General features: G+C 41.9%; 9 protein-coding genes, 3 long non-coding RNA genes, 2 other non-coding genes and 1 pseudogene across 28 annotated transcripts; 4 read left to right on the top strand and 11 right to left on the bottom strand.

The window, feature by feature from the left end:
- The first annotated feature begins 80,935 nt into the window (after positions 1 to 80,935).
- On the top strand, positions 80,936 to 94,768 carry ZBED3 (zinc finger BED-type containing 3). 9 transcript variants are annotated; one of them, XM_086698429.1, is made up of 5 exons: positions 80,943 to 81,076; positions 86,134 to 87,672; positions 89,172 to 89,308; positions 89,920 to 90,050; positions 90,171 to 94,768. In XM_086698429.1, exon 5 carries the CDS (start codon positions 90,188 to 90,190, stop codon positions 90,890 to 90,892), a length of 705 nt encoding a protein of 234 aa, XP_086554555.1. In that variant the 5' UTR covers positions 80,943 to 81,076; positions 86,134 to 87,672; positions 89,172 to 89,308; positions 89,920 to 90,050; positions 90,171 to 90,187; the 3' UTR covers positions 90,893 to 94,768. The 9 variants fall into 9 exon arrangements, with proteins under 9 accessions (XP_086554522.1, XP_086554555.1, XP_086554501.1 ...); XM_086698387.1 differs by lacking the exon at positions 89,920 to 90,050 and having other exon boundaries at positions 80,953 to 81,076; positions 86,134 to 86,281; positions 86,810 to 87,672; XM_086698410.1 differs by lacking the exon at positions 89,920 to 90,050 and adding an exon at positions 83,996 to 84,133 and having other exon boundaries at positions 80,955 to 81,076; positions 87,600 to 87,672.
- On the top strand, positions 87,335 to 87,472 carry LOC112861905 (small nucleolar RNA SNORA47). The gene has a single exon (XR_003223777.1). It is a non-coding gene; the product is annotated as a small nucleolar RNA SNORA47 (small nucleolar RNA).
- Positions 94,769 to 105,403: 10,635 nt separating the features above from the next.
- Positions 105,404 to 134,907, bottom strand: AGGF1 (angiogenic factor with G-patch and FHA domains 1). The gene is made up of 14 exons (XM_025924198.2): positions 134,328 to 134,907; positions 131,125 to 131,227; positions 129,833 to 130,032; positions 128,717 to 128,881; positions 125,537 to 125,725; positions 123,220 to 123,550; positions 121,881 to 121,992; positions 120,579 to 120,630; positions 117,772 to 117,873; positions 116,742 to 116,907; positions 114,875 to 114,957; positions 111,140 to 111,267; positions 109,419 to 109,518; positions 105,404 to 107,635 (listed from the first exon to the last, which is right to left on the bottom strand). The coding sequence occupies exons 1-14, from the start codon at positions 134,535 to 134,537 to the stop codon at positions 107,435 to 107,437; spliced, it is 2,142 nt and encodes a 713-aa protein (XP_025779983.1). The 5' UTR covers positions 134,538 to 134,907; the 3' UTR covers positions 105,404 to 107,434.
- Positions 134,908 to 156,192: 21,285 nt separating this feature from the next.
- Positions 156,193 to 176,994, bottom strand: LOC147584326 (uncharacterized). Its single transcript, XR_015248420.1, has 5 exons — positions 174,315 to 176,994; positions 173,149 to 173,228; positions 159,163 to 159,258; positions 157,936 to 158,028; positions 156,193 to 157,662 (listed from the first exon to the last, which is right to left on the bottom strand). It is a non-coding gene; the product is annotated as an uncharacterized LOC147584326 (long non-coding RNA).
- A 978-nt stretch (positions 176,995 to 177,972) lies between these two features.
- Positions 177,973 to 191,495, bottom strand: CRHBP (corticotropin releasing hormone binding protein). 2 transcript variants are annotated; one of them, XM_086698453.1, is made up of 7 exons: positions 190,553 to 191,476; positions 190,107 to 190,200; positions 189,660 to 189,817; positions 188,078 to 188,288; positions 185,719 to 185,867; positions 181,382 to 181,499; positions 177,973 to 178,741 (listed from the first exon to the last, which is right to left on the bottom strand). In XM_086698453.1, exons 1-7 carry the CDS (start codon positions 190,628 to 190,630, stop codon positions 178,584 to 178,586), a joined length of 966 nt encoding a protein of 321 aa, XP_086554579.1. In that variant the 5' UTR covers positions 190,631 to 191,476; the 3' UTR covers positions 177,973 to 178,583. The 2 variants fall into 2 exon arrangements, with proteins under 2 accessions (XP_086554579.1, XP_086554586.1); XM_086698460.1 differs by lacking the exon at positions 177,973 to 178,741 and adding an exon at positions 179,068 to 179,650 and having other exon boundaries at positions 190,553 to 191,495.
- Positions 191,496 to 224,730: 33,235 nt separating this feature from the next.
- S100Z (S100 calcium binding protein Z) lies at positions 224,731 to 244,285 on the bottom strand. Of its 2 annotated transcripts, XM_086698479.1 has the most exons (5): positions 243,135 to 244,285; positions 229,331 to 229,413; positions 228,959 to 229,039; positions 228,432 to 228,607; positions 224,731 to 225,069 (listed from the first exon to the last, which is right to left on the bottom strand). In XM_086698479.1, exons 4-5 carry the CDS (start codon positions 228,570 to 228,572, stop codon positions 224,911 to 224,913), a joined length of 300 nt encoding a protein of 99 aa, XP_086554605.1. In that variant the 5' UTR covers positions 228,573 to 228,607; positions 228,959 to 229,039; positions 229,331 to 229,413; positions 243,135 to 244,285; the 3' UTR covers positions 224,731 to 224,910. The 2 variants fall into 2 exon arrangements, with proteins under 2 accessions (XP_086554605.1, XP_025780688.1); XM_025924903.2 differs by having other exon boundaries at positions 228,959 to 229,413.
- An 11,464-nt stretch (positions 244,286 to 255,749) lies between these two features.
- On the bottom strand, positions 255,750 to 271,723 carry F2RL1 (F2R like trypsin receptor 1). Its single transcript, XM_025924734.2, has 2 exons — positions 271,320 to 271,723; positions 255,750 to 258,069 (listed from the first exon to the last, which is right to left on the bottom strand). Exons 1-2 carry the CDS (start codon positions 271,435 to 271,437, stop codon positions 256,958 to 256,960), a joined length of 1,230 nt encoding a protein of 409 aa, XP_025780519.1. The 5' UTR covers positions 271,438 to 271,723; the 3' UTR covers positions 255,750 to 256,957.
- A 67,365-nt stretch (positions 271,724 to 339,088) lies between these two features.
- Positions 339,089 to 356,768, bottom strand: F2R (coagulation factor II thrombin receptor). The gene is made up of 2 exons (XM_025925052.2): positions 356,462 to 356,768; positions 339,089 to 342,254 (listed from the first exon to the last, which is right to left on the bottom strand). Exons 1-2 carry the CDS (start codon positions 356,547 to 356,549, stop codon positions 341,059 to 341,061), a joined length of 1,284 nt encoding a protein of 427 aa, XP_025780837.2. The 5' UTR covers positions 356,550 to 356,768; the 3' UTR covers positions 339,089 to 341,058.
- A 9,183-nt stretch (positions 356,769 to 365,951) lies between these two features.
- LOC112860578 (elongation factor 1-alpha 1 pseudogene) lies at positions 365,952 to 369,184 on the bottom strand (annotated as a pseudogene).
- IQGAP2 (IQ motif containing GTPase activating protein 2) lies at positions 369,017 to 664,336 on the bottom strand. 3 transcript variants are annotated; one of them, XM_025923857.2, is made up of 36 exons: positions 663,947 to 664,336; positions 614,344 to 614,443; positions 518,564 to 518,720; positions 508,057 to 508,134; positions 504,638 to 504,714; positions 488,455 to 488,522; positions 487,927 to 488,040; positions 487,198 to 487,376; positions 484,988 to 485,075; positions 480,503 to 480,666; positions 476,729 to 476,889; positions 471,185 to 471,309; positions 457,948 to 458,111; positions 442,615 to 442,705; positions 438,491 to 438,658; positions 435,783 to 435,925; positions 433,750 to 433,920; positions 422,391 to 422,474; positions 420,738 to 420,809; positions 419,639 to 419,708; positions 417,221 to 417,429; positions 409,271 to 409,420; positions 406,364 to 406,527; positions 404,026 to 404,250; positions 402,172 to 402,312; positions 401,747 to 401,831; positions 400,836 to 401,068; positions 398,436 to 398,568; positions 395,129 to 395,231; positions 394,468 to 394,609; positions 383,639 to 383,726; positions 380,834 to 381,046; positions 377,829 to 377,989; positions 375,715 to 375,852; positions 374,545 to 374,653; positions 369,017 to 369,965 (listed from the first exon to the last, which is right to left on the bottom strand). In XM_025923857.2, the coding sequence occupies exons 1-36, from the start codon at positions 663,990 to 663,992 to the stop codon at positions 369,852 to 369,854; spliced, it is 4,728 nt and encodes a 1,575-aa protein (XP_025779642.2). In that variant the 5' UTR covers positions 663,993 to 664,336; the 3' UTR covers positions 369,017 to 369,851. The 3 variants fall into 3 exon arrangements, with proteins under 3 accessions (XP_025779642.2, XP_086554633.1, XP_086554642.1); XM_086698507.1 differs by lacking the exons at positions 433,750 to 433,920; positions 663,947 to 664,336; XM_086698516.1 differs by lacking the exons at positions 433,750 to 433,920; positions 471,185 to 471,309; positions 476,729 to 476,889; ... (8 more) ...; positions 614,344 to 614,443; positions 663,947 to 664,336 and adding an exon at positions 467,810 to 467,882.
- Positions 446,848 to 452,352, top strand: F2RL2 (coagulation factor II thrombin receptor like 2). 3 transcript variants are annotated; one of them, XM_086698533.1, is made up of 2 exons: positions 446,848 to 447,077; positions 451,148 to 452,352. In XM_086698533.1, the coding sequence occupies exons 1-2, from the start codon at positions 447,014 to 447,016 to the stop codon at positions 452,218 to 452,220; spliced, it is 1,137 nt and encodes a 378-aa protein (XP_086554659.1). In that variant the 5' UTR covers positions 446,848 to 447,013; the 3' UTR covers positions 452,221 to 452,352. The 3 variants fall into 3 exon arrangements, with proteins under 3 accessions (XP_086554659.1, XP_025780788.2, XP_086554669.1); XM_025925003.2 differs by having other exon boundaries at positions 446,850 to 447,077; positions 451,142 to 452,352; XM_086698543.1 differs by lacking the exon at positions 446,848 to 447,077 and adding an exon at positions 447,147 to 447,498 and having other exon boundaries at positions 451,142 to 452,352.
- A 2,653-nt stretch (positions 664,337 to 666,989) lies between the features above and the next one.
- LOC147584327 (uncharacterized) lies at positions 666,990 to 686,653 on the bottom strand. The gene is made up of 3 exons (XR_015255355.1): positions 686,305 to 686,653; positions 676,511 to 676,657; positions 666,990 to 667,525 (listed from the first exon to the last, which is right to left on the bottom strand). It is a non-coding gene; the product is annotated as an uncharacterized LOC147584327 (long non-coding RNA).
- A 14,332-nt stretch (positions 686,654 to 700,985) lies between these two features.
- Positions 700,986 to 927,972, bottom strand: SV2C (synaptic vesicle glycoprotein 2C). Its single transcript, XM_086698553.1, has 13 exons — positions 927,627 to 927,972; positions 868,427 to 869,105; positions 820,450 to 820,630; positions 805,767 to 805,918; positions 742,641 to 742,774; positions 742,082 to 742,171; positions 739,472 to 739,582; positions 738,933 to 739,021; positions 735,398 to 735,556; positions 731,690 to 731,823; positions 730,003 to 730,206; positions 729,390 to 729,549; positions 700,986 to 708,512 (listed from the first exon to the last, which is right to left on the bottom strand). Exons 2-13 carry the CDS (start codon positions 869,004 to 869,006, stop codon positions 708,329 to 708,331), a joined length of 2,178 nt encoding a protein of 725 aa, XP_086554679.1. The 5' UTR covers positions 869,007 to 869,105; positions 927,627 to 927,972; the 3' UTR covers positions 700,986 to 708,328.
- LOC147584328 (uncharacterized) lies at positions 719,213 to 730,419 on the top strand. The gene is made up of 3 exons (XR_015248449.1): positions 719,213 to 719,475; positions 720,304 to 720,427; positions 729,339 to 730,419. It is a non-coding gene; the product is annotated as an uncharacterized LOC147584328 (long non-coding RNA).
- On the bottom strand, positions 804,478 to 804,608 carry LOC112861894 (small nucleolar RNA SNORA38). The gene has a single exon (XR_003223768.1). It is a non-coding gene; the product is annotated as a small nucleolar RNA SNORA38 (small nucleolar RNA).
- Positions 927,973 to 941,296: the final 13,324 nt, after the last annotated feature.

Genomic DNA, 941,296 nt, shown 5'->3' on the forward strand with positions numbered 1-941,296 from the left:
CTTAGTGCAGACAATTTACCAACAGTGATGTGAGTCAAGCCAAAGGTGCTGCCACCCTTTCTGCTCCACCCCGCCTCCCAACTCCAAAACTGAAGAGCTGGAATCAAAGATCTGGGCAGATACTACTATGAAGCTTGCAGACAATTTTTTAAAGTAATAAATTGTACCTAATTAAATGCCTCAGCTGTAAATAAGTCTGGCTTATTGCTTGTAGTAATTATCGCGCCTGCCCCACACCTGGCTCCTTCAGGTTGGAGGGATTTCTAACAAAGACCTAGAGAGTATTTGCAAAGGCCTTTCCTTTTTCCCTGCCCACAGGGCTGAGTCGGTCCAGTTAAAACCAAGATCAACAACAGCAGTCTTTTCCTGCTGACTTTCTCATCCAGAGAGGCTGATGAGATTTCTAAAGGCAGACAAGGAAAACAAATCCTATGAAACTAGTCCATAGGACATGGAGAGAGACAAAGAGAAACATTATTACTTTGTTGTTAGCCATAATCTATACACGCCAACAATCAGGCATGGCAGATGTATGAATATAGACTTTATAGTCTCTTCCTAAGGAGCTCAAAGTATTTTCCCTCAAAAGCACTCCTCTCTGTGCAGGCAGACTCTAATATGGCCACTGTTTATCGCCGTCTCCTCATGTCCATGCATTTATATAATACCCTCCCCCTGAGTGTGGAGGAACCCTGTGACTTGCTTCCTACCCATAGCATATGGTGACAGGATATCACTTCAGTGATTATGTTACATAGCCTTGCTAGGAGAGGAGACTCTCCTTGCTGGCTCTGATAAAGCAGAGAGTCATGTTGAAGAGGCCCATGTGGCAAGGAACTGAGGGGGCCTGTGGCCAAGAGCCAGTAAGAAACTCAGGCCGCTAGTCCAGAAGACTAAAAGTAACTAAGTCCTGCCAGTAACCAGGACAGCTTGAAAGAGCACCCTTTCCTACTCAAACCTTGAGATGAGATTATAGCCCCAGCTAACACAGAGGACCCAATAAAGCCATGCTCAGACTTCTGACCCACAGAAGCTGTGAGGTAATGTGGGTTGTTTCAAGCCACTAAATGTATGTGTTATGCACAATTGCAACTAATACACTTCCTCCTTCCAAAGTTGAAAAAGGGAGGCAAAAGAGGAGGCAAAAGGTAGAAGGGCTAAGGTCATTTAAATTGGCAGCAAAATCCATCATTATGTCATACTCATAGCCTTTTCGGGCCCTGTAAAGACAAGGAAAAGCAAAGCAGCAAAGACATCAGGAGGTAAAAGGGCAAGTTCAGACTGAGATTTGGTGGGGGTAGAGCAACAGAAGAACGTAAGAAGTCTGAGACAAAAATAACCCAGCCAGCGAAAAGACAGTTTGGAAAACGCAGGGTAAACTGACCCGAGCAAAAAATACAGATGTTTTGAGAAAGTAAAGCAAGTAGATTAAAAGAAAAACAAGAAAGAGAAAAATAGCAACAAAGAGACAATGAGGAAAGGCAAAGACACTGAATGCTCTGAATCCCTTTTCTGATTATCTATAAAGGAAAAACTGAAAGCCATATTTTCTCCTGTAAATGTGGGGATTTCCCAAAAGAGCTGCTCAAGAAGTCCTAGCAGGCTATCTGCACACAGCACATGCCTGTGGCAGCCAGCAGGTTGTCTATGGTTCCCAAGATATCGCATAAAATCAGTGTCTCAAAACTATTAGCCAGGGTTCTGAGGGCTTGCACATATTTATTAGATTTTAAGTGTCTTTGAATGCCTCATGTTTAAAACTTTTCTCTTCAATCCCTGTGATAATACAGCAACATTGAGCCCAAACATAACCCACTGGACATTTCCCGTCATGCACCCTGAAGGGTATTGTGGAGTAGTGTATAATTTTCAAAGAGAGGAAGAGAAGGAGGGAGAAGAGAGGGAAGAAGGGAGGAAGAAAAAGAAAAGAAAGAAGGAAGGAGGGGGGAAAGACAGGAGGCAGAAAGAGCAGAAAAGGGAACTGAAACAAAGGAAAGAAAGAAAAAAGAGAAGGGGAAAAAATAAAAGAAACCAAAGGCACAGAGTTCCCAGTCTACAGAGGTGCACCATTTAGGGTCCTTTGAACATGTCATTGGTCATTCGTTGAAGACTGAAGATGTTGATGTTGCTGACAAGCTAGTGCTTCTGTGATTGCCACAATACAAAAGACCAGAACAATCAAGTGCTACCAGCGTTGACTCATTTCTGGAAGAATGAAGTCTATGGTTTACCTTCCATGATCATCAATGTCACTGGCAATACACGTATTAAACTCCTTTTGTAACTCTTCTATCTAGCGGGCATAGCATTATCCCATTGCCACTATCCCTATCCTGAACCAAGGGAATACACAAACAGTACCTAACTGTCCTCCTGACAACACAGGAACAGATTTTGAGAGGACACTTGAGGTCACCTGTGGCCTCCCTCATTCTAATCTATGAGTAGTTTCAGCATCCTAGCCCGTTTTTCCTCATCAGATTGAAATCTCACACAAATTCAACCAAAGCTACTCTGAGGAAACCAAACACATCTCCTACATAATTCTAGCCCAGACATTCTCCAGCCTGGATCCCTGCCCTCAGGATGGCTCAAGACAGAAAGAGAGAGGAAAAGCGAATTCTCACATGGATGGGCATTAGCCCTGTGGTCTGGAATTACAAATTTGCAAAGATTAAATGTAGACTCGGAAGTTCAGTGTTATCAGTAAAATATCGCCTATTATTATTTATTAGCAGGGGGTCATAAACATTAACAATAAGAGCCTTGCACTTGTATCTGAGGAGAGGCCACATTGTCAAGTAGCTGCCACACATTTAAGTGTGTTTGAGAGCCGAGCCTCTCCCACTCTTCATTGATACTCATACCACACCCAACATATCTATCATCTATCTATCTATCTATCTATCTATCATCTATCTACCGAGGTGTTTCTTTTTTTTAATTTTTTTTTTTTTTTTTTTTTTTTTTTTTTGAGAGAGAGACAGACAGAGCATGAGCAGAGGAGGGGCAGAGAGACTGGGAGACACAGAATCTGAAGCAGGCTGCAGGCTCTGAGCTGTCAGTGCAGAGCCCAACACGGGGCGTGAACCCACAAACTGTGAGATCATGACCTGAGCCAAAGTCAGATGTTTAACTGACTGTGCCACCCAGGCGCCCCCTGCTACCGAGATATTTTTTTTAATTTATTTTTTCTTTTTTAAAATTTACATGCAAATTAGTTAGCATATAGTGCAACAATGATTTCAGGAGTAGATTCCTTAGTGTCCCTTACCCACTTAGCCCATCCCCCCTCCCACAACCCCTCCAGTAACCCTCAGAAATTTGTTCTCCATATTTATGAGTCTCTTCTGTTTTGTCCCCCTCCCTGTTTTTATATTATTTTTGTGTCCCTTCCCTTATGTTCATCTGTTTTTTCTCTTAAAGTCCTCATATTATTGAAGTCATATATTTGTCTTTCTCTAATTTCGCTTAGCATAATACCCTCCAGTTCCATCCATGTAGTTGCAAATGGCAAGATTTCATTCTTTTTGATTGCTGAGTAATACTCCATTATATATATATATATATATATATATATATATATATATATATACATACATATATATATGTATGTATGTATATATATATATACATACATACATATATATATATATGTATGTATATATATATACATACATATATATATACCACCTCTTCTTTATCCATTCACTATCGATGGACATTCGGGCTCTTTCCATACTTTGGCTATTGTTGATAGTGCTGCTATAAACATGGGAGTTCGTGTGTCCCTTCAAAACAGCACACCTGTATCCCTTGCATAATTGCCCAGTAGTACAATTGCTGGGTCATAGGGTAGTTCTACTTTTAGTTTTTTGAGGAACCCCCATACTGTTTTCCAGAATGGCTGCACCAGCTTGCATTCCCAGAGGTATTTCTAACAGAGGCAAAGTTGTTCAATTTTATAGTTGATCCTTAAATATGGGTTTGAACTGTAAGGGGTCTACTTACACATAGATTTTTTTTCAGTAAATACAGTATAGTATACTATAAATATATTTTCTCTTCCTTACTGTTTTCATAACACTGTCTTTTCTCTAGGTTACTCCATTATAAGAACACAGTATATAATACATATAACATACAAAATACATGTTAATCAACAGTGTATGTTATCATTAAGGCTTCCAGTCAACAGTAGGCTATTAGTAGCTAAGTTTTGGGGGAGCAAAAGTTTCAAGTGGATTTTTGACTGTGTGGAGGGAGAGAGGGGTGTCAGTGCTCCTAATCCCTGTGTTGTTCAAGCATCAACTATACATTCATTCATCCACCCAACAGATACTTCTGACCAAATATTACATGCCAGGAATGATTTTAGGTGCTAAGAATAGATTGTCAATAACATGAATCCATATTGTCATGATGCTTATGTTCTAGTGAAGGGAAGAAAGATAATTAACAATAAAAAGAAGGAAAATAAAAGATCATTTTATTATGATATGAAGATAAAAAAATAAATTACTACAATAGAAAGAGACTGAAGGGTAAGCCACTTTAGTTTGGGAGGTCAGAAAAGGCTTCTCTGGGAAGGGATATTTGAACTGAGACGTGAATTACCCCCATGGAGCTGGGAATGCAAAGATGTAGGGGAGGAGGATGCCAGACAGGGGAATAGCACATGCAAAATCCTCATGGCAGGAAAGAGCTTGGCAAATTCGAGAGACAAGAAGCTAGTGTAGCCAAATGCAACGGGAAGCCTTGAGATGGTTTTAAGCAGAGAAGAAACATAATATGACTTTTGGGAAAATCACTCTGACCACCTTGTAAAGAATCAATCCTAGGCAATCAAGGGTGGAAGCTGGTAGGTCAGTAGGAGGCTGCTGGAGTGAGCCAACAAGAGCTGGGGACAACCAGGGAGAAAGCGGTGCGGACTGCTAGAAGTGTTGGCTTCAGGATGCATTCATTTTCAACGTAAGGCTGACAGGACTTGTGATGAAGTACATGTGGGGAGTGGAGTGAAGGGAGGAGAAGCAACAATAGTTCCAAAGTTTTTTGTCTGGGCGGTTGGGGGGATGGAGGTATCATTTACTGAGATAGGGAAAGGTGGAAGAAGAGCAGGAAAAGAATGGGTGGGAAAGCAAGAGCCCTGCTTTGGCCTTGTTCAGTTCAAGTCTCTATTAGATATACAAATGAGCTTGTCAAGGGGGCAGATGGATCTATATGTCTTGAGCTCAGCAGAAAGGGCAGACTGGAGTCATCACTTTGGGAGTCATCAGTGTGTAGCTCCCACCAGAAGCCATGGGACTAGATAAGGTCACCAAAGGAGGCCATATAATCAGAACGGGGAAGAGGGCAAGGGCAGAGAACCCACACTCTGCACCTGCCAACTGTTATAGGTCAAGCAGAAGAGCAGTTGCCAGCAAAGAACCTCAGGAGCCAAGGTCATACAGAAGGAAGAAAACCACCAAAGAGAATGAAACTATTTTCACAAGTTGTCCACTGATATGAAGAGCTAGAAAATGGAAAACTCCCAAATGATTTTACAGGAAAAGACATAGAAATTTGCACATTACCAAGATATATCTGTTGGTGGAGGAAAGCATGGGTTGGAGAAGACTAATGAGGATAATAAAATAATTAATAACAATTCAGAAGGAGCTGAAAAGAGCCTGAAGATCAAGGGTGTTAGGAATGGAAGGGCAGGAGGAGAACAGGAAAGACACTAGGAGATAGAACAGAATAGGACTTGGTAATGAATGGGCTGTGAGTGAGCGACTGCTAGATGCAGTATCTCCCACTAAGGCCGGTGCTACTCAAAGCAAGCACTCCAGTGACAGTTTGAGTCTGTTGGATCTGAGGTGTCTATGGAACACAGAGGAAAGATATCTAGTAGGTAAGAGGAAAGAGGTCTGCAGGTGATGGGAAATGTTTGGGTTGAAGCTAAAGATTCAGCCATCGTCAATACATAGATACAAAAGGAAGCACTGAGCAGGAGAGCTAAGGATCCAGCCTCAAAGACTTTCAAGAGTAAACACAGAGAGGAGTGCACAAAGGAAACTCCAGCAGATGGAAAGTAAGACAACCTGCCCTCCAGCCAGAGGTTGATTCCAGCCTAATTTCTTCCAGGCAAGGACATCAAAACTCTCAACCCCTTAAAGATGACAAATAGAGAGTTACTCCCTAACAAAAGTAATGTTTTTAATGGAAGATGAAAGACAGCTCTACACACACACACACACACACACACACACACACACACACACACACTCTTTACCCAGGAAAACTTTCTGGGGCTGGAAGATTATTCCTCCTTTAAAAAAATGAGATAGAGACAGGGAGTAGTAGTTAAAAAATACTTTTGTTTCTCAAATTTAAGAATTAAAATGCATTTCAATCAAATTCTTAGCAGGCTTTTAAAAATTTGGATATAGGGGCGCCTGGGTGGCGCAGTCGGTTAAGCGTCCAACTTCAGCCAGGTCACGATCTCGCGGTCCGAGAGTTCGAGCCCCACGTCAGGCTCTGGGCTGATGGCTCAGAGCCTGGAGCCTGTTTCCGATTCTGTGTCTCCCTCTCTCTCTGCCCCTCCCCCGTTCATGCTCTGTCTCTCTCTGTCCCAAAAAAAAAGTTGAAAAAAAATATTTAAAATAAATAAATAAATAAATAAAAAATAAAAATTTGGATATAAAACCATAGATACAGATAAATTAAAAAGCCATTGCCCGGGGCGCCTGGGTGGCGCAGTCGGTTGAGCGTCCGACTTTAGCCAGGTCACCATCTTGCGGTCCGTGAGTTTGAGCCCCGCGTCAGGCTCTGGGCTGATGGCTCAGAGCCTGGAGCCTGTTTCTGATTCTGTGTCTCCCTCTCTCTCTGCCCCTCCCCCGTTCATGCTCTGTCTCTCTCTGTCCCCCCAAAAAATTAATAAACGTTGAAAAAAAAATTAAAAAAAAAAAGCCATTGCCCTTAGATTCTTACCAACACTCTATTTCTCCCCCTACCCTCCACTCCTCCTCCCCAACTTATGTTTTTTCCTTTGATTGCTAGCATAATACTCAAAGACAAGAAATGTCCCAATTAACAAAACCTCTGGGAATGAAGCAATTTTGTAAGAGAACTGTCCATGTTTTGAAGTCAGCCATGAGCCTTTGTAAATCAGGTGGACCAGTGTTAATACTGTGTACCCTACATTCAGTTACTAGAAGCTAAAAAACAAACTTGCAATCATAAGTAAGCAAACAAGCCTCCTCATGTATTGTCCACCTGTTTGTTAACAGTTCAAGTTAAATAGCCTCCTCCAAATTCTGAAGTCAGTGAGGCCCCCTGCCTCCCTTTTTCACCTGTCCTCTCCTCTTTTCAATCCAGATGCCCATTCTGTGCTCTCCTGACCTCTTGCTTCTCTTCTCTAAGTTGAGGAAGGACTGAACTCCCCACCTGTGCTCACGGATTGGCTTATAGCACTTTGATGTGAATGCATCCAAATCAAAGTGTTACCTCAGCTAGGAATTTTTATTAAGTGTCATTTATTTTCTTACTACTTCCTTACTTACTGGGGGTTGGGGGATGGGGAGCGATGCCAGGGATAAAGTAAACAGATGGAAAAGTGCTTCAGGACTCAGCTTTCCTAGGCGGAGACCTCCAGCCTGTGTAGGATGTTCGCCTATTTCTCCCACAGTGGCCCGTGCTCCCCACAGCTAACACAAGTACTATACTTTCCTAATGCCACATCTGTAGCTCCTACCGGACTAAGCTCCTTGAGGGCTGAGTTTGTATCTGTCTTAATTTTGGATTCCCAGGCACAAAATAAGCACTTAGTAAATGTTCACTGAATGAATAGATGAATTAATTGAAGTTGGGTTGCAGGAGTTACAATGTTGTCCTTTCAAATGACTGAAAAAGATGGAAAGATTGTTTAAACAAAGCAAAAAGGCCATTCTGTATCTCCCAATACCTTTGTTCCCTGAGTGGTGCTAGAAGCTTTGACCTAAAGAGGCAGAAAACCAGACACAGTCATCACCTTCTTCTCCTAGTTCCAAAGTGTTAGTTCCTGACCCTAATTTTGGATTCTCCTGTCCTGAGACTCCCAGATGCACATTTTACATTGCTTGGTATTCTTGATGTTTCATCTATCACATCAGTCATACAGACATTTATTGGGATATACTGAGATCCAGGCACATTGTAGGGCATCGAGGATTTGACAATGTACAAGACCAGCCTTGTCCCTGTGTTCACCAACCTTGCAATCTGGTTGAGTTACTACTCAGTCAACTATCTCAGCCAAAGACTCCTTCACCATCTACCCATTCATCTCTCTACCTAATCAATTCCCTGTACTTCTTATTCTTTATAAATTTCTGAGAACAACATTGGTTTTTGGAACAGATTTGTTAAATGAAGGTTTACTGAAGTTTGGATGGTTTTGGAATCATAGAAATATTAAAGCTAAAAAGGATTGTGCCGGATACTCTCTGTCTGCTCCTCCAGATGGGCTGTACATCCTTCCTTCCCTACCCTGTGCCCTGGGAGGTGGGCTGTACAGAATGAAGCAATGTGCCCCTTGCCCTCTAGCCATTAGGAACAACATGGGCAGTAGCTATGTGACTCCATGGCAGCACAGAGCTCTTTCCAAGTTCCAATGTTTGCTATGTCCCCTGTCCTAAGGATGTTACCATCAGCCTACAGATGGTAACAGCTTCGCAACTCTCACTAGCTCATGGATACTGCACCATCCCTTGTTGTTGTAACTACACCTGTCAACACTTGTGGAGGAAAAGACTTCATCTGTTTCCTGAAGGGACTCTAATACGAAACCCTTCTCTTTCAAACTCCAGACATGGAATCATAAGTTCCTGAAGAATAAGACCTACTTTCAATTCCTGGCCTTTATGGCAATTTGGAGCCACGTTGTGATTATATTACTATCGGCAGACACAGACTGATTTTTTAATTAATTTATTTAACTTCAACTTATTTAAAATACAGTGTGGTATTGGTTTCAGGAGTAGAACCCAGTGATTCATCACTTACATATAGCACCCAGGGCTCATGCCAACAGGGGCCCTCCTTAATGCCCATCACCCAATTAGCCCATTCCCCAACCACCTGCCCTCTAGCAACCCTCAGTTTGTTCTCTGTATTTTAAGACTCTCTTATGGTTTGCCTCTCTCTCTCTCTCTGTTTTTATCTTATTTTTCCTTACCTTCCCCTATGTTCATCTGTGGTTTTTCTTAAATTCCACATATGAGTGAAATCATGATATTTATCTTTCTCTGCCTGCCTTATTTCATTTAGCATAATGTACTCTAGTTCCATCCACGTTGTTGCAAATGGCAAGATTTGATTCTTTATGATTGCTGAGTAGTATTCCATATATATATATATATATATATATATATATATCCCACATCTTCTGTATCCATTCATCAGTTAATGGACATTTGGGCTCTTTCCCTAAATTTGGCTATTTTGGCTATTGTTGATAGCGCTATTGCCTATTGTTGATAGTGCTGCTATAAACATTGGGGTGCATGTGTCCCTTTGGATCAGCATTTTTGTATCCTTTGGATAAATACCTAGTAGTGCAATTGCTAGGTTAGAGGGTAGTTCTATTTTTAATTTTTTGAGGAACCTCCATACTGTTTTCCAGAGTGACTGCACCAGTTTGCATTCCCAACAGTGCAAAAATGTCCCCCTTTCTCCGCATCCTCTCCAACATCTGCTGTTTCCAATGTTGTTAATTTCCCATCTGACAGGTGTGAGATGGTATCTCATCGTAGTTTTGGTTTGTATTTCCCTGATGATGAATGATGTTGAGCATCTTTTCATGTGTCTGTTAGCCATCTGGATGTCTTCTCTGGAAAAGTGTCTATTCATGCCTTCTGCCCATTTCTTCAGTGGATTATTTGTTTTTGGGGTGTTAAGTTTGATAAGCTCTTTATAGATTTTGGATACTAACCCTTTATGTGATATGTCATTTGCAAATATTTTCTCCCATTTGTTGGTTGCCTTTTAGTTTTGTTGATCGTTTCCTTTGCTGTGCAGAAGCTTTTTACCATGATGAAGTCCCAATATTTGATTTTTACTTTTATTTCCCTTATGTCTAGTAAGAAACTGCTGAAGCCAAGGTCAAAGAGGTTGCTGCCTGTTTTCTCCTGTAGGATTTTGATGGTTTCCTATCTTGCATTTAGGTCTTTCACCCATGTTGAGTTTATTTTTGTGTATGGTGTGAGAAAGTGGTTCAGTTGCATCCTTCTGCATATCGCTGTCCAATTCCCCCAGAACCATTTGCTGAAGTTACTGCCTTTTTTCCATTGGCTACTCTTTTCTGCTTTGTCGAAGATTAGTTGGCCATACATTTGCAGGTCCATATGTGACAGACTGACTTTTTAAAACATATCCTATCGGCTGGATGAAATTATGCCAAGTTGAAGGTCAGGCCTGAGATACCAACTAAAACAAGTGTACAAGAAACCTAGTGACAGGCTTGGCATTTCAAATTCTAAGAAGTCACAGCCAGTGGAATCAAGTTCATACTTGACTGTGAGGCTGACATCTACCTATTCCAGTTCTTTCCCCAAATCATACTTGTAAACATGGAAAAGTGCCATTTCTCAGTGATCTCCCAGCCTTTTTGTTCACAAATCTACCTCTGTCTGAAATATCTTCCCTGCCCTGGTTTCTATATGTCCAATGCCTTCTCATTATAAAAGCCCTAGCGCAAATTGCTTGTCCATAAATTCTCAAGCTTTCTATGACTATTCCAATCAAGAGATAGCTTGTTCTCCTCAAGATACTTGGATTATTTTATTTGTACTCACTCGTATTACTTGTCACCTACTTGTGTTAGAATTATTTGCATTCAGGTGTTTTTCTCACTTCTAAACCCCTGAGGAATCCTGAGGGCAGGACAGTATCTTATATATCTTTGTTGCCCCTCAATGGCCTCAATGGCAGTGCTTCAAAAACTGAAATTTCTAACTAAATGTTTGTTGACTGACTACATAAATGAATGAATTAACCACCAAAATGATTTTTACTTGGGAGGGCGATACAGTTTCTTCTGATTCTCAGAAGATCAAATCATATTTCACTTTTTCATCCAGAAATAGCAAATTCATAAAAGCAAATGGCACTATATTTGAGGAGAAATATTTTCAGATTGTTTCCATATGTGTTTCTATATATAATAGTTTATGCAATATTTTAAATCAAATTCAACACCATGTGGCCATGTATCTTCTAGAAGCTCATAATGATGATTTAGGTCAGAGCTTAAAACAATAACAAAAAAGTTCTTAAAGGAGGTTTGTTCATCTATCCTTCAGTTCTGCTCATTCTCTAGATGTTTCCTTTCTAGACTTGGCTCTGATGTCACTTTCTGTCTCTGACTTTCTCTGACTACCCCCCAGCAAAACTGCTGTCTCCTGAGTTTTTATTGCCCTTGTACAGATCTTTGTTGTGGCTTTTATCCCATTGTTCTACGTTACTTATACGCCCATATCCCAGTGAGCGTAGAAGCTCTTCAAGAGCAGGGACCTAGCTTTGATCACCTACTTCTGTCTTCCCAACACCTAGAATAGCACCTGGCACAGAGTGAGCACTGAGTAAATGTGGTCTAAATTGAATTGGCATAATGTCAACTGTGCACTTTGGCTCCAAAACCCAATCCATGCTTTCTTTGATTTAAAATCCGTGACATTTATGAATTGCATGAGATGTAAGAAAACACACATGCACACCTGCTCTTTGGAAGTGGTGTCCAGATTTCTTATCTATACCCAACTATTTAACCTTATCCCAGTTTAGATACCATGGGTCACTTCGACATTAACTCTTTTTGCTTGAAACTATAGGTTAGCACCTTAGCACAAATTCAGGAACATGTCCTCTTATAGCTAAACTATAGACAGGGCCAAGTTTTGAGTCAGGGAAGGTGGGAGGACAGACATCTAGAATAGACTGAGCATTTGCTCTGTGCTCAGCCCTTTGCATACCTCACCATTTTGAATCTTCACACTGTCTCAGGGTCAGCACTATTCCATTAGCCCCAAGTTGCAGTAGGACATCTCCAAGGGTCAATGGAACCATTAATCTTAGACAAAGTACCCCTGGAGTGTTTCTGTTGGAGTGAGTATCAGGATAGGAAATTTCTAACTAATTTCCTCTCTAACATTATCTCATCAGGTACACCTCTAACCTTACCTCATCACTACAGGTTCACTAATTCACTGCCTTGTAGACACACTTTCCATTACCTGAAGCCCCGAAGATCTCTTCCACACTGGGGCATTTGTACATGCTGCCCCCTCTGTTGTACTGGTGTTCCCTCCACTCTCTTTACCTGGCTAGTTCCTACCAATCCTCCAGCCTCATGGTTCTCAAAGTGTGACCTCCAAACCAGCAATCTCAGTATCATCCAGTAATTTATTAGAAACACAGAGTTTTGGGACCCACATCAGACCTACTGAATCAGAAACTCTGGTGGGGAGGGTACCCAGAGAACCTTTTTTATTTTTTTAACAAACTCTCCAGGTGATTCTGATGCACATTGGAATTTGAGAAGCAGTGTTCTAGGCTTTATCTGTCACCTCGTCAGAGAGAACTTTCTTGACCCCAACTCCCCTATCTGTATCATATCCCCACTGTTAACTGTCTCATAGTAGTTACTCATTCATCACAATCTGCAAATTATGCAAGTTGGTGTGTTTATTTGTTTAAAAATCTACCTTCCTCGCCAGACTGAGTTCTGTGAAGGCAGGGACCATGTATACCCAAAGCCTTACACTGTGCCTGCCACAGAGTAGGTACTCAGTCAATGTTTACTTATTGGTCAGTTTTTCCCAGCCAATCTGGCTGGGAGACCCTGGAGTATTCCTTGAGATCACTGAGTACTTCTTTTGCCTCCGTCCATAAAAGGCATATCATGAAAGACAGCCAAGTCTCAATTAGTCGCCATCCAGAGTATAGACCACCCATGACTCCCTGTGTCTCAGACTCCCTTCCCTGTCCATTGCTGAGAAACCACATGTATAAATGAGAGGGTGGGGAAACTAGGGAATTCGGGAAATTAATTATCAGTAGCCCAGATAAATAATTTAGTAAAGGAGGAGAGCAGAGTTCTCAGCTATACTATATTTTCAGATTCTTAATGGATTCTGACCACTCTTGTTTTTTACTCAGAACTACTCTCAAACCTGCAGAGAAGCCTCACTGCTCCTATTAACGTAAGGACTTATCCTTCTCTTTCAGGACTGATGTGTTTAATATGGAGTCAAGATTCACTTTCCATCTAGGCTTGGTTAGACAGATGTTTGGATTTCAATTTCCTCAGAAAAAAATTTTAATACACGTTTTTCTCCCAGTGGCCAATGGAACACCCCTGTGAAATCCCCCTTGACAACAGTATCGCTCAATTCTTTTCCTAGCTGAGTCTTCACCTTCCACAGGAAGACACCCAAAGGATTGTGGGTAGCTGGCAGCTGGGGGTTAGGAGTCAGGAGAAGGGGCTAGGGTCTTGTCCCGGGGATTCTGGCTCAGGGTAAAGCGTGCTATGTATCCTCTACCATATCTTGATGTTCCCTCCCTGAACCCTAAGACAAAATCAGGTTCACCTGAGCCTTCAAGGCAGGATTAAGGCAGAAACAGTCCTGGCAGAGGCACCCCACCTAAGCCAGCTCTATCTTGGACAGCATGGCGAGGATCAGGCCGGCCATGTTTCTGGGTTCCTCAGGTCTTCTCTTCCAACACTTGTTCATGAAGACAATTCCTCTGTCCACACTGTGTCGCTGAGCCATGGGGTTCACTTCTCTCTTCACTGCACATCTTAATCAGCACAATCATATCTCCTCAGTCAGCATACAGATTTCCAACTTCTGCATCTGTCACAGAGAAAATTCAGAGAAGTGAAGCACCCACCTGGGCTAAGACTTAAAAGCAGGACTTCTGTGGGGTTCTCTGATCCCCAGTCCAAGAAGGGAATCCCTACTATGTGCTCAGTGCTACAGACATGGTTTGTTTTCCTAATCTCATTCACCTCCCACATTAACCCTATGTGACAGGCTCAGTACCTCCCTTCTACAGACGTGGGAACTGAAGCCTAGAAGGTTTAAGTACCTTCCCAAGATCACAGAGCTAATAAGGAAGCATTTGCACCCTGGACTATCTGGCAACACCTTTCATGCACCTGTCCCAAACCACCTTCCAATGAACCTTGGGAAAGGGATTACTAAGTGACACCAGCATCCCAGTATGAAACCTAGAGCTTGTCCAGTTATACCCTGAGCCTGTGGAGTCCACTTAGTGTTTCCTTACTACCAAACTTTTCTTTCCCATAGCCTCGTGTTACTTGTGTACTTTCTGGGTGATGGAAATGGCTCTAATTCACACCTCCTTTGCCCTTAGCCCTCACCTCCACCCCTAGCATCCAGTAGGAAGCACTTGACACAATCACCCATGGGAAGCATGTGAGACTAGCTGAAAACACATACACAGGCTGTCAACATTGGTCTAAGCTGGGCTGTTGCAAAAGGAATTGTAAAGGCCTGGCCCCCCAGCTGCTGCACATGAAGACAGCCCCTTCCTCCCCAAGCAGCTCTCACACCTGTAGGCCAGTTAGGGGTGAGATATCAGGGCAGCTTAGAAGATGTTCTCGTTTTCCCACACTGTATTTCTACACAACAGCTTATTCTGTGCCAGTTTTACCTAAATTGACTGAGAAAATTGACACAGAGCTAGAAAGCAAAACCAAGTCAAGCATAGGAACTCCAGTAGATTCAATAAAACACAGATCCGATTTTGTTGGTGCTATGGGAAACCCTTGTTTCAAAAACAAATCGAACAAGACATCCGAAGTAAATGTAGTAAAATCAGGCAAACACCCATTTCTAAATATCCTGGAAGATTTCAGGTGACAGGAGCTGGCACTGTGCCACCTCTCAGGGCGTGGCTGTCCTTAGGCTTCTCAGTTTTCAAATCCTTGGACTCTGTTGGTTTACTAACTCAGAAGGCCTGAGGCCTCTCTTATCAAGCCTCTGCATCAGAATCCCGAATAGCAAACATCTTCTGAACTGAGTACAAGGAAGTTGAGATTACTCTGGGGTCAGAGGCTGAAAAACATGGTTGAAAACCTGGCGACAGGAGGCCCCACCAGAGGCCCAGATTTGCTGGGACCCAGGTGGAGCTTTCATTTCATTTCAGGGTAGGAAGAGGACCCCACATTAGAGATACTGTGTCTGGATGTGAGGCCCTGGGAGGTCATGGAGGGAGACCTTTGATAGGGCCAAGGCCCCTAGTCCACTCCACAGCAGACCAAGCAACTGGGGTAAAGTTCACTCTGTCCACTTGGTGGACACACATCCATTCTTTCCTCCGTCTTAGGCACACCCTCAAAGGCTGTTTCTGTGCATGGAGACATTACTGAATTTTACCACAGCACCCTCTAATTGCTCCTGCCATTCCTTCCAGATCAATCTCTGCTCCTAAACCTGTCCTGCCAGAGGGGCAGAAGGCAGAGGCCCCACCAGGGCTTGAGAGGCGGGGTAGTTGCTGCACAGGCAGTTCTGGGTCAGAAAGCTAGAACCATGCTCCTGGTGCCAGAGCCCAGTTTCATGCTCAGACAGCAGCCAGGGCTCTGAGCCAAGGCTGCCGTGCAGCCCCACTGCTCCCTGGCCTCCTGCCAGCGCCCATGCCATGAAGGAACAGCCTGTCACCAGAGAGGAGTGGGCACCTGGATGCCTTGAGCTCTGACTTCTCAGGCAGTCCTGCCCTGTAGGAGTACGGTGCCTTTTGCACATTTCGATGGTCAGTACAGAGGGTCGAGGGAGGGGCAGGCGGGTGGTAAGCTAGAAATAGACACCGAATCCTGCAGGGTCCCTAGCTTTGAATTTAAAATGTTGTTTTCCAGGCTCATGCACAAAATCATTTGTCATCACTCGGGCCCTAACGGAGGAAAAAATACAATGGAAAATTAGATCCTGTGTCACAATGTCATGGGTATAAATAAAATGAAAGGCAAGCTTGACGTCAGTAATGAGGATTCTCACATTCCACTTCGCTTCCTCATCATCAAATATGCAGCTCAATTTACCCCCTTGGGTGGTAGAAACCGGCTAGTGTAAACAGGTGGGGGCTCTGATGTTGTGAGGACTCTGTTTCTGTCTCCCTCAAAATCCCACAGGAGCCCCAGGCAAACAGTCCCAAGGGTCGGTCTCCTTCCTGGTGCTGGGCGTCCTCTGGGTATGCAGCCCCATTCTTAGCAGATGCCACAAATCCCTCCACAAGTCCCCTCTGTTTCCCCTATATTCTTGCACTCAAGTCTATATTCTTGCACTCAAACTGCCCCTCTTGGGGGCAGCCAGCTTGTCCCTTCACCAGGCTTCCTGAGATTAGTCGAAGGGACATTTCTCTACCTAAAGAGAAAGGAGGACAAAGGGAGAGAGAGCTGAGCGCTCCTTTGCACAGGGACTGGGCTGGCCTAGATGGTGGCTCCAGCCTGGGGAATATTGAGTCATATTGATTCATATTTTTTTAAGTTTATTTATTTATTTTGAGAGAGATGGGGGTGGGGGAGGGGTAGAAGAGAGGGAGAGAGAGAATCCCAAGCAGGCTCCACAGTGTCAGCGCAGAGCCCAGTGCGGAGCTTGATCCCGCGAACCATGAGATCATGACCTGAGCCAAAATCAAGAGTTGATCACTCTATCCAATTGAGCCACCAAGGCACCCCATATTAATTCATATTTTAAACACCCTCTGGAATATGATGGTCTAAAGGAACCCCCTGGTAAATAATTTTGTAGCACAAAATTACTCCCTCCACCCCCCACCACCAAGTTCTATCTTTGTAAATGCAGCTATTTACATATTCTTCTAGGTCTTTCTCAGAGTAAGAAGCATCCCTGTACCCCAAAGGCAAAATTAGATATGGTCTGGTACATAGTCTAACACACCCTCATCATCAAAAGTCACCTGACTTCACAGCGTGCCAAAGAGTGCTGACAAGCAGTGCCACTTATGAGTAAACCAGTAGCTGTTAATACAATACAAGGATTGGTGTCTCCCATTATCTGCTTCTGAGTCGACTCAAGGAGTATCACTGGACCTGGGGTAGTTGTGGAGTTTCTTCCCAACTGACACGCTGCAAGACAAACACTCAGATGTTAACTCATTGTTCTGAAATTACTGTATTCAACAAGCATTTGTGGACTCTCTTCTGTGCTGGGAACCGTTCTTGTGTTGGGTGTTGTGAGGTGAGGATGACCCAATTCCAGACTTCTGTGTTCTAATCTGTGAAGGACAGGCATGGCATCAGCACAGCATAGGGTCTTTGGTTTCCAGCAGATCAATTTAAAACACAGTTCTAGCACTTCTTGGCTGTCAGACTGCCTACTTCAGAGGTTCTCAAGCACTGTGTGAGGGAAACAGCGGAAGGCGCTGCACACAGTGCTTGGGTCCTGAGGAGCACTCAGTAGTGTTCCCTCCCTTCTCCCAACTGCCCCACTCTCCCGTGTTTTATCTGCTGCCTAGAAAGAACACCTGGAAAGAGAAAGAAAATTGTTGTCGCATATATGCACTTGTATTCATTCCCTCGCTCTAGCCTGCATATACGAGCATGTGCGTGCAGACACACACACACACACACACACACACACACACACACACACACCACATTTTAACCTGGCCTTTGATAGGTGTGATTATTCCAAGCCACAGATTACAATGATATTTTTAGAACTAGATTTGTACTCTGCTGCCTTTCAAGAAGTAGATTGGATTGATAATGTACTGAAATGGCATTTGGTCATTTTCCTCTCCATGTGTACTCAGCAGGGCACAATTTGGTAGCACCTAGGCCTCAGGCACTCCTCATTTTGTGTCTCATTATGGCTGCTGGGGACAGCACTGTGGCCTGAATTCTGGGAGACCTATTTTATAAGATGTGTTTCTGAGACCACAGGTTTTTTTTCTTTACCATAAGAATCTCGTGAGGAAATGTTGTTCAAAATTTATGCCAGTTCTGGCAATTTAAGCATCCAGCATCCAAATACCATACCTGGCTTCTAGAACCTTCTATGACAGTCTCTGTTTTGACATAACCCAAGCTCTCCTCTTCCTTCCATCTCAAAACTCACCCTTCCTATAAACCTTCCCTCCCAGACCTACTATCTAGATGGATATGGGTTAACCATGAGGTGAGATGAAAATTCTATGCCAGCAGGGTAAAGATTTTGGAGGGTTTTTTTGTCTTACTTTTTGTTATTGTGATGGTTAAAGAAGTCCACTTGTTTTTCTCAGACCCATTTAGGGCACTTCTTCTGCCAGAGTAGGGGATAGAGTAGGAACCAGGAGTCTTGTGTTCTCCTCAGAGTTCGGATATTCCTCTAATACACTGAGCATTTTGTTCTTCTCCTTTGGACCCAAATTCCAAAACCAGCTTGTACTGGGCTCATGAGAGGTGAGTGTCAAAATTTCAGGAATCTTGCCAGATGGTTGTTAAAACACTGCCATTATTGAAAATTAAATTATATAGGCATACAGTTAGATGAATTATATTAAAAACAAAGGTAATAAATACTTAAACCTCATCACTTCCTAAATATTTCATTATGCCTACTCTTATCTATGCACTTGAAGCTATTTATGTCTACTGGATCTCTATGTGGGAATACTGCATATGGGGTGTTACTGCACATTTCCTCCCAACCCCATTTCAATGACGTCACACTGGTAGCTGGAACTCAGCCATGGTGGGCAGTATTTACACCAGAGAATCCAGCAAACACTACAAATCAGGGCTTTATTTATTACTCCTTTCCCCGCCAAACCAATTGTTAAGCACTTATCAGCAGACCCCTATTTTGTCCCCCACTGGGGTCAGGAGCCAGGCCTGTAGTCAGCTAGGAGTGCTAACATCCAACTTCATGGATGTGGGGAGACATCTGCAGAACCTTCCAAAAGCTCTGCCTGTGCCTTCCCAAAGCCATTTTTCCTAGACATCTTCAGACACTTTCAAGTAACTCCTACCATGTTCCCACCACCACCTCAGAGACACACATGCCCCCCCCCCACAGGCACTCTTGCTTCTCTGTCTGTCTGTCTGTTTCTCATGGTCCACACAATCTGCTTGGGGTGAATTCTGTCAACTCCAACACAATTCTAGGGAATTTGAGAATCTGTAGCCTGGGGCTTGGGGGTATCTGAAGTTATCGGAAGGGAGAAGCAGCAACAAAAGGAATATTTTGTATATAAGGTAACTGTGAATACAATCTCCTAGCATTTGGTCACACATATGACCTTAAAAACTGGGAGATGAGTGGTTCTCCTTGGTTTTCCACTGTAGACATTTTTTTTTTTTGGCAGACACACTGGAACTGGAATTTTTAAAAGTTGATGGGGGGTAGGGGAGAGGGGAAAGTGGGTGATGGGCATTGAGGAGGGCACCTGTTGGGATGAGCACTGGGTGTCGTATGGAAACCAATCTGACAATAAATTATCTATTTAAAAAAAAGTAAACCTATAGCTTTGACCTCTGATTTTCAAGACACTCATCTTTCTTTGCCCATCGCCTCCCACCCCACCCCCACAGTGCATAGGGTCAAAATGTATCACCGGTAAAAGAATACAGAGGGTTTTGCACTTCATATGGCCCTATCACATTGATTAGTATATTGGCTTTTAGAATGACACAGACATGGGAGCAACACACACTGCTATTCCCATTATGAACAAAGGAGGCCGAAGATACCTATTTTAGCATTGCCCACCTGGCTAGTTTGTGAAATGGCGGAGATTAGGCCTCACGGTACCAAGTGGTTTTGAAAATGCCATACCTTACAAAGACCAGAAAGAGGACACGCCAATTATTTTAACCTGAAGTCAACCAAGTCAACCCATGTGCTATCCTCTTCCTCCTCCAAGGACTCTCATGTCAGCATTCCACCTGATTCCACGGCATTGAGCTATTTAGAGATTCGTCTTGGCCTCACAGACCATTTTTTACTAGAAAGTGAGATTAGAGGTTGACCTTCAGTGTCCTTAACAGATGACACCAGAGTACAAAGAAGAAGACCACAAGGCCATGGCACTGCAAGGCCACAAGATCAGAGGGGGAAGCAGGAAGTGCCGAAAATGTCCTACTTGTAAAACAGAGTATGGGGTTCTTGAAGTGTGAATCCACATACCATAAACATCTAAACAATTTTTTTTATGAGACTGTAGTTTATTAATTCCTGGCAAAAAGACTGGATGGCATTAAGACTTATTAACTTTCTGGCCAATTGGGCAGAGACTGGGAAGGGGGGAAAGAAGAGAGGCCAGCTTTTGCAAAACAGCTGCTTACCCAGTCCTTGAGCCAGACCCAAAGAACTGGGGGAAAGAAACTCCTCATTATATCCTTGTAAGTGAGAGGTTTTGTTTTACAAACTGTGACTGGAAAAAATTTGTCCCAAACTGTTGATAGTAGTTACTTGAAGAGAAATGAACACTCTTTAAAAAACTCCCACTATTGGGGCACCTGGGTGGCTCAGTCGGTTAAGCGTCCGACTTCAGCTCAGGTCATCATCTCACAGTCCGTGAGTTCAAGCCCCGCGCTGGGCTCTGTGTTGACAGCTCAGAGCCTGGAGCCTGCTTCGGATTCTGTGTCTTGCTCTCTCTCTGCCCCTCCCCTGCTCATGCTCTGTCTCTCTCTGTCTCAAAAATAAATAAAAACATTAAAAAAATATCCCACATTTGCAAATGACATATCAGACAAAGGACTAGTATTCAAAATCTATAAAGAGCTCACCAAACTCCACACCTGAAAAACAAATAACCCAGTGAAGAAATGGGCAGAAAACATGAATAGACACTTCTCTAAAGAAGACATCCAGATGGGCAACAAGCACATGAAAAGATGCTCACCGTCGCTCCTCATCAGGGAAATACAAATCAAAACCACACTCAGATATCACCTCACGCCAGTCAGAGTGGCTAAAATGAACAAATCAGGAGACTATAGATGCTGGTGAGGATGTGGAGAAACTGGAACCCTTTTGCACTGTTGGTGGGAATGCAAACTGGGGCAGCCGCTCTGGAAAACAGTGTGGAGGTTTCCCCCAAAATTAAAAATAGACCTACCCTGGGGCGCCTGGGTGGCGCAGTGGGTTAAGCGTCCGACTTCAGCCAGGACACGATCTCGCGGTCCGGGAGTTCGAGCCCCGCGTCAGGCTCTGGGCTGATGGCTCAGAGCCTGGAGCCTGTTTCCGATTCTGTGTCTCCCTCTCTCTCTGCCCCTCCCCCATTCATGCTCTGTCTCTCTCTGTCCCAAAAATAAATAAAAACGTTGAAAAAAAAATTAAAAAAAAATAAAAATAAAAATAGACCTACCCTATGACCCAGCAATAGCACTGCTAGGAATTTACCCAAGGGATACAGAAGTGCTGTTGCACAGGGGCACTTGTACCCCAATGTTTATAGCAGCACTTTCAACAATAGCCAAATTATGGAAAGAGCCTAAATGTCCATCAACTGATGAATGGATAAAGAAAATGTGGTTTATATACACAATGGAATACTACGTGGCAATGAGAAAGAATGAAATATGGCCCTTTGTAGCAATGTGGATGAAACTGGAGAGTGTTATGCTAAGTGAAATAAGTCATACAGAGAAAGACAGATACTATATGTTTTCACTCTTATGTGGATCCTGAGAAACTTAACAGAAGTCCATGGGGGAGGGGAAGAAAAAAAAAGAGGTTAGAGAGGGAGGGAGCCAAAACATAAGAGACTCTTAAAAACTGAGAACAAACTTAGGGTTGATGGGGGGTGGGAGGGAGGGGAGGGTGGGTGATGGGTATTGAGGAGGGCACCTTTTGGGATGGGCACTGGGTGTTGTATGGAAACCAATTTGACAATAAATTTCATATTTAAAAAAAAATCCCACCATCAACATACAATTTTAGCAGATAATCACCTTTTTTCATTCTTCCTTATACTTTCAGAAGCACAATAATAACACCTTAAGTGTGTAAAGCAATTGAGCCTTTGCAAAGTGTTCTTGTCCATTACTTCAACTGATCCATATACATCCTATATAAGAATTCTCCTTGCACAAACCAGACTGAAACCTCCCCAAAGACGAAAGAAACGTAGGGAGACTTCACACTGAGGGCAGAGATTGCTATGGAGACCATTGTTCTAACTCGCTCTTGTAAGCTGCTATTGCTGTGTTCACTTAGGGTCCACATAATTTTACTTCCAACCCTCAATCCTACCACAAAATTGAGTTCAGAAGGTATTCTGTTTGGGTTTTCTCTTGGTGTTTATTTACATGCCTGCCTCCTGGCTAAAATCAATGACACATGGCTACTTTGAGAAGGAAGACAGAAATTTTAACATAACTTTCCCAGGAGTAAGATTAATGCCCCCTTTTCACCTGTCTTCTTCATTTGAAGTCAAGTAGATTTAGTCTTTCAGTCTGGTTAAAGCAATTTTGGGAACCAATTCTTTGTGTAAATAAGTCAATTACTACTAAGAACTACCATGAATGGTTAATAATTCTTTGGGGGCCACCTGTAGACTTATAGGCTGGGAAAGGCAATTTACAAATTAGACCTCTGTGATTTGAAAAAGTGCCTCATTTTCTTTCATTGGTAAAATCAAGACCACTGAATTATTGGATAGTAATGGGCTAGCTTCCCAAAAGCTTTAATATTCCTGTTTTGCATTACTCTCACCAAGTAAAATGACTTCAATATTAAAATAAAAAATATTCTCCTAGGCGATGTATGTATTAATTATCTTGATCTTGGTGATCGTTCCACAATATATATGTTTCTATCAAACCATCACATTGTACATTTAAAATATATACATGGGGCGCCTGGGTGGCGCAGTCGGTTAAGCGCCCGACTTCAGCCAGGTCACGATCTCGCGGTCCGTGAGTTCGAGCCCCGCGTCGGGCTCTGGGCTGATGGCTCAGAGCCTGGAGCTTGTTTCCGATTCTGTGTCTCCCTCTCTCTCTGCCCCTCCCCCGTTCATGCTCTGTCTCTCTCTGTCCCAAAAATAAATAAATGTTGAAAAAAAAATTAAAAAAAAATAAAATAAAATATATACAATTATATTTATCAATCACTCCTCAATAAAATTGGGAGGAAAGAGGGGAAAAAAGAATATTCTCACCAAATCCAAATATCAAGATGATATGATGGAGAAAGGTGGCCACCTTGGAAAACATAATCAGATTTCAACACATCATTGAGGAAAAGAGAAAGAAAGAGAAAAAGAAAGAGGGTCAGAGAGAGAGAGAGGGAAGAAGGGAAGTCAGAATTCATAGGCTACAAAACAGAAAAAATGTTACAGCTAACGAAAGTGTTCAGTTGTTCCCATGGCTGGAAAATAGGATAAAAGGACCAGAACTGACCCTTGTCTATAATATTTTAATATTTAATAAACATGGCATTTTAAATCAGGGGAGGAGGACAGAATATCACTAAATGGTATTGATATAATTTGCTACCATTTTTGAAAAGTAATTCAGATAGAATAAAAATCCTAATTTTATTTTAAGTTTAGATTAAAATTTTAACATTATAAAATTGTCAGAAAATTATAAATCAACAGTTGTCTAATTTGGGGGATAAAAGTGTCTTTAGGAATAACACCAAAGGCATCACCATAAAGTAAAGACAGACACATCCAACTTCTTAAAAATTTAAAGTTTTTGTATATCAAAAGCATCCACAAGGGGCGAATGGGTGGCTCAGTCGGTTGAGCATCCTATTCTTGATTTGAGCTCAGGTCAAGATCCCAGGGCTGTGGGATTGCACCCCACATCCACCTCAGTGCTGAGCGTGAAGCCTGCTTGAGATTCTCTCTCCCTCCCTCTCTGCCCCTCTCCCTTGCTTGTGCACTCTCTCTTAATTTAAAAAAAAAAAAAAAAGCATCCACAAGGGGCACTTGCGTGGCTTGGTTAAGCATCTGACTCTTGTTTTTGGTTCAGGTCATGATCTTGTGGCTTTGTGGGCTTGAGCCCCATGTCAGGCTCTGCACCGATAGTGAGATATCTGAGCTGATAAATAAACTTCAAAATAAAATAGAATAAATAAAAAAGTATACAAGATACAAGTCGTTTGTCAGGAAACATATTTTAACATGTATTAAAAATATTTTCTTGGGGCGCCTGGGTGGCTCAGTTGATTGAGCATCTGACTTCGGTTCAGGTTACGATCTCATGGTTCGTGGATTCAAGCCCCATGTCAGGCTTTGCGCTGGTAGCGAGAAGCCTGCTTTGGATTATCTATCTCCCTCTCTCTCTGCCCTTCCCTGACTTGTGCACACACTCTTTCTCTCAAAAAAAAAAAAAAAAAAAAAAAAAGGAATAAACATTTAAAAAATATTTTCTCATCTTCTGTAAGTTGTCTTTTCATTTTCTTAATCATTTATTTTGAGAACAAAAGAGCATGGGTGAATTTCAGAAACATGCTTTGTGAAAAAAGTATACTTTGGATTATTCCATGTATATGAAGTTCTAGAATAGGAAAAATTAATCTAAAGTGATGGAAATTAGATCCATGTAAAATGGACAAGGGAACTTTTTGGGGTGAAGAAATATTCTATATCTTGATTGTGGTAATGGCTACGTGGGTATATACATTTAACAAAACTCATTAAATTGCACATTTAAAGTGGATACATTTTATTGTATGTAAGTTATATTGCAATGACGGGGGAAAAAAATCCATGGTAAACATCAAAGAAAATGACAAACTGAGAATATTTGCAACATCTAAGACAGATAAATTTGTGAGGTCCTCATACACAAATGACTCTTAAAAATCAATAAGAAAAAAATGAACATCCTAGTATAAAATTGCAAAAACACCTAAAGGAGTCACTCATAAAAGGGGAAATAGAAACTGACAGTAAATATGAAAAGAATCTAACTCTTTGGAAATCAAACACAAATTAGAAAAACAACAATACAATTTATTATCTATCAAGCTGATTATTTTTAAAAATAAATATTAAATATGTAGGTTTGCTGAGGGCAGGGAGAAAAAGACATTTGCAGATCCCTAGTGGAGTGTAAATTGGTACAATATTCCTGGAAGAAAAACTGTCCATATATATATCCAACATCCTTTGGCTTGAATAGGATGTCTAGATGTAGGGACTATGGGAGGGCATGCCTATTTTCTCTTCAAATACCCCTGGTTCAAAGATCCTTAAGTTTATGCCTCTGTTATGTGCTTCTGTCCCAGAAGTTAAAATATAACCTTAATTGATATAGCCCAGAATAGCACTTGTAGACACCAGATCTCCAAAACAGTTATCAACTGACAGTCTCTGAATGTGTACCCACTAAAGGGACCAGAGGGGACTGACTCATCAAATCATAGGTAGGCCCCTGGTTTCACATCAGTGTTGGCTCACATGGGGCCCCACCATTGTGAATGGCAGTCTCCTGTAGCTCATGGCTAGCAGGCTAGATGGCAAGGAGCCCACCTGTCACCAGGCTTGGCCCAGTCACCATGGCCAGGGGGATGGAGTCCTCTGGTTGGCCAGATGGGTTGTATCCTCTCCCTGGCGGTAAAGGTCAACACATTTGATTTAGTCTCATTTAGATCAAACAGGGTAGGGGAGGAGTTCCCAAGAGAAGGAATGATGGCCAGGCTAAAAAGATAAGAGATTTTACTTTGGAGACAAGCAGGCATTCTTTTACCTCCATGCTCAGTGCTCAGACTCCAACTTCCTCTTACTCTGGGGCCATTTCTCTGTGTTACCTAATGAATGAGCCATCGAGTGAATAAACTCAAATCTCGTGTGTGTGCTTGCCACCCCATCATCCCTCGCGCACCAGGAGAGATGGTGCCTCTTTCTTGGCTGTAGTGGGATTTGTCCTCCCTGCTGTGGTCACAGGTAATGTGTGAAAAAAAGAGTGGGCGAGGCGGCATCTAAAGAGAAAACCGAAAGGGCACCTGAGTGGCTCAGTCGGTTAAGCGTCTGACTTTGGCTCAGGTCGTGATCTCATGGTTTGTAAGTTCCAGCCCCACGTCAGGCTCTGTGCTGACAGCTGGGAACCTGGAGCCTGCTTCAGGTCCTGTGTCTCCCTCCCTCTCTGCCCCTCCTCCACTGGTGCGCGCGCGCGCGCACTCTCTCTCTCTCTAAAAAATAAATAAATAAACTGTAAAAAAAAAAAAAAAAAAAAAAAAGAAATAAAAGGTAAACTGGAGCCCTAGAAAAAGGCTGTCTCAACCTGAGAATGTGTATATATGAAATAGGCTCTGGGCTATGAGGCAGAGGAGTTTCACTATATTCTGCGCATCGGCCATCCATACTAGGTTCCATCCACAGGTGCCCAGAGCTGGAAGATTAACCAAGTGCCTTTTCCAGTCGATACTAACCTCTCCCTTCTTTAATTTCCCGCTGCAGTTTGCATCAGCCCACGACTGACCTTCAAGTTGTTCTTGCATTGTTTCAAAGGAATTCGGTATGCCTCTTAAATGCTAGGAAAACCACAAGGCAAATTCTACCTCCTGAAGCCTTTCTTGATTATCCCAGTCTGGGGTGATCTCTCTCTCATTATCCCTACCATCACATTCGTGATAATCACATTCTGGTTTGTGGCAGCTTTTCTTGTGTTGCCTTGAATTACGATATATTTTTTAGCATCAAGGTTTACTCTTTCCTCCCCACAGATTTGTTTGACATGTCTTGAGATGCCCAACTGCATACAGCACACAGTGCCAGGCAATATAACCTCAGTGGCTCAGAACCTGGGCTCCAGAGTCAGATATGTAGATATGAATTCCAGCTCTGCCACTGACTAACTGTGTGACTTGTTCCTCGGCCTCTACGTATCTTCCTTATCTATAAAATGAGGACAAGAGTGGCACCTACTTTACTGGGCTGTTATCAGGAATGAGACAAATGCATGGCAAGGGCTTAGCCCAGTTCCTGATGGTGTTATAAGTGCTCAGTAAATGTCAGCTATTAGGATGTAAGTGCTTAGTAAATACCCACTGATTGAATGGCTCTAGCGGAGAGAAACTTTAATAGAGGGCTACTCTAGAGTGGCGTGAACCCCTGAAAAGGGGAAGGACAGATTCACAGACCTTGTCCAACAGGCTGCACAGGACAGGTCAAATATTATCGTGGCACTGAGGGTTTACGTTGAGGTGGGAGAAATGTAAGGAAGAAAGGGCACACCTGAGGTTTTATAATGCAAATAAATTGTTGGAATATTATTAATCCATTCAACAAGTATTTACCGTGGTATTGCAGGAAAACAAGAAATTTCCTTTCTTGGACCTAATGAAGAATGTGATACCCAGGGCATTTCACTTCTTTTCCATATTAATGCATCAAGCTGTTCTAGTTCAAGCCTCTATGGCTTTTGACCTGAATCAGTGTGATTGTCTCTTAACTAGGCTTCACACCCACCCTGCTCTTTTCCTTACCAATACACTGAGCAGAGTTAGTCAGGTGAGTTTTCTAAAATACTTGAAAACTTTATTCCCTTTCTGAAAATCCTTACTTGCTCCCTGCTGCCAGGGTGTTCTGTCCCTCCTGGACATCCGAAGCTTCTCACACATCCAAGTGTATTGAGGACGGTCTTCCCTGGCTACCTATCTAGCAAATGCTTTCTCTCCCTTTACGAACCAGCTCCAGGATAAGTGCCCCTGAGAAGCCCTCCATGTCCATCAGAGCCCAGCTAGAAATACAGAAACCACCTTCTCTATTCAAATAGAGTGAATTTAGTATAGGGCATTGGTTTCCAGGTGATGGAAAAACCAGGGGACAGTGAGGCAAAGCAGAGATTAGCACCAGCAAGAAGCTGCTACCACTCCCAGGCTAGAGGTGCAAACAGGTTACCAGATCCCAGGGGCTGGGATCGCCCTGCTGAAGCTGGATCCCAATGGGCCTGTTCAGTAGGAGGTGGGGTTATGGCAGAGACACAGATGCTTTGCAGATTTTGAAAACAGCACTCCAGGCAGGGAAGGAAAGAGAGATACCCTGACTCTCCCTCTCTCCCATCCTCCAGTCTGTCACCATTGCCTCTCATTGGTTGAACCAGCCAGAAGCCAGCTGACACTGGTCTGCAGGAGTTCCCTACTCCCACCCACAAAACAGAGCAAAGCCAAGGAAGAGTGAGGAATGGGGCTGCTCCCTGTCCTGAGTCCCTTAGGCAGATTGTCATAGTCTCTTCTCTGCTCCCTCAACTCTGCCCCATCTTTTTTATAGCCCTGATATACTAGGCTGTGATTTCTGTGTTTTTAAGTCTGTTTTCCTTAAAGGATTGTGTAATTCCAAGGGGTTAGACAATGGCCTATTCATCTTGGTACCCTCAGTTCCTGGCATAGTTCACAGTACATAACAGATATTTACTTTCTGTTGGATATCTACTAAAAGGAAACTCCTAGAGTCACCTCTAGCTAGCCCTCCTCTTCCATCTTCTTGCTTGATTCATGTACCTTGACTGAACTCTCAGCACTAAAGAATGAATAAGAAGGAGCTTGGGGTCCACTCAACTCTCTGGGTCTGCAATTCATAGCCTTACATTTAAATGCACCCAACAACAAATCACAATAATAATTTATACTCAGAGCGCCATCAACATATTAACCTTCTACCTTCCCATAGCTACATGAAAATTATCCATGTAAATTCCCTCCAAATCTCAAGATACCATCCCTCCACCACCCAAGATGTTTCTAGGCCACCTCTCCCTGCTGTTAATCAGTGTGTGCTCAGGGTAAACAAACTAATTTTAAAATCAGCTTAAGCAAAACATAATTAGGAAGATAAATTAGCTGCCCCCCCCTAAATTGCATAATGAATGCCCAAGGAGAAATTTTTATTATCTACCATTTCTATTATCTGTGTAACATTTTCTCTTCCATCATTGTAGATGATACTCAGCTGACAGTGTAGAGAAATACCACAGAACTTCACTTCTGACCTTGACTGTCTGTACAATGATTACCAAAGGAGAAAACTGGCTATTTGTGTTTTTGTTTTTCTTATCTTGAATTTATAACACCAGCCTAGTTGGAGAGGGAAAGAGGTCTATAATTATAGTCAGACAATCAGGGTTCAATTCTTGGCTCTGATTTATTGCTGTACAATCATGGACAAGTTAGGTCAACTCTGAAAAATCAGTTTCTTCATATGTTAAATAAGGAGGATGATAATGCCTATCTCATGGACAATCACAGCCACACATTCTTCCTCTCTGGCTCTAAGCACTTCATAAGAATTGATTCCTCTAATCTTTGCCATGAATGACTTACCGTTATTTTTTATTTTACACATAAGGAAACAGGCAAAAAGATCAAGCAACCTCCTCAAAGGCTGTTGTATAAAGTGAGTGTGATTTGGTACATTGAAATCATTAAGTAATTGTTTCAAACATAGTAGGTGCTCGATCAATTTTTTCCTTTACAAGCCCCCTGCCCAACCCATCCCCCACCAAAATAATTAGTGTGTATAGAAATTGGTTTGTTATTGAAGTTCCTTTGATAAGAGGCCTGGATCCTTCATTCCTAGTTTTGCATTCCCTGTACTGTGTAAAATGAAATATCAGACCGTATCAGCAGCTACCAATCAGTGGCCTGTGAGAGGAATCCGGCCTGCAGTTACTTTTGCTATCTTGCATAATATTTATATTTAAAGTTTTTTTAATGTTTATTTATTTTTGAGAGAGAGACAGAGAGAGGAGAGTGCAAGCAAGGGAAAGGCAGAGAGAGAGGGAGACGCAGAATCTGAAACAGGCTCCAGGCCCTGAGCTGTCAGCACAGAGCCTGACACCGGGCCTGAACTCACGAGGCGCGAGATCATGACCTGAGTTGAAGTCAGGTGCTCAACTGACTGAGTGAGTCACCTAGGCGCCCCAATATTTATATTTTTTAAAAGTAGCTGCTAACATTAAAAAATCAGTAGGTTTCTGTCTGTCTGTTTGTCTGTCTCTCTCTCCCACACACACACTCACTCACTCACTCACGAGGCTTCTCTTGAAAAACCAACTCATATGGCCACATGGACTCTTACTCCCACAGGTCAACATTCATTTCAAGTTGAGTGTGGCCACCTCCTTTCACACGGGACACAGATTTCCCACTTTGCCATAGTCCCCACTTCTCACAGCTTCTTGCAGACATACGGGTCTTTCTCCTTTCCATCACTAAAAGTCCATGATTCCCTGACACCTGACAGCACTTGCCAGAGGAAGCATCCACTGTAGGGCACCATAGTTTTTCACTGAATGTTATTGTCACCCAATTCATTCCAATTTAATTAGGACTTACCCCTTACTACCATTTTTTTAGGCTTAATTATTTGAGACATAGAGAGAGCACGAGCGGGGGGGAGGGGCAGAGAGAGAGAGGGAGACAGAATCCCAAGCAGGTTCCACAACCCCTTTTTAAACTGAAAGTCCTGCATCCAGGAACTCCTTGGTCCCAGGCAAACCAGGCTGGCCATTCTGTGTCACACCACAAGATTAGGCCCACAGTGGGCCCTCCCATCTGGGACATGATGATGCCCTCCTCTGGGACATTGCTTCTGAGTCTCCTTGGGCAACTGTGCAGTGCTGAAAGAGCATGTATCTGTGGGGGGAGCTGGGGTGGGCTGAATCAGAGAGCCTAGACCTTGTTATATGACTAGTTCTCCTGATGGGGCTTTGTATGACCTTAGGTGGGTCATTTTGTCTCTGGGTCTCTCTGCTCTGCTTTTCATTCATTCACCAAATACTTACCAAATGCCTTCCATATGCCAGGCACCATTCAAGGCACTGAGGTCACAAGAATGAAGAAGCGAGAACAGGTCTTTGCCCTTAGAGAACTCATATCTGTAAGAAGAAACAGATATTAAAACAAATAAACAATATCTGATAAAATTTCAGGTGGGGATAACGCCATAAAGAAACCACTGACCATGGAGTGCCTGGGTGGCTCAGCTGGTTAAGCATCTGACTTGGGTTCAGGTCATGATCTCGTGGTCTGTGAGTTTGAGCCCCGCATCGGCTCTGTGCTGACAGCTCAGAGCCTGGAGACTGTCTTCGGATTCCATGTCTCCCTCTCTCTCTGTCCTTCCCCTGCTCACACTGTCTCTCTCTCTCTCTCTCTCTCTCTTTCTCTCTCTCTCAAAAATAAATAAAACAAAAAAAAAATTAAAAAAAAAAAAAAAAAGAGACAATTGACTATATGAGAGAAGCAAAGGACCCGGAGGCCATCACCAATTTTGGTGGATGCTAAGGAATATCAGAAATCAGTCAAAGTTCTGCTTGGACTCCTGTTTTGAACAATATGTGGTTTTCCTTTTTTTTTTTTTTTTAACCTTTATTTATTTTTTCAGAGAGCGAAAGAGAGAGCAGGAGAGGGTCAGAGAGAGAGGGGGCCTAGGGCCTCCAAAGTGGGCTGCACACTGACAGCAGAGAGCCCAAGGTGGGGCCTGATCCCATGAACTGTGATATCACGACCTGAGCCAAAGTCAGATGCTTAACTGACTGAGCCACCTACATGCCCCTGAATAACTGTAATTCTTAACTTTAGGATCTTTTGGTGCAAGGAATATATGTAACAATTTAATTGTTCAATTACAAAATATATCTTTCTCAGTGAAATACTGCTTTATGGCTACAATCCATTTCAATATCAAATATGGTTTTCATACAGATGGATTGGAAATGTATCAAGTCAAATCCACCCAAATAACAGCACAAGGGCTGAGAAAAGAGAGAAGGCCAAGCTTATCAGCAAATCTGACATTTTATTAAACAAAGTGTAGCCGGAGTCAGAGGCCCATGTGCTAAAGCCAGAAGCAGAAAAATAAATGAATGAATGAATAAATAAACTATCTAATACCTGTTTCTCTCCCCCTGAAAAGAGCTGTATACTGCCTTAAAGAAGGAAGCAACCACTTTATAACAAATTCAGTAAGGGACAGCACTACAGTATGCCATTCATTCATTCATTCGTTCATTGTACAAATATTGAGTACCTACTGTATGCCAACATTGTTACTATAAATAATGAAAGAAGGTGATATTTGGTAAGTCCAAAATAGTTCTCTATGTTTAAAATAGCCCTTATTTTACTTTTCAGGTTATAAAATAATAAAACGCTAAGAAATTGCTTTTTATAATTTTAAAGCTTAAAAATGTAATACAAGCCATCCTTTACTAAGCCAGGGCTTTTCAACCTTGGCACTATTGACATTTGGGGATGGGAAATTCTTTGTTGTGGAGGCTGTCTTATATGCATCGTAGGATGTTCAGCAGCATCCCTGGTCTCTGCCCACTAGACGCATCAGTGTTAACACACACCAGTTGTTAACATTAAAAATGCCTCCAAGCTTTGCAAATGCCCCAAGGAGGCAAAATCTCGTGCGTGAGAAGTGCTACTGTAAGCAATCCACTTTGCTCCCACAATAGGGAGCTCAGAAATGAAGTCTTAAGGAGAGGCCCCTTTTTTCCTCCGGGCAAATAAACAGGAGATTTCCACCTGGAAGAGCCCTGGCACTGCCCTTCCCTTCTTAATGCCAACACACCAACCCTCTGGAGAAAGGCAGCACTGTCCCAAGTCTGGGAGGGGAGGACGGGCAGGCTTGGGCTCTGCTAAAGGGATCAACCAGCTTCTGAAGCTTACACTGCGTGCGTCATGGCTGCTGATCCAGGCCGTGCCCCAGCCCTGGGCTCCTCCAAATGAGCTTTGCTAACAAGCCTGGGAGAAAAGCTTCCCCTGTTTGAGGCTTACACACCCACATGTGAGTCCAGCGGTCTAAGCCAGGCAGATTAAAACTGTGCCTGTCTATCTTGAGCACTGTTATGAGCGAGTCTCCAAAGCTGGAAGCAGGGCACGCCTGCCTGTCCTTGCCCTTCTATAAGGACTTTACAAAGAGCCCATTGTGCACAACCTAATCTGAGATAGAACTAATGCACCTGCCTACCCATTTACTCCCAGCTTTGGCTGGTTCTTCAGAGCAAACTCTAGTTGTATAGAAGCAAACATTTTGAGTTGATAGAAAATGTCAACATGAGCCCAAATCAGGCACAACGTTTGTAGGTGCCTGTAATCTGGGTCCTGGCTGCTTAGAACAAAAGGGAAATTAGTCTCGTGTGTTATAACTTAGTAAACTCAGATTCAACGGTTCTCAGTCACAAAAAAGAGAGCTGAAGAAACAGGGAGAGGTAAGAGAATCCAGGTTCTACTTTTATTCACTAATTTCCTAAATATTTGTTGAGTCCCCGTCATATGCCCAACACTGTGCTCTATACGTGGGGAGAACTCAGCTTTAGATGGAAAGTTTACGGGCCACTCTTCAGCTCCAGCTGCTTGCTGTCATAATTATCTATAAGTCAGTTTTGCAAGATCTTCTGAATTTCCAAGAGAAACCAGGAAACATGATTTTTATGTAAAACCTTTTAAGTTTTAAGCATAGATTAAAATTTTAAAGCAAAAACAGAACAAAAAAATCCCTTGAGGACAAATCCAGTTTCCAAGGCTTCTAGTGTAGAGGCAGTGAGAAGTAGTAGTTAAGAGTGAGGTACTCTGGGGGCATGTGGATTTCAACTCAGGTCATGACCTCACAGGTTCACGGGATTGAGCCCCGGCATAGGTCTCTGTGCTGACAGCGTGGACTCTACTTGGGATTCTCTATTCTCCTTCTCTTTCTGCCCCTCCCCTGCACACACACACACTTTCTCTCTCCTGCTCTCTCTCAAAATAAAAAAATAAACTTTAAAAAAAAAGAGTGAAGTACTCTGTGATGAACACTGAGTAATGTATAGAATGGCTGAACACCTGAAACTAATATAATACTGCATGTTGATTATCTTGAAATTAAAATTACAAGCTTAATTTTAAAAAAGTGACATACTCTGGCTCTACCTCTTGCTTCCTGTGTGACCTTGGGCAAGTTATCTAAGCTCTTTGTGCCTGTGCCTTACTCTCCTCATGTGTAAAATGAGTATGATAAAGCATATTGTAGATTTAAATGTGAGAATACATGTACATGCCTGATCTATAATATCTCAGTAAATGTGAACTATCATTTTTTTAAGTTTATTTATTTATTTTGAGAGAGAGTGTGAGCTGAGGAGAGGCAGAGAGAGAGAGAGAGAAAGAGAGAGAGTCTCAAGCAGGCTCTGAGCTGTCAGCACAGAGCCTGATGTAGGGCTCAGTCCCACAAATCGTGAGGTCATGACCTGAGCTGAAATCAAGAGTTGGACGCTTGACTGACTGAGCTACCCAGGAACCTTGTGAACTACTAGTTTTATAGGTCATTTGCTACAACAGGAATCTTTTACAGCAGCCTTGAGAGTTGAACATTTAATCACCGTTCATGTATATCCTGGGACAGGAAGCTCATGACTTCTTAGGGAATGCCAGTTGTGTAACAACCCCCATTGATGGCTTAATCCAATGTATGTTCATTTATTGCTCATGTCCCAGTCCAATGTAGTCAACACAGAGTGCTCTATTCTACTCCATGCCCTTTGAATCCACTTACCTCCTATCTGGTGGCTTTACCATCCCCAAGGACCTTCCCAGAATCCTCTCCTGGGTTCTCTGCTTTCAGCCAGCTAAGAGAGTGAAAGAGAAAAAGAGAGAAATTGAGAGAATATCAGGTGTATTTCATCTGCACATTATAATTTGCTAGAACCCTGTTACATGGCCCCAATCTAATTGTAAAGGAAGTTAGAACATGAAGTGTTCCTCTGTATCAAGGAAGAAAAACTAGCATCGGTGAACTTCTAAATAATCTCTGCCATGCTATGCATTCATAGAAACACAATTATGCAAACTTAAAATGTTATCTGTTTGTCCCTGGCTTGCCCTTCTTTGCAACATGTCCAGGAGAGCAGGAAGACACAAGTGTGGGAACAGATAGGTTTGGATTTGAAACTCAGTTTCTATACTTGCTCAGTCCAATACTATGGACCTTGGGCAAATTCCTTTAAGTCTCTGTGTGTCAGTTTCCTCATATGACAAATGAAGATTGTCATTACCTCCCTGGGTTGTTGTAAGGATGGATAAGTTAATGTATGTATTAGCATACTACATAATATCTGGTATATAACCTAGAAGGTGCTCATTTAACGCTGGTCTCCTCTTTCACATGAATGGTATCCAGGTATTTAAAGATGACTATGATTATTTCTGTTAAGTTTTCTTTTCTCACAGTTTCATCAGCTAGTTTCATTATTTTTATGTGAGAACCTTTCTTGAATCATAATATTTATTCATGGCCATCACATGTTCCTTGGGGGGGAAAAAAAAAACAAAAGATAAAATAACTATCACTGTAATCCCTACACTCAGACACAACTTTTGTGAATGTGTGGGCAGGATTCTCCCAGACATTTTTGTTAGAGGCTCTGTAGCACACTCACTGTCCTGATGACCAACTCATGGAAATATACCAGTTTGTCCAGGGACCACACATGATACCTGCCTTAGTTTAGGTTTCTCTGAATGCAGACCCTGAAACAAGATTTGGGTGCAGAAAATTTAGGGGGGGGATGTTATCTTAGGAAACATACGTGAAGGAAAGGGGCAAGAGAGAAAAGTCAATAAATGAGTGGGTTACAGTTTGGGAAACGGGTTCAATCCCACAGGGGGCTCTGAGGAACCATGCAGAAGTCATCTTAGAATTGTCCCATTCTATGCCCTGCAAGATGGAAAGGCTGGGCCATTTATCCATGAGATCCTGCTCTTATTGGTTTAGGGCTGCCTCCAACCAGGGGGTATTAACTGCCTTGAAATTATAGGTTGTGTCTACATGTAGCTGAGCAGGCTTTCCAGGCTTCTAGAATGCAAAGGTGAGAGACACTGTGATATGATCTTGTATGGACACTGGCAAAGTCCATGGCAATGTTCATGCCACAGCTGTGTTGAAATCTGGGGGCTGAAGGATGTGGCTCAATACATCATAACCTGTGCTACAGAGCCTCTAACAAAAATGTCTGGGAGAGGGGTGCCTGGGTGGCGCAGTCGGTTAAGCGTCCGACTTCAGCCAGGTCACGATCTCACGGTCCGTGAGTTCGAGCCCCGCGTCGGGCTCTGGGCTGATGGCTCAGAGCCTGGAGCCTGTTTCCGATTCTGTGTCTCCCTCTCTCTCTGCCCCTCCCCCGTTCATGCTCTGTCTCTCTCTGTCCCAAAAATAAATAAACGTTGAAAAAAAAAAATTAAAAAAAAAAAAATGTCTGGGAGAATCCACCCCACACATTCACAAAAGTTGTGTCTGAGTGTAGGGATTACAGTGATATTTTATCTTTTGATTTTTTTTCCCCCAAGGAACATGTGATGGCCATGAATAAATATTATGATTCAAGAAAGGTTCTGACTGGTGCAGAACAGAAGATGTAATAGTTCACTAAAAGCAGACTAAGGATAAAAAAAAGAAGTAAAACTGCTTCTATTCATAGATGACATCATCCTGTCCATAGACAATCCCAAGGAACACAGGTGCCTGGATGGCTCAGTCAGTTGAGCATCTGACTCTTGATTTCAGCTCAGGTCATGATCCCACAGTCATGCGGTTGGGGCCCACAATGAGTACAGAGCCTGCTTAAGATTCTCTCTCTTTCCACCCTCTTCCCCTTGCCTTCATTCGCTCTCTCTCTCTCTCTAAAATAAAAAATAAAAAAAAGTAAAATATTAAAAAAAAAAAAAAAAGAAAACCCCTGGGGCGCCTGGGTGGCTCAATCGGTTAAATGTTCAACTCTGGCTCAGGTCATGATCTCGTGGTCTGTGAATTCAAGCCCCGCATTGGGCTCTGAGCTGACAGCTCAGACCTGGAGACTGCTTTGGATTCTGTGTCTCCCTCTCTCTCTGCCCCTCTCCCACTTGTGCTCTGTCTCTCTTGCTCTCAAAAATAAATAAAACATAAAAAAAATTTTTTTAAAGGAAATCCCAAGGAATCCACACACAAAATGACCAGAATTAATAAATGAGTTTAGCAAAGTTGCAGGATATAAGATCAATATTTGAAAATCAATTTTATTTCTACATTAGCAAAGACAAATCAAAAAATGAAATTAAAAAATTCTATTCACAAAGCATAAGCAGAATAGAATATGTAGAAATAAATTTAATAAAAGAAGTACAAGACTTGTATGCTAAAAATTATAAGATGTGACTAAGAGAAATTAATGAAGATTCAAATAAATGGAGAGATATTCCCCATTTATGGAATTGGAAGACTCAATATTGTCAAAATAGAAACTCTTCCCAAATTAATCTATATATTCAACACAATCTCTCTCAAAATCCTAATAGTTTTTTATTTTATTTTTTGTCTTTTTTTTTAAGTTCATTTTTTTTAGTAATCTCTATACCCAGTGTGGGGCTTGGATCCACAATCCCAAAATCAAGCATTACATGCTCTTCTGACTGGGCCAGCCAGGCACCCTCCCCCACGATAGCTTTTTAAACAGAAATTGACACAATGATCCTAAAATTTATATGGAAATGCATAGTATAGTCAAAACAATTTTGAAAAAAAGATGGAAAACTTATATTACCTGATTTCAAATTTACTATAATACTATGAATTGACACAGTGTGGAATTGGTGCAAAGACAGACATATAGTCCAGTGGATGAGAACTGAGACTATAAAACTTCTAGCAAAAAACATACCAGAAAATCTTGGTAACTTTGGGTTGGGCAAAGAGTTCTTAGATATAACTCCAAAACATGACACTTAAAAAACGATAAACTGGACTTCACCAAAATTAAACATTTGTACTTTAAAATATCATTAAGAAAAAAAAAATTTTTTAATATGTTTATTTATTTCTGAGACAGAGAGGGGCACAGCATGAGCGGGGGAGGGGCAGAGAGAGAGGGAGACACAGAATCAGAAGCAGGCTCCAGGCTCTGAGCTGTCAGCACAGAGCACGACGCGGGGCTCAAACTCACAAACCGTGAGATCATGACCTGAGCCGAAGTCAGTAGCTCAACTGACTGAGCCACCCAGGTGCCTCAAGAAAAAAAATTTTTAAACACACTATAGACTAGGAGAAAATATACAGAATCATGGACCTTATTATGAAGGACCATACACAGAAGAAATAAAAAACTCTTAAACTCAGTAGTAAGACAATCCAAGTTTTTTCTTTTCTTTTTTTTAAATTTACTTATTTATTTTCTAATTTACATTCAAGTTAGCTAGCATACAGTGCTATAATGATTTCAGGAATAGATTCCAGTGATTCATTGCCTGTGTATAACACCCAGCGCTCATCCCAACAAGTGTTCTCCCTAATGCTCCTTACCCATTTAGTCCATCCCCCCACCCACAACCCCTCCAGCAACTCTCAATTTGTTCCCTGTATTAATGAGTCTATTATGTTTTGTCCCCTTCCTTGCTTTAATATTATTTTTGCTTCCCTTTCCTTATGTTCAACTGTTTTGTATCATAAATTCCTCATATGCATGAACTCATATGATATTTGTCTTTCACTGATTGCCTAATTTCACTTAGCATAATACCCTCTGGTTCCATCCATACAGTTGCAAATTGCAAGATTTCATTCTTTTTGATTGCCGAGTAATATTCCATTGTGTGTGTGCATGTGTATAGATATATATACACACGCGCACACACACATGCCACAACTTCTTTATCCATTCATCTGTTTATGGACATTTGGGCTCTTTCCATACAATTGTTGATAGCACTGCTATAAACATTGGGGTGCATGTGTCCCTTTGAAATAGCACACCTGTATCCCTTGGATAAATACCTAGTAGTGCAATTGCTGGGTCGTAGGGTAGTTCTATTTTTAGTTTTTTGAGGAATCTCCATACCATTTTCCAGAGTGGCTGCACCAGTTTGCCTTCCAGCGGTGCAAAAGAGATCCTCTTTCTCTGCATCCTTGCCAACATCTGTTGTTGCCTGAGTTGTTTGTTTTAGCCATTCTGACTGGTGTGAGGTGGTATCTCATTGTGGTTTTAATTTGTATTTCCCTGAGATGAGTGATGTTGAGCACTTTTTCATGAAGACAACCAAATTTTTAAATGGGCAAAAGATTTGAATAGATACTTCACTAAAGAAGGTATACGGATTTCTAATAAGCATGTGGAAAGTTAATCAAATCAATAGTCAGTAGGGAAATGCAAATTAATACTACAATGAGATTCTACTTTACTGAGAGAGCTATGATGTCAGAGAGGAAATACCAAGTATTGGTGAGGATGTGAAAAAAACTGGAAACTTCTACACTGTTGATAGGTGTAAAATGTTACAGACACATTGGAAAATAGTTTGACAGTTTCTTTAAAAGTTAAACATACACTGATCATACAACCTAGTGGTTCCACTCTTAGGAATCTACCCAAGAGAAATAAAAACATATGTCCACATCAAGACTTGCACGTGAATAGTTATAAACAGCGTTATTCATAACAGTCAAAAAACTGGAAACAACCCAAATATCTGTTAACTGACAAATGGATAAACACAATGTAGTACAACCACACAAGAGAATACAGCACTCAGCAGCCACGGTGAACTTGTGAAAGTGCAAACTGAACTTGTGATTTTAAGGTTAAAAATATAAGAGAAGTGTACTAACTTTATTAATAGTTTTAAAATATGTAAGACTAGGGGTGCCTGGGTGGCACAGCCCATTGAATGTCCGACTTCAGCATAGGTCATGATCTCATGGTTTGTGAGTTTGAGCCCCACATCAAGCTCTCTGCTGTCTGCATGGAGTCCACTTTGGATCCTCTGTCTCCCCCCTTCTCTGTCCTTCTTCCCTAATCTCTCTCTCTCTCTCTCAAAAATAAATAAAACATTTAAAAAATTTGTAAGACTACATAAGTTTATATGATGTTATACTTTGGTACCTGTATAAGTCATTTTGGAGCTGACACATATTGTTGCTGATCTGCTGACTTATCTCATTGGTGTGAAGCAGCATCTGGGCTTGCAATTACTCTACTTCTTTGGATTCTTTTTCTGTTTTCCCCACTCCTATGCATGTGCTTAGACAAAGGAACCCAGTTTCTACAGGATAGCCATGTGAACAAGGTCAAAGGCAACAAGAACAAATACAGATTTCAATCTGTCCTGATGAGACAGTATTCCTTATGTTCATGAGATACAAGCCTGCTTGTGATCTTACCTTCCTACCTACCTGCCTACAGACTTCAAATGTTTGACTTGAGTTGGATCTGCTTCCAAGTTCACGTAGCTATTAGAGCACTTAGTTTCTTGCAGGTTGTCAGATTGAGACCTTCCTTTTCTTTTTTTTTTTTTTAATGTTTATTTATTTTTGACAGAGAGAGACAGAGCATGAGCTGGAGAGGGGTGAAGAGGGAGACACAGAATGTGAAGCAGACTCCAGCCTCTGAGCTGTCAGCACAGAGCCTGATGCAGCGCTTGAACTCACAAACCATGAGATCATGACCTGAGCTGAAGTCTGCTGCTTAACCGACTAAGCCACCCAGGTGCCCCAGAGAACCTAATTTTCTTGATGACTGTCATTTGGAGGCTGCCTTCAGGTCTTTGCAGCCTGGCCCTCTCCATATGGCAACTTGCAACATGGCAGCATGCTCCTTCAAAGTCAGCAAAGGACAGAGGGTCTTCTAGCAAGGTGGATTACAATCTTAAGTACTGTAATCATGTACAAATAATCACACACATCCCATCTTCTTTGCTAAATTCTACTAGTTAGAAGCAAGTCACAGGTTCCATTAACACCCCAGGAGAGATCACACAAGGGTTAAACCAGGAGGGGCTCCTGGGTGGCTCAGTCAGTTAACTGTCTGATTTCGGCTCAGGTTATGATCTCTGGGTTCGTGGGTTTGAGCCCTGCACTGGGCTCTGTGCTGACAGCTCAGAGCCTGGAGCCTGCTTCAGATTCTGTGTCTCCCTCTCTCTCTCTCCCTGCCCTGCTCATGCTCTATCTCTCTCTGTCTCTCAAAAATAAATAAACGTTAAAAAAAAAAAAACCCAGAGGTGGGAAATGTAAGGCTATCCATCACAGTCCACCCTCTGATCCCCAATGATTTGTGTCCGTCCCACATAAAAAAAATACATTTACTCCCTCCCAAATTCCTCAAGAATCCCATACCATTACAGCATGTGCTTAAAGTCTAGAATTTTATTACCTAAATCAGGTTCAGGTATGGATGAGGCTCTTAGGTATAGCTACAAAACTAAAGGCAAGCTATCTGGCTTCCAACACATTCAACATACAATGGAGGAACAGAGACAGTAGAATAGTTACAGACATTCCATTTAAAAGGGAAGGGTAGGGGCACCTGGGTGGCTCAGTCAGTTGGGCGTCTGACTTCGGCTCAGGTTATGACCTCGCGGTCCATGAGTTCGAGCCCCGCGTTGGGCTCTGTGCTGACAGCTCAGAGCCTGGAGCCTGCTTCTGATTCTGTGTCTCCCTCTCTCTCTGACCTTCCCCCATTCATGCTCTGTCTCTCTCTGTCTCAAAAAAGATGAATAAACGTTAAAAAAAAATAAAAAAATAAAAGGGAAGGGGAGGAATAGAAGGTAAAAAGGAATTAAGGAGTTACCAGTTCAAAGCAGTGTTGAAATTCAGCCTAGCGAATTCCTGCCAGAGCTCCTTGATTAGATTTCAAGGCCTGGGAATAATCCACTCTTTGGTTAATAGCTCTTGGTTCTGCCGTCAGAGTCATCTTTCCTTTTTCATGAAAGGTAGCACGTGCTTGCAGGTGCGTCCTGCCGGTATAATTATGGAGATCTAATAGCCTCCTTTGATTGTGTATTCTTTCTGTCCCATTCAGTTTAAGTTGGCGGTGCTTTTGCTGACATAAATTTCTCAAATACATTGTGAGTCTCCTGTCAATTTCCCCTTGCACAAAAGCAACATTTACTGTTCTTTTTGAGACATGCTCTCCTTCACCCAGGATAAGGATGCAGAGATGGTTAAAGGACAACTCACACTTGGAAAGGTCCTTATGTTGGACAAGTTATATGGGGCATACCCCTGATCTCTGGAGGGGACCCTTTGTGACTGACTACTCTTGTGATCCTCTGGTCTTCCTGAGGTTTTAATAAAAGCTTGTACAACCAATCACTACCTGGCTTTTGCTCTAGGCCGAGGCTTTTCTCTAGGCCACAAGCTTGAAAGTCATTTCCTAATTCTAACACCTTTTGCCATTCAGAGAGACTAAGAATTTTTAAAGTCATCAAGTCCTGGTTCCTTTTTGTTTACAGTTCTTCTCTCAATTTTTCTCTCTCCCCTTGCATTTTATGACGGGCAGCAAGAAGTACCTTCAACACTTTGCTTGAGAATCTTAGCTAGATAGCCCAGTTCATTACATACTTGTTCTGTTTTTCCCATAATTGCAGGAGACAATTTTGCTACATTTTCTGTTACCACCGAACAAGAAAGCCTCTTCCTGAAGTTTCCAATGACATGTTTCTTATTCCCTTTTGAGCCCTCACTGGCAGCATAGTCCAAGTTTGAATTTCTGTTGACAGTCTATTCAAGGCAACTTAGGCTTTCTCTATCATGCTCCTCAAAAATTCTTCCAGCCTGTAACCAGTGCCAGAATCACTCTTAATGGTTTACGTATTTGTTACAGCAGCACTGGACTTTCAAAATAGAACCTTGTGTTTCTAAGTTTAATTGATTATATCTATTAGAATTTTAAATACATGGGAAGGTTCTGTATGTTTGTAAGAAATTTCAAAACCCATCAACTCCTTCCTGAGCTACCCAGTGATGATAAAAGAGATATTATTTACTTTAGAATCTGACAAAGGTACTATATCATCAGGAAAGTAAAGAAATACATATTTTAAAGAGATACTCTATCCTCTGTAAGAGTCCAAGAATACTTATGAGAGTAAGTATAGTGATAAAGAAGAAATAAGTTTAAATATATAAGTACTTCATAACAGTTTAAGTTTAAATATAATAGTAAATTTTGTAATCCTTGTGATGTTTCACTTGCGTGTGTTTCTGCCTTTTTTTTTGTAAGTTTATTTATTTATTTATTTATTTATTTATTTATTTATTTATTTATTTAGAGAGAACAAGTGGGGTAGGGGCAAAGAGAGAGGGAGAGAGAATCCCAAGAGCCTAACGTGGGGCTAGAAGCCACCAACCATGACATCATGACCTGAGCTGAAATCAAGAGTCAGATGCTTAACCAACTGAGCCACCCAGGTGCCCCATGTGTTTCTGCTTTTTAAGGCATTTGTTGTCTTTAAAATATTCAGATATAGGATATGCATGATTTTAGGAGAATTTAATTAGTTTGGAAATTAAAGGTAAAATGGGAAATGCATTGTCAAATTTACAAGCTTTAGTTTTATAAGAATTTGAATTTTTAGAGAAATACTGCTTAATCTACTTATATAATTAAAATATTAAGGATGAAACAAGGTACAGATAGCAGCCCAACCGTGCCTCTTGATGTACAGAGGTCCCCTGAAACACTAAAGAATTTAATCAGATGGTGGAGCTCCAGAAAGATTCGTGGAGGAGACCTGGAAAGCAGCGGAACGGAGACACGAGTCAGAACCCGGTACCAGTCGCTGTTCAACCCCAGAGCGGGGAGGGCGGCTCTGCAATGCCGCTGTCCTGACTCCCTCTAGCGGCTCAAACAGCAAAGCCCGCCTTCCCTGAGCACCAGAAAAAGATGCTTGCTGCTAGGGGCATCTCGCTCTCCAACAAGTTTCATTTGATTAGCGAGACCCAACAACAACAATAACAACAACAGGCCCAGAAATGTCTTCCGCCAAGGTTCTGGTGAGCTATTCATTCACCCTTTCCACAAACACTCCCTGCGTCACTAGGCGCCGCAATCCGCTTGAGTATCTCTAATGATGACACAATGCTTCCTTCTTTTCAGCCCGCCGCTCTATCCCTGCAACCTGTACTCACTGGCTCTGCGTTTGCCCTCTGGAGCTGCACAGCAGCCTCTCTTCCACCTGACAGCCTTCCAAATATTGGAAAACAGCCTCCTGTCACCGCACCCTCCCCCACTGCCTTTAAAACGCTTATCTTCTCCAAGCCAACACCCTAGTTCCTTCAACTGCTCTTCCTTTGACCCACTTTCCAGTTTCTGTTCCAGTTACTTTCCTCTGGAGGCATTTCTGGTTTGTCAACATCCCCCGAAAATGCACTGACTGTAAGAACTGCATCCACTCCCTGGGAAGTGACCCACCTGTCCCACATGTTGGGGTTCGGGGCAGGGGAGGGGCTGCCACCACCTTCCTGATACATAACACAACCACGGTTCAGTGCTCTTTGGAGCAGCTTTGTCAAATGATGAACAGAAAGCTGAGATTTCTCCTGTCTGCATTTTCCCCACATGAGGCAAGTTCACACTTGCCTTACTTTACCTGCTTTGTAGCCCTGAAGCATTTGCTGTAGTTGGGCAGAACTCCTCAGTTTCCCAAATAATAATATATGCCAACAACAGAAGGCAGATGGCCAGGTCTGGGTGAGCTTTGCCTGCCAGTGACCAGAGAGCTCAAAAAACCCCTCAAGAATGACAGCCTCCCTTGTGAGATTGAAGCTTGGCAACCCAAGAATGGGTTCTGATCTTCAGGTTGGGGACATCTGACTAGCCTAAATCCCTTCTGCTGTAGTTTAAATTCATTTTCTCTCATACTGCTCTGTGGGGACACAGAGGGAAAAAAAAAAGACTTGGTGTCAATAATGTAATATCTCTTTATAGTTTCAAGACTGATATTCAGTCTACTCACACCTCTCTTCTCTGAACTAATGTAGACTCTTCCCTGAAGGGCTATTTTTCAAAACCTTTCAACATTTACTTTGTCTCCCCTGGCTCCTTTCCAATGTCTCTGTAACATCCTCCACTTATGGGCCCCAGGACTGAACAGTATGTTTTAATGACTGATATTGGCTATAGATTAAGAATTATATCTGTGAAAATATTTCCATTATAGCATAGCTCATTGTTACTAAGATTTATATCCCTAAGGACTCCCTGCTTGGCATATATAAGTTATGTTTCTAAACTTTCTTTGTAGATCAGATATCTGGACACAGTTTTCCACAGAAACAATGTTATATCTGGTACTTACTTGAGCTCCCAGCCCAGGCAACAAAAGCCAATTTATTTTTTATTTATTTATTTTTTAATTTTTTTTAATATATGAAATTTATTGTCAAATTGGTTTCCATACAACACCCAGTGCTCATCCCAAAAGGTGCCCTCCTCAATACCCATCACCCACCCTCCCCTCCCTCCCACCCCCCATCAACCCTCAGTTTGTTCTCAGTTTTTAACAGTCTCTTATGCTAACAAAAGCCAATTTAATTCACAGAGCAATACTGACATCAGGCTGAATTTACATAACAAGAATTCCCTAATCTTAAGAATAAGAGACACAGGGGCGCCTGGGTGGCGCAGTCGGTTAAGCGTCCGACTTCAGCCAGGTCACGATCTCGCGGTCCGCGAGTTCGAGCCCCGCGTCGGGCTCTGGGCTGATGGCTCGGAGCCTGGAGCCTGTTTCCGATTCTGTGTCTCCCTCTCTCTCTGCCCCTCCCCCGTTCATGCTCTGTCTCTCTCTGTCCCAAAAATAAATAAACGTTCAAAAAATTTAAAAAAAAAAAAAAAAAAAAAAGAATAAGAGACACAGGTAGATAGAATGGGAATTTCTTCCTCGGTTTCTCATCAGAGGCTGCTGTTTGGGAAAATTTGAAATGGGAGACTCTTAACTTTGGGTATTTCCTTCCTTCTTTTCTGGCCTTCTCCCACCTCTTTGGGTCCTTATCCCAGTATCCTGTTCCCAATATCCTAGTGTTACCCAAAGTCTCCTATGGTGCTGCCTATATCTCCCCACATCCCCCAATTCTCCCTGCTTCAACACAATCCTAGTTCCCCTCTCCCACAACACAAGCATCCGTTCTTCTAGTGAAGCTAAACTCAGGTAGGTGTTAGGATGACAGGCATCTCATTGAACCAATTGCCATGAATGAGTTCTCAGTAATGTCTCTGGTTTTAAATGGATAGCTTATGGGCACCTGGGTGGCTCAGTTGGTTAAGTGTCCGACTCTTGGTTTAAGATCGGGTCATGATCTCACGGTTCATGGGTTCGAGCCCCGCCCTGTGTCAGGTTCTACACTGACAGTGTGGCACCTGCTTGGGATTCTCTCTCCCTCTCTCTCTATTTCTCCCCCCTCTTCCTGCCTCTCTCCCACTTGTGCCTGCTCTTTCTCTAAATTAAATAAAAATAAACAAAAAAAATATAAATGGGTATCTTAGTTATCCACAAGATTCTCATTTGTTCAGTGTCAGGAAATGAAAAATACAGGTAATGTAAGGGAAGATTTTAGTGAATATAGAAGCCATTATGGTAGATATGCTTGCTCTGCCTTACTTGGGACTCTATTCTAAATGTTACCTGCTTTCCACAGATTCTCTCCTTCCTCCATTTCTGAATCACAGATCAAATGCTCCAGATTGTTTTTCAGCAGTTACAAGATTTAAAAAAAATGTTTTTGAGAAATTGCCATCCTTTTGAGAAAGTTAGTGAAAGCAACCAGACCCCCTCTTAAAAAATTTACGTACTGTAGGATTCCATTTGTATAAAATTCTAGAAAAAGCAAACTAATCTATAGTGATAGAAAGCAAATCAATGGTTACTCAAGTTCAAGGGAAGAGGGAGAAATGGGTAACAAAGGGGCTTAAGGAAACTTATGCATTGTCTTGACTGTGGTAAAGTTTTCATGGGTAAATACCTGTCAAAATTTATCACACTGTACACTTTAAATATATGTAGTTTATTGTACAGCAATTATATCTCAGTAAAATTGTAAGAAAGGGAAAAATGCAAAGAGCCTAATCTATATGCACGTATATATTTTTCACTTCAGAATTGAAATTTTTTATCATATTTGCCTCAAGTGTTGTTTATATAAAAGAAATTAAATAAAACAGATTATAGTGATGTCCCTAACCACAGTTCCATTTCTTCACCCCAATCCTTTGAAGCAACTATCAGGAATTCAATGTGTATCCCAAACAGTTCATTTTTAATAACTTCATATGCATACATATGTATTCTCAAGCAATATATATTATTTCTGTGTGCTTTAAAATTTACATAAATGGAGGTGCCTGGGTGGCTCAGTCAGTTAAGCGTCCTGCTCTTGATTTCGGCTCAGGTCATGATCTCACAGTTCGTGGGTCTGAGCCCCGAATTGGGCTCTATGCTGACAGTTAAGAGCCTGCTTGAGATTCTTTCTCTCCCCTCTCTACCCCTCCCCCACTCACGCTGTCTCTCAAAATAAACATTTAAAAATTTACGTAAATGACAACATGTATATTTTATTCCACAAATTTCTTTTTTCTTACAAGTCGACATCATGTAGAGATAGAGATATTTTACATATGGATATATTATGTTATAGTTAGGTACAATCCATTCCTTCAAATAACGTTACAATAATTCATATCATAATACAATATTGTAATTAATATCACAATACACTATGGGTATTGTGATAATTCCTATCACAATATAATGTGAATAAATCACATTTTATTTACCCATTTCCTCTCTGACAGTCATTTCAGTTGTTTTCAATTTTTCATACTTATAAGCAATATTGCAAGAAGCTGCAAGGTTTTTAAAACAAGTCGCACGGGATTGGCAGTAGGAGTTACTGGGTAGTGGCCACCAAGTAGACATACACATAGGTTTTCTAGGAGTCAAATGTTGTTAAGGCAAATGTCCGGCTTCAAGGGTCTATGGACTGCACAAAAATAGCCAAAGTTGGATATGACCCTGTCCCCAGACAGCAGCTTAACAAAGCAGCTCTGTGATGCATCCTGCAGAGTTGGAGATGATTCAGAGGACACTCTGGTGGCTGACAAGTTTAAATCTGACTTGGATACAATAGGAATCTGAAGCAGATGACCTTCCATGAAGCAGGTGGGGCAAATGCCTTTAGCAACAAGCATGGGCCATTCACTGTATCCATTGCTATTTAAATTCTTGAGGATTTAATATTGAGCATCATAAAGAGTATGTTCACTGCTTCTAGGTTATTAAGTTTGATATGTATGTATTAAACCTACCTTGTTTACAGCATTATTTGCATCCTTCTGTGTGTAATTTTTACTTTCTTGACTTAGTCTCAGTGGAGCAGGTTAAAACCTCCATTACTATTGTGTTTCCAAAATTTTTTGCTTTGTATATTTTGATACATTGTGATTCAGCATATACATATTCCCAAATGTTATGTCTTTGTTGTGAATTTTACCTTTCATTATTATAAAATTGTACCTCAAGAGAGTGGAGGGAGAACATCGGGCAATCCAGCGGACTGAGACGACACAAAAAAGTTCTGCTTCAGCTACTATTATTATCACAGAGAAACATTGGACAAAATAGTTCTATATATAACTGAGAGAACAGGAACTCTGATTACAGAACCAAAGAGGGAACTCAGACTGGCAGTAAATAAGGGCTAAGACCACAGTAGCCTGTGCAGGGTTGGGATCAACTCTAGGCCCTAAGAGCTCCCGGGATTTTAATACTCTCGCAAGTTAATATGATGTCTGGTGTGAGCAGACGACAACTGGAATTGAGCACTCTTCAAAATCTGAGTTGCTAAGTGCTATGCTGTTGGCAAAAACAAAGTCACACAAATTCCTATGTCCTCAGGCTATAAGTGAAAACAAAAGTTCATCCAGAAAAACTTGAAACCAAGCCAGTGCCATATATTGACATGAGTTCTGAATTTTCACTGTGAGATAGAAATATCAAGCTGAGAAAAAAACATAAAAGCTGGTTGAGAACTGGTGATATATCTAGGACTTGAGCAGAAACAAACTTACAAACACAGTCAAGGGACAATCCAACAACCCCCAAGGCACACAGTTCTTCTCCAGGGAGAAAATGTCCGTGCTGAATATAAGCTCTTAAGAAAAATTACAAACCACAAGAGAAAAGCATCTTGAAGGTAGGATTACAAAATTAGGTTAGATCAGGAGATTTAATGCCCCCAAAGCTAGAGAAAATAGATCTACAGATGACTGTAAAATAAATGTGTTAAATGACTTACAAGACTTTTTTTATTTTTTTATTTTTTATTTTTTATTTGTTTTTTTTTCAACGTTTATTTATTTTTGGGACAGAGAGAGACAGAGCATGAACGGGGGAGGGTCAGAGAGAGAGGGAGACACAGAATCGGAAACAGGCTCCAGGCTCTGAGCCATCAGCCCAGAGCCTGACGCGGGGCTCGAACTCACCGACCGCGAGATCGTGACCTGGCTGAAGTCGGGCGCTTAACCGACTGCGCCACCCAGGCGCCCCACAAGACTTTTTTTAAAGGAAATAGAAAATATAATGAAAAATGGGAAAATATGTAAAAAGGCAGATTTAGAAAAGGTGCAAATAGTTCTTTTATAAGTGAAACTGATAGCCATTGAAAGTCCAAACTAAATAGAGATATTTAATACCTGAATAGAAAAAAGCAAATTGGAACTGAAGAAATGACTTGGAGTGCAGCAGAAATAAAAATGGAAGAAAAATTAATGAGAATTTAAGAATCACAAAGGACAGGATCATAAATGACAGAAAGGACATCCAGTAAGAGTTGTCGAAGGGGTGAACAGAAAATGGGAAAGAGGTAATATTTGAAGAGTGATTAGTTTTTTCAGAATTGAAAAAAGACAAAGATTTTTAGATTGATGAGTATACTAGGTCAGTATCGATTGCATAAAAAAAACCCCAAAATTCAGTGGATTAAAACAACAATCCTTTAAATCGTAATTCTGTGGAATTGAAACAACCCTTTATTTAAACCATAGTTTTGAGGGAGAAAAACTTGGACTTGGCTCAGCTGAGAGGTTAGTGGGCAGATGTGGTCAGCAGGCAGTGGCCTCACTCACATAAGCTGGCTGAGAAATAAAAGGGAAGAGAATGAGGCTCAGCCCATGACGGCTCCCTGCAGGGTGTTCTCTGTTTTACTTGGCAACAGTTAAGCCAAAGCCAAGTTAGCAGCAATCGAAGGCCTCTGTGTTCCGATTTAATGTTTTGCAGCTGGGTTTTCAAATGTGCTGTTGTATGCTTGTTCTGTCCTTTTACACGGATTGTGACAGATGTTGACTTATTGGGAACAACTTGGTTTTAAGAGGGGAGTTGGAATCATTTTCCTTAATAACCTGGTATTTCTTTACCTCTGTTACAAACCTGAAGTAGCAAATTGTTAGTTTTACCTATGACCTTCCAAATTCAGTTCAAAGTATCTAAATAAAAAACAAATCTCCTTGGTCAGTGTTAAAATTTTCTCTGCTAGGACTACAGTACTAAGACTTTTTTTTTTTTTTTTATTGCGGTTAATGTTTAAAAGAATCAACAGGAATTATACTTACACAATCGTGTAGACTAATGGATGTGACAAATAGGAAAGCTGGGTCTGGATTGTGGGAAATAAAAACAGGTAGAAAAATTGGAAGTACAGATCAATTAAAAAGAGAAAACAAGATTTTCCTATTAGGGATTTGCTAAACCATAAGTCGCTATTCCTCTCAGCCAAGAAGTGGAAGCTAGAAAGTAATGTGTCCTTTCTAAATAAACTCCACACTAGAATCTTTGATAAACAAACTCATAGGAAAGAAGGAAATCTTGTTAATAATCACAATAGATTTTAGAATGAGAGTAGCCTGTTTACATCTGTTCTGGAAACAATTTGTTCTGGAAAGGGCTCTCAGGCAGGTAATCCTCATACAATTGTTCTACTCAAAATATATAAACTATTGGGCAAAAAACTGAGTGGCAAAAGAGTAAAGTGTCACCTGTCATAGGAAACCACTAACTTAATCCATTCAGGATTAAGGCAGGGCCAGAGGATGAGGGGTTAGGGAAAGATGGAGACCAGAAATCACTGGGGTGCTTCGGGATGAGAGGGGCTGAGGAGATGGCACCCCTAGGCTCCAAATTTCCAAGGATGGTACCTGTTTCAAATTTTCAGACTGGAGTGCCCTTGGACTTGTGATATTAGATGTTCAGATTCGTGGTTTTAAAAATCTGGTCCCTATCAATACACAAAGTCTAAGGGGCTAGGGAAGTGAAAGGAGTCTTTCCTGCTGCCTGGGAAACTATTGTTACTTTTAATAATTCTGGGGTTTCTGTGCCTTTGTTCTTATTAATCTATAGATTTGGTGTCTCCCTTGGCCTTTTCAGACTTTGAAGTCTTCTCTTAGCTCTAATGATGACCAATCTCTAGCCATATGACCCCACATCCAGCATATCCTATTTTACTCCTACAGGGGAAAAACGCCCAAATTAGACAAGACCTGAAAAATGTGGGGACAAAGTAGAGCTCAAAACTAGAAAAAGAGCGTGACTCTTTGAAGTTTCAGTAAGAAGGCCTTTTCTGTAGGGTACACGGAGGGTACTTTGTGACCCTGTATTTTGACCGCTTATGTTTCTTCCTTTGTGTTAAGACATTGAGAGCCAATAAACAGTCTTTCCTACGGCAGTGGCATCAAGGTAGGCCTCCAGGGCCACTAGGAGAACTGGACAGAAATTCAAATAAGCTGTTTCAACCCTGCCTCTGCCTTGGCCAGCCCATCAATACTAGCACATCTCTTCCTGTTCTTTTTTCCACATAGGACTGTGTCCACCCTCAACCCAATTACCAGTTCCCATTCCATTTAAAAAAAAAATTTTTTTTTAAGTTTATTTATTTATCTGGGGGGGGGGGGAAGAGAGAGAGAGAGAGAGAGGGAGGACCCCAAGCAGGCTCTGCGCTGTCAGCGCAGAACCAGACTCAGGACTCAATCTCACAAACCATGAGACCATGACTTGTGCCGAAATCAAGAGTTGGATGCTTAACCAACTGAGCTACCCAGGCACCACTGCCTCCCATTCCACTTTGAACAGACCATTTGGAAAAGTGCTTTTTCCCAGCTTAGTCATTTTCCTGCTCTTGGCGTCCTATCCACCTGCATCTATGGACACCTCTATTGTTGGTTCTCCCAATCCTCATAGGCCAAACTCTCCTGCAATAATCTACACAAATTAGTTATGAACTAGGCATTTGCTCTTTTCACATGAAAAGAGCCTGGGAAGACTTGCAGTTTTAAGATGGTAGAGAAAAGACATTTTATTCTCCTCTCCCCTCTCAGCAACAAGTAAGATGAAATAGAAACACATGTGCAGCACTGATGAAACTCGTAGACACTTCTGTTCGTAAATCATACTATATGAAGATAGAAAGTAACTGGAAGATTCCAGCCTTAGAAGAGAAGAGAAAGGTTGAAGACCTGCACCTGCAGAAAATGAAATCACCAAGAAGCAAATGGATTTTGTGCTGTAAAACCCCTGAAAAGCTTAGGTTTAAAGGCACTAGTTGGGGTGAGGCAACTGATGAAAATAAGGAGATTTGTTCCAAACCTACTTAATGAGCATTTCATCCTCACCATCAACCCAAACAAAGGGATAAAACACTTCCCTACATATATTTTTTGGGGCAAAAAATTCTAGTATGGTGGGGTTAGATCCTGGAGTAAAAATATGAATGATGGAAACGTCTCTTTCTTATAGTTCTATTATATACAGCTAAATACTTCCATCATTTTCTCTGGAGAGCTCTTGGCAGAAATCCAAATATTTTTAGATGCATATTATAACTTTCAAGTTACCAAATATTTATAAAACAGTTCATCCCTACATAACACAGATCATATTTTTCTTTCCAGCTTCCTATTACCCAGTCTCCAAAGAAGTGTCCCTATGTTTTGTTCTTCTTGTGTCTATAACTCACCACTTATACCAATTTCTGATACTAATTTGAAGCAATTTCTTGATACCAACAGCTATTGCCACAAAATACTACATTACAAACATCCAAAAACTCAGTGCCTTAAAAATAATTGTAATTTATTATCATTGATCTGTGAGTCACCTGAGAGTTGGTAGAGCTCAGCTGGACTCTGGCCTGCTCTGCTGGTTTAGGTTGAACGTGGCTAGGACCAATTGACTGGCTTTGTTCTATTTATTACTCATCCTCCGTGAACCAGTAGGCTAGTTATCAGCATGTTCTGCCGCTTCTGATGGCATAGTATGAGAGAGCAAGCACAACCACATAAATGCTTTTCAAGCCTCTGCTTGTAACATAGCTAGCTGCTAATATCCCATTAGCCAAAGTAAGTCACATGGCCAAACCTAGCATCAGAGCACCGGGAAGTATACCCCAACCACATAAGTGGGACAGGGAAAGAGAACAGTGAATATTTTTGAGCAATAATTAAATCTACCACATATGGTACTGTGGAATTATAGAATCACCTCCAAAGAGAAAAAGTCATTTGGTCCAAAGGATTGAGAATTAGAATGGCAGAACTTCTCAGAATGATTCCATAAGTTAGAAGTCAGTGGAATGTGTTCCAAATTCTGAATGAAACGATCTAAATCTAGAAGCCTATATCCAACCAAATTAGTCAGTTATAAGGCTAGGATATAGACATTTTGAGAGATGCAGAGTCTCAATTAATTACCTCCCATATATCTTTCTACTAGAGAATAAGATTCACAAAAAAAAGGGACTAAATCTAAGAAAGAACAAGATGACGAATACAGGAAATAGGAAATCTAACAGAGGAGAGAGATGAAAGAAATTTCCAGCGTGACAGCACATTGAAGTTCTGTCCTGTTGTATGAAGAGAAAGAGGCATGCTGAAGCAGAGGGATGCCCCAGGGCTCTCTGCAGTGTGGGAAAATCTAACTGTGTGAAAAATATATAAAATGCAATTGTACAGAATGGGAAAACTCAAGTACATAAACAATGAAAAACTAAACAAAGAAACAAAAAATGGTGCTATTATTAACTCCAGGAAAATACAAAAGATGTATATGAAAAGAAATATAATCATAGTTCACTCTGGTTCAGCTGTAAACAATATTTCACATTAAGGTAGTTATGAAAATTGTACTATTGGAAGGATGGGAAGAAGTGAAATCCTATCTACTATATTAGATAGTTACTAGATAATATACAACATGGATAAATCCGAAGTAAGCAATATAATACATATTATTTAGCAGTATGGAAGAAATGTATTGACTCTGGAGACTGGAATTAGAAAATATAAAGGGTGGGACATGGGATAGCTATTTTTCGTTGCAAATCTTTTATCAACACTTCACTCTTTTGTAAAAATGTGTGCATATATTATTCTGATAAATATTTTAAAGGCTTAGGGAAAGGTAATAAAATAATCCCGTATAATACTTGGTGAGACCAAATTTCCTCCATTTTGTCATTTATTGAATAATCATTTATGCTTGGCTCTGAGCATCAAAATAATGATTAACAATGCACAGTGTTGGGGCACCTGGGTGACTCAGTCATTTAAGTGACTGACTTTGGCTCATGTCATGAACTCACGATTTGTGGGTTCGAGCCCTGTATCAGGCTCCACGCCGACAGTGTGGGGTGTGCTTGGAATTCTCTCTCTCTCCTTCTCTGTCCCTCCCCAGCTTGCACTTTCTCTGTCTCTCAAAAATAAATAAACTTTAAAAAAACCCACAAACAATGCACAATGTTTAGTGATTACAAAACAATATTTCCATATAGTTTTGTGATTTGATTCTCACAAGTCTGTAAGATTGATACAAAAGCAAATTTACCATGATACTAATGAATCTTCTAATGAGCTGATCAAAAAGGATTTAAATAATATAACAGAAAGTGAATTTAGAATAATAGTCATAAAATTAATCGCTGGGCTTGAAAACAGTATAGCTGACAGCAGAGAATCTCTTGCTACAGAGATCAAGGGACTAAGGAACAGTCACAAGGAGCTGATACTAATGAATCTTAAGCTTCAGGACCTCTCAGTGAATGAACTGTTTCCTAACCCTGGGAAGGATCACTAGCAATATGCTTATATGTCTTAAGTTTTTGTAAATGGCCTTTTGTTAAGACGACTGTTTCTTTCCAACCTCCAATGCATCATACTTCCCCTTATGTACCCTTGGGCATTATTTCTAAATAAATACACATCTTGTATACACCTAATGTGTATTCACAATTTTGTATTCTTTTCTTTAAAAAGGGCTTTCCCCAATAGTATCAACTTCAGGCTCCATAAAACCTAAATTAATCCCTGGTTAAGTATTATGTATCCCATTTTACAAATTAATGAATGAGGTTAAGTGGTTTTGCCCAGATTTCCACATCTGGATTTAAATTCAGGCATTTCCATGTTCAAGTCCATTTTTCTTTCCACTACTCCACAAAACATCTCTAGATGGTGAAAGAAAGGTTAAGAGGAATCAACTACTCTACTGGGAAAATCAGTTCTGGAACGTGGGTGGACAGGAGGCAAACCTGAGCCATCAAGATTCATGTGGTGGTGTTCTGGGTAACAGGTGGAGGCAAAAGATACAAAAGGAAAGGTCACTGAAGACAAATCACGATGACACAAAATCTATCTTCAGCTGGCTCTGCTGAGTGGTTGGAAAGCAAATACACTAAAATGCCTCCTGTGAGACACCACATACTTGGAACAGGAAGAGGTCTCTTTTTTCCAGATGTCTCTTCTTTTAACCTGCTTCTGGGAACAGATCTTGGTATCTCTTTGAGAGAGCCCGTGGCAGGTTGAAGTGAGACGTCAGGAAATCAAAGACATGGATTGAAAGAGACAGTTGTGGGGATTTACCCCAACTCCTCAATGAAGGGAGCCAGACCATGATGAGAGGCAACACACATAGTGGTTAACAGCATGAATGAACTTGGTTTCTGTTTGTGGAAGCTGTGCGACTCTAAGCAAGTTATCTACTCTCTATGCCTCAGTTTCTTCATCTACAAACCAGCGTTAGCAAAATGAGTGCAGATTCCCTTGTGTACAATTCAGAATCCATAAATCTAAAACTACTTCAAACCTTATTTGGTGGATAGGGCTGATCGGAACTGATCTGGCAGTGAAATCTAACCTAATTCATGTAAAGGTATTTATTCCATTTAATGTAAAAATCCATATGCCTCCAACAGACACATAAAAAGATGCTCAACATCACTCATCATCAGGGAAATGCAAATCAAAACTACAATGAGAGATCACCTCACACCTGTGAGAATGGCTAAAACCAAAAACACAAGAAACAACAAATGTTGCCAAGGATGGAGAGAAAGGGGAACACATCTGGTCTTACGGCTTTCAGATAAGATACTATGGGTCTGAAGTGTCTCTCTCCTAAGGCCATTGTGAGGATTAAATTAGTAACATTGGAAATGTACTGAGAATAGTACTTGTCATAAAATAAGTACTCTACACAGGCGTGCTATTGTTCTTGGGAAACCCTTCTATAAGCATATTCCTGAGAGATTTTATCTGACTCCTATGGAGGAGAATTCACTTGTTTATGAGACAATCTAGTTTAAATGCTGGACATTTCTAATCTAATCTTATAATAACTGAACTGTCCCTTCCTCTAACGTCCCTCCACTGGTCATAGTTAAATTTCTGTACAGCTTTTGCAGATAGCTGTTATGTCTGCCCTGTGTCTTCTTTTCTCCGTGATTAATTGTTCATAATACACTGCTCCCAGACCAACCTGTTAGCTCTGCCCTGACACACTCTAATTTGGTAATATAGCCTTCCAAATACAGTGCCCAAAATAAAACCCAGAAATCCATATGGGTTCTGAGCAGCATAGAGTACAGTCCCTGTTTTTTCTGCGCTCCAGACTATGAAAAACAACTGTGTCAGTATGAAAACAGAAGTGAGATAGGAGGAGATTTGGAAAGACACAATCAAGGCCATCGCAGAGTTTCATTAGAAAAACATACTAAAAAAATTCAATTTCAAGCAATTTTTGTTTCTGGTTTCCCTGAACTACAATGGAAAACAGTCAGCAGCCTAGACCAATTCAAATACAAGAGTCAAACAGTGTAGAAGTAAGGTCAGTGACGTTATACGAATTCATTTACTGTGAAATACTACAGACAGTACTGCTGGCGCCTGTGTGAAGGTCACGGACCATATCCCATAGTCCAAGAAAAACTAATGATATTCCAACAGAAGGAGAAGAAGAACAGAGCTAAATAAAACTCTGACAAGTATCAGCATCAATTTACAGTAAATTACTGAAAAACAGAAGGACACCGCTCCCTCTGGTAGGCAGCTAGACTCTTCCTCATCTCTGGCCTTGACCCCTCTGGTTAAAAAGAACCTGAACAAATAAATCCACTGGAGGGGAAGAAATCCATTTCCCAGGTGGGCAATGTGATCACTCACTCAAGTTCTGACGGGGAAAATATTCTTCTCTTGCAGTGGCCATCTTGGATACTTGCAAAGTGTGCCTAGAATTCTAGATTCCTTGAAATTCTAGATTCCTGAATTCCATCTAACTCTTTGATTTCTGTCACCATCATCAAATCATCTGTACTGCAAATAAAGCAGACTTTGTCCTTGAACACTGGTGAGTAACTTAAAACAAATTTATTTGGTAAACTATACATACATAAATTTACCATTTTAACTATTTTTAAGTGGATTGTTCAGGGGCATTAAGTACATTCACAACATTGTGCAACCATCAACACTCCAAAAAATTTTCATCATCCCAAAGTGAACCTCTAAACACATCAAGCAATAACTCTGCATTCTCCCTCCCCCCAGGCCCTGATAACCTTTTCTGTCCCTATGAATATACCTATTTTGAGTATGTCATTAATATGATTTGTGGAACCATACAATATTTTCTTCTTAAATCTGGTTTATTTCACTTAGCATAATGTTTTCAAGGCTAATCCATATTTTAGCATATTTCAAAATTTCATCACTTTGAAAAGATGAATAATATCCCATCATATGCATATACTACATGTCAGTTATCCATTCATTTACTGATTGACATTTGGGTTGTTTCTATCTTTTGGCTTTTTGAATAATGCTTCTAGGAACAGCAGTATACAGTATCTGCTTAAATCCCAGCTTTCAATTCCTTGGGGGATATACTGAGAAGTGGAATTGCTATATCATGTGACAATTCTGTTTAACTTTTTGAGGAATCACCAAACTGTTTTTCCACAGCTGCAGCAGCATTTTACATTCCCTCCAGCAAAATACAAGTGTCCCAATTTTTCCACATCCTCACCAACACTTAGTTTCCTTTCGGAAAAAAAAAAAAAGATAATTCATCCTAACAGGCATGAAAAATTGGACATTTTTTACTTTTACCTCTTCAAATATTTTTTGATCCCTTTCTTTCTGATACTTCAAATGCACACATAGCAGACCACTAGATATTATTCCATAGCTAGCAATGCTTTGCATTTCCAATCTTTTCTCACTGTGCTTCAATGTGGATTTTTTGACAGTTTTTTTTTTATTTAAAAAATTTTAAATGTTTATTTATTTTTGAAAGAGAGAGAGAAACAGAGCGTGAGTGGGGGAGGGGCAGAGAGAGAGAGAGAGAGAGAGAGAGAGAGAGAGTGGAGGAGAGCAGAATCTGAAGCAGGGTCCAGGCTCTGAGCTGTCAGCACAGACGTGGGGCTGGAACTCAGAGACTATGAGATCAAGACCTGAGCTGAAGTTGGATGCTTAACTGACTGAGCCAGCCAGATGCCCCCTTTTTTAAAATTTATATTCAAGTTAGTTAATTATAGTTTTTTTTCTATGTCATGTTCACTGCCCTTTTCTTCTCTAGTATCTAATTTGTTATTATATCCAACCAGTGTGTTAATTTTGGATACTTTATTTTTAACTCTAGAAGCTGGAGTTGAGTCCTTCTTAAATCTTCCATTTCTCATCTCATCATTTTCAGGCTTTTCTTCATCTTTGAGTATATGCAGCATATTTCTAATGGATGTATTAATATTCTTGTCTGCTAATCCCATAGATGGTCATTTCTGAGTCTGGGTCTTGTGACTAATTTTTCTCTTGGTTATCATTCACATTTTCCTGATTCTGCATATGTCTGTTACTTTTGTGCTGAATTCTGGATATTGTAAATTGTAAGTTGTTGGATGCTAGACTTCATTGCATGTATTTAATGAGTATTGGACTTTTCCTTTTGGAATTTTTCTTGAAGATAGTTGATCCTTTTGAGGTATGTTTTTAGGCTCTTCTAAGGTGGTTTAGAATAGCATTTAATTGAGATATAACTCAGCCCCACTTCAAAGTGTTGCCTTTCTAGGATTTCTACTAACTTTCATGTGTATTTGCCAAGGTCTTTTTACTCTGGCTTGAGGGAATTCAAATGGCTCCCAGTCCTGTGTAAACTTAGATTATGATTTGTCTTATAGCTGACTCACAACTGGTCTTTTACTGGAAGTTGTTCTTGCCCAGACTTCTGGAATTGCACCATATTCCTGTGTAGACTGATGTTCAGACAAAGATTAAAGAGTATTCCTACAAAGGCTGCTTGAGCTCTTTTTGTATAGTCACTTTTCTCAGGTATTCTGCCTTGGTCTTCTTATAGTTACTATGAATTACCTCGGTCTTCTTGAACTACGATCTGCATCTACTTCACTTCATGGGATTGCCACACTGTATGGTTTCCCCTTTCAGAATCACAGTCTTGGGGCTACCTACAAGCAGAAAGTCTATGCAGTTGTAGGTCTTGGCCCATTTGTTTTTGTTTTCTCAGGGACTGCAATCTTTGGCTCTCGTCCAATATTTGAAAACAATTATTTCCTACATTTTGTTCAGTTTTCTAGTTGCTTATGTTCAAAAGGCAATTACTCCATCATGGCTAGAAGCAGAGCTTCTTGGAAAGTCATTTTAATAACTCAGCTAAAGTGTCAGCTCAGGGACAACATTCTGCTATTATAATACCATCCTTCAGAATACTGTATACACATGCTAAAGCAACAACTGGTATATGGTACCACGTCCCCAGTTTCTAGCAACACTGGTCCAGGAAATGTGAGGTGGAAGTAGATTGGCCCCTCTCTCACCATCACTCTTCATGATCCAATTAAAACGTTGTGTTTCCTACCCCCACAGTTGAAGTCTGTTGAATTAACAGTCCTACTTTCAGGTAGGAAAATATTTCCTTAGGGGAAGTGGTTGGGCTTCCTCTGAACATGAAGACATTACTACCACCTGTTAACTTCAGACCTTTCAAGGCAGTAGACCAGCAAGCCAAGAAAGATGTTACCATATTGGCAAGAGTCACTGACTCTGATTACCATGAAGAGCTAAACTGCTGTTACAGAGTGTGTGCAGGGAGGAGAGTTCCTGGAATGCACCAGATTCACTGGGACAGTGATTGATGATTCTATGACTGGTGATGATGAAATGGGAAACTGCAATCTGGCCTTACACAGACAACTAAAAATTCTGACCCCTTGGAGATGGAAGTCTGAGTCATCCATCAGGAGAGCAACCTAGATCAGCCAAAGGACTGGCTGAGGGTAAGGGAAATCTGAGCAGATAGTGGGAAAGGGAAATGACAAATTACAGACTTGGGGCCTGTTGCAGCAGAAGTGATTGTAACTTCTTCTACTAGCCTTCCTGTATTAAATCTTTGTAGCATATGGATCTGGCCACTACCTTGAAGAAGACTCTGGACAGACTGGACTAAATGGAGAGCATAAAGTTTCTAAAAAGTAAAAGGTTGAACTCTAATACAAACAGGTTGTGGGGGCACCTGGGTGACTCAGACAGTTTAGTGCCTGACTCGTGATTTTGAGCCCTGCGTCAAGCCCTGTGCTAACAGCGCAGAGACTGCTTGAGGTTCTCTCTCTCCCTTTCTCTCTGCCCTCCCTCGCTCGCAGTCTCAGTCTATCTTTCTCTCTCTCTCCCTCTCTCAAAATAAATAAATAAACATTTTAAAAAACCTGTTGTGGTTTAAAAATATGTTCTCAAATGCTTTGAGGGTCCTTCCTTCAAAAGGTGAAACCTACTTTTTTCCCCCTTGAGTGTGGACTGTATTTAGTGACTCACTTCTAAGGAAGAGAACACGGTGGAAGTGATAGTGTGTTTCTAGACTTCTGAGACTAAATAAAAGTAATGTGACACACATCTTTCCCCTCCTATCCCCTGCCTGCACACACCCCTTCCCCCTCTATCCCTCCGCCCACAGTTTCATCACTCACTCTGGGGGAAGCCATTTGACATGTCATAGGGACATGCAAATAGCCCTCAACTATGAGGTTCACATATTGGGGGTATGAAGACTCTTGCCAAAGGCCATGTTGTGAGGCATGGTTCTTTCAGCTCTAAATCAAGTTTTCAGATGAATGCAGCCCTGGCTTTAAATACTGGATATAATACCATGGGAGACCCTGAGCCAGAACCACCCAGCTAAGCTGATCCTGAATTCCTTACCCATAGAAACTGCGGATAATAACTGTTTGTTGTAAACAGATGAACATATGGGAAGTGGGGGGTTAGGAGAAGAGAGGGAAACCACAAGAGACTCTTAGTGATGGAGAACAAACTATGGGTTGACAGAGGGAGGCAAGTGAGAGATGTGCTAGATGGGTGATGAGTACTAAGGAAGGCGCTTGTGATGAGCACTGGGTGTTGTATGTAAGTGATGAATCACTGAATTCTACTCCTGAAATCCACATTGCACTGTATGTTAACTAAAATTTAAGTTAAAAAAAATAATTGTTTGTTGTAAGATACTAAGTTTTGGGGTAATCCATCATGCAGCAATAGGTAACTAACACAATACTTCTTCTGCAGCACTTTATAACCTCTTGTCTGACTCTTAACTCCAGCCATTGCTGCAAGTGACCAGTTCTGTACAAGTTTTGACCAGATGCACCCAAATGTAACCTGAAGCATCCAGCCTTCGCCCATGCTATGTACCTCTAGCTTCCTACAATGGGAATTCCATAAGGTGTGGGGCACCTGCCGGAGGCCTTCCATTACTCATATGATAAGAAAGAAACCAATGAATAAATGCTTTACCTTTCACCACCAACAAGTTAGGTTCTGAGGTAGACTTCATAAGACTCCTCAGAACATTCCAACAGACTTCAACACCACTTGCTCAGCTGTGTCTACACTGATACTGTATTTTTCTTTTTACCCTACTCTTTACTATGAAAATTTTTCAAACACAAGGAGAAATTGAAAGAATTTTACAGTCAAACCCATGTATCCATTATCTAGATCGTACAATTAACATTTTACTCCTTCTTTCTTACATGTATATTCATTTATCTATCCTTCTATCCATCTACTAAGTAATCTTATTTTTAATGCATTTCATAGTAATTTACAGATAACAGTATAATTCACCTCTAAATACTTCAGTATGGATATCACTGACTGTAATTCAATATGTTTACGATTTTTTTTCTTTTAAGGCAAAATTCAGATTCAGTGAAAGGTAAAAATCTTAAGAGTATCACTAAGTAATTTTGAAAAATAAATTTACCTGTGTAACCCAAACCCTCTGAAGATACATAGCACTCCCTTATACCCATTTTCTGTCAATCTGCATTTAAAAACACACACATACCACTATTTTTTCTTCCCTGTAGATTAGTTTTGCCTATTCTAGAACTTCATATAAATGGAAACACTTAGTACCCTTTTGTGTAAATGACTATAGTACTTCTTTCACTCAGCATATTTTAAGATTTATCCATATGTTGTATCAATAGTCTTCCCTTTTACTGCTGAGCAGTACTCCACAGCATGAACATACCACAGTTTGCTTATCCATTCTGTAAGTATGTTGTTTCAAGTTTTTGACTATTATAAATAATGCTGCTGTGAACACTCTTATACATGGTTGTTTGTATGCAGATATTTGCACTAAGTATCTAGGAAAGGAACTGCTGGGCCATAGAGATGTGTGTTTCATTTTATTCTATGTTTTAATTTAATGTTTACTTATTGTTGAGAGAGAGAGAGAGAGTGAGAGAGAGAAAGCACATGCAGGAGGAGGAGGGCCAGAGGGAGGGGGAGACAAAATCTGAAGCAGGCTCTGCCTGTCAGTGCAGAGCCCAAGGTGGGGCTCGAAATTGTGAACTACGAGATCATGACCTGAACTGAAGTCAGACACTTAACTGACTGAGCCACCCAGGCGCCCTATGTGTGTTTCATTTTACAACAAACTGCCAGACCTCTCCAAAGCGGATACACCATTTTATACTCCTACCAATAATTTATTTATGAGAGCTCCAACTACTCCACAGTCTTGCCAACATTTGTTGCGACCAGCCATTGTAATTTAGCCATTCTAGCAGACCTCCAGCAGGTATCTCATTTGATTTTAATTTTAATCCCCCCAATGACTAATGATATTGGGCACGTTTTCATGTGCTCATCAGTCACCTGTGTATCGAGAGTGCATTCTTGTAATGGTTTTTCCACCGTTCCTGTTTTACTCCCTTATCCCTCACACTTGGAGTCTAGTATCCTTTCTCAAATAAACTACCTGTTTGTGATTCCTCTTGGGTTTACTTTAGGGATATCCAACCTAAGATATCAGAAACAGCTGAAGAGCTAAGAGGTTACAAATCCATCCTATCCCCATTCCTGTGAAAACAGCAAAGGGGATGCTTCTCTATTCTGGTAAAACCTCACCCCTCACAGGTCATTAGGCTGGCTTCTGTGTGATGGAGGCGAGGGGTATCCAGAAAAATGCACCTACGACTGAGAGGATCCTGTACTGACTAAATGCAGGTGGGTTTCTATAGCTTTTACAATCAACGAAATCTTATGTTTTTTAAATTTTCTATTGTCATTGTTAGAATCACTAAGATGGTCATTCACACTAAGTTCAAACACAAAGAACATTGGTTTAAGAAACAGGCAGAGAAAAGGCTTAGAAAAATAAAATTCTTCTGGGGCACCTGGGGTGGCTGAGTTTGTTGAACATCACACTCTTGATTTCAGCTTCAGGTCATGATCCCAGGGTTGTGGGATTGAGCCCTGTGTCAAGCTCTGTGTTGAGCATGGAGCCTGTTTAAGATTCTCTCTCTCTCTCTCTCTCTCTCTCTCTCTCCTGCTCCTTTCCCCTGCTTGCACTCTTTCTCCCTCTCTCTCTCTCCCTCTCTCTCTCTCCCGCGCACGTGCTAATTAATTAATTAATTAAATTAAAAAACCAAAATTCTTCTTCTGTTCATCACTTGGGCTTCACAGGAGACCCAGGTTGGCCTTCACATAGTGGACGCCATCTTTCCTCTGCACCCAGAGTACCCTGAAGTACCTCACGACTCTCCAGTATCTAGAACCAAAAGAACAAGCCTGAGAAAGAAGCCCCCCCCCACCTCCTTCAGCCTGTCCTATGCTTATGTTCTGCCCCAACAACAGAAATAAACCTTAAAATTTAGCTGAGGTTTGTAGACTTAAATACAGAACTACTACCCAGAACAGTGCCTTGTGCATATGCATTCAGTAACTGTTGGTTGAAAAATAATGAATACATAAGTGAACAGACGTAGATTTAAGTAAAAGGACAAAATAGTATGTGGTAAACACACACATATCACACAGAATGATACAAAGGGCAAGTTCCATGGGGAGGTGCAATTATGGAAGAGGAAAACACACGCTCCTCCCACCTGTCAACTGGTCTGGGGCTGATCAAACCTGTGGCCTCACTACTCCCAACCATGCCCGGGAGACCCACATCAGTACCAAAGGCCCTGAGGAAGCCAAAGAGATACCGGTGATGGCAGACACAGGTGGTGGCAGCTTGGGGACCATCTCACACTCGCTACCCCCACCTCCAGAGGAGGGAGTCCATCTTTGAACTCTGCAGGCTTTGACTACACTGCCCAGGTCTGAGTCCCTGGGGGTCATGGTCACAATGCCAACAAAACAGGGCAGGAAGAGGCTTCACTCCTCACAGAGTGTGTGATAGCAGCCTCTGCTTGGGTGGCTAGCAACAGCAGCTTGAAAACTGACTCTGAGGGTGGACAGCTGTGATGCCCTGCCAGGCGGAAGGCTCTAGAAATATGTGGCACAGATGGGTTGGGGTGTCAGGTGATGGCTGGGGTGAAAGCCGTGGAAGTGACAATTAGAAAGTGCACCATCTTCTCTCAGTCACAGCAGAAGAGAAGGTAATGAAGGAGGAGATGGCGGACAAACCAGTAGGTAAAAAAATAGATGTGTCCAAACTGAGATGTGCTGTAAGTGTAAAGTGTATACTAGATTTCAAAGACTTAGTACAGAAAAAAAGAGAATGTAAAATATCTCCATTCTATATTGACTACATGTTGAAATTTTATTTTTGAAATATTGCATTAAATAAAATATGATTTAAATGTTTTGAATGGAAGAAATCAGTAGGCAAGAATGGATATAAAAAATTTATGAAAGCTGAACAATCTGAACTGAGCCTTGAAGGGTAAGTAGGATCGAGCTGGGTAGGAGAAAAAGAAACAGCCTATAAGAGAAGACACAGCCTATAGAGACCTGAATTCTTTCTGATGACCCTCTTCCTGGCTGAAGTTAACTTTCACTGCAGCACTGGAAAGGTCAGGGACACTACCATCAGAAGATTTAAATTTAAAACCCCCTTTCACTATTGATTTGTGTTGAACAAAATAAATGTGAGCCTCTGGTTTTTCATCTGAAAGCAGGTATCAGAAAAATTCTATCTCATATGGCTATAGTGATACCTAAATTAGGTAATATGTTAAAGAGCTTTAGGGGTGCCTGGGTGGCTCAGTCGGTTGAGCATCCGACTTCACCTCAGGTCATGATCTCACGGTCTGTGAGTTCGAGCCCCGCGTCGGGCTCTGTGCTGACAACTCAGAGCCTGGAGCCTGTTTCAGATTCTGTGTCTCCCTCTCTCTCTGACCCTCCCCTGTTCATGGTCTCTCTCTGTCTCAAAAATGAATAAAATGTTAAAATAAAAATTAAAAAAAGGGGCTTTATTATCAAGCATCTTGAAATCTATCCTTCTCACTTCTCCACTATTTCAGAATTGGCACATCTTCCCAACAATGTATTTCATAAGCCCTATGTTTCTCCTTCAGTATGCATGTATAGTCACGGAGGCCTGTGTATTTGAATATATTTTCAGACACTTGAAAATACCTTACCCCCCTTCTGAATACATATCTCTTCCACAGACAGCAGACTCTTCTTATTGACTTTGGGGGGCCATGGTATATAGAGACTAGAGTCTCTGCAGAGGAAAATGTCCATTTCTCATCTTCCTGATTTTCCTGTTCACTGAGTGGCAGCACCATGCATCCAGCTGAGTGAGCTAACACCCAGGAGTCACCCTCACAACACTCCCTCAATCCCCATATCCAATCTGTGAATAAGCGCCGTCTGTTCTGCCTGTCGGCCATCTCTCACTTCTCTGGCTGCCACTCAAGTCTAAGCTCTCAACTTTGCCCGAACTATTGCAATAATCTCCTAGATGGCATTATATCCTGACTTTTGCCCACCTCTCTACAATCCATTCTGCATTCTGCAGCCAAAGTGACTTTCTCACTATTAAGGAAAAAACATTCACTCAGGCACCATTCAGTATGATGTTAGCTATAGGGTTTTTATAGATGCCCTTTGTTAGGTCAAGGGAGTTCCCTTCTATTCCAAGATGGCTAAGTCATGAATGGGTGTTGAATTCTGCCAAATGCTCTTGATATAGTAAATTATACGAACTTTGCCTGTTACCTAAGTATTGAAGGGAATTAGCTAAATGGGAGATAGAATTGGAAGGACAGAGCAAGATGATATTATCTGAAATAATTGGATGCATTATGGCCTGGTAGAAGGGAAACAACTAGACGCCATCTGGAAGTCTCTGCTGCCTCCATGATTCAAAGGCAACCGGGCACATAGCATATACTCTAGAACTACTGATTCCATCTCAATCTGTGGTTGACAACTGAGATCCATTCTTCAACTCTCAGAGCACTGTTTTTGGGAGGCCCCTATAAAGTTTCAGTTAGTATTCATTCCATCTGCCTTGTTGTCCTTCAACAAACAGCAACTGTGACATCTCCAACATGAAACTGGGGATACAGGTTACTTATTATTTACAGACAGTCCTTGTAATTAGCTGTTAAACTTCACTTGCCAAACCCCATTGCAAATCTACTCATCAGAGGATAATTAATTAAACTTGACTTTCTCATTAAAAACCTATAGTTTCCCTAACCTTTCATTCAGGTCATGGATTCCATGTGATAAATATCACCTTAAAATTTGTCATATAAGTCACAGCACTCTATTTTATCCCATAGAATGGGAGAGAATATTTGCAATACATACATCTGACAAAGAATTTGTATGCAGAATACATAAAAAATTAATACAATTCAACTATGAGGACAGAGGGGCATCTGGGTGACTCAGTCGGTTAAGTGTCTGATTTTAGCTCAGGTCACGATCTCACAGTTTGTGAGTTTAAGCCCCGCATCAGGCTCTTTGCTGTCAGCACAGAGCCTCAGATCCTCTGTCTCCCTCTCTTCTCTGCCCCTCTCCCATTCATGTTCTCTCTCTCTCTCTCTCTCAAAAATAAACATTAAAATTAAAAAAAAAAACTATGAAGACAGAAACCAATTAAATATAGGCAAAATATTTGAACTCACACTCCACAAAATAAGATATACGAATGACCAATAAATACACGGGAAGACCTCAACATCATTAGCCATTAAGAGAATGCCAATTAAAACCAAAATGAGGGGGTGCCTGGGTGGCCCAGTCAGTTGAGCATCTGACCCTTGATTTCAGCTCAGGTCATGATCCCAGGGTCATGGAATTGAGCCCTGCATTAGGGCTTAGCATGGAGCTTAGCCTGGAGCCTGATTGGGATTATCTCTCTCCCTCTCTCTCTCTTTCTCTCTCTCTCTCCCTCTCCCTCTGCCCCTCCCCCCAAACGTAGGCATTTTCTCTCTCTCTCAAAAAACAAAACCAAAAAAACAAACAAAATGAGGTACTACTTCGCACCCACTAGAATGACCAAAATGAGAGACAGACCATATTAAGTGTCATTGAGGATGTGAACCCCTGGAACTCTCATACGTTGCTGTTAGGAGTGTAAAACATTACCACTACGTCAGAAAACATTTAGTAGTTTCTCACAAATTTAAACATACAGTCACCATATTATGCAGTAATTCTACTTCAGGTATCTATCCAAAGGAAGTTAAAATATATATCCACACAGGGGTGCCTGGCTGGCTTAGTCGGAAGAGCATTGGACTCTTGATCTTGGGGTCATGAATTTGATCCCCACGTTGGGTGTAGAGTTTACTTAAAGTAAATAAATAAAAAACTTAAAAGTATATATATCATATATGTCCACACAAAGACTTATATGTTCATAGCAGCATTTTCAAAATACTGTATAAACAATACTCTCAAACCAGAAAAAACCCAAATGTCCATCAACAGAGGAATGGATAAATGAACTGTGGTATATAAAACTCAGCCAAAAAAAAAAAAAAAAAAAAAAAGAATCCACTGATACATGCAACATAGGTGAATCTCAAAAGCACTATCTATGATAAATGAAAGAAGCCTTTAATATTCCATTTGTATGAAATTCTAGAAAATGCAAACTTTTCTATAGTGACAGAAAACAGATCAGTGGTCGCTTGCAGGTGGGAAAAAGGAAGATTTAGTGAACAGGGTATAAGAGAATTTGGGAGAGTTATGGAAATATTCTGTATCTGGATTTAGGTGGTGCTTACATGGCTGTACACATTTTTCAAAACCCATCAAACTATACATTTAAAATGGTAGCATTTTACTGTACATAAATTGCACTGTGAAGTTCATTTTAATTTTCTTAGTTTTTATTTTATTTTAGAGAGAGAGAGAGAGCACATTGCACAAGCAGGGGGGAGGGGCAGAGATGGAGAGAGAGAGAAAAAGAGAGAGAGAATCTTTTTAAAATATTTTTTTTAATGTTTATTGTTTTTGAAGGAGAGAGAGAGAGAGAGAGAGAGAGAGCAGAGGAGGGGCAGAGAGAGAGGCAGACACAGAATCCGAAGCAGCCTATAGGCTCCAAGCTCTCAGCACAGAGCCCAACAGCGGGGCTCGAACTCATGAACAATGAGATCATGACCTGAGCTGAAGTCGGATGCTTAACTGAATGAGCCATCAAACTCACCCAAAAAACAAATAATCCAGTGAAGAAATGGGCAGAAGACATGAATAGACACTCTTCCAAAGCAGACATCCAGATGGCTGACCAAGAGGGGAGAATCTTAAGCAGGCTCCATGCTTAGTGCAGACCTGACATAGGACTTGATCCCACAACCCTGGGATCATGACCTGAGCTGAAATCAAGAGTCGGACACTCAACCAACTGAGCCACACAGATGCCCCTGTAAAATTTATTTTATTTTATTTTTAATTTTCTAATGTTTATTTATTTTTGAGAGAGAGAGAGAGAGAGAGAGTGCGAGCATGGGACGGGCAGAGAGAGAGGGAGACACAGAATCTGAAGCAGGCTCCAGGCTCTGAGCTGTCAGCACAGAGCCCGATGCGGGGCTTGAACTCACAAACTCTGAGATCATGACCTGAGCTGAAGTTGGACACTTAACTGACTGAGCCACCCAGGTGCCCCTGTAAAATTCATTTTAAAAAGCAACAATAAAAAAACAAGTTCTTCAATGCTCCACTAGCTGCCCATTGTCACCTAAATCATAGGCTTGTAAAGGGGACATCTACTGTACTTAGGCTCCTCCAGGCAAATGTGTACTTGGCTCCCAGGTCATGGTGTAGTCCCTTACCATGGTGAAGAGGACTAGCCCCACAAGAACCCCAACATGGGACCTGGACCAGAGGCAGGTTTGAGGGCCTTCTGTGCCACCCTCACCCTAAGATCCCACTTAGCTTTCTCAAGGGAATAAAGGGCACCTCATCCCAAGTAGGGAGCTGAGCCGGTCTCAGGAGGAAGGGGAAGAAGGGTACAATGAACAGAAAATATCCCTTGTGCTGCTTTATAACTCATTCAGGGACAACTACCATGGATGACTAATGACTCACTCTGGGCAAACACTGTGGTGAGAGTTTTTCATGTGCTATCATATTCCATTCTTGTCATAATGCTAAGTGTGACTCCTTCTGTTATGCAGTTTAGACAGGAAAAAGCGAAGGAAGCAGAGAAGCTAAGGAACCGTTCCAAGCTTTCAGAGCTAGTATATGGCAAAGCTGAACCCAAGCACCATGTTCAAAGCCTGTGCTCTTAACCACCACACTGACTTTGCTTGTGAACGAGCTCTGCTTCCAACTGCCTACACCGGTCCCTCCCCTCATCACCCTACACCAAGTGCACACTGTTGGAGGCAGGCTCAGAGGACAGTTTTCTGAACAAACAGGACCCAGGCCTGGAACACGGAGTCCTGTTCTCCCCCGCTCCAGCTATATCAAGAGTGCCCAAAGTTCAGAATCGTATCAAGTCATTTTCTCCATAATTCAAATACAGAAGTACTTTTGAGAGACATGGCATTCCGGCTATTCCTGTGTGCTATAAATATGCAATTTATGGGGGAAAATGGGAACTCTGTGTCACATTGAAATTGAGAACTATCTGAAGAAAGGAGAAAAATATCCCATCTTATTGAGTCATGGGGAAAAATGTTTATAGTATATCATACCAGTAAATAGGAATGTAAAAATAGCTTCTGTTTGGAGGTGGAGATCAAATGTTAATGTGGCCTTGAGTTCATTTCAAGCATTTTTCATGAAGCATTTTCACTTCCACAACCTGATAAGTCCCCCTTATTAAACCAAAGTCAAATGATTTTAGGTGCCAACTTAAAAACCCTTAAGATCAAAGTGTTCAACTCCCTTTGAAAAGAAGAAACAGGGGCACCTGGGTGGCTCTGTCGGTTAAGCATCTGACTCTCAGTTTCATCTCAGGTCATCATCTCACGGTTTCATGGGATTGGGCCCCATGTTGAGCTCTGCACTTGCTGGAAGCCTGCTTGGGATTCATTCTCATTCTCTCTCTCTCTCTCTCTCTCCCCCCTCCCCCACTCACGCTTCTCTGTCTCTCTCAAAATAAATAAATAAAGGGGCGCCTGGGTGGCTCAGTCGGTTGAGTTGCCGACTTCGGCTCAGGTCATGATCTCGCGGTCCGTGAGTTCGAGCCCCGCGTCGGGCTCTGTACTGACAGCTCGGAGCCTGGAGCCTGTTTCAGATTCTGTGTCTCCCTCTCTCTGACCCTCCCCCGTTCATGCTCTGTCTCTCTCTGTCTCAAAAATAAATAAATGTTAAAATAAATAAATAAATAAATAAATAAATAAATAAATAAATAAATAAATAAAATTTAAAAAATCAAAAAAAAAAAAAGAAAAGAAGAAACATACAACAACTGTTCTTTGAAAACAGACATACAGGTCATTAATGATCAAAGAACAAGATACTTGAGGGCAGGGCCCCTGGCTGATTTTTCTTTGCCCAGAGCACAAAGCTCAGTGTGGGGTGGCCATTTTTCTTGGCCCAACACCCCTTTATTTCAGGACACAGAACTCTTCACTGGGAAAACTCCCTCCCCCACTCTGAGTCAAGTAAGAGCAGCCAAACCCATCCCCCTGACCACACAGGGGAGAAAGCCAGCCATGCTGGGTCCCAAGATTCTTCACACTTGAAGAGCCTGAGAGCAAAGGAACTTCTGGCAGCTGTGTCTCTGGCTGAGGTCCTAAGTAACTTGCCCATATTCACATCATCACTAGCTTTTTGCCCTTACTTTGAGGGCAACTGTAACACTGCTTGGTCTAGATTTGGACTCCTCCTAACCATTCTTGTGTAGGCACAAATTACAAAAACAAATCTAAACTAAAAGCCTGGTACAAATGTTCTCTCTTTTTTTTTTTTTTATCCATGGAGCTGGCAAGTGAGAAGCTGAACCCAGTCCCTTGAGCCTACCCAGCAAGCCCATCAAACTGGTAATTTCGTTCACCCATAGTATTGACCCTGCACAGGGTTACCAGGGAAGGCAGCTGAGACTAGAACTAGGGAAGAGCCTCAGATTTCTATAGAATGGGACTTTCAGAAATATTTTTTCTATTGTGGTAAAATTTACCATATTAACCCTTTTAAGCCCTTTTCGTGGCATTAAGTACATCCACGTTGCTCACCCACCAACCATCTGCAGAACTTTTTCATCTTCCTAAACTGAAACTCTGTGCCCATCGAACATTAACTCCCATTTCCCTGCCCTCCCAGCTCCTGGCAGCCACCCTTCTACTTTGTCTTTTTTTAATTTTACTTTGTGTTTTATTTCTTTTTGAGAGAGAAAGAGAGACAGAGTATGATGGGGGGAGGGGCAGACAGACAGGGAGACACAGAATCCAAAGCAGGCTCCAGGCTCTGAGCTGTCAGCACAGAGCCTGATGCAGGGCTCGAACTCATGAACTGTGAGGTCATGACCTGAGCCAAATTCAGATGTTTAACCAAATGAACCACCCAGACACCCCGACTTTCTGTCTCTTTGAGTTCGACTTCTCTGAGTACCTCATATAAGTAGGATAGTCTATGCTTTAAATTTTCAACTCCTCCAACTGTTTACTGAAACCTACTATTTGTATAGCACAGTGCTAGGCTTTATGGACAGAATGTATAAAATATGAGATCAGATTCCTGCCACTAAGATCATTATATGATTGACCCTTGAACAACACAGTGTGAACTGCTCAGGTCCACTTATATGTGGATTTTTTTTTTTTTTATCAACACAGAACTATAAGTGTACATCTCTTCCTTGTGATTTCTTAATAACATTTTTTCTCTAGTTTCCTTTATTGAAAGAATATAGTATATAATACATATACAAAATATGTGTCAACTGACTGCTTATGTTATTGGTGAGGCTTTTGATTTACAGTAAGCTATCAGTAGTTAAGTTTTTGGGAAGTCGAAACTTATGTGAAGACTTTTGACTTCACAGGAGGGGGTCAATGCCCCAATCCCTGTGTCGTGCAAGGTTCAGCTGTACTTGAGCTGTGAAGGCAAGGCTAGCTTCTAAGATACAATGCGAATGTGTACATGCATGATACCAACCTGGAGGACAGGAGAAATTTAAATGAGCGAGATCCACCATAAACTGGTATAGTCTAAGAAGTCTTCATAGGAGTGGTGACTCGAGGAATGAGAATGAGGTTTGGCTGGGCATGGAGGAAGGTTCTGGATTAACTAAATCATTCATACAGTGAGGCAGGCTGGATCTTCCCAAGCAGCCAGAGCCAGAAGGCCACAGCATTCTGATCCTGTCTTTCTGAGGATAGTATGATAAACCCCAGACCTGTGAATCAGACTTCTGGTTGCAGACCCAAGCCATACATGCAATGGTTTCCTTTTCTCCTATTGCAAAACAGACACAAAAGAAAATCAAAGGATCCTTATTGTTGTTATTCTTTATAATTATGTCAAGAAATAGCCCAACCAGGTCTTTTGTGCAAGTTTGTCTTTCTCCTTTGGCAAAAGGAGTTGGTAAGAACTTCTGAAACTTGTGAGGAATGTCTGACACCAGGTCAGGTCACATCAACTCTGACCACAGCTGGGGACAGAGACCCCTGGGGTTGTGGTGAGATAAGCCTCCACATGCTCACACTAACCAGCCACACAGGTGCTTTAAACAAGCAGTCCACAACACCCCCACTTTCCCCCGCTGCCACCAATATTTGGAGCAAGTGGCCAATGGAGCAGCACCCAACACGTCACTTTGTAAGCATAACCCTCGCTAAGGACTCTGTGTAAGAACAGTAAGGCCTGCACTGCTGCATCATATCTCCTTGTCTTTTTTTTTAACACTTTTTTTAAGTTTATGTATTTACTTTTGAGACAGAGAGATCAAGTGAGGTAGGGGCAGAGAGAGAGGGGAGAGAGAATCCCAAGCAGGCTCTGCGCTGCCAGCACAGAACTCGATATGGGGCTCGGACTCACAACTGTGAGATCATGACCTGAGCCGAAATTAAGAGTCAGATGCCTAACTGAGTGAGCCACCCAGGTGTCCTCTCTCCATGTGTTTTCTTGTGTGTTCTTTCTTCCTGGCCTCCCTTTCTTCCCTTCAAGATGTGGTAGTAAACAAAAAGGTAGTCCTGACTTTAGACGTAAACATTCCTCAGTGCGTCTCACAGCAACAAGGTTTGATTCTGTCCATTCAACTGTATGTATGTTCACAGAAATTGCAACTTTGGGGCCAAGTGAAGTGGCCAGAAAGTGAACCATGGGCCTTTACGAGGAATTTGACAGCCCTAAGAGAAGAAAAATGTAAAATGTTATCAAGTGCGCCCTGCAAGCCTCCCACAGTCAGAGGCATGGAGTGGTCCATGGCGAATGGATGCACAGAGACCACAAAAGAACACAGGATAGGGAACCAATGGATTCTGCAAAGGTATTGAAATTGGGAGATAAATCCTTGTACTATTTCTTCCTAACAGTCCTGAGAAATAGAAATCCTTGTCTAATGCTTCGCTGAGAATTCCCATAGGAAGGGCCGCCACCAGTGCTTTCTTCTCGTTCCAGTGACCTGGAAAAGGCCCCCTGGGAAGCACTACTTTCTAGAGGTGAGTACACAGGCGTGTTACTGTCTGAGCAGGAGCTCAGTCTCTTCAAGGACACTGAGGCAGGTAAAAGATAGCAGGGAGATGGGGGAGTTACTTATTACTAAGCCATCATCCACCTGTTCTCTTGGTTATTACTTTCCGCTACATACTGAACAGTGTGAATCTTAAAAAGGTCTCAGCTCTGGTCCACAACATTGCAATCCTCCAACAGGCCTACAGGTCTCTAGTTTGTGTTCTTCAAACACAGTCCCACTACTTCCCCAAGGCGGTATACTTAAAATATAAATGTCATTATTAATGCTCTTGCTTAAAACTTCCTTCAGGACAAACTTCAAGCTTAGTTCACTATATTTCGAACAAAAAAGAAAAGTGCATTTATATGTAATTAGAGTGAAAATGTAAAGGTTCAAAGATACGTCTAAAAGTTTCATAAATCTTCAAGCAAAAAGCCAACCAATGAAAAAAGCATAAAATCTATGTGAACATTTTTTCTAAACATTAGATGGCAGAAAATGATAGACATAAAAAATGAAGAAGTTGGGTCTGAAGAAACCTAGAGGTGAGGATTGAATATAGTCTACTATGTGGGAATAAGTTTTGTTACAAGTGTAATAGCAAGTATAAAATGAAAACATTATTTGAAAGACACATTTATAGTTAACAAACTAAGCCTCTTCATCTTGGTGTGCATTTCTTTCTTACTCTCCCTGTTGCCGGGGCCTCACTTCCCATGATCACGTCTCAGACCACCTGCATTCAGTTCTTGTCTCAGTCACTGCATTTGGGGGGACCAAAGCTAAGAGAGTAGGTACCAGAGTTGTCCCAGAAAGGAGAAGCTTAGAACCTCCAAACCTCAGGATGGGATTCTGGACCTGGGTTGTTTACCCACCTGATGGTAACAAGAACCTCATTTCTGGTTGTAAGGGAGTGATGATAACTCTTGGTGGGCTGTAACAGCAGGAGAAAGATTCTCACCTGTAATGGATTAAGATGAGGAACAGATGAAAGAGGAAATGTTGGTTTATTTGGTATCTTTGGCTGATTCTATAAAATATACACATCCAGAAGCAGCTAGCCTGATATACCATTAGAACAACCTATTAAACGGTCAGCTAAGATGTCATTTAGGGAATATCCTGTAGGGATAGGGTGCTGTCCTCTAAGGTAAATTGTATGCATTAAATCAATGATTTATGGGTCTGTGTCCCCAATAACTAGAATACACGGGTTCTCAACATTGTGTACGCTTTCAAGCACCACAAAACCTGATGTCTATTAATATGGGTATTAAAAAGTACCTAGATCAGAATGAAATCTTGACACTTGCAACAACCGGATGGAGCTAGAGAGTATAATGCTAAGTGAAATAAGTCAGAGAAAGACAAATACCATGTGATTTCACTCATATGTGGAATTCAAGAAGCAAAACAAATGAACAAAGAAAAAAAGAGACAAACCCAAAACAGACTCTTAACTATAGAGAACAAACTGATGGTCACCAGAGGGGAGGTGGGTGGAGTGATGGGTGAAATAGGTGATGGAGATTAAGAGTACACTTATCAAGATGAGCAATGAATAATGTGTAGAATTGTCCAATTGCTGTACTGTACACATGAAACTAATATAACCCTGTATGTTAACTATACTGGAATTAAATAAGTAATGAAGTAAGTAAATACATACTTTTTTAAAGGCAGCTAGATCATACCTGTCTCCCAATTCTCAGCTCTTCAAATTACCTTCCACTTTTCTCTAGGTCAGCTAAGCTGTAGTCCTCCTAAAAGAGTAATTCTGAGAACACTTTTCCAGTCAGTCTTCCCCATTCCATTCCCCATTCCAGCAACTCTGTTCTCCAAGTTCCGTGTCTGATTTCTCTTGGCAAACTTTTCTTCCTCCCTTCCTTTTTCTCTTGTCTTCCCTCCTTTTTTCCTTCCTTTCTGCCTTCTTTCCTTCAAATTCTGCCAAGATGCATATAATTAAGGAAAAACTAAGTATTCCAGGGCATCAGGACAAAAGGAAAATAAAAGATTAGCACAGGAACTGGTAGGTGTTACAAGTTGAATTGTGTATCCTTCCCCCTAGAAAAAGATATGTTGACGTCTTAAGTCCAGGTACCAAACCTGGGGTTATTATTTGTAAATAGAATGTTTGCAGATGTAATCAAGTTAAGGTGAGGTCATTAGATAGGGCTTAATCCAATATGACTGGGGTTTTTATAAGAAGGAAACCTGCATACAGACACACAAAGGAGATCATGTGCAAGAAAGGTGGAGACTAGAGTGATACAGCTGCAAAGAAAGCAAGGATGGCTGGCCACCACCACCAGAAGCTAGGAAGAAGCACGGAAGGATTTTCTCTATAGGTTTTAGAGGGACCATGGCCTTGCTGACACCTTGATTTTGGACTTATAACCTTCAGATCTATGAGAGAATAAATTCCCATTATTTAAGCCAATGAGTTTGTGGTACTTTGTTACAGCAGCGCTAGAAAACTAATAGAGTAGGCATCCCATATTTGACTCAGTCTCTTCCTAGCAGCTGAAGCAAGGAAACAGTTTGTGGAATGATCCACAGTGCCCACAGGATTAAACAGTCCTATTTGCTCAGGGGATGCACAGCTTTTTATGACACTGAGAGATCAGAGAATGGTCTCCTCTACATCCTACAGAAAAAAAAAAAAAACACTGTAGGAATCAATGGACAACATGTGGATGACATCATGACACTAGCCCCAATAAGAAATTTTATGCAGCTATTTCCTACAAGGTGCACATCTAGGAATCAGAAATGAAAAAGGAGACGTTACCATCAACCTTGCAGAAATAAAAAAAGTTAATTAAGGAATAATAGGCACAACTGTACATCAACACATTAGGCACCTTGGATGAAATGGACAAATTCCTAGAAAGATACAAACTACCAAAACTGACTCAAGAAGGAAGAGATGGGGGCGCCTGGGTGGCTCAACCAGTTGAGTGTCCAACTCTTTATTGTATAGGCTCAGGTCGTGATCCCAGGGTCAAGGACTGGGCCCTACGTTGGGCTCCATGATGAGCGTAAAGCCTGCTTACAATTCTGTCTCTCCCTCTGCCTCTCTCCCCCACTTGAGCATACTCTCTCACTAAAATAAAATTTTTTAAAAAATTTAAAAAAGAAAAAAAGAAGGAAGAGATGATCTGAATAGACCTAAAACAAATGAAATCATTAAATTAGCAATCAAAAAACTACTCATAAAGCCCAGGCCCAAATGGCTTCACTGTTGAATTCTACCAAACATTAAAAACAAACAAACAAACAAACAAACAAACAAACAAACACCAGTTATTTGCAAACTCTTCCAGAAAGGAGGAAAGAATACTTTTCAACTCATTTTATGAGGCCAGTATTACTCTGACACCAAAACCAGACAAAAATGCCACAAGGAAACTACAGACCAAAAGCACATATAGAATGTACCAAAAGAGTATGGTCCAAGTACACAGCTCTGTAATTTTATGTCTTTGAGGTAATTTCCATAAATAGTTTTCTCACAATGGGTTTTTGGTAAGGTCAGACAGCAGATTTCAAGGCTATAATCTTTGGCAAGTATCTGGTGAGTAAATATTCCATGTTACCAATGAAATGCAGGTCTTAATGCTTTGCCAACTTCCAGAGGAGGGGAGAGAAATGAGGTCTTCTGATGAAAACTAAATGTTATTTATTTATTGTTAAATGTATGATGGGGGCTCCTGGGTGGCTCAATCAGTTAAGGATCTGACTCTTGATTTCAGCTCAGGTCATGATCTCACAGTTCAAAAGTTCAATCCCCACATCAGTCTCTGTCTGTGTCAGTGTGGAGCCTGCTTAGAATTCTCTCTCCCTCTTTCTCTGTCCCTACCCCACTCATATTCTTTCTTTCTCTCTCTCTCTCTCTCTCAAAATAAATAAATAAACTAAAAAAAAAATAAATAAATGCATGATGAAGGTTAGGGGAACTGCCACTACCAAAACAAGAATTGAAGAGCATTTTTCTTGCTGAAACTTGAAGAGTGTGGGGCAAAGAAGAAGAGTTATTAGGTATTTGAGAAATATTTTATAATTTATTTAAAAGTTAATTTAAAACTATAAGAAAGAGGTTTTAGATTATTTTTTATTTTTAAAAAAAAAAATTTTTTTTTCAACGTTTATTTTTGGGACAGAGAGAGACAGAGCATGAACGGGGGAGGGGCAGAGAGAGAGGGAGACACAGAATCGGAAGCAGGCTCCAGGCTCTGAGCCATCAGCCCAGAGCCTGACGTGGGGCTCGAACTCACGGACCGCGAGATCGTGACCTGGCTGAAGTCGGACGCTTAACCGACTGCGCCACCCAAGCGCCCCAAAAGAGGTTTTAGATTATAAGAAAGTTTAGGCATTGAATCAAACACAGAAGACAAACAGACTCTGTTTCTCTGGACTTTGAAAATAAATCCAAAACACATCTTGCTAGGATAACAAACATGTAATTTGAAGAGTCCAAATCCTACCCTTTTTCAAATTTTGGTTAAATGCTGCCAGTAAAAAAAAAAAAAAAAAAAAAAAGGGAGCTGTTCTCAAATTGGTGTGGCACTTGAATGTTTCCTCTTATATAACTTTCCACTTTCTTCTTGGAGTTGAATTTGTCTTACTGTCTTACTGAAGTATAATCTTCCTGAGGGCAGGAATGGTCTCTCAAATTTCCAGACTCCTACTCGGGTTTAGGACAGTGCTTTGTTCACAACCAGCACTTAGTAAAAACTATTCTATGAACTACTGAAAATATCATGTACCTCATTACCTGATCAGTCTAAAAAATGGACTTTTAAAGTACTCAAAGTAATAAAGCCTGTTGTTAGGGGCGCCAGGGTGGCTCAGTTGGTTAAGCATCTGACTTCAGCTCAGGTCATGATCTCATGGTCAGTGGGTTTGAGCCCTGTCAGCTCTGCTGACAGCTCAGAGCCTGGAGCCTGCTTTGGATTCTGTCTCCCTCTCTCTCTGACCCAGCTCACGCTCTGTTCTGCCTCTCAAAAATAAATAAACGTTAAAAATAAATAAATAAATAGGGGTGCCTAGGTGGCTCAGTTGGTTGAGCGCCCAACTTCAGCTCAGGTCATGATCTCACAGTCCATGAGTTCGGGCACCGTGTCGGGCTCTGAGCTGACAGCTCAGAGCCTGGAGCCTGCTTCGTATTCTGGGTCTCCCTCGCTCTCTGCCCCTCCCCAACTCATGCTCTTTCTCTCTCTGTCAAGAATAAATAAACGTTAAATTTTTTTTTTTAATAAATAAAGCCTCTTGTTAAAAGGATTGCCAGATAACAATAAACTTTAAAATTTTGTTTATGAATTAAGCCATGAATAAAAGATGACTTAACCAGATTCATTTATACTAGTTACTATTCTTTTAAGCAGACATCCACAGCATTAAGTATCCTTCTGAGAAGAAAAACATTAACCTGATAGTTAATCTTCACATTGCAAAACTGTCCCTTTTAAGACATCCAACCAGTCTCTTCTGAAACCATTCTTGGAATGGTAAGGAGAAATTCCATTAATAGGCTTTGAAACTTAGAAAAATGTCTAATTTATAGAAAAAATAAGGTTGAAAAAAAAATACTTGAACCAAAGCATATAAGTGGACTATATTATTGTAACCAAAAATTTCCTGTCCTCCTTTTAAGAGAATTATACAATCTCTGCCCATTGTCATATAACTTGCAAGGTTTCCTTTTGAGAGTGTACTTTCTGGCCCCACTGACAACAGGCTTTGTCATATGACTTGCTTTGGCCAATAAAATGTGAGCAGAACTGAGGTGCACAGAATGTGTTTTAAGTTTTAAGAGCAGCACCTACCAGTGGTGTATAAGAGCTGATTGTAACATTTCCAGAAATTTGGCAAGCCACTTATTAAACTTGTTAACAGTAGCTTGTTAAAAGTAGCTTGAAATCAGCCATGGTGGGTTTTTACATCATAGGTGAATATTTACATCATGGAAACAGCAAACACTACAAACCAGGACTCCTCTTCCCTCAAAGTTGATTCCAGCACGTGGTGAGGTGAGTGTGTCCCAAAAAAGTTGATCTTTGAACCTGGAGCCTGGAGTGAATGAAACTAGTGGAATAGAGCCAAAGATACCTGCAGCAGATATAATTTGCTTGAGAAATGAATCTTTGTTATTGGAAATCACTGAGTTGTAGGGGTTGTTACCTCAACATAATCCATGAAAAGGTGACTGATACCACTAGCTAGCGTTGTTAAGTTTCAGAGCACCAAGGAGCCCAACCTTTATCTGTCCAGACCGTGGTTCAGTTGGCAACAACTTGAACCATCAGACTCCTTGAACCTGAAAAGATGCAAACTGCACTCAGACTCAAGATAGGAATCCAGGTCTTGGAAGGTTAATGTAAAAGTATAAAATAAAAATTACATTTTCTAAAAGCACTAAACAATTGTATCATTTTTAAACCCTGGCAACCACAAGTCTGTCACTCGTGGACCTGGATAGTTAAGGAGTGACTCCCCAGTCCTTTCCCCTATAGGCCACACGTTACCACCCCACCCCCACTTTTACCCCCAGAAGCGTGAACTGAACGCTGTGTCTTTAAGGGAGACGCGCGCAGTGGTTTCCGCACAGGACAAAATGTCTGCGAGGATCCTGGAGGCGACCGGGCGATCCCAGACTTCCAGCCCGCCTTCCGCTCCCGCCACGCTTCGGGGGTGATGGGGTGAGTGTGCGCCACCACGCATGCTGTGGCGCTCCCGGAGGCTGGGTCAGGGCGCGGCAGGCCAGGGGTGGGGGGAGGGGACCAGCCACAAGCCTCGGGGCCGCAGGTGAGCCTTCGACCCGCAAACGCCAGTGTCCGCTATTATCACAGGCTGGCTGGTGCAGAGGCCGCCGGACGTGCCCTTCCTTCGCTGTGGTCAGGTTGTCCCCGGTGTAAAAGATGCGTGTGGCCCCAAACTCTGAATAAAGGCACCGATCAGCTTCTTTTAGCACCTCATTTTTGCTCCTCCACAGTATCCCTTCAAAAAAGTTATTTGGGAATATCGAAAATCATCTGCTCTCCTTTCTAGTAAAATTGCCTTTTTTGCAGTCACACTTTTAACAGTGCAAGTGGTTGGGTGCCCTGTGGTGTGCTCTTTCTCTGAGATTATCTTAAGGTCTCAAATTTTGGAGAAGAGAAAACGGAATGCGAGCCAAATGCTCAAACAATCCCTGCCCCCACTTCCATGATGCTCAAACAAAAGAATTTTGTGATCCTCTCTGAGTACACAGGAACAGTTTGCTGTAACTACTGACAGTAGCCAAATGCCCCAAGCTTACCAAGCAAAATTATTTTTCCTTCCATGAAAGAAAAAAATAACCACCATCCGAACTTCTAATTAGCCCAGACTACATGGATACGGTGTTTAAGAGAAACTGTTGTAGAGCGAGCTTAATAAATTAACATAATTAGGGTAATTATTTTATGCACTTCGCATTAATCTATTATTTGTACAGCCTTTTTGGCCAAAAATAGCTTGAGGCAAAGGACAATAAAAAGGATACAACAATGTGTAAAATGGCCAAGAGCCAAAACAAGCAAATTCTCAATTAAAAATTCTTTGTTACAAAGGCCTTCAAAGTAGGACAGCTTTAAATTCTTCTAATTCATATCAAAGTATGCATTTTACAAGACAAAATGGATCAACACCCTTCTTTTCAGGAACATATGTATTAAAGTAATGTAGGCCTGAACTAAAGGTCCACTTCAGGGTAGAAAATTTTCATTTAAAAAAATGCATTAATAGAGAATACATCAGAGCCTTTTAGCTAATGGTAGAGGTATCTAAGAGTTTGGCTTAAGACATGTAGAGAACATCTCTGACTCTCCATATAATTAGTTGTGGGTCCAGTAAATTTTTTTAAAGTCCATGTGTAACCTTTATCTAATATTTTCACACTTATCCCTTTCTTGCCTGAGCCAAGTATCTACACTTTACTTGGTTTTTAACTTCATCAAAGTCTTCAGCCTGGTGATTCCAGACTAGTTTTTCTAATTGTCTCGATTTGTTTATAAACAGATTAATTCATTAATTAATATTAGTAAACTAATATTTCTACAGAGATGGACAAGTAACAGATGAATGAATTGTGTTTTCCTTGATATTTGGGTCAATTGTCAAGGCTAATTATTTGTTTTAATTATTATGTTCTGCTTTGATTAAAGTTACTGGTGGATGAAGTAAATGAAAATGTTTTTATTGTTTCCACACAAATCTATGTGGATTTTGCATTAGTGTGAATTTCTTACTAAAATCCAGGCTCAACCTACACATACTTGTTTGTAATCCTGCCAGATTAATCCATCTGAAGTGATTGGGCTTGGGTGTGGAAGGACAAATACAGCTATAATTCATTTGTTATTCCCTTTTGAGAACACTGCCTGGTTCTTTGGCCTTTAGCCTGCCTAATATGTTGTCTATGTTCAGGGTGGAGTGTAAAATAAAAAAATTAGTTTGTTTTATAGGATGATTTTTAATGTTCCAGTCATGTTTTTTATGTACATACACACATATTTACACAAATTACTCATCCGGGTTTTGATCTCCCTTATTCTCTATACTGGTATTCAGGGGGGTCATACTGAAGAATCTACATTTTAATCTGATAGGTTTTTAGAAGACTGGAACTTTAGAGAACTGCAGATAAAACTTTAAATGCAGTTTGAAGTAATTCGTGTGAATTTATTATCTTCCACAGACTTTAACCTTCCAGATAGTGGATACTCAAATGAAACTCCCTTTGGGAGAGAGCAGAGGGTGGTACACTACTACTCTCTCCTCTTCCATGAAATAACAAAAATCTGCTTTTCTTTCAGCTTTTTTCCCTCTGAAACTGGACTAAAAAACTTGTACTGTTCATCTCCTGCTAGCCACTTTTTTTTTTTTGTTTACTTATTTATTTAGAGAGAGAATGTGCACATGAGCTGGGAAGGAGCAAATAGAGAGGGAGAGAGAATCCCAAGCAGGCACCATGCTGTCAGCACAGAGCCCAGCGTGGGGGTCTAACCCACAAACCAAGAGATCATGACCTGAGCCAAAACCAAGAGTCAGAGGCTGAACCAACTGAGCCACCCAGGTGCCCCTAGCTACTTTCATTTAGCATCAAGAAATTTTATTTTAGGAGCACCTGTCTGGCTCAATTGGTAGAGCACCCGACTCTTGATCTCAGGGTCTTGAGTTCAAGCACCATGTTGGGCATGGAGCCTAGTTAAAAAAAAAAAAAAAAAGAAGAAGAAATTTTATTTTAAAATATCAGCTGGAGGGCACCTGGGTGGCTCAGTCGGTTAAGTGTCTGACTCTTGATTTTGGCCCAGATTATGATCTCAGGGTTTGTGAGATCGAGCCCCATGTCAGGCTCTGTGCTGACAGCATGGAGCCTGCTTGGGATTCTGTCTCCCTCTCTCTGCCCCTCTCCCACTCATGCTCTTGCTTTCTCTCAAAATAAATAAATAAACTTAAAAAAATAAAATATGAGCTTGGAGGTCTAGTTATAAGACTAAAGAACTTGGTGAGAGTTAGCACTAGTGGCAATGTGTTTTTGGGCCCTGAAGGAGGTGGAAAGGGAAGAGATGCTGAAGCAGGAATCTCTGCATGAACAGTTGTATAGGGTCCCCAAGGCCTACCCTTTCCCCAGCATGGACACCGTGTGATGGAATTCACCCTCATGAGTGAACACTGCTCTGACCTTTACCACCTGTATCAGAATTATTGCTGGAAGCATCTCTCCTCACCAGACGGTAAGCTTCTGGAGGGGATGGACTATGTGGGTCTTCTCTTGGCATCCTGGGTAGTAAGCCCTTGCCTGACCCTGAGCAGGTGCACAATGAGCAATTTGAATGAGAATGGATGGAGTGAATGGATGTAAGCAAAATAATCACATTCATTGGCACCTTTCTTATAATTTAAAAACTGTTTAAGCAGAAGAGCACCTAAGTGGTTCAGTCTGTTGAGCATCCTACTTTCGCTCAGGTCATGATCTCCTGATTCATGGGTTCGGGGCCCATGTTGGGCTTTGTGCCAACAGCGAGGAGCCTGCTTTGGATTCTGTCACCCTCTCTCTCTGTGCCTCCCTCACTCATAGGTGTATATTCTCTGTCTCTCAAAAATAAACATAAAAACAAAACAAAAAAACCACCTCTGTCTTTTTTTTAAAATTTTTTTTTTTCAACGTTTATTATTTTTGGGACAGAGAGAGACAGAGCATGAACGGGGGAAGGGCAGAGAGAGGGAGACACAGAATCGGAAACAGGCTCCAGGCTCTGAGCCATCAGCCCAGAGCCTGACGCGGGGCTCGAACTCACGGACGGCGAGATCGTGACCTGGCTGAAGTCGGACGCTTAACCGACTGCGCCACCCAGGCGCCCCAAAAACCACCTCTGTCTTAAAAAAAAAAACTAAGGAAAAATTTAGGGAGTTCTTATTTTTCATTTTCTTCATATTAGCTAACCATAAGTTAATAGGTGTGTGTTTTTGTTGGGTACTTGGTAAGGAAGAAATGCATATCAAAGGGCTCCAGGAAACCAGACCTCCCCATCAATTTTTTTTTCCTCCATCATTTTCTACCTGAGAGGTGAGCAACCTAATTTGCATGCAGGTCAATTTAGGAAATGAAAATAAATTTGGTTGGGGAGGGAAGGTGGATCTGTGATTGTTTTTTATATTCAAAAACCCTCAAGGGAATTCTTCCAACTTAAACTACCTATTGTAGTGAATAATAGAATGTCAAAGAGAGAAATAACACTGCCTTTAGCTACTAAGATCTTAATGTAGGCATGTATGAACAGTAAATGCTGGTAGCTTCTTTTTGCTCATGTCTTGAATTTATATGAGATAGCACTGGAGAGTCCAATAGTGAGATCATCTGCATTATTTGATTTCAGCCACCAGTTTAGAGGCAGATAATCTTATCATTTCCCTTGACAGATGGGGAGATTGGGACTTGGTGAGCTGGGCCTAAGAAAAGTAGAGTCAAGTCATTACATTGAATACAGTGTCCCATGAATGTCTGCCTATGCTAGGGAGATGAGTGAGGTGTGGATCGAGACTCTCCTTCTGCTCAGGCAGGGCACAGCAAACCACCTGATATCGAGCAACCCTCCACACTGGGTTCCTTCCACGGCCAGATGGCAGCACCCTATGCCCCATCGGACTGATCCTCCAGTCTCCATAGTTAAGGTTGCTTAGCCCAGCCTGAGCTCACATACCCAAGGATTGTTTCATTAAATTATTTTGTATTTATGCTGTCACGAGCACTCTGTGAAGGCATGTACACAAGTTCTGTCTTTCCACAATGTCAGCTTTATTCAAGCATAAAGCAAGGTTAACATAACTGTAAAGCAGATTCAGAATTCCAAACTCAAAGACCTTTCACTACGCATTTAACTTGGCGTCGTACATGACACGCAAAACAAGAAAGATACAGTAAGGATAAGTTAATGAATGAAATGCGAAGTCAGTCCGTGAACACACAGCTGGGATGAGGCCTTGACCAGTATGGGTCCACTCAGCGCTTCCTGCTTACTGTGTTCAAGCAGTGGAGGATCTCCATCACTTTCAGAGATCAAACGAGCAGAGCCTTCAGTGGCAGTTGCCTGATACCAGTGGGACATAGAAGGGTCAGCATCTGGAGAATCTGGCAGTTTGCCTCAACAATCTTCCCTTTTTAAACGAGTTTCATCAGTCTAGCCCTTTCAGACTTCTTCTGGGTCTAATGATTATTGGTTCTCGTTTCTTCCAGGCTCCCTTGGTTTTGCTGGTTATCAGTTCTGGGTGCCCCCAGGCTGTTAACAGTTTTAGCAGTATCTGTTCTCAGCTCATCACCCTTGTCTGCTTTCTTGATTCATTACATCCTTGCCTGACATGAGTGACTCCATCTTGCTCTCTACGTATGTACAGACCCTGCCATATATGTAGTCTACCTAAATGTGTCCACAGATGTGCATGCTTTCTCAGTACCTTTTTCCTCTTTTGTGTTGGATGCTTCCCTTTCTTCTTTCACACTAGCTGCCACACCCTCAACCGTCCCTCAGCCAACCGTGTATCTCCTTATTTTTCTTCAGATACATATAAAATCTTAATATATCCTACACAGATCTATATATTATTTAATAATAATGACATATTATACATACTTCATCTGACTTTTCTCCCTGTAGAATTCCTCCAGAAATCCCTCTAGATCATCTAGCAGAGTTCCAATCCATGCTTTGAATGGCTGTACAAAATTCCCTGGTGTGAACACATTATTTACCCAGCTATTCTCTGACAGGTGTTCCCATGTTTCCAGTTTTTTGACATCCCAGATAATACTGTAGTAAATATCCTAATACATTACTTTACGTATTAGTACTTTTAGTTCTACAGAATAGATTCCCAGGAGTGGATCCCTGATTATATTTATTTTTAATTAACAGAAATTGCCAGATTGCTTTCCTAAAAGCCTTCACATCTCCACTAGTAACGTATGAACGTATCCTTTTCTTTGCCTCCCTTCTAGCTTTGGCTGACAGACCTCTTCATTTTTGTTAGTGCGACGGATCTGAGACCTTATTGTTACTTTAATAGCACTTCCCTGAATAGAAGTGATGTGTATCTTTTCACATATTTCTTGGCCATCTAATTTTGTTCTTAGGTCATTTGCCTATTCATATTTCTTGCCCATTTTTTATTGGGTTATTTGTCTTTTTCTTGACAGTTTGTTAGAGCTCTTTGTGTATTAGGGTTGTGACTGAAGATGCTAACTAAGGCTTGTCTTCCAAGCCAAGATGGTTGGCTAGGAGGCTTCCCTCCCTCTGCACTGTAGGAAAAGTCGAAACAAGCTGAGGGGTTGTTTAGCAGAACTAGGAAGGCTGTTATGACTTGTGGCCACAGACTGCTGGTCACCGTTTAGATACTTAGTCTGAACAGAAGACTGTATTGAACCAGAATGTAGCCGTATGCGGAGGACTGAGAAGGTGAGGCAGTTCAGTACTGTGCTGCCTTCCACCGGTTAAGACCTCCGAGAGCGAAGGCCTGCCAAGGCTGAGGATGTCCCTCTGCTGCCCTTGGAGGGGCAGCGCTGTGCTGGCCGACATTTGTAGTGCTGCTTGTCCATGGCTCAGATGAGGCAGTCCACTAAGTCTAAGTCCACTAAGTCTTAATTCTGATTAAGACATCAGAATCAGTGCTTCTTACTCTTTTTTTCCACCTTCACTCTTGTAACAGATGGCATTCATGTATGTGGCACTCCTCTGGGCATCCCAGATTTTGAAGAAACCCAGAGACATCTTGCAGGGAGGTAAAGCATGACTAATTGTTCACCTCTGGTACTTTTAGGGGCATATCAGTAATGATCACTCTCAGAGTGTGGCACAGGTAAGACAGTCTACAGCTTATGCATAGTTTTCAACCCCCAGCTCAAGAAAGCATATCAGAATTCAAAGTAATAGTCTTGATATTCTAGAATACCTTTAAATCTCTTTTAATTTATAAAAAAACAAGGATTCATAATACTATTCTCTCCACTTTTGTTTATGTTTAGCAATAAAACAAGGAACTCTGAAAAGAGAAGATTCCAATGTAGACGAAATGGAATTCTAAAAAAAATTTTTTTAGGTAAATTTGGGTAACAAAAAGTCTAATACTAAAATCTGGTCTGTTGACTACCCATAATGTTATATAACCATAATGTTTACTAAGCGTAAAGAAAATTATCCGTGAAAGTGGTAACTCCCCTCCTCATCCTATTACTCCCTTTTTGTGGACTTGAGGGATTTAGTAAATCTCTTGGAGGAAGTCTAGCCTTTAATTTTTAAAGATGTTTTATAATAATTGGCCTTCATGAGTAACCATATTCAAATCAATGCCTAATGTATCAGAAGATATGTAAATAGCTATTTCTTTTGTTAGAAGAAGCCTGGTACTTACTTGTCTTTTTTGATGATTCTGGTAAATTCCTTCTTTTTTTAAAAATACGAGCGATATGTTAAAGGTCATGCCTGAGCCTGATTAGACTTGCTTGGTGGGGGAAAAGTGAGCTTTGGAAAACTGTAATGTATCTGTAACAAGAATCTTAGCAATTGAAATAAAAGCTTACGCTAAACACTACTGCTATTATAGCAACTTATTTTTCCAACTTTGCCTTCCATCATTCCCAGTTAACGTTTAACCAAAAAGATTCTGGAACTTTATCATCTGCACTGCTGCTGGTTCAAAGCCTGACAGTATGAATGGGCACTGGCTATCTCACGGCGCATCTTGGCCTTGATATTCCCCCTGAAATAAATTCTCAAAAGAGCTCCAAGTCTTCCACGTGTTCTCTTACTATTTTTAAAGTTCCAGAACAAAGTTGTTTAGAGTCACACATTTGGTCCTTTGTGAAGCTACTTTCTGAAGAATCAACTTCACCTTTTCTATTCCCCCTGGTTGGTAGGTTATTGCTATGATAAATTGTCTTTAACGGAAAAGACTTTGCAGCGACAGTCATTGGGTTGTGTTTGGATCCTTTTAACAACATACACATTGGACAGAGCAAGTAGCTCTTACTTTTCTTTATTTTCTTCCTTCATTAAAAGTAGTGATCAAGCCTTTTATCTTTTAAATATATAGAAGGGAACACTGCATTGTGATGAGCAATAAAGAAAACAAATTTTGTTTTGTAACTGGAGCACCTGTGACAGGGTCAGAAAAACATGAACACTCGAACATGGTGCTAGCCAGCATTTCTAGTATCTGTGTTTAGGGGGCGGTTTGCTGAATTTCTTTTACTCACTGCCTGTCCTCTGAATTTACTCCTAGCACTGCTGATGGTTCTTCAGAACTCAGGATTCCTGCTCAGTGTGTCCACCTGAGAACTTACATTGGCTGGAAACCATGAGGCGATGACAGGGACCCCCCCAAGGCCGACAGGACATGGCCTAATACCTAATTTAAAGGTAACAATTTAGAAAACTGCTTTGTATTTTTGTTTTCCTAAAGACATACATTTTTAAAACTAAAGTTTTAGTGGTTTTTTGTGCTGCCATTTTCCTCATAAGCACGTTGTTTTTAAATTCACAAAACAAAGACTTATTTTGAAAAAAGTTCTCTCACTGAGAGGTTTTTAAAAGGCTGTTCAACTGGCACTTTCCCCCCTAAACTGTAAGAAACACATTTTTCATTCCCAAAGCTTTCTTTTCAGCTCGTTTCTACAGTTTGTTCCCTAACACTAAGAAAACAAAACGGAGTCTTGCTCTTATTCTGAAAAGGCAGTACATTTTTAAGAAGAAAAGGAAAGGGGCGCCTGGGTGGCTCAGTCGGTTAAGGCTGTGAGCTCAGCTCAGGTCATGATCTCACAGTTCATGAGTTCGAGCCCATGTGGGGCTCTGTGCTGACAGCTCCGAGCCTGGAGCCTGCTTCGGATTGTGTCTCTCCCTCTCTCAGCCCGTGTCCCGCTCACGCTCTCTCTCAAAAATAAATAAAAGCATTAAAAATAAAAAGTTAAAACTCATACATACAAGAGCACTTATTTAGCTGGTTTTTCCACTGAAGAAGCTTGGCTTCCCAGTTTTTAGTGTAACTACCCGCTAGCTGCGGACCCACGTGATTTTGAAGAGCGTTCCTAGTTCAGGGAAGAAGCCCTGGACACGTTGAACATTTTCTGAGGAATAAACCGTTAACACTGAAAAAGAACCCCAGGTACTACCCGAACGGAAGGGGTTTCCTCAGTTGTGAGCGTGTGTGTGTGTGTGTGTGTGTGTGTGTGTGTGTGTGTGTGTGGCTGGCGGCTGCCCTTACCTGTTTCTCCCTCGAACGCAGACGCCGCCGCGGAGAGAATGAGGAGTGACGAGCCGACGACGCCCATGGAAGACAGCGGCGCGCCAGACGACGCTACGGCGCAGGGCGGCCCGTGTCCCGGCCTGGCCCCGGCCCCTCCCGGCCGCCTGGGGGCGCCCTACTGCGAGGCCTGGGGCTACTTTCACCTGGCCCCCGCGCGCCCGGGCCACGCGGCGGGCCAGTGGGCCACCTGCCGGCTGTGCGGGGAGCAGGTGAGCCGTGGCCCGGGCTTCCACTCGGGCACCCCGGCGCTGTGGAGTCACCTCAAGAGCGCGCATCGACGGGAGCTGGAGAAGAGCTCCGCCCGCAGCTCTCCGGCCGCCGCCCCGGGCCCGCTGCCGCCGCCGCCGCCGCCTCCTCGCGGGCCCTCGGCCGAGGGCGACTGGGCGCGCCTGCTGGAGCAGATGGGCGCGCTGGCCGTGCGCTGCAGCCTGCGCGAGCGCGAGCTGGCGCGGCGCGAGGCGGCGGTGGAGCAGGGCGAGCGCGCCCTGGAGCTGAGGCGCAGGGCCCTGCAGGAGGAGGAGCGCGCGGCGGCCCAGGCGCGGCGGGAGCTGCAGGCCGAGAGGGAGGCGCTGCAGGGGCGGCTGCGGGAAGTGAGCCGCCGCGAAGGCGCCCTGGCCTTGGCCTCTGCTCCGCTGCAGACTCCGCTCAAAGAAGAGCCCTTGGGGGAGAGGGACGGCTACATAATTACCAAGGTCCTGTAGGTCTGGGCCGCTTTCCACTCCCAACCCCTCCCGTGCCAGCGCTACTCCAAGAGTGGTCCACGGATCAGCCTCACCTGGGAGCTGAATCTCAGGCCCACCAAGATCTCCAAACGTGGACCCTTGAGAAGCACTTAGGAAACCAGAGTAGAACCAAAAATCACTTAACGCTCTGTGCCCCGCCACGCCCCGGGATGCCTGGGAGCACCAGCTCCAGGGGCCTCCTTTGCTGTTGGGCTTCGGTGCAAGGAGGTGGTTTTCCTGCAACTCCTTTCGGAAGGACAGCTTCGTCCTATATTACCCGGAGTCCTGTAACTTCCATACGTACTAAAGACTGCCACACCACGTGGCTGGACACCCGCCAGGGCAACCCAGGGTGGAGGGAGCACGGAAATGAGGATCGAGCGTTTTATCCAAGGAGAGTTTTATTCGTTTCCTCATGAATAAATCTTTGGCAAGTTGGTTTTGCCAGGCACGAGGTTCTGAAAAGGGGGCCATTTAGCCTCCACAACTGTTCTTTACCCTGTCATCCTAGTGCCTCATCAGAGCAATCTGGGAGAACCCCTGTTTGCTCCCCAGCTTGAAGAGAGCGCACCCCAGCTGTTCCCTTTCCGTTGAAGACCCAGTGGCAGCTGTGGTGCGTTTGTGCCTTACGCTTCCTTACTAGCAAAACATGAGCTCCTCCCTCCTTAGGAAGGGAGCTTGGTTCCCCACAAAACAGTCCTCACTTCTGGGCCACAAGAGAAGACATCTCTCCCATCTGAGGTCACCTTTACTTCTTCCCGTTTGCCTCCATTCCTCTTCCACCTTTACTGGACCTTTGCTCCATTACCGTTTCTCCTTTCCTCTGACTCATTCCCTCTCTTCCCCAGACTACTCTGGTTCCTCAGCAACAAGTCTCCCCTTGTACTAAAAAGAAAGATTTGCCCAGCTTGACTGTCCCCAGCTTAACACTACCCAAGAGGGGTCCAGTTACCCTTGCTGCCTGTATTTCCTCCCCATACTTAAGTCCTTTCCTGGAGGTCAGCTTCCCATTCTACACTGGACCCGTAAGCTGAATATAATTTGTTTTCAGCCTTCATCTTGCTAGTAAAATGAACACCCACATATACCCTCCACCTAGACTGAACACTTAACATATTGCCTTATTTTCTCTGCCCTCTATCCCAAACATACATGGCATTTCATCCTGAAGTATTTCAGTCTATATATCCTAATAGCCTCTAATACAGAGTCCTTAATCAAAATTCCCCATTGTCTCAAAAATGTCTTTTTATCTTTCTTACAAAACAGGGTCCAATCAAGGTTCATACATTACTTTTTGATAACTTTAGTCTCTTTTGGTCTAGAATAGCTCCCTTACTACTTTTTTTTCCATGACACTTTTTTTTTTTTTAACATTTATTTTTGAGACAGAGCATGAACGGGGGAGGGTCAGAGAGAGGGAGACACAGAATCGGAAACAGGCTCCAGGCTCTGAGCTGTCAGCACAGAGCCCAACGCGGGGCTCGAACTCACGGACCGCGAGATCATGACCTGAGCCGAAGTCGGCTGCTTAACCGACTGAGCCACCCAGGCGCCCCTCCGTGACACTTTTTGAGAGTCCCAGCCCTCTGGCTTCTAGAATGCCCTTTATTCTGGGTTTGTCTGATTGTTTCCTTAAGCCAATTTATGCGCTCATTCTTGGCTCATCTGCCTCTGTGCCAGTGACTCCTGACTGCCTCCAGCCTCACGTTTTCTTCCCAAGTTCTGGCTTCATGTCCAATCCCTGCTGTGTGTCTCTACCTCTGTATAGCGTGCCACTGCAGATGGAAAGGGCAAATCTCTTCAGTTCCACATCCCCACCCCTCACCCGATTATAACATTTATGGGGCTCTGAGAAAGTATTAGGTATATACTGCACACTGTACATGTACCATCCGACTCTATTCTCACAGCAGCTCCTTGAGGAGGTAATACTGTGCCCACTTACAGCTAATGAAACGGAGATAGGGGCTAAGTAGGTTGTAAATAGTAGCTTTGAGATCCAAATCCAGTCTATACCTCCAGATGCCCTGTTCCTAGCTGCTGCACTATCTCCCTTGCTAGTCACTGTGTGAACACCAGTTTCCTCCCTAATTCCAGGTATACTGGCACCATGTGCCAGAGCTGTGCCAAATGCTTTAGAATAAGTGCATGGGCAGCAACCCCATGACCTAATTATTCTTATGCCCATTTTGTAGAGGAAGAGACAAGCTCAGGGAACTAAGTAATGATGAGGGAGAGTGGGATTTGAATTCATCTCACTGAGGGACACCTGGGTGGCTCAGTTGGTTGAGCATCCTACTCTTGATTTTGGCTCAGGTCACAATCCCAGGGCCGTGGAATCTGTGTTGGGCTCTGCTGAGCATGGAGCCTGCTTAAAATTCTCTTTCCCCCTCTGTCCCTCTCCCCCACTCACACTCTCACTCTCTCTAAAAGAAGAAAGGTTTGAATTCATCTCACTCAATCCTAGGCTCCTAATGTACTGAGGCTATTTCTATAAAGTGTCACACCTGTCTTCCTTCTGATGCCACCTGCTAAGCTCAAGCCTCACTTAGCATTCATCTGGGGTTCATCTTCCCATCCTCGTCTTCCCCAGTTGCCCCCTTCCGAACACTCAGCTTGGCCAAAGGAACTGTTCTAAGCCAACATTGATTATATCACAATTCCTGCTCAAAGCCCCCACCCCCATCACCCATCGTTAAGCTTCAACTTTGTGGCCTGACATTCAAGTGCCCCCACCCTGGTGCCAGTCTTATCTGTCCCTTCCCCTACATGTACTGTATGCTCCAGCCAAACTAGACTCTTTGTTCTTCCTGACGTGTCCTGTCCTTATGGCCTTCCCTCCACTTAAAATGCCCCCTCAAACTCTGAGTATGAAAAATCCCACCCATTTCAAAGACCATGCTCAAATTTGCCTGCATGTAGCTTTCCTTGATTTCTAATTTAGAGACGATTCTTTACTTCTCTGGGTTCATGGCATTTTGTATGTAAGTGTCCATTATTGGGCTGTTTGGTTTGAATCCAATCAATTGTACTAGTACGTCATTATCAGGAATGTTTTTCTTAAAACATTTTTTTTTTTCATTACACAACCAATGCAAATGCAATGCCCCAATCTAGGAAGAAATCAGAAAACAATCCCCCAGGGATCCTGGGTGGCTCAGTCAGTTAAGCCTCTGACTCCAGCTCAGGTCATGATCTCACAGTCCGTGGGTTTGAGCCCCTCATCAGGCTCTGTGCTGACAGCTCAGAGCCTGGAGCCCGCTTCAGATTCTGTGTCTCCCTCTCTCTCTGCCCCTTCCCAGCTCACGCCGTCTCTCTCTCCTTCAAAAATAAACATTAAAAAAAATTAAAAAAAAACAAAACAATCCCCCAAAGTCTTGTCATCTCAGTAAAACTTCTGTTAACTTTTTAATGTATTTTATTCTTTTGTATTCCATAATTTTTACATTATTCTAATAATAGTATGTTATTTCTATTAAGTATTGAAATGTAACTTCTTCACGTGGATTTGAAAGTTGGGCTATACTATAGGAATTTGAATTTTTAGAAGGGAAAAAAAGCTCCTACCAATGTTACTCTTCTAGTCCACCAACTGTTAGAACCGTTAATACCAGCAAAGACTGAGTTTCAGAATTTTAACTGCCTCCTCAAGAAAGATGACTAATGGGAGCACCAGTAGCCTCTGTTTAGGGGACGGGGGAACAATATCAGGGGCCTGATAACTTAGTGCTGGTTGTGGGAGAGATTTTACTTTCTCTTTTATATACTTCTGCCTTGTTGTACTTTTTTTATACCAAGCACGAATTACTTTTATAATCAAAAATAAAATAATTCACATTTCTCAAATGAGAACTCCTGACCATCAGCTTTCCACTTCCTTAGTTAAAATAAACAAAACCTCCAATACAAGGACTGATGTAATCCCCACTTCTAGAAAAGCCTAGAAAGAAACGTAGCCCTTGTCCGGTCTATCATTTGACAGAGGGGGGAAAAAGAAGCCCCAGGGTGGCTTGCTCTCAATCAGAAGACTGCCGCTATGGTGGTTCACCTGACTCCAACCTCAATAGATACTGTGCCTCTTTGGCCTTGAGGACTTACGCTGGCTTGTCCAGCAAAGCATGAGGGCTGTCAGGACTCATAAGCCTGCATTGGCCTCTCTGCCTGTGTGTGACACAGTCGGCTCACAGAGTTATCACTGGCAATGGGTGATAGGGACACACCTCGCCTATATTGGCCGGGCTTCCCTGACTTATGTGCCTGGGCTTACTAAGAGCGTTATCCAGGTGCTGCCTTTGAAAGCAATGCACACAGTGGCGAGGTGGGTGGCTGGAATGGGGGTGCACAATGCCCTGAACCCAACTCCTGAAGGCCTGCCATGACGTAAAGTGATCAGTCACTTCTTTCAGTTAAAATCTGTCAGGGAGGAGGGGGAGGCAAAACAGAGTACTAACAGCCAAGGCTGAAACAGCTAGGGCCCTTTACACACCTAAGCTATCATTCTGGGAGCTGCAGAAGGGGAGAAAGCTTGGCTTGGTTTGAGCTGAGTTTCTCTTTTAAATGACTCCATGTCTTTAATGTCTTGGAAGGAATTCATAAAGACTGGGCTTTGGTTTTGCTGCCACTCATCAGGGAACTATATATCTAAATGTTTGAACTTCTTACTTTTCCACAACCTGAATCTGTTTCTTTGTCTGAAAAATGGATGAGGTCATCATTCAAGTCCTCTTTGGCTGCTAACATGGTATCATCCCATGAAATAGTCAAACATCAATTGTCCTTTGAGTCAATGAGTTGTTCTATTTAACTGGATTTTCTTGTTAATTGCAAATTTAGAAATAAATGTTGAAAGTGACATGCCTATTAGTAAAAAAATAATACTAGTGGGTCCAACTTCTTCCATTGTACTGAGGTACGAACTCTATCACTCACTCCCTAGAACTGACAATGTGTACAGCAGTAATGAGTGCACTCTCTTGTACCCACTCTTTTTGTCCTCATGACACCCTGCAGGTAGGGCAGGTTTAGCTGCCCATATTTTACAAACGAGATCACATACTCCAACAAGGTGACGTGGTCTTTCACCTGGTCACTTCACCTTGTTGAAGGGTGTGGGCTCACACCATAGTTTGGAGGTTGGAGCTCAATCCACGGATCCCGGCCATACCTGGGGCTAGAGCTGCACCTCCTTCCAGGCCTCCCTTCTGCTCCACCCCTTCACCAGTGCTATCCTGGCCAGAGCACCTACGGACACTTGGGTTGATGCTGGCTCCTCTCCACCCACAAGCTCTTGGGCTGATGGTAAGCCAGGCCTTAAGGAAGTGAGGTTGGCCTTTGCGTTAATTTCTTACTGCAGCTGTAACAAATTACCACAAACGTAGTGGCTAAAAACAACTCAAGTTTATTACAATTGCAGTCAGAAGTCTGAGATGGAACTCAATGTCAGCAGGGCTGTGTTCCTTTCTAGAGGCCTTGGGTGGGAATGCCACCTTTTCCAGCTTCTGGCCCCTTCTACCTTCAAGGTCAGCAAGGGCCAATCTTTCTCAGATTGCATCACTCTATTACCCTCTTCCATATTTACTGGACTCTCTCCTTATCTTACTGTTGGTTAACAACCTAATTCTTTCTACAACTTTAATTCTTCCCTGCCAGGTAACATATTGATAGTTTCCAGGGATTAGGACATAAACATTTGCTGGGGGGCAAGGGTGGGGGTCTATTATCTGCCTACCACAGCATTATCCTGCCTGGCTCAGGTTTGAGGGTACATGAGAAAGGCAGAGCTTGAAGGGGGGCCCCTATTCTCCAGAAATCAATACTTTAGTGGGGGTCCTAACTTTCCCCGCCTTGTAAATCTGCCTCATGCAGGTGCAGGGAGTACTCACAAACTTTTCTGAGACAGATACCTGAAAGGTGGGTGTGAAGGATGCCTTGCCTTGGGGGTTAATCAGGGGCCTCCATAATGTCGAGAACTAAATATTTAAATATCTGAGCACTAATTAGGATCTGGCTGACTAGGAAGGCCAGGTGGTGATATGTGAAGAGCAGATCAAGCCTTTGGAGTCAGATATGAATTAAAATTTAAGCTTCAAAAAAAAAAAAAAAAAAAAAAAAAGAGAAAGAGAACTCAAATATTACAATGGAGAAAAATATTGAAATACTTTTTAAAAATCTCAGTTCCCAACCAGGGTATGTTAGGTGTCACTTTGGCAACCACCTTAACCTCTCTGAAACCCAGCTTCCTCATCAGTAGAATGGAGATAATACATACCTTACAGAGTTATTATAATGACTATGTAAGATGTTATTCAGGCAAATTCTGACACAGAGTTTAAACTCAGTAACTATGCCTTCTTTCTCTCTTACTTACATGAATGGGAGTGCAAAACCAATCCAAAGGATCTCAGAAAGAGCAGGTTCCCTCAGATGATTCCTGAGAGCAGCTGCTCACAGGCCACAAAAGTTGGCCAAGTCATTTTCCTTCACGACAGAACTCCTTTTCTATCAAGACATAAGTTCCATACCTGTTATCGCAAATGAGCTAATCCAGTCAAAATTCTGTATGACTTGTGACTATAAAGTAGTCTGACAGTCTTATAAGTGAATATATCAAAATCTATCCACCTAAGTGCTTTTCCCTTCAAAGTAGTCACTTTGAAAGACTAAATAGTTTTGGAGCACCTGGGTGTGGCTTCAGTCGGTTAAGCATCTGACTCAGTTTTGGCTCAGGTCATGATCTCACAGTTTGCAGGTTCGATCCCTGCAATAGGTTCTGTGCTGATGGTGTGGAGCCTGCTTGGGATTCTCTCCCTCTGTCTCTCTTTCAAAATTTCATTTAAAATATGAAAAAAAAAATCAGATTAAAAAAAAAAGGAAAGACTAAACAGTTATTCCAAAAATGTTTCCATGCTTAAAACGTCTCTGGAACTCCTCTTTTAGAGTTGCTCTCAGAGTCTCTGACACATTCTTTAAAACATCATTAAGTTGGCAAATACTCACCTTTCCAGGAAAATTTTGATTTTTGAAAAAAGCTGCCAGTCATTCAGAACCCAGCCTGATAAATACGGTAGATGGCTAACCAGATTAACATTTCAGGCTAATAAAGTGTGATTATAATAAAGCAATCATTATTTTTGTGTGGTTCATAAATTGGTCTTGATAGTGTTATATATTAAGGTTAAATAAAGGTAGCTTGGCCATAGTAGACATTAAAGCTCACTTTAGTGGGTTTATGATGTGAATTAATTCAGATAGCACTGGGAGTCATTACATATTTAAAAAGTATTAAATGCTTCCTTTCATGAAAATCTTAATTATGACATTCTCTGAAATCTGATTTCATAGTATTAAAATAAAGGCTTTAAGGAAAAGCATTAAGTGCTAATGAAAGCTTTATTATTTCGGTATATATTCTCCTGGGCCTTTGGTCAAGATAAGTAATGATCAGATGAATGAGTTGGAAACCTTCCTGGCCTCTGAAGTCTACTAGTAATTGGAAGCTAAGTAACACACTGTCACTAGCTTGAATACATTTAATAATACTCTACCAACTTCTCCCTGTCTTTTGCTTTCTGGACAATGAAATACCATGGCATCTTAACGCAGATGAAAAAAGGTAGCAGGCAGAAGACAATGTATGCCTCCATTCACATTAACCTCCTCCCCAGGGTGTCTGCTTCTCATCTTCCAGGGACTTTCTGATTTACATGTTCTTCATCAACTCCAATTTCCAATGACCTGATTCATGGTTTTGTTTAATTTTGTTTTGTTTTTTTGGTACTTCAATGATCTATCGTTCAGACTAAGAGCCACAATACCCAATGTCTGAGTAGGCAGAGTCACTATCACTCTCAGGTAACCAGAGGAGATACATAATTGAATGAAGGGCTGCAGCCTCAGTAAGGTTTTACTGTTGTCTATATATCCAAAACCCTCAAAAACATGAATACAAATTTTTTGAAGGCAGAGATGATAAGATTCCCCTAAAAAGGTCCTGTTTAGAGACAGATCTGAAAACATTTGAAAAATACAAATTGCTCCCCTCCCACCCCAAGAACTTTTGCAAAAACTCTGAAATGAACAGAAACTGTTTTGTTTAACACTCAGGAACTATCAAGGGCTTCATGTGACCAGTTGGCCTTTACATTCTACAAATACCATCTAAAAATAAGCTCCAAGATGACAGTCTTGTCCCATTTACTACTGTATCCCGAGTGCCTAGAATAGTGCCTGGCCTGTATTAAGTGCCCCAAGGTTATCTGCTGAATGAATGCGTGCTGTTGAAAGATTTTACTGTCTGGGGGCACCTGGGTGGCTCAGTCGGTTAAGCGTCTGACTTCAGCTCAGGTCACGATCTCGCTGTCCGTGAGTTCGAGCCCCGCGTCAGGCTCTGGGCTGATGGCTCAGAGCCTGGAGCCTGCTTCCGATTCTGTGTCTCCCTCTCTCTCTGCCCCTCCCCCGTTCATGCTCTGTCTCTCTCTGTCTCAAAAAATAAATAAACGTTAAAAAATTAAAAAAAAAAAAAAGATTTTACTGTCTGAAATCTAGTTCCTCTTTCAGTTCTCCCTATAGTTCTCCTGCTTCTAGAGTGTAATGAACACCAGGGTGGGCCTGCTAAATGTCCCTGTCACCTTCTCCAGAAGCTTCATTCCCAAAGTCATGCAGAATCCACCCCTTCTTGGAGGATGACCTCAAACGGTCACATACAATACCTTCTACCCTTTCTCACTCTCTATCATCTACTAGTTTCCTGATCATTCTGCAGTACTCGTTAAGAAATCCAGCTCCTGGGGGCGCCTGGGTGGCTCAGTCGGGAAAGCGTCCAACTTTTGCTCAGCTCATAATTTCACAGTTTGTGAGCCTGAGCCCCGCGTCGGGCTCTGTGCTGACAGATTGGAGCCTGGAGCCTGCTTCGGATTCTGTGTCTCCCCCTCTCTCTGCCCCTCCCATGCTCATGCTCTGTCTCTGTCTCTCAATAATAAATGTTTAAAAAAATTTAAAAAAGAGAAAAGAAATCCAGCTCCTGTAATCAAGACAGTATGGTACTGGCACAAAAACAGACACTTAGATCAATAGAACAGAATAGAGAACCCAGAAATGGACTCATAAATGTATGGCCAACTAATCTTTCACAAAGCAGGAAAGAATATCCAATGGGATAAAGACAGTCTCTTCAGCAAGTGGTGCTGGGAAAACTGGACAGCGACATGCAGAAAAATGAGCCTGGACCACTTTCTTACACCATACACAAAAATAAACTCAAAATAGATGAAAGACCTAAATATAAGACAGGAAGCCATCAAAATCCTAGAGGAGAGAGCAGGCAAAAACCTCTTTGATCTTGGCTGCAGCAACATCTTACTCAACACGTCTCTAGAGGCAAGGGAAAACAAAAGCAAAAATGAACTACCGGGACCTCATCAAAATAAAAAGCCCTGCACAGCAAAGGAAACAATCAGCAAAACTAAAAGGCAACCGACGGAATGGGAGAAGATATTTGCGAACGATGTATCAGATAAAGGGTTAGTATTCAAAATCTACGAAGAACTTACCAAACTCAACACCCAGAAAACAAATCATCCAGTGAAGAAATGGGCAAAAGACATGAATAGACACTTCTCCAAAGAAGACATCCAGATGGCCAACCAACACATGAAAAAATGCTCCACACCACTCATCATCAGGAAAATACAAATCAAAACCACAATGAGATACCACCTTACACCTGTCAGAACAGCTAACATTAACAACTCAGGCAACAACAGATGTTGGCGAGGATGCGGAGAAAGAGGATCTCTTTTGCATTGTTGGTGGGAATGCAAACTGGTGCAGCCACTCTGGAAAACAGTATGGAGGGTCCTCAAAAAAATGAAAAATAGAACTACTCTACGACCTAGCAGTTGAACTAAAGGTATTTATCCAAGGGATACAGGTGTCCTATTTCGAAGGGAGATATGCACACCAATGTTTATAGCAGCACTATCAACAATAGCCAAAGTATGGAAAGAGCCCAAATGTCTATCGATGGATGAATGGATAAAGATGTGGTATATATATATACACTGGAGTATTACTTGGCAATCAAAAAGAATGAAATCTTGCCATATGCAACTACGTGGATGGAACTGGAGGGTATTACGCTAAGTGAAATTAGAGAGAGACAAGTATCATATGACTTCACTCATAGGAGGACTTTAAGAGACAAAACAGATGAACATAAGGAAGAGAAGCAAAAATAATATAACAACAGGGAGGGGGACAAAACATAGGAGACTCTTAAATATGGAGAACAAACAGAGGGTTACTGGAGGGGTTGTGGGAGGGGGGATGGTTTAAATGGGTTAAGGGGCATTAAGGAATCTACTCCTGAAATCACTGTTGCACTATATGCTAACTTGGATGTAAATTAAGAAATACATTAAATAATTAAAAAAAGAAAGAAAGAATTCCAGCTCGTGAGTCAGCCTTCTTATCCACACCTATCCATCATCACCTCAAGGAGTGAAGATGACCCATCCACTTATTTGCCCCACTGCTCTCACTTCAATAACCACCATACCCACTCCAGAATGCTACTCCTAAAACTGTACCCTTGCTAGGGGTAGCAGGGCATAACAACACAAAAAATTGCTAATATTTGAGGACTTATTATGTACCGGGCACTATTCAATACGACATAGGCCTTATCTCAACCTCTCAGTAACTCCATGAAGACTAATTAAAGTATACAGGCTTAAATAAACTTTTAAACATCACTCAGCTCAGGAGTGGTTGAGCTGTAATGTGAATCCAGGTCAGTCAGACTCATAAGCCGGTGCTCTTAATAGTCCACTGGGATGAAAAGAATAAAGATTTAAACCCAAGTTCTACCACTCTGCCACACAGACTTTTTGGAAGGTACCTGGGTGGCTCAGTCAGTTAGGTGTCCGACTTTGGCTGAGGTCATAATTTCGCAGTCTGTGGGTTCAAGCCCTCCATCAGGTTCTGTGCTGACAGCTCGGAGCCTGGAGCCTGCTTTCGATTCTATGTCTTCCTCTCTCTCTGCCCCTCCCCTGCTCATGCTAAGAACAGATAAATATCAAAAAAATTTTTTTTAAATAAATAAAACATAGAAAATAAAAAAAAGTCTCCAAATCTGTTTTCTAACTCATAAAATAGTGGCAGGAATTAAGAAGATAATATACATTAAGTGCTTAGCACAGTATTTGACATAGCACAAATGTGTGTTCCATTCATCCTACCACAAATGCTCACTGAACACCTCCTAAACATCCAATGCTGTGATAAGTACTGAAGACAGAGCAGAGAATAAGACCAAAAAGGTCCCTGCCTTCACGGGTCTGCACAGCTCAATAAATGGATGCTCAATAAATACCAAATAGAGGGGGAAAAGCCCTCACAGAGGTCTGTCAGCCTCCACTCCACCCCCCTTCAGTCAGTCATAGCTATTTTGCTATAAAGTGATATAACGGGAATTAGATTCTCTGCTTAAAATCCTCCAGGAATTCCTCACTGATGAAGAGACAAAAAAATCCAAATTTCTTAACACAATATTTGAGAATAGCTGTAGGTATGTGTTTCAGTTCCCCTCCCCACTGGCTCCTCTTGTTTTGTTTTTTTTTTAATTTGTTTTTTCTTAATGTTTATTTATTTTTGAAAGAGAGAATGTAAGCGGGGAAAGGGCAGAGAGAGACAAAATCTGAAGCAGGCTCCAGGCTCTGAGCTCTCAGTACAAAGCCCAAAGTGGGGCTCGAAGTCAAGAACTGTGAGAAAATGACTTGAGCTGGTATCAGAGGCTTAATTGACTGAGCCATCCAGGTGCCCCTCCCACTGGCTCCTCTTAAAGAGGTAAAACCTTTCTCCATATGAAATCTATCTGGAAGTTTGAATTGTAAACCAGTCAATGTAGACCTGTTCTGGTAACAACACAAGAACAAGAGTCACCAGTTTGGTACCTCAACCTCTTCCCACCCCCATCACCCATTCTCTCTGCCTCTGTCTCTCTCTGTCTCTGTCTCTCTGTCTGTCTCTCTCTCTCTCTCTCTCTCTCTCTCACACACACACACACACCTGCAGTTCTGTAAGGCAGTGTCAATGTCATAGATTCTGTCAAACCATCTGAAAACCAAGCTTTAAATCCATATTTTTCCAATTGTGGGACACAGGCCATCAGTGGATTATACAATCAATTTAGTGGCTGGAATCAGTGACTTGGAAAACAAAATAAAGAGTCCATTATGTGAACTAACAGCTAAGTACTGGTGTATAAAACTTGCTATAAATGCATACACAAGACACATACTGAGCTGTCATATAAACTGTATTTCTTAACATGGACCATGGTCAAAATGGTTTGAATTCCATTACCTCATACCCTCTATGTAGCCTCAGTTCCTTCCATGTTTCCTCAGTCACACAAAACCCATCTGTATCAAGCTGCTTGCAGTTCCCCAAACCCACCTTGCTCTTTCACTGTTTGCCTTTAAGTATACAAGCCAGGCTGGGTACTAGGAATACAACTGTGAGAAAAACCCAGGCCTTGCCTACATGACATGTAAGAATCTAGACAGACAAATGCTATACTAATCACATTAATATATGTGAACTGAAATAAGTAGTCTAAATGAAACAAATACAGATTTTCAAGAACATTTATCAAAGGCAATCCAGTCTACTGGACAAGGGAGCCATCCCTGAAGAAAATCAATTAGCAGAGATCTAAATGTCAGCGTCAACTATAAGGGTATAGGAAGAACATTCCAGACATACCAGAATAAAAGTGGCCTTAGGGTAAGAGAAGGTGTGGCATGTTTGAGAACTGAAAAAAAGGTTCCTGCTCTGACAGGGACCAGAAAAGCTGGCAGTGGCTAGACCAGGTAGAATGTTACGGGCTAGGATTTTGTTTTCTGCCCTCAAGAGTAATGGAAAGCCACAGGAGGATTTAAATAGGAAATGATGAAAGAGGGGTTGTGAAGACACTGTCCGTGCCTGCAGCGTAAAAGATGGACTGGAGGGAGGACAGAGTGACTGCAAGCCGACCAGCTGGGAAGCTAGTAGAATAGTCCATGTGGAGGTTCCTCAAAAAAATTAAAAATAGACCTACCCTATGACCCAGCAGTAGCACTGCTAGGAATTTACCCAAGGGATACAGGAGTACTGATGCATAGGGGCACTTGTACCCCAACGTTCATAGCAGCACTCTCAACAATAGCCAACTTATGGAAAGAGCCTAAATGTCCATCAACTGATGAATGGATAAAGAAATTGTGGTTTCTACACACAATGGAATACTACGTGGCAATGAGAAAGAATGAAATATGGCCCTTCGTAGCAACATGGGTAGAACTGGAGAGTGTGATGCTAAGTGAAATAAGCCATACAGAGAAAGACAGATACCATATGTTTTCACTCTTATATGGATCATGAGAAACTTAACAGAAACCCATGGGGGAGGGGAAGGAAAAAAAAAAAAAAAGACGTTAGAGTGGGAGAGAGAGCCAAAGCATAAGAGACTCTTGAAAACTGAGAACACTGAGGGTTGATGGGGGGTGGGAGGGAGGGGAGGGTAGGTGATGGGCATTGAAGAGGGCATCTTTTGGGATGAGCACTGGGTATTGTATGGAAACTAATTTGGCAATAAATTTCATATATTAAAAAAAAAGAGATGAACAAGAAAATAAATTTTACAATACTATTAAAAAAAAAAAAGAAAATGTACCAAATTAAGAAATAATCTTTAAAAGAAATTTTTTTTTACATTTATTTATTTTTGAGAGACAGAGCACAAGTGGGGTGGGGGCAGAGCGGAAGACACAGAATCCAAAGCAGGATCCAGGCTCTGAGCTGGCAGCACAGAGCCCGATGCAGGCCCTAAACTCACTAACCATGAGATCATGACCTGAGCCAAAGTCAGACGCTTAGCCAACTGAGCCACCTAGGCACCCCTAAGAAATAATCTTTAACATGAAAAGTTGGAAGGTGTTTGATTTGGGCGAGCCATTAATTTTCATTAAGTTCAGAACAGAATAAAAATGAAACATCACAAGTAAAAACTTTTAAAAGCAGGGAGAAAAGTCATTATGAGGAAAAAGTGCTACCTAGCTATTTAATTCTACAAAATAATTTCTTTATTTTACTCTAATGTTGACGGTTTCTTCTCTTCTCAAATTTCACCAGCTTCTCATGTTCTGGCAAAAAGAATTCAGCAACTTGTAGCTCCACTTAAAATAAACATTTGGGTAGCCTAGGTGGCTCAGTTGGTTGAGCATCCAACTTCGGCTCAGGTCATGATCTCAGGGTTTAGGAGTTCTAGCCCCGCATCAGGCTCTGTGCTGACAGTGCACAGAGGCCAGAGGCTGCTTCGGATTCTGTGTTTCATTCTCTCTTCCCCTCCCCCACTCGTACTGTCCTCTCTGTCTCTCAAAAATAAATAAATGTAAAAAAAATTTTTTTCAATAAAATAAAAAAATAAACCCTTAAAGGCTACCATAATTAATTTACACTGTGTGAATATAATTTAAAATATGAGACACAAAACAATTTTATGTGTAATCCAAACTACATAATTCACATCTACGCTTCTAAACAAACAGAAGCTCACATCTCTGTACTTTTACAGTGTACAAACTGCTTTTATATACATTTTCTCATTTTCTATTCAAGACAGACACGTGAGATAAATATTATTCTTATTTCACAGATGGAAATAGACTTAGACATTATTCAGTCCTTTATCTACCATATAGTATAGCCCTGAGACTTTAGATTTGCAAAGGGTTTTAATAACATAAATGTCACATATATTTCCATTTTTATCACCATTTTCAAGTCTCCATTTTCTTAACAAAAGAAAGCAATGAAAAAAGTTTTCTACAATCTAATAATAAAAATGGGAAATATTATATACACAGTTGTACTTTACTCAGTGAGTAAAATCTACCACAATTCTACTTTGGGCCTCCTATACTATTACCTATATACAGGGCCCAAGTGCCAGAAACACATGTAAATTTTTGTTTTCTATTTTAGAGAAAATAATGCAGAACACTTCTGTTGCCTTCAAGTCTAATGTACATAAAGAAGTGCTGGGTTGTGCAGGTGGCTAGAAACAATACAGAAAATGACTTTTTGCAGATCTGGAGTTATAGGGCCTCTGATTATCCCAGTTTAGGCCTGTAGGGTCTTGACAACTTGTTTGGTCATATGTCCCATCTTTTGTAATAAATTTATTTTTCTTTCCCCACACTCCTCTTTTCTTCCTAAGTACCCTGTACCATCCAGAGTAGAAATTCCAACAGGGCGTCTTTCTTTCTGAATTATCTTCCCCATTACATACTTTTTTTCAGAACTTTCTTTTCCTATTTCTAAATCTTGAAGATATTTCTTTATAGTAGATGAGGGGGGAGCTATAGCTGATATTCACTGCCAGGAAAGAGAAAGTCCCAGCAATAATTTCCCAGCAAAAAGCTGAGACAGAAGTTAAATGGAGAGGAAAAGAACAGTGATAACTGGCAGGGCAGGGACATCTGCACTCAGAAAGCTGCACTGCAGTTCTCCAATATTTGAAGTTCTCCTGTTGTTACTACTCTGCCAATTTAAAGAGAAAATTCTGGCTGGTCGTGAGTTCAAAGCAGACCAATATATTTAAAACATTGGTTCAATGAATCACTCTTTTTGATATTATGATTATAATGTTTTTATTGCATTTGAAGACATTTTCAATAAATATCTTGAGTTTGAGGCCTGGGCTAGGCAATCCTTTTGCAATAGAAATCAGATTTCTCTGGCACAACTCCATTGCCAGCAATGGGATTTATCAAAACTATAAATGCCAGCACATGGAATATTTCAATACTGTACTCAATTGCTCATATCTAAATATTTCAGCTATAAAACAAACCAAGTGTAAATGCTTATTATATAGTACAAACCAACAAATTCTTCACAGAAGAAAACAATGAAAGACTAATTTTCTATAACATATCACCTGTTCATTAGTTCTTCAACAATATTACTTAGGATATTTTAGGAATAAAATTTATGCACCACTACCCCTGTTTTCTCAACATTTTCCACCTAGGTTCTAAAGGGCATAAACAAGGATGCTTGTAATCATACTTGTTTTTATAAACTTCCGATGTTTCTCTTGTTGTATATCTTATAATGATGAATATATGGAGACAAGGACAAATGTACATTTAAAATTACTGGTTATATGAATTTTGCTTATATGGGTCTTATAAATGACAAGATAAAATAACAAAGTCTGATAAACTCAGCCGTGCCCTGTGAACTTTAGTTTGCTCACAGCATAATCTAATTCAGTTACTATTTATTAGTTTTAAAAAAATGTTTTTTAAAAGCTGCAAACCACCCTTTATTACACATTTCTGAATCATGAGGGGGTAAATTGTGATACAGTTCCCTCATGTTACGGACTCTTTTGGAGGGAAAACTTTTGCAATAAAGTAAGAGTTTCCAAACTCTTTTAAAAAAGCTTGAATTGTGTTCTATGACTGACATTCATTCTACAGTCCCTTTGACCCAAGGGACGGTCGCTGGCACATCTTTTTGAGATTTAGTTTCTGGGAAGTTTTCGGCAAACCTCTCGCGTGCTTTCTCCCAGTTCTTTTTGCTCTTGTTTTGGAGAAGGTGAATGTCTTCAATTGAGGATGGTTTTCCTGTCCCCAAGCCTGCATGTGTTCGCCGAAGCTGAAGCTGGATCTGTTACCAAAAAGTGAGATGACTTACTGTGGAGTCTAAATACACTGAAATCTGCTGTACCTAACGTGGTACTTTAATTCTCTTAGAAAGACTGATGCAAAATAAAAACCTGTCAAATCCATCAAATACATAAAGAAATACATACATGATTATACATAGAACTTGAACTCATTTTTCTACTATGTCTTGTCTATCAATAATGTCTATGTACTGTCTATCAATAATTACAGCTGTCTCAATAAAGAAAATACAGTGCTCCTTAAATAGCCATCACCGAATTTCAATGAGATGCTGCACAATCTGTCATTAATCCCACTCTAGCCAGAAGAAAAGGTAATACTACTATCATCCTAGCCTTACCTAAGAAAGTGAATGGGTAGATTAAACATTAAGAGTCATAAAGAGGGACAAAGAGAGTCATAAAGAGAACCTGATTGTTTATTTTCATGAAAAGAGGGAAAGGACTTCTCATTATTTTGAGAACCATTAAAAGCCACCAGTTAGTTACTAAATGCCTACTGTATGTCAAGTACCCCACTTGGGACTTTACCTTCATGACACCTCTTAGAAAACAATCCTTATAATCCCCATTTTTACTGATGAAAACTGAAGTCCAAACTTGCCCTAGAGCACCTATTCTAACAAAATAATTCTATTTAGTAGGTTTGACTACAAAACCCATGTTCTTCTCATTGTACCTCAGTAAGAAAGAAAATTCACATTAAACCTCATACTGATGTATCCCATTACTTCTTTAGGTACCAGGTAATTATCAAGAAAGTTCTTTTTTTTTTTTTTTTTTAATGTTTATTTATTTTTGAGACAGAGAGAGACAGAGCATGAATGGGGGAGGGTCAGAGAGAGAGGGAGGCACAGAGTCTGAAACAGGCTCCAGGCTCTGGGCTGTCAGCACAGAGCCCGATGCGGGGCTCAAACTCACGGACCGCAAGATCATGACGTGAGCTGAAGTCAGACGCTTAACCGATTGAACCACCCAGGCGCCCCAAGAAAGTTCTTTACTCATGTTACTTTGTAAGGTTTTTGTAAAAGATAATTTAAATTTCAGGGCCCCTGGGTGGCTCAGTCGGTTAGGCATCCAACTTCAGCTCAGGTCATGAGCTCACAGCTTGTGAGTTCGAGCCCCACATCGGGCCCTGTGTGGACAGCTTGGAGCCTGGAGCCCGCTTGAGACTCTGTGTCTCCGCCTCTCTCTGCCCCTCCCCCACTCATGCTCTGTCTCTCTCCCTCTTCCTCAAAAATAAATAAACATTTAAAAAAAGTCTCGGAAAAAAAAAAAAGATAATTTAAACCTCTGATGAACCATGGGGACTGCAGAATTAAACCACTGTACTGTCTTCTAGACCTTATTCCCTCTACTGCTTGTTACATGACCTGATTATTTAAATCTAAAACAGATTATCTATCTAATACAGAATCTGCCTGTTTGTAAAGTAACACTGTGATTGTTCCTACACTATTTAGTACCAGACATAGCATGGAAGTCATTAATAACAACTAAAAGACACAGAAGAACCTATGGCTCAGGAAATGACATTTACTATCCCAGCTTGGAGGAAGGAAAAAACTCTAACGGGTTTCCAAAAAACGTTAAAAACAGAACACATACACATATATATATTTGGTAATTGTAAATACCACAAAAACAGTAATCCTGTGTTTGATATTATATTCCTGAAACGTAAGGCAATGCCTGGCACATAGCAGGAACACAGTAAATATATCTGCTATAAGAATAAAGAATGAAAGAAAACACAAGTCTTACCGGAATTTTCATTCCTCCACCATCCTTCCCTAGGCCCTCTCCCTTCTTCCAACCCATCTTCTCCAACATCTTCCGACCTTTGTTGCTATCAGTAATTTCACTTTAAAGAAAATTAAGATAGTTGTTGATTTCTAAAAGAACATGTAGGTCACATTTATAATAAACTAATAATAAAAGTAATTGGTGCAAATACTAAAGACAATTGTTTGGCACTACCTAATAAACATACACGAATTCCCCTCCCCATATTACTTAACAGAAAGTAGTGCACCAAAAAGATATGTACAAGAATGTTTCCGCAGCAAATCTAATAATAACTACAAGTTGAAAACAACTCAGATGTTATCAATGGTAATATGTATAAATTGTGGCATACTCACGTAAGAGAACATTATAGAGCACTGAAAATAAAATATACCTAACAAAATAATGTTGGACAAAAAGAATATAGACACAAAATAAACAGTGAATTACTCATTTAAAATTCAAAACCAAGTGAAATTAATCTGTTCCTGTTGGAAGTCAGGAGAGTGGCTGCCTTTGGAAAGGAAAAAAAACAAATAGCTATCAGGAGGAGGCACTAGGAGGGAAGGTTTCTGGGGGTTACTGATAATTTCCTATTTCTTGATAAATGTGTATTCTGCAATGTGTTAATCTTACAATATATTATTAAAATTGATACTTAATTGTATTCTTTGGTATGTAAGTTATATATCAATAAAAAGGTAAAAATAAAGTGAAATAAAAGCTCTCCTTCACTGTGTGCATTTTGTTCTATGACTTTATTTTATGCTAGTTTAAGGGTATTTTAATTTTATGTTCCGACATTGTATTTTCAGTACTACAAAATATGTTAAATTAGCTCTTCAATAACAATAAACCAAGCAATATCAGACCAATGTATTTCATTTTTATTTCTGCCTTTACTTTAATACAATCTTCATATTTTCCAGCCATTACATCAAAAAATATTAAACTTTAAAATGTGCCATGTTGTTGAGTCTACCTAATTAAGAATGCTATATTCTATCAAATCTGATGGATATAAGATGCAATGCTGTTTTATGTACCATAAAGAAAAAAACTGCTGTCCTATGTAACTAAAACTCTATCCTAGTAGTGTACCTTAGAATTAATAAAATATGTTTAATAAAAGTTTATAATTAGCTGCCAGTCCTACCTGAAAGATTTAAATTCTAACTAAACCTTGAATTTATATTCTCAGGAAAAAAATGTAGCTGATAAAATGTTAAAAGCAGAAATATGGTCATATTGTATAGGCCTCAAAATTATATTCTTCATATTATCACTGCTACTTTACCCAAAGAACAGTACTGAATCAAAAAATAAGACAAATAGTATTTCAGGGTCAACAAGAATAAAAGTGGATGAGTACTGAAATGATTATAAAAGATACCAGTCCATACTAATTTCTTACTAGCCCAACCTTCTAGGTATCTAGTATACAAAAATATGTTTACTCAAGTGGGTGGCTAAAATGTTAGCTATGTGTATATATGTATGTTTAAGTATGTGTACTTATGTATATGCTAAGCAATTTTCTAGGGAATGAAATTCTAATTAGAGGAATACTTCCACCTTGTTATGAGCCATTCCTTTAAAGGCTACTTATCAGAATATACAACCCTGTAAGTTATATTACCCTACAAATGTGATTATGGTACAAAGAATGTTTCAAGCATTTCAAATGTAGTACTTACGAGTGAACGGATGCAGGAGCATCATCTCTTTGGAAAGTTCCTTCACTTCCAACCTGCTCCCTACGTTTTCCAGCTCTATCTTTATATTTTGGATTCTTCAATGCCTTTTCATCTTCATAGTCTGTATTCTTTATAAACATGAAATATTCATTGAAGAAAATAAAACTGATACATACAAATGTACTATCTACATATTTGCTTTACCTGGAAATATGGTTCAAAATGGTCTGTATTAAAATAACAAAGCAGGCCATGATATAAATTGATACAATTATGTTAGAGTATGCTATTTTTATTCTATCTCCTTTAAAATGCTTATATTTTGTCCTGTGTCAGGCTCCACACTGGGCATGGAGCCTGCTTAAGATTCTCTCTCTTCCTTGCCCTCTGCCCCTCCCCCCTCCCTGCTCACGTGTGTGCTCTCTCCTCTCCAAAAAAGTTTGTATTATTTCAAGTTGTAGAACATAAACTGTATGTAGAAGATAATATAAATCATACATAAATCATAAAATGTAATCATAAGAAATAATACAGTGAAAATACTGTATGTCTTGACTTAATACTATGTATTCATAGTCTCATATGAACTGACAGTATTCAAAGAAATATGTAGAACCCCTGGGGTTGGCAAAAATCTTTCTCCTTTTCTCTAAGGAAATCAAAGTTCAAAAGGACCTAAAATAGTGGGGCATTATTCCTTGAAAGGGAAAAATATAAAAAGTGTGGTACTCTTTTACAGTAATAATAGCTTTTTGCTTCAACAGCGTTCCATTTATATGATTAGACAGCTGCTCAAGAAATGTTTACTGAATGGAGACAGCTGGGTGGCTGTCAGTTAAGCTTAAGCCTCAGGTCATGATCTCACAGTTGTGAGGTCGAGCCCCACATCGGGCTCTGTGCTGGGCACAGAGTCTGCTTAAGATTCTCTCTCTCCCAGTCTTTCTGCCCCTCCTCTGCTCGCACGCACACGCTTTCCCTCAGAAAAACAAAAAAAACCCCACATCTAATTCTGTCATTTAGCAGCTGGGTGACCCTTAGCCTAGTTTCCCAAATGTAAACTGGAAATACTAATTACCTTCCTGGTCCACTTATGGGATTAAATGGTAACCGCCCCACTACCTTTTTTAAATTGTTATTGCAATTTAATTAACTATAATAAATTGCACATAAAGTATACAATTAGGTGCTTTTGAGATTTGTATATACCTATGAAACCATCAGATCTATAATAAACAGATCTATCTCCCACAAAAGTATCTTCATCTTTCTTCGTAATCCATCACTGCAGACTCTCCCTGTGCATCCTTCCTCTCTTGTATCCAGGCAACCACTACACATTCTGTCATGATATGTTAATTCGCTCTCCTAGAATTTTATACAAATGGATGTATACAGTATGTACTCTTGTTGTCTGGATGCTGTCTCTCAGCATAATTATTTCGAGTTTCTTCCATAGTGCAGCCTGTATCAACAGTTCATGCTTTTCTATTGCTAAAGAGTATTTGACCATATAGATTTACTACAATTTGTTTATCCATTCATGATGGATACATGAGTCTTTTCCAGTTTCTGGTTACTAGAAAAAAAGCTGCTAATACCACAATGAAATACCACTTCACACTAATGAGAATGGGCAATATGCAAAAGACAAAAAATAACAAGTGCTGGTGAGGATGTGGAGAAAAGGGAACCCTCATGTACTCTTTGTGGGAATGTAAATTAGTACAACCACAGTGTGAAACAGGATGAAGGTTCCTCAAAAAATTAAAAACAGAAATACCACAGGATCCAGGAATTCTACTACTGGATATTTGCCCAAAGAAAATGAAAACAGTACTTCAAGAAGACATATGCACCCCTATGTTTACAGGAGCATTAGTTACAATAGCCAAGATATGGAAGCAGCCCAAGTGTCCATCAATAGATGAATGGATAAAGATGTGGTACACACACACACACACACACACACACACACACAAATATCACTCAGCCATAAAAAAGAATGAGATCTTGCCATTTGTGACAACATGGATGGACCTAGAAGTTACTATGCTAAGTGAAATAAGTCAGAGAAAAACAAATGCGATACAATTTCACTTATATATAGACTATTAAAACGCAAACTGACAAAAACCAGAAACTGACTCATAAATATAGAGAATAAGCTGGGGGTTGCCAGAGGGGAGGGGAGGTAAGGGATGCATGAAATAGGTGAAGGCGATTAAGAGGTACAAACTTCCAGTCACAAAATAAATAATCCATGGAGATGAAAAGTACAGAATAGGGAATATGAATATTTTAATAACATTATTTGGGGACCAATGGTAACTCCACTTATGTGGTAAGCGTCACATAATGTATATAATTGTCAAATCACTATGCTGTACACCTGAAACTAATATAACATTGTATGTCAACTATGGCAATAAAAAATTTTAAAAATTTAAAAAAAAAGTTTTTTAAAAGAAAGAAAAAAGCTGTCACAAACATTTGCTTACTAGTCTTTGAACATATACTTTCATTTCTCCTGGGTAAATACCTCGGAGTAAATGGTTAATCACATGGTAGGTGAACATTTAACATTTAAAGAAACTACTATTTTCCAAAGCAATCAAACCACTTTATATTCTCACCAGCAGTATATGAGAATTTCCAATTCTGCTACATGACTACCAACACTTGGTATGGATAGTCTTTTTAGTTGGTTTTAATTTACAATTCCCCAGTAATACTGAACATCTTTTCATGTGCTTAGTTGCCATTTGTACACTTGCATTGCTGAAGGGTCTACTCAAACCATGTGCTCATTTTTAAATAGTTTTTTTATTGAGTCTTGGAAGTACTTTATACATTCCAGATATAAGATCTAGGATTTTTTTTATCAGATATATGATCTATAAATATTTTTCTGAAGTCTGTGGCTTATCTTTGCTTTAATAGTGTCCTTATAATAAGAAAAGAAATTTTGGAGGAAGTGTAATTCATTAATTTGCACTTTTATGGATTGTGCTTTTGGTGTTAGATATATCTTCAAAACTACTTGTTTTTCTTAAAGGTATGCTTCTAGAAACTTTATTGTTTAAAGTTTTAAATTTATATTTATGATCCATTGTGAGTTCATTTTTATAAGTTACAAGGTTTAGATCAAAGTTCTTTTGTTTTTGCAAATGGCTGTACAAGTGTTCCAGCATATTTATTGAAAAAGGCCATCCTTTCTGCACCAAACTGCCTTCACACCTTTGCTAAAAATCATACACATTACGCCCCCATACGTTCATCTATCTATCTATCTATCTATCTATCTATCTATCTATCTATCTACCTACCTACCTACCTACCTACCTACCTATCAATTTATTTCTCAAGTCACTATTCTGTTCCCCTGATCCATTTATCTTTATTCCAATACTGTACTAATTACTGTAGTTTATAATAAGTCTTGAGATCAGGCAGTACCAGTCCTCCAAGAACATCCTTCAAAGGTACCATTTTAATGCATATTTTTTAAAAACCAGAAATGGCTATTCAAATGTTGGATATTATTATCATTTTTCTACTCTAGCCTCAACAGTTGTTGAGGTAAACAGTAACCAACTTACAGAAATCACATAAATCTCAAAATCATTATAAACAGCTCTATTTTTATATATAAAATGGACTAAACATACCTAAAGACATTTTTAACTTAGAACCAGATGAACAATTAATACATGTAACAATATTTAACATCCTTACCTGCAAACCATATTTTACTCGTATTTTCTTTAATTCTTTTCTCCTTTCCAACTCTTTTTCCTCCTTACTTAGTGCTGGACCAACTAAAAGGAAAAAGTGAGTTTCTTTAAAAAAAAAAAAACTAAACCGGACAGATTTTACATAAAATAGTGTTGTTTAATAATAAAATTAATACTAATCCACCTGCATATCAACTAAAAGTTCAAATAAGCATTAATATAAAAGAATCTTGGGTTGTGGTGATGTCCTTTCAGCATTTTGGTAACTAAATCTACTTGGAAAATAAACCAAAACCCAAAAGTTATAAGAATGTTACAGTATGGACACCAAAAGAAACACGGAATTTTTTAATATTATCATATTTAATATTATCTTAACTTTTTAATATTATTTTAATAGAATCCTAAATGGAGAAATATGGTTAATTTTCCAAAGGAATACAGGCATGTTCAAAAGAAAAATCACTGAACCCAAGATTCATATTATTGTGTAATGTACTGTAACTCATTTTCATAATCTAGTATCAGAAAACAGAAAATAGGGGGTCCTTGGGTGACCTTAGATTAGTGGATATTTTTTTAATGTTATTTTGAGAGAGAGAAAGCGCATGTGTGCGCATGCATACACACACAAGCGTGCACACATGAGCAGGGGAGGCAGGGAAGGGAAGAAAAAGAGAGAGAGAATCCCAAGCAGGCTCTGTGCTATCAGCAGGGCTTGATCTCACTCACCATGAGATCATGACTTGAGCCAAATCAAGAGTCGGACACTTAACTGAGCCACCCAGGTGCCCTTGGATGAGTGGATTTTAAAGCAAGATAGCAACCTCTTACGGTGTTACTATAGAAAATAATGGTATATTGGGGCACCTGGGTGGCTCAGTCGGTTAAGCGTCCGACTTCAGCCAGGTCACGATCTTGCGGTCCGTGAGTTTGAGCCCCGCGTCGGGCTCTAGGCTGATGGCTGATGGCTCAGAGCCTGGAGCCTGCTTCCGATTCTGTGTTTTCCTCTCTCTCTGTCCCTCCCCCATTCATGCTCTGTCTCTGTCTCAAAAATAAATAAACGTTAAAAAAAAAAAGAAAGAAAATAATGGTATATACACAAATGATATATCAACACAAACTGTAAGTAGGAAAGCAAATGTTATCAACCAATAACTCTTAATACCCTGGTCTATTATTTTCTATGTTATTATCTGACAGAGTTTGTGGATGACTTCTTCGTATCCCCAAAGAGAAGTCAAAAGCAAACTAATCTTTACTATAATTATGTCACAATTCTTTTTTAAATTTTTTTAAACGTTTATTCATTTTTTGATAGACACAGAGTGTGAGTGGGGGAGGGGCAGAGAGAGAGAATGGGGGAGACAGAATCTGAAGCAAGCTCCAGGCTCTGAACTGACAGCACAGAGCCTGATGCGGGGCTCGAACTCACAGACCATGAGATCATGACCTGAGTGGAAGTCAGATGCTTAACTGATTGAGCCACCCAGGCGCCCCCACAATTATTCTTTTGAAGGACATTTAGCTATCACTGCAGTGCTGCCTCCAAAGCCTACTAAACTGGATTAGCAAAAATAGCTCATCATTACCTTACATGTCAGAAAGCAACCTAATGCTGTAACAGCACAGCTAAATTGCTACACAGAAATATCAACTAAAATCATAATCTACTAGTCTAGGTTTCAAATTTCAACTATATGTCATTCCTTAGTCTCATGTGATAATATTCACTGAAATCCAAATGTATCTCAATATAGTGTTATATCAAGTAGATATGAAAGTTGGTAGTTGATACATTTTAGAACACTCCAGTGAATTAAGTAAAAAACTTATCATGCTTTCATGTAACAATACATTTTACATACCAAAAGATTCATCTTTCTTATCAAGACGAAGGTGAGCTCGAACCTGTCCTGGTTCACAGCCATCACAGGTATCACTGCCAGGGTGGATGTGAAAGGACAGTACAGTCTCTCCAATTTTCACTTCGTCACCATGCTCAAGTACATAAGGGTCACATTTAGTTTTAGGCTAAAAGAAAAAATTACAAAACAGAAACCCAAGTATTACATGAGATTATTTTATGTCTATGCTAAGTAATGTCTGATTAAAAAAAAAATATTTAGGATGGTTCTCACTGAGAAAGACACACATATGCACATACGGCATACATTTCCACAACTTGAGGATGATAGAACTTTCAACTAAAGGAGAAGAAAGCTGAACTGAGCAACTTGTAACTTTCATATTATCAAATCCCCTAATATCCCTGGCTCCATGCACAATCCTATAGAAATACCCAACCCAAACATCAAACAATCTATTACCAAAACAAATATCCATCACAGTCAAAAAGATAAAATGTTAAGGGGATAAGGGCACATTTCCCTTTTTTCCTCTTATTGTCTCTGATAATTCAGTTTTATTTCATTTTTTATTCTTACAGACTAAAAATTAAGGTATTCCCCACTCCCTTCCATATAGTTTATTATGTGCTAATAAGCACCTTAAAGAGTTCACTGGATAGACACAGCCTCTGTCTTCAAGGAGTTTCCAGTTTAGCGGTATTTCCATTAAAATAATTTTTTTAAAAACACCAAAAAAAAAGGAGTGCCCCTAAAGTTACTGTAAGAATGTTTACCCTGAATAGCTTTAAAATGCATTTATTTCTAAAATAAGATAAGATATACAATTATGATAAAAGTCAAGAGTTAGGTATCCACTTATTATATACATTTTTCAGCTCTTTCTGGGAACCCCCTTCCATGTAATACATTTGGGCTTGAACAGTAATCTGAACCAAATGATAAGTATAATAACTATGGCCTTCAGGAATAAAAATTTCAGTTCGGTTTTTAAAACTGATGTGCAAGTAATTAATAAATATACACTCACCTGAAGAATCTGTTTTCCGTTAACAATTGTACCATTTTGACTACCTTGATCCACAAGGACATAACTTTGTAAGTCATGGTCAAAATAAATTTCTGCATGAAACTTAAAAAAACAAAAAAAAAAACAAAAAAACCCTGAAGTAATTATAAAATTTAATACTTTTTAAACCACAGATAATTTCTCTATGATAGGATAAGATAGATTTAAGGCTCTGATAACTTTAGCTATTTAAAAAAAATTGTTTTTAAATAAGCTCTAGGCCCAATTTGGGGCTCGAACTCACAACCTCGAGATCAAGAGCTGCAAACTCTACCAACTGAGCCAGCTAGGTGCCCCAACTTTTGCTATTTTTAATACTTTTTTTTTCTGAATACAGAAATATCGTAATACCCCTGGCAGAAATGTGACGGCTACAGAAAAAAAGTTCCTTATAATTCTGTCTATCATTGCCATTAATAATTTAGTGTGTGTCTTACATTTTCTAGTTTTATAACATAGTTCAGATTATATTACAACAACAATTTGAAATTATTTTTCACCTAATGTAAGTATTGGTCTTTATCATTGAAAATTCTTAATATAAAAGTTGATTTAAAATATTCAAGGTGAACTTTTAAGATTTTATTATTTTTTTTAACTTTATTTTTACTTATTTTGAGGGCGATACAGAGCAAGCGAGGGAGGGGCAGAGAGAGAGGAAGACAGAATCCTAAGCAGGCTCTACGTGGTATCAGTACATAGCCTGATGTGAGATCGCGACCTGAGGTGAAATCAAGAGTTGGGTGCTTAACCAACAGAGACACCCACGCACCCCTAAAGATTTTATTTAAAAAAATTTTTTTTAAATGTTTTTATTTATTTTTAAGACAGAGAGAGAGCATGAGTGGGGATGGGGCAGAGAGAGAGGGAGACAGAATCGGAAGCAGGCTCCTCCAAGCTGTGAGCACAGAGCCCAATGCGGGGCTCAAACTCACGAACTGTGAGATCATGACCTGAACTGAAGTCGGATGCTTAACCAACTGAGCCACCCGGGCGCCCCAAAATTTTATTTTTATAAGTAATCTCTACACCCAAGATGGGGCCTTAAACTCACAACCCTGAGAGTCACATGCTCTAACTGAGCCAGCCAGAAGCCCCTGAAGATGAACTTCTCAGGGAAGTTTTTCCAGATTTTCAATACTCAGGACCAAGCATTCCCTCCTTGCTCCATAGTACTTTGTTTACATAGGGTGCCTGGGTGGCTCGGTTGGTTAAGTGTCTGACTTTGGCTTAGGTCATGATCTCACAGTTCATAGGTTTGAGCCTGCATTGGGACCTGTGCTGACAGCTCAGAGTCTGCAACCTACTTCAGATTCTCTGTCTCCCTCTTTCTCTGCCCCTCTCCTGCTCATGCTCTCTCTCTCTCAAAACAAAAAAAAATTTTTTTAAAGTAAACTCTAGCACCAACATGGGACTCAAACTCATGACCTTGAGATCACGAATCACATGCTCTATGGACTGAACCAGCCAGGTGCCCCACCTAGTCTGCCTTTTGAATTTGTTTAAAAAAGAACTTCAAACTTATTCAAAATTATCTTGTCTTCTGTGATTTTTTCCTTTTTCTAAACTTAGTTCTTCTCCTATCCAGTGGTTAAATATGTGTTTCTATTTTTTCCCCTAATATTAATTAAGTGTGTGGGTTTTTTTAAATTTTTTCATCAACTTGGAAATGTGTGATATATACTGTCAAACTGATTTCACACAGCAAGAAACTATTTACCCCATCACTGAACACCTTAGTTTAAAAGAAAGAAAGAAAAGGCAGAAACGCCACCACACAACTACCTATATTTTAGATAGAGTGGGAGAAGGACTTCTTTGCTATTTAAATCACAGTTTTCTTTGGAGGCAGAAGAATTAAGAGTCATAGTAAAGTAAAAAAGCAAGATAATTTGCTCAGGGTTAAAATTATGAAAATTTCCTCCCTTCTAAATGAGTCAAAACAAAGTAAAAAGAAGTACACTTTTGAACAAATAATGGAAAACAAGTTTCATCCCCACAAGACAAAAATCACATAAAATATATACTTTAAATCCGTATTACATTCTACTAAATAGAAACAAAATGGGGATTATGAAAGATCAGAAAAAGAAAAAAGATAACAACCATAAAAGAGAAGCAGAAAACAACAGAAAATACACAAGAAGATAATATCAAGTATACAGAGTCCCAGTAGCAAAACCTTTTGTTTTTCTTCTTGTAACTAAAATTGTAACTCTGTTCTTACTGTTTCATTTGAAAACCCAAGTGTTCTTTTTCCTGAAACCATTACAGGAGCAACTAGGAAGAGTTATAAATGGAGAGCCTTGGGTGGTGGAGGACACCCACCCAAGGGTGGTGGTGTTCTGGAGTTGTAAAATACTCTGGACTCAACCACAACCGCCTAGTAACAGCCTGAATCGCAACCGTCTAATAACGTAGCCTGAATCCAGGTCTGATTCATTTTTAAACTACAATCATATCTAGCACATTTATTTCATTTAATAAATGTTTGTTAAATGGGTGTTACTTTAATACTTAAATTAATCCACATTTCTACTCCTGCTCCAAACTGTTAAAAATTAAATATAATTTTGTTTACTCAAATTTTGATAAAACATTATTTTCTCAAGCAGTGGAATAAACAAATCTAAATTGTTTTCATTACCATCACTACCTAAACTATTAAATTTCTACTAAATGAAAAAGCCCCTAAGTTTTCTGCCATAATGAAGATTCATAAAATCAATACCTATGAAGCTACACATTTGAAAAGCCAAAGAGCTTACCTTACTAACACCAACTTCAGGGATTCGGAGAGTATGCTCCATATCTTTTTCTCTGCAAAGTAAGATGTCTTTAACAATTTTTGAACCATATATAGATTAAGCACTTATAGTTAACCAAGAAACAATTTAATATTTATTTAGAGAGAGAGAGAGAAAAAGAGAGAGAGAGAGAGAGAGAAAGAGAGAGAGCGAGCAGGTGCATGCATGTGAGAAGGGGAGAGGCAGAGAGAGAAGGAGACACAGAAGCCGAATCAGGCTCCAGGCTCTGAGCTGTCAGCACAGAGCCCGACACAGGGCTCGAACACACCAACTGTGAGATCATGACCTAGGCCAAAGTCACATGCTTAACCAAGTCACCCAGGCACCCCAACAATTTTTTTTCTTAAGATTTTGTCATTGTTGTTTTAAAATATAATGTTAAAATACAAGCCTTTCTATTATACTAAGTGCAGTTTCCTTAATCCTACTCTAAATTTCCTATTGGAAAGGAAGTTCCAGGATCACTTTTACTTTTTGCTTTTTACTTTTTACTTTTCACTTTACTTTTTACTTTTTAACATCTACCCCAAGTTAATATTAACATCCAGTAGGACACCTGGGTGGCTCAGTCCATTAAGCATCTGACTCTTGATATCGGGTCAGTTTACCATCTGATGATTCTGAGATGGAGTCCCACGTGGGGCTCTGCATTGAGTGTGGAGCCTGCTTGGGATTCTCTCTCCCCCTCTCTCCCTGCCCCTCCACCACGCTCATGCACGCACACTCTCAAAACAAAAATTTTTAAAAATAATAATAAAACATCCAGTGGGACAACAGATCCTATGTACTAGTATCAATCACCTATTCCAAATCTGTTGACTATTTGCCACTTCTATTACTGCATGTAAAAGGACCATACTATTCTCAAGAATTTAAAGTTAAGATACTATATAGAATCTGAATTAAGAATAGGTTTTTCTTTCCAGTTGGCAAAAAATGAAATTATCCTACTCATGATTGAAACCTACCTCTCTACCAAGCTGGTTACGAGTCACAAAGAAACAGAGGAGGAAGATTAAATACCAGATGAACACTGTATTTAAGTAAGTAATTTAAACCTAAAAAGTTAAGAAAATGACAAAATCTCTGTGAGAAAACATAAGTATCAACAATATTTTCTGAGTGGAAGAGGGAGGAACATGGATGTCATTAAGTGTCTGCCCGGCAAAAAGTGTTTGCACATTTCAAGGTAACAGCTTGAGTAATGTACAATCCACTGGAATAAGATAAATATACAAACATAGTAACATTAAACATTTTTACCTTCCAATTGTAGCAGGATTAACAGCTGTAATGATAAAAAGTGATCCTGTCTCCAACACTGGTGATCTAATAACAATTACTCTAATACATGGGGGCCAAATTTTTTCCTCATCTGTTAAAGAAAAAAATCGGTAAAGTATTAATCCAAATGCTATGGGAAAAAGTTAGAGATGTCTAATTTCTAGGCAGGAATAAGAAGCATCCATAAAATAAAACGTATTGATCAAAATCTTAATTCTGTTTGAAACAACCTTCTTAAATTCTGCCATATGACATACATAATAAGTAAGGCTTTAACACTTAAGATTTAAAGGGATCAACCTAGGGGCACCTGGGTGGCTCAGTCAGTTAAGAATCGGACTCTTGATTTAGGCTCAGGTCACTATCTTATGAAGGTTTGTGGGTTCAAGTATTGCATGAGGCTCTCTGCTGTCCTCACAGAGCCTGCTACAGATCCTCTGTCCCCCCTCTCTCTCTGCCCCTCCCCAGCTAGCACTCTCTCAAAACAACAACAAATTTCTCCTAAACAAGAATTCTTATATTAACTTACAAAAACTGAGTCCTCCTTTAAAAAAAAAAAAGGGGAGGGGCGCCTGGGTGGCGCAGTCGGTTAAGCGTCCGACTTCAGCCAGGTCACGATCTCGCGGTCCGGTCCATGAGTTCAAGCCCCGCGTCAGGCTCTGGGCTGATGGCTCAGAGCCTGGAGCCTGTTTCCGATTCTGTGTCTCCCCTCTCTCTCTGCCCCTCCCCCGTTCATGCTCTGTCTCTGTCCCAAAAATAAATAAACATTGAAAAAAAAAAATTAAAAAAAAAAAAAGGGAGGGGGTGACTATTTTCAAGAAGAAAGTAAGTTCATATGGCCTAATATGAAATCTTGGGTTTTAAAAGTATGCCTTTATGACCTCAAGTTAAGAAATGTAAGACTTACCCTAATACTTACGTAGCTTATTTATGGACTACATGTTTTTAAAGGCAATTTATTTTTTCCCTTCAATTTCATAAGTGGCCTCCAAAGATCTAGCCCACTCAGACAGACAACACATGTATCTTTAGGGTTAGAATATATGTAACTTGGTTTTGTTCTACTGATGATTAGGCCATTCGATGCAATAAAACTTTAAAGGTCCAAGTATTAGTCATGTATTCAAATCCTTCCCTCTAAAAATAACCAAGTGGTAGCCCACATAATTTTCAACACTATCATTAAAATAATCAGCTTCAAACAGTTTATTTTTTGGCAGATACATTACATGCGTTTCTAACATTTTTAACGTCTTGCTCTTTTACAATGACCAAACTGGGTTCTTTATAGAAAATTAAACAATGGTTATTTATTCACCTTCATCCTCAGTATCTTCTGCAGTTACGTTGTCCTCACTGGTAATGTCTTCATCATAACTGTCCTCTGTCTGAGAGTCTGTAATTTCACCTTCTTCTGGCTCACTATCAGTCTCCACGATTTTCTCATCTTTAAATGACACTGAATTATAAATGTTTTCATTAAGAGAAGATTCTACAGTCTTTCCACTAACTGGAACAGTGAATTTGGTGGGACTGTTTTTGTAATGAATGTCCATTTTGGCTTTCTTTTTCACATTTGCAAAATCTTCTCCCTCACTGCAGCCTATATGTTCAACACTGGATGCTTTTTGATCTTCTGAATTCAAATCCTGGAAAGAGGTAGGTAGGGAGGTAGGAACAGAGAAAAATGTCTTAAACATGACCATCTTCTAATGTTTAATGCCAAATGTTTCAATGAATTAGTGAAGATATACGTACATTATATATGAAATAACAACAGCTCTTACCTATAACCCCTCTTCCTCTCATGTTCCCTTTCTTGCTTAATGACATTACCATCCATTTATCATCCACATCAAAAATCGTATAGTTATCTTTGACATCCCCTTCACTATTACATGGAATCAATTACCAAGTGCTATGGACTATGTTTATACTTTATCCCAATTCTCCCTCCTTATCATTTGTCCTAGTACAGGCTCTTATCACATATTGCTTAGACCATGTGACAGCCTAGACCACTGCTGTCCAACAAAAATATAATGTAAGCCGTGTATATACTTTAAATTTTCCTAGAAACCACAGTAAAAAGATAAAATCACGTGAAATTCATTTTATTATTTTATCTACCTAGTATCTACAAAATCTTATCATTCATTATATATAAATAACATTTTATCACTATAAAATGATTAATGAACGTGAGCACACTCAAGTAGGAGAGTTGGGGAGTGGCATAAAGAGAGGGAGACACAGAATCTGAGGCAGGTTCCAGGCTCTGAGCTGTCAGCACAGAGCCCAAATTGGGGCTTGAACTCCCGAGCTGTGAGATCATGACCTGAGCCGAAGTTGGAGACTTAACTGACTGAGACACCCAAGCGCCCCTAGTATCACAAGCATTTTTATTTTTTATTTTTTTTTATTTTTTATTTTTTTTAATTTTTTTTTCAACGTTTATTTATTTTTGGGACAGAGAGAGACAGAGCATGAACGGGGGAGGGGCAGAGAGAGAGGGAGACACAGAATCGGAAACAGGCTCCAGGCTCTGAGCCATCAGCCCAGAGCCCGACGCGGGGCTCGAACTCACGGACCGCGAGATCGTGACCTGGCTGAAGTCGGACGCCCAACCGACTGCGCCACCCAGGCGCCCCTCACAAGCATTTTTAAAGTTCCCCTCTGTCTTTATATATTACCATTTTAAGACCTAAAGAATGTTTTTTCAATTAAACATTCTATCATTTTCTTAACCAGGATCTTGCAGGCCATATGAACTCTTCATTTTTTTCTGTTCTTAAAAATATTGCTATATAGGGGCACTTGGGTGGCTCAGTCAGTTAAGCATCCAACTCCTGATTTCGGCTCAGGTCACGACCTCACGGTTTTGTGAATTCGAGCGCTGCGTCTGGCTCTGCATGGACAGTATGGGGCCTGCTTGGGATTCTCTCTCTCTCTCTCTCTCTCTCTCTCTCTCTCTCTCTGCTCCTCTCCTGTTCATGCTGTCTCTGTCTCTCTCAAAATAAATAAACTTAAAAAATATATACTGCTATATAACAAAGTATTTTTCTTTCTTCGGATTTTGAAAATTACTAGAAATGAGATTTTCCAGTTAAAGAATATGAACATTTTTATGGTGATTGATATAAAAGGCCCATCTACTTTCCCCAAACACACCAATTTCCACTTCTAATAAATATGTAACTACCCTGTATTTGCTAGCAACTGATTTAATGTTTGCTAACATAATAGGTAAGAAATAGCTCAACATGATTAAGAAGTTGAACTTTTATCTACACCTACATACAATCTGTGCTTTTCTATTATTGCAAATTGTGCAATTACACAATTGACTGAGGGTCTGACTGCTCTTCTTCCAAATTATGTAACACATGAATATTTTATCTGCCCTAAATCTACCTCCTTCAAATTTTAAGAAATTCCTTCTATTTGTAGTGACTGAGAATTTGTGAAAAAGTACATGTTCGCCCCCATGTGAATGCTCCTTGGTTGATAGATTCTGATATCTTGTTATCTTGATATGCTTGAAATATAGTTACTGAATTATGATTTTCAGTTTCATCAAAAACTTTGACAGAATTACATCATTATATAAATTTTTAAAATTATGAAGACATTACCTTTTCCTCATTTGTTATAGAAGAATCTGGGTCCTTTCTTTTCTTCTTCAATTTTTTATCCTTACTTTGTTTTGTGCCACAAGTCTGATAAGGTTGCAAATCAACTCGAGAATGAAATTGGTATCGACCACTTTCCACATCACAGTAGTAATAAATTCCGGTGGAAGGATCATAATACAGTTGATTTTCCTTTCAAAGACAAGAAAACAGTAAGTTCTAATCAGGTAAGATGAAATAAAATTTAAAAATAAACAACATAAACCAAATACATTCAAAAATAGTAAAGGTTTCTTTTTTTTTTTAATAAATGTTTCTAGTATTTTCTGAAGATAATGAGTAAAGATGACAGAAAGGAAAATGCTTATAATTTTCCAAAATACTTTGCCATGCAATATTTGCAGTGATTTTCTTAGTACGAAAAACGAATACATTTAAATATTAAACTGAATCTCATGAAACTGGCAATATTTGACCATTTTCACATTTACAAAAACAGGAATTTCATATGGTTCAACTTAATATATTAATGAAAAATGACAGCAAAAAAACCTTTCAGAAGTCATGAAAACTAAGGCATGCATCAAAAACAGCTGACCATAAAAGCAATTCCAGACTTATTATCCTTATGATTACCCAATAATGGTTTGGTAGTATAAAACCCCCAACCATTCTCTCAATGTCATAAAACAAATATCTGCCTTTTAGTGTTCACGACTAAAAGCTCTGAAGAAAAACTGAAATTAAAATTAAGCTCTGGGGTGCCTGGCTGGCTCAGTCAGTTAAACATCCAACTCTTGATTTCAGCTCAGGTAATAATCCCAGGGTTGTGGGATCTATTCTCTCTCTCTGTCCTTCTCCCCAGCTTGTGCTTGCTTGCTCTCTCTCTCTCTCTCTCTCTCACAAAACAAAACAAACCCCCAAACTTACAAAAATTAAGCTCATAAATACGACATAATAGTTTATATAACGAAAGTGATAAATAACTGTCTTTACTAATTCTACCGTAAGTAATTAATTAAGTAAAAGAGCTATGCAAAAATGAATTTTGGCAAATTATGGATAAAAACCACAACAATTAATTTATATAATCATCTATATTTATTAGATACTGGCCCATATTTTATAATCAAGATTTAATGGAACAATCTATGTTTTACTTACATCATAAACCTATATAGATCAGAGTTGGAAACATCTTACAATATACTGAGGTTAACCAACTAAACCTGCCTGGAAAAGACTATTTTCTAAGAGTTGATATTACTGCAATTTATTGTGTTTAATTCACTTTGCGGGTCTCTTACAAAAATACTTAGAATTCTCACTATCTTTCCTGAAACTAAAAAACTGAATGGAAGTGATGATAATAAAACTTTTGTAACTCAAACCTATTTAATCTCGTGTCTTTCAGTCCAAAACACATTTTCAAAAATAGAAGAAAAATGAAAATTAAAATAAAAAAATAAAATGAAAACTGGCACAATAAAAAGGGCAAAACAATGATGTCCCTAATTTACTAAAACACAACCTACACAACCTAACCACTTATAGAAGAGATGTAGAGGAAAGAGACAGAAAGGAAGGTAGACAAATGATGAAGACTAACATCATATATGTACAAACTCTGTATTCTCCTCAAAACCAAATAAATATTTAACAGCTACTCTCTTTGGTAATAAAAAACATTAATTTTTTGGGTATTAATTAGCATTGTCAATTAGCATACCTCTGTGGAAGAAAACCCTTTCTTCATAAGGGATTTACAAAGAAAACCAAGAGCAAACTGACAAGCTAATGAAATCTTTCATCTAACTATTTAGTATTATCATTATGTTCCTTCAATGAGCTAACAATAATTCCAGTGATTGGAACGGTGAACATCTGCTCCACTTTGGGGTACCACATTCTAGAATTCCTGAGGAGATCACATGCCTAAGCCACTGAGGTTGAGGTATATACATACGTAAGTGCCATCATCATTTTCATCAAATCCTAAATGAAATCCCATTTCAAGTACCAGACGGCAACAGCCATAATACTGAATTATAAATCATGAACTTTGTTTTCTCATTCTGTCCTGGTCAGTGGTCCATTACACACATAACATGTCTGATTCCATACTGAATCCCTAGTTCTCACTGTTAACATTGATTTTTAAAACAAGTGAAATGCTGGGGCACCTGCGTGGCTCCATCAGTTAAGTGTCTGGCTACTGATTTCGGCTTAGGTCATGATCTCACGGTTCGTGGGATCAAGCTCCATGTCAGGCTCTGTGCTGACAATGTGGAGCCTGCTTAGGATTCTCTCTCTCTCCTTCTCTCTTTGCCCCTCCCCTGCTCATGCGCTCTCTCTCTCTCTCAGAAATAAACTTAAAAAAATAAAAATGAAAAAAATAAAAAAAGAAATGCTTAAAAGCCAAAGAAGTTTTAAACTAATAATAAACATGCTATTGAGAATTCCAGAAAAAGACTCCCTTTGGCTCAAACGGATTAAGTATTTGAAACAACTCTAAAGTATCTCACGCCAAGCCTAGCATTAACAATGTCACTTCCTTATCAATTCTATGAAAAATATTAGTTTAGGTTTTTAAACATTGTACAACAATATAGTTAACTGTTTTTATTAATACTCTAAAATCGCTTCTTGGCCTTTTGGCTAAGATCAAGTGTATTGATACCCTAACATCTCTGCAAGTTACTTGACATATAAAAGGTTATTAGAGGGGCGCCTGGGTGGCTCAGTCGGTTGGGCAGCCGACTTCGGCTCAGGTCATGATTGCACGGTCCGTGAGTTCGCGCCCCACGTTGGGCTCTGTGCTGACAGCTCAGAGCCTGGAGCCTGTTTCAGATTCTGTGTCTCCCTCTCTCTGACCCTCCCCCATTCATGCTCTGTCTCAAAAATAAACGTTAAAAAAAAAAAAAAATTAAAAAAAAAAAGGTTATTAGACCTTTTGGAAATATTAATCTATAATAACCACAATTAACTTATTTAGTTAAGAACATAGAAATGTAGCATCATAAGCTATTCTACAACTCTTTACTCATGTTAAATAGCTTTGAATCAAATAGTTTTGAATTTCAACGCAGCCTCTTGCTTTTCTTAATTCAGTTTAAGGTTGAATACTTGGTATCGAGCAGCAAGGACACAACCATACAACACTGAACGGTCAGAGATACTTACAGAATCATAATAGAAGCCGGTGCTGTGATCAAAATACAGTCCGGTGTTCTCATCATAGCTAAATCCAGTCTGAGACACTGCAGCTTCTGCTGCAGCTCTCAAACTTTCAGCTAAAGAAGAACCTTCTAAGGATGTATCTTCTGTTGCTAATACGGACGCTGGCTCCTAGGTAAGATACATTCATGTCAAGTAAGACCAATACTTCCTTGTGTCAATTTAGAAGTTGGCAGAATTAGAAAAAAATAGACTTAAAGCAATTTTAAATAATAAGACTTCAATTTCTGCAATAGAAAGAAATGGCTATCAATTACAGTGTGGTCCAGTGTAAAAAATAGTTACTAGTGTTTTAGTTAATTCAATTTTGACCCAGTTTTAAAGATATTAGAAGTGAGTGAGTGACCATTACTCAAAAATATTGCCTGATACTATAGGGTAATAATCTACAAAATATAGACTCTGATATATTCTTTAAGAATATCTTCGGATCCTGGTATCCTGATTGAAAGTGAAGAAACAAATTTCTATGACACTCAGGCAATAGTGGGAAGATATTTGACATTAAATAAGAATTAAAATAATTTTAGTATGGGGGTGCCTGGCTGGCTTAGTTGGTGGAACATGTGACTCTTGATCTCGGGGTTGTGAGTTTAAGCCCCACATTGGGTGGCAAGATCACTTAAAAAATAAAATCTTAAAAAAAATTTTTAGTGTGAACAAGATATTGTGGCCATTGCCCAAAATTTTTTGGTTGGGTCAAAATATAGTGATAAATTTTCTTTTAGCTTATGTATATCACAAATTTTTAGAACACAATAGAGTAGAAAAACAATTATATATATTAAGAAGTTCCAATTTTTGTTTCCCAAAAACTGTTAGTATTCACTGCATAACTATGCACAGAATGTTTACAACTCTGATATATGTCATAAGGGACCAAAGAAGTCTATTTTTCTATATAATAACAACAGAGAAAGATATGTTTGGGGCATCAACAGTTTTTTTTTTCTTTTCTAAGTTTTATTTACTTAAGTAGTCTCTACACCGAACATGAGACTCAAACTCACAGCCAACTGAGACAGCCAGATGCCCCATCAATAGTTTCACGCTAAACGTTACCTGTGAATTTGAGGCAAAATGGTCTTCCGTACATTTAACATGTTCTGTTATATCAGTACCAGCGTAAGCATCATTTTCTACTTGTGACTGGCCTTCAGAATTAAAAGTAGAAGCTTCGATATCCTGATCTTGGTGAACTGAGAGTTCAGTCACTTTATTTGGAAGACTAACATCCTTATAGTATGTCTGATAATAATAATCTGTAGCAAAAACAAATTAGGTGATATCATATTAGAAAAGCATATATAAAAGAAGTTAATTCCAAACCACTGGCACTGAACACAAAACAGCACACAAGGCAAACATAATGTATTTTTATAACTGTATACAATTTAACAGATTAAAATGGATAGTGCAAATAAATCTGCAGAAGTAGGTATCTTTGATTGTAACATCACCTTCAGTACCCCTGCTGTCAAACTAAAAAGGTAAAAAAGTAGTAGATTTGGATTTTTCCACTGCAAGAGTAAAAAAAGAAAAAAGGTATATAGGTCGTGTTCTGTCAAAAGAAATGAGCTTCTCATCACGCACGTACGACCTTAATATAGTTGCCTATCAAATGATCATGGGATAAAGATCAAGCTGATTTTTTTTGGTCAAGTTTCTCTCATGATGCTGACTTAAAAAAAAAAAATATATATATATATATATATGTGTGTGTGTGTGTGATCATGTTATATATGTTATATACCATATATATATAATATGTGATCATATTATATATGATATATGTATATCATGCATATATGTAATGTTAATTCTACTGCTGTGTTTAACAATTTAGTCAAATCACATACTGAATTTAAAAAAAGCAAAACTTAATGCAAAGATCATTTCTTGTGATCCGTATTTATTAAAACTCAGCTGCTCAGTTATTTTGCCTCACAATGTCATTGATGAGGTCATAGCTGTGAGCTCATCACTCTCACAAGAGCCTACGAGAATGGCACTGAACACAACACTAAGTGGAATGCATCAACAAGAAAACACATGTGCCTGGTCACAAGGAAGGCCAGATATGAGTAGATGGTTCACAGCATGGCAAACATTACTCAGTTAATGTGCCACTGAAAACATATTAGCAATACTACATATTTACAGGAATGACATTTCTATTTTCCCACCAGAGCAGCATATAGATTACCTGAAAACACCAAATCATATGGAGAGAAGTCAATGTAACAGTTCTCATGTTTATTTCGATATTTGTCTATTTTAAGTTTAAAGAAAACTCTGCCTTAGCAGGATGTGAATGTAACAGCATTAAGATAACTTCATTATAAGCTGAGTACCTGAGATTGACCAAGGAGGGTGATTCTCCGTTTGTACTTCTACATCAGACTTTTTATTATCCTCGTTTCTCTCACAATGGAGTATTTTACTGAGCTCTTCTACCTAAAAGAAAACAAGACTTAAGGAAAATAAATCGTATAGCAACCTAATAATATACACACCATGCTCCTGAAATTATAATAGTTGTATTTCTTGGTAAAAGTTTTAGAGAAGTACCAAAGCTGCTAGTCCCCTTTTCATGAAAATAAAAAAAGCTATAACTGACTTTCTTTCACCTTTCACATTTGCATAGGGAAATATTTTCTTTTTTTTAGGTTTTTAAAATTTTTTTTATTTAAGTAATCTCTACACCCAACTCACAACTCCGAGACCAAGAGTCACAAGTTCTTCCAACTGAGCCAGCCAGGCAGTCCAGAGATGTTTTTATTCTTATACTCTCTTGCCAAATCTCAAAATATTTCCTCCAAAAATCAGATGAATTAAATTAACAGGACTTTTCAAAAAGGATCCCAAATGTTTTTATACTAAAATTTTAATCAGTTCTCCCTAAAGAATTAATTTAAAAAAACATTAATTCGGGGCGCCTGGGTGGCGCATTCGGTTAAGCGTCTGACTTCAGCCAGGTCACGATCTCGTGGTCCGTGAGTTCGAGCCCCGCGTCAGGCTCTGGGCTGATGGCTTAGAGCCTGGAGCCTGTTTCCGATTCTGTGTCTCCCTCTCTCTCTGCCCCTCCCCCGTTCATGCTCTGTCTCTCTCTGTCCCAAAAAATAAATAAACGTTGAAAAGAAAAAAACAAAAACATTAATTCTTACTCATCAGATGAAGCTATCTAGTATCATTCAGTGTCCTCCACCTGGAATTAACTATTCACCTAAATATATTAATACTCATATGCTTTAATGCACTTTTTTTCTTTAAACAGCAGACATGTTCTTTAAACAGTCTGTTCTTTTTTTTTTTTTTAATTTTTTTTTAACGTTTATTTATTTTTTGAGACAGAGAGAGAGAGACAGAGCACGAACGGGGGAGGGGCAGAGAGAGAGGGACACACAGAATCGGAAGCAGGCTCCAGGCTCTGGGCCATCAGCCCAGAGCCCGACGCGGGGCTCGAACTCACGGACCGCAAGATCGTGACCTGAGCTGAAGTCGGACGCTTAACCGACGGAGCCACCCAGGCGCCCCCAGACAGTCTCATGACTAAGTAACTGCAGCAAAAGAGAATGGAGGTGTGCCTCAGAGGGCTATCTATCCTCCCTGTGCCTCACTGAACGCCAAGGTCAGAGCAGCAGTATGGAAACACCCATAAGCAGATGAGAAGCAATCCCATAAATACATCTCATCTGGGAAAGATCTCAGTGTGAGACAACGTCTATTTTAGGCATAAAACTAAAAAACAAAAAGAAAAAATGAAAAAGTTAAATATTTAATGACACATAAAGCTTAAAAGGCGAAAGGTGGTAATCTGATTACACACAGATTATCTAGCCACCTCATTAGTTATCAGATCCTATTAGTACCACCCAGTGGAACTAGAGTGAACCAAACAAGGCACCAAGACCACAAAATTTAAGGAGGCACTCATTCTCAGCTTCACAGAAGTAGAGGGTCTGTACCAGACAATGAGTACTCCTTAAATTTTTTGCCCTGGGTTACTGATTGCCTTGCCCCAGTCCTGGCTCTGGCTACTACCACTATTACTAGATAATTTATTTAGTATTTGCTACATCCTTGGCACTGAACTTAGTACTCTGGATAACCTCTCATTAATTCTTCCAAAAACCTTACAAAATCGTGATCCTAATCACCATTTTGCATGAGAAATCTGAACAAAGTAATTTGCACAAAGTTCTTTTGACTCCCAAACCTGTATTATGTTTATCAGTTCACCCTCAATTCTCAAGCCACTCCAAAGAAAATACTAGTGACTTGGGATGACCGTTAACATTGAAACCATACCCACCACGAGGGGAGGCTCACTAGGAGGAGGGTAAAGAGGAGTTACTATCAACAGTAGACGGAAGGTTTTTTATGCATTCCAATTTTCATGTTAAGACCACCATATCAAATTAATACTAGTAACAAAATGCTGGCTCTTCGAAGACTAAAAAATGTTCTTTTAGATCTCTGTAACAAGCAGTGATTTAACAATTTATAATTATAAAAGGTTTTTTTTTTAAGGCTGTCATATTTTGCTCCCCTTCCCTCATATTTTAACCATTTGAGTAATCTCCTAGCACAGTCCTTATGCATTCATGTTAAGTGTTCAAGAACTAGTTACTGAGCAAACAAATATATTTTCTATAACGTCCTATCAACAACCTATACAACGGACACACAAGTCACTGCATCTCGGCAGTTATTTTCACAGATCATTTGATAACAAAGCATAACAAAGTTTGCTGCCATTTCATGTAGAGCCTTTATGTGCAGTTTTGGGAAACGTACCAGTATATCACAAAGAACTAGACAATTCAACTGACATTAATAATTAAAGGGAAATAATTTGTTGGGAGAGTGTAACTGCCCAACAAACCAAGCTGAGGAAAAAAAATATGCTCGTTTTTAAAAATGAGAAAAAAAGAAGTGTGACTGCTTAAATATTTATGCTTACTCCATTTTATGGAAATGAAGTCAGCTGGTTAAAGTCTCTAACAAAGACAGTATGGGCCTCCCTACTTTCACCAGAAAACTCAAGATGGTAAATGCCCAGAATAACAACCTGGTAAATATATAGCGTTTAACAGTGTGTAAAACTCTAAAACCATTTGCTCACGCTTAATTTGCTTGTGTGGTACCAACATTCTCATTTTATGGCCAACCGAGGCTAAACATCAGTTCACACCAAGCGAGCGATAAATGGGATCCTACTTCAAGGCCAGAGCTTTAACAAACTCAAAAACGATCTAGAAAAAAATAGTATAAATGTTCCTAAAGCCAAGGGAACGTTACAAATGAGAACAAAAACTAAGGTAATGAAGTTCACTTCCCACCATCAGCTCACGCACTTGTCTAAACCGAGGAACCCAAACTCTTAGGCTAGTTCCAAAAGTATTTGGATTTGTAACAGCACTGAACTTTTATTTCAGGTAACTCTATAAAGCAGTTCTGGGCCCCTGCCAGGCAGCCCTTCCAAGGCTATCAAAGGCTCCGGAGGCATCGCCTTGGGTGCAATGGGGCACGAGGCTGGAAGCGGACCGCGCACCTGGGTGCGGAGCTCCTGGTTGTTGCTCTCTGCGCTCTGGTACAGCCGCTCCGTGTGATGCAGCAGCTTCTCGATCTCCCGCACCTGCCGCTTGCAGCTCCGCAACTCGCATTCCAACTTCTCCACCTTCCGCCTCAGCTGGGCCAGTTCAGGCTCGGGGGAGGGTGGTGACGACGGCGACAGCGAAGGCGACGGAGCCTCGGAGGCCATGGAGTCTTGCGCAAGGCGGCCCGCGGGCGTGGAGGGACTGCGCTCACGCTGAGGTGGTCGCCGGCGGGACCAAAAGCCATGAGAGCCCGCGGGCAACCGAAGTTGGCCTCAGACCGGCCGGGCCCGATCGGCCCCTGGCCATGACACCTTAAAGCTCCTTGCCAGTAGCCTAGAAAGACTGCGGGCAACAAGCAAGGGGACAGAGGATGAGCCCGGCCCAATCCGCCAGACTTTGAAACGGGGAAACTTTATTGGCAGCTACCTTCCCCACAACCGAAAAAGCTGAAAAAAACGTTGGCGAAATGGTCGGCCAGAAGAGCAGTGGCCAGAAACTCGGAAGCTTCCTGGGCCGAGCCGGAAACGCTGGTGGTGGGCGGGGCCAAAGCCTAAAAGGAAACTACGGGAACCGGGAAGGGCCTTACGACACATGCGCATTCTCTCTACCTTACCACCGAACCTCTCTGTGCGCCTGAAGAGAATCGATATGAAACTGTGTGCGAGGCCTTGGAAGCTAGGTTGAAGGTCGCTTCCTCTGGTTGCGTTTTTTGCACTTGCCTAAGTCAGGGAGCAAGAATTCGTGTCTCCTCAAAGGTCCTTATAGCTGCTCTAAGAATCAAATTCACATGAGACATACTAACAAGAGAAAAATCAAATTTAATAGCCGTAGGTATGGGGAAATGCACATAGAACAGGAAATTTCAAAGATAAGCAAAATGAGGTTTTTATGTCATTCTGAACTAAAAAGAAGGTAGAGGTCTGGGACTTAAGAGGAAAGGAATGCACTTCCATAGAATGATAAAATGGGTAGATGTTTGGTAATTAGATGTTTGCCCTACCATGCAGATGGGTCACTCGGATAAAATTTATCTCTGTTAATAACCCTTATTCTGGAAAAGACCCAATTTAGGTTCTTCTGTGGGTAAGGAAGGACAAAAATTTCTTCGAGCTCTCAGGGCCTCAAGTGACTTCAGCTCAGGATAATCCACATGGCAAAGTGGCATTTTGGGAGGGGGGCAGTAACTGTCCTAAACCCCTTCACCTACTAGCAAAAAGTTTTCACGCTTTTTGCACAGAGTCCACTTTCTAGCTCCTCATTTCACAGATGAGAACACTGAAACTCCAGAAATAATTTGTCATGGTTTATAGAGATAATGCCAGACAAGGACTAGAAAATAGTTTTCGGATGCTCTGCTTACTTACCATTTCTGCTGATTTTGTGAGTTGAGGCCCCCAGGAGATGAAAGCAGATTCATTAAGTCTGAGCCGAGTTGCAGAGAGGAACATCTCTGGTGAGAAAATAAGCAGCTATATCCTGTGAAAACGGGAGAGAAAAATGCTCTGTTTCAGCAGATTTATGTGCTGCTTCACCTGTGTAGAACAGGCATTTGTTCACCAGCCTTTAAACTGATGAGGGCCTCTTGAAGTATCTTTCTTTCACCACGGTCAATTAGAATTACAGCCTGAGCTCAGGAAGATGTGTGCCTGAGACCTTTGGAGGTCAGCAACTATGGCTCGCCAGTCCTTTCCCAGGGTCCAGCACAGTGCCTGTCACAGAGCAGCTTTCCTTAAGTGTTTGCTGAACACAGCCAAACAAAATAATTCCGTTTGATGTCCTAGTTCAGTGTGCTTTTTTGTCACTTGCACTGCCCACAACTTCAGTCACAGGCAGTGAGTTCTGCAGTGGGGATCTCCCCTTTCTCAGTCCTGCATACATTATACTTTAGTCCCTAAGAGCCCTTCTACAAGGCACCCTATGTCAAGGTAACAGTGATATCCTAGCCATCAAAGGATATTTAGTGAGAAGTCACAGTATGTGCTCCCTCGTGTAAAATAGAGATATCCTGCCAAAAAAAAAAAAAATCAGACTTACCTTAATGCATTATGACTCTGGTCAATAATTTATCAAAACCTTTTAAAATAAAAGCTGTATCTTCCACTCTGTCCACCTTTGGGGGGTAAGAAATCCCATGAATACCACCTATAAGGTAGCTTTGAGACAGAGCTCACTTCCTAGGTTCTCATTTTACAGATGGGAAATTTCAAGTGTTAACTATTAGCTATTGAATGAATAAATATTTATTAGCTACAACTTGAAAAAGTTTCTTTCGTTTGTCTTAAAGGTAATCCATTTAAGCCTAAATTCTGGCTTCATCATGCTGCTATTCTATAACTTCTGACCATTAGTCTGGAAGAAAAGAATGACAATTTCATTTTTAAAGAAAAAAAGAGGAAGCCTAGTGTGTCAGTGATTGCATTAAGGTTAGTAACAGCTGTTAGTCTACATTAAACAAACTAGGAGTTTATTCTATTACGTTAAAGATGTATGGATACAGGCTTCCAGAACTGGTATAGTGGCTTTACCAAGTCTTCAGGAACCAGGCTCTATCTGTCTCTGTGCTCTGCTAGTTTCAGAGCATTATTTCCACCCTTCCAGTCAATTCATTGTATAAGATAGCAAGGTACAAGAGAACGTTCCTGAAGCTCCACTCAATGACTTCTGTTTATATCTCAATACCCACCTTTGCTACAAGTGTGGCTAGGAATTGTGTTTATTCCCAAAAATAAAGGGTTCTATAAGAATGGGAGAGAATATATATGGTGAGTAGTTGATCATCAGTTTTTACCACAGGTAGTTTTCCGAACAACAGTTACTTACTATAGTGGGCAGGGCCAGTGCCCTAGAGAAGCATACTACGTGATGCTCTTCACAATTTCATTTTACTTTTGTAATGTTTTTTTTCTTAGTCATTATTTTGTACCTCAAATTTTAGTCATAGTTCTTAGTTCATGACACATTATCAACATTGGCCCGTGAATGGTTCCTAGTGTCACTCTATATCCCCAGTCCCCAGTCCCATTACCTCCTTTCTGCCAATGGGTAACCACTCTCATGTGTCTGCTATATGTCTTCAAGTTTATTTACTTTTTTTTTTAGTCATCTCTACACCCAACATGGGGTTCAAATTCATGACCCCAAGATCGAGTCCCATGCTCTTCTATCTGAGCCAGCCAGGCATTCCTATATGTCTTTACATATAAATCTATCCTTATATGTTTTGTGTGTGCATTCATTTTACATAAATCATATTTGGTTTTAAATCTTACATTGTTTCTTATTTTTCCACATTAAGAGATGTTTTTAAAATTCATATATATGGCTATGTATACATCTAAGTGCTCCATTGTATTCCAAAGTGTAAGTATACCACATTTAATTTGTCCATTAGTTGTCAACATCTAAGTTATCTCCTATTGAGATACCAATTATTCTCCATTGATACCACAATGGAAATCCTTGTTCATCCCACTTTGTTGGCCTGTGTACTCATTTCTTCGGAACATGTAGCAAGGCATGTGACCTCTGGTTCCTAGGGAGAACATTTCACTCTTTTCCACTACATTGTTTTCCAGAATGGCTGTATGCTCCCTTCGCTAAAGAGGCAGAATCTCCCCTCCACCTTTGAATCTGGATTTGGCCATGTGATTTGCTTTGGCTAGTTGAGTGAGGTGATTTCCAGAACAGTGGACTAGTTCTGAGCCTACATCTCAAGAGGCCTTAGTATTTCTGCTTGCTTTCTTGGATTTCTTCCATTGCCAAGAGAGGAACATGCTCAGGTATGTCTGCTGGTCTTAGATGGGGGATAAATGACACATAGAACAGATTCGTTCCAGCTAAGATAATCCAGCTAAGTCAGCCTATAGCAGAGATCCCAGGAAACCCTTAGACAGTTGGCAATCCCAGCAGACATCAGCCAGAGCCCCCCTCACCCCAGGCTTGTGAGAAATAATAAATTATGTTTACTGGAAGCCACTGAGTTTGGGGATATTTTTTATGTAGCAATAACTAACTGATACTCAACCTGATCTAGAGCCACTCCAGGAACCTGTAAGTTTCAGCAGGCTAGAGTCCAAGTACCAGAGATATTCCTATATCCTGCAACAGAAGAATATTGTCAAGTATGTAAAACTTGATTTATATCCAATTTCATTTAGAATGTCATCAATTCTATACTTAATGAACATTCACCTGTCATAATTTATCTTGGATCCAATGGGTAGCAAACTCTCTCTTATCTGATCCTACTGTTTGATGTCACACAAGAATATCTGGGGAGCCATAGCATTTCAATAGTTCTAATTTATTGCTCCATATTACTTTTGGTCAATTGACCATTACCTATTTCCACCCACTGGAGACCCAAGGAAAGAATGAGTGGGTGTAACACTAAAACACTGGAGTGATGGTAAAGGAAGGAGGCCAAAGGAAACGAGGCAGGCCCCTCTTCTCCATCCCCAACTGAAATACTTGCATTTTGCACCTTCATTTTATGATTGTACCCTGAACTTAAAAATTACCATATTGTAGGGACGCCTGGGTGGCTCAGTTGGTTAAGCATCTGACTCCTGATTTCACCTTGGGTCATGATCTTGCGGTTTGTGAGTTCAAGCCCCACATCAGGCTCTGCACTGACAGTGCAAAGCCTGCTTGGGATTCTCTCTCTCCCTCTCTGCCCTCCCCTGCTTGCACTCACTCTCTCTTGCTCTCTCAAAATAAATAAATAAATAAATAAATAAATAAATAAATAAATAAATAAATAAACATTTTAAAAAATTACCATATTGTAAATTTTCCCATGTGCCCCTTCTCCACCCAAATCACTACTCCCCACACAAATCACTGATATTCAGAATGCTGACTCTAAGGAGAATCTGTCTCCACTGGACCAATTCTAGGTTTTCAAGATGCAAAATCAATGCTTTAGACTGGAACAGTACTTTCTCAAACTCCACTTTGAAGGACCATTAAAAAAAAGTTCCAATCCATGTAGATTGATACTTTTGTAAAATACAACAAAATCTGGAAGCGAATTGGAGAGAATAAGGGATGCCTGAGCTGTTGCTCGGTAGTATGAAATGATTCCCCTTAAATAGTTTTCAAGGTGTGCAAGTTGAAGGTTAGGGATTTTAGGCTATTCTAGGCTATTTGAACAGTGCTTCTTTGAATGCACCTGGTCATCAGGTCAGGAATTGTTAATGTTAAAATTTGATAAAAAATGCAAAAACTAGCAACTATGCATCCTGCTAAATTCTTTTGAGGCCGTTCATTGCTTGGTGGTGACTTTCAGGCATCCTACAGCATAAGTGAGAAGGTGCCTGGCTAATTCTTTAAAATCACTCAAGCCAGCCTATTCTGAACTATGTCTAATTGTCTAATGCTGGGAACATAAACATCTTTGTCCTGAGACTGAGCCTGTAAAAAACTTCTATTCAGAATGTTGACTTCATTCACAGTGTTGCCTTCAAAGATCATGGGACTTAAACCCTTCCTGGATTTAACTTTAAAATGTTTTTGTGTGTGTGTGTGTCAGACACTGCTAGTGGTCAATCCAATAGACATTCTCCTTTCTTCTTACAAGAGAACCCAAATTTTGTTTAGTGTAGCAACAATACCTAATACCTGTATTTCTCACCCTTCCTTGCAGCTGGGTGACCATGTGACATACTTAGGACCAATGAGGTGTAATTAGAAGTCTAGAGGCAAGGTCCCTGTGAAACTATTGCTTTCCAATAAAAAATGATAGATTCAACTTTTTGTCTTTGCCCTTGTCTTTCTTTTTATTCTCCCTATCTGGAAAGTGGTGATTATGCTGGAGGTAGAGCAGCTTCATTGTGACCATGAAGCAATCATGAACATGAACACCACACCCTAAAGAAAGCAAACCAGAAGGATAGAAGGATCCTGTTGAGGCCAGGCTTGACTTCAAAATCCTCAACGCTTCTCTTTCTTCTTATTCTCCCTATCCTTCATAATCCTCAACACAACTATTCCGGGTGCCATAACCTATCAATGAAACAATCATGTGTGATAAAGCTTTAACTTGTCTGGGTAAGAACTGGAGACTTTGGGGACACAGAAGAAGACATGGGTCTTTAGTATGGTTCAGCCAATATTCTCCTTCATCTTTATTTCTAAAATATGAACAAAATCCTCAATATGGGGGCACCTGGGTGGCCCAGTCAGTTGAGCACCAAACTCTTGATTTTTGGCTCAAGTCATGATCTCATGGTTCATGAGTTCGAGCCGGGGCGGGGGGGGGGGGGGGGGGGGGGGGCTCTGCACTGACAGTGCAAGCAGAACCTGCTTGGGATTCTCTCCCTCTCTCTCTCTCTGCCCCTCCTCAACTCTCTCTCTCTAAAATAAATAAACATTTAAAAAAATCATCAAGGTGGGCTTTAAAGGCAAAATTGGGCAACATCTATTTGTCCAACAAATATTTATGGAACACCAGCTATGTTCCAGGCACACTACTGGGCTCTCCGGGGGTACAATGGTGAATGAAAATAGAGTGAGTTCACTGTCATTTACAGTCTAGTGGGAGAGATAGACAGTGCTTAAGAAATCACATAAAAGTTTAATTATAAAACAAGATTACTCTATCACTAGAGACATATCATCCATTGAATGCAATTTATCCCAAAGAACCACAAGTCTAAAAATATAACGGAAGTTATGCTTAAAGGACAAAAGTGCTAAAAATTATCAGAGAAAATAAAGGAAATATCCTTAGAGAAGTTAAGGAGCTAAACTAAAGGAGAGGTTTAGGGGCTGGGTTGGGAGCAAGGAAACATTGCTCTAGAAGAGAGAGTACACACTGGCCTGGAAGAGCTGGGCAGGTAGATCCGAGGAAGGACCACCATGAAGGCTTTGGACGCAGGGCCCAAGAACTGCTTGGAAACTGAGCCATCATCACTTGTCATTTGCCCTGCTTTGACTCAAGGGAATGTCTCCACCACCTGCACCAGAGGACTCTGGTAACTGTCTTCCCTTGGAATCCATGAGGACTCCATTGCTACTGCATTCTCCCCCCACTGATCACCTAGGAGGCCTTGCAGACCACCCCTTCTCCCCACTTTGCTGCCCAGTGCATACAATACTCCCAAGACATCTGGGAACCCCTTGGATATGGAGAGGACTGAGGGGGTCCTAGACTGGACACCCCAGCAGAGTGCATGTGTAGAAGCATTGCACACTTGTTCTTGAGGTGTGGGTTGTCGACTGAATGCATCGTGATGCCGGAAGAGTCTTCTTCCCTCCCTGCCCTTCTCTCCCCAAGATAGAGCAATAGCTATTGACTTCTCTTGTAATAATTAAAAGTATTTAAGAATATAAGACAGAAAATTAAAATTAAGCAAAGGACGTATCAGAGTGCCAAGAATGCATATCTACCTTCTTGATGTTTTGAGACAGGGCCTGGACATGATCCTATCATTGATTATAGTACATGTACTTTTTGCCTTGCTTTAGTCCATGAGAATTTAATGGGAGATCACAATGAAGGATTCTTTAATCACGAAAGTCATGGCATTAATTTGTTGAAACAGTCTCTGGAAGAATAAGGACAGAATGTGGGCCTAACCACTTCTTTGTTATCATCACATGTTGATTAAACAGTCATGGTATTTAGTTTCGCATTAAATGTATCTTGATATAACACAGTTATGAATAAACTAAGGCTCATCTGATATATGCCAAAACCCTAAAAGAGAAAGACAAAATTTGGTGTTTATGCAGCTCATTAGGGTTAGGGAGGACCTCTAACTTACACTATTTGAGTGTAAGATTAACTTGATAAATTAGTGAAGTGGTATAAATGCACAGGGACGTGTGTGGATGAGTAAAGTAACTTTTAGAAAGAGACAGGTTAGGGGCGCCTGGGTGACTCAGGTGGTTAAGCCTCTGACTTCGGCTTGGGTCATGATCTCACAGTATGTGAGTTTGAGCCCCACGTTGGGCTCTGTGCTGACAGTGTGGACCCAGCTTCGGATCCTCTGCCTCTCTCTCTCTGCTCCTCCCCCAAAATAAATAAACATTGGTCACTCTAATGAGGGGTCACACTTGGACCACACTTGAACTCCCAAAAATAAACAAACATTGAAAAAAATTAGAGACAGGTTAATTACATTTTAGCTGTGCTATATGCTAACTGCGTGACTTTGGGCAAGTTATTTCAGTGTACTGTGCTTCGGTTTCCTAATTCCCAAAATGGAGATTAAATAATACCCTTCACATAGGCTGGCGGGTAGATGAAACACAATAATGCATGTAAGGTGCTAAATTTAGCACTTGGCACATGGTAATGTTAATTATTATGATTATTGCTTTCTTTAATAAATGTTTATGTAGTGCTTGCTATGTACCAGACATTGTCTAATTACTTTACAAAAAGAATTTATTTATGTACTATTACGTGCTAGGTAGTACTTTGAGCACCGTGCACATATTAACCTGTTTCTCATCACAATCCTGTGGGATAGGTACTATTCTGACCATGACCACCTCCACTTTACAGATGAAGAAATTACAGTCCAGTTTAGTAACCTCGTTAAAATAACACAGCCAGTGAGAGCCAGAGCTGACATTCAAATTCAGACAATCTGCTTTCATAGGCAGTGCTCTTAGCCGTATGCCATCAGGTCTCCGCACATTATCACCATCATCATCATCACCACCACCACTAACACCACCATTATCTTGAACCATAAACTGAATATGATGCACAAGGCATTAATATATATGTATGCTGATCATTAAAGTTTTTTCTACATAATAGATCTTTTCATAAAATGTATATGTCACTTTTGTAAACAAAATTATATTTTAAGTGCAAAAATAAGCTTACTAATGAAGAAAGCATATATGGAATTGTTCTAGAAAAGTTAAAAAGATTAATAGGACAAAATATCTGTAAGGAAATTTAAGGGCTAGTCAATAATCCCCTGTCTTCTTTTAAGGGATTGTTGTAAAATCATTTTATTAATCATGCCCACTTGTCTCTCAAATTAATAGAGTGGCCAAATGTGAAAGTGTTTTATAAATTATTTTTTAAAAACCTCTAGAAATACAGTTACAATTTTCTGGGGTTTATTCCCTTACGGATTCAAAACAGAATTCATTTGTGCATGTGTGATATAAATATACATATACAGGCATTCACATCCTTGGAAAGTTTTTCAAGAATTATATACTATTCTATCCATGTTGGTTGCCACTGGCAACATAGGATTGCTGATCTGACAGGGATTTAACTTCTCTCAAATCCTTTTTATGGGGACCCCCAAAACACGAAGATATATTGCAAAACACATTTAGACCAGAAGGTGGCAGTAAAGCATCAGTATTTCCCAAAGATTCCCCTGCTTGAGAATTAACTTCTGGTAGGTGTAATATATCATAGGAGACAAAATATTGCCTGGAGGTTCTGATCATCCAGATCCTGTGGGCACCTCCCTATCCCCACCTGTCCCATCTCTGGCCTGGAGGAGCTTCAGACAGAGATTATGGGGGTATAGTACGGTATGTGCTGCCCTCAGAAACACACAGGGCTCTGGGAGCAAGGTCATTTATCTGAAAAGTATATCCCCATCTTAGAATCCTCATTTAAGTTAACTTTATTGCATAAATGGAATGATAACTGGGATATTGTGATCATCTTATTTTAACTCTTTGATGAAGTTTTTCCATGTACCAATTTTAATGTGATTTCTCTTTGTTCTTCATGTAAGGAATGACAAAGAAATACTGGGAGAAATGGCATACGCTTTAATATGCCCCCCTCCCATTCACTCCAGGCAATCACGAAGCCCCCTCAAACTGTCTTCATGCTGGAAAATGCACATTGGTGTTCTCTAGTATAGACTGGGCTTGGAATTCTTAAAAGAAAAAAGTTACTCTGACACTTGTAAGGAAGAATTTATTTAGGACCGTTGTCCTAGGTGTAGATGCCACAACGACTGCAATAGAAGAAACAGATTGGACTCAACTCCAGATGCAAGGAGAAGTGGAGATTTATAGTCAAGGAGCTGATGGGGAGGGTGGGGGGAATAATTTCAGGAGACTCATGAAAGGACACATATGGGCATGTGGTCTGCATAGCAAAGGCAATTCCACAATCAAGTTATTTGCTATCTCCAGGAATTAGCTTACCTTGGGAAGAGCCACTCCCTATGTCTTGCAAGTCTTGGGGATGTGAATGCACCATAAAATATAGAAACAATTTTGAAATATGGGTAATACAAGTGCTTTGCTTCTAGCTTCTAAAACACGATTTCTGTCAACCAACCAAGCACCTCATGAAATTAGGAAGGAATGAATAAGCAAGATCATCTGATTTCACCTAATAATCTTGATAGGTCACATTCACTTAGTTCCCTTCTATATGCTACCTCATGTGCTACGCACTTTAAATGATTAACCCTATTTAATCCACATATTTGTATCTTGATCATAGTGATGCTTATATGTGATAAAGGGCTACAGAATTCTACACAAAACTCTAAAAAAAAAGGATCTAAGCGGCGTCTGGCTGGCTTAGTCATTAGAGTATACTACTCACAACCACTCATAAGCTTGGAGTTGTGAGTTTGAGCCCCATGTTGGGCCTAGAGCTTACTTTAAAAAAGAAAACAAAAACAAAAACAAAATTAGTGTATGCAAAAACTGGTGAAATATGAGTCAGAACTACGGCCTAATTGTTCTAATTGTATTATACCAATTAATTTCTTGGTTTTGATCATGTATTATAGTTTAATAAGATGACCCTGGTGGGGTAAGCTAGATAATGGACACATGGGACCTTACTATCTATTCTTGTGAATCTACAATTATTTCAGAATAGAAAGTTAAGAGTCCTTCAAGGCCAATACTATTATTATCATCCCCATTTTACACTGGAGGCAACTAGGGTTGAAATGATGAAGTAACCTGCCTAAGGTCATTCACACAGAATGTGTGTGGTTCCAATCCAGAGCTGATGTACCATCAACCTCCCTCGAACATAGAGAATCTTCAGATAAAATAATGATTCCTGCTACTCATAGAATGTTTCTAGGTTCCAATACGTTTTTGAAAAATACATCAATAAATTCAATTACCCTACACTGCTTGAAAGTTAATCTGCAGCACACTTAGTATAGGAACTGGGACAGGTCTTTAGCAAGAAATAATGACATGAGAATGTTCCATTTTATGGGCTTCCTTCAGCAACAAATTGTAGAAAATCAACACCTTCTTTTTTCACTAATGTAGAACACCAGGTATCAGATTAATAGTTATATAAAGAATGAATTAATTTCCCAAGAAAAATCTTAGACATGAGTCATAAATAACAAACAATGTATTTTGTACAATTCAGTCCTCTCTAATGGCAAAGAAATTGGCAACATATTTCCAGATTCTAATTGCATTGTAAGTAGATGAATCACAACATTTTCTATGACACATCTGTTAGAAGCCTTTTCGCTTCACTTAGTCTTAATTACAGCGGCAGTGAACAGAGCTGGACTGACTGAGTATTCATAGCTGATCTCAAGGTCTAGAAAATCTCAGAAACACATTTGGAGACCCAATAACTTTTCTTTGATACATTATGCGCCTATGGGGTTTAATTAATAAGTTATGAGTCAATGATCTCTACCGGCTTATTAACCGCTTTGTGCCATTTCCCAAATATTCTCCATTACTTTTGCCTTTGGTTATTTCTTTTATTTGGTGTAGCGTGACGTGGTCTTTTGGATTCTTGGTAATTGGGCATCATAGGAGGCTTGGGGCAGGTCACGGTTTACTGTGAGACATGGGCTGTACTCTGACTAGGTTAATGAATAGGAAGAGACTGTGATGTGTCTTCCTCAGCTGGTTATCGCCATAGTCTCCATTTCCTCACCCTAAACTGTCTCTGCAGAGCAGGCTTCTCTGTAACAGGGAGGGGGTCACCAACTCCACCCTGGCCTGCCTGACTGCCTAGAGGGAGGAAAACTAGCAGAGTTGGGTGCGTTTTTTTTTTTTTTTTAAGTTTTATTTATTTACGTAACCTGTAGACCAAACATGGGGCTCAAACTCACGACCCCAAGATCAAGAGTCACATGCTTTTCTGACTAAGCCAGCCAGATACTCCCAGCAGAGTTTGATTTAATCAGCCAATGACTAAAGATAAAGTATTTAGAGTGGCGTTTAAGTTTATCTATGTAAAATACTACACAGATTGATGATCATTTTCAAAGAGGGAGAAAAAAAAGGAAAGAAACTAGTGTGAAATCATTAACATTTTTGAGTATTTGATGAATTCTCACCTTGATTTTTTGTTTGATTCATTGTGACTATTTCATCAGTGTTTCTTTACAAGTGACCCAGAGCTTGAAGTTCCCAAGAGACTTTTATAGACAATGAATCCCACTCAGATACGAAGTGTCATAGGACATCAATGCTCATTTTCAAGTCTAATATATTCTCAGATACATTTTCCTTATCAAAAGGATGAAGTAAGGGTGCCTGAGTGGCTCAGTCGGTTAAGCGTCCAACTTTGGCTCAGGTCACGATTTCATGGTTTGTGGGTTCAAGCCCGGCATCAGGGTCTGTGCTGACAGTGTAGAGCCTGCTTCAGATTCTCTCTCTCCCTCTCTTCTCTACCCCTCTACTGTTCGCACTCTCTTTCTCTCTCTCAAATAAATAAACATTAAAAAAATAAAAAACTAAAATTCTTAAAAAAAAAAGAATGAAGTAGATTTAATGAATGAGTGCAGTTTTCTTAATTGAATTCCACACAATTTGGTTAAGGATACAAAAAAGATCTCATGCAATCAACCACCAGGTAAATCCATCTAGGTCATGATGACTTAAAATTTTTTTTTAATGTTTTATTTTACTTTTGAGACAGAGAGAGACAGATCATGAACAGGGGAGGGTCAGAGAGAGAGGAAGACACAGAATCTGAAGCAGGCTCCAGGCTCTGAGCTGTCAGCACAGAGCCCAACATGGGGCTCAAACCACAAACCATGAGATCATGACCTGAGCCGAAGTCGTACGCTTAACTGTCAGAGCCATCCAGGCACCGCTAGGTCATGATGGATTTACAGGTAGCTGTAACTACACAGGACATCTTGAGTCTTTTTGACAAGAGGGCCTCAAGCTAACAAGATAGCTGTGGCCAAGAAACAAGATCTTCGCTGGCTTTGAAAAGAAAAAAATTGAAAAGTACTATAAGTGTAGAACTATAAAGTATCTCTGTACAGTGAAACACTCTGTAGCTGTCAAGATGGTAATATGTGGATATATTAATTATATTTAAATGCATATAGATTACACACTTTTACTGTGAAAAATCAAATTGCAAAACACTTTATTTCATCTTTATATGTGTGTACATATGCATAGAAAATAGCCTGGATAAACACTATAATATATATGGGTTGTATATATGGTTGAGAGATAACAGGTAATTTCCCACCCACCCACCCACTCCCCCCCCCCTTTTTTTTACTTGGGTGAAGTTCCCAGATTCTAAAGTTAGTTTATAATAAAACTTTTAAGAATGAAATGGAAAAAAAAATGGAAGAACCTATAGTAGCAGAATCTATAGGAATCTAAAAGTTAACAATTCAGTTAGCATTATTCACTCAAAAAATACTCAGCAAATGTTTATTATCTATCTACTGTGTGTACAGAACTTTGCTATGTCCTGAGGGAGATTTAAATGTGAATTAACAAATTCTCTACTGTCAAGGACTTAATCTTAGAGGTAAAGGCACCCATGTAAACAATGAAAATTAATCCAGAGGCAGAATGAAAGACACAGAAAGGAACAGACAAGGGGCTGTGGGAAGGCAGAGGAAGGAGTTAGTAACTGCTGAGGAGACACTGACAAAAAAACACAGGACCAGACTGAGAAGTGACCCATTGACTTGTTCAGACATGCTTTGTGTTGAGGTTTCAGCACTACAACCAAACCAAGTTGAGGGTCTCGGATGGCAAAGCTAAGTCCTGTCTTCTACTTAAATAAAATACCAACTTTATGCTCAGGCTCCTGAACTGTTTTAGCTATAAACTTACCAAAACAAACAAGAGCTCTTGCTAAAGCCCAGTATTAGGCTTTCATGGGGAACTATCTGGATGTGTTGTCCTTTAATGGATAAAATATATTTTTCATCACTTGAACCAATATGCCCAATGGATCATAAACAGTAAGATGAGGGCTCGCCGACAAGCTGCAAAAATGCATAGAGGACTAATTTAGATAGGCTTAAATAAGTAGCTTGACTACCAATTTGGGGGAAGCAGGAAGATGAATATTTTTTTCTGGGGACTCCATCTGGGTTGAACTGTTTAGATGCCCACTAAACTAAGAGAAAAAGGCAGTGGAAAGAGAGAGCCATGGCTGTTGATAAGGTATGGATGTCATCACCAAATCACAACCACTGACAATTCATCAGGGGACTTGTTACTTAGTAACTCACACTCTGCATTCTCTCCCAGCTTATCCAAGTGTTTCATATGGAGATAAACCTCTTCTGCTCAATTTCAGATCCTGTTGCAAATGTTGCTCTGTCCTTGGAGCTCAATCACATAATTAAAAAGAACATGCAAATGGAACCAGTAATTACCCAAGTCATCAGAATCCAAAGGATTGTGATAACAAATGTTCTCTTACGGATAAACTGGAACAGGGATAGGCAGATAAGTATATCAGAATATCAGCAATATAATAAGAACATCAGATAATCTCACCCTTGTCTCACCTCAGGCTTGTTTCATGGTTCATCTTGCTCTCCTCAATTAAACGGCCCAAGAACCCTCCTGATCATCTGGCCAATGCTAAATGCACACATATTTTGTGGCAAAACATCAGGTTTGGGATGGTTTTCTAATATGCCTAATACCGAATAGGAATATTCTCAGTATTTCCTCATACGCCTAATACAAGTGTAGCAATTTATTAAAGGTTGAATTTTCCTCTTCCAAGAAATGAAATTGAAGGAAGTTGTGAACAAAAGCATGGCTAAGAGTTGTGAATGCAGCACACCTGGAGTTTATGCTTTTTAATCACTAACCATAAACCTGTCCATTCTGCTCAAAAAGGCAGGCTGATCTCTTTCCCAAGCTGGTGAGAAAGTATTATTTGTTATTCATCTGTAAAGTATGTATAACTCATCTGCAACTGACGATAGCTCATTTATTTCAATTACAGCTTAACTTGACACTAAGCTGTAAAACATGCACAGATATGCCTTTCTTTCATGCAGTGAGTACATTCCTGGCAAAAGCTGCTTAACAATTGGATGGTTTCCTTGCTGAATTGCATTACAATTTAGAGTTCAATGATTATTTTTCAATTGACAACACTTTGCCTTTAAATTTTTTAGCTTAAAATTTTTTCTTTTTAAATTTATTTATTTATTTTGAGAGAGAGAGAGAGGGAGTGGGGGGGGGAGAGAGAGACAGAGAGAGAGAGAGAGAGAGAGAGAGAGAGAATGAATCCCAAGCAGGCTCCATGCTGTCAGCACAGAGCCAGACATGGGGCTCAATCCCACCAACCATGAGATCATGACCTGAGCAGAAATCAACAGTCACTCAACCAAGTGAGCCACCCATGCCCCCCAACTTAAACAATTTTCTAACAAACTATTCATTAAGGCCTGATCACATATGTTTATGCAGTTTTCTTGGGAAAGGACACAAAACAGGTAAAATATGGACCCCGTTCTCCAATGCTTAAAATCTAATTATGGAAGGAAGACATTAGAGACTTTAAACAATTGAGAAACAAGGCAAGAAAGTTATGATAAGTGCAAACAATACTTTGCAAAGAAGAGATTTAGAATAATCTGAAAGAAATAAGTCTCCAGCTGAGCCTGACTGACAGATAATGTTTAAAAGGGAATAGAGGGGTGCCTGGCTGGCTTAGTTGGTAAAGCATACGGTCCTTGATCTCAGGATTGTGAGTTAGAACCCCATATTGGGTGTAGAGATTACTTAAAAATAAAAAATCTTTTTAAAAACTAAATAAACATATGGGGTGCCCGGGTTGTTCAATTGGTTCAGTGTCTGACTTCAGCTCAGGTCATGATCTCATGGCCTGTGAGTTCGAGACCCGCATTGGGCTCTCTGTTGTCAGTGTAGACCCCGCTTCGGAAACTCTGTCTCCATCTCTCTCTCTGCCCCTCCCCTGTGTGCTCTCTTTCTCAAAAATAGATAAACATTTATAAATAAATAAATAATAAGTAAATAGATAAAAGGGAATGGAGAGGGCATTTTAGGCAGTGGGCTAACCTGGGAACATATCTGGAGTCACTACTGAACATGATTTATACAGAGGTGGGAGGACTTTTGGCAAAGAGAAATACCTTATAATGTACACAGTCATTTATCCCATATATTAGTTTTCTATTGGTGCTGTAACAAATTACCACAAACTTAATGGTCTAAAACAACACAAATGGTATGTTCTCACTTACATGTGGAATCCAAAAACAGCAACAACAACCCAAACTCATAGATACAGAGAACAGATGGGTGGTTGACAGAGGTGAGGCTTGGGGGTGGTGAGATGGGTAACGGGGTCAAAGGATACAAACTTGCAGTTATAAAATAAGTAAGTCACAGGGATGTCATATGCAGCATGGCATATTTCATATTTCAAAGTTGCTGAGAGAGTAAATCTTGAAAGTTCTCATCACAAAAAATTTTCTGTAACTGTATGGTGACAGATGTTAACTAGACTTATTGTGGTGATCATTTCACAATATATACACACATAGAATCATTATGTTGTACACTTGAAACTAATATGATGTTGTATGTCAGTTATACTTCATTTAAAAAAATGTAGGATGTTACAGTTCTGTAGGTTAGAAGTCCAGCATGCATCTCACCAGACTGAAAGTGTCAACGGGGCTGTATTCCTTTCTGGAGACTCAAGGGAACGATCTATTTCCTTGCTTTTTCCAACTTCTAAAAGCCTTCCTCACCCCTTGGCTTGGTGGCCCCCTTCTTCCCTCTTCAAAGCCAGCAGCACTGCAAGATTGTATTCTTCCATAATCACATCTCCCTCTCTCCACAACCAGGAAAGCAACTCTGTTTTTAAGGACTCACTGATTGCACTGGGCTTACCTGAACAACACAGGATATTCTCCCATTCAAGGTCCTTAACCTTAACCACATCCACAAAGTTTCTTTTGCCATGTAAGGTACCCAATTTTCTCTAACCCCTTGCTTTCCATTCTCATTCCCATGGTTTTTTTTTTTTTTAATTTTTTAATGTTTATTTATTATTGAGAGACAGAGAGACACAGAGAGTGAGCAGGGGAGGGGCAGAGAGAGAGGAAGACACAGAACCTGAAACAGACTCCAGGCTCTGAGCTGTCAGCACAGAGCCCGATGTGGGGCTTGAACCCATGAACCGTGAGATCATGACCTGAGCTGAAGTCGGCTGCCCAACCAACTGAGCCACCCAGGTACCCCTCATTGCCACAATTTTAATCAGGTTCTTACACCCTGGCTCGGGATTATAGCAAAACCTGCTAATCCGCTTCAATTCATCCTTTGCATCAGTTCATACAAATCATCTTAAAGCCCTACTAAAAAAAAGAAATTCATCTGAGTAAATTTTAAAGATCTTATTGGCTTTATTGAGTGATTCATGAATCAGGCAGCACCCGATCTAGCAGATAGAAAGGAGCTCCTAGGAGCTGTACAAAATGAAAGGATTTTATAGGCAGAAGGAAGGGGGAACAAACAACAAAGTAGGTTGGTTATTGCAAGGTTACTTTCCTTTAGGGGACAGCAGGGAGTCTATGAGGCAGATTAACTAACTAGTACTGATCAAGTAATTCCTGATAAACTCGTTTAAGAGTCCATTTCTGGGAGAGCCAAAAGTAATTTTTGCACCTATGAGTATATATTCTGGATACACATAAAACACTTCTGAAAGCATACCCAAGAAACTGTAAATGGGCTGAGAAGTGAAATGCAGCAGTGTGGGGGTGGTGAGGGAGGCATAAAAAGTTCTAAAAGGATATACTAGAAACTAATAAAAATGATTAGCCATAGGGATGGAGAGTAAGAATTCAGTCAAAAGGGGGATGAGAATCAGAAACATTCTGTAAAAAAAAAAAATCAGTATCATTTCTGATTTTGCATATTCAAGCTTTTTGAACAGTGTAAGTATTCCATATTCAAAAATAAACAAAATAAAGAAAAACAGGAAGCTAGATTAATGTTTATGCCAGTCAGTGCTATGGTAAAATGTTAAAGGTTTTGTTTTTGTCATTTTTTAGATGAATGTATTTTCTTTTTCTTTCTTTCTTTCTTTCTTTCTTTCTTTCTTTCTTTCTTTTATTTATGTATTTACTTTTTTTTTAAATTTTTTTTTCAACATTTATTTATTTTTGGGACAGAGAGAGAGAGCATGAACGGGGGAGGGGCAGAGAGAGAGGGAGACACAGAATCGGAAACAGGCTCCAGGCTCTGAGCCATCAGCCCAGAGCCTGACACGGGGCTCGAACTCCCGGACCGCGAGATCGTGACCTGGCTGAAGTCGGACGCTTAACCGACCGCGCCACCCAGGTGCCCCTATGTATTTACTTTTAAGTGGGTTCCACACCTCACATGAGGCTTGAACTCACCACCCTGAAATTAAGAGATGCATGCTTTACTGACTGAGTCAGCCAGACACCCCAAGTTGAGTTTATTTTCTTAAGAGTTCATTCAAACTCAAAACCCAAATGGTAAGGGGGTGCCTGGGTGGCCCAGTCAGCTAAGCGTCTGACTGAGGCTCAGGTCATGATCTCACAGTCTATGAGTTCAAGCCCCATGCTGGGCTCTATACTGACAGCCCAGAGCCTGGAGCCTGCTTCAGATTCTGTGTCTCCCTCTCTCTCTGCTCCTCCCCTGCTCATGCTCTGTCTCTCTCTGTCTCTCAAAAATGAATAAACATTAAAAAAATTATTTTAAATAAATAAATAAATAAAATGTATTTGCTGCTGTGCCTTCAGGGGGGATTATGCCACGGTGGTTTTGGCAAGTCGGGACTTTCTTATTAAAAGCTAACTCTTTTATTAAACCATCTTTTCCTTTTTTTTTCCTCTTAAAAAAATGTTTATTTATTTTGAGAGGGAGAGGGAGAATGTGAGTGGGGGAGGAGCGGAGCTAGAGGGGGTAGGAGAGAGAGAATCCCAAGCAGGCTCCATGCTGTCAGTGCAGAGCCTGACGTGGGACTTGATCTCACCAAACATGAGATCACGATCTGAGCCAAAATCAAGAGCCAGAGGCATAACCAACCGAGCCAGCCAGGTGCCCCAAAACCTTTTCTTATACCGCAAATGAGATGCTGTTGAGAACACCTGACAAGTGCTGGCAACACAAAAATGATGATGTTGGTAACAGTCAGGCAAAGAGTGACCCATCCAGAGGTCAGCGGAATAAAGAAAATACACAGGCGGAAAATGCTCAGACAACAGCTAGACTCCTGCTTCTACCCCAGCTCTGGGAAGCTACAGCCAGGTTTTGCTTGGTTCAGACTGCTTATGGGAGGCAGCAGTAGTGAGAGGGCCATGAACTCCAGAAGTTGCTGCTGAGTGCATTTCCAAATGTAGTACAACTCCTGAACTGTCTGATCCACAAACATCCAGCCCACCCCTCAGGCCTAGCAGAGTAGTAAAAGGGTTTCCGATGCAAAGGATTCGCACAGGGTAACTGTGTTGTTTTAATCAGTGCTTCTCAAAGGGTGTGGTCTCTGGCACAGCAACATCAGCGTCACCTGAGAACCTGTTACAAATGCAAATACTCAGGCCCCGGCCAGATCTACAAAATCAGGAACTCTAAGGGGGAAGGGGTGTCTTCACAAGCCCTTCTGGTCTTTCGGGGTGGGGAGGGACTACAGTTTAAGAATCACTGTTTTAAATAAATATTTTCTCCACTTCCATAATGATAACAATCACCAGGAGAGGGGAAAGAGGAGCTGGGCAGTTTGTGAGCAATGCATATTCCTGGGTCCTAACTCAGACTTGCTGAATCAAAATAGCCTGTAGAGGAACCTCAGAATCCACCTCTAGAGATGACTGAGAAACTGGCTTAAACGACTCCTAGTACCAGATAGACCATGCTGAAAAACAAACTTGCCTTATGACTCCCTGAATGTATCAGATGTTTCTTTTTCTCAAAGTAAACATCCAGGCTGGCCTTCCAGCTCAAACAAGATTCTTTCAGACTACCTAATGCGGAACAGCCTCTTCAGGGACGTGTTTGTCATTTCCGACCCACAGCTGTGTTGTGGTCTACATCTTGGAATCCTAATTCCTGACAGTCATCCAAATAAGGAAGTACAGATCCCTTTGGCTGTTTTGCTGACAACCATTCCCATAATAAATTCAAAGGTGGGCCACTTAAGACCCACTCCCCACTGTTGTCACATGGAAGGGGATCCTAAGGAATGACATGTGAGATGATGGATTTAAGCAGAGGTCAAGGAGGAATTTGGGGACCCGGTGCTGCTTACTGCCCTGGGTGATGGCAGACAGCTCTGAGGAGAGCAGCATGAGAGGGAAGCATTACACTTTCTTCCACTGAGTCATACCCTGTAGGCGGTGGACCGGCTGCATCACTCCTTAATTCTAAAAGCAAGAGAACTTTCCCATGCCCATCCCTCCATTCCAAACACCGTTGTCCCCTGCCCTGGGGTGTGGGGCAGGCAGGTGGAAGAGTTGCTGGGTGCATAATTTCTAGGTGTTAGGACTGGGTCAGCCCCACACTTTGCAAGCACTCTGGAGAAGCTCCTTCCCAGAACTTGGCTAGGAAGGCAGGGGAGACGGTGACGAAGCCCACAGGGGGTCTCACTCTTAAGGGACGGTGACATTACAGGACAGTGACATTGAAGACAGTACATTGAGGAAAAGGGAGGACAGCAATAACCTAAAGAGTAACTTTACCTCCTATTCATTGTACATACTGTGAAATAATCAGTGTCCCCAGCAGTTTTCTTCCAAGTTCAGCGATGCTTAACAAGTCAGGCTGCAGTTTTGCTGGTCCGAAGTGTGTGAGTACAGAGACCAAAGGTGCCAAGGACAAGACTGTAGTCTTTGACAAACAAGAGCATCACTGTAGCAGGAGAAGGATCCACACCTGTTAAACTCAGCCAGTGATTCCCAACAGCAATTGCCACTGAGTGTTTCCTGCCCACTGTGCCACGGACTTGTGTGGCTGGGGGGTCTGGAGGCCTATTTGTTGTCTGCAGGCTCTAGTACACTGAGCTTTCACAGCAGAAAGAGAAAGGACATGATGAGGAGGACAGGATGGGGCAAGAATGGGAGCGGGGAAGCAGCTAATGGGCAATTACTTCAGGAGGAGCATCAGGAGGAATCTCAGCCTCCACCTGCTGAGGTGAGTTGGCGTTTTGTTCTTCAACTTGGACTTACAACATCTTAGGCCATTTTTTTAAAAAAATTCACATTCATCAGCCATTTTGTCTCAAGAAGAAAAAAAGCTCCCAAGCTGAACCTGAAGCAGTACTTTTTTTTTTTTTTTTAACGTTTTATTTATTTTTGAGACAGAGACAGAGCATGACCCTCCCCTGGGTCAGAGAGAGAGGGAGACACAGAATCGGAAACAGGCTCCAGGCTCTGAGCTGTCAGCCCAGAGCCCGATACGGGGCTCGAACTCACGGACCGCGAGATCATGACCTGAGCCGAAGTCAGACGACCAAACCACTGAGCCACCCACGCGCCCCAAACCTGAAGCAGTACTAATGCAGAAGTTGGCCCATGCGATGCCTCGGGGCCTTACCTCACACTCATGCAATCTCAGATGTCTCCTGTGCTATTAACGGTCAGGGATTTGGGCCATTTGGGGTTTAATACCTTTGTTGCTCTATTTTATGCAATCTGCCACATTTTACCCACTAAGAGGACTAAAAATATAAAGAAACATCTGAACAAAAAGAACAGTGGCTCCTTTTAAAATGAATGTGAAAAAGAAAGATAAAAAGAATATGAACTCTTTGTTAGTTCTGTTTATACCACTACAGACTAAATGTTTGTGCCCCCCTACATTCATATGTTGAAATCTTAACCTTCAAGGTGATGGTAGTGGGAGGTGGGGGCCTTCAGGAGGTGATTAGGTCATGAGGGCAGAGCCCTCATGTTTGGCATTAGTGGCCTTATAAAAGAGACCCTGGGAGCTAGCTCACCCCTTCCACCATGTGAGGTTATAATGAAAAGAAGGTCATCCATAAACCAGGAAGTGGACCTCACCAGATATGGAATCAGCCAGTGCTTGATCTTCAACTTTCTAGCCTCTGGAACATGAGAAATAAATTTTTGTGGCTTATAAGCTATTTGGCTTCTGGCATTTTTCTTATAGCAGCCCAAATGAACTAAGACATAATTCCAATTTCTAGAAAGTGTCCAGCACATAGTAGGTACTCTACAAGTATTTGTTGTATAGAAAAGGGTGATCTCTGGTCAGGAGTAGAAGCCAGTACTCTACCGGATCATTGACAAAGAGCTACAATGGGCTTTGTCCTCCATGTTAATGCCTGTTTCATTTGTCACACCAAGGAGGACCAACAAATGCCTATATCGTTTGTCCATTTATTTGAGCTTCATGAAATTTCTTTGCATTATTTTCTATCAGTTGTGTCTTGCTTTGCCACTACATATATGTGTTTTACTTTATTGGCCTTTTAGTCCTTCACACTTTCTTCAAGAGCTGCCCAGAATTGTAGATGAATATCATGGAGGCCTGGGGAGTTACATGTCCTCCCCACGTCCCCCAGAAACAGTGATAAGCCAAGATAGGTGGTATAGGCAGGGAAGGAACATTAGTCATCATGTAGTCCAAAGAGAGAAACCATTTGCATGGGTACCCTTAGAGCATCCCATTTGTTCAGAAACATCTTGGCCCACTAATATCATGGTGATTTAGCACGACTTCCTTGGCTTTTCTGAGTCCTTGCTAAAAAAAATGTGCTATTTGGGGAAAGCTAATTGCTACTGGAATCCCTTAAACTGTTTGCCTATCATGCTCATTTTAGGGTGTGGGTTTTTAATGATAGGTTTTATGAATAAGCTTATCCAGTGAAAGAGGGATGGGATGCAGGACAAATCAGTTCTAAATGGGTGTGGAAAAGGTCTTAATTCATTATACAAGAAAAAGAAACTTTAACAATCATTTTGGAGAGGCAGCATACCATAGAGAGTGATGAGTCTGGAGTCATACAGCCTGAGTTCAAATCCCAGTCTTGCCACTCACTAGCTCAGAAGAGTTACTCAAAAGTTCTTTGTCTCAGCTTCCCCATCCATCCTTATCTGTAAATAGAAGGCAGTAATAGTGGAGTTTGTCTTTTATAAAGGATTCAGTATGGGGCACCTGGGTGCCTCACTCAGTTGAACATCCAACTCTTGATTTTGGCTCAGGTCATGATCCCAGGGTCATGGGATCAAGCCCCACATCAGGCTCCATGGAGTCTGCTTAAGATTCTCTCCCCCCCCCCCACCCCACATGCACAAATGAGCTCTCTCTCAAATTAAAATTTAAAAAAATTTTTCAAGAAGAATTCAGTATAGCACCCAATACTTACATGTTCTCAATATATGGAGGACATTGTTTCATTGTTTTTTCTTTCCAGGTCTCTTCAGGTAAAACTTTGCTTACGTTTGTCACTCATTTCTAGAATAAAACATATCCAGATCTGTGGTGCACGACCCACTCACCATGTCCAAAATTGTCTTTCTACTTTGACCAAGGGTAGAGGGATGAAGAAAGCTCTAGGGAGAAAATGATGCTGGAATGCCATATATGGTGTTCACTCTAAGGGCAGATTTGTAGAAGTTAAATTTACAGTTTAAAAACACCCCCATTTTAAGCTATTTGAGGATAGTTTTAAGAACCTGGATTAAGTTTAGTGTTTATCATGATTACTTTAGGTTTTGGGGGTTCTACATCTAAAGAACATAAACATGGGGTTTCACAGTACAGGTGAGTAAACCAATTAAACAAATATTTGTGGAACTCCTCTTAAATACAAGGCAGTGTCACATACAAAATTCTGAGGGACATGAAGACAACTAAAAAGCAGTTCTTATTCTTGGGTTTAAACAATAGAGTCTGTTGAAGATAATTGAATGCATCTAATGGCATTTCTATCTAAAAATAGGCGAGGAAGGAATCATTTATAAAAGATTATCACATTGTCATGAATTCCTTCCAAATGCCTCTTATCTACTTTGCCTCTAACGTCATAACATTATCCTAAACATCCATCTCTGAAGTTCACTTCGCTACAAATATCCTCTGGTGAACTGAGAAATAAATTATATGATCAGAGATTATTCTGGGTGTCATCAAAAAGGAATGAAGGGTTATTTTCTGAGGCAAAAAATAAAGTGACAGTTCCACAAAATAGAATGTGTTCTCTTCCCAGTTCATAAAGATATAGAGCTATAAAAGGCAAAGCAATTTCATGTTAGTTTTCTGATGAATACCCAATACAATTTTATTTCAAGTTTACTTCATGAAATCCTTACAGGTGTGTATTGTCAATCTTCATTTTGGGGTTTTACTGTAGACTTTAATTAGTTACTTAAATCCAAACATATTAGTATATAAAACTAGGGGGAATGCCTTTAAATGAAAAAGTTTTATTACCGATATTACAATTCTTTCATGTTCTTGGTATAGAAGTTTGAACATCATTAGCATTACACAATGCTGAGTTCTAGATACATTCCATGAGAGGTGGTTAGCCAGTAGTCTGAAAACTTGGGAGTTTCAAGTACAAATTCTACTTTGGCAGTAACTCACTAGCAATCTTGCACAAATCTTTCAATCTTGTGTTTGCCCTTGTATTAAGTGAAGATACCCATGTTCTCTTGGTTCACAGAGTTGAGTCCTTGCACACTGTAGAGAATAAATAAAGACACATGAAAGTCCTTTAGGAAGTGTTAAAAAAAAATACAAATAGTAGTAATAAGTCACTATACCTAGTACAACTCAAGTCATACTAATATAGCATATATAAATATTATGCTACATTGAACAAAATATATCCACAATATGATTCTGCCTATCACAGTGGCACCCAAAGAAAGCTTTGTTGACACATATTATATGACTCATATTATAGCACATGTTTAACTTCCTTTAATAAGCAAATCCATTCATTCAACATATGTAATTGTAGGTCTGAAAGCACAGCAGTGGACAAGATAGACAAGGTCCCTGCCCTACTGTAGTTTATATCCTTGTGGACAATTGCCTGTGGATTTGTCTTTCTCAAGCTTTAATGTGCATATGAATCATCTGGGAATTTGATTTAAATGCAGACTCTGATTCATTAGGTCTGGGGTTAGAGCTGGGGGCCTGCTGGTCCAGAACACCACTTTGGGTAACAAGGAACTAGGTAACCAGTGTGTTCAACTCTCAAGCAACAGGACATCTTAAGAGAAGAAACCTTAAGGACTGACCATGATATTGAGAATTTCAGGCAGCTAGTGACAAAAGAGGATGAGGAGGTGCATATGAGCAAATGGACTTTTTGTAACCTATCAATAAAGAGGCTGCTCAGAAGAACCCAGGAAGGATAAGACCCAAGAGCCATGCTCAGCCCCCAGTTCTCTGGAAGGAATCTTGACCCACAGGAAGCCAGCTCTGATCAAGAGTACTGATTACATATAGCAAAGATTTTCACTGCTGGCTGCACATTAGCATCTCCAGACCAATCTTTGGTATGGCTAGGACCCAGGCATCAGTACTTTTGAAAGTTCCCCAAGTGATTCTGATGTGCAAGCAGAAATGAAAACCATTATTTAACAGGTATGGATCTTCAGGAACAGTTCTAATTTCAGGAGTTTTTATTATTTTCTTTAAAGGTGAATTATTAAATTGTAACTGTAATTTATTTTTATAGATTGTTATAAATCTTTAAATATATATACATTTAAAAATCAGGAAAAATCCTTTTTCATAGCATTTATCCTACTTTTTAGCTTGGAAAATATGACAACTAATGGGAGAATAATATGTACAGTATAAATGGCAAACAGTGTCATTAGCATATAAAGACTTCTTTAAAACCTTAAAAAAAGACAATCACCACAATAGGGAAATGGGCAAAAGAAATGAAAAGGTTGGGGCACCTGGGTGGCTCTATTAGTTCAGTGTCCAACTCTTGGTTTTAGCTCAGGTCATGATATCACGTCTATAGGAGAGAGTTCTGAGTTGGGCTCTGTGCTTGGTGTGGACCCTGCTTGGGATTCTCTTTCTCTGCCCCTCTCCCTGCCCCTCCCATGCTTGTGTTCTCTCCCTCTCTCTCTCTGACAAAAGAAAGAAGGAAGGAAGGAAGGAAGGAAGGAAGGAAGGAAGGAAGGAAGGAAAGAGAAAAGAAAGAAATGAAATGAAAAGGCAATTCAAAAAAGATAAAAATGCATGTGATCAATAAACAGCTTTTAATTTTTTTCCCAATGTTTATTTATTTTTGAGAGACAGAGACAGAGTGTGAGCATGGGAGAGGCAGAGAGACAGGGAGATGCAGAATCCAAAGCAGGCTCCAGATGCTAAGCTATCAGAACAGAGCTCAACATGGGGCTCAAACTCACAAACCATGAGATCATGACCTGAGCCAAAGTTGGACACTTAATCAACTGAACGACCCAGGAGCCCCAACAGCTTTTAAAGGTTTAACCTCAGCATTAATAAAATGGATACCAATTAAAATGATGACATTTATGATTAAAAAAATAGGGGTACTCAGGCAGTTGAGCATTTGACTCTTGATTTCAGCTTAGGTCATGATACCAGGATTGTGGGATTGAGCCCTGTGTCAGGCTCCGTGCTGAGCATGGAGCCTGCTTGAGATTCTCTCTCTCCCTCTGCCCCTCTCTCCTGCTCACTCCCACTCTCTCGCTTTCTCTCTCAAGTAAAATTAAAAAAAATAATAATGACACTTATGAAAGAGAGCAAACAAAAAATTTTGGAGGAAACAAACTATGGAAGGAGATGAAAACTAACAAGGAAAAAAGGTATTATTAATATCTTTGGAGAAGGAAGAGAAGACATTATATTCTTAAGACAAAAATAAGCTAAGTCACAGACTTCAAGCTGTATTACAAAGGTGTAATCATCAAGACAGTATGGTACTGGCACAAAAACAGACACTTAGATCAGTAGAACAGAATACAGAACGCAGAAATGGACCCACAAACGTATGGCCAACTAATCTGTGACAAAGCAGGAAAGAATATCCAATGGAATAAAGATAGTCTCTTCAGCAAGTGGTGCTGGGAAAACTGAACAGCGACATGCAGAAAAATGAATCTGGACCACTTTCTTACACCATACACAAAAATAAACTCAAAATGGATAAAAGACCGAAATCTAAGACAAGAAGCCATCAAAATCTTCGAGGAGAAAGCAGGAAAAAACCTCTTTGATCTTGGCCACAGCAACATCTTACTCAACACGTCTCCAGAGGCAAGGGAAACAAAAGCAAAAACGAACTATTGGGATCTCATAAAAATAAAAAGCTTCTGCACAGGGAAGGAAACAATCAGCAAAACTAAAAGGCAACTGACAGAATAGGAGAAGATATTTGCAAATGACATATCAGATACAGGGTTAGTATTCAAAATCTATAAAGAACTTATCAAACTCAACACCCAAAACACAAAAAATCCAGGGAAGAAATGGGCAAAAGGCATGAATAGACACTTTTCCAAAGAAGATATCCAGATGGCCAATCAACATATGAAAAAATGCTCAACATCAGTCATCATCAGGGAAATACAAATCAAAACTACAATGAGATACTACCTCACACCTGTCAGAATGGCTAACATTAACAACTCAGGCAACAACAGATGTTGGCAAGGATACAGAGAAACAGAATCTCTTTTGCATTGCTGGTGGGAATGCAAGCTGGTACAGTCACTCTGGAATACAGTATGGAGGTTCCTCAAAAAACTAAAAATAGAACTACACTACGATCCAGCAATTGCACTGCTAGGTATTTATCCAAGGGATACATATGCTGTTTCGAAGGGGCACATGCACCCCCATGTTTATAGCAGCACTATTGACAATGGCCAAAGTATGGAAAGGGCCCAAATGTCCATCGATGGATGAATGGATAAAGAAGATGTGGTATGTATATACAATGGAGCATTACTTGGCAATCAAAAAGAATGAAATCTTGCCATTTGCAACTACGTGGATGGAACTAGAGGGTATTATGCTAAGTGAAATTACTCAGTTGTAGAAAGACAAATATCATATGACTCCACTCATATGAGGACTTTAGGAGACAAAACAGATGAACATAAGGGAAGGAAAGCGAAAATAATATAAAAACAGGGAGGGGGACAAAAACATAAGAGACTCTAAAATATGGAGAACAGAGGGTTACTGGAGGGGTTTGAAGGGAGGATGGGCTAAATGGGTAAGGGGCATTAAGGAATCTACTCCTGAAATCATTGTTGCACTATATGCTAACTAACTTGGATATAAATTTTAAAAAAATAATAAAAAAAAGAAAGCAAACACTCCCATGTACATGCTATAATTCTAAGTACCCATGAAAGCTTTTGTCTGAACACCTCAACATCTGTTTTTTGAAATAAATTCATTTCTCTCACGAGAGAAAGAAAGAAAGAAAGAAAGAAAGAAAGAAAGAAAGAAGGAAAGAAGCTAAGTCATTAAATGTGTTGCCTTATTCACTGGGCCCCTTGCTGTCAAAGACTTCACCCACAATATGAATGGCTCGCTGCCAAAAGGCCACAATGCTCTCAGGTGGTCCATGCAGAGACCGTATGGAGAGGCCCTGGGACTACAGGTAAAGAGAGAGATGCTTGGCCAGCCCCCAGCTGCTCCATTTCCCTGCTCTTCCAGTTCCAGCCATCATCTGATTGCAACCACATGAAAACCCTGAGCCAGAACCTGGTAGTTGGGTCCTTCCCAAATCCTTCATACACAGAAACTATGAGAGATAATGAAATAATTATTGATGTCTTGGGGTGATTTTTAAGTCAGTAATAGATACCAGAAGAAGATTTGGTACCTGGAAGTTGAATGCTGCCATAACAAAACCCTAAAACAAGTGGCATTTGCCATTGGCATTGGTGGCCAGAACCAGAAGGGTGTTGAGTAGACCATTAGCAGAAGTTGAAAAGTAAGGACCAAGACAGAACTACCACACTAAGTACTTGCCAAATACCCAACCCCCAGTAATAATGAGATTTAATAAAATGACTATTACTGTTTTAAGCCAATAAGTGTTGGGATGTTGGGGCACCTGGGTGGCTCAGTCGGTTAATCGTCTGACTCTTGATTTCTGCTCAAGTCATCATCTCACAGTTTGTGGAATTGAGCTCCATGTTGGGCTCTGTGCTGACAGCGCAGAGCCTGCTTGGAATTCTCTCTCTCCCTCTCTCTCTACCCCTCTCATGCTCATTCTCTCTCTCTCTCTCTCTCTCTCTCTCAAAATAAATAAATAAACATTTAAATTTTTTTAATGCTTATTTATTTTTGAGAGAGACAGAGACAGAATGTGAGTGGGTTAGGGGCAGAGAAAGAGGGAGACACAGAATCCAAAGCAGGCTCCAGGCTCTGAACTGTCAGCACAGAGCCTAATGCAGGGCTTGAACTCATGAGCTGTGAGATCATGACCTGAGCTGAGTTGGACACTCAACCAACTGAGCCACCCAGGTGCCCCAATAAGTAAACATTTAAAAAACAATAATTCTCCCTTAAGAAAAAGTGTTGGGATGTTTTGTTACACAGCACTAGGTAACCAGGACACCTCATATCTGGTACGAAAATTCTGGATTGATTACCATTCAATAGGAGAAACAGAACCACCATGAGTTGTACATAGGGATTAGACGTTATACAATTGTGGGAGCTGGTTATGGCTGCGGCATCTGCTTCTGCTTCTGGTATTGGGCTTAAAATTGGCAAACCAATCCCAAATGATTGTTTGTGAGATTTCCCAAGAGGTGGATGGGATTTGAACTGTAGAGGTTTGAAGAAGATGTTCCCGTGGAAAGCCCAGACTTGAACCATTAGCAAAGTGAGGAAATGCAACTCTATGGAGGGCTTAATTCCCAGAGCCTTTTTCTTTAGACTGTAAGTCAAATTTCCCCACAGTTTTAAATTCTTTCCAGCATACCTTTTAACTCCTTTGATTTCCCTCACTCATTATTTTCCTATGGGTGCTGTGATGAAGTACCATAAACTGGGGGGTTTTGAACAATAGAAATTTATTCTCTCATCATTCTGGAGGCTAGGACTCTGAAATCAAGTTATTGGCCATACCAACAGCTCTAAAGGTTCTGGTGGAGAATCCTTCCTTGTCCTTCCCTCACTTCTGGTAGTTGCTGGCAATCTTTGGAATTCCTTGGATGGCATCCAATTTCTGCCTCCATTGTCACATGGCCCTCTTCTGGGAGTACGTGTGTGCCCTTTCCTCTTATAAGGACACAGCGATTGGATTTGGGGCTCATGCTGACTGTGACCTCGTCTTAACTAATTATTTCTACAAAGACTCTATTTCCAAGCAAGATTCCACTGTGAGGTACTTGGTAGATATTAATTCAGGGGACACTATTCAACCCAGGACACTCATTAATAAAATTTTCAGTGCAGTGTGATGATGTTATGGGGGGAAGTAAAATAGAGAACCAAAAGGGGAAGTGAGAGATGCACTGCTCTCCTAACCCGTATCTCATCCGGTGTCAGGTGGGACAGCAGTCCATGAGTCCTCTGGGCCACAACCAAATGCGAAGCGAGTAGGGTGATGAGGACTGGCGAGGGGCAGCAGCCGAGGTAAGGCGATGCCTCCAGAGAGGGCTTGAGACAATCCACTTTCCTTCCCCCAAGCTGAGGCTTTAACCGTAAGCATAAAACAAGTTGCTAGAAGGGAAGTTGTGGGCCCTTCTTATCTCTCCATCTATAGTCAAAAGTCACTGAAGCATAACAAATAATGAGGAGTTTCAAACAATTGAGACTGGCTACCCGTAGAAGCTTTTGTGTGCTCTGTGGGTCGGGGCTGTTGGTGAGTAGCGGTAACTGAGAAGGTGTTCTCCTTCTCCGGGAAAGTGTATCAGATGTTTAGTTATAAATGGTCAGAAAGTGTATTTAACAAGACAGGGGTATTGATCAGGAAATAATTGTTTGCTAGAAAAGGGGCAGTCTTTTCCATGGGCAATTAAGATGGTGTCACTTGATCCCTAGTCCAGGGAGAATCACTCTTCCAGCGCAGTGTCATTAACCTGGCGTCATGGCAACAGGCTGGTCGTGGGTTCTCCCTCTGGAGCTTTCTTTTATTAATGTGTCTGCTGTTCACAAGTTCCAGCTTGCCCTTGCATTGTGTTGCTCCAAACACAAGTGACAAGGTGGAAAGAAAGCGAAGTAGACTTTATTATTCAGCACAAGCCTTCAAGAAAATAAAAAACAAATAGACCAACCGTGGGCTAGCCACACTGAAAGGTAATCTCCTTTCTCTATGCAGGTCTGTATATCCTTGAAGTTCGTGGACCAGTAACATCAGCATCATCTGGCAGTTGTTAGAAATGCAAAATCTCTGACCCCACCCCAGAATCAGAATCTGATCTTTGATAAGATCCCCAGGAGATTCACATTCACGTTAAAGTTTAAGAAGCATTGCCAAGTATAAATTTTCTTTAAATAATAACATCACCAGCAGCTGCCTACGAAGGGTTTCTCTTCTGAGGCACCACTCCTTTTCAGTAGCCTTGGTGGCCTGGTAAGATTTTTTTTTAAGTGGAAAATTGTCACTGTTTTCTGCAATAAGAGGAAGCCTTGGCAATTTAGGCTCAGTTTATCATAAAAATAAGTTTCCAAGCTGTGCCAGGTATTGGGTCCCCAGGATTTTCTTGTGCCCTGTCTAGTTTTCAGAGACATGTCCCTCGGACTCTGGCTCACCCAGTCAGCTCAGAGACTCCATCAGTGAATCAGGCACCATGGTCTGCAGCACCAAATGGAGGAGGCTTTTGTTCTAGAAATACTGCCTGCAAACTGCCAAAGAAAAGCTCAAAAGCAAGTTTTATGTCCTTCAGCCAGGACAGAGTGTGATACTGTTGCTTCTTATTCATCACAGCGCTGGATTTCTTATCTAACCTTAGCCCAAGGATCATTATGAAAATGTTTTGACAGGCAAAACACCCAGTTTGAAGGACTTGCCTTTATTCCTAGCAGACATATGGAATACCAAAGACCGGCTCTTAAAATTAAAATGAAATGAAAAATGAGGGAAAGGACCCTGAGCTTTCCATTAAAACCAAATAATGAAAGCAAACCCTTCAATTATCTAGATATTTGTTTCCCAGACTTTGTACTTTTTTAATTTGGGGGAAGAGAGGACGGAACAGGATCGATTGTAAAGAGGAGAAGAGATGGGGCATAAAACCTGTAGTATAAAAGAATGATTGATAATTAGGAATAGGATGAGTCACTGTGGCCACGGATTAACCTTGACAAAGCAATGTGAATTGTTTCCCATTATGGATGGGCAGCTGTATAACCTTGGGTAAATGACTGAACCTCTTTCTGCCTCAGTTTCTTAACTGGTAAAATGAGGATAATCGTACTACCTCCTCTTTGGACTGTTGCAAGATTAAATGAGATACTATGTGAACGTAAACCATTTCACAGGGGTTAGTATGTAATAAACACTGAGTACATGTGAGATTTATTGTTGCATAGAAATGAAGTAAATTCTGAGACTAAAAGAATGTATTAGAGCAAAGATCTGAGTATCATGTAGATTAAAATCTACCTATGTAAAGAAGTGAAATCAGGAAATGAGGTGCTTTACACAATGACTAAGGGAATGAGCAGATGAATCAGGCTTGGGAGAGTTAGTCTGTGCAGGTTGCTACAACAAAAAGGCCATAAATTGGGTGGCTTATAAACAATAAACATCTGTATCTCAGAGTGCTGGAGGCTAGGAAATCCAAGAGCATGGCTCCAGGAGATTCAGTATCTGATGAGAGCCATCTTCTCACTGTGACCTCATGCAGCAGAAGGGGCCAGAAGCTTTCGCAAGCATCTTTTATAAGGGCACTAATCCCAATCACTTCCCAAAAGCCCCACCTCAAAGTACCATCACACTGGGGACGAGGATTCAACATATGAATCTGCGGGTGTGGGACACAAATCCCTCATAACAGAAGGGTTCTCCTGAATTATTAGTTTTGTTCACCCACATTCATTTAATTAATAGAAGTAATCAGTTCCTCATAGCATCTTTATAGACATCACTTTTTGAGAGAGTCATTTTCACGAGAACTATTTTTAAAAATCTGCAGAGTATCTGAGAATATTAGTCTTTTATAACAAGGAGAAACAAAATGCCTAATACACAGTGCATCTCATTCTACATGCAGGTCTCCTGACTTCTTTCGGAACAGATTTTTCTCAGCTTGTCCCAGCTGCTATCAAACCCATCTAGTGAGTTTTATATTTTACTGTCTCTTTTCTTCATCTCCTACGTTAAAACAAATGAACCTTCTGAGTTTCCCCCCATAATGTTCCCCTCTTGTCTTATCACATACATTCCAGATGTTTCTGCAATCCTAAACAGAGCACATTTCATTAGGGACCTGAGGAAACACATTGTTCATTCATGCATGAGGGAGTCCTTTCCAGTTAAAGACATTGCTTTGAATGAGTCTTCCAAATGGGTTTCATCGATAAGAAATGAAGTAAGTTAAAAGCTTGTCACTTAAGATTTGACAACAGCCAGAAAACTTTCGTTAATCATGAATGTGAAGTGATAACATTTAATCAGCATGGGTTACAATTAGAATATTGCCTGGAATTTATGTAGGCACAATCTTAACTGTGTAACTGTTGGCTGCTCTTTCTACAGTTCCTCCTAAAGATGAAATAAAGCTTGGGGTGCCTGGGTGGCTCAGTCAGTTGAGTGTCTGACTCTGGCTCGGGTCATGATCTCATGGTTTGTGAGTTCAAGCCTCGAGTCAGGCTCTGTGCTGACAGGTGGGAGCCTGGAGCCTGCTTCAGATTCTGTGTCTCCTTCTCTCTCTTCCCCTCCCCCACTTGTGCTCTGTCTGTCTCTCTCTCTCTCTCAAAAACAAATAGACATTAAAAAAAGTTGTTTTTAAAAAAATGGGATAAGGCGTCTCACAACCATTATTATTTTGGATTTCCTTTTCAGAGATAGCTTATTTGGGTGAGAACTTTGGCCTTTGCCATTGTCAACATCTGCCTCTCAAGTAAGTAGACCGGGGTGATATGGGAAAGGTGCTAATGAGTCTGTTGGCATCTATTCCTTTGCCCTTTTGCGCTCCTGTATTTGAAAGTCAGTTTGATTGTGACTGGCCAGTCACATGGGACTATGTGGAGAAAGAAAAGACATAATTACTTCAGACCCTTCATTGACAAACAGTGATTTGGCAACAGCTTTGCTTACAGCACATCATGGCTTGAGTACAAGAGAAAATTTTTAAGAGAAAAAAGTTAGTAGTATTTAGTGTGTTGGCATTCTCCAGAAAAACAGAACCAACAGGTTCCCTCTTCCTCAGAGGACCTCCAGCTTATTTCTCTTAGGACCTTCAACTGATTTGACAACGCCCACCACAGTATGGAGAGTTGTCTGCTTTACTCAAAGTCTACTGATTTAAATGTTCATCTCATATAATAAATACTTTCACAGCTACATCCTGACAAGTATTTGATCAGATATCAGGGTACCATGACCTAGCCAAGTTGACACAAAATATTAGCTGTTCCATTTGGCTACTCTGAGAATTGGAATTGGGACTAATTGGTTATAATATCTTCAGACAAATGCCCTCAAATCACTTTGAACGCTGTGTTTCGATAAAGGAATAAGGACCAGAAAGTTTTCCAAGTCACTGCTATGTGGGCAGAAACTGTCTGTGAAAGCAGTGTCTCAGACTTTGTTCTTTTTCTTTTTTTTTTAATTTAATGTTTATTTATTTATTTTTTATTTTGGCGAGAGAGTATGTGAGCCTGTGGGGGAAGGACAGGAAGAGGGGGATAGGGGATCCTAAGTGGGCTCTGTGGGGACAGAGTTCCACATGGGGCACTAACTCACGAACCAGGAGATCATGACCTGAGCTGAAGTCAGACGCATAACCAACTGAGCCACCCAGGTGCCTCCATACTTTGTTCTAGTAACAGTTTCGAGCACAGTGGTGCAGTAATATGGTGGTCAAGCTTTGATGTCAGATCATCGGAATCTGAATTCTGACTTTATTGCTTTCTATGTGATTTGAGGCCACTTACTTTTATTTCTTTCTGCTTCAGTTTCTCCATCCAAAAATGGAGATAGGTTCAAATGTTCTAACTCGTTGGAAGTTTGTAGAAGGGTGCAAAGTACATATTAAGTATTATATAAATATTAGCTTTTGTTATTACTTAAAATTAATAACAAAGCCAAACATTTTCTTAATGCTTGTCCATCTTAGAGAGGTTTTTTTTTGTTTCTTTGTTTTGTTTCTAAGCCTATAGCCTTATAGAAAGGTATACTCTACCTCACCCCTTCCTACCTTTACCCTGGTGTTGACATCTCCATATCCCTTAAGGGGCACTCAATGTAACCAAGTTGTTTTTCACTAGGAAGGCCAAGAGAGGGAAGAATTGGAGAGATTCCTATTAATAAGTAAGGACAGGACAGGGGGCTGTCCTTCCTTGTCCCCCCCCCCCAGGGGGGGAGGAAGATTGGCTTTCACTGAGCAGATGGCAAACTTTATGAACCCTGCAAATGAACTATCCCATTTAAATAAATTGATGAGTAAATACTATAGCAGGAAGGCCATTTTTTTTTTTTTAATTTTTTTTTTTTTTTCAACGTTTATTTATTTTTGGGACAGAGAGAGACAGAGCATGAACGGGGGAGGGGCAGAGAGAGAGGGAGACACAGAATCGGAAACAGGCTCCAGGCTCTGAGCCATCAGCCCAGAGCCCGACGTGGGGCTCAAACTCACGGACCGCGAGATCGTGACCTGGCTGAAGTCGGACGCTTAACCGACTGCGCCACCCAGGCGCCCCGAGGCCATTTTTTTTTAATGTCATTTATTTTGACAGAGAGAGTGAGTGTGTGCACATGTGAGCAAACATGCACACAAGTGGGGGGGAGGCAGGCAGAGAGGGAGAGGGAAAATCCTAAGCAGGCTCTGTGCTGCCAGCACAGAACCCAGCGTGGGGTTCCATCTCACTAACTGAGATATCATGACCTAAGTGAAAGGGCGGGCCTACGCCAGCCGACTCCATCTTGTTCTGTGTCCTTCATCTTGACCACACCTCCTCCCCTTGAGTAACCCCCCCTCACCTGCCTAACAGGACTCGGACCCTTCCCCAGGACCCTTCCCCAGCCAATCGGCTGAGGCCATAGCCATTACCTCACCAACTGCCCCCAGGCCCCAATAAAACCTTTGTCCTTTTGAAACTCGCTCTCTTTCCCTGGTATCTCACCGCTGCGTCGGTGCAGGTAGGGGATTGAGCTCGAGCTAGCTCGAATAAAGGCTCTTTGCTTTTGCATCGGACTCGGCTCCCTAGTGGTCTTTGGGGATCATGAATTCTGGGCATAACACTAAGCTGATAAGAAGAGTTGGTCGCTTAATTGATGGAGCCACCCAGGTATCCCCCTTCTCTTGAGAGAGAGAGAGAGAGAGAGAGAGAGAGAGAGAGACGGAGAGACGGAGAGTGAGCCCATAAGCAGCGGAGGGACAGAGGGAGAGGGAAAGAGAATCTGAAGCAGGCTCCACAGTGGGTGTGGGGCAGGGTGATGCAGGGGTTTGATTTCACAACCGTGAGATCATGAGCCCAAAGCAAAGGTCAGATGCTGAACTGACTGAGCCACCCAGGCATGCTAGGAAGGCCATTCTAAGAAAAAAAATGTATATAACAATTTAATGTTACAAAAACAATCAGCTGTTTTCTTTTTACCATATAAATTCTCATCACTTAAAAGGCCCACCTCTTATTTCCTTTAAATAGCACACTTGCTTACAGCACGTGAGATGAAATTATATTACCCAAGCCTTAATTCATAAACAACTTTTCGGGGAAAGGTACACTCACAGTGTCAGCCATGGGCCTAGAACGCTGCTTGACACTTAGAGAAGCGATCTAATGAAAGAGGTAGGTGCTCCTGTTTGTACTTTGCGCGTGAGGAAGCTGACACTGGGAGAGGGAAATTGACTTGCTCGAGGGCCTGTGGGTGATTAGTGGTTGAATTAGAACTCAGCCTCAGGTCTGGTTCTTAAGTCTGGCTTCCTTTCCCCCACTCCCCGTTCCAATGCCTGCACTCGCAAGACTAGAACTTGTTTCTAAAGCTGTGTCTCTGGTCCGTCCGTTCTACAGAGGCGAGATTGCACTCCGAGCTGGTCCTAGGCAAATCTAAGGAAGTGTACTAAATTTGTCTTTGACAACACCCCCAACTCCCCAGCAAGCTCTCTTTTGCTTCCCTCTACAGATTCTCAGTCAGCTAGTGGTGTCATCAGTTCCTTGCTGGCTTCCCCCCCCCCCCCCCAGAGCCTTAGTGGGGCGTCTGAGTCCTTCCCCTTCTCTCAGCATCTCACACTCTTAATCCCACCCACACACTCTCCTTTATTCATAGTTACCTGCCAATTCTATGTCATGATATAATGCTTAGTAATACCTTACACGGTCACATTCATTACTAATTTTAAGTTATGTCATTAATTACCTCTACATGGTTTGAATCTTTTGAAGAAATAAAGAACTCAGGAATTACTTGCTTAATTAAAAACACATCCTAAAGAACAGAAGGAGAAGGATCTTAAGGGTACAAATTTTGGTGATATTCTCAGTAAAGTGTGTCTTTTGCTGTCCCTCCAATCATACCACATAGTTAGCCATCATATGGGCTTGTGCTTTAGTCCGCTTGATTACATCCGAACCATTTATAACATAGGACACACTTTCTTAAACTTTATAAACCTGGAGAGGGGAGGGAAGTCAGCAGAGAGGGGTCCATTTTCTTACTACAAAAGCCCTGTATCTAATAACGCATCTAATTACAAAGATGGAGGTTCTCGGGGCGCCTGGGTGGCTCAGTCGGTTAAGCGTCCGACTTCAGCTCAGGGCATGATCTCACCGTCCGTGATGAGTTCGAGCCCCGCGTCGGACTCTGGGCTGATGGCTCAGAGCCTGGAGCCTGCTTCCGATTCTGTGTCTCCCTCTCTCTGCCCCTCCCCCGTTCATGCTCTGTCTCTCTTTGTCTCAAAAATAAATAAACGTTAAAAAAATTAAAAAAAAAAAAAAAAAGATGGAGGTTCTCTCTAGCCTATCCAGCTGTATGTCCTAGTAGTGACTTTATGTCTTCCCCTTACAGCACAAAACGCTTCTCATTTTCAATTTTTTTCAGCTGCAGAGGCATTGAATACACTGTTGCTACTAAAAACAAAGCTCAGAGTCCAATTTGGAGACCTCGGTTTTCATGATGTTTTCAAACGCTCAAATCAAGCCTTCTTTCTCTTACTGGTATTTCCTCTTTTGCCTCTCTGCTTCTGCATTGTTTGTCTTAGCACACAAAGAAAAATCATTTAAATGCAAAGAGATAAATGGGTGGTAATCATTACAAATGACCCATTAGAACTGAAGCCATTCAATCTGCTTATTTGAACATACAAAGGCATATCTCTCTTCTGAAATACTACACTGAACAGATAAGAGTGTATTCAGATATAATTTCATGTGATTATCTTATAACAGGCGCTCCTAGCCACAATTCTCTATCAGGTGTTAAGCACACAAACTGCTTACCAATTAATCTTGTCCATCAAATCTTTATTTTTCTTTCAAAAGATTCCACTTTGCAGGCAAACTCTGGCAACACCGCCCACCTATTAAAATAGCAAGAAAAGAAAAATTGAAGTTGAGAGAAAAGACTCTGGAACAATCTTTGTTACAAAAAATTGTCCTGTGTCAAATGTATTTCCTCCCTGAGAAAAAACTACGTAGAGGGCATAAAAACTCATGTAGTAAAAGGCAAAATTAGAAAGTCAAATACAAGGGGCGCCTGGGTGGCTCAGTCGGTTAAGCATCCGAATTGGGCTCAGGTCATGATTACATGGTCGGTGGGTTTGAGCACCAAGTCGGGCTCTGTGGTGGCAGCTCAGAGCCTGGAGACTGCTTTGGATTCTGTGTCTTCCCCTCTCTCTGCCCTGCCCCTGCTCACACACACACACACACACTCTCTCTCTCTCTCTCAAAAATGAACAAACGTTTAAAAAAATTAGAAAGTTAAGTATAAAAGCAGAAACATTAAGGTGCCATTATGGACTTATTTTGCACCTGGATTAACCAATGAATGTTTTTAACTTATATTGAAGAGAGGGCAGTCCGGTTTGAGAAGACTGGTTTAGAAATTACTTTTAGGCATTATTTACTCTTGAAGCAGGGATTCTTTCTTATCCTGAAACTTTGGGTGGGCTTCAGGGTCCCGTAAATTCTCAGAAATTTAGGTGTGTTCGTATGTATATTGGGCTTTTTTCCCTAGGAAATGTTCTGTAGTTTCTGTCAAATTTTCCAATTTTCAAATCTGAGAATCAGTGTTCTTAGAAGATTCTTTAAGGAATATGGAAAAGTTCGATACAGTTAGATACGTTTCAGTTAAATGTTGGTGTTTATGAGATCAAGGATGCGCATTCAAGGTACTTTTCTCTGGAAGACAATGAGATCAGGTCTGTCTGGAGAGTTGCAACAAAATCTGACAGGAAAATTAGGGAAGAGCTGAGAGTTACATTGAGGCAAGCCCCTTGTGTGAACTATGGGAACGCTCAATGCTATACCCAAATCATCATCATCGTCATCATCATCATCATCTCAGTAACTTAACATAATAAAAATTAACTTCTCCAATTTGACAATAAATTTCATATATTAAAAAAAAAAAAAATAAAAAATAAAAATTAACTTCTCATTCACACCAAGTCCAATTCCTGGTCAATAGGCAGCCTTCCACGTGGTCACTCAGAAATCCGGGGTCCTTGCATCCTATGGCTCTGTCTTCTTGCATAGTCTTGGATCCCTCTGTTAGCATCTTGCTATCTTGCCAGGAGGTAGCGGAGGAGAGAGAGGGCATAGAGGATCTCATGAGGCTTGGACATCATTTCTACCCACGTTCCTTCAAGCAAAATTCAGCCCCATGACCAAACCTAACTATAAGGGAGACTGGGAAATATGGCCTCGCTGTATATTTAGGGGGTAGAAGAAACTTGTGGTGAGTTTTGGTGAACACACAGCATTTCTGCCCTCTCCTAAATGAAGCAACAGTACCAGGAAGAGGTTGGAGGTGAAGAAGATATGCTGCTTTAGATACTGGTTGAAAGTCCATTGTCATTGGCGACCAATGTATGCCAACAACAGTAGGCAAAAAAGGCAGGAGGTAGAAAAGTGTCCAGAGGATAGGACAGGCTCAGCGGAAGTAAAACTTAGGAGAACAAATGCTCAGAATGTCAAGCATGGAGGCAAGAGGAATTTGGGAATTCAGTGATCAGTATCAGAGCCTGAGTCACCTAATTAGTATTGGGGAAGAGGTAGGGCTAGGAGGGGAGGCTGAGAGGAGGTTCTGGCAAGACCTAGAGTGAGATAACCAAGAGCAGGAAAATTACACCACAGAGATGAGGGCTGCACACTAAGGTAGAGTCAAGACAGATTATTTGTGAGGTGACTCCTTCACAACCAGAACCTACAGACAGGGGTCAACTATAAGGAGAAACACATGGGAACCTGTTAAGGCCTGACATGATCCACCCTCAAATGTTACCAGTAACTTTATACTCTGCTTCCCAGTCACAGACAATAACCCAAATTAAACCTAGTTTCCTCACAAATGTTTTGGGATGAAAAAGGGCAATGAATCAGCACAAACCCTTCAGAGAACAGAGCCAATACCTCTCATAGAGTATAGAGGACCCAGGGTGGCATATTTGCTTATAAGAAATAAATAACAAAAGTAGCAGCTAACATGTGTAAGACCTAGTTCTTGGGCTTTAAATACATTTAGCCACTTAATCTTTACAAAAATGTTTATTGGAAGGAGGTACCTTTATTACCCCAATTTTACAGATTAAAAACTGAGCAGTGAGGGGTGCCTGGGTGGCTCAGTCGGTTAAGTGTCTGACTTTGACTAAGGTCATGATCTCACGGTTTGTGGGTTCGAGCCCCATGTCAGGCTCTGTGCTGACAGCTCAGAGCCTGGATCCTGCTTCGAATTCTGTGTCTCCCTCCCTGTCTGTCCCTCCCCCGCTCGTTCTCTCTCTCTCTCTCTTTCTCAAAAATAAATAAACATTAAAAAAATAAAAAGATAACTGAGCAGTGAGACTTATATGTAACTTGCTCAAGTAAATGGCAGAGCTGGGATTCTAAGAAGTCTGCCTCCAGAGTCAATGACCTTAACCACTGTGCATACTGCCTTTCCTAGATCATCAAATTTGGCCAGAATTTCAGATAACATTTACTCACTTAGTGAAGGTGCCAATGAGGACACACCATGTAACTCTCTCCCAGAGATTTCACCTACCATTTTGTTTCCAGAAAACTGCCCCATCCTTTTGGAATGCAGACTAAGTCATGGATATCCAAAGAACGTCTTGGGCAGTTCACTGGAGGGGCTGTCCTCTCAAAAAATGTGTGCTCTGTCGCAGTGATAAGCTTGGAAGTAAAATATGCCACAAATGAATGAATGCAGATTGTCAGGGTTAGAAGGGCCACACACAGTCCACCCGTTTTAGGGCAGCGAGGTTGAGTAGCTTGAAAACTGTCCCTGAGGAATAAAAGCAGGTTGTCCAAAGTTCCACGTAAAATACTTGCCTCCTTACCTCAGACCATTTTCTGTACTCAGCGTAAGGGGATCGTAAGAATTAAAAGCCAGAAACTGTAAGCAGTGATGTGACTACATTCATTCTTATGTTGCTAAAGGAACCGTGAAAAAGAAAAGGGTTCAACTTCATAGAATTTCTTGTCTACGAAATAAGGAATCCGATGTCTTGTTATATAACTAGCCAGGAACTGTAGCCATTCACGCATTTATTCACTCATGCCAGTCTTTCTCCTACCATTTATTCATCCATCCACTCATTTATCAATTCGGGCATTAATTCATTCATTTGCTCAAGTATTCACTCATTCCAAAATATCTACTGAGCCAAAATTTGTGCTAAATCCTAGGTGTTTTTAGCACCCTCATTCAGTAGTTTTCTTTCTGCTTGGTTTTCAAATTTTGTTAACAAGCCCAGTGTATGGGATGCCAGTACATTTCATTATAAAATGACCTTTATATTAAAGATATTTCAGGGGGCGCCTGGGTGGCTCAGTCGGTTAAGTGTCTGACTTCAGCTCAGGTCATGATCTCACAGTTCAAGAGTTTGAGCCCCATGTCGAGCTCTGTGCTGACAGCTTGGGGCCTGGAGCCTGCTTCAGATTCTGTATCTCCCTCTCTCTCTGCTCCTCCCCCACTCGCGCTCTGTCTCTCTCTCTCTCTCTCTCTCTCTCTCAAAAATAAATAAACATTAAAAAAATTTGGGGCGCCTGGGTGGCTCAGTCAGTTAAGCATCCGACTTCGGCCCAGGTCATGATCTCACGGTCCGTGAGTTCGAGCCCCACGTTGGGCTCTGTGCTACCAGCTCAGAGCCTGGAGCCTGTTTCAGATTCTGTGTCTCCCTCTCTCTGACCCTCCCCCATTCATGCTCTGTCTCTCTCTGTCTCAAAAATAAATAAACATTAAAAAAAAAATTTTTTTTAAATTTAAGAATGTATGTTTTGGGAATCATAATCAGGCCATTAATTATGGTATTGCTTGTAGCTTCTATCCATTAATTCAAAGTAAAGAGTTCACTTAGGAGTATTTCCTTTTTTGCTCAGGACCTCAGTTTTGGTCCCATCCTGTCTTTCACAGGCCACATGCTTAGTCCCTAGCCAAACATGGACAAGTCTTAAGTCAACAGTAAATTGCCCTCGGTACCAAAGAAGGCCTAAGATTTCTGCAAACATCTATGAGAGCTGTAAGGCCCTTGTTGTCCTTGTTAAGAAGTATACCTCATTGGCGGGCACCTGGATGGCTCAGCCGGTTGAGCATCCGACTTCGGCTCACATCATGATCTCACGGTTCGTTGAGTTCGGGCCCCACATTGGGCTCTGTGCTGACAGCTCAGAGCCTGGACCCTGCTTCTGATTCTGTGTCTCTCTCTCTCTCTCTGCCCCTCCCCCACATGCTCTATGTCTCTCTCTGCCTCTCAAAAATAAAGAAAACTAAAAAAAAAAAAAAAAAAAAAAAAAAAAAATAAAGAAAACTAATAAAAAAAAGAAGTACACCCCATTGTGACAAAAACATGTATTCTCAGTCTTCTTGGACAGTAGAAAGGGGTTTCTGCATCCTGCTTCCCTACGAGGACCAGTTAGCGTTGTTTGTGCAAACACTGCAGTTCTGCCTTCTGCTCTAAATCATTCTGCTGTAGAGGCCCACAGTTCTACCAGCATGAAGACGCGTAACATGATTTAGCTCAGCGTTTGGTTCTGCATCACACGAGAACACTATTTTCTGATGGTAATAAGGGAGGGGACTACTCAGGAAAACAAAGCACAATGTCAAGGCGCCAACATTCTGATGTATTTATTCATGTTTGTATTTGTGGATGGAAAATTTTTTTCCATGCTCCAGAGTTTTGTTAGCAACAAGACATTACAAATCAATAAACAACAGCTACGACTACTATCTATTGTAAACAGAATAATATACAGAAAATACACAGATACAACTACTTTGGTATACAGACATTTAATTGCTTTCTGTTCTAAGACGAATCTGAACACCGCCATTTTAATTTCTTTGTCGTATTTTCCCTTGAGATACAATTTTTTAGTGCCCATTGCTCTGCACTTGCCTTATCAGGGCAGGTTTGTAGCATACCAAAGAATTATAGAAAACTGTTTTCCTACCAAAGGCAAAGGAGGGTTTATCTGCTGCCATGTGGTCGTCTATACATTACAAATGAAAAAAAAGCAAGGTACAAAAATAAATGCACGCTTGCACGCCCACGTGTGTGTCTACATATGTGTGTGTGTATGTGTAATGTGTGTCCAAGCCTGGGAATACTGACTGATTCGAAAGGCTCTTACCTTGCTGGTCATCAAAATCATATATAACAGCCATTAAAAACTCACTTAGCTAGCAGCATGTACATCATGGGGTTGGTTATTCAAAGAGTAGACAAACAGATTTCTTGGATACTGTTTCCATTTGGGTTTTCCAGTTCATATGGTTCCAGCTGGCGGTACTCAAAAGTCACACGATTTACGTGCTTTCCGCTAGAGACCATGCGCACCACCGTGTTGTCACAGCCAATTTTCATCTGGGCTATAATTCATGGAAAAAGCAGAAGGTTCCCTGCAGGTTAGAAACCACATAAACTGTTCCTGTCGATAAGATCATTTAAACACAAAGAAAGCAGGGGGATGTATCTTCCTCTCACATACTTAAACCATGCACCTGCCATCAGGTGAAACGTTTTGTTTTCATTGTTATTATAATATATAATTAATTGTAGGATACTGAAATTGAACTCAGTTCTCCTCATGGGCAAAAAAAAAAAAAAAAAAAAAAAAAAAAAAAAAAAACCACACTGTTAGCCAAATAAAACTGGCTGGAAAGAGGAGTTGAAAAGAAAATCGCAGGCCCAAAATGGCGTCCCTGAGACCAAGGTCCCAAACTGGGGCTGAATACCTAATTTAATTGTAATTTCAACCTCCCCTAGAAAAATAGCCTTAACCAGTCAGTCAGGAATTTTTCCATCAACGTCAAGGAATCTGCCACAGGGGCCCTCTCCATCCCCCCAAAGGAAGATGAGGCAATCTGCAGGAAAGACACCTTGCTTTTCCCCCTCAGGGAAAGTGACCTGCCTGGAACAATCCTTTTCTCTTGCCAAATTTCTTGTCCTACGCTTCTATAAAAACCTTCCATTTTGTACAATGCCTTGGGGACCCCTCTACTTGCTAGATGGAATGCTCCCCGATTCATGAATTATTTCGTAAAGCCAATGAGATCTTTCAAATCTACTCAGTTGAATTTTTGTTATTTAACAGAGGCAATAAGACGTCTCTTTGCATTTTTCACATTCTCCTACCTTCGAGGCTTCTGCGGTAAATGCAGTGAAGGCAATCTGTCTACCATGCACCTCTGCTCTAGCTTAGTGTTCTCAGCAGGGGCAGTACCGCCCTCTAGGGACAGGTTGGGAATTTGCAGGTGTAGTTTTTGGTTGTCATAGTTCTGAGGATGCAAGTGGCAGTTAGTGGACATGGCTAGAGGACAGAGTGCACCGATGAACATTACATAGACCAAAAAAAAATCACCTGCTAATTATTTTCTGAGCCTAGATAATAACTCTATTTTACATATAAACAAAAATAATTTGCATAGTTTAGATACACATGAATATACTTGGGTTTGTTCTATTATTTACCTGCACCTTTTCAGTCTCATTTTTTTCTGTGCTTCTTACATGGAATGGCTTTTGATATCCTTACTTCTCTTAAATCCAATCTTATTATTATTTGTATAAGCATCTGGCAACGTTTATGTCTATCTTCTAGTGCAGATATGACCAAACAAGTGTATATTGAAACTCACATATTTTTATCTAAAATTTCTTTCATTTCTCCACTGTCAAGCTGGTCCCTGAGGCAAGATTTATGTGCCCTACGATGATTTTTTTCTGCTATTTTAATTTTGTCCATCTTTCCCTCCCCCACTTTGTCTCTATAAGGCCTATAGCATTCTGAGAAACATGAACATTATCATTGCATAAGAGGTACTTCACAAGCCTGTGCCTGGGTTCAAATGAAGTAAAACAGCTAGATACTTATTGAGGTAAAAGCCAATTTAGATACATAATAAATATAAAACCTATGTTTCTTTTATATAAGCACCAGGAAGTCTAGGTTAAGCTTCTGTGAGGAGTCCAAATTTAATTTGCTTTAAATTATTTGAAAGGTCATTCTTTTTCTGATATTACTCTAAACTTTAATATATATAACACGCTCTGTTTCCTTCGTTAATGTGCATCGTATTTATTTATTACTGGACATAACTGTACCAAAATTACTCTGGCTTCAATTACCTACATTTTAAGGCAAGAGTTGTCTTTAGACCTTAATCTACTCTTCTTACCTAGTGCAAATGCATCTCCTCACAGGTGCCCTCCTGCATGGAAGGATCCAGTGCCTCAGAGAATGTAGTAAGAGGCGAGAAAAGCCACATGTACTGATGGTCTAAACCAGCAATTTCCAGCCACCCTCACCATACCTGGGCAGAATCAAATGGAAAATCTTCACTGATCCCTAGCAAAGAATATCTGGTTCTGTTGGGCATCCTGTGCACTGACCTGGTCTTTTATTTCCAGTGACCACGTCTAGATTTTAGAATGTATTTCTGTTTTTGCAGTAGTCTTTCAGAAGCTGGTTTTGCTCCTAGAAGTTGGGGACATTCAGCAGTTCTGAGAATTTCTGATAAAGAATATCACTTTTTAATTTGTGTGCTACGAGTAATACACACATACACATATATTTAGGAAATTTATTTGGATATTATTATATTGTAACTAATTGATGGCATATCTATTTGAACTATAGTTTTCAGTTAGTAAACTCTTTGGTATCCAGAGGACAAAAGCACCGACTTTCAGAAAGGCGGAAAGAGCACGGAACAAAAAAAGCTTTGTCTTTTTCATGGTCTTACTCAGGGCCAACCTTAAACATGCACCTGTGTTCCTTCAGGGGTTTCTTTTCCAGTGTCCGATATTTTGAAAATGCATTCACTATAACCATACATATGCTCAAATGTAAAATCCTCACATTGGCTCAATGTACAAAATGGAAGCTTTCTAGGTGGAACCTGCCTTCCCATGTATAAAAAACGTGGGATGTTTTATTTAAGGAAGTATCAGGTTTTATTTAAGGAATCTTGATAGGCTCATAAGTAATAATCAAAGACACATCTCACCAGGGCCGTGAAAGGAATAGCAGAGGTCAGCCAAAGGCATCATCTTGGAAGGGTCCAGTCCAGTTCCTCCCAACAGCTCCACAAAGTCTCCTATTCCCCCACAACCTGCTGAGGGGTTCTAAAAGAAGCAAGCAGCAGAGAAAGATATATTTCAACCAGTTACGGAAGTCAAACCATTTGACCAACTGCAATTTGGTGAATTCACTCCATTTGCCGTGGACATCCTGGCAGTGCCATTTAATTTAACACCCAGGACTCCGGAAATTAAAAGATACTGAAAAGAAAAAATAATCATAAGAACTGCTTTTCTAAATCAGTTGAGTAATCATTTCTTTAAATGTGTGTGCATTAAAAAATTTTTTTTATCAGCTCAAGGACTGGAATGATGCAATAGGAATCTGTAAACTCCACATAAAATGAATGAAAATTGGATCTGAAAATGCTTTGCTTTGTAAATCATTTGGACATACATACTGAATTATTTGAATTTCTTAACTCATGCAGTCAGAATTTCTATTAATAGATAGGTCTTTACAGTTTTTCCTTCAACTCACCTCTTTCCCTCCTCTTTATAAAAGACTTCTCCTGCTATTGGGATGATCCTTATCATTTCTGCTGACAGGCATTTAGATTAGTTATAAGAATGCTAAAGAAAGAAAAGAACCCTAATTTGGGGCTTAAGCTAGCTAGAGTCACCATTGTCTTTCTCCTCCCGACCAAAACTAATTTATTTTGAGCTACTCAAAACCAGAATGTATTCTTAGACTTTGCACAATCACTGTAACAACCACTTTCTGCTTCCCTTCTTCCTTTCCACACTGCTTTGTCCATACTCCCTTGTCCACACTGCCTGTCCACGCTGCCTGTCTACACTGCTTATCCACATTGCCTGTCCATACTGCCGTGTCCACACTGCCTGTTAATGCTGCCTGTCTGTACTGCCTATCCACACTGCCTGTCCACATTGCCTTGTCCACACTGCTCTGTCCACTCTGCCTGTCTACACTGGCTATCCACACTGCCTTGTCCACAATGCCTGTCCACACTGCCTATCCACACTGCCTTGTCCACACTGCCTTGTCCACACTGCTTGTCCACACTGCCTATCCAAACTACCTATCCACACTGCCTTGTCCACACTGCTTGTCCACACTACCTATCCACACTGGTTTTTCCACACTGCCTTGTCCACACTGCCTGTCCACACTGCCTATCCAAACTACCTATCCACACTGCCTTGTCCACACTGCTTGTCCACACTACCTATCCACACTGGTTTTTCCACGCTGCCTTGTCCACACTGCCTGTCCACACCACCTATCCACACTGCTTTGTCCATATTGCCTTGTCCATACTGCCTATCTACACTGCCTATCCACACTGTCTATCCACACTGCCTTGTCCACAGAAATTCCTGCATTTCACTCTTCCCACACAAATAAAGCAGCCGCTTTCAGTCCCAAACATTGTACTTTGGGCCACCTATCTCCTGAGGTCAGGGCTACTAGTCTTTGTGGGCATGTGACCACAAGCCAGACAAGCCATACAAGGGCCTATTGCTTGGTTTAATGCTGTGCTGTCACCATCTTGAAATTCTTAATACTTTTAAAATAAGGGCCCCCCACATTTTCAGTTTGCACTGTCTCCCACAAGTACATGGCCAGCTTTGCCTGTGATCTTCTTTATTGAGGCATACTCATTGAGAGATCTAGTGCAGAGCGGCAAGATGCTCAGAAGTGAGCCACACGGACCCTGACACATACAGAAAAACATCTAAAATAGACAATGTTAAGCACACACACGCATGCACACACATAAAAACACACATTCAAACATGCAGAAGACATTGAGATGCAACTAGAACTAAACAACCGAGTAGAAAAAAAAATAGAATACCAACTGTTTGGCCAATACAAGGAAGTAGGTGGGGACACACATTTTTTAAGTGCTTACTGTATGCTGGGTCCTATGCCTTGATGCTCTACACATCATTTCATCCAAGAATGAAACAGAGGCTTAACTAGCTCCCCTGTGGACAGGGCTTCTTGTATGAAGAGCTGAATAAGAGGTGAAGGAAAAAAACCTTAACTGCCTCTCCCTTGAGTAGAGGATGTCCAGGGGGAACATCTGTTAAGACTAAACTTTCCACTCGGTTCTTCAGGTTCTAAATTTCAGCAAGAGTGGTGAAAGGGAAAAGGCAGGCCCCGTAGAGAGAAATGGGAAGTACGGGGGTTGGGAAGAAGTAGGTGCTAAAACGAGGGAAACCAAACAAAGAAACATAGAAGTTAGACACACCTGTTCCTTGACATTCAATGACTTCTCTCTCCTCTTCCCAAACATCTTAGCTATTCTTAGGAATGAGAAGTACTATACTACACTGCTCCTCAGTAGTGATCCCCTAGGTTTCTCTGTTGAGGTTCTGCCTCCCTGGACTAACCCACTATCATCTCTTGCCTAGACTATGACAATGGCCCCTAGGGGCACTCCCTGTACCACTCTGGCCCCCATAGCCCATGCAAAGCCAGAATGGCCTTTAGGTAATCAATCCTCTCCCTCCTGCCTTGGACCTTGTTAATTAATTTGGTCATGCAGTCAGCGATTCCCAGCCACCCTCATCCCACCAAGCATAATCCAATGGATCATGTTGCTTTCCTGCCTGCCCCCTTTCAGTGCTTTCCCACTGCACTTACAATAAACTCCAAATCCTCAATATGACCTGCTGGGTTCACCACACCCTGGCTCTGCCCGCCTCCCTGATGTTGCCTGATATCCCCCCTTCCCCATACCTTTCTTTTTATTTCTGGAAGCCCACTTCTTCCTCTGAGCCTCTGCACTGCCATCTCCTCTGTCCCTGGTCCTTCCAGTGGCTGCTGGCTCCTTCTTACCTATCACTCACGTTTTACTTTAAATTCCTCCTTCTCAGAAGTTTCCTTTCCTGACCACCTTATCTCAAGGAGCTCCCGCCTCTCCCTCTACTGCATTGTCTATCACACCACTCTGCCTCATTTTCTGTAGGGCACTCACCGCTATTGCAAATGCATTGCACTGTTGCTGAGCTCAACCCACTAGAATGCAGGTTCCCTGTGAGCAGGAGCTCTGTTGCTCGCCGCTCATTTCCAGCATCTAAGAAAGTGCCTTGCATGTGGAAAGTGCTCAAAAAAATATTTTGTAAAGGAATAGATAGATGCCTAGAACCCTGCAGACTTTAACATTTTTTCAAGGGGAAATACCAAAATTACTCCTCACAGCCTAGAATAACTAAAGGGTAGATCTCCCAACCTGCGATCATGCTTGCCATCTTCTACAGTATACATCAGGAATAACATATACGTGGTATCAGGACGAAGGGCTATGCCAAAGACATCTCCTTATTCTGGTCTTTATCAAAGGATCATTCTTCCACTAAGGTTCAACTAAACAAAACCCCCCCAAAAAAACAACAAAACAAAACAAAACAACACAACAACAAACAGTCACTAGCTCATGAATTCAGGGCTTAAAGGAAATTAGATATACACCTATTTTCAGTCCTGGTCCTATTTATTTGGTTTTTACTGGAATCTACCTAATTAGGAACAATAACTGTCTATGATGTCAGCAAATATATGAGCTATCTTAACCTAGAAATATAAGAAAGTATAAGGAAATGAGAATGACCCAGAGGGAAGAAGCTAGCAGTACAAAAAAAAAAAAAAAAAAAAAGGGAAAAAAGAAAAAAAAAAGATCAAGCTCAGCATTAGTTGTAAATTCCATACAGAAGTTCAAAGGAATATAGGTTGATGGAGCTTCTCAGCTAATATTTTCATGCAAAATGAATTGAGTTAAACATAATGCAACAAAATCTTCAACACTCTACTGTATTTTGCAACTTAAAAATCCAATTTTGTATTTTATGCTACACTTAGCATTCCTTCACAACACAGTTCTGTCAATGAGACACTTCCTTCGTGTCAAAAAAAAAATTCCGATAATCAGAAAAACAGCTGTGTAGATGACTCACACTAGGTTCTGCTAGGAGAGAATTTCTGTAAAAGAGGCAAGTACCAGAGAGTTCAATTGTAATTACATGTCACAACTTTCCCAATTGAAAACCTTTCCTGTATCTCGAGAAAAGTAGTCAAGTAATCGGAAGGGGCACATGAGTACGCACCGAGCAGCGTGAGGCAAATAGAAGGGGGCTTTCATCAAAGAGGCGAGGGAAAGCGGATGTGGGGCTAAATCAACAGAAGAGCATGCTCCCACAATTTACTAATGTCCATGTTTGCCCTGTATGATCGCTCCTCCTCTGATAAAGCTGTGGCCTTAGTAAATGATTGGGAAGGAAGAAAGCAACTCACCTTTGACTGCAAACCATGTAAGTGTCCCAGGGTGAGATCAGATATTTTGATCACCACAGGATAAATTATGGAGAAGCTGCAGTTTCGATGCAGGTGCGGGACTACCAGGGTAAACCTTCCATTTGGGGTCTGGGAAATGACATTGCAGGCTTTGCGGAAAAACAGAATCACATTGTCATTATGGGTATGCAGGGTTCTAATAGAAATTTATCCTATCTGGGGCGACTGGGAGGCTCAGTCGGCTAAATTTCCGACTCTTGATTTCAACTCAGGTCATGATCTCACAGGTTCATGCAATCAAGGCCCATGTCGGGCTTCATGCTGATAGTGAGGAGCCTGCTTGGGATTCTCTCTCTCTCCATCACTCTCTCTGCCCCTCCTCCACTCCCTCTCTCTCTCAAAATAAATAAATATTTTTTAAATGTAATAAAAAATCACTGGTGATGTGCAGACATGGTCAGAAGGTTCTAGGTGGCAAGAGTGCTTCTAATCTTGGGGCACCTGGGTGGCTCAGTCGGGTAAGCATCCGACTTCGGCTCAGGTCATGATCTCGCAGTTTGCCCTGTGTCGGACTCTGTGCAAACAACTCGGAGCCTGGAGCCGGCTTTGGAATGTGTGACTCCCTCTCTCTCTGCCCCTCCCCTGCTAATGCTCTGTCTCTGTCTCTCAATAAATAAATAAATGTTAAAAAAAAAAAAAAAAAAGAATGCTTCTAATCTCAATCTCAATCTCAGGGAGTTACCTTGTTTACAACAAGCACAAGACTTAAATTAGTAATTAATCAAACAACACTAGCTAGTGGAAGTTCTAGAAACACTTCATTAACTAGGGTCCAAGTTCCAGCTGAAAGTCTAAAAAAAATAAAGGCTCAAAGGTAAAGCCAGAACTAAAACCTTGCCTGTCTGAAACATTCACTCATTGAACTTGGAACCATAATGATATATTTTTTTAATGTTTATTTAGTTTTGAGAGAGACAGAGACAGAATGTGGGTGGGTTAGGGGCAGAGAGAGAGGGAGACAGAGAATCCAAAGCAGGCTTCAGGCTCTGAGCTGTCAGCACAGAGCCCAACACGGGGCTCGAAGTCACGAGCTGTGAGATCATGACCTGAGCCAAAGTCGGACGCTCAACTGACTGAGCCACCCAGGCGCCCCAGAATCATAATGATTTTTTTTTAAATAATGAAGTAAATAAATAATAAAATTGTTACAAAATAGACTGAGAAAAATAGAAGAACGGTAGAGGAACAGTAGGGGAACGGTAGAGAGAAAGGGAGAGAGAGAATCCGAAGCAGGCTCTGCATTGTCAGTGCAGAGTCCAATGCAGGGCGCGAACCCACAAACCATGAGATCGTGACCTGAGCTGAAATCAAGAGTTGGAGGCTTAATTGACTGAGCCACCCAGGCACCCCAAAGATTTCCGACTTCTAACCACACAAATATAGGAGAAACATTTCATGTTGCTTTCTGGGATTATTCTAGCTCTCAAAATAGCCTTGCGGGGGTGGGGGAGGGGTTCTTTCAAAAATTCTCTTTTTTAAAAAATAAAAATTAGAATATAATACATTATTCTTTGGCAGATAAGGCCCCATTCTTCCACCACACAAAGTGTCAACATTAATACTATTGTATGCAACCAAAAATGAGTGATGTTTTATTTTCCCGATTTTTAAAAAACTATTTTTCTCCATTTAACTCTGTAAATATATAGATGCATATATATATTTCGCTTCATGGGGAAAAATAATAAGCAGATGAATGAACTAATTTTGATTAGAATAATGTGTTTTAGGCCTGGGCTGTTCAGTTTTATACAGCATCTATGTTTGTATCCACCAGAAACGGAATAAGTTAGAGAGGTGGACTCAGAATTAGAGGGCAATGTTGAGGTCCTCTGGTCCAACCCTCTGCTCAGGACATGAACTCTGTCTACCACATCCCAGAGATGCAGTCTTTCAGCCTTTGCCTAAATATCTCTAAGACTACAACTTCAGATCTGATCCCTCAAGCGTATCCAAGATTAATGGAATGACATGGAGGGATTACAGTTTGTCACCGAATCCATTGTCATGCCTCAGATTAGAATAAGACTAAAGAGAAAAAAATAAAATTCTACCCACCAAAACTTAATATCCTACCTAGCCTAGGAAATAAGTTGAAAACTGTGAATTGATTTTCAGAGCAATGAATAGGAAATATCCTTTAGGTCATTTCTAATGACAAAAAAAAAAAATTTCCATTCAAATCATTCCTCACTTCAAGTTTCTTAAGTCTGGTGCAATCACACTACCTATGAAAAGTGGATCTGACACTCCCTCCCTCCAAGTCCTTACTGACTGAGAAGAGAAGGAGCCCACTTACGAAAGAGGTTGGGATCTGTCTTTATGGTTACTGTAAATCCGTTTCCTGGTTGACGAACCCGGAAGAAGATCATGGCCACATTCTGGGAGGATCTGATGCTCCTTCGGCTAAGACCACTGTCACAGAAATCTATGTACCGCTCAGTTGTGGGGAGAGGATGATCCTGAGAACTGGGGAACTTCTCCCCCTTGAGAATCCAACCATCAAATACCTTCCAACAAAAAACACAGAGAGAGATGATCATCTCCACCAACTCCTGAAGTCACAGGTGTGTTGAAATCTTACCTAGCAACGCACCTTCTGTCCTATGTCCGTCTGTGAGCAAGGGACAACCTGCACTTCCCTGCCCACTGCTTTCCATCTATATATTTTTTGACCGTGAAGGTTGTCTGCAAGTATTATTGTTAATTAATGATTGGGTTTTTTCCTCCATAAACCTTAAAGTATCCAAAGCAAGTAAACTTTATTATACTCTGTTTTATAATTCCAGCCTCCTTGGTACCTGAAACTACAGCCAATATACATTTTTATCTTGGTCATATTTTCCACACATCCCATCTTCAGAAGAATTCCATACAAGCATAATTTGGGTTTCACTTGGTCTCTTCCTTCTCCTAGTTGACATATAAACAAAACATCTCAAAACTAACACAGGAAAAAAACTAGAGCAGCAACTTCACCTACTTGCCCATGGTTATATGTGCCCATTTCCCTCACTTTGAAACTTTTGTTTCATATTAAAATACCAAGAACTGCTTCAACACTCAAACAGCAATGGCTGTTAGGCCACTTAGGGCTTTCTACCTTCACCTGTTAAAGTCAGCTTGTTGGACAAATGGTCAGAGTCTGTTGATGTTACTGTTAAAATCACCACAGGTCTCCAATGTAACGGGTTGAGCCTGGTTCACACTGGCAAAATCACCAGCTACAAAGTGCTTCCGCGGATTGGTCCTCTTCTAAAAGGAGTCTGACAGATTCCAAAATCATTCCACTTGGGAGGTTTTTAATCATGATCCTTTTAACGGGGCTGTGTAACTCCATCAACCGTCCCAGGCTGACCCGGTAGACTTAGGGAGACCGACTAGGAGGGGGCATGTACTGAGGCCGGGGGACTCGGCCTTCCACCTGCCTCCGACTAGACTGGCTCTCAGCATCCCGCCCAGAGGCCCGGGCCCCAGGGCTTCCAAACCGAGTCCCCCGGGGAATTCAAGACAGCTCCCGCGAGCCTGAGACAGCTCCCCAGAGCCAGGGGCCGGCCTCAGAAGCGGGGCTGGCCCTCCTCGTGGCCCCGAGCGCCGGTGCCAGTCTGGATCAGTTTTCGTGTAACACAGCGCTTCTCGCCGCAAGTTCAATCAAGTCTTTGGGGGCGCCCGGGTCCCAGGAGCGCACGGAGGGGAAGTCAAACAACCGCGGCCGGAGCTCCGGGCGGGGTTCGCGCCCCGCGGCGGTCCGGGGTGGGGGGGCGCCTCTCCCGCTCGGCCACCAGCCGGCTCCACGCGCCGAGCCCCACGCCGGGCACGGCGCCCCGGCTCACCCCACTCGGGGCCCCGCGGCGGGAGCGTGCGCCGCGAGGAAGCCTCACCTTCAGGAAGTCGCCGCCCTGGCAGTCGATGGAGACCAGGTCGTACTGGATGGTGACGAACTCTTCGGGCTCGCCGATGAGGAAGGCGGCGCAGTGCAGCTGCGGCCGGTCGGCGGTGAAGGTGAACTGGCCCGGGAGGCTCAGCATGTCCAGGCACCCTGGGGGAGGGGCAGTGGGGCCAGGGGGCCGGGGCTGCGGCCACCTACGCCCCGGCCCCGGCCGGCCCCTCCCCGCGGGCCCCCGTTCCCGGGTCCGCGGCGCCTGGTCCCCACGCGGAGCGCGTCACCCACCCCCGCCCATCCGGCGGGCCCCTGAGCACGGGGATCGCGCCCCCGGCCGGCCTGGCCAGCCCCTTCCCGGCGGTGCCCGGGGCCCCGTGAGCGGGTGCGGAGCCCGGCCTCGTCACCTCCCCGCTGCCCCCGGATGCGCGCCGGCACCCCGACTCACGCAGCGCGCGGCGGTACAGCGGCTCCCCCGCCAGCTCCCGCTTCAGGTTGGCGCCCAGGAACCGGAGAGGGTCGTGGTCCGCAGCTTCCCGCAGCTGGCGAGGAAAACGCGTCAGTCCGAATGAGTTCAAGACTGCGGGAAAGGGGACCCGCAGCGGGGCACTCTCCCTGCCCCGCAGCGAAGAGAATAAAGTGAAGGGATCCAGGTCTCCCGCGTCCGCGTCCGGAGCAGAAGAGGTCTCAGACCCTTTCCCTCAGACCAGGGTGTCCCCAGGGGCCAAGGGAAGGACGTAGTGGCGAGGAGGAAGACCAGGAGAAAGAGGGGGCAGAAGATAGGGAAGAAAGGGCTAAGCCCAACACGGGCTGAGAGCTGAGGCAGCAGACCCACCCCCAAGGCTGGACACACACACACGGAAGATGTGACGGCTCAGTCCGGAGATCGCTCACCTCTAGGTACCGGCTCTCCCCTCTTAGAGCCATCAAGATGAGAATGAAGTGACACTGAAGTTTGAAGGAAGGCGACATGACGGTCTTGCCTCTGCAGCTGGTCGGCTGGGCTCTGGAGGTCTCAGGATTTGCTTCCCAAAACTACGCCCAGGCTGTGAGCTAGAAGCTGGTAGGGTCCCTTTGCTGGGTCTCTTTTATAGAGCAGTGAGGAGGGGAGGCTCTCTGCCCCTTAACTGATCTGAGCTCAGTAACCATGGGTTACCCTGTCTCAGTGACAAAGTGCGTGCTGATGACGAGGGTCCAGCTCTCAGCCACAAATTCTCAGAGTGGTCCAGCATTATTCACCAAGAATGATTTTAGGCACTTAAAACTTATTGAACTGAACTGTGGGACAAAGAAGGAGGTAAGGATAGAAAATAAAGGAAGGCGTTTGGCTTGACCTGCCAAATGCTGAATTATCGTTTCCTGTGGATATTTAGGGAATTTTCAGTGTTGCAAAGCCAAGTGACAAGGTTACACACATACATAAAATACCCAAACAGATAATCTTATCGTGCAGGCTTGTCCCAGAACCTTGATGGAACCATGCTGGAAATCGTCAGAGATTATAGTGTTTGTGCAATTGCTCTTGTCTCTCAGGAAGGAACTTGAGGAGTTTTTAGCTCCAAAGAGAGCTGAACAGAAGCCGAAGTCTGATTCTGCAGAATATGGCAACAATGCAACTCAAACTTTCTTTCTGTCCCTTAGTCTTTGCTTTATCCTGGTCCAGTTTCTTGTAAGCATTTCCCTAACGGAAAGCTAACTCTGGCATCTGTGAACTTCTGGATTTTCACCTAGCTTTGCCATTTAGCCCAAATGTGTACACCATAGGACACACTCCTGGGCCAGCTAACGGTAACCATGACCTTGGCATCCATCTGAACGAGTGAGAGATGAAGTCATTCCATTTCACACCTTCAAATACTTGGATTATTTGAATATTCTGGTAGAAAGAACTGCCCAAAAACCTTACTATAACTGCTTATCAGCAACTGTACAGGGCTAAACAAATGACTTAGAGATCCAGAAATAAGTATCTCTGCTGATTAGACAGAAGACGGTTGCTTCCCCCTTCATGTCAAAAGTTATGGGAAATATGGGGATACTAAACTTTTGGCTTTCCAATTTATGTGCTAAGCAAGGCAGCTACAAAGTCTAAAAACCTTGTCTTGTTTTACCTCTGCCTGACAGAAAACATGGTACTACCCTTATCTTTCTTTGTTATTAAAATTAGTACAAATAATGAGACGTTAATACAAAATTTCAGTCAAGGAAATGGTTATATTATGTTTATAAATACTCAAAATTAAGTAGTAATTTGCCTAGTGGTATAGAACTTGATATTTCCTTATCTTACTTGTTTAATTGGGAGGCCTTCCTACCTCCTCCATTTTTGGAAACAATCCTCAGACCGCAGAGAGTGTGACGGGGAAGCGAACCCAAAGGTCATGAACGCTGGCCACCATGTTCTTCTCTCCATCCTGGGACTGTGTAGATGTCTACATTTCAGAAAGGGCGTAAAGAGAGGAATCAAACAATACAAAAATAAATGGTTTAACACCAGCTTGCTTGGTCTGAAACACACCAGGCCATCTTCATGCCTGTCTCCCTCCCTGTTTGTGCCTGAGGAAGCTTTCAGGCTTTACCATCAACCTAGCCATAGCCTTGGCCTATTCCCAGAATTCAGCCTGGCATTCAGCTTGGGAAACTCTTGTTTATCCCATTTTGAGGGTCTGGCTTTTGTAGCGTCACCACGGAGACATTCTTTTCCAATCTTCACATGCTCACACACACACACACACACACACACACACACACACACACACACACACAATACTGATGTTCCTTACATGCATTCATGATGTTCCCTCCTCAGGAAGTGCACACTGGAAGATAAATAAGGGCAAATATAACCACAGATAGATAACATTCCATTTTATGTAACACCCCACAAATGATCACATATGGGTGAATTTTATTTCCACCAAATGTGTTATTTTCTCCAAGTTGGAAAATATCTACTAAGCCAATAGAAATTGTATCTTGGTTTTTTTTAATTAAGAGTAACTATAGGAGAAAATATTTATAAATGATATATCTGATAAGGGGTTAATATCCAAAAAATATAAAGAACTCACACAGGTCAACACCAAAAAATACCCTCAAACAGTCCAAAACAAACAAACAATCTGATTTAAAAATGGGCAGAGGATGCCTGCCTGGTTCAGTTGGTGGAGTGTGCAACTCTTGATCTCAGGGTTGTAAGTTCGAGCACCACACTGGGTGTAGAGATTACTTAAAAATAAAATCTTAATAAAATAAAATAAAATAAAATGGGCAGAGGAGCTGAAGAGATATTTTTCCAAAGACATACAGATGATCAACAGACACATGAAGAGATGCTCAACATCACTCATCATCAGGGAAATGCAAATCAAAACCACAATGAGACATCACCTCACACCCGTTGGAATGACTAAAATCAAGAACACAAGAAACAAGTGTTGGTAAGGATGTGGGAAAAAAGGAACTCTCGTTCGCTGTTCATGGAAATGTAAATTGGTATAGACACTGTGGAAAACAGTATGGAAGTTCTTCAAAAAATGAAAAACAGAAATACCATATGATCTAATAATCCCACTATTGGGTATTTACCCAAAGAAAATGAAAATATTAACTCCAAAAAATATATGCACCCTTGTTTATTGAAGCATTATTTATAATAGCCAAGACATGGAAGCAACCTAAGTGTCCATCAACAGAAAAATAGACAAGGAAATGTGGTATATATACACAAGGGAATTTTGCTTAGCCATAAAAAAGGATGAAATGGTGCCATTTGAGACAACATCGATGGACCTAGAAGGTATTATGCTAGGTGAAATAAGTCAGACTGAGAAAGACAAATACCATATGGTTCCACCAATAAATGGACTCTAAAACAAAAAATAATAAATCAACAAACAAAAAGCAGAATCAGAACTATAAAATACAGAACATAAACTGAATAAAACTCATTGTTAACCAATAACAACAAAAAACTAATTTTCAGTTGCTTTCAAGATGATATGCTGTTTGAATAAATTTGGCCATTTTTAATGCAATCATTTTAATAGATAAGACTTATTTTTCAGACGTGTTTGAGATCAGGAAGAAAGAAACTAAGCAAATGTCCTTGGGAACTAATATAAACCAGCCTTTAGATGAAAGCTTCATATGTCAGTGATTTCAACCCAGATCCATTATCTTCTTTTGTTTTACTAAAGATGACCAGCAGTCAGTAAAGATTAGGACTTTGGGGGGTTGCAAGTGTCCTCTGTTGAAGTGATTAACAAAAGAAAAAGTTTACTACTACAAACAGGGAGTACTTAAGGGGGTGGGTTTGGGATTGACCCTAGAATAGAAAGAGATTTGGGATTATGTAGTTCCTTGCTTCTCCTGATACCTCAGTGCATATATAAGATGTCGAAGACTCCATAAATTTACACTTGGCTGTCACAGTTACATCATAGACCATGGGGGTGACTACAAAGGACCCTTGGCATACTTACAGATTGTCTGGGTGAGCCACTATAGTTTCAGCACAATTTAAAATCCTGCCCCCCTGAATCAATGTTCTCATAATTCCCAGTCCACATAATTTTGTGGGAAAAAGCTCAAAGCCCAGGGGATAGGATCTTGTGGTAACATGACTGTTTTCATGACAGCCATACGGACAGAGAAGGGAGAAGAAGTTTCTAGAAGGGATGCTGGGTTCACAGAATAACAGGTATCTTCAAGAGACTGAAAACACAAAACAAAACAAAACAAAACAAAACCAAAAAACCCTGGTTTAATGCCCTCTTTGACCATAAGTTTTCTTACCTGTAAAAAGATGATCTATGCTGAGGATTATTTTAGGAATTAATATTCTATGTCCCACACAAAGGAAAGCTTCCAAACAGTGATGATATGAGAAAGTAAGAGAGATTAAATGATCTTCCCAGATTATCACCATGAGTCAGAAACAAAGTCTAGACGAAAAAGATCTATGTCCAGCCAGGTTAGTGATCCTCTTTCAAAGACAACAGCCCTGGAAATTAACCCCAAAATTACATTTTGGGCTTTAAGAATTACTAGGCTACCAGCAGAAAGTGAGACGGCACAGCCCAAAGCAAGATACTGGCAGATCAATAAGTACAAAGGAGACTGAGGATTGTTCATGTCTGCGCGTTCGTTGGCTTCCTTGACTTTGGATTGACATTGTTATCTCAACTTCCCTCAGGCTTACTCCAAAATATGCCGTGACTAACATCTAGCCAATAGATCATGATGAAATGCAATTTAATAATCCCTCACTGCCTGCATCAAAGGGAAAAGTACAGCCGTGTCCAGATCAGTTGGTGTGTTTGTCATCAGGTAGTGGTGACGTGCATAGGCACATAACATCAGCCGCGTCTGTGACGGAAGAAAAATGAAGTGTAAAGAGTCTCATTTCTTAGTGCCTTAAAATAAATCTAAAGGAGAAAATTCTGCCAATTATGTGGAGTGACACGAGAGGTTCTAAATAAGGAAATCAGTAGGGATAACTGCAAGCTAGGCAGTGGTGAGCTATCTGGGGTGAGTTTTAGCACACTTTTCTGAGACCCCTGCCAGTGGCCAGCTTGCTTTTCCCCTCTGTCAACCGCTTCTTTTATTCATCCTTCCTTCCTTCCTACCTCCCTTCCTCCCTTCTTTCCTTCCTTACTTCCTCCCTCCCTCCCCTCATTCCCCCCTCCCTCCCTTCCTTCCCCCCACTTCTTTCCTTCCTCCCTTCCTTCCTTCTTTCCATTCTTCCTTCCCTCCACAAATTGTGAGCAACAGATTTAGCTGCTCTACACTCATAGTATTTTATATATACCCTGAGTAGCCTTTATCTTATTTTATTATACCTTTTAATATACCCGTCTTTGACTCCAAATGTCAATTCCTGGAAGTCTGGCCCTGTGGCTCATCCCTCTCTGTCCTCAGCACACACACACACACCTGGAACTCCTGGATGGTACCTAAAAACAAATTAAAGCATTGTCACCACTACAATATTGGCTGACCACATCCAAAGATGTGGCCGCAGCCAGGTAATGAGAGTCAAATGGTAAAGTAGGGGGAAAGGGAAGAGAGGTGTGCTGAACCAGTTCCCAGAGTTGGCTCTCCAGGACCACAGCCAGCTGTGTGATGTGGCAGCAAGAAAGGTAGGGGGGAGCTGGAGGGACAGGGCTTGGATTCAGGTGGGGCACAAAGATTCACTCATCATGATAAATAATTTTATAATACAATACATAATAAAATGAAAGTTAATGCAAACGCCCCCCCCCCACTCCATAATGAACAAAATAACAAAGGTTTAGATAAATATGCCCTTAATCTTAGTGATACTTCTTTTTGCCTCAGACTCCATTCTGCCCTAGCACAGCACCGTGGGGGCAACACCCCAGAGAAGTACTCAAGAACTGTAGGGGTTAAGGGGCACCTGAGTGGCTAGTCAGCTGAGCGTCCAACTCGTGATTTCAGCTCAGGCCATGATCCCAGGGGATTGAGCCCTGCATGGGGCTCTGCACTGAGCATGGAGCCTGCTTAAGGTTCTCTCTCTATCCCTCTGCCCCCTCTCCCACTTGCTCTCTCTTTCTCCCTCTCTCAAATTAAAAAAATTAAAAAAAAAAAAATAACTGTAGGGGTTTCATGCTTATTCCCATGTGTGTTAGCTGTAGAGTAGAAACAAAAGGGCTCTAGATTAAGTGTCCCAAGTCCCAGAGCACTGACCGGGAGTGCGAACAAGTTATTTACTTCATCTCCAAGATGAGGAGCGGGGGTAACTCTTAGGATTATATCAAGAGATAGATGGCACTCTCAAATGGGTAAGTTTTGGAGGGTTCAATAAAAGGACCAAACAAAGGTGTGGGCAGAGTACATGGCACAGACAAGGCTTTCCAGAATCATGGTACATTTGATATTTGCCAGGCAAGAAGACCACAGAAGTTTTCTCGCCAAAGTTTCTCAGGCCTTGTGTCTTTTAAAAAAATTAGCTGTTAATTCTACTCATACCTAGTTACGCCTCGTTTTTTGCTCAGCTTCCTTGCTCCGGCTTCCACCTCCGCAGTGCTGCAGAAACTTCCCTCACTTGGGTCATTCCTAGTTTTTACATATGTTGCTCACTTAAGTTATTCCCTGACTTCTCTCACTTGTTGTCTCTTTCCTTTTTCTTCTTTCGGAACTCCTATTCCTCTGATTTTAGGTCAACTTGGTATTCGAAAAGAGTCAGACATATTCTAACTTTGAAAATACCAAAAAATGATTTAAATGCCGATTTCATTTCATATTATTTCACTATATATTGCAGCACCAAACTCAACAGCTGATTTTGTCTGCATCTTAAACACTGAAAGGGCAGAGTCAAAGAGAAGCTGAAAGGTTTTTTCCTTACAAAATCTTTTTTCTCTCTAAATTTGAAATATATGATTCTAAAGAAGCAAATTATTTGTAACTGTCTGGAGGATATAATAATTTGCACTTAAAGGTATTGGCTATGCTATTACTTGGGAATCAAAAAGAATGAAATCTTGCCAGTTGCAACTACGTGGATGCAACTAGAAGGTATCATGCTAAGCAAAATTAAATTAGAGAAAGACAAATATCATATGACTTCACTCATATGAGGACTTTAAGACACAGAACAGATGAACACAAGGGAAGGGAAGCAAAAATAATATAAAAACAGGGAGGGGGACAAAACAGAAGAGACTCATAACTATGGAGAACAAACTGAGGGTTACAGGAGGGGTTGTGGGAGGGGGGATGGGCTAAATGGGTAAGGGGCGTTAAGGAATCTACTCCTGAAATCATTGTTGCACTATATGCTAACTAACTTGGATGTAAATTTAAAAAAATTTTAAAAAATGGTATTGGCTACATCTAAGGGAGGCAACAGAATGTGAGAGACAAAGATACAAATCCTGAGGTTTCAGGTTTAGGTTTAGAAGACTTTTCTGTGTGATGGGCAAAGGGATGGAGGTACATTCAGTCAGTTTAAAGGCATGAAGTGCCTGCCGGTACAACTGGATTTTCGTATGGAAAACCCACACACACATACACACACACAACGTGATCCCTACCTTACACCATATACAACAATTAATTTGAGATGGATCACGGACATAGACATGAAAGCTGAAGCTCTAAAGCATACAGAAGAAAACATGAGAGAATATTGTTGCAACCCCGGGATAGCCAAATGTTTCTTAGGTTACAGAAAGCACAAACCATAAAAGAAAAACTGATAAATTGAACTTCATTAAAATCAAGCAATTCTCCTCATCACAAGACACCATTAAGAAAATGAAAAGACATTTCTTACCTCCCAAGAAGTTTCCTTATGCTCGATCAACCCTCCAACCCCACAGGCAAACACTGTTCTGATTTCTGTCACCACAAACTAATTTTGCCCAGCCTAAACTCCCTAACATCGTAAGCATGCATCATGTACACTTTTTTGTTTGGCTTTTTTGCCCCTCTCAACATAACTTTTTAAACTTCGGAATGGGAGAGAATACTATAAATTCATATATCTTCCAAACCAGTAATATAAAGAAAACAATTCTATTTTAAAATGGGCAAAAAATACATAAAATAAAATAGGCCAATAAATGCCTTGAGAAGTCACCTCACGAAGAAAGATACAGAAATTTCCAGTAAGTGTATGTGAAGGTGCTCGACATCACCAGCCACCAGGGAAAGCAAAACAAAACCACAATCAAATACCACTTCACATGCACTAAAGAGCTGAATTAAAACTAAAAACAAAAATGAACAAAAAACCACCACCAACAACAACAACAAAGAAAGAAACCAAAAACCCCCTGATGACAGGTGGACTTTTGAGGAGAGTGGAGTCCCTAGAGCAGGCATGGAAACCCCATGCCCTTTCCTTTCCCCACAGCTTGCCCATGCATCTCTTCCGCTCAGCTCTTTCTGAGTTGTATCCTTCTATAATAAATCAGTAATCTCAAACTCGCCATTCACGAAACGCAGTGTGAAGATATGCTCATATGCAAAGAAACTAATGCAAACGTCTTAGAACCAGTGCCTCTGGCCAAACTATTAACTATTGCGGCCTAAAACAGAGCCAGAGCAGTGAGCACCTGCCCGCGTCACTGTGCTATCCACTCAACCATCTGGAAAACTATGGCTGCACCAATGTAAGAAAAATGAAACAAGAAGACCTAGATTATGTTACATTTTCCAGGTATTGTTCAAACCCCACAGTTGGGTAAATACAAGGATGACATAAAAATCCGGTAGTTTCTAAATTAAGAAGGAAACATTAACTTAAAAAAACTGACAATAACATTAAGAAAAAACGTAAAGGCAAACCAATTGTAATGTATTTATGTAATGGAAAAGTATCCAGCAATAAAAAGAGAAACTCTTGGTCCATGTATCCACATGAATGAATTTAAAAAAGTTATGTTGAGAGGGGCAAAAAGCCAAACGAAATGTGTACATGATGCATGCTTGCGATGTTAGGGAGTCTAGGCTGGGCAAAATTAGTTTGTGGTGATAGAAATCAAAACAGTGTTTGTCTGTGGGGTTGGGGGGTTGATGGGGCACAATGAAATTTCTTGGGAGGTAGGAAATGTTCTATATCTTGATTGGGATGGTGGTTACATGGTATATACATTTGTCAAAACTCATAAAATTGTACAGTTAAGATCTGTGTATTTTATCATACATAAATTATTTCTCAGTTTAAAACACTGGGGAATAAAAATCATGGTGAGAAAATGCGTGATACCTTCTAAAAGCTTCATGAGAGACACTAACACGTTTGTTCCCTGAGGAAGGCTAATGAGGTGTGACTAAAGAGATGTAAGGCAAAATAAGAGAAATTAGAAAAAAAAAGAGGGGATGAGAGAATAGAAGAAACAGGACAGGAATGAAAAGAAGAAAGGGAGAAAAACAGAGGGAGGAAAGAGATCTTGGGGTGCCCCCACAGTCGTTATCCTACTGTTAGGTTCTGAGTTAGCACCAACATTTTTTGAATTATAAAATATGAAATGCATAGAGAAGAGTGTATTAAATGTACATACATAGTTTAAATGAGAATAATAAGATGTATTACCATCCTTATTCCTACCACTCAGTTTAAGAAACTGAGGGGGTCTTCCAGGGGTCTACCCCAGTTTCCCTTACTCTCCATCAATGGTTGTGTCACCTAGATATGTATCCCTAAGGGCAATACTTTTTAATTTTTAAGCCTTCAAGAACAGGTATAAATTTAGTCTGTAAGGAAGCCTTTCCCAATCTCTTCTCTAGAAGGGTTAAGTCTGGGTGATGGTGTTCTGGAGCCAAGTGGAAAGATCTGGAAGGGCTCTGCATTCAGGGTTCAGCGTGCAAAAGATCAGTCATTTGTCTGTTTCTCATACGGTGCTAGAATTTCAACAGTCTGGTGTCCACAGTACAGAGACCCTCTGCAGAGAATGAACCTCCAAACTTCTGTGGGAAGGGGGATGGATAGTAGGCTCAAGGGCTGAGAAATGATGAGAACCTATATCTGGAGATCTAGCAGCTTCTCCAAGGCTTTCAGCAGTGCTTTTTATTGGGTGTCTCCACCGCCTCCCCACCCCCGCCAACATCCCTGCAGAGCTCAGTTCCAGCAGCAACCCCTTTGAGCATGTTGCTTTGTAGTTTCCCCCCTGCTTGCCTTGAGACTATGCTTTCTCTAGTCTCAAACAAGGTACTCTTCTCATATCTGCTTTCTGGCTTCCAAAATGTTGGTGCTGTTGTCTTTTTTACCGTTGGTTCTCCAACCCCTCCCTTCTCTTTTTCTCCTTTCTTCCCCCCCTCTCTTCTTCCCCATCTCCACGTTTAACCTTTCTCTCTCTTTCCTCCTCCCACTCTCACAATGTGTGTGCGTGAACCCATTTATAGGAAATTTAATAGCGTTTTGGGAGACAGTGAAATTGGGTGCTGCATTCAATCTGCCATCCTTCACAATTACAAAAAAATATGCATTTTTTTCCTTTAACATATTCATAATAAAAACATTAATATAGGCCAATACAAAGGAAGAGCCATAAATCATCCTTAATCCTTCCATGCAGATAGAACATAGTTAACAATTTAGTATTTATACTTCCAGGGAGATATATACATAATTTTCCTTACAAAAATGAGATTATAGTACATATACAACTTTGCAGTATGATTTCTTCATGTCATATATTATAAACAGGTTTTTATGTTATTAATATACTTTTCTCACATCATTTAAATGCTAAAGGATTCTACCGGCATGACATTTTATTTAATCAATCATCTATTGGTGAACATTTCTTTTTTTTATTCTTTTTAAGCTTTTATTTATTTATTTTGAGAGAGAGAGTGAGCAAAAGCACACACACGGGCGAGGGGCAGATAATCCCAAACAGGCTCCACACTGTTAATGCAGAGCCTGATGTGTCTCAGAACCCGAAGATCATGACCTGAGCCGAAATCAAGAGTCTGACGCTTAACTGACTGAGCCACCTAGGTGACCCTGATTTTTTGGGTATTTGTGAGAGAGAGAGAGTACAAGTCGGGGGGGGGGGGGTTGAGGGGGGAGAGAGAGAGAGAGAGAGAGAGGGAGAGAGAGAATCTTAAGCATGGAGCAGTATCTCACGACTGTGAGATTATGACTTGAGCTGAAATCAGGAGACGGGCGCTAAACCTACTGAGCCACCCAGACACCCCTATTGGTGAACATTTCTATTGCTTCTAATAACTTACTACTGGTAATTAAATGAATGCATAATTTAAAGTCCTTTACTTTGGTTCTCTAGATTTAAAGCTAAAGCCTGAAATGGATTGTCACCACGGATTCTTTTTTTTTTTTAATTTTTTTTTTAACATTTATTTATTTTTGAGACAGAGAGACAGAGCATGAACGGGGGAGGGTCAGAGAGAGGGAGACACAGAATGTGAAACAGGCTCCAGGCTCTGAGCTGTCAGCACAGAGCCCGACGCGGGGCTCGAACCCACGGACCGTGAGATCATGACCTCAGCCGAAGTTGGCCGCTTAACCAACTGAGCCACCCAGGTGCCCCGTCACCATGGATTCTTAAAGGTAATAGCTCTTTGAGTCTGGGATCAAGAATAAACGAACAGAGCAGGGACATGTCAATACCATTTATAGTTTTGGAGGAGAAATAAATCAATTACTCTTCATAAAGTCATGAACATTCAGAATTGGATACCTCCCCCAGCATTCACTCATTGCCTTCTTTTCAATTTAGAAGAGAGCCTGAAAGGAAAAGTGTAAAAGCATGAGGCAGACTGACAAAGGGGTTGCTTTATTTGTGAGGCTAAATGATGGATTTTAGATTGCTACACATGGCATCTCACAGCACAACATGCCTGTCTGTGAAGACCTCTGGGTATTTTGAGAGCAGGAAAGGTCAAATTAATCTCAATGATGTGTCAAATCAGCGATCATATGAATTCCATATTGTCACCTGCTCTTTGGCAGGTTTGATAAACCACATGTTAAATTGATTATGCAAATTATCATAGGTAAATTAAAACATCTGTTCCACATATCATCAAATTTCAAGGTGAAAGTCTTCCTGAAGGTGAATTTTCAGTCCCTGGTATGTTTCTTTTCTTCTGCCACACATCAGATGCTACATGTTCACAGCACTGAACAATAAGCTAGTTTGTTTTTCAGACGCAATGCCAGTTGACATGATCCATAAAAATGAGAATGAAAAATATAGCATAACTATGGAAGATTTATCTTTTCACTTCATAAAAGGATAAAAGGGTAAGTCATGAGGCCACGGAGGTGATATAGGATGGACACACTGGAAATCATCCCAGAAGAATCCACCTGAATATACCGGCTGATGGCTCAAAGCCTGAAGCCTGCTTCAGATTCTGTGTCTCCCTCTCTCTCTCTCGCTCCTCCCTCGTTCACGCTCTTCCTCTCTCTGTCTCAAAATAATAAATAAACATTGAAAAAAACTAAAAAATAAATAAAAATGCAAAGATGATTATTTGGGGGGGTGGGCAACATAAATAAATAATATAACAAAACAAAACAAAACAGGGATACTACAACACAGATGAACCTTGAAAACACTATGCTAAGGGAAATAAGCCAGACATAAAAAGACAAGCATTGTATGATTTTGCTTATATGAGGTACGTAGAATAGGAAAATTCATACGGACAGAAAGTAGAATAGTGGTTAACAGGGGCTGAGGGCAGGGAAGGAAGTTTGCTTAAATGGGCATAAAGTTCCTGTTTGGGAAGAGGAAAAAGTTCAGGAAATGGATGGTGGTGATGGCCGCACAACAACGTGAATGTTTGTAGTACTGCTGAATTGTATCCTTCAAATTGGTCAGAAGTGGTAGATTTCATTTAATGTATATTTTGCTACAGTAAAAAGAAAGATGTGGCCATGAAGAAAGGACAATTGACAAGTTGTATTATTTAAAAATGGGGACAACAGTTCCTCTTCCCTAAGGTTGTGCATATCGAGGGAGATATTTGAAAAGTGCTTAATACAGGGTCTGGCCTGCAGCAAAAGTTCAGGAGATGGTAGTGCCACCTGCGTGACAGGAAACTGCTCCTTCCTATCCACAGTGACATTGCGTGGGGTGTGCTGAGAGGGCGAGTCACTACATACCAAGGCTCATGTGGACCAGATATGATCAGATCGGCAGCTACTCAGCGCCCTGAGGTGCCTTCAAGCCGTCCAGGGGAGGCTCCCCGAGCCCCCAGGGTTGTTCCACTCCTTCTAGAAGAGGCTGACTGGCACTCTGTAGGCTTCTCCCTGCTTCACTGCTCCCGTCAGGGAAACACCCCACTAGGACAACATTCTCCTCTCCTGTGGTCCCTTGAGGGAGTCAAAACTCTGCCCAGTAACGCAGCTGAGAAGAGAGCGCAAGCCTAACCCTGAGGACCCAGCTGACCTCAGGCCTCTCGCCTGGCTTCTCTGAGTCACCCCACCAAGGACGCAGGTCTTGGGCAACTGCGTGGATCTCACCTCATCTCTCTGTTCTGATGCTCTCTGTTCTCCTTTCAATCATCTCAATTGTACACAAAATTTAGCGAGCTCTTGACTCTTTACAAAATACATCTTTAAACATTCTCTTGAAGAAAACTCCCACGGTTGCAAATGGCAGGAACTAAGATTATTACACTAAATGAAATTTAATTACGAAAGCTCCTCTTTGTTTTCTCTTGGATTTAATATTGATGAAGCGAATATAATTTTGATTTCTAATTAGTTTTAGCTCCCACTGGTACTGAGTTGCTTTGTTTAAGTCTTAAATATTACAAAGACTCATTAAAGGCTTTTCTTTTGCCGATTTTTAAGCTCTTTCTTCCCAAATCCTACCACCAACAAAAAAAAATCTAGCTTCATTTCCTTTTTATTTTAAAACTTTGATGAATAAATAAATGGCTTTTCTTTGAAAAGGGTAATGATGAAGCATTCATCTATGGAATGGCGAGAGTGGAAAGCTCAGTGGGGCTTTATGTTTCTAAAGAGAGTTTCAATAAATAACCTTCAGTTCTGTCTGGTCACTATAAAGGCATAAAACCTCATGTTGTTGAAAGCCGAGGGAAACATCTCAGAAAAACACTTATTTTCCAACTTAACTGAATTATATTACTTAGGATGTGCCTATAGGATATCAAAAGAACTAGTCAGTTCTGTACAAATAACAAATGAACTAGAGCAACTCATACCAATCTGAGGGGAGAAGAACAACAATAAGAGTTAACATTAAAAATTAACAAAGAAGGGGCGCCTGGGTGGCGCAGTCGGTTAAGCGTCCGACTTCAGCCAGGTCACGATCTCGCGGTCCGTGAGTTCGAGCCCCGTGTCGGGCTCTGGGCTGATGGCTCAGAGCCTGGAGCCTGTTTCCGATTCTGTGTCTCCCTCTCTCTCTGCCCCTCCCCCGTTCATGCTCTGTCTCTCTCTGTCCCAAAAATAAATAAACGTTGAAAAAAAAATTAACAAAGAAAATAAAAAGCTAAAAAAAAGATAAAATCAATACAAAAAAAAAAAAAAAGAGTTAACATTAAATGCTTGATTTTACAACTCACTGTTTTGAGATATGCGGACACAATACACGTGGCCTCTGAAAAACAGCCAATATACCGGGAGGACTTTTGGTATAAATTATATAAAACTACAAATGAATAAAAAAAGAGAACATAACTCATCATTTCCCCAGCTAGAGATGACTGTTGTCAATAGGCTCTAATCCTATTTCTCTGTATCTCTCTTCACGTGTGTATGTGTGAATATGAGGGTGTGTACATGCTGGAGTCAAATTTTACACTGTGACTTAGGTGTACAAAAAAAAAAAAAAGGAAAGAAAAGACACTTTCTTTGTTCTCACGACAGCACCTCGCCCCTGGGGATCAGGCTCCCACAGCTGGTGGCCTCCCCATCGCAAAACTCAGATTCCCTACCCATTTCGTCCTTTCTACAGCACTGCTTCATCCATGCCATGGTTGAACCACATGAGGGGGCTGCAAGTAAGGACGCCTGCTATGAATAAAAGGTTTTTATCCCCCCCCCAAATTAATATGTTGAAGCCCTACCCTCCAATGTGATGGTATTTACAGGTGGGGCCTTTGGGTGGTGATTATTTACATGAGGTCACAAGGGTGGGGTCTGTATGACGGATTAGTGTCCTTATAAGAGGAAGAGAGACCAGAGTGTGCTTTTTCTCCCCCTGGACCTGGGAGGAGACAGAAGACAGCTATTTATTTATTTATGTATTTATTTATTTATTTATTTATTTTTAATTTTTTTTTTCAACGTTTATTTATTTTTGGGACAGAGAGAGACAGAGCATGAACGGGGGAGGGGCAGAGAGAGGGAGACACAGAATCGGAAACAGGCTCCAGGCTCTGAGCCATCAGCCCAGAGCCTGACGCGGGGCTCGAACTCACGGACCGTGAGATCGTGACCTGGCTGAAGTCGGACGCTTAACCGACTGCGCCACCCAGGCGCCCCTGAAGACAGCTATTTATGAACAAGGAAGTAGGCCCACGTCAGGAACCAAATCTGCTACCACCGTGATCTTGGCCTTCCCAAACTCCAAAACAGTGAGAAATAAATGTGTTTTGTTTAAGCTCAGCTAACTAAAACAACGCCACCCTCTAGCTGTGCAACTCAGGGCAATTTATTCACCTTCCTGTGTCTGGGGATAATCTGTAAAGGGGTGATAATCCCACCTACTTCTCTGAGTTGTTGAGAGGACCTACTGAGGTAATATGCTGGAAACTTTATATCTCTTCCAGGTACAAAACAGAATTCAACCCAAGCTGGTCCCTGCCTCTACTCCTTCTCTGCCTGAGAAACAGACACAGTGTAGCTAAGGACTGTGTTCCTCTCTCAGGAGTTAATGGAATTGCCAAGGAGGAGCTCGGAGTACGTAACCGTAAAGGGAATAAATTACTTTGAGTTTAAGGCATCCGTGTGGGTTTGGAGGGCTTTCCAGCCTCGCACAAATCACTCCTCATGAAATGCCACTGTCTCCGCAAAAAGCACAAGTACCCTGTAGATTGGGGATTTGCTTGTCTCTCTTGTCTTACTCTTTATGTGCAACCAGTGGGTTCATAGGTTTCAAACCCACTCCTTCTGACTTCTGAACAGCCTCTTGACCTCACTTCAAGTCCACAAATGGAATATTATCTATGTGCAAAAATATAAGTTAACATCAATTTAAGTTCTGTAAATTTGGGGATTCTTTTGACTCTACTAAGGATAAATGCAGAAACTATAGGTTTGTACCAAAAGAAAGGAAGGAAGGAAGGAAGGAAGGAAGGAAGGAAGGAAGGAAGGAAGGAAGGAAGGAAGAGGAAGAAAGATTTTAAACTAACATCTTAGGCAGAAAACACATTAATATAACTGAGTCTACAACTGTTTCTCCATCACAGATCACAAATCATCACTGAAGGGACCCAAAGAGGCCCCTTTAAAGATAAATCAGACTTACTCTGCTTTTTTATGATTTCTGTAAGTGTGCAGATCTCAGTCAGTTGCCTGCTGACAGCTTCAGGCAAGGAAGCTCTGAACTTTACACATCCCTGTCCAGCTCTCAAAGCTGCCCCTGAAATAACTTGGGTATCAATTTCCACAAAAAGCCTGCCACACTGTATTTTTTTTTTTTTAATTTTTTTTTTTCAACGTTTATTTATTTTTGGGACAGAGAGAGACAGAGCATGAACGGGGGAGGGGCAGAGAGAGAGGGAGACACAGAATCGGAAACAGGCTCCAGGCTCTGAGCCATCAGCCCAGAGCCCGACGCGGGGCTCGAACTCACGGACCGCGAGATCGTGACCTGGTTGAAGTCGGACACTCAACCGACTGCGCCACCCAGGCGCCCCACTGTATTTTTTTTTAAAAATATCTCCTCTAGTGGACTCCTAAAGCATTCCCCAGACCAGTAGTATGCCAGGATATTGTAGGACCACAAACTCTGTTCTCTCTAGATCCCCCCCCTTCACTTCAAGCATACTTCAGACAATTGCTCAAAAATATCAGTGGTGAGGGGCACCCGGGTGGCTCAGTCGGTTAAGCGTCTGACTTTGACTCAGGTCATGACCTCACGGTTCATGAGTTCGAGCCCTGCATCGGTTCGAGCCCCGCATTGGGCTCTGTGCTGACAGCTCAGAGCCTGGAGCCTGCTTCGGATTCTGTGTCTCCCTCTCTCTCTGCCCCTCCCCCACTCATGCTCTGTCTCTGTCTCAAAAATAAATAATAAACATTGAAAAATGTATCAGCGGTGAGTCAGACACAGTGATCAATAGAACAGAGATTTGTTATGTTCAATAGAGTTATGAGCTAAAGATAAAGTTCAAGTCATCTCCGCTGATGTACTAATCAGGAATTTTCAGAGTTGTTTTCTGTTAGGAGCTTGGTAAAGAATTTCTTGCTGCAGACTGAACAGGGAGGGGCATTGATCCAAACTGCCTCCTGCTATAAACAACGGAAATCTGCAACTCCGTAGCCCTGAAGTCCACACTGTGAGATCTGTGCCTACTTACTATGGAAATTAAGTGAGATTAAGTTTTAATGTGCTTCAGAGCTGAGCTCAGTCCCCGCTCTGCTGTGCCTTGGGGTGTGTCACTTCTGTGGACCTCAGCTTCCTCCTTTGTAAAATTCAGACTTGCGCTAGGCGGGTCACGAGACCCGTGGAAGCTGAGGAATGAGAAGGGAGCTTGCTCAACAGACAGAACCCAGCCAGTGCTCCAGAAATGCTGGCAGAGTCCAGGGCAGACCTCACAAATGACTCTGCTCCACAGGAGAATTTAGGAAACGCTAGATGGGGAGATTGCTGGGTCTCTTCTAGCTCTCAGACTTCTCTGATTTACAAAGGAAAAATGACTCTGGGCGGAAATAGAAGATGTGTTTGCCACCAGTTGCCTTGCAATGCTCTAGGGAAAGCAGGCCAGCAACAGGTGGCGGCAGAATCTTAGGGTGCTGACACGCAAGCTGTTTTTATCCCCATTTGCCTCTTCACATTAAGGCATATACATATCTTCTTCTTTTCCTTTCCTCTGTTTCTGGTGCCTTCTATTAATTGCACCCCCTTCCTTTCGTAGAAGGGGATTGGCATATTTCCCTGTATTAGTGAAGAAGTTTCCAGGCAAAGTGGGCATACACACCCACAGGCCCCACTCAAGATCTTTCTTCAGCAAAAAAGTACAATATCCATCTGTTTTCTCCCTGACATGTAAAAAGCTGGGATGAATATATAATTCAAAGACCAAACTTCCTTGTGTTGGGAGCATTGTCTAGCTAGGAGCTTTCATTCCACATTCGTGGCCCTGTAATTTTCTCTCTAGGGTGTCCATCAACAAGGTGGCCTCCTACCGTGGCTCAGACTCTATTAGGGAAGGTGACATGGGAGCAGGAGCGAGCTAAATGGCTTCTGAGCTGGTGAGTGACATTGGGAGTTTGCAGACCAGAGAGCCCCACATGGACATGCAAAGAGCTCTTGATTTTAACAGAACCTGAGCTGCATCTGCCCTGCCATAGCTTATCCTCTAGCATTTTAGAAGGGGAACTGGAAGCTGCATGTGGCTTGGACAGTTCGCTATCTCAGAAAGAAAGCGGCAGCTAGAAGCGGCTCCTGTTCCCGCCCCAGCTACTCTGTAGAGCCTCTGTTGTTATGCCATAAAATACGACAGGAGGGACAAAGGACTCCCTCTCCCACCCCGAAGATGCATTATCTCATTTTCAAAATGGGCTCTGAAGCCACGGGCACGACAACACTTACATTTAACTCAGCCAAGTAAAGATTACTCAGGAAGCAATCAAGTTGTGAAATCTCAGGCACCTTCTGTTGCTTATACGTCCGCCTCCTCTGCACAGGGAGGATTATTGATGGACCAGTTACAGTCCCTGTTTCCTTTGTGGCTGAAAGACCAAAAAGCTATAATTTGTGGAGGTCTCTATTGTGTAAAAGTGACAGTGAATTAGACCCTTTGTTTCCAAACCGAGGAGGCGGTTCTGACTCAGGTAATTCTAAAGGGTATTTGAAATCAACATAGATGGTGAGAGCACGGGGGCGTTCAGTCTGGTTTCCCAGGGGTCTTGTAACACCTGTGTCATGTCGGCACCCCATCTTCCCTGCCCTGTCCTTAGACCAGAGAGGGCAAGGGTGTGGGAAGGGGGAAACAAACACACACAGGCTTGGAGTCAGCCGGACATCAGCCCAAAGCCAGGCTTCTGCACATTAGCTACATACGATCCTCACAAATTTGTATTGCTGTTTTGAGCCTCAGTTTGCTGCTCTGTAAAATAGTACAAATTCTCACTTCACAATGTGGGTACAGCATCACAGCAGGGGGCTAACATAGGGACAAGGCCCGACCATAACAAATGGTCAGTCCTCACCTCCCTATATCCCCCCTTTGTACACCTGTCATTTTGTATGTTAAAATTCAAATACTTATCTCACATCTTCCTTCTCCACATACTCTTCGGATTTTCTTTTATAATTTTCCAACGGTTTCCTTCAAGAGCCTAAGCCACCATCAGAAGGGTCATTAACTAGGCTGAACCTTTGTGGTGAACGACTTAGTAACAAAGACTGGTTGAAAGTGATCGGGGAGGCCTAACTTGTGACCAGGAGGGATTTAAATGTAAAGGGGATGAAGGGGCAGCCTGACTGAGACTTGGAACTCTTCACCATTCACAATGCTTTCAGTAAATCATTTTGAGCATGTACTAAGTGCTATGCATCGTTCTAGATGCTGACAAAAAGAGCAGGAAACAAGGCCAACGCAGGTCTGTTCTCCTGGACCCCTCACAGTCGGGTGAAGACAGAGCCTCTTAGTCAGGCTGCTCTAATAAACACCATAGACAGGGGGGCTTAAACAAGAGACATTTATTTCTCAGTTCTGCAAGCTGTAAGTCCAAGATTAGGGTTGCAGCATGGTTGAGTTCTAGTGAGAGCCCTCTTTCTGGTTTACGGACAGATGCCTTCTTGCTGTGTCCTCAGAAGAGAGAGAGAGAGAGATCATTTCTCTCTTGTGTCTTCTTATAAGGGCACAAATCCCATCATGAGGGCTCTACCTTCACAACCTAACTACCCCCAAAAGGCCCCGCCTCCCAATGCCATCACACTGGGAAGTAGGGCTTCAACATATGAATTTGGGGGGCACACAGACGTTCAGTCCATAGCAGAAATTCATGATCAATCACATAAACCAATTTCTGATACTAGAAGTGCAATGAAGATAAAACAAGGAATAGGGCCAAGAGGGTTTGGTAGAGGGTCCTTTGGAGAAGAGATCAGAACAGCCTCACTGAGGAGGTGACATCTGAACAGAGATGAGAAGGATGAGAAGGAGCCAACCACACAAGGGTCTGGGCAGAGGGAGAGCACAGCTTGGCATCCCTGACTGTCCCCTCAGCCCCAGAAAGGGGCCAGATGACCAGAGCCCAGGGGAACATGATGTGAGGGGAGGGTAGAGAGGAAACTAAGGAGCAAGATCATCACAGGGGCTTTGGATGCCAGGATGAGGAGCATAGGCTTTAGAATAATCTCACCCAGAACGTGAAAGGTCCTCAGAGACTCAAACACCACTTGCTTTGGGGCTCTCTGCCCCAAACAAAGACACTATCTGCACATTTCACTTCCTGTGGGTCGGCATCTTTGCTTTGGGTCCTAACATCTCATTCTTCCTGCTATTAGTATAAGAAGAAAGCAGGAAAGTCTTCAATCCACACATGTCTAGAGAATCACAAACACAATGAATCAGGGCAGTTGCCCAAGCCATTGAGTATTTAGACACTATCTTAACTTACACACATGGAAGGCAATAGCAGAACATTCAGAGGAACAACAACAAGGAAGCTGGTAGAGAGAATACCTACCATGGAAATTTCTTGTATTTACCTTGGAAATTTCTAAGAAAACAAAATCGTAAACCAGATTGCTTTGCAACTCTTTGGGGGGAAACTTTTCCTTTCCATTTTGGAAAGCTGACTCTACCACCTTGATCTGGAAACTGTTACTAATCTTAAGAAGAGAATTTCAACCTGGTTTCTTTAAAAAAAATTTTTTTTAATGTTTCTTTATTGTTGAGAGAAAGAGAGAGACACAACATGACCAGGGGAGGGGCAGAGAGCAAGGGAGACAGAATCCGAAGCAGGCTCCAGGCTCTAAGCTGTCAGCATAGAGCCTGATGCAGGGGTCGAACCCATGAACTGTGAGATCATGACCTGAGCCGAAATCGGACGTTTAACTGACTGAGCCACGCAGGCGCCCCATTCAATCTGGTTCAATCAGCTCGCTCTCTCTCCAGCACCCCTGTCATCCAGCGCTCCTCTGCTGTCTCATCTTTCTCTTGCTCTAGGACCACTCTGTCCTTTTTCCATCTCTGCCACTTAGCCTGTTCCACTCATATCCACACAGGTGGGTGTTAAGTTTCACACCTAGTTCTCCCCGGAGCCTCTCTTCAGCCCCAGGTCTCCTGACCTTTCTTGCAGGTCCTGTGGCAGCTCCCCAGCGGAGCAGACAGTGGAGCGAGGGCTAACTTTCAGTCCCGCTCACTCCCTCGGTCCTTCCCAGCTCCCCTGATGAACTACCACTGTCACCTTGCCCCCCAAACACATTACCTAAATGTTGGAGAAAATTGAACTGTTTTGTATTTCCTTTCTGGTGGAACAAACATAAATGCGTCTTCCTGGAGTATTATTGGTTTCTCCTTGGCAGCCAGGACTACCCACCCTCGTGGCAATGAATCGCCAGCTCTGAACTTGTCACCCACCAGATGGGATCATTCTATCACTCTAATATCTGCAACTAGGCTAGCATGGCAGGGTAGGACACCAGGTGAATTTTATTTATCGCTCTTTTAGAAAAGAACACACGTCTCCACTGTCTGGTGCCTAAATCATCTCCTGCTACCCCTAGTGACCTTTCACCTTGAGGCTTCCCTCTATAGCCTGGCTGTCACAATTCCATATTCTGAATGGAATTGTCTGCAGAACTTTCAAAGTATAGTACCTGTATGTTTTTATATAATTTTATATTACATGATTTATTACTGTTAGCCATTAAGTTGCTCCTGTGACAAGCAGTACATGTCTGAATAAGTTAATTAAAAGGAAACCTAGGGGCACCGGGGTGGCTCAGTTGGTTAAGCGTCTGACTCCGGATTTCAGCTCAGGTCATGATCTCACGGTGGGTGAGACTAAGCCCCACGTGGGGCTCTTCCGCTGACAGTGTGGAGCCTGCTTGGGATTCTCTCTCCCTTCCTCTCTCTGCCTCTTCCCTACTCACTCTCTCAAAATAAATAAATAAAATAAAAGGAAACCTATAACCTTAAAGAACAGCAGCACTTGTGGGAAATGGGAAGTTGAGAACAAATTACGCAAATGCAACGGAAGCACAAGGGGGATGGAGTCGGGATGCCAGGAGAGCGAGCTATGAGCCTGGACACAATAAGCCAAACCTGATGCTCCTGGAATAGGATGGGGGACGTCACGGTTCCGCTGTTCCCAGCGGCAAGTCCCCCTCCCTTCTCAACAAGACAGAAGCCTGGGTGATGGGTACTGCTGTGTTGGTGAGTCTACAAGATGGCCCCACCTCCTGGTGTTCACACCCATGTGTAATCCCTGCCCACACAGTCACAGGGTTAGTGCGCGAAGGTAGAACGTGGCAAATGTGATGGTATGTCACCTCTGAGATTAGGTTATAAAAAACACCATCACCTCTCTCCCTCTCTTCTTCTTTTCTTCAAACATGCAGTCTTAAAGGGCTATCATCTCTCTCATCCATTCCTAGCTTATCTGGGGCCCTCTAGGCCAGCACTTCTCAAATTTTGAAGTGCATACTTATCACCTGAGAACATCGTTAAAATGCACGTCTTGAGGGGCGCCTGGCTGGCTCAGTCAGAAGAGCACGTGACTCTTGATTTCCGGGTCGTGAGTTCGAACCCCATGGTGGGGGTAGAGATTACGTAAAATAAGACATAAAATAGAATGGTAAAAGTGGCAAAGATTATGTGCACTTTACCTCAACAGAAAAAATTTTTAATATATGTTCTGCTTCAGTCATTCGAGGGTAAGAATTTCTGCATTTCCAGTAAGCTTTCAGCTGCTGTTGCTGCCCCTGCTGGTCCGCACACACTGAATCGCCAGGCCGTAGAAAACAGCTTGCCTCTGATGGGGCTATGCTGGCTTTGTGAGCCGGATAAGGAAACCACACCCCCATCTCAAAGCAAAGTCTGGTTCTGCACTGCTGAGTGAGCCACTCAGAGCCTGGAAGAGGAACCACCACGAGTGGGAGAGCACTTCGCATGTGTCACGGCACTGCCCTCCAGCCACCATCTGGACGGTGTGGCCCAGGCCAGCTGGGCTCTGAAAGCGGGCAACCAGGCTTTACACGGCACCTGGCACCATGTGGACTCCACAGCCCCACCAGCGAAATGCTTTCAATGACGGTCCAACTGGACTCTCATCAAGGCTCCCAAGCTCACTTTCACCGAATGGAAATGTAGCCATAGAGGAACCAATTAAATAAAACTACGAGGAAGCAAAGAGACAAATCCAGAATGTGGGGCTTTCCCCAGGACCTCCTGGTTTCAGCAACATGGGCAGAGGGGGGAAAATGAGAGGGGGCTGCTGAGGAGTGAGCAGACTTGAGACTCAACCCAATGTAACTTGTGGTTCTTGTTTGGTTTCTAATTCAAACAAATAAAGTACAAGAAGAGGTATTTTGAAACAATTGTGAACATGTGATTTTGAGTGGAGTATTAGATGTTACTACAGAATAGTTTTCAGGGGTGACGCGGTGCCTGGCTGGCTTAGTCAGGAGAGCGTCTGACTCTTGATCTCGGGGTCATGAGATTAATTTAAAAAAAAATAAGCTTAAAAGAAGTTTTTACATGTGATAATGGCATTTTTTTTTAAAAGAAAATGTTCATATCCCCCCTCCCCCCCGAAAATAAACTTGTATTACTTCCGTAAGGAGAAATGGCAAAAGGTGTTATTGTGGCAGTTGTGAATTTCAAGGTAAAATCAGCGAATCCATTTCACACTTGCTCTTCATACCGCAGTGCTGACAAGCTGCCGATACTTCCTCGCTGCCCCCTCTGCAATTTATCAGGGGGAGCAGCTTGCTCCGAAGCCCCCAAGTGCTAGGCGTAGCCTGAGACAGCCAGTACTATTCCAGGCAGACCCCCTCCAGAGAGTCATGCTTTTCAAAGACATTTTCCACTTTCTTTAGCCCTTGATGAGCACTCAGGAACTTCCTGACATCACAGGCCCACACAGGCCCTTGAAATCCAGCCAATGGTTGTGTAGTATGTTTCTTGCTGATTACTGTAACATCTAAATTGGGCACACTGACTGTAGTTTATGTTGCTTCCGGTGACTATTTCCGCTCTGCATTGAAGAGACAAGTAGCATCCCATTACACTCAAGATGCACAGCCTTTCATGGAAGGTAGGCAGGCATGTTCCTTCCAAGTTAGGCAGATCTCAGGGAAGAAAAGCACTGTGGGAAGAAGTCTTAGCAGTGGAATCAACTTCTAATGCCAACTGAAGGGAGATGTGCATTTCAAGGGGGGAAAAAAACATAAAAAGAAACTCCAAAACAGTCACAAAATTTAAAGCACAAAATAAAAAGCCTATTGTTCTGACAAAAAATAAAGTTATGGATAGTATGCAATGTTGCTGAAGGTACAGAGAAAAGACTCACATGAAGATGTTGGGAGTATAAGTTGGCACAGAGGTTTTGGATGGAAATTCGAGACCATAAATAAGAAATTTAAATATAAATATCTTCGACACACAAAAAAATCTATTCCACTTTTAGGAATTAACCTTGCCAAATATTTGGGGCAGGAGGGTTGTCTTCCATTCGAAAACCACTGTGTTAGGCAAAGACTATTTGGATACGGTATCAAAAGCATGATCCATTTTTTAAAAATGATAAACTTGGCTTCCTTAAAAATTAAAATTTTCTGCCCAGGGGAAGATAATGTTAAGAGAAAGGAAAGGGAGAAAAATTCACACAAATATTCACACAAAAATATTCACACATTTTTGACAAAGGTCTTAGAATCTAGACCATGTAAAGAAGTCCCAGAATTCAAGAATAAAAACATAAGCAACCAACTTTTTTTAATGGGCCAAAGATTTGAAAAGACACTTCACCAAAGAAGACATATAGATTGGCAAACAAATATATAAAAAGTACTTAATATCATTAGTCAGTGGCAAAATGCAAATCAAAACCACCGTGAGGGGTGCCTGGGTGGCTCAGTTGGTTAAGGGTGCAACTCCTGGTTTTGGCTCAGGTCATGATCTCACAGTTTGTGGGTATGAGTGCCACGCTGCAGCAGTGAGCCTGTGTGGGATTCTCTCTCTCTCTCTCTGTCTCTCTCTCTCTGTCTCTCTCTCTGCCCCTCCCCTGCTCATGCTCACGTGCACAGTCTCTCTCAAAATAAATAAATAAATATTTTTTAAAATTATTATTTTTTTTTAATTTTTTTTTTCAACGTTTATTTATTTTTGGGACAGAGAGAGACAGAGCATGAATGGGCGAGGGGCAGAGAGAGAGGGAGACACAGAATCGGAAACAGGCTCCAGGCTCTGAGCCATCAGCCCAGAGCCCGACACGGGGCTCGAACTCACGGACCGCGAGATCGTGACCTGGCTGAAGTCGGACGCTTAACCGACTGCGCCACGCAGGCGCCCCTAAAATTATTTTTTTAAGAAAGTAAAGTGACAGTGAGATATCACTTCACACCTATTAGAAAGGCTAAAAATAAAAAATCTATAATCCCAGGGGCACCTGGCAGGCTCAGTCAGTGGAGCGTGTGACTCTTGACTGCAGGGTTGTGAGTTCAAGTCCCACACTGGGTGTAGACATTACTTAAAAATAAAATCTTTAAGAAAAGAAATCTATAATACCAAACTTCCCAGCAAGCCCCTTTTAGGTACAGGAGATAGGAAAATTTATGTCCATACAAAAATCTGTAAATAATCCACACGTCCTTCAACTGGTGAATAAAGAAATTGTGGTACATTCTGTAACGAAAAAGACTATTCAACAATAAAAAAGAACAAATTATAGGGGCGCCTGGGTGGCGCAGTCGGTTAAGCGTCCGACTTCAGCCAGGTCACGATCTCGCGGTCCGTGAGTTCGAGCCCCGCGTCAGGCTCTGGGCTGATGGCTCGGAGCCTGGAGCCTGTTTCCGATTCTGGGTCTCCCTCTCTCTCTGCCCCTCCCCCGTTCATGCTCTGTCTCTGTCTGTCCCATAAATAAATAAAAAAAAAACGTTGAAAAAAAAATTAAAAAAAAAAAGAACAAATTACTGATAGAGACAAAACCATGAACCTTAAATGTGTTCTGCTAAGTGCAAAAAGCCACTCAAACGCTATATAGTGTATGATTCCATTTATAGGACATGCTAGAAAAGGCAAAAGTGATGGGTCAGTGGCCATCAGGATTGGGGAGAGAGAGTGGGGAGGGAGGAGTAGGAAGTAATCAACACCCACCCCCCTTTTTAAATTCTGGGATGTTTTTTGTTTGTTTTTAAATGATCTCCCCCCACCACCCCCCCAAAAAAAAGTTTTCACTACACGCTAATAAATGGAATGTCAGATGCATCTGTGGTCAATACCAATGCCCTCACATGATTTGCAAAATGTATTCATTTCCCAAGGTTGTAAGCACATGTTAACGTATGAAGAGAGAGCCTCTAAAAGTGAAACTGCTTAAGTGGGTATCAGGGGTTTTAAAATGTTCTTGGACCTTAACTTTCTTTGATAGTACTTGATAATATGTGATGACCAAATTACTACCATTTGGGAACTGTTGCTAGGTTTTTGCCAAAAATCCCTTTAAAAAAATCAGTTCTTATTTATCCCTGTGGAACTCCAGGGACCAGCACATGGTAACTGGCTCTCGGTCAACAAAGGGGCAGATGGCTCTATTATTTGGTTGGCAATGTAACTGCCCAGCAGAAAGCTTTCTAATGGTGATGAAGTGAATAAAGGAAATCCTAGGCATTCTCAAGACAGATTCACTAAAAAAAGCATGTGCTTAACTTCTCTGATTGGTTGGTGCTGTGACAGGTCCTAGGGTTAGAAAGAAAAGTAAGGGTGGGGTCCTGGGTGGCTCAGTCGGTTGAGAGTCTGACTCTTGGTTTTGGCTCAGGTCATGATCTTGTGGGTTCGTGGATTTGAGCCCTGCCTGGGGCTCTGTGCTGACAGCGAGGAGCTTGCCTGGAATTCTCTGTCCCCTTCCCTCTGCCCTCCCCAGCTTGCTCTCTCTCTCTCTCAAAATAAAACACTTGGAAGGAAGGAAGGAAGGGAGGGAGGGAGGGAGGGAGGGAGGGAGGGAGGGAGGGAGGGAGGAAAGTAAGATAGTACAGAGCGGAATGTTACAAGAGCAAAGCGTAGCTGAGGAAGTGGTCTCAGAGAAAAAGACATTTTAGTAAGTCAGCAGTACGGGAGGAATACAGATATGTAAAGCTAGAATAGCAGGAATTCTCTAATACAAATAAATAATGAAGCACTGTTTTCTGATTATTGTTCATTGTTAAAACACCAGCAATTAGATGAAAGTACAAAGAAAATATTTCTAAGGACTTTTTTTTGAGACAGAGAGTGGGGGGTAAGGGCAGAGAGAGAGGGACAGAGGGTCTGAAGCAGGCTCTGTACTCAAAGCAGAGAGCCCAATGAGGGATTCGAACCCACAAACCATGAGATCATGACCTGAGCAGAAGTCTGACCCTTAACCGACTGAGCCGCCTAGGTTCCCCCGAAGTACAAAGAAAATATTAAAATTGCCTATAATGCCACCATCATGGTGAACACCTTAGTGGGCTTCCTTCCAGTCTTTTTTCAAGGTACATGTACCCAGTTAGAATTCTGGTTGAGGTCTCAAGACAACAGATGTTATATTCCAAAGGAAAGTTGGAGAACACATTAGAAGACTCAGAAGAGACGGTAGAAACCCAGAGTGCATACTTAGCTGATCACCCACCTCCAGGAGTGATAAATATCAAAGATGGGGACGCTGAGACAAGGTTAGATATTAGAAGAGACCCCTAGAGAGAGGTCACGTGAACACTGTGAGGCTTGCACTCCTTGGAAACTCTCCCTTTCCTCCAGAACTCAGGAAGTCTTTTAGTCTCAGAGGAAATCCTTTCCTTAGTGATAATTCCTTTCCCTTGACATGTATTTTCCTTGTAGGCACCTCACATAATTGCCTCAGTGGCTCGGGCTCTTGAAAACAAAAAGCTAGGAAGGGAAGTGGTTTCCAGGCAGCTGTTGCTTTCCATCCCATCTCAGACCTTCCCTTTGTAAGGGAGCCCTTCTCTTCCGGATTGGGATAAAGAAAATGAAAAATAGCAAGTAGAAATGAAAGAGGGCTTTAACGACTTTCATTTTGACCTCAAACTTTCTAATTAAGTTCTCTGATTATCTTATTAAGTTCTCTTATAATTATTCGCTTATTAAGGACTGCTCTCAGCCAGTAAAACCATGCCGGCTTGCCAACCCCCAAGACAATGATTGGTTTGACCTTCACTGCCCACCGGCATGTACCCACCAACCCCTGTCCCACATTCTCCTTATTTAAACCGGAAAGTATTTTCAGCACTTTGGAGACAGCCTTTCAGAAGCTACTCCCTTGACTTCCCGGTGTTGGCCTCATTGAAATTAATTCCTCTCTTGTTTCTCCACAGCTTGTGACTCTGACTTTGCATTTTGTCAGTGGCTAGTGGCCCAACCTGGTATGTGTGGGACCCCCAGAGCCAGGTGCTTTTCACCCCTGTGCCCTAGCTATAGAAACAGAAACTTTAAACCTTAAAAATTCATGCTGAAGCACTACTTTTAAAGATCCAATTGAAAACGATATCAACTATTAATGTTGGTATCCGAGAGTAGACAGCTCCATCAAAATAAATGTTCTTCGAAAACATAATGACTGCATAGCAGGCCACCTCTTGGAAGGAAACTCTCGGGGCACCTGGGTGGCTCAGTTGGTTGAGCGTCCGACTTCAGCTCAGGTCATGATCTCACAGCTCGTGAGTTCGAGCCCCGCATCAGGCTCTGTGCCGACAGCTCAGAGCCTGGAGCCGCTTCGGATTCTGTGCCTCCCTCTCTTTGTCCCGCCTCTGCTCATGTTCTATCTCCTTTTCTCTCTCTCTTAAAAATAAACATTTAAAAAAAAGTTTTAAAACAGAAAGGAAGCTCTCTGAGAGCTGGAGAAGTCAAGGGGGGAAATAGCCTTTTCCCACAGCAGGCATCTGGCAGACACCAACTTGAGAGGGTAGTAGGTTGGATAAAACCCATGAGCTGCGGACTCTAAGATGGACCAGAGATGTTTGTCCTGTCACCCTTACCACCATTTTCATCTTCACACAATCACTTACTGGGTACTTACTGTGTGTTGGGCACTCGCTATCTTATTTTACCATCAGAGATTGAGGTCTTCCACTCAAGGGTGCGTAATAATCATCTAGAGGGCTTGCTATCAATGCGGATGCCGCTCTCCCCACCCCATCCCCTTCTGATCCACCAGGACTGCTGTAGGGTCTGGGAATCCCAATGTTCAAAATGCCTTTAGTTGATTCTGAGGCAGATGAGTCACTCAAGTTGAGACTTGCCAGAAAAATGAGACTAAAAGAAGTTAAATAACTTGCCCAAGACCTTTGATCTGAGGTAGCACCCTTCCCCCCCCCCCCCCCATCCCCCAGGGCCCTAGAGAATATTCTGTCCTGGTTTCTCCCACCTCTCTTCTCTTCTCCCAGGCCCTCTCTGAGCCTAATGCCTGTGTGGTCTTATATTCTTCCAAAGGGAATACGCCCCAGAAAGAACTATGTGACAGGTGCTTGCTTTCAAAATGACACTTCACTCTTTTCTCTTCCCCCCTAGAGTCTAGACCATTTCTATCAGCACCATCAGCATCACCTGTGACTTTGTCAGAAATGCACAATTTCAGGCTCCAGCCCAGACATACTAAAGCTGAATCAGATCCCTAGGTGATTCACCTACACATTAAAGTTGGAACAGCTGCTGTCCTAGACACTTCCCAGCCAGATGTTGATCTGATTAAGCGAGGCATCATAAAAGCAGTGATTTTCAACCCTGTTTGCATTTAGAATCAACTGATGCTCTTTAAAAAATGCTGATGCCTGGGCCCCATCTCCAGACCAATTGAATCAGAATCTTTGTGGGAGGTGGAGCTTACTCATATATATTTTTAATAATATCTCAGGTGAATGTAATGTCAACTTAGGGTTCAAAATTCACTGCTTCAAAGATTTAAAAAATTTAGGGGAGTATTGAGAAACAAACAAATGGCTTTAAATTAAAAAAATATGCATAAAACTGTGGAATGGTTTCCCATGATAGTCAAGGTAATTTTCAGGGCAAACCATAAGAGACTCTTAAATACAGAGAACAACTGAGGGTTGCGGGAGGTGGGGGGATGGGTTAACCAGGTGATGGATATTAAGGAGGGCACTTGTTTGGATGAACCCTGGGTGTTATATGTAAGTGATGAATCAGTAAATTCTACTACTGAAACCATTACTACACTAAACTTGGACTTAAAAAAAAAGATCGATAGATAGATGAGATGAATTTCAAATTTCTCAAATTAGCACCAAAGGCCCTTTCCCATCCTGAGTCCTTGTCTACCTCTCCAGCCCCATCTCCTGCTTTCTTTCCCACCCCTACATGCTAGGGGGCACCAGACCACTTGCATTGCCTTCTTCAACCCTGCAGGACTACATCCAAATTCTCTTTTTTTTTTTAACGTTTATTCATTGTTGAGAGCAAGATCATGAGCAGAGGAGGGGCAGAGAGAGAGGGGGACATAGGATCTGAAGCGGGCTCTGCACTGACAGCCATGAGCCCAATGTGGGGCTCGAACTCACGAACCGTGAGATCATGACCTGAGCTAAAGTCGGGCACTCATTGGACTAAGCCACCCAGGCACCCCTCAAATTCTTTTCCTGTAATTAACTCTCCCATTTCTTTGTTTTATCAAAGACTCAACTTCAGGTTTCTGCCTCTGGAAAGCCTTTTCTTGGGGGAAAAAGAAACTGTTTTTAATTAAAACTTAAGGTTTTGGGGTATTTTGTATGTTTTTTTGTTTTGTTTTGTTTTTGTTTTACTTTTGGTTGTTTTTTGTTTGTTTGTTTGCTTTCTAGCTATTTGTATTGCTGGCCACATCTCAAACTCAGAGCCCCAAAGAGACCTAGGCTTCTGTCTCCCATAAACCTTGTCTTCTAATAACCACACTGGGTAAATGTTAAACATGAGAATGTACTAATGCAGAGACAACCCTGGAATATTGTTTAAAGTTGATTTAAACGGCCACAAATGCAAAAGCCAGTGCCTACAGGCAGCAGAAATGATCAGTTTTGCCTCCTACAAATGTACTGCACATACCTAACACACACACAAGAGAAAGCCCACCCTGGCCTTCACTAGGAAAGAGCTTTTGCTGCATCAAGTAATCTTATGCACTTGAAATCTAATTTGACACATAAATTGCTTTTCCTTATTTTTAATCAATTTTTAGAAAGAGCATGAAATGAACATTGTTTCTTCATTTATTTCTCTATGTTGAGAACGTCCTTTCTTGAATTGGATGTGAGGAAAAGTTTGGATTTACTTTTCATGTTTTGGTGACCCATCTTAGGATTGTAAACTTTGAACCAAATTAAAATGAAATGTTTAAAAGCCCCTGAGAAATATTCAGACCTTCTCTTGCGTAAGTAGTGTACCATCTTCTAAGAACAAAGTCTGAGCCCCTCTGAAATATGTGGTTCACTTTTTTTCTTCTCATTCTTCCCCAACCTTTTGAGAGACAGGAGTCAATACTAAGAGTATACATTTCTTCTCTTGAATGCTCTGACATCTAAAGCTCCCTGTCCTGTCTGCTCAGAACTGGTTTGTGAGAAACAAAAACATTATTCTTTTTTTTTTAAGTTTATTTATTTATTTTGAAAGAGAGAGGGACCAAGTAGGGGAGGTACAGAGAAAAAAAGGAGAAAGAGAAAATCCCAAGCAGGCTCCACATCGTCAGCGCAAAGCCCAATGAGGGGCTTGAACCCACAAACCGTGAGACCATGACCTGAGCCCAAAGTTGGAGGCTTAACCGACTGAGGACCTGGACACCCCTTCTATTTATTTATTTTTTAATGTTTATTTATTTTTGAGAGAGAGAGAGAGAGGGAGAGTGCGCGCACATGCATGCGTGCAAGTGGGGGAGGGGCAGAGAGAGGGAGAGTGAGAATCCCAAGCAAGGGGTCCTTGCTATTTGTGCAGAGTCTGACCTGGGGCTCGATCTCACAAACTGTGAGATCATGACATGAGCCAAAATCAAGAGTAGGATGTTTAACCGACTGGGCCACCCAGGCGCCCCAAATATTTTTCTATTTAAAGAAAAAATAATGACAGGTCCTAGCACTAGAAAATCACCAGTTGACAGTTTCTTTCATTTACTTAACAAATATTTATTGAGTGTCTACTGTCTGCCAGACTGGGACATAGATACTTTTGCAAGCAAAATCACTCTCACCAGGGTCATTGATGTCTTTGATCATCTCTACCATGGCAAACGTAATGGCTAGTTCTCCACTGTCATCTTAACTTCTCCTCTCAGTGGATTTGCCCTCTTTCCTTTCTTCAAATACTTTCTTCTCCAGTCTTCTGAGGCACCATACTCTCCTGGTTTTCCTTCTGTCTTCCTGGCCATGCCTCTGCTGTATGATTTGCTGGTTTCTTTTTTTCCTGACAGCTAACTGTTGGATATTTCTTCTTCCCTCCCTACATTCTCATCCTAAGTGATCTCTAGGCCCATGGCTTAATATCATCTAGATGCTAATGACTTCCAAATGTGGATCTCTAATTCCACTCCTTACCCTGAGCTCTGGACTGGATCATCTATCCAACTGCCCATGTAATATCTCCACTTAGATGTCCAGTAGGCATTTTAAATGGAGCTATTTGGGTGGGAGGGAGGGAGGGGAGGGTGGGTGACGGGTATTAAGGAGGGCACCTTTTGGGATGAGCACTGGGTGTTGTATGGAAACCAATTTGACAATAAATTTCATATATTGAAAAAAATAAAATAAATAAAATAAAATAAAAATAAATAAATAAATGGAGCTATTCTCCCCAATGTCCCCACACTAAAGCTGTTCCTCTCTCAGTCTTTCCCATTTAGTAAATCGCATCATTTGCTTGACCAAAAATCTAAACATTAGAGACTATGTTTGGCTCCATGTACAGAATTCGGCTTAACCAGAGAACACTCATTCTTTTTTCACACAATAGGAGGACCAGAGACGGGCAGACCAGGGCTGTGCCGTGCCTCCTCAATGACCACAATGTCCCAATTCCTTCTATCTTTTTCTTCACTATCCTCATGGTTGCAAGCTGGCAGCCTCACTTCCAGCCTCACATCTACATTCCAACGGAAAGACAAGGAACGAATTAACAAGGTGAAGGTATAGAACCTGTATGGAAATAGCAAAATTCCCAGGAGACTTCTGCTTGAGTCCTGTTGTCCAGAACTGTGTTACAAGCTCCACCTCAGCTGCAAGGGAGACTGGGAAATACAGCTTTTTTAGCTGGGCACATTGATTACTAGCCCACACAAATCAGGGCCCTAATACATGGAAGAAAGGGAGAACATTCATAGGATAGGCAAGAGCAGTGAGTGCTCTATTGCCCTGCGGTGCTCTCTTTTCTGACCCTTCCTCACCAGTCCATTGGCACGTCCTACCACTCCCACATCCAAAACACTTAACAAGTTGATCTCCATTGCTCGAATCCTGGCCTGGGACACCATCATCTCTCACTCAGAACAAAGAACGGCCTCCTAACTAGTCTCTCTCTTCCACACTGGCCCTCTCTATAGCCCTTTCTTCAAACAGCAGCCAGGGTAAGTGTTTTCACGCACAACCCACCATTTTCTTTCTAAAATTCTCCGAGGGATCTTGCCACAGTCTAGGTTCCCCCCCGGGGCAGATGGTGGGTCAAGGATTTGCATGCGAGTCAGCTATTTGAGAGGGGCAGAGACACAGGGTGGGCGTGTGTGGTGAGACAAAGAAAAGGAGGTAGGCCAGAGAAGGTGTGATATCAAGCCAGCCTCCCAGGGCAGGCAACTGAAGCTTAGCCCCAGGGGAAGCCCTGGGAAGTGGTGTAAAATACGTGCCCCAGAATTAGGGGACCCAAGGAGCAAAGGAAGGTACTTATACACCAGCCTTCAAGAGCTGCTGGCTTCAGCTCTTGTGGCTTGAATACCTAGCTCTGAATATGGCGCCCTCTCCTGACCTATCTCACTGACAAAGCCAGCCCTTCTGTTTATCAGCCTTTCTGCTTACAGACCTGCGCAGCTTCTTCCATGTGAAGCAGAATCACCAGAGGGTGGGAGAGCCACCTCTTTTCATTCATGGGATAAGAAGTTCCAGATACAATTTCAGGGTGAGAAGTGTCTCTTAGAAGTGTGCTAAGCTTTCGTCTCATTTGGAAGTGGTGAAATTTTGTGACGCTTGCTCTGTGACAGACACAAAAAGGCATACAACGTCCTTAATGGGACAGGAAGATTTCGAGCAGGGCCTATAAGATTTGGAATATTTAAATCAATATATTCAGGTACACACCATTTAATAATGCTAGCAATTAGTTATATGTATATTATTTCTATTAATGGCATTACTATAACTACAGGTCTGAAGACTGCAGATGAACAGGAAGCAAATTACTATGGATAGATTTCTGCCCTTAGGTCAGCTTACTACTTATCTTTACTTTCCTTTCTTCTTCAGTTGTTCCACAAAGTAATCGTTACAAGCAACTGTCAGAGCTGCCACCAGGACCACGAATTCATTAAAATCCACTTCGTTGTCCTTATTGGCATCCAGGTCCTGCATTATCTTATCAACCAACTGGGGATCCTTCTGGCACTAAAAGGAAAGAGAACGTTACTAACTCCCAGGCTTTGAGGTTCATAATGAAATCGCATTGTCCTTTTATTTACACTAAAGTTTTAATTTCCATTTCAGAATCTAAGGGCCATTTCCAAGAGCCCATTCGCAGGTAGATTTAAAGCAAGCACCAATTCTAAATGAGTCTAGCCTTCTGCCCCAAGGCCATATAATTCTGGCCACATAATTCTGGCTCAGGCCATATAATTCACACCGAGAAGAGCAAACAGCATCAGAGTGAGCTGTTGATCCTGAAAATGCATTTACGCAACTTCAAAGGTTGAGGGCCAGAACAGGAGACATGGAACAAAGCAGGCTTTAAAGCCAAAAGGGGATAGTAAGTGGCTCTACCATTTACCAACAATGCGACTGTGAGCAAATCACTTAACATTTTTTAATTTCCTTATTTATAAAATGAGGAAAATATCTCCCCACAGAGTTGGGGCGTACTTCAACACCAGGTTGCTAGATTAGTAAATAAAAGTATAGGACAGCCAGTTAAATGTGAATTTCAGATGAACAATAAGTAATTTTGGAAGTATGTCCCAAATACTGCGTGGGAAGTACAATATTTTATCTGACAGCCTTACTTAGCACAACACTTGACAGACACACACAAAAGAGGCACCTAATGAAGTATACATCTTGTAAGGAGCACTGCATGTTAGGGGCGCAAAGTACAACACGGAGCCCATAGAGGGGTCAGGGTCCAGAAAGGGTGGGACTAGGAAGCACTCACTTGTCCTATGATTGGTAGTTGATGAGAAAAAATTTTAAGTTTATTTATTTCTTTTGAGAGAGAGAGGAGAGAGAGCAGGGGAGGCGCAGAGACAGAAGGAGAGACAGAGAATCCCAAGCAGTCTGTCTCTGCATCATCAGTGTGGAACACAAGGTGGGACCAGAATTTGAAAAAAAAATTTTTTTAAGTTCCTGGGGACTCCTAAAATCACTAAAAAGGTACTGTGGAGAATTACAGTGTTAGGGGAGCCTGGGTGGCTCAGTCAGTTAAGCGTCTGATTCTTGGTTTTGACTCAGGTCATGATCTCATGGTTTGGAGAGTTCAAACCCAAGTCAGGCTCTAGGCTGGCAGCAAGGAGGCTGCTTGGGATTCTCTCTCTCTCTCTCTCTCTCTCTCTCTCTCTCTGCCCTTCCCCACCTTGGGCTGTCTCTGTCTCTCTCAAAATAAATAAATAAACTTAAAAAAATTGTTTTTAAAGAATTACTATGTTAAATTTTTTTTACTTTAGGGGTGCGTGGTTGGCTCAGTCGGTAGAGCATGTGACTCTTGATCTCAGGGTCATGAGTTCAAACCCCACACTGGGCATAGAGATTACTTGAAAAAGTATTTTTAAAATTTTTTTTAATGTTTATTTATTTTTGAGAGAGACAGAGACAGAGAGACAGAGAGCGAGTAGGGGAGGGGCAGAGAGAGAAAGAGACACAGAATCTGAAGCAGCTTCCGAGCTCTGAGCTGTTAGCACAGAGCCCGATGACAGGCTCAAACTCGTAAACCGTGAGATCGTGACCTGAGCTGACTGAACCGGCTGAGCCACCCAGGTGCCCCTGAAAAAATTTTTTGACTTTAAAGTTTTCCTAAAGAAGGCGGAGGAGAAAAGAGTGTTGTGATTACAAACACTAGAGTCTTTTTTTTTTAAATTTTTTTTTTTTAACGTTTATTTATTTTTGAGACAGAGAGAGACAGAGCATGAACAGGGGAGGGGCAGAGAGAGAGGGAGACACAGAATCTGAAACAGGCTCCAGGCTCTGAGCTGTCAGCACAGAGCCCGACGCGGGGCTCGAACTCACGGACCGCGAGATCATGACCTGAGCCGAAGTCGGCCACTTAACCGAGAGCCACCCAGGCGCCCCAAACACTAGAGTCTTAATACAGGGTTTGGACAAATAACATCACGCCATGGCAGCACATTGTGCTCCAGTCAATTCAAGGCAGCCCCATAAACATCAGAGTAAAGCGTTTTCCTCAGAAGGGAAGAGCCCCCAAACACTTCATTGTAAGCCTTTATTTACGTGTAGATTTATTAACTCCTGGCTATTTTGAGATGTGAATCTCTTTGCTACCCAACTGGTCACTGGCCAGACACACCCTTTCTGTCACGCAGAATCAGCCTCTGCTTCCTGACAAAGCTAAGTATTTGTCACCACAGCGTGAAGTCCCCTGGGCTTCATTTCTGGCATAATACATAATATTTTATAGACAACTAGACAAAGCCGCAGGGGTAACTAGGGCCACTAGTTATAACCAAAACTCCTGGTAAAACTAGCTGCTTCTTTGCTGCCCAGGAATGTTGAATAATTGAGGAAAGCCTAAATATCATTTACAACCCTGGGAAACCCTAGCCACAGGCGATATGGAGAAGGGTCCATGCCTACATCCAGCTGACTCTCCAGCAACACAGGGGTTAGGGAGGCCCACCCCTCCTAAAGACATGAAAATCTGTGCGCAACTTTTGACTCCCCAGAAAGTTGTGACCTCCCAGATACTTCACTGCTAATAGCCTGCTGAGCACAGGAGGCTTACTGATAACATCAACAGTAGATTAACACATATTTTGTATGTGATAGGTATTATATACTGTACTCTTACAATAAGAGAGCTAGAGGAGAGAAACGTTATTAAGAAAATCCTAAGAGGGGCACCTGGGTGGCTCAGTCGGTTAAGTGGCCGACTTCGGCTCAGGTCATGATCTCATGGTCTGTGAGTTCCAGTCCCGAGTTGGGCTCTGTGCTGACAGCTCAGAGCCTGGAGCCTGCTTCAAATTCTGTGTCTCCCTCTCTCTCTGACCCTCCCCCGTTCATGCTGTCTCTCCCTGTCTCAAAAATAAATAAACGTTAAAAAAAATTGTTTTTTAAAATAAAAATTAAAAAATTAAAAAAAATCGTAAGAGAAAATACACTTACAGGAGGATTGCACTGTAAAAGATCCACAGAGAAGAGGACCCACGCAGCCTAAACCTGTGTTGTTCAGGAATTGACAGTACACAGAAAACCAAGGCCTCTACTGTTTGCTTGCCTGGCTTTTGAATCTCAGTGCAAACTGCACTGTTTAGGGGTACCTCGGGGGCTCAGTTGGTTGAGCTGCCGACTTCGGATCCGGTCATGATCTCAAGGTTCCTGAGTTCGAGCCCGGCATCGGGCTCACTGCAGTCAGCACAGAGACCGCTTCAGGTCCTCGGTCTCCCTGTCTCTGTCCCTCCCCAGTGCTCTCTGTCTCTTTCTCTCAAAAATAAACATTAAAAACAACCCAAAATCAATCGCACTGTTTGTGGCAGAGTGGTAGGAGACCGTACAGGTTACCCTTGCATGTGTAAGCTGCCACTCACCGAGAGGAATTCCGTGAGCTCTTGCTGCAGGAGCATTTTCAGTTCCCCCTTGTTGAGCTTGAATCTGTCCCCTTCCTTGCAGGAGTACTGGTGGAAGATTCTAATCATGATGTTCATGGCAATCTCCAGCTGAGTGGGCATGTTAACCTGATCACTTCCAGGGACTGGCCACCACACTCGGGGGAAAAAAACCACTTGTTCAAAAGAAGCAGATGGGGAAGCCTCAACCCATGCATGAGAACAGAATACTGCCTCCCCCAATCCTCCCGCGCCACGGGGGACGCTCGCTAGGCCGTAATGCTCTTCAGTTAAAGCGGCTGTGCATCTGGGGCAGGCTGCAAGAAGACCTGTGCAGGTGAGTTTGCTCCTCCCCAATCTCCACTTCCCCCAAAGTTAGCAGTTCCAGTGGGTTCACAAGTTAGCAATCAGACACAAATTGGGGCGATATTAAAACATAGATTTAAAAAAAATAAATCAAACGTAGATTAAAAATAAATAGAAGATGAAGAAAATACCCAATTTCGTACCTGTTCCCCCAGGGCACAATTCAGCAACTGGTGTTTATCATTAAACTCTACTCTTTAAATCCGGGTTCCACCTCGGCACGCCTGTTCCCCAGAAGACAAAAATTACCAGCAAGGAGAGGTTCAAATGGAAGGGCCTCTGGGTCTGTTTTTAATCGTCAGAAGGAACAGGTGTGCTCTGTTGCCCCGAGGGCCCTCAGGGTAGGGCCGGAGCCCAGTGAGTGTTAGATGAGAAGGCCAATGAGAGGCAAAGAGGAAGCCTTCAGTACCCTCCCTGTGGGGAATATGGGTAGAACTCACATTCATGTGCTAGGAAGTTGGTGCCTGGGAAGAGCTTTAAAAATAGAGGAGAAAAGAAGAAACACTGGTTCAAACCTGTAGACTCCTTAGCAGGGCCAAGAGCAAGGTCAAGGGAATAAACAGAGCAGACTAAACGAATCCAATGGATGCTTGTATAGCTGTAAAAAAAAGGAGAGAGAATGAGGAAGCTCTCCATAAGCCAAGTTAGAAAGGAACAAAGCAATCCTAGCTGTGTAACAAAAGAAAAAACCCCACAAATTACATGAATATATATGCATATATACTGGCATTTGCCGAAGGAGTCACTGAAAAGATGCATAAGAAATAGAAGTGGTAGCTATAAGGAGTTACGGGAAAGAGGGTGGGACAGACTGGCTGGGAATAAGAGTTCTTATTTATACATTTGCAGCTGATCTAACTTTTTCAGTTATAGGAATGTATTACCGAGTCAAAAGACTGAAACCGAAAAAAATCCCAGGAGTGCCTGGGTGGTTGAATCAGTTAAGCAACTGATTCCTGATTTCAGCTCAGGTCATGATCTCAACGTGTGTGAGATTGAGCCCCAAGTGGGTTCTGCCCTGAGCACGGTGCCTGCGGTGCCTGCTTCATATCCTCTCTCTCTGCTCCTCCCCTGCTCTCCCTCACTTTCAAGGAAGCAAAGAAGGAAAGAGAAAGAACAAAAGCCCAGAGCAGCTGTGTATGTAAGAAACCACGTGAGGCAGGATTCCAAGTCAGAAAACTCAGAGAAAAAAGAAAAACTAAAGCCAGAAATTGGCTACTGTGCTTTTAAACACTGCCTGTCTTAAGACTGAAATTCAATTATATAAAATGCAATATTTATATTTCCTTTCAACAAGCCTGTTGGGACGGAGCCTCTGCCAGCCCATCCCCCTCCCTCTTACCACCCACACACTCCACTGAAACCTCCCTGGAGCTCCCCCGGGGAGGTTCTCACTAAATAGATACCTAAAGTCCAATTTTCAAAAATATTTTTAAATTAGTGTTTTATTATTAAAAGAATGTCACATATGCTAAAATCATAATATTTTCAATACTCAAGAGTTTGAAATAGAAGTAAATTTCTCTCTCCACCATTCCCCACCCTTGTCCCTCTCCATTAACAGTTTCCTAGGTGAGGGGTGCCTGGGTGGCTGAGTTGGTTAAGCGTCTGACTTCGGATCAGGTCATGATCTCATGGTTTGTGGGTTCGAGCCCCGTGTTGGGCTCTGTGCTGACAGCTCAGAGCCTGGAGCCTGCTTTGGATTCTGTGTGTGTGTCTCTTTCTCTCTGCCCCTCCCCTGCTCATGCTCTCTCTCTCTCTTTCTGTCTCTCAAAAATAAATAAACATTAAAAAAATTTAAAAAAAAGAAAAAAGCAAGTACTTAAGCACATAATATATCACTTATATTAGTTATACTATGGCAATATTATTATATATTATTATATATTATATTATGTTATATTATGTTATAATAACTGATACAAATTACTTGACAACACTCAGGTGAGAATCATTTCTTATAATGTTCTTGTGTAGGAAGACCCAAAATAAAAAAGCTGCCAATGTTTTCTGAATTCTATGTATGCAACACAACCCCAATAAAAATAACAAGATTTGCACCAAGGGCAAGGTTTATCTGTCACGTTTACACAGGGCCTGGTGTATCCAAAATGCCTGATAAATATTTGAATATATGTAGGTACATTCATCCAGTGGAATAATATGCAACTTTAGTGAAGATTGGGATAGATCCATGTAGTGATATAAAAAGATTTCCAGGGGCACCTGGGTGGCTCAATTGGTTAAGTGTCTGCTTCACCTCAGGTCATGCTCTCACGGCTTGTGGGTTCAAGCCCCACATCAGGCTCTGCGCTGACAGCTCAGAGCCTGGAGCCTGCTTTGGATTCTGTGTCTCCCTCTCTCTGCCCCTCCCCCATCATGCTCTGTCTCTCTCTGTCTCTCTCTCTTTGTTTTTTTTGTTTTTTTTTTTAATGTTTATTTATTTTTGAGACAGAGAGAGACAGAGCATGATCAGGGGAGGGTCAGAGAGAGAGGGAGACACAGAATCTGAAACAGGCTCCGGGCTCTGAGCTGTCAGCACAGAGCCCGATGCGGGGCTCGAACCCACGGACCGCGAGATCATGACCTAGGCTGAAGTCGGACGCTCAACCGACTGAGCCACCCAGGCGCCCCTGTCTCTCTCTCTTTGAAAAATAAACATTAAAAAAAAATTTAAAAAAGATTTCTAAGATACATTAAGTGAAAAAAACAAGGCATACCACATGTTGAGACTATCATGTACATTTATTTGTAAGGGTACATATATAATATGTATCTTATATAAATTGTGTGTGTGTGTGTGTGTGTGTGTGTGTGTGTGTGTGTGTGTATATTTTTTTTTTTTTTTCCTGTAAGGATAATAGCAGCTGACACATACATAGCACTGACTATGTGGCAGGCACATATTTGAACTCATGTAGTACTTTCTGTTAAGTAGGTACTACGTTATCCCGTTTATACAGATGGGGAAACAGACTGTGGTAACTAACTACCCGAGGATCACACAGCTTGTGGCAGAGGTGAGAGCTGAAGCAAGGGGGTCTGAGCTTCTCAGCATCATGATCCTGCCTCTCCCCCCAAGGAAAGCATTTTTGTTTGTTTGTTTGTTTTTAATGTTTATTTATTTATTTTTGAGAGAGAGAGAGAGAGAGAGCAAGAGAGAGCGAGAGCACAAGCTGGGGAGGGGCAGATAGAGAGGGAGACACAGAATCCCAAGCAGGCTCAAGGCTCCCGGATGTTACTGCAGCGCTGGATGCGGGGCTTGAACACACAAACTGAAAGATCATGACCTGAGCTGAAGTCGGACGCTTAACCGACTGAGCCACCCATGTGCCACTTCTGTCACTATTTTTAAATACCAGTTGATCTCGCCCATTTCTCTCCATTTTTCCCCACCTTGGGACTTCATAATTTTGATCTCTATTACCAAAACAGAGGTAGCTTCCTTTCTGTTCTCTCTACTTTCTGTTCTCCATTCCCATTTCCATTCTGCTGTCAGACCAGTTTAGCAAAAGCACAAATCACAGCCCTCACCCCTGTGCAGTCAAAAGTCCCACCTTGCCTAAAAACTGACCAAAATGCTGTGCTCTCATTCTTCCTTGCCTTGGCACATTCTGGAAAGCTCATTGTATGTATTCTTTGAAGCTCAGTTCAAATATCTCCTCTTGGAAGTTTTCCAGCACTCTCCCAACTTTGAACCTCCCACCTTGGGTAGATGCCCACCTGTCTTCTTATCCACTGGAGCATCTCTTTATCGTTTTTATCATTTCATTTAGCACACATTCCTGTAATCACTTTTTTTTTTAAGCCTGCTCATATAGTCTCCACTCTACGGACCATGAATGAGTCCTTTGATGGCAGATTTGATATCTGGTTCATCTCTGAAATGTTAGCACCAATTCCAACAATAGGAGGGAAATGCTCAGAAATCTTTGCTGGTGGATGGATTAATGAGCAAAGGACCCATAGTGGGAAACTAAGATCTTTAAAGATTTCAGCCTTGTCTAGTTTAATTGTCTAAAGATTTGATTGCCTTTACTTCATATAAAAAACTTTTGTTTCATCAAAGGGAGAGACAGAAAATAGTCATTTCAAATAATATAAGCAGTTTGAATTTGGAATTAAATACTTTCAGATTAAGTTGCTGAAGTTAATAAATGCACTAAGTCTTACAGAGCACGTATGTCTCAGCAGTATTATATTTAAATCATATTCAACCACAAATGAATTTACTTGGAGAATTCAGATGGCAGGCAAAACTCTTAATGGAATGTATATGTAAAATTGTCATGCTATAATCTGATTCGAGAGATGAGAATGTGACCTCTGTCTTCTTTGCTCTTGGGATTTAGAAACAAGGTGGTTTCTACTTGGTTTCTGCTTGGTTTTAGCAGACCTAGATATTTCTTTTGGTACATGGTGCCCCTTAGCGTCAGGCTGTAGGACTGCACCTGGAAACACTCTCATTCCCAGAATGCGCTTGAAATTGTGTAAGACTCTTGGCCCTTCAGCGGGCTTATCTGTGATGTAAGCCAGCCTCAACCTCCACCCTCCAGGAGCCTTTCAGAAACAAAGATAATGTCAAAAGGACTCGGTCAGGCTAGGAACGCAAATTTACAAGTGACATGAAATCCCAGGATGGGCAAGGAAGACACATCTGTTTAAGTCCCTTTACATATTCTATTCATTATTACAGTTTTACTTTTCAATCTCTGGCATGAGTCATAACCCTTAGGGCTAAAAGGTATAATTGTGCATCCAAGATGGTGTGCAAAGAATGAGAAAAATGGAAATTTCAGATCTGGGGGAGTTTACAAGTAAGGGCTATTTTGGAAGGAAAAAGTACAAATCCACAGGTAGGAGGCAAAAAGAGGAGAGTTGGTTTAAGTGGGGCCATGGGCCAGGAGTCTAAAAGAAAGGAAATATGTGAAAAAAATAGGCCATCATATTAACTGGGACACCACCGAGCCCCCCAGGCTGCTGAACCTGCCACAAAATCCTAGGAGGCTCTGCCTCTGGGGTCAAGTCCAGAGTTATGCAGGAGGCCAAATTGCCTCCTTGCAAAGTTTCCAGTTTTGTCCTTTAAAAAAAATTTTTTTTTAAATATTTATTTATTTTTAAGAAGAGCAAAAGACAGAGTGTGAGCTGGGGGGGGGGGGGCGGGGGGGGTGAGGAGTAGGGCACGGAGGGAGACACAGAATCCGAGGCAGGTTGCAGGCTCCAAGCTGTCAGCACAGAGCCTGATGCAGGGCTTGAGCGGACCAACCGTGAGATCATGACCTGAGCTGAAGTTGGACACTTAACCGACTGAGCCACCCAGGCGCCCCTTTTTATTCAACCTGATTCAAATGGTCTGACATTTTCATAGCTATGACATGGATGGAATCTATGATTACATGCGTGTGGGAAGGAGGGATTACAAGGCAGCATGAGGAAACTTTTGGGGGTGATGGATATGGTCATTGTCTTGATCGTGGTGATGATGTACACATGTCAGAATTTATCCAAATATACCTTTTAAATGTGTGCTTTAGGGGCGCCTGGGTGGCTCAGTCGGTTAAGGGGCCGACTTCGGCTCAGGTCACGATCTCGCGGTCCGTGGGTTCGAGCCCCGCGTCGGGCTCTGGGCTGACGGCTCAGAGCCTGGAGCCTGCTTCAGATTCTGTGTCTCCCTCTCTCTGACCCTTCCCCGTTCATGCTCTGTCTCTCTCTGTCTCAAAAATAAATAAATGTTAAAAAAAAATTTTTTTTAAATAAATGTGTGCTTTATTATGTGCTCCATTATAACTCAATAAAGCTAGTCAAAGAAACTTTCCCAGAATCACATAACTAGATTACAGCATGCTGACGTTCAAACCCATGTGTGTCTGACAAAAATAAAGAAATACATAAAATTATGCAGCCATTTAAAATTAGAATTAGACTGAAGAAAAAAAAACAGAAAAAAGAAAAAAAAAAGAAAAACTACAGAAATGCAAAAATATTTTTCCCAGCACAATAAATGACAGCAGCAAAATAACGATATGGGTGCAGTCATGGAAAAAAATCTGCATACATGTAGAAGAGAAGGAAAATACGAATAGTTTGAATAGTTATCTAATAGAATTATGGATGCTTTTTAAAAGTTTCAATGCTGCCATTAAATTGTATTTTCAATTAAATATCAATTATAATTGTATAATATCTAAAATTATAATCTATCTCCATATTAGGCAATGTCTTTTAAGGTGCAATGTTGAATTTTAATACTTAGTATATAAAATTCTAGGTTCAAAATGATTATGCCATTTGTTTATATATGCAAGAGAAAAGATAAAGGAACTATGCAAAAATGTTAACAGGAGTTTTTGAAGGAGGTTTTTTTCTTTTTTCTACATGTGTTATTCTTGGTTTTGGTAATTTTAAATCTTCAGTAATAGCTCTTTTTACTTTTATAACTAAAAAAATGCAGTGGAGTGTTTTAAAAATCATGGAGTTGACAAAGCATTTGAACCACCTAAATATAGATTTTTGGCTGTACTATCCACTGACTTTCCTCAGGCACTTTCGAGTTTGCAAAGCTCTTTTTACACACACTATTAAGCAGCAAATATTTTCCCAGTGCTAGATAGAGTCCGTGAGAAATTACATAATTCAGGACAAATGCTCAAATATTACTGAAAAATACATTATTAAATACCAAACCAACCAAAAGGTACATAAGTGGGCCTCCTTCTTCATGAGAGGAAAAGGACAACCTCAAGTTAATCCCCTTGAACTCCTTTTCCTTTGACAAAGTTTTTTATTCCAAAGTTGGTTTAAGGATCAGCACGTGGGCTCACTGTGGAGGGTGGGGGGGCTGTCCTGTTTCTCATTCTTCTGAAAACAATTAGGACAATGACGTGAAGGGCAGGGGTCCCTTGAGGAACCAGGAACCGTAAGGAGAGCTGTGACTGCACATTTCTCCTCACCCTTGTGGTCCAAAACAAACAAACAAACAAACAAACAACCCAGAAACAAAACAGGCTTAGGAGACTGGCCACACATTTCTGCCAGGAAAGTCTGTCTCTGCTCCAGGAACTGCAGAAAGATTCTTCCCTTTTCTTTCCCTTTAAGGATCTCTCCTACATCCCTGAGTTCAAGGTGTATCATATCTGCTGAATACCTGCTGAATTCAAGATATGTCATCTTGCCCTCTACCTGAAGACTAAAGCTAACAGTAAAAAAGAAGAGGAATTCTAAGAGCAGCTGGCTGGCTCAATCAGGGGAATATATGACCCTTGATTGCGACGTTGTGAGTTCAAGCCCCACACTGGGTATAGAGATGACTTAAAAAAAACATCTTCCTTTTTCTGTTACAAGTCAAACACCTATTTCCCCAGATGAAATGAGGAGATTTTTACAATTCGCTTCAAAATAATTCAGTGGCTGGGAGGTAGGTGGTTTGGTGGGAAGTGGGTAGAGAAGACATTGAACCAGACTGGCCATGAGTCCATTTTAACCGGTGAAGCTGGGAGCTGGGTACATGGCAGTTCTTTAGTCTACTTTTTTAGTCTCTATGTTTGAAACTTTCCTTAATAAAAAGTGTGCATATACGTATATACACATACGTAATCCCCACCTTTGTCAGCATGAGAAAAAAAGTTAATACTGCAATTATTTCACCAGAGAAGTGACTTAATGGCACTGAGCATATGGAGGATTACTGATAGAGAAGCTGTGACTTTTTGTCACTGCTACGCAGAGATAAAGAACAGCTTAAACATAGTAAGGGCAACAAGAACCTCCCCAACGATGAAGGCTGTTAAACACTGAAATAATTACTAGGAGAAGATAGCTAAGGAAATTCTTTCACTGCAAATAGAGATTACAACAGAGTTCTTTACATGATGGGTAAGCAGAATATTAACGCTTGTTGGTTGCCCAAATTTATTCTGGGGCCAAAGGAGGTGGGTGAATCTTGATGTGAACCTTAGCCAGTCACAATGACTAGACTGGAAAAAAAAAAAAAGCAGGTAGAATAGAACGCATTTGGACAAGTGGCATGCATCTATTCCACAGGTCTGAACCTCAGCTTGTTTATTGTCTAGCTGTTAGGAAGCCCAACAATTACACTTCCAATGTCAGCCAAAACCACAGTCCTTGTCTGCAAGGATGCTGAAACAAGGTCCCACTGGTAGCCAGTCTTCACAATGGCACCAAAATGACTTTTGTCTCCTGTATTCACCCCTTGGTGTTCGTCCCCTCCCACACTGAGCATCACTGATCCGTGTTACCAATAGGATATTGTGTGTGACTTGTAAGACTAGGGCGTAAAAGGGGTGCCTGGGTGGCTCAGTTTGACTCCTGATTTTTGCTCAGGTCATGATCCCAGGGTGGTGAGATTGAGCCCCATGTTAGGCTCCGTGCTGAACTTGGAGATCATGGAGACTGCTTGAGATTCTCTCTCTCTCTCTCTCTCTCTCTCTCTCTCTCTCCCCCTCTGCCCCTTCCCCCTACCTCAAGCACTGCGCTCATACTCACAGGCACTCTCTTTTTCTCTCTCTCTCAAAAAAAAAAAAAAAAAAAAAAAAAAAAAAAAAAAAAAAAAAGCTTAGGGCATAAAAGACATTGTGATTTCTGCTTTGCTTCCTCTTAGATCACATGCTCTGGGGAAGTCAGTTACCACGTTGTGAGGACACCCAACAAGCCCCATGCAGAGAGATCCATGTGGCAAAGAAGAGAGGCCTTCAGCCAACAAGCAGCACCAACCTGCCAGGCATGTGATGAGACTCCTTAAAAGGGGATCCTCCAGCCACAGTCAAGCCTTCACATGACCGCAGGACGACATTTTAGGAAACCCCAAGCCACAACTGCAGCTACATAGCTCCCAAATTCCTGTCCACAGGAACTACATGAGATAATACATATTTAAAGCAAAATTTTGGGTAAATCGTTATGAAACAATAGACATCTATATAGCTTGTTGTTTAAAAGTTTAGTCTTTTTTTTTTAACGTTTATTTATTTTTGAGAGAGAGTGAGAATGGGGCAGGGGCAGAGAGAGAGGGGACAGAGGGTCTGAAGCAGGCTCCGTGCTGAAAGCAGACAGTCCAATGTGGGGCTTGAACTCACTAACATTGAGATCATGACCTGAGCCCAAGTCAGCCGCCTAACTGACTGAGCCACCCAGGCGCCCCCAAAATTTTAGTCTTTTTTACATGACTCTTCAGAAAAATGGTGCAATGTAAATAAATATGTGCCTTCTATTATAAGTTCTCAGAAATACACACGTAAGAAAGGAAATTCTCATATGTGGTCTCAGAATGGACAAACTCTTACAGGAGGGGGCACTGTTTCCCATTTCCACAGCACCTTTCTCCACAAAGCAGAAGTAAAGGTTTAGGGGGAGTAACAATGCTGCAAGTGACCTCCTTGAATAGCTTAATAGAGTTACTACAGGGCTTTTAAAAAATTAACAGTTTAACCGAAAACCGCTGTTTCTGATACTGAAAACATCACCTCGGATCACAAAGCAGCACGGCTTTCTCACTTCTCAGCATCATCCAAGCAATGTCTGCTTAATAAAACTTCTCTTATTTCCAAAGTTCACTCAAGTGCATTAGTACTTATTTCTCAGTTGTGGGTTTTTGTGATTCACAACCCAGAACTCCAAAAGCTTCCTAGCAGCCCCTCCCCAGCTTCCCAGAGTGAGAAGCTGAGAGAGCAAGGCCCATCCCAGAGTCTCCAGGAAGAAAGGTTTCTCCCTCCATTCTAGCCTCCTCCAATAAATGGCAACCCTAAAAGTTTTCTGTTTCTGAAATTTGTTCAGTAGCGTAAGCTCATCTTTTTTATTCTCTGCCACAAATGAGGTTAGAGTTCCTGGTATAGACACAGCATGTATAGGGGCTGCAAGTAGCAAGGACTGTAAAGTCAAACAGGACAATGAATGGCCTCTGGTGCATATCAGCCACAGAGGGAGGAGTTTTCTCATTCAGCCAATTCTGCCATGTGGTTTTGGACATCATTCTTAGAAGAATCACCTCAAGCATTGTTTACTTACAGCTTTCACAAGAGTTAAAAAAATTTTTTTTAAGTTTATTTATTTATTGGGGTGGGGGGGAGGGGCAGAGAGAGAAGGGGAGAGAGAGAGAGAATCCCAAGCAGGCTCTGCACTGTCAGCATTGAGCCCAATGTGGGGCTCAAACTCACGAACCGTGAGATCATGACCTGAGCCAAAACCAAGAATCAGATGTTTAATCGACTGAGCCACCCAGATGCCCCTCGCAAGAGTTTTGAGAGCCAGTCATGTTTATTTCAATGTAATCCTTTTCTGTTTCAGTAGCTACTCTCAACTTCCATTGCTTGCCATTAAGAACCCTGAGTGGTTTGCCCCATTCAAGACAGACTCTGCTAAACTGATAAAATCTCCATAGAGCCCTGCCCTTGGTCCAGAAAGCAGCAGACTCTCCAAAAAGAATAGGCCTGATAGACTGGATTTGCCAGTTTCAGGTTAAGTTACAAACTTAGGCAAAGCTGCAGAGCCTAATTACGGTTGCACCTTTCTAGACCACTAGATTCCCTGGAGTTTGGTGTTTGCCTCCATGTGACTAAGACTCCTCACTTTCCAGCAGAGATGGATGGGGTCCAGGGCGTGAAGATCCTGCATCATTTTTTGGGGGGGAGGAGGGACTTTAATACATATGCCTCCAAAAGACCTGGACTCCAACAAAGTTATTTGCTCATTTTCAGCAAGCAAACTCCTCCTTTTCCCAGCAGCTCAGAAATAGATTGGTGGTGGTAAAAGTTGCTCAGATATCCTAATCTTAGTCAACTCTGAGCTCCCAAGTTCATATAATAATGATATATTTCTCCTACCTTAATTTGGCTCTCAATACATGGACACCATACGCTTTAATGTTTACTTTTTTTTTTTTTTTAATTTTTAACGTTTATTTATTTTTGAGACAGAGAGAGACAGAGCATGAACGGGGGAGGGTCAGAGAGAGGGAGACACAGAATCTGAAACAGGCTCCAGGCTCTGAGCTGTCAGCACAGAGCCCGACGCGGGGCTTGAACCCACGGACCGTGAGATCATGACCTGAGCCGAAGTCGGCCGCTTAACCGACTGAGACACCCAGGCGCCCCTAATGTTTACTTTTCTTTAGCCAAAGCAAAACATCTGGTTACAATTGAAAATTTTTTTAGATTTTTTATATTCTATATATCCACCAAGTTGAGACATTTCTCTTTACAGCCTATAGCCTTAGCAGGTTCATTTCCTATGTATCATCCCTGTAAAGGAATAGGAGTTGAAAAACTCCCATACTTACTCACTTATAAACATATAGTTTTTTGGTTTTTTTTTTTTATTTTATTTTTTTTACATTTATTTATTTTTGAGAGACAGAGTGAGACAAAGTGAGAGTGGGGGAGGGGCAGAGAGAGAGGGAGACACAGGATCGGAAGCAGGCTCCAGGCTCTGAGCTGTCAGCACAGAGCCCAACGCGGGGCTCGAACCCACAGACCGTGAGATCATGACCTGAGCCGAAGTCAGACACGCAACCGACTGAGCCACCCAGGCGCCCCTATAAACATATAGTTTTTTTTTTTTTTTTTTTTTTTCAACGTTTATTTTATTTTTGGGACAGAGAGAGACAGAGCATGAACGGGGGAGGGGCAGAGAGAGAGGGAGACACAGAATCGGAAACAGGCTCCAGGCTCTGAGCCATCAGCCCAGAGCCTGACGCGGGGCTCGAACTCACGGACCGTGAGATCGTGACCTGGCTGAAGTCGGACGCTTAACCGACTGCGCCACCCAGGCGCCCCAACATATAGTTTTGAAATAAAAGTTTAGAGGTTACTTGTGAAGAATTTATGTTTTTAGACTTGGGAATGATTAGCCTCCACCCTGGTTATCATTGCCCTACGATGATAACACAGTGGATCTCAGAGGAATCAGCCATTTCCCCTCACCTTATTCTTGGCCTGATGTTCCCTAAGCCAATCTGTGCCATGATTTGACTGGCAAGAGAAGATGGCTGAAGACTGAGAAGGAACGAAAGACCCTTGGAAATCCCTGGAGTTTCACATACTTTTGGAACTTCATTTCGATTGCTTCAAGAGAGAGGCTCCACCCTCTTTATACCTATCAAAAGAAGACTGACAGACTGAAACCGGTCCTGGCTGTTCTGTCTTTTAGCAAGCAAAATCTTTATTGCTTCAAATTCTGGATAGATAGGAACTTCCATTAAGCCCTTTTAAAAACTGGCTAAAGAAAATGGCAGGCAAAAACCAACAAAAGATGTTCCTAGGAGCTCATGAAGTTATATTTTATTATAAACAATTTTTATTTTTTCTAAAAATCTTAGGTAAGAAAGTTTCTGTGAGAGACTCTAGGTTTGATTATTAAAAACAAGAATGGGAGGGGCACCTGGGTGGCTCAGTCGGTTAAGCGGCCGACTTCAGCTCAGGTCACGATCTCGCGGTCCGTGAGTTCGAGCCCCGTGTCAGGCTCTGGGCTGATGGCTCGGAGCCTGGAGCCTGTTTCCGATTCTGTGTCTCCCTCTCTCTCTGCCCCTCCCCCGTTCATGCTCTGTCTCTCTCTGTCTCAAAAATAAATAAACATTAAAAAAAATAAAAAAAAATAAAAAAAAAAAACAAGAATGGGATGGATCAAGAAAATTTTTATCTAACAAATCCATTTCAGAGAGAGGATGTATGGAACCCCAGATTTCATTTGAGATATGCAAGTCCTATATTGGTTGGCTGTATTTGACACTGTTTCCCATTCCTGCCTTCTGAAGGCTTCTATTCTTTGTTTCTATGATCTCTTACTATGAGGCTTTCCCTCCAACCTCTAACTCTTCTTCCTCTGTGTCCTTGCCTCTGAAGGAATCTTGCCTTCTAATGTCTGCCCTTTAAATGTGGGTATTCTCCAGTGCTCTATGTGGTCAACACAGGCAATTTTATCTACTATGATGGTTTCACCTTCAGGCTATAAAATTCCAATTCCCAAGCCTACTTCCTCAACCCTGACCTGAGATCCCTGAGAATCGTATCAGTACTGTTTTACTTCCATTCACCTACAATACAGACCCACAACTTCCTGTGACATGCCAATGTTTTGCATAGCCTAGCTACTTGCCTATCACTTGTATACTTACACTTCCGGGAGGAGAAATTAGATCATGAATTTTATTGCTCTTTCTTTGGACTTGAATTTGTCATAGGCTATACTAGTTAGAATGCATTTTGGGGCGCCTGGATGGCTCAGTTAAGCATCCGACTTCAGCTCAGGTCATGATCTCATGGTTCGTGGGTTTGATCCCTGCATCGGGCTCTGCTGAATGCTTGCTCAGAGCCTGGAGCCTGCTTCGGATTCTGTGTCTCCTCTCTCTGCCCCTCCCCTGCTTGTGCTCTCACTCTGTCTCTCAAAAATAAGTAAATGTAATAAAAACAATTTTTTTTAAAGTCATCTCTATGCCTAACACGGGGCTTAAACTCATGACCCTGAGATCAAGAGTCTCACGCTCCACCTAATGAGCTAGCCAGGTGCCCCATCATCCTCAAAAATCTTACGAGGAATTATTAGCCCTGGTTTACAGCTCTTTAAGCTGAGGCACAGAGTGGTTTCATAGCTTTCCCAAAGTCGCTGCAGCAATGAAGTGAGGATTTGAACCCAGGGCATCTGGTTCCAGAAGTACTTAATGTTTACCACACTAGGAGGCATACAGAGGGGAGGGAATCTATCTCCAGCAGTTTCTTGCCAGACTCAGGGCCTTCCCACTCTGTTTACTCAGAGATTTATGGGCTGTGAATCATAAATTACAGTTCTTCCTGCTTTCCCTCATAAGGAACATGCCTGCCAAGCCCTGAGTCTGGATTCGCACAGCCACAGAGGCTTCCTCAGACCTGTGCGATTCCCAGCCAGGGCTCCTCACTGCCCCAGCTCCCTGAAGGAAGACTGCTCCCATCACCATCCCCTGAAATTTAGATAAGAGCATTCTCCTTACCTCATCTCTTCAGAATGCAGCTGGAAGATTAAAAAAAAAAACAAAAAAAAAAAACAAAAAAAAGAAAAACCAAGGTGGAAGATTCTTGTTTCTAAATCTAGTAGTTGGAGTGTGAGGGGGGAGGGCTTTGGGCCAGAGAGTAGGGGTTGAGGAGCACAAACAAGGGCAGGAAGCAGTTGCCATGGGGCTTCCTCTCTAAAAGGTGACCTTACCTTGGCTGCAAAAGAAACACACACACACACATACAGCCCATAAGCAGCCTGATGGTGGGTTTTGATAGGCCCCTTGTCCTGCAGGTAGTCTGTTCTGGCTCCTGTAACCATCCTGGCATCCTGCTTAACTCTCACCTTGAAAACTCCAAAGTTCCCGGGACACCTGGGTGGCTCAGTCGGTTAAGCATCCAACTTCAGCTCCAGTCATGACCTCACAGTTTGTGGGTTTGATCCTTGTGTCCGGCTCTCAGCTCTCAGCACAAATCCCGCTTTGGATCCTCTGTCCCCCCTCACTCTGCCCTGCTCACGGTCTTTCTCAAAACTAAATAAACATTAAGAAAAAAGTTTAAGCTCCAAAGCTTCCTGTTCCTGGCCAGGCTGAAGGATCCAGAAGCACTTTCAAGGTACAGCTTGGGCTCCCTAGATCTGCTCAAGAGATTTAACTTAATCTTCTGTGTTCTCAGACATGTCACGTCATGTCTTGCTCCTGTCTTGTCAGGTGCCAGTTTAATTCCTGTTCCAGGAAACCACAGCAGCCATGTGCACTCCTCCTCAGAGCAGCCAGCACTGGGAATGTTTAGACCATCAATGCTGGGTGTAAGATCTCTCTTGGCCTAGAGAACGACTATCAAAAGAAGAGAGAGGGGAAGGCACAGCTCAGGAAATGTCCAACACACAAAACACTATCTTGAAAAAAGCAACTCCAACGTAGGTTCTGAAGACTGGAACCTCTCTCTTTCTAAAATAACTATTCTACCCCACCCAAAAATGGAAATGAAGAGGATCTACCCTGTATCAGGGGACATCGAATGAATATCAAGTAGGTAATTTAAAAATGACACAAAAAGATATACACATGATTTATCACATGCTCTGACCCAGGTCTATAAGCATCCCTCTACACATGCTGAAACTCACACTCAGGATCTTGCCTTGAATAACCAACCAAACTCAACATCCCTGATATGATGAGCTACTACGGCAGCTAATATGGAGGCCTGAGCTATGGCTGTGGCTGGGGAGGCTACAGATAAGGCTGCTGCCACCCGTGGTGCTATGGAGGATATGGATTCTCTGGCTTCTACTGAAATTCTGCCACAAGTACCCAATATCTGAGGCCACAACAGGGTTATCCAAATCTGACTACAAAAATCAAACCAGGGGCGCCTAGATGGCTCAGTCAGTTGAACCTCTGACTTCAGCTCAGGTCATGATCTCACGGTTCCTGAGTTCGAGCCCTGCATCGGGCTCTGTGCTGACAGCTTGGAGCCTGGAGCCTGTTTTGGATTCTGTGTCTCCCTCCCTCTCTGCCCCCCCTCCCAAATAAATGAACATTAAATTTTTTTATATATAATAATCAAACCAAACAATATGATTCAGGATCAAGCCAAGATCAAAAGCATTTTGCATCTAAGATTTTAGGAATATTTATCACTTTATAATGTTCTCCTTCATGTCTCTTGGTTTCCTTTACTTGTGCTCTTATAACTGAGATTTCTCTATTCCTTTTGCAATAAGTTATCTTAAGTTAAAACAGCAGAAAAAGAAAGAAAGGAATGAAGGGAGGGAGAGGGAAGGAAGGGATGGAAAAGAAAGAGGGAAGGAAAGTTAAGAGGATCCAAACTGTAGAATCACAGAATGATAGGCATTCTAGGGAGATCAGAACGAATGTGTAGGAGCAAAAGGCACATGTGAAATGTCCACATTGCCAGTTAAGGATGAATCCTGTTAGAGTAGAATTCCCAGGCACAGCCAGACAGATCCAGATGGTGGTCGGGGGTGAAGGGGGTCCTGTTCTCCGTTCTTCCCTGTCCTTAGAAGCATACTGACATCACCATGAGAAAGCAAAGCCATACGAATTTTACTATTCTTAGCTGCTTCCCATTAAGTGCAAAATGAACAGATGTATAACCAGAGTTCTTGGTCAACAGAGCCTTTGAATCCTGTAGTATGCTTTTTAAATTGTCAGTGGGGTACAGTTAACAAAGTCCAGAATGGGAAAAACTACAAACAACCTGTTTTCTTCAACAAGTACATTGCAAAGGGGAAAAAAGATAAATGGAGAGACTAAAAAGACATTAATCAATTGCAATGTGTGAGCTTCATTTGGATTCTGATTCTTTTTTAACTAAAAAAAAAAAAAGAAAAAAGAAACCAATTAGAACATCTGAGACAAGTGGAAATTTGAACACTGACAGGATACTTGATATTAAGAAATTGCTTTTTGTAAGGCACGATTTTTAAATTCCCTATTTTTTAGAGTACTGAAACATTTACAAGTGAAATAATACGATTTCTGGGATTTGCTTCAGAATAAATGAGATAAGGAGGTGGATAGAGTAGAATTTAACAATAAATACTGGTCATTAGGACTGAGTGATGGATACATGGAACTTCCTTTTACAATATACCATCTGTGAGGGAACAAAGTCCCCCATAATTAAGTTTTTAAAAAGTAAAATGAAAGGAAACAGAATTCTAGTTTTAATTAACAAAAACTATTATTGAAATAAATACCCTCATTTCCCTCCTTGCCTTTCAATTTTTTTATTTTTATTTTTATAATTTTTTCCTTCAATTTTTTTTTTTTTAAATCACAAATTCTGACAAAGCAGTCATATTTTTAACAAAATCTCCCATCTGCAAGTATCTTTGGTTGGAGTGAAATTCTGCCACCAATGAGAAATAGACACAGCCCCCTCCAGGTGCCCAAGTGGCTTCTGAAAGAGCTCAACACAAGGCTTGGCTAAAACTTTCTCTGGATTGACTAATTAAGTCTACCCAGTGCTACACAGAAGCTATAATTAAACCCTTTTGTGTACTTAAGTCATTCACGCAGGCTACATGGTGAAACTGGGGTGAGGAACTTGGAACCCAGCCAAGACGCGGCAATTTTGAGAATTAATCCCTTCTCTGCAGGTGATGGTGAGCTGCCCAGGGCCCAGGGCTCAGACTTCAAGCTCTTAGGTACCAGCAGTAGTGACCACAGGCCTGTTCTCACATTCTCCATAAAAGAATAATAGAGAACGTTCTAGAATAAATGACTTTCCAAATAGAACAGAAGTTTTCTGCAACCCACCCAGAAAAGTAATTTAGATGTCCTCTCAGAGATAATACAAACAGAAATGGGACCAAATTGCCCCAAGGCCAGAACCTTTCAAATGTCACTGCCTTATTGGTGAGAAGGAGGTGGAGAAAAAAATACCAAGTAAGGGGCGCCTGGGTGGCGCAGTCGGTTAAGCGTCCGACTTCAGCCAGGTCACGATCTCGCAGTCCGGGAGTTCGAGCCCCGCGTCGGGCTCTGGGCTGATGGCTCAGAGCCTGGAGCCTGTTTCCGATTCTGTGTCTCCCTCTCTCTCTGCCCCTCCCCCGTTCATGCTCTGTCTCTCTCTGTCCCAAAAATAAATAAACGTTGAAAAAAAAAAAAAAATTAAAAAAAAAAAAAATACCAAGTAAATACAGGAGTAAAGAGAGTTCCTGCTCTCAGCACAGAGCCCGCTTCAGATCCTCTATCCCCCTCTCCCTCCGCCCCACTTGTGCACTCTCTTTCTCTCAAAAATAAATAAACATTAACAAAAAAATTAAAACTCCAAAGTTTCCTGTTCTTGTCTAGGCTGAAGGACCCAGAAGCAGCTTCAAGGTACAGCTTGTTCTTGCCTGTCCTTAGAAGCATATTGACATCACTTCCAAGTTGTTCAGACTGACAAATATTTAAGACTGTGGAAACTCAGTGTTTACAGCAGTGTGGGCAAACAGACACACACTGCTGACAGATATATACATAGGGGCAAAATCTCAAGAGGGCAATTTATCATGACCAAAATTATACATACCCCTGGGACACTTGGCTGCCTTAATTGGAGCAGTGTGAGACTCTTCATCTTGGGGTTATGGCTTTGAGCCCGATGTGGGGTGCAGAGATTTCTTAAATAAACAAACCTTTAAAAAATATTACGCATACTCTTTGACCAAGAACTTAAAAAAAAACACAAAACCAGAAATTATACTTCTAGTAATACGGTATATCCAAAGACACTCCTACCATCAACAGTTCCCGCTCAGGGCACCTGGCTGGCTCAGTTGGTAGAGCATGCATTTCTTGATCTCAGAGTCGTGAGTTCAAGCCCCACAATGGGTGTAGGGATTGCTTAAAAATAAAATCTTAAAAAAAAACCCACAGAAACCAAACAGTTCCCTGTCTACTGAATCACACTCATCAACATAGTCTAAAGATAACAGAGGGGCACCTGGGTGGCTGAGTCAATTAAGCATCTGACTCTAGATTTTGGCTCAGGTCATGGTCTCCTGGTTTGTGAAATCAAGTCCTGTGTCAAGCTATGCGCTGACAGTGCAGAGCCTGCTTGGGATTCTCTCTTTCTCTCCCTCTGCCCCTCTCCTGCTTGTGCTCTCTCAAAATAAATAAACTTAAAAAAAAATAATAATAAAGATAATAGAATCCCTCTCATTGCTTGCCCTGCCCCACAATCCTCCACTCCCTTTCCCAATTAAACTTGCTATACCGGATCATCGGTCATTACAGTATCCACCTCCTTCTCATTCTTTCTTAAATACACACAACTGTGGCTTCCTATCCCCACCATGTGACTGAGACTGGTGATCTTGTCAAGGTCACCAATGTTCTCCATGTGGTAAGACCCACTGGGTCATTTCTCTGTTTTTATATCTCGACCTCTCAGTAATATTCCACATGGTTGACCACGCTCCTTTACATCCTTGGCTTCCTTTCTTTGGACTTTCCTCCTGCCCCAGTGGCCCGTCCTCCTCAGTCTCTCTCTTTTTTTAAAGTGTTTTCATTTATTTGGAGAGAGAAAGAGAGTATGCGTGGGAGGGGCAGGGAAAGAAGTAGAGAGAGAATCCCAAGCAGGCTCTGTGCTGTCAGTGCAGAGCCTGATGCAGGGCTTGATCCCATGAACTGTGAGATTGTGACCTGAGCCAAAACAAAGAGTAGGATACTTAACCGACTGAGCCGCCCAGGTGCCCCCCCCCCCCAAAGTCTCTTTAACAGATTCTTTTTTTTGGTCAAAAGGTAAGTTCCAGGGGTGCCTGGCCAGCTCAGTCAGTAAAGCATATGACTTTTGATCTCGAGATTGTGAGTTTGAGCCCCATGTTGGATGCAGAGATTACTTAAAAATAAAATCTTAAGGGGTGCCTGGGTGGCTCGGTCAGTTAAGCGTCTGACTTCGGCCCAGGTCATGATCTCGCGGTCCGTGAGTTCAAGCCCCGCGTCGGACTCTGTGCTGACTGCTCAGAGCCTGGAGCCTGATTCAGATTCTGTGTCTCCCTCTCTCTCTGCCCCTCCCCTGCTCATGCTCTGTCTCTCTCTGTCTCAAAAATAAACGTTAAAAAAAAATTTTTTTTTTTTAAAATAAGGGGCGCCTGGGTGGCACAGTCGGTTAAGCGTCCGACTTCAGCCAGGTCACGATCTCGCGGTCCGGGAGTTCGAGCCCCGCGTCGGGCTCTGGGCTGATGGCTCGGAGCCTGGAGCCTGTTTCCGATTCTGTGTCTCCCTCTCTCTCTGCCCCTCTCCCGTTCATGCTCTGTCTCTCTCTGTCCCAAAAAAATAAACGTTGAAAAAAAAATTAAAAATAAAATAAAATAAAATAAAATAAAAATAAAAAAAATAAAAAATAAATAAAATCTTAAAAAAAAAAAAAAAGTAAGTGCCAAAGGCCTCTGACCTAGGCCTGCTTCTCTTCACCTATAGTCTCTCCCCTAGGGCATCTCACGAAGTCCTTTACTTTAAAAACACTAATGGGGGCACCTGGGTGGCTCAGTTGGCTAAGCATCTAACTTAGGCTCAGGTCAGGATCTCACAGTTAGTGAGTTTGAGTTCCCCATTGGGTGAGCTTGAGCCATGCTTCTCTCTCCCTCTCTCTCCCTCTCTCCCTCTGCCCCTCATTCACCTGTGCCCTCTCTCTCTCTCCCTCCCAATCAATCAATAAACAAACAAACAAATAGATAAATAATAAAAATGCTAGTGAGGAGAACCTAGATGGCTCATTGGGTTGAGCATCTGACTCTTGATTTCGGCTCAGGTCAGGATCTCACGGCTTGTGGGTTTGAGGCCAATGTTGGGCTCTGGGCTGACAGTGTGGAGGCTGCTTGGGCTTGTCTCTGTCTGTCCCTCCCCACCTCACATGCACTATAAATACATACATATATACATACATACATACATACATACATACATACATACATACATAAAATGAGCTTTGGGCATAGGCATAGAGCATGCTTAAACTAAATAAAAAATTTAAAAATGCTAATAATATGGCAAAGACTCACCATCCCTGATCAGTTAAAAAAAAAAAAAAAAAAGAATCCAGATTCAGATATCCAAATGTCCTACTCTAGTTTTTGGTTTTTTTTTTCCTTTTCAACAGTTCTAAATGAATGTCTAACAGGCACCTCAAACTCAAGATGTCAAGGCCAAAAGAGAACTCTTGACTTTCAAGCCTCAAACTTGTTTACTCCTAATTATTTCACCATCATCCATTAAGAAAAAAATCTAGGCATGATCTTCAATTCCTCAATTCCTCTCTTCCTCACATATGTTGACTTAACAACTAAAACACAGTCCAGGGGCACCTGGGTGGCTCAGTCAGTTGAGTGCCTAACTGTTGATTTCAGCTCAGGTCATGATCTCATGGTTTATGAGTTTGAGTCCCATGTCAGGATTTGGTCTGACATTGCAGAGGCAGCTTGGCATTCTCTCTCTCTCTCTCTCTCTGTCCCTCCCTGGCTCCCTCTCTCTCTCTCTCTCTCTCTCTCCCTCTCAAAATAAACTCAATCAATCAATGGCATTGCAGCTTCCCACTTGTCCTCTTGGGGCATACGAAGCCCTCCTTTGTGTTAGGAGGTCACTCAAGCAGACCTGTGGAAAGGCACACATGAAGAGGAACGGAGGCTTCCTGTCAACAGCAAGCACCAACTTGTGAGCTCTGTGAGGGAACCACACTGGAAGTGGATCCTCTAACCCCAGTCAAGCCTTCAGATGACTGCACCCTTATGAGATCTCAAGCCAGAACCTTCTGGCAAAACTGCTCCTGAATTCATGACCCACAGAAACTGTGAATGTTAATAAATCTTTATTATTGTGTTAAATCACTAAGTTTTCAGGTAAGTTATTATGTATACATAGAACTAATACTCCTCTTTTACTTAAAAAAGCATATTGGTAAACATGCTTATACATGCATAGAAAATATGGTAAAGGGTACACAAAGGGAGTAACCTGGTTCTGACACAGTGTGTAGGGAGGGAATATGTTCACTTTTCACTATATGCTTTTATATTCTCAGGTTTACTCACTAGAATAACATTACTTTTATAATTTTTAAAAATTTAGTTTTTGAAATGTTTAAGCAAATCACTGTTAAGAGGGATAAACCACAATGGTGGCCCTTTTCAAGCCTTCTCATCCTTCATGTTTTCCTTGACTTTGTCCTACTCTCAACACCTAATTTTGGAATAGGCTACAATTCTTTAAATGCTTTCCAGTGGCCCAAATACTGGAGGATTGGTTTATTTTGTCTTTGTTTGTTTGTATTTATTTACTTGTTTATTTACTTACTTATTTTGAGAGAGCGCATGAGCACATGAGCAGGGAAGGGGCAGAAGGAGAGAGAGAAAGGGTCTCTAGCACCCTCTGTGCTAAGCACAGAAGCTGATACAGGGCTCAATCCCATGACCCTGGGATCATGACCTAAGCTAAAACCAAGAATCGGATGCTCAACCAACTGAAGTACCCAGGTGCCCGTTTTGTCTTTAGTATTAGTACATTTCACTTAAACATCAACCATGAGAAGACTACTGCTAAGGTAGGAATCCTGATTTGATTATTTGCACTTAGTAAGCAATAATGTTGCAATAACCATGTGTGGCATGATCAAATGAACCATTCACACTGCTGCTGGGTGCTGATGTCTTGCCTGGAGGTCACCATGGAGCCTGCAGTTTGGGCCACTGGTTTCTGCAGGAGGTGGCCCATAACTCCAGCTGGGCCTAATTTCTCATCAATAAAGATGGAGACTGGGAAATATTCCACGAAATGAGCAACCGGTGGAGGCAAGGGCAGCTCATACCCAAGCCAGCTCAGACTCTCCTTCAGTAAAGACGAGGTGTGGACTCAGTGACTCCAATTACCTCCATTTAGATAAGAACAACCATCTCAGTCAAGTCTTTCTGGCTTGAAAGGAAAAAAAAAATGTGGGACTCAGGGCACCTGGGAGGTTCGAGGTGGGGCACGAGGTGTGGACTGAGTGACTCCAATTACTTCCATTTAGATAAGAACTATGTTAATCAAGTCTTTCTGGCTTGAAAGGAAAAAAAAATGTGGGACTTGGGGCACCTGGGTGGCTCAGTTGGTTGAGCATTGACTCTTGGTTTTGGCTCAGGTCATAATCTCATGGTTTGTGGGTTCGAGCCCTATGTCAGGCTCTGAGCTGGCAGTAACACAAGGCAAAGCCTGCTTGGGATTCTCTTTTGCCCTCTCTCTGCCCCTCCCCATTTGCGTGAGTGCTCGCTCTCTCTCAAAATATATAATTTTTTTTTTTAATGTGGGACTTGATCTTTGTTTAGTTTCTTTTTTCAGAACTGGGCATGGGTGGATGTCACAGGCCTCTGACTAGGTGGAATCACTAACTTCTCTCTAAAGACATCCAGGGGTGCCTGGGTGGCTCAGTCGGTTAAGCGACTGACTTTGGCTCAGGTCGTGATCTCACGGCTCATGAGTTTGAACTCTGCATCCAGCTCTGTGCTAACAGCTGGGAGCCTGGAGCCTGCTTCAGATTCTGTCTCCATCTCTCTGCCCCTCCCCTGCTCACCCTCGGTCTCTTTCTCAAATACAAAATAAAACATAAAAAAAAAAAAATTAAAAGAAGACATCCAAACTCTGTAGCACAGACCCGTAATTTTAATCGAGACTGAAGGCAGCAGTGACAAACTCTACCTTTGATTCTGTAACACAGCCCAATCCTCTCAAGGGCCTCCAATGAGTTCAAGTTCCAGGAAGAAAGCTGTAATCACTAAACTATGCATACTGATGAGATTATAGCCCCAGGATTTATGAAATCTTGATAACCAGGAAATTAGTTGGTCTGAAACTGCTGCTGCCAACTAAAGGGACACCAAGGACATAGCCACAGATCAACTCCCAGTAAGGCCATTCCTTCCGCATTACTGTCTGGCAGTGGGACACAAATCCACATTTGCTTACAAAGTAAGAAGGCCCTCTTAATTTGAATAGAGCCAGTGGAGTGCAAAATAGTCAAATTTGCAGCTAGTTTAAAAAATTCAGACCCCAATAAGAAAGTAAACACAGGAGCAGAGACAACCACAACCAGGGTGATTCCGGGCTGGGGCCCGAGTTCCTCATTCGTGTCCAGTAAGGGGCAGAGTCAGGTAGCCCAGGGGCTTTGTCAGCTCCTCTCTCAAAAGCAAAAGAAATGTAATCATTCGAAAAGCTTTTGCTTCAGCAAACACACATTCTTAGGATTCTAGCTCTCAAGTCATTTCTTTAATGCTTTTTTTAAAGTTTCTTGGGGCGCCTGGGTGGCTCAGTCGGTTAAGCATCCGACTTCGGCCCAGGTCACGATCTCGCGGTCCGTGAGTTTGAGCCCCGCGTCGGGCTCTGGGCTGATGGCTCAGAGCCTGGAGCCTGCTTCCGATTCTGTGTTTCCCTCTCTCTCTGCCCCTCCCCTGTTCATGCTCTGTCTCTGTCTCAAAAATAAATAAAAAACGTTAAAAAAAGAAAAAAAAACCTTTTTTTAAAATTTCTTTATTTACTTTGAGGGGGGCAGAGGGGCAGAGAGAAGTGGAGAAAGAATCCCAAGCAGGTTCCACCCTGTCAGTGCCAAGCACAACGCATCTCAATCTCCATGAGGTGACCCGAGCCAAAATCAAGAGTGAAACACTTAACCACCCTGGTGCCCTTTTCTACTTTTTAATGTACAAAGATGTGAAGAAAAATGAACCAAAACAACGATCCTCTTCTATAGGGCCCTGACCATATTACAATCATCCATACATGGAATACTACCTCGTCATTAAATATAATGAGGAAGATGGGGCCCTGGGTGGCTCAGTTGGCTAGGCGTCCGATGATTTCAGCTTAGGTCCTGATCTCCTGGTTTGTGGGTTCGAGCCCAGCGTTGGGTTCTGTGCTGACAATGCAGGGCCTGCTTGCGATTCTCTATCTCCATCTCTCTCTCTGCCCCTCCCCTGCTCATGATCTCTTGCTCTCTTGAAAATGAATAAATTAAAAAAAAATTTTTTTTAACGTTTATTCATTTTTAAGAGACAGAGAGAGTGCAAGCTTGAGTGGGGCAGAGAGAGAGGGAGACACAGAATCTGAAGCAGACTCCAGGCTTCGAGCTGGCAGCACAGAGCCTGATGTGGGGCTCGAACTCATGAACCATGAGATCATGACTTTAGCCGAAGTTGGACACCTAACCGATTGAGCCGTCCAGGTGCCCCAAAAATGAATAAATATTTTTAAAAATAATGAGGAAGATCCATATTAGCTGATTTATTAGTTAATATATATGCACATGTGTATATATATACATGTATTTCTTGTTTTAAGAGTGTAATAGGGGCGCCTGGGTGGCGCAGTGGGTTAAGCGTCCGACTTCAGCCAGGTCATGATCTCGCGGTCTGTGAGTTCGAGCCCCGCGTCGGGCTCTGGGCTGATGGCTCGGAGCCTGGAGCCTGCTTCCGATTTTGTGTCTCCCTCTCTCTCTGCCCCTCCCCCGTTCATGCTCTGTCTCTCTCTGTCCCAAAAATAAATAAACGTTGAAAAAAAAAAATTAAAAAAAAAAAAAAAGAGTGTAATAGACATATAGATATTGTAGGTAAGTTATTACAAAATTTGTTTCCTTTGGGAAACGAGAATGGGCATGGGTAGGAAAGAAAATTCTCATTTTATATGTTCGTGTTCAGTTTGATACACCAGCATGTATTATAAAAATGACTAACAAAGAAATGGCCAATACCAAAGTAAGTTCCTCACGGATCAGCCCATACACCTCCTGCAGGGCCCCTGTGAGCCATCTGTTTCCGCGGCTTTGTTACTCAGTGTCCGCCACCTTTTGGTTTCTTACCTGTGAAACGACGACAACCTAAGCCTGCTGGGAGACTCAGAACAGAGCAAGCAAGGAAGGCAGCGTGTAAACAGGCACTGGAGTGGAAAGGGGCAGACCAGAAATGAAATCTCATTAGCAGTCAGAGAACAACAGCAACAATGCTACGTAATATTTCTGAGTGCATAAATGTGCCAAACACTTCATCCCCACACTATAAGGAAAATATCACTATCCTCATTTTACAACATGAGGAAACTAAGGCACAGAGAAGCATCTTCCCTAAGCTCACAAAACAAGATATGATGGGGGTGCCTGGGTAGCTCTGTCAGTTAAGCATCTGACTTCGGTTTCAGGTCATGATCTCATGGTTTGTGAGTCTGAGCCCCATATGGGCTCGCTGCTGTCATCATGGAGCCTGCTTCGGATCCTCTGTCTGCTTTCTCTGCTCCTGCCCCACTCGTGTGCTCTCTCTCTCTCTCAAAAATACATAAACATTTAAAAAATATATTAACATTTTTTTTTCCAACGTTTATTTATTTTTGGGACAGAGAGAGACAGAGCATGAACGGGGGAGGGGCAGAGAGAGAGGGAGACACAGAATCGGAAACAGGCTCCAGGCTTTGAGCCATCAGCCCAGAGCCCGACGCGGGGCTCGAACTCCCGGACCGCGAGATCGTGACCTGGCTGAAGTCGGACGCCCAACCGACTGCGCCACCCAGGCGCCCCTTAAATTTTTTTAAAGTAAAAAAAACCCCAACAAGATATGATGGGATCAGAATTCAGCCCTGCCTGTCAGCTCAGAGCTACACTGTTAGGCACTAAGCTGTGCTACTTCTGTACAAAGTAAAACAACAGCTAAGATTTTGCTTCTAGTCAAATTAGCAAAATTTCAAAACACTGATAGGTCACATGTCGAAGAGCATTTCAGGAAACAGGTGCAAAGGTACTATTTTGGTAGAAACACAAATTACTGAAGGCAATTTGGTGAGAGTTACCGAAATTTAAAATGCTTATCTAACTTTTGACCTGGTCATTCTACTTTCAGGAACGTATCCTACAGAAATACTCACAAAGATGTCTACTCTGATGTCTAGTGCAGCACTGTTTTAATAACAACAATGAAAAAAGAGGAGACTTCAGGAAACATCAGTAGGGAGATGACTAAATACATCACAATATATCCCCAAATTGAAGTCTGTATCCTTTAAAACAATTTTTTTTAATACTTAATTTTTGAAAGAGAAGGAGAAAGAGTGATAGAGCACGAGCAGGGGAAGGGCAGAGAGAGAGACACAGAAACCAAAGCAGGCTCGACGCTGTCAGTGGAGAGCTTAACGTAGGGCTCGAACTCATGAACCGCGAGATCATGACCCCAGTCAGAGTCAGACGCTTAACCCACTGAGCCATCCATGCACCCCAAAGTCTGTATCCCTTAAAAAAACGGAGGTCAGCCTATAGACACAACGTGGAAAAAATGCTAAAACCTTAAGTGAAAACAATTGTCACCAAGCAATATACAGAGTGTGGCCCTGTTTATCTAAGAAATACAGTGTGAGCATAATTTCTTTTTATAAGAGCAACGCTGGGGTTTCCCTTCTCCCATGCCCTCCCTCAGAAATAACCCACAAAACACACAACTCAAAAATAAGTTGTAAAAAACAGGGTCATGCGTTATTTATAAATCTCTACAATAAAATTATTTCAAAAAAAAAACACACAAATACAACAGTTACAAATTCAGTTTGGGGTAAATAGCCCCCTAAATATACTGTAAATCACATCTCTTTAGCATTCTTTCCCAAACAGATGTGGTTCAAATCCAGTGAAGGCATTACAATGTCATATTTGGTAGCAAGTGAAGAAAACTGACAATAAATAGTCCAACTATAATTACGAAAAATACTAAGTGGCAAATGCCATCCTTACTTTGAAACCATCTGTCACTCACACTACCTGAAGATTCTGAGTCAGTATACAGTTACACACAATTTGTATTTCCACCTTTAAGATCTGCACTGTATTTTCCTTGTCGTGGTAAGGGCACACCCAAAACCTCAAAGGACTGATAAATGACTGAAAGCCCTGATGAGACAACAAAGAGACGTCATCACAAGCTGCTTGCAAAAGACACCCAGAGCACTATATGCTTCTCCTGTGGCACCTTGTCAGTAGAAGCAGCACCCAGACCCATGGTTCTCAAAGGCTGGTGTGTGTGGGCACATGCAGCAGAGGCTCATTAAAACGCAGGTTTCTGACCCAGACCCTGAGCTCTCATTCCTGAGTCTGACGAACCTGCATTTGTAAACAAGAGCCACGAGGAGGTGGGAGGAGGACTCCACTGAACATTCTCACTGTACTGTCCAACACTAACTGGCTGCCACTGGTTGGAACGGAAGCTCCCCTACTGCGAGTAGCTTCTTCGCCTCTTTAGACTCCTCATCTGTACAGTCAGTCAGTTGGTCTGATCATCTCTGAGGGCACTGAAGCCCTAACAGGGCTGGCACTGAGCCCAGATGTAAAAGAAACGTAGTCTCAGCTAAGAACTCTGTCTTCACGCAACACTAGTTTGTACAAGTCATTGGGTCTCTGTGTTTTCACTGTCGTCTGAAAAGTTTGCTTCTGTTGGTTGCATTTCCGGGAGCATCTGAGAAGAAGTCTAAAACTGACATCTGTATTAATTTGGGGGACTTTCCTCATGCAAACAGGGAAGCTTCCAGCAATCCTGAGAGATGTTGCATATACATGGTGGTATGTGGTGAGACCCACTTGGTCAGGAAACAACAGAAACATACCCATAACACGAAGCAGGTTCCAAATCCTCCTGTAAAACAACCAACGGAGGGGCTGCAAAAGTCAATAGGAGGTTTTAACACTGGTTGAACTTGAAGAGTAAGAGCTGGATTTCCTGGAGAATTTCTTGGATGTGAGGGATACTTGCATCCGCTTTACAGTACGAACACTTCGACAAAGGAGTGCATTCTTTGCATGATCCCTGAAGTCTTGTGAAACAAAGTAATAGACAAAGGGGTCAATGCAGCTGTTGAGGGTGGAGAGGCAGAGGGCTACAATGTACAGGGCGTAGACATGGCTCTGGCTCCAGGTTTTAATCAGGAAATAATGCACCACAAGCAGAAGGTTACTGGGAGTGAAGCAGACCAGGTACATGGCCAGGACGGTGACAATGAGCTTGATGGCTCTCTGCCTCTTCTTTCCCGAGTTTTCATCCATAGCAGAAGATCGGAGTGTTCTGATCATTAGCACATAAGCAGAGGCCGTGAGGAAGGCTGGGAATAAAAAGACTCCGATGGCCAGAGATAGGAAATAATTGAACATGTCTCCTACCAGCACCTCCTTAGGCAAAACATCATGGCAGGTTGTGATGTTAAGGGCTGGAATGTAGACAGTCTGCTTCACGACATACAAGGGGATGGTAACCAGCAGAATCAGCAGCCATATCCCCACGGAGACACCAAAGGCAATGTTTGCCTTCTTCCTGGGGTGCACCATGGGATTCACGATGACCCAATACCTCTGCACACTGAGGCAGGTCATGAAGAGAATGGAACAGTACATGTTGCCATAGAAAAATCCAATGAGTACCTTGCAGAGGGCTTCCCCGTAAATCCAGTTGTTGCCATGTATGTGATAGGCAATCTTCAAAGGGAACCAGATCACAGAGAGGAGGTCTGCCAAGGCTAGATTGGCCATGTAAACCACAGCAGGGTGCTTTTTCTTTGTTCGGAAAAGAAAGACCCATAGGGCCATGCCATTACTTGGCAAACCTATCACAAATACAATTGTGTAGACGATTGGAAGAAAGACAGTAGTCAATTTTCCAGTGAGGACGGAGGTAGAAAACTCATCCACAGAAAAGCCTGGTTCCACTGTAACTCCTTTCCCAGTGATTTGAGATGAGCTATCAATCTTACCAATGAGACTTCTTCCTTTAGACGTTCTATTGGTTCCTGTACAAGAAAGGCCAGGCAGACAAGGGTCATTACAGAGATCAATCTTTCAGCAGTAATGCTGGTTTATTTAAATAAAAGTACTTTAAAGTTGTCTTTTTTTTTTTTTTTTAAGTAACCTCTATGCCCAACATGGGGCTCGAACTCACCACCCCAGGATGAAGAATGGCATGCTCCACCAACAGACCCAGCCAGGTGCTCCTACATAAAAGTACTTTAAAGACAGGAGTGTACAAAATGCTTACAAGGGTTTTCTTTGGGGGATGGGATTATTGGGTTTTGTTGGTTTGTTTTTTACAATGGATTTTTTTTCAGAGGGTTGTGGGGTACATTGGAATAGAACATTGATTTCTATTGAATCTCAAAAAAACTGATAGTACTTCAATTTATTTTTACAAACTACCCACAGTCTAATGACTGTTCCTAACTGGTGTGTGTGTGTGTGTGTGTGTGTGTGTGTGTGTGTGTGTTAAGTTTATTTATTTTGAGAGAGAGAGAGAGAGAGAGAGAGAGAGAGAATATTTCAAGCAGGCTCTGCACTCTTCTGCGCAGAACCCAACTCAGGGCACGATCTCACAAACCATGAGATCATGACCTGAGCCAAGATCAAAAGTCGGATGCTTAATGGGCTGAGCCACCCAGGCACCCCTTCTCTGTTGTTATAATGGCCATCCATCTCACTCTGGCTGTGAGACTAGATCCAGCCTGGCCTATCAGTCATTCCCTATCTCAAAGTCCAACATAGGGAGATTCCCAGGAGCACAAGGTACATTCCCTCTCCACCCACAAGGACAGCCCAAGCCTTGGGCAGGGATTCCCCCGCTTCTGTGCGGGCCTCCTGGAAACCTTCCTACGGAGGCCAGCTGGCAGGCAAGTCTTCTGGCCTCAAGATCACCGAACAGGTCACTGTACTATTGTATTCAGACAAATTTGTGCTCTGACTTTCAAGCAAGTATCATGGCAAGCTTTAACAACTTATGCTATCATTCCCTTATTTGCATTAAACTTTAGAAACCACAAACAAATGGCATATCCAGTCTACATCCTACCTAACCAAGTGTTCATGGAGTTGAATAAGAAAACGAGGGACAGCTGGATGACACGAATTCTGAGGAATAGGTCTCTCTCTCTCTTCACCACGTAGAGAAAATATAGCAAATTGCGTCGCAGTATGCCAGGGAGGAGGTTAAAATACTCACAAGTTTATTTGATAACTTTTATGCTTAGCCATTACTTTTTCGTCCCCTAGCTTTGCACCCATGTTCAGCGAGATTGTTCACTTCTCTTGAGGTTTCTGTTAAGTTAGCTTGGGTGGAGAAATAAAGGGTATGGAGATCAATACTTCAGTTTTCATTTAGTGTAGTGCATTGAAAGGTAGCCCCCAAAATGAAATGTCCATGTCCTAATCCCTAGAATCTGTGATCATTATCCTATTGGAAAAATGATCTGGGGCGCCTGGGTGGCTCAGTCGGTTAAGTGTCCAACTTCGGCTCAGGTCACGATCTCACGGTTCATGCATTTGAGCCCTGCATTGGGCTCTGCTGACAGCTTGGAGCTGGAACCTGCTTTGGATTCTGTCTTCCTCTTTCTCTGCCCCTCCCCTGCTCACACTCTGTCTGTCTCTCTCTCTTAAAAATAAGCATTAAACAATTTTAAGGAAAAAAGAAAATAAAAACGATCTTGGGGCACCTGGGTAGCTCAGTAGGTTGAGCGTTGGACTCTTGGTTTCAGCTCCGATCGTGGTTTCACAGTTTGCGAGTTCAAGCCCTACATTGGGGTCTGTGCTGACAGTGAGCTTGCTTGGGATTCTCCCTCTCTCTCTGCCCCTCCCCTACTTACTCTCTTTTCTGTCAAAAAGTAACAAACTTAAAACAAAGAAAAAAGTAAAAGTATCTTTGTAGGTGTAATTAAGGATAATGAGATGAGAGGATCATTCTGGATTATCTAGGTGGGCCCTAAATCCAACAAGTATCTTTATAAAATTTTTTTTTTTCAACGTTTATTTATTTTTGGGACAGAGAGAGACAGAGCATGAACGGGGGAGGGGCAGAGAGAGAGGGAGACACAGAATCGGAAACAGGCTCCAGGCTCTGAGCCATCAGCCCAGAGCCCGACGCGGGGCTCGAACTCACGGACCACGAGATCGTGACCTGGCTGAAGTCGGACGCTTAACCGACTGCACCACCCAGGCGCCCCAAGTATCTTTATAAAAGAAAGGCCAAAGGGGTGGGGGGGGGGGTGAGGTGCCTGGGTGGCTCAGTCTTGTAAGCATCTGACTCTTGGTTTCACCTCAGGTCATGATCTCCTGGTTCGTGGGTTCGAGCCCCGCATTGGGCTCTGTGCTGACAGTGTGGAGCCTGCTGGGGATTCTCTCTCTCCCTCTCTCTCTGCCCCTTTCCTGCTCCCTCTGTCTCTCTCTCAACAAATAAATTAAAAAAAATTTTTTTAGTAAAAATAAAGGCAAAGGGAGATTTGAGAGAAATAGAAGAGAACACCGAAAGGAGAAAACAATATGAAAATGGAGGCAGAGGTTGGAGCCCTGCCAGAACCAGCCAAGGAATGCTTCTCCCTCTCCTCTCTCTCTGCCCCTCCCCTGCTCATGCTCTCTCTTTCTCAAAATAAATAAACTTAAGATAAATAAATAAAGCCACCAGCTTGTGCCGATTGTTACGGCAGCCACAGGAAACTAAACACTCAGGTAGACCAATCTCTTCTTATTTCTTTTATAATTTTTTCCAAAGAGTATGAATTATCTTTAAATTAAAATAACAGAATATTGCTATATATTACAGCGTTCTTCAAATACTTGACTAAAACAGTAAGAAACATTCTATATGGTAACCCAGTTCCAATATGTATTATCCATGATGGAAAAAAAAATGTTTCACAAAACAACTACCTTGATCACACAGGCTACACTCTAGTACTTTCTACGGTATTCTAGTTCAACCTTATGAAGAGCCAGTCACCACCCTCTACCTGACTTCATGACCCCACTTGTTTTTCAAAACCAGTTAGCAGAGTAACCAAGTTTGAAACACCTCAAGAGACCAGTTTTGGGTTTTTTTTGTTTGTTTTTGGTTTTTTTTTATTAACAGATGAGATGTCTGTGAATGCCCCCTGGACCTCACAATGGTAAGGGTCTCTGTGTGAGATTATAGGACCATGTCATAATTTTTTTCTAAGTCCCACAGTCCCTGGCATAGCCCTGGACATACAGCAGGTGCTCAACACACCTGGGAGGGACCAAGAGGCTCAGCTAGCCACACCACTGAAGGAAACGAGGGAGAATCAAGAGCTCTTTAGTGCCTTGGGCTGATCCAGTTAGTAGCCAATCCACACAAAACAGGAGCACTAGCTGGGGACTACAGGAGCACAGATCTACAAAATACAATAACTACCTTCACACCAGTAAGAGCTCTTACTAAGGGCTCATATCCTGTGTCCAACATGGCTTCCAACACTTTACATGTATTAACTTGCTTTCACAACCGCCTTGTGAGGGATGTACTATTAACAGATCATCCTCTTATAGATGTGTAAACTGATGCACCAAGAAACTGGGTAACTTTCCCAAGGTTAAACAGTTGCTAGGTAGGAGTTGGGACTCAACACCAGGCAGTCAATTTCTAGAATCCAGGCTTCTAAAGTCTATACCGCATTGCCCTCTGGGGCCCTGACCTGAGCTCACGTGTTGTAATCCTTTGAGACCAAACTATGCCGACTCCACACGATATTTTTTCTCAAACAGAAAATTTTTAATGTAAAATTTTACCATTTTATTATTTTTATTATTTTTTTAAGGTTTACCCATTTTCGAGAGAGAGTGTGTGAGAGAGAGCAGGGGAGGGGCAGAGAGGGAGACAGAGGATCCAAAGTGGGCGCCTCACAGCCAGGAGAGCCCAATGCGGGGCTTGAACTCATGAACCGTGTGAGATCATGACCTGAGCAGAAGTCAGATGCTCAAACGACTGAGCCACCCAGGTGCCCCAAATGTTACCACTTTAAAAATGACTATCTTTGAATTAGCTCCTTCTCTAATAATTAATATATTTATTTGTATTAATATCAACATGTTTGAAGCCTTCCAGAGCTGTAAAAGAATCCTGTAAATCCTGTGTCGGTAAAATGTTCACAAACTCTCCAGAGAGGGAATGGGGCACAGCTGGTAACTGACTGGTGGACTGTGTTCCGATGAACTCTGCCATTAAAGATCTAGGTCCTCCACCCTAGACACACCCCACCAGAGACTAATTCAATGAGTTAGCCTGGATTTCTGTAGGGCAGAGCCACCAAGATTTTAGAATTACCACAAAGAAAACTCAATTTTTTTTAGTACCAACAAAAATTATATAGTTTGCTTTATAAAAGGGAGAAAAACCTAGGCATTGATTTCCACGGTTAATAATATCACAAAAAGGATAACCAGACGTTGTGTGCCTAAGACAAGAAGCACCCGTGGGCTCAGTGGGCTGAGTATCTGACTTGGGCTCAGGTCAAGATCTCACACTCTGTGAGTTCGGGCCCCACATCAGGCTCGCTGCTGTCAACACAGAGCCCACTTCAGATGCTCTATTCCCCTCTCCCTGTTCCCCACCCTCCCCCCCCCCCCCCCCCCCCCCCCCCGCTTGCTCTCTCTCGCTCTCAAAAATAAATAAACATTAAAAAAAAAAAAGAAAAGAAGCACCATGAAACTAACTTTGCAAAAAAACAACAAACCTGAATCTGATCAAGCACGTGGATCCAACCGCCAAACTAACGGAAATAAAGAAAACAGTAAGATATATTAAAAAACACAACAAGAATGGACCCAGCAAAATCCCGAATGTGGAAACTGCTACAGGACAAAGGACTTAATTTCCTCAAAATATAAATCACAAAGCAAAAACAAAATAAGAGAGACAGAGGTGTGGAGCAGGGACTCACACATTAAAAAATTTAAAAGACCTATCAACCTGTGCAGTGTGTGGTGAGCCTTATTTGGATCCTGATTCAAACAACTTTTAAAATAGTGCTTATACAGGGGTCTGGCTGGCTTAGTCAGTAGGGCATGTAACTCTTGATCTCGGGGTTGTGAGTTCAAGCCCCACATTGGGTGTAGGGCTTACAAATTTTTTTTAAGCTTACTTATTTGTTTGGGAGAGAGAGAAAGAGAGAGAGGGAGGGGTAGAGAGAGAGGGAGACAGAATCCCAAGGCGGCCCTGCGCTATCAGCATGGAACCATTGCAGGGCTCAAACCCACGAACCTGAGCCGAAACCAAGAGTCAGTCCTTAACTGACACCCAGGCACCCCCAGGGGAAAAAAAATTTTTTTAATAAAAAAAAAAAAGTAGTACTTATGACACTTATGAGACAGAAATTTGAATACTGACTGAATATTTTATGTTAAGGATGTATTTTAAGTGGTTATGTGGTTATGTTTGACAACAAAATCTTCATCTTTTATGAATACATACTGAAACATCTTAAGATGAAATTATATTTGGACTCCTTTCAAAGTAACACAAGGACCGGAAGCTTCGGATACTTCTGGTGGGAATGTAAAATGGTGTAGTCGCTGTGGAAAACAAGATGGCAGGTCCTCAAATGGCTAAGTGTAGAGGTGCCATAAGAGCCAGCAATTCCCACTTCTAGTATATACTTAAGACAAATAAAAACACATGTCCACACAAAAATGTGTACATAGATGCTGACAGCACTATTCGTAAGCATCAAGAAGTGGAAAACAATCCCAAAAGTTCATCAACTGATAAATGGACAAAATGTGGAATATTAGTTCACAATAAAAGTACTGACACACGCTACAACATGGATGAACCTTGAAAAGACTAAGTACAAGAAGTCAGTCACCAGGGAACACGCAGAGTGTATGATTTCATCTACATCAAATGCCCTGAATAAGTAAATCCATGGACAGAAAAGTAGAATAATGGGTGTCAGCAGCTGGGGAAATGGGGCGATTAGGGAGTGATGGCTCAGGGGTGGACTAGGGTGGGGTGGGATATTCTTTTGGGGTAATGAAAATGTTCTAAAGTTGATTGTGGTGATGGATATACAACTGTGAATTTTCTTCAAGTTATAGAACTGTAGAGTTTAAGTAGGTGAACTGAATGGTATGCAAATTATATCTCAACAAAGCTGTTAAAAAATATGACAAAAAACAGACTAGAGCATCATGAAACTGAGTGTGGAATTCACTATAATCTTCTACTTTAGTATGTTTAAAATTCTCCATAGAAACAAGCACATACCAGGTCAGGAAGGTTCCTGCAGAGATCAAAATCTGTTTTCAATAAGAACAGTAAAATAAAGGGGGGGGGGGGGAACAGTAAGAAATACTAAAATAAAAATTAAAAAAAAAAAAAGGAGAGAGGAAGAGATTGAGAAAAATTTCCTGAGAATATTCCAACATATAACCTTGAATGGTCTCAATCAAAAATATCATTCATGGGGCGCCTAGGTGGTTCAGTTGGTTAAGTGTCCGATCTTGAGTTTGGCTCAGGTCATGATTTCCTGGTTCCAGAAAATGAGCAGGCCTTGGGCTCTGCGTTGATAGCACAGAGCCTGCTTGGGATTCTTTCTCTCTGTCCCCACCCCTGCATGCACAAGCCCCCTCTCTCAAAATACATTATAAAATAAACATTGAAAAAATAGCATTCATAGTAACTGTGCTCACTGTACCAGTCACAGAGCACACAGGAGCATGTTGTTTAACACTAGTAAATGTCAAGATGCTACTCAAAGATCCTTAAAGCCTTTTCAGCATAGTGCAGACTTTTACCCCTTACAACGTCCTATGTCAGGCACCAAAACTCCCAGAACTCGTCTAGAACTGATACTATCCCAGCTCCCAACTATCAACCTATCTATCCACCTTCCTATCTACCTACCTATAATCTCCCATCTATAGATCAGCTAAAATCTTTTCTATTTCATAGTGGGAAAAAAATTAAATGCACGTATGAACTTTGAGCACATGTAAAGTACTGGCGATAGAGCCCCTGGGTGGCTCAGTTGGTTAAGTGTCTCACTTCAGCCAGGTCATATTCTCACAGCTCATGACTTCAAGTCCCATGCCAGGCTCTGTGCTGACAGCTCAGAGCCTGGAGCCTGCTTCGGATTCTGTGTCTCCCTCTCTCTCTCCCCTTCCCCCGCTTGTGCTCTGTCTCTCAGAAATAAACAAACATTAAAAAAAATTCTTAACTAAAAATAAAATACAGTACTGGCTATAAAAACATCCCCATTTATGGGCAATAATCAACAATATTTGCCCAAGTATGCAAGAACACATACCCACAGATACTCAAAGCAGCACCCCCCACCCCAATTGCAAAAGGAAAATAAAAGGAAAACAAGCAATGTTCATTAGCCCCTATTCCTAACTTACCATATCCCCATATGGTTTCTAACATTAACAGTAGATGCTATACTTACTATCCAGTAATACTGAAATGCAATAGAGAGCTACAATATACTATCAACTGAAAAAAGCCCCTGACAGAGCAATATGCTTTGGTATAACAAAATTATAATTTGAAGTCTGAAATCTAGAATACTAACCAAACTATAAACAATGGCCATTATCTGTGGAGTAGAATGGGTGTGGAGGGGAGAACTTTCTTTTTTGACTTCACAGGCCTCCACATCGTTTGGGTTTCCTTTTCGAAGGAGCGTTAATTGGTACAATCTTTTTCAAGGCCAATGGGGCAAAACATCAAAATTTAAAGTGCCCTAGGACCTATGAACTTATTTAGAGGAATCTGCCCTGCATACATACTAGCAAACGTGCACAGAAATACTGTTATGTACAAGAATATTTACTGCAATATTGTGTGTCATGATAAAATAAAAACAGTCTCTGGGCACCTGGATGGCTCAGTCGGTTAAGCATCTGACTTCGGCTCAGGTCATGATCTCGAAGTTCGTAAGTTTAAGACCTGTATCAGGCTCTGTGCCAGCACAGAGCCCACTTCAGATCCTCTATCACCTTCCCTCTCTGCACCTCCCCGATGGTGCTCTCTCTCAAAAATAAAAAAAGTAATCATAAACTTTAAAACAAAAGTTAGTCTCAATAACTATTAAAAAGGAGACTAGGGGGCACCTGGGTGGTGGCTGACTGTTGATTTCGGCTCAGGTCATGGTCTTGCAGTTCTTGAGTTCAAGCCCCACAGTAGGCTTTGTGCTGACAGTGCAGAACCTGCTTGGGATTCTCTCTCTCCCTCTGTCTCTGCCCTTCTCCCACTTGTTCTCTCTCTCCCTCGCAAAATAAATAAATAAACTTAAAAAAATGAAAAAATTTACATTTAAAAAAAGAAAAGGGGTGCCTGGGTGGCTCAGTCAGTTAAGCATCCGACTTCAGCTCCGGTCATGATCTCATGGTTTGAGAGTTCAAGCCCCGTGTTGGGCTCTGTGCTGACAGCTCAGAGCCTGGAGCCTGCTTCAGATTCTCTCTCTCTCTCTGCTCCTCCCCCACTCACGCTCTGTCTCTCTCTCTCTCTCAAATAAATAAACATTTAAAAAAAAAGATTAAAAAAAAGAAAAAAAAAAGGAGACTAGTTTGGGGTGTCTGGCTGGCTCAGTGGGTAGAGCATGTGACTCTTGATCTCCAAGTCATAAGTCTGAGTCCCGTGTTAGGCATAGAGATTACTTAAAAAAAAAAAAAAAAAAAAAAGGAGACTAGTTCAGTAACTTCTGACATTTATATAATGAATAATATTCCCCCTATAAAAGTATGGATAAATTTCTCCATACTGACCATGAGCAGATTAAGTTAAAAAAATAAATTGTGGGGCACCTACGTGGCTCAGTCAGTTAAGTGTGTGACTCTTGACTTTGGCTCAGATCATGATGTCACAGTCGTGGGATCAAGCCCTGCATTGGGCTATGCACTGAGCTTTGAGCCTGCTTGGGATTCTCTCTCTCCCTCTCTCTTTCTCTCTGCCCCACCCCCCACCATAAGTATATAAACATTAAAAAAATTATGGCACAGTATATCTAATAAAATCCTTCTACTGTTACAAAATATATATACAGTAAAACCTTGGATTGCAAGTAACTTGTTATTTGAGTGTTCTGCCAGACAAGCAAACATTTCTGATAAATTTTAACTTCATAAATGAGTGATAATACACGTGAGCAGTATGTGATGTTGAACATCACATGATCACAACTAAGGGTTTTTCTTCCTCTCTCTCTCTCTCTCTCTCTCTCTCTCTCTCTCTCTCTCGGAATGTGGGATTGTGGGTGATTGTCTCCCATGCTCAGATGCTTGGTCTCAGGCTGCGGTGTTTGGCAAAAATCAGTTATTTTTCAGAACATTAGTAGGTGCCCACGACTGGCACTAGTGTATTTTTTGTCACTTCAAAGCACCTACTGACAGTCCTTTGCTTTTCCAAACAAGAGTAAGCTTAGGGATGCTTTGCTTCATTGTAGGTCAGGCTGCCCACAGATACAGACCCTTTCCTCTGCTGACCTACTGCCAGTTACATTAAATACAGTATACGACAAGAGCTTATTAATATTTTACTATAGTCAACACCCGTGTGAGCATATACAGTGGCCCCCATGCAGAAAAAGATTCCATTGAGCCAAGAGATAGCAGTGATTCCGTTAGTAACAAAGTTGTCCTACACAAAACCCTCCTTTCTCATCTTCCTGACACCAGCCACAAATGTTTTCAAAGATAAGTGCAGGTTAATTTGTTTATTTTTCTTTATATTTTGGATTTATTATTTTTTATTATATTACAGTATTGTCATAATTTTTATATGAATCTTTTGGGGTTGTGGAATGAATAACCTGAGTTTTCATGATTTCTTATGGGGAAATTTGCTTTGATAGACAAGTACTTGGGATTACAAACATGTTTCCGGAACGAATTATGCTCCCAAAGCAAGGTTTTACTGTATTGGGCATAGAAGTCCACTGACACTGGAGAGGAGAAAGAATGGGGGATTTTCGCTGTTTTAAAACACTTCTGATTTAGACAATTGTGGGGGGAAAGGCATGGAAAACTTTTTCTTTAAACTTTTAACGACTTTAACTTTAAAACTATTACTTGTTCTTTGTTATTTTAAGCATCCTCCAGTGGCCCACCCTCCCCACCAAACCAAGTACAGATCAAGTACTTTATTTGTGGGAAGTATCCTTTTGTAACCTTTTCCTTACTATCTCCTCACCACAAATCTATTTGCTTCCAATATCTGGGAACACAGACTGAAAAATAAAAGCTTCAATGACCAGAGACCTCTCCCTAGGTACACATCAGTAAATTTTCATGTGTTCTTTCAGGATGAACTGTTTTCTTCTCAACACTTGCCCAGCTAATAAAACCATAAGAAAGTCAAACACAGAGCACTAAAACATCATCTACTTGGGTTAATTAGTAACTATGCACAAAGCAGGCAAGAAACCAAACAGAAATTTAGAGTCCCATCTTCACATTCATTATAGTATTCTCTCTCATTACGAAACATTGGAAATACGCCATGTGTCCATTAACAGATTAATTTTTCAATTATGATAAATCCTCCTATAACATGTTGTAGAATTTAAAAGTGTTTTTATTTACTGACATGATACTGACGTTTATATAATCCCATGCTGTACAGAAAGACTTTCTGCTTGTGAATACATGTTTTATGCAAGGATGTATGAAAGAATGGGAAAGGATACAAACCAAAATGTCAGGAGTGGGGGTGCCTGGGTGGCTCAGTCCGTTAAGTGTCCGACGTCAGCTTAGGTCATGATCTCTCAGTTCACGAGTTTGAGTCCCGCGTCCAGCTCTGCACTGACAGCTCAGAGCCTGGAGCCTGCTTCGGATTCTGTGTCTCCCTTACTCTCTGCCCCTCCCCTGCTCTACTCTGTGTGTGTATCTCTCTCTCTCAAAAATAAATAAAACGTTAAAAAAATCATTTAAAAAAACATTTTAAAAAATGTCAGAAGTAGTATACTTTGGGTACTGAAAATGATTTAATTAAACTTGTCTTTTTCAAAGAAAATTTTGTTCATTATTGCTCTACAGTGATCACATACTACTTGTATAATTCGTAGTCAATTACAAAGAGAACAGAAGTTTCAGTCTCCAACAGAAGAACAGAATGAGTGAATCATAGGGGACCTCCTAGGCTTGTGATGTGGTAGAAAGAAGTGCTTAAAACAAGCTGACTGAAACGCCAAACTTCCATCACCTTGCCAGATCACTAGGGCCAAGTCCCCTCACTTCATTCCTCATTCAATATTTACTGAGGTCCTTTAGATAATGAGACCGTGCTGGACCATGGTGATGGAGAGGACTCTAGAGTCCATGGCCTCCCAGAGTTTATGATCCAGGAGGAAGAAAGATTAAACATATTTACACAAATAATTATCAATTAATGTTGTGACTGGAATGCGAATGTGGCCTGACAGAGTGTTTTCCTTGCCTCCACCCCCAATTCAGTGGCCCCCATCTGTAAAATGAGAAAGGTATATTCTAGGCAGAGTTGCCCTCCAGGAGTCAGTCTTTAGGGTGAGATCAAAAAAGCCTGGGAAGAAAATCAAAACAAATATCTGCCTGGTAGCAAACTGAGAAACATGCATAAGGGTAAAGGTAAAAGTGGATGAGCAAAGAGGTATGCTAAGGGGCAGAAAAACTTTGGGGATGCTCTATTTCTTAATCAAATTCAATTTACTTTCAAGTTGGGAGGAAAGCTCCATCTACCTAAGTCTGTTACCTAACTAACCCTTTAGGAAAGTTACCATGCAAAGGAACAAAAAAAGTATGTGGAGGGGAAAAAAACAAAACAAAAACCCTCAAGGTGCAATGTTAAATACTTCTGGTTAACAAGTAACTTGATTTTGTTGTTGTTGTTAAACAAGTTCACCACATTGTCCAAGAATGCCCACCTCCCAGCCAGCTCCCTCAATCTGTAAAGAACCAGCAAAATCCTCAGGGCTACCTCCCTACAGGAACTGTATAAATCAGAAAAGCTATGGGTCATCTATACCTACATTTTTTTTCTTAATGTTTGCACATACTTAGCTTTACTTGAGTTTCCAACTTTAAAAGACAAAGGCAAATCGAAACGTGTTCATTACAGTTTCAACACCTCCTGGTAATTAATAAATGCCTTTATTGTAATGCTGCCCAAAAAAGTTATACAGTGGTGCAAGTTTCAAGTATATACTAGAACACCCTTTTCTGTAATTCCAGAGGCAAAAGAATCACATTCTTCAATCTAATTCAAGTTGACAGTGATTTGCTCCTTTACAAAACTCATAGGGAAATTTAAACCTCCCTTTTGAGACTACCCTGACAGCTACAAACAGCCGGGCACCCGTTAGCATCACAGCAGCTTGATCTTTGGCCAACTATCCCCCACACCCTCAGAAGCCTGCTCAGCAGGGGAGATCCCGCCCCCAGGTGGACAAGTTGGAGCACACCCGGTGCAGGACACCTGCGGAACCCGGCAGCCCTGCACAAGCTGGCACCTGAGCACCGCCGGGACGGCTCCTGTGCTGTTCCATTCCCGGAGCGGGCAGCCTGGGTCACACAGACCTCAATGGCGGCCCAAATAGGTTCCGTGTGGCATATAAAGGCCCGGAAACCCAGGGCCGCAGTAAGGTCACCTAGTCGAATAAATGGCAGGGTCCAAGAAGTTCCATTTGTAAAATCCGCGTGACGCCCAACTGGCCTAAAACTCCAGGCTGAGCGCTCAATACCCCGAAAACCCAGCGGGGTCCGGCGCTTCCATACCCGAGCCATCCACCGTGCCAGAGGAGCTTCGGACTCCAGGACGGTTTCGAACTACGGGAGCCGACCCCAAAGAGGGGGCTCCGAAAGTTGAGGAGGTCACAAAAAGCGAGGAAGAAGTTTCCCAGGCCTCGGGCTCTCACCCATTCCACACCGCTATGAGCCAACTAAGTCTAAGAGGTCCTGCCACCAGCGTGCGAAAAGCGCCTTAATGACTGAATGTTTACAAAGAAGCCAACCCTGGGGAGGGGAGCCTGAGCCCTCTAGGTACCCTTTAGACGCAAGCACTCCGTTCCCTCCTCTTCCTCCGCGGACTTCAGCCTCTCCCAGTTGTTCCAGCCCAGTGCTCTCCGGCGCAGCGATCCCCACTAAAGCCTCCGAGAGGAGGTGCGAGAAGTGGTGGCCGCGGCAGCAAGAGAACACCTTTCGTGCACCTGCCCAGCTTCCACCACCAGTGCGTGTGCCTGGGACCCCTGGCTCTTTAGCTGCAGGAGCGCTCCTTGACCAAGTTTCTCACCTTGGACGGTGCGATTGCAGGAAGCAGAGGCCGCCAGCAGGATGGCGCCCCCCAGCAGCCACACCGCGCTCAGGCTTCGCATCCTTCCTGCAGCCCCGACGCCAGGCGGGCAGGGCATTCGCCGCCAATGATTCGAAATTCGGAGTCCCACTCGCCGCTCCAAGAGAAAGCCACCGTCTCACCTGCCCGAATCCAAGCCTCTGCGCTCGCCTCCCCGGAGACGGATGAGTTTCAGTGAAACCGGAGCGTCTCCGCGCACCTGCGCGTGGCCCCGCCCCGGGGCCGGAACGCGGGGCTCGGCCCCGCCCCTTCGGACGTCCGACGCGCGGGTCCGGCCCCACGCAGTCTTGCCAGGAGCCCGGGCGCCCACCTACGCGCTGCAGGTGCGAGAGCTGCTGTTGGGGAGGGTGCGGGAGCCGCCCGCGGGCGGGGCTGGGAGGGTGAAGTAGCTGTATTGGAATGCAAAGGCCGGAACGCTCGGACCTCGAGTTCTTTTAGACCTGGCCACGCCTAAGACTACCATTACCCTTTAATTACTCCTGGGGAGCCAGGGTCCGGTCTCCTTCCCTCCCCTTTGCTAAATGGAAAAAAGCCACGGTCTGAGCTCACTGACTTTGTCGTCGGTTATTGGTAGAAGCTTCTCAGCGTAGCGGGCACTAAGGGGTAAGGGGTGAGTTTTTAATCTGCAGAGACAACATGGATGGCTTCGGTCACCAACAAAGCGGTGGGGAGCAGGAAGGGGTCCCGCCAGGGGGTCAGGGATCTGGAATTGGGTTTCCGGCTCTGCTGTTAACTAGCTGTGACCTCGAAAAAACCTCTTCACGCCCTTCTAGGCCCATTTTCTCGTCTGTGAGGTGATAGTTGGAAGAGCTGCTTTAGTGCCTAGAGCTAACGATTTGGAACATTATCTAGTTTAACCCCGACAACAAGCTGCGCATTAAGTATGTTTATTATTCCCATTTTACAGCTGAGGAAATGGAGTTTAGAAAGGCTGGATAAATTGCCCACAAGTACGCAGTTTATAGGTACAGTTTGTAAACGCACGCCACATTTAATCTCCAGTCTACGACCGCCACTTTCTATTAGTCACTGCACTGTAAATGCCACATCAGAGTCTCCCCTGCATTGGGAGCTAGTAGTCCAAAGAAATAAATAAGCTGATAGAGGGGGTGGGGAGAAAAGGAGTGAGACTTTGGGGATGGGTGCACAAGGGCCAGCATCATACTGGTAATACTTTCTTATATTTTTTACTTGCTTTGAAAAGGTAAAATAAAGTTTAAAGCTACCAGCTAAACTATCGGGTAATGGAGGAGCAGAAAAGAGAAACATTAGTGTTGTCCTCAGATGTTTGAAGGATTAGCTCATAGAAGAGGCTTAGACAGGTTTTGAGTAGCTCCAGTGGGAGGCTGGTTTTGGCTCAATATAGAAAGATTTCTAACAAGTCCCGCTGGTACCGTCCTGAGAGCTTCCTGCTGAGGTTAAGGGCCACATCACTGCCGGACTGCACCAAAGGACCAGGCCATGAGTGGAGTATGCAGGAGTGGGGAGTTCCCTCCCAGGCTGAGGGGCCAGATTAGGTGAGTCCAGATAGCCTCTTGAGGGGTTTGAGCCCGGAGAATCCTCCTTTCTCCTTAGAAGACTAAAGTCTGATGAATCAGTTGTCGGTGATTATTATGAATTTTTGAAGAACCATGAACCAAATGGCCACAGACCTGTGAGTTTCTAGGATGGAGCTTATAAATGATCAGGGCCCTGTGCAGCCTCTAACTGAACCCACCATGGGGCCAATTAACAGAACTAATGTGGATTCCAGATCATTCAGGCAGACAAAATTGTGTAAAATGTCATCTTAGCCAGTTGTCTCAAGCATATCCCCAATACAACATTTCCCCAAAGTTACCTACATGGATGGTTAGCTTTCTGCCTCTTCCCTCTGTCCTGGCAGAGGATCTTGTAGGAGTAGGAAAATAAATGGTTGAAAACGAAGAGAAGCAAATGGTCCTGAACATGCCATGAGAATGGAATAATTGGTCCCTGAATAACAGGAACAGACTGGACTGCCCCTCAACACACACAGAGCCAAGAATGGCCAGGGAAAGCTGTCCAGCATTCTTTGTAATGACTGCCTTTCAGCAGCGCATCTCTAAGGAATCTCACATTGTTGTCTCCAGTTCTTTGGGGAATGTGCAAAAAGCTTAACCTTGAAATCATGTAACTCTGTGGGCACATTCTAGTTTCTCCCCTTGCTAACATTGGTGTGACGTTAGAGAAAAATAACTTCCCCTCTTTGAGCTTTAGGTTCCTTACCTATAAAATGGAGTTAATGCTTTTTTAGTTTCAAGGTTCCTGAGGATTGGGGTGCCGGGGTGGCTCAGTCAGTTAAGTGTCTCATGACTCCAGGATAACAACCCCAGCCGGATGCTCCACCGACTGAGCCACCCAGGCCAGGTGCCCTCCTGTGATTTGTTTTTTGATGTTGATGACTTCTTTGCCCTGAAGGGCTTAGGGTGTAGTATGGTGCTGTGGAAGAGTACAGAGATGATAGGCACAGCCAGTTCCAGATAGACTGGCTGCCAAAGATTGGAAACTGTGTGCAGTTTCCCACACACTACAATTCTAAGGAAAATAAAGTAGGAAACGGGATATTGAGGGACATTGAGGGAGAAACCATTTTCATTCAGTCAGTTCTACAATCATTTATCAAACTCATCAAACTCTTCCTGGAGAAGCAAAGATCTAGTCCTTGTACTCTTGGGTCCTGGCCAAATATAAATGGTGAGGGAAGCCTGAGTGGCTCAGTCGGTTAAGCGTCCGACTTCGGCTCAGGTCATGATCTCACATGTGAGTTCGAGTGAGCACTGCATCTGCCTCTCTGCTGTCAGCATGGAGCTGGCTTCAGATCCTCTGTCCCCCTCTCTTTGCCCCTCCCCTCCACACTGGCACTCTCTCAAAAATAAGTAAATATTTTTAAAAAATTTAAATATATGTGGCAAAAAAATTCCCATTCATTCACTCCTTCATTCAGCAAACACTCTAGACAAGGCTAGCAGTGACCTTCACGTGGTGAATCCTTTGCTCAAATGTGTATTCACATTACTTAATCTAACTGTGAGATTTGACCCAGTTGAGTTCTCTCTCCTTGAATGCTATATTCACTTGGCCTCCAGGACCACTCTTGTCTTGATTCTCCTCCTACTCACTGGCAACTCATAAGAGGTTTTTTCTTTGATTCTCACCTTCCTGAATTCTACACTCTGGAGTGCCCCTGATTTTGTCCTTAGGCTTCTTTTCAATATACACTCATTTCCTTTGGTGATCTAATCCAGTCCTGTGGTTTTAAATACCATCTCTATGCCGACCACTCCCAAGTCTGTAATTCTAGCCCAGTTTTCTCCATTCCACACACATAACATATGCCTCCAGCTACTCAACACCTCCACTTTAATGTGACTACAGATATATCAGGCAGGCATAAGTCCCGATCTAAATTCCACATCTACCTTGCCCCTGTTAGAGTTTTTTCATCTCCTTAAATTGCCACTCCATTCTTTCAGTTGCTCAGATCAAAAATGTTAGAGTCGTCCTTGACTTCTTTCTCATGTTCCACATCTGATCTGTCAACAAATCATACCTTGAAAATACATCCAAAATTGCATTCAAGTTATTTTGTTACTTAGATTATTACAATAGCCTTGTAACTCGTCGCCCTCTTTTTGTCTCCAACCCTCCACACAGTCCTCTCTCAATATAGTGGTCAGAGTGAACCTGTTCAAATGTGCATCAGATCAGATCACTTCCTTATTTAAAATACTGAAGTAGCTCCCCACTTCCCTCTGAGTACAAACCAAAGTCTGTCAAAAGTGTATACATCCTGCTTTCCTCCCCCCTACACACACACACACACACACACACACACACACACCCACCCCCTTTTACTTCATCTCTTTTATTTCCCTTGCTCATTCTGCTCCAGCCGTGCCTGGAATACTTTTCCCTCAAACACCTACATAGCTTCAGTCCTTACTTCTTTCAGGTATTTGCTACAACTCTATCTTCTCAGTGGGGCTTTCTAAGAACTCCTTATTTAAAATTATACTCCTTGGGGGCACCTGGGTGGCTGAGTTCGTTAAGCGTCAGACTCTTGATTTTGGCTCAGGTCATGGTCTCACAGTTGTGTGGTTTCCAGAGAGCCCTACATCGGGCTCTGCACTGACACTGTGCTTGGGATTCTCTCTCTCCCCCCCATCCCTGATCCTCCCTTGCTCACACTCTGTCTCTCAAAATAAGTAAATAAACTTGAAAAAATAAATAAAATAAAATTATACTCCAGGTGCCTGGGTGGCTTAGTCAATTAAGTGTCTGACTCTTGATTTCCACTCAGGTCATGATTTCACGGTTCATGAAATTGAGCCTCCCATGAGGATTCTCTCTCTCTCCCTCTCTCTCTGCTCCTACCCTGCTCACGTACTCTCTTTCAAAATAAATGGATAAACATGAAATGAAATGAAATGAAGTGAAATCAAACTCCCACCCTATACTCCCCATCCTCTCCTGCTTTACCTCTATAGCATATATCACCAGTATTGATAATCTACATGTATTTACTTACTATCTAGTTCCCCCACTGCAATGCAAGCTCCGTGACTACAGAGGTTTTTTGTTTTGTTTTGTTTTGTTTTTACATTTTAGCTTGTGGAATTAAGATTTAGGAAGTAACATCACCTGGACCTGGCAGGTGCCTCTTACACACACGTCTATAATGTCAAATAATTGTTTCAGTCCCAGTTTAAAGCACTCCTTAGAATACAGGGAGGCAAATGTCTAACCTTTAAAATGTAGAGGACAGGGATTTTTATCTGTTTTGTCTACTGCTGTGTTCCCAGTGCCAGAATAGGGTCTAGCATACAGAAGAGACTCGACATATACTTCTGAATGAGTGAATTTTCATATGCTGTACACCTACTATCTATCATTTTGCTAAAATTGAGAATTGCAAAGATCAGTATCTCTGCTTCTGTTGAGCTGATGGTCCAATGTGAAGAGAGATGCATAATTAAGTCAAGCATTGGGGGTGGGAGTAGCGGTAAGTGATGCATGGTTGAATCACAGAAAGAATGACTCCTCCCTGGGGAAATCCCAAGAGGCTTTTTAAAAGAGGGGGCAGGGGCGCCTGGGTGGCGCAGTCGGTTAAGCGTCCGACTTCAGCCAGGTCACGATCTCGCGGTCCGTGAGTTCGAGCCCCGCGTCGGGCTCTGGGCTGATGGCTCGGAGCCTGGAGCCTGTTTCCGATTCTGTGTCTCCCTCTCTCTCTGCCCCTCCCCCGTTCATGCTCTGTCTCTCTCTGTCCCAAAAAAAAAAAAAAAAAAAACGTTGAAAAAAAAAGAAAAAAAAAAATAAAAGAGGGGGCATCTGAAGAGGGCCTTGAAGCATGAAGAGTTCACCAAGTAGTATTTAAGATAAGCCTAGCTCCTATAGTAGATAATAAATCTCTGAATTTTAGTGATGCCCTGCAATAGATGTTTATTTCTTACTTAAAGCCAAATCCGAGGCTAAGTTTGGTGGGAACCTCTCTTCCAAGTGGGGATAAATGAGCTGGACTTGTCCCTCCTTGGGACTCTGTCATCTTCAGTTGAAGGTTTCCAACATCACTACAGAAGGAAATGTGAAGGGTGTGCGCATAAGGTTTCCACAGCCCTGCTCTGAAAGTGGTGCACAATCATTATTACTATATTCCGCCGACCAGAATTCAGTCATGTAGCCACAGCCCACTGCAAAAGAAGGCTGTGTGCCCCGAAGGAAGAGAAAAGGAGCTCAGCAGACCGCTAACAATCTCTGTTATTCCAGGTATAATGAAAATGTGGCAGGTTTGGGGAACACCGTGGTGAGAAACCAGTGTATGTGAAGGAAAGTGGTTAGCGATAAAGCTAAAAAGGTAGCCAGGACTCATCTGTGAAGGACTTGTGTTTCCTGTGAAAAAGACTCTGAACTTTAATCCCGAGGCCGCTGAAGACTGAACCATCCATTCTCAATCCTATTTTTGTAACACTGAGATGGGGGTGGGAGGGAGGGATGGTCTTTCTGGGACCAAAAGAAAACAATAAATCTGGTTGGAGTTGTAGACGGACGAAGTAAGCAAAGGAAAATGGGAAGAGAAGAGGGATGAACTCCCGCCTAAGTGAGCAACCCAGCCCCGCCAATCAACTGTTCCCATCTTTTTTTTTTATTTTTTTTATTATTTTTTTTTTATTTTCTTTTTTAATTTTTTTTTTTCAACGTTTATTCATTTTTGGGACAGAGAGAGACAGAGCATGAACGGGGGAGGGGCAGAGAGAGAGGGAAACACAGAATTGGAAACAGGCTCCAGGCTCTGAGCCATCAGCCCAGAGCCCGACGCGGGGCTCGAACTCACGGACCGCGAGATCGTGACCTGGCTGAAGTCGGACGCTTAACCGACTGCGCCACCCAGGCGCCCCTGTTCCCATCTTTTTAATCACCATGTAGCATAAGGACAGTTTCCACTCCTCACCCTCATCACGTGCCTATTTCATTAAGTAATCTCAGGTACAGGTGCCATCATTGACTCTTCATGCAGTATAGGGTACCAGTCCTGCTCCCCACAGCATCATCTTTTTAGAACAGTAAGACTGTGGCTGTATTTCCCATGACATCACACTCCTCTCAGGGATGCGTCGTCCAGTCACTTTCAGGCCTCTTTGACGTTCTCCACAACTTCTGTCCTTAAAAAATTTCCCCAACTGTTTGAATGGCAGAAACAGAGAAAGATCTAAAAAAACCCAAACAAACTTGAACCCAAAGATCATACGCCTAGACAGCAGTTGGTCACTAATGTCTGAAATTATTATCATTTGAAATGACTTCCGTGGGTCCAGGATACCGCTGGGGAGCTGAATGGTCTCCATTACCATTCCAGTCTTCAGTTACCATCCAGACCCCTCTGCTCCGTTGGTGACAAGCTGAGCTATGCTGGAGGAGTGAGGCATCCCGTGGCCTCCTCTCTCTCATACCAGGGGGCTTCTAAGGACCCCTCCACCTCTCATTTATAAGTTGAAGTAAACAACCTCACGTGAATCGAAAGCATACAGAGCCAGGCCTTTTGGGCCCGAACCCAGTGTGGGGCAGGGGTGGCCCGGCTTACCAGAGGACAACAGGCGGTACCAAAGGCAGAATTTGCCACCCTGTGCCTCTCCAGAGACTTCCAGTGTCGGAAGGGAGGCAGAGCTCACTTGGTTTAACCACCAGAGGTGAAAACCACCAGTCCCATTTCAAAGAAGGCAATTTGCTGACTTTTCTTGTAAAATCAGTCACAACATCCTCTTTAGATGAGTAGCAAAAAAAAAAAAAAAGACATTTCAATCCCAGAATACATTTTCCAATTTAGTTGCTCATAGACTAGTTGTTCCCCGTTCTCTGTTTATTTTCTTGACCACAAGCCCTACCCACCACTTGCCATGGTTCCTGGGCAGTTCATTCTTAGAGTCTCATCTAAAAAAGAAAGGTTTCTCTTTTGTGATTCCAAATGGAACACATGCTTATTAAGTTATTGTAAAAAAGACTAGGAAATACAAAACAGAAGGGAAGGGAGAGAGGAAGGAATGATTCAGAGAAAACTACTCTTTATTTTTTTATTTTTATTTTTTTAAATTTTTAAAAAATGTTTATTTATTTTTGAGACAGAGACAGAGCATGAACGGGGGAGGGCCAGAGAGAGAGGGAGACACAGAATCTGAAGCAGGCTCCAGGCTCTGAGCTGTCAGCACAGAGCCCGACGCGGGGCTCGAGCTCACGGACCGTGAGATCATGACCTGAGCCGAAGTTGGACGCTTAACCGACTGAGCCACCCAGGCGCCCCAAACTACTCTTTTTAAAAAAAAATTTTTTTAATGTTTATTTATTTTTGAGAGAGAGAGAAACACACACATAGCATGAGTGGGGAAGGGGCAAAGAGAGAGGGAGACACAGAATCTGAAGCATGCTCCAGGCTCTGAGCTGTCATCACAGAGCCCAATGCGGGGCTCAAACTCACGAACCGTGAGATCATGACCTGAGCCGAAGTTGGATACTCAACCGACTGAGCCACCTAGATGCTCCCAGAGAAAACTACTCTTAACAGTTTGATAGCTTTCTACTTCAAGCTATCTTTTTAAAAATCAGATTGAGATTATATTGCTTAACTGTTTTATTACTTAGTTTTCCTCACTGGAGAACAGTGAACATTTCCCCAGCCGGTTAAATATTCTTCCATAGTGTCATATAAAATTACTGCAGAGGGGCACCTGGGTGGTTCAGTCGGTTAAGCATCCGACTTCAGCTCAGGTCATGATCTCATGGTTTGTGAGTTCGAGCACTGCATCAGGCTCTGTGCTGACAGCTCAGAGCCTGGAGTCTGCTTTGGATTCTGTGCCTTCCTCTCTCTCTGCCCCTCCCCTGCTCATGCTCTGTCCGTCTGTCTGTCTCTCAAAAATAAATAAATATTAAAAAAATTTTTTTTAGTTACTACAGGATATTTCATCTTCTTGTAGATCTTTATTTGACCTGCTGAATAGCCAGATTATTTCAGGTTTTTACTGTGTTCTAGGTAACATAGAGATAAACATACCTTAATAAATACACCTCTTTCTGTAGTCTCCGACTGGTTTTTTTAGGAAAAAAATATTTTTAAAGAGGAGTGTGTTTGACACATCAAAAATTGCTTATTTTAAAAGCTTTTAGGGGCTCCTGGGTGGCTCAATAGGTTAAGCGTCCGACTTCGGCTCAAGTCATGATCTCCAAGTTCATGAATTCGAGCCCTATGTCAGGCTCTGTGCTGACAGCTCAGAGCCTGGATTCTGCCTCAGATTCTGTGTCTCCCTCTCTCTCTGCCCCTCCGCTGCTCATGCTCTGGCTCTGTCTCTCTCTCTCTCTCAAAAATAAACATCAAAAGGAATTAAAAGCTTTCAATGATTACTATCAAAGTGCCCATCAGAAACAAAGCACTAATTTATAGTCCCATCAGCAGTGTCTGAGTGTGTCTATCTCCTCACATCTTTACCAGCATGGGTGTTACTGTTTTGTTTTGTTTTTTTAAAGTAAACTCTCTGCCCAACATGGGGCTTAAACTCATGACCCTGAGATCAAGAGTCACCTGCTCTACCCACTGAGCCATCCACGTGCTCTGGGTGTTAACATTTAAAAAAATCTTTACTGGGACACCTGGGTGGCTCAGTTGGTTGAGTGTATGACTTCTGCTCAGGTGATGATCTCCAGTTCGTGAGTTCGAGCCCCACATTGAGCTCACCGCTGTCAGCACAGAGCCTGCTTCGGATACTCTGTCCCCCTCTTTCTCTGCCTCTCCCCCACTCACACTCTCTCTCAAAAATAAACATTTAAAAATAAAATTAAAAATTAAAAAATCTTTACTGATTTAGTAATTCTGCCTTACTATTAATATTTACTTACTTGGGCTACAGAGTAGGAAAAAAGATTTTTTCATGTTGGTGAGAAGAACCTAAGAGGTGGGGGAGCTGTGAATTCTAAAGCATAATCTAAGCATAAAATCAGTACATATCTGCATAAGTATTATGCAGATCTTTTCTTAGCAGAGGTGCTTTAGGTTGGTGGATATATTGCTGGAGTAGGGTACCTGCTTCAGAGTCCATTGTACTTACCAGTTATAGGACAGTTAGCCAACAGTGAGACCTCTCAATCTCCGGTTTACGTGAAATGGTGATAGGAACACTCAAGCTGTGCAAACCATAGGTTGGTTGTGACAACGAAATAATAAAATGTGCACAGAAGTCCTTTGGAGACCATGAAAACGCTCTCTATATATACAGGGGATTCTTACTGCTGTGACTGACCACAGTGAATGATCATATTACAGCTGATCTTAAATGTATCATACTGTTGGGGCACCTGGATGGCACAGCCAGTTAAACATCCGACTCTTGCTCTTGGCTCAGGTCGAGATCTCACGGTTTGTGAGCCCCACATCAGAGCCCCACATCAGAGCCTGCTTGGGATTCTGTCTCTTCTACCTTCTCCCCCCACCCCACACCTGCACGCCGCTGCTTGTGCATGCTCAAGATAAATAGATAAAATTTATCTATTTGTGCTGCTTGTGCTCTCTCAAAATAAATAAAGTTTTAAAAATTAAAAAAAAAAGGGTTATATTGTTTTTAGACAAATGATCCCATAATCCCTAGCCAGCTAAAAGTCTTCCGTCTGCAACCCAGCAGGATTAGACCTGCATCCTGGAGATCTGACAGACTATTCTGGGGGAGAGGGAGAGTGCTCAGAGCCACCTCCTAACAACCCAGGAGCTCACAGTTTCACAAAGTAATTTGCTTGTGTGAAACAGATGCACTTCAAAAAGCAGTCGGGCATGTCAGAGGAGGAACTGAAGACCAGCATGCACTCTCAATCCTGGGCCCTGAAAGCTATTTATCATTAGTGTCAGAGAAAAAGCCCCACCAAGGTCTTGGGAGGGAAGGTCTGGAAAGAAGCTGTGGCCCTCAAACAGGGCCAGATTTGACGTTTCCCTCAAGCGGCTCTGTCTCTAGGGGCCTCCATGGACCCTTCTCTTATCCAGACTCCATTGCCCCATTGCTCCTTCAATCAGAAATGTCTCCTGCCTTTGAAGAGATATGTGATAAGAAGGAAAGGTCTAGACCAGGGAATCCAAGAGGCCTGGCTTAAATCTTGGCTCTGTCAGTTGGTCACCCTAGGACTCTGTTCCTCATCTTTAAAATTAATACTACCTACCTTACAAGAACCTTGTATTCAAAGGACTAGAAGGCCTGGCCAATGGGACTCCTCAGAGGTGCTTTGGGCTTGGTAGGGGGTGGTAGGAGGCTGTCGTGCGCCTGGAATGCCTGGGGAAACTGCAGAGAATAACAAAGGCCTGTGACAGGCTGGTAAGGAGAGGAGGAGGTTTAGGACGTTAGGATTTGATATGAAAGATAAGCCGGGACCGCGCAGGCGCAGAGATTAGAGTTACGGCTGCGGCCGGTTCCGGGCAGTTGAAGCACACAGCTCTGGAAACCTGGAGGAGGGGGGTCGGGGAAATCTTGGGAGGAAGGGTGGGGCAATAACTCCCAGCTGCTCGGGCCGGCTACAGACACTAGCTCCATCCTGCTGTTTACCATTTGTGAGCTTTCATTAGCATTTGAAGGAAGCGCCTGCAGAATGCCCACAGAGCCTTTAGAGCCACACAAAGGCTGGCCAGCTGGGTGTGGGGGCAGGGAGGGTAATGGCTCTGACGTCAGCCTGATTTCTGTCTTGACTACTGGATTCCACCAGAAGCGACGGGCCAGAATCGGTTTCTGTCCCAGGGGAAGCTAAAATCTATTGTATTTCCACAACTCCCCAGGGTCTCAGCTACCTCTGTTATGGGTCCAGTATAGAAATAGAAAGTATAGTGATTTTGAAAAGAAAAAGATATTGTAATAGGAAAAGGTAACATGTTCAAATTATTAACTCACTTAATTTCACGGTTTCTTATGAAATAGAGACTAGTATTGCCTTTGTGTTAAAAATAACATGTTTCAGAAGCACATTCAGAAACAAATGCCAAACTCACAACCTTACAATGGCTGTATTCCTTGTACCACCACAATATGCTTGTGTTACCAGAAGCTTTCTGAAGTTTTGCACTCTTATAAGAAATTTGGTGTTGATTTCTTGCGGGGGGGGGGGGGGGCAGGGATCTGGCCATTTTTGGCAGTGGAGCCCAAGGATGGCAAGCAGCTGTGTCCAGGGATTCAGGTCTTGGTTCTCGAAGGTCCTGCATCTGAGACTATCTTGTCCTCCTCCTCGGAGAGGGAGAAACAGAGTGGAAGAGTGTGGAGTTTAAAGCACAGAGATCCAGCTTTGTCCTGTCAACTCAGAGCCCCTTTACTCTGAAATGAGACTCACTTTAGAAATGCAAATGACTCACCCAGCAGTGAGGGATCTTAGCTTCTGACAAACAAACTGTGGCTTTGAAGACCCTTTGGGACCCAGCTGTGTCCTGCCACGAATACCTCCTGGGGTTGTGGTTGGGTTGAAGGAGATCAGGACTGCAGATGGGCTTGGAAAAGCAGAAAGTACTGTAGGAACAACACTCAGTTTTATAGCGAAAGTGTTGAGTCCTGAATAAGTTGTAGGCCACTGAACCAGTCCACAGACGAGACAAGATTTTGCAAGGAGTCTCTTCCATTGGCCAGGGTAGACATAGTCTTGGTCTAGAACTGCCTCTCCTCTTAAAATCTGATTTCCAATCTCTCTCTACTCCTCTCCCCTTCCCCCTACCCCCTACCCCATACATTGACTGGGCCTTCTCTTGGGTGTGGTCCTGTGCCACATTTAGCCAAGGTCACTATAAGCTGCATGGTCGAAGAGAAAAATAAATCTGTGCCCCTAACAGTAAAGCCTGAGAGGGCAGAGTAAAAGCATGAAAGGCAAGGCGAGATCAGGATGCCATGTAAGAGCCCAAAGGAGACAGCTGTGAAGAGGAGGATGGGGGAGAGGCTCAAGGTATAATACACTGCAGAAGTGCCCGATGCAAATTGCTTATTGCTTGGTGAGCAGCAGTCTCTCCAGCCAGCCTTCAAAGCTGCCACTGGCTTGTCACATGCTACAATCTCTCCTTCCAGGATGAGTCATTTCCATTTCCAAAGCAACTTGTTTTTGTGAATAACTGTGCTAAACAAAATAATCTGAGAGGCAACATTGGTTCAGAGCTAGGACTCCCACACAAAACTGCTTGGGTTTGAATCTTGACTTTGCCACTTAGGAGTTCTGTGAGCTTGGGCAAGATAATGAACTTCTCTGTGCCTGAGTTTTAGTTTTCTGTAAAGCAGGGGTAATAGTAATAGCACCTGGTTCTTAGATTATGGTACAAATGTTTATTTTTTTATTTTTGAGAAACAGAGCATGAGCAGGGGAGAGGGACAGAGGGAAAGAGAATCTTAAGTAAGGCTCCATGCTCAACGCAAAGCCCGACATGGGGCTCCATCCCACAACCCAGGGATCATGACCTGAGCTGAAATCAAGAGTGGGACGCTCAACCAACTGAACCACCCAGGCACCCCAGGTGTTAATCTTTGTAAAGTGCTCAGAACATGTCCTGGCATATAGTTTCTTTAAAGTTTCTTTTTTTTCGGGGGGGGGGGGGGTGTCTGGGTGGCTCAGTCGGTTGGGCATCCGACTTTGGCTCAGGTCATGATCTCACAGTTTGTGGGTTCAAGCCCCATGTCGGGCTCTGTGCTGACAGCTCGGAGCCTGGAGCCTGCTTTGGATTCTGTGTCTCCCTGTCTCTCTGCTCCTCCCCGACTCATACCATCTCTCTCTGTCTCTCAAAAATAAAACATTAAAAAAAATTTTTTTAGGGGTGCCTGGGTGGCTCAGTCGGTTAAGCGGCCGACTTCAGCTCAGGTCATGATCTCATGGTCTGTGAGTTCGAGCCCCACATCGGGCTCTGTGCTGACCGCTCAGAGCCTGGAGCCTGCTTCAGATTCTGTGTCCCTCTCTCGCTCTGCTCCTCCCCCGCTCATGCTCTGTCTCTCTCTCTCTCTCTCAAGAATAAATAAAACATTAAAAAAAATTTTTTTTAAATAAAAATTTTTTAAAAAGTTTATTTTTTTTAGTGTTATTTTATTTTTGAGAGATAGAGAGCGTGAGTGGAAGAGGGCAGAGTCAGAGGCTGCACTGACAGCAGCGAGCCTGATTCAGGGCTCGAACCCACAAACCATGAGACTATGACCTGAGCTTGGATGCTCAATTGACTGAGCCACCCAGGCGCCCAGTTTCTTTAAAGTTTCTTTAAAATTAAATTTAAAATTATATATGTGTGTGTGTGTGTGTGTGTGTGTGTGTGTGTATACATTACTTTGTTAATAAATCTCCCTGACTAGATATAAGCTTTGAGAACAGGGGCCCTGTCTGAGTTTGCTTATACAGTATACCCAGTGATCAGCCAGCACAGTATATGGTAAGCACTCAACTCTTTGGACAAAGAGAACCTCCCAAACCATTCCTAGACTTGAGCTACAGAAAAGGGGGACTGGAGTCCTAGCTCCTCTTACCCAACAAGTAAAGCTGAAGTAACCCCAAGAGCTATGCTGTGACACAGTTAGTTCCCTGTTCTCAGACACTTGGACTTCTCCTTGTCTTTACCACACAGGAAGTGCGGCCAAGATCTTGTCTGACTGAAGGAAGCACTTGGTTTCTGAGTCAGGTGTGGCTGTCCAGGTTCAGGTGTGGGACAAGTAGTGTTAGTTGCCTTGTCCATGGTCTTTCATATTCCCCTGATGAAAGAACAATCAGAAGCCCAGACAGTCCTGTAGCTTGTGGGCAGAGGCCCAGCCTCCCTCCCCTACTTCATGGCACCTGGACCTTTCTTCAGAAGTTTGGGCTGGATGAATTTTTACCAGAGAGATAGTTATGGCCCCAAATTAGTTTCTTTCTTTCTTTCCTCCTTCTTTCCTTCCTTCCTTCCCTCCCTCCCTTCCTCCTTATCTTATCTTTCCTTGCCCTTCCTTGCCTCCCTCTTTCTTTGTCTTTCTTTTCAGTGGCCCAAAGTATCTTACTAAAAATGTTGACATCTCTCCTTTAACTCACAAGCCAAACAGCATTTGCAGGGCCCTGCTTGGCCTCCTCTCCAATGGACAGACAACTCTAGTTGGGTCCAAAGGAAAGTGACAACCCACAGTTCACCAAGCCTGAGTCACCTTTGACATAAACTCTTCTTTATTATATGTAGTTCTGAGAAAGAATGCAGTTGACTCTTGAACAACCCAAGTTTGAATACTGCGGGTCCACTTACACACGGATTTTTTTTTTTTTTAAGTTTAATGATTTATTTTGAGAAGGAAAGAGAAAGAGAGAGTGCGTGAGCACAAATGAATGTTGGAGGGATAGAGAGAGAGGGAGAGAGAACCCAAGTAGCCTCCATGCTAAGAGTGTAGATTTTTTTGGATAAAGTGTAGCGTTACAAATGTCTTTTCTTTCTTATGATTTTCTTGACATTTTCTTTTCTTTAGCCTAATTTCCTGCAAAAATATAGAATATAATACATATAAGATACAAAATATGTGTTAGTCGACTGTTTATGGTATTGGTAAGACTTCCAGTGAACAGTAGGTATTAATAGTTATGTTTTGGGGAGTCAAAAGTTATACATGGGGGGGAAACCTGCGTGACTCAGTCCGTCAAGTGTCCAACTCTTGATTTTGGCTCAGATCATGATCATAGGGGACATTTTGGAATCTTCTTAAGATTCTCTCTCTCTCTCTCTCTCTCTGTTTCTCTGCCCCACCCCACCCCCAAATAAATAAACTTAAAAAAAAAAGTTATACATGGATTTTTGACTATGTGGGGAGTGGAGGTCAGCACCCGAACCCTCATGTTGTTCAAGGGTTAACTAAATACTAACAATTAAATGTTCCACTGATTTTAAGATTTATTCTAATTTCATAGCTGCTAGAATATGAAAAGATTGCATCTTAGAATTGATGAAAACAACACCATTACCACATACAAACAGAGGGAGGAAAAGATTAGCAGTCAGAAGAAAACATTCACATGTTCCACCCACAAATCCACCCACCATATCCTCTGACCTCCCTTTCCTGAAAATGGGTGAACTGCCCATGCTGCCACCTATGCTGACCCTGCACATGTGCACTGGGCCCCTCCCCTCTCCACAGCATAAGGATATCACTCAGTGTCCTCACTCCTCCTCTCTACGTGAATAATTTTTCCCCTTGGCTGGCTGCTTTCTAGTGCGTTACATGAAATGATTAATGATATCTTCCTTCTTGATCTTCCTCCAATTTAATTCATTTTTAAAGTATGTATGTATGTATGTATGTAGTCTCTACACCCAACATGGGGTCGAACTCATGACCCTGAGATCAAGAGTCACAGCTCCTCCAACTGAGCCAGCCAGGTGCCTCCCTCCAATTCCATTCTTGACTGCACTTTACAGAAAATTCCTTAAAAGAGATGTCCCCTCTTATTATCTCCTCATCCTCTTTTCCCAAGTTTTCCCTTGAACCCTGATGAGAACACCAGGCTTCGATCCCCACCACTCCATCTAAACTGGTTTCTGTCCAAGTCCCCAGTGACCTTCCTTTGCCAAATCCAAGGGTTAGGCCGAGTCATTAGCTGATTCCCCTCTCAGCAGCAACTGACTTTCAAGATACCACTCTTTCCTGGTTCCCCTCCTCCTCTATACACTGTCATGCCCGGAGGACCAGACCTCTCCTTGGCCTGCCATCACTACCCAGGTGACCTCACCCGATCCCATGGCTTTAATTACCTGTCCTTACTTTAATAACTACTGTCCCCAGCTTTGGCCTCTCCCTTTAACACAGGGCTCATGTATCTTAACAGCTGCCTCAAATTAATATGTCCAAAATCAAAATTTTGAGTTCCAACCTCAAGAAGTCCTCCCGTCTTATTTATTTGTTTATTTGTTTATTTATTTATTAGTTTTTATTTATCTATTTTGAGAAAGAGAGAGTATGAGCTGGAGAGGAGGGGTGGGGTGGGGTGGACAGGGGGCAGGAGAGAATCCCAAACAGGCTCTGCACTGTCAGCATACAGCCAGATGTGGGGCTCGATCCCACAAACTGCCAGATTGTGAGCCGAGACCAAGAGTTGGATGCTTAACCAACTGAGTCACCCAGGCACCCCAAGAAGTCCTCCCAACTTGATAAATGGCAGTTTTTACTCTGGCCCAAATCCTCGGAATCTGAGTCATCATTGACTGCTCACTTTCCCTCACATCTAATCTGTCAGCAAATCCTTTCGGATTTCAAAATATCTCTAGATTAAGATCATCTCACAATTTCTTCTGGCTGCCCCCCTCGTCCAAACCACCATCCTCTTTTATCTGGGCTGTGGGAACAGTCTCCTACTGATTTCCCTGGTCCTCCCTGTTTCTCGAATTCTGTCCCAGAGTGATCCTTAAGAGGTACCCCAGACCCTGCGCCTACTTCCCAAGGCTCCCATCTCAGGTGGAAGGAAAGCCAAAGGCCTCCACAGGATCTAGCCCCTGGCTCCTCAGGGTTCCCCTTTCCCTTGCTTGGTCTGCTCCAGCAGCACTGGCCTCCTTGTTTCTGGAATACACTGAGCAGTCTCCCACTTCAGAGAGTTTCCTCTTCCCCTGGCCATCTACTCACCCTCCCCCCATTCAGAGTTGGCTGCATGTAACTCCACCAGAGCAGTCCCCCACAGAATAGCCCTCCGCAACATCATTCTCCCCTTTCCCTTTACACATCATCTTCTCCCATTTTGTAGATCTAATTTTTTTCTCTTGACTGTGTCTGTGGCCCCCATTTGAATGAGAGCTTCATGAAATCAGAGATTTTGTTTACTGCTGAGTCCTCAGCACCTCAGATATTGCCTCAGATAGTACCTGACATGCTAGGTACTCCATGAAGATTTATGGAATGACTTCTGATGCTGAAGAAAACTTTATGCAGAAATGTTGAGAGCGTGACCACTTTTCCTACTCTTTTCTATGACGAGGTCACTGGGAGTTAAAAGATGTGTGCCTAAATGTTTCCTGGAAATTGCCTGAGAACACAGAAAACAGCTGCCTTGTTAATCTTACAGAAGGATCAGTTCTTTCTTTTTTTTTCTTTCTTAAGTTTATTCACTTATTTTGAGGGAGAGGGAGGGAGAGAGAGAGAATCCCAAGCAGGCTCTGCACTGCCAGCGTGGAGACTGATGCAGGGCTCAAACTCACGAACCTAACCATGAGATCGTGACCTGAGCTGAAACCAAGAATCAGAGGCTTAACTGACTGAGCCACCCAGGTGCCCCATTGAAGGATCGTTTCTGAAGACATCTATCTGTTCATGGCCTGAGTGTACTTGTGCAACTGAGGAGTCTGGCCAGGCTTTACCTGGGTCACTGAAATGACCCTGATAGTGTCATCTGCCATGTCATAAGGAGATCATGCCATAAGGAGATCCTTATCTCCTCATTCTAACCCCACCCTCTGCCCTCTTCATCTCACTGCCTGTAGGGGCCTGACCATCCTTGCTCAACTTCTTTCTTGAATTCCCCATCAGTTCTCCCTCTATGCACCCTCAGCTCTTTCTCCAGGCCCTTCTTTTTTACTTATTTATTTGTTTGTTTATTTATTTATGAGAGAGCATGCTTGTGAGTGAGTGGGGGAAGGGCGGAGAAAGCGGGAGAGAAAGAATCCTAAGTAGGTTTCTGCACTGTCAGCATGGAGTCAGACATGGGGCTCGAGGGAGGCTTTGATCTCAAGAACCCTCAAGAACCGTAAGTCAGATGCTTAACTGACTGAGCCCCCCTGGTGCCCCACTCTCTAGACCCTTTTTAAGCCATTTATAAGCCTACATATGGCACATGTCTGTGTCCCCTCCCCACCAACCACCCCGCACTTCAAAACTGTGAACCGTTTGAAGGCTGGGGTTGTGTCTTACTCATGTTTGTATTCCAAACCTCTAACACAGTGCCTGGCATGTTGTAGGTGCTCAAGAACTGTTTGCTGAATGACTGAATGACTGAATGACTGAATGAAAAATGAATTCCATTTTCAACAGACTAGCATTTTCACAGTTTCACCAAAACAAGTTGAGCTTATTCTTGGCAAAGCTTTGCTCATCCATGCCCTCCAACCAGTATTCCCTACCCCTTCATTTGTATACACACCCCAACCCTTTCATAGCAAACTCTTAGTTAAGCAAAATATTTTAGCTCACAAAGCATTTATTGTTGGGGCACCTGGCTGGCTCAGTCAGGCATGCAACTCTTGATCTTGGGTCATGAGTTCAAGCCCCATGTTGGGTGTAGAGATTACTTAAATGAATAAAACTTTATTTTTTAATTTTTTAATTTTAATTTATTTTTTAAAGATTTTAAAAATGTTTATGTGAGGGAGGGGGAGGGGCAGAGAGAGAGGAAGACAGAGGATCCAAAGTGGGCTCCACGCTGACAGCAGAGACCCCCATGTGGGGCTCGAACCCATGAACTGTGAGATCATGATTTGAGCCAAGTTGGATGCTTGACAGACTGAGCCACCCAGGCATCCCTAAAACGTTTTTCTTAATGTTTATTTATTTATTTTGAGAGAGAGAGTCAGTGAATGGGGGAGGAGCAGGGAGAGAAGGAAAGAGAGAATCCCAAGCAGGCTCCACACTGTCACCACAGAGCCCAATGCAGGGCTCGAACTCACGAACCGTGAGATCATGACCTGAGCAGAAATCAAGAGTCAGAGACTTAACCGACTGAGCTTCCCAGGTGCCCCTAAATAAATAAAACTTAAAAAAATATATTTTTGAAAAGCATTTATTGTCTATTTATAATGTCCCAGTACTATACCCAGTGGTTAATAAAGATGAGTTGGTGGTTGTTTTATTGGCTCAACATCTATCAAATAATCATTTTCTTCATTAGGCTTTTCTTTATAATTCTAAGTAATGCAACTCTTTCCCCTGCTGGAGATGCACAGCACAGAGAAGTGGTTTCAGACAGAGGCACTAAAGCCCTGCATGTGGTTTTGACCAAGGTGTGTAAAAGTTGGGTGGCCCCAGTTTCCTGGTTCAAACCCAGGTTTTCTATTTACTGGCTGCCCAGCCTTGGCCAAGTTACTTTGTATATAAGCACCTCTCCACTCATCTATAATATAGACATAATAATAACTTGCTTCTAAGGACCATTGGGAAGATCCCATGAGATACTACATCTAAAGCACATAGATTGGGGCACCTGGGTGCCTCAGTCTGTTGAGCGGCTGACTCTGGGTTTAGGGTCAGGTCGTGGATTCCCAGTTTGTGGGTTTGAGTCCCGTGGTGGGCTCTATGCTGGCAGTGTGGAGCCTGCTTGGGATTCTCTCTCTCTCCATACCTTCCCCCGCTAGCTCTCTATTTCTCAAAAATAAATAAATAAACATTAAAAAAATAAAGCACATAGATCATGATCAATAAATGATAGCTATTATTATCTGTTTAAGCCTCTGATATGATTTATCACTTCATGAGGTATTGTTCTGTATTTCCTAGTTCTGTCATATCCGTAAATTATCTCTTAAATGACAGTCACCTTCCTTGAAGGCGTGGGTTATGAACAAATAGTAGGCCTACAGTAAACATGGAGGAATGAAGTTGTTCCAATTATATGAATTAATTTAGGGGCTTCTGAGGCTGTATTTTTTTTTTTTTTTTTTTTTTACTACATGGCCGGTCTTCTTCTCAAATCAGGGTAAGGGAGGAGGGGCGGGCCTTTCACATATGCTTATGTGTACATATGATTATATGTCCGCATAGGTCACCATGGCTGCTGGCAGGGTATTGTGGGGGGGAGTGTGTAGGAACACTCTGACCCAAAGCTGCCATTCTTTTTCCTCCTCAGCTAGAATGATTAATTGAAAACAGTGTCACACAGGGCGTCAACCTACATAGAGCAGTGGCACTCTTTTCTTTAAAATTTCTTAAGTTTATTTATTTATTTTGAGAGACAGAGACAGTGTGGGTGGGGGAGGGGCAGAGAGAGAGGGAGAGAGAATATCCCAAGCGGGCCCTGCGCTGTCAGCACAGAGCCCTATGTGGGGCTCAATCTCACGAACCTGTAAGATCATGACCTGAGCCAAAATGGAGAGTTGGACACTCAACTGACTGAGCCACCCAGGTGCCCTGTGGCCCCTCTTTTCTGCCTTTGTCCAGCTATGTTACTTTGGGTCAGTTATTTAACCTCTGTTTCGTTATTTGTGGAGTGAAGATGACGGTCATAGTCCTACTTTGTCGGGTTACCATAAAAATTGAATGTTAAGTGCCTGGCACACAGTTAAGGGCTCAATATGAGGCTGTTAACTTTATGACAACTTCTTTATTTGGCTGCTCCAGTTCTGGGGCAGGCCTTAGAGCAGGGCCACCAGAGGATCGGTGTTTTAACACTACCAGGCCTCAGAAGGGACCCTTGTGAGGGTCCCATGGGGATTTTATAACTACAGAAGCTTATTCCTGCCTCACCCCAGGAGCCTCCTCCCATCCTGAGAGAGTGCCCAGACATCCCCAAATACTCTTCCCTTAGGGAATAGCTGGGGCACTGGGAAATGCCAGACTTCTTATTGCTATTTTTTGATTAGTATTTTTCAAATTAGCCTGTCATGGGAATCAGAATTTTAGAGAAGTGGGAGCTCTGGGGGCAGGACCTCTGAGAGGTGATTAAAGGCATAGGCTTTAAAGAACTGAAGCGAGCTTCGGGGCGCCTGGGTAGCTCAGTCGGTTGAGCGTCCGACTTCAGCTCAGGTCACAATCTCGTGGTCCATGGGTTCGAACCCCACATCAGGCTCTGTGCTGACCGCTTGCTCAGAGCCTGGAGCCTGCTTCCGATTCTGTGTCTCCCTCTCTCTCTGCCCCTCCCCCGTTCATGCTCTGTCTCTCTCTGTCTCAAAAATAAATAAACGTTAAAAAAAATTTTTTTTTAAATAAATAAATAAAGACTGAAGCTAGGCTGGGAACCTGGCACTGACCCTTACCAGCGGGATAACCTAGGAACAGTGACCCAAGCTGTCTAGCTCTTGCTGCTAGAGTGGGAGTTTGTTAGACATGCAGAATCTCAGGCCTAAACCCCAGACCTACTGAATCAGGATGTGAATTTTAATAAGATTCACAGGCAGTGGGAGAAGCTATGATGTAACCCCTCAGTCTTCCCATCTGTAAAACTGGGTGAACAGTTAAATGAGAAAATAGCACTGAGGTGCCAGGTCAAGAGTGGTTAGCTACCTCCTTTTCCATAACACCCTGCACTTTCCCTTTTATTTATTTATTTTTTGTTTATTTATTTATTTTGAGAGAGAGAGAGAGAGAGAGACAAAGCAATCAGAGGACAGGTAGAGAGAGGGAGAGAAAAGAATCCCAAGCAGGCTCTGCTATTTGTGCAGAGCCTGATGCGGGGCTTGAACTCATGAACTGTGAGATCAGGACCTGAGCTGAAATCAAGAGTCGGATGCTTACCCAATTAAGCCACCCAGGTGCCCCTGCACTTTCCCTTGTATAACATACATTGTGGTGCTTTAGAGTTGCCTGGCTGTCTGTCTGCCTTCCTCATCAGAATGGAGCTGTGAGATCAGGGGCTGTATTTTTCACGCTCACTGTCATCTACTCAATGCCTGTCATGGAACAGGGACACAGGGACTGAGTGACTGAATGAATGAGTAAATCAGGTTCAGGACTGTTTCCTACTCATTCTCTGTGGCATACCCAGGACAGGCACACTGTTTTACACAATATGCTCAGTGACAATAAACCAATGACTTCATCCCACTTACTCATTTTACAGATGAAGAAACTGAGCTCAAAGTCCTTAAGTTATTTGCCGAAGGCACCCACATCTATATGTTACCCACCTCTGGGCACTACAAGTGCAGTTTCCTCTGTTGACATCTTTATTTCTGACACTCCACCCCCCACCCCCCACCCCCATATATAACAGCTGTCCAGAAGACTGTCCTTCTGAATTGGAGATGGAGTGGCTGCTTTTCTTTTTTAGAATTTACATATATAGAATGAATCCATTCACCACACAGGTTGCTTTCCATGGTTATGACGGGCATTTTGTTAGTGCTGCCTACTTATTTATTTTGTAGGTATTTATTCTGGATATGTAAGTATATATTCCTGTCTAATGGAACAGCATTTCTACCACTGTGCTTCTGAGACAGCCGGATATTTGATCTGTTGGCTCAGTTTTGCTAGGATATCATTGCCTTCTAATTTAAATTTAGGTTTCTGTTAATCCCTTAACCCTCAGGTCTATCTCTGTAGAGCAGTGTGAATCCATTTTTTAACTCATGCAAAATAAGGAAAACCCCAACCACCAACAGTGCTAATACTAGTAAACCCTCCGTCCACTTAGTCTTCAGATGTGGCACCAGAGAAAGTGGTTGTTCCACTTGCCTGTTATACACCAGATAGTTGGGAGATCGCTATTTCTGCAGCATATTACTGAACTCACTCATCAGATTTCTTACATTATCCTGCTAAATTAAAAATAGATCATTTCCTTGGGACACCTAGGTGGCTCAGTTGGTTAAGCATCAGACTCATGGTTTCAGCTCAGGTCGTGATCTCAACGTTTGTGAGTTCAAGCCCCACGTTGAGCCCCATGCTGACGTGGAGCCTGCTTGGGATTCTCTCTCCCTCTCTTTCTCTGCCGCCTCCCCTGCTCTTTCTCTCAAAATAAATAAATAAACTTAAATTTTTTTAAATCTTTTAAAAATATAAAGAAGTCAATAAAAATAAATCACTTCCTTGTTTTTTAAATATCATTATGGGACCCAGATGGAGAATGAAACATGGAGTTGGGGGGTGGGGTGGGGCAGGGAAGTGAAATGTCAGAGGAAGAAGGCAGATGGGAAAGAGGAAGAAGACAGGCATGCAGAAGCTGAATCTGAAAGAAGTGGATGAGCAGAATCCAAGGGAAAAGGCAATGAATGCAAAGGTACAAAAAGGTACAAGATTCTTTATCAACAATAGCCAAAGTATGAAGACAGCCCAAATGTCCATCAACTGATGAATGGAAAAAGATGTGGTACATATATACAATGGAATACTACTCATCAATCAAAAAGAATAAAATCTTGCCATTTGCAACAACATGGATGGAGCTAGAATATATTATGATAAGTGAAATAAGTCAATCAAAGAAAGACAAATACCGTATGATTTCACTCATATGTGGAATTTAAGAAACAAAACAGATGAACATATGGGAAGGTGGGGGAGAGGAGAGAGGGAAACAAACCACAAGAGACTCTTACCAATAGAGAACAAACTGAGGGGTGCTGGAGGGGTGTTGGGTGGGGGGATGGGCTAAATAGGTGATGGGTATTAAGGAAGACACTTGTGATGAGCACCGGTTGTTGTATGTAAGTGATGAATCACTAAATTCTGCTCCTGAAACCAATATTGCACCATATGTTAACTAACTAAAATTTGAATTAAAAAAGTAAATAATGGGAATGCAAGCTGGTGCAGCCACTCTGGAAAACAGTATGGAGGTTCCTCAAGAAACTAAAAATAGAACTACCCTACGACCCAGCAACTGCACTACTAGACATTTATCCAAGGGATACGGGTGTGCTGTTTCGAAGGGACACATGCACCGCCATGTTTATAGCAGCACTATCCACAATAGCCAAAGTATGGAAAGAGCCCAAATGTCCATTGATGGATGAATGGATAAAGAAGATGTGGTATGTATATACAATGGAGTATTACTCGGCAATCAAAAAGAATGAAATCTTGCCATTTGCAACTACATGGATGGAACTGGAGGGTATTATGCTAAGTGAAATTAGAGAAAGACAAACATCATATGACTTCACTCATATGAGGACTTTAAAAGACAAAAAGGATGAACATAAGGGAAGGGAAACAAAAATAATATAAAAACAGGGAGGGGGGCAAAACAGAAGAGACTCATAAATATGGAGAACAAACTGAGAGTTGCTGGAGGGGTTGTGGGAGGGGGAATGGGATAAATGGGTAAGGGGCACTAAGGAATCTACTCCTGAAATCATTGTTGCACTATATGCTAACTTGGATGTAAATTTAAAAAAATAAAACAAGTTAAAATAAAAATAAATGAATGAATGAATGAATGAATAAATAAATAAATAAATATAAAAGCTAGTAAACAGAGTGATCCAAATATTTGCCCAGACTTTCCAGTATTATCTGCATGTTACAGTATTCAAATAATTGATGAAACCAAGCTTCTTATTATGTATGCCAGCTAATAAAGAGTAAGAAGTGGTAGAATTGGAATACTACCAGTACTGGATTGTAATGATTACCAGTGGTTACTGACATTAAAAAAATAGAGATACTAGATATCATGCATCTCCTGATAGAAATATACAAAGTTACCCATGAAACAGTCATGGCATACACACCAAAAATTGAGTCCAAATCTTACCATTCTTCTATATCTCATTATGGAGATGCAATCAACAGAAGTCAGATTCTAGGGGAATTCTGTATGACAAAACAGCCAGGTTTCTTTAACAAAACAAAACTAAAAAGTACAAAGATATAAACCCAGAATATTGAAGGTGAATCTATAAAGAGACAAGACATATATCAATAAACTGCAATGTATGCACCTTATTTGAGTCACAAATCCAGTATGTAATTTTTTTTAGAGAGAGAAAAAGTATGTGTGAGCAGAGGGGGAGAAGGAGAGAGGGAGAGGAGAAGGAGAGAGAACCTTAAGCAGGCACCACACCCAGCACCAGAACCTGATGAGGGGCTTGGGCTCTATCTCATAACCCTCAGATTATGACCTAAGCCAAAATCAAGAGTCGACCGCTTAACTGACTGAGCCACTCAGGCATCCCATAAATTTTTTAAAAAGGGAAAAAAAACAACGGGGGACTTGTGAAGAATAGTGATTATTGAAGATTTGAGAAAATGTTTTACATTATGTTAAGGTGATGGTGCCTTTGTATTTAAAGAAATACAAGAACCCTAAGTAGGAATTTAAAAATTATTGAAGCTTGGTGGTGGGTATAAGCAGGTTTATCATATTATTCTCTCCACTTCTGTTTGTGTTTTTAAATTTCCATAATAAAAAGTTAAAATTGTTTCCATTAAAAAAAAGTAAATAAAAAGGTTCAAGATTATTTTTATAAAATTATTTAACCATGTACAGTGTGCATAAAAAGACTTGGAAGGAAATACACCAATATGATAATCCGATAACCAATATGATAACAGTTGTGGCAAGATTGGATTATTGCTCTCTATTCTTCCTGCTGCATAAACTTACAATGCTCTGGGAATGATGTAATTCTCTACCCCGTTGATGTTGGGTGTGGCCAGATGACTTGCTTTGGCCAATGGAATGTGGGTGGTGGTTACAATAAGCTAGTTTCAAGTGAAGACCTAAGGAGGTACCATATTTTTCTGCTCACCCTTGTGCATTCTAGTGATCTTTCATGGAAAAAAATATCTCCTGGGAGATTCTGTACTGAAGAAGATGAGCAAACATGCAGAGGCAGCAGAACTAACCTAACTCATCCAGAACGAAAGCCCAGCCAAGCGCAGCTGGATACTCAGAGCCTCAGTGGACCCAGGAAACAGAAAATAAATGTTTGTTGTAAACTCTTGATATTGTAAAGTTGGCAATGAAGCAAAAACTCTCTGAATGATAAATTAGTGGGTTTTAACTTTCTTCCTTATTATTTTCTGTATTTTTCAAGTATATTTGAACAAGTTTGCTTTACTTTTAGGGGAAAAGAATCAATAAAGCATGAGGAAACACGCATTTCCTGCTAGGTCCTTCACTATTATGATACAAGATGAGACTTGCTTGAACTGGACACACAAAGAACATACTTTATAAGACTGTTAAGACAACTTTAAGGGGCAGCTGGGTGATTCAGTCCGTTAAGCGTCTGACTCTTGCTTTCAGCTCAGGTCCTGATCACATGGTTCATGGGATTGAGCCCCGAGTCAGGCTCTGTGGTGACAGCACAAAGCCGACTTGGGACTCTCTCTCTCCTCTGTGCCCCTCCCCCTCCTCTTTCTCTCTTTCTCTCAAAATAAATAAATAAACTTGAAAAAACAAGAGAGACCTTTAAAAACAAGAGTATGCTAATTCCCATGCATTTTCTCTCCTATTCCTCTTTCTGCAGAGTTAACAATTAAGTTCACATTTCCAACGCCTTAGCAGATATTCTTAGTGTTTTGAAAGAGCAGCTATTTCTGAGGTTGTGTTTGAGGATCTGATTACATCACACACAAAGGCAAGCTCAGAGCCCTGGGAGATCTTAGCCAGTTTGAGAGAATTAACACAAAAGTAGTTCTCTGTCAAGCTGCAATTCTCTAAGAACGCTTGCTTTTCTAATCAGCCTTCGGTCAGAATAATTTTTTGTTTTATTGATTTTTCTCATTGATTATGGGGCAGGGGGTGGGGTGCGAATAAAACAAAAGGGGCAGGAAAGGAACCATCGAAGGATGAGATGAAGGAGGCAGATGGGAACGAAGAAGGTGAATCCTTAGAAAGTATAGATTGATGAGGAGGGCAGAAGTGGGAAAGAGGCAGTGGGCGATGGGGAGGAGCTGGGGCTGCAGGCAGAAGGATTCGCCAAAGCGGCTCCAGATGTTGGGTAGCTTGGCTGCTCACTGTCTACACCAGCACTCACTGTGTACACCTGCAGTAAGTAAGCCCACGTCACTAAGCCAAACTTGCCCTGACTTTCCAGCCTGACCTACCTCTGCCTCGCCCATCATGGCTCAGTCACTTTGTTTCCTGTCTTCCTGGCCCCTTCCAAAATTCTCTCCCATTCTTCTGAGTCCTTCCAAATTCTGACCCCCTTCAAGGCCCCACTCGATCCTCTTCCGCTCCCTGAAATCTCCTCAACCCACACTGATGTCACCCTTCTCTGAACTCTGGACCAGATCTCTTCCCTGAGCCTCCAGGCTGATGAATCTGATCTCTCCCTCAGTGTCTAGCAGTATTGCAAATATGTCTGACTTTACCAAAGCATACATTAGGCTGCAAGCTCTAGGAGGCAGGGATTTTGTTTTGGTTTGTTCACTGCTGTATTCCAGTGTCCAGAAAAGTGCTCAGCACCAAGCAGGCATTCAAGAGCTAGTGGCTGAATGAATGAATTTATGAACTACAGCAGGGACAGCTAGGAGCATCCCACTTGCTTCTACTGCACTGCTTATGATGCTTGTTGGCTGCCAAATTTCCCCAGCTGACCTGCAAAATGCCTTCAGGGTCAAGGGCCCTGTGCTTTTGTATTCCTCTGGGCTTTTAGCACAAAGCTGTGCACATAGATGATTATTTATTCAGTGATTAAACAGCCAAGTCCCGCAGCAGAACAAACCCATGACTAAGGCCATCTTCCTCAAATCCTAGGAACCACATGCTAACTCAAGAAAATAGCTGCATTCCTATCCACTAATTTTAAGCCGAGCTGGTATGTCAGTATAATACTTTCTAAATATCTTTTATTTTTTTTTAATGTTTGTTCATTTTTGAGAGACAGAAAGAGAGCACAAGCAGGGTAGGGGCAGAGAGAGAGAGAGAGAGAGATGGAGACACAGAATCTGAAGCAGGCTCCAGGTTCCAAGCTGTCAGCACAGAGCCCGACCCGGGGCTTGAGCTCACCAACTGCGAGATCATGACCTGAGCTAAAGTCAGCTGCTTAACCAACTGAGCCACCCAGGTGCCCCTCAGTATAATACTTTCTGTGTGTTTTGTTCTCATCATTCTTTATTTTTTATTTAATTTATTTTTTTATTTAGATATAATGCAAGCAGGGAAGGGCAGAGAGAGAGGGAGAGGGAATCTTAAGCAGGCTCTGCACTGTCATTGTGGAGCCCAGTGTAAGGCTTGATCCCACAAGCCTTGAGATCATGACCTAAGTCAAAATCAAGACTCAGACACTTCATCAAGTGAGCCACCCAGGTGCCCCTGGTGTCATCATTCTTTAATTTGTATCTTACCTACACATCTGGATTGTGTGAGGAGAGTCTGAGTCTTATTTTCCCATCCACTCTTCAGCGGCCCACCAGCCCAACCTGAGCACAGAGGAGAAGCTCAGCATAGGCCTGCCAGGGGGCTTGTGACCTTGATTCAAGATAAAGGTGTGCAGTGCTGGAGGTCACTGCCTTCTAGGGCACTGCCCTTTGAGGCCCTGGGAGGCTGAAAGCCGGGATTCTGATTTGCTGCCGGTGACCTCACTCTTCCAAGACACAACAGGAAACAAATGTCTAGAACTGTTCCATCCACCCTAGTTTCGGGGTTTCTCGCAGCATTGTTCTTTGATACAAGAGCAAGTCCAAGTTAATTACGTGGGCTTCACTAGGAACTTTTCCCACCAGAGTCATTGTGGTGGGTGGAGCAGACTTTGTGTTCTGGCTAATTTGCTCTCTACATGGAATTGCTATTGGAATGACTAAGACTCACATCATCGCTACATTAGGAAGCAATTATCTGAAAACAGATCGTTCCCTGAGTCATCCAGTTTATTTCGCTGGCCTCCCTCTCTCTCTCTTTTCAAAAATCACCCCAGCAGTAAAGAAATCCAAACTTCCTATAGTACCTCCTGCTGTATTTGTCAGGAAATAACATATCTGGTTGAGACGGATTAACAGAGTTATTGCTTTTGCTTATATTACTAAGGCTGTTGTGTTCTAATCCTAGATTTATTTTCAAAAGAGGAATGGTTTTCAGGATTAATTTCTTTGCTTTTCACTCCTTTGTGAAGGAGCTCATTAGCTCACCAACTACTTGGCTTAGTTTCTTTTCCTTTCTTCTTTCTTTCTTTCTTTCTTTCTTTCTTTCTTTCTTTCTTTCTTTCTTTCTCTCCCTCTTCTTTTTCTTCCCATTTTGTTGTATTATTTTTTAATTAAATTTAAATTTAACTTTATCTCTACACCTAGCATGAGGCTCAAACTCACAGCCCCAAGATCAAGAATCATACATTCCACCAACTGAGCTAGCCAGGCACCCCTTCCATTTTGTTTTAAAGATATGAATACTTCCATATTGTCTCCATATTCTGTATGAGTTTCCTATGGCAGCTATAACAAATCATCATAAATTTGGAGGCTTAAAACAACAGAAAACTATTCTCTCATGTCTGGAGGGCAGAAGTCTGAAATCAGTACCACCTGCTGGAAATCTAGGGGTCAACAGGACCGTACTCCCTTAGGACGTTCTGGAAGACAATCTGTTCCTTGCCTCTTCCAGCCTCTGATGATGGCTGGCATTCCTTGATCTGTGCCCTTATAACTCCAATCTCTGCCTCACATGACCTCCTTCTCTTCTGTGTGAACCTAATCTCCCTTTGCCTCCCTTGTAGAAGCACCCTTGTGATGGCATTTAGAGGCCACCTGGATAATCCAGGATATTTTCTCCATGGCAAGATCCTTAATTTACTCCTATCTGCAAAGACTCCTTTTCCTTACAAGGTAGCATTTACAGATTTCAGGGATTAGGATCTGATATCTTTGGGTGGCTATTATTCAGCCTACTACATTTTCAATTCCCTGCTCCCCACAATGCACAGAATATTTTGTATCTACACGAAAAGGTTGGTGGAGGAAGATAGGGGAAGAAAAAGCAAATCTAAAGGAAGCAGAAGAGAGTTAAGAAATCCTTCCTTGCTTGTTAACTCCTTCCAGTCGTATGGTGGCCCTCCTGGCTACCGGTTCCTGCTTCCTAAGGAAATATGGGTTCGGGAGGCACCTCAGAAGCCAAAGCTGGCCCAGAGAGTCCTCTCCCCTCTCCCTTGGCAACCAGCGCAGTGACATATGACACAGGCTCATCCAATAAGATGTTTTCACCCAGCACCCAGGAGTTTTGACTTTTGAGGGTATGATACACAGAGGCCTGGAAAATTGGAGATTATTCCCAGGACAGTGGTGTCAAGGTCAGGAGTGGCAGCAGACAGCCCCTCACCTGGCCTGGTGCTGTGGCAGGTTCTGACTGAGTGAATTCTTCCTCTGCTTCATCATCACCTCCCCACATTCTTGCCCTCTTCTCCATCTTGGTTCTCCAACATTTCTGTTCCTTCCGTGAGCTATTGAATAACCTGCCGGTACCTTCCTTCTCTGCCAAAGTTAGCCTGAGCAGGTCTCTGTGACTCGCAACCAAGAATCCTCCATGACTTAGAAACTGCCAGCTCCAAAGGTTTCTTTTATAAAGCCTGGCAGCAGCCTGGCCAAAGTGAGGTCTTCCCTGGAGGGGTGCAGGCAAGGCAGGAAAGTGTCTGTGATGTCCACAGCAGGACTGTGGGAAAACACCCAAACATCTGTGTGATGAAAGAGTGGCTTCATGTTAGGCAGGAATCACCACACTGAATCTGAAAAGAAGGAAACTTACATGGTTCTCAGCCTGGACTAGACACCTTTCATTTATTTTTAAAGTTTCTATTTTGAGAGAGAATGTGCATGTGCATGGGGGGAGAGTCAGACAGAGGGAGAGAAAGAGAATCCCAAGCAGGCTCTGCGCTGTCAGCAAGGAGCCTGATTCAGGCTCCATCTCACAAACCATGAGATCAAGACCTGAGCCGAAACCCAGAGTCCTACGCTTAATTGACTGAGCCACCCAGGTGCCCGACTTATACACCCTTTAAAAAATAGATTTTAAGGGTGCGCTTCGGTGGCTCAGTTGGTTAAACAGCTGACTGTAGCTCAGGTCATGATCTCAAAGTTTGTGAGTTCGAGCCCTGCATCGGGCTCTGTGCTGACATCTCAGAGCTTGGAGCCTGCTTTGGATTCTGTGTCTCCCCCTCTCTCTGCCCCTCTTCTGCTTGCCCTCTGTCTTTCTCTCTCTCAAAAATAAATAAACACTAAAAAAAAATTAAAAACAAAGATTTTAGGGGTACCTGGGTGGCTCAGTCGGTTAAGTGTTTGACTCTTGGTTTCAGCTCAAGTCATGATTTCGTGGTTTGTGGGATCGAGCCCCAAACCAGGCTCCTTGCTGACAGTACAGAGCCTGCTTGGTATTCTCTCTTGCCCTCTCTCTCCTTCTGCTCCTCCTGCTCTCAAAATAAATAAATAAACTTAAAAATATAGATTTTAATGCTCTCTTTACTATCCTGAAATTAATTTCATAAACAATATAACTTACCTATTTATATAATTTTAAAAGGTCAATAAAATATAAAGGAAAAAGGTTGTATATAATTATGTATAAAAATAATATCAATTATTAAAGAAAATAATTTTTTATTAAAATTTTTTTTAAAGAATGTTAATTTTGAGAGAGCCAGAGTGCAAGCAGGGGAGGGGCAGAGAGAGAGGGAGACACAGAATCTGAATCAGGCTCCAGGCTGATGCGGGATTTGAACTCACAAACAGAGATCATGACCTGAGCCGAAGTCGGATGCTTAATGGGCTGAGCCAACCAAGCACCCTAAGAAAATAATTTTTAAATAAAAATGTATCCTTCAACACATATATGGATAATACGACTACATTAGAGGACCCCACAAATTTATAACCCTGTAAATTTACAAAACTGAGAACTGCAGTCTTATTGACAACTATGCCCCATTGAATGAGAAAATACAGATCACAGAAACACGCATAGAGTATGATGAAATGCTTTCTGAAAAACAAAAGCTACAGGTACATATATATCTATGTGTTGATATATGTACAGAAAGGGAAACTAGAGGCACCTGGTTAAGCGTCCAACCCTTGGTTTCAGCTCAGGCCATGATCTTATGGTTTGTGGGTTCGAACCCTATGTCGGGCTCTGTGCTGTCAGTGAGGAGTCTGCTTGGAGTTCTCTCTCCCCCCCCTCTCTCTCTCTCAAGATAAATAAACTTAAAAAAAAAAAAGGGAAACTAGAAGGAGAGAGTATTGGCTGCAGTTACCTCTGAGGAAGAACATGCTGGGGGAGTGGTGAGGAAGAAAGAGGGGCTTTCACATTTTGTTCCTTTTTTTTTGGTATCCTTTGTGTCAGGAAAATTAATGTATTTGTACTTGTGTAATAAAACACGTAAAGGGAAGGAAAGAAGGTGCTCAGGGCGGCATTGTGTGCTACAAGCTGTGTAGGAAATAGCTGGATCAGAGAAAGTGACGAACAGAAGGGCTGGGCTAGTTTGGTGATGAGGACTCTATAGCTCCAGGGAGGAGGATGCACTGTGTTCGGCCAAGGTCATAAGCATGAGTTTGGCAATTAGTGGCCTACTGGCCACATGATCTTGAGCAAGGTCACCAGCCAGGTGCACTATTCTGAGGCCATGGCGCTTCCTATTTATAGCCTCACCCTGTTGTTTGTGTTACTATGACTGCATTCCTGGGGGGGGGAGCACTTCCGCTTCAGGGTGGAGCTTGCCAACAGATGCCCAACAGGTGGTCCTGCTCTGGTCCTGCCCGGCACCCAGCAGCAGATGGGAAATCATCTGCCCTGTGGCACTCTTCCAGCCAAACACCTGGAGGCCTTTCTTCTTTGGTTTATTCAACGGACATTAATTGAACACAAAGCTAAATAGAGCACTTCTTGGCTCTCCGAAGTCTAAAAGCTTTGGAAAAAGCATTGGATTTCAATTCCTGCGTGGCACCTTAATATTCTATGAGCTTTCCTTTCCTTGTGTGTCAAATGAGGATAATATGTTTACTTCATAGCGTTTGTTAGGAGTAATACATAAGATAATGTATGTCAAGCACAAATTCAAAAAACTGAATTGGGATTTCAGCTGCTGCCCCCTGTGAAGACAGAATCTGGAGTCTGAATTCAGCCACGTTAACTGCCTGCTAAACCAAACATCAGGTATCTTCAGAGGAACATAGCAGATCCATAATTTTTACAGTTCAGAGTTGTCGTATTAGTCTGAGTTCTCCGGGGAAACAGAACCAATGGGGTCTATAAATAAGGAATAGGCTCACAGTTATGGAGGCTAAGAAGCCCCGAGACCTGCAGTCAGCAAGCTGGGCACCCAGGAGAGTTGATGGTGTAGTTCTAGTCTGAGTCTGAAGACCTGAGAACCAGGGAGCTGGATAGAAATTCTAGTCTAAGTCTTAGTCCAAAGGAAGACTGATGTCCCAGCTTGAAGACAGTCAGAGAGTGAATTTTGCGTTACCCTGCCTTTTTGTTATATTCAGACCTTCAGCAGATTGGACGAGGGCACCTACACTGGGGTGTAAAGCCAATCTGCTTGATTCAGTCTACCAATTCAAATGCTATACTTCTACAAACACCCTCGTAGACACAACCAGAATAATAACCAAGTGTCTGGCACCCTGTGCCCCAGCCAAGTTGACACATAAAATTAACCATCACAACTATGGCCAGGATTAAAAATAGCAGATGGGGTGGGGGTGGGGGGACGTTTGTTAAAATGAAGACTCTTGGGCTCTACCTGTCACCTGCTGAATCAGACTCGTTGCTCAAAGAAGTCTGTATCTCTAAGAAGTTCCCCAAAGGTGGGGTGCCTGGGTGGCTCAGTTGGTTAAGTGTGTGACTTCGGCTAAGGTCATGATCTCACGGTTCGGTTCGTGGGTTCAAGCCCTGTGTTGGGCTCTGTGCTGACAGCTCAGAGCCTGGAGCCTGCTAAAGATTCTCTGTCTCCTTCTGTCTCTGCCCCTCCCCCGCTCGTGCTCTGTCTCACTCTGTCTCTCAGAAATAAATAAATAAAAGAAAATTTAAAGAAGTTCCCCAAAGCTTATTTATGTTATAGTCCAAATACTGCTGTTTAGATTCTGACAAGATCTGGCAATATGGAAGGATGTTAAACTCAACAGTGATCACAGAGAATGGTATGTCGTATATACTGATGTGGACAACAAAGATAAAAGGAAATGTAGATAAAGTTACATTTCCTTATAACCTGCAGCCAGCCCATTGACAAATACTCAAGCAGGCAGAGTATGACATTCCTCCAGGAACTCCCAACTGTCTTAAAGTTAATGCCCAGCTAGAGGAAAAAACAATCTTAGCTTGACAAAAGCCAGGCCTCCAGCATCCTGTAAGTCTTCTTTAACATATGAAAATCTTTTGGAAACTTCCTTTGTCTCGAGCCCTCCCAACTTACAACTACAAAAACAATCGACCCTCACAATCCTAGTGCAGCTCTTTCTGCCCACGGGTCCTGTCTCCACGTTTTAATAAAACTATCTATTTTGCTCCAAAAATATCTCAGCAATTCTTTCTTAACCGTTTGTTCCTGGATCCCATATCAAATCACATCATATACCTGATGATATATGAACTATTTTCAAATGGGAAGGGGGAGTTTACGTGGGATAGAAGTGTTTATTTACCACAGGGAGAAATCAAGCTGAGTAAATAGTGTTCTGGGGCACACCCCATCACTCACTCACACCTTAGAAAAATTTCACCAACTTTTGTTCAGAGTCCAAATGACAAAGGACAGTGCTGGATTGTTTGTATTCTTGAGTGAGTCATACTTTACTGCTGACTAATTCTGTTTCCTCCTCAAGGCTGCTTCCTTCCCATCTCCTGAGGGTCGAAGCCTTTGTTTTCCCCCCAAATCATACTCCTGATTCACAAATGGGAATCTTATTTCTGTATAGTATCAAGATTCCCCCACCCCCTGCCACTGTGTGTGTGTTTCTGAACTTTGGGAAGCTTTTATATTTTATGTGATGTAATAATCTTCCCCCCCCCCCCCCCCGCTGGGAGTCCCAGCTTTAAAATATACATGCATATTTATTTAATTGTTAAAATGTATGTAATATTGTTGAAGTGTTACTTCCTTACAAAAAATGGACATAAGCGTGCAACTTCATGAAGTTTTACAAAGTGAATATACTCGTATAAAATATACCTGTATAAAATATACCCGTATAACCAGAGCCCCGACCAAGAGGCCGAATGTTACTGGGACACTAGAAGGCTCCCCTTGGCCTCTCCTTTAGTTGTTAGTCCCCATCAGGATAATTTAGAAGGATAGATTCCTTTTGTCTCCTTTTTAACTGCTGAACTTGATGTAAGTGGAGTCATATTCTCTGGCTTCTTCTCTTCATTTCTCTGAAGAGTCATATTCTCTTCATTTAGTCAGGGACACTCACCCATGTGGTTGTCGCCGGTTGCAGTTCCTTCCTTGTCACTGTCGTCTACCACTTTGTTATGTGAATGTTCCACCAGACACTTACTCATCCCATTTTTAACGAGCATTTGAGTTTCCAGTTTTCGGCTACTGCAAATAGCATGAAGCACCGTTTTTTTTTTTTTTACTGAGTCCTGGTTTGAAGAGGGGATGTTAGATATTCAAGTTAAAAAAAAAAAACAAAAAACAAAGACGGCTTGTGGGAAATAATAGAAACAAATGAACATTCCACAGATTCCTCTGCTCACCCTGAAAATGGCTCCCAGGGTTGGAAAGCATGATGGGAGGGTGGGACAAAGAGAGAGAGTCCTGAGCAAAGAATGATTTACAGTTCCGCCTGCCATCCGTATTTCCATCTCCAAGGCAACTCCAAGCCGGCCCCGCTCGTTTGGCCTAAAGCAGTAGCTTTTCAAAGCACCTGCTGCGCATCCAAATTGACCCATTTAGGGGCTCTATGATGGACTCATTGTTATTTGGCCAACAGACCAACTGAAGGGCTCATAGCCAGCCAGTCCAGTTAGAAGTCTTACAAAGTGTTCTTGGGAGCTCTGATCTTCCCTTCAGAGGTCAGAAAGATCTGGTTCTGTAGAATGAGGGGGAGGTTTGAGCTGAAGGGACCTGAGGGTGCATCTAGTGCAACTCCTCATTTTATAGGGGAGGAAACTGAGTCCCAGACAGCTGAAGTGCCTGAGATCACATGTAGGGTCAAGGGGTGAGCCGGAGGATGACTTAGAACCGCATCTTTTCCAGGGTTTTCATTTGGTTCTGGTTTGTTTTCCTGGGGCCACATGGTGGTAGAATATCACTTTTCCATGGTATTTTGCTATATGATACTTGCTGCTTTATTTTTTTAATAAGTCTTTTTTTTATTTTATTTTTTAACGTTTATTTATTTTTGAGACAGAGAGAGACAGAGCATGAGTGGGGGAGGGTCAGAGAGAGGGAGACACAGAATCTGAAACAGGCTCCAGGCTCCGAGCTGTCAGCACATAGCCTGACGCGGGGCTCGAACTCACGGACCGCAAGATCATGACCTGAGCCGAAGTCGGCCGCCCAACCGACTGAGCCACCCAGGCGTCCCAATAAGTCTTTTTTTAAATCTTTACTTATTTTTTTTTTTAATTTTTTTTTTCAAAGTTTTTTATTTATTTTTGGGACAGAGACAGAGCATGAACGGGGGAGGGTCAGAGAGAGAGGGAGACACAGAATCGGAAACAGGCTCCAGGCTCCGAGCCATCAGCCCAGAGCCTGACGCGGGGCTCGAACTCCCGGACCGCGAGATCGTGACCTGGCTGAAGTCGGACGCTTAACCGACTGCGCCACCCAGGCGCCCCAATCTTTACTTGTTTTTGAGAGAGAGAGAGAGAGAGAGAGAGAGAGACAGAGCATGTACATGCTGGAGAGGAGCAGAGAGAGAGGGAGACAGGATCCCAAGCAGGCTCTGCATGGACTGCAGTGAGCCTGACACAGGACTAAAACCCGTGAGAACCCTGAGATCATGGCCTGAACCAAAGCCAGAAACTTAACCAACCCAGGTGCCCCTACTTTTTTTAATTTCTTGCCTTTGGGGTAGCATCTCTCAGGCTAAAATGTTACCAATCTCTTCTTTATCTCTGTCATTTTGGTTTTGCTTTGTTACCTGTTTTACCCACCAGTGTACAATCAGTGATATTAATATAGCCTGGATAGTGGATGTAGAATATGTGTGCTGCTATCCCTTCGGAACTAGGAGTTTTCAATTGGCAAACAATTAAAGAATTAATACTGTAAAAGTTTTTTCTGTCTTAGAGAGAGAGAGTGCAAGTGGGGGAAAGGGGCAGAGGAAGGGAGGGAAGGAGAGAAAATATCAAACGGGCTCTATGCTCAGCATGGAGCCTGACTGGGGGCTTGGTCCCATGACCCTGGGATTATGACCTCAGCCTAAATAAAGAGGCCGACGCTCAACTGACTGAACCCCCAGGTGCCCCAAAGAATTGATACTTTTAAAAGATGTGTAGTTATGAATAAGTGTATGTGCTCACAATGTATTAATTGCAAATTCAAGAATTGCATCATATGCTCAAAACAAATGAACAAAGAAAAAAAAGAGACAAAAATAGGACTCTTTTAAAAAAAAATTTTAATTTGGGGCACCTGGGTGGTTCAGTTGGTTAAGCATCTGACTTCAGCTCAGGTTATGATCTCGAGGTCCATGAGTTCAAGCCCCGTGTCAAGCTGTGCTGACAGCTCAGAGTCTGGAGCCTGCTTCGGATTCCATGTCTCCCTCTCTCTCTGCCCCTCCCCAGCTCACGCTCTGTCTCTCTCAAAAATAAATAAACATTAAAAAATTTTTTTTAATTAAAATTTTTTTCTTTCTTTCTTTTTTAAAGTCTACTTATTTATTTTGAGAGAGAGAGAACACAAGCAGGGGAGGGGCAGAGAGAGGAGAGAGAATTCCAAGCAGGCTCCTCAATAACAGTGAGGACTGAACCCATGAACCGCGAGATCATGACCTGAGCCGAAGTCAGACGCTTTGCTGACTGAGCCACCCAGGCACCCGTCAAGAGTCTGATACTTAACCAAGTAATCTCTACACCCAATGTGGGGCTCACACTCACAACCCCAAGATCAAGAGTCCCCAAGCTCCAACCATTGCGCCAGCTGGGTGCTCCCAAAATAGATTCTGAAATAGGGAGAACTGGTGGTTGCCAGAGGGGGGCGGGTGGGGGGATGGGAAATAGGTGAAGGAGATTAAGAGTGCACTTGTGATGAGCACTGAGTAATGTACAGAATTGTTGAATCATTATATTTTGCATCCGAAACTAATTTAACAACATGCATTAGTTACATGTGAATTTTGAAAAGGTCTACAATTTTAGAAACTATTTTCACAACTACTTTTTTCCATCTCTAAAGCAAAATTTTGTGTCGGAGAGAGGAAACAAAAAAAGAACTTACTACTTGCCAAATACTAGGCCAAATATAAAGGTTCTTGAGATGAAACATACTCACAGAGCTCACAGTCCTAAGAGGATGGACACAGGCAAGTAAGGAGTCCAAAACCCTGGGGTGCCTTGGTGGCTCAGTTGGTTGAACACCCGAGTCTTGATTTTGGCTCAAATCATGATCCCAGGGTCATGGTTTCGAGTCCTGCCTCAGCCTGCCTAAGATTCTGCCTCTCCCTCTCTCCCTCTCACTCTCTCTGTCTCCCACCCTCTGCCTCTCTGCCCCCCTCTCAAATGCTTTCTCTCTTTCTCTCTAGAAGAAGAAGAAGAAGAAGAAGAAGAAGAAGAAGAAGAAGAAAAAGAAAGAAAGAAAAGGGGCACCTAGGTGGCTCAATTCGTTAAGCATCTGACTTCAGCTCAGGTCATGATCTCACGGTCCTTAGGTTTAAGCCCTGTGTCAGACTCTGTGCTGGCAGTATTGAGCCTGCTTGGACTTCTCTCTGTCCCCCATTCTCTCTCTGCCCCTCCCTCACTTGAGCACGCGTGCTCTCTCAAAATAAATAAACTTAAAAAAAAAGTCAAGAATCTTGTGCTGGGCTGGATAGGTGTAAAGGATGCTGTGGGAACCCCCAAGGCTGGGGGGACCAGGGGAGGTTCCCAAAGGTGGTGCCTGATCTGTTTGCTACAGTAGAAGGAACCAGCTAGTTACACGTCCTCGGGTCAGGGTGGGCCATCACCTTCTGATTGTGTCAGGCGCCACTCTCCACTCCTGTTTTCTCCCTCTTATAGGTATCCACTATCACCAAGGTTTCAAGCTTTCTCCATATTTTCTAGGTACAAATAGTTTGGGGCTTCTAAAACCTGCATAGCATGTCACAGCGTGTGCCCCATATTTTCCCCTGGTTCCATAGTGACGATCACCTTGGCTACTTCTGACTCTCACCACCACCAGTAATGATGCATAAACTGTCCCTGTGTCCTTAGGTTCTGTAAGATCATTCTCTAAGATATATTCTCAGAAGTGGGTCTCTGTGTCATGGGGCACGCATGTACCTAACTGTAAGTGAGCACAATCAGACTGTTCTACTGTTTTATATTCCAGTTTAGGGGATCCAGTCTGCAGAGGGGGAAAGAGTGTGTTAAGAGTATATACCAGCTTTTGTTGTTGTTGTTAAAGTAAACTCTATACCCAACATAGGGCTTGAACTGATGAACCCAAGATCAAGAGTTGCATGCTCTATGGACTGAGCCAGCCAGGCACCCCGAGGGTACATCACCTTCTTAAAGGTTTTGTCACCGACGTGGCCATACACTTGATCTTAGCTAAAAGGCCGAGAAGCGATTGGACGTGGACATAGAGTTCAAAGTGGTCACTGTGTGCCCTTTAGCTGCAAAGAATCTAGAAATGTAGTCCTGGGCTTAACAGCTGCTTCCCAACTCCAAATCAATTATGGAAGATAAGAGAGGATTTCCATGGGAAAATGACCTCGTAGGGCTTTGGCTTTAACTGAATGAGTAAGGACACCATCTGAGATTCAGTTGTAGATGGTATATTTCACTCCTAAATACTTGAGCATGAATTTCCCAAAATAAGGGCACTATAAACAAGTTGAGAAAATTGAACTTATATATTTTTTAATGTTTGTGTATTTACTTTGAGAGAGAGCGTGAGCGAGCTTGAGTGGGGGAGGGGCAGAGAGAGAGAGGTAGAGAGAATCCCAAGCAACCAACAGCACGGAGCCCGATAAAGGGCTCTAGCCCACCAACCATGAGATTATGACCTGAGCCGAAATCAAGAGTCAGATGCTTAACTGACTGAGCCATCCAGGAACCCAAGGACACTCTATATAACCGTAGCATCATCATTAGAACATTAACAATAATACCCAAATATCATTCAATGTCCATGTTCAAATTTCTCAAATTGTTATGTAACTAATTTTGGAAATCATATTTATTAAAACACATAAATAAATGCACATGGAGTCCCAGTTCTCCCACCACTACTCACATCTTCTCCCTTCAGGCTCAGAGTATTACTATTACTACTATTAAAAAAAAAAAAAAATCACCCTGGAATGCTGCCCAGGAAGATGCAGTTTGCCAACATGACAGTAGGGGGCCCCACAAGCTCATTCTGCTATTTGTCAGCTCTGGTGATTTCCCTAGCTAAAAGTGGGTGCTCAGGTGTCTGGCTAATTCCCATTGTGTCACATGTGCACCTATAATTTCAGGGTACACCCAGGAAACCACAATGTCACCAGTTTCCTTATGGGAAGTCATAAAGACTTCAAACCAAATTTTAATTTTATCCCATTAAAAAGTCAGCTCAAGCCACACATCACTTTTTCTGGGTGATTTTCAAAACTGTGCTGTGGAATCAAATAAGCAAAAAAACTATAACTCACTGAGCTAACTACTTAAAAGGCAACGACCACAGTAATTTCAAAGATAGATATACAAGTCAAATTTCCAGTAGTTTCCATAATTCAACCATTACCTACCATTACCTCAAAGTATGCATGGACATGGTTAAAAGAGAAAAAAAAAAAAAAAAAAAAAAACCAAATAGTTAAGGTTTTTTGAAAAAAAGATGAGTTGTTTTCCCTCTTCTGTTTCTTTCATCCCACTTTTCAGAAACAAGCGCTTTTCCACAATATCTGGTCTTAATTCTTCTGGATGTTACCACCATAAGCTTCTATTTCTATTTCTTGATTCTTAACTTAAAAAGTATCTATTAACTTCTAACAATGAGAGATTAGATTTTTGTTCACTTACACTAAATCTTGCCTTTCCTCTCCCTCTGATCCCAATTTTGTCCATCGCCAAATTATTGCTTCAAATCATTTTAATTGGTTATATTCATAACTACAAGTAATATGCTTTAACTCCTATTTCTTCTTCCATCCATTTTATACACAAACACCCACTCCCCACGAATAGAATGAGAATATTAAAATTCCCACTCTTCCCTCCACCTCCTTTCCTTCCATTTTCCGGCCTCTGCCATGGGTGCCTTTGCTTTTACACAATCAAAGCTGACAACCTTTTTTTATTCTGTTCTACAATCATCAAGCTGTCCTTGTTGGGTAGGGTCTAAAAGTTGAGAATCAGCAAACTGATTATATTATTACATCTAGGTACATATCATTCACATAAAAGTCAATTTCCTTTGCCTTGAGCAATGATTATGTTTCCTTCTCCAAAGATGTAGTGTTGTATTCCCTTATGCTGCGGTGAGTGAATGTCCAGTATTAGGGTATCAAGATTCTTCTGTCTCATATTCCATCAACTGCTCAAAATTGCCCTATAATTTAGTTTGCTTCTTATAAGGATTATCAATTTTTTGTGCAGATTTATTCCTTGGAGCTCTAATTTCCTTAAAAAATTTTTTTTATTTTTTAAATTAGAAATTTTTAAAATTTTATTTGAGAGAGAGAGAGAGAGAGAGAGAGAGAACGCGGGGGAGAGGGGTAGTGGGAGAGAGAGAAAATCTTAAGCAGGCTCCACATTTAGTGTGCAGCCTGACAGGGGTCTCAATCCCACAGCCCTGCGATCATGACCTGAGCTGAAATCAAACATTGGATGCTGAACCAACTGAGCCACCCAGACGCCCCAAGTTTTATTTAAGATATCTCTGTGCCCAACATGGGTCTGGAACTCACGACCTTGAGATCAAGAGTCACCTGCTTTTTGAGACTAAGCCAGCCAGGCAATCCTAACTTCCTTTCTTAATGAAGAAGAAACATTCCTTTGCCATCAGTCTCTCCCCACCCCCTCCTCCACTGTTTCTTACTTATTTTATATATTGCCTGGAATGCAGTCCGTTCTTCATAGCGGTGTTTTGTTTTTTTTTTTTTTTAATTTTTAATGTTTATTTTTGAGAGAGAAAGGGAGAGACAGAGTGCGAGTCGGGGAGGGGCAGAGGGAGACAGAATCTGAAGCAGGGTCCAGGATCTGTGCTGTCAGCGCAGAGCTAGATGGGGCTCGAACCCACGAACCGTGAGATCATGACCTGAGCTGAAGTCAGACACTTCACCGACTGAGCCTCCCAGGCGCCCTTGTGGTGTTCTTCTTGGAACCCAAACACTTTTTTAAACATTTTTTTTTTTCAACGTTTTTTTATTTATTTTTGGGACAGAGAGAGACAGAGCATGAACAGGGGAGGGGCAGAGAGAGAGGGAGACACAGAATCGGAAACAGGCTCCAGGCTCCGAGCCATCAGCCCAGAGCCTGACGCGGGGCTCGAACTCACGGACCGCGAGATCGTGACCTGGCTGAAGTCGGACCCTTAACCGACTGCGCCACCCAGGCGCCCCGGAACCCAAACACTTTAATCATTTTCATTGCTCTCATCCTGGTTTGGTTCCTCAACTGCTTGTATTTTATACCTTTTTTCTCTTCCTTGGGTTTCTCCATTTCTTTTGGAGTACATCCTCCAGCATTCAAAAGGGTATATAGCAACTGAACCTCATCTGCTTTAATTTTTGACAGATGTTTTAGATGAATAGAATTCTAGGTCCTAAATAACTTTGCCGCAGCATTTTGAAAATCTTGCCTTTTAGCATTCCGTTTTCAGCCTCTTTCTCAGTCTCTTCTTACGTGCAGACTTTAGTCCAAACCCACTCTGGGCATCTGTCAGGCAGAGAAGACCCACTTCCCTGGAGCCCCTCCCGCACATTCCCTGTACTTTGCCCCCTCTGACTACACATTTGCACCCTCTTTCCATCTCCCAGAAGTTAACTGAAATCTCTTAACTGCTCGTCATCAACTCATCCTTCACTGTCTTTGTGACTGTGGATTTAGACTCTTTTACATTCTTCAGTAGGAAGTGGGAAAGAAGGATGACAAACTTAAATGCACAAATCACTTCTTGAATCAGAACCTGTTTCATACACCTTTGTTTTCCCTTGCCTTTTTGTTTGCTTTTTTTTTTTTTTTTTTTACAATTACCGGAGTGGTATTTGCTTAAAACAAAACAAAACAAAACGACCCAGAAACTACTGCCATCATGTTTATAAAACAGTTTGGCAAACTTGACTAGGTCTTTTGGATATTTAGGAATTCCTGATTTATTAACTGATGGTTAAGGGAAAAAAAAAAAAAGAAGTATACAAGGATATGAACAATAGCCAAATTATGGAAAGAGCCCAAATGTCCATCAATTGATGAATGAATTAAGAAGATGTGGTATATATATATACAATGGAATACTACTTGGTGATGAAAAAGAATGAAGTCTTACCATTTGAAACAACATGGATGGAACTGGAGGGTATTATGCTAAGTGAAATAAGTCAGAGAAAGACAGGTATTACATGATTTCACTTACATGTGGATTTTGAGAAACTTAACAGATGATCATAGGGGAAGGGAAAGAAAAATAAGATAAAAACAGAGAGGGAGGCAAGGCATAAAAGACTCTTAAGTACAGAGAACAAACTGAGGGTTGAAGGGGGTGGGGAAAATGGGTGATGGGCATTAAGGAGGGTACTTGTTGGGATGAGCACTGGCTGTTGTGTGTAAGTGATGAATCACTGGATTCTACTCCTGAAGCCAAGATTACACTGTATGTTAACTAACTTGAGAATTGAAGAAGAAGAAGAAGAAGAAGAAGAAGAAGAAGAAGAAGAAGAAAAAGAAGAAGAAGAAGAAGAGGAGGAGGAGGGGGAGGAAGGAGAAATATACAAGGAATGCATAACTCCTACAGGTTAGAGGGTACAACCCTGGTTATTTCTCAGAACAAGCAGTTATTAATCCACAGGCTTCCTGAAAATGCATTCTATAGAGAAATCATTGTTCCCATTTTTGATAAGTTTATAATTTCCAAGAGCAAAATAGATACTTGGGTTTACACCACCAACTAAAGAGCAAAGCCAATGAGAAATAAATAATTTCTCATTTGCTAATTTTCAAATTTGCTAATTTGCCAACTAGCAAAGTCATTATGATTCACAGGACTCTTTCACTGTCAATTCTAATAATTTGTCTTTTTGAACAAAAGCTTTTTTTGTTTTAAATGTTTATTTATTTTTCAGAAAGAGAGAGAACATGACCAGGAGAGGGCAGAGAGAGAGGGAAACACAGAATCTGAAGCAGGCTCCAGGCTCTGAGCTGTCAGAACAGAGCCCCAGTGCGGGGCTTGAACCCATAAACCATGAGATTATGACTTGAGCTGAAGTCGGATGCTTAACTGACTGAGTCACCCAGGTGCCCAGGAACAAAAGTCAGTCTTAACAAGGTAAGCTGGACTATTAAAAAAAATGGCAATGTTTAGTCTCCCACAGAGCATGTGTAAATGTCTTGGATCTTACCTTTCTTGGAAGGACTAAGGATCAGTCAGAATTTTTCATATTTAGGAAAGGAATCTTACTTGAGATCAAAGAGAGTTAGCCTTCTTTAAAATTTTTTTAAAGTTTATTTTATTAATTTTGAGAGAGAGAGAGAGAAGGAGAGATGGAGAGAAAGAGAGAGAACCTGGGAAGGGTAGAGAGAGAGGGAAAGAGAGAGAATCCCAAGCAGGCTCCACACTGTCGGCATGGAGTCCAATGCAGGGCTTGAACCCATGAACCATAAGATCATGACCTGAGCTGCAATCAAGAGTCGGATGCTTAAGTGACTGAGCTACCCAGGAGCCCCAGTTAGCCTTCTTATAAAAGCTACAAATAATATTATAAGGACTATAAATATAAGGGGTACAGAATAACAGTACTCGACTTCTTTAATTATACCAGTGGTCTACAGATAAATTAGCAGAGAATTGTTAGTTTTCTGTAAGTCTATCTGAATATTGTGTTTTTAACTTGATAATAACCTTCTTAAAATAATATATGCCTATTGTAAATTGCTGGCATGACCACATTTTAATTGGGTTCTATCCAGAGCATGCTGGGCCCACATTTCCCTCTGTGTTTTGATTCCCTGGGCTCCAAACTGTACTTGGAGTACATTAGAGAAGAGCCAGGGGGACTTAATAGGTAAATGATGGCATTATGTCAAATGATGTCAGGACAAGCTGCACGATTGACTGCAGATACTTGGACATGGTTCCAATAGAGGGAAAAGGATAAGAGGACGGAGACATCACATGGCCTGTGATGGTACAGACCTGCTGAGCTCAAATAAGAACCTTCTCAGAATACTACAGTTTGTGCAGAAGAGAAGCCTGGGTTTAGGCTTCCTGGGACTCAAAGCTTGTCCCTGCCCCCTTCAGATGTTTCTCCTTAGGAAATGTATTAAGCTCTCTGAACCCATTGTCTTTCTCAGCAATATGGGAATAATGACAGTATTTACCTCTGGAGCTGTTGTGGGGTTGAATCAAGTTATTTGAAGTACTCAAGCCAGTGCTCTGTGATTCTTTTAGCCAGATCCTTGGTGAGCAATCTCACCCACAAATTAACTGGGATTGGCATCGGTAAAGAAACTGGGATTGACACCCGTAGAAGGTTCAAGTGGGGTGGAAAAGCATGTCACTTTTTGAGGAATGTGCACGTTGCATTGCTCAGAGAGGAAAGAAAAATTGGGCTGAGTTGGGGTGCCTGGGTGGCTCAGTCGGTTAAGCGTCCAACTTCAGCTCAGGTCATAATCTCGCAGTTCATGAGTTTGAGCCCTCTGTTGGGCTCTGGGCTGACAGTTTGGAGCCTGGAGCCTGCTTCAGATTCTGTGTCTCCCTCTCTCTCTGCCCCTCCCCTGCTCATGCTCTCTCTCTCTCGCTCTCTCTCTGTCAAAAATGAATAAACATTAAAAAGATTTTTAAGAATTGGGCTGAGTGATGTAGAAATTCTTTGAATTGTCCGGGGGAACACTCCTCTTTATCAGTGGAAGAAGGTACAAGCCCCGTCAGATGCTGGTTAAGGAAGACTGCTGCTGTCAGCTACACTCAACTCCGCTGGCCTCCTTCTCAGACTGGAAAACTGAAAACGACTTGCTGGTTCCAGGTTCTAATACCTCTGGGACACTTGTGTCTCTCTCCCTTTGGAGAATTCTGCTCCGCTCTGTGGAACTGAAAATTGATCCTTGGATAGTCAGGCACTCTTCTATTTTAGTCATTTGTATAGTATCGTAGGTACTGATCAGGTCTCAATCCTGGAATGAGTGACCATTTTTAAAGACTGTGTTCACTACAGCAGTCCTCAGACAAGAGTCACCCCTCTGCATACCCAATGTGGCTCCGCACCAACTCTAGAAAGGTACTCCGTATGAGGAAAGAAAACCAAGTAAGTGAACGTAAATCGCCCTGCTGACCCTAGACCCAAACAGTGAACAAACCCACATTCTGGCTATTTACCAACAGTTGCAGATTCTACAGTCTGGACTCTTTTGCCCCAAATTTTGTCTGCTGCCATTTCAACTGGTGGTAGTGGTGAGGGTGCAATGTATGCTTATATGTTAGCAGCTTTCAACAGCCAGAGTATGTACAGAGACACAGAGCTCCAGGACTCTGCGCCTCCATCCTGAGAACCTAACAGAGGGCTTCAAAGGTTAGACTAACAGCCTGAACAACCCGCAGTCCACAACAGAACAGAGGCCAAGGTTAAACCACTGGCCCTCCTGGGAAGCCAACTCATTCAAATGCTAAGTAAATGTTCCCTGAAAGAAATGGACTCGGGGCATGAGATTCTTTCCTAAGTTAGGTCATCTGCAAAGTGGTTTAGAAAAAGCCAAGTGGCCTCTGGACCGTGAACGGATGACCTTTGGAACAACATCAGTTTGTGGGACAGAAACCTGTTGCTTTAAAAACGAATCTTGGCAGAGTTTTCTGCGCTTGCACTATCTTACCTTGGCCTGAGTCTGTCAGATGTGCAACTTGAAACCCTGTCCCTACCCTACCACAAAGCAGGTGGAGAGTAACTGAGGACTCAGGAGTTCAGTTTCAACAACAGCTAAGCGGTATCTGGATGTCGAGCTCTTCGTGGGTGTCACAACGTAGATCAGATCTTCGGTACTTTTGAGGCTTTGTCATTTGTTTTACAGAGGAATAGACAGCTTGAGGGTTCACCAAGTGCAAAATGTGTGAAATGTTTTATAAAACGAAACCTACATATCAGGGCATATCTGTCAGTTTACAGTCTCACCTAATAAAAGTTGCTATCCTCCCTCTCTTCCTTCCTCCCTTGTGGTTTTAGTAAGTCTTAGCGGAAGCAGGAAGGAGGATGGAAAAAAAAATCACATTCTTCAGTGTGTGTATGTTGTTGTTTTTTTTAAAGTAGGCTCCCCACCCAGCATGGAGTCCAACACAGGGCTTGAATTCACGACCCTGAGATCAAGAGTCAGACACTTAACTGACTGAGCCACCCAGGTGCTTCTACTGTGTGGTTCCTGATCTGACTCTAAACTATTTGCCTTTGAACTGCCGTGAGATGCTGCGGATTCTAGGTCATTCTGACACCAGTCATTGTGATGGCCTCAATCATGGGTCTGTACAGGGAGCCTCAGGCAGATAGCATTCTACTTTAGCATGCACAGACATACACCAGGCACACTTTGTGGTTCTATAGGCGGAGGGATAGTCTTCTCACTAATGAGAAAACCAAATCACACAGAATTGCTCTGAAAACATAAAAAGATGTAACCCCAGGATTGTTCTATTTGCTTAAAATTTTATGTTTTATTTTTAATGTTAAAAGTATAGTTTAAAAATACCAATATGTGTGTGTGTTTATTTAATTAAATTAATTAATTAATTAATTAATTAATTTATTTATTTGCGAGAGAGACAGAGAGAGAGAGCATGTACATGTGAGTGCAGGAGGAGCAGAGGGAGAGAGAGAGAGAGTCTTAAGTGGGCTCCATGCCCAGGGCAGAGCCCAGTGCGGGGCTCGATCCCACAACCCTGGGATCATGACCTGAGCTGAAATCAAGAGTTGGACGTTCAACCAAATGAGCCATCCAGGTGCCCCCAAAATACCATTTTAAAAAAGGCTTGACAAAGTGATTCTGGGGAAGCTCCTGCTGTCAATGGGAAGCTGGGTTGGCTACTTCAAAAATGAGCCCAGTTTTGTTTCTAAGACAAGCGAGTAACAGAGTGAACAATACTGGACCAAGAGCCAGAAGACCTGTCACCACTGGTATATCTTCCATTAATTGGTTTATGTGAACTTGAGTTTCCAAAATCCACCTATAAAGAGGTCTTTGCCCTAGACCATCTCTGAGGTCAGTGCTTGGTCCCTCCTGTAAGTATACATGGCAGAACTCTGGGAGAGACTGGCCACCTGCCATCTGGAGGAGATTCAGTAATAACAGCACTGCTCTCAGGTGCTGCTAGGGAGGGAGTCCATGAGCTGCAGTGGGGAGAAAGGGGAGAGCAGGGTGTCATGGTGTGCTTACCCCTAGTCACCCACAAAGCTGAATCCAGACCCAGCAAAGCCCTCACACTTTTTATTTGAAAGAAATGAAAACACTAATGTATTTATTCAGCATAGCTCCTGTATCTATCCTTAGGTTTGTGGGATACTGGGATAGGAAATCCTTGGCCTCTTTGTGCTTATTTGAAGCCACAAGTCTTGAGGACAAACATGATTGGAGCTGGATTCAGTCTTTATTTTTTTTTTTTTTTAAATTTTTTTTTTTCAACGTTTATTTATTTTTGGGACAGAGAGAGACAGAGCATGAACGGGGGAGGGGCAGAGAGAGAGGGAGACACAGAATCGGAAACAGGCTCCAGGCTCTGAGCCATCAGCCCAGAGCCTGACGCGGGGCTCGAACTCACGGACCGCGAGATCGTGACCTGGCTGAAGTCGGACGCTTAACCGACTGCGCCACCCAGGCGCCCCCTGGATTCAGTCTTTAAAAAGGTGAAACAGAAAGCAGTTTATGAAAGCACAGCCTTCACGTGCACATAATGCAACATGTGGTGGAAGAGAAGATAATTCCTTTTAAAACCCAGGAAACTTCTTTCCCAGAAATTTCTAGGATACTTCCTTTGTGTATCACTGGTCTTTGGCCTGAATCAGGGCACACACCTCTTGCTGAGTAACCCCTGGGTCCAGGGGCCTGGATTACTTTTAGATTACCAGACCCATTCCTGGGGCTGGGGTCAGAATCAGCCTTCCCTGAAACCCATAGGCTGCATGGGGTGGGGAGAGCTTTATAAAACTTGATAAGAATCAGAGAACTATTAGGAAGAAAAAAAAAAAAAAGAAGAATGGATGTGGGGCTGGTGACCAAAAATATCCATTGCAATTTTCTTAGCTATCCTTTCAGTTCATTTTATCTGCTATCTCTTATTCTATGGGGCAGGGGAAGGAAGTCTGTAGAGCAGCAGTATTGACCATATCTCACGATCTTCCCAGGGTTGGATTTTACACGTATGTTCTCATTTTAATCCTGAAAACAGTGTGGTGAGTGCAGGTATTATGCTTCCCATTTTATACATTAGGAAGCCAAGGCTCAATGAACTTCAGTGACTTCTCTCAAGACACAAGACTAGTCAAGATGAAAACAAAATTCAAAGTGTGGGCCCTGTGGGTGTGTAGAACATTTAACTGCTACCTGTACTGCTTCCCCTGTGCACCTGCCACTAACCCAACCTCACCGCTCCTTGGTCCTTCCCAGCGTCGTCTTCTTTAACAATTTTTTTCAATGTTTATTTATTTTTGAGACAAAGAGAGAGCATGAGCAGGAGAGGGGCAGTGAGAGAGAGGGAGACATGGAATCTGAAGCAGGCTCCAGGACTGAGCTGTCAGCACAGAGCCTAATCCAGGGCTCGAGCTCACGAACCGGGAAATCTTGACCTAAGCTGAAGTCTGACGCTTACCCTACTGAGCCACCCAGGCAGCCCGGGTCCTACCTTGCTTCTGGCCTTTAACCTCAGCTCCTGGTTCTACAATGCCGCCTCATTGTGTCTCCAACTGCTCCAACTCTGAAACGTGGGACTCTTCCTTTTGCCTTTGCTGTTCACACCATCCTTCCTCCCCATCAAAACCCCTCTTTGACCCTGCGGTTACCACTGTGTCCCTTGTTTCCTGCCCATCTTCCCAACCCATCTGCCCTCCTGCTTCCTTTACTTCTCTAACTTGTTCAGACTCCATGGCAACCATTTTACTTACCTTCTCATTCACCCTTCCATTTCCTTACCCCTGGTCCACCTAGGACCCTGGACTTTCTAGTCCCCACCCACAAATCCTTTCTACCCCAAATTCCTGCACTGGAGTTTCTTCCTTAATGCTGTGGGGGAAAAGCCATAACTACTATTTCTGGGCCCAGCTTGGTGCTTGGGGCGCTGGATTGTTGATCCCAGGTCGGGAGGCTCTCCACAAGCCCCTTCCCTGCTGCTGTTTGTCCCAGCACCAACATGCCTACTGGGCCTTCTGCTTTAGTGAGAAATGGGGTCCTCAGAGGTGAAGTCATACTAAGCAAATGCCCCCCCTCCCCAGCACACACACATTCACACCAGGTGACAGGCAGCTGGGTGACAGGCAGGCTTGACTGAGAAAAGGTCTGGGACCCTGATATTGGGGTGTTGCCCACTTGGGAACATGGCAAGCAGATTCTAAGGTGTAGTGAGGGTGCAGTTCTCAAGAGGAACAACAAAAATAAAAGCCCAGAGAGCAATTCCTAGAGCAACCTGGGGGCCCAGGAGAGGCTACAACACTGGAAGAGCCAAGAATGAGGAGATCTGGAAGCGGGAAAAGTTGGAAGTTGGAAAAGCCCAGGGTCTGGGCTTGTGTGGCAGGTTCATTTTTTTTTTTTTTTAATTTTTCTTTTTTAATTCTCAAGTCAGCTAATACACAGTGTAGTCTTGGTTTCAGGAGTAGAACCCAGTGATTCATCCTGAAAAGTGCCCTCCTTAATGCCTGTCACCCATTTTTCCCCACCCTACCTCCATCAACCCTCAGTTTGTTCTCTGCATTTAAGAGTCTCTTATGGTTTTGCCTCTCTCTCAGTTTTTATCTCATTTTTCCTTCCCTTCCCCTATGTTAATCTGTTAAGTTTCTCAAATTCCACATATGAGTGAAATCATATGATATCTGTCGTTCTCTGAAAGACTTATTTCACCTTAGCATAATACCCTCCAATTCCATCCACCTTGTTGCAAATGGCAAGATTTCATTCCTTTTCATTGCTGAGTAGTCCATTGTATATATACTTATATACCACATCTTCTCTATCCATTCATCAGTGGATGGACATTTGGGCTCTTTCCATACTTTGGCTATTGTCAATAGGGCTGCTGTAAACATTGGGGTGCCTGTGCCCCTTTGAATCAGCACTTTTGTATCCTTTGGATAAATACCTAGTAGTGCAATTGCTGGGTCATAGGGTAGATCTATTTTTAATTTTTTGAGGAACCTCCACACTGTTTTCCAGAGCGGCTACACCAGTTTACAGTCCCACCAACAGTGGAAGAGGGTTCCCATTTCTCCACATCCTCGCCAACATCTGTCATTTTCTGAGTTGTTCATTCTAGCCATTGTGACTGGTGAGAGTTGGTATCTCAGTGTGGTTTTGATTTGTATTTCCCTGATGAGGAGTGACATCGAGCATCGTTTCATGTATCTGTTGGCCATCTAGATGTCTTCTTTGGAAAAGTGTTTCTTCATGTCTTCTGCCCATTTCTTCACTGGATTATTTGTTTTTGGGGTGTTGAGTTTGGTAAACTCTTTATAGATTTTGGTTCCTAACTGTGGCAGGTTCATTTAAGGGAGGAGGAGCACATGCATTGTCTCTTCCTCAGGTCCATTCTGCGTTCTGCTGGTGGCTTGTCTTCCCTCCTCAGGGAGAGCCATAGTCTTCCTCCTGATTTTCTCACTCCTTCAAAGCTTCCTCCTTGCCTAAGTCTTCATTCTTTTTCTTTCTACAAACCTGTTCAGAGCTTTTTCATCCTAAAATACGTTATAACCTCAACTCAAGTCTGTCTCTTTTTCCAGCACCTTCTCTTCTTCCCATCAGAAGCTGCTGACCTCCTTCTCTCCCCCAAGGCCTCTCTGTTCCTACTTCACTGCCACTGCTCTTAGAGGTCCTGGGAACAGCCCACCCCAAGTCCCTTGGCCCAATCAAATACCTTTTCCTGGATGGCATCCTATCTGAATCCTCTAGAGCATGTGACATCCTCTCTTGGAAGCTTGTCCGCCTTGCTCTTTATCACAGCCCTGTCTTCTGGTTTTCCTACTTCCTCATTGACTACAGGTCTCTCTTATGGATTTTCTTTCTCCTTCTACTGACCCTTAAATCCAAATGTCTCCCCCAAACTCTGGCCTTAATATTCTCTCTTTTCTGCTCTATGTTCTCTCCCCCTGCAATCTCATTCATATCCATGGTTTCAATTTGCCCATATACTGAGGACTCCCTACATCCATTTCCTTCAGTCTCAAGATTTGGATCAGCATGCAAAATTTCAGGGAGTGTAGAAACAATAATCAATAAGTCACAGTAAATAATGTCAATATAATACTGTAAAATAATCAAAAGTAATGCAAAAAAATTCATAATGAGCAAAATATCATCATTTAAATAATGACAGGATCAGTTAATAGTGCTGTATGGAGCCACATCAGAGCCCAAGGCAGAAGGAAAAATCAGTATACTGATCCCCAATCATCCTAGTAATCCCCTAGATTACTGGCTCTCAACCACAGTGGTGCATTAGGATCCCTTGAACTTTTTCTTCTTTACAATTTTATTTTTATTGAGATAAAATTCACACAAAATAAAATTCACCTTTTAAAAAAATTTATTTATTTTTATAATTTTATTTTTTATTTTTTAAAATTTACATCCAAATTAGTTAGCATATAGTGCAACAATGATTTCAGGAGTAGATTCCTTAGTGCCCCTTACCCATTTAGCCCATCCCCCCTCCCACAACCCCTCCCGTAAACCTCAGTTTGTTCTCCATATTTATGAGTCTCTTCTGTTTTGTCCCCCTCCCTGTTTTTATATTATTTTTATTTCCCTTCCCTTATGTTCACCTGTTTTGTCTCTTAAAGTCCTCATATGAGTGAAGTCATATGATGTTTGTCTTTCTCTGACTAATTTCACTTAGCATAATACCCTCCAGTTCCATCTACGTAGTTGCAAATGGCAAGATTGCATTCTTTGTGATTGCCGAGTACTACTCCATTGTGTGTATGTACATATATATATATATATATATATATATATATATATATATATCACATCTTCTTTATCCATTCATCCTTCAATGGACATTTGGGCTCTTTCCATACTTTGGCTATTGTGGATAGTGCTGCTATAAACATGGGGGTGCATGTGTCCCTTCAAAACAGCACACCTGTATCCCTTGGATAAATGCCTAGTAGTGCAATTGCTGGGTCGTAGGGGAGCTCTATTTTTAGTTTTTTGAGGAACCTCCATACTGTTTTCCAGAGTGGCTGCACCAGCTTGCATTCCCAATAAAATTCACCATTTAAAAGTATGTAATTCAGTGGTTTTTAGTATATTCATAACGTTGTGTAACCATCACTACTAGTTCCACAATGATTCCTTCTCCCCAAAAAGACACGTGGTAGTCTTTTTTGTGCTTTTCCTAGGTTTCATTTTAGAACTGACTAGGTAGTAAACCAATACACCACCAACCTACTGACCTTGTCCTCACCACCACTGTCTTTCCTGTTGAGAGAAGTTGCCGCTGATGGCAAGCTGTGTGGGAGACTGTGGTTAACAAGACTCACGCTTGGCCATGACTCACCCTATCTTCTACCCCGTCCTCTGAGTAGGGTAACACTGGGTTAGTGTCTGTGCTACAATTTGCAGCTTTGACTCTTAACCTTCAATATGACTGATGACTTTGTTCCAAAACAAAATAGCCACATCAATTCTGTTAGGACACTGCAAACCCTTACTCCATTTTGCATACATCCTCTTTTGTTCTTTCTTAATTACTTCTAACAAAAGTTGAGTTCCTCAGACTTTACTCTTCCTAATAAATTAATCTAATGATATTCTGCAGTCTAAACTTTAAAATTTCAAGTCTTCTTAATTAACCAGTAGACCAAAAAAAAAAAAAAATTCAGAAGGAGAAGAATGAGATGGTATTGCCTGTTCCCTACAGCTGCAGAGGAAGAGATACCAATTCTATATCCTCAAACTAATTCTAAGAATGTTATCCAATAAACTGTTCAACTGACACCATTTACAGAAATCAATCTTGTTCTCCTGTTCAGTGTAGAGATGTAGTGGTTGTTTATGATTATTACCAACTTGTGTTTGGATGTTTTTTAAGATTTTATTTTTAAGTGATCTCTGCACCCAGTGTGGGGCTCAAACTCATAACTCTGAGATCAAGAGCCGCATGCTCCACTGATGGAGCCAGCCAGGAGCGCCTGGACATATTATTTGAACAAGGGAGTCTTATGAGATACTTTGTCTTCAGAAATTTCTGTCATGGCCTTTCATCTCTAAATAGAGGCTTGTAATAGGTTGTCTTACTTGATAATTTGCTGCCCTGGTAATGAGGTTAACTGACATCTGTTTTCCTAAATGGTCTAGAGATGCTTGTAAGATTTATCTGCTACATAAGAGTAGTTTCACTGGCATGTTCCTTTTCTTCAATATGAGTGGAGACAATGGAAACCTATGATTCTGCTAACATTCCTATGTAAAGAGTTTGAGTGTTTAGGCCTCATGTGAACGAATTCTTCTGTGGCTACCTACAAAGTCTGCTCCATGACTTCTCAGGAGTCCACATCACATCATGTGCTTTTAGAGCTGGCTCCAGTGATTCTCCAAGATATGTCTTCATAACTCAGTCGTGTCCTTCCCACTTTGCCTGTAATAAAGCCAGTCTCTCTTTATGGGGCCCTCTTCGGCTCTGTTACATGTTTCTGCTGTGATTACGTATGGTAGCTGCTCTTGTCTGGGCCTCAGTCAAGAAGGCAAATGCATTTGGTCACGTCAGAAGTGAGACCTTGTACTTGTCCCAAAGTCATTTCTTCAACAGGTCACAACTTCAAGCCAAGTTTTAAGGAAGAGGCAGAAATGGTTTCTGATGAGCCAAATGACACACAAGGCCTTTTCAGAACACTCACAGGGAATCTCTTGGCTGTATCGCCATCTTTTTCCTTTTTTTCCAATTATACTTCCAACAAGCTTGATTATGTCTCCGCTTTCTGCTCCCAGCAGACTCGATCCTGTTGCTGAGAAGGAGCGGTGCTGCTGCAGGCAGGCACCCGACCTCACCCCCAGGAGAAGGGGGAAGAGACAGGAGAACTAGGCGAAGCAGAAGCAAGAGCTCACACAAGTTTCAAGAGGCCTACAACCGTGTTGTTGAAGGCAAATCATTCCACCACCTCAACAGTAGTTATGCCACAGCAGGCTAAAATAACTAATGCTCTTTATGATGCTGCTTAACCACTAAGAAAAGGTTCAATTATGTTCCATGTACTGTGTTAAAGCATTTCACGAGGGCTCAAGTGAGTTTTGGAATTAATAGAATGCAGTAGATGCCGTCAGTGCCCTGCTTGCATTCCTCGGACCTTGTGGATTCATTATCCTCTGGCTGACTTCCAACTGTCCATCTCTACACTGAGGGTTTTGTTTGAAACCAGAAGGTCACTTTCCTAAATGTGGTCCCGCTCAGAGGTCCAGAAGGGCCGGGGAATGAGTATCGGCTGCCCTAGAAGCAGCACTCAGCCAATACACAGCAGATGTTGGTGTATAAACACATCTGCTCCCATGGAGCGCCTGGGTGGCGCAGTCGGTTAAGCGTCCGACTTCAGCCAGGTCACGATCTCGCGGTCCGGGAGTTCGAGCCCCGCGTCAGGCTCTGGGCTGATGGCTCAGAGCCTGGAGCCTGTTTCCGATTCTGTGTCTCCCTCTCTCTCTGCCCCTCCCCCGTTCATGCTCTGTCTCTCTCTGTCCCCAAAAATAAATAAACGTTGAAAAAAAAAATTTTAAAAAAAATAATAAAATAAACACATCTGCTCCCGTGCCCGAGTGGGATCATTTAACAGGCCCCCAGAGTTGCCCCCTGTGTTAGGCTCCAGTCACCCTCTGCGCTAACTCAGTCAATAGTATACATTCTGGTGGCTGCGGTACCATCCTGTAGTATTTGGCTACTTCCCTAGAGGTGTTCCCTGGATTTCCAAGATAAACTATCTGTACCCTCAGGATCTGCCTCTGGAAAACTTCACACTAATGCAGGAAGGTAAGCTTCAACTATGTGAACACTTATATATTTGAAGCAAGACTTTTTCTTCAGTGTTGCTCAAAAATGAGGTGCACATACAAAACCAAAATGCCTTTCCTACCACTGCTCTTTTTCCCTGGGTATGCTCTTATATATAATTCTTCCCTCCCCATCCTGCTTCTTCCCCTCTCTCCTTCTCTCTGTCTACCAGAAATTTAGCTCATAGATTACTGAGGGGCAATCAGACATTTTCCTTTGAATTCTCCCAGGTCCCAGATTTGAACCATCTTAAACAATAGCTAGGTCCACAGGGCAGAGTTTTCTTATCTTGGCTGTTTGGATCTTGGTTCCAGAAGTCCACTGGATGGAGATCAATACCCCATGGCTCCTGTGGCTGAGCCGCAGGCTGCACAGTCCCGGTGCCCTGGGAAGGTGTGTTCAGCCTTTCTTGTAAGGGAAGCTGGAGGGTTGGGGCCATTTAGCTAAACCTTAAGAGACACATGCATGCCGTGGACCTGGCTAGGGAAAGAACAAAGTGGAGAAGGAATATATCTATGTAAGATGATGCTTTATGCCGTTTGTATGTATCTTAGCATATGGGAAGTATGGGTAGCTCCAATCTGATGTCGGCAGGAGACAATTTACAAAGGAAGTACCTGTTCCATAAGGTGCTACCATATGCCAAAGTCCCATCTCCAAACCTACAGAATAGGCTCCGGCCTGTTAAGTATATGTCTAGACTTACTGAACTATGTGTGGCCTGATCAGTATGTGTCACCAAGTCCTACCTCGCACCTCTTATCAGAGAGAGATGTTCCATTCTTCTTGTTAGGCACATCAGTCAGTAGTACTGAATGCGTTTGGGTCATTCAATGTCTAAGTAATTCCGCAGGCATATTAAAGTATTTGAAAACTCTAGTTAAAAGGTTATTTTTTTAAACATCTGGATGAGGCTACTGATAGCATCAGAGGCAACGTTATATTAAGAAACAAAGTTTATTTATTAAAATAAGCAAAATAGCAATTGAAATGAAGCTAAATGGGAAGCAGAAACCAGTATGACCTCTGACATTTGTTTCATAAACATTTCTTAACGGTAACTTTGTGAGCATGACTATTCTGATTTTAAAAATGCAAAGATCTGGGGGCGCCTGGGTGGTGCAGTTGGTTAAGCGTCCGACTTCAGCCAGGTCACGATCTCGCGGTCCATGAGTTCCAGCCCCGCGTCAGGCTCTGGGCTGATGGCTCGGAGCCTGGAGCCTGTTTCCGATTCTGTGTCTCCCTCTCTCTCTGCCCCTCCCTCGTTCATGCTCTGTCTCTGTCTGTCCCATAAATAAATAAAAACATTGAAAAAAAAATTTAAAAAAAAAATGCAAAGATCTGAATCAATACTAAAATGCTAAAAATAATCTTCAAAAACACGTTGACAAAGAAGGGTGAAAACCATACGTGACCACATTACTTTTCCCCAAGTGGCTTGTTATTACATCAGCATCCTTGTTGAAGGAAGTCAGATACTTAGGAGCAAATCTTCAATTAAAATCTTCAAATTTCTTGGTGGGGCTTGAAGCATTCATTATATTTCATGTTTCCTTGACTACTTCCCTCGGATCAGTATTCACCTTTTCCTCTTTCACACATGACATGTGCTGGCTGGGCTGAGTCTGGAACCCAGGGCTTTGACTTGTTTTCATAATCTTTCTGTTAACATTGAAAAATATTTAAACAGCTAAAAAATCTCTGGCAATCATGGCCATGTTGTTATAAAAGTATAATATTTGAATGCTAAGCCATTTCTTGAAGGATCATTATGAAGTTTTCAGACATTGTGTGATTTCACTGATGACACCAATTCTTCACTCTCTACAGACATGAGTTTGTCACGAGACTTGGAAATTCCTTTTACTGAAGAGGCGGCATCTCTTTCTCCATCCCCTTGTATCTGGAATGGGCTTGTGTCTTGCTTTGGCCAAGAGAATGTGATCGTAGTGAGGATATGCCAATTCCAATCCCAGACCTCAAGATGTCCTGCATGTTTCCTCTTTTTTTTGCTCTCTGCCATTGCCATGAGAATATGTCAGGATTAGCACGCTTGAAGGCGAGAGACCTATGGATCCCAGTTAAGCCACGCCAGTCATCCCAGTCAAGGCCTTCCTAAATCAGCTAACAGATTCCCAGAATATGTCAGCAGAACTGTCTACTTGACTATTTGAGAGCACGAGCAATGAATCTAAATTATTGTATGCCTCTGAGGGATGTGTGTTGTTTGCTATGCCGCAATGCCTGACTGATACCTGTATGTCAACAGTTTTTTGTTTGTTTATTTTGTTTGTTTTTTTATTTTTTTATTTAAAAAAATTTTTTTTTCAACGTTTTTTATTTATTTTGGGGACAGAGAGAGACAGAGCATGAACGGGGGAGGGGCAGAGAGAGAGGGAGACACAGAATCGGAAACAGGCTCCAGGCTCCGAGCCATCAGCCCAGAGCCTGACGCGGAGCTCGAACTCACGGACCGCGAGATCGTGACCTGGCTGAAGTCGGACGCTTAACCGACTGCGCCACCCAGGCGCCCCTTGCTTGTTTTTTTAAAGTAGGCTCCATGCCCAATGTGGGGCTTGAACTCAGGACCCTGAGATTAAGAGTCACTTGCTCTACCAACTGAGTCAGCCAGGCAGCTCTCAACAGGAGTTTTTAAAACTCAAACATATAACTGAAAAATAAAATGGCCAATTATATATTTTCCTTTTGCCCCAGATTATGTTTTAAATACATCCAACACCATACTCAAGAACCTGTTCATTGTGGTTGCCTCTGAGGAGATAATAAGGGTGTCAGGGAAAATTTTCATTGTACATCCTTTTGTTCTTTTGAAATTTGAACTATATGAGTGCTACTTATTCAAAAAAAATTATGTTAAAAATCCTACATGAACACAGAGCATTGAGTTGTATGTCTAGAGGAGAAGGTACCCATTTCTACACATAAAAGGCAAAGTAAATGACAGAAACAGTTAAGGCTAAATCTTTCAAAGGATATAACCTGATATTTATGGCCAATATCTAGGGAGAAATAGCTCAGAATCATAATACTCTAATAACTTTGCAGATAGAGATGATAATCTACAGGATAATGAAAAACATTAGCATTTTAACAGATAAACGATGATTTGCTACTTCCTGACCACAGGAAGAGATTACACTAGGTCAGAGATTTTCGGAAAATATTAGTTCTATGGTTCTCACGTTTGGTGTGCATAAGAAACACCCCTGCCCCTGTTAAAAATGTGGATGGTCCAGGTCCCAGTGCAGAAATTCTGATTACAGGTATTGGATGGAGCCCAGAAATCTGCATTATCACAAGCAGCTCAAATGATTTTTATGGATTCCTTTTGAGAAATGCTCAGTGTTGTCATTTCTGTGTGGTTCTATCAAGTACCCATGCCCCATGCTGCCTTCACTGTGCAGAAATAATGAGTCTGTGGGTGCTTGATCCACTTTCACCAGATGGATTATTTGACAACTATAACAAAAGGAATAAGCGAAATTAAGTACCCAACAACATGGGTCAAGTAAGGTAGAAGCAAGTTAAAGAAACAAAGCTCTAGTATTTTTTTTAAAGGAGCTTATGGAAGAATTAATCAGATTTTTCAAATACTAGATAATAATATGTGGGTTACATATATAAATTAAAGAATAAGAAGACTGACATAATTATGTAATGGAATCAGCCAAAATAAAGCTTTTGTTCTGCTTTGAGAAAATAATGTTTCCTGCTTGATGAGGAATGATGAATTCCACAGGAAAATAAATGAGCAGTCCTTTTGGTGGGAGTACAAAATCTGTTAGAGGAAAAAGTCCAGCTCTGGTTATGTTGTCTGGTTATGTATGGTCACGTATGCTGTGTTGAACATTTTTTTTTTAATTTTTTAAAAAAGTTTATTTATTTTTGAGAAAGACAGAGCATGAGCAGGGGAGGGACAGAGAGAGAGAAGGAGAGGGAGACACAGAATCCGAAGCAGGCTCCAGGCTCTGAGCTGTCAGCACAGAGCCCAACGTGGGGCTCGAACTCATGAACCATAAGATGGTGACCTGAGTCGAAGTTGGACGCTCAACCGACTAAGCCACCCAGGCGCCCCTGTGTTGAACATTCTGGTAGCTATGGGGACAAATACAAATATTTCTGGTTTTAGAGTCTGGCTAGTTAAAGACATTTTTATGTTTTCAAGTTTTGCAGCGCTGCGGATTCTACACAGTAATTCTGGAATAATGGTGAAGATGTGGATGTAAAATCAGAATTTTCTAACATTTTTATCCCCTGATTGAATAACATATTGAGGCATGAAGTACTAATTGTGGTGAGGAGATGCTCAAGAGTGTCTGTCCAAAAATGATAGCAAAGGCAGGACCACACACCTTTGTACTTTGGAAAAGAGAAGAACGTGGTGACAGGTGACAGGGTTTTGTTGTGTTTTTTTTTCTGTTTATTCGATTTTTTTAAGCTTTATTTATTTTTGAGAGAAAGAGAGAGAGACACAGAGAGAGAGAGAGCACGAGCGAGCAGGGGAGGGGCAGAGAGAGAGGGAGAATCCTGAGCAGGCTTTGCGCTGTCAGTGCAGAGTCCCATGGGGGCTCGATCTCACAAACTGCAAGATCATGACCTGAGCTGAAATCAAGAGTTGGACACTTAACCAATTGAGCCACCCAGGCGCCTCCGATTTTTGTTTTGTTTTAATATGACTGCTTTTTTGTTAGAGAAGTAGCACATATTCAGGAAAGAGGTAGGAAATACATAAAAGGGAAAAAGTAGCCCTATTCTCCAAACACAATTTAATAGAAATAGTTTGGTATATTTCCCATTAGCCTTTGTTAACAGATCCCACACAGATCTGGTTTTTTTCCCCATATCGTTGGTTTCATACTACACACACATCATTGTACCTTGCTTTTTAAAAAATTAAGTATTATAAGCACTTCTCAGTGCCATTCTATGCACATCATACGTGTCATTTTATTTTATTTTGTTTTATTTTAAGTTTATTTATTTATTTTGAGAGAGAGAGAGAGAGAGAATGAGCAGGGGAGGGGCACAGAGGGGGACAGAGGATTTGAAGCTGGCTCTGTGCTGACAGCAGACAGCCTGATACAGGACTCACGAACCAAACCGTGAGATCAGGACCTGAGCCAAAGTTGGACACTTAACCGACTGAGTCACCCAGGCGCCCCAATACCTGCCATTTTAAAGGGGTGTGCTCGTTTTTGAAGCAGTACTCTAGGGTTGAACATCTAGAGGGTTTCTAGGCTTTAACAAATATGTACATAAGGATGCTATTAAAAACTAGAAGTCTGTTGCTTTTTTTGTTACTTAAAGTGATCTCTTGAGGACTGATTCCCAGAAGTCATACAATTGGATCCAAGGTTATGGTTATCTGAAGGGTGATGACATTTTGTCGGATTGCTTTCCTAAAGCAAGCCCACCAGCTTTCTCTTACTCTTGCTGTTTTTACATTTTCCTTCTTGCCTTTCTTCCTTAGGAAGCTGCTTATAGCCGTCATAGAAAAAAATCCACTGCTAACTAGACAGGAACCAGTACTCTCTTGTATTTAATTGCAGATACTCGGGGCGCCTGGGTGGCTCAGTTGGTTAAATGTCTGACTGTGGCTCAGGGCATGATCTCGCAGTTTGTGGGTTCGAGCCCCGCATCGGGCTCTGTGCTGACAACTCAGAGCCTGGAGCCTGCTTCAAATTTGGTGTCTCCCTCTCTCTGCCCCTCCCATGCTCATGTTCTGTCTCTGTCTTTCAATAATAAATAAACGTTAAAAATTTTTTTTTTTAATTTTTTTTTTTCAACGTTTTTATTTATTTTTGGGACAGAGAGAGACAGAGCATGAACGGGGGAGGGGCAGAGAGAGAGAGGGAGACACAGAATCGGAAACAGGCTCCAGGCTCCGAGCCACCAGCCCAGAGCCCGACGCGGGGCTCGAACTCACGGACCGCGAGATCGTGACCTGGCTGAAGTCGGACGCTTAACCGACTGCGCCAACCAGGCGCCCCAACGTTAAAAAATTTTTAATTGCAGATACTCGATTATTGCTGAGATACAACATTTTCCCCATACAAGTTATAGTTCTTCTTTTATCCTTCAGTAGTTTTTTCATCACCTTGTAAAAGGGCTTCCAGAATGAAGAAATTATCCCAGGTTTATGGTACAGGCTGCAAATGCATGTTACTAGAATTGACCTCCCAAACCTTTGTTTTCTCCCAGGCACAATGGAGTCATGGATTCCCTCAGGATGACGCCTGGACTGACTCATTTGCCTGAGGGTTTCCATAGCCACTCATTCCAGCACCATCAAGACTGAAGCTACGGATGCTTACTAGTACCCCAGCATGTCCCTGAGGTCACCATTTTTCAGCCAGACCCAGAGACAAGAAACACATCTTCTTCGTGGTAACCAGGCGCTGCGGCTATCTGCCCTGCACTATCTTTACAAACGAGGGTTGGAGTCGCCACTCTAAATCCCTAGCCTTTTGTGAAATGGTTTTATGTATGAGATTAAAGCCTTTTAAAGCTATCTTCCCCCTAGGAAAGCACCCAAGAGCAGAGAACAAAATATAGCAAGATAGCGCCCAAAACAAATTTTGATCAAGCACTTATGCTGCTACATTAAAAATTGCCCCAATTTTACCATGATTAAAAAAAAATGTCTCAGAAAATGATTTTAAGAATATGAGAATTGAAGTTTTTGAGTGCCTCAACCTCCAACATGGTCAAATTTTGCCTCAGGGTACTCAAAGTTCGGTCCAAAGAACCATCATGTCAACATCCATGTCAACATCACTGGGAACTTGTTAAGACACTCAGACCCCACCCCAGACCTACTGCAGTTAAGAAGATGCCCAGATAATTTGAATGCATGTTAAATTTGAGAAGCACTTTTAAAGAACACTTTTTTTTGAAAGAGAGAACTCACGAAAGAGAGCACACGTGCAAACTGGGGACAGGGGCAGAGAGAGAGGGAGAAAGAGAATCCCAAGCAGGCTCCATGCTCATCGACCGGAGGCTTGATTCCACGACCCCAGAATCATGACGTGAGTCAAAATCAAGAGTTGGATGCTCAACCGACTGAGCCACCCAGGTGCCCAAGAAGCACTTCTTTTTTTCTTTAGCATAAGCTCTATGTGCAGTGTGGGACTTGAACTCACAACTCCAAAAACTAGAGTCACACACTCTACTGATGAAGCTGGACAGGCTCCCCAAGAAGCACTCTCTTAAAGCAGTGGCATGAACTCTGGCTTACATGTTTGAATATCCTAGGAGCTTGAAAACAATATGGACGCCCAGGCCCCATCCCCAAAGATTCTGATTCATGTTGGTCAAGGGTAAGGACTGAACAATGGAATTAACAGCTCTCCAATGACTCTATGTGCAGCCAGAGATGAGAACTGACCTAAAGTTTCCAAAACTTCCTTCTAACAAGGCAGAGGTGCTAAAACGCTAAGATTTGAGGTCTTCAAAATCCATGCTTCTTAACAAAGCATTCTATGTTATGATTAAATCCAAAACCTGGTTAGCTCCTGGGAAACAGGGATACATTAAATAAATTCTTTTTTGGCATCATGTAGGCCAATTTCAAGAGCAATTATATATCTTGGGATAGGCAGCTAAACAACAAAAACATGCTGATCAATTGAGGTCTTTTTTCCCCCTAAGTAAGCTCTAAGCCCAACCTGGGGTTTGAACTCAGGCCCTGAGATCAAGAGTCTCATGCTTTACTGACTGAGCCAGGCTGGCATCCCAGGGTCTTGTTCTTAAATGCATCATAGTATTGCCTATCCCACCCTCTCTCATGTTCTCACTTCCCTGCATGGGTCACACAGCAGCATGCTAATATTGTGGCCCAATAAGGCCCAATATTGTGGTTATTAAAATAGGCAAAAGAGGCAGACTGGCCCTGCCACCACCTGATGTGTTCAGGCTATAAATGCAGCTTTCAAAGCTAATCTCCACAGTGCTTATGAGTCATTTCCTGAAGTTGTGAGCATATAGCCAGCTGGTTAAAAACATACTGTGTTATCTAAATTCCAAGATGCTTCTGAATCTGACCTCTGGTTTTCTGTGTTTCCAGAAGACCAACAGTCCCCATGACAAGAAGTATGGAGCCTGATGTTCACTTTAGTGATGCTGCCAGGGGTGGTTCATAGCAGCTGGCTGCAAAACAGACCTCACACAAAGCTTACTAACTTCTAAGCCGCACTGGACCTGCTGCCTTGAGTCAGTTGCCATTGCTGTAAGGTGCTGACCCCCTCAGCTGTGAGGCTGCCAGAAACTCAATGTGGTGGCTTGTAGCTGTGAACCAACTGTTCGCCCTTATAAGTGCTTTCTAATTATGGCTAATTTCTTTTTTTTTTTTTTAAGATAGATTTATCTGTCTTTATATATATATGTATATAGCACGTGCAGGGGAGGGGCAGAGAGAGGGAGAGACAGAGATCCCAAGCAGGCTCCTCACTGTCAGTGCAGAACACGATGAGGGGCTTGAACTCACGAATCGCGAGATCATGACCTGAACAGAAACCAACAGATGCTCAACGGACTGAGCCACCCAGGCGCCCCTGAATATGATTGATTTCTGTCTTCTTGAAGGCAATAAAGTTGGCAAATCTTGCATAAGAGCAGGGTTCTCAAGCTTCTTCGGTTGAGGATACCTTGATACACTTAAGAATTACTGAGGACCCTGAAGATTTTTCACTTAAGTAGGTTATATCCAGTGGTGTGTTGGAGTCAGCTTGTATCAGAATTCAATACTCAGGAATTTTTGAAGCCAACTGTTAAACCACTGGAAGCTTGAAATTGGCAGCTGAGAGGGGGCATTTACACTATGGAAACAGGCAAATGCTACAAATCTGGGCCTTTTTTCTTTCTCTGGAGATCAACAGCAAACCACTGATTCTACCCACCAACATTTACCATATTAGACATTAAAATGGAGAACGTTTGAAAAGATTTCTTTCACTTGGAAATAACAATAAATCTGTGACATATTTTTTTTTTAATTTTCTTCCCCAAACAATTATTGATTTTCTGAGGAGAGTTGCACTGTTTTCTGTTTTTGTAAACTTCTTTAATGGCTGGTTTGATAGACAGTCAGATTTTCTTAACTGTCTCTGCTTTCAGGCTGTTGCAATATCATGTGTCATGCAGCCTCCAGAAAACTCAACTGTATGGTAGTGAGAAAACCAGAGCAGGAAAAGGCAAGTAACATCGTTAGTGTTTTAAGATAGGTTTGACTTCATACATCCCCTAAAAAGGTCTCAATGACTCAGAATCACTGCCTTGAAGCATTTCTTCTCTCTGTGTGCACTGTGGCTTACTTAACCACACCTCGCTCATAAAACACAGGTTGATCCTGTGGTCAGTTACTCTCTACACACATTTGGTCTAGTAATGTTGCCAGAAACAGCCATCCAGCGATGTCACTTCTGCCAGGAAATTACTGTTAATGACTGTTTTCCCGCTTAATTTTTATGACACCTGGGGGAAGATAAGCTTCTAGTGGAGGGTCCAGGCCTCACACACTTAAAAAGCTTGGTCATAAACACTGCTTAAGTTTTTCCACTTGCTCGCAGAGCTCAAGACTTCCTAAAGGATATGCCAACATTTAAAACGATTTCTTACGTTCATAAGTATAACCTCAAATTTTCCACATTTATATTCAACAGCCAAATATTCGATTTCCTTAAAAATCCTATTTTTGACTAGGTGGAAAAAACAAACATTTTTCCATTAAGAAAATTCAGGGGCGCCTGGGTGGCTCAGTCAGCTAAGCATCCGACTCTTGGTTTTGGTTCAGGTCATGTTCTCACGGTTTTGTGAGTTCGAGCTCCACATGGGGCTCTGCACTGACAGTGCAGAGCCTGCTTGGGATTCTCTGTCTCCCTCTCTGCCTCTGCCCCACTCACACTCTGTCTCTCTCGAAATAAACTCAAAAAATTTTTTAAAAAAGAGAATTCAAATGTGTTGTTTTGACTTCAAACATATTTTGACAAATAACAACAATAGAGTTTAAAGGTCACTTTCTGTTTAGGGTAGGCATCCTATTTCTGGTGGCCATGAGCTGGGCCTACTTCAACATACCCAATCCTGAAACATTTGTGGAGCATGTGGGCCTCAGAAACTTAAGCCTGTATATTAACTTAAAAATTTTGTGTCTTAACAGAATTCTTATTCAGTTGAAAACAATTTTTGTTGACAATGAATGTAGAAATATGTTACTAGAATTTTTCTTGCTGATTTTCACCTCCTAGAGGTAGTATTTTGCTTTTAATTCTCTCTCCTGCCTCCTTGCCCCCTGCCCCAGGGAGCATTACATGGCAAAGGACTGTCACTCAAGGGTAATCCTTCTTGGGGTTTCGATATACCCTACTGGCTCTGACATTTCATTGCTTTCTGTCTTCATTAGGAAAGAACTGCAGATTCTGTTCGTGATGCCTACAACCCAGGAATCTGAACATATTCTCAATGGTACAACCTTCCATTCTCTTAAGAAGGAATTAAAAAAAAAAAAAAAAGATACAGAAAGTTCAGCATCCAATTCCTTTGTTCTTTCAGATCCATTCTCCATGCTCCAAGAAGCAAACCTTTATGGACTGGGCCACCCAGGTTCCCTTGACCTCTGAGTTTAGGTTAAGACCAGAAGCAAGACGAGGAGGTACCACGATTGAGTCGTCAGAGGGTTGAGGGAAAGGTCAGAGTATTCCCTCCTCCACCGCCTTTAGACCTGGGGGTGTAAAGGCATCCTCGAACTGCTAGCCCCTGGGGTGCTTCATCATCCCCTGTGGGTTCCCTTGACCCTGTCCACATCAATGCATATCCCCTCTTCATTAAATTTTTTTTTTTCAACGTTTATTTATTTTTGGGACAGAGAGAGACAGAGCATGAACGGGGGAGGGGCAGAGAGAGAGGGAGACACAGAATTGGAAACAGGCTCCAGGCTCTGAGCCATCAGCCCAGAGCCTGACGTGGGGCTCAAACTCACGGACCGCGAGATCGTGACCTGGCTGAAGTCGGACGCTCAACCGACTGCGCCACCCAGGCGCCCCCATCGCCTCTTCATTAAATACTGTTCAGCTAAGCCCTAAGACTGGCCTTCCTGCCAGGACCCTGGTAGATACAGTCAAAATTTATTCCAAACAAATACGAAGCAAACTTTGATGTTTATTAATATGTTATATACATTTTTTTAAAAACAGAAAACATAAAAACAATGACATAAGTACACAATGATAACATAGTAATGATAGTCATATAAAGTCAGAGGTATATTAATATGTCAGACTGAATAAACAATCTCCACTGAGTTGAATAAAATATAGTAACTAAGTTAATAAAACCCATGCTAAAAAAATAAAATCGATGTTAGCTTATCCTTACATTATGCTCTTTCATGTAAATTATTCTATGGCATTTGGAAAGCATTTGCTCTTTTGAAAAGGTAAACATTTGCCTTGAAACTGTTTTATTTTTTTGTTTAAAAGGCCAACATTGCTCCATAAGGAAAAAATATACATTTCAAAGTAATTTTCAAATTATTTTGTCAAATCCATGAGGATTTCCTGTACTTGATACGAATCATGGGGTTAAAAAATGCTTTTAAAATCATCTCATTAACTCTTAAAAAAAAAGTAAATGGAAAAAAAAAGAATAATTTTCCTAGATTTCAAAGTCAGTTTTAATTTCTCCTATTATTTCTCATCAAACTAGCATAAATGATTCTTTAAAAATTTTTTAATTCTGAATACATTTGTAAATAAATAGTGTTCAACCAGCATAGAACGGAAGACTTGTTTTTTAAAAATGTAATTCCTGTATTGTGTTATGTTTTCATCTGAAGTTATAACCATTGGAAACAGTAGCCCAAAATGTTCAAAGTTCTTCAACTGACGATCCTTGCTGGTATGAAACTTGCATGGTTACACTGGGCTAAAAAAGCTTCTTTAGATAAGGACATATTTACTTATCATACACATACCACACCCTGTACTGGTCTACTTTGTTCTTTTTGAGGGCAGGTCTCGGTCACAGTCAACTCTGTATGCCCAGCACCCATCATTGTGCCCAGAGCACACAACATGTGTTCATGTTTGCTCCATGAGTGTTTCCATCTGAGAATGGTCCTTGTGAGATAATTGCCGGAAGTGAATGGGACCTCCTTCTCTATTCTTAAAACGGGCAGAGAAAAGTCTTTTACGTTCATTATCTCCTGGGATAGTATAACCTACTTTGCCAAATTCTAATAGACAAGAGAGTTCACAGCCAGCCCTTGTGGGAACCGCAGGAGGAGAAAGTAACGGTGGTGGCCCTGGTTCTGATCTCTGGGAGGCTCAGCTGGAGGGTTTGTGACCAGTCCGTGTCTGAAATGGCCCTGCTTTGTATCTATTGCTTGGAGTCCTCCATCCGGGGCAGGCTGCTTTGAAAGCCAACCTAAGGCCACTCGTGGGACCTATGCTCATTCTTGCTTTACATACAGATGGCGTGAGACATCTATCTGTTTTCATAATCTAAAGAATTCAAACTTTGATACGTTTAAAATGAAAAACAGTAGAACCTTTTCTACACACAGATAGTGCTAAGTCTTATCCCTTAATAACTTAAACATTGCTGTTGAACAATTTCAAAACACATTTATTTGCAAAAGCCGTATGAGTCCAAACCACGGAATCCCTCCCTATTGATGAACATCTTCAGACGTTCATCCACCAACCTAAACTTTGCACATAAAATCAGAAAACTAGGGTTTATTTCCTGGGGGGGGAAAAGACAGGGTTTCAAAGTGCCTATTCTATACTGCACACCAAATGATACAAATACGTGTGCGTGTATGTATGCACATACACACATACATAGTAAGTCACATAAATATATAAAAAAATGACATTCAGTTATTACTGTAGCACTGGCAATACTCTTAGAATAACACTGTTTTCTATTCTTGTTATCTTTTCCTATAACTAATAGATATGATTAATGGCTCTCATAAGAAAGAGGCATGCAAATTATAGATGTGTTGCTTTTGATCACAAATACCTTTTTGGCAAGGAATAATAGAATCCTCAGGTTACTCACTTTTTTAATCTTTTCTTTTCAACTAACTGGCAGTCCCTTTTCCTAAGTTAAGAGCTTTTTGTATATGCTATTACTGAGGTTACTAGAGCAAGTATCCACTTTACTTGCCATCAACTGACCACTGCTGTTATAGCTGCTGGGATCAGAACTTTCTTTGCAGCATAGGATACTGTAGAGGTACCTCTGGCACTCAGAGGAAGCATAATAGTAAATCAAGGGATCAATGCAACAGCTTATGCTGCTAACACAGACACACAGGAGGTAGGCAAAGTAGGTGGCTTCTGCCATGGCATCTTGAGAAAGGAATGAGTAATGCACAATCAGGAGGACATTTGTGGGTCCAAAGCAAATGATGAAGATGCAGAAAACAGCAAGCGACAAGAACAAAGCCCGGGACTTCTTGCTCCGGTTGGCAACGGCGGAGGAGCTAAGACATCGAATGATAGACACGTAACAGATTGTGGAAATGATTAGCGGTACAAAGAAGAAGACAGCAGAAAAGGCTGAGAAGTAAAAGGCATAATAGTCTTCGAGCAGGGTTTTATTGAGCACGTCATGGCAGGTGGTTATGTTGAGCCCCGGCATCTGGGTGGTTTGCTCCTTGAGGAGGAGAGGCACCACCCCGGCGATGGCCATAGCCCAAATGGCCAAACAAGTGAAGGAGGCCCTTCCCAGAGTGCGCCAGGAGAGGGATTGGATGGGGTACACCACAGCCAAAAACCGGTCAATGCTAATGACTGTCATGAGCATGATGGAGGCGTACATGTTACAGTAAAATGCTGCAGTGACGAAGCGACACATCTCGGACCCAAATTTCCAATCAGTGCCGGAGAAGTAGTAGCTGATCTTGAACGGGAGTACTGACACAAACAGCACGTCTGCTGTGGCCAGATGTAACATGTACACCACAGCAGGCTTCTTGATCTTCATCTTCAGGATGAACACGAGGATGGCCATGACATTCAGAGGAAGGCTTACGACGAACACACCAGTGTAGACGGAGGGGATAAAAAGCGTCAGCCAGGCACTGGTCAGATATCCTGAGGCATCTTTCGAGATGGGCAGAGAGGACGGTGTTTGAAGAGGATGGCTTCTGTTGATGGAGCTTAATCTGTCTTCAGGGAACCCACTTCCGTTTTTCGCCTCATTGTCTTCCAGTGGGAATGGTTCAAATCTGTCGTTGGTGCTCTTGAAAAAAAATGACCGGATGTCCAAGGTAACATTGGCTGCTTTTGACTCTTAAAAAAAAAAAAAAAAAAAAAGAAAGAAAAGAAAACAAAGAGAACAAATTAAAAAGGCAAACTAGAGAGTACATTTTATTTTTATTTTTTGTGTTCTTACTAGGAGAGTGGTAAAGAGCAAGTAATGCACAATGGGTTACAGATCGTATCAGGGAATTAGCTGACTCAGAATACTGTATAGCATTTTTTGTTGGCACAAGCAAACACTTAAAACTCTGCTCTTCAGAATGACAGAGGGGGGAAAATAAGGACAGAGGGGAATGATATGTTTTCGGAGATATACCCTGAAGGCATCAGGAAAGGATGAGGGCCTGACGTGAAGGAAAACAGCGGCGTTCTTTTCCACACTACCTGCCGTCTCTATAAACAAATCACTCCCAGGCTCTATGACTTCGTTTTCCTCCACAGGCCTTCGTGTGTGTATTTTCTCCATTTAGTTTGCAGACACCCCTTGAAACCCATCCTTCCCAATGGAAACATCTGCAGGAAGGTGAGGGGACTTCCTCAGTTATGGAGCTAGAGCCAAACTCAGAGTAGGACTGAGGACTCCCATTTCCATGGCCATTGTCCATGTGACAGGAGTTTTCCTCTACTATCTTCAGTTTGTTTACATAGTAGGATGTCCCAAATGTCTCATCACATTTGGACCCAAACCACAGTCCTTTGGGTCATCTTCTAATATAACCACAAGGTGCACACCACCTAGGTCATCTTCCTTCTCCTTCCTGAGCAGGTCTGTAGAGGAGCAGATATTCTGGGCTGATGGCCTTCCTCAGTTGAGTTCCAGAATGCTACCTGCATCAACGCCGATGCCAGGCTAACCAGGCTCTTCTGAGTGTCAACCAGAAGTCAAAATAAAGGCTCAGTTGCAGACTCCCTCCTTTTACCATCATCTTCTACCAAAAGCACCCAATGAAAGTGTTCATCAAAGAATGGCCACACTGAGCTGCTGGAACTCCACCAGCTGTTCCTTCTGGAGAGCTTCGGCTAAAATTCTGCCAGTCAGGAGACATGGACAAAGAGCCTTTGTTGGGCCTTGGGAAGCTGACAACTGGGAAAGAAACCACAGAGGAAGAAGGGCAAAGCCTCCATCACTGAAAGTGGCCTCAACAATGGCTGGACATGCAGGTCCCTGAGAAGTGATGTTAGAGACTTAAAATCTGGCTACAAATTGATAAATACAGTGAACTGTCAAACTTTTGTTCTCATCTTTCAGTGGTGGACCCTTTGTGCAAACAAACGCTTACAGAGAGAGGCATAATGTAACAGAAGAGATAGTGTCCCACCGGACCCAACCATCCCTTAGATAAAAATTACAAACTCTTGACCTTCTGTCTCCCTCCAGTCAATGACCTGAAGGCATTTAGGTTCATCAGGTAGTACTGGGGAGAGGAGGAATGAATATTGAAAGAAAGGATGGTGTCCAGTGACTTTCTCGTTTTCTTGACGTTCTTGTTTAGCTTGAGGGAAGGCCAAAATCAGTGGCACAGAAGATAGCTAAAACTGAGATAAACAACCCAGTTTCCGGCCTGAAGAACCAGAGGACAGAGTTCAGGGCCATTCTAGTCACTGGCAAGTGAGGAGAGAATTCTAGAAAGGAAAAAAGTCAGAGAGGGGAGTCCTAAATTCCAATGTGCATTTGCCCTGGCCTGTGGCTGACTCTGGAATCACGTACATGTAAGTGTAAAAAGCAGCCCTGCTGAAGACAGAAGAGCTGAAGCGGCGTTTTTGCTCAAGATGGAGAGTTTGCAGTTTGAGTCCAACCAAATTTATTGCCTGCTACAGCAAAAACACCACAATTCTTCAGAGAAATAAAACAAAATCCTGAGTCTGTAGAATGGCAATGTCCAGGATATAATCCAAAATCATCTGACACAAGAAGAATCAGAGAAATGTGACCCAGTCTTAAGAAAAACGATCATCAGTGGAAACCAATCCCATGATGATCCAGATGTTGGACTTAGCAGATAAGGATTTTAAAGGATGTGTTGCAATGAACTAAAGGGAACTATTTCATTGAAATGAATGAAAAAATAGGAACTATCAGCAAAGAAATCGACCAATGGAAATTCTAGAACTAGAAAATAAAATACCATCAATTGGCATCTATTTCTAAAACAAGGAGCACAGCTAGAGGAGAACAGGGACTGGAGGTGAAAGATTGAGGTGAGGCTACCTCAGCAAGGTCCTAAGTGGGCCCCTGAGGGTGAAGGGGTGGCCTGGCGTGAAGGGGAGATCTGTCACCAGGAAGGACAAATGTCTCCAGGGATGAGCTTCTGAGAAAACATGTATGTCTCGATTATTCCTCAAGGGTAAGAAACCATTCCTATGAATATCTGAATCTCTAGCATCCTGCACATGGTAGGTGCTCCTTAAGTTGGCTTTTATTCCCAGATTTGCCTTCTAATATTGGCTCTGTGAGGAGTCACTTAACCTTTCCGAACTCAGTCTCAGAATCATAAAAATGGGATTCATATACCTGTCTGGCCTACAAATCTGGAGCCAGGTGCATCCCATGTGAATTAGGACATATGGTAACTTTGTAAACTATAAAAATTAATCAGTGTAAGAAATTAATATCATCCTCCTTTCACTTCAAGGGAAGCTTGCTTTTAGACTCAATTGTTTGCTTACTCTCATTATTTTTAGAGTTTACTTATTTATTTTGAGAGAGAGAGTACATGCACGCATGGGGTGGGGAGGGGCAGAGAGAGAGGGAGAGAGAATCCCAAGCAGGATCTGCACTGCCAGCACAGAACCCAATGGGGGGCTCAATCCCACAAACTGTGAGATCATGACCTATGCCAAAATCATGAGTTGGATGCTTAAGTGAATGAGCCACCCACATGCCCCTACTCTCAATTATTTTAAATTAAAATGGAATCTATGCACCTCTTCCCTACTGTTTAGCAATATTTAATTTTTCAGTGTGATGAGGAACATGAACAGGTTGTAAAGTATATAGCCCCAGCATTCAGAGATGCAAATCAAATTTCAAATTCACAGCCTTTTCCGGAAGTATAACTTTCTTCCCTTTGTGATGCATCTAACTTCATCTGTGTGCATACTGACCCAGTCACAGGGAGGCCTAACACCAGTAAGAATAGCCCCTGTGGGATGTGAGGCTACCTCAGGGTCATAATGAATAAGTCAGAACTGAAGGAAAAGAATGAATGGGTTCTGGTATTTTAATACCACAAAGATAAGTGTCCTTAAAAATGCTGACCCGGGGTGCCTGGGTGGCTCAGTTGGTTAAGCTTCCGATTCTTGGTTTTGGCTCAGGTCATAACCACATAGTTTGTGAATTCAAGCCCCATGTCAGGTTCTGTGCTGCCAGTGCGGAGCCTGTTTGGGATATTCTCTCTCTCTCTCTCTCTCAAAATAAATAAACTTAAAAAAAAAAAAAAAAAGCTGACCCAGAAGAACCTAAAGATAACACAATTTTACTCTGCAGTTTGGAAAGTTGGCCTGATTAAGGACTTCTGTCATGCATGGAGGGAAAAAGTACACACACACAGGCCCGCACAGACAGGTACGAATTCAGACATTACCTAGAGGAATGACATAATTTGAAAACTACTGAGCACTTATAACTAAGCCTCTTAGACACTATCTCTTCATCTGAAAATAAAACTGTTGTTGGGTTTTACTCTATGTTTAGTACTCTGGCATTAAGTATTTGCTTTAAAAAAATTTCTTCCCTGGCTAGGTCTTTTTAGGCAGTATGGTGTTTATAATGGAAACATTATACCCACTGAGACATGACATTTTTACAGGCTGGAGCCCAGGAGGAATGCATAATCCCTTGATTAAATATCATTACCTAAGGCGTCACCTTTTCTTGCTACTATAGGTTTGATATTTTGGTTTTTCTGGAATTAAAAAATGTCAGGAAAAAAAATTTTGATTTAAGTATATACCAGCACCAAAGAAAGAACAAAACCAATTCCAAATAAATAGACATATCCAACTAACTCAAGCCCCTTAGGCTGAAATTCAGTTTGAGTATCTCCCTTTTTCTCCCATCCTGGCACAGCTCACAGGTCAAGGAGAAAGCGCCTGTCAGTGTGCCAAACGCTCTCTCAATTCATCTGTGGTTTTGTTAAGCTATGGTTTCAAACACACAAAAAGCAGCTCAAGTCCTAAAATCAGTTCTCATACTCCTTGCTAAATTTCACTCAATTTAGGTTTCTCTTACATGACCCTAGAGTCATTTTGTGGTTCAATACAGCACACTGCTAAATGCTTAAATATGGACTCTCTAACTCTGGAGAAAGTCAGGCCATGCTTCATTTATCTTTGATGAGATCTAGCGTGGAAGCAGAGTGGTGACTAGATGCGGTACCGAGGTCCCTTGGGATCCTGGAATTTACACCATGCCAGCCTCCGCTGAAGCACCAGCCTTGGTTCTGACTCAGAGCTCCGGCCTACAGGGCTTTTGCTTTGTAGGAATTAGCAAAGCAGAAGTCTCAGGACCTTGCCCACATTCCCACACAGAGCAGGACAGCTGTACCCTGCACTTCTCCACAAGTGAATCAACACTACAGACTAAAGAGAAGTAGAGAAGAAGTTGATGGAAAATTAACAGAAACATATTAATTCCATCAAATGACAAACAGCAAAATTACTGGAATACTCTACTGCCTCAAATGCAAATACACACCATTTTCCAATATAAAGAACCAGAGCTCCTGAAAGAAATGGCTAGTTCCAGATGTGGGGTAAGAAATACACTAGCTGAATCTCTATTCTTTAAAGAATATTAGGGTCAAAAAAAAAAAAAAAAAGAATATTAGGGTCAGGTTCGACTCTGGAGTCTGGGCTCTCACTGGCCAAGGTGTGACAATTGACCACCAAAAGAATAATGAATGACAAGAGTGACTTAAAACATGTGAAATATGTCATATATGTTAAGATCCAGGAGTTCATAATGATCCTCAAAGGAAAATGAAACCTTTTTGGTCACCTCTGGAGGAAATGAGGGGACCCTGTACAAAAATTGGTAAATAAAAGCAAGATTCAAGCATTTACCCTGCCTTTTCTATATAAATTGTATTTTCAGGGAAACAAAACAGTCAATGAGAGAAGGTTCTTTTTTATAAAATAATTCCAGCTCACAAACACAGAAACAATAACAGATTTAGGAAAGCATCGTTTGGAAGCTCTTGGTGAAAAAAGGGACTCAGTCTAATCAGGAGTGGTCACTAAAGCCACTGGATGAGAGGTGGATAGAAAACTTCATAACAGCCGGAGCAAGCAAACAAATGCCTGAATTGGCTGAGTAATCTTTTTTTTTTTTAAGATTTCATTCTTTTTTTCTCCTACTGAGTAATCTCACGATCACAAAAAGAGAGGCAATCCTGAGATGCATCAGAAGTACACTACCACTGCCGACTTAGTCTTACAAAAATCCAAACCCGAATCTGATCAAGCCTGCTGATGTACCTACCATGTGACAGAAAATGCAGGCGACAGATTGGCACGATGAACAACCAACCCTATGTGACGCAGCTGGCCGGATCCAGCGGGCAGGGGAGGCTCCGTGACAAATGACCCAGTTTCTTTGAAAAATAAACAGCCATGAAAAAGGAGGAGAGGGGAAACAGTTACAGAGTAAAAGAGATTTAAGAGACATACCAACCAAATGCAACGGTTGGCTTTGTTTGATCCTGATTCAAACAAAACAACTGTAAAAAGGCATTTATGAGACAATCAGCAAAATCTGAATTCTGACTGAATAGTGCATGATATCAAAAAATTGATATTCATTTTTTTAGGTGATATAATGGTGTTATGGTTATACATAAAAAAAAGAGTTCTTATCTCTGAGGATATATGTCAATGCATTTGTGGATGAAATGATGTATGTGTCTGGGATTTGCTTTAATATTGTTCAGTTGGGGAGGAAGAAAAGTGAGGTGTAGGTAAAACAAAATATGGGGAATAATTATACTGTTCACTTTTGGGTATGTTTGAAAGTTTTCATAATAAAAGGTAAAAAAAAAAAAAGGAACAACAAATATTGTATGCATAATTACTTACTCCTAGAAACTAAGGACAAGGGTTTTTGCTTGTTTTCCTTTTATTTTAGTCTTGAAGGGAAAAAAGTTCATGAATGTGTAAATGAACATTGTTTTACATTTAATGAATTCATGCAATACCAACTCCTCAAAGGCTTTTCTGGAATATGGAGGAGTTGTTATGAAAAACACTTAACATGTGTTGAACACCTACTCTGTGCTAGGTACTTCATGACTTACCTCATGTAACTCTAACATTTCTACAAGATAAGTATTATAATTCCTGTTGTATGGACAATATACAGAGGCACAGATAGGCTAAGTAACTAATCCAAAGTCACACAGGAAGTGGAGGAGCCAGGATTTGAACCTAGATCTTCCTGGCTCTGAAGCTCATACCCTTTGAACCATACCGCATTACCCTGTCTCTTTAAAAGACCTGAGGGGTGCCAGGGTGGTTAAGTGGCTGGCTCTTGATTTCGGCTCGGGTCATGATCTCGCGGTTCATGAGTTCAAGTCCCATATCAGGCTCTTCGCTGACAGTGTGGAGCCTCCTTGGGATTCTCATTCTCTCTCTCTCTGTCTCTCCCTCCATCCCTCCTTCTCTCTCTGTTCCTCCCCCACTTGTACTCTCTCTCTCTCTCTCTCAAACTTAATAATAAAAAAATAAGACCTGAGATTTATGACCTACTCCTAAAACAGTATAATTACTTTCCTCTAACCTTTTCAGCAAACAAATGAATGTGCCCTTCCTTGTAACTAGAGCAGACGGTACATGACCAGGTGAATATGTAACTTAAGTTGATGATGTTCTTGATCACTGCTTGGGAATTCACGAGTCCTGCTGACCTTGGCTACACACCAATCACATGCTAACAACCTAGTTCTCACAGACACATCAGTTGTAGTACAGAGATGTTCAAGGACAAAACAGAAAAACCGATCTTTTTTTCTTGAAAAAAATTTTTTTAACATTTATTTACTTTTGAAATAGAGAAAGACAGAGTGTGAACAGAGAAGGGGCAGGGAGAGAGGGAGACACAGAATCGGAAGCAGGCTCCAGGTTCCAAGCTGTCAGCACAGAGCCTGATGCAGGGCTCGAACTCACAAACTGTGAGATCATGACCTGAACCAAAGTTGCATGCCCAACCGACCGAGTCACCCAAGCATTCCAGAAAAACTAATCTTTAAAAGAGTGTTCAAGGGGCGCCTGGGTGGCGCAGTTGGTTAAGCGTCCGACTTCAGCCAGGTCACGATCTCGCGGTCCGTGAGTTCGAGCCCCGCGTCGGGCTCTGGGCTGATGGCTCAGAGCCTGGAGCCTGTTTCCGATTCTGTGTCTCCCTCTCTCTCTGCCCCTCCCCCGTTCATGCTCTGTCTCTCTCTGTCCCAAAAATAAATAAACGTTGAAAAAAAAAAAATTTAAAAGAGTGTTCAAGATAGGGCAGAAGCAAAAGCAGCAATGAACAAAAGTCTCTGCTATGAGAAAAGCAGAATTAAAGGTAGAATAAGGTAGGCACTGACTGCAAGGTTTAGAAAAGGTTGCGAGTATCAGGGGCTGCTTTCCCTTCTATCCCACATCCCTGGGGCAGAGACTCAGCTGGAAGCACAGGAGAGCAAACTTAAGACGAAGCTGGGAGAGGAGTTACAGGGGAACGCGAGATAAAAGCAACCAGAAAATTTCAATGTGGGGGCACTCAAAGCTAGAACAGGCACAAAGATGACAGAAGAGAAGCAGGTGGGGTCCTAGGCTGGAGCCTCCTGGAGGCCAGGGCTTGACATGGGGGGTTAGGACACTAGCAGGCCTCTCTGGGAACAATTCTGATTCCCTGGTTTTTCCCATTCCTCCGGCCTGTTTAGTCACAAAAGTCAGAAGCCCTGAGTTCCAGGTCCTGGGAACACTGCTCTCTATAAAAACAAGCTAAAATGAAAACTAATTCACTCTAAAAGATGTTAATAATCAGTTCCTCCTGGTACTAAGCTGCCTCCGTCCCCAAACCCGCCCAAGTCCTACTGCAGTCTGTAAACCTGAACTCAGACAATGTGGATTCTAGACTGTGACAGAAACTATCATGAACAGCACTTCGTGGAAAGCAAACTCTTCTCACAAAACAAGTAAGGTTGTCAATTCTGCTAACCATGGGACAATACACTGAGCCTGCTACACTATGCTTTACATGATGGTGGAGACTTGATAATGGTTATGAAATCAATTTAGAAGGCTTAACAAGCATTTGAAAAAGTAGAATACTGTAGGAAATACTGGACTTCATAGCACATGGTAAAGGTGAGTACAGTTCAGTAGAACTTTTATTTCATGTCTATGTATATACACAACTGCCCATGCATATTTATTGCACACACACACAACTACTGTGTCACAATAAAAAGTATATTTCTTAGTCTTTACTGTTAGCAAAAAAAAGAAAATACTGGAAAACACTATTCTACAATACCCTAATACCTGACTTCTAATTCATCATGGACTTGAAATACAGATTACATAAGGTCCTTTCTTAAAATTAAGTAAATTTGTTTTCAAGTGCAAATTACAGGTTATTCCTGTTATGTCAAAAGGCTGGTTCTTTTGAAAGTAAATAAAGAATGCATAAAGGCCTGTAATGGCCTTGAAGTGACAAAACTTCATCGGATGCCTTGGGGTGGAGGAAATGGAGGTTGTAACTTCAGAGGGTTTCTGCAAATACCATCACAGGATCAGTGTGGAAAGGGTGTTTGGAGGAATTGGACGCTCATACCCAGAAAAAACAATCTCGGCCCATGGGGAGAGCTATTTGCTCTGACAGTTCTGGGTATAAACAAGAGAAGGCAAAAGGAAGAAAGACAGAAACCTCAAAATAGGGAAATAAACAAATTTCTGAATGCTGAAACCAATACCAGCCTCATAGTAAAAAATAAACCAAGGCTGTGGTTCCTCATGACTCTTCCTGATTTCCTAAGTATACACAGCACAGGGGAGCCTGAAAACTAGTGAGAGGAGAGTCCTCCAGAACCCAAAGGCCACATACTGTATGATGCTATTTATACAAAGTGCAGAGAAGAGGGCTGCGTGGCTGGCTCAGTTGGTGGAGCATGTGACTCTTGATCTCAGGGTGGTGAGATCGAGCCCCCAGTAGGGTGCAGAGATTATTTAAAAAATAAAATAAAATCTTTAAAAAAAAGAAAGAAAGAAATGCAGAGAAGAGGTAAACTCACAAAGACAAAAAGCAAATCTGTGGTTGCCAGGCGCTGGGGGGAGAAGGGGGTTTAAGGGGCTTGTTTTGGGGTGATGAAAATATTTTGGAACTAGACAGATGTAGTGGCTATACAACATCGTAAATGTACTAAATACCACTAAACTATGTACTTTATTATCTTTTAAAATGTTTATTTATTTTGAGAGAGAGAGAGAGAGAGAGAGAGAGCACGCGCACATGCAAGTGGGGGAGGGGCACAGAGAAAGGACAGAGAATTCCAAGGAGGCTCCCCACTGTGGTGCAGAGCCCAACTTGGGGGATCATGACCTGAGCCGAAATCAAGAACTGGAGGCTTACCCCACTGGGCCACCCAGGCACCCCTAAACTGTATATTTTAGAGGGGTTAATTTAACACTCTGTAAACTTTACCTCAATTTAAAAATATACAGGAAAGAAAGAAAATGGAGTTCTGAGGGAAAAGAGGAATGTGTGTCTAAACAGAGGAGAGCGGGGAAGATTAGAAACCAAGGGTCTTGGGGATTCCATTGTCTCTGTGGAACTGCACACACTTAAGGCTCAGCTGAGGTCCAGTGTGTGAGGGTGACAAGGACAAAGATGAACCGAGTGAGGGAGGGGGAAGGGGCAGAGGGGGCAGTGGGAGGACGGCTGGCCAGAAGCATTTTGGAAAAGGAGCAAATTCAGAGCTGGTGAGAAAGTGCAAGTTAGGGTTCACAGCACACCAATCCATTTAGACATAAAGGGCTGAGAAATACTGAATTAGAAAGATGGAGAGAGGGGTGCAAAGGCATCCAGCAGAGAGGACATGAGAATATTCCTGAGAAGGGGCCCCCACTCCTCAGAAACATTCCCTCACACAAAGGAAGGGTGGACTAATTTAGGGGGAACCTATTATCTCTATATGTCCTATAAAAATAAACGTCAAAGGCATAGGGGATGAAAAAAGTGAAGGAGGGAAGGAGGGAGGGAGAGAAGGAAGAAATTAATTTAGGTAGATTTTTAGAGTAGAAGGCGACTCTTGCTTTTCATAAGAAATTTGGCTTTCAATCTTACAGAGGTTTCTGGTCTGCTTAGGGTAGAATCAGTGTCCAATTTTGTGCCTTTTATTTAGGCTTAAGATCACAGTCTCTCAGTAACAGCCAATTAATTAGCATATTCATGAGTAGGGATGCATTTACGGCCTGTCTTATCACGTGTTTGCAAAAGTAAATGGTAGGATACCACAACCTAAGCATCAATGTTCCCTAAACACCTCCATGTGCTAGGCCTGGGCTACAGACCAATGGGGTGCAGACTTTTCTCTTTAGATTTTCTGGAGAACCTAAGAGTTACTCTTCTCTACAGGGGGTCTGGATGTCTTCTTCTCTATGGGGAGGGGGGGCGGGGGAGGGGCCGGATAGAGAAAGCCAGAACTTAGGAAAGACAGGCTTGTGGTCAAATACCAGATCCATTTTTTGCTAGACTTGTGACTTAACCATTTGGGGTCTGTTTACCTACCTGTAAAATGGAGATGACATCTACTGAAAGGACTGTCATGAGGAATAAACAAGAAAGTGTATGTAAAGAACCTAAGCAAGATGTTGCTATAGTAGGTGCTTGATACAGAGTGGCTGTTTTTAATTAAATGTGAATACGTGGGGTGTAAGGGAGGGCATTTTGGCCAGAGGGAGTGGCAGGGGGATAGAAGCCAGAGAAAGCAGAGCTCCTTGGAGGAGGAAGTGGAGGGTGGGGCTGGGGGAAATATAGGTAATATAACAGGTTATGTAAAGAGGAGGCTGGATAGAGGGTGGGGACCCATCCTGCAAGGGGAGGGGCACCTCACTCTATGCTAAGGAGTTGGGCTTGACCTTCTGGGCAGTTGGGCAGCATGTAGAATCTTCCACCCAATCCCCTCTACCATGGTCACCATCAGCTGTTCTCGAACCCTTTCACCCTCCAGAACCTCACAACATTTACAAACATCGCCCCTTGGATGTTGGCCCTCTTTAATGAAGGCAAGTCATGTCACTTACATCGCATGGACAAAGGAAAGTAAACCAGCTAATGAACTCATGAATTTCTCAATAAATGTCGGCTGAATGAACACTGGTTCTAGACTCCCTGGGGATAAATGGAAGTTTATAATCTTAACTGGAGAGATGAGATACCCACATAGTGACAGTGCAGGAAATGCCAACATGAGTGGGGACAAAAAGTCCCAAGAGCTTCAGGAAAGCTCAAACTGGTGGGCAGGGCCAGCCTGGAGGGCTTGCCAATGCCTGGGGTCTCACAGTTCCTCCGATTGCATACAAGCGGTTATGACAGATACTATTTAGAGCTGCCTGTGAACGGTGATAAGAAAAAGCAGACCTATTTTTAGTTGATTTTATTAGTGATTTAAACTCTCTAAAGACAAAGCCCCACTTATTTCCTGCATGCAGGGCCCCCTCCCCCATTTGGAATTTCGGTATACTGCCTCTGAGCCTTAGTTTCAGAATGGTAACGGGATAAACATCTGCCTTGACCGAGTGTTCTGACAGGGTAAAATTAAGATACTTTGAAGTGCATATGCCTCCCAACCCAGGGTCTGACAAGGAATAGGACGCTTAGCCTGAGCTCCTTTTCCTCCCTCGGCGTCCCTTTTTCTTTCCCTCCCCAAGTGGTTCCAGAATCCACTGTAGACAAATGAGCCAGTGTGTGTGTTCAGTTATCCGCCCACACCGGCTAGCCCATCTTAGCATGTACCTTCTCAGTTCATAAGGAAGAAAGCAGAGCACAAACAGCAGCCTTAACTTTACTCCTTAACAGAGACCAAGAATCTTCCCCCGAGGCCACTGCGAGGAAAGGTGACTACAGTGGGTCAGCGCTTGTATAAACTTGTCCCCAACACTACCATCCAAATCACAAACAACAATTTGTATTCTCAGCAACTTGTCCCAAAATAAAATTACAAAGTCACATAATACAGCACATGTAATACCACACACAAGGCTCAGTTCTCCATGTTTCCTCAAACACCCCAGGAGATAATGCCAGTTATCCACAGCAGCTTGGCTAGCTCCTGCAAAACTGGGCCTCTATCTGAAGCTTTTATTTTTCCCAAAAGCACCGTGTCCAAACTCACCCTGAGCAAAGACGCAGAGCAGAGAAAACACTATTTTTGTCACTTCTTATTCTTTAAAAAAAATTTTTTTAAAAATGTTTATTCATTTTTTGACAGAGTGAGTGAGCAGGGGCAGAGAGAGAAGGAGACACAGAATCCAAAGCAAGCTCCAGGTTCTGAACTGAAAGCACAGAGCCCAACATGGGGCTCGAACTCACAGACGGTGAGATCATGACCTGAGCCGAAGTCGGACGCTTAACCAATTGAGCCACCCAGGCTCCCCTTATTCTTTTTTTTTAAGGTTTATTTATTTTGGGAGAGAGAGAACTCGAGCAGGGGAGGAACAAAGAGAGAGAGAAGGAGAGAGAGAATCCCAGGCAGACTCCATCCTGTTAAGAAGCCCCATCAGAGGCACGATCACACAACTCTAAGATCATGACCTGAGTCTAAACCAAGAGTAGGATGCTTAACCAACTGAACCACCCAGGCACCCCACCACCTTTTTCTTGATGCACCTACACTAGGTTCCAGTGTGAAAACAATGTCAAGTACACAATCTGTTACCCATAAGAAATCCAGCTAGAATCTGTTTTTTTTTTTTTTTAATTTTTTTTTTTTTCAACGTTTATTTATTTTTGGGACAGAGAGAGACAGAGCATGAACGGGGGAGGGGCAGAGAGAGAGGGAGACACAGAATTGGAAACAGGCTCCAGGCTCTGAGCCATCAGCCCAGGGCCTGACGCAGGGCTCGAACTCACGGACCGCGAGATCGTGACCTGGCTGAAGTCGGACGCTTAACCGACTGCGCCACCCAGGCGCCTAGAATCTGTTTGTACATGAAAAAAAATGGGGGGGAGGGGGCTAAAAGCTTATGAAGTACTATCGCTATGAAGAACCTGAAACATTGTTTCCCCCCTCAGCTTCAAACTAGTGTCTTCACCAGTTAAAAACAACTTCTCTGTCCTGCTTTTTAGGGGTGAGGGGCGTTTGGAAAATACATTTATTTGGTCAAGTAGCCAGATACTTAAAAATACACACTAATGGCGAGAATTATATGCTGGTAAGCAACCTCCTCCTTGCAGCATGCCAGAAACAGAAATACTGAACTCCCATAGTGTCAGAGGGAGCCAGGTTCTGGGGAGAGGATCTCTCTTTCCTCAGCTCACTTGGAAGACTGGGTTCTGGGTAACAAAACCTCCCAGCCACCAGCACCATCACTGAGGCCGCTGCCACTGCCATCCTGTGGCTATCCTGTTATCACCATACATTCCGCACCATGAGCACCTCCCCATACACACGGCCCGTGTCAGAAGCTGCTGATATTGATTTTCTACTAAAAGTCCCCAGTACTTAGCTTTTCTCTACACCATTTTCCTCGCCCGTAATATGTGCAAGAGAAACAATTCCAGCAAAACAAAACTTCAGCGGGAGCGCGTCTCCACTTTATGTTGAAAAGGCCAGAACGTAGACTGGTGGAGCAACCCAAGACCCGTTCTTTTTGGAGCGGTCCTGGGAGAAACAGGTCACACAGTGGCAACAAAAGCAACGAGGGGCCAGGGGCCTCAGGCTTCCCCAGGAAAATGTGACCACCTCTTCCTCCTCCCTATCCAACACCACGTCTCCAGAAGGCTGCATCCTCCGAAACCAAGTGCAAAGGAGCATGGCTCATAATCCCCGCCGGGATCTGACTGGGGGAGACTCTGGATCTCAGCTCAAATAGCTGCTTGGCTTCTGAAACAACCTGAGACAAAGGGTGCGGCCAAGGGCACCGCCGTCGAGGGGAAAGCGCAGCCTGTACCCATTCGGTCCCCTCTCCCGCCCGCTCCATTCCCGCGGGGTCCCTGGCTGCCGGGCCCACAACGAGCAGGGAGGGAATACCGGGGCAGCTCTCACCGGAATTGCCGCCTCGGGTGCTGGCCGACAGCAGGGGGCCGCACAGACTGAGTCCCGCGGCCACCAGCAGCAGCCGCCGCGGCCCCATTGTCCCGAGGCTCCGCGCGGCTCGGGCAGACGGCCCCGCCTCCGAGCGGCTCGGGTTCCCTGCGCTCTCCCTCTCGCCGCGGGGTCCAGTCGCCCGCCGGGGCGCACGCGCGGGCGGGCAGAGCGCTCACTGCCCGGAGATAGAGGGAGGACGCTCCGCGTCGCCCCACTGGCCGGAGTGTCTGGTGGCGTGTGCGGTGGCTCTCCGAGGGCGCAGGCGGAGGCGAAGGCGGGGGGCGGAACCCGGGAGCGCAGGAGCCAAGGCGCACGAGCGGGGAAGGGCGCCCCCCGGCGCCGAGTGTGCGCGTCCAGGCGTTGGCCGCCCGCCACACGCTCCCCTCCCCCTCCCCCTCTCCGTGAGCCCCTCGGCTGCCGCTCCGCTGTCCCCGGCTTCGGCGACCCGGCCTCTCGCGGTGCGCTGCACCGCGCGCCCCGCCCTGCCCCGGTCCCGGCAGCCGGCCACTGCCCGGCGGGGGAATCTAACCGAGACAGTTTTTCCTCCGGGCGCCTTTGACCCGACAAACTCTCAGTGACTCAGACCGGCGGGGTCCTCGGAACAGGGCCGCGCGGCCTCAGGAGCTTTTGCCTTGGCTTCTCATGACCCTCCTGGGGAGCAAAGGCGTCGGCAGTGAACTTCCGAGCAGCGATGCGCCCGGGGGCGCCGGCCCCCACGGCCCCGGCCGACACCTTCCCGACCCGAGCCAAAGCGCCCCCTTTCAGGCCGAGCGCTGCTGCCCTTTCGGAAACTGGGTCTTTAGCTGAAAGGTTCAAAGTGACTCGTGTTTTTTAACTTAGGGAGAGTGGACTGCAAAGTTTATCCTGCAGTAACAAGGTAGCCCCTAATGAGAAGGAGCCTTTCTGTTTGGGCAGATTTTTTGACATTTTTACAAATCGTTTCCCTTTATTTGCTGAAGTTAGTCTTTTCCTGCGTGGGGCACTTACGGTTTCGCGGACTGACTTCGAGGGGAACTCGTCAGGCCGAGCCCGAGCGCAGCCTCTCGCCGCTCCCGCCCCGCACGGCTGCAACCTTTTGTCCTCTGACCGCGCTCTCCGCCCCGCCGGGCGCTGGAGCACCTGCGCAGCCTCCCCCGGGGTCGCGGCCGCTGCGCATTCCCTGCGCCCCCGGTACGGCTCCGGCGCCTGCCTCCCGAGGGCGGCCCGGGTGCTCCGAAGGCATCCCTGGCGCTTTCTGGGAAGATTGTACGGGAGTTTGGCGCAGTTCGGCCAAATTCGAGTCGCAGGGTGGCGGACACCGGGGGACGTCGCGGCTGGGGCTGGGCGGGGAGGAGCACGCGGTTGATTTGGCTGCCCAGGCAGATCTGGTGGGTGTTAAAGACCGCCGCGGGAAACGGCTACCCTCAGCCGGCCTTTTCCGGGCAAGTTCACCCGCAGCCCCTTCTCCTCTTCGTTGTGCGGGCGTGTTCTGCACTATGTGGTTGATAAAACTACTTGAGAGTCATTGGTCGGGTTTAAGCTTTCTAAAAAGGGAATTTCGCTTTGAGAGTGTCATTCCCCAGTGAGAGCCCTGACACTTAAACTAGGAGAAAAGAGAGGAGACTGCCTCGTTTCCTATATTCCTCCCATCGTTCTCAGAGGACAGGACCTTGTTGTGTATAGAAGTCGCTCAATAAATGACTGAATAACTCATACATAGTTACTTAAAAAAATCTTTTCCTATTCAATTCTCCAAGGAAAATATATCCAAGAGTAGATGTGAACCCCTAAAATCATGTATTTCCTCACTCCCTAACTTATACTATTTTTCATACATCCTAAGATGCCATCGATTTTAAGCCTCATTTTAGGGGTGCTTGGGTGGCTCAGTCTGTTAAGCTGACTCTTGATTTCCGCTCAGGTCGTGATCTCACTGTGAGTAGGAGCCTCACATGGGGCTCTACACTGACAGTGCCAAGCCTGCTTGGGATTCTCTCTCTCTCCCTCTCTCTCTGCCCCTCCCCTGCTTGGGCTTGCTCTCAAAATAAATAAATAAACATTAAAAAAAAGACTCATTTTAATTTATGTACTACAAAGCACCCACACAAAAATGCTGCCAGTGTTTAAACTGTGGCATACCTGTTGATTGTAAGAAACATCTCAACTTCAGGATTGTTTAAACATGAAGGAAGACCACTTTAGAATCAACGAAATAGTGTAAATATAAAAGTAATCAATACAGGTGGCAAGAAATTCTAACAGTTTGAGGAAATTAAATGAAAAGTAAAAGTGTCTTCACCCTCCCCTTCTAAGAACCATGTATCCATGATGACCCTGGTTAAAAGTTTCTGTCCATCATTCAAGGGTTTGTATCCACATACAAGTATATATATGTATATCCTTAAAATAACAATGGGATAAAACTACGAGTACGCTTTAAAAGTTCCACTATGTCATTGGTGGAAAATGGTTTTAACCATTTTACAAAACTGAAGTTTAAAAGGACGCTCTTTCGGTTAGTCATTAGAACAGAATGCACAGAGTGCTGAAACTCAGGCTTCATTCTTTGTGTATATTAGCCAGATTGAAGCATCCTTTACAGTGGGGCCGAGACATAGTGAACAAGGGTGGAGAGTGGAACAGAATGAGGCATTTTCTTCCTCCCTTTAGTGTTTTCTATAGGTTGTGGATTGCTCATTGAACAGTCACTAAAAACCTACCTTCGGAAACAGTGGTTTTAACTTTTATCACACACAGTGCAGATTCCTGAACCTCATTCCAGACCTATGAAATCAGATTCTACATTTTTGACAAGCAGCCCCAGGTGATGGTGATGTCTGGGGGTGCCTAGCCAAAGTTTAGACAAATGTAATTCTAAGACAGTGGTTCTCAAACTTTAAGCATGGATCAGAGTCATCTGGAAGATTTGTTAAACCACAGTGCTGGACCTCATCTCCAGAGTTTTTGATTCTGTAGGTCTGGGGTGTGGTCTGAAAATTTGCATTAAAAAAAATTTTTTTTTTGGTAACGTTTATTTATTTTTGAGACAGGGAGAGACAGCATGAACGGGGGAGGGTCAGAGAGAGAGGGAGACAGAGAATCTGAAACAGGCTCCATGCTCTGAGCTGTCAGCACAGAGCCCGACGTGGGGCTCGAACTCACGGACCGTGAGATCATGACCTGAGCCAAAGTCGGACGCTTAACCGACTGAGCCACCCAGGTGCCCCTGAAAATTTGCATTTTTAACGAGTTCTCAGGTGGTGCAGATGCTGAAGATGATGGGGGCAAGGGCAGGTGGGAGGGAGACACTTTGAAAACTGCTCTGAGAGATAAAAAGAACTAAACAGGATTTCATATAGTTTGTGTGAGTTTTTTTAGATTACACAATATCTCAGGGCGCCTGGGTGGCTCAGTTGGTTGAGCATCCGACTTCAGGCTCAGGTCATTATCTCGAAGTTCTTGGGTTCTGCCCTGCATCTGGCTCACTACAGTCAGCCCAGAGCTCCTTTCGGTTCCTCTGTGCGCCTCCCCCATTCGCGCGTGCGTGCTCCCTCTCAAAAGTAAATAAACATTAAAAAAATAAATTACACATTTCAAGCATCGAAAAGTATACCCATGGGCTTACAACCTGGCATTAACATGTATATGTATATGTATATGTATATGTATATGTATATGTATATGTATATATATCTTGTATTCATTAGGCTTTTTTTTTGGTACCCTTTTCTGATTTCATTTTTTCCTGCCCAAAAGAGTAACCTTTTTATTCATGTTTTTTTGTACCATTGGTACATTTGTGTTTCAAAAAAAAAAAAGCATTGCTTTGTATGTTCTATATACTTATACAAACAATAACATACTTTAGGAATACTTCTGTAGTTTTCATTTTTCTAGATTTACCTGGTTGTATATGTATATCTAATTCTTTTTAAACTCTTTATAGTATGCCTTTGTATATAGAACATTTTATTCTTCTAACACTATTTTATCTGAAGTTTGGTCCAATTTATTTCACACAACATATTTTTGCTTTATTTTCCATGATTAATCTGGCCAGAGGTTGGAAATGACTCTTTTCCAATGCCCGTCTTTTTGTTTTGTTGCTTTTATCGTTTATTTTCATTGTCATTAATTTTCACACAGGCTTTTTATCATTTCTTCCTACTTTCTTTGAATTTACTATTATTCTCCCAACGTTTTGAACTGATTGCTTTGTTTAATTTTCACTCCTCCCTCAAGTAAACATCTCATCTGCATTTTGTATGTTTTGACATGTGCATATATATGGCAATTCAGGTGAAAATATTTTGTCAATTTCACTAACTCTTCCTCAATCCATTCATTATTGGACGTTTCGACTGGCTTCCTGATTAATTCTTTTTTGTTTGTTTTTAGACAGAGGGGGAGAGAGTGGGCGAGCAGGGGAGAGGGGCAGAGGGAGAGAGAGAATCTTCAGCAGGCTCCACAGTCAGTCCGTGCCCAACACAGGGCTAGATCCCACAAACCTGGGATCATAACCTAAGCCGAAATTAAGATTAGGACGCTTAACTAAGGCACCCAGGTGCCCTGCTTTATGATTAATTTCTAATTTTATATTATGGTCTGCTGGTAATGTTCTGTTTTCTGGGTTTTTTTTTTTTTTTGCATACTCTACAAAATTCCTTTAATATTTGTGTGCTCCTTAGAGCTTTTGAAAAAGATCTCTATTTGTTTCATATCATCCATACCAAAATCCCTTCGTTGACAGTTTTAGAGCAAATGTGTGCAGGTTCCACAGGTAGAAAATCTACCTAACCAAACACTACAGCGGTTCCCTAACACGTTGATTTTGGTCAGAAGTGAAATGTCAACATTGCAGCATTATTCATACTGAAATCATCTGACACTGACTCCTGGTTTTTATTTTCTCTGTTTGAACTTACCTGGTACCTAATAGTGTGAGTCATTAGCTATCCTTTTACAGTGTTTGTGGTATTTAATACTGTTTTAAAACAAATGTGACATAAAATGGTGAAAGAAAACAAAATTTTAATGTTTACTTTTGGGAGAGAGAGAGAGAGAGAGAGAATGCACAGGCATGGGAGGGGCAGAGAGAGAGGGAAATAGAGGATCTGAACAGCAGAGAGCCCTATGGGGGGGGGGGCTCAACCCCACGAACCGTGAGATCATGACCTGAGCCGCAGTCAGATATTTAACCAACTGAGCCACCAGGTGCCCCCAAAAGGTGAAAATTTTAATCATAAGATGATATGAAAGCAGTTTGTTTTAAACCCTTTACATGATCTACCTGCTTCAGGTATTATGGTTACTGCTTCTCTATTTGAAGCCCTCCAAAGACAACAAGAGATTCAAGAACTTCCTTAGCAATTTCTTTTTGGAAGATAATGGTGGTGATACCAGGGCTCATATCTCATATGAAATAAAATCAAGTTGTATTCAAACTAGGTATGACATACTCCAGGTTCTGTGCAGATATCTCCATATTTGTTTTTGAAGCAGATGGGTCTGTAATCAAGGTACAAGCTAGTCAATAGGAGACCCATTCCTGCCTTTTGTTGTTACAAATCTGCATTCGTATTTTGAGTTTAGAAATAAAATTAAACTCTCATAATGGGTCAACATGTGTATTTCCACTAATTACACCATGGATAGAATGGTAGACTATCCCTTTGGTTGGGGTGCTAAGAAAAGGTCAAATTCCTATTAAAAAGAAAACAACTGGGTCACCTGGGTGGCTCAGTCGGGTAAGCGTCGACTTCGGCTCAGGTCATGATCTCACAGTTCGTGAGTTCGAGCCCCGCATTGGGCTCTGTGCTGGCAGCTTAGAGCCTGGAGCCTGCTTCAAATTCTATGTCTCCCTCTCTCTCTGCTCCTCCCCCACTCATGCTGTCTCAATCTCCTTCAAAAGTAAATAAAAACATTGATAAAAAATTTAAAAATAAAAAGAAAACAAAAACTTTTGTTCCAGTTTTTTTTTTAATTTTTTTTAACGTTTATTTATTTTTGAGACAGAGAGAGACAAAGCATGAACGGGGGAGGGTCAGAGAGAGAGGGAGACACAGAATCTGAAACAGGCTCCAAGCTCTGAGCAGTCAGCACAGAGCCCGATGCGGGGCTCGAACTCAGGGACGCGGGGCTCGAACTCAGGGACGGCGAGATCGTTACCTGAGCCGAAGTCGGACGCTTAACCGACTGAGCCACCCAGGCGCCCCTGTTCCAGTTTTATAAGGTGAACTCAGTATCTTTTACTTCTCCTATTCATATTCTGTATTAGTTTTGGTTTTCCAGAAAAACAAAACCAACAGTCTACATCTATCATCTATCTATATCATGTATATAGATATACACATATAGATATACATATATAAATCTTCTCTTATATACATATAGGCTCGCATGGTTAGAGAAGCTGAGAAGTCCCACAACCTGCTGCTGTCTGTAAGCTGGAAGAACCATAACAGCTGGTGGTATAGTTCAGTCCCAGCCCAAAGGCATGAGGACTAGGGGAACTAATGGCATAACTCCCATTCTGAGACTGAGGCTGCCGGTGTGAATTCCAGAGTTGGAAGCCTGAGAACCTGTGTAAAGGCAGGAGATAGAAGGCCCAGTTGGGGGGTGGGGGAGTGGGAGGTTTTGCCTTCCTGTGCCCTTTTGTATTTGAGCTCTCAACAGATTAGATGATGCCTGTCCACAAAGGTGAAGGGATCTTTCCTCAGTCCACGCCTTCAAAAGTTAATCTCTTCTGGAAACACTCTCACAGACACATCCAGAAATAGTGTTTTTTAACCAGTTATCTGGGCATCCCTTAACCCTATCAAATGGACACATAACATTAACCATCACACCGTCCAATGCATTTTAGGTCAGAGGTTTTATACTCTAAGGAAAACAAGGGTGAGGCAACCTAGAAAATCTGTATGAACCCCTTTATTTGGAGACTGACTTGAGAGCATATGCGTTGTCAGAATGAGATAGTCACTAGCTGCTCCATTCACAGCAGGGCCGACCTAAAGCAAGACTGTGACTCCTGAGGGACAGTGGGGTGGTGAGGTCTGCCTCCTTCCCAGCCCATCAGATCCAGTCTTTGGGTCCCCACCTCTGCACCAAGTACGAGGCATGGCCAGGCTCTGGACTTAGAGCAGTGGCTAAGACAGTCTCTGTCCTCTGGAACTCAGAGGATGATTTTGAGAGCTCTATCTGAACCTGCTACTAAATCCAGGTTTCAGTAACAGAGACAATAGGTTTTCAAAAGCTTATCAGCAGTGTATCATCCATTCTTAGCAGAATTTCTTAAAATATAGGCAGCTATCACCATTGAGAGTCCTGTGGTTCACCTCTGGGGACATTTGAGGAGTACCACAAATCCCTACTTAACCACAGCCAAAGTTTTAAAAATTGCATCATGAATAGCCCCTCTAATTAGAACTCAACCACACACACACACACTAACACACATCACCACGGTTCTGGTCTCTCAATGACTTAAGGGAGACATGTCAGGTCAGACAAGGGTCACAATGAGGTGGTCTCTTTCTTTACCACAAACTTCCAGAATATTAAGTATGCACAGGTTTTCCCTCTCTTGGAGATGACTAGGACACATTGTTTGAGAGGAGCTAGAATGCAGCTTAAGGTCTAGGTGCTAAAAAGTACAGTTCAAGGTACAAGTTCTAAACCTTGCAACAATACCATTTTTCTAATAGTGGAAACACGACTAGACATACATCAAAGTCAAGGAGTCAGATATACAAAAATGAAGTTATAGTTTCAATTGGTTAAGTGTTTCAAAAGCAAAAAACATTTTTTTTTTCTTCTTCCCACTGAGTAAGAAAAGCTATGAGTTCTGGGGAGGAAGCTGGTGGAGGGTAGCAGAGTGTAATGCTCCAAAATATGCCTTTTGGCATATGGCTTATTTTGAAGTGATGATTTTTTCGAAACTAACGACACAGGAGAAGCTCTGCAAGCAGAAGTAATCCTTTTGTAAGGGCAGTTTACACATATAAAGAGATTTTACACTGGATAGGGAGGCTGTACCAGGAAGAGCCCTATTATCAGACATTCCTTCTTCACCTGGCTTATGTTCCAGGTGGGGCAAATTTGAGCAAACATTTCCTCTTATCACTTTCCCATGAATTGCACTCTCCACCCCCCATCTATCCGCTACTATCCTTCTTTTTTTTTTTTTTTTAATGTATGTTTACCTTTTGTCTTTAGCCGAAGATAGTAAGGTGGGGGCTTGGGCTATTTCCAGGAGTGTTTCTTAGTTTTCCTGTGTATACATGAGGTATGCATTTTAAACTTGTATTTGTTTTTTTCCTCCGTAATTTACTTTGACAGAGCAAAAGTGAGAGTGTGGGGGAGGGGCAGAGAGGGAGGGAGAGAATCCCAGGCAGGCTCCATGCCCACCATGGAAGTTACCGCCGTGAGATCATGACGTGAGTCAAAATCAAGAGTCAGATACTTAACCGACAGAGCCACCCAGGCACCCTTCTCTTGATAATTTATTACAGAGCGTCTCAGCCAAGAAGCACTCAGAAGGAGAGAGGGAAAATTATTTTTCTTCCTCTACAATGGTTAGGAGTCTTTACTGGCTCAGGGTTATAAGGCACAACAGTCCGCTGGCTTGGGGTTCAGTGCTCCTGGGAGGGGTATAGGCCTTGGTTCCAACCATATCTACATCTATGCCTCTGCTGGTTTCTTCTTGTTCACGCTCCATCACATTTCTTCTCTGGGTCACCCATTCACTCATGTGCCTTAAAGATCTCAAGTAGCAGTTGGTAGTATCTTCAACAATAAATAGCCTTACCGGGGCACCTGGGTGGCTGAACTGGTAAAGCGTCTGACTTTAGCTCAGGTCATGATCTCATGGTGAGTTAGAGCCCCGCACTGGGCTCTGTGTTGACAGCTCAGAGCCTGGAGGCTGCTTCAGATTTGTGTCTCCCTCTCTCTCAGCCCCTCCCCTCCCCATGCTCTCTCTCAAAAACAAACATTGAAAAAAAATTAAAAACAAAAAACAATAGCCTTACCATGTGGGCCAAGGGAGAGAAAACATGCACTGCTTTCCTCGACGGTACTGGCATGATACAAAGGTAATATTAATAAAGACTCAAGCATAATGCTCAGTCTCGGAATAAGACAAACTCCCTTCAGAAATACTATGAAACGTTAGCTTTTGCCTCTAAACATTTTTCCTTAACTCTGGCTCCTTCTACACATTTCCACTAAAAATCTTTCCTGGAGCACAGAGGAGGAAGCTTAATCTACCTCCCACCGTCGCTGGATCCTGTTCCTCACGTACTGTAACTGCAGGGAAGATGAGGTTTCTTCACAAGATGGGCCCTACACAAGATGCATGTTTATTTGATTCCTTTTAGGTATGCAGGTCTGTGTTAAGGTTAACGCATTACAAAAATGTACACATCCACAAACTGTTAAGATAGCGAGCATTTTGACAGAGCATTTCCTCTTTTTTTTTTCTCATTAAACTTTTGTTTTAATGGGTCTCAAAATTCTGTGACAGATTTTTTGGTTAAGTTGTTTCCATTAAAAAGTACTGATTTTAAAAACTAATAACTCAAAACTGCCACACACACACACACACACACAGCAAATGGTCCACAAAACGTTCTCCTTTCCTTCTGAAGGTTTTATGGTGCATTGTTATCATTACCCAGTCTTTTACTATTAAACTTAAATGGCCAATTGGCACAACAGTTCTGAGACTGTTCTACCACTTATTAAGACTGGGGTGGCAGGGATTGGGGACAATAATCATTTAGCCTTCTGAGCTTTCTGGGCAGGCTTGGTGACCTTGCCAGCTCCAGCTGCCTTCTGTCCACTGCTTTGATGACACCCATAGCAACCATCTGTCTCACATCACGAACAGCATAACGGTCCAGAGGAGGAGAGTCAGAGACGTTCCCAACACACATGGGCTTGCCAGGAACCATATCAACGATGGTAGCATCACCAGATTTCAAGAACTTGGGACCACCTTCCAGCTTTTTTCCAGAATGATGATCAATCTTCTCATTCCGCTCAGTGAACTTACAGGCGATATGAGCTGTGTGACGGTCCAGCACAGGTATATAACCGGTACTGATTTGGCCCGGATGGTTCAGATTATCGCCTGAGCCGTGAAGCCAGCTGCTTCCATTGTGGGTCATTTTTTGCTATCACCAGCCACATGGACATCTTTGACAGATAGGTTCTTGACATTGAAGCCCATGTTGTCCCCAGGAAGAGCCTCACTCAGAGCTTCCTGGTACATTTCAACAGACTTTACTTTAGTTGTAACATTGACTGGAGCAAAAGTGACCACCATGCCTGGTTTAAGAACACCGGTCTCCACTCGACCCACAGGGACAGCACCAATGCCACCAATTTTGTAGACATCCTGGAAGGGCAGACTCGAGGGCTTGTCAGTTGGACGAGTTGGTGGCAGAATGCAACCCAGAGCTTCAAGCAGTGTGGTTCCACTGGCATTGCCATCTTTACGGGTGACTTTCCATCTCTTGAACCAGGGCGTGTTAGCACTTGTCTCCAGCATGTTGTCACCTTTCCAACCAGAAATTGGCACAAACGCCACTGTGTCGGGGTTGTAGCCAATTTGCTTACTGTAGGTGCTGACTTCCTTAACGATTTTCTCGTATCTCTTCTGGCTGTAGGGTGGCTCAGTGGAATCCAACAAGTTGTTTTACACGCAGTGTGTAAGCCACAAGGGCATGCTCACGGGTCTGCCCATTCTTGGAGATACCTGCTTCAAATTCGTCAACATCAGCAACGATCAGCTCAGCACAGTCGGCCTGGGATGGGCCTGTAATCGTATTTTTGATAAAGTCTCTGTGTCCTGGGGCATCAGTGGTAGTCACACAGGACTTGCTTTCCACAGGGAGATAGCAATTGATGATACCACGTTCACATTCGGCTTTCAGTTTATCTGAGACCCAGGCATACTTGAAGGAGCCCTTTCCCATCTCAGCAGACTCCTCAAATTTTTTTGGTAGTTCTTTTGTCGATCCCACTAGATTTGTAGATCAGATGACCAGTAGTGTAGACTTGCTCTCTTTGCTAAAAATATGTACAGCTGGACATAATCACTAAAGTGGCAGATTCTACTTTTGAAAATTTGAACTTTCTGGGGTGCCTGGATGGCTCAGTCAGTTAAATGTCTCTTAATTTTGGCTTGGGTCGTGATTGCATGGTCTGTGGGACTGAGCCCCACGTTGGGCTCTGCAGCGACAGCACACAGAGATTGCTTGGGATTCTCTCTCTCCTCTCTCTGCCCCCCTCTGATCTCTTTCAAAAGATTAAAAAAAAGTTTAAAAATTTGTAATTTCCAAATTCTATTGATCTCACACTAAACTTAAAGTTCATTTTTGTTAAATGAGCTTAAGTTACACTGAGAAATATTTTGTAATCCCTATGAAAAATAAAGCCTGTTGAATGATTAAACAGAATCCCAAGGGGCGCCTGGGTGGCGCAGTCGGTTAAGCGTCCGACTTCAGCCAGGTCACGATCTCACTGTCCGTGAGTTCGAGCCCCGCGTCGGGCTCTGGGCTGATGGCTCAGAGCCTGGAGCCTGTTTCCAATTCTGTGTCTCCCTCTCTCTCTGCCCCTCCCCCGTTCATGCTCTGTCTCTCTGTGTCCCAAAAATAAATAAACGTTGAAAAAAAAAAAATTTAAAAAAGAATCCCAAGTATCAGGGGGCTCCAGCCTGAGAGTCTGAATCACTACTGTCATGAAGATAGCTAGCTAACCTGTCCCCAGGAATCACTCTTTCTTTTATTAATAGTATCACCTTTCTCGTACCCCAGTTTAAAAAAAAAATTTTTTTTTTTTTAAGTTTTTTGAGAGAGAGAGAGAGAGAAGGGGAGGGGTAGAGAGAGAGAGAGAGGAAGAGAGAGAGAGAGAGAGAGAGAGAGAGAGAGAGAATCCCAAGCAGGCCCCACACTGTCAGTGCAGAGCCACATGCGGTGCTAGAACCCACGAACTGCGAGATTACGATCTGAGCCAAAACCAAGAGTCAGAAGCTTAAAGGACTGAGCCACCCAGGTGCCCCACCTCAGCTTTTAATAGAGAACAGGGCTGCCTGATTAAAAGATCTTATTTCCCAGGCTCTATTGAAGCTGGCTGTGGCTGCATGACTAAGTTTTGGTCAATCAGATGTGAGAAGTGACTCAAATTACTTAAAACAAAATGGCATGCTCTGGACTTCTTTCTCCCTTCAGTGATAAAGACAGAGCCAAGTGGCCAGCCTGGGTCTCTAAACAATCTTGTAAGCCCGCTCACTTACCTCTGAACTGATGAATCTGACAAAAACCAACTTCTCTCTTATTTCAGTACCGAATGAAAGGACGTGTAACCGACTGGGCGCCCCAGCCACAGGGTTTTGTAATCCCTCGGTTACAGCTGTTTAGTCTGCACCCTAACAAGTACAGCTGTCGACACGTTATTTCTTTTCCTGGTAAGCCCCACCAAGAACCTTCTACCCACAAAATGATTTCGTATTAGGACACCTAAAAAGTCCAATTCATGTAATTCAGTTAACATTTATTTTACATAAAACAATTTTCAAAGAATACATTTAAAAACCATCTAGATACTGATTTTATTGCATTACAAAAAATTGAGAGGCACAATTGAAGTATTCAAATAAACTGTGAGGGGCGGAGGTGGGGGCTTAAGCTCGCTATCCATGGTGCTCCTTAGTCACTGAAAGGCTCTGGGAACAAGAGCCTTTACCACAAGGCAGTAGTGCACTTCATTTAGTAGGAATAAATCACATAAAATATATAATTTTATACAGAAAGTGTTATTGTACTGTCACTTTCAATTACTTATAAAAACTTCATTTTGAATTGCACAAAAGTTCTTTAAAATTGGTAACTCCCAGAAGGCAGGGCTTAGAACAAAGTATCTGTGTAAATAATTCATTACAAATAATTACGTTTCCATTTCTCCAAAGGAAAAAAATCTATGAAGGATGACGTTATTCAAACGGGACATTTAAAATTATTTTTTCATAGGAAAATAGGTCTACAGATTTGTCTCTAAGTCAGCTAAACTTATTTTCTCCCTACTTTAAAACAAATCACAGATTGCCAAAGTTTTAAGTCAGAGTACCTATACCACAGCATAATGTGGAAGTGTTTCCATCAATTCATTTTTTGTATTATTCTACCATCGTATCAAATTATCAAAAAGGCACATGGGTACATTCTTCAGAACAGTTTTGGTCATTTAAGAAAAAAAAAAAACCCACACATTTGTAAGCAGTGATTTCAATCATGTTTAACAACAAAAATATTAAGCAGATTCATCTCAATTCAGGTGATACAGATTCCATGACACTTCTGTAGGCACTTCACTTTCCATAGAATTTCTTGTTCAGCAGGTAGATGAGAAGGTTTACATTCACTTTAACCTTATCAAACATTTTCATTACAGCTACGCCTTCATACTGCATCTGGAGTAAATCCTGAAAGTGAAAGGGACATCATTAAATCTCAAATTTAACCTTTTGCGTGCTTAAGAACATTCTTAAAAAAACATTCTAGAAGAATCTGTCGACAAAAATAGATTCAGTTGACCTAGTGACCTCTGTGGAGGTTCTTAAGTTTCAGTGTGCATCGGGATCATTTGGTTAAAAACACAAGCTAGTTAAAACACAGATTGTTGGGCCCCATGCACTGGAAGTTCTGACTTTGTAGCTCTGGGGTAAGGCCCAAGAATATGCATTTTAACAAGGTCCCATGTGATGATGGTATTGATGGTCTGAGTGCCATACTTTGAGAAGCACCTACCAAAATGAAAGAAAACAGATTTTTAGAATTGATGAGCACTGCATGCAAGAAAACCATCATCAAGTTAATATCAGATGTGTAATTGTAACTTTTAAAAATTATTTATTTTAGAGAGAGGGAGCATGCACGTGGAGGGGGAGAGAGAGAGAATCTGAAGCAGGCTCCATGCCCAGCGCAGAGCCCCATATGGGGCTTGATCTTAGGACCCTGAGATCATTACCTGAGCTGAAATCAAGAGTCAGATGCTTTACTGACTGAGTCACCCAGGCAGCCCCGTAATTATAATTTTAATTGAAACATTCAAAATACAGATAATCCAGCAGGATGGGGCATATCCTTTAGACAGTGGTGTTTCTTTTTACAGTGGTGTTGCTTTTTCTTTCTTTCTTTTTTTTTTTTTGAGACAGAGGGCACAAGTGAGTGAGGGGGAGAGAGAGGGGAGGGGAAGGGAGAGGGGTGGGGGCAAAGAGAAGGGGAGAGAGAGAATTGGGGCTCATCCGAAGAGGGAGTTGAGCTCACCTGATATGGGGCTCAACCTCATGAACCTTAAGATCATGACCTGAGCCAACTGAGCCACCCAGGTGCCGCAAGAACAGTGTGTTTTCTAAAGTGAAGTGAGCAAGGCTATCCCTTGGGGAGCAAAAAGAATATGAGAACTCCCATTTAGTATTTTCTCTCATTCTTTAAACACTTAAATTTTGTGTATATATTTTACAAAGTATATTTTGAGTCTAGTAGTAGGAACACGTATACTTTATTTAAAAACTTTTTTTTAATGTTTTTATTTATTTTCGGAGGAGAGAAAGACCGCATGAGGGCGGGAAGGGCAGAGAGAGGGGAGGACACAGAATCTAAAACAGGCTCCAGGCTCTGAGCTGTCAGCATGAACATGTATACTTTATAAATAAGTATGTAAAGTGGGGATAAATGCTCATGTTATTTACTGAAGTTGTGGACTACAATTTGGAGAGCAGTGTACAAAGCTAGTCTTTCCTGATCTAGACTACTTTGTGTTCCTGTACTGAGAACAAGCCCTTATTCTCACGTCGGTCTATCGTTCTATGTTTCACTGCCACCACATAATCAAAGGACATCAACTCTTGCTAGAATTAGTAACTGGGTCACACTAATCATATGCATGAGATTAAGGAGCAATGTCTCACAGTAACATAGAACAGGGGGGCTTCCCCAAATAGAAGATATCATTCTTGAACTGCCCTAGACTAATACCCGGACCTCGTTTTCTTGTTCCTAGCTCTGGAAACTTTTTTTTTTTTTAATGTTTTATTTATTTTGGTAGAGAAAGAGAGAGAGAGAGAGAGGCAGGCAGGGAGAGAGGGGGAGAGAATCCCAATCAGGCTCTGCACTATCAGCACAGAGCCTGATGTGGGGCTCAATCCCACATACCATGAGATCATGACCTGAGCTGATATCAAGAGTTGGATGCTCAACTGAATGAGCCACCTAGCGCCCCAGGAAACTTCTTGGTTCTTAATGATAATGCCTTGTATCTCTATTAAGCAAGGCCACCTGCACAAGTTGGAATCATCTTTGAGAGAACTTTAGCTGTTGCCAGCATCCCCCTCCACCTCCTCACATTCCTCCAACTGTACTCAAAGTGAGAGACACCTGTAGGTGTCTGCAGGGGAAGCAGCTGGACCCCTAAGGTGGGGAGCAATGATAATGATTGTACTTGTGGATGGAAGATCAGATTTGAGACTTAGCCCCGCCATTTGCTATCTTATGACCCTGCGACATCACACCACCTCTCTGAAGTTGTTTTGTTTGTGTAAATTGGGACAACACTGCTAATTTCACAAGGGTGCTATTGGACATAGGAGATCAAAGTCCACAAGCCATTTGTAGGGGCCCATGCTTTGTCAAGATCAACTGTAATCCTGTGCGAGGGGCAATGGAGCAGACTGATGAACAACTTGGACTCCAGCTGCCTCTTGTGTAATGAATTCCCTGAACCTCAGCTCTTCATCTGGGAAGGGAACGGCGTCAACCCCGTAGCCCTTGATAAACACTCCACATTATTTGTGGAAGCAGAGCATCTTAAGTCGCACCCACCTGTTAGGTATACTGCTGACAGCTGCAGGATACAATTATGACATAATATTTAGGAAGTGAGGAAGGAGGGGAGAAGAAGACCCAGAAACATAATGTTAGAAGGGATCTCCCTTAGTTCTCTTAGAAATTTCTGTCCTTTTGCCAGTTCTTGTCTCACACTAAAGACCTGGCCATCAGGTAATTCACCTGTTAATGTAATTGTCTGAAAGCCATAAATATAAACAGAAGTCTGACTTTATTAGCTGTTAGATGCTGGGCTGGCTACTGGGGCATTCAACCCGTACAGAGTGTAATGCTCTGCTCTCACCATCTTGAGACGCTCAATAATTCTGAATAAGGGGCTGTACCTTTTCATTCTGTACCAAGCCCCACAAATTATGTAGTTAGCCCTGGTGACATGTTCATGACTTTAAAAATCTGGGGTGTATGAGTTATCTGTATGCAGCGAAGGAGTAACATTTCACAATTCTGTGTACAGATGAATGGCATGAAGAGTTAATCCTACCGCATACTGAAACCTTAACAAAGGAGCAAATGAAGCTTGGTATTTGCACCAGTGTTCAAAGGAAGTGCCCTGGAATTCCTGAGGCCTCCCTGAACAGGTGTGTCCCTGTCACTTGGGATTCATCTGTCCAGTTGATGCTGATTGGTCTTGGGTCATTTCCTTCTTGACAAATACATGATACGTTTTTGCTACTTCTAAAGAAGAATGACTAACGAAGGCACATCCCTAGCAGCACTCTCTTTATTCTTCCCGTATTTATCTAAATGGTACATAAAGTAACTCAAGCTTTTCAGTTAAATTGTTAGATGGCTACATTTACTGGCGTTTAAAAATAAGGTAGAAAATAACGCTGTTTTACTTATGTATACTTTTCACAATTACTCATTATCTTTCGTTTTCTCTCTGGACTCTAACTCACTCCATTATCTCAATGGCCCTTATCATACTCCTTTAGTTTTTTGTTTTTTGTTTTTTTTTGTAAGTTACAAGCAATGCTAGAGGGGAAAGAAGGGCAATGGCATCTGCTCCTAGGAGGGGGAAATGATTTCAGGGTTCTCAGCCAGGGGCTCAGCAGGCAGGGAGGCTAGAACTTCTCCCTTGCAGTGGCTCATCAAGATGGTTTGTGTAGATACACACAGAATACCTGGGAAACATTTTACTAGTAGTTTGGGACCCACATAAATAGGTGTTATTTCCACTGAAAATCTCTCATGTGAAAAAGAAAAACTCAATGACATCTTTTAATTGATCCTATGCTGAGGATCAATTTGGCAGAAGATGATCTTAAGCCTTGGATTGTGTTCTCCTTTCACTTTTTTTTGGTCATTGTTGTTTTTGCTCCTTTTGTTTTTGGACATAGAAACTGGATGTCTCAGCTTCTGTTCAAGTCTATTTGGCTTAAATATGGTCCTCATGAGAAAACAGCAATAATTCCGACTGTAGACGCCATTTTTCTACTTGTAGATAACTATTTTGCATGTCTTATGTGCCTAAGCATTTAACAGATTTCATAAACTAATGTAGAAATGATTCTAAGCAGGAGAAAGAAGCAGAATGAGGTCAGTAAAATTCCAATCCTGGGGATATATAGTCTTACAAAGAAATCCAAGTTCCTAATGAAAGAAAACTTTTGGGGCATCTGGGTGGCTTAGTTCAGTTAAGCATCTGACTTTGGCTCAGGTCATGATCTTCTAGTTCATGAGTTCGAGCCCCACATTGGGCTCTCTGCTGTCAGTTCAGACAGAGCCCACTTCGGTTCCTCTGTCCCCCTCTCTCTGTCCCTCCCCTGCTCACAAACCGCCCCCTCTCAAAAAATAAAATGAAATAAATAAAAAATAAAGAAAAACATTAAAAAACTAAAAATAAAATAAGAAAACTTTCTCGCCTTAATAGCTTTGAATACTTTTATGCTATTTTTTTCCCTCTAAGCATCAAAATGGAAACATGACTTAGAAAAGCTGACTGCTATGGTTTGCCATCTAAAAGCGTTTTAAGTTCTAATACTTTGAAAGATCAGAGCTTTCCAAAAATCATCAAAGCTTAAAAGGCCAATATTGGCAAATAAGGCTTGCAGTGGTCATCTGTTACGCCCCCGTGTTGTCATGAAGAGGGCAAGTCAGGGGAAGCACACCGCACATTATAAAACTCACCCCCACTTTGCAGAAATCCCAGCTTACCTGAATATTGAGCTGTACCTTCTCCATCTCAACGCCAAGGAATTTTGATCTGACATCAAAGATGCCCACATCTTCAGTAGATATGATATCAAATGTAACATTTTTAAACCTAGTGAAGAAAGGGACATTCACATGAGGAATTGCAATTCTATGTGTAAAGCTGAAACTAGTTAACGGAATCCTACATTACCATGCTTAGTGAAAGGTCTGCCCGAAAGTCCTAAGGAAGCCTCCCCAACCTCCCATCATTCCCCTTCCCCACTCTGCTCATTAAAACTAGGTTTGATAACTCTTGTTGAGATTGTTGCCTAGAGCACCCAAGTAGATGCTTTATTACTGAAGAAATGCTATTAAATAGGGTCCTTGTTCTTAAAGAGCTTAAAATACAGTTGGAAAAATGGGGTTCGCAGATCCTGAGAATTAAATAGTGACTTAGACTGCTGAGACGCCAGTTGAATGTTTTAGATGGTTACTTTTATAGAAACTACAAAGACGAAGAAGCATTTTCTCTGAGTCAGTATGGTTGAGAGAAAAGGTTTGCTGCGATAAACGGAACAGAAGCCAGGCCTGGAGAGAGGGCAGGAGTTAGAGAGGAGCGCACATGGTGAATGTGGCTCCCTGCAACAGTGATGGGCCACAAGGCTCACAGTTCCTTTAAAAGAGAGAAGCCTCTGGCACCCAGTGCGGGCTGCGGAGGAGGGTTTCCATTTTCTCCTCTACATCAAACACGCACACCAGCAGCACACTGCGAGAGTGGCTCTGACCCGGGTGTTGGCACACATAGTCTGTGGCTCTGAAGTGAGAAAGATACTATTGTAAATAACTCTATCAAGACAAAAAGACAGCTTTTCATTCTCAACGCTATGACTCAGTTTTTCCCGAGAGAAGGGGGAGGCTGGCAAACCCAAATGTACTGGACCAGCCATGGGAAACACGACCTGCTCAGCACTTCATACAACCCCCGGCACTGATGCTCGGGGTCTGATGGGCAGACTAGAGATTACAATACACGTACGTCCCCGCCCTGTCATCTGTAATCAAGGGTAAGCCTTGATAGACCAAATGAAGCTCTCTTCAAAGGCCACAGGAAACCAAAAAGAAGTGAGTCAGATTTTACGGGAGTGATTAGAGGGCATGTGTAATTCTGTGCAGATTCCAGGCCACACTCACTGGTTTGTCTGAAGGTCGTCTATCCCCAGCAGGACCCCCTTCTCATGCAGCTTTGCAGCCGTGTACCTCACTGGCTTGGCTCTCTTCGCCCCTTTCGGTTCTCCTTTTCCATCTAGCTTAATTGACCTTCGAGAATTTCTGAAACAATAAGAATAAACCACCTGTTGTCATGACGGCAAACTCAGAGGTTGCGGTGGTGCCCACCACTGTTCACGCTTGGCCCCCACCACCCTGAGTATGGAACTTTATTTTGTGAAAGTAGGTGGTGATTCTCCCTCGCCATAAAACCTCGCTGCTGAAATGTAAGAGAAGGCTATTTACAAAGCGACCGACAGACTAGTACTTACTCTGTTTCCTCAGGCATATTGAACTAAGTGGCGATAGTAAGTCATGTCACAAGCAGCTTTGGTTCCGTAATATGAACTGCATACTCCTAAGTAAAGGTATTACTAGGACTGTTTTAGTTGATTGAATAAATACTGTGTGGCCAGCCATGCTCTAAGCGCTTTTTGAATACTGCCTCACCTTTGTAAAATCAACATTTCCACAGTGCTTGGAAATCAATTAATTCCTTTCTTATGATTTCATTTAGCTCTCATAGTAACACTTGTGAGGCTGGTACTCCTCTTGCCACCTTAAAGATGAGAAAACTTAAGTTCCAGAGTTCACTGGGCTCGGTCATAGATCACACAACGAAAGAAAGAATTAGAACGCAAATCTAGCTAGCCTAATTAGCGGCAAAGGTTGTAAAATGCTTTCAAGTGGTTGCAAGTAAAAAAAAACAAACAAAAAAACCCCAGCCCTCTAACAACCTTATTTCTACTGGGTATTATTAGCTGGATCAACTTCTTTCTCCAGGAATACAGTAATTTACAGGCTTCAAGGCAATGAATTAAAATTCAGAACTAGTGGGGCCCAAATAAGGGAGGTTTAAATTTGGTTATTTCCCTTCATCAACTCTTCTGTGATTAATGCAATTGATTATTCCATACAGCACCATTTCTTACTGCATGAAAACATTATGCTACACATTTAAATGGGTAATTAAAATTTGATTAGTATCAGCCTTAGTCTAGTAAGTAGGAAGGACACCAATGAGCAAAGAATACTCATTAAAAGTGGCCCTGCTGTGTATAAAAAAATCTGTAATATGTATGCTAATGGGTAATGGGGAACTGCCAAATTTTGTCTTTCATGTCAATAATAATTAAAAAAAAATTTTAAACGTTTGTTTTTGAGAAAGCGAGACAAACAGACTCTGAGCAGGGGAGAGGTGTGTCTAGAAGGAGACATGGAATCCGAAGCAGGCTCCAGGCTCTGAGCTGTCAGCACAGAGCCCGACGTGGGGCTCAAATCCACGAACCGTGACATTATGACCTGAGCCGAAGTTATATGCTTAACTGACAGAGCCATCCAGGTTCCCCATCAATGATAATGTTTTAAAAGCACTAAGTAATTTAAAATCATTAGGCCATATTCTGCTAGTAGCAAATACCTGGGGTTACCTAACATTGTTTATTGTAAATATTCAAAAAGTAAGAGTAGCTTCAATTTTTTTTTTTTTTTTTTAATCATAGTGTTTGGCCTCTTTGAGTAAAAGAGACCAAAGGGAAAATGAGAGTGCTTCCCCAAGCATTAAAGCTACTTCCTTAGGGGGCGTCTGGGTGGCTCAGTCAGTTAAGCATCCAACTTCGGCTCAGGTCATGATCTCATAGTTCGTGAGTTCAAGCCCCGTGTCGGGCTCTGTGCTGACAGCTCTGAGCCTAGAGCCTGCTTCACATTCTGTGTCTCTCTCTGCCCCTTCCCTGCTCATGCTGTGTCTCTCTCTGTCTCAAAAGTAAATAAACATTTAAAAAAAAATAAATAAAGCTACTTGCTTAGAATACAACAGGTCGAGCTACATGAATTTCAATACTGATGGGCAATTAAAAAGTATCTAAATGCACTCCTGACTTCTTAGATCCCAGTAGCAAATCACAAAATCCAGATTCTAGTTTTTTGGTTATAAAAGAAAGCAAAGGGTTTGCTTCCAAACCCCATCATCCAAGTGGGTAAAATAATTGACACCCATATAAATCATGACATTACAAATGGATATATGATTTTTAACTTACCGTCTTTTTAAGTTGTCCAAGCAAGTCTTTATGTAGGTGTCATAATAATTAATTTGCTCTTCATAAAATGCCGCCTTCTCATTAAGTGCATTCAGGGTCTGCTGAAGTTTTGCCAATTCAGCTTTTCGAAGCTTACGATGTATTCTTTGATTTCGAATGTCCTAAAAAACAAGTAAAGGCTATGATATGACATTTAAGAAGTTTAATTTATGACACTGCCAATTTGGGACAAGAAGAATGTGGACTATGAAGTCACTGTTTGTGACTGTTAACCTGTAACTTCCCTTAGTCACCTTAATCTTTATATATATATTTATATATATTTATATAAATATATATATATTTATATATATTTATATAATTTATAATTTTATAATATATATTTTATAATATATTCTTATAATTTATACGTATAAATATATATTTACATAAATATATATATATAGTTGTGTGTATGTGTGTATACATATATGTTTAAGTTTAACTTAAGCAATGTCTGCACCCAACCTGGGGCTTGAACTCACGACCCCAAGATCAAGAGCTCCATACTCTACCAACTGAACCAGCCAGGTACCCCATAATCTCTGCAAACTAAGGTGCTGCCCCCTTCCTTGCTTACTTCAGACTGGCAAAGGTCACTAATTCATGTTAACAGAGATGCTAAAATTTATTTTTGTTTTGATGGAAAAGAAGAGAAGCATTTTTAGAATGACCATAAAATGAAATAGTGTTCTAAAAGGGGCATAAGGAAGACTTCAGTAGGAGATAGCAATTTCTTCAAAATGTTTTCAACATTCCACTTTGAAGAATACTTTACCTGAAAAGGTTTACATGCAATTACTGCATTCATTTTAGAAATAAAAACAAAACAAAACAAAACAAAAAAACAATGCACTTTTTAATCTGGGAAATAGTTCTTTTTTTTTCTTTTCTTTTTTTTAATCTGGGAACTATTTCTGACGGCTTGCAAAAACAACTGAGCTCTCAAGGCTGACTGGAAAGATTTAACTTTGGTGACTACTGCTTGGATTTAAATACAGTTCCTAGAACATCACGTCGTTTAAGTTACTCACAAATTACAAGGGCTATGCTATGTTTAAACTTATAGACATAAGATTTATTTGTAATTCTAAATGGTAAATCATGAAAATCATAAAAATGATGTTTGTTTAATATTATTTTCCCTATGTGGACAAATTAAAAAACATTCCCCTAGGAATCCAGACAGACATACACATGTATGTGTAAAAACTGTCCATTAAACAGGATCTTTTGGAGGATACCTTCATGACAGCTTTTTTTAAAAGGCAAAAACATTAATTTTTCTACTACATATTCGCAAAGACAGATATTTTCCACCCCAGGGCTATAGAAAGAAATGTGACTTCCCTTGAGTCACAGTCACTTAGGCTAGGAGGAATAAGCCTATTGCCAAAAGTGACCATGACTTTCCACGGAAAAAAGAAATGGAGGTGATTTTCCACCAAGAAATGAAGACAATTTACTTTTTTTTTTCTGATCACTTAACTGCTGTGAACCTCCAGACCCATTTTTAATTTGCATGTTTGGATGCAAAGAATGAAATGTTCTTTGACCCAAATATGTATTTCCTTATCCTTGGCAAACAGATCTCAGCCATTTCCTGTGATGTTTCCTCACACTAATTTGAGATCCTTTTCTCAGGAAGTTTCCCAACTGTTAAAATACGGGATGAAAAAACAGAAAGCAACATCTAAGTCTCAACTGCATTTAGGGTCAATTGTTCAGAGGCAAATTCTCAGGGACAAAGAGTTATCATCTCAATGCCAGGTCCTAAGAGCAATTGGGCTATATGACAACTCAAGAGAGAACTCTCATAGAAGTGTCATTTAAAAAAAATTTTTTTAAATGTTTTGTTTATTTTCGAGACAGAGAGAGACAGAGCATAAACCAGGAAGGGGCAGAGAGAGAGGGAGACACAGAATCCAAAGCAGGCTCCAGGCTCTGAGCTGTCAGCACAGAGCCCGATGCGGGGCTCGAACTCACGAACCGTGCGATCATAACCTGAGCCAAAGTCGGACACTTAACCAACTGAGCCATCCAGGCGCCCCAGAAGTGTCATTTTTAAAACTAGTAGGTATTGGGAAAAACAAAACCAAAAAACTAGTAGGTATTGGAGTGCCTGACTGGCTCAGTCAGTGGGGCATGTGACCCTTGACCTTGGTGTTGTAGGTTTGAGTCCCATGTTAAGTATAGAGATTACTAAAAAAATCTTTAAAAAACCCCACAAAACTAGTAGGTATTGTTTTAAAAGTATAGATGAAACTTGTCTATTCCATTTCCTGAACATTTATTTCTAGTGTGTCAAATGTCCTAATGACTTGGAAAAGTTGTGACTTTTCTCTATTAAAAGTCATCAATGGGGGCACCTGGGTGGCTTAGTTGGTTAAGTATCCGACTTTGGCTCAGGTCACGATCTCATGGTTTGTGAGTTCGAACCCCACATCAGACTCTGCTTTCAGCACAGAGCCTGCTTCAGACCCTCTGTCAACCTCTCTCTCTGCCCCTTCCCCACTTGTTCTCTCAAAATAAATAAACTTTGAAAAAAAATGTCATCAATGGGTGTGGAACCCTTAAAAATCTGTAATATTGGGGCCTGTGGGTGGCTCAGTTGATTAAGTGTCTGGCTCCTGATTTCAGCTCAGGTCATGATCTCATGGTCGTGGGATTAAGCCCTACATGTGGCTCTGTGCTGAGTGTGGAGCCTACTTGGGATTCTCTCTCTCCCTGTCTCTGCCTCTCCCCCAGTTGCATGCTCTCTCTCTCTCTCAAAATAAATAAATAAATGTTAAAAAAAATAAAGCAAATGATCCTTTAAAAAAGCCAAATAAAAATCTGTAATATTGACCATGGCATTACAACTATGAATTACAACTATGTCACCTCATAGACTGCCCAGCATATGACCAACGATTAGCCAGTGTTGGTCTGCTAAGTGTAGAAGGAAAAATACTATTTTCAAAAACCTTGGCAATCTCATTGAGAATGTCTTGGTACTTATTTTTGGATGACACATGTCTGGTTTGTTCCAAAGTCCGAAGATTTCTCTGGATTTTCCTCTTCTTCTGCTGCAGGGGTAGCTGTGCATCTTCAATCATAGACTGGCTATGCTTCATTTCTTCTGGGGCCTGGGAATCTATAATCGCACGGCTCTCCATGTCTCTGGCATGATCTGCTTCCTGAAAAGGGAATATCAAGATGTTGACTTTTCTCTGATTCCCCCATCTCACAAACTCATAAGCTGTGTAAGGCAAGTTAATGTCAAAATAAAAGAAGTCCTCAGGTCAGAGTTCAATGGCCAGAATCAGCACGTGCTCATGGATTTTGAAGTAGGTCTTTGGAAGAGATTATTTCATCTTTTTGAGCAATATAGCAGTGGTGGCAGGCCTATTGTGAGCAAAATTCTCAATGGCTCCTTTAGTGCAACCATGACAGATCACCTTAGTAACAAACATACTCCAGTGGGGAACTGATGTCTTATAATTCCCTGAATGGAAGGATTTCCATCTGCTAGAGACTTCAGTTGAGGAAACTAAGACTGCATTATTCATGAAAACACAGCTAACACCCTGAACATCCAGAACCTGACTGAACTCTCACACCTCAGCCATATTTATGGAGATCTGTAAGCCAGGAAGGCAGAGACCTTTGTTCTAATGAGGGAATAATTCTCAAACTACCAACTCTGAAAAACCTGCAGGGTTTTCTGGAACCAAAATGGAATAAGAATATTCGAGCTCATACTAATTTCCCAAATAAATGAAGAGTAAATGAATGAATAGAATTTGGACAGGTTGTTAAAAAAAAAAAAAGTTTTCTAAGGAGACTGGTGATCTTCCCATTTCATTAGATGATTGACACAATAAATGAAGTCTAAGGATACAAGTATTATCAGATGACAGATCAGTATCACCTACACAGGAATAGTTAACCAGGCCAGCAGTAAATAACAATAGCAACTGTAGCACCTAATATGTTGCTGAACATCTAATATGAGCCAGGTATTCTACCCACTTAACATGTTTTAACTCATTTTTTACTGCTGTGAATTAAGTACTATTATTACTCTCATTTTATAGCTGAGAAAACTGAGGCTCAGAAAAACTTCTAAGTGCCCAGAATTACATAGCTAGGAGATGCAGCATTCTTAGTGACATTTGGGGAAAAATTAAATATTCAAAGGGACTAAAATTCTCTTACTAAATTAAAATATTCCACTCACAATATTCCACTCACATTGTTTAAAAATATTCATACATTAACCAACATCAGATCACTTGTAGTTTTATTTTATATATTTTTAAAATTAAAAATTGACAGTCATTTCTTAGAGGCAACCACTTTAATTAAAAATGATGCAGGGGGCACCTGGGTGCCTCCTTAAGCATCCGACTCTTGATCTTGGCTCAGGTCAAGATCTCATCGTTCGTGAGTTCAAACCCCGCACTGGGCTCACTGCTGTCAGTGCAGAGCCTGCTTTGGATCCTCTGTGCCCTGCTCTCTCTGCCCCTCCCCCATGTGAGTGGGCTTTCTCTCTCTCTCTCTGTCTCTCTCTCTCAAATAAACAAACATTAAAAAAAAGTAAACTCTTTAAAAAAAAAAGAATGACTCAGGAAAATTATGGGTAGCTCTGCCAGGAAGTACCTAATTAGATAATTTTGTTAACTTTTTCCAGGGAGTGACAATTATTGACAACTAAAGCAGTAACAGTGAATTAATTTCATTAAAAATGAGTGAAATAGGGCACCTGGATGGCTCAGTCGGTTAAGCGGCCGACTTCGGCTCAGGTCATGATCTCATGGTCCGTGAGTTTGAGCCCCTCGTCGGGCTCTGTGCTGACAGCTCAGAGCCTGGAGCCTGTTTCAGATTCTGTGTCTCCCTCTCTCTGACCCTCCCCGTTTATGCTCTGTCTCTGTCTCAAAAATAAATAAACGTTAAAAAAAAAATTAAAAAAAAATGAGTGAAATAAACAATGATGTATTTTCTTTTTTTTTTTTTTAATTTTTTTTTTCAACGTTTATTTTTATTTTTGGGACAGAGAGAGACAGAGCATGAACGGGGGAGGGGCAGAGAGAGAGGGAGACACAGAATCGGAAACAGGCTCCAGGCTCTGAGCCATCAGCCCAGAGCCCGACGCGGGGCTCAAACACACGGACCGCGAGATCGTGACCTGGCTGAAGTCGGACGCTTAACCGACTGCGCCAGCCAGGCGCCCCAACAATGATGTATTTTCACAGATGTTGATAAAGATTTTAACGCAAGATTGTTATGAATCTTTAGTTGCTTACACCAGGGTAATAGTGCTCTGACCTGACAGACTGAACACATTTGCTCCTGAAGCATTTAGAAAACAGTTTTCACGTGTGAGACACTGGTTTGTTTCAAGTTAGCCAACGTGTAAAACATGAGAGGTATTTTCCTATATCCTATTGACCAGAACTATCTCTTAACAACTTACCTGCCCACCCACTGAGTGATGAAGTTTACGATGAGCATTCAGAAGCTTTGAGCCAGAACTACCTTCACAGTCTAGGACAAAATTACATCCAGCATAAATTTGGTGCTGCATTTTCTATTTCATTCCCTTGGATAGGGATTTCATATATATGACTCAACTCAGCTGGCTAGAGTAAGAGATAAAATTCCTTACTTTCAAACCATGTCATGTATAGTGTTTTCATGACAACAGTAAACTCTGGACATGAAGATCAGTCAAGTCAACTTCCACACATGGTACTTATTATTTTACATTCAAAGACCAATTACTTAACCTCTTTTGTAGTTGCTGGTGTCTCCAAGATTTCTGTCAATGTGTTCCCTGGTTGGTTCCGGATGACATCAATGATCAGCTTTTTGGTCCTTACAAAATTGAGAAGAGACAGACTTTCAGACAGCAGTCCTGATGCACAACCATCTGTTTTTCCCGAGGGAGTGCACAAACACATACAAAGATAATCCCTGAAAATAAAAGTCTTTTGGAAATTCACATCTGCTCTGAGGCTCCTGTAAGTTCGCTAATGCTTGATAACTGAAGTCTGGGTTTTACACACTGGATGTCGTGGGATTTTGGTGTCAGTAACACGGGGACAGGTATGTCATAGGATTCCTTATGTAAACACGTTTCCTTCTTTGTAGGCTGCGACTATTATTGATGAGTGGGATGGACAAGTGGTGCCGATGTGTCCTGTTAACACAGAGGATGCAGGAATGATATCTAGTACCCTTGCCTCTTTCCTGACTTTAATAATGCTTAAGCTTCTGAGCCTGTTTAATACATTCTAAGCCTTTAGGAGCCAGTCCAAATGTTACCTTTCCTGTTCTGAGAAAGTTATGAAACGGTGTAAAGGCCCGTGGGAGTGAGCGGTCCCAGATGGGCTGTGGGGGCTTTGGCTGCCGGCTGACAGAGCCGCTGGGAGGACAGTGTTCAAGAGCCTCAGGTCCCTTGGAAAAGCTAACTACTAGGCTTGCGTCCTTGTCTTCCTGGGGCAGCTAAGAGAAGAGCTGCTCAATGAAACATCAATAGCAAGGAAACTCAGCTGGAGGCGCTAAAAGCACACTTTTTCCCATGTGTCCCTTGATGTGGTCAGCCACCCCTTCCTAAAAGATCAGGTTATGTAATGATGTGAAAAAATTTCAACATAAAAGGCAAGAGGGTCAAGTCTGTGTACTTTTACATGAGTGGCAAAAATAGTGGAGATAGCTTCCTTTCCAAAAAATGGAAACATAAACAGAAGCTGCCTAAAATTATCAACAGGTCTAACTGATGACGGAAGTCTCACTTTTTTTGCTGCTCTATGGTATTTAACCTCACTAGTTCCAAAGGCACTGTGTGACATCACTAGATGATATATTTCCCCTTCGTCTACAGCAGGAAATGTTCACAAGGCATGAAAATTAGAAAATGAAAACAAAACATCGTTCTTGTCGTGAAACATCAGGGCAAATGACAGGGAAAATCCTCAAGGTTAATTCCAAATATATTATTTTTGAAAATAGGATAAAATCCAATAAACCATCTGTAAACACTTTTGTCATTTACTTATTTCAAGTCTATATGAGAACAATTATAGCCATTTCCTCTGGCCCATGACCCTTCACTTCTGGGGATTTACAGGCTGTCTGGGAACGTACAAATACTCCTCTGAGAGTCAAAGGTGGACACACAGCTGATTACAGCCATGTGGGCGAAGGCACTGTTTCTAAGGCGGCTGTAGCTTAGAGAGCCAAGTCTGGTTTTCTCCTCACACTACTCCTTCTACCGATCATCATGAATGTATTAAACAGGAACATCAAGTTAAAAATGAAAACATTGGATGATTTTAAAAATATAGACACAGTGATGGTTTCATATTTGAAATAACATTCTGGGAACTACTTATGGTACATGTTTCCAGGAAACTCCCAGCTCATCTCTTTAGAGAGGGTATCTGATGACCAAAATGACTAGGGTCACTAAAGCATGCTGTGCAAGGGACAAAGAATGTTTGTTAAGGAGTTGCTCAAGGACAAACTGCCTATACTGCATTTTTGTCTTGGAATTCTACTTTACGTCAAGCCTGTGGAATCCCCTGCCAAAGTTCTATCCTAGGCATCTCGCATGTAAGGAACCGTCCTGTTTCAGGATAGGGAACTATCTCCCCCTACAGTATGCCTAATGGTTATGGGTACTAGGGTCAGACAGATGTAAGGTCCAAATGGGGCTCCTGCTGCTTACTAGCTGTGTGGACTTATACAAACTATATAACCTCAATGACTGTTTTTTTCATTTATATAATGGGATTCTCTCAGAGGACTTATGGGAGGACTGAAGGGAAAGTGGCATGTAAAGCCTCTCAGTAGGATCTGACATGTAGTAAGCACTCACATGGTCATTAAAGCTGAGCTGCCCAAGATGGCAGCCATTGGCCACAGGTGGCCATGGACCACTTGAAACATGCCTGGTCCAAATTGAGATGTATTAGAGGTGTAAAACACACACTGGATTTTGAATGCTTAGGATGAAAAAACTAACAGTTTTTTACACTAATTACATATTGAAATACTGACATTTTTGATACATTGGCTTAACTAAAATATATTGGAATTATTATTAATATTTATGTAAGCTCTATGCCCAGTGTGGGGCTTGAATTGATGGCCCTGAGGTCAAGAGTTGCATGCTCTACCAACTAAGCCAGTCAGGCACCCCTAAATGAAATAAATTGGAATTAATTTAACTTAAAAAAATGTTCATTTATTTTTGAGAGAGACAGCATGAGTGGGGGAGGTGCAGAGAGAGGGCAGGGCAGAGGAACTGAAGTGGGTTCTGTGCTGACAGCAGAGAGTCTGATGGGGGGCTCCAACTCAGGAACCATGAGATCATGGCCTGAGCTAGAGTTAGATGCTCAACCTACTGAGCCACCCAGGCACTTAATTTCACTTTTTTTTTCAAATGTTTATTTATTTGAGAGAGACAATGTGCACGTGTGGACACAGGAGAGGGCAGAGAGGGAGGGGGAGAGAGAATCTCAAGCAGGTTCCATGCTGTCGGCACGGTGCCTGACATGGGGCTCAATCTCACAAATTGTGAGATCATGACCTGAGCCAAAATCAAGAGTCAGAGGCTTAACTGACTGAGCCACCCAGGTGCCCCTTCACCTGTTTCTTTTTCTTTTTTATCTTAATTTTTATTTATTTTAATGTTTACTTTTGAGAGAGACAGAGCATGAGCTGGGGCGGTGGGGGGAGGGGGGTGGAGGCAGAGAGAGAGGGAGACACAGAATCCAAAGCAGGCTCCAGGCTCTGAGCTGTCAGCATAGAGCCTGATGCTGGGCTGGCACTCAGGAACCATGAGATCATGGCCTACGGCAAAGTTGGAAGCTTAACCGATTGAGCCACCCAGGTGCCCCTTTCACCTGTTTCTTTTTAAAATGTGGTTTCTGGGTTTCTCTGCTGATGGCCCAGAGCCTACTTGGGATTCTCTCTTTCCTTCTATCTCTCTGCCCCTCCCTGCTCATGTGCGCGTGCATGCTTTCTCTCTCAAAATAAATAAACAAACATTAAAAAAGTTAAAATGTGGTTTCTAGAAATCTTAAAATTACTTGTGTGGCTCACGTTGAATGTAGTTTGGCAAGTGCAAGATTGGAAAATTCCATTCTTATGCAGGAACCTCACTGTGAGAGACCTGCCTTCCACTGAAGTCCACTCACTGGACCTGGTTAGTCATAGGACTTCTGCACTGAGGGGAACCTTCGGGAAATAGTCCAATCCCTGATTATCCAAATGAAGCAACTAAGATATAAGAGGCTCAGTGGTTACACAAAGGTCACTCTGTTTTCTAGGGTTGCAAAACACAAGTTGAATGCTCTTTCCATATCATCAGCCCCCACAAACCTGTACAGAGGTGCCTCGAATGTGTCCCCAACCCCTCTTCCACTACCTTTCTTTTTGTAAGTGAAACCTCCAGTTCCTTAAACCTCTTCGTGAGAGGGTTTAAACAGAATTCATACTTTTGCTCACATTTGTTTGCCAATGGTCTTAAGATGTGTCCCCTCCTCACCCCAGTGCAAACGCAAAATTCTAGATAGGATTTAACTACCATAAACCAACTGGTTAGAGTATTGGCTCTGTGGCTGTTCAAACAATATGTAAGATATGCTGATCAAACCAAGGACTCTACCACCCTCCCTGTTTGAGGAAGTATCTAATTCTGAGGAAGAATAATAATAAAAAAAAAAAAAGCAAGAAAGAAATACACCAAGGATGGGGCACCTGGGTGGCTCAGTTGGTTAAGCACCTGTCTCTTGGTTTCAGTTCAGGTCACGATCACATGGTTTGTGAGATGGAGCCCTGCATCGTGGTCTGCACTGACAGCATGGAATCTGCTGGGGATTCTCTCTCTCTGCCTCTCCCCTGCTTGTGCTCTCCCTCCAAAATAAGTCAATAAACTTAAAAAGAGAGAGAAATACACCAGGAAGTTTGTTCATCATAGCTGTGTTCAAATCCTACTGTTGGTGAATGAGACCACGTGGTGCTTGTAAACTGGCGTGGCCCCTCAGATTTGACCATTCCAGTCACGTGGCATCTTTTCTATGCTCTGAACCAGTAGCATCCCTGAGCCTCCCCCTCTGCCTGACACTTTGTCCAAGTTTGAAAAGGAGTTCATGTTTGTGGAATCTAAGGAATACTTCCAGTTGTTTAAAATTCTTCTAATACGATTATACATTTTTATCACCAGACATCAAATACCATCTTAGCCATTTAGTGCCCCTGCTAGTTTTGGACCAAAAGCAAAGAAATCTTTCAGGTGGGATGATAGATGCTCCACTGAATCATGTGGTAAGAAAACGAATTCTTGAGAGATGACAACTGAAAGCTCTCAGGCAGCAAAGTATGATTGCAACCCACAAATGTTGCCTTCTACTTAAACACGCATACTTTTGTAGAAAAACAACCTTAATAAAGGCCATAAGGATCATGTTTTTTTTTAAGTAAGCTCTATGTTCAACGTGGGGCTTGAACTCACCACCCTGAGATCAAGAGTCACATGCTTTACCGACTGAGCCAGCCAGGTGTCCCAAAGATCACACATTTAAAAAAAAAAAATTAAAAAAAAATTTTTTTTTTTAATGTTTATTTATTTTTGAGACAGAGAGAGACAGAGCATGAACAGGGGAGGGGCAGAGAGAGAGGGAGACACAGAATCTGAAACAGGCTCCAGGCTCTGAGCTGTCAGCACAGAGCCCGACGTGGGGCTCGAACTCACGGACGTGAGATCATGACCTGAGCCGAAGTCGGACGCCCAACCGACCGAGCCACCCAGGCGCCCCCCCAAAAAAATTTTTTTTAATGTTGATTTTTGAGAGGCAGAGTGCGAGCAGGGGAGGGACAGAGAGAGAGGTACAGAATCCAAAGCAGGCTCCAGGCTCCGAGCTGTCAGCAGAGACACTGACACAGGGCTCAAATCCACAAAGCGCAAGATGACGACCTGAGCCGAAGTTGGTACTAATGCGACTGAGCCACCCAGGCGCCCCATGATCACACATTTTAAGTTGAATCATAAGTTATATGAGAGAGATTTGCAATTGTGTAGTTTTTTAAATAATTTATAAAGTGTTAATGCAGCCTTCATTTGCTCATTGCATCCCTTCCTTCCCCTCCCCCTTTTTATAGATGAGGAGACTGAAGCGTAGGTGAGTTGCTCAGAGTTCTATGGCTAATAAGTGACAGATTCAGGCTGTCATCCAAGGTCTCCCCAGGATTCCTCAACCAGGTTTTTCTGGTTTGTTTTTTCAATACCACCAGGCTTGGTACTATTGACAGAATGGCGGTAGCCCAAACTGAGGTGCCTTATTTAATAAACCCACAGATGGGAAACAGAATGTTTCTCCCTATCCCCCTATGTGCCTTCATGTGCCTCAGATCTATTAGTTAGTCTTTCTCTTTGGCCTGGAAAGAAGTCCCAGCATCAGTTATGCAATAACTGCTTTGCTATCATTCTCATTATTTATTCTAAGTTTCCTAAGAATACAAAGAGCAGTGGCCTTGCCCTCAGTGAGTTGTAAAATCTTGTGATCAAGAGTGTAGGCCCTGCAAGACTTAAGACCATGTGAGTCTGAATCCATTTTCCACTCACGAGCCATATTGCCTAGGAAAGAGTTTTTGTCTGTTCTGTGCCTCATATGTAAAATATAGTTAGTAACCTCTACCTCTTGTGGTTGCCAAGAATATAACATGACAAATTTCATATACATACGAAGGAATGAATATACATATTATTATCTACCTGTATCTATAGGATAGTGCCTGTCACATGGTAAGCACTCCATAGATGTTTGTTATCATCTTCATCTAACTATTAATTATAAAGTTAGCACGCTATAAAGTTTACAAGCATAAGGATATTAACAATGTCTCAAATTATTCTACTGCAGGTACTCCCATGAAGATGAGTTATTCATCATTGTAAAGCTAGTTATTTTGTAATTAATCATAAGGGGACGTTGGTGAAAGTTAAAAACACAATCTGTTTAACAAGGAAGCAAGAAAGTTTTTTTTTTTTGATAGAGAAAAGCCAGATACTTTCATATCCCAAATGCTCTTCATTCCATGATTGTCCATTTCAAACTAACTTCCTGAAGGCCTTGTCTGATGTTAGTTAAATTCGGTTCTGTAATGAAGATCCTCAAGAAGTATGTATTATGTTTGAGATAGGAATTTGGTTAGCTTGGAGAAAAGACATCCCCATACAACTTTTCAAATCAATATTTAAAGTGTGTATTAATGGAGAATCCATGATACAGGGCACACGAGTTTAAAGCGCATCAGGGACTAGCTACTTGCTTCCCATAATTTTAGACTTAAATTTCCTCACTACAAAGAGACAGACTTGGGCTGAATGGTCTTCAAGCTTGCTATCATTGACACATTTTATAATTGTCTATTATTAACAAGATTTTAAAATATATACCTAAAATATATGTCTTTGGAAGTAAGGTTTGCCTAACATCATGAAACTAATTCTGTCCAATCTTCTGGGCAATATCCAAATCCCACTTTCAAGGAAGGCTACTTGGACAATCTTCTCTTCAGGTTGTCGTCCACACTGATCACTGGGCTGCTTAGTGAGGGGCTCTGCCTATGGCAGGATCTTAAAATATGCCCAGAAGAAGACTATCTAGACCCCAGAGGTCCATGAAAGCAGCGAATTATCAAGAATTATTAAAACACTAGCCTAGTAGTCCTTTTGTATACATGAAAAAGTCGATCATACAATTCACTACGAATTGCAAGGAACCCCAGGAAACCAAAAGAATCTTGAAAAAGAACAAGTTGGAAGACTTATGCTTAGCAATTTCAAAACTTACTGCAAAGTTACAGTGATCCATATAATGTGGGACTAGGATAAGGACTGACACAGATCAATGGAATAGAATCAAGAGTCCAGAAAGTCATACGTGTATGGTCAATTGGCTTTCGACAAGGGTATCTAAGTCCATTCAAGGGAGAAAAATAGTGTCTTTAAGTAATAGCGGTAAGACAAATGAACAAGCACCTGCAAAAAAAAAAAAAATGAAATTGGGCTTCTGCCTTACACTAAACACAAAAATTAGCTCAAAAGGGGTAATACACCTAAACATAAAAGAAACTATAGAACTCTTAGAAGAAAACATAGGAGTAAATGTTCAGGACTCAGGGTTGGGCAAGGATTTTTTTTTTTTAAATTTCAGACAGAGTGCAAGTGGGTGAGAGAGGTGCAAGGGAGGGGGAGGAGGAGGAGGGGGGAGGAGGAGAGGAAGGAGGAGGAGGAGAGGAAGGAGGAGGAGAGGAAGGAGGAGGAGAGGAAGGAGGAGGAGGAGGAAGGAGGGGAAGGAAGAAGAGGAGGAGGAGGAGGAGGAGGAGGAGGGAGGGAGAGAGAGAGAGAGAGGGTGGGGGAGGTAGGGAGGGAGGGAGAGATATGACTCTGGGATCATGACATGAGCTGAAACCAAGACTCAAGACAGATGCTCAACCAACTGAGCCACCCAGGTGCCCCAATGATTTCTCATTTCATGACACCAAAAGCACAAGCAACAACAAAAAATAAACTGTCCTTCATCAAGTTAAAAAACTTCTGTGCATAAAAGGACATTACCAAGAGCATAAAAAGGCAACCCATAGGAGTAAAAAATATGTGCAAGTCATAAATCTGGCAGGTGTCTACTCTCTAGAATATAGAAGGAGCTCTTAGAACTCTGCAACAAAAAAGACAAACCAAAAAACAGGCCCAAGACTTGCACAGACATTTCTACAAAGAAGGTACACAAATGGCTGACAAGGACAACTCAACATTATTTATCATCAGGGGAATGCAAATCAAAATCACAACGAGATACTACTTCATATGCACTAGAATGGCTGTAACAACATAAACCAGAAAATAAGTGTCTGTGAAGATGTGGAAAAATTCGAACTCTTATACCTTGGTGGTGGAAATACAAGACGGTAAAGCCACTATGAAAAGAAGTTTGGCAGTTTCTCAAAAAGCTAAACTTAGAATTACCTTATGACCCAGCAATTTCACTCCTAGGTTTATATCCAAAAGAAGTGAAAACAGGTGTTCAAAAAAGTACTTGTACACAAATGGTCACAGCAATACTATTCACAATAGTCAAAAGGTACAACCCAAATGTCCATGATCAATGTGCTGTATCCATACAAGGGAATATTATTCGGCCAAAAACATTATGTGGAGTCAAAGAAGACAGATGCAAGAGATCACATAGTGTATGATTCCAATTATATGAAATGTCTAGAAAAGACAAGTTCATAGAGACAGAAAGCACTAGGGACGCTGGGGCAGGGCCTCCAGAGCCCTGAGGGTAGTGGGGGAATAACTGATTAATAGAAGTTCTGGAACTAGAAAGTTGTGATGGTTGTGTGACATTCTGAATGTACAAAATGCCACTCATTTGTAGACTTTAAAAGGTTAAAACGGTAAATTTTATGTTATGTGTATTTTACAACAATAAGAAAACAAAACAAAACAAAACACTGGTTCTACGTAGTATGTCAGTTAAAGGAGCAGACAGCATTTGCTTCCAGCACATGCTGGGGAGCTGGGACAGGGCCATCCAAGGGCTGATGCAAGTAGGACAATGGACCAGGTTTCCCTAGCTAAGATATATGATTGCCCAACATACTTGACTTTTATGGTTTTGCTTTTAAAATCAATTCCAAAAATTCTCAGACCCATCGACGCTCATTCAGAAACAAGTATAAATATATATAAATATATGATATTGAGAATATGTGGTATTTTAGACTACCCACTTTGTGATTTCCATTCATTAATGCCTACAAGTGAGTTGAATGCATTTAGAAAATGATGTTCAAGTAACAGACAAAACCAATTATGAAAACATTTCTTCCCATTACTTCTAAGGACAAAGCATATGAGATCATAGGATACTTGCCCTAATTTAATTTGCATGGCAGAACCACAGAGTCTCTGCATTTCCAGTTACCTTTATAATTGGCAATTTCTCAGAGGAACCCAGGGAACAGATTGCATAGCTTCCCCCGTCTCTGTTGCCCTGCCCTGTGTTGTCTCTTTGCAAATTCAATATGAGTTGGTAATCAGCAGTCTAAGGAAGTACCTTCAACTCTTAAGAGGCCAAGAGTGTGTAAGAGTTCTGCAGCTTGGCTTCTGTCCTGCAATTGAGCTGTACTCCCCACCATCAGACTTTAGACCCCTGGGAAGCAGGGACTGCTAATGGCTTCTTACTGCTGTCTCCCCAGCGTGAAGCCAGGGCCATGGATACAGAACAGGTCCTCAAAAGATCTGCTACATGAATGCATGAAGCCTTAGATGATCTGAGGACAAAATAATCAAGCCTAATTAGAAGAAGCACACATTGCAGCACAGGACAATGAACAAGTTCCCCCCCCCCCCCCACCATTTTTATGGATGAGTGTGAATATCTGGGAAAAAATTAACTGGAAATGAGTGCTGTTTGAATCATGTCAGCAGCAGAATAGAAAGCTCTTGTTACAAATGAAAACCATGTCAGAACTCTGGACGTGTAACTTGGAAGTAATGTGTCAAGTATTATTTAAATACATAAGTATTCCATTTTGGTCACCGTTTCTACGTCCATTCTCCACCTCACTCCAACACATCACTCATAGAATATGTATCCTTGTTTACATAAGTTCTTTTTTTTTTTTTAATTTTTTTTTAACGTTTATTTATTTGAGACAGAGAGAGACAGAGCATGAACGGGGGAGGGGCAGAGAGAGAGGGAGACACAGAATCGGAAGCAGGCTCCAGGCTCTGAGCTGTCAGCCCAGAGCCCGACGCGGGGCTCGAACTCATGGACCGTGAGATCGTGACCTGAGCTGAAGTCGGACGCTTAACCGACTGAGCCACCCAGGCGTCCCTGTGTACTTAAGTTCTTAAAAGCCATATTGGTTGCTGAGCAAGCATTTTGGTTTATGGTGTTTTGATTTACGGTGATGTACCTCATTCTTTCTCATTCTTTATGTAAAGGACTGGTGTGGGATATCTAAGAAGCCTTGATGGAACCAATGCGGTAAAATTAAAAGTGTGGATGCTTCATTTGAAATCTTTGGGCAGGAAGTAGGATGTATAAGTCAAAGCTGGTAAACATATCCAGGCTTAGTTTAATAGGAGACCAAGTTAATAAATCAAATGACAGTGGGATATCTTACCATGTGTGTGCCTTTTCTGTAGATATTTTATGCCAGACATTAAATTTGGTTTAAGGCACTTCCTTGCCAATCTTTTCACCACTCTGAAACACTTATTTCCCTTCAGTTATCTAAGGATTTTTACAGGCAGAATCAATCACTTTGTTTCTTAAAAGAAAGGAATAAAACTGCTCCATGGCAAACAAACAAACAAAAAATAGCCTTTATAAACTATTATAAACTAAATTACAAATTGTATTTTGTTCCCTTTTAAATGATACTCTATTATCCTTTGTTTGGTTAGATGTTTGATGAATAATGTATTTTAATATTTAGATATACTAAAATGATTTGGGGATTCAGTCTATTTCAACTTGCATAGTTGAAGACGCATAATCGGAGACATGTGCCCACTGAGCCCCAAACTTACTTTATCATGAGGCTCTGGCCATCAACAGCTTCACCATCCCCTATGTTGTACTTGCTTGTCAAATAAAGGGAGATCTCAATCTTTGAGAGTTGGCTTAGTGTATTTGCCTTGTTGGGGTCATTGGGGTCAACTGCTCCTTCCCCTGTAGAAAGAAAACATTGTTACTCTTACCATTTGCTCATTGTGATGGTGGCGTCAGCAACCCAAGATAAAGGTTTACAGGAAAGGCTCAGTTGTACAGGAGATAATGGTCTTCATAAAAAAAATTTCTAATATACAGCAAGAGGCTTTTATTTTTTTTGAAGTTTCTTTTTTTTAAAAATTAATTTTGATATATATAGAGAGAGAGCGAGCGAGCGAGCAAGCGAGCATGGTGAGGGCAGGGGTTGGAGAGAGGCAGACAGAGAGAAGAGAGAGAGAATCCCAAGAAGGCTCTGTGCTCTAACAGCACAGAGCCTGATGCAGGGCTCGATCTCACAAACTGTGAGATCACGACCTGAACCGAAATCAAGAGTTAGACACTTAACTGAATGAGCCACCCAGGTGCCCCTGTAGTTATCTTCTTAAATAAAGTTGAATATTAAGATTTTTTTGATCTAGACTAGGAAAACTAAACAACTAAATGTCAACCACAGGATAAGCAGAAGGAAGAAGCTCTTACCAAGAAAAGATTCCACACTAGGAACCTCTCCCAGCAATTCCAACAATTCATTCAGCAAGTCCTGTTTATCAGGAGCAATTGCATCCTGGTGTTCCAGCAGGAGCTAAAGCAATAAAGCAATAAACACACACACACACACACAAATAAAAGTAAATTCTTAAGTGCTACCATTTTTACATCAAGTTCCCTTTCCAGTTTTCCAAGATAATTTTCTTCTCATGTTGTTTTAATCTTATTTTTACTTTTTCAAAGTAAGCTTTATGCCCAACATGGGGCATAACCTCATGACCTTGAGATCAAGAGTCATGTGCTCTACTGAATGAGCCAAGCAGGGACCCCTATCGTTTGAATCTTAATTACAAGTCAGACATTTATTTATTTTTTTAATTTTTTAATGTTTATTTATCTTTGAGAGGCAGATAAGAGCACAAGTCGGGGGAAGGGTGAGAGGGAGACACAGAATCTGAAGCAGGCTTCAGACTCAGGGCTCGAACCCACGAACCACGAGATCTATGCCCTGAGCTGAAGTTGGATGCTTAACCGAATGAGCCACACAGGTGCCCCACAAGTCTGACATTTATTCAAATCAGAGACCTCAGGGAGGTGACACAGTTTTTAATTTTATCTCAAAGGGAGATAAAGAAGAAACTGTAGCTCAGTGAAAGGTGTTCACAAACCATCTTTTAGCAAGATCATGTGAGGTGTGCCAAGGAGCAGCCTTCTACTTCTACTTCGACCCCTGTGCTCCAGTCCGCCTTTAGAGGAAAGGTCAAAGTTGGGGAGGAAAAAGCCTAAAATGAGGCAGAAGTCCCTTGGCTAACACTGGTAACAAACTGGAAAGGCATTTCCATATCTCTTCACGGAAAAATTATGCAGTAATCAAACACTATGGATATTAAAAAAAAAATCACCACTATTAGCTATTTTAATCTGCCTGGCATTGAAGATCTTTCAAGGGTAGGGGTGGCAGAAATGACCATATAGTTCCTTGGCCTGAGGCCCAGATGTGTTTCCTCAGGTACATAATCCCCACAAGGATCAAAGGCAAGCGAAGACATTACACAAGTAATAGAGGTGATATAATGTCACAGTAAAATCTGGAAGGGTAGTATATCTATTTTTTGGGGGGGGGGAAGTAAGTTAGAGACAAAACAAAGTAAGATGGATACATTTATGCCCTTGTTCTCTGAGGGGATAGGAGAGCTGATGTGGCTGCTTTCTCTGGAGAGTGAAAATTTAGGCAGCTAGCTTCTACCCTTTAGGCTGGTAATTACAGAACATGCACGTTTCTCAAAAGTGTCTTTTAGAAGAGCGTTTGGAGGTTCTACATGTTCCTCAGAGGACAAGGGGCAAGCATGTGGCCACAGGCTGGGCCAAGTGAACTGCTGTTATGCCTGGTTGTGGACACCTCTTCATTTCAGACAGACAGTCAACAGTTTTTCTCTGCAATTACTTTCCTCCCACGTTATTACATCTGCTTCCAATCTAACTGTGAGGAAAATCCAGATTGGTCACAAACTGTATTTCCCAGGATTGGATTCTGTTTTAAATTTTGGCTAACAGAAAAGAACAGACCATTTCTCCTTAAAGAGTAACAATGTAAATTAATACAGTAACATTTTTTCCTCTGCTATGCCTGGGAAAGAATGTCTCATTCTAAGAGAGAACTCCCCACCACTGTATCGGCATGAGGATACTGCCCTCAGCAAACGCGTAGCCAGCATGCGGACATTTTTTGGAGATGGATTATCTCCCATAAAAAGAGACAACAGACTCGTTGCTCAAATAGGAATGAGACCACTTGATCATTAGAAAACTGCCATTACAAATGTTGTGCTGCTTGCACGCGTTTTGTGATTTCCAGTGTTTATGCAGAGAGCAAAGAAGTATAGCCTCTCATTTAATCAGCCGACTCACTCCTTCAGCTGGTCATTCAGACCTGCCTTAGTTTAGGATCACTCAAAACACTTACGGAGATTCTCTGTTCCAGCGGTAAAACAGGGAAATAGAAAGGAGATGCAGTCTTTTCTTCCAAGCCTGTACTCAGGATTTTGTTTCTGGGAAGAGCTTAGTAACAAAGTCTGAAATTTTAAGCAGCCCACCTTGCCACTTGTTAGTGTACCTAGGACCTTTCAGAGCTGTGTATCTGTTATGCTTTCCTCCTACGTGTGGGTATAATCCACACTGGGGATATCCTTAACCAGGCTTCTTCATCTCCAGTATGTATCTGCAGAACTTGGGTTCTTGTTAGAATGCCCGTTCTGAGGGCACTTGGCTGGCTCAGGTGGTTAAAGCACATGAATCTTGATCCTGGGGTTGTGGATTCAAGTCCCACACTGGGTGTAGGGATTACTTAAAAACAAAATTAAAAAAAAAAAAAAGAATGCAGGTCTGGGGTACATTGCTAACAAGTTCTCAAGACTTTGGAGTAGCAAGGCCCAAAGCTATTTTAAAAACATTCTCTTTTAGGATAAAAGGAAATATGTACCAAATGATCTAAAAACAAAACAAAACAAAACAAAACAAAACACAACACAACACAACAAAACAAAAGAAACCTCTCAATGCTTGGCCTTTTTATTTCAAATGACTGAGAAGCCATCGAAGGCTTCCCATGCTGAGCTAAAGGCCCTGACCCAACAGATGCCTAATGCTCCTTTTATGGCTGATTGCAGTAATGTTTGCACGCCATCTGGATGGAGACATTATGACATAGCAGAGACTATGAAACTGCCTGTGAGAAATGGGGTTTTCCAGAACAAAAGAAATGATTCTTCGCAGGTGGCTGATGTTGGGTGCGGTGTCTCCTCTTGCCTAATCTCAAGCAGCCTGCTTATTTGACCTCTCTATACGTCCACCATTAGAGAGAATATTGTCATTGTCCCAGAATTTTACTGGAAAAGCTGGGAAGATTCTTGAAAGGGAGAGAGAAATCATGTGGGGGGTCCAGGCAGTGTATCCCTGGTGGGTGGGGGAATATTAGGGCCTGTCCCTGCTCAGGGCTTAATCTTCACATTTACAATGGATTAAGTAAGAAGTAAACTTTCCTTGTTTGGGTGAAGGAGTTTTATTATGCACAAGAGGGAATAAACATACCATGTAAAAAGTAAACGTAACTTGTTTAGGAAAAGGAGTTGTATCCATGTACAAATGTCAGGGAATAAATAACCAAAGGTTTCTTAGTATTCAGAGTATAAGTATTACTAGCACATGCTTACAGTTAAGTCTGGTAAAAACTAAGCATTTTCAAGATAATGGCGTCCGAACCGTGGGTCTACTGCTAAGACCCTTCTCCAACCCCACTTACTGAATGTGTGCTGATGATTTCTTCAACTGAAATATAAATGACGGGTTTGCTGACTGTCACCACATCTGTGTATTTATCCACATTAAATGTTTCTTCTGGCTCAGGGACATTACAGGCTTCTTTGAAATATTTCCTAACAAAAAAAAAAAACAAAACAAAACCAAATTCTTAAGACAGGGTGCAAATTTCTGAGGTAAACCAACACGGAGGAACTCATGAATTAGGATTAGGGCTTTGTTCTCCCAAACTGTGGTTGCGTGAGGATTTCTTATAGTATCTTCCAGACTGGCGCCTAGCTATGGAAGCTGAGTCCATGTTTCTGGACGTTGGACCCAGCTCTTCAGACAGGAACGCAGAGAGAAAGAGGGTCCCGGTTCTATTAGTGACTCAGGGTAAGCCAATTATGGGGCAGGTTATTTAAAAAAATGTTATTTTGAAAGTGGGGCCCTGAAATTTAAACACAAAACTTGAGACTGATAATCTTTGATCTAAGAATCAAGTCTTTCTAGAGAAAATAATCTGAAAAGCAATTCATCAAATGTGCTACTTTACATAGCACAAACTCCTGGGACTAATAATCCTTCAAAGCTTCTGTTGCCAACCTGACAGAAATTCGAGTTAAGCCTACTCTACTCTCAGTTGATCCAAACAACGGTTGCTGGCCAAGGGAAAGACTGTTAAGGCTAGACACACAAATACATACAAGGTCCCATTCCTCCAGTAGTCAGAGTCTAACAAGTCTGCTCTTTCAACAATAGCAAATTTAGAGAGATCAAGAAAGCCAGGTAATCTGATCATGGTTTAGGAATGATCCTTTGTACAGGTAGAGAAGGTATTTTCGTCTATAATGTAGTAAATTTTCGTACGTCTGAAATTATCCTTGGTTTATCTCCTAAGGTACCCAAGGCTTATATACCAGAAAAGACCTCTACCTTCTCAGCCCAAGGCTGAAGAGGTTAAATGGCAAACAGCCATGTTGGTGGGGGGGAAGAACATGTTTCCAGGTGACAGTTGGTCTTTCTACGCTTTGACATTGACACTTTTAACAGGTTGCTGAGCAACACATAGGATAAATACAAGTGTTAGAGGAAAAAGTATGAATTTTAAGGAAGTGAGGGGGGACTTTGGTTTGCTTTCTTTTTGAAGAGCTGGAACCATAGATATTTGATAACAATAATCTGAGAAGAAAGGAAGTAAAGGGAAGCTGTAATAGCAGATAAGGATATGCAACAAATAGTACTTTATTCATCCGTGAGAAGAACTAAAATTAGCAGCTTGAGAAATCAAAACTTCCTGTAGTAAGAGGATTTGGAGGGAGTTTTCTCACAAGAGGTCACAATTCTTTTTCTCTGTTTTTTTTTTTAATGTTTATTTATTTTTGTGAGAGAAAGAACATGAGCGGGGAAGGGGCAGAGACAGAGGGAGACACAGACTCCAACTCAGGCTCCAGGTTCCGAGTTGTCAGTACAGAGCCTGACGCGGGGCTTGAACTCACAAACCGTGAAATCATGACCTGAGCCAAAGTCGGATGCTTAACCACCTGAGCCACCCAGGCTCCCAAGAGACCACAATTCTAAAGAGAGAACAGTGATCATGAACTACCTGTGAGTAGTTCCAGAGGAAACTGAGGAATGGGAAATGAATTTTCCAAGTGAGGAGTCAAAGAGTCCATATTTGTGTCTTATTTCTATGACCTACTACCAATCGAATGGCAACAAGAGAAAAAACAAATGCCAAGTTGAACATGCTTCCTTGGAGAGCTCAGGGTGAGTACATCTTCCCACCAGACTCACTCCTAAAATGTACCCACGGAAAGATTAGGGATGTAATTTGGAAATGCATATCAAGTCAATGACATTAAGTCTTACACGGCTAAGAGAGGTTTGAGAATAGGACATATTCATATACAATACACAAGAAATATAAAAGCTGGATTTTCCTAGCTTTTTGAAAACCAAATACTCCATTTCCTACTAAAGTGTTTGATGCAGATAAGCAGGTTCTTTCTCACTGGACACATTCTTTAAAACAAACAAACAAACAAAAAACTCAAAAACTATCTTCTTAAGTTCAGTGAAGAAGACATCAGCCATTCTGACTTTTATTCTAAGTACTATCAGCCTGCAGCATACCAGGAAAAATAAACATTTCGTTTTGTCCACAGCAGAAATCAAACATCTGGGGATGACTCAGTATGGCAGGGGTACCGGGTACAGGGGTGGGACAGGGAGCCCCAGACATAAGTACCCCTCCTCTTTCCCCACAGGGCCAACCAGAAAAAATGCACGCCACCACCTGAGGCTCCCGTCCCTCACCCCCAACTCCAGTTCTGTGTACAGAACACACATTATTCTTGTTCATCATCTTCCAAGTTTCCCCACAGGCCATGAGCCCTCTCACCTGAACTCATGATAGGTCTCTGATAAATAATTGTTCATAGATGAGAGATGCTCATTCTCTCCTTCAAACAGCTTATTGGAGGCTGCATGCTGAAGAACCTTGGCCACCGATCCCAAATTTCTCCTTTGGTCGGAAGTTATCTGACCTCCGGCTGTCATGTCGATGATATCAAAGCCGTCAGGAGCTACGATAGCTGGGTTCATGTACCGATAGTACAGGAGGTTTCCAACAATCTGGGGTAATGCAGAGGAAAAGACAATTTTTAAGAGAAAAAACTCAAGAGCTTTAGATTCCTTTAAAATTTTTTTTTTTTTCAACGTTTATTTATTTTTGGGACAGAGAGAGACAGAGCAGGAACGGGGGAGGGGCAGAGAGAGAGGGAGACACAGAATCGGAAACAGGCTCCAGGCTCTGAGCCATCAGCCCAGAGCCTGACGCGGGGCTCGAACTCACGGACCGCGAGATCGTGACCTGGCTGAAGTCGGACGCTTAACCGACTGCGCCACCCAGGCGCCCCTAGATTCCTTTAAATTGAAGTCAGTATTTACTGACGTTTCCCAAGAAAGATCATTTTCTGATCTGAATCCTATAAAGGAGTTAGGTAAAGGGAGTGAACAGAATCACCCATTACTGGTATAGTTAACAAAATTATTTTTGGTGAGAAATAGAATTGATTAGACCATACTGCCCCAAAGTGCTCTAAATGCAGAATGTCAATAATGTGTAAGATCTCCAAAGTAAACTCAGCATAATCAATAATCTTGACAGTCATTAAAAACAGAAGACCTGTAACTTTTTACACACAGGTATACAGGAGATAAAAAAAAAAAAAATCTCACAAAATGGTATGCTGGTAATTTTGGCTGACACCCCCAGGGGAGGCTAGGGTGAGATGACCCTTGAAAATCTACCTTTAATAGTTCATCTTCTGTGGCGTCAGGAAATTTCTCATGGATCGAATTCTTCAGTACTTTGGCTATATACCTCAATCCATAACTACATGTAAAACAGATGACAAAAGAAAATAATGGAAAAAAGGCTAAGTGAGGAAGAAATGCATAGCAGTTGTTCCTGTCAACTAAAGCTGAGCAGTGGTCTTAAAAAATTAAACATAAAATGAGATGGTAACAGAATCACAGGACCTTCACCGATGATAGTAACTGAGCGTCCCCTCTTTAGAGAACAGTTGTGCATTTAAAATGCAAACACAAGCAATCTTTTAAAGTAGTCAAACAGTATCAGGGAACACTCCTCTCTTTACTGCCATGATTTCTTTTACATAGCATTTCAAGAACTTTCAGTGAAGAATGTTCACGTTGCTACATGTACAACTTACGGTAGTAGATCTCGGGAAGAAATGATAGATTTCAGGACTTTGTCCGTGACCCTTCTCAGGTTCTCAATGGATGCCTCCAGTTTATTTTTCACTTCTGGGTATGTCAGAGCTTGTTCTGTGGTCACATCATAAGGCAGCTTGCTGAAAACACAACAAGGGGCTTCGATTAATTGGGGCCTTGGAATAAGCATTTGTGTCCTTGCCAAGCTGTTTCTACAATCAAGCTTTGTACAGTGAAGCGGACTCTACCCACACAGGGGAGGCCCTACGTGCCCAGACAGTCCCTCTGTCACTAGTGGATCAGGGGGACTTCAGGCTCCCTCTTGGGGCTCTTCTGGCAAAATAACGGGCGACTCAAATGATATAAACCTAACTTTCTATCTCTTCAATTACAAAAAAGCAGTATGTTCCTTACAGAAAAAAAAAAAAATGCATATAGGCAAACAATAATACCAACCTAGAGACAACCATTTTTCACATCTTGATGCATAGCTTTCTAGGTACTACTGTATAATTCTGGGTATGTGGGCCTTCCATAAGCCTGGATATAAGGGAGTTGGTGCCTAGGCATAACCCACACAGATCCTATTTGTGTGTGTGTGTGTGTGTGTGTGTGTGTGTGTGTGTGCATACACACGTATATATATTTTATAGAAAGTGGGTTATTTTACCCACCTGCAACTGAAAACTATACAAGCATTTTTCCATACCGATAAAAATATATCATTATTCCAAACAGTTATTAGTCTACTATGTGTTATACAAACATTTATTTAACAAATTCCTCAAAGCTAAATATTTTGACTTTCCCCAACTTTTTGCTGTTACAGACAGTGCGTGAGAACCATCCATGTAATTCTCTGTGCGTATCTGAACTATTGCACAAGGCATCCTTTTGCAGAAAATAAAAAGCCGGGATTGCTTAGATCTACAAACTACCACCCAGAATAAGCCCATTCCACCTGGCTTATTAATGCTTACGCAGGCAAGCCACTCGGGAGTTGTGAAACAGTGCATATCATCAGGTGAGGAGGTGTGCCATTTCTAGGTCTAGGTTTAGAAACACACGACGAAGAACCAAGGCAGAGAATTACAGGAATTGTGGCTTTGGGGGCTCAACTGGTACTGAAATGTGAAAATACCATGCAAAACCAAGATGAGTCCAAGAATGTGGCCTGCATGGATATGTTAAAGGGAGTAACATCTTTTAAAAATTTTTTTTTCAACATTTATTTATTTTTTTGGGGACAGAGAGAGACAGAGCATGAACAGGGGAGGGGCAGAGAGAGAGGGAGACACAGAATCGGAAACAGGTTCCAGGCTCTGAGCCATCAGCCCAGAGCCTGACGCGGGGCTCGAACTCCCGGACGGCGAGATCGTGACCTGGCTTAAGTTGGACGCTTAACCGACTGCGCCACCCAGGCACCCCAAACATCTTGAATTGAAAACTGACTCTGGATAGTAAATTTTGTTTTTTTTTTAAACTTTTTTAAAAAAGCTTTTATTTATTTTGAGAGAGAGAGCATGAGCAGTGGCTGAGGACTGGGGGGAGGAGGGGTGGAGGGCGTCAGAGAGAGAGAGAGAGAGAGAGAGAGAGAGAGAGAGAGAGAGAAAGAGAGAGAGAATCCAAAGCAGGCTCTGCACTGTGAGCATAGAGCCTGATGTGGGGCTCAAACCCATGAACTGTGGGATCATGACCTAAGCTGGAACCAAGAGCTGGACACTTAACCGACTGAGCCACCCGGGTGCCCCTAAATTTTATTCTTTTAACAGAGTTTAAGAGTATATATAATAACCATGTAAAAATGGTAATAAAACACGACTGCAAAACCAACATCTTCCGGCCTCAGTTACCTGGCTTCTCCAGTCTGTGTTTCTAGTTGGTTCACCCAAGCCTTGTACACCTCTACGGGGTTTGTGTTGATGGTCAGGGACTTGTCATCGAGGATCTCTTTCACTACGGGAGCCAGGAGCTGGCGCAGGGTGTTCTGTCCACGGGCCCCCCTGTTGAAGCTCACAACCATCTTGATGACGGTGGGGTTCCCAGTCACTATGTCCTGTACCTGATCCACCTTTGACCTAAAACAAACCCAGACCAAAACAAGTGGTTTGCCTCTATGTACAGAGTTTTCAACAGTGTATGGTCCCTCTGGCAAACAAGGACTTGCTCCATGAAAATCAAAGATGGTGTGGTTTAAAAGGAAGTGATTATTTCTGATACGTGTGTTCCTTATTTGAGGAACTCAAGCACTTAAAACCTAAGTGCTCAGCCTCAATTTCAGTCTAAAAGGCAGGAAGGAACTGAAAGTGGACCAACACTAAGAAGAATACAGGGTACCACTGTGCAAGTATTATGTCCCGTCTAGTTACCAAATTTCAAAAACTACTTTCTTGATTCAATGAACTAACTCCGCTTTTTCGAATCCCAAATTGACTGTGGGGCAGCTTCTGGCTGAGACTATGTCACATGGCTGAGAGAGCTTTTCTCGACTGCTGACTGCCAACTCCCGTGAGCGTCCCTTCCCCTCCTCCCTTTCACCTCTGTACAACCTCTGACGCTCCCGCATGACCACTGGCCCCCTCTGTACCCCCTTTTCCTTTACAGTCTCAAAGAGCTGCATTCTGTTTCTTACCTTACTCAGTCATTCCCTCTCTTTCCTTTGCTGCTCCGCTTCCCACATTTTAACTGTTCCCACTCATGTCTTTCTCCATGATCTATCATCAAGACCTCACTCATACGTACAACTTCAATCACCATCTCTTTGGAAATTGTCCTCTGAGCCCAGTGAGTAATCCACTTCTCCTTCCTGGGAGTTGGGTCTTCAATTTCCAGTTTTCTGCTGAGCATTTTCACCCATAAATTCTATACCTGTAGCTCATATTGCTCTAACACTCCCAACTACATCTTTTTCCTTCTGACTCCCCCATTTTTCTGACCTGGGCAGCTATAATCTATTCTATTCATACACAGCAGCAGAACAATTCTTCGAAAAACCCAAAGCGGCTTGGTCAATACCCCACTCAAAGGCCTTTCACACCTTCACAGGAAGTAAACAGTGCCTTGCACTCAGGCCTATACTCAGCGACTCCCATGATCTGGCCCAACCTAGCCTTTTAGCTCTACCTCCCAGTCATCTGGGTTAAATCGCATCTTGGCTAGATTGATCCTACTGGCTTTCTTGGACTGTGGCCCGTGCTGTTTCTGTCAGCGGTGTGCCTTATTTCCTTTTTCCACTTTTTCTGATAAAAAACTATAGATATTCTTCAAGGATTTGGATCAATGACTTCCTCTTCCACAAAATCTTTATTGAGTGACCTAATTTAACTGGAGCTTTCCTTATGTATGTATGTATATATTTATTACTTCTTAATTTGAGGACCGATGACACACAATGTTAGTTTCAGGTATACAACTTCGTGTTCTGACAAGTTTATATGTTATGCTAGGTTTACCACAAGCGTAGCAGCCATCTGTCCTGTTACATCACTATTACAATACCATTTGTAACTGGAACTTTTCTTTCCATCCCTCTGATCTGTTACATGATATGGATCATTCATTAGTACTTATTTATTTCAGTGCACACATTCCCATATATTTCTCATGTTGGTTCACAGATACCCTGAGGGCAGAGGTTCCTAGCTAATATGTTTCAGAGATCTGTAGGAAATAGTATAGCTTAAGGTATTAAGAAGCCAGGAAGGCAGTTAAGGTTCCAGCTAGTTGTAAGGGCATTTTCATTTTTTTTTTTTCCCCACTTAGTAGACATCCACATTTTTTTCCTTACCTTAACTGAATCTGAAATCAGCAAAAAGCAGTTTAATTCCAGTAAGAGAAGTATAAAAAGAGTATTTGGCAGAGATTGTTACCCCCATCTGTTTATAACTTTATTACTCACAGAATTTTAATTAAGTTAAATTTTTTCTCACTCACTTTCAAAAAACTTTTGATTTTCAAGTTGTTGCATACTTGCAAAATCAAAAGTTAATTTAGCAGTAAAAAAGGTATCACTGGTGGGAGAAAGCTGTACATGAATATATCTATAGTGATGTAGAAATTTCTTCAGGAATTTGATACACTTTAATATGTATGAGTCATTTCTGAGAATAATTTAAATATTATTTTAGCAAATAATGATAATCTAAAATGATCTATTCATTAATATCTTTACATATATATTTATATACCTACTTTATTTCTTCCTCCAGAGCTGTCTTAAAAAGCTTGAGGAGTAGATATTCTTCTCGCTGATTGGAAGCATAATTGTATAGTGTGAAAATAACAGTATCCATAAATTTAGTTGACTTGTTCTGTGGCATCTGGAAAATCAGCTTAGCCAGATATAAAGGATTGGTCTAAAAGAAAAGAGAGAAGACAGACAAAGTCCCCCCCAAAACTGTATGTTAATATATTATTAAAGCAGAAAGGAGTACCCAATTCCCTGCCCTTCAGTAATTTAATATGCATAAAGCCTCTAGTGGAGTATCTGGCACAAAATAATACTTTAAAAGGTATCCGCTAATATCGATACCACAGGAAGTTATATCAGAAAGCTACAACAGGATTTATTTATTTAATTAAATACAATTGTGTGCACTTTATACTGTTAACCATTTCAAGTCACATATTAATATTTATTATAGAGACACAGAAGAGAGAGGGGGTGGAAAACAGAATCTGGTATCCGAAGATACTGGCAATAATGAAACAAGGGCCCAGTGAAACAGACTATTCCAGAAGGACTGCTGAATGAATAGAAGGAAATACATCCCATATTCTGAGTCTAGAAAAAGGGTATGTTTACATGTAGAGACAGTGGGATGGTCATGATGTTTTCCAAGGAGAGAGAAGGTAGGAGTGAGGTAGGGAGGCTGAAGAGAAGGGTGAAGGTCAGGACAGTTGATAGACGAAAAGCAGAAGAAAGTGACAGGGGGTAAAAAAGACACCTTAGAACTCAAGAATTAAAAAAAGAAAATTGATGTGGAGTTCTGAGGGCTCCGCTCAGGGTGGAGCTCCTGAGATACAACACCAGACTTCGGGTTATATGGGTTTTCTCCCACAGCTACACCAGCCAGGTGGAAGTTAGAGGAGAAAAACTATTATTTAGGCAAGAGAGGAAAATATTCATGCAAAGAAAGTAAATATCCTACCCTTCACCTTCTTTCCGATGAGAAAAGAAACTTTTCCATACGTGGAAACTCGTGTTCACTTAATACACCCAAGCAGTTTTGCTTCAAAGTTTTTAAGAAAACACGAATTCTCGTTTACTTTATTACTAAATTTACTTTCAAGCTCAATAATTATTGGCTGAAATTTTCTGAAGCAGTAGCTGAGGACGTTTTTCCTTACAGTGCTACAGTGATTCTTTTCCCACACTAAGCATGGGATTATGAGAAAGGAAACTCACTCGAAAGCTAAAGAATCCTACTCCTCGTTCCTCCCAGATGACCTAAAAGTTTTGCATTTAGGCTCGTACTGAAGAGGCAAACTCAACAATCTCTATATCAGCTGTCCTGTGCTTTGGCTAATAATTCTTGCCAAGGCAGTAACCAAAGGCCAAATCCAGACCACTTGCTTTGATTTAGTTTCCTCAATGATCTTGGGCTAATGTCTCCAAAGGAGAGAGAGGAAAAGAAAAGAAAAATACATGGTTTCAAGAGACACTTCCCTTTGTACAACTGAACGGGCATGCTCTGGGACTATCAGTTTTGGGTTGTTTGGGGAATCAAACTTGGTGGGAATGTTCTCAATATGTTCCTGTGCTTTTTACCCTTTCTATTAGTGGGTCTCTACTTATGGGACAGGGTAAAAAATAGAAGTCTTAGGCCAATGACTACTTCCACTTTCCTTAGGACACAAAATCTATCAAAATCTAACATCACTAGCTGAATCCTAAAGAAGCCTCATACATTTGGGAGGTTCACGGATATCAAAAAGAATAAATGCCAAAGATTAAATTTCCAAGTGGTGCATGACTAGTCTTCTAATTTAGGTAGACAAAAACCCTTCCTTTCTGGGATGGTTGCTGGTGTTAATTAAGCAATGGATTCCTGGAACAATACCGTTTTAACATTTTCTGTATGCTGCCACATTGTGGCCGTCTGTGGCACTACACTTGCTTTACAATCTATTATTCCAGGTAGACTTCTCAACTCTTGCTAAAGTTAACGTAACTTCTTTCCTTGGGGCAAACCACACTTCATTCATGGTTTGAGTAATGTGTTCTCTGTATACCTCCTGCCAGAGCCATCCTCAGGCAAAGATTCAGGCACCTCCAGGCCTTGAGGGAATCACCATCACAAGCAGAAGCAGCCACACAAAGGGACACCCGACTTAGGCAAGTCGGGCTGATTGAACTTTTGGGGGAAAGGTTTCCTGCCCAAGGGGAGGCTTTGTTTATCACTAGCGCTTACTCAGTTTCCTTGGGACTAAGTGGATGAGCTAGTAGGGTAGATGAGGTGAATGAGGGATTAACCAAAACAATAGCTGGTCTACCACAGTCCAACCACAAGCAGCTCAGCTGATTAGCTTTCACCTGCACCCTGGAACCAGTAGAGAATTACGGTTCATTTACATCAGAGTAATGGCATGAAAATAATGAAATAAAAAAGATACCCTATTTCCCAATCCAAACTCTCTGGCTCTTTTCTTGCATGAAGGGCAAGCTGGTACAGGTCAAGATCCATTTTTCACATACTTTTTTTCATGGCTGACAGCATCTACTTATGTTATTATTAGGTGTATACTGTTTCTGAAGATAACTATAATATAATGTCACGAAAGCAGGGGCTCCAAAGTCAAACTGACTGGTTTCCAATACCCTTGCTTTGCCCTCTGCTGGCTGTGTCTCAGTTTTCTCACATATAATAGGGGAATAACAATAATTACTATTTTCTGATGGTTCCCAGGGTTGTAGTAAGAATTACATGGGATAATGTATGCCAAACATCCCAGAATGACATGTGGTACTTAGTAGGCACTCAAAACATGTCAGCTACCACAACTTTAGCACAGGGGAAATTGCACTGTAAACCATAAAACTTAGAGTGATCCAAAACATATCGATCCAAAACTTAGAGTAAAAGCAAATGTTCTCACCTGTAACAGATAAAACAGCTGCTGATACGTTTCTAGTGTTTTTCTCCTCTCCTTACTTAAACTTTTAATTCCCTGGCTGTCAGTGTTATTCAGTATTTGCATTTCTCCATGTTTTTTCTTATTCAGCTTTGTTCTGTGTGAAATTACATCCTGGAAAAAAAAATTATGAAAGGACTACTTTTTACTATGGTATTCTTTATCTCCTTCTTTCATACACATCCTGAAACACATAGTTGGAAAGATTGATTTTCCACATTTCATTCATGAAGAAACAAAGGACTGAGAATGTTAAGGAAATCCAGCTCACAGGTGAGTTTGGCTTTTACAATATTTGTTCTCCAAAGCTGCACTTATTTGCTTTTAGGATGTAATATAGGCATCAATACATTTCATTAAGGAGGGAACGGTGTTTCCAACAAATGATTCTGGGATAACTGGACATTCACATTTAAAAGAAAGAAGTCAGACCCCTACCTCACACCATAAACAAAATTAACTCACAAGACATCAAAGAACTAAATGCAGCAGCTAAAACTATTTGAAAGAAAACCTAGGCATAAATCTTTGTTCCCCCTGGATCAGGCAATGGTTTCTTAGTTAGGATACCAAAAGTACTAGTGACAAAAGAAAAAAAAGATAAATTGGAGTTCATGAAAAGTAAAACCTTTATGCTTCAAAGGACACTATTAATAAAAAGACAACCCACAGAAGGGGAGAAAATATTTGCAAATTATGCATCGAAAAAGGGATACAAAGAACTCTTGCATCTCAAAAAAAAAAAAAAAAAAAACCCAAAAAAACCCCAGCCCAATAAAAAATGGGCAAAAGATTTGAATAGACATTTTCTCAATTCATACCTTGTTGGTAGGAATGTAAACTATAGCCACTTAGAAAACATTTTGGCAGTTTTTTGAAAGTAAACACAGAATTACCATATGACCCAGCAATTCCACTCTTAGGGGTATATCCAAGAGAAAAGAAAACATACGTTCACACAAAAACATGTATATGAATGCTCAATTATTATAATACCCCTTAAGGGGAAATAACTCAAATGTTCCTTAACTGATGAATGGATAGACAAAATGTGGTAGAGCCATACAATGGAATTTTATTTGTCAATAAAATGGAACGAAGTACTGATTCATGCTAAAACATGGGTGAACCTTAAAAACACTATATCAAGTCAAAGAAGTAGGTCACAATAGACCAGATACTGTGTGATTCTGTTCATATGAAATATCAACAACAGGCCAATCTATTGAGATAGAAAATAGATTAACGGTTGCTCTGCTATAGGGGAGAATAGGTAATAACCATTAATGAATACAGGTGTAATTTTTTTTTTTTTTTGTAACTGAAATGATATTCACATATGATAAAATGCACACACTATCTGAGAACATTTTCTCTGGGGTTTCTTTTTGGGGTGAATGTTTTAGAATTATGGAAATTACGGTTGCACAGTTTTTTGAATATACTGAACACCATTAAAGTGTACACTTTGAAAGAATGAATTAGATCTAAAACTATAAAAGCACTTGCAAGAAAATACACGAGGCAGAGATTAGAGATAGAAGTGAGAGGAATCCCCTAAATCTTTAACAAAGTTTTTGTCAATCGTGCTCCTTTAACCATTTACAGAGAATCTTGGAAAAGGGATGGCTGCAAATATCGTCAAGAGGTCCCTTCAGGCTATTGTGTCCCTTTCAGATGTTTCAAGAGTCAGGAACAAGAGTAGAACTTTTAGAAAAGGGTCTGTCACACATTTTTACAGGGATCCACAGCAAAAAATACAACTTACATCTTTCGCTGGGAAACACACAGTCACGTGCACACACACACGCACTATGAAATACTTAGCCATACTACTGGGATACACTCTGGTACCTTCAATTTGCTTTTATTCTATTCTTTTTTAAGGACTGCTGATGTGACTCACTAAATTGATTTCATGACCCACCAAGGGCACATGACTCACATGAACGCCACTGCTCTAGAATGCCTCCTCTGTCACATAACAATGGGTCACTGTTCCACAGAACAGGTGGCAATAAAACTGTTTTTCCTAAATGTTCTTCCATCTGCTTCCCCGAGCTCTTAGCCCAGCCTCCATGTGAGGAGCTGATCTGCGGCCAGCATTAGGATGCTTGACTGAGGGGGGCACTCCAGGAATTTCAGGCAATAAAAAGCTTTGCTGTGCATGTTCTGCTGGTCATCTAGCATCCCTGGCCTCTGTCCACCAAATACCAGTAGGGACCCTAGTCATTTCACAGTCAAAAATGTGCGTGCCACCATTTCCAATTGGCCCTGGGGGTGAGAACCACTGTCAGCTTTTGCGTACAGGCTCTAAATCTGCTTACCTCCTAGCACCCCATTCTCCCACCCTGTTCTCCCTGGTTCAGTCACACGTAGGAAAAAGCCCTTGGAGCTCTGAGATAAATAAGATGGTTCTATATGGTGATATCCACTGCCCTCCAGGTCTGTGGTTTTATTCTTTGCCATTCTCAGCTTAAGGAAAACCTGGACTTCATCACTTAACGTCTGTCCTCTTAATTGCTCATATGCGGAAAGAGGGGGATTTGATTTGCATTTCCATGAAATTTTTTAGAAAGGCAACACTGTCACCTTCATTTCACAGACATATAAAATACTTCAGGATTCAAAAGGAAGTGTGCTTAGCACCAGATGGAGGTTAAGAGGAAGTCTAGGCAGGCAGCTGCCTGACATCCTTATTGACAGCAAGTCTTAAAACATCACCAGAAGAAGTCTGGTTTAGAGTTTCAGACAACCCAGCTCTCTTGTCTTCAAGTAACTGGTGAGGTATAGACCATTGAATTCCCTCAAATACATGGAATAAACACATGATCTTGGTTTTAAATACATGGCAGAAAAAAACCAACTTGCTATTTAACTTCCCCTCCAATTATTGTCCACGTTTGGGGTTTTGGAGACACGAAAATAGGGGTATCTGCGAAGCCTAGTAAGATTTGCGACCTTGTGCAGGTTAACCTTTCTAAGCCTGTTTCCTAAGTCTATAACATGGGCTTAATAATAGCAGTGTGAGCTGCTGTCAAGATTAAAAACAATATACAGGAAACATTTAGCACGTTTTGAGTGAAGAAAACAAGGTTCAGAGAGGTTAAGAAACATGCCCATGGAAACCTGCTAATATACACAGTGAAATGGTGTAATGAAGCGGTAAAATTAGTCTTCACCTGGGTTTCAGGCAGCCCTGGCCTTCAAGTCTTTTATGATACACCACATTCATCACTGGGAATTTCAGGGATTCAAGATGACTTTTACTTTCGGGGCACCTGGGTGGCTCGGTCATTTAAGTGTCGGACTCCGGCTCAGGTCATGATCTCATGGCTGGTGAGTTTGAGCCCCGTGTTGGGCTCTGTGCTGGCAGCTCAGAGCCTGGAGCCTGCTTCGGATTCTATGTCCCCCTCTCTCTCTGACCCTCCCCCACTGGCGTTCAGTCTCACTCTCAAAAATAAATAAACATTAAAAAAACTACTTTTAATTTCTATCCAGATTTTCTTTCAGAGTAGTTTGAGTTTATACCCTTCTTCCTCCCTATGTCTCTAAGAAACTTCTACCCCAGTTGTTCTGTTTCTATCTACAAGCCAATGTTTTTGCCTAAAACCAATGTTAGACACTTCACTCATGCACTGACTTTCTGTGATTTCTAGCAGGAATGCCAATTTTATTTATTATAAAATTTTATTTTATTTTTTTTTAAGTTTATTTATTCTGAGAGAGAGAGAGAGAGGGAGTGTGTGCTCGAGCATAGGAGGGGCAGAGAAGGAGAATCCAAAGCAGGCTCCACACTGTCAGTGCTGAACTCACTGAACTGCGAGACCATAACCTGAGCTGAAACCAAGAGTCAGACGCTTAACTGTCTGAGCCACCAGGCACCAATTATTTTTTATTTTAGAGAGAGAGAGACAGAGAGAGAGCAAGAGAGCGAGCGCGCGCTGGGGAGAGGGGTGGAAGGAGACAGAATTTTTTTTTGTTTTGAGAGAGAGAGGGAGGGCACAAATGAGCGAGGGGCAGAGAGAGAGAGAGAAAATCTCTGGAGGGGCAGAGAGAGAGACAGTGTGAAAGCATGAAGTGGGGCTCACCCAAAGCAGGCTCCAGGTCACATGGAGCAGGGCTCAAGCTCACCTGATGTGGGACTTGAACTCATGAACTGTGAGATCATGACCTGAGCCGAAGTCAGATATTTAATGACTGAGTCACCCAGTGGTGCCCGAGAGAGAGAGAATCTTAAGCGGGCCCCACTCTCAGCATGGCTCCATCCCCTGACCCTGGGATCATGACTTGAGCCAAAATCAAGAGTCCGAAACTCAAGCAACTGAGCCACCTCGGCACCCTTATTAATTTTTTTTAAGCTCTATGCCCAATTTAGGGCTTGAATTCATGACCTCAAGATGAAGAGTTGCACCCTCTCCTGACTAAGCCAGCCCAGTAAGGAACGCCAATTTAAATAAAAAAATTTTTTTTTTTTTAATTTTTAGAGAGAGAGCGAGAGAGAGAGAGAATGAACACATGCAAGCAGGGGAGAGCAGAGGGAGAGGGAGGGAGAGAATCTCACAGGAGGCTCTATACTCAGCGTGGAGTTGATGTGGGGCTCAATCACACAAACCCTGGGATTATGACCTGAGCCCAAATCAAGAGTTTGGCACTTAACCAACTGAGTCACCCAGGTGCCTCCAAGGAATGCCAATTTTAGAAGAATTTTAAGACACATGGTTACTTTGGAGAGCTGGAATTATTCTTTTTTTTTTTATTTTTTAAAATTTTTTTTTTCAACGTTTTTATTTATTTTTGGGACACAGAGAGACAGAGCATGAACGGGGGAGGGGCAGAGAGAGGGGGAGACACAGAATCGGAAACAGGCTCCAGGCTCCGAGCCACCAGCCCAGAGCCCGACACGGGGCTCGAACTCACGGACCGCGAGATCGTGACCTGGCTGAAGTCGGATGCTCAACCGACTGCGCCACCCAGGCGCCCCAAGCTGGAATTATTCTTTACAAACTAAGCTACTTCCTTTAAAAATATCTTTCCCTGGGGCATCTGAGTGGCTCAGTCAGTTAAGCATCTGACTTCGGCTCAGGTCATGATCTCACAGTTCGTGTGTTCGAGCCCCATGTCGGGCTTTGTGCTGACAGCTCACAGCCTGGGGCCTGCTTCAGATTCTATGTCTCCCTCTCTCTTTAAAATAAACATCACAGGAGTACTGATGCATAAGGGCACTTGTACCCCAATGATTATAGCAGCACTCTCAACAATAGCCAAATTATGGAAAGAGCCTGAATGTCCATCAACTGATGAATGGATAAAGAAATTGTGGTTTATATACACAATGGAGTACTACGTGGCAATGAGAAAGAATGAAATATGGCCCTTTGTAGCAACGTGGATGGAACTGGACAGTGTTCTGCTAAGTGAAATAAGCCATACAGAGAAAGACAGATACCATATGGTTTCACTCTTATGTGGATCCTGAGAAACTTAACAGAAACCCATGGGGGAGGGGAAGGAAAAAAAAAAAGAGGTTAGAGTGGGAGAGAGCCAAAGCATAGGAAACTCTTAAAAACTGAGAACAAACTGAGGGTTGATGGGGGGTGGGAGGGAGGGGAGGGTGGGTGATGGGTTTTGAGGAGGGCACCTTTTGGGATGAGCGCTGGGTGTTGTATGGAAACCAACTTGACAATAAATTTCATATATTGAAAAAAAAATTAAAAAAATAAAATAAATAAATGTAAAAAATATTAAGAAAAATAATATTGTGTTTATCATTAAAAAAAGAAAATAAACATCACAAAAAGTATTTTTTCCTCACCAAAAATATGCTTACTGTTTAAAAATAAAAAAGGATCAAGAAGTTAAATTTTACCACCCACCCAAAGAAAAATCATTTTTTCCCTAGCTTTAAGTATATATATATATTTTCCACAACAAATGAAATTGTACTGCTTTAAGTACCACGGTCTTCTCTATTACACTGCACACTCTTCCCCCTGCCCTTGAATTAGGCCCCTGCCTTGGAAAAATTATTTTTCGTGGCTATATAACCTACTGCTGTTCTCTATCGTTTTTGTGTTTGGGTTATTTCACACGTTTTCACTATTATAAATAAAGCTTCAACAGTACTATTCTTAGCATCAAACTAAAAATGCTACTGTAAGACTAAAGACCATATATTTAATAATCCTTAGTTTTAATTTCCAGTAAGTGATCAATATTTGGCATTTGAAAAGGTAAATTGAAAAAATAGCTGTTTCACAAAGCTATCAATTAGGATTGCCTAAAAGAACAATCTTAAACATTTAAAAAACCTGAAAATTTGCCATGGTTTCATTATCCACATGAATAACAAGCTACATGTTATTTCTACCATTTACTATTTTGCAACTAGCCTTTACTTTAAAAGGCAAGGCATTTCCTGTTTACAACTTTATGGGAATGGGGTAAAACAGTAGTTTAAGGCTATAAAAGGTGTTTTCTGAAGGACCTTCTGGAATATATTACACTTGAAAAATTCTCATGTTTGTCAAACACAAACACATTATTTTTAAAAAGGAGAGGACTACGGTTCTTCCGGATAAAATAATGAAAACAGACTTAATACAGAACATTTACACTATACTTGTTTTAATATTTAGAAAAGAGTATCATTTCCTGTTTTGTAAATGCTCTATCTTCCTTATTTTTTGTGCACTATTTCACTATTTCTCTGTGAGGGCTGGAGACAAGAGTGGGGTGTTCCTGTCCTTTTATCTGCTGGCCTTCTGAGCTGCTCATCTCCCAGTTTTCCAGAACCATAGATTCAAGTCAGTGGCAGTGAGCACTCTATGTTTGACGCATGGTAGCTTTCTCAGTGTTTCCAGAAGGTCAGCTCCCTATGCCCCTCTTGACCTGTACATTTTCTGAAAACTGATGTGGCACTGGGACAGTGACATGGTAAGAGATCTTACCCTACAAATTTCCATTTCTTGGGTAAAAATGAAACTTTTCACATAGTTTGAGGGAGCTCTGACATTAACAAGTTTCATAAAGATACAAAACTAGCATTACTTACTTAGAGGCTATTTTGGGGGCCACCCCACTCCGTAGGGACCATTTTGGAAATGTGCAAAGGTTTTTTTTTTTTTTTTTTTAACACCCTAACATCTCTAAGGGACTGCTGTCTTCTACTGGGTGGGGGCAGGGAGCACTACTGTCCTGCGATTTGTATGACAGTCCTGTGTAAATAACTGTCCCTATTTTGCATGGCTGGATTTTTCGGTGTCCTGCCGGTCATTCATGTAGGTCAAAATTCTGTAATTATTTGAGTCTCAAATCTAATTGCTTTAGGTGAAAGCAAAATACCTCCCCCCAGGTTTAATATATATTGGATTTTCTAGGACTGCAATTCTGTGGGGGAGAACTCCTTGCTTCTTGTGAACTTTGCAAAGAGACGTTTTCCATTTCGGGAGATGAAATCACTGCAGTTCCACCTCTCACTGGTATCCAGAGTCTCGTCTGCAGCTATTGGTAGACTGTTCAATCTGTGGTTATTCTGGGAAGAGATCCAAGCCTCAGGCAACTTGAGCACATCTTCTAATTGCATTTGGCCCATGTTTTTTCAGGCCGAAATCCATGTTTTTATTATACATTACTTTTCTATACTCGTGTAAAGTCTTATTGTGGAGGGACATACGTAACCAGGCTTCATTTCACGTCATTTCATTTCAGAATGGTAAAGAAGCCTTACAAAAGATCTTATCTAGGGGTGGGGCATAAAATGTTGCAGGTCTGAGAACCATGAGAAAAGTGGTCCAGGAAGTTGGACCACACATCCTGGATTCCGAATGAGTTTAGCTGGACAAAGGTGTTGTGGGCAAACGTACGTGCCCCTTCTCTCTTCTGAGAGCCAGCAGCCCCACAGATCGCACTGACCTCCAGCGTGATCCTGTTCTTCACCAAGAGCCCAATCTTGAGGTCCATCAGGTTTAGGTCTTTCTCCAGCTGTTGATTACCTCTGATCTTGGTCACGACTTCTTCCCTTAACCGTGCTACCTCCAGCTCCTCCTGGAAATCTAAGTTACTTTGGTCCAACAGGTGTACAAATTTTCGGATCACTGTTAGTGGTGGGTTTTCGGAGCCAACTGCGGGGAAAGGAACAAGCATGTTTTAATTAGGCATGTTTGGAATTACCATCGGTCGTAGAGAAATCAGGTATCTCAATACAGCAGTAGTAGAAAAACACAGCAGCGGAAGCACTTGGGTCTCTGGAAGGACTTATTCTTCCCAGGTTAAATCTGGACAAGGAAACTGATCATATAAATGAGTGCACACCACTGATGTCATCTGGCCTCACTATTTTCTAGTTATCTAATTCTCATTTATCGGCCTTCTTGCATCCTGCTTCCAGGATTCTCTACCGAGAAGAAAGTTCTATCTATCCGTGCCTTATTGATGAGAAACGTGAGAAAGAATGTTAACTAAGTTATCTCTGAGAGCTGGGGGCTGAGCCAGATAAGGGATTTGTGTTTTTGCAACAGGAAACGGAAAGTTTCCTCTCAGCCCAGAAGACCATGGGGGAAGAAGCAGGAACTAGGTGAAAGGTGAATTAGAAACAGTCAATGAGGGGAGACCTGTAAGGCCACTCAGGAGCCCATGGAGTGACAAGCGGAACACATGTTCTATGTTAGAAATTGAAATCTGGTCCTTGTCTCTTGAGCATGGACCAAGAGTAGGCACCCAGAACCTGGAAGACCAGCCTCAACTGTTCAGAGGTGTGTCTGAAGTTTAAAAGTGTTTCTCCTCAGTGCTTTGAACATGAATTATAATTAAATCCCTAGCACTCTAACTTTACAAAAAATGTATTTGTTAAGGCATTTAGTGAAATCTACTTGGGCAAACTGTATGAATAAACTATCTGGACTTTTAATGATAAGGGAGTACAAGCAACAACACGAAGATGACTTCAAATCAGCCCAGGTATGGCCACTCTGTCACCACCCTCTCCTTTACACTGAGGCCCTAATCAATTTTCCTTTAACTGCCAGCTTGGTTCTGGGGTGTTTTCACATTCAAGGGAAGGAAAAAAAAAAGAGGTAAACCAGCAACACAAATAACTAAGAGCATGAACCTCACATGAACTAAATCTAGACACCATCACTATCAGCATTTTGCCGCTTCTGATGGGCTTTACTGGAGAAATTACCTTGGATCCTGGGACCCCCTTCCCTTCCTGATGCCCATGGGAATTTATGTTCTACTATTTCTTTTTTTTTTTTTTTTAATTTTTTTTAACGTTTCTTTATTTTTGAGACAGAGAGAGACAGAGCATGAACGGGGGAGGGTCAGAGAGAGGGAGACACAGAATCCAAAACAGGCTCCAGGCCCTGAGCTGTCAGCACAGAGCCCGACGTGGGGCTCGAACTCATGGACTGCGAGATCGTGACCTGAGCCGAAGTTGGCCGCTTAACCAACTGAGCCACCCAGGCGCCCCTATGTTCTACTATTTCTAACAAAGGTGTTGCTAGTGACATAGCTGTATCAGAAAAAGCCTGAGAGATGCTCCAGAGCTCATGTATGTAGCTAAGTTGGGAGAACGTGAGCCATCTCATTTGGTCTTAAGTTCTCTCTTCTTGCTCCTAATGACCTTCTATCTCTGTATGTGCTAATAAACTTGTTAGAAATGAATATTACAGCTTTACTAATTATTATGGCTCAAATTTAAGATTTCATCGGTCAATAGTAGGCTTGTGACATCTTCATGCTGGCAATCACTTTGGGGTATTTTAATTGCAGGTAATCACCTACCTTCTTAGTCAGCACTTACAGGCCATATCACAGCTGCAGCAACCTCTAAGCCTGAGTGTATTCAATGCCTCTCCGGGGGGAATGGGTGAAAATGGATAATGAGAGACTAATAAAAATGACTTTTTTTTTTTCAGATTAAAGATGCCTTAGTCTTATAAAGATGCTGAATGAATTGAGAAAGAAATGAAAATTTGCATTTCAGTTACCACAAAACCACTCTATTTGCAAGCGGGGCTGGGCCGGGAGAGAGAGACACACAGAATCTGAAGCAGGCTCCAGGTTTTGAGCTGTTAGCACAGAGGCTGACCCCGGGCTCGAACTCACAAACCGTGAGATCATGACCTGAGCCTAAGTTGGATGTGCTTAACCAACTGAGCCACTGAGATGCTCCTAAGAGCAAATTTAAGGCAGGCCAGGCTAAGCTGTGATGTTCTGTAGGGTAGGTGTGTTCAATGTCCTTTTGGCTTAGGATATTGTCAACTCATGATGAGTTTATCCAGACGTAACTCTATCCTTAGTGGAGGAAGATTTATGCTCCCAACTTACCCAGTGTTTTGTAATCATCTCTGGCCTTGTTCGCTCTCACTAGTGACTGTATTTTCACAATTTCATTTTTCTGCAAAAGAATGAGATCAGTCATGATCTTCTGGAGGCCCATCTACTCCACGATTGTCGAATTCAGAACTAGTCAAGAACTGACAGTATTAAACAAACCAACCAATCAACCCAGAAGTGACAGTATTTAAGAAGAGACACTATTTAGAATAGACAGCATTTAAATGTGGTGTGTTCACTATTTATTTTTTGCATTTTCTTTGAAGAAAGGGTCAGATATGTTAGCTAAAAGTATCAACAAGGTTGTATAGGACTGTTTATAAAGAGATCTAAAGGGGAAAATAATTTTAGCCCCAAATTTAGATGATCTAATCTATGTTCACATATCCATTCTTTCAAGATCCTGAAAAAATTCCTCCTGTGGGCTTCTTCACTGGTTACCAGTTATAAAAACTTTATAAGCAGTGTTTGAAAATACTTGTCTGGAGTCTTCTCTCTTTAGCATTACTAGCCCACAGCCGTTTCTTCTCACACATTTCCTATTCAGTCTTCACTAGTGAAGTCTCACTCTGAACATGAATTCTTAATTCAAAGAAGAAAAAAAAGCTTCCAAATATTACCATATTGAGTTCTAAGACCTATTGTTTTCTCCTACTGTTCATTTCCACCCTTTAGCTCTGGACTTGCTGTTAAAAAGTATGTTAGGTTACTAATGTATGGCTTGCAACTATCCATCTAAGTCACAATTGAGGTTTTAAAACTTGAGCCACAGGCAGCTAGGGAGACATGAAAGTATCACTTAACCAAATTAAAAGGTTTGGTGTGTGTGTTAAAACAAAAGGGAGCAAGTGGATGAAAAATATTTAAGAAAACATTTCATTTTCTCTTTCTGGACAAAATATTCTATTTAATACAATGACTAGACAGGAACACTGTGCAAACAGCATATACAATATACCAACAGCCTTCCACTTGGCTTCTCTTCTAAAAAACATTTCCACCACTTAATAAAACTCATTCAATGCTAACATTCAACCAAACATTCATTTAATTCATTCTAAGGATGAAAATCCACTCTTGTGTGTCTTACATGATCTCTGAAATACTGTAGTCGTGAAAGGTAATTCCTTCGTGCTGTCACCATCCGGAACCAGGACTGGATCTAAAAATGAGTTAGAGACATTGAGGCAATTACTAAAAACACCTTTAATGTCTTTTCATGCAGCCTAAGGATAATACTGATATTCTGGTAAATTTAGAAGCCCACCAAATAATACTCAAAGCCTAATCTTTTTTTGTTAATGTTTATTTATTTTTGAAAGAGACAGAGAGACAGAGAGAAAGTGTGAGCAGGGGAGAGGCAGAGAGAGATGGAGACACAGAATATGAATCAGGCCCCAGGCTCTGAGATGTCAGCACAGAGCCCGATGCAGAGCTTGAACTCATGAACAGCAAGATTATGACCCCGAGCTAAAGTCGGATGCTCAAGGCTGAGCAAAGCCTGATCTTTTTAAAAAAAAATTTTTTTTAATGTTTATTTATTTTTGAGACAGAGACAGAGCATGAGCACGGGAGGGGCAGAGAGAGAGGGAGACACAGAATCCGAAACAGATTCTAGCCTCTGAGTTGTCAGCACAGAGCTCGACCCAGGGCAAGAACCCACGAACTGTGAGATCATGACATGAGCTGATGTTGGAGGCTTAACCAACTGAGCCACCCAGGCGCCCCAGCAAAGCCTAATCTTAACCTCCTACTTCTTTCATTGCTTTTTCTCCTAGGGGTTCAAAGTATTTTATACCTTATGATGAGGAAGATAATTTAGCTTTGTATCACTGTGCTTTAATCTCAGTAAATAAAAACCAAGAGCTCAAGGCATTTTGCTGAGAGTTGCAATGGGACAGGGAACCAAAAATAAAATCCAGGGTTTCATTCCCTTAAATGCATCCAGTATCCTTTAGCTGTTTATGGGTAACAGGTCTAGAGTTCTCATGAGGGACCGACTGGGACCTATAGCTCTCCCAGAGAACAGCCATGTATTCCATAGCAAGCACAGCACAGCACTGAGAAGCACAATGGATCTGGATGATGTCATTCTGTCTTCTCAGTTTAAAAGGTCTTTTAATTAACCTCATGTGACTCCTATCTCTCTCTAGCCTTGCTATTCCGAATCTCATCTGGATTTCCATGTTGTCTGCAGGTTCAGTTCTGCCAATCCTTTGGTTTTCAGCACTGGGGAGTGGGCACCCCAGTGACTTTTCTTTCTTGAAACGGAGAGCCATCAGCTTGGGTAGAAAGCTGGGTTATACTCACTCACCCTGCATATCCAGGTCGTAATTAGTTCTATTTCTTCTTTTCACTGGTTTTGCATTTGCCTAATAACTAAGGCTTCGACTGTTAAGTTTGAGCCTTGTTAATATTATTAGTGCATATGATAAGAGGGATGCAAAATATAGCTGGTTTCCCCCAGAGCTTAAATAATCAATTTGGACTTCTCAGAGAAAGAGCATTTACTGGTTATTCTTCTCATAACCACATAAAGAACCTGAGCCAGTTACAGTGTTTTAACAGAATTGTTTGAAGATGATCAGCTAAGTGAGTAATGGATGTGGGACTCAAACCCAGGACTCAATTCTGACTTTAAGCCTCCCATGTACTCTTTCCATACTCTGTCTTCCAGAAGCAGAACTGCAATGAAAAGCAAGGTTCAAGCCACGCACTTAATAAGGTAGGAAGGCATGTTTACCTTCACAATATTTTCAGTATTATCAATGAATGTTTGCCGTCTGCGCATATATGCTTCCCGCTGCTTATGTCCCTTCCAAAAAGCCTGTGGAAAACAGCACGTTAGAGAATTATTAGTGTGCAACAGTTTCTCACAGTTGATTCTAGAAAGCGCAAGAAGAGAGTACATCTCAGTAGACAGTGAGTTGGAACACTGTCAGGGACCCTCCCTTCGAAATCTCATGTGAACGCCATCACTAGGGGTGGACGTTACACTGAGCAGAATGCACCAGCTCACAGCAGAAGCTTGTCCCGAACTCCAGAAAGCACAGTTACCAGGTAGAAGCCCATCTTCCCATGTGAAAGCTTAATTTTACCAAAGCTCTGGGTGGCAAGAAGTAATAAAATGCAATTGCCCTGAAACATACAAACAGGTTAACTGAGTACTGGTATCATTTGGTTATAACATAAGATGTTTCAAAATAATGACTTACATAAGTACCTTTACTACAACAAATGACCTACCATGGCCCAGACCAAAAAGGAAGAAAAATACTTGACTCATTTGTAACTCTGGATCCCTAAAATAGAAGTGCTATGATTGATCATTTATTATCTTATCTATTTTTACATAAAGTTTAGTGATACTTCATCATCAAAGCTTTACTAGCTTATCACCATCAAAGGGAACTTTTATAGGAAACATTTACAAAAACTGGAAACAAACTGTTATCTTTAGAATTATTAAATACCAAATTGTTGAAGTTTATCCCAATCAATTTTTTTTAGAAACAGACTTAAAAAAAATGTTTTCATTTATTTTTGAGAAAAAGAGAGAGAGCACATGTGTGCGTGTACAAGTTAGGGAGGGGCAGAGAGAGGGGGACAGAGGATCTGAAGCAGGCTCCCTGTGGACAGGACAGAGCCCTAGGAAGTGCTTGAACTTGTAAACCATGATGACCCAAGCGAAGTCGGATGCTTGACTGGCTGAGCCATCCAGACACCCCTATTCTAATTCAGTTTTGAGAATCTTTTTATTGAAACTATGTAACTCACTTTAATTCTCTGGTTTTGTTTTCAAATTAGAAATGAAATAAAGTTCCCTTATAAAGGGGATAAACACAAAAAATCAAATTATTTTTATAAATTTCATGTCTATCTGTATCAATCTACCTCATTTTTTCTTTTAAAAAAAGGTACACGGAATTTTTATCATTAAAAAAAAAAATGTTCTGTGATGATTTAAAATAAGCCAGTCAGTATGGGGGGTGGGGGAGATCAACTGAGCCCTTGCTCCAGATATCTGGTCTCAATTCAAATCTCTAGAAATGACAAATTGCTTTTAAAAAATACTTTCAATTTTGCAATAGAGACTCTCAGGTAATTCCAAAAATGATACATTGAGTTTCATGTATCCGTCACCCACTTTCCCCCAAATCTCACCAATAGGCTTTTAAAGCAATTCATGATAGTACTAGAAACAAGAAAGCATATGGATCAACGACTCTGAGGGACCCTGCAAGAGAGCCGACAGCTGGAATTGGATTAAAGAGAGAACCACAGAACAAACTTCTACAAAAATGTAAGAACATCTACAAAAAATGTGGGATGGTTCTAAGCTTGAGGGAGCCCGGGGCAGCAGCCAGAATAATTTTGGGAAAGTTGCTACCTTATCCACCTGTCAAGCAGTGAATGAAAAAGCAAAGACAGGGGACTAAGGTTCAGGAAAAGAACAAATGGGTATAGTCTTTTTGAGGGAATTTAGCAGTATCAAATTACGGAAAGCACCTGTGTGGAAGAAGGATTTTTATGGCAGCATTGTTTATAATACCAAACATGTATAGAGCAGAATGTTTACACATGGGGATACAGATCAAGTGCAATTTCAGTCAAAGTGAGGGATGTTACATGGCAGTTAAGAAGAATGAGTCCCATACATTGGCTACAGGGATGTTCTGTATCTTGAGGAGTAGGAAGATCTCCAAGATACAATGAGAAGAAAAAAAGCAATTTGTAGTTTGCTGCCTATACTATGATGCGACCTGTTAACAAAAAAAAGGAAAACATAAAATAACGATATAAATTTTTATGCCAAGCATCTGTACTCAATGCCTAGAAGTTGATGTATTAGGATATACAGTAGGGGCTCCTGGGTGGCTCAGTCGGTCAAATGTCTGACTCTTGATCTCGGCTCAGACAAGATCTCGTAGTTTGTGGGAATGAGCCCTGTTTTGGGCTCTGTGCTGACGGCATGGAGCCTGCTTGGGACTCTCTCCCTCCTTTTCTCTCTGCCCCTCCCCCGCTTGTGAGTACATTTTCTGTCTCTCAAAATAAATAAACTTAAAAAAAATAAAAGGATATACAGCAAAAACAGAGAAAAGCTGTAAAGTAAAATGTGCCTATGTACCTACCCCTACTTTGACCTAGCTACTCTCCAAAAGATTTATTAACTTTTTGTTACGTATTTTCTGAAAAAAGGCAAAACGTCGTGGTGTCTATATACTATACCGTTGTAAACAACCCTCTACACACATTATTGTGTATTTTGTATGGATGCTTCCATCAAGGTAGGGTATTATTGGCTCAAAAGTTGGTATTTAAAATTGATAGGTACTGTCGGGTGCCCCTCCCAAGAACGTCTGATAGACAAAACTGGGTCTCCATGAACTGATAAAAATTTAAAAGATGGATAATGTCCAAACTGATAAGAACTGCTGCTTCATTTTTACAGATAATCTGATCTCCAGCAAAGCGCAGAAACCATAACTTCCTACATATACCTTTACCGCCAACCCCCTTTTATAATACAATTGTATTTTGTCCACACACATATTTGGAACCACATCAGTGTTTTAACTTTTACTTCAACTGTGAACCTAATTACGGAAATTCAAGAGCAAAAAGAAAATGTATTGAACCCGCATTTGTACTCATTCAGTTGTTCTCCCCTCCTTCCTGGTTTCCCCACAGTTCTTCTATCATTTCCTTTTTTGTTTAGAGAACTTTCTAGGCTATTCTTTTAGGGCAGGTATGCTCGTGACAAGTTCTCTTAACTTTCTTTCATCTAAGAATGCCTCGATTGCCCCTTCATTCCTAAAGAATATCTTGGGGGGATCATGAATTCTGCCTGCGCATTTCCTCGAGTCTATCCTCTTTGGGGTTGACTCAGCTTCATGCCGCTGTGGTTCCGCATCTCTGACCACAGACAGCAACTTCTCAGACGTTATTTCTACCAGGGCCTTTTCACTACTTCCCCTTTCTTTTCTCTGAAACTCTGATGGCACAAACGTGAACTCTTTTTGTTATGGGCCTACAGATGCCTTGAGGCTCTGTTCACTGTTTTTTCAATCTTTTCTCTCTGTTGTTTAGATCTGGTAGTGTCTATGATTCTATTCTCTAGTTCACTGATTCACTCCAGTGTTCCCTCCATTTTGCTGCTGAGTCTATCCACTGAGTTTTTTAAAATTTGTTCTAGTTTTTAGTTTTAAAATTTGTTTGGCTTTTAAAATCTTTGTCAGATGATTATACATCTTTGTCATCTGTATTGGCATCTATTGATTACCTTTTAAAATTTATAGCTTGCTTGTTTCTTAAGATGTTGACCGAAATTTGGAAAATCTGGATATTACATGATGAGATTCTGGACTCATTTAATCTGTTTCCCTGACATTGCTTTGGCAAGGGAAGGGTCATGGTGCTGCCTCATTACTGGCAAGTAAGGGTGGAAGTTCAAGTTCTCCACCTGGCCTCTACTGACACCTGAGGTGGGGGCTGCTTATTACGTTGAATGGGAGGTGGGAGCTCTAACTATCCACCTACGGTGGTGCTGGTACCACTCTGCCTGGGAGAGTAGTGGTGCCTGGTATTATTTCCCATGTGCTGCCCACTGATGGCAGAAGGCTTTGGGGCAGGTGGCCTCATTACCACCACGTTGTGATCCAAGTCCTGACTCTACCATGCCTCCTTTGACACCTCCCAGCAAGGAAAGGGAGGGTGGCCACATTATTGCTTCTGGCCACGGAAGTGGCCTCTGCAGTAATCTGGATACTTGGTTAGATTCTACCCAGGGTGGAGGGCCAGGCTCTCCACTTTGGGGCATGAGTGGTGTGGGGTCAAGATTTTTTTCCATGGTGTGTGGCCAGAGGAGAGTGGTTACTGTCTCAAAGTTTTGTCTTTGTGGGCTGTACCTTTTCTGATCCTTTGGCCACAGACAGCAGGTTTTTGCTGGAGCTTTTTTTTTTTTTTTTATTTTTTATTTTGGCCTGCACCCATAGCATTTCCATGCTGCCAGACTCTGCTGCAGCAAGACTGAGATATTTAAGCTCAAAGAAAACCATGAAACTCACCTCCATGTCCTTCTTTGGATCTCAAGGTTCCCTAGCCAGTCTGGCTTTTCTCTCTCCATCTTCCACAGTGTTGTGTCTGTTTACATATAATGTCTGGGGCTTTTAGTTGCACTTAGAGGAAGGAATAGGGAAAAGTAGCTGTGTTCCATATTCCCAGAGGTGGGATTTAAAGCCCACATGGTTTTTAAGTCCTCAGTGTTTTAGAGTTGCCTATACTATTAGGGTCATATGAATTTATTCCTTGACAGATTACAAGATTAAAAAAAATGAGAAATGTAAAAAGTAGTTATTAGTCAAGAGGGTCACCTGAACAACTATTAAAATTGAGTTCTGGGATTCCTGGGTGGCTCAGTCGGTAAGAGTCTGACTTCAGCTCAGGTCATGATCCCACAGTTCGGGAGTTCAAGCCCTGCATCAGGCTCTGTGCTGACAGCGTGGAGCCTGGAGTCTGCTTTGAGCTCTGTGTCTCCCTCTCTCTCTGTCCCTCCCCCGCCCTTGCTCACACTGTCTTTCTCTCTCTCTCAAAAACAAACAAACATTAAATAAATAAATAAATAAATAAATAAAACTGAGTTCTTCCAAGTAAGTAGCTATAAAATGTGTATCTAAACTTGATACATTTTCCATATGTCAAAAATAACAGTAGATAAAAAGACGACATTCATAATAGCCAAAACTAACCAATGCAGTAAACTAAAGAGGAAGGAGTAAATTTTGTGCTATACGGTGGGAAAAATTAATAAATGGGGAGATATACTGATAACTGAACTGGAAAAGTCATCATTGCAAAGATGCCAATCTCCTTAAATAAGCTAAAACTTCAACACAATTATTATAGCAATGTTAGGAATGGGTTTGGAACTTTATCAGCTGCCTTTGCACTAGCTACTGAAATGAGCACACGTTTTTCTCCTTTAAGCTATGAGATGATTAAGAATTATACAGGAAGATGCATTATTGAGGGTTTAAAAGTGGAGTGAGTTTCACAGTGTTTCTCATTTTTAATTTAAAAATATATTTTTTTAACATTTATTTATTTTTGAGAGAGACAGAATCTGAGTGAGGGAGGGGCAGAGAGAGAGGGAGACACAGAATCTGAAACAGGTTCCAGGCTCTAAGCTGTCAGCACAGAGCCCCATGCTGGGCTCAAGCTCATGACCTGAGTCAAAGTCGGAGGCTCAACTGACTGAGCCACCCAGGCGTCCCTCATTTTTTAAAGTTTATCTATTTTGAGAGACAGCGAGCACACGAGTCGGGGGAGGGGCAGAGAGAGAGGGAGAGAGAGAAGCTCAAGCTGACAGCATGGAGCTCGAATTCATGAAATGTGACATCATGACCTGAGCCAAAATCAAGAGTTGGGCACTTTACTGACTGAGCCTCACAGAGCTCCCTCACAGAGCTTCTCAAACTTTAATATGTATACAAAATCATCAGAGGATCATTTCAAAATGGAGATTTTTTAAAAAAATTTTTTTTTCAACGTTTTTATTTATTTTTGGGACAGAGAGAGACAGAGCACGAACGGGGGAGGGGCAGAGAGAGAGGGAGACACAGAATCGGAAACAGGCTCCAGGCTCTGAGCCATCAGCCCAGAGCCCGACGCGGGGCTCGAACTCACGGACCGCGAGATCGTGACCTGGCTGAAGTCGGACGCTTAACCGACTGCGCCACCCAGGCGCCCCTCAAAATGGAGATTTGAATTTAGTGGGTCTGGGTGGGACTTCCAGGCAATGACAATGCTGGTATACGCTCTACACTTTAAGTAACAAAGATCTAAACAAAGATAAACGATTTAAAAAAAAAATTTTTTTTTTTGAGATAGAGCATAAGCAGGGGAAAGGAGTAGAGGGAGAGAAGGGAGGGGGAGGGGGAGGGGGAGGGGGAGGGGGGAGGGAGGGAGGGGGGGGGAGGGGGAGGGGGAGGGAGGGAGAGAGAGAGAGAGAGAATATCTTAAGCAGGCTCCATGCTCAGTGTGGAGCCTAACAAGGGGCTGGATCCCAAGATCCTGGGATCATGACTTGAGCCAAAATCAAGAGTTGGATGCTCAACCAACTGAGCCACCCAGGTGTCTCAAAATAAAGGATTTCTAATTGAAGGTCCATTTAGAAAATGCCCATGGGATCTGTGAGTGTGGCATTTCTGAAATGATGAGAAAAACTGATTTTGATGTCATCAACACCTGCTTGCAAAAGTGGCCTGATTGTGCTATAGGGACTAGGAGAAGTGGACCCTAACCATGGGTTACTGGATTCCATGGCAAGTTAACTAGTAACACATTTGTTGTGATGAGTCTCAATGGTGGTTCCTATGTTTCTGTGGGTAACAGAAGTGTGAATCTACAAATATATGTTATAAATCCCATTCCTTGATCCAAACTGAAAAGCAAACAAAATACGGGATGAGCTCAAGTTCTTCCTTCTGCTTTTTTGGAGTTATCTAAACTCCAGAAACAGTATTAATCTTATTAACTCAGATTCACAAACATTGTGGATAACCTATCACAGTCACAGATGATGTAATATTGAAGAATTCTTGCATCTGTAAAATGAACCCACTTGTCTGTTCTGTACTATTTAAAAAATTTTTTTGAATGTTTATTTATTTTTGAGAGAGACAGAGAGAGAGACAGAGTGTGAGCAGGGGAGGGTCAGAGAGAGAGGGAATCACAGAATCCAAAGCAGGCTCCAGGCTCTGAGCTGTCAGCACACAGCCCAACATGGGGCCTGAACCCCACGAACTGTGAGATCATGACCTGAGCTGAAAGTCGGGCGCTCAACCGACTGAGCCACCCAGGCGCCCCACATTCTGTACCATTGTTTAATGTACTAAGGATTCAATGCTCAACCACAGAATTTTCCTTGAGATTTCATTTTGTATTTTTAAAAAACGATTATTTACTTTGAGAGAAGAGAATGTGCCTGCATGTGTGAGCAGCGGGAAGGGTCAGAGAGGGAGGAAGAGAGAGAATTCCAAACAGGCTCCGCACTGTCAGTGCAGAGCCTGAGGCAGGGCTTGATCCCATGAACCTTGACATCATGACATGAGCTGAAATCAAGACTCAGAAGCTTAATGGACTAAGGCACCCAGGCATCCCTCGTTGTGTATTCCACCTCTCTATCGATTATGTAGATTTTTCTGGAATCCTTCTATACTTATGAATATTGTACTGTTACCTTCCCAAACCAAGGAAAACTTTGTTGGGTATAGAATTTTTTATCTGTAGAAGCAGAATCCTATATGCCTCTTATTTGCCAAAATGACACATTCTTTTCCAGTTTGTAAGTTTTAGTTTCATCAGAACCGGCTTTTCCTATTCTGTGCTAATAAGAGAAATCCTATGCCAGGCTATGAGACTGCAGGCTCTTCTAAGTAGAAGCTGTTTATTAAGAGAAATTATGGGTATGAGGTTGGGAGAAAGGAGTTATTGCTGCAAATGCAAAAGAAGACAAAATTCTAAACTATAAAGCCTTTCAGAAGCTGCTTTTTGCAGACAATTAGAGATAGAAGGTGTTTACTGCAGTGTCAATCTCCTCTGACTGGCAGAAGAACTTGTGGGAAAATTTAAAAGAGCCATCTTTTTGTAAAACTTTGTTTTTTTGTTACCATAAATTTGTTTTCTATGTAATGCATCTATAACAAAGTAGTCTTCCAAAATATTTAGACCTCGGGGGTTACTGCTCCGTTTTACATTTTGTAACTGTCAATCTCTAGACAATCTGGCTTGCTAACCTGACTGCCTTCTTTGGTAACTGGGCACCCAGGGCTGTAATGTTCAAATTACCAACTCCAACTTCTGGAGCACAAATTCTTGTGTGATCTCTTGGAGAGCCAAGAAGGCTCTAAACGTTTCTCTTTTCCGTCTCAGCTTAAAGGTAGAAAATCCACTGATCTACTAGAGTAGTCACTTACATGGAAATAACGTGATGAAGGACTGTCACAACAGGTCACCCCCTTCCTCTCCACCTACAGACTCCACTATTGCTCCTGGCAATCTGAAAGGTGCTTCAGAGCAGCTTGTTCCTTTTTCTCTGCCAGGATGCTTGAGGCACTCTCCGAAGTTCAAAAACGAATACCATAGTTCCCAGGGCTAAGTTTTGGTGTTTGTCACTACTATGCTTTTTCTTAAAAACTGGCATTCCAGCTTTCTTCAGTTCAAGGAAAAAAGAATACCATAGCTATCTACTCTTTTTCCTGTTCAGTTTTTCTCACCTCGTCCTGTGCCATGCCAACAGTCTCAATGTTGACTCCACCATCTGCCCTCAGAGACATCATCTCTGTCATCTCAGCATTTCTAACACTATTGAGCGCCTATGGCCACATTCTGTGCGAAGCCTGTTACGTGAATTATCCCATTTAACTCTCACAACCCAGCAACAAATTGAGTACTACCAGCTTTCAGATGAGAACATGCATTTTAAATTATCTATTCTTGGGGCGCCTGGGTGGCGCAGTCGGTTAAGCGTCCGACTTCAGCCAGGTCACGATCTCGCGGTCCGTGAGTTCGAGCCCCGCGTCGGGCTCTGGGCTGATGGCTCAGAGCCTGGAGCCTGTTTCCGATTCTGTGTCTCCCTCTCTCTCTGCCCCGCCCCCGTTCATGCTCTGTCTCTCTCTGTCCCAAAAATAAATAAACGTTGAAAAAAAAAAATTAAATTATCTATTCTTTTCCTCAACTTTTTTGAGATTTTTTCTGAAGTTGTCCGTGTGGTACAGTTATTTTCAGTGTTTCTTCTGCGTTCTGCAGTTTTAAGTTTATTTACATTTGACAATGTCATTATTTTTCTTCCTCTCTTTCAGTATCACTTATCTTTTTCTTTTAATGATTTGTCTTGTTTCACTAAGATCATGCCTTATTAAGTTCCTTGAAAGCATACAACAGTTTCAGCACAAAAAAGTCTTTTGCCTCCTCGAGTATCCTTAAATGTTTATTTAATTTACATTTTCCAACTTACATTCATTTTCCTTTTTTTTTTTCAATGTAAGGTATTTCTTTTTGTTTGAGATTGTTTTCTGGCTCACTCATTTGTAAAGGTAGGCAATGTTACCAGGGCCTTCTTACCGTTCAAAAATAACATGGTTATGTCTCCCTCGCTGCTCTCAAGAGATTCTCTCTCTCTCTCTCTCTCTCTCTGCAGAGAGAGAGAGATGTTATCTTACTTACCTAGAGGGGAAAAATCTTACGAATGACATTGCATTTCTCAGGAGACACCTCGGGCACCTTCTGAATTGTTCCGTAAGTATTCAAGACAGAGGACTGGCTAACGAAACCATATTCTCTGTACCACTATCCAGTTCCTTGGGAAGAGACCGAGCGAGGGTGTTAGAGCTGGGGTTGGCTGGCCTCAGCCTGGGAACTTTCTCTCTGAATGTGTTAAGACTACTGTGGCTGGGGCTGATTCAGCCAGCTAGGAAGGTTGAGCCATTCTATGGAGGAGAAGTCCTCACTTTTCAGATCATTCCTCTAATTCAGGGTGAAGTGGCCACATTGCCAAAAAATGAGATTAGCGTAACACTCTTTGGTTCATGATCTTTTGGTTTTGTGGGTCAGCAAGTTTCCACTGAATACATGTTCATCTCCAGTCTATAGCTTGCCTCTAGACCTTCTGCTTTCCTTGTTAGAAAACTGTCAGAAGAGTGAAAAACAAAAACAAGGTGAGGTGACTTCATAGTTCTATGGCTTCTGCTTCAATCTCTCTGCCTCTGCTGAGGTGAAGCAAAAGGCCCCAGATGATTGTTTCTACCCTTCTTCTCCCAAGCCCTCTTGTGACTTCGGCCCTGGGTCCCAATATCAGATGGGTTTGCACCCACCCGTGCAATCCACAGAATGTCCTTCAAATACAATACTGATCCACTCCCTGAGGCTGGAGAGCTTAAGGTTGGTCCAAATTGTCAGGTCAGCTGACACTGTTTAATTCTGTATAAAATTAGAGCCTCAGCATCAGTGTAGAGGATTTCATCTTTAGGCTTTTTTGTCACTTCCTGTGTGTTTTGCCTACCACTTGCTTACAGAAGGAATAAAGTTGAAAACTTACTGGTTCAGCAAAGAAAAAAAATCTTTCACAGTCAGGTTTGTGGGAGACATTTCTTCTAAAAATTAATCATGTCTGCCTTCTAACGTCTTAAGCTCTGAACAAATTTGACTATTTGAGCACCAATCGTACATAAGACACAAGAATACACAAATTTTGGAAACTTATTTTCTGACCTGGATGATGTTATAGTTAGGTGAGGGAAGCAGGTAAGTACACCAATGATCACAAAAGAGAAATCTTCAACCTAAAAACTTCCAATTTGGGAAATCTCACAGTTACGGGCCAAAGCAAAAGCCCATTGAATACTGTTTGTCAGTAACAGTGTCATTCTGAATGCACACAAAAAAAGACATGCAGCCTTGTGGAAGGTAGCATGTTGGTTCTCAGAGGGTGCTAGGGGAATACAAATGAGAAACATGTACATTTGTGAAGCTCTCTGCCGACCAGAAAGTTGAGACAGTCATGCAAGCTGAAGAACAACTCAAAACCAAACAGTCGGAAAGGAGGATTTTTCCTACAGGACTCAATGAGGAGTCTGTGAGGGAGAAGACATGCCTGCAGATGCTAAAGGCATTTTGTCAGCTCTTGTGCTCTTTCTATCTAGAAGTGTGTACAAACAAGGACCACTCAGCATCTACCAGCCACTGAAAAAGCAATTCAGAGAACACCTGGCTTAGAAAGTAGATGACACAAAGGAGATCCAGCTTTTTAGAGAAAGAGGATTTCAATTCTGATTTGAGGGGTCCCTCTGGCTCCAACAAGGTTGGTGGCAGGTGGACCTTGGCAGGTCTGCAGCGCCCCTTAATAGTCTCCATGGTTGAAAAATCATTCAACATCCTTCCCAGCTCCAGGCATAATAAAGCAGATTTGGGGGCATCGATTAAGCGGAAAATCTGCACTCTGATTTGTTTATTAGAATGCCAGTAGTTGACGGTCACACTATCAAATAAAGCATCTTCAGGAGATATGACAGTTTGCTGGAACTAGCAGTAGGCGATTCACATACCTGTATTTTGACCACCTGCTCTTCTTGTCCATATAAATATGATTTCCTAGCTTCATGCTCTTTCCTAAGAAGGGGTCCTGCACTTGTGGCTTCCAAGCGAAGAAGCAAATCTTCAGAAGCAGACCACATCTTCTCACGAACATAATCTCTTGTGACTTCCTCAACAATGTCCTGGCAAGAGATATTTCTTACGGTTACACTTCACACATCGGGTGAAACGAGCAAAGAGAATAGCTTCTGGAGCTTCTATCTTTGAGAAATAGGATATGGACGGCTCTTTCTGGCCTGGTTTAAGCACAGACTTGACCAGAGCAAAAGGATGAACTGGCTGAGCTTCTTTCTAATGACGTGCTTTTGAAATCCTCTGACCTTGGTGCTGAGGTACTAGGAGAATCTGGCTGAGTGATCTCAGGATCTGGAGGCGGAGATGGACAAATGATGCTGGCAAGGACCAAGTGTGAGGCTTGAGCTCCAGAGTGTACAAGGGACAAGGACGGCTGTGGTATGAATATGCACTGCCACCTCCCTCTCCAGGGCTGCCAAGGAAAAGAATGCAGTGGCCATGAAGTCTTCTGGCTCCTAGGCCCCCTTTCTAGTCCAGGCCAGAGAGCAGACCTCTGCAACAAGCCAGGAGGAGCCCGAAATAAACTTGGGGGGAAAATAAAAGACTTTGGACAGAAGGAAAGGGGGTGGGCGAGGAGAGACAGGTGTTCCCCTGGCCAGACAGGCGAAACCCAGATGAATGAGAACAAAGGAGAGGGACTATGAAAAGTCTCAGGTAGATGATGAACTGGGTTTGCTTTTTACGTTCTTTGAGAGATGCAAGCCAAGACTGGACTCACTTCTATGGCTGATGCCTCTTACCAATGTGACTAGAATCAACGGATGATTAATTAAAAAAATTAAAACTGAAATCATAAAAAGAGACAGAGGGAGACACAGAATCCGAAGCAGGCTCTAGGCTCTGAGCTGTCAGCACAGATCCCGATGTGGGGCTCGAACTCATGAACTGTGAGATCATGACCTGAGCAGAAGTCGGATGCTTAACTGACTGAGCCACCCAGGCACCCCTAAGCCTTCCACTTTTTAATAATCCTAACAGAATGATGCTCCATTTTACAAAGTTACTCCTAGGGCATCTTTGGAGGCCACAGGAACAATTTGTGGCTCTGATTTTTAACCCTTTGATGCTGCTTCTTCATAGTGTGATACATCTTTTCCACTCTAGCATATTGTTTTTACATATTGCCCACAGTTTCATTATTTGCAAGGTAGCACTGATAATGTATTGTAACAATGATTGACAATGTTTGAAATTACTTAATAAACCATTTTCTTCACTGTCTTCTTGTCACTCATTTCTGGTGGCATCATCAGCCTCGAGGCCACAGATTTTTCTCTGAGTTTTAGCAAATATCTTTGATGCTGGTGACTTTGAACAATTTTATAAGACCTACATTTGTGTGTTCTGTCTTTTTTTTCAAAATGGAACTAAATTCTTATTTGTATCTTCTCTTTAAACATACTACAACGCATGGAACAAACAGCAATTTTCACATCTTTCGGGTCCAACTTTGGTCTCAAGTCCAAAGCAATCTTGGTGAACATCCTTTCAAGAGTATTTCCCCCTGGAAAGTATTACTGACTTTTTAAAGGACATATCTATCTCTGTGGTAGGCTGTGGGGGGAAAGAAAGAAATTACTGAACACTGACAACCAAGAAATTACTACTAACTGAGCTCTTGTGTCAAGGTAAATGTGAAGATTAATTTTTAGGATAATGTACAATTACAAATAAGCTACAGTATCTTTCTTCCCCTTGCTCTCTTCGGTGGTGTTATGTCAATATGGAAATAACTGTACAAGTCAGTAGGCATGCAGCCCCATCCAACTGCATTCATGACGACTTTACTCTATACCCAGCCTGCAAAAAATAAGTTATTTCCTCCCACCACTTCCATGATTCAAAAACAGAAAGGCAATCACACTTATTTTCTCAGAGCATAGTTATGCATTAAACACGAACCTCCTACCTCAATTTCTTTTGCCATGAGCCATGATTCTTTAGGCAAGCATGATTCAGGTGTGACCCAGGAACTCTCTTTTGAATCAATGTTGTAGTAGTAGTCATATTTATCCTGCAGGGTGAGTTTGAGCCATGAACCTTCAGTAGACACTAAAGAAAGAAGCTTGTTACATTCTAGAGAGAAATACTGAACGCTTCAACATTATACTTTCTCCAATATGTAAAATAATGTAATGAACAATTTTTCAGCAAGCATTCCGACAGCCTAAGTTAAAATCATTAGAAATGACTTGCTAAAATGGAATGAATTCTATGTGTTCAATGGCGGCTCTCTACTAAGCCAAATAGGGAGGACAGTCTGACGGGTAATGCCATGGTTCTGGATCTCAAATTTCTCACGAGGATGAGAAGAGTCACAAATGGCCATCAAGAAGGAAAAAGTAGACAAAGAATGTATGTCCCAGATGTGAATGGCACCAAAGTGGTCAGAGGAGACTGGTGAGCAAGAATCTTCTTTGCTTAGCAACTCTTCCAGCAACTTCTCTGAGAAGGAGTGACCTATACAGACTGTGACCCATTATTTAAGGAAAGCCCATGATCTGCATTAAATCAAAGCAGAAGTAACTCATCTTTGCAGACAACTTTATCCTAACTAAAAACTGGCATATGCAAGCACGATGGTCACTAAGTAGGGAGAAGGAAAATGTCCTGGTTCGACTCATTGTGCTCTACACAACCACACAAAATGAGAAAAAAAAATGTGGAAAGGACTTCATGTCTGGGGGTGGCGAAGGGTGCACTAGGAAAAAAAAAATCTATGGCAGCCATGGCTTAATTAGTCAAGAAGAATATTTCCTCCTCATGAATCCATGGGCTATCCTCCCCATTTTAGAAATATGTTTATTTTGTTGAATGGTCATGATTCTGGTCCCAGACCAGAGAGCCAACAACAACAAAAGCCAAAATAAAAATGTTCTGACCTAGACCAATCTAAGCCAGCTTCTGTCAAGTGAGCACTCGACTAATTGTCGAGTAGGAAATCAAAGTTCGAAGTGAAAATCTGTACAGAATATTTAAATGGATTAAAAAAACTAAGCAGGGGTAACTTTAAGGCCCTTTAACGTGGTTGGTTATTTGGTTTTATTTTTTAATTATTATTATTTTTTTTAATGTTTATTTATTTTTGAGACAGAGAGAGACAGAGCATGAACAGGGGAGGGTCAGAGAGAGGGAGACACAGAATCGGAAACAGGCTCCAGGCTCTGAGCTGTCAGCACAGGGCCCAACGCGGGGCTCGAACTCACGGACCGTGAGATCATGACCTGAGCCGAAGTCGGCCCCTTAACCGACTGAGCCACCCAGGCGCCCCGGTTATTTGGTTTTAAATGCTCCTCAACTGTTCTCTGTTTGTCACTGCCCAGGAAAAGAGGTGTATCTCTTTTCGAATGGGCAGACAGCTGTTAGCTGTGTCGAAATGCTGGCCTACCAGAAGTACCTTGTACAGCCAAATCAGGATGATCACAAGTAATAATTATGAATCTAAGATAACTCCTAGGTTTCTGAATTGGCAATTTGGGGATATAAGACAGTATGCACCAGAACATGGCACACGGGAAGTGGAGGCAAGTGGAGTAAGCAGAAGATAAATTAGGCTTAGGCCAGGATGGATTTGAAACTGAAACGAACCCTGGCATTAACACTGTTGTGCAACTCTTTCCCCATAAAGGAAGAGGCAGAGGACACTACAGTGACTCCGGATGAAAATATGTGAAGGGAACAGAGATCAGATGCCAGGTAAGAAAGAATGACCAATAGCCTTCTGCATGTTTCATTAACGGGCAACTTGCTGAATTCAAGGGTGCAATCTCCGAGTTGGAAATACATCAGACAAACCACCAAGTGCATAGGGTACCACGGGAAAGACCCCAGTTGAACTAAGAAAACCTTTTTTTCTCCAATTCCACTTCTGAGGCCAGTTTCCTGAAGATGCAAAGTACATGACCTGTGATGTGTAAATCAACACCAGCCTGTGAATCAGGACATACCTTGATCTCTGATAGGATGTGAAGTGCTTGGTATCAATTTACTAAAGGAATGGTGCACTGACTCTCAAAAATTAACCTCTTCTGGTTTGGCAGAGTCTCCTTCTGACCAAAATCCCATGAATGTAAGTTTCTAAATCTAAAAAATGACTATTAGACTCATGATCTCAATGATACTTTACAAAGTTAACACATCATGGTCTACCATTGGATTGAACAGGCATAAATATTTGCCAAGGTTATTGATCTGGGCCCTTGGAGACCAGTGTCGCTGCATTTTATTCCACGTTTTCAAACTTACTCCTATTAAATATTACACAATCATGTACCGTTTGTTTCAAAAATGAGAGAGACAAACATTAGTAAAAAAAATCAGTTTGCTATCCCTGGAGAAATGGATCAACAAGCAAGCACTAGATAAAGCAAATTCTCCTTAAATGCTGTCTTTTCTCAAGTTTATGATGTCACCCATGCATAGCCACCAAGCTAATCAGACTTTTCCAAAAAACATAAAAAGAAAAACACATGTAAAAATTTTTTCCAATACAAAAAAATATTACAGAAACGTTCATACGAAAGCAATTGTCTTAAAGTCAATACAATACATATTGATGCAAGACAGCATCATATTCAAAATGATATTTAGTCAGTGCTAAATGACTAGAAAGCTTACCACTTTTAGATTTGTGCTCTTTTGCCTTCGCGAGGGCATCATAATACCTGTCAGCACATTCAGGGATTATGTCATTTGTATTAGACACAGAAGACTTCAAATGAGACAAAATATCACATGGCTTTTCTTTCTCCAAACACTGATTGACATCGATGACCAGGGTAACCCCTGCATAATGAGAACAAAGTTTCTGTTACTGGTTATCTGCTACTTATTCTAGTGGTGTGCAAAGGTGAGATGTAATTCAGCCTTTTCCAGTAATGCACTGGAATTAAACCTTTATATCCTTTTCAGAGTTAGTACCACAAATACCCATGACTGTCACCAACTCACCTACCGGTTTAGGTTGTAGGAAGAACAAGATCCCACAGGAGCACAGTTTATTAAAAATTACAGCATTTCCAGGCTACTCTCGTGTAGTGGGAAGGCACTAGGTTCCACTCACTGTACTAATCCATAAGAGTGTGGTAAATGCAGTAGATATGCAGTCCTCAAATAGGTCATCCATCAGTATTTGAGAACTTGTCTTATGAAGACATTTATTTATTTTAGAATATATACAAAATCCTGATAGTCTCTTGTATGGTGCTAGTATACTTCAAATATTCTAGGAAAGCAACAGGTAGGGCTGATGGACATATGTACTCAAGTCCAGAAACTTAATTCTGGAACCCATTTAGACTTAGAAAGCATTTTATTCCATTTTAAATTTCTGCTTCTCCCTATAAATCAAACTACAGTGAACTCTTGGTTACCTAAAGAAAGTTAACATGGTGAGTTCTTTACTATCCATTTCATTCCCAGCCAAGAATATTCTGGCCCAACCAATGAAAGTACTGTTTTTACAAACTATAAATCCACTGAGTTAGAAACCTCTAAGCTATGCATTCTTAAAAGAGGTGAAATAACCTCCAGTGGGGCAAAAAATGGCTCTTGTGGGAGAGAGGGCGAGAAATCTTTTTATGTATCAGCAAAGATCTACATATGGTACATAAACAGATTCAATATATCTGTAGTATTAAAATTCCATGGTGAAAAATAATTAGGGAAAATCTATCTAAAAAGATTCCTTAGGGGCGCCTGGGTGGCTCAGTCGGTTAAGCGGCCGACTTCGGCTCAGGTCATGATTTCGCGGTCCATGAGTTCGAGCCCCGCGTCGGGCTCTGTGCTGACAGCTCAGAGCCTGGAGCCTGTTTCCGATTCTGTGTCTCCCTCTCTCTGACCCTCCCCCGTTCATGCTCTGTCTCTCTCTGTCTCAAAAATAAATAAACGTTAAAAAAAATTAAAAAAAAAAAAGATTCCGTAGGGTACAATAATGGAAGAAAGCTGGGGAATTTTGCTCTATGGAGTCAAAAGTAGAGACAAACCTACTTTAAGAAAGCAAGAAACCCAAATGAAGGAGACTTGAGTTATGGTGTCCTTTCAGTCTTGCCTGTGGTAAAACCTATAGGGCAGAACTTTCTTGTACCAAATTATCTGGGAGTGGGTTAGATGCTTACAACACGAAACCAGAATCTGTTTCGAGTCTTATCATACAAAGGATGGATGCTTTTAAAGGGAAGATTAAACTCTTTTTTTTGAAAAACTGGAAAATTCTCATCTCATTATTAGAATATAGATGGTTTTACTTCAGAACATCTTTTTGGTGTTATGTATCATAGAAGAAACTATATCAACTCTTCTGAGACACAGGACACAGGCAGAAGACAGGATTTTAAGTGTGTACATCTGGAGTACACAGTCACATATTTGAGAAAGCCTCTTACACAGTCAACACAACAATGAATCTCAATGTAAAACAAGGAACAGCTTCTCATCTGCCGGCCAAATGTAGGAAGAACATGAATAAAATGATTTCTAAATTGGTTTGACTTCTAAGAGCAAAACTGTAACCCTTTCAGGCTGAGTGCCAATGTTACAATCTAATTTCTTTAAAAGTGTTTCTTCAAACTACGGCTTCCTTCAGTTTTACGTTTAAATCTAAATCTCTTACGAACCCGTCTCAAATTTATTTTATTTTTTCTTCAGGATTAGAGTGCTAGAATGGAAAGACTTCAAAGATCCTGAGGGTATAAGTTCAGGTTGGAGAAATGCACAGAATTTTCCGGGCTAAGGAAATAAAAACCAGATGTTCCCCACAGATGCTTCCAAAGTTGAAAAGCCAATCTTTGGGGGCAAGAAGAGTAAGGTGTCTCGACAGCATTCTATGACCTGATACAATAGGATACGTCCTAGTTATGCCGCAAATAGGTTAAGGAACAGCACTTTCAGAAGTCTTACTTTCGGTAGATTATTTGTCCATGTAGAGTGTTAGTATATCAATCTTGAAGCTACTTTAGATTTCCATGTGAATTTTCCTACTATTCGTCTATGAGTCTTAGAATAAAACTAAAATTAAATCGTTTGAGCCAATGAGGGGATTCTGCTAGTTGCCGAGTACGTCTATCTCAATTATGCACCCTAGACCTGGGGGAATAATTGCACGTCGGTTTGAGGACTCGCTGGGAGAAAGACCTGAGCTAAGACTCCACTGATCACCTGAGCTCCATGAGCCCTTACTCTGGTTGGTGGACCACAGTGACATTTGGGGTTTCCTGCAATTAGTGTCAGTTTCAGAGCCAGTGTGCTGTAACCCCTGGAACGTCTGATTGCATCCTTTCCCCTCAGCACAGCCACCATGGTAAAAAATTGCAGCTCTCTTTAGGGGAAGCCGGGAATAAAGATGAACAGTATAAACTTTTGACTGTAGCACTCTGTTCTCAAGTGGACCCGGTCTCCTCTTCACTTAAGGGGTTCTTGGTTTGTAAATGGCTTAAGTATGGGAATTGACTTAGGGGCCATGATTTTTGCTCTCATTACTCAAATTATACTTCTGCATTTGACCTAGAATTCTTCTTCCACTTGTACAAATCAAGAATGAATTTAGTAAACTGTTTAAATCATATTTAGGGACACCACAGTCAATGAGCCAATCCCACAGGTCTGTCAGATCATTCTGATTACTGCTTTGACTCTGCTCTCCATGACAGTAACCACACCCACTCACCTTTGGTGGTTAAGTGCTGCCACCTGGCCTCTGTGGCCTGCCCACAGATTTTGGACTGCCAGCCTTTTTGCAAGTACATGAGACAGTTCCTTAGAGTAAATCTCCCCGTCTCTTTCTCTATGTATGTGTGTGTATACAGATACTACATACTTTCCAGAGAAACAACTATTTATCTGCATGCACATGCACTTGTACACATGCACGCACACACACAGATATATGACTACATATTTAGTTCTCCGGAGAAAAGTATATATTTGGTTCTGTTTCTCTGGCAAATCTGGACTAATACAATGGAAGGCATAGAACGGAGCATAGGTATTTATTAAGCAGATTGGGCAAGTTTCTAAAGGGTCAAGATAAAAAAAGGGCTTCAAATACCCATCGATAGATGAATGGATAAAGATGTGGTGTATATACACAATAGAGTATTTCTCGGCATTCAAAAAGAATGAAATCTTGCCATTTGCAACTACGTGGATGGAACTGGAGGGTATTGTGCTAAGCAAAATTAGTCACAGAAAGACAAATATCATATGACTTCACTCATAGGAGGACTTCAAGAGACAAAACAGATGAACATAAGGGAAGGGAAACAAAAATAATATAAAAACAGGGAGGGGGACAAAACAGAAGAGACTCACAAATATGGAGAACAAACTGAGGGTTACTGGAGAGGTTGTGGGAGGGGGGATGGGCTAAATGGGTTAGGGGCATTAAGGAATCTACTCCTGAAATCATTGTTGCACTATATGCTGACTTGGATGTAAATTAAAAAAATAAACATTTTTTAAAAAGGTAAAACAGGGCTTGATTAAACTAGAAATTTGAGAGTTCAGTAACCATTTTTTTTGCTTTCTGGATTTTGTACCAGAATCCTTAGATTTTGCTAGAGATGGCACCTAATCACTGAAAATAGTGCCACCACCAATAGATCTTTTTGTATACATACTCAACAACTAAAATTGCTAAGAGTCCAAATCTTTTCAGAAACTAAAGCTATATAGTTATAAAAATAAAAAATCAGTGGCATAACCAGCAAGGTTCATTGAGCCAGCAAAAGGAGGTGAGGACTTACATTGTTTTGCTTTGTCCTTGTCCATGTTGGCCTCATCGACCGCATGCTGTATCTCATCCAGCCAAAGGACTTTGGAAACAATCTCAGAGTCCTGGGAATAGGGTCATAGAATAAAAGAACAGGGAATGATGATGAAACAGAATTTATAACTGCTTTTCAGGAGCCCATTTATTACAGTTCCCACAGACTCTTACCAACTACCAAGCACTGTCATACACTGTATAGACTATTAACGCCCAATTCCAACCCCCATCTCCCACTTAGGTGCATTCGTCTATTGGTTTGTGTTGCTTCCAAGACTGCCCTCTCCCACGGTGGTCCTTTATAAAGAACCGGATGATCCCTGTGCTGGAACTCCTCCACAGATTTCCTCTGCAGTTAGGGGAAAATGTAACTCCCCTTCCCAGGGACTGTGGGGATCTAATGATGCAGGCCTGCTGACTCCTCTGGCTGCCCTTCACACTCCTCTACTCCCTGTCTCAGACCTGCACACCAGCCTCCTTCAGACCCTAATGTTCTCCTCCAGCTGTGTGGCTATGGATTCTTTCTTACCGTTCAGGGCTTAATTCAAATGTCACCTCCTCCAGAAAAGCTGCCTCTGAATATGCTCTCCCTTAATCACTGTGTTCCCAAGGTGGCCCAGAGTACCACAGGAAACTTTATTATTTTTTTTTTTTCAACGTTTATTTATTTTTGGGACAGAGAGAGACAGAGCATGAACGGGGGAGGGGCAGCGAGAGAGGGAGACACAGAATTGGAAACAGGCTCCAGGCTCTGAGCCATCAGCCCAGAGCCCGACGCGGGGCTCGAACTCCCGGACCGCGAGATCGTGACCTGGCTGAAGTCGGACGCTCAACCGACTGCGCCACCCAGGCGCCCCTCACAGGAAACTTTAAATTTGAAGGAAAGACAATGATACTTGGCATTTATCAGACACAGAGACAAAAACAAAAGACCCATACAAAAACATGGTGGCTGCCCTCAAGGAGCTAACAACTTAGTAGAAAAGATAGATTTACATAAAAAATAATTATAATACAATGTGATCAGAGCGACAATGGCTGTAGACACGTGATCTAGAAATAGTCAAGAAATGATTATAGTAGGGGTTAATTACAGGGGGAAGAAATACTTGGAGCTAAGGACAGCTTCAGAATGGAAGTGATAACAGCAATAAAAAGGCACTAAATTATCTACCATTTTTTTTTTTTTTACTTTTAAAGTGATTTTATTTTATTTTTGGTTGTATTTTAAAGAGAGACAGAGCATGCACATGAGTGAGGGAGAGGGGCAGAGCAGGAGAGAGAATCTTAAGCAGGCTCCACACTCAGTATGGAGAGTGACATGGGGCTAGATTCCATGTCCTCAGGATCATGACCTGAATTGAAATTAAAAGTTGGATGCTCCACCGACTGAGCCACCCAGGTGACCCCATTTTTTTTTTTACTTCTGGGTTGATTCTGACTACCATATTACAAATATGGTGCTACTATATAGTAATTAAATGGGACTTCCAGAAACCAACTGCCCAAGATTACATAAACTTGCCAAAGATTACAAGTAAGTGTTATCAGGAGAAATTAAATATTTTTCAGGGAAGATGAGACATTCAATTTATTTTAAGTTTATTTATTTTGAGAGAGAGAAAGCACATGCAGGGGCATGAACAGAGGCAGAGAGACGGAGGGAGAGGGGTGATCCCAAGCAGGTTCCGCACTGTCAGCACAGAGCCTGACGCAGGGCTCAATCCCACAAATCTTGAGATCATGACCTGAGCCCAGGCACCCTGAGGCATTCAATTTTCAACAATGGGGACACTTGCCCATGTGTAGTAATAAGTGTCACGTACTAAATCCTAAGGCAAGCCTGTGATGAACAGCAAGTAGCTCATCAGAACCATGGAGAACTTGCTCCATCATTCAGGACTCATGATGGATGGATAGTTTGCAGGAAGGAGAAATGACATCCACCTGCTCCTCTGCAAGGCTTCAAAGCTATTTCCCTCTTAGACTAACTTGAGATAATGTATGCAGAAAGCACTCTGAAAGTAAGACAAAGAATCTATCACTTCATCCTGTAATATCTGGGCTAATGGAGACCATCATGGAAGGCTTGGCTCCTGCTTCCACAATCATCTCTAGGCAGATCTGCCACATGGGTATGGTTACTTGTAGCAAGATCTCCATTTCTTGAAAGAATGGATGTGAAGGAATCAAACAAGAAGCATGATAGGAAGTTGAAGACTACAGGAAGAATGAAGAGACAGGGGAGTAGGAACTATTTGTTCCCAAGGCCAAAGAGAACCCAAACACTCCTCCCAGGACTAGCCTAAAGACTAAGTTCCATACAAGTTCATTTATGTCTCTTTCAGTTTTTTTGAAGAGTATTTACCAAATTCTTTCGTAACTTATCATTGTAGAAGATGCACCATACAAACTTTGACCCAGATGAAAAGGAAGTTAAATCCTACTTAAAAGCTTAAAGTATTTGTTTCATAAGGCAAAGAAAAAGTTTACAAACCAAATGGATTTAAGTCAACAGTTTAAATCATGACTCATTACACCGAAGGATGCTAGAGTTAAATGTAAAACCAAGAGTAAAAACCAAGCCCTAGCGGTTTAAGATCTCCTTTTAAATTGCTTGCTACAAGACTGGAAATTTATTTATAGGATGGTCAGGGCTCTACCTCAAGCTACATAGCCAGGTTCAACATCTGAGTGACAAATGGATCAAGTAAAGAGAAAGCAGGCCATCTGCAAATCAAGTGATAAGTTCCTGAATTCAGATGAGTCCTAGAATATTTCAATTCAACAAAAAGTACCCTTTTCAATATTTTATGGCATTTTGGCTATTTCTGCAATAAAATAGCTTTCAATTTCAGCTTCTGTTAACATATATTATGTAGCTGAAGTACTATTAATTTTTGATTGTAAAACTCTTGGTGTGATGAAATTTAATCATGATGTGAAAAGTTTACACAGATCAATTCCTTCCTGGCTTAGCCCTCAGCCTGTAAGTCTCACACCAAATCTGCATTTTCTGATTCTTGCTGCATTTTATATGCAACATGCTGTTGGGACTGTTTGGCTTAGGGTTTAACCTTAAGTTGTGTTAAGTACAGAAAAATCTGTCACAATGCAGTTTCATTTATACTACATATTAAACCATATCCTCCGGGATATAACTATCCATAAAAGCTTATACATTGCACAACGGTGTGGCTGTCCTAAACACTACTGAGTTGGACACTACTTAATGATTAAGATGGTAAATTTTATGTTATGGACATTTCACATTTTTAAAAAAAAATTTTTTTTTCAACGTTTATTTATTTTTGGGACAGAGAGAGACAGAGCATGAACGGGGGAGGGGCAGAGAGAGAGGGAGACACAGAATCGGAAACAGGCTCCAGGCTCTGGGCCATCAGCCCAGAGCCTGACGCGGGGCTCGAACTCCCGGACCGCGAGATCGTGACCTGGCTGAAGTTGGACGCTTCACCGACTGCGCCACCCAGGCGCCCCCATTTCACATTTTTAAAAAAATGTTTATTGTAGACCTGCTCACCAATAACCATGGAATAAACAGAGTCCTCTGCATTTTAATGTTGTATCACCATTTTAGTTTATTATTTAACACCCCTCCACACCCCACTGTTACCTGACTCTGTAGTTAATGAACAGCTCAGAATATGTTGAGTTATGGCAAAACAAAAAAAACACCCTAAAACCAAGTATGGCCAAACAGTGATGGCAAATTCAGAACAATGTGACACTGATGGAGAATTTTCAAAGTAACCAAGGTCTTAATTTAGTTTCCTAAAAAAAGTTTGTTTTCTGTGACTCATTTCATTTATAATTATGTAATGGGTTTAAGAATTAAGGTTTGAATAACAGAGAGGATTAAGGCTAATTTCTGACAGCTCAGTTATTCAGTAGACATCACACTCTGGCACTGTGTTTTTTAAATGGATAAAAACGAGATATAGGACAGTCAAAACTAACTGCTGCTTGGCCTCTATGTTCAGCTTACTTCTATAAGCACTCACTGTATACTACCTGCATTTTTTCAACATATCAAAGTATACGGGGTGGGAATTAGAGCATCTACGCAGAAGGAACTGTTAGGGGTGGGTAAGAGTTAAATGATTTGCTCCAGGAATAAAGTAATGTGTTCAGAGACTCAGCCTGAGTCACGCAGCCTGCAACATGAGCGCTGTCACACCCTTCCCCTCCAGAGAACCTGGGCAAGCTTCCCAGTCTGCGGAGCATGCGACAGACAGCACGCTCTACAGCGAGAACAAGGGTTCCATTTGCTGTTCACACACGAAACCGAGGGGAAGCTGTGCTCCCTAATTTTACACGTTTAACAACATTTGAGAAACAGGACTCAGGTCACCAAGATGAAAGCCCTCATCTTTGTAGCTGCTGGAGTCATGCTTCTGTCGCCCACTTTTTGTCAAAGCGGTAAGCTCTTTTCATACGGGGGTAGGTCGGGGGCTGGTGGTTTGTGTTACAAGGGCAAACGGAATCTAATTTTCTTCGCACATTACACAATCTGCAACCTGAAAGGCAGAGTTTGAGGTTATGAAAAGGCAGCATCTTGGAAGGGAATAGCTATCGTTTGTTTGCTCTGTTCAGACCGTGTCGAAGACCAGTGTTCTTTGCTTAGATTTAAAAACCTGTGGCATAGTCAAGATTTTAACTCCTACAATGAAGTCACGGATCAAACTTCATTGTGACAAGATTCTGATCTTCTAAGAATTTCCTCTGATTCAGCAAGACAGCACTTTTTCAAGAGATTTTCAAAATTCTTATGTTTATACCTTGTCTTGGGCCACAAGTAGGAAAAACAAGAACAGTACTAGAAAGAATGAGTGGTCCTCCAGTAAGTAATGCTAACAGGTTACTGTTTCTTAATGACTTTACCATGGAGTTCTCCTTACATTCACATGATTTTTTAGTTTTTAGAAATGAGATCTCCCAAATACTATTATTCAACTCTTAATGTGTTTATTTCACTCAACCCAATGTTAGCCTGTCACCTCCTGCTTACTCCAAAATAAACCAATTTGCGCTATCTGTATCCACAACTCTTCTGCTGTTAGGTCTCTCTCTAGCCAACATTGTTTGGAGCAGGAAAGCTGGGGTGAGGGACAACGATGAGGCAGAAAAAATAAAAATTTAACAAAACTAAACCTCTATAGAGGAATGTTGCTTCAACAGGCAGTTGAAATCGCCAAGGTGGTTGTGGGAGAGTGCTAAGCATTCAGAGCAGCAGTGGGTGTGGGATTCACGAGGAGTGAGCGTTCTGGGTAGGGGTGAACCCAAATGCAGCAGAAGGGGGCTCCTTCAAGATGCTGGTGGAGTTTGGTGCAAGTGAACAGGGGGCATTTAAAGGCGACAAAGTAAGAAGCAAGGCATTTGCTTTCTTCCATGGGGTGGGGGAGAAATGAGTAAAAAAACCCTATCGTCTAGAGGCTGAAGTCTGGTCCCCTTGGACCAGTCCCTTTCCAAGGCCTTTGCCCAGAGTAAAAACATTTTAGAAACATTATGCCAAACGGAAGCCTGTATTAAGAATCCAAACAAATTGAAAAATATGTCAAATTTAACAATGAGTACTATTTGAAAGCACACCAGACTCTAGGCACTAAAAGACTTACTCAAGTCAAGCCAGATCTGGAATTCTCATGGAAAAAGGAATCGAGGCTTTTTCACAGCCACTGTTTACCATGTTTTTAGGCACCAAGTCTTGCTCAATCACAGGAATTTTCTGAAAAGTGACAAACACTTCATTTCAACAACTCTCTTATCAGATCTTGAAAGGAAATAACTTGCACAGCATGTTCTTCAGCCACCATTTTCCAGCTTTGGGCCTAATTCTCAAGGCATTTCTCTTTGGGTGACATCAAATTTAAGCATTTTTCAAAATGCGAGAATGAAGAGAAGGATTTGTGTGGCTGAATCCAAGGGTCACCCAACCGATCCTCAAAGTTCACATCTAAACACAGGCAGAGAAGAACACTTCCCAGATATTTCTTTCCTTTTCGTTAATCTATCTTCCTTTAAACGACACCTTAACACCACCTCCCTGTCCCTACTTGTTCAGGCAATACTCTGTTTTATACACTGAATTCAGTTTGTGCAATCTCAAGGTTATGAGGAAGGCTTCAATTTCACCTGGGGGCGAACTGCCAGAGATTAAAGCAGGAAGAGAAACTGGCTTTGAATGAGAACCAGGTTACTAAACACTAACCCCAAGTGCTCAACACGTAGGAATTCAGAAGTCATGTGAAAAGATGTAACCGGCAGAACAATGGCATTTTAAATTGGTAAGTATGAGGTTTATATTAGGCATTAAAGTCCATCTTAGAAATGTGAGAGAATCCACTTTATGTACGTGTCAAAGATTTACGGAAAAATTATATAATGAGAAACAGGTTTGAGTAGTAAGGTCTACTGTGTTTTTGAAATTGCTCTTGCATGAATTAGGAGGATTAAAATTAGCATGCCGGGGCGCCTGGGTGGCGCAGTCGGTTGAGCGTCCGACTTCAGCCAGGTCACGATCTCGCGGTCCGGGAGTTCGAGCCCCGCGTCAGGCTCTGGGCTGATGGCTCGGAGCCTGGAGCCTGTTTCCGATTCTGTGTCTCCCTCTCTCTCTGCCCCTCCCCCGTTCATGCTCCATCTCTCTCTGTCCCAAAAAATAAATAAACGTTGAAAAAAAAAAAATTAAAAAAAAAAAAATTAGCATGCCAACGAATGCCCAACATATAGTATAATTTATAGTATGTAATTGTTGCATCTCTATTCCTTTTTGTTCCATTTCTGAATTTTTCCTTAGTTTTTTAAACGGAAATAGAGTTGCCATACAATGTTACATTGGCTTCAAGTGCACAACATAGCGATTGGACAATTCTATACATTATCTCGTAAGTGTAATTACCACTTGTTACCAATGTTATTACATTATGGACTATATTCTCTATTCCCCTCTTTTCATTTTTCTTCCTTTGTCTCCTCTATGCTTGTCATTTGTCCCATCTTCTTCCCCCAAATCATCTAGAGTAGATGCCTCCTAGTCATTTTTGCCTCCTGCCTCTCCCTCATTGCCACCAAAGCCAACTGGATGCCAAGTCCCTCTAAGCTGCCATCAGTTTCCACGGTTCACTTCGCCTTTCTGCTGCCATTGCTCTAGTTCGTTACTTTCCATCTTGAGTCTCAATGACTACAGCAGGCTCCAGATCAGTCCCCCTTGCCCCTAATTTCTTCCCTTTTCAGTCTCTACACTGTCACCCAAGTCATCTTAAATATAAACCAGATCACAGTTATATTAGTATGCTATTGGTGCTGCAACAAATTACCACAATTGTAGTGGCTTAAAACAATACAGATGATACTTCCGGAGGTCACGAGTCCTGAAGTCAAGATGTCAGCAGGGCTGTGTTCATTCTGGAGGCTCTGGGGCATAAGTTATTTTCTTGTCTTTTTTTTTTTTTTTTTTTAGCTTCTAGAAGCTGCTTGCATTCCTTGGTTTATGGCTCTTTTCATCCTCAATGCCAGCAAAGCCCAGCATTTTAAAATATCTGATATTGACTCCCTTGCCTCCCTCTTATAAGGAGTCTTATGATTACATCTGACGCACCCAGCCAATCCAGAATACTCATGCCATCTGAAGATCCTGAATCACATCTGCAAAGTCCCTTTTGCACATAAAATAACATACTCAAAGGGTCCAGGCATTAGCAGGTGGAATCTTGTGGGGCCATCATGCTGTCTACTATAATGGCCATGCCTCTGTTCACAATTTTGTATGTGCCTAAGCCCAGCATCTGAGAACAGAAACATGATTTCTTTCGAGTTTTCTTCTAGTTAAAGGTCTTTCAGAGATTTGGCTGTATCCTACCCTTTCATCTGTAACCTACCCTGTCATCTTCTTTCACACACCTTATTAGCGTAAGACAATGAGTTTTTGTGCACCTTTTCCACTGGTCTGACAGTTTGAAGACAGGGACAGAGTGTAACACTGTACCACTGGCATATAAGCATGCAATAAACATTTGTTGAATTAACTTATCTGACATTGCCAGATCCCATGCCAGCCCATATATCTTATTCATCTATGAAATTTCATCTATGAACCTTGCTCATCTTTACCTCTTCCTTGACATTCTGCTCAAACATTTAAATCTGTTAACCACTGTCTGAATGTCTATACAATTTACAGCCAATATGATATTGGTCTATAATGGTTTGATGTGCTATTATTGCTTTCTCCAACGGTATTATAAACTTCCTGCCTGCAAGGAGTTGCCATCTAGCTTTTGCTCCTGCATGGGCTAGCACAGTGCTGGGGCATACAATATATACTAAATGCATTCCTGCTAATTACCAGATTTATAGGGATTTGTAAAAATAAAAATGATTCTAAATTCTACAACTACAGAAACTATGTAGATAAAACTTTTAGTTTCATTGTGTCCTGAATCACAGGCATGGGCTCAGCAATAATTCATATTAATACTTCTTCTCAGTTGCAGGCATGGCAAATGACGTCCACAACTTGGCAAAACCAACCTTACCTATTAAGACCTTCCGTGGGGTTCCCCCAAATTCTTTTGAAGAATTCCCCCTTTCTGCCATAGAAGGCTGGACAGGAACTACCACAACTGTAAAAATTAACTGCCCAGAAGAAAGGGTTTCAAATCTCCACGTGAATAATGCTACCATGGGGTACCTGAGCAGCTCCTTAAGTACCAAACTGATCCCAGCCATCTATATCCTGGTGTTTGTAGTAGGTGTGCCAGCCAATGCGGTGACCCTGTGGATGCTCCTCTTCAGGACCAGATCCATCTGTATGAACATCTTCTACACCAACCTGGCCATGGCAGACTTTCTTTTTTGCATCACACTGCCCTTTAAGATAGCTTACCACCTCAATGGGAACAACTGGGTATTTGGAGAGGTGATGTGCCGGGCCACCACAGTCATCTTCTATGGCAACATGTACTGCTCCATTCTGCTCCTCGCCTGCATTAGTATCAGCCGCTACCTAGCCATTGTCCATCCTTTCACATACCGAGGTCTGCCCAAGCGTACCTACACCTTGCTGACATGTGGACTGGTGTGGGCAACGGTTTTCTTATACATGCTGCCATTCTTCATCCTGAAGCAGGAATATTACCTTGTCCAGCAGGACATCACCATTTGCCATGATGTCCACAACACATGCGAGTCCTCATCACCCTTCCAACTCTACTACTTCATATCCTTGGCATTCTTTGGATTCTTAATTCCCTTTGTGGTCATTATCTACTGCTACACAGCCATCATTCGGACGCTTAATGCATATGATCACAGGTGGCTGTGGTATGTTAAAGCGAGTCTCCTCATTCTTTTGATTTTCACCATTTGCTTTGCTCCAAGCAATATTATACTCATTATTCACCACGCTAACTACTACTACAACAATACTGATGGCTTATATTTTGTCTATCTCATAGCTTTGTGCCTTGGGAGCCTGAATAGTTGCCTAGATCCACTCCTTTATTTTCTTATGTCAAAAATCATAGATCACTCCACTGTTTACCTTACAATGGTGAAATCACCTTAGAGAACAAGGAACGCCATCTGTGAAAACACACCTTCTTGGGACGATATATGCCGAGTGCAAAGGGTTCTACCCTCTAACTCCATTCTTGAGCTCCTAAGAAATACTGCCTCAAAATAAAACACTACAAAAGCACTTTTTTATTTTAATACTTTTTCAGGATTTTAAGAGTGTCAGAGCAGAAGAAAAGATATCATCATCTTTAGGGCAACTGACACACTTGCCTGATGGTACTTCAAGACCTTCAATTCTCCATCTTCCCTACTTCCAGTAGGTTTCAACCCTACAGGTCCTGGAGGAGGAGGTGGGACAAGGGCGAAGCACAGGGAGAAGCTAAGATCTCAGTTTTCAGTGTTTGGCGTCATTTTTGATTCGTCTTCCTTCTCCAACTCCCACACAGGTGGTGCCTCATCAGCTCACTCGAAGTGATTTTTATCACTAGGGGCCATTACCTTAATCCCACATTTGCCTTCTAACCATTCTTTTCACTGCCAGCCTATTCTATTTCACTGGCCATTGCCAGATTAATCTTCCTGAGATCATATTGAACACATCACTCAAAAATCCCAGCTCACACACTGCCAATGATTGTTCACTGTTTTGGAATAAGCTATAAATCTTTAGCCTGACGTTCAGAGATAATTTTCCAACTTTACTTCCCAATATACCTTGCCTGCAAAGTAGGCACCAGCCAAGCTTCTTGATTTGCTACAATCTTGACTTCTCCTTTTTGCTCTTGCTTCTCTAACTGTAAAGCTGTTTTTAAACATGTTTGCCTTAATTCTTTCCATCTCTTAAAGTCTTCAATGGACCATTCTTCTGATTCTCAAGGTAGAAGTTCATTTTTCTCATCTCCCTTTCTTGTATTTTTGACATTTATATACAAATATTAATTTCATAAATACTTATTAAACACCCTGTATAGTAAAGAAGGGGCTACTCCTCCCCCTTCTTTAGTTTCATGTAGACCCAAGCCTTCTCAGGGTTTGTGGGGCCCAGATCCATGCTCTGTATAACATGTTGCTGAGTGAATGAATAAAATCTCAAAGCAGCAAAACAGTATGAAAGCCCATTCAATTGTTACTGAGAAGGCAAGTTACCTTGTATGACAAGGGACATTATTTTTTTGGTTGGGCATGTAAAAAAAAAAAAAAAAGGTAAGTTAGAACATACTCATAAAATCATTTAAAAGTTCAAAATAACAAAACATTAAAAAATTAAAAAAAAAAGGGTGGGGTGTCTGGGGGTCTTAGTCGGTTAAGCAGACTTTGGCTCAGGTAATGACCTCACGGTCCAGGAGTTCCAGCCCTGTGTTGGGCTCTGTGCTGACAGTTCAGAGCCTGGAGCCTGCTTCAGATTCTGGGTCTCCCTTTCTCTCAGCCCCACATTGGGTACAGAGATTACTTGAAGAAAAAAGAAAAAAAAAAACATAAAAAGAAACCTAAAATAAGTTTTAAGATGACAGAAACTTCAATGAAAGGAATTGGTTTCTGCAAATAAAGCCATCATGTGTAATACAGTTTCACGTAAAAGAAAAATGTAGTAATATTCACTTGTTAAAAGCACACAACTCTTGTGCAGTAAATATATACATAGCAAAACAGAACGTTTTTGGGCATCTAATTCACAAAGTCTCAAGGAAAGCCTTCAATTTTAAAACAGCTCACAATGCACTGCCTCTGGTGAACAAAGTGTGTTTTCTACTAAGTATGTGCCAACATGCGCATTACCCAGCCTTTCTCCTGAGACAAAAGGCATTTGGTTTCTACACAAGGTTACACTTGAAATACTATTAATGAGGAGCAAGAATTCTCACCAGCTTAAATCCCTGTCCTCAACCTTTGATAAAACTGGCCATCCGTTCCATGCAGATGTTATCCACTGTCATCGTTTTTAAAAATTCTTTTTATTTTAGAGAGAGAGGGAGAACACATGAAGGCGGGGGGGGGGGGGAGAGATAGAATCTTAAGCAGTTTCCATGCTCAGCATGGAGCCCAATGCAGGGCTCAATCCCATGATCCTGGGATCATGACCTGAGCCAAAATCAAGAGTCAGACTCTCAACTGACTGAGCCACCCAGAGCCCCTCCAATGTGATCTTTAACAGCTGTATGTTTTCGCACAAGCTTTACTTTATACTGACAATTTCTATTATTTTCAAGGCCAGATCTTGGGAAGGCAAGGCACAGAATTATCTCCATCAAAACACAACTGCAACTTCCAAGCATCCAAACCACAAATGTTAAAAAACACACACAGATGGGGCACCTCGGTAACTCAGTCAGTTAAGTGTATGACTTTTGATTTTGGCCAGGTCATGATCTCAGGGTTATGAGATCAACCCCCGCTGGGCGTGGAGCCTTCTTAATATTCTCTCTCCCCCACTCTCTCTCTCAAAAACAAAAAAACAAAACAAAAAAAACCCCACACAGACACACATACACACACACATAGACCTCATCAAATAAGCAAAGAATCAGTTTTTTTTTCCCCAGGGAAAAAACAGGCAGAGAAAAAAAAAGTTTCAAAATTAATGGGCAGAAAAGGAAAATGGTGTTTAAAAATAGCAATTAAACCAAATCATATTCATTGCTTGGAACTGTAATGTTTTAAATCTGTTAGCTCTTGCCAATACAATTCAGGCTCCTCATTTTATAGGCCGAAGCAGTTTAATTCCAGCCTGAGCTAGAACCCAGATCCTTAGGCTCATATTTAATGCTCTATTTCCATTACTAAAGCTGCTGCTCTTACACTTAGGAAGCAAGCCTGACAGACAGATGGCAAAGTGGAGACACCCAGCAAAGGCTTCTAAGTGCCCTGGTGAGGTCCCACGGCACTCCATCTTGACCTAAAGCTATCAGATTGGAATGCTCTGGAAGGGACTTGCATAGCCTGCCTATGAAAGATTTGTGGAGTCAAGGACAAACCGCATGTGGCTGTGGGCAGAGAGGAACCTAGGTCTATCTCTATCCTGTACCCAGAAGATCCCACGTGCGGTTTGTAGATGCAACAATTTGTGTGTGTCTAGCAAGGACTTTGTGACACAGACATCACTCAGCCCTTACCTGGGCAACCGCTGGCACCCACAATAATATTAGCTACATTATTTCAGTATTTTTGGGGGTGTCAAGCTCCATGCAGAGTGCTGAACAAACACATGTGTATGTTCACAATATAATTATATATGATTACATGTTAATATAATCTATAGAAATATAAGTACGTGAACATACAAATACACTTTATTACATCTGTATGTTACTCTTAACCCCTCATCGTGATCCTGTAAGATAGGCACTATTATCCATTTTACACGTGTGGAAATGGAAGTATAGAGAATTCAAGGGACTTGACTAAAATCTCTGGTTACTCTGACAAAGCCAATATTGGAATGGTGCCTGTCTGTCTCCAAAGCGAGTAACTGTATCTTCCAATGCTGACAAGCGTGCCTCGGGCCACAGTCTTGGCTCCATCAGTGGGGATGGCAGGCGGAGACCCATTCTCCCCTCCATGGGGGTGTGGGGGCACAAGGCTTGGGTTTCAGTTTCACTCTCCTATTCGCTGGCCCGCTATTTATTGACCAGTCCCGTTCCTTCCCATCAGGTGAAAGGGCAACCAGCCACACAGCTGCTGTGAGGGTCAAATGAAGATAAATAATGTGAGGGCACCCCTAAAGCACAGGGGGTAGGGCAAGGCTGCTGCCATCCCCATCAGAAGGTTAACAGTACAAAAGTCCCCGCCTTGGAGGGATGTTTTTATTCACCTTTAATGAGGCAGTTCAGTAGTACATATGATTATATGTGCATATGTATGCAACATATAAATGTAAATAAATATGCACATACATAAAAAGATATACACTTTAATTTTTATTAAAAATATTTTTGCAGAGGTAATACATGGTACAAAGTTTATATTAAAAATTTATTTTTTCCTTCCTCACCACTCACTTCTCTTTGCCAGAGTCAACACTTCCCTATGCTGCTGGAGACTACATTATGCCAAAATAATTTCTAATACCTTGCATCAAAATGAGCTGCCTTGAAGGGGAACACCTCAGCCGGGGCAGTAGGTCCTATTCCACAAACTAAGTTACCAGGGAAATCTTGGCCCTTTGTGAGTTGTTTACTTTTTTTTTTTTTAAGTTTAGAAACATTCATCATGTAATACATGTACTCTCTAAGAAAGTAAAATCCCAACAGCACAAAAACAGAAAACAAAGAAGTCTCCCATCTACACCAGACTTCTAGTTCACCTTCCAGGTGTTTCCTTCTGGAAATAATTTATGCACATGCAAGAGTATGTTTATTATGAGTGTGTATCCCATTTTCAGGCATGTGGAAACATTTTTTTTTTTTTTACTTAACAATATACATACTGAAGATTATCCAATATAGATTCACTCAATTTTTTTTGACGACCACAGAGTATTTCACTATATGGATATACTGCAACTTACTTAACTGGGCCTCTCTTGAAGGATATTTATATTGTTTGGGGTCTTTTGTTATTACAGTGCAACAATAAACATCCCCTTCCCTCTGCCTTTATAATACAGGTTTCTGAATCCAATGGACCAGGGCACAGTTGCAGAAGGAATTACTTTTTGGATAGTTTTGGATACATTACTTAGCCTAAGTTTCATTATCTGTAAGTGATGATAAGGACATTTAACCCACATGGCTGTTATGGATTATTATGAGGATTATATGAGATAATATGCATACAAATACGCAGTATCATGCCTGGCAAACAACAGGTGCTCAATAAATGTTTGTTCTAATCAAAGATGTTGTTCCTGTTTCAGATGAGGCAGTTTCTGGGTTGTAAACACCTATACAGAGAAGACCTCCACTCCTTAAGGTTTTGCCTTGCAGCTGGAGACATGGCATCTATGAGTGGGGTCGGTTCCAGGGAGCATCTCTCTCTCACTCTCAAGGAACAGATCATAAGCTTCACCACTCAGCACCCTTCCAACACTGGCCAGTATCTGTGGAACACCTCCTAACACCAGTCTAAGCTCTGCAGCATGGAAAAAACCCTGTGCTCTTCAAAGGGACTGTGGCCAGGTCAGTCTCTTCCTGTGCTGAGAACAAACCAGGCTCACACCTGCCCAGCACTGTACTCCCAGCCTGCACCGTCCTGCTTTCCACCCACCTAACCAGCTCCTCCTTCCCTTCCAGGGGCAGCTCCTGTTCTCTCTCCATGACCACTCCTCTTAGGATTCTAGCCCACAAAAATCCATGGTCTCTGAAGTACTCGGTGCATGCCTTGTTTTCACACTGTGTCACATACTCATCTCTACTGTTATTTAACTCTTCTATATAAGAATGCCCACTACCTCCGTTTCTAAGCATCTTAAGGAGGACAGAGATCTTCAAATGTCATGTGTTCCTTCTACCCTTTTTCCCTCTACCACACACTATACAGTACACTATGTATACGGTATGTGCTCAGTAAATATCCAATGAATTGGAATCTGAACAAGAACCCACCCATCAGTGAGGTTTTAGTTAAAGTAAAAGCAGTGATTCGCTCTGGAGCCAGCTTCCTGCTCATGTTTGACACCAGGATAAAACTAGCCCTATTATTTCCATTTTGGTCCATAGGCAATTGTGGGAAGAGTATCTCATAAGCCGTAGGCAAAATAAATCAAGAAAATCCTCCCTCTCAGCCCTTCTCCCCCCACCCTGTCTGTAAATTTAAAAGCAACAAACCTACTAAGACTCACCATGAGTTTCTGCATTTTAGCATGGTATAAAACATCCTGGTAGTGCTGGGCGCAGTCTGGATCCACATCTTTGATCTTAGCAGTAGGTAAGAGCAGAGTATCTAAAGTTTTCAAAGCATTCCCTTCATCAATAGCTTCATTGATGTACCCTACAGCTACGATTCCTAGGGCAAGAAAAAAAGTTTTCCTCTTAAGTCACAATACATCATAAGTTCTCTAGAATCACCTATAAGAAAGGTGGAGTTAGAAAGGGGGTAGGGAACCCCCTGCACATAAGAAAACCTCTAAGCGCTAATAAGCAGAGCTGAGGCTGCAGGATACAAGGTCAATGTACAAAAGTGTAGAGTATTTCTACACACACTCATTGTACGATGTGAAAATGAAATGGAGGAGAAAATTCCATTTGGAATAGATTCCAATCACAACTACATTGTACCTACTTAAATCATAAACAGGAATAAATTTAACAAAAGGAGCACAAGACATGTACGCTGAAAACCACAAAACACTAATGAAAAAATTAAAGATGACCTAAATAAATGGAAAAATCATCTCATGTTCATGGATCCAAACAATACTGTTAAGGCGGAAATACTCCTCAAACTGATCAATAGATTCAGGGTAATCCCTATCAAAATCCCAATTGCATTTTTCTTTCAAACAGAAATTGACAAGCTGTATCTAAAATTCACATGTAAATGCAAGGGACCACGAATAACCAACGCAGTGTTGAAAAAAGAACAAAACTGGAGTTCTCTTAACAATTTCAAAACTTACTACAAAGCTACAGTTAATCAATACTGCATGCTGCTGGCATAAGGATAGATGTACGGATCAATGGAGAAGAATTTAGAGTTCAGAAATAAACCCTTACATTTGTGGGCAACTGATTTTTGACAAGGCTGCCAAGACAACTCAACAAGTACAAGTCTTTATAACAAATGGCACTGGGACAACTGGACAGCCACATGCATAAGAATGAAGCTGGACTCTCTACATCAGAGCCTACACAAAAAAATTACTCAAAATGGATCACAGACCGAAGTGTAAAAGCTTAATCTATGTAACACTTAGATGAAAACATAGGAGGAAATCTTTGTGGCCATGGGTTAGGTGCTAATTTTAATAGTGACATCAGAAACACAACTAAAGAAAAAAAATAAATACACGGGATGTAAAAATGCAAACTTTTATGCTTCAAAGGACACCAGAGAAAGTGAAGGCAATCTATAGAATGGGGGAAAATACTTGCAAATCCTCTATGTGATAAAAGACTTGTACACCTTATACACATGTATACCAGGTATATAAGGAATTCTTACAACTCAACAATAAGAAAGGAAAACCCAACTTAAAATGGGTAAAGGCCTTGAACACACACTTCTTGAAAGAAGATATACAAATGGCTAATAATCACATGAAAAGATACTCAGTATTAGTTATGAGGAAAATGCAAATCCAAATCACAATGAGATACCACTTCATATCCACTAGGATGGCAATAAAAATAAGACAAACAGTAACAAGTGTGAAGATGTGCTGACACTGGCACTCTCATACATTGCTGGTGGGAACAGAAAATGGTAGTCATAATGGAAAACAAGCAGTTCCTTAAAATACTAAACACAGAATTACCATCTGATCTAGCAATTCTACTCTTAGGTATATACACTTAAGGGAACCACAGGTTCACATAAAAACTTAGACACTATTCTACTTGTATGAAATATCCACAATGGGAAAATCCACAGAAACAAAGTAGACCAGTGGTTGCGGGTGGGGGGAACGGGAGGACAGGCAAAGGGGAGTGACTCTACAAAGTATCTTCTTGGGGTGATGAAAATGTTATGAATTTAGATAGTGTGATGGTAGTACAACTTTTTAAATCCATAAAAGTCACCATAAAAACAATCAATGGGTCAATTTTATGGTATATAAATTATATCTCAATGAAGGGGTTATAAAATGGGAGGACAACTTTATATACAAGTAGCAGGAGGAATGCTAATTTCTAGTGTAAACCTCACTTAGATAGCAGTGTGAAGGCAATGAGTGACAGAACCACAGAATAACAGAGCTGGAAAAATTTAATGTCGAGATGTACAGAAAAAAAAAAAACTGAAATACAAAGAGGTTTGCATAGACATTCTATTCTTTAGATTACGTTACCACTTTGTGAAGGATGCCAAAACAGAGATAGTTCTAAATCAAACAATTCCCTATAGTATCAGTGGAGCGAATTTCCAGGTCCATACAGTCCAATGCTGTCCAATAGAACATTTTGTGATGATGAAAACGTTCTCTGACTGGGCTGTCCAATACACTCCATGTAACTATTAAGCATTTAAAATGTGGCCAGTATGACTGACGAACTTAATTTTAAATTTTATCTAATTTTAATGATTAAAGTAGCTGCACGTAGTTGGGGAGTGTAGATAGGCCTCCTAGAGATTAATAGTCAGACATGTTTTTTAAGATAGTTTTAAGGTTTAGTTATGACTAATTACTATCACAAATTGCTTCTATGAAACCACCTGGTAAAATAACATCTGGAGCCCTAACTCATGGATATGCCAAAAGAATAATAACCGTATCTACCAGCTCAACCTTCTACCATCTCACCGCAGGTTCTTAGGAAATAGACTAGAAGGTCCAGGAAAGAAAAATACAGAGCAAAGTCATGGAACTTGGCAAATTTTTGCAACACCAGCAAAGGGTATCTATTTGGAGGCCCATTCTCCGTACTACCTTATTATTAAAAATAAATTATCAACCAGTCATAAAATACTACAGTATATGCAAGAATATACTTATATATAGTAGACACATGAACAATGTGGGGGTTAGGAGCACCAACACCCAGTGCAGTCAAAAATTCAGGTATAGGGAAGATGGCGGCGTAGGAGGATGCTGGGCTCACCGCGTCCTGCGGATCACTTAGATTCCACCCACACCTGCCTAAATAACCCAGAAAATCGCCAGAAGACTAGCAGAACGGATTCTCCGGAGGCAAGCGTAGACAAGAGGCCCACGGAAGAGGGTAGGAAGGGCGGAGAGGCGGTGCGTGCTCCACGGACTGGTGGGAGGGAGCCGGGACGGAGGGGCAGCCCGCCGGCAAAGGAGAGCTCGAGTCTGGCTTGAAAAGCGGAGGGGCTGGACTGCGTGGGTTCTGACAGCCAGCAGGACTTAACATCTGAAAGGTTTTAAGTTAACAGCTCTGCTCGGAGAACGGGAGGGCTGGAGGGCAACGGGAGGGAGAGTTGTTGAGCCCCAGACGACAGAGCGCAGCTTGGCGGGAAACAAAGGCGCTCGCCAGCACCATCTCCCTCGCCCATCCCCCAGCCAAAACCCCAAGGGAACCTGTTCCTGTCAGGGAACTTGCTTGCACCCTGCAAACACTGAATGCTGTGCTTCTGAGAATCCATCCCTCCGGCAGGTCTGACTCCCTCCCCAAGCGGATCTCCGAAGGAAAAGCGAGCTGAGCCTGCCCCTCCTGCCCCTGTGCACCTTGCCCATCCACCCCAGCTAATACGCCAGATCCCCAGCGCTACAAGTCTGGCAGTGTGCAAGTACCCCAGACAGGGGCCACACCACCCCACAGTGAATCCTGCCCCTAGGAGAGGGGAAGAGAAGGTACACACCAGTTTGACTGTGGCCCCAGCGGTGGGCTGGGGGCAGACATCGGGTCAGACTGCAGCCCCGCCCACCAACGCAAGTTATTCAAGACAGCACAGGGGAAGTGCCCTGCAGGTCCGCACCACTCCAGGGACTATCCAAAATGATGAAATGGAAGAATTCCCCTCAAAAGAATCTCCAGGAAATAACAACAGCTAACGAACTGGTCAAAAAGGATTGAAACAATATAACAGAAAGTGAATTTAGAATAACAGTCATAAAATTAATCGCTGGGCTTGAAAACAGTATAGAGGACAGCAGAGAATCTATTGCTACAGAGATCAAGGGACTAAGGAACAGCCAGGAGGAGCTAAAAAATGCTATTAATGATCTGCAAAATAAAATGGAGACAACCATGGCTCGGATTGAAGAGGCAGAGGAGAGAATAGGTGAACTAGAAGATAAAATTATGGAAAAAGAAGAAGCTGAGAAAAAGAGAGATAAAAAAATCCAGGAGTATGAGGGGAAAATTAGAGAACTAAGTGATGCACTAAAGAGAAATAATCTACGCATAATTGGTATTCCAGAGGAGGAAGAGAGAGGGAAAGGTGCTGAAGGTGTACTTGAAGAAATAATAGCTGAGAACTTCCCTGATCTGGGGAAGGAAAAAGGCACTGAAATCCAAGAGGCACAGAGAACTCCCTTCAGACGTAACTTGAATCGATCTTCTGCACAACATATCATAGTGAAACTGGCAAAATACAAGGATAAAGAGAAAATTCTGAAAGCAGCTAGGGATAAAAGTGCTCTAACATATAAAGGGAGACCTATAAGACTCGTGACCAATCTCTCTACTGAAACCTGGCAGGCCAGAAAGGAATGGCAGGAGATCTTCAATGTGAGGAACAGGAAAAAATATGCAGCCGAGAATCCTTTATCCAGCAAGTCTGTCATTTAGAATAGAAGGAGAGATAAAGGTCTTCCCAAACAAACAAAAACTGAAGGAATTCGTCACCACTAAACCAGCCCTACAAGACATCCTAAGGGGGATCCTGTGAGACAAAGTACCAGAGACATCGCTACAAGCATGAAACCTACAGACATCACAATGACTCTAAACCCATATCTTTCTATAATAACACTGAATGTAAATGGACTAAATGCGCCAACCAAAAGACATAAGGTATCAGAATGGATAAAAAAACAAGACCCATCTATTTGCTGTCTACAAGAGACTCGTTTTAGACCTGAGGACACCTTTAGATTGAGAGTGAGGGGATGGAGAACTATTTATCATGCTACTGGAAGTCAAAAGAAAGCTGGACTAGCCATATTTATATCAGACAAACTAGACTTTAAAGGCTGTAACAAGAGATGAAGAAGGGCATTATAGAATCATTACAGGGTCTATCCATCAGGAAGAGCTAACAATTATAAATGTCTATGCGCCGAATACGGGAGCCCCCAAATATATAAAACAATTACTCATAAACATAAGCAACCTTATTGATAAGAATGTGGCAATTGCAGGGGACTTTAACACCCCACTTACAGAAATGGATAGATCATCTAGACACACGGTCAATAAAGAAACAAGGGCCCTGAATGAGACATTGGATCAGATGGACTTGACAGATATATTTAGAATTCTGCATCCCAAAGCAACAGAATATACTTTCTTCTCGAGTGCACATGGAACATTCTCCAAGATAGATCATATACTGGGTACAAAACAGCCCTTCATAAGTATACAAGAATTGAGATTATACCATGCATACTTTCAGACCACAATGCTATGAAGCTTGAAATCAACCACAGGAAAAAGTCTGGAAAACCTCCAAAAGCATGGAGATTAAAGAACACCCTTCTAAAGAATGAGTGGGTCAACCAGGCAATTCGAGAAGAAATCAAAAAATATATGGAAACAAACGAAAATGAAAATACAACAATCCAAACGCTTTGGGATGCAGCAAAGGCAGTCCTGAGAGGAAAATACATTGCAATCCAGGCCTATCTCAAGAAACAAGAAAAATCCCAAATACAAAATCTAACAGCACACCTAAAGGAAATAGAAGCAGAACAGCAAAGGCAGCCTAAACCCAGCAGAAGAAGAGAAATAATAAATATCAGAGCAGAAATAAACAATATAGAATCTAAAAAAACTGTAGAGCAGATCAATGAAACCAAGAGTTGGTTTTTTGAAAAAATAAACAAAATTGACAAACCTCTAGCCAGGCTTCTCAAAAAGAAAAGGGAGATGACCCAAATAGATAAAATCATGAATGAAAATGGAATTATTACAACCAATCCCTCAGAGATACAAGCAATTATCAGGGAATACTATGAAAAATTATATGCCAACAAACTGGACAACCTGGAAGAAATGGACAAATTTTTAAACACCCACACGCTTCCAAAACTCAATCATGAGGAAACAGAAAGCTTGAACAGACCCATAACCAGCGAAGAAATTGAATCAGTTATCAAAAATCTCCCAACAAATAAGAGTCTAGGACCAGATGGCTTCCCAGGGGAGTTCTACCAGACATTTAAAGCAGAGATAACACCTATCCTTCTCAAGCTATTCCAAAAAATAGAAAGGGAAGGAAAACTTCCAGACTCATTCTATGAAGCCAGCATTACTTTGATTCCTAAACCAGACAGAGACCCAGTAAAAAAAAGAGAACCACAGGCCAATATCCCTGATGAATACGTATGCAAAAATTCTCAATAAGATACTAGCAAATCAAATTCAACAGCATATAAAAAGAATTATTCACCATGATCAAGTGGCATTCACTCCTGGGATGCAGAGATGGTTCAACATTCGCAAATCAATCAACGTGATACATCACATTAATAAAAGAAAAGAACCCTATGATCCTGTCAATCAATGCAGAAAAGGCATTTGACAAAATTCAGCACACTTTCTTAATAAAAACCCTTCAGAAAGTCGGGATAGAAGGAACATACTTAAACATCATCAAAGCCATTTATGAAAAGCCCACAGCTAACATCATCCTCAATGGGGAAAAACTGAGAGCTTTTTCCCTGAGATCAGGAACATGACAGGGATGTCCACTCTCACCGCTGTTGTTTAACAGTGTTGGAAGTGCTAGCATCAGCAATCAGACAATAAAAGGAAATCAAAGGCATCAAAATTGGCAAAGATGAAATCAAGCTTTCACTTTTTGCAGATGACATGATCTTATACATGGAAAATCCGATAGACTCCACCAAAAGTCTGCTAGAACTGATACATGAATTCAGCAAAGTTGCAGGATACAAAATCAATGTACAGAAATCAGTTGCATTCTTATACACTAATAATGAAGTAACCGAAAGACAAATAAAGAAACTGATCCCATTCACAATTGCACCAAGAAGCATAAAATACCTAGGGATAAATCTAGCCAAAGATGTACAAGATCTGTATTCTGAAAACTATAGAAACCTTATGAAGGAAATTGAAGAAGATATAAGGAAATGGAAAAACATTCCGTGCTCATGGATTGGAAGAATAAATATTGTCAAAATGTCAATACTACCCAAAGCTATCCACACATTCAATGCAATCCCAATCAAAATTGCACCAGCAATCTTCTCAAAGCTAGAACAAACAATCCTAAAATTCATATGGAACCACAAAAGGCCCCGAATCGCCAAAGTAATTTTGAAGAAGACCAAAGCAGGAGGCATCACAATCCCAGACTTTAGCCTCTACTACAAAGCTGTAATCATCAAGACAGCATGGTATTGGCACAAAAACAGACACATAGACCAATGGAATAGAATAGAAACCCCAGAACTAGACCCACAAACGTATGGCCAACTAATCTTAGACAAAGCAGGAAAGAACATCCAATGGAAAAAAGACAGTCTCTTTAACAAATGGTGCTGGGAGAACTGGACAGCAACATGCAGAAGGTTGAAACTAGACCACTTTCTCACACCATTCACAAAAATAAACTCAAAATGGTTAAAGGACCTGAATGTGAGACAGGAAACCATCAAAACCCTAGAGGAAAAAGCAGGAAAAGACCTCTCTGACCTCAGCCGTAGCAATCTCTTACTTGACACATCCCCAAAGGTAAGGGAATTAAAAGCAAAAATGAACTACTGGGACCTTATGAAGATAAAAAGCTTCTGCACAGCAAAGGAAACAACCAACGAAACTAAAAGGCAACCAACGGAATGGGAAAAGATATTTGCAAATGACATATTAAATAAAGGGTTAGTATCCAAAATCTGTAAAGAGCTCACCAAACTCCACACCCGAAAAACAAATAACCCGGTGAAGAAATGGGCAGAAAACATGAATAGACACTTCTCTAAAGAAGACATCTGGATGGCCAACAGGCACATGAAAAGATGCTCAACGTCGCTCCTCATCAGGGAAATACAAATCAAAACCACACTCAGGTATCACCTCACGCCAGTCAGAGTGGCCAAAATGAACAAATCAGGAGACTATAGATACTGGAGAGAATGTGGAGAAACGGGAACCCTCTTGCACTGTTGGTGGGAATGCAAACTGGGACAGCCACTCTGGAAAACAGTGTGGAGGTTCCTCAAAAAATTAAAAATAGACCTACTCTATGACCCAGCAATAGCACTGCTAGGAATTTACCCAAGGGATACAGGAGTACTGATGCAAAGGGGCACTTGTACCCCAATGTTTATAGCAGCACTCTCAACAATAGCCAAATTATGGAAAGAGCCTAAATGTCCATCAACTGATGAAACGATAAAGAAATTGTGGTTTATATACACAATGGAGTACTATGTGGCCATGAGAAAGAATGAAATATGGCCCTTTGTAGCAACGTGGGTGGAACTGGAGAGTGTTATGCTAAGTGAAATAAGCCATACAGAGAAAGACAGATACCATATGTTTTCACTCTTATGTGGATCCTGAGAAACTTAACAGGAACCCATGGGGGAGGGGAAGGAAAAAAAAAAAGAGGTTAGAGTGGGAGAAAGCCAAAGCATAAGAGACTCTTAAAAACTGAGAACAGGGGCGCCTGGGTGGTGCAGTCGGTTAAGCGTCCGACTTCAGCCAGGTCACGATCTCGCGGTCCGGGAGTTCGAGCCCCGCGTCAGGCTCTGGGCTGATGGCTCGGAGCCTGGAGCCTGTTTCCGATTCTGTGCCTCCCTCTCTCTCTGCCCCTCCCCCGTTCATGCTCTGTCTCTCTCTGTCCCAAAAATAAATAAAAAACGTTGAAAAAAAAAATTAAAAAAAAAAAACAAAAAAAAACAAAACTGAGAACAAACTGAGGGTTGATGGGGGGTGGGAGGGAGGGGAGGTGGGTGATGGGTATTGAGGAGGGCACCTTTTGGGATGAGCACTGGGTGTTGTATGGAAACCAATTTGACAATAAATTTCATATATTGAAAAAAAATCAGGTATAATTTTTTACTCCCCCCAAATTTAACTAATCAGAGCTTACTACTGGCTGGAAGCCTCAGTAATAACATAGTCAAGTAACATGTATTCTTACAATGAGTAAGCCAGAGAAAAGAAAATGTTAAGAAAATCCTAAGAGAAAATATATTTAGAGTACTCTACTGATTAAAAAAAAAAAACGTATAGTTCAAACCACGCTGTTCAAGGGTCAACTGTATATGCACACACATATACACACACACACAAACGGGGTTTTTTCACTTCCCAGCTTAGTGCTGATGTACAAGAACTAGGAAAGAAGATAAACATTAACAAGCAGTAAGTTTTGAAAATAAATATTCCTAAAGCCAAACTCACTATTTCTCATTCTGTCAGTTATTTTTTCAAACACAATCATAAGTCACTTTACTAATGTGACATGCTATGGAATAAAGTAGTTACAATTTTTAAGAAGTATCTTCATCCCGATATTCAAACGCTAAGAATGAAGAGATTTATCTGTAGAAGAAAAGGGATGATCTAAAAGGGCAGAAATTATTCTAGATTCTAACACTTAAACATGTTTGAAGAAAAAGCAAAAATAGTTCCCTAACACTCAAGTTACATGATTTGAAAACATTGGAAGAACTCAGGAAAGTCTAAGTACTATCCACATACAGGGTATTATCGTTTTACCCTGTAGTAGTTACAACCTGGAGAGCATGGTATACTTCATATCATTCCCTGGACACGAAGTCTCTTCGGTAGACTGTTCCAAATACTTTTAAACACCCCATCCAAAAATGATCTTAACAGAACTATGTCTGAGAAAAAGAATATGTGTTCCTAATGGCCAGTCACCTGGGAGTGAGTGCATTCCAGCTGACTTGGTTGAAACCACTTGTTTAAATTTTTGTTTGATATGTTTCTAAGAACACAAGCTCCTGAGGTCATAGTAAATGACCTCACAGGACATGTAAGACCTACCCAGAAGCCACCAGGGCACATGCGCATCACTTCCTCTGTTTATAAGAGAAGGGAAAATCCCATTGCTGAGCGCCAGTTCATGACCCACTTCTTTAAACCATCACAGAGACTATAATGTTCTATTCCAGTGAGACAGTGGATATTCTCTTACAGCTCATGCATTTGAGATAGCAGATGAGTTAACCTACAAAGACAAGTACCTACTAAATTAAAAAAGCAAAAATTCAAAGGAACAAAACTACCTTGTTTCGGCTACGTGGTTAAACTGATGCTCCTCTCTGGCTCCACCAGGAAAAGTGAACTTTCCAGGAAGAAATCAACAGAGCCTCCAAGTCTGAGGAAATGCACTTAGCATCTTCTCTATTAAATGCACCTTCCACATTTAGCATTTCCCATTAGCTGTGGTACCTTATCCACATCACAATTCAGACACAGGATTAGACCTTGAAGTGTGTGGCAGGGGCAGGGTGGGAAAGGTAAAACACTTTCAAGGTGTCCATGAAAAATCCTTAGCCCTTTGGGGTGGTTTAATTACTATACTGTGCAATTTATGTCTGTTCACAATGGTGTATATTTTTATGTAGCTTTTAAAACAATTACATAAACAGAGGATATCACACTCAAGAATTCAAGAACTTTGAACAAAAATACCTCATTGTGACCTAATAAAACAAACCAAAGCACAGAGAAATTATATATTCTGCACTGAGTTCTCCAAATTCTAGAAAGGAAATGTGATAAAGAAGTCTCTGAAATAACTACTGTGGTTATGGCATATGCCCTTCATGACATGATAATCAAAGGAAATATGATAACAGCCATGTGACGTACAGCCCATGGAAAATACATGTAGTGTAGATGCCTATACAGACAAATCCATACCAATCCAAAGATACCAATCCAAAAATATTTCTGCTTAGATATAACACCCACCTAACAAAAAGCCATTCTTTTTTTTAAGTGATACAAATGTTACTTGTTTTTCTTTTCCTAAAAAAAAAGCAAAAGCTCTACTGGATAGTCTGCAACAAAAATGGCATCCTCCACCCTGCTTTTTAATTAACGTCCAGAATGGGAGTAAAAGTACAACCACTTAGCACTGAGAACTAATGCACCTTTGCCATAAAAGCAGCACATACAGAAATTACCAAAGGCCTGGACTGTGGGTATTGCCAGCAAGAACTAGGAAAAAATGAGAAAACAAAGATGGGACCTGATTCTTAGTTTTGCTTACCGAAACAGAGGAGTCCTACTCTTGAAGTGGATTAGCCAAAGCACTCAAACAATTGCTGCAGGAAACTCAAGAGTGTGCAGCTGGGAGTCAAGTAGCAGGGCAGGAGGGCAGGGGGCTGGGGGTGTGAACTTTGTAACAGGACATACACTAGTGTCCGTCCAGACCAGACGATATCAAACATCTGCTCACATTAGTGCTTCCCTCTTGACTAACATCTGGCAAGAACCACCAGCGACCAAGGCAATATGTCAGAAAAAAGCTAAGTGGGCTGTGTGCAAACTGTCCGATTGCAGGGATTCCGAAATGTCTCCAAGGACACGCAGAGAGGCAGCAGCAAGCTGTGTGGTCAGAGAAGAGGAAATTTAGATTTATAGAACTTAAAAAGGACAAAATGAAGAAACTGCCTGGATGTATGTGTAACAGTGGCCCATCTGTGAATATGATGTCAAGGTAGCATATCTGAATACATGTTATCTATTAGGCACCTAGAGTAAGATGTTTAACGACAACAGCAACAACAACAACAACAACAACAACAACAACAAAACAAACCCTGCCATGATGCTGGCCACAGGGCTCATAGGAAAGAGTAAAGAAAGCAAAGCAGATTATGCAAATGCAATTAAATAACAAAGTCATATGTTTTTATCTCAACAGGGATTTTACTATCCCAAAGTTAGATTCTGCCTTAGAAGACCAGACCTAAGACCTCACCAAAACGCACTAGAACAGCCTAAATGTGTGAGAGAACTATCTGCCTACTGGGTCAGCAAACTTAGAATGAGTTATAGGTCAAAGATGGAGGACAGAGGGGAGGTCACGGACATCAGCGATCTTAATTTAAATGTTGCTGACAATGGGGCGCCTGGGTGGCGCAGTCGGTTAAGCGTCCGACTTCAGTCAGGTCACGATCTCGCGGTCCGTGAGTTCGAGCCCCGCGTCAGGCTCTGGGCTGATGGCTTGGAGCCTGGACCCTGTTTCAGATTCTGTGTCTCCCTCTCTCTCTGCCCCTCCCCCGTTCATGCTCTGTCTCTCTCTGTCCCAAAAATAAATAAATAAACGTTGAAAAAAAAAATTAAAAAAAAAATAAATAAATGTTGCTGACAAATCAAAGAGCTCAGAGGAAGCCAAAGATGATGGTGCTAGTTTGTTTTTATGATGAAACAGACCACGTGGAACTTGAATTTGATAGTTCATGCTACAGGAAAGCAGTGACTACACTAACTGCTCAGTTACAGAGCTCTTGATTCCACACTCTGTTTTGCAAGCAAGAGGCAAATGATAAGGAGGCAAGTGTATCTTCAAGAAAGCATGTTTCAGAGCATATCTTCTTGGGTCACGCAGGTAGCTCATAGTTTCTAGATACACAGTCAATCATCAATCATGGTATGTGATCCTATAGTTTTTGTTCCAATTTCTTCTTAGGGTAGGAACATGTTCAAACTTCAAAAAAAAAAAAAAAGCCCAAATAAAAGATCAAAATAAAGTTGAGCATCTAAAAAATTGAGTTATGGGGCACCTGGGTGGCTCAGTCAGTGAAGCGTCCGACTCCCACTCAGGTCATGATCTCACCGTTCGTGGGTTCGAGCCCTGTGTCGGGCTCTGTGCTGACAGCTCAGAGCCTGGAGCCTGCTTCAGATTCTGTCTCCCCCTCTCTCTCTGCCCCTCCCCTGTTCATGCTCTGTGTCTCTCTCCAAAATGAATAACATTCAAAAAAATTTTAAAAACTGAGTTAACTAGAGTATTCACCTGTGAAGTATAAATAAGAAAACATGAGGACTTCTGTTTACATATTTTTATCCCATCCTTTTATGTCTTTTTGTGTATGCTTTGTAATGCATGTACGGTGACACAGTATTACAGGCAAAAAATTTATATATACACATGCATATCAGGGAAGAGTGCTCTCTTGGGGCTCCATGAGCAAAAATCTGCATTCCTAATCTAGGGAACTAAGTAGTCCAGAAACCTCAGTTGCTCATTATACTATGAGAAGGAACGTGTTCCATACTTACGATCGTTTTCTTCTTGAATTTGAATATTCACCATATCTATACACTTCTGAATTTCATTCCAGCTTAAATTCTCTTGCCCTTGGGATAAGGCTTCCAGCTTCATGGTGAATAGTGCATTTGTGTAACTGTGGAAAAGAAGAGAATCATTAACACTAATCAGAGACACTCACTCTTTGCTCATTTTGTGCATCTCAAATTTGGCACATGGCCAAAAGTAGATGCTATAAGGTTAAAAAGGAGAAAGACACATGAAATGTTCTTTCACACCTTTGTGAACATACAACAAGCTTACTTATATTACATTTTTTTTCTTAAAGATACTTTATGTACAAATGCTGGTTTTTTTAAATTTTTTTTTTTAATGTTTATTTTTGAGACAAAGAGAGACAGAGCATGAACGGGGGAGGGTCAGAGAGAGAGGGAGACACAGAATCGGAAACAAATGCTGTTTAATGAAAGTACCTCAAAATCCAACCTTGTACCCAACTTAAGCAAAAAAAAAAAAAAAAAAACCCTTGAAGTCCTCAACTCTACGAAACTGCTTTCTTCCCCCTCAGTTACTAATTTTCCTTGCCTTTGCATGTTTTGACTCTGTTGAGGCTGTAGGTAATTTTTTTTTAAGTTGGCTCCAAGCCCAGCATGGAGCTCAACGTGGGATTTGAATTCACAACACTGAGATCAAGCCCTGAGCTGAGATCAAGAGTCAGATGCTTAACCAAGTGAGCCACCCAGGCATCCCCCAGATAAGTTTTATGTGATAAAATTCAGAATTACCATGGTTCTCAACCATGGTTCTCAACCCTTCTCATTTTTCTTGTTCCTTCCAGAAACTCTGATGAATAACACACATTTTCACTATACAGTTTCTTGATAAGGTGGTATAGGGGTTGAATCAGAATGTTGTAAAATCCCTCCTCACCTGTCCATTTTTCGTAAGGCTCCACAGCACCTACTGAAAAACCTCCCTCTGTGTCCAGTCACTGCCACAGCACACTTATACCTCATTTCTGACCTCTGACCCTCTTTATTATGGAAAACAGAGTTTTGTCAACCACCTCAATTCCTTGCCTTGGTTGGGGAATTTTAGGGTAAAAAAATTATCCACCTTGATATATTAAGAAACTGTCATTTCTCAACAGTCAATTTTCCCAGTTAAAAATCACAGAACCAATGTTGCAACCGTAAGCTACCATGAGCTACTCTAGCCTAAAGTAAAGAAACTCAATAGTTTAGTTTGCTTTTGCATTGCGCCGTGGAAATAAAGATCAGTCTTCTACGTACATATTTATTCACTATGCATTTTGACTTCTGAATAGCATCTTTGGATTGCTAACAGCAGAGGTTAAAAAAAGGAACCTCACGTTCAGTTTATTTTATTTTTTTTAACGTTTATTTATTTATTTTTGAGACAGGGAGAGACACAGCATGAACAGGGGAGGGTCAGAGAGAGGGAGACACAGAATCTGAAGCAGGCTCCAGGCTCTGAGCTGTCAGCACAGAGCCCGACACGGGGCTAGAACTCACGGACCGCGAGATCATGACCTGAGCCGAAGTCGGCCGCTTAACCGACTGAGCCACCCAGGCGCCCCAATAACATCACGTTCAGTTTAAAATTGTTTTCCTGGGACGCCTGGGTGGCTCAGTCAGTTGAGTGTCTGACTCTTGGTTTCAGCTCAGGTCACGACTTCACCGTTTGTGGGTTTGAGCCCCATGCTGGGTTCTGCACTAACAGAGCACCACTCGCTTGCCAAATAAACCAACTATTGAAAAAAATTGTTTTCCTGATTGTGACCAATTTTCTCAAAATTCTGCGTGCTTAAAGGCGCACAGAGTGCCTACAGAGTGTAGCTTGAGAGGGAAAAACATCATTCAGTGTAGGAAGTGGTGGCGATGATCCTTTATCTGTGACCGAATGAGGGATCACTAAATTCAGGCTTGAAACTGGCTGTCATGTTTGAGATTTTCACCCTACCACTCCTTATAAGCCTAGGAAAACATATATATAAATATATATATTACTATATAGTAATTACTAGTAAATTATAGTAAATATATAGTAGTATATATTTACTAGTAAATATATAGTAAATATATAAATATATATAATAAATATATTTATATGTAAATATATATAAATAAATATATATAAATATATATAAATAAATATATTACTAGTAAATATATAGTAAATTACTATATAGTATATATAGTAATATATATATAAATAATACTGGATATATTATATAATAGATATATTATATAAATATAGTAATATATTTATAGTAGTATATAAATAATACTGGATACAATAACAAAATGGATAAACTTCAACTTGCACTTGTTAATACCCCTTATAGACAGAGACCATTCTGTAAGCAAGTGCGAAATCCCCATGGGCATTTCACATGCTTAACATCTAAATGATGATCCGATGGGAATAAAACGAGAAAGCTTAAGGAGGAATGCAGAAAAAAATCCCAGAATTGCACGTAGCTTCTTTAGAAACAAAATGAATCAACGATGGCCAAAAGGAAGAGATTTTACAAGTAATGCAGCAGAACTCCACTGGCTTTTCCATGTGAGGATGAGTGTCCGGTACTAAGGGACCAACCACAGAAATACTCTGCAGTTCACCCTCACAGAGAGATCCGAGTCCTTTCCCTCCACACCTCTCTGAGCTCTCCTCACTGTTTGCTACAGGCAGACCAGTAATGCTGCATTTCTAACAGACTTCTGAAGCTCCAAGAGGATTACAATCCCAATTCACTTCGGCCAATGATTATTAACATGAAACCAACGTGGCAAGGCCTGTGGCAGGCATGCAGGGCTGTGAGCATGAACAAGGTGCAGGAGCTTTCAGCCCAGGGGTTAAGAAGACAGAAACTCCAACAGGGTATAAAAGCAGAGCACAAGAAAGGTCGTAAGAGACAGTCCAGGAGAGTAGAAATAACGAAGTTCCAAGGAAGAAGTGGGAGGAAATCCTTAGTGGTAGAGCACCTTGCCCGAAACAGGCATCAAGCCAAGTATTTAATCTTCGAAACTGTTCTGCAGATGCAGAGTGAGTGTTTTTGCTTTTTTTTGTGTGTGTGTGCTTAGATGAGGAGACAAGACTATGAAGAGTCAGACTCAAGTATGTGTGACTCTGGTGCTATGTTCCTCTAACCACAGAATGCTAGTTCTCAGGAGAGATGACATTAGCTGGGGTGGAGAGAAGTACGGAAATAATTTGTGAAAGCATAATCTATGGAAGGCAGCTCTGGGAGTGTGCCAGGACAGGGGTGACCGGCACTCCATTCCCGGTGGGGACACGACCATGCAGAGCAGCAGGCAGGCCAGAAAGTCCACAGTGTATTAGGATCCAGGTTGGCTGAGGTGCAAAACACAAGGAGAGCTGGACGGAGAGCTAAGGTCAGAACAACATGTTTACAGTGAGGAGTATGTTCTTAATTCAGATGAGAACAAGAAACAAATGGAGAGCATTATAGCCACAGCTACATTTAGAACAATTAATCTGGGACAACATATGCCTAGAGCCAATACCAACTAGACAGCACTTTGGTGAGAATTAGACAAATGAGTCTTTCTGGGAAACCACAGCCCAAGGGTGGAAGCCACGGTAAACACGTTGACACTCTGTCTGATTCATCAAGGTTGCCCTGCCCCACACGCCTGTGCTATGAAGAACTTGGGAAAGCATGGGGTGAGGCCCAGATAGAGCCACGTTTCTTCATCTTGAAAACCTGTGAACTTGGGTTTCCAAGAACTGAGTTAAAAAGCTGATGACCAGGCAAGTAAAATGCCGAGGCTGAGAAGATCAATGAGGGCTGTCAGTACAAGAACCAAAGGGGACCTTGAAATCTCATCTCGGTACTGGTCATCCAGCTGGCCCAGAAAGTGCTTAAGTCAAGCTTTAAAAAGATTATTAAAAATGAGCAAATTTTCAAAGTTTCCCATACTGAATACTTGAACTCTGAGGCTGTATCTGTAGGCCCAAGTTGAAAACCACAGGGGTAAAAATGGTTTTCAAATGGGGTGTGAGACCATTTCCTTAACAGGTCATTTGTAAATTGGGGAGGTAGTGAGGAATTTTCGTAATCAAAGTGGATGATCTGGAGGGAGGGAGCACGGTTATTTAGAGGACAGCGGCCAGGATGCCCAGTGGGTGGGACAGTCATGACAATTACCTCACCAAGACATCCCATTACAGCCCCACAGGGCTGTATGTTTCATAAAGGAGTGACCAGCTTTGTCTTCCACTTAAGCACTGAGGGAAAGCAGCAAAGACTGGTTAGATGAGAATAAATGAGGAGGATAGAAAAGACACAGGAGGACCAATCTGGAAGTGATGACAGAAGTAAAGGTGAAAAATCAAATTAGGTACTGGCTGGGAAATGGGGACCTTTGACAGAGCTAACACCCCCAGACTGGCTGTTGTCAGGGAAGGAGATGAGCAGGCTGTTCATAGCACAAGGCAGCAGAGGGCTGAGGAAAATGAGTTGAACTTGAGGTTTCTAAGCTTGGGGAAGAGAATGGTGCCATTCGAAATAGTGGAGGTGGAAATAAATTACTTTGGTAACAGACTCAAGAGTTATATTAACCAGGTGGCCAAATTTATGCAGAATAAGAGCATCAGTTTCTCCAAGAAGACTAAAAAGCAAACTCTTCTGTCCTACCGCTTTGGGGCCATTCTCTCCACAGACAAGTGGTAAAGCATTTTAAAAAAATCTAAAGTCTTTTCAGTTTTCTTGTACAATGTACATGATCCAAGACAATTACCCAATCTACCTATTTAAGTAGTTCCAGCTGGAATCAGGACCTGAAAAGAGCTTTTGTCAAGATCTATGCAGACATCTCCCCCTAGTGGCTAACAAGAATCCAGGACAGAAAATCACTCCTTTTAACTTGGGACCTTTGTCTTACGGAATCTCTGATGGGCTCCTTATTCTGGCCCTTTAATTTTCTCTCTAGAACTGCTATAGCATTTTATACTATCAAGCAGCATATTTCAGAAACATGAAATGGAAGCTGCTAAACTGAGACTGTTATCCACTAACACGACCCACTGTGGTCTCAGGATTCCTTTGGCTTAACAATCAAAAAGAACAGGGTTTGAGATTCAGCTGCCCAACTGTAGGTCCATAAATCCAAGTTTAGTTCTCTCATCAGTAAAATAAAAGAAGATTAGACTGGATGGTTATTAAAGTTCCTTCCAACTCTTCTACATTCAGTTGTCTCCAAAAGAAGCCCAAGGGAAGGTATGTTTTCAATAGTTCTTTTTTTTTTAGCCTATCCAATAATCTTTGGTAATGACAAATCAATCAGTCAAAGCCACAATGTGATCATTTTTAGACTCTTTGTCCCCCTAAAAGAAAGGCTGTAAAAAAGGACGCATATTAGAAGGACTCTCAAAACAAAGTAGACTAGCTTTTAAGAACATGAGTACAGAGATAGGGAATTCTTCAGCAAAGAACACATCTTTAATATGCAAGATCTGCCAAACACACATTTCTGCATTAAAAGGAGATTTGGAAGATGTTCCCTTACCGTTCTACATATGATTCATCCAGATTATTGAAGCCTATTGTTGGGCTTCTGAGCTGATTCTGCACAGACATAAGATCATTGTTTTCCAAGGCCTGGTTTAGTAAAGCAACAGCAGACAGCATTTCCACTGCAATCAAGAGCTCCTCGTGGGCCAAGTAGTTCTGTTGAAAAATGTAAGCAATAAAAGTTTCCCAAATTACACACTTCATGTATGTGATGGGGTTTTAGAATGCATTTTTTTTTTTTAAAGTAGGTTCCACGTCCATCATGGAGCCCAACTTGAGGCTTGAACTCACAATCATGGGATCAAAACCTGAGCTGAGATCAAGAGTTGAATGCTTAACTGACTGAACCACCCAGGCACCACTAGAATGCATATTTCAAAGAACAATGAAAAATTAAAGATTTTGAGAACCCAGGAGGAAGAGGGCTCACTGGCTACCTGTTTGTCACTGGCTTTAAAGAATAGGTGAAGACTTCCGGGTTGTCCTTAGCTGATCATTTTGGGGACAGAGTTAATGGCAACCAATGGTTATGATTCCACAAACATGTGCATTTCCATAATTGATTCCCGCCAGTTTTATTAGCTGCTTACAGGCTCAGACTTACTAAATAATTAAGTGAAGGATTAGACAATGCTGTCACTGTCTCAGGGTGTGAGGTTAAGATTTTAGGGAGTGATTTTCAGTTTAAATTAAGAGTAAGGAAAAAAGGGGAGAATTTCACCTATAACCCCAGAAAGATAAACTACAATTGTTAAGGCAAGAGTATCAATTCTAGTTCCAAAAAAGTTAGTCTGAGTCACTCTTTAATAACTGGGTAGAAAATTTAAAATATACTCTGAGTCCTGAATATTTGAAGAAATGTGAAGTGTATCTTTTGGTAAATGTAAGTAGGATTTATAATTCTGGATTTGCCTTATTTAAAAAAAATACAGCTCATGGTAGGTATTCTTGTGATGTGCATAGCATAAAGTATAAACTTCTCAAGTCACTATCTTGCACGCTTGAAATTAATATAGCATTGTGTATCAACTATACTCAAATGAGGGACACCTAAGTGGCTTAGTTGGGTGAGCGTCTGACTCTTGATTTCGGTTCAGGTCATTATCTCTTGGTTCATGAGATCAAGCCTTCACTGGGTTCTGCTCTGTCAGTGTGGAGCCTGCTTGGGATTCTCTTTCTCCTTCTCTTTCTCTGCCCCTCCCTTGCTTATGCTCTCTGTCTCTCAAAACAAATAAATAAACCTAAAAAAAAAACTATACTCGGGGCGCCTGGGTGGTTCAGTCGGTTGGGCGGCCGACTTCGGCTCAGGTCATGATCTCGCAGTCTGTGAGTTCGAGCCCCGCGTCGGGCTCTGTGCTGACCTGCTCAGAGCCCGGAGCCTGTTTCGGATTCTGTGTTTCCCTCTCTCTCTGACCCTTTTTTAATTTTTAAAAAAAAAATTAAAAAAAAAAAAACTATACTCAAATAAATTAAAAAAAACAACCCATCTTACACTTTAGAACACCTTCCCCCTTAAATGTTCTCTTCCTTTTATTTTATTTTTTTATTTTATTAAAAAAAATTTTTTTAACGTTTATTTATTTTTGAGACAGGGAGAGACAGAGCATGAACGGGGGAGGGTCAGAGAGAGGGAGACACAGAATCTGAAGCAGGCTCCGGGCTCTGAGCTGTCAGCACAGAGCCCGATGCGGGGCTTGAACTCACGGACCGCGAGATCATGACCTGAACTGAAGTCGGCCGCTTAACCGACTGAGCCACCCAGGCGCCCCTGTTCTCTTCCTTTTAACAATTTTATACTAACTTGGTCCAACTTCAAAAGGGTTACTTCTTCCATCATAGTGAAGGAACATAGAGGGAGCATCAAATGAATAGAAAAAAGCTGACAACTATATTTACATTTAGGATATTTTCTGTATTTAATGTATACAATGTAATATTTATATTAAATGCATTATAGCTTTCTGGACCTCCACAGGTATCTCACAGCAATGGATTTTAGGGTAACAAAAGCAAACAGCAAGAAGGAGGTTATTATAGGGAGCATGTAAGCAAATTTTATCCAAATTTCTTACATGAACTACATGTTTAACATGTAAGGAAGGTATAAAATTATAAACAGAAGAGCAGAATGAAATCACTTGAGATCCACCTCCTCTACCCTTTCCAGTGACATGCCCACAAGTATCTAATGTGGTATTACAGCAGCAAGGATAAGAAAAAGAAGAAATGGGGCTGGACAACCACAGGCTGACTGATGACCAGTTAGGAGTGAATCACTAGGCCTGAGCGTAAATAGCCTTGGGCTTCAAAGCTGCTGGCATGGGAGAACTATTAATGAAAGAACCTAAGTGCAACTTAAGAAGATAAGCTCTTTTTCTTTTATTATAAAGTAACATCTTTCTTTTCAGAAAATGAGAAGTCTTGATAATCAAGAGTAAGAAAAAAAATCCTCCCACCCAAGCTCTTTAAGGTATATCCTTTTATTTTTAATTCATGCAAACATTTATAGAAGTTTTTTTTTTTTAGCAGAACTTGTTTTTATTCCTATTACCAAAAACCCTCTAGACAATGCTGTATGTTTTGATCTCATTTTTTCTGCTTGATTTAGTGTGTGCAATCTGTTGCGAAGCACATGGCTTGTTCCTTGCTTCTCAGTATTATACACCATGCTGTGAACACTTTTTGATTCATATTCTTTAGGCTCTTTTCCTAGCACTGTAATTGACAGGATAATGGCTAATGGACTTGCATACACATTGCTGAGCTCATTCTCCAGAAAGGGTGCACCATTCCCGCTTCCACCGGCTGTGAAGACGCCTACTGTGCCAAATTTATGCCTACGCTACGTTAGATCTCTCAACGCTCTACCAATCTGATTTCCCCAAATAACTATTTTGATTCACATTTACTTCCGAATGAGGTTGGACGTTTTTTGTGTGTCACTGTATATTCCTTGCTTTGTGAATTAGCTGTTCATGCTTTCGGCCTCTCCTCCTCGCTTTTTTCTGGTGCAACAGTGCCGTTTCGGATTTTTAAGATCCAGTGTTCTTTTACGTTTCCTTCGAACCTTCATTTTTTAAGTTAACTTTTTACATTTAACTTTTTATACTGGAAATTTATTCTGATATGTAGAGTGAGGTCATGTTTTCTTTCCCAAATGGTTAAACACTTGGAAGGATTTCATTCTTTTCCCCACCTTTTTGAAATACTAGTGTTCTCATATACTTAATTCTTGGCTCTGCTTCCAGTAATTTTTATTCTGTTCCGTTGTCTGGGTTAATCCTACACGAGTACACATGGTTTTAATACTGTAACCGTATATATTACTGTTTAATATCATCAGCATATTAAGCAGCATGAAATTTACAAAAAATTAAAGCCATGGTGCTAATGTTCTTGGTTGCAGATTTCTAGAACTGCAGATTCACAGTCAATTATTCTATTTCAAAAACATGACATAGTTAAAAAAAATTTCAGTATAGTGAAAAAGTTATCCAACATGTTTCAAAAACCAGAGAACAAGAATGACTTCTTTTCAAGGTGTGTTTGTGTTGAGCTCTGCTTGAATTTCCTAACTATGCAGATTCTTTACAGAGATAAAAAGCAGGATTTAAAGAGGAACTCAGCCATGGAATTGATCCAGGGAGGGAGTGGGAATGGGGGTTGATACAAGTTAAAGACTCTTGCCCATTCACCTTTCCTAAACTGCCTTCCTCACGGCTCTAACTTAGAATTAACATCTTTGTAACTGGAGTGCCCTCGGACTTACCATGGCGTTCTGTTTCTGGAGGTTGAAAAGTTCGTTCTGATACATCCCAGCAGCAAAAGGATAAACTTCAGGCAGCTGGGCCTCCGGTCTCTTCAGGGCAAGCAGCGTGTTCTCGGGGTCGCCTTCCCGAATGACAGCATTGATGTGGCTCACTGCAGCCAGCCCTGAGCAGGGGTTAGGGGGTGGGTGTCACATTCCATCAGAATGCCCACTTTTTCCACAGCTTTCTCTGCTGACCTAGCCAGCCCATCTTTCCAAGGGTTACAACCTAAGCAGTCCCTTTCCATGAACTCTGAAAAGCTGCAGATGGAGGCCAGGCAGAGCTGTGGAAATGGTAGCTCAGTACCTAGAAGTAAGTCCAGTCCATGGAGATGGTCCCTAAAAGGACTTCAGCAAAGAAAGAGCTGGGGCTCTGAGGTCACTCCTGTCTAGCATGACTTCCCTACGAAATCTTACCCTTCAGGATCAGCTCTGGTCTCACTTCCATTAGGGCTTCAGGTTGTTTCAGTTCCTCAAGAGGTCACCACTTGGGGATCCCCACAGTATTTAGAGATGTGCCATACGGATCCCATAGGCCTTGTCCTTGAACGCTCCTTGTGTATTAGTACTGCCTTTGCAAGGAGACCGAAGCTATGTGAACATCAGAAGCCAGCCTCGCCCTGCTGCTGTACCACCCCCCCCCCCCCCCCCCGCCCCTCTGATGCAGCACCACAGGCAACCCGGCCAGCACCTGCAGAGAGTGCTGCCTGAGAGTGTTGGTATTCATTCTCAGAACACTCTCCCCTCCACTCTTGGGTTTTGCCAAGTGTGACTTTAAGAAAAAAACATTTCAGGTGTGTGTGTGTGTGTGTGTGTGTGTGTGTGTGTGTGTGTGTGTGTGTTTAATATTACAACCTGGGGCGCGTGGGTGGCTGAGTTGGTTAAGTATCTCTCAGTTTCGGATCAGGTCATGATCTCTTGGTTTTGTGAGTTTGAGCTCCATGTTGGGCTTTGGGCTGACGGTGTGGAGCCTGCTTGGCACTCTCTCTGTCTCTCTGCCCTTCCCCCACTGGTGCTTTTTCTCTGCCTTTCCACCCCCCGACTCCCCCACCACCACCTACACTGTCTCTCTCTCTCAAATGAACTTCAAAAAATTTTAAAAATAAAATATTACCACCAAAATTGGTACGATTAAATAACTGTGCCAATATCCCCTAACCTTAAAAAACAAAACAAAACCAAAAACACTGATCACAGAAATGCCTTGGTTTACATTATCTGACCCTACCACAAGCTCTGTGAGATCTCTACCCATTGTAATGTTCAGCTTCTAAAGACCTGAATTTAGTGACCAAACTGAGGGTGCCTGAAACAGTAGATTCATCACAGTTTTCAGAAAAAAGAAACCGAATTGCTGACCAACTGGAAGAATGAGTGACTGACCCTGCCACCAGGCAGCAACAAACTGGACAGAACCAGCAGCATTTTGTCCTATAAATTAAGTTTCAGGGTAAGAGACAGCACACAGACTCATAGAATTCTAGAGCTTTTCATGGGTAGTCTGTCTCCCTAATGCGTGACTAGATTAAAGCTAAGATTACTCTAACCCTTTGAACAGATGACAATTTGCCTTCTGCAACTCATTCACAAGGAGTTACCCTCCATAACCTTTCTCCTGACACACATCGTTCAACAGCAGGAAATACTTACAGCCAATGTGATTTTCTTTGTTACACCCCTCCAAAACTTACACTTATTCTAAAGGACTTTAAGAACCCCAACATGTTTCTCCATTCTAAGAATGGCTATGTCCAACAAAAAAAAATCCCAGAAAGAAAGGTCAGTGGACATCCGTGGCATCTGCTGTCGTGTGAAAGTCACCAAAAGCCTCCCAGCTGTGTCTCTCATTATTTTGGAGAGGATTCTACTTCCCCTTTGAAAACTCCATTATGTGAATGTGCACCACTGGATGGTAAAATAGCAGAAAATCATATCCTTATGACACTCTTTAGGAACCATTTCTCCTAAAAGTAAACAAATAAAGTGAGCTTACCCACTCATTTATACTCTGCATTTAACAGTATTTCCCGCCTTGATCTTAACAGAATATGTGTTGTAACTAATGGAACGCATATGCCAAACCAAAAAGTTAAATGATGGCAGTTCAAACAAAGCTGATGCCTCTGACAATAGATCTGATGACATTACCATCGAGGCTGTCACTTACGTCACTTCTCTGGCTGTAATGAACACAGACACCTTAACATTTTAGGATAATAACCTACATGGTTGAGAAAAGGCTTATCAAGTAGCTATACTTATTTTAAAGCATACGGTTGTCTTATTGTCATGTCCCTGACTAAAATATGTTCTAGTGGGTTTTTCAAGACTGTTGTTAGTTCTATTCGATTATAAATTTTCAGATGGGGAGAGAGAAAACAACTTCAGAATCATCATGTTCTACGCATTGGAAACCGGCGAACGTTGCAATGCCCTTCATAATTTGAGCTGGTTATGCATCAGTGCAAATCATCTCATGCTTTTTATTTGAAAATGGGAAAGAAAGCATAGCCACTGTGGCATGAAATTTGTGGTCAGGAAAGTATGCCATTAAGTATGAAAACATTTATATAAGGTATTCTATTAAAAAAAAAAAGAAACCCCCCCCCCAAAAAAAAAGAGAAGAAAAAGAAAAAGAAACCTGTTTTCAAAACAAAGGATGGCAAAAGGCTACGGAATCATTTCCTCCCAAAGTTTATGGACCTCAGCTGCCTTGCTGGCAATGTAATTTCTTCCTGTAATTCATTTCTGTCAAGCATAATGAAATTCTCAGTTTTCAAATAGAGCAGAAAGAGAAACTTAAAACTGTTTCGTGTACCATCACCAATATGTTCAAAATTAAATAAGAATGAAAGAAGAACATACATTCCCTGGTGTTAAGGTGATCCCTTAAAAATAAAGTTACCCTGGAGCTGTCAGCAATTTTGTGTGTGAGGGAAATTCTCAAACCCACTCAGTTGTTAACTGCTAGATACTTACATCAATTTTCTCTGGGCCTCCTTAATTACTGTTTGAACCCTTTGAATATGCCTCTACCAGTCACTTGGGGCAAACTTCTAGGGAAAACCTATGGTGTCTTTGCAACTGTTAAGTACAATAAAGAGCATTCAAAGGTCATCTAGGAGGTTAAATCAGGGACAAGGCTTAGGACTGTTATAATTACTGGACACTCCCAAGTTTAAATTGGGCAGATGGTTCACAAACTTTATCAAATGGGCTCAGTGGTCTTCCATGTATTAGTTTTTTGTGTATATATGGGCTTTTTCGAAAGCCACAGGGGAAATAAATGTCAGGTAGAATTCCTTACTGCCTCAAGTAAAACCAATTAAAAAAAATTTTTTTTAACGTTTATTTATTTTTGAGACAGAGAGAGACAGAGCATGAACAGGGGAGGAGCAGAGAGAGAGGGGGAGACAGAATTGGAAACAGGCTCCAGGCTCTGAGCTGTCAGCACAGAGCCCGACGTGGGGCTTGAACTCATGGACCGTGAGATCATGACCGGAGCCGAAGTCGGATGCTTAACCGACCAAGCCACCCAGGCGCCCCAAGTAAAACCAATTTTTAAAAAATTTCTATTTATTTTTGAGAGAGAGAGAGGGGGAGGGAGGGAGGAAGCAGGGGAGGGGCAGAGAGAGAGGGAAACAGAATCTGAAGCAGGCTGTAGGCTCTGAGCTGTCAGCACAGAGCATGATGCAGGGCTTGAACCCACACACTATGACATCTTAACTGGAGCCGAAGTCATACACTTAACCAACTGAGCCACCCAGGTGCCCCATAAAACCAATTTTTATTAGAGATGGGAAAAAGGCTAGTAAAGAGATTAATCTCTCTGAACTTACATGTGATACTTTTAATTACCCTAGTTTTCTGTTCTTTACTGTCATACAACTGAACTGGATATGAAGAGAAATTACACTGTGAGACTCCCCAACAGTTTGGGGACATGAGATTCAAACTCGCCACCGTGCAATTTCACTGGCCCATTCAGTCTCATTCACTTGCCATAAAGGTGCACACACTGTAAGAAAATAATTCTTACCAAGTGCAAACCAATGACTGGACAGTAAAAAAGAGCACAGGTGTCAACAATATTTTTTACAATTCCAGTCAAACACTGTCACATAATCATGGGCAAGAAATGAAAATCCTTAAGTCATAATCTTTTACTAAACAGCCTTCAATATGAGTCCAACTAAGGGATAGGTTCGAAATGAGATGGTAGAACTAAACTAGCTTCAAGGTATTCCAAGATACTCTGCATGCACTGGGGGGCAAGATCACCCCCAAAATTCCATGGGATGCTGCCAGATGATGCACCATAATTAAGAGCAACATTGACATTTAGTGGATTTTTCACCACATAAGACAATTTTACAAGGACACAAATGGAGTTTTGGTGCAATTCTGACAAGGAAACTTTGTATCTCTGTTTCCTTCATTACTTACTGTTGACTTTATTGATGTTGCCTTGGATTTCTGCTTGTGTCAGCAGCTCTTCATAGGCGTCTCTTTCTTCTTCGGAAATACAGTTATTCTACAAGACAAAGTCTTTCCTGATTCCTGAGGTTAAATACAAGGTTTCCAATCTCGATATTCAAAATCCAAATGCCAAGAGTGAGAAAAATGGTTTACTTAGATTCGTTTGAATTCAGAATAAGCACCAAAGAGTGCTTGCTCTGTGCAAGACACTGGGGTTACATACACCTGGCAAGGATGACGAAGACGAACAAGAGCCCTAGTGACTCTCTGAAAGTGTCTAACTGTCTCTTGTGAAAAACATTAGGTTGGACCACTTGATACTGCCACTTTGTGTAGACTGAAGCCAGTGGAATATTGGCAATTTCACTACATTCATCTAATAATATCGACACCATAAATAACAAATATATGTAGAACAGACCCTGTAGAATTACACACTCAGTTGGAAAGAACACTTGAACAAGGTGACAACCGAGGAGAACCTGGAGGAACAGGGCAGAGAGGGGAACAGGGTGTAGACTACAGGATTTGGTGAAAAAGGCAAGACAGTTTGGCAAGTTGGGCTACAGCACACAGCCAGAAAGATGGGGAGGTTGGTTGGGTATCCTGGAAGTTTTTTTTTAATGTTTATTTACTCATTTTGAGAGAGAGAGAGATAGTGTGCAAGGGAGAAGAGCAGAGAGAAAGAGAGAGAGAGAGAGAGAGAGAGAGAGAGAGAGAGAGAGAGAGAGGGAGAGAGGGAGGGAGGGAGGGAGGATCTGAAGCGGGCTCTGTGCTAAGAGCAGCGAGCTCCGTGCAGGGCTTGACTCCCTGAAATGTGAGATCATCAGACGCTTAACTGACTGGGTTACGCAGGTGCCCCCTCCGGAGGCTTTTTAAAGCCAAGTGAAGGGCCTGTACTTAACTCAGTAGGCAGCAGGGAATGCAGGGAGGTTTCCAGGGGCTGATATCAGATCTATAGTTGAAGATTACTTTTGCAACCTGTAGCTCCGAGAGCGGTTGGTTCGGAGAATGGTAGGAAGCAGGGCCACCCTTGAGGAAGGTGCTGGAAGAACCCTGAGGCATGGTAAGGGGGGAGGGCAAGGCTGAGACAAGAATGGTAAGACTAGAAAGTGGGAGACAGATGTAAGCCTGGCAAGAAGAGGCAACAGAATGCAGTGATGGATATGGGGGGCACAGAAGGAGTTCTAAAACATGGGGGAAGTCTTTCCAAAGTGAAGTCAGTAAGGGGCCCATGTGTGAGAAGGGCAGGGTAGAGATAAGCACTCTTCACTCTTCCTATGTAGTGAGGGGCAAGGCCCATGGGACAGAGATGAAGTCACCTGGAGGAGCATTAGAGGGCCTGGTAGCAAGCTCCTATCACTTCAGTGAGTGGATGAGCTTAGGAAGAACAGAGACAGATGGGATTTAATGTCAGACCTTAAAGAATTCCCATACACAGAGGCAGGAGGAAGAAGAGACACTAAGAGATACAGAGGAGAACCATGGCAACAAAGCAGCAAGGAGCTACGTGAGTCAACAACCTCAAGGCAGGTGGTCAGGGGTGGGGGGGGGGGGGAGGGAGCAAATGTGCCAGATAGCGCCAGAAGCCACCAGGTGAGAAAAGTTTGGGAACGGAGCTGAAGCTGATGTGGCAAGAGCTTGAGGAGGAGAGAGGTGGCCAGGAAGTGGAAGCTCTACGTGTATACAAAGTCCACAGTCATGTAAGGCACGTTGGGTCAAGTCAGGATCAGGCTGCCTTGCAGAGGACGCAAGGCAAAATATGAGGGTGAACTAATGGGAGAAAACGAGGAGAGTGAATTCAAAAACAGCATCTCTCAACTTCACCGCAATGAATCATTACTCTCTACTAATGAATCTAAAGGTATCCTGGCTAATACAAGGTCTGCAGGTGGTGATGCCTCACGAGGGAAGATGTTTAGCTACTGTATCTACACTTCCCAGGAAAGTAGTAAAAATTTACGATATGACCTTTAATCCTTGCAACTTGGAAGAATCATCATAAAAGGAAACCTCATTTTTTTTACATAGTGCATAGTCTTCTCTTACCCTTACATTTCACCCAAACCAATGGCCTATGGCTACAGAGACCACAGCCAGTTGATTTAAAAATATCACTTTTAACAAAAAGGCTTTTTTATGCTCATAGCCATAGTACTAGGAATCTAATTAAATACCTTCAGTCTTGCACTTTCCTCTTTTCTCTTTTTGGCTTCCCAGAGTTCCTTCTGATACTCCTGTGCAAGGTTGTCATCTATTAAAGTTAAAACTGCATTTGGGTTTCTTAGCGTTATGATAGTTTGTTCTGCTATTCCTTTTTCAATAGCTTCATTAATGGCTATAACTGCAGCATGCACTGAAAAGAGAAAAAAAAGATTTTTATCAGGAAAGACAACATGGGCAGCTGTAATGACACCACATAATGTAAGCAGTTTGCTTTCCTTTAATTCACTTTTCTTTTACTTTCTTCTCTGGCTTCCAGTAACAAGGGCAAAAGAAGAGACCCTAGGCACTTCCCAGAGAGCCCCTCCGACGACCTCTCCACCTGCCCATCTATCTTGGGTCCTGTCTCCTAAGCATCTACCGTGTAATCTGTATTAATTTACTCACTACCGAAGAAAGCAAAGGGCCAGGACAGGACGTAGAAAACCAAGAAATATTTTGGAGAATAAATATATTTCTAAAACCTTTTAATTCAAACTGCATAAGTAGATGTTTAAAGACTAAATCAATCCCATGGTTATATTTTCATGTGCTCAACTTAACCATCTACAATACATACAATAAAAACTTCAAAACGGGGCTGAAAGTATTTTCTAAACATTCTATTTCTTGTAACCAAAATCAACGAATAAAGTATAGGTGAATCCCATGTCAACAGCAAGTTCTGATTTCAGGAGACTCACAAGCAGCTTCATCCACTGACAGTTCATTAGCCAGAATACCACCTATTTTGCTGAAAGATGGCATTTGTATTCCATATTTGTCCAGTTCCTTTCTCATATTACTAATTTCCTCCTCTGAAAAAAAACAACAAACAATATCAAGATGGAGGTAGGAATGAGTATATTCATGTCAAGAAATGCCTTCATCCCCCAGGTCTCTCTCCCCAAAATGCAAGGCTTATTTTTCTAAATAAAGAAAATCAAAAACACGACGCCATTATTTAAAAACAAAAAGAAAGGAAAAAAAATGTCTTTATCAAGAAGGCGGGACATTTCCGAACAAGAACCTTAGGAAGGAGTCAACCTCAGTTTCTCATTTCACAAATGTGGGGAAAAGGAAAACTGGTCAAAGACAAACAAGATGATAACGTTTTCTCCTCTGATCAGTACAGAAGAAAAAGGGGTTCGATGATGTCAAAAGGAAAAAAAATATAGATTCATTTTCTTAGTAAACAACCACATAAAAATCGTAAAGATAAAGAAGAGTACCTGTGAAGTCGACTTTGCCCAACAAATCCTGGATTTGGGGGGCTATCCCTAGTTTGAACAGGTATAAACTGGAAGACAGAACATAAAATTATGAGAAACTTCATCATATAAATCTTAGAATTATAAATTACTTCAATCTTTTTTTTTTTTTTAATTTTTTTTTTCAACGTTTATTTTTTTTTGGGACAGAGAGAGACAGAGCATGAACGGGCGAGGGGCAGAGAGAGAGGGAGACACAGAATCGGAAACAGGCTCCAGGCTCTGAGCCATCAGCCCAGAGCCCGACGCGGGGCTCGAACTCACGGACCGCGAGATCGTGACCTGGCTGAAGTCGGACGCTTAACCGACTGCGCCACCCAGGCGCCCCTACTTCAATCTTTAAAAAAATTTTTTTAATGTTTATTTTTGAGAGAGAAAGAGAAAGAGCATGAGCAGGGAGGGGCAGAGAGAGAGAGGGAGACAGAGAATCTAAAGCAGGCTCCAGGGTCCCAGCTGTCAGCACAGAGACCGATGCGAGGCTTGAACTCATGAACCAGGAGATCATGACCTGAGCTGAAGTTGGATGCTTAACCAACTGAGCCCCCCAGGCACCCCCAAAATTACTTCAATCTTAAGGGCTTCTTTAGTTGAGAAAGACCTAAGAGATGATCTCATCTAATTCATTCATTTTATAGATGGAGCAACTGAGGTAACATAGTCCTTGGTCGACGGGGACTATAACTGTAGTCTAAGTCCCAAAGTCCCATGGCATTTCTGTAGGATCAACTAACTCTCTAGCATCCATTTGTATGGAGAATAAGAAACATGACTGATACAAAATTGTAGGTAATAAACCCAAACATTTCCTTGGATATTCCTTGTAGGATTCTTATTTTTTTGAAAGTACAGCTCAAATTTTAATTTCCTTTTCAATATTCCTTTAAGTAACATTTGAGGAAATATTTGTTTTACATTTTCTGAAACAAATACAGTAACAAGACTATTAGCAGCTGGGGAGATGTTAATGATAAACCACGATATGGGCATACTACTAAGTGGAACATGGAGAATAAACTTTCTGTGTGCATATGTATGTGTGTATTTCAAACCCCTTAAGTAAGGATGGCACCCACTAACCTACCCATAATTTGACAAAAGTTGCTGAGGGCCAGCATCTAAATTTTGCCAAACATGAAAATATATGGTTATGTGGCTTTTTCCACTTAATCACTGAGTCACGGTTTCTGTTCCATATTGATTCTAACCTCCTCAGCCCCAAAGATTAATCCTATCAGTCAACTAAAAAACAAAAAAATCTGTATTCACTTTATTATCAGTTATGATAGGTTTGTAATTTATGAGATTTTTAACTAGAAGTTAGAACTTACACAGTAACATAAGAGAAAATGAATTGAAAATGATTTCATTGGCTTGAAATATTTCAAGATTATCACGTCAGATGCTGATGTGAGATATACCTGAGATTATAAAATACATAAAACTTCACTAAAGAAGTTCAAGATTGAGCCTTTTTAAATGGTATTAACACAAACTCTTAAAATGAAGGAATACTCAATTTAAGGAGTATGCATTTCAATCTTCTTTGGTCGTTTCTTTTTTTTCTTTCTTTTTAATGTTTATTTTTGTGAAAGAGCACACGTACGCATGCACAAGTGAGGGAGTGGCAGAGACAGGGGGGCAGAGGATCCAAAGCGGGCTCCGCATTGACAGCAGCAAGTCCGATGTGGGGCTCGAACTCGCGAACCATGAGATCATGACCTAAGCCAAAGTTGGATGCTCAACTGATTGAGCCACCCAGGTATCCTCTTTGGTCATTTCTGTACAAAACGATCTTTTGAAAAAATAACACACAGTCCACATTAAAAATTAGTGATTCATGTTAAAAAAAATTATACAGAAAAGCATCATCCAAAGTTAAACACTAAATATTTTGACATAAACACTTTTAATGCTATTTCTGGAAATATCTACCCATAAACTCACATAGTATTCATTATATGAATATACTGTATTTTACCTGTCCAACTGCTGACCATTTAGATGCTAATTATTCACCATTACAAATAATGTTGCAGGAGGGGTGCCTGCGTGGCTCAGTCGGTTAAGCGTCTGACTTCGGCTCAGGTCATGATCTTGCGGTTCGTGGGTTTGAGGCCCGCATCGGGCTCTTTGCTGACAGCTCAGACCCTGGAGCCTGCTTCAGATTCTGTATCTCCCTCTCTCTCTGCTCCTCCCCGGCTCACACTCTCTCTCTCAAAAATAAAATAAAAACATTAAAAAACTTGGGGTGGCTGGGTGGCTCAGTTGTTTAAGCGTCTGACTTCAGCTCAGGTCATGATCTTGCGGTCTTTGAGTGCGAGCCCTGTGTTGGGCTCTGTGCTGACAGCTCAGAGCCTGGAGCCTGCTTCGGATTCTGTGTCTCCCTCTCTCTCTGCCCCTCCCCTGCTCATGCTCTGTCTCTGTTTCTCAGTAATAAAATAAACGTTAAAAAAAATTTAAACAAACAAAAACATTAAAAAACTTGGGGCGCCTGGGTGGCTCAGTCGTTTAAGTGTCTGACTTGGGCTCAGGTCATGATCTGACAGTTCGTGGGTTTGAGCTCCACTTCAGGCTCTGTGCTGAATGCTTGCTCAGAGCCTGGAGCCTGCCTCGGATTCTGTGTCTCCTCTCTGCCCCTCCTCCGCTCATACTCTGTCTCGTTCTCTCAAAAATAAATAAGTGCAAATTAAAAAAATTAAAAAAACATTTAAAAACTTAAAACCCCAAATAATGCTACAGGAAACCTACCTATATACAGATACATATTTGTGTATGTATCTTATCTGTTACAATAAATCCCTAAAAACAAAACTGCCACCTTGAAAGACACACAAAGCTTTCAAAGCTTTCAATCCATATTGTCAAATTGTGTTCTAAAAAAGAGATGATACTCATTCTTTGTGAGTAAAGGTTAACAAAACACCATTCCCTCCGTGAAAGAATCTGACTTCTTTCATGGTGTTTTTTTTTTTTTTTTTTTTTTTTTTTAATTTAAATCCAAGTTAGTTAACATACGGTGTAATAATGATTTCAGGAGGGGCGCCTGGGTGGCGCAGTCGGTTAAGCGTCCGACTTCAGCCAGGTCACGATCTCGCGGTCTGTGAGTTCGAGCCCCGCGTCAGGCTCTGGGCTGATGGCTCGGAGCCTGGAGCCTGTTTCCGATTCTGTGTCTCCCTCTCTCTCTGCCCCTCCCCTGTTCATGCTCTGTCTCTCTCTGTCCCAAAAATAAAATAAAAACGTTGAAAAAAAAATAATGATTTCAGGAATAGAATTTAGGGATTCATCACTTACACAAGCACTCATCCCAACAAGTGCCCTCCTTAATGCCCATCACTCACTTAGCCCATCTCTGCACCCCAAACCCCTCTAGCAACCCTCAGTTTGTTGTCTATATTTAAGAGTCTCTTATGGTTTGTCTCCCTGTTTTTATCTTATTTTTCCTTTCCTTCCTCTATTTGCATGTGTTTAGTGCCTTAAAACCCATATGAGTGAAATCATGATATTTGTCTTTCTCTGACAGACTTATTTCACTTATTATAATACCCTCCAGTTCCACCCATGTTGTTGCAAATGGCAAGATTTTCTTTTTGATCATGGAGTAACATTCCATTATTTATATATATGGCATTACACACACACACACACACACACACACACACCCATATCTTCTTTATCCATTCATCAGTTGATGGACATCTGGGCTATTTTCATAATTTGGCTATTGTTGATAGTGCTGCTATAAACCATGGGGAGCATGTGGCCCTTTAAATCGGCATTTTTTGTTATCTTTGGATAAATACCTAGTAGTGCAATTTCTGGGTCACAGGATAGTTCTATTCTTAATTTTTTTGAGGAACCTGTTTGTTTTCCAGAGTGGCTGCACCAGTTTGCATTCCTACCTGCAGCAATGCTCTGCTCCCCTAGGAACCTGATAAGCATATTAGTAAGCATAATTGCTGAGGACAAAACACCTCATTCATAAACTGCATCTTGGCTTGAAGGAATTATATTAAATTTATTTTTATTTTTTTATTTTAGAGAAAGAGCATGAGTGGGGGGAGGGACAGAGGGAGAGATAGAATCCAAAGCAAACTCCATGCTCATGAGCCCCCAACGTGGGGCTCAATGCCATGACCCTGGGACCATTGGACCTGAGCAGGAATCAAGAGTAGGATGCTCAACACACTGAGCCATCAGGTGCCCCTTACTTGAAGGAGTATGTTTAGGTGTTCCTGAGTTTGGGGACTGCTAACTTGCATACTCCTTGTAGGGAACTGGGAAGCCCAATGGAAGGTGTTAAAATAGACATTGGCTCCTGGGGCTAAGGTCCTATGCCAAGAAGGCTCCTGCAGTCACCAAGGGAAGTCTCACTCCTCAGCACCTAAGCTGTTACCTAGCCTACAAAAGACAACAGCTTGCAGATGGCTCTGTGGTTAACTGTGTGGAGTGTCACGACGTCTCCCACTGAAGAGCAAACACTTGTTGTGCCAGCAGACTGCTTTTCGGGCTTCTCTATCCTTCTGAGCAACTAGGGCCAGATGTGGCTTATAGCAGTTAAGAGAATGGACACTTAGCTGAACCTAAGAACCCACTGATGACTGGGACCTTACTCCACCACGTATCCAAGAGAATGCCATTTTCTTGCTTCGCTTATCACCACAGAATACTATCCATGAAAACCTAGGAAATCTGAGAGCCAAAAAATGTTAAGTCTGCATTCTCTTTTGTTAGTTGTTGAGGGTAAACATTTTTCCAAACACATATGGTTCCATGGCCCTTTTTTCCCAGGAATGCCCATTAGTGAAATTTTGAATTTTAAGTGTTTTTTTTGGGGAGAGTTTACCTTTCTTTCATACCCACTTTCCCTCAAAACCAGTATCAAAGGAAAAAGAACAAATGACATTTTAAACATGGTAACTAATTTTACTACTGACTTCCAATATGATATTTGTATCCACAGGTGGAAAACATATTAGACTCTGAACATTCTTCAAATTAAAATAGGAATTATGTATTCATAATTCAAAGCTAGAAAGACAGGATACATCCCTTAATTTAAATTCAAGGTCTTTAGAGATTATCAGGGATAAAAAACTATTTACACAGCCTCTACAGACTTCATTACCGAAGGCTCACGCCAAACAAGTCATTAGAATTAAAATTAGTCGGCTGACATTTTCAAAACCGTAATATTTTATGAACCGCTTCTCAACTCATTATTATATGGGACAACTATTCCTGTTAGAACGAAGACCATATCATGCAGAACAAATGAAATGTCACCGTCTTCAACTGTTCCTCTGTCAAAGGTACTACAAAATGAAACAGAATTGGGACACCAATTTGACAATAAATTATATTTTAAAAAAAATTTTCAAAAAAAACCACAAAAAAATAAACAGAACTAAACAGATAGGAATGGAAAAGCTTCAAAAGAATTTAAGGAAAATAAAAATCAAGCCACACATTAAGAAACGATAAAAAAAAACATTGTATCTCTTCAGTTAGTACCTAATTTGCATTTTCCTCTTCTTTTTACAACTCAATTTAAAAATATACATGACCTAATTTACAAAAAACTATAAAAATAATTTAGTACGAGAAACTGAAAATGTGACAGTAAAATTTAAGTAGGAGACACACATAAAATGTCTTCTAAGAACCCATTTTATATCTGTAATTAAGTGTTTAAAGTTTTTTTTTTAAGATTTTATTTTTAAGTAACCTCCACACCCAACGTGATGCTAGAACTCACAACTCCAAGACCAAGAGTTGCACGATTCACTGAATAAGCCAGCCAGGTGTTCCTGTTAAGTGTTGTTTTTTAAGGCATAATACTGGTATAAATACTCTGCTAAAGTTTGAATATACCTCAAAGTTAACATTCTTTTTTTTTTAATTTTCTTAAGTTTATTTATTTATTTTGAGAGAGAGAGAGAGATAGCACGAGTGGGGGAGGGGCAGAGGGAAGGAGACAGAAAATCCCAAGCAGACTCTGTGCTGTGAGCTTGGAGCCTGATGTGGAGCTCGAAATCACGAAACCATGAGATCATGACCTGAGCCAAAACCAAGAGTCAGACACTTAACCAATGGAGCCACCCAGGAGCCCCAAAGTTAACATTCTGAATCAAAAACTAAGCTAATGAATACCTATTATCCTTGATATATTTGCACTTCTATTTCCCCACATATGCAATGTTGGGATCATCTAGAATTTTATTTTATTATTATTTTAAAAATATAATTTATTGTCAAGTTAGCTAACATGGAGCGTATACAGTGTGCTCTCAGTTTCAGGGGTAGATTCCCATGATTCGTCGCTTATGTACAACACCCAGTGCTCATCCCAACAAGTGGATCATCTAAAATTTTAGATCCATCCTTTCATTTCCATGTTACATAGCAAAAATTTAGGCAGCTATATATTTTATTAGTTTTTCTAATTTCATCTGTATCCAATTTTCCTCTTTCTTAATTTTATCTTTGTTTTTGTTCTACTTAAACATAAGTGTTCAGTAAGTATATGTTAAGTAGGTAAGGTGAATAAATTATAAATAGCACATGGTTTACTATTTTCATTTTCTCCTTGGGTGTCACTTCTTCTTGTTCAATCTAATGCCACTTTCGGAATGTTGGTTTCCCTCAAAGGTCTGGCATTTCCTGATTTGGGGCTCATCTAGGGGCTTGAGACTCACTTTCTGCCATTGTTGACCACAGGATCCCCTGACGGGAGCCAGCCTTAGGGAGACTGCGTGGGAACACAGGGCTGACACCACAAGGGTGCCCCATGTCCTGCCTTCTTATATCAGGGCTCCCTGTGCTTTCATGGGGTCATTAGCTATCTTGGGGGCTTTCTTGGGGTCATTAGCTATCTTGGGGACTGGCATGCTACACTGCCATCAGCATCTGCACTTACTGCTGCCAGGAAGGATCAAGTCAGTGGGTCCACATTCAACAACACTGATTTTGGAGCTCTCTTTTTCCTGCTTCCTTGGAGCAAGCCCCAGGACAGCTCCTGGCTCTGCTGCATTCTGTGATTTTTGAGCTGGGTTCTTCTGTCTTGTTTCTCAGTCAATCCAGTCCTGTCTTTCTGGTCAGTGGATGGCATTCTTTCTTATTGCAAGTAATTTTTTTTTAAATTTTTTTTTTTTAACGTTTATTTATTTTTGAGACAGAGAGAGACAGAGCATGAACAGGGGAGGGACAGAGAGAGAGAGAGAAGGAGACACAGAATCTGAAACAGGCTCCAGGCTCTGAGCTGTCAGCACAGAGCCCGACGCGGGGCTCGAACTCACAGACTGTGAGATCATGACCTGGGCTGAAGCCGGATGCTCAACCGACCAAGCCACCCAGGCGCCCCAGTAATTTTTTTTTTTTTAATTACTACTTTAGTAATTTCATGTCAGTTTTGGAAAGGGACGAGGAGAGTTGTGCTCAGTCAGTGACCTTGACACAACTGTTTTCACATTATTTCCTTCGTCTATCCATTCATTTAATCACTATGCATGGAATATCTACCATGTAAAAAATATTTTCTCTACCACACTCTTCCTAAAATAAACGTGTTTAAGCTTCCACAAAATACAGGTTTGTTGATGAGGCGCCTGGGTGGCTCAGTCAGTTGAGCATCTGACCCTCCCCTGCTCATGCTGTCTCTAAAATAAATGTTAAAAAAAAATTTAAAAAAATACAGGTTTGTTGGTAATAGAAATTGTCACTATTATACTAAACAAAAGTGCTAATTTTCCCCTGTGGGACTGAAGAAATTAGGCGACTTATTTCAATGATACTTTCTACTTCTCCATTATATGCTGTAATACTTAATACAAACCTCAAATAAGCAAACATCCTGGTTTAACTAAAACTTACCACAAGGTGGTGCTAAGAAGTTACCTTCTGAATCAAAGAATCTTCACTTTGAAAGTTATTTCAAATAACAGATTTTCTCAAATTAGTATGGATCAGTTAGAAATCTCATTTGCATATAGTACATACATTCGCCAGAAATGTCCAAATGTTAATGCGTTTTTTTTTTTTAACTTGGCTTCAATTTTCAACAATTACTGCTTCCAATGTTGAACTTTAAATTATTAGCTCTTAAAAAAATGCTACTTGTCACGGTATGGGAGACTGATAATGAATTTCTGCGTGGGAGGTAAGAGGATTTCTCAAAAGGGCAGTTTATTCTGTACTTATCCACTATTCCCGTGCTGAAAAGAACCTACAAGAGCAGCCCTCTCCTTCCCAAGCATTTAAATTTAAATGAGACCATTCATTACCTGAAGCATATAGGAAATACAGAGTCTTGATCTTGAAGCAATAATTAAAAAACCCTCCTGTCCAATATAAAAAAAAACAAGACACCAATTTCTTGGAGTTCTTCAGCACAACTTTTTTTTTTTTTTTTTTAATTTTTTTTTTTTTTCAACGTTTATTTTTATTTTTGGGACAGAGAGAGACAGAGCATGAACGGGGGAGGGGCAGAGAGAGAGGGAGACACAGAATCGGAAACAGGCTCCAGGCTCCGAGCCATCAGCCCAGAGCCCGACGCGGGGCTCGAACTCACGGAGCGCGAGATCGTGACCTGGCTGAAGTCGGACGCTTAACCGACTGCGCCACCCAGGCGCCCCTCAACACAACTTTTTAAGCACCTTTCATGCCTAACAGTCAACTCAAAGGGCTAAGAGGGTTCCAAAGGAAGCCAAGGAATTAATATCACCAAAGCTTTGCTTCCCCCAGATACGAAAGCACGTGGTATGAAATAAGGAGTTTCTTATCACACCAAAGGGAAACCACACTTGAGTTGCTTAGAGAGGCAAGTTTCAGAGAGGCTGTCCTGAGGTAGGTAAAGCACCGCTGGTCCATGTGCTCCCATTTGTATTAATAATATCCATTCTAGCACAGGAAGCAATAAAGTAAAAACAAAAAAAAACCTATCAGGGTTTAGCCTACTACTTTCAATATATACGTTAAAAGGTGCCATAGCAACGAACTGCACACTCGGAAGGCAGGGACTGAATTTGTTTCAGCTTTTCTGGATCAAATCGTCGGCGGCTCACTTTATGCTGTAGGATGTGAGATGAATGGCTGTCAGTCCAAGTGTCAGGCTGACCACGAAGACCACGGGACTGGAATCCTAAGACCCGGATCGCGGTCACAAGACTGGCGCCACCTAGATGTGTGGCTCTGAGCAAGTCACCTAACCCATGCTTTCGGCCCCCTCATCTGTGAAAGAAGCATCGGGACTAAAATAACTTCTCAAGGTCTTTCCAGTTCTGAGGTTCCTAGATTTCTCATTTTAAAACTTCTTCAAATTAACAGCTTAGAGGCCTGTGCTTACGTTCAACTTGGATGCTGCTGTTAGAATTTTCTGAGGAGTGTGGAAATACCTGACTCCCTTCTGCTACGACTGAGCCAGTAACAGCCCAGGATCTGGTCACACAGCCTGGCTTTGAATTCCAACTCTGCCATATACTAGCTGTGTGACCTCAGGCTCTCTGTACCTCCAATGACTTGGTTATAAAATGGGATTATTAACAGCCTGTACCACACAGGTGTGCTGTGAGGATTAAGTGAGACTGCCCCTGTTAAAAAGTACTTTGAATAGTGCCAGGCATCAGTCGGTTAAGCATCCAACTTTAGCTCAGGTCATGTCTGTGAGTTCAAGCCCCCGTGTCGGGCTCTGTGCTGACAGCTCAGAGCCTGGAGCCTGCTTCGGATTCTGCATCTCCCCATCTCTGTGCCCCTCCCCTGCTCACGCTCAACCTCTGTCTCTCAAACTGAATAAATGTTAAAAAAAATTTTTTAAAGTGCCAGGCATAAAATTATTTGTTTTATTATCACTATGATCCTTGTTAAATGTGTCCTTTATTAACAAATGAGTAATAAGCAACCTAATAACAACACATTAATAACTCATCACATCAGTTTCCCCATTTTTGACACTAAGAATCTTTTACTATTTTTCCCTCACTGGCTCCATGTTTGAAATCATTTTTTTCTACAGAACCAAATTATTTTCCCATCTTTGTCACATACATCACTGCCAGTACCCTGTCAAAACCCAGTGTTCTAATATTCAATTAAAAATAAAAAAGATCCCGAGGCAGCCTTACCATAGGGAAATCAGTTCAGTTAACCCAACTAAAAAGTTAAAAATATGTACGCCAGAGACGTAAATTTGGGATCAGTGGTGTTTATGTGCTGTGTTAGGTGACTGCATGATTGGCATGATTCACAGCCTCAAAGAGTTTAGAGTTTAGCAGGACAAAAAGGCAGAGCCATGATACTAATTCAGGATAGGAGGGGGAAAGTGTGGGGGGAGGATTCTGAACAAGAAGTGATCTGAAAGCTACGTGAGGTGTAATCGTCCTCATCTTCATCCCACATATTGCCATCTCCGCACATCCCTTCTGAGAACACAGAATTAGAGCCTGCCCTTTGGGTTAAGGAACAATTTCTAGGAAGCCTATTGATAAATGCAAGCATGTTGTCTATCAGATATGCAATTGATCTGGTATGAGCCATCAACTGTTTTTTTTTTTAAAAGGTCAAGGGTCCTTCAGGTATAGAGTATAAGACAGGCAAAGTTCTACATTAACCCCTGAGGACCAGACACAACATCAACCTGGTAAGCAAGGCAGCCGCCGGGCTGTGGAAAGGCTGCAGAGGAGCCCTACTTCACTAAGCGGTCAGGACACTCGGGACAACTGCTTCATCAGAAGCGGGGTTGCCACAGCCATTCTCACAAATGTGTGCTGCTTTGGCATCATCACTGCATGTGAAAACATGACCGCTGGGACAGTCATGACATCATCACAGCAGGAGCATTAACCATGACATAGAGGGGAGGTGGGCAGATCTTTCTTTAGCTTATTGTTGTCAGGGTCTTAACGGCCCAGGAAACTTTATACAGGAAGAAAAGCAGAATCCAGAATCCTAATTTATCAAATGAGAAAAATCATTATGAACAGATGGCTTGCAAGGGATTCCTTGGAGGGTAGTTGATTTCAGGTCATAAAGCAGAAATAATCATGATAGCACTGGAACATCCTGTTGTAACCACAAAGCAAGGATATTTCCAAAAATGTCAGGGGCAGGGCTACAAGGATAAAGGGGCTGGCCCCAAAGAGTTTCCACTGACCAAGGTGAAATCAGTGTGGTCCATCAAAATAGAACCTATAGGGGCGCCTGGGTGGCTCAGTCAGTTAAGCATCTGATGTTGGCTCAGGTCATGATCTTATGATTTGTGGGTTTGAGCACCGCGTTGGGGTTTGTGCTGACAGCATGAAGCCTGCTTGGGATTCCTTGTCTCTCTGCTCCTCCCCCACTTGCATTCTCTCTCTCAAAATAAATAAATAAACTTAAAAAAAATTAAGATACTAACCTAGTTAAGTCTGTGAAAGGCCAGGAGTTCAAAACAACAATCAAAAAAGAATGGTACAAATTGTACGAAAGCAAATTGCAATACAAATTGATAAAGTAAGACATGCATAATTATGTGCATTGATTTCAGCAAGGTGGGAAGTGTTATTAAAATACAAGTGTTATTAAAATACAAGTGTTATTAAAATACATATGTCTACAGGGTAGAGATATGTACTTGTTTTTACATTATTTACATTATACTTACACTGCAAGAAGAGAAACCAAGAACTCTAAGCCAGAGTGTGGTAGAAAACCAAGAAAGTGACCCACGATAAGAAATGACGGAAGAACACAGTTTGTGACAATAACAGTGAGTGAAAAGAGGGCCTGACAGTGATAGTCACACAATCGTTAAGCAGAGAGAAGATCCAGAAACATGATGTGAGATGATAAATTAGCCAAATGGCCCAAAGAACATTAGGTAGAGTCAACCCTTCATCTCATGGGTGAGAAACTTCTAGAATGCCCAACTAATTTCAAGAAAATGTTCCAAAGGCATACATAAGCTTCTAATAATGTTAACAGATCTGGCCAATACATCATTATGACAGGACAATGGGTTATGTAACATGGCCAAGTGAGACTTAGGTGGTAAATCATTTCTGGGTAAGGGGGGATGGGATAGTGGTGGGGACCAGATTGAAAATAAAAACCTACCTGAAAATGAAAAAAATTTCAGCTTGATACTGAAAATTTAAAAGGTCAGACTGATTTCACCAGTCAGGTTTATCCTGATGCCTGGTAGGCAGGGTCTGACTCACCTCGGGGGGAAGAAGCCAATTGGTACCATGTGCTGCCCGACAAGTGACTGATCAAAATCATATCTGTAACCTGGGGACGTTTGAAGGTGTTCTTTTACTTCTGGTGCCCTTAAAATTATGTCAACTCAGGCTATGGATCAATGTATAATAGTCCTAGGATGAGTCAAAACTAGTGTATAAATAATTACACTAGGGAAACTTACCATGTAGATCTTTCAGAATAGGTTTAAGTGGGGTAAGTCTGTAATAATATACCTGGGTTTTTCATCTGCACTTCAAGTTACTTGACATATTCCAAAAAATCAGTTCTACTAAAATTTTTAAAGTAATTCAATTTTATAACCAGTGTTTACACATTTAACAGTTGTTTAATAAGTTGAGCAATAAACAACACGTAAAAAGTATTCTTCTCCATGCATAAAAGCCCAGATGGTTAAAAAATCATTAGCAGTAACTTGTTACCAAGGCTCTCACTTCTTAAACTGGTTTCTTTTCATTGTAGACTTTCATACATTCCTAGTGAAGCCACAAAGGGGAAATACGCCATGTATACATTTGAAGTGCAATTATGCCAAGAGAGTCACAAACAGTGTTTTTTACTTGGTGGTGTCATAACGGGTACTCTGTTTTTTTTCCTTTAAGCTTATGTATTTATTTTGAGAGACAGAGTGAGTGGGGGAGGGGCAGAGGGGGGGGGGGTTGGGAAGAGAATCCCAAGCAGGCTCCACCCTGTCCGTAAAGAGCCCCATACGGGGCCACGAACCATGAGATCATGACCTGAGCCGAAATCAAGAGTCAGATACTCAACCGATTCACCCTGACGCCCTGATAATGGGTACTTAAAGCTAGTTTTCCTTTGATATTTTTTTCTGAGTTTTCTGACTGTTCCCAAGATGAGAATTTAAATTTTCTATTTTAAATAAGACAAAAGATAACAAACATTTCTTTGAAAAAAGAATGAGGTCACCTATCACAGAGGTGAGGATTTCCTCTGGGGCTGCTGTGCTGTCATTCACTGTCCCGTCAGCTTGATAACACCAAGCAGACAAAGGGAGCAATGAGCTGCAGCAAGCAAGACCCTGGTCAGAAATACGAGTAAAAAGGTGAGGACCAGGCAGGAAAAGAGGAAAGCAGACACAAACAGGAAGCAAAGGCAAAACCCCAGAGGATCTTAATGCAGTTTAAGCCCACATCAAGAAGACAGGAAACAAAAGACATGTCGGCAGGGCTGAGAGAGAACTTTGCAGATCACACCAGGCCCAATGGGCTGAGGCAGCGGGATGGTAGTGCCTGGGTACCCAGGGGATCTTTCCACCTGGCTCCTGATCTATATACTCAGAACCTCTGACCTGCCTAATTTCCTGTCCAGTAATGACGATTCAGTACACTAGGAATGTTGCTGTATCCCCAGCCAGGATATAATGGCTGGATATGTATTTGTTCATTTCCAGCATCACTTCTAATTATCTAGTGAGAGCAAACCCATTGTACTTATTCAAGAGCTCTGCTACCTGGTTTCCAAACGTGTCTTGCCCAACAGAGCAGAATATTGGCCTCATTTGAGTGACTGTACCCTAAACCAATGAGAAAAAATGTTTTGATAAAAAAAAACAAACAGTAGACTAGGGGTGCCTGGGTGGCTCAGTTAGTTGAGCATTTGAAAAAACTGTAGACTAAAAAATAAAAAAACAAGAAAAAAAAAAGGAAAGAAAACAACTTTGGATATATGCCAAGAAGTAGCCGTACAGTAAGTTTACGACAGAGAAAAGTGAATAGCATTCTCCCAGGGAATGCTATTTATTGGGCAAACATTAAAGATCCTATTTAAGGTCAGATCTGGTGATTGACAGGCTTATTAGGAATCTGCTGAGAATGAGTTAACAGTAATGGAAACTTCCATGATAAGTAACTGCCTGAATGAGAAAATAATCCTAGAAGCTATACCAACATCTGCATACAAATGGCAAGAATAAGAAGGTGCCTTTTCTTTATTTACCAAGCTGTTGAAGCCACTGTTAAAACTATCACAAACACATTCGTAAATCTCAGGGTAGTTCTACATAATTTCTGTGGAAGAACAGTGACATCACTAGGAAGGAACTTAGCACACCATTTCTTCATAAGCAGCTTAACATTAACACCCCAGGGGTCCACCTCAAGAAATCAATTTAAATTTGTCCAAGATACTCCAAGAGCATGCCACAGATTTGGAGATTAGCACTATGATGCGTGGATATGATAATGACATTAACTAATGGTAGCTAGCTTTCATAGCTCACAAAATCATTCTAAACTATGAAAAATATTTGACAAGGAATGTTGGGCAACACATCTGAAATTATTCCTCACAATAAGCACTTGTGCACAAAAAGCTTTTAGAAACACGGCTGGCATAATGATATACTAGCCACACAAGAGGAGGCAGGCAGAGAATTGTTTTTTCCTCCCCTGATTCTAAATTACAAGAATAAAAAGAAATTACAGAAAAGGCACCTAACATTTGGTCTATATTTGTGGCAGCTGTCATCTTCCAAAGAAATCTTGCAAGTACTGATCAGGGGGGAAAAGTCAAATTATATGACATAATCAAAATTCTTTTCTAGTAGGCCAGGAGTGCAATGACTTATTGTAGAAACCTTTTCCTTTGGAGAGGAAAAGAGCCAGGAAGAAGTTAATATAAACCTCTATGCAGAAGACTCTGCCAGGAAAATGACTTGTAGTGATAGAAACACAAGGCAGATGTTCTAAAAGAAATTTAAAATTTAATTAGACATGAAGTCTTCCAGCCATTACCTGTGTGTATGCAAGACAACAGCCACAAAGTGGGTTTTTAGAATCGTCTTTGTTACCATCTAAAGATAACATTTCTTCCAGGCCAATAAGATAAAAAATGATCCGTGAGCTAGCAGAATTTAAGCAATTCCAAAAATAAGGTAAAACAATTGCTTTAAAATAATGAATGTATCTTGATTTGATGCATTTGTATCAACTCCTATGCTGCTTCTTTATCCTTATGGTGCAAGTTCTATTGAGCAAAGGTCAAAAGAAACTATCTTTATATTGGACTTTACCAGCCTATGGTAAGAATTGAAGCTAAATGATAATTTAAGAGTACCAAAATTGTAATGACCATTAAAGCTGCTCATTTGATGTATTTTGGCTATATTTGTAAAGTAGACCATAACTCAAGAATGTGGTAACATATTATGAGATTCCCTATAAGTTTCAACTTAAATTTTCTCAGTATACTTATAGGTCTTTAATTCATTTTCTGGTTTTCTATTTTGGATTAGATTTTTAAAATTAGAAAAAGTATTTTTCAAGTTCAAGGACTGTATTTTTGTGCCAATTTAAAATATTTTGTGCTGGGGGGCGCCTGGGTGGCGCAGTCGGTTAAGCGTCCGACTTCAGCCAGGTCACGATCTCACGGTCCGTGAGTTCGAGCCCCGCGTCAGGCTCTGGGCTGATGGCTCGGAGCCTGGAGCCTGTTTCCGATTCTGTGTCTCCCTCTCTCTCTGCCCCTCCCCCGTTCATGCTCTGTCTCTGTCTGTCCCATAAATAAATAAAAACGTTGAAAAAAAAAAATTAAAATATTTTGTGCTGGGGCACCTGGGTGGCTCAGTGGGTTAAGTGTCTAACTCTTGGTTTCAGCTCAGGTCATAATCTCAGTTGGTGAGTTTGAGCCCCACACTAGGCTCTGTGCTGGCAGTGGGGAGCCTGCTTGGGATTCTGTCTCCTCTATCTCTGACCTTCCCCCAATGGCGTTGTCTCTCTGTCTCAAAATAAATAAGTAAACTTAAAAAAATAAAATAAAAATTTTTGTGCCAAATTCACAACTCAATCCAATTAAAAAATTCTTCAGATTATTTTACTTAAATAAGATCCCTCTTCTAAAATAGAAATCCCAGTTCCATTTAAATCTACTTCCTAGACTTCTAGCTGTATTTTTTCCTCACCTCAATGCATGAATGCAATATATCATTCTTGGTATGTTTTTCCGGTCATAAACATCTGTTGTTTCTGGATAAAATATCTGGAAAATAAAAGAAACAATGTGTTCATTATGTTTTGCTTTTCATAGTTATTTTAAATCTCTCAAATGATGCTTTGATTGTCCTCTCTGTACTGCATTTACTTAAATTTAGAGTAACCTCTCAAATGTTGGTTCCTCTCACTCTACAGGCAAACCCAGCGCTCCACCTGGTCTCCCGTCTGGCAGTACGCCCCCTAGTGGGCTCAGGAGAGTGAGGGGTTCTCAGGTGGCCACTCCAAGAAGGCTGCGCCCACAGGGCTAGGTGGGCAGCTTCAGCCCACGAGGAATGGGCTGATTCAGACTCTGCTTTCTGTAGCAGCGTCATTCTGGTGAGGGACCAGAGGTACCCTAGCCTAAGAAGGGTATCCATCTTACAGCATTTTATTATAACACTAAAAACCTAGCTACGCAGTTGTGTAAACAAATATGCACACACACAATACGCACTGATATTTTTTTCTTCTTGAAGGAATATATTTTACCGGATAGAATCTGGAGAGTATTATCAAGTGTGAAAGAAACATTAGCTATAATCCCACTTTCCAGATTGTTACTACTATTAGCATTTTGGTATATATTCTTCGGTATGGGACTTTTAGTATGTTTCTCTGATTTTTTATGTTTATGTATGCATGTGAAAACAAAACTGTAATACTATTAGCCTATTTTGACACACTTAGTAGAGCCTGACCATTTTCCATCCATTTTGTAAGAACATTCCTTTTAATGGATGTGTATGAACCTTTCATCTTTCTGAACAATAATTTAGCCAGTTCTCCATGGCTGAACTTTTTTTGGCTCCCAATTTGTCCCTATTAAAAGTCACTGCAATGAACATCCCTGAATTTGCTGAACACCTGATTACTTCTTTTGGATACACACCTAAATATGGAAGTACTGAATCGTTAAGTTTCAACACTGAGGCTTTTAATACACATTTACACTACTTTTAAGCTTGAAATGAAAAGCTTGATAAGAAACAGATTTCACAATAGGGCATCAAACTTCTCTGTTCCTAAGCACCAAAAAATGGAGAATTAGGCTGGAGGCTTCTAAGATTAAGATAAGCATACTAGCACTGCTGGCTTTCAGTAAATATTTTAGAAAAGGTGACATAAAAACTAAAATTAAATCATGTATCATATGGTAGCACTAGACATTCAAGTGCAGTTTTCTATGAGACACTGAAAAAAGCTGAGAAATTAAAGAAGCAAAGTTTCCTTGGCCACAAATGTATAGTCACTCAGGGCTTCAAGCAATGGCTGTAGCCTAGGAAATTTCAAAGGTCTTTTCAACTTTCCTTTAACACATTTGCTTTTCAAGCGTTAGCCAGAAGAGAATTCCCCATTCCGAAGAACGTGACCAGGTTGAAAGTTCCACTACGGAAAAAGATCATCACAACTCCCCATTCCCTTTCCTTTAAACAACCTTTTACATTTCTTTATATCTTCTACATAGAAATACATATTTATATAAATACTGTTTCAGCTCTTTTAGAAAACCTTTATGAATTGGTCTTCTTTTGACAGTAAGATGGGATCAGTTTATTTAGCTCACCAGAACATTTTATTCATTACTGTATCCCCAGCACGTAGCATGGTGCTGAGCAGAGAGGAGGCACTCAGTATTGATAAGTGAAGGCATTAATAGGGGTCAAATACATCAGCCAATACACTATTGGACTCTCATACTTACAATGAGAGTATGCAATCACTTCATAAAAATCAGTGTTAAAACAGAATCTGCTACATGGAACTCTTATTTGGCTTAAAATTAAGGAGAACCTGGTCTAACACACACAATTGGAAAAGGTTTAAATCTAATCTATGAAACCTAACAAAATTATCCTAACTTCAATAACGGTGCCTCATACCAAAAATCCGATTTGAATTTCTTTATTAATCTGTTTACCTACCCAGTTAGTACATGCTAAATGACAATCTAGAACTACGAGTTCTGAATTCTAACTGGTGCCCAGAAGGGAACAGCATTTTAGGAGAAGGGAAAGTAATTTGATTAAAAATCAAAGAATACATCAATATTGACTATTCTGAGATAAAATATGCTGAGCTAAAACAGTTATGAGCACAGATATATTGAAAACAGGCATTCATAATTTGCATTAAGGAATCTCTTGTTTTTGTTGTGGTGGGTGTTTTGAATTTAAACCTTGACAAATAATAATAACAAAAACAACACAGGTCTTACATCAGTAACATGTCTCCTTGCCTTCAAGCGGGACCACTCCTACACCATTTCTTTAAAACAGCTATACAGAATAATCAACAGAAAGGGTTGTACTATTGACACATACAAAAACCTGATGGATCTGGAGGGCATTGTGCTTACTGAAAAAGTTGATCTCCAAAGACTACCTACTTATGACTCCATTTTTAACATTCTTAAAATGACCAAACTATAGAGATGGAGAATAGATGAGTGGTTGTCAGGGGACAGAGCTAGGGAAATGAAATGACAAGTCCCACTCCTCCATGGTATCTGTATCTTAATTGTGGTAGTCACACAAATACATTCATGGAAGAAAACAGCATGGAAACACACTCACACCTGAATGCATCTAAAAATGGTGAAAAAGAAGTAAAGTCTGTAGCCTAGTTAACCAATGTGAATTTATTATCTTACTATTGTTACTAGATGTCACCAATGGGGGAAGCTGAACGAAGGATATACACAGATGTACTATTTTTGCAACTTCCTGTGGTTCTATAATTATTTCAAAATAACAAGTTCAAGAAATAACTCGACAATTTCTAACAAATGTAATTATTTCCTCATTTCCTCTACTTGTCTATTTGTCTCTCAGGCTTAAGGGCACCTGCTCTTTCAATCTAAGAAGCTCTGAATATTTGCAGAATTTTATTTGGGACAGCTATTTCAAGAGTCAGGGCTGTAACCTAGTAGCTTTTAACATTTAAAGTGATAATATGATTTATAACAATACTTTCTAAAAATACCTTTATCGCGATAATTTAGAGAGATACAATCTAGACTAAGATAATACATTATATAAAGTACACATGGCAACACAAAAAAGGGAGGTGACTATTTTAAATCAACTATCTACCTGTAAAGCTTGTTCTGACCTTGTTTCATTAATACACAGTTACACCTAGCTGCTCTCAATTTGTATACACACTTAATTCTGAGTTCTTGTCATAGATTACTTTGTATAGGCCTTTCCATATTCCTGTTTAGTCCTCACATTTGTCATGCCTGAGGCAATAAGGCCATCTGCTCCATTAACATACCCCAGTATACCAAGTCCTTTTTCATAATGAGGAGTTTGCAATGACCCCTTTTGGCTTCCCACTTCGGACTTACCTTGGGTAGACCAATAGACTCCATTGCTCGTAACCACTGGACTGTATTATCTGTGTGTCGAAAATGGAGGCCGGATTTCTAATGCAAGGATGGGGAGAGAGGAGAAGAAGGGACCACGTGAAAAGTGAGTCATTTGTAACAACTTTATTTCATTAGCAGGATGTTTTCCAATTGTATTTCTCCTAAAATAGAGTTATTAAATCATAAAGTAACTGGAGACACAATAAAGAAGAGTAGGCTATCTCAGCAACACTGTTTATAATAGACCATTCCAATTTCCACGATTCACATATTTGAGGTAACTCTGAACTAGAATCTCAAAGACCATTTAATGTCTAGCACATGCCTAAAGATGTTTTATGAGACACGTGTGCACAAGCATGCACGCACATATACACACACACGGTGTCAAGATTTTGCCAACCACGGCTGAAAAAACTAGCAACTTCAAGAAAAATGAGATTTGTAGAAGATTAAATGTCTTTTTTCCTGGTTTCTGGTTTTGGCAAAACATTTTTTCCAATCATAAATATGATTTCTGCAGAAAACCTGGAAAACACACAAAAATACAAAGATGAAAACAAAAACCATCCCACAATTCAGAGGTATATTGTAGTATCTCTTCCTCCTATAATTATTTAAAAAATTTTTTAAATGTTTATTTATTTCTGAGAGAGAGAGAGAGAACATGAGCAGGGGAGGGGCAGAGAGAGAGGAAGACACAGAACCTGAAGCAGGCTCTGGGCTCTGAGCTGGCAGCACAGAGCCTAACGCGGGGCTTGAACTTGTGAACTGCGAGATCATGACCTGAGCCGAAGTCAGATGCCCAACCGAGCCACCCAGGTGCCCCTCTTTCTCCTACAATTATTTAAAAAGGTTTATTTATTTGAGAAAGGGAGAGACAGCATGGGCAGGGGAGGGGTAGAGACAGAAAGTGAGAGAGAGAATCCCAAGCAGGCTCCATGCTATCAGCCCAGAGCCTGACGCAGGCTCGATCTCACAAAACGTGAGATCATGACCTGAGCTGAAATTGAGAGTTGGACACTTAAATGACTGAGCCACCCAGGCACCTGTATTCCTCCTATAAGTTAATCCTAACCTTTGCCTTGTGTAAGAAGTAAACCTTCAGTGGAAATGTTTTACAAGAACTTTTTCTACCCACACAATGAGAATAGGCTTTCTAGGTCTTCCGTTTTTCTTTACAATCTTCATCGGCCACCATTTTCTTTTTTTTTTCTGCCCAGTCTATAACTATGGTATCCTTGTCTATATCTAATGAAGTTTTATCAGGTAATGAAATGTTGGGAGCTTTAACACTACCTTGTGTTTTTAATTAGTTAAATGAGTAGCATAATGTTATGTATTTTATTTTCCATTTTAATAACTGTAATTACAGCCAATTTCATCATGTAATATTCAATAGCCGATCATCACATTCACAAAGCCTGGCTCTTCCCATCTTCTGTGACTTTCTACAGTCAAATAATTTATATAACAGAAAGTATTTTTGTTGCTGTTAGACTTTACAAAGCCTAAGTGAAATTAACATTTGATAAATGTTTGTGCCTTTTTAATAGTGGCCATATTGGACTCTGTGTGGCCAGAGATTAGACTCTGGTGTGCCAAGCACTGTATGAAAATTATCTCTAATTTTCCATGAATCACTGAGTTCTACTCCTGAAGCCCAGACTATACTGTATGTCAACTAACTTGAGAATAAAAAAATAAAAAATAAAAAAAATAAAATTATCTCTAATTTTCAAAACACTCTGCAAGGCAATTATCATTTCCCAGTTTTTAGAGATGAGGAAACCTGGACCAAAAAGATGAACTAATTTGCCTAAGATCAAATTAAGTGTGTTGAAATGAGATTCAAGATGAAGTCTCTCTTAATGTGAAAATCTTCCTTTTACTAACATTCCCCAATGTTAGAGCATAGGAACTCATGATGGTGGGATTATTCTCTAGATGGAAAATATCAGCACTTACTATGATATCACTAGAGGCAGGAGAGGCAAAGGGAGAGGGAAGAGGGGTGAGAGGGAAAGAGGGAGGAGGTCGGGGAGAGAGAGGGAGCCTAGAGGGTGAAGGGCCAGGTGGTAGAGTCTGAGGGTGACTTAGCACAAACAACTTTTGCAGAACACAAACAACTGTCAGACACAGCCACTCTGACCATGGAGGGAGGAGATGGGAAAAATCCACAATCATCGCATCAAGATAGAGAAGAGAGGGGCATCTGGGTGGCTCAGTTGGTTGGGCATCTGATTCTTGATTTCGGTTCAAGGTCATGATCCCAGGTCATGGGAGCGAGTTCCGTGTTGGGCCCTGCATGAAACGTGGAGCCTGCTTGAGATTCTATTTTCTCCCACTCTCCCCCACTCGCTTTCACCCTCTAACAACAACAAAAAAGACAGAGAAGAGGGCCCTAGGCACCACAAATTAACTCAATGTCCCACTATTCCAACTAAGAAGGAACGACTGTTTTGATGGATGACAATGTAGTCTTCATTCCATCTTTTCACTTCCTACATAAAAATTACCAAAACACCAACCTGATCCTGCTTCCTGACAACACCTCAAAGGTAACTGGTCCTTGCTTCGCTAAATCCGTATTAGCATCACCAGTACAAGCCCAAATCTACACGAATCCTCTACTTTATCCTCCTCATAGTCCCATAGGTATGCATTCTTTTTCCTTGCCCCAAGTTAAATAAACCTAATTTTATTTGCCCCTTGTTTGAAACTTGGTTTCAGGGGGGAGGGGGTCTTCACCTGGTGGGCTTCAACAATCCAAACCATGAAACAGACACCCCCATCTATTTAGTGGTCTTATTAGCTAGGTAACGTCAGGAAAGTTACAAATCTCTTTGAACCTTGGTTCCTCAGCCATAAGATGGGTATAGTATGCTTCTTTGAGCTGAGGAGATTAAATGAGAATATGCATAAAGCAGTTAGTTGTGAAGTACACCAAAAAGGCAATAAATATCAGTTTATTATAGTTATTATACGCTCTAAGACTAGACTCAAAACTTTTATTCACCTTAAGATCAGAAAAAGGTTTAGTGCTTCATGTAAGGGGCACTGAACGAAAGCGTGCTTATCTTGATCCTATTTCTGCAGTAAATAAAGTGACAGATCTCAAATCCTTTATCCATTTTAAACATCTGAAGAATGCTGACTTCAGAATCCTATGGGTACATATTTAAGAAGCAAAGTTCAGTGAGTAACATGCATTAACATCTTCAAGTTACTATATTTACTTCAGTTAGAACAAAAATGGTCTTCTACACACTTAGGCTCAAAATACTCTTTAAATAAAAATTTTTTAATGTTTTAAATTTATTTTTCAGAGAGAGAGAGAGAGAAAGAGAGAGACAGAGTGTGAGCCAGGGAGAGGCACAGAGAAGAGAGAGACACAGAACCCCAAGCAAGGCTGTTCCAGGCTCTGAACGGTCCAGTGCAGAGCCCGACACGGGGCTTGAACCCACAACTGTGAGATCATGACCTAAGCTGAAGTCGGACACTTAACTGATTAAGCCACCCAGGCACCCCTAGGCTCAACATAATCTTAGTCCATTATAACCACTTTCACCTGTCTACTTTCTTTCACCAATTCTACATACTTCTATCAGACTAGGTGACAGGTCTATAGTCCTATTTAGGAAAGGGTTGTTAGTGTCCCATCTACCTAATTTCTTCCAGATACTGGATCAGAAAGTAAATGCTGATTTTCTACTGCTGAGCTATTTCACCAGCAAATAAGGTTATTGTAGCTTAAATGGAATAGATGAGGAATTATTTAAGTCTTCTTTGGATGGTAACTTCTTACACAAGAGAATCAAAGCACTTTAGAACAAAGAGATTGCTTAAAAGCCAGTAATTATTTTGATTTGCTTATTTTATGGAGAAGTAACTCTCTGTCAGGCACTGTAACAATTACATGGATGATCACATTTTTTTCCTTACAGTATCTGTACAAAGGTTCAGACTATTATTAGTAATACCACTTTAAAGCTGAGGAAACCAAGGCTCACAGAGGCAGAGTTAGTGACGAAGCCAGTCTCTGAAGTACTCTGATTCTACGGCTTACTACTACTAACCACTGTATATGCATTTCCTACCTAAGGCTCACTTCAGTAGTCAACATACTATTATAAGTCTACAGCTATCAGTGCTGTATTTCAACAGATAGTGTTTTCTGTTCTTGAACCTCATCAAGCTCAAGGAATGCCCATCTTTCTCCCCTCCTCTTTCTCTCGTCCATCCTAGCCACCTTGGGAACACCCACTGATCTTTAAAGCACCCAACATGGAAGCCTTGGCCTCTTCGCCGCCCTACCCCTTTAGAACTGGCGCTCTCTCCTTGGTCACATACCACTGGCCGGCCACCCAGACATCCTCTCTTCACTGCCCTCTACCCATTTCTACCACCTTTGCAGGTTGTTTTCCCTCTTGCATCCATTTAATTCTCGTCTGTGCAGGCCACTGTTACCAGTCACTTGGGCTGAATTATCCCCTCATCAGACTGCCTCACCCTCATCCTCCCATTTCTTCTCCACATGGCAGCAGACTCATCTTTTTTTTAATGTTTTATTTTTGAGAGAGAGAGAGAGACAGAGAGAGGGAGCAAGCAAGCAAGCGAGCAAGGGAGGGGCAGAGAGAGAGAGAGAGAGAGAGAGAGAGAGAATCCTAAAGCAGGCTCCAGCTCCGAGCTGTCAGCACAGAGCCGGACATGGGACTCGAACCCACGAACTGTGAGATCATAACCTGAGCCAAAGTCGGACGTTTAGTCAACTGAGCCACCCAGGCGCTGCCAGACTCATCTTTTTAAAGCCATGATGTCTCTGTTTAACATTTCAATGGCTTCCTCTGTAGTAACTTAGGATGAAATCACAGATCTTCCAGCCTGGCTGCGTGATCTGTCTCTGCCTCCATCCTGGCGTCATTTTTCACCACTGTCCCTCACCGCAGCCTTTCAGCCACTCCATTTGTCTAAGTTCTTTTCTTCCTCGAGTCTCTCAAAAACAGGCTCCTTCATCTCTGGACTGTACTCCCCACTCCCCACCCTTAAAGCTGCACATGGATGATTTTCCTCTCATTTTTCCTGCCTTAGAGTAAATAAACATCTCTTCAGAGAAGCTCATCTTCTGTCTGTGGCTACCTGTCAACAACAGTGGCTTTAATTCCTTCCTTCATATACTCATCACAACTCACAATTGTATACTTGCTTATAACTTGTCTCCCCAACCCTAAGTGCCATGAAATCATGTCTGCCTTGCTCACCACGCTGCCTCGTGTGCCCAGAACAGTTCCTGGTACAAGCAGGTATTGTAAGCACCGTACAGATAAATAAGTTCTACCCCGTATGTGGTATGTGTTTCTATCATAGTACTTTATCTTCTTTCCCTGTAACTTCATTAAAATGTGTTATATTGTTTGTCTGCCATTGGAGCAGTGGTTCTCAAAGCTAGGTAGTACATAAGCATCACCTGGGATAATTATTAAGCGTGTAGCTTCCTGGGTCCCTGGCCAAGAGACTCTGCCTGCCTCAGTAGTCTCTGGTGGGCCCAGGAGGCCACATTTTTACACACAGGCATCAAGTGACCCTACAGGAAGTCTGAGCATCATACTTGACGGAAGAGTATCAGACTCCAACACCTCCAGTATCAAAGCACAGAAGGAATGGAGTCCTTAGGCTTATTTGAAACTACTTTCTCTTTTCTTTTCTTTTCTTTTTTCTTTTCTTTTTACTAAACAGCTCTTTCCCTTGCACCTACTATCCTACTATGGGCTACAGTCTACTCTGTTCACTGAGGACACTGCCGGACAACATACATCGTTCCTGCCTTCATGATAAAGGTCATCATTAAGGTACACCATGCTGCAACGAAGAGAGACAGTGTCAGGGGCCAGAGCACACACGGCATGGTCACATTACTGCGACCTGGAGTCAGAGGTAGGGGTGGCCAGGGAAAGGGCACTCATCATTAGAAGGTTTAACTCTACTACCTAGGTCACCTTTGTAACCTTAATGAGGGGCCAGGGTTGTACATAAGCTGGCGAACAAAGAGGATGGGATGGCAATCAGAGTTCTGATCGGCTCAACTCAGAGCCATCATTGCCCAAACTGAGGCCTTCAGAGTTCAGGGACAGAGCCTGTGCCTCGAGACACAGCGCCTAATGGGCAGATGGTATTTTATGGCTGCAGTCTAAGCAGACGCTGCAGTGAGAGCCCACACTCACTGAACTCATGGTTTCCAGAAGGCTGATCAAAGGGGTGGGCCTGTGTTAACCTGAGTTCCCTTGTGTCTCAGTCCCATGACTGGGTGCTCCTTGCCAAGGGCTTTAGTCCTACAGAACCCAAGAACAGGAAGTCTCCTGTTCACGAATATCTGACTCCTTTCAATTTTGTAAAATGAAGGAAATGGCCTTAACGTTTTATGATTATGTGGTAAATCACTAGAAGTTTCTTTTCAAAGACATCAGGCGTTCTCAGAGATTTAATAAAAGGGGGGAAAAGGTGGGGGAGCACCTGGGTGACTCAGTTGGTTAAGCGTCTGACTTTGGCTCAGGTTATGTTCTCACGGTTCATAGATTCGAGCTCTGCATCAGACTCTGTGCTGATAGTGCAGAGCCTGCTTCGGACCCTGTGTCTCCCTCTCTTCCTGCCCCCTGCCCGGCTTGTGCTCTCTCTCTCAAAAATAAACAAACATTAAAAAGAAAAAAAAACTAAAAAAGAAAAAGGAAAAAAAAAAGCCTCCTTTCTCCGGTGAATCAACATGAAGGGTAGTCTCCACTGGTCCTGTACTTTTTTCCCCACATCACAGCTGGCACCAACCTGCTCCCTGCCCCCCCGATGCTAGTTCCCTTCTCTCTGCCCCTCTCCTAGTATCATCCCTTCTTCTGTGTATCTGTTTTCCAGGGCCCGATGGGCAGGAGTTGCAAACACAATACTTCCATCTCTCTTAAGGTTTTGTTCAGGAATGTCATCACCTGCCTGTGCTCCACAGGTATTTCATTTTGTAACAAGAGACTGGAAGTACTTCCCCTGTCCCAAAGAGAAGTGCTATTCATTCAAATAGTAGGCTCTCTGATGCCAGGAGGAAAAAGCACCTGTGTGAGTTGCCTTGAGAGGTTCCACAGTTAGGCTGTGGACAAAGTTGTATTCAAAGGTGTATGGTGTGCCAAGAGGAGAAACGAATTAGCCCAGCCTCTGTTCTGAGGCTCCACGGAAGATCTTGCTGGCCTGATTCTCACCACTCCCAATGTCAAAACAAAATACCCACAATTCCCTTTCAGGACAGGCTAGAGCCAAGCCCAACCTACTACTCTTTAACTCTGTCATCAAATCTACACAACTGTTAGTAGAAATAGGCCTAGGGCTTGGTAATAATCCTTCTAGAAGCAATGAAGAAAAAGACGAATCGTGCTGCAAAATGTGGACAAACGTTAATTTATTTTGTTGTGTGGGGATACAAATATTTTTTTCTGTTCTTTTTGGAACTAAAATAAGTTTGTTTTTTTTTTTTTTAATTTTTTTTTCAACGTTTATTTATTTTTGGGACAGAGAGAGACAGAGCATGAATGGGGGAGGGGCAGAGAGAGAGGGAGACACAGAATCGGAAACAGGCTCCAGGCTCTGAGCCATCAGCCCAGAGCCTGACGCGGGGCTCGAACTCACGGACCGCGAGATCGTGACCTGGCTGAAGTCGGACGCTTAACCGACTGCGCCACCCAGGCACCCCAAATAAGTATTTTTCAAAATTAAAAAACAGTAACTTTGCCTGACTAAATCAATGATTCAGTAAAGTCTTGTGAAAGGCTAGCATAATAAGTTAAACGCTGGGGTAAAACACATGACTTGATAAAGTCAAAAGTACTTTAACAAACACAAACATTTTTTTTCCTAACATTATCCAAGGCAGAAGCTTCTGCTCAGTTATCTTTTAGACTAGAATATGAAAACAAACACAGAAGATTTCTCAATTCCTCTTCTCTGGTTAGCCCAAATAGTAACTCAAACATTTGCTCTGAATTAAATACACATATTTTATCTATCTATGTATCTATGTATCTGTCTATTATAATTTATTGCTAGGTTAGCTAACATACAGGGTATATAGTGTATTCTTGGCTTCAGGAGTGGATTCCCATGATTCATCGCTTACAAACAACACCCAGTGCTCGTCCCAAGGGCCCTCCTCAATGCCCATCACCCATTTTCCCTGCACCCCAAGGCCCCCACAGCCATCAGTCCTCAGTTTGTTCTCTGTATTTAAGAGTCTTTTATAGTTTGCCTCCTCTCTATTCGCAACTATTTTTTCCCTAAATATACACTTTTAAAAAATAAATCTTGTTTCAATAACAACTGAAGGGTAGTGTGAATCATTCAATTAATGGGAAAGCATTCCATTTTCAACTAAGTGTTGTCCCTGCAATTTTAAGACAAGGCACTTTTAAAGATACTAGAGAATCTGCAGCTAAAAAAAAAAAAAAAACAATACAAAGATCTAAATAGGGTTGACCCTTGAACAACACAGGTTCGAACTGCGTGGGTCCCACTTATATGCAGATTTTTTATTAATAAATGTACAGTACTATAAATATATTTTCTCTTCCTTATGATTTTTTTTTTTTAATTTTTTTTTTTTCAACGTTTATTTTTGGGACAGAGAGAGACAGAGCATGAACGGGGGAGGGGCAGAGGGAGAGGGAGACACAGAATCGGAAACAGGCTCCAGGCTCCGAGCCATCAGCCCAGAGCCTGACGCGGGGCTCAAACTCACGGACCGCGAGATCGTGACCTGGCTGAAGTCGGACGCTTAACCGACTGCGCCACCCAGGCGCCCCTTCCTTATGATTTTCTTGATAACATTTTCTTTACCTTATTTTGTTATAAGAATACAGTATATAATACACATGACATACAAAATACATGTTCATCAACTTATTGGTAAAGGTTTCTAGTCAACAGGAGGCTATTAGTTAAATTTTCGGAGAGACAAAGGTAAATAGAAAAATTAAATGAGTACTGTTTTCTAAATCCCTTCTTAGACACTTTGCAGAAACTCATTTAAATTTTCTGTAAGTAATGTCAATATAGAGTATTATGGTCTTTGATTAACAGAGTCAAAAGGTGAGGTTCTGTAAAGTTGAACAGCTCACTCTCTTTCAGGAAAAAGCATTTTAAGGCACATCTGATTATAATGCTCCACCTCTTCCAACAAATCCTGGAATCGGAACTGATAATCAAACGCAACCGAGTGAATAAGCAGACAACCCAAGCAGATGGACACCTTCCCCTGTAAGATTAAAGAAGATCTCCCCAATCCCTCTTCAGTTCCCATATTCCCTTTTTTCCCACAGAGGCAGGATTGTAGTTGGAAGGATGTAAATTAAGAGTGTCGGTTAAGGTTACTTTCTGAAAATAAATGACCATAAAATAAATGACACATACACACATAAGTTATATTCGGATTCTGACTGCATTGGGAGGGGCGTCCCTAACACCCTCTTTGGTCAGGGGTCAGTTGTACAACAGATTAAGAAAATAAAGAATTGCATTTCAAAGCAGCTTTGGAAATCCTGGCCCAAAGTGCACAAGAAATCACTTACTCCAGGAGAGAATACCACACACTTAAAAACTCCTTTTTGAAGACACATTTAATGAAGGAATCATTCACGTTGGTGTTTGCCTTTTTCTCCTTCATTTCTTAATGGAAAATGTCAAACATAATGTTGATGAAACAGAGTTAATGAACTCCTATGTACCCATCATTCAACCTCAACAATAATGAACTTATGGCCAGTCTTGAATCTCTTTCCATCCTCCTCCTGATTACTGTCGAGCAAATCCTAAATATATCACACTGTCTGTAAATATTTAGACATGTGTCTCTAAAATGTCATTTTTAAAATTAAGACTATTGTTTATTTTGGTTTTGTCTTCTCCCCCGTGTACACTCCCAAATTAGCCATGAAATAATTAAAATTGGTTGCCTACAAAAAAATTAGTCTTATTTTGTTTTAAGCATTAAATGGAACAGAATTCCTACTTGACTACTCAAAATTATTATTCATTGGATCACATTGGCCCTAACTCTTTGGGGCCACAAGTTCAAGTCCCAGCTGGGTACTTTACTCCTTGATGAGAACAAGGGAGCTAATAAACTGAGTTGGTGGCAGAAAAAACAGGGTAGAGTGCCCTCACTTTTACATTTACTGGTGCTAATAAAAATGACCTCCATGAAGGAAGAATGGGGCGGGGAGTCTGGGAAGCCCCACACATCAGATGTGTCTCAGTCTCAGCCCCAAAATAGAAACGCTCTGCTTTGAAAACTGCTGCTGCCTCAGGAATCATTATTAACAGGCTTCAAACACCAAGGACATCCCCTCCCCCCATTCCACAAAATCCTTGTACAAACAGCCAGAGTAAACGCAGGGAAAGGAAATTAAATACTGAACTTTCACTTTTAGATGGGAGCCAAAACCAATTAGATCTCAGTTACCTTATAACGTGTTTGTTCCACATCATAGATCTTTTTCTCTGATACCATTTTTGGGGCAAAGAACTTGGCTAACTTTGCAAGGTAAACTCCATTCCGGAGCCCTTCTTCCAGTTCAGTGGTTGGTGGCAATTCTTCAACTAAGCAGACTTCCATCCACCTAGAAGGATGAAAAAAAACAAAACAAAAAACAAAACCTTCAAGTGACTCCAGTTGGGTAAGTCTGTGTAGATGAAGAGACACAGCATCTCGGTATGTCTGCTGGAGACGTTAAAAAAGGGAGCACGATCTGAAACATCTTTAGCTGTCTGGGATGAGAAGAGAGAACTTTCTGGGTGGGCCAGGATTCAGAATACAGTATGAACAAGGGGGACTCAAAGCCACCGAACTCAGTTCCATGCCAGGGCTTGTCAGCTTCACCCTTGTCTGAGTCTCTGCCAATTTTCTTCTCTGGCAAAGAGTAAAATGGCCAAACCATTTTGTACGGGTGGAATTTGTCTGCTGACATGAAAGAAAATGTAATTCCAGGTTTATGAACCCAAAGTGGAGGAGATTTTTGTAGGGCTGATGCCTTGGGGAAAGCATAGCCCAAGGTCTGGTAAAATCTGCAGCTTGTCTCTGTCCAGAAATGACTACCAGAGAAGGTAAGAAGGTGTAGAAAGGGGCATCAAAAATTCAAAAAGTTTTCTTCAAATAATATACGTTCCTTTTTCCAATACCAGGAAATTATTACAACTTTCTTACTTTTGCAGGAAAATGCAGTATTTACTGAATTATGAAAAAAATATCTCAGAAAAAGATCAGATTAAATCTTAGGACATTGTGCCAGTACTGTAGAAAAGAGAGCACCGAGGTCATTACGGGCTCAAGGACACACAGTGGGAGGGGAGGCTGGGCCAGCTCACATTTCAGGCTGGTGTGTTGAGAATTTGCCAGAATTATAAAGATAATGCTATTCCTATCTGTTCTCAAGTAACTATTAACCTACCGTAAGATCCAAGAGGTAGATGTGCAGGTGTTCAGCAAAGGAGCCCCCACCTTTGCCATCGATCCACAAACTATTAGTATGAGTACCGTACCTATATGGCCAGTCCCTGCCTAAAGACCATTAACACATCCGCAGATGATCTTATCAACATTTGGCACAAGAGAACACTGTTCTGCAATATTAACAAATGATCCTGAGCCAAGCAGTGAATGTTGTAAAATATCTTAACTGCTTGTTGGCAACATCTTTTAAAAGCTCCGAGAACCCCTAATAAGCAGTGGATATTTACTGACCGCTTATTAAGCACTGTAGAACATAGAACATATGAGAAAAATACCAACATAAAAATATAAACAAATATAAACATAAACATGCCTTTAAAGGGTATTGAGTATAATTGAAAAGGCAATGCAATTCCAAGGAAAACCACAGAACCATATAAGAAAGTTTATTATGCCCGATGCTACATGCTAGTGCTTAAGATTAAGGCTGGGAGGGGTGCCTGGGTGGCTCAGTCAGTTAGGCCTCTGACTCGTGGTTTCAGCTCAGGTCATGATCTCATGGTTCATGGGATCAAGCCCCTCCCCCAGCTCTGTGCTGACAGCACGGAGTCTGCTCGAGATTCTCTCTCTCCCTCTGCCCCTCCCCCACTGGTGCACATGCTTATGTTTGCACATGTGTGCACAGTCCCTCTCTCTCTCTCTCTAAAAATAAACAAACTTAAAAAAAAATTAAGGCTGGGAATAAAGGAGGGTGATTAGTTCATCACTGGACTAATGAGGGAGAGCGCTAAAAAGGTGATGGGACTTGGATTTGGCCTAGAAAAATGGAGTATTTGGAAAGGCAGAGAAGTGCTAGAAACCGGGGAGCAAGACAGGATAAACGCACAAAGGAAACATGGCTGAGTCATGGAGAAAACCCACACAAGACTTTGGGCTTCTGGGGCTCATGGAGAGAAAGGAAATGAGGCTGAATATACCAAGCCAGGCTCTGGAGCATCTAGCACAGGAGAAGTGTTGTTATCTGTGGCCAAAGGAAGCAGGGAGCTCCTGGCAGCTTCGCAGCTGAGGAGTGACACGCTGACAGTGGTAATTAGAGAAAATTCATCTTGTATGATGGATGCCCGGAGACAAAGCGCTCTGTCAGGCCTTTCCCATTGGGAAGAACTGAGGGACTGGATTAGATGGGAAGAGATGGGAAGGTGGAAAGCCAGCAGACATTTTGAGAAAGCAGTAACAGGACTTGGTGACAATTTAGAGAAGGAGGTCAAAGGAAAGGAAAATATTACCAGGCAGGGCCTGGTGTGAAGAGAGCTCTCTGCATGGGGGACACAGCCCATGTCCACTGTGTGACCCCAAGTATGTCCCCTAAGCTCTAGGGGCCTGCTTTCTCCTCTGCTAAAGGGATAGGGAATTCTAAGGATGGGATGATGAGGTTCTTCTCACAACCTAAGATCCAAGGGAGACTGTGAAACTGAGAGAATAAGCAACTGGTAAAACAACATGAAGACCTTGACTTTCACATATCACATATGAGGGATATAAGGGATATGGGGTATATGTGAGCCTTGCTTCAAATCACAGAGGTAAGAGTACCACAAGGTTGAGAAATTTTTTTTTTTTTTATTTTTTTAAAATTTTTTTTTTTCAACGTTTATTTATTTTTGGGACAGAGAGAGACAGAGCATGAACGGGGGAGGGGCAGAGAGAGAGGGAGACACAGAATCGGAAACAGCCTCCAGGCCCTGAGCCATCAGCCCAGAGCCCGACGCGGGGCTCGAACTCACGGACCGCGAGATCGTGACCTGGCTGAAGTCGGACGCTTAACCGACTACGCCACCCAGGCGCCCCGAGAAATTTTTTAAAAATTAAGCAATAGATGATAATGTTGCTTTTTAAATAAAAATCTGGCCAAATTAAAAACCACAGTAGGCCAATTTTCTAATCTTTCTTTTTTTTAATTTATATTTTAGTTAGTTAACATACAGTGCAGCATTGGTTTCCAAAGTAGAATTCAGTGATTCATCACTTACATACAACACCCAGGGCTCATCACAACAAGTGCCCCTGTGAGGCCAATTTTCTAAGCTACATAAATTACAAATCAAGGTATTATGCTAATTCATATAAAAACACAATCTGATTTTGAATAATTAGCTTGAAAATTTAAGAAATTGCATTTCACACAATATATAATTGCTTTATCACCATTCTGGGATTGGAGTATATGTGTCAGGAGTGGGGGAGAGGTAAACTTACAACTGGTTGTGGAAGGGGTTAAATTGACAATAGGGAGCAAAGGGCAGGAAGCTAAAATAAAAAGTGAAATACGGTATTTTAGACTTGTGCTTGTTAAAAAAAAAAAAGATAATCACACTTAAAAAAAATTTATAGTGGGGCGCCTGGGTAGCGCAGTCGGTTAAGCGTCCGACTTCAGCCAGGTCACGATCTCGCGGTCCGTGAGTTCGAGCCCCGCGTCGGGCTCTGGGCTGATGGCTCAGAGCCTGGAGCCTGTTTCCGATTCTGTGTCTCCCTCTCTCTCTGCCCCTCCCCCGTTCATGCTCTGGGGCAGGCTCCACGTGGTCAGTGCAGAGCCCAATGTGGGGCTTAATCCCATGATCTATGTGATCTTGACCTGAGCCTAAATCAAGAGTTGGATGCTGAAGTGTCTGAGGGACCCAGGCGCCCCCGCACTTATTTCCATCTACACTCGAATATATGTGCAGTTGGCTTCAAATACTAAGGATACCAAAAAGTTGGGTTAGCTACAGCCTATTTAAAATGCAGCCACTGCTAATGCTTATCACATTATGAACTACTCAAAGCAAAAGCCATCTCTTCTGCTTGTTTATAGACAATCCCTTTGTGCCTGGCAATGTGTTTACATATAGTAGGTAGCCGACAAATTGTGATTTAATGACAGATTCTGAGTGCGTCAGCAAAACTTTTCCAAGCATCACAGCTGCATCATAAAATCTCCTAGGACACTGCCAAAGATTTTTGAAGCATTAGGCATCAATGGAAGTATCTCCTTTTTGCTGCCTTGAAAGTTAAATGATGCCATTATCAATGATAACTCATATTTAACACACTGTTTTGTGCTAGAACCTATATTTAATACTTCATGGGAATTAACACTTAATCCTCAAGATCACTTCATAAAGAGGTGCTATTAGGATCACCATTTTTATTTATTTATTCATTCATTCATTTTTAATGTTTATCTATTTTTGAGGGAGGGAGGGAGGGGCAGACAGAGAGAGAGACACACACAGAATCCGAAGCAGGATCCAGGTTCCAAGGTGTCAGCAGAGAGCCCATATGGGGCTCGAACGAATGAACTGTGAGATCATGACCTGAGCCGAAGTTGGAGGCTTAACCAACTGAGCCACCCAGGCACCCCAAGGATCACCATTTTTAGATGATAATCGGAGGCTCGGAAAAGCCCAATGCCACACAACTGGTAAGTAAAAGACCTCAAAAAGCTGCCAGGACCTCTGCTCCTCTAATTCTAACTTTCAACTTCTCGTGACTCACTCAGGCTACTTCCAGAGCAACACTAAGATTCCCATGGTTTGGAGACATACACGCTGCCGCCACTTTAGTGTAAGGTCAGAGTTGAGTCAATTTCCTGGGGATTCATTCATCCTCTTACGATTCCCTCTTGGTCACCTGTCTTGAAACGATGAATGGCAAAAGGCACGGGCTGCCTCTCGTGGTTGCCGTTTCAAGCAGGGATTGGGTATGGGAAGCTGAGTGCCTCTCCAAATGGAGTTACTTCCTAGAGAACTCCTGTAAGCCTAGACAAGATCTCACAAAGTCTTCTAAAATATACTACTTGGAAACTCAATTATTGGTGTACGATTAATAAAAATTGACTGATACCAAGACTATTCTCCTGAGACAGGTGGCAAACCCTGACAAGATAATCAGATAGACTGGCTAGTTAACCTTGTTCTGACTGTATTAAAAAACCTCACAACGAAGCAGAAACTATAGTATGCAAATTTCTAAACTAGCATATGGTCATGTGGGCTGAATATCCTTTTGATCTACTTTTCAAAAGTATAAGGAAAGAACTTAGAACAGCGATACCCAATGGTTCATTCCAGAAGTAAGGAGACAGCTAGGAGTGATAGCTGACCAGGGTCCACATTTCCCAGTCCCACACTATCTGTTTGGGGTCAAGTGGCTAGGTTGTGATCACAGAATATGAGAGGAAATGATGTGCATTGCCCCGAGGCTTGCCTCAGGAATGTCTCCCATAGATGAGTTCCACTGTCTCTTTTGCTGTCCGTGAGCAGGATACCACAACTCATGAAAGCAAAGTCAAAGAACTTCCCTCAGCCTGGTTCCCAAATAACTGCGGTAAAGAAGTGCCTGTGCCCCCTCATTGTTGTCTTACATTACTGAGTGTTACAGGAGCGAGAACTGAACTTCTATTGTCAACTCAACTCAGTGGTTTATCTGTTAAAGAAGCCAGTGTTACTGAGCCAAACCAACAAAAATCCTAAGTGTGATTTTTACGGTCTGTTGTTATCAAACTTCCTACAACAAGCACAATGTAGAGACAATTGGCCTGATGTTCAGGAAATGTGTCTCTGTGAGCAGGAGCTGGATATACTGGAATGGTCTTAGTCCATGAGCCTAAAATCAGAATGGAATTCGATATGACAGTATAATTACATAATATGATTTTATTAGCCGTTTTACTGAGAAATAATCCATACACCATACACGCACCCATTTAAGATGTGCAGTGCAATGATTTTTAACTTACAGGGTTGTGAGATCATCACCATTATCAATTTGGGAACATTGTCATCACTCCAAAAAGAAACTCGACAACCATTAACAGTCACTCCCCACTTACCCTGTTACTCCCAACCCGCTAATGTACTTTCTATAGATATGCCTATTGTGTACATTTCATATAAATGCAATTCTACAATATGTGGCCTTTAGTGACTCGCTTCTTTCACAAGCATACTGTTTTGAAGGTTCATCTATGGTGTAGGATGTATTAATACTGCATTCTTCTTTATGGGTGAATAATATTCTGCAGTATGGCTATATCTAAGATTACATCAGTTTATTGACATCTGAGTGTTTCCCACTTTTTGGCTATTAAGAACACTGCTACTAACCTGTACACTAACATTAGTGTACAAGTTTTTGCATGGACAGAGGCTCTCGTTTCTCTTGGTCATACACCTAGAAGCGGAACTTCTGGGTCCTAAGGGAACTTTGTGTTTAGTCTTTTGAGGAACTTCCAGATTGTTCTCCAGAGCAGCAGCAACATTTTATATTCCCACCAGTAGTTTAAGAAGATTCTGATTTCTCCACATTCTTGCCAATACTTAGCTGTCTTTTTGATTATAGCCATCCTAGTAGATGCAAAGTGGCACCTCATTCTGGTTCTTTTCATTTCCCTGATGGCTAATGATACTGAAAATCTTATACACTTATCACCCATCTGTATATCTTCATTAGAGTAATGTCTATTCAAATCCACTGCCCATGTTTTACCTGGGTTATCTTTTCATAATGGAATTATAAGAGTTCTTTATATATGATATACAAGTCCCTTATCAGATAAATGATTTGAGTGTCTCTCTTCATTTTGGGTATGTGTTGTCTTTTTACTTTCTTGATGTTGTCTTTTGAAGTACAAAAAGGTGTTTAATTTTGATGAAGTCTCATTCATCCATTCTTTTGCTGCCTGTACTTTTGATGGCATAGCTAAGAAACCATTGCCTAACTGAAAGTCATAAACACCTATGTCTTCTTCTAAGAGCTTTATAGTTTTAACTTTCACATTTAGGCTTTTGATTCATTTTCAGTGATTTTTTTTGGTAAATTTTGAGAGGTAAGGGTCCTCTCAAAGAATTCATTCTTTGCGTGTAGATTTACAGTCATCCCAGCACCATTTGTTAAAAAGACTATGCTTTCCCCCCATTAAATTGGCATCCTTATTAAAAATCAATTGACTGTCAATGTAAGAAGTTATTTGTAGACTCCTGATTCTATTCTAATGATCTATGTATGGATGGTTTACATATGGATAAGACATGAATTATGCACACAATAAAATCAAGCTACAAAGACCTCCTGTCGTCAAGAGCCTGGAGCCTGTCCTTAAAATCAACCTAAAAACCCTCACAAATGAAAACCAGAGTTGGCCTGTTGCCCTTGTACTGTTCTTCCCTGGTCCTTCTACTGATTACTCCTATTGAGCCACAACACCAGTATGTGAACGTCTCATCTCAAAGCAAAAGTCAAAGCTATTTCTTATGAGAATCTGAAGAGCCATTCTAGAACTTCACCTTCCTTTTCAGGACGAAGGCACTACTTTCCTATCCACGTGATTCTTCTCTTTTCTCTCTGTAGGGAAAGTTCAGATCACTCGCTAGGGACAGAGAAATTAGAAGTAAGAGGAAAAGGAATTTTCCTTTTTATCATTTGAGCAGCTTCTCAATTTTTTTTTCTTTTTAGGTTAAGGCCAAAAAGAAAAATAACAAACGCCATTTTGTCTTGCAAGAGACCAAAAAAAAAAAAACCTTATAGAAACCATGAGACAAATGGTCCATCCTACTGTGCTAACTTGTGCCTTGCAGAACATATGAAAGTTGTTTCACCGAGGCATTTGCTATCTGAATTGTTATTCAGGAAATCACCAACTATAAATTTTGGTCTCTATCATCCAGCACTGTATGGAAGAAACGTCCCAAAAGGACAATTGCTGGCCACAAAGGAAAAACTGTGTGTTTTTTCCCTGCACAAACCTTATTTTAAGGCAGGGTCTAGTTGTACGAACTTTCAAGTATTACAAGTCAATTCATCTCCCTAAATGTTTTGAAAATCAGCTTATGAGGTATTTAAAAAAAATAAAAGCAAAGACCAGATATTTTAATACATCTAGTGTAAGTGGTCCCTTTTGTGCCATTGGGAAGTCAGATGTCAGGAGGACTGGATTAAATTTTCATGGTCAACCTTTCTCATTTGCTGGAAGCTGATGCAAAATGGTGACCCCAATTCTATCAGCCTTATTAGCACAAGTGAACAGGGATGTAGGAAATCACACACTGTAAAACTGAGCATCCTATGCTCATACAATGCTTATTTAGTTCACTATAAGAAAATGACATGGGGAATGTAAAAAAAAAAAAAATGCATGAATTGTTTCCTTTAAAACACAGACATACAGTACCATGAGAACAATCAGTAGGTGACTCCACATCTAGCAGGAATGGGGCAGACATCCTTGGATGTATTTCTCACTCTCCTCTTGAGGAAGGAGAGGATACAGCAAAATCTACTAAGTCTGGCAAGCATTTCCCAAACTGTGTTCCACAGGACGCTGGCTCCATGAGATACTACCAGTGTCCTGGAAGGAACGGGGACGGGGGGCAATTAAATTTTAAAAATGCTGCATTCTATATCCTCTCTGGAAGATCCCTAAGTGGCAGTAATAGTATGCCAAAAGCTCAGAGAATTCCTGAAGTAGGAAGCCAAGTTTAATTTCCTTTAACCTAATGTTCCCCATGGTTTTGGGCCACAAAACCCCTTTTTCCTTGAACACTTAGCAACATTTCATGTAATGAAAGAAATGGCAGGCAAGTGAAAGATGCAGTACAATCTGCTAAAACTGTGGCATTGGGGGTTACACTTTCTGGGTGCAAATTCTAGTTGCAGCACAACATCACTGAGCTGTCTGGAAAACAAAGAGACTTAAAAGTGTCTGTCCTCTAGGGGGGAGGGGCTACTGTATGGAGTTAACGAGAATATGTGTACAACGTTCGGCACTGTGCCCAGCATTCAGTAAGCACCTAGCCAACATTAACCACAATTCTTAGCCTGTCCTCAAGTTTGACTATGGTCCATTTCCTTACCACACATAACCTTGAGAGGTTTAGTCCAATTCATACTTTTGAGAATCTACTACTGTTCCAAGGAGAGGATCAGGCAAAGCCCCTCAGTTTACAGAGCAGAGTCTCAGATTATCACTGATGTTGGGATGCCAAGAGTTCAAAGTTGTTTTGCGAATCAGCTGAACAGCCTCAGTACAGCTTCTAGGAGAGAGCTGGCACCTGGAAGTCACACCTAAGATTCTCTTCTCTTGAACCAGTTTTTTCAGAGAATCTTCGTGGGTGAGTTATTTCTTAGAGAAGCGTATTTAACGAATGTATTAATGGTGCTCTCCTTCCCCCTATGTTTCCCTTAGATGTGGGTTAAGGAAGAAAGAGAAAGAAACATACAGGCCTGGGGCAGTGACGGAAATAAGGGAAGCCTGCAAACCTCGTAGGCCTATTTCTAACAGGTTGGGTAAGTATTTGAAGATTTTGAAAAAAAAAAAAAAACTTACGTAAATTTTTTTTCACAAAATACAGTTGCTCAGATACATGCTCGATGGATAATTCATCCTTACTCCAGGCACCAGACTTTACTATGCTTCTATTTAGGCTTGGCCCAGTTAACCACCTACCTGGATGTGTTATACTGGTAGTACCACGTGCTTGCAGAGATGACTGGCGTGACAGACACAGATACATGAACACAAAAAAGACATTTACATGTGCTAAAATTTCTAAGTAAGCAGACATCCCATAAAGCAAAGAGCCTATAAAATAAGAAAAAATCTTTTAACCCAAAACATGCACTTGTTTTTAATGTGGGAATTAAACAAATACATATACTTGAGAAGAAGTGTTCGGAGCCTTGGAGCCTCTGGGATCCAGAGATCAGGGTGAGAATGAGGTGGGTTCACAGGTCACACCTCCTTAGAATCTTCCAATGTTTTCTGCCCTCTGCTGGTGTCTAATACATGTGCCTGCAGGTTCTGAGATATGCAACCTCCCCGGTATGTTCAAGCAGTTAGAATGTACTAGCACAAACTTTCTCAAGAGCAATCTCCTGATAGGATGGTAAATATTATTGCACACCTGTGAAGTTCAGGGCATGGTGCTTCATAAAGTTTCATTTACTCTTCCCATAATCCAGTGGGTTATCATCTTTAAAAACATGAGGAGTCAGATACCAAGGAAGATGAAATATCATGTCGAAGATTGTATATAAGAGGGAAAAGCAAAATATGAATCCAAAGATCACTCGGCAGTGTGTATATTCACCACCACACTGTATGGCTCTTGAAAGAATAGCTGAAGAAACTTAAAATACAATCCAGATGTTTTACTTTGTGAATATAGTTTAATAAACACAGCTATGGTCCAAGATTTTTGTCCAACACCAAAACTGAAAATAGCCTCCATGTCTAATAAAATCATGTTGTGGCCATTGTTTACAGTGTTATATAGCCACTAAAGATACTTTCAAAAAATATCTACGAAAACTGGGGCGCCTGGGTGGCTCAGTCAGTTAAACGTCCAACTCTTCATTTCAGCTCAAGTCATGGTCCCAAGGGTCGAGGGATTGAACCCCATGTCAGACTCTGCGCTGAGCACGGAGCCCCCTTAAGATTTTCTCTCTCTCCCTCTCCCCCTCTCTCTCTCTCTTCCCCTCTATGCCTCCCCTACTCGTAGACACTCTCTGTCAAAAATAGTTAAGATAATGGAAAAATACTGGTGGTAAATTTCAGAGAAAAGGACAGGAGGCAAAATTATAAAATTGATAATCCTATTTCTAAAATTACATATATATAAATAAATGCACACAGACCAGAAAAAACATACAGCCAATATTAACAGTGGTTTTCCTTGTGTAATTACATAACTGGTGGACTTTTTATCTTTTCACGTATCATTGTTTTGTCATAAGCATGTCTTATTTCATAAATAGAAAATAATGAAATACAGCGCATTCTCAAGTTTCTGTCTCTTCTGCATATATGAAGATAAGAACTGGTTTGCTGATTACACCAAACACTTGAGCCAACATCAAGTCTTGTGGTAGAAACATTGAAATACTGATAAAAGCCGGGTGGAATAGGAGTACAGGGAAAAATGGCAGTTTGTGATTTTAATCTAGTTCGCGATGGAGGACAGAAGCAGGAGAAAACTAAAAGAAAACACTCTAAGCTTTTTTTTTTTTTTTTTTTTTTTTAACAAGCGTATTGATTGAGACACCTAACTAGTACAATTCCCTATGAAGGAAAACATTGAGTGCAGGTATCTTTTCATGTGCTTCTAACCATATCAACCATCTGGTTTTAAGGCTTGGAAAGTGAAGGAAGAATTATCATTAATAAACATAATAAATGAAATATTAAAAAATCAGAAGCACAGCTTGGATTAGCCTTACTGCTTAACACGAGAGGAAACAGAGAAAGAAGAAACTGTTATGCAAAAGGGCAGAACTTGAAGATTTGGAAAATTCTCTGCCTACCAACATTGCAAAAAATGAGAAAGCATGTTCTGGAGGAACAAGGGGTGTGGCTGGATAATCACTGCCTGAGAGTCCCTCTCATGCATCTCACAGTCAGGAAGGCGTACAGATGGGGCTACAACAGCAGAGACACTGCCCACTTAGACTCAGACAAGTGTCTTGTCTCTACGAAGCAAAGAGGAAAAAGGTTGTCAGACCTCTGGGATTCTACGGCCCAGACAGCAAAATTATCTCGCTGTGAACAAGAAAAGGGAAGAATGAGCCTGAAGGTAATTCAGAGACTGACAAGGCTGCCTTCCTACCCCAGGTCCGGCCTCTGTCTCCCCCTTGGTTTTACTGGGCCATGCTGCTGCCCCAGGGGGCCTGGAAGGCAGGGCCACCTCCTTGATGGCCAGGACAGAGTGCCAAGAGGATGGCTCATGAGCCTTAAAATCTAATGTAACTTGCCCTGCTTGGTTTTGACTTGCTTGGGATCCGTGGCCCCTTTCTTCTTTTTACTTTCTCCCTTTCAGAATGGAATACCTGGGCCTGTCCCCCACTATAATTTGGAAACATGTAACTTGCCTGGTCTCACAGGTTCATGGCTGTAAAGGAATTTTCGCCTCAGGATGAATCTTACCTCTAGTCTCACCCACACTTGATTTAGGTGTTCAGATGAGATCTGGGAGTGAGAGTTGGTGCTCCAGTGAGTTAAGATTTTGGGGCTGCTGCATTTTGTATTACAGAAGACTATGACTTTGGGGGTCTAGACGGTGCAGTCTTATGGACAGAAGGGTGTCCCCTCCAAAGTCCCATGTTGATATCCTAACCCTTAGTGGTTCATAATGCAACTATATTTGGAGAAAGAGAAGATTAAGTTAAAGTGAGGCCATCAGGGTGGGCCCTAATTCAGAATGACTCGGGTCCCTATGAGGGAAGAGCACAGATACATCCCGGGGCAATGTACGCACAGAAGGAAGACAATGTGAGAAGACGGTCATCTGTAACGAAAGAGAGATGCCTCAGGAGAAACCAAACATGCTGACAAGCTGACCTTGAACTTCTGGCCTCCAGAAATTCGAGAAAATCAATTTGTGTTAAGTCCCTCATTCTAAGGTATTTTGTTACGGTAGCCCAAGCAAGGACACTAGCTAACCAAACCCCCGCCCCCCCACCATTTATCCTCTACAACCCCTTACCCAATTCCATTTCTCTTCACTGCATTTATTGCTACCCAGCAGATTACCTCATATTTATTTGTTTGACTGACACTTACTTAAAGCACCGTCAGCACAAGCTCCCGTGTCGGAGAAGGCATACAGCAGGACAGAAAAGCACAAACTCAAGAGCCATGCTGAGACTGAACCCAAACTCTGCCGCTCACCTGTCCCGTAGCTGGGTTAAGTTGCTTAGCCTGGGTCTCAGTTTCCTAATTTCCAACATGGGGATAATAGTAATACTGATCCCGAAAACGGTCAGCGAATAGAAGAAAAGCATGACACCAGCGTCCTACAGGCGGTAGGCACCTTCCGTGGTCGCTCTGGTAGCTGTCGTTGCTCCCTGCAAGCTCCCAGGCCCACCCTCGGCACAATGGCCAACATAATCCGCTGAATGCATCTGTCCTCCAGCTCTATTTGTTTAGCTGTCCCCTGCCATCCATACACTCATGGGGCAGCAATTATGCCCGCCTATTACCAGGTCAAACATGCCTTTTCCTCTCGTCAGTCTGTGGCTTCCCCTTCGTTAACCCAGCCCATCCCAGCCACCTGCTCCACCAAACACACACACTACTGCCTTACCCCAGCTAAAGACTTAAGAGGTATTTAGTAGACGCTATACAAATGTTTACACGTAGGCATGGAAGGTAGGCTTCCCCTCTGACGGGCCTCCCAGGACACCGATAATGCTGTTCCCAAACGACTACAGCACATGGGTGAGCTCAGCACCGAGCAGGTACTCGGCACTGGTATGAATGTATTCTCACACTAACCTCATGAGATGGCTAATTATTTCCCTCTGAGAGAGAGGGAATGAGGCTCAGAGTTAAGTATGAACTTCTCACGGTCCCACAGCCAGTAAACAGGCTTCAATGCAAGCTCAACGTCGCCTCCGCAGCTCATGGGTCCCACCACACTCGACTCTGCTCTGACAGCTCATTTACGATGAATGGGGTGAACAGGGCTCATGCTAACTTCCTAGGGATCATCACTTCTGAAGCATAAACTCACAGTGAAGCCTTCTCTAAAACTCAAATAAGCCAGCCAGTTCAGATCTTCACAGACTGTTTTCCCAAAGCGAGGCGTACCTGTGCTTTAACAGAAGGTGAAGAGAACGTATTCTTTCGGACTGGCTGAAGAGGCTTTCACTTTCTGAGGTGTCTGTGGGGTGCAGCGGATCACTGGACTTTGGGTTCCCCCAAATCTGGCTTATGAGCTTGGTTCTACAACTCATTAGCTGTGGTTACCTTTGCAGGCAGCCATCAACCTGGATCCAGACTTGCCCTCTCAGAAATTTGGGCACAACGCCGGCGACCTTACAAAGATGTCATGAGAATTAAAGCAAATACCGTATGTGGAGTCACCTAGGGAAAGAAAGGGCCTGCCATGCAACACGTGTTCCAGAAACAACTGCTCACCAAAGAAGAAAAGGGAGATAGGCAGGTGAGCATTAGTTTCAAGTGTAAGATTCCAAAGGAGCCATCAGATACCACATATTCTCCAAGGAGGGTCTTTGCTATGCATGGAAGGAGTCTGGCCACACTGGCCTGTACATCTAAGGTTCAAAGTCCTCTGGAGGGAGGCTGCAGGGGCAGAGGATACCTTGCAGGAAAACCAGCAAATCCAAGTGCGTGGAAAACTGAACTAAAACACTGGGCTCTGTTCACCTGGCTTCTGAGAACTTGCTACAGGGTGAGATAAGGCTGTAAGGTTCTCTTTCAGGGCAAAACACCTTCCATTTTGCAAGGTAGCCATGAGCTGGGGTGCAGAGAAAAAGCAAAGCACTTCAAGTACTAGACAGGAGCAGTTTCCTGGCAAATCAACACTCATTTGAAGCTTCCGCATAAATTGTGGCCTAACAACTGAAGGCTTGATGAAGCAGATTCTCCTTCCTGGGTTTGCCTGCATTGTGCATGTGACCTAACCACAAAATAATCACTGTTCTTGCACTTTTTAACATTTCTTTGCCTCAAAGTAGCTGGAAAACGAAAGCAGCAAGGTTAATAAGCTCATTTTGAACTTGGCTAATTTGCCACAACCGCTCTCTTCCCTCGACTCTTTTTTACAACCCTTTTCTACTTTCTAACCAAATATTCGGCATGGAATTGTTAAACAGACATTCTAGAACACCAAGAAAATGTCATAGCTAAAGCCAGGCCCTCTTTCAAACCTTCGGAAACGTTACTGTCCAAAACTGCATCCAGTGTGGATTTTCTTTCTTCTCTTCCATCCTTAAACTACAAGTACTGGCCCTTCTGTGCAAAGTTAACCCTCTCCTGGAGACGGGAAAACAGGCAAAGATTCGAAGACCAATTCTTCTAGAGTCTTAAAGATCCAAAAAAAAAAAGTAGCTCTTGGCAGGTAGTACTGCACAGCGGAGAAGACACTAATGAGAAGTTTAAGGGCAAGACGTGTCATTTCAGTACCATACCAAGAGTCCCTACCCCCTCCAGCTACATCCTTTGCCCAGTCATTACTGATTTCCCCCACCCCCACTACCAGCTGTACCAAGGAAGTGACAAACGGGGACTCACTAGATGCCATCAATCATTGTCACTAAGAGGAGAATGAAAAGAATCCAACAAATGTTCTTGCAAACGCCTCCCACGGTCCACTCCTACGCCACCCCCTCTTCGCGGATACACATCTTTATGAGCAGCCAGTCACTTTTTAACAGCCCTTCAGTTGGGGTATGTGAGGAGCAGACAGAAGCATCCCCATCACCATTCTTCGTCATACGCACGTCCATGTTTACGGTTCCCAGCTCACATGCTCCCCAGCCAGACTGGAGCAGGGCTGTGCACCCACTGGCTGCCGGTGATCCAGACGCTGTAGAGCAGAAAGGCTCATGACAAACACGGTGCTGTACGTGCAAGAGGGTTGGCGGCAGGGAAAGGATGCGCGACACAGGTAGCAGATGGCGCTCTCCACAACTCCTTCTCAACAGAGAGCCTGCGGTTCCTTATTTCTCCGCTGACCATCGTGACACTGATAAATCAATTCCCATGGCAACAGCTCTAAGTATACCACTAAAAATAAAAGAAGTGGGCTTTAAGTGGAAGACAGACACTTGCACGCATTCTGGGAATACAGGGAGAAGCAGAATGTGGCAAGTTGCATCATAAACCACAGGACAATTTTCCTCTTTGACTCCATAATCCCCTACTGCACATCTATCCTGGCAAGATGATGGAACGAAAATGACAAAAACAAAAGACCAAGTGTGTGTGCAAGGATGTTAATTACAGTGATATTAAACATAACTTAAAAGTTGCTTCACAGCAGACACTTCGAAATTATAAATATAGATGAAATATGAGGCAGCCATTAACATTTGTGATGATAACTTAGAAAAATGGAGGAATAATGATGTAGTAAAGTGAATAAAACAAGAACACAAACTTATGTTTTTCTGGTTTTAACTATGCTAGGTATAGCCTCCTATGAAAAGGTTAGAAAAGTCGATATACTAGGTTGGTGGAATTGTAAGGTCTCTTAAATTTGTTTTGAGGTGTTTATGATAAAAATTAAGGTCAAAGAAAAACTGGGGTAAAAAGTCACCTCAATTACTTCAACTGTTTCCAAAATCTCAGCTCTGCCACACAAGGGTAGATAGCAACTAACTAGATGTACACCTAGCACCAAGAATGGAGCTTTCAAAGCCTGGTAGGAAAAGACTCTAACTAAAAATAACTAAAAGCTAAAACTAAGATGGCCTCACCTTTGTCTAAATTAAAAATACTGTTGATCCTGGAACAGTGTGGGGGTCAGGGGCAATGACCCCCACCACCACAATTGAAAATCTAAATGTAAGTTTTGACTTCCAAAAACTTAGCTACTAATAGCCTACTGTCGACTAGAAACCTTACCAATAACAGTCTATTGACACATATTCTATAAGTCATATAGGTTATAAGGTTATATACCATGTTCTTAGAATAAAGTTAGGCAGAGAAAAAATGTGAAGAAAATGGTAAGGAAGAGGAAATCCATTTACAGTCCTCTATTTATCGTATAACCCCTTGTTGTTCAAGGGTCTATTGTATTTTTAAGTTCAATTCTGTGCTGTTCAAGGGTCAACTATACCTACACACCACATGCGATACAAGAATATACACAGCTCTAAATGACATATTTTACACATGTCCCAATAGTTGCCTGTGGGAGGGAGGAGACAAGGGCTAAAAAGAACTTGAAGGGAGCCCAGCATAAAAACGTGGCTACCATCATGTGACCTGTGAGACTGTGTGCCGCTCTGGGGAGCGTGACTAGCTGAACCTCTGCCCCTAACATTTCCTCTCTGAGACAGGTACCATGGTCCCAAACACTAGTTGCTTTACATAACGGCCATTCCATTCAGCCCCGCATTCTAGTTTTCCTTCTGTTTACAACAGGGTTAACAGACTGCAGGAAATCATCATTACTGAAAAATACATAATCATGTTTCCAATTGTGTACACAACTTTGTTACACAATTGCCTAACCGTTTTAGAGCAAGATGTGAGTGTATGTAGAGTTTATTTATATACATCTGGTATTAGGACTATATGTAGCTATTCAAAAATGACAAAAGAAACTAGCAACAGTGACTACCTCTGTGGAGGGGAACTGGGTAAAAGGAACATGTCATTCTCACTGTGTACTCTCTTTTCTGACCTTTCAAATTTTGCACCATGCGCATTTATGACCAGATATATTTCAAAGCACTTAATCCACCCACCCGGCCTACGAAATATTACAAAACAGTCTTGAGAAGTAAAACGTTCCAATTATACCAGAATCGGCAAGAATCCAACCCAGTCTTCTCTAAGCTCCCGCCTTGGTTTCCCTTGGCTAGATACCATTCTTCCCAGGTCCTTTTTACCCCGCTCAACCAGAATCAGCTCACCAGGTGGCAGCATTTTGCTGCTATACTAGCTGTAGATCTTTGATTTTTATATGTAGGTTAATTATTAATTAGAGCCACCTAGATTATCTTCCCAGGACCAAAGGCAGCTGGGGACTGCGTCCTCTGTTAAATATCTCCACCCTTGAGTCTGTATGTCTTGGCAATGAGAAATACAGACACCCCTGTGATGCGATGGCAGGAGCCCCAGGGGGCTTCAGAAGCCTCGTGTCTTAAGGAAGCCATGTTAAGAAGTTTTTCAATTCGGGTCCTTTTCATAGGACTCAATTTCTTTACTGTATGCCAGCTCTTGAGTCACAACAGCAGCTACCTGGGGTGGAATGGTCATCGAGAGCGGGGAGACAGGGCCAGCAGGCCAGCAATGTCTGGCCCCACTACAAAGTGAGTGCCTGTGGGACCTGCCCCTATGGCATGTTCCAGAACTGGGCACCTTAATTGCCAAATACAGTGAAATCTAAGAAAGCCTTTGACATGCACAAGAATTTCCAGACAGATAATTAAGGACCACTTCACTTGTCTAACAATTTCATCATTGTTCTGTATTAAAATAGACACCAGAAATCGAGAGAACTTTTTCCCGTGGCAAACCCTTAAAGGAGGAGGGCAACACAAGTCCACCACACAAATGAAAAGGAATCTTGTCCCACCCACCATGGGGAAAAAGTGACAGGCAAGTGGAATTTTTAGGGGGGAGCTCCACGAAGCCAGAAAACAAGCTTACTAGGCAGTGACAAAATAAAACTTAAACTACACTGCAGAGCATTATATCTAGTTAGGAAAAAGAGGGCCGACAGGCAAAGAGTGATAGACACAAAAAGAAATTGGTTGGAAAGCAGGAGACAAACATACTGCTGAAATACACACTATGGCTTCCCCTCTGACAGGAAGCACAAATCATCGGGGCCAATGCAGTGACTGACATGGAGCTTTCCAGCTCGGCTGCCTGGACAGATGACCAAGAGAGCTTCAGAGGAGAGATCTGGAGAGTGGAGGCTGGGAGGAGAGCCCCCCTCAAGCACGGGGACACCTCCTCACATGCTCCTTCCACCACTACCGTCATGTTCACTTAAGGCTTCACCTTCAGGGAAGTCATTGGCGACCACACAGAGAGAGCTAGGTTGCAAACCACTGGGAGAGTCACGCGAAGGTTTTAGGGAACAGGAGCTGGTTGTAAGAGAACACTATCACACCCTGGTGTTCTTAGGTTTCAGGAAATGTGGCTTGATGAACGGTACAGCCAGCTCTGGGCAATAACAAATCATGCTGCGAGGGTGTTCTGGGCCGGCTCAGGTTTCACAATGCTTCCATTTCAGGGCTGCAAGGCAGCCTCACCTAACACCTTCCAGCACCGATCATCTGGAAGACACAGGATCTGAAGCTGACCAGTTACCATCTTTACCGTCTAAATATCTACAGACATTGCTAAGTGTATTTCCAGACCACAGACATCAACTGTGTATCTCAAGCCACAATTCTAGCACATACATGGAATATTAAATGGATAGGCACACACTCACAAATAGAAAGCATATGCGAACAGCAGCTTTCTCAGTGTGATCACTGGTAGACAAGAACAAGCAGGGACTCAGAATTAGGTGGCGACACCGTGATACATCACTAAGCCAGCCCATGACAGAGCTGTAGGAGTACGTGTGCCTTATGTACACACAGAAACAGGATTTCAAATTATTCCAGCTAAGAAGCAGCACTCAGATTTGAAGAAACTTTTAACTAGTTGGGACCAATCTGTTGGCCAGACTTGTCCCCAAGGGCTTGAGGCCTACAACGATGGATACACGATTTCAGAATTTATTGCAAAGTGTCAGTGGAGGCATTAAATAATTAGGTGGAGCAGAAGTATTAGTCACTTCTAGTCACTGACCTTATGGAATAAATCTAGACTAGGGTTAGCCTCAGAAAATCCATTCTAGCCAGGCTTGCAAACAGATGCCTGCAGGGGTGAGGCAGGTATTAGCAAGGGGCAGACCTGGCTGGGAGAGGGCTCTGTGCTACTCAGTTCTTCACTGTCTTGTCAGAACATGAACCAGTGGGGTTCTGCCTTCAAGATCTCTTTGCAAGTGAGAGATCCAAGTTTTTACAAGCTTTTTTGATTTTTAAAAGCTCAGAACTAATTAAAAAATAGGTAAACACACTGTATGTCAAATGAAACACATCTTAAACTTTTATAACATTACAAAGGGAAGTGAAAATATGTCCCATGAGTATGTTTTCAAATAGGCAAAGGTTGGCCATACATTTCTAAGGTTAACAGAAGCTCTGTCTGAGCACAGTCTTGAAAAGTAGAGTTAAAAAAAGGCAAGACACTGTATTTACATATTTTGTTTATGATAAAAACACATTAGAAGCTGCACGAAAGTAAAATAGGAACACTGAGGAAATGCAAATCAAAGCCACAATAATGTGTCACCTCAGTGATCTATTACCCAGTAGGAGGATGGCTATGTTAAAAAACACACAGAAAATAACAAATGTTTAGTAAAGATGTTGATGAATTGAAGCCCTCAAGTACTATTGGTGGGAGTGTAAAATGGTGCAGTCACTTGGAAAACAGTTGGGTGGCTCCTCTATGAAGCTGAACAGAACTATGCATGACTCAACAATGTCACATTTGGGTACATACCCCCCAAAAATTGAAAACAGAGACTCAAACAGGTACCTGTATGCCCATGTTCATTATATCCATACGATGGGTTATTCGGCCTTAATAAAATCCTGATATATACCACACAAACCAGACGAACCTCGAAGACATCACGCTAAGTGAAATAGGCCAGACATAAGAGGACAAATACCGCATGATTCCACTTATGGGAGGCCCCCAGAATGGCCAAATTCATGGAGACAGAAAGAATTGTGGTTGCCAGGACTGGGGAAAGTAGTAGTATTAGGTTAGGATTTAATGGGGATAACAGGCCCAGGGATTCCCCACCTCCTCCCCAGTGCACACGCGGGTACACACACACACACACACACCACCCCTTACACCTTACAGCCTGGCTATAAGGAAGTGCTGTGACCATAGGAATCTCGTTGCTCTACAGGAATCTTCCACAGGGCCACTGTGTATGGTTGTACAGGTGGCACACTGTGCACAGAATCCTGGCCCAGGGACCAGCCTGTGCTCCACTGGTAAGGCTCTGTGGCTCAAAGGGGTGGGGGGGCGTCTTTTCCTTCTTAAAAAGGCACTTTAGGCTAATGGTGGCCCTGATCTTCCCTCCTTCGAACCGGTCTTCCCTTCTGCCTGCCTATTTCCCTTCATGATAACGTCTCTTCTCGGTGACCCCCTGTTCCAACTGCAATTTCCCTTCCTGTTCCTTTCCACTCAGCTCTTGGCTTCTACTAACTCTGCTTCTCTCTCCTTTAGTCTCTGCCATCCTCTCCACTGCACCGCCTCTTACCCTGTTCAGGCCCTGTGACCTCTGGTCTGGCCTTTGACCTCTGACTAGGGTGCCATACCTTAAGGAACCCCTCCCCAGAGGATTCGGTTTACTTGCTGCTGCCAGATTAACTTCCCCCTTACAGGGATCACCACTTCATTCACATACCTGCAGGGGCTTCCCTTTTCTCTCTTCTATGTGTTGAGTAAATGAGCAATCCAGTAGCTTACTCACACCTAATTGTCACGTCTATTATTTAAAGTGAGACTGTCAGCCTATTTTGATTTTCTTTTTCTTAGCTGAGTGTGAAGAAGTAACAGTGATTCAAACAATCTTTCCAGTAGAATACACTTTTATGTTTCCAAGTTGCTGGCAAGGAGTCCATAGATGGAAATGGAAGAAATTTTAGAGAAGCTTTAACCTCCTATCCCTGTAACTAATTAAAATGAGGTCTCTCTCAGTTCTGGGGGTCGCAAAGTCCAAAATCAGGGTACCAGCATAGCCCAGTAAGGGCCTTCTTCTGTATTCAGAGCTGGCAACTTCCCATTTTGTCTTCACAGGGCAAAAAGGACTGGGGAGCTCTGTGGAATCTGTTTTAGAAGAACCACTGATCCCATTCTGGAGCGCTCCACTCACATGAACTAACTGTCTCCCAAACCCATCTCCTAATACTATCACAATGGGCACTGGGATTTCAACCTAAGAATTTTGGGAGGACACAAACATTCAGACCATAGCAAACAAAGTCCATGGAGACCTCTGTGGTACCCTTCCTCACACTTGAGCTTAGCCAAAAGGCCGAGAAGTGATCCATGGTACCCTTCCTAAAGTTACTTTTATTTTAAGCCTACAACTCAAGTCCTACACTAGTGCCACTAAGTTTCAGCCTGGTTCTGCCATGCAAGATGAATGGGAAAAATATTCCCAGCACTAGATGGCAGGTATATAAAGAAAGGGAATGTTACTAACATTAAGAAGCTGTAATTGAATGGGACTTTTTTCTTGTTCTTAAACTTATGGCCAAGGCCCAAAGCTGAGGACAATGAGGCTAAGTAGCCTACTTAGAAAGCCATGAATGTGTAGGAATAGACAGTGCCCCCTAGTGCTTACCCAGAGGTCACAGGACCAGTCTGACCAGCAGACCATACCCCCCCCAGATTCCAAGAAAAGGGAGAACAGTTGATGTTGCCTTTGTGTGGAGGCCAAGTTTCTAGCACTGGTTACTACCTGCTTCCTCAACAAGTCAGGAACATGGGAGGGGTTCCAAGCCAATCTCTAAGACAAACTCAAGTACCCACAAGAAGGGGAGACAGGCATTCTATCCCTCGTCTGCTGCGTGCGGAGCTATAGAACCCCTAGGCCCACCCTGGCTGGCAGTGCAGCGGAAAGGGGCATGTCAGGGAGTTGGGATGGCGGGGGGTGGGGGGAATACCCATAAATACAGATACTGGCATCCATTTGTGAGCTAGAGATTTGGAAGGTGGGAAGCCCACCGAGGAGCTCCATGGAAGCAGAGCTTAGAGGGATCCAGGTGTAGTACTTGGGGAAAGAAGGTGAGCAAACTCCTTTACACTCTAGTTCATGACAGCCCCTGGGCAGAGTGGGAGGGTAGTTTGCAGAGCTCCTTTTCAAGGAGTGTTCAAGTTAGTGGGGCGGGATTCCTGAGGCTGCCAGGCAGCCCCTGAGCCTGTCAACATAACACAACTCTGAGGAGGAGTTGGGAGCATGAATGGGACATGAACACCCAGCAATACCAAAGTGAGACACAGAGCCTCCTGAACAGGTCCTGGGCCAAAGAGCTTGACACGAAGCTGAGCACGGCCCTGGGGGAGCCACACACAGTATCCGTGCAGAGACCCCTGGCATCAGGATGAACCAGATGGAAGTACTTTCTCACCCCTGACTGACCTGCTGAGTTAAATAACTGCTTGACCCTTGCTCCCTGTTTCCTGTCACCCTAGGAGGAGCAGAGCTCAGAGGACAGTAGGAGAGGTCCAGAGCTTGAACTGGATATGAGATTAGGGAGTTTTAGCAAGACTAAGGAATTACAGAATATCATCAGTGTGTATCATCCAGGGACTGGAAATGCGATTTGAAAGAGCACAGTTGTAAGCAGTGCCTAGAGGGAAGTGAGGCTATTTCAGGCTGTTACGCTGAACAAATTGAGAGAGGCTCCTCACGAAACCAGCCATACTGAAAGTGAGTATAGATACACACAAATGATCAACTCTTCCTAAATTGGGTGCAGCTGAAAAACAGTACAATAGGATTGTACTCTAGCTTGAGGCATGCCAAGGCCCACTAGAGGCCACCCCTGGTCACTCTCTAAGGAGCAGGCTCCAGGTGCCAGCCCCGATGCCCTGGAGAAAGAAAGGGCACGGGACCAGACTCACACACGTCTGCACTCGAACCTTTCCCCCTCTCCTAGGTGTTGTACTGGTGAATTAACGTGTATGCCTTCCCTACTCTGTAGCAGACAATACGCCAATCCTGTCACCTAAGAGCTCTGCCACATTGCTGTGGTACCCCACATTATAGAACCCACTTATCTGAGTGTTCCATCGATACTCCAAATGCTGAGACCGGGATTCCGACTAACTCTGACTCTAAGCCAAATCCATGCTGGCTCTGACCCACGACACCAAAGAGCAGAGGGGAAAAATGAGCTCAAGAGAGACCTACAAATGTCCCAAGTGATTTTAGAATTGCCAGCTGCTCAGGGCGCCTGCGTGGCTCAGTTGGTTAAGCATCCGACTTCGGCTCAGGCCATGATCTTGCAGTTCGTGAGTTTGAGCCCCGCATCAGGCTCTGTGCTGAGGGCTCAGAGCCTGGAGCTGCTTTGGATTCTGTGTCTCCTTCTCTTTCTGCGCACCCCCCCTTCCTCTCTCTCAAAAACAAACATACAATAAAAAAAAAAAAAAAAGAGTCGACAGCTGCCCATCAGTAGTTGAAAATGCAGATGATTTTATTTACATTTTCAAATATATAAAACCTGGTGTTGTGATACGTTGTTATAAATAACAAAACTAAGTCACTCTGTCCACCCCTTCCCTGGTCTCACAAAGGAACACCACCAGTACTGGATAATTGCAGTCTGACCTTTAGCAGACAGACAAAGGCACTATTGAGAAAAAAACACACAAAAAACAAGAAACGAGTTCTGAACAGAATGCACCAGAATCAAACTTGCCAAGCTGTCTGTACTGTGGAATTTTGCAGTGTTTAATGTCAACTGTCCAGAACTGGCCTTCTGGGTCTCTCTGAAAGAATACTTTAATACCACTATTACTACCCAGCTCTGTAGGTAGCACGGTAGATAATCAAAAGTTCCTGGAAACCACTATAGAGCAGGCTACTCAGGAAAGGCCTTTATTAACCTTTTAAAAGCATTAACCAGAGAACTTATCTTAACCAAATTATCTCAGTAGCCACTCTCCTTGCTGGTTGAATCACTATGCAAATATCAGGGCTCTGAGTCATTGAAAATTGCTGAAAGGGATTTGGTTTAGTAAGCACAAGATCTTTTCCGTAGAAATGTAAGCTATGCTTTAAAAGGTGCTCTCACACTTTGCCCTCAAGATATCTCTGGTACAGAGCTCACCAAGACAACTTATTACCAAGGAAAAACACAGCATCCCATTCCAGAAAATCCCCAACTGCCCAATTCCAGAGCCACTATGCTTCTATGATACTAGTAGCTAAAAATATGTGTATACATTATGCGTTCTATTTTCAGAGTGAAAGAACTTGACATTTTTGACACTTCCTATGAAAAGGCCAACAAGTCCTGCAAACCATTTTCTAGAGACACTGAACGAAAGGAGAATGGTCCTAACATTTCAAATTGAAATAAAAAGTGGTGTCTTACCAATTCTTCCTAAAAAAAATTTTTTTGACAAGAAACTTTCTGCCCCAACTAGTATTTCCTAAACTATTCAAGAATATGTTCTCAGAAAGTAAGTTCAGTGGGTATGTATTGGTAAGGAATAGTTCTAAGGAACAGATTTAAATAGCATTTCCCTTTCTTAGTGAGGTTTTCATCAACCACAGCCACTATAACAAGAAATAATAGAGATTATCTCCTAATTTCTACCACCATCCTTAGCTAGCCCAGTCATAATATTGATTTTTAATTTGGCTTTCAACCTCTACAATTTATCGATCACCACTAGTAAGGTTAAGAAGGGCTCTGGGGCACCATCGTGGCTCAGTGGGTTGAGAACCCAACTCAAGTCATTCTATCACACAGACCCAGTATCAGTTATAGGGCAGTTCTGTGGGCCCCGCATGTGGTTCAACGCCTTGTCACCAGCTTGAAATTCTCAACTTTTGAACAAGGGGTCTCACGATTCCATTCTGCAGTGGGCCCTGCAAGTTTTGTGACTGGTTACTCTATATCATACTTGTACTTAAAGAGGTTTTATTTCACTTTAAAAAACACAGACATCGATATTTTTATATTTTCAAACACAATTAAGGTCACATACTCAAGAATCCTTCACTTGGATCACTGAGAAGTTTTCTCAACTGTCTTCTTTGGGTCTACTCCTGTCCAACGCTGACCTGCCTTCACACAGCCCAAGTTCTTCTGTAGCACGAACCCAATCTTCTCACACTGCTTAAAACCCTTCAGTGGCATCCACTGGCTTCAGCATCAAGCCCACCAGAGACTTCAGGTGGCCACAAGGCTCTGAGCTCTGGCCCCTGCCTGTTGCTTGGCCTCTGTCCACTTTCAGCTTCTAGAAAGTACCATGCTCCATGCCCATCTCACACAGCCTTTGCATGCACTGTCTTCTCTGCCCAAGGGATAAATACTTCAATCTATGTGCCAGGGTTTTAGATAAAATAAGGCAAAAATCCTAGACTCAAATCAACAATCACTTCTGGCTTTTATATCATAGAAGAAACACAAGAGGGGTTTTACAAATGCCTAGATTTCTTAGTAAATAAGTTTTTCGCTTATGCTATACTTTGGACTACTTTTCCAATGGCAAGGATGATGAGTCTCCATCTAACTATGAAACCTGGGACAATGAAGGGAAGATGTAAGGAAGGTCAATTTTAAAGTTTTCCAGCTCAGGTTTACTGAGCCATCTGCATGACCTTTCTTGACCTCTTAGACACAGTGTTCCCAAACAAACTGGAAGGGTTTTGGAAAAATAAACTGAAAAATGTGACCTCACCAAGGAAGATACAGAGATGGCCAATAAGCTTAAGAAAAGATGTTCCATATCTAGGTCATCAAGGAAATGCAAATTAAAACAATGAGGTGCCAATACACATCTACTAGAATGGCCAAAATGGAGAACACTGCCAACGCCAAATGTGGGTGAGGATGTACGACAACAGGAACTCTCATTCTCTGCTGGTGGGAATGAAAATGGGACAGTCCCTCTGGGGGACAGTTTGTCAGTTTCTTATGAAACTAAACCTACTCTTATCATACAATCAGCACTTGTACCCTTTGTTATGTAACCAAGGGGTGCTGAAAACTTGTGTCCACACAAAAATCTATGCTCAGATATTTATGACAGCTTCATTCCTTACTGCCCAAACTTGGAAGCAATCAAGATGTCCTTCAGTAGGTGGATGGATAAACACTGTGGCACATCAAGATTATGCAATGCTACTCAGGTGAAAAGACTTGAACTTTTAAGACATGGAAAGACATGGAGGAACCTTAAATGTTTATTACAAAGTGAAAGAAGCCAATCTGAAAAGGCTACCTGCTGTATGATTCCAAGTGTATGACATTGTGGCAAAGGCAAGGCATGGACACAGCAAAAAGACCGGTGGTTGCCAGGTGAGGGAGTGGCAGGAATAGGTGGAGCACAGAGAATTTTTAAGGCAGTGAACCTACTCTCTGTGGTATTCTGATAGGAGTACTCTGTATTCCCAATGATAAATATGTGATTATGTATTTGTTCAAACCCATGGAACCTCCAACACCAAGCATGAACCATAATGTAAACTGTGGACTTTGGGTGATTACAATGTGTCAAACTAGATTCATAAACTGTAACTAATGTAGCAGTCTGGTGGGGTGGGGGGAAGCTGTGCTGTGTGTGGAAGTGGGAGTCGTGTGGGAAGTCTAGGTGCCCTCTGCTCAATCAGCTGTAAACATTAAAATGCTCTAGAAAAAAAAAAAGAGGTTTTAATCTAAAAAAAAAAAAAAAAGGTATTACTGGTGAGGAATTAAGGGCTCAGTTCAAGAGGACCCCCTGTATATTCTTTGAAGAAACTTAACTATTAGAGCTGAAAAAATATCCATTGAGAAACTGTTTAATAATGGTTTTTCCTGCTTAGAAAGAAAGGTACCATTATGGATAAGTTGCCCGCAACTGTTTTCTCATGAGCTATACATGTCCAGATGCTCAAAGATTTTAGTCTGCCTCTATTTTAATGCTCTGACAGTATACCTACCAGTCCACTGGTCTACTGTGGGTCTTCAAAGTCCATTGCTAGGAGAGCTTTTCCAAAAGAGGAGTATCTTCTGGACTGAGAGGTCTCCTCACCTTGGCCTTTAGGATGTTTAAAAAAAGATCTGACATTCTCCCCCACCCCATCCTCTTTAACTAGCTCTTGAATACCACAGATCATGCCACTGGCTTTTCTTTTCACAAGAGCATTCAGAGAGCTGGCTCTCCGTATGGGAAAAAGTTAAGAGAGCTGTCCACAAAAACGTTCCAGGTAAATGAAGCCTCTAAATATCAAAAATCTTCAACTATGAAAACATCTGAAGACTATATAGGGGAGTAGGTCTCTAACCGTGGAGAAGGAAGGTCTTCTTAAGCCAGACACCAGAAAAAATCACAGAAAGGAAAATTATTTACCGTACCTTGGATGTCATCCAATTTCCCAAAGTTAAAAGACAAGGCCAGGATTAGGGAAAGTATTTACCATATAACCAAGGATTAGTATTCAGACAATACAAAGAACGATAAACCAATAAAGAAGACATTTTTTAAAACTGAGCTAAGGATATTAAGAGGCAATTCACAGTGGGCGTCTGGGTGCCTCAGGTGGTTAAGCCTCTGACTCTTGGTTTCGGCTCAGGTCATGAACTCATAGGTTTGTGAGTTTCAGCCCCCCGCTTCAGGCTCTGTGCTGGTGGTGTGGAGCCTGTTTGGGATTCTCTCTCTCTCTCTCTCTCTCTCTCTCTCTCTCTCTCTCTCTCTCCTTCTCTCTGTCTCTCCTGCATGATCTCTCTCAAAATAAAGAACTAAACTTAGAAAAAAAAGAGGCAATTCACAGCAAAAGAAACTTTATAAAACTGATCTTTAAATTTTTTTGCCAAAGTGTTGGCAAGTGTGTGACATGTACTTGAGACCCTACGGGCAAATAATTCAACATTCTTCTATCACACACACCCTGTACAATCCAACTATTCTGGTTGTCTCCAGCTGAAGAGAAAAAACCTGTACTTATTCATGTAATGAGGATGCTACATTAGAAGTTTTTACTGTAACACAAGATACTAGTAGTAATATCAAATATCAATGTGAGTTATAGAAGAGTTCACCCAGGAAAATGTGCCAGAGGGAGATAATGAAGAACCAGACTTGACTCTCTCCCCCATGGTGAACTTCAAGACAAAGATGTGAAGGAGGATTTCTTTGGAAAGATCTTCTGTCAGACCCCTTCTGGAAAGATCTTCTGAGAGCCCCCTCTCCCCATTAAACAAAGAGTGGGACTATCACCTCTTGCCTCTTAGGAGGGTTTTTGGTGAGGCCAACTGGGTTGCTGCACAGGAGTTCTCCACGGTTAAGGAAGCACAGAGAGCTGGTGCCTGATTTCAACCTTGGGAATCCAGAACATGAGAGGCAGTGTGGCTGGCTCCCTTGATGACTAGGGGCTGAAGGAACATGGCAGCTACACTGGGGCTGGCTTATCCCTCTCAGTCTGTTGAAGCCAAGACTATGAGATGTTTCCATGGGCCAATAGTGGTCCACAGTCAAGAATGAGCCACTCCAGGGCTTGTCTTAGGTCTAGACCTCTACGGCTGTCTGAGGGGCAACATGACCTCATGAGGCAGAATCGGAAGTGGACCACTAGGCTCTCAGGGGCTAAGACAGTGTAAGAGATGAGGGCCTTGAAGAGCATCCCAATAATGCTCTCTCAGGCCTGGAGAAGAGGCCAACTTACCACACCATCAGTCACACAAAGGGTTTTCTGTCCCCTCTGCTATCCTTTCACCTCCAACCTCAAGAAAGTATGGCGAAAAGAAAGATACTGACCTGTGCTTCATAAGATGTATTACGTTTTTAAAAAGGCAATTTTCATTATAATCTCTATGGTATGATTCAGTTTATATCAATAAACATACTTTGTGAACATTTATGTATATACAGAAAATGGTTTAGCAAGACAAAAATTCATCCTCATTACCTTAAAAGGTCAGAAACACATTTATGCATTTCTTGAATAATTAAATGCATTAAACAACAACACTATGCTCATAAATGAAATCCATCTGTCTTAATCCACTAACTGTGGATTAGCCAAAGTTTTAACCATGAGGACACCCACACCTTTGGGCTGTTTTGTAAAGCTCTGTCTGCCATTTTTCAGTTTTCTCTACAACATGCGCCCATTTGAGTGAATTCTGTGTCGGGGGCTTGGATATCAACAGTGGACCCCAAACTCTCATTCTTCTCAAAGTAGACAAGATTTACAGCTGAAGTTCCATTTTCTTAATGTTAAGAACTATTTTTGCAGTTTCCTGCCAGCCAGAGAAGGAAGAAACAGGACTCTATCAAAAGAAAACCAAGATGTACATCCGGAAAGAAACCGCCACATGGTTAATAAATGAAGAACCACTGAGTATTGGGTAAAAAACAAAATGAGAAGAGCTTGAAATTTCTAAGGTCAAGAGCCCTCCCACTTATGTGCACATACGTGTGTATGTGGGTATGGGTACATATGCACACACATTTGGGTACACATACAATTGGTTTTGAAGCAGGAGAAACCTAATACTAAACCACAGCCTGTGAATCCAGAGACAAAGACAGTACTTTGGTTATAGACCAAATACCTCAGGAAAGTGTTAATCAGTGTGAAGAAATCAGCCAAGAAAATCATCGGTTTTGAAAACGTATAGTGTAAACGCTATCAGTTGCTAATTAAAGAGTAAAGTTCCCTTTTGCACGACGACAAGCATATAGCAGCCTGCATGGGGTATGGCTTCGTCCCTAACATCTGATTTCTATGTTATAATCAGGAACTGATAAATTACAGCCTGTAGGCCAAGGGTATTTTTTGTATCTCAAATGGTTGAAACAATTTTTTAAAAAAATAGCATTTCTTGACACGTAATTGATAGGAGTATCACATGTGAGTATCCATAAATAAAGTTTTGGAACTCTGCCACATGCATTTGCTTCTGTATTGTCTACAGCCGCGTCCACACGACAAGGCAAGTTGAGTAGCTCCAACAGAGAGACACTGTGGCTTTCAAAAATATCTGATCCTTTACAGAAAAGCTGAGCTGACCCTTGTTCCAGACCAAGTGAACCTTTGCTCCCATTTGCAAACAACACTACTACTGATTGTTGCAAAAATCGACCATTCGGCCTCTTGTACACATTCGGTGCTCATCAGTGGCTCAGAGATGGTAAACCCTCATCGGCCCGCTGAGTAGTGTTTATTTCAACCAGCCTTCCTGAGCTCACGCCACTTCTAAACACCCCCTTGATGCTGTCGAGGGGACAAAGAAGGTCCTCATAAACATATAGCTCTAAGCTTCTAAAAATACTCAGTGTTAAAAGAACAATAAGTGTATTCCGGAAATTAATCCCCTGCAGCTTCTACCAGTATAAAAATACTCATTATGATTCATATTAAACTATACTTTTAAAATAACCATTTTATGCCTATACACATTTTCTGTATATACTCTGAATTTCCATGTAAAAAAATATTCAGTAAAAGGCGTTGGAAGGTCATTTATTCATAAATACCTTATTCATATGTGTATCACTGGCCCAATCAGCCTCAGGAAAAACAAACTAACCAGACATCAGTCATACTTCTCTTCCAACTTCTCACCTCCCCTCAGCTTTACACAGCACTCCCACCTGCCCCTTCTAGACTGTCTCTCCCTTGTACCCAGAGTCACACATGCTCTCAGCTAGTTCATGGTTGCCGTTCATCTGATTCACAAACTTCATCCCATCACATCCCTGGTGTGACCTTGGGCAATATTGTTCCAAAGCCTTTTAATTGTACTTTTGTTCCTAAGTCACCTTCCCTTTCTTCCCCCAACAAATCAAATCCATCCATCCTTCCTTCCTTCCTTCCTCCCTCCCTCCCTTCCCTCATTCATTCATTTATTCATTCATTCATCCATTAACCCTAAACTTTATTTATTTTGAGAGAGAGAGAGAGAGAGAGAGAGAGAGCGAGCATGTGTGAGCAGGAGAGGGAGAGAATCCCAAGCAGACTCCACACTGTCAGCACACAGCCCAATGAGAGACTCGATCCCACGAACAGGGAGATCGTGACTGGGATGAAATCGAGAATCAGATACTTAACTGAGTGAGCCACCCAGGTACCCCCAACCCAGCCTTTAGGATGCCAGTGACCGGGTTTTACTCCCACCTGCATAGATCAGCCCTTCAATTCCTAAAAGCTGAGCCACCTATGAGGAAGATAGGAAACTTAAGAGCAAGAATTTGGCACTATATTTAGGGAGTCTAGAGAGCATACGCTAGGGCTTTGGAGAGGCTTCAAAGCAATATTCCTGGCCACCCAGGGCCCCAGGGCAACCTTCTGGCAACCTTGCCTCCAGGAAAAGCAAGCAGTGATCAGCTACCACAGATACTCCAGTTACCCAGAACTTAGACTCCTCATTGTGAGTAAACTGGCAATCACTAACCTGAGCTTGGTTTTAAGAAGTTCCTTCAGCTGATCCTGCATCAACTCTGAGTATATTGGGGAAAACTTAATGCTGGTGACCACATCAAGGCTCCACATCCTCTTGCAAGACCTCTAACTGGTAGCATTTTTTGCCAACTCCCTCTAAGTATTTATTGAACACTTACTGTGTCCTGATGATTTGCTAGCAACTGTTACATGTAAAATCAGTAGAGCAGAGTCCACTCCACTGAGCAACTTTGACTTGCTGGGGAAACAAGTCAACCAACTTATGTGAAATAACAAAAGGTCAATATACAGCCAAATCGACAAAATAATCAAAATGTGTGGGAGAGACCATGGGAGAGGGGGTGCAAGGATGCTGGGGAGGCAGTGTGGGCCAAGATTCAATGGCTCCAGGACGCAAGAACAAACCAGAGTGGAGTCCGGGACAATGTATGGAATGTGGCAGAGAGAAAACCCCCTGAGAGAAAGAATAAAAAGGAAAAAGCAGTATGTGACCATGACCAACCCACCCTCACGAGGCCAAGGATCCGTGCTGGGGATCAGAGAACAAATAAGGTAAAAAGGCATGACCCGAGGGCCTGATGGCCAGAGGAGTTGAGGCTTGATAGGGGTACAGAGGAAGATTCTTAAACAAGAGGATGACAATCATAAAAGTAACAAGGGGAAGTATAAAACCTTCCTTCTAATTGGACATGTTGGATCAGAAGAAAGAAAATGATGACACAAGGAGGTAAGTTAGCAAGTTAATACAGGCTAAGGCACGAATTGAGGTACGTTGAATTTAGATTAACAGAAGAGCAAAAACTTGCAAAGAGCCAAGACATAAGCTCTGGTAAATACAGATAAAAGGTTTCTTTCCTTCCTTGTCCTCAGTGCTTACCAGCCATATGCAGTCAGGAAATTGTTTAGTAACAATAAATCATCACAGTGATGGGCAAAGCACTAGAACCTCTTCAAGTTCTATTTTTACCTTGAGATTAATAGGACAATTACGGTCTTCACCTTTGGTGATTTAATAAGTTATGGTATGTTGAAAATGAGTCATCTCTAGACAGCGTGTTTGGTAATTCTCCACCAATTGCAACACCTTGTTTTACTAATCATATACCATGTATCGATTTGCTCTATTTGCTCTTTGTACCCCACTCCTGCATTCAGCAATGTCCAACGGTGTCTGTCCAGGCGAAGTCTGCCATGGGCATCAAGCATTGTCCGAAGTGCTAGGCCAATAGAGGGTCCCTGGCAGGGCCTGGGAAGGCCGTCAGGCCCCCAGCAGTGCTCTCCTGACTCAAACAGCCGTTGGAAGACAGGAAGTGCCTCTGAGACACACAAGCATACACCTTCTCGAAGCTGTTTAGATACTGTCTCCATCTGTTCCCCTAACAGCTTCCTTCTGCCGAGGCGCAGCTCTCCCATCTTATCTGGCTTGGGTTACTGCCAGTTTGTTTTCATAAAGATCACTATCTCGGCCAGACACTGGGAAATAAGTGAGACGACAAATCTGGTTTTGATGAAAAGGAGACATTAAATGGGGTGTTAGTATTACCCAAGGGACAAGGAAACTCTGAAACTCCACTGCCTCACAGAGCGGACACCCCCGCGGAAGGGACGGATCAAACACTACAGTATCCTGCCTTTAAAAGTCATCAGAGAAAAAAGGATTGCCCGGCATCGTGCACAGACCTACTCGTGTAGCCAGTCAGAGAAAGAACACATCCTCGTGCCTCAGAGGTACGTTTGCTTAAGAAAATATTCATACAAAACCAGAGTCTCCACCCTTCTGAGCTTCCCCTTAAGTAATAAAACCAGACCCATCTCACATACTAAACCAGAATCTAATAGCGTAACCAGACTTTTGGGGGCTCTGTAGGTAGAGGGTGTGTGATCTAAGAAGGTAGGAGATCTGCCCCTTCTGGAAGCACCCAAGACATGTTCATATGCTGCAGCCAATCAAACATCAGGGAACCTACTGGACAAATGGAAAAACGCATGCCCAAATGGGCTAGGTGGTAATGTCACTTCTAGTTCCTGCTGAAACCCTTAAAATGAGCAAAAAGCTATTTCTTTGCAAGTAAAGACTTTGGATCACAGGGCCAGGAGGGAATTTCCTAATACATTCCTTCCCCCAAATTGTGTAATGCTTCCTCTCCTTCACATTATACCATAACCTCACCCTTTATGCCCCTTAAGGGTCAACCACCATTAAGAGAATCTAAAGGTAAAAGGAGGTTTCTTCTCTCAGTATAATCTGGTTTGGGTTTCTCCCCTTAGTAGTAGCCCCGAATTGTCATCAGGAGTGTTATTTCATTATTTAACTACTAAAAGAAAGCCAGTTAGAGGAACCAACAACTAACATGCCTCCAGTTATTATCTCAACCCAAGGGGTTAGGCGATGCACGCTGTTCATAAGCTTTCTAACAACTTCACAACGTAGGTATCAGAGAAGGAAAAAGACTGCATGCAGGTAAGTTGACTTGGCCAAGGTCAAACAGCCAGTAATGGTCAAATTAATATTCAAGCCAAATTCTTGTCAGCAGGGGGATCTTAATCTGAGACCCACAGGCTCCTGGTCTGGGGACACCGACAGGGAAATCATTCCATTTTATTTTTCATTAATCTCTCCCTATAATTTAGCATTTTCCTGTAATGGTGGATATGAGCAACCAACCACCACAGGCACTGGCAGTACCTGACTTTGTCAGCAACAGAAATAAACTTCCGTATCACTCTACAGCTGCCGATTTCAAAGGAGCGTGTAAGCTCATCGCTATTATACATTTTAACAGTGATTAGATGTACCACTAGAGCACATTTTGTACGCTAATAAAGATGCACATACTACCCCAACAAATTTGTTTTCTTCAATATTTTGGTTACTGTTTTTCAATGTAATTGGCTTCCTCTCTAGTCCTTTTTGCCTTATTTTATGCATTTAAAACAATTCTGAGGAAAGGGCCAGCCGGCTAGAAGAGCTGCTGGCAAACACGAAGTCTAAGAACCACCGCTCTAACCCCTGAGCCTCTATCGCGGTCGTCTTCCCACCTAGCCTACCTCATACTCTTTTCTTCCCTGCCTCTCTCTTTCCCCAGACTATCTTAAAATGGTTCCCTGCACAAACTTAAAAAAAAAAAAAAAATCATTGAAGATTCAACCACTAAATCAACTAAATGTACCGTGTGCTATTAAGTAGTATTTTTATTTGTAAGTTTGCATGGCTCCAGATTTTCAGTCCCAAATTAGCTTTAAGTATGATGGTCCAAGACCGGACTTCTAATTTTGCTGACATGTAGAAGGACACGGGGAATGTCATTTATCAGAAATCCTAGAAGTGCCTAACAACTGCTGCCAGCATGAAATAATTTCCATCAGCGAACAATGGCACAATCGGTTAAAACAAAAAGCAGTATTCTAGAACAACAGTAAACTAATCCAGAGATGGCTACTCAACTGTAGCCAAGATTCTTCAAGTATCAGGTAACATCTTTCTTATGTTTGAGAATGCCAAGACGCAGCTCTTCCCCCACGTCCAGACTTAATGGTAGTCTCCTGGGAGTGTACTTAAATAACACACCAGACTCATACATAATGTACAGGCGTGGGTTTCCTCAACGATAATAAGACAGAGGAAAAGAGAGCTCCCTCACTGAATACGTTGGCACAAGGAATGCGTTTGGGTTAAGGGCACAGAGCAATTGTAGAGTGTCAGCATCCTGATGTTACCATAAATGTATAGAAGATTAGTAGGAAAGAAAAACATATTTCAGATCACCAATAGTGGGTCTTCCATTACCACATTTTCCCTAAAGCTTCAACAAAGCCATTAATGTTAACTTCCTTTTCAAAAGAATCTTCCACTCACTACACACAAGAATGTGAACGCCGAGGTTATAAGGCTGAAGAATTTCTTTAATATAAAAATATTTCTCAGTTGATTCAACTGGGCCGTGATATCATTTCTTCCTCTGGCTTATTCAACCCTATGTTCCCCGATCCTTAACAATGAAATTCCTTGTGGTTCCATCTTCAAAGCAAAGTGAGAAATTGTGGCCTACATTATGCTCAGACACATGACTTGAATGGTCAACACTGCCTTCAGTTCTGTTTTTCCATAATCCTCGAGTTTTAGTTTGTGCGTCATTGAATCAGTGTTAGCTGATTCTCAAACACAGGGCGCCTTTGAAGAGCGGGAGTAACGGAAACCCTGGCAGGGTCTCTAGGTTTGTTATTAATGGATTGTCAAAGGGCTTTATCGTGCTACACCCATCAGCCCAGTCTTCATGAGTTTTGAAAAGTCCAACGTTTAGGATACACAGCGTAGATAATAAAATCATGCACACAGAAGTCAGGTATAGGTTGGGAGAGAGACTTTTGGATCAAGGACTTTGTTTCACTCCATTCCACATGCCATTTGATTCCCTACATGATCAAGACCAGGATTAATTCTGCTGAACTCCAAGGTAAGCTTGAAAGCAGACTATCCAATGCATTTCAGGGGAACCCCTTCCTATAGCGAATGACCCCCCATGGCTTTTATCCATCTCAGAGCAGCTGTCCCAGATTTACAGATTGCTAAAGAGATCAGGTTGTATGCAGGTTTTACTTGAGTTTCAGATTTCTTAAATCTATATGTAAAAGATCATTGGCCAAAGCGCACTTGAGAGCTATCTAACGTTATGTACCAAAAGGCAGGTAAGTAAAGTCCACAGTGTGTCTGAGGCCCAGTGGATGTGTAACCACTCAATCGGGATAAATAAAACTAGTCTCTAAAATCCCAATTCTTTGCCCCACAGTTGTCTCCTAATCATCTCAATTTAAGCCAATGAAAACAAATGTGATCATTCATTAAGAGTTCTTCACTACTTACTAGATGAAAATTTTTCTCTTCAATGCACTTTGTAAGAGTAGGCTCCAGAATGGACTCTACCATTTTATTCAGGGCTAGACGAAGGCTGAGCTATTATTACAGAAGTAATAGGACAGAAAGTATTAGAAACTCCTCCACTTACTATACTTGCCACAAGCTTTACCTTCATCTCTTATTCGGCTGAGCCTTGTCTAATTGACATCTACAGGCAAAACTGAGCGTGTGTATTTTAGAAAGATGTGAAAATTCTCTATTTCAATTTAGGTAGCACGAATTTGATGAGGCAAGATCTCTAATGAACAGAACATAGAGCATGGTTCAAATAGCTCTTCCTTTGAATATTAACAGTGAAAGGACATTTTTGAGTTCACTAATTACATTTCCTCTGCTTTTGATATCAGGGTGTTAATACAGTTCTTAGGAAGGTATTCACTTTATAATAGGGATGGATGGTGGTGAGGGAATAAGGCATCGCTTAGTTGGAAGTAAAGAGAAACAAAATCTCAAGGCCAGAGAGCGACTTAAAAGAACATCTATTCCAAAGACTCCTGTTTCCTGACCAAATCAAGACTCAAGTAAATTCAATGACTCATTCAAGGTGATTGCACTGACTGTCTAAGGCATACAAGAACACCTATTTTCTTGGTTAATGATTTATCTTTCCACTCTATCACACTATCTATGACACACAGAAGTCAACCTTTAAGTCAAGGTAAGCATGCTAGAATGAATCACCTAGTCATCTTGCAAATTCCTTTTGCATACTGCTAAATTCTTCTCCCTGCATCCAAGTTAAGTCTGCTTTCAACCTACAAAATTTAGCATGAAATTCTGTGACTAAATCAAAGAAATACGTTCAAACATCTTACACCTCCCACAGGCAAGAGCACCTGAGATCCAGTCTTCAGATAATAAGCTGTTACATTTCTAGGCATCTATCCCATCCTGTTTTGACAAAAGGAGAGGCAGAAAGCAACATGACACAGCTTTCTTCCCCCCCCCCCCCCCCATTTCCAATAGACTGGGCTCTAGCGTGGAGGAGTTCCTGTTCCCTTTCAATAACCCAAATGCTGGAGAATGTCACTTATGAGCAAGACTTTATCATAAACCAGATCTTGGGGACATTCAGTTAGCTATATTTTTTTTAAAATATCAGTTCTTTACAGTGACTCAAACAGATAAACTGAAGGAATGAATCTCAAAGTGGTCCCCAAACTAGCAGCCTTCACAATTCCTGGAAATTGTGAGAAATATAAATTTTAGGGCCCATCCCAGACCTTCTGAGTCACAAACTGTGGTAGTGGGACACAACAGCGTTTTTGTTTTTGTTTTTTAAACACACTCTCCAGGTGATTCTGAAACAAGGTAATGTTGGAGGAAAAAAATGAACTTGAACATCCCAAATGCTACAATGACTTGTGTTGATGTACTGGTAAGCCTGGCACACAGATATGCGTACAAGGATCTCTCTAGTTCCTAATGCTTTCTCTACAGGGGCCCAGAAACTTACACAAAGCATCAAGCTTATCCAAGTTAGATCACTTTCTGGCAACCATCTACGGCAGACGCTGCCTAAAAATGACTCATTTTCCAAAAGTATGGAGGAGTTTTATGAAGACAGAATTTATGACTCAGTTTTCTATTGTTTAAGTGGACAACTAGTTCTGTCCATTACAAATTAGATTTTGCCTGCTTTTTCCCCAAGACAGAAACTGTAACTTAAAGAGAACAGAAATAGGAAATAGTGATGTCAGGACGGTCTCTACTCCATTGTAATTTATAACAAGCTGGTATGAAAAATAAAATTGGTATACATATGGTCACTGCCCTATCAAGGGGCGATTTTCTATCATTAAGGGCCTGGGTCCAGCACTAAATGAGGTAATAATCTAGAATGATCAAGTTTCCTGTATTCCTACTCCAGTAAAAGAAAATGCATCAGATTAAAAAAATTTTTTTTTTGTTAGAAAAAAGGTGAAAAAATCCAATTCCAAATCCAAAACCCATTTCCACTTTAAAAATAAAGAACTAAGGGGCACGTGGGTGGCTTAGTTGGTTAAGCGTCCAACATCGGTTCAGGTCATGATCTCACAGCTCAAGGGTTCAAGCCCCGCATCGGGCTCTGTGCTGACAGCTCAGAGCCTAGAGCCTGGAGCCTGTTTTGGGTTCTGTGTCTCCCTCTCTCTCTTGCACTCTGTCTCTCTCTCTCAAAAGCAAACAAACATTAAAAAAAATAAAGAACTACAAAAAACTGATGAAAGAACTGAAAGATTAGACAAATGGAGAGACCTATAATGTTCATGAAACAGAAAACTTAATTGAGTTAAGATGTCAATTCTCAGACTGATCTACCAGACTGATCTACAGATTTAGCACAATTCCTATAAAAATACCATCAGAATTTCTTTGGAAGTATAGACAAGCCAATAATAAACTTTATATGGCCAAGGGATTTAAAGTGCTCCACCACTTTTGGGCAAAAGAAGCCAGGAGACTCATGCTACTAACTTTTAAGACTTACTGGAGTATTTGCAAAAGGACAGAAACCTACATCAAGGCACTGAATACAGTCCACAAATAAAAAGCACACAAATATATCACCTGATTTTTAATGAAAGTAAAGAAGCAATTCAACAGGAAAAGGGTAGACTTTTCAACAAATGGTGCTGTTACAATTGAAAATCCATACTCAAAAAATGAAACTCAACTTACACTCTGCATCTTATACTAAAATTACACTAAAATTATACTAAGATTAACTCAAAATGTACCACAGACCTAAATGCAAAACACAAAACTATAAAACTATTAGGAAAAAAACCATGAAGAAAATCTTTGTGACCTTGGTTTGTTCTAAGAGTTTTGAGACAGGACACCAAAAGCATAAACCATGAAAGAAAAAAAATCATAAACCGGACTCCATCAAAATTAAGGACATTTGCTTAATTAAAGACCCTGTGAAAGAGAGTGCAAAGAAAAAAAAGGCTAATCATATGTCCAACAAAGAACGGATAAGAAAACATAAAGAAGTCCCATACTTCAACAACAAGAAGTCTACTTTAAAAATGGGCTCAACACTGGGTGTTGTATGGAAACCAATTTGACAATAAATTTCATATATAAATAAAAAAAAAAGGAAAAAAAATAAAAAAATAAAAATGGGCTCAAGATTCGAGTAGAGAACTTTACCAAATAACACTATGACAGAAATGGCCAATTAAGAAAATGTAAAATAATAAACTACACCAATATATTACAACACACCTATTAGAATAGGAAAGAAAGAAAGAAAGAAAGAAAGAAAGAAAGAAAGAAAGAAAGACAGACCAACCACGAAGAACTGACAGTATCTGGTACCGAGGAAGATGCAGAACAACTAGAATTTTCATTGCGGGCAGGAATGCAAAATGGCACAGCCCTTCCCGGAAAATTATTTGGCAATTTCTTATTAATTTAACTATGCACTTTCCATACGACCCAGCAATCTCACTTCTAGATAAACCCAACATTAACAGAAAACTCTGTACATGAACTTATAGCAGCTCTACCATCATTACCGACAACCCAAAACATCCCCAGTGCCCTCCAAAGAGACTGTAGTGCCTTCCTATGATGGAGTACTACTCATGGACATACAAAGGAATAAAACATTGTTAGATATAACAACATGGATGAATCTCAAATGTGGTGCAGTGAGTAAAAGAAGCCAGTACCCGAAGGTTACTACTTTATGCTTACATTCATATGGTATCCTGGAAAAAAACCAAAACTATAGATCAGTGGTTGCCAAGGTTTAGGAGGAGGGACAAGGTATGATTACAAAGGAGATACTTGGGGTGATAAAACTGTTCTGTATCCTTATTGTGGTGATGGTTACACAAATATATGCCATCGTTAAAACGTGTAGAACGCTATACCAAAAAAGTAAAATTTAATGAGTATTAATTTAAAATACAGTAAAAATGCATTTCTTGGGATGGTAAATTCATGGTCCTATGTCTTTTGGTGTGTGAGTAGATCTTAGTTTTACAACGCTAAGTTTCTGACAGGAAATTTCCTGGCTTGTAAGATTTAAACATGTGTAAACCAAAAACTTGAAACTCAATCATTTTAATTTTCTAAAATTAACACTAGACCCAAATGCCACTTTTCCCCCCAAAATGGCATTTTTGAGGAACTAAATTCAAACATAAAATGTTAAAGCTCCCTCAGAGAACTTTTATTATTATTCCCTTAAAAAGTGAGAATCAAGTGAAAATATTCTAAGTGAATTATTTATTTTCTGTGGTTCCACTGATTCCATCAATAGTTTCTGGCAGACAGCTCATAAACTCAAGGAGACTCTGGGCAGATGATACTTAATAGTAGTAACTGGACAGAGGTTATCAGGCAGAAACACCAGAGGTGAATAATGTATGTCAAAGTTGAAATCCCAAACTCTCCCTATTTATATCCCTTCTTCCACTTATGCACACTGCCATTTCAGTGAGGTCCTACTACAAACTAGATGCTGTAGGCAGGTTTTCATTTAACCCTTACAACAGCTCATGTTCCAGTTTAGGAAGCAATTCAGTGATCACACAATTCAGTAGGTGATAGATTTAACTTATATCTGTTGCTATCCAAATCTCTAATTCCCAACTCCCCCAGTGGGGGTGGAGGAGAACAACCTCTGCTTTAAGTTTTCTTTTCTATATGCCTAATATTTAAAATCGCACAAAAATAACCGGTTGAAATGAAAAACCCAGTAGATATATTACTGTTATTTGCATTTGCATGTATATGTATCTTCTACTTATGAAGAGTTGACGTCAGTTAAGAGGAACAAAATTTGGGATAACAGTAAGCAGGTTCAAAAGTAGTAAGTGTGTACTCATCTCCCTGAAATTATTTCACATGGATGAATCATATTTGTGTAGGCATCCAGCGATAAATAAAGTCAAAAAAAATTCTGGAATAAGGGTGTATGAAATCCCTAATGATTTCCTTTATCCTTTAAACATTAACTTGCATCAGGGAGAAAAAAAACTTATTTTATCCTTCTTGGGAGATTAGGAAGATCAACAAAATTATTACTGACCGCCATTACATGGCATCTGGCCACCATTTTCTTCACTGGCTGTCTTACCAACAGTTCACTCTATTATCAACTGCTTAGGAATACCACATTTACAGAGAAGGGGATCACTATCTTGCCTTCCATGTGTGTGTGTGTTTTAAAAACAAGCATTTAGAAATGGAAGAATCTTCACCAATTCTTAAAATACGACGTTTTCTGGGACTACCAATCAAATTTCAAGGTAAGATGGCAACTCTTCTTGAGAAAGCCACCAGACAACCAAAAGTGACCACCTACAGATCATTTGCAAAAGAAACTCATCCGTAAATGTTCTAAGATCTAATTCACAGATGTCAAACAGTCATTTGACATCTTCCAAGGCTACCTTCTGCTCTATTTCACTTTATTATTTTTTTAAGTTCATTTATTTATTTTTGAGTGATAGCAAGGAGGGGAGGAGGGAGAGGGAGAGGGGGAGAGAGAACCCCAAGCAGGCTCTGTGCTGTCAGTGGAGAGCCTGACATGGGGCTCAAACTCACCAACTATGAGGTCATGATCTGAGCCAAAACTGAGAGTCAGATGCTTAACTGACCGAGCCACACTGGCGCCCCTCTGTTCGTTCACTCACTCACTCACTCACTCACTCACTCACTCACTCACTCACTCATTCACTCTATCTATCTATCTATCTATCTATCTATCTATCTATCTATCTATCTATCATAGGTATTTAAAATACACATTTTTTTATTCTTGAGAGAGAAACAGAGACAGAATAAGAGTAGGGGAGGGGCAGAGAGAGAGAGGCAAACACAGAATGTGAAGCAGGCTCCAGGCTCTGAACTGTTAACACAGAGCCCCTCATGGGGCTTGAACTCATGAACCACAATATCATGACCCTGGGCTGAAGTCAATGCTCAATGAATTGAGCCACCCAGGTACTGCCCCCACCCCCGGCTGTGCTCTATTTTAAAGCACTAAGAACACATTGGATAACTTTCCATCTCACCCAACTTTTCCCTTCCTGCACCCCAACATCTCTTCTACAATTCTTATTGTATTTTGTGCCTTTCTGACCAATTACTATTTCTATCATCTTGCCAAATTAAGAAATAACTTTTAATTCAACAAATAATCCAATACTGACTTGCAATTTGATGATAGATATCAAATTTGATAGACAAACATCAAGAGTTTTGTCATAGCTTTTTAATTTTTATAAAGAAACAAATACAGAAGTTAAAAATGTATGTAGCACCTAAAACCATAATAGGATGCTAATCTTCCCTCAAAACAAACACAGAATAAAACAACCTAATATTTCGGTGACTTTTTTGACACCAAATTGCATTATTGACTGAAATTGAGGTTATGGTCAACTGAACTCATAAGTCCATTTCCTATGTCTTATTAAACTGCAGCTCCTTTTTAAAAGATTATTCCCTTTATTCCTCAATGAGAACATATCTCCAAATTCACTTCTGTTCTGACTTTCCTGCTGGTATCGCTCTTGACCTTTATTTTTAAAGAAACAAAAGAAAACAAAAAAAAAAAGAGAGAGAGAGAGAGACTATTTTTCTAAAACCACAGCACATTCAGTATTTGGAGTCCTGCCACTTTAACATCTGGACATCTCTCAAGCTGAAATTCATCTTGGTGAAATGTGCTTTGCTAAAACGGTTTTGAAAGCAAATAAGAAACAAATTTGGTTCTATAGATGCATGCTCCTTTCTCGTTTCCAGCCAATTATTTTTCTTCAAGATGAACTCTTAAGTGTTGGAGGCAATAACTGAGCTACTACGTATTTCTATCTCACCCCACCTTCTACTTGAGATTAAAAAAAAAAAAAAAAAAGACTAGAAAATATATACCCCTTTCCACCCCATTGAAAATTTTACACTGGAATTAAGCCACCAAGGTAAAAAGACTTTTTTAAAAGAATTACTTGAGAAACAGTCACAAGAATCCTCAAAAAATGTAAAGTTATCAAAACAACAGCATCTTTAAATATCATTTTCAATCTTCTAACTGGAGAGATAGCAAAGGCACCCATTTACTAGGCAACAAAAATTTCTTTTGGAAAGACACGTGGATAGATATTTGGATCAAGATGTACTGGTTAAGACCATTAATGTCAATCCAAACTCTTTTTTTTTTTTTTAATTTTTAAAGTTTATTTATTTATTTTGACAGAGAGAGAGAGAGCGCGCAGCAGAGGGGCAGGGAGAGAGGGAGAGAACCTCAAGCAGGCTCCGCAAACTCAACACAGAGCCTGATGCGGGGCTCGAACTCACGAACTGTGAGATCATGACCTGAGCTGAAATCAAGAGTTGGTCAGTCAACCAACTGAGCCAGCCAGGCACCCCAATCTAAACTGTTTAAGTTTTTTTTTAATGTTCATTTATTATTTTTGAGAGAGAGAGAGAGACACAAAGTACAAGCAGGGGAGGGGCAGAGAAAGGACACACAGTATTGGAAGCAGGCTCCAGGCTCTGAGCTGTTAGCATAGAGCCCAACTCAGGGCTTGAACTCGCTGACCTTGAGATCATGACCTGAGCTGAAGTTGGACATTTAACCAATTGAGCCACTCAGGTGTCTCTAAACTATTAAGACACAATAGGGCAAAGTAGAGTGTACGCACCCCCACATAAATGCGCCAGTGATCAAATACCAATAAATTATGATACTCTACTGTCAGACAACTCACCTCCTGTTCTATTAACATAGGGCAATGGATTTCTCTTTCATTTCACCCAACAGCAAAGCTCTAAGGAGACTGGGAACATACATACATTAATACAGCTGAATGCAATCCTAGTGCCTACTGTATTCAAAGCAATACCTTGATTCAAAAACAATTGGTCGGGGGAAAGCACTGTCTTTACCATCAAATCACAGAGTCCAACTGCCTGGGGAGAAACGGGCAGGTACAACACAATGTTTAACCTAAGACCACTAGACTAAATGCCAACAAAAAGCTATGGACGATATACTGATGGTGATACTTCTGATTTCAAGAAACAATTGTTTCTAACAAGATTTCATGGAGTACAGGCTGCCTGATGCAGATAGAGAATCTTTGAGGTGGGCAAGGAAACAAAGGTTTTTGGCTCAGGGAGGGATATGAGCAGGGCTACATTTCAGGAAGATGTATATGATGGCAGCATGCAGGACAGGCTCGAGAGCGGATAGACCAAATGTAAGCAGAGACCATAATGGCAGCTGGAAAGACAGACAAAGTGTATACAGAAAAGCTCACCCACAGACCTGGTAGAAGACCAGGAGTGGGATTAAGGACAGTAGAATTTTACATGTAATTGCTGTTTTAGGACACGGGGTCAGTACCTTAAAAAGCATGGAGGAAATCCTGACACTGGAGGGAAAGATTTGAGTTTGTTTTTTTTTTTTAAGTATTTTTTGGAGCAGTTTTAGGTTTACAAAAAATTAAGGGGGAAGGACAAATATGCCTTCCACTCTCACCTCCCACTTTCTCTTATTATTATTATTATTATTATTATTATTATTATTATTATTTAAGTAGGCCTGACGCCCAGTGCAGAGCCCAATGCGGGGCTTGAACTCATGACCCTGAGATCAAGACCTGAGCTGAGATCAAGAGTTGGACACTTAATGGACTGAGCCACCCAGGCATCCCCCAATTTCTCTTATTATTAACATCTTGCATTAGGGTGGTACATTTGTCTCACCTGATAAATACAGAGACCCTATTAATTAAAGTTCCTAATTTACGTCAGGGCTCACTCTTGACGTCAGATATTCTGATACACGGGTTTTGACAAACGCATAATGACATATCCACTATTAACAGTACCATACACAACAGTTTCAGTCCCCTAATGATCTTGGTTCCAACGATTCATTCTTCTGTCCCTCTCTCCCTCCTAAGCCCCTGCTAACTAACCACTGATCCTTTTACTCTTCCCACAGCTTTCCCTTCTCTGGAATGTCATACAGTGGGAATATATAGAGTCTTTTAAGGCTTGGCTTTTTTAGATGCCAACTGGTGCAAAAGTTTCCACTTAACTCTTGTGCTAGGTCAGATCAATACTTCTGGGGCTTATTTGAAAGATGGGAAGTTAATGAACTTCAGTATCACAAATTTATAAGGAATTCCTAGAATTCCCACATGAAACATACCCACAAGCCAATTCAATTGTTTTAATATGCTAAATCTTACCAAAGTTCCAGACCATCATCCTTATTAAGAGTGGTGCTTTGATGGCAGACAGATCTTGGTCAAGCACAGAACTTTCCCTTCCTGCTTCGACCCTGAGCAAGCTGAACTCTGAAAACTCAGGGGTTTTAAAAAATGTATTTCAGGAATAATACCATGTCCCTCAAAGGAGTGCTGCAAGGACTGGGATAATACATCTATTACATTTAACACAGTGCCTGGCACAGAGGAAGCACTCAATAAATAGGAACTATTAATTTTTTCATGGTCTGTAAATCTTCTACTAATGAAGGAACATTAAAATTAGCTAAGGCCATGAGAGTTCAAAGGTAACATTTTATAAAACTAATACATGTAGTAAATAGTTATTAAGAGGCAAAACCCTGCAAACATTAGAAGGAACTTTTTTTTTTTAGTAGGATTCATGCTCAGCACAGAGCCCAATGTGGGGATAAATCTCATGACCCTGAGATCAAGACCTTAGCTGAAATCAAGAGTCGATGCTTAACTGACAGAGCCACCCAGGTGCCCCCAGAAAGAACTTTTTTTTTAAATAAAAATTATGACTTACAGACTTTGAGACTAAAAATCTGTGAATATCCACATCCTCAGTTCAAGCTATAGCATCTGAGAAGCTCTCCGGTCTCACGGTAGTTCTAAATAGCTTTTTCTCTGCCTAATTCAACAAATGCTATCATACTTTAGATTTTGGTTTCTTTAGAGACTGAGCCCAAGAAGCCTAAGTGATCTCTTAAAGGTCACCAGTAAAGGAAGCAATTAGAAGATTTTGACTTCATGGAATACAAAGTTAGGTACTAAAGCAGAAAGGTTAGCATGCATCAACTGGGCATGGAGGAAGGATTCAGAACATGAAGCCCTGGGGGTGCCTAGGGGTTTTAAAAGTTTTCCTTCCAATGATTCAAAACCCTTGGACAAAGCCTGAGTTCTTTCTTTCTTTCACTATCTGTGTTTGGATAGCTCAGTAATTCTCTTGGGGTGAAGATTCAGAACCCTCTCCTTTACTGGCATATTCTATCTTTTGGCTAATGGTCAAGTACTACTAAAATTAGTCTTCGAAAACTTGGTCTTTCTGACAATACGAATCAGACTTAGAAGAATCCAGCTCCAAAGCATCCTGGAGAGATCTGAAATGTATTATGTTCTTCCCCTAATGATTTCTGTAACAAGTCCATATACCAATCATTTGTATACATTCATTTAAGGTAGATACCTTATTGCAGTTACCAATACGACACCAGAGAATTTTTACCAATGCTTTCATTTAATCTTCAATCCAGAAACCTAAGATAATATTTTGGTTTTTTTTGTCTAATACAGAGTTATTTTATTTTATTATTTTTTTAATATGAAATTTATTGTCAAACTGGTTTCCATACAAAATCCAGTGCTCATCCCAAAAGGTGCCCTCCTAAGATTATACTTTATACAATGCAGAAAAGAAACTCTCTACATACCATTTGCCATAATTTTAAAAATATGAAAAACTGTTAGTTCTTGGGTACTGTTTCATGGGAAGAAGTTGATTATTCATTCAGCATTGTCTATCATGGGCAAGCACTGTGGATACATTTACATGCACTATAGTATAAATTAGCCCATCTCTGTGCTTGGAACTCCCAAGTCTGGACCATAAAGGCAGTCAGGTAAGGGACAAGCAATTTCTTCTTCTCCTCCTTCTTTTCCTTCTTCTTCTTTTTTAAATATTTTATTATAATTTTCTAAAAGTAGTCTACACCCAGCATGGGGCTCAAACTCACAACCCAGAGATCAAGAGTCATGTGCTCTACCAACTGAGCCGCCATCCGGGTATCCCACGGATAAGGAATTTCAACATAAGGTGACAAATACTATAACAGAGGTAGTCTATAAGGTACAGTTGTGTCTTGCTCTTTTCAGCATCATAATCAAACATTTTCTTGCATGATTATACTGTCTTCCTAATCACTGATTGCTAAATCTGCCTAATGCTCCACTGACTTGCTAGATTAAATACCATCAACATGTGTCATTTCCAATTCTTCACTACAATCAGTGATGCTAGGACAGCTATGTGATATTCACTGTATCCAAGACTGCTATATGGGGCAGGATTTAAAAGGAAACATTAGTTTTATATACGTGTATATATATCATATATAGTTGAAAAATACGTGTGTGTCTGTGTACATACATACACACATCACCAGACTTTACCAAAAGTGTACCCCACAAGTGCAAAGGGATCAGGATACCTAAAACAGAGGGGGCAGACGAGGGCTTTATACATGTGTGTGTGTTTGCTTTGTTTCATTCAATTAACCGGTAAAAAAACACATCTAAGTGGTTTCAGGACATTTTGTAGAAGTGAGCTTGTTGGAAGTTTATTAGTTTTACCTTTTTGGGAATTGGCCTGGGTCTTTGGCCAGATAACTTTTAAGGGCTTAGTTTTTTCTTATGAATTTGTAAGCATCTCACTGTATTCAGTTCTAGGACTTGGCCTTGAGCTTTTGGAGGTGCTCTGGAAACCACCTGTGGATCACCAGGTCATGAAGGCCTCCCTTTCTTCATCACCTGCCCTGCTTCCATCTTAAACTGGTGCTAAACAGGCCCTTGTGCTCTTTGCCATTCTTCCTTTATTCCTTTTCCAATTCACTCTGGACCCTTCTCTTTTGCAAAAAAAAAAAAAAAAAGACACACCCATTTTATTTTCATAGTATCTTACACATATATTCTGGCCTAATTTTTCCTTCATTTCCCTCCTCACCCCTCTTTACCTAAGGATGTTCTTCTCCAATAAGCATCAGGACCCTTCCTCTAGAAAGAACAATCTACTCCTTCCCCCAGTCCCTTTTATAGGCAAACCTCACACCCACGATATGATGATGCATTAGAAGTGAACAAAAGTCAGTACTCATTCTGCATCAAGCCTTCTCAAACAATGGTCTCTCAGCTTTCTCAGTCATATACTCCTATAGAACAAGTGTTATAAGCACACATATGTTTACTTGCAAATTATATACACATACTATAGCTTAGCAGAATGGTTGAGAGCAGAGTTTTGGTACCAGACTCCCTGGGTTTGACAGTCTACCACTTATCAGCTTCACTAGCAAGTTACTAAACCTCTGTCTGCCTATTTCCCTGTCAAATAGGGATAAAAACAGCCCTTCATAAGGTTTTTATGAGGATTAACTAATATACCTAAAGAGCTCACAACAGTGGCTGACATTGAGCGAGAGAAATGTTTGGTATTGCTGCTGTGTACTAACACTGTCCCCATTAAACAAATAGTTCTTAGGGAAGCCTGGGTGGCTCAGTCATTTGGGTGTCCGACTTCAGCTCAGGTCATGATCTCACAGTTGGTGGGTTTGAACCCCGCGTCAGGCTCTGTGCTGACAGCTCAGGGCCTGGACCATGCTTCAAATTCTGTGTCTCCTCCTCTCTCTGCCCCTCCCACGCTCATGGTCTGTCTCGCTCTGTCTCTCAATAATAAATCAACATTAAAAAAAATTTTTTTAATTAAAAAAAATAGTTCTTAGAGTAGTCTTAGGTTGACAGCAAAATTGAGAAGGCACAGAGCCTTCTCATTTACCACCTGCCCCTACACAGGTACAGCCTCTCCCATTTTCAACATTTTCCTACAGTAACTGTACATTTTTTATAATCAATGACTCAACGTTGACACATCATTATCACCTGAAGTCTATAGTTTACCCTAGGGTTCACTCTTGGTATTGTATATTCCATGTATTTGGACAAATGTATCCACCACTATAGTATTACATACAGTATTCTCATGTCCTTAAAAATCTTCTTTGTTCTTTCTATTCATCTCTCCTTCCCTGTTCTCACCCTTGGCAGCCAGAGAGTGATCTTTTTACTCTTTTATTGTTAAAAAGACCATTTTTATTCCATTGTATTGCTTGGCTCTTTTGTCCAAGATCAGTTAACTATACTTACGTGGGTCTATTTCTGGGCTCTCTATTCCTTTCCATTGATGTACTGTCTACTCTTTTACCACTATCACACTGTCTTGATCACTAGAGCTTTCCAGTAAGTTTCAAGTCAGGTACTGTCCTCCAATTATTCTCCTTCAGTATTGTGTTGGCTATTCTGGGACTTTTGCTTCTCCGTGTTAATTTTAAAATTAGGTTGTCAATATCCACAAAATAACTTGTGGAATTTTGATTGAAATTGCATTGAATCTATAGAGTAAGTTGGAACAGATGACCTTGGTAAAATTAAGTCTTCTTACAGGGAGTATCTCTCTTCATGTAGTGCTTCTTAGATTTTGTTCATCAGAGGGCTATGGCTTTCCTCATATACTTCTTGTACATATTGTTATATTTATACTTAAGTATTTCATTTGGGGGGTGCTGATGTCAATGGTGTTGTGTTTTTAATTTCCAATTCCACTCATTCATTGATAGTGTACAGAAAAAAGTCACTGAATTTTGTGTTTTAACTTTGTATACTTCTTTCTTGCTGTAATTATTAGCTCCAAAATATTATCTACATTTTTGTCTAAAAAATAACATTTGAAGAGGCAATAAATAAAAAAAATAGATGTCCCAATATTTTTTTTTCCACTTTCCACTCTGAAAACCATTATTTTTGTCTCCTGCAGGGTCCGTCTGGCTTAACTCTTGGGTCAAATCCAAATAGGGTAGATAGATGTGTACTTGATGGTCAGTATTTTTTCCACTAACTTCAAGTGTGAGATAAACACATGTCACTGCTTTCTGTGGAAAGATAGTAACATTTATGAATTGTCCACTAAGTGCTAGCTTTCATATGTTAGGAACAAGACATTTACTCGCAGTGAACTAACTGTACTTAGATAAATGGGGTGTGGGGAGAGTAGAGTGAGTAAGTGATAAAGAAAATCAACTAGTACTACCTCTTGCCCAAATACTAGGTCTCTTAGGTTACTTTTTGTATGGTGTTTGAGCCAAGAATGGACGGAGGCCTCAGAGGTATCCAGTAGCTAAAACTTGCGTGGCTTTGGTGAATTATATGTACTTCATGATTTTACACTAGTTATCTGCCCTTTCCTGCCTGGCTGCTGGTAGGGCAAACAGACCACGAAACGCTGAAGGTGTCTATTCCTAAAATTCCAAGCCTAGTACAGAAAGTACTCAATGTTTAAAGAAGGCTCTGCACATTTATACAGTCAAGACCTCATTACATAACTAACGACAGTTCCTGTTGAAAGTGTGGTGGTTACTGAGGAGAGGGGTACTGGTGGGGAGATGTTTACAAGCTACAGGAATAAAGGTGGGTCCCAGCACAGTGCGAGGAACATCATGGATGATAAACAGGTATCTCTTGAGTGGATAAATGGGGTCTAAAAAGATAAGAACTAAAATGGTAGAGGAGAAAGAAGCTGAAAGAGGTTTGATTAAAAGCTACAAGCCTGGAGATCAGGAATAGATCGGTGTGGCTCTGGAGGCCATACCATCTCAGGAAACAGCGGATGGTAGACTTGGAATGTCACTCAGAGGTTTGGCAGCAAAACCTATAGTCCCTCAAGCTTATTACTTATGAGGATTTTTTTTAAATTTTTTTTTTAATGTTTATTTATTTTTGAGACAGAGAGAGACAGAGCATGAACGGGGGAGGGTCAGAGAGAGGGAGACACAGAATCTGAAACAGGCTCCAGGCTCTGAGCTGTCAGCACAGAGCCTGACGCGGGGCTCGAACTCACAGACTGCAAGATCATGACCTGAGCCGAAGTCGGACGCTTAACCGACTGAGTCACCCAGGCGCCCCGAGGATTTTTTTTTAAAGAAACTACCCTAAGGAAATTAGCACCTGTAAAATGCAAATCTCCTCAAACTCTTCCTCAATTTCCCTTACGAGAAGAATCCTTGCTCCTTTCTCCTTTTATCATCCCTAACTTATTAATTAAATCTAACAGCAGCAAGTGTTTCTTTGAGAAAGCTGGTGACGGGAGAAGAGCCTAGACTTGGGCAACTCCCCAGTCCCAAGGTGACTCCCTGCTCTGTTTTGTTGCTTCCAGAGTAGCCTTAGCAAGCTCTTTAGGCAATCTGAACATGATTTTGAGGCCCAAGTAGATGACGTATGTGAACTGCTAGACTGAGACGGGCTTCATTCATTCATTCACTAAACGAGGATCTTCCAAGCGTTTACCTAGTGCCAGACCCTGCGCTAGGCAGCAAGCAAATGCTGTGAACAAGGGCACAGTCCTTATTCTTCCGGGACTAAATCTCTTCTGAGAGAGCCATACAGGCCTTAAGAGCTTATCCACGATGAATGGCCATCTAAGTATCAAGGGAAGGTTCCTCTAAGGACACGGTCCTTCATATGAAATCAGTAGGATGGTGTGCAGTAGCCAGTAAGAGGGTACTTACGTGAGGGCTCTAATGTGGGAAGGGTCCATCTGAGGGACAGATGAGGACCAGTATGGCCAGGGGAGGTGGTGCTAGGGATGAGTGAAGGAGGCAAGGACCAAATCACTAGGCAGAGCCATATGAAGAACAGAGATTTAAGAGTCAGGAATGATAGAACGTAGGCACTATTGAACATAAAGGGGAAGGGGGAGATGCTGGTGTAGATTCCTGGGCTGTGAAGTTGAGTGGATTGTGGTGCTTTTCATGGGAAGAGGACATGGAGGAAAGCCCAATCTTTTGTTGGGGGAAGGATTATGGTGGGAGGGGGGTATTAGAAGGTCTTGAGTTTGGATCTGAACGCTTGTTTGAGATAGCACACACAAGTGGAGAATGTTGAGTTTGCAGTGACACAGACAGACCCGGGGCTCAGAGAGGTGGCCTGGGCTAGAGATGGACACTTAGAAGTCATCTCCCACAGGGAAAACCCCACCTTCGTCCACCTACCTCACAAAGTACAGACAGAGGAGAGGAGGGAGCCTAGGACTGAGTCTTGATGAACTTCAGCATTTAAAAGTTGATTAGAACAGCAGACACAGAAGGCAGAGTGGCAGTGGAACAGCACCAACAACAAAAATTAGGAAGACAAAAAAGACCTTATGAGCAGGTAACTTGAGCTGTGTGGAGATATGGTAACTAGTTCCCTTGCCCTTGCTCCCTTTGAAGGTATTAACCCAAAGATTTTGCCTGTTCCCCCAATCCTAGGATAGGAGTTGTGAGAAGTCAGGGGCACAAGGCTGATGAAAATCAAGGGTGGGGAGGCTTGGGGGGGAGGAATGCACTCGAAGCCCTGACGCCTGAATGTATCCTGACAATGTTTTACGTAGGCACACTCCTCTGTCGGCACAGGATGTTTTAAAAGTCAAGGCCACTGCCAAAGACCCTGCCAGCTCTGATGGTTCACGGATTCAGCAGCTTTAGTAGGGCATGTGGGAAGAACCCACCAATGAGATCGACTCTTGTGAGACGCAAGATTCCATGCAGACATCTCGAAACATCACCAGCCAAGAGAATACCTGCCTCTCGTCCAAAACTACCAGTCCAGCTCGAAAGAACAACAATCTGTGAGACTTCCTTGTTTACCAGGACTTCACACCAACACAGGAGCATGCCACCAAAAGTCACTGTGTACCACAGCAAAACTTTTTAACGAATTAAAATTAAAAACTTTTAAACGAATTAAAAATTTTAATGAATTACTAAAAAATTACAAAGTCGATCTGAACTGCATTGAATGACATTTTAGGAGTAACCTCTCTTAAGAGCATGTTCCAAAGTTCTCCAACTTTTTTGAAGAATTATATCATACTTCAGACATTAAGTCAAAACACCTTCAACTCTTTATATGTTGCAATATTCCCACTAGGTTTCAAAAAAAAACCCTATTTATTTTTTATTTTTTTAATATAATTTATTGTCAAGTTAGCTGACATACAGGGTATACAGTGTGCTCTTGGTTTTGGGGGTAGATTCCCATGATTCATCACTTATATACAAGACCCAGGGCTCATCCCAACCAATGTCCTCCTCAATGCAAAAACCTATTTCAATGCAAGCATGATTAAATGAACTCAAACTGATTATAGCATTACTGAAGTTGGACACCTACAGTGTAAGAATTCAAACATAAATGTGTTTGTCTAATGGTGACCACCTTACTCCACTCTTTTTATTGTCCTCAGCAAGCGGTGGTAGCTGTTGGCATTTAATGGCCCTTTGAAAAAATCCCAATAGGGTTTTGCTATTCACTGGTCCCAGGCAGTAAATTCCCATACCTCAAAAAGAGACGGTAGTGAGGATGAAGGTGAGGCTTGTAGAAAAGAACGCTTGGGCAAGTGGAACCACGGCTGCCTCACTAAACTTAACGAGAGCTGTAGCACATCACGCGAGAGCTAAAAGTTATTTATGGGAGAGAGGCTTTCCTACCTCAACAGACACAGTCTTTTATTCACATTCTATTTCTATACACATCTTAGAGGTCACAGAGTACAGCCAAGGATGCCACAGTGACTATACCTATAGAATATAATAAGCAACTTGTAACTGGGCCAAATTGAGTCTCCAACCTTCTACATGCAGCAGCGTGACTTTCAAGTCAAACTGAGCTCGACATTGTTGCCGCGCGGCAACCATAGCAACCATTTCATTCTTTAGACTCCACAGGGCAATGTCTCCATGGGCAAAGAGAGGAGGAGAGCGGCTCTCCCAGGTGGCACCGTAATTATAGATGCACAGATGTAGAAAACACAGCAGGAGGGCAACTTAGAACATAAAAGCCCAGACTTTGGTCCACTACAATATGGGGGTGGAACGGGAGAGAGGGGGAGGACCAGACAACCCAACACAAGGGGCCCTCCAAATAGAAGCAGACCTTCTGCATGTGATACTGTTTAGGTTATCAAGAAATTATCCTTTCCCCACATTTCTTGTTGAAGTTTGCCTCCATTTGGGTTTCTGTGGCACCAGCACCATCTAAAAACTAGAGCCTAGTCATGTGTGTAATTCTTGCTTAGAATTAGGCAGAAATACATCTAATGGCCAATTCCTTCAATGCGCATTGCACTTCCAATATGTAGTCCATCAGGCAGCTGGTGGGAATAGAAGTGACAAGGAACTTGGGCTCCATTCTCAGATCTGCTGCTTGTTAGATCATGTGGCAATTTACTTAAATATTCTGAAAGTCTGTTCTCCCATTGGTTAAGTGAGGAACTACTGCAGCTCATAGGGTAGTGTAAAATTAAACATTTAGACAGAATGCCTGGCATATATTAGGTTACCAGCAATAATTATCATTAAAATAAGGATAGTCCATGAGCTTACTTTACGCTCCAAAGACAAAAAAAAACAACCTAAAATGATCACATTATAGATAAACGCAGATAAAGAAAAAGAGCACAATATGAAATATATAAATCCAACTTGATCTTTAAAAACGAAATAAATGAAGTCAGGCACACAGGTTCATAGGAACTGGCAATGTTCTGGATGTTCAACTGAGTGATAGGTACCCACATATTTAGTGAGCCTTAAGCTGTGCATGTATCTTCTATGGACTTCTATTGGCATGACATGTTTCACACACAAAAGTATCTAAGGTTAAAAAAACTCCAGGGAATAAAGACATCACGATGTCTTATTATTTTTCTGTAGGGTAAAGTTTGAAATGAACATTTATGCATTTCTGTTTTTTCTTTTTTTTTTTAATTTTTTTAATGTTTGTTTTTTTTTTTATTTTTGAGAGAGAGAGAGAGAGAGAGACAGAGAGCAAGTGGGGAGGGGCAGAGAGAGAAGGAGACAGAATCTAAAGCAGGCTCCAGGCCCTGAGCTGTCAGCACAGAGCCCGACATGGGGCTTCAACTCACAAACTGTGAGATCATGACCTGAGACGAAGTCAGGCGCTCAACTGACTGAGCCACCCAGGCGCCCCTCATTTCTGTATTTTCTAAGCTTTCTATATTAAGAAAAAAGAGTTTGTTATGACAATGCTGCACTGCAACAAGGGCTTCCAGGATTTTTCTTTTAAATAAAGTAAATTAACATTTGATGTTTTACTGAGAGCGTATGCTCTCCAGAACAAATTTGTGTAGCAGCTCTTCTTATTCCTATTTTACGTGTAACTTGGAAAGTTTAAGCAACTTGTCCCAGAGTTTATGTTAGGTTAGAAAGCGGATTAGTTTTTTGAATACTTTCAAGCTGTCTTACCTTGGAATTGTAGCCTTTCATTAAATGCTGGTGGGCACATGTGTATGTATATAGTGCCATGCTTTAAAAAACCTGCAGAGATAACTTGCTATGGGACGCAAAATTTAAAAGAGCTCAGAGAAGTTCATTTTCTGCACCACATCTCAGAACTCATGCAGGAAAGCAGAGGAATCTCTCCTCTTAAAGGAGCTGTTTTATTTTTGAATGAGTAAAAGAAGATCCAGATACAGGGCAACAATGCTTTTAAAGTGGTTAAAAAAGACATCTGCTCAGAAGTCCAGGAGTAGAGCTTCTCTCTGATTCACAGACAGAGGGGCAGGACTGAGGGCCCAGATGCTGGAGTTCCAGAAGCAACCTTCCTTGGCATACACATAAAAGACACAGACTTCATTAGAGCAGGATATTTGCTCCTAGTCCCTGAGATGGTGGGTTTTCTTTTTTATATTTATGCTTTTAAATTTAAATCCTGGTTAGTTAACATATAGTGTGATAGTAATTTCAGGAATAGAATTTAGTGATTCATCACTTAGATATAACACCCAGTGCTCATAGCAACAAGTGCCCTTCTTAATGCCCATTGCCCGTTTAGCCCATCCCCCCCACCCAACACCCCGCCCACAACCCTCAGTTTGTTCTCTGTATCTAAGAGTCTCTTATGTTTTGTCACCCTCCCTGTTTTTACATTATTTTTGCTTCCCTTATGTTCAACTGTTTTGTATCTTAAATTCTACACATGAGTGAAATCATAGGATATTTGTTTTTCTCTGACCGACCTTAGTACCCGAGATGGATTTTGACAGTGGGTAAGAAGAGATGGCTTCTTGTGTTAACACAGTAATGACAGTGCTATCTGTACGAGTGACAAATTAGAATCCAAATCCCTGGCAGGAGGTCAGAATTCAGAATTTTTTGGATGCCACACTAAGTAAAACCCATCATACCTCCCTACTCCTTTTTCTCCTTTAAACGAATCACTAATAGGGGCGCCTGGGTGGCGCAGTCGGTTGAGCGTCCGACTTCAGCCAGGTCACGATCTCGCGGTCCGTGAGTTCGAGCCCCGCGTCGGGCTCTGGGCTGATGGCTCGGAGCCTGGAGCCTGTTTCCGATTCTGTGTCTCCCTCTCTCTCTGCCCCTCCCCCGTTCATGCTCTGTCTCTCTCTGTCCCCAAAATAAATAAAAAACGTTGAAAAAAATTTTTTAAATGATTCGCTAATATATGAATAGCAAATCTGAGAGTTTGCCCAAAAGCCACACCTTCCACTTTTTCCACTATCCTCTGCTCATCCTCTTGCCTTCAGAGCATCTCACCCCACATCGTGGCAACTCTCCTGTAGGAGAGTATGATCCAGGACCCCAGAGATCAGGCCACATCCAGGGTAACCTTCAGGAATTCACCAGCATTCTCTCTTTCACTGACTGTGGGTTATGGGCCTGGAATTTCAGATACCTATATCCCATGGGCTTGGGAGCCCAACCAACACCTAAATTGTGAGAATAAGAGCAGAATCAATTCTATCAATGGGTGCCATAAACTGAGTGCCCACCACGTTTAGGAACTATGCTTTCATTGTCCTTTCACCCTAATAACCCTATGAGAAGGCAGTATCTCCACATCACACATGAGAAAACTGAGGCTTTGAAGATTAGTGACAGTCCAAGGTCACAGAACTGGGACAGAGAAGAGGTGGGATTCAAACGGACCCCCGCGCTTCACCACAGTTCATTCATAAAAGGTATCTGAGGTTTGGGACGAGGTGGCCTTGACTATTTCTGTGTGACATGATCCTGGAAGATCCTTGAGGCTTAGTTTCCTCACCTATAAAATGGAGATAATACCAACTGTCTCAAGTCCACAACATGGATGCATTCATTCAACCAAGAAAAGATAGGAAACCAAGAAAAGATATTCTGAAAAGGTTTGCACTACACAAATATATTGCAGTAAGAATGGAAACGTGTAGCGATTTGTTATCTAATCCAGCGTTCTGACAAACAAGTGGCCGAAGAGAAAATGCTGAGCATCTCTCTGTTCTGAATTCTAAGACGTATGCCATGCATAATCAGAATATGTCCAGCAAGGACTAACAGTCTCTTTGATATGAGAGTTGGGAGGCTTGATGTTTCCTCATGCAGGAGTTCTACACTGTAAGATGGTGCAGGACTTAACAGTGTCTGGCTAAGTTTGGTCAGTCAGCCATACACTTAGGCTCTCATAAATACATGTTATAAAATATTCCAGAGTCCAGTCACCAAGACTCCAACCTGCAGCCCCTAGAAGTACCATAATGGGGCAGCTGGCACATCTGTTCACAGCCCGAAAGTTCTGATGTTCATCAGGGCCTCTTTTCCCTTGGGTGTGGGTATGATCAGTCACCCGTCCTCATCTTCTGGATTACAAATGTACCTCCAAAAACATTACATTCTGTATTTCAGTATACTTATCTCAAACAGCAACCACATTTGGGCCTTTGTGAGACCCATGCAATTCTTAGCATTATTCATCAACATTTTCATATACAGAGGAGAGTTGACTAATCAGAACTCTGAGCCAGTGCAAGGAGGGGGAGCCCAGCAGAGAACACAAAATGCCACACTTCTCATTTGAGAATGCCAAGTTCAAAGCAAAACAAATGCCTTTTTTCAATCTAGAGAACAAACGAAGGTTTAACGCTTAGCAATGAATCTGGGTGAGACAAGGCAAAGTTTATTTTCGCTGAAATGAGTACTTATAAAGAGTGCAGAAATAATAAAAGAAAGTCCGGCATTATAGAAAAGAAAAACCATCTTTTTTTTTTTTTTACATTTTTTTTTTCAACGTTTTTATTTATTTATGGGACAGACAGAGACAGAGCATGAACGGGGGAGGGGCAGAGAGAGAGGGAGACACAGAATCGGAAACAGGCTCCAGGCTCTGAGCCATCAGCCCAGAGCCTGACGCGGGGCTCGAACTCACGGACCGTGAGATCGTGACCTGGCTGAAGTCGGACGCTTAACCGACTGTGCCACCCAGGCGCCCCAAGAAAAACCATCTTTGAAGTAATACTTCAATTACCCATTACTTACAAAGTAACAAGTCTTGAGATCCCCAAAGGCTGAGTTGGAAGATAACCAGGGTTTTCAAGGAAGAGAGCAGTGCCCTCAACCTCTAAATCACAGATGACAGCACTATTGGCCCTTAACAGTTAACCCAAACAAACACAGAGGTGGTTTCATCTTGCTTTCCAATCAATGTTATTAAAATGTAAGCCAGTATTCTCCTCAACCAAATCACTTTCTAAAATAGTGCACTTGCTTCTGTGTATGGAACACATGTCAATATCATTTGTAGCAAAGCAACCCTCCACATGATCCCCCCTTTAGGGTATTTACCTGTTTGCGTGATTACCTTCTCTTAAGTGCCAGTGGGACTTGTGATTTTCTTCTAACCAATATGGCAAAGGTAACAGACTGGTATCCCCATAATTACACTGACTTAGGTAAGACTCTGTCTTGCTATTACAAGCATCTGTGCTTGTCTTTCTCTTCCCACTTCCTGGCTCGGAATAAGCAAGCTGCCATGAATCCTGCATCCAACCCCAGGAAACTGAATGCTGCTAACAACCAATGAACAAGGAAGTATATGCCTCCACAGGAGATTCCACCTCACTCACCACCTTTTCTTTCTTTCTTTCTTTCTTTTTTTTTTTTTTTAAAGTAGGTTTCATGCCCAGCACAGGTCCCAACGCAGGGCTTGAACTCACCACCGTGAGATCAAGTCCTGAGCTGAGATCAAGAGTCGGATGCTTAACTGAGCCACCCAGGTGCCCTGCCCCACTCACCATCTTGATGGCAGCCTCCGGTAGAGGATTCAGTTAAGCCATGGCCAGACTTCTGACCCACAGAAACCATTAGATGATAAATGTCTGCACTTCAAGCTGTTAAGTTTAGGTAATAGAAAATTAATACACCATCACAATAGTCATCCTTTGTAAAGGGAGTAATCACTTCCTAATACATGGTTTTCAAGTTTGGATCTCTTAAAGGAAATGCTATACCCCTCCCGCGAGGCTGCTCCCCCTAAGAAGAGCCACCTGTTCACTGAGTCACACTCTGTGCTAAGTGTCCCCCACACGCTACTCGAATTGCTTCCCAAGACAGTCCTAAGAGGACAGAGATGGTTAATACACCCACTTCATAAATGGGGAAATTGTAGGTCCAACACCAAAGGTCCCACAGCTACAACCAGGATCCCAACCCAGGACTATGTACCTGAGAAGTCCTTGCTCCTTCTCCAATTCCACGCAGCTTCTATTTGTTTCTGTTTTAGTAACGTATTTAATAGTGATTAAAGTAAACATTAAGGGCTTTTTACTAAACTACTTTTCTTTGTGTAACCACTGGGGAAGGACCCTTAAAAAAAGTCATCATTAATACATTATAGTGATGGGTAACCTATTAAGTACCTAAGATCGCTCTCACTTCCAGACTGTGCTTTGTATTATAAAATAACTTTCCTGATTATGGAAGTGATATTGCCCTACTATAAAAACAGGAAATTTTGAAAAGTATCAAGAAGAACTGTAATTTTTGATCCAGTAATACATATAATTAACATTAAGAAAATGTATACATTTTTCTGAATACAACATATACTATAGACATGGTTTTCTATGATTCTAGTTCAGTTACACGACATTAGACTTCACAAACTTGATTTTTAATGACCAAATATCCATCATTTGTGTTTACCTCATTTAATTAGTCACTTATTCCTCATCATGCAGGCTGCTTATAATTTCTCTTTTGTAAATGTGCAATAAGCATTCTTGTGAAAGAATGTGCTGAGTCACAAAAATATTTGTTGCCAAACCATCCTCCCAGAAGATTATATATTACCTTAAAAATTTTTTTTCATGTTTATTTATTTTTGAGACAGAGAGAGATAGAATGCAAGTGGGGGAGGGAAAGAGACAGAGAGAGAGAAACAGAGGATCTGAAGCAGTCTCCAGGCTCCGAGCTGTCAGCCCAGACCCCAATGCAGGGCTCAAACTCAAGAACCGTGAGATCATGACCTGAGTCAAAGTCAGACACTTAACTGACTGAGCCACTCAGGCACCCCAAGATTATAGATTATTTACACTCCCATGTAAGAGGTATGAATACCTGTTTCCCATCACTCTAACAGCAGCGATCAGGTTTTAATCCTTGTCAATTTGATAGGCAAAATGGGAAGCTTTCATAATGCCTTTAATGAGTTTGAATATGTTTCATAAGCTTACTTTTTAAAAACATTAATTATGAATTAATGTAGGCAAAAAAGCTCTAACTGAATGTTCTTTTCTTATTTACTTATTTAAAAGAGACTCTATGTATTAAGGAGATTAATCTTTGTCTTACAAGTTGCAATTTACCCTCAACTCTATCTTTTCCTAGTTGACACTCAGAATTTTTTAATGAAAATATTCTTTAAAAGTAACCTAATAAATATTAAGGTACACAACTAAACTCTACGGTAAGGACCCTTTGTAGTCTGACTTGAGCCAAAATAGAAGATTACAGCATTTGTCCTTCGGTGATGTTCAAATTTTCAGTTACCAGTCACCTCTTCCACATACAAGGCCACTGTCTTATCACAAAATTTAATGGAAAATTCCCAAATGTCATATACCGTACTAAGTGCTAAAGACACAGATGAAGGTAATAGGTTCAACCCTCAAGCTCCTCACAACCCCAAGAGACAGACTGTATGAGCTGTAAGTGCCACGTCTGAGGTACTTGGCAAGTCTGGGCAAACTTTTCCTCTCCTGATGTTAAGGAATTATATAAGCTTTAAGAAACTTAAAGGGTGCATCTGGGTGGCTCAGTCAATCAAACATTGGACTCTTGAGATTTTACCTTAAGTCACGATCTCAGGGTCAGGAGATGGAGCTCTGCACTGACAGTGTAAAACCTACTTGGGATTCTTTCTCTCCCTCCCTCTCTGCCCCTCCCCCACTCTTTCTCTCAAAATAAATAAATAAACTTAAAGAAACAGACTGAATAAAACTTTAAAATTCAGTCTTCGTCCACGGAGATGCTAAAGGAAACCCACTTCACCCTCAGAAAGCTACATTCATGGGGGCTCATGACCACAGTCCTCAAAAGAGTGGTCTCCAGAAATTCCGCAGGCACAGGCAGCTATGTCCAAGCCACGTGTGGCCACCATTCTGTTCCTCACAAGGGCTGACATAGTGCTGCTGATCTTCGGCGGCCACAGGTCTGTCCCGCCAGCTGCTGCATTCAGCTATGCTCAAATGACCAATGCAAAGGGACCTACGTTAATGGCAGAAGCAAAAAGAAAAAGGGATGTGCTGCTTCTCGGGGAGGTGGCTTATGTGGGACATTCCAAACGCCCTTCACATTCCCCAATGCTGCTCCTGCCTGCCAGTCTCTCGGAGTCCAGCAAATCCTCCACTCAGCCCTGCAGGATTCCAGGGAACCTGAGCAATTCTGTCTGTTCACCCATAGCCCGACACATCAAATGGATCCACCTGTTCTCCTTACAGACTTAGGCCCCTGGACACAGCTCACTACTAAACCATCAAAACAACTTCCTCCAGACCTCATACAAAACCATGAACGCCCAGAACAAGCCACTCATGCCCTAGGCTGGTGCCTAGGAGTCTAGGTCAGAGTGGTGTGGTGTAACAACTATTATTTTAATTATGGCTTCCACCCCTAGGACTTTCTTTAGATTTTTCCTAATTGCCCTTCCATGAAATTTTAATACCATAGCTATATTGTATATTTGTTTATGTACTGTGTGTACATATGTCCTTTATACATAAATTGGGGTGTTTTTTTTTTTGGCCTCTCAAGAACCAATGTTTGCCCATCTTGCACATAATAAACCCATTGAGAAATGAGTAATGCAATAAAAAGGTGTAGAAACAGCTCTTCAGAAAAAGGAACTTTCTCATTTGGAGGGCGGGAAAAACCCATTCACACAGTATTCCTGGAATTTTTCCATCTGAGACTCTAAAGAGCCCCCAACTCACCTTTGCAAGTTACTTGTAAGATGGCAGGCTATGTAATTTGAAGTTATCCAAAGGCCTGCACATCTCCACAATCTCTACGATCATTTCCTAAATTTCTTGCAACAACTTTGTTTTTGATGGAGGAGCAGAGGGAGGTGAGAGCGTATGAGTGTTCTAATATGCGTGTGCACAGAAGAAAAGCAGGTGAGGTGACAAAAATCAGTACAAAAATACCCACCCCAAACTGTGGTCCTTTTATGCAATTATTCTTTCTCCACCTATTTCTCCGCTGTATTTTCCCTTTTGTTTCCTGTGTGTGTGTGTGTGTGTGTGTGTGTGTGTGTGTGTGTTTAGTGCCAGAATTAAGAGGTAACAGAATGGTAAAGGTCACACCTAATTTGGGGTTAACAGATATTCCTCAAGACAGTTATGATGCAGAGCTCATTGTTAAGCATTACTGAAATGCATCCAGGAAATGTATGCTCCAGAAGCAGAGGACCTTATCTTCCAGTATTGCCAGGTTTTTATAGTAAAGTCCATTTCAGCCTTGCAGAGCACAAATCCTCTATGATATAATATGATTGGACCCTTCTGCCAAGTAACTGTCTTTTATGTGAAAAGTGGACTTCAAATTTTGTTCTCTAATTGTTGTACACATTTCATAAAACTTTGCTCTAAAAATCTCAGAGGAAATGGGTCATTTGAAGAAAAAAAATGGGGTAAAATATACAGAGAATTTAGATCCTGGTAGGATCAACTATTCTTTCCTGTGACCAAAACCCATTTAATATGGGGTGGGGAAGTGTAGTTAACTAGGCCTTATGAGTAATAGCAGGAAAATCACAATGCATTCGAACATTCACTAACTTCTACTTTGTACCAGGCACTATTGTGAGCATTTGTGATGCACCAGTTAACACAACAGGTGAAGATTCCTGCCTTTAAACAGCATACGTATGGGTGGGGCAATGTGGACAGGTCTGATGACGAACAATACTAGTAAGAGTAGTGGTAGTAATAAAAGATGTATTGGGTTTGAAATCAATTCAAGTCACAAACATTAACAGGCAGAATAGGGTCAGAGGTATGGGGAGGGCCAAGGCAGGGGTGTGAGGACAAGTTACAATTTTAAATAGGATGGTCGGGAGATATCTGAGCAGACTTCAAGGAGGTGAGATTTGACGTGGAGACATGCAGGGGTGAGGCCTCAAGGGAGAGCATTCTAGGGGGATCTGAGCAACACCAAGTAGGCAAGGGTGGCCAGAGTGGAGTGGGCAATGAAGGAGTTGAGACCAGAGCACTAATGGATAGGGTGCCTTGTGGACCACTGGGAGGACCTTGGCTCATACCCTGAGATGGGAGCCACTGTGGAGTTTGGGGAAGAGAAGTCACATGATTGGACTTGTGAGTGAAAAGGCTAGTCCTGGCAGTATGCTGGGAACACAGTATGGTAGGTGGGGGGACAAGCAAAGAGCCAGGGAAACCAGTTAAAGAGACCAAACTCCTGGCAGAAGCTACTAGCGAACAGAGGGTATAATTCATTTCATCGTGAACAAAGGCCAAATCTACTATTTGCTATCTTAGCATCCTGCAACCTGGCTGCAACGTCTGTTAACTACCACCCTATCACCACCCAAGCATTTTCCTGTAGGTGGCAATTTTCTCGCTATCAGCATGACAACTGAGGTGATTTTGTTTTCAAATCCTTTTCTTGCAAAGGGACCCCACTTTCCTTACCTTTGAATCCCGATCGCCTGACACACAGGACTCAGTTCGGCTGAATCAAGAGGGCGCTCATTTTGTTGTTCCTGCCTAGATTATTTTAAGAACCTCCTTCTCTGTCCACAGTCGCCCTCCCCTCTCATCACCAAAACTGTCTGCTTCCTGCACTTTGCAACCCGAAATCCTTCAAACGTATCTCTGCACGCCAAGGTAACACCCAAACATCTTAGCCTAGTAGACGAGGCTCTCCAGAACTGGCTTCTAGCGTACCTTGGCATCTTCCCTGCTACTACTGATTCTGGAACAGGAAATCCGGGCTCCAACCTTTTGCCCAAATACCTTGTCCCTGCGTAGAGCTAATCTTTTCCTTGTGCTCCTCCCCCCTCTGCCCAACAGCTTAAAGAAATCCCATTCATCCCAAGGCAATATCCCAGTGCTACCCTTTCACTCAGTTTGTGACCTCTGCCACCAGTGTGATTGCTCCCCACCCTCTGGGGACAGGAGGCATGAGCCACTCCCAGGCTCACACTAAGGAGAGAGTAAGCCTGAACACACCCCACAGGTTCTTGCTGCCCTGGCCCACTTTACAGCCCGCCGACTTACCAACTCAGCAACTTTTCCCCAGTACATGCCGTATTTCCCAAGCCCTCGAAAGAACTATTGGGGCCAAAGGCATCTCAGAATTCTCTGAATCCTTTTTCACAGTCTCAACAGATTTACACAGTTGGTCGGTATTCATTGGCAATCTGCTCTTGTGAAGTTGTTACTAAGGTAATGAACAGGGCTGTCTCTCACTGCAGACGTTGGTGTGTGTGTGTGTGTGTGTGTGTGTGTGGTGAGGGGTGGCCACAGGAGTGGGGCAGAACGGCTGGTGAATAAGACAACAAGGACTGCCCAGTGCAGGAAGGGTAAGAAAAGTGTATCAGGGGTTAAGAAGAGGCAAAGAAGAATCACTATGTGTGCAGAGCTGTGGGAGGCCAAGAAGTGAAAACCAGGGTGAACTTCTGGAAGCTAAGGCCCAACTCAAATGTCCTCAGGGACATGTCAGACCTACTGATGCAAGAAGGAAGGGGACAGATATTTGAAGCAGAGGGCACAGCGTGTTGGAAGGCACACACACTTGGCAGAGAACCACAAGGAGCTCACTGTGAAGGAAGGAGGCAGTGCGAGAGCAGGAAAAGGATGGAACAATCAACGGGAATCATATTTACCAATGACGGAGGCTCAAGGGCATGTCAGGACACAAGGAGCAAAATGTCTCATGTCTTACCTTACATAAAGGTAAGACACCTTGTGAGACACCACACACTTATCTTCTCAAATAGACGAAAGGCACTATAAGCCTGTAACGCTGTTACCAACTCTATTCCAGCACAACTCACAGAACATCTATTAAATTGTTTCGATTTTTTTCACAAAGGAAGTAGGAGAAAAAAAATCCATTTTCCCAGCCTCTCCCATTATACCCCATATAACTAGAATTATCAAGATCTGGCAAAACAGTAAAAGACACACATCCATTGCCGGCCATTCGGAAAAGCAGCAGGCAACAACATGGGTCTCCTGGTGTCTATACAAATAGGACCTAAAACTCACCAAGGACAATGTACGAGAAAGAAAGCAAACTTTGTGGAAGCAGAGGAAGCGAGGCCATTTTAAAAGCACATACTACTCACATCACACTCACTGCTACTAGATAGACATGTGATAATGCCATTAAAATTGTGATGAACGCAAGGTCTTAAAATACAAGATAAAAATCTCAAATGCTACTACAGTCCTTTTACTGAACTTTCCTTTCAGGGGTGCTAAGGAATATACCTTTTTTTTTCTTTTCTCTTTTTTTTTAAATTTTCTTCTTTTTTTCTTATTTATTTTTTAAATTTATATCCAAGTTAGTTAGCATATAGTGCAACAAAGATTTCTGGAGTAGATTCCTTAATGCCCTTTCCGCATTTAGCCCATTCCCCCTCCCACAACCCCTAAGCTCACATATTTAAAGCAAAATGCTCAAGGCAGTTCAGCCCTTTGGTCCTGAAGCCTTCCGAATGTAATTCGTGCATCTTAAATGTATTCTGCCACGCAGATTCAATACCATTTTAAAAATGAAATGGCCATGTTTCAAAGTCACAAGAGGAATAAAGTGGTATTCAAAAGGAAGATTTTGAAAGGACCTAAAACATACAGAATGCTTGTTGGCTATTATAACAATAACAACAAAATTGCTTTCATCTTATAGGCTCTATTATGCTTTAGGCCATATTTTTGTACGTGAGTGGTACTGTGAGGTCTTATTCGGTTATTATTGAATCTTTCATTCTCTCCACGTATACCTCACCCCTTACAAATCCCAATGCTCTCTAAAAGCACTCCAAACGCAGGACATTCAATCCTACTGCATTTTATTTTTACATTTAAAAGACTATTTGATAAATGCTTTAACATAGCTCACAGGTGAATAAAGGAATAGTTGAAAAGAAAATTGGCCTTCAGGGTGATGGCAGCTTCTTAATTCAGGAATTAAGTCCAAAGTTATCTCTCCTCCCCCAAATTGCTAACAATCCCATAATGGTAAAATTCCTGAGAATATTTTTTTATTGCTGTTAGATATAAAAACTTCCATAGTGGACCAGAGTTGCCTAAATCAGTCATCTACAGTCTTGTTATGTGTTTAAAAAAGAGATATAAGGGGCAGCTGGGTGGTTTAGTTGGTTAAGCGTTGGACTCTTGATTTTAGCTCAGGTCATGATCTCAGGGTTCCTGAGTTCCTACCCCACATCAGGGGCTGGGCTGCCAGTACAGAGTCTGCTTGGGATTCTCTTCTCCCTCTACCTCTCTGCCCCTCCCCCAGTCTCTAAATAAATAAACTTTAGGGGCGCCTGGGTGGCGCAGTCGGTTAAGCGTCCGACTTCAGCCAGGTCACGATCTCGCGGTCCGTGAGTTCGAGCACCGCGTCGGGCTCTGGGCTGATGGCTCAGAGCCTGGAGCCTGTTTCTGATTCTGTGTCTCCCTCTCTCTCTGCCCCTCCCCCGTTCATGCTCTGTCTCTCTCTGTCCCAAAAATAAATTAAAAAAAAAAAATAAAATAAATAAATAAACTTTAAAAAAAAAAAGAGAGAGAGAGATGCAGAGAAAGGATTTTTCTTTAATACTTGCAACATAAAATCTATTTTCTTCCCAGGATTTCTGCAAGAATGAGAATGGGTACAAGGCAATTTACGTTTCAGTGAACAATACTGCTTAAGGCGAAGTGTTATTTCCAACTAGCACACTTAAGTTTGAGGCATACATTTGAACTAGGATGGGAGATTGCCAACGGAGCTCTCTCCACACATATGGAAAGAGCTAAGAAATCTCCTTGCAGCCAGGTTAACAAAGTCTGATTTTGAAGTGACTCATCTTGAAGGTGGGTGGTGACGTGCGGAGTGTGTGGATGTGAGGAGTTTACGAGGACTGCATGTGTGAATGGGAATGGGGGTGATAAGTAAGAAAGGGGAGTCAGAAATAATCCTCATGAAGATAATAGCTTAATGCAACCTCTAATGGGCTCAACCCTTTCTTTTCAGAATACTTAACGGGCAAAGATGCTTTCCTACAAAAAGTTACTTCATGACGTGACGAGTGGCAGAAAACAGAAGAGCGACGTCTACAAGTCAAAAACCATGTGGTTGAAACCAGGGAACCCAGAAACAAGAGCCACTTCCTGCAAGGACTGTGGGTTCTGTTTGGAATGAAGGAGACTTTCTGCTCCCACCAGGTGTACCTTCTCCAGAACATCCTATCGACAGGTCCAACTGGTAAAATGAGGGGTTTTTGTTTGTTTGTTTGTTTGTTTGTTTGTTTGTTTTTTTGCAAGTTGCCCCTACAAGGGGGTAGGGGGAAGCGAAGTTCTATCAGGCCAAGCTGAAGAAGTATTTAGGACACAGCTGAAGAGCTAGGATGGGAGCTTGACCTCACACATCTGGAGGTCTTTTTCAGTCTTTTGTCCATTTTCTTCCAGTCATGGGACCTTAAAAGATTACAGAACCTCTTATCACTGGTTTCCTGACTGAAGTGGGGAGCAATGCCTACATCACAGGACTGCTATGGAACTAGCTGTAACAACAGACATAAAAACCTAGCTGGTGCCTGGCCTTTCAAGGTATGTGGTATTTATTAGCTTTATCTGTCCGTTCCCAAACCCACACACAAGGAGAAGGTGGAAGCAAAGACTTTTGCCTCTGATTTTGAAGCTAACAGATGGATAATCTGCCTAAGACAGGCTGTGGATTAGTCTGGCGTTACAGGGAAAGGGCAAACATACGACCCCTTCCTCTGAGGCCACATGTACCTTGTACCTTTATGCTTCCCTTAATGAAACAACCTTATCACACTGTTCGCAAAGATGACTTCTACCAACAGGATAGATTCTAGAAAGGTGAATTATTGAATCTCAGTTTCTCTTCCCCTTCCTTACACTGGGATATGTTCAGGCCAGAAGAATTTTATTTCAGAAAGCTGACCTTTAGTTATTTAGAACCAAAGAATCTTCTGTAGGGCGATTATTAAGTTAAATTCTACCCTCCGACTTTAGACCGAAGTTAAAATATAGGTGTTTATTATAGATTGCTTTGTTCCCTGAGTTTATTAATTGGGAATTCTTAAAGAGCACAGTCTATAGAAGAGTAAAGGTTTGACCTTAACTATGATTAATAGACACAAGAAGCAAGTGTCATGAATAATTTGATGCTGAATACTACACTAATTACTCACTAACAACAATTTCTCATTCCTCTCACCTCACATTTATAATAATTTAAGTGGGGATTAGCAAGTAATAAGCACTGGACACCCAGTCCCCAAGGAAACTGTGTGCAAACTGCTAAAACAGCTTCTATATCCACTATTACTTCTACTCCCACAACCATCCGATGACGTGCGAATTATTCCTTCATTAGGAGAACACTGAGAAGAGGTTCATAATCATTCAAGGTCACATGGCTAGAGAAAGGTAACCCACAGACGGGAGGTCAGGCTTGTGCCTTGTTGCAACTCCACAGAGCCCAGAACTCCTTTCTAGCTTGGGCCTAATATAGCTTCTTCCCCCATCCCAACTCAGGACTTCTCAGGATGGGTCCATCATTTTGAATTCTGAAAGCCCTGGACACCTGTGTTTTCTAAATCACTGTTTCAGTTCAGCTTTGGGCTTTCTGTTCTTGAGGGGAGGTGTTACCCACCCCCCACCTTCACCAGGACAGACAGGAGAACACAATGTCTAGCAAACATGCCCCATGACCTCAGTCCACGCGCTTCCCATTCTGTGCCCACATACATGGCGAACAATCCTGAAATGACAGCTAGAAGCCAAGAAATTTAATTCCTTAAAAAAAAAAAAAAAAGAGGGAACTATGAGTACCTAAGCTTACTGTGACCACATCACTCAAGTTCCCTCCTGTGTAGATGGCTGCCTTTCTTGTTTTCCTTATAGGATACTTAGGATTGCAGTTGTGGCCCACCCAGATTGTCCAGGAAACTCTCCCATGTCAAGATCCTTAATCACATCTGTGGAGACTTTCTTTCTGAATAAGTTAACATTTATAAGTTCCAGGATTTTGGACCTAATATCTTTAGAAGCCATTCCTCAGTCAACTGCATACTCATACGATCATTTAGAACTGTTAATCAAAAAAAAATTTTTTTAACAGTTAAAAGTCAAATTCACCTAACAGATACACAGTGCAACTTAGGAACTGATTGTAAACTTATTCTCATCACTGACCCACATTTTCCCCAAATTCTTCCTTTACCTTCTCAATACCTCTAGGGGCAAATTTTATGCTTACTTTATAGATCAGCCACCAAGCAAAGGTGAACACCCAGGAATAGCAGAAGACAACTCTTATGTCTGTACATCCAGCTGACTGTTATTTCAATCGACCTATTTGATATCAGGAGGCTGGATTGGTAATACTTTAACAGCGAACAAAATTAGGCATATAAACCAATGGTGGGGAAGTGATCTCTCTTTTAATAACATAAAATAATTCAAGAATCAGTTGTATTACCTCGCAAGGTTCTCTTAGGAATAAATGAACCATAAGGCTTCTTACAACCCCCAATTATTACAAATAACCAGACTTTGTCTTTCCTTTATAAGGAAGCCAGCTGTAAGGGAGACTAACTATGCATGTCAGTGGGTTACTAATGAGTATCTTACAGGCTAGCAGATATCCTCTGTACTTAAACCTTACAATTATTGACTTTTAAACCACCAACTAGTAGTTTGATTTCAGAAACACATACTTTTTAATGAAAGCTTACTATTCTTGTTCGTCTTCTGACTAGTTTAGGTCTCCCTGCCATATGCGAACTTAGCACCCTCAACCTTCCCATCAATGAAATAACCTGGTCAATTGTTTATTGCGAGAGCCACAAGTGTGGGCCACCTGTGTTGTTTACAGCAAAGCCCCAACATCCAGCCCGGGGCAAGGTGGCACAGCCAGGTTGAGGCAGTACTCTAGATTTTAGATGAGCATGATGCTACTCAGAATAATGACCATACTTCGTAGCCAAAATAGCTTCTGTATGTCCAGCCATCACAGGTACATACTACTGTATCTGCATAATGTCCATTATTCTAAAAATGTCCTCCTCACCTGATCCATTTTAAGCTGCTTCTTGATCTCTTGGCTTACCTTAACAAAATTACAGAGAAGGAGATCAGGATTTTTGCCCAATTTCCCCTTTGGCTGGTCTGCAATCTCCTATCAAGTACTGCTTAAGAACATGAGATTATTTTGACACGACAGAAAGAAAAGACCTCGCCCTCCACTCTCCAACCCCATCACAGGAAGGTGCACCCAGCTGCCCTAGAACTCCACGTGCCCCCTCCCCCACCCCCCTCCACCAGGGCTGGGGTTGCGATGGCCAAGTGGGAGGACAGAAACTGCCACATGAAGGAGCCTAACCCTTCTACTCCTTCAGCAGCCAGTTTACAACATCCTCAATTTCAGATTTACATACCCGTATCTAAGCCAACAACCACCTCAATAAAGGATATTAAAAAGCAATACTTTTGTCTTAGAGTGATACAAACTCTCAGCCTTCAAGCTGACAATACTAAATACCAATGCGCACACATACACATCACACGGAGTAAAAATAGCACTACTGTGTTCACAGAGCCGAGAACTGCATTTGGCATGGAGAAGCACTCAGTTAAGATAAATGCTAGTAACTAAAAAAATTAAACATCTTATATTCCAGCGAGTTTAGAGGTTAAATGATTACCAACCTGACAGGTGGAAAATTGTGCTTGGGACAGGTATGAGACGGAAAAGTAATCAAGAGTGGCAACAGGGGCAAAATAGTGTATTATTCTGGAGAAAGTTTAAATTCAGTCATCTTTTATACAACATTCAAATCTGTCACCACCTTCCTTTAAATGGTTGTCACTTTTGAGCATGTGATATCACTCAATCTAAGAGAATGTCTGTTTTTTTTTTTTTTAATCGAATTGTAATACTCTTTTGTGCTGCCAAGACCAATAATACATCAAAATTCCAGATAGTTGGCAAAGGATCCAGGAAAATATTTAGGAAACTTCTCCCTAATTAATTGATAGGTGTTCAATAATACTTAGTCAAAGACAAACAGAAGCATCTAATATGCTCATAGTTGTGCCAGAGGGGCTGAAACTGATGAAATTTGTATTTCAGGGGGAAATATGAGTTGATTTCAACATAAAGCAGTATATTAATGTAAGACTGAATTATAACTAAAATTAGAAGCTAATCTTCTATGGATAAAATCATACTGGGGGGAAGAGGGAAACAAATTGGGCAAAATTTTAAATCACTGTCTTGCAGATCAATCTAAACTGATACTATTCTTGTACAGGTTGTAACCAATTAAGATTTATTTTTTTCAGGAGTGCCTGGGTGGCTCAGTCGGTTAAGTGTCTGACTCTTGGTTTTGGCTCAGGTCAAGATCTCGCGGTTTCATGTGTTGAAGCCCCATGTCAGGCTCTACGCTGGCAACACGGAGCCTATTTGGGATTCTCTCTCTCTCCCTCTTTCTCTGCCCTTCTCCCACTTGCACTGTCTCTGTCTCTCTCAAAATAAATAAACTTAAATATTTTATTTTTTTCAAAAGATGGCTAGAGCAAGGAAACTCCAACATGTGGAATAAAAGATGCTCAAGTCATTAGTAACAAAAATGATGGCTAAAATTACCATGAAAAGCTATTCAAGCCACCAATCTTTTAGTCCTTTTCAACTCTTTCCAGGAAGATTCAGCTTATGTTTACACCAAAGCTATTCTTCCTCCACATTTTAAATGCAGTCAAGCATATTGGTCTTTGCATTAGCATGCTTTCTCAATTTCTCCAAAGTTACCATAGCGACTCTAGATAATTTGGCCTTGGTAGGATTTTTTTTACAAGGAGAAAAAGGTGAATCTAAACATCAAGGACTAAGTGTTCAACAAAAACATTATGCTACCAAATATTAAAACAGTAAAAGTATGTTTCCTGCGGAAGTCACTGAAAATCTGTGAGAAACTCAAAATTAAGACTCAAGGTTAAAATGTACTTGAAGTATGTCAAGTATCTAAAACACAGAAAAGATCAACTCCCACTCCCTTCCAGAAGCAAAAGAGACCAGGCTGTGCCTGATAGCATCCACCTGTTTTCTCACTGGAGCCTCGCCCAGGGCACAAAGCACATGAAGCACCAGTTAGGGAGGATCAGGAGACACTATATGCCCAGCCTGCTCTTATGCCCAGATTGGACCTTTTTCGTACGACCACATGGATTTTTGACTCCCAATGGGTGCCTGTATTACACAGAAAGTCATTTCTATAAAAATGCCAAACAGTAGGACTTTAAGAACACCCACGCAAATGCAAAACGAGGTAGTTTTCACTAAAACAAAACGAAACAAGGAAAACTCAGATTTGTTTATTCCCTATTGCAGTTAAAAGGTAGCAAAGAAAAATTCTTTCCTTACCACACGTCCGTCAGAACCTACCGCTAATGTAACAGTATTTCAAAGCTATTGCAAACAGTGTTTTGCTGTACATGTCTCCGTGTTATTTAATCAATCTTGACATATCAAAAGATTCAGAACATTCCACACAAAGATAGTTACAGAGGAAGCATGATCATCCAGAGAACTGGATTCTGCTCTGAGCTCTGACAATCAGTTGTCTTGCTTCTGCCCATTAGCATCCCTAACCTTGCGATGCTAAAAGGAAAGCAGAGATGGAGAAAACACTTTAAAGAATTAAAAACACTTGATGAGCCTGATGCATTGAGCCACTGCTTCACAAGGTGGAGAGGAGAGCTCACTCCATATTCTGATGTCTACCAGCGAGACTGGGGAACAACCCAGAAAGAAATGAGAATGCAGCACTCAGGTTTGGGAAGGGGAACATCTAGAAGATGGACAGAAGCCAGTTGGCATTCTAGACACTCCTCCCCATCTGACAGGGTTTCTAGAGCCACCTGTCACAACCTGCCCCTCCCACATCTGTAATGACAGCTGGACTAGATTATTCCTATAAACCAAAGATGATGTTGGCACTTGGGCGAAGCACCCCCATAAGCCTTTATAGCACATAAAATTACATGCTGTATTTTGGGTTCTTTGAAGTTTCAGTTTGCTCTTTTGGGCTTAACTTAAATTTAGGTTTTAAATCAGGGCCCATCCAATGGACCATCTGGGGCCCACACTGGAAGTCACTTTAGCGACCACACCTTTTAAAAGAACCTGCTGGAAAACATGTCCTGCAGAGCAACAGAAGAAACTATCATCAATGATAGCCTCTACCCTCAAAAAACTTGCACTCCTCATATCCCAAAGTCAGGCAGGCCTCTCCCTGATACCCACACTGCAGCCCCCTACTAATTTAATAATTGTAGAAGGTTTCACAGAAGGAAGGAAAAGCTTTGATTTTTGCCCATTCTGTGGCAACTCCTCGCAGGCCTTGGAGCAGCTAAGGAGTTGTCTATCAGGAGTCCTCCACCCAAACTCTCAGCTGTGCCTGACTGGTTGGGTGGGGGCAGGGGTAGAGAGAAGAGGCGTCGGGTTGAGCCTAAGGGGACACAAGTAAGAATGGAACTTGGGGAGAACAAGTGTACTCTCAACTTGTAAGGTAGCAGGGTTGCTGAGGTGAGCCCAAATGAGCTTGATTTCAGGTTTATTTCAGAAAACGTGCTGTCCTGTAGTGCTGTCTGCACCTGCCTCAAAGAAATCCAATTTGCCTGCTGCCCAAGTCACCTCTAACAGCCAGGGACTGACTTCCAGGCCTGCTCAAGGTGAGAGGACAAAGGGTGGTTTATTAACCACCCTATTTTTCTGCCTACAAGAGATGGTGACCTATTCAGTAAGAGTTACATTGACAAGCTGGATTTTCTATGCCAACATTGGTCAAAGTTTTTCCTCAATGGATGCTCTACCATGGAAAGGTATCATTAATCCATGTGTGTGTTTCCCGGCTTAAAAAGCAATTTCCTAGTCTCCTCATGCTATGAAAGAGGGGCCTGTATCTGGTACTGAATATACTGTTTACAGAAAGAAGATTCCCCTTCTGGGTTGTTCAGACGTGCTCATTCTTCCCTGTGTAAACCTACTCCACCTGTATTTCTGCTATACAGGAAGTAAATGTGCAAACAGAATCAATAAAAAGCAGCTGAAGGCACACATTCTTTGACTCTAATTAAGGTGGGATGCCTGATTCGCAGCTGTTCCGACCACTGAAAATGTTTTTCTAATCAACAGTGGAGTTTAAGAGGCATTTTATCTCATGTTTCAACTTTTTATAATATACACCAGTGTACTACTCAACTCTCAGCCTGCTTATCACAAGGTAACGTTAAGGAGGGAGGTGTGAAAAGTATTCCTGGACATGTCTAATAACTAAGAAGGCTGAGACAATGACATTGTGCTTTGCTCAAGGTCACTCAAATAGTAACGCAGCCAGAACTAGGGAAAAGAAATCAACTATAGTTCGTTCGCTAAGAACAACAAAATCAGCATGTCGCCTCTGCACCTGACTTTCAGTCAAGGCCAAATCAGAACATTGAATCTGCTAATTTTATTTAGATAATGCTTCTCTGATAACAAAGAAGCTGTATTTTCTATTGTTTCTGCAGCTTTACACAAGGGACTGTCCTATGAATAAAATTTAGAGAATGTCTGCCTAGGTAGAAAAAGCATCCTTCTTGGCCTTTATAAAACAGTAGACACTTTTGTTTTTAGTCCCGGGAATTAAAATGTCGATATTGGGCCAACTTCCTTCCCATGTCTGTACTATCCACCTCCTCTCTTTCCATCATCACCTTTGTAAAAATCAAGCATTGTAGATACGTCTTAATTTAACTCCATTATGCCTCAAGATAAGATGGCCAATGTTGTCATAGTCCATCATTAATTAGACCTTTATTAAGGAAGAGAAAAAGGTAAAAGCGACGTGGATTTGACGACATGCATTTGGCTGCTGGTCGGTAGGTGACTTCCTGATCACCACCTTATCAGCGTCCATTTTGGTTGCTGAACTGCATGAGTGAAGCGAGAAACCATCAGAGGCAGAGGATGAACTGGATGTAATCCCCAGCCCTCCAACACCACCTCTTCTGCAAAGACGCAGGGGTATCATCCACTCACCCCTGAACACAGTGAAGTAGAAAAGGGGAAGGCACTGCCTATCACTTACTATTTCCTTAAGAATCTTGGCAAGTTCATTTCTGTTCTAAATGTGAATGTGGGCTGGAAATTAAGAGAGAAGAAAAACTCAAGTTCACCTCACCGGTGAATTCTCCATTTCTCTTCTCTTAAAGGTTTACTTTGCTTCCAATGTACACAACACACATCTATCTCTGTGCCTTTTCTCATGTTTGCTTGGCATGGTCAGAGGTTCCTGAGAGGCCCCCGCATAGACTAAAGCATCAAGCATGTAGGGCCTGTGCTGACCTATGTGGTCACCCCTAGTCCCTTGGCTATTAAACACTTCAAGCGCAGCTAATCTGAATTTAGTTGTGCTGGAGGAGAAAAGACAGTATCACATCTCAATAGTTTTATACAATGATTATATATTGAAAGGATATTTTAAAGGATACACTTGAGTAAATAGAATTTATTAAAATTACCTGCACTTGTTTCTGTTGATTTGTTCATGTGGCTACTAGAAACCAGGTCACTCCTGCGTGACCCCCTCCCCCCATCCCCAACCGAGCCTACTTTCCCTTTGTTCTGTCTATATCCAGCCTGGGAGGCATAATAGGAACAAGAAAATAATATGCCATCTACCGTTTTTGTGTGTTTCTCAAAAGACACACACATACACATACACACACACACAGGTCTATATCACATAAATGAATTTATTTTTGTCTGACTTAGCCACTGGACTTCTGTGCATCTGCATTTATCATTTAAGTCTGCTGAACCTTTGCTAATCCATCCTTAAATATATCTTATTGATACATGTTAGACCGTAGGCAGTTCTGATCCACAAAAAGCCTATTTCAACTTATTGTGCAAAATGCATCATCAGGGGTGGGCAGTTCTATCTACATAGAGGTCCTTTAGAATTCCTATCCCATTAGGCCATAGACACAGAGCAGCCACCAAAGTGCCACACTAAAATGGAAAGATGGGGCACCTGGGTGGCTCAGTCAGTCAAGCGTCTGACTTCAGATCAGGTCATGATCTTGGGGTTTGTGAGTTTGAGCCCTCCGCCAGCGTGGAGCCTGCTTGGGATTCTCTTTCTCTCCCTCTCTGCCCCTCCCCCACTTGCATTCTCTCAAAATAAATACTTTTAAAAAATTTTTAAAAAAGTAGAAAAGTGAACAGTACCCAGTCCTACACTATCCAAAACTGTGAGAGGCATGACACGGGTACCACTGAATATCGTGGGTAACAGAATATATATGGAATGTGAGTACTACCATTTTGGGACCACCATTTCCACAATAAAATGTCAAAGCAGTTGGCTGATCTGTGTCCCCCAAAGTGACCCACACAATTCAGAAGTGAAAATCACCCGTGATCAGCAAGAACTATTGAATGGAGAGAACTGGTGCCCCTCACAGGGTCCCTCTAGGCCACACTGGAAAAGAAACTGCAGGCAGGACTTCGGAGATCACTGCACTTGCTCAGCCAAACCAACCCACATGCATTCTGTGCCAGGTTGTGTGTGAGTCACTGGAGGTACTGAGAGAAGAAGGTCTACTTTAAGGAGCTCCTTGATAGCTAGGAAAGGCCAACATGTACTAAGAATTATCATAAACTGTAGTAAGTGCAGTGGGAAAAGGACAAAGAGGGAATGATTAACCACAGAAAGTCATCATAAGGGTAAGACAATTGCGGCCCTTTGTGTGAGGTACACACACAAGGAGGTACAGTTCGGTCCTGTAGGTGGTGTAGAGCCAGTAAAGATTTTAAGTACGAAAGCCTTGATTAAACATGACTTTCTGGCTTCTTCCTGATCATACAATAAGCTCTCATTATGATCAACAAAAGCAAATGAATATTCTTCATCCACAGGATGCCCAGGGAACAGCGCCTAGTATTACCACAGAGGCTTAAGATAGCAGATGCATGCCTGTTCAGCAGCAGGCTGAACCCTGCATCCGTCATGAATCAATGGGTCACGACCAGCATTTTCGGAGAAAATGAATTAGGACAGAGCAGTAAATGTCAGGGCGTGTTGTAGGTATTAAAGGTGAAGTGTTGCTTTGTGAATCTTTGTTGTTTAGTTAGACACACATGCACACATCATCACACGGCTAGCTGGGGGCATGATATAAGCCTGTTTTACTCTGGGTCACAAGATTTTAAAGTTACTCGCTTCAAGTGTATGTCACAGTAACGAATTAGTAATGAAGTAGTAACTTAAGATCTCTAATGAGCCTGCCCATTGTCAAATCAATCTAACCTTGTTTTTGCAGTGGTTTTAGTCTCCTACGAAGGTCTGAAACAAGGGCTGACCCTTAAGCACACTTTTGGATACATTCATCTGTCTCACTGAGTCCTACTGAGCAGTCTTCCCACACATACCCTCAATCTACTAATTCCTTCTTAAGCTTTTTTTTAAAGTTTATTTATTTTTGACAGAGAAAGAGAAAGAGAGAGAGAGAGAGAGAGAGAGAGAGAGAGAGAAACATGAGTGGGGGAGGGGCAGAGAGAGAGAGAGACACAGAATCCGAAGCAGGTTCCAGGCTCCAAGCTGTCAGCACAGAGCCTAACGTGGAGCTTGAACTCACAAACTGAGAGATCATGACCTGGGCCGAAGTCAGGACATTTAACCCACTGAGCCACCCAGACGCCCCTCTACTAATTCCTTCTGATGTGCCTCTGGAACTCTTGACCTGTTTTAAAAATGTAATACTCTTATATTCTCAACTTTTTGTTTACACTTTCCCCACCTGCTTGTCTTAATGGTATTCTGACTTTTCCTTTGTGATACTACTTCCCACAAACCAGGGATGCTTGCTTCCCAAATTTCCTTAACTCACAGAACCAGGGAAGAAAGGGTTATTTATCACCATTACAGCTGAACTGACTTTTGCCCAGGCCAGGCCCTAACACCTCTATTCCAAGACCTCTGCCTCCACCTCACATCTGTTTCACTTCCTAACCTCATCACTCATCTCCTGACCTCCAAGATTTTTTCTTGCCACAATCACTGTGTTCCTCCCATGCTCATCTCTGCTTGGCGGCTTCAAGAAGGTGGGGGCCCTTGGGAAAACCCAAAGCACAGCTGGAAGACTCCCTCCTTCATCAAAAGGTTTCTCCTCCATTCCACTTGAGCTACACAAAGGCCCCATCTTGGACCTGAACTATCCGGAAATACTTCACCTTTAATATCTAGGCTTCCAAATCTCTAGAGCTTTTCATTTACCCACTTCTCCACTTGTCATTCTTACAAGTCTTCCCCTTCATCCACATCATAATAGGCAGTTCTTGACTCTCCCTGTACCCACTTCATCCTGGCTTCATGAGCTTCCTTACCAAGATGGGACCTCAAGGCCATCCAATGTCAACGATGCTCACCCAGCGGTTCCTGTTCCTTTGACTTTCTCAGAGCCAACATGCCAATCCCTGAACCCAGTTGCCCCACTCATGTCCTCTCATTTTGTTGGCAAAATTCACATGAACATGCTGACTGGCCCCATGAGAAAAACTCAAGAGCCAACCAAAGTTCTAAAAACTGCCCAGGCTTTGTACCCAACCCTGGCTGATGTACTATCACTTTTTCTACAGAAGCTGTTTTCATTCCTCCATCATTCTCACGACAGCACAGGACACCCTCAATACTCTTCCTCTCCCACTCTGGTCACACAGCAAGGGGTATCTGTGTTCATCTTAGCTGGGATGGGAAAGCCAGAGCTGTTGAGATACATGCTGGTCTCTTCTTTCTTGAGAGAGTGATTCTCAAACTTCACTGAGCATGAACATTTACCTGAGCCATTTGTTGAAATGCAGACGCCAGAGCTCCACTTCCTAGAGATGGACTTTTAGGGTCTGGAGTGAACCTGAGAAGCCTGTATTTGCACAAGTGCCCCTGGGATCCCGATGCAGTAGGTAACTGAATCTGAGCTTCACTGTCCAAAGTCACTTTCTCACTTAGATGATGTAGCTGCCTCAGCTTTTGCCCTGTGAAATCCTTGAGCAAGGAACTTCTGTATTATATATTATTTGAAAGGAAAAAAAGTCAAGGACCATCTGAGCCAATTGAGACTAAATGAGGAGAGTATGGAAATAACTGGAACTCAATTCGTGAATTCCTGTTCTAGCACCTAAACAGGTTCAAGTTTCACAGGAAAAATAGAAGATAAATGACAAAAAAGTATGCTATGAATTCAGTACATAGCTAAGAGAGAACTTGAACTGAATTTATTCAACAGCCTAAATTAAATATATTTATTATTGTGTATTTTCACCATTGAGCCTTCTACTAATGCTTTTTCTAATCAACAGGACTTGGAATCATGGGACAAAAGAGCAGTTGTCAAACAGCCAGGAGACTTTATCCTAATCCCAAATCTCCCAGTAACTCCATCATGGGTTGGTGAATTGATGAAATTCTCTGACACTCAATGTCCCCATATACATATGGAGATTTGCACTCAGCTAGAAGATAACAAAACTGTTCACACCAAAAAAAGCAATGGCAGACTATTCTACATTCTACAAATGAAAGATATGGAAAAAATCACTGTAGAACTTTCTACAATTGTTTTCCCCCACCAGCCCTCCTTAGAATTCCCCTAAGGCCTCAAATAATGACACTGTTTTATGAATTATAAGCATCACAGTATGAGGCAGCATCTGGTGGGGAGGTTCCTACAGGAAGGAAGAGACCTCAGCGGTATTTGCTATTTGTACCCTTTTGATGTTTCAACCACAAGGCACAGCATTCTTTCAAGCCAGTTTTAGTTGTGGCAGAACCCAAAAGGCAATTGATAGGTTGAATGCAGAATCTAGACCCAACCAAGAACAAAGGTGCACCAAAAGGAAATAAAGTCTACATCACTGAAAAGTGCAAATTCCTACTAAAACTTCAAGAAGGCTACGAGAAAACAGACAGACAAGAGACAAGAAAGGGAGGGTGAATACAAGGTAAATTCTTCCCAGAACTACTATACGTACTAGTTAAAAGAAAACAGAAACATGGGCGCCTGGGTGGCTCAGTCAGTTGAGTGTCTGACTCTTGCTTTTGGCTTAGGTCACATCCCAGGGTTGTGGGATGGAGCACCGTGTCAGGCTCTGGGCTATGCACAGAGCTTGCTTATGATTCTCTCTCTCCCCTTCCCTCTCTTTCTCTCTCTCTCTCTCTCTCCCCCTCCCTCCCTCTGCCCATTTCCCACTCACTCTCACACTCTAAAAAGATAAATAAATCTTGGGGCGCCTGGGTGGCTCAGTCGGTTGAGTGTCCGACTTCAGCTCAGGTCATGATCATGTGGTTTGTGGGTTTGAGCCCTGAATCGGGCTCTGTGCTGACAGCTCAGAGCCTGAAGCCTGCTTCGGATTCTGTGTCTCCCTCTCTCTCTCTGCCCCTCCCCACTCACACTCTATCTGTCTCTCAAAAATGAATAAATGTAAAAAAAATTTTTTTAAGTAAATAAATCTTTAAAACAAAGCAAAAGAAAACAGAAACAAGCAAGTAAGCAACAGAAAAGATTGAAAAAAAAGGGAAAGAAAATCAAGAAAGACAATGGATGGTCATATTGTGCTAATTCCACCAAAGCTCAAGCAGTGAAAACTGATCGAGACCTAGAACAAAGCTAGTCTATCTAGAACCTAAAAGCCAGGACCACCAATGAGAGTTGCGGAGGGGAGGTGGGTGGGGTGATGGGCTAAATGGGTGATGGAAATTAAGGAGAGCACTTGCTGGGATGAGCACTGGGTATCATACGCAAGGGATGAATCACTAAACTCTACTCTTGAAACCAATACTACACTATATGTTAACTAACTTGAATTTAAATAAAAAAAAAATAATGACATGACTAAAGTACATTAAGAAATAAGGAAAAGATGGGAATGCAAGCTGGTGCAGCCACTCTGGAAAACAGTATGGAGGTTCCTCAAAAAACTAAAAACAGAACTACCCTACGACCCAGCAACTGCACTAATAGGCATTTATCCACAGGATAAAAGGGGCACAGGCACCCCCATGTTTATAGCTGCACTATCAACAATAGCCAAAGTATGGAAAGAGCCCAAATGTCCATTGAAGGATGAATGGATAAAGAAGATATGGTATGTATATATATATATATATATATATATATATATATATATATATATATATATATACACACATACATACATACAATGGAGTATTACTCAGCAGTCAAAAAGAATGAAATCTTGCCATTTGCAACTACTAGGATGGAACTGGAGGGTATTATGCTAAGTGAAATTAGTCAGAGAAAGACAAACATCATATGACTTCACACATATGAGGACTTTAAGAGACAAAACAGATGAACATAAGGGAAGGGACACAAAAAATAATATAAAAACAGGGGGACAAAGCATAAGACACTCATAAATATGGAGAACAAACTGAGGGTTATGGGAAGGGTTGTGGGAGGAGGGATGGGCTAAATGGGTACGGGGCACTAAGAAATCTACTCCTGAAATCATTGTTGCAGTATATGCTAATCTGGATGTAAATTTTAAAAAATAAAAATTAAAAAAAAAAAAGCAAGTAACACAAGGAAAAAAAAAGAAGGAAAAGAGACTGTGTTAGTTTTTAAGCAATTGGCTATGAAATCAGAAGGAGCTGGGTTGGAATATTATTTTTCTGTCTGTTGGCTGTGACCTTGGAAAAATTCCTTGGGTTTTTCCAGGACTTGTTTTTTCCATCTATAAGATGGGAATAACCCTGTGTAAGTTGAATGCTTTGGGCACTGTGTGTGTCTGGTGAGTAGACACTCACTTGGTAACCCTTGGAGTAAAGTATGTTTGAGATCATGGAAAATTCCTAACCTCTCCCAGCTCTCCAACTTCAAAGAGCTTGAAAGACTAATATAAACTTTGGGATCAAATATCAGTTGCTCAATTTCTCTTTGGCTAGAGAGGATTGATATTGATTATTTGTATTTAAAAATACCGGCACGCTAAAAAGTTAAGCTTTGATTTGTGGGCTCACACCTGACTGGCATCCGCCCAATACATCCCCAAGGCTAGGACACAAAATATGTGAAACTAAAGAAGTCTCTCAACTATGTGTTCCAACCCCAGGCTTGCCTGATGGAGACCATACAACGTGTGTGTCTGAGTCAGGTTAGTGATGCCTGGATCCTCCCCAACACATCTGACTCCCCACCCTCCTCTGTCCCTCAAACATAGTTCCCTGTGAAACTGTATGGCTTCTCCCTTTATGTCCTTAACAACTGTCCCTTCTACTGCAGCTCCACAGCACCATCCCTGGTTACCACACAGCTGGACCTCAGCATCAACATTTCCTCCGAGGACCTAGCTGCAAGCAGCATGCCCTGGAAGGCTGGGCTGCCTGCCATGGGGACACCCCGTCAAGAGCACCTCTTGGGGTGCCTGGGTGGCTCAGCCGTTTTTAGCCTGTGCTCAGGTCGTGATCCAAGAGTCATGGGATCAAGTCCTGTGCTGGGCTCTGTGCTAAGTGTGAAGACTGCTCAAGAATGTTTCTCTTTCTCTCTCTCTCCCCCCACCCCCCACCTGTTATGTACTCTTTCTGTTAAAAAAAAAAAAAAACAAGACCACGTCTCATCTTATCCTCTTGTCTGTGGTTATCCCCTGATGGCTAACCCTGATGACTAGTTCTCCTCGGAGGTTACTCTGCCTCCCTACTGTGGATATGTACCTTAGGGGGACAAGCCCCAGGATGTCAAAAAGGTCCTCGACCTGTGGCATATGGCTCTCAAAGCAAGCTGACTGGTAAGCAAATCCAAACAGGGCACTCCTGGAAGGCAGGCCCTCCCCTTACCCAGGAGCCAGACCCTGAAAAGGGTCCCTGCTCTCGACTCAGCTGTGCCCCTTGCCCCACCAGCCTGTCAGCCACTGCATGGAGCGACCCCACACTTTCTTGTTCCCTGGGACACAGAGGGGTGTCAGAGCCAGAGAGAGAACAAGGAGGAAGGGGAAAATGCAGAATCGCCATAGAAGAATAAAAACTATTTATGTTTTGAAAATGCAATTAAGAATTCCTTAATATTTGATTAACATTTTGTAGAGAGCAACAACATGTCCCTTAATAGGTTGATGACCAAGGAAGATATTTCCTTCCAGATTCCTAGTTTCTATTAGCATCGCTTATGAGCAAGCCATAGGCAGCATCTTTAGGAAAACAGACAGTGAGGTCCAAGCCTGTAGAAGAAATCCAATGGATTCTCTAAAGCACTCCCCAGTCATAAGATTCTTTTTCTTAAAGAAATCACAAATATTCAGGGTTAAGCAAACCCATATTCATGGCCCTCACTTGCTTAAACATTTGAAGCATTTCTCCTTTCAAGTATGATTCTCTACCTCTCTACTAGGTAAGGCCAGAACCTGATCTAATCAATGAGCTATCTTTTTGGTGTTTGAGTTGTAAGCACTGACACAAAAGGAATCACACCGTGTTTTTGTTTCTTTTCCAGAGCACATATGAAACTGCCTCGGAGTCACTAATACAAAGAACAGCTTGGCTCACATAAAGAGCTCTTTGAAGATAATATTTCTAAACAAGCCCATCACCAAGGGAAGGCTTTTTTGCTCTGTTTACTTTCCGAGGTAGGACAGAAAAAGTAAGCATGCCGGGAGATTTGTAGTGTTTTCCCCTTCCTTAAAAAAGAAATATATCAGGAACTTCCTTGGGAAACATACAACAGCAGCCCCATTCATAACTATTTGCTCAACTATAATTTGCAAATTCCCTCTCCTTCTCTTGCCAACATGCCCCCTCCCATTCCCTGCTCTTCCTAATAGCTCTAGTCTGATTTCCCTTCCTCGATCCAGACTTTCCCAAAGAGAACTCTCCATCTTAGATTTTTTTCACAGTTGCCCTACAAAACTAAAGAAATGAAGTTCTTAAAAGGGAATTATTTTCATTATTCCAAGATATTTTGCAGAAGTTAATGTGAAATCTACTCAGCAGAAGAAATTATTTTTTAGGAAATTAACTCCTTTAATTTAAAGGGTGGGATTTCTGGCATCAGAGAGAGATTTTCAAAGCCCATAGGAGTAGCAGACTTGTCCGAACGGTCCCATTTCAGCAAAATCCCTACAGCAAAGAAATGATCAAGACAGTCTCCCGGGCCCACCTGAAAAGAAAATTTAAAAGCCCATTTAGTATTATTTAAAATGGCAGAGGAATGAAAAGCTTAGTCCCAAATAGTTCACAACTCAAGACTATAGGGGCACCTGGTAGCTCATTCAGTGAAACGTCTGACAGCATAGAACCTGCTTGGGTTTCTCTCTCCTCTCTCTCTGTCCTTCCCTTGCACACATGCACACACAGTCTCTCCCTCTCAAATAAATAAATTTCAAAAAAAATATATTTTTAAACTATCCAGGCATAAATAACCTTAATACCACAATCATTTACACCAAGACACCATCCAATTTCTGATCTGGTCTCTGACATTAATAAAGAGGATCCTGCCCTCTTTTCTGGGGTCAATTGCAAAAGGATATATATATACCCTGTAGAAGGCAGCTTGTAATCACCCTGGTGATTCCTGCCTTCTAGAATTCATGCCTTTCTAGAATCTTCTCCCCTTGAAACACATGCTGGATTTACTAACTTGATTCTAATAACTGGAATACAGCAAACTATGGGACAGCACTTCTGAGAATGGGTTACAAAAGGGCTCTGGCTTCCAACTTACTGGCCCTTTCTTGTTTGCTCACTGAGGAAAGCCAGCTACCATATTGGGAGCTGCCCACAGAGAGGCCCATATGTCAAGGAGCTGAGGGAAGCCTGTGGCAAACAGCAACGAGGGAATGGGGTCCTCAGTCCAAACGTCCGTCAGGAACTGAATCCTGCCAACACCATGACCGAGCTTGGAAGATCTGTTCTGCTTGGACCCTAGGAGGACTGAAGCTTTATGACAGACTGAATGCCACAGGACTCAGTTAAACTAGAATCAGATTCCTGACTTTGAAAAGCTGTGAGATAAGTGTCCTTTGTTTTAAGCTGCTAAGTTTTAGAGTAATTAATTACACAGTCATGGATAACTAGTACACATAGTTATGTGTACTCCCAAGAGAATTATGATTGGCTCTTTGTGACGTCATGTAAACCTGTTAGCCTGTGGATAAACACAGGGTCAAGAGCCACTTTATTTTTTTTAATTTTTTTTTTAACGTTTATTTATTTTTGAGACAGAGAGAGACAGAGCATGAACAAGGGAAGGGCAGAGAGAGAGGGAGACACAGAATCTGAAACGGGTTCCAGGCTCTGAGCTGTCAGCACAGAGCCCGACGCGGGGCTCGAACTCACGGACCGTGAGATCATGACCTGAGCCGAAGTTGGACGCCCAACCGACTGAGCCACCCAGGCGCCCCAAGAGCCACTTTATAAAGCAACTATCTTTTTTGGTCTTAAAACCATGCCTTTCATATTTTCCCTGGTCATTAATATTAGTATTTTGAGACTTAATTAGTAAGTCCATATGCCCAGATGTTGTAATTTTATCAGCTATGAGCAATAATTTTAGCCACAAGTCGTCTTAATAATACAGGTTATCTCTTCCGCTCTTCGTTCATTCAGTCATTTATTCATTCACTGAAAAATACTCTATGCCCTTCTCTGGGTCACTTCTACTTCCCTGTGGTATCAAACTGTCTCGGGTTCCCAGCTTCATAACCCACTGTGTCACATAAATGGCAGGAAGAACTTGTACCATCTAACTACAACATAGAATTTTCCACTGAGACAAAGACTAAATTTTACTTTAGGCTGGCAGTCCTGGCACACCATGTAGAATCTTGTCCACCACGAATCTAATTCACATCCTACTTGTTACCTCCAGGCAAACTAAAACACACAGAAAACAGTACAACGAATCGTCATTAGTGAACAAATGATAGTAGGCCAATACCAGCATTAAGTAATTCATTCAACTATCTGACAGATATGATGTCATGTTATAACAGGGGTAGTTGACCTAGATGGTCCATGCCAAAGAAGGACTCCCTGAAAAAGGGAGTTAAAATCTAAAGACAGTAGAGCCTGAATAGATACACAGGAGAAGGGAATAGCACATGCAGAGGTCCTATGGAAAAGGGGTCAATGTGGCTGGAAAAAGAGCAATAAGGAAGGGGGCACAATATGAAACTGGAGCAGCTGTAAGAACTGGACCATACAAAGCTCATGAGGCCTTGTAAGAGTCTGGTCTTTATTCTATGAGAATTGCGATAACACTGAGTGGTTTTCAACGGGGTTGGCCAGAACAGATGAGAGTTTTGAAGAAATTCATTTGACTATGATACAGATGATAAAGGATTAAAGGGGCAAGAGGGTTGAGGAAACCAGTCAGAGAGCACTGCAGTAATCTAGCAAGAGAAGTCAGAAGGCTTCAGGAGGTTCATGGTGGGATAGAGAGGTGAACATAGAAGAGATATTTAGGAGAATGATGAGCTGGAAACAGGGAGATACTCCCGCACACACATACAGAGAGATCAAAAGAGCAAATGTAAGTGAAGGACAGAATTTTAAACTCATGAGTAAAAGCATTAACTGAACAGTTTCTTTGAGCACATTATTAGTTGCCTGATCTCCATCCCCCAAAGTGACCCTACCGCACCAGTTTAAGCATGGTGGGTGCTCAAGAAACTATAAAATCAACAGTGTTTAGAACCCATGTATCTTAGGCATACATTCTATGCTCATTTTATCTACTGAATACCGCTTAATCTTATTTAACAGGTTTACTAAGCACTTCTCCAAGTTAGTCTGGTCAAAGGAACTTTTCTTTGTAACGGCTTTAATAAGGTACAGCTTATATACCATACATTTACCCCTTTAAAGTCTGCAATTGAGTGATTTTCAGTACAGAGTTATGCAACCATCGCCACAATCAATTTTAGAACACTTTTGTTCCTACAATAACTATACAATAATCAGTCACTCTCCATCCCCTCTATTCTCCCAGGCCTAGGCAGCCAATGGTCTACCATCTGTCTCCATGGACTGGCCTTTTCTGGACACTTCATATATATGGAATTATATAATAAGTGGCTTTTTGTGTCTGCCTTCCTTCCCTCAGTATATTTTCAGCATCCACTCAGGTTGAAGTCTGTATCAGTATATTAATTCACTTTTTTGAAAGGTTTTCTTTTTAGTAATCTCTTCACCCAACATGGGACTCCAACTTACAACCCCAAGATTAAGAGTTGCACGCTCAGCCAACTGAGCCAGAACATCAGTTATAATTGATTAGCCTACACGAACCTACATTTGCTATAACTGATGACCCTATCATAATCATCCAAATTCCACAGTTTACATAATGGTTCACTGTTGGCTTTGGACAAATGTATAATGACATTTATCACTGTGGTGTCATACAGAGTATTTTCACTACACTAAAAACTCTCTGTGCTCTATCTATTCATCCTCCGTTCCCAACTGCTGATATTTTTACTGTCTCCATAGTTTTGCCTTTGCTAGAAAGTCATAGTTGGAATCGTATAGGATGTAGCCTTTTCAGATTGGCTTTTCTTTGCTGTATGCATTTAAGGTTCCTGTACATCTTTTCATGGCTTGATAGCTCATTTTTTTTAGCAAAGAATAATATTCCACTGTCTGGATATGCCACAGGGTATTTATTCATTCACCTACTGAAGGACATCACAGTCACATCCAACTTTTTGCCTATTATTAAAAAAGTCTTTTGACATCCATACACAAGTTTTTTGTGTGGACCTAAGACTTCACTCCATCAGTTAAATAATAAGAGCACAACTGCTGGAAAGCATGATAAGAGTATGCTTGGTTTTTTAACAAACTGCAAGTGACTATACCACTTTGCATTTCCATGAGCAATGAGAGTTCCGGTTGCTCCAAACCCTCACAGCATTTGGTGTTGCCAGTGTTTCATATTTTGACCATTCTGATAATTGTACAGTGGTATCTTATTTTATTTTGCACTTCCTTGATGACACATGACGTGGAGCATCTTTTCCTATGCTTATTTGCCATCTGTGTATTTTCTTCAGAGATGTGTCTGTTAAGGTTTTTGGCCTATTCTTTAACCTAGTTGTTTTCTTATTGTTGAAGTTTTAAGAGTTTTTAAATATCTTATATAGCAGTTCTGTATCAGACAGGTCTTTTACCAATATTTTATACCAGCCTGTGGACTGTCTTCTCATCCTCTTGACACTGTCTTTTGTGAAGCAGAAAGTTTTAGTTTTAATGAAATCCAGCTTACTCACTTTTTTTCTTTCATGCCATTGGTGCTCTATCTTAAAAGTCACTGCTATACTGAATTTCATCTAAGTTTTCTCCTTTGTTATCTTTTTTTTAATGTTTATTTGAAGAGAAAGAAAGAGAGACAAAGGCAGAAAGAGAGTGACAGAGAATCCCAAGCAGGCTTTGCACTGTCAGCACAGAGCCTGATGTGGGATTTGATCCCACTGATTGGGAAATCATGACCTAAGCCGAAATCAAGAGTCTGACACTTAAATGACTGAACCACCCAAGCACACCCTCCCCTGTGTTATCTTTTAAAAGTTTCACAGTTTTTCTTTTTATTGGTAGGTGTGATGCATGTGAGGTATTTTTTTGTGAAGGGTATAATGGTATACTTTGTGACAAGTACAATGTGTAAGGTCTAGATTCACTTTTTACATGTTCAGTTTCAGCACCATTTGGTGAAAAGGCCATCTTTGCTCCATTGTATTGGTTTGCTCCTTTGTCAAAGGTCAATTAACTATACTTTTAGGGTGTATTTCTGGGTTCTCTATTCTCCTTCACTGATCTATGTGCCTAATGTTTCACCAATGCCACTCTCTTGATCACTGCAACTTTGTATTAAATTTGAAGTCTGGTAGTGTCAGTCCTCCAACTTTGTTCTCCTTCAATACTGTGTTGGCAATTCTAGGTCTTTTTCTTTTTTTTTAAACATTTTTTATTTTTATTTTTTTAAAAAATTTTTTTTTTCAACGTTTATTTATTTTTGGGACAGAGAGAGACAGAGCATGAACAGGGGAGGGGCAGAAAGAGAGGGAGACACAGAATCGGAAGCAGGCTCCAGGCTCTGAGCCATCAGCCCAGAGCCCGACGCGGGGCTCGAACTCACGGACCGTGAGATCATGACCTGGCTGAAGTCGGACGCTTAACCGACTGCGCCACCCAGGCGCCCCTTTAAACATTTTTTAATGCTTATTTATGAGAGAGAGAGAGAGGAAGGGAGGAAGGGAGAGAGAGAGAATGAACCCAAGTGGGGAAGGGACAGAGCAAGAGAGGGGCACAGAATCTGAAGCAGGCTCCAGGCTCTGAACTGTCAGCACAGAGCCCAATGCAGGGCTCAAACTCATGAGCCATGAGATCATGACCTGAGCCGAAGTCAGATGCTTAACCAACTGAGCCACCCAGGTGCCCCTAGGTCTTTGGCTTCTCAGTATAAACTTTAGAATCAGGTTGTCAATATGCAAAAAATAACTTGAGATTTTGACTGACACTGCATTGAATCTATAGATCAAGTTGGGAAAAAGTGACATTTTAGCAATACTGTCTTTCCTATCCATGAATATGGAATATCTATCCACTTATTTAGTTCTTTCTTCTAGTTCATCAAAGTTTTATAGTTTTCCTCATATAGATTGTGATTTTATTAAATTTATACCTAAATAATTCATTTGAGTGCTAATGTAAATGGAACTGTGTTCTTAATTTCAAATTCCACTTGTTCATTGCTGACATATAGGAAAGCAATAGACTTTTACATATAATCTTGTATCTTGCTATAATTGCTTATTAGTTCCAATTTTTAAAAAATTCTTAGAGTTTTCAAATAGTCAATCATGTCATCTATGAATAAACCCAGTTTTGTTTCTTCCTTTTCAATCTATATATTCTTTTTTTAATTATATTAACTAGAACTTCCAGTTCAAAGTTGAAAAAGGAGTGGTGACAAGGAAGGTCTTTGCCTTGTATCTTAATGGGAAAGCTTGGAATTTCTCACCATTAAATATGATGTTTGCTTTTAGCATGTTTTTTGTTCACTGTCTTTCTCAAACTGAGGGTGTTTCCCCCCTTGATTCCTAGTTAACTAAGAATTTTTTTCTTGAATAAGTTTGGATTTTGTTAAGTGCCTTTTCTGCACTGATACAGTGACATATCATGTAATTTTTCTTACTTAGCCTGTTGATGTGATAGATCACATTAAATGATTTTCAAATATGAAACAAGCTTTGCATACCTGGGATAAATCTCACTTGGTTGTGATTTATACAGTACTTTTTATACACTGTTGAATGTGATTTGCTAATATCATTTTTTATAGATGAACAGTATTTCATGGTAGGGATATATCGCATTTCATTTACTCATCAGTAGATGGACATTTGGGTTGTTTCCACTTTTTGCTCCCATGAGTAATACTTCAATGACCATTTGTGTGCAGGTTTTCTGCATGCACACAGGTTTTCAGGTTTCTTTGGTATATATCTGGTAGTGGAATTGTTGGGTCATATGGTAATTCCGTATTTAATTTTTTTAAGTAGCTGCCAGAATGTTTTACATTTTTTGAAATGTTATTTTACAGAGTGTGTGCAAGTGGGGGAGAGGGGCAGAGGGAGAGAGAGCATCTTAAACGGGCTCCATGCTCAGTGCAGAACCCGATAGGGGGCTTGATCCCATGACCCTAGCATCATAACCTGAGCCAAAATTAAGAGTAGACACTCAACAAACTGAACCACCTAGGCGACCCTAGAATGTTATAAAAAGTAGCTGCTCCATTTTGTAATTCAACAAGCACCTTCCCTCATCCTTGCAAACACTTGATATTGTTGGTCTTTTCTATTCTAACTATTCCAGTGTGAGGTAGTATCTCACTGTGGTTTTGCTTTGCATTTCCCTAACAACTGATGTTAAACCCCCTGTCCTGTTCTGGTGCATGTGTATCTTATTTGGTGAAATGTCACCATTACTTACCCCCAAATCACATATATTTATACCTGTTTTCTTTTAGGAGTTTTGTAGTTGTGGTTCTCACATTTAGATTAGATTATGCATGGGATAGGGATCCAAATTCATTTTTATGCTTGACTATTTCCAGTTGCCCAAGATTATTTGTTGAAAGATGTTTTTCCCATTAAAATGTCTTGATCGATTTTTGAATTACACTAAACTTGCATTCCCGGGATAAATCCCACTTAGCGGTATATGATACTTTATGTTGCTGGACTTGGTTTGCTAGTATTTTGTTGAGGATTTTTTTATTTGTACTCATAAGGCATGTAGGTCTATCATTTTTTTGAGGTATCTTTGTCTGCTTTTGGTATCAAAGAAAAAATGGGTCTTAGTAGAATGGGTTGCGAAGTGTTCCCTCCTCTTACATGTTTTTTGAAAAGCAGGCAATTTTTTGCTTACTAACTTTACCTTTTTACTTGTTCTAAGTCTATTCTGATTGTTAATTTATTTTTGAGTCAGTTTTGATAGTTTATGTCTTTCTAGGTATTTGTCCATTTCATTTAGGTTATCCTACATATATTTGTTGGCATAGTAGTACATCACCCTTTTTATTTCTGTTAGTAGTGATATCTCCTCTGAATGATGTAGCTTTTAAATGGTTTATTATTAATTATCACAAATCTTGAAATTAATAAAGCCAAAGTTAAAGATGTAACAGACTATTACAATTTTGAGTTTTCAAAAATTCTGAATTAAAAGAACATACAAACACATCCTTCCAGTTCTTACCTCTGGAACCAAAAAGAGGCACAACAACAGAACCTACACATTTTTAGTTTAAGTACACCCAATCAGTTCTGAGCTGAACTAGAGACAGATCCTGGCTAAGCTTACACATTCTAAGTTTACCAGTTAGTAGAAACTCAGTATTTTAAGCCAACCATACTCACATGAACACCTGCACATGCATGCACTATAATAAACCCAGTATGACAAATTCCTAAGGCATTAGCATTGTAAAAGAATCATGTACCAAACCCTCTGAATTTTTTGGACAGAGACTAATTCACCCTTTCATTTATTTCTTGAGTTTAGGACCATCAGAATTCTGTGTACTATGCTTTCTGAAATCATAGCTCACATATTAATATGTATCTATTAACGGCCACATTTTTACAGACTCCACTTCCAAAAATCAGGTTCCCTAAAAGTCACCAAAAATGTTCAGATGTTAATAAGATTCATAAATACATATTACACCTAATCTCTTCTTGTAAAATAAATAAAGTCACCTTAGAGGAAAAGTTGTATATTTCATAGTCTTTTCTTTCAATGAAACTATTCTTAGGAAACTTTCTTCAAAAAACCTGGGCTAATTGTTACTCTGACTTCTCTAAAACAAAATTCAACTACAAAGGTTTGAAAACACTGTGACAAGCTGTCAAGCTGTATTGATACATTCAATACATTCAGGAGAAAACTATACTTATCACCATACACCTAACTGGCACTATTAAGTTTACAGAACACTTGCCTTTTATATTTTAGGTGATTTTTAGAGCAGGGGCAGGGGTGGGAATCATGAGGTAGGGCAGGTGGCACTAACATCCTTTTTATTTTTTTTTTTTAATTCACGCATTTTTTAAAGTGGTATTTAAATCTAGCTGTACATTAGAAACTCCTAGATTTTTTTTTTTTTTTTTTTTGAGAGAGACAGAATGCAAGTGGGAGAAGGGCAGAGAGTGAGGGAGAGAGACAGAATCCCAAGCAGGCTGCACACCGTCAGTGAAGAGCCCACTGTAGGGCTTGAACTCATGAACCGCGAGATCATGACCTGAACTGATGCCGGACACTTAACCGACTGAGTCACCCCGACGCCCCTAATTTACGCATTTTATTTTATGACACAACAAAAACTCATTACTGTGCTAACATGTTTATAATCCCATTACAGAGGAGACCAAACCGAAGTTCCCACAGGTTAAACAATGTGGCCAAGGTCACACAGCTCCTAAGTGGTAATGCTGGGACCAGGAAATCCAGTCGGCTGACCTCTCCCCAGTAGGACACTGCTTCTCATTTAGAAAAAGTAAGAGGCAAAAATTTAGAACTCAACATGTGTGTAAGGACAAAATTTCTCGTTACTCTTCCTAAACTTTTTCTTTGAAAGCATGTTTATTTGGAATATTTATGAGCCACTCTCCGTATCTAACTTTATTATCAACAACTTGACTAAAAGCCTGTTTTTAATAATCTTAGGCTGATATTGAGTCTTCAGTGACCTGCCACCTGTCAACTTCACATATTTTAGAATCTTTAAAAGTATTCTTCAGAGCTTAGAGCTACGAGACACTGTTAAATTATTAAACAACCCTAAGAAATCCCCTTTCAAGTGATTCTGAGGCCAAATTAGTTCATGTGTCACTGAATTCTCTTCCACACAGCACTTGATAAAAAGCTTCATTCCTCCAGCTCTGTAGACAGCTATTTAACAGTGATTAGAGATCATTAACACCAACGACCATTACCCCAATGTTTATTTCTATATACTTAACAAAGCTAGAACATACCATCTGTCCAAGGAATGATACTGTTACTCAATCACAGCACAAAGCACTAAATCAGAATCTAATTCACGGCATATGGGCATTGGAGTATTCACCCAGCACAGGACAAAGTTCTTGTGGTTCCTCTGATACAGAGGCCTAAGGGCAAATTAGTTTATCTTCACTTTCTCCTCAGAGAACCCAATGTTTAAATGGAGATTGCAGTCATAAACCTACTCTCAAGCTTAGTGACTGATGGACTTCAGTTCAAAATGATACTGTCCTATACAGTATTTATAATTACTGGGGTTTGGGGTGACAAAAATATCTGAGGAAGCTCTGGGAAAAAGGAAGTTCAAGTACACTCATCATGATGAGCACTGAGTAATGTATAGAACTGTTCAATCACTATACTGCACACCTGAAACTAACTGTATGTTAACAAAACTGGAATTAAAATTAAAAACTTAAAAAAAAAGAAGTTGATTTAAGTCTTTGCTGTGCCCTCACTTTCAAATCAGTGAGATGAGGAATTTGAAATAATCTGCAATTGGCCCAGAGATTTCCTGGGAGAACGTAAGCAAGAAAAAGAAATAGTTGCCTCCCTCCTAGGGCCTTGACCCTGGCTGTGGCAGCAACTTTTTCTCAATTCCGCCTGACCATTTACAAAAAGACAGGTGGTTCTTCTCCACTTACACTGCTACCAGTAAGACTGCAAATGAATTGTTAAAAGTATGTATCCCAGGGGCACCTGGGTGGCTCAGTTGGTTGAGCGTCTGCCTTTGGCTCAGGTCATGATTTCACGGTTCCTGAGTTCAAGCCCTACATCGGACCCTCTGCTGTCGGCACAGAGCCCATGTCAGATCCTCTGTTTCCTTTCTCTCTGTCCCCCCCCCCCAAAATAAGTAATAAAACATTTTTTAAAAAGTATAGTATCCCAAAGTTTATCCAGGAGAAGGTACACAGATAGACTGCATTGGGATCTTACCTTTTGGCTTCCTCTAGATGGCACAGATATTCATAAGCAATGTTCTGCCTCCTCCTCTCATCCATCTCCTCTGCAGAGAGCCTTTCATCATCCACAATAGCTAGAAATAGAGGAAAGCATCACATTACTTTTAAGGGTAGTGTTCATCAAATAAACACTTGAGACAACAACCCGAAAAAACACAGGCAATTCAACACTGAACACTAAGAGACAGGGATATTTAAACATCAGAAAAATAGAAAGATTTGCCTTTGGATTTTACAATATGTCAATGATAGCAAAAATTTAAAAATGCAATACTGAAGTATGGGTTAAAATTACTAAAAAGGATGAGAACAGCCATCATATATCATAGACTTGGTGCCAGAGAATTTTGATGGCCTCAAATCCATTAAAGCATGGTCCACTCCCAACAACTTTCCTTAATGAGCTTGTAGTATTGGTCCAGTGGCTCAGCTTGGACCTTCCTGGAAATTCTGAATTTTAACAAATAATCTATAAGGACCAGTGTTTACCCACTCCTAAAGGGAATTAAAGCTTCTCATCCAATGCAAACCCTAGGTTACAGATGCCAAAGTCTCTAAGATTCGTGCTTCACCTGTATCTTGGCCTTGATGAGGCTAACCTTCCTGGTCAAAAGGTATCCAGAAGAACAAAACAAAGGAGACATCAATTGAGCAGTTTTTAAGCTCCACACTCTTCATTCCAATACAAATATACTTTACAAACTTCCACAATTCAGCTTTACTTTTCTGCAGAGAATACGGCTTCCCCATTTCCTGAGTGTACTTCGCCTGCCCACAGTCTCAACAGTACTCAAGAGCCTCACGGGTCACATCTGCCAACTCTTGGCTGTTCATTTACATGACAAAGAACTTCAATTCTGATAGCTATAAAGTGAATTTGGTTTCTAGTTTGTTACATTATTCATCTAATGAACACGTTGGGGGGGGCAGGGATGTATGGTTATATGGGGCAGGAATATGAATTTTTTTTTGTTCCCTAGCCACAGCTCCAATCAGCCAATTCATAAATGAGACCTCTGGTTCCAAGCAGAAGCGTTAAGGTGACCCATCCATCCCTCAGAAAGGCCAATCCCATGCCATACTGAGGAAGAGTCCAAAATATCATCTTAGCAGACAAGAGGAATTAAGATAAAATTTTGAACTCTTACTGGAGCAAGTACTATGCTAAATATTTTCCAGCCAAAAATAATACCTCAAAGAACTCAAAAGTGATTAAACTTGTATCAATATAAAATATGACAGAATACCATAAACATATAAATATATGTTCGATGCTTATTGAGCATTTACTTTGTTTCAAGTCCTTAGGCAATGTTTTCTATGAACTGTCTCATTTACAGATGTAAATGACACGATGAGGCAGGTAATGTGTCCCACTTTACAGTTGAGCAAATGGGCTGTGAAGCCATTTGCCCACGTGAAAAGTAGAAGCATTAGGGCTAGACATGTGTGGATGGGAGGATGGGGGCGGGGGGAAGAAATACGGAAGAACTTAGAGAAACGTGTCTGTTTATAGAGGAGGAAGAAAAGGAACCTGAAGAAGAAGGAGGGGAGATGTGGAAAGGCACCAGGACAGGCTTGGAGAGAACCACGCTAGGGCAAAAGAAGCAGGAGCCTCCACACGTTCCATCACCTTCTTCCTGTCCTCCCTTTCTACCACTCCCCATGTCTCAGTGTGGTTTCATTGCTTGAAACAGACCAATGATACCAGTGAGGGTCAACAAAGATGTGTGTTCATCAAAATCATCTTCTTTTTCTTAATAAACTCAATCAGATCTAAACTTTAGAAGAGAACTTTCAAATTTAGGAAAAGTACCAAAGCTCTGGAACAACCCTCCCCTGCACCTCTACCCCAAGACTGCAGGCCTTCAACGTGTCTCCCCTAGACTCTTCTGACAGCCCTCCGACAGCCTCCCGGCCACCACCCCGCCCCCACTCATTGTCCTCACCACCACCAGAAGCACCTTTCAAACACAGTCCTGCTCATTTCGTTCTCCTTCTCCAAACCTTTGATGGATCCCCATGTGCTACAGAACAAAGGTCTAGAAGACCTTCCCACCTCCTCCAACGTGAAACCTGAATTCCATCCACTCCTTCCAGGCAGGGCTGTGTGCCAGGACCACAACACCACATTTTAGGTTGGAGTGCTTCTGCTCTCCACCTTCCCTCTGCCCTGGAAAGCCATTCTCCCACCTCTGTGTCTTACATCTTCTCAAGCAAAATTCTGTAGATCTGCAAGTCAGAATCCATCTACCTTCCTCAGCACTTTGGTTCACCTTTTTATTACATCAGTCATCACAGAAGCTCAGACACGTCTCCCCCTACGAAATGGGAATTCCTTGCAGGAAAAGACTCTTAACTCATCTGCGTGTCCCCATGACATTTATCATGGTTCCTTGCATGCAGACAACAAACATTTCTGAAAAAATGCCTTTGTTAAGTGAGCTGACCCTCACCCCATAATGAATACACTTCTCAAATTATGATTTTCGTATCCCAAGTTTTCCTAGAAGGTACCTGGCATGCCCACATATCGTCACCTAATCTTCCACCTCCAGGGCTCCTAACACGTCATCCCCCGGACACCTCGTGATTGCCAATCTCTCATTTTAACGTCAGTCTAAAGACGGTTTTCCATTCCCGACAGAACATTTTCATCTCATAGTACCTTCAGATACATTAAAGCTTGAAAACAATATAAAACTCCTAGTATGAATCCGCATGATGATGCTACCTTCCCAACTTTTAAGTATGAGTGCAGGGGTCACATTCAAAAGGAGACATTCTTACTGCCACCTTCCTTTTTGGCTATGAATTCCTTCCACCTCAACAAACCGACCCAGGAGGAAAGAGAAGCAAGCCTTAGCAGTACTTGGTCCCGAAGCCTCAACCCCCCAACTCCTTCCACAAGCCATGCAAGAATCCACCAGTCCAGGAGAGCTGCAGAGAGGCTCTTAAACTGTGACATCACCCCCATCCAAAGGGAAGACTTAATGTTTGAATTAACACACACACACATATGCCACAAAGCCTTAAATTGCAATCCCAAAGTATTGGCCCCAGCTGATAGAATTCTGCCTATCTTGATGGCTCAACTCCATCATCACTTCCTTCCCAAAGTCCCCTGTTTGCTCCCACTCAAAATGTGCTCTCTCCTGGCACCTCCTATATCGTTTCATTTCATAGTCAACTCCTACAAGACACAGTTATGTTCTCACCATGCCCAGCTCACTACCCTGCACAAGCTACATGCTCCATAGAATATATGCTACACAATCTCTCATCAGGAATGATTAACACAAGGACTCTAAAATATCTATGTGGGTAGTTTTATTTGCCTACTTGCCCCAAATACAAGAAGGGTATGGTCACTGATGGAGCAAGTCCAGTAACATTTCACACACCCGACTTACCTAACGTTCAATTTATAGATTCTATGGATCAGGCATGAGTCAAACCATCAGGGACAAGGCAGTGAACAAAACAAAACATGTTTGCCCTCGTGGGGCTTCCTTTAACACATCCCTTCCTTCCCTTCTGATCTGGCCCACCGGGTCACACATCTGGCCACTGCCCTTTCAACCACATCCACTTCAGCCTCACCTTCTTTCCTTCGTGACGTATGGTCAAAGCACACGTTATGGTTATGAGCGTGAAAATGTCTTAATCACAGCACAAGTAGATCCTTCTGGACCACAGAGGTTGCCTGCAACTATTTCTGCATTATTTAACATTTACCAAGTAGCAACTTCTGATAAGAACCACAGGCATGGATAATAACACTGCCATTTAAAGAGTCATCATGGAACTGATTAACTAATTCACTTAAGCATGACTCTACCACCCATAAATCACTCTTCCATGTTATTCTGTGGTTCTCCTAATCACTCTGAGAAATAGACACTGCCTCCTTCTAGGAAACAGCGGTCATGTAAGGGAAGGGGATGGCATGTAGTTACTTGCTGGGTCAATGGCTGAGCCAGGGCTGGAAACCAGTTCCCTGAACACAGCAGCCCCTGCCCTTGCCCACTGCCGTGCTGCTGCTAGATCTGAGTGAGCCAGGACAGGACAGGTTCTGGTCACTGCCAAACCCAAGAGCAGACCATTTAAGTGCCTTCAGAATTGCTTTCACCTTAAAACAGCTTGACTAACTGCCATTTCCTCTGAAGTTCATCTTCACTTGCTGCCTTGAACCCTAAGAGACACAAAGATATTGTGAAGAACTTCCAGAAATATTAGCAGCTCACAAAATTCCTCTTGTAACATTAGCAGATGCTGGCTCCAAGATGGCATTTTAAAGCACGAACATGCTACAGCAATCACATTATGGGGCTTATTCAGAGATCTAAGGAGCACAGTAAGTGTTCGTAGAGAAGGTGTTGAAGTAGAACTCTAAGTCATGGAAGGAAACTTGAGTTCATTTTCCAAAGAATACCCACAAAATCTAATGTAAAAATAGCCCAGAGACCTGCTTCATTAAGGAGTTTGCCTGGTCACTTGTTAATTTCAGCTACCCTACTTGCTCCCTTCACACATAGACACAACAAAGCCACCATCTCCTTGGTATTAAAATCCATTCACTTGTTCAACAGATATTTGAGTGGCTGCTTTGTGTCAGCCTGTTGTACAGACTGGATATAAAGTGACAACTATGATACACAAAGTCCCTCAAAAAGCTTTTACTAGAGTTAAACAATTTTAAGTTTGAGATAACTGCAGGATGCTTAGATAGGTGTGTGTCGTGGGGGGGGGGGGGGTGCCTTGGTGGCTCAGTGGGTTAAGCATCTAACTCTTGGTTTGGGCCCAGGTCATGATCTCACAGTTCAGGAGATCAAACCCCACACATCAGGCTCCCTGCTGACAGTGTGAAGCCTGCTTGGGATTGTCTCTCCCTCTCTCTCTGTCCCTCCCCTAGCCTCTCAAAAATAAATAAATAAACTTAAAAGAAAAGATAGGTAGGGATATACTCCCTCCAGTGGAGAGCGGGTCTGCAAGAATCACAAAAATCAGAGTGCCTGTGTGGCTTGGTTGGTTAAACGTCCGACTTCAGCTCAGGTTATGGTCTAGCAGTCCGTGAGTTTGAAGCCCGCATCAGGCTTTGTGCTGACAGCTCGGAGCCTGGAGCCTGCTTCGGATTCTGTGTCTCCCTCTCTCTCTGCTGTCCCCCATTTATGCTGTCTCTTTCCAAAAATAAATATTAAAAAAAATTTTTTTTTAAATAATCACAAAAATCAGGATTGGGAACCTCTATTTTATGAAATGGTATTATTTAAAATATGTCCCTTTAAGGGGAAACAGGTTAAAAATATGGTATGAAGCACTAATTCATAGAAACATGCTAGACTTTAGCATTTTATATACAGTTATTCTGGGTGACTCAAAATTTCTGAAAGGAACCCTGAGAATCTTAAGTCCTAAATGTGTAATTCAACTCAAATGTCTATTGAACCACCTTTTAAGATTTGGGTCCAGTTTTTAGCTGGGAGAGTAGAGCCAAATGGTTATCTCCCCATTCTCAGAACTTAAAGAATGCTTCCAAGAGATGTATACCCCAAGTAAGGAACTAGAGATAAGAAAATTGATTCCAAGACCCTAAAATGGGCAGGGGACAGGGGTTGGGATACCAAGATGAGAGAACCCCAAGTCCAAAGTTCCCAATAAAGTGAAACTCTCAATAAACTTGACCCATGATATATTCTGGCTTCATACTGGGATGCTTCCTGAAGTATTTCACAGCTAGCTGATCTTAAGCTTTTAAGGATCACATGATCCAACTTCCCTAATCTTAATCTTCTTTTGAAAAACAGGCAAACCTGAGGTTGAAGCTATTAGTAACTTGAGGCATATTCTGAGGTCAAGAATCTTCAATAATGGTACAGAGCGCCATGCCACGTGTTAAAAACAGTGGAAGTTTTATCAAGTCACCAAAATTATGAGACACTGAGTGCAGGGGTTCATAACTCATCCATCTCTACCAAGTGCCAGGTAAATAGTACATGCTCAATAAAAGCTGAAGTGATGTGCTCAGCTTTGTGCTCGCGAGCAGAAAGGCTGTGTCCTTTCCAGGTTTAGTCCTACTAAGCCCAGTGCCCTGGTGGTAACACAGCCCTACTGTCCAGATCCTAAGGGAAGGCGAGCTCCAATGCCCGTCCTCCACACTTTTCCTAGAACTTCTCCCCTATCACACATTTCTAAGAACTCCCAAGTTATATATCAATGTACAACTTCAGAGGATATTCATGTTAGACAAGGTTGTAAGGGACTGAGGTCTCTTCCTTTAATAAGGGACTGTGGTCATGTCCTTTAATAAGCCAAAACCCTAAATCTTCCAGCTAATCATTGGAAGAAGAATTTCCTATGTGAGGAAAGAGTAACCACTCGAAACAACACAGGTTACTTACACGAGTTAGTCTCTAACCAGACACTAATCTCATTTCTCCAGTGAGGTTATTAATGCTCAGGAGACTTAGGGAACTTCTTTGCCACAATTACTCAGGAAAAAGAAAAAAACAGTTCAGGCTTTGTGAAAATGCTTAATCCTTTTCTGCAAATATGCTTTAAATGTACACAGTTTTAAGCCCTGCATATGAAAGAGGGTTCTTTGATCTCACTTTGATACAAAAAGTTCCAAACGTGTTTCCCACAAAAATGTTATCATCCTTGAGCGTTTAAAATGCCATTTGTTTCTATCAAACCTGAATCTCTAAACCCCGCACACCTTTTCAGAACAGAACTTCATTTCTAACTCTCACACAGAGAGTAAAATTAATTTCGGTCCACTGTACAAACCCAAAGAATGTCTCACTTTTTAAAAAAAAATATATATATATAATCTACAAATTCAAAGCAGGACATAGAGATTGTTAAGGTCCACCCTGCAGATTGGGATGGGAGGGATCTATCTAGGACTTTGCTCCATTCAGGAGAAGAATTAAAGGCAAGGATTCCTAGATTGGGGATTTATTAATCAATTACTGTTACAAAAAAAATATTTGAGGGACAAAAACCACTTCTTTTGCTACCAAGTAGGCACGAGGAAAATTCCATTTGCTCATTGTCTGCTCCTACACACTTCAGCAACAGATCTCAGTAAGGAAGAAAGGGTTGTCAAGTTTCCAAGGCCAATTTAAAATTTTTAGCTCCAACAGTTAAAATTACAGAAGGAATTGTAAAACCTTTAGTTTGGATGAGATTCTACTATTTGAAAAGAAGAGAGAGGAATTCAACTCCTACTTGTCTATGAACTTTTCATGCTTAAGATGGTCAGTGCAAATGTTTCCTATTAGGTAGAACTAGTCCTAAAATTATTCTCCCTGTTCTCTATAGATAATGAACATTTAGGGAGGCAGGTATTTACCGTAACTTCAATGATTCCAATGCGAACAATGATATTTTATTATTGTTAAACAGATGTAGCAGGTTATATAATGACAGCTCCCTGGGCTTGCTCTCAGGGAGTACCAACTCACTGCTAACACCTTGTCCTTATTCTCTCAAAAACTATCTCAAACAAACCAGAGTATCAGAGATTTCTACAAAGCTGTTTGAGCTTAAGAAGACAATAGGATACTGAGTCTTGGTCTATTTTTTCTTTTACTATTAGGAGAAAATAAATCACAAATACTTCAAGGCTAAGTGCAGGAAAACAAAACAACCTCTTGGTTTTGAATAGGTGTTTTTCCTGCACATTCCATAAGCATGCATTATTTCTTGCATTTCTCTAATCAGCATAAACTCTTTGTGATACATACATGAAAAGTAGTGGAGGGAAGGGACTAAGACTTAATAAGCACTTTCTACGTGCCAGATATGTTACATATACTATCTCAGTCCCTGCTTCCCCCTTTGTGATAGGAATTTGGATGTGTACTTTTCTAGTGGGAAATAAACTCAGGGAGGTTAGGTAATTCAAAGATCATGAAGACAGGTAAACGGCAGAATTGGGATTCCAAACAACGCTGATTCCAAAGTTTTCAACTACACTCTTCTTTCTTGAGTGGTCTTTCAACTCACTTGAGTTGAACCACTCTTGAGTGGTCTTTCAACTACACTCAAGCGTCACTGCCTCCCTGCATCCATTTGATGACTGGCCCAGCAGCCATTAGGCTTTTCTGAGGGTGTTTTTAATGGTATTACTGATATCTTACTAGTCAGCAAACAGATTTATGTGACTTTCTTTTCTTTCTACTGTAAGCCATATAAATTAGTGCTATTTTGCATTGCCAAATTAGACTTATCAGAACGTAAGGGCAATAACAAGAGCAAAACAAAAACAAACACGTCAGTGACGCTGCTTATGTAACACACAAGCAAAGTCATATGATCAATAAATGCTGGGAACACACCAGAGAAAATCAAACATTTTTATCTCAGGCACCCTCCTTTATTCTACTCCTCTGTCCCCGCAAAAGGCCAGTTTCCGACTACACTGACAAAGACACCTGATGGAAAGGTGTGGGTGAGTGGAAAGGGAAGTGGCTGTGGGGTAAAATATGCCTACAATACTGTCACATTCAGTCATGGATCAGTTAACTAGACACTCAGTTTCACCATCTGTAGAATGGGAATAATGCTACCTGCCCCATGAAGCTACTTGACGAATACTTTTAAAAAATCACATATACTTTAAATGATTTTATAGTTAGGGGTGCCTGGATGGCTCAGTTGGTTAAGCACAGGACTTCAGGTCGGGTCATGATCTCACAGTTCACGAGTACGAGCCCCGTGTGGGGCTCTGTGCTGACAGCTTGGAGCCTGAAGCTTGCTTCACATTCTGTGTCTCCCTCTGTCTCCGCCCCTCCCCTGCTCACACTCCATCTCTCTCTCTCTCTCAAAAATAAACATTAAGAAAATATTTTACAGTTAAACTATAATATAACCAATTATTAAATAAGTTATAAAATATAAAGTTTATGGATATGCATAATAAAGACAACAAATAATCATCTGGTTTTTCAAGGATAATTGATTATACTCAATTTTCCCCTCACTCTGCCTTCAGTGCATATCTCCGATATAACTTGCAAACTGAATGTATCTGAAGTTACATAAATTGAAAAAAAGCAAAATTTGAATTCTTCTCATGTATACACACACTGGATGTATATATATATTCGCTATATATGTATATACATATATATTCAGTATATATATATGTACATAAATACATATGTATATATGTGTACATATATATAGTGGGTATATATTTGTAATTTAAATAATATAAGGTTATGTTATTATATTTGCCCACAAGGCAATACCCACAAGGAAATGCCCACAAGGAAATACCAAATGTTAAAGCACTTGTTCTTAAAAGGAGTGAGCTGAGGTTTTTTCATCAACTTTTTTGATTCATAGACATTTTCCAGATACTCCATACCACTGATGTGTACCATTTTAGTAATGGAAGATTAAATGTGTTTTAATGTTCAGTTGCAGAAAAATAAGAAAATGAGGAACAAGCCTTAATGCCAATTCTGCTGGGAAGCATGCCTTCCATGCACTAATTGCTCCATTGCTCCATAACTTTTAGAGAAGGATCTGCCGACACTGAAAATGGGCAACAAATATTAATAGGCTTAATGAGGAAAAAAGATCACACAAGTTCAAACAAAGATGGCAGACAGGAAGACGACTAATGCCAGGATCTTCTGTCTAAAGGCTCCACCTGCCTAAACGATTGGGTGTGACAAGCTATCTGAGGCAACAGACAGGGTAAGCCCAGAGTGAAATGGAATGAATGGAAGGGGACCTAATCTGAAGAATGAAAAGGCGGCTCCAACATGCCTGTGTGACATGAAACCTCCTGAGTCTGAATTAGAGACAAGACAGAAAAAGGCAGTGATGCTTTCCAAGGGCAGAATCTGGCAACAGAATGAACAGGATGAAGAAAAGCATGGTACGGGGGAAGAAAAAGGAAGCCAAGGAGTAGCCAACTCCTTTCGCGACTTCAGATGGTGGAGGTGGAAATGGCTCAGCACCAGTAAGTCACGCTAATATGCCAATTCACATAAAGGCAAATTTGTACAATTAAAGAGAAAAAAAAAAGTGGAAGCATCCCACTGTTCTAGCAATATACTAAGGAGCCGACTTTCAATCTGAACGTATATTTAGAAGACAAGTTTAATGTAACAGACTCAATTAGAAGGCTATGATGTAGAACAGAAGGGCACTATTAATGCAAGCATATGCTGTTTGTTAGTGAGTGTGAATTAACACATGATTCAGGACAGTCAATTTTCTAACTATGCCAAAAACTCAGCTCTCAAATGGATCATACCGTGCAAACGGAGATATTCTGACAATACAGTCACGGATCGAGAATACATTTCAACCTGATTTTTGGGCTAACACAATTTAGGCTAGTTATTGTGACCAAGAAGGTTCTCTGTTTATAAGAAGGACATGAAAATCACCACCAGTCCACACATTTCAGGTCTGCATGAAATCAGACCCATGAGAAATCATGTGACACCACCCACGGGGCCAATATCAGGCAGCAGGACTTGAACCAATTAAATCAGGCTCTTCTGTCTCATAGCAGTCCTGTACATTTATAAAGTGGTACCATGAAAATTATCTCATACCATTCTAAGAGCCCCATCAGAGAGATGGACAAGTAAAAATTACTTCCACTTGACTAAGACTAAAATGGTTTAAGTGCTTTGCTCCAGGTCTCAGAGCTAGATTACAGAGCTGGTTTGTTCTTATAAACCAACACTTGGCTTATGTTTAGTTTTTAGCAAACTTTTGGAGGTACCCTATTATAGGAGAGAAAAAGTATTTTTATTCTTTTATGTCAACAGTACAGGGAGCAGTAGGAGGAAACAGAATGGCTGAGGTGGGAAGGGAGCGGAGTTGGCAAGAGTGGGTGAGGCCAACGTCAACTCTGCAGGCTGAAGAGAATGTATACAAACCATGATTTTGTAAACTTCTTGAGAAGTGTGTAAAATACCCTGGGAACGGCTCTCTTGTGGGAAAGAATTTACCCACTTGGGCAACAAAGCTGAAAATATTTTGGTTTTGGCTTGTTGCGTGCTTTTTGTTCGAACACGCAGTACAAGGTCCCAAGTTTAGAAAAGTGGATGTTCTTATAAGCGCAATGAACGAGACTGAGATTTCCACATATTATGCTCCCTTAGTCCAAAACTCAAAAGCTTTATACAACAGTCAGGACAGCAAGCGCATGAAGCAGAATTCATGCTCTTCTGCTTCAGACTTAAATTAATAACTGGTCTCCCTCTGGCATTTCTTTCTTGGCTGGGGAACGGACCATGGTACCGTACGTAAATTGCACCACATGTCCACCGCACATGAGAGGAGACGGCCAAAGTGTGTGTCAGCCACCAAGCTCCTGAGAGGATCTGAATACAATTTCAGAGTTAAGTCATCGTTTCTACTTCAGACACGAGAGCCTTGTTAGCATTTGTGCAGCACAAGTGTCCGTGATTATGAAGCCAAGTGAAGCTGGAAACTTACTATTGGTCCACTAGGTGCAAAATGCTGACAGAAAATTATGAAGACGCAGAGTGCTAAAATGCCTTCCAAATGCCTTGTAATTAAAACCAATAAATACAACAACAGAATGTGTTTCTTTTGGTATGTGGCAGTCTCTTACCGATGGCTAAATACTTACAGTGCACATCAAGGGTAGAGAGAAGGGATGGAATAGGGTGGAAGAAAGGATTCAGTACCCCTAATAGCTTAAAATCTAACAGAACACGTATTTAATGTGGGAGAAAAGTTAGAAAGCTCCTTTGGAAAAAGGACAAATTAATTATAAGACAACAGAAAAGCCAAGGGGAAGAGAAAAGATTATTCAATAATGGGATTATTCAGGGCCACTGTTCTCCATGACATGTGTTTGAAGTCAGGTTGTAAGAGGGGGAGAGAGGGCTGGGTGGGGAAACACAGCTAGAGAGGTAAATCAAGAACAGGCAAACTGCATGTGCGCTTCAAGATGCAGTCTTATGCATTATCTTTGGCCCTACTCCTTAGCCCTCAGAGTTTCCAATCAGCCACTCGCCACCCTTCCAAGCGTCTCTGAATTTCTTAAGAGGAACAGGGAGGCTCCCCCGGACTCTTGACAGCTGCTTCTAACCAGGGTAGGTGAACCGAGTACAAGTGTCTGATGACAGCGAGAAGATCACATGATAGCTCACAATCAAAGCGCAGGGCAGACTTCCATTCCGTTGATAAAAGCTCTCTCAACAAAGCTAACCCGGCACATCTAATAACACACATAATTGCAACAGAATCATATATAGTTCACTGGGCATCAGTTGTTAAAGCAGTGACATAAATCAATGTAATTACTATTAAATACTCAAGCCAAGCTCCTTAGTTTGCCAGTTCACCAGTATTCGGTCAAGAACGATTTGCTTTCCTTTGGAACGTGTTCAGCGTTGCATCCCAGGAGGCGGGGATGGAGATTAAGGAGCAAGTCCTAGATCTGCTCTTCAAAATCCATGCTTCCCACGCCGTCTCCTAGTCCACTGTCCACTGCCAACTTGATGCCTCCACTAGTCAGAGAGCCTCGAGCAGCACATTCAATGGTTTTCTGCCCTCTGAGGTGGATTCCTCTGCAATGGTCCCAGGCAGCTCCAGACCCTCTCCCATGCCAGCCTTCCTTTCCTGTTGAGATCACACTGGAAAGAATAAGAGTCTAGAAGCAGGACAAAGAGAAGAGGTCCAGAAAGAAAACGAAGACGTCTGTGAATTGCAGCATGTAGAAGCTCTCCTACGGGATTAAGTTAGCAGAGGAACCAAGAGGGAGCCAGTAGAAGCAGCTGGGGAGGCTTTGGCTCCTTCACATCCACCCTTCCGTGCCCCCCGCCCCCCAGGACTCCCAGGGCAGTTTCTCGTGGCTCTAATATTATTGCATTTAACCTACAGTGAATCTATGACACTGGTATTATTTACAGTTTACAGATGTGCCAACAGAGACTTGGGACAGCTGAATCATTTGCTCAAGATCACGGCTGACATGCGGGGAACACAGTCTAGCGGCGGTGGGTCTTAACCAGCACAGTGCCTTCAGGAGATGCAAACCTGCCTTTCTAAGCCCTCTCTTGACCTCCATATACTCCTGTGTATTAATGCCTTTTATCATAAAAAAAAAAAAAAATCCCTAAATGCAGAAGAGACTAAACACATGGAAAGAACTGGGGTGAAGAGAAGAATGCAGGGGCAGGGCTCCAAGGCCAATAAGCACAAGTTATCTAATTTCAGTGTCACTCTTTTAGAAATCATCCACTGTGCATTCCACTCCCCCATTTGTGGTTCAGTATTTGAATAGGAGTCCCCACCCCCAAATTTAGTATAGTTGGCATTGAAAGCAGACGTGTCTTGTATACCCTGCTGGTTGCCTGGGTCTGCACCCCGCTGGCACCGGGTTTCACAGCGCAGAGGTCTCAGGCGCTGACCCAGCTCGGCTCACACTCGGCTGCACATGTGCAGGCAAATCTAGGCAGAGAAGCAGCCGGGAGGCGTGGTTCCCGGGGAACATCTCATGGGAGGCAGCGGATCTACTCATCCCGTCAGCCCTCCAGCGTCTGCCCCTGCCCTGCATCAGTACCCCTCCTGGTGATCCACAGGGCTCACCGGAACTGCACATGGAATGGGAGGACGGTCTTAGTGCACGGCTACCTGCAGCATCCACTCACACTGTGGGTCCAAGAGGAACCAGAACTTCTCATCCCATCTGTTTTTCCACATCTTTTTTCAGAGCTGAACTGGTTTCATGTTGGATCCTTCTGTTCTTCATTCAACTTATTAAAAACTCTTGGAAGGTAGATGTACTCCAATTTGGTAGATACAACTGAGCAAGCTCATTCTCTACACACTCCAGCACAAGAACCAAAAAGCTCTTTGGTTCTAAGTTCTTGGCGTGAGCATACCTGTTATGAATCGCCTTTATCCTTAAAAGTAGAGTACAGTGGGAGTTCTGGTGGTGGGGGCAGGAAATACAGAATTAAGGTTTGGGTACAAGTTTTGATGGTAAACATTTTAATTAGTATTTCATTAACCAAAACATTTCCCCAAACTTCTCTAGTTAAAATATCTTTTCTAAATGTTTTACTGTTTGTTTATTTTCAAGAGAGAAAGAGAGAGGGGGTGGGGAGGGACAGAGACAGACAGGGAGACACAGAATCTGAAGCAGGCTCCAGGCTCTGAGCTGTCAGTACAGAGCCTGATGCAGTGCTTGAACCCACGAACCGTGAGATCATGACCTGAGTTGAAGTCAGACGCTTAACTGAATGAGCCACCCAGGTGCCCCTCAACTCAAAATATCTTGCTCACCCCTCTCTCTCCTTGAAAAGGCTAAAGCTACAACTTAACCAACACTGATTATTAGACTGGTGTTTGTTAAATAAATACCCCCAATGTTTTTATACGTGAAAAAGCTTACTTTTTAAAAAGTGTTTATTTATTTTTGAGAGACAGAGAGAGACAGAACGTGAGCGGGGGGAGGGGCAAGAGAGAGGGAGACACAGACTCTGAAGCAGGCTCCAGGCTCCGAGCTGTCAGCACAGAGCCACATGCAGGGCTCGAACTCACCAGCTGGGAGACCATGACCTGAGCCGAAGCTGGCCGCTCAACCGACTGAGCCACCCAGGCGCCCCTACATAAAAAAAAGCTTATCTAAAAAAAGAAATAGGATGTGGAGAATTTAGAACCCATGCACACTGCTGGTAGAAATGCAAACTGGTACAGTCCCTGTAGAAAATGGTGTTTCCTCAAAAAATTAAACACAGAATTATCAGGTGATCCAATAATGCCACTTCTGGGTATACAACCCAAACAAGTGAAAGCATGGAGTTGAACAGGTACTGGCATACCCACGTTCAAGGAAGCATTACTCAAAATAGCTGAAAGGTGGAAGTGACCCAAGTGTCCACCAACAGAGAAATGGATAAACAAAATATGGTCTATACATACAATGGAATACAAGCTGGCCTTCCAAAGGAAGGAAATTCTGACACCTGTTACAACATGGATGATCACTGAGGACATTATGCTAAGTGAAATGAGCTGTTCCAGAGAAAGATAAATAGCACACAATCTCCTATGAAGCACTTAGGATATTCAAAAGCATAAACACCAAGTAGAAGGGTGGTTGCCAGAGGCTGCTGGGAGGGGGGAATGAGGAGTTGGTATTTAATGGGTACAGAGTGCCAGCTTGGGAAGATGCAATATTCTAGAGATGGATGGTGAATATACTTAATACCACAGAACCGTATGCTTAAAATGGTTAATATGAGAATGATGTGGATTTTACCACGATTTAAAAAATGTTTACACACCACTTTGTATAATGCCAGGCGTGGTTCTAACATCTTCGCAGATACTAACTCATTTAATCTTCACTATAAAGCTGTGAGGTATGTTCTATTATTATTGTCACCTGAAGCATGATCCTTGCCCACAGTCCAGAGGGGGCAAGCGGCAGAGCCGACAAACACAGGCTAGCATCCCAGCCCCAGTGCCCCACCCTTGACCACTCTGCTACTTGTCAGAAAGGCAGACAGCTGGGCCTGGGGGGGGCTTGCCAGCCAATTCCCATAGGAACAGTAACAGATCCGATGGCTTATGCACCACTGGGGGAGTCCTATAGACACCTGCCGGCTCCAGCCTCACAGGGATGAATTTAGGAATATCCAGAGGGCTCACGACATAGAGATAGATCTCGAATCAAATGTGGCCTTTTTCACCAATTCTGTAGAACCAAAGAGTTTCAAATGAGAAATGGCATCTCTCTGGTCTAATTTCCTTTCAAAACAAGAACTACTGCTTAACTATACCGGAGAAGATAGGTTTGCTCCTATACTTACACGGGTCCTTGTACTGCCAACAAGCATATAGGAATCCATGGTTGAAAAGAACCCAATCCCTGCAGGACACAGGATGAAGGTGCATGCAAGGTGCGAGAAGAACCACAGTGAGCACCTCTCTGGGTTTTCCTCACCTGCTAAATGGGAATACTTTTACATCTATCTTCTCTTTAACAGTATTAATGATTTGAGATTAGCTTAAGGTGTGAAAAATATTTTTCAAAAAGTTAAATGATGCTCTCATAATGCCATCCACCTGGAGGCTGTTAAAAAAAAAAATAAAGATCTAAATAAAATACTCAAATAGGTGAAGAATGATCACAGCCAGGCCTTTGTTTCTGGCGTTCTCATCGGTTTCTCACACCTTGTTACTCATCCATCAAAAAGGTAACAAGGCATTCAATATAGGGTATTTCACCTCTGCTCAGAGAAAATGCCTTTCTCTTTTTGTCAGCATCCTGCTTACCTCCCCCAAGGTCTCAATGGGACAGGGGTAAAGCGGACCAGACGGCCCTTGGCAAACCTAACAGCAAAAGTGAACCTTTCTGGCCTACGGCTGCATTTTCCGTGCCTCTTTTCTTGTAGGCTATTTTATGTTGTGTGTATTTCTTAAGAACAAAGACATCCTACCGCATGAGCTCAGCACAATTATCCAAATCAGGAAATTTAATATTGATACAATGCTATTAGCTAACCCACAGTCAAGTCTCACCACTTATCCCAGTAATGAACATTCTTTATGGCTTTCTATCCCACGCCATTTCATTGCCATGTCTAACCTCTTTTAATCTTCAATTGTCAGCCTTTATCTTTGTTGATCTTATGTTTTTGAGGATTACACACCATTTTATAGTATGTCTACCAGCTTAGACTTGTCTGATGTTTCCTTAGGATTTGATTCAGAATACGTAGTTTTTGCATTTACCACACAAAACTCAAGTTGTGTGATTTCACAGACTCAAATCAGGAGGCAGGGGATGTTGGTTTATTTCCACATGGATGATGTTAACTTTAATCACTTGGTTAAGGAGAGGTATACCAGATTTCTCCACTATGCTTATACTCCCCCCCCCCCAACAAGTAAGTCTTTGTGGGGAGATACCTTGAGACTATATAAATAACCTTTTCTTTATAAAAGTTTCATCCACCACTATGAGCATCTATTAAAGATTTCCTAACTCCATTATTCCTTCTACCATTGGAAGGCTGTCTACTGAAAGGAAGAGCCTACCTTTTCCCATTTTTATCAGTTTGTGGATTTTGTACTCAATGCCCTACCTGTTTTTGAAAAAGTGACAGAAAGAAAATTGCACCAAAGTAAGTTTGGTATGAAAAAAAGAAGTGTTAAGGATTAAAGTTTTACACAAGTATCTCATAAAACTACTCTACAGTTTGCCCAATAGATGTGCTAAAACTGCAGCAATTAAGTCTACAGCTGAACGCCTGCTCTATGACAAACCCTGGGTGTATCTGAGACATGAAATGCCATGTCCCGTAACATCTGCCATTCGTTACTTTACCAGGCTTTGTGCCAGTGGCCTGACATGTAATTACTGATCTTCTCCACAACCCTGCTAGACAGAGAACCCTAATTTACAGAGAAGAACGTGGCTCAGACAGCTAAGGACTTGCCCAAAGCCCCAGTGCCAGGCAGGCCAGTTTAAGGTTCTAGAACCCATGCTCTTCCATACACAGCTCTGACCCTTTGTATATATGCAAGGGGATAAGGTTGAACTTTAAAGTTTGTGCATCTACCATAACCTTTGTTTCCACCTGTTTTATGCGTCATAGCTATTATACTGAAATGAGGTTCTATAAAGAGGATTTAAAACTCTCAAAATGATTAACTTGAATGTGTTTTCTCATTATTAACTGTGGCATTCCCATGGTACAGCCTGTTCCAGAGAAAATCTTCAACCAGGACATGGTTTATTTAAGCTCTCAATGAATCTCCTCAGAGTGAGGCAGAAAGAATTTTGTCTTTATTCCTGTATCATACTGTTGGATGAATGTGAACTTAGGAGAAAAAGAAAAAAAAAAAGGAGGTGGGAGTGGGGGCCTCTGGCTGAGTAGTGACTCAGGTAAGTGAGACAGGTTTACACACACTCAATGTTTAATCTCTTCATCCCAAGTGAAGGAGGCATGAGTGGCCAGATGTGCTCTCAGACCTGGCCTGTGGCTCTAAAAATGAAGTCAGTGTACTCTGAGTGAAAAAGGACTCACCTTCCTTCCCCTCCCCATTCCATACACCGAGCACGCACAGTCTTCTTATGCATTACTAGAGCTATCCCGTGGGATAAGTCAACCCATAGGCCTGTATTAGGATCAAGACTTTAACTGTTATAACCTAATTTTACTGCAATACCGTTTTCATTAAAGGAAATGAGATCAGGCAATTGGAAGTTAAGACAGAGTTCTTATAATAAATCATACCATAAGTTTTTATTTTCATTGGAAGGGTGGGAAGAAGAGAATTACAACATCCCCTAAAGAAAATTTGAGAGGTAGAGGAGATATATTATCAACAAGGGTCTTATAGCCCAATCCCTTTTTATAGCTCCCTTAACCTTCCCCACTGGTTTTAGACAACTTTGTGTTAATGTCTGAGATGGAGGGGCTCTGAGCCCATGGATAAGAATTTCACTACCTCATCTGTGAGTGACCCAGCTTTGGGTCCCGGTTTTTTTGGCCAGTTCCTCTCTTTTTTTTCCCCATGGCCATTCTCTACCAGGGGCAGAGTTTTTCAACTCCCCATACTGTGGGTAGAACAGCTCTTTCTGATTTCTAGAGTCAACGGCAGGGAGCGCTGGGTGCCATTTCCCTACTCCTCCCGAGGCCTGAACTTCACTCTCCATGTGCCATCCTTCTCCCATTCCTACTCCACATTCAGGCTTTGAATGCCCTCTTTATTTATGGCAGACGGGGATTTCTCATGCATAACTTCTTAAAGCAAAATTCCTTTGATTTTGATATCTATTATATGTCTGATGTAAGAGGGATGCTTGTCATGCAAGAGGTCCACCAAGTTAACTGGAAGGTAGGGAAGTAAGAAACATTAACAACACTTTGCAAACTCCAAACAGAGGCACAGGAGGTAGTGACTGAATGACAAAGGTACCTGGCTCATTAACATCAGACTCAATAGAAACCACCCCAAACGTGGGGCTGAATCCTAAGTACTAGCTTTGTAAAAACAAACAGAAACAAACAAACCAACAACTCCCTCCCCCCCCCCCCCCCCCCAGCATGCTCCCTTTCCCACCAGGCTCCTAATCTCTTCTTTCTCCTTCGGTTCCTTTTCTCCATGCCAGGATTTGGATACAACCTCTTCAAAAGTAGGAACTACAGGGAGTTAATTTCCCTATCTTTCCAAGAAGAAACTCACTAAAGTTTGACGGACAAGGTCTATGAAGGAATGTGATTACGCAAAGGACAGAAGGATCAATGGAATCCAGACTGAAGATGATGATGATGATCAGAGATAAACAAAAAACTCAACATGCTAGCCACTACTTAGCATTTATATAGTGGTACTGGACTTTCTCCTAAACCCTTTCATAATTACTTTAATCCTCCCCAAAACTGTAAGGTAGGTACTATTAGTTTCACTTATCAAATAAGGAAACCAAGGCACAGAGCCCTGTGACACTCAGTAGGTATTTGTGGAGCCTGGATGGCACCAGTGCAGCATGGCTCAATGGCCCAGCTTTTTTTTTTTTTTTTGTAATAATTATTTTTGAGAGAGAGAGGAAGAGAGTGAGCGGGGGAGGGGCAGAGGGAGAGGGAGACACAGAATCTGAAGCAGGCTCCAGGTTCTGAAATATCAGAGCCTGATGCAGGGCTCGAACCCACAGACCAGGAGATCATGACCTCAGCCAAAGTGAGATGCTTAACTGATGAGCCACCCAGGGGCCCCTCAATGGCCCAGCTCTTAACCATTAAGTTACGTTGCCTCAAAGAGCAGTCTGGTTATAAGGCAATAATGGGCAGTGAGAGGAGGAGACTCAGGTAACATGATAAAATTCTGGTATTTCTAAGTCAAGAGATCACACATAGAAATAAAATATGTTACCTTCCAAAATAACTGGCCAAGAAGCTCTATGTTCATTCCAACTTGGATGCATTACTGAGCACATTTTTAGATGCTCCTTTTGGAATGCCCTTCAACTTAATTATGCATTTCTTTTAAATGTCCTGAAACTTGGTCCTTAAAGATAGGATCAGATGTTTGCCAACAACCACTAGTCAACTTGAGCCAAGCCTAGAAAATTAAGTGGCAAATTGAACATTTTACTACTTTAGATTTTTTCCCCTTCCTGATAAAATAATCCTGATGGCAATTCCCAAAGAAAGTAACAAAAAACTCTGAACTACAGAGGTTGAATTGAAGCACATCACTAATTTAAAAGTGCAGGAGATAGTTTGTTGTTTAGCATCCTAACAATGTTCACATGCAACAGGTGGCCAACTTCCCTCAGGTTTCTCTTCAATTTCAAGATGATAGTAAGAATCTCTAAGTCACTACAGGCAAATAGTAAAACAGTGAGTTTAAGAATCAGGCTTTGACACAAAATAGACTAGATTCTAACCCCAGTTCTGTTATTCACTGATATCTAAGCCTCAACTTTTTCATTTGGGATATTGTCTAGCTATTCAGGGTACAGGCAGGAAAGAAATGGTACTCAAACAGGGTAAAGAAAAGAGTTTAATGACAGCACGATTTACAAAAGTATGAAAAAGGTAAGGGAAACTAGCAAGGATTTGAGGTCCCCAGGAGCTAGCCACAGTGGAGCGCTATCACCCTCCCTAGGTCTGACGGGACAAGAGGACAAAATGGTTGCATCAAGAACTTAATTGCAGCAACAGCAGAAGAGGGCCATCTAACAGGAGTTGTGTCTTTTGGCAGAGGAACTCAGCACCACCTCTAACCAACAGCCCCGGGGAAGGTGGAAGCGAGGAAAACACACATGGTGACTTATCTCCCAAACGCCAGAGGGCAAGGGAGACTATAGACTATCCATAATGGCCTGCCTGATAGGGAACAGAGTATGATGGATTGGAAGCAGCAAATTACCCAGCTCCATGTTCTAAGCCAATCCTCTCACAACCCCTTAGTTTATGTCTCTGTCTGTCCTGCTCAATGGTAAATGCCATAAGGACAGGAGACATCTGCCAAGCGAGGACACAGCTGACTCACTGGCACAGGTTAAGTCCCTCTTACCAGCTCTCGTTATGATATTACTTTAAATAATATCATTGTTTGAAAAATAAAATGTGATTGGATTGTGTGCAAGACAAGAAATAAGTAGAGGGCTTACACACCTTTAAAATACAGATCCAAATCTACATTTGTGCTTATGCCCTGTTCTATTAGTCTGAGAACTATTCGATGCTAAAAAAAAAAAAAAAAAAAAAAAAAAAGGAGCAAAAACAACAAAAAACAAAAAATATCAACGACAAACCCAACCCCAGAATACTGTCTTAGAAATAAACCCGTTTAAATCTTATTAAAGCTGTAAATCTTTTCTAATGCTACTGAATTTCCCCAATTTGATTATATGAATATAGTTAATTTCATTTAAGAGAGAATGCAAGATTACATGATTCCACTCAACATGAGTATGTCTGTCTACTCTTAACTTCTACTAAAGGCATTATGGAAAGGTCACTTGGAATCACCATGCATTTCAGGAACTGTGCTGCCAGTGAGCAGACTTTCTGGTGAAGAGGAGAGAATGCAAAACTAATCAACAAAGAGATTTTCTTAAATCTGGCTGGCAATGACAATGTACTGCAGACCAGTTCTTTCTTGTGCAATACCACACCTACTGCATCTCTACCTATCATAAAACACAAGGAAGGCAAGATAGAACAGCAGGCCCAGGAAGCCACCAATTCCCTCTCCTGACTTACATGTTTACCAAGTCAACTTTACTACATTTTGAAGTAGCAAAAATCTCACATAGCAAATCATAACAGCAATACAGGCGTACTAAAATCACTATCAAATTTTTTAATTTCACACAGTATTATTCACACAGTTTTCATTTTCTAATGTATACATAATATGCAAAGAGAAGACAACATTTCCTATGAACCAAGAGCCAGGACTTAGACAAACTGGTCCAGACACAATCCATATCAAAAGGAGACACTCAAGAGTAAAGTCTAAGTGCTTGTGCCCAATTAAAGTTTCTTTATTCTGAAATGTCCTTTTCAGATTTTAACAAAACTCCACCCCAGCTTATTAAATGGGGGAATCAGAGAGGCAGGCACCACAAAGGCAGACCATAACATTTCTACAGTAATAGACAGTTTTCTAGAACAGGCCCCAAAGGATTGAAAAGTATGGGTTGTGAACACTGAGGTACCTGGGAACATCAAAACCCCAAGAAATAGGTTCCGTTTCCCAGCTATCCCCTAGGACTTTCTAAATTTGCAGAGTTAACTAACTGTGCCAACAAAGGGTAGGAAAAAGGAAAACCAGGAATTCAACTGTGCATATTCAGGCAAGTCACTATCAATCTCCAATAAGGACAACTTGGATCATGAACAGCTCACAACCATGAGGTGATACTGGGGAATAAAGTTTGACATGGGGCCAAGACACTCTGAGACTAGCAAAACAAAGTAGGACAGGGTGGGAGAGCGCAGCTTTGTGTGGGGGGAAGAAAGCACCGACACTGTGACTGAGACCTGCTCATGAACCAGTATGACTATGACAGGGGACAGTAGTAATTGGCTGGATTTAATGGACTCAGCATGTAACGCTAGGTTAGAAACTAGAATAACTCAACATCAAACATGAAAAGTATGCCTGTCACCCCAAACTTTATGCCACTATTTTTAGGTTCATAATATGAACAGGTAAGTAATAAAACACTTAAATTCAACACTGTGCTCAGAAGAATGCTCTTCTTCTGCAGACTTCTAATAAAAAAATCCCTCGCATGTTCGGGGCGCCTGGATGGCTCAGTCGGTTAAACGTGCGACGTCGGCTCAGGTCATGATCTTCATGGGTTCAAGCTCCACGTTGGGCTCTGTGCTGACAGCTCAGAGCCTGGAGCCTGCTTCGGATTCTGTGTCTCCCTCTCTCTCTCTGCACCGCTCCCCCACTCACAATTTGTCTCTCTCTCTCAAAAGTAAATATACATAAAATTTTTTTTTTAAAAATCCATTGCATGTTGAATCAAAACACACAGTATGATTCGTTAGTTTTCAGCACTAAACAGAAGTCGATCCACATAACTGGTTTTATACAAACTACTGACTATAAAATTTCAATAGCATAGAACCATAGAGAGTAACAAGTGAGTTGTCTCTCCTTCATACCTAAGACTCACCCACATCATATTCTTGTCTTCATTAGAAACCCCCATAAGAGTTTGGTGTGATTCCTTTAAGACTGTTTCCTAAAATTTTCACATATATGTACAGACTACAGTAAAACATTAACGAATCATTGGATACATGTTTTTCTGTAAATACTATTTCCACTTAATAGATGGATATATTTCCATGTCACTCCATATAGAGCTACATCATTCTTTTCAAAGACTGCAGGATATTGCCAATACACAGATTTCATAAATTATTTAAACCACTCCTTAAACGCCAACCTCTTAGGTTGGCTTCAATTTTTCTATTCACTTCAATTATTTTCATTGTTTTTGAAAACTGAAGTTTAGCTGATATACAAGGGTACATTTGAAATTATTGTCAAATGTACCACACAGTGATTTGACAACTCTATACATTACACTGTGCTCACTACAAGTGTTAGCTGCCATATGTCACCATATAATGCTATTACAATACCACTATGTACCCTGTGCTGTACCTTTCATCCCTGTGACTTACTCATTCCAGAATTAGAAGTCTGTACCTCCCACTTCCCTTCACCCATTTTGCCCATCCCCTTCCTGGCTAGCGATCACCAGTTTGTTCTCTGTATTTATGAATCGGTTTCTGCCTTTTTTTCTTTAGATTCTACATATAAGTGAAATCACTTGATATTTGTCTCTCAAAGACTTCTTTGACTTAGTGTAATAGTGTCTAGTTCTTTCCATCCATGTTGTTACATATGATCTTATTCTTTTTCATGGCTAACAATATATGTATATGTGTACACATATACGTATAATGTGTGTATATACTATTTCTTTGTCCATTCATCTATCACTGGACATGGGATGCTTCCATATCTTGGCTATTGTAAATAGCAACAAACATAGGGGTCCATATGTATTTTCCAACTAGTGTTTTCATTTTCTTTGGGTATAGTCAAATTACTGAGTCATATGGTATTTCTACTTTTAATTTTTTGAGGAACCTCCATACTGTTTTCCACAGTGACTGCACCAATTTACATTCCCAAGTGCAGGAGGGTTCCTTATTCACCACATCCTGGCCAACACATGCTACTTTTTGCTACTGGCCATTCTGACTGGTGTCCAGTGTTAGCTCATTGTGATTTAGATTTGCATGTCCTTGATGGTTAGTGATGCTGAGCATCTATTTATGTGTCTTTCAGCCATCTGTAGGTCTTCTTTGGAGAAATGTCTGTTCAAGTCCTCTATTTTTAAATTGGATTTATTGGTGTTGAGTTGTATAAATTCTTTATATATTTTGGATATTAACCCCTTACCAGATAGATCATTTGCAATTATCTTCTTTCATTCAGGAAGTTGTCCTTTCACTTTGTTGATGGTTTTATTTGCTGGTGCAAAAGTTTTTTATTTTGGTGTAGTCCAAAATACACTATTTGGTGTAGTTTATTTTTGCTTTTATTTCTCTTGCCTGAGGACACAAATCTAGAAAAGTATTGTCAAGGTTCACGTCAAAAAAATTACTGCCTGTTTGCTCTTCTAGGATTTTTATGGTTTCAAGTCTCACATTAAGTTTATGTTTATGTGTAAGACAGTGGTCCAGTTTCAGTCTTTGTCATGTAGCTGTCCAATCTTCCTAGTACCATTTATTGAAAAGACTAGCGTTTCTCTATTTTATTTTCTCCCCTCCTTTGCCCTAGATTAATTGACCACATAAACGTGGATTTCTGGGATATCTATTCTGTTCCATTGATTTATGTATTTTTGTGCTAGTACGATACCATTTTGATTACTATAGCTTTGTAATGTATCTTGAAATCTTTTGTAGTCCATACAAGTTTTAGTATTATATGTTCTGGTTCTGTGGAAAATGCTATTGGTATTTTGATACGGATTACATTGAATCTGTAAACTGCCTTGGGTAGAATGGACATTTTAATTATATTAATTCTTCCAATCCATGAGGATGGTACATCTTCCATGTGTATGCCTTCAATTTCTTTCATCAATATTTTACAGTTCTCCAAGTATAGATCTTTCCAACTTTCTTCCTAGATATTTTAATCTTCTTTCCCCCCGGCTGCTCCACCCTCCAATATTTTGTTCTTTTTTGTGCAATTGCAAATGTGGTTTTGTTTTTATTTCTTTCTGCTACTTTGTTATTAATATCGAATTAGTACAGAAACTCAAGAGATTTCTGCATATTAATTTTGCATCCTGCAACTTAACTGAATTTATTTATTCTAATAGTGTTTTGGTGGTCTTTAGGGTTTTCTGTGTACATGACCACGTCATCAGCGAATAGTGACAGTTTTGCCTCTTCCTTACCTATTTGGGTGCCTTTTTCCTTGTCTGATTGCTGCACCTAGGACTTCCCATACTATAATAAATGTGCTCATAGTTATTTTCATTGCTTCTTTACAACATACACATCTTTTATTTCTCTATTTACAATGAACCTATTCTTTTACATTTTTTAATGTTTTATTTTTTATATGACAGCATGTGCACGTGCATGAACAGGGAAGGGGAGGAGAGACAGAGACAGAATCTGAAGCAGGTTCCAGGCTCCGAGCTATCAGCACAGAGCCTGATGTGGGGCTCAAACCCATGAACCATGAGATCATGTCCTGAGCTGGGGTCGAATGTTGAACTTACTGAGCCACCCAGGCATCCCTACAATGAACCCATTCTTGATTTAGCTTTGCTAACTTCAAGCCAAGCTAATTTTTTATTTAATCAGTGCTGCAGCACAGTGTGAACTAAATAGTGTCTTTTCTTTTTAAGTGGTTAAAAATTGATTCCTTCCATTAAGAGGTAGAGTCTAGGTCCCATCTCCATGAATCCGGGCAGACTCACAATGGTTTTAACGAATAAAGGATTGCCCAAGTGGTATTATCTGTCTTTTGAAGCCAGGTGATAAAATCCCACGTGGTTTCTTTCCTCTTGCTCTCATAAAACCTTCCCTCTTGGAAGCCAGCCACCATGCCACATGGAAAGTCGACCTGGTGCTGCTCTGGACAACAGGCCCAGCTGAGTTCAGTCTTCAAGTCATTTCAGCCACACCTCTGAGGCTTTTCCAGCTCATTAATTGGTCCAGCAAATGGAGAGAGACTGTGGCTTGCCTGAAAACCCAACCCAGAGAATCTACAAGTTTAACATAGGGGTGGCTTTATTCCACTAAGTTTTGGGCATAATGTGTCACATAGCACTATACAAATTAATCTGTGTACATAGGTGTATGTGCCTAACTCAATCAAGTGACATTTCTCTCATCCATAATCTTCTTACTTCGACTGCTTCTTGCTGTAAAGACATACGGAAAGACGTTGAGGTCTAGACTAGTACCCCCTATCAGTCTTTAAACCACTTTAACTATCCTGTCCTTACTTACAAACTAAAGAGATCTACTTTCCCTCCTAGAGGGATACTGTGAGAGAACTCAGAAATGTGCTAAAACCCTACACAAGCAATATAGTTGTGTGTGTGTGTGTGTGTGTGTGTGCGCGCGCGCGCGCGCGCACGCGTGTGCATGTGTGCGTTCCTTTTCATTCAGCGGGAGCAAAGCTATTCAAATGCAAATCTCCCATGAACTTGGGGTTTAAGATTTAGTCAGGGTCTCTGGACTTCTGGAGAATGTAAGGACTCATTTATTTCTGTTCTCCCACAAAGATTTTTATAGATTGACACTCTAACTTTGAATAATTATGAATAAAACAAATTTACTTTAATACCTGCATCCGAGTGACAGGAATGTTAACTAATTTTAACAGAGATTAAACAAAACAGATATGAAGGGGAAAAAAACTACACAGAACTGTGTCTAAATAAATGCTCACAATGATTGTACTTGGGTAATATAATTAAAGGTTATTTAAAATTTTTCTTTACATTCCAGGTTTTTTTGCTTGGATGACAATTTATTACTTCTATAATATACAGTCTTTAAGTTAGTTGGTTTAATAATCAATGCAAAGACACTGCTGTATTTATAGATTGATATCCAATCCCCACTCGTGGCACAAGAACAGTGGGTTGCCTGGGCTCCCACCTTCCTTGCATCACCAGTTGGATATATTTTACTCTCTTCCCACAGTTCCTAGTACCTTCTCCCACTCCATCCCTGGTACCAGCAGACCTGCAGAAACAAAGGCTTCAGGGCAACAAGAACAGCACCAACTGTTCCTCATATTGCCCAATACCCTGGGAGAGTGTCCCTTGCTAGGAGAGCAGGTGCCTGGTTGCTGCTCTCCCTGCAGAGCTCAGCAACTACCAAGTTATGCCAAAGCTATTTGGAGGGGCCGGTTCCCCTGTGTGACTCGTTCTCGTTCTCTCTGCTCAAACTGAACCCAGGGAGCCAGCAAATATCTCAGAGTCTAAAATGGTCTAATCTGCTGCCTTTCTGGAACTGGCCTACCCCTTTAGTGCCCAATCAGAGGGTGCAGCCATCTGTCTCAGGCTGTCCTGTTAAATTGCTCCTCACGGTGCCAGGTAATTGGCAACAAGCTTTGATCTTCCCGCTGCTTGACAGCCTGCAATGCTACAGACGGCTCAGACAACCATGTCCGGTGCACAGAAAGGTCTGTGGGTAGTCCCGCACAAACGGCAGATTGCCCAAAGCTTTATGCTGCCCCCACTCAGAGTGTTCGATCATCTTCCTGGACCTATTTGCCAACTTCAACTGTCAAGAGTTGGTCCTTCTTAGACACTCACTACTTGAAGTGTGGCCTATGAACCAACAGCATGGGCACACTTGGAAACTTGTCTGACATGTGCAATCTCAGGCCCAGCCCACATCTCCTATATCTGCAGTATAACTGGGTCCTTAGATGATGCATGAATGCATTAACATGTGACATGTGCTGTATGTGAGAACCCTTTTTTATAAAAGTTAACATTTGGAGCACCTGGCTGGCTCAGTCGGTTAGGCGTGTGACTTTGGCTCATGTTACGACGTCGTGGTCTGTGAGTTCGAGCCCCGCGTGGGGCTCTGGGCTGACAGCTCAGAGCCTGGAGCCTGCTTCGGATTCTGTGTCTCCCTCTCTCTCTCTCTGCCCCTCCCCAATTCGTTCTCGTTCTTTCTTTCATGCTCTCTCTCTCTCTCAAAACTAAACATTAAAAAAAAAATTTTTTTAAGTAAACGTTAACATTTTTGTCAGTAAAAAACCTGTTGTACTAGGCATGGTAGAAATACCTCAAAAAGAGTTTTAAGAGGTGGGAAAAAGCCTAATCCCATTCCCAGCAGAAAGACTTTATTATTCATGCACTCTTGAAAGGGGAGGGGGGAAGAGCTCAGCTCACTTTATTTCGGAGCCAAATCCCAGCTCATGAAAGTGAGGCTATTTCATTTTAAATCGCCACCCACCATCACAAACACTAATTGGTCGGGTAAATGGTATTATAAAAGCTTAAGGTGGGAGCGTGGCCAGAAGCAAGCCCAGCAATACAGAAATACCCAGAAAACAATTTTGGTTCTTTACCTACAGCAGTTTCTCGAGTGGGGACATTTGGCAATGTGTGGAAACATTTTGGGTTGTCATAACGTGGTGGGAAGGGGTACTGCTGGCACATGGTGTGTCAGGGATGCCACTAAACATCCCACAACGAACAGTCCCTTCCTCCCCTCCCCACCCAAGAAGTGGCCAGTCCAAAATGGCAGCAGTGTTGAGGCTGAGAAAGCCTGACCTACAGAATTAACTATAGTGTCATTTTTCTCTTCCCTCTCAGCATCCCCAACACCTACTGCTCACCCCACCAGGAAACCTACCCTCCAGTCAAAGGCCTGCACTCCCTTCCCTCAGAGAGAAACATGTCATTGAGCGTGGGACAGCCAGGGACAGAGGATCTGGGGCCCTGCCCTTTCAGCAGGAAGGGTTCCTGCTTTGTGGCCCCCTCATCTCTCATGCAGCGCAGGCCTTAGGTTACCTATTATAAAATCACGGCTCAGAGAGCTACAAGAGGCCTCGTGACCCTCTCATCCAGCTCCCTCGGTATATTAAACAGGCTGCATCCCAGCCGATGCAGCCTGGAGACCAGCTCCTTTATAACACAGGGGAAAGGGAGACGGGACTCACATGGAATGCAGAGAAAACGAACAATGGCACAAACCCGAGAGCGAGAGCGTTTGAAGTGTCCAAGCAACTGCTGAATGGCTGTGCTCTATTTTTAGTTCAACTTCCCTGAAAAGGCACCCTGCCTCCCCTTTTCTCAAATGCCCGGCACACTCTCCAACTGTTTTGGCTTCTCCTCTCCTCCCAAGGTTGCTGTCTAGGAAAGGAGGTTCAATTTCAGAGGACCGAGAAAGGTCCATCCTAAGGAGCAGAGGGACCCTACGTCTCAGTCTGCCCAGAAATGGCCCAGCTGACTCTGCTGCGGACACTGTTGCCTTGGCATGATTAACAGAATCCCCCTTTGCCCACAAAGATGTCTAGGTTTGGACGATGAGTTACACTGTAACCTTTCTTCTGGGGCATGCTATTCCCAGGGAGAACAAAGCTCCAGGTCTGGCATGCTTCTGCAGGGCACAGTAAGCACCAGACCTGCAAGTGAAACTGATGTGCAATTATGTCTAATTTGGCGCTTGCTGGCAAGGTGCCAGCTGAGATTCTGCTCACTGAACATGACTGGACGCTGATGAAGGGAAACCCAAAACGGAGCAAAGGCATTCTAATCTTCTGACTTGAGGGTGTCAAGAAAGAGGTTACTGGCACAGACCATGGGAAAACCTATTCTCAACATGATCCATGCAGTTAGTTACACAACAATTTCCAATTCAAATTCAGTCCATCCTCCGACTTCTAACACCAGCACACACGAAAGCCTCCTTCCTATTTCCATGTGACACGCATGCATGGACCCAGGAGGTCTGTGTGGTTTTATGGTGTTCCCAGGCCCAGGGCGAAGGTAGCAGGAAGGCAAGGCAGTATGATTCCTTAGCAACTCTATCACACCAACAACCTCTAGCTGAGACTTTACTCGCCCAAGTCCATCAAGTCCCAATGGAACAGAACTTGCTCTCTCACCATCAGAAGGAGTAATATGCAATCTAGTGTGAGGGTTTTTCTCCCTCTGTTTCTTTTATTTTTTTTAACGTTTGTTTATTTTTGAGAGAAAGAACAGAGTGTGAGTGGGGGAGGGGCAGAGAGACAGGGAGACACAGAATCGGAAGTAGGCTCCAGGCTCTGAGCTGTCAGCACACAGCCTGATGCCGGGCTCAAACCCACCAGCCAGGAGATCATGACCTGAGCCGAAGTCAGACGCTTCCCAACTGAACCACCCAGGCGCCCCTCTCCCTCTGTTTTTAACATGATTACAGGCCTCTCTAGGAAAGACTAAAAGAACAGGACAGAGTTCCACCTAAAACAACTGTTAACAATCCGAAGCATTTCCTTCCAGTCTTTTCCCCCACAGAATTTAAATTCTAATTTCCCCACGGTGTATCTTCACATTTCACTTGATTCTGTAAGCACTTCTCTGTGTCATTAGAAATCAATCAGTTTATTTTAAGTTGTGTCTGTTGTTCTCCAATGGCAACATTAACAGCTGTCTGCTCTTCAGACTTCAAAAGTTTATACACAACAGAAGGCAGTAAATAGAGAGGATGGAGAAGAAAAACAAACGAACGAAAGCAATAAAATTTTAATGAATCCATCTCCCAAAATAGTCTTGGTCAACAGTGTTAGGAGTTTCAGATCTCTCAGTCACTTCTGCTGGCATCAGGGAAGCGGGCAGGCCTCCTGACTTCCCGGAGCTAGCACATGCTCCTCGCGGAGCAAAGATGGGCAGAAAGAGCAAGGTGCACGTGGGCTTCGAGAGTCCCCGTCCCCATGCTCTCACCAATCCCGCACAGTATTCCCATCTCCGGGCTCAGCTCACACCATCCCCTCTCGGGAATGCTTCCTTGCTCTTCGGAGCACTCCATACATGCCAGGCCCTGTGTCAGATGCTTTACGTTTGCTATCCTGTTTTGTCCTAATGATGCCATCCGACAGGAACACTCTGATTTCACAGGACAGAAAACCATAGCCGAGTGACAATAAGCAACAGAGCCAGGTCTCCCTGACACCGTGCTATGTCCTCAGCCAGAGATCTGCCCTAAGCGCTTCTCTGTCGCAGGAATACTTATGTCTCCCTTCCTTCCTAGGAGTACTTGAGCAGGTCAGTCAGGATAGATTAGTAAAAACAAGTCTGAATATAAAGCGCCTGCTTTGGATTCTGTGTCTCCCTCTCACTCTGTCCTTCCCCCACTCACACTCTGTCTCTCTCTCTTAAAAATAAAATTAAACAAAAACAAAACAAAACCAGGAGCACCTGGGTGGCTTGGTCAGTTAAGCGTCCTACTCTTGGTCCCGGCTCAGGTCATGATCTGACAGTTTCGTGGGTTTGAGCCCTACATTACACCTGCACTGGCAGCACAGAGCCTACTTGGGATTCTCTCTCTTTCCCTCTCTCTCTGCCCCTCCCCACTCATGCTGTCTCTGTCTCTCTCAAAATAAATAAATAAACTTTTAAAAAAAGAAATAAAGAAGAAAAGGGGTAAAAAGAGCAGTACAAGACAAGGGCAAGGAAGCCAGAAAGAATATAAATAAACTGAAAACAAGGGGTAAGCCCTCCACAAATTGTACAGATGAGCCCCAAATTTGGCTCTGTGCTCACCAGGCCAAAGCGAAACATGCAAAGTGGATATTCATAAACTTGAGTTATGGATATATGTCATAAAGTCCTGTTGCCATAGAAATTACGATGGGAACGATTTATGACTCAGCCATGCAGCCTGATCAAATGACTTCTAAATGAGCTTATTTTCTGCCTGTTGGCTAAGCCTACAGGCCCTGCAAGGTATGCTTGATACACACTGCTCTAAAACGGGCCACACACTACCCAGTTCTCTTATTCAGAATGAGCTAAATGCACTTTAAGTCACTGAGAGAAGGTTTAAATGATCAGCTCAAGGGGCTTGCTCTTCAACAGTGTTGCTCTTACTGCTTTCTCACTAGGTCAGTGCCCACCAGACATCATCTGCATTCTGATGCGGCCAAACCTTTTCTCTGCTACCTGCTCCTTCTGCACTCTGCTTGCAACCCCCTTCTTTCATCTGCTTGGTGAGGAGCAAGTACTTGACCTAAGAGCAGGTACCAGCCAGTCCCCTAACTCACCTCCTCTCCGTGGCTGTACTTACCAACTGTTTATGAGCAGCCGAAGTCATTGTGCTAAAAATTTACGATGTCCACAATTTTCCCTTTTTCCAAAATTAATGGTTTTACTGAATTGAATAGTCCCCCCCCCAAATTCATGCATGCTCAGAACTTTGGAATGTGAATTTATTTTGAAATGGGGTCTTTGCAGATGCAATGAATTAAAATGAGGTCACACCAGATTAGCATTGGCCTTAACCCAACGAGTAGTGTTTTATAAGAAGAGCAAACAGACACCCAGGAAAATGCTACATCATCATGGAAGAAGAGATTGGAGGGATTCATTTAAAGCCAAGGAATTTAAGGATTGCCAACAACAAGGAGAAGCAGGAAGCGAAGAGGAAAGAAGGGAATCCTCTAGCAGAGACTTCAGAGGGATCATGGCCCAGTCAACAGGTTGATTGGGTTTCTAGCCTCCAAAACTGTGAGAAAATAAATTTCTCTTTTCTCTAAAACTGCATGTAAGCCTGCAGTTTGTGTTCATTTGTTATAAAATAGGAAATGAATACAATGGTTAAATACAATACCAGAAGAAGACAGAGTACCAAGTGCCCAAACGAACTTTTTAACTTGTATCCGATAGCTATGGTGGGCACAAAATCTGGAGTGCCACCACCTGGATTCAAATCTTGACTCTGCCATTTAATCCCTCTTATTTTCCTTACTTATAGGGATAACATTACCAACAGCAGAGGGTCATTATAAGGATCAAATCAGATGATTCATAAAAAGGGCTTACAACAGCATCTGGCCCATATAAGCACTAGGTCTGCTTGTTATTATCAGTATCATTAGAGGCTAAACTCACAGAAAAAGGCAGAAACCAATCCCTCCTTTCAGAATTGTGTACACAAGATCCACCTCTCAGGGTCCTGTCCCCTCCTAGAAGACATGAAGCATTATGGGATGTCTCTCCCCAGGCTGTACAAGGCAACCAAAGACAGGCCCAAGAGAAGGGTTCCATCAAGGTTTCCCACTAAAGTACACTGCCCATTTTCAACACTTACTAGGCTCTGCAGAACCAACATTTTCTCTTGTTAAATAATCCCTGGGACTTCACACGTTATATTTAGCACAAGCTCCAAACTAATCATTAACACACAGCAACGTGGTTATATGCAGTTAGACTGTTGATCTAAAAATTCTCAGCTCATTTTCAACCAGGAAATAGAATAACAACCAACATTCAAAAAGAGCAGGCTGCCAATCCCGAATCCACCTTACGCAGGGTACAATGAAGCCAAAATCTTCCGAACATGCTTTCTTAATCTCAGCCTCCACAGCTGGAGCTGTATATAAAAATACGAACACTCACCCGTATGACATGGTTTCCTCTTACCTTCAGTCCACGGTTCTACAGCCCAGGTTCTCACACGTTCCTGCCACTTTTTGCTTAGATTAAGAATCACCACTCTAGGAGCCTGAGGCTACCAGTCACAGACTGCCAAATAGAGACGTCAGGTCCAGTAAAATAGTAATAGCTCATTTTACAAATGTCTGCTTTCCAAATAATACTTCCAAAGATAATCAGATCTAAATAACATCTTTGAAACTGATGGGAAATATTATATTCATAGCTTTACTGAATGAGTGCTTTCTCTGTACCAGCCACCGAGTACTTCACACAGGTAATTCATTGTACTGTAATCATCCCCATTTTACAGGTGTATAACCTGAACCAGGGAAGCGAAGACTTTGCCCAAGGTCACACATTTAGTATTTGGAGGAGCTAAGGTAATGAAAATACTCTGTTTTAAAAAACCGAGAAGCCCCCAAGAGGCAACCTGTTACCTGCTTTTACACTTTTTATAGAAACCAAGGACAACTTGCTGTCCATGTACTATTTAAATTACCAGCCCCAGGGGCGCCTGGGTGGCGCAGTCGGTTAAGCGTCCGACTTCAGCCAGGTCACGATCTCGCAGTCCGTGAGTTCGAGCCCCGCGTCGGGCTCTGGGCTGATGGCTCAGAGCCTGGAGCCTGTTTCTGATTCTGTGTCTCCCTCTCTCTCTGCCCCTCCCCCGTTCATGCTCTGTCTCTCTCTGTCCCAAAAAAATAAATAAACGTTAAAAAAAAAATTAAAAAAAAAATAAAATAAATTACCAGCCCCAAACTAAACTCCTGATTTAAAAAGTGATGTATACCGTGAATGAAATAATACACTCTCTTATCCTGCATGCCACATGGCCTGTAAAAAAGTAAATCTTACCACAGTTAGATTTTACACTCTTGGTCTTTTATCCTCTATGAAGACAACATAGGTCCCCACACACCCGTGGGGAGGCAACGTGAACAGGAGCCTAGAGGCCGGCATTCTAATGGAGTTCTTCCTTGAACTCAAAGATATTTCACCCTTCACAGGCTTCTTCAATTCACTTTACTGAAAACTGAGAGGAGGGTGGTAGTTCCTCCAAATTTTAAACATAGCATTGGGGTACGTGGGTGGCTCAGTCCGGTAAGCGTTGACTTTGGTTCAAGTCATGATCTCACAGTTTGTGGGTTTGAGTCCCATGTCAGGCTCTGTGCTGACAGCTCAGGGCCTGGGGTCTGCTTCAGATTCTGTGTCTCCCTCTCTCTCTCTCTGTCCCTCCCCGGCTAACATTGTCTGTCTCAAAAATAAACATTAAAAAAATTTTTTTTAATTAAACATGGCATTACCATATGATCCAGCAATCCCGCTTCCGAGTATATAGATTCAAAAGAAGTGAAAGCAGAGGTGCAAACACATACCACACACACTTACGTTCACAGCTGTGTTATTCACGATAGCCAAAAGGCAGAGACAACCCAAGGGTCCACTGATGGATGAATGGATAAACAAATATGGCGTGTGTATATACACATACATATACACATATATACATACACACACATACGCAAATATACACACATATATAGACATGTATATATGCATATGTACATACATGTATACACACACACACCATGGAATATCATTCAGTGTTAAAAAGGAAGTTCTACAACTTGGATGAACCTTGAGGACAGGAGAGTAAGTGAAGGAAGCCAGACACAAAAGGACATGTATCACATGACTCCACTTGTAGGAAATATCTAGAGTAGTCAAAATCCTAGATAAAGTAGAAGGGTGGGTGCCAAGGGCTGCTAAGAAGGGAGCATGGGAAGTTATTATTTAGTGAGTAAAAAGTTTGTTAAGAGGAAAAAGCTCTGGAGAAGAATTGCGGTTATGACTGCAGAACACTGTGAATGTACCTGATGCCACAGAACTATACTTAAAAATGACTAGAATGGGGGCGCCTGGGTGGCTCAGTTGGTTGAGCGTCTGACTTCGGCTCAGGTCACGATCTTGCGGTTCATGAGTTCGAGCCACGTGCCCGGCTCTGTGCTGACAGCTTGCAGCTTGGAGCCTGCTTTGGACTCTGTGTCTCCCTCTCTCTCTGCCCCTCCCCAGCTTGTGCTCTCTCTCTCTCTCAAAAATAAACGTTAAAAAAATGTTTTTAATGGCTAAAATGGTAAATATTGTGTATTTTATGACAAACACACAGAGTGAGAAGTTTTAATTAGGTGGATTTCAAACCTTGGCTGCCCATTGAAATCTCCTATGGAGTTTTAAAGTTCATCTATTCATCACCAGTAGCAGGAGGCTGGACATGGTGGCCTCCTGATGTGATGTGCTGGGAGGAAACCATATCACCCATAAGTCATTCATGCCAGGAAAGGGGCCTGGCCCCCTCGGGGGCTTCAGTGTCCTTGAACTGATAGGGAGGTGGTTCAGCCTGGGGAAGACCAAGGTGGGGGGTGGGCGTAATGTGAAAAACCTGACTGGACCGTGGACCCAAACGGTTATAAAGTGCGCTCGGGGAAAATTACTTTGGGTTGAATTTCTAATTGGATGGTGGACTTGAACGCATGGTACGGTTGGTACCCGGGATGTGGAGGACAATGTCCTTGTTGGCACGCAACGGGTATTCACTGTCCTGTTCTCTTTGAGGCTTTTGGGGGGTTCAAAATTTTTTATTTAAAAAATAGAAAAAATAAGAATACCTGTACCAGAGTTCTACACCCAAACAAATAGAGTATCTGGGGGATGGGATCCAGGGAATCAACATTTTCTTTGTAAAGCTCCGTGGAGATTCTACTAGGTTGCCAACTATGAATTCCGCAGCTCTAAAACAAGATGTGCTATTACGATAGCATCGTAGGAGTCAAAGCTGTGCTATTAACCTAGCAAGCTGGCCCACTGTTGACACCCAGCAGCCCTGAGAAATCTTCTCAAGCCCTAAATGACCCCAGCTGCCCCCCTTCCACCCCTCCTTTACTTAACAATAAATCACAACATGTCAATTTGGCAAAGAAAGAAGTTCTCTCCTCAGAATTGGGAGACAGAACTGCCTTCCCTAGCTTCATCCCCCCGTTGCTGAACACACAGATTTCCCCTAACTCTTAAGGTAGTTTCCCTTTATGAAACATTCCCCCACGGCACAGGGCTCCAAAACATTAGTGTGTGTGTGTGTGTGTCTGTGTGTGTGTGTGTGTGTGTGTTTTAATTTTTATTTAATTTACATCCACGTTAGTTAGCACATAGTACAACAGTGATTTCAGGAGTAGATTCCTTACCCATTTAGCCCATCCCCCCTCCCACAACCCCTCCAGCAGCCCTCTGTTCTCCATATTTAAGAGTCTCTTACGTTTTGTCCCCCTCCCTGTTTTTATATTATTTTTGCTTCCCTTCCCTTGTGTTCATCTGTTCTGTGTCTTAAAGTCCTCATATGAGTGAGGTGATATGATATTTGCAAGACATTACTCTTGAAAAGTCTTTTCAAGTTTAAAGATCTTACTACTCCTCTCTTGGGTCTGCATTATTTACACTTTCTAGGAAAAGAAATGTTCAGACAGACAAGGAAGGATCTGGCCAAAGATTATGTATTAGTATTTAGAAAGTTCACATCACAGGTATTGTTACCCAAATTCAAAACGTTGCCTTTCAAACTAGAGAAAGAAGAAAAAAAAAATGTCATTGCGAATATGGGCCCAAAGACAGCCTGTGTCACAAAACTCAAGTGGCACTGGCTTGGAGGCAGATAGAGGATGAAAGGATGACACTAACATGCCTAATACTACAGTAAAAAGTTCCTCAAGTGGCAAAATTAGTCCCTGACACGAACACACATACACACACTTGAGTCATTTTCAAAAGCAATGTCCCATACCTCACATCCCTTTTGGGGTAAACATCAACTCATTTTTCAGATAGAGACAGGAGCTCAGGGAAGTCCTACTCCACATCACACAACAAGTAACACCTTAACCCCCAAGCTCTCAGATGGTCCACGCTACCCTCGTCTTCACAGCGCTTGACACCTCTCATGGTTTCAGGCTTAGAGTATTTCCACCACAGCCACCGCAGGTTTTTAACATAATTCAGGGGACAGTGGTGACTTCCAAGGGGCCAATAAGCTTCTAGACTCCTATGTACTGGGATCTGTGTACTGTTCGCAAATATTTTCCTCCCAATTGGAGTGACTAACATAGCGAATGCAAACTCCAAGTGAAGGATATTCCAAAGCTGCTTATTTTTACCTAAGGCTCTGATCACACTTGACCCCTGAAGGCAGTGGTCTGCAGACTTCGTGTGAATTACACAGCATCCAGCACTTGTGGTCGAATCAAAGAACAATAGTTAGTGGTCTCCTCTTTTTAGGCTGTTTAGAGTTCTCTTGGTCAGTCAGGAGAATAATCCCTCTGTTGTTAATGGCAGCCATCTTTACCGTCACTGCAGACACGTCTTCTTGAGTCATTACTGCTTTTTACCAATCAGTTCCCATATGTTAAAAACCTAAGGCACCTGGCTGGTTCAGTGGGAAGAGCATGGGACTCTTAACAATCTCAAAGTCCTGAGTTCGCACCTCACTTTGGGTGCAGAAATGACTAAAACAAACCAACAAACAAAAAACCGTAAATAGTTACTGCCCACCTGGGATTCTTTCCCTGTCGCCATTGCCAAGTTCACCTTGCTGATCTTTATGTTTTTCATGCAGCCTCTCAATGATCTCTATCCCAACTACAGCAGCCTAACAACTATGCATCCTGGCCCTGTCATCACTTCAGCCTTTCCGTCGGTCTCTCCATCCGACTCGCCCTTACACACACACACCTGGAAAACTCGCTCTCCATTGAATGCTTCCATGCCAGCAGACCTGCTTTTCAGACTTGTAATTTTCTCAAGGCAGGGTTTATATCCAACAAAAACTTTGCACCTTCATCAGGTAAGGGCACCTATTGGAACTGTTCAACTATAAAAGCATTTTCATAGAAAATTTGAAGAGGAAAAACATTTTTTTAAATTCACCCATTACCTCATTACCTACATGGAACCACTGTTGACATGATGATTTATTTATGTGCTGGATACTGGGGATACGGCAGTAACCAAAAAAAAAAAAAAAACAGTCCCTACCTTTAAGGTGTTTCTTTTATTTTGTCCATGTTTGTCTTCAGAGTAATCAATGTAGTATAGTATTTTCTTAAACTCATTTGATTGTTATGAAAGGCCCTTGCCAGAGCCTACATTGAAGAGGAACATATAAGCACCATCCTCCAAACTACTGACTAATTCAGAAGGACAGCACAGCAGCAAATACCTTTTTGGAGAACAGAGGAAGAAATCTAAAGCTGTATCCACAATTAGTGCCAAATGAAAGGACTTTGTCAACCTGGTTCCAGTGGACAGGTAACTATCTTTTCATTTATGTTTAATTTTTTTCCCTTTGGAAAATAAATCTCTGAAAATAAATCTCAGAATAAAAGCTAAAGCATGTTTGTATTAGCTCTGAAACGACCATTTCTCAGACAAACTTGTAAGAGTTTAGTAGGAGCAAAGCTCTGGGAAGCCACCTTCCTGGATCTTCTATGGGGTAGCACAGTTTGGCGGGGCAGGGGCTGAAAGGAGAACTCCTACCCTGTATGGCTGGCTTTATGACCAACACCTCCCAGCCCCCTTACCTCACCTGTGGGAAGCCTACTCAGTCAGCCCAGGGCAGACATACCCAATGGCCAAGGAGGAGTCAATTAATTCTAGCTGGTCTCAACGGTCTCTTTTTGGGACAGTGAGGAGTAGAGGGGAGATAGAAAACATTTATATGAAACATGCTAGAATCAAAAGCCTGGTAGAAGAGGGGAGCAGAATGAAGAATAATCTGCAAGTGCCAAGGTGGGAAACAGCCTAGATTGTTGATTTCTCACAACTCCAACACACATCCCAGGTTATACCTAGTGGTTGAGCTTCACTGGACCCATGAATTTAAGCTTCACTAACTTTCTAGAGGCAGGAAGGCCTGAGGGGTGTCAGACAAATCCACCTCCTCACCTCCCTTCTGAACCCCCACAGCACTAGGTAGACCCTGCTAGTGCTAGTCAAACTCTACAATGTGAACCAGGCAAAAGGCTAACACTTATTTCAAGTGACTCCTTCCCATCAGGGTATGTCTCCATCATGAACACTTGGGCTTTCAAACCAGCAGCAGTAGCAACAATCAACTGGACCCGAAAAGAGACAACAGGATGCTTAGTAACTGCAGAGTTCCTCACTCAAGTGTGTGAGTGACAACTCCACAATCTTTTTTTAAGATGACAGAAAAGTACAGTGCAGGAAGCCAATCCCCATCCAACTTGATTTACAAACAGGAACAACGTGCATTAGGATTTCTTACACATACACAAACAAGGATAATTTGATCTCCACCTGAAGTAAGATTTCATTCAATTTCCATACAGATAACTAAAGCATGTTCTCGTGAGTATAAACTTTCAACAGAGTATGGGCCCATGATTTTTTTCAAGTTAACTCTACCCCAACATGGGGTTCGAACTAACGACATTAAGATCAAGAGTTGCATGGCTCTATCCACTGAGCCAGCCAGGCGGCCCTGGGCCCAGGAGGTGAAGCCCACTTTCTGTTAAGGAGAGAAAAGGGCAAAGAGGTGAGGAGAAACGCAAGGGGCAGTAGCAACGAGGGGGAACCACCATCAGCCTCACCCCCTGCCCAACAGTCAAGGGCTGCCTCTACAGGGGCACATTCTGACCAGGTACGTTCCCGTGTATTAAATCACTTAACCCTCTGAGCAGGGACCGTCCCACCTGCATGTTACAACTGTGGAAATTAAGGCATACAGAAATTAAAATAACTCGCCGAGGTTCCAGAGTATAAAAACAAATCTAAACATTAAACATTTGCCTGCCACTTGAAAGCTGCTCAAATGATCTTTAACAGATAAGAAAAACAAGTTCCTCCTTTAGAGAAACAGTACAGTACAGACACTTGAAGCAAAACCAGTAATAGCAGCAAATATTTATTGAACATTTTCTCAGTGCCACGGCACCAGGCTCCCAGCTAGGTAATGAACATAAACATTACTTAAGTATTTGAAATATATGTTGCTTCTATCTCTTGCAAATCAAGTCCTTTTAGATGGAGAGGACTAAGGAAATGGGTTGACCTTAAGAGTGAAATCACATCCGCAAATAAAAATATGAGCATGGAGAAAGTTACCAGGAACTAATTGACCTTAATTTTTTTAATGATATAAAAAGGTCTTCCTTCAAAGGTCTGATAGCAAAAGGAGAATAACTAGAAGTCATCTGTAGGGATCCCAAGCAAAAAATGCAATCATAGGAATATATACTCTTGTCGGTAATCAATAGCAAAATAAACAGATCTGTAGTTTCCCTGGGACCACTTCTGCCTAGCAAATGATATTTCGGCCAGCATGTTCAACTGTTCTAAAAACTGTTGGGGTTCCTGGGTGGCTCAGTCGGTTAAGCGTCTGACTTCCACTCAGGTCATGATCTTGCGGTCTGTGGGTATGAGCCCCGCGTTGGGCTCTGTGCTGACAGCTCGGAGCCTGGAGCCTGCTTCGAATTCTGTGTCTCCCTCTCTTTCTGCCCCACCCCCTCTCACACTCTTTCTCTATAAAAAAGTGAATAAACGTTAAAAAAAATTTTTAAGAGATAAACATTGAAAAATTAAAAAAAAAACTGTGAATAAGTGAATAAAAAATACTTCAAGTTGTTCTGAAGAGAAAGAGGAAGAGGACATCTTTCAAACCTTACTGTCCAGGAGCCCCCGCAAGTATCAGAGCCCGGAAGTGCCAGCTTGGGGCCTCCCTTTTACACAGAAAGATTTGCCAGCTCCCTCAGCCTCCCCAGTGGCTCCTAAAAGCACTGCCTCCACCTAGAAATCCTTGCGAAGTGGACCTCCCTATCTCCTCAGTGGAGATTTTGGACTTGATCTTCCCCATCACATTTGTTTCCTAGAAGAGAGGAAATAAACCTTAAAGACAGACCCAAGTAAATCCTATAATATAAACACAAACTTAGAGAGAAACCAATGCCTGGATTTGCGTGTGGTGCAGGTGTGTGCTCAAATCAAACACAGGAGGAACAAGTAAAACCTTCAGTATTGTACCCACGTGTTTACACTTATCTCACAAAAACCTGCAGGCGCTGTGAGGGGGGTAATTGCATATTAGGAACGTCGTTTCTTTCACCTTGGCCCTTGAGCAGTGCAACAGAATCACCTAGAAGGCTCTGCTGCAAGGGTGCTCGGCCGGCCCCCAGTGATGCTCTACTCCTGTTGCTTCTCCAGAAACTGCTCCCTGCAAACCACTGCACTGACAGGAGGAACAGCGGTCAGTTCCTTTCAGGCACATGGGCACACACGGCCCAATCCAGGATTGTAACATTAAAGAGAGTCCACTTGGAATTTAGTTACATCTCTGAACCTACAAACCAACTGGAAACGTGGGGTCAGCCATTTTCCATTAGCCATTTTTCTTTTTTGGGGTTTTTTATATGAACTTTATTGTCAAATTAGTTTCCATACAACACCCAGTGCTCATCCCAAAAGGTGCCCTCCTCAATACCCATCATCCACCCTCTCCTCCCTCCCACCCCCCATCAACCCTCAGTTTGTTCTCAGTTTTTAAGAGTCTCCTATGCTTTGGCTCTCTCCCACTCTAACCTCTTTTTTTTTTTCCTTCCCCTCCCCCATGGGTTTCTGTTAAGTTTCTCAGGATCCACATAAGAGTGAAACCATATGGTATCTGTCTTTCTCTGTATGGCTTATTTCACTTAGCATCACACTCTCCAGTTCCATCCACGTTGCTACAAAGGGCCATATTTCATTCTTTCTCATTGCCACGTAGTACTCCATTGTGTATATAAACCACAATTTCTTTATCCATTCATCAGTTGATGGACATTTAGGCTTTTTCCACAAGTTGGCTATTGTTGAGAGCGCTCCATTAGCCATTTTTCAACCCAACTGGGATGCTGGTCATTTGAAGGCACTATATCTCTAGTGAAATTTGAAAAGTAACAACTGTCCCAAGTAATGGAGGAAATGAGGAAAAAAAAAAAAAAAAAAGAAGTGAAAGGGGCACCTGGGGGCTCAGCCAGTTGAGCGTCTGGCTCCAGCTCAGGTCACGATCTCAGGGCTCCTGAGTTCAAGCCCTGCATTGTGCTCTCTGCCGTCAGCACAGGGCCTGCTTGGGATTCTTTCGCTGCCTCTCTCTCTCTCTGCCCCTCCTCTGCTCTGCCATGTGCGCACGTTCTCTCTCAAAAATAAACAAACGTTAAAAAAAAAATAAGTGACAGAAACCCTGCTGTTGTCAAGATACTCTTCTCACCTCATCTCAGAGAATTTACCTTCTGCCATGGTTTAGAGTTAGTTGTGCACTTCCCGGGCCGCAGTCAGTCAGGGCCCCATAAGGTCCGTGTCTACCTGCCTCTGGATTCATTGAATGCCTTCAGTACCATACGCATCATCCTCACGCAGCATCCTCGGTCCTATCCTGAGCCAAACCATCTGATAAATGACCCCATCCGTAGGCATCCCCAAACCTAGAAGCATGGTGTGGGCATCTGTGAGCAGCAGACACAGGGGACCCAAATGCCCACGTGCACAAACTTCACCGGACCCCCGCAGTTTCCAGCACCAGGCACTCCAATCACCCCCAGCCTTCCCACAATTCTCCACTTCACTGGGCCACTCCCCTCTCCAAATTTACTGGAAAGTTAAAAAAAAAAAAAAGTGTACCCAAGCTACTTTTTTCAAGATAGCTCTAATTGCCCATTGGTGCCCACAAAGAAAGGATTCCTTGAGAAATCCCCTTCAGCTACACCACCCTGCCCCAACATCTATCCTACAACCTAAGCTTCAACCCCACACAAACTACCCACACAACAAATACAGGGGGATGCCTTTCACCTTTACCTCCCACCTTCAACGTCTTGTTCAAATTCACAATTCGTGAAGCTTGCCTGTTGCCCCATCCTAATCCACCCTGATGTCTTCCCTGCCACAGAACTAGTAAGTTCACAAACAGAAGTATAAGCATCAGTCTTTATCTTCCAGGTTCTCACAGGCTGTGCCCATCTTTGTCATTTTCCTTTCATCTGAACCTGCTGTACTTAGTAGGTGCCCTGTTAATGGAAATTACCACCACACGTTTCGTGCTGTGTGCCAGAAACCACATCAGCCACCATTACAGGAATATAAACCACCACCCTCCGAGGTACAGGAGAAAACCCTAAGGCTACTCAAGCAGTTAGTGCCCAAATAAGGATTCAAACCCACATCTTCTCCACCCCAAACCTTTTGCCATTTCACAGACGCCATTCTTCGGCCTTTCAAGGGAGAAATAAACTATTAACAGTCAAGTGAACAAGTCTGGCTCACCTATCAGTCACCTCATCACAAACTTCTGCCTGATTTCTCATCAACCCCGGATTTTAAGGCATGGCCAGTATACATAATAAAAGTGCATTTTACAAATTATCCTATTTGGATTCACTGGAGCATACCTCTGTATTATGGAAAAACTGTTCTTTCATTTTAATGCCTCACAGTCAGATGGGAGGTCTCTACACATATATAAAATCCTTTGATGAAGTCTGGACACGCTCTATAAAAAAGCTCAGGTATTCTTGTATGCTTTTCTTAAGGGTGGGGAGGAAACAAAATCCAGTTTAGACAATACCATGCATCTACTTTTTTTTTTTTTTCATTTTCTTAAGGTTTATTTTGAGAGAGAGAGAGAGAGGTTGGGTATGAGCAGGGAAGGAGCAGAGAGACAGAGGGAGACACAGAATCCCAAGCAGGCTCCATGCCGCTAGCACAGATCCCAGTGAGGGGCTCAAACTCACTAACTGTGAGATCATAACCTGATCTGAAATCAAGAGTAAGACATACACCGACTGAGCCACTCAGTTGCCTCACCGTGCATCTACTTTTAGAAGAGCACACTAGCCAAATAGCTACAGGTTTGGTGACTTTGATAAAATCACGACACACCGGAAAGAAAAAGAGGTGGAACCCTTATGAGTAATTCAGAGAAGACAAACTGGCAATAGCCAATGAGCAAAGGCTTCAGGCCCTGGTAACACCAGCTGTCAAGTTGGGGTCACCAGCCAGCTGTGTGGCCTTGAGACGTTATCTTGGATTTCAGCTCCTCTGTGAAATGGGGAGACCGCTGGCCCTCTCAAAGGTACTAATAAGCAGGTGGTAACAAGTGCTCATGAGAAGAACCAGCTCTTGCCAAGTGCACAACCTGAATGCCCATGCTCAAGTGCCTGCCCTGTGGAACTATAGCTGACCAGCCAACAGAAGTCGAGTGGACTCTGTTTCTCCACTGGTTACCACGAAGACTTGGTGCATCAGAACTGTTTGTATAGTAGACTTTTAAGCAAGTTGTTAAAAAGCTTGCGTAGCGGGAGGGTAAGGGGCAACGGCAAACCAATGGTTCCCTAGAGAAAAAAGGGGGTTAACTAACCCCCTAAATACAAAATTCTAAAACAACCTTGGTATTACAAGCTTAAACTCTCCCAAACAAGTCATTTTGGCTAACAAACATGTGTAATTAAAGTTAAAAGCATACTAAAACCACACTTTGGCTGTTGACCTTGAAGATCCTTTGGCAAAACTCAATCAAAACAAATAGCCCATGAAGGAATAACTTGACTTTTTGTCTTGTTACCCACCCCAGTACTCCAGCTACCAGGTGATTTAGAAATCTCACTGCTGAAACAAGAGCATTATCCAACAAACAAACAAAACGTTCACCACATCAGCCAGAACAGCCCCACCCCCACCCCAGCACACTTGCGGCTGGCACACGCTTCTGCTAAGCTCCTGTTGCATTTTCTCAAAGAAACAGGGTAACACCGACAACTATTCGTTTTAGGACGTTTCTCATGAGAAAAGTCTGCAGAGGGTAGAAAACCACAGGGCTTGCCAAAAACATATTGATTACTACCCCTCCCCCACACACACACATAGTAAGTACCTAAACGCTGACTGGTATCAGCTCTGAGATCATCAGAGCGCAGGGTCATCTTTTGCTATCAGTGATGTTCTTAACTCTCAAGTAACTGGAACAAAACTTTTGACAGATCATGGTGGCAGTGTGTTTTGACAATTATTTTGGCTAATTCATTATCGTTCATTACGAGAGCACAAAAATTACTTGCAAATCATGCCTACCCATCAGTGTCACTTAAATTTGGTTTTGAGTGTAAAAAGATACCCTAGTTATCTTGTACAACATTCTGGTTCTAAAGTAGTAAAGCTGGGGCACCTGGGTGGCTGAGTCAATTAAGCATCTGACTCTTGATTTCGTCTCAGGTCATGGTCTCACAGTTTGTGGGATTGAGCCCGGCATCAGGCTCTATGCTGACAGCACAAAGTCTGCTTGGGATTCTCTCTCTCCCTTTCTCTCTGCCCCTCCCCTGCATTCTCGCTCTCACTCTCGCTCTCACAAAATAAATAAACATTAAAAAATAAATTAGAAAGCAATTTCCACCTTTCCCTTTTGCCACTTATTCCCTGCAGCACTACACGAATGAGCTGGTATTTCAGCTTTGTTCGGTATTCACAGGATACAAAATAACTTCATAGGTTGCAGGAGAAGGTGGCCAAAGTGGAAAAGCAGGGATTAAACGGAAAAATGATTTAATTTTAATTCCGGGCTCCCACGTGCCAATCAAAAAGATTTCAGCAATCTTTCATGTCCGAAATCCGAGACGAGTGCCTTCATGGACACTCATTGAGAAACCCCTCAAGTGCAACTTACTATGTGGTATTTTACCCACACTCAGCCTGGTGGAAAACAGCCCTGAGTTCAGTGAATTAACTTTGTACAAAAATTACTAAATTAAATGACATTTCAAGAGGAAGAGAGATGGCAGAACAAAAAAATACACCTAAAACAAGTTTAATACCAACTACTAAAAAGTTGTTCACAAAGTCCAGTCTCAAATACCTTTTACTCAGAATGTACAGTACTGGAAGTTAAATTACAACAATGTATCAAATAAATTTATCAGTTATTTTCAAGAGATAGAGCATAAGCAGCGGAGGGGCCGAGAGAGAGGGAGACACAGAATCTGAAACAGGCTCCAGGCTCCAAGCTGTCAGCATAGAACCCAATGGGGACTTGAACTCCCGAACTGCATGATCATGACCTGAGCCAAAGTCAGTCACTAAACTGAGCCACGCAGGTGCCCTATTCTGTTCATTTAATGTCAGGGGTAATACCTGTTCGGTATAGTTTGAGGTTTTGTTAAACTAAACCTGTATTCACCAAACTCAGAAACCAGAAGCAGCACAATTCTGTAATCAACACACCAAGGACAGTGCATTTTCCTTCATTCCTTTGCCAGCTTTCCTGTAAGGAGCTCACAGCACTGTTTGCAGTCTCATGTTGACAGAGCCCCAAAATCACACCACCACCAGAGATGATGTATTCTAATACATCAGAGAGTCTCCTTTTGCATGAATAATGAGTGTTCCTTAACATTGACTAACATGGAGGTATATTCAACTAGATTTTTTCAAAGAAACTATGAGCGTACAACCATTCATGAGCCTAGCAGCAAAATAAAGAAATGTTCATGTTAATGACATACAGCCTATTTTACTGAAGTCTGAATATTTTAGGGTGACCATAAAGTCTAGAAACTATCTGGGGCGCCTGGGTGGCTCAGTCGGTTGAACGTCCGACTTTGGCCCAAATCATGATCTCACAGTCCATGGGTTCGAGCCCCGCGTCAGGCTCTGTGCTGACAGCTTGGAGCCTGGAGCCTGCTTCCAATTCTGTGTCTCCCTCTCTCTCTGACCCTCCCCCGCTCATGCTCTCTCTGTCTCAAAAATAAATAAACATTAAAAAAAATTTTTTTTAAAAGTCTAGAAACTATCAAACACTTTTAGTCAATGACCAAACAATGCCAGCACTTTGTGAGCTGGGGGAAGGCAAATGGGAGTGTTTCCAACAGGTGGCACCCCACTCCATTACACCAGACTCATGCGAGAAATGGAACAATTATTTCCAAAGAAAGTGGCTGGGGTGCCTGGGTGGCTCAGGTCATGATCTCACGGTCCGTGAGTTAGAGCCCCGCGTCGGGCTCTGTGCTGACAGCTCGGAGCCTGGAGCCTGCCTCGGATTCTGTGTCTCCCTCTCTCTCTGCCCCTCCCCCACTCGTGCTAGGTCTCTGTCACTCTCAAAAATAAATCAACATTTAAAACAAAACAAAACAAAGTGGCAGTGTGGCGTGTTCTTCATGCTTGTGGGATCTGAACCTCCTTGGTTGCGTTTCTGACGTGGGCTACGTCCACAGGTCTATTTGATGAAAATCAGGCACCATCACAGATCCATCTGTTTCTGCATGTGAAAACGTTACACTAACGCACTTCATTCACTCCAACTTTGCACGCACATTGAACTCCTGAGAGATGACCCACCAAATACATCATGCTTTAAAATGTGCATCCAAAGCCATGGGGGGGGGGGTCTATTTGCCTAGTTTCCACAATGGGGTCGTCTTATAATTTGACACAGTGAAGCTACCATATGCTCCGAGAGCTTGTCACATAAATAAGAGGCTTTCACCAACCTGTGGGTGACACCACACACACTGAATGACCACTGCATGGCTCCTCGAATCCAAGGAGCTCTGCTGTGTGCTTTACTACAGTGTCATTAAGGCTGCAAAGAACCGGGTCCTGGCGCGTTATTTAATGCATTTCCCTGCTGTACGGAGTCTGCAGCTGGCTCCTCAGGCTTCTTCCTCATTGCCATACACCAAACGGGTCACATGGCAAAACTAACTTCCTATCTCTAACTCTCCATTCCAAGACTAATGGGGAGAAAGAACTTACACACGTTAACTCCTCCCCTCCCACCCCGCCCTCCCAAGCGCACAAAACAACCCTGCAGCAGGTATCACCACCTTCACCCAAACCTGATTCCTCTACCCCAAGGCCAGCCAGGGCAAAAGATTAACCAGTGGTCTTCGGCCATGGGTTCACTGACAGGGCCTGCGATGGACGCCAACTTTTTGTTTGTTTTAAAGGAAATACTTCCTGGCATGTTTAGCCAAGACTCTGAACTCTGTACATGAAGCCACGTGGTTGGTGCTAATCTGGCTCCATCTACTCACGATCCGCCAAAGCAACCTCTTTCCGATGGCAGCAGCCCCTGGCTGGGTAAATCGACACCATCTCATTCAAGTCACACGGGCTCCGACCGGATCCTGGGGAGCCTAGCTCTGCGTCCTCTCCCCATGGCAGTCCTGGCAGGGTCACAGGGCAGCAGGGAACAGAGGGGTTGGGCCTGGAGGTGCCCCTTTCAGCAGCAGCAGAAAAGGACTCACGCCAATGGGGCGCAAACTGGCTCTTTCAGCTCACGTGCAGCTCGAGGGAGCAAGGTAGGAGGAGAGCTGTTCCAGGAGAACCGACTTTGCCACCGGTAGAGTGCGTGGGCGCAGTACTCGCTGTGCCCACCTGTAGCCACGGCAAACTTTCCTTCAGAGTTGGAACAATCCAGTCCCTTACGCCACCCCCTGGTCCGAGCCGGCAGCGGCCCGGAGCTCCAAGGGCTCCTCACCTGATACCCCTAAACGCACAACCGGGCCCGTCCCAGAGCTCAGACTCAGCACTGCCTGCGCGCGCCCCGGCGGGGTTTTCCGGGCACAAGACTGGGGTTGCCCCCTGAGGATCTGAAAATTGCGGGGAGAGCGGGAAGACGCCGCTCACTACCTTCTGCAACTCCAACTCCCAACTTTGCCAGCCACACAGCTGCTGCCCTCCGGCTCCCTCCGCGGCGCGCACCCGGCTCCCTCGGCTTCTCCAACGCGTTCCCCGGGGAGGGGTCTCCCCAAGGCCGCCGGAAGCCCCGCGCACCCGGCGTACTTACAGCCATAGCGGGGTCTCTGCAGGGACGGCAGCTCCTCGTGGGGCATCCTGCGCTGTTCCGGGGGCCCGCCCGGGGCGCGCCCCCCGCGGCTCCCCTCGCTAGCCAGGCTCGCCGGCTCCGCGCCCCGCCGGCGCGCTCGTATCCGGCCTCTCGCTGCCCTCCCCCGGTCGCCCCGAGATGGGCGACCCGCTCGCGCGATGCTCCCTGGTCGGCGCTCGCTGCAGCCGCCGCGCGCTGACACCCGAGCAAAAGTGAACTCTCGTCGTTCTCTCCGTCCCGGCCGCCGCCGCGTCCCGGGCAGGTTTCCTTTCTCCTGCAGCCCGGCCCCGTTATTCTCCGCGGTAGGAGCGCGCGCCGCCGAGCAGCGACCCCTACCGCGTGCGGGGCGCAGCGCCCGGGCCGCGTGAGCCCGCCCCTTTGCTGGCCCGCGGGTGGAGGAAGGGGCTGAGCGGGACGCTGGGGCGGGATCCCCTGCAGCTGGGGCCCGCGGCCGCCCAGCCTGAATTTGCACTTCTGGGGTGTTCCGAGAGTGGAAGTGAGCCCGCGCGGAGAAGAGCAAGAGAAACCGCAGAAGATACAGGCAGCGCCGTTCGCCCGGGGTGTTGCCGAGTTACCGGACAAACAGCGCGGTTCTTTGCCCTCTGGGGGGATTGCGCGAAGCATTTTTCTTTTTTTTCTTTCTCTTGTTCGGGTTTTTTGTTTTTTTTTTCCTTCGAAAGTTGCTTCTGCGACTCTTTGTCTACAAAATACAGGGTTCCCCTTTCAGGACAAGAAACTGAGTGTGTGTGTGTGTGTGTGTGTGTGTGTGTGTGTGTGTGTTGGAATAGCAAGATAAACACTACCCAAGCAACCACTCAAAACACGACTCCGAGTATCCTCCGCTCACTTTCGGCCGGCTCCCCCTCCGCCCCACACCCACCGTGCACAGAACTGCCGCCCAACCCAGGTGGGGTCGCACACCACGAACATCTTTTCCGGCTAAGCTTTAAAGGAAATTAAACTGCTTGTGGCTTTTCTAAAAGGGGTTTTCTAATGCTGTCACCTGGAGCTGTTTTTCTCTTTGTGCCTCAGAGTGATAACATCTGGAGGAATGTGGGACCGTTCTATCCCTGTGCCCTCACCTGTTTGTCACATGTGGGATGCGGGGATGACCACGTGGCCGGCAAAATAAAATAATTGAGGTAGAGTGGTGAGATTATTTGGAGAGAAAGTGCGTAGTGACACTATTTTGAAGTATGCAGAGATGCAGACAGTGGCCAGCTGTTTTCCATTTCATAGCGGTGATGCCTTCCCTTGAATCTCCGATTCTGGGGCCCCACCCTCATTTTCCAGTTCAGTTGCTCTGGGCTATGGCCGGTTAATTTGCATTTCTAACAAGCTGCTGGGTGATGCTGACACTGCAGATCTGCAGGCCCTGCTTAGACTAGTTCTTTTTTATTTTTTCTTTTTAATTTTATGTTTAAAAGTGAGCTGCTTTTTTTAAAGTTTATTTATTTTGAGGGAGGGAGAGAAGGTGAGAGAGAGCGGGGGAGGGGCAGAGAGAGAGAGGGAGAGAATCCCCAGCAGGCTCCCCGCCGTCAGCGTGGACAGCCTGATGTGGGGCTTGAACCCACAAACCTCCAGATCATGACCTGAGCCAAAGTCTAGAGCCCCTCACCCAACCAACTGAGCCACCCAGGAGAGTAGTTCTGTTATAAAACAGGCACAAGGGATTTCAATTGGACTGAGGGAAATCTCGCTCAGGTGGGAGACAAGAGGATTCTCTCCTCCTCCCCTATTTTTTTTTTTTTTTTTCTTTTCTGGGAGCATTAGATTCTCACCTGGTTGGAATGGAATGAGTGGGGTTCTTCCCTAAAGAGCAGATGCCTCTAATAATAAGAACAATTCAACGGTGAAACAGACACATGTTAAGTTATAGCACCCTGTCAGTGTTCACCCAGAGGGGAACATGTCTAGGAGAATTTTCTGTGCTTCAGGCGATGCTGAACAGGAGGATAATCTAAAGTTCATTCCGTCTCTATGATTCCATGTCTGAAGTACTAACAATGAAACTCTTACTTGCATATATCAGTTTTCAGTGTGAATGGAAAATTCAGGCCCGAGTAAGTAAGTGGGTAGTCTATGTATTTAGAGATGAGGTGAAATCATAAACTAGAATCGTTGATGAAGGTGATAGGATTTGAAAGAGTGCCTTAGGGTGGACCTTGAAAAGTGGGTAAGAGATACACAATGTCCCCTCCAGGAAGACCAACAGGACAAAGGACAATGGGTGGGGCACGAGGGAGGTGAGGGTGGGAGTTTTGGAGGTGATATCAGATCATGGAGGACACTGACATCACTGTGTGGCTATGATCATAGGAGCTTTTGAGAGCTTTCAAAGTTATGGCCATGGGAGCCGTATGATGAAAGGGAGTTCAGGGAACGTGAATCTTGCTGCAGATGATAGGATGGATTAGAGAGGGGTAACTTGGAGGCTGACACCTGATGAAAAGGGCTGAGGCAGAAGTAGGAGGAGAGCTTCAATGACATTGACACCAGTAAGTGATAAAGGGGGAGTTTTAATACAAAGAAGTTGGTGCCATCAATATTTACATAGATGTCACAGATTGTAGTAAGCAAATATCTGTTCATGGTAGAAAGTGAAGGTTGAAACATACATAGGTGATCACCAGAGTCATTCTAAGTTCATGTTATAGCTGGTCAGCTCTTTTCTGAGGGCTCTGGGGAGGCTTCAAGCTCTCTCACAACTACTGTTTGTATAGACAACACCAAGAAGAAGCTGTAAAAGTAAATGCTCCTGATTTTTTTGCAAGTGCTGGAATTAATCTTTGGGATTTTCGTCTTCAATCACTGGGTAACAGTACTATCTCTGAGATCATTTCTCTGCACAGTCTCAGAAAAGAAACTTATTTGCAGAATTCTGGGCTATTTTCTCTTAGGGTTTGACATTGGAGAGGGAGTCAAATAAATACAGGACAATGTGCCAGCATACTTTGCCATCTGATTGTGCTTACGAGAATATCACAAACAAAAACTGAAGCCATCTAGTAAAAAATCTTTTTTTAATAAAGAGTTTTTTCTTTACTGTGAAACAAAAGATAACATTGAAAAACTAGACAAAGTGAAACAATTTTAAAGCAACATTATTTTTAAAAGATGGTTTTCTAAGACTTACCTCTTTCCTTTTGATAAGTTGAAATGAACATGAAGGTGTTTGGAAAAAATGTAACTTTGTTTTTATAACAATAACAGGTTAATTATATCAAGATCATCAGACAGGATAAAAAAGTATGTTTAAGTAAAACTCTTGGCATGGAATTCTAACATTCCATTTACCTTTGAAATAATTTGGTGATTTTCCAATATCATGTTATCAATCATTTTAACATATTTACCCGAATATTGACCAATGTGCTTTCAGAGCATCACCCAAAGAAGTGAAGCATGAAGCAATGACAACAAAGAAATTATTCAAAGCTTCTTCAAAGTCCTGGGTGCTCCTTAAGAAGATTTTCCAACTCATCCCCTGTCCTGAGCAGAAGCAGGAACCACACTTCTTTGCAAAGACGACTTCCATATCTAAAAAGGGAAATTGTTACAGTCCAACATCAGTTTAAAAAAAAAAAAAAAAGAATCAGAACAGAAATAAATGTCTCAGTTCTCAAAATCAAATGATAAAGTAGTAATGTCAGGGGGCAAAATAACTGTAGGATTGATGGCCTCTTAGCATCATTTTATGACAAGGACACCAGAGCAGCACAGAGAGGTATGATTCCATGGCTATGGAGCAATAGAGGCTAAACTACATTCCAGGCCTCCAGAGAGTCTCCACCCATTGCCTTTTGTACTTTACGTATTTTTGTTACATATATATATATATACACATTTTTTTCATTGAAGCCCTTTTTCATGCCACTAAAATCTGTATAATTTTGGACAACTTTCAACAATTTTGTTAATGTCAAATCAGTAAGCACTCTTGTTTTTTCTCTTTGCTTTCAAGTTAAAGTTCTAAACAAATCAAAGTTTGGGACGACTATCTAAACTTCAGTTTTAGCAAATGAGTAAATAAAACCACACACGATTCCATTGTTATTTTCCCATTTCACAGTTCAAGAAAGTTAAAACTCCAGTGATTCAGTAGATCCCAGGGCAGCCTGGAAATGAGCAAGAGGAAGAAGCAGCATTGATTCTAGGGGCCCCTCTTCCATTTTTATCCCCTTTACCTTGCATTAATTTTCTCAGCTGCATTTATCATCGGACATTCCACATAGTGGGTTCTTTGTTCATTATTTGTCTGAGAACGTGAGCTTCATGACAGGTAGAGCTTGATCTAATGCTCACTGCTGTGTGCCCAGGACTCTGCAGCAATGCCTGGAATGTAGTGGCTACTCAATTATTTTGATACAATCATGAATTTGCTAAATACCTGTGTGTACCAGGCAGCGTAAGAGAAATCGTTGTTACTTTCAATCCTGGAGCAACTCTGTGAAGAAACTGAGCCTTGGAGAGCCTCACAGTAGTGAATGGCAGGACTGGGTTTATCTGAGTCTACACGTGTTCCCCCAGCACAATTTCCTCTGTCTGACTCTTACTCCCCATCTGGAACACTTTGTCTTAATTGGTGGATGAGAGGCCAACAAACTTCTAGCTGACTTAGGAGAGCTTGGATAGTTTGAAAAAAAGCTTCACTGTTTTTCGGGGGATGAAAATTAAAACAGCCACTAGGTTGGCAAAAATTAAAATGTTTAGCTCGTGTGGAATATTAGGAATGCTCATACAGTATTGAGAGGAATGTACTTTGAGCAATCATGTAGAGGAACAACTTGGCCATCTCTAGCGAAGGCAAAGATGTACAATTCCTGAAGTTCAGTAATTCCCCATCTACTAAGATCCTCTAGAGAAGCGGTCACATTCAGGTACACATGTACAAGGATGTTCATTCCAGGAAAAACTGGAAACAACCTAAATGTCCTTAAGTGGCAAATTGGATAAATACATTGTGATATATAAAAATATGACAGAATAAGAAAATACTATGTGATGTCATTCCTGTACAGTTATGAACATATAAAATAATATTACATGATATTGGGACATATGCATGTAGCAAATGCATAAAAAGACTCACAGGAAAAACATACCAATTTCAGAATAGTAATAACGACTGACAAACTAGGGAAGGCGATGGATGCTGAGAAGGTAGACAGGAACATCAAATTCTGTAAGATTTCATTTCCTTTCAAAAAAATGAGGCAAATATGACGTTTCTTGTATCCAGGCGGTACATACATAAATATTTGTTATTTTATCCTCTATATCTTTCTCTGTGTTTGGAACGCTTTTCAAAATATTTTTTTAAGAGAAATATGCATTTTGTTAATGTAGTCAAAATAGAAACAGTGTCTTAGAATGTTGGTTTACCAGTGTTTAAAGTTGAGATTCTTTTACTTCGCTTGATTAAGGCGTATCTATACTATTTTGAAACAAAGCCTCATTGAGATAAACACATTGATAGAAGCAATCTGAATATGCAAACATACACATCTTTCTGACAAGATGCTTGTTTTCTGGTGACGGGGTTGTAGTTCCTACTCCAAAACTTTGCTGCTCTTTACCAGGCTGCAGAGACCCAGTCCCTGATGACTGCTTCTCCATTTGGGGATTGGTTAGTGACTCCAGGTCCTCCCGTTAAGACTCAACAAGGGACACCTGATCACTTCATGAGTGAATGGAAGGATGGCCATATGATTGGTCTATTGTCTAAGTAGATGTTGCCACATTTTATCACAAAGCACAGCGTAAACATTCTGTTGTGTTTTGTACTTAGAGCTAGCTTAAACATTCTGTTGTGTTTTGTACTTAGAGCTAGCTACCTACTAAAGGTCAGTCACTCAGCTTGCTAAGAGTTAACTTCACATCTGGATCTGGTCAGCCTGAGGCCCAGCGTAAAAGCCAATAGTGCACCAAGGAACACCACTGCAAGGAAGGCAGCTCTCGCCAGGGCCTGCCCTTTGCCATACTATAAATACAACGGCCACCTCAGACTCAACAGATAAAAAGATCATAATCAACCACTTCCACATCGACCCCCTCCCCCTCTACTAATGTGCCTTTCCTGTGTTTGCCATCTTTATTCATACAAACATTTTCAGTCACTTAGATTCAAAACCCCAATCTGGTTTGATTGCTCAGCGTCCAATCCCTCACTAAGACAAGTGGTTCCTTATAAATAGCCCTCTTCCAAGTTAATGTCTCTTCTTTCTTCTTTGCTCTCATCCTCACCGTGGCCAGTCAGGTTCAAGCTCTTACCTGGACTGTTCCAGTGGCTATTCCTGTGTTGGCTTTCTCCTTCTTGCACTTAAGTTTATTTTCCCCTCCAAATTCCTGTATCAAATATCTTCAGTAATATCTTCCTTTGAGCCTTTAGTAAATGCTACCTTAGTTGCTATTTATGTTTCTACTTCCTCTTAATTAAAAAGAAATAAAATATTAGCACTTGGAGTACCCAGATTTCACCCTTACTACCAAACAGTAGTAGCCGCAAGAAGGTCCAGACAACGTGGGAAAGTTATAGCTGTTGAAAACCTGCTGATCTTCCATGTGTAGAATTCCAAGCTACTGTTTTCTTCTTAGAGACTCTGGGAGTCTAAATACTGAGAGCTTTCGTGGAGTTGAAATTTGATCATTGTCTAGCATAGAGTAGGGGCTCAATCAAGATTGGAAAATCATGGTAGCGATCTCTTTGGGTGACATCAACAAATACAGTATGCTTATCACATATACAGATTATCATTTGATCTCCACAGGTTGTAAGCCAAGTCAGTAAACTAGCTGACTTGTGAAGGCTTGTTGTCTCCATCAGCAGTGGCTGCTATAACAAAATACCATAGATTGGGTGGCTTAGACAACAGACACTTGTTACTCATTGTTCTGGAGGCTGAGGAATCTAGATCAAGGTGGCAACACACACACACACACACACACACACACACACACACACACACGCACAAGTGGGGGAGCAGCAGAGAGTGAGAGAGAAAGAAAGAGAGGGGCTTGACCCAAAGCAGGGGCTCAACATGGGGGCTCCACACAGGGGCTTGTTCTCATGACCTGAGCCAAAATCAAAAGTTGGATGATTAACCTCAGTGAGCCACCCAGGCACCCCCAGATTTGGTTTCTGATGAGAGCCCACTTCCTGATTTGCAGATGGTCCTCTTTGAGACCTCACATGGCTCTTTCTTGGTGCATGTGTGGAGGGGGAGGGGAGGTTCCCGTCCCTTTTTAGAAGAGCATTAATCCTATCATGATAGCCTCTAATTTCCTCTCCCAAACCCTACCTCCAAATGCTACCAAGCTGGGTGGGATTAGAATTGGGTGTGTAGGGGTGGGGCAGCACATTCAGTCCATAGCAGCTTCTTTTCATTTTCTAAAATTTCTAAGCATGTTGGAGTGTCAGAGCTGTTAGTTTACAGGACACATGTTCTATGTTTCTGTGAAAATGTACTATGAACACAAACCGCATATGCAGAGTAAGGACTGTGTTGAAGGCTAAGGCAGAAACCTCCCACTGATCAGCCACAAGGTCGAGTGGGGGTGGGGAGACACAACAGTCCCCAGAAAAAGCTGCTTAATGTTCTGTTATTTCAAGCCCTTAACGTTTATTGTTAGATTTGTTAAAAACTTCAGTCCTTCTTTCCACTCCAAGGGCTATGTGTTGTCTAGTTGTGTTTATTAAATTATTTTTAAATGAATTTAAATTGTTTTCATTCTGAGAGTGAATTCTACAATCTCTTGAGAGAACTGAGAACATTCCAGGAGGTAAAATTAAACAAAATAGAAAAGAGTCAGGAATTTGTCTTTTGCAAACTGTACTATCAACTTTCAGTGTCCTTTAAAATGTGGTAAATCAAGTTTTTCTAAATGGAGTTTATATCTTCTCAGAAAAGCTGTTAATTAGAATAAACTTGAGGTTTGAAATAATACTCCATCGAAATTGTATGAGATGTTCTTTGAAAAAGAAAGCATTTAGCTGGAAATGCTATAGAGAAGATTCCTCTATTGGGTGGAGTCCTTTTCAATAAGCAACGGAACCTTTGATCAAAGTTTTGACATTCTGTCCCCAATTCACATGCAACCCCTTTTCAAGGTCACCAGAGATGTTCCTAGGATTCCAAACTCTCCATGGGCCAGAAGAGTTGAGCTCATTTTGATTTTATTTTTGGTTTTTACACTAATTTCTTTGTAAACAAGTTTACAAATACCTCTTTTAAATCTTAAATGATTTTTTTCATTCTTTATTTTCTCATTAGTTTTTTTTTCTAGCCCCTCGATTTAAGCTAATGAGCCTCTGTGATAATATAATTTTCAATAGAATTCAGTTAACACTGGATATCTTGTCTGTGTCAGGGTCTTTGTCAGTTTTATAGTTCTTGGTTTCAAAAATCAGGTTTTGGAATTCCACTTGTGTTTATTTCCCTTGATTAAGTTGCTCAGTCCCTTAAAAAAATCCCTTAGTGGGGCACCTGGGTGGCTCAGTCGGTTAAGCGGCTGACTTCGGACTCAGGTCCGTGAGTTCGAGCCCTGCGTCGGGCTCTGTGCTGACCGCTCAGAGCCTGGAGCCTGTTTCAGAGTCTGTGTCTCCCTCTCTCTCTGACCCTCCCCCATTCATGCTCTGTCTCTCTCTGTCTCAAAAATAAATAAACGTTAAAAAAAAATTAAAAAACAAAAAATCCCTTAGTGTCCAAGGGCCACAAGGAAAAGAGGTCACACTTCCCTATTCTCCCTCCTCTGTAATCTTACCCCAGGCAGGCATTGCTTCTTCTTTAAGGATGCTTCTATCAGACTTCTTTGATAAAAGAGTTCTATTTCAGGACTTTCAGTTTTTTTAAGGAAAAGGTAGGAGCTAATATATAAAATTACTATTTCTGGGTAATTTTCATTTCTTCCTCAAAGGGTTCTTGGGTCTCCATGTCTTAGAGCTGTTAACAAATCATCTGTTATTGTGGTTTAACTGCTTTCTAGTTTTATTCATTGCTTGTAAACCCAGCGTTTTGCATGTAGTAGGGACCCAATAAATATTCACCAAACCAAGGAATGATTAACTTCAATCTCAATTCTCTCCAAAATTAATTTCTTGGTACACCCTCAAACTGGGGTTCTGAAGTCAATTTCTTGTTTCTCCCTTGCCCTTTTGATGCCAACAAGCCCTGTTATGCAGAAGAAATTCAGTTAACACCACCTATCAGGTGAATGGCCAACCTTCAAGCAGAATCTGGTTGCAACAGAGAGCTAAACCTTGGCAGATGACCTACATGTAGAGTAACAAGTACTTGTATTGCAATACCTCCCCCACCTAGAAAAGAACAGAGCAGCAGCATGGCAGAATTATATGTAACAATAGGATGAAATCCAGAAAGAGGGGTAACTATGACATTTCTGAGAAGGAAAAACACCTTGGAGTCCCTTACGTGCTTTTTTTTTTTTTTTTTTTTAATGTTTATTTACTTTCGAGAGAGATGTAATGCAAGTAGGTTAGGGGCAGAGAGAGAGGGTGACACAGAATCCAAAGCAGGCTCCAGGCTCCAAGCTGTCAGCACAGAGCCTGACACGGGGCTTGAACTCACGAGCCATGAGATCATGACCCGAGCCGAAGTCAGACGCTCAACTGACTGAGCCACCCAGGCACCCCTCCACTTAGGTGCTTTTGGTGCAAGGTTGTCCATTCCAGCCAGCCACGCCGTTCAACTTCCAGAAAGAGGAAGAAAAACAAAGCAGATGAGATGATGGACGTGTCTTTCCCAGGAGCTGCCCATTGTGGATAAGACCACAGGGCGAGGAGGACTCCAGCAAGAGAAAAACCCTGCAGAAGCAGGGAGTCGTACTGGAGAGGCTCCAGCTCCAGGAACCACAGTGAGGGGTAAAAGTTACACGAGCACATTCTAATCACTCCACTCCTGGTCTAGAGGCCAGGGCAAAAGAGAAGGGCCAGGGGAAACACAAGCTGCATAACGGTAGAAGAATGGCGAGTTATGCCTAAGAATAGAAAAAGAAACATCCTAGGAAGTCATGGGAGGCTTTGAAGCAAGTGTAGCATCAACAAAACACTGTCTGGGGCAGAGTGTGATGCTTGTTTCCACTCAATGGCTTAGAAGAACACAGCTTCAATGAAATTCCCTGTGCCGTGTCCATCCTTACTGGCAGCTACTAAATGATTAAGCAAGGCTGTAAACGTTAGGCGAGAATCCAGAGGAGGTGAGCAAAATGATCACGTGGAGGAGAGAAAGAAGCCAGGAGGGGCCTGAGGAGAATTGGTTGGCTTCTTAGCACAGAAGCGGGAGAGCTGAGCTGGGACCAGGGTGAAACTGTGCCCTGGAGAAAGTATCTGAGAGAGGATCTCCAGCACCACTGAAGCCTGGTGAGGTGCCCTCTGCCCAGAGCTGGGACAGCTGGGGCTCAGCCTGCCTCCTGTTCCCTTCTCATTCTCACACACCATCTACTTCAGCAGTTGCTGGCCTTTTCTCAGGTTCAGTTCTTCTGCATATTCCATAATTTTTCTGATGTCTCCTTTATGAGGGATACTGAGCTATACGTGGAGGAGGGGAGAAGGGAATATAACCATATGCCATGCACTAAGGCAGCTTCAGGTCCATTTTGCTCCTAGCCTAATTTTTACGCAAATCTGTCATTTGAAAAGGCCAGCTGGGTCCTAATAACGTCTTCGGCAAGTATTAATGGTGGGATGGGAAGGTCATCCTATTCACCTAGGTGATAATGTGATAGTCTCAAAAACATTGTTCACATGTTTAGTTTCACAAAAGAATGGTTCAAACGTTTAGTTTCACAAGAGAATGGTTCAAAACTAACTGAATGAAGAAGGCAATAGAATGGAATCCTAGAAAACAGAGCCCATTAGTATCATCTAAGTATATTACCTGTATTTACTAAAACTCATGTCCTTTTTCACCTTGAACGTCTACCCAGCTACAATTGCCTAGTTAAGGTAGCAAGGTGGTATTCAGAACAGAGAAATATGTCTTACTGTCCTAAAAGTTGCCTGTCCAGTCTTGCTACTTTTAAAAGTTGCAGAGAATCACACTCTGTGAGTTCAAATACTTCCTTTTATGCTGAGTAAATAAACTTGCTTCCAAGTTAGGATGAGCAGATAGTTCCAAACACTACCCACTTAATGGCATTCAGCATGAAAGTCCCGAATGTGATTTCTAAAATGAGTGATGAGGACATTCTGAACCTTTAAAACAGGGAGCACAAGTTCTTCATGTGCTTTTGGGTCCAAGGGATATTCATATGCACATTGTAGTCTCGATCTTTTGGTGTTTGTATTTGTAGATCTTGCTACATCACTTAGTAAAACAACCAGGCTTTTTATTCATTTAAGTGTCCCTGGGGCATCCAGACTTCAGCCAGGGCACCAGGTAACCAGAGGTAGGGGGAGTGGGAAGAAGCTCAAAGAACTGAAACGTCATGCATTTCACACTCTTGCTGGAGGGCATTCCTGAGTTCACAGGGGGAAGTGTTCTAGGTAGAGGGCTATTAGAGACCCTTGGCCTCCAAAGGCCTTGGACCTGTTCCACTAGTTTTATGGAGGAACAAACTGAGGCACACGTGTCTGGAAGATGATTAGTTATTCTTGGTTTTGTGTTTTCCCCCATAACAACAGGTTCTCTTAGTGAGCAAAAGAAAGGAATTAGATAGACCAAGAACCTTGCCCAAGGTCATTCAGGGCTTCACGGCTTTTTGTCCAAGTTCTAAATGTTGCTGGCTTGGGGATTCACCTGAACACTGCTGACTAATGACTAGGAGACAAAGGTCTCCTGTAGAAGTAAGTGCCACCTCGCCAAAGAGATAATCCTGGTGAAGCTTTACATGTTAGCTTTTTGCTTTTTTTTTTTTTTTTTTTTTTTTGAGCTTGGAAGAGGAAGAAAAAGAAAAAGAACGGATTGAACTATTTTTTTCCCAGGGTCAAGATACGGATCTGAGGTAAAGAGGTGGACAGAATTACACTTGGCTCTTGGCTTAAATGGGTCTGATCGATTGTTAACGGCCTCCTGCCTGTTACATCATTTTATGTTCTGCATTAGAGCTGGAAGGAACAGGGTCTCGGCTGCCCCTAGAGGCAGTATGACCCTGGGTGGTCTCCTCCTTCACTGTTTCCTAGAAGCCAAACGAGGCACACAAATGTTTTAATTAGTGTATACTGGGCGGGACTATGCAGTGTTTCTAAATACTAAATTAGTTGCCAATATGTAAAAACAAGCTGGTTGTGGTTTCTCCCTTCTCCTAAAAAACAAAAACACCGAAACCTGGCCAGTGGGGCCCCCATTCTCAGGCCGCAGCAAGGGCTGGGAGTGGTCAATGACTTCCCCTGCAAATGGGGCATGGACCCTTCTTCAGCCAGAGCCCTCAGGCCCTGCTACTCCTCTGGGCTAAGGGCCAGCTTGGTCCTGCCTCACAACCTTTTCCTCCCCTATTTTACTGGCACCCATGTCTATTGAGAAGCCGGTGCTGCGGATTTTTCTGACTCACCTGTGCATTCAGACTTACCCCTGCTGAGTTCCTTCCTGCTTCTCAAAGCCCTGCTATCTTCTGGGAGGCATCCGCACACTGGACAGTCTTAGCGGCCAATCCGTGCACTGCTTGCATCGTGCGCTCTCAAGTGACACTTGTTCATCCTCACAGGGTTTTCTGGACCTGCCGGAAAGAACATGGTGGTGTGAAGTTTAGACCAGGTGCCAGGCTAGGTGGAGAGAGATATTCGGGCAGGAGATCTGTCTGTTGTGCCAGGCTTGGGGGGCAAGGGGGGGGCGGGGCCATCCTTTCTTGAGAGTGTGACCCACTCAAGATTTGAGAAACGCGATTGGATGGTGGGGTGGTTACACGCCTCATCAGTGCCGTCTCAGGAAACAAGAGAAGGGCCCCCCACCCACACCTGCCTCCAGAGGTCCCCTCCAAGGAACTTCTCTCAGGGCCTCCTTCTGGGGCCAGGCCAGCCTTAACCGGAAAGCAAGCAGTGAGGAGCCTGTCCGAATCGCCAGCGATGCCAGCAGAGCGCCGGGCCTCCTGGCAGACTACCAAGAACTGCTTAGGGAAACACATGGCTTCTCTTTTGCCCTGCAGGTACAGCTCCAAGGTCAAACAAGGCTGGAGGGCTGCCCAGGTGAGGCAGGACGGACATGGGTTCCCACAGCCCAGAGAATAAAGGGGCATTTGCACTTACATTGCACCCCTGCCTTGTCCCCCCCTTCATGCCTGGCCCTGTGTAGGTTCTGTACTAGGGTCACCAGACTGGCAGCTGGTTTAGTTCCTATGACTTTTCCTTCTCCTTCTCCAAACACCTAGTTTTAGGAACTATTTAACAAGTCTTGTGTTTAAACAAGAACATGGCTGGGGCCTGGGAACGCCAAGGAACAATAGGCAGGGAGCAATGACCTTTCTCATAGTCCCCTAGCCTTTGCTCACAGCCCAGAAGTTACTGTATGAATTTGGCAAAAATCACACTGTGATCTGTGGGAATGCAAGAGAGGCCAGGAGAGAGGAGAGAGAGACACAGAGACCGAGGGGGCATGAGTATGCAAATACAGTTCGGAAACAAGTTCTTAAAGCTAATGTGTCCCTGGCAAACATTTCTGATTTCCCTAGGTTTGCAGGAAAAGGAGGCTTAAAGAGCTGCACTGCGAGTTATATCATACATTATCAGGGTACACACATGGATTCACAGTGTGATTTAGATCCAGGAGAAAAAACATGATAGGAGAAGTGAGAGCATGAACTTTACTGCTTAAAAATAAAATTGATGGCTTGCTAAAGTACACAATTTTGATTCTATAGGGAAATTACTGGGTGTCATAAATGATTTGTAGGAAGTCAGAGCATATTTATCGAGCTGCTTGTAAGTGCGTAACCTCTGGTTTCAAGGAATTCGTGATCTAACTGGTTTGAGAAGGCATGGATTTCGGAAAGGATTAACAAGAATAAGAAAACAAACGTCAGCCAAACAGAAAGAACACTGTAGTAATAAGGACACTTCTTAGCAAAAACCAGTGTTCTCAGTTTTTAGGACAAAGAGAAAGATCCATCAGGGAAACATTTGCTGAATTTGGCATTTATGATGTTTTACCATCTGCACAATGTCAACCCAGTGTTTGGCCAGACAAGAACTATGTCTTATGTCTAGCATTTAGAATACGTTGATACCTAGAGTAAGTGCGTGTGCTGGGTGGCTCAGTCAGTTGAGCGTCTGACTCGTGATTTTGGCTCAGGTCATCATGATCTCACGGTTGGTGAGTTCGAGCCCCGCGTTGGGCTCTGTGCTGACAGTGTGGAGCCTGCTTGGGATTCTCTCTCTCCCTCCTCTCTCTGCCCTTACACGTCTCATGCGCTTTCTCTCTCAAAGTAAATAAACTTAAAAAATTAAAAAAAAAAAAAAGAAAGCAAACAGATCCCACTATTTTCAGGCATTCCCCTTAGGCATTCTTCCCAGCAGAAGCCAAGGATTATCAGAATCACCACGTCTCCCCATAGCTGCCAGGTGATCACTCGTGTTGAGGCTCCTTCACCAGAGCAAAGCTGGAGTAACTGTGTGACTATGTGAATGTGGGCAAGTGCCTGTGTCCCTCGAGCCACTATGCCATCATCTGTCAAGCAATATCCATTTCACAGCATTATGGGAACGTGAAAAAAGAAAACACGGGCAGGCAAAGCTCCTAACAAAATGCTAAAAGGAGTATAGTAAATGGAACATGCTTTTGTAGAATCCATTCTAATTCGCGTGGAAGAAGAGTGCACATTTATCTGCCTCGAAAGACTTTTCTCATTTTTTTGAAAACCCTTCATTTGTCCTTCCCTTTCCAATTAAAAAATTAAAAAAAAGTTTGTTCATGGATAAAGGGAATTTTCTGGGGAAACATCTAGCATGGCAAACCGGGAGAACCATTCCAGAAGGACTTACAGCCTCTCAGTGGGGGGCTTTTGCTTCCCAGAGCAGGCCAAGTGAAGCGACAGCAAAGTCAGGGCAGACAGGGTAAACCCTGTGGTGACGGCTGGGCAGCCTTTCTCTGGCAGCCGCTCCGTGAGCCACAGCACCCTGCGAGCTACATCTCTCTTGCCTTCTGCTTCACTGGAAGCAGGCCATGTGGGCAGCTTGTTTCGGTGTATGAGCTTATCAGTGAAAAGATGTTTAAGTGGACAGGTTCGAAATTGGCTGTAGAAAGTCCAAGTAATTGGTCACACACATCTCTCTCTCCTCTATGAGCTCCCCTCTCAAGCCCCCCTCACGCGAGCCTTTATTGACTGTCGGATTGCCATCTGAATGTCCATTTCCTTGCTGTACACAGGATAATAATGATGGCAGCTCGTAAGGCTGTGGTGAGGATTACACGAGATCACGTAAGGTCAACCCTTAGCAAGGCGGGTGGCACGCGGTAAGCACTCAGTAAGTGGGAGCAAATATTAGGGCTGATGAATGTGACAAAATCCTGCAAGGTAGATGTATGAGTTTGGGGTTCTCCAGAGAAACAAAACCAGTAGGATGCATCTATACATAGAGAGACTGATTTTAAGGAATTTGCTCATGTAATTAAGCCTGGCAAGTCCAAACTCTTCAGGGTGGGCCGGCAGCCTGGAGACCTGGGAAAGAGCTGATGTTGCAGGCTGTCTGCTGGCAGAATTCCTTCTTGCACAGGGGAGGTCAGTCTTTTTGTCTACCTTCAACTGACTGGACGAGGCCCACCCACATTACAGAGGTCAATCTGCTTTACTCAAGTCCACCAATTTAAATGTTAATCTCATCCCAAAACACACTCACAGAAACATTCAGAATAATATTTGACCAAATATCTGGGCACTGTAGCCCAGCCAAGTTCACACATAAAATTAACCATCACAGTAGACTTTACTAGCCCCATTTAAAAATTTTTTTAATGTTTATTTATTTTTGAGAGACAGACTTAGTGAGTGGGGGAGGAGCAGAGAGAGAGGGAGACACAGAATCTGAAGTAGGCTCCAGGCTCTGAGCTTTCAGCACAGAGCACGATGCGAGGCTCAAACTCATGAACCGTGAGATCATGACCTGTGCTGAAGTAGGATGCTTACCGACTGAGCCACCCAGGCGCCCCCTACTAGTCCCATTTTAAAGATGATAAGCCTAAGGGTCCAAGAGGTTAGGACCATGACACCCCGGGAGTAAGTTGAAAAGCTAGGATTCAAACCCCGGAGTAAACCAGGGCCCAGGACAGTACCTGGCTCACCACAGTCCTTCAGGATTTGCTGCATGTGTTTATGTCTCCAGAGTCCCATTTCTTACCCCTTACTCTGGATCCTGGAGAGATAGGACACAGAGAAAGATTATTTTTCTTGAGGAAGAGGCAGGAGGGAAAAGCAAACATTGGGAGAACATTTGGCACATGCAGACTTCAGAGGAAGGCAACCAAGTTGTGGAGGGAGATGAAGGAGTGTTGGGGACCTGAGCAGTGGCTCATAGAAGGGTCTTGGGGGGAAACATAGGAAGCGAGGTAAGGGGACAAGGACAGACCTGTGCCCCGATCTCAGGGCCCTTCTTCCAGGCTGCTCTAGACCAGGTGGCCAGAGACAGTCTCTGAGTAGGTGAAATAGAGGTGTGAGACCTCGAACAAAAAAGAGACTGCCAAGAAGGGACAGCATCTCAGGCAGCAGCCACGGAGAACACACCAGCCATAGGCAGGTGTGGTTGGAGATGGCAAGACCCAGAGGAGACTGATTTTGGAGGCAGGGCAGCCTGTGCAGGACTTTGGACTTCCTTCCAAGCGAGATGGGAAGCCACAGGGGTTTCTCAGCCAGGAATGACATTATCTGGTGACCCCACTTCTGAGGGAGTGGAGAGGTCAGACTCTTTAGATTTCATTGCTCACTGAAGATCCAGGTTTATATTGGCTGCCCTTGAATCTGAAGACAAGCTCTTCACAAGTAAATACTTGAAAAGTTACTCAATTTAAAATCTAAATATTAAATGAGGAAAACTCTCCTAACCCATTGGAACATTCTTCTACTTTCTGCTTCCCCCTGGTTCCTTAAGGCCCATGATGGAGCAGAGGGCCTGAAGCTTCTGGGATTCCTTCAGTCCTTGACCTGGGTGGACCCACATGGGTCTGGGGCTGGACACAGAGTGCAACAGTGGCAGAGAGGATTGCTGGCCTAGAGCAAATGACACAGGCAAAAGAAAGAAGTGGCTGGACCTTCTGCTGAGGAAGAAACATGGGGGCTAAAATCAGAACTGTCAATTTATTCAATTAAGTTAATTAGTTATTTTTTTGCTTGAAATCCTGCAGCGTATTATGCCTAAGTTAAAGACTCAGCTCTGTATTGTAGGACACAGACCTTTGGTGATATGATCCTGTTCACCTGTCCAGACTCATTTCTCCCTCTCCCCAGAATCCTTTACCCTGCCACCACCTAGTCTAGTCAATCGTCTCTCACCTTTCCAGAATCAATTTGGATGTCACCTGCCCAGGAATTCTCCTCTGATCTCTCTTACCTTCTTAGACCCAAAGCTTATTCCTAGGAGATGTGTCCCATCACATCATAGTTGCTGACTTGTCCATATCCCTAACTAAATCACAGCGCCCGCTCCTCGAGAATAGGGATGGTGTTGTAACTACCTGTGCTGATCCTTCACACCCTATCTGGCACTCGGTGGAAGCTCAATAAACACAGGTTGAATGAATAAGTGACCAAGCAAGGCCAGCGGGAGTGACCAGAAACTGATAAGAAGGACTCTGGGGTTCAGAGTACACAATGCTTTCCTCCTTTAAGGGCCAGCCTGGCAGCAGACGTGGACTGAAGAACGAACGCTTGCTGAACATACGTGCTGGGCCAGCCTCTGTGCTAGGTGCTTGCTGTTTATATCATTTTCTCTTAATTCTTGTAGTTATCCTGTAAGGTGTCTATGCACCTTTCTCTGTGTTATAATTTAGTCCCGCATTTTCCTTCCGCAGCTGCATTTCCATCCACAGCTCCCCTGGAATCTTTAGGGAGTTGCCTAGGACTCCACAGGCAGAGCGAAAACTAGGAAAGAGCTTACAGGAAAAACAGATTTTCCTCCAGAGCTGGCACTCTCATGCTGGAAGTCTGGGTATCTTTGCTTAGCATCTACATGAACTCAGTTCTCTAATCTTGGAATTTGAGAGCTGAGAAGGACCTTAGAAATCATCTAGTCCAGTTCCCTCATTTGACACATGAAGGGGCCAGTGGCTGGCCCACGGCCACTCAGCTTGTGCAGAGGCAGGGTGGAATCACTCAATCTCCTGACTCTCCAGCTTCCCCATGCACACTTGGCCATTCCGGTACTTGATTTTGCTTATTGGAGTCTCTTAGTCAAAGAGCCCTCTTACAACTTCTAACTGCATATTGTTTTGTGAGAGAAAGAACTTCATCTTCCAGGGTGGCTAGCGCGTCTGGATCTGCTGGAACTAGGGAGTCCAGGGGAGCTCGGGAGCTCAGAGGAGATGGGGTCTTGATGGTGAGGGAAGCCCAGGGAGCAGCAAGCTGGAACTCATTCCCAGCACGGCCTTCCTTTCGCAGATGCCAAGGGGGAAAACCAGGGGTCTCAGACAGTTTCACTTAACATTTACTAGATACTAGGAACTGGAGGAAATGCCTTCAAGCCCTTACAATCCAGAAAGCAGATAGATGAGTACAGATATGACATGGCATGGAAACAGGCAGAGGAAGGCAAGCAGGATTTTTCCTTGGAGAGTTTCCTGGAGAAAGTGGCTCCAAGCTGGATTTGAGGGAGACACAGAAGAGGAAGCCAGCCATCTCAGAGAGGAAGAAAGGTGAGGGCAGACTCTGAGGGACTGGGAGGGATGAGAGTGTAAATGAGAGCAGTGCTTCTCCAAGAGTCATACCTGGACCAGCAGCATCAGCAGCAGCTGGGAAAGAGTTAGAAACATCTGTCATTGGAGCCCACTCAGCCCTACTGACTCAGAACTGCTGGGGATGGGCCCCGCAATCTGAATTGAACAAGGCCTCCGGGTGATTCCCGCACCCCTTCAGGTTAAGGCCCACTGAACCAGATAGTTCCGACTTGGAAGTCCATGGCATCCTTGCTCCTGTGGAAAGGCTCTGGGACAGCAGGGACAGGCGCAGACAGAATGCGGTGCCTGTCCTCTGGTTCCCTCTGTAAATGCCCTTCGGGTTCCGGTCCTTCTTGGACTTTTTGGAGCATCAGATGCTGTACTACGTACCTTATGGAGGCATCTTCCTCTCCTCTCTGAGACACAGAGGGCAGGACTCCCTGTGATTCTCAGTGCTGACAAAGCCAATACCAAGTGACATGACCGTGTCTCCAGCAACTTCATCATTCTTACCACGCGAGAGCCCTGTGAGACTTCCTTCATGGCCTTCTCACCTTCTCTGTCCTTAATGACACACACCTCACTCTCTCTTATGGACCTGCTCTGGCGCCTTGTTTGAAATGGACAGCCACTCCGATATTGTTCCAACACTCCCTATGCACTTCTGCTCTGTTTCTGTCCGTCACATCAACCCATGTCTATCCTATGATTCCCTTTCTAGTTCATCTCTTGTCAGTCCTCCTAACCTCCAATTGAAAGCACCGTTCACGAAGCCTGAAGCTTGTGTTGTTTTGTTTCACTGCTGTGTTCTCCGTGCCAGCACGGAGCCCTGTCATATGCAAGGTGCCCATATCCAGTGGGTGAATGGTTTCTACCATGTCACTCTGCATGTGTGGCTTCAGTTACAATGGGTTGAGCTGGGAATTGGCCTCTAACTTGACGGCAACTTCCCAATGGCTGGCCAATGGCTGAGGTCTGACGTGAGAACTTGGTCACGGCGACAGGCTGAACGCATCAGACCCCACCATTGGGGAGTCTGTGAGGTCTGGACAGGGAAAGTGATAGTAGGATGGTGCTAAAGAGGGGCCACAGGGTCAAGGCAGCAGAAGCCTGATGAAGAGAAAAGGGTGGTACAGACAATTAGTCAGCAGGGACAGAGGTGGTGCAAGTGGAGATAGAGAAAAGCCGAGTCAACATAACAGCGGAGAAACTCCCGTCTGATAATTCCAGAGAACGACTCTGGAAATGGGTGTTGAGATACTTGAGGGGCTCTACTATCCTGAATGGTGTCCTGGGGGGCCACGAAGCCCAGCTGTGTGGCTGGGTCCTTCTTCCTTCATTCTCTACACATCCTAAAAACAGCTCACCACTGGCTGTCAAACCTGAGGGGTCTCTGGATCCTTCCAGGCACCTGGCAACACAGAGTCCAGTACCCGCACATCTCTTGCTGTGGCAGGGGCTCCCGGGGGCTGGGCTGGGCCAGCTCTCACTCCCATAGGAAAGGCTGAGGCACTGGGGCAAAAGTGCCAAGGGTGCGGCTGGGGCAGATGCCCTCAATCTATTCCAGGCAGCGGTGCTCAGCTGAGGTGTTCCTTTGAAAGCGTAATAATACATACGGGAAACTTGTGCAATTCCACTTTAAATGCGTCCTTCCCCTTTATTACACGCAAGGAAAAGGTCAGGGAGAGGCCCTGTTATGAAGCCAAGTCAGCAAACAAAATCCCCTGTTTGATGTTCCAGTGTGGCCCTGCAGCGGCAACCCTGAGGCAAGGCCGGGGTGAGGCAGGGGGTCAGAGGGTGGAGGGAGTGCACGCGCAGGAACACTACCTCTGCTCCTTACTTGTTTGTGACTTGACTGACCACAGAGCCCGGCCTCCTCTCTGCCTGACTGCCGGTCATTTTCTGTCCTGAGTCCCTTTTCAAGGATGTACCTGGAAATCTTCCCACCGGTCCAGATAGAAGACCAATCTTTCTCAATTGCTAATGCAACTCTAAAACATTTTATTTTGATTCTGCTCAACATTGAGATTGTGGGCGTTCATACATTTTTCTTAAGTGAAAAACATTCTGTCCAGATAGCGTGATAACAAAAGCTCGTTCATTCCATGAATATTTATTAAGTTCCATTAAGTGTTAGGAGCTAGACCAGATATTGAGGAAGCGGCAGTGACAAGACAGAAATGCCTGCTTTCACTGCTTTTGTCAACAGCAAAGACAGATACTAAGCAAATAATTCTAAACATGAGAAATAGTATGAAAAAACTATAAGGTACCCCTGGAGCTTATAACAGGGAAAACTGGGAAAATATTTGCAAATCACATATCTGAGAAAGGGTTAATATCAAAAATATATAAAGAACATAAAGAACTCCTACAACTCAACAGTAAAGAACCCCCAAACAATCCAATTAAAAAATGGGCAAAGGATCTGAATAGATATTTTCCAGCTAAAGTATACAAATGATCAACAGATACATGAAAAGGTCCTCAATATTAATCATCAGGGAAATGCAAGTCCAAACCACAAAGTAATCCCCTCACACTTGTCAGAATTATCAGAAAGACAAGCAATATACCAAGTGTTGGCAAGGATGTGGAGAAAAGGGAACTCTTGTGCACTGTTGGTGAGAATGTAAACTAGGGCTGCCATGGTGGAAAACAGTGTAAAGGGCCCTCCAAAAATTTAAAATAGAACTACCATATGATCCAGCAATTCCATTTCTGGGTATTATCCAAAGAAAACAAAAATACTCTCCCCCAAAGATACCTGCACCTCCATGTTCACTACAGCATTATTTACAATAGCCAAGATATGGAAACAAACTAAGTGTATCCACTGATGGATGAATGGATAAGAAAATGTGGTACACACAGACACGTGCACGCACACATACACGCACACACACTGGAAATATTATCCAGTCATAAAAAAGGAAACCTTGCCATTTGTAACAACATAGATGGATTTGAGGGCATTACGCTAAGTGAAGTAAGTCAGAGAAAGACAAACGCTATGTGATTTCCCTTATAGGTAGATTCTAAAACAAATCAGAAACAAAAACGAAAACACCCTGTGAGCTCATGGATATAGAACACAGATTGGTGGTTGCCAGAATGGGGAGTTGAGGGGGGGGGGAATGGATAAAGAAGGTCAAAAGGTACAAACTTCCAGTTGTAAAATAGTAAGTCATGAGGATGTAATATACAGCATGGTGATTACAGTTAATAATACTGTAGTGCATATTTGAAAGTCGCCAAGAGAGTAAATCTTGAAAGTTCTCATCACAAGTAAAAAGTTTTGTTAGGTGTGGTGACAGATGGTAGCCAGAATTACTATGGTGATCATTTTGCACTACATACAAATAACAAATCATTATGTTGTACGCCTGAAACTCATATGTTATATGTCAATGATACCTCAAAAATAATAAAACATAAAAATTGCTACAAAAGTCTTTAAGCATTCATTTATTTTTATGTAGAAAGAAGGGAAACACCATTTTCACTTACCCATAATGCAGAAGTGAGTGTCTCGATGGACATGGTGAAAAGTAACTTCAAGCACCTATTTTTAATTAAATATAATTAACTCCTACTTAGCAAAATGGTTTTCAGTCTTCTCGACAAACTTTTAGTTGCTTTAATTAGCATTAGACTCAGCTGAAAAATCACAGGAAAGTCCATCATCATTAGGAAGTCAAGCTCCTTCTATCCTCTTGCTCTGCCATCTTCCATGTGGCTTCTGCCTCATGGTCTGAAATGGCTGTTTGATATCCAGCCATCATGCCCACACTCTAGGCAGCCTGATCTTTCTAGACATTATACATGATACTTCTACTTAGGTGCCCCTGGCTAGAACTTAGACACATGGCTCTTTCTGTCTACAAGGGTAGTTGGTTGGGAAATGTGGTATTTACTCTATGGCTGTGTATCTAGCTGAAAACAGGTCACCTGTTGCTAAAATAGAAAAAAACAGATACAGGGGCCACTAGAAGTGGCAGTTTATGTCCTCAGGGTTGGGATGATATAAATATTAAAGGGGAAATGCTTTTCAAAATTATGCTATCATAACGATAATGACTTTCCTAAAAAGGTCAAGTGGCTCTCATTTATTACTCTAGGGCACAACATTGCTACTGTCAGAATGGAGAATAATTTCCCACAGAGAGGCAATACTCAGCTGGAGATGGAGAGGAATGGATTTGCAGAACAGAGTCAGGGCTCACGTCCAGCCTGGTTAGCGTCAGTGGCCAGAAGGAACGCAACCTCTGCGGCACTTCCCAGCACCAGCGGCTCAGGTCACCTGCTTCTTATCTCTTGGAATCAGCACAAATCATGAGTTTTGAAGCCTTGAAACTCAAGCTGTGGGGAATTTAAAGGAGCCTGCAGAGTTTAAAATCAAATGAGCATATGAAGATAATGAAACTCATTTGTGTCCTGCAGAAGACGGGTGGCTAATCCCTACTCAGTTTGCGGTGAACCAACCTCACGTGGTGGGCTCGAGCTGTGTGTTTCATACAGTGGAACTGGTTCTATTGAAAATAAAAATGAGCGGGCACACAGTTTTTCCTTTGCTGTCCTGCCCGCTGCTCCCTTGCAGTGCATCCAATAAACTTCTACCTCCTTTGTTCTGCCTCGGGTGAATCCTTTCACAGCCTGTCCCGCTGGCCTCCACCCGATCCGGTCGCCCCACATTTGGTGGCCCTCATGGGGAACCTCTGCCAGCCAGGGACTCCCCCGGATTCACCAGGAATTTCTCAGGGCTTTCCCTCAGTGGTTCTCCTTGGGGAACTGAGGACCTCTGGCTGAGGGTATTCCTGGGGGAGAATTCGAAGGCCCAGGGGGAACCAGCCAGATCACCCTTGCCTGAAAGGGGGAGGGATTTCCCTTCTCACCCTTTGGAGGGATCCTTCTCTCCCTCTCCTTTCTCGCCCTTAACCCTAGTATTACTTAGACAACTGAAGGTCTCTGGCCAGGGCAGCTTTCTGATGTGGTCTGAAGGTCTGACAGCAAAGAGGTCTGACTGCCCAAGCCTATGAGGGCAAAGAACCCCTTTCCTTTCCTCTCCTCTCCTGTTCTGTCCCTTGTAAGCCTCCAGCCGGCACCTTGATCTACAGGCAAAATACGTTCCCATGGGTCTGAGTGAATCTAACAATTTCATGTACAAATGATGTTTCAACAAGGATTCCAGCCTACCCCATTGGGGAGTTCCCTCCCCCTAAATCCCATGGACCTGGCTACCAGGGAATTTCACACTCAAATGGCCTACCAGCACGTTAATATAATACCATGCTCTGGTCTGTAACGGCACAGAACCCCTGAGACTAGCAAGTTTAGGTAAGGACACCGCACCCCCCTGAACCACCCACTGCACACAGCATGAAGCAGCTACTGAACATGAGGCCTGTGCCCAATTGTCAAAGATTTGTTATTGTCGATCTATCAGGAGCAATGTAGAGGCTGCTTTTAGGCAACAGGCTTGAGCAATGGAAACCTGAATGAGGTGAAAGGGCCCACCATGATCACCAGGTTGAACACAAACAGACCATAACCAACCAATGTCCCTAGCAACCCAGGCACAGTTATAAAACAATGGAAAATTCCATATGTCCCTATACTTTCTCACTCCACCCTATGACTTGGTCCCTTACCAGTGCCTCATGGCAGACAGCTCTCCTTTGACCTTCCCTCGTAGTATTATTCAATAAACTTCTATCTCCTTTTAAAAAAAAGAAAAAGAAAACAAAAATGAGGCATCAGAATTAAAATTATACCCTCGGTAGTTGTGAAAGTTGTGAAAGTTGTGAATCCTACTTACGGGGCACCTGGGTGGCTCAGTCGGTTGAGTGTCCAACTTTGGCTTAAGTCATGATCTCACAGTTCATGATTTCGAGGCCGGCATCGGGCTGTGTGCTGACAGCCCAGAGCCTGGAGCCTGCTTCAGATTCTGTGTCTCACCCCCCTTCGCTGCCCCTCCCCCGCTCTCTCTCTCTCTCTCTCTCTCTCTCTCTCTCTCTTTCAAAAATAAATAAACACTAAAACAAATAAATGAATCCTACTTTTCCCCAGGTTAAACCTTTCCCCAGCCCCCAGGTTAAAACTGATTCATTCATTTGTTTGCTCCTTCACTACATCAAGCATTGCTTGGATGTGTCTTAGCGTTTGGCAGGTATACGGAGATGACCTTGAAAAATTTAGGCAATTCTGGTAGATTTGCAGGAATCCATAGTTTCTAGTGACATGATAACGTTTCTTGGTTCTTTATTCAGTTGAGAAGACAGCGCAGTGGAAAAAGCATTGATTTAGGAAACCTGAGTTCAAGTCAGCCCCCATGTAATCCTGGGCAAGTTTCGTAACCGTTTGGGCTCCTAGCTTCCTCCACTTAGGATTCATGGTTGAGTTAGATAAGGGGTCTCAAGTCAAATTCCTGCAGCAGCCAGGCAGGTAACAGAAATATGTGAAGTGGACCCAGCTTAAGAAAAATAGAGGCAGAGGTCTGTTTTGCTTTCCTCTTAACTCAGGTTTAAGAAAACAGTGTCATAAGCCTAATAAATGGTCACGAACACTCAGCTTCTAAACCAGAGAAGCCACAGGGAGCAGTGGAGACTGAGGTAACCTGGGGCCATGATTGCTTATCTCCAGTTAGGAATGTGGGCTGAGTGCTGCCGAATCTTTTGAATTTTCAAGAGAACTGAGAAAATATGGATTTGTTTTCCTATGTGAAATGTTCAGATTTTCCATTATGGAGCAACCAAATTCATAACGTAAAACAAAAACAAAAACAAACAAAAAAACCTTGTGCCAGTTCATCTGGCATTGAACCCATTTCAACCAAAACAGGGTGTGTTTGTAGGGCTGCCCATCTATGATCTCTGGGTTACACTGTAGTCATTGGAGCACTAGTTCTCAAGTTGAGATTTCTGGATCCCTTAAAAGCTTCAGCTAGGCAGGACCCATAGAAATCACATAGCAAATTTTGTGAGTGTACATTTTGGGGGTGAGAGTACTCATCAGTTTCATTAGAGTTAGGAACTCATGGCCAACAAACTTTTATTTATTTATTTATTTATTTATTTATTTATTTATTTATTTAAAAACATTTTAAAGTATTTATTTTTGAGAGAAAAAGGGGGAGAGAGGCAGAGAGAGAGGGAGACACAGAATCTGAAGCAGGCTCCAGGCTCTGAGCTGTCTGCACAGAGCCTAACGCCGGGCTCAAACTCACAGACTGTGAGATCATGACCTCAGCTGAAGTTGGACACCTAATGGACTGAGCCACCCAGGTGCCCCCTCATGACCAGCAAACTTTTAGATTCACCAATCAGCCTAGCACAGTTTTCCAGCTCTTACTCTTCAGAATGTCAAGATGGATGATGTAATCAGACACTTTGTTCATTCACTCCTTCATTCATTCAGTGATAGTTATGGAACATATGCTATGTATGAGGCATCTTCTAGGCATTGGGGATATCGAAGCAAACAGAAGAGATGAAGTCTTTGTTCTTATGAAATGTCCCGTCTAGAGGAGAGACACAGATAACATCTATAAAAACAAAAAAGGCACATATTATGTCAGGCAACGACGAGGACCGTGCAAGGTAAGAGGAGAGAAGAGAGGCAGAGTGGGGCAGAGTGGCATTTTAGGTGGGGTGAGGGGCAAAGGCCTCTCCTTCAGAGACCTGACTAAAGTAAGCAAGCCAGCCATGCGATTTTCTGGAAAGAGCATTTCAGAGCAGGGAGAAGTGAAGATAAAGTGGTCTGTTTATGGAGCACCAAGGTTAAGGTTAAATTAAGGCTATATAACCACTAGTGGGTTTAAAGGAAGGCTTTGGGATTTTTTTCCTTATAAAACAAGGAATTCCTTCAAATTGTTTGCAACACTTTCATCTCTTTATACTGATAATGCCCCATTGAGAAACAGATCTAAGAAAAAAGGCACATGCCCACTATTGGCCGGTGCCATAAACTGGCTCCATGTTTCCTGAGAGCTGCTAGTAAATTTAACAAGAGCCATAAAACTGTTGACAAGGCAAAAGAGAAGAAAAAAAAAATAAGAGAAAAACTAAGTCTACCTTAGCCGGGTCTTGAATAATACACAAAAACCTCAAATAATCTCAGTTCTCAAAAATGTAAAAAAAAAAAAACAAAAAAAAAAAAAAAAAACAAGCAAAAATAAACAACGAAATTCAACATGCTTGCATTCTATTAAGCTGTTAAAATGACACTTGGGAACAATACTAATGAGGAAAAATGTATTATATGAAAAGTGCCAAATAGAAAAAACAAGATACAAACCTGTGTATTTATGCTGATCAAAATTGTGGAAAATATATTACTGCACGTTACTGAACACAAAAAGAGAATTTGGAGGGTTACCAAAAAAAAAAAAAAATCTATTGTCTGGCGAGATCTCTTTTTGGGCAGGGTTGCTTATGTTCATAATGCACCTTTGTTTTTTTTTCCTGTGGCTGGGTAGTGTGAGCTGTGTGAGCTGTGTGTGTGTGTGTGTGTGTGTGTGTGTTGAAGCTGAGGTTTACCACCCGTGAGGCACCATTCCCTGTACGACACTGCTAAAAGGGACAGGGCTGTGCTGCAGGCACTGAGCTGGCTGTGCAACATTGAGAAGTATGTAAGCAGAGTCCACATGGTCCCGCTTGCCGCAGAACCGGGAGCTACGGAACAGCAAGACGCTTTGCGTCACCGTGTTGGTATCTGCACTCTAGACGGATTTGGTTCTGGGACAGAAAACCAACGACGGCTCTACCGGAGGCCAGCAGGAGTGCCAGCTGCCGCTTCAACGACAGCAGGGTGGAGGAGGGCAGCAAGTTCTCTTTGCTGCCACAGCTCCCACACCCTTCCTGCTACAGCCCCACATCTAACTTGGTAGTTGTCTCCTTGTGGGGAGAGGGGGTTCCTGGCTTATAGGATTCCAAAGCAAAACACCGTCTAGACCAGACTGAGCTTTGAGATGTTTTCTTGTCCTTCAGGTCAACGGTCACCTCTTCAGGGAGGGCTTCCCTGGCCAAACGATCTAAAGTAGCTCCTACCCAGTGATGGAGGGTATACCATCCTGCTTTGTGTTTTGTGTATTAGTTCTGCAACCATTTCCATTTATTTGTTTATTTATTGTCTGTCTTCCCCCATTGTAATTTTTTTTAATGTTTATTTATATTTGATAGAGAGAGAGAGAGAGAGAGAGAGGCAGAGCACAAGCAGGGGAGGGGCAAGATCGAGGGAGACACAGAATATAAAACAGGTTCCAGGCTCTGAGCTGTCAGTGCAGAGCCCGACGCGGGGCTCGAACTCATGAACTGTGAGATCGTGACCTCAGGCGAAGTTGGATGCTTAAACCCACTGAGCCACCCAGGCTCCGCTGTCTTCCCCATTGCAATGTAGGCTTCTGCGCCTGGGTGGCGCAGTCGGTTAAGCGTCCGACTTCAACCAGGTCACGATCTCACCGTCCGTGAGTTCGAGCCCCGCGTCGGGCTCTGGGCTGATGGCTCAGAGCCTGGAGCCTGTTTCCGATTCTGTGTCTCCCTCTCTCTCTGCCCCTCGCCCGTTCATGCTCTGTCTCTCTCTGTCCCAAAAAGTAAATAAACGTTGAAAAAAAAAAAAAAAAAAAAAAAGAAAACAGAGAGGACCACATCTGTCTTATTTGTTATTGGTGCCTGCAATGATTTCTGGCGTGTAGTAGTTCCTTGGTATTATTTTTTTGTCTAGATTAATAAACTTGCAACGATCAGCAATTCAGGGTCCCTGGACCTCTGCAGCTCATCTGGATGTCATTTCTTGAGTCTACTTGAATGAAAGATTTCACATTGCGACAATGTGACCACAAAACTTGGGTGCTGTGTTCATTAGAGTCTCAATAAGACTGTGACATTGCCTTGGGCCTGAGGAAAAGGGTTGCCCTGGAGAAGGAGGGGCCACCTGTTTCACTTCCCCTGCTTGGAAAATCCCCTGTGTTTCCATATCCCCAGGCTTCCTTCTCCCTTTCCTTCTTTTTGCTTCTGGAGAGTGAAGGCTAGCAGTCAGGTAAGCGACAGTATGCCAGCAGGAAATCTCTGCATCTTTTTCTCTAGCAGCTGTAGGGCCCTTAGAGAAGAACGGCATGCGTGGAGGGTGGAACGGGGGAAGGAGTCACCCAGAACATGCAGATTTGTGGTTGTTTGATTCTTGCATCATTTTAAACGAACGGCTCAGAGCAATGGCGGTGGCCGTGCCATTTATCAACATGAAGCTGATTTCCGCTGCCTGGGTGTGGATATGCTGTCTTACTCCTCCGTGTGAAAGAAAGTCTTCAAGTGACTCCTGGAGTTATTGCTCTGGAATGTCTGGTACACTGCTTCACAGTGTGTGACAATGAAAAAACTGTAGTGGCTGAAATGAGGGCTAGAAATCTCTCTCTGAGTTCTTGTTGAGAGCTAAGACCTGCAAGGACTTGGCTTTACTCGTTTTCTAACAACTTAAACTGAATGCCTGAAACGATGCATGCCTTTGGTAATAACTGCTCACATTTATTGAAAGCTTGCTCTGTGTCTGGCCCTGTTTTGAGCATTGCAGTCTTGACTCAACAACTCAACAATCCTAAGAGGTACTTACTTTTTTCTTTCTTTCTTTTTTTCTTTTCTCTTTTTTCTTTCTAGTGTTTTTCTGTTCTTACTGATGAAACGCTGGGCACAGAGCGTTGAGCAACTTGCCTGAGGTCATCCAGCTAGAAGCGACAGAGCCAGGAAATGGATTCAGAAAACCTGGCTCCAGCATCCACGCTCTTAACCATATAGGCTATACTATCTATATTTAGAAAGAGAGACACCTGTAGATTTGGTTTTATTATATAGACTCAAATTACGCATGGATGGCCCCCTCTGGGTGAACTAGGCGTCAAGTACCCCTGCAGATTATGGAAGCTTAGCTGCTGAGGGCAGGTAGAGGAAGTCAGGGCAGGCTTCCTGGGGCAGGCAAGGCTATGACTGGATCATTTCTTACCTGTGAGAAATGAGGATGTGCAGGGCACGCCGTGACCACAGCCTCTCTCGCTCCGCTTTAGGACCAAAGCACTTGCTCCCCAGCTGCTCTGAATGTTGTCTGCGGATGAGTCACAGCTGAATCCCTCCCCGGCCTCTCCCTCCTCAAAGGGAGCCACTTCATCCAAGGTTATCTCCTTCCTCAGATGGCCTCGTGCCACAACTCGTTGGTGGCGTTACAAAGGCCCCACCTCTTGCCTGAATTTGAGACACCGCTTTTTTTTTTAAGTTTTATTTTTATTTGAAGAGAACGATAGAAAGCAAGTGGGGGAGGGGCAGAGAGAGGGAGAGACGGAATCCCAAACAGGCTCTGTGCTGTCAGCAAAAAGCCCGATGCGGGGGCTCAAACTGACAAACCAGGAGATCATGATCTGAGCCGAAATCAAGAGTCAGATGATTAGCCAACTGAGCCACCCAGGCGCCCCTAGACCACTCTGAAAGCCAGCCCCCAAATAGGGCCACGTGGGATCAACTGAGATCTCTGCACAGAGCTGCTTTCTACATTCTTTTATGGGTGTTACTCCCCAAAGCACTCACCATATATGCTTCCTTCACAGAGTCTGTTTCTGGGGAAATGTGACCTAAGAAGGCAAGCAAGTGGAAGGCTCTTCTAGGCTGAGGGGCAGCGTGAGCAAGACTTGGCAGTTCTACCAGCACCTATGTGCCTGCGTGATGTATACACTTGGGCGTAGTGGGAAAGGTGGCTCGTGAGGAGGCAGGGACGAGATCCTAGAGAGCCTTGTATGCAGGCTGAGGGGTTGGATTGTATCCGCAGATTGTTCATTTGTTCATTTAACGGATATCAACCGTGTGATACTATATGTAAGGCATGGCCCGAGGCACCGGGGACACAATGGTAGTATTTCCCTAGCCTGTCCCATATTTGGCATTGGCTGCTACAAACATTACTGTGCATGTCCTTGACGCACATATCTAAATCTTACTGTTGAGCATATCCCAAGGAGAAGAACTCTGTACCATTTCCAAATGGTCACCTCAATCTACCTTCCCACTGGCAAGTGGGAGTTCCTCGATGAGAAGTCCTTGTCAACACTTGGTCATAACAGTCTTTAAATTTCAGATATTCTGGGGCACAGGGTACGTAGTGGTGTCATATTGTGGTTTTATTTGTATTTCCATGAAGACTCATGAAATTCTTGTCATCTTTTTGAAGTGAGCTCTACGCCCTACCTGGAGCTTGAACTCATGACCCCCAGATCAAGAGTCATATGCTCTAGCCACTGAGTCAGCCAGGTGCTCCTTCTTTTCACGTGTCTAATGGCATGCTCTTCTGGATATCTTCTGTGAAGTTTCCATTTAAGCCTCTGCTCCTTTTTTTTATTATCTATTTTTTGTATTGATCTGTACAGAAAGGTTGACAAATTAGAGTAGATTAAAATTAGGAACTGCTGTCATCAAAAGGCATCATTAAGACAGGGTGCTAAGCACCTGCATTATATCATTCTGTCCTTTCAAACAGGGATATAAGTATCCCTCTATTACAGATGGGAAATTGAGGCTCCGGGAGGGTAATCAACTTGCCCCGGACCCCACGGCTTAGTAGTGGAGAAGTGAAGGTTTGAATTTGGATTTGACTGAGTCTAGAGACTAAGCTCCTAATTCCTGCTGGTGCTGCACCACTTTACTGCCTCCAAATGGTCCCCTGTGGGGCCTGCACAACGTCAGCCTCCATACATGTGTCACCACTGTGCCTTCCTGTGTGCAGGGATCACTTAACACGGCCCTCCTTCCTCCCTGTAAATTATTCACTTCCTTCGCTGTTGTGTTAGGTTGGCCGGCTGGAACGGTTGCTCTTTGGTCTCTTTCTTAGTCCTGAGGAAGCAAGGCTCCTGTACGTGGGAAAGACGTAGACAACGTTCTGTGTCTGGAGCAGGAGGGATGGCAAAGCCCCGGGCCCCTCGGGAAGAGGTAGCTGTGGATGGGCAATGCCAGGTCTACACCGTGTACCCGTGGACCGCTGGAGTTAGGAGGGTCCTGGTATCCTGGTATTTGTGCCAACACTTCTCCTGCCTTTTCTCCCCGGCTGCCGGAGGCCCTCCTGTGGAGCCGAGCATCCAGTCTCTCAGGCAGGGCGCTGTGTGCGCTGCCTTTGTGGGAGGAGGGCTCTCAGCTGGGTTGGGGGTTGAAGGTGAGTCACTGGGAGTTGTTGCCAGGCCTGCCTGTTACAGTAGAAGCCAGAAGTTACCTGATCCTGTATGGAGCCTTGTGAGAACCAGACAACATCAGGGCTCCACCCTGTGTGAGCAAACCAAGAGGATCTGGCTCCCATCATCACTGCACCTCAATGTCCCCATAGTGGAGGGAAGTGCAGACCTGCCTCCAGGAGCAGATTTGAGCCCATCATGCTGATCATATTGGCTACCCTTTACTGAGGACCTGCACCAAGTGCTTCGCTAAACTTTTTATATACATTTTCCTAATACTTAAAAATCCCGGGGAAACACAAACATCACTTCTAATGTATAGTTGCAGAAATGAACACACAGGAAGACTAATTGTAGCTTCCTCCGTGCCTTCATAGCTGCTAAGTGGCAGAGTCAGGATTCAAACCCACATCTGTGTGACTCTGAAACCCACAAGAGTGTTTACCACGAAGCTAATGAAATATAAACCTCAAGGCCCCCATTGCATGGGCCCCTTCGAAGCACTGGGTCCTAACAAGTGCTTCCTAACTGTATTCAAATGGTTGTATGTGCTTCAAATATTCGCAAAACTAAAGACATAATTGCAAAATTCATAGATTGTTTCCTTAGTTAAAACTATCATATCTTTCTACTCTGTCTTCTCTCCCTCACACTTGCCCCGGGTGGAGCTGGGCATTTGGGGCGCGTAGATATTTAGTTTGGGTTTGGTGAGATACATTGATGTGGCTCACGATCACTTCTGTGATTGTTAAGTTATTGCTAGCTGTCTCACTGAAGGAATGGCTTCCGGAAATATTCCTGCCGCCCCCTGTGCCTACTTGCCTGGCTTTGTGACTTGAACATACAGAGCCAGAGATTGGATTGCCAATGTGAAGCCGTCTCTGTCGTCAGCACAGGAAGTATGTGGGAAATGGAGAAGAAACAAGACACTTTCAAAAGTAAAAACTGTTAGTAATCAAAACTAATTTTTATCTTTCTATTCTCTGTCTAGACAATGATATCACAAAACTGTTACCAGAGGAAGAGGCAATCAGAGAATATGCAAACAATACAGAAAAAGAATTATAGAGATGTGTCAGGCAGTTAATTAATGAAGACACTATATTACTTTTCTGGGATTTTGCTACGGTCTCTGATATTTGTCAACTCTTAAAGCTTTGTAAATTGTGGGAAATTCTTTTCTCATTCTAAATAGTTACTTCGGTAGCTAACTTTCTGATTATAATTTTCTTAAGGAGGAACCCCCCACTGCCACCCCCTCCCACCAAACTTGGAACTGACCTTACTCAAACTCATGCTTTTAGCGATGGTGGAACCTTCCATTGGAAGTTTCATCAGGCCCCTGTGTGGACCGAGAAATGCAACTTTGAGGTCTGGAAAAGCCCCAGCTTCCTCCATTTCAGAAAGTGCTATAGGGGTCCTCTAATGGAGATGAGAGGCCACAGGCATCCTCTAGCCTAAGGTCAATAGCACCGCAAAGTCCCCAGCCTGCAGTGGTACATGTCCAATCTTTTCCGAGACCAGAAGAGGCTTAGGGGAAACTTACAAATTGCTCAGCTTTTGCAATGTGCAGTAGCTTTCCCTACAGCCCCAGCCAAAATGGAATTTGCTGGTGAGACTTCCTTGGACATCTCAGTCTACAGGGCTTTTTTCTGGAGCAAGGATACAGGGGTGAGCAGGTGTGAGGGGGGTGGAGCTGCTGTAGGTATGGTCTGTTCAACCGCCCTGTGGGCTTCTCAACAGTGGACGTGGAAATATGACTGAAGGCGGGTGGCCGCTGGTGCACTGGGACTCAGGGCCGGGCCTTACCCTGTCCTCTGTGCTGCCAGACCACATCATCATTCATTCTGGCCCAAGGCGGTTCCAGCAGCTGCAGGGCTGGAGCCTGCCTTTCTTCAAGACTTTTCTCCTTTGTGGTTTTCACTTCTCCACCTGGTGTCTGGATTGCAAATTACAGGAGAGGACAGAGCATCTGTTCTCCCCACTGAACAAAGGGACTGTGGCAGTTCCAGGCTGACACTGTTTACTCAAGCTCCGGGAGTGCCCCGCCCCCCGCTGCCCTAGCAGCCAACCAGGGCACCAAGCTGGTCACAGTCACGGGAGTGGGGGGGGGGGGGGAACGCTTCACCAGGACAGGCCCACAGAGGAGCTGCTTTGCTCAGAGGCTGTGGTGGAGTGGGGAATGCCGCAGCCATCACACCCAGGAATAGAGAAAATTATGGTACAGACAGAGCAGGTCGCATTTGGAGTTTTAGTAAGCAGAGAGCCTCAGAAGGCAGAGTCACTCGTCTAAGAACCGTGTGACACAGGCCTCAGAGGCTGGCTAGCCTGCCCTGAGGTGTCCCCTAGACTAATTTGTTTCTAGTTTAGGAGTGCTGGGCCCATGGATTCTTCCCCAATCTCTCTCTTTATGTCCCCCTCCGAATAAACAGTACACATGAGTGAACACATACACAAAGCCCTTGCTCTGTTCCTGTGTGACCACAGGCAAATTCAATCACATTCGGCACACAACACACACCCCCTACAATTCTATACACAATATACATACACAATAAAATAAGTAGCACTGGGGATAATGTTCCGGGCTGAACTGTGTGCCCCTGAAATTCATATGTTGAAGTCCGAACCCCCCCAGTGCCTCAGAATGTGACTGCATTTGGAGATAGGGTCTTTAGAGAGGTAATCAGCCTAAAACGATATTAGGGTGGGTCCTAAAGTGCCCTTATTTGAAGAGGAGATCAAGACATAGGCACGTACCAAGAGAAGACCGTGTGACAACAAAGAGAGAAGATGGCCATCTGAAACCAAGGAGGAACGCCTCAGAAGAAACCACCCCTTTTTACATCTTGATATTGGACATCTAGCCTCCAGAATTGTGAGAAAATAAATTTCTGTGGTGCAAGCCTGTGCCAGCCTGTGGCACTTTGTTATGGAGCCCAAATTCATATAGATAATAACAGTAACTCCACTGTATCAGACATCAGTATGCAGGAAAAGAGATTCCCTCAAGACTCGTGTCGCTTTGTTTTAGCATACCGATTTCTAGGAATTTCACATTTGGGATTTTGCAGCCACTGGTCCAGACCGGGATTGAGGATGCTTCCCTCAGATCTCACAGTGATCCTTGGCCAGGCTCATCTATACCCTCAGAGTCTCTTTGTGAGTTCCCATGCTTGCCATAATCCCTGATACTATTAGGGGATTTTAGCTTGTGGAGTCCTCTTTTCCTCCTTATGTGAGAGTATTATTGTGAAACAGGAAAGAAAGGAAAAGGAGGAAAATGATAACTTTTCTTAAATACTCATTGGTGCTAAATCTGGTGGGCTGGGGGCTGGAGAAAGGGCGAAGACCAATATGGAGCAATGGGCTGGGTTATTTCCAGTCTGCTGGGGAGAAGGAAAAGGGAGAACAAGGTTGCTACAGCAAAAAAGAGAGCATCTAGTCTTGGGGGAGAAAACCTAGAAGAAGTGTGAGCAGGCCCGGGAGAAGGAACAGCATGCAGGGGGAAGTGAGCACATAACCTCCGGGGTAGCACTATCCAACAGAACTTTTGGTGATGATAAAATATTCTGTATCTGTGCTGTCCAATATGGTAGCCACTGGCCGGTGGTAACTGAGCATCTTGGAATGCGGTTAGGTATGACTGAGGAACTGAACTCTTAATTTCGTTGTACTTATTTTAAGTGTAACTATAAATAGCTGCATATGGCTACAGTGTGAGCTAGCATGATTCTAGAACCCATGGCCCACTGTTGCTTGCCTACCCCATGGCTACCTTCCCTCTTTCTTGATCACCAAACCTCAGTTTTGTTCAGGCAGTCAGAAGCCATGTGTTTTAGGGGAGAGAGACTCCTTCCGAGCTCTCCAGGGGGAGGGGAATGTTGATTAGACTAAGCCAGTTGTGGGACTCATATTCCCCTTGCAAGTGATTGGTTTAGGAATAGGCAAATGGTGCATGTCCAGTCAACAAGACATAGAAGGAAGTCTGCTGGAGCATTGTGAGAATGTTCTCCAGGATCTTAAAAGGGGTCCTAAAAAGGGCAGAGTCCCTCTTTTGGTCCTTAGGTTTTTGTGTGAGGATCTGATGCTTAGCATTGCTGGGGCTCTCTCATGCCCACGAGGGGATGAAAACAAGTATGCTGAGAATGGCTGATGTAAAAGGTGGAAGGAACCTGGGTCTTCAGTGATGTCCCCCAGCTATGTCATAACCAAACTTGCAATTGTCCTGCCTCCTCTGTTGTGTGAAATAACAATTCCCTTTATTACTACGGATATTTGAAGCTGGGTCTTCTGTTACATGCAGCCAAAATATTCTTTTGGGATTAGCAAACCCAAGGTTTGTACTTATTTTAAGTGTAAACATGGCAGGCAGTCCGTGTTTCTGTGTCCAATGCCCATTGGAGGGCAATGCACCCTTTGGTCCAAGCACCTTTTCTCATCATTCTTCTCAAACGAATGTTCCAAGCAGCCACCAACAGACAACTGAATTAATATGCTAAACATCTGTTTGTGACTCCTGTTCTAGGGCAAGAGAACACAGGCATGTGCCTTGCCACAAATTCCCCCACAAACTTTTTCTTCCTGATGGTCCTCACAAATGGAAAGTGTTCCTGTAAAATCAATGATACCTTAACACCCATGATACCAGCCCACAGAAATAATTCAAATAAGCCTGAATCAAGGAAACAGGTTTTCTTTATGCCTACGCATATAAAAGAAAGTACTTATTTAAAATATTATTTATTTTTGAGAGAGAGCAACAGAGCATAAGTGGAGGAGGGGCAGAGAGAGAGTGAGGCACAGAATCTGAAGCAGGCTCCAGGCTCTGAGCTGTCAGCACAGAGCCCAATGCCAGGCTTGAATTCACAAACTGTGAGATCATGACCTGAGCAGAAGTCGGATGCTTAACCGACTGAGCTACCCAGGCGCCCCAGAAAGTATTTATTTTTAAAGGGTTAATTCATACTTGGAAGGGAAGTCAGTCACACAGCAATCCTTATTTGAATATAATGGAGCAAAAAATGCTCTTTTATTAATAATCCAATGTACATTAAATATCTTTGCAGCTGTTACATGAATGTGACATATCTGGCATAGAAATGTATACACACTTCCACATCTGATAGATTTATGCTGTACACGAGTCACCCCACACAGAGCATGCCCTTTCACAAGGATACGCATGGATGTCTCGGGACATTTGTTAAAACATACTTGGTCAAACATTTTGGCAATCGGGAATCAGACACAGAGGAGCATACCAGAGAGATGAGTTCGCAACAGGACCAGCTGTACTGAAGATGGCAACTCCAGAAACCTGAAACAGAATTTATTGGGGTTCACACATGCAGCACATATATACAGTAGAATTGGGGTAACTGGAACTCCATAGCAGGAAGTCTTACAGAGCAGTGAAAACAGGAAAGAAACAAGAGAGAACAAAACACCCAAACGCCAAAACCAAGGACAGGACCACTGCCAAGATCTCCCTACAAAGGACAGTGGATCGTGGGTTTTGCATGTGTCCAAAACGAAGGTTTACCTGAAAGAAAAAGACTCTTGCAGGACTTTATTTACAGTATCTAGACACTAGGGAAGGACTCAAGATCTATTCAATATGTTCCTGGGTCAGGGTGAGGATACATAACCACAGTTTAGATGTTATAAAAGCACATATCAAGGAAGAACATTTTGTTTTTCTTCTGTTTGATTTAGGACATAGATTCGGCCCAATAAATGTATAATAATAGTGGTGGAAGTGAGATTAAGCAAATCTATCCAGTTCTACCTAGGCAGGCCTGGTGAATGTCAAAGGCAAGCAAGGAGTTTCCTTCTTGGACATCTACTTGGGCGTGAAAGGGGAGACAATGTGCATCTTCAAATGAGTTCAGTTTTGTTTGCACAGCATGAAACAGCCAATTGACTATACATTCTCCCCGAAGGAGCAATCCTCATAGGAAGCAGTGGATTCTGGGCACTGTGGGTCCTATTCGGAGTCAAGGCAAATGCAGAAAGAAACCCTTTGTGAATTGACATGAGGCTGAGCTCGCCAAGTCTTTCCTTCCCTCGGGTGCAGGGGCAATCCTGCCCCACAAATCGACAGGCTCCAATTTGGGGTGGCCTGGGTCAAGGCAGCGGGAGGCTACGCAATTCAGGGCTTTAGGTAGAACGGTAGGTAGGCGAATGATTAACAGAGTGATCTGTAGCCTTGGGGGTAGATTTCCGTGGTGTAAACACTCCTACCCTGGCCAATTTCAAGCCACAAACGTGATGTTACTGAACCTGGAGTTGGGGAGAGTGTGCAGTAGCACGCCCATATACGGTATTTCTACTCTACAGATCCAACAGGCATATATGACCTCAAGGGCATGGATAATACTAAGTGTAGCAAACTCATTAGAAAGTGATGAGTTTTGCATATTTATTATCTAAGTGTAAGTTTACATACTTTTCAGTAATGTCTGTGTTTCTCGCCCCACTCCCAAAATTCCTGAAAGGATTGGCTCTGCGGAACTGGTTTGAGCCTGCCCCGACACGTCACGGGCTTCGGAGGACTTTGGTCCCTGTGAGCAGGCTCTGCCAGCCACTCCGCACCCCTGCTTCCAGGGTAGGCTGCTAGCCTGGTGTTCAGCTCCCTCTGAAGAGAGGGCTGAGGGCTGCTTTCTCCTTCCTCTAGTTTTGGGCACTCTTGGCTGCAAGGGGAGCATGGACATGGCGGCGTAAGCAGGGAGGGGACAGCCTCTGCAACGTCAGCATGTATATTTCTGAAGAGAAAGCACCCAGCCTCCAGCACCAACAAGACCCAGTGCAGGCACAGAGGGGTGCGTCTCCCTCCCACAGGTCAATGAATTCCGAGAACCTCGCTGCAGGCTGCCTCGTCTTTCAGGAGTCAGATGCCAAGCTCTCACACTTCTGGCCCAGAGACGAGCCTCTCTCACACTCCACGCTAGTGGTACCCAGCTAATCCTGCACAGGACCTGAGCAGCAGCTGGCAATCTATCCCACTACAGGGAGCTGTGTCAAAACCAACAGTCTAGAGCTTATACCCTTGGACCCCCTCCCATTCAACACCTTCTTCATCCATTGGGCCACCACCAGAGGCATGGATGGGCACAATCTTTAGCCCCAAGTGCACCAGTAAAGCTGGGCCTTGCCTTTGTACACTGCTGGAGTCGAGAGGTGACAACACGAGGCGAGGGGAAGAAGAATAGATGGGGAAGAAAGGAAGTGAGTATGTACTCCTGGAAGAGGGAAGGAGGAGAGGGTTAGGGGGTGAAAAAGGAAATAAGGGCTCCCAGAGGGGAGGGGGCCGGTCACCAACAACCACTCCCCACTCTGCCTCCCCTCGGGGTCCAGAACCCCAAAGTCCTTGCAGTTTCAAGACATTTTGCAACAACTATGCACTGGTTTAACTCAAACTGAAATCTAAAACTCTCCTGTCCCTAACTGTCAGAACCTGTTCTCTGGGTGGTTTATCTGCCAAGGGTTGGAGGGGTGGGAGGAGCTGCTCTGGCATATCTGCAAAGGCAGCTGACACAGTTACAAGTCTTCAAAATCAGAAAGGAAACACCTCGGGAAGGGGGTGTGGCCACAGCCGAGGGATGTGCTGACTCCGCTCTGGAGAGAAGACTCCAGCGCTGTCTGCTCTGGAGCAGACCTCCCAGCCCCCACCTCTCCTTTCAAACCATAAAAAGAATTCCTCCGAAGAAAAACCAACATCTCTATGAAGACGGGGCTATCTTTGCTGCAGGTTCTTTTCCTTCGGTAATACTTTAGTGTGATTTTGTGTGGAGACGTTTAGAGAAAGACCATGTGTGCCTCCATTTCTCTCATTTCCCAAGTATTACTTGGTAGTTCCTCTGACAGAGCCCAAGAAAATGAGGGGCTTTCTCCTCCTGTCAGTGATAGTCCCAATTTCTGAGTCGTTCCTCTACTGCCCACCATAGGCTACCCCTTTTAAATCTGGAAAAACAACACGCTATGTTTATGGGGAGAGCACTTCAACGTGTTACGGGGATCAATATGAGATCCCATTACAGACGTTTTCTCTTTCACTCCCATTCCCTCTGCCTTCATTTAAGTCCAGCAAAGGGTTAACTGTCCACGTGAAGCACAATAAGTCCACCTAGGACATGGGAAGTGCTCCATAAACACATATTGAATAATCACATGAGATGACAAGAGACCAGTGAATGCTCTGCCCAGCTCTTTCCCCACCCACCCTTGCTGGCCCTAATCAAGGCCCTAAACAGACCTATGAACCAGACCCTTGCAACTCAGAAGCCTAGGATTACTAAGATGGATGTAGGTATTGGTGGAGAAAGAGACCCTGGCAATGGCTGTGTCTGGTTGGTGAGACACTGTCGATGAGGGGAATGGTCAATATTTGGAGCAAAAGAACATTACATGGAGAACTGGCACTCCGTATCTGCAACAATAAAGAAACACGTATGTCTAGGAGATACTGACAGTTTTCTTTTGTCTACACTACACAGATCGTGAGGAAAGTTTCCTCAAAATGTACTGTGTTTGGCAGAAAACAAACACTGTAAGAAATGTGTAGCTCATTTCAGAGTGCCCTGTGGGGTAGGTTTCTTTTCGTTGTTGCCACATAACTGGTGTTTCTGTAGGTTTGATCACTGGACTAGGTTCAGCATGACATGGGGTTAAAGGAAAACAAAACACACAGCCAATATGCACCTTAACAACCGACCACTTGTCTTTCTATGCTACCAGGTAAAAGCCAAAGTAAGACATTTCCAGCTTCAGAGCCTTTAGTGCATGAAGAGGTAAAGAAATAAAGGCCGTTGTGATATTAAATAGAAACATTGGAGACTATCATATTCTCTTTTGGTTGGCAGGAGGAATCAATAGGTACTCCCATGAAATGGCTCTGAAATGATCCCAGGGTTTAGAAAGTCTCAACTTTCTCTTACTGCCTCTTAATCCCTCTCTTACTGTCTCATACTCCTTTCACTAGAACTTCTCGGCGACACCTTGGACTCTCCCTCTGTCACTACATTTCTTTCCCCACTTCTCCCATGATATCTAAAGACACTCAGAAAAGCAACAAAGCAGGTTTTGGTTGCACATCTGAAGTCTGACTTGGTGAGATTTGTAAATGAAGGTGCCTCTACTAGCTTAGGTGATACCAATTAAAAACTCAGTTTCTGCAGGCCTAGGCCTTCCTGTTTCAACAATAAAAGGGAATAAGGAGTCAGGAGAGCTATAGGAGACAGACTCTGGGCTAGCATTTTGATCAGCGCATCTTCTAACCGTGTCCATCTGCCGGTGGGTCTCTTTCCTGACCAGGCAATGATAACTGTCAAACCAGCACTGAGTGGAAATAATGCTGAGAGTCCTAGGAAGCTGGCCGCACAGACAATATGGGAACTATATTCTCTGGCCTATTCCTAGGGGCTTCCCAAACAGCTTGCCCATTTGTTAATTTTTCTATTTCTAAACTAAACCTATTTGGTGCTTGTGAAGATGAATCCAGCATTGAGAAGAAGCCAGGACCCATCTGTCTTCTCTCCCTGGGTCAGTACTCTGGGTGTAAGGTGATCCCTGGCTGATGGGTTTAGCATTCTAGATTGATTCCAGTGAGAACATTTTAGATAGAAAAGGAGTCAAAAATATAGGAGAAAGTGGAACTGTGCCCTAGGCTTTCCTTTTGGCACATACTCTCGTTTTCCTTCTGTGGATGAAATAAGATGCTGGTTGCAGGTCCCAGTGCCAGCAGCCTGCTATATTGATAGGGCTGAGCTTCTGTTTAATCATGTGTCTCTATCTTAATCCAGCTAACCCTAGAACAAGCCAGACAGGCCATGCCACATACTTCGTGAACAACTTGAGCTCTCTCAGAGAAAATCAAGGTGATGGGAACAATGCAAGGGAGGCAGAGAAAACTTGCATTTTCTCTGAAAGGTGGGAAAGGTGGTGACCAAGAAGGTTTGTGACCGCAGACTGTCCAGGAGATTAGAATAGATCCCTCTTGGGCCACCTGGGAGGCTTGGATCAGGTGACGGGAAGGCCAAGAAAGGCCCTTCTGAAAGGGATGCGTGGTGTCAGGTCTCATGAAATGGGGGTTCTGCTAGTTTACCTCATGCTGACCCAACCAGCTATCATATAAAAATGTAGACCTGCCGTGCTCTGTAGCTTGGGAGATATTTTACACATTTAGGGATACAACAGACATTGAAGACATTTCTGGAAGTAAAGATAGTCCAGTAAGCAAAGTTCACTATCATGGAAGACGAGAGATAGTGACATCCATGCACATTTCTCTCTTTGGAATGGGTTGATGAAGATACACATCTTACTTTGGCAGTTGTTACTAAACATGCCCTATTCAACTAAAAAAGCCCTACTCAGGTCTCCACAATGGCTCTTTTTGAGAAGATAAATCAATGGGAAATGAATACATATGGAAGAAAAATATACAGGGTACCTTCCTGGGTTGACTGAATGCAATCTTTGTTCTACAATAATATTACAGAGGCAGAAGTGAGAGTCAGTTGTGTTTCTTTCCCTCCTTTGCTGGGATCAGTTGAAGAGATCTCATCTAGTCTTTATTGATTTTCCCTCTTCCTGCTACCTTTGCCATTTGGGGTTTGAGTTTTCCTGGTGTTTGGGGCCCTGAGCTGGTCTCCCCAGGGAACCAACCTCTTCCTGCCAGACTCCAACACCACACTGCCCTTTTTTACAGACCTGAATTACTCCAAGGGGTGGTCGATTAATGGCTACATTAATGAAAGAAGCTTTTCACAGAGTCTGCACTCTGCTATCTGGAGCTCCAGGAGAACGATTAGGAAGGGGAATGATTAGGTAGACAGCCTTCAGGGTTAGGACCGTCTTTGAATGTAATGGCTATTGGAAACAAAGGCTCTCCCTTCCCAGCATGGGGAGTCCTGGGGCTGTGGCCTGCTAGAAATGCCATAAAAGGTAACAAGGATAACCCTTTAACGAGACGGAGTTAAAAAAAAAAAGAAAAGAATATTGTTTTAATATGGGATTTATTCCTGGCTGCTGGTCTCTGCTGTGAATCTACCAGGAGGCTTCGGATTTCAAAGAAGATGGGTAAAAAGGACAAGCTTGGAGGAGGGGCAGCCCCGAGGGGTGAGAAGGTCACATAGCTGAGAGCCCGTGGGAATGTCCTGCGGACCTCTGTCTTCCAGGCCCAGGCAGATTCCAGCGGTGAAAGGAGCAGCCCCAGACCACCAGGAGATGCTGCCCATGTCTGCAAGAGGGGGCCCCGTGGACTAAGCAGGCTGGGACTCCGCACAGAGCGGTGGCTGGGAACACACTGGCCAGCGGAAGCTCGAGGAAGAAGACCCACTTCTGTCCATGCTGCCAGCTAGAAAGCCCACTGTCAACTGGGAGGCGGTAGTGGGGGTGGGGGGTGGGCACTGTCCTTCAGAAAAGCGGTACATCATTTTGCATTTCCAAATGGCTCTAGGGGTGAATCTCTACAGTGGAGACAGTGTGAATAAATGGCAGAATCGGGCAGGCAGATCCAGTTTTGTAGAAAGTGGCTTTCTCTCTTTGCATATGCTATCTGGCAAAATACAGGGCAGCTGGGGCGGGGGCAAGGAGGAGATGGGGGTAAACAGAGGCAGAAGATCTGTCTCTGACCTCTGATTTTCTAACGTCCTGGACCATAATCACCGACAGTACTGCGGTTCCTTCCCCGCATATTTTTCAGGACTTTAACTGGGCAGACATCCTGCTTGTGTAGTTAGTTCACTGAGATCTTTGCTGCTAACGGCATGGCCTTTATTTCTCTTGTCAGCAGAGTCACCTTCACTGTCATGCCTGAAAGAGCCCCACCCAGCTCCGTTTGGGGCCACATGGTTTTCTTTGAAAGGCCCTGCTAGAACAGCAAGAATTGCTGGGTGTCCTTTGCTAAGTAAACAGGAAATATCACTCTGATTGAAAAAAAAAAAAAAAAAAAAAAGAATCCCTCTCCTCAGCACAAATGCAACAATATGCCAACTTCTATTTCCTGTGGATGTTAAATTAGAAGGAAGATGTATTTCTTAGGGCAGCGAAGGCTTCTCACCCTTCAGTGATCAGAATCTCAGGGAGGCCTGGCTGACGAGGGCACTTAAAAAATGCTTCCACTGGTAGCATCCCAGTCAGGAAAGATAGCAACGCATGAACAAAACTGCAAAATCACATACAAGGGGCAGGATGGTATGCAAATAAATTTTAGTGATGGCAAGGGTTAGTGTTCTGATATTTCACCACATTTTGGTATCTGAAAAATCTGAAGCCTTGAGTCAGGAGTGTTGACACAGGGCAGGAGAAAGAAACGCAGGATGGATGGCTTTTTTCCCATTACATCAGGACCTGGGTTCGTGTGTCAGGCAGGCGCAACCCCACCAGTCCTCCACACACGAGCACAGTGGAGGCCAGCAGGATGGGGATTGATTTGGTGAAGCTGACCAGGGAGCCGAATATTAAGTTTCCAAGGACGGCCGCTGCTTTGCACAGTGCGTTCAAGAAGCCAAAGCCTGTTGCCCTGCAAGGGGAAGAGACACAAGACAAGGTTGACAAAGTGACTCCGCAGATGCAGCCTTAGACGCAAACATCCTACGGGGGAGTGTTCGAGGATCTCCACGAAGAGTTTTGTACATCATTAAGGCAAATGATCAAATGCTTGTTAGCACATCTGGAGGCAGGGAACCCCAGCTGTGGGCATTGTTCCTTCAGCGCGTGAGTTTCTCAGCACCATGAGTGATTCTTGTCTTGCCCATAGGTTCCAGTTTATCATGAACAGAAAGAAAAAGGAAATTGCAGGAAGAAAAGTCTCTTCTCTCTTCTTCCAGAGTTAAATTAAAATATAAGACCACATTTTCCTTAGATTCTTAACTCCCTACTTTCTCACAGCTTAATTAACGTGCAAGACTTTAAATAACTAAAGCCATGGTATTCTCAGAGACAATCAGGGATGACTGGGTTGTATTCCTCCCCTTTCTGGTGCCATAGAGGTAAATTGTCATGCTCACTTCACAAAGGTTTTGGTAGCAGGCAAACACTGAATACTGAGCTGGGTGGCCTGCCAGGGAGCTAATGGTACTTCCTCCTTCCTCATGAGACTTCCACGTGGGAAATCAAGTCCAGAAAAATACGACAGGGGACAATCAGATCGTAGGCCTAGAGATGATCTTGTTCACTCTACTGGCATTTGAGACGGGCAGGTGGTATATAAATAAGACCACATCCCATTTCTTGACACATTCTTCAGAAAAGAAGAGACATACTGTCTTTATGTGCATTGAATGGGATTTTACCGTGAACTTCTAGGCAGGAGACTTCATGTGGTTCATGAGGGGACTGACATCATGCGAGAATATGGATTTCCTCTGCCTTTATGCCAGTTCAGTTTTTTATGCCTCCCCGGGTACATGTGTGAATTGAAAGCAAATGGAATGCAAGATAATGGGTGGACACATTTTTTCCCCCTCCAGAGGGAAGTGCATTTTCTATGCTGTAAAATGCGGCATCTGGTACACATCTTTCTCTGATTTGTAAATGTGTACGCGTGGGCTTTCCTTCAGCCGGTCAGTCGTAACAACTACTCATCACTACTTGTGCTGTTCCTAGAGACATTTTCTACAACATGTAGATGTTTGTTGTGGTTATTAGCTAACTGACCCCCTTCCCACACCATAGAGAGGAATAAGAACTCCTGTAGGAAGCGAGCCTGGGAGTTCGTGCAGGGGCCAGTGAGTCCAGGGGTCAGAAGAGACCGGAAAGGGGGCAGCAAACACCAATCCTCTTTTTGGCCAAAACACCTAGAAAGTAGAGTACTTGGACCTCTGCAGTGTGGCAAAGTTGCCACCTGTTTGCAGTGTGGAAGGGGTGTAACAGAATCTCTGACAGCAAAACAGGAACTTCTTGAGAAGAGAGTAGGCTAATTTTATATTCTTCTTCTTTTTGCTTTGTTTTTAAACAAAGAGACTAGTAGTAGTAACAATGACTAGAAAGATAAGATTTAATGTGCTGATAACTATTTCCAAATGAAATTGCAGGAAGCTGCAGGTTGGGTACCACAGAGGACCTAAGTAGGACGACATCATCATCCGCTGCCTTCTTCACCTCCATGGAGATGCTACGAGGCTGAACTCCTTTTTTTTTTTTTTAAATAGTTTCTTGAGTTTTAGGTTTTCAAAAAACTTTTCAAAAAATTGAGTGAAAAGCAAAGACAGTTCCCATATATCCCCCTCACCCCGCACTGCCATTATTAACATCTTAGTGTGGTACATATGTTCACAATTGATGAACCGATATTAATACACTGTTATTTAGTCCTTAATTTAGGTCAGGGTTCATTCTGTGTTTTATAGTCTGTGGGCTTTGGCAAATGTATCATGGCACATATCCACCATTACAGTATCATACAGAGTAATAGTTTCACTGCTCTAAAAAATCCCCTGTGCTCCCCTTATTCACCCCTTCTTTTTCGCCAATAACCTCTGGCAACCACTGATCTTTTTACGGTTTCCATAATTTTGCCTTTTCCTGAATGTCATATAGTTGGAACCCTACAGTAGGTAGCCTTTCAGATTGGCCTCTTTCACTTAAAAAAAAAAGTCCTTTTTTGAGAGAGAGAGTGCCAGACGGGGGGGGGGGGGGGGGGGCAGGGGGGAGGGTGCGGCAGAGAGAGGGGGAGACAGAAGATCTGAAGCTGGCTCTACACTGAGAGCAGAAAGCCCGATGTGGGGCTTGAACTCACATATCAAACCAACCGTGAGATCATGACCTGAGCCAAAGTAAAATGCTTAACGGACTGAACCACCCAGGCTCCCCTCTTTCACTTTTTTTAAAACCACATTTTAGTTTCTAGATTCTAGAGTCATAAATTAGCAAATACATCTTACGGCAGTAAGATAAACTGTATCATTCTGTGAAAAATGGCTAGTGTGTATGTTGCTGATAAGAGGAAAACTTTCTTCCGTAGGAAGAATTCTCTCCATGCTGAACCTACAGAGGGACCCAAGCAGAAATTACAGCTGGGTTAAAATAACTGTATTTTCCCAAGCTGTCACTCAGAACAGGGCATAAAATATGAGCATCTCTCTCCTTATGTTATAGACACTGGAGCAGAGGAATGGACAACTTCCTGAGATTTCTGGACAGAACTAAGAGACATACACCAGGAGCATCTGGTATCAGAAGCTTCTAAAACAAAAACAATGGTCAGATCTTTATATCCGGACTCTCCATTTTCCTTTACCACGCTGAGGCAGTTCTGCACATGAAAATCTGGTATGGATAAAAGCACACAGCTTCCTTAAATTAGCGTTGGGATTTGAGAAAATGTGACCATCCTTTCCTTGGATAAGTAAATTCTTTCTTCAAATACTTGTGAGCAGAAGGGTATGATTTCCCATGCATCGGACACACAGCTGTCTTACAAAAATCATTCTCAAAGTAGCTCTCCTTTGCTGGTTATCTGTTTATAAAGTAAATAACCTTTTAGTTCATTCATTCCCTTGGTCTTATTAAAGGAATGCCATTAACTCCTACAGACACACAAAGTACAAGTCACCTCGTGCTCATTAAGTCCTTGGAGGGTGGAGAGAGAGCTGAGAGTTTGCAAAGGCTGGAATTCACTGGCTGACTTCTCAGCAGCAGCACAAACTAATGAATTTTTTTTTTTCAGACCAAAGATGTTCTGTGCCTTCTTGTATCCAACAGGTACCAAGGAGAAAGAATGAAATGATCTACTATCTTTCTATAAACTCCATCCCTTGTTCCCCTACCTCTCCAGACAGAATCCTTTGTTTTCAATTCTTGCTCAACCTACTTAAATCTTTTAAGTGGAAATTCTTTTCCCAAACAGCAGTCCTGTTCCACATTTTATCCAGGTGGCTTTGTCCCTGCCCCATTAACTCCTCCTGTCTGAGAACCCCAGTGCTAGTGCAGGGACCTGGCTCACCGCAGCCCTCGGGCTCAGCTGATGGCGGATGTGGCCGCCAGCCCTTCCTCACTGCAGCCGGACTGTGCTTTCTCCAGGGCCTTCACCGTGTTGTAGGGGCCGGTTCATTTATACCATTTCCAGCTTTGGTTAGAGGCTGGGAAAAGGAATCTGCTGGCACCATTCCGGAAAGTGAGGATTGTTTTGCCCTCACATTCAGCCTCTTTCTTATTTGGTTTTTCTGACTTCAGGGCAGGGTCAGCGGGGGGTTTTATGGGGCTCCTGGGAAGAAGCAGGGGATGCTGACTAGTAGTGGCATTTAGGCAATGCCCAGCACGTACTAGGCACCATGCCAGTGTTAGCCATTTTAAACACTGACTGAAGCATCTGCCCCGTTGACTGCTGAAGTCAGGAAAACAAATTAGGGGTGCCTGGCCGGCTCAGTGAGGACAACATGAGACACTTGATTTCAGGGTTGTGAGTTCAAGCCCCACGTTGGGTGTGGAGCCTACTTAAAAAAATTAATGAGAAAAAAAGGAAAACCAATTAAATGCTCATTTTGAAAGGCCCGCAATGGCACAGATCCAGACTCAGCTCATGGGATGTACCTGTTAAGGGGTAAAATGTAAGCATTCTCTCTGCTTAGTCTAAACTTTTGGGGAAAACTGTTTTTGGGTAACTCAGTCAAATCAGTGGTAGAAGTTAGAAAAGGAATACTAAGGACTCAGCAAGGGGCATTTTGGAACGTATAGGCAGTCCTTAAATCAGTATTACAGTAGTCCCTTCTCATTTGCAGGGGGGATGCTCCAACAAAGACCCCCAGGGGATGCTTAAAACCACAGAGAGTACCGCACTCTATATACATATTTTTTCCTATACATACTTACCTAAGATAAAGTTTAATTTATAAACTAGGCACAGTAAGATCAACCATAACTAAAAGGAAAGTGGAACAATTATAACAGTATACTGTCATAAAAGTTATGTGAATGTGGTCTCTCAAAATATTGTACTGTACTCATTCTTCCTTTTTTTCTTTTTTAAATTTTTTTTTCAACGTTTTTTTATTTTATTTTTGGGACAGAGAGAGACAGAGCATGAACGGGGGAGGGGCAGAGAGAGAGGGAGACACAGAATTGGAAACAGGCTCCAGGCTCAGAGCCATCAGCCCAGAGCCTGACGCGGGGCTCGAACTCACGGACCGCGAGATCGTGACCTGGCTGAAGTCGGACGCTTAACCAACTGCGCCACCCAGGCGCCCCTCTTCCTTTTTTTCTTAAGATTTTATTTTCTTAGTTTTATTTTTTAAAAATGTTTATTTAATTATTTTGAGAGAGAGAGAGAGAGAGAGAGAGAGAGAGAGAACCAGCGGGAGAGGGGCAGAGAGAGAGAAGAGAGAGAATCCCAAGCAGGCGCCATGCTGTTAGCACAGAGTCTGACACAGGGCTTGATCCCACGAACCGTGAGATCGTGACCTGAACCGAAACGAAGAGTCAGACGCTTGAGTGACTGCGCCATTCAGGTGCCCCTCAAGACTTTATTTTTAAGTAATCTCTACACCCAGTGTGGGGCTTGAACCCACAACCCTGAGATCAAGAGTAGTATGCTCTACTGACTGAGCCAGCCAGGCACCCCTATACTTATGCCTCTTGTTGTGATGATGTGTGATGAGGTGAATGACATAGGCACCATGACATGCCATTAGGCTACTGCTGGCCTTCTGGCACTGCATCAGGAGGAGGCTCATCTGCTCTCAGACCTGAGTTGACACGAGTCGCCCACCAAAACCACATAAAGGGAAACCTCGGATAATGGGGACTACTGTACATTGTGATCTAAAGACTCATCCAGTAGTTGGCTCTTTAAAGCACAAAATGAATTTCATTTTTGCTCACAGAAATGTTACAAATGATGGCAAGTTTCCCGGATTAAACCTAAAAGAGCAATTTCACCACTGAATCCATCTGAGCTACTGAACTGCAATGCTAGGAGCACTAGAAACCTCAAAATGGTCCTTAACATGGTCCTAAATTACACATCCTTCTATGCATTTATTCATTTAACAAGCATTTATTAAGCATTATATGTCAAGTACTACACTTGGGACCCCAAAATTACTAAGGTAAAGTCCTCTTTTGCATTAAGATGGATGCCAAAGGATCATGAAAACACAACATGCTAAACTCAGTGACACAGATAGCCACAGGGTACTATGGGGGTGCAGAGGGCAGGAGGCGATCTCAGGCTGGGGATGGGTCTCTCTTCCTCTGCCCCTCCCCCGCACCCCTTCAAGCTCGCATTCTCTCTCAAAATAAACATTAAAAAAAAAAAAAAAAAAAAAAAACCACAGTGATGTGGCAATACCAATGCCTAGGGCCACACCCACAGAAGTTCTGACTTTGTTGCTCTACTGGAAGCCCAGGCATTGATCTTTTTTATGTCCTGTGTGAATCTAAGGTGTATCCTGGGCTGAGAACCCTGCAATTCTTCCAGAGAAAACTGCATGTTTGAATTGATTGGATTTCTTATGATATACCAAAGGAAATTACAAAAGCAAAATATCTACGTGCCCTCCCGCCCCCTCCAAAAAATGGTTTTCATTTCTGAATTCCTTTCAGGGTGCTTCCATATTTTTCATATTTTCATTTCCATATTTTCATATCCATAGCTTTACCAATCACAGGATTTATACAATTTTGCTTTCTGCTCTTCCCCCCCAAAATTAATAAAACCATCCCACGTTGTTTATGTTTTGTTTAAAATGAAGTGTTTTGGCATATAACCATTGTTTCTGCAACCATACCACTGGATAATTGGGAGCTTTCCAAACTAGGGGAACACGAATGATGTTGCAATGAACACCTTCACAAGCAAGGGCTGGATGTGTTCATTAGGAACTATCAGGCAGTGTAACACAGGCAGGGGAAACGTTTATGAGACGGTGTGTGTGGAGGTGGGATAGGAGGGAGACTATGGCCCACAGGACTGGAATCCAAGGCAAAGGTTTCATCCAACCTCTTTTCTTCTCCCTCCCTGCTCCTGTTCTCTTATTTACTCTGCTTTTCACAGCTCATTTCCCCCAGAGGCGATCTGTTTCTCATCTAACCTGAATCATTTCTTTCTCTTCCAACTTTCATGCAGCTGCTGTGCAAGCAGGATTCTGGGCGGTCATGGAGGCTCTCTCTGCTGAACAAGGTCCCCCCAACCGCTCCTCCCCCCCCCCAAAGGACTGGGTTGTACCAATGTCACAGTTCTGTGTCTGGATTCAGCCTGATCTTTGGGGCAGGACTGTGGAGTCTTTCCATTCATTCATTGCTTAACCCCTCTAGGATACTTGTGGAAAGAACGAAGAAATTTCCCCACATCTTAAAAATATGTTGGAAGTAGATTTCTGTAAAGGGCATTCTAATGGGCATTGGTCAGGCCATGTTTACTGATGCCAGACTATAATCTTTGCTTGTACACGGGAAATAACCCTAATTTCACATTCTGAAATCAGAAAAGGCTGAATTCAATTACTTTCTGATCTTCATCAAAGAGAAAGTGTGTCTCATCCAGGTAAGTCGTGGGTGTGTGTGTGTATGGTCTGTGTGTGTCCTCCCTAACCTGGGAGGATGGCATCCTGTATCACTGCAAGCGGGCCTTGCCTTAGTCACATACAAGTGGAGAAGGACTTACCTACGGTTTGTGAGCCAAGAGGAATCCCTGGGCCCAAAGTAGCCCTCCCATCCCCACCGCCATCAAGGGTCTTCCTACAGCTTGTGCTGTTGATATGCAAATATTCACAGTCGGGCAATAATGGAAGTCTTTGTGAGTCACCAAGTATCTGATGAAGCTACTAGGTGAGTGCCTGGGCCAGGATGGATAATAATGGAGTGAAAGACAGCACTGGGAGGGAATTCAGAGTTCATCTAAGGCCAGGATTCCTGAACATGACTGTATTTCCCAGTTACCAGCCAGGTGAGCTTCTTAGAAGCCAATTCCCAGGGGTGGTTGAGTGGCTCACTCCATTTAGCATCCAAACAACTTCGGCTCAGGTCATGATCTCGCAGTGGACCCTGGGTTCCAGTGCTGCATCGGGCTCTGTGTTGACAGCTCAGAGCCTGGAGCATGCTTCCAATTCTTCTGTGTCTCCCTCTCTCTCTGCCCCTGCCCTGCTTGCTTTCTCTCTCTCAAAAATAAATAAACAATAAAACATTAAAAAAAAAAAAAAGGAAGCCAGTTCTCAGAGGTTCCCCCCCCCCCCCAAAACCTGCTAGGAGAGACGTAGGTATGTCTGTCCTGGGAGCAGCACTGCAGGGTCACAAAGCTGGGTTTGAGCCTCAGGGACCCAGGGCAAGTTACTTACCCTCTTTGTGCCTCATTTTCCTAACCAAAAAATGGAGTAAGACTCCTTACCTTGTAAGCTTGGAGTGAGGATTACATAAGGTTAAATAGATGACCTAAATCCTCAGCACAGAGCCTGACTCACCTCCATTTTTCAGGTGAGGAAACCAAGCCCCAGAAAGGCTAAAGGACTGATCTAAGTTACCTTGTATTTTCTGGCAGCACCAGGCATCCTTGGCGCTGTTGATGGAGGAAGGGGAAGAGAAGAGGAGGAGGGTTTCCAGTAGGCAGGGTGTGGGCAAGGGGGAGCTGGCAGCTGAAGGACTGGGAGGTCACAGGCTCTGAAAGCAGAGGTGGAAAGGGAAGAGGAGCACTACCTCCCTTACAACAGGTCTAAGCAGCTCACCTAGATGGGGGATGGAGGTACTAGATCCCACATGGGCAGGAAACCCACAGCCCATAACAGCTGGATTTTAATTTTTTTTAAAGGTTTGTTTACTCAGAGAGAGATTGAGAGAGATTGTGTGCATGCACGCAAATGGGGAGGGGCAGAGAGAGAGAGGGATAGAGAGAATCCCAAGCAGGCTCCATGCTCAGCACAGAGCCCCTCATGGGGGACTATCTCACAAACCTTGAGATCATGGCCTGAGCTGAAATTAAGAGCCTGACGTTTAACCAATGGAGTCACCCAGGTGCTCCAACCAGCTGAATTTTCAAAAGCACCCCCTTCACTTCCCTTCCTCCCATTCACCTAGGGCTATGCTAATAAGTAAGGAAAACAAAGTCCATCCCTGAAGGACCTCACATTCTAGTGGGTAACAGATAGTAAACAAACATCCACCTTAACATCGTATGATCTGGGTGGTAACTTGCTTTAAAAGTACTTCAGTATAAAGAGAAATTGCTCTATACTCTAGAATTTGAAACATGTTAATCAGGAATCAAGGCTAGAGAAAGTTACTTAGGGCTTTACACATCATTTTAGAAATGTGCAGAAGAAAAGTCTGTGAATGAACAAAGAGACAATTTCTCATTGGTGATATGAGTGGTTGATATGCAGTTGATTGGAAAGAAAGTTCTGCCCTCAGCACCATGGATGAACAAGTATCCTGTAAGCCCAGCCACCTAAAACTGGTGGAATGGTACCCTTAGCTGAGACCCCAGATTCTAGAGCCACTGGCCCCTGAGACTTAAAGTCCTGACCAGCTCCAAGTCTGATGGCCTCGCCATCAGCATATCATGTTCCCATAGCCCTTGCGTGTAAGGCTTGTTCAGTACCCAAGGGCAGAGAGATGGACTTCCCCGGAGTCCAGAACAGGCTGCATGACTGTTTCTGTGCCCATGTGCACATTTGCTAGGATTTGCTGCCATCATAACAGACTACCTGGGGAGGAGGTGGTGGGTGAAGCATACTTCCCACCCCCTCACACTCCACTTCTAACTGCCGGAGACAGAAAGGGTCTGACATTGGCTGAATGGCCAAAAAGACTCAGGTCACATAAAATATAAACATGTATAATACAATGAAAAGGCCTACAAAGAATAATGAGGCACGGTGAACGGACACAGATGGAGTGTAGATTGGTTAGAAACGATAGTTGAATGAAAGAATACTTCATCTCAAAATCTTCAAAAAAAAAAAAAATCAGTATGGTCTTTATCTTCAGAGCCACAGATGTAGAATGTCCTCATTTTGTATCTCAAACAAATAAGGCACAGTTATGCTGAGTGGTCTCGTTGAGGTCGCACAGCTGGTCAGCAAAAGATCCAGGATTAAAGACCTTCAGGATAGAGCATGGAGACCGAATGGGGAACTTCTCTGCCTAAACAGTAACAGCCCTCAGGGGAGGGGCTTAGTTTGGTTAATTCTGGGCAGATGCCTTGGTTTCCAGCTCATGGAGGAAAAGGACCATCCCGCAGTGTTGGGTGACAGCAGCAGCTGACCAGGACAAGCAGGGAATAGCAGGTGGAATCAATCAGGGTTTACTTTCAAATGCTTTCTGAGGTCATGTCTGAAACTGCATGTGTAAGCGGGGAGGAAGAAGGAGGCCAGTGGCCAGAAAAAGGCCGAGGAGCATGCTGCTGGATGAATACCCACGAGACAGGCCTGCTGGGCTGAGGGATTCTGTGTGGAGGCCAAGCAGGGACAGCTTTGGTTTCATCACTTAACAAAGCGGGACTTCCTTGCCCTGAGCTCCATGGAGAAGGGGTAAATATGGCCACTGGGCCATAAGGACACAGGAAGCGTCCACAGTGGAGCTTTGCCACACCCACAGTGTGGCAGTAGGAAGTCACGCCTGGACCCAGAATGACGGGAAGGCTGGAAATGAGAACGAAAGTGAGCCAGCCCATGTATCCTCTTACATCAGGTGGGCTAACTTTAGGATTTTCAGGGGGGGTTTTAAACCTTGACCAAGGAGGGGAGAAAAAGAAGGGAAGTAAAGAATGGGATTAATGAACACTAGATCAATCAAGGTCAACCTATCATTACATATTGTTTACTCTTTGAAGATTCAAAGAGATGAAGGAAAAGTTACTATTTTTTTCATAGTTATAAGAGAGAGGGCGGGACTCCAACCAGCCTTGACTAAACCCAATAAATGGAACATGTCTTGTGTTGGCATCTCCCAGTCCAAGGAAGACTGAGACGATTTAGATGGTGGCAGCACCTCGGTGTGGAGAGATGATGGAAAAAGGAAGCTCCCCTGGACCAATGTGGCTCAGTGGGTGGGCTCCCGTTTAGATTCCTGACAAGCTGGGAAAATCTGTTCTTTTTCTGGTACACTGTTGTAGTCATATTTCCCATCTGTTAGAAGAGTCTCACATCAGTTGCCCATTGTTTACAGTACATGTAATAGGCTCCCTGCTTATTTCTGACACAGGACAGAGTCTGATGTTGTATAGGGATGATTAGAAATTGTCCAAATACTATACAATGACTTGTATATTCAATAATGCTCAAACTTCAAAGATCTATCATTTTGCTCTGCTCTTCATTTCTTCCCTTGTAATGCTTCTCAAAGCTATCTGTCTTCCCAGCCTCACTATCTGTCCCAGCCTCAAGGACATATACCCAGCTAGAACTACTTGCTTTTTCCTTTGTCCCAACCCCCCATCGATCCCAGCAGAACTGCAAATACTGCTCTCTGCTTCTCAAGGCCATGCCTCAGAATTCAGAAATTCAGAGTTGGAAGAAGAAGTGCACCACACGGACCACGGAGTCCCAGTCACTGTGGTAGGTCCTCAGGGGCACTGTGCAGCTGGCGTCGACAAGGATCCCCAGCTGTTACTGTAGAGTTGGGATGAAGATAGAGGATCGAGTGGAGGTGGTTGGCCACAGCTGAGTGCATGAACAGAGAGGCACCTCCCTCCCCCAAATTTCACTGTAGTTCTGCCACCCCACCTCCACCTGGGCTAGTTCTGGCCTTGGGCAAGAGGCAGTTCCAATGAACATTACTGAGGGTCAACTGCAAGCTAGCATTGTCCTGTTGTGCTAAGTGTAGAGTTTACAGAGATTTCTGACTTACAAAGCCCTTCCTCAGTGTCAGGCCTCATTTTTGCAGATGACGATGCCTCCTAATTACTCTGACCACTTGTTGACAGGCTGGGTTTTTTTTGTTGTTGTTGTCTACTCTCCTGGCCCGAGTTTTTGGCCTGTTGAACCCTTCCTTGTCTCCTAGCCGGGTACACTAAACTTGCTGCCTATGCCGTTACCTGCTATGGTAACCCTGGATCTCCTTACCTGATGGATTTACCATACGACTAGACCCTTTGCCTTCTCAGACACATTATTCTTCTGTAGGCCTCTGTTTTTTGTTTCCTTTGACTTGAACTACCACTCCCCGCCGCCTCCCCCCCCCCCCCCCGCCCCCAGCCTCTCTAACCCTACTGCCTGATCTCCACATATGGTCACCAGCCCAAGTGCCAGGAGAGTTATGCCACAAGAGTGCAGAAGAACAAAGGGATGGTTGGTTGTCTTCAAACATGCACATGTGTACACGTGTTGATTGTCCCTAAGGTCCTCCCATCTTTACAGGTGGGACCATTTATCTCCCACCTGCAGATTCAGCCCTGTCTGGGGTACAGAAGTCAGCTAAACCTCAAGATTGTGTCAAACCTGGGGCTGCCTCAGGATCACCTGTTGCCGTGGATGGGAGTCTGGCTACTGGGCTTTTGCCTTGATACAGGTGAGCAGGCCCCGATCTTCACCTCCATGCCAGTAATTTAGTATCTGCCATAACTCCAATTCTAGTAACAAATTCGCTAATTTATTTGGTCCATGACCAGCATCTATCATACCTGATCACTCCCTCCTCGAACCATTTTCTTCACTTGGCTCCCAGGACCTACCTAATGTCTTTTCCTTTTACCTCACTCACTCAGTCTCCATCTCCCTTCCTGACTTCTCCTTATCAGCTTGACCTTTGGATTCTCTCATGTCTCTGGCCTGAGTTCTCAGAATTCCCCTCTTCTCTATCTACAAGTCGTCCTTTGGTGGTGTCATCTGACGTCATGACTTTAAATTTCATCTATACACTGCAAGGACTCACCTTTTTACCTCCCACCTAGTCCTCTCCCCTGAACTCTGGCCTCATACATGGAACTGCCTAGCCAACATCTCCACTTGGATATTTAATAGCATCTCAAACTTAACATGAACAAAACTGAGCTCCTGATTCTTTCTCCTTAACCTTCCCCTCACACAATCTTTCCTATATAAACAAAGGCAATTCCAGCCTTTCAGTGGCTCTGGTCAAAAGCCTGGAAGTCATTCTGAGTATCTTTCCCCCCAACAACTCATTCCCATACCTCACCATCCAAACTTTCAGTAATGCCTCTGGTCTGCAACATATTTTCAGAATCTAACCAATTTATTTTTTAAATTTTTTTTAATGTTTATTTTTTGAGAGAGAGAGAGAGAGAGAGAGAGAGAGAGAGGCAGACAGACAGAGAAGGGCAGAGAGACACACACAGAATCCGAAGCAGGCTCCAGGCTCTGAGCTGTCAGCACAAAGCCTGGTGCAGGGCTCGAACTCACAAACTGTGAGATTGTGACCTGAGCTGAAGTTGGATGTTTAGCCGACTAAGTCAGCCAGGCGCCCCTGGAATCTAACCAGTTCTTACCCTGTCCACTGGCACTATTGTATCTTGCCACAATAATTGCAGTGCACTCCCAATTGGTCTCTTTGATTCCACCTCAGATCCTTTATAATATATTTTAAACACAAAGGCCAGTTCTCCTTGAAAACATCCTTGAGATCATGTCACTACTCTGCTCAAAACCCTCCAATGGATTTTCATGTCTCTCAGCATGAAGACCAAAGCCTTTTGTGTCCACTCTGACCTACTGCCTCTTGCAGTCCACCTTGTTTATGCTGCTCCAGGGTAAAAAGCTTCTTTACCTTTCCTGCTAGTGGTCTCCTGCACTTACACCCTTGGACCTTTGCACTCACTGTTGCCTCTGTGAATGTTCTCTTTGAAGTATCTTCCTGAATCTTTGCTTAAATGTCATCTTTTATAGTTGCATATTCTTAGACCATCGTGTTAATAGTCATCCCCTGGCCCCAGTGCCCTCTATGCCGTAATGTAACTTTATTTTCCCTCTACTTAGGACCATTTGATATATCTACTTTGCTTATCTAATTGTTTTTTGACTGTCTTTCCCCAACTAGAATATAAGCTCCATCAAGCCAGGGGTTTTGGTCTGTTTTGTTCACTGCTGTATCTCAAGAACCAGAATAATTCCTGCCACGTGATGCATATTCCAAACTCATCTGTTTAACGAATTAGTGAAAGAACACTCTATCCCCAGCTCAGGTGTCTTTCTGGCATCCAAACATAGTAATTCAAATGCCTATCAGACAACGTCAGGTTGACATGAAAACCCAACATATCCAAAATGGTGCTCATTATCTTCCCGATGCCAGCCCAAATCTATTCTCCCTTCTGTGTCCCAATCTCAAAATGCCCATCACCATCCACTCGACTGCACAGGCAGAAATTGGAATCATCTTTGACAACCTCTTTCCGCACCTCACCATCTAACCCACCACGAAATTTTGTTTATTGTATCTCTAAGTTTCTGTGAACATGTTGAATATTGATTTCTCTCCTTTCCTACCCACACTTTTCTAGTTCACATCACTATTTTCAGTGTCCTAACCAGTCCTCCTGCTGCCTTTCTGGCCACTGGAGTAAACTCTCTAGCTCTTGTCTGATCTTGTCCCTCTTCCCCAAACACTTCAAGGGCTCCCCATCACCCACAGGAAAATGCAATTTATAAGATCCTTCATGATCTGTTACTTACCTACTTCTGTTAACTTTTGCTTCCAGAGCTTTTTAGATAGTATTTTGTGTGTCGTCTTCAATGTTCTTTTTCTATCTCTTTGCCTGGCTATCACCTACTATATTTCAGGTCTTAGCTCAGATGTCACTTCTCAGGAAGTGACAGGAAGACCTCTTCTCTGCTTTCACAGCACCGTCTACTTGCCTCACAACAACTCTGACCTGACTCTACTGTACCTGATGTTCACTTTTACATAAGCTCTGTTGGAGTTGACCCCAAATAGCGTGTTCAGTGTTGTATCACAGGCACTCAAAAAAGAAAGTAGTTGAGCAAATGAATAATATTAAAATTCATATGGAGATGGAATAGTCATACTTTCATGAGTATTCCCACTAACTACAGCTAAAAAATACTGGCTACTATAAAGCAAACATAAGACTCTGAAAGACAGAAGGAAAAAGCAGAGTAGCTAGGGAACTTGAGAGGTGTGAGTACCCTGCATTATAAAAATTTATTTCTATTTATTTATTCATTTTTGCTGCATTGGTCTCAGACTCGGAACCAAAGAACATGGCGGTGTGGAAATACCACCACCTACAGATTATTTTAAAAGCTTCAACAAACTCTGCTCTCTCTTGCCCAACGAGGAGCAGCCTAGAAAGGTAGAATATGTTTAGATAATACTCTTTCTTTTCCAAACGAATACCAGGAAAATAGTTGCCCTAACTGCCAGGCATACAAGCAAATGCCAAGGAGAGAGACTTCCACCTTCACAAAACGGTAATGAGGTGCCTCGATATTGCCTCTGAAGTGGTATCAGGGAAGGCTAAGTAGAGAACGGGGACTCTTGCTGGCCAGTAAAGAGCTCCTTCCCTTCTCCCTTCTTCCCCTCCATGGTATCATGATCATGAGGGGAGACTGGACTCCCAATGGGGGACAGCAGTAATGAGGATACCCCCTCTTGGTTGGTTGTTAATAGAGGCTGAGTGGGGACATTGGACATCTACCTTCACCTGGCAATAATGAGGTAGCATACCCTTCTCCCCTCCCAGAGAGCTCTAGAAATTAATGGGTTACAAGAGATTTAAAGTATAACAAAACATGAAAATGACTGCTTTCAATTGAATATCAGTCATCCTAAGAACAATTGGGAAGATCTCAAACAAAATGAGGAAAGATAATTAAGAGATGCCAATACTGAGATGACAGATATTAGCATTATCTGATAAAGATTTTAAAGCAGTCATGATGATAATGCTTCACTGAGCAATTATCAACACACTTGAAAAATAAAGAATATAGGAAACATCATGACAAATAGAAAAAAAAAGCCTAGTGACTGGGTTCCACAGCAGAATGGAGGAGTCAGCGGAAAGTATCAGTGAACTGGAAGAGAAAACACTGGCAAGTATCCAATCAGAAAAACAGAGCAAATAGATTAAAAACAAATCACCTGAGCATCAAGGACCTGTGGGACTGTAACAAAAGATCTTATATTTATGTCACTGGAGTTTAGGCAGAAGAAGAGAAAACATATTCAAATATATAATGGCTGAAAACCTGACAAATTTGCCGAGAGACACAAACCTACAGATTCAAGAAGCTGCATGAACCTCAAACATAGTAACCCAAAGAAGTCCACACCAAGACGAAGTCTTGAGAGCAGTCAGAGGAAACAACACCTCACCTATAGGAAAAAATTCCTCCCTCTAAAAATGTTGTGCCTGGTTTTAGAATTCCCATAACAGTCTCTGAGCACTAATTCCACCCTCACCTACTCTGGGTAACATTGAGTTGTATCAGTCTTTAAAATCTCAGCATTCAGGGCTCCTGTGTGGCTCAGTCAGTGAAGCATCTGACTTCAGTTCAGATCATGATCTTGTTTGTAAGTTCGAGCTCCGTGTCGGGCTCTGTGTTGACAGCTCAGAGCCTGGAGCCTGCTTCAGATTCTGTGTCTCCCTCTCTCTCTCTGCCCCTCCCCTGCCCACGCTCTGTCCCTTCTTGCCTCTCAAAAAATGACTAGACATTAAAAAAAATAAAAACAATAAAATCTCAGTTTTTCCACATAATAACAGAAAACTACAGGTCATCTCTGCTTTATTTTAAGGGGTTCCTAGATAGCTTCTGGATGGGGGCTGGTCTCTGGAAATAACCAACCATATGAATAGACAGTTGAAAAATTTAGCCCCCCACTCCACCCCAAACTTCTAGGTAAGGGAGAGGAGCTGGAGATGAAATTAAGTCACCAATGACCAATGATTTAATCAGTCATGCCTCCATAATGAAACCTCTATAAATCCAGAGAGCTTCCAGACTGGTGAAAGCATTCACATGGAAACCGGGTGGTGTAAGTTAACTAATTCCATGGGAACAGAGGCTCCTGCACTTGGGACTCTTCCTTACCTCGCCCAAGTACTTTATATAGTAAAGTATCAAACCTGTCCAGGGTTGTGGAAATTCATCAATTTGTAGTTGGCTGGGCAGAAGTGTGAGTCGACTGGGCACCCCATTTGCAGCTGGCATCTGAAACAGGGGCAGTCTCATGACACTGAGCCCTTTAACTTGTAGGATCTGATGCTAACTCCACGTGGTGTCAGGATTGGAGAACTGGTTGGTGTTGGAAAAGACGCCATATATTTGGTGTCAGAGAGTGTCAGAGAATGAATATACTAAAATGTTTCCCTAAGCTTCTATTTCAAAAAATGGATCCCCTCACATCTCCATCAACAAACTGGATCTTACACAGACTCCACTAAAATGACTCAGTGGGGATGCACTACCAGCCCAGAGTTTTCTACAAGTCTGTGTCTTTGTGAGGGTCCTTCCACTCCTTTCTCTGCCCCTGATTGTATTATGCACCGTTACTGTCCATTATCTTTCTAACCTGAGGGGAAAGCTGAAATGTCATCAAGTATCTGTTTAAGACTGCAATCATTATGTCATGCTTACTTTTGATGCTAAGGTTTTAAAGATAGAAGAATCATAGTGACACTTACACAGGAGAAAGGTGTGGTCTAAGAAACATATGGGGGTCTCTGTCCAGGTTTCTAGCTGCTAAAACTTGAGTGACAGGCATGCCTTCAGTTATTCATAATGCAGCCCTCTCATCATGCCTGAGTTTATGCTAAGGAGGTGACTTAGGGTGGGGCCCCTAGAAAGCGACCAGATGGGGCTGATCTAGAAAGAGCAAGTGATTAGAGGGTTGGAACTGGGAAGGGGTGGGCTAGAGATTAGGCTCTATAAAAATCCTGAACCACAAGATGCTGACATTCCAAGTTGGTCAACACTGGAAGAACTGGGAGGGTAGTAGCAGCTGGAGAAGCAGAAGCTTCCGGGCCCTTCCCTCATACCCCACCCTATGCATCTTTTCCATCTGGCTCTTCCTGAATTGCATCTTTTTATAAAATTGGTAAATGTAAGTAAATGTTCCCTTCAGTTCTGCGAGCCATTCAAATTCTCAAACCCAAGGAAGGGGTTGTGAGAACTCCAATTTATAGCCAGTAGGTCAGAACTGCAGGTGATAACCTGACTTGTGTTTGGCGTCTGAAATGGGGGCAGTCTTGTGGGAACTGAGACCCTAGCCTGTAGGATCTGAGGCTATTTCCAGATAGATGCTGTCAGAATTAAGTCGTAGGACATATAGCGGTTATTTGCTATGAATTGTAAAAAATTAAGAACCCCCCCCCCCAACACCTGGTGTTCAGAAGTAAAATGTGGCATGCAGAGGGGGAAAACAGAAGTTTTCTTAACAAAAAGTGCTTGTAGGTACTTCCTGTTTCACGTTTTAGGCACAAAAAAGTGCTATTTTTTGTAAGGGTGTCTAATTCCGATTTTTAATTTCCTTGCCTCTTTGTGAAATAATTTGGGTAACTTATGAAAAACACAAACTCAATAAAAGAGGAAGAAAAGAGGGCAAATCAGAATGAGAAGGAACAAAGCACTAGCTGGACCATGCAGATTTAGAAGAGATGGGCCCCCTTACTGCATAAGAGAGAGTGAAATGTGAAGAATTACCAATTTTTATCACATGAAATGAAGGAACAGAGCAGCTGCTTACGAGGGGTTCCAGAGCTCCCTGCATACTGGGGGGTGGACTGTGCACAGAGGGAAAAGTACACTGTAAAGGGTGGTGTCCTGTCCTCATTGGTGTTTCACAGTAAAGGCAAACATAACCCCTAGGAAAAGCCAAAGGTATATAACATTAAAAGAAAAGCCATCATGTGCTTGACAAATGTGGTTTTCAAGTGTTAAGTAACTGCCATAGCACTTAGACTATACCTTCCATTATGTTCCCCAGATAGAATCATTTGGACTGGGATTTGGATAGGGAATCACTGTTAAGTGGCTTCAAAAGTTTTTGAGCTTGGGACCTGGAATCAGAGCGTCCTATTGTGATCATGAAGGACAGATTCTAGAAACTGGGCAAGGAATTGGCGGTGCTTACGTTCCAATATGAAATATCACAGGCTCTAGTCCGAATTCTTGTCAAGATGTACTCTTCTGCCTTCTTGGGGAGAAGAGGCCATAGGATGCTTGCACTCAAAACAGTTGGCGTTTTCCTATGACAGATGAGCCAGAGAGCCATGGAGACCTCTTTGTGTGACCCAGAGGAACACGGCAGAGATGGAAGAGACAGTTTTAACAGAGTTGGGAGTACTAGCTCCTTCATCGGGGCCCTGGCAGTGCTGGAGGGCCAGTTATCTCTCGATCACTGAACACACTGACTTGCTGCACAGTATCTAATTACATCTGTATAAGAGCTGGAGAGTGTCCTCCAGCAAAGGTGCGGCTGAGGTGTAAACACACCTTTTGGACATCCAAGTTGCTGCCCCGGCTGCTGTGCTCTCAAATCCATCCCCACGTTCTGCTGTTCCAATAATTGAGCATGTCCGGAGTGCTACTGCAGGCTGGTTCTCGGGACACACAGGACTTGTTGGAAGCTGACGTCACCCCCTGCCCCCTTCAACAGCCTTGCTAAACCTTCCTGAGACTGCTGGAGGTCTGGGGCAGTCCACCCAAATATCCTTCCTCGGTCCTTTGCTGGGGCTCAGGCTTCGGGGCAACTCTCCCAGACTTCACTTCCCTCTCTGTTCTCTCTCACACAGGCGTGTCTCCTAATAAAATTTGTGCATGTTTCTGTTCTTGCTTTAGTTGATGTTTAACATTTTCAACAACAGAATTAGAGCTGGCCTATGTTTCTCATGGGGAGGATCTGCCAAATTCATGGGTTTTCTTGAAGCCAGATTTTGCCATAGAGGAGTACCATCCCTTATGGTAGATGGATTAGCACCTGAGTCATCTAAAAGAGTATCAAACTCTTAAATGCATAACAAAAAGGCATCTGACAATGCCATAGCCTTGCTTTAACATTAAGGGGTTAATTTTATTTTATTTTGAGAGACAGAGAGCGAGAGTGTGAGCACACACCTGGGGGAGAGGGAGAGAGAGGGAGAGGGAGGGAGAGGGAAGGAGAGGGAGGGAGAGAGATTCCAAGCAGGCTCTATGCCCAGTGTGGACGCCAATGTGGGGTTTGATCCCACGACCCTGGATCATGACTTGAGCCGAAATCAACAGTCAGATGCTCAACTGACTGAGCCACCCAGGCACCCCAGGGTGTTATTTTAAATGTATAGTTTAATCTACCTCTGGGCCCTATTTGCAAGATGAAGGGTTGATAAAAGAATACTCAATTAATACTGCAGAGTCTTAATAAGTCCTAATCTCTCTCTCTTTTGGCAGCACCCTCACCCTAAGGTCTTTGGCATTTGTCCCAGGAGCTCACTCACAAACGAGAATCAATGTTTGTTGAATGAATGAAGGAGATGCTTTATGTGGAGTATGTGGTTCCTTTCAGAGCCTAAATATTCAATAGGAGGTTACTTAGAATAATATTTGATTAGACATCCATGAGAGTTTGAGATGTTCTTCAGGAGATGGGTATATACTTCTGTTAGTGTTCTATACGCTCAGTGATAGATGTTCATGAAGAAGAAATCTAAGCTAGAGAGTCTGGACAGGCAGAGAATGTACCCCATTGGGGCCAGTAAACAAAAGGAGGTGCTCGGGATCAGTTGAAGATTCTTACCCCAAATGTCTGCATAGTCCTAGAAAAACCCCTTCTCCATTTTGGAGTCCAGAGACTACTGACCCTATCCTCCAGCAGAAAGGGCTTCTGTGGTGACAAAGTATACATGAAATTAAAAAAGGCAGAGGCCATTTGTCTTTGCTCATGTCAAATGGAAAAACAGGGTTTTTATTCTTTCAGTTTTTCAGCTGCTATAGCTCTACCCCCAAACTCTACCTTTTAGCCCCTTCTCTGATAAAGGTGTAGTCTTTTTGTCTCCACTTTGGGTCTGATGCATACTTTTCTTCTAATAGCAATCTGTGTTGTTGCTGTTGTTGTTGTAACTGGAAATGTGGTGGGCTTCCCTCCAACAGACAGGAAGGTCAAAAGATATGGTCTAGAGACTTCTGCGTGGTTGCTTAATACAGAGCTCATGTAGACACTTGCAAAGGAAAGTAAGGACCCTCTCAGGACTGATTAGCAACTCAAAATGTGGGTTAAATCCTGCCCCTCACCGCTTCATTATAGGTTCCTCTTACTGTTAGCCACCAAACTAAGTCATAGACACAATTAAATCCCTTCACCGGTTTCACTGCCCTATTATTTCTTCCACTAGCAACTATATTCCCTTACATTTTCTTTTTAAGACATAGGAGTGAAAACTACAACCTCATAAATCAGATACTATTTTTGGATTTTCACTTCCTTTGGGAAATGACAGTTTGGCTTGTATTCTATGACTTTTCAGTGGTCCCATGAAGCTCAGAGCACCTCTTCCTGGAGGCCCATTTTAACATACCTCCGGTCTGTGGGGTACAGTTCCACAGTGACCACATCAAGAGAGTTCCAGGCCGAGATGGTCAATCCATTATACAGACACAGCACGCCTACCATCATGGATTCGCTGCTGCCCAACCAAAGGAAGAAACAGCTGATCCCTGAAAGCACCATAGAACCACCTGCCAATGAAGAACACAAAAGGCTGGAATGTTTCTCATTATCTTAGTAGACCAAGAACCTTGGGTCTTTGACATCTCTCAGCAAAAGTGAATCCCAAGGGGAAGGTGTAGGCTTGACTTCATAAAGCTCAGGTACAGGTATTAAAAGTTTGCCTCTTTAATAGCCTTCTAAACACAGCAAGCATGAAATGCACATCATCAATTACTCAGCTACTTAAGTGGAAAAATATACATTAGTCACACATAATTAGTTTTTCAGTCTGTTAACTCATGGAAGCTGCTCAAATAAAATGTGATTAGACATAATTTCTAGTCTTAATGAAAGGTCTTAAGGGATTTCTCCTCATCTCTATGGGATGCAAATCCCTAAGAGCATAGGGAGGACAGGGGGAAACGGGCTCCCCGTGGATTGCAGGGGCAGCTCCTTTATTTTACATGAAACCAAGCACATACCCAGCATCGTTAAGCGCCCAATTCTGTCCATCAGGAGAGCAGACACGATGTTCCCTGGCAACACTGCCAGTGTCCCCAGGAAGTTGACAAAGTAAATCCAGTAGGCACTATAGTCATCATCAAAGGTAATCTGGCATCCCGTCTTGTTGTGAAAAAACAAGCAGTTGTGAAATTCGCTATCAATGAATTTATATGGCTCAAAATCTGTGGACACAAAGACAATTTATCAAGCTCTTTACAGTTCCACACCAGTATAAAAAAGCCTGTCAAGAATTCAGGAAAGAGTCATGGTATTGTAAACTCCTTGAGGGCTTCAAGGTCTGGCTAAAGCACAGGGACTGGTCTAGAACGTCACATTACAAAGTAGCCTGAATGAAGGATATGTTTATCGAATAAAGGAATAAATTAAAGAATCCACTTATTTTCTGATTTCTTATGGTTGGCCATTGCTAATTATGTTACTTGCTTACTTCTTTATAATGTTACTTCGTTCTAATTATCATGTTACATAAAGACTATCATTACAGTACTAATAGCTTCCCTACTACAATTACAAAAACAATTTGTTTCAGAAGCGCATGAATCAGTCTTGTCGTTGCTATTTTATGGGCTCTGAGGCAAAGAAAAGGAACGGGACTTTTGTCGGGCTCCTTAGGGTGAATTTGTAACTTGAGGTCAAAGTGGAGGAACATACAAAGGAACAAGAGTTCCTTACTGGAACCTTGTTGGAAGCTCACTGCTGAATTTTTTTTTTTCCTTGAACTTGGATCTGTTCAAGGAGCGGGTGCAGAGGGGTGGCTTCTGCTAAGACACAGTGGGAATCAAAACTGTTGCTATCCTTGCTCATCAAGATCTGCCTAAAAAGCTGGTCTTCCAAGGTTGATCGGGTTAGAAGACAGTGACAGCACTCTTTACAAAACCCCGAAGGCACCTGATTCCACCCTGATCTGGAGCCGGGCAGCATTGGCTCCTGTCTGAGCATCAAGAAGGCGGGGCTGCCAAGAGTGGAGCGCTTTACTCCCACCAGTGTGGGGCTGTTATTTTAGACTCATAGGACAGATGGACCAGAGTGTAGGAGTGGGAAAGCATGAGCTTTGCAATCAGATAAAACTGGTTCCAAACGTTAACTGTTACTAGGTCTAAGAAGGTAGCCAAATTACTTAATTTTGCCAAGTTTCCACTATCATCTCAACAAATGAGATAATGAATGTCTAATGATAGTGAGTAGGAACCAGCATACCGTAGGTGCTCTATCAGTGTTTCCACCTCCCCCCTCCTATTTGTCCTGGAGAGTTTTCCAGACTCCATTACATGGATTGCATTAAAAAGCTATCTGATTAAGCATGGCCATATGCGGTCCGTTTCTGTTAACTGAAGTTCAGGCATGATCACTTAAGTGGACATCAGAATATGAAACCAGGATTATCAAAACAAACAAACTACAGGTTAATTCTTTTCTTCAAAATTGCTCAAAGGATTTTTTTCAACTTTGAACTTCAGCAAATCCAATGGCATTAAATCTGACGGGAGACAAATAATGTAAGCTTAACCTGATTAAGGAAATTCATTCCTTTACACTTTAGTATCTACTTTCCCCATAAGCCTCTGCCCACACAGGGGTATCACGTTTCTGCCAAGAACTGGGCCATTTGAAGAGGCCCTAGGCAGGGCTAAGGAGCACACCTACCTGTGTTATCAAAAACAGTGTCAATAAATGTGCAGTTCTTGAAGTAGGTGTTGACTGAAGTCACATCCTTAAAGGTGCAGTCCTTAAAAACTGAATCTTTGAAAGTTACGGATTTGAACTTGATCCCTAGAAATCTGCCCAACACACACAAAAAATTCTTATCAATGGTTATGTCCATCAGGGTTCAAAGTGAAGTCAAATGGGTTGAGAGATCTGATGCCCCATTTATAAACTCTCCATAAAGGACACTGGACTTTGAATTTTCTAGGCTCTTAGCTTTCCCACCTTTTCCTCATATGGCCTGTCCTTCGGCTATCTCATTGCTCACCAATATGATTTTCCACCAGAAGAGATGGCATTCAGGATAACTTCATTAAGCCTTTGCAATGTTGGCATAAGATTTTGTGGAGTATCCTATTGACGATATAGTGTTTGGAGTTTACCTGTGGCTACTGATTCCTTATTTTTCAATCCTATCCTTTCGTTCCTGCTCATATGCCTTTATTTAAAAATTCTCTCTTTTGGGGTTAAAGGCTCTAACTTGAGAATGTGCTCTCATGCTCACTTTTTTTTTTTATTAAAAAAAAAATTTTTTTTTTAACATTTATTTATTTTTGAGACAGAGAGAGACAAAGCATGAATGGGGGAGGGGCAGAGAGAGAGGGAGACACAGAATCGGAAGCAAGCTCCAGGCTCCGAGCCGTCAGCCCAGAGCCCGACGCAGGGCTCGAACTCACGGACTGCGAGATCGTGACCTGAGCTGAAGTCGGACGCTCAGCCACCCAGGCGCCCCTCACGCTCACTTTTAATGAAAGTCTGTTTGCCAAGCTAAAAACTCAAGACTTCTTCATTCTAGCGTAGGGATTTCAGTGATTCTGAAGAGAGGACATAATAATTCTGTTTCATTTATGTGAGGGATAATTGGACTCAAGGCTCAAGAAACTCATAAGTTACACTCATTTCCATGAATATTTTTCTTCTCACAGCCAGCAGGTATTCCTTGAACCAAGCAGACTGACTAGAGAGCTCTGCTCATTTTTGAAAACTTGTAGATGTTTCTGGGTGCTGCTGTGGGCAGGGATTATAGGTGGTGAACAGGATTAATAGTTATGATGATCCTAACATCTTAGATGTCTGTGTTGGTCAGGACCTCTAGGAGACACAGACTGATAGTCATCAATGTGTCTTGGTAAGTTATTAACAGACCATGAATGTATACTTAGCCAGTCAGTGAGAAGAAAATGCTGGTTCAACTGTAGAAGAAGTTATACCAAATACCACTCCTAGTAGGAACAGAAAGGGTCTGAGCTACCCAGGCAAGCAAGCTGACTGACTTAAGATCTATATATTCTTTAGTACTTTCAAAATTGTTCTCACCTTAATGCCTGATTGCATTCATCAGCTCAAAGTGCACTGTGGCCTAACAGATCGCCATCTTAAAAAGTAATCTTAGGGGCGCCTGGGTGGCTCAGTCGGTTAAGAGGCTGACTTCGGCTCAGGTCATGATCTCACGGTCAGTGAGTTCGAGCCCCGCGTGGGGCCCTGTTTTGACAGCTCAGAGCCTGGAGCCTGCTTCTGATTCTGTGTCTCCCTCTCTCTCTGACCCTCCCCCTGTTCATGCTCTGTCTCTCTCTGTCTCAAAAATAAATAAACATTAAACAAAAAAAAAAAAAAAAAAAAAAAAAAGTACTCTTATATGAACCTCTACTCCAGGGGTCTAGAGTAAAACCATCTAAACTATAAATGTTTCCATTAAAGAAGGGTAAGTAATGATGCATATTAAGAATATTATCAATTTTCTGAAATAGAACTGAATTTAGAAAGGGGAAACAATTTTTTAGGTTTTTTTTTTTTATGAGTGGATAATATATACATAGGGTACACAAGGTACAAAGTTCAAAACATCAAAAAAAAGGATAAAATAAGTCCTTCCCCACGCATTCCCAAGCCACCCAGTTCTTTTGCCCAGAGATAACCAGGGTAGCCAGGTTCTCATGTGCTCTTCAGGAGCGTTCTATATATGGACTGCTAGCAGACGAGACAAGTTATTCTACACTTTTTGCTTTGTTTCATGATAGTCTACACCCCGGAGGTTATTCCATATCAGTACCATGGCACAGAAAAGAGTTGCCATTTTATGATACTGAATAGGAAAGCTATTTGGAAAAAATGAGTTAGCTGGTGGTATTTCACTTTTCCTAAAGGACAAACAAATAAATATTCTATCATCTTCTAAAATAAATATGTATGTTCTACAAGGATTTTAATACTATTAAAATTACTAATCGCTCTATGGCTAATGTAAAACATTTCTTAGTGATGACTGAATAGTTGGCTTAGAACTTCAACAAATATCATTTAAAATATGTCAGAGACACAAACATATTAGACATTCTTAACAGAGTAACAATACTTTAAAAAATATGGGGTGCCTGGGTGGCACAGTCGGTTAAGCGTCCAACTTCAGCCAGGTCACGATCTCGCGGTCCGTGAGTTCGAGCCCCGCGTCAGGCTCTGGGCTGATGGCTCAGAGCCTGGAGCCTGTTTCCGATTCTGTGTCTCCCTCTCTCTCTGCCCCTCCCCCGTTCATGCTCTGTCTCTCTCTGTCCCAAAAATAAATAAAAAACGTTGAAAAAAATTAAAAATAAAATAAAATAAAATAAATGAAGTAAATTTTTACCCTCAATTAGAGAGCACTTGACTCTAAGGTTTTGGTGTAAAAACCAGTGCAGACTTGGGCTGGTATTTTATGTGGGAGAGTGAAGGTGATCCTACAGGGCTTGGCTAAGGATTAGGCCCCTCATGGAATTGCCAATTTAAACAATTATCTCCTAATTCATAATTCTCCCTTTCATTATACAGACCGTAAACATCCTATGGAATTCTTTCTTATCCTTCCAAACTAGTTATGCCCTGGAGGACCTTGTTCAGTTATTTAAAATTTTTACTTTTACTTTTACTTTTGCCACTTCTGCATTTGGGACAACTTCCTAAGAATGATGTTAACCAACAGGAGCTCATACCGGCAATTATTGGCTCAGACAACAACTGATGGAAACAATGACCTTGTCTGTATCTTTCCCTCCCTGAAAGAATGGACCAGAGCCACCTTCCTGAGCCAGTTCTCTCCCCTTATCAAGATGCATTCCAGATTCCATCTTCAAAAATGTCCTTTGCTAACTTATTCCATATTTTCAAAACCCTTAACTTTGGGAAACAATTCCTGTTCTCTGAGAGTCTTCCTGATACAATTTAATGCCAATTATTGATTTGGCATAGGGAGAAGGAAGGGGTTCTGAAAAGTGGTCCCCTTTTTCAGGGATAGGAGACAGGCATCAAATGACACTTGACATTTCTTCTCTGGATTAAATTACACTATAACCCATATTATTTTCTCACACTCTACGCTCTTCTCTTCCGTAACTTATTTTTGTTGCTTTCCAGGGTCTCTCTAAATTTTCTTTTTGTGCTAGTCGATTCCCCTAAATAAATCTCAAGCAGCTGTTTCAGAAATAGTTTTAAGTAAAATACTTATATATACATGTACCTTATCTTTAAAGCCCATTTGGAAGTTTTTAAGTTCAATTTGAAAACGACTAAGTACAAACTAAAACAAACAAACTGTGCATGCTTCAGTGCAGTGAAGGCCAATGAGGAATACATTTCTCAGAACATATAGAAAATTAAGTTATTTCAAAGTTTCTGGACCTGCCATTGTCGTATTCCGCTCCAATATGCAACTCATTTGCTATTGTCAAGTTAACAGTGAAATTTGAAAATTTTTCTCTCTCTATCTTTTCGATTGGCAACACATTCGACTGCAGGTGTTTAATGACATCAGGGAACCAAACAGATAATCCATAGTATCTGCAACGACAAAAACAAGAGTGAGTTTGTAAAGGTGCCAGCATACCAGTGGCAATGACTGCCTCCCTGACATTTTCAGAGAGGTGGTGGTTCCTGGAGAAGCACTGCTGATTGTGACTGTCTCCCTGTAACATTAGGAATCATTAAACGGTAATCTGTATTGCCCCCTCCTCGCCATGATGAAATCTGCAAAAATCAAGCTAGAGAGACGACTTGACCTAGGGAACCTGAGATGTATAATTCCTGCACTCTTCCTTTGGAAAGGAACATGCAGCCTATATCAACCACATGGCATCCTGATGCTGAAGTTTTTCTCATCACCCCAGCCTTCACTGAGCAACCTTGTCTCCCAGTCTGCTTGTACTAACTCCTAGGATCCAAAATGTGAGTACCCTTAAAGAATGACCTCCTTACTAATGGGGAATATTTCTTGGTTTCTACACTACTGTGATCCTGCTAGTCTGAGGGCAGAGAACCATTTCTCAAGTGGTTTGAGGCTGGGAAAAGGGACATGCAGATTATTTCCCTCTAATGTATTATGCCTTACCGTCTAATGTATTATGCTAGCATATGACAACTAAGTCATGCTGCTGGGTTCTTCAGTACAGCAGCTACTAACCACATGTGGGTACTGAGCGGTTGAAATGTGGCGAGTGCAATTGCTGGGTCATAGGGTAGTTCTATTTTTAACTTTTTGAGGAAACTTCACACTGTTTTCGAGAGTGGCTGTATCAGTTTGCACTCCCACCAACAGTGCAGGAAGATTCCCCCTTCTCCACATCCTTACCCTTGTTTCTTGTGTTGTTGATTTTAGCCCTTTTGACAGGTGTGAGATGGTATCTCATTATAGTTTTGATTTGTATTTCCCTGATGATCAGTTATGGTACCTCTTCATGTGTCTGTTGGCCATATCTATATCTTCTTTAGAAAAATGTCTATGATCCAGCAAATTCACTACTAGGTATTTACCCACAGAATACAAAACTACTAATTCAAAGGGATACATGCAGCCTGATATTTATAGCAGCACTATCAACAACACACAAATTATGGAAGTAGCCCAAGTCCATTGATTGATGAATGGATTAAGAAGCCATACACACACACACACACACACACACACACACACACACACACACACTAAAATATTACTCAGCCTTAAAAAAAGAATGAAATCTTGCCATTTGCAATGTCATGGATAGAGCTAAAGAGTATTATGATAAGTGAAATAAGTCAGTCAGACAAAGAAAGATACCATATGACTCCCCTCATAATGTGAAATTTAAGAAACAATTACACTATTTTGGGCATAATGAATTAAATAAAGTATTAAAATTAATTTCACCTGTTTCCTTTTATTTTCTTTAGTGTGGCTGCTAGAAAATTTAAAACGACACATGTGACTTGCATTTCATTGCTATTGGACAGTGCTGCTCTAAGATGGTGGTTTCCAAAGAAGGGTCTGAGGACCAGTAGCAGGCATCAGCATCGCCTGAAAACTTGTTGCAAATGCAAACTCTCAGGTGTCATGCAGACTGACTGCATCAGAAACTCTGGACAGGGAGCCCTCTAGGTGATTCTTCTGATGCACACTTACCTAAGCCTGAGTGACCCCATCTCTAATTTGCCAATGATGACAGTACCTGCCTGGTGGTTACTCAGGTTAAATGGGATGCCAAGGACCTAGCACATAGTGAGTGCTCAAAAGACTAGTTTTTATCATCATCGCTGTCATTAGGATTTCTCAAACATCTCTGCCTTGGGATTCCAGAGATTCCAAGCCCTTCTCTTCATAGACCATGAATTAATTACTTACTAAATCTAATGATTTAGAGTGGTGGCCACTAAATCAGAAATGACTCATGGATGCACCATCTATCACAATGCTTTTTACTCATATACACGGGACAAAAATCTTTACAAATGGCAACAGTGACAGAAGCACACTACCCTGGAACATACATCATCAGTGACGTGGAGGAATTTCAGCTAATATTTTATTTATTCAGTAAACATTTACTGAATATCCACTAAATGCTAGGCACTATTTGACATTTCAGGGGTATTATAAGGAAACCATAAAGTTTAAAATGTGGTCAGTCATAAGTAACAAAATATAAACAAACCCGATATTACCATGTAAATCTCCACATTAAGAGTAGAACTTTCGACAGGCTTATTTTTGTACCTAGCCAAGTGTTTACCACATAGTAGGTACAAAATACCTGTTACTTTTCAGCCTTCTCTGTCTTCATAGATTAATGTGCCTTTTAGAACTTGAGTGGGAGTAACTTTACATATTCTGAACCAACCCTCCTAAATTGGAAATAAGGAAATAAAACTTGGGAGTGTCTTCAGGTCACAGAGCAGGATGAGATATTAGGTCTCCTGATCCACACTTCCCTCCTCTCTCCATTTACCACACACCACGGCACTGCAAAAGATTGGTTATTTTTCAGTTTACTGTTTTAAGTCAGGGATGTTTAGAGATAGAACCTGGGGCATACATGTTGGGCTCCCCTAGTCACTAAGAGCCTATTGACCTAAAAGTGTAGGGCATTCTCTAACTGCCTCTTTTAAACAATAAACTAGGCAAAATAGAGTTGGACACAAATATTCTGAAACTATTAGCAAACAAAATTCTGGAATTTTCTTCCTACCTCCTCTTTTCTTAGAACACATATATGGTGGTTTTACTCATTTAGCAACTATTTATTGAGTGCTTACTATGTACCAGGGGGATATGGCAGTGAACAAAACAGCTTAAAAATCCCTGTTCTCCCAGAGCTTCCAGAGAGAGGGAGATGAAGCTTTATTCTGTGCAGAATGAAGATACTTTTTGTATATTAGAAATGGAAGGTGCTTGGGGTGGGAGGGATAATAAGGCTGAGAAGGGGGTAGGAGGTACTGAGGGGCTGCAATTAAAATAAGTGCTTAGGGAAGGTGACTCTGAGAAGGTGACCTCTGAGCAAAGTCCCAAAAGAGGTGAGAAAATGAGCTGGACAGTATCTGGGGGCAGTGCCAAGGCAGTTCCTTAAGATGAGAGCAGTTCTGGCATGTTCGAGGAAAAGCAAAGAGGCCAGTGTGGCTGGTGCCGAGCAAATGAGGAGAGAAGGGTGGAGAAGCCATGGGGAGCAAATCACCCACGGTCTCGTCGGGCTTTTCAAGCACTACTGGTTTTGCCACCCAGCTTTAGGACAAATAAAGGTAAGTCGTTTATAAAAACTATAATTGTCAGCAAAACTAAACTGGAAAAAAAAAACTTTCCTAGCACATTAACAGCATCAAACAGTATAAGAAAGGAAAGCAGTGTGACTGGGAGTTATAGGGTAGATCTGTACAGATTTCACTCATGAAGAATTTAAATATTACTTACCCAAAGGACAGGGTGAACCAAACAATTGTAAGCTTTATTGTATTATCCCTGACTGGGTAGTTGAAACATCTCATAAAAGTCAACCAAATCTGTGAAATATGCAAGAGTTAGTTTTCTTTCACAGTTAGCCAGCCAACCCACTCCCCAAACCCCTCCACCAGTTACAAAAACACTGAGTTTTCTTTTGGCCAGATTCATTCCAACTTAAAATGTAAAACCTGAAGGCTGTAGGGAAGCAAATACTGCAAGTTTCACCTTTTAGCTTCCTGCAGGCCAGTGGGCAAAGTAACCCAAGACCTCAGGGCACCCCATCCCAGCCAAGACTCCTTGCCTAGCACTTTTCCTTCCCAAAGATGGAATGTCTTGGCTAGCCTGCTTATCCCATGGGGATCCTTTTACCTGGTGCTAGTGTGGGAATTAGGTGACCTGGGCAGAAGCGGGCACAGCCCTACTCATGGAACTATTGCAATCAATCCTGCTTCTGACCAACCTCAAATGCAACAGGTTGGGCAGCAAGTCAGGGCACACTTTTTACTTACTCCGTAGAGTTCTGTCCGGATCCGAACAAAACACCTCCGGTACCATGTTCCTGTGTCACTCTCAATTTCAATCAGTTCATCTATTTGTTTTGGGGTTTTGATTCTGTTTACCTATAAAGAGCGACACAGGGTAAGTGCTGAGCTCTCTTCTCTGAAGGCTTATAATTTGTTTTGAAAGAAGCAAAACCCAACTCCCACAGAAAGTATATAATCACTCCATTCATATATGAGACTATTGGCACAAGTATACAGATCCCAACACCACCTAAAAGAAGTGAATGAAAGGGAGTACCATAGACTAAAGGGGAAGAACAAGTAGCAATGGAATAATATGAAACCAAAATACCCTTCTTTGAATCTTAACCACAAAGGCACACATTAGCAGATAAAACATTCAGAGACATTAGCTTCTGGATTAAGAATTATTTTGCTTGGAAGAGTCCAGGCCAGATGGCTTTCCAGGGGAATTCTACCAAACATTTAAGGAAGAGTTAACACCTATTCTCTTGAAGCTGTTCCAAAAAATAGAAATGGAAGGAAAACTCCTAAGCTCTTTCTATGAAGCCAGCATTACCTTGATTCCAAAACCAGACAGAGACCCCACGAAAAAGGAGAACTATAGACCAATTTCCCTGATGAACATGGATGCAAAAATTCTCACAAGATATTAGCCAACCGGATCCAACAGTTCATTAAAAAGTTATTCACCACGACCAAGTGGGATTTATACCTGGGATGCAGGGCTGGTTCAATATCCGCAAAATAATTAATGTGAGTCATCACATCAATAAAAGAAATGACAAGAACCATATAATCCTCTCAATAGATGCAGAGAAAGCATTGGACAAAATACAGCATCCTGTCTTGATAAAAACCCTCATGAAAGTAGGGATAGAAGGAGCATACCTCGAGATCATAAATGCCATATATGAATGACTCAATGCTAAAACCATACTCAATGGGGAAAAACAGAGAGCTTTCCCCCTAAGGTCAGGAACAAGACAGGGATGTCCACTCTCATCACTGTTATTCAATATAGTATTGGAAGTCTTAGCCTCTACAATCAGACAACATAAAGAAATAAAAGGCATTCAAATCAGCCAGGAGGAGGTCAAACTTTCACTCTTCGCAGATGACATGATACTCTATATGGAAAACCCAAAAGATTCCACTAAAAACTGCTAGAATTGATTCATGAATTCAGCAAAGTTGCAGGATATAAAATCAACGCACAGAAATCGGTTGCATTCCTATACACCAACAATGAAGCAACGGAAAGAGAAATCAAGGAATCAATCCTATTTACAATTGCACCCAAAACCATAACTCAGGAATAAATCTAACCAAAGAGTTGAGAAATCTATACACTGAAAACTATAGAAAGCTTATGAAAGAAGTTGAAAAAAGACACCAAAAAAACCGGAAAAAGATTCCATGCTCCTGGATAGGAAGAACAAATATTGTTAAAATGTCAATACTGCCCAAAGCAATCTACATATTCAATGCAATCCCTATCAAAATAACACCAGCATTCTTCACAGAGCTAGAACAAATAATCCTAAAATTTGTCTGAAACCAGAAAAGACACTGAATAGCCAAAGTGATCTTGAAAAAGAAAACCAAAGCAGGAGGCATCACAATCCCGGACTTCAAGCTCTACTACAAAGCTGTAATCATCAAGACAGTATGGTACTGGCACAAGAACAGACACTCAGATCAATGGAACAGAATAGAGAACCTGGAAATGGATCCACAAACCTATGGTCAACTAATCTTTGACAAACCAGGAAAGAATATCCAATGGAATAAAGACAGTCTCTTCAGCAAGTGGTACTGGGAAAACTGGACAGCGACATGCAGAAGAATGAATCTGGACCACTTTCTTAAACCATACACAAAAATAAACTCAAAATTGGTGAAAGACCTAAATGTAAGACAGGAAGCCATCAAAAGACCTATTGTTGACATCATTTATAAGACACTGAAGATCTTATTTATGTTCACCTCATGTCTTATGATATGTTTGCCTAAACCTCTTTCAGATAAAACATTATTAGTCAAATTGTATATGACTGCATATGTAAAAAGATTTAAAAACCATTGTTCCTTCAAAAAATTCTATGCATCCAATTTTCAGTAATTAAAAAAAATTTTTTTAGTTTATTTTTGAGAGAGAGAGAGAGAGAGACAGTGAGAGCAGGGGAGGGGTGGAGAGAGAGAGGAAGGCACAGAATCTGAAGCAGGTTGCAGGCTCCAAGCTGTCAGTACACAGCCCGATGCGGGCTCGAACGCACAAACCGTGAGATCATGACCTGAGCCGAAGCTGGCACTTAACCAACTGAGCCACGCAGGTGCCCCTAATTTTTAATAATTTAGACCAGCATTCCCCATTGAGAATAAATTTTGTAACTAGAGGATGGAAGAGCATTCCATGCAGAGTGAACAGTACTCACAAGGGCAGTAGTGCAACATGTCTCAGTGAAACAGAAATATGAGGAATTGGAAGATAAGCGTAGCTGGTGCAGAGAGAGAAAAATCCACAATCTGGCCTTTTCAGGAAAGGTTTCCTGGCCCCTGGCGTAGAGGATTCTCTGAGAAGCAAGTACTCACCGAGAATACTTTCTCAGGCTGACCCCGCGCTCTCATGTTTGTATCATGAATTAACTTCAGAATCATCCAAGCTTCATCATGTTTTCCAACCTAAGAAATGCAAATAGACAGTGAGGTGCTAAAAGATGAAACACTTATACTCCCTGATTTTCCCATGACCATCTTGTGTTGTCAGATCAAACTGGGTGTAACTGTGCCAATGGGATATCCCACTGGATATCCTTAAGTACATTAGCAGTTCAGTGGATGGGTGTACCTGTAACTATAAATAGCATCTTTGGCTGCTAAAATTTCATGTATAAAAAAATAAGACATCTTCTCTTCACTAAGTGAAAAGTTACTTGCTTCGGGAGGAACATTAGTGCTTTCTGGCCACGAGAAAGCTTTTTCACACACTGATCCTTTAAAAGCATATCCCCATGAAGCCAACCCCTCCATGGTTCCATAGCAGCAAGGGAAAACGTACCTCCTAAAGAGGTAAACACACTTTCCTAGAATTCACAAGGAACTCTTTCCAACATATGTAGCTTCCTTGAATATTTGTAGTTATAGGTGTTACCTCTAACAAGAACCGTGGGCTTTCAGGCATGAATGTGAGGGCCACCACTGAGGAGACACAGGGGAGCGCACAGACTATCACAAACACACGCCAACTATGAAACTGGTAGGCTGATCCCATGCTGAAGCTCCATCCTGGAAGAGGAAGAAGAGAAGAGTGAAGGAGAGTGACCCTCAGACTGCCTTCTGGGAAAGCAAGGACCCCGCCATCATCGTGGGTGTCCACACTGCAAATTTATTAATCAAGTCTTAATAGAGAAGAACGACCCGGAGTGGGGATTAGCCACAGTGACCAGCTCAACTACACAACCACTGACAGGAGTGGTGAAAGAAAAACCAAAGGGGTCAGGGCTTAAGTATGGGGGTGCATGTGTGCTTCTTTACAACCAAATTCCAAAGGCCATGATGAATTTGGAACGCTTTTTTCCAACAGACCACTGTGATGGGCATTTTGGTTTGCTCCTCCAGTCACTGACTGCCCACTCCTCTCCACCCTGCTGTGTGCCAGGAAACAGACCACTATGAAGGGAGTCAACCGGCTCCCTTGCCCATTGGCTTCCACTGGGTTTGGATAAAGGAAGCAGGGGCAGGAGAGCAGAGAGTGGGGACAGGACACTTATTTCCGCTGCTTCCCTTCTGCCTTGCCCTGGCTGGGTGGAGGTTTGGCATTGGTTATGCTTGCCCTCTGGGCCCTTCTTCTATAGTCATAGCTCTTGTCAACTTCTGGCAGTCCCTCCCTCTTCTTGCCCTTTGATGCCCAGGTGGGTACAAGATGTCCTCCTGCTACAAGCTCCTTATTATTCCCTACCAGTTTCTTTTAACTGTTTCCACACGACTCTTTAGTGATCCCTTGAAAGGGTGTCTTTGGTTTGCTGCCCAGCACCCAGACCAGTACAATTATTAAGAAACGGCAGTTGTGGTATCTCTCCATATGCACGTGTCCTAAAATAGATCAAGAGAATTTTAAATTTCTAAATAGTATTTTTACTATAATATATATAATAAAAACAAGCATTATGGGATACAAACAGAAAACTCTTTAAGAACTAAAAGAAAGCCAATATTTGGATGAGTATAGAATGGTTAAAAGCTACATTCAAACATAATTCTAAAGGAGAAATAATGAAGGATAAAAAAATCTAATTGAAAACAGAGAGGAAATGTATACAGGCATAGGTGAATTATATTAGGCAAAATTTTAGTTTTTGGCATTGCTTGGCATTTATAAGTCCTTTTGTGAACAAAAGTCAGGCCATCCCTAAGAGAGCAGTGTAATTATTCATTATTTACACAAGAGCCAAGCGAGATTCTGAGGGTGACAACTTCCTTAAAGCCACAAAGCTGAAGTTACATATCAGAATCTTCTCCACCAGGATATGAGGCCACACGCAATTTCATGTCTATGCACACTCACTCATAAACAGAATTTGTTGACAAATGACATAAACATCAGTGACACGCTGTATCAATCTTAGATTAATAAATATTACCTGGGAATTTAACACATGAGGATTATATGAACTGATAAATTAACCACATCATAAACTTCAGGAGAGGATGTCTACTCTCAGTGTTCTATGTAGCAGAAATTCAAAAGCCTCAAATATCCAAAAACACAGAAGAAATTTTATGATGGAACAGAGAAAACATACCATGTTCACTTCGCATTTGATCTGAGAGCTTCTCATAAAGAATGTCTTTTTTTTTTTTAATTTTTTTTTCAATATTTTAATTTATTTTTGGGACAGAGAGAGACAGAGCATGAACGGGGGAGGGGCAGAGAGAGAGGGAGACACAGAATCGGAAACAGGCTCCAGGCTCCGAGCCATCAGCCCAGAGCCTGACGCGGGGCTCGAACTCACGGACCGCAAGATCGTGACCTGGCTGAAGTCGGACGCTTAACCGAATGCGCCACCCAGGCACCCCAAGAATGTCTTTTTAAAAAAGATCTAGATCCTATTATTTTACACACTGGATGAAAAAGAAAAGCTTTATATGGCTGAATGAAGCAAAAGCAACGTTTTAAATGTCAGGCTACAGCACAGAACTACGTCACACTAGTGGATAGACCAGGAAACATCTTGTGATAGAATAATGCTCCCTCTCTATGTCCTCATCCCCATGCCTAGACCTGCGACTATGTTCCCCTATTGGCAAAGTTGCCTTGCAGGTGTGATTCCATTAAGGATAGTGAAGTACAATGATTAAGTCATAGAGCTGGGCTCCTGCTTACATAAACATAAGAGTCTTTTTGTAAGAGAAAGAGAGACACAGAGATGTGATGACAAAAGTCAGAGGTGAGCTTGAGGAGAGACCTGAAGATACTACAGTTCTGGCTTTGAAGATGTAGAAGGGGCCACACACCAAGGAATGTAGGTGGCTTGCAGAGGCTGGAAAAAGCAAGGCCATGTATTTTCCCCTCGAGCCTCCAAGAAGCCCTGCCAACTCATCTAGACTTCCAACTTCCAGAATTTGAGAATAAATTTGTGCTGGTTAAAACCAGTAAGTTTGTGGTGATTTCTTACAGCAGCATGAAGAGAGCAATATGCTTCTCTTTGCAGTTACAGCTTTAGGGCTTACTTGATTGACAGCAATTACATTAAAGAATTTCAGCTCTTCTCTATGAAACCTCAGGCCCCTTGCTTTGGCTCGGACTTCTCTAGACGCTTCTCTGGTGATTTCACTCTCCTTCTCGACAGCTGGTCCTGGTATCACCCTTCCCTTCCCCTGCTCCTGAACATCACAGCAATAGGGAAGAGACTGATTGCAGTGTGATGCCAGTTGAGCACTTTTCAGCCTACAGAGGAAACTGGACTACACATAGAATCTAAACCCAGAGGAGAGCTAGCTGGTACAGAGTTCAGCTTTCCTCAGCTGAAAATGCAGTTTTTTCAGGTAGATTCTTCTCTCCAGCAGCCAAAGCTTAGCCTATTTGTTGTGTTTCATGTCATTCTCTACTTCATTAGCCATGAGGTTGGTCTTCTGACCCCGTGATTGGGGTGTGCGTGCACACATACATTGTGGTCTTGCTTTACATAAAGGGTGTGTGGTCCACTCATTTCTCTCTCCTTTTTTTTTTTTTTTTTTTTTTGCAATATGCTTTTCCCTAGGCTCCAAAACTCTTTTGTAACCTTTTTAGGTCCCTCTTCAAATCTCTAGCCATCTACTCCACTCCTTGCACTTGACCCTACCTCCTGTTTTTTTTGAGAAAACAAACACAGAGAGAACCACATACATCTCATCTTCTCGCTGCTGAATACCCCTACCCACCTGCTCCTGTCCACACCCTCTTCCTTCCCTTAGGATCTTGGGCAGTTCGTCTGTGGAAACCAATCCAAGGTCAACCTGTCCACATGGCTCTGGAGCCCAACCTTCTCTCTCTTTCAAGGACAGAACTCCTGTAGTTATCTATCCCTCCTCTCCAGCCCTCCTCATGGTGTTCTCTTGCCTTACTCAGTGGGTCATTTCCTCAGCATACCCATCTCCACCATCTAAGAAAAAGCCCTGTCTTGACCCCCACAGGCCTCTCCAGTTGCACAGCTACTCCTCTATCCCCATCGGCCAATTGTTCTCAAAAGAATGGTCTATAGCAACTCTATCCACTTTCTCATCCAATATTCTCACCTCAAATAGGCTTCTGCCCCCAAATTCAACAGAAATTGTGCCAGTCAAGGTCATCTGTCTTGCCAAATTTAATGGTCACTTCTCCATCCTCTTCTTACTCGAACTCTCTCAATCATTCCATATAGTTGACCATTCTCTTTTCTTGGAAGAAGTTATTCTCCTTATCTTCCTCATCACTACATGTATTAGTTTCCTTCCCACCTCAATGACTTACCTTTAGTTTTCGTAATGGCTCTTTCTCTGACTAGCTCCCCAAAGTTGGTATATACCAAATATTGACTGTCAGTCCTGTTTTCTGGCTACATGTTCTTTCTTGGAAGACTCATGGATTTCCATGACTTTAAGCACCATCTATATGCCATTGTCTCTGAAACACAGACTGTTTTCTTTCTAGAGCTCCAGAAACCCATCTCCATCTGCCTATTTACATTTTTACAGAGGTGTCTAATAAGCATCTCAAAGTTACTGTGTCCAAAATGGAACTTTTGATTTCCTGCTCTGCTATCAAAGAAAAGTCTTGTTTTTCCTTCAGTATTTCTCTTTCAGCAAATGATACACTGCCAGCCACCCAGATATTTGTGCCAAAAACCAGGACCGCATCCTTGACTCTTCTTTTCCCCTCACCACACTCAAGGTCCAATCTCTCAGCAAACTCTATCTCTCCAATAGACCTCCAAGCCACCCATGTCTCCACCTCTCCCTGGTACCACAGAGCCCCTGGCTGGCAACACTGTACCCCTGACTTTCAGCAGGAGCCTCACTCTCCTTTCCCTGCCTCTCCTGGTGTGTCACAGGCCACTCTCCCGACAGCAGCCAGACTTATCCTGTTGAAATGTCAACAAGAGCATTTCATTCTGCTTCCTGAAAGCCTCCAATGGCTCCCAAGACCTTTGGACTGAATCCAAATGCCTTGCCATGGGCTCTGGAGCCAACAGAAACAGATCCCTACCTACTTACCTGAGCTCACCTTCTGCTGGTCTCCTTGCCCTCTTGGTCCAGATCCACCTTCCTGCTGCCAGTTCTTTGAACATACAAAGCTTAATTCCATCTTAGGGGCTTTGCTTTATTTCCTTGGAAGCCCAGCCATACATTTGAAAATAATGTTTGTTACGTTTTAGCTGGCCTTTCTATGAGTTTTGAAAGTGAGAGGGTCTTTCAGGCAGTCTCATCACCAGTGTAGTTCCCTTGGGGTCTTTGCATTTGACATTTTCCCTGCCAGAACTGCTCTGCCTGAATATTTGCATACATTCATGCTTCCTTCACACCTTTCAGGTCAGTTTAAGGTTATCTGTCTCTTCAGAGAGGCCAATCACTGAATCCCACTCTCCATCACCAAGGCCTGTTTTATCGTTTCCACAGCACAAAGCTGTCAACCGCATTGATTCGTTGACATGTTTACTATCTGTCTCTCTCCCCGTCATCAGAGTAGGAACTTGGCTTTTGTTCCTCACCAATATATTCTCAGTGCCTACAGCAAGTCCTGGTCCATAGAATAATGTTTTTAAACATCTGCTAAATGAAAGCACACACACACACTCTCTCACAGTGTTCGTGTGTGTAGACGAACATGTGAAAAACCACGGCAGGCTAGTAAGACTTATTTTCTATTGTCATTTAAAAAAATGTACTTATTTACTTATAGAGAGAGAGAGCACGGGAGCCAGGGAGGGGCAGAGAGAAGGGGAGAGAGAGAATCCCAAGCAGGCTCTCACTGTCAACACAGAGCCCAATGTCAGGCTCCAACTCATCAACGTTGAGATCATGACCTGAGCTGAAATCAAGATTCAGATGCTTAACTGACTGAGCCACCCAGGAGGCCCTCTTTTGGCATTTTTTAAAATGCACCCTGAATAGCAAAACAAAATTGATTTACTTTTTCAAATTAAATTAGTAATTTATATAGTGTAAAATTGATTACTTTTCCATTATACAGTTCAAGTTTGATCAACGTACAGTCACGTAACCACCATCATAATCAAGATGCAGAGCAGTTCCATCCCCCTAAAACATTCCTCCCTGCTGCCCTTTTACAGTCACCCCTTCCTCCCTCCCTAACCACTGATAACCACTGGCTTTTATAGTTGTCTTTAGTTTGGCTTTTTCCAGAAGGTCATATGAATGGAATCATACTGTACACAGCTTTTTGAATCTGGCCTAATACACTTAGAATAATGCCCCCGTGCAGATTGTCGCACATATCAATACTTTGTCCCTTTTCACGGCTGACTACAATTCCCTTGTGTATGAGATGGATCCCAGCTTGTGTATCCACTCTCCAGCTGAAGGACTGTTGGACTGTTTCCAATTTCAGGTGATTATAAATGAAACATCTGCAAACATTTCAGACAGGTTTTTTTGCATCCCTAAGACTTCCTTTTTTCTTGTGTAAATACCCCGGAGCGAGTTAGTCGAGTCATAGGATAAATTTATATTTAGTTTTATAAGAAACTGCCAAACTGTTTTCCACAATGGCTGTACCACTTTACATATCCTTCAGTAGTGTGTGAGAGCTCCAGCCGCTTCTCATCCTTCCTGACACTTTTTTTTTTTTGTCAGTTTAGGCATTTTTATTGGCCATTCTAATAGGTGTATAGTGGTATTTCACCACAGTTTTAATTTGCATTTCCTTACTGCCTAGTGATAACCTTAACTTACTTTGTTTATTCATTCATACTTTCTCTGAGCGCCTGTAAACGCTAGTCACAATGCTCCACGGTGTGGAGGCTAATAAGACTTATTTTCTGCCCTCAACGAGTTCCAGTCTAGTTGAAGAGGCAGATATTAGTTAACAGTCACAAGAAACAGTACCACCCATGCTAGAAAAGGTTATGAAGAAAGCGTGGAGTACAGAAGAAGCAGAGGTATCTACCCAAAGGAGTATTGTCTTCAGAGCCTCAGCTACATTTCTTTTCTGATTTGGGTCCTGAACAAAGAGCTAATTCTTCAATTTCTAACATCTGAGTTAGAGATACAATTCAAATCAATACTTAAGAAGTGGGGGCGCCTGGGTGGTTCATCAATTGGCCATCAGACTTCAGTTCAGGTCATGATCTCACAGTCAGTGAGTTGAGCCCCGCGTAGGGCTCTGTGCTGACAGCTCAGAGCCTGGAGCCTGCTTCGGATCCTGTGTCTCCCTCTCTCTCTGCCCCTCCCCAGCTCATGCTCTCTCTCTCTCTCTCTCTCTCTCTCTCTGTCTCTCAAAAATGAATAAACGTTAAAAAAATAAAATAAAAAAGATACTTAAGAAGTGGATGACAACTGCCAAGACAGGTTGTGCCATGCTTGGTCCCTAACTCTTTTCTTCCTTATTTCAACCATCTGACCTGGAGAGAAGGAGGACAGCTCGCAAGTGAGAGGAGGGAATCCTAGGAAGGGAGTCCACTGCTACTCCCCTTTTATGACACGCCCCTGCAGGAGGCGGGGTCAAAGACTGAGGGATGATATTCTGTGGCTTGAATGAGAGATAGACACAGTGAAGGTTTTCAGGAATGGCTGTGCAGATGCTTTGTTAAACTAAAATACCATTACCTGGACCAAAAGCGAGTAAAAGAATGAAGTGGTGAGACACTGACCACCCTATTTAGCCATGAATTCTTGGGACTCCTCTCCAGCTCTATTTCAAGACGGCTTAAATTTGAGTTTGAAAATGATATAAAACCTAAGCCACAAACATCAGGAAGTGGGGAGACATCCACAGGAGTGAAGGACTGGAAAAAGAAACCAAGCCACATGCAACTAGGAAAGTGGGTTGTTGCTTTAGGACACTCATCTGCACTTACAAAATGGATTCTCTTAAATGAGCCTTCTCTGTTGGCACCCACACCTTTCTTGTCTTTAAAAAAAAAAGATTCTTGTGTGGGAGGTAGTTCTAATTATCCTTTGGACTTTGTTTAAAAAAAAAATACTCATTAAAATGTCATAATGAGGGATTTATCTACATATAATGTAAATTCCATGCAAGGAAGGACCTCAATTAGGGTATTACAGAAAGCAGTTACTGCATAGCGCTAATCAGTGTGAGGCTAATAAGAGCATTATGTGTCCTGCATAATAATCAAGGCCATTTACAAGCCTCAAGCCAATGTGCTTTAGTACTGCAGAAACCAGCTGCCTCCCCAGTGGTGTGACTGTCTGAAATCTTTCAGGGTGCCAAGGCAGAGGTATGTGATGCATGCAGAAGAAGAATGCTGGCTTTCATGTTCTTTTTTGGTCTTAGTCTCTGATGCACTGGGGAATGAACACCTACTTCACTGATCAATATTTGGTTGCCAGTTATGTGATATTATTAGGACACAGTCTTTGGTAGGAAGGCAGATTTTAGGTGCAAGACACATATTCAGCATTCTAAAACATAAACAATCCATGTTAATAACAAATAAATATTCTTTTTTTTTTTTTAATCTTTTTTTTTAACGTTTATTTATTTTTGAGACAGAGCATGAACAGGGGAGGGGCAGAGAGAGAGGGAGACACAGAATCGGAAGCAGGCTCCAGGCTCTGAGCCATCAGCCCAGAGCCCGACGCGGGGCTCGAACTCACGGACCGCGAGATCGTGACCTGAGCCGAAGTCGGACACCCAACCGACTGAGCCACCCAGGTGCCCCTAACAAATAAATATTCTATGTGAGATGAGTTTTTAATAGCTAAGAAGTAAATCACCTATATTTATTTGTCATTGGTCTTCATTCACAAGGTATACAGACAACTAAAATTCTCTTTAGAAAAGCAGCTGAGGGGCGCCTGGGTGGCTCAGTCGGTTAGGCGGCCGACTTCGGCTCAGGTCATGATCTCGCGGTCCGTGAGTTCGAGCCCCGCGTCGGGCTCTGTGCTGACAGCTCAGAGCCTGGAGCCTGTTTCAGATTCTGTGTCTCCCTCTGTCTGACCCTCCCTGTTCATGCTCTGTCTCTGCCTGTCTCAAAAATAAATAAAAACGTTAAAAAAAATTAAAAAAAAAAAAGCAGCTGAAAATCCATTTCTCAAGTGGCCAACAAACATAGGAAGGGAACAACGACCAGATGAATTTCTGATTTTAGTCTTACAGAAATAAAATCGTATCCCCTCAAAAGGTCACTGGTTTACAATATAAATACTACCTAATCAATATGAAACATTAACACTTGGCTAGAAACTCAGGTTGTCATGCATCTAAAGTCACCTGTGGCTTTACAGCCAGATGCAGCTGGACAGTCCCTGTTGCTCATAGCAGAGATTTTTCACCTTCTCTTTATTTGTGAAAAAAAGAGGAGGACAAAGAAGCAGGGGGGAGAGGAAAAGTTAAATAAACCATGGTATAGCCATGCAAAAGCACACAATATAGCTACTTGCAAAGAACAAGGTGGATCTTTTTTTTTTTTAATTTTTTTTTTTAATGTTTATTTATTTTTGAGACAGAGAGAGACAGAGCATGAACAGGGGAGGGGCAGAGAGAGAGGGAGACACAGAATCTGAAACAGGCTCCAGGCTCTGAGCTGTCAGCACAGAGCCCGACGCGGGGCTCGAACTCACGGACCGTGAAATCATGACCTGAGCCGAAGTCGGACCCTTAACCGACCAAGCCACCCAGGCGCCCCAAGGTGGATCTTTCTGAACTGATATGGAATATGTCCAAGTTACACTGTTCAGTAAAAAAAAAAAAAAAAAAAAGTTCTTTTCCAAGCAGTGTAAATAGTAATGATTTCAATTTTATATACACATAAAACATGTCATATGTAGAAAACAAGCTGGGGGGGGGGGAGGAAATAGACTAAACTATTTTATTTTTATTTCATTTAAAAAATTTTTATTTTAGGGAGAGAATGTGGGCAGAGGAGAAGGGCAGAAGGAGAAAGAGACTCTTAAGTGTGGAGCCCAACACAGGACTCAATCCCATGACCCTGGGATCATGACCTGAGCCAAAATCAAGACTAAGATGCTCACTCAACCGAGCCACCCAGGCAGCCCTTTATTTTTATTTTATTGTATTTTTTAAATTTTTACTAAGCTATTTTAACAGGCAACTCAAGGTACGGAGTGGGTGCTAACAGGGGACTTTCACTTTCGGCATTACTTGTTTAATTTGAGTATCATAATACTTTGTGATATTTTTTATTCAGAAAAGGAGAAAAAGCTTTTCAGAGTTGTAAGCCTTTGATTTTTCTCAAGTACAAGGTATGATGGGAAGAGAGAAAGGATAAGGAAAGTGGAATGATAACTGTGACACTACTCAGCATCCATAGAACTTGTGGAACTAAACCAAGGTTGATTCTGATTGGGACGAATCAAAACATTGCCACTACAGTGCTCATTTATGGATAGCAATGAGAAAGTGCCAGAGACTACCTTGGTGTCTCCAGGTGGGAAAGAAAACAACACTCATAGACCTTTGATCTTTGAACCAGTAACTTTAATCATTTTCTGATTTTGGATTCTTGGGGCAGAGGCCAGCTGCATCTTGAGCTGCAATCAGCACTACTGCCAACACTGATACACAAAGCAATCACACATACACACAAAAATTGGCAGGGATCCACCTGCAGCACATAACCACGCCTTTGAAAAGTGCGAGCCAATTCAGCTGGAATTATGCACTCCAGGGAGAGGGCTCAAGTCCAACTAACTGCAGGAGTCATCTTTCTCTAAGGAGGCCCAAGCAAAAGCTAATTTTCCCTATTACTTTCTCTATTTCTGTCTCTGAGCTCTGGTCCTACCATTTGGAATGCACAGAGTGAGTGGTCAACAGCAGAAGGAAGTCATGTTACGCTTCTGGTTCCTGAGTGTGGCTTGTCACCCTAACCGTGCTTTCAAAGAAACAAACTTCCTGGTGGCTTTTTTGGAAGTTATTTATTTTGAGAAAGAGAGACAGAGAGAAAGCAAGCAAGGGAGGGGCAAAGACAGAGGGAGAGAGAGAGAATCCCAAGCAGGCTCCACACTGAGCGCAGAGCTCAATGTGGGCTCCATCTGACAAGAACCATGAGATCATAACCTTGGCCGAAATCAAAAGTCAGACACTTGACTAACTGAGCCAGTCAGGTACCCCTACCTGGTGGCTTTTGAAAGTCCGAAGTTCATGGGCTTGTTTTCCAAGGTTACTTTTTTCTGTTATATCTTCTGTGAGTGCTTCAAATGTGAAAAGAGAGAATGAGAGGACCTTTCCAGAAAGAATTCCTGCTGCATGTATGACTCATTTGAACACGGTGTTTCCTAAGCTCCATTGAAAGAAATAACGAGTCCAAGGGTTTGAAAAAAGCTGATAGCATAAACTGTGTGTGTGTGTGTGTGTGTGTGTGTGCGCGTGTTTGTGGCTGTGTTTCTTATTACAACAAAGGTCCTTGGGGATTTTCTTTTGTAGACAGTAATATAATATTAATATTATGATAATGTAGGTCAATTAAAATTTTATCAAAGATTTTTATGTAAATATTTACTACAGTAGCCTATAAAACTGGCAAATTTTGACCACATGCAAATGAAGCTTCTATCATAAATGCATATACAGGCAGCTCATTACTTTTTAAATATACATTGTTATATATTCATATATATTATCTTATAGCATATCTTATAAACACACATTGACTTTCCTTCTCTATCTTACTTGCATAAATATTTATTTAAAATCAACTGTATATGTGTGCAGGTTTATGTTAATATATAAACTCATACAGAAGCTGATGACCAGCCTTTGGAAACTGAAGAGCAAACAAAACCAAATGTTGGCAAGTCTTACATTGGGTAGCAAGTCGAGCTAACAGACTCTAAAGTTCATTCTAGGGCTAAGCTTCTTTCTGATTCTAAAATCTTGTGCCTAGAACAAATGAAGCCATAAGAAATTCTTTCTGGAGTATAGATCCATGATAAGAAATGAAGCACTTTCAAACTTGACAAAAATAAAACTAAACAAACTTGTAAACTTAAACTGCAGTTAGTTTGGACACAAATGCCAAAGGCTGGGAGAGGACTCATGGCAAGATAATGATACTTATTTGATATATTAGTAACTCAGTCTGCTATTAAAGTAGCTGTCCTTAAAAATCTTTTTAAATTATTTTGTAACCGAAGTACAGTAAACACACAATGTTATACACATTAGTTTCAGGTGTGAAACATAGTGATTTGACAAGTCTGTTCCTTATGCTGTGCTCATCACGAGTATAGCTGCCATCTGTCACTTTACAAAGCTATTATGATATCATTGACTATATTCCCTATGCTGTGTCTTTTATCCCCATGATGTAGTCACTCAGTGACTGGAAGCCTCTGTCTCTCTCTCCCCTTCACCTGTTTGACCCATCCCTGTACCTCACCCCCTTTGGCAGCCATTAGTTTGTTCTCTGTATATATGGGTCTGTTTATGTTTTTTGGTTTTTAGCCTACAGGTACACGAAATCATGTGGAATTTTATCTCTATGATTTATTTTACTTAGCATAACACCCTCTAGGTCCATCCATGTTGTCACAAATGGCACAATCTCATTCTTTTTTATGACTGAGTAATATTCCATTGTATATACACCACATCTTTATCCATTCATCTATTGATGGGCACTTGGGTCGTTTCCATATCTTGGCTATTGTAAATAATGCTGCAATAAAACCAGGGGTGCATATATCTTTGTGAATTAATGTTATCATTTTCTTTGGTTAAATATCCTGTAGCGGAATTATTGGATGTGAGATCTCTACTTTTAATTTTTTGAGGAACCTCCATATAGTTTTCCACAGTGGCTGTGCCAATTTTCACATGCACCAAGAGAGCACAAGCGTTCTTTTTCCTCCACATCCTTGTCAACACTTGTTTCTTGTCTTTTTTATTTTGGCCATTCTGACAGGTGTGAGATGATGTCTCATTATAGTTTTGATTTGCATTTCCCTGATGATTAGTGATGTTGACCATCTTTTCATGTGTCTGTGGGCCATCTGTATGTCTTTGGGAAAAATGTCTCTTCAGGTCCTTTGCCCATTTTTTTATTGGTTATTTTTTTGGTTTTGAGTTGTGTCAGTTCTCTATGTATTTTGGTTATTAATCCCTTATTAGATACATCATTTGCAAACATCTCCCAATCAGCATGTTGCCTTTTTGTTTTATTGACAATTTCCTTTGCTTGCAAAAGCTTTTTATTTTGGTATAGTCTCAGTTATTTGTTTTTGTTTCCCTTGCCTCAAGAGACACATCTACAAAAATGTTTCTATGCTCCATGTCAAAGAAATTACTGCCTATGTTTTCTTCTAAGAGTTTATGGTTTCAGGTTGCACAGTTCAATCTTTAATCCATTTTGAGTTTATTTTTGGGTATGGTCTAAATAAAATACTTTTTTTTTTTCCTAAACAGTGTTCCATACAACTTCAGGGCCCCTATTCTATTCCAGATCAGGACTTCTTTTTGTTCTTTGCACATAGCCTCAGCAAGATCTCATTAATGATCAACAAAAGCTCTCTGCCCATTCCCTGAAGATTTTCAATGATATGGCACAAAAATACTAATGGAATCCATTCTTAGGTGAAAGATCTTTCCCCAGGGTGGGGATAAGGAGAAGGCCATAATATTTCCAGTGTTATGACAACAGAGGTCAGCCTGAGTGCTCTTTGTCGCTGATGCCAAAGGTCATACTCATACATCTTTGCTAACTGTTGACCTGCTTCTTTTTTCTAGCCCCATTTCTTGCCTGTAGTCTCTGATCCAGAACAAATCATTTAACACTTGACAAGTTAAACAGCTGTTTAGCTCATGATTCAGGCCCAAAATGACCCTTAGATCTTTGTCATTTATGTCAAAGAAATTCCATGCTAATGGGCTGGGAAACACATGCAACCACATGACCTGGGAGCTCTGGTTTCCAGGCCTTCTGCCTCAAGGAAAGGGACATTGAACGCTCCTTCCAAGTCCTGTGGATGGCAATACAACTCTGGAGAGGTCCCTATTAGCCCCATCGCCAGATATTGCTTACTTGTATCCAATTTAACTCCACTGAGAGAACAACTTTCGCATCATCTCAGGTTCCTGAGACTCACTGACGCCAGATATTTCTTCAAAGGCCCCAACCCAAGGGGAGGCACTCAACCTTCCTCACAGCTTTCCACACTAGATATGTGAGAGTCAGCCTCTACTTTCCTCCTTCTCTATGTCCAGTCGACCACTGAGAAATGCAACCCTATTTTCTGTATATCTTCCAAACCTTTCCCTTCCTCTCCATTCCTGCTTTCCTTGAGGCCCTTGCCCTCCATAACCTCATAGGGCTGATCTGCAGCTGGCATGGATCTTCAGGGTTGCGCCCACTGCTGAAATACTGAAGGACACACATCATGGGGGTTGCTCGGAGCCCTCGCACTGTGGACCTCTCATGGTAAAGGCACAAAGGGGTAGCACCAGCCTAGCAGCAGGCCTCGGAACCTGGCTCCAGGGCTTTGGTTTTCTCTCTTCTGACTGGTCACAGCCCTGTCGCTAAATAATTATAATACCTTCTCCCTTTAATAGGCTCCAGCTTCTAATCTGCCTAGTCTAGTCTATTTTCTGAGTACTTCAAGAGATGTTTCTATCCTATTACTCACCAACATAAAACCTTTCCAGTGGTTCTGTGTAGGCCCTTCAGGATAGAGTCCAGAGTTTTCAGTGTGACCACAGGCCCTCCAACACCTGGCTCCTGCCTCGGTCTGCATCCTCATTCCTCACGGACCCCTCCTTCTACCATTTATTACCTGCAAATACTTTTGCAGCTTCACTATTCCTTACCCTTGTCAATTTGGAGAATTCCTAAACTTTAGTCTTCTATTAGCCAAGTAGAGAGAAGTGTTCTCTATAAATTCTTCTGGACACATTAAAAGGTATTCACTTCCCCCTCCCAGTGAGTTTTCTGGATATTCTGTAAATTCCCACAGGGCTTAGCACAGTGACGGAGAGCAAAGCCCCATGAGAGAGTGATTAATTTATCTCCAAGTCTGTTCCTTGAAGCCGGGGGCCACATCTTATTCATCTTTAGTATAAAATGGCAGAGTAGTCATCCAGCAAATGCTTACTTAATTACCAATGAAGAACCCACTCTTGGATTCCTTTATAATCAGAGTTTGCCTCGTACATTCCAAAGCAACTTTCTGGAAATGTCTCTATTTCCTAATTTTTAACTATATGGAAGGTTTTTAATTTTTGTTTTGTTATTGATTTCTAACTTAATTTCCTTGTGGTAAGAGAATATGCTTCGTGGTTTTTTTTTTTTTTTTTTTTTTTTTTTTTTTTTTTTTTTTTTTTTTTTTGAGACATGCTGGAACTTGCTTTAGTGCACAGAGTGGTCTATTTTTGTTTTTGTTTTCCAGCTTTACTGAGGTATGAGTGACAAATAAAAACTGTATTATTATAGGTGTACAATGTGATGATTTGACGTATGCATGCCTGGTGAAATGGTTACCACAAACAAGTTAAATCACACATAGCTAACCTCATCTTTTGGAGGCAGGTTGTGGAGGGAATACTTAAGATCGATTTCTTTGCAAATTTCAAGTGTAAAAATATAGGATTATTAACTACAGTCACCGTGATACATACAGAACTATAGACACATTAGATCCCCAGAACTTGTTCATCTTATAACTGAAAGCTTGCACCCTTTGACCCATTTACCCAGCTTCTAATGATATATCTCACCCATAGCCAGACAGGAAAGGGGACTTGCCCCTGGAGCAAAGAATGCAATTTCTCATGGACAAACTTAATACAACCCCCACACAAACTGGATTCCCTTTTGGAAACATAAAATTCTCGGGAATTAATAAGCTGGTACTTAACTCCAAGGGACCCTTCTGACAATACATCTTTAAAGCATGTTTCATTCAGACTGTCTGAAGACAAAACACAGGAGCCCAAATCAGTTCAACTATTGGCAGGGACCCAATTCGCTTTTGCCCATCCTTGATTTATAACCCTGCAGGAGACGTACAAATGCTGTTTCTCCTAACTCGCCTATTCCCTTTTGTTCAAAATGTCAGGCATCTACCCAGAGTTAAATTTCACCTTTGCTCCCTGGAAAGGCTGACTGCTTGGGTCATTAATCTTGGACCAGAAAGAAGCTCCTGGCTGCTACCGACTGTGGAAATTATTGGTCCTGGTCTATCCCAGGGAATGGTTGTCTAGGGCTATGGCGCCAGAAAAATCAAACTCAGAGTGACCGGGTCTGGGGCAAATGCACCAGTTTTTCATTCACTGTCCCCTTCTGTGGCTACTGCTTAGCAGACATGATCTAGTAACTCTGAGTCCACACTGACAAAGTACCAGGGCATAAGGAGATTCCTGTGCCAGCAGAGGAGGCCATAAAACCAGCTTTGACTGGAATGCTACATCCCAGCACTTAGAGATTCACATGTGGCCTCCCTTTCTGCTCATGACAGTGTATTCATTCTGATTACAGTTTTGGTAAAAGATAGGAAGCTTTGAGCATCAACTGCAGCCTCCAAGAGGGACACAGGTGGAGTGGATTCGAGGCCTGCAGCATATTCCTAGAATATTTATAGCACCCCCACCACTCTCCAGGCACCTCAAGCATATCATCTTGTTTAACACATCAGCAATCCTGTTGCCTCCCCCTGCCCCATAGGGTGAACAGATAGATACAACACAGGCCACCAAATAAAATTTAAAAAGATTTTTAAATAAGATTAAATAAGATTTTTTAGGGGCACCTGGGTGGCTCAATTGGTTAAGTGTCCAACTTCAGCTCAGGTCATGATCTCACAGTTTGTGAGTTCGAGCCCCGCATCAGTCTCTGTGCTGACAGCTCACACTGGAGTCTGTTACAGATTGTGTCTCCCTTTCTGCCCCTCCCCCACTCGCACTGGGTCTCTCCTCTCTCTCTCAAAAATAAAATACACATTAAAAAATTTTAATAGAAGTGTGTCCTATGTAATACTTGAGCATACTTACACTAAAATAAATTATTTGTTTATCTGAAACTCACATTGAACTAGATCCCTGAATTTTTTTTGGTAACGTCTGCCAGAAGACATTTGGCAATGTCTGGAAACATTTTTGATTGTCATGAGCTTGGAGGAGGAGTTACTACTGGCATCTAGTGGGCAGAGGCCAGGGATGCTGCTAAATGTCTTATAATGCACAGGACAGTTCCCCCACCCGCAAAGAATTATCCAGCTCAAAATGTCAATAATGCCCAGGACAAGAGATCTGGCTGTAAACCGGTCATTGTTTTCGTCTGTGTTACCAGCATTCAAAGTAAACAGAGCTAATGAAGGTAGTTTGAAGTTGGTCTTCAAAGAGACATTTGGAAACAGACTTTCAGAAGACTTTAGATTTCATTCCTGCATGAAGGCATTTTGTTTTTAAGTTAGATCTTTTTGGGGCACTTGGGTGGCTCAGTCTGTTCAGCGCCTGACTCTTGATTTTGGCTCAGGTCATGGTCTCACGGTTAGTGAGTTCGAGCCCTTCATCAGGCTCTTTGCTGACGTGTGGAGACTGCTTGGGTTTCTCTCTCTCCTCTCTCTCTGCTCCTCCCCACTCACATTCTTTCTTTCTCTAAAATAAATAAACTTAAAAAAAAGTTATAAGCTCTTTTTGCAATAAATTTGATCTATAGGACTTGTCACTTTTCTCCTTACATGTTTAAATGCACCTTAAAAACCAAGTATAGGTGGCACACAGCAAGAAAAGCAAAGAAATGTTTTCACCCCTGAGGGTTTTGGTAGAGTGCAGCATTCTCCATCAAAAGCTTTCTTATAAATGGTTATTACTACAAAGAATGTAATAACCATATATTTCCTAAAGGATCTGTATTCTTGTTTCATAAGGGTAGGGGAGGTTTGCTCTTAACATTTCCTGCTAATCTTCAGGAATGGGGAAACAACATCCTTAGTAAAAGTATCTGGCTTCAACCCCATGTCCCCATAAGGTTATTCCAGTAAAGCCAGAGCAGTCAGGGATGGGAGGCCCACACCGGGTTTCACAAGCCCTGGACTTTGAAGAACTCTGGGAGGTGTGCGTTCTCATCAGGCCCCTCTTGGCTTGTGCCTCATGGTGTGTCCACCTGTCCATTCCTGTCCATCACCATGTGCCGGAATATCATCACCAAAGTTCACTGTCTTCTCACAGCACTTATACCCGCCATCCATACACCTCACGTCCTCTCCTTGCGGCACAGTCTCTTCTCTGATTCCCGTTAGTGCGTTGCCCAGTCTCTGGAGAAGGGCTTCATGAAACTTTATCAACAATGAAATGCTTTACTGCAGCCTCAACGTTTCCTTCCCTCCCCCGTCTTCTGTCTATCTGCCGAATACACCTGACTGGACTAAAAGAATCTTTTCAACCTCGCCCACCTCCAACCACGCCTCCCCATTCCAGCCCAGCGATGCCCTCCATGGCACTTCTGTGCGCCATGGCATTGCAGGGAATAGTGTTGAAAATGCACATTCTAAGCCTCCACTACCAGAAAAATCCACATTTAGGAGGGCTGGAGTGGGTCCCCAAACCTGCATCTTAAAAACCACCCCAGGTGGTTCTCATCCAAGTGTTCTATGTGTACACAAGAAAACCAGTTTCCAGTCTTACCCTATTACCTTCTCTTCCTCGCACCACCCTGTGACGCCCTTTGTGCCTCAGCTCAGGCTCTTTTCTTCTCACCCTTGTTATCGGCCTACAAAATTCCTATTCACACTTCCAGGCCCATATCCAATGTCACCTCCACGAACACAACAGACCTGCCGAGAATCAACAGCTTTGTCTTTAGTAATTCCTACAGTGATTTTATGTCCTGCCTCTTCCAGCATTTATCACATATTCCACATATTTGTTTAGAGTATGTACTCTGCTAAATGCTAGAGGCTAAACATTTCGTCCGTTGAATCATGTTAAGCAGAATGGAAAAAACAAAAGGATACTTTAGATTTGGGTATACCTTCTATACCCCAAAAGGTATGCAAGGTGTAGGTCACCAAGTAATTTCAAAAGTCATATTGTACCTGGACTTCATCTAGAATTGTAAATTACACATCTGTAAGGTTTTGTGTCCATAACTATCATTTCTCTGTTACACCAGGTTTTTTTTTTTTAATTGGGTTACTTACTGTAACCTTATCAACCACTCATCCCTACCTGTTATTGAGAGCTGTCCAGCTCCTCTGCTACCATGGCTGGAGATGCCCAGGGAACATCTCATATGTACACATGAATGCTGCCCCTCCTATCACCCTGAGGGGTCTTTTGTTTCTCTCTTCTGGGAATCTACTGACAGATACATAGGCCTTCAATACCCAACAAACCCCTAGGATGCCCTGCTCACTTGTGCCATACCCCAACTTTGAAGCATCTCTGGAAGGAATGAACAGTTCAGGCTGTGAATAGGACCCCCTAAATTGTAATCCTCATTCTGCTGATTACCAGCTGTGAGACCTTGGGCAAGCTACTTGTTTTGTTGTTGTTGTTGTTGTTTGTTTGTTTTATTTTTATTTTTTTTTTAATTTTTTTTTAACGTTTATTTATTTTTTTGGGACAGAGAGAGACAGAGCATGAACGGGGGAGGGGCAGAGAGAGAGGGAGACACAGAATCAGAAACAGGCTCCAGGCTCTGAGCCATCAGCCCAGAGCCCGACGCGGGGCTCGAACTCATGGACTGCGAGATCGTGACCTGGCTGAAGTCGGACGCTTAACCGACTGAGCCACCCAGGCGCCCCTGTTTGTTTGTTTTAATGGGTTTTCCTTGTGATAAAATATACGTAACAAAAATTTACCATTTAAAAAATTTTTTTAATGTTTATTTTGACGGTAACAGAGACAGAGTGCGAGCAGGGGAGAGGCAGAGAGAGAGAGGGAGTCACAGAATCCAAAGCAGGCTCCAGGCACTGAGCTGTCAGCACAGAGCCTGATGAGGGGCTTGAACCCACGGACCGTGAGATCATGACCTGAGCCAAAGTCAGACGCTTAACCGACTGAGCCACCCAGGCACCCCCCAAATTTACCATTTTTATAATTCTGTCTGTTTGCCTATCTATCTATCTATCTATCTATCTATCTATCTATCTATCTATCTATCTAAAGATTTTAAAGTAAACTCTGTACCCATCCTGGGGCTCAAACTTACAACCCTGAGACCAAGAGTTGCATGCTTCCACCCGATGAGCCACGGGTGCTCCTTAACCATTGTTAACGTACAGTTCAGTGGTAGTAGATACATCCACATTGTTGTGCAACCATTAGCACCATCCATCTCCAGAACTCTTTTCATCTCACAAGTTCTATACCCATGAAACAGTAACTGCCCATTTCCCACCTCCACTCCCAGTCCCCAGCAACCACCGTTTCACTTTCTATATCTACAAATTTCACTACTAAAGGTACCTGGATCTAGGTGGAGTCATACAGTATTTGTCCTTCTGTATCTGGCTCATTTCACTTACCTTAACGTCCTCAAGTTTGCCCATGTTCTATCTTAAGTCAGAATTTCATTCCTTTCTGAGGCTGAATAATATCCCACTCTGTGTATAGGGCACATTTGTTTATCCATTCACCCATCAGTGGGCACAGGTGGTTTCCATCTTTTGGCTACTGTTAATAAAGCTGCTAGGAACGCTGGTGTATACGTATGTCTTCAAGTCCCTACTCTCAATTCTTTTGGGATTATACCTAAAAGTGGAGTGGCTGGATCATATGACAATTCTGTGTTTAATTTTTTGAGGAGCTGCCATTTCTTTGTATAACGGGGCTATCGTAAGGATTGATGTGACAGAGTTATAACCAGGGCTGTGCGGTGCTGAGGCTGCTGTGTGGGCAAGACTTGGTCCTACTATCTTTATTCATAGGCCTGGACCCAAAGCCTCCTTCACCCAGTATTGAGATTCCCTTTTCCTGTCTTGAGCTCCATTGGGTTCAAATGACTCATTCGAGGACATCTTTTTCAGTTCATTTGTAGTTCCCTCTCACTGGTGTTCATACTGAACAAGGAAGCACAGAAACCTGAGGCAACAGAAACTGCACTATCAACAAAGGTCCCTCTCTCTGACGGGGCTCCTGGACTGGGTCTGTCTCCTTGGCCCTCCTTCCTCAGTGTCCTTCTATCCCAGGTGGCTCCCCATCCCCCACACAGTCAGAGTCCTTACAGGCACACACTGACCAGGGTCTCAGATGTGCTCAGATAACACACTCAGTTTAGGTTCCGCGGGGACATGGCTACATCCCATTTCATAGATTAAAAAAGTGAAGATTTCTTTAAAAATCAGCTTTAACATTGAATTACCAGTGTTCAACATCATTCGTCTTCAGAGAAATGCAAATTAAAACAAGGAGATACCACACCCACAAAGTGTTGGCCAGGATGTGGGGCAAGTGGAACTCTGAAACATCACCAGTGGCAACGTAAAATTACAACCACATTCCTTACACACACACACACACACACACACACACACACGTAAAATGTAAAATGGTGTAACTTTAGAGAACTGGCAGTTTCTTATTAAGTTAAACATACATCTATCAGATGACCCAGAAATTCTACTTCTGGGTATTTATCCAAGAGAAATGAAAATATAAGCAGAGCTGAGGCTGTTCAAAAGTCTTCTATAAGAATGACCAGAAAGCCGTCTTTAAAAAAATTAAAATTGACCCGTCTCCCTACATGCACGCATGCGCGTGCGCGCGCGCGCACACACACACACACACACACACACACACACAAAACAAAAACTGGAAGCAACCCAAATGCAACCAAATATCCATCAGTGGGAGAATGGAGGAACACACTGTGATGTATCTTTATAATGGTACTATTTTATAATAAAAAAATGAATTACTGATACATGCAACATGGATATATTTTTAAAACATTGGTGACTGAAAGAAATCAGAAGGTTCCACACTTTACTTATATAAAGTTCAAAAATGGGAAGAACTAATCTTTGGTGATAGAAAGCAAAACAGTGGTTGCCTCTAGGGTAGGCAGTCAAGAGGCTGACTGACAATGGATGTGAGAGAACTTTTTGGGGAGGTGGAAATGTTCTGTTATCTTGATTTGGGTGGTGGTTACATGGATATATACAATTATCAAAATCCATGGAACTGTACATTTAAGACTCTTGCATCTTTTTGTAGGTAAATTATAACCTCAATTTAAACAAGAGTAGGTCTGATGACTACCACAGCAAGATCCCATACGATACTGGTGATACACCAAAGCTCCAGGCAAAGTACTAGATACTTTATCAACTAATCTGACTTGGAAGCATTCAAATTGTATTGCTTTGGGCTTAGTACTGTTTCAACTGGTTGCATTTTAATAGACAACATTCTTTTTGCTCTTCACAGCAGAGGTGACTAAAGGTCAGGGAGGGCTCAGGTTCCATATTGAAGCTCCTTCTATCCTCTTGGCTGGGCTCTCCTACTCAGGAAACACCGGAAGAGGGAGTTCCCAAACCTGGAGAACTCAGGAAGCTCAGGCCATTTCTCTTTGCCGAAGGGAGATTTCCTGAGGCTGTTACCCTTTTGACCAGGTGTTTAGCAGTCATCCAGATGAGTAAAATACAAACTGCATCCTGCTTAACCACCACCCAGTCCAAAGGGTGAGGCAGCAGAATTATTGTTTCTAAGGGTTCAAACCACAGAAACAGGTAGTTCTGACTTTTGAGATCTCCATGAGTACTTCACCTCCCACCATATCCCTTGTTACCACAGTGTTTACGTGTGTGCACGCGCGCGCGCACACACACACACACACACACACACACACACACACTTGAGCTATAGAGAGTATTTAGCCCCAAAGGCAGCAATAATCGTGACATGAATGAATAAAATTATATTTTAATTAATAAGGTTAATAAATAAGTAGGAAAAGCAAGGAATTTTTTTGCTTAACTCGGTGGCTCTCAAAGTCTGATGCAAAGAACACTTGTGGAGTATACAGTGCAGGTGCCTAGAGGTAGTTGTGCTGGAAAGTCTGACAACCAGCTTGAATAAACCAAATGGACACGTGCTTTGATACAGTGGTAGATTAAGGAAGATAAAAAAAGGTTTTCCGAAGCTTAGAAGTCATTTTCATTTGGGTAGAGGCTGGTAGAAAAAGTTCAAGTACAACCTTAAGACTTCAAATTCCGATCAACAAGAACAAACTTGTTGGTCAAGTCTGTTTGATCAATGCTTTTTCCTTCTGAGAGCCAAGCAGAGAAACGAACTGGCTGGTTTTTTAGTTCTATGGATGTCTCGAAAAGAAAAAATATAATGACATTTTGAAAAAGGAGGCATGTCAGGAGCGCCTGGGTGGCTCAGTCGGTTAAGTGTCCGACTTTGCTCAGGTCATAAACTTGTGGTTCATGAGTTTGAGGCCCACGAAGGGCTCTGTGCTGACGGTTTGAAGCCTAAAGCCTGCTTTGAAGTTTGTGTCTCCCCCGCCCTGTTCCTCACCCGCTCACACTCTGTCTCTTTCTCTCTCTCTCTCAAAAATAAATTAAGACTAAAACATTATTTGTTTTTTAAAGGAGGCAACCTCAAAAGATTTGGGAGTAGGAGAGATTCTGGCTAGGACATGAATTTGTGTGGCAACTGCTCTTCTCCAATCAAGAGTCCACTTTGCACATAGGCAAAATACCTTTGAGGTTTTCAAAATACCTCATGAGCCCTCTGGTAGACTGAACTTCCAAAGGTCACAAACACAAGAAAAGCGTCTGGCAGAAAATGAGGATTACCACGAATCACAAAACCAAAATGCATCTCCCTCATCCATTCTAGGTGTTCTAAGAAATGGTGAACTGTGATTAACTGTGATGAACCCTAACCAACACTGGGGGGCACCCTGAGTTCACAAGCTACTCAAAGATGAGGCACTCGGAAAAGCCTCTTCCCTGGTGACTGTTACCTTGGCAGACTGAAGGGAAGCTAGAAGCAATTCAGACCAAGGCTAAGAAGCTGTTATGTTTTCTTTTTCCTCCACGATTCTCATTAAAATTCTAATTTAACCACTGTGCTATTAAATCCAATCTGGCAAGGCACCCCTTTGGGGATAGATGCAAAGATGGAAAGGCAGCACCCTGCCCTCCAATTCTGAGGGCCAGACAACCAGTCAGAAGGAGCAGAAGCACAAAACACACTCTGTGAAGGTCATGACACAAGGTCAAGGTCTCAGAAGCAAGGGCAGAGGATCAAAATTGTTTCAAGGGAAAATCTTTGCCCATCATTTTGTAAAAACATCCCAGAACATATTCCGTATCTGTGCCTTTTTGTCAGGTTTTGAATTTTTAAATAGGGATTGGGGAAAACGATCTGGCAAAGAATTTCATTCTTACACCAGCTTCTAAAGAAAACCTGAGCCCTCTTTTCTCCTGGAAGGGCCAGAGATGGGAGCCAGCGCGAAAAACAGGCAGGAAGGACTAGAGGATTCTGGGTGTTTGGTGGGTGGTGGCCTCAGGGATGAGGGGCTCAAATGAGGCAGTCCCTCCTCTGGTGGGCCTGTGGCTCAGCAGACTGGAGAGGTGACCTGGGGGTGGCTTGGCATACCCACGCAAGAGATTTTACCGGGTGAGGGTGTTTGGTTTTAATGGGCATGAGCTGCAGATCTAAGGGTTATTTGAAACTGTGGGATTTGGAAAAGAAAAGTTGGATACAGTAAAGGAATGCCCAACTACACACAGATCCAAGCTAGGACACTGGGTTCTCGAGGGCAACTCTGGGATCATAGTAGAGAAAGAAGTATTTGTGTGTGAGGACAGTTAGGAGAAAAGGGCTTTAAAAACCAGGGGTGAGGGAAAGGGGAACCAGGGAAATGTTGGGGCAGAGGAGGATGGGACCAGTGCATGGGAGGAATGGACAACGTGGGAAGATGATCTCAAGACCCCCTCCCTGGTCCTGTATCCAAACCACTTGATATAACTATCACTGGAGTACAGCAGAAAACACTCCTGAATCCTTGTCTGGGAAAACCAGAAACCTAACAGAAAAGATTGAGCTAGACACATACCTGAGGAGGTAAAACATTAGTGGTTCTGATTATTTCTGGCAGAAAAAGAAACTTTCTTGCATCTGGAAAAAAACCTCTGGTCAGTATGATTAGGAATTAGTATAGAGTGTCATAGAACTTAAGAAGGGTCTTTAATGTTATTACGAATGATAAGCATTATATCAAACAGCTGTTTTTCCTCTTGCCATAGGCTAGAATAACAGGCAGGTTTTGGTTAGCTGAGAATTTCCTGACAGTGAGCATTAAAAACTGTAGACAAAATAGGGGCGCCTGGGTGGCGCAGTCGGTTAAGCGTCCGACTTCAGCCAGGTCACGATCTCGTGGTCCGTGAGTTCGAGCCCCGCGTCGGGCTCTGGGCTGATGGCTCAGAGCCTGGAGCCTGTTTCCGATTCTGTGTCTCCCTCTCTCTCTGCCCCTCCCCCGTTCATGCTCTGTCTCTCTCTGTCCCAAAAATAAATAAACGTTGAAAAAAAAAATTTTAAAAACTGTAGACAAAATAAAATCCACTGGGTTGGGGGATGGTCTTATAAAAAGAGGAACATCAACTCTGAGTATCTCATTTGTCTGGAAAGACCTGGAAAGGGGGTGGACTTGATTCACCTCACCTGCTTAGGATTCTTTTGATCATATTCTTTACTCTCGGATAACAGTTTTGTTGTTGCAGTTTTCTAGCTATGAAAACATACATGCTTATGTGGCAATTCAAGCAATAGAGAATATGATTTCAAAGAAAGCAAATCACCTCAAGGTTCAGCACCCAGAGATAAACATAATTAACATTTTGGGTTTAGTACAATTCTTAGTATTTAATTAAGCCATGAGAAGATTTAAAGAAAGTCTTGGGGGAAGCGAGGAGTCGCATTCAATAAGATTTCTGAAATATGAGTCTTGGTTCATAGGATGTTGGAGGCAATCTGTGTATTTCACAATGAATATTCAGGCCTGTCTGCATCAGACATTACCTTATAGACCTGGACATTTGTGTAGAAAACAGGCAGTTCACAAGGGCTGGAAGAATGAGATCAAGAGACATGTCATAGAGCTGAATATGGAAGTTGGAGTAAAGCTTTTGTTAGGTCTCATTTCAGTTGAGCTGCTCAAAACCCGCTTCCACCAATACTCCAGAGGCGGGCAAGAAGGAGGGGCAGGCTACCGCGGTTATGCAGCCACCTGGGTAGATCTGCAAACACATTACATTGCTACTTCCTGCCAAGTCTGACGAGGAAAGTTCAGGTTTTTAAAAAAATCAGTGAAAATATTCTGCAATAGTTTCTCATCTTAAGATAGGAAGAAAGTTGTTTTTTACTTCTTATAATATGTGGAAAGAACTATTTCTACATTAAATCATGCCTGTAGGTAAAGCTTAAAGATTTCCACTTCGTGTTAAAAATTCTGATACCATTCTGACGGGGGGGGGGGGGGGGGGATAAGGTGTTTCGAAAACACATCCAAGCCACCTGCCCCTCCTCTTCAGATGACAATTGCAAGCCCAGATTGTCACCTGTGTTTCTGACCTAGGCCAGAGATTAGAGGTCCCAAGTAGCCCCTTCCTTGGGTTCAAATATTTTGCAGGAGTGGCTTACAGAACTCAGAGAAACATTCTACTTACTGGATTGCTGGTTTATTGTAAAGGATATAATTCATGAACAGCCTAACGGAGGAGATGCATGGGGCAAGTTATGGGAATTTCAATTACTCTCTAGGAGCCTCACTCTTCCTAAATCTCCTTATGTGCACCAATGCAGAAGCTCTCCAAACTACATCCTTTCAGGTTTTTATGAAGGCTTCATTACACGGGCATGACTGCCTACGTAAATCATTGGCTGTTGGTGATTCAACTCAATATCCAGCCCCTTCCTGTCCCCTGGAGGTGAGGAGACTCTGAATTCCAGTCACAAGATTGGTTCTACTGGCAACCAGCCCTTACACTTAGGTGTTTTCCAAATCACGTCATTAATCTAACAAAAACCACAACTGTCACCACCTAGGAAATTTTAAGGGTCTTAGGACCTCAGTGCCAGGACCTGGGTGGAAGACCAAATATTTCTCATTATAAATGAGAAATATTCATTTCACAAAGATGAAATCTTCATGGTAGAACGGTAAGATTTTCAGGAAGCGTCAAAAGGGATTAAGAGGGGCATGAAAGCCAACAGTCCCAGGGACATTCATCTCTCTTCTCTCAGAGAATCAGAGGTACATGTGGAACAGAACTTCATGCTCATTTGATTCCGCAGAATTTTGAAAAACCATCCCTGCCACCAACATTTCTAAATTGACGTTTACATTTTCATCTTAGGTCTGGATGTATCTGTTAGTAAGGATAAAATTTCTGGCATAATGTAAATAATGGAAACCTTAAATAAAACCAGAATGTCACTCGAAATGGAACCAATGGAATCTCAATGCCACAGCCATTTGGAACTGCCATCAGTCACTTACTAACCACAGGGTCAAGCTCTTGAGTAAAAGAAAATTTTACATGATCCTCTTTTCTCCTTGAACTGGACATTCCATTCTACTTACAGAGTTCTAACCTAATTTAAGTGTATTGTTATGCATAAATCATGTGTTTATGATTTTATTGACCAATCTATTATACTTCTCTGCAAGCACACATGTTCTAAATTTAAAATATAAAACAATATCCTGATCGCAAGCTTTCTAAATGATACGAACATTATACTGACTCAGCTATTATTACACAATTGATCAACAAAATATAGTTTTTAAGTTTGACAATATTGACACTAAAAAATAAAGTTTTATTGCGAGTTTATCTTTTCATAACATGAAATGGAGGGCTTTTTCCCCCCAAATGGTTCATGCATCCATACGTAGATAATATTTATTGCTAAAGTGAGACAGAGTTTATCATTAATTCTTATTCATGTAAACAAGTAAATGTGAATGGAGAGAGTTTTACTTACAACTACATGGCTCAATTCTCTGAACACTCCGTTCTCTCAGTTTGCATCAAACATTATTAATGACATACCAGATTATTGGATTAGATCCTTCTTCAGTTTTGTTAAAAGCAAAGAATGCAAAAGGATTTGTTACTTGCTCATTAGACTCATTTGCCAAACTCCTACACCAACATTTAGAATCATCCCTTATTCAGAATCTAGAGGTTACTAGCTGAGGACATGAGTGAGCATTACATTACACCTCTCTTGTAGAGTAGGAGAAAGGTGTGTTAACAGGTACATCAATCAGTTTAAGGGAGGGCTGCTTATGGAAGACCAACTTCTTAAAAACTGGCTATTTATTTATTTATTTATTTGAGAGAGAGAGAGAGAGAGAGAGAGAGAGAGAGAGAGAGAGAGAGACAATCTTAGGCAGGCTGCATGCTCAGTGCAGAGCCTGACATGGGGCTCAATCCCACGACCCTGAGATAGTGACCTGAGCTGAAATCAAGAATTGAATGCTCAGCTACATGAGCTCAACCACCCAAGTGCCCCTTAAAATTGGCTTTTTAAAAACTATCATTGCAGACGTCTTTCTTCTACTACTACTTCTACTACTAAGCAGCCTTAGAGTTGTTTGGAGGCTTGAATGGGATAACGGAAGTAAAGACATCGAATTTTATGTCAATGTTAGATACTGCTTTCATGACTATTTTTGATATCAGTGATTCAAGTGTCACAAAATAGGACCAGGGGTCAGGTACACAAGTAATGTCAATCCCAGGAATAAGAAAACATTGTTAATAAGTTCAAAACACCAGACTCCTGGACCTGTAATGATAATGAACAGGAACATGGCTAGTTCTAACACTGGATAGCACTGGTTCTCACAGTGGGGTCTCTGAATCAGCAGCCTGAGCAGCACCTGGGAACTTCTTACAGATGCACATTCTCTGGCTCCATAGAGGTATTGAATCAGAAACTCTGGGGCCGGGACCCAGTTACCGTATTTTCTTAGGCCCTCGAGGTGACTCGGTTACATGCTAAAGTTTGAGAACACTGCTGTTCAGGATGATTTATATGTGAGGAACCGTAATGGGTGACCTGGCATGGTAGGTGGCAAAATAAGAAGACAGGAAGAAACACTTAGAGTGAATTAGCTCTGTATCAACATACCACCAAATTTCTCAGGGGTAGGAGGTGCTCTTTCTTTCATTTTCCAGGTGATGCATATGCTCTAATTGGTCAAGGTAAACAAAAGGACCCTCAGGAAAGGGGACTCAATGTCTACACGGTTTTCAGAGTATAACTTAAGACTCTTCAAACTACATAAGCTAATGGATGCTCCTCTTGTGGGCAAGGACAAGAAGTCCTTTCGGTCTTCCCTTTTATAAAGAGAGAAACAGAATCACGGAGATTTCAAGGGAGATGTAGCTGTGCCCACCTGGCTACAAAGAACTGGGTCTTGCTCTCAACAATACTGTTTTCCATTTCAGGACTGTGCCAGGACAGCGGGGCCCTCCTCCATCAGTCTGAGGCTTCTAACACTGACCCAGGAAATCTGCCACCAGACAACCTCAATCACATGCAGAACAGGTTGCCTTCAGTGGGGGCAGGCATGGAACCCAATCCAAGATAGCTCATGTAAGAAAAATGCAGCTGGACAAGTGGGTATATAACCCCCTTTGACCAATACAGTGTATTTAAGGCATCTAGAAAAGGATGGAAAGGGGTGGTTCAGAAATACTGATGCTAATGGGGTTTGGATGCTGCTCCCACAGGACGCTTATTTAGCACAAATGAAGTCAAGCAAAATAGCAACAACTCTACAACACAGGGTACTCGAGAAGTTCTCAAGCTTTCAGTTACAGCATCTCTGATGGGTTGACTTTAACGTAGGGTTTTTAAAATACAAAGAGTGTTTTTGTTGACAGCATATGTAAAAAACAGAAATCAAGTTAAACAGTGTATTAGGCATTTATTTTTAATACCAGTTAGGTTTGGATTTGTCCTAATGATGTTTGAAGAAAAGCAGGATCTGAAACAACAGCACAGCCCCAATAACGTGGAGTGGACAGTGAGAAGGGCATCTGTTGATTTTTCTTCACCAATCGAGGGAACCTCTAAGACATGGGTACGCAAGCAGGATTAAAGTCCTCAACCGTTTGGTTTTCACACCTGATTTCTACCTTTCAGACAAAGTGACTTTAAAGGAAAATGGAGAGACCACACCACAAACCAAGTATTCAGAATAAAAGATTCCAGTCGTGTAGCAAATGCCACAGTAACCCACTGAGGGTTAACATGAAGTCGATACTATTGGGAAAAAAAAATCTCACTACGAGTATTGTGGCAAAAAATTGAGCTGCTGTATGGCTGAGTGGAGACTGCAGAGATTTATATATCCCACTGTTCTGCAGTGTGTTCGATCGGGTCTCGCACAATGCAACCACTACCACCACAAAAAACACAGCCGTGCACATCGGCGACACACCTGTCATCATTTTCATGACAGCAGAGGGAAACAGTAACATCCTGGCACAGTCTCATCACATCAAAGAGAAAGCTGTACAAACGGACATCTTAATAACCAGATGCATATATTTTTGGTGTATTTTCATTAAAGATATGATTTATAAAATGAGTCATGTTTCCAACCAGCCAAATAAAAGCAGCCGGTGGTATTAACACAATTATTTAAAAGCCTCAGATCCTATTAAAATGCTCCCCAAATCAGCTTTACAGTATAGTGTTACAATATTTTTCAAAGCCAGCATTGAATATTGAATGGCTAACAGGACTGCCTCATGCATCTTTTCAATTTATTTCCATGCCTTTCTTTTTTTTAACTTGATGACTATGAGGGGAACGTAAAATTGATAAATGTTTTGCATCTGACATAAGACATTTCCTGTTTGTGTGAGTGCATTAAAAATAACAAAGGACCCTAGAGTAGACAAAATCCACTACAGGGGCTTCCAACCTAATGCTTCATAAACTCAGAACAGCTGTTAATTGCTTGCAGCAGCGTGGAATCATAATGCATGATGGAAGTCATCTTAAAGATTTCCTGCGTCCCTTAATGAGAGGCTTTCGAGGTCCCTTCTCCTTGTCTCCTCATAGCTGATCCAGAATTTTATTTTTTTCAGGTTTAATAATGATGTAACTATTTTAAAAAACTAATTGCTGTTGACTGAGTGGCCCAATTGCAGCCACAATGCCACCTCACTTTTTCTCCTTTTGTTTTTGTTTTTCTTTTTTCTGTTTAAGGAAACTTTTTTTTTTTTGTCTTTTTAAAATTTATCTATTGTTTACTTTACATCCAACTTAGCATATGGTGCAACAATGATTTCAGTAGTAGATTCCTTAGTGCCCCTTACCCATTTAGCCCATCCTCCCCCACAACCCCTCCAGTAACCCTTTGTTTGTTCTCTATATTTGAGAGTCTCTTCTGTTTTGTCACCCTCCCTGTTTTTGTATTATTTTTGCTTCCCTTCCCTTGTGTTTATCTGTTCTATGTCTTAAATTCCTTATATGAGTGAATTCATGTATTTGTCTTTCTCTGACTGACTGATTTCGCTTAGCATAATACCCTCCAGTTCCATCCACGTAGTTGCAAATGGCAAGATTTCATTCTTTTTGATTGCCGAGTAATGCTCCATTGTATATATATATACCACATCTTCTTTATCCATTCATCCAATAATGGACATTTGGGCTCTTTCCATACTTTGGCTGTTGTTGAAAGTGATGCTGTAAACATTGGGGTGCATGTGCCCCTTTGAATCAGCACTCTTGTATCCCTTGGATAAATACCTAGTCTCACTTTTTCTCCTAATACCTGTTCCTTCCTCTCAGCACAGGGGCTTGTGGCTAATACTTCTTTATTTCAGTCATTCAACAATTATTGACTGAACACCTGCCATGCACAGGGTCCAGGGCTGGAAAGATGGCTGCTGTTATGGGCCAAAGTGTGTCAGCTCCCCCCGCCCCCCATTCCAATGTTGAAGCCCTAGCGCCCAGAACCCCAGAATGTGACTGTATTTGGACACAGAACCTTTAAAGAGGTAACTGAGTTAAAAAGGGGTCAGTGAGCTGGGCCCTAATCCAATAGGACTGATGACCTTAGAAGAAAAGGAGATTGGGATGGACAACAGAGTGATGATCATGTGAGGACACAGACAGAAGATGGCCATCTAGAAGCCAAGGAAGGAGGCCTCAGAAGAAACCAAACTGCCTGAGACCTCGACCTCAGACTTTTAGCTTCCAGAATTGTGAGAAAGGTAACTTTCCGTTTTTTAGGCCACCCAGGTTGTGGCATTTTGTTTCGGCAGCCCCAGCAAACTAATAGAGCTGCTTCATGCCCATGTGCTATGGACCTGAATGGTTGCAGATGATCGCTTGGTAAAATATGAATGTGGAAGACCAAAGTACACAATGATGTGTTCTTCCCTTAAGAATATTACTAATTCTGGGGCGCCTGAGTGGCTTAGTCTGTTAAGCATCCAACTCCCGGTTTCAGCTCAGGTCATGATCAGGTTTTGTGGGTTCAAGCCCTGTGTCGGGCTCTGCACTGGTAGCATGGAGCCTGTATGGGATTTCTCTCCTTCTTTCTCTCTCTCTCTCTCTCTCTCTGCCCCTCTCCTACTCGCTGTGTCTCTCTCTCTCCCAAAAAAAATATAAATAAACTTAAAAAAAAAAGAATATTATTAGCTCTGCAGCACTTTTACAGCCAATACAACATGTGTGTAACTTGGTCATCAGAAGTCCTGAACCCAGAACTTTCCAGGCTTTGGGCAATTTTCTCTCTTGAAGTGGCCTTGCTTCTCTTCTTCCAGGTGCTTAATAGTCACTGTCATCAAGGGGTGCCTGGGTGGCTCAGTCAGTTAAGCGTTTGACTTCGGCTCAGGTCTTGATTTCTCGGTGAGTTTGAGCCCTGCATCAGGCACTGTGCTGACAGCTCAGAGCCTGGAGCCTGCTTCGGATTCTGTGTCTCCCTCTCTCTCAGCCCCTCCCCTGCTAATGGTCTGTCTCTGTCTCTCAATAATAAATAAATGTTAAAAAAAATAAGTCAAATAATCACGGTCATCAAAAGCCTCTGCAGGTGGGGAGGAACTGGTAGAGACCTGCCTTGAATTTATTGCTTTACTGTCTACTTATTTATAAAGTACCAATATACATGTAGTCTTCTATTTTCAAGTTTAATCTTAACGGCTAATGATAATGACATTGTTGGAACTTTAGGTAGTTTAACAGTTTTCAGTTTTAATATAAAACAACACTTTAGATTTCATAAAACTCAAACTTACATTTAAAATTCAAACATACTTTTTATTCTCCACAAATTGTTAGACTAGAACTAGTTCTCAGATGCTGTTCCTATCCCCCTCTTGGTATTTAGCAATTTAAAAAATCAACTTCTGTATGCCAGTGCACAGCAATTGGAAGAAGGAATAGGCATTACCAGCAGTAACCCAGCCACCCCTATTCCTTTTTAAAAATTTAAAAAAATTATTGGGGTGCCTTGGTGGCACAGTAGGTTGAGGATCGATTCTCGATCTCGGCTCAGGTCATCATCTCATGGTTCAAGTCGTGAGTTCGAGTCCTGTATCAGGCTGTGCCTGATGGCTCGGAGCTTGCTTGGGATTCTGTCTCTCCTTCTCTCTGCCACTTCCCACTTGCGCTCTCTCTCTGTCTCTCTCTCTCTCCAGCTCTCAAAATACGTTTATTTATTTATTTTGAGAGAGAGAGAGAGAGAGAGGGAAGGAGAGTGCATGTGGGAGTGAGCAGAGGAGGGGCAGAGAGAGAATCCCAACCAGGCTCCGTGCTGTCAGCACAGAGCCCAACAACGTGGGGCTCCACTCCTATTTCTAAATGTGAAAAAGAAAGCTGGTTTTGAGTGACAATTACAGACTGATAAGGAGTGATCATGGTGAGGGAAAGGAGCATACAGATAATCACAGCATATGCCCACGGAACATGACTCCATCAGAATATTTATCTGCAAAATTTCAGGGTTACATCTATTGCACACAGCAGGTCATAAGACACAATCATTGTTCTGACTTGGCCGTTTCCTCTCACATTTCCATGTTCTTAGGTCACTCAGCAATGAGCAAATCCCTTTTCAGGATGTAACATCATCTTTGGCCCCTGTCTTCCCCATGAGGAAACTGGGACAGTAGCACATAAAAGATTCTGAGTTTATGGTTTTTAAAGTCTGGCACTTCAATTTCCATTCTGTAAAAGGTCACGGATACACCTCTCAGCAAATAAATCATTTCAAATCCTTTCCTTGCTGGATAGTTTCAAAGGAAAAGTAAGGATGTTACTTGGCTCTCCCTGTAGCCTCTGTCCTTACCATCCATCCATGGGTCCTAATTCTGTTGAGTATTTCACTAACTCAGGATCCAATTTTTAAAACCACTTTTCTTGCACAGGCAGGTGGCATGAGAGCAGAAAACACAAGTGTTTGTTCGTACATGTTTATACACTAGGGGTGAGGAAGTAAGACAATGGTAGGGATGCTGAGTCTTAGTGAGAGGAGGCAGCACCACTAAGGCTTGCTCAGTGGGGTGTATGGGCTTCCTACAAAGTACTTCAAAGCACTCCCTTGCTCCCTTCCCCTTCTACTCTGATTTTGAAAGCGGACCATTCCCACTCTCCCAGTGTTGCAGGTAAGGTACAGAGGCAAGGGGTGAACAGGGGGTTACTCTTTAGGACTCATGGAGCATGCACCCAGATGTCTACTTATGCAGTCTCAACGAGTCGGATAGATTTTTCTCCTGAGAGGACTGATCCTGACCAGCTGTTTTGACCGCCTGTAGCAAACGAAAAAATTCGTCTAGGTGCCTGTCAGATTCAAGTGTTCAACAATAAATAAGACAGTCCACCGGATAGGACGAACACAAGACTGACTGAACTCTGATGTTAATAAACCAACAATTATTCAAGACAATTACTTATGTCATTGTCACTTACCTATTTAAAAAAAATTTTAATGTTTATTTATTTTTCAAAGAGACAGAGATAGAGCGTGAGCAGGGGAGGGGCAGAGAGAGAGGGAGACACAGAATCCGAAGCAGGCTCCAGGCTGTGAGCTGTCAGCACAGAGCCTGATGCGGGGCTCAAACCCATGGACCATGAGATCATGATCTGAGCTGAAGTTGGATGATCAACCGACTGAACCACCCAGGCAGCCCTGTCACTTTTTATTTAGATAAATACTAGCAAAATTTCCCTTGCATCCTGGTTTCTTAGTGTCGGTCATTTTGGCAGAGAGAACCACAGCCCTTAGAGTGCAACCAAAGTAAAGGAATCCTCAAGGAAATAGAAAGGTGTAGACTCACACTGGGGCCTTCAGAATATAAAGAAGAGGAACTACTGTGTGTGTGTGTGTGTGTGTGTGTGTGTGTGTGTGTGTGTAGCCCTTCTCCAAACACACAGGAGCTCTTGTGATACACACAAGAAGTCAGGAGCTTGACATCCACTAATGGGGAGTGGAAGCGTGAGCAAACTTCAATGATAAATATAGGTCCTTAAAAATTCCCCAACCACAATCTCTTATATGCCAGAAAATCATCCTTTAACATCCTGTGTGTACACTTCAACACACACACACACACACACACACACACACCCCTCGTTCACGGATGGAACCAGAGTTCCTTTTTTTTCTTTTCACTTCAGTGTTTTAGTGGGCCATTTAGTAAATTGTCTTCTTTGATTAATCACATCTCTCTTCCTGGATCCAATAATTCTATCCTTTAAGTATCTTTAAATCAGATGCCCATAAATCACATAGCGCCCCGAGCCCACTATGAATCACTAACATTTTCAATAAGCACCCAGATTTAATAGCTGCCCTGAGTGGGGACTGTAGTAACTGGAAGGTGCACAGCTGACCCAACATTTAAGCCTGGGCAATGGCCCCAGAACCCAATATACGCACAACATTTAAAGTATCTACCATTCTTAAATCAGAGATGTTCATGAACTTATGAAAAAATGTGTTATATTTAGGTCGGTCTAAGGGCTTCTGTGGACTCCCGTAAAAATGGTCTCCTGGTTACCAGATCTGGCTGCTTTTCTTAACTTATCCTTTTTGACCCCCCAGACCCATCTAACATGAGGGGCTCAGTGTCCTGCATGAACTAAGCTTCTGTCTTTGCCCCCATCACCGTGCCATCCTGGTTCCCCTTTGACACCCTGGCATCTCTGTTCTTCTCCTTCTTTTTTTTTTTTTTTTTTTAATTTTAATGTTTATTTATTTTTGAGAGAGACAAAGTGTGAGTGGGGGAGGGGCACAGAGAGAGGGAGACACAGAATTGGAAGCAGGCTCCAGGCTCTGAGTTGTCAGCACAGAGCCCAATGCGGTGCTCGAACCCACAAACTGTGAGATCATGACCTGAGCCAAAGTTGGGTGCTAAACCAACTGAGCCACCCAGGTGCTCCAGTGGCATCTCTGTTATACTGGGGTTATTCCTGCTTCCTTTTCTTCCAGGTTCTGGCTATTCAATTAACTCACACATAATTTATTCATTCCACAAATATGTATTGAGGGCCAAGCACTGGAGAATCAATAATTCCATTTTTTTGGCCATGTGGAATTTATAAATTAGGGAAATACAAAAAAATATATATATGGATAGCAATTGGAACAAAGTATGACACACTGAAGATGGAGGACCTACAGGGAGAGGACCCATTTCAATTTTGAGGCTATCAGAAAAGGCTTCCTGGAAAAGTTGATCTATCCGTTAAGTCCTGAAAATGACAAATTCTTGTCAGGGAAAATTTATGTGCAAACACAATATTCAGACCTTGGGTCTCTTCATGGGTATGTTCATGATATGGTTTATATGCCCTACCTATCCCACTCGATCTATGCTGGCCAATATGGCTGCCAGGAACCACATGTGGATTGTTGGGTCCTTGAGACGTGGCTACTGTGCCTGAGGAACTTAATCAGTTTTACTTTATTTTATTAAATGTAAAGGTAGCAACTGACCCTTGACTCTGTTATTACAAGCATGTTAAGTAGGATTCAAACAACTTGAGTGTGAATCTATTTTTTCAACTGTAAACCTTATGAGTGTGGAGAGAAGTCAGTCCCTATGTGAGGGAAGAACATTCTAGAAGATGGGACTGCACATACAAACATACTGAAAAGGAAACATGTGTGGCATGTACAGACCAGACCAAGCCCAGTATGGCTGGAGCATGATGAGTGATAGACAACAGTAGGATATGAGGTAAGCCAGGGACCCAGTCAGGTAGGGCCAGGGAGGCCAAAGCAAGGACTTCCAAGCGTGAGAAGATACTGCAGGCTGAAAATAGGAAATGGCGGGGTGGACGTACATTTTTAGCCTCATTCTGGTTATCTTATTGAGAATAGACTGGAGAGCACAAAGGGAATCAGAGCCAGTTAGGAGGCTTTGGCACTGATCAATAGCAGTTTATTGAACATCTCAGGGTACACACAGCAGGAAATGAGGACAAGTTAAATCTGGAACTCTGCTGTGCATCTTACTACACACTAAAAACAATCACCATTTAAAAAACCATCTTTTTAACAAGTCACTCTTCAGTTAACGGTGTCACAGCAAGTCCACAGTGTGTTCATGCAGGACTATCTCTTTGCTCCTAGTCTTGTCTTAGACTCACCTGAGGAACCATTAGAGGAAGTCTTTCAGCTAGAGTAGTGTGATCCCTTCAGTAAGTATTTATTGACTGTACAAGTGACTTGAGAAAACTTGCAGAATCCTTCGTTGGTGGAGAGATGAATTATGGTTTTAGAAAGCGTGTGGTTTTTTCTAGTTCAGTGCATTTCTGTGGTGCAAACATATGTCTACACACACACATTGCTACCATGTATTGAACACTTGCTATGGTGCCTTGCTCTGTACTAAGAATTTTATAGGAGTCATCTTATTTAATTCTACTAGTTACCCAATGAGCAGATGCCACCACCTTCATTTTCTTGAAACAAAATCCTCAAGGTATTGCAGATGGTCAGGGCAGAGAGTGGCTTCAAGTCAGTTACGCCTGGATTTGAATTCCAGCTCCACACTGACTATCTGCTTGACCTCAGAGTATTTTGCTTTTTCATCAATAAAAAAATAATAAAGTGTGGGACACCTGGGTGGCTCAGTTGGTTAAGCGTCTGACTTCGGCTCAGGTCGTGATCTCACAGTTTGTGGGTTTGAGCCCTGCATTGGGCTTTGTGCTGACAGCTCAGAGGCTGGAACCTGCTTCAGATTCTGTGTCTCCATCTCTCTCTGCCCCTCCCCTACTTGTGCTCTGTCTCTCTCAGAAAATAAACATTAAAAAAAATTTTTTTTTAAAGTGTGTCCAACTTGAAGCCCCAAGGCAGTGTTTCTTCAAGTATGGTCTAGGGTAGACCTATATCAGAATCTCTAGGGATCCTTATTAAAAGCAACAACTGAGATCAGGTCTGGCAGTCTGCATTTTTGATAAGCAGGAGAGACAGTTGCCTGGGTGGCTCAGCTGGTTAAGCGTCTGACTTTAGGTCAGGTCATGATGTCATGGATTGGGAGGTAAGGCATAGTGTGTGCCTTCACACAGGTGTGAAGGAACAGGCATAGTGTGAAAGAGAAGGAGGGAAAACGTGTATAAAGGATGCCGTACTGAAGCAGTTTCTTCTAGGGGCAATAGCAGCTCAGTCCCACCAGGGGATCTTTAAAGCACCATGTAGAATGTGTCACAGCACGGTTCCTCCACAGGAGGTGAGGCTAAGTCTATTATTCATGACCTCCTTTTACCTACTAGTTGAAGGCTGACCCCTGGGAGTAAACTCTCTTGCATTTTAGCACTGAATCTGTGTGAGGTTTAGCAGTCTTTGGAAAGAGCCCTGAGCCCCCAAACCAAAAAGCCCCATACCAAGTGCTTGAGGCATAATATTGGTAACATATACACTACTGTCTACATTGCACTAATATCAGGGTACTGGGAATGTGAACCAGGGAACAAAATACATCTACTTCAGGCAGAATTCATCACACAATTTCTGCTTAATTGCTCAATTTGGGGTGGAGAATCAGGGAATACATTGGCTGGCTCAGAAACAACTGTATATTCTTCCCCACACATGCCACACTTTTATGCTGTGGCGGGGCTATCAAAGCATCTCTGCAGAAAATAGTCTTTAAGAAAAAAGAAATGGATTCTAACATTTAAAGGGTCTTTTGATGAAAGATACTTATTTCCAGGAAATGCTACTCCAAGCCACCTCCACTCATCACCCCTAGTCAACAAGCTTCTCTTGCTCACAAACTTTTCAGTCAGATTTCTGGTGCTTCACTCTTGACTATGAAAAGATAGCTAAAGATATCCAGATACCTAAGAAAAGTGTCCAACATTAAAGAGACCAAAACAGAAGAAACTCAGATAAACATAGTCCGAAGAAAAACCACTGCCCACTCCAAACTCTCAAATCCCACTGGCAATACCCTCTGAGATTTAAGACAACATAAAATCGTCATAAAACAAGAAAAGGTTGCATAGAAAAGGCCAAGAACACAAAAATCTCTTAGTTGTTCTAAGAATATTAAGAGAAGACATGAAAACTCAATAGAATGGTTGGAAGATAGAGATGAACAAAGTGCCTAGAAAGTAGACTAAAAAGACAAAAAGATTAACAAAAAGAGGAAATTAAATTATCAGACAATCAAACTAGGTAGTTCAACACCCAGTACACAGACATTCTAGAATGTTAGAACAGAAAAAGTAGTGGAAAGTAATCACTGGGGACAAACTTTTTAGGAAGGAATTTCTTAAAACTGAAGGACATAAGTGTTCAAGTTGAAATGGCTCAGTAAGTCCCAGGAAAGTGAGAAAAAGGGAAAAAAGAGACACATGAAGGCATTTTATGACCATGGCCATGGACAGAGAGAACTTACAGAGAGAAAATACAGGTTGTACATAGAGCAAAGGGAATCAGAAAGGCAGATTTGTCAACCATACTGGATGCTGGATGATAGTGGAGCAGTACCCTCAAACATCCTGAGGTAAAATGATTTTCAACCTAGAATTCTATATCCAGCTTGGTATACTGTACAAGGACCAAAAAAAAAAAAAAAAAAAGAGGGTTTAAGTCAAAAAGTCTATGGGTCCCAGAAATAGGGAGTCAACCCAGGAGAGCAGTGAAGCAGAGTCCCAGGATGCCAAGTACATAGCAAATCCAAGAAACAAATGACCAAAGAACTCTGGGAGAAAGGCCTTCAGTAGTAAGTAATGGAAATGATAAGTCATTTAGTATGTTTCATCATGCTGAAAACTATACTGACAGGCTGTACATGTGGAAAGACTTCATCAAACACAAAGAAAGCCAGGCAAATGAAAATACATTGCAATTATCAACTCCACGAAAAGCAAAAGTTACATAAGAAAGAAATCATAAAAGACTACTACTTGGCTGGGCAGAAATCATAATGATCTAAATTCTGATTACTGATTTAAGCAAACATTAAGAGTTTACTGTATCAAGAGCATAGAAGAACAAGAAGTTGGGCATAGGGCTAAAAACATTAATTCTCCATTTCCATGCCAGTCAACAGATAATGTGTAACAGACACATTAAAGGAAAATCAGCGTATCTACATAATATAGAAAAAATGAGGCAAATACAGAGTAAACAATTCTAATTGTTGAAAGCAATTGTTCCTGAAGGGAAGGAATGGAGGGTGGGGAAGGGCAAGACATAGAACTGCTAATCTTAATTATAATCTCTTAGTGGCATTTGATTTTTTAGGACAATGGACAAACGTTACTTTGATTTTTAAAAATTATCTACTCTCTGTCCCCAAAATAAATAAACGTTGGAAAAAAAAAAAAAAATTAAAAAAAAAAAAAAAAAAAAAAAAGAAAAATTATCTAAAAAAGAAAATGTATTCTGAAGCTCCGAAGTAACTTTTGTGTGCTATCCATAGTGCCCGATCACCTGTTTGTTGGATTACCAGGTGTTCTATTAAACATCTTTAGGCCTGCTTGCTGACATGGTGAGCGGAACATCTGCTACACAGAAGTGATCCATTTCATCCTAGAGGAAAAACAGCTCAGCTGAGACAAGGGATTTGTTTCTCTGCAGGAAAACATGGGTCTCACCGCTCAACTCTGCAGTATACCATTTCTATATTAAAATCTTTCTGTCTTTTAAAATACACGAATCCTTTAATTTTGTATAGGATGGGGCTGCAAGAGATAGCTCACATCACCCACTGTTTCTTCTCCATATTCGTCAAATTAGATGCCAGAGGAATGATCTAGAGCAGACACAATTAATGAAATATACTAAATGTATCTGTAAGCTAAGTACAAAAGAAACAAATGTGAATTTGTAAAATGATGGTTTTCTCTGGATTTGAAAATGGGTCAGATGATATTTTATTGTTTATCTTTTATACAAAGCAAATTCCATGTGAAATTTGATAGTTTGAGATATCCAGTATAAGCATCCACAATACACTTCAAAGACAAGATTTTATGTCCTGAGTTTCTGCCATGTTGCCAACAGTTGCATTGTAGTACTGTTTGTATGTAAGATTTTACACTGATTGGATTTTTACTATTTTTCTTTTTAATTTCTATCTTTCCTTCATTATATGTTTAACATATTACAATTGTCCCAACTTGGAAATGTCTTCTCTCGGGGCACCTGGGTGGCTCAGTCTATTGAGTGTCCCACTCTTCATTTCACTTCAGGTCATGATCCCAGCATCTTAAGATTGAGCCCTTGGGGCGCCTGGGTGGCGCAGTCGGTTAAGCGTCCGACTTCAGCCAGGTCACGATCTCGTGGTCCGGGAGTTCGAGCCCCGCGTCGGGCTCTGGGCTGATGGCTCAGAGCCTGGAGCCTGTTTCCGATTCTGTGTCTCCCTCTCTCTCTGCCCCTCCCCCGTTCATGCTCTGTCTCTCTCTGTCCCAAAAATAAATAAAAACGTTGGAAAAAAAAAATTAAAAAAAAAAAAAAAAAAAAAGATTGAGCCCTGAATTGGGCTCTGCACTTAGCATGAAGCCTGCTTGGGATTCTCTCTCTCCCTCCCTCTGCCTCTCCCCTGCTTGCACGCTACCTCCTATTTCAAAAAATGTTTTGTTTTCTCTCAGTACTATACACAGAAAGCTTTGCTGTGTTTTCCTTTACCAAATATGTATATCATGCCTTGGGGAAATCTGTAATTTAGCAGGAAAAAAAAATCTACCAAAGCCTTGTTTGCCTTGCCAAAACATTTCATAGCATCTCTGTATTTTAGTAAGAATATCCATTTATTCCTTGACTTTGTGTCTCTTAAAGTATCACAAAATGTCTTATTACCACTTTCTTCTTCTTCTTCTTTTTTTTTTTTGGCCCTTTCTCCTTGGATAAATCTCCCTTTGTCTTGTTTTTCTGACCCTTTGGTGGAAGAATATCACTTAAGTTAAATCTCATTTAGGTGATTTGATCCTGAAAGGCCAAATTAATAAACCACAGTAAAATCAGAATGTTAGCTGGCTTTGAAAGCAAAGTGAAAAATGAAAAATGAATGTCTTGCCATTTACCTATGTTAGTTCTTCCATCTAAACTGATCTAACAACTCGGTCTTAGGAAATGTAATATAATTCCGAGCAAGTCTGGCCAGCACGTGTAGCTGCTCCAGCTTCCAGCTCCTGATTACAGCTACTGCAGGATGAGCAGGGTGAAATCACTCGCCCGTATCACCTTTCATTACAAATCAAGTAAGCACAGGGCGCCCTTTTGATTGGCTATAATATACTGCATAAAGGAAGCTTCAATTTCCTACTAAAGTCTGAACCAGAGGGAGAAGAGAAAAAAAGGAGCAAATCAATAACCTTTTCCCTCAAATGAAACTGATTTATAATGCTCTCACAGAGTGGCAGCGACGCTGGGGGCAACCCGTGAAAACAGAAGCCTGAAATGAGGTTGCTACTTGCTGCCCAAACCACTGCCTTACTGAGGAAGCGGAGGACGGATCATTACAACCTTGTCTCTTCAGATCCCCCCGGTTTGGAAATCATAGCACCACAGACACAAAGCGTTTGATTCTTTGAGTTAAAAACCCCAAATTAGTTTTCCTCTGAAAATGGACTGTACCTTTTATAGAAGGCCACTGCAGGCAAACCTTGAATATGCTGGACTGGGTTTGATAAAATGGCTAAGTTATTTGGAATTGTGCTTTAAAATTGCAATGATTTTCTTCAGAACCATGTATAGACTGGTATAATAGAGGACTATGTCACAGTCAATTTTTGATACATACACTTAAGTTTGTGGGTGGCAAAAAGGACACACATTGAATTACTAGTTCTAGAAACATAGGGTAGGTGCTTCTAAATTACTAGCTCCATTCAATTTAAGCATTTACTAACTTGTTACTGTCATACAAATCAAACTGCCCCATTTACATCTCGGCTTATAACAACGCACAACACTTTAAACAAAACAGCATTTCTGTAGAAGAATTATGCATACAGAAGCCTTCCTAATAGAACTTGTCCCTGCATATTGTGAATTAATGCAGTTTCACTGCTGTGAACTTCTCAAGACCAGAAGAAGATCAGCCCTCGCTGCAACAGCACTACCACATTAACACGTTTGTTTTTGCAGGCCTGCAGGCAAACAGCTGAACTGAAGGCAGGTGTTTTGGGACCTGGGCAATAGTTCTGGCTATACTAAAGTCACAGGTGCTAATTAACACTGCAGATTCCTGCACTGGACAGAAACTTCCCTCGGAGACCTCCTTACCCATTCCCCGGCCTTCACAAATTACTTGCCACAGGACCTCAGAATGTTATGTTGGAATGAAGACGGAAGTACATGTTTTCCAGTGCACGTGTGGTAGGGCCCGCGGCCTGGAGAACCCGAGGCATGGGAGTTAAGTAAGAAAAGATGTCACCTGATTCTTATTCCAGGACTCTACTAATTTAGCTCTGCTCTTTGCATATCTTATGCTCAGAAAATATTTAGTAAATAAATTAAAACAAATGCCGATAAAGCTCTTCACATTTTCTTTTCAACCTTAGGTGTAGGGGGTTGAATTAATTAATTACCCTCCAACCACCACACAATCAACAGCACTGCGCAAATAATGTCCATATTTTCTTCCCCCTTTTAATCAACATTCCCCACTATCTTCGTGACCTACCAACACTCCCAGAGCCACTGTGGCTTTTTAGAAATTGTTATTACTAAAGTAGAGTTGACAGGACACCTGGGTGGCTCAGTCGGTTAAGCATCCAACTTTGGCTCAGGCCATGATCCTGCAGTCCGTGAGTTCAAGCTTCGCAGTAGGCTCTGCGCTGACAGCTTGGAGCCTGCAGCCTGCTTCAGATTCTTTTTCTCCCTCTCTCTCTGCCCACCCTTGCTTGCACTCTGTGTTTCTCTTTAAAAAAAAAAACCAAAAACAAATAAATAGGGACACCTGGGTGGCTCAGTTGGTTAAGCGTCTGACTTTGGCTCAGGTCATGATCTCACAGTCTGTGAGTTCAAGCCCCGTGTCGGGCTCTGTGCTGACAGCTCAGAGCCTGGAGCCTGCTTTGGATTCTGTGTCTCCCTCTCTCTCTGCCCCTCCCCTGCTCAGGCTCTGTCTCTGTCTCAAAAATAAATAAAAACATTAAACAATAAAAAAAATAAACAAATAAATAAAAATTAAAAAAAAAAAGTAGAGGTGACATGCCATGCTACATCAGCTCCAGGAGCACAACACAGTCATTCGATAATTCTGTACATTATGCAATGCTCACCACAATGAGTGTGGTTACCATCCAACACTGTACAATGTTACTACAGTATTATTCACTATATTCCCTATGCTGGACTTTTCATCTCTGTGCCTTCTTTATTTTATAACTGGAGGTTTGTGCCTGTTAATACCCTTCACCTAATTCACTCACCCCCCACCCCCTTTCCCTCTGGCAACCACCAGTTTGTTCTCTGTATTTGAGTCTGTTTCCATTTTTGTTTGTTCATTTGTTTTCTTTTTTATATTCCACACATCAGTGAAATCATATGGTGTCTATCCTTCTCTGTCTGACTTATTTCACTTAGCATAATAGCCTCTAGATCCATCCACATTGTCCCAAATAGCAAGATATCATTCTTTCTTTTCTACTGCTGATTAATATTGAATTGTGTGTGTGTGTATAGATATGTATATACACACACATTCATACATACATTTTATCTTCTTTATCTGTTAATGTAAATGGTACATCCACTGTAAAAAACAATATGGAGGCTCCTTAATAAATTAAAAATAAATATACTAAATGATCCAGTAATTCCACTCCTGGGTATTTGCAAAACAAACAAGCAGACAAACCTTGAAAACACTAATTCAAAAAGATATAGCCAATGTGTTTTAACTATTGACTCAGATTTGAATAAAACCCTTGTAATATAAGTAGGATGCCTCTTGACTTACAAAATGGCAACATGCTAGGGTCTTTACTTTTTTACTTTTTACTCCACATGGTTTGTATGATCTATCACGTTGCCATTGCTGTTTCTAATTGATGAAAAGTATTCTACCACCTTTTGCATACCTATTCTCCTAGTGACGGATGGCCAGATTGTCCTAATTCCTTTCACAAAACAGCATTGCTATGAACATCTTTAGGTATGGCCCCTTATGGATGTATGTATGCATTCTTCTGGGTATACACCAGGGACAGAGTGTGTGAGGTTAGAATGTATATATTTACACATTTTGATAAGCATCATCTGATTGCTCTCCAGAATGACTACACAAGTGCATGCTTCCCTATGTAGGTTAAAAGACTCCCAGTTCAAGGCCATCCTACCCCTAACCTTATCTTCCCCCTTGCTTTCAGCTTTTAATCATTGAGGCCCCACTGGTACATAATAAGCGCTCAAATAATGGTAGTGAAGATATGGATGCGAATGTTTTCTCAGGAGCTGAATGGGAGCTGTTTTCCCTCAGCATGGCTTTGAAGTGGAATGAGGGTTATGTCTCCTGCCATTTGACCCCCATGGAAATATGGGCACTTTGCACATGCATCACTACTCAACATATATCTTCTCTCATTTAGTGGGCATCATTTCATCCTCTCTTAACAGGAAAATGTCGGGGCGAATTACTCATTAGTTTTAGAACTTGGAAGCTCAGAATTGAGGAAAGGACTTGTATGCAGTTAAGTGTGCAGGTGGGAAACAATCTCAAAGGGGTGAGGGTCATCTGGCATGGCTCCTAGTAACTAATGCTACTGGAGGGCTTGGATCCCAAGTCCAAATGGCAATAAGAGGTCAAGAGCTTGGCTGATTGCCTGAAAGGAGCAGCTGGTCTTTGTCTATTGCACTACCTTCCTATCCATTCCCAGTTGTCAAGTTGTAAGGAAGGAAGGAAGCTAGGAGCAAACCTCATCTGTCCAGAGGAGATTCTCGGGCTCTGAAGCAACACATAGTTCTTCCAAGTTGGATGGGGTACAGAGACCTCTGAATGACTGAATTGACTTCTCTCACCAAAATAGGGGGCAGACATAGAGGGAAAGTTAGGCAAGGCGGATATCAGCGGGACTTCTCTTGTCAGTCCATTTACACATATATAGGTTCTAGAAACTTCTCTGCTCTCCTGGCTAGAAGACACCCACCCATTTGGAATACCTATCCTGGATGAAGAGGAAGGACATTCCCCCTGAACTTGGAGAGTCTTTGATGGACAAGTGGGTGTGGGATTGAGGGGGACCAAGAGGCTTCTTAGGTATCAGCCTGGTAGAATGGGAAGCCATACTTTGAAGCCATTGACAGGGTGGGGTCAGGAGACATGCTGCATGGCTCTCCATTCCTGCACTTTACTAGCTGGGCAACACTACACAAGTCACTTAACTTCTCTGGGTCTCCATTTCCTCATCCATGAAATGTAGAAAGTACTAGTATCTCTTTACAGGATAGCAGTAAAAAATTAAAGAATTAGTATATGTTCAGGGGTCACAACAGCGTACAGTACATAGTAAGTGCTCAATAAGTGGTAGTGAGATACCGACACAAATCTTTTCTAAGGAGCTGAGTGGGGGCTGTTTCCCCTCCTCTCCCACCCTCAGTTCCTCCTGTTCCCCCGGAGAGCCATCTCAGCCTCTAACATAAAACCAGGGAAATTTAGAGGGCAACTGTAGAGTTTTGTAGCCAAACTTTCTAGCTGCTCCGTTCTGGATTTTTCCATCCTTCCCACTTTCCTGCCAAGTCTTCCTGGAGCATAGAACAAGACAGCTTCCCTCAGTGTGACAATCAAATTTCTCATTTTCCAAAGCCTCTCCATTGTGGGTTTCCTCTGCTGAAAGCCACAAACTCCCAGGTCAGCGTAGCCCATCTTCTGCCCTCTCTTCACTCAGGCTCTCCCTGCTCTTCAAACCATGACCATGTGGACAGGCTTTTCTTTGGGAAATGCCCAAGTGGACCTGATTTGACCAGAGTGGATTGTTAATAGCAGGGAACATCTCCTTGCTGGCGCAGTGCCTAATGAATGCCTGACACTGTAAATAAATGCAACAGTCTGGATCCCCTGAGCAGCCTGCAAAGGCCACTGATACAATGCTTTAGAATCCAAATGTGAGTCACAGGCCAGAAGATAAAAGAAGAGACTGGGGAGGACAGAAACAACCCAGAAGCTTGAAAACCACTTTAAATTACAGTAATGTAGCAGCCGCTCGGCAAGGACAAAACCTCGGGCAATGGAGAGCTACTTCCAATTCTGCTGTTCTAAGTCATGGTTCAGGCAGAGACTTCAGCTAAGTGGACCGTGATGAAATCAACCAGGTCCTTCCCTTTAAGCCCCATCAGCCCCAACTATCACCAGGCTGGGAACTCTTTCTTGAAAATGTTCATTCATGAAGGAAAAAATAACTTCAGAGCACCAGCTTATTTAATAAAACTAATCAGAACTGGGAGCTATTATGTTGGATCCGATGTGTGGAGGGGTCTAACATCTGTGTCCAGGTCATTTGGTGACTCAGTTTAACAAAGCACTCATTGTGAGCCGGTCTGGATCAGGCACTGTGTTTTAGTGCCATGGAGATTATAAAGATGATGATTTGATCTCTGGCTTCAGAGTCCAGAAGTTTCATAGAATACTTAAACATTTATTTTTTACTGAACCTGTGAAGAAAATACTGCAAATTATGGCCATAAAATAAGGCAGAGCTGTGCCTGGGGCACAAAGAGAGTGTGAGGCCCCAGTGAGGTCCCGGGTTCATGGTTCCTCCTACTTGGTTCTACTGGTATCAGCTCTGGGTCAGAAGGGAGGAAATGCCCTTGTCCACAATCTTTCTTTCCTTTCTCTTCCTAGTGGTCCTCTGCCCTCTGTCCACTGCAAGAAAGAGACTTTACCTCTGGCCTGGGGCATCCTCGGGCACAAACCACCCATGGCAGACAGAAGAAGGTCACAGGAGGAGCTGCCTCTGCTGCTTGCTTATCTGGTGTCTTCTACCTGGACAGCTCCTGTGCAGAACAGGTTGTCATGTAGTTTGGCTTTCATCTAGGTTATGAGATGATGTTTTGAAAATCTTCATAAACCACCAATGGGAATTCTTACGTAGGATGAGGACACTTGTCACATTGCCTCCCACTACTTCTCAGAAGGTCCTTGAGGTGCTTTGCCTTCAGCAGGCCAGTGCTCAGACCCTGCCCTTCTGCGGCAACCTAAGCTCTTGCTCTCCCTGGTCACTGGGACTCTTCCTCCCAGGCACAGCTCCATTCCCTTTGGTTTAAGGGCACAGCTGCCCCATACGTACTTGATGACCAGGAACCCCACCTGCCTTTCTCCTAAACATGAGCTCCTTCCCTCACTCAGGCTCCCAGCAAAGGACCATCTCTCCAGCAGCAAAAGCTGATTACTGGTCTTCTCTCCTCCGGGCCAGTTTAGATACTTTTATCTTAAACCTGGAACATCCTGTGCCAAATTTAGCACCTGGGCTACAAGTATGTTCTTTTCGGTCCATCCAGTGTTATGAAAATTTTTTGAAAAGATTACATGATTATGACAAATCCAGTTAGGAAAACAACTTGGCAATTTCTCATCAAGTTAAACATACACTGACCAAAAGGCCCCAGCAATTCCCCTTTGGATATTTACCCAAGAGAAATGAAAACTTCAACCATACAATGACTTTACCCAAATGTACATAATTAATCATAATAGTCAAACTGTAAACAACCAAAACATCCATCACCTGGTGAGTAGATCAACAAGCTGTGACCCATCCATACCATGGGATACTACTCAGTAACAATAAGAAATGAACCCCCAAAACACCCAACTACAAGGAAGACTCTCAAAGGCAATAAGCCCACCGAATTCAGACACAAAAATTATGAACCCTATGAATTCCACTTATAAGAAATTTTACAAAAGACAAAGAGCATATCATTGCTTACCAGAGACCAGGGATGGTGTGAGGAAATTCACTGCAAAATACAAGGGATCTTTTTGGTGATGGAAGTTTTTTGTATCTCGATTAAGGTGGTCGTTACCTAACTGTGTACCTTTGTCAAATCTCATCCCTTAAAATTGACTTCTTTCATTGTATGTTATATTCATTTGCTACTGTTCTGGAAAAAGTTACCACACACTCACCAGCTTAAAAGCCACACAAACGTATTATCTTACAGTCCTGCAGGTCAGAAGTCCAAAATGGATCTCACTGCCCTAAAGGCAGTGTCCGCAGGCCTGCCTTTCCTACAGAGACTCTGGATGAGAACATGTTTCCTTACCTTTTCCAGTTTCCTGAGGCCTCCCACATTCCTTAGCTCACGGCCCCCTTCCTCTATCTTTAAAGCAAATAACATCAAACCGAGTACTGCCCATGCTGCCACTTCTCTGATGCTCTCTTCCCCAATCCAGCTTCTGCTTTCAAAGGCCCTTGTGATTAGGTAGGGCCTGCCGGAAAATGCAGGGTAATCATCCTATTTGAAGGACAGCTGATTAGCAACCTTAATTCCATCTGCAACCTTGATTCACCTTTACCACGTAAACTCTTATATTCCCAGGTTCTGAGGGTTAGGGTGTGGACATCTTTGGAGGGCACTATTCGGCGTACCACACATGAAAATTATACCTCTACAAAAATAAATTTAAAAATTGGTAATTAAAAATTGGAGATACTTCATATCACTCTCCAGAATTCCGCTTTCTCCTGGTCAGTCAGATCTGGCCTCAGTAGTTACATGGCTACATCTGTTGCAGCTGAACGGCTGCCAGCCTTTACAGACAGCATGGACGCTCTCATTTGCCTCAGTTTCCTCTGTTGTCTGTTTCATCCATTCACATTACCTGCCTGGTCACTATTGGCCACCTCAGTCTTGAACTGTTAAGTCAAATGAAACCAGGACTCTGACTTTTCATGACTCAGCCTCCCTTCTTGCCTGAGTTTTCCCCAACCCTCTGCCTAACCCATGGGGCTGGTGTGTTCCCTCCAACTAACTTGTAACATTTGTATGTTAAAGAACAGTTGGAATTCAAAGTGGCCCTAGCAAGGCTGAACTGCCAAATCCGCCACAGTATTTCAGAAAGGGGCACTTTGAACCTGTAGGCTGAAGCAAGAACGATGAGAAGCCACACTTGATTTGGGGGGTCTTCATTGTTACCCCAAACCAGATGTTTCTTTATATTCCCACCTTAGCCTAGAAGCTAAGGGCCAGTCAGAGTAGATGCCCTGCAAAAATGTTGCCACATCCAAAGTATAGTGGTACACCTCATCAAATAATTTAAATGAATGCCCAATAACTATTAGTTTAACAGTAATGAGGGCAACATCCTAGGATCCACTTCGTTGTGGGATAATTTAGACTTAGACAGGAAAAAATATTTTGGTTCCATGACCTTCAACCAATTTCCCAACCCTTGCCAGCCAGTCACCTCATGAAGATATGCTTCCAGTTGTTTAGAAGACTGGGTGAGGGAATGTGCAAATGGCTGAGACAGCTCATCTCTTCACTATGACTGAATCACACAACACGCTAGAGCATCTTCTTGTCAGCAGGACAGTTCATTTGATGCAGATCTATGGTAACCAGCTCACTCTGCTCTGGCCCACGGTGTTTTCTGTTGCCATACTTTGCCTCCTTTAATTTTGCCAAATTTAGAGCTTGGCCACTGCCATCTCCTGGCACACAGTTCTCAGGCTGTTTTCCAACCTCTTTGTGGGTGTCCTGCCCCAGCCTCATGACCGCTGTTTGTCTTCTACATTACACACTGTGAGGGGCAGCACAGCCAAAGAGCTCACTGAAGAGTGAGCACGAGAAGGAAGAATAGTGGACAATATAATTCAATTGGTCCTCAGGTGCAGATATGTTCCAGTGTTACATAAAAGACCAGACACTTCCTAAAGAAGCAGCACCTTCCAAACCTGACAAGGAACCCTTTAAGAATCACTCAGTTGTTGGGGCGCCTGGGTGGTGCAGTCGGTTAAGCGTCCGACTTCAGCCAGGTCACAATCTCGCGGTCCGTGAGTTCGAGCCCCGCATCAGGCCTGGGCTGATGGCTCAGAGCCTGGAGCCTGTTTCCGATTCTGTGTCTTCCTCTCTCTCTGCCCCTCCCCCGTTCATGCTCTGTCTCTCTCTGTCCCAAAAATAAATAAACGTTGAAAAAAAAAATTAAAAAAAAAAAAAGAATCACTCAGTTGCATAATTAGATTCCCCCCATTATGCTTTCAACCCCAAACTCTGTCTTATTTAACCATCTATGCTTCTAAGTCTCCATTCTAGGCATTAATTGTGCATCTAATGGAATTATATAGGTATCCTAAGTGTGGTCCAGTTGTGCTGAATGACCACAGATGCCACACCATGGGTCTTTAACAGGGATTGTCTTGGGACCCTCTAAAAGCAACTCAGACCATATGTAAGCTCAAGTTTGACAGAGACAGCTATATAAAATGTAGATACTAAGTCAGCCCATAAGAGAATAGGAACTTCCAGGTCATTCAGCACGAATGCCTCTGATGTGAAGATTAAAGTTTGGTTTACTTCTTACAAATGAAAGAATATTGCACCTATAAAAAACAGATGGGCAGCTCTACACCCTTTCATCTTAACCATCTGGGCAAGGGGAGGGAACATACCTTTTGGGGACCTTGCTATGCATACGAAGATAAGTTATGTCCAGGTTCTGTAGCTTGTACCCTAAGATATCAGGGAAGCCTTCTCCTTCTCTCCACAACACTGTAAATATCTCTTGCCCTCTATGCCAGTTCATTATTATTGATGGAAATCCAGGAAATGGTCACATGCTCAAACAAGGTTCATTTTATGTCCTTCCAGGTGAAAGTTAATTTAGAAGCACTGCAATTAGTTACCAAGACTTGGTAATGGTGTTAATTGTGAGTCTTGGATAAAGGATCTAATTAGGTTAATGATGAATTCAGCCCAGCAAGGGTATTTTTGGAATGGTTCTTTTAAAGGAAATACACACGCACATGCATTTTCTCTAGTTCAGAACATTCAAATGTTTAGGGAAATGAGATGGGGAGTTCTTATGAAACCATAAGGATATTATAAGATCTTATTTAAGAGAGAAAAGAGATCAGTGTTGCAGAGTTAAATTTCTAATAGGTATCTAACAAGAAAAACTCTAGAGGAAATTCATAACTTTCAAGGCCTTCAAAGGGTAAGTGGGTAAGGATATTTTTCTGATGATTGGAAGGTCCTCTGTTTGCTAAAACCACAGTGGATGGTGCTATGAAATGAACTGTGTCCCCAAATTCATATATTAAAGCACTAATGCCCAATGTGACCATACCTGGAGAAAAGGTTTCTAGAAAGTAACTGAGGTAATAAGGGTTCATCTCCAATCGAACACAAGAAAAAAGAAATCTCTGTCTCTCTGCCACATTGATGACACAACAAGATGGCCAGGAAGAGAGCCCTCAGCCAGAAACCAAACCAGCTGCCACCTTGATCTCGGACTTCCCAACCTTGAGAACTGTGAGAAAATACATTTTGGCAAGGAAAACGGGGTGGGCAAGGCAGTTGGATTCCTGGAGGAAGGAGACAAGCCATTGAAGTCGCATGCTGTGGGGGAGGGGGAGAGAGAAGACTTAATGCAGTCTTTGAAAGAAACACAAATATCAGATAAAGACTGATGAAGTTGTGGATTATGAGACACATGATGCACAACCTCTTCTGTCTTTTATGACATTTTTGGTAAGGTAGTTTTTAGATGACTGAATTCTGAGTGCAAATGGTTTTTCTTATGGCAAAGGCTGGAGGCATAGTTCTTTCAAAGCTTGCCAAGGGGTTATGACAGCATTATCCAGATAGGTGAGGGGTAGACTGCATACGCACACTGTAGAGACCATCAGAAGACTTCCAAACAACCCTCTGCTCTTTGAGCACATTTCTTAGCTTTGTTGTGTCTGGAGGACATTTTGAAGAAGAGAGAATCAGAAGACTGGTTCTAATTTCTAATATTCCATTTTCTTTGTCACTTTGGGAGATGAGAAACTTTCTATGCAGCAGGTTCACCATTCAACATATGGGAATGACACTGTTGCTTTTGTTCCTAAAATTATTGTAATAAATAAGATGACATATATAAACACCTTTCAAAAAAAAAGCATTACTAATTTTGTTTTTCTTTTTTCTTTTGAAGTAAGTGTGGTTACAGAAACTTGCAAGATAATACAGAGAGATCCCGTGTACTCTTCACCCAATTTCCCTCAATGCTTAGAACTCACATAACTATAGGATAATATCAAAAGCAGGAAACTGACAGCGGGATCATGTGTGTGTGTAGTTCTATGTCATTTTGTCATACGTGTGGATTTATATAACCGCCTCCACAATCAAGACAAACACTATTCCATCAACTCAAAGATCCCGCAGGGGCTACCCTATGTAATCACCCCTGCTCCCCATCTCACCATTAACTTTTTCTCCAGTTTGATATTTGTCATTTCCAGAACATTATGTACGTATACCTTTTGAGGTTAGCTAATTTTTAACTCAGCAAAATGCCCCTGAGCCCTATTCAAGCTCTTGTATCAAGTTCCTTTTGTTGCTGAATAGCAGCATTCTGTGGTAATCTAGGACATTTTGGTTGTTCTGGTTTGGAGCTATTGCCAAAAAAAAAACGTGTTATGAGCAATTATATATAAGTTTTTGTGTGGATATAAATGCTCATTTCTCTGGGGTAAATGCCTAGGAGTGCAATTGTGGGTCATATGTTAGGTGTGTTTAAGTGTTGTTGTTGTTGTTGTTGTTGTTAAGAAACTGCCCAACTATATTCAAGAGAGGCTGCACTATTTTGCGTTCCCACCAGCAACGCATGAAACATGTAGTGTCTCTACATGCTCACCAGAATCTGGTATTGCCATTCATTTGTGACATACATTTTTTATACTAGCAAGTGTTTCCACTGTTTGTTCTCAAGGCACACCTTAAAGTCAACAGCTCTTGGAGTAGGTTATCCATACCTATAGTAAGTGAAACCAACTTTTCTGGTTTTATTTATTATAGATATAGGTGCTTTTATCTCTACTGGAGATCAAGTACTCCAGGATTCATGGAAGATCTAGTCCAGTGATTAGGCTGGGATTCACATTTGCTTTGGGAAGGACCCAGAGGTTTAGTCAACTGTAATCTGAGGATGAAGATGTCTGGTCTGCTAAAATACCTCAGAGGATTCACATTGGGTAGGGCTCTCTCCAGTTTTGTACCTAATTTTCTTGTAACCAACATATAAAGGCCACACTAGCCCAAATTGTACCCACCCTCATATGGACGCAGATTCTCCTCTCTGGCACACATGATTGTATGCTAAGTGCCTTAACTGAATTAGGGCCTTAAGATACCTTGTCTATAATGTCACTTTTTGATAGTCATGACTTTCTAACAGCAGGTGGTGCCCCTGAGGATTCTATCTTGCATAGAAATCTCCATGATCTTTGAAAAACAATTAAACAGCTATCAAAGCTCCTTGGTGCAGTGGAAACTGAAGCTGTGTACTTTGAGCTAATTTCTCTTAGAAATTAGCTGGGGTTTTTGGGTCTGGGTGCTAAAATTTTGAGTTTGTTGACTGACCATGTCAGCCATCTAAGGAACAATACTCTTGGCTCCTGCCATTTCCTGAGCCTGGTGCTCTAGCCTTCCTGACCATTCTGTGAGCTACTCAATAGCCTTCTAATAAATTCCTGTTCTGGTTAAGTTAGCCAGAGTTGCTTTCCATTATTTGCATCTAAAAACCAATACAGAAGGGCCATACAAAAATTTTAGATTATGAACCACATGGATATTTCTAAAGGATTTTCCAGAGAAAGAATGAAATGGTACAGCAGAGATGGCTAGTTGTCTCCCCAAATCCACTCTATCTGATCTGTGTTCTCTCTGCTGCTTGGTACAGAAGACTACTATACATTTCCAAGACTCCCTTGCAGCTAGGAATGGTCACATGCTGAAGTTCTGGCTAATGAGATTTAAGTGGATTTGTGTGGGACTTCCAGGGAGAATTTTTTTGTAAAGTAGGCTTCACAACCAGTGCAGAACACAATGAGGGGTGTGAACTCATGACTCTGAGATCAAGACCTGGGCTGAGATCAAGAGTTGGACACTTAACCAACTAAGCCACACAGGTGCCCCTGACCCAGGGAGATTTTTAATGGTAGCACAGGTATAGCCTATAGATCCTTCCTGATTTGTGCTGCCTAGAATGTGGACCTACTAGTCGGAATGTGCTAAGACTGGCAGATAAAGGGAATTTTGAGATAAGAGGAATTGGGCCTTTGATGGATGCAACTACCATCCCAGCACTGGACAGCTCCAATCCGGTCTTCTTTTAGTACAAAACAAGCTTACATCTTGTTCATGCCTGTGTTAATTTGTTTTTTCTTAAAAAAAATTTTTTTAATGTTTATTTATTTTTGAGAGAGAGACAGAGCGCAAGCGTGGGAGGGGTAGAGAGAGAGGGAGACACAGAATCCCTAGCAGGCTCCAGGCTCTAAGCTGTCAGCACAGAGCCCAATGCGGGGCTCGAACTCACCAACTGCGAGATCATGACCTGAGCCAAAGTTGGACACTTAACTGACTGAGCCACCCAGGTACCTCTGTGTTTTTTTTTCTTTCTTTTATATCCAGTCAATCCTCATCTTTCTTCCCCCTCCAGTCAATCCTAATCTTAACTAACATAGGTGGTAAAGAATGGAATGTGGGATTCTGGGAGAACCCATAGTCCAATGGTTTCCTAGGATTCAAGAGAAAGAATGAGTTGACTTCTGGCTTCTATGTGCATATCTACTTAAAAATTATGGTAGCTATTAGACCTGATACCAGGTGTTGTTACTTAATATGCTAATACATTTTGATAAAAATTGGTTTCATTTACAATCCTACTTACTTCATTTTCTACGTTTAAAAGCATCATTCTGAGAGGAACATTCTTCAGGTTTCACCTGACTGCCTGAGTCTTCAGCCAGCAGCCTCAGCAGGATGCACCCCCACGGTTCTTCACGCCAACACATGAGCAGGAAAACCGTCATAGGTTTAAAGCCCATTTCTCTAAGACTCTGTGCGTAAGATCAATGTGCCTGGCATAATGTCTGGGACATAGAAGGCTCTCAACAAGTGACTGCTGTCCCTTCCCTTTCTAAGGAGCTTGAATGGAAGCATGAAGACCTGAGCACCATGGTAACTGGCTTAATGCACAACAGAAGAGGTGGCTCCTGTGAGTTCACCACGCATACCTCAAAGGGCAGAGTGAGACTGTGCAGAATTCTCCATTACTCAAAGATGGAGACATATCTTTTGGATCTGCAGCAGGGGCTGGGGTGGGTGGCAGGTGGGGGAGCTAGCCCTACCTGACAAACATGTTTCTCCAGGTGATGCACTGAGCATGAGGAGAAAGACAGGAGGGCTGAGGACGGGAGAGCCTGTGGCTATGTCTAAGAAGGCTTCTGAAACCCATAAGCAATGAAACATACTCACTAAGAACATAGTCATATGCTTAAACTATGAGACTGCCTCATGTCCATTTCTTAAGCTCTTAAATAAAGACTTTATTATTATGGGGGTTGATGTATGCCTCTAATGCATAGGGAAAACTGAGCCACAGAGTGAAGGAAATCCAAGCTCAAAGGTCATTTTGTTGAAATCAAAGATCAGATGGATTCTAAATTGGACAAATTAAGAAATGCTACTGGTATCCATTGACGTACCAAGTTGATTCCTCCTACATGTCCTACTCACACATTTGAGCATAAAATCTTTAGCCCCGTGACATTCGGTGAAGTTCGGCAAAGGTAGGCAGCAGGGCTTGGGGCCATTTGGCACCTACCTGTTCTGGTTGGGCTGGAAAGTGGGACCCAGCTGTCACTGTAGCCCTCCCCTGCCACCCTGGAGTGGGTGCAGAATACTTGGCATGCCTCTCAAGCTCTGTCCCTGTACACTTCCCCTTCTTATCCACCTCTACAGCCTTCAAATCATAAGCACAGAGTGAGAAACTACGGTTAGCAAAGGGGAGCAAGCTCCTTTTACTATTCTAGTTCCTTCTTCATACCCTTCCCTCAACGTTAGCCCCACCTGTGGAAAAGAAGAAAAAAGCCCCATTTCCATTTAATGAACATGTGCATCAGGCACTGTGTGGTAACCACTTTTTGTACATAGTCCTTGAATAGAGCAACACTATGGGGTATTATGCCTGCTTTAGAGATAAAGAAACTGAGGACCAGACAGCCCAACTAACTGTCCTAAAAGTGACAAAACTAGAGAATGGCACAGCCTGCTTGGAACCAGGGCATGTCTTATATCTAACCCCATGCCGGTAACCACTCTGCTGACTGCCGGTGAGCGGAGTGCAGGACACCTTGCCACCGAGGTGGAGCTGGGGTCTGCTGCAGTCCCTGTAACCCACAGGGCTGGCTGGCATTTATGCCAGAAAATTAGGACAGTCAGGCTCTTGTTCTTCCTACCTGGCGAGAGTGGCCCCAAGGCTTTAAGGTGGATCTTTGTATAGTATATGTTCTTCAAATATTAAATCATCCAACAAGTGAATGAATGGAAGATTTGGATTCATTGGATTCCAGGTAATGTAGGTTTTCCAGTATTATTTTTTCCTTGATTCTATCTTAATTTTTTTCCTATTTTTTCTTTCCTCTGACTCCTCTGATTTCCTCACCCTCTAGGTGAGGTTTATTTGTTTCACATACTTTATTACCTCACTCTCCCTCTTTTCTTGTAGCTCTGAGTTCTTGCCAGAATGTGTTGACAGAGTCTGGGTATCCAATGTAGATGAACCTGACAGCAATAAGAGCTACCTTTCTTTCAATGTTCATTTATTTATTTTGAGAGAAAGAGAGACAGAGAGAGAGCGAGCAAGGTGGGGGAGGAGCGGAGGGGGGGGGAGAGAGAGAGAGAGAGAGAGAGAGAGAGAGAGAGAGAGAGAGAATCCCAAGCAAACTCCACACTGTCAGCACAGAGCCCAATGTGGGTCCCAAACTCATGAACCGTGAGATCATGACTTGAGCCAAAACCAAGAGTCAGACTTTTAACCGACTGAGCCACCCAGGTGCCCCAGAGCTACCACTTTTTGAGCACTAATCATGCTCTAACATGGGGTTCTAACATGATCATCAACCTTGACCCCTACCATGATGCTGACCAGAAAATGGGGCGGGAAGAGACTCAACAACTTGACAAAGCTCACACCCAGAAGCAGTACAGCTGAGAGGCTCCAGATCAGCACTCACTCTCCACCTTTCCCTTGGCCACAGTGCCTTTCCGCTTGTGAACGAAACATACATACCCTTGCCTGTTTCCTTCTTCAGGCAGGCAGCCATTCAACTATACTGTGCCCCCTTCACCCAGTTTCATCGTTAAGGAGAAGAAATGGATTCGCTTCACATATCTCTTAACTAAAGGAAGTAGGGACACCTCGGTAGTCAGAACGTCAGGAATATGTGTTTTTAAGCCCAGACATCTCACTGTGGCTGGGGGGGTGGGGAGAAGGAGTGGGCCTGGGCATTACGGAGCCCCCAGCTTGGCTCTGGGGGGTGTGCAGGGAAGGTGGTGAGACGGAGGCTATGGGGCTGTTCCAGTGCTGAGTGCAGCCCACGTGCTCCAGGCTTTAAGAGCTGAGGCATTTTGTGCTGAACAGAGAGCCTTCCCACTTAGCTAATTGAATGTCCTTGCTGCATGCTGTCAGGCGGCTCAGCAGGGGACAAACCTCATCTGATGTGCACGCAAATTTAAAAGAGAAAAAGATGACAGAGGGTTTAATGGAGCAGACAGCACTGCAATCCCATGGCAACTCCAAAGCCCGGGCCTCAATGCGAGCTCTCAGCCTGAGAGGGAAAGTGCTGTGATTCAGCAACCTGCCTGATTTTCCCCAAAGGCACTTGAGGCTTCCATTAAATGCTTAGGTGTCCTGATTACTGAGAGGGGGGAGGCTGAAGGAAAAATCTCATACTTGTGCTATTTTTTCTCTCACGGAGAGCCCCGAAGCTACTGAGTGGAAGGAGCTGGTCACAGGGGAGGTGGCCGGCAGGAAAGGTGATGCCATCCAAGCACTCTGCCTTCTCAGGGCCTTGTCAGAGTGGGCAAGGTAATTTTATGTTGGGAAACTTCAGATGGTGATGACTGTCTGCAGGGAAATCTTCAACCTGCCAGCAGTGACGTGAAGTTCAAGCACCATCATTATCCGATGCCAGTACAGAAACTAGGTGGATCCCTCTGTCTATCACCAAACCCTGGCCACAGCCCACATGGTAATCATCAGCCCTAGCAGCAGTCCAACCCCCCTTCCTGGTGTTGTCTAACTTCATAAGAATCCTTCCAGATTTCCTTTCCCATCCAGTCAAGTCCTGCTTTGCATAAGAAGCTTGTCTGGAGTCAGAGTTCAAGTCCCCTGGCATCAGGTGCAGGGCTTTGTGCAGCGCCCCCTGTGCCAAAAAAAAAAAAAGCAGAAAGGCAACACCACAGACACCTTCTTATCTCCATCGTTTATTATTTGAATTACTTGCAGTGTGGACGCCAGGTTTTGACTCCTTCCCTCTAGCACAAATCCTATTACTGGTGTGAGAAGGGCCAGAATCTGGCTCTGAGTCATGTTATTTTGCTCCCAAATTCCTCCCCTGCTGGGTGAAAACTCCTTACAGCACACAGGTGGTGGTGCTCAGAGGTCTCCTAAATGAAGGATGATGGAGGGGCAGGACCCACATGCTCTCATTTCCCTATGGGCTGCGACATCATTTTACGCAATGCAGAATTTCACAGAGAAAAGAGAAACCTTTTTATTTTTTTCAGAATCTGCAAGGGAAATAGATGCCTTAACACCCCTTGTCTATTTGAAGTAAAATAAAAAGATGTGACATTGATAAGAAGACATATCAAGATGTCAAAGTTGCTTTTTAAGTGATCCTAAGCCTCATGGATAGGAAAGGCCTTCAGCTTGGATGAAACCAACAACACGGAAACCTAAACACCTGCTGAATAAGTCAACCATGCCGGTCAGGCTCACTCTTCTCTTTGCTCCCATGTGCAGCCCTCCCTATACATACATGATGAAGTCCCAGGGGCTTCCGAGATCATCCACAGGGAGAGGCAGGGAGCTGCAGAATCTCAAACGTGACTGCAGAGAACCACCTGGGGGCTTTGAAAACCACCCACGCTGAGTCCCCAGCCCAGACAACTGAATTCAAATGATCTGGCGTAGGACCCAAGCATGGGTATTTTCAGGGGGTTAGGGAAGAGGTAAACTTTTAGTTAAGCGTTTTTATAAAAAAAAAAACTGTAACATCCATATAGTGATGTACACAAATCTTAAGTACCCAGCCTAATGCATTTTTATAAATGAATACCCCTGAAACACCATCCCCCACATCAAGATACAAAACATCATCATCCCCTAGGAGCACAGAATTTTTAAAACTAAGTTCTTTTATTTTGAAATAATGAAAAATCTTCAAATTGCAGGCATGCAACAATGAACTCAGCAAGCATATTTAAAAATCTCCCCTGTTGATTCTAATATATAGACAGCTTGATTGCAATAATTGTTTTTGCCACATTTCTGGCCATGGAAAGCCTTCAATAAAGCATGGGCATAAGGTTTTAATATTCTGTTTCTGATTTCTTAACCAGGTCATTATTTCTCAAGGTTCCTTTAACATATAAATTAATTTCAGCCTCAGATACATTTGATTTTGTTGTATTGTGATTATGGTTTTTTTTTGTAATTTTTTTATCAATTGTTTATGATTCACCACTTCAGCTCTTTCCAGTTATGTATGGACTAGGTAGCCTTTTTTGCTATAAAAAAGAATACCTTATGTGTGCTTGAGAAAAATAAAGGTGGGATTATGCCCATTTTCTGTAGGGTAGCCACTAACTGATGATTGGCAAGGCTGGAGGCAAAATCTGGAGCCCTCCATGGCTTAAGGGTTGGGATGCGTGAAAGGCAAGAGTCTGAGGAACTAAATACCTAGTGAGGAAAAACAAACAAAAGCAATCATGCCCAGGTCTGGTGGAAATATGGGAACTACAGAAGCCCTACTGACTTGCAAGTTTAGAAAGGCCACCAGGAGAAATTCTGCCATACGATGGGGAAGGGGACCAGGAAGGAGACACCAAAAACCCAGGAGTCAAGGAGCTGTGCTGCCATCAGAAGCTGAGATGCAAGGCTGGCCTTGGAAGGAACCCAACTGCAGAGTGAAATCACCAGCAGTAATTCTCTGCGTGAGCACCTGGAGAGGCCAAGCAGTAGGGTTGCAACCAAGTCCACCTGGATGAGGCACTTTTAAAAATTGGTACAAAGGTTGCATATGCATAAAGAGCCTGAAGGAGCAAGGTTGGGTAAAGCTGGACCCTGCACAGGCTCTGTATCTCCTTTTTATCTCCTTACACATAGTTCCTAAGAAGCAATTCTTTATGTGGCAGTGAAGCGGCTTTTCCTTTCCAAACAGCCAGCTGAGTGGGGCGGGAGCTAGATGTCTTCCTACAGGGGCAAGTTCTAGGGGTGGCTGAGGTCTTCAGGGCCCAGACAAAAGAAGGAGAATCACCTAGAATTCCTTGGATGGTGGCAGAAAACAAGCCTTTGGGTGGACCTGGGTAACTACCTGTATGAGGGTATTTCTGGCCCAGAAGCAACCAGAGTGTAAGAAAGGAAAACTCATCACTTGAGCTTGGCAGGCCACACCCAACTTAAGTGTGTGGCAAAGAAAAGTTCTCTTTGGCCAAGTAACCAATTCCTTACATCTTTTTTTCCTTTTATTTTTTTTTCTTTTTCTTTTTCTTTTCTTTTCTTTTTTTTTCTTTTTCTGTTTTCTTCTTCTTCTTCTTCTTCTTCTTCTTCTTCTTCTTCCTCCTCCTCCTCCTCCTCCTCCTCCTCCTCCTCCTCGTCCTCCTCCTCCTCCTCGTCCTCCTCCTCCTCCTCCTTTTTTTTTCCTTCTCTGTTGGATGGTTGATGTTGAGCCTGCAGGGAGCAAGCTGGCCCCAGACTTCTCCAAGACCACATTTCTTTTCCTCCAGTTCTTACGTGTCCAAAGACAGGGAACTACAGACATGCTTTTGTAGGAAGGTTTTATGTTTTTGCTGTCATTATTATATACAATTTTGATTTGCATGTAAGTTTTTAGGTTTATTAAAATAAAGAGTGTGACAAACCTGAATTCTATAATGCAGTATATTAAAATAAATTACAATGCATTTTAATACTAAAATCTACATCTTGTCTTTGATTTTAGCAATGAATCAAATTCACAGAAGGTTGTTCCCTAACAGAACTATGCTTTATAATGAAAAATTGCTCTGTTCTAAAACAAAAGCAGAAAAAAAGAAAATGATCAAAAAGTGAATTTCTGAAATCTAATTTTTAGCTGATGATCGATTCAATTTTAGGTTGAACAAAAGAGTGAGTTTTTGAAGTCACATGCCATTTATTTTATACAGTATTCATATTTTGCAAACTTCAACCTGTTTGCTCTCTCTTACACACACACACACACACACACACACACACACACAACCAGAACACCTCCCTTCCTCTTTTCCTTATATATGGAATTTGATTCCTGGATTCTGTGAACCTCTCCCTGCATTTCACTGTTTGTAGATGAAGCAACTGGAAGTTTCTGGCTTTCAAGCAGGACAACACTGCTCAGAAACATGAGGCCTTCAGGTATTCAGAGGTGGTAGGAAGAAGTGCTTAGGGAGAAACTGAGGAGGGGATCCTGGCAGCAAAGACAGGAGAATCACATCTTAAATTCTCAGAGGGTCCATAAGAAGACAGGATTCTTCCTGTTCTCATCTGAGTTATGAGCTGCCAGAAGAGGCAGGGATAACATGGGGCTAAGCTTTGGACTGGACCCAGAGGGGACGAATGAAGGTAGTTGTATGTGCCTGATGTATATCACAGTCCCCAAAACAATCGAAGTCATGTTGCCTTATATGCTGATTGAGATCTGTGTCTCCTTACACGTCCATTGGGGTGGGGACGCCAGAGTTGATAGCACATAGAAAGCAAATGAAAGTGATTACTTTAAAAGCAGCAAAATGCATAGTCCTCCCTTATACAGGACTCTGTACGGGGGGGAAAAAATCCTAGGTATCACAAAAGGGAAAGACTTGATTATGACAGTGTTGTCCTCAAACCAGCCTCTACAAGAGAGGGAAGGGATGGAATGGAGTCTGAAGTAAAATAACGTGCCTGCCCAGCCCACGTAAGGCCAGCCTCTTACCGTAATGCGGGATGATAGCCCAAGCCATGGCAGAGGCGTAGATCCCACCAATCATCCAGAACATGCAGAGCCAGCTCAGATGCTCACCCCGCTTCTCTCGGGCCAGCACTTCAGCAAAGTAGGAGAACACAGTGGGAATGGCTCCTCCAATCCTGCCAACAGGTACAGAAAATACAAGAAATCAGAGCCAGTACAGCCACGTGAGATGCAAAGTGCAGAACCAAAGCAAGCTCTGACAGCACATGCTCTCTCTCTATCCCAGCATATCAAGCAATGTATATTTTCTATCATTTTGTCATTTTAACACTATAATCTCTGTTTAATATAGGTTTATTATCCCTCCAGAACCTGCAATTAAGTAATGTCACCAAAAGGTGGCAGTGGTGCCCTAGTCATGTGGTTTCTAGAGCTTCCCTTGTTGAAGATTATGACGGGTTTTCTGCTCAGGGTTGAACGTTCTACATATTTGCCAGAATTACAGCATTTGGTACAATCTAGTGAGTATTTTAATTAACACATTTTAAAAAAAGAGATACTATGATAAGTTCTACCCATGACGTGGTGACTTTGGAAAGAGCTTCAAACACTTCTGGGAGGCTGTCTGTAACTGTACTTGCTCACTGCTACACTGTGGCAGCTGGTACTGCAGCCCAATCAGGCTGCTGTGTTGATGGCCACAGGCTCAATGGGGTTGCTTCCTAGACTGTTCTGGTCTCAGTAGGTTTCAGATTTCAGTAGAACCCAGTAGATGGATTTCACCGCCGCATGAGTACACGTGTAGGTGCACTGGTAGAATCAAATAAGGTGCTGCTGGTTTCAATACTAATAGAAGGGAGTACAATGCTTCCTTCCAGTGGGGCAATTATAAGAGATGCTGACTGAGCTCTAGAGAGATGACATGAGCAGTGACTTCCATTCAGGCTAAGTGTTCTCTAGTGAGTGTATATGGAATAAATATTTTGTTCATTCTAGGAAGATAGGCCATAAATCTCATCAGAGTTTCAAATAGGTCTTGACCCCCTAAGTTTTAAAAACACTGCCTCAGAAAGTAGGGTTATGGGATAACATTACTATCATTCTAAACAGTAATATTAACTCTTTTATTTTATTTAATTTAATTTTATTTATTTTATTTTATTTTATTTTAGAAAGAGAGAGCATGTAAGCAGGGGAGAGATGCAGAGAGAGAGAGAGAGAGAGAGAGAGAGAATCCCATGCAGGCGCAATGCTCAGCATGGACCCTAATGCAGGGCTCGATCCCACCACCCGAGGATCATGACCTGAGGTGAAATCAAGAGTCAGACACTCAACCGACTGAGCCACCCAGGCGGCACCCCTATGAATTCTTAAAATCAATATTTTTTAAATGATGTACAATAATAGATATAAACAAATTGTAGAGAAAACACTTAGCAATATAGTTTTAAAAATATGTGCTGATTCCTTTATGTTCAGATTTCTGTGAGGTAAATTGCTATTGACATTTCACATCAAGGAAGAGAAGATGCATTTATCCATTTAGCAGTAACTGATCTCCTCAGAGCCTTTGATATGATAAAGAAGTATTGGCAATGACTTTAGCAAATGAAATTTAGAGAAAGGCCTTATCTGTAGCAAACTGGATGTACCAAACAAATCGCAAGATTCATAGTGTCATTCTGCATCAAACAGTAGGTCAAAATATGGCACTGCTTCATGCATTTGTCCCTGCTTAAAGTGACGTGGAAGTTATCTACTGTTAGATATGGGCAGACCACTCAGGTCAGTGCTTTTCAGTCTGTGGGCTACAGAATTAACTCAGTAGCTATAAGCTACTAACATTTAAAAATTACAGTAGAGATGAAAATAGTTCAGGGCAACTCAAGTAATAAGGATAAGTATCATTTCATGAAACTTTTCCTTCATTATGAACATGTTTATAATGTAGAATGTATATACATTTATGCGTATATATATGTGTGTGTCTACATATACATTGATATATATAAAATAATTATATATGTATATAAGTGTATAAGGGGCTGCAATGTGTTTCTTAGTGGGAACTCTTATTCAAATGGTTTAAAAATCACTAGCTTAAACAGAACTACCCTGTGATCCAGCAATTGTACTATTATGTATTTACCCAAAGGATACAAAAATACAGATTCAAAGGGGTATTTGAATCTGCACCCCAGTGTTTACAGCAGCATTGTCAACAATAGCCAAACTATAGACAGAGCCCGAATGTCCTTCGACTGATGGATGGATAAAGACGAGGGTGGTATGTATTTACAAAGGAATATTACTCAGACATCAAAAAGAATGAAATCTTGCCATTGCTATGATATGGATGGAGCTAGAATGTATTATGCTAAGTGAAATAAGTCCATCAGAGAAAGAAAAATACCATGATTTCACTCACGTGCAGAATTTAAGAAACAAAACAGATAAGCACATGGGAAGGAGGGGGAAGAGAAGACAGGGAAATAAACCACAGGAGACTCTTAATGATAGAGAACAAACTGAGGGTTGATGGAGGGAAGTGGGTGGGGGATGGGCTAGATGGGTGATGGGAACTAAGGAGGCATTTATTGTGATGAGCACTGGGTGTTATATGTAAGTGATGGATCACTGAATTCTACTCTTGAAACCAATATTGCACTGTATGTTAACTAACCAAAATTTAAATCAAAAAAATGAAAAAGAAATTTGATGCTGGAAGCAGGGAAGTTGTTGATTGGTGGACTTCCACTTTCTATTTTAAACACTTCCTCATTACCTGAAATACTTTTTTTTAAAAAAAAGAGCATGCACTACTTTTATAATTAACATTCTCATTTAAAAAAAATCAAAAGGATGAAAAACAAATTAATGAATAAATAAAAGAATGTTTCTATGCAAAAAAAGAAATGTATTCTGAAGTATCCAGAAGTTGCTGGATTTCCCCCCTACTTCCTTGCCTTCCACAGGCTGTTGCTCCTGCCTGGACTGTATTACTTTTTGGGGACTACTTATTTGAAGACTCGATTTAACAATCACTTTCTCAAGGAGCCTTCCCTGAATTTTAAAAATTCAACGAAGTTTCTGAACAGATTTAAAGTGGTTTCATTATAACACACAATTTCGGTAGGAAATAAAATGGCCGTGTCATCAATCACTTAACACTACTCCTTTTAAATTTGATGTGAAGGATCCGTTTCTCTGCACCATAAAGTCCCAGGCCCCTAATCTATGCCTTCACTTTGCAATGCATAAAGAGTCTCAGTTTTTATTGACTTTTCACATCCTAATTAATGTTTCATCAGGATTCTGGACATTCCATATGGAAGAGCTATAACTCACATTTCATGAAGGAACAACTGAATGTTAAGATATGCCAGGCCACTCTGAACCAAGATAAATGTACTCCAGGGTGACTAAAATGGCAAGTGGAAAACAGTAAACTTGCCTGTTAGTTTTAAACAAATTACTGTTGCATAAGAGAATACCAACTTTTAGGGGCACATGAGCAATCCAGGTGCTTTTGATTCAATGCCTCTTTTTAAGGTGGTTATTTTTGCATGGATGTCTCTCAATATCTGTATGCAAAGCAGACTGCAAGGAACTCTAATATCAATAGATAGATGAGTCTGAAGAATGAGAGAGGGAGTCTATTCAAATCCTTTGCAAAGTTCTTCAGATTCAGAGACCTACAAAACAATCCAAGCATTCACACTTCCTACTGTGGGCTGATCATCCATTTTAGGGAAAATATCACTCCTCCTGTTACTATCATGTTCTTTAAGCGGAAAAAAAAACCCATTAGAGCATGTGGTAATGTTAACTATTACTTGTATTTCATACTCCATCAGAGGTCTTAAACATTATTCACATCAGAGTGAAGGTTCCCTGAAGGTGAGGACTATATTCCATTCATCTTTGAATCCCCATTACCTGGCCCACTGGACATGCACTAAGTGTTCCTTAGAAGAGCTGTATTTCATGAAGCCTCTCTGCTGATGGAGGTGCCACTCCAAACCTTCTGGAGAAACTTGTTCTGATGACCTAAACATCTCCCATGAATTAAAAGATACATCTTATGTTTTGGGTCAGTACAACCATAAGAGAAGTCGTGGGTGCTAGGATGGAAGTTCTGATAGCAATAAAGTCCCCACAGAGCTCCTGAAATTACTGCATATCTGAATTTCCATGGTCACCTCTTGACCAGGTCCCCTGGTGAAAAGAGTCTCTTGGAACCTCTGGGCATAAGACACTGTGCAATCCTCTTGGGCACTCTGGGAGCTTCTAAAATACCTTGGTACCTTTCAGAAAAGGGCTGCAGAATGCTAGAATTACCAACAACAATACAAGTTTAAGTAAGAGAGAAAGCACAAGTGTTCATGTCTTACAATATGATTTTGTTCCTGGAAGTGTTAAGGATAAGAAAAAGCTGTCCCCCTCCTTTTTTATAAGTAAAAAAAAAAAAAAGAAAGAAAAGAAAGAAAATTTTTCATTATTACTCTGTATCAATAGTTCAATATTTTGTGTGAGGGGCTAATGTATTTCTTTAATTGTTTTATTGTATCAAGATACAATTTCTGAGAATACATGAGAAGATAACAAATATTTAAATGGAAGTTCTCAAATTCTCATGTATCAGCTGCTGTTAAATACAGTTGGTTGTGTTCACCAGTCTCTCAACAGACATTCGGCAATGTCTGGATACATTTCTAGTTGTTCACAACTCAGGAGGTGCTATTGGCATATAGTAAGTAGAGGCCAGGGATGCTGCTAAGAATCCTAAAATACACAAGCCAGTTATTCACAACAAAGAATTATCCATTCCAAAATATTAATAGTGTTGAGGTTGAGAAACTCTTGTAATGGGGATTTAATGAAATGATAACTTGTTTTATACTAAAAATCCATAAGATAAGGCATGAAATGGTTATCTTTTACATTATCTGATGTGCAATACATTTCTAAATCCAGTGAGCATGGAGACCTTTTTTTTTTTTTTTTTTTTTGAGAGAGAGAGACAGAGAGCATGTGCACACTTGAGCACGTAAGCATGAGCAGGGGAGGGGCAGAGAGAATGCCAAGCATGCTCCGTGCTTGTCAGTGCAGAGCCTGATCCATAGCTCAATCCCACGAACTGTGAGATGATGACCTGAGCTGAAATTAAGAGTCAGACGTTCAACCAACTGAGTCACCCAGATGCCCCCTTTTTATTGTTCATTATATAATGGTCAATTAACTACTGTTGAAGTTTTCTCAAAATTCATATTTGATGGCATGTTTACATAAATGAAGCAATCAGATCAAGATGGTTTATAAAGACTTTTTCTCAGGATCAGATATTGAATCTATTTTATTAGCTGTCAAAAAGGGTCAAATCTTAATTGTATTTGGTAATAGGAGGCTTAGAGGGAATAATAATTGAAATCCACACTCTATATAGGTGGAATATTAGCTAGATTAAAACAAAATTGAATTGACACAGCTGAAAGAGTTGATATTTGGAATTTCAGAGTTGGAGTTATTCTTTTTTTTTAAATTTTTTTTAATGTTTATTTATTTTTGAGACAGAGAGAGACAGAGCATGAACGGGAGAGGGTCAGAGAGAGAGGGAGACAGAGATTCCGAAACAGGCTCCAGGCTCCGAGCTGTCAGCACAGAGCCCAACGCGGGGCTCGAACTCACGGACCACGAGATCATGACCTGAGCCGAAGTCAGATGCTTAACTGACTGAGCCACCCAGGTGCCCCAGAGTTGGAGTTATTCTTAAGAAATAGTAATTAATGTTGGGTTTTTACAACTTTAATTATAGAAATATAAAGAAACTGGAGCACCTGGGTGGCTCAGTCAGCTAGGTATCCAACTTTGGCTCGGGTCATGATCTCATGGTTCTTGGGTTCTAGCCCCGCGTGGGGCTCTGTGTTGACAGCTTGGAGCCTGGAGCCTGCTTTGGATTCTGTGTCTCCCTCTCTCTCTGCCCTTCCCCCATTTGCGCTCTGTCTCTGTCTCTCTCTATCTCAAAAATAAACACTCAAAACTTAAAAAAAAAAAGAAGTATAAAGAAGCTAAAAAAAACTGTGTTAAAACACATTCTAGAATAAGTTGGGACCACTCTCCAACCGCATTCTACATGCATGTGTGCCCACATCTGTGAGTGTACACACACACACATACACACACACACATACACACGCACCCCCTCAAAAGGTCCACATGTGACTCAATACCAGGCATCTTGTGAATATCATGAAACATATTTATTTTCCTCAACAATCTAAGGCAAATTCATGAGCGGGATATTGTATACGGCAAAGGGTGTGTCAGCTTTACAGACAAAATATCTCCTCTGTCGGGAGTATGAGACACATAAGTTAAGTCAGTTTAGCACAGCAGGATGAAAGACAATGCCAAATATGAATGTCTGCACAAACTTCACTGAGAAACTGAGAAGCCTGATGATCTTAAGGCTGCAAATTTCACAGCCTTACCTCATACTAGTCCAGTTCAGACGGCAGCTATGGTAGATTATGTTGGTCCCTGTACCTCATCATACTGGCTTAGGCTGGCTACGGAGGCAAAGATAGGGAAGAGTTCAAGGTTTTGCAATAAAAGAGGGGGGCTATGGATAAAAAGAGTAATTGTATTTAAAATGGCTTGAAATATGACAGTTTAGAGGAAAAATTATGGAATGTCTGATGAGTTCTTGTCCTGAGGAGGGATTCTATTGAGTAATTCTGTTCTGCTCTAATTCCCCAATAAGCATGTAACAAAGAATAATTTCATTCTAACTTATTTCACCATGTGATTGTCAAATGGTCCTTCACCTCAATCTTCCATCTTCCATTTCCACTGGGAAATGGGGCATTAGGTGAGGACAGAATTCAGGAGGAAGTTTAATATGCACTGTAAAGTCACAAGCTCCAAACTGATAATACGCAGAGGGTGAAGTCTACCCGAGCTGACTCTGACAGCTTTTACTAAGATGGGTATTATGGGCTTATAGAAAGAATACTGAATGGTGAAGTCTATACTGGGTGTAGTCTGTACAATTACAAGAAAGTTGCATGAAAATATCCTTTTAGTCCTCACTCAGAATCAACAAAAAATGAAAATCAACGACACTGAACTGCCAGGCAAATTGCACAGCAATTCAGAACCAATTCATTATGCTTTATTGAATTGGACCTAGAAATAAACAATTAAAGCAGCAGTCCTGAAGAAGGACTTTTCAGTGATTTCCTTTTCATGAAAGCAAACAGACTACTACAGAGGCTTAGAGAAAAGAATACAGATCTAATCGTTTCTGAATGGGCTGGGTTCACACAGAAAATGAGATTGCTGCATCGATTAGAAAGCACCTGTTCATTACGAGTACTCAAGATAGAAACAGGAGAACACTTACTGGTAACTGAACCAGTCATCAAATCAAGAATGGGGATCTCCCACACCCAGGGGCAGTGCTAAAGGATGTGTGGTTTGGGTACCTCTAGTTTTCCACTCTCCAAAGCCACAGATTTAAACAAAAACTCATATTCTTTGATATGGGCAGTTGTTATTTTCTCAATATTATGTAAAGTATGGATAGAATAACTGGTAGAAAACTTGACTATTTTAAAAAATATTGAGATGTAAATATCTAATTTGGATAAAAGATGTGTTTCTAAGAAAACAGCTTCAGTACAACTCTCTTAGCCCTCGTTTGCAATCAGGTTGCTACCCTAAGACCCCGAACCTATAGCATCTACAGCAGCACAGATACTATGCCGGCGGGGGGGGGGGGGGGGGGGTGGTAGACGTAGATCAGGATTCTAATGCTGTCCTGAAAAACAAAATTAATCTAGTTCTGGAAAGAACTGGAAGAACGCATTCCAGGACCACCTAAACAGTGTCATGAATAAAGGCGGTGACGAACACTACGATGATCTGTAAGAAGTGACGACAAAACACGTGGACTTCTCTAGTCACGTGTTGTGTGCATCCAGTCATCCACTCCTCCACTCACCCTCTCCCCGAGCTACCGTTTTACCTGTCCTCCACCCCACCCCTCCAGCCAGACTCTGGGCGAAGCACATCACGGTTGCTGGAGGTACAGGTGTGAAGAACACAAGTCCCTGCCCTCAAGGAGCTGACAGAGTCTTTTCTAAAGAGCACATATGGGGGGCACCTGGGTGGCTCAGTCGGTTAAGCGGCTGACTTCGGCTCAGGTCATGATCTCGCGGTCCGTGAGTTCTAGCCCCGCGTTGGGCTCTGTGCTGACAGCTCAGAGCCTGGAGCCTGCTTCAGATTCTGTGTCCCTCTCTCTGACCCTCCCCTGTTCATGCTCTGTCTCTCCCTGTCTCAAAAATAAATAAACGTTAAAAAAAAAATTAAAGAAAAAAAGAGCACACATGGCTAATTTCTCACAATTATACATTGTAAGTCTGGAAGGTCTTTTGCTCTGTTACATCTTTCTTGGGATCAACAGAACCTTTGCCAAAGAGCAACTGGGAAATAAATGTCCAAAAGGTCAACCTTTATGTTGGAAATTCTCATATAAGCCATTGTCTAAGATAGTGCCTTCCGAAAGAAGTATCATGTGAGCCACATATATAACTTTAAATTTTCTAGAAAAGATATTAAGACAAAGAGGAAAACAATCAGCTGAAGTTAGTTTTAATATATATTCATTTAACTCAATATATGTTGAAATATTATCATTTTAACATGTAATCCATATACGAATTATTAATGAGGTATTTGCACCCTTCTATATGTGCTAAGTCTTTGAAACCAGTGTTATGCATTTTGCATTTACAGCACATCTCAATCTGGCTGCATTTCAAGTGCTTGGTAGTTACATGCTGCCCGTTGGACAACACAGGCCTAAGAAAACAATGACTTACTGTTCACAATCCAGGTGTGTGATTACTTTTGGATCAAAAGTAATTTAATCTGTTGCCTCATCTTTCACAGTAGCACAGTTCTCCGTACTGATTCTCTGGGTCAGAAACCTTTCTGAATTGACTTGTTCAAAATGTTTATTTAGTGTCTATCATGTATTGGGCACTGTGTCATATGAAATCAGAGATACTTCTCATTGAATCCGAGACAGCACAGCCTGGTGGTATAAACGTGGATTCTGGAGCCAGACTGCTTGTGTACGACTACATTAACTTGCTATGTGACCTTGGACGGTTATTTAACCTCTCTGTGCCTCAATTTCCCTATCTAGAAAATGGGTAGAATAAAGGGTATCTTCTTCATAGGGTCACCAGGAGGTTTAAGGGAGTCAATATTATAAGGGCTTAACATAGCATCTCTTGTAGGGCAAGCACATACAGGCATTTGATAAAACACATTTTAAGAGTTTTGCAAATTTTGAAATGAGTCTGCATTTTTCAAATATGAGAAGGAAATAAAATGTATCTTAAGAGAAAGACTAATTTAAGGGGAGAACCTTATATAGTTCAGAATGAGACTAAAACTCAGAAGACCTGAGGATCTAGTGAACATTTGGAAGCTGCTTAATCTATCTGTGCCACTAGCTTCTAATTAAAAAAAAAAAGCATAACATTTTTGCAAACCTACTTATTAAAAATGTTGTGGGAATAAATGAGATGCTCAGTATAAAACACTGAAGAATTCCAGTTAGTGGGGATCATTTCTACAAAGCGAAGGTATTCTGGTTCTAATGCAGTTAATAGAGGGATATTGAAAGTAGCTCTGAAGTATGCATTTGTGAGGCTCCATTTGCAGAAGGAGTAATGGCTATTTGTTCACTCTGATACACGGACACACAGAAATTTCATTTTGATTCTGTTGCTGTTATATTTTCCTCCTGACCTTTATGCCAGGCCCTCGGTGAGAAGCTCCCAACTCTGACGTTGCCCAGCATTTGAAACATTACAATTCCCATAATTAACAGTGACTGGAAACAAATAATTTAATTCTGGGGCAAATGAAAATGAATCAGTGGTGTCAACTCCATTTCCTCTCTTCCTAATTTTCTGTAACAAAAGAGGAGAGGGAAGCGTCTATTCCCTGGTGTGAGATTCACTTAGGAAAGTGAGAGACAGATGAATAATTGGTGATGCCCTATTCCTCATTCTCACTGTTGTCTCCAGCTAGAAAATCATTCTTTGCACCGAATAAATATTTAAAGTCAAACAAAATACAGCAGCTGGACATATTTATGTTTCTAACAAAATATACTCATGACTTGGTGTGGGAAATTAAGAGGAAAGCACATTTAAAGGCAATGAAACCACAAACTCAGGTAGACCTCAGGCTAAATGAAGTAATCCTTCCCAGTCTCCCTTATCTGCAGAGATAGGAATGTAACACAGTGCTGTCGATGCTTCAGCAATGAAATAAGACAGAGCAGCTGGCAACCAGTGGCATTTGCAAAAAAATCAACATGAAGGTATCTTGACCTTGGATTCAAAATGCAGTTTACTTATGTACAGAGTTGCTAGTTCAAAAGGACTAAGTTGTAACTTCAGTCCTAGCTGTGTCTTCCTGGTTCCATCACTGAACCAAAATCTGCAAAATGAAGGCTCTGCCTATGACCCAGAAATTCTCTTCCTCCTCTGCAATCCCTAGTGTGTGGAAGTGGTGGACAGGTGCTAGACCAATGTGGAGATTCTTTCAGTGACGATGTCTATTCCAATTATGCATTCTGGAACTGGGAAATGACCATAGGATGGATTCAGTGGGTACCGTGGGTCCCGCTTTGAGACGGACCTGAGCTACAGCTCCATGATCTCCCAAGCACCATAAGCCCCTACTCTGACTGGTGAGCCTCAGTGACAGTTTGGATCTCCTGGAATTAGTGTCACTTCAGAGCCAGTGCCTAGTAAGCCCCCTCCCCCCAAAGTCTGATTATCTCCTTTCCCCTCAGCAGTGTAACCCTGGCAAAAGGCCATAAGTCTCTTGGGGAAGGCTGAGTGAAAGACTAACAGTGCATAGTTTCAGTAGTATACTAATGTCCTGAAGAGACCGTCTCCCCTTTATTTGAGGCATTCTGGGTCTGTAAACTGGCTCAAGTCAGGGAATTCACTGATGGGCCATGACTCTCTCATGAGCCTCATGACTTTTATGATTCAAGTTAAGCTTTCATTCACTTGACCTAGAATTCTTCTGCTTATCCAGACCAACTAAGACTATAGCAAGCTTCCTATCTATTTCACTTCTGGCAACACCACAATCAAGTGGCCAATACAACAGGTCTAACCACCGGTGGGACTGGTGTCCTTTACGGGTAACGATGCCCACCTTGCCTTGAGCAGACAGGCCCCATCCTCTTTGAATTTACAAGCTGGAGGAGGAGAGAAATTAACACACGAAAAGCAAATATTTGCAGGTTCTGTAGTGAGAGCCACTGGAAGGGCTGGTCTCAGGATGCCCTGGTCTTTCTGATGCCCTGAGCTCTAAGGGTTCTGGGAGGACTTCTGATAGCAGAAAAGATGGCATGAGCCATAGTCCTGGGAAACACATGGAGCATTGACAGGTCTGAGCATCAGAGACCCATGAAAGAAAAACACCAACCTTCTGAAACCTTATTTCCTTGGTCATCTAGTTTTACTCAGTTTAGAACTCAGATCAGATGGGGATGACGGGAGCTCTTAACTAAGTACAAACAACAAGATCTCTGGAGAAAGCAGAGCCTTGGCTGAACTGGCCTAGAGATTCAGAGAGTGAATCAGGGTGTCCAGATGGAACTTGAGAGATGCCGAGAAAAGCCCTCTATCACAGAGAGAGCGTCTCACATGTTGTGTGTAGGTGACATGGCTCATAAACTCAGCCAAGGAACAAAGATAACTTTCTTCATTTTCCTTAACAACTTCATTTCTCCAGTCCCCTCAGCAGCTGGATCCCACAAAACTCTGGGTGTTTTGCACCTGAACTTCCCCTTCAGCTCCCCGCCCCCCGCACCCACCACCCCGCCCCAGCCTAGGGAATCTCCATCTCTTTTCACAAAAGAAGAATCAGGCTGGAAAGCCTGAATGACTCTCCTAAGGTCCCAGTAAAGGGCAAGGGTGTGGTGAACTTGGATTTCTGGACTCCCAGCGCTGTGCCAACTTGGTGAAGGCACAGTGCGTTAGCCTCTGGTATCACAATTTATGGAGCCTAGCTGAGTTAGCAATACACAGACTGTGCTTTGCCAGGTAGATTATGTTATTTAGAAGTCAGCAGCCCTGAACTGCTGGCTGAGGAATGATTTGTCTGCGACAGGGAAGAGGATGATATCCTGAATATATCCAGGCAGTGTCTGCTTCTGTACTGCCCTTGAATTAACTTCTAGGCAGTCCATTAGCCTGGAGTATTTTGCAACCACCATAATAGTCCTTTTCTCTGCAGTCAATTGGGTTGACCATGTCATAATCCAGAACTGGCAATTAAAACTGCTATAATGATGACCACAGTCGGGGACTTTTGAGTCCATGGATATCACTGCAATTTCCTGGATACGATTGTAAATGGAAAGGACTAGAAGGTTCAGAACTTAGGTGTTAGCCTTTTCGCGGAAGGCTTGTGGTATTACATCGGTAAGAAAAAGTAGAAAGGAGACTTAGCCTTTCCTGGTGGCAAGAATGCCTTATCCTATGGACCCCGAGAAGGTCCTTTAAACAAATAGCCCCAGACAACACCTGTTCTTCCTCAGGTACCCCGGCTCACTCAGCATTAGGTCTGCTGCAGCCCCTTGAATCCATGATCCAAATTACCTCCCCAGGTTGCCCTGTGTATCGTCAATATCATACAGAGCTCTGAGCACCAAGGGTCCCCTCTGCTGAGGAAAGGCCTTCTTGCTCTATCATTAAAAAGCAAATTATTGATTCTGATAATTTGTTTCTCAAGGAAAAAATATTCTTACACTTTCCCAAACTTTCCAATTTTCTTGGTTTATTGCAATGATCTACTGGAATGTCTTCACTCTAAGGAGAGCTCTTGAAATTTGGGCAAGTTAATCACATATTTGCAAAGTGCCCACTGTGTGCAGAGCATAGCATATGAAGGTCTATAAGAAGATGAAAGAGCACACTAGAAAAATCTGTGGATAACCCACCAATCTCAATATGCACACACATCTTGTGGCATAAACTGATGTAAAAGTCAAATATTTTGAATGAGTTATAAAAGTGATGCATTAGTCTACATGTGGGAATCTTTGAACTCTTGAAGTAACCAGTTATACAGTCTTTCCCTCTGATGCCTTATGTTTCTCTTTATTTTAGCTGTGATTTTAAAGCACTACTTTATGTAATTAAGGGAGACCTGATTTAGTTCTTTGATCTTCTCTTTTGGCAAAACTGTGTTTTCCTGTGTGGGTACCACTCTCATCAACAACCACAACTAATATGCTTCTCAAATTCATAACCCAGGACTGTCTCCTTTCCTTTATTCAGTTATTTACTTTTATTTTATGTTATTTCTATAGATTCATCTTGTGACAGATACCTCAGAAAGAACGTCTCTGGCGAAAATAAAGTTCTCAAACAGAAACTTTGTATTTTTACTATTATTTTCCTTGTTGAAGCAGAGTATCTTGGACTCTCCTAATTAAGCTGTTGGGTTTTCCTAAGCTGTGGATGCACTTAGGGTAGTAACAAGTGCTTCAAGCTCTTTAAAGAAAATGGCTCCACCATTGGCTATACAGCTGTCCCCCGTTATCTGCAATTTCACTTTCCCCAGTTTCAGTTACTTGTGCTATCAGTTCCTCGTGGTCAACTGCAGTCCAGAAGCAGACAATCTTCCTTCTGACTCATCATCAGAAGGTCAATAGTAGCCTAACACTACATCACAATGGCTACATCATTCACCTCACCTCATCTCATCATGTGAGCATTTTATCATCTCACATCATCACAAGAAGAGGAGAGAGTACGGTACAATAGGATATTTTCAGAGAGTATATTCACATAACTTTCATTACAGTATATTGTTATAATTGTTCTATTTTTATTAGTATTGTTGTTAATCTCTTACTGTGCCTAATTGATAAGTTAAACTTTACCATATATATATATACACATGTATACACACACACATATATATATATATATATACACATACACATACATACATACATGCATAAAAAAATAACCTAGCACATACAGGGTTCAGTACTATTGGCAGTTTCAGGCATCACCTGGGGATTTTGGAATGTATCCCCCACGGAGAAGGGGGAGCTATGGTACTATGCCATTGCACTTGGCTAACAACACAACTTCTGTTAATTCAGTAAAAATCAGGAACTTATAAAAAGAATGTATTACATCTCAAGAAGTAAGGCTTCCTACCAAGTTAAATACGTTGTTAGCATAGATCAATAAAATAACATTTGCTTGAGACACACTCATACTGGATTTAAGAGCAAGCCTGAATGGTTTGAACCTTTAACTAGCTCATAATAGGTAGGACCTTAGCTATTTCTTGCTTAAATTAAATTTTCAGAAGAAAAAGCACTTATGAATGCATTGTGACATAGATTCCACTTAAAGTAAAACCATTTCCTGGAAGTAAAATACTAAAAGAATCAGCCACTAGAACATAGATGTATTCTCTCGTCTCTCCTGTACTTATGGGTCGATAATTATATTTCTAAGAACCAATACTGCAGTTCTTAAGAGATAATTTTTCAGTAATGAGGTCCTCTAGAGTGGAAACCATACACAATTATGAAGAATAAACATATTGCTATAAAATATGAAGGAAAAAACCTTACCCGAATCCAGAAAGTAAGCGACAGAAGAGAAAAAATCCATAACCTTGGACAAAGGATGAAAGGAAGGCAAAAAATCCGTTGATAGACATGCAGATCAAAAGAGACTGCTTCCTCCCCACTTTGTCTGCCAGTCCTCCCCAGAAGAAAGCCCCTGCCATCATCCCGAGGTACACTATGCTGCCTGCAACACACAGAAAACAAAGAAACATGTCAGAGATTGGGAGCAAATGACACATGTAAGAGCAAATGAACAAGAGACAAAATACATTTCAGCATTTGTATGGGAAAAATTTCCTTGAAAAAATATATCCTTCACGGGTGCCTGAGTGGGTCAGTCGGTTAAGTGCCTAACTCCTGATTTTGGCTCAGGTCATGATCTCATTGTTCATGGGATTGAGCCCTGTGTCAGGTTCCTCACTGACAGTGCAGAGCCTGCTTGGGATTCTCTCTCATTCTCTCTCTCTCTCTCTCTCTCTCTCTCTCTCTCTGCCCCTCCCCTCCTTGCTCTCTATCTCTCTTTCTCAAAATAAATAAATAAATAAATATATATATCCTTCAGGATACACAAATCATCTTTCAAGTTGGAAAGTAAGCTCTCTGTGGGCTACCTTTAGCTGTCATGATCAATGACAAAGGCAAAAGACAAAACTGCAATGTTCTCACCAACCTCGTGATAACGGGTACATAGTGCACAGGCACAAGGAGGCTCCGCCCAGAACAATCCTGGAGTTTGACTCTCAGGCATGTCACCTTTGGTCCAAATGCTCAGCTTAGCACCATGACAAGGTCAAGATGGGAGACTGAGTCAAGGGGTCCCTGATCAAATGGGTCCCTCAGCCTGCTTCAAATCTCTGCCTTTAGCAGATGAATAGACCAAGGCCAGACTCTTATGGACTCTCTAGAGGATTCCATGTGTCTTTCTCTCTGATTTCCCCTGAACATCCTGGCCCTTCCTGGAGAAGGTAGGTTTAGAGATTATAAGAATTAATCTTAAAATAGTCTCAAACTTTGCTCATAAGAGAAAATATTCTCTTGGATCGGAAGCTTAAGGAGTCTAAGGAGAAGAAAAACAACTGTTGTAGTTTGGCAACTGTTAAACTTATTATGGTTGGCTTTACTTCCATAGTGGAAACAGATGCAAAATCAAGAGTTATATCGATGTCCCTCTTGGTGTCATTGTGAATACACACGTGAATTTTCTAATTCACTTGCTTCTTCTAAAAAACCAGGCCCCCAGAAGCCCTGTCCTGAATCTTTCTCAGGATGAAATAATATGAGTTATGGAAAAGTTACTTCAGGGAAGTTTCTAAAAGGGTGTGCCAATGTCTAGGGGGAAACGACATAGTTAATAAATGAAAGTCTGTTCTATCTGGATGTGGCATTTAAAAACCTGGGTGGCTCAGTCGGTTAAGTGGCCGACTTCGGCTCAGGTCATGATCTCACAGACTGTGAGTTCGAGCCCCACGTCGGGCTCTGTGCTGACAGCTCAGAGCCTGGAGCCTGTTTTGGATTCTGTGTCTCCCTCTTTCTGACCCTCCCTCGTTCATGCTCTGTCTCTCTCTGTCTCAAAAATAAATAAACGTTAAAAATTTAAAAAAAATAAATAAAAAGCTGCTACAACATCTCACAACCATTTCTGCTTTTCCCCCACTTCACCAAACCACCCCTTGAACAGTTCCTTTTCAAAGGCACATTCAAGATACTCAGCAGCATTAAAGTAACAAGTTAAAAAAACACAATTTATTGCTTCAGATTAGTTTGGGAAATATCCTATTTAAAAACTCACCCTGAATTCATTTGCTTAATACACAGCTAATGGATCAATATGAGACCCAGAAGGAGAACATCTGGTAAAGGCTGATGACCTTGACATCAATGACCTATGGATGCTGCTTTGCAGATAGCTGAGTATGAGCAGCTACAATGGATGGCAAATTTTGGAACAAATGTGCAGGAAGACAAAACAAAAGCCATTTTCATTTAGACGGGGATACTGCAAATGGGTGAGTGGTCATCCTCTGCCTTGGTGGGAATGACATGTTTTTCCCTTTACTATGGGGCTAACGATACAGAGATCATCCTTCTCAAAAAAAAAAAAAAAAGATACTCAAATCACGAAGCCCAGTGCATGGTCACCAGACAGTTTAAACACTGTATCAGCACAAGGCAAAGGAATTCCCAAAGGAGACAGATTCACCTAGGGAAATGCATATGAAGCAATCTCTTATTTATAGCATAAGAGGCTCAAGTTGGCTACTCATGCCTCTCAGAAGAATAATCAGTAGCAAAGCTTTTCATAATACCTGTTTCTTTAAAAATGCCTACAGACCAGAAGGTGAGCTCCCATAGATCAGGAGGGGCCTATGGCTGCTGCAGCCTAAAGATGTGGCAGTCTTTCTTGTAGTCCCAGCCCCAAAGACAAAAACTGGTCACCAGCAATTGCTGAACCCTTACCAGCTCTAAGTGCATGAATTAATGTATTTACTCCTCACAACAATCCTTTGTGGTTAATACTGCGGAACCCAGTCACTGGCACAGAGAAGTTAATGATTTGAACATCGAAAAGTTAGTGGTGACTACGTCCCAGCCCATCAGCAGTTCTTTGTGTAATGTTGTTAACGACTCCTTTAACAATCCTGGCTGCCCTCCTGTGAAAACATCACAGTTCGTCCAGGCCCCTCTGTGGGGGTACCATCTAGAACTGAAAGCACTATTTCACATGTCTCTGAGGTGTCTTCTCCTTAACTCACAGAATTAGAGTTAAGTCCAGGGTAGCAGAGTATGACAGACAGGAGCGAGGGGCAAATGCTGCCTCATTCTTCCCAAGCATATGACAAGGGGTGCACCCCTTGTTCTCTGACATTCCAAATGGGCATGTCCCCAGCCATTGATGGGAGGTAAGGGGGTCAATGCTGAAAATAGCTCAGTGGTGCCAAGGAAAAATGAAAATCTAGTGTTCTTGCTAAAAATGACATGCAGTGTTTCAGAGGAGGGCAACTCCCTCCATTGTCTGGTTGTAGGAGGCATGATGCTCCTGCTGGACTGGGCTCTATATCCTAGCATGCTCCTTATTCTTAAGTCGGTCACCTGTTGCCTCATCTTCACTAAGCCAGACCACAGATTTATGAAGTCATGATTCCAGCACTTTAAGGACTCATAACTCGTTGCTAGATTTTCCCACCTGGCAGTAGTATGAGAACACGGCCCCACCATGGGAGCTTCTTAAAGCTCAGGTACAGTAAAGGCTGCATGAGCTGGGCTTGCCCTTGACTTCCGGAATGGAGACAGCTCAGTGATTTGACAAGGGGCAGAACACCCTCATTTATCGTTAGCACTGTGTACTTAAGCAACCCCAAAATAATACTCATTAGAGATTTTAATATATAAAAGAGTAAAATAAAAATGGCCCATCCTTCAATTCCTCTTTCCTTATTTATAAAAATATATAATATATATACCATTTATATTTTGTATTATAAAATATATTTATATTTTATATATTTACATAATAATATATTTATATAATAATTTAAATATATTTTATATAATATAATTTTATGCAATTTTAAAATAAAATATATATTTTAAATAATAAATTATATTTTATATAATAAAATATATTTTTTATTTTATATAACATATTATATATAATATATATTTTATATACTATATTATATTATTTTATATTACATATATTTTCTATATTATTTTATATAATATATTATATATTGTATATTCTCTCCTGCTCTTGACCTTCTTCCCAGAGGTAACTATTATCAATTTTTCTTCTTCCAGAAAGTTTATACCTATAAATATAGAAAAATGGATAGCCTTCAGGAACATTTTTTTGTTCCTGCATAATATTTATCTTTTCTCTTGTGTTTGGGATTTCCAAACTTAGCAAACCAGAAATAAATCTCTGTCAGAAATTTAATAACTATACTTCAAGATACATTTAATATATTTCAGAAAAGCACCCACTATAACTACTAGGGGAAAATCAAACAGTTATTTTTCTGTCTTGTATTTTTTCTATGCCTAAAATAAATATGCCTCAATCTCCTTAAAAGAGAGAATATTAAATTCAATTTTAAGGAACTTATTGAGCGCCCACTATGCCTGATTTTTCCTGAAGTGCTAGAAATATAAGGATTTATAAGTCCTGATCCCTGAACTTACAAAAGAAAAACTTAGCAAACCTTTATCTGATGCCTACTTGGAGCCAGGCAAAGAGGCAGACGGTTACACACCCAGTATTTTACACAACCGTCCCAACCACCCCATCTGATCGTGGCCACTGATGAGTGGAGCATCCAGGCCAAAACCTTCCATGGCTTCCTGGGGACATATGACCAGGACAAAACAGTGCTGAAGTGCACCCTCAGGGACCTGAGTTCCAAGTCGCTGAACTCTTTCTATTCCATCCAGATGGCTTAAGGAGCTCATAATTCAGTGAGGGAGACATCAGGCACATAACAGAATGAACCCAGCCATGAAGTGTGTGCTCCAGTGGAGGCGTAACTGGGGCAGGGGGATGAGAGGTGGCTACTAATTCTGACTGTGGCATCTGGGAAGAGTTCACTGAGAACAGAATATTTGGGAGGATTCTGAAGGATAAGAAAGATTTCAAGATGGCATTAAATTCCTCCACAACTGATAGGTTTAGCAAAATGAAATGTAGTGTCAAGTTGTATCTTCACTTCTATTTTGGCTAAAAATATGTTTCACATCTAGGGGCGCCTGGGTGGCTCAGTCTGTTAAGGTTCCAACTTCAGCTCAGCTCATGATCTCACGGCTGGTGAGTTTGGGCCCCGCATGGGGCTCTGTGCTGACAGCTTGGAGCCTGGAGCCTGGAGCCTACTTGGGATTCTGTGTGTGTGTGTGTGTGTGTGTGTGTGTGTGTGTGTGTGTGTGTGTCTCTGCCCCTCTGCCGCTTACACTGTGTGTGTGTCTCTCTCTCTCTGCCCCTCTCCCGCTTACACTGTGTGTGTGTCTCTCTCTCAAAAATACATAAACATTTAAAATATTAAAGAAAGAAAATGTTTCAGATCTAAAGATAACAGTCTTTTGATCATACGCTGCATATTATTGGTAATTAGACTGTCCCTCTGGGTATGCCATGGACAGGATTCAGCCTCTCCAGTAGCTTATTGGAGACAAACAACACAATTAGAGGATTTATTTGTGGATTTTATGACCTAATTATAAGACAAACCTTTGAATGTTAGCAAGGGCACGAAGTGAATAAAACTGGAAACACTCTGAGATTGTCAGAATCCAAATTGTATTTCCTGGCTTGTTTTCATATTTCTATTTTGTCTTCCCTGTATGATGATGAGGATTCTCTGAAAATGCAGAGCAGGGATATGCTTTTGACACAAACCAGCCTCCTGCTCTCCACACTTCATGATGCTGCTAATGGCCAGAGTTCAGAGGTCCCTTATCTTACGGACGGGAAAACTGACGCCGTGAGAAGCCAGTACCTGAAATCAAATCTTCTAGATCCTTGCTCCTCAGAGTATGACCTCTGAACCAACAGAACCGGCACCCTGGAGGCACATGCTAGAAATACGGACTCTTAAGGCTCCACTCCACCCCTACAGAAGTCAGAAGCTACATCTGAACACGATTCCCACAGATCTGTGCACACTTAAGAATCTGAAAGCACTTTTAGGCTGGTGTGCTTTCCATTAAAACACTTAACCTTTCTAACATTTTTTTTTTTTTTACTTAAAGTTTGTATTCGTGTAATACATATTTGGCAGGAGGAGATGCGGGCTATCGCATATTTTAATTCCAAAGACACAGAACAAGCAAGATCTCCCTACACAAGCTGCAGATGTGTCAAGGGCAAGGAGAAACCTTGTGCCTCCCCTAGGACCTGCCTGCCCAGGACTAGCTAGAGGCAGAACTCCAATGTGAGAGGCCAGGCTGTGACTCTCAGATCCTTTCAGGAACTGAATGAAGATTCTAGTTCAGCTGGGCTTCCAGGAGGCTCAACCTGACCTGAGGCTCACTCTACTCTTACCACAGCTCAGGCTCAGTGCACCCGGCCCAGCCTCTCATTCTTTCAGAAGACCAAAAGAGGCCTCAGGCATGACTTCCTCACTAAAGCATTTTCTAACATGGGGGCTGATTCCATTTATTTAATCATACCCTCATTTCCCCTGATGAATATCACATTTCCATTTCTGTCTCTTTTCTAATAAGCTGCTTTTGATTCTTTATGACAATACCTAAGGGCCACATCTTCTCCCCCAGCACCATTTTAAACCACATTTAAACTAAGCAGAACAATTTTAAGAAATGTATATAGTAGTTTTTCTCATAGAAATGTTTAACCAGGTTTTTAAACGTTGTTTTAAGCACTTCAGTTATCCAGGGCTAATGCATTACTCTATAATTCATTGCAGCATTTATTTACAAATTGGATTTCTGCAAAAATCATTCTGTGGCAGTATTCTGAATTCAATGATAAATAATCTCCATGAGGCAATGATCACATTCACCTTTTAAAAGGGAATTTTCTTAGGCTAAAACAAATTTTCAAGTCAAAGAAAAATAAAAATAAGCCTAATTTGAAAAGATATACAGACCCCTTATGTTTATTGCAGCACTATTTACAATAACCAAGATACGGAAGCCACGGAGGTGTCCGTTGATATATAAATAGATAAGGAAGATGTCACACACACACACACACACACACACACACACACACACACACAGGAATATTATGCAGCCATAGAAAGATAAGATTGTGCCATTTGTGACAACGTGGATGGAACTAGAGGGTATAATTCTAAGTGAAATAAATCAGACAGAGAAAGACAAATCCTGTATGATTTCACTCATATGTGGAATACAAAACAAAACAAAACGAAACGAAACAAAACGAAAACAGAAACAGATCCATAAATACAGAGAACAAAGTGGTGATCGCCAGAGGACAGGGAGGTGACTGGATAGGCAAAATGGGTGTAGAGAAGTCAAAGATACAGGCTTCCAGTTATGGAATGAATAAATCCTGGGGATGAAAGGTACAGCAGAGGAAGTATAGTCAGGGTATTGTATTAGTGTTGTATAGTGATGTATGGTAGCTAAACCTGTGGTGAACATAGCACAATATAAAGAACCATCAGATCACCAAGTCGTGCACCTGAAACAAATGTAACATCATATGTCAACTACACTTCAACTAAAAACAAAGACAGCTATGCTGCAAGAGAAGTCGGACTTGGGCCATAGCCACACCCCTGTGATAGGATCTATAGTGATACATATGAAAAAGCCAGATTTCAGACTGTTGTTATTTGAATACACATGCAGATAAGTGCTGCTTTTTCTAAAGGCTATGATCAAATTTTAGAATCGTTGTGTTTTTTTTGCCTGCCACACTTGGATTGGATAGAGTACTGGACATAAACTTAGCCTTTGGCAGATACACTAACTTTTTCATGCAGGAGTCTATCTCCACAAGGTATCACTTATCAGAGGACCTTGTTCATACAGCAGTATTTGGCCTAATATTTCTTTTCTCTTTTTAAAATTTTTGTTTAATGTTTATTTATTTGGGGGAGACAGAGACAGAGTGGGGGAGGGGCAGAGAGCTGGAGACATAGAATCTGAAGCAGCCTCCAGGTTCTGAGCCGGTCAGCACAGAGCCCGATGTGGGACTCGAACCCACGAAGCACAGGATCATGACCTGGGCCGAAGTCGGACACTCAACCGACTGAGCCACCCAGGCACCCCTTGGTCTGATATTTCTTACACTGAGAAATCTTTACATCCTGTCTGGCTAGGGGAAGTTAAGGGGAAGGGTCTGTGGCCTGTACAACTGAAAGGTGTACTCAAGATGAGGAGATATACGAACCTTCTCTATTCTGGCAAGGTGAACAATCCTTTGGGACTTTGAGCATGATTCCTTTTTGTGTAAGGTCCTGAAATGCTAATAGTACTATTGGTGTGAAGTAAAGAGAGAACAGAAGAGAAGGGAATGGTTATGGAAAAGAGACAAGAGGAGGAAAAAGGGGGGCTCGGGGATGGTGTAGAAAGGGCAATTACTGCTTTTGGCCTCCCTTAGCTTGAGTTCTGAAAAGACACCACCTGAAACAGTACTGGAAGAGTTATCTAATTTTTATGTCTGAAAGACTTGTTGTATTTATTTATTCATTTGCATTTTGAAATGATTTGAATAAATAAATAATAAACTGAGTAAATTCAAATCAATGAATTTAAATAATTAATAAATAATTAATAGCCTTCTCTTAACCAACCTCTCACTTTTTCTAATTACTGTTTTTAGTAGCCACAGGTAAGGGCCATTATGTGTCCAAATGCATCTGCGGACTTTCACAAAATCAAATGCAAGTATGGAAAGTGAAAATATCCAAGGCATATGTACAGATGAAAAAGAAAAACCCTTCTAATTTGCAATGGAGAACATCTGCAACAAAAGTCGGCTCACCTTTGCTGGAAAGAACTGTAAATATCAGATGCAGTCTACAGCACACTTCTGACTTACCTTTGGGAAGTCTGACATTTAAGTCCTGTGGTGCAGGCAGAGACCGATGCAGCCAGCTGCTTGCACACGCAGGGAACACTGCATCAAATAGCATTACTACTTGTTACCTAAGTCTACCTGGGAACTGAACAGATTCCAAAGGCCCAAAGACACTCTCACTGAATCCAGAGAACCAAATGCAGGAGGAGAGACCTTATGAGGAAGCCCAGTCTTCTCTAACACCCTTCCCCAAATGGCTAGTATCTAGCATGCCCACTGGATAGAGGAAGAGATATTCAAATATATTTTACATATATAGCTCTGGAGGCCCCAAAAGGGCTATTTCAGCCCCCTTGCTGTTCAAAGCATTAAAGACACAAGTCTTGGGAATGAAGAACATTACAGAGAGTCATTTTGTGGTATGCCATGAGATCACCTATTGGTTCCATACCAATAGGACCTCTCTCTCTGCATAATTCCCCTACTCCAGGCCTGTGCTAGGGGAGAGAAGTGGTAACTGAACACTTGTTTCAAAAATCCCAATCAATGAGTCAACAATGAGCAGGTGGTCATTAATTCACAGCTCTTAGGTGAGCTCCTGCTGTAAGTCAGGCATCCTTTGAGCTGTGAGGATAGGGGAAGGGAAGAAGAGTGAGGAACAGTGAGGAGAGGTCCACAAAAATGAAACTGGCATGGACCCTACTCTTGAGCAGCTCACAGTCTTTTGCAGTGGTTTCAGACAGTGGCTGCACATCAGAATCATCTGGGGAACTTCAAGAAAAAGAACAGTGATGCCCAGGCCATACCCAGGGATTCTGGTTCTGGGATAGGGCTTAGGTCTTCCTTCCTTCCTTCCTTCCTTCCTTCCTTCCTTCCTTCCTTCCTTCCTTCCTTCCTTCCTTCCCTCCTTCCTTCCTTCCTTCCTCTCTCTCTCTTTCCTTCCTTCCTTCCTTCCTTCCTTCCTTCCTTCCTTCCTTCCTTCCTGAATCCAAGTTAGTTAACATATAGTGTAATAATGATTTCAGGAATAGAATTTCATGATTCATCACTTATATATAACCCCCAGTGCTCAACCCAGTAGGTGCCCTCCTTAATGACCATCACCCATCCCCCCATCCCCCCCATCCTACACCCTGCCAGCAACCCTCAGTTTGTTCTCTGTATTTAAGAGTCTCTTACGATTTGTCTTCCTCTCTGTTTTTATATTATTTTAGGCAATGGTACTTTAAAAACTTGCCAAATGATTCCAATATGAAGCTGGGGCTTTGAACCTTTGGTTTCCTAAGAGATTAAACACATGCAAAAAATTAATTACCATTAAATGAAACACATGCTATAATTAAGGTGAGTACATTATGCTTAGGGGAAAAAAAGGAAGGAGTGACTTAATTAGTTCCGCGGAATTCTGAAAAGCTTCCCAGTGAATAATGGTAGGTCATGCTGAGTTTAGACCAAAGAGTAAGAATGCTCCCAGTTAGCCAGGGAAGTTCCAAGGGAAAGAAGAGGACTCAGTTAAATGGTTGGGGAGTGTGTGAGAGCACAGCACACTAAGGGAACTCCAGATAGTTGGGGATGCATGGGGTGCAGAGTTCATACTTGGGGACAAGAGTGGCAGGAGACTGGGATGGAAGACAGCCTAGAGTCAACCCAAGGAGATAGCCTTTATCCATTGGGAAACTAAGAAACAGGCTGGATATCACTGGAGCCTGAAGAGATCATTCATCAACTGTAGGAAGTGGGGAAGGATGGAGGGGAACATCTAGGGTAAGGCAACTGAGGCTCGAGGGGCCTGGAGCACAACCTATAAGGAAGTAGTAACTCTCAGGTGTCAACTCTGCACTTGTGAAGCCCTGAAAGTAAGTGCTTCCTTAAATTTGTGCTCCAGGCCCTGCCCAGGGGAAAAAAAGACTGCCTTCAGGAATGCCCTGGGAAGGAATGGGGGCAACCTGACCTAAGGCAGGGGCCGTGGGCTTGAAGGAGATTCACAAGGCTGGATGTATTTTTAGTGGTCAGAGACCATAGTTGTTGTAAACTGAAGAGCGACACAAGGAAGAGTAGAATAGCTTGGGAAGAATCATAACAAAATTTATAAAGAGAGAATACAACAGGAGAGCAGGCCTGACAGGCCAGTGTCTTAAACAAGCGTGAAGGAAGTCCACATTGGTAACCTTCACTACACTGCATGAGAACAGAGCCAAATAGAGCAGCACAGGTGACACAGGTGAATCAATAAGGCCATGATCAGTATAGCTCATCTTCAGGAATGCTTCATGAAGGGAGCAGGGCTTGAGTTGAATGTCAAAAGAAGGAGACCGTGAGTAAGAAGATAGGCAGGATGGCCTTTTGCATCCCCTCAGACATACACAACAGCAGGGGGAAGGTGTGGAGTGGGAAAGAGCAGAAGCAGAAGGCTGGACAGGTAAGCGAGGGTATGCAGCCTGGTAAGAGTGGCTGGGTTGGGTGTATGGACAAGTACGATTAAGCGGGATAAGTGAGAGAAAAACCCTTAGATAACAAGTCCCCCCAAATTTTTTTTGATTAATTACATAGACAATGGGGAGCCACTGATGGGTTCCTGAATGTGGAATTCAGGCAATCAAAGCCCTAATGTGAAAAGATCAGGACATTTAGAGCAGGATGGGCAAACTTGTTCTGTAAAGGTCCAGACAGCAAAGACTATGTTTTAGACTTTGCAGCCTCTGCGTGTTCTGTCACAACTGATCAACTGTGCGGTTGCAGCATGAAAGCAGCCACAGAAAATAACGTAAGCAAATGGGCATGACTATGTTCCAGCGAAACTATTTACAAAGACCTGCAAAGAGTGGGACTTGGCCCATAGGCTGTAGTTTGCAAACCCCCACTTCGAGGAAAAGTTTGCCTGGAGCAGTGCTGAGGGCAGGTGTGTGAGGACGGAGCTGGCCAGAGGAAGTATCTGAGAGACCAGAGAAACCCTAACACCAAGGCTGGGGTGGCGGCAGCATAGCGGGCAGTTTAGAGCCTTGTGAAATGTGGGATTTCTCTGCAAAGATGAAGGAAAGAGAGGACAGAGACCCAAGGATCAACCCCTGAGGAACAGCCACAGGAAGAGAAGTAAAAGAAGTCAGAGGTAAGAAGGTGTGGTCAAGGAAATGGGCAGAAGGTCTGGATGGAGCAGAGAACACCTCAGAAGAAAGGACAACAGGAAAGGTGGTTTCTCCTCGGATACTGTGGAGTCCAGCAAAGGGCTTCTGCTCCTGGAAGAGTGGGCTATTCTGGAAGAACGGTGCTATCACGCGTCTCATTTCTGGAAAATGCATGAGAAACAGGCTTAAGAGAAATTCCTTACTCTCAAGTATACCTGCCAGCAATGAAACGATTTTTTTTCCCCCAATGGAGCCTCTTTTATATGAGCACGGTGAAGAAACAAAGCACAGAAATCTAAAAGCAAGGGTACTTTAGAGGACCAGACGGGCAAATAATCTTGGCGCTGTGTCCGTATCATACCTTTTGATATTTTAAGCAACTGAAAAATGCCTGAAGGGGAAGGGCTCCTGCAGCTTAACTCAGGCCATTTCCAGACACTGGGGATGTGACTGTGTGGAAGGAAAACAGGTCTGAAAATAGACTCAAAGATCACACCGTGCTTGATCAATACTGACTACAAAATGATTACACAAGTCCTCCATGACCCCTTTCAGAAAATTATGCGGAAGTTTCTTTTTGCTGCTGGGGTTTTTTGTTTTTTTAACTTTAGGTGTGAGGTATCATAACGAAAACCAGACTAGGTCGTAATCGATTCCAGGAAATGTCTAAAGAGAGAATTCCATAATCCATTTCTGATGCTCCAACATGACCTTTTGTTTCCCCAAATAGGCAGCTACCTAAGCCGTCAGCCCAGAGCACTGAGTGAATAAATATCAAGATCGGCCTTGCACTAAAGGATATTGGTCCTAATCCATTACTGCTGGCGAAGCCGAGGTGAATTCAGGGCAGCCCTTCTTGACACTTGAGATTTATTTTGTCATTAGTGATGAAACATCATGCAAGGGTTCCCAATCCCAAACTATCAGAAGGACACTTAGGTATTTCGGGGAAGGTCACCCAAATATGCAGGTAATGACCCACAGTACTGAAGCTGTTATTTAGCGGCTCATTATTCTTAGTATGATTATAAATGATTTGTGTCTAGCATGAGCAGGTAGCCATCTGCTTGGATTAGGAAGGAAAAGATGGGACCGCTTTGAGAGTAACAAAAAAATAGAAACTTTAATCAATTATTATATTATAGCTCAAAAACAAAACAAAAAAGAATGTTGAATCCATTTTGTTTTGTCCTCTAGAACCTAAAACCAGCTATGCTAAAAATCAACCCATCCCTAAATCCTTCAATGTTCCTTAAACACATTATAGTCATTCTTTTCTTTGAACCTTTATCCAGTTATCCTTACCAGAAACATCTTTCTCTTGCCTTTCACCCAAACCGTGTACCTTGAATTTCACCTCCACAATTTTTGGGAGCACACCCCAGACTACTCTAGTTTTCATGAGTAACTTCTATATGTTCTCACCCACATTCTGATTTGTATTCTTTGTCAGTATTTCATGTGCATCGGTCTTATCTCTACAGCTTAGTTGTAATTTGACCCCCGGTAGGCACTATATTGTGTACATCTTACTCTGAAACTCCATCACACCACATTGTTCTAGGCACATTTCAAACAATCAGGAAAACCTAGCTAACGTAATTTGTATTTAACATAGGTGATTTAACCTAAACCCTTGTACCACTCACATACAGCTATGCAATTGAGGAACTAATATAAATCTGAAGTCCTGACCACAAGATCTTGAGTGTCCCAAGTAAGTGTGATAAATAGCCTACTTGAGACCTTTTGTCTAGAAGAATGATACCCAAATACACACATCTACAGAACAGACTTCAAAAAAAAGTTTCTACCAGCCAATAGTGAAATGCCAAAACAAACAAACAAACAAACAAAAAAACCCAAGAAAAATAATATATGCCATTTTGTAAAGATTAATTTATTTGGCTTAAAGATCTTTTATTCTAAGGACATGTCTTTCCTATTATTTTAATGGAAATGTGTCTTTTGTTTTGTGAAATGACAGTGAGCATCAAAAGTGGTGTGTTTTGTTGCAATTATTATTTTTAAATGGCCTTCCTTAGTGAAATAAAAAGTTGGCCAATCCTCATTTTTTAAAAAAAAATAGAATTTAAAATCCTAAAAAACCAAGTGTCACTAGTATAAAACTCAAAATGGTCAGAACAATGTTTTGGAAATCTTGCACTCTGAAAAAAGGCTAATAGGAAAATTAATGCACTAAACCGTGGCTCATAAAATGAAATTCTAACATGTAACAAAAGGGATGTCTCTTCATGCATGTAAGATGATTATGCAATGTGGCTTCAAATTCCTCAGCACTCTTCCCACAAGGAGCTGAAGTCTATGTTGACTTTCCTTGATTCTGGGCAACTACTTGACCAACAGAATATGACAGAAGTGATGCTATTTCATTTCCAAGCCTGGGTCATAAAAGGCCATGTAGCTTCTACCTTGCTCACTTAGGACAGGATCCCTGAGCTACCATCCAAGAAGTATGGCTCCCCTGAGAACACCATGCCGGCACCAGCCTCTACAGTCCCAGCTGAGCCCTGACAAAGGGCCGGCCATCTTGGACCCTCCAGAACAGTCCATCTGCCAGATAAACACCACTGAGTGATCCCTGATGGCAGTGAGAACAGAAGGATCACCCAGCCAACCTCTGTCCAAATTCCTAACCCATAAATAAAATATAATTAAAAATGTCATATCAAATAAAATGGATATTGTTCAAAAGCCATTACGTTTTTGGTAGTTTGTTACACAATAACACATACCTGGAATAGCACAGTCCCTACGACACTTCTAAACACATTGCTTCACTGGGATCCCCAAACAGTTTCTCACTTTTAGTTTTAGGGAAGATCAAAATGATTTAATTTGTTAATATTTCTTTTCTTACTGCAAATCATTCAAAAGAAGAACATAATAAGCAAACTCATTAAGGGAAACTCCCCTCCCCCGCTTACTTCCTACCATAAACTAAACGGCGAGTGAGGGGACCAGAAATCAAGCTAGGAAATTCTCCCTCCGGCTCCTGTCAAGTCTTTTTTCCAGGTAACTCAAGAAGAGATTTTGGGGGTTTTATTTTGTTTTAGCGAGGAAATTTTTGAAGTAGAAGGGAGAGAGGAATGAAGTACATGTCAAGCAGGATCGAAGCAGAGGGTGTTTTATGGGTGGTGGTGGTTGTGCGTGGTTTGGATTTATCATGGGAGTTCTGGCCATGACTCCAAGGAGAAGGAGCACAGAGCAAGCACTCTCTCCCCAGCAGAAGTATATTAATTAGCTCCTAGAGGGAAGAACTCCGGGACATAAATTCCATGTGCTCCGGAGCATGCCAACCACAATGTGGCTGATTCATAAACCTCAGCAGCAGGAAGAGACAGAACCACAGCTCTCCTTGGGAAACTAGGTAACAGATTCGCTACCAAGTTTCTCTCTCTAAACCTGCCCTCAGCTAAACTGAGATTCTCAGGCCTCTCCACTTTTCCCATCTTGAGGCTCCACAACGCGGTAAATCTGTGATCACTTAAATCTCACAGCACAAATTTGCCTAAGCGTGTTAAACTTGGACTCACTGTGAGGAGGAGGGGGGAGCACCGCGCACACAGCACTGTTGCAGATAACAAACTGCTTCTTGGGGCCATGCTGGGGCCTCACAGCTGTGTTGGCAGATAAGCGGAACAGTGCAGTGTTCAGGGATCAGATTGTGCTATGCTCGTGTTCTCATCCACACCTTAGGACAATGCCATCCTGCACTCGCTGGAGACCTGCCCCACCCCAGTGGAGACAGGCTGACAGAGGAGCAGGGATGCTGTCCGACAAATCTCACAGGCTTTCACTATTGCCTTTATTACTTACTGATTCCAACCCTGTCTCTCTCTCAATGTCCCACACACTGACTTTCCCAAAGAGAATCTGATTCAAGAAGCACCCAGGTTGTATGGTGAGTTTTCATTTCAAAGCTTCCACGTTCAGCTTTTGGAAATAATTTTGTGTAGGTTTCTAGATCTCTTGTCTTAATTGTTTAGCAATCTAAAAATCAATTACAGATAATTCTTGTAAAGTTCACCACACTCAGAATTAGTGTTCACCACACTCAGAATTAGCTTTGCACACAAAGCTGCCTGAGAATGTGTGCAAAATTTTAGCACTATTTAAGCCTTTGGTGTTAAATACAATTTCCTCTCTACAGTTCAACAATTATAACTGTCATTACTGTCTGAACATGCATAACTAAAAGAGATACATATATACACGTGCCTCTAAACACATATACACACATATATATACACATATACAAATATATGTGTGTGTGTGTGTGTGTGTGTATACGCCATCCTCCTAGTTTAAAGGATAAATGCTCTTTTTAATTGAATTATACCCAATCTCTAGAACATGTATGTAAAATCTAGTCATGGTCAGATTTCCTTTTGTTTAAAAATTTTTTTAAACGTTTATTTTTACTTTTGAGAGAAAGTGAGAGAGGGACAGAGACATGAAGCGGGGAAGGGCAGAGAGAGAGGGAGACACAGAATAGGAAGCAGGCTCCAGGCTCTGAGCTGTCAGCACAGAGCCCAATGCAGGGCTCAAACTCACAGACTGCTAGATCATGACCTGAGCTGAAGTTGGATACTTAACAGACCAAGCCACCCAGGCGCCCCAAGATTTCCATTTGTTTTATAATGAAGAGTGCTAGAGATTAGCATTTTAGACACCCTACCGTTGTTAGCAAACTCTCACCTCTAGAGGGAGCCAAAGACTCCCCCCTCTTTCACCCACCAAGGAAGGAGACCTCTGATTCTGCGAAGCACAAAATGGAAACTTTGGACACTTAAAAATGAGGCCAGTGTAGTCCAGGTGGAAAACGATTTCTCATTTGGATCATCTCTGTTCCATGTACAGTATTCTTCCATATCATCTCCTGCCCCAACACCCCCTTCCCTTCCTCTTGCTCTGCCTCTAGCTTCTCTCAGCAACTGAGAGACTTCACCTTGCCTGAAAGCTGGTAAGCTAGCCTACCAGTTTCATGGATGCAGGTAAAGGACAAAAAGCTCCAGGTAAGAGACAAAGACTTTCATGCTCACAGCAACAGTAATCACCGGGCTCAGCTTGTGTGCTGACCAAGAAGGAATGGAACAGACACCTCTAGCCTGCCTCTAGCCTTGGTGTCATGCCGAACAAAGGGGAGCCCGGCTCATCAGGCTAGGAGACCACATCCACATTTGAAAACACTCTCATCTAGTAACAAAATGTGTACAGGTCTGTAGAAGGGATCAACAAATTATGTTTTTGTGCCGCTAAGAAGGGTGGCTAAGGATGTTTTTTTTCCATTTTAAAAGGGTTATAACAACAATGTGCCAGAGATCACAGGTGGCCCAAGAAGCCGAAAGTATTTGCTATCTGACCCTTTGTAGAAAAAGTTTGCTGATCCCTGCTCTCTAGCATCCTCTGTATTTGGGGCCCTGTCAGGGTATGGGGGAGGGGGGCGGTATGCCAAACAGAAGATTCAGGATCTCTCTCTCTCTCTTCTCTTTCTTCTTTCTTTCCTCTTTCTCCTCTTTCTTGTTCCATCAGAGGCACCAATGGCAGGCCTGATGGAACAGGGGCATTATGAGATGATCTTGCTCTTTCATTATTACCTCCCGTCCCTAGCATAAATGCCAGAGGCAGGTGGATTTCAGAAGATGGGGTAGAGATGATGACTGATTGTCACATCAACACTTTTGGTGACCAGCACCCTTCTTGTGCAGTTAATTTCCAACAGTTGCCACCCAGTCCTTAGAACAAACCTGATTTTCTTTCGGGAGATGACTTCTTCCTACCAACCACCACATTTCTCCACTACTATTCCACCAGCACAGGTTTTGTACCCAGCCAAATTGTCTCGCTACCTCGCAGGTGGGTTCACCTAGTGCCATCTTTCTCAAGCCCCTCAAATGCCATGTGCTCTTGTTGCTAAGAGTGGTTTCCAAGCAGTATCAGAGTGTCTGGTAGCTTTGCCCATGGGTTTCACGTAAAGGAACCAATTAAGAACATTACTATTGCCAACTTTCAGTCAACACAGATTTACCCAAATCTCTGCTAACCAGGCAATGGTGTGATGCAGGGGATGGATTCCCCTGGTGTGACTGAGGGTCTCCATCAGTTTTGTTCTATCTTCTTTGATTCAGTTCTTCTCTCAGCTTTAGGAACAAAATCATCTTAACAGAGAAGCTTGAGATCAACTACACCTATGTTAGTCTTTGTAACACCTCTAATTCCTAGTTTTCCACCACACTGCCACACTTTTCAGCCACAACTAGGAAGCCTTCTTGGAATATCACGTCATGTTTAGATGCTAAGTACAGTGCATGAGTCACGGAGATCTGAACCAATCTTGTCACACTGGTACATCAGAGTGATAGCCACAACGTTTCCACAGTAATTCTGGGGATCAGAGTGCTTTTCAATGGAATCACTAACTGAATGTCACCAACTATTGACCACCCAGTATTCCTGGATTAATGCATTTTTAACATACATTCAAAATTCTCCCCCAAGCATTCAAAATTTGATGGGACAGTTGTTTATTCTTCAACTACTCTGTCCAATGAAATATATTTTATGTTTTATTTGTTTTGTTTTTTTCATGTCCAGTCAGTAGAAATGCCTGACATGGGAAACCCAGAGAAGTCAGCAATACTTTAAATAGTGAAATAGTTAATTGCGAAAAAATAGGGGGATGCTTGCTAGAGTAATTGCCACAGCTACATTAGCACCAAATGAATTCCTTAAGCTGAATGTTAAACAGGAAGAATCCATTAAGCAATGGTGTCTATAGGGCATTCTTAGCAACAAAAGAATGGGGAGGGGGGGCAGTTTTCTCCTCAGGGTTAAATTCATCACTGCAGCACCCCTGGAACATCATTTCAGAACTACTAACCTCCAGAGCCTGCATATTTTCACAAAAGGGAAATTGTTTTGTATTTTATGGGGAAACCAGTGAGACCCTCTGATCTCTGCATTTTACAATGCACACTTACTAGAATGTAATTTAGGAGAGAAAGGTGAGGGCTGCCAAGGAAGGAAAGATACACTCACCTCAGGCACCGAGAAAGCAAAAGCAGGGGCACAGAGCAGTGGTACAGAGAGCTGACTGCCTCCTAGGGAGATCTGCTGACAGGGCCCCGAGGTGTTATGGCATTTGGTCAGAGAGTGCCATTACCCTTTATGATACCATCTCCAAAAAGAGATTAGGAATTTTAGTAAATACTTTTTCACTTAATTACTGTTTATAGATCTGTCACACATGAACATTTCTAAAGTTTTATAGAATCATCTCACACTTTCTGCTTTTTCACTTGCCTGCTTTTGTGTTTGGCGAATGTGATGATAGGTGGTAAAACCATTTTACCTATTATTGTCTGAGCTGGATCCAAGGTGCGGATGAGATGCAGGGTGAGTAGTTCTGGTGGGCAGGAGGGATCCAGCAGCTTGGCAGGCAAAGGGGCGAGTCAGCTAAAGCAGAGAGCATCAGGTAGGGCTACAGGATACAGAGTCTTGGAGATCAGGGGTGGGGGAGCAGCAATGATTGCACTGGCAGGAACCCTCCAGCAAAGATGGTCAGGACTGGGTGTGGGTGACTCTGGACCCATAGATTTTAGTGCAGTATTCCATGGTTTATGTACAGGGTCAAGAGGGCCAGGAGTGTTTGGATACATGTATTAATGCAGGAAACTTAGGAAACTTCACCACTAATGTCCTAACCAGGACTTGCAAACGATTGCCTTTCACTGCAAGGAGAAAGCAATTAAAGACTAGATAACAGGCATACACAGATCATGGTCTAGATACCATGAATGTGGATCCCATGAATTCTGTGTCAAAAGTAGAAGCAGATTTCTTTGTCTCACACAAAGCTCCTATCGTTCCTGTATCATTTTAGGACCAAAAAGTGGCATGAAGTCCATCCTCCAGATTGGGGTTTTTTTTTAAAGGCTAAGAATAGGGGCTCACCGCGCGTCCTGCTGATCACTTAGATTCCACCTACACCTGCCTAAATAACCCAGAAAACCGCCAGAGGATTAGCTGAACGGAGTCGCCGGAGCCAAGCGCAGACGAGAGGCCCACGGAAGAGGGTAGGAAGGGCGGCGAGGCGGTGCGCGCTCCACGGACTGGCGGGAGGGAGCCGGGGCGGAGGGGCGGCTCGCCGGCCAAGCAGAGCTCCCGAGTCTGGCTTGCAAAAAGCGGAGGGGCCTGACGGACTGTGTTCCTACAGCAAGCGCGACTTAGCGTCTGGGAGGTCATAAGTTAACAGCTCTGCTCAGAAAGCGGGAAGGCTGGAGGACAAAGGGAAGGAGAGCTGCTGAGCCCCCGGACGACAGAGCTCAGTTTGGTGGGGAACAAAGGCGCTCGCCAGCGCCATCTCCCCCGCCCATCCCCCAGCCAAAATCCCAAAGAGAACCAGTTCCTGCCAGGGAACTTGCTCGCTCCGGCGCAAACACCCAACTCTGCGCTTCTGCGGAGCCAAACCTCCGGCAGCGGATCTGACTCCCTCCTGCTGCCACAGGGCCCCTCCTGAAGTGGATCACCTAAGGAGAAGCAAGCTAAGCCTGCCCCTCCTGCCCCTGTGCACCTTGCCTATCCACCCCAGCTAAGACGCCAGATGCCCAGCATCACAAGCCTGGCCGTGTGCAAGTAGCCCAGACAGGCCACCCCACCCCACACTCCGCCCCTAGGAGAGGGGAAGAGAAGGCACACACCAGTCTGACTGTGGACACAGCGGTGGGCTGGGGGCAGACATCAGGTCTGACTGCGGCTCCGCCCACCAACTCCAGTTATACACCACAGCACAGGGGAAGTGCCCTGCAGGTCCTCACCACGCCAGGGACTATCCAAAATGACCAAGTGGAAGAATTCCCCTCAGAAGAATCTCCAGGAAATAACAACAGCTAATGAGCTGATCAAAAAGGATTTAAATAATATAACAGAAAGTGAATTTAGAATAATAGTCATAAAATTAATCGCTGGGCTTGAAAACAGTATAGCTGACAGCAGAGAATCTCTTGCTATAAAGGCTAAGAATAACTCAATTGATAAAGATTCTGATTCCAATTTTTGTGTCTGAAGATTCTTTACCACCAGCCACTCAATGGAGCAGGAAGGACTGTGTGTGTTATATCCAGACTCTGACACTTACTAGCTATGTGACCTTGAACAAACTAACCTCTCTCGGCATCGGTTTCATTGTTTGTAATATAGGGATAATGACAGTAGGCCTCTCATAGGGTTATCACAAATGAAAACTTATGGCCAAAACTTTCTATGGTCCTAGAGTCAGTTTGGCAACAGAACCAGGAATAGAATTCAATAAAGTAAATTTGTCAGTATTTGAAGGTATAGGTTCATATATTAATAGTAGGCACCTATCAGGTCAGTTATTACCATGGTTTATTATCAGCCCAGTCTGTCTTCCTTCTTGTAGCAGGATCAAATGTGAAAATGTCTTAAGCCTTACAAAAGAGGGTCACTACATAATTATGTAGAGGCTGGCTAAGCATGGGACACAGCCATGATGCATAACTCCTTCAAATAAAATTGACATGGCTTGACTTCCTTTCAATGTACTAATTCTGCATCATGGATATCAAGTAGAGAGGAGACCTTCCGTGTCATGGAACCCCATGCCCGATCATCCTCTCTTAGGAGAAGAACCCTTTATACTGGCAAACTTGATCTTGAACACTGGATTCTATTTAAGTGGGAAAAGAGCTCCCATTGTAGAAGACTCGAGCCTGTAAAGTTGAAGAGAACAAGGGTTGTGGATGCCTAAAACAAGGGCTCTGTGGTTCACCAATGTAATCCAAATCATTTCTATCATTCTGTACAAGGAGCATACATGGGGGCACACATACTGCCACATTCCCAAATTGAAAGTGAGGGGGAAAATAACTTAATGAAACATTTTCTAAGGCAGCATCTAATAATAATAGCTGTCAATTGGTCTGACCCAAGCTCACGGATATTTGCAGATTTATTTACCGTAATATCAAATAATGATTTCTACAGATGCCTTTTATTTTCATTTGTTGCCAGGTCCCATTTCTTTTATTACTTTACAATCAGATCTGGACTAAGCAAAGACATTTAATGGCTCAAACAGGAGTTTGTGGATTCTAATTATAAACTTGGAATTAAGAAGCCCAGTTTCTACTTCTTTCCCCTTCTCTGCCTTTAAAAGGTTTTGAATTTAAGCCAAATCACCTCAGATTTCATACTGCAGGGATGTGGAATTCTGCTGTTACTATGTGCTAGGTCAACTGATTAGAATTCCCTTTATTTTGAAAAAATGCCTAAAACTCTGACCCATGCGGGTATTTGCACCCTACCCCTTATCTTCATTACTATTCTGGGTATGGTATCAACACAAGATACCACAGGGCAGAAACGAAATCCGGAGACTCGGGGGAATAGCGGCCATGAGGCATGGGGTTAGCCAAGGACAGGTGGAGGAAACAGTGGGTGTTTATTACCCATACCCACCCTGCCCCCAACTAATCTTTCTTTCTGGTCACCCCTGATTCTAGCCTGTGATTGAATTCTTGGCACATCTCTGCTGTAAGTATCACTTTCCTGGTCAGGGCTTGGCAACAGGGCCTTACTCCTCTCACTCTGGATCTTCATTCCATCCCTGCTTTCTGCCCCAGTCTGTGCTGCTGCCTCTTGCCTGACCTAAGCCTCCCTGCCTTGGCTCCCAGTTCCTGAATGCACTCAGCTACTGACTTTGTCTCTTTGACTTTGGTTTTAATCTAACAAAAGACCCACAACCCCCCTGCCTTCACCCAGGTCAACAGATATTACTCATACTACTCAGCAATAAAGAGGCACAAATGTTTGATACACATAACCACTGAGAGATGTCAAGGGCATTACACAAAAGCAGAAAGAAAAAGGGGAGTCTCAAAAGGTTACATGCTGTGTGGTTCCATTTCTATCACATTCTCAAAATGACAAGATGATAGACGTGCAGAACAGATGAGCGGTTGCCAGGAGTTGGGTTGGGGAGATGGTAGGACTGACTATAAAGGGGTAGCATGAGGTAGTTTGGTTGTGGTGAAAGAACAGTTCTGGACCTTACTGTGTGCTGAGGTTATAAAAATCTATATGTGCGACAAAATTTCTTAGAACTATACCCCCCCACAAACACAATGTAGAGAACAGATGTAAAAAGAGAAACCTGGTAAAAGCCTAAAGAAGGTCTGTATCTGAGTACATTACTGCAGCAATATCAATTTCCTGTTTTGACAAGATACTAAGGTTTTGTATGATGTCTGTGAGGGTAGCTGGATGAAGGGTAAACAGAAACTCTTTGTACTATTTTTGCAACTTCTTGCAAATCATAAACTACTTTAAAAATTATTTATAGGGGCACCTGGGTGGCTCAGTCAGTTCAGCATCTGACTTCAGCTCAGGTCATGATCTCACACTCTGTGCGTTCGAGCCCCGTGTTGGGCTCTGTGCTAACAGCTCGGAGCCTGGAGCCCGCTTCAGATTCTGTGTCTCCCCCTCTCTCTGCCCCTCCCCTGCATGCTCTGTCTCTCTCTGTCTCAAAAATAAATAAAAACATTTTTTAAAAATTAAAAAAATTATTTATAAATATGTATAACTTCTCACTAGTAAAGTCATGACTTGCATTCCGCAGCATGTCCCAGGAAAGGACAAAAAAAAAAAAAAAAAAAAAGACATGTAGAGTACCAAAACCCTAACTCATTTCCATCCCATTTTTTTCTATCACTTTTTTAAAGTCTATTTATTTTGAGAGAGACAGAGAGTGTGAGCAGGGGAGGGACAGAGGTGGGGAGAGGGAAAGACAGAGGATCCCAAGAAGGCTCCATGCTGACAGTAGACAGCCCTACGTGGGGCTCGAACTCACAAACTGTGAGATCATGACCTGAGCTGATATTGGACACTTAACACAGTGAGCCACCCAGTTGCCCCTTCCATCACATTCTTAAAATGAAAGTATCATGTGGAATTTAGTGTCAAGTTTACAAAGCCTTGGTATTGAAAAAACAAAACAAAACTGGCTGAGTCATGTGATTTATTCTGTGCTACGTCTTCAAGTGGCAGAACTCAAACAGGGGGCACATAAAATGGAGGTGACTTTCAAACTAAACATGCCACATCATTCAAATCTGGCTGGCTTTTCTTTTGGCAATTGTTTTCTACCATATAGTTCTTATTCTCCTGTGCAGATTATAATTTCTTCTTCACATGAACAGCAGTCCCTGGCATACATGACTGCTGCACAGAAAGTGATCTTGAGGCTATGTGAAAAAGGAACAGGGTGATTCTCTCTATTCACGAATTCCTGAAAAGTATCAAAGAAGGCAGTAAAATAATTCTTAAGATTATTTTTAAAAATGGCACCTTGGGGCTCCTGAGTGGCTCAGTCAGTTGAGCATTCGACTTTGGCACAGGTCATGATCTCGCAGTTGACAAGTTCGAGCCCCACATCGGCTCTATGCTGACAACTCAGAGCCTGGAGCCTGCTTCGGGTTCTGTGTCTCCCTCTATCTCTGTCTCCTCTCCCTCAGGAGCCTCCCCCGCTCGTGCTCTGTCTCTCTCTGTCTCAAAAATAAATAAACATTAGAAAAAAAATTTTTGTAATGGCACCTTAAAACAATAGTTGTTCTCATGTGACTTGAGCACCTTGAGGGCATGAAGAAAGGAAGTGGTTGGATTTTTTTACTTTGACTTGACAAATGAGTCAAGGTGTTCACAATCTCCATCTTTGTCTGCTGAGAAAAGGTAACTACGGGTGAACACGTATTCCCAGTTCTCAAAAGATAGTAAGGTACAAGTATTTATGGCACACCGAATGACTGTGAAGACTATAGGAGGGACGTGCCAGTTGGGACACTTTCCTCCATAAGTGTCTGTCCTACTTTACTAATCCAAGGGCTCTGGAATTTTTCTTTGTATTTGCAGAGGTTGCTTTCATATGCTCGAAGTGTGAGTTTACAGGAAATCAAAATGAGTACCTAAGAGTTCATTCCTTCTTAGGAAAGGGACAAAGTATGAGGTTCAAGAGTCCAAAGAAGCTGCTAGACTTTCAGTAGAACATTTACAATGGTGGTCATCATAGGTCTAATTTGCTTTTCATTATGAAATTCTTAGCATTTGATCTGTGAAAGAAAGGGCTCAAAGGGGAGAAGCTCTGCTCCCAAGGACTGCAGAGCTAATGAAGAGCCAAGACAGGGCTGGGGCAGGGTCGGGCCAACAACACTAATGGCGTACATGGTATCATTAAAGAAGGTTATGAACTAGCCGGGATGACAGCATCCTTCAGATCTCAAACACCAAACTCAGGGGGAAAATCATTAGCAAGCAGAGGTAAGAAGTTCTATTTCAACCTACTGCATGCAGCTATCCAGTTGTCCTAGTGCCATCTGTTGAAACCACCATTCTTTCCACACCGGATGGTCTTGGCCATTTTGTTGAAAATCACTTAGCCATAGATATATGTTTGTTTTTAGACTCTGAACTCTGTTTCACTGACATATATGCCTAAACTTGTGCCAGTACCACAATATCTTGATCACTACTGCTTTGTAGAAAGTCTTGAAATTAGGAGTTGTAAGTCCTCCTAGATTTTAAGTAATAGTTTATTAATTAATTTGTTGTCCTTTTTTGAGATGGTTTGGCTATTCTGGGTTCTTGGAAATTCCATATGAATTTTAGAGTTTAGAAATTGTTATGTCAATTTCTATAGGGAAGTTAGCTGGATTTTTTTGTTGTTGAATCTGTAGAATAGATTTTAGAATATTCCCATCTTAATAACTGTGTCTTCCAATCCATGAACATTGGATGTCTTTCCATTTGTTTAGGTCTTCTTTCATTTTTTTCAGCATTTTTTTTTAGTTCTTAAAGTTTTACACTTGTTTAATGCATCCCTAAGTATTTTATTCTTTTTGGTGAAATTATATAACTAGAATTGTTTTCTTAATATCATTTTTAGATTGTTCATAGCTAGTGTATAGAAATAAAATTAATTTTAGTATATGAATCTTATATCCTGCAATCTTGCTATTTTGGGTTGAATTGTGTCCCCCCCCCCCAAAAAAAAGAAAGATATATTGAAAAAAAGGATATGTTGAAGGCCCTTAATACCTCAAAATATGATCTTCTTTAGAAATAGGGTCATTGCAGATGTAATGAGTTAATGTGACATCATACTAGAGAAGGGTAGGCCCTTGACCCCATATGATTAGTGTCGTTACAAGAAAAGGAGAGAGACACACAAGACAAAGATAGCCACGTGATGATTAAGGTAGAGATTGACATGATGCATTTACAAACCAAGAAATACCAAGGACTACCAACAAACATAAGAAACTAGCAGAAGCAAGGAAGGACACTACCGAGTCTCAGAGGGACTGTCAACACCTTGATTTAGGATTTTTAGCCTCCATAACTGTGAGAAAATACATTTCTATTGTTTTAAGCCACTAAGATTGTGGTACTTTGTTAGAGCAGCTCTTACAAACTAATATACTTGCTAAATTTGCTTATAGTTTTAATAGTTTTTTAGTGAAATACTTAAGACTGTCTATATACAAGATCGTATCATCTGCAAATAGTTTTAACTACTTTCCAATATGGAGGTCTTTTATCTCTGTTTCTAGTTTAATCACCTTAGTTAGCATAAATTTCTATACTGTGAAAACTGTAAAAAGGTAATGTTGGGTTTGTTATACTTGCAATACCTTTAACCACATCACAACAAGGTGGGGAAACGTATAGAGTTATGTGGGAGTAACAGTTCTGTCTCACTGGAATTAAGTTAGTGTAAACCTGAAGTTAATTCTAGGACAAATTACCAAAACTGACTCAAGAAGCAATAGACACCATGAATACGTCTTAAAAAAAAAAGGTATTAAATTAGTAATTACTAATTAGTAATCAGGGGCCCCTGGGTGGCTCATTGGTTAAGGCTTGGAAATTCGGCTTGGTTTTGGCTCAGGTCATGATCTCAGAGTTGGTGGGACCGAGTGCCATGCTGGCAGCACAGAGCCTGCTTGGGATTCTTTCTCTCCCTCTCTTTCCCTGCCCCTCCCCTGCTCATGCACTCTCTCTCTCTCTTAAATAAATAAATAAATAAATAAATAAATAAATAAATAAATAAATCTTTAAAAATAAAATAAATTAGTAATAAAAAAAAAAAAAACCACCCACAAAGAAAGTCCCAGGCTCAGATGCCTTCACTACTAAATTCTACCAAATATTTATTTATTTTTTTTTTTTTTTAACGTTTATTTATTTTTGAGACAGAGAGAGGCAGAGCATGAACGGGGGAGGGTCAGAGAGAGAGAGGGAGACACAGAATCGGAAGCAGGCTCCAGGCTCTGGGCCATCATCAGCCCAGAGCCTGACACGGGGCTCGAACTCACAGACCGTGAGATCGTGACCTGAGCTGAAGTCGGACGCTTAACCGACTGAGCCACCCAGGCGCCCCTCTACCAAATATTTAAAGAAGAATTTTGTTTTGTTTTTGAAAAGAAGAATTTGTTTTATAAAAATTGTTTGTTTTGTGAATTTGTTACTATCTGGAGTTATTTTCTTAGCCCAATACAGTTTTGCTCCATGTACATCTTTTGGGCTATTATTGGCAAATATGTTATGTTTTTATGAGTTACAGGCCCAACATTATATTATATATATGTATATATATATGTGTGTGTGTGTGTGTGTGTATACACACACACACACACATATATAGTTTTATACAATTGCTTTCTAAATCAGTTTAAAGAGAAAGGGAAAAGATGCATTCATTATACCATCTTTTATAATTTTATAATGCTCTTTTTTCCCTGTGGATTCAAATGACTGGGTGAGGTCACTTGCTTACAGCCTGAAGAATTTCCTTTAGTATTTCTTGAAAAGCAGACCTGTTATCAATAAATCGTCTCTGTATTTTTGTTTACCCAGGGTTATCATTATTTTGCTTTCATTTCTGAAAGATAGCTTTGCTGGCTATAAGATTTTCAGTTAACAGTGTTTTTTTTCTTCTTTTCTGTTCTTTGAATATGTTATTCCACTGTTTCTGGCCTCTACTGTCTCTGATATAAAGTCAGCTTTATATGGATCTTGTTTTATTATCAAGTCTGACCATCTCTGCCTTTTGATTAGACTGTTTAATTCATAAATATTTAATGTCATTGATATAGTTGAACTTATATCTTCCATTTTACTTTTTGTTTTCTATGTATCATGTCTCTGCCCCCATTCCACTTTCATTGTTTTCTTTTTCATTGACTTAATATATTGTAATGTAGCATTTAAATTTCTTTAGTGATTTCTCACTACATTTTAAAATCATTTCCTTAGTGACTTCTCCCTTATAAGTGGTGAGTCATTTTTTTTCTTGCTGCTTTCAAGATTTTTTCAAATGTTTACAAATCATATATCTGAGAAAGGGTTCATTTCCAAAATATATAAGGAACTCCAAAAACTCAGTAACAAAAAAAAATTAAGTAAGCTGATTTTTTTTAAAAAAATGCACAAGAGACCTGAAGAGACATTTACCCAAAAAGACATACAAATGGCCATAGGTACACAAAATGGTGTTCAACATCACAAATTATGAGGGCACTGAAAATCAAAACCACAATGAGATATTATATCACACCTGTTAGCATGGCTATTAACAACAACAACAACAACAAAAAGATAACAAATGTTGGTAAGAATGTAGAGAAGAAGGAAGCCTTGTACACTGTTTGTGGGAATGTAATTCATATAGCCATTATGCAAAACATAATGTAAGTTCTTCAAAATTCCAACAATATGTATGATCCAGGAATCCTACTTCTTCTTCTTTTAATGTGTCAAGTTTTTAGTTAAATTCTAGTTATTTAACATAAAGTGTTATATTAGTCTCAGGAGTAGAATTTAGTGATTCATCACTTACCTGTAACACCCAGTGCTCATCACAACAAGTCCCCTCCTTAATATCCATCACCAATTTAGCCCATCCTCCTACCCATCTCCTTTCCAGCAACCCTCAGTTTGTTCTCTGTAGTTCAGAGTGTCTTTTATGCTTTGTTTCCCTGTCTCTCTTTTTTTCTTTCCCCTATATTCATCTGTTTTGTTTCTTAAATAAGTGAAATCATGTGGTATTTGTCTTTCGCTGACTTATCTCGCTTAGCATAATACACACTAGCTCCATCCACATCAGTGCAAATGGCAAGATTACATTATTCTTTTATAGCTGAGTAATATTCAGCCATATATATATAGCATATATAGTATATATATATTATAGTGTGTGTAAGTATACTATATATAATATATCTATATATTATATACTATACTATATATACTATATATATAATATATATATATTATATATATATAATATATATATATTATATATATATACCACCTCTTCTTTATCCATTCATCAGTTGATGGACATTTGGGCTCTTTCCATAATTTGGCTATTATAGATAATGCTGCTATAAACATCAGGGTGCACGTGTCTCTTCAAATTAGTATTTTTGTATCCTTTGGGTAAATACAGGAATCCTACTTCTTGGCATATACCCCAAAGAACTGAAATCAGTATTTCTAAGAGATATCTGTACTCTGACATTCACTGCAGCATTATTTACAGTGGCAAAGCCATAGAATGATCTAAATGTCCATTGATAGATGAATGGATTCTTAACATGTGGTATAAATGAAATTTCATTCAGCTTTAATAAAGAAGACAGTCATGTCATTTGCTACAACATGGATGAACTTGAAAGACATTATGCTAAATCAGACACAAAAAATCAAATACTATCTGACCCCACTATTTCATGAACCTAAAATTGCCACAGAAGGGTGAGAATCAGAGAGTAGAACAGTGGATCCTAGCAGCTGTAGACAGGGAAACAAAGAGGTGTCAATCAAAGGGTACAAAATTTCAGTTTCACAAGAGGAATAAATCCTAGAGCTCTACTGCAAGGCATGGTGCATACAGTTAACAATATTGTAATGCATATTTAAAAGCTTGTTAAGACAGAGGTTGACAATGACAGGGGATGTATTTATTAGTACTGTTCTGGTACAAGGATTTTAATACACTGTCTCCAATCCTCCCTGCTACTCTATAGGTGATGTTTGTAATTACAACTGGCTGTAAGCTGTTGGGAATAGAGAATGAGAGGCTCTGGAAGAGTGATGATCACAGTTAAAATCTACAAGATAAAGATACTGTTTATTTTTTTTTTTCTAGATTAGCTTACTGAAGCTCAAAATCATACAACTTGCCCAAAATCATACAACTCCCACATGAGAGATTTAGGATTTAAGACCAGCTTTGCCTTGAAGCCTGTGTCTATCCTGTGCTTCTTTGCTTCTTTCCTGATATCCTAATGGGAATATAGAAGTAGACAATGGAAGCCACAGGCCAGAAGTCCTCAGAAAATGCCTGATGCTGCCTGTATTAGATCATTCCAGCCCTGTTTTCACAAAGCACTAGCCATTCTTTCTTTTGAATCTCCCTGTTACAGCATCTGCAACAATTAGGTGCACTCATCTGCCATGTGTCTGTCTCCCTCTCTGGCCTGTAAGCACTCAAGAGCAGGAAGCATGTCTTTATGACTCCAGGATCCAGTCTGGGACCCGGGTAGGGAAGTCACTAACTGTTTGCTGGATGATTATGGGAAGAAAGGCAATGTGATCACAATACATACACAGACACCAAAGCCCCAAGGGCTAAGTCTTGGGAAGACCCTGTAGGGAGAGGAGAGAAGAATGTAGAATGAGTACGGAGAACTGAGACTCCAGGAGGAGCCAAAGGCAGAGGCATTTTCAGGGAGGAGGGGGTGGTTAACATTTTATTAGGTTCCGCCTCCAGATTCAATTCATGGGATGTGAGGAGGCTTAGGGAAAGCGGCTATTCCTGGGAACGCCTTTCAGGCTCCAAGCTGGGGGAAGTGCTGGGGTCTCTACCAAACATGAACAGCTTAGGACAGGAACAGCTCAGGATGCCCAGAGGTGAGAGGAGGCACCTTCCTCACACTGGGAAGAACCTGGCAATCCCCTGGAGTTCCTCATCTCCCTTGGCTTTACAGCAGTCTACCCAGGATACATTTCCATGTCAGAACTATAAGAATGTATTTGTCCCTGAGGAGGCAAGCAGCATCTCTGGGGGGAACAACCCATCCCTTTTGACTCTGAGAAAATATGATCAAGGCTCCTACTCACCATGTGAGGTACAGTAGAAGTCTGGAGGAGACACCATCACTCTACAGAGGTAGTGTGCCCAGTGTGGGGAGGGAGGTGGGGGCCAGGAGGCTTCCTTACTGACCCAGCAGAAACCCAGGGGGCAAAGTTGTACTGTATGGTCATAGAGGGACCCTCTGATGGAGTCAGCTCACACCAAGGGAATGAATGGTCATCTGGGAGCTGTCTTTTCCCTGGGGAGTTATACCATTTATCATTCCTATTGACTACGTAAATATGAACATTTCAACAAAGTTTACTTTATTGTTAAATCCAGAAGTACTGGTAACTGAGATGGTTTTCAATTTGGAAAAATAAATAAAATGAGATAGCAGCAGCTAACCCACTTCTCTCCTGGTTTGCCAATTTATCTCCTCTATATATTCTGGATGTGATTACTGGCACATAATGACGCAGAAGTACTAGATAACGGCTACAAGTGTGCAATTTACCCTTGCAGAAGAGGATTAATAATTTTTCAGCTGCTCCAATCTATGGTATAATTATGTTACTGGAAGTACTATCCAAAACAAATATACCACAGTACCTTGTAACCAATTTTTAAATACTGACTTGTTTTCCTTCCTTTAAAAATATACATTAAAACTCAATTTAGTAGTTGATCTGACATTTGCCCTTTCCACTCTCTGGAACAGATTTCTCATCGCCGCAGGCAATGTCGTTTTCTCTGCCATGCACCCCATCCCCCAAAGCACTCTCAGTTATGGCCACCTCTTCCCTCCTGAAACCTTGCTGCTCTTGGCCTCCAGGCAGCTGAGACTTTTCCTACCTTTCACCATATATTTATGACTTCTCTCCTCCCACACCTAAGCATTCACTGAAGATCTGTTGTTAGCCCCCCTTTCTTCCTCAAGCTCTCCTCTCTCTGTGGGTTCTGCATCTCTATTCAAAGATCTCTCCGAAGTCCATCTCTGGGGGCTAGTTTCCCTGTGAAGTCTCAGGACAAATGCCCTCCTGGACAGTTTCTCCTGAGCAGCCTGGTTGGCACCTCAAACTCAACAAAAACTCAGTGGGGACCACTTACCAGGCTCTGTGCTCCAGGCTGAGGGTAGTCTGTGAATAAGACACTCCATTCTTGCGCTTACAGTAACTAAATTCATCTTCCCTCCTACACAAGGGTCCCCCCACTTCCCCACCAATCCCAGAAGTCCCGTCTATATTTTACACACTCCTACCCAACACAACACCAGGGCATGAGTCCTTAGTGTCTCTGGTATGTTCCTCTCCTGTGCTCCCATAGTTAGTGGGTTGTGAGGGTCCAGCTATTCACTGGAAAAACCCTGTCCTCTAACAGTCCCTCTGCATCACCCACATCAGGCCCTTGCCATCTACTGGCTGGAACACTCTATGCAAATGAATCTTAACTGATCCCGTTGACTCCTCTCCGACCCGTTCCAGACACAGCAGTCTCCCAAAGGAGACTTCTAACCCCATCACGTCTCTGCTCACACCTCCACCGATCCCCACCCGCACCAGAATAAACTCATTTAGTCTCCATGAACAGGCAGTTCACCACCCACCTTTCCAAGTGCTCCCTTGTATGTGTGTTCTGCTTCAACAAAGCTGAACCACAACCTACTCACAACACTCAATCCACGGGTTTCCTGCCTTAGTGCCTTTGGTCAGTGTGTTTGCTCTCCCAAAAACTCTCTCCTTTCTGCACCCCGTCTCTGCAAATCCTAATTCTACCTGCAGTGGAAAACCTGGTCAAATACTACAGTCTCCTGAAATCTTTTTTTTAAAACCAGGCTTCCCTCAAACAGAATCAATCTTCAGTCCTCTGGCCCCCATACTGTTTTGACAGGAAATGTCTTGGGCACAGAGTTTTGTCTGCTTGACCTCTGTACTTGTCACAAAATAGTGCAAGTACCTTAAACCAACTCAATAAAAATTTGAGGAGTGAATGCATGGAGGACCCCCTGCTGGTGACCTTCTGTGTGAGAACTGCTGAATTTTGAAAGGTAACATTCCACAAAGTGATCTCTGATCCCTTTCTATTAGTTAGAAAACTAAGTAGTGGCTGGGTGGCTCGGTCAGTTAAGCAACGGACTCTTGATTTCAGCTCAGGTCATGATCCCACAGTTCGCGGGTTCAAGCCCCACATCACGTTCTGTGCCAACAGTGCAGAGCCTGCTTGGGAATCTCTCTTCCTCTCTCTCTCTGCTCCTCTCCTGCTTTCATTCTCTTTCTCTCTCTCTCAAAATAAATAAACTTAAAAAGAAATAAGTAGGTAACTAAACAGACGTAGAACACTGAGAAGCCATCCACTTCTCACAAGTATAATCTGCTTCCTTTTGGATGTGTGTGTTCACATCCAAATCGATTCCCACCGCAGGACTTTCCTTCGTTCCGTGAGCAGTCTGGTTACCTTTTACCAGTTTCTAATCAGTTCTTTTGACACAGTACTTTTAATATTTCTGATTTAACTAGATTCTTCAGAGAAAACTAAGCCAACACTCAGAAAAGTCATTTAATTTCACGTTACATAGGAGGGGAAAAAAGCCTGAAGGATTCACATTATAGTTTTATCACCATGCCTCTGGCACTGAGAAACTATTGCCACAAAGCAAAGTCACACTGTGCTGGGACCATTCTGGGATGCGTGGCCATAAATGTGGTTAGAGACCGTGATGTCCCCCGCGGTGTAGAAGAAAGACCAGTGTAAAGAAGTCAATACCCATTTCAGCGGAGAAAACAACACATACGCACCCCTCAGCTGTCAATAAGAGATTTACTTCTTGAAAAGAAAACCTTTCCTCAAAAATGGCACATAAGGCTACCTTGTAACATGTGTTGCTGTACATTGGTAAATAAGGAAAACACTTCTACTTACAGGATCACATGCTCCATTGTTTAAAATTATAACATCACGTATAACCTTCATTATCACAACTGTTGGGGATGCTGCTGCTTCTTGGCTGGGGGTGGGGGGGGGGACTACAACAGTGCTACTCACAGTGGGGTTCATAACCACCAGCTTCAGCCTCACTGGGATCCCAGCTCATTTTAGCAGGAAGAATCCCAGGCCCAACCCAGGTCTGCTGTATCAAAGCCTACATCTTTAGGCTGAGAAGCAGTGGTGGAGAACAGTGTTTCTGGAACCTCCCTCTAAACAAGAATCATCTGGGATGCTTATAAAACATATATACAGTTCCCAGGCCCGTCCCCTAGCAATGATTCACGAAGTCTGAGATGGGATGTGATTGCGATTAAGTGAGATAGTGAAATTAATGACTGATTGGATGCCTCATTTACAGAAGTCAAAGAACAAACTAATCCCTCCATCCCATGCTGTTATCTCCACTACCAGGAGGGTTGTCAGATTTAGCAAATAAAAACACATGATGCCCAGTTACATTTGAATTTCAGATAAACAAATAATATTTTAAGCATATCGCAAATTTTGCTTGGCATATACTTATATTAAAATATTATTTGCTTGTTATTTATCTGAAATTCAAATCTACCTGGGCACCCTGTATTTTATCTGGCAACTCTATACCCTGATTTTGGAATATCTAGGGGAGGGGAATGAGTGGCAGAAAAAAATGGGAAAAATAGATCTGGCCCAGCTTATGAAGAGCTTTGAATACCATACTCAGGAGTTTAAAGCAATCTGTATACTAACCAGCAAACGTTTTGATCAGGGATGTGATGTGACCTGCATCCTTCACCCCCTTCCCCCAGGAATGATCTGAAAAGCAATGGGAAGAGTCTTGCTGTGACAAGAGTCTCTATCCCAAAGACCCTTTAGGATGGAAACACAGAGATTGAAGAGGTCATAGTCATGGCCAGTGACCACATCACAAAGAATAGGAAAGTTAAAATTTCAAAACCTTAAGTTTATTTTGTATTAACTCTAAATTCTTCAAGCAATTATTTAAACCCTGCCCTGACTCATAAAAAATAATTTAAGCCAGCTACTTGACTTTTCACCACAATAACTTGTGCACAGCCTAGCCCTAGCTTGATTTACAGAGAGCTATTTGCAACTGGGAACAAAAGGAGATACAGTAATACACCAAAAGCCAAACTTCCAATGTCCTTCTAATGCCTACTTTGCCAAAATCTTGAACTTGGTTTCTGGACATCCCAGGTATCCGTTATAAAGCCCCCATTTATAAAGTCAAGCAATTACTCAGCAACTCTCAGTTCCTTCACGTAGTCTATTTACTCTTATTTAGCAGATAATTCTTAACAATCTTAGTTATCAAGTTTCCTAATCCACAGCACAGAAGCATCAGGGGATGAGTGACAGACAGTTAAGTGGCAGCAGTGACAGGATGGTAGAAAGGGGTGAAGAAAAACCAAAGTATTACATAAAGAATAAAAATGGATGCCCTGAACTATCAGGACACATTTAAATTATGTAAGATAAATTTAGAAATAATATAAAACACTTTTGATTTCTGTTTAAGAAATAGGCTTAAACAGGGGCACCTGGGTGGCTCAGTTGGTTGAGTGTCCGACTTTGGCTCAGGTCAAGATCTTGCAGTTCGTGGGTTTGAGCCCCACATCGGGCTTTGTGCTGACAACTCAGAGCCTGGAGCCTGTTTCAGATTCTGTCTCCCTCTCTCTGCCCCTCCCCCACTCATGCTCTGTCTCTCTTTCTCTCTGTCAAAAATAAATCAACATTAAAAACATTTTTTTTCTAAATAAAAAGAAATAGGCTTAAATAAGAAGAGGCTTTGACTCTTAATAAGGTAAACTTTATTTACTTAAAATAAATATCTCACTTTTCAAACAAGTGACATAGTAAAGTCATACATTTTAACCTAATGATTACCTTGACTCCAAGTTTACTAGAAAATTGCCTACAGAATATTCTAGGTTATATTATTTGTTCCCCTCTGATTTTCAAGTAGCATACTTGGTCCACACCCAAATCCCTCCCTTCACTCTCAAATACTCCCCAAGAAGCTCAACAAGAGTTCAGCAGTCTGGAATATCCTTTTTTAAAAATGTTTTTATTTATTTTTGAGAGAGAGAGGCAGAGTGTGAGCAGGGCAGGAATGTAGAGAGAGGGAGACACAGAATCCGAAGCAGGCTCTGAGCTGTCAGCACAGAGCCTGACACGGGGCTCGAACCTATGAACCGCGAGATCATGACCTAAGCCAAAGTCGGACGCTTAACCTACTGAGCCACCCAGGTGCCCCTAGAATATTCTTCCAGGAGAGGCCATTATGGCAAACTCCATGACCAGAATTAGTCTGGATTCCCTCAGGAAGAAAGGTACCTATAGGAATAGCTGCTATTGACAAAGAACAGGAGCCACATCAGGACTCCAGTTCCTGCAACAGTGCAGGAAACAGGGCAGGAGATGCTGCTCTGCTAATACATTTGTATCTGTCCAGGACTCACTGCCAGCCCAGCATCTCCCCAAACACAGGGGACAGTGAACTCCAGCCATCTGTGCTACGAGCACCCAACCACCTCCAAAACGGCTTCTTTCTAATTGTTTTTTTTTTCTTTTTGAATTGTGTTAAATTTATAGAACATAAAATTTGCCAGCTTAACTATTTTAAGCATATAATTCAGTGCCATCAACTACATTCACAATGTTGTGCAACCATCACGACCATCTTTTCCCAAAGTTTTTCATCGTTCCAAACAGAAACTCGAACTTCTGAGCAGTAACTCCTCATTCCCTCTCCCTCCCAGCCCCTCGTAATTCTAATCTACTCTCTGTCTTGGTGAATTTGTCTATTCTAGATAATTCATATAAGTGCAATCATACAACCATTTGTCCTTTTGTGTCTGGCTTATTTCACCTAGCATAACGTTTTCAAGACTCGTCCATGTTGTAGCTTCTATCAAAGCTTTATCTTCTTTCTTTAAAACGTTTCTCTTTTGGTTTACCTTCTATTTCTTTTCTCTCGCTTGATTCTACATTTTGTTTCTTCATATTATTATTAAAAAAATTTTTTTTTAATGTTTATTTATTTTTGGGAGAGAGGGTGCGCGAGCAGGGCAGGGGTAGAGAGAGGGAGACAAAGAATCTGAAGCAGGCTCCAGGCTCTGAGCTGTCAGCACAGAGCCCGATGAGGAGCTCGAACCCACAAACTGTGAGATCATGACCTGAGCTGAAGTCACATGTTCAACAGACTGAGCCACCCAGGTACCCATTTCTCATTATTTAATTCCATCCTTCTTTCCAACTTTGAACATTGCTAACCACTAACCAGCTTCCTCCTGTCCATCCATTTCCTTCCTTAACTTGACAAAGTTGGAGATGCTGACTCCACCTCAGGGTGTTATCTTCCTTACACTTCAGCTCATTACTAGTCAGGAAGCACAGTCCCTGAGGGAGGGCATCCTTGCTTTCCACACTGCTGGAACACACTGTATTTTCATGTACCAGCTGAATCCCTAGGAGAAAGGGTGTGTGTGTGTGTGTGTGTGTGTGTGTGTGTGTGTGCCTGTGTGTGCGCGCGCGTGCACATGCGGTCGAACTATCTTTGCTATGCTGTCATGAATGAGCCTACAGAAGTATGGCAAGATATGATAATATGGTCTCAGAGTGTTGGGAGGAAAGCTCAAACATAAGGTCACAGAGGTAAATTGGATTCTTGATTCTGGAGGTAAAAGCAGTGTCCCCAAACTCCCCCCAAATATGCCCCAGTCCTTACTCTCCCCCTCCTGACAGTGGTACTACCCATGGGTAGATTTGATTTTTACTTAGTCATTGGGAAGAGTAAAGAGACTACTGCATCCTAAAATATTACCTGGGGGCAAAAACTTGGCCTCTCACCACAGGTTCCCTCCTTTCTGGTAGGCACATTGTCGATATTAACTGGGTGTCTATGCTACCTGGCATCAGTCTCTTTGCAGAAAAGGGCACACACATTTCATTCTCACTTAGGTTCATGCAAATCCCTCTCAAGGACTAAGATATTCTTGGCAATGAATTTACTCAACACAACTCTTTCTCTTTAAACATCACGAATACCTAAATTTAAATACCAAAAGACTTCAAGAATGTAACCTATTTTGTATATTGATCTGTGGTAATTCAAATGCTACAAAACTATTCCCAAAACGTTTGCTTCTCTGCAGAACAATAGCAATCATATTCTCTTAGAAGAAAGCCACGTTCCAGCACTTACTTGAAAGCACCTTATGAATATCCTGTATTAAGTAGACCTGTGCCCAACTTTCTCAGCTTCTTTTCCTGACTTCACAAAGGGCATACCAAATGTTAAGCAGGCCCCTTAACTTCCCCTCTAAGAGCTTGTTCCATGCTATGCCCCTGAACAGAACTCTTCTCCCAGGCACAAACCAAGGGTGCTGGGCAGATGCAAGCTATATCCTAGCAGCACTGAGGCAATCTGCCCTACAAAAGTGCCAGGTGGTGTGGCTCCATCCTGCTCTCTGTAGCTCTTCCTGGGGTGTTAGGAAAGAAGACACTCTTCCTTCCCTCCCACCCCAACTTGCTCTGATGTTGCTCGGCTGACCTGATGGTGCAGATGGATGCCGACTGCTGCTTCCATCAAGCCCAGGCTGGCCACAGTGCAGGCTGGGAGGTCTTACGCTTGGTTGAGAACTCCCTTGTCAGTGACATAAGTAATAGAGTCCTTTGTCTTAAAGCAGGGCCTTTCTTTCTTTCTTTCTTTTTTTTTTAATATGGTAATTATATTGATGTCAGTTATTAAGGACAGTGGTGCCAAGATACTACCACCTTTTTGTCACTAGCCAGGTGCCTTGGTGCAGTTTACAACCTGCAAAACTGTGTATAGCAGCCCTACAATGTCAAGTGGTTCAGGTGGATTTTCAGCAGTTTCTCAGCTGTCAGCTCCTCTGTTTCCTGGCTTTGTCTTGAGAGTGAAAAAATAAACTTAATGGCAGAAATAAACAATATTCCAATATTTAGAAATATTTGCTCGTTTCTAATAGGTATAGGAAGATTGCATTTTTAATGTAGGAAAATACACATGACAAAATTTATCATCTTTCGCATTTAGAGATAAGAGAGATAAGAGAGATGTGAAAATAATTTAAAGATCATTATATTCTATTTTTAAGCAAATTCCTTACATTAGAAATTTTTAGTTGGAAAAACTCATTGTGTCCTCATCATTTTATATTTCATTAGAGATCTCAGTTTTGAAATTGAAGGTAAGAACTATACCCAAGGACCTCTTTTACTTTTTCTGTCACAATCTTTAAAAGGCCAATAAGAAATTTCTAAGTGTAAGGTAAGAATGTCAGTTTGCAAATATGTGGGTTGGGAATACTTGCTTCAGTCATTTATCAGAATAACTCTTCAAGATGAATGTAATCAAACCATTTCCTACTCCCTGAAGCATTTTGCAGGAACCTTAGTTCCTATACAAGCTCTTGTTACGTGAGAATATTGACAGATTAGATTTCCCATGAAAAGGGGTGATTTCATCTTCCTGGTTGGAATTCAAACCTACAAGCCCAAATTATTTGAATTTGGCTTGATACAGTTATTAGATGATTAACATTTCAAACTGCCTTATTTAAACCAACATGCAATTAACAAAGTCTCTAAACTAACAACAGATCAGCAAGTTCTACAGTGACTTCAGGGAGAGTCCCAGATTGAATCAGAATAATGTAATGTAGTGTAATGTAATGTAATGTCCTGTACTGTAATGTAATGTAATATGTACCACCACTGGAATCAGAGTCCTCATCCAGAAGTGTTCTAGGATGCAGGGATATAGGGATTCAGGATTCAAGGATCAGCCTTTAGGTTCAAAGTTATATTGTAGGAAAACCCCCAACGAGCCTCCGGGTGACAGAAAGGCAGCCCTTTACTATCACACTCTCAAAGTCTCAGAATGCTGCTTATCGGCAAGATTCTGGAATGTGGCATGGGGTTTCTGTTCACTCCTATCCTGTGAAAATGTATCACAGACTTCCTGGATGGAGGAATTGTTTCAGGCTACATAGGCCAAATCCACTAGGAGGTTAGAATGAATGACCAGAGGAAATAAGACCCAAGGATATAATGGCAACAAATTAGAGTCTTCTTTTCCAATTTGGCAATAATGAATCCAAATAAGATTTTGCTAGTGTTGGTGAACAGGATGTTCTCTAGAAGCCAATAACTTTTTAATTCCAATTAGAATCACTGTGACAGCTGAGAGGCTAAACAGAAGCAGAGGGCATACACACACACACACATACACACACACTCAATGGAGATCAAACCTCCCTTCAAGATACCAAGGCAGATGTCAATAACAAAGGGATTGGGCAGGGTATATAGTTGCTGATCCTGAAATCTGCAGCCTACACTTTTAGGGTACAAAGCCACTCATCTTAAAATTTAGAACACATTTACAGAAGTAGAAAAAAACACTCCTAAAATTCATATGAAACCACAAAACACCCTTAATAGCCAAAGATTTCCTCAGAAAGAAGAACAAAACAGGAGGCATCACACCGCCTGATTTCAAGATATACTATGCAGCTACAGTCATCAAAACAGTATAGTACTGGCATAAAAACAGACAAATAGACCAATGGAACAGAATCAAAAGCCCAGAAGTAAACTCAAGCATAGACAGTAACTAATATTTGACAAAAGAGCCAAGAATACTCAATGGAAAAAAGTGCTTTAATAAACAGTGCTGGGATAATTGGATTGTATTTAATTACATGTAAATACATGTAAGAGAATGAAACCGGACCCATATCTCAAAGCACTCACAGAAATGAACTCAAAATGGATTAAAGACTTAATCCATTATGATCATGATACTGCAACTCTCCTGGGATTAAATCTGAAGGAAATAAAAACTCCAACTCAGAAAGACACCTGCACCACCATGTTCATAGCAGCATTATTGCAATAGGCAAGACATGGAAACAACCTAAATGTCTATTGATGGGTGAATGGATAAAGAAGGTATGGTGTGTATGCACACACACACACACACACACACACACACACACACAGTGGAATATTTTTCAGCCATTAAAAAACAAAACAAGGAAAGTCAACCATTTGCAACATCATGGATGGACCTTGAAGGCATTATATTCAGTGAAATAAGTCAGATGGAGAAAGACACACAAACACTGTATGATCCCACTTATATGCAGAACAATAACAACAACAAACACCCCAAAACCTAAAAAAAAATCATAGAAAAAAGAGATCAGACTTGTGGTTATCAGAGGCAGTTTTGGGGGGGGGGGAGAGGAGGGATAAATGGAGGAAGATGGTCAAAAGGTATAAGCCTCCAGTTATAAGTAAGTACTAGTATAATCTATAACATGATGACTATAGCCAATACTGGAGTATGATACACAGTTGACCCTTCAACAACAAAGATTTGAACTACATGGGTCCATTTATACATGGATTTTTTTAATATAAATATAGTACAATAAGTGTATTTTTTCTTTGTTATGATTTCCTTTTTTCTAGGTTACTTTATTATAAGAATATAATATATATTGCATGTAACGTACACACTATGTGTTAATAAGACTGTTTATGTGAATCAGAAAGGCTTCCTACTGAGAACAGGCTATCAGTAGTTAAGTTTTGGGGGAGTGAAAGTTACACTGGGGTTTTCACCCGTGCAGAGGGTCACAGCGCCTGTAACCCCTAAGTGGTTCAAGAATCAAGTACGTTGGAAAGTTGCTAAGAGAGTTTGGTACAATTCCCCTGGGGGAAAAAAAAAGAGAAAAAGGGAGTTCGTAATCCTAAGAGTTCTCGTGATAAGGAAACAATTTTTTTCCTTTTTTTCTCTCTTATCTTTTTATTGCATTTATGAGAAGATGGACATTAGCAATCATTTCACAATATACATAAACCATCATGCTGTACATCTTAAAATTACACAGCGATATACACCAGTTATTCCTCAAACTGAGAAAGATATACAGAGTATACCCAGATGCCCAATGATCAAAACTTGGAATAAAGCTAAGATTACATCATTTTGGTATCAGCTCAGATATACTGGTCTACCTGGCAGCACTGGGAACAGGTAATACACACACTGAATGAAACGACTGGTTCGACACACACTGAGCCAGTTACTGTATTCTGCCTGCAATCTAGTGGCAACGAGCAGTCAACAGGAGGAAAGAAAAAGATATCTCAGAAACTTGAAGCTTGTTTTATTTTGTTTTTTAAACACGTACAGCTAAAGATGAGGAGCTAGAAATCCCAAAAGAATATGTCTTCTTTTGGTAATACCTAAAAGAATAAGGGAGCATATGGAGAGACGCACAGAAATTAGGGATAGTTCAGGTCATATCCATCCAGCCCAGCCTTCAAGGAAACCACCATTTCTATAAGTGGCAAATGAAGTACCAGGGGAGAGAGAGACAGAGAGAGAACTCGGTATGTTCCAAGACATTCTACCACCTAGGTAGAAACTACGGAAAGAACAGTTAAAAGACACGCTTAAGGTCTACTAGCGATTTTGTTTTATTTACCATTGTATCTCTAGAGTCTAAAACCATGCCAGTCACATAGTCAGTGCTCAACAAATTTTTGTTGAATGAGCATCATAGTTGTCAAGAGAAGGTATACGAATTCCAAACACTCTGACTTGATAGGCAAGTATTGAATAGTTTCCAAACTGACATGTCCAAAAATGAAAAAAAGTCAAGAAAAATTCCATTCATATGTACCAATACATTCTTGATGCTTTGATGTTCATGGTCCACCTCTGTTTTTGCCCAACATGCCAACCAACCAGCTAATGCTATAGAGGTTCTAAAGGCAAATTAGCCTGTGCTACAATAGGGTATTACTCTGGGACACCCAGGTGGGCCTTCCAGGGTGCTGGCTACTTCCACCCAGTCCTGGTCTGGACCTGGTTCCCACGTGTTCCCAAACTAGATGTGTCAGCACACCCTGAACACATCCATCTCTCAGAAGCAGACTCCCAGGAGTGAAGCTCACCCAGACAGATGGAAAAATCAGAACGCCAATTGGTTAATTTAAATGAAACACAGAATTTCCACAAAGACTGGCATCCTCTGGCAGGCGCATTCCTGATGGGCAAGCTCTAAAGCAAGCTGAATTTGAAACCTTTAAAGGGCTTTGGAGCATGGAATTAGAGCGAGAGGTCTTTGCTACAGGATTCATGTCTTTACAGACCCCAGGCCTCAGGCAGCCTTCCTTACAATAGTGATACATGTGGCCCCCAAACCACATCGGTTAAGATTTTTAGGTCAGGGCACTGCAACCCTGACCAGCAACCAGAAGGGCACTGACAACATCTGCATCAATGACTTTCCCTCCTGTTGGTCCTCTACTACTGATGAATGCCCACTCAAAATAACACATTCTTACTTTTGATACGTCCATATCCTCAGTGAGGTCTCAAAGTGTTAATGATCGCAGGGACTGTCATCTCAAATATTTGTTGAGATTCCGTTATGTACTAGGCACTGATGTGGGCGGTGGGGAGACAGTAGTTCACAACCCTGACAAAAACCCCTGGTCCCATGGGGCTCATGTCCCCTTTATTTTTGAGGAAAGCGTATTTCTCATTTGTGACTGTTGCCCTTATGTACTGTGTATAAATAAAGACAACAACAACAACAACCAGGGCGTATCCTCTATTAGGGCTTAGGAAAGGGAGAAAAAGATGTAATATCAATAGGTGATTACACTGTTGGAATCCATGAACAAAAAGTGAATTTTTAGATCTGCCCCCTCCCCCCCCACCTTGAGATACCAGAGTGGTATATTTCTGCCAACAATTGAGAATACTGTATTCTCCTAGAAGTAACCCCAGTCCAGAGGCCTTTAAATGAAAATGTTGGAGAACTGGAAAGGCAGATGGGATGAGGAGCTGGGATGGGTGGCAGTCTGGCTCTCCCAACAGGCAGCGATGCATTAGGCAAGTCAGGTACACTCCCAAGTCCCCCCCTCATTTTTAAGGTGACAGGGTCTGCCTAAAACACTAAGACACCAGCAGCTGGGAAATACCATGATCTCCCTTGATAATAGGAACCAATCCTTATTCGCAGTCTCCCTTACAGGGCCCTGGGCCATGCCCCACACACAAAAGCTACTGCACAAATAGTGCTTTATCAAACACAGAACCTATTGTAACACCAGAGGGGCAGCTGAAGTCGCAGAAAAGATGTATAAAAATTTCTGTCGGGATGCCTGGGTGGCTCAGTCAGTTAAGCGTCCGACTTCGGCTCAGGTCGTGATCTCACAGTTTGTGGGTTTGAACCCTGCCTGGGGCTCTGTGCTGAAAGCTCAGAGCCTGGAGCCCGCTTCGGATTCTGTGTCTCCCTCTCTCTCAGCCCCTCCCCCACTTGTGCTCTGCCTCTCTTTCTCTCAAAACGAAACAAAACAAGACAAACCTTAAAAAAAAATTGTGTTGTTCTTTAGCTATTAAACCCTTTATTCACGAGCTTTGCTCGCTGTTTTCGTCTTAATGGTCTTTTGCACTGCCGGTAACTTCTTAAATGCCAGAACTGAGAGACTGTTTGGAATCCTTCCTGCAGGACCCTGCAGCCACCAGGGCGCCTGCATGGCTCAGTCGGTTAAGTGTCCGACTCTTGCTTTTGGCTCAGGTCTTGATCTCACAGAGATCATGGAGTCCCATGTCGTGCTCCGCTGCGCTCACAGCACCAGGCCTGCTTGGGATTCTCTTTCTCCTTCTCTGCCCCTCCCCTGCTCTTGTGCGCGTATGCGCTCTCTCTCCATCTCTCAAAACTAAAAAAAAAAAAAAAAAAAAGACTGCAGCACCTGAGGGTGACAGATCTCTTCTTTTTCCCAGCGACATCCAGGCCTCCCCGCTCTCCTGGTTGCTCCTCTTCCGCCATCCTCCTCATCAGCAGCCCCATAATAGAGCATTCTGTGGGAAACCACTGTCCCCCTGGTTGAGGTCACCGGCAGTGTCATCTTAAATGAGATTGCGCAGAAACCAACTGTGCTTCTTCAGTCCAAAAGGACAGTGGCTCACTGGACTCCTGGGACGCTCTCCAGGATCTCAAAGGGAGAAGTCTAAAACAAACTCTTCATCCTTCTGCCTCAGGTTCAAACCTGTACTCCGCATTACTTTATTTGATGAATCACCTTCTTTTCATCAACTGTCCACTTGTTCCGCCATCTGAATTCATCGAGGACCAATCCTTGCTGACCCTCCCTCTGGAACAGCTCTCAAATCCTGGCTTTTTCCCCCACTGTCTCGGTCAGGTCGCGACACCTTACGTGGTCTCAGCCTCAAGTCTATTTTTGCTTCTCTTCCAGCTGTTGATATTTGTTTCTTCGTGCTAGCAACATGCAGACATTTGTGATTTCTCCATACTAGACTATAACTTCCTTGGATACAGAAACTTCGTCCTTATTTGTCCTATTATCCCCAGTGGTAACACTATGCTTTGCACATAATAAATGCTCAATAATAGACTTTGGCAATGGAGCATGGATTATCTTAAATAAGACTGCACCTTATTCCCCCAAAGAACAGCTCGTTAGATAATTAAATATTTACTCTTTTTCCCAGCCCAATTAACAATGTTATATATACACACAGGCCATACACATAGACACCTGCACACACAGTCACTATCTTTAAGTCAATCTTCTAGCAAACATCAAGAGAGGCTCTATCTCCCAAATAAATGAGACATAAATTGGTTCATATTTTTTGTTCCTGGTCTTCCTTGAGAGAACGACAAAATGCTTAGTGCCAAATGAGAAATTACTTTGCAAATCTATATCCCTCAAATACCACCAAACATGGGTCATGCGTCTTTCTCGCATTTTGATCCCATTGCTGTGACTTAGTGTGGTAATTATATTACAAAGCTATTATTCGATGGAATGAAAATGGCAAAACAATTTAAATGCTTGTCTAAAAAAACTCCATTAGAATGCAATTATAAGTGAAATTACAGTGGCAAACAATTGAAATGCAAGTCTGGAAGGTACAGTTATGAAACCATTAAAATGCTTCTGTTGGGGACTCACAATGTTGAGTGAAACCATACGCTCTTGGGGACACAGTTTTAATTCACTAAAGCAGTCACACTTATGGAAAGAGGAAAATATCACTGCTCCAATTGTTCCACAGCATTATCTGAACTTCTGAATGTCACCTAGGGGTGTGTAACATCAGCAGGGTTTAAAGGTGTATGGAATAAACTGATAAGAGAACCAGGTGTCATACTGTGTTTCCATTCAGCACCAAGAAGATAAAGGCAAGCTTAGTTTAGAGTTTTCTGAAATGTTTCCAATATAAAAGCTAGGATTATAATGTGAAATGCTTTTTATCCTAAAATGAAGCTTGCAGTTATTAAATATGTGTGCAGTTGTATTCCTAAGTATCTATCTCCTTAAAATGTTCTGCTGATGCACTCCTTTTGCAACATCTTGATAAATATTTTGATTCCCAGCCTTATAGTAGATGTAGCTGCTCACCAAAAGAAAAAAACCACACACAAAGGCAAAATACAGTGCTGGATACATACGAGGTACACTGAAATGATCAATTTGACAAACGACTAAGGACCCTCCTCAAAATTACGTTCTGTATTTTGATGGCTGAACACAGAGATGAGTCTACCAGCAAAAACAGGCAAAATACGTCCCTCCCCCACCCTCTGTCCCTCACAGTCCGCTTCCAAGGATCTATCTCTTTCAGCTAAGTCAATAAAAAAATAGATGCTAGGACGGGGTCATATAAAGAAACAAGTGTTAAAGGCATGAGATGTAAATCTTTTTCTCATGATTTTCTCTCTTTCACTGTCACAGAGCAGGTTAGAAAATGGCATTTAATCGCATTTTTTTCACACAGAAAACTTCACAGCATCAATGATTATAACATTACTCAACAAAATTACTCAGTTTCCACAAAAAGACTTGCAGACTTTTGTTTATCAAGCTTTAGTTTTAAAAAGTCCCTTGAAAATATAGATGCCAAGTACTCTTACTCTCACAGACTCTGAGACACATATAGATTTCATATGCACATAAACATGTTGTCTGGGGTATGCTTAGCAAAAGGGGTTTGAAAGTCCTCCTACCTTAATCTACTGAATGCTTGATGTGGACTTAAATTGTTGGGGCTATGTGGCTGTGTGCATGTTTCTTGGCCTTCTTATTTTCCCTTCCACAAGGGAGGGTTCCTTTGAACCTCAAGGTCATGGTAACTTCTGCTATCTAGATATTTGATAGAGAAGTTGTATTATTTTTACACATATAATTTAGATATTAATATGATTTGAAATAGATTTAAAAAAAAATTTTTAGTTCATTTATTTATTTTGAGAGAGAGAGCGTGCACGTGAGTGAGCACAAGCAGGGGAGGGACAGAGACAGGAGGGACAGAGAGAATCCCAAGCAGGCTCCACACTATCAGTGCAGAGCCTTATGTGGGACTTGAACTCACGAACTGTGAGATTATGACCTGAGCTGAGATCAAGAGTTGGATGCTTAACTGACTGAGCCACCCAGCTGCCCGATTTGAAATAGATTTTTAAAGCATATGAGGAAGTTCTTCCAGTTTAGGCACAAAGGTACAAGCTTTGAAAAAGAAAAAGTCATCTAGAGAAAATTCTATGAATAAAACTAACTGAAAAAAATAAACAAGCAAACATACACATAGATTATAGGGAAAAAAAAACTAGCGGGGTCCCAAAAGTATTTAAATCATAGTATTATACATAAAATTTGAAATTCAGAATTTTAAATCACATTTGTCAGAGTTTTGTAGAATTAACCTCTATATTTAGAAAAGTACCAAATATGTTTTCATATAGTAGTCTTATTAACTTCCAAGGACATATCTTTAGAAGTTAATAAAGGAGAAACCAATAAAACATTTATAATAATATAAAACATACTGCTCTTAATTTGAAATGCATAAACATATAAGTTGGATTGATGGATGGATAGATGAAAGAGAAAATACGGTAAATGTTAACTATAAGATCTAGGTAGTGGATATATACAGGCATCATTGTACAATATTTTTGATTCTTTTGCATGTTTAAAGCTGTTCCTAATAATGTAGTGGTGAGGGGGGAAGCAGTGCTCTGGATGAAAAGTAAGTATTCTATTTGTTAACAGTGCTCTACAAATAAGCCAGTTTCAGAATCTGTGTCACAGGCATGATGCACTCACCTAGCCATCCGGATCCTGAATTTGGAATGCACAGGTCTGTCTCAGCGCTGGGCAACACGAAGCCAACAACAAACACCTCCACACCATCCGCCATAAGGGCCATGCCCAGCACAAAGAAAAGGGCCCACTGGAAACGGCCGTGACCACACTCTTGGATTATCAGCTCATACTGCTGGGCTAGTTCTTCCTCATCAGCTTTCCTCTCTGACTCCAGCTCCTGGCGGTCCTTGTGCACATCGCCCTTAGGCTGCCCCACTGACACAATGCTGTCCTTCCCTTGGTTCATACTGGGGATGCCCTGATACTCCCCTTCATAGATTTCATCATCTTCATCGTGGCCCTCGGTAGCTTCACTGGAGCCTTCATCATCATTGGCCTCCCCATTATAGGTCTCTCCAGGTGGGTAATAGTCATCATCCTCTTCTTCATCTTGGAACCGACTATAGGACTGCTGGGTGTATTCATCCTGGGCCCGGTCCACTGCCTGGTTCACCTTCTTTACAGTTTGTTTCTTCACCTCCCGGGCAATGTCCTTGGCGCCCTTCATCAGTGAAGTCCTATCCTTGTAACAGTCTTCCATCTTATCTCAACCGATGGCAAATGCGAAGATGGGAAGTTTTCAGACTCTGATCAGTGGGTCAGCCCTGACGGCATCATCCACTTTGGCTTCAAAACAGAACTGCAAAAGAAGAAAAGCCACACAAGATACTTAGTATTCCTTTCTTGTCTTTTTCACCATCTATCCCTTGGTCTCTGGTCTCTTTTCACTGTCCCCCTCAGACTAAGACACAGAATTAGCTTTGCATGGAATGCACAGGAATTCCCTGAGGATAAAACAGGATGTCTGGAACCTCGAAAAGTACATCCAACACATTTGGATTGAGAAAAATAGTATTGCTCACAGACATATACACACACTGCAAAGTCAAAACCAGAATATAAGAATCCTGTCTGAACTTATTTCCTAGTATTAAAAAAAAGCAGGCAAGCAGCCCCATATACAATGCTACTGAGTCATATATATATTTGTAAAATGCATTTTACCTCTCCTTTCATTGTATTTCCTTCCAATAAATAACAAAGACTCACGCAGTGCCCCCAAACTGCAATTGAGTATTTGCCGTAGTATAACGGTCATGTCGGTAGGAAATGGGTAGAGTTTATCAAATGATTTCACAGATGCCTTTGATAAACATTGAATTAGAACAATAGGCTTGTCTAGTTGGGGTCTGTCCTTTCGGAAGTCACCCCCAGGCCAGCAGTGACAGGTAAGCCACATGCAATGTCCCGTCACAACCCCACCTTATAAGTACTCCAGGCTTTGTCTCTATGTCCTTCATCTCTGGACACACACACACCCCTCATCCTACTGTTATTCCAGTTGACTGCTGTCCTGGATACCTGTCATGGGTCTCCCATGGCCCACTGTTTGGTTTTCTATATCACTGAGACAAAAGGCTTGGCTTACATTTGGGCTGAACCCATGGTCATAGATGGTTCACTTGTCCACTGAGCTGTCTCCTCTGGTGGCCCACAGTTGTACATAGAGGATATAATGGTGAGAAAGTCATTCCCCCTATCATTAAATCCCCAAGCCCTACTCTGTGGCAGTGTTGCAAAGCATGAGTTATGCAATACTAATTTCTACCTCCTCTTTGTACCTAGTGTAAGATACTTGGTGAATGGCTTACAAACATACACTTAAACTGCTCATTCAGACATCACAAACAAACGCAGTAATAAAGACAAAAAGATGTTTGTTTATAAATGGACTGTGCATCATTACCACCGAATAACTGTAAATGCCCGTGAGGCAAACAGAAGCCTGGTTCTGCACAGCCCTGTGTTTTGGAAGACAGTAAAATGAAATTAAAATAAACATATGATTATAAGGTTTTTGCCAAATGTCATAATGGAGGGTTTTTCTGTTTATTCTCCTTTTTCTTTCTCTCTTTCTGTTTTTTTTTTTTTTTTTTTTTTCTTTTGGAGGGCTGACAGTAAGGGGAAGCAAGAGATGGGAGGATCCATGAAGAGAGTAAGAAAAGATGGGAAGGCAGTTGGAAGAGGTTGAGGCTGGAGGCTCAGAGACTCAAGAAGGAGGCAGGAAAGAAGAGAGAAGGAGAAGGCAATGTTGGGGACAGAGAGATACTTCCTACTTTAAAAATTAAAAGTAAAGGGGCACCTGGGTGGCTCAGTCAGCTAAGCGTCTGACTTTGGCTCAGGCCATGATCTCACAGTTCACGAGCTCGAGCCCCGTGTCCGGCTCTGTGCTGACGGCTCAGAGCCCGGAGCCTGCTTCAGATTGTGTCTCCCTGTCTCTCTGACCCTCCCCCATTCATACTCTCTCACTCTCTCTCTCCCGAAAATGAACATTAAAATTTTTTTAAAAAATTAAAAGTAAAATTAAGTCAGTTCACCCAGTAAATAAAGCCAACTGCTCTACTATCCATAGACTGATGATCATATCAGACACTGCACACGAGCTGCTTCCCCTGCATGACCAGTACAGGCACCGGACACACTGGTACGTGAGGAACAATGTGCTGAGGGGGAAGCAGAGCCTGGGCCATGGTGGCACCACCATGGGAGCAGCCATGCTTCTTAGTAACCGAGAGCTTCTACAATGGCTCTTTTAAAGAAATGCTACATAAGCTGACCGGATTTGGCGTTTCTGCTTTTGTTCCGAGCCACAAATGTTCCTACCACATGCTTTAAGGACCCCCAAAAAGGTCTTTGTGTGGGGGCCACCTACCTCTAGAAGAGGAAACACACATGGGGTCTTGAATGGCATGGTTATGATTGCAAAGTCGACAATTCTAACCCTGTATGTAATCTAATCATATGCACAATGAGGAAAAAAAAAGAAAAACTTTGCAATCAAACATTATAGGTTTGAAAAAAAATGCTGCATGTAAAAGTCTTAGTTTTCATTCTGGGGCAAATAAAGGAATGTGTATATATAAGGGCTCTTTTTTGACTCAAGGTTCCTCAATCAAGGCTCCAGTTGATTTTCAGATTCTTTTTTTTTTTTTTTTTTTTAATTTTTTTTTTTCAACGTTTATTTATTTTTGGGACAGAGAGAGACAGAGCATGAACGGGGGAGGGGCAGAGAGAGAGGGAGACACAGAATCGGAAACAGGCTCCAGGCTCCGAGCCATCAGCCCAGAGCCCGACGCGGGGCTCGAACTCACGGAGCGCGAGATCGTGACCTGGCTGAAGTCGGACGCTTAACCGACTGCGCCACCCAGGCGCCCCGATTTTCAGATTCTTAACAGAAGAGACTGGGTCTTGTGGTTTGCAGTCTCACTAAAACAAAGATTTTTCAGCGTTTTCGCACATGTAAGGGAAGGCATGAATACTTACTCAAAAATATGTTTAAAATCAGATGTCTGTAGATGTTGCCATTGGGGGACACTGGGTGAAAGGCATAGGGGGTCTGTATTATCTGTAACAACATGTGAATCGACAATGATCCCACCATAAAATGTCAAACAAGAGAACAAGTCTGTACCACCTTTATGAAGCAATCTTCATATTGCTGGCAGGCAGATTATTCAGGGGCAGAGTGGCCTGTGGCCATTCCTCTCTCTGGTAAATGGAAAATGCAAAAAGCCTGGCTCACTGCAGACTCCACCAGGAAAATGGCATATTGGTACCTGTACTGGAAGGTTCTCAAGGTGTGGCCCGCACACCAGTTATGGCCTATGAGGAGGTCCACGGGCAGCTGCATATTGCATCATCGATGTCTGCAAATGATACGCCTCTGTTTAGGGTGAATCACTGAGTCAGACCACATAATATGCTCCAGACATCGTTTTAATAAAAACTGATTTGATTTAGAGCATACTCTATGCCAGGCATTATGCTAAGAACTTTATATATGTTCTTTTATTCTTTTATTTAATCCTTATTTCAATCCTCCAAAATAGATCTTGCAGTCTCCATTTTACAGGTGAGAAGATTAAGGATGAGATTACATAAGTAGCCCAAGATCACAAAGCTTGTCAGAAGAGACGCTGGGACTCCAGCCCAGATGAACCTGACCCCAGAGGCTTGCCCCTCACCCCCTATCTGATTCACCCAGTGCTCTTGCTGAGGTCTTAGTCAATGCAGTAGCATTCTTCCTGGTCGTTCTGATAACTTGTTTTCCCTACACAAAACTTATTTTATGGTCTCTTGGCTAAATCATCCTGTGGGTTCTGAACCAAGGAGAATTATTGTGATATCTTCATCAGTGATGGGCTTTATGTAGATAATTCCCAAATACAGTCTTGTTTGTTCAGATAAACCATCCCAACATGGTGGCTGTACTTCAAAAGATAACACAGTGGTCACTCTAAATAAGACGCCAGGGGCCAGAAGGGCAGGAAAGAAGGCAAAGCAACGAACCTCCAACCACCTCCAGTGACGTGCAGCTGCCAGTACTCTTTAATTCAAGTCAGCGTGCTTCTCCACGAAGTAACCGTAATAATAACTGCCGTACAGTGTTGTGAGGATTAATAAGCTGACATTTACACCATGCCAAGGAGAAAAGTTGACGTACATTAAGTGATTTTAATTCAGGTTCCCCAGAAACAGAACCTGTGATAAGGAATCAGGTGCGAATCATTTATTAAGAGGATGACTGAGGGAGGACTGCGGTTTTAGGCAGTGTCCTGGGGGGCAAGCCACAGTCACCCCCCAGAGTTATTCCCACTCAAGGCAAAGGTGCTGGCCTTTCACGCTCCCACTCCCATCTGTTGTTGGCCCAGGGCCACCCGGGGTGAGGATGGACTACAGGCACTTCCAGCTTTCTGTACCAAAAGGCAAGGCAGTTCCAGAGACCCACGCACAGTCCCCTGACAAGGTGCAGGTGTGGCTGGTGGAAGCAAAGAATGGAGCCAGAGGAGGAGAGCGGAGAAAATGAAGGGGCTTCAAGAGTATCTGGGCAGAGCACTAACGGTATCTCCTACAATAAGTTTTTAATAGCTACGTGTTTAGATGCCCTGCTTATCACGCTAAGGGGTAGGACCCACAGCTGATTAACAACTGTATTTATTTATTTTTTTTATTTTTTTTATGTTTATTTATTTTTGAGACAGAGAGAGACAGAGCATGAACAGGGGAGGGTCAGAGAGAGTGGGAGACACAGAATCTGAAACAGGGTCCAGGCTCTGAGCTGTCAGCACAGAGCCCGATGCGGGGCTCGAACCCACGGACTGCGAGATCATGACCTGGGCTGAAGTCGGACGCTCAACCGACTGAGCCACCCAGGTGCCCCATTAACAACTGTATTTATAGAAGTGGCTGTTACAACCGAATAATATTTACAGCACCGTTTATCTGATATATGAAATGACATGCACAAATCAGCTCTATTTCTATGTGTGGCAATCACTTTGCACAAATAATAATTTATACACATAAATGGAAGTTATTCTGGCAAAACAGAGTTTCAGTTCTTTTTTTTTCTTTGATGGTTCATGCCAAACGGCATATATTCAGTAACACCACATATTATATCAAAACCATCCTACACATGTTCCCATCATGCACAACTCTCCCCAACACACACAGATATTTATCTCAGTTTCACCACACTGTCCCCAAACTTCCAGTCCTTCCTTCTGCTGTACCCCTCATCGCCACCATCATCAAAAGATCTGGGATAGCTCCTCCTCACCAAAACATTCTGGAATCTTCTGGATGCTGGGAGAGTCCATCATTGTAATAACTGTATTTATGCAGCTTTGAAGCCATTGTGCACGCACACAGTAATGACAGCAATAATAATAGCTCACCCATTCTTATGTTGGCCCTGTGATAAGTACTTCAGAGGAATTATCACACAACAAGAATCTTGACAATAACCATATGCTTTTTAAATCTCCATTTTACAGATGGGAAAACTGAAATCTGCCCAGTAAGAATTCACACTTACATGAACTTACTCCAGAGCTCAACCACCTATACTACATCTACCAGTTCTTAGTAGAAACGGAAGCCCGTGAGGGAAACAGAGTTTCCACCAAATTGGGGCAGAAGACAGACCCACCTCCCATTGCCTGGGAAGGTAGAAACCCTTCAAAGTACTTGCAGAATTCCAGCCTGTTGGGATTGGGAGAAGGGACTCATTATCTAACAGCCATCTTTCCCTCCTAAGTTTGGACCTAATGGAGACATTCAACAAGAGAAGGTAAATGGTGAGCTGATGGAAAATCATGTACACACTTCATCTCCGATGCCACACCTTCTTCCCAGTCCTAGGATTCTGGACCACACAGGGCTCCTTCCAGGAGGGAAGGCTGTCCAGGGAGTTTTCCAGGCCACAAGATTAGCAGACCTGGGTAAGCACCTCCGTGGGGCTGAGGCCAGCAGGCCAAGATCTTTCACCCAATTTGCCAGAGAAGTTGCTCCTTCTTTCCTGGGGACAAGTGAGGGTATGTGCATGGGTAGTAAAAAGAGAAGCTTCAAGTGTTTTCCCCATATCTGTCTCTCCTGAGGAGCAGTGGAAATCCCTGTACCTGAATGGAAGTTGAAAAGTGGGGAACTTCACCTTAACTCAGTGCTATATCATCTTGGTCAAGACTATAACAGAGCACACCCAGCCACCCCAATGAGAGCCTTATCACTTTCCATCTCTTATGAGATAGAACATAAAATTATATGTGATGACATTATAGTAATGCCAAAAAATAGCTTCATTAAAATAAAAAGACAATGATGTGAACATTAACATTTGCAACAAGTCCAGAAATATTTTGAGAGACTGTGTAATGCATTAGTCCAAACTAATATACATTTTAGTTTATGACCAACGTCAGAAAGAAAGGCAACATGTAGTATTCACCACCCATGTTGCAACTAGATACCTCTTTCTTAAGGTTGTTTCACACATCAAAAGATAGTGGCTTTTTAGCTGTAATCATCAAGACAGTATGGTACTGGAACAAAAACAGACACTTAGATCAATGAAACAGAATAGAGAACCCAGAAATGGACCCACAAACGTATGGCCAACTGATCTTTGACAAAGCAGGAAAGAACATCCAATACACTAAAGACGGTCTCTTCAGCAAATGGTGCTGGGAAAACTGGACAGCAACATGCAGAAAAATGAAACTGGACCACGTTCTGACACCATACACAAAAATAAATTCAAAATGGATGAAAGACCTAAACGTTAGACAGGAAGCCATCAAAATCCTACGGGAGAAAACAGGCCAAAACCACTGTGACCTCGGCTGCAGCAACTTCTTACTCAACACGTCCCCAGAGGCAAGGGTAACAAAAGCAAAAATGAACTATTGGGACCTCATCAAGATAAAAACCTTCTGCACAGCGAAGGAAACAATCAGCAAAACTAAAAGGCAACCGAGGGAATGGGAGAAGATATTTGCAAATGATAAAGAAGATAAAAGGTTAGTATCCAAAATCCATAAAGAACTTATCAAACTCAACAGCCAAAAAACCAAATAATCCAGTGAAGAAATGGGCAAAAGACATGAATAGATACTTTTCCAAAGAAGGCATCCAGATGGTTAACAGACACATGAAAAAATGCTCAGTATCACTCATCATCAGGGAAATACAAATCAAAATCACAGTGAGATACCACCTCACACCTGTCAGAATGGCTAACATTAACAACTCAGGCAACAACAGATGCTGGCGAGGATGCGGAGAAAGAGGATCTCTTTTGCACTGCTGGTGGGAATGCAAACTGGTGCAGCCACTCTGGAAAACTGTATGGAGGTTCCTCATAAAGTTAAAAATAGAACTACCCTATGACCCAGCAATTGCACTACTAGGTATTTACACGAGGGATACAGTGTGCTGGTTCGAAGGGGCACATGCACCCCAATGTTTATAGCAGTGCTATCGACAATAGTCAAAGAATGGAAAGAGCCCAAATGTCCATTGGCAGATGAATGGATAAAGAAGTTGTGGTATACACACACACACACACACACACACACACACACACACACAATGGAGTATTACTCAGCAGTCAAAAACAATGAAATCTTGCCATTTGCAACTATGTGGATGGAACTAAGAGGGTATTATGCTAAGCGAAATAAGTCAGTCAGAGAAAGACAAATATATGACTTCACTCATATGTGGAATTTAAGATACGAAACAAATGATCATGGGGAGGGAAGCAAAAATAATATAAAAATAGGGAGGGGGACAAAACAGAGACTCTTAAAAATGGAGAACAAACTGCTGGAGGAGTGGGAGTGGGGGATGGGCTAAATGGGTGAGGGGCATTAAGGAGGACATTTTTGGGGATGAGCACTGGGTTTTATACATAGGGGATGAATCACTAGAATCTACTCTTGAAATCATTATTGCACTACATGCTAACTAACTTGGATGTAAATTTAAAAACAAGAAAATAATTTAAAAATGGTTAAAATGTATATTTTATACACAATATATTTTATTTTATTATAATCAAAAAGTTGTACATAAAAAATAAAGATAATGACTTTTAAAAAATTTTTAATGTTTTTATTTATTTTTGAGAGAGAGAGAGAGAGACAGCGTGTTAACAGAGGAGGGGCAGAGAGAGAGGGAGACACAGAATCTGAAGCAGGTTCCAGGTTCTGAGCTGCCAGCACAAAGCTTGATGTGAGGCTCAAACTCATGAACTGTGAGATGATGACCTGAGCCGAAGTCAGACACTTAACCGAATGAGCCACCCAGGTGCCCTGATAATGGCTTTTTAAAAAAGCTTACGATCAATTTTATTGAGGTATAATTTACATTGAATAAAACACTCTGGTGATTATTAAAAGAACATAGTCCAAGAGAGATGGTGTGGTACACCATCTAGATTATGAATATACTTATTCTCTTATTCTGGCAGAAAACATTGATTGAAACATTGTTTGAAATGTTTACTCAACAAAAGTTTGAAACCTCTGGACCTTATACTGTCAACAAAAAGAGGTCAACATATCTGAGCCCTAGACTTTGGTGGTCTGGAGACAGCAGAAAGATGAGACAATAGGCATAGCCTTGTAGGAGCTCTAAGTATTATGTAAGAATGTCCACACTGCTACTTCATTATAGCCTAACCTTATGCAATAGACACACTATTTGAAGGTGACCAGAGTTAAAATGCAGAAATGCATACCTACCGGGAGACAGCATTCTGAAAAGAAGTTTTTGGGAGGGAGGAGAAGACGTCTGAGATAAAGAAATACACACTGACACATCATCCCAGCCTATCCAAATCTTTGAAATCAGACTTTTATAATTTAAGGATGCTGCTTGTCCTCAGAACCTTTAAACTTCTGTGTAAATATGTGTAAATTCCCATTCTTCAAGTGATTTCTTTTTATTATTACTTAATCTAATCACGCCTGCTCAGTTAAGCCCAGCTGGTTCCCTTTGGGCATTCAATCATGTCTTTCATTATGGTTATCCAAGAATGTGATGGTCTTCCCTATTAGAACATAAGCTCCCTGAAAATAGGAACTTTGTAAAATAAAATGCTATAAAGCAGTGTTATTAAAAGAGGACACAAGCACCATAGGGGGGCCAACCCGCCAATAACCCCCTTTCTTCATGAGGGACTTACCTGGATCAACGTTTCCCCAAAGTGCAATCTGCAATATGTGCTGAGTGGAAAAAGTTCTATTGTCATATAAATTTGGGAAGTTTCTGTCTCATATTGAATAGGTCTTTCCCTGGGGGCAGGGAAGGATCACAATTCAAGCTTTTTATAAAGACCCTGTTTAACTGTGTTATCCAACCAATTCCCAAGCTTTCCTAACAGAATGTCCCCACTCTCAACATGACACGGACGGACAGTCCTGTATTAAAATAAATGCAACATCCTTTCAAATTCTAACATGTCTATTAAGAAATACCATAAAACTCACTAATTAGAATCAAGTGAGAGAAGCAGGAATCAAGGCAGAAAGTCTACATTATTTCTTTCAAGTCTATCAAAAACTGAAATTAAGCTTACAAAATATAATCTTGTGACACATTTGCTATAAAAATAGAGTATTTAACATATCTGCATATTTTTAAGTAATAAGTCATTCAAAGAGCCTGGAAATTTTGATTTTAAGTATATTAACATTCTTTTCTTATGCAATTTTGACAAATTAATTTGCTCTGTGAAGAACAATTCTCCTAAACCAGGTTAAACTGGCCTCGGTAGTTGTTGAAATTTCTACAAACTACACGTTAGTAAAGCGTAAAGGCCTTATTCAAATAGCAGAACTATTTACATCCATGAAGGTTTTTGAAGGTCCTAGACCTCCTGATAGAAGAATATTCTCAAGTGAGTCAAAGTCAGCGTTATTCTAATGAACAAATATCTAAATTCAATTTAGTATGTACAGCAATATTCTTTCTGATTACAAAACTAAAACATGTTTAAGAAATAATTGGAAAATTCAGAAGTTACAAAGAATAAAATAAAAACCATATGTATTTCTACCACCCAGAGATCCCTACTCTTAGCGATTAGCAATTCTAATTCCAATCTTTAAGCTATGCAGATGCTTCTGCATATGATTACTTTAGATCATACTGTACATTTGAATTTGAAGCCCTTCTCAGATTACTCTCTTATCTCTAAGTCTTCAGGTATGAATTTTCCCATTCACTGGAGTAGTAGACTATCTCAAGTAGTACAGGCTTTCATTATAGGTTTAGTAATCCTTGGCTATGAGCATATCTTCTTTAGCAGTGGTTCTCAGAGAGTGGTCTGGGGTTCCCCAGGAAACTCCCAAGACCAGTCAAGGAATCTGAGGTCAAAATAATTTTCATAATGTTATTTGATGTTTCCACTCTCATTTTTTCATGACTTTATAATCGCATTTTCCAGAGGCTACATATGTGGTAACATCATTGTTCTAATGGTTAATGAAATGTGTACTTGGAGATTCTCGTGTCTTATAAGTTCCTCAGATTTAGTTTCTAATATGGTAAATATCGATAGGTATAACCAACAAAAATGAAAATTCTTTTGTTCTTAACAATTTTTAAGAGTGAAAAGTGGTTAATGAGGCCAGACCAAAAATTCAGAATTATGGTTCTAAAGGAATCATCTCCTGCTTGAACCTGGATTTATACAGATTTTCCTTTGGGGTTTACTTAATTTTTTCCAATAGAGTTTTGAGTTTGCCCCTGCTTGAGTTCCAAATGGTTCCCAAAAGTCTGACCTACTTTTTTTATCGGTAGCTCAGTCCTGGATTTCCATATTTGCAGATGCCGATGAGCTCAGGGTTTCCATCTCAGGTGGGTGACATTTTCCTAGCCTTGTCTGTGGCAGGCAGGTGTGGACTGTCTTCCCTTCCAGGTGGAGATGGGCAGTGTGCTCCTGGATCCCAGATTACTTGCTGGCCATGTCCTGCTCACAACTTGGAAGGCACAGTGCCATCTCCTATACACTAAGTCTGCCCTTTCCATTTCTGGGACCTGACAATTTTTTTCTTTTGAGGTCAGCCATTTATTATTAAAATAATAATGATATATCATCCACGTATGTGAAACAGGGTTTAGCATATGCATAATCCACCATCGTGACCCAGAGGTTGGCACTTTCGTGATATGTTTTAATCATACATTTTATATTTAAATTTTCTCACAGTTTTAAATATTCTAGTACCATTTTTATTTATTATATACCTTAATTCATTTAACCTGTCTCCTATCATTGGGCATCCAGGTTATTTCTACTATTTGAGTATTATTAATAATGTGGTGATGCCCAGCCTTGTGGTAGATCTTACTGAGAATTTGAGAGGTCAAAGGAGGAACCTAGTTTGGATGATTTTTATATATAATATCACATTGTCCTTCATAAAGACTGTGGCAATTTATAACTTCCACAAGCATGTAAGAGAGCCCTGACTTCCTTGTGTTCTCACCTATACTGGAAATTAGTTGAGATTTCTGCCAAATTACAGAAAAATGTTTTATCATTTTAAGTTGCATGTGATTACCTGTGAAATTGAATATCTCTTTCCTTGGGAAATCTTTTATATTTTGCCCATTTTTGTATTGAGGTTTGCAGTGGTTTTAATGTAGCCCCCCAAAAGATATGATCATGTCCTAACTCCCAAAACCTATGAATGTGACCTTCTTGGAAACAAGAATAACTAAATTGAGGATCTTAAAAGGAGATCAAGTTGGATTATCTAGGTGGGCCCTAAATCCAATGGTAAGTTTCCTAATAAGACACAGAAAAGACTCGGACACAGAGGTAAAGCCATGAGAAAATAGAGGCTGAGACTATGCGGTCACAAGCCAAGGAACACTGAAACTACCAGAACCTGGGAGTGGCAAGGAGGGATCCTCCCCTTTGTAGAGAGTGCCACCCTGTAACATCTTGAACTGTGAGAAAATAAGTTTCTGTGTTTTAAGCCACCCAGTGTGGTAATTTGTTAAGCAGCCACAAGAAAGGAATACAAGATCATTTTTTAAAAAAAATTTTTTTAACGTTTACTTATTTTTGAGAGACAGAGACAGAGAGGGAGACACAGAATCCAAAACAGGCTCCAGGCTCTGAGCTGTGGGCACAGAGCCCGATGCGAGGCCCGAACCCATGAACTGCGAGATCATGACCCGAGCCAAAGTCAGATGCTTAACTGACTGAGCCACCCAGGTGCCCCAAGATCTTTTTCTTATTGAATTTTAAAAATCGTTTATATATAAACTCCTTTGTCATACAGGTTGTAAATACTTTTCTCAGATGGTCTCATTTATGGTGTTTTTGCCATGAAAAGTTATTGACTATTTTTATAGTCTGTTCAAAATGTTCTTCTTTCATGTTTCCTGCCGTGAGTAGTTTATTCAGGCCCTCCTGAAGTTCCAAAATAGTCATCTATATTTGTTCTAATTCTAATACTAGTTTCATTGTTGAATGTTTAGTTCTTGAATTTATTTTGCCATCTTGTACAAGGAAGGGATTTTTTCAAATGAATAAACAAGTATCTCAGAAACATTTATTAAAATGCCCCTTTCATGAGACAAAATTCCTACATATAATAGTCTCTCTTCAGTTTTGAACTCTGCTACATTGATCTGCTTATCTCCTGTTGCCCTCAAACCATTTTACTTTAATTTTTATCACTTTGTTATAAGTTTAATATCTATCAGTGCTTGTGCATCTCAGGACTCATCCTTTGCAAATATTTATTTGCATCCAATCTAATTTGTCTTCCAAATGGACTTGAGAATTGCTTAGCCATTTTCTAAGAAAATTTTCATTAGAATTTTAACTAGAATTGTACTACGTTTGCAAATTAATTTCAGAAGAACTAAGCCTTAAAGCGGTCATCTTGTCCAAAAATATATCTTGGTATTTATTCAAGTCTTCTTTTATGTAACTCAGTGACATTAAGACATTTTCTTCTTATCGTGTCAGTTATTTAATGAACAAGATGCATACACACAAAGACAGAAAATTTTTTTTTTAATTTATATTCCTTTGCGTATTTGTTCACTGGCTTCTCAGAACCATGACATAGACTCTGGCCGTGAAGTTTAGTGTCTGTCAGATGCGTTTGGTGGGCCAGGAAGTGCACTCTCTCCCACAGTAAAACATTGGCCTCAGTGGGAAAGGAACTCACCAAATGTCAGTCAGGGAGTAGAGCACATGTGATTCAAGTGCTGAGTCAAGTTCGTTTACGGAGGCTTCAGAAAGGGAAGTCTCTGAACCATGCTGACAGTTCTAGCTCAGCTTTCTAGACCCTTCTATGTACTGGGCCTAACTCAGGTCAAGTGTTACAAGGAGCAACACTGAGGGAGAACTGGCCAGCAGACTCAGAGTGTCTTCAGTGGAGCCCAGAAGGAGTACAGTGTTCTGGATTCCTGTCCCTAAGGAGCCACCAGGATGATGTCAGCCTTTGGGGAAACCAGATGCCTGAGGAGCATCAAAACAATCTGCGTTATTAGGCATAGTCACTATAAAACTGTCGCACACAATTCCTACTCTTCAGTAAAAGTGAGATACTCTCTTCCACGAAATGACCAAAGACTTCTGGCAGATGAGTCCCCTGGCATTAAACAGAGGCTGCCGGATTCGAAAGGGACCATCTGTGGATGTGGTAATAACCACTCAGAGTGAGTGCGGTCAGTTCTGCTTCTTTTGCTGGGATGTATGAATCATGTGAAGGGAGCCTGAAGAGAAACAAAGCCAAGAACTGAATTCCTTCCCAAAAGCATGTGGGTTATCACAAAGGCTCTTGAGGCTGGGAAGGGCAGAAGGAAAGTAGCGACCTCCCTCGACAATTCTCCTTATCTCCTCTGGGATTAAAAAACATTCCCCCAAAGATCCAATCATCCATTCAAGAAGGATTTATTAAGCACCTACTATATGCCAGATACTTGAGCTGAAGATAAGAGATTAAACAAAAACACACAAAGTTCCTGACGGTATGGGGCTTTCTTTCTAGTGCCAAGACAGATAACAAAACAAATAAATACATGATTTCATGTAATGGTAAGGGCTACAAATAAAGCAGGGTAGGAGGCTGGAGCAACGCTGCCCCACAGAGCTCTCTGTGATGACAGAAATGTTCCAGATCTGTGCTGTCCAATAAATATAGGGCAAAATTTAAATCTACATAACCACACCTGGCTAGTAGCTACCTGTTGGACAGTGTAGGGTTACAGTGTGCAGGAGGGGCTGCTATTCTCAGAGGAGTGGTCCAGGTGAGAACCTCAAAACAGAGGGAATTTGAATAGAAGCCTGATTAAAGCCAGGGCATAAGCCCCATGCTCCCCAGGGACTCAGAGCTTTCCACACACAGAAAGCAGCAAGAAAAAGGTGTCACGTGGAGAATGGCAAGGAGGCCAGGTGACTGAGTAGAATCAGGAAGGGGTAACAAGGGAAGTGACTACAGGCAGATCATCAGGGGCTTTGAGGTCACAGTAAGGACTTTGGGTTTTGCTCTAAGTGGGATGGGTTTAAGGTAGGAAATCTGAGAGAGTGTAGCTTGATAAAACCTTATTTACGTAAACATTGGAAATGTCTTCTTTTCTTTTACTGTATCTTATTAGCCTTGCTTTTCACATCTGTTCCAATCTTTGTCTGACAATAATCATCTGATAACGAATAGGACAACTTTACAATAAAGACTGCATTTATTAAGTGTTTTTAAGAACAGGATTGAGGATGGAGAAGCACAGTTGGAAGAAAAGTCCCTCAGCATAGAAAGCAATCAAGAGAAAAAGCGAACCTCCAATGTACCAAGTAGACACTTAATAAGGACCTGTGATCAGTCACCCTTCTTCTCCACACTCACTCAGTATCGCATCAGAGCTACTACAGAATGAGACTGATTTCCATGTCCTCTGTTTGCCCATCATTGGAATTGGAAGAGAAAGAAGTGGACGCAGGCAATTTATAACTTAGATAGTCACATCTTGCATATTTCAAAGTTGGCTATGGAGCCAAACACTGGTATCAGGCAATTACTTAAATCCAAAGACAGACACTAACAGAGTCATGTAACGCACACACTATCTCAGCGGAATAAACACCTGGTTATTCTTAAATACGAACAGAAACTCCACAACATCCCAAGAGCAAACAGGTGTCCTTGACATATTAAATGCCCTGAATCATTAGACACACAGTGGTCTTGATTATAAGCCAAATGCACACCTGGGTTCCAATACTGCTTTTTGCCACTTGCCAGCTTTGTGATGCTAGGCAAGTTATTCATGGTCTTCAATCATCAATTACATTATCTGTGAAATGGAAAATAAAAGCCCTGTTTGAAGGATTAAATAAAACAACATCCAAGACAACACGTGGCACATGGTACCTACTCAGTAAGCGCAAGTTTACTTGAAATTAAAGAAGAATAAAAGATGGCGTTTATAAATATAATTCACAGTCCAGCAGCGATAATGCTGGCTGGCACTTTTCCTTTTTTGAAAGGAAAAAATGACAATGAAATGCAGGCTGGCAGTGCGCTTCTCTAGCCAGGAGCCAGGCTGGAGAGTCACGAAGCACAGCGCTCTTGCAGAAGAGGTATTCATGGCTGTTGCTGAGATACACAACCTGAGGTCTGGCTGCAGGAAGGCTCCAAGAAGAATGTCTATTTGTCTGCTTGTCTTTTCTAAGCTAGTCAGGCAATATGATTAGCATACTTGCAGTTTTAATGCAATTTAAAGGCAGAGCCAACAGGAGAAAGAAACAGACTCCCCCAGGCTTGCTCTAGTCTCCCCGTAATTTCTGGAAATGGCCTATTTTCTCTTTCTGCTTTGTCCATGTCTTACTTAGTAAATATTTCCTTTTGCAAGCTTGCCTAGGGCGTAGCTACAAAAGCAGCTGCCTTTGTTTACTTCAGCACAGTCTGAGCCTTGATAAAACCCCTAGAGCTTTATCCCCCAGGGGTGCTCTACTCATTGTTCCCTTTGCTTGTGGCCTGTACAAGGAAGACACCAGAGACTTCCTTGACACTTCAACCAGTGAGCTGTGGCTAAATGCAGGTGCAGCTTTGAGACCAAGGTGTTTTCGTGGCACAAAGTGTGATCTGCGAAGCAACAGAATGGAGTGTTCATTGACTCAGTGCGCCATATCCTGCCCAGGGCTTGCTCGCTCCCTCTCTCTCTCTCCTTTTGTCCCCCCAACTGGTTATTTATTTTTTTCTTTTTGAAGTTTTTATTGAAATTCTAGTCAGTTAACATACAGTGTAACATTCGTTTCAAGTGTACAATGCAGAGATTCAGCACTTACATACATCACCTGGTGCTCATTACAAGGGTCTTCCTGAATTCCCATGACCTATGTAACCCATCCTCCCCACCCACTTTCCCTTTGGCAGCCATCAGTTTGTTCTCCATAGTTAAGAGTCTAGTGCTCTCTTGCTACAAGATAATTCTGCATGATCAAGGTAGCCACTGAAGAATGGGTGCCCTCCTCTCTCTTCCAACAAAACCTTTTCCTTTACTACCACTGGGCAAATGGAGCTGCTCAATAATTCACACACAACATACAAATAAATGGCTAAGGAGTGCCTCAAGTACTCCTCCCTTCTCTGAGGTGTTTGGCTTTGAACTCCTTAGTCCAAGGAATCGTGTAAATTATGGAATTCCGACCTCACAAATGGGGTTGATAAGTTAGATATTGTGGGACGAGAGGAATTTCTTGGTTGAAAACCCTTCAAGTGGACTACTGAATATTCTATCTGTATGAGAACAGATCTTGACCTATAGTAACCATCGCAGGGAAGCCAGAATTCATCCATCCACCCCACCAGGCTACTAGTTCTTTAAAGGAAGAGACTGTGTTTGGGTTCATCTCACATCCTTAGTCCCCAAGGCAATCCTGGACACCCATTCAACCAACAGCTATTGTCACCTACTCAATAGTAGGGTCTGGACTCTACCTAGGCTCTGTGCATACAGAAATTAAAGGCATGGATCCTCACCATCAGGGGATTTCCCATTTAGTGGAACATCCAACCACTAGACAGATAAGTGTCTTACAATGCGATAAAAGCTATGTGCTGGCACATGTTATTGTGATAAGCTTGGATAGAGTGAGATCTAAACTGATTTGATCAGGCAAAGGTGGCCAAGTAAAGTATTAACAGACTAAGGTATTAGCTTATTAATTAGCTATAGTAGGAACTCAGTATACATCGAAATAAAAATAAATATGTCATGCGTGAGAGTCTTTTGCACAATTGTACCTGTGTCAGAAAAAAAAATAAGCAAAAATAAAAACAAAAATGGACTTCCAATGTCTTCTGTGACTGTCACACCACTGGGGCCAAGAGTCAAACTCAACCTTGACCACACTTGCTGAAACTGAAATGTTCAGTTTCTTCCTTTAGCTTTTTGGTGTCTCACCTTTCTGACATTGTTATCCATTACGGTTTAGCACCAAGGAGGAAGGTATAAAAGCACTTCCACAACTGACAGGAATACATGATTGACATCTGATGACATACAGCAATGTTTTCTAAAATGCACTCCAAGAGATATTAAAAAGCATTCCTCAAAAAGAAAGTTTATGGACAATTAAGATGGGAATACACATGTTACTTTCTCACCACCTCCACTGCTCATCACCTGGTCCAAGCCACCATCTTGTCTCACCTGAACAGTGCAGTGGTCTTCCTGGTTCTACCTTTGACCTTAGAGGCTCTTCTCCACATAGAAAGCAGAGAAATCCTTTCCAAAGACAGGGCAGAAAATATCACTCCAGTGCTAAGAGCCCTCTAGCAGCTTCTTCCGACTCCCTTTGCCCCTACAGAGCCTGGCCAATCTCCTCTCTGGTCTCAACTTCTACTACACCCCCTCACCCCATCCCAGCCTACTCCAAAATGCCAAACACTCTTCTGCCTCAGGACCTTTGCACTTGCTCTTTCCTCTGCTTAGAATGCTCTTCCCCCTCCCTCATACCTGTTGGCCTCCCTCCCTTATTTCCTTTTAGTCCCTTCTCAAATATTGTCCCCACATAGAGCCCTAGAGCATACTGTCTAAGACAGTGTCCCCACATCATCACTCTCTGACCCTTTATGATGTTTTTCTTATCATCTTTCATTATCTGACAATATATTACATATTTTGACTTGTTTATTATGTGACTATTCCCATAAACTATGAACTCCATGAAAAAAGGAACTTTTATATTGTTCTTGGCTAAATTCCCAGCACCTAGAAAAATGCCTAACACTTTCTAACATTTTTTATAAAACAAATGCCTGAATGGAACACTAAATTAAGCAAAACTGAATCTTTTTTGTGGTTACTGATTTTACAGACCTTCTCAAGACCTTTGATTTGCTTGCTACCCATGCCTTGTGTGTGTCTTTCCTCCACGAAGGGGAAAAAAACAACGTCGCCCAGACTTACCTGACGCCAGAATATCTTACAGAACAAGCATTCTCAGGATGAGTGTCAGGGTACCCTCATCAGGAGTGAGATGCAACAGGGGTGAAAACATTTTCCTGGTTCTGCCCACAAGAGAAGGCTCTCTCAAGAAAGACCGGCCTTCTCTTCAATCGATGCAACCGCCACAGTACAGGAGCAGGAGGACCACCGGTGCCTCTCAATATGATCTCAGAGAAGCAAATGAATTCTGATATTTCTTGGTCCAACCTTGGGGCGGCAAATTATTTGATGTTACCACTGGGTAGTCAGCTGCTTCTGTCATGGCTAGTATGGTCTACAGAATGATGTTCCTTTTGTCGTCAGTCTCCATCAGCAGAATGGAATCTAATGGTAACAGTTCTGCAGGCCATTCTCCAAATGGAAATACATACTGGAAATACTGAGGGTAGAGGGAGGAGGACAAATATATTTCCTCGCTGGAAATGTGCCTTCCTTCACCTGCTTCCAGTCTCTCTCGCACAATTCACATGTAGTAATTGTAAGTAGTCACCATTAATGCTATAGTCAGAAGGAAATCACATGTGATTCATTAAGAAAGGTCTAGATAGGGTGATGGGCGTTGAGGAGGGCACCTGTTGGGATGAGCACTGGGCGTTATATGGAAACCAATTTGACAAATTATATTTAATATATAAAAAAAGAAATGTCTAGATAAAAAAGAGAAATAGTGAAAGAACTTACAGTCTTTCATTACATTAACAAAAATAACTCGTGGGCCATGGTAGTATTTAATCCAGTCCATATTTCTGAGTGCTCAGGCTTACAGAACTAAGGGGTGGGAGAACGGTTGGGAGGAGAGGAGTGGAAGGCCAGAGAGAAGAAAGAATAGCCTGTTCCCTCTGAATTCACTCTCTGGTGGGATTCCAGCCTCATTATAACAAGCTGGAATACATACCACTATGGGACATGCTGTACACACAAGAGGCCAGGACAGGAGGAGGACGGAAGGGGCCCATTCCACAAGCTTGCTCAAAGGCAGAAAGGTCCACAGGCTGAGTGTGGGCTCTACCTTACACTTGATTCTATTTTCAAGCAATGCCAGTGGTGTGTGAACCAGATTTTGAAAGACTCGTTATGAAATGACCAGTGCTTTAACAGAGTACCTGGGACATTTGTGCTTTGAGGACTAGCCCACCATGTCTGCAAGGAAAAATAACGGTAACTACAAAACAACACTAAACAACTAAACAACAACTAAAAACAACACAGTAAGTGGGTTATGTTCCTCCTGGCTGAAAATGGTTTCATGTTCTAAATTGATTTTTTTTTTTAAATAAGTGAGAGCTTTTGGTCCTAATGATTTAAAAGGTCCTAAAAGGTTTTCTAAATGTAAGCAGAATCAATAAGGCTTATCTGCTCCCTTCACGCCTCTCCCCCAAATGTTTGTTTCTCCACTTGGTGCATAATACAGAAACTGCAATACAGGTGATATTCAACCCCTCACCCCTGGTGTTCAGGGATATGCATTTATGCTGCATCATCTACAGTATATTAACATTTGTAAACAATTTCACATATATTATCTCATATGATCTTAATTTATACTTAGAAAGGATTTCATAGAGAAATGGATACTGAGTGATCTATTGGGATGGTCCAGAGTCACAGAAGACTAGTGCTATGTTATGTTATGTTATGTTATGTTATGTTATGTTATGTTATGTTATGTTATGTTTATTTTTTATTCTATTCTATTCTATTCTATTCTATTCTATTCTATTCTATAAACAGAGTGTGTGACTGGGGTGGAAGGGCAGAGGGAGAGAGAATCTTAAACAGCTTCGCATTCTGCATAGAGGTCAATGTGGGGCTCAAATCCCATGACCCTGGGATCATGACCTGAGTCAAAATCAAGAGTCAGACACTCAGTAGACTGAGCCACCCCGATGCTCCATGGAAGTCCTGTTCTAACACATGTGAAGCCCAGCCATGTCTGAATCTTGCTCTCTTTCAGCTGCCCAGCCGTATGAACTTCAAACACTCGTGGTCCTAGCATCGCTACGGCAGGCAGGCAACACTGTACCTACTTTCCGATGTGTTTCATCCTATCCTGGATTCCAGAATTCAGTTTCTAATTTCTCCATTCGATGCATATAAGGAGGCAAACAGCGATCAACAGAGCTTCCACAAAGCGTCAGTGCCAATGGGCTGCCAGGCTGCTCACACCTGCAGAGTACCCTTCTGCACGCCAGCTTTGCACCCTGCGATCCACCAGCAATTATTACTATAAGTCAAAGGCTCACCGGACTGCCTTTGACTGTACAATCCCAAATACTAAGTCCACAAACCCTGAAGGTCTGCTGAGTTAGATTAATAGCTCCTTCAGGATCACGCCTTGGCTTGAGACAGCACCATGCCTACTCACTCCACATACAAATAGAGCAATCGTACTCAAGTGTGTTCCTACACAGGCTGCACTGCCACGGATAGAGCTCATGCCCCCACTTCCTGTAGGAGCAGAGGGGGTCTACCGGTGATACTCCATGCCCTTGATTTCCTCCTCTACTCCTGTCCCTGCCTGGCTCATCCAACTGTGTGGACATGCTCTCACAGCTTCTCTCCTGTTCAGCAGCAATCTTTGCCAAAAGATCTCAAGAAACATAAAAAGAAAGTCCTTTTGTGGCATGCACGTTAGAAAAACACTTCACTACTTGGTAGAGACACCATTTACAGTTGTTAGGTGATTCCAAATACTGTGGGTAGTCTCCCCTGAAGAATAGTTGGTGACAAAATGTAACCTCTAATTGTTATTTGTTTTTTGGTGTGTGTGTGTCTGTGTCTGTGTTTGAGAGAGAGGATGAGTGCTTGAGCAAGGGAGGGGCAGAGAGAAATCTTAAGCAGGCTCCACACCCAGCATGGAGCCCCACTCAGGGCTTGATCTCAGGACCATGAGATCATGCCCTGAGCTGAAATCAAAGTCAGATGCATAACCAACTGACTGAGCCACCCAGGAGCCCCACCTTTAATTGTTATTCTAGTTCTATGGAAAATCAGAGTTGGCTTAACATCCTGTCTTGAAATATCTTTTCTAGATACAAACCATTGTATTAGTTTCCTTAATATTAGATATAGAAAACCCTAAGAGCCCCATAAAAAAGCAACTAAAATGAATCACTAAGTTCAGAAGTATAGTAATTTCCCAGGGCTTACCACTTTGCCTCTAAAATCAACAGGACAATGTGAAAACAAGAAACCAACACAAGCATATAGCTCATTAGTTAGTCAACCTCTTCTTTGTCCACACAATGCCAAACAACCAAATCATTTTTTTTTTCACTGCAATTAACCAAATTAACAAGTTGCCTCCATTTGCTTTAGGATGGAAAACCAAACTCACATTTTCTTTTTCCCCATATGATTCCTAGGTCAACAGTTTAAAGCAACAGTTTAAAGCCTCAGCTTGAAATCAAAATATGGCCTTTTAGGATTTTAAGTTTATCCAATGCAAAGAAATCTTTTTTCCTCTACAGGATATAGATACAGCATTTTTTTCCAGAGAGGAAAGGTATTTTCTTCTCTAATATGGCGATGAACAAAATTTCAAGGACACTTGTGCTTAAAAATTTTATGTAAAAATACAGAAATTAAAACATGTCTTTAGAGCAAATTCTGCAAATGTTGCCCATGTCTCTAATTCCTGACAAAATTAGTGTCTGAACATACTCTGTTCTCATATTCCTATCACTGCCCTTCTGTGTGAGTTTTCTAAATTCTTTTGCCTCAATACCTCTCCTTGTGTTCTTCTTTATACCTACATAGAAGACCTCACTCTCATGTTAACTCTTTTTATTGACCACATTATAGAACAGAAGTTAACTGGTGATTTTCATATTACTGTCTGATTTCATGTCTTTGTTATTAATTTTTAAAATGCAAGATTTCTATAAAAAGCTTTCCCAATACTTTTAAAAGATCTTTAAGTTGCTTTCACATCATATGATCTTCTGTTGGTTCTCTGCCCTGTGCTGACCATGGGTCACTGGCTCTAAAAAAAAGGGGGGGGGGGGGTTATGTTCAGTGTAGACAAATAACTCTAAAAAACTATCCTGGAAAACAAATATCTTCAACATTTGCCCACTGTGTTGTGTAGACTAAATGCGAGTGACCTTTTCTTAAAATGTGGTGTTTTTTTTGCATACTTAGGTGTAATGTAAAGTTTAAGGGGATCTGTAGATATTTTCTGTTTTTCAAGAATTAAACATTATTTTTAAATGGCCAATCTTAACAAAACACTGTAAAAATTAATTCTTTTGAGAACATTGCTTCCTTTATGGATCTTCAAATACTCCTCAATATCCTAGGTAATCAATTCTTAACTCTGAAACTCAGTATCGAATGAAAATGTAACTGCAAACTGAAATCTCAGAAGTGTTGCTTGCTTGTTAGATCTGAATTGTGTGTGTGCAAAAGCCAGCTTTTGTGCCAGCCCATTATTCTATGGCAGCATTTCTTAAACTATGCTGGGCAGAAAAGAGGTTGAAGAAATAGTAACAGGTGTTATTGTATATTAAACATTTAGAATTCACAAAAGCAACAAGGTCTCATTGTTCTCAGACTGTTGGAAATAAGCAAAAAGTTTATAATACTCACATTTTGCAACACTCTGTTGTGCTCAAATTAGAATACTTCAAACCCTTAATTATTCCATTTTTGGATCACTTGCTGATTTTCATAAGAAACCTACTGTTGGAAGTGTTTATTTTTTCATTGGATTATTTGGTTATTTCTGGCAGTATTCAGTTCCTTTGTGTACTCATTTTTGTGGTCTACTTTAACCCCAAATGTTTAACACTTTTCTTGAGCCTCTGTGAGTGATCTGTGAACATTCTTTTCACATTCGGCAGATATTTATCGCCTTTCTGCTATGTCAGACACTATTGTAGGCACCCAGAATGCAACAATGACAAGCAAGATCCGTGCCTTATGGAGTTTCCATGCTAGCATGGGGAGAAAGACAATAAATAATAAACACACTAAAATAAATCAGCTCGTTATTAGAAGATAATCTATGCTATGAAAAATAAATAGTAAGGCATGGAGGCTTGTGAGTGGGAAGGGGGTGGATTGTAGTAATAATTAGGGAATTCAGATTAGGCCTCATTGAGATAAGATTGGGGCAATGACTTAAAGGGGGTGAGAGCCATCCAAGAGGTTATATATGGGGAAAGAATTTTCAGGGTAGCAGACAGAACTCAATCCCTAATCACGATTGTTCTCAGCATATTAGAGGAACAGCAAGGAGCTTGGAACAGATGATAACAGGGAAAAGTAGGAGATAAACTCAGAAATGTAACAAGGATCAGATAAGGTAAAGCCTTTTGGACATCTGTAAGGACTTCGGCTTTTATTCTGAGTATGACAGGAGCTGCTGCAGGGATCTGAGCAGAGAAGGGACATAATCTGACTTTGGTTTAAGATATGTGTCTGGCTGCTATGCTGACATAAACTCTAGAGAACCAGAAACCAGGTAGGAAACTACTTCAGTAATTCAGATGGTTCAGATAGGGGTTGGGGGGCAGCAATGGAGGTGGTGAGAAATGGTCAGTTTCCAGACATAATTTAAAAGTGGAGACACAAAGACTTTCTGATGTGGAGTGTGAGAGGATAGAGAGGGAGGAGAAGGAGGGATTTTCCATTAACTGTGATGGGGTAGGGTGCAGAAGCAACAGGCTTGGGTGGGGGGTGGGGAGAAAGGATTGAGAGTTTGGGTTTTGGACATATTAAATTTTACCTACAGATTAGACATCCAGTGGAGATGCTGAGTATGTAGTTGAAGTTCAGGGTACAGCAGTCTGGGTCAAAGTTACATGCATTTAAGAGTCAACAGCATAGAGGATCCTCAAGCCCTAAGAATGGATGAGATCACCAAGAGAGTGAGTATAGGTAGAGAAGAAAAGAGAGAGGAGGGTAGGAGAGGAGAGGATTGAACCCTGGGTGACTGAAAGGTTAAGAGGAGTTAGAAAAGAGGATAAACCAGCAGAATAGATTGAGGAATGATCTATGCGGCAGAAGGAGGCCCAAGAGAGTCTGATTTCAATGAGATTTAATGATGAGAGTATCAGTCAGGATCCAGTAAGGAGACTCAATTGAGAGAATTTAATGTAAATATTTATCAAGTTTGAAACTGTTAACCAGGTAACAAAAGGGTAAAAGTAGAACTTTAAGGAATTGCAAGAAAAAACTATGGCCTCTAGGGCTGAGGGAACCAAAGGAATGGTGTTTGAAGTATTAAATAAGCTTAGAGAAAGGTCCCACAAACCTAAACTCAGACCCCTGAGAAACAGGTGCTTCTCAAATGGCATTGCTGTTTCTGAGCTCAAAGGAGGGACCTCGTGGGTCTGGGAACCTTTTCCTAACAACAGGCTGTCAGCCACCTGGTGCTTATGTCTCTGAGCAGGCTATGACAAAGCAGTGCATTAGTATCCCAGGGATGCCATATAAACTATCACAAACCTGGTGGCTTAAGACAGCAGAAATGTATCCTCTCACAGTCTGGAGGCTTGAAGCCTGAAATCAAGGGGTCAGCATGGCCATGTTCCCTGTGAAGGCTCTTGGGGAGACCTATCCCATGCCTTTCTCCTAATTTCTGGTGATTCCCAGGAATCCTTGGCATCCCTTGGTTTGAAGATGCATCATTCCAATCTCAGCCTCCATCTTCACAAGATCTTCTTATAAAGACACCACTCATTAGGTCGAGGGCTAATCCAGTAAAACCTCATCGTGACTAATTAGACCTGCAAAAATTCTATTTTCAAATAAAGTCACATACTGAGGTTCTGGAAAGATATGAATTTTAAAGGGACACTACTTAACCCAGTACAGGCAGGTCCTGCAAGTATTGGAAAAACTGTAAACTGGAATCCTATGTGGCAACAGGAAGGAACTGTCCCTTCTGGAGTGAAGACATTTTTCTCAGCTATGACACTCACAAAAATCACATGTAGACAGAAAGCCAGTGGAAAGTGACTGAGAAGGAGCAAGGCTGTTCTTCCTTCTCCAGACTCTCAATCTCCCTCTAGCACCTCCTACTGGCAGAATCTAACATGGAGCCATGTCAGAAATCTAGTTTGTAGTGTCCCATCACTATCATCACAAACAGAATATACAATGGTAGTCTTATAGTTGAAAGACACAATACCTGAGCAACTAGCACAAGGAGGTAATAATCAACTGTGTCAAAAACTTGCTAACAAGTAACAAAAGATGAGAATTTGTCCTTGTTCACTGGATTTGGTTTCAATTGTTCCATGGTCAAATAAGTTCAAAAAGTGCTGTTCTAATGTTTTTTTGTTAGACTAGCCACGCATTTCAGAACTCTGGCCAGCTCCTTTTTAAAAGGATTCAGCCAATTATGACCGATATAATTGGAACAGTTAGTTATATACACATCATGCACAGGTAATGATCTACAAAAGGCTCACAGTGCTACCCACAGCCACCACATATCCCATCATTCCCCTCTGCTGAATTGTATTTCGACATTTGCACGTGAGTTAAAGTAACTTTGGAAATGAATATAGTCGTAGGGTTGTCCATAGATCACATGCAGAGCCTATCAGGTAAAATCAGGCAACAGACCTAGAGTAAAATGAAAATTCACCTCCCTTCCTCTTTACTTCACTTCTGTAGTTTCAGTAAAAAGTCCACGGATGATTGAAAGCAGGTATTTACATTCCCTTGTCTACTTCTTTGGAGGGTGACAGAGCAATTCAAAGTAGTAGAAAGAAATCACTTTGTCAGAAGAGCTAGCATCAAAAGACAAGAAATAACAAGTGTTGGTGGGATGTGGAGAAAGGGGAAACCTTGCACATTGTTGGTGGAATGTATATTGGTGCAGCCATTATGGACAACAGTATGGAGGTTCGTCAAAAAATTAAAAATAGAAATACCATATGATCCAGTAATTCCACTTTAGATATTTATCAAAAGAAATTGAAAATATTATTTTGAAAACATATATCCACCCTTATGTCTACTGCACCATTATTTACAATAGGCAAGATATGGAAGAATGTACTCACATGTCCATCGATAGAGGAATGGATAAAGACGGTGACATATATCTACACACACAATGGAATATTACTCAGCCTAAAAAAATGAAATATTGCCATTTTCAAAAATATGGATGAACCTAGAGAGTATTATGCTAAATAAAATAAATCAGAAAAAGACAAAGACCATATAATTTCACTTATATGTGGGATCTAAAAAACAATATAAATGAACAAACAAACAGAAACAGACGCATAAATACAGAAAACAAACTGGTGGTTGCCTAAGGGAAGGGAATGGGGGAGATGAGTGAAATAGGTGAATGGGGTTGAAAGGTACAAACTTCCATTTATACAATAAATAAATCACAAGGATGAAAGTACAGCATGTACTGTATATATATAAGGAATATAGTCAATAATATGGTAATAAGTTTGTATGGTGACAGATGGCAACTATACCTATCATGGTGAGTATTTCATAATGTTTTAATTATTGAATTCCTATGTTGTACACAGAAAAAAAAAAGAAATTGTTTTGGTAAATCTGGAGCAAACGCAATGCACATTTTAGACACCTAGATGCATCCTTGATACCTCAGTGATTAGTTTGGAAATATTTTCTGTGCTTCTTTAACTAAAATTTATAAAAATTTGCTGATGTCCTATTTAAAAAATATAAAATACAAAATAAAAATAATGAGGAGACAATATAAAAACAGTACTGAACTATGAAAGAAGTTTGAATTCCAAGACCGTCTTTGTCAATAACTAATTGTATAGTTAGGCAAGTGTTTTAACAGCTTTGATTTGTTTTCTTCATCTATTAATTAAAATGCTGACATAAAAAATCTTTTAAAAACTGTCAGCTTTTTACTTATATTACCTAACTACTAGAACTAGCACGTATGCTTATTAGTGTTATTTTGCAATTACTATGAATTTTGATCATGGAAATTAGTTGAAGATTTTACTTCAATACCAGAATCACTCCTTTTGTGCTCTATAAAAGAGTTTGTATTTTTCACAGAAAAGTGACAGTGCTAAACAAATGTATAAACTAATAGGAAACTAAAACACAGAAAGTCAAATTTGCAAGAAAATGCCTCAGTTGTCTTTCACTGTTGCTTGTTATTTATTTGATGCCAAATTTATTTATTAGAAAGTAACTAGTCAGTGTGTCCAAAAGAAACAGTAAAACAGAATCAGAAAGCACTTAGTATATATCTTCATGTGTCCAAAACTGATAGAAGGGAATAATAATATGAATAATGCACATAATAATTCAGTTTTAGACAGGCCATTAATCTAATTTAGCTCTAGGAGGAAATATAGAGTCCTAACTTCTTTGTCTTGGGTTTCTATATGTTCAGCAATTTGACTTTTTACATTTGTGATTTATTTTTCACATTCCAAAACCATGCAGCAGAACTTCCTCTACACTGTGCTAAATAAGATGTGGGGACATTTCATCTAACTAGAATTCCTCTAGAACATATTTCTGGTAAAAACAAAACAAAACAAAACAAACAAACCTGTTAGAAACAATAAGAACAATAAGGTTGGGTATTAAATATCTTAATTTGGAATAGTATGCTGCCCGCTGATAAATATCACAGAAGAAATTCACTAAATTTGGTAACACTGGAAAATAATCTAAAGGGAGAGAAAGGACTTCTAGTAGAATCTGTTCAGAGTGTGTGTGTGTGTGTGTGTGTGTGTGTGTGTGTGTGTGTGTGTGTGTTAAAAGTAACCATTTCCATTTGGTGAGAGTTAGCAACCTGCAATGTAAGGTTACACCAGAAGTCACATCTCATTTAATATCTGAAACAGAAAAACATTTTCTTTAAAATTACTTTAAGAGAAACTTCTCACAAAAACCCATTCATTTTCTCTTTTTTGTGGAGAATATACCTATTTACTTCAAGTTTTCTTATACTGAAGAGAAGCAGTGAATGGTCTTATCTGCCTTTGGCTACATAGAGCTCATCAAGAAGTGTAGAGTGAATTTTTTCCCACTCTTTATTGGACCAAAACATTTAATTACCATGAACCAACAGATCTCCATTGGAGTGTCTCAGTACTTGAGTATCTAGCCATCATATGAACAATCGGGTGCGTTGTGTTACCAACAATCCAAGTTCCCAAACTGGCTAGTGACTTTCAAAGGTTTCCCTTCAAGGCTTGCTTCTCAAAGACTGGTCCAGCAGTATCAGCATTACCTGGGAACTTGTTAGAAATGCACAAGCTCAGACCACTAAACCAGCCCTGCAAGAAATTTTAAGGGAGACTCTCTGAGGGGAGAAAAGATGAAAATATAAATACATACATACATACATTCACACATACCAAAAGCAACAAAGATTAGAAAGGACCAGAGAATACCACCAGAAACTCCAACTCTACAAGCATCATAATGGCAATAAATTCATATCTTTCAGTACTCACCCTAAATGTCAATGGACTCAATGCTTCAATCAAAAGACATAAGTTAACAGAATGTATTAGAAAACAAGATCCATCTATATGCTGTTTACAAGAGACCCACTTTAGACCTAAAGACACCTACAGATTGAAAATAAGGGGATGGAGAACCATCTATCATGCTAATGGTCAACAAAAGAAAGCCAGAGTAGCCATACTTCTATCAGACAATCTAGACTTTAAAATAAAGACTGTATCAAGAGATGCAGAAGGGCATTATATCATAATCAAGGAGTCTATAGACCAAGAAGACCTAACAATTGTAAACATTTATGTGCCAAAAGTGGGAGCACCCAAATATATAAATCCATTAATCACAAACATAAAGAAACTCATTGATAGTAATACCATAATAGTAGCAGACTTCAACACCCCACTCACAGCAATGGACAGATCATCTAGTCAAAAAATCAACAAGGAAACAATGGCTTTGAATGACACATTGGACCAGATGGACTTAACAGATATATTCAGAACATTTCATCCTAAAGCAGCAGAATATACATTCTTCTCCAGTGCACATGGAACGTTCTCCAGAATAGACCATATACTGGGACACAAATCAGCCCTCAGCAAGTACAAAAAGATCGAGATGATATCCTGCATATTTTCAAACCACAATGCTATGAAACTCGAAATCAACCACAAGAAAAAATTTGGAAAGGTAACAAATACTTGGAGACTAAGGAACATCCTAGTAAAGAATGAATGAAGTTAACCAAGAAGTTAAAGAGGAAATTAAAAAGTATATGGAAGCCAATGAAAATGATAACACCACAACCCAAAACCTCTGGGATGCAGCAAAGGTGGTCATAAGAGGAAAGTATATAGCAATCCAGGCCTTCCTAAAGAAGGAAGAAAGATCTCAGATACATAACCTAACCTTATGCCTTAAGGAGCTGGAAAAATAACAGCAAATAAAACCCAAAACCAGCAGAAGACAGGAAATAATAAAGATTAGAGCAAAGAAACCAGTCAAAACCAAAGAAACAGTAGAACAGATCAATGAAACCAGAAACTGGTTCTTTGAAAGGATTAATAAAATTGATAAACCACTAGCCAGTTTGATCAAAAAGAAAAAGGAAAGGACCCAAATAAATCAAATCAAGAATGAAAGAAGAGAGATCACAACCAACACAGCAGAAATAAAAACAATAATAAGAGAATATTATGAGCAATTATATGCCAATAAAATGGGAAACCTGGAAGAAATGCACAAATTCCTAGAAACATATACACTACCAACACTGAAACAGGAAGAAATAGAAAATGTGAACAGACCCATAGCCAGTAAGGAAATCGAATTAGTAATCAAAAATCTCCCAAAAAACAAGCGTCCAGGGCCAGATGGCTTTCCGGGGGAATTCTACCAAACATTTAAGGAAGAGTTAACACCTATTCTCTTGCAGCTGTTCCAAAAAATAGAAATGGAGGGAAAACTTCCAAACTCTTGCTATGAAGCCAGCATTACCTTGATTCCAAAACCAGACAGAGACCCCACGAAAAGGGAGAACTATAGACCAATTTCCCTGATGAACATGGATGCAAAAATCCTCAACAAGATATTAGCCAACCGGATCCAACAATACATTAAAAAAATTATTCACCACGACCAAGTGGGATTTATACCTGGGATGCAGGGCTGGCTCAATATCCGTAAAACAATTAACGTGATTCATCACATCAATAAAAGAAAGGACAAACAAGAACCATAGGGTCCTCTCAATAGATGCAGAGAAAGCATTTGACAAAATATAGCATCTTGTCTTGATAAAAACCCTCAAGAAAGTAGGGATAGAAGGAGCACACCTTGAGATCATGAAGCCATATATAAATGACCCAATGTTAATATCATCCTCAATGGGGAATAACAGAGCTTTCTCCCTGAGGTCAGGAACAAGACAGGGATGTCCACTCTCACCACTGTTATTCAACATAGTATTGGAAGTCTTAACCTCTGCAATCAGACAACACAAAGAAATAAAAGGCATCCAAATCAGCCAGGAGGAGGTCAAACAATGAAGCAACAGAAAGAGAAATCAAGGAATCAATCCCATTTACAATTGCACCAAAAACCATAAAATACCCAGGAATAAATCTAATCAAAGAGGTGAAAAATCTATGCACTGAAAACTATAGAAAGCTTATGAAAGAAATTGAAAAAGACACCAAAAAAATGGAAAAAGATTCTATGCTCCTGGATAGGAAGAACAAATATTGTTAAAATGTCAATACTACCCAAAGCAATCTACATATTCAATGCAATCCCTATCAAAATAACACCAGTATTCTTCACAGAGCTAGAACAAATAATCCTAAAATTTGTCTGAAACCAGAAACGACCCTCAATAGCCAAAGCAATCTTGAAAAAGAAAACCAAAGCAGGAGGCATCACAATCCCGGACTTCAAGCTCTACTACAAAGCTGTAATCATCAAGACAGTATGGTACTGGCACAAGAACAGACACTCAGATCAATGGAACAGAATAGAGAACCCAGAAATGGACCCACACACATATGGCCAACTAATCTTTGACAAAGCAGGAAAGAATATCCAATGGAATAAAGACAGTCTCTTCAGCAAGTGGTGCTGCGAAAACTGGACAGCGACATGCAGAAGAATGAACCTGGACCTTTTTCTTAGACCAAACACAAAAATAAACTCAAAATGGATGAAAGACATAAATGTAAGACAAGAAGCCATCAAAATCCTTGAGAAGAAAGCAGGCAAAAACCTCTATGATCTTGGCCACAGCAACTTCTTACTCAAGATGTCTCCGAAGGCAAGAGAAACAAAAGCAAAAATGAACTATTTGGGCAGCAACAAGATAAAAAGCTTATGCATAGCAAAGGAAACAATCAGCAAAACTAAAAGGCAACTGACAGAATGGGAGAAGATATCTGCAAACGACATATCAGATAAAGGGTTAGTATCCAAAATCTATACAGAACTTATTAAACTCAACAACCAAAAAACAAATAATCCTATGAAGAAATGGGCAAAAGACATGAATAGACACTTCTCCAAAGAAGACATCCAGATGGCCAACCAACACATGAAAAAATGCTCAACTTCACTCATCATCAGGGAAATACAAATCAAAACCACAATGAGATACCACCTCACACCTGTCAGAATGGCTAACATTCACAGCTCAGGCAAAAACAGATGTGGGCAAGGATGTGGAGAAAGAGGATCTCTTTTACATTGTTGGTGGGAATGCAAGCTGGTGCAGCCACTCTGGAAAACAGTATGGAGGTTCCTCAAAAAACTAAAAATAGAACTACCCTACGGCCCAGCAATTGCACTACTAGGCATTTATCCATGGGGATACAGGTGTGCTGTTTCGAAGGGACACGTGCACCCCCATGTTTATAGCAGCACTATCAACTATAGCCAAAGTATGGAAAGAGCCCAAATGTCCATCAATGGATGAATGGATAAAGAAGATGTGGTACCTATATACAATGGAGTATGACTCGGCAATCAAAAAGAATGAAATCTTGCCTTTTGCAACTATGTAGACGGAACTGGAGGGTATTATGCTAAGTGAAATTAATCATCAGAGAAAGGCAAACATCATATGACTTCAATATGAGGACTTTAAGAGACAAAACAGATGAACATAAGGGAAGGGACACAAAAATAACATAAAAACAGGGAGGGGCACAAAACAGAAGAGACTCAAATATGGAGAACAAACTGAGGGTTACTGGAGGGGTTGTGGGAGGGGAGATGGGCTAAATGGGTAGGGAGTACTAAGGAATCTATTCCTAGAGTGTTGGACTATATGCTAACTAATTTGGATGTAAATTATAAAAAAAAATGAAAATTAAAAAAAATGTAACCACAAAAAAAAAAAAAAAAAGAAAGAAAGAAAGAAATGCACAAGCTCAGGTCCCACCCCAGACCTACTGAATCAGAATTTGCATTTTAACAAGATCCTCAGGTGATTTGCATGCACAGTAAAATTTGAGAAGTATCAACTCATATTCATTTGCATTCTGTTATAGCTTGAATAGGAAAAAAAAGAGCAGAATTATAGTGTCGTCCAGGAATTATAGCTGAGAATGCTCATAGCAGTGTGCCATGAAATTCATGAAGAAAAACAGATGAAGAACTGCTTATATACCCACTTTTAACCATCTTAAAAGTGAACGTGAATAATTATTGAATATCTGTATAGTATACTTCTGCCGTGTAATTAGGATCACCATATATCCCACATTCCTGAGACAGTCCTAGTTTATACCTGATACCCTGGAATAATTGTCAATAGTACCCTAACCTCTTTTAAACTAAAAACGTCCTCATCTGGACAATAAATTATATGTTGGCCCTAATCATAATCTGCTGCAACTCCCCAAAAAGAAGATTAATTATAAGAATACCTGGTATTAAGACTCCACTACTCACCAGATTCTTCTCCTATTTAAATACTGATGCACTGGACAGAGACATTCTGCTACTACAACAGAAGGCAACCATTTTTCATTTCACAAAAGAAGAAAAGTGGTGGCTGTAATCTTCTCATTTTAACTTTTTCTTTATTAATCTTTTCTTATACCACTAGCATTTAATATGGCTTATCATTACTAGAATCTGGTATAGGGTCTGACTTAGAACCAACCCACAGGTTTATTTATGTTAAGCTTAATATATCAATATGTTTACAGTGTTGCAGGAAGAGCACCGTGACTTCCAACTATCAGAACTGTTTAGGGGCACTTGGGTGTCTCAATCTCTGGATTTTGTCTCAGGTCATGATCTCATAGTTGTGAGATCAAGCCCTGTGTAGGCTCCATGCTAGGCGTGGAGCCTGCTTGAGATTCTTTCTCTCCCTCTGCCCCTCCCCTGCTCATGAGTACATGTTCGTTCTCTCTCTCTCTCTCTCTCTCTCTCTCTCTCTCTCTCTCTCTCTCCCTCTCTCAAAAAAAGTGTTTGGAGAATCGCAACTTTAGTCTCCCATGAGTGAAAACACCACTCAGTAAGTTTCCCATCTTCATGCACTAAATGGACAATAGGCACACTGTATGTATACTAAAAACCTAGATAAAGAACAAGAAAACTGGACATCATCATTCAGTGGCACAGGCGAGCCTGTGGAAGCAAACACACGAAAGGAGAAAGGGGAAAGGCATCTACCCTCTTCTGGTAAACAGGTGAAGAATAAGAAACTACCATTCACTGGTGTGGTGCAGAGTATAATGAGATCAAAACACAGGGTTTGCTACAGATTGGCTCTGGGGAAGTGAATTGTGCCCATTTGATCAGCGGAGGACAGTGCCTAGTGGAGCCAGAGTCAATTAGCAGGAGCTAGAGTCCATTAAGAGAGCACTGGGGGGCAACTGGGAAAAGAGCCAGTTACTTAAAGGAAGGATAGGGGTCGCCAAAGGCAGGGAAACCAAATCAGAAACAAATTTTGATGATGTGGAAAAGTAACCTGGAGAGGCAACACATTAAATTGTTTTAAAATCTTTTCTTAAGGTATAATTTTCATGCAGTAAAATTCACCCCTTTTTGTGTATACTTCTGCAAGTTTGACAAATATCAACACATCACAGTCAGGATATGGAACAGTTTCTCTCACCCCAAAAACCTCCCAGGTCCATCTGCCGTCAACTTTCCCTTGACTTCAGGCCCAGGAACTTTTATTTTATTTTGCTATTTCCACAATGGCATATAAATATAATCATATAGTATGTAGATTCTTATCTGGCTGCTTTCACTGAGCATCATGCACTTAAGATTAATCCTTGTTGCACTGATCATTAGTTTGTTCCTTTTTTATTATTGAGAATTCCATTATATAAATGAACCAAAATTTGTTTATTCATTTACCAGTTGACAGACATTTGGGATGCTTCCAACTTTTGGAGATATGAATAAGGCCTGTAGAAACATTCACATAGAGGCTTCTGGGTAAACATGAGTTTTCACTTCAGTTGGACAAATATCTAGGATGAGGACAAATGGACCATATAATGAATAGATATTAAACTTTATAAGAAACTGCTAATCCTAAGTACCATTTTGCATTTCCACCAGCAATGTATAAGTTCCAGGGTTCTGGGTCTTTGTTAGCATTTGGTATTGTCAGTTTTTATTTTGTATTTTTTTACTCTAGTGGGAGTAAACCTCAATCTACCCCGTTATTAACCTCCCATAAATGAAAATAAGTGAAAATGTATTTCATAAATGAAAATACTATATAATAAATTCCCATGTATATGAATGAGGTGGACAACAAACACACCTGTAGCTTTAATGTGCATCGCCCTAATGAGAAATGATGCTGAACATCTTTTCTTGTGCTCATTTGCGGTTCACGTATCTTCTCTAGTGAAGTGTCTATTCAAATATCTTGCCCATTTTTTACTGGGTTGTTTTCTACTTTGTGAGCTTTTAAAGTTATTTATATATTATGCATGCAAGTCCCTTATTCAATAAGGATTTTGCAAATACGTCTCCCAGTGTATGGCTTGATTTTCACTTTCTTAAAAGTGTTCAAATGTAAGGTCTTAATTTTGACAAAGTCTAATTTGTCAAGTTTTTCTTTTATGGACCATCCTTTTGATTTCACATTTAAGAAACCTTTTCCTAGGGGCATATGGGTGGCTCAGTCCGTTAAGCATCTGATTTCGGCTCAGGTCATGATCTCACAGTTCATGAGTTGGAACCCCGCGTCGGGCTCTGGGCTGACAGCTCAGAGCCTGGAGCCTGCTTCGAATTCTGTGTCCTCCTCTTTCTCTGCCCCTCCTCCACTTACACTCTGTCTCTCTCTCAAAAATAAATAAACTTTAAAAAATATATTTTTTAAAGAAATATTTCCTCAAATCCCAAGTATTTTCTCTTACATTTTCTTCCAGGACATTTATAGTTTAATGTTTTACAATTACCTCTATAATACATTTGGAGTTAATTTTTGCATACAGTGTAAAGGTATGGATCAAGATGTAGTTTTGTTTTGGGGGAGTTGTTTTTTGTTTGTTTGTTTTGCCTTTTGCACTTGGATATCCAAAGATTTGAGTACCATTTGTCTAAAAGACTGTTCTTTCTCCATTGACTTGCCTCTGCACCTTTTTTGAAAATCAATTGGTCATATACATATGGGTCTATTTCTAGGATCTCTATTCTTTTCCATTTTCTCTTTTTTTTAATGTTTATTTATTTATTTGGAGAGACAGAGAGCGTGCACAAGCAGGGGAAGGGCAGAGAGAGAGGAAGAGAGAATTCCAGGCAGGCCCTGGGCTGTCAGTGCAGAGCCCATGGGGGCTCGACTCACCAACTGTGAGATCATGACCTGAGCTGAAATCAAGAGTTGGATGCTTGACCAACTGAGCCACTCAAACAATCCACCCCAGCCTCCACCCTCCCCATTTCCTGTATGTCTATTCTCTTGCCAATACAACAGTTTTGATTTCTGTAGCTTTAGAGTCAATCTTGAAGTCAAGTAATGTGAATCCTCCCAGCCTCTTCTTTTTCAAAGTTCTGGTTATTCTAGTTCCCTTGTCTTTCTATATACATTTTAGAGTCAGTTTGTTGATTCATATATATTTTTAAAAATCAGCTAGAATTTTGATTGGGATGTACTGAATCTATAAATTAGTTTGAGGGCAACTGATGTCTTTACAACATTGAGTGTTCCAATCTATAAACACAGGAAAGCTCTCCATTTATTTAGATCTTTGATTTCCTTCATCAGTAATTTATACCTTCAGCATAAAAATACTCTACAGTTTCCTAGATTTAGAAGTATTTCTTTTTGTGAGCTATTAAAATTTAGTAATTTTTAAAAAATTTGAATTCCAAGTGTCTATTGCTAGCATCTAAGAATATGACTGATTTTTGTAAACTAGTTTTAGTAACTTTTTATGTGGATTATTTGGGACTTTCCAGCTGTATAACTACATAATCTGTTAGAAAGACAGTTCTGTTTTTTTCTTTTTAATCTGCAATCCTTTTACTTCTTTTTCTTGCTTTATTCATTGGTTATGGTTTCTAGCATAATTTTGAATAGGAATGGTTAAAGTAGAAATCCTTGCCTAGTTCCTAGAATTAATGGAAAAGCATTCAACCATTCATCATTAAATATTTTTAAAATTTTTTAATTTTTATTTATTTGGAAACAGAGAGGAAGAGGCAGCGAGAGAGAGAGGGAGAGAGAGAATCCCAAGCAGGCTCTATGCTGTCAGCGCAGAGCCTTACATGGGGCTCAATCTCACAAATGGTGAGATCACGACCTGAGCCGAAATCAAGAGCCAGATGCTTAACCAACTGAGCCATGCAGGCACCTGACTGACCATTCATCATTAAATATTATTTTAACTATAAGGTTTTTGTAAATGCCCTTTATAAGAAGTTCCCTTTTATTCTGACCCTGCTGAGAGTTTGTTAAAAAGCATACATGACGGGCATCTGGGTGGCTCAGTTGGTTAAGTGTCCGACTCTTGATTTCAACTCAGGTCATAAACTCACAGTTCATGAGTTCGAGTCCCACATCAGGCTCTGTGCTGGTAGTGCAGAGCCTGCTTTGGATTCTCTCTCTCTCTTCTCTGTTCATTCCCCACTTGTGTTCTCTTTCTCTCTCTCAAAAATAAATAAACTTAAAAAAATCATAAATGAACGCTAAATTTTATCAAATGGATTTTCTGCATCTATTAGACTGGTCATATGATAAATTACATTGACTGATTTTCAAATGTTGAAACAGCTTTGTATTCCCAGGATAAAGTTGACTATTATATATTACGCTTTTTATAAATTTCTGGATTCAGTTTGCTAGTATTGTGTTGTTTTTGTCTATGTTCAGGAAGGATACTGGTTGAAGCCTTGTTTCCTTGTAACATCTTTATTTAGTTTTAGGAGTAGGGTAATTCTTTCCTCATAAAAGGAGTTGGAAAGTGTATCCATCTTTGCTATATTCTAAAAGAGCTTATGTAGAGTCAGTATTATTTCTTTTCAAATGTTTAGTAGAATTCACCAGAAAACACATTAAAATTTAATTGTACTAACATAGAATTGTGAAGAGTAAATGAGACAGTATATGAAAATAGCTTAGGTGCTATAACAGAACCCACACAATAACAAATATTTGCTATTATTATTAGTTTATTAATCCAACTTAATATAGGTAGTTAGTATAAGAGCATGCACCTGCCCAGTGAAGATTATATGCCACAGGCAGGCATGCAAACCAGCTACATTGGCCATAACTGATAACAGTAAAGGATCTGAAGGAAAAAACAAAACAAAACAAACTTTAGCTTTCTTTGCTACAATCATGATATACCCATTTAAGATACATAGTGAAGGGCCAATAACATTTTAAAAGAATTTCAGCATTATACTATCTGAAATAGCTTGTTTCATAATTTTCCTTTAAACTGCTCTATGCCCAGGGGCGCGTGGGTGGCTGTCAGGCGTCCGACTTCCGCTCAGGTCATGATCTTGCTGTTCGTGGGTTCGAGCCCCCTATCGGGCTCTATGCTAACAGCTCAGAGCCTGCAGCCTGCTTTGGGTCCTGTGTTTCCCTCTCTCTCTGCTGCTCCCTTGTTCACGCTCTCTCTTTCTCTCTCCCAAAAATAAATAAACATTAAAATTTTTTTTTAATTTCTATATGCCCAAGAAAAAAATGTGTTGCTATCTACCAAGTCATGAAATTAGGAATGAACTTAAAATTAGGCATGCAGATAAATAATATAACAAAATTCCTCTCTATGTCCACTTTGCATTTCAGTGACTACAAAAAACACATGAGGACTAAATGAATGGTAAATAATAAATCAAAGATGGTGTAATTTTAGAAATCCATTAGACAACATACTGAATATTTCAGCAGTTTCAATGATGCATTATTACACACTCCATAGTTTTTTATACATCCTTATATGGTTTTGCAGCCTGACATTATAACAGAATGGGGGTGGAGGGAGGCAGTGAAGCATACCAAAAGTACTTGTGGAAATGTCTAATGGAATATTAATGAATCAAACTAATAAAAAACAAAATCTAGATCTTTCAAATGCTAAGGTTTCGCTGGCTATGAACAGAGAGGACTCGAGCCTTGGCAATCCTAGGCTGCTGATCATCACAGAACTACATGAATGAAAGAGACTGCTAAAGTCAGAGTCTTGTTTCCTGTTGGATTAATAATGAACATTTATTGAACATCTCTCAGCAAGGCTATAAGGAAACTGTCTAAGTCAAACAAGTCTATGTAATGCTCTCACACAGCTCCATAGAACACACAGATTCCCTTGGTATATGGAGAAAACCTGGGTTTTTCCACTATAAATCCACTATTTATAGTTCTGTGACCTTGAGCAAGTAACATGTGTTCTTCAGGCATGAGCTTTTTAATTTCTAAAATGCATTACTGCCTCCTGATCTACCCCACAAACATTTCTTGATTATGGTAGACCTCGTGTCACCTGCTGAATCCACCAGGGCAGACCCTGAAGAACACAGACAAGGAAATGAGCATTCACAAAAGAGAGTAACAAGTGTTATCACTATGTAAGTAGAAGGTGCACCAGCTGCCCATTGGAATGGGAGACTTCCCTAAGGAGACTACTGCTAGGTAAATTCTGAAGGATGAATGGGAGTTAGCTAGGTGAGCTGTGGAGGGAAGGATGAAGGGGAGAGCCTTGAGGCAGGTGAAAAGGCTCAGAGGAGAGGACCCTGCCATCAAGGAACTGAGGAAATTCACTGTGGCCTTAGTAAGGAATTGCTCATTGATCTTAAGGCAATGCGGAGCCACTGCTGATGTTTAACATGAAAATAGATGCAGTCTTTTTGTTTTACAAACCTATAATGTATTGAAGACAGACAAAACTGAAAGCCAAGGCTCTGTAATAAAGCTATTGCATTATTCCAATCAAGTGAAGATGGTGGTCTGGACTCAGGTGTGATAAAAACTAGTAACAGGTTGCCTAGAAGCACGGCTGGCATGTGCTAAGAACCCAGTCCATGTTAGATGCCTTTTTTTCTTCTTCTCTTGTAATCAGTCCCATTATTTTAAAAGGAATCACCCAAAAGTCCCAGGAGCCATACAAGTAAAACCTCTTTCTGATGAATAATTTTACAATGAAATATTCTCGGGGCACCTGGGTGGCTCAGTTGGTTAAGTGTCTGACTTAGGCTCAGGTCATGATCTCATGGTTCCTGGATTTGACCCCACATCCAGCTCTGGGCTGATAGCTCAGAGCCTAGAGCCTGCTCCAGATACTGTGTCTCCTTCTTCTCTCTACCCTTCCCAGCTCACTCTCTCTCTCTCTCTCTCTCTCAAATAAGTAAACATTAAAAATTTAAAAAAAAAGAAATATTCTTCGTAGCAGATACTTTCATACGTCCACAGGGAAAAAATACGTACTATTATTTTACCTCTTTATTTTTGGTCACCTAGTAATGAGATTTCTAATAAATGTTGATAAAAATGCAGTTTCTTTGTACCAAATTGTTACAATGTTTTAGTTAATTACAGTAAGTTTTCCCGCTAACATTAGCAGCCTCTCTGGTCACCGAAGATCACATTACCTGTTATACTGTCTTCATAGACTTTAAGCACCCTTTAAAATTATTTTGACAGTTTCATTTTTACTTGGGTATTGTTTATTTTCTCCCCCTCTAAATGTAATCTCTATGAGAACAGGGACTTTATCTCTTTTTTTTTTTTTTAACGTTTATTTATATGTTTTAAGAGAGAGCTCAAGTGCAAGTAGGGAAGAGGGGGCGAGGGAGGGGCAAAGAAAGAGGGAGACAGAATTCCAAGCAGGCTCTTCACTGTCAGGGCAGAGCCCAACGTGGGACTCAATCCCAAGAACCATGAGATCATGACCTGAGCCAAAATCAAGATCATGACCTGAGCCAAAGTCAGTTGCTCAACCAACTGAGCCACCCAGGTACCCCAGGGAATTAATCTGTCTTGTTCTTTGTTCTACCTCCAACAGCTGGAGCAGTGCCTGGTCCTCAATAGAGGCACAATAAATATGTGTGGGCCAAGTGCTTCACAGAATGCAGAATGAGGGGCTGTCTATGTGAAGTGAAACTGGTCAGTCCTTTCTGGTATCTTTACCTCAAGGCTCTCCCTACCCTAACCCATTGTACACCTGATTTCAAATTCATCTTTGTGAATGTGTAGTTTTGATAAAGATAATCCCCTGCTCAAACTGAGCCCAAACCGCTGCACCCAAATTCAAGAATTCCCATCCCCCCCCCCCCCCCCCCCCCGAGCAGCTCAGCCTCCCACCACTGCCAAGTTCCAGTGCTCACACCTCTTCTCTTCCCACCCGCCCCCCAGATGCTCCACCTCTGCCTCAAATATCCTGCATCGCCCTGTCTGCCTGATAAAATCCCATCTGGCTTTTGAGGTTTTTCTTTATTCCTTAGGTCAGTGGTTCTCAGCTGGGGGCAATCTTGCATACTCTCTACTCCTACCCTGGGAACATTAGGCATTATTTGAGACATTTTTGGATGTGATGACTGGAGGCGTAAATACTACTGGCATCTAGTATCAGTCAGGGATGCTGTTAACTACCTGACAAAGCACAGCACACAGCCTCTACAAAGACTTATCTGGCCCAAATGTCAGTAGTGCTGGGATTGAGAAGCTCTGCCTTAAGAAATGAGCCATTGCCATCTTCAAACCACTATTGAGTTTTGGGCCGCTTATACTGAATGTCCACTCCTTGTTGTACAGTATCTCTGGATTTAATTCGTCTGAGCCCTTCCACACACGTCTGTGTGCTTGAGATCACAGGCTGAATCCTACCCATTTCATCTTTCCTAAGGAGCATAGCATGTCCCTTGCATAAAGGAGATGATCCATTTGTTAACTGAAACTGAATTGAAACTTTGATTTCATTTTTTTAAATATTTCAATTATCGACTCAAGTCCATTTTCTCCTGTTTCCCATTAAGAAGAAAAGAAAAGGTAGGCATGCTCTTGTGCATTTAACTTTCAAATACTTAAGACTGTTATTAAATAACTTCTCTGCCTTCTCAAATCCAGATAAATTCTGGTGCCTTTTATGCTCTCATAGGAAAGAGTGCCCTTTTAGGGCAATAGCCAGTGCTCTTTGGATTAACTGTAGTTTGGATGCTAGTTTTCATTACATACTGTGAAGCTGTATTTTTTTTTTCATTTAACATACCTGTAGCTTTTAAGCTAATAAAGAAGTAGATAAACAGCCAACCTTGAACTTCAGCTGAGTTAAATGGTGGCTTTACATGAGCCAGGACTAAATAATGTATGCCATGATTCATTTAAAATCCCTCCTTATTATCCTAATACTTAACAAAGTTAATAAATATTTGCTAATTTTATAGTTCAACATTATAAATATGTTCTAAGCATTTTACAAATAAAATATTGTGGCCATTTTGCTGACAGGACTATATATGTAGAGGCTTTGGGCACATTTACAAAATTCAACTAAGAGCAAAAATTCACATCGGACTACCAACTCCTAATTTCATCTCTTCTGAGATATAAGAAATCTATTAGCATAAGCAATATACAGACACAGACACACACTAGTTCTTAGAATTAAGTTAGGAATTTTGAACGAAAAATTCAACTTGGTAAAAGAAAGAAAATCTGATACAATCTGAAAAGATCATCATATATCCCTTCACCATTACTAGAAGGTAGGCTGAACCCGAGGGTTAAACCCAAGTGGCCTTCAGCCTTCGGACACGTGCAGTGGCTAACCTGAGAAGCTAGACATCCTGATTCCCAGTGCTGTCAGTCAGAGATAGTGAAAACCATTATGGAAGAGTTTTGTGTTGTCATATGCCAGCCAGACCAAAAATCAATGGCCAGTTATCCTTTGAGAGAAGGAGGAAACCCCTCCAAGCAGAAAAGTACAATGCAATCAGAAGACCCTGAGAAGCACTTAACAGTGTTTCTCGAGTGAAGATGTCACAACCCATCACTACCAGAAGAGTAAATGAAGGCAAGATACACACACACACACACACACACACACACACACAGTACCCCCCCCAAAAAAACCACATAAATACCATCAAAAGAAAGCACTAATATGGCTAGGAGGAGGTGCAGAAGTAACGTCAAAAGCATCACTGGGAGCCCCAAGAACTCAGGGTCACACTTCACTACACTTCAATTTTAGGCAAAGACAGTTCATTGTATGATTTTTAAATCATTTACTGAGTGAAAAAAATTCATGACCCAACAATTGGACATAGCATGAACTCTTATTTAGGAGCTTTGTTAAATGCAATATGATGTTACACCAAATGTCTGATGTGGTAATCAACACAGCAACTCTGTAGTATGGTAATAAGAGTTTGCATAACATCAAAACGTTGGAGTAAATGAATTAGTTGTCTATTGCAAAATATCCCTTTAACTTTGGCCCAGACCCCATCAGTGTATAATTTAGACAGAGCTCAGATGCTTCCAAATCTTCCATGGCCAGTAGGTTTCATTGGTATCACCCCTAAATAAGAATCATGTCATTCTCATGATATTAAATAAAGCTGGAAGTATAAGATGGCCTGTATTCCTGTCTCACATTCAATTATATTAATCAATGGCTTTTCTCCTCAGGCTTCCTGGGAAGTGGATGTTAACCTTTATGGGTTTGGATTATTTTTTTTTTTTTTTAGTCACTGCCTTTGAATACAATCAAACTTTCTTGTGCACTCACATCTGTATCCCAAATAGCAGGCACAATCATTACATATTCAGGTTCCCAGTAATGAATGTTTAGAGCTCTGCTCCAATAACAATGTCCTCTGCGTGCCATAGATAAAGAGTATGATGCCTTTATCAATACTCCAATTTTAGATTAAAAGGCACAAAAACGAGACATACTATTCAGTCCTGGGTCACTCATTCCATGTCTTCTGATGTATTCCTTCTGAATTACCCTTGTATCAATTTCTGTTGGTAGAAAAATATTCTTATACTTGAACTACAGACCAAGACAGGTCACCAAGTTTTCACTCCCTCTTTTGTCAGAGTCTCTTGTAGAAGCAATTCACATGGCTCCCACCTTCATACACAGAAGACTGGCAAGGGAATCCCATAGGAAACATTGTCTAGCAGTGACCTCAGAGAATAACAAGACTTGAAAAGCAGGATCAGAAAGAAACCACCAGACTGCTAACTGGGCATCTCCTCCAGTTGTTAGAGCAGCCATCTTTGAAAATGTCTGTTTCTTCTTTCTTCTAAGATTCTCCTGTTCCTACCCATCATGAATTGAGATTAGAGAGCATGGTAAAAACTCATGCCTTCACAGCCCAAGTCTTCACACAGCTTGCATTTTGGGGGAGCCTTGGAAGTAGAATTATGATAGAGGCTTGTATATTTTCTATAGACACACCATTTCTGTAAGCAAGTCCAGGTCATACACGACCCTCTTCACAACTACTGCTAGAGAGAGAATAATGTGGTAATCTTCAGAAAAAGAGCATGCTCCCTTCAGAAACAATGCCAAAATGGAAGAGCCCTCTCTGTTACAACTTGCCCCTTCTAATCCAGAAATAGAAATCTGCTTACTACACGTGACACTAAAATGTAGAGAATCTAGAGCAGTCCAACAACACCTAGCAATAACATATATTTTCAATGCCTTGTTAAATAATTTTCATAGATAAAATAACCCACCTGCACACATCAACTTAAAATAACTATGCAATGCCCTAACAGTGACAAGGAGAAATAGACGAAATAATAAAATAGGTTTTTAAATATGAAATGTTCCACTGTAACAATTCTAGAATACAGAATAAAGACATGAAATGCTTGCTTCTAAATGTATAATCACCAGGGGGCCTGGGTGGCTCAGTCAGTCAAGTGTCCAACTCTTGATCTTGGCTCAGGTCATAATCTCACAATTTGTGAGTTTGAGCCCATGTCCAGCTCTGTGCTGACAGCGTGGAGCCTGCTTGGGTTTCTCTCTCTCCTGCTCTCTCTGCCCCTTCCCTGATCACGCTCTCTCTCTCTTTCTCTCAAAATAAATGAATAAACCTTAAAAAATGTATAGGGGTGCCTGGGTGGCTAAGTCGGTAAAGTGTCCAACTTTGGCTCAAAGCCTAGAGCCTACTTCGGATTCTGTCTCCCTCTCTCTCCACCCCTCTCCCACCCACCCAGAGAGAGACATCCTATGTCTCTCTCAAAAATAAATAAACATTAAAAAAAATAATTTAAAAGCTGTAATAATCAAGACAGTATGGTAGTGGCACAAAAACAGACACTCAGACCAATGGAACAGAATAGAGAACCCAGAAATGGACCCACAAGTGCATGGCCAACTAATCTTTGACAAAGCAGTAAAGAATCCAATGGAATAAAGACAGTCTCTTCAGCAAATGGTGCTGGGAAAACTGGACAGCAACATGCAGAAAAATGAATCTGGACCACTTTCTTACACCATACACACACAAAAAAACTCAACATGGATGAAAGACCTAAATGTAAGACAAGAAGCCATCAAAATCCTTGAGGAGAAAACAGGCAAAACCTCTTTGATCTTGGCCACAGCAACTTCTTACTCAACATGTCTCCAGAGGCAAGGGAAACAAAAGCAAAAATGAACTATTGGGACTGCATCAAGATAAAAAGCTTCTGCACAGCAAAGGAAACAATCAGCAAAACTAAAAGGCAACTGACAGAATGGGAGAAGATATTTGCAAACGACATATCAGATACAGGGTTAGTATCCAAAACCTATCAAGAATTTAACAAACTCAACACCAAAAAAACAAATAATCCTGTGAAGAAATGGGCAAAAGACATGAATAGACACTTCTCCAAAGAAGACATCCAGATGGCCAACCAACACATGAAAAAATGCTCAACTTCACTCATCATCAGGGAAATACAAATCAAAACCACAATGAGATGCCACCTCACACCTGTCAGAATGGCTAACATTAACAACTCCGGCAACAACAGATGTTGGCGAGGATGCGGAGAAAGAGGATCTCTTTTGCATTGTTGGTGGGAATGCAAACTGGTGCAGCCACTCTGGAAAACAGTATGGAGGTTCCTAAAAAACTAAAAATAGAACTACCCTACAGCCCAGTAACTGCAACTAGGTATTTATCCAAGAGATACAGGTATGCTGTTTCAAACGGGCACATGCATCCCAATGTTTATAGCAGCATTATCAAAAATAGCCAAAGTATGGAAAGAGCCCAAAGGTCCATCAATGGATGAATGGATAAAGAAGATGTGGTACATATATACAATGGAGTATGACTCGGCAATCAAAAAGAAGGAAATCTTGCCATTTGCAACTATGCGGATGGAACTGGAGGGTATTATGCTAAGCGAAATTAGAGAAAGACAAGTACCATATGACTTCACTCATACGAGGACTTTAAGAGACAGAACAGATGAACACAAGGGAAGGGAAGCAAAAATAATATAAAAACAGGGAGAGGGACAAAATACAAGAGACTCTTAAACACGGAGAACAAACAGAGGGTTATTGGAGGGATGTGGGAGGGGGAATGGTCTAAATGGATAAGGGGCATTAAGGAATCTACTCCTGGAATCATCGCTGCACTATATGCTAACTAACTTGGATGTAAATTTAGAAAATAAAATAAAAACAAAATATAAAAAAATAATAATTTTAAAAAATGTGTAATCACCATGAATGTAACAAACACCCATGGAGACAAATACAGGTGTGCTTAGTAGCAACTTAAATATCACAACTAGTGTGTGTTACTACTGGTGACATGATTGTTGGAAATGATGAGCAACTCTTGGTAAGATTTTATTTTTTATTCGTATGTATGTATGTATTTAATGTTTATTATTGCGAGAGAAGGGGACAGAACGTGACGGGGGAGGCACAGAGAGAGAGGGAGACACAGAATCAAAAACAGGCTCCAGGCTCTCCGTTGTTAGCACAGAGTCTGACAGGGGCTTGAACTCACGGACCATGAGATTATGACCTGAGCCACCCAGGCACCCCAACTCTTGGTAAGATTTTAAATAAAACAAATTGTAGTCTTCCCTTGATTTATAAGTAGTTTCACTCAAGGAAAATATGTTATATAAAAAATTATGCAAAAAATACTTGTGTTTAACAGAAGAAGTTCTAGACCTAAGTTATCAGAAATGCAATTTTCACTTAAATGGCTGTCTGAAGGAATACGGGGAAGTTGTGCAGTATGTGAGGCAATGCTCTGTTAAGTTGAACTGTCCTATGCATTATATGTTTTTGGTCAGTGGAACATGGGTTGAAGTTGAAGGCTCAAAAAACACTGTTTTTGAGCCTAGACTTAAGAGGCATCACGTTTCCGTTCATTTTTCTTGTACTTCTATCATCCCCATGCAAAAAATATGAACTGGATAGCCAATTACTCCAAGTAGAATTAAAGACCTGAACCTAACCTGTACCTTGGGTAAAATCTAGCAAAGCTCAACAGAAATTAGCCTGCCAATCCACAGATGCACAGGCAAAAAGATATTGCTTTAAGTTACTAACTTTTGGAGTAGTCAGTTAGGTACCATGATGTAGCAATAAATGTCTGATTTGTCAAATGAGATTTTCTTTTTTATTCTCCCCAGCATAAGTGAGGCAAGTATGGTTAAAGGAGGAATAGAAAAATTAGTAAGAAATTCATAATGTTGGGGTGCCTGGATGGCTCATTCGGTTACGCATCCAACTCTTGATTTCAGCTCAGGTCATGATATCATGGTTTGTGGTATCAAGCCCAGAGTCAGTCTCTGTGCTCTGTCTCAAAATAAATAAACTTAAAAAAATTAAATTTATAATGTTGGACAGGGAGTATATGGATAATAGGAAAAAGAAGGAATGGGTGCCATCCAGGGAAAAGGTAAAAGTTAAACAGCACTGTATAAATACATGATATTGAACCACTAGCTACATGAGTTGCTGGGATATAGAAAAACCCTCCAACAAACCATGCCAATGTGTATTTCATGAGTTTTCTCCCCTACAATCACCTTCAAAGGATGAAATCTGCAGTCGGCCATTGCCTGACAGATCCATGTACAGGCAGGCAGGGATGGAATAAGAATTGAATAAGGTTTAAGTTTTCACTAAATAAAACCGTTGTCATCAAAATTCAAACCATGGCTCATTTATCTGTTCAGATTCTAAACACATAGACGCTAAATAACCAGTAGATGCACATCAAGCCCATGGGTATTTCATTTTTATCAACATGTTTGCTTTCAACAAAATTGGAATCTCCCCTAAACCTGGCTTATATAATTTAGACATTTTAAAATTTACCTAAGTGTATCGGTAATTCTATCTAGTTACTAATATTCTGATATTATCAGGGCTGTTATTTAATAGTAAATAAAAGAAATAATGAGTTTTAAAATTTGCGAATAACCACAGGCAATGATTCCATGTTCAAATGATACAAGAATGCATTTTAAATAATTTATATGCATTTTTAATAATCTACAATAATGCCACATGACCCTGAAGTTTCTAGAATCTATACAAAAAAAATGATAGGAGTATCCAAAGCAATGAAGAAAATACGATTAAATACAAGAATCACAGAGTTCACAAAATAAAAACAAACAAGTGATTCATAAATAACTATGCAATAAATTTGACAATCTGGATAAAATTGACAAATTTCTTTTTACTTAAATGCAGTTTACTAAAACTGACATAAGAAGAAATAGAAATCTGGAGGCTTTGTCTATTAAAAAGAAATTATTTTGTTCCCCAGAAGAGTGGGGAGCAAATCAGGGACTGTTTTCTCTGCCTCTGGCATCTTGTGGACTGAGACTTTGGGCATCTGGGGATAGTGTCAGGACATTCCCATGTCCATCAGCAGTGATTAGGCTCTGCCAAGCAGTTTCCCAGACGCTGGGCATGAAAAAAAAAAATGGGTATCTGAGCAGGACAGGGAGAGCTGCATTTAAGCACCTCCAGAGGACTGAGGTCAGGATAGTGGAAGAGGCTTATGATTGGAAAGGACATGCAAGGAGTTTCTGGGGTGTGGGAGCCATCCCTATCATGATCTGGGTGTTGGTTAAAGAGATGTGTTCAGTTTGTAAAAATCAATTCAGCTATACACCTTTAATATGTAGACTTTTGTCTATGTATATTATACTTGAATTTAAAAGGCTTAATAATTATTTAAAATATGTTCAGTCCCTATGTGTCCAGCACCTGGAGTTACAAAGATCTCAATGACTTGGCCTCTTAAGGTTCAAGGGGCCCAGAATCTAGGAAAACACGTGTAGAGAGGCTACAATGACAAAATGTGAGAAGCACTCGAGAGACGTGGCTGCAAAGGCACTGGAAGAAACAAAGAAAGGGGCCTGAATTCTGTCATGGAGGGAGATGGATGAAGTTTTAAGCTGAGGCTTGAAGGGCAGGTAGGAGTCTTTTCCATGAGTGGGTGTATGTTGGATGGGGGGGGGGGGGGGGGAAGGTACATTAGGACATTCCAAACCCATGGAAGGGAAGATAATAATTGTCCATCTCCAATCTCATCAAATATACAACCACAGTAGGATGAGAAATGTCCCTAAGAGCAAGACATTTGAGTAGTAATACTGGCTTTTGACAGCTATTAGACACATAAGATTTATTAAGAATGGAGGTGGGGGGATGGAGGAGAGGTCCTCAGCTTTGACAACCTAAGTCAGCAATGAGCAGTTCTTCTCAGTGGCCAGTGTACTGATGTTTATAGGCGAGTTCCCTTTTTTCATTCAAAATGAAAAGAGCTTTATTGAGCACCAAAATAATCCCTGTCCTCACAACTTCAACTACCTTCTTGTATTATGAACTAAAACAAAACAGAACAAAACAAACGTGGCACTGTGTTTTAGCCACTAAAAGATTAATAACTAGACCTATTTAAGAAACATCATCACAGAGGCATCTCGAAATTAATTTTTACCAACTTTACTAATGCCTTACTTACAGAGTAATATGTAATTATTGCTAAAAACTCAAGTAATTCAATTGTTTCTGATTTTTCACTACCACAAATAAAATGCATAAAACATCCTGTGCAAAATGCTGACCATTTATCTTAATATTCTGATACTTCTGAGCATGTCTGAAAGGGAGGGACTAAGAAATTCCCAGGAAAGAGCTCAGTCCAAACTGAAGGCAATCTGAGACCCACTAGTCATGGTCTCAGGACAATGGGCTGGAGTGCAAAGGACAGTTGATTGTGAATACAGGATGCCATGTCCTCTGCAGTGTTTCTCACCAGCCCCATATATTCACACATACTCTAAACTCTCCAGGGACGTAAAGAGCACATGTAGTGTCAGCAGCTTCTACAACACTGGAGCCAGGGCACTGGGCAGTGGGGAGTATGCGGCACAACACTGCGGTGATGCTACTGCAGGGAAATAGGGACAAGGACCACAGGAATGATCCCTGATGACTCAAAGAAATAGTGAAGAATCTTTACAGCAGACTGGGAATCCACAATTGGGATAGGAATAGAGCCAGGAAAATGACTGTGGCTGCTAGTGTGGATCTGTATTTCTGCCTCCACATTGATGTGGCCAAGAGGAAACCCCAGTGACAGATTTAACTGGATACTTCAAAAATAATAAACTTTCTATTTAAATTACTTTTGGGTTCAACACAGCTCATAATGTGTTTCATGTGTATTAACTGGAGCATGCTGTCACATGGTGAAAACAGTAATAGTGTGAAGGCAAACACGACAGGAGCCCAGCGGAATTATTAGAATGTCACTTCTCAAATACAAACACACGTAAGCACAAAAATTGTAAAAAAAAAAAAAAAAAAGAAAAAATGGCATGGTTAGAGCTACTAAAAAGTAATATTTAAATGAGTATATTTTAAAACAAGCTAGTCAGAGCCTGAAATGACAAAGTGGGTCACCTTCTCTACCCACTGCCAAAATGCATGGCCGTTCCCTGCTGCAAAGGCTCCCGGGCTGTGTGACTCAGCTGGGTGATTTAAAGCAAAGAACATACATCTTTAAGGTTAAAAAAAATTTTAACCTTCCCCCCACCATGGTCACTATTTCGTGTGGATCTGCAGATTTAAAAACCTGAATATAGGTGGAGATGAAGTCTAAAGCACATTGTTCCTGGTGTTCCCACAAAGGCAGACCTGGAACTTGAAGCTGCGATCCCTCAGCAACTGCAGGAGCAGTGACAGGGAGGGAATGTCCATGGAAATGACCAAAGAATGGGAGAACTAAAGCTAATTCTTTAAAGGCTCTTGATGCTCACTCAAAGGTTTAGACCACACTAGATGGTTGTAAATATGAAGATAGTCATGGTGTACTAGAAAAGACATTGATCTTGGTTCAGCCAATTATAAACCATGTAAGTGAGGAAAATCATAAGTTCCCTGAGGCCAAGGGTCATTAAGAAGACTATAATGCTCCCCATGCATGTGCTAAATACAAACATACATAGGTTACCAGTATTGGCTACATAATTGACCTTGTATTCAAAAAATTTCAAGAGGTGATGGCAGAGCATAAACCAAACACACGGCCTTTCTGAACATGAGGCACCATGTGACCATGTAGGTCAAAGGCCAATGAAGCCAGCCCTTGGGTGTTACTGTTCCAGAGATGTGTTCTTCTTGAGAACAGGACCTTTGTAACTGCACAGCAGAATCTCCAGAGTACCTTGAATTTGGTAAATATTCGGGAAACATTTGATGACTTACAGAATCACATTATAATAAAAAGGTTGTGGGATCTCACACATTAAGAAGGAATACTTTCATTTTACAAAAAACAAAAAACAAAAAACAAAAAAACACACTGATTGAAGAGAAAAAACTTTTACGGTACAGTGCCTGCAAAGTAACATGCTAGGAACTGTACGTATGTTTTCCCTACTTAACCTTTTCACACAATCCTAAAAAAGACATATAAACATCAACTTTTCACAGCTTAAGAAATCAAGGCTCTAAAGAGGTTAAGACATTTGTCCACAGCTACACCAGTTTTGTTAAACAGTTCATTAAGTCATCTGATAATATTTCCTGAGCTCTTACTAAGCTCCAGACACTGGCTTAGACACTAGGGATCAAACAACAAGACAAAACCACAACCTATCCCTGATCCTGTCCTTGGTCTCCTGGAGTGTAGAGTTCAGTTGGGAGAGACAGGCATTAAGGAAACAACCTCACTTTAAAAAAAGAAAGAGCAAAATTAATGAGCTTTATAAACAGAGTTGCCAGATTCAGCAAGTAAAAATACAGGATGCCCAGATAAATGTAAACTTCATATAAACAACAGATAACATTTTAATGTAAATATGCCCCAAGCAACATTTGATTAAGAAATTGTTTGTTAATCTGAATTCAAATTCACTGAGTATCCTGTTTTTCTCCAACAGTCTTATCTAGAAAGAAAAGAGAACCGTGAGAGAAGAGAGAATTTTCACCTCCCAAGAGAGGGTTGGGAGGCTGCCCCAGAAAGGGAAGATGACTGTGGTCTGAAGAGCATAAGGAGTCAATAGGGTGAAGGTAGGATAGAGTAGGTCATCGGGAGGCTGATGTCTGAAGGTTGCTAGATTGGGAGAGGTTTGGAGGTCAAGCAAAATGAGGCTACAGACTTGAGCAGGGGCCAGACCATCCAGAGCCTTGAAGGCCATGCTAAGGTTGTCAGCCTTCTGCCACCAGACCAACCTTTCATATATGCTGCTCCTTCTGCCTATGCTCTTTCTGCTGATGCCATCTGCATAACCGTCTCCACAGAGTTCTTTCCAACCACCCATCTTGCTCACTCCGCCTCTGACCCCTACCACAGAAGTTAGTCATCTCTAAGTCTGTCTTGCTAGCCAGAAGGCGACTTCTCTCAGAGCTTCGAGGAGAGACTCAATAAATACTGAAGAGAACAACACAACTTACAAAGCCCACGTGTTCTGGGTCCCTGCCATACTGTCAGGTACTCATTCCGGTACCCCTGCAAGTGTAGATCCCTGGTGATGACATATAACCCACTTGTCAGAGCTTGATAAACAGCATATTCTGGGCCCACCCACAGAACTACTCGCTTAGAATGTCTAGGATGAAGCTCGGACCTCTCCATTTGAATAAGCGTCTCAGGAAAGTATGATACACAGGGCAACTGAGAACCACCGGTCTATTTGGCTATACTAGGATTCTAATTCATAGGATTTTTAAAGAGTAGCAAATAACAAGAAAAAGCATAATTAGTCATAAATCTCACTGTGCTCCGGAATTATAAGAGGTCACAGTGCTATGAGAAGACTAAAGCCCATTAGTATAGTTCTTAGTTACCAGTCGTAATCATTCGTAGTACAAAGTGTCCACAGGAAATGACACAGCAGGCATGGTATGCACTGGGTGCTCAACAGAAAGCATTTAAAATGTGTCATGTTAGGGGCACGTAGCTGGGTGGGTAGAGCATGTGACTCTGTCTCAGGGTTGTGAGTTCGAGCACCACGCTGGGTGTAGAGATTACTTAAAAATAAAATCTTGGGGCGCCTGGGTGGCGCAGTCGGTTAAGCGTCCGACTTCAGCCAGGTCACGATCTCGCGGTCCGGGAGTTCGAGCCCCGCGTCGGGCTCTGGGCTGATGGCTCAGAGCCTGGAGCCTGTTTCCGATTCTGTGTCTCCCTCTCTCTCTGCCCCTTCCCCGTTCATGCTCTGTCTCTCTCTGTCCCAAAAATAAATAAACGTTGAAAAAAATAAATAAATAAATAAAATCTTTAACTAAAATAAATTTCTCATATTAAATTCAACTGAATATCTACTCTACTGAGATTAGTGAACTGAGATTACTATTTTTCAAAATTGGCCTTTTAAAAATGTTTTAGCCCATAACCATAATGGCATAATACAAACTCTAACAGATCAATTATTCTACAAAAACAGAGCCCATGTCTCCATGTAAAATTGGAACATGAGTTAATAAAAAACACTTCTTATATTCTACTTATAAGCAAAGTTCAAATTTAAAATATAACTCATCAATGGATAAAGAAGATGTGGTATATATAAACAATGGGATATCACTCAGCCATAAAAAAGAATGAAATCTCACCATTTGCAACAACATGGATGGATCCAACTGGTATAATGCTAAGTGAAATAAGTCAGAGAAAGACAAATACTACCTGATTTCACTCAAATGTGGAATTTAAGAAACAAAATAAATGAACAAGAGACAGAAAGCAGACTCTTAAATATAGTGAACTGGTGGTTACCAGAAGAGAGGTGGGTAGAGGGATGGGTGAGAGAGGTGAAGGGGATTAAGGGTACACTTATCTTGGGGTGCGTGGGTGGCTCAGTCAATTAAGTGCCAGACTCTTGGTTTCAGCTCAGGTCATAATCTCACGGTTCATGAGTTCGAGCCTGCTGTCAGGCTCCATGCTCATGGTGTGGAACCTGCTTGGGATTCTTGCGCTCTCCCTCTCTCTCTGGCCCTCCTCTGCTCTCTCTCTCTCTCAAAATAAATAGACTTTTAAAAAATTTTTAAAAAGTATATTTATCATGATGAGCACTGAGTAATGCAGAGAATTGTTGAATCACTATATTGTACACCTGAAACTAATATAACACTATGTTAATTATACTGGAATTAAACTTTTTTAAAACAAAAGTCATCATATATTTCTGCAATTTCATGGAGGAAAAGAATATTAGAACCAGAAAGTACTAAACCATCCAATCCACTGCTCTCCTTTTTTTAAATTGTATTTATTTATTTTTAATATGAAATTTATTGTCAAATTGGTTTCCATACAACACCCAGTGTTCATCCCAACAAGTGTCCTCCTCAATACCCATCAACCACCCTCCCCTCCTTCCCACCCCCCATCAACCCTCAGTTTATTCTCAGTTTTTAAGAGTCCCTTATGGTTTGGCTCCCTCCCTCTCTAATTTTTTTTCCTTTCCCTCCCCCATGGTCTTCTGTTAAGTTTCTCAGGATCCACATAAGAGTGAAAACATATGGTGTCTGTCTTTGTCTGTATGGCTTATTTCACTTAGCATAACACGCTCCAGTTCCGTCCACGTTGCTACAAAGGGCCATATTTCATTCTTTCCCATTGCCACGTAGTACTCCATTGTGTATATAAACCACAATTTCTTTATCTATTCATCAGTTGATGGACATTTTGGGTCTTTCCATAATTTGACTATTGTTGAGAGTGCTGCTATAAACATTGGGGTACAAGTGCCCCTATGCATCAGTACTCCTGTATCCCTTGGGTAAATTCCTAGCAGTGCTATTGCTGGGTCATAGGGTAGTTCTATTTTTAAGTTTTTGAGGAACCTCCACACTGTTTTCCAGAGTGGCTGCACCAGTTTGCATTCCCACCAACAGTGCAAGAAGGTTCCCGTTTCTCCATATCCTCCTCAGCATCTATAGTCTCCTGATTTGTTCATTTTACCCACTCTGACTGGCGTGAGGTGGTATCCGAGTGTGGTTTTGATTTGGATTTCCCTGATGAGGAGCAATGTTGTTCACTGCTCTCCTTTTATTTCATATTCTTCAATTCTCCCCAACAGAGGAAGAGATGATGATACGCAACTCGCACCAAGTGCCCCTGACTACAAGGGGTGTTCGTGATAAAAGCAAATGGCGTCTTTATGCCCCATTAAGACATATTTCCAGCAAGGATAAATAGTAACTTGACCCCCCGTTGTTATTTCAGCTGTGTCAAATAAAGAAGCTCCAAATTCACTGCAACACTTACACTGGTTGCTCAATAGGGCTGGAATTGAAAAAAGCAAATCAAAACCAAAAACAATTTAGCAATGTTGTACCAAAGGTGCACACAGATGGGGGGCCTGCCTCTCTTAGGTTTACTGACAGACTTAATCTAAATGACAAGTTTGTGTTAAATGGGTAACGATATACATGTTGTAAACCATGCGTCAGACAAAACCCACAGCATAAGGAATCAAGAGGCGCTGGTGAATCATAGGTTTTCCCTTGATACAGTGCACAGAATAAAAAGGGCATTTTAACTTTAACCATTCATAGCTATCTACCATTACGTCTGAGTCACATGAATAACAGCATTGTGAATGGCTAGGACGGCATTTTGACAAATCAGATGTTTTTATTCTTGAAGTATATCATCAGGAAGTTTACATTAGAGTAAGAGATAATATCCCTAATAATGGGAAATGGATTTTCTGGGACTTGTGGTCACATGATATATTGCACATTATGATACTCTTTGCGGTAATCTTCCTAAGGGTGGAAAATGCTTCCTGTTGTCTGAGGCACCTTCCACACTTAAGGAATATGATTGGGTTAATTGTGAGCAGAATTTTTACCTAAAAGCTCTTAGGCTAGTCTGCTGCTGGGACCAAAGACGCTACTTTTCCTGTCATTGGGTCATGAAACATAAATTTGCTTTCTCTACTACATTACCAAAGACACGCAGATATAATCCAGAGCTTTCTTTTTTTTTCCCCTCCTCCTCCAGACAGCAGCTAATGGCGTCTGATTTTATATAAGACTGTTAGGAAAAGTCTATTGTCTGCGTTTGCAGACATTGAAGGCTAAATTTCATTAAAGGAACAGCAGTGGTGAATGTCTCCAGAATTTTTAAAAAGATAAAATTCAATGGACTGTGTTTCGTAATATTTTCCATTCATAGAGAATTTGTAGGCCCAAATCTCTCAGAGACCATCATCTTTTGTCCTCAAAACAACTTTGTAAGAAGAGCTAGTCTGAGCTATTTTTCACACTTCCTAAATGTGCAGGATGAACCCAAGAGGGTAAGTCCCTAGTCCCAGGTGATAGGATACTTGGGAAAGTGGGGACTAGGATTTCTGCCCTGGGCTCTTTGATGACTGCTTCTCTGTTTTCCTCCCTTCCTTCCCTCCACCTCCCGGGCTTTGAATCCTTTCGACAAGCATACTACAGATTTGGACTCATTCTGCAGAGCCAACAGAAACACCTTTGCCATGAGGTCTCCAGCAAGTGGGGTCGTTTTGAAAAATAGTAATAAAATGAAACACGGATTGGGCTTTTTATTTTTTACCGGGATTATGCTTTCCTAGTACTGCTTTTAACACACATTTTTATGTCATAAAAGAGGAATGCGGCACACTGTTTCGCAGGCCGTTCTCAAGCCCCACTTAGAGGCCTGGTCTCCTGACAAAACTGCGGAAGAACGGTGAAGGAGTGGGTGCGCACTACCGAATCTCATGAACCTCAGCATCAAGCTTTCCGAGGAAAACCTGCCACGAGCACGAGGCCTTTCGGAACTTGCGGGAACTTGCCACAGAAAAACGAGTGAACGACAGAGATTAATGCCAAATTCTTTTCCAGGATCAAGGCTAAGAATTAAACTGAAACAACTTTCTCGCGCTGACAGTCAACACAATATTTAGGAAGGAGGGCTAGCGAGAGAGGAGGCCATCGGGACATCCCTGCTGCGGCTCCTCAAAAGACGCCCCATCTTTTGGATCCCCCGGGGAGCGCCTGGCCGCTGCGGAGCCTTCCCGGCACTGCGGCGCACTGCGGTGCGGAGGGCCGCCCGCAGACCCGGCCCTGCTGGGCTTTCCTCGCCGCCCCCGCCGCAGTGGCCCCCGCCGTCCCCGCTGCCCCGCCCGGTGGGCGCTGTCTGCGCCGGGTACGCTGCCGAGCATCCTTCACTGGGGAGCCGTTGACGCACACACGCGCGCTCCCAGACCGAGACTCGGCCGCCTGCCCTCCAGCCCCCACCCCCGCCCACCCCTAGTGGGTCTGCATTTGCATCACTCGCACACGTAGTGGGTGACGTGAGCGCCCCCCCGCGCCCGCTCGCGCCAGCCAGGCGGCCCCTCCCGCCCCTGTGACTCAGCCCCTCCCCCTCCACCCCCGCGCGCCCGACGCCTGAGTTCCCCTCACGCCCCCAGCAAGGCTCCGGGTTGTGCATCTCCCGTGGGGTGCCCGCTGCTCTACAAGTTCATCACCATGTTCCGCCACCTTCGTGGGCCCAGCCCCCAGGGGTCCCCGCGACAAGCCAGAGAAAAGTCTTCCCAGTTCTAGAACCCAGGCGGAGGGGAAAGAGTCTGCGAATTCAAAGAGTCAAACGGGTTGGGTGATCGCCGCCACAGCGCTCACCACCACCTGAGATGACCCCGGTAGCTTGTTTACGGGTGATAGCCCCTCTTCCGCAATGAGCCTCAAGCCAGTAGGTCTATTTAGCCGCACCTGGAGCACAGTAGGCGCTCGGTAGGTTTTTGCTGAATGAAGGCGTAGTGTATGTAATGAAGTGCGGCACTTACAAACAGCCACAGCCCCGTGGGATTCCCTGTTCTCCATCCCTCTCGGGTCCTCGCGCACGGGGGCTTCGGGGACTTGCGTGGAATAGCTTTTTTAAGACTGAGTGTTTCTTTCAGGCTCCCACAGCGCCCAATGCGGCTCTCTCCTCTCTCCCTCCGCCCGCACGTCTGCAGAGGGATCCCCGCCGAAAAGTTGAGCCCAAAGCTGGGGTCGGGGTACAGGCTAGACATCCCGCTGGGGGCTCGAACCCTCTTGTTTGGATTCAGCCTCCCCTTCCCCGTCCAACCACGTAAGCCAACTACGGTGGAGGTCCCCACGGAAGGCGGGGGCGGCTCTCGAATCCCCGCTGGCGCCCACCCGCCTCCCCCGGGGATCCGGACTAAAGTGCGCCTGCCTCCCCTGATCTGTCCTGGGCAACCGGGGGTCACCCCATCTTCTTTACCCCGAATTTCCCGGTCCCGCTCCAGCAAAGGCGACCGACAGGGTAGCACCAGGCACCTGCAACCTCTTCCTCAGGGGCACTCGGGGCGAAGTAGCGCTTCTACAAGGCTGCAAAAAGTTCCCCCACGCTCCAGCGCTCGGCTCCCGGGTCGGGAAGGTAAATTAGGCGGCGGCGGGAAAACCCGCCACCGCTGCCGGGGTCCCTCACTCACCGCTCCAGCCGCCTGGGACCCCTTGCCCTAGGTGGTGTCAGCGCTGCAGCAGCCGCCACGCGGGCGTCGCTCGGGCTCTCTCCCTGGGGCCGCCTCCGTCTGCCACTCTCGCCTGCAGCGCGCGGAGTGGTGACTCCTCTGAGCGTGTCAGCGAAGAAAGGAGGGGCGGGAAAGTGGCTCCGGGCTTGCACGCTGCGGTCCTCCTCCCCCTCCTCCGCCTGCGCCTCCTCCCCGCGGTGCTGCAGTGCCGGGCGGCGGCGTGGTGAGAGTACGAGCGGTGCGCAGGGAGGGAGTCACCGCGCGCGGGGGAGGCTGGAGCGGCTCACGACTCCGTGCGGGGCGGGCTGCCTGGCTCCGGGAAGTCCGGGTGCTGAGGCTTTGCTGCAGCTCTGGCTTGGGGGGGGGAGGGGAGGGGCCACCCCCAAGTGGCAAGTACTTTGGGAGGATTCAGGGCTTCGAGTTTGCTACGGGCGCCAGTCCTGAATTAGTCCCTGAGTGTGACTCTGCGTGCTGCACTGGGGGCGGCGCCCCTAGTCTGGTCCCGGGAGACAACAAGGAATTCTAGGTGCTGGACCTAGGTGGTGCCACGGGAGAGAGGGTTTGCCGGTATTTCTGGGCCTGGGACTGACCTGTTAACGTCAACTCAGCTTCCCGGGAGCTACCTGGGGCTTAAATTGACCAGTCCCTTCATCCTCCGCCTCCACGCTGGCATACAAGTCGAGTGGAAACTTGGGGCACAGCAAGAGCAAACAGGAGGAAACTTTGCTGGGTGTCTGGGGTCTCCCTAATGCCAGGTGGGGCCAGACATCTGTACCCACAAGCAGACACTCAAAGTGGCCCTTTTGGGGAAACTACCGAATATTTTAAAAGGAGGGAGGAGGCACGGGAATTCTGCTTGTATTCTCAGTAACACTGGTGTGCTGGAGACCCCACCTCGAGCTTCCCCATTTCGGGGCGGCGGGGTTCGGCGGCTCCGGGAAACCTACCCTGGCGAAGCCATGCCCGAGGCTGGCGCCGCCACCCCGCGGCGACAGAGGAGGGCGTTGCCTTCCGCCGGCCTCGGGCGGCCGCGCCTTGATACTCCCCAGCCCTCCCAACAATCCCCCTCCCCGCATCTCGCGCACTGCCACCCAGACACTGCGAGAAGCTGGGCTTCCCCAAGTCTCTGACCTGCCAGCTCCGCACTCACGTGGAACCAATATAGAGTGGGAAGGGGCTGCACTGGCCGGTGTCCTCCCTAGCATCACTGCTCTCGTGATGGGTGACCCCAAGCAAGACAAAGCGCAGAGCCTGAGCAGGATGCAGTGGGTAGAACTCACACACACACACACACACGCGCGCGCGCGCGCGCGACTTATCTGCCCATATGCTCTATTCGTGTAAATATGCCTGGATGATTGAATGGATCAGTTTGTGGATATAAATATAAATATTCCATGTACTTGTGCCGGAAAGAAGAGATACCAGGCATCTTGGGCAGCCTCCTGCCCAGGGGAGTTGGTGGGGATGAGATGGTTCAACCCTGAACTGTGTTGTTACATGGGCTTTGTGGCTTGGTTGTGTCACCGTGCATGATACTGTGGAGAGAAGTGGAGACAATCCTTGGTGGATAACTCTCCCCTCTCTCCATCTCAAGCACTCAAGAACTCTAAGTTGGGATTCCCCTGTCAAACCTACACTTGCTTGGCTATATGGGTCTTTGAAAACCTGCCTGGGTCTTGTTTGGGTTAAAGACTTTGTAGTTTGAAACCGTATGTGGTGTTGTAAAGTGGTCGGGGAAACATGAAAATTAGGGAATGTGCTATTTGCATTTTATGAATCCTTCTACATAGACAAATTATTTAAATTAAATAATTATTTAGGCTAAAAGGATTGTGTTGTTACCATGAGGAGGAAACTACACCCCACGGGAATGCCTATAAATCCAGCATTAGAAATGAAATTGTGAAATTTAAAAATTTGTAATTCTTATCCAGATTGCCCATGTATTATTTATAAAACTTTGAGCTCTCAAATGCAGAATGTGCTGGTAATTTCACTGAGTTCCCAAATGGGTAGACACCCTCTTGAGAACCTTCCCCCAAATGTCACATGATAATGGATTATTTCTCCAATGAGAGAAGTTCAGAAAACCGTGAATGGTCAACATTCTTTGTGCTGTGCTACCTCTTCCTTCAATTATTTTCCTGTGGAAGATATTCAAAGAAGTGTATAAATTTTTTAGCTGCCAAGTTTTCATGTCTTGATGCAGTTGAAGATGGCAGCTCCTGCAGGAAAATCCCCGATTGTGTGTTTTCAAGAAATGTCCGATTTAAGACTGGCTTGTGTTGGGAGAGGGTATTTTAATGCTGTGTCTTTGGAGGACAACAAGTATTTTCTCAGGATGATGGGATGCGTAAGTTATTCAGCTTGCCCCCCAAAGCTGCTCTCATTTTAGGTTCCCACTTGATGTACTCCTTGGCCCCAGGCCTACTGGAGCCAGCATTCAGTATAGTCTTCTTCACACCTTTCTTATAAAGACATGTTTCTTTTTTCCTCCTAAAAACACTTGTCTTGGAGGAGCTAATGGAAAGTAAAGTTACACCTGCCCTGTCCCCACAAAATCCCAGTGCTCTGAGGTTGTTACCCTCCTACCTATCTTGAGTTTTATTCCTCAGTGCAGTGTCCGCTCATCATGCTAGAAAGTAAGCCATTAAACACACCCAAGGAACATCAAAGATCTGTCTTCACATCTGCAAAGTGGATTCAATAAAAATAACTCATACTAAGTACAGATGCTGTGGTGATCCAATTCGTTAACATATACAAGAAGCACTATCCCCGTACCTAACACATAGTGGGCACAGAATAAATGTTAATACCGCTTCCCTTTTCAATAGCCAGAGTGAAGTTTTCCCAAGTCTGTGCCTTGGAGTGCTACTCCTGGAAGATGTTCCTACAGGCTCAGAGTAACTAACAGCTGGCTTCCAGAACAGAGACCTTGAAAAAGCCTCATTAACTTGAACCAAGGCTACACAGCTCCAGTTTTCCTCACCTTCATCATCAGGGGTCATAATGAGGCACAGACACCCTTCTTACCCCCAGTGCTCACAGCTTCCCCAAAACTCTAGGTCTTGAGTCTACCAATGTTAATCTCATTAAGCCCTTAATGCCTATTTATTTTGGTTACCACATTAGCTCTGGAACCTCAAGTGTGTTTCTCATCTCCTACATTTTAACGTTCATAAGACTTAGCACATCCTAGATGTCCCTTTCCCCCTATCCAGCTCCTGAAACTTTCTGTCTGTTTCTGGAATGCACAATCCACCACTAGCAAAATGCTGTATATGTCCAGCCTCTTCTCTGAAGTTTCCCTTTACTTCCTGCTCTGATCCTCTCCCTAGAGATGCTGCTTCCACAAACTTCTCAAGTGATGACTGGTTTTTTTCTTCTCCAGCTCTTACATCACTGTGTCAGGAGGTAAGAAGGTGGTGTCCTTCTCATTCCTCATTGCTGCTTCCAGAACATAGTACATCCCTTCTCCTTAAACCTATAGCTTTGAATCTCATGTCATCGGGTTATTTTACACTTTAAATGGTGCTGTCGTGCTCGGACCTCCAAGTCATTCAGCACCTTTCCTGACAAGTTTAGCTCCTACTTCAAGGTCATTCCCTAAACATTAATCCTACCTTAATCCTCACAAATTTAATGCACACAAAGATGTTCATTCCAACCAGTACCACCTTTAGTCCTGGACAAGCAAGGCTCTGTGCCTGAGGGGGCCCCTTGCTTTAGAATGTCTTACTTAAAAAAATTTTAAGTCCCCCCCTTTGGTGGCTTGGTTTGCAGCCCCAAATTTTCATGCAACTATAAATTCAGCTTAATGTTGGGCTGGTAATTTCCCAGGGCCCTGGAAGAAGGAAAGGCAAATACTTTCTGAAGGAGCTCTCCTTCATCCCAAGCTTCAAAAAAAATCCTTCAAATAACTTTTTAGTGAAAGCTAGCAAATGATGAAGCACACAAAACAACCAAATGCACAAGGAAGAACGGCACCATGAAGGAGAGTCAGCAGATATAAGAGAAGAAAACGTCCTTCCTCAAAAAAAGACTTCAGATGTTGGAATTATTAGTCATGATTCTTTCTTTACTTAAATAAAAATAAAACACAAACTTATAAATGTTTTCAGGTAATATAAAACTATAAGGAATAGCCAATCACATTTGAAATGTACCAAATCAACCTCTGTCCAACTCTACCAGTTGTCCTACCAACATCCAATCCAACTTCCACACACATATACACAACTTCCTCCTTCCTTTAAAAACCTTGATTTTATTTAGGAATCAATCTCTTTTCTTGTACACACATATTTAACAAAACAGTTTTACACAGAATGCTAAAAACACATTCCTTTATATCTTACTGAAGGTCTTGAAATTCATACCATTGCACAACCAAATCTAACTCCTGACTAGATGGATTACATTTTTGTTGAGAGTTTAAAGCCTTCCTTAATGGTGGTGCACTTGGGTGGCTCAGTTGGTTAAGCATCCGACTTCAGCTCAGGCTATGATCTCACCCCCTGTGAGTTCGAGCCCTGCACCAGGCTCTGTGCTGACAGCTCAGAGCCTGGATCCTGCTTTGGATTCTGTGTCTCCCCCCACCCCTCAAAAAATCAACCTTAAATAAAATTAAGCCTTCGGAAAAAAAATTTAAAAAATAGTGAATTAAAATTAAATTTAATATAATCTCAAATGCCCTGAAGGAGGTGGTGTATGATTATGATTTGGAGGAGTTTTTGCTATGTCCAAATAACGTCCTCTTTGGAACTTCTGTGACTCTGGGGTCATGAATCATTAGTCTGATTCAGACTGTCTGCCAGACATCATGAATGCTACCAATCTCCTTCAGTCGCTGGCCAGGTCTTTTAAGATCTATAAATATATAGATCATATATATATATACATATATATAAAATTGAAGTGTACACTTTTCTTTCTAGCTTCTGGATAGACTTCCTTTCCTCACAGCTCAAAGCATTCTTATACTTCCACTCTCCCCAACTCTAAAAGAGTATCTGGCACATAGCAGATTCTCCACAAATGTCTCCTGATTTAAACTGAACTGTGTGTCGAGTTCATTTCTGTTGAGAAAACAAGAAGGATGTCTTCATCTGTTGGTCCCTAGATCTTGGAGGTGTTTAGCAAATATTTGCTTAAAGCCAGAATGGCTTCAGGATCTTCATAAGCAAATGGGAAGCTTTCAGAGTCCAGATGGAAGGCTGAGAATGAAAAAAAAAAAATGAGCTCAGTGAAAACTCAGATCCAGGAAGAATCTTTCTGCTCAAACTGCCAGGGAAGAAGCTGCCCCAGGCAGGGTCAAGAAATGAGAACCTGAATAGGTTTCTAGCTTCCACTTGTGGCTCAGAGGGAATGGTAACATGTCACTTAGAAGTCTGTGCTAGGGCAGAGACAGGGTAGAGAATAGAAATGTCCACAAGAGACGTTCGTTGGTAAAAAAGAAGCAGACTTTGATGTCTGGAAAACATTCTTGTTCAGAAGGAGAGATGAATTAAAGGAAACTAATCTGTTCAGGGCGCCTTGGGTATACTCTGTGGGCCCGTAATTGTCTCTCTCTGTATAGTTTGCTCCCTTATCTGCATGTCTAGAATAAAGTAGACTTGTCATTTAGAAAATGTCTAACCTTGGGGCGCCTGGGTGGCTCAGTCGGTTAAGCGGCCGACTTCGGCTCAGGTCATGATCTCGCGGTCCATGAGTTCAAGCCCCGCATCGGGCTCTGTGCTGACAGCTCAGAGCCTGGAGCCTGTTTCGGATTCTTTGTCTCTCTCTCTCTAACCCTCCCCTGTTCATGCTCTGTCTCTCCCTGTCTCATAAATAAATAAAAAAACGTTTAAAAAAAAAAAAAAAGAAAATGTCTAACCTCAGTGCACATGACTATCGATAAGACACAGAGGGAAGGTTGTGGTCCTGAGGTCTCAGTTCCAAGAAGAGGAGCCCCTGATACCTGAGTGGCAGAGAAAACTGGAGCCACCTTACACAACATGTGGTGTCCCAGCCATTAGTTTAGAGATGCTCAGGAGAAAGCACAGCTGTGAGTAGGCAACTTGCCTGCTGCAAATCTTTAAGTGGCTGTGTAGTGTCTCTGAAAAAAGTGTAAATGCTTCAGCCTGTCCATATGTCTCATGCCATTCCCCACCAGAGAGACTCAGCACAGAGGAAGCATTGAATCATCACATGGCCAGGATGACTTGGCCATTCTCTGACTTCAGCCATCCCACCACTTGCACAATGGGCCTAGGGAACCATCAACCAATGAAGGGGGTTTTCGGTAGGATAGTACCCAGGAGGCCATAGTGGTAACCAACTTACTTAGCCAACAAGCTACAGACTTTCCTCCTTTCCTTATCTCACCTCCTCACCTGCTTACTGTACTTCACAGGACTGAGTCTCCAGTAAACCACATGTAATCAAACCCTAACCCCAAAGTGAGACAACCACTGTGCAAAGCCGGACATAGTCAGCTCTGATCTGCACTCTAATAGCTTTTAGGTTCTACTTTATCTATAGCTTCATCACTTTATCAGCTTGGTTATAAGTATTCTGTCTCACTTCCTGAAGTGCCACAGCCTTTGAAAGCCCATAAACTCCCTAATGTGATGCTTTCCATGTGAGAAGTGCTAAACACATTTTGAGTAATTGTTCAAACATTAATTAAGGTTCTACATTTCTCTTGAACTTCTCTTTCCAAAATGAGACTCATCAAGGGTCTTTCTATATGAGGGGCTTAAAGCTCCAAATTTTGCAGTGCTTTCTTTGGAGGCGTAATAGTACAATACCTTAAGAAACCTCCAGCATCGCTAGAGTTTTAAGTGGATTTAGATTAAAACACACACACACACACACACACACACACACACACACACCACATTTTTTTGTGGCAAAAGTAATCTCTCTGAAACTTTTCCTGCTCTTTTCCTTTCAGTGATTTCTGTTGCTGCTCGGAGCTCTCTAATAAGTTTATGGATCATCTGTATCTAAATGATTTATTGCTCAAATCTGAATATTCCCATTGGGTCTCTCACATTATCACTAGCTAGATTTTCCTTTTTAACATTCTACCACAGGTTTGTTAATATATTAAATTATCTTAAATTATTCTCCTGCTCAAGGGAGAATTATTGTTCCCATGTTCAGAATTTGTCTTGTAAAATCTTCCTCTCCAAATTAGTGTTCTAACACTCAGCTTTTCTATTTTAATAATAGACATGCTGATTTCCTCATATGATCTAACTATTAAAAATGCATGTAGTAAGCTCTCAGGAAGTTAGACTCCCATCTAGTTTGGGCATGATCCATAAGTATTGGTGCTGACCAACTTTTGGGCCACAAATTGTTTTTTTCTGTTAAGAGGTAGCAACACCATGAACGTTAATAATGGAAACACTTAGTATTAATAGTCTAATGCATGTTTTCTCTTGCTTTACATCTAAACTAAAGCTATTCCTTGCTGATAAAAATATTTTTGAGCTACCCATGTCTTTGCTCCACTCCCAACCTCAACAAGAGTTTCCTGTGTGCCATATTAACCAATTCCTGCATAATAAGACATCCTATGTGGGCACTAGATCTCCCTTACTAAAACTGAAGTTCATTTCTGTGTTCAGTGGCAGTCCAGAATTAAAGGTTCTTTAACAATGGGGCTTGATGGATTAGGGGAAGCTTAGTGTCTCTTCCCCACATACTCGCCAGGGGTTCTCTTTAAATCCCAAGACAGCAGCTTCCCACCTTTACTATTGATGAAAATTCAAATCAAGCTCATCCCAGGCTATTGGTAATTCCAAGGGAGGGAGTAGGAAGTCTCATTTTGGCATAAGGACGAAGCTATAGTTTACCAAAAGTTCAGTGTTTGGGGCTATGAGGCATTTGCGTGCTCTCTGACGTGCTGAGAAAAAAGCTTTTTACCATCTTTTCACTTCCTTCTCATTCATCCCGCAAGAGTCAGAGTCAGGTTCCTACAGGGTGCCTTAAAAGTATGGTAGGCTTCATCTTGTCCCTCTGACTCACCACCTCAGAGGTCACCTCAATGCTGTGAAATTCCTGTTTCCAAAAGAAGTAGCTCATTTCTAAAGGCTTTCTGGAGATGTAGGTTCAGAGAGTCCCTTGGGAGAACAGAAATTGGACAAGGATTTCCATTAAAGAGATCCCCAAAATCACATTTCTTTAGGCTTTCTCAGAGGCAATGCAGGAATGGCACAGAAGTATGTAGAGGATATTCCAGATCATTGGTTCTCAGAATGCTTCATGAAGAGATTTCCTTGGCATATCATCCTGATAGGTTAAGACCAAAAGTCACAGAACACAGTTTTCACAAGATACCAGAAGATGGCTGCAACTTAACACACAGGCTAAATGTCATCTTGGTAAAATACAATTTTCAAGGCCACCTTCCATGCATCACCTTTCCAGGAGAAGACAAGATCCAGACACCCTAGGACAAAGAACTCAGATATCAGTGGGAATAGGCAGTGGTCTTAGAGGCTACCATGCTGAGACCTCAGAGTCCTGGAGAAGGCAGGGCTCCATAATCTTACTTACAGAAAATATAAGGATTCTCATCAGGAAAAAAGGATACTGAAGTGCCACCATCAGAAGTTGCCACATGTATTCTTGCAGAGGGCCTTGGTCCCAGGGACAGTAGACATTTGCTTGGTAGAATAAAGCCTAGGTAGGATACCAAAGGTACAGTTGTCTCTATGGTGGGCACCTCCTATTCATCTTACCTGGACACATCTGCATATAAAGAAAGGCACTTGTTGACGATCCTTAGAACAAGGACAACAAGTTGACAAAACTCTGCTTAGAACACAGGCAGGTGGGCAGCAGAGATCTGACAAGAGTTCAGGTTGCTGAAATCCCCCAGGAACTCAGAGCACCATGCTTGGTCTTTTTCGCCAGGATGAAAGAAGTCTAGCATCCTCAATGTGTGCTGGGGCCCTAGGGCCTTGGGCTGGTCTTGGATGTGAGGCAGGACTGGATTCCAAACTGTAGAACATGGAGAGTGACCTGAGCAACAGCTTCCAGGGATGCAGCCAAAGTGACAAGCCAGAGACTGAGACAACAATCCAAAGGGGCTATACAAAGCTTGAATCCAGTGAGATGATTCTGAGACTTGTGATGGTGATGGTGTAGGGTCTGCAAACAACAGAAAATGAAGCTGAGACTAACTTGGACCAGAAAAGGTGAGAGATTGGAAGAAAAGTGAACCACAGGTTCAGTCAGAACCACAGGAAGAAGTGAAGAGTCAGGCTGGGGAAAGATAGGAGCCAGGAAACTGCTGAACTCTGAGTAGCCTCTTTTACGGCTCTGTCTTCTGATTGATTCAGCTGCCTCTGCCTTTAGCCCTTTGTCACTAGCCTGGTATTCTTGGGAGAGTCTGAAGGGTCCAGCCTGCGGCACTTGACAAGTGGAGGGGAGGACCAAGGACACCCTGATGGACACGCCCACCAGGACCTCAGGGAATGTGAGAAAGGGCCACTTGGCAACAGGAGAGTAGGGTGTGACTCTTAGGGCAAGGGTTGTGTGGTTCTGTGCAAGTCAAAACAAGAAATACCCAGTTCAGGGCAGCTGAATGACCAAGGGCTTGACAAAGTCTAGGACTTGAATAGAAGTTAGAGAGTACAAGGTAGAAGGCCATCTGAGGCAAGAGTCATTCTACAGATTCTCATGGCTGCAGCTGGGTATGAGGATGCAGTAATGAAGGGCACAGCTCAGACCCATAGAGCAGCTAACGGTCAGGCAGGTGGCTTGGCACAAGAAGGCACTACCTCTCCTCCTTGGTTGAGTTTCAAAGCATATGGCATCAATACAGAAAAGCTGCACCCCAGATTCTTGGCAGAGTGGTTATAACTTCAAACCTTCTATACCTCATTCCTCATCAAAAGCTTAATGGTTACTAAAATAGTGTTAATGAAGGGCCCAAATACCAGGCAATGCATCTATCTGATACTTCGAATGTTTTACCTCCCATATTGTGGCAGACCTTCTGGGAGAGTGCTATGTACCTGTGATGGTTTTCCTTTTTTTTATTTTTCACTTTACTTTTTTTGTACTTTGTCACTTTTATTAATTATACTTTGATATTATGCCATACGCTGGCATATCAGAACATTATTTTAAAAAAAAACAGCTTCATTTGTGGGGTGGTGGTGAGGGCTTTGATGACTAGGTCAGGCAGCACAGTCTTTCAGTAATCCCAAGGGAATTTTTCTTTCCATTTTTAGTATCAGTAGAAGTTGTGATCCTTCTCTACAAAGGTTTATTTCATCCTAGTTATACTTTATCCCCTCAAATAGGTTTTGGAAAACACTCCAGATCTTCTTGGAGTGTTTCAGGGTATAAATAAATAGAACTAGAAACGATATTATTTTCTCAACCTTTTTAAGATCAGATAATTGCTACTATGTTAACCATTTTGAAGCATTAAAAAAAAAACCATTGGAAGCAAGCCAATGAATTATGAAAATAGAAAACCATGATATAAAAACCTCAGAGCAGTAATACAAAAAGTACGAAAACTACAGACCAATCTCAATCACGAATATAGATACAAAAATCTTGAATAAAATGCCAGCAAGGTGAGTTTGACACAATGAAAAGAAAAAGAGTACACCGTAATCTCATTGGTTTTATCAGGATGAAAGCATAGTTTAGTATTAAGAAGTGTCTTAATAATAATCATATGGTCACATAAGTAAGTCCTATGGCTTTATCTCAATATATGATGAAATGTTAATCCCCACACTCACTCTTGACTCATTAGAAATCTAGGTATAGGAAAATACATTCTCAAAAATATTTTTATATCAAGCCAACAGCCATATTATTATTGGGGATACATTGGAGACATTCCCATTAAAATCAGGAATGAAATAAAAAGGCCTATTATCATTAACATCACTTATCTTGGTTTTATAAGCACTGGCCAATGGAATAAAAATATAGACCAAAGATCTGAAAAATAATCATAGGAAAAAAGTGGAAGGAACTATCATTATATGTAGTTGTTAAGACCCTACATATATAAACATAAAGAAAAAAATTAAGAAAAATGGCTGAATTTAAATGTCCAAAGATCCATAGCTACCCTATGTATTGGCAATAATCATTACAAACAATAAGGGCAAAAGCTCCTATTCACAAAAGCAAGAGAAAATATAAAATACCCAAGAGTAAACTTGGCCAGAAAATTGTGGGAACTATATGAATAAAATCATCAAGTTTGCTAAAATACTGAAAAGAAAATTTGAATACATGGAGACACATTGTTAAATGGAAAAGCTAAGTACTGGAAAGATGTCTATTCTTCCAAAGTCAATTTACAGATTTAATAAAATACATAATGCTTAAGGAATTTGGGAGGATGTTATCAAAACAACTGTAAGTGCACCCAGGCAAATAAAATAAGTACGGATTGCTTAGGCAGTTTTGGAAAAAGGACAATACTAAGAACCCCTTCCCCAAACATAATAAGATGTAATAATTCAGTTTGGCATTGGCATACAATAGCTTGTAAAGCCAATGGAGTATAACACATGACTAATACAGACCCTAAATGGTTTTAAAGAAATCACGAATAATGCTACTATTGATACATGGACTGAGTGCTTCTAAAGCCTGCTGTGGAGAACCTGACTAAATAACAAGGGAACTTTTTAAAGTTAAAAATGATATAAAATCATAAAACTAGCAAATATTTGCAACAAATTGTGAAAAAGACTGATAGCCTTGATAGTCTTATTACACAAAACACTCACACAAATTATCAAGGAAAAAATAAGGCCTCAGGAGATAAATGGGCAAAGAAAATAAATTGGAAACTGACAAGGAAGAACTACAAATAGTTGATAAATATTCAATAAAATACAATTTAAAGTAACAATATATTTTCATCATCAAAAAAAAATCTTAAGTGAAAATTATTTAATAATTAACTTAGGGGTGCCTGGGTGGCTCAGTTGGTTGAGCATCCCCCTTGGCTCAGGTCATGATCTCGTGGTTGGTGGGTTTGAGCCCCGCAAGTGCTGACAGCTCAGAGCCTGGAGGCTGCTTTGGATTCTGCCTCCCTCTCTCTCTGCTCCTCCCCAACTCGGGTGTGCATGTGCGCGCGCTCTCTCTCTCAAAAATAAACAAACATTTAAAAAAAATAATTAACTTAGATCACATCTATTTTCTTTAATAATTTAATGCAGTTTAAAAATACCATTAATAGGGGTGCTTGGGTGGCTCACTTGGTTAAACTTCCGACTTTGACTCAGGTCATGATCTCATAGTTCATGGGTTCAAGCCCTGCATTGGGCTCTGCACTGACAGCTCAGAGCCTAGAGCCTGTTTCAGATTCTGTGTCTCCTTCTCTCTCTGCCCCTCCCCCACTCACACTCTGTGTGTCTCTCTCTCTCAAAAATACACATTAAAAAATTTTTTTTAAATACAATTAATAACATAAAAATTATTTTTAATGTAAGGAAATCAAATCAAAACCAAAATAAGTTCAAAGAATAAGCCTTCTAAAAAATAAACTACTGACACTGAATCAAAATAGAAACCTTCTGTACAGCAAAGGAAACAGTCAACAAAACTAAAAGGCAACCTATGGAATGGGAGAAGATGGTTGCAAATGGCATACCCAATAAAGGGTTACTATCTAAAATATATAAAGAACTTATACAACTCAACACCAAAAACTTAAGTAATACAATTAAAAGATGGGCACAAGACATGAACAGACATCTCTCCACAGAAGACATCCAGATGGCCAAAACACACAGGAAAAGATGCTCAACATCACTCATCAACAGGGAAATGCAAATCAAAACCACAATGTGATTATCACTTCATACCTGCAGAATGGCTAAAATCAACAACATAAGGAACAAGGGTCATTGAGGATGTGGAGAAAAGGGAACCCTTGTGCACTGCTGATAGGAATGCAAATTGGTGCAGCCACTATGGAAAAGAGTATGGAGACTCCTCAAAAAATTAAAAATAGAATCACCATATGATCAATCCAGTAATTCCACTGGTTATTTACCCAAAGAATATGAAAACACTCATTTAAAAAGATAGATGCACCCCTATGTTTATTGCAGCATTATTTATAATAGTCAAATTATGGATGCAGCCCAAGTGTCTATTAATAAATGAATGGTAAAGAAGATGTGGTATATACATACACAATGGGATATTTCAGACTTAAAAAAGAATGAAATCTTGCCATTTGCAAAAACATGGATGGATCTGGAGAGTGAAATAAGTGAAATAAGCCAGTCTCAGAGAAAGACAAATTTTAGTCACAGGTTGCTGTTGGGTAATGTAGTCTAAGAAAATTTTACCAGGCAAGGGATAACATATTTTAAAAACCATAAATGTTTTCATGTTCTAAAGCTATATACACTGAATGTTCAGATCAGTATTGTGTTCTTCCTTGAAATCTTGTTTTTCTATTCTATGCAACAATTTGGGGGGGAATAAAGCATTCAGAGAACTTTGCTTCCAGGGAAAGTTTAAAGTTTAGCATTAAATTAGACCTATTAATAACATCAAAACCGACCTGTTGCATATCAAAGATAGTAATAAATTACAAGGTTTGTTTTCCTTTTTAAGTTTCTTTTAGA

This window comes from Puma concolor, chromosome A1 (genome assembly GCF_028749965.1).
Source record: "Puma concolor isolate L17-30 chromosome A1, mPumCon1.1.hap2, whole genome shotgun sequence".
Taxonomy (NCBI): domain Eukaryota; kingdom Metazoa; phylum Chordata; class Mammalia; order Carnivora; family Felidae; genus Puma; species Puma concolor.

Coding starts and splice junctions, on each gene's coding strand:
- ZBED3 (XM_086698396.1), top strand. CDS start 90,188: ATGAGGAGTGACGAGCCGACGACGCCCATGGAAGACAGCGGCGCGCCA.
- AGGF1 (XM_025924198.2), bottom strand. CDS start 134,537: ATGGCCTCCGAGGCTCCGTCGCCTTCGCTGTCGCCGTCGTCACCACCC. Junction 114,958..116,741: donor TAAGAAAGATGAATCTTTTG/GTATGTAAAATG, acceptor TTTTCCTTTTAG/TTGGTCCAGCACTAAGTAAG. Junction 107,636..109,418: donor GTGGAGGAATGAAAATTCCG/GTAAGACTTGTG, acceptor TTTTGGTAACAG/ATCCAGCTTCAGCTTCGGCG.
- CRHBP (XM_086698453.1), bottom strand. CDS start 190,630: ATGTCGCCTTCCTTCAAACTTCAGTGTCACTTCATTCTCATCTTGATG. Junction 189,818..190,106: donor GCTGTACCGCCGCGCGCTGC/GTGAGTCGGGGT, acceptor CCCCTCCCCCAG/GGTGCCTGGACATGCTGAGC. Junction 185,868..188,077: donor GACAGATCCCAACCTCTTTC/GTAAGTGGGCTC, acceptor TTTTCCGCAAAG/CCTGCAATGTCATTTCCCAG.
- S100Z (XM_086698479.1), bottom strand. CDS start 228,572: ATGCCCACTCAGCTGGAGATTGCCATGAACATCATGATTAGAATCTTC. Junction 225,070..228,431: donor AGCTCACGGAATTCCTCTCG/GTGAGTGGCAGC, acceptor CTTTCCTTTTAG/TGCCAGAAGGATCCCCAGTT.
- F2RL1 (XM_025924734.2), bottom strand. CDS start 271,437: ATGCCCTGCCCGCCTGGCGTCGGGGCTGCAGGAAGGATGCGAAGCCTG. Junction 258,070..271,319: donor CTGCAATCGCACCGTCCAAG/GTGAGAAACTTG, acceptor TTTCTTGTACAG/GAACCAATAGAACGTCTAAA.
- F2R (XM_025925052.2), bottom strand. CDS start 356,549: ATGGGGCCGCGGCGGCTGCTGCTGGTGGCCGCGGGACTCAGTCTGTGC. Junction 342,255..356,461: donor CACCCGAGGCGGCAATTCCG/GTGAGAGCTGCC, acceptor TTTTTTTTTAAG/AGTCAAAAGCAGCCAATGTT.
- F2RL2 (XM_025925003.2), top strand. CDS start 447,014: ATGAAAGCCCTCATCTTTGTAGCTGCTGGAGTCATGCTTCTGTCGCCC. Junction 447,078..451,141: donor GCCCACTTTTTGTCAAAGCG/GTAAGCTCTTTT, acceptor ACTTCTTCTCAG/TTGCAGGCATGGCAAATGAC.
- IQGAP2 (XM_025923857.2), bottom strand. CDS start 663,992: ATGCCCCACGAGGAGCTGCCGTCCCTGCAGAGACCCCGCTATGGCT. Junction 435,926..438,490: donor AGAGCACAAATCTAAAAGTG/GTAAGCTTTCTA, acceptor TTCTTTCTTTAG/TGTCTACTGAAGGTTCATGG. Junction 433,921..435,782: donor TCATGGCAAAAGAAATTGAG/GTAGGAGGTTCG, acceptor ATCTCTTGCCAG/GACATTGTTGAGGAAGTCAC.
- SV2C (XM_086698553.1), bottom strand. CDS start 869,006: ATGGAAGACTGTTACAAGGATAGGACTTCACTGATGAAGGGCGCCAAG. Junction 742,775..805,766: donor GGCTATCATCCCGCATTACG/GTAAGAGGCTGG, acceptor TTCCTCTTCCAG/GATGGAGCTTCAGCATGGGA. Junction 742,172..742,640: donor GCCCACGGTTCTTGTTAGAG/GTAACACCTATA, acceptor TGCATTTCTTAG/GTTGGAAAACATGATGAAGC.